We start from the raw sequence: 1,090,265 nt of genomic DNA on the forward strand, positions 1-1,090,265 counted from the left end.
TTTTGCTTGATAACTATTAATAAAAATAAAATAATAGGTCCTAGCAATTAAAATATAAATTCTTAATATTGACAACAACAATTGTCACAATGACACACACACGGGTTCCAAGGACAATGCAGTATCGTGTTGTCGGTCTGCTGCAAAGGGAAGCTCAATGCCGCATTTAGACGAACTGCTGTAACAACTGTCCCCGGCCTAGGGGTCTAGTCTCTCGACTGCGGGTCATACAGGACGAAGTTTTCTTGTTTTATATATATAAATTTGAAATTAATAAAATTTACTTGCTATATTTATATTCTTTATACGTTCATCTTCATATAAATAATAAATTTAAATCGCACATTTTTCTCATTATATTTATATTATTACGTTTATGTTTTATGCAGTTTTCTTTTGTTGGATTTTTTTTATTAATTTGAATTACACAACGTTATTTAGATTTATCTTTATCGGTACCATTATCATTATCGTGGTTCTCCATCCCTTCTTCTATGTATGTTAAAATGTGTGGTTGATTTTCTTACATATTATTGACACTGTTCTTCCAAATAAGAGTATTCAATAGAGGACTAAGTTAGTATACGCTTTGTAGGTTTGGCAAAGTAAATTATATATTTATAAAACAAAATCAAATTCAATGCGTTTCCCTTCTTGTTTGTATGAGCGAGCGTGTGTGTGAGACTTGTGATACGCGTGTAGTTTTATGGAGTATGCGGATGGTGTGGATGGTGTTGGGGGTGGTGGGGGATGTGTTAATAATAGTAAATAAATACAACATTATACAAATAAGAGAGGATTTTCCATGTTGTAACGAACAAAATAAACAATGAAACGCTGCAAAAGCCCAGGACCAACAGAGTGTTTGTTCCGGCTTTTGGCTGGAGCCACGTTCGTTTACTTTGTTGAATTTTGTAAGCAACTCCTAAACGCGCCCTGGCATTTACAATGGAATACTAAACAATAATAATACAAAAATGATGGTTAAATTGGAAAACCTGCTAGGCCATTAAGTTGTTGCATGCACGAATTATACACAAAAACACAAGACAGAATCAGTTAAAATTAATTTAACCAAAACAAAAAATGCAATTATATTATTTTCGTTTTATTATAATATGCATATAACTAGAAACTTTTCAAGTCGACGCAAGGGCCCTTTAGAAGCGCCCTTTTTCGCCAGATTCTCTTTAGATTTTCTTGCTTGTTAATAATTGCCTTTGAATTTGTTTTATACATAAATATAATTCCTTTTGATTGTTATTGAAGCTTTTTCAGTTTCAATTCAAATTATAAGCCTAGGCATGAATTTCCTTTATTCTTTTTTCTTTTTGTGTATAATTCGAACTGTGTGTGTGTTTGTGTGTGTTCATGAGTGTATCCTTGTGGGTGTTAGTATAGCTTTTACATTTGTTACATATTTCATGTATTTTAATTTTTCGTTTCCTTCTAGTTACTCATAGTTTCTCAAACAAATTGTTAGTGGCTGCTGTTCTCGGCTGAAGATGTTGTTTTAGTGTCTGCTGTTGCTCGGATGTGTTGTTGTGGTTGGTGTTTGTTGTAGTTGTTGTGTTATGTGGCGGCTATATTCAACGACATCAACATGAATATTAAACTGCCCCCGCTGCGCATACAACATTGTTACTCCGTTGAACGATGTGCAATTTGTGTTCATGTTCATGTACATCCCATCTGTTGTTGCTTGTTGGTTGTTGCTGCTGCTACCGCTTGGCCCACTGGGCTTAGGACGTGCCATTGACCAGGCCCTCCTTCTTGACGTTCTCCGTCAGCTGCTGCTGCTGTCCGGAGGGCTGGTCCGTGTGGTTGTTGCTGCGATTCTTGTTGTTGCGTCGCGGTTTCGGCTGCTGTTGCTGCTGTGGCGCCTGCTGCTGCTGCACCTGCGATGGTTGCTGCTGCTGCTGTGTGCCCGCCTGCTGCTGCTTGTCGCCGTTGCGTGAGGCGTCCTTCGGCTTGCTCGCACCGCCAGCGGCGTTCGCATTGCCGCTGTTCTGTTTGCTGGCATCACCGGCATTCAGTGCCGCCTTGCTCACAGGCGCCGGCGGCTGCTGTTGCTGCTGCTGCTGTTGGGGCTGCTGCGCCGACTGGGGTTTGTTGTTGTTGTTGGCCACCGCTCCATTTGCTGCAAAATCAAAGGTGACAAGCTGGAGGTAAGGCAATCCTTTAAGCGTCAGCAATATTAACTCTACTCACTGTTACTGGGTCCGTTGTTGTTCTTCTGCCTTCTGCGCCTCCGCGAGCTGCCCTCGTAGGATGAGTTACTGTCCGCTGTGGAGAGGAGGATAATGGTTCAGGCATCAGCTATCAGTATCAGGAACCAGAACAGTTCAAAAGGGTTTCAACTTCCACGACACAAACGTCCTTGTGTCACACCAAAATTAGTATTCCATATATTCCAACATAAAAATCATAATTATACATTTATTACGCGCTTTCCTGCTAGTCTTAGGACACTTACTATGCATTTTCTAATAAATAAATTGAAATAAAATGTTATTAATGCAGAAAGGGGGTTTTAATGCTACATCACAGAAACCCAATTCTTGGGCTTCGATGTCAATCACCATCAAATGCTCATAGCGATGATAAAATAAAAATTAAAAAAGGTGTGTGAACTATTTCCAGTTCTTAATATGTTTATTATGATAAGTTACACGAAAAACTAGGATGTCATTTAATTTATTGTAATCAGAGGCCTAAAAATATAGGAAAGTGAGAAACAGTCCTTAACGTAATACTCTTTAACAACTAATAAACTTGCTGTACAGATTCTCGTGTTCTTGACCCCACACACACACATGATGTCCATTGGGGGAGAGGGGATCGAGTATTCACTTTGTATCTTGTTTGAGCGCGCAAAATAAATTGGTTCAACTAATTGGTTAATTGGCAGCTTGATTCACGGACTCACCTCTCTCCACGCTGCTCACTTCGCGGGTCTCCCGCACCTCCTCGGCGGTGTGGTTGTGCAGCTGATAGTCCCTGCCGTTCTGGTTCTGCTGCTCGTTGCGTGGCGGCCGGCGGTTAACTCCGCCGCGCCTGTTGTTGCCGGGGCCACCAGCTCCTCCACCGCCGCGATAGTTGCCGGTGTTGTCGCCGTTGCCGCGATCGTTGTAGCCACGCTGCTGGTCGCGCTGATGGTCGCCCCGCGAGTTGTAGTCGTCCTCGTCGCGGCGATTGTTGTGGTAGCGCTGGTTTAGCCCGTTGCCGCCGCCAGGACCACCGCCGCCACGTCCGCGCCCACGGCCACGCTGGCCGCCGCCGCCGCCACGCATGGAGCGCACGGACTCGATGTCGCTGCTGTAGCCGCGCTCCGAGCGCCGCGTCACTGGGAAGCTCTGTGTGGAGCCCATGGAGGATTCCTGGATGGCGCGAAGCTGCTGATCGATCTCCAGCTTCTCCTGGCGCAGCTGTTCCACTTCCTAAGAGGGCACAGCGAACGTACCAATTAGTAGGGAGCCACTTATGGCTGATTTAAACCCACCTTCAGGTGCGACAGATGATACTCCAACAGCACTTTGGCATTCGCAATGCTCTCCACGGTGCCAATGAACACAAAGGGTACATGCGCCAGCTCGCGTGGGATGTTCTGGTCCTGCTCGTCGTCGCCAGCGATCTGACCGAAACAGATTAGGACTGGCCCGCGTTTAGCGTACAATACTCACAGCACTCACCTTGATTCGAAACACGCCACTCTTGTCCACAATCTCCTGGATGATGCGGCCGTTCTTGCCGATCACCTTGCCCACCAGCTCCCGGGGCACCTGGAAGAACTCCTCGGCGTACTCGAGCATGGCGCGGGCACGCTGCACGGACTCCTCGGTCTCGCCGCTGATCTTGAATGTGCAGGACTTCTCCTCCAGCTCGATGTTGGTGACGCCGACCAGCGTGCGTGCCGCCTGAATATTCGAGCCATGCGAGCCGATGGCCAGGCCCATGAGATCGTCACGCACACGGAACTCCTCGACGTAGTTTCTGCACAGAGATGATAGGAATTTTAATTAGACATAATCAAAGAGCTGATAATGTATTTATGCCTAGTTTAAAATAATTAAAAAAAAAATTTTATTAATTAACTAGACCATTAGAAACTAGTTTCCGAGATGTTAATGGGTTATGGTAATCGTAATTATTTCTATTTTGCTGCACTTTTAGCGTTATGAACTTTAGTATGGTCTGGACCCTAATAAAATAAAGTTGCGCTTCGCAAGAGCCTCAAGAATCTGCATAGCGAATTCCAAGTTTGTAAATGCTATTGTTCCCGAGCGATCACAGCGTTCATACGGACGGACGAGGCTAGTTGGACTCGGCTAATGATCTTTATCAAGAATATATATTAATTATCGGGTCGGAAACGTATCCTTCGCGTGTAACTTTTTTTTTCGACCTACTTTTAGCGTTCCCTTATGGAGGATACCTACCCACGGCTCATCAGTTTAGTCGTTTCGAGCTGACGGGCAGCTTCTTCAGTCCTTTTCAACAGCATAACCTTCGAGTAAGAATACAGTTGAAATGAGGTAAGATGAAATACTATTTAACAACACCTACCTTCTGTGAGAGATTACGAAAATGCATATCCTTGAGCATACTGGCGCGCTTCTGAGTGTGCTCCCACTTGGAGATGACGATCAGGGCGTCCAGATCGCGATTGTAGTTGCAGACGCCGGCATCGATTGTGCGCTGGAACTCCTTGTGTATGCCATCCTTTTGGGCTCTGCAAGTAAACATAAAACATGGTAACATGACATTAAGGCTCTTAAGAATATCATGTGAGAGGCACTTACTCTTCGCGCAACTCCTCGGGAACGGGCAGCGTGAACTGGAAGAAGCTCTTGGCTGTAATTGGCGGATTCGAGTTCTTGGCGCGCAGGCGGCCCAGTTCGCAGATTTCGGTGTAGGGCGTCTCGAAGCCGATGTACGCGACCGCACAGATGTCCGCTTTGAGCATTTTGATGATGGCCACCCACCAGCCGCAGGTTTCGCGCTCGTTCGTGCGCGTGAAGACCTCCACCTCCATGCCCTCCTCGAAGATCGGGGCGGCCACCTCCTGGGTTTCCTCGGGCGGCAGGCGGACGTTCACAAATGGATATTTCATCACCTCGGGCACGCTGCAACAACAATGCGTGTGTGCGGAGGAAGCAGAGTTAATTAATTAAGGTGCACTTGTTATTTTTTGCATAAAAGTCTGCGGACAGGTGTTTGCAGAGTCCGTTGCAGCTGCTTCAGCTGCCCCGCTGGCAGAGGGCCAAGTCATCAGAACAACAACAACCATTGTGGGGGTGCCTCACCTATGCCAAAACCACTCCGAATCCCGCCCAGAATCGCAGTTCGGAAATGCCACACAGTGGCGCAACTAAATTTAGATCCAGCTGCTTAGCTCAAGTGGATATCGAAAATAATAAAATTGAATTCTTAAAAATTCTTTCCAAAAACTGAACAATAAATGCAGCAAAACAAAACATAATACGGTAGCCATTAGAAACAGCTAAGCAAAAATTTTATACTCAAAAGGTTTGAAGAAAAATGATTACAGTTCCTAAATAAAAACATCTAATAGGCCTAGGCTACAAACACAAAATAGGCTGATTTTATGGCTTTAAGAGCCACCTTTCCCTTTTAAAAATAGACAACTAAATTTTGTCTTCTAGGGACCATAAGTCATATCGAATGGTTAGGCTATAATAATAAATCAAAAGCCCAATAAGGCAAGATGTATAGCTGGGAAAACCATGTGTCACAGACATTATTTAAATTTAGTTCACTGATAACTAATTAACTAAAATATCAGAGAATCTAATTAATTTAAAAAAGTATTATATTATAATTGTAGGGGTTCACCCACAATTAAAAGAATTTCAGTCACAAGACGATCCGACAGAGCGTCATAACCGCATTGGAAATGAATAAATAAATATAAATGGTTTCTTTCCGCGGTTAAAAATAGTCGCGCCTTTGACGCTGGCCGCCGTGTCAGCGCCGCTGCTTAGTGGCATTTGTCGTTCGCACTTGACAGCTCTGGCAGCGATGGAAGCCGTCCCCTGCTCCACCGCCACTGCTCCGCCGCGGCAAGATTGCCTCTGGGAGTAGGGAAATTCCCAAGTCAGTGGGGCGGACAGCTTGGATGGCGTTGGTCAGTCCGTCAGTCGTCGGTTCTTGCCTTTTCTATTTTTCCGCGGAACTGCAGCGGCGTTTAACAAATTGCGCCAAATTAGAGATTCCGCAGGAGGGGATTTGGGCGGCAAGTGGATGGCAGACGGACGACATAAATGATGCGTGCCCAGCATCTCTAATTTCGAATTTGGATGCCAAGAAGTCGCGTCGGTGGTTGTTGTTGCTGTGGTTGCTGCTGCCGCTCTGATTGTATTAATCGTTGCAAATTAGTTAGAAAATACGCTCTAAGAGTTGTTTGCCTGTTCGCAGATTTGTTTTTTGTTTGACAAAACTTACCCGTCCACATCCACAAAGATGCCATCGTCGCCGACAGATGTCACCTGGCCCTGTGGTTGTTGTCGCAGTTTTCAGTTTTCAGTTTTTGTAGTTTTAGTTTGTGGCAGTTGTTGGGTTTTGTTGGCGGCAAACGGATGAAATACAAGAGCATTGACAGGGCCAGCGCAGCGGATCGGCAGCATCGGTGGGCATAGAAGTAGAGAAAAAATGTGTGTCATTAATGTGGCCATTGCCTGCGATGTTCCTCATTCAGCTCTCAACTTTCGTAGATATATATACTATGTTTTTGTTGTCGCCCCGCCCCGGATTGGCCGACAACAGTGTGAAATCGAGAAATGCAAAAGCACTGGGGGTCGGCAGATGGGGGAAGCGCACATCTCCGATAAGCGAGTAGTCGTAGAACCTTATCCGAAAAGCAAACAGCCGACTGCTGAATCATCATCAGGGAAGTCGCTCTAGCGATGTGTTTATGGTGCTGCACTGGGTTTGTTTATGGACCCAGTAATCGAACGCAGCGCTATGCGGAGTATTCTTCGGCAGACTATCAGCTTTCCAGAAGGTTCCCAAACGAAATGTTACAGCGAAGCGATCTCAGTGATTTGTTAAAATCAATGGGATCGCGAATAAAGATAAATTGGGCTTTATATAATATTCAAAACTCAAGTTATTGTATTTCATAAAAAAGGGAGAAAAAATACTAAGAACTAAAGGTGTAAATTGGTGACAAACGAAAGCAAATATTCAACCATCAAAGAAAAGCTAGGTAATTTTGACACATATGTAGTAATATATTACATTTAAACAGTATTCAATACTTTTTTAATGAAATAGTGCAATTATAAAGTTATTCAAATTAGACAGACATCGTTTAATATGATTTTTTTGTTCAGTAAAATGTACAAAGTGAAATGTAAAAAGGAACATGGGACCACCCGAAATGTTTTGATGAATTAGCTCAAATCGAAAATCACTTAAGAGCCCTATTTTGCATTGAATGTAATATTTTGAAATATTTACACAAAGAAATCGCGAGGATGAGCTTGCTAATTAGACAGCCTAGCGTTATACAGGAAAGTGCATTTCCAAAATACCCAGGAACCTGTAATCTAATCAGGAGAATCTCTTTTCGCGAATGGGGATGGTTGATAGGCTCCTATCTCACGAATTGCAACCTTTTAGAAAGGGAAATCACCAAAACAACAAATACGACCGTGCGACGCCGTCAGCGGGGCAGTGCAGTAGCAGCGCAGCCAGCGTGGCCGCCGACGTCGGCGTCGGCACCCCCACCGCGCGGTGTGCGTGAGTGCGTTGGTGTACGCCTGTGCTGGCAGTGGTAGTGGTGGTGGCACAGTGGTGGTGGTGCGGTGATGTCGAGACTCCACTCAAAATGTTGCTGTTTATTTATAGAAATAAAGCCAAAATCCACGAAATTAGAAACTGAGGCAGCTGCTGCCCCAACTCCCTGCCTGCTTTTCACTTTTTACTTTCCACCCTCTCTCTGGCCGCGGGAAAACCCTTTCCTCCCCTTTCTTCACTCACCTTGTAATAGGCGCCGTTGTCGAGCCGAACTTCCACGAGAAGGTCTTCCATGTTGCCGGACGCAGTGCCTCCTGGTTTCTCCGCCTTGCTGTGGCTGTGGCTGTGGCCTCTGGGTTCCTGGTGCGGGTGCTGGTGCTGGTTCTGGTGGTTCTTCGCCGTCCGTCCCTCCTGCTGCTGCTGCCCAGCCTTCAACTCCCTACTTTTCCCCGTCGACTGCAGTTTGCCGCGTTATCTAGGGGCTCCTGTAACGATATCACCATTGAGATGTGAGACAACAGTTGCTGTAAGATGTATACCCACAATTCGGTGTGCAGTGGCGGAATCCTCGCGTTCCTGCTCCTATTCCTTGTAATCAAATCAGTCTTTTGCTTTGCGGCTGCTTAAATGTTGCCTGCAAGCATTGAAAAAGGGAATGGTTGGATTTCTACACTTTTGTTGTTTTTCATTTGTCAGCAGGGGGAGAATTTTATTTTGACGCACTGGCAATCAAAAAGAAATGGGAGAAAATTTTGAAGTTATTTTGGGGGCCAAAATTCCTGGCTAAGCACGAAAATGCAGCCAGCTGCGACGCTGGCGGCGACGTCGGCGGCGGCAGCGAGTTTGCCGGCAGCGCAGCAGCGCTGTGCTTCCTCTTCTTCTTTGTCTTTCCTTCCGCGAGTGTGTGTGTGTGGGTCCGCCGCCGCACACACACACCACCTTGGCCAAGCGTGTGCGCGCTCTCCGCCTCTCCTCTCTTTCTCACTCTCTCGCTCTCGCCGCCGAAATGTTTCGCTCGTTCGTTCACACCGATGAGCACGCTTTTCCAATAAGAATTTCACGCACACCACGAAACGGCACATGCCGAATTTACATATCGAATTTACACATAATTTCCACACTTGCTTCCGCTTTTCGCTTTTTTTCAGAGAAAATCCATCACCGAGTCGTTTTCCCTTTGTATTTTATCGTTTTTCCTCTTTCAGCTGCTCCCTTTTGCTGCTGCGGCGCCGCCGCCGCCGGCAGAGGAGCGGGCGTCGCTGCCGCCGCTGACGTCGCCGCCGCCGACGATGTGCAAAATTTTTTCGTTTTTTTTCGGTTCTTGCAAAATTTTCGCAGCGCTTTTTGCGGCTGTAATACACAAGGGGCTGCAAAGATTACAAGACTTACGGCTGGCCGGCACTTTTGCGCTTCGTTTGCGCTCGGCGGATGCCTTTGAATGCGGCTTTAACCTTTGAAAATACAAAATATATCGCGTGCAGTGCTGCTTCAATTTTTTTTCGGCTGCGCTGCGTTCTCTTCGTTTTGCTTTTGCACACTTTCGCAGCTCGGCAATGTTCTGCGGAGTTGCCACTCGGACGCAATCGGCGCGCGTTGCTGTTCACTTTTGTGGTACTAACTCGGGTTTGGGCTACGTGAGCCGCGGCAAAGGACTTGTAAGAACGGAAAAATAATTTTCTGATAAATACCTTGTGCTGGATAACACAGCGATTGCTTGAAAACGGGAACAAACTGATATTTGACAGGCGATGGGGCAGGCCTGGCAAGTGACAGCTCTGCCGGCGTTGCCAGTGTGACAAAAGGTGACTGGTTCACAATGGACAGGGCTGCATTTCGGGCGCGCAAGGCGGTTACCTTTTGAAATTTGAATTGCTGATAAGTGGCTTTGTATTTGAGTTTGCATTTGAAATCTTAATTGATTCATTGACTTGCCTTGATTGAGACTGCTCACTTGGTGAGCCTTTGGCTTTTAACGACCAAATTGAATTGCCCGGCCATCAGCAGATGCAATCACTTGTTTGACTCTCTTCAATTGATTGGATTCGATTTTAATTTGCAGAATTGCCCGCCACAGCGATTCGCGTTAATGTAATTGGGTTTGCAATTGCAGCGACTATTGGGGTCAGCGGTGCGCGCAAATTGTCACATGCGGTGTTTATTTGCCATTTCTTTGCCCCTTTCGATGGCCCGCAATCGCGTGACGTCGCTGGCGCCTTTTGTAAACACGCTTGTTGAATTTGCCATTACTATTACTTTTTGCCCCTCCATTCATCAAATGCACCCGATGGTGAGTGGGCGATAAAGGTGGAGTGCGTTCTATTTATAAACCCACTTTCAGCGGTTTCTATTCTGCCAGAAGGCTTAAAACTGATTTTTAAATATTTCCACACTTTGTTTATTATTTTCTATAAGATAATATCTTAAAAATTTATATTTGGCACTATTTTCCTTAATTTTGTAGGATTATAGAGCGGAAATTAGATTTCTGTAATGTATTTATAAAAATATAACACAATTTTTCATTAATTTTTAAGGGATATTGAACCGGAACCGGATTGCTAAATATTTTACACGTCGTGCTTTCTATTTTTACAAGAAGTACTTATTAAATTTATAATATTTTATTAATTTTTTACCAATGAAGACGACTGTTAGGTTAAGTTTTCTAAAAATTACAAATCTAGAGGTACGACAGTTTAATAATCGCATGCCATTATGGTATTTGTGCCAGCACATTGCCTGTCCACTAAGTGGTCACTATTAAGTCCTTTATATGGTTTAGAAATCATTTGTCAGTGCCACAGCAACACCCTGTGGGCCCGATTTTCCCGTTTTCCTGACCCTAAACGACGATGCCATTAAAAAGTCAACTTCGCGGCTACAGGGTATCAAGATTCGCCATTCGATAGTCGCAAATTACCGCTCGTGTTGACGGTAATTACTGTCAAGCGGCGATTTGTTGCGGAAATGCATCTGATTTTCCCTCGCCCAAAACCCAAAACCGCTTTTCCCTGCCCCTCCTCCCCGCCCCGGCGCATATCACCCCTGTGCAACTCCCCGGGAAATGAGAGCAGCTGCCGTTTGACATTGACTTTGTTCTGCCTTTTGGCACATTTAACTATTTACTGCACTTTAATGACGTCGACATGGCCAACAAAGGCCGAAACAAAATCAAATGGCATCCGCGACGACAGCCCTGCGCGCCATCTCGCTCGCCCGCTGAATTTGAATTTGTCCGCTCAATTGGCATCATCATTATCATTTGTCTGCCTGCGCGCTCCGATCCGCGACTGCACGGTGCAACAATTGGTCACTTCGGGGAAACGGATTATTTTATTTCTAATTTTAAACGAGCAGATCAACTGAAATGTAATTGCCAAATGTGACAATCTCGGTCTTGACGGCTACGTCACTTCCTCTCTGCAAAGTGCACTCAGCGCAATTTTCCTACACTTTAAAATTCATATATCTGGGTTTGCTACAATGCATGTTTACTACCGACTTAGATCAACTCGGGGAATATGCGAAAACGGTTGGTTTTTAATTGAATTGGAATGCTAATAGGCCTATAATAGAGACTATTAGAGGCCTCACAAGATCATTAGCACCTAAGAACTTGCGTTTGCCCTAGCTTTATGTTGAACAATGGTAAAAGGTAAATATGTAACTATTAAAAAGTAGAAAAAAACATTTCCAATGCTAATTTTTATTACACATAGCACGCCACAAATAATTGAACTACATTTTTTAAACACTTATTTTCGGGGAAGGAAAGGTTCAGGAGGTGAGGGTACCTGCACTTATTACTGATCTACAGGTAGTATAGCACTTCCCTACTAATCCTATCCTAAACCAGACTCATGAAAGGCTTGAGGCCCTGGACAAAGTCTGTAAGATCAGATACTTTTATAGGAATATCATTTGGATAAATATTCTCTTTTGCTGGTGACAATAAATGTAAATAAATACGATGTTTATAAAAATTTTATATTTGTTTTGTATTGTATTATTGTATTATATTTGAAAAAAAATGTACATTTTCAAGAATTGTTTACTTTTTATACTTAAAAGAAAGAATTATTGAATAATTCATATTTAAAGTAATTTTGTGTACTCCTCTAACTAGGGTATCTAGTTTCTCTCAGTGTGCGATTTCGCGAGTGTGGGAGGAGGAGAAGGAGAAGCAAGGAGGAGATAGAGAGTCGAGTGCTGCCGCTCTCGCTCAGCTGGCAATTACCGTTCGTTTAGCATTTCTCTGCCCGCTTATCAATTAATCAGCTCCCAAGCCGCGACGCCGACTGCGCAGCCGGCCACTGCAGTTTCCACCTTCGGCTCAAAGCCGCTCATTTTCGGTTGACAAAAGTCGGGAAATGGGAAAGCCCAGAGCCGAAAACCCACAAAGTAAGCGACAACACAGCAAAATAAAGAGCACATAGAACGGTGCCATAATTCAGTGTTCAATTGCGAGAGTGTAGGTGCAGCGGTGTGCGCCTGTGGGTGTGTGGGTGTGCGGCTGTGTGGCTGTGCTTTTGCGGCTGTGTGCGTGTGCACACTGCCGATGCCCGTACCGCTTTTCATTCTGTGCCTGACCGCCGTTGCCGCTGGGTTCCGTTCTTGTTCTGGGCGCGGGGTTCCGTTATAAGAGACGCGTGCCGCCCAAGCCCATGGAGTTCGCTGCGAGACCGCAAAGGTTCCGTGTCCTGCCTGGCAGTCTCTTCTGAGTACTATAAACCGGAAAAGTAAAATATTTTACAGTGCACCCCAAGTGATATAGCCGGAGACAAAGTGCTCGCTTTTATATATTCCTGACGAAAGTAAACCGTAAAAATGCATTTCACCAGCCTCTCCTTCATAGGTAAATCTCTATCAAAATATTACCAAATATTATCACCCGGGTGATTCCATCTAAGCCACATAACTGCGTGCGTGAATCACCCTACTCCAAAATCGGGGCGCTATTAATTGGATTCTTGTACCTATCGCCGCATATAGAACTTATCCGCATATCCGCACTGCGATACCACCCAAAAGGCACGTCCGTCAGTTGATCCCGCATTCTATTTCTGCCACTTACCTTGCAATTATTCGGTTCCGAGTGGATAAGATGATATAGACAATGTGCCAGTGATAATGCTCGGGGATCGTAAATTACAGGCGGCCTTCTCCGTTTATGAGTTACAATGGTCGGGCTCCCAGGTTCCCAGGCCGGGGGAAGCGGTGATCGGGAGGTAGGCAGATGTGCTTGAGTGTTTTCCAGATAAATGTAGAGTTTGAACTGTCAATTGGCCCCATCCTGTCCAAGACAATCATGCGAAATCTGGGGATTGTACTTTTGGCTAGGAACCCTAGACAATGATTCACCTTTAGAGAGAATCCATAAAATGGCAGTTATGTTCCCTATGTTACACCATAAAACGGGGGAACTTTCGTCACTTCTAATTGAGCAACCCCAACACATACTCCGGGGCCTATCTCAAATCTAAGCCATTGCCGTCACAGCAGTACTCCACCGCACTTCACAGAACTTTGGACGTGGATCACGCGCCCGAACTGATATATCTGAACGAAAGACAACCCATAGCCGCCTGTTTGACTTTGTGCGGGCATTCGCATTCGGAAAATACCCACTTAACTCGCCTAATACAGATACAGATACACTTGCAGACGACTCATCGTCGCCGCGGGCGGACTGAGTGATAAGGTCAGCAGAAGCTAATATTTGGTCACGCCGGGCAGCCGACTTCGTCTATGGGTGGGAAAAGCGCTGACCCAAACGAGATCACCGAAGGCACTTTATGCGGCCAAGATGGTGCTCGAGAAATCACAGATATCCGATAGATGCGCGCTGATAGGGGGAAATTCCAAGAGCGGCACGGGGGGCAAGAGCACATTAAACGATTAATTGGCAATTAACTCGAACGGGTTTATGGACCTCTTCGAGATTCGATTAAGCCTAATCACAAGGCGCCGCCTCTTATCGCTTTGCTTACCTGTCAGGTAGCTGCAGCCGATTAGCTGCGATTTCTGAGATACATTGCGTGCAAAATGGTGATTAAAGCTATAAATGGGTTAAGCCAAGTCGGTTAGCCATTCTTGTGTGTTTATTACTTTATTTCTTATTTGTTTAAATTCTTGCCACACAATCAGCAGAGTGATACAATTGTTTGTGTTCCAGATAAGACTCACCCAGGCATAGAGATATTTGTGCTTTCTCCTGTCAAATGCAGGGATTTTAGAAATCAGTTATCAACATCAGATTATTCTGTCGTTAATAAACTATTTTAAACTTATAGTTTTTTTTAGGTATATATATAACACATTCTAGTGCAAGTCACCTGAGAATCAGAACATTTCCTTTCCTAATGACGCACTTTTGGGATTTGCAAAACAGTTGTTTCTGGGTTTTTATTCAACTGGCTGAACCCAATGTTAAAATGTGAGTCAAATTGTGCGAATCACTAACTACTTATAATTTTAGGGATATGACAATGTGTCATATTCATTCTTTGAACCCTTTCTTATATGTATTGAAATTCCTGGAATTATATGACACTAATATAAAAAAGATAAAGAAAGATATTGTAAAACATTGAAACGTTGGAAGCAACATTTGGAAATGTTTAATGTAGTTCGGGATATTAGTAAAAGATCAAGTAAAGTGTGTAAACTAATGTATCTATTAGGCAACAGATTTTCAGTTTATAACTACTAACTCCACATGATGGATTCTGATTGTTCCATTTGATCGGTTATCTGTGGAACAAGTAGTTGATGGATGGTGCACAAGTACACACCCTCTTTAGAGAGCCTCCGGTTATCGCCAAACCATCGGATGCACTCGACCGTTTATTTGTGTTTGCTTTGCACTCCCTTTGTTGACGTCGGGCGAAAGTGAAATTGCACTCGCAGTTGACTTTCCCGATAGCCAGTGCTTCCTATTTATGTATGGGGTCATCTGTACAAAGACCCTCGGCTATCTGCTACCACTGTCTCCGCAGCTTGTTTTCCACGCACTTATCAACATCCACCCGCCAGACTTCCGCTTTTCGCGTTGCAAATCCAAAGTCCATTAACTCGATTGGCTTGTGATGGAAAGTTTTGAGCCTACTCCCCCACAAATCGATTAGCGATGCAGCCACGCTCATTGAAGGTTTATGGCACCAGACAAACGTCACAATGTCAAGGCTATTTATAGGAAAAGAAACCAAAGTCTGGGAATTTGTCTGATTATGCCTCCTGAAATAATTATGTTCCAGTTGAGGAGATTAGATTAATTCTGGGGGAGGTGCTGTGGCACCCACCCACGTTTTTCTCATTTAGGAACCAAATTCAAGAAGGTTCTGGGTGATATTTGATATATTTCTTTATCTTTACCCTTTCAAACGGAAGTTTGTTTAATCATAAAATACCATATTGTGTTTTGTGGCCCTCCACGCATTTTAATAGATAAAACTGAGGACTATCTTGAATTTGTGATTTATTTCGCATTTATTTAGACAACCGATAACGTCGATGGTTGCATTCACATGACTTGCGGTGTATTTATTGGACGCCGCGGCTTATCACGGGCTTTACGGCCCCCAATCTCAAGACAATAGGACATCAAATCGCGTGCACTCCCGAAATCGTTTATCGGAGGGGGATATCTTTGCTTACGACGCCCCACTAAAATGTAAATAAAATTTGGCCTGGAAAATCACCGAGTGCTCTATTAATCGGCGGCAGATCTCCATACCGCAGTGATTTGGCAGGAATGAGCAAAAAACCCAAACGACCGACTGCTTCTTTATCGCTCTGCTTGGCCAGCGAAATTGTTTCGATTCTTTTCCGCTGACAAGGCCAGAAATGATTTAATAAACAGCAGTGGGGACAAGCAGAGCCAATGCCAGAATAATTCAGTTCTCAAGAGCGGCGGAATGCAAAAAGATACTTCCACTTGACGCCTTCGCAAGCGGATTGCATTTTCCCCCCGCAATCGCAGCTGTTTATTTTTCGCGATTTTTCACATGATTATAGCCCATTTGCTCCGGCCGCTGGCAGTTGCAGCTTTGTTAACTTTTACACCCCGAGGCCCCCAATCGGAGAACACTTCCCATTATCAGATATCAAAGCTTTGGGCACTCAAATTTAATTGTCCGACGCTTGCATGTGCAAAGTTAATTGCACTTTAAACGGCTGCCCGACATTTGCGGCATGTTCGGTGAGAAAGCATTTAGGCCTTCGGTTTCGGTGGCAAGGTCTCGAGATCAAGTGATTCCTGCGATTTGGCAGCTGACGGAACTTTCATTACCCGATCGCAGTGTGAACACCTCAGAGCACTCACGTTGAAGCCATTAGGTCTTGTGATCGTTTCTTAATTAAAAGGGAAATATCTTTACGACGCCTGATACGCCGCTACAAATTCAAATGGGAATCGGCGGCCCTACCCGCCTGAAATGATTAAAGAGTCATTAAAAATCAAATGGAATATTATTTCTAATCAAGAGATGCTACCATATAACTCAGAAAATTGCGTCAGGCGGCCAGCGTGGACTATACTAAGTAAGCCTCAGCTGATCGGCTGGCTGCCAGGCAAAAAGTATATTAAAACGATTATATACGGCATATAGTATTCGTACTGGGGTATATTTAGTACTCTACTTTCGCAGCTGCGGCGGTCATATGTCTCTTTGCGAAAATGCCGAGTGGCCAGCATAAATACTCGAAAGACCTGAGACAGAGCATGAATTATCACACTGGTTGGCGAACTTTTTATTAGCCCATTAGTGTTGCACATGGCTAAACAAACAGCGTAGCGACGAGTTATGCTGACTTCTCAGTGGTTTTTTAAAGACCAAAATGGATCGTAAAATCTGCAGAACGGCAAGCATTAAAATTAGTTGATCTTTTGATGTGCGGCTTGTCAAAATGCTTTCAGGCGGAGAAAGCAGGCACAATATGCGACCATTTATTCAGCATTTATGTACGTGTTCCCGCAGAATCGCTGGCATTCAAAGGCGGGGATACATGCGATTGAAATCATAAATTTCGAGGCTATTTTTGGCCGAGTCAAGTGCAAGGTGCCGGGTTTTCATTGATTCGCCTGCCAAGCATGTGTGCAGCTTGACCCTCTGACAGTCAGTCCCATTGCTTTTATGGCCCATCAAGAGGTGCAGTTTTAATGTGCTTGGGTTGTTGTTTTTCTGCTTAGCTGCTGCCCCTGAAGCAGTCAGTCGGTCAAGTTGAAGTTTATTTAAAGCGTTCCCATTCCGCGGTCCACACGGCGGCTACTTGATACTGATACTGATCTGTCACCCGTTTCTCTCGCCTTTTGCAGTACTCTGCTCTGCGGCCCTCGGCTGGGCCAACGAATGGGGCTACCCGGACTTGGACAACAACCAGGATGAGCGTAAGTAGCGCCAATCGAGTTCATTCGCGGAATTAGTTAATCACGCCACTCTGGATCTCTGGCTCGGATCGCCAAGTGCTCTGCATACCAGAGCGACCCAAGAGCTCGGCTTATCCCTCTGTGTGCACGCTTTCGGCTCGAGCTTGGCTAAATTGGGTCAAATTGTTGTGTATGCAAATTGAACATGAATAATGATAAACGCCGACCGCCACTCGGGCACATTTTCGCGGAAACTGAACTCTGCCTAGAGTTTTTAATTGGCAACACGGCCTCCAATTACTTCAATTTTGATTTATGGGTCTTTAATTTCAAATAAAATTTTGCTTGTGCAGAAATTCGCCAAGGGAAGAGTGGTCCGATTATTCATATTGGGGTTTTAATTGGTTAGAGATGGGTTCAATTGCATAAAGTTTGATTGATGGGCTTTTAACTTAAAATGTAGCAGAAAATAATTTGACAAACAAATAGCCTTTTAAAGAGTATTTAAATGAGCATTCCCATTATTCGAGTGCCTTACTTGATTTTTTTTACCAAATGTTTTGTATTCAGTAAATTTAAAATTATTTATCTCTAAGAAAATAGAGAAAAGAAATGAAAAATACTAACAATATTCAAATAAAAATATATTTTAACTGTTACTTAAAACTTTTTATTGAAAACAAAGAATTAATCGAGTTCGATAGTAAAAATTCCATACAGGTCTGTGCCAGAATTAAAATTCCATAATATAAATAAATTAGACAGCAAAGCATGTGTTCTTGACATTGATGGATGATCTCTATAATCCACAGCCTTTCCGAAATGGGGCGGTCTTTGCGATAGCGGAAAGAAGCAGAGCCCCATAAACCTGCATGTCAAGGGGGCCTTGAAGGGCGAGTTTGATCCCCTGAAGTTCGAGAACTACGACGAGCACCAGAAAAATCTGCAAATGGTCAACAATGGACATTCAAGTGAGTTTTAAAATATTCCAGCGTTCAGGAATGTCTCTTGAAATGATTATTGTTATTCATCTGCAGTTCAGCTATCTGGCTTCGATCACGAACTGACCCTGAGTGGCGGCGCCCTGGTCAGCGATTTCGTGGTGGAGCAGATCCACATGCACTGGTGGTCGGAGCACACCATCAACGACATCCGGTATCCGCTGGAAGTGCACATCGTGCACCGGAACACCATCTACCCCAACATGACGATGGCGGCCAACTTCAAGGACGGCATTGTGGTCATCGGAGTGCTGTACCATGTGTCCAACACGCCCAACGAGGCCATCGGCAGCATCATCAAGAGTCTGGGGGCCGTGAAGAGCTACGATAGCATGAACAAGCCTGTCCTGGTGGCAGACTCCCTGGCCGTCGACGACCTGGTGCCCAGTGTGGAGAGCTACTTCACCTACGCCGGCTCCCTGACCACGCCCACCTGCGCCGAGGCCGTCACCTGGATCGTGCTCACCGAGACCTTCCCCGTCACCCTGGACCAGGTCAACGAGTTCAAGGAGATCGAGTACGAGGAGGGCAAGCAGCTGCACAACAACTACAGGGAGCTCCAGAGCGAGAACAACCGGGCTGTGGTGCTCGTGAAGCAGCCGGAGGACCGATCGGGGGCCGCGGGACTCACGGCGTCCGTATCCCTGACCCTCATGCTCATCCTGGCGGGCCAGAAGCTCCTGCTGTAGATTTAAGTGGATATCTGTGCATGTACCGCAGAGAAGGAGAGCAGCCAATGACATACTCGTACCAAAGAATCGTTTGACACAACGAATTTGTTTACCAACTATATATCTTAACAACCCAACAACCGGCGACACAGGAGAGCTACGTCTCAGACCAGACAATTTATACTCATTAATTGTAATGCAGAGCAGAAGAACAGAACAATTCAGCTAGTCAGTTTGTGTGAAGTTCATTAAGTGCAAAGATCACAGATAATAAATGAAACATTTTACAAGCATTTGATTTCACATTCCCGCCTTTCGTGGTTAACGGGGCGTATGCTTAACTTGAAAGTGGCCGCTTATTTCCGTTCAAAGTTCAGGCTGACCAATAACATTTTATGGTACACCAGGGATCCAAAAATAGCCGGTGAACCATACTTCTGCATATTTTATCACAAGACCCCAGGCTTGGGGTAAACATTTTAGGGCCCTGGTCAGTGTGATTCCTAAAGGGGACCCCATTCGCACTCTAGTGCCTGTCATAAGCGGGAATAAAGTATTTATCACCGCGAATAGTATTGCAGAAATCACTGATAACTGCCCAGCGTCAACCGACTGACCAATTGCGCTGCCTGATAAGGCTAATTGATGTTGGATGGCCGCTAAATAAATCAACTTCAACAACAGCGGGCCCTGCATTTGATTTCGCCTCTTGCTGGCCACACTTAATCATCGTTCGTTGCGAAATGACACTGGATTCCACTGCGATTGAAACTGAAGCGCGTGTCCGGCGGTTTATTTTATGGATGGTCTGCTAATTATACACACAGGCTGAACTATATCTTATCTGCGGGAGACAAGCACCGAACAGAGTCCTAAAGTAATCTAAAGTCCAATAAGCCTATTGTTAACTTAAAATACAATTAAGACTTACCGGTAAGCTAAGTTCGTCCACTCAAAGGACCGGAAAAAAGGGTCTACTGATATTTTTCAAAGAATTCGCTAAAGAAAATAAGCTGGAACTTAGCTAAAAACTTAAGGCACAAGAACTCTATAAACTCTAGAATTAATTGAAAAAGTTTATACGGTTAATTAAGACAATGAATTACAGCCTTGTTGAATTTAAAACTCAATTCTTAAAGTTTTTTGTTCGATTTTTAATTTTATTAGATAAGATTATAAATTTCAATTTTGAAAAAGGGATTTATAAAATCAAAATTTGTTGCCTACTTTTAAGCTGACATCATTTTGCATTTGTTTTAATAGATCAAAATGGCACTATAGTTTTGGGAATATAAAAAAGTAGTGTAAAATTCTCATTATAAAGAGTAACAATTTGAGTATAAAAATGTAAGTTCAAGATAACAAAGTCTTTTGTATAAAAATTATTAAAAATATTAACTTCTAAAAGGCACGATAAGATATTCCTGAGGTATTTTTTTTATCAACACTTTATATTTATGTATATAGTTAACAGTGTTCCTACAAATTTAAAGCTTTTTCGTTTAAGGATCGTAATGATCATAAGGTTGATATAACAACTTTTTCAAGGTTCTACTACTGACAACGCCTTATTTCTCTGGCTGAACTCCTCTGGGTAAGGGAATGTTTTTGGATAAAAGTGCATACTCCACATCCATATGTCTGATAAATGGAGATGCCAGCATTTTGGCAGCCAGTTCAGGGTCCTCATCGTCGTAAGCTTGCAGAAGTGCTTGCAAGGTTTTGACCTCTTGGGGATCACAACGGTTTCCCCATTTCTTGAAGGTCTTTTTGGCATCAACAAAGTCCTCGAGTGCCAACTGCACTAGTACCAAAGCAACGACCAGGCGGCCAACTAGTCCGTATGATTTCGTTTGCAGATTCAGGCTAATCTCCTTTTTCAAGGCTTTACTGGCCTCCTCGAACTTCTTTAGTTTGACCAGTATTCTGGAGACCTTTGAGGCGAACTCGGTTGCCTGGTGGGTGGAGTCCCCAGTCAAGACGACGGCCAGGGCCCGTTTATAGAAGCCCAGGGCCAGGTCGGGGTGCTTCGACTCCGTCATCTTGGCGGCCTTGTCCATGGAGGCGGCTGCTGCTTCTGGGGAACCGTGTTGCTGGTAGAGATTGCAAGCCTTGTTGGCATACTCCTCAACTTCGGCCAGAGCATCGGTTTCTTTGGCCAGCAGGACCACCTGCCCCCACGACTTGGCCGCATGGAACCACGACTTGTTGTTCATGTAACAGTCGATGGCCTTCAAAAGACAATCCTTGCTCTTATCCAAGCTTTTGGCCCCGCGGTACGCAGCTGCAGCCTTGAAATACATACCAGCTTTGGCGTACTCATCCGCGGCAGTATCTACCTGCCCCAGTAAAGCCTCCGCCTCGGCAATCTTTTTGGCATCAGGAGCACTCATTTCCTAACTTTCCTCCTTGCGTGTTGAAAAAATCAATGGGGAATTAGTGTGCCCGAGTGCGCAAGTGCAGGGAAAGCTTAAAAGGCCGCTCCCTGATTTGGCGGTTATGACGCGACACGGCGTTAGTCCTGACGTCAGAATGGTAATACTAAATTTTTAAATGTTTTAAGAGTTAATAAATAAATATTTTAAAATATATTTAAAATTGAAGAGTTATACAAAACAAGAGTATACACTACACTTCCTTATGGAGGCGGTATCATTGATCTAAATATGAGAAAACTGAAATGGAATTTATGCTTGTAGTTTCTCCTTGTCAAAATAGCAGCAGGGATGAAAATAAATGTATCGATTAAGTGTATCGATGTTTTAAAATACAAATCGAAATCTAGACACATTTGAATTTTGACGATTTTGTATCCCTGGGTTGAAAAGAAAGTCATCCGAAAAGCAACGTGCTTTGTCATTCTTGAATTTGTGCTATAAGGAAATAACTTCTTAAATAAAGCGGTAAAGCTGTGAAAGTGCTGCATATCTGAAATAAGCCCATTCTGGTGTATTGAAGGAATCCTCCCATTCTGTTTTATTTAAGATCCTAGATTGCCAAGAAGGTAAAACCCCTCTTCTTGCAGTTTCAGATTTTCGAATTACTTATTGAATTTCTTTCTGAAAACTTTTCAGTCCGGTGTTTGAATTTTGAAGCATGAAGGTCTGGAGAGATGCTGGGCTTACCTATATCCACTATTCCAACATTGCGGCCCGCGTAGTGCGCGAGGCCCTGCGAGCGGAGCTGCGTGCCGAGGCCGCCAAGCGCAACATAAGTCATGTGCAGTTCACTCCCTGGAAGAACGGAAGGCCAGTACCACGCAAGAAGGAGGAACCCAAGTCCTAAATGCTACTGTGAATGACCTCTTGGGGATCCCCAAAAATAAAAAATGAATTAATTAGTTAAAATAAATGTAAATCATTCAAGAAAGAGAAGTTCCAAGCAGATAAAATCGCAAGTAGTTACTTAGAGATCCATATATAGGGAGGTATTATAAATGGTTATACGGTTCAGTATTGAAAAGAGCTGAAATAAAAACCAATAATATCCATTATGTACATACTTCGTCTCTAGTGAATTCATGATGCAACCTGATTCGTAAATTTGCAATTGGATCCCAATTGTAGGGACCAAAATGGCCGACACGGTAGAGGTGGGGAAACATCGATATTTCTCGATTATAGGCCGCTACGACCCTGCAAGTGTGCTTTTGCAGAATATGCATAATGTACCAATTTTGCAGCCTCTCGAACTAATGACCCTAGACAAGAAGATACTCTGGAATTTGTGAGTTGCTGGCCACAACATTTATTCCCTTACTTACACCTGAACTTCGCTCCCGGACAAACTTCTTAGAGCTCGGCCAAGCATCCCCAACGCGATCCGAAGAGGTTGCACTAGATGATGGTCACCGGCGGCGGTCATCAAGCAGGTCTCCGCACCGACGTAGTCACCGCACGATAAGGACCCGTCACCGATCCCCGAGTAGCTTTCCCACCCCGACGCAGCCGACGCAGGGTCTACCGATCCCAAGGCAGGAGCGTGGACCTCCGGGAGCAATCCCCGCCGCCGTCACCAGTCGTGGCCCACCGGGAGCAATCCCTGCCACCGCCAGCAGCCGAGATCCATAAGGAGCCCTCAAGGGAGGGATCCCCACAGCCGAACCGAACGACTGAATGATTTTTTAAAATGCAAAAGCTTCGCATTTAAAATATGTATGTAATTCCTTGTACTTAATACAAAGGTTAAATTTAAATCAACCGGAAACGGGAAGTCCTTATCAGCTATTGTTGGCTCTTTTAATCAGTTACGGATCTAGGAATCAACACTCAAACCTCTTATATCATTAAGATTAAACAACAGTACCCATCTAAAGAATGTTCAATATTAACAACTTTTTCACTCTAAAGTACAACACAGTTCTGTATTTAAATATCATTTAAATAATAATATACACAACATTGAGCATACATTCTACACACGCGTATCAAATACATAGATTGTGACTGCTTAATTTAGACTAAGACACTAAGTAGGAGAATCTAAGAATGAGGAAACAGTCAGTTCTGAAGCACCAGCCAGGGCAGCAGGATGATGCATAAAGACCAGGACAAAGCCTTCGCACCGCTCCTCAGATTGGTGTAGCTGTCCACGATGTGGATCTTCCAGCCCATGTTACCGTGGGTGAAGGAGTTGTAGTACACCGTATCCGGCCAGGTGATGTTCGGCGTGATTTCCAACAAAGCCGGTGCCTCATCCACGCACTCGGTGATCAGCGATCGATTGAACTTCTTGAAAGTGGGGAAGTTATCATCCAGGCGACGATCATATCCCGAGGGATATCTCGACAAGCAGAGGGGACCAGCAGCCGTGGGCTTGGGCCTGCCCCTCCTGGTGAACTCCACTCCAGCCAGCACACGAATCTCACTCTGCTTGGCATCCGACAAGCGATCATAACCTCCCTGGGGATCGTCGGTGATAACCAAGGGATGATAGTGCTCGGGCGAGTGCGGATTGTTACCGCCCCTGACCTTAAAGGTGTAGGTCAGGCCGCGCTTTAGGTAAAGTTCCGGAATCATATAGCCATTGATGTACCAGGCCAAGCCGCTGGACACATGGCCAGTCAATCCCTGATAGCCACGAAGTCCTCCAGAGGGTCCCAGATAGGCATTGAAGGTGCGTACAGTCCTGAAAAGTAATCAGTTATGTTCATACTTCTTTTCTTCAGGAGAGCTGATCCTTACGCATCTGTAATCCTAGTTCGTTCCCACAACTGAGGAGGAGGCGTCTCCATTTTCTTGGTGAAGGCAAAGCAATCCATCACCGGTTCCGTGGTATTGAAGTCAATTACTATATCGCTCTTGGGATAGAACGTGTGAAAGGCGGGCTCGTTGTTGGAATCCAACTGGCCAAAGGCCCACACCACGTAGTTGCTGCGATCTAGAAAGATTTCCTTATCGCCATCATCAGCTGAAAGAAGGACAAACATTATTATTAATCGTGTAGTAAGATATTAATGAGATTTGAACCTACATGACTTGAGCGTCCGCCTGAAACTGATCGTGTTGATGCCATCCTTGCGGCTATAAGTGTTCAACTGGAAGCTGTCCAATCCACCGACCACATCGTCCCGGCAAACTCCCTTGTTTTGGCCCAAAACCTGAACGCAGGGCGCCAGCGAAGTGATGTTGTAGTCCACTGTGTATCCCCGGATTTCGTCAATGTAGGCCACAACCACATCGGACCCGATCATCTGACTGGACACATCCGACCCGGATATGCCGAAGGACATGTAGTCGTTGGCACCCACCTGGCCGGACAGTTGGAATGTGATCTGTGGCCCGAAAACTTCCCAGGACACCTGCAAGTCCTTGTGCAGCTGCCGGCAATTGGGCAGCGAGAACTCGAAGGGCGTCACTTTCACCAGCGAGGGCGGAACATTCAGTCCATCGTTGATCAGGACATGGCCGTAGTTCTCGTTGTCGGCCACATCGTAAACGCTGATCCAATCGATGTCAAAGATGGTCTTGTCTCCCGGCAGCTCCAGTTCAATGGTCTCCTTGTTATACTTCCTGATGGGATCCAGGCTGAATAATCATTAGAAAAATCAATTAGTATTTTACATCATAGAAGTGTCTTTAAATACTTACTATCCCCGCTCATCGGGCAGCTTGCTTCCTCGGCTAGACGGCTGTGCCCCCACTCCCGTCCAGAAAAAGGTGCGCTTGCCGCGGCCATCGTAGGTGAAGTCCTTGATGCGAATGGTCTTCGAGTCCAGGATCTCGATGCTGCTGCTGCTCACGTTGTGGCTGCGCTTGGAGAAGGTTCCGCCCAGCTGGGCCATCGGTGGCTCGAACTCCTCGGGAATGTAGACATCCCCAAAGTTGTTCTGACTGCTCAGATCGTAGACCGCCAGCCATTTGATTTCGGTTATTTTCTTGCGATCCGGCAAGGTCAGTGTGAAGTCCTTGTTGTGGTAGCGATCCAGGATATTGGTTCTATGGTAAAAATGGTGTTTTTAAATGGTTTACAATTTTATAAAGTATTTTTGCTTATACTACAAGTATTAAATTTCTTATAAATAGTTCTCCGGAATTGATTATTTAAGGTAAAATAATATATAAAATTATGATTACATATATAAGTACATAGATTATATTATTTAATATTTTTATTTTGGCATATAAATTCATAAGTATAGAAATGACTTATCTCGTTTTTATTTAAACCTTACTATAAATTGCCAAATTTGACGATTCATATAAATGAATAATGAATTTTTAACCACTTACTTTCCATATTCATCTGGCACAATGAAGCCCTGAGGTCCCGGGCGATTGCTGGCGCCCGACCAGAAGAACGTATCCGCCCCGTTGCCGTCGTAGTTGAAGCCCACAATCAAGAAGGTGTACTCATTCACGGCGTACACATCGCCGGACACCTGATGATGGTACGAGTTGAGTTTTCCCAGATGCTTTCCGCGGTACGGACCGTCCTCTTCCTCGCCCTCGGCCACTAATCAAAAAAGAACTTGGTAAGAAAATCACAAGGCCGGTTAAGTGTACCACAATCAAAGGAAAACAAATCGCAAAACGAAAGACTGTGACAACGAACTCGTTTGGAATTTTCGCTCTGACTAATAAGCCAGCGATTCGGCTTCTGATTTACTGCCTCTGGGCCAGGTGGCGCCCCCTGGCGGGAGCTGTGCGAGCCAGGTCTAAGACTAGACCAGTTTCTCTAGTTTTACACGAAAGTGAATTTGTTTTCGCCCCGTCTGGAGCGTAACGCCACTAAAAATTTCTCTTTCTTTTGCAATTTCTTTGTTTTTCTTGCTGTTTTTTAAGTTTGCAATTTAATTGGTTTTTTAAACTCACGGGCGGCGGGGAGAAGCAGGAAAAGCGTTACAACAACCAGTAGTAATTGCCGCTGCAATCGCAGACAAAGAACTTTGCCGACGCCTTTGTTGCTCAATGTCATTGTATTTCTTTCTTCGGTTGGTCCGGTCCTGTTTTATACACTCCCACTTCCTAAGCCACGTTTAAATATTTCTTATTTCTTAATCGCTGTTATCTTGCATGCTTAGTCACGCCGCAGAAGTTTGCATTTTGGGTTTTTCCTGGGGCTCACTGCATCACCGAGGATCTGCGGTTTGCAAATATATATGTAAGATGTATTCAATTAAAGAGCCAAGTAAATTATTTATAATTTTTTCTTGCTTTTGCTTAAGGTCGTTTCGTCACTTGCATGCGTTTTCGCTGCTATTGTTGTTGTGTTCACTTGGGCAAAACAGGTTTGGGCAGCAGTTCCGGCGTTTTTTGTACTCTTTACTTTTTCTTCGGCCCTCGCTGCGAAGCCCAAATCAAAAACGAACCGCTATGTCCAACCGATCGGAGTAAACTGAGACTTCGAGCCGCCGTTATTTCGGTTTGCGTTTCTTTCGGAGTTCCATCGCCGTGTCTGCGCACGTTCAGAGAGCACTGCTCTCCAGCCTCTCTTTCCAGCCGTGCGCGCATGCGTGGTTGGCATTGAAATGGCCTAGAGTGCCTTTAACGGTACTTGCTGCATATTCGGAATATGCGAGGTGTGCTCAAGAGCTTTAACAATATAATATAACAAAAAATATCTATTCCGAATAACATTTGATAGGGGCAATAATCAGACAGAGGTGAAAATATTTAAATGGAACCAGTTTCTAAGGAAAAAACATTATAAATCAAGTATTAATTAAGAATTTGCGCTAAAAAACCAATAAAATAACAACATTGAACAAGAAAATTTTTTTAAAATGTTAAATGTTTGATTATAGTTTGTCCAAAAATGTAATTAGTATCCCCACCTTTTCCCCACTAAAACACATTTTTTTTATTTCTCTCAATTGCTTGCAAAACTATTAGATCTTTATTTTGAATAGCAATTCAATCAATGTTTTTAAAACTAATCAATTGCAATTTGTTGTCCGACTGCGTTTTACATGAACAGCAATTGCAACAGTTTCGCTACTCGACTGCTTTGGATTTTATTTCATTTAATGAATAATGTTCTGACGTTTTAAGTTCTCTCTTATGAGGTTGTGATTTTATTTACAAAAAGGCATGTCGAAGATCAATGAATAAAGATGTGCGTTGCAAACAAAATCGATCAATGAGGTCAACCGAGAATATAAACATCGCAACCAAAACAGCTGTATCGAAAATCGGGAAAAATTGCATTTTCTCTCAGGGTCCAACCAATTTTTTATGAATTCTTATGTTCTAAACAATTTGGGTTCTCTTCTGGATCTGCTCTTCCGCTGCATCCTTCGCTCATGTATAACTAGTTTATTGAAAATACAATATTATAAATGTATCATTATTCTCATAAGAAGCACAATTATGTTTTTATTAGTTTTTATTTCATCATTTTATGCGTTTACATTTCAGTGTTTTGAACTTGCTGCCGTACATTTTTCAGAGTTTTTCGTTAACATTTTCAGCGCAACGTTTATTTACTTTTACTTTCATTTATGGTTTGTGTTCTATATATATTTTTATTTTTTGTTTAACACTAGACACTAGATAACCTATAAAAATGGTTTTGTTTATAGTTCTTTATGGAAAACATGACAATGGGTAAAAGAATCTTTACAAAACAATAAACAGGCTGGAAAGTCGTTGACCGATGAAAAAGGGGGCGGTGCCGAGGGGCAGGCAGACTATATGTGAGAATTGGTCTTGGACGCACGCACGCATAGTTGAACTAAAAGTAGCAATACTTAGCTTAAATGTAGCGTATAAAAATAGTGTTGTTTCTTTTTGTTTCTCCTTTTAGATAGATATTAAATTAAACGAATTGAGAACACTAAATTGTATTTTAAACTTAGGCTGCGATTTTTTTTATGTATATGTATGTATCTTTTAACTGCGATGCATACGTTATCAATGCATTTACTTCGTACTTTTTCCGCGTTTGCCTCTTCTTTGACTCCTGCCTTGTGGTCTAGCATTGGATTCTTAGTGATTTACGAATTACAGTGTTTAAATGAGCATTTTGAATTGGTTTGACTGAGACAACATCCGGCTGTTCGATTGCTGACCTGACGTCGCTAATGAGATTTAAAATGAGACATAGTCGATCGATAAGCTCGGGGCTTACCGTCTCTTTTGCATGGAATGAACGTTGTCAAACGAATAAACAATCGAAAATTCGTGTTTAGTCTATATTTATAAAGAAGAGCAAACAGGGCGCACATGATTCTTGACTTTCTTCTCTCCGTCGTAAACTTAACAAGCGATCAGAAAAAATATTACAATATGCATTTAATGTGTTTTCTTTTTTATGTTGTATATTATTATCTTTTATTACAAATACTTCGGCGCTTGCGCTAATTATACAAAAATGTTCGGGGAAAATCAATAGCTATCATTAAATATTACTCTTATTGTGGGTTTCTTTTGAATTGCGCTACAAGAAATCAATTTTACGCTTCACTATTTATATATGTTATGTATAAAAATTTGTTTTCTTCTCTCTTAAGTTTCTGGTTTTCTTTTTCTCGTTATACGCAGTTAGCGCAAAAATACATTACAAAGCTTTTGCTATGGCAATATGTATGATGTAAGGTTCTTTTCGGGTGGGCGGGAAAGGGAAAGAGGGGGCTTGGGTGAAGGGTGGCCTGAGGTAATGGTGTTAGGCGAACAATTTAATTGCAAGTGAAATCTGAAAACGCTTTCGAAACAAACTGAAAGATTTAACATTAGAATGAGGCGTGTTCGTAGTTCTTGGTGTTTCTTGTGTAGTTATAGTTGCTGTTGTGATTGTGGCGTATGGTGTGGTTGTTGTGAGGAGTGTTGGCTAAAATTTATCCTGAAATATGAATAGGTTGTTAGTCGCAGCCACGGCTATGATATTTTCTTCGGGGTGCCAGGCGGTGTGCAGGATCTTCTTGTTGAAGTCGAGACAGTCCACGCTGATCTCGTCCTTCTTCCGTTTGCCGCCAGTGCAAACTTTCCGCGGCTTGAGCACCGTCTTCGGCTTGATGATGTCCCGCGAGGCCTCCAGTGTGACATCCTTTTTCGAGTTGCGATCGAACACGCGGAAGAAGTTGTTGTAGCTTCCGGTCATTATCGAGCTGTCCTTGCCGTTCCAACAGCACTCGAACTTGTCGAAGATGCAGTCGTTCTCGTACAGCGAGCACAGCTTGGCGCGCAGGTATTCATGGACCTATATGGGATTGAGAGAGACACATTAGTAAGGTCTAGAACTGTGAAACTCACTGAAGGTAATGCAAAATCTAACCGGATAGGTCTCAATGGGCTTCGTTTCCATGTGCAGATCCCACACCTTGATGCTCAAGTAATCCCTGGAGATCATGTAGCGACCGGAGTTGCTCAGCTTCACATCGCTGATGGAGCTGATTATTTCGCTGAAGAAGCTGCGATTCGTTGGATTCTCGGGCTCCTCGAACTGTTTGCTGTGGCGGTCGCATAGCGCCGCCGATCGCATATCACATAATCGTATTGTGCCCTTGGAGCTCGAGTACACAAACACATTGCACTCGGTCGGATGGAATTCGGCCGCCGTGATCACCTCCGTTAGCTCCTCCATGTTGGTTGGCTTGATGTCGACGATGTTGTAGCTCTGGTTGACCACCTCCAGGTGCCAGAGGTTGATGCGCAGGTCGTCGGCCGACAAGAAGGTCTCCTGGTCCGAATTAACGCTAATTGAATTGATGTGATAGGTGTGTGCATTGGCGAAGGTGCGCCGCGGCGATGCCTCCACCAGCAGCGGTATCTGCTTCACGGAGGGCACGCGCAGGGCCGTCACGTTCTGTGGATCCCGGATCAGGCCATTCTCCTCCTTCGTGTTGTAGCCCTCGAACGACTTGTCGCGCTCACTGACCTTCCACAACTTGACCGTCTTGTCGTTGGTCGAGAGCAGAAAGTGCACGGGGTTCTTCTGTTGCAGCCACCGAATCTTGTTGATCTTCTCCTCAATCTCCAGCGACTTGAGGTAGTCGAACTCGGGCTCGTGCGATTGGAATGTCGAATAGACATTGTATTCGCCGCGTCGCGGATTGGCGGCTTTAGAGGCAGGATCACGCTGTAATTGAGGCACTTGTTAAGTACATTCATGGTTGAATGATGAGACGCTTCACTCACCTGAAAGATGACGACGCGACCGCCCTTGTCACCAGTGGCCAGTAGCTCGCCATCGTGATTAAATTCCACGCAGGATATGATGTCCGCATCCGTGACATCATCGTCTAGGGCGCCTTTAATCTGTGAGAAGCACCAGGACGCCTCTCCATTACCTGAAAAGACCGAGCAGGACCAAATGATGAGTATGCGAGTTGACACCTTCGGCCAGTTCGAGTTCGATTCGCAGAATGCCAATTCGATTCGATTGGGCGACTGTGAAAGGCTGGCGGCTCAGGAAACTGAATGTAACATTTGATTTGCTCGAAAGCCCATGCATACAGGGCCACAATCAATAGGCGGCGAGAGAGAGAAGAAAGGACAACTATGACGACGGTGTCCCGGGCTTGCCCAAATATTTGCTAATGACGCCACACTCGGCCTTCTGGCTCTGGTCTTCGCCGTCGTCTGGGCCATGATAGTAGGCAACACTTTAAAGCCCTTTAAGCCCTTGGCCAAATATTCTTTCCGTTTCCCTGTCGCGCTGCTTTTGGTTTGGGACCACACACCCGCAGCCCCTTATTTGCCAATTCCCTCTGCACAGCCACTTTTAGCGATTGCGGTACGTTGTGTAAACGATGACGTTGCCGCTGTCCTCCTTATTCGGAACCCCACTTTATGCACTGGTATTCCATAATGGGAGCATTCCATTTGGAAAATGTGTTTCCCTTTTCCTGGACAGTGGGATAATTGTAAGTAAATGTAATTACCAAGAAATAACAAGGTAATGCCACTGTTTTCTAATGTATCCCTGATTTTTGTTTAGACATTTTAAAATAAAGTAGAATATTCTTAGGGGAACGCATATATTATCATCAGAAAACGCACCAGGTTACGAAATTAATTTGTATAACTGATTAGTAATGTTCTTAGCTCTTGACATTATAATCTTTTTGTTTTGTATAAGGCCCACTGTACTCGTTTTCGTTTTGTATCTGCCACTGGCTCTTGCTTTTCGTTTTTCGGCCCCCAACTCTATGGATGTGTGCGAATTTTGGCAATTTTTTCATCATTCCCAAATATTCATTGGGCTTTGTTTGTTTGATTTCTTTGGCACAGCCCTTGCCCAGCCCAGTCCCATGTGCTGTGACCTCATTATCCGCTGGCTGTTGGCAGTCTGTTGGCTTTTTCCTGCTGCCATTGACGACGTCATGATGTGATGTGATTGACGAGGCGCACCGATTGTGCTTATTCCAACTATTTATTCCGCCTTTGCTGCTACTCAGATCCCCTGCCTTGTAATAGGATCAAAGGCAGTGCCCAATTAGTCAGTCATAACTCGGGCGTTTTGCTGATATTTCTCGGCACTACGCCTATTTTTAGATCCCATGATATACGAGTTCCGCACCGCCCACGCAGATGCAACACAGCCTCTTAAAGTTGTTGAGTCATTGAACCCGTCGTAAATGTGCAGATGAAAACAAAAGTTTTGCAATAAATGGAAAAGTAATGGTTGCAAATATTGCAATTAGTACGGGAACTTAGCAAATATATTTAGAAAGCGTCTTTCAATTAAAATTGCTCAGAATAACATATTATTTATGTAAATTCTCAAGCCGCATACATTAATTAACACAGCCTAATTATAATTTGTTATTATTCAACAACCCCAATTAGTTTAAAAAACCCTAGAAAATCTCAAAGAATAGTAGAACTTTCGGTAGGAAATAAATGGGGAAAACAAGACAATTTGCAATGGGACTCGCTGGGTTGCTCGCCCGCCTATTTATTTGCTAGATCGTATATAAACGTACGTAAAGAGATAAGTAGATTTTCATGAGCGCCCGCAAAATGGAACAAAATAATGAAACTCAAATATTGACACAATTATTTAACACAACCACGCGATGTCGCCGCTAAGCCGAAAGCTCTGGCTCTCCGTGCCCCGCCACGGCGCTGTCTATCTACTAAATATCACGGTTTCAGTCTATATACGCTATAGGGAGGAACTACCGAACGACCTAGAGAATGGCGGAACGGACTGATTGACTGGCGAACACAGAAGGCAGGTGGACTGAAGCAAGGGGGCCAGCAGGCAGGGGAATCCTTTGCTTTTTTGGCAGCCCAGTTGGCCAAGTATCGTCAAAGGAAAGCGTTAGGGAAGTAATTTGTTTGCCTGACTGAGCCACTGAGCAATTAAGAATGCTGGTTAGGGATTGTTAGAGAGGAAGAATAATTTGGGAAAAGGCGACAAATGTATTTCTGTCTTCCCTCAACCATCTATTTAAAAACCTATTATTCCTGAGAAAACTATCCAGTTTTAGCACATTTTTATTGTAAAACCCACCAAGCCAAGCCCCACCTAATCGATAATTGATTGACTGTTTAGTTATGATCTCGGCTTGTTTGGCTTCTTGGGCAATTTCAGTTTGCATTGCAAATTGAGCACAAAAGAGCCTTAACGTTCGTCGCTGTAGCACCTCGCCGTTCCGCCGCCAATTACCATATCCAATCTAATCTAAGGCACACATCAATCTGCCCCTCTTTACTTAACCCTCTCGAAACCTCCACGGCTCTCATATGACAAGCGAGTGTCCCGGGCCAGAACATCAGAACATCAAAAACTTATGTAATGCATTTGTCTGCTCGGCGACATTGTTATGCCGGACCCCTCTACATGGGCAGGCCATTAGGAGATGTCCAGCTTGACGACCACTGGTGCGTATCTTGCAGATACTCTACTTCGTTGGGGGAAAATCACGCAGACACTGCATACAAAATTGGCAAATAATTTTGCATACATCACATGAAGCGACGAAAGGCATCTGGAAACCTGGGCGACGTCACGTTGTCTGGGAATATGCTCGGGGTATCGAACGAAATAGAGGGGGTGGTGGGAGGGTTTCCTTTGGTCCACTGCGATTTTAACTCAATTTGCACATGGCGAAAAACACGATCCAGTTTCGAGGGCTCTGTGCCTATTGACCGAGCCAATTTGTACACCGCAGTCTCAGCACTTGTGCAATTGTTTATTATTTAATTATGCCAATTGTGTATCTGCATCGAGCATCTGTGCTCGAAATCAATTTTATACTCTGGCAAAAGGTCCTGTGCTTGGGTTATGAATATTAGAAACTGAGGGATGCTCTGGGTATCCCCTGAATAAATTTGTTTCATAGAAAGATAAACCAATTAACAATTGTAAAAAGTATAATAACTGAATGTAACCAATAACCAGATCTCTAAAACAAATGCAATATTTGTTGAACATTACTTATAATTTTGATCTGATTATCGAGTATGGTATTTTTGTATTTGTTTGTAAAGACCCTCTTATCGGATGCACACTGTCTTCGTAAGAAATCGTGCTTCACCTTTACGAGTTGCTTTATCCCATCTGGCTTTTTCGAGTAGATAATGCACTTGGAGGGCGGGGGCGGGTATTTGTTTAAAAAAACTGTATCAGGGGCGGCCAGGGGGGCCTGTCTATTTTCCTTTTTTGCATGCCGCTCACGTCGCTGGCGGCGTTTCGTTCAAGTGCAAAGATCAATGCTAGTTGATAGGGAAAAGTTGTTTTTCGATTAACGCATTCGAGACTTTTGACTAGTTTGTTTACTTCCCCGCGAATTTGTTTATCGGCTGTTTGGGCGCATTTAATGCCAACATCAAAAATGTTCGAAATGCGAAAATAGGATGGGGAAATGCCAAAACAATGTGAACCCTTGCAGGTATTACGATCTCAGAAAAATGATTTTAAAAAAAGGAAAATATCATTGACCGTGAGTATTAGTTTCGAAATTAATAAATAAATAAAATAAATTTATTTAACAAAAATTCGATTGATCGGGTTTATTATATTATAAAAAAATTATTGTAAATGTTAGGAAAAACAAAAAAAACAAGTATATTACTTTTGAACACAATAAGTATGTAGATTAACAAACCTCAACCCTAATGATCCGAACGGGTTTACAGGATCTTTCCAAACTTATTATAGTTATATTACAACAAATTATTGCAAATGTTAGAATAAAAAAGAATATATATATATTGGATTAACAAATCTTATCCCTAATGATTCTAACTTGGGATCATAAAGATTATCCAGGGTATAGAAATTAAGTTGGCAGTTCCCACACAAAAGCGAGTGACGAACGCGAAGGCGAGGAGAGCAGGAGACGAAAGAGGAGGGGGAGGCGAGAGGGAGAGCAGCCAGAAAGCGGAGAGAGGGCGAGGGAGCGGAGAGTTAAACTTACCGGCCATGACAGTTGAACAGTTTGCGTCGATTTGTAAGCAGCCGCAGCAACAACAACTACAACAACAGCACAGAAAAGCGACGAAAAACGGAGCGACAACAAAAATAACAAGAACAAAAGAAGAAGGCCGAAGGAGCTGCGCTCGCGCTCTCTAGCTCCGTCTCTTTCTCACGGAGGCGGTGTTGTTGTTGTTGTAGCTGCCGTTTTGAAGTTTCAAAGTTGAGCGCGATTTTTCGTTGCTCCGCTTCTTCTGCTTCTGCTTCTCTCTCTTCACTTATCCTTTGATTACACTTTGGTTTTCTGTTGTTTTATATGCATTTGATTCCCTTGTTAATTGGGTATTTGTTTCTTGTTAAGCACAACTTAAGCACGTAGAGGGGAAGAAAGAACTGCAAAAGTAGGGGAAATTATGATTTTTTCTCCACGACGACGTCAGCGGCGGCAGCGCAGCGGCAGAGTTTTGGCGTGCGTTTCACGTACGCCTGTTGTGTGTGTGTGTGCGAGCGAAAGAGAGAGGGAGAGCGAGTGCAGCCGGTGGTTGCGAGCGAATACAAAAAATTACTTCACACCGATAAAACGAGATATTTGCCCGTTGTTAATCCACAAGTATTATTATTTATTGCATTTTGCCAAACAAATACGAAACACACACGCACACACTGGCACACATACAGCGGCAGACACACGTTTGCGCCGCTTGCTTTGTCTCTTTGTTTTATCGCGAATTCCGAGCAAAAAATATACGCGAAATCTAACCTTCAAAATGGAAGCACTAAATGCCTTATTACTCTACGCCTGCGAGCGAAAACCGCGTGATCCAAGTAGGATAGCTATGCAATTCCCGGCCTGAGCTCGTATTTAAGTAGATAACTATCAAATATTGCCGAAAAGGCGAGCATCAAAAAAAGCTTCTCTTTTCTGATTCTGTTTCCGATTCACATTCTGCGCTGCCTCTTCTTCCCGTTTTTGCCGCCTCTTTTGCTGCACTGCTTCGTCGTTGCGTCGTAATATTAATATGAATGCGAGTAAGTGTGGCTTTTGCCTTCGCACAAGCGGCATTCCGCCCTGATTTTCGCCTTCGCACGCACTTTTGGACTATTTACACGGCTGCCGCACCACTCCCGCACGCTCCGCTCGCCGTTTGAACTTGGTTAGTGACTAACGGATTGCGACAAATCCAACGCAAAATGGAAGTACAAATTTTGTTGCAAATTTCGCACTTTACAATAAGAGTTCCAAGCCACCGAATTGCCGCTGGGCGAACGGCGTTGCATTGGCCAGTGTTGCGCAGCCGGCGGCCAGTGTTGCACAGTGCCGGCGCGGTAACAGTACGCTGTGGGCGCCCAATGTTAGCGCTAACGGCGATTTGGCGCGAAATTTGAAAAGGATACTGGTAAGGCAGAACAATACAATTTTGGGATTTTAAAAAAATTTGCGCTTCTTCACCACAGTGGAGGAGGTCTTAAGCGAATCAATATTACTTCAATTGCCATCATACAATTAATGTATTCAATGTCTTTTATAACGAATGTTAAATGTGATTAGGTGAAGGAAGGCCTTGAAAATTCGGAAAGCTCCAGTATTTCCAATTCTTTGACCATATGTAAGTACCATTTCCCCATACATAACTGAGATTACCACCTGACCATGACCTCTTCTACAGATAGAAATTACCACGGCAACACTCACTTTGTGGCTTCTTGGCTCCATTGATGTTGATGGCCGTGTTCAGCATGTTCCCGATCTTGGTGATGCTCGACTGCCGCATGAAGGTCCTCGGCGGCAGAGTGGGCGGCGGGGGCGTGTTCTGCATCTGCGGGTCCGGCGGCTCCATCACCGGACTCTGCCGGCCCCAGCGACCCATTGTGTGGGCGGACGTGGATGTGGCTGCGGCTGTGGCTGTGGCTGTGGTGCGGATGGGCTGGGCCTAGACGATCTGCAAGCAAATTGAACGGTCGAATCTATTAGCGTCTCGGCTGCACACACCGGTTGTATAATGCATGTTGGCGGGGGTACGAGTGCGACTACGAGCGCGAGTACGGGTCCGACTTCATCGCATGAGCGGGCTGCGTGTTTTCGAATTTGTCGGGCAATTAACACCTGTCGAACCCCCTGGGCTCGAGTGCCCCTCCCCGAGCGAATGGGTTGTGCAAATGAATCGTCTCCTGTCATTTGTTTACTTTAGAAATTACGCCTGCGTGCAAAACAGAACAAAACATCTGCTTTCGGCTTGAATTAAATTCCGCCGCCTTCGTGTTTGATACTTCTGAGATCTTTCCTTTGGTCAGCCAAGAGGCGTGTCTGCCGTTCCGACCTTGTCTTTTCCCTCTCCATTGATCTCCATTTAATTTATTCATCTCCCTCAGCAGTCAGTACAGTATTCTGAAATTTGTATTATTTTTTTTTTGGGCCGGCGAATAGCCGAATGCAAAGAAGCTGCTGACTGGCGTTCCAATTAACAATTACACAAAAAGGCCATTTCGCTAATCTCGCGTTCAAATATTTGAGTTTGAACTCCGAGGGCAGCGCCAAAACGTCAGAGCGGAAAATTTTTGAGCAAGTGAGCAAAAACATTGTAAAAGACAAAAACATATTTAGTGTGGCTTTTCGCGGACATGTGTGCATTAAACTCGCTGTGGTCGCCCCAATAGTTGTGCCTCTTTTTGCGATACAAAACCAAAGCAGATAACGTCTTCGCAGGCATTCCCAAAATTATTTACAAAAGAGAAAGTCAAACAAACAGTTGAAAAATCATTAAATTTATTGGCTAAACAAAAATAGAAGTAAGGTCACAGATTGCAGAAAGAGCGCCTTGTTTTTTGGCTATTAACTATTCGATTTTGAATTTTGAAAGCATTTAATGTTTCTGTAAAAAAAGAACAGAAAATGACATGGCTTGTTTACCATTAACAATTCCTTTGCTCAATAAAAAAAAGTTCCAAAACAAACATGTTTTGTGTTTTCAAAATATTTTGAAAAACGATTTTTTTTGATTTCGGATGACTAGGTAAAAATATCACCTTTATTGCGATGACCTCGTCTGTCCACACACATGTCATGGGTTTGTGTGTGCGATTTATTTCGCACTTTTTCACAACACGGATATACTGTTACGATGCGAAGGCGAAATTCCACCACGTTCATTAAAGGAGGCATATAGTATGGGATGGATGCATGCGCCTTATAGAGCGGCCGGGGCGCGAGGTGTGGCACATGCAAAGCGCGGTGTACGCAACAAGTTGAAGAGCCGCCACATATGCATGACTAATGGCCGAGAAGAAAGAGGCGGACGGCAACGTGCGGAACAACAAATCAAAAGAAAACCACACAGGGAAAACGCGGAGAATTGTAATCCAATTAATGGGCTGCGTCTTCAATGTCTCGCGTAGCCGTAGAAACGTGAGTGCGCCGGCCAATCGCGAATTAAAAATCTTTCCATTTCTTCGGTTTGGGAAGTACAGTGGGTACCGGGTAAGAAAGCCTGCCCAAGATCTTTATAAATATCTAAAAAATATCATACAAATTGGGGCGAAGTCCTAGGGTTTTCAAAGGTGGTGTTCAAATATTAAGTATACGACACGTTTGCCAAGAACAAAATACCACCTTTTAAGTTTAAAATAATAACAAGATTACTATATACCAAATATAAAGTTGAATCATCATATAGATAATATATTTTATTATGTTATTACAACCCATTTGTACTGTCCCATAGGACACTGAAGCCCAAAAACAAACTATCAGAGCACTAGAGATACGAAAATAAACACACGAAATGAAAGGTCTATTAAAAGTATGTGGCATGTGAATGGGTGCAGAGACAAGCGCCAGCTTTTCTTCTTTTCCCCCGAACTGCAGCAGAAACAGCAACAGCAACAAACTGAAAACAATAACAAACAAATAGCGAGTTTTTCAAGAAAATATCACGCCGCGATTTAGATTTTCATTCTGTTGCTCGGGAAATGACAAAGACAGCCAGCGGAAGCGGGAAAGGAACTCAAAAGTAAAATCGGACAAATAAACGAATTTTTTAAATGTGTAGAATCTTAAACATTTGCCTTACGCATATCAAAGGAAGGTGAAATGATTCAGACGGAGGCGGTTCCGTAAATTAAAAGTAGAAATAAACAGTTTATTTAAGAAAAAAATAGCAAAATATAACAAGTACAGAATACGAATATTCAAGTTCACAAAATTAAACTGAGTAATTTTGATAAAAATAATACATATAAAATATTACAGAAATAAGAAACTTTATTTAGTTATAATAATTAAAATATAGTAAAGATCGGTAAGAAACTTGAAATATTTAAGATTAGAAAAGGAAATCCTTCGTGCAGAGAAACTAACGATTTCTGTGTTCCCCTCGAGAAGTCCACACTCTTCGGGATCCCATAAATAGGTGTGCCACAGTTTTGAAGCCACCTGGACACGTGCCACACGAGACCCATTCGCACCGCAATCCCAGTCCCGGTCGCCCCTCCCAGCTCCCGGCACACTCATCAGCCAAAGTCCAACCAGGTAGACGCAGAGGCCTGCCGAATCTCTGCTGCTTGCTTATTTTTGGATCCGTCAACCCTCCTCGTCTGGTTTGCCTAATTTGCCTTTAATGCGGGGCCGGGGCAGTTATAGCCAGGACTGTTTATATTTAGCCTTTCATACGCTCCGCGTTTGCCAAACTGTCTATAATATGTCCATCAAAGTGTCTTCTCGGTTTGACATCCATTGGCGGTTCGCAGGACAGTGGTATTTTTTGGATTTGTTTATCTTCTTTTCGGGGGCGGGGTGGCTAGCTAAACGGGCCGACGGACGGACGTGATTGCTACCATATGTCCGATTAGATCTGTGGCAAGCAATATTGTGCTTATCAAGCTGGTTCGGCTCATCCAATTAATACACTTCACGGCCCCTCGAACTCCCCACAGCCCCGCTCCACCCGTGACTGCCAGATATAATGAAACTAATTAGCATTTGACAAACATATTCTCATATTCCTCATACAGTGGGCGTTGGAACCAGAACAAACAGTCGGGCGACAGACTTTTCCAGAAAATTTGAGTGCAACATGATAAGAAAATCTTTTCAAAGGTGAAGTGGGCCTTCAGTTGGGATATAAAGATATTGTAATAGAACTGTGGAATGGTATGGTATTTCTTTTTCACTACTTAAGAATAGTCATGGGTTTTACAGTACTGAATATGTTGTAAATTTGGTGTTTTAAGTTATTATAATAGAACCTTGGAATAAAATGATATTTCTGGTTTTTATATAAGAATATCGGAGTATTGTATCATTTTTATATTATAACTTGTAAAGTCTATATTAATATTAAGGTGCGAAAATCGTAAGGGAAAGGGAGTGTAAGATCCCAACTAGATAATAATGATATTACTTATAGATACTGCAACATTCCGAAAATGGCCGTGCCTTCTCCTAACTGGCAGTCCTCACTGTACCAATAGAGAATCGAAAAAGGACCACGTCGAAGCTGACAAACTCCAGTTGGGAAAACAAATCATAAGCCCGCAAATAATGAAACGATATAGTCACATGGATTCGGGATCCAGATAGATGCGCGTGCTAAGTATGCTGTTTTCTGCCTCGTTTCTCGGCAATTTGTCCGAGTGGCTAATGCGAACAGCTTAGGCAAATATTTTGGCATAAAAGTCAGCGAGTGACAAAATAGTAGCCATTAATTGTTTGTAAGTCGGCTCGCTAAACATGGCCAGTGCGAGTCAATAGTTGTTTATTGTTTGGCTCGCAGCGCAACAAGGCGGGCTGAAAATGTTGTTAACCTCAAAAACCGCCAAGAACGTCAGCCAGTGCGACCCGGGACCCCGAGCCGCCCCCTCCTTTCGGGGCTCCAGTCGGGGGATCGGCGAAACTGGAGAATCCGAGTCAGAGTCAGATGATAGCAGACGACAGACCCAAACCCCAACCCCAACCCCCGCAAAGGTTGACGTAACTCTTGGCGCGTTCAGCATTAGTTTTTGGGCGCTATTGGAACAGCTGTCTTGACATATCAGGCTGGTGTAGAGACGGTCTAGGAACCACATATTAACGTAGAAACGGTTTGGGAACTCACCAGCAGCAGAGTCTGCTCGAAAACCAGCGGAGATTCGAAAGAGATCACGGACCACGCCGAATACTATTTTAATTGACCGTCTTTAGGTGGCTCATAATTTGCCATGCACTCGGCTATTTATAAATTGTGATTCCGATTTTTGCGTTCTTATTTAAATACGGTTCGTCTCCATCGCTCCGAGATCGGTTCTTCTAGGTACTCCGGCGCAACGGTTAAAGTTCCTGGCCCCACATCCGATGCCACTGCACTTCTTGGGCACTTCGGTCGGCCTTTCTCGGTTATTATCACACTGGACGGCAGGGCGTACAAAGGCACAGTGTAAACTAATTTAAATTGAATTCAGTGCGCGCAGCAAGTGGAAGGCGAAAATAAGGAAGCCGCAGCAAGGCACAAGCGAAACAGTCAACGCGGCGACGTTAAAATTAGCACTGAAACGCGCCGTGCGATGATTTCTTTGCCCACTCTGACTGGCTCCCCAACAGAGATGCCGCTCGAATGGTCGGAGATAGCTAGGTGAGTTCAACTAGGGGGGAAAAAAAGTTGAAGGTAGTACTAAAAACTATTTAAGGACCGATTTTGTAAAACTTTTGAATTATTTTTGCTAATTTTTAATGTAAATGTTTAGCACAGATCTCGGTTTTATACAGTGTTGATGGTTAGTTATAGAAACAGAAAAACTTAAGAAAAAAAAAGTTGAAGAGTACCACAAATATTTAAGAACCGATTTTGGAACACTTTTAAACTTATTTTTGGTTATTATTAATATGAATGTTACTTGACACAGATCTAGATTTTATACAGTGTAGAATGGTTAGTTATAGAATCACAGGAGAAGAAAAAAAGGTAGTTCAAACAAATTTGAAGTCAAAAAATATTAAAATAAATTTGTATTATTTACAATCTATCAAAGTAGTATCAAAAATATAGATGATCATTCAAAAAAATATAGGAAACCAAGTATGAGAATATAAACATACTTAGTTATGATCAAATACTACACCACATTTTAATAGAAAAGTGTTCATTTTCAATAATTTGGAAGTAAGTATATTAATAAATTTGTACTTGTTACATTGCTATATTAATACGTTTTTAAATACCTGAAATTATATGATGATTTCCGATAATTTAGAACTAAGTATATTAATAAATTTGTACTTTTCCAATATTTTTTGAAAATTTAAAATGTTCTTTTTTTAACTGAAATAATATGATTAGTTTTGTTTTTTAATAATAATTTGGTATATTTTTCAAAGTTTTCAAAGTCTCTGTATTTTTCATAGCCAAATGGCTTGCTCCATTCCCCCAACTGCTCTCTTGGTTTTTTCCCTGAGAGAGGTGCTTATGACCGTGGGGCCGGCGCTCTCTTTTGAAGAAGATTTTGTAAACAAAACCGCGGCACGCATTGTTGCTGTTAATGTGATTGTTGTTGTTCTGATAAACGCTAATTTGCCTATTGATATTGATGTTAATGTGCCTTCCCTGGGACAGTCGCGGCCAAGATGTTAGTATTGCTGCTAATGGATCGGTAGAATTTCAACAGGATACCAGGTATTTATTACTCACTTAATAATATATAAACTGTAAACTTTTTAAAATAGTCATAACCAATTTTAAAATGTTCCTTATAAATTTCAAAAAACAATAAATTATCACCTTTTCTTTTTTAAAAAAGATCGTTGTTAGTTTTCTTTATAAATATAGTTGTTTAACATGTGCTTTCGGTTCCACTGTCTTTTGTTTCAACAAGTCTTGGTCAATTATCTTCCAAAGTACTCTTTCAAGTGGAGGGTTTTAGACATATGGTTTCGAAACAGACGGGTACAAATGTAGGTTTCTAACTCGATTAACTGGATGACGCTGATCAGGGACTTCTATTGACATACACCCGTAACTTAATGGTTAATAAAAGCAAAAGTTGTGATACGTAATAAACCATTTCCTAGTCTCTAGTTATTGACATAGGGGGTGTGTCATATTTATTTTTTGAAGCTGCTTTATAGATGCCCACAATTTACCCCATTAAATCAGTGTTAAAGTAAACACACTCAGAAAATGCAACATTATTAGCATATAAGGGCTTACCTGAGTATACTGCACACAAATGTCGTTAAAAACTTGAATTAATATTTCAACTAATTAATGTATGAGGTTTGATAGAAGATTAAATGCTGCAATAACTGAATGTCAACAGGCTTAAGAAACATTTAATCATCGATTGATGTAGAGGGCATGGTTACCATCACTATTATATTTAAACATAGCACTATTATATGTACCCTAGATATATGCTAAATACATCAGTATTTTAAGATGTTAGTTGCTTATTCCTTTGTAATTTCATCCTCTTATTCTACCAAAAGTCCTTGTACGTCCTCGCCAGAGTTCGGATGTCCTTCTCTTGCGTATTGTGCCGAATACATAGGACTTCCTTGTGGTTGCTCCAGTTCACAATGCTGTGGTGAAACATCACCTCTATGACCAGAAGCTGTTCGTAGAGCACCTCCCAATCCACGCCGATGGTGCTGGCACAGGTCTCCAGCAGCCAGCGGAAGGAGCAGGAAAACAACTGGCGCACCACACGCTTGTCTGAGTGCCGAGCCATCTTCATGTAGCCGTGCAGAAGCCAGCAATCAAAGTTGGATACTTGCAGCAACAGTTTCTCGGCGTCTGTCGGTTCGTCACATATATCCTTTGTTCTTACTTCAGATTCCTTATCTTGCCCTTTGGAATTTAGCTTTTTCTCCAGATGGCGACGAGGCTGATCGAGCGGGACGTTTAAGGGGTCCATGTTTCCCTCCTTAAAGGTTTGCAGCGAGCTCAAGGTGTCTAGTGGCACCTCCATGTCGTTCAATTTGATCGAGAAACTCGGCGTCTCGGTGATCTCCCAATAAGGATTATTTTGCTCAAGCAGTTCACGCTTTCTAAAACCTTGTTTTATAATTTTGAGATACCGGCTATTATATTTACCAGTGGGCTGATAGAATCTGAGGTCCGGGCGCTTCTCTTTCCTTTTTAGTTCGCCGAGCCATGTCTCGGTTTTAATATCACAGTTGGCTCGGAACTCCCGATTCTCGCCTCGCAGATTTATCAGTGGCCGGAAAAGGCCTACTTTTTGGATGTCCTCCTGGCAGGCCAGCTCCTCCACTCGCAGGCCTAGACCGTGCTGGGCCAAGTACTGGGAGAGCTCTTTGGTCTCTAGGACAAATGGATCCAGGTTCCGCTGCGTGTGGTCCACCTGCATGCAGTCTGGAATCTTTACGGTCACATGCGCACCATCAGACCGCGAGGCTTGCAGCTGGATTCTTTTGAAGTAGGAGTGAGCCGGAGTCAGGGTAGGCTGGAATTCAATGTGATCCTTTTCCATACTTTCTTGGCTGGACTCGCCAAAGTGCTCCTTCAGCATAGTTTCGATGATGAGTGTCAGGTTTTCCTGCTGACGCCTCAATGCCGGCGTGCCCGCCTCCTCGTTTAAGGTGTTCCCTTGTTCCTTTTCCTTCAGCTCCTTGGCCAAGATGTCATCCACCTGCCTACCATTTTTGGTGGCTACCCCGAAGCGTCGGGCAAAGCTCTGATTGTAATGTGACACAATCACTTTTCGTATCTCCACGAACTCCATCCATTCGGTGAACACAAACAGCAAAGGAGCTTCTGGTCCGCCGACTTCCAGCAGTTGCTCGTTGATCTTTGCCGCCGATTCGGATATCTTTTGCTCCTTGATGTCGTCCAAGCCGAAGAGCAGCTTCATGGCATAAATGATATAGGCCATTGTCCTGGCCTCAAACTGCGGGTACACGTGAATACCCAAGGCGTTGTAGAACTTTGGCGGATACAGGTCGATGAGGCCGCCCACGTACTTTGCTAGGCGTGGAGGCAGGCCCAATTCCAAGATATAGCGCTCCGCCAGGGAGTGCAGATTCGGTTTCTGGTAATCAGTCAAACTTATAAATCGCGAAAGAAAGGAGATTTGTTGGCGCAAGGACTGAAATGAAATATATAGGGTTAGTAAAATTATTGTTATAGGGTTAGTAAAACGAAGAGCCCTTAAGAATTGGGCTTTTTGATCACGCACCGTGTGAGTGCACTTGTCCTTTTGGCGGCTGAACTCCATATCCTTGAGCAGCGACTTTCCCCTGGTGGCCAAATTTTCAGGCAGATAGTTCTGCATGAACCGCTTGGCCAAGTGCTCCTCATCAATGAACCGCAGCAGGTCCGTTAGCTGGATATCATCTTCCACCATGTTAAGGGCTATGCCCAGCACAACGAATAACTTCGTCAAGTTGAGGAGGTATACGTTGCGGTCAAAATTATGTAGTTGCTTGGCCATGGGTTTCAGGGTGTGGCACGACATGCTGCGTTCACTGTGCTTGTCCAGGTGCTTCAGGGTCATCTGGCGTTTTAGGGACTTGCGGGCACGTGTTGACCATTGAATGCCGATACTTCTTCCATCGGACTCTGAAGCACCTCCTTGTTTCTTGTAGCCCGAGGCGTCGAGGTTGCGCTGGAAAACAAAATTGGGAGCAAGGTGTTAAGAGTTGCTTTTGAGATAAGAATGTTTGGATGATGGAAGTTTACTAATGACTTGGGTTTCTATGCCATTTACATAGCTGCTATACCAATAAAAGCCCAACATGACCGAGGAAATTGCAGTTTAGCAGAACTAAGAGTATGTTGGGTTCTGCATTTGAGATCCTATACAGTTCAATTACACTATAGATTCCGAGCCAGTGGAGGAGAACTTAGAGGAATCATTAGTAAGCTCATAGAGACCACCTCGGCTTAATAAAACCGATTAGTTGTGCATTCAAGTACCTTCATCCTGTTCCACAATCTGATCTTGGCGCGATCGTCGTTTGGGTCGCTTGCAGTTTGCTTTTTGCCCCTCTTGACTTTGGGCGGCTGGTATTTGTAGATGACGCGGGCATCTCTGCAAGGAAATGACTCGATTAGGTACAACACTACATAAGTTACACCAGAGATGTGGTCTCTTTTAGGGACTGAAATGGTGACCCCACCTGAGCAGCGCTCGCACATTCAGCTTGGGCAGTCCTATGGTGTTGCCCCGGCAGAAGGCGACCTCCATGCGGGACATGTAGGCTGCCCACACCTGCAGGGTCATCAGCTTGAGCTCCGGCTTGGCGCCCATGTTGAGCAGCTCCTGGAGGAAGCCGCGCAGCACGTAGTTGTAGAACTCCCACGAGGTGGGGTCGTTGTGGTCGTCGTTGGCCACCTCCTTCGGCTTGCGGATGGTCCGGGAGGCGTACTTGGTGGTGTCATTGAAGTTTATCTCCGCGGTTATGTCCACCGCTCGAATCTGATCCTTCTGCGTGCCGCACTCCACGCAGTAGTAGAATCCCTCGCGCTCCTGGAACGTCTTCTCCCCGCACACGTCGCACTGCATGTCCTGCAGCTGCATCGTCTCCAGGACATCCTCCATTTCGCGTTTGTTTATATTTTACCAATTCACGTTTCGTTTAATTTATATTTTACAAATTCAATTCACTCCACGCTGTAAACTAATCGACACATTGGCTTGTTGACAACCCTGCTTTCTCATTGCGATAATCGTTTTCTATCGTTATCGGCCAGATGGGGGCGCGCAATGTAAAGAGGAATTTATCGAAAATCAAAATAAGTATGTGTCGAAGTAATAAAATGGCGTATTATAATTGGTTAAAGTTAAATGAATATAAACAAGGTTTTTATATTTTCAAATGCTAACGCCTCTTTTAAAGCTTTAAATTACCCTTTTCATTTACTTCTTATAAATTAAAAAAATGTTATTTAAGATTGTAAAAGAAATTGCACTCAAATCAGAATATTTTTTAAATATAAAATTTTTTAAAAGTTGTTTAATTAAATAAATTAAAAAAAAATTGTGTTAAATGTAAAAAGAATGTGTTTGAAATGGCATTGGGCTTTTGAAAACCTGCTTTGTACAATATAAACCTTCTTTTAGGCTTCTTTTTGGAATAATGTTCCTCAGTCTGTTTGATCTTCTATTTTTGTTTACTCAGTATATTTCCTTTTTATATCCAAAAATTAAAAAACACCGAAAGCATTTTTAAGTGTCCACAAATATAAACCTACATAATGGGTTTTCCGCCAATATAAAAACACAATCTCTTCAGTTATGTCAGTATTTTTTTGATTGTTTATTGCACAATTACAATATACAGGTTCACTTTCATATAATTTATTACAACTAAAATTACTATGGTATAGAAAAAATATGTATGCGGGCTCTGATTCAGTTTGTTGGTACTACTCGCTAGATTTTGGGTCGGGCCTGGGCTTTGGGCTTTAGGGGCTGGGTTCGAGTGGGTCTGGTTAGTGAAAACATAAACAACAGCAACGCTTGCACTGAGCCTGGAAAACTGCACGTGCAAAGCTGAACTAAACTAGAGCTGTGGGTAATTTCATTTCTTTTCTTTTCATACGAACGCAGTGCGCCACGGCAAAGTTTCAAAGTCAACAGTTTTAACAGGTTCGCTTTGGAAAGCATAACAAGGTCTCATTTCATAGTTTATCTCTTTTTATGCGCTTTTCAATGGTGGCATTGTCGGGGGGTTAGGGGCGCTCTTAAAGCTAACATAGTGACGATTATCTAATATGGTACATTCACTTTTTTTGTGTTGTTTCATTTTTTTGCATAGGATTTTTTTATAAAAAAAATTACAGTATAAGAATTCGTATTGAGCTTAACAAAAACGCAAGCTAACTAACCTAACCGATTGGATTCGAGCGCTACACCGACCGATCCATCAATATAATAAATATTTCACGTTCTCTCCTCACGTTTTGTGTATATGTGGCTTGGGGTAATCGAAGCGGTATAACTATTCCTAGATGCGTATAAAAATATTCATAAACATTCGTATAATTTTGCTCAAGTCTTAAGAATACAGTTGGTTTCAATATGAATTTGAAGGCATTGAACGCACAATGTGCGCGTTATGGTTTGATTTCTCTTTTTGGGTCGGGCAAATTGTTTTGGGGCGTTGGGTTTGGTGGTTTGTATCTCTTAGTTGCTCTTATATGGTCATCAGTGGGGGTCAATTTGTACAACTGACTATGGTTTTATGAAGGGCTAGGCGGCTTCTTGGCTAATCTAATTACAGTATAGGGCTTAGGTCTAGTAGATATATCATTTCTAGCGTGGTCCGACGTTCTCTCACGTTCACGTTCTCTATAAGGCACAGATATTTGTTACATCAGTTGTTTATACACATAAATACTTGTTGCTTAGTGAAAATAAATACTACATTAATTACAAAAATGTACAGCGAAGATGGGGGGTTGTGGCGGAAGGGGCTACACCTCCACGCCGTAGTTGCGGTCCACCACGTAGTCGAAGCGCTGTTGCTCGGCATCGTTGGATGCGACTGGCTTAGCCTCAGGATTGGCAGCGGGAGTAGCTACATGGGTGGCAGCAGGAGTAGCCACAGGAGTGGCAGCGGGAGTAACTGTAGGAGTGGCAGCAGGAGTAGCAACGGGAGTAGCTACAGGATTGGCAGCTGGAGCGGGAGTAGGTGCTGGTACCTTGGGCACTGCCCCACTGGCGGCTCTGTGGTGGTGCTCACTGAGATTCTTGTTTCGGTTGCTGCTGGCCACCAACGCCGTGTTGATGGCGATTGCCGTCTCAGCTGAATTGTAGAACTCATCCTCGTCCTCTTCCTCCTCCTCCTCTTCCTCTTCGATGGGATCGGCCTCCGGCAAGGTAAATTCACTGGGCAACTCGGGCACCGACAGTCCCTTGCGAGTGAAGAAGGTGATCTTCTCCCTGTAAACATCGACATTTAACAAAGTTTCTTAATGGGCTTAATCCAATTATGACTTACTTGAACGACACCAGATCGGGACAGCCCTTGGGCACCTTGGTCTTGCGCAGCTTGTGGATCTCTTTGGCGGTCTTCATCAGCAGCTTCTGCAGTTGGCGCTCCTCTGGGCATTTGGCAGGATCGGCGCGAGCCACCAGGCGCTGGAACTCCTCGTTCTCAATGGCCCAGGCGGCCACGAGGGGATCCTTGTTCTCACAGGCCTTCTGCAAACTGTTGGATAAACAAGCAATTAATAAATGGATCTTTAAGTAGGGATTAAATTGCACTTACACTTCTTTAAGGTTCTGCAGCTTGGCAATTTGATCGTTGAGGAAGTAGAGCTTGCTGTGCTGGGCCTGCAGATCCAGCTCCAAGTCCAAACTGGTGCGGGGTATGTGAGTATGATGCAGTTCTGAAATAAAAAATCAATTAGGAACCTTTTTACAAATTTTAGCCTTTGTGTACGCTTTCTTGGTTTTAGAACCAATTTTTTTTGTATTTAATTCATAATGAATAATATTTGCTGGACTTACTTGTGACTGACTTGGGCGCTTTGGTGTGGAAGCGCAGGGATCGTCGCTCGGCGGCGCCTCGTTGGAAGGTGTGCGGCGCTAGGCCGCAGTGCATCGCGGAGTCGGAGTCGCTGCGATTGAGTCGGCAGTTATAGCGATTCTTGCTGACCGCCGCTGAGGGAGTGAAGGTCTGGGATCGCTTCACTGGCCTGTCGTCCATCAGCTGCGATTGCCCACGGGATTTCTCCGGCAGGAAAGCGCGCTCAGTGTTGGTCTCCTTGTCGGCGAACTCCTGCTTCATGTTCTGCAGATAGGCATCCAGCATGCCGCTTGCTGTTGTATAAAATCAAAGAAATATTAAACAAAATATTTGGTTGACCATAATTCGTTTGAACTTACAGTTCATTAGGCCAACATCGCTGACGAGCTGCTTGTCATCCAACTCCTCCTCTTCATCGTCATCATCATCGTCGCTGCACTCTGGCTCATTCAGTGGTCCCAGCTCCAGCAATTCAGCGGCAATTTGCTCCTGAAGCTCCATGCAAGGCGCCTGGTTTCTGGTCAGTGTGGACGTCTGGGAGGAGGTAATGGTGGACTCGTCCGAAGACTCCTCCCGGTTGTTGCCACTGGCTGGGGCATTACTGGCGGCAACGGCAGCTGCTGCTGCTGCGGCACTGGTGGAGGGAATGTCCAGGGATTCAAAGCTGGGAATGAACTTGGAGCTCAGCACGTTGTACCACTTCAATGTGGAATCCTCTGGGTTAAACTCGGCCATGCTGATCTGCACAGTGCCCTGCAATGCGAAGAAACTCACGTTAGATATTTCCAAATGAAAAGTTATATAGGGGTACGTACAATAATCTCCTCCTTTTGCCCGGTCATGGTGACCACTGTCACCTGCAGGCTCTTGGTGAGCAGCTTGTCCAGCGTGATGGGCACGGCGAATGTGTCATTAAAGACAGGCTTCTGGAAATCGCTCAGTGCCTTGGTCCTAATGGAGGTCAGCGAATTCGGCAGCAACGCAGCACGTAGATACCTGTTAAGTAATCAAGTATGAGTATGAGCATTTCCTAGGTAGATTCTATAACGCTTCTACACTTACACTTGCGAGTTGTCCGCCGAGGCAGTCCAAAGTGCCAGCAGATTGTTGGCCCGCTCCAGAGACACGACGAGCACTCCTTCCTGCTTCAGATACTTCAAGCCAATCTGGACTTGGGCCAGTTCCTTGCGCGGCAGATGAGCACGCGAAGCCTCAAAGACGCCGGAATCGCCGGCCACGGACTCATTGCTGACCGCCGCCGAAACGGATCGAGTATTGGAGGTGGAGGAGGATCGGCTGAGCATCTCCTGCGGCAGATCCAGCAGCGAGGGCTTCTCCGAAATGGGGGAGAGAGGGGCAGCAGCCAAGTTGAGCGGCGTGCCCATGTTCAGCTTCTGCAGTTTGGCCTCCAGCATCATGCAGTCGAGCACAGTGGAGTCCAGGTCGTAGGGACGTGCTCTCACCCCGGAAATCGGCACTGGGGGCGGGGCTGTGTAGGCGGGCGGCGCGGGCAGAGCATTGGCATAGGTGGGCTCCTCTTTGAGGACCTGTGGCGCCTGATCCGCTCCCGGATTATACTTCATCGGCGAGGCGGGCGGCGTTTCCATGGAGAGGCTGCTTCTAGGCGAAAGCGTGACCTCCGTGGATTGCTGCTGCTGCTGCTGAAGGACAGGATGGACGGGATGCAGGCGCTGCTGCTGGTGCTGCTGGAACAATCTCTGCGAGCGACGCCTTAGATCGACCACGTCAATGGGCGAGTCCACGGCAAAGGGATCGATGTAAATGTCGGTGAAACTCAGGGCACTCTTGCTGCTGGCCGTGGACAGGGAGCCCAGACTGCTGCCACTGCTGATGGAGAAGGTGCTCTCCGAGGAGAAGGACTTTAGTCGCTCCTCGAGCAGCTTGGTGGACTTGAGGGCCTCCTGCAGCTTGTCCAGCAGCAGCTGCTTCTCCTCGTGGAAGCGCAGCCGGTTGGCCACACACGTGTTGTTCGCCTCGTAGGCCTCCTTGAGGTCTTCCTCCAGCTTGTGGCGCGTCTGCTGGATCACCCGCTTCTCCTCCTCGCTGCGCGACTTGAGCGAAATGCTGTTCAGATCGTTCAGCAGCTTCTCCTTCTCCTGGATGAGCAGGATGCGATCCTTGTCCGACTCCAGCTGGCCGGGCTCTATGCGCTCCACGTGGTCGGCCAGCTGTTGCTGCAGCTTCTTGATGTGCTTTCGCCACTCGGCGTACTGCAACTTGGTCTTGGCCATCTCCGCAAAGCGGGCTCCTCCGTTCAGGTTGTCCCCCGATGATCCGCACAGATCCGTCTGGCTGGCCACGCACACGCGGTCGAAGGGCGAGGCTAGGTCGGCGTTCTCCTCGCTGATCTGCTGGCGACTCAGCTCGTTCTTGATCTGCACCAGACTGCGCATCAGCTCCTCGCGCACCTTCTCGCCGGAGACCAGCGACTTGTGCACCTTGAGCATCTCCTCGCGAATCGCCTGGACCTCTGCGATGTCGTAGCAGCCGTTCTCCCGGGCATTGATCTTCTCGCCCACCGAGTACAGCGTGTTCATGCCGCGCTCCGTGTAGGATATATCATTGGTAATGTGGGTCAGCTCTTGCTTCAGCTGGTGGACGCGCTCCCTGGCCAACATCAGGTCGGCCCTCAGCAGTTCCGGATCGTGCCGGCTCATCGAGCTGGAGGAAGAACACACTGGAAGGGGAAAACAGAGGGTTTCATTCAATTGCATGTAAGGGGAGACTGAGTTTTCAGAATAATAGCACTTCTTTGTAGATTTATGGCTAAATTTTGTGATATTATCTAGAGAAAACATTTATTTTGATTACGACTTGGAAAATAGGGTTTAAGCAATGGGATCTAGCCAGACTTGTTAGGTAATATGGAAAAAAGAAAATCAAAACCATTAAAAAATGGTTCTTGGTGTAAGATTTCTTTGGGGCTCTATTACTTCGACCTTATAAGGATGGTAAGCTAATAGATACTTACGACTGCTTCGACTGGCGGCCAGCTTCAGATGGTTATACTCCTCCTGGGCCCAGAGAAGTCGCTGCTGCTTGACATCGAACATCTCCCGCTTGTTCTCCAGCTGATCCTGCGCCGCCGACAGATAGTCACTCAGCATCCGCTCCTGGACACTCTTCCACTCCTGGCGCGGGTCCTCCAGCTGGGTGCTCTGCGCCAGGTGGTTGATGTAGTAGGGCCCAATGTTCGGGTCGTAGGACTCCTCCCAGCCCACGGGCAACTCATCGCCCACACAGTCCTCGAAGGTCTGCGGCTTTGTGTAGCTGCAAAGATGTAGTAAATGGGAGGATAAATTAGTAATAGTTCCAAAAAGATGTAGAAAGATGTACATGAATGTTATGGCTAAAACAAAAGTTCCCTTAGATGTATCTCAAAGCTTTCCCACGCCAGTTAGAGCTTGGAATTCGATAAGATTAGCCGGCATTTCCTGTGTGCATTTTGGGTAAAAGTGGGCAAATGTCTCTGGCTGTCGAGAGTGTCGCAGAAATACCAATTTTACCGCAGCCATGCGGCGGAATGTCTGCGATCTGTTTGCTGTTGCCAAATGCGAAATACCTCTAATCTTATCGATGCCATATTCCGCGCATAGTGCGGCTGGCTGAGAAGCAAAACAAAAAGTAAAAACGGCGGAAAAAAGAAGGCCCAAAGCCGAAAACGCCAACTGATGACGATGACAAGACGACGTCGTCCTCCTTCTGTTTGTTTGCGAAACTCAATTTCAATATCAGGCAACAGCATTTTCGCATTCCAACGATAATTGCTAATCGCGGTGGATTGATTGCTGAGACATACGCACGGTCCCCCCAATTGCGTATATAAATGGTATTTTTGTTTTTCATTAGGCCTCGGCGAACTGTTAATTAATCATTGCTTTGGAATTCGCACAGCCATTAAGAAGCTCCCGCAGAATATACACACAGATAATAAAATCTGCGCCATATGCGATAGATAGCCGGGGCAGTGCGTTTCGTGGCTGTAAATCGTTTTATGGCATGCAGTTCAACGAACGATATGCGGCGCTGATGATGATTGAAGATCACCTGTCTACTGGTACATAAAACTATAAACCATTTGATTGCACCACCCCGTGTCATCGAAATATCACTTATTCTCTATTGATTAAAAGCCAACGGCCTTGTCATTGTTTACTGCGTACTTATGGCCAGAAAACAAATAGAAATACTATTACGTATACGCACTGGGTGGCTATAATCTACAATATCAACCTGAGTCATTAGCCTGAATCAGCTGTCAGATATAATAAATGGTTGGGCCAATATTATGGTTTCGAAACGCACTGTGCGGCCATCGCATATATTAGATGTGTTTACAGACACCCAGATTGCAGTTGGCATTTTCTGAGAATATCTGGCCACGAGCCTTCTGCCTGCTGTTTGCTGTTTGCCTTTTTAGACATATTTTTCGGCTCGGCTGTTTTATCCGGAATCGAGTGTTGACGCAGCCATTGAAAATAAAATTAGCGCAGCTGGGACTAACAATCGATTTTGTTTATGATTGACTGGAATACCGCGATGTCTAAACGAAAACAAACTGAAAACGAAATCGAACGCTGACTAAGATGGATTTTGTGGCAAATTCCTGACTTTGAATTTGCACTGCAAACAGCATTTCGATCATAAATAAGGCGAGATAGTGGGTTCCATAATGGGTCTAAACAGTTGTTAATCTGCGGTTATATTTGGCTTGATTTGTAGAATAAACATCGCAAAAATTCCCATATAATCAAGTGATTATCTTATATTGCCATCGATGACGTCCGAAGAACTGACTTTGAAAACATTCTACGAGTTAAGTGTTTCAAGGCTTATCTCTACCATAGGTAGATATTTAGGTAGATGTCACGTTTCTTGGTGAAAGTGTGACAAAATGCAGATACTAAATACCTGCACTCAACCTTAGACCGAGCATAAATTGCTTATTTCCTGTTAATTAACAATTCTCTATTGGCCCTTTTAGGGGTACACTTTCCTATAGGCGAAACTCCCGTGTGAACGTGCACTTGGACAGGGACTCCCATTAATATTAAAGAGTCATTGGCGACAGCTTGCCGCTGATATAGTATGTACACCTCCATGCACGCCAGTGTATTTGCTGCAGTTGATTGAATTAAACGCACGCCTTTAATAAACGGAACAAGGTTCATCCACTTTGCACTCGAAGCTCCCAAGCAAAACAAAAGAAAAGTGACACAAAAACACACCGAATGGTGGGCAGAAAAATATAAAAACTATAGATACCGAGCATGAATAAATAAAGTGATACTGATACACAAATGCAGCCGGAGACATGTGCCAGTCTCTCCACAGAGACGGGTCCAAAGCTCCACATTTGACACACAAAACGAACCAAACCGATCTCACGATCGCCAAAGACAATCGGCAGCGAAAAATACATGACTTTGACTCGGCGACGCTGATTTTTGATGTCGTCGTGTATTGTGGCCCGTCGATGTCAACAACTCGGGGGTTTCATAATTGTAAATCAACAACATTTTCGTATTTAGTTTTTAGCCAACTCTTTGTTTTTCCTGCCGTTTGTAAGCCAAGTTAAGTAAATGGCACAGTTTGCCAGCTTGCACTGCCAACGGCCTTTGATTGCTTCTAAGAAAACGCGCTGGATAAGTAACAAGAAGCAAGTATTAGAAAAATAATATTATCCAAAGTAAGTTTTCTATGTTCACTGATATTCTTCTCTTCATCTTTTACTGGGTTCCTATTTACTATTTTTACTATTTTTATTTACTATTTTTAGTATAGTCTAGAATCTTTCAAAATAAGTTTTCTTTGAAACAACATTTGATTTTTTTCTTTCTATCTTTTTTACTAGGTTCCATAAATTATATAATTTGGTACTTCCTGTGTTATTTTTCTATCTATCTTCTATTGGGTTCCCATAGCTTTCCTACGTTCCTTGACATATTTCCATCAATCTTTTATTGGGCCCCTATCTCTCTCTCTCAACACCTTATATAATTAGGTCTTATGGTCTTAGTTCTGAAATGCAAATCCCCGCATCAGATAAAATTACTGTCTTCCCCAAGGAAAGACCATTCATTGGGGGACATAAAATTCCCCGAACCTTTGAGAACGGCTTACCCTGTCATTTAATCAGAAGCTCCCCTTTCGGCAGACAGGTGTCAAGTGCGGCTGTGAGTGAGTGGCAATTAAGTTCGGTAAACGGCTGCCGTTTTTATGGGCCTTTAATTAACTCAATAAGAAAATCGTATGCAAATTTTGATGGGCTTTCCATTAGCGCTTGACCCCGGAGACATCATCGATGTCTCGACGATACAACCACCTCCAGAACCAGACCCCAGTCGAACCCCCTCCCGTAAATCGAACGGAAAAATCAATGAAAAGCGAGGCGAGTGGGCGGGGCACGGGTTACCAAGTAATAGGGCTTCATTGGCACTTTTGCAGATGCTGGCGAAAATGGGGGGAAAAGGGGAAGGCAGCCAGTCAGCCGGGCTAACGAGCGACTAACGACTTGTTGGCCTTTTAGCAGTTTACTCGAAACTGACTCCAGCCCACATTAAACGTAACGTTTGGTTTCTGATATGCATGTGTGGCATGTGGAAACAGCTTGGGGTAAATTTGAGCAGTCATATAAAGGATTTATTAGAAACAGCTCCACAGAAAATTTGTACCCTTAAACTTAGGAAAACCAAATTACCAAGTCATCAGAAAGTTAGGAATAGTTATATAGTTAAATACTGAAAGATTTGGCATAGCCATTATACTGAAAAATACTTATATTGTAGTATATACTAAAAGTATACTAGCCAAAGGAAAGATTTGACATATGTATTATATAAAAAATACTAATATTAAAGTATATACTAAAAGTATACTAGCTCAAGGTAGCTCAAGAATATACTTAGGTAAAGAAATTTATAATAATATTTAAATAATACTAATATTTGACTTGAGCTAAAGAACGCGTAATTTTCGGTTTAAAAAGAAGGCCTATTTTCTTGGCCGCTCCTGTGGGCGCACCAAGAAACGTGTCCGCCGAAAGAGCGGACAAGAAATCTGCATAAATTAAATTATATTGTAAACAAAATATTTATGGCGCGGCGACGCAGCGTCGACCAAGCGCTGTAATAAATTCGCGCTTTAAAAAAAAATAAAACAAGTCGCAGGGGTGGGGGAAAAATGGGGAAAAACAAGTTTCGGACCAAAAATATTTCAGCATGAATTTCGGTGTCACAATATGAGTGAAACATGGGCATGGCATGGCCCAGTCGAGGGGAAAATGAAAATAAAAAATAAAATAAAAACTACAACGAAGACGATGGCGATGGTGATGGCGAGGGGCCAGCAAAGTTGTCATTAGGGGCACTTAAGTTAACTGCACACAGATACTACGCACACACACCTAGGAGCGCACATCAACCATATTATTTAACTGTTCACGTCGAGTTTTATGCTAATTCGCGGCCATAACCAGTAAGAAATGGTCTGCGGAGTCGACCACTTGATGACCAATAAACAGCAAATCAAAAATGTTTCATTGGGGGATTTGTTTTTGCCTAATAAAGAGCGCAGAAAATCCAGTGCTTTATAGTTGGTCAATTACTTTAATCTGCAAGACTTTTAATGGTACTTAAGCTTATAAACCTGTAGTTCTTATCTCAGCTTGGCATAATGTTTCTATCTATTCCGCTTAAAGCTATCTTAAGTGTGCATATCTGCAAAACATTTCATTCCATTTACTTTAATCTTTAATGCTCCAAGCCCCCTAACCCATTAATATTTTCTTCTTCATAGCTCTAAATCTTATCTCAGCTCTTAAGTTCGCCATCCAAGTTCCGTATTAGAGGTCTTCAACCATGGATCGCAAGTTGGCATTCCTATCTATCTATCAGTTTAAATTCTCTTTTCCAAATTGATTCCTTTGAAATAGGCTTTAATGAATTCACCCGGGGAGAATCTCACAAATTAACCGGCCATTCATTGCGAGCCAGCGAGATCATTTAGCAATTCAAATCGAGGCCTGCGTCAATCAAGTCGGTCTGTGGTATAAATGATCATGTCCGAAATAAGCATAATATTAGGCAGACGAGCAACAGAAAATAACAAAAAACGGGCCCAATTCCACTTGGAGCACTCTGAAAGCGAGTCACGTAGCCCCGCCGTCGGATTTACTCTATTTCAATTATTTCGCTCTGGCGGAACTGAGACATCGAACACGCAAGTGGAGCCGCAAGTGTTCCGGTTTATATTCGAGCTCCGAGTGGTTTGGGAAATTAATGTCAAGTTGATGTATGCAAGAATCGTATAATCTCCACGTTATAACCCAATTTGATCGGACTGGCCGGGCGCAGAGCGGAGCGGCCAAACATCACCTTGACATACCTATCTCGGAAATACTATACGCTTTTATTACGGGCTATGCTCTGGGGAATGAGGAACCAACACCCCCCGCTGCTGGCGGTTGTGAAATAGTTTTACAGCCCCGGGGTACAGTGCGTTTCAGAACGACGGGCCATATAAAGGGGCTTGTGATTCAGCGAAAGATAATACACACTCAAAGGTCGAGCGATTAACTTATCGGATAAATCAGTTGGCCTAGGTCACTTTGAAAAGCACTTATCGAACTAGATTATGGGATATTCCTATAGAGCTTGTTTTGTTTTTAACTCTATAGGATGCATATGTGAAGTCTAATGAGTTTAGTATTATAATTTATTGAGTAACGTCGATTAATGAAGGCGGCAGTTATCGAGATGTTATCGAAGGTTAGTTATCGAATGAGAGAAGTATCTCAGCACTTGGGTTCCCAAATGGTGTAAGGTTCAGTGACTATAAATGAGTGTGTCAGAAAGTATATCTCCAGAATTTAAATTCTAATCTTTCCCAAGAGTACAGCCCTGTTCATTATATAACACCTCAACCTAAGATATAACCAGGTTACCTCCCAAAGTTTAGGGAACCAGAACTATTTATAGTGCTAGGTACACACCACAAATCAAACCCATGATCGCTATCTGGCAGATGCCTCAGACCAGATTCATTGTGGAAAACAATGTTTAATTATAATCGCTCACATTATTTGCTGTAAAATTATTTGCCCTGCTTCTGGCGGCGATGTCGGCTGGGTTCCATTATCTGTCCGCGTCGAGAGCGTTGACAAATATTTTCGAGCTTAATCAAATTACGCTATAAAGGTCGTACGTCGTACGTCGTTTTATCTTATCGCCGTGTGTTCGTTGTCGTTTGCTGTTGCTGTTGCTGTGCGTTGCCTTCTTTTCCATTTAGCCAGAGGCTCCAAGTGCTGTTGGCTGAGACTTGCGAGTGGAAAAGCGGCGCATATTAGCTGCATTTCCTGTTCGCATCTCGTCTATCTCACACTTCCACTTCCTTCCGGCGCGATAAAAAGCGGAAACCACTTTAATGTCCCTCCCCAGCTGGTGTGAAGCTTATCAAATGCATTTTTATGGCCCGTCTCTATGCATATTTCGAATATTTTCGACAGAAAGACAAAAACCCGAGAGAAAAAGTCAATGAACTGCGCATGCGTCGAGCCAAGATAAGACGAGGGTTTTCTGTTTCTACTTTTTTTTGGGGACGGCCTATCTAGGAAAGTGTTTTACAATCTGACCAATGGGATGCACGGATTTCGGGTGTTTTTCAGCCCACTCGGCGGCTCGGCAAGTGGGTGTCAATTACGGACTTGGGACTTTGGAATCCGGAATGTGGAATGTGGAGACCTCAGAGACCCAGACCTCGGGGCCCCATTCTTCGGATGCGAGTGGCGTGGGCCGATCTGCCATTAGTCACAGCGAGGAAACATGACGGCCCAGAAGAACTTATCCATCTTCAAAGCCCCCCAAAAAATACACAAATCTCTTGGTTCGCTCTGGGTTTGGTTCGGCTCTGCGCCGTCTTTCACATTTCGAAATCACAAAATGTCTGCCATAAATTCCAAAGTGAACAATTGAAATAAATTTTTGCGCCATGAGCACGCCGACTGCATACAAATGAACTATTAAAAAATTCATAGAACCTATACACGGACATAAACAAACAGACAATGCCCAGTAAGTGTATGCAAAGAGTGCCCACTTGGCCGCTCATGGCAAAATCCAAAAATCCAAAGCCAAAGCAAAATAAACTTAAATTGAAATTTATGATTTTTAATGACCTGTTGACGGGCGTTTGCGTTTGCCTTCGGTCCGCATTCTATTTGCGGCCACTGTAATTGCCAAAACTCGAAAGCTAAATGGCAGAAGCAAAGTTCACCGAGTTGTACAAACCCCATTTTTTATCAGAACCCAGAACCCAGCTTGTATTTACCCAAAAATCTATTTTCGTATTATCTGCACAATCAACTGAAAAATAGGCCTGTTATCACAATCGAATTTCCCTATCAGAACTTAAGAATTCTTTCTTTTCAATTAGGTAGATTAAACTTTTCCATTCAGTTGTATTTATTGACCTCATACGAATAGATTAAATCACCTATCAAAATACCTCCTGTTATCGGAACTTGAATGGTGAATCAGATATCAATGAATGAAAAATGTTAATAACAAAATCACGCGATCGTTTTGGCTTTAATCAGCAGTGGAGAGAAATGGAAGAATCTGTTCTGTAATACTTCGGCCTAAAAATGAATTTAAATTTCGATTTTCGGGAAATATGCAGACGGTATTCAATACGTCAACAAAAATTCTCGGTATGCGCATTATAAAAGATTTAAATACGACACGACAAGTCGGAAACATTTCTCTCGCCCACATGGAACATGCCAAAATGTTTTCAACCGATCCTAACTTATATGCTCACGAAAATTCCTACTAATTTTGAGTGTGTGTTGGGAACCTTGGCAGCGTCAAGAACAAATACAAAGTTTGTTTTGCTTTCGTTTTTGGCTTATGGCTTTTGCATTTTTCTCTTATTTTGTTTTTGGTAAGCTTTTCAGACTTCAAAGTGTCCACCTGTGCATTTTTCTTGGCCTGACATTAGTCGGTTCCGGGAACCGCCGAAGTAGATGCATGGCCAAGAACCCCGAGACGGAGATACTTTGGAGCCCCTTTGTTTTTATACTCCTCTCTTTCGCTTTTTTCCTTTCTCGAAGACGAATGCAACTGCAGAGTTAAGTTGAAGTTGGCTTGGCTAATAGCCGTAAGCCATCTCGTGTTTGTTACTTTTCATGTGTGAGTAGTAGTTGTTGGCCCCTCGATCGCGGTTGTACACTCTGTCATTAACAAAACAACTGTTGCGACCTTCACATACCAGAGCAACCAAGCGACTGTGCGACTGTGCGCCAAGCGAGGCGAGATCGCATATGTCTGTATCCCCTGTGTATATATTACAGCTCGCTTCAGCATAGTAGAAAAGGTGATCGATATTTAAATGCACTTGGGAGGGCAGTTCTACTGATCAAAATATTTGAGGGGATGGTATAGTTAGCAATAGATATCACACATCTTATGCCAAAGTAAGTATAGATTGTTAAAAGATTAGAAATAGATGTATTATGTCGAATATAACCCATTTCAAAGGCATTTTAACTGCAATTTTGAACGGCACTGTATCGTACAGATCGTTCACATACACATATCGAATATATTGAAATAATAAGGCGAAAAATCCGACTGCAAAACGTGAATGCGAACGCGAACGCAAAACGCGAGCTGAACGACGTCAACGTCTCCGCCTCGAAATTATATTCGCCCGATCGTCATACTCGTGGGTATCGTATCTGATAGAATTTAGCCCGCAATAATGCAGCAGAGCAGGGGCAGTTCCCTGCCCGTCCCCCCGGACCCTGCCCCTACCCATTCCTACGCCCCATGCCCCACAGCCATTCCCATTTCATTCCATTCCGTACGATACCATGCCATTCCATTGTGCTGGGGCCCCGCATTCCAGACACGGGGTCGTGTGTGTGCGAATTGAACCCAGAATACTGGGAATATGTGCCTGGGCACATGCACTCACTTACACATCTGGATCTGGGATGGGGGGATCGGAGTGCAGTGGGGTGGCTGGGGGGTTTTGATGGGAATTTCGTACATTTCCATGGTAAAATGCTAATGCCCTGCACCCTTTAATTGTGGGAGCGAGCCCAACAAAGGAATAAGCTTGTCAAGATCAAGTAAAAAGGTAGCATTTCGTTTTATGGATTAGCATGAAAACTGCATAAAGGCAGTCCAGCGGTTATATATTGGTTTTATGGAATTTTCTTCGTTCCTGGGAAAAGTTCCTCTCTGTTATTTCATTTTTATTCAACCTTATAGATCACAACATACATATGTGTATCACCAACTGGGGCAAGAGACTTTTTCGTTCGCATTTGGCAGACACTTTGGCGATCCACAAATACACAGGATTTCTCTATAAGATTCATAAAAGAAATTCAAATATTTCCGTGGAAAAATTCTAAAAGCATAAGAAGCCTTGCCAAGATCAACAAATGCGCCTCCTGCCGAGCACTTGTACGGATTTACTTGCGGCTATTTCATAATTAATTACAGACAAATGGGCTAAAAAGAATCTCTAGATTTTCACCTACGAAGCCAATTGGCTTGCGCAGACACTTTGGCAATTTTTTGGCCAAATAAATGTGTACATTGTACATATTTTTATAAATAGGTACGCGTATTCCCCTGGTCCCTGCAGACAGTTTGGGAATTCACATCACGGCCAAAATTATTTCAAATATTTATTCATTATTTCTTCTCGCTTTTGTTTCGCTTTACATGCCGTGCGGCGGCAGCAACACGAAAATACTTTTCAACGTTGTCTACAAATAATAATAATGAGCCGAATGAAAGCTGGCCCGAAAGAGATGGAATGCGCAAAAATGCCGCATGTCAAATGGGCCAATTAACATTTCTGTTATTTGCCGCATTTATTTTTGTTGCCTTCTTTTCATACATCGTCGTGTTTCGCCTTTTGTTTTATAAATAAATATGCTTTTGTTTAAGATTTTGTGTTGTTTCTGTGCCGTCGTCGGGTTGGTCTGGTCTTTATTGTTGGAGTATGCAAAAATGTAGCCAAATTTGTTGTTCGCTGTTATTTTTGACGCCGGGCCATTAAATAAATTATGCATGCACCCCACCCTTCTTCCCGGCATCGCGCCTCTTCATACTTCTCCTAATGTGCCATAACAATAATTTCTATATAAATCCGTTCGAAACGAAACGAAACAAATTCCAAGATATCTTTTTCTGGCATTTTCGGTTCGGTTCGGTGCGGATCAGTTTGTTTGTTTATCTCTCGGCGCAGAGATATTCACATGGCAGGTCCAATTCCGATTCCGATGGCAAAAGAACTTGAAAGATTTCCAACTTTATGGTAAGCGCTCGTGGCATACCATGGAATTTTAGTCCGCCTGTTGTTGCCTTTGGACGCGGCTGGCCATAACCGATTGGCTTTTATTGATTAAAGAATGTTTCGTATTTTTTGTTTGTGGGTCGTTCTGCGGTTTTGCGTTCTAATGTTGCTGTGCGCAAAAATATGGCGGTCAGGGTCGGCTCGTAAAGATTGGTGAAACGAAAATATAATAAAAACGGTTTCAGGACAAGTTTTTGCTATCTTTAAGATACAATTTGAAGAGTTTGATGCTATACTTCAAGTACACTTTGTATTGCAAAATTTTAAAGAGAAATCAATTTTATTTCAGTGCATTTGGACTTTTAATTATTTAAATTTAATTAAAGAAGCTAAATATTTTGAGTTTTGTGAGTTTATTGCCTTACAACCAGGACACCGCAAGTAAAAACACTCTTTACAGCTGCCAACAAGTTTTGGTTATCTTTCAGATGCATTTGCATAATGTTATTAAAAGATACTTACCGAGTTCTGGCGCGTGTTTCAAGACCAATAAGGAAAAACACGAAAAATGCGGCGTGTGTATGTATGTGTTGTTAGCGGTTGGCCGTTGGCATTATATAAGCCAATTCAGACACTCTTGTTGTTCTTGGCAGCGACAAATACAAATCGTACAAAATATTTATTAGCGGCAGCAGATGCGCAACTGCGTGAGCGTGTGCGTGTGTATCTAGGAATGCGTGTATGTGATCATTTACTGCGAGGCAAACAAATAAACAAACATGCATAAATAACTCGTTGCAGTTGCAATGGTTGTTGCTGTTGCCGTTGTTGTTGCCGTTGTTGTTGCTGTTGCTGTTTGCTGCGATGTTGCTGTTGCCTCCAGCAAGGCGAGCGAAAGAGATGGGTGTCTCAAGGGAGAGAGAGAGACAGACGGCCACAGCGAGAGCGAGCGGGATAGCTGCGGCTCAGGAATGCGGTTTTGACAAGTTCTTCTAAAATTGTACGGGCAACTTTGCTATTTACGCTATGAAACAACAACAATAGCAACGGCAGCAACAACAACAGCCACACGGCGAGAGAGCACAGCAATGTGTGCGAAGGAGCACGGAAAGCAGAACATGAAAAAATACCAACAACACAAGATGGTTGTTGCGATCGCTGCGCGCGAGAGCGGGACGGCAAGAGAGCTGGGGGCAACAGCTAGCAACAACAACCACGAATGCAGCAATAACAACATTACACTAAAAAAAGTTAAAGGGCATGTGTATAATGATAGTTCAAATTCTTCAGTTCCATTTAGTATTTATTACAAACTTAGTAGTATACGCATTTTTGAGCAGAGTAGTTGTCAAATGCGGGTCTGCAACACTTAAAATTGGTAATTGTTTCTTTTGAAAGTTCAAAATTGAAATAGACGATGTTAAAGAGATATTGTCTAATGGGAATTAAATCAAACTAGAGGTAAACAAAAACATATTTTATATGATGGCTATTATCATCAGATGTATTATACAAAGTGTTCCATTAAATAAATCATTAAATGTTCTTTACAATTTCGTAGTTATAGGTAAGTTTTGAGTTCGAGATTTCTCGCAGTGCACATACAGCCAGAGCGGCAACAAACTATGCAGCAATGTCGACGTCGCTGTTGCAGTTGCTGATGCAGTCGCAGTCGCTAGTTGAACGAACGATCGAAATGGGCGGGGGGCGGACGAGGGGGCGTTGGGTTGGTGGGTTGTTGGGTATGGGTTGTATGGGCTGGGGTTGTTGGGAATGCCAGAAGAGTGCGGCCAAGTAAATGCATTTTGTGCTTGGAAATAGGCTGACGACGACAACAACAACAGCAGCAAGAGCGCAGGCAACTGCAGCGATAGTTGTTGCTGTCGGAAAATATTTCAAAGTTGCTGTGAACTCGCAACAGCGGCAGCGGCACCAATTGAATGCAATTTGCTTGTGTTTGTGTGTTTGAGTGTGCATGCATTTATTAAAGCAATGCGCGCATTGCCTTAAATGCCAAAGCTACTACGAATGTATGTATCAAAGCATTACATGCGTACACTGTAAGAAATACAAGGAAATTAATAAATATTTTTAGATGTCTGAAGTATTTTTCCAAAAAACAGAAACGGGCCACCATTTAAATATGGAAATATTAGTGTTTAGTGTAGAATATAAACCACATAAATATATTTCAAAGCAATATTTAAGTAAAGTAAGGGAATGTCAAACTTTCCTTATATTTTCCCAATTCGCATTAAAAAACCCCACAGATACATCTGCTTTTTTCCAGTGTACATATGTATCTATGTAAGCTACGCCCTGCTTTTTGTATTTGGCAAACATTCCATTCCGCGTGCTGTTGCTGTTGCAGCCAGGCCGCGCAACATGCAGCCCATAAAAATGTTCTTATTTATGTACATATTTTGCCGGGCCAGGCGATGCTTGATGCAATCGCCGAGATGCAAGTTGCATGTGGCGAGAGCAGGAGGCAAAGCCAGTTGCTTTGACATGAATGTCAGCTTTGCGCATTTAAGCAGTTTAATCAACATTTTTCAGGCCCCACTCGCTCGCTCTGCAGCGACTTAAATTGCGCTATCCCGCTTTTTTGAGCCGGTTCTCGTTGGCCAGGCCATATCCCATATATCCCATGTGCAATGTGCATCCTATGTGCCAGCAGTACTTGCATCAGAGTATCTCGCAAACTAGAGATGGGCGTGTGACAAAGATACTCTCGTATCTCGTATATATCCACACTCGCAGCTGGAGCAGAAAAAAATAAAAAAATAAGGATTTGCGAAAATAAAAAAACACGCTCTTTTTCGCGCACATTCCTTCGAGCGGCGTCAGAATGCGATTGCATATCGGAAAGCTCTTTCGCCCTGACCCACAAACCAATAAATTCCAGCTTAAATATCCCAAGAATGCGCCGAGTCGAACAAAAAGAATCGGGCAAACGAGCGAATGAATTATGCGCTGTGGTAAACATTTTGACAGCAAACGCAGCACACACACACGAAGCACAAAAAACCAAAACCAAGAGATACTTCGCAAAAGATACAGCCAGACATACAGATACAGATACATTTTTAAGTGGCATCCCAGGAATGCCGATATACAGCTAAAGTCCACATATGGCCAACGCGGCCTCTCTTTCCCACCAACACGCTCCCGTTCTGCCTGCCTTATCACTTCATTAGGCCATAAATTCGACAACAAAACGAAATTCCACAGTTGAACGAACAGCAGCAAACAACTTGAACACCTACGAGATACACAGTTACCGATTCAGATACATTCCGCAGCCACGGCCACACGGATCCCCCTCCCCACCATGTTAATTATGCTCCTCCTGCAGTCGCTGCATCGCATCGCATCCGAAAGATACAAAAAAAAGAAAAGAAATGTGAGGAAAAACGAAACAGAAAGAGCAGAAACAAGGCAGCCAGGCCACTTCAACACTACGAAGTTCATATACTCTAACAAAGTGATCATGTTTATGTTACAAAACATATGAGATCCTTCCAAAATTGTTCTCCTAACAAAACAAACTTCCTAAAGAATTCGCGTTTTGCCAACTTTTATATATTAATACTATGTAATATCTCAACAGCGTAAGAATCCCTCTGCAAAAGAGTATCCAGATGACAGACGAGACCAAAACAACGCGTGCGCCTGCGCAGAAGCCATCAGCTTCATCATCGCACAGCCCCCCGCAGATTCATCTGCATCTCCTCCCTTCTGGGGCAGACTTTAAGAATATGTTATGCGCACTCAAATGGCATTCGGAAAGTGCTACTGAAAAATAATACAAAAGTTTTGTTCGTGCAGTCAACAAAAGGGCCCCAGAGTCGGGGATGGAGTTGAAATCCCCGGCTTAGGACCGGGCCTCCTATGGAATGTCTGCACTCTGTTTATGGGTCCGTGTGTTTGTGTGGCTGCCTTGTACGCTGGATTTCTGGTTAGGCCATAAAGTATTTAGTCATGGCAGCTCTCGGAACAGCTGATTACAGCGACTGGGCATTGTCCACACAGCGAGCGTGTCCAGTGCCTGATTAGGGCAATTAATTGCCAGCGATTAAATCGAGAAAGGGGATGAGTGCCCTGCCCCTTCAGATCTTGGCATTTCATGGGAAAGTGTTTTCGAATAGCAGATCAAAGATTAAAGTCTTATGAAAAACCCCCTTCAGGGGTATCTACTGTACCGAGAACAGCTGCAATTTTCAAGAAGCTGAAGTTGAATAAAAACACATGCTCAGGGCATGGAATAAATGCCTGCTTCGTCCTTGGTCAGGCCACAGTGGCGTTTTAAAAAGGGATCTTCTGGTTTTAGAGCACTACAAATATCAAACTAGGGAACTAGGGAATTTTATAATAATAATCGGAATGTTTGAAGTGCTTAGGAGAACTCTATTTTAATTTTAAATGGGACATTCCATACCCCAATCTGCTTCAAAAATCAGGCAGACTCGAAACACAAAAAGTATCTGACTGCCATTTATCTTGAGTGTGCACATTCCTGGGCCTGTATTTTTATTTCGTTTCGTTTCATTTCACTTGCTTTATTATTTTCCACAGCCGCATGCACTGGCACTCGTACATGGAGGAAAATTGCTACCTTTGCACAGATTCAGATTTTTCGAACGGACTACGAAATACTTATGTACCTTGTACATATGTACATACACATCACGATCACACAAGAGCCAGCTCAGCATATGGCAAAATCCGACCAGACGACGACGATCGGATTGGCATGCAGACGAGTGCAGAAGCAAAATTAGCGAATAAAAACAAAAACCGACGTAATAAAACAAAAAACAACCAAGAAAATAAAAATAAGCGAAATGCCTGCGGATCGCGCGTGCAGGCAGCCAGCTCGAAATCCAAAGCCAGGCCATAGCCACAGCCACTGCCACAGCCAAATCCAAATCCAAATCGGAATCCCAATTCCGAGCCACAACCTCGGCCAGTAATAACCAGACCAAAGAGCCACCAGAATCGCAGCCCTATCCACGTCTCCTCGACAGAAAAAAACCGAAAAACAAAACTGGAAAACTGAAAAATCGCCAACAATCGCCGGGCGTAGAGTAACTTAATTTTCTGCTCACGTCTGCAGTTTCTGTAAGTGAAAAATTGTTCAGCTGCGCGAATGACAGCTGAATTATTATAAATCGATATGCTGGCCACTTGGAGATTCACGAGGAAAAATGGCAAAAAATGGGGGCTAGTCCGAGGCAGAGTCACAATCACAGGGCCTAAGGTGCGATACACCGTGAGAATAATCAAGTGATCAGGTCAGGGAGTTTAAGGTACTTAGGCAACAAGTTACCTATAAGGAGATTACATTAAAACTAATGTATAACACATGAAGAATTTTTCATTTTCTGCAGTCCTCTCAAAACCTTTATCCCCTTACTAAACCTTAAGACATGATATACAACTAATAAAAAATAGAGCTCCATTACTTCCTCTTTTACTTATAAGCTTAATTTATAATAAGATAATATAGATATCGACGGTTTATTCTAATTTCATTTTGTGTATAATAAAAGTTGATGGTTAACTTTTTATAGTAAAGATTCATACTGGATTTCCGCCTGCAAAAAGACGAACCCTTGGCTTGTTTCCCCCGGCCATCCCCTGCTACCCTCTTAATTAGCACATGTTGAAAAGGAAATCATTATGCTTGATAAAAATCACAAGTGTTGATTGCTGAAGAACGTCGCCGCTGACATGCAACAAGTGCGAGACAGGAAAAGTCGTTGCAGATCCGTCGTTGTCGTCGTCGTAGTAGTAGTTGTTGCTGCTGGAAGTTGTTGTCGTTGGCTGGAAGTTGTTGCCACTTTTTAGATGGCAGTTGGTGGCAAGTTGCTGCGGCAGCGGCAGCGGCTTTGGTGGAAAAACAGACGCTAAAATGGGCAAAACATGCGGTGCGAGGAGCGACTAAAGTTCGCTTATGTATCTGTCAGATACATTATGTGCCCATGTGCCTATCTGCGGCCAGCGAGTGTCGCTGTTGCAGTTGCAGTTGCAGTCGCTGTTGCTGCTGCTGCTGCGGATCGCAAGTGCAAAAGAAAATATTTTTGAACGCTTTGGGCCGCGCATACAGCAAACTAGAAAATGTTGCTGCTGGCAAAGCCGCGCGTTGCATTCATGCGCGTAATCAAATTGTAATCACGGCTTCGACTTGGACTGCAGCAGGGAGCAGCAGCAACAGCAGCAGTCGCAACAGCAACACTGCAACAACTGCAGCAGCAGCACTGCAACACTAGCAACAACAATTTCTTCCCTGTTGTTGCTGTTGTTAAGTGGAAATACTTGTTGCACAAATGCAATCCATGCTGCTGCTGTTGTTGCCTGTTGCCGCTGCTGTGTATCTGCATCTGTTGGCCGCGTACAGTGGCCATTGCCTAAGTGCAACTGCTGTTTAATTACAAATTTGAAATTGTACCATATGTGCACAAATAAACAGCAGATCAATTAATATTTTCATTAGTTTTATCCTCTTTACAAGTGAATAATATCAAATTGATACATTATAAAATGAAAAAAATATGTATCAGATACATCAATTATAATATTATATTAATCAGGCTCATATCCTATCGTATATATTTTCTTATTAATCTTAACTATAACTTATGAATGATTAAACCCCAAGTTGTTCTCTTGACTTATTAAACAAGCTTTTGTTGTTTTTAGGTTACCAAGCGTTTACAAATGTATTCCACACTGATTGGCAATCTTTTGACATTGTTTGTGCGGCAATTATCACTGTAGGTGCAGCAGCAAACGGCAATTGCATCTGCATTCTTTCCACTTTTCTTGCTGCCGCTGTTGTTGCTGCATTGCCTTGTGCAATTTATTAAATGAAAAATGCCGTTTTGCAGCTTTCCAAGTTGCTATACATGTACAGGCCAGCGCATATAGGTAGATATGTATGCATTTATATATATAGATAGATGGGTACGTATCTAAATACACACTCGCACATGTGCTGGCATCTTTCGCTGCAAAAGCCAAATTGAATTTTATGCAAATTTTTAGCTCGTTTTGACTCGGATAGAAATCGCCACATCTAATGCATAATGCCTGGCAGCACACGCATGCACGCCTCTCCCCAGTCCTATTTTTCTTCATTTTTTCCAGCTCTTGTTTCGATCGCCTGATTTGCGTTCGTTATGCAATTGGTCGATCCAGCGATCCATCGGGCCAACCGCTCGGTTGTCCGCTCTCGAATTAAAATTCCACAGGTGGAATTAGAACGCTACAATCTGGTCGAGAGTGGAGTACACGGAGGGAAATGCAGCTCATTGTGCTTATAAATCAAATAAGTTTGGCCTACTACATTAATGAGTTCAAGCCCCATAGCAGTTCGAAGAATTGCACTCCCAGATATAAAAGTATCTACGGTATATTAATGCGAAATGTAGCTTTAAAACCTGAAACAAAAAAGTTCCTGTATTTTAACACCACATTACATTTTTTCCGGTGCACCTATCTCTTTTTTATTATAATTTTTGAGCTACCGATCGGATGCAGATACTCCAAGTACAGCCCCCGCCGCTGGCGCCACACTGTCCGACTTATGACAGCGATCGTTAGGCGCTTTCGCTAGGCCTTTTTGGCGGCGATTTGAGTTTATGTAAAACAAACGAGTTCGAGTCACTATCTCAAGTGGTAGCCAACCGACTTTGTAGCTATTTTATACTTTGTTTTTTTCCTGTGCTTTTTGGGATCCTATGAATAGATCGAAAAACTGTCACCAAACACGTTTTGTGTCCAAAAACGCACACAAAAAATATTCCACTGTGTCGCCGCCTCGTTTGTGGCTAAACAATTGGCCAAAAATATGAGAAAATAAAGAAGAAGTCGGCGGTGGCGGCGGCGAAAAAATGCCAAATCGCATGGCCAAGTCAAGTCGTTGTTAACTTTTGTTTATCCAAAAAAAACAAGAGAGGCAACAGCAGCAAAAATCACAAAAAATACCGCCCATTGAAATGCTGTGCAAACAAGTGAAACATTTATTAAGTCAAACACGCGGTGTATTGGAAATTCCATGGGATTTGTCATGAATTTCGGAATGAATAACTTGAAACATTCATCCGAGCAATGGGATTTACCAGCTTTGAGTTCTTGAACATTATGTTTGGGTCATTAAAGCGGACATTTCAGTTCTGCAAACATTCTCGGATAATTTTAGAAAACCTTTGAGAATATGGGCTAAGCAATTATCGGTACAATTTCAAGGGTATCGATAATTCGACCTCGCATACTCGAATTGGAATAGATATTTATTTTTTCTGTGATTTCGGTTGGCTGTGCTCGAAACGTGGCGAGGCCTTTAAAGGCCGCCCGAGGCCTGGCTCGCTTCGCTTTATTGTAGAAATTTATTTATGGTTTATTGGAATTTTTGCGCGCTACCGGCAGCAATTTTTAAAATTCAATAGCAACGCGTGTTGGAATCGTTGGATCGATCGACAGACAGCCAGAGAGGTGGCGAAAAAGCGTAAATAATTATGCTTAAAGTACCAACAAAGGGGTAAAGTTATAACGCTGGGGAATGTGGAGCCGAAACGGGGAAATGTATTGAAAAGATGTTGAAATGTTTTGCTATACATTGGAAAAATAATAAATAATAACAATAATAAGATCATCCCTTCAGAACATTGTTAGGGAACCACATAGATCACCTAGAAAATGGGTCAATTAGGTTGTAACGACGCGCTTGAGGCCCTGAACATCCTTCAGATTCAAGATGCCTATAACCCTGAAATCGGAACGCACATAGATCGCTGCTTTGTGTGCCCACTGGCAGACATTCCTACGACATGTGTGCATATACAATCTACTCGATGCATAACCCTAGCAAATGCGCAGATGTTTCGTTTCGTTTTCAAAGGCGGGCGGAGGAGAATGCTGAAATTCCACAACGCTGAATTCAGTGAAACATTTTCAACAATGTCCATGCAATTTGAAACAAACAAAGGGAATGTTTGTGTTAATTGAAAGCGTGAAGCGCACACAGCCTCAAACGAGCTGAAACAATAAGGCGAGCAAAGATGGAAATGCACAGCGAGAAAATGTGACATAAAACGATGATCGGTTCACGGAACATCTTGCAGTGAAAATCCGAAAGAAAAACGGCTATAAATCACTTTTCATATAAGAAGATACTTTTTCTCGCCGTGAAACCCGAAAGATTGAACTGAGCGAGAGGGCGAAGAATTTCGGAAATCAATTATTTCGAAACTGCAAAAATTCCTACGTACATTTTGCAATTGTTTATGGGCAGAGCGAGCGACGGAGGGGGAGAGTGTGGGGCAGGGGCCGGCCAGCGAGTGCGAGCGAGAGGCGAGACGAAAAATGTGAGCGAACGGCACAGTAAAATGTATCTATGAGATACATGGCCTGATCGCAGCTCTCTCGCTCGCCCTCTCTCCCCCTCTCCCTCGCACCCATTACGTATGAGTTTGTTGGTTTTGTTTTCCTTTATTTTTTGCAGATCATTCGCCGAGCTTTATTTAACTTTTGCTCTCTCGTTTTCCCGTCCCCACTTTTTTCTTGTCTTTGCCTTTACAATTCATTTTTTGTTTGTTGCCACTCTCAGCTCAGTTCAGTTATATTTGGAGTCTTAATCATCGAATCGGAATGTTTACTCCAAGTTTTTTCCCCGTTCCGTTTTCGTTTTGTTTTGCCTGCTGCTGCCGCTGTTGCCTTGTTTAAAATATGTAATTTATTTCGCTGCTGCCCCTGCCCGCCTGGTCTTTTTGTTTTTGTTTCCTCTTGCCCCCACCGAGCGCATTCCTTCGCACACACAGCCCCAGTCACACTCGCACACACACGACACACAGCTGCAGCACGCACCTTTTCTTTCCGGTTCAAGAGCGCTTCGGATCGGAATTTATATGGGTTTTTTCAGCTTGTTTGCCCAAGCTTCCTGAATCGGCTCACTGCCGCTCTCTCACCTGGGCTCCTCACTTTTGTGAGCAAAAAGGGGACATCTTAAGATTGAGCTAAATGAAAACATTAATCCTTTGTTTTGTGGGTTTTTCGGACACTCACAAGGCGCCATGCTCCAAGATCTTTAAAAAGTATCTTTATGCTTTTTAAAAGTAACTATTAAAGATGCCGTTATTGCTCAACTTTATAAAGATACCAAAAAGGTGCGGAATTATTATAAAAATAAAATGTACCTATTGTAAAATGGAAATCAGAGAACAATTATTTAAGATACGTTCTTATGGATACTGTCTGTGCTAGTATAGTTTGTCACACCACCTCTTAGTGCACATCCACAACCATAGTTTGATGATACTGTAACTATTTACTGGTGTTTCTGTTGTGCATTTTGAGTAGTCAGCTGGATCTAACAGTTAGTAATTCGGACCTTACAAACTGTTTGAAGCTGATCTTCAGATAGAATTTACTGCTTATTTCCCCTATAAGATTGATCTGGGATTTGTTTTGGAACCCCCTCCCTCTGGCACCCTGGTTTCCCTAGTTGCCAATTCCTCCGGCACACTCACCAGTCTCTGGGGTCCAGCCAGGTGGTCTTCTTGTTGATGTGGTCTATGTAGTAGGTCTTGCCGTCGAAATCCTTGGCAATGTCCCAGCCCTCGGGAAGTGGGAAGTCGCTGTGGTGTTGTTGCTGCTGCTGCTGATGATGATGATGGTGGTGCTGCTGCTGCTGGTGATGCGCGTGTTGCTGCTGCTGCTGCTGGTGGTGGGGGTGAGGTCGCAGGTGGTGGGGAGGCAGGTGGGGCTGCGATTGCGAAGCGGTTTGCTGCAGATTCGGCATTGTGCGCCGTTTTTTCTCTCTGTGTACTTGGGAGTCTGAGAAAACTTTGTTTTACCTTTCAGCCGTCGCGACGCGCGTTTTTCTTTCTTTCTTTTTGCTATCTGCTTCAGCTTCTTTTTCGGGGGGTTTCTCTTTGCGCTGTTTACATTAGCAAAGACATTTCATTCCGTTTCTTTACTCCGGCGATAATGGAGACACTCACACACTGGCACACCACGGACACACTCACACGCGCGCAGGGAGAGAGCGGAGAGCGGAGAGCGCGGGCGCTCTCAATTATTTATTTATTTTTTTCGTAACTGCATTCCATTCCAGCACAAACACACGCACATAGGGAGAGATAGAGATGGCTGGCCACAAGCGCACGATCACTGCTCACAGTCGCTGCTGCCTCTTCTTTCCATCGCCCGCTGTAATCGTTTGGCTCCTTTTCTGCTTTCGCCCAATTGAAACTAATTAGCGGGGAATTAACTCCCCCTTTGCCCTATTAGTCGGTCACCACGATAACCCGATTTTTGGTTCAGAAAAAAATATGTGCTTCGGTTCCGGAATACCTCGGGGCAGCGGAGTAGCGCGCTTGATAACCGTCCGATTTGAGTTTGGAATTTGTTTTGGATGATCTAGAGGTGGCGGAACGCCGATGGGGGCATCGATAGTCGACGGTTGCTCTGGTTTCGATGTCGTGACTATCGATATTTCGCCCATCACGGAGGAACGGTTGGGACTTGGACCAGTGTGAAAATCCGATTTCCTTAGAGCATGCACATTCAAAATTCAAATATAGCCGCAATTTAATAAGGTATTCCGTCTTTATTTTAAAATCTTTTATATGCGCTGCCAAGAAAACGTATTTAGCGTTGAACAAAAACTCCATGGTAGTAATGCCGAAGACTAGCTGGAACGGCGGAGAGGAAAAATCAAGTGGAACACGAGTGGGAACGAGCGATATTTAAAATGTTATTTCATATTCTTTATCGACATGGTCCCACTAATTCTAATTGGCGCAAATTAAAGGAGATTTAAACTGAATTTTTAAGACCAAACTAAATGAATGTTTATGATCAAACTTACTATCCGATTTGTCAGAATGTTAGAGGTTTAAGACGTACACACTCCGACAGAAAAAAGGAATCCATAAAACTATACTATTGTCAAACGAATTCTGAACTTTTGTATATTAAAGTTGCTACAATTAGAAAATATTTTCATAACCCCAGGCATATTACAGCCTTAGCTATATATTTTCAAGTGTATATACTTTACACATTCCAAATTCAAGAAAATGTAAATGTATGTAGGGACTATATATTACTAAGTATTAAATAAATACTTAGTTCTTATATATTCTTTGGTGTATTATCCGCTTTGCTGATTAAATTTAACATTTTGTTCCTTTATTGTCTGCATAAAATCAATAAAAACACCTTCTTGTTTGTTTTGTACTTTTGATATTGTATTTGCAATTAAAGTATTTGTAAAAATCGAGTCAACAAGACTAACACAGCTTCAGCTCAAGACACATGCAATTTCAGAGACATGTATTTAAAATGAATTGAATTAGGAAACAAGGAGAGAAACCATCCATCCGCTCGTGCGACGCCAACTCTCTGGACTGACTAACACGAAACCCTAACTAGGCGGTAAGTTACACATAAATTAATCATATCGGTCAACAACTACAACTAAATATTAGTTATTAGCGGATAAAGAGCGCCCCATAAGCTATTTACACTAAGCTAGAGTCTACTAGAGTCCCGTTTCCGTTTCCGTTTTCGCTGCCACTTCCGCTCCTCGGACCTCGGATTTACGATCTCAAACCTCAGGCGAGGACGGGGGCACTGCAGCCGTTGTTCAGGCGGTACTCGGCGTAGACCAGTCCGGTGTTGTGCCAGTGGTAGAAGGCCGCCACGATGATCAGGTGCCACCAGTTGTGCGAGTGGCCCACGAAGTCCACCTTGCCGGTGAACCAGCGCTCCGGGATCTTGGCCGCGTAGAAGACGAAGGCGACGAGGCAGAGCAGGTACATGACCACGATGCGGGGCACCATCAGCTGCAAAATGGAATAATTCATGAATTAAATAAGAAGAGTTGAATGAAACTCTGTAAGTCTGAAGAGATTCCTAGGAATATATCGAGATTCTTATAGCGTTAGTCATTAACCTCTCATTTTACTAGTTATTTTAAGTATTAGAAATGCTTTAATTAGGCAATATTAAATGTTATAAAGTGTATTTGAACATTATTTTCTTTTGTAATAGATTAAATTTAATTTAAGATTTTTTTCAATATTTTCATGTTTTTAATATGAAGATATGTATATAGGGGCACTACTTATTCTTTTATTTATTTTCTACATAAAAAGTTATGATGAAGATAAAAAAGACTATAGTTTATTAAAAACGAATAACTATATATGGCTATGTGGTTTGTTTTTACCCCAGAAGCCTAATTTCCTTATAGAGTAAATTTTTTAAAATATTTTTAATCTATTTTAATACGTTATATAAATGAAAATTTGATTTAATTTCCCACCCTATTAGATTAGTTTTTTTCAAAGCCTGCGTTTTGTCATGAACAAATATTTTCCCATAAGGATAGTAACTTCTTAGTAGCCTATTCACTTCGCATAGTACCTACCCTGACTAGCTCGTTCTCCAGACCGCCCATGGCCACAGCCCAGTGACCCAGCGGAATGATCCCGTAGGCGGACCACAGCAGCAGCACGGCCACCTTGCCGTTCATGGACACGTTCAGGCGGGGAATCTGCACGGCGATGGCCAGGGCGAACATGCCCAGGGCAATCGTGGAGTACAGGGTGCGCAGGAAGGTGTGGCACCAGAAGGCGTAGTACATTCCACTGATGTAGATGGCCACCAGCGAGAGCGAGATGCCCAGGAAGTCGACCGACAGGAAGATCTCGTAGTGCTCCTCCGACTTGCAGGAGAATATGTGGTAGATGGCGGACATCAGCATGCAGAGACAGAAGCACACCAGCAGGCAGACCACCAGGACCTGGTCGCTCAGGGAGGCGTGGAGCCGCAGGAACTGCAGGTCGAAGATCGTCAGGCCGATGAACAGGATGCACCCGGCCAGATGGCTCCAGATATTGATCTAAAAAAGGAATACATTAATTTTATAATTCTTAAATTAAAATTAAAAAGTTATTTATGTTCTAGGATCATTAACTGCACAGAGAGAAATTTTGAACATAGTTTTTGAATTGAGAACATTAGTATCTTAAAACCATGTAAGTACATTAAGAGTTTCTTGTTCTTGATATCAGAATTAAATGGTGATTTATTTTATTCAACCTCTGAATGGAATAAAAGTTTATTTCGCCAACTTAACTTGGTTAACTTTAAAAATGTGGTTAAAGTTTTAAGAAAATTTTCAAATTAGGTGAAACATATATATAACAATTTATTTCAGTGCACTCTTACCGTCTCATTGGTCCACCAGAAAATGCTCTGCAGGCATTGTGCGTTGGACAGGAATGTGCGGTAGCCGCGGCGGATGTAAGGGTTGAACTTCAGGTGACTGGGGGCCTGCATGGAAAAAAGCGAAAAAACCATTGAATAAACATTCCAAATAAATACGAAATTTTCCAAGCCGATAAGACATGCAAATCGAATGCGCAGCATTGAAGCTGAAACAAAGAATGCCGAAAAAATAGGAACGATACCACAAATGGAGGAAACCTTTTGGCGCTGGCATCCCGCCCAATTCAAAGCGAAAAAGCTTTTCACTTTGTTCAATTAGAAACAGATAAATTAATTCGAATTCTCTTTTTAGGTATCTTGTATACAAATGTTTTTAGATTTTTTTGGGTAAATTGGGCACATAAATGATTTTTAATAATTTTGTTTACAGGAATACAAGCCTCTCTTTCAATTTTAAATAATAAAATATAATAAAAATTGAAATAAGCCTTTGGATCGTAAGCTATAATAATTATTTGCCTAAGCACACTTGAAGTCTGCTTTAAAATTGCTTGGGAACTTGTTCAAAAGAGAGATAATTGCTTCGAGAGCTTTTTACCAGAGCGGCTTGAAAAATCCCAGAAATTCGACACCTTGGGGATTTTCACAGACATGTAACGACACCTCCAAAATTAAAAAATAACAGTAGCTTCTTTTTACCAGCGCTATTTAAATATTTAATGCCCGCAGCCGCAGAGCTTTTTATTTGTTGCTGGTCGCGACCTTGATTCAGTTGGCATTTGCTGGGCTTGTTGGCTGTCTAATTGTGTTATTTGGCAATTGCTGCCAACTCGACCGCCATGGCGGATTTCACATATTTAGGCGTTTTGGCCATTTACAACGAGCGATCATATGACGATAACAACGGGCCAAAGTCAGAGTTGGAGCCATGTAAACCGATAAAAATATGTACAAATTTATTGTTAAATTTGCTATAAAATAAGCAATGGCTTCGTCCCTGGCTGTGGCTTTTTGTCAGTTCGCCAAATACAATTGGCGATCAATTAACATTCAGTGCGCCGCAATTGCGCCAAATTGACCCCCAGGTCCGAGCGGGGTTAACTCACATCGTCGAAATTGCAGAGCCACTTGAATTTTGACAACTTCTCGTCATAGTTGGGTCCGTGCCCCAGGACATTGGGCTCCTCGTCGGACGGAAATTGGTGCGAGGCATCCGTGGTGTCCGCAACCAGTTGGCCATCGGTCTGAAAGAGATTTGAGCAAAAATTAAAACGTATAAAAAGAAAAGGCCGAAAAGAAACCTTATCGATTAGCGGCAGCTCAAAACTAATTTGAATTGAGGACAAGAACAGACATAAGATTCTTCCGCCTTATAAACAGACGTTGGCAACTGGCGGTCTTCGCTTTTTGGCTGTCTATTTTAAGCCAACAGCAACTGCAGTCGAAAATTGATTTGTTTGCCGACTTTATTATTATCTTTTCTGCGGTTCCTGCTTTTGCAGATTTTGTGGCTGCAGTTTTTCGCCGGGGTTTCGTTTCGTTTCGGTTTCGTGTGTAAACAACATCTAACAACCGAGCCACAATAACAACACCACTAAAACCCCATAAACAAACAGCACCACCACAACAGGTGCCACAGGGGGCTGGACTGTAATTTGTTTATCCAGCTTCTAAATCTAATGCATAATCACGACAACAGCAACAACAAGTGTGGGAGGCAAGTGCAAGTGCAAAGGCGAGTATCTTATCCAACGCGATGACGCTGTGTTTACGGATTGTTTTGCATTTTTTGCATTCCGTGTTTGGATAGCTTTCGCACTTGACTCGGCAAACGAATGCGAGGGAATAGAATACACTCTCGTTACTTCCTAAAATGTAAATCGAATAGGATTTTAAATATTAAGAATATCCCTTCAAACAAACTAATAAAAAAAAGAGGATAGAACCCAAGGATTCATATATGCAATTAATATATTTTTTCTTTCATGTTGTTATTTTGATGATTTTAAATACGAAAAAATTCAATAAAAAATATTTAGTTATAGTGTTTAATAACAAAAAGTATCTAAGGCAAATTTGACTAATATCAATAAGTTACTCCTTGTTTTAAATATTTAAAAATGTAATCACCCCATTTTTTACGTGTGTTGAACATTATATTTTTGTATTTAGTACAAAAATGTAATACAAAAGATTTAAATCAATATCCTGATATTAAGCATTTCATTTCTCATCAGTGCCTTTATTTTACTTTAAATCACATTCTTATATCTTTTATTTTCTTTTTGATTCAAATTTATTGGTTAAACATTTAGAGTCTTCATTTATTCGAATGTGTTTAGCACAACATGAATTTTTTAAGAGTTAATAAATGGTTAAAACGTAGCTATCACTAACTACTTGTAAGTTGTTATATTAATAAGTACTTTGGCTTTGACTATTTACTGAAATTGAAATGAATGTGTGTTTATTTTTGCATTTCTCAATTATTTAATATTTCTTCAACAGTCAGGCGTGTGTGACACCAAAAAATATCAATTTAAATCAAGCCGCATAAATTTGATTTCTCCTTAATTTTCCACATTTCAATACAATATTTAAAAAATCAAAGAACTCTAAAACTCGAACCCTAAAGTTTGATATTTTAAGAAAAGTATAAAAATGCGCACGAGCGTGACAACTTGACATTGTAACTTGTTAGATATTTTCGAGCAAACACTCCACGAAAATATTCCAGATTCTAGCAAACAAACACGGTAATTGTGGGCAAATAGAAAATATAGTGGAATGCCGACTATAAACAGGATGTGGCATTCACCTATTAACCATTGACGTAGGTTAGCCAATTGTTTATTTAGTTGCAATTCCCACTAAAGATTTTCAGAGTTTGGAACCCAGCTTACGTCTTTCTTTTTACTGCCGCGAATACTGCATTTCAGCTCGGTTGTTGTTGTGGTGGTGACAATTGTAGTTTCCATTTTTAATAAATTTGATTTTCACCAGGTAAAAATTGTTGGAATTTTATTGGATATCAACGCTTGTAGGTTTATTTTTGTGGTTTTTGTTCCTTGCTTATATATTCGCATAAAATAGCAGCTTTCAACACTTAATTTACACCAAAATGGGCATTTCAAAACAGTGTTTTCCAAGTTTTCGCGACTCCTTGAGGAGTTCTTCAACTGAGCGCGGTGTTCAAGCAAACCGTTGCGATTGCCAACTAGCTGGCAACTGAAAACCCCACGATATCCAATGTGGCCAATGATGTGGATCCAAAAAGCTCGCGGAAAAGCTTTCTAAAATTTCGCAGCAGCCCAGATACGATTGCAATATGGTTTTATCGAGTCGAAAAAGCTGGGCAATCTTTCCACCTGAGGGAGGTCTTCAGATTTTTCAGCTGACAGTTATGCTGAAATTATGCGAAATATCGCGGCTGATGAGCTTTCGCTTCTTGTGCAAGCGGCCAGTTTTGGTCAAGTCAGGTTGATTATCGGGTACACCGAGAAAAATCAAAGTTTCTTTTAGATTTAACTTGTGGAAAATATTAAAATCACCTTTTGGAGACCTCTACTTTTCAGCATTTTTAAACCAAAAATAAATGTTGAAAAATTATTGTATCTTAGCAGTATTATTTAAAATATTTGCCAATTCAGTTTATAAAATATAACCAATTTATAATTTCTTTTCTTTCTGATCTTTTCTTTACACTGATCTTTTGTGCGCGTACCATGTGTGTTTTCGCAGAAGACAAGCCCCCGTGTTATATAACCCATCGAGCTGATGATTGGGTGCGCATTGAGAACCCTTTTGTAAACAACCATTGCACAATTTTGAGAGCTCGAGCTTTTCCAGCGAATCCGCATTAAATGTTTACCCGATCTCAATACGGACGGACGCTTGATGTGTTTTTATCGCTGGCGGCAGACATAAACAAAAACCGAAAACGTATCTGAAAATCGAGCCCCAAACAGGTTTAGGTTTCGGCTTTCGTCGAACTTCAGGAATTCCGCGTGGGGACTTTCGCAAGGCCCGTGGGCATGTGTGTAAACACAATGCATAACAAGGGATCGCCGTGTTGCAATCTCTAATCGGTTACAAATACATAGTGCCCACCTGACCTTGGCTCCGATCGTGGAGATGTGGTGGCCTAGCCCTGGGCCGTGGCGAAAATCGCGCACTCTGCCACTTTCGGGGAAGGTTATCTCGAGCTCTTGGCTCAGCTTTTCGGGTCTGACGCTGTGATTGAATGCGACGCGATGCACGTGCCGTTTGGAGTCTTTGGGAACAGGAGCGGATCTGAAGACATGCGGTTTCCGGGTCCGCTTCAAAAATTTCCCCTGGATCTTAGAAATATTTTCGAGGACTTTAATGTATTTCAAAAACAGTTAGCATTAATCAAAGTAGAGATTACTTAGAGGAAATAAAATACCAGTACCGGTTATTTTTGGGTTTAATATTGTTCCCTTATGTTGCTATATGATAATCATTCTTTCAAAAATATAAAGTTCATATTTGAGAACATACCAATATGGTATTTTTCATACCAGAGTGATGCTCTCTTATCAAATTTTTAACTAAGTTATGGAGTTTTTTAATATCACACTAATAATATACCAAAACTGGTCATAAATCGGTTATTTTTGCATTTAAAATTTGGTCTCTTATGATGTCGTAAAAATATTTTCAGAAATATCAAATTGTTATTTTCAAACATATGAATATGGTATTTTTTCTTTATAGAAAATAGAGACTACTTTGAGGAAATAAAATACCAAAACTGGTCATAAATTCGTTATTTTTGCATTTTAATTTTGGTCCATTCTGTTGCTATATGATAATCATCCTTTCAAAAATATAGAGTTCATTTTTTTGAACATATCAAAATGCTATTTTTCATACCAGATTGATTACTACAATTCGCTAGTTCAGAACTCGAGCCACTGAAACTAGAATATCAACTGATGTAATTTAGTCTAACCTTAGCCTAAAAACCTAATGCCCTCCCTGGCATTGTAATACCTTAATAATACCAACCCCTCCTGAGTATTTTCTTCGAACGGGAGAATTCTTCCACTCACCCAGCAGTTGTCCGCAGAATCCGTTCCCGATTTCCGCAGATAGCATGTGGACGAACCCACCGATAGGTCTGTTTCCTCAAGGATCTCTCGGGGTCGGGGACTCATGGCGAATGGGAAGCCTGGTGGAATTTACAGAAATTCAGCTCGGTTAGAGATCGTGTGTCCGGGTAAGTGCTTAGGCTGTGATCGCCAGTTGGAGACCGGCATGTTAGTATCCACCCCCTCCCCATTTCGCAGAAGAGTGCGAAAACTGAGTCGAGCTTCCAAACAAAAGACAACTGAATGGTGCCAAGTGGGGAGCGCGGTGCCATGTTGGAGTGGAGACAACAAAGACGGCGAGCTTCTCTTTCTGTAGCCGCTCTTTTTTCACTCTTTATCGCTCGGACTTTCTTCAAAGCTTAACTGATTATAGATGGAAGAAACCTTTCATAAAAGGCCTATTTCTATGGCAGCAAGTCCAGCTTGGTAGGGGTAGTCTTCATATTAAGAGAAATTAAGATAAAGATGGGGGGATATAAAACTGTTAAAGGTATTTTTTAGGAATGACATTTGAAATTAAAAGAAACATATTTAAACTGTTTTGATGTTTTTGAGCTCATATTACTTTTTAAAATCGGGAAACCAAGATTATTTCTACTGATTAAAAATGAAATCTTTCACTTATGTCACACATTATTTTATTCCAGTTCGCTCATGAAATTGTTTTCTGTGTGCTGAGCAAGAGGCGTTTGTTTCCACGACTGCAGTTTGAGTTCATTTCTTTGTGGCACACACATTGCTCTCACGAAAACGTTTGCATAACCAAAATTTCTAAAAGTTTTCCAGGTCAATCCCCCAAAGACAGCTTTCGCAGCACGTGTGCCAGCCACTGCAGTCGTTAATTGGCCCTGCCAAGGGTCCAGATAACCTTCAATTGATTTTGATTTACTTCGGTCTAACTTGGCCACACACGGAATGGGAATTCAAATTTCACTTCGAGCTGAAAAGTTCTCGCGAACACCTCTCGCAACGCGGCAAAAATATCAACTGAATATTTTCGCAGACCTCGAGTGTGCTGTTCGCCTTGGAAGAAAGAGATCGGACGCGCTGCGAAGAGAAGAGAGACGGGCCTCAAGAGACCGCGAAAGCTCCGCGAAGCTCTGGCGGCGCGAGCCCGACTCTTTTTTACTTGGTATTTGAATTGATTAAATGCTAATTAAGCATGCTGTGGCCGTTGCCGCCATCGGAGATCTTGCACTGGAACTCCGAGGCGCTTCCTGAATATTTAAGATTCGGTTGTCATTGCTCTTCGGAGAGGTATCTCAAGATCTCCTGTGAGGTTTAACGTTTGGAGAACCACAGGACAGAATTCTATAGTCTTCAGTTCCAGTTTTTGTTTGTACTTAACTCGCATAGGTCTAATTTTATTCCAAAAGTTTACGGAATATTTCCTTCACCTTTACACCAAGCTATGCCATATTATTCGCCAACACTCTTTGAATATTTTTGTTTTTTCCAAGGCTTCTGGGAATAGTTGATTGCTTTTACCTCTGTCAACACTCTCTGAATATTTATACTTTTCCGCTAGCCCCAGCAAATGCCCTTCGCATTGACCGAGTTTGAAAATTTCCGTGGCTCTTAGCATCGTTAAATGCCTTCAACCCGGCGAAACCCATTAAAAAGTGTAATTATTGACCTAAGAAAGCAGTCACTTGGCGTTGTCGTGGCCTGTACTCACAACGAAAGCTCACAGCAAACCCATTTCAAAGTCCACACGATGTTGTCCAATTAAAAAGTTGTTGCACACCGAGAACATAAATCAAAATTAGCCTTACTGCCAGCAGATGGCCTAATAAAAGTTATCAAGAAACCCATCCCCATCTTAACAACATGATAAGTATTCAAAAAAAGCTGAATAGCCGCCGACTTTCAGTTTAGAACAACAAAAGGAAAGGGTAGTGTATAAGTTTTGTGAACATTAAAAACAAAAGCAAATTATAAATGTGAAACAAATGCAGCATCTATTTAGTAATTTCAAATTTAGCAAACTAAAAATGCATAAGCAAATTAACACAAACAATTTACAAAAGGCATGTCAACCAAATCGCATGTTTAAAAAATAATTTCTTTAGGAATTACCTAATTTAAAAATTACATTCAGACAGCTTTACAAATGTTCAAAAACCAAGAAAAATAAGTTTAGAATTTAAAGGAAAAGAAAGTAAAAAAATGTATTCAAACCTCATCGATTACACACATTTGAAGTTAAAGAAAGCGAACGACGTTCGCCATCTTTCTTCGCATTGGCGCTTGACGTTAAATTGAATTTTTGCAATTTTTATTTTTCCGGTTCTTTAAATATAATATAATAATAATAATAATTTTTCCAGCTGATTTTTATTTGTAGTTTTGTTTTTCTTTGTATTTAAACTTATTATGTTGATGCTGTTGTTGGTAGCTGTCTAGCTTTTAATGTTTAATGCTTACATAATTTTTTCAGTAATTATTATTAAATTATTTCCGTTTATGCTGTTCTGTTTCTGTTCGGTCAAAACACATTATTCCCAGTCCGCCACCAATCTGCCAGTTGTTGCTCCAGTTCCTGATGCTGCTGCTGCTGCTGCAAGGCCTCCGTTCCGCTGGCGTTTGCCGCCCAAGTTGCTGTTCCTAATGCTAATGCCGCTGCGGAGGCGGTTGTTGATGTTGCTGATGCGGCAGTTGCTGCTGCTGCTGCAGTGGCTGTTGCTCTTGCTGATGTTGCTGCTGTAACTGTGGCGATTGTTGGTGTTGTGGTTGCTGCTGCTGCTGTGGACTGCGGCCATCCTGCTGATATTGTGGTTATTGTTGTGGTCAACCGCACGGCGGCCATTGCCATTAACAATGCCGCGGCTGCAGCTCCTCATCTTCATCTGATTCTGACTATTGTAAACTGTTGATGTTATCTTTGTTGCTGTTGCTGCTGTTGCTTTTACTGTTGTTGTTGCTTCTGCTTCTGCTGTTGCTGTTGCCGATGCATCTGCGTTTGCATCTGCCTTTACTGCTGCTGTTGTTGTTGAATTTGCTGATTCTGTTGGACTGCTGCAATCTGGAACGCATCACATAGCATACTTTCTAGTCCACTCTCGTGCCAGCTCATTGTATTTTTCCCGATCGGTTTTATATATTCTGGCAATCTCTGGAACAAGGGGATCGTCTGGATTGGGATCACAGAGTAGAGAGCAAATTGATAATAAGACTGCAAGAAGAAGAGATAAATCATTAGTTTTACATAAATAACGAGACAGCTTTAGCCGAACTCACCTTTTGAAATAGTTAATGCTGGCGACCACTGAGATCTTAATATATCGAGACAAATCGATCCATTGCTGTTGATGTTTGGATGGTATATGCGCGTTGTAAAAGCCACTTTGGGTGGTTTAAAGGGATAGTCTGTTGGAAAATGTATAGTTAAGAAGAATACACCTCCTTGATAGGGGCTGTCCGGCTGTAAGAAAAGGGAGATGTCAATTAGTTAGATGGTATTTGAAAACTAATTTATTTCCTCTTGGTTTTTGCTTCGGATGATTGCGGATTGAGTTCAGCTAACAGTATAGCATTTAAACGAGGGGAACTTGTTATCATTCATTTGATTTTACAATGAATGAGTGTTTAAACTGATTATTCTGTAAACAAAAGTCAATTACGATCTATAATATAGTTCAAGTTTATTACAAGATTACATTTGAGCTGTATGTTCTTATCTATTCAGCCTAATCATTTTGAATTATCGTGGCGTAGTTTATTTACTCTGTTTTACACAGCTAAATATTAAAAGTATTGGTTCGTTACTACGTCTGAATTTATTTATAAACTCTTCAAACTATTTTATGTCATCTATTATTTCAGCCGACACTGACACTGAACTCTAATCCTTAAACCAAGGGCAAATAAATCAATGGAAATAATAGTTTCGGCTCAAAATTGAGCTGATCAATGAATAGCTCCATCTTGATCTCGTCCAGCTGATCTCAAATTCCTCTTACCGGGCCCATTATTGTAGCTTGCCAGTGAAATACTGTAAGGAAGAGAAAATACATTAATCAAACACTTGTTAAGAACGCATTTAAGGTAATGAGATAGAAAGCTGGAGAGCAAACAAAAAATGTATCTGCAGTAAAACGTTGTTTGTTTGCTTTAATTTGCATCGAGTCCTATATATGCCCTGGAGCCGAATAATTGTGTACATTAGACCACCTTGACTTTAGAAAAGCAGCACAGTAAATACTAAGAGCTAAAGGTTATATTTAAGTAAGCAAATGCAACCTATTAAGATACAAAATACTGAAGCAGAATGGTAGCTCTTCTTTTTCTAGAAAATAAACAGGCAATATATATAAGCGAAATTCCTCAGAGCCAGGGCCTACTGTATGTGCATCCAATGCAGCAAACTCGCTCTCGTCTAACTAAATGCGCCACTCTCAGTACCTCCCACCACCCCATTGCGCCCAGCACTTCCTTTCCCATGGCCACGCTCTTTGGCGATTCCTCCACAAAAGAACAAACACAAACAATGCCAGCCAAAGAGCCTTGGCACCGACAATTGGCAGCGACGTCAGAGGCAGAAAAAGCACCGAACGACTCTCTCCCTCGAAACAAAAACAAAGAAGCTTATATGGCGAGTATCTACAGGAAGATACCCTGTAGTCAACGCGATTTTTTAAAGAAAATCACAGTTATATAGCTTTTAAAGATAACTTCTCTCATATCCAATATTTTGAAAAATAACTAAGAGTAATATTATTATTATTAAGGATAATACTAACTAGAATTCTTATTACTAATTTTTAGAATTTTTGCAGGACCCCATAAGGCCAAGTTCCCCTGGGTTCAACGTTTTCATAAATAATAAAGATAACACCAGAATAATATTGATACAATTATGGGTAAGACCTACATATCTACATATATCTACAACTTCAATCACTATATACTACTGTATCTATTACTTTAGCGGAACAATGCAAAAACGAGGAATACGTAAACTTTTAATTATATTTCCTTAGAGTCATACATTTCCTCGAGTTCTATACACCCTTTTACCATCTAAAAACTGGTCACATAAGTACCCTTGTACTCTGCGAGCCAACTGTATGAAGAGAGAGCACGGAACGTGTGGCAGTTGGCTCAGAACCATGGCCAAAACAGAGCCACGGCTGTATCGTCAATGTCATCCTGGGGGGCCAAGCGAGTGCGGTCGGGGAAACCCTCTCTGTTCGCTTGAATACCGAGAAGAACTGGGAACTGGGCCCTCGGTAGGCAGCTGCTGCCTTGACCATAATTACACGAAATGTTCATTTGTCCATTTGCAGTGTGGAGTTCGAGTGCGGGGACTGCGCCGGCATTGTATTTGCCATAGCTCAGACTGAAGTAATCTCATAGCCACAGCCACGATGATATTGCCACTTAAACAATAATCAATAAATTGGGGGCATTGCTAGGAGATAGACACCACCCAAGTGGGAGTCAACAAAAGTATTAATAAATACATATATATAAAAGGAAAGCAAATATATAAGGCTTATTTTAATATACACAGCTAGTGTTGTTGTTCATGATTTAATTAAATGGAATGTTAATAAGTGATTAGTCACGACACTTGCTAAGCTTTCTAATCTAGTTACTCATTTTCAATTGTACTAAACTAGACTTGAGGCACCCACAAATTTTAAACCAATTGAAAGGCAATGCTTCTATGGTAGCTTAGCTCAAAAGCATTCAATCAATTCCATTCTAAATACATGATTAAATCATAGGGTTTCCTCTGCCGTACTACGATTTCAATGGATTAACTCCACTCCCACGAACAGAAGCACAGCCCAACACTGAGCGAAAAGTGCTGGCCTGTTGTTATTGCACTCGAGGGAAAATTTAACACCCAAGCAACACCCACAAGAGCCAAATAGGCCCCGCCCTTCGCTGCAACGCCAGTCTTCTACTTCAGTTGCTCGAAACTTTGGACAAGGGCTCAAAACTGCCGAGCGATAATGCAAGCCAATGATATCAACTGCGGAAACAAATCGAATGAATTTGTAGCTCAATGTACATACAACTTGTGTACGTCTATATACATAATGCCTATAATGAAGACGATTAAATACTGATAATAGAAATCGAGTGAAATCGCTTGACTGGCCGCAATTATCAACAAACGATGACAATTAGCATTATTCACTGCCTCACGGGCAACTTGAGCGAGTTCAATTTCCTCGCGAGCAGAGCAACAGGGAAACGAACCCCAAAGAAAACTGTCATGGAAAATGCTGTCAAATAGCGAATCTAGGTTGTTAACACTTCGGCATTTCTCAAGAACATTTTCATCTACATGAAAGCGAAAACGCAATCCGGAAGGCTGTTCAACACCTTTCCTGGAAATTCATATTTAGGAATTCGAATCATATCCTATATACTTTGTTAGCCTCAACAACATCAGTTGTCTTTATAATATAGCTCCTAAACCTCCATGATTTCCCAACCTCTTTCTTCTGAGATTTCGGTTTCAACAACACATTACATTTTGGCAAAAATCGACTTCTGCAAGGCCATGTAATTACACGATTTCACTTTTAAGTGACGTCATTGGAGAGTGACCCCCATTTGGCCGACAGCTCTTTTTCTTTTTGAAGGCTTTTCAGCAACGGTGGTCGGTGTTCAGCAGCGCTCTACGTGCTATAGCGTTACTGAATCCGATCCAAAACCTGTGTGCATTTGTTGACTAATTGCAAGTCGGCAGCGTTAGTTTTCGAATCGAGTTCAAGACAGCGAAAAAGAACCAGCTCTGAAACAAGAACCGAGTCATGGCGATCAGCTGCTTGGAGGCCGTCGCTATCACAACATAAAGAACCGAGTCCAAGCCCGGTGGAAGCGATACCAAATCAGCATAGGCCAAGCGAAAAGCTGAGTAAGTGCCTAGTCACGACCGAAACCCATGACGTGGTGACAGTCGATCGATAATATTTACGTTTCTTAACCTTTCTTTTAATAATTATTATTATGATTATTATTTTTAGTGACCTATTATTTATAAATTGAGTGGTTTTAGGCATCTCAAAATCAAGGTTGGTGGTATTTATTATTATTCTCTCTGCAGAGCAAAAGAATAAAGTTGTTTTTAAATCTTAAATGAGAATTTCCATAGAAAAGAATCATGTGGTGTTTGCTTTTTTATTCCTAACCACAGAAATACCAGAAGTACCATTCAAAATGTATCTCATTTCTGTGTTTTGCATGGGTTTCATTATATATCTTTCGTTTGATGAGCCCCCTACTGACTTTTGGCAACTCAAAAATATTTCCCATATTTTTTGCGCTTTCTTAGCTCCCACAAGATGTGGTGAAATCGAAACTTAGCTCACAGCTCCATAGCAAACTGCTGACTCACGGCAAAGCTTCGAAATGGTGAATAACATTAGCCATACTTACAATCGTCTCCAACTGGACCGGCTGAACATTGTGCAGGTGGATCTCTGCCCAGATCTTGCAGTTCCTGTGAAGCAAAAGAGATCTATTAGTGTTGGGAATACTGGGAATATAAGATTTTCCTATAAAAGCTCTGCTACCTTACTTCGGAGTTTAAAAACATGTAATAAGTTATGATATAAGTTATGATTATCAACCTGTCTTGAAATTGATCTAGAATATCTACCATTCTGATCTAAACCCCAAACATAGCTATTTTATTATCTGGAACCCCCGAGAGTGGAAAATACGATTTCAGAACGTAAATTTCACGGCTTCTGCTTGGGTTTTCCGGCTGTCGTTTGTTCCTTTGTTTTGGTCTATAACGCACCGATATCCCCCGTGCTCCCGAGGGTGTGTGCGTTCATTTTGTGTGGCTGGCATGCAAATGATGTAAATTTTAAATGCAGAATTTAAAAACAGAAATATGGGGATACGAAATAAACACTTTTGTGCCAGAGTTGCGCTCGAAGCGAGAGCGAGCGAGAGGGAGGGACGTGAAAAATCAAGTTCGTTGGCCCGGACCACAAATGGCGCTGTCTCCCTCTGCCCCACCCCCTGCCCAGTCGCTCCGTCCCCGTTGCTCTCGCACGCACACAGCTGAGCGGCTCCCCCCTCTCTCTCACACTCTCCTGCCCCTTCCTCAGTTATCACAGCTGCCCCACAGCACACACACTGGCACAAAAAGAGGAGAGAACAAGGTGTAAGGTAAACCGGCAAAAAAAAGAAGAATATATACGTAAAAAAGAATAATGAAGATGAGCTGCGAAAGAAGAGCGCGGCTCAGGGGCTAGACCTGCGACTGTGCGTGTGTTTGTAACGGCACCCCAAAATTTGAGTGGAACACAACAAAAATAGCCGTCGCCAAAAGAAAAACGCCGTGTTTCTGCTCGCCCCGTCTCCCTCGCTCATTTCGAGAATTATACCTGTTGAGCAAAAATAAATTACAAGAAATGTTACATTTCTTTTTTTCGGTTGGAGTCACAGACAACTTATGACTCATAAAAGGTAAAAACAACAACAATCACGCACAGGTCTACACAGAAAAAAATATCGATATGGTGATTAACTATAGACCCGAACTTCGGTTTTAATTCGAATAGGAAGAAACTCAAAATAATTAATTACCTAAATAATTAAAAACATATAAGTACTAAACTTCCGATTCCTGTTTTGATTCACGGTTAATATTTAACAATTTTACATGGTTTCCCCACATTAATATTTTTGCGCCATTTTAATTATATTTTATACTACCAATACTAGAAAAATAAAGTCCACTAAGACTCATAATTATATTGACGTTTAAGTTGATAAAAATCTTCAGTTTAAAACTAGATTTTTTGCAGTGTGCCCCAAGAGAGCTTGATCCGCATTTAAGCCGCCTATTCTCTCTCGCACTTTAACTCTCTTTTTTGGCAAATGAGGCCAGGCCAACTAGAAAAAAACCTTCAAGAATTTGCCCCAAAAAGGGGGCGTGCGTGTTTTTTCAAATTTCCACTGGAAAATATGCTTTTGTTTCCGGCTAGCCATTTCGTTTTCGTTTAGCCAGGAATTAAAAGTTTATGGCACAGGAAAAACTACGAAAAACGAGGAAAACTCAATGGCCATGACGCCGACGCCGGCAGCGCAGCGACGTCGAGACAGTCAGCAGACCCCCCCCACACACATACGCGCGCACTCTACGCTATTCTCACGCTCACCGCGTTAATATACAAATTCCGCATTCACCGCTCATTTCGTATTTAAATTATGCTTAATTATAATTTATAACTAATTATTTGGGGGCCCCTTTCGGTGGTCGGGTGTTTTGCAACACTGAACCCAGCACGCACACACTTGCGCTCTCTTTGGCTCTGCCCCATTGCGAGAGCGGGACAGAGAGCGGCCTCAGCTGTCGCCAGCAAAGGGAAGGTGCCAGGGCCAGAGCGAGACGGCATGCAATGGCGAGCCAAGTGATGGCGAGACTTTGTATTTGCGCGTGTGTTGGTGGGGGTATGACTATGATAACCGGCTGCAAACTTAAAAAAAAGATCCCAATTCGCCAAGTAAAATTTCCACACAACTGCAGGAGATTACTAATGTTTTTCAAGAAGTTTTGACATGGCGATGCGCGGACCCCGAAAACGTTGTTATTCCCTGGCAAAACGGGGGGTGGGAAGGCATTACTGGACAAGGACAAACGACGCGCAGGCACTTTAAAAATAATTATCGAAGCACGCACACTAGGGCCACTCCACCTATGTACAGATGTACACACGCACCTATTCGTACATATACTTGGGGCAACACTATTTCTGAATTATCAGCGCAAAAAGTAGGGTTAGGTTAATTTTATACGCTTCTTGCTTTTGCTCTGTTTTATTTTTTGCTGGATCTTTCTGCGGCGCTGGCAGTGTGTGCGCTCGCAAGTGTGTGTGTGCCGCGCGTGTGTAGCGGTGGGGTTGAGGCTGTGTGTGTGTGCGAGTGCCGTGTACAGCGTGTATTGGGTAACAGCGCCCGCAGAGCGGAAACTCCGCCGTATAGTTGCATTAATGCAAATGCATCCGTCCAGGTGCCCGGCACTCGCACGCACACTCTCGCACACACAATGCACTTTTGCATTGCACTTTCACGCACGGCACACGCACGCATCGTCGCACCGACACACACGCACACTCCCGCAGAAGTAACGGAAACGACGATGACTGCACCACACGTTGCCTTGCCCACCACACGCACACATCCTTGGCCCTTTTTCACCACCCTGAAATTTCTAATCTCCTTCTAATTGGAAACTTATTAATTAAGGTAACGCCAGCTTTTTCCTCCCCTCGCACGCTTCTTTCTCGGCCTCCGCCTTGCCCTGCTTCGGCAGTACCTACGTTTCACATTTCTTGCATAAAATTTTTCTGCCGAGCAAATTCATGTCTGTTCACATTTTTCCCCACTTAAACTCGGCTCTTGGGCCCCAAAGTTCCGTTTTTAACCCGTTTTGCAGAGCTTTTCGGTTTTTTCTCTTTTCACATACCTTATTGATTCTTTTTAACGCCATTTTCTGATTGAAATTTGATTTTCTGGGTGGTGTGTGTGTGTGTGTTTGGTTGGATGGTTGCTCGCTGTGGTGTTGGTGTCTCGCGTATTTCTTTTGTTCTCCGCACAGAATTGGGTTTTCAATAAATCTCTCCTGCTCGCTTAGAATCGAACGAAAACGAACACAAAAGCTGCGTTGCGCCTCAAGAACTTTGATGCTTAAATATGGCTCTCTCGGTTGTGTGTCCCTTGTCTCGAAATAAAGCAGCACCAGCGCACTGCGAGTATAAACGGCGACCCGACGAAGACTACGGCGATGATTATTTTTTCCCAATCAATGCGGGGCCTTTCGAGCGCGTGTGCGAGCGAGACGACCGGTGGTGGGTAGACCGCAGCGAGTGGCTGTCCCGTTGGCGGAGCGGGCGTGCGAGCGAGACGGGCGGTGTGCGTGTGCGGTGGCGGTGTTGCAAAACGGCAGTCCAGGAGAGCAGTCCGGCTAGACGGGCATCAGCGGCGCATGTATATCGCTTTCATGTGGGGTGGCCAGATCGATCAGGTGGCAACGCCTTTGGTGGGGGGAAATCAATTAATTACTACATGCTAAGCCATTAACACCAGAGCTGCAGTAGTCTACTCACCTTAACCGGTTATGGGTCGGAGAGATACGTTACCGGCAGCTAGGAGGTGTCTTGTCTTCTCGCCCTAGCCCTTGGCTTCGGTGGTGCGTGCGCGCTTAACTAGGCAATTTGTTTGTAGATTTGTTAGCACACAACGTGTTGCTGGCTGCCGGAATGTTTTTACTGAGCAATTTTGATCTGCTGTCGATCCGGGCAAGTGAAATATACCCGACTAGCTACTGGGTTGCATAATTGTCAAGGCGTTAGTTTTTAATTTGAATTTACTAAGTCAGGTGATATGGCAAGCCTGTCAAACGGCGGACTTACCAACACTGCCCAAAGCACAGCATGGCGGCCAAGTATGACCGTTTGTCTACCGGGCTGATAATCCATGCGTTTAAGCTTAACGCTTATTGGGATTAGCTATCGCTTGTAGTCAGCTGTTCGCTTTGAAGTTGACATATTTAATGTATGACTATGTCATAAATTCATATCTCTGAAAATGGAAGTTCTTTCACTGAGTTTTGCCAAGGTAACGCACCTTACAATAAGGTTTCGTACTATTGTTGTAATAAATGTATGATAAAATGAGCTGGTGTGAACGCACTTACTGGTATAAGCGTAAAAACAACCGATAACAACATCGACGTTGCCACCTCTCTGGTACCAACGATAGTATCGCGTAAACATCGATTTTTGTTCCAGCTCTAGCTACCACTGTCTGCGAAATATTTTGAACAAAAAGTGCTTGTTAATTAAGTCATTTACCCAATATTAGTGGCTAATTTGCTTGAACTTAGCCTGCCGTAGGGCGGCGCAAGAGTTTCCCCTGTTCTGTTGGCCTGCTCAGCCTGTTATCGTGGCCCTGTGACTCGCTCGTGTATCGCCGTCTCGCTCCCACCCCCGCAATCGGCTTCGTGCGTTTTTTTGTGCATTTCTACACAAAACTCACACTTTTGTATGGCCAAGAATTTCCACTTTATTTTTGCACTTGAAGAAGAGAGAAAAACAAAGGAAACCCAAAATGAACGCGATGCTGTGCAAGTGCTACTAGTTTTTCGGCGAGCGGTATTCCCAGCGAACTTTTGCCAGCGAAAAGATGGAGCTGGATAAGGCCAAGGCTCTGAACAACCGCAACAACAACAGGAACAACAACAAAGGACGCCAGCAGCTGCAGGGACACGCCCACAGCACCGCCCCCGCCCACGCCTCCGTCGATATATTTATACTCGACTTATAGTAGCCGCAGTAGTCATGCCAACAACAAAAACGCAAACGCAAACACAAACAACAACAACTTGCACCGAGGAGGAAGAAGAAGCAGCAGCAGCAGCAATAAGACGAGAAAATTGCGATACGCCAATGGCGACCCCAACAACAACAGCAGCATTGCCCACAACAACGCACGCAGCGGCCGCAGCAACAACAAAAGCGCACAGCGAGGCAGAAGCGGCAACGTCTAGTGTTACTAAAACAACAACAAAAGCAGCCACAATACTGGCCGCTGCAGCGGGATGCCACAGGCCGTTATTCTTCAGCCGCCGCTTCCAGGACAAACGGAACTTCAGCTCGCTGCCGCTCTTCGTCTACGCGACCTCGCCCTCGACGCACGCCCACTCGGCGGACGGGGTGGGCGTGGCCAGGGAGGCGGCCGCTTTCAGCCAGAAGGTAAGTCGAGTTGGCCAAAACAATGATAATATTCGTATAACCATGAATATGAATTCCAATAGGTTCGTCTTGTACAAAATGTTTAAACTAAAAAATAAAAATATTAGATCTTCTTAAACCATATTTTAATATTTTTATATAATTTTTTAAAACATTAAAGTTTAAAAGTTCTTATAGTAGGCACACATGAAATTTAATAAAAATTTGGGACAAATAAGATTTATTTCTCTAACAAGATACCAAAGAATTTCAAAATTGTCATTTACTATTGACTTTTATCTGAGGAATGTGACTAATTGCCATGATCAACACTTGGTATCTAAAAGAATACGAACTCATACTTTCTTTTAATACTTGTCAGGATAGTATCTAGTTCAGTAGTATAGTTAAAATTAAGATCACCCCCATGATAATGATATGATAGTTATGATAATATATAATCTAGATTTTTATTTTTGGGTCTATCAATATCAGTTCAATATAGTTTATCGTTTAGTTGATCTCTTCTTAAGGTTAAAGTTGTAAGTCAAAAGGTTATAACAAGATATTCAACCTTCCTCTTTCCATCTCTTTTATTTCGAGCCATCGCACCCGCTCTTTCCGTTCTGAACTTGCGTAATGGATCACTTCCGCTGCACTTGCAACTTTGTTCGTGTCATATCTGAATTTATAATTCCCGCCCAATGCTTTACTTCAACAGTAGGCCTAGTTAGCAAGAACCCAGGCTTATATTTACAATTTTTTATTTTTTTAAAACCTTATTTTGCCATGTTCTTTGCTCAAAATAATTAAGTTTAATGGTAGCTTTTAAAAAGCCTGCCGGAATATTATCTTAAAAATCTTAAAATATTTTTATAACAATTATTTTTAACTGCTAATACTTTTTTTTTAATAATTAGTCTAGTTTTCTAATGAAGCGAATTTAACTTGATCTTACTGAAAATTATTTTGTAATATTTTTGTAGCTCTTTGACTGAGCGTGCCACTTACAACATTACTTTTGTATAGCACTACCTTTTCTTATATAGCTGGTACCCACTGTAATATATTTATAAACGTTCTGCTTGGCTACGCCACTCTGCCTTTGTGTTCCTCTCGGAAATCGGTGCATGCAGAATCAGATCTGCATTAAAAATGCGTTTTAAATGTTAATCAAGTGCGGCTTTAAAAACTGTTTACTCCGCTTTTTTGGGGCTGCGTTTTTGTATTTATATCAGTATCTTTTCGAGTTTCTGCCGAGCGGTGATCGCTCAAACGTGTCAGACATTAATGAGCCAACCGCCAAAGCCGAGCGTAACTGTGCTTTGTCTCATTTTCGGTGGAGTGAAGAGGGGGAGGGGGCAGCGGTCGCGAGGGGGTGGGCTGGGCGGTACGGGCAGGTGGTTACAGGTGCAGCCATTGACTGGCGAAGCGCTCTCCTCTCTGTGCCGCCCGTACAGTCCGCCCTCTCTGTCGCGGCCTGCAACGCTTCACTTGTGCCTGTGGTTGTTATTTTTGTTGCAGTTCAGTGAGTTGCAACTTGTGCGCCGCTGCTCGTAAGCTTCATTAACAGACGGTCGAGGCAGACAACAAAGCTCCCGAAAAATGTTTGCCTCGCCTCGGTTTTTCCCGGAGCTATTCACATTTTTCGTTGCTGGAAAAATCTGTAGCTGCGGCTACTTACATCCTATTGTTTATTTCCTTGAAAATGATTTTTTTTGTTTTTTTTTTTTTCGCAGTTCTTAAATATCTACTTGTATCTTAAATAATTACTTTTTAAAGCAGACCAATATCTATAGCTTCGATTGTCATATTTGCATGCCCAAAATGTACCCAAGATACCAAAAAATACATAAATAAAAGCTATAAATGCACAATAATTGTTAAACATATGTTTTACAAATACTAAGCATTTTTCTTACTTGTTCAACAGAAAAAATCTTGTTAATCTCTTTAAGGGCCATAAAAACTGGTCACATATGCAATTTCCATAGAGTTGTAATACCTATATGAAACCTTTTTTATTACCCACCTTCAATATTATTTTTATTGTTCAATTAAATGGGGAATCAATCTGCATTTATAATATTTTCTTTACATATTTCTCATGCTTTCTTTTCCAATTTGATGATCAGATCGTTTGACACTCTCCACTGGTTTACTGCGCTTTCTAGCGTGGGTTTTTCCCGAAAAGTGCCCAGTGGGTGTGGCGCAAAGGTATATGACATGCCCCATTCGATATGATAGGAATGCTTGTGGGCGATGTTTATAAGACACAGTGGATCACACTACTTTGTGAGTAGTATCTCTGTGATAAGAAAGTACTTACTCTATAAGAAAACTAGAACATTCCTGATAAATAAAAGATACTTTTATTGATTAATTAAATGTTTAACAGTCTCAGCCGAACTTTTGTACTCGATTACAGTATCGCACCTTTGGTTTTGTGCACTTAAGTATTTCATTCTAACTTTATAAGGCAACCCAAAAGGTGTGAATAGTGCTTTAAATGCCCATTTATTTTTGAGAACCACCTCGACCACTGTCGGTCATGAACTGGAAGTTTCGGCCTCCGTTGTTATAATACAATTACGCTGCACTGCTGTTAGATCAGCCCCTTTTTGTGCCCTCCACGCCGGGTGTTGTTTACATTTTCAAATTTAAATCAATTTTGTTTCTGATTGCGGTTTAAGTGGCAGGTTCCCGGCCCCAGCTTTCAGTTTTCGGCCCCATCTCTTGTCGTTCCTTATGTTTATGGCTGCCATATGTGCTCGGTATCTGGATCTGTGACGGTCTGTGTGGCATTCTCGTGTTGTCAAACAATGTATCTGTATCTGGGTAAATGTATCTTTTATTACCCATATGCTGTGGGACAGTTGTTTTGGGTGCAGCGCAAACAATTGTCGAAACGATCTCCCATCCTTCATCTCCCTAGCCCTTCGTTTTCGTTTCCATTCTGTAGAAATATGTTTCTGATTGGACTGGCCCCAGAGACCTCCTCGATTCCCACAGCTTTTTCCTAGCCGCAGTTTACATTTCACTTACAAACAATATTGTCCCCCCTTTCAATTGCCTTACATATTTTATTTATTGGGAACAAATACATTTATTCGAAGCGATTGATGGCTGTTTATTGAAAACGTTTGGTTTTTGCCATGATGTTTGCCTAAATTCCGTTTAAAGCTCATTTGAATTACTAATTGCGGGTAATTTGGCTCTTATATCTTATAAATGCAAAGAGCGATAAGATAAAATAAAACAAACATTTGCACGAAAGCAGGTTTTATATGTAAAAATAGATTTTATGGTTACCCAATGGGTTTTTACTTAGTAGAACCTCCCACGATGATAAGGCAACCTAAATATGATTGAAATGTATGTGGTTTATATGAAACCAAGTGATTTGCAGTTTCATCAAGATTAGATTAGACCTCCAGAATCTTCCACCGAACTGTAAACATCCGACAAATTCAAGCCATGAAGTACGAGCCCCCTAAACTATTCCACGTATCTCCTGGTATCTGTTTGCCCATTAAGTAGTAATATCTCGCTGGAGGGTACTTCAGTAGATGTTTATAACAAAACGACTTGCAGTGCCAATTAAATCGAAACCGTTTGCCCTACAGAAACCAGACCAAGGGCACAGCGCTGCTATATATCAATTTCACAACAAACCATTGATTTTGTGGAGTGGTTCTTACTTATCTCGCTTGGTGCCAGAGGATTGTTTCGCATCCCCCCAAGGGCAAATAATATTTATTATTGATTTGTTCTATACATATTTGTATTGCATGTGTATTTTGTAATTTGTTTGTATATACTTAAAGGCAAGGATTGGCCTGGCAACTAAAAAATTGTAAGATTATTTAAAGCTTCTCCAAAATGACCATTTTATGAAGAAATTATTACTTCAGTATACAAGCAAACACTTGCCCATTTAATTAAATGCTATTGTACGAGTACTCTATAATCTAGATCTTCAGGCTGACGCCGGGGTAACCCTTGGCATTGAGACCGGTGACCTGGTAGGTGGTGCCAGCTGGTTTCGGCTGGTCGAACTTGTTGGCGGTTGTCACATACAGAATGTCCAGGTTGGGGCCTCCAAAGGCCACCGAGGTGATTTGGGTGGTGGGGATTTTGATCTCCAGCAGGATCTTGCCGGTGCTATATTGAACAATGAATATTTAAATATCGAAACTTGGAAACAATGCTATATAACTCACCTTGGATTAACCTTGAAGACGGTTCCACCGTTGAAGGTGGCCACATAGATGTTGCCCTCCGTATCCACGGTCATGCCATCGGGGAACAGTGGACCCTCTGGCCGGATCTTCCTCAGATCGAAGACGACCTTTGGGTTGGAAATGGCGCCGGTGGTTTGATTGTAGTCGTAGGCCAACACCTCGAGGTTGTTGGTGTCGATGAAGTAGAACTTCTTGGCCTTCACATCCCAGGCCAGGCCGTTGGAGATGCCCACCTCGGTCCTGACGACCTTGGGCTTTCCGCCGGCCTGCCAGCTGTAGAGTTCACCCTTCCACTGCTTGAAGATGTCGCCACTGTCAGCCATGGTGCCCCCATAGAAGCGACCATTGGGATCGGTTTTGGCATCGTTGATGCGGTTGTCCTTGAAATCCGGCTGGACCTCGAAGAGCACGCGAACGACCTTGGCCACCGCGGAGACACCATCCCACTGGACGACGACGGTGCGCCGGGTGCAGCCCACAGCAAACTCCTGAGGTTTGTTCTCGATTGGGAGGATGAAGGAGGCGAAGACCTCGCCCTCGATTTTCGCCTTGTACACCTTGTTCTGCTTGAAGTCGTAGCGATTGATGCCCGCCGACTCCAGGTCCACGTAGTACAGACTCTGGCGGGCCTCATCCCAGTGGGGGCCCTCGCCCAGGGCGGCGTAGGAATCGGGAAGAGCTTCAACCTTGTACGACATCTGAAAATGGAAATAATACAATCATGGTTTTTAATTTTTTGCCCGTTCAAAGCTGACAATTAAATAGACAATATGCAGTAATTAAATGCCTATATACAGTGTATAATAAACATCTAGCGTTTCGGTGTTTAATGACACTCTCTCTTTTCTCACCTTTGAGATTAATTATTTATTGAGTGCTGGAAGCCCGTTGAACACTTCTCGGTCAGCTAACGTTAGCAAAACTGAATTGAATCGAGTTAGTTGAAACGCTTTTATAGAGGTTCTCACACCCATACATGGCCGATTGATAAGCACTAGTTCAAGTTGGCTATGGCTGTTATCAACTTATTGCCACCAACACACAAGAACAGCCGGCTAAATTCATTATTGAGGTGGAATACCATAATATATGATGGTGCAGTTTTTCAGACGCACTTAAGAAAACTAGAGATGATTAATTTTTGTTTTAATAATTTAAAAATATACTCATTTTAATAATCTAAGCAATCTGGTAGGGTATAAAATAAATAATTGCGTTTATAAGTATTTATTGAAGTGAAAATTAAATAGAAAACCAAGGAATTTAATTAATGTTTCATTTTTTTTTCTCTTATTGGGGTTTCACTGTTATTGCTTAGACAGATATTTCGTATGGCTTATCATGTTCAAAAAGAGAAACGATCCCATCACAATCTCATCACACATTTTATGGTCCCCATGAATTTATCAAACACACCATGCATATCTATTATCTGCGCTCATAAACAGACACATGTGTGCAGATACAATTAGAATAGCATTGCAGTGATATTTCATATTGGTAGCCATGGCAAGGCACTTAAAAAGTGTATGGAAATGAAAGGCCGTAAAACCAATGGTCTACCCGTCCGATTTGTCTTATCAATTTCCATAAATAACCAACTCGAACTGAAGTTGTTTTCCTTTTGAGAGCGCCAGCGGGTCATTGATTAAACCTTTGCGCGGCGGTTCCATGGCAACTCGGTGCTTGTGTGTTGTGTCCTTCACAGGCCCCACTCGCAACCCCAACGAAGTGGTGTGGAGAGTCTTCCACGTACTATGTGGTATGATATTAGTTTCTGTCTCGACTCCTTGGCGTGTAATTAAGCAGCCAGAGGGAGAGCGGTGGAGAAAGATAGACGGATAGATAAGAAAGGCCGGCCCCTTGGACAGTGGGTCACTCGAGCGCTGTCTCCCCGCTTTGGTCTTTTGCTGTACTTGTCCAAGGCGGTTTTTCCTCTCCTTCATATGGCTCGGCAACATCAACACCAATGGCAACTACCATAATAAAAACTAATGAGTTGCTCGCTTGTCATACCCGGTACTCATAGTGGGGTATACTAGTTGTCGACTAAAGAACATAGATGGAAATATTTTTAATGAAATTTATATCTTAGGAACTCTTGAATGTGCATCTATAAATGAAAGAAATTTAATCTCTTTACATTGTTTTCTCAAGTTCCCATAGCTATCCAATATTTCATTATAAAGTCTTTATAAAATAATATCTCCAGTTCTATAAGAATAAAGTTTCATAGCTAGGTGGGTATACAGATGGAAATATATTCATGGTATAATTGATATCTTAAAAACTCATGAATGTAAAATTAATAAAATTTCATTCTATTTTCCAATTCTTCCTACTATTATATTATACTATTATATTACTTACAGTTATTAAGTATTTCATTATAAAGTATTTTTAAAATAATATAATAAGTTGTGTGAGGAAGTATTTCATGCTCAATCAGATATCTGAAGCTTATTACCAAGTATCTTTTAGTCGGAATCTTTGGTATCCGTTCTAACCCGTTGTTGCTGTCCAATGTTGCCGATGTCTGCAATGTGTCTTTGGCCCAGTGCATTACCCTTTGCCACACTTTACACGCTTGCATTCTTTTGATTTCCCTGCCTCTTTGTGCTCCTCGTGGAGTTCTGTCTTAATTATCTGTAATTGATTACATCTAAGCGGGCGCCCTAAGTGGCGATTGTTTACCTAGAAATTAAACGCACCGAACAAACAGTGCGTAAACAAATAAAAACAAGCTCGTGTCTGGAGGAAGAATAACCTTTGCGATGATAGGATCCTCGAAAATGAAAAGCCGAAGGTGATGCAGCAGATGCAGGTTGTGTATTGATCCGTGATAGTGCTCTTAAGTGCTTGAGAGCACTCTTTCTGCCCGAGTTTTTCTGAGTGACTCTCCGACTTTGGCTGCTCTTTATTCAGCTGGCTGAATGGAAAATTACTCACTCAAAATTATAATTAACAGGAAAAGGCAGTGGTTTTCCAAGGAATACTATACTAAAGTAATATACATTATTAAAAATGGAAAATATTTTAAGAAATAAAGAGAATACCGAGAAATTTGGTGTAAAAACTTGCATGGAAGACCGAGTAAGACCAAGTTTCTTTTGTGTTTCTCACTCGGCGCTCACATGACTCATGCCATCGAGAGCTAGCAGCTGCTAGGGCTAGCAGTTAGCCGCTAGCGGGTCTCACTCGACACCGCTCTTGCTCAGCGCCACTCTCACCTCCGTTTTCTCTCTCTGTAAGTGTATCTTATTCAGCGAAACTCGGCAGTCGACTCGCAGCTGTTGGTCTCTCGCTGGCTCTGTTTTCCTTTAGTTGTCAAACAATTGCAGAGCCGCGTACAACGCGATAACGCTTTGTTGGTTTTTATTTTTTTCGTATCTAGTACTGGAATTGTATCTGCGAGATACTCGTATATTCTTCTGCCTAGCACACGTGCTTCAATATTTTGTAAGCAAATATACACAGAAAGATTACAAGAAGGCGAGTGTTTCAAGGGCCCCAAAAACAAAGAGCAGATTCTGCGTCATCTGATCTCGGGGAGCTGAATCACTTCACAACCTTTATTCTCAACGCGAGTGCTTCTTCGGTGTCGGTGAATTGTATCTGTGTGCTGCGAAGACGCGCTTCGATCGCGTTCTACATTTTCGGTTCGGAATAATTTAAGTTGCTCGCACGAGCCCACGAAAAATATAAACCAAGAGATCGCCTCTTTTTTTGCATACTAAATAAATCAATAAAAGATATCTAGTTTTTACGCCCAGCCAGGTATTACGAAACCCCGGCACTAAAAGTGAAATTTTAAACGCAACAACCCGAAAGTCCCCCATAGCAAAATCGAAAAATATTTATCTCCGTGTGTTGGCAAAAAGCAAAAAAAAAGAAAATGAAAAGTGACTTGTGACCATATCAGAGAAATCAAATGATTCCACAGTCGAAGATATCAGTGTATTAAAGCCCAAATAAACCCACTTGGATTAATCAATTTTCATTTTCGGACAACCGACCAACAGGCATGCTGTACAGCGACTTCCACATTCTAGCCGAGACCCGTTTTAAATGAGATTTAACTAGATAAATGGTGCGTATCTTAAAGCCTATCTAGTTCGTACATCCCAATTCGCCATGATAAATCGAGTTCCTTCCCTGTCAGTTTTCTCTAGCGGAAGTCGGGATCTTTTTGAATCCGCTTTCATAACCGATCGTTTTGAAGCTGTGATTTGCCTTCCGAGCGCTTTATAAGAGGCTTTTTATGACAAATTGTGTTGGAAGTTTTGTGTAGGGGGAAAAAGGGAAGACTACTAAAAACTAAAGTGGACAAAGAAAACAAAGACTTGGTTTTTAACTCTTGAGGAATGACGAAATGATACTACAATTGCGTCAGAAGTTATTATAAATAACTCTATAAGGGAACAATTATAGCTCTGCTATTTTTCACAGAGCTTTAACATCTCATTATTTTAAAATTTATAAAAATTTGGATGAATAAGTGCTAAGCTGTTAATTAATAAAAATATGTTGTATATGTTTTCTATTTAAAATTATTGAGACCAAAATTCGCATTAAAGTTTCTAGTATATACAAAAAATATATAAAAAACGTATTCAATATTTATCATTCAAGGAAGTGCGAGTATATGTATATAACTAACACATTGCTCGTTATTCATTTCTGTTTAATAATATTAAATAATAGTTTCCGTACTGAAGGTTCGAGTTCTGAGTTCAACCACCTCTGATACACCCGCATTCCCATAATAGCCTTGCCCAACAAGAATTACGTGCTGATCCCATACCACCCTGCCAACTCCTGCCTGCATTTTTTGCGCTGCAATTTCGCTACCCACCCCACCGTACCCACCCCTCGTAACCTTCTGCATTTACTTAGCTAATTACATAGACAAGGTTTAAAGTGACCAAGACAGCGGCGCTGCCTCTCGTTCCCGCCACACTGTGTTTATCTTGTTAATTAAGAAGATAGCTAACTACTGGTTAATTTTTAATTGTTACAAGACGGTAATTTGTATGCAAGCCAACCGCTGGGACTCCGTTTAGAGATCTTAAGAGACTGTTATTATTCCAGAGCCGAGTTCTAGCCGACTCACTTGTGTCATTCAGCTCGGATTGATTATGCACGGTCTTGACTCGGTTGAAAGCACACCCCTCTGGAAATTATTCAACTTCAGGCATTTCCATGCGGGTTTTTCGGTCTAACTTCCCCGGTTAAGGCGGTCCGCTATATGGCAATTATTATTGTACACCACTCGCTTTATAACTCTGAAACTTTGTGTGTATCTCTGGCTTCTTTGTTTGACTTTTGCACTGCTCTGTTGGCATTTTTAATTGTTTTGGCTGCGTTTTGTACGCTTTTTGTGTTATTGTTTGATTCAGCTTTTTCCCCTCTTTTTTTGTTCGGTGAAATTCGTCGCCAAAGCTTTGTTTATTTCACATTTCCAGCTAAATTAAAAAACAAAACACAGAACTCCTCTTGTTTCAGCCGTACGTTGGCTAATTAAGTTCTCAACCCAATTGGTTGCCTTTCTTTTTCACTATTTTTTTATTTTTTCAGTTCTGTTTCGACTTTTGTTTTCCTTTCCTTGCTAATTGCTTTGGGAATACAAAAAGAGCAGAAAAATTTGAGAATAAAACTAATTGAAAACGTTTTCGTATTTCCAAAGCTTTCGATATTTCTTACAATACTGCACTGCCTAATGAGTTTCTAATATTAAACTGAATTAGTTTTCAAAACTAAGCTTTGGCTGCAACCCTTCACTTTGGCATACTCAATGACTTATGCTGAGAACACGCCTTTATAAGCTGCTGATAAATCATTAGAGAACGTTCTTACGGCAATAATTCTATCCTTGACATAAAAACAATTGTATCTTCTGATACTCATACACACCCTTTCAGTATTTACCTTTGTTTGGCACGCTTGCTTGCAGTTTTCGAGTTTTATAATCTTGCAGCTTTCAGGTTTGGCCGTTTTGCATTTTTCGGGTTTCTGAGTCTTGCAGTTTTCGAGTTTCATTTCCCAGGACACTTCAGAATCTTTATTCCTCTTTTTTGTACAGCCGTCTTCTCTGGGGGACTCTTTCTTCTGACACACACTTGGGCACTTCACGGGCATGGTACGTATTTTGAGAAGCTGGCGTTTTCTCCTACAATCTTCCGCCTTTTGACATTCTTCTCTCAGTTTCTTCTCTGCTTCTGCTTCCGCTTGTCTTTCTTTTTTTAACTGACAGCATTTCAAGGCTTCATCGTCCTGCTTGGAACACTCTTTTTTCGGACAAACACTTTTCTTTTGTTCGGAATTTTTACATTTTTCAGCAACCTTGCACTTCTCCGCCTCAAGCTTTCTTCGGCATTCTTCCGCCTGCTTGAGTTTTTGGCAGGACTTCTCTTGAGCCATCTCTTTGCAACGCTGTTGGAGGGTCAACTTCCGGCAGAGCTCTTCCTGATCCCGCTCTGCCGTAGTGGGCTGTCGGATGGTTAACACTCGGAAGGTGATATTGTCCGCCGACATGGCATTGACCACCACCACCGTACCCTTCTGACCTGGCTCTAGGAGGTCCATCTTGGCCATTAGCAAAAGGCCTGACTGCTTGATGCGGTTGAAGTTTGAACTTCCGATGACCATATCCTGCACGAGGAGTGGGTGAATTCCTCGGAAGAGCGAAGAATGGGCAGCCTCGCTTTGGCAGCCGGTGAGCATCACTATGGGACAGGGTGGCCTCTGGGTACTGATCATCTGGGATACCTCGGAGCACGGACTGGCCACCACAATTGCCTTGGCTTGAACCACCGTAGCCGCCTCCGTGATAGCCGTGGTCGCCGCCGAAATGTGATCGCCGGAACTCGTTCTTATTTCCCTCTTAAGGCTGTTCTGTACACTTTCATACCACAAAACCGACTCCACTTTGACACAGATCCTGGCCATGCACTGTACACTTTCCACTGGATAACGTCCCTCGGCTGTTTCACTGGACAACATAAGGGCATCACAGCCATCGAAGACCGCATTGGCCACATCCGAGGCTTCGGCGCGGGTTGGACGTGGCTTGTTCCTCATCGAACCCATCATCTGGGTGGCACAGATCACCGGCTTTCCCACGCGGTTGCACTTGGCCACAATCAGTTTCTGGGCCAGCGGTACATCCTCCGTGGCTATCTCCAAGCCCAAGTCACCACGGGCCACCATAATGCCGTCGGAGGCGCGGATAATGTCGTCCATGTTCGCCAGTCCCTGTTGGTTCTCGATCTTGGATATGATCTTTATGTGTTCACCCGACGGTCCCAGTGCCTTCCGAATTCCGCTAACAGCCATGGCATCGCGGATGAACGACGCGAAGATCATGTCCACCCTCTGATCTGCCCCGAACTTGAGATCCAGCTTATCCTGCTCGCTTACGGCGGGAAGATCAACGGGGATACCCGGCAGATTGATGCCCTTTTGGGATCCCAGCTTACCACCGTTCTCCACGCGACAGATCACTTCCTCAGCACAGGATTCCTTTACCACCAAGGATATCAATCCGTCGTCGATGAAGATACGATTTCCGGGTTTAACGATATTAGGTAATGGCTGATGGTCTACGTAGATCATTTTCCTTGAGCAACTCTCCTCCATCTTTTTGTTGGTGGTCAGGACGATCTTGTCACAAGGCTTGAGTTCGATTTCGGTGGCAAGCTTTCCCGTTCTGATCTGCGGACCCCTAGTGTCCAGAGCTATGGCCAAGGTTCTCGGCAGACCCGTTTGCTCTACGTACGTGGAGATGGCTTTACGTGCCGCCTGGATCATCTGGCAGTGGCAATCGCGGTTGTCGTGGGACATGTTTATATTGACTACCCTCATCCCAGCACGAATGAGTTCGAGGAGCACCTCAGGTTGGTTGGACGAGGGTCCAATGGTGCATATAATGCCGCTGAGTGGTAACCTTAGGCCGGGTGCCTGGTACTGCAGACGCGATTGGTAGTCCAGCTGTGAAAGGAAGGGTCCCCGGTCCAGTTGGAACTTAGTTTTGGGCTTGGGTTCCTGGTGAGGATCGCTTGGTTAGTAGTCTTATAATTACGGAAATCTAAAGAATCTAAGCACCTTCTTTTTGCAATCGCGGGCATAGCATCGAAATCTGAGGATCTCTGGGTGGGACGCAAATGGAGACACATCGCAGAGGACCGTCCTCCGGCAAAGGTTTCCAGCGTGCTTCCTAATTTTGAAGAAATTTTGGGGAGTCGAAAAGAAATGTAGCTAAAATGTAATCAAAAACTGAACTATAAAGCCTTACCATTGTGATCAAAGGGAAAGACCCGTTTTATACACACTTTACTTGTACCCCAGGCACCTCACTTAAACACACCTTGAACAGCCTTATCACAACCCACATCCGATGCCAATTTTGTTCGTATATGTATCTACTCTATTGTTTGTTTTGCCGAGCACCCATATATCGGCCCATGAAATTTCCATTCTGTTTCGACATTCGCTCAGCTGGCTGATTCATTCATTTGCACTCATCGCAGTTATTGTTTTGTTTGCTTAGAACGGACGCAAATGCATTTGCCACAGCTGTCTGAATAATAGAGTGCAGTAAAGATATAGTGGGCCAGTTTTAACCTTGAGATCTCGAAAAAGCTGAGTAAAAATACTGTTATTTGCTCATTGGTGGGTTGTTTAACATTCGACTCCTAGCCGGTCTTAGTCTTTGTACCCCCCGACTTGTGATATTTCGCACATTTAACAGTTCACATAGGCCCCTTTCAACCCCCGCCCCTGGGAAATGGCACAATAGTGATAATACATGCTTATATATACTTCAATTTACTTTTTATTTATTTGCAAATTAAGCCGAATAATAATAATGTTATTATAGCTTGGTTTGCAATTGTCATGTGATTTTTCGTCAAAAGTAAAGCGTGTGTGTGGGAATTTTTGATTCGACTAATGGGTACCTAGTAAAACGGGTTCGGCATTGTCAAAATGAAGTCTTTACTATAACAAGCCTTTGGAAACCTTTAAATGTCTTACCTTTTTGGGATTTATTTAAATTAAATGATTTTTCTTGTCGTAAAACTGCGAATGCGTTACACCCCGTACTATCAGATACTGGGTAATCACTTAACTCTCGGTTGATTGTTGTTCATTTTCAGTTTTCATTTTCGGCTTGGCTTTTGTGCTCGTGTGTTTTTTGTCATTGCCATTGTTCGCCTGGCTTTTCTCACTCTGGTGCCCTGTTCTACTTTCTATGGCGCTGATCCACGGGTGGATTGAAGAGTTTCACGCGGATATCTCTCGGACACACGTAGATACACGGGCTGGATGCCGGGAGTCGGAGTGTATAAATCATCATAATTTCGTAACAATTGAATTTAGAGCGTAATTGCCGTAAATAAGACGAAATTGCAATGGCTGAGAAATAATAATCAAGAGTCGAGTTGAATCGAAACTAAATGGAGTTGAGTTCGCTGGAGTTGAGGTGCAGAGCACGAGTCGCTGTTTTCATTCGATGGATAGGAGCATTGAGCCAACTCGGCCGGGGCATAAATTGCGCTAATAAAGCGCACAATTAAAGTCACCGTCGTCATCGTTGAGCAAATTGGCAACACTTTCCAATCGAAACGAGTTGCAGATTCGCTGGAACCGAAGCTTCTTTTTGCAGCTCCACTGCTGATTCGGCCAATTTAAAAAATAATATAATAATAATAAACGAGAAATGGTAACGAATTTGGGTTAGATGAGCGAGTTACCCCGAAAGTTGAATATCTCATTGGTGCAGCGAATCTTTGTCAAATATGTTTGCCCGGTGGCCTGGGGCGAGAGGAATGCGGAAATATCTTTTCTTTTCCCCTGTTCAGTTGCTTTTGCCTATCTCTGTTTACGTGCACTTTCCTCGGCTTTTCCGCCCGCTTTTCGCCGCATCTGCATCTGTTTGTTTTGAGATATTTTCGCGCTTCGCGCCGCCGTCTTATTTTATTTTTTCTTTATGTTTTCCCCCCTATTTTTTTTCTCCCAACAAGCCGATGATTTCGTGTGTTATATGGTGTGTGTTGCCATGTGGTGGCCACGCAAATGCATTTCCACACATTTTTCCTCTTGCATGACATTAAAGTTTTAAATTTAACAACCAGCCAAATGCCGGTCTGTTGATTCTTCGTCTCGCAGATAGTTCCCTTGCTTTTTATACTCTTTGCCGATTTGACGACACTTAACTTTTGCGAACACTTGTGAACTTTGCCAAGTGCGTCAAAAGTCGCGCCCCACTTTCCAAACTCTAAAGTTTAAGAGTCAATGTTTATCTCTGCCTGCTAATAGTTTATAGATTGAAGTTTTCCATTTGAGATTAATCGAGAGTAAAATAAATAAAAAGTTTTTCTTCGGCGGTATGTTTTTCAGCTTCTTTTAATGGATTTCTTAAAGTATCATTAACATCTTCACAACTATGTCTACTTAATTTTATTACCTTTCACCTTGATTTGGAATTATTTTCAATAAACTTTAATACTGTTATACCTTTTTGATTTTGATATTTTTAAATGTATAGAATCTTCAAAGTTACAAAAGCTACATACTATATCATTGAAAAATAATAACTCCGTATATTTTTAAACGTATCAAATTTTGGAGCTAAAAACTTTTTTTTTATAATTTATTTAAATAATAAAATATATAAAATCCTAAATATTTTTTATAACTTTATTAACAATGGTTTTCAAAAATTGTTCAAGTAATAACTCACTCGATTTCACCGCAGGCCCGTAAATTAGATTCAAACTCGGTTGTCACCAGACATTGCGCATACGCCGCATTGTACAACCAAGCAAGACGAACTGCATTTTATTTGGCTTTTGCTTGCGTGCCCAGTGAATGGCAGTCGCTGTCTTAATTCTCATTCCCGATTCATTTATTTCGGGAACTCTTTTTTCTGCAGACAAGCCAGTCGTGCAAATGTCAAAAGTGTGACAAACATTTTGTGGAAATTCGGTTCATTATTCGGCCAAAGTGACCCCATTTAGAAGAAAAAAAACAGAAAAAACTGATTACAGCGATGATTACCATCCCCAGACAGTCTGCCCTTAGCACGCTTCTAATTTCTTTGAGCCCGGCTTTCTTGGAGCTTGGACTCTCAACAGTATCTCCATCTCCGTTGCGGGCCAGGCACGATTTACTGCCACATTTAGATTTAAACTTGAAAATTTGTTGCTGCAACTGGCATGGCTATTTTTACCAATTTTTCCATCTTTAACCAGCACGTTCTACAAGTTTTTGCGGCTACCTGCCGCGCAACGTGGGAAGTTGGAATAAAAATGGGAATGGTCTGTGGATCTGTGGAAGGAAAATGGTTTGCCGCGAATGTTTGGCCAAACTAGACGCATTGTTTGTGGTCGCTGGCCAAAAGGAAACGTTTTCCCTGGCTGCCTCGAAGCGCAACCAAGTTGTTGACTCGGCGGCCGGGGTTTGTTGACTTGTCTCTCGATTTATCTGCGTGTTAATTTGAGCAATTAACATGGTAAATTAAGGAAGCACCACCAATTCGCCGCAGATATTTTCAACATAAATACACACCTAAGGCTGCTCGGGTTGCTTGTTAACCTGCCAACTACAACATGATCAACATCTCATTGTCTGTTATTTTTTCTCCTCTAGTGTTTTTCGGTTAAATCTTGGCAGGCCAAACGGTTAACGCAAGAAAAGTGGTCTAAAGTTGACCAGCGAATGAGGAAATGTAAGCGATATTTTGGACAATAAAACAATTAATTTGTTTTCAAAATATAACCAGAAAAGTATAACAATTAATCATTCGCTGTGATGTGGCAGAAACCCAAAATTAAGTAATTAAATAAAAATAATTAATTTGATGTGAGGGGTTTTGGAGGAAGTATTATTGGTTATAAGTAGCATTTTCCTAAAATAAACTTATTAAGGAAGCTATTAAAATTAGGTAATAGTAGGTACTACCTACTTGCCTTGCCCCTTTTTGGCTCGAAATGGCTATAAAATTTATTATAATATTTATTGAGCAGCTCGCGAATATGGCACAAACTGCCTCATTGAAATCCGATTAGTCACTTATGCTGCATACATAAATACCAAATCGTATCTTTGGCGGTAGTTGGCTTTCCTCTGGCATTGCCGACTTGCACACAGGTTTTTAATGCTTTTTGAACAGAGTATAAAACCACCTTGCGCCCAGTTAGTCATTCGGCACACACAAACTCGTACGTATGTGTATAAATATAGCCACCAGGCCCGATATGGCCGGTATACAGTTAACCAATTGTTAACCCAAATGTGCTGCCAACTGATACGAAAACGAAAGGAGGAGGGGCGCGGCGAGGCACGGGCCCGGGGGATCGGACCCCATGTCCATCGAGGTGCGCCTGCGCACAGCACATTGCCAACTGATTCGCTGCGCATTGATTGAAGGGTAAATTACACCTTGCCACATGCGATTCAATGCGATTCAATGCGATTCGATGCGATTCAATCCGTTGACGGACACTTGAGCGGCGGACCGGGCTTACTTGGCCAGGTCTTAGGAAAACAATGTCGTTTTCGGAACAAAGAGAAAATGATCTAAACTAAATGGCGCTGAGATATACACATTATATAATATTACATAAAATATATGTTTAAAGATTAACAATGGAATATTTTTTATAATCTCTTAATCATATTCATCATATTATCATATTAATCTTGAGTTTATAACACCAGATCGTCCGGAATTATATAAAATAATATAACAATAGAATATCATCATCTCGCATTATCATCTCTCATATTGTATTGATCTTGAATTTATTATACCAGATCATTTAATATCATAGCTTCTCTTAACTTAAGCCTAGCATAATCCCTTTATTTCTCTCCGTGTACTTGCTTTCCTCTTTGCTCAGCAAATATGTATCCAAAAGATACTGTTAGCCACTGCCACCGGGCGACTGTTATTTGTGTTTGTAGAATTTTGTGTGCAAATACAAATTTTTCGCTCGCAACTATTTGTAAATTGCGTCACCTCCGAAACTTGGTTTTTGGCTATGGTTCGCTAGTGTGTCCATGTTTGGATGTTTGGAGCGCCCTCTCTATTTCTCCGACTATCCGACACTCTGACTGTCCGACTATCCGGCAATTGTTGGATGTATCTGTGTGTCTCAGTGCGAGTATCTGTGTCAATCGCTTACACTTGTGTCCGTTCTGCGGCCATAAGTGCATACATATTTAATAGGATTTCAATGTTGTGCCATTCCAAGTGCGCTGTCACGTAATTAAAGTCACATAAACATTTGAATAGGTTTCTTGAATGGTTTTACTTTTGAATTTTCTGAATGTTGTTATTTTTTGGCACATTCATAAGCGTACGCGTAGGCATTTCGACTACACTGATATATATAAGCTGCGAAACAAAAATAGACCTTCTTATTGAGTTGTCTGCCTCACTTGTTATGAATATGAAATCGGCATTGGTTTCCGTGTCAATTGGTTTGAGTAAGTGTATTGTGTTTTTGTCATTTTTCAGATTAAATTAGGTTTACTTAAGGCAGCTTATTGAGATTTTTGAATATTATCTGGCGCACTACTAAGAAATGAAATATAATTTTTGTAGATACGATAAGAAGGTTCTAAAATTATCTAAAATACTAAAGGTAGTGAAACAGGAAAAAGAATCAATAGATACAATACTGCCTATCACATGGAAAACATTCCTTAGATCCTAGGCCAATTACTTTGTTATTTCTTTAATTATGTTAATAGTGACTTGCAGTATCTATTCGATTGTCGTTAAAAAAGGAAACACCTTTATTACTCACTTTTTAACGACTGGCCAGCGGCAGCATTTCCCTTTTAATTAATAATACCCCACCGGCGTTTTGTGGCGTGTTGCCAGCGGGGCCTTTTGGGCCAATGCCACCGAATGGCAAAAACTTTATGACACTGAGACCTGGCTACAAGTCGGCGTTGGTATACCTCATCATCAGGCATACGCAAACGCAAATTGACAGCCGTTACGGATATGATGATGATGACCTCATTTTCAGAGCAAAAACAGATCTTAATTAAGTCTGGCTTTTTTGGTTCTGATTGTTAGCAAAACTTCATTTTCGCTCCTCACTGATTGAGAATGATGTGTTTTTAATAATACTGTTTTTTTTTTACACATTTAAGGAGCTGCTACATTTCGTACCACACGATCTTTTAATGCTGACCAATTTTGGTTTCTGATGTTGTTTTATTTTTAAATAATTGTCGCAATCAAATGTAATTACAAATGCATTGAAGCTGTCCGTTTGGGTTTCCTTTTTGCATGGCAATTACAAAACAAGACAAAAGCAAAAGCAAGCCAAGCGCTCAATTATGGTTGCAACTTGCAGCAGGCAGCAGCAACACCAGCAACGCCAGCAACAGCAACCACTGCCGACTGTTGTCGATGCGGTAACATGGCTCAATTTTGGCTGCTGAACATTATTATTATTTCGCATTTGCGAACAATATTCGCTTATTGTTCGAAAGATCGGCCCACAGTAACAGCAACAGCAACTGCAACCATTGAGGCAGCAGCAACAACCACACCAAGTGCAACAGCAGCAGCAGAAAAAACGATGGCAACAATTGATCATATTTTGGTCAGACAAAAGAAACCAAAAAAAGTTGATAGATGATTGCTTGCCACAGAAAATGTTGTACAAATCTTTGGAAGTACAATACCCTTACTTGATCTAAATTTGTAGATATTTGTAGACATTTATGTGTCACACTTTAAAGACCTTGTCGCTATGTCTTTTGTCATTGGGAAAACAAATTAGTCTTGTCAAACAATTTAAGTTCATCTTGACTTTATCTGACAGATAACAAACTGAACTGTAAAGTGACATCGAGAAAAAACAGTTATTTGATTATTTTTATTTCATTCTGAATAATAAATGTCTAATAAACTTACCATATATAATAAAGTTGAAGAACTCCCTTAAAATTGCCTAACGTTCAGTTAAATTTAAACAAATTGCTTTTTATATTTTGTGCGACTTTAATTTACCAAAAAGCATAATTGACAGAGCCAAATGCGAGTTCAAAGGTTTTCAAATTGCTTTTAAATTGCCCAATGTATGATCTGTGCGATGGCTGTTAAAAGGCAGCGACAACCTTTTTGGAAAGGGCATGACAAACAGACGGGCGGTCCAGACAGACAGACAGGCAGGCAGACAGACAGATGAAAAAGAAATCCAGAGACCGAAATAAGGCTGTTGGGCCTGCAATCGGGCCAAGATGCATCTCGGCTAACTGTAATGTCGTCAGCGATCTTGGCCCATTATGAAATTGCACGGGTATGGGTTTGGGCTCGGGTACAAATACGGGCACCAGCCGCCAGCCAACAGATCCGAGGTTTGTTTTCTTTGTCGGCCACTTTTCACCTGCTCTCCCACTCTGTCTATTGTGTGCCAGGCCATGCAAATAGTGCCCCGGCCACTGCCGCACGCCCCAAAAAAACAGAAAAATAGAAACAAACGCGACTCCGCACTCCGCTGATGGTTGCGCCTGTCCGCGAGGCAATCGTCGTCCAGCTGGTGCCACCAGTGTTGAATGTTTGCACTTTCAGATCGCTCACTGAGTCAGTCAGTCAGCCAGGTTGGGTGCACTGAGAGAAAAGGGACAATCAAGGCATTATAAGAATGGCTGGATGTTTAATTAATGTAAACAATATATATTAATATATTATACACAATTGAATGATTTAAAAGTAACTCCACTTAATCTCCAGAAAAAGATATATTCAAATCATCTTTAGAGAGAATTTTGAAAATTATAATTACAATATGCCAATTAAATTAGTATTGCTCTTTCCTCTTTGTTGTTTGTATGTACCAAAATTAGCTTAAATTTATCTTGTTACTTTAAATATAGCTTACCCGTTCATTTTTTTCTGTGCAGACAGGAGGGCCCGTCTCCTAAATTGGTTACCATTAACCAACGAGCATTCTCTGGAGCTTTTCAATTTCATTTGCGCAATTATTGTGAAATTAAGATGTTTGCTCAGACAACGTTCGCTCCACCTCCTGCTGCTGCTATCTTGCAGATACATTGGGAACTTTCTACGGGCTCGTAGATTCATTTGATTTGAGCCAGCTCATGTGAACTATTCGCCACGATAAGATATGCGAGTGAGCTAATTATGTCGAGGAAACTGCTCAGACCCAACTGACATACAAAAAATAAGGCAAAGAAAAATCTGTAACAAATAAAAAAACAGCATCTTAAGACCTCATAGAACAAAACTTTCACCCGAAAAAATCGGAAACAAGCAACTACAACAATGACAGCGAGCAACGGGCCAACTGCTGCAGCAGTTTCATGGCTTAAAATTCACACTCTTAATTGCCTGGCAGTGTGTGGTGTGTGTATCTCTTAGATACTCAAGCGCAACGCATCTCTACGCATGTGTGACCGACCAACCGACCACCAGAATGATTGTAATTACACTAAGACCGGCCCAGAGCAGAACAATGAAAGAGAAAATTGATAGTTAATGCAACTGCAATTGGAGCTGTGCAGGTTAATTGAGCGCATTAGCGGTTCATAACCGAGATTTCTCCAGGTTTTCTTTGCTCAGGGGGTACTTACCTGTAGGAACCAACTAGAGATCCGGCTTCTTTGAAATTGTAAGGGAAAACGCCTAATGCCTATACTTTGTATTTATTAGATATATTAACTATCTTCTGTAGTGGTTTTTTATTAAGCTAAAAATTATACTTAGAAATCCTAAAAACCTGATCTTTACATATTTGATGTCTTATCTCCTGCTTTCGTATCTTTATTTTCAAGACTTATAACTATCATGCATATGATATAATAGTGTTACATCCGCGTTATTTGATACCGCCTTCGTGGGCTTTCGAGAACCGCCTTTATCCAGGCGGAATTACATTGAATTTAATAATATATTTTCCAGCTGGGAAGTGCGTACGTGAGCTCGTTTTGGGTTTCGCGGTCGGTGGCATTTGTGTGTTTGTGCGATAATTCGCAATTGGAGCTGCAACAAGCACACACCCACTTGCGGTTGTCATCTCCACGGACACACAGAGACTCACTCGAACCCGCAGATGATTTTCCAGCTCTTTCGCTTAAGTAGGAAAAGCGTTCGTGAGTGTAAATTGTGTTAAGTTCTTTTTGGCTTTCTCGCCGCGACGGCTTTCTATTTTCCCCCCGGTGTCGTTGGTGCCGCGGCGGCTGTATATCTGTTATATCTGCGGCTGCTGCCTCCATTCTGACTAATGACAACCGTTTGTGGGAGTAGGAAGTGCCTCCCCCTTCCTCTTGCAACCACTGTATCTTTGTTTTAGTTTTTTTTCGGCGGCAGGTTTTCCCTTGGCGAGATTCTGGAACGTCATAGTTCCAGGTTCTGGCCCAGGTCTTTAAAATTTCCTACTAATGATAATTAGGGGCATTATTTTCCCATTATTCTTCGGAAAGTTGTTTCCCGCAAGCAGCATTTCTGTTGGTTTTTATTGCAATTAAAGCGCCATTTAACTGGGCGTGGGAGCTGCCGATCCGGGAGAGACCTGACCCACCCATCCGCCCCACCCAAGTCAAGTGGTAATGTAGACATGACACTTGAGAAACGATCAGGACGTCTTATTTTTAATTAAAACCGCGAAGGTAACTAATGTTTTTGCATTTTGTTCGATTTGGCTAGGCGCTTTTTGCGTTGCTTTCTTTTTTCAATTTCAATTAAAAATAATGGTCATGCACATTTTCCAAATGAGTTTCGGTTCAACGGAGCTTTTGATTATGCAAAAAATAAAAACTGCAATAGCCACATGTGTGTGCTCCACTTTGTGGCCAAGATTAACTTTGGCCGCTGTTCGCGCTTTGTTTGCCAACAGATTCAGATTGGGAATCGGCGGCAACCTCGTCGTCTCCATCATCATCGGGTCTCCAGTTGCCGCTTCTTCAGCTTTTCAGCTCTTCAGCTGTTTTGTGCCTTGAGCTTCCGACTTTCTCCAAACACAAACCGCCTCGCATACAGACGGCGCATGTGTTTGTATACGCTCTTGGTTAGCTCGGCGTTATAACGAATCCAGAGTGTGTGCTCAGTTGCTCTGCCTGGCCAGCTGCCTAATGATCCGTCTGTGCTATAACTTATATGCAAACCGGCTGCCAAATTGAAATGTGCACGGACCTGGCCCAGTGTTCCCCCAAATCTCTCCAGCTCCCCAGTTCTCCCTTTGGCCTTTTGCCAAAAATATGTTTTGTTTCCCAAGGCATTTGATGCTGATGTATCTGCCGCCAACTGTTGTAAACAATTTGGCATCATAAATGTCTAGAAATGACGACATTTGTCTGTTGTGGGCTATGGAAACAATACGTCATGAACGTATATGTCGTTTACTTATTAAATTTAAACTTAAAATTAAGGATTTCGGGGTTTGAGAGCAACAGAATTAAGAATATTGCTTAACAGTTTAATTAAACGATGATAATTGAAGGTTATTCTTAAAAGAATTATCAGAAGATATAATTTTTTAGAAAATGTAGATCATTTCATGGTTTTAAAGACCAAGAAAAATGATTAAAAAACTTAATAAAGTTATATATGTATCCTTTACTTCGTAGTGGCGCATATCGTTCAGAACCTATTCAAACGATGAGTAGAAAAGTTTATTTATAAACTAATTTGTATACCTAAAGAATTTTATCGTGCATTTAGTTATTTATCTTGATTCAACTGAATACCTAATCATATCTATATTTTTTTTTTTTTGCAGGTGAGTTCACAATGCAACGCGAGTTAACAACAATTTTCTGTCTTGTGTCATAGTGGCCAGAACGAAAAGGCCATGTGTCATAATGGTAAGAGAAGAACTTTCGCAATGCCGACTTTTTTAATACCCTAGCTGAATCGAAAATAGGAAACCCCATTTTGGGCGTAATTAAAAGCCAAACTTGTTTGCAGCCAGACTTGTTTAATTACTCGTTGCTCCAAAAGATCTTTGATTAAGTCAGGTGATCGGCATTTTTCAGATTGGTTCACACTTAATAGGAAACTGAAATTGGATGTAATAAAAGTGGCTATCAAAACTTGTGTAAATCCTTTCAAACCACTTGGTAGCTGGAATTTGGGTTTGCAAATTCAAAAGCAGAGATACCCCATCGACACAAAAATATTAATATATTTTTTTAGGGCCCCGCCATTCCGTAGTTTATTATGCCCCCTTTGTAAGCCAGGGTATGCGTTTTCAGAAGACTTACACATTTTATTGGGCAACCAAGCGGGGCCTGACCAAGGAGTTTTGCTGTCGTTTTATGTTTCATGCGAATCGCAGCAAATGAACATATATGTATATGTGCAATTATAATAAATTATTTTCGCGTGGATTAACGAGTTAATGACGGCCGCTGCTCCGGTGGAAGCCGAAAAGAGCGCGTGTTTTTAATTGCTAAATTGCCGGCAAGAAAACAAGGCAGCGCCAGACAACCGAGCTTCAGTCAGGCCACATTAAAGTGGATGTTTGCCAAATTTGTGTCATGCCCCAAATAGGATAAATCCGCAGAAACTCAAGTCCGGCTGCTGACGGCCTAAAGCCAGCCACTTCCCCGCGAAACGGAAACGGATGAAAGTGTATTTTTGTTATTTTCAAAATTGATCAAATAAATGCTGCACATGACGCAGACGAGGAGGATGATGATAGCAATGCGGTGAGATGCGATGTAGTTGCCTGATGTTTGGCCAGGAAATCCAAGCAGAAACATGGCCAGCGCTTGTCTATGTCTATATTTAGCCAGCCGGCCAGCCAGGCAGACAGCCAGGTTATTGGCAAGTCCGCCGTTTTGGGGAAAAGCCGATGTAAACAAGTCCGCTGCTGTTGCAGCGACCTAAATTTACCGTAAAATTCATGAGAAAAAACGAAACAGATTCCTCTTTCAGGGAGGAGAAGTACAGCCCAGCTCAAACGTGGAGAACTTGAGAACTTAGACTTTAAAAAAAAACAGAGGGAGGAGAAGTTTAGCTCAGCTGCAACTTAATAAAAGATATTGAATTCCTGAAATCTGAAATAGCCTATAGATTCTTTTAAAAGTTACAATTTTAAATGATCCTTAAAATATTTTTTTGATCTTAAATATACAATTATTTTATGTACTCCTTTTTTAATTATAGTTGTAATAATTTAAATTGCATAAATATTATAAGCTGTGGTGTTTAATAATGTATCGTGCATAAAGACCTGTGTTTTGATAAAAGCAGTTCTTTTATCAGTTTTTTTAATAATTTTTCCATCAGTATTTTCATCAGTTCTTTCATCAGTTATTTCATCAGTTCTTTTGGCAGTTCTATAATTTGCAATTGACTAATACCAAAGTCTCCTTCAGAAATCGCGTTCTTGGAGCTATATTTTTGGCCACACCTGTGTGACTCGTTGCCGAGGGAGGCAGCGGGTGCAGGTTCTCCGTGTCTCAGGTGTCTTGCGATGGCCAGCTGTCGCAGCATTGCAACAAGTTGCCAGCGAAGTTGTTGCCGTCGCCAAGGTCATCGTCGTTAAAAGTGGCCAGCATCCTCTGCTGTTGTTGATTTTTAAGGTTTTTTTTCTATATGCCTTGCTTTTTTCTTTTGAAGTTTTTTTTTTTGGTAGCTTGGCCATTCTTACCAGTTTGACAAGTTTTTTGCAGTCACTTGTCTGTGCTCGCTGACTACTTGGGCTTCTACTCACAACGTCTTCTTGTCCGCTTCTAAGATTCTTCGATGTTCTTGCGCTCGTATTTCAATTTTGGCTTTTTCTGTACATTTTTTTTTTTGTTTCGGGTGTATTACTTTTGCCCATATGGCGCCGCCTAAGGTGTCCCCTTGGCATGGGAGCTGAGTTGAAGCGGAAAATTTATGACCTCCACAAAGAAAGCTTCCACGAACTATACAATTTCATTATGAATTATGCACAGCCATGGCCTTTTCAATAAGTCAACGAACCTGCAGTGCTTATGGTATATAATAATCACGAGAGTGGATTGTTCAGATAATGGACATGGCTATGTGACAAGGGGATTCATGCCTTTTGGACATATGCCTGCTATAATATATGGTCGAAATCCTTAGTATACACTCCAAATGCTCCATCCTTAAAACAAGAATTCAGGAGTTATCGAAAGAATGCCTAAAGTAATAAAAGAATCATTAAGATAATTGGTTTTTTAATAACATAGTAGGACTCCAAAAATTATTTGATTTTTGGAGAACCACGAGAACTTCCCTAAGTATTCCATCCTTAAAACTAGAATGCCTGAGTCATCGAAAGGATATTTCCGCTGGGGGAAAGCCAAAAGTCAGGGACATGTGAAATGGGGAATGGAAAAGCTTAGAAAACTTGGGAGCCCCAAACCGCAGACCCCAAACCGGCAAACCCCTAACTAGCCCATCGGAAAACATTGTTGAGCGGCTATAGCAGTTATAGAGACTGCGCCCAGCCATTAACGGTGGCCCAACAAGTCCGACGTCCATATCCACACCCCAAATACCCAGTGAACCGCAAATGTGTCGCTGCTCGGCCGCCGCTGTCAGCGCGTCGTATACTTGATGTGTATTTCCAGTTATTGGCGGCCGCATTTATCGATCGGCATGGATATTAGTCGACGTCCTCATTTAGAGCCAACCACTGAATCGCCGTCTCTGTCTCTAATAGCCTTTCGAATGGTTTTTCCCCGCCGCCCCTTCTTTTTTTTTTAAGATTATTTTCGCCAGGTAAACAGCAAACCGAGTCTAGGGGCTGGCCAGCATGCAAACAAGTCTTTTATGGCGCTTTGCCAGTGACAGTGCATCACATGGCCATGTTTGGGGCTATCTGTTAACTGTTTTTGTAAGCCCAGTTTGTCTGTGTTGTTTTTATCAATGAGGCAAAGGAACTGGTTGCTGGATGCTATCATGCACTAGACTAATTAGTTGTTTTTCTTTAATTTGAAAATTAATAAATGGCTGTTTATTTAGGTAATAGCTATTGGTTAACTGCTGGTTTTGCATTTGTCCTATTGTGACAAAGCTCTATAAATCATTTAATTTTCTGCTGGCCAACAAAGTCGTGACCAAGAATATGATGTTCTCCTCAATTTATTTTTTTTGTTTCCTCTTTTTGCCTAAATTTGCAAGTTAAATGCGCTGCTTAAAAGGTGAGCTTTAGTTTTTCTGAAAATGTTTACTGCCTCTGTACTTAAAAGTCGGTCTCTTGAGGGGCTCTTAACTGCTGAAACTTATTTGATAATGGCTTAGAGATAAAACATGCCAAAAGTTAGAAAAACTGTATTTTGATGTGTTAAAAAAATAAGTGGCTCTTTAGATAATCAGCGAATCTGTTGGCCTTTCGGAGGCAAGGCTGGGCTGTAACTAGCTAATCAGTTGCCTCGTATCTCTTTCAATTTGATGCCAGCCACAGTAAGTGAACCCGTCTAATTGAATTGTTAAACCAAAGCCGCTGTTCTCCATCGGTAGCCTATTTTGTGTTTTATTTCTCTTCCTCTAAATTATTTGCCTCTGTCAGCAGATCGCTGAGTGAGCTCGTACAGCCGCGGCTCGCTGTTCAATTGCGGCGATTAAAGTCGCATTCGGCCACGGCCATGATGCAAATGCCACAGCGCCTCTCTAATAGGCTTGGGCTTACGTGGATTTGGATTTGGAATTGGGCTTGGTCGTCGGCGGCATCATCTATTCACTGCTCACTGCTGAAAACAGCAAGGTCGGTCTTCGGCTGGCGTTCTCCAGCCATTACATTACATTACATTAGACGAAGGTAAGCGCCGAATGTGCCTGGGTTACGTTAAAGCTAATGAAAATGCTGGGAATTCCAAAAGGCTGTTGCTGCGCCTCATTAACCAAGTGCTTATGAGCACAATCGCCGGCTAACTCGGCTCTCGAATGGCCGAATAAGTGCAATTCATGCGGCAAGTGCGTTCCTCGAGTGCACCTGAAAGGCATTTCAACGGCCTCCTCAGTCTGCAATTCCCAGTCTGCCGTCTACAGGTCTTTGGTTCCCAGTCCACGGTCCTCGGAGATCGCAGATGAAGTGGCCAAATAGCCAAGTGGCCAAGCGTCTAATTATGCTCACCCTTGGGCGCTAGTAGCCGCTCGCCCAGAGGCCAGTAAACAAAATAAAAAACCAATTTGTTAGCGCCGTCTAGGAACTCCCAAAAGCACAGTGGCACAGCGATTTGTAAAAAGATGTTTAATACAAATGGGACAGGGGTTTAATATTATAATACAAGTAGTACAAATGTACATTAAAGTGGGCTATAAATGGGCAATATATGTTGTTAAAGTTAGTTTATTAAGAAGAAATAACTATTTATTGGTACTCATGTTCATATTACTTAATCTAAAGATTATTTTATTATTTAAGGCCACTGTACTTAAGCTCAGAACTGAAAATCGAGTGTGCACTATAATGCAAAATTTCATCACAACTTTAACGATGGTCTTTTAGAACAATTCCTTGGCTCCGGATTACCTCCAAAGATCCGCTTAAAAAATGTTTGGAGAGTGCTGCCATTAAACGGTTGCTTAAGTTTCTAAAATTTACTGCTTATTGAGTAACAGTGTGCCGTCTCTTTAATTAGTGAACGCGACTTGACTTAGATCTTAGCCATGACTTTCTAAACGCAAATTCTTTGGGCCAGTTATTGTTGGCCCGGCTAAGCGGTGTGTGATTTATGGCTGCCGTGGCTGCTTAGATGCTCGTACACTTTTCAAATTAGCAGCTAGAATAAGTGCCCACGGCGATCTTGGCTTATGACTGGGCCGTAAAGCCAAAGACAACTCAAAAATGCTTCTACGAAAAATACTTAAAAAGAAGCGCAACCAGTTTTGGGGGAAATAAAATAAAATAAAATAAAACCAAAACACAAATAGACAAAAGGCGGAGAAGATTTTCAATCGGCTGACTTTGGTGTTGCTCTTAAATTGGCTTAATTTCCGTGCCAAAAAACAAAAGGCGGAATCGATCAATGGAAAAGGCACAAGCACAAGCGCAAGAAACTGGAAATGAGTTTCCCCTATTTACGAATTGGCTATGCTTTCAATGCCAAAAAGGGTCGCAGTGGGAGCTCCAACAACTTAATGAACCCAAGGCACCGGCCACCCCCCGAAAACCCCCTCTATTTAGCCAAAGCAATTTAATAAAGCCATGAACCTTGGGCCAAGTACATAGAAAAGCCAAAACATAAACGTAGTTTTTTCTGTTTGTCTGCCTCATAGTCGCTGTTATTATTATTTTCGGGTCTGCTCTGAAAGCAAATTTACCCAGCCAAGTCCCCGAAAACAACTGACAACTGTCAAGAGACTTGCGGGGGCAACGCCAGACGAGTAGACAATGGCCAAAAGAGTGTCAAGTTTAAATATTTTTATATGAGTGCCAAAAAGTGTCGCAGTTTTTCTCACTCTTTGTGTTTCGAGGACAATTGGCTTCGTCTACTTGGCTCCGGAGTTTTGTTACACGGCTGAGCCGGTAAGCCGTATTGATTGAGTCAGACTGAGCCGAAATAGTGCTGGCCATTTGGATTTAGTTAAAGCTGAATTTCCTATTCAAAATTCAACGTGTGCTTACTGGCAAATTTACAAGGGCTTTAGGTAATCAGTCTATATATAAAGACTAAATCACAAGTGTTAAGGTAGATTATTTATTATCGATATATAGAAATAAGTACGTTTGTTTACTTGATGGACTTTTGACTGATAAGTAGAGAAAGAGTTGGGAAGAGTAAGTCGTAGACTTTAGGTATTTATTGATAGTATCTAATAAATACCAAAGTGATCTTTTTAATGCTATTGTAATTTGGATTTTTGGTATGTAGACTTAAGATATTAGCGGATAGTATTGAAAAGCTTGTAATTCTTTCTTTTTATTATGAAATAGTTATATTATATAGTTAATGAAATAGTTATAGTAAAACATAGTTTCTTTAATTTATATGTTAATATTTTTTATTAAATTGAACTTACCTGGCATGTCACCTCTATTGCCCAGGTGAAAATTGTACTCTGGCTTTTTATGACTCTGCCTGTTGACAGTCTGGTGAAATATATTCGCCAATGAAAATGGACACAGACATTGAACCGGCACAAATCTAGTTGGCTGTTGGCCGGCTTTTTGTGTGGGTTGCCCTGGGATCGGGCGATATGCGATATGTGGGGCCGTAAGTCATCGTCCATTTGGATGTGGCGAATGCAAATACATTCGATGGACTCGGCCGAATGCAAATAAGTCGAATACCAAGTGCAGTTAGCAGAGCAAGGCCCAAGGGGGCATGTCAAGCCAATTAGAAGTGCTGGAAATGAGCAGTGATGGCGGACAAAAGCGCACGCGCCTCTAAAATTGGTAAAGGTTGGGCCCCCAAAATAAAAGTTTTCCATTACGTTAACGTCGTCCTTCGACGCAATCCCTAGTGCACAGAAGCCCCCCTTCTAAGGGCAATTATAACTTTTGCTTTGGGAGGGAGGCGCTAGAAAAAAAGATTGCTTCTACTGCTGCTGCGCCATTCGTACAATTGCCATGGCAATGCAATTTAAGTTTAAATGCGCGATTGTATCTGGCAGATACTACTTACAGCGGCAACAATGCAGATACGACTTTCGCGCTCTAAGTGCTGTGCAATTTCAGTTTCAATTTTACCAATTTTACCATGACCTTTTTTCTGGTCTGCTCTATGGCCAGCCAATTGTTTTCCTTTTGGTGCCAGCCATTGGCGCATAAACACCGTCCCATTAGCCAAGTGAAAAGCAAATAGAAATTGGTGCTAAATTATGCCGGAACCAAGCCGGGGCCATGTAGGTAAGCCAGCCCAAGCCGAACATCGATTTCCTTGGTCATGCGAGCGGGCTCTTACCTCTTCGAGCTTCGATTTTCGGTGTTTGATTTTCGATACTTGCGTCAGCGGTCGATTGTGTAACAAAGATCAAAGTTAATACGAACTTATTTGTTTTCCGTTTGTTCGGCTGGGATTTTTTGTTATCTCCCATCGAAAACCGGAGGCAAGGTGAACGCACCAATTTTCGAGATCATTAACCCACACGAAGCACATGATTGGTTTTAAAGGAAGTTATTGGCGAGCTGTAAAGAATTATCTAAGACGTGGGCAATTATGATTTAATAATAAATTTGCAGGGCACCACACTTATAAATATAAATATAACATTAAACGGAAACACTTTAGCTGAAGGCCAAACACATATGGAAGTGCAGCTGTTAATGGGGTATCGCTTAGTCAAATACATTTGTCGAACGCTTTGATTTAGTGGGAAATTCGCCCAGACATCTGGAAAATTCGCCAGACATTCCCATCCGTCAGATCCCCCATTATCCTTTCCTTTCGCGGCTGTCGCCGAGCTTTCCGCACTTTCATTCACTCAAAAAGCGATAAAAAGGAGGCTGGTAATTAAAACATAAATCCCCGTCCGGCCGTCACAATAGTGTCAGCATTGTGGCTGCTTACCCCTTTTCGGATGGCTGGATGGGCTTATCTCGGCTCGCAGATCCGCCTGGCTGACAATCTGAAAGTCTGAAAAGCCGGCTAATGAAAATATTAAATTTAATGAAATGAATATTTCTGCCTTTTGGCTTTGGCCTTGCGTTGGCACGTGAAATCTCTATAGAAATGCCGGGCCAAAAGCAATGCCAGCGAAAGTGTTGGCTGTTAATGTTTCCCCAACGCATTTGGCCAACTCCTCGACTGACTGGCCAACTGGCCACGGCGTCAATCAAACGTTGTCGCAGCTGTCTGCGGATGGCGAGCTCATATTCATTCACTCACTCACTCGTTGGCTCGGTGGTGTATGTACTTTCGAAAGCAATTTAGTATTTGTTAATGAAACTTAAATAATGCTCCAAATAAGCAAATGGCAATCAAAAGTCATTATGTGCATATAAAGAGCGCTCTTAACAACTGTCGCTGCTCCGTCAGCAGGCTGCACTTTCAGCTTCTTTTGATCAGCTGTTGCATGGGCTCTTGTATTTATTATTTTACACGGGGAAAAATATTATCTATGGAAATATATAAGCAGATTATATTAAAAAGATAGTAAGATCTATAAGTATAAAATTTGATGGTTTCTTCTAGCTGAGCTGGAATTATAACGCTGAAATCTTGATAAATCTTGCAGATTCTAGGGATTCCTGCGTAAACGTTGAATATTTTATGTGCATTTTAGGCTCTTATCGATTAAAATATAAATGCAGATTATATTGAGAATATTGTTATATCTATAAGTATAATATTTCCTGGTGTTCATCATAGATTTACTTTCAAGATAAGCTGAAAGATGAACATTGAGATCTTGATTAGGCAAGCAGATTCTAGAGATTCTTCCGCACACTTTACATGTTCTTTGTGTAATAGTGCATTTTTCGGGAACTTTAGAAAGCAACTTGCTTTCGTTCCAAGTTTACCTAAGATCAGAGTTTTTATATTATTTTCTGTGTACGATGGTACATATTTTTTGTAATGTGCCCACAAAAAGCCTCGGGCGGCTGCAAATTTTACTCTGGCGCCCTTCGCTGGAGGTTGCCCTGCTCGACCGACTGACAGCTCTCTTGGGATTGGATTGGCGGCGGTTGTTGTTCATTCGCCCGTTTATAATGTAACCGCAACTCATTTTTTGTGCCCCCTTCAGCCATATAATTTTTGCAGCTTTGCCCGTTGGTATAGTATTACCTTTGATACACTATGGTTAAAAAGGCATTGTGTCCGTGATTATCATACATCACTTCATCCAAATAAGAATTGTGATAAATTTGATAGGCAAAACCCATAAAAGTGGGTGTAATGAGTGTGCAACAGGAAACCAAGGGTGGTTACTTAAAGTAAATGTTATTTAACTATGTCTTATCTGTGTAGGTAAATGCTTAGTAATTTACTTTCGATATTTTATGGATATCACATAAGTTTGAGTTATTCTCACAAAAATAAACTAAAAACAAATATAAAATACCAAAAAGTTTAAGATCTTAAAAAAATAATGTCTAATATGAGAGATTTATTTAATTGACTTTTTGGTTGTTAAAATGATTTACAGTTCGACTGTCATAAATAAGCAATTCTAACATGTTGAATGATTGTTTCATAAATGTTTTGTTCCTCTGAAAACGAAAACCCTAAAATATTGAAGTTTGGTATTTTATGGCGGTTTTAAATGTTACAACTGAAAGCGGAAACTTGTAAAAGTTCCAGGTGTCTTGACCACAATCGCCTCCGGGCCCTGCTGGCTATCTCCGTGGCCGCTGGACAGCTTTGTTGTGGTCGGCAGTGGAGTCCTCCTTCCATCTCTCCTGCCATCCGAAGCCCTCGGGCTCTTCCCGTGCTTCCCCGGCTATGCGACACGTTGTCCATGCCAAGGAAAGTGCTGTGACTTAGGCAAACACCAACGCAGCGCTTGCCCTTTTGCTTGGAAAGAGGGGAAATTAAAAAAATATATATCTGTGCATAAACGGGGAGAATCACAATTTGAATGCATTGTCTTTTGTGCTGCGGCCATCAGCGGAGTGCAGTCGCCGGCCCTTCCGCTAAAAGCAACTTTCATGGTGGCTGGCGGGCATAGCCAAGCCGAAGTTAAAGCCAAAACCGAAACCGTTCGATGCCGCGCCGATAATAAATTTCCCTCATTGTTACCTGCCCACGGTGGTGTTGTTGTTATTATTATTATTGTTGCCGCTGTTGCTGCTGCTGCTGCTGCCTTTATGCACACAACATCATCATAATAAATTTCGCCTGATGTACGACGGCTGTTGTACTTTAATAAGCAAAGTGCTTGGGCTGGCCGCTTGGCTGGTTAGCCTAGCCATCCGCTTGCCACTCTTCCCACTCCATTGCCATTGCCCAGTGGCCAGTGGCCACAATCCACTGGCCACCAATAGCCACTACTGGCCACCGTTTGTCCACTTGGCCGTGCAACCTGCAACCTGCAACACCAAGTTTGTTGAACCTCAATCAGGCAGGCACTGCAGGGTTCGTAAATAAATTAAATACCTCGGAATGTTAGTTACTGGCTCTTTAAGCAGACGCGGTCACGGAATTGGGAATAATGGTGGGATGGTATTTCGGTGTTTGCTATTGTTCAGAAACAGATATTATTCGTAGTTTTTAGGAAGTAATTACTGTAAAATCGAGTTATTGTGATGCGAGATCATACTAGATATAAGTAATAATAAAGATGGATATGAGTCGATTTCTCAATGTCATGTTAAAGCTATAGTAAAGTTAACGTTAACGAACGATGCCTGTTTACAGAGTCTGTTATCACAAGTTTCTGTGAGAAATTCTGTCAGACAACCCGTAAAATTAACATGACATTAAGAAATCGGTCATTAGTAAGTTTTTATTCATTGGGGGTTGAATTGATTAAATATTAAACCTTACTTTAAAACAAATATTGCTGATCATTGAACCTTGAATAAACCGCCGAAAAAACCCTTATTTTTGGCACTTCCCATTGCTCAAAGGAAATGCTAATATCTTGACCGCATCCGTGCCTGGCTATATTTTAACTAAATCTTACTTATTAACCCTGTTGCATTGTTGGTGGCTTCCGTGGGTTAATTTGCATGCGTCAACGCCGCCATCTCTTCTGACTCGGCTGCTGACTAAGCGCCGCACATTTCCGCCTTCGTATCAACTGGCTGAGGTACGTGGTTGTCACTTGCACGTCGGCCGTATCATTAATTAAATGGATATACATAACCATACATATAATATACAGCCGAGTGTGTGTGGTGGCCCGAAAGGTGTTAATTATCAACGCTGTTGCATGGCTAATAACTGGGCTATACCCACAGACCGAGAGTAGTGGGCCCAAGTAGACAATGGCCCAAGAGAAATCTTCACTTTTTGGCAATGTGTGGGCCATAACCGTAATGGCATCTCATTAGCATTGCATTAACGACACAATCATAATTTTTAATGATGGAAAACGTGCCAGCTTCGGGTCGCAAAATAAAAAACGCAATCGTAAAGTATATTAATGAAAAAATAGGGAGAATAAAGATGGCCCGCAGACACTTTCTCGTTGACAGATCGTAAATGTGATTAAAGAACCTCTGGTTATGTTTTTAGTACGCGCCTTTCCGGAATTTCCGTCCGTGCTTTTTATTAACATCGCCGGGGTTTTCACTTTCCACGGCCAAAAGTTCACTGCTCTTTCATGCTGCTTATTAGCCACTCGCATTTCTTTTCCATTTTTATAATTTGTACTTTATTGTTTTGTGTTTTTTGTGTGCTTTTTTTTTGCCTTGTTTCTGCTGCGTTTGGCATGCAAATTACCAAGTCTACACAATAACCAGGCTGCAACTGCACCGCAAAATTGTTGAAATATTTTCACTCGCTGCTGGCTTTGCTTTTGTTTTTCCAACGGCCGCCGCATGCAGCTCGTTCGAAATAATAACTTTATTTCACATGCCCTTGCCAGCTTGCGGGTGCTATTACATTTGTTGCACTTAGTGGGAGATTTATCAGTAAAAGTTCGTGTAAAAAGTGTGCCCAACCCGTATTGAACATGTGCATCGTTGAGCAAATTAGCTGTCACTGAATGAGTAAATAGCAAAAAGTTACGAGGCGGCAACAGCCTTCAATATTCGTGTGATCTTATCAAACATGTGTAATAATACTACTTTACTTTTTGGTTTAAATTCAAACCATTGATTAAACCTGCTTGAGTAAGTAAAAATGTCAAAACTGGCAATCTTGTAATCTTAGCTCTTCAGAACAAGATGACTGACACTAGTTAGTTGTGACTAACTTGAGTTTTTCAGAGTAATAAAATCGCCAATTCTTCAGAAAAATGAGAACGCGAATTCTTTAGAACAATACTATAACTTTTATTCATAAAATTGGCAGCAAATCTTACAGGCTTCGAGTGTGTGCTGTTTAGTTTGTATTTTACAAAATATGTATAGTACGTTAAAGTAGCATACGTTAAAATTAAATAATATATTTTTCTGCATTAAAAATTACTCTGAAATTCTTTATTGCATCGTCTAGAAAGAGCGATACTTCTTCGATTGTTGTATGCCGAAGATGGCTTTCATTTTTTGCCGTCTTGCTTTGCCAGCTGCCTGTTCGTGCTACTTTGCAGCTGTTTATTATGCCAGGCAGCTTGGTGCCAGGCCTTTGTTTCTTCTGCAGCCGCTGCTTCTGTGCACTGTTGCTCATACGCCCCGTTGCCGCCGCTGATTTGCACTCATTTCATTTCAATGCACTTCCCATGCAGGCAAGGCAGAAAGCTGAAAACGCAACTGCAACTGCCGCACTGGCAGCAACAAAGAGTGGCATCATTAAAAAGACGTGTTTAGAATCGGGTCTATAAATAAGCAGGGAGCAGGCCACATAAATAGCATTGACTCGCTGCTAGAAAATGTCAGAACCCCGGCTAATCAACGTCCAGGCATCGCATTCGCACTCACATTCGCCGGTAATCATTATTAATAGACGGGCAATTACAACACCCGGCGATAGATGCTCCCAAGGCTACCATCGATAAAGCTGCAGACAACAAATAAATGGCAACAATGGGAACCTGTGCAGTGGGGAAAAAAATGTATATACTTTTAATATAACAGAAATTTATCTAAAAAAGTTTATTACGTTAATTATGTTAATTTAATATGTTAATTTTTGTTATTTATTCATTGTAAATACAAAAAATAATAATAGAGTGAAATATGAATTTAAATAATACCGATTTAAACCATCCACAAATTGCTTTCTGTGCAAAAACGAGATTGCATGGCTGGCTAGTCGAACAAGATAAAGGAGCCAAACACCAAAGCTCAACGGCGAATACAAAAGCTTATAAAATAAAATATGCGACTACTGTAATAAATAAATGCGGCAGCTCCAAAGTCGCCAGCTCAATTAATTCGCTCGCTTTTTGTGTTGTTTTGCATGGCAGAAATTAATGTTGAAATTAGACAGACAAATATTTGCCACTGCAAATCACGACTCGACTCTCGGCCAGATCATGCAAACGAACTGCTAAAACAAATTGCGAAAAATGCATTTCGAATTGAATATACACTTGAGATATACGAGTACGAACGAGCGTAGTGCAAGTCACTATCCATACAGAAATATATGGCTGTATGTATAAAGACTCCAGTTGAGTGAGCACTGAAGCGGCATGCTAAAAGGTCATTGTCTGCCAATCGAACAGCAGCAGCAACCGCAAAAGCCGAGCGCAATATCTTATTAAACACAATCGAAACCGAGCAGCCAAAAAAATGAAATAATAATGGATGGCCAACAGCTGGACGGACTTTTGTGGCTCTTAACTTTGAATAAAATTTATAATTAATTTTTTCAGCTCTCGCTTTTGCCTGGCCAATTCTTTTTCATTTTTTGGGAAAGGTTCTTTGGCGTCGGCTTCTCTGAAAAGCAGCTGCCTCCGCGGACAGCCTTCAATTCACTTCAGATGCTGGCCAAGATTTTAATGGCTGGTAATTATGAAAAGTACAGCTGTTGCTGTCTGTTGGTCCCGGCTTTAACTGCATTTAGTCACAGTTTAGTCAGCCCCACAGCCCGGGCGATGGCAGCTTTATGTCTCATTCGCGGTTTTGAGTCGCTGCAAGGCCTTGGGAAATCTCGGGCCAAAACAATGGCACATTAAAAGAGATCCGACGGGAGGAAAGGAAAAAAAGCCCCAAAACCGAGGCGTTGCCGGCAAATTCCTAAAGCGGTTTATAACAGTTGTCTGCTCAGAGCCAAGTCGAGTTGATTCGAGCCACGTTTGTCTTATCAGCGACCCGCCCTCTCGGCCAAACACACTCACATCTTTCTCTTTCTATTTGTGTAATGCCATTTTCTCTTTGCCCCGAGCTTCATTAGCACATCGGAATTTCACTTTCACACATGTCAGCCGCATTGACGAGATTGATTTCTCAGCATTGCAAAAGTAACGATTTTCACTTTCAATCTAAAATGATCAGATGCTTTGCTAGAACGGAAAACTATGATTTGGTTCTGATTTGTTTAAGAGCCTTATTTTCACTTTCAATCTAACATATTTAGAAAATTAACCTTTTCACTTTCCATTTAACATGATCAAAAGTGTTTCTAGAATAAAAAAAATTCTGATTGTACTTTGATTTTTTAAGGTATTTGACTTATTCCCTTTCAAAAAAACTGATTTAAAGTTTTATATTGCAGAAATTACGTTTTTCACTTTTAATCTAACATGATTAGAAGTTCTGCGAGAAAACTAAGTATTTCACTTTTAAATTAACATGATCAGAAGTTCTGCTAGATTGGAAAACTAAGTCTTCATTCTGATTTGCTTGAAGTTTTGGACTAATTCCCAGCCTTTCAAATAAACTAATTTCAAGTTTCATGTCGAAGAGCCTAATAGATCGATCTATTTTAATTGGTTTCTTAATTGCAAATAACCATTAAGATTACAAGCATTAAACTCCCTTGCTGGCCAATCTCTGGTGTTTGGTGGCAAACAAATTTGCCTGCCGAAAAGAATTCCACTTTCACGCCTGTCCAAGTTGATGAATGAAAGCGCGAATCGAATTTTAAAACCGATTTGATATTAAACCTACAGGCAGCTTTAATCGCGGCCATTAATTTGTTTTTTAACTACTCAATTTGTTTGGGTATTTTCGGCGATTTTATTTTCAGTTTTATTTTGGCTTTGGCTTGGCTTAGGCCTAGGCTTTGCAAATAAAACTCCTATCCTTGGGGCTCACTTTGCCATTGACGTCAAAATTGTTTGGTCGATACGGGGAGCGTTCGGAAAATCATTCCTCTCCTGACTTTGAGTGACATTTTCCGCTGTGCGAAAAGTGAAAAGTTGTTATTAATATTTGCACGATGAAAACTCTGTTCAAAGTGTCAGTTGAATTTGGCCGGTTGATAGTTGATGGCTACACCGGCTGGCGGGTTAAAAATATACATAAATGGCTATAAATGTGAACAATTTCATGCAAATTATGGTTTTTTCTCTCTTTTGTTTTGCCTTCACAGCTGCTATAATAATTAATTAGTTGTATTTTTGTTTTTGCAACAGTAATTAACTAAGATTGGATTGCCGGAAGCCGGTGACAGGTGTCGAGGCAAGGGTTTATGCAATTAATATCTAATAGTTGAATGGCGACTAATAACGAAAAGTCTAACGACTTTTCCCATTATTAAATTAAACCGTTTGCCATTAATAATGGTCAGAAAAGGCGGCACACACACTCGTAGCTTCCTCGGCCCATATATGTCGGTCCAAATGTCAGAGCCATAAATTGATCACAAACATAATAATCCATTTGACAATCGGGGGCCTGTAGAAAAATTAACCATCAGGCCATTTATGAAACACAAAATGTCAAAGAAGCCGTATACGATTCAATTGAATTCGCATTGAATGCGAATCGAATTGGGTCTGTGCACGAGCGAGGCTGTTGCCAAATGTGGACGAACCACCCTAGACATAAGCACAAGCCCCGTCAATCCCACAAAATTATGTAAATTTGTTTGGGGAAAAATAGAGAAGGAAAACAGCAGCATGAAATTCGAGCCGGAGCCGATCAAAGCGGCAAATTGAAAATCCCCAGACAGTTAAATTGATTATACTGTACACATAAATATATGTGGTTTACATAAATGTTTAGTTTTTTCTTTGGTTTCTGGCCCGTCTGGCTCTTGGCCACTTGTCATTTTGCCCATATTTGGCACTGGCTCGATGTTGTTTCACTTTGTGTCTCGCATTTGTGGCACTCAAGGCGCCTAAACATTTGCCGCAATCAAATAATTGCCTTAATAAATTTGCTTAAATTCACCTTAAGTGCCAGCGATTTGCACTCAAGTCCTGTCTAAAAATAAATCATCTACGTGGGCCTCACCTGTCGCGTGTTTTCTGTCATTTTGGAGGCGTCCACTTTGTGGGCCGATCGGTGGGATAAAATGGATGACGTGGTCACCGCCGCCTCGGAGAGTGGGGATGTGAGATTTATTTGGGAAGTGGTTCTAAGACATCCGAAATTCCGGTTGGCATTTTGTGTTATTAAATTTAAATTGGGTCGAGTGTGAACTCGCGTGAACCCTGCCAACAAACTTCTCAGATAGTTTAACACGAAAAAGGGCTTGATTATCCACTTTGAGTAATGACTAAATTTGTCTGAAGAAGTTTGTTTTGAAAATAATGGCATAGGAATAAATTTTGCAAAATTAGTGTTAAATAAAATATTTAAATAGTATTTCAATTAACAGAAAACATAACACATTGGGAGTACAAATTAGTACCAATTATTCCACAACCATTTTTGCGAAAAAGAATTATAAAAGCTATCAGCTGTCAAGAAAGTTACTCAACAATTAAATTTATTGCCTCTTAGATCATCAAAAGCAAAGCGCGGTTGCTTCTGGGGAAACACTTTTTTTCTTGCCTAATGATCTATAGATAACTTTATATTTTTTACAGCCAAAGACTCAATGCTGGCATTTAGACTTCAAAGTAAAGCCCACTCAATATCGACCATCTTTGGCGACGTCTCACGCATCTTTCGTGCCAATTGCCAACGGTTCAAACGGCTCTTGGCAACACCAACAAACTCAAATTCGTTTTTGCTAACCCTTTTTTCGGCTCTGGCGGGCAAATCCAGTTAAGAGCCGTAAAGCCATTTTGATATTTTTCACATTGGCGGAGCTGATTTCTTCTGTGCCCCGGCTTTCCTGGTCAAAACACTCTGGACAATACGAAAATACAAAAGCTGGACAGTTAAAAAATCAGTTTTAATGGCTGGAGACCATAAAAGCGTCATGGCTCATAATTCATTTGGGGGGCGAACTTTGGATTTCGGCTGTGGAACCATCAGTGATTGCGCTATCTCCTACCGGCTTGTCACTCTCTTCTACCCCCCTTTCTCCGAGTGTAGTATGTATCTCCAGGGGCTCCGACCATGCCACTTCACACTATCGCCGGTTTATCGGCAATTTGATTTGGCTCACTCGCCAGCCGTCAATCGGCCCAGAGTCGTAATTGTCATGGTTTCATGGCTGAGAAGTGCCAAATCCAGCTGGCAGTCTCCCCGTTTTGCGTCATACAATTCGCTGCAGTTCATCCTACACGGGAAATGATTTCGGTACTCTTTTATAAATGAATTGTATGTTAAATATAATATATGTTTTATAGGTAAAGCAATATTATAATAGTTTTCCTTTTATTACTTTTATTTCTATAATTAATACAAAATAATATTACAATTTATCTTGTATTGTCAAGTGAAAAAGGACACCTTATAGGGACTTACCTACAAACGCTTTGTATTTTCTGTGCACTTACCCAACCTTTTTCATCTGCTCCCCTTTTCTCTCACTTTTGTCATGGCCCCATGGCTGGATCGTAAAATTTTCTAAGCTCATTATTTGCTCATATTTTTACTATTGGCCGGCAGGGCTTTGTTGCAGCCGAAGAAAAAAGTGAAAAAAATGTTTAACGCTATTTCTGTTGCTCTCTGATGACAAAGTGAAAGTTTTTTTGTCTTTGTGCCGGCAAAACGTAACAACTAAACAAAGCTGCGGGCCACATAGCCAAGACTATGTACACGTATATAGTTTAGGTTTATATACACCTAGGTACGCCAGGTCTGCTGTGGCTGCGCTTGCTTTGGGGATGTCAAAGATCACGAGCCCCGGGAAAGAAGACGCACACTCTCTGGGGTCCCCCTGCCCAGGCGGTGTGTCTTCGGAGCTCCGTTGACAGCTCTTTTCTGCGGTTACGTACGAGTATGCGATAAAAATTTGTCACATCTTGTTAGCTGCAGAAGTGTAGCTTTATTGCCCGCTTTTCACACCCCTGAAGTGGTCGGGGTATGCCGTCTGACGTTGCCCTAGGGAACGGAATTTCGCCAGGTGCGGAAAAGTCAGCGGGAAAATACGTTTATATGGATGGAAGTCAGAGCTAAAGATGGGCTAAAAGAATAGAAAAACATCTATATTTTCAAAGGATTTAGATCCCTGAAACTTAAATTCATATTGAACCAAAAAATTATATCAAATTCATTTGATTCATTAGGTTGTTTAAATATTTCCAATAACTTTTTACCATTAGTTGAACAATAAAGATTCAAGTTTTTAATCTTTAATATTGTCAGTTATATTTAGGCAAAATAATTTTTGATAATTAGATTTCCAATAATACAAATTTAATAATAATTCCAATAATACCAAAAAATAATAAAGATTGAAGATTGTGATCTCTGATGGTATAACAAATATATAACCAATAGGAACCAATCATCGTGAGTCTGCATATCTTACTCGCCTTTTACTACTAAATATATGCGACTCATTAGTTAATTTAAATATTTCCAATGCCGCTTAGAGCACTTCGACTTGTAGAAAAGCTATTTCTCCCTACTTTCATTTCGCATTTAGTTGGCAGTCGGACCTTGTTGGGATCTGTGTCACGCTGCGTATGAGTAATCGCCGGCAAAATCTTATCAAATGACAGCCAGTGAAATGCAAACAATTACCAACTGGCCAAGTTAAGTGGAAAACATTTAGGCAGGCAAGCGTTCGGTTATCAGCCAACAACTCCCGATAAGCCGTACAAAGCCAAAAGGCAATTCAGCAATGCGCTTTTAAATTGCGTCGCCATTTTTGGCCTATCAGCTATCGGGTGTACGTATTTTGCATATATTTCTTACACAGAGTGGCACACAGGTGGGCGCAGCTCCAAGAGAAAAATAAAACAAAGTCAAACGAAAACCCCAAGCTGGTTCGACGAGGTGCTGACAAACTGCACATAATAAATATAATATATATTTCGTATAAAATAAATCAGAGCCACGAAAGTGAAACGTTTACCGGATGTCGGGAGACTGACAAAACGGAGCGCGAAGCCATCGATTGCCGGGGTGGCTGACTCTGCCCCTCCTCCGTGTATCTATATACGAGTACACTGCATCTACTCTGTGTATCCACCCATCCAAGTGTCTCTGGTTGGATGCATTGACAGATTGCCGTGTGTAATCGCACAATCGTGCAGTCATTGGCACATTAAAAGCGAAAAAAAAATTACCAAAGCAAAACCGTCTATTTCTGATGTTGCCTTTTGTAAAAGTGCATTGAACAGCGAAATCAATGCAAGTCAAGTAATGCGGAAAAGGGCGTGCCGTGCCGGCTATTTGGGGCGTACGGATTATAGAATAAACTAACAAAAACCCCTAAAAAAATCGATACACAAACAAGTGGAAATCGAAGACGACGCCGTCTGACGATAAACAAAGAAAAGCTGAAAATCGTGCAAATTGTGTACAAATTGCTCAACTTCCGGCGGTCAACGCGGCAGTATCGCGTGACCAGCCGGGGATCAGATTCGGCTTGGGAGCCCATAGACCAAATTATAGAGCATGCTAATGAACAGAATCGGGGGACAAAAGTGTGAAAGTTCCGCAGTTCGTTTGGGCAGGCAAACAATGAGCACATTGGCCAGGCCAGAAAAGCGAAATGCAACACAGCTATTGTTTTGCCGGAAAATCGATTAGAAATCGCTGGCAAATGACAGCAGAGGAGGTGTGCCCGCCGGCCAAAACCCGACACTGGAAGTGGCAGCTTCAGATGGCCGGCTGCAGATACTGTATGTATATGTAATACAGCGTTCGGCGGCTCTAATCTCCCCCAGGAGTCACTTCGCCCCAGGACGCACCATCCCATATTGACAGGCGCCCGGGGGAGCAGCACTTTATGAACGTTTATCGCCGTCATCCGTGATCATCATCATCATTACCATTACCATTGGCGGCCACAGCGAAACCGAAAGACAGGCGAAAGTTTAGCCCCGAAATGCTCGGGTAATAGATGAGAGCTTGTGCCAAAGGTGCAATTAAAATTTAAAGCAGTTAATTAATTTAATGCAAAGTGCCGCCTAGCGGTGGGTTTCGGTCTACAAAGCACGAGCGGCGCCAATCAACTAGCAAAAAACCAAGGCACAGTGGGTTTTTGCTTAGGATCTAGCATTTTTAACGAAAAAGTATCTCTTGGATAAAATAAACAATAGTTTGCATATTGTTAGTTTAAGAAAAAGCTACCCTGCAATTAACTCCTATCTTAATAGCTTGCACTTTTCTTGCCTTACAACTAAATATTCACTGCACTTTATGAGCCTATTCCACGGTAGTCCGCTGATAGTGGTCTCTTGATGTGTTAACCAAGTTTTTATTAAGTTTGTCCAGTTTGCTCTGCGTCTTGTGCATAATTTATGTGTTTAATTAATTTTTTTTCTTAGTTATTTTTTCCGTAATTGCATAATATCTGCAAGCTGACTGGACATTATTAATAGTTATGTCTTTTGGCATTTTTTTTTGCCAAGGCAACCATGAGCAGCAGACATTGGGCGGCGCTTAAAATTTGTGCAGTTTTTGTAGAAGTTGGGAAACTACAAAGAGTGCCAAAGTAGTTCTGATTTATCTCTTGGCTATGTAAAAACTATAAAAGACTTCCCATCTAGTTTACAAATCCCTGCAGTTCATTATTCCGACCTTCCACAGCTATTTGTCTACCATAAACATTAGTGGCTTAAATGTATTTTACCTATTTACCCCCCAACTTCACGAAGAAAAACCAACAAATAATGGAGATAATTACAAAAAAATGGCCCATTCAGCAGGGGGGAAATGAAAAAAGCTAAATACTAAGGCGCCAAAAAACACAAAAGCCAAACACGTGAAGAGGAAATTTGACAGGCGACGATTTGCGTTGCAACAGATGTTGTAAGTGTGGCAGTTGCTGTTGCTGCAACTCCCGTACAACTCGAGTGTACTTTTTTGGCAGCTTTTGTGAAGCCCCTCGAAAAACAGCCGAAAAATGGTTAATTTAATTACAACACTTGCGTTCCGTTGACTGCTGCGACGATTACCAAAGCCGCCAAGTGCCGAACACATTAGACAATTATTTTCCGTTGCCACATATGGAGGGAAATGTGTTGCAAACACAGAGTCCAGCAATTTGTTGTAAGAAATTAAAAAATAAAGCACAAGTGCAGGCCAAAAAAAAAATGTAAAGAGGCGAACTAATGACGGCTAATGGGAAATGGCTTATGGCGAAGGTGGGTTTTATTTTTTATACATTTTTGGCGTGGCACCCTGCAGATGCTTAGATATCAGACAAGGCAATTGCAATTGTCTTTTAATTTTTTGAGCCAACCAAGCTGTCAGAGCTGCAAGACGGCAACGCCAAACGCACAATGGCCCAAGACCCCAAAGACCCCGTCCACAGACTGTAGTTCCAGAAGTTGCGTCAGCAACTGGCGGCCAAACCCAGCCGCCAACATGTAACTGCACTGAAATTGAATAGGAATTGGAATTGAAAATATAAGTTTATAAATTGGCGTAGTCAATGTGCCGGCGATGACTGTTAGAAACGCCATAAGTCATGTTCGGGGAGTGAGTCGGATAATTAATAAGCGCTCCCAATCCGTAATAAACCGTTGAGTAGTGGCAGTCCCGCCAGTTTCGCCTCGCCAGGCAGGCCTTACATGCTGCATAATTATATGGGAGCACTGCGAGTCTGGTACATCCCCAGGGAGGCCCACATATTCGGAATACATTCGACTGTTATGCAAACCCATCGCTAATTGTTACGAGGGGGCGGCTCAAAGAAGGTTGCACTTCAAAAATAGCTGCTGTTGCATGGCAAACAGCAATTAAAACGATCCGAACCGAATAATAATAATAAACAACCTATGGATGTTAGGCTTTATTTATTTGATTTTCCTTAAAGGATAGTATTTCAATAACAGCCCCAAATGTGCAAATGTCTATGCAATATGCGATACCCAAACAAACAAGAGGTCATAAAAATCAGCTTTGTGCCGTCTTTGACTTTTATTGCCATTTTTGTTTTCATTTATTGGCGGACTTTTGACTTCAAACAAATGTTTATGTTAGACCAGCTAAACTCTCGGCTTAAGTTATTTTTGTCTATTCTTTGGTTGTTTATGTGAATGAAAATCAATTTAAAACCCAGTGAAACCACTAAGCAAAGTACGGAGCTTAGCAATTGCGGAGAAATGTTACGTATACGTACAGAAATGGGGAAAAATTTGTGCAGTGGGTAGGAAGTGATTGTGCAAAAGAATGGCGTAAAAAATCGATCAAACAAGTGCCAACCACTCGAGAAACTGAAGAAAATAGTATGAACAAGAGCTGCAAATAACTATTATTCGCTGGGCAAACGTTTACGCATTTGTCATTGTTTGCCTGATTAATTTCCGCCTTAAATCAAACTATGACTTTTCACAAACAGCCAACGTTCTCTGATTTATGAAACAGTTGCTGCCTGGATTTATGGCAAATTCGCCTGATAATTGCTTTGGTGTCTGGCACCCTGGAGAACTGGCAACTGCTTGAGCTCCTCAGCCCAGTGGTAGGAAGATCTCCTGCTGTTTCGGTGGGAAGCTACGGAGGTGCTACGGGTGTTGTGTTGGCTGTCTCAAATCACTCGACAAGCCCCAAACCCGGCTGGCTAGTGTACTAGCAGCCGACTCGAGTGGTGGGCAGCCTAATTGAGCGGCTCTGTCGCCCAGGCCAAGTGCGTTTTTCCGTTTGTCATGGCGCACAACGATGCTGAGACTGAGACTGCGACCGAGAAGATGATGATCAACCCAATTGCCATGGCGAGTAATAAAACTTGAGGAATCAGCAATGCGTGGCAGCTGCGCGGAGATGGTAGTTTGCGCCCACGACGACGATTCAGCGATCCCAGCGATGACGATGTGGAGTTGATTGGTACGAACCAAGACAGTGGTTAAAGTTGCAAGAAGTTATGATACAGAAGTTTAGATATTTAAACCATACAAGCCAAATATTGCAAATCAAGACGAAGAGGATTTCATAGTGTACTTTTTCACTAAAAGTATTAAAATAATTTTTTTTATTGTTTTCCAATTTTTAAAATGGGTTTTATTCATTTTATTTTATTTATTTTTTTATTTTGATATTATTTTTATTTATTTCTTTATTATTTTTATTTATTTCTTGATTGTATTACTTTTTTTAAAATTAGTTTTATTTATTTTTTATTTATTTTTTTTTTTCGTTTTTTTCTATTTTTTTTGTTTTCTTTTATTTTTGAAAAAAATAAATCTTGTTTAAAGTAAGTAAAGTAGTATAGGTAAATTACGTTTATACCAATCATTCCTATTTTTTTTCTTTTTCGTTAAATCTTTTGTTTTGTTTGTTGGCCTCAAAAAGATTTGATTTTTCTCCACTGTTCCACGCCTTCTGAAAGCAAACCGTATCAGCCACTAGGCGCAGCTTGAGAAGATACAACTTGCAAACAGTGACAGACGCCTCGTTCGAGTGACAAGGAAGCACTTGTGTCTCTATAGTCAATAGGTGGATGCGAGTGAGTTGTGATTTGCATATGTGTCTCCGAAATACAGTGCACAGTGTATGTGTGCCGCACAGGAAAACTCTTTTATTGTTCGGCCGTTGATTTGTCTGACTATTTTCCAGGCCGTGGGCCAAAAGGCCAGAGCCACGAGTTAATTGAGCAATGAAACTCAGAAATCATAAAGCCAATCGCGATGCTCGAATGGATGACAGTACCCCGACATTGAGCTTAGTTTTTATCCATTTTTTCGTCTTTGGGTGACAGTCAGTCGGCTGAATTGTTGGATTGTTCGGTTTCAATTTCGTGGTTGACAATGGGTTTTGCTATATAATTACACGATCTTCAATGTGACTTCTCCACCACTTCCCATGCTTCGATGTTCGCCACGCTCCACAGGCAAGTCGGCCAAAATACAAAGTAAAACCCCAAATGAAAGACAAAAAATAAAAAGTATGAAAAATGTGGGGAGGAAAAGTGCATGGCGATTATGCAAGCCACGGAATTATGAGCTGTGCTTCCTGGGCCCCTCTCTGTTAATTAGCTATTAAATAATGGAATGGCCCAGCCATGTCATGTGAATGTGGGCCAATTTTCATGCTTCATTTGCAATGATTTTGCCATTAGTCTCTGGTCTCTGACCAATATTTCCGACTGCCGACAAAACTCCATCGGTAGTCAGTAGTCTGCATGCAATCAGCAGAGGTTTTGTTTTTCTGCTCTTTCCTAGCTCACCTCTTTTACTTTTTCTTGGCGGCCGAGAACAACGGAAAACAGACAACCCAGTTGCCTGGTTTTAACCCCACTATTGCCACATATATTCCATGGCACTCGCCGACGTTTGTTTGATCAATAGCTAGAGGTAAAGCTGAGGCAAAGCCAAAGCCGGCCGACAAGACGGCTGCCAGCAAATTTATGTTTATTGCATGTGAAAGTATTTTGCCAATCAATTGAGTTGCCGCCGCTCGAGAAACATTCTCGTCCAGTGAAAGCTCTCCACCCGGTTGACAAACAAATCTCCCAACAATGGTGCACTTGAAGAATATTTTTAAAATAATACTTATATAATGATATTTAAAAATTTTAGTTAGATCATAAAATGTTTTAGCTTTTTATGTTCTTTGACAGTGATCTTAAGGTTTTTAAGATTGACATTTAGATTTTGCTGAAATAACATTGCAATAAACTTCAAATTTTAAAGATATCGAAATTATCGATTTTTCAATGTTTAGAGCGATATTATTCGATTTTTTTTTTCTAGATTTGGATATGATTTTGAGCCCGATATTTTGTTTGATTTATGTAAAATGGTTTTTTACCTACGGATTGCATACATTTTGTAAATTATCTAAAATATCGATGTATTAATGGTTAAGGCATAACGATTTAGATATGTTATAGAACACGATATTTTTGTCGATATATTAAATCGATTTTTTATACCCCATATATTTTCTGTGTAGTTCCCGTTTCTTTTCCAGAGCAGATGCTGGAGAATAGGAAAACAGAAATAGGTAGACAAAATGCAGAGAAAAAATACTTTTACTTGGCGCGGCCATCTGCGGCCTGTTCTAGTTTGCAGTCGGTTCAGTCAGTCGTTGACTTGGCCTGCGTTGAATAGTCATGGCCTGGGCCAAACACACAGCATGATTGTCACAAATTGCTGCATCGATTGGTGTTGCAGCTACATATGCTGCCGGGTTGCTGGTTGCTAGTTGCCAGTTGCTGGTTGCTGTTGCTGGTGTGCATGCAGCGGCTGCATTAAGCTGCACTTTTGCTACAGTTTTCTCCACGGGTCGCCGGCCAGCGGGCGATCGCTCTCCCGAGCGCTGCAATTCATCAATCATAATTTGTATGTCATTCACTAATCGTTCGCACTGCTCCCGAACTCCGTGTCCAGCGACTGCCCATTGCCCCACCATGGTGATCAATTCAATTTACTTAAAGTAACGCAATGCCGTGGTGTTTTCTCTCCAGTAATTATCGATCGATCCCACTGGGGCTCTTGCGTAAAGCCCCTTGATAATGACTTGTGGCGATGTAAGCCGATCTTGGGGCCCGGCTGAAAGTGCAGCCCATCGCACTTGACCATCGAAAGCCGAAACAACAATGATTCATGGGATTTTCTCATCTGCGTGCGTGATCTCTGGGTATTTGTGAATGTTGGGAAACGTTTTATGTTAGTTAATGAGCTTTAGAATATTTCACAATTTATTAAATGGTTTCACAAACTCAGTTAGCGTTTTAAAACTATTTGATTTTATTACATATTTTAATTTATTAATGGATTAATTGAGCTGCAGATTAATTCAAAGTGGTTGGGAAACTTGAGCTTACAATGGGAGGTCCCAGAAGATGACTGGTTAACCCTGGAAAGAAACACGTTTATTGTAAGATTTTAATAGTTTTTTCGATTGCAAAGAAAATTAGATTAGTTTGAATAAAGTCTTAAAAGAATTCTTAATGAATGTATTAAACATAGTAAGCTTTGGGAAAACTGTGAAATTATCAAGGGTGTAGTAGTCATTGTTTTTTCTACCTTTTAAGTGTTTAATATCTCGTAAGCTATGCTTCAGAATATTAATTTAATGAATGCATTTCCATTCTATCTCCTACAGAATGAAGGCTTCGAACCCGCAACGCATGGCATCAGCAAAACGGACGGAAGCTGCATCAGCCACCACAGTCAGAGCAACGGGAACGGAATCGGGGGCGTCACCGGAAGCGGAATCGGAAACGTCGGCCACCATCTCGGTGGAGTCCTGCGGACCACTGACCTGGCCAGCGGGGCCATGGAGTGCCTGCCGATGAGCAGCGCCGCCCACCACCCACATTTGATGGCGGGTGCCACGGCGGTGGGAGCTGTTTCGTCGTCCTCGCCCACGGCCACCGTGGTGGTGGGGGCCACCTACCCGCACCACCTGCACCACCACCACCTGAGCCACCACACGCCCTATAGCAACAGCTACGGGAGCCATCACATCCACAGCGAGCAGACCAAGTCGCTGCAGGAGCTGCAGCACGAGGTGGGTGCCCTGCTGGAGTTCCGGGATCTGGTCATCGAAACGTTTCCGGACCTCAAGCACAAGATGGCCTCCATGTCCGCCACGCCCTCGACGCCCACATCCTCGGTGGGTGCCATCGGTGGCAGTCACTCGGTGGGTGGCGGTAGCTCCTCGTTAGCCACCAGGTGGGTCTTGATTTCCATAAACTCGATTCAGAATAACATATCTTCTTGCTTACTTCTACAGCAGACGCGAATGGGAGCCGGGCATACGCATGAAGCGGAAGTTGTCGCACAAGGAACCGTCCACGTCGTCAGCGTCGGCAGCTGCTCCTTCCTCCGGGGCGGAGGCGTCGTCCTCGTCGCTGACACGCAGCCGCAGCAACTCGCACAGCGGCAAGAAAGAGCCAAAGAGCGGAGAGAACAACAACGGCAGCGTTGTGCAAGACTCCGGCTTCTCAACGGAGACCAGTTCCTCCAAGGAGGGCCACAGTGCCTCCTCCACCAACGGTGCTATGACGGTGAGTCGTGGGATAGCAACCTGATATCATAAATTTTTAATATCCGTATTTTCTTCAAACAGGTGGCCATAGCAGCGAATCGCCTCAGTTGTGCGGAGTCGGACGATGAGCTGCTGAACCTGCTGGATGTCATCCACCGCAAGTCCAATCGCTTACGCGAAGAGGTGGAGCAGCTGCAGAGCTATGAGCGCCAGCAGGGGAACTCCCAAACAGCAGAGGAAGAGGGCAAGGGTGCCAGCAAGGATGTAATGACGCCACAGCAGTTCCGGGAGCAGGTGGAGCGACTTAATCGCGAGGACATCAAACAGCTGCGCAAGGAGCGTGATCGACTGCTGGACAAGCTGGCCGAAATGGAGGCGGAAACGCTGACCGGAAGGATTAAGGCGGCCAAGATGAGCGACCAGGTGGAAGAGCTGGTTGGGGTGAAAAAGGATCTCGAGGAGCAGTTGAAACTGGCAATGGCCCAGAAGCTGGAGCTGAGCTCGCGGGTGCAGCAGTTGCAACAGCAACAACAGCAGCTGCAAAGCAAGAGCTCTTCCAGGTGAGAAGATGAATATAACGACCAAGGGCTTACTGGTTTAGAGGATTCTCCTTAAGTTTCCTCTTAATGTCTTTTCAATATAAAACTCAACATTTCTTTTTTTTCAGCGGCAGCCAGTCGGATTACTCCAGTCAACGCAACTTTCTATCCTCAGCCACCACGGTGCTCTCCAATGGCAGTCGTCCCAGCAGCAACATCATCAGCAACAACACATTCCAGCCGGTCGTCCTCGATCAGCCAGCGCAGGAAGCATTCCATCAAAGCTCAGGCAGTGATATAACATTGAGGAAACAGCAACAGCAATCCTTGGGACGTCTCGATGGCATCGTGAGCACGCCCGGAACACGCAACTCCAAGTGCCGTTTGACCGACTCCAAGCGATTCGCGGCCATTCTCCTAGAGACGAATGTTCTGGAACTGCAGCGCCACTTGCTCACCCTCACCGTGCAGAACCAGGTGCTGGCCCAGAAGCTGGACTCGTCCAGCAAGTCCAAGACGCTGCTGGCCAAGCGGCTGGACAAGAGCAGCGAGGAATTCGAGCATCTGCGATATCAGCTGGAGGAGAAAAGCATTGAGCTGGAGGGCACCAAGGCGCAGCTGCGACTGGTGGAGTCCCGCCTGCAGGCGAGCAACAGCACCACCAACTCGTATCTGCACTCCTCGCAGCATGACTACGAGACCAATCGCTCCTCGGCTTCCACAACGCTGATGCTGAGTCGTCGCGGAGTGTCCGACTCCGTTGACTCCGCCTCGACGGCCATGCCCGCCCCGCCAGTCACGCAGATCAGTACGCCGAGCATGAAGGCCATGGTGCCGCTGGCCATGGACGAGCTGCAGCAGCACAGCAGCAGCACGGAGTCGGCGCACGAGCACGAGAATCAAGCGCTCCGAACGCCGACCAGCAACAACTCCCCGCTGAGCAAGACGATGATCAATGCGAGTCCGTGTCCGGTTGGCAGCAGTACGCCCAGTAACATAGCCGCCCGTGTGATGAGCATCAGTGTGGGCGGCGTGAGCCCGTTCGAGTCCGGCATGAATGCGCCGCCGCGACAGAATGCGTTCCGAAAGTTCGGGAGTGCCAGCAAGCCCAGCAAGATTCCGCTGCCGGGCAGCAAGGCGGCAGCCTATTTCTCCGGCAAACCGCCAACGGGAAGACCCTCGACGGCGGGACGCTCTCCGCCATCAGCGCACAACTCGAGCAGCACCTCATACGGCAGTAAATCCTCGCTGAGCAGGAGCACTGGCAATTTGCAGAGCTTGCGGAGAGCGGACACATCCGCCTCCAACCATTCGCTGAGTACGAACACTAGCCGCAGTTCGACATCATCCTCGATACCGCTGGCCACCACACCTTACTCATCCGGCTCGACTGGCAACCGCAGCCAGACGACAGCCGCAACGACTCCGTCCCCGCGTGTGCTCCAGAATTCGCCGTTGCCCAAGCTGAAGCGGGATACGATCAGCTCGAGGGTGCGTCATCTGGACTCCCTGTCACGTGCCCAGCAGTCGCCGGAGGGCGTTAGGGGCACCAACACCACCTCCATTGCCGCCCAGCTGAGCTCGACGCTGCGCAAGGACCTCCAGCTGAGTGGAAATGGGGCAGGAGCTTCCTATCACCAGACCAACCACCAGAGCCACAGGCGCAGTGGACACTCACCGGCGTCCAATTCTTTTGGGAGCGGCGTGTCCAGGAGGTACAGTAGTGCCTCGACAGGGGGTTCCGGTGGTAGGGCCATCGGCCGGGATCAGGGCGAGACCACCACGCCCACATCCAGCTTCGGCGGCGACAGTGACAGTGGCAAGGTACGCACTCTCAAATCAACATTATTGGGTTGGTTCAAGTGAATTATTATAATACTACTGATAATACCGATACATACATTTATATATATGAATATCTACTGATTACCGTTTAATATGCCTTCGATAACGTTTACGAAACAACAACAAAGAACCACAAGAATCATCATCCTCGTTACAGTTAATGAAATCAAATCGAATCGAATCAAAACAAGTGTAGAAATCAGCAGCCTACGAATTCGATATTAACTGTCTTCGTTGATATACACAGTAACGTGCATATATATTTATTTAACATACAATTAACCCACGGCATATATACTCTACATACGTACATATATACTTCAGTTACATGCATATATTCGAAATTTATAAAAAGTCGATCACGTAAGCGTCCCGTGCCTAGCAAGGAAATTGTTCTCTGCCCTCGTTGTTTATCCCTTATTTTGTCAGCTGTACATTGCGAACAGAAAATTCAACTATTTTCAACAGCAAATAGATAAATCAACAACGTTTCCCCAAGGGGAAATAAATTATTTTAAAGTATTTGTTTCAGAAAGGGAAAAGGGTTATTTAACCAACAATTGCTTCTTGTAGAATACGTCTACAATTTACTAAACAATTGCTCGTTATCTCACGTTGTTGAGTATTTATTGATTATTTCAATTTGTTTTCAAAACCTTTACAACTTGTATCAAGATTATATTTCGTTGTATTTTATTTTGTTTTTGTTTTTCCCAAAAGAATTTCAAGCCACTTCTTGCCATAACCAAGGTCAGCTTTATGAAGATACAAGAAAATCCCAGCCTTTGACAAATCAACTCTTCAGTTCAAGATGGTCCACGCACCCCACAAATAGAATGTCGCACCCTAGAATACCTTTTCTAGACCCTGCAGCTTTTGCTTTGGGTTTAGGTCGTTGACCTAACACCACTTGGCTAGTGAAAGGTGCCGCCTATCAAACTCTCACTGCCTATCGATGCCTTAGGTGCTCAGTAGCCGGCTTAATTAATCACATGCAACTACAGCCACACCAGCAGCGGCGGCAGCAGCAACAACTGCAATGTTTCCTCTATATAGTTATGTATATAAAAAGTAAAACAAAAGTCAAATGCCTGTACAATATCACTTCATTTACTCATATATTATGCAAATCACGTTTACTGTGGCTCAGTATATTTTCCTCAAGTATGCATGCCTCATTGTTGGATCAGCCAGAGTTTCTCATTGTGTTCGAAAGCGAGTTTAAGCATAATTATTAGTTTGCGTGTGTATTTAAAAATTATTATTATTATTATTGCTTTCTTTGTAATTTGTAACTATAAGCTATACTTAAACTACTTACTGGGCTTAATTTAAAGTCTAATTTATTGATTTGTGTATGAAGCAGATGGGCTTATACCAAGCTATGCGTATACGCTATTACATAAAAATATAAAACCGATTAGAGTATAACAGACTTTCGATTTATTTGTTAAACCCATGAAGAAGGAAATAAATTTCGTGTATTAAAATAACAGAAAAGACTTGCCCTAAGTTAGTTGACTGCTTGCCAGTAAACATATCATTACAAGAGCCTGCAACTTGGTTTTATCACGTGGTCGATAGCTCATCCTGAGATCCAACTAACCCCACACTCACTCTCATCCACACTCACTCCACCAGGACAACACACCATCGACAGCATTGAGTGCTTTTTGGCTTTGTTTGTGCATTGTGCAAACCACCCAAGAATTCCAAATTCCAATTAGACGCTCACACCTGAAATAATTTGTATCTAATGCTGTAATTTCTTTTACTTTTACTTTTTCTTTCTGCGCCTTTCTACCCTGTTTGTATGTCTACTCCAAAAACAAAACAAAAAATAATACTGTCTGTTGTTGTCATAACTCACATATAAACTCGTATTTTGTATATCCGAAAAACTGACCGAACCAAAAATATTCCCGCTGAAAAACGTATAAATATAAATGTACATAAAAAATATGTCCAACAAACCAACCAACCAACAACGAAACCAACCAACCCAAATCCCAAAAACCACCAACAGCCCAAAATGTAACTAAAACCATTGTGAAAACAAGCCACTTTTCCTAACAAACGCCAGGCTACACAGAGAAATTAATCACCGGAGTTGGTATGGATAGCAGATGTTACCCATGTTTGAGGACCTAAGGTGGTGTACTGATTGAAGATTGATTGACGTGTTGGTGGTGAATACACAAATTTCGACTGCATGCAAGCCAAAAAAGAACATAACCCGAATTGTTAAAGAAATGCGACTGGAGTTTTTGGTGTCGGACAGCCAGAGAAAATAGCGATGGCCCAAAGGAGCAGCGCCCTCGCCCAGTACATCCTCCTCAGCTCAGATCAGCTCAGCCCCAAAAAACAGCTCAGATCTCTGTCTCGAGCCCTCTGTTGTAAATCGTTTGTCTGTTTTGTTTTTGGCCCAGAAGCAAAGACAATGAAGTAGACACTTTGCCGCCATTCGTTATACGCGTAAGTCTCTTTTGTTGTATCTCTCACCTAGTAGGTTAAGCTCTACCATTTCCCCAAAACCAAAACCGAAACCAAACCAATCCAATCCACAAATCCCCACACCGCCAACCCCACGGCTTTCTTTTTGCTTACCCCCACCGAGTTCCACCATCAATGGTTTTTATTTCGATGTAGTTCGTAGTAGATCTAGCCCACCCAGACTATCTAGACCTAGACCCTCACCCTTTCTACCTTAGCAAACGGGCAGTGCACACAAAAACACACAAATTTCCGATTCAACTTTTGAAATTGCCAAGTAAGGTAAACGAAGTGAGTGACTTACACGCTGTACATATACTGATTGGTTGACTGATTGATTGCTCTGTGCTAACCCTAAAAAGAAATACCTATATATATTATGCCCAAGGTTGAGGGTTCTAACCGCTGTTCAAGAGAACTATGCTCCCGCTACATGCTAACCCCAAAAACTTTTGTGTTTTCCTAACGATCTTACCATTCTTTTCGTTAATGTGCCTAAGCAGCCTTCTAAACCCCTTTCTCGTTTCCATTTTCGTTCTAATTCTGATTGCCTGATTGCACATTGAACCAAAGATTTGATATTCTATTCCGTTTTTTCTTTGCTCTCCCCCGAAACCCCCCGAAAACGATGCTCAGAATTTGGCCAACACCGTTGAAAAGCCAAATTTCCGTCTCAATAACCACAACTGGCAACAGGCACTATGGCAAACGAGCAGCAGCAGTGGCCAGGGAAGGGTTCAGATGGAACGACATCTGCCCCATGAGCTGCACGATGTGTCCGAGGAGACGGCCTACGATTCGTACTACACCGAGTACACCACGCCCGACTCCATGGACTGTGGCAGCGCCAATCTCCTGGTGACCTTCGACTATGGCTACAGTGACTCCATCGAGGCCAGAGCTGATCCTGCTGCCCAGGACGATGAGCGGGGCGAAGGCGCTGATCCTGAAGGTGATGGGTATGCGGATATGCCGGAGGATGCCCTTTGGTTCGGCACTCCGCCGAAGGAGAGGAAGGACGCCAAACTGTTTGAGGTGCATCATGTGCAGCACAAGCTGCTGGATGACAGCCTGCAGTCCCTGATCTCCTACGACGTTGATGATTTTGAGGTGGAGGAGCTGTCGGAGCCAGAGCCAGATGAGGAGATCTTCTATGACAGCATAGAGTGCGTTTAGGATTCCGTAGGGCAGGTGGCAGGTGTTTGTTAGCTTATCCAACTATCATATCTAAACTAGTCTTTATTTTCCAACCCTTTTTCACACACTGTTTTGTAATTATCGGCAGAAAAAGGATTATACATATGTGTATGTAGCTGTAGTATAGTATTATGTGACGTGTATAATGTTGATTTTAATGTATTCGGCTAACTATCCAAGGGCCCTGCAATGAAGATTGGTAGTTGAAACGAATTGTGACTGAATTGGATTGAGCGTAAAGTTTGTTAACCATTCAGGGCTTTAGTCTGTACGCTTGATGGTTTCTTCGACTATTTATTAGTACCCCTACTTCGTATGTGTATTATTTAGTATAGAGTGTATCCGAGAGTTGAAAGTGTGCATCTTTGTCTTAAGTCTTAAGTTAGTTGTCCTGCACCATTGCCTATTTACTCAAAACTACATTTAGTTTACTCGTACTAGCCAAGGCTAAGTAGCTTAGTTGTTAATCAAATTTAGTTAACACATCGCATCTAATGTATGTATGTACAGTTCGATATACTACCTAATTATGTATGTATTCTATTTAAGTCGGAAGGCAGATGTAATATGTCATGTTATCACGAAACTGCGTTTACTACATTTATAAATCCAACAGACATAGAAGTAAGGGAAACCAACAATTATGATTCATATTAAAGCTAATAATAATATATATTCAAAAGGCAGCAAATGTAGACATGTATCCATTCAAACAGCAAATGTAATTGATAAACACATAAATGAATGAAAAAACAAAAATAAAAACTATAAAAAATACATATGACTGTTTTCGTTCAATATTTTGGATTGTTTGGGTAAGTCATATCAAAACAAATGGATGAGTGTTTTGGAACTGAATATTCTAAAAGCAATAACCATATATATATTTCTTATTAAATATTTTCAAGTCAATATATGAGATACATAAACCGACTCTTATATCAATCAATCACGGTTAACGTCCAGCTTGTTGGACGGGTTTTCAATGGTCGCCAAGTGGCAGAAATTGAAGTTGATTGGAATTCAAATTTTGTAAATGCAGTGCGAATTTGCAAACCGCTTTCCTCTCTCGAACATGTGCACAAATAGGTATTTTTATGAATGGGACATAATTGAATAAGAGCGCGAAAGAGCTGGAGAAAGGCTGGGGCTCTCATGCAAGCACCGCTCTCCTATGGGAGAGCTCTCCAGTGGAGCACTCGGTGCTCGAGACTGGGTCCCAGGCTCAACCAGTTGACTATGTGCGCTCCGTGCCAGCAGAACATATCCGGAACGGGTTTCGGCTGCGTTCAATAAACCCAGGCCCTCGAAAAGCACTCTGCTCGGGACTAATAAACCGATTTTGAGAACCAGCTGGCGATTAACCGACTCCCGGAGACCTCCATAAATGCCCGAGCCCGCAGATATGTGCTTATCACAACCCTGCGAACGCCGCTAAAATTGGGGGCCGCGAAAATCTGATATCAGCAACATGGATTTCGAGGAGATTCTGGCCAAGTGCGGCAACAGCAGTCGTTATCAGTTCGTACTGCTGGCCCTGTATGGCTACCTCATGTTCGTCGTATCGATGCACTACTTCTCGCAGAACGTCATCAGTTTTGTGCCCGACCACTGGTGTTATCACGAGCAGCTGGCGAATCGCAGCTTCGCCGAGATCGAGGCAATTTATTCGCAGGTCGAAAGGCCCTCGTGCACGCGACTGGAGAAGATTGACGAGGATGGGCTGAATCACACGCTGAGCACAGAGCGCTGCAATCGGTGGATCTACAAGTACGATTTTGGATACGAGAGCATGAATACGGAGGTGAGTTTAAAGGGTTGTTTTAAGGGGTGATATGGTTTAAGCAGTTAAAAACTTTATTTGGAAAATGTTCTTAAAAAAGTATACATTTTTTAAACCCAGTGTAAATACTAAAATATACTTTAGTAATATAATAATATAGTAATATAATTAATATTTAATTGATAAGGATAAGGGATTTTATTTTATTTATTATCTAAAATTAGTTTTACACTCCAAAAAATTATCAAAATTATTCGTATTAAGATAGATTTTTATCATACAATATTACACTAATTTAACCATACTGTACTTATATAGTATAATTAAAATACTTTCTGAATCATCGAAAGGTGATATGAAATGATTATTTCTCAATAGGTGTATTCATAAAAAAGTTATTGATAAATTTAAATGTATTTTCTTTTTTATTTTTTTTTGCTAAAAAACCCAGCTAAACTGGGTGTGCGATGAGGCTTATAAGCCCCGTGTGGGCCAGTCACTGTTCTTTGTGGGATCAGTTTGTGGAACTCTAGTCTTCGGCCTGCTTGGAGATCGTATAGGACGCATCAAGGCCTTGATTTTGGCCAACTGGTGTGGCTTCGTTGGCGATTTCTCGACCATATTCGCCAACAGCCTGGTTTCGTTCTCGATCAGCCGTTTTGTATCTGGATTGGCGGCCGATGCCAACGCGTATCTCATGTACATACTGAGTAAGTAAATGCTGGGATATGATTTTTATTGACTAATTATATCCTTATTTTGTTTAGTTATCGAATATGTCTCGCCCTCGTTGAGAAACGTTGGTCTTAATACAGTTCTGGGTAGTTTCTACTGCCTCGGTCTGATTGGTGCCTCCTGGATGGCAGTTTGGGTGGGCCACTGGCGCATTTTCCTGGCCTGCTCTTCAGTGCCCCTCCTGCTGGTTACTCTTTTCTACTTCCTCGTCCAGGAGAGCGCCCAGTGGCTGGTCACACGCAACGATATCGATGGAGCCATCAGGAGACTCCAGCGAGTAGCCAAGATCAATCGTCGCCAGGTGGCAGATGATGATTTTAGGACTTTTCGTAGCTACTGTGAGCAGCACTATCACAAGGACGTCAGGGAGGAGAAGAGCGAGGACAAGCTGCTGGACATGCTGAACACGCCGCGCATGCGCATCACGGGTTTCAAACTGCTGCTTATTTTGTAAGTTATTAAAAGGGTTTTTATTTATTAAAATGTGTTTTACAGTGCTTGCCAGCAGAATACCTTTTTTACTGTATACGATTTGGATGTCGGCACATACACTGTTGTATTAGGATTGTTGTGCTTGTAATTTAAATAGTTTATTAACGTATTTCGGATAATGTTTATAGTGATAATGACATTTTATTTATTACATCCGCAGCATAATTATCACGCCATGCTACAACACCATAGCACGGAACGTGGAGGGTCTGGGCATATCCCCCTTCATAATGTTCTCCCTGAACGCCCTGACCCTGCCGCCCTCGGGATACCTACAGGGCCTGTTGCAAGATCGGATTGGACGCAAGGCCACGGCGGTCAGTTGGATGACCATAACAGGGCTATTTGCCGCAGCTGCTGGTCTGGTGATATCGCAAGGCAGTAAGCGGAACATACTGCTCTTGGTGGGTCTCACTTTGGCGGCCAGATTTGGGGTCTCCATTGCCGATGGAGCCAGCTCGCAGTTCTCCGCCGAGCTAATCCCCACCAGCGTGCGGGGAAGGGGCGTGGCCGTGGTGCATGTGGCTGGATTTGCCGCCTCCTTCCTCTCGCCCTACATCCTGCACCTGGGCACCTACTTCAAGCCAGCCCCCTCCATTATCTTGGGGCTTCTTTTTCTATCCGGAGCTTATGTGTGCCTGCTGCTGCCAGAGACTCGGAATAAGAAACTTCCCATGTCCCTGGCAGAAGGAGAGGAGTTCGGTCGTGGAGAGGGCATATTTGACTTTTTTAAAGATTTGATAAAGAGGAAAAGCAAAGTCACTGAAATGGAAATAAGTTCCAAGGAGGTGGAGGAGGATACACTGATGACCAGGCCTGTCCAGCAATAGAAACAATATAATTCCTATTGGTTGTTATGTTTGTTTTATTATTCAAAGTAGGAATTTAATAAAAAAATTGTTTTGTAGTAAAAATCGTTAATCTGTTATTGTATTTAAAGATTAAATCTTGAACTGATTTAATAGATCATGCTTAAAGCTTGATCCTAACCTACAATTTACTTACCTAAAAGGTACGAAAAACTCTATTTTTAGCAGAATATTAATAAAAAATTGTTTTACATTGAAAACACATCATTATTTTCAAAATGGCCTAACATCTGATACTTAAAGCTTGATCCTAACTAACATTTTTATATCTTAAAGCTATGAAAAGCTCTATACTTAGCATAACCCGTATGCAGCTTGCATAGTATTTGAGTCCATTGCCAAGAGCTTAATCGTTGTTAAATGATCACTCAATAGTCACCCCACTTTGGTAGCATCAACAAAATCGTCTGTATAAATTAGCAGTAACAGAGTTGTATATTTTGAATAGTAGATGGGCGATTACAGCGATGATATGGGGGACAACAAAGTCGCTTATCAGCCCTAATAATTAAATCAGAACGAGTAAGTTATGATCGGATCGCGGGCATTTTGTACTGCCAGCTGAGGCCAAGACTTATCGGTGGTGCGGCGGAGAGGCCCAAGAGACGTTTCGACTATTCAACTCCAATATCAGTTCACCGCACAGCCGCTTTCACAAAACAAAACGCTCTTAACTATGCGTCGATAGAGGCGGTGGCAGAGCGGACCGCCGACCAGGGGAGCGGACTGCCAGTGGACTGGTACTGGTGCTGGCACTGGTAGTATGTGCGTGGCAGCGGAAGAGAGCGGACCGCCTAAGTCAGATACTTTTTTTGGGCTGTCGTGCCGCCGAAGTGCATCTCCACCGCGGGACATGGCCATGGACTTTGAGGAGATACTGGGCAAGTGCGGGGATGGCCATCGCTACCAGTACATGCTGCTGGCCCTCTACGGACTGCTCATGTTCATCGTTTCCCGGCAGTACTTCGCCCAGAGCGTCATCAGCTTTGTGCCCGACCACTGGTGCTATCACGAGCAGCTGGAGAATCGGAGCTACGCCGATATCGCTGCAATTTACGCCCCATTCAAGAGACCTTCGTGCACGCGACTCGCTTGGATCAGCGAGGACGGGAGTGATGCCACCGCCAGCGAAGAGCCCTGTAATCGGTGGATCTATAAGTACGATCACGGTTTCCGAAGCATGAACGCCGATGTGAGTCCCTGTTTGGGCGCCACTTAAGAGCTAAGAGCGTTTAATTTAAGAGTGTTTCTCCAGCTGAACTGGGTCTGCGACGAGGCGTACAAGGCGCGAGTGGGTCAGTCCCTGTTCTTTGTGGGCTCCATGTGTGGCACCCTGCTGTTTGGACTGCTCGGCGACAGGATTGGCAGGATCCGGGCTGTGGTCTTGGCCAACTGGTGCGGCTTCCTGGGCGACTCGGCCACGATTTTCACCGAGAGCCTGGTCACGTTCTCGGCCAGCCGGTTCGTATCTGGCCTGGCTGCTGAGGCCAACGCCTACCTGATGTATATTCTGGGTACGTTATCATTATACAGGTCTTACCTTTATCTGATCTTAACTCTTCTGCAATCCAACAGTGCTGGAGTACGTCTCGCCGACGATGCGGAGTGTGGGCCTCAACCTGACGATGTCGGTGTGGTACTGCCTGGGCATGATTAGTGCCTCTTGGCAGGCCGTCTGGCTGGGCGAATGGCGCTCCTTCATGGCCTGGTCGGCCATGCCCCAGCTGCTGGTCACCGGCTTCTATTTCGTGGTCCAGGAGAGCGCCCAGTGGCTGGTCACGCGCCACGACATCGAGGGCGCCGAGCTGCGGCTGCGCCGGGTGGCCAAGTTCAATCGGCGCGAGGTCAGCGAGGCGGACTTCGAGCTGTTCCGGCAGCACTGCAAGACCAAGGAGTCGGAGGCCAGCAGCCAGCTCTCCATGCAGAAGCAGGCGCGTCTGATCGACGCCCTCAAGCTGCCACGCCTGCGCCTCAGACTGATCTACGTGCATGTTGTGTTGTGAGTAAATTAGGTTCTTGTGAACGTGAGAATATGTTCTAAATTAGTATTGACAGCGAAGAAGCGCTGGTTGCCAATCGGGAACACAGTTGTTCTGCCTCGGCTATGCCGCCACACTGCCAGCATACACATGTCATGTTTGTATTAGTGACCAGCACTATTTGAAACAGATTTGGTAGATGGTATATACACTTTTTTAACTTCATATTTTTAAAAGACTTTAAAGATATTTATTTTGCTTATTGGAAGTATGCCCTGCATTTTCCATAAATTTTAAATTTTAATATTAAATATAGTACAAAGCGTAATTTAATTATATTTATATTTATCTTCTTTCTAGCTCGATAATGGTGCTCTGCTACAACACGATGTCTCGCAATGTGGAAGGTCTGACCATATCGCCATTCGTGATGTTCACCATTTTCGCCCTGACCTTGCCACCTTCGGGCATCTTCCAGACCCAAGTCCAGAAGAACTTCGGTCGCAAGTTCACCTCCGTGATCAGTATGACAGCCACTGGAGTGATGACTGCGGCCACAGGGATTTTGCTGACCTTCTGGACACAGCCCAGTGAGACGGTGATGGTGTGCCTCCTGCTGGTTTCCCGGTTTGGGATCTCGGTGATCACGGGGTCCACCATGCAGATCTCTGCCGAGCTCATGCCCACCTGCGTGCGGTCCAGTGGACTGGCTGTGATCCACGTCACGGGAGCAGCCTTCTCCTTCCTGTCACCTTATATACTCCACCTGGACACCTATTTTCGAGCAGCATCTTCTATCATACTGTGTATGCTACTTCTGTTTTGTGCCTGGATTTGCCTGCTCCTGCCGGAGACGAGGAACAAAAAGCTGCCCATGTCCCTGGCGGAGGGCGAGGAGTTCGGCAAGGACGAGCGGATGTTCGACTTTTTGAGGAACCAGGAAAAGGAAGATCACAGGGATCTCGCAGCTGGGACCAATGAGAAACTTATGGGGGAGTAAGTGTATTTACTAAGTGGGTATTACCTTTGGATCTAGGTCTTGAAGTACAGCTTCTAGTTATGTTTTTGAAAATTGCACTTACCTACATTTGTTAAAATCTATATTTAGAGAAGTGTTGAGCGAACCAAGCCAGAAAAAGTTTAAAATATTACTAGAATTTATTATTTCTGTTACATATACTTTACAACATTTTTTATAGAGATTATTGTCAACTTTTAAACTTATAGCTAGAATCAAATTAAGAGTTAAACATATGGCACTAAACTTTAAGATCTTCTTTATCTAAAGGGCTCCATGAGCCTATACCATAAAAAACTGTAGACTGTTAATAACATGATGATGAGCCCGAATTAGTGGAGTGTATAAAGTACAAGATAATAATACTTATAGCTGACAATAAGAAAGACTGTGGTTATAACTATTAATGTTGAAGGTTTTGATAAGAAAGAGTCAGGCATCACTAAATGATTTGTTTTGTGCTATGTTATAAATCTAAAAAACAATAAAAATAGTATATATAGAAAATAGTTCCTAAGCAGCAGTTTTCGCCTGGATGAGCCATACATTTTGAAAGGCTATTTATATCACAATGTGTACGTAGAAGAAAGCATGTTCTATAAATTGGAAAATCCCCCGAGAGAGTATCTGAATGTTCTTGCTGGCGAATCTACTCATTCACACTTTCAACTAAGCGCACTCTTGACCTTATGCATATTACACTTGAGGATGGGCGGCGCTTTGTTGTTTTGGTTTTATTAGGAGTCCATTCAACTATTGTTTGATTCACATTTCAGAGGTCAGGCCGCGCGTTTATCTATTCCCGGGAAGGCTTTCCTCCCCGTGAGACGCCGGCGTTTGTTTAGATTAGAGTGAATGAGTGAATTCACTTAAATAATAAAGCATAAAGCGTCTGCTTTTGAGCGGCCCGCCTGGCCAGCCATATAGACGATAAGGCAGCCGCCCCCAAAACAATCTTATCGGGGATGGACGGAGACTCAACGTGCGAGTCCGGCCACCTTGCACTCTTTTTCGCCTCGCCTCGGCTAGATTCGGAACGGAACGGCACGGTCTCGGTGCGGATCGGCTGGGTTTAGTCTTAATAGAATCTCAGCGAGGGCACGTCATGGATTTCGACCAGATCTTGGAGAAGTGCGGCAGTGCGGGTCGCTACCAGTATCTGATGATTCTGCTGCTCGGCTACATAGCGTTCACCACCACCGTGCACTACTACTCGCAGAACATAATTGGGTTTGTGCCCCAGCACTGGTGCCATCATGAGGCTCTGGAGAACCGTAGTTTCGAGGAGATTGCCGCTCTGTATGCACCATTCGGCAAGGAGGCCTCCTGCACCCGGCTGGACAGGATCGAGGGTGACCAGGTCACGGTGAGCAATGAGACCTGCCAGCGCTGGATATACAACTACGACTTTGGATTCAGGAGCATGAATGCAGAGGTGGGTGCAAGAACATGTGGTCTCTTGAGGAGATTATAAAGTGGCATATCTTATTTCCCAGCTCAACTGGGTGTGTAATGATGCCTATAAAGCGAGGATCGGACAGTCCTTGTTTTTCTTGGGCTCCCTGATGGGCACCTTCACCTTCGGCATGCTGGGCGACAAGATCGGCCGGGTGAGGGCCGTCATCCTGGCCAATCAGTGCGGATTTGTCGGCGACTTCCTCACCACATACGCCTCCAACTTGGTGCAGTTCGCCATTTTTCGGTGCATCTCTGGTCTTGCGGCCACGGCGAATTACTATCTCATGTTTATTCTGGGTAAGCACTGCGATATCTCTAGCACTCTGGCCAGAACGGGTGTAGAACTGGGGAAAGGTTTGACATACATATGTACTGTTCAAAGTCAACAACAGTGCCTACCCCTAATAAATGCCAAGACTTCCCCTGTTACGCATTTGTTTAGATTAACCAGATGGCATTAGGTTATACATGCCCATTTTTGAGACCAGGTTCCATATGATATCAGGCATTACCTCTTTGTGAGCTCATCTGTCAATCTGGTATTCTGACGTTTTTGTCAGTATACAAACTTATCTCCTTAAGTATTTTTATAACTATGTTTAAACCCCTTTTTTATTAATATACATTTAATTATCATAACTGATGTGTTTTTCAGTTCTGGAATACTTGGCGCCCAAACTGAGGAACCTGGCCATAAGTGGAACCCTGGGCATTTGCTTCTGCCTGGGTGCTCTAGTGGCTCCGTGGCTGTCGGTTCTGGCTGGCAACTGGCGGATTTACCTGACATGCTCGGCGCTGCTCCAACTGGTGGTGGCCCTGTTTTACTTTGTGGTCCAGGAGAGTGCCCAGTGGCTAATCACACGGACCAATGTGGAGGGGGCCATTGCCAGGCTGAAGCACATCGCCCACTTCAACGGAAGGGAGGTAAAGGCAGCCGACTTCGAAGCCTTCAGGCGGAACTGCATCGTTAAGAGGAAGCTTTCCAACCAACCGGAACAAACGGCCGGAATTATCGATCTACTGCGGACCCCAAATCTCCGAAGGACATCGTTACTAATGTTAATTACTTTGTGAGTATGAAAGTGAAAAAATGCTAGGAAAATGAGTTTAGTTAGGGGTTGGAAAAAGATAAAAAATTATTAAAAAATTAGTCTAATTTTTCATTACAAAAATACATAAAAATCGCTAAGGGATATACTTTATAAATAATCCACTTATATCTATATTTATAATACTGAATACTTTAAATTTAATCTGTAGTAAAATGTTTGTCCTGAAATTTGAAAAAAAAATCGTTGTCCATTCCTTCAGAATATTAACTTGAAAACTTTTTCTAGTTCAGGAGATATATTTTAAGCAGGATTAAGTGAGTATATGATAAAGATATTCTTTAAACGATTATTTCTGAGTGATTTTTATTTAATATTCTGTTTCTCTTCATTTCTTTCATACCCAGCATGCTGACTTCCCTGAGCTTCAATACCATATCTCGGAATGTGGAGGGCCTGGGCCTGTCACCTTTTGTGGTCTTTTCCCTCTTTGCGGTGGTCGTCCCACCATCTGGATTCATCCAGGGACTCCTGCAGAGTCGAGTGGGCCGCAAGGCCACGGCCTTTTTGGCCATGCTCTGCACCGGATTGCTGTCCTGCGCCCTGGGCGTGGCCCTGTCCACAGAGGGAGCCCAGAGCAATGTGACCTTACTGCTGGCCTTCGCCCTGCCCATGCGACTGGGCATCTCCATGTGCTACACGGTCACCTCGCAGTTCGCCTCCGAGCTACTGCCCACCTGTGTGCGCTCGAGGGGAATTGCTGCAGTGCACCTCGCTGCTGCGGGGGCGTCCTTTGTGTCACCCTACCTCATCCATCTGGGCACTAAGCTGGCGGCAGCTCCGTCCCTCATTTTGACCCTGCTCCTGCTTTCTGCGGCCTTTTGCACGCTTTTGCTGCCGGAAACCAATAACAGGTGAGAAATCTTGAACTTTCCAACAGATTTGTAAACAGTTCAGGGAATTCAAGGCTCTTCAAAGGAAAGGATTTTTACAAAAAATGAAATGGATGAACGATTTTACCTACAAATATTACTTCAAGTGTCTAAAAGTGTGCTACAACTTGTTGTAAACTCAGTAGTACAATGAATACCGTTTAGAAAGACAACCCTCCTTATTCATTGCATACTTTTAGCCACAATACATTTTAGCCCACTTTTAAATTTATATGAAATCCCTCTTGATTTGTGTTTTATTTTATTGCTTAATTTCCAAACCTTGTTGTAGGGTTAAACAACTGATAATTTTTTTTTTACTACCCACAGACAACTTCCCATCACATTGGCGGATGGCGAGGCCTTTGGCAAGGGCGAATCAATGCTGTCCTTCGACTGCTGGCGCCGGCACGATGACGATGTGTCTAAGGATCCTGTCGAGGAGGTGAAGCTGCACCAACTCAACGGACAGCAAACAAAATCCGAAACGGAAGCGGAAGTGTAGATAAAACCCAATCGAAGTATTCCCCACAGACCCTTATACCAAAGTCACAAGGGCCTTAGGCAAAAAATCCAGACACGGTTGTTGCGAAAGTTGTCAATAGATGTGAAGTTTGCTTTATTTTATTGATTCACTGCTGTTCACAATTTATAACACAATTTTAACTTAGCAACTTGTATTGAGCCAATTTCTTGAGTTCATCAGCTTTTTGGGAGTCGTGTGTCGTCTTGTATTAAGTACTTACTTGTAAGTAAAAGGGTCATAAGTATCTTGTATCTTGTAAATGGTTATGTAAACTCTTGTAATTATGTAACGCTTAAATGCCATAAACATAACGGCTACAATTTGATCGCTCCATCCTGCCACTCAATTGGCATAGAGTCTTACAAACTCTAGCGTACAATTGCTCGGAATCTCAACTGGGATTTCCGCTGACCAAAGGTCGGTTCTCTTAAGTCTAAGTGTAAGGTCTAGCGCAGACATGGCGAGAAGTGATTTAGGGCCCCGTCGCTGGTTGCCAGATGATAGCATTTGAAACTTGAAAGGCTCTCGACCAACCTAATCAGCCATTCAGCGGAGGGTCTAACTTAAGCGATAGTTCAATGTAAATTATATAAAATGGGTCAAAAGATTGTTCTCAGGGCAGTTACAGGATACACAATCGGTGTGTCAGCTGTGAAACAACTTAGATTAATGCTCGTAGGAAGGCAACCGCAGCGTTTTTCAGATCATCATCTAGTACTATGTATATTTGTGTAACTTATATCGCTAAAAAAGTTTTCTACATTAACGCAACTTGTGTATTTTTTGGGGAGGGGGCATGGCCCTCGGGCCCAAATGCCCAATCAAAAATATTATCCTTGGGGTTTACATTCTATGAGCAATTCTGGCGAACGCTAACAAATACAATGGGTACCTAAATATTTCGGATATAAGTAGCTGTAACATTAATTTGTGTATTTGCCTGGCATCCAAGGGGACGCTTCGGAAACGTCAAAAACGTCCTATAGAAATCACCTATCTCGTCGAAACGCCTAATACTACGGAATGCGAACGGAGTGCTCACCGCTTGTAAAGGGGCTATAGGTAATGTATCTCAGTAGATGTATATGTATAAAGTAGGGAGGAGTGAAGTCTGCATCGCATCCATAAACGTGTATAATCAACGCTAGTTCACAATAGTTCAGTTGAATCCGAAATGCACGTACACAGTAAAAAGGTAAAAAGATCTCTCGTAGTTCTCCCGCGACCTGAGACTGAGTACGGAGGGTACTCGAGTATCCTATAGACGACTATATAGCACCATCTCAGTGAGTAAGTGGTTAAGTAAAGACCGAGTGACGATTGTTAAAACACAATCCCAACCACTCTTCCGGCGATCCTAAGGTAAGTGATATACTCGATTTAGGTGGTAAGTACATAGTAAGTAGTAGAAAAATATACATGTAGTAAACATTGAAACTTTGGAGACTTTAGGGGGAATAAACTATGGCTACGGGGGAGTGTATAATATATATATGTATATTAGGTGTGGGTGCGATTGGGCTCCCAACAAAATTTATGGCTAGATTAGAGAGCCAACCAACAGCAAACGCTTCAACCTTAGATTATGAACTATTTGTGGGTATAACTAGTATCTGTGTGTATACTGTGGTTTCCTACTTGCTTGTTCGCTTGTTTATGCTACTAAATACCAATTACTTTGCAATATTTGCTGCTTATTGTTTGACATTTATCATATGTTGATTTAGAGAAAGCATTCTATGACCACATCCCACTCCAGCTGCATTTCCACACTGATTTTGATCAATTTGGTAATCATCTTCGTTTGTGCTGAGCCGTTCTACCGAAGTGTGTAAACGTACTACATTATGATCATCACCGAATTTCAGGCGAGTGCATTTTCTGTGTGTGTTTCGAAAACATCGAGTATAAAAGACAAGCGGTATTTAGGCAACGAGTGATTCAGCAATTTTCTTTTATAAAAAACATCTTCTATAAATTTTTGTCAAGTACCATTCAACGTTAAATATTACTTTGTATTATCGGTATCTACCACTTACACCGAAAGCATTCATAAGACTCGTTTTTGTATTCTTAAAAGTGATTTCTCTGAAACAATTCTTCTTACAGAGCTGCCCCACGACCCAAGGGCTCTCGCTATGCCCACATATATCATATGTGTATAAAGTCCACAGTAATCGGATTTTGGAGGGAGGAGACATCTTTGGCTGCTATGGGAACTGATTGATTCATTGATTGCTGTGGTGGGTCCCCACCCTCACAGGTGGTGGGTGGCATGAAGCTTAGCTGGATTTGCACAATGTTCACGATATGTATGATGTCAGGATAGAGATATACGCAGTTTGCTTAGAGTCTAGGGAACTGAAGGGCGGAAAATAAACCAAAAAAGTGGAATTTACAAAAGTGTTATTTGTATTTCTCGGATATTATGGGTAGAGTTATACATAGTAAGCTTATGCCTCGGTTTAACTAGGTTTAAACTGTACGTTTATCTATAGGTTTATCGTAGTTTAGCGCATATAGTATGCCAATTGCGAACGCCTCTCGGAGGGGAGAGGTGGGAAAAAAACACACACATACAAATTGTCTTAATTTCTAGGCAGCCCAACCTTGGGGCCTCATCGTTTGTTTTGCTTTACAGTTTTGCTTTTAGTTTTTATCTGCATCGAAGAGCTGAGAATTGCGCTTACAATTAGTGCCATAAACTTGATAAGGTTTGTTTTTCGCTTAGTTTCTCGTGTCTGCCTTGATTACTTGCTTTTTGCTTTTTCGTATCTGCTACTTGCAGCGTCATCGCCATATTCGAGTATTCAGAAATCATCGTTCCACACTCTTAACTCTAACTTGTGAATGTTACAATCGTGTTCCTTCTTAAACCGCTAGTAATGCTTCTCAGAGTCGACGTGATCGTTAATTGATAATTATCGCATAATTAATACAATACAATACAGTGCAGTGTGGATTTCGGCCATTCCAACTGCGATTTTGTGGCTTGTCTCGGTTCTAAACAATAAGTTACTTTCTGTGGGCCTATGGCAAATTGGCTCGAATGCCATCCAAGCTGGAGCGCAGCACCAAGCTGCCCTCCACCCAGAAGTTCGGCCGATCCAGCATGTTCTGCCACAGGGAGAGCTCCTTGCCGGTGGCATCCATCCACTCCACCTGACGACCATAGCTGCGACCTGTTGGGATGGGGAAGTTAGTAAAGATTCAATTGGGAAAAGGTACACTGAACTCACCTGTTCCCAGGGAGAAGCGTATGCCGCCAACAAACTCATTGCTGGCCAGACGATCGTGATCCCAGACGGTGAGCTCCAGGGCGCGTTCCGACAACTCCTCCAGGGAGACGTCCTCGTAAACAAAGGTGTAGTTCCAGCTGGGATGCAAAGTGCGCTTCACCACCGGCGTCTTTTGCTTGGAGCTGCGCGTGCGATCGGGCAGTAAATAGCTGGGGATTAAACAACAAAGTTAGTTATAAATTAATAGAGTGATATTTAAGAACCCACCTCTTGCAGAAGGCGTCGCAGGTTCCATTGGCCTTGATGGGACTCAGGTGCTTGGCCTCCTTGACCAGCACATGCAGCTGGCCGCCCTTGGAGGTCCGATCCGACTTGGAGGCCACCGACTTGATGCTGCCTCCGAATTTGCGCAGATTGGAGGAGCTGCCCGTAATGGAGGAGCCGCGCGAGAAGAACGAGGACTTGATGTTCTCCGGGGGAATGTACTTCAAGCCCACCACAATGTCACCCCTGTAGGTGGCCACCTCGTCGAAGGGTTCGCTCTGGAGGATCAGTAAAATCATTATAAAGGCTCCTTGGTTTTAGAGGTCTTTAAACTTACTCGTTCTTGGAGGAGATACCACTGCGACTGGGGGTTGTCAAAGAGGCGACCCTGCAAATTGACGCTGACCTCGCCCAGGAAGTCGTTCCGGCCAAACATATCCGAGTGCCAGACGGTGAGCCACAGAGTGCGCGACTCCAGGCTGGAAATGGGAGTGTGGAAGCGCATCGTCTCGTCGAAGATGGGATTCAGGGTGTGCTTCTTGACTTTGGTTTTGCGCTTGCCGGCCTTCGATTTGTCGGGCAGAAGATATACCTAGTTCCAATAATAATAATAATTAGATGGTTGATCATATTGAAATAGAGGTAGCAGAACGCACCTTCACATAGGGATCGCTGCGATTGCGCTTGGCATCCACGGCAGCCAGGTCCTTGCAGCGCACCACATGGACTTCCAAAGCACTCAGCTTGTAGTTGTACTGCATGGCGAACTCCACCTGACCCTTGACCACCACGGTGCCATAGCGACCTTCGCCGGCTCCCGAGTAAACGCTGGCCATGGACTCCGACCGAACCTGAGAGGGGTTAGGAACATAGTTTAGTTACTTAGTTCTTTACGGATCTTTTCCCTCTTTGAGGTACTCACCCCCAGCGAGCTGAGACTGCTGCGGTTCTGGTGCATGGCCACCAGCCGATCGATGTCCTCGTCCGACTGGGTGGGCCACGTTTCGCTGGAGGCACGCGACTGGATGGGGCTGCCGGAGCCATCTGCCTGCCGATGGCCAATCACCGGCGATCGAGACAGTTCCTCGGCGGCCACTTTGGCCTCCTCTGCAAAGAGAAAAGAAAATCCATCAATTAGCACTCGAGTTTTCCACAATTAAGGCTAATGATCTATTGGAGCTGATGATTAACGATCGGAGGCAATCGTTAGAAAATACTTCTCGGTATTTTTAGCTGATGGTCGGCATTACCTTTGTCTCCAAAGGCCCCCTTATTCTAAAAATATAATATATTTTTCTATAATTATCATAAGTTTCTTAGGCAGTTATCATAAACTTTTCCACGCAATTATTGTAAGGCCATGATGGAAATGCAGTGAAGTCAAAAGGTCAAAGCGAGGCTAAATTAAGTAACATTGAGAATGTCTTCTTATCTCAAGTTTACAGTTTACGCAAAAAATAAACAACCTGAACTTTCAACATTTTAAATCAAAGATAATTATTTGGTTTTCAAAAAATATATTTTGATTTTTTGATTTGATTTAAAGAAAAAAACGATCTATCCTCCGAGTTTTTAAAATGCCGTGCGAATATTTTTTGGAGTGTGGCATACTTTTATAGGATTTACATTTTGATGTGGGTTTTAATGAGTACTTTGAGTACAGATGTGAAGACCTAATGGTAATTGTTATACTGTTCAAAGAAGATAAATTCTTTTCCATATTGGAAAAAAGTGCTTGTTCATGGTAGCTAAATTTTATAAATTTCAAGTGCAGTATGAGAGGCGATCTGTGGAGGAGATGCATGGAAGAGAGCAGCTTGGGGCGTCGGTGCAAGGAGCATGCAGTTGGTGGCAGGCAGACGAAGCCCACCTACCTACCTTGCACCGTCACCCGTTCCTGCTTTGGATCCCGCTCGAAATGCTCCTCCTCCTCGCCCTCCACGAAGGTCACATGCAGTGGAGTGCGACGGTGCAGGATTAGCGACGCCCTGCCCCCGGGAGCAGCTGCCGGCAGGTCCTCTTCTAGGGTCTCCAGAAAACGATCCGAATTGGACCTCAAACTGTCGTCCCAGGTCCAAGCTCGTCTTTTGACCACAGAAGGGGATCGCATTTGTGGGAGCACAAGCTTCGGTTGCTCTTGGGGAACAGGACTGGGATTGGGGGTCTCATCAACTGGATTCTCACTTTGCCCGTTGGCCGCCGCCTCGCGTTGTTTCATTTCGAGTATATAGGAAGCCACCTTGGCATCGATGTCGTCATCCTCCTCCTCGGAATCATAGGCGTATTCCGTTGTTCTTCTTCTGCAGCAATAGCAGAAAAATAGGCTTTTCCTTGGCTTGCCCCCCGTACTGTTCCAATAATCCTGGTAGTTCCTGGGGCGTCGCCTCCGTTTCCCCCAACATTGGCCCAAAAGTCGACGCCACTTGGACTTCCTCTGAAGTTTCTTGTCCCCCTTCTCAAATCTCTTCTTTCTCATGCGATTCAGAGCCGCGTATTGAATTTTTCCAGCCGAACTGGAGGGCAGTGAGGAGGCGCCAGCCGGCTGGGACCTTACTCTGCCATAGTTGTGCACTCGAGCCAGCGGTGCAGGTGCAGCCGAAGCTGGCGGGGATTTCTTGGAGGCGGCGGCGGAGGAGGAGGAGGCAAAAGCACTATAGCTGGCGGCTTCCTTTGGCACCGCCGAGCTTGCCGTTCGCCGCGGGCCAATTAAACGAGTCAGTTGCTTCATTTTCTCGATTTCTCATTTCACAATTGCGCGTTTTGGTGGCAAGATTAATTGGTGACCGCTTTTTTGGTGTCATCCGCAGTCGACTGCAAATGTTTAGTATCACTTTTGGCTCCGCCGTTTCGCCAACCAGTTGACAGTTGTCATCTGATGGGTTTCTCAATTGCCTACACTGCGCCACACTTTAAGTCAATTAGAAAGGTCTGAGCTTTTGGGGTTTCAATGGGAAGTAAATCAATTATATTTTGTTGCAATCTAACATTTAACCCAATAATTGCTTTGTGATGACTAATGACAAAAAAGCGCTTTCAGACTATAATCTTATACATATATGACAAAAGATTCTCTACTTTAAACCGAATTATATTATTTTTATTTACATTCTTTAGATGCCTAAATCTAATTCTTTCTATCATTTATTTTCAGGAATACAAACATTTTTTTTCAAATGAAAAGTAAGAATCACTATGCTAAGTATCTAGTTTGCTATCTCTGAGATACATATGTCTCACAAAAAAACGTTATAAATGTGTGTTATTTTTTCAGGGAAAGTATTTATGAGAAGTGATTGAGAAATGCATAAAATAATAGTGGAAAGTTTTGTAAAGTTCATTATTTATTATCATTTGCCGGAATTCCACCACTCTATCAAGATAGATATCAAGTGTTTGCCTGCTTTATTGGTTCTGGTATTCACCCAGTCGATAAAATACTTCCCCCTACTATTATCTTTAAGATATATTACACCAGAAAAGGCTGATAATGAATTATTTTTGAGCAATGTGACATAGATTGGGGCCCTTTGATAAGACGCCTGGCGACACGCAATCTTGGGCTATTCGCACACGTAATTGGAGCACTTGATCGGCGCCTATGAGCTGCTTATCTAAGATAGAGGAGCCCAGCCGTAAAAAGCATTTGCATGGCCCACCGTCAGCAGTCAATTAAATTAAATTAAGTCGGAATAGCGGCCCTGAACTTGCCACAGCCTTCGGCTTTTTGATGACCACAGCGAAGGTGTGAAATCGAAGGGGATTGCCTGCTCGGCAGTAAACCCATTAAAGTGGGTCAGATTACGTTGAGAGGGCCCAGCGATCCGAAGTGCAATCAAACAGAGGGACGTAGCCATTAAAATGGCCCAAATGTTTGCCCTCTCTCTTGGAAATTTGAATTTCTTTTATGCAGTCACGATTTGTTGACAAATATCTCGTTTCGTTTTCGCTTTTTTATGGCACTTCTATAATTTCCGCTAGCACAGGGCCCAATAAACGTGAGCGGGAATGCCAAACCCTGAGCTCCGAGCCCGAAAAACCAAAACAACCAGCTACTCGTACTACCAAAAAGCCAAAGCGAAAACCCGGCAAACTAAAAGTCAAAGTGAGCGAAACACTTCACTTTCACTGCGAGGCGATCGGCTCGTTGGAGTTAAGATCGGAATGCGCGGCGCCTTATAGAGCACATCGCTGCGCCGGAGCTCCAGTCCCGTTACGCGGTTCGAGGCAACTGATCCGGAGACCGGAGTCACTGCCAGAACCCCAGAAGCCCAGAACATGATGGTCAGGGCGAGAGCAAATCTAAGTTTTATTCAATTATTCAAATATTGAACTGTGGGTCGCGAGGGGCGCCTAGCCAATGGAAGTGCAATTAACAAGAGCGAGGGAAAAACAATCCCCCAGAGAGGGTTGATCTTGGAGAAATGGTATAGTCAGGTATTTGAAAATATATGTATAACAAAAATAAAAAGGTATTACCTGCAAACTAAAGTTAATTATACAGTCTAAGTATAGTAAATATATTTGCATATATATCTATAAAAAACTAGATATTCAAAATTTGTTTGAACTTTATAAAATAATAAGAAATAGCTAGTTAAAAAAACATTTCTTTAAATACCCATGAAGTATAAGAATACATTTCTTTAACGAATCATTTAAAAAACTATGTCTTTCTGACCATATAAATTATTTAAATGCTTGTACACTCATAGAATGGTAGATCCACACTGAGGATAGCTGATCATTACAAGAAACTCTTAAAAGCCTTTATGAAATACAGAAATAAACTTTCTGATCATATGAAAGATTAACCTATGTTGGCGTACTTTCTTAAGACGGAAACTAGCTACTGATGATAGATTAGTGGCTGTAACTATGGGATTAACCTGATGAGATACTTCAGAAACTAGCAAACTGGATGCGTGAGATGTATCTTATGCTAATTTCCAGCCAAGCTCTTGCTCCAAGAACCACAGATCTCTCCTCGCCAGCCCGACGAGATTTGCAGAGGGAGAGAGTGAAAGACATATAGAGACATTCCGTCTCGCATTTCTGGGTACTCTGCTCCCGGCTGTCGCGGGCCGAAAGGTTAATTTAATTAGGGGTCCGAGCCGAACTCAGATCTTTGGCAGCCGGGTAATGGGTGTCGCTTACAGGGTGATCTTCCGCTGGAGTCCGACTGTCGGGCGAAGCTTCCGTCATGCGGCTGCGATAATTGCAAGTCGGTTCGATTTGCATAATTGTGGAAATCTCTTGCAGTGCAATATTATTACAGCATGCAGCGGCCCCCGCTGGCAGCTTGGGCTTTGTTTTGGTGCAAAGCACTTAAACGGCTGCCGGATGGGCACGGACATCGTGGCGAATGGACGTGGACATGGAGCTCGGAGCCCGGACCACTTCCGCACTCCGGCGGTGCAGCGATGCGATGCACGAAACTAGATGGGGAAATGTACGTACAATTCCCCGGCCAACCTCTGGCGGCCATGTCACCTCTTTTGTGGGCTCGAAAACATTAATTGTTGTATGCAAAATGGAAATAAATAAAATAAATACAGGAAATAAGCTGGTAAAGCTCTTTATCAACGTCAAGAGCTTAAATAACGAATGGGTGTACGGGTGTACAGAAGTTCAATACTTTCAAAGCACTTTTGGGGACAGGGGGCACCCATTTAATTGTGTTTTGGCCAAGACAAACGAGTTGGTTGAACTGGAAATAGAAACTGTGTAAACACAACTGTTTTAGCGATGGCAGCGTGAAAAAGTTGACTGGCAACCTTGGTGGTCCATTGACCAAAATTTAATTTTATCCATAAGTTCATTTACATCTTTAACATTTTCTGTTTGTTAATAGCCCCTCGCTTGAGCAATGAAAGTTTTATTAAAATTTAATTCGTGATTTCCATGGTTTATCTGGGGGGCCTATGAAAGCGTAATGGCTTATCGGTTTAATGTGCCGGAACGCCGTAAAGTAACTGAGTTATCAAAAGAAAATATAAAAGGCATTACGCCGAAAAGCATTTTTATACGATTTCTCTTTTTATGATTAATGTTTTTCATCGATAAAAGAAAATGCATATTTACTTGTACATTTTTGATTAGTTCTTATTAAGTGTAGTAGATTTCTTTTATAAAAACTATCTGTAGTAATTAAACACCCTATAAATATTTTTGCATTTTTTATATGGTTATCAAGAATATCTGGATAAATTTATTTTGAAATATTGTACAATAAATATATTTTAGATGTAGTTATACCTATCAAACTCTACTTGATTTTTCACCACATTAGGGAGTGTTGCCAGTTTACCCCCATCCCCATCTCTAGGTGACACAGCAAAGTTCAAAGCCCGCCTGCACCCAGGTTTTCGAGTAGCGAGTTCGAGTTCCATTGACCAAGCGGAATATAATTGCTGTCCGCAAAAGCGAAAACGGCTTTGGGCCAAAAAAACAGTCGGAGAACAGCAAAAACTACCAGAGACGCCCCCGCCAAGCGGAACCGAGCCCCGTCCACATCCATGCCATATTCCACACATCCAAACTACACACTGCTACGGCCAGATACATCTGGAGCCACATTAACACACTAACTGAGGCAACTGTGCGAAAATCGCTTTAGACGCTAACTGGAAACCCAGTCGCAGTTGGCCGCGAGTGGAGCGCTCAATATGGATACAGTTAATTGACCTTGATTGAGTTTATTTCGGGGGAGCAGCAGTCTGCGGACCGAATGTCTCCATCTACGACGGTGTGAGTGTGTATCTATGAGTGGGCTTCCCAGCAACGTCAACATCATCATTATCAGGGCGGGCTGAGATGAGAGGAAGTGGCGCATTCCCGAGATTCCTGCCCCAGCCTAATCAGCATAAAATAGTTCTGGGAGCGGCTGCCTTCCTTCACCCAACTTTGGCGACCCATTATGGGGTACTTATAAGGAATTCCTTCTGCTAAGTGGGCGTTTCAACAGGTTATTTTCGATTATGAAATACGTAAATACACGATTTAGTTGGGCTAAAGTAAAATAAAAACAACTTGTTTTAACTAGAGTAAATCATTGGTAGTTATAAATATCCTATTGATCCATTCTGTACTTCTAATTGCTTATTTTCTCAGGTTATGATAATTTCAAAAGTATTTTAGCTCGCTTTATAAACCACTTTCCATCTATATTTGTTGGTGAAGTTTCTTTCCCCGTGTAGACCCGCCTTAAGGCCATCTGTCTCCCACTCGTCTAAGGATCGGATTCCCCCAGGCTTTTTCGCCGGCAAATGCCCAACTCCTTCCACTTGGCGTGAGGAATTTTTCATTAGGAAGGAAGCAATTTCATGGGCAGTTATTTGAGCCCGCCGGCTGACGCCTATGTGCGTGTTCCGGGAACTGGGAGTGGGAACGCACCACCCACTCCATCTGATACCGTCCCAAGGTGTGGCCACCATCCCCTAACCAGTATGCAAAAGGTAAACAATGGGAAAACTCACCCGCTGACATGTTGAGACGTTTGCGCGCATCGCGCTTGGAGTAGAGGAACTGGAAGCCCGCGCCCAGTTTCTTGGAGCCCGTGGAACCACCGCTGGCCCCCACTCCACTGGCAGAAGCTCCGCCCGCCGAACTGACAGCCGCCGCTCGGGCCGCCAGTCCTGGCGAGCGGTATCTCGCACTCTTGGCACTGCCAGTGGCCGAAACGGTGGACAAATTGGAGGGTGTGTGATTCAGGGCGCTCTGGGACTTGGTCTTGGGCGTACTAGTGATGGGTGCACCCGCTCCGGTGGTGGGCAGCCTGGGCAGCGAGTTCGTGCTGGCCACCACCTGGCCGGAGTTGAGACTCCGCGGCAACGTGGATCTGGCGCCGCCAAACTGATTGGAGGCAGCCTCATCGCTGGAATCCGTCTCGTAGATGGCATCCGGCACACTGGAACGCCGCACATCCTTGGTGGAGTCGCCGCCAAGCGAGGAGCCCGCCGAGGAGAGCCAAGGCTTGACCGGCGACGCCTCCAACTGGTGGTGGTGGGCATCGCCGCCGCCGATGCTGCCGCAGGAGCGGACGCGGTCCAACTGCTCGCGGCTGAGGCTCACCTGGTGCTGGCTGAAGAGGAGGTCGCCTGCCGATCGGCGCTTTGCCACAGCCAAAGCGGACGCAGACGACGAGTTATCCCTGTCCAGTTGGCTCAGCTGGCTGAGCCTCGTTCTGCTGTCGCCATTAGCCAGTAATGCCGACTCAAAACTGCCGCGCCACGAGAACCGCTCGTAGTCACTGGCCACTCCGCACTCCTCGCTGGCGGTTTCCGAGTGTGCGGGCATGCCGGAGGATCCTCCTGCAGATCCTGCTCCTCCTCCCGCTCCCGCTGCTCCACTGATCCCCGGATGATGCACCGTGGCCTGGTGCAGGTGCATGTGCGAATGGGGTGTGCTTCCATCCAGCAGAAGATCATGGGATCTGCTGCGCAGCTTGAGCTGCTTGACGGGCATGGCCCTCAGCTGCTCTTCCACCTCGTCCTCCTCATCCTCCGTCGTGGTGGCCGAGATCTTGGCCTGCAGTCTACGATGGTGCCGCTGTCCTTGCGGCGATGGTGTTGGCGTCTCGTTCCCGCTGCTCACTTCGTGCATCAGGGCCACCAGCCGGGTGCCGATGTGCTGCATCACCTTGGCAAACAGTTGCGGGGATCTCTCCGTGGAGGGCTCCGCCTCCTTCTCGACCTCCTGGGCAGCTTCAATCTGCGGTTCTCCGCCCGCGGCTACCTTGCTAAAGGAAGCCACCAGTTTCTGGTACACCAAGGCCTCCATGGGCACACTTTGGCTCTCGTCCAGGAGGCCGCCATCTCCGCGATCGCCCTCCTCGTCGATTTCAAATTTGTTGATGATTTGCTGGCAGCTGGCCGAGATCTGGGCCTTCAGCTGGCCCTTCCTTTCGCCGCCCTCCAGGTCAGAGCTCGTGTAGTCCGAGGAGTCATAGGAATCGGACCACGTGTCTTCGCTGCTCAGGTACTCCACTATTTCGCGCACCTGCTCGTCATTTATGCCCGGCACTGTCTTCATTAGCCGGGTCAGCTCGTTCTCGAAGTAGGCCAACTGAGCTGGCCGGGATTTGGCCAATCTGCGCTGAGAACTGGGAGTGGTGCTCTGGACCTGACCCTGATTGGGAGTGGTGGGCTTGCTCTGCTGAGCATTGGCGGTGGCCACGATCAGAGTCTTGAAGAACTGCCTCATCTTGCTCATCATGAGATTGGTCTCCTCGTCGGAGCTCCAGTTGTTGAAGCTATCTTTTCTCACCAGGTTAGGCAGGGCTAGGTTCCTCAGTTGGCTGGTCAGGGGAGTGGCAGCCGCTGCAGCTGCCGAAGTGCTGGGCAGATCCATCTTGGCCAGACTGATCTGGCTGTGAGCCGGTTCCCGATCCTCGGTGATCTGCTCCAGAGCAGGCGTTGGACTCTTGGGTGGCTCACAATCCGGAGCCGCCTTCAGCAGATCATCGTTGCTGCCCACGAAACCACTGTCCCGGCTGTGGTGGTGCTGTTGCTGCTGCTTCTTGGCCTGGGATTGCAATTGCACCTGGCTAACGCCACCACTACCTCCGCCCGGAGTGGGTGTCCGGCACTCGGAGGGCTCCAGATCGTGCAGCTTCTTCTCGTCCAGGGAGTCGTGGCGCTTGCGCAGCTGCTTCTTGCGCTTGATAGTGTCCGAGGAGGAGCCATCCGAGGCTCCAGCGTTGGCCAGATGGATCACAGTGTCGTCACAGCCCGCCTCCGATTCAGAGGTGTCCTCCACAGTGGCGGCAGCTGATCCTCCCGCTGATGTAACAGTGGCATCCAGAGTATCCGTTTCCGGCAGCAGGAGATTGTCCAGGGAGGAGTTGTGACTCCTGGGAGTTCCCCTGGCCCGCACCAGTCGCTTCCTTCGCTGACTGGGACTTGGATGACCCTCACTATCGCTGCCCACACTGCCTCCACTCTCATCGCTCTCCGCCTGCTTTTCGGAGCTATTAAAACCCATGAAGCCGGAAAGGAAGTACTTTTCCAGACGGGAAGAGGCCAGATCGGAGGCTCCACTAGTGTCCAGCAGCTGATCATCGTGCGGCAAGGAGTCCATGCTCTCGGAGCACTCGGAACTCACCTCGGAGGCGGTGTCATCCCCGCGGGTATCGATGGAACTCATTACCCGGCCATCGCCCAGGCCGAAGAAGAAGTACTTCTCCAGTTCGGAGGCACTCAGTCGGTGGTGGTGCTGCAGGGTGCGTTGCCTCCTTCTCTCGGCCAGATCTTCATCCTCCAGTTCGGCTTCGTCGTTGTCCGCCCGCATGGAGGCCACCTCGCTTTCCTCGCAGCTCTCCTCCACTATCGTGTGCAGGGTGAAGTCAATGGCGGATCTGTTGTAGCCCCTCAGCTCCTCCTCCCTGTCCAGATATCCCTGTCTCCTGGCTCCTCCCTCACTCTCGCCCTCCGCATCCTCCGAATCCGTGGCCGTGGGCGTGGTGGTGGCATTGCTCAGCTCCTCGTCCTCATCTTCACCTCGCTGGCTCAGTTCCTCCACCCAGGAGTCATCGTCCGCCAGGCCATCCTCCACACTGATCTCGGGTACAGCGGGCGTGTCGTTTAGCGAGTCCACACTGTACGATTCGCGATCGCTGCTCACGAGTTCCAAGGCGCGAAATGAGTCACCCGCAAAGTTCTGGCCAAAAGAGTTGCTGCCGGAGGGGCCTTTGTTGCTGGTGTGGCTGGTGTGGCTGGTGTTGCTGTGGTGTACGCTGCTGCTGTTGCTGCTGCTGGTGTTTGCCATTTCGTAATCGCCAGCTGCACTTTCATTGTCTTTGGTGATCATGACCAAACTGCGATACTTGGCTGAAAGTGAATTTTTGGGCGAAGCCACCTCGCTGGGCAGTGTTGCAGGTGTGTCAGGTGCTGCTGATGCTGCTGCTGCTGCAACTGTTGCACTCGGAGTGCTTTGCTGATGGCTGCCGAATATCTTGTCGTAGTCACACTCGTTTTCACCACTCACATTTGAATTCACACTCACTACGTCACTCGCACCGCTATTCCACGTCTTTTTTTGTGCTGCGAAAGCGTCATTATTATTATGGCCAAGTTCGCTGCCGTTGTTGTTGGTGTTTTCCTTATGGCTATTATCGTTGCTGTTGTTCGTGGTATTGTTGTTGCCGCTGAGGAGCGCCGAGCGTGGAGCGACCGCGACGTTTAACATTTCATTTTCGACTGGCGACTCCAGAGACTCCGCCGCCGCTCCAAACCGATGATATTGCCGCTGCTCGCGAGCGGCTCTGCCAGGTAGTGCTTCCAGAACGCTCTCTTCTACCTGCTCAGGTGGGCAGCCCAAACTCGCCGGAGTTACCGAGAGTGAATCCAGCGAGTAGTCGCCGCTGTTGTTGTCGTTTATTTTGCATGCTTGGCTGCATGTGCCGACCCTCCGCTCGGTTTGCCCAGTTTGCTCAGCTGTTCTGCCACTCTGCTCATCGCTGTTTGCTTTTGCCTCTGCTTTTTCGTTTACCTGCTCGGCGCGGCAGGTGAGGCCCAGCTCATTAGAGGGGCTTTTCCGAGAAGGGCTGCACTCGTCGGGCTTCCCGGGACTACCTGAGTGGGTGGCAGCCACACGAGTGTCACTGCTACCATCGCCATTGGACAGCTGCAGATCCTCATTGATTTCGGCCACTCCCTGGCGCAGGCGCTGCAGCTTCATCTCCAGCTGGGAATTCTGCTTGTGCAGCTCCAGCAGTCGGTTCACATCGTTGGAGATGCTGTGCAGCTCGTCGCAGGCGGCCAGGGCATCGCTAGCCTCCAAGTGGCAGCGCTCTAATTGCTGGTCCCCCTCGTCTGGCAGCGATCGCATGCGGTGCAGCACCACGCCGGCGGAGGCGTCATCCGTCTGCCCGCCCACCACCACAATGCAGTTGGCCAGCTCATCGCTTGAGTTGGCAACACGGCGTTCACTTTCATCATCATCCTCCTCCGCCTCGTCACTCGATTGGCAATCACGTGCAGCCGGCGCATCCACCTCCTCCTCCGCTTTCTTGGCCTCCTCCTCTAGCGGTTTCACATAGTTCAATACAATCCCACAGTCGGTGCGCTCGGTGTCCGTATCATTGTCGGATGAGTCTTCGAGATTGGCCTCCGAGGAGGACAGGGAATCGCCCTCGGTGGAGGAACTGCGTCTCACCCGCGCTCCAGGCTGTCTATTCACTATGAACACCTTGTTGAACCTCCTCCGCTTGGGCCGGCGATCGCGCACTGTGCCCGTGTCATCCGAGTCGCAGGACTCCGAGCTGGAACTGGAGTTGGAGCTGGAGCTACTGGAGCCGGAGTCGCTGGTGGTGCTGTGGTGGCGCTGCTCCTCTGGGCTTACCTCTGGATCTGGCTGCTCCTCCATCATTCCCGCCACATTGTAGCTCCTCTGGGTGGTCTTACGCGGCTTGGGCTGCTCATGCTCCTGCTTCCGATGCGGATTCTCTTCCCTATCCCCCTCCTCCTGACTACTATTGCTGCTGGCCTCATCTGGACTGCTGGCCGCATAGCTCTCGCTCTGCAGATGGGCAGAAGCCGACGGCGATGCCTCATCGGACATCTTGATGCTCTCTATAAGTCGATTGGAGGACAAATTCTTGGCAGTCTCCGCCGCCGACCGCTGATCTATGTGCTCGGGGTGCTGGGCTCTGGGTTTGGGATTGGTACTGGGATTGGGACAGCCACCTTTAGCCACATTTCCAACAGCATTTTCGACTGCAAGCCCGCCGAAACGAGTTATTACCGCAGGAGCCGCAGCTCTAGTTGCTGTTTGTGTTTGTGTTGCTGTTGTTGCTGCTGCTGCTGCTGGTACTTGATTTTTATGTATATTCGTTTCCACTTCTTCGTGGCTGTTTTTACTGGCCAGGTAGGTTTGTGTTGTTGCCCCTGGCTGGGTTTCGCATAGATTTCGGCTCTGGTATTTGCTGGCCACTCTCGGAGCGCTTCCCTTTGTGGATGTCGCTGTTGTTGCTGTTGATATTGCTGCTGCTGCTGCCGCTGCTGGGCTCTTATCTACACTGGCAACATGTGCCTGAACGGCGGGCTCTGGCAATGTGCCGGTTTTATCATAAACATTACACAATCTCCCCGTTGTGGGCGTTGCGATATTGTTGTTGCTGCTGCTCTTGGTGTTGCTGTTGCTGCTGCTGCTGCTGCTGCTCTTGGTGTTGCTGTCGTCGCTCTCGCTGCTGTTGCTGCTGCTGCTGCCGCGACGCGCGCTGCTCGTTTCTGGATGCTCACCCGTCGGCGAACGCGACGCTACTAAACTTGTTGGCTTTGGCTTGAAAGCATTGCTGGCCATTTGTTGCTGCTGCTGCTGTTGTTGGTATTGCTGTTGCTGTTGCTGCTGGTGCATCGAGTTGGCAGCCCGCTTGGGACTGGCCAGCGTCTCCAGACTCCGTCCCGCCGTGCCATAGCCCGATGTGCTGGACGAGGAGGAGGAGGATATGGTCGAGCACAGCGACTGCGTCATCAGCGAGCCCAGCGAAGCACTCAGCTCTGGCGCCGAGGACTTGAACCCGCCCAGGCCCAATCCTCTCAAGCGGTTCGGCGTCATTGGCGGCGGAGTGGTGGGCAGTTGTTGGTAACTCTTGCTGGTCACCGGCGGCGTTGCATCAAACATGTTGCTGCTGGCCGCCGCGAATTGCTGCGAGTAGGCCGCAACTATGGCGGCAAATTGCTGCTGCTGACCGGCCGCCTTCCACAGCTGCTGCAGACTGGCGGCCAGCTGCTCGTCCTGTTCCAGGAGGGGATTACCGGCCGCATCGGGCCAGTTGGGATAGGCGGCCATGGGCACGGGAATGGGCACGGGCACCGGGATGGGCACATACTGCGGTTGCTGCTGCTGCTGTTGCTGGCTGGGATTGCAGCTGCAGCGGTTGTGGCTGTGGTGGTGGTTCTTTAGGAAACGCGTCTTGATCCGGGTCTTCATGCTCAGTGGATGGGGAGGAGGTGGCACTGGCGGCGGGGTCTGATCGGAGCTGGTCTGGGAACTGCTCTCGGTGTTCAGGACAAACTCCTCGTCGGTGCCCGTGTCACTCTCCCTGATCCTGGGGCAGTAGCTGCTCCTCAGTGGCTGGGTGCGTCTCTGCACCAGGGGGGAATCACTGTCGCTGGACTGACGCCTCACCCGCGGCGGCGGGGTGGGCGTGGCACGGGCTGTGCTATAGGCAATCATCGTGGTTGTCGTCGTCGTGGTGGTGGAGATCATGGAGGGCTCAAAGTAGTCCCAATCGCAATCCTCCACATTGCTCACAATGCTGTGACAGTGGTGCGTGGAGCAGGAGGAGTCCGTGTCATCCTCCTCCTCCTCTTCCTCTTCTTCGCCGTGACAGGAGGACGATGAATCCGAGTTGAGGAAGACGAGCTTGAACTCGTCGGCTTCAACGCTGTACTGCGACTGCTGCTGCTGGCGTCCGTGCTGAGTGGAACACCTGAAGTCCAGCTCCGATGACGATGACGTTTCCATGGCATCGCCCCCTCCTAATCCACCGGTATCACCGGAAACCACCGACAGCTGCTGCTGCTGCACGCCTGTGAAGTAGCCGGGGATGAAGTTTCGGGCAAATAAGTTCGGAGACAACCACTTTGACGTTGACCAACACCACGGAGAGGTACGCAAATACCGGTTGTTAAAAACACACACAGGTGAAATACTGGTTAGCCGGAGGAGGGTGAGTTTCCACACCCAAGTTATGGGTTGCAGATGGGTTAGTTTGGGCACAAGTACGGGTGGTTGTTTAGCACAAACTTATAGCTAGGGCTACCATGGGTTAAGCTTCGTTACACCGAAAAACCTCAGATATTAATAGATAAAAAGATAGTACACAAAAGCAGACAGTTCAAAGGAGTGTTAGTCATTTTAGACCAGTTTATAGATTGTTATCTAGGCCATTCAAGGGCCCATCGCACCTTTACTGAAATCGAATGTGATTTCACCGATATAATCAATTCAATTGATATCCCAGTACTAGGCAGGTACATTTCCGATAAATGGGGTATTAATTACTGTTTAATAGATACAAGTGGTTTATGAAAAGCAGACTTAAAGTAATAGTAAACCCATCATTTGTCGTATTAAGTATGGAATTCTACTTAATTTCATGTAAGCAAAGATTTGCCGTTTGCACGGTATAAACAAATATATTTTATTTATGTCACTGACATTTGCAATTCCACGTTCATTTTGCCTTGCAACAAGCTTTTCTTCTTCTGGTAAGAAAGATTATAAGAAAATGTATACCAATATACTTAACCCTGAAAAAATATTAAGTGGCTTTCGAAAAGAAAAGCCACGACCTTAAGAAGCTGCAAGATCTAGCTCTACTCCACTTCATCCCGACCAAAATTAAATATTCCCAAATTCATTTCCCCTGCCGTTCAAGTACCCATCTTGACAGGAAGCAGTTCAAAGAATCTTGATTGATTATGACTGTTTGCCACAGCTTTTCTTGCCAGGACGAGGACTAGCAAAAATTTGCCAAAAAGCTTTTAAAGTTGCCAACATCGTCATATCCTTCTGCTCCTCCCCCCTCCCCATGGAGTATCCTGAGACCCGCCCCGCCCCCTTCGCTTGGATGGGTGCACAAACAAAAACTGCAACAGTGGATGCACATAGCGTCAATCCCTGGCAGCCACAAAGTAAACATTTGATCGGGGCCTCCCTGCACCGGGCACCAAACACACTTCCTCTTTATCCGTTTTCAACACTGAGAGAAATGCATACGTCTTTTTTACACAGTTACAGCTAAGTAAGAAACTACAATTGGTTCACAATTGGGTATGTGTTTTGTATTTTTGGCATCAATCAGCTTGTTAGTTTTAAATTATAGCATACATATTTCTAAAGATATCCAGTCAGTTAGTGCCGATTTCTCAATGTCATGTTAAGGTTATTTTTGTTACCTGTCACAGAAGGAACATATTTCCATACATAAAAACTAACAACTTTTTGTTGTCAGTTGCATTTTATTGACAAACAAATTTAGAGCTTAACCTCTAGTTAAACGTTTTCAGGTCGATAAAACTTAACTTGAAATAATGTTCTTCCGAACACACATTTTTTTTGTTAAGAAACGAGAACTTAACCTATAGTTAAACATTTCAGTCTGATATATTTTACCTTAATATTGAAAAAATTAAAAAAATTAAAATGGTTCGGAAATTTGTGTTTCCGAACTCCATGATTTGAGAGAAATTAACCAGCGTTACATGACCACAAAAATAAATCATTAATATGGAAAACCAACTATTTTGAACATTTTCTTTTGTGTACTCAAAAATGGCCCCTAGCAGCGAACATCGAACACTTTTGGGCATTCACAGAGCCGTGCCCACATCCCCGTCGGAGCACAAAAGGTGCAGGAGATAAGATTAACGCAACAGTTTTGGCAGTCAAAAAATTCCAGTGGGTGGCGCCGGGCTCTGGTTTGTCCGTGGCACCCGGATTGTGGGATCCTTTGAGGCGACAGCCCACCGCATCTCGGATCCGCTCATAGACACACGCTGCGTTGGTGGTCACAGCAGAGCCAGACTCCCACAAATCGCCAAATTGAAACATAACAAAAGCCGGCAAAGGCGTTCGTGCCCCCTCTCGTACCCCCCGGGAAAATCCGCTGAAAACTCTTGGAGCTCTTGCCCGGGAAAAAGTGCGTGTGGGTGGGAAATCGATTTATGAGTTGCCAAAAAATTATCCCGCTAGCCCACGGCACGCTTTTTGTATTTCGTTTCGGTCCCGTGCCAAAAAATCTTTTGAACCGCGCCAACTTTGCTCTTAAATTCGGTTCCTCGGTCGTTTGTGGTCATGTCGCCAATAGCTTCGGGGCAAATTTAATTCAAATAGAGAAAGGAAGGTCTGCTGCGAGCAAGGCGAAAATTGATGGAATACTTTTAGGAACTCGCCAAAGAAGTGAGCGAGAAAAAATGTTGCATTCTTTTGGGATCCGCCTTAGAAAAGCCAATGAGTGAGGAATGTGTGGGGGAAGATTTCCCAAAGGACTCTGCAGACCGGACGCAAACTGCTCTAATTGCCAAGTTATTTTGGTTTATGTCATCTAAGTTTTGCTTTTTCTCTTAAAAGTTTAGAGTAAACTAAAAGTTGAGTGTATTATGTTCTCTAAAGGTGGGGAAAAATATTACTTTGATCCCAAACTATAAGCTTCAAATGACCAAATCTTTGATTTAAAGAACAGTTTAAATTTATAAAAATGCTGATTTTTGTATTTTAAATATGAAGTTTAGGAACCTGTGCTTTTTGTTTTAGCGAAACTAAGTTATCTAAACCAGAATCTCGATTAACTCCTGAAATTGTTGCAAGGTGACTTTCTTAAAGGAAGGGAGACTTCTGGTTAGGCGGGCGGCGCTTGACAATGACAAGCAAAGGAGCGCCCACCTTCAGTCCCAGAAGAAGCTTAATTAATTGAGCGAAATTAGACGGAAGACGGCGAAGCCCTTCACAAAGAGTTTGTTAGTCGCCCAGGCCATCAGCATCAGAAGTAGCATCAGTACGGGCATTAGCATTACCATCACCAAGTTAATTACGCTCCCGAACACACACTTAGCTACACAGATACAACTACACAGAGTGCACTGAGAAAAAGTCGCGGTACTAAGTTCAGGAATAAAATAAGGCAGCCAAATTTTGAAAAACCATTTGAAATTTGAAAAATAATCATAAAACATATTCATAAATCTGTTTAATTAGTTGATTTTAATCCAACTTCGCACTTTTTTGAATGCAATAAGGCCCGAGAGAGTTATTTAACTTAGTTTTTTTGCATCTATCCGCACATTTTTAACTCAATTAAATTTTTCCGACTGTTTTCTAGGGACTCTGATGGAATGGTTTTCTCAAAATGCTAAAATATTTTATTTTTGACTTTCGTGCAGCTCTTCCTCTCAGTGCATTAAACCGGGACAGCTATTAGCCTTACCTTCTTCGGCGGCCTTCTCCTTCTCCTTGCGCCGCTGCAGCACGACCTTCTTGAAGACCACCGCCGCGGCCTCCACTGCATTCTGCAGCTCCTGCTCGCCCAGAGTGCTGGTGTGGGCGGCCTCCTGATGGGAAAATAAAAAAGTTTTCCCCTTTAAGCCTACTTGTCTCCGGGTCTTTTATGTCGTACTCACCGCCGAGCTGTTGGGGTCGCCCTGTTGCTGGGGCTGCTCCTTGTTGGCCTTGTTGGAGGACTCGAGAGACTTGCCGTTGACCGGCTGCTCCGCTCCAGAACCCTGGCCCTGCGATTCCCCCTGGGGATTCGGGGTGCTCTGATTCTCCTCCTGGCCGGCGGCTGCTGATGCTACTGAGGCGACAGGAATTTCTGTTTTTTTCAGGCGCATGGCTAAATCAGAGTTTCTATGCATAAGCTGTTGATGGAAGGAGTAAATGTGCTGGGGCGTGCTACCTGTGGGGCGGTTAACGGGAAGGGGTGCAAAGCGTTCATCAATCGGGTGCCGGAACAAGCGCAGCTACTCAAGGTCTACCAGGGACCGCAAGAATTTGTTAATTAATTAATTAGCTAATTGGCCTAAATACAGAGTTACTTATGCGCAGGCAAACACTACTTTGGGCGGCTAGGAATGGGTCAACTATTTCTCTATAAATATGGTTTATTCTTTTTGAATTAAATCCATAACTTTATTTTAGAGATGATTTTTGTTTTATGTAAATGATTATGATTTTATTATATTTACTCTCTAATACCATGACATATACAAAGATTTATAATAAGAAACTCTATTATGTTTGACTTGTTTAGGCTTGAAAATTCAATTTTGTTATTTTCTATACAGTAAAAAAGCAATATATGTATTTAGTAATGAAAATAAAATATAAGTATTTATTCTGTCTGTATTTTAAAGTTAAAGCGAGGGACTTCTTTGATTATTATTTGTTTTTGCTAGCAATACGTGTGCAATTTATGTTTACTACTAATGTGTACTAACTACATTTGCTGGTATTATGTAAAATAATGTAATATATTTTGTTAATAATACTAAATGAGGTTTTTTAAGCAGTGAATATGGTATGGTTCAATACTGGTGAGTACAAATGATGGGTGCTTGAGAACAAACTGGCAATAATTGCGGTCCCTGGGTTCTACGGATGCGTGGGCGCAGAATGCAACCATAGCTACTATCAAAACTGAAGTGTCCTCAGTACTTACCCTCCTCAGCCTCCCCGATTCCCGTGCGACTGTTGCGACGTCTCGCCTGGGGAATCTTGGAGTTGCCCCTTGTTTTGTCCAGGATATCAGCCAGGGGTCGAGGGCTGGGTATCTTTGAAATCTCCGTTTTCTTCGTGGGCTGGATAAAAGATATTTATTAATATATGCTTTACAGTTTTTAGATTTCTAATGAAAATCTTGGGTGCCAACTCACCTGCGTGTCCTTTTCGGGGTGCGAGAAGGATCGTCGTGTGACCGGCTTGGGAGTGGTCTTAGCTCCCGAGTCCTCCGACACAGAGCGCATCTGCTCGGGCTTTCGTCGTTCGGCGGCGTGGCCATCGGAGGCTCCGCCGCTGCTGGAGGCACCTTCGTTGCCGGAGCCCTTGCCACTGGCATCCGAGACCTGTGAGAGCTGGGCCAGTTCCTCCTGCTGCATCTGCAGCTCCCTGGACTGCCGTCGCCTGAGGCGGTTGTGCATCAAGGGAGTGCGGGGCAGAGCGGCTCCGCCGTAGAAGCCCTGCGGAGTGCCCATGTCGGGATAGTAGGTGGGCACGCCACCCGAACCACCACTGGCTCCCAGGCCCACGCCGCCACCTCCTCCGTAGCCCGAGTCGGCTAGGACATTCTCGGCACTGTAGATGGGCCGCTGGGAGGAGTTCTGGTAGCTACCATCGTCCGATCCATTGTTGTAAATAATGCGCGGCTCACTGCTGAATCCGGCATTGTAGTTCCGCTCGTACTGCACCTCGTCGGACTCCAGGAAGCTAGTGGCGCTATCACCAAAGTAATCCACATACTCCGGACGATTGTCCAGCTCTTCGGTGACATCGGGAAACTGATGGAACTGCTGCTTGGCCTCCCCGAAGGTACGCTCCTCCTTGAGGCAGTCCTGTCGCACCAGGCGACTGGGCGATCGACCACCAGGTCGCTGCACAGTGGTGGGAATCTCCGGCAGCAATCGCCTGTTCTCCGGATGTGCCTTGGTGTTCGAGTACTCCTCGTTGCTGTGGCTGCGCACCTTGATCATCTTGGCATGCGGATCACGGGAGTGATGGATGTTCACACTCTGGCTACTGGAGTACTGCTCGCCACAAGGGCCACCAGTGCTGGCCACACTGCCTCCACTGCCCAGATCAGTGCCTCCCACGGTGGGCACATGGGGCTGGGAGAGAAACTGACGAGGATTTGGGACACTTGGGAAGAGGAAATTCTGCTTGGCCCTGGGCGAGATGGGCATGAATTTCCCCGGCGGTGTGGAGTGCACTGTAAGGGTGTTTCCACTGTTGAACGCCTCCGGATTGGGCAACGTCTGCTGACGCATAAACTCCGGAGAACGTCGAAACTGCGGGGAAGTCTGTCGCTTTGGCGGCGAAGTGGGCAGTAGCTTGACATGCTGCTCGGGATTCGGGAGCGTGGCCTGCCGCGTCATTCTGGGCTTGGGCATGGGGCCCACATCCTGCTCATCGCTGGCCATACTGGAGGCCTGGGACTCGTAGTTCAGGGGTGGCGGTGCCGCCGCCGCTGGAGGGGCTCCCGTGCTGGGCAGCAGCTTGGTGCGATGATAGGTGCTCGGCGGCTCCGGGAACGAGGTCTGCCGCATGAAGGGCGGATAGCGCTGCTGCTCCCCCGGCGATCTTTCCGGGGAGCGACTGTACAGGCGGTTCGGCGAGGTGGACATGTAGATGGCCGGGGTGGGCTGAGCTGGCAGCGTGGATTGGCGGCGCACCTGCAGCCGATGGTGCGTGGGCGTGACCTCCAGTTGGGGTTGCTGCTGCTGCTGCTGCTGTTGCTGCTGTGCGTAGTTGTCGCAGTCACCCACTGTAACACCCACGCCCATTCCCATGCCCGGCATGGTGTTCATGTGGATGACGTCGTCGCTGTTGTAGGCGCTCGGGTAGAGCGGACTCTTCTGCAGCTGATGCGGCGATGTGGGCGCCGTCAGGTTGACGGAGTTGTAGTTGGCCAGGTTGCCACCGCTGCCACTGATGGCCGGGTCGTTGTTCAGGCTGCTCGGGAGCGTCGACTGACGCAGGACGCGGCGGCCCAGCTGCCACTTGCTGCTGGTGGTGGGCGTGGCGGTGCCACTGCCGTAGTTGAGGCCGTGCGTGGGCCGCGGCTGCGGGGGCAGGTGGTGCTGCTGGTGGTGCTGGTGCAGGGTGGGGTAGCTGCCCGCCGACTGGGCCTCAATCAGATGCTGCTGCTGCGGGTACAGGTTGTCCGCCACCGGCTGCTGCGAGTTGGGGTTGTTCGGGTCGTCCTCGGGGTCTGGCGGGGGAGAAGGGGTCTTTAATATTCCGCAGTGATAAATAACGCGAACAAACTCTAATTTATACTGATAATTTATAAAGGTATATTTTCTCTTTTGTTTTCAATTCCACTTCAAAAAAATTGTATATTCATCAAAATTATAAATTTTTATAATAATGTATTGATTTTATTATGATTTCCATTTATTGATTGATTAATATGGAAATATTAAACCTTGATTTTAATAATACCTTTTTTTTAATAGATATAAGTGCAATTGACTTTCAGCAAATAAAATGGTGATGGGCTCCAATAAAAAATGTTCACACTTAATAATGGAACTTATTTGTTTTCTATTTAATATAATATAATAATTATGTATTTCATTTAAAAATCAGTCGTAATAAAAAGGGGTTTTCTATGGTTCAAATGGATGGAAAATAAATAGGAAAATTTTAATTAAATAAGGGATCTCCCCTTTACTATGCCATTTTTAATTATCAGTGTATTTTAAGTTTCTGAAATTCCCCTTTACATTGTTATTACTTGATTATTTTTATTTTATAAAAAAATATTATTTTCCAATCATTTTCTAATAGTTATAATAGTTATATGGTTCCCTTTTTAACTGCCAATAGATATTCTATTCAATACATTATTGGCCAGAATTGTGTTCTGAGTTGAAGGTAATCTAAGTTCCTAAATAATAATGAGAATAAAATCCAGTAGGTAATAGTACTCACTCGATATGGTCCAGGAACGACGGATGCTCTTCCTCAGGACGTCGCTGGTGGTTAGATGGTCGACGGCACTGCAGGATCCCAGGGCGTAGGCGTCCTTCAGCCACTCGCCGCTGGCCGACTGTATCTCCCTGCAAGAGCAACAACATTGCCACTTTAGAAACCAGAAGACCTCGCCAAACATTTCCCCAACGAAAGTTGGAGCCGTCGAACAGTCAACAAGTAAATCGGCGACTCAGCGGAATCAGCGTCTGTCTGTGCCAGCGACAATTGGCAGACTGGCTGGCTGACTGGCTGACTTATTCAAAAATGCCATAACACACCGAATGCCGGATTTACTGTGGCCCAGCAGCAGCCTGAGACACCAACACTCTGCGACTTTCAGCCGAGGTGTGAGCCATCGGAAGAGTTGAAGCCACCGGCACAGGCACACTGCCTTGGGCTCGCACAAACAGGCCAAATTTATTTTCGGGGAAAACTTTGCCAGCAAAACCACAACGGAAAAGTTTTTGGCTCAAATACGAGGGAAAAAATTAGATATTTAATGAATAAGTCAAACATCAACCGGAAGCTGGTCCAGTTTATCTTTGACTTCAATTCCACATTTGGGTTTTAAATAAAATTATAAGTTTGCAATAGATATATTATACTTTTCATTTGCTTTACCATTTCCAGAAAATTAAAGTAATTTAATAACTGCAAAAGGGCAAGCCACATTTAATCGGACAATAAACGTGAAACGTATAATTAAACGAATAGTAACATAGTTACAGAATTTAAATTCGATAGAATATTTAAAATGTAAACTGTTTTTAGCCTTCACTTTATTATTACTTTGAGAGCTTTTCGTAAGAAAACTAATTAGTGCAAAGCAAAAATTATTTTAATAAAAAAAAATTAAGTATTTGAACTGCAAAAAAAATATAAATGGATTGGTAACAGAAATGTGAAATATATATAAAAAAGGAAGACCATTAAAGTAATAAATTATTATTATTAATTAATTATAACTTTGCCTTTTATTAAAATTCTTGCAAAATAAGTCGGATTTATAGGTTAACCTAGCCAATACTTTAAGAGCCCTTCTTCAGAAAAGCAATTTGTGACTGCGTGCAGATTTAATACATAAATGTAATTAATTATTAATTACGATGCAGTGATTGATACGGGTTAAATAATAAATACTGTCTGGCCAGAGATTCGTGGCATAATTGTGATTCTTCGGTCAGACACTGTGCCTTTTCTTTCGTTACTGGCTTTGTAAGGGCGCAGTCGTGCAATTGATTAAATTCCTGCTGAGAGGCAGACGCATATGCAGACGCCTTCCACCGCGAAATCGAGTACATATGAAGAGGGGCTGGGCCCAGATCCATCGTAATCGTCATCGCAGTCACGAGTATAATTATCCGAGTGCTGCAACAGACGCGGCCAAATTGGGAGTGCGTCATGCGTGTTGACAGGCGTGAAATCGCTGGCACCTGTAGGCGACCTGCTGGATTCTGGGCTCCGAAAAATCTACACGTACTCATAAGTATCTATTTGGCCTGCAGCTGCTGCTGAGTTGGCCAAGATTTAATTACTCAAATGTCTGTGTGTCTGGCCTTGCGAACTCAATACGGGCTTTTCTCTGTTGGGAAGTTGTGTATTTATATTTTGGGCCCCTGGCTCGCCCATTAACACTGAACCTTTCGAGTGTGGGTCGCCCGTCTCATCAGAGGCAATTGTTGTGTTGCCAAATGTTGGCTGAAGCCAGCAAGAGCTGATGCTGTGGTGACACAGGGCGTATGTGCAATGTGTGGGGTGGCTCGTGTTTATGCTGGCAAAATGGCAAAATGGGGCCAGAACACATAGTGCAGCTCATTAAACGGCCCGAACACTTGTTGACAGTTTGCTGCTGGCCGAATGAGCACATTTGGCCATCCATCCCATTTGGCAATCCTTCGAGTTTCCTAATTGCCAAGTTATATTTTGCATCATGGAAACCCCTTTTTGGGCACTCCAACTCTGCCTTAATTACAAAATCATGTGTGCTGGTCACACAAAATGAGTTTAGAACAGGGATTCATAAGCTGGGGGACGCACATGCAAATTGAATTTTTAAACGAACAAGCACGAGTGTGCATCTAAGCCGCTTCACATACGAAAACGGCCAATCAAAAAGTGCAGAACAAACACAACTAGCCGAAAAACAAACCGTTTCAAATATTCAAAACTGCAAGGGAAACCGAAAAATGAACGCAAAATCTGCCGCATCAGTTATGCGGAGTCTCAGTTGGCCGTCTGTGACACCTGATGACCACGGGTTAAAATGGAAAATAAACAAGGGAACAGTTTCTATCACCTTTCAATGCGCATAAACCCTGGCTGGAATTATTTTTGCCATACGCAAGCAAGAGATTTTGTCCCTGCACGAGTGCAATTCCACACTTTGTTTTTCCCTCTGCCGGTGCTTTGAGGGCTTTGGGTGACAACTTCGACGACACAAAGCAACCAAAAGGGCATGCCAAATTAGATTGCAACGTTGAAAATTGCAGCGTATGCGTTACAATGTCTAACGCACAAAAAAATGGGAAAACAATTGTCCGAGCTCAAAACTAGAATGCTGGCTGTTGAGTCGAGTTGGAAGTACCCTATCCTAGAATAAATATTCTTGGTTTAAGACTAAGGGGTAAGGTAATCTTATTTTAATTAAAATACTTTACTTTACTTCTGTAAAACTACGCATTAATTATTTATTGTTTTAAATGAGTATCCTACTGCACTTTATTATCATAAAATGACTTCTCATTATTCACATTTTATTTTTGAATATATGGTCCACAAAAATCAGTTTTAAATCTCTATAAAGGTGTAAAAAGTATGCTATGAAAAGCTGACCTTCTCTTATAACAACTCTTGAAAATCGGAATTATTTGTGGAACATTTTTAGACACCTATTAAATCGTTTTAAATATTTAGTTATTTTACAAATACACACTTTATGTGTCTTAACAATAATGTTTCTTGGAAAAATTAAAGACATTGATATGCCTCATTTGTTGTGATCATGCAGTAGCATACTTTTATGAGTTTCCTTACAGGGTATTCTTTCACCTCAAAAACAATCATGCTCAACGCCTAGCAGAAGGACACAAAGTAGTGTTTTGTTGTTTGGCTTAGTAGTTGTGTGCGTGGGTTGAATGGTTTGGTCGCATTCACTGAGTTTTGCGAGTTTTCAGTTGGCACGGAAAGTTGGACAGAGGGATATATTTATAGAGAGATAGAGTGAGACAGACAGAGGAAGTGACAGAGACAGAAACAGTAACAGGGGACGCACTTACATTTGCTTGTGGCACACCACGCACACCCAGTCCGTGGTGCGCGATGTGAATTCGCGACAGGCTTTGCACACGCGCAGCTTGCAGACGCGACAGGGGGCGCCCCGGTTGGTGATGCGCCCCAATTCGGTGGTGCAGCGGGCGCAGTGGCGACTCGGGTCGCTCGTGTGTGCGTTGTGGTTGTTGTGTTGTTCGAGCTGTTGTTGATTGGGCTGCATGGTTGTCTGTTGTTGTTGTGTGGCATCGAGTGGCTGCACTCCACCAGCGACCTTGGCCGCACCCTTACGCCTCAAAGCATACAATTCGGCGCGCAAGAGCCTGTTGTTGTTGTTGAAATTGTTGGAGTCATTGTTGTTGTGTGGTGTAATGTTGTTGAACGTTTTTTGACAATGTTGCAGTTGTGGTTGTAGTTACAGCGATTGTTGAAACCGATATGGGGGTGTTGTTGAAATGGTTGGAGTGATTGTTGTTAAAATTATTAGATACATTGGATTTGTGGTTGCAGTTACAGTGATTGAAGTCGGTTTCGTTTCGTGGTTATTGAAATTAATATGGGGTTGTAGAAAATTATTTCAGGTTGTTGTTGAAATTGTTGCAATTATTGTGTTTTGGGATATTGGAGTTGGTTGTAATCACAATGATTGCAGTGGTTTTCGTTTCGTGATTGTTGAAATTAATATGGGATTGTTGTTAAAATTAATTAGGGTTATTGAAATTGAAATAGAGTTGTTGTGGGCGATGCAGTTTTATCAGGGTGATTTTAATAGGTTTTTTACAGGTTCCGTAGTTGCGTGATACATTGTGGTTTTTGACATTGTTGTTGTAGATGTTCAAATTGCAGGGGTTGTATTGGTTTTTGTAGTGGTTCGGTTTGGGAGGTCATGGTTTCGGATTGGTAACATGATTACACGACAGAAGCATTGACATTTTAGTTAGATTGTTGTTGAGGAACGAAAACACGATACAAAAGTTCACATGACATTTTGCGACAGTTGAAAGAGGTACAGGGAGGTAGAGGAAGAGAGATAGAGAAAGCGGCAAGCGTGTTTGTTGGGTATTTTTTGGTGTGAGTGTGTGTGAGTGCGTGATGTATGTGTAATTGAATGGAAAGAGACAAAGAATAAAAAGAGCACACAAAAAGTTGTCATTAGTTGATTTAGTAGCAATTTAATCGATTTTCGAATTGAATTTTGGTTAATTTAGGTTAGATTGATTGGTTAAGGCAACATTTTTCACGTGCGCAACACATTCGTAAGTGAATTTAAGTGATAAGCCATGAGACAATAAATCAATTTGAATTTGTCGCAGCAGGATGTGCACAAAATTTAGGCTCGAAGCAAATTAAAAATATGAATGCAGATAACTTGTTGGTTGTTTAACATATGGATTTCATGTTTTCTTAGCCGTGGGAAGATAAGCGTTCGAAATTGTTGAATAAATGTATCCTTTTTCCCTTACTCCCAATAAACTTTAAAACTTATTCTGTAAAATAAATCCGAATGCTGGTTTTACACTTGCTTAATAGTAGTTTCAAGGTCACACGTTTGACCCCATCGCCACTTATTTGATTAATTTCGAGCTGGACAATGCTGCCTAATTAAATGTCCCTGTCGTGGAAACCAAATTATGCAAATGACGCACATGTATGTGAAAGTTGGCAATCCAATTAAATCGGCAATCAAACGTAAGTCGATGCCCGGTTGGCAAATTAAGTTTGAGGTTGCTCCATAGCAGGGAAATCCGTTCTCTCGGGATTTTCGGGTACGGCTCTTTCTTAAGCCGGTTGGTTAATATTAACGTGCAGCTGGCAGGCAAGAGCCATAAAACATGCCCCAGAGCTGGTGACACATAAAACAAACACATGGGTGCCTACAGCAGCGGTAAAAAGAATGACAAGAAAGACCCCATCACAGAATTCATATACATCTTTAATGTTTCCCGCTTAATAAAATTTATATGTTAGTTAAATTAAACGAAAGACCGCCTAGAAAGCGGAAAAAGCTTTTGAAGGCGATAGGTTGTTACATAGTTCCTTTAATAAATCACCTTCGAATAAAATGAATAGTACAAGTTATATTTTTGTGACCTGCCTTGTAGGCAATGGCGATGATGTGATGGGCCGTTAAAGGAGTCACGCAGAGCACATACAAATCCAAACAGGACTTTGGTTTCTGTGTAAATTATGTTGCCAGCAGCCGCACTAACAACAATTTTTAATTATAATTTTATCTGCATCCAAGCATCAGTGTAGGAGTGCGTGTGCGCTTTATTAGCGCCACAAAATCAGCCAACGACAAACGGCAGCCGCAGAGCCTAGTGAAGCGGCCATCAAAACAGGAAACAGTAGGAAGCGGAAACGAAACCCAAAACCGAGGGCAAGCCAAAACTGTTGCATACTCCCAGGAGCCCCGGCACAGCCAAAGGAGCACTAGAATGGCGAACTAACCACGGACCACAGCCCCACAGCCAGGGACATGTTTTATTGGCCTGGTTAACGCATAGTCTGCTCCCACCGACAAACAGCAAAGGCACGTTGGTTTTCGGCTTCCAAACCCATTTCATAACACTCGAAACAAAAAGTTGCTGCTTTACAAAATATTTAAATTCCAATTTGTATCAAAAATCGATGTTTAGCATGTGACAGAGTGATGTGAAACCCTTATCAGGTTCTAATAATAAAATGAATCTAACGAAATATTTTAAAATCTTTTTTGTTCTCAGTTTATTGTAGAGTTTTTCACACCATGGTCTAAAAACTCGCCATTCCATTTTTTCTTCTATTTATACAATTTAAAATTGGAAAGTTTAACCCATTCTCCTCGAAAATGATGGTGCAAAATATAAATTATTTTAACATATGAACCCTTTTTAAAATTTTATTTATTTGCAATATTGTTCCCAAGAGTAAGTGACTTTTTTCGCCGTGTAGTCGTGCTCATGTTTAATGTGCCATCTGTTGGCATGTCAGGATCGCATATACATCGAGTGTGCGCCATGGATGTGAGTGGAGATGTGGCAATGGAAGTGTTCGCCGTCACCGTCGCATGTTCAAGTGCCCAAGTGCTGGTGTAGTAATAGTTGTAGCTACACGACCAGCACGGCTGCGTTATGAATTAATAATCATAATAAGCCATTAGGGCGGGAGCCACAGCAGGGGCAGAGGGAGCTCGAGCAGGAGCAGGAGCAGGAAGAGTCACAATGGGCTGCCAAAAAGTGCTAACTCTAATGGCCATAAATTCACAGTGACCATGAAAGCGGCGCAAAGACCCGGGATTAGCAGCCTTTGTGTGGGTCGGAACAGTTTTTGGTTGGGATATGATTAAAAACCTAACACGGCCTAAACAAATAGCGTTACGCATGTTTCCGAATGTCCCGTGCCGAACCGAATTCTCTGCTCTGCGGGCTTATGCAAATAAGCAACTAATTAAACTGATGTAAATCAGCTGCGTCCTTGTTCCAGGTTCCCAGGGGTGGGCACCTCGTTTTGGGTCACTTTGTCTGGTTGGACGGAGACGGGCGTGTGACCTTTTGGGTCGGGGTCGGATCGAACACCTGCACCAACGGCAGAAACGGCACAAACACCGCAAAAGCGATGGCTTATTAGATATCAAAGGAGAGATAACATTTTCGGAGTCCTGCTTTGATGTTGCCATGGGGCAGCAGACAACAGGCAAATAATTCGCTGCTTTTCAGAGCTTACAGCTAATGCAATTGGTCTGCGCCTCGGTCTGACTTCAAATGCCAAGGAATTTATTTGGCAAACAAAGGTCTGATTTAATATTTGCACCAAACAAGGACGAAAATCGATGGCTTAAAAGCTTACGCTCGGTGTGTTTTATTAGTTTCTTCCAGCCAATTTTTTTTTAAATATGAATTTCCAAAAACTATATTTTTAAGTAGTAAAAATTTGCCTTCAAAATGTACTATTTTTAAGTGGAATTGTTATTTTCAATTGATTTTTTCTAGAGTTCCTAGAAATTCCCTGAATTTATATGGGAAATATTCTTGTGTTGATTTTTATATTATATGACTATAATATTTTAGACTACTTAGTTTAGCACTCAAACCAAAATACATAAATCGATTTTAATAGCATTTTGTTACATTATATAAGAGAAACATTGAGCTTTGCACTGACTAAAGAACACTTTAAAAAGAAAATAAAGAGAAAACATGAATAAATCAAATCTTTTTTTTTGAGTTGTTTAGATACTTGCTCTTACTGCATTTTTACTAAAATATATAATAAATTTCACCGAATTTATAGCTGGCATTTTAACTTTTGGAGGACGTTTCGAGGACACTTGAAGCCTTAAAAGCTGTCACCACCCCTTGGTATTTAGTAAGCAAATTTAAGTTGGCCAGGTACTTCCAGCTTCCCTGCTGGTGATAAATCCACTAGAGAAATAATTCCCCTTCCGCCGCCTTGCTCGGTTTCCCCCCGCAGGATTTTTCACTGAAACATGCCATAACTCAAATCGCTCCCGACCACAGTCAACGGCGCACTACCAACGTCGGTCGTTGGCAGCACCGGCTTGTACATTAGATTTACGATTTTAATGACGCCCAGCAGTGGCGCTGATGTGCCAGAGAATGCGAATATAAATAATTACCAGGCTAAATATGATTTGTCGGGGCGTCTGGAGTGGACTGCTGGAAGCTGGACGTCGGACCAGCGTCCTCCATTTCGGAGGCTGGGCCAAGGACAATGGCCAGTAGCTAAGGCAATGGCCAGCCGGCCGTGGGTCTCGCGTTTCCGTTTCAAATTAAAACTTTTTGACAGCGTTGCGAGGGGCAAAAGTAAAGTAAAATAAAATAAAATAAAGAACCAAACTTGAGGCAGTCGGGGGCGTGGCTTTTTAAATGTATCGCAGGTGCTTCAGATTAGAGCGGATGCGAACGGTCGAGCACCGGAAATGGCCTGCCATTTGTGCGCCTTTTAATTATGCAATGCACGACAAAGTGGCGTCACCCGCCGCTCCGTGTGCATGTGTGTGGAAGTAAGTGCTTAAAAATGTTATTAGTTTTAATTAATTTTAAATGGGAGGACTAAAACGCGCTGGTCGTCCGGAACACGCAACCATCCACAAAAACAAGTATTTGCATATACCTTCGTGCTTTACTTTGGCACTTATGCAGTTTGTAAATTATCCTCTTTGTCGGTTGACTTTTTGTTCCTGACACAAGAAGCGCTTAAACACAATTTCGCTGGGCAAATCAAATTAAATGCGAATGTTGTTGAATTTAAAGCACTCGACGCACACGTGTCGTATGCTTAATGGGCAGGGACTATAAACCTAAATAAACTGGGCACGGGTAAGAGCTCAGTGCGGCCAAGAGTTTGCAAGATACGTTCGCAACACCGAAAGGGTTGGAACTGAAATATTTTATTTTCCCGTAAACACAAGTTTAAATATGGTGAATTTTTAAAAAGTTGTAAAACCAGTTTAAAAGGTAAATTCCTATACTTAAAATCCTGTTAAAAAGGGACACTTTTGCAGAGTATTCAGGTTTTGGTGGGCCCCCAACGGCTGGCCCTTTCCAGTTGTTAAACTTCGATTTGACACTGATAACCGGGCAAGGGACCAAGACATGGGTTCCCTGGGCCCTCAGCTGGGATCCAGCATTTGCATAATTACATATCGGTCGGGGGCGGAGATCTGGAACTCCCGAGCAGAAGGATGAGGTGTCAACCGAGTACATTGACATCAAAAACTGGGGACAGACAATGGGGCACATGCAGAACTTTATTTCTGCGTTGGGCATGTCTGGAAATTAATGGTCCTTTCCCTTTTCAGCGGTCGGCCGCCCCGGCCCCCCGGGGTTTACATTAGCTTATGGCCCGTAAGGCGATGTCCTCAGCCGGGCTTAAGTGGCCATCTGCAGATGAATGATAGTGGCCAGGACCACAGGCCACAGGCAAGGAAGCCCGGCAACCCTTTTGCTGGTAATTAAGCTAATAAGGAACTAATCATAGTTTCCTGGTGTAAATTGGCGATAAACTTATCGGGTGCTGTTGGCATAATAAATAAATATTTTAGATAACAAATTAGTTTGAGAACTTTTATTTTTTATAAGGTTGAAGCTTAAATAGTATATTATCTTCTTAACTTCTGCAAATGCCTGACCTCAAGTCGTATGCGCAATATTCATGAGCTGCATTACGCATACGCCCGGTGTGCAGCGACTGCCAATCGCAGTTAAAGTTAATGTCAACATGCATAATGAAGTCGCCACAGGACTCGGCGTTCCCCTCAATTTCTGCATAATTCACTAAATAAAGCGCTTAAAGAGCGCTGACGGAGGAACAACGAGACTTGGATGCCCCATAAATTTTGTGCCATTACATATTTTGATTGCCGCGCATTTCGCACGCCGTTGCCGTTTGCCACACAAAAAGACAATAAAACCGCGAGCTCTAAGATAAAACCATCTGCCATTTCCCGCAAAAAATAGCTCACGGCCACGTAGGCGATACAGAATACAGAGAGTACACAAACAGACGGCCAATATGAAAAAGAGCTGGGCTTCGGATTTGCTTTCTTGCCCGCTGGGCGGCGATTTGTCACAACTCTGTGACGTTTTCCAAAAGCAAACTAGAAACTGTGCCACTTTTCTTCTTTATCGATCAGCAGGAAGAGCGAAGAGGAAAACCTGTACGATTTATGGCCCCGTTTTCGCTGGGAAATCCACTTTGGTAATGCCACTGGAATTGCCAAACATTTATTACTTAATAAACGGAGCCAGAACAAGTCTGCGGATGGCCAAATGAAATTGAAAAAGCCCCGAGACGGAAGAGAATGAAAAAGTTGTGCGTTAAGGGCTTAGGAGGGTCTTGTTCCTTGCCCCAACAGAAAGCGATGTTCGAGTTGTTTTCGCAGCAGTTAGCTGTTGGCTCTCCTCTTTTTACAGCGCTTAACTGAGCCATTCGTGCGTTAAATTATAGCCAAAAGTCTTTTGGGGCCTTTGCCTCGTCCGCTCTTAGCTGTCGGCTGCCAGTTGCCTGCTTTTTTGCTGTTTTCCGAGATTTGCTCCAGTGCCAAATCAAACAAATCGTCAATTTGTACTTTCATTTACTTTCCTGCCCCCCAACGTTGGGCAGCGAAAACAAGGAGCGGGCATTTCCGGGGGGAGCAATGGCGCACCGGAAATCGCACGGCTGCCATTTTAAGCACCGGCTAAATAACAGTTAATCGACGCATCGCCTGTCAGGGTTGTCATCGTCGCCATGATTGCTGCCTTTGCCGCCTTTGTGCCCACTGTTTGCTGTTATTCTTGGCCCCCGCCCACTGTTGACCATTGTCTGCCGTCCGTTTTGGCCGCTTGTTTGTTTATTTGCCTTGGCTTTCCAGCCAGCGCGCCCTTCTCGCGAAAACGGCGAAAAAGGGGGGAAATGCTTTTTTAATTGACATTTGGGGTGCCTAATTGGCCGGACCTTTGCCGTTGTCCTCATTGGCCGGGTCAAGCGCATAATTTAGCTTCAAATTATGATTGAATGATCCCTAGATGGCGTCGTTTTAAGCACTGCAAAATTATTGAGGGTAATAAAAGCCCCAATGGTCTACAAGGTACTTGAAAATATGGAAACAGTTTGGAACTTCTCCCTTCTAAAAAAGTTATTTCACCTTAAAATTATGGCTATATCATCCCTATATGGCGTTCAAATATATACTACAGAGATAAACAAATCTTTTAAGGTCCGGAAGGTACTTGAAAATAAAGTAATAGTTATCGCTTTTAATTATAAATAAATCTTGGCTTGTTTTTTTTAATTGAGTAATTGTTAAAGTTCACAATACCCTTAAGAATTAATCTTGAAAATAAAGAAACAGTAAGAAGCGGTAAAAAATACAATATACTTCAAAATATAGAAATAGTAAGATATCCTCTCCTAAAAATGACTAAGAATTTGGCACACCGACCTTTATAACTTGTATTACAACATTTACGAACCTTTTTAAGACCCTCTCTGGCTTAAATGAGGGACCGTCCCACGGAAACCCGATACTTTTGGTCAATCTCAATCAAAGGTGACCCAAATCGTGCTTGTAACTGATATTTTTACAATCCGCTGTCGCACAATTTTAGTGTCCATTGTCGCCGCTCATTATCCTAATGAAATGCAGCCATCAATCATGGAGGCTCGGACAGGATAGGAACCGTCCCCGAAAAGCGAAATGGCCCATATGTGACCGGCATGGAGAATGCGCTGGCAATCTAATGAAACAGCCGCACATGGCCGAATCGCGCTCTGGAGATTAAATATATATAATACGTGTGTCCGCGTGTCCACTGGTGCCAGATCCCGCTCTAGGAGCACCGTCTATACTATGCTAAGGTATATAAAAAATGCCATGCATGTCGCATGTCCTGAATGCCGGATAATGCTCTATGACAGCCGCGTGTTCAACGAATTTCAATATTTTCATTTATGTCCTCCGCCTCTGTTGCTTGGGGTGTTGACTTTTTCTCGATGTTTTTATTTTTTCCCTTTTTGGCGCATGTGCGAAAACAACAACAGGAAAGCTGGAAAAGCGAGAGCCTGCATTGTTGGCCATATTTCGTGATTAATATTTGATAAGTCCCATATGTAAACTAAGCAAAATCAATAGCAGGTAACTGACTCGGTGCGTGGAGCGAGAGCAAATAGAACTGGGACAACATTCAGCTTTGTAGCCGGGCAGCAAACATTGAAATATAGCTGGACTTTGGCCAGCTTGGGGTCAGTGGAGAAGGAGAACGTTTCATACAACCCACTCGATGTGTTAATATTCAAATCGGAGCCATTGAAAGGATGTGGAGAGCCATTGGCATGGGAGTCACGTAACCTGACTTAAGTTTCGAGTTTGTTTCCTGGAATTCGACTTATTGACAGACGCGCCGAAAGTTATGAAAACATTAAAAGGAATGCCCCAAAACTTGGGTTTTCTTTCTAAAAAAGGGGGAGGCCAAAATTATGGTGCCCAGAAAAGGGAGAGGGAAATGGGAAATGCGAAAACGAAACAAAATTGCTAAACACTTAGTCAAATGAAGCTGCGACTGCGACCCGGGCGCATTTTCCGGACGAGAGCCTCGAAAAATTTGCTTCTCCCCGTACAAAATTATAAATTTATGGCTGGCGTCTGCACAAAAAGTAAATATAAATAAAAAGAGTAACGATGCTGGGTGGGGCAGGGCAAAGAAATGCCCGAACTGGCCGGCTGGAAACGCTTGACTGACTGCTGGGATGTTGAGAAAATAAAACAGAAAAAACGACCGTAAAAAGCCGCCAAGATAGTTGATTTTACACTCTCTGCTTTTCACCTAAAGTCGAGCTAAAATGCTTTTTGTTGCGAATCCAAGTTTAAGCTGAGCAGAAAAGGGTGATGCTGAGTATTATTTTCTAATGTGTTTTGTTAATGTTTAATGTTTCTTTTTGAAGAGGTACAGCTTTTATTTAGAAATAACAGGATGTATAGATTGTACTTACTTATGTGAATTAGTAAAACTACTCTTAGTAATCACTTTAGTTTTAATGGTTGCTATTGTAATACTTCTTATTTTTGTTTCTTGAAAGAGGAAACGGTGTTCTAGAACTTATTTGGAGAAAATAAATATATTTATTTTCTTGTAAAATTATAAAACTCGTATTGAACACATATTACTTTATGCAAACTTTCTTTCCTGTTCCTCTAACAACTTTAAGTGCTCTTAGAGTTTCATCCAATAACTGTCGTAAAATTTTTAGGTAAAGATACTTTTTACGGGAACAGTTTTTAGGTGAGTCATCCGAGCAATCCAAATAAATCCACATATTTGGGTTGTAAGTGCGAATTAACCTTCTCAAGTTGTCTATCTTTCGCAACATCAGTCCCTGGACAAACTCCGTCACGCCGTGTGACCTTTGCAGCCCAGTGTGTCCCATTACCACCACCACCTCCCACCCACCGGGCCCATTCCGCTCCCACTGGAACCCACTTCAGCTGCAGACGGAGTCAACGGCTAACCGTAAATAAAGTCGAGTCGACTTTGGCGTCGAGAACTACGTGCCGCCGACGACAAATTGTACGTGCGTAAATTGGCCGCCTGCCAAAAAGGTTGTTGACTTATGGCCAAAAGCCCGCTTGCCGGCTCACAAATTTGGCCAACCAAGTGCCGTTGCCTGGCGTAACGCGTACTCGAACTCGTCGTAATTCGACGTTACTCGACGTCTTCCGTTTCGGCCAACTTCGCGCCCCGCCCCACTTCGCCGCGTCCATGGACCATTTCCTCTGGGCAAGCGTGACAATGTTCAATTCATTGCCGGCCATTCAGAATTTTAAGTAATTGAAGGCAACGTACACGCTAACTAGCCAACAATTCCGTTTAATTATGTAATGTGCAGACGATTTATGACCCGCTCTCGCAGGGCCCGAGGGAAAATGGATTTGCATTTTCACGCTTGGCATCAAATTAGTGGGCCAGAAATTCAAGCTGAAGGTTTGGTAATGTCCGAGTGCTTTCTTTATGAATTGGATTACAATCCGGAAACAACTAGGCCATTTACTGAGGCGAAAATATGGAATAAATATAAAATAATTTATCACAGCAACTTAAAGAATAATAACTAGTCCAACTTGTCCCAAGCAAATTTTGCTTAAAATACCAGGATGGTAAAGGAAAATTAATTCCCAATCTTAGAGAAAACTTTATGAACTACAGTTCACATTTTCCAAACCCTTACTCTATAATTTAACTGAAAAGTTTTAAAGTACTTCCTAATTATCAATATTGTTTTGGCATGGAAAATAAGTTCCAAACTTTACTTAAAAACTATAGTTTATCTTATTTCTGCCATTACTACATAATAAAGCTAACATCACTTAGCCAATAATGTCAATATTGTTTTAAAACTCGTTTATTTAAAGGAAAACAAATTTCATATTTCACAACAACTTAGAATAAACCCAATAAACTAAGTTCAACTTTTCCCCATCGTTACTACATAATTAAGCCAAACATCACTTAGCCGAAAAGTGCTTAGGTACTTCCACAATAAAGTGCACACTTGGAAATTTATTTGTTTTGCCCTAAAAATTCGAATAAAAGCTCACTCGTAAATTTCAATTTGTGTTGTTAGTTCAGGCGAAGCCCCAGACCTTTGCACGTGTTTTTATATTTTAATCTTGGCCAAGCTCTAAGTCTGGCCAACTCCATCGGTGGCTCAGTGGTTTTGGCTTGGCTTTTGGTGGGCGGTGTACCCGATTTTTATTTCGGTATTTATGTGAACATATATCTCAACATGCACAAATATATCGCTGGAGTAGTTGGCTGTTAATTCCGCACATGCGGCGCACAATGCGAATTTTTTGTTTTTGGCTCATGTCTCCACTTCGGCTGGCTATAAAATTTATGACAACCAACTTAATTCAATTTCAGCCGTGTGTCAATCAACAGCTGCATTTAAGTGGAAAGTTATGTGCAGCCAATCGATGGTCGGAAAATCTATGACATTTTGTTTTGACATATTTTTACGGCCAGCATATCTACGAAAACCTTTGTGGAAATGCCGCCTGCAGCTGAATTGATTTTTAATATTTAACTAGAAAATTAATTTGACCGGAGACTTTGACACAAATGAATTTTACTCTTTCATAAGCTGGATGGGCAATCAAGAAACACAATCGTTTTCAGAGGGTTCGTTTGATTTAACCTTTTGCCATGTGAGTTATGGGCTCTGAGCCTGCTGGCTGGCCAGTAGATACAACGTCAGTTCTACATTTTCAATCGAGTGGCATTTAATTAAACGCGATGTCAGTCCACACAGCCGCACAGCCGAGCAGTGAATTATCTGAGCCCCTGTCAGCCATAATTGAGCTCGGAGAGCTGCACCTGTTGAGGCCAATTTTCGATTTTCAATCTGGCAACAGTTCGGCCCACAGCCCGGCAAAACCCATCGGAAGCGACCTGACCCGCTTGTGTCAAAGGCTTCTCGGAACCCTCAGATACCGGAGCATGTGATTCCTCCGCTCCGATGCCAAAGGCCACTCGGTGCAACAGGCAAATCATGTTTCCGCACCGTGCCCCATGTGGCCGTGTGGCATGTGGCACGGTCTTGGGGCAGGGGCTCGAGGAACGTGCTCGGGTTCGTGATCTCGGGCAGCTGAATGCTGGGCATTAAAAATTGATTGTGATGGAAATGTCAAAGGCAGCAGTCGGCCCACCACATCCACATGGAAAAATATAGCATTCACACATGATTTGGTTCGGGGTATTTAAACTAATTCTATTGGAATTTAGAGCAGTATTATTGAAAATTACTTGTGTGCGAGAGATATAAAGCTTTTAAATAATTTTAAAGGATTCTTTGTTCTTAGTACCTTTGAACTAATCAATGCTGATAACAATTTTAGGCCGTTTTCTCAATATCATGTTTAGTTTTCAGGTTATTTTCTGTTAGAGAAAGTTACCATGAACTTAACTTTGGGCAAATTAAGTATACTTTTTGCAAGAAAAACTATTTTTAATAATTTGTATCATATAAAACTTAAATACTAAATGTAAAGCCGATGACAAGGCTAATCAAACACATTCATAAAATAGTTTGTGAGATGTTAAAGGAATTGTAATTCCTAATGCTCTATTAAAGGTCGATTTTCCAAAGTCATGTTAAGGTTCCGTTTAGTGTTCTGTTAGAAAAAGATAACGTGAGTCATTACACTACCTTTTTGTTGTCAAATATGACTGCAACATGATTTTAGCCAAGCAAGTTCAGACAAATGAAGACCAACTTGGTATTAAGCTAATGAATGTTAGCTCAAAAAGAAAGAGCTAACCTGACATTGAGAAATCGACCCTAAGGTCTTTTAAAAACTGAAATAGAATGCCATACAGATGTCGAATTTCTTTCAAACTTTTTCAGTGTGCACTCGAAGCCGCAACCCACACACGCGACCACAAATGAAAGTGTATCAATTTTATTTGCCATCGGGAAATGCCAAAATGTGGCTGTTGGGCTCGATGAGGCGACATCGAAAGCGGCATCAACATAACATCGACTGGGGGCAACAAAGAAAGCGAGCAATTTGGCAAAAGCCACAAGGAAACAAAAAGCCCGGCATTGCCCCCGTCGATTTGCATTTTGCGGAGTGAAAGGTGGACGGGTGCGTTGTGTGTGGATGACGAATGTGCGTGCGATTGGCATCGCATTTGCTGTTCCCACTGCCATTACCCATACGCAGTGTGGGCCTAAAACACTGGCGAGGGAGGCGAGGCACAGTGGCAGGGCGGCCGGTAATTGGAAAATCATCCATTACAACCGGCTAATGGAAACTCGGTAAAATTGTCGCTAAATTCGATTAAGTGTGCAAGCATCGAGACTTTGATATCGATGAAATGCTGCTCCCACCCAGCTCCCCCGGCTCAGCCCTCCCCCAAATCCTCATGTTTGTATCGCTGTTTTGCGTTTGACTGATTGCCTCGGTCGCCTTTTTCCGCCCCACTCTGGTCTTTGTTTTTGGTTTAGGCCGACGCCACAGCCAGTCCACGCATAATTATGTAACTCAATTTGGTGGTGGGCCCGGGCCAAAGGCCATTATTTATAAACACAATTTAATTAAAATTCATCCAGTGTCTTGAACCAGAAACAGGCACAGAAGCATAACGTTAGCACAGAAAGCGCACAAAATTTAAGCATCGCCGGGGACCTTTTTCTGATTTAAGAGGTGCTTAGTTTTTCCAATACCCAGGGTTTCCTCGGAATATCTGCTTACCCACTTTATAAATGCATTTTCTCCTTACCAAAGCCATAGTTTTTTCCTTTCATATGTTGCACCTCTTTCGTCTTTTCTATGTTTTCTTCTGTCTCAGTTGGTAGTCGAATAGATTTCTGAGGCACTGGGTGGAATACATATTCCTTTAAAGCTCCAAATTATTTAGGAATAGGATTAAATAAACCAATATTTATAATTTCCCTTCTAAACAGTATGAAATGGAATGAATGTCCCTTTCAGCATTGCAATGCATCAATGAGACTGTGAGCTATAAAACCTCTTTGTAAAATGTCATTATATGTACCTTGAAAGCAAATTGATATTTTCATTTTCAATAAAATATAAACCCGACCTGAGGTCGTGCTCCCGGTGAACCGGGTATTTGTTTTCATGAAAATTATATGAAAATTGCGCTTGAAACTTTGTCTTGAGCAGGCTGCCACTTGCAGTTGAAAGTTTTTCCATATTGCTGCCGCCGTTCTGCATTTTATTTTCTGTCCCAGCCAATGGCAGCATTTCTGAAATTATTGATTGCCCCGTCTAAAGTTACGGCGAAGTTTCAGTTTAAAATGGAATCAAAGTCAAAGTGTATAAATAAAATAGAATCAACTGCACAAATCCCGCACTCAAGTGCAGGAAAACTCGCCAGGAGGGCCAGGGGTTAAGTTTCCTTTATGCGGTTGCCCAGCGGAATACGAGAAACCCTATACTCCAACTATATATGTGGCTATGTGATATCGCATGGAAATGCAAGCGCTTTTCTATTGTGTGCATTCGCCGCTTGTCGGACATTCCGGGTCAGCAAATAGGGAAAGGCTTGCCCTGGCTTGAAAGGAGTTCCTCGAATCTGTTCATGGCAAAGAAGTGAATACTATCTGCGTATTAATTCTCGGTGCTCAGGTGCTACTACACTCAAAAAAAACTGTGCCCGGAGCTCTTCTCTTTATCTCAAGCGAGCAGAATTGATCGCCCTGCCTCGAAGATTAAGTCTCTCTTGATTTCAATAACTTTTCTGCTCATAACACTAAGACGCAGATTTTTTATATTGAACACATTTGATTTTGATTGTTGTCGGTCTCTATTTTTATCCCTTCATAAACAATTTAAATCTCACATTTAAACCTTAAAGGTTAAATACCCAAGAAAGCCCCTGTTAGTTCGTTGAACCAAACAAAGCAAGTTTCTCCCCGAAGATGGCTTGATTAATTGAAGATGACCCAGCCAAAGGCTTAATGCCGAGCTTCCGTGCGAGTGGCAGATATACTTATTATATCAATTAAGGTAAGCAACTATGCTTTCTTTTGTCCGGCCAGACCAGACAGACCCGCTTTTGTGCTGTGTCATAGGACCACCACTTTCCACCATCCGTCCAACTTAATGTGCAATAATGAGTGTCATGTAATGCCAGACGCGTTCGATTCGAATTACCCATGAACAACAAACAAAACTCAACAGCAGCTGCAGTGGTTATAGGAAAAATGGAAAAAATAGGATAAAAAGCGAATGCAACATTAGCAACGAACACAAATTAACATTTCTCAAAACTTTAGAGCCCGACATGCGTTGACACTTTTGGGAAAATTGCGTACAATTTCAAATGCAGGCACACAACTTTGCGCGTAATTACGACACTGGGGAAAATGGGAAAAATAAATAAATCAAAGGGGGAACGGGGCAAAAAAATAAAACAAACCGCTGGCAAATCGCATTCGCTGCGCGGTTGACAGTTGTAAAATGGAAAGGTTATCCGGACTCTGGCCGGCAAAAAGCATGGACAGGCTACAAATGCGTGGAGGAAAGTGCCTTCGGAAGCTGCAGCTGCTACTGGAGCTACTCACGGAGCTAGCCAGCCTCCTCCTCCGCCAGAGACTCCTCCAAAGAGCTGCTGTCGTGGACAGTGACTGATGGTCTGGGAGCTCGGCTGCTTTCTGCCCCCGATGATTACGATGACGATGATGAAGACGGCGATGACAGGGCAGCATTTAACCAGCGCTCGGCAGTTAGATAACTATATATAAATTATGGAGGTTGGACGATAAAGATGGTCGACAGATCGCTCGAGAGCTTCCAGTTCAGCAGAAGAAACCCCTTCGATTTAGTTCATCCATATTGCAATTCTGAGACATGACTTGAGACTTTAGAAATTGAATGTTTCTGAGACAATGACCATTATTAATTGTAAATATAAATTATAAATATACGAAAATGGTAAATTAATTAAATGGTGTTAACTTTAAGCTTATATTATTTTTATTCGGGAAAACTTTAATATCCGTAAGGGATATTCTGATAGTAATTTGACCACGCGCAATTCTCATTTCCATTTAACTCAATAACCATTTGAAATGCAGGAAAATTATTATTTTTATTGAGTGCAAGGCATCCGAGCTTAGGAACTCAATCGTTTAGCTAGGATGGGACTTGCCATATAAATTTGTATGTAAATTCATGGCAACATATAACCAATAGTCAGGGCACCGAGGTCCCCTCGCCAGGGAAAGCACTTGAGCTTTACTTTGATGCACTCGTATCCCCATTAAGTTGGCCCCCCGTCGAGCGTGCGGTCCCCCACGTGGCCATGCATAGAGATCTCCTGGCCTCATGGCACAGAACCCACTCAAATATGCTAATCCACTGGAAGTCCACAAAACCTCCGGCGGCCCACATTCGAGTGCATGTTTCTGGGCTTCAGGGAAAGTAGTTGCATAAAGCTACAATGTTTTCCAGAATCGAAGAGAGAAAGTAATTTAAGAGAACCGGAGAAAGATTTTTAGTTCTGTTTTTATGAAAAATTGTAGAGTCGGTTGATTTGGAGTCTTTCCCATTAAACCCTACAATCATTACGAATTCATAAATATATTTATATTTTTCCTTAAGAAAAACTCCCAAGAAAGTCTTTATGTTTTAGGTCAATTCAATCATCACACCATCGTAGTGTATTAATTGTCAATTTTTCTGTGAACTTCAAACTGTCTTAGTTCGTTAGCCAAATTATATTAGGTTAGTAGCACACAGAAAAGCCTTTAATCGAAGTTATAATCAAGAGAAACCAATAAAACCCTTTAAATTGTCCATTATTTATTAATTTTTTGTGTGAGTAGTGATTTTATTTCTCTGGAGGAGGTCACTTCCCCGAATAACCATGCATGGCCACACCTTGGAGTCGGAACGCCCAGTCCCCGGCCTCTGGGACAATCCTGGAGTGGCGATCTTCGCCACCTCCGCCCAGGAGCCCATTCCCAACATGCTGACCCACTTGAAGCCAATGCCGGTTGGCGACGAATGTGTCTCTGATAAGGATGCCTGCCGCCTGCTTTCCCAGACCTCGGTGGCGGAGAACACGCTGTACCGACAGGTCAAGCACCAGGTGGAAGAAGTGGCCGCCCAGCGCAACACTTACATGCATCCGCGCCAGGGTCAGGAGCAAAAGGACGCAGATATCACCCTCGGATTGGCGGCGGAATTGGCCCGCCAGCAGGTGGAGGCCAGCAGATGCCGCCAGCTGCACAGGAATGTGGAGAACCTGAGGGATCTTGAGATGGAGGTGGCGCGGGCACACACTGCGCTATCCGTTAAAAACAAGATCATCAATAATATCAAGCAGACGGTGGAGGACAAGCAGCGGGAGCGAACTGAGGCTCTGGCGAAGCAGCGGGCCATCGAGCAGGAGGAACAGGAGGAGAAGAGGCAAAGGGCTCAGAAGGCCGCGGCTTTTCGCAAAGACCTCATGAACCAGATCACTGAGGCTCGCAATAAGAGGCTGAAGGATCAGCGAGAGGCCATCGAGGAGGGACGCAAGGAGCTCAAGGAGTGCAAGGACAAGGTGGAGCAGGACAACCTCCGTGATGCCATGCACAAGGTGGAGCAGCGCAGGGTGCTGCTGGAATCCCTGGACCAATCGGCAGCCATGCTGAAGCAAACCCGCGAGGCCTACGCTCTGGCCCAGAAGAACAAGCCGGAGAGAGGAGTCCTCGACGCCCTGGGACCCGTGACGGCGGCCTATGTGGCCAAGGCCCAGAAGAGGCACCGGGAGGAGATCGAGGCCAGGGACATAAACGCCGCTCGGCTGGGCTTCCAGCTTAGTCAGATCAAGCACGATCTGGAGTCCCGCGACCAGCTGATCACCAGCCTCCTCATCCGCGAGTTCAAGGCCAAGGAGAATGCGAAGGCCCTGGAGCAGGCCCGAAACAAGAGGGTCAAGAAGCAAGAGATCCGCGAGCAGCTGCTCAGCCAGCGGGAGGAGCAGAAGTTCTTCCGCGAGAAGGCCGTGCAGGATGCCCTGATCAAGGCCAAGGATCCCATGTGCTTCGGCGAGCGGCAGTATCGGATGCAGGTGGCCCAGAAGGAGAACACACGACGACTGGATGTCCAGTGCTATCAGGACATGGCCCTAATGGTTGAGGAGGCCAAGAAGCGACGGCTGGCCGACGCCCAGGAGGTGGAGGACATCCTCCAGGAGCTGCGCAACGTGCAGGAGCGCCAGGATGCCTTTGTCGCAGCGGAACGGATGAAGTTGCTCGCCCAGCAGCCAAACGAAGTTCTCTCCGCGCTCAAAAAATCCATTCTAACAGAAGAGGAGATCAATACCTTTAGCCTTAAGAAGTGATTAAGAAGTGATTGAACCAAAAAGGAGACTAATACGAAGAAGTTATTTAGGAGCGATGAAACAGTGTCCAAGAAGTGATTACACCTTTTAAACGTTTGTTATATTTTTTGGGTCTTTTATTATTGTAATCCAAATTATGTAGGATGTTAAAAGATGCAAAAAAAGTACTTTCTTTTTTAAATTATAGTTTCCCAGCTTCGGGTTTTAATTCGGTCTCTTAAAAGATATTTCTAATATCAAACCAACCTCATACTTGATGGCGACTATCATGTAACGAGTTTATTGTTATTAGTAAGCCTTTGTATTTTCTTTAAAGAATTCAACTCTCCAAACTTAAAACTACATTTTCCATGCTGCAGATTATATGCAAGTCTTTTAATAGGTTTTCTTCCATTTATCCCCCTTTTTAAGTCGCCAGAGGTCTATTTTGTATCAAGGCTGTTATTATTATTAGTCCCATGTGTGGCTCAGCCCACCGGACAGGATGTGCTTAATTTTTCCATTTTGCTGCCAGGTTCTCCGAAATGGACTTTGCCTGGGCTGCGAGGCAAATGAAATTCACTTTCTTACCCATTCTTTGGCCAGGCTTTTGCAGCAGGTCAGGTTTCGTACCCGAGCAACCGGTTTGCCGACATTGCAGCTGGAAAATTTGTTTACATCAATGCGGTTCGAACGTAAGTGGAAGTGCACTTTATGTAGGGGCTTACATGCGTGCGTGCGGAACTCTTACTTTCCATTTTTGGACTTATTAGCCGGCTACCGGAGGCTGGCTGAATTTCATAACGGCAGCCGGAGAAGGCTCAAGAATGTTGCCAAAGTCACTTTTTGGCAACTATTTCGGTACACGCTCTTGACGGCCTGCTGAAACTTTCTCTGAAAATAACTTTGGCTCAAAGATACAGCTTCAGTGTGCACAAGAAAAGATATGTTTACCTTTAGATGCACAGGAAAATATCACTGGTGGGAGAAATATTGCTATACTATCTATTGTGAATTTCAAATAATATTTATTGAATATTTATTACAAACGCATCAACGTTTTGTATACTGTAACGACAGGTTTTTGTCACAAATTTCTCTCTAAAAATGTCCTATATATTTCTCATTTCTTTCAGTGTAGCTTTACAGAAGCAACCAGCACAACCACAACTCAGTTTCTGTTTCGAGTTGCGGCTGCCGATGGTGTGAGGTTGTTTTGTCTTTTCGACTCTGGTCATAGGAGGTTGGCTGGCTGGCAAACTTTTATGCCGAAAACTTTATTTGGGCCAGATCTCCAACTTGGCCAAGATGCGAAGCTGTGTGCCCGAGCATGTCTGCACCTTTTCCACCTGGAAGAGCCTTACTGGCTCTAATGAGAGTCGTCGTGCGGCTGCAAATGTGTTTGCATTGCAATGAAATTGGAAACGAGATCTGCAAAAGTTGAGTAATTGAGCTGATTCTGCTCCGCTGGTCACTCGAATCGAAGAACCTTTTCCCCTCGGCATTCGTGCCACAACAATTTGAGGCCAGCATAGAAAGGGGCACATTGAGAGAAAATATATGGGGCAGGCTAAATACAAAGAATTACACATTAATATTAGTGATTATTTCCCTTATTTAAAATATAAGCTAACGTAGTATATCTTAAAAAAAAAGTACATATTTTTATTACCACTTTTATGATTATTTTCCCTCTCTGCAGAGACAGAGACCGAGACTCGCTGCAGGCCAAAAAAGGGAACAATAAAAGACAGGCTCGGAGACATTGAATGCCAGCCAGAGAACAAAGCAATAAAAGGCCCGAGAAGTGGGTTGTTGTTAGCTGTTTGCTTGCCATGCTGGGAATGGGAATGGAAATGCTCAGGAAAATGAAGGAAATGCAGCGACGCGTCGTTAACATGGCTTATAGGCTGGCTGTGGCTGGCTGTGGCGGGTGGAAATCAGGCAGTACGCATATGCTTGACACGGAAAATGCAGTGGCATGGCATACTAATGTCGCTGTGCCGAAAGACAAACGGAGGAAATAGGTGCTCATAAAAATTACTTTGGTTCGGTGGCTTTAAAATGCCACCAGCCAAGCCAAGCCAATCCAATCCACAAGCGGAAGCCCACGCAAAGTGCAGCCCACAGATATCGGTTGCAGTAGTAGCTGGTGGATATCTTTGGATTATCAGGTGGGCGACCAGCGAAAATTGCGTGCAATTATCTAAAGATGATATCAGCATATATAATTATATACGCTCCACCATGGCCCTTGGGCTGTGATTTGTTTGTGTGCTTTTCCACACTTTAAACGCTGCGACTCGAACTGGTTTTCGCAGCCAAACGACTGCTATAAATAAACAATTATTTGTAATGCAAAGCCAGCGAATGCGACTGCCGCAGACACTGCCCATGGAATAACGCCGTAAACAATAATAAGGTCAATATTATGATTGTAAAATAGCGGACTCCCTGGGATTATAACAATTAAGTAACTACAAACAGTTTAATTGAGCAAATAATACCTTATTTGTATCGCTTTTAAATACAATTTATGTTTAAAGCTTAAATAATTAATGACCCTTTCGAGTGGTAAGAAAACTTCCATATTTATTTAAATTTTTAGATGCTATTTAGGTTAAAAATTAAGTACTTTTCTGGTTAATTAAAATAACTCTATATTTGTATTGATTATTTAATAAAACTTTAAGTAATGAAGTTCATTTCTCGAGGACCTGGAAGATTTATAAAAATAAACTAAACTGCTCTTAGTTGCCTTAGTCAGGTTACCCTTGACATTCCCGTAGCTCTGAACTTTTACCTTTACTAGATACCTAAATAGCTAATGTATCCGTCGGGTGGGCAATCAATAATTAAATGGTTAAGTGCAGCTTAAGCTTATTCATCTGTGGCTGGCTGCCTTCGGCTAGATACACTCACGTACGCCAGATAGAGACAATTCAATTTTAGCCAGCTTATGGCTATTGTTATGGCCATTATATCTGGCTTACATTTCAGGCGCTGACCGTTGGCGTTGGCGAAACAAAACGAAATAAACCGCTCCACACTTGACTTGACTTTGCTTCACTTCACTTGGGCTGGCATTCAATAAGAATTTCAATCGACTCGGCGACACATTGCAGCCACTTTGCGGCAGCTGATGCCTCGAGAAATATATTGAAAAAACACAAAGCAACCGCAATAACGATTGTAACAACAACTGCGAAAGACAATAACAACTCACACTCTGGTCCACTTTTGAGATACTGCCCCAAAAACTGTTACGATTTCTGCGACGAACACAAATACAAGGGGACCATAAATTATACAACTTTGTTATTAACTAAGCCGATTTCAAAGATTCTGAGTCATTTTTTCTTAGGGTTCATTGAAACTTTGAAAGTTTCCAATTGCATTTCCGTTGACCGCCTTCTGATTCATCTACTAGTATGTGGGAATTCTTTTTTTAAAGCAAGCACGTACAGTTGAGGTTAAAGAATAAATATTACTACATATTCAAAGTTCTCTTCTAAAAAAAATCATGAAATGTTGAAAAATATTATTTATATTAAATATTATATAAATTATAAACAGACTTTGGATTGTAATAAACACTTTTTCTAAACTTTAAAATCTGTCAGATAAAATTTATAAAAATTAAAATAATAATTGATTTATTCCGAAATCTAATTACAAATTTAGGAAAACAATTTTAATATTAATTTATTTTTGTTCAACTTTTAAAAAACTTTTTAAATAAAATTCACCGATGATATTGATATGAGGAGTAATATGTTCTTTACTAATTTTTCCTACAAAGCAAGTATACAATGTTTATATCGTAAACGTATCTATGGCTGTTTAAGCCAGCCCCATTCTGACGCTTGTTTACAGATCTTTCCGTCACATTCACAAAAATGTTTCACAGCCATTTGGCCATTGAATTTGTCAGGCACAAAAACACGCGAAAACAAAACAAAGTAGCTGGCAACCATTGACAGACTTGTTTTGGCCAGATTTTTGTTTCAGCCTTTATTTATTGTTTTTTTTTTTGTGACTTTCGGTCGGCTCAATTGCGCTGCTTAATGTGATTTGACCAATTTGGGTTCTGTGACCAAAGGCAGAGCGTTAATTTGCCTATAATTATTGCGGCATGTCTGTAGGATAATTGCGCTATCGGATCTGACGGATTATAATGATTAAATCGGGGCTAATTTCGCTTTGAAATTAAAGAACTTAAAGTAAGTAGCTACTGACTGGGTAGTCAAGGGTATACTATTATGGGGTAAACCTTTCACCCGCCCTGCACACCCTTACTTTCATCAGCTTATCCGGCGAGCCATCATCACTTGAGCTCACTTTTTGATGACACTCGTTAAAACACAGTTAACCCGATTTGCATTTGGCTTGATTACAGTTTTCGCGACCAGTTTATTCTGATGTGGGTTTATCACTGGCCAAAGCCCAGCCCAAGCACAAGCCCAGAAATGTCTCACATTAAGCTATCTTTCCCAGTTGTGGCAGCTGTTTTCATTTCGATAAAAATGCAAATATACGAGAGCGAGGAGAAAGAAAAATATCGTTATTAAACTCAATAACTGTCACCTTTTTTTGCATAAATTACAATAAGTTTCTGCGCCAGGAAAAATATTCAACACAACTTCTGAAAGATATTTCATGTTTGCAGCGGAAATAGAAAAAGGCCGACAAGCAACAAGACGGAAAATTAAGGAAGCTGGCGAAATGATAATGATAAATGTTCGGGGTCGACGAAAGGGGGCGTGGCGCTGGAATGAATATGTATGAATGATTAATGAGAGGAAGGCCGTGGCCCTGGCGAAGGTGGCCCGAAGAGTCAGAGTCAAGGGAAAATCTCCAATTACCTCGCGCAACCCTGGTCAATGCACCCCGACTAGTCTCGGAAACTGACGAGCTTTCAGTACCCCAATCCCATGACATACTCATGACATAATGTCCAAATATTTGGATCTTGGGCACATAAATAAGTTCAGCAAGTGTGCTTTATTTTTACGGCACATCTGATAAGCGCCGAGACTTAGCTCATTCCAGCCTTATCGCCCCACACGAAAGACAAGAGACAACGAGTGTGTACGTACGTCTATCCGAAACTAGCATATAAAAAAGCCATTACCATTCTGAAAAAATCAGTGTCAAGTCGAAAGTCAAGAATTTTTTTGAATTTATTATGGCCATGCCGCAAAGTGCTAATTAAACTCATCTGGCTGCTGACAGACAGAGAGATACGAGATACGTCTTACTTCGAGAGAGAAACTTTTCCACACAGGTGACACAAGTTCTGGTTGAACGTGTCTGCTGGAAACTGTCAGCAAATGTGATTAGAGTGTGGGAGGAATACCAAATGCAACCACATATCTTTAAGATTAAGTGCCACAGCTTTTTAACAAGTCTTTATTTGCACTATTAAGTGTTTGAAATGGGCTTTAAACACCTTTTTGCTTTGTGCCACATTGTTTATTCAAACAAAATGGCGTAAGCCATTAACCAAATTAGCCTGAATTATAATATACATAGGTATAGTCTCTTTTTCTGTTCGTTCAACATCGTCTTATATGAGTTTAACACACCCTTTTCACACCTACGATACACTTTACGTGAATGGTTTGTTTATATTACTGATTAAATATTTAAAATGCTTTCCTCTTTTATAACACAATATTTACTCAAAAAAGCTGATAAGCTTAAAATGAAATATATAACAATTACATACATTTAGTATTTAATTTTTATCTTCTTGTCTATCTAAATGCTTGATATAATTGTATTAGCTCGATTTATGCATAAGTTATTGTATGGGGTTTTACAAATTACATATGAACCACAAGAAAAATGATTAATGCCAGCTATTGTCTGATGTCTATAGGGAGTGTTGTAGTCACTTTTTCGTTGACAACATTGGTGACTATTGTCCTTCAGATCTCAACACAGCTAAATCTTATATTTTAAATTTGTGCATCTATGAAATTGAGGGTCATGGATTTTTGACAAGTCTTTAATATAATGACAAATAATTTAATCGTTTTCCATCCCACCTTATGGAATTTTCAATACAGGAAAGATGCCTATTGAAAGCCTGGGAAACAAAGCTCTGAACCAGATTTAAACCTTGTTTTTGTGTGATTTTCGGAGGGGGAGTGTATGTAGTCTATTGACAACATTGACGACTATTGTTCGAGAACGCCCTCAAATCTCTTCACACCTACAAGATGCTCTGCTGTATCCAACAGATACCTGTGCTATTTGTCATTGTGGTGCGGCGAATTAGTCATGCCGACCCGAGTCGCCAACGAATGTTATTGCTCCTCAAACCCGTAATTTCCCCATCTCCATCGCCACCGCCATGGTCGCGTTGCGAATCGAGTTCCAGTGCCAAACGTATCTTTCTTGAACTTGGTAATGGTAATGGCGATGGTCGGGAATCGGGAATCTTCGGCAATGTCACGGCGGCGGCAGTGCAAACATCAAAAACTCTGGGACGTGCATAAGAATTAAGCTGAGCTTGCAGCAGGGGAAGGTAAACAACAAGACGCGGACTGGATGGGAAAAATAAAGGCAAGAGAAAAGTATCTGCCAGATACAAGTTCTCAGGGGGGAGTGGGTGTGGGTGCATCATCCCGTCCACACACACGCGTGAGCTGTGTCCTCAAAATATGCCCCTCGAGAGACACAGATACAAAAACAGACGAAATGTCAGGGGAAAAACAAGGAGGCAGTTAAGTATCTTTTACCTGCTTGTGGTGACGCTGCTTCTTTGTTCTTTGACTCCGCAGCTTAATTAAATTTATAAACCGTTAAAATAATCAGAGCCCGGCTGCGGATTCCTCCTGTGCAGGCATCTTCTTTAAGCTGCAGCGAAGCAATTACAATCGCTTGTACGACCGAGGAGAGAGCGTGTGCCCATGCAGAGAAAGAAATATACATTGATCTTGGGGATCCAGAAAAAATCAACTCAGAATACTGTAATCCTATTTTTGCTATTTACTAAGTGCAAGATAAATTAAAATAAATCTGTAAATGCAAATGTATCTGTTAATTTTTCAATCAGTTTTCGTCAAAATCCCGTTGAAAGAAAGCCTCAAAAAATTCGAAGTCAAATATAATATTGTCAACTTCGATCCCCGAAACTTCAATTCTTAAATATCTTTGTTTGAATTTTCTAGTTTTTCCAACCTAAAACAAAAATAGGTACTTTTCTACTTTAATTACTCAATTCATTACCTTTCTGGTTGCGAGATACTTTCGTATGTGGCGCAGTGCCTGACCGCTGGTCGTTCGTAGAAATTGCTGGGGCCAAATGTTTTTGGCGATCCGCCAAATTCAAATGTTGTTTGGCAAAGAAATTATCCAATTCGTTTTCGGAGTTCGCTGGGTTCGTTGCTTTCGTTGCTGCTACTTTGCATACGCCGCCGTTCGATGGCGATTATATTACAGGCGCGCTGCGTGCGGTATCTTCGAGATACGTTTCGTATTGGTGTGTATAATTCTGATATCAGACCGAATAAAAGACACACGAAGAAGAGCACTTCTGGAGCGGAGGCACAGGTAGAAACACACAAATCTTAAACCGGCAATCTCATCGCACTCACAGATACACACACGCGTATCTCTTGGTTGTATTTATGAAAAGTACCAGCGGAACGGAACGACGTTCGCTCGGCTCGAGACGCGTTCGTTGACTAAAGTCGATCGGCGGGATTGAGGTTGAAGCGCGGTTGAAGCCAGCGGTTGAAAGCAACAGGTTGAAAGGGGCCTGCTCTCTCTCTTGGTCAGAAAGTGAGATACCCAGATACTGAGGCACTCAGATACTCGGCTACTCAGATACTGCTACCTGAGGCGCCCTTCTCGCATTATCATTAGCAGGAATGCTCGGCGGCGACGTCGCCCGCTATCAGTTTAATTACGTATGTATGAGAAAGCCTCTGGAAAAGCGCATTGTTCTCGTTCTCACTCCTCATCTTCCTGGGTTTCGGACTCGGTTGGCGTGAATTGCGAATATTTCCCAAACTGGATGCATTTAGGTGCATATTTATACACTGCCCGTGGGCAATTTTATCCGGGGATTCGAGGGTATATGCGCTAGAAGATGGATGTGAGAAGTCGGGAAGAGTGAATTTGGTTTAACTTAGTCCCTGACCTAAACAGCCTGTAAACTTAACATTTTAAGCAGCTTAGATAAATCAGATAAGTAAAGAACTCCTTTGATTACTGCATCCCAATTAGCTAGCCATAAATGTAGGCAAATGCAATCGCCTCAACGATTTTTCGTTGATAACTTTATTATTTTGAAACACATGCCAGCCAGGCGAACTCGCAAGCAAATCCAGTTAAAACTTCTTGTTTGTGTGCATATTGAGTTTATAATTTTTATAAACACAAATGTCCCGAAAAACCAAACATGATAGCAAAAATATTTGCATGCCATTTGTTCTTAAATTAAATTACTCCTATACAAGTTATCACAAATAAATACGCCAGCTAATGCCTTTAAGCCATGAAGAATTAAAAACCTATTGGCATGCTGTGTATTTTCTAGCACAGAGTGACCAATGTCCGCCAACTAACCATAGCAGTTTCACTTTTTCCCGCCCACCAACGTGTGAATTCGTGCAGAAAACATTTTCACATGCCCCCGAGTGCTGTGGAATTTCGAGTGCAGTTACAACAATGGGGAGTATTAGTTGACATGCGGCACTGACAAATATCATAAGTGCTGGATAGCATTTTAAAAGTGTATTTAATTATCGCCGGCCATGCGGTTGGTCGCTCTGGGAGTATTTACCACTGGCCCGCAGCCATTGTTCGGTGTTTGTTAAAATTCCCCGGCCAAAGCATGTGGCATATGTGGCGTTAATTACAAGTAGCACTGCCGCGGGAGCCTCGTCCTCTACTTTACATGTAAATTGCAACTGCTCGAGGATGCGAGTATCAGGGCATCATGGTATCAGGTGAGGCGAAATCGGAATCCAAGGGGCCCGAGTTTGAGGTCGGTCAACAGACCTCGGTGTCACCTAATGAGCCGATCCCCGGCGGTGAGTGGGCGTTAAGCGGCCAATTAAGTTGGCTGATGGCAAAGCTCATAAAGGCCGGGTGTAATAAAAGTGTAGAGCCATGGCGACCGAGGGCTTTGGATTTGGCTTTCACAGGCCTTTTAAGCTGACTGAGCCAAAGTTTTCAGCTCATTTTTGATGGCCATCAGCCATCTCGGGAAAGTGGAAATGGAACTTCTGCCGGCAGATGAGCAGCGATTCGCTTGCGTAGCCTAGCAGCGAAATTATAATTAAAAGTAATCAACGACATTATCAAGGCAAATGCTAGGGCCGGAATACAGAATCCCGAGCACAAAGCTACAAGGCGAAGGCCAAACAACTGAACAAGGCAAAGATTCAGAAATTCTGCGGCGCAACAAGTCAAAGTAGTTTGGCCCACGGCTTCGAGACTCTACACGGAGAAAAAAGAAGATTGCTCATAGTATAAACAAAAGTATTAATAAAAACGAATAATTAGTTGATATCGTGCACAGTTTATTAACTCTATGATAAGAGAGTGTCATGATTACGCATTCTGAAAGTCATTTTATAAAACCCCTACACTTTCTACTGTGTATTATTTTTGCTGACTTTCCTTGCTTTTGCTAGGTTTAATCAGAGTAATTAGAGTCACAAACGGCATATCAGAAATATTTTAGTCACAGCTACTCATTAAGAGATTAACTTTATTCCTATACTTAAAATTTTTGCTAGTGAAGAAAGCTTTTATAATAATTTTCAACATTATACAGTTTTTTAGACTAATTTATTTTAATGTTTTGTTCATTGTAAAATCATAGAAAAATGGATCTTAGAAAGCCGTATTTGCAAGTCTTTCTGTGTAGCTCTCGAGGGCCTTCGAATGCGGCCAACATTTGTTGGGAAAACATTTAATTAAGTTCTTTTGCCGGCGAATGATGAACGAGCGCTCCATTAGATTTAATTTACTCAACAAGTATTACCAACATTATCAGTGTTATTAGCTAGATGAATGTGTATTCCCCGCCCCTCATCGCCATCGCCATCATCATCGTTCTGCTCCTGCGCTCGTATCTGTGTTTGCTCGAATTTGTGCGAGTGTGTTTGTTAGCGGAAATGAAATAAGTGTGTTGTTGTTGCTGCCAACCCAGCATGTCCAATGGCTGAGAGCATTTAAATTTCACAATAAATTTAACATTTAAAGGTATCTATAAGTATATATAACAAATATTTAAAAAATAAATCAAATTTTATTTAAAATTCATCTTGAAATTATTATTTATTTGATTTTAAAATGTATTTTCTAGTTATCCATAAACTGAAAATCAAGAAAAATCCTTTTACGAGCCAAACACTTTGCTCATCTCATTATGCGGCTCAGCCAGCAGGAATTGCACTCGCAGGATATCAGGACTTTTGCAGCGGCAAAAGGAAATGAAATCGTCTAAGCCGAAGAAAATGAGGGGCTATATAGACGGGCTTTATGGAGCAGGAAATCAGCGCTCTTTAGCGCACGTTTGCCACTCAGAAGCCAACCGGTTCACAGACTTTGAGTCAGAGTATCTTTGTAAGTCAGGATGAAGATGCAGGATACCCCCTTCAGGTTAAGTATCTCTAACTATTGATGAAAAAATGCCAATTGAAATAGGTTCAAAATACTATATATATATTGCGATGTATGCATTTTTGTTTGCACAATCTTGTCAAGATACTTTTCTCGGTAAAGCTGATTTATTAGTGTGGATACATATAATATAAGGAATGGCATAAATTTCGCATCAGTGGGCAGTTTGCATAATCTAGACATTAGCAGACCCCAGACCGATGGCATTTTACATTTCTATAGAACGGCAGACTTAGTTGGCTTAATGGCAGGGCTTTCATCAATTGTTGGCCCAGCTGGATCGATGTCGTCCACCCACGGGTAAAAATAAAAATATAAAGGACATCGCAGGACCTGCCACATGTGACCCGCCGGACGACAGCGGCACTTCCTTGCCCCGCTGCCAATCTCCAATGGCGCTTTTCAATTTAGCTATTTCCGCCCCAACAGTGGCCGACATGATTAAGCAATCAGAGCATTTCAGGCGACTGAAAGGCGCAACACCCGCCAAATGAGCCTGGCCAACGAAAGGAATCGAATGGGCACCCGACTTTGTTGCCGGCGGAAGGGATTTATGTGTTTAGATTACTTGGGCAGGCGAGGCCAGTGGAATCGTTTATATGTTTATATGTTGGCCGCAAAAAAGCGCCATTAAAGCGCACTAAGTTGGCCCAGGGAACAAGTACTTTCCTACAATACAAGCTATGGGGAAACGACAAGTCATTAATGGCCATCATAAATGTTTAGTGCCTCGGCTTTGATTGCGTTGCGCAATGCATCATAAAACTAATTAATTATGCAACCCATTCCGATTCCTCTAGGAAGGACATTTAAATTAAAGAATTATGTCAAGAAATGTTTCATCTCTTTCCTCGATTGTTTATAGAAATCAAATTTTGCTGGCCAGGAATATAAATTGTTTTTTCTTGTCGTGCTTAATAAATCATCAGCAATATTTCAGAGCACGAAGTAAAATGCTCTTTTTGAAATACGGCCAGGAAATTGAGCAATTTGAATGCTTTAAGACTGGGGCGTCGTCATGGCGAAACGAACGCATTGTATCGATTCGTAGGCCTTAAAAATAATTGTCTAAAAGCGAAAACGTGTACGAGTACTGTCAGCGAATGTCGCACAAGAGAAATGGAGGACAATAAAATTGCTTTCCATTTTGTGGCAGCGACGGCGTGACAATGAAAACACTTTCCAGTTATTTGAATGCCAATGCAGCATAAAACTCGGATCCGACCACCTAGCCCCACCTGTTCCCCATTTTCCCCGCTTTTCCCTCGGCTAACGACGCATTAAGAGCGGGCGGAAAAGCCCTGGAACTACGTAGAACAACAAACAATACAGCCAGGGTCACGAAAAACACTCGCTCGAGTGTATGCCCGAAGAAATTGAAATGCAGAGAGGGGAATCCCACTGAATGGGGAAATTCCTGCCCTCCCACGCCAAAAGGGATGCTGTTAAGTACAGTAAATGCTCCCTCGTGGAATGGAACCCCTGCGTGTTCTATGAATGAGAAAAGATACTTGTACAATAAATTTAAATATATTTTTCTTAAAATAAAAATGTATCTCTATATGATAGATTCTCAAACTTAATGTTCCTAGTGCTGCTGTATTGGTTGGGAATATTTTTAAGTATCAGAAACCCAAGCAGATAAGTGATTCTTTGTGATACTTTTACTTTTTTTTATAGATAGATACCAGAAACTTCTATGTGACGCTTCATTCTTTATGGATAGACTTTAGTACCTGAAACTTCTAGGTTCCTCTCTATCGTTTATAAATGGTTTTCAATACCAGCATCTTTTAAGTGTTACTTTTTCGTTTTAAGATAGATTAAGATCGCCTAAAGATAGGTGTAGATTCCAGTTATAAATGCAACTCATGGTTTATAAGAAAAACTGATGACTGAAATGATGCTTTCTGATTTATATATAGATTAAGATACTACCTACTTCTAAATGCATCTCCATCGTTTATACATAGATTCGGGAACCAGCAACTTCCTAAGTAAAATCAATATCATAACTTTACAACCGCTTTCCAAAGTCCCATTAATATTAATTCCACGCAGGCCCTCCCAATCGATAATTCACTGTAAACTCGAGTAACAAAAAGGCGCCTTCCCCCAAAAATGAGAACAATTTTCCGCGCATATCAATTTAGAGCACCCGGCTGGCAATGGCAAACCCGGAGGGACTAACAGCCTGGGTAGCTGGGTAACTGGATGACTGGATGAACGCCAGTGGCGGCCGCGCGTGATTTGTCGCCCGAGTGCCTCTAGGTAAGCCCGGCATACCATACGTGCACACGGGTTATATCCGAATCCAAGGAGAGGAGGACCACGGATTCAGGACTTCGCAGTCCGGAGCCCCGCCACCGCAAAACGTCGAGCCATAAATTGCGGTCGCCAAATGTGCGATACGTGCGTTTCCTGGGGGAAAAGCCACTCGGCAAAGTCATTGTTTTTTTTCGGTCAATAAAAAGCTTGTTCCAGGTGCATTAGCATCTGCAATTCGAGTGGCAAAAGCAAGTGCATTGTCCGCCAAAAAACTTCTGTCTCCTCGGCGCATTTAATTAAGAAAGCAGAGAAAAGCACGGAGAAAAGGTTAAGCAGAAGGAAATACCTGACTTAGTAAGTTGCATAAGTGCAGTGAGACAGCTCGGTTCTCGGACGAGTTTCGATTTAACTTACGAATTACAAAAGGCAGGAGAGACGTTCAGAGGGCAGAGTCCTTCGGTTGGGGAAAGTGCCACATTTGGGGTGCTGACAGGGCAAAAAGGAAAGCTAATCAGTGGAAAGTGTTGGCACACATTCTGGGGTGCCATATGGGCTACATTGTCACAAAACTATTTGAATACCCAATGAAGATCTGAATCGTAAAATGAAAGATGAACTTCAGATTTGGTCAAAGTATGCTAACTGGGCAATAAAGTAGATAAACTCAAATGAGTACTATGTATTTTGACTCAAAAAAGGAAGCAATGTCTGTGATACTTTCTTGGCATGTACTTAAAACCAATAAAACTCATTTTAGTCATTGTGGAAATGGATAAATGTGGCGAAGGAGGAACCTCGTTTGAACTATATTCTTTGTACCATTATCTGTATATTATTAGAAAATAGTCCTTCTAAAATATCTTAAAGTTCGCTTCTATACCGCATTTTGTACAAAATCTGAAATGTTTTGTTTATTTGCCTTCTGTCATGTTTACCCGCCTATCCAACAACCGAGGGACTCTTTTAGTTTAACATATAATTTTAAATAAATAAATTAGATTATCACTCACATCATTCTGGTGGCATCCCTTTGTCGCACAGACTCGTCGCGATTAAGCACCTCGATGATCATCTTGCGCTCGTTCTCGGAGAGGTTTTCCAGGACCTGTGAGGTGGCCACAGCCAGTTCGGGCCCCAGTGCCTCGATTGTGTCCACTGGGATGCACTCCACAGTAGACTCACAACTGCTGCCCATGGTGGAGGCGTGAAGATTGTAGGGCGCCATGCCCCCTCCGCCGCCGCCTCCCATGACCATGCCCATGCCACCGACCACGCCCATGCCCATGTTCATGCCGCCGCCCATGCTGTCCATACCCCCGCCCCCGCCCCCGACCATGCCCATGCCCATGCCCATCCCAGAGGTCGATGATGCCGTGGCTCCCGTGGTCGGCACTTGCACATTGCCGCCGCCGTACTGCAACATGCTGTTGCTGTTGGGCTCTCCACTTGCAACAGATGCTGCTGCTGCTGCTGCTGCCGCCCTGTGCTTGTTGTTGGCGGTCTGGGTGGGCGTGGCGGGGAGGCGGGCGCTGCGTCCACTTGACATGCTACACCGATTCGCCAAAGGGACGACTCTGCAATTCCAGATTCGGTTTGTATCCTACGGATCGCGGGCGTCTGTGTATATATGCAAATAAAGGGAAATGGCTTTGGGCTCGAAATTCGTAGGACCGTAAATGACTTTTTAATTCCGGATGGCTTTGTGCGTCTGCCCCTCGGCGCTCTTTGGCCTAAAATTTGATTTTAATCTTGTGCTGCTTTGTGGCCGAAATGCACATCATCCTGCCGTGTGGCCAATCGATACCTGCAAAGTAGTGAAAAAAGGAAATGTTTTTCTCTGTAAATATTCCGTAAATAAATGCTGGTGCAGTTCGAAATTCTACACCAAAAACGCAGTGCAGAATTGCGCATAAACCCCATTAGGAACTATCTTAGCCGTTGGCCCTTGCATATTTTCCCTGCTCTTCAAACTACCAATTAAAATGTTCAATGAACGAGAGACGATGGTCGAAATTCGGTGCATACTTCAGGGGGCGTTTGATTCTCGAATTTCATGACTCGCATTTTCGGTTTATTAACTTAGGTTACAAGGTTTTCAAGCCCACATAATGAAATGAATAAGAAAACAAGAAATATTTTAGTCACTAAGAATGATTAAGCAAAAATATAACCTTAATCAGACAGACAATTAAATCATCATTTTAAATTCGAAAAACCTTGCAATAACAAATAAAAGCTATTAAAGATTCAATTAAACGAATCAGTACCTATTTAGGAAATCAGATTAACAAAAATTTGTACAACATTTCGAGTCAATTAATTTTTATAAAATTTAAAATGTTAGCTGTCTAGAAAACAGAATAATAATATTAACTGCAAATAAATAAACTTAAATATAACCACAATAAAACCATGTAATAAAATTAACTACATTTTTAAATAGTAAACATACTATTCACTGAGTATAACAAAAAGGTAATTTCACAATTAGGCAGACAGCCATAAAAAGCTAAGCATCTAACGATTCCATTAAACGAGAAAAACACCGGCATACATTTTGGCTACCGAGCATGTATCAATATTTCAGCATTTCAATTATGTCACTCCATATTATTAAATCGGTTTCTATCAGCTCCTGGCCGGGATCACGAACCATCCGTGTGCTGACCCAGTTTTTCATCCCCAACATGCTGCATAAGCCATAAATACTCGGGATGATTAATTGAATATTGAACACATCGGCATGTCCCAGCCATGCGGGGGAATCCCCCCGTTTGAACCATACAAATGTCGATACGCTCGGTTATGTGAGCAGAAATACTTGTATGTATGAGGTTACGGGGCTGCGTGGCTAGGTGGCTACAAACGCAGAAATACACGCTCCGCACTTAGTTTAGATTTGAGATACAAGTACAACTTTGGTGCCAGGGTAAACACGAGTGTACACACGATTTACGCTTGATAAGGTGCCAATGTTTGTATTACCATTAAATTCGAATTACTTTAGCAAACTGTTGGCCGGCAACAGCTCCGAAAGTCCATTAAGATGGAAGCTTTCATAAACAGAAGCCCCGAGCAAACTCAATTGCACTACCGATTTAATGTGAACTCGACCATACTGTCATATAATTAGTCGTTATGAATGGTAAATAGCTGCCAATAAATCAAGTAAACTTTTACGAAACATGGCTAATTAAATTACTAGCAATCAATTACAATTTATGGTTTCAATACACGCTAAAAATGTAATCATATAATTAATGTAAATACATTTTCACATGCTTTTCAAAGAAATTACATATGTGAAAGTTAGAAATATCAATAAAATCCAATAAATTATATAACTAAATGGAAGGAGAAATATAATCTCATACACTTTTAGTATTATATTTCTCGCTACATTTTTATTATGATAACCAGCTCTATAAAAACATATGGATGTAAAAAGTTCAAGCAGAAGACCCATGTTAAAATCACAAAAATATTTTATTACAGGCCGCTGAACTTTGGTAACGATGACTATGTAACAACATATTGTTATAAAAAATTCCGAGAGAGAAAATATATAAATATTGAATTTTTCAGCCAAACGAATAAACCTTTTGTTAAACACCTTTATACAGCTTGCAAAATGGTATTTAGTTATTACATCATTCCCTTCCTTTTTGCATTGCAAACAACAGAATTTCATTTTGGTTGCAGTGATGGGTAGTTTTTGTGGGGTATGGGAATAAATATTTGTTATGAATATGCACATATGTTTTAAAAACTCGTTTACCTGACTTCTCCCCTAAGGACTTTTCAACTAATGAAGAGGTGTATATCTTTTTTATATTGGTATTTAATTTGTTGGCTATCTAGTTCAGCTTTCTAAGGGATAGCAGCCTTTCCCATCGCCGATTTGGGCCTCTTGTCATCGGCAGCACCACCTGTTACTGGCATTCATATTCAGGTGGGTTTTGGGGCGCAGTCGAGTGGGGTTAGAGGCGGTTTTTAAACAAAAGGCCCGTCCTCTGTGTTTAATTTAATTTCTCTGAATAGTCCTGCCCTCGTACGAGTGTGTGGGAGGGTGTTTGCGTGGGCAGGTGAGCATGTGAGCAACGGCAACAGTCAAAAGACATTTAAATGACAATGACAGTTTTACTGTGGTGGCCCAGAAGAGGACAAAGGGGATGCCTGATTGGCAAGGGGGTGGCAGAGTGGGCGTACCAGGCTGGCATGCAAAGTCCAACAGTTTTATCGACTTCTCACGAGTGCCGCACAAATGCACACACACTCGCTAAGACGCCTTCCGGCAGTGCTGACAAAGGCGCTCATTTCAGCCCGAGTAGGTGCAAATGGGAAAAGAAGAACGGAAAATTGAAAATGTCACAAAGTTACGCCAGGAAAATGACAAACACAGGCGGAAAAACATTCAGTGTATTTGGGTTTTTAAACTTATGCGAAGCTAAATATAGCCAACCCCTACCAATACATTTATAAAACATATTTATTGCCATAGCAAGGTATTTTCCCTCAAAAATCCTTTTCATCTTCTTCAAGATATTTTAAAAATATATATTTATTTTTATATTTCTCTGCTGATGGCTAATCCTGTTTTCCCGCTGTGCGTGCGTGTATTTGCAAGCCCGCCGACCGGCTGACTGACAGCCAGGACGAAGGACATGCGATAACCATGGCAGCACAGCATCCATTGCGCTCCGCTTAGAAGATGAGAAGCAGGAAGCCTTCGCAGCCCGCCCTCGCTTATCCTGCGTCCCCGTGATGGATGCATCGCATGTGCAAAACTGACGCCCGACTGCGTGCGGTGAAAATGTAATTAAGCATTTGATGCTGCCACCTGGCTCATCGTCTCAAATTCCTGCAGCACAGTGTAGCGCCATTGATGGGAAGCCGTCGTCAATGGAGTCATATTTTTCTAGTTCTAAAGCCTTCAACATTCTATAAAATGTACCTTTTTGACAAGAACTAATAGCTTAAAACACGCATAATATTCTTTAGAGCCTTTAAAGTGTAATAAAAAGAGTTTTTTTGGATAGAACTTGTAACTTAAAGCAGTAAAAATATTTAAATTAAATAATTATTACTCTTTACCTGCGATTTTTTTTACAAGAATGTGCATCTTAAATAGATATGTTTTATATTTGATTTTATAAAAGTTATTAGCTAATTTAAAACTCTATTTGTTTACTCATTTTAATTGCGGGTGCCCATGAGGTTTAGGGTATATAATATTGATCACAATTGTAGGTTCTTATTATACTTTGAAGACACGTTTTCTTATTGAAAATAACAGAGACCTAATGTGGAGAAAAGGAGATGCACCTACGTGCAGGATGGCGACGTCTTGGAGGGCTCCTTTTAATTTACACTTGCTGAATTTTTAATGATGCATGTGCCGGCGTTGCGTATACGCAATGTGCGAAGGCCCTGGATGTGCGTTCTGCGCCCGTGCACAAGCAGACCCACCAAGGATAAGGGTCCCTCTTGCGAAACAGCTCCAAATACCAAATACCGAATGCGTCCGGATGCCAGGCAACCAGTACTGGCTATTTTTAGAAGGGCAAATCCATAGAGACCGGCAGACAAAAGCGGGGAGTTTCCGGAATACGCAGCCCGATCCTGGTAATTGAATTTGACTTGGCCCTACGACAATCAATATTGAGACAAGGATGCCACAGGACGGCCGTGACGCCTCATCCGGCTAATGGCTGAGTGCCGTTCTCGATCTCGCCTCGTTTTGCCCGGCTAGATGGGAGATTAAAATGCATATTGCACATACGTCATGTTGGCCGAGCGTAAAACGCTCAAAAAGCAGAGCATGGCAGCACGTCATGAATAAGCAAGCAGGACAAAACAGCACGAAACAAACGGACCGAACACACAGTATCTGCCTTCAATATTTCACTGTCATTATCAAACATCTCGGTGAGATGGTCACAATGTGTGCAAACAGTAGACAGTCGACGGTCCAGGGTCAAAGTCAACTTCCCGAAAGCACAAGTCACGAATGGATAGCCAGGACATGTCGAAGGATACTAGACTGGCTGTCACATCAAAGATAAATATGCAACAGTCTGCCAGCGGGAAGGGCAAACAAAGAGTCGAGATTCGCAGACTTGGAGCTGACACACACTTTAAGGACTTCCGTTGTCGCAGAACGTGGGACTAAAAGAAGTGACCTAAAATAAAATCAAAATCTCTTTTGAATTATTGTTGTCTGATGTTTAAAATTCTAATATGAATATTACGCAAATGTTAATGTAAAAGTTCGCCTATAAAAAAGATTTATACTATTCAGAATTTAAGGTTTAAATTGTGGAACAAAGCTAAGTGAACAAACAGCTAATTTAATATTTTTAAAAAATATAGTTTAAATATGCTACAAATATTTTGTGACCTTTTTTATAAGAGTTAAGATTACATTAAAATATACATATTTATATATATATATAGAGAGTTTAATTAATAAATGCTTATAATTGAAAGAGAAAATATATATCTGCACAAAACAAAGTAAATCCAATTTCCTAAGTTCATACATTTTTGTTTATTTTTTTGGCAGCGCCTTCAGCCTTAACCATTTGATAAGGCTGACTAAGTGGCTCATTGGCCGGGTTGACACACAAATCGCGCTCACACAGCGCAATCAATGTCAAAGTGTCTCTTAAGCGAATACACAGAAAGTCCGTGGAATAAAGATAGATATGAGCCCGGCAAGGAGTGAGTGGTAAAGCCGTGAGTGTGCGTATTCTAGCCCCGTGCCCCAATACCGCCTTAAGACCTGCTCGGTGGGGGCATATATTACTAGAAAATGAGCGTTAAACAGGACTGTGCGGGGGTGGGAGTGCGGCAGGCCGGGGAAATGGGAAACGGGGGAAAGCCTTGTTACACGCTCGGTACGTATGTATGAACATTAAGCGTCTAACTTGCTGGTGTCAAGTGCTTGTCGACAAGGTTGTCCTCCGGTTCACAATATTGACTACTTGCCGAGACCACAGGCAACTGGAAAGCGGGTTTTCCGGGGGAAGCGGCTAGCAAGCTGTGTGACAAGTGAGAAGTCGTTTGTTTTTCGGCAACGGATTCAAGTCCAGGGATTATTACTGGCACTTAAGCTTCTTACTCTTGTAAAGTAAAGCTGTGGTCAGTGATGGCAAATAAACCGAAAGGTGAATAAAAAGTGTTCACTAAATAAAAACTTCTTTCTAATTTTAAAATTGTACTATTATTATTTATTTTTTTGTTCAGCTTTTTTCAAACTAATTTTCCAAGAAATCGAAGCTTAATAACTTAACTAGTTTCTTCTTAAGAAGAAAAATAAAAACATTTTAAGTAGTATTTATGGCAAATTTCACTTCAGAAACAATGAAATACTTTCCCAAAAGTATAGCTTATACTTTTGTCAAATGTCGAGCAAGTTACAATTTAGGCTAGTTCACTCTCTTAATAGTTTGTCTATCGAATCAAGCTATTACCAAAAGGATAGAACCCTTTGATTACAGAAGGTCGCTTATAAATAATTCCATTGCCAAATACTCAATAATTTAACATCGTCGGGAGACTTTTGGAGACTTCGAAGTTCAGAACAAGTTCAAATTTAGAACATCGATTTTGTGTCAATGAACTGCTGATCCGAAAAACGTAAACCACCATCTACTTTTGACCACAACTGTGGATGGAAAAGGACGAGTGGTTTGTGGCAGCCACTTGCGTGACTGGGTATGCACCAATCCCAAGGCCCACATGCACTGATTAATTATTAAATCACATAAAGACGGGCTTAAGCAGGAGCCCAAAACATCTCCGAGGAAATCCACAGCGACAACAAATCGAAGGCAATTCACATACGAATTGAGGGCATAAATATTTCAAAAGTGCAACTGGTTCCGGCCACATTTCGATCGGATCTGCGTTTTAGTTTGAATCAATATAGGAACAAGCCAAAAAAAAAAAACTTAAAAAGGTAAGATTTAAGAAGTACAACAAACACATGTAAAATAATATTTTCTTTAAAAAAATGTGACATTTTAGTGTACATTTTGCAATGTATTAAAAATCTCATTTTACAAAAGAAAAAATCCTTGCTAGGTTGACTGTTAAAATTACGGCCTCCCTGAAAATTTCCTTTCTCAAAGGGAAACCCAAACCACTTAGCATATAAGAAATTCAACAAAAGTAAGTATAAAAACCCATGTGCGTATAAATCCAGGAGCAGGAGACTGCACATGGTCAGAGGGATGCGCTGGGCAAGGAGAAGGGGAGCTAAATCCCCTGAAACCCCCATTGCCCTTTATTACCGGCTGTGCTGTGTGCGCCACTGTGTTTGTGCAGCGGTTTCTGTGGCACACGCGTCGTATGATTTATTTAAAATAAAAAGGACATGTCCAACACCGCTGAAAGTAAAACACAGTGGCAAAGGCAACAAAGGAAGTAGGTCAGAATGCGAGCAAATGAGCAGATGCGCCGGGAGGACAAGCGATGTGAGGGGTTAAGACAAAGGGCGCAAGGGGTTAAGTCGCAGACAATTACTCTCATTGTTGCAACACTCAACCGCCAGGAGAAGGGGTCAAATTCTAATGCGATTTCTAGGAATGCTCGCAATTAGCTGTTTAATTAAGCCACCAATGTAATTTGATCAATAAACAAGTTAACGCTAAATTGAAAAGGGAATGTAAGCAATGTTTTGCTGTAAATCAACAAAAGGTTATCCAATTAAAGGCTAGGAAATTGCAAGCTACTAGTTATTTAATTAGTACTACTAATACAAATTAAATTCTTAATGAAAGATGTATTTGAGGTGCATACAAGAGCTATTAAAAAGTACCACAAATAAAAGGGACAAAAGACTTGTAATTACAAACAAATTACATGTTTTTTCGCGAATGCCCCTGGAAAAGGATAGCATTTAAATTTAAGTCCTTTGAAAAAATGTCCCATAAAATTAAAAGTGGACAACAATGCAAAATGGCTTTGTGACGACTGCCATTTTCCGGGAAATGTTTATGCATTAGGTTGGCGGAGAGGGCAGCCAGCCAACCAGTTAATGGTCCAGCTAACAACAAAAGCCAGACGAGCTGCATCTCCCGGTCCTCCGCCGCCGCGTCCAAGTCCGCAGGACATGTGCCACGGGCCAATCGATGGAACATAACCAAATCGCATTAATTACGCTCCAACAATTGTTGCGCCACAAAGCTTAAACGGCGATTAAGGGCAACTCGTTCAGTGGGATGGACGGCCAGCAAGGTCGTTTCTGGGGGGTTCCCTTTAATAGGGGGCTGAGATTGCCCCCTGCCGATTTGCTCCCCCGTGTTTGTTGACTGGTACGCCTCTGCCGGCGCTTAAACAATTTCCGGCATTGAAACCATTTGTTGCTACATGCAGCGTTTAATTAAATGAAGAGCCATCTGTGTGGGCCTGTGCATGCTCTACGGCCTAGCCCCACAGCCCGGAATCCCATTGACCACACAAGTGCACTGGGAAACCCAGAACATTTAAATATAAAATCTAAAAATATACCTACATTTATATAACCTTTTATCCCCCTGATATATAGAGGAAAAAAGGTTGGAAAACTGCTTAAATTTATAATAAAATTTGAAAGTTGCTCCTGCGAAATTCTCTCAGTGTTCCACACCCAAGACAGAGGCAGCTTGGAGTGCAACCGCCATTGATTTGTGTCTATATTTGCTCATTTCAGCTGCCGACCAGGCTACATTAGCATAATTATGACGCTGCCGGGGGGAAGTCTCCATCAGCCTCAAAGAAACTACGCGTCCGTGCTGTTTATTGGAGCGAGAAGTCGAGCGTGGGAGCAGCATCCCGCAGATTTACGCTATAATTTGTATTAAATTGAATGGGGTCAATGTTATGCAAAATTCACCTACGGCCAGCCGAAGGCGCAGCAGCGGAGGCCAAAGGATCTTTCTTTTATAAAAAACTACCAAAAGTAAAAAAAATTTTTAAGGTTTTAAAAAAACTTCAATTAACACTTTATTAAAGTAGTTTCACCTCGTATATATTGTATTTAATCTGTATTTTTTACCAACACAATCTCTGTGTTTTCTCTGCTAACCTGCTGCCTGTCTTATTGTGGCTGCTGTGGTTTTCAATTTACACACTTAAGCACATTTGTTTTACATATTAAGGAATTTAGCTAGTGCCATTGCAATAGTTACAAGTATGTAGACTGGATTTTCAGTTCCAGAGTGTGCAGGATTTTCATCAACGGGGAGAGAAATTCAAGAAACTATTGGTTTTGATAAAAATAAACATGTAAATTGAGCTGGAATATTCCATAGAAGAGTTCACATTGTTCAGAAGTCACAAAAACGGGTTTAAACTAAATTTATAATAAGTTAATTAAGATCTGCAGAATTTGTTGATTTTACCAAGACGTTTTCTGTGCATGCTCGGCTAACCAGCAGTCTATCTTATTGTGGCGGCTGTGGCTTTCAGTGTATACACTTGAAAACATTTATTTTTCTGATTTTAGAAGCCTTGAGATGATTTTAAGATCACTTTGAATAAATAAAACCGAAAGCTATATATATTTTAATTCAACCTAGTGTCTTATCTTAATAAGTTTTATATGGAGATTCGAAGCAACTATCCCCTTTAAGCCCCGAATTTCTTTCAGTGCACCAACACCGTAGCGAGTCATTAACGTGTGCAAATATTTGTATATGCAGAAATGTGTGGGCGTGTTTCACTTGGCTGGCGAGATTGGTGTGAAACTGCCGAAGCGTGGCCAGCTGCCATTTTTGGGCCCATTTCCAGTTGGCCAGAAGGTCAAAGGCAACTGCCTGCTCAGCACTCCTGCCGTTATGATTTGCCGCCTCTTGTGGCCAAGATGGATGTGTTTTAGTTAGTAGGTATGTAGTAGCACATATATGCGCTCCTAAAATTATTTGCCCTGCTTTTGGCGAGCAAATATTGAATTGAAGAAGCCACAAATGCACACGTCTTCGGCTTGTTTGAATTTCACCGGGCTGAAACGATGACAGATGGCACGAGGTTGGGTTCGGCTTAGTTTGGCATCTACTCAAAGTGCCCCATGTTATTTCTGATGAGGTTTGCATTAAATATGGGTCTTATAACAATAACCAGTGTTAACATAACCAGCTGGTGGTTGGAATGCTGCAAATATTGTTGGAAAAAATGAAATAGGAATCATCCTTTGGAGAAAATGTATGTACGTTTGTGAACAGGTATATTAGTTGTCTGAAAAAAAGAAATGCTGCTGTGGACAGGGCGAGGGAGATAGAGATATGCATGCAGCAAATCGACTGTTTGCCGGATGGCAAACTTTATTTTTAAGTAACTTTTTAATGAATGGTCCAACTTAAACAATTTTTTGTCATGCAGATGGGTATTAATAATTAGACAAAAATGCCATTAAAACTTTTGCGAAATAATAGTATTTTATTTTTTATTGCTCTGCAGTTGACTTTATTTTATATGACATTTCTTGTCAATAAATTCTTAGTTACATTCTCTAATAAACTGACATTTGTCTGTATTTCTCTAAAATCGAATAGTACTCTTTCCCATACTTGCTCCTCATCTATCATCTCCCCGATTTATCATCCGATAACGCTTAAGGTTATAATGACTGGATGTGCTACAGGCAGTCCCCAGTAGAGCCACCTCCCCCAGGACTCATTAGCAGTCACTCCTGGCACTTTGTCCTCTCGACTGCATCAAATTATTCCCAGGCAGCAATTTCGAGGCTATCCGCAGACTGATGTGTTTTTATATGGAGACAGGCATGCAAAGTTTTAGGCCTGACGGCATTGTCATTACCAGAAGGACTTGCCACGATACAATGAGTTTTCTTTTCTTTCTCCGTAATTTTTTCTGTAGCTTTCCCTGTTGTTTGTGGCCCAAAAAGTTGTTTGTAAAATTTCAATTTCGGTGTGTCGGTGTGCCAAAGCTGCACCCCTCGTCCTGCGGACTCATAAATCAAAATGTCTGCGCAAACAAAAGCCCCGAAAATGCCCCTAAAAAGAATTTGTTGGATACCCGGCCAAAATGTCAGAATGTCAGTCTAAAAGAGAGTCGCCACCATATGCGCTGGCTACAGTAAATCCATCAGATTCATCAGATCCATCAGAGCACAATCAATTAAATTCGCAGTACCCGGGCAACCAGTTGCACGCCAGGATATCCGAGCGATTAGGCAAACATAAAAGGAAGCCCCTGAAAATGGACCGCAAAGTGCATGCAAACCCTTTTAAAGTATAAATTTCACCGGAGATGAGCAGATGTAAAAATTCGTTGACTTGTTGGCTGGCTAAACAAATATGCACACAATTTAGGAGATTACTTGGGGATGCGGGTGGCATCAATCTTTGAATGTCACTGAGCACGACGGGTGGGGGAAATACTTCCCAATCTCCGTCTCCCTCCCAAAAAAAGCGGCACATTTAGGGGGATTTTTTCTAACTAACGAAGAGGGGGACTGAGTCGTCATAAATCCATGTCAGCTTAAAAAATACACACGCCAACCGTCGACAGCTCTTTAAAAAGTCGTTTAGCCCGCAAATAAATTTGCCAAACTGCAAATTTGATGAATGCTGGCGGTTTGGGGAAAAAAGCGAGGCAAAAACTAGTGAAAACAACAAGTTAGCAGATGCAAATGATCAAATTCAACATAGATGCATTCACAGAAGAATTTAATACATACAGTTTGCAAATAACTTTTTAAAAAGTACTGAAAAGGAGCCTTCCTGGCCAAAAATAGTTAAATTTGGCAGCGGATGACCCAATAAATTCCCTCATTTAGCGAGATGGTTACGTGCCACATGCGATTTGCATACGTGCGCACCTGAATATTTTATTATATTTGGTAATATTAAATATCAATTAGTAGGCAAACACGAAACGGCCATTCGATGCCAAATTGGCCACCATCATTACGGCCAAATGTGGCAATGAATTTATTTGCGCCGAACTAACACAAACCCACTTGCGGAAGGGAAAGGGGCCGCATTTATTGGGGCGGTGGAAGGACTTCTTCGTCCTTCTGGGACCTCGTCCATCTGGGACTGCCGATGACTCTCAGTCTGAGACTGGCTTTGTCATCTGCCCACCACGAGTGTGTGGGCCTGGTGCAATAAAAATGGAAATTCATTTCGCTGCCTCGGCAGAATGCTCACTTGAGTGGCGCGATGCCGCCAGCCACTAATGATTAAATCGATATCTGGCTATCTATATCTGGGCCTGCTCATCTGGGACGACGCACAGCTGTCAGATCCTATGGGCCTGTCATCCTTAAGGACCCCAGATGCGCTGTCGATTGATTGGGTCGCTCCGATTTCTTGCAGTGCAGAGGGGACAATAGCAGGGTCAAACGATCATAGATCATTTTGTAGTCTAACATTATCATGTGATCTAACATTATCATTGACCAATTGTGGCACAGAATCGTTAGAATTCAAAATGATAAATAGTTAATCCCATTTTGAAAACCATGAATAATAAATCATGGAAGTATACATTTTATAAGCCGATAATTATCCAACAACCAAACAAATTACTGATTATATTAAGCATTTTTGATACTCCTTACATTCAATATTTGGCAACTCAAGAAGAAATAAGTTAATATCACAATGCTGCTCGGCATTCTGCATTCACTCGATGAATTTTAAAGAGATTTTCAAATATAATGATATAAATATATAGCTATATTTATATCTTCATATATACATACATAAACTTACAAAAAATCAGTGGCCGTAAATTACACTAAATAATAAATACCTAGCCAAAAATCAATCAGCCAAAAAACACAGCCAAAAACATTACAAAGTTCCAGCAAGGCATTTACGCCAACGCATCAAGAATGTAAAATGCAAACATTTTTAAAATTTTAATGCAGGCCGCAAAGTGTTTAGCAGAACCCATTTTGCATTCCGAAATGTGAAAAATGTCACGTCAGCCGGGCGACAGTGTGACAATTTGATTATTTCATGTCACAGCGACACACACATTTTTCCCTTTTATGCATATTATATTACACAAACAAGGCCAGCAGAGAGAGCAGCCGCAACAAACAGAAACAAACAGCAGAAACAAACAGTTGACTGGGCTGGCTTTAAAAATTGTTTGCTTTGCGGCCGGAATCTCGATGGCAGCGTCGTTACATTTGCATGGCAGGCATCATCCGCCACGCGGCGTATGCGCAATTTTTGCCTGCTTAATGCACGACGGAGTCTAGAACAAGGCTGCCTGGCATAAATTTAAACACACTGGCAGGCATTCCTTTGATTTCGGCGTCTCCTGCATTTTCGAGCAAACACACACATATTCCAGAGGCGGAAATTAAAAAGATACGCCTTAAAAATACAAATACAGAAGTTTCGGCTGAACATCGTACATAAAGTTAACAGCATTTGCAACGCAAGTTATATAGACGCTGGTAAGAGTTTTATAATAACAACAAGTCGGAGCTTCCGTTTTAATCTAATTTAATGCTCTTTTTATTCACACCCCAGAACACCCAGCCGTAAACCCATGCGGTAGTTTATTTTTAAACTTTTAGTTTTACTCCGGCCAGGCCATAAAAGTTTCGCCTGCAGTATAGTTTGCACGTGTAATTAACACTAAAATAGATTTGCAAATGGAATCTGGATGGCAGGGGGAATATTTTTTCACTTTATGGTTGACTATCATGGTTCGCCAGAGTCTGTCAAACGATGGCGCCCTCCCCCGCCGGGATCTGGGGCGGGATGCGGTTCGCCATCCTGGCATCCAATGGCTTCGTTTTGAGCGAAAACAGGAGCCGCAGCGCGTCCCTTCCCCAGGTGGGAATTCATAAAAGCGAGTTCCTTTCCCCTGAAATGTGTATTCAGCTCCGCAGCTGGGAATGCGGTGGCAGGACCTCAACCAGAGCCAGATCCTGCGAAATTCATTTGTCTAGTGTGACTTCGTTTATAGGACCGCAGCGGAGTCTCTGTGCCCCAGTAATTAGGGCTTAATTAACGTGAAAATCGATTGCGCTGCAAATGAACTCTGCTCCACATATTTTTCGGGTGAGCATTTCTGGGCTCGGCCCGGTCTACTTTGCATGGGCGTGCCGAGGCAGGCAGATTAATCATTAGTAAGTGCAAATTGTAATTAAAATAAATCAGCCATTAAAGCACAAATGCCAACAAAGGCGGCCAGAACTCCTCAATTTCGACTGGCTCGGGGCGCTTGCTTTGTAGCTTTGCGTCTGGAAAAGTACACTTAATTGGCAAACTTGCCAATGATATTGGATAATTTCACTCCCAGTTTTCAATTAGACTCAATGCAGCAGAAATAATACCTTTGTCAGTCAATTACTCAGAGTTTGTCGAAATTCTCTGGAGCTGTGTGGTTTCTGTGGGCTAGTTTTTACGGACAAGTTCGTTTTTTAACACTCTGTTAGCCTGTCAACTGAACATTACACATTATAATTTCAGTAAATTTAATAATAATTTATATAGTCATAATAATATATAAATTATCGAAATGGACGCCATCAAATTTGAGATTTTTGTGTAAAAACCATGCTAAGAAATATGTTTCTAATCATTAAAATAACTCTTTTGTGACTGGTAAAACAATATTCAATGTATTCTTTTTGTAGGTTTGCATTTCAGCGTTATTTAATTCCCAGTAAAAACTCATTAGAGTTTCTTAATGTTAAGCAGAAAATATAAAAAGGAGTAAATATTCCAATCGAATTTCTAAGAATTATCCTTTCTGCGTCTAGTAGCAAGTAATTATTTAATAGACAGAGGAATGCTAAAGGGATTTCCAAAAAAATCATTAGACAGAAGTGCCCGGCCTGGGACAATGAAGAAATCAAATCGGCTGAATAATTCATGCAACACACGACGGCCCCTTGGAACCGATGAAGAAGCAAATTTAAAAGGCTCCCAACGCCGGCTAATAAAAGCTGCCTCAACAGCTGATGACTTTCCCAAGACACAGGAATTCCAACAAATCACACAGAGATTCCCAACTACAAGGATAGCTCACTTCGCTGGGTCCTCCTTTTTTGGGTTGAACAAGAAAAATGTCCTTTCCAACTTGCGGACATTTAAGACAGGGAATTAAGGCGGCCTCCATGAAGGTTTGAAAAAAAGAGAGTGATGAAGGCAAACTTTAAATTCAAAACTTTATGGCCGAACTTTTCAGCCTGCGAAGGGCACTGCACTTCGTCGAAAGTAAATAATGCAAATATCCGTAAACGAAGAGTAATATAAATAAAACAAACACAATGGGAACCATTTGCCGCAAGACTGAGTCGGGGAAAAATAACATGGGGCAGACAGCATCTGAAACTCATCAGGCGATTTTAATCAGAACAGGCAAACACACAGCAAAAAATGTATAAATGGGTGTGCAGTGGAAAAAATTATGGACTAGCTCCCAAGATATTTATCATCTTGGCAAAATGTTTATCTTAAGATTCACCGACTCATTCAGCACATTCACTTTTAAACATTATTATTACGCATCGAAGTGACAGATGTGTTTATTATTATTTTTACTAGTCACAGGCTCATGCTGGCACATTCGCTTTTTAAAAGGCAATGATTTTCCCAGGAGAATGTAAAAAATAGACATATGATCCATCATTTATGACCAAAGTTATAGAACACATTTTTTCGGTCTTTATTTTTGCATAAAAAAGGATCCCGGCATGGCACAAATGCAAATGGCAGGGACAAAAGGCAAGAAATGATTACGATTATGGTCGTAAATTCATATACCCGAGCCACATGAATATTAAGTGCGTGAAGGCAACAAACTTTTCCAATGAAAATGTGCAGACAATTAAAACTTTTCACTTGCCTCCTGCTACTGGCACGGCCCGTCTATAGGGTTTTCGCGTCGCGGCCCTGAAACTAACGCGCTAATTGTTTCCTAAGTGATGCCAAAGAAGGGAATTAACATATCAGCCGTGCGTGCGTATTAAGCGGCCAAGCGAAGCGAAAGGAGCAGGTCCTTCGAGCGGTTTTGGAGCGACTTTTCAGCGAACGAAACTCAAGAATGAAACTGAAATGCCGGCGCGTCTACTAACCGAGCCGAGGGAATTCGAGAGCCGAGCGCGTTGCGAGCGAACCGACCACGGCAAAGGACATCTGCGTTATGAGCGCACGGACTTTCAGGCCAGGACTCGCAGGAATGCCAGCCTCGCACAACACTCGGCCAGCCAGCCATTCGGCCATTCGGCCAGCTTCGGCTAACACACACCCGCAAACACTGCGAAAGCCGAGTGTGTGTTTGAGCGCGGCAACTGTTGCTCTTTTTTCAAGTTTATTGGCTCACAAGTGTCAAGGGAAGTACGTATTAATGGCAACGTGTTGCAAGGAGCAGTGGCAGCAACAGCCTGCGAAAGCGTAGTAGATTCCGCGGTCGGCAGTGCGTGAAATAGTAGTAGCCGTAGCGCTAATAAGGCAGTGGCTTAAAGTCGGGCCAGAGGGCAATCTAGATTTTAAAAAATATTTAAAAAACATTCCTTAGTAATTAAATAAAAATTACATTTTACAATTTTATTTTAGATATTACGGATCTTTATTTTATTGTTATTATTATCTTGGGCTAATCCTGTATAATTATGTTTTTCCTGTTATAATGGAATTCCTGCTTTTTTTTTTATAATTTTATATTAGATTATAAAGATCTCTACTTTATTTTTAAATTATCTATTAAATGATTTTAATGTTTTTGATAAGATAATCTTAATCCTTAAAATAAACAGTGCATTTTTCTATTAATTTTTCTATATTCCTCTTCTTTGAAGAAGAACTTAGTCTTCATTACATCCGCCCATCGAAGGCACACTTAATTTTAAGGACAGACTTCTACCTCAATGCTAGAGAGGAGCTATGTAACTTTCATCATCATAAGAATTTCAAGAATGATAAAAGTCCCCCATAACCTTTATAATCCTCGCAGGTATGCCATTTAATATTCCATTTCGGGTTCCGTCCCCCATCGAATCGTAAATCGATAAGCTACGGCCATCACCTCAAATATAATGGTTGGCGGGGCGAAATTACTTGTGAAATAGCACGGAGCGGCGATCAACAAGTCTGGCAACGCCACAGGTCCATATTGGCCATCCTTGCAGCACTCGGAGACCAAGGACCTCACCCACACACTCGCCAGCACCCACAAACCCGCAGCCAAATTCATGTATGCACGTGCTGGCGCCCACGACTGCGGCTTTTCGCTCAACTACAGCTGTCTGCTGTCTGTTGACCCACTGTGATTGGCCCTGGCAAGGGCGGGGGAGGTGGGCCGAGGTCTTAGGGGTGGCTGGTGAGCCGCGGGTGGCTCGTAAAATGCGAACAGATGAATTAAAGTAGCGCTCGGCCATGGGCCGCTAATAGGTGCAGATGCTTTTTCGCACTGAGCATGCAAATGGGAGGAACACAGAGGGAAATTTAAGGGTACTTCCAGGAGGGAAAGAAAGGGAGGTTTTACCGATCATTAACTCAGGAAAATATGATAGCTGAATGCTTTATAATCTTTTTAGGTCAAACAAAAACGTTTCTAGCCTTAAATTTTGGCAATGGAACCTCGTAACCACACTTAAATAAGATTTACTATAAGATTTTAAATCTTTATAGTATTTCATATATTCTTTCAAGGTCAAACAACATTTTTTCCGGCTAAGGATTTAAGGAATTGAAAACCGCAAACTATAAATTCTTTATAAGATTTAATATATATAGAAAACTTAAATTACATTTTTTTAGTCATGAACAAGACAAATGTGACAAAAACTATATAATTAGTGAATAAAAGTACCTTTGTTACTTATAAAAATATTTATAAACAAGAGAAAGAAAACTTTAAAAATTTCTAGATATTAATTTTTAAAAAGCAGCCTTTCAAAAAGGAACAAATAATATAAAAATATATAAATTATTTTTAAAATTAGTTTTATTCAGCTTTCAAGAAGTGCTACCCCTAACACTCATGTTCTCCTACTTATTTCCCAGTGTCCGATTGTCCATCCCCCGTTTGGAAGCTGGCAAAAACGTAGCACACTCCCGGGGGCACGGTGAGTCTGCTCGGGTTAACGTCTGTGGGCCTGCTTATTTCTGCGGGCCGCTTCCCCAGTGTGCGGTTTGGTTGCCAGCGCGCTTTGCAACTCAATAAGTTGTAATTTTCTCGGTGTTTTATAGACCAGGACAGCGGCAAACACAACAATGCCAGCGAGTGACAGCGAGTACGCGCGAATGCGCAACGGAAATTGAAGATGAAAGCCAGGCAGATAGCAGACACAAAACACTAAACACTGAACACTGAACACCTTGAAGGATACGTGAAAGGACCTCGACCCCCTCGGATCCTTCGATTGCAGATTGCTCGCTTGCTTGGAAAATCGAAAAATTGTGCAAGCCAGGGATAATTGAAACGCGATCTGGAGTGGCTGCCAATCAAAAGACCCTGGCTGTGGCAAAAACTGTCCAGACAATTAGTCCGCCCTCTGCGGTTTACGTGCCCCAAACATACCAGTTAGCAGCTTTAATGGCGGCCATAAAAGATGCATTGCCAGCTCGGCGAAATCCCGTTTATTTGCATTCCGAGACACTGGTAACGACCGCACGTGGATGGCCAAAAAGGCCAGCTACCAACTACCAACTAGCACACGAGGGCCGCAAACAGAGCGCCTAGCCAGTTCAGTCACATAAAAAAACGCTCGAACGAAAACGTGGGAAAATCGCGCTCCAGACGCACCAGACGTTGTGAACGCGCCAACAACAATCCAGGCACTGGCCAGAAACGGCAGCAGCAGCAACAGCTCCACAGGCAGTAAAAGCACCAGAAGGTCCTGGGAGGCCCAAAACGGGCTCACGCACACACGCTCACCTAGCAACAGGGCTGCGCTGCTTAGCTACACTTAAAGAAATGCGCATTGAGTAACAGTCAAAGTGAAGGTTATTGGTTACTCTTCCTTCTTTGGAGAAAATGTGTCGCAAGATTTTGTAAATACTTTATTTTGAAGGTCTATGGTTTTAGAATAAAGTTCTATAAAGTACTATAAACTGTTTTAAAGTTTGGTACTTCAAAAAAAAATTCGTATACGACTTGGTGGACAACCTTAATTTTTTGTGAACGTTTTCTTTATGTATTTTTTATATTTTATTTAATTTTTTATATATATTTATTAACATTGCTTGCACTTTAATATTTTAAACTATTCAGACTGACAAAATTTAAAGAGATAGCTCGAGAACTAAGATTAAGAAAATTACGCATACGTATAATTTATTTGAAGTGCAACCCAGCTATAATAAATGGTTTAAATTTTAAAAATGCATTGCAAGACCTTAAATATATATTTAAAAAATGCACATATGATTTGCTTCAAATAGCAAAAACAATTTTTTCATTCTTTTGTTCTTTAAGTAGTTATAAAGTTGCTCTACAAAATGATAAACATTTTCAAAGAACATTTTGTTATATTTTTTCCAAAGTGTAGTCTCCACTACACTAACTCAAATGCTCTATATTTGTAAATACAAAAGAGAAGGTTGTTGCCTAAAATTATAAACATTTTTCAAATCACATCTTGTAGTATTTTTCCCCGAGTGTAGCCTCTGCTCCATTGACTCGGATTGCCCAACAACAACAGCTTTCAGGTGAAGCTCTCGCAGTAGCAGCGGAGGCTACAACAACTTTGTCCGGGGATTGCGAAGGGTGAGAGCGGAACCCTAACTGTTGCTCCGCCGCGCGAAGAAGAGAGCTCGCTCCGCCTCTCTTCCGAAAAAGAAGGCCAGTGTTGCCGTGCTGCCGCTGCCCCCTCTCTTTCGCTCGCGAACTGTTGCTCCTGAGCTTTACGCACCGAGCTTTTCCGTGGCATAGTTTTTCGGGCTGAAAGGAGCGCGAAGCTTTGGCGTGGGCGTTTGTTTATATTTTCCTCCTGGCCGAGCATGTGTTTTGGCTCACACACACTACCCTCGCACACACACACGCAGACACTGGCACGCACACACAATTACTAGACCCAACACTCTGACACATTAAACTCTCCGTGTGGCGGCACTTGAGGCCGAGTTATTTTCCTTTTTTTTCGTCCTTATTTCACTTTTTTTGTTTGGCCGTCTGAAAAATGACGTTGCTTGACCTTATGGACGTCTATTTACGGCTGTGTGTGTCAGTGTGTTGTGTGCGAGTGTCTTTTGTTATTCTAGGCCACAACGAATGAGTTAATTTCACGTTGGACCCCGAAATTGTGGCCCATTTTTCATGTCCTTTTGTTGCAGCAGCGGAAGGCAGAAAAAATCCTTACAAGATATATTCTTGTTTCAAGTGCCTTACAACCTTAAAAATTTGTCTCGTGAAATCTCTACAGATTTGCTTCCAGGCCAAAACAAAGATCTCCCTTGGAGACTACTTCTCCTTCAGAAAATGTTAACCTAATTAAGGCAAACAAAGGATATTAATTATAGTTTTATGACTACGGTTTTAAAAACCCTTTTAAATGTCATTTTTAGGTGTCTAAAAGCATGCAGTAAATAATGAATTAAGTAAACTCATTGGCATTGCGAGTTAAACATATATTATTGCATACTTTTAGACACATGTATAAATGGGATTTTGAATTTATATTAAAAAAAAAATACTTTAAAGAACGGTGAGTTTAAACAAAGAAAATTTGTTCTGTTTGCCTGTAACTCATAGGGCGGCTCATTAGGCATTCCCATAAGCCTGAATTAGCATATTTCTGGCAGCCAAGCAAACAAACACAAAGTCGCAGAACCACAAAAAACGCCTAATATAAAAGAGAATCAAAACAAGGAGAGACAACAAAAGCAATTAATTAGATGGATTCGAAACAAAATTCAATTAAATTTGCAGCAAACAATATAAATGGAAAATAGAGACGGATTTATTAGACGCGAGCCGTCTGGCAAACAAATGTTGAAATTTAAAGGAGGCCCCCGGGAGCTCGGTGGACATTTTGTCATCGTCCTGAAAGTGTTTCCTCCTTCGCTGTTAAAGCTGAATGCCAAACAAATTAAATTGTAATTAATCATTAGGTCGCGCCACCCCCTCCGCCGTCGCGCAGCACGTGCTGAGCGACCTATGACAACGTTCCACGGCAGTGAAATGTCTGCCAATTAATTACAAAACGCATGAGAGGCCAGATAAGAGCGGCGGCCATTAAGGACAACGCCATCCAGAGGCGACAGACAAAAACAGGAATTGGGGCACATGGGCAATTAACACGACGTGGTGATGTAACTGGGTGTATGAATTAATTGATTTTTTCCAGCCTCTTTTTTGCCACGGGCTCCGAAAAGTTGCAAGTGAAGAAGACAATGAAATTTAAATTTTGTTGCAGCAGATTTCGTGTTAATTTTACGACTGTCAAGGGTGCTCAAGGGAGTGAACTCGAGCAAAGAGTTCAAATAAGTTACTCACTTATTGTAGAGATAGGAAAACAAATCTATAGGAATAATATCAATTTAAAAAAAAAAAAAAATTAAGAATTTTTCTTAATAAGAGATTTATGGAATAAAATGTAATTTCTTGTCCACAAACGTTTTGTGAAATATGTTACTTTTGCATAACTTAACTATGAATATCTATCCACAAAAAATAAATACAAATCAATGTGTTCATACCCTAATAAATATATTAATGAAAGACCCTTATACTATCGATTATCGTCAAATTCTTAGCATTTACGACTAAATAAACCACAGATTTCCGGCTTATATTTTGAAAGCTCATTACTTGCACACACGCGTCGAGGGGAATCCCCTTCGTAAGCTCGAAATTGATTCCTTCGAGTCCGCCGTCAGCTTTGGGCAGTTGACTTCTGTTCCTTGTCATTGGTCGTTAGCGACATCTGACCCAATTACTAGCACTGTACTTCCTTTGGCTTTTCACAATTTGCGCCCTAATTGAATTGTTTAGTTTCGTTTATTTGCCCGACTCCACTTGGCTGAGCCGGTGGAGCGAGAGGGGATTCCTAATTGATATTAATTGGTAATGCACGGGTATTAATGGGTTTCAATACATAACAGAAAGGGGTGTGTTTTTTGGAACTCAAATGAAAATCGAGCTTAGGGATATAAAATAGGATTTCAATCCAAAGCACAAATATATTCAAAGATTTACATTACGAAATTACCTTCAGTCTGAGCCCTAAATGGCTTCGACGTATGCATTTCACCAGGCTCGTTTATGATTAAGTTGGCCAACACAAGCGAGACTCCGAAATTGGCTTACTTCAATATGTGTTACGCACCCCACGCGAAACGACAAACAAACAAACAAAACGCGTAAACCCACAAAACAATGAAAACAAAAGCGAGCAGAACATTTTCTGGCACTTACGTACTCACTATATGCACATCAAAAAATTAGCTGAAGCTTCAAGACAGTATTACAAAATAAATTATATTTAAAAAAAAAACTGAAAAAAACTTTGATTTATAAAAAAAAAATTTAATATGATTTAAAAACATTTAACAATAATGTATTTTATTACAAGTTATTTGTGAGGAACTTGTAACTATTTTTCTTTTTTAAGATCTAAAACTGAATTTAAACAAACTGATATAAAGATTGTCTTAGTATTTTTAGTTATTTATTATTTATAAAGGTATATTTATACACTTATTATATCTGTTATATAAATTTCTGCAAGTGATTTCGTCTGTGGGCTAAACTCAACTGTAATCGTAATGTGTCGACACTGAGGGTGTTACTTTCTGGCCGCCAACCGCCTTTGAATTTCCCAGGCCACCAACAAACGTGCCAGCGGATGCTATCGGCATTTGAATTTTCGGGGGGCGGAAAATGCGGAGGAAAATTGGGTGTTCTTGGGTGAGAAAAAAGGGTACTGGAGTACGGAAGCTGGAGATACACGCTCGTGCGTTTTGTTACTTGTTGTACGTTCCCAACACCATTATTTCTTTCATTTACTCGATTTTCGTGCTTTTCATCCTTTATTGTTGTTTGCTCGAGTGCCGTTATCATTTGTCGGTTTTTCCTGCGCCATATGTGGCCGGGGACTTTCTCCTCTCCTCTCGCCGAGTTTTCTCCTTTCTTCCGGACCCGAGAGTGGGCGCAGTTTATGCGCTCTGCTCCTGCGGGAATCGCAAAGCAAGGTGAACCCTCCCAACCCAACCCCACCGATGGAAAAATAACAAAGCTAACTGCACTGTCACAACAAAGTTTGAAGAAATTAAATAGGGGCTACTTTCATTTTATAGGAACAATTATTTTACCATGTAGGTTTTTATAGGCCATTAAATGTCTCTAACCAAAACATTATTAGTAAATATAAAAAACGGGTAAATATGATTTAAATATAAATCAGTTGTTTGAATGTGCGAATTGCTTAGAAAATGGTTTTTAAAATTAGAATGCCTAATGAAACTTTTCTTGCAGTGTCCACGCATGGGCTCATCTGTGCAATTCGCAAGCGTGGGTGTTGATGACTACTTTAATATGAAAGAGCACCTACCTCCCTCATTCCTTCTCCTTGTTCTACCTTGACCTTTCGCTGGAGTTTATTTTTTGAACAACTTTCGGCCACCTACACAGATTTCATATCAGATATAAACTAATTCGTACAATAATATTTTTGGAATCCAAATTTGGCGGGAACTGCTGGCGTTGCCAGACCGCCGTTGGCAAGTGGTGGCCAACCAGGGCTGCAGCTGTTTGCCATCAGCTGTTTTTTGTTTACCTCACCTTGCACTTTTTGTTGTGATTTTCCTGCGCCGGTGAAAAGTGCACGTTTTTCCCATTTTCGCCGCCATAAACAAAAGCTATTTATACCCGATCGGCCAAACAAGAGAGGCGGTCTAAGTGCGGCGCAGAATTCTTTGTTTTTATCGGTGCCGCACAGGTTTCCCGATTTCGAATGCGTGCAGTTGGGCCCGCGGATGAGGCTACACCTATGTATTATGTTGGCCAAAAACAAGGCGGCGACCAATTAGAGCAGCGGCAGCAGAAGAGGAAGCACACGATTTATTGGGCAATTGTGGCCAAGAATCCGAAAGAGGCCACTTTGCGCTTGTAAACAATCGGGTACGTTTGTGCCGAGTACTATTTCTGAAAGGAAGAGGTCGTCACTCAAATCTTACATGTTTATCTTTCAGATGGTGAACCGGGGATCGATTGTGATGTGTGGGTTATAGAAACAGATGTATCTTCAGTCATAGAAACTAGTACATGTGGATAGTACTACTCAAAAGAAAGTCCCTTTCATCCAACAGGAATTTTTCCTCCTACACCGCCTTTCACAAGTGAATATACTATAAGAATAAGATGATAAGATAAGCCGAGAACCCGGAAACTTTGAGGTACCCCTGCCACTTGCCAAGAATCCGGGGATAAATGGGGTCATCGGCTGTAAACAACCGGATACGAGTGACTTGTTGCTTTAGGTGAGGGAAATGAATTAGAACCCGGAACAGGACTCTCATTCTTTCTGCACCCCGCCGACAATTTAATTAATGTATACACGTTTTCAGATGCGGCCACAATTAATTTGCAAAACAATGGACTGATGCGAACAGTTGTTAGCCGATGTCTGCCAAAAAAAAGAGAAAAAAAACATAAGAAACTACAACAATTGCCAGAGCAACGGCAGCAACAATTGCAAGTGCAGCAAATATTGCCCGAAAAACAGTAGCAACAACTGCCACAAGAACACAGCAACAACAGCAGCATGCCACGGCAGCCCGGCCATATCAACATTTCGACTAGAATTGAGCAATTTGCCAGTGCTGCTGCCGCCGCTGCGTGTACGTAATATTATAAATAGGCCATCGCCCAGGCTGCAGGATGAACAAGCGCAGCGTCGTCATCGCTGGCATCGTGGCCAGCCTGCTGGGCCTGGCGATCGGTGCCAACTTCTACTTCATGTACTACCTGAGCGCCGAGGAGAGCCACCTGGCCAGCGTGCGGGCGCTGGAGAACATGATCCGGCACAAGATGCGCCACCTGAAGCCCAACTACCTCAACCGCAATCCGCGCTTCTTCATGTTCCGCAACAAGCTGCTGAAGAACTACAAGGCGGCGCCGTACGAGAACGCCAGTGTCCTCTGGGACATTGCCAACTGGGTGAGTCAGAGGGTTCAGGGGTCGGCCAAGGAAAATCGAATCATTGAGGAAGAACTATTACGTACTTAGTTGAGCTGTGTGCATACATACATATATTATAATGCGTACGATTTGTTTGTTCGAGGTTAATGCGGCCTATTACTCTTTTTTGTATCTAAAACTGCTTAACCAGCACTCAATCTAATAAACACCTACGTATTCCCTCCAGTGGCCCCACGAAAATGAGGTCTATCCGCTGTACGACTCCTCGATGGGCCAGCTTCTGGAAACAATGCGCCGCGAGCCGATCACCAGAGTCAGCAACCTGGCACGCGGCACCCAGCTGAAGCTCCTTATGCGCCTCTCGCAGCAGCAGAAGGTGATCTTCAAACCGCAGTGGTATCCGCGGGACGAGGTCATAGAGGGCATGGTGTACAGCGGCAAGGATCGGCACACTGCTGAGGTGTATGCCTTCTATCTAGGCGCAGTGCTCGACTTCCGGTGGACGCCCATAGTAGTTGGTCGAGTGGTCAACTTGAAGAGGGAGATCTACGCCAACGGCGATCAGGAGCTACAGCAAACCATCAACATTGAAACGGACGAGGATGGCAAGGAGAGGTACTGCCTGTTTGGAAAGTGTCACTACTGCAACGAGGAGGAGACCGTCTGCGGTGATGAGAGGCACAATATCGAGGGAGTGCTCATCTATATTGTGCCCGGAACGATGGCCAAGCGGCGATCGCCTTGGCAGCGAACCTATAAAGAGGACAAGCGGGCGCCCTGGGAGGACGACATGACCTATTGCAAGTGAGTTGCTCAATGTTCTTACAAAGTTCGAACTGATAATGCTCTTTCAGATCGTTGAAAAATAAAATGGAGACAATTCGCCTGCTGGACCTCATAGATGCGGCCATTTTCGACTACCTTATTCAGAATGGGGATCGCCATCACTACGAGACGCGGGAAGAGCGCGTGGTGCTCATAGACAATGGCAAGGCTTTTGGCAATCCGAACAAGGATCACTTGGATATCCTGGCGCCACTCTACCAGTGCTGCCTGTAAGATCCTAACAAATAGAATTTTTACCTATAAGCATTAACTTTCGTATCTTTCTAGCCTACGAAAGTCCACGTGGGATCGTCTGCAGGTCTTCTCCGGCGGCGTGCTGACGGAAATCATCGATCGACTGTCCAAACAGGATGCCCTCTATCCACTCATCACGGATAAGCATAAAAAGGGGGTGGAGCGACGACTTCTAGTGGTCTATGCGGTGGTGGAACACTGCATGGACATCGAGGGCGAAAAAATGTTCAAAACTCTGTAGTTCAGGCTTGAGATTAGGGCAGAATGGCCAGCGCTAGAGCTTCCGGAACTCACTTTCCACGTCCTACATAAGAACTTAGCTAAAGCTAGCTAGAATTGTATCTAATAATCTTAGTCAATGTTTCCTTCGACGGCTGTCAATATTGTTCTCACACTGTCCTAAAGTAAGCCACCCTTGCAGTCAAAACTGTTTAGTATAGCAATGATATTTCCGTCTCCAAGTTATCCGTATAAATAATCAAAATGATAATGCGAAAAATCGCGCTGCCAGCCTTTTAGGAATTTTAACATCGAAACTTAATCGAATGCAATTTTTAGACATGAAAACTCGGATAAAATCCTTTAGCATGACAATTCTCACGACAATCCGTTTATGACTTTTAATATCTTTCCATTTCAGCACTCGAAACCGGACCTTAAAAACATATCCGATAGTCTAGTTTAATGAATAGTTACGGTTGTTATTTAATAGGTAATATTTTAGGAAATTGCAAATTCAAAAATTATAGTTTTGTAACATACGAAAATAAACAATTGTCTAAATCAATGTTGGTGGTTTTTGTATTTTTTCTGTTAAGTCCAAGGCAAAATATATATATTTTTATACTATATAGATTGTAGGGACCTTTGTCCAATTTATAATTATTTTTTACCATCTTTCTTTACATTACTAAATGTAAAAAGCTTGTTGAACTGCTTATTGTTGCGGTTGTTGGGACGATTCTAAAAAAAATTGAACAGGGAAGAGTGTGTTAGTATTGCTAGATTCAAGACATTTAGATAGTACAAAGCTTGACTAAAAACATAAAGCAATTCCTCACCTTGCCGCGAATATTCTGCTTGATCTCCGTTCCGCGGGCTCTTTGCGCTCCTCCCTTGAACTGCCGGAAGTCCACGTTCTTGTAGTCAAAGTTGCCTTCAGCCCTGGGCTGCGCGACCTGCTGACTGGAGCTCTGCGGATGGTTTCCTCGATTCTTGGCCTTGAAACCGCGCTGAAACTGATTTCGCTTCTGCTGCTTCTTGCTTTGTGGCGCGGGTTTCGCTGGCTCTGCGGATTGCCTCTGGATGGGAACTTCCACGACCTCATCGTCGCTTTCGCCTGGAACCTGGTGAACTACTTCTGCGGGTTCTGTCTTTACTGAGACTTCGGGCTTAACTCTAGGCTTTGTGTTCTCATCCTTGCGGGATCTCTTACTAGTGGTTGGCTGCTGATCCGCATCCGCTTTGCCGTTTGTTTGGTGTTTGCGTTTCAGTTGCTCCTTTAGCGGCACGGAGTACATGGCATCCTCCTCCTGCTTGACGGCATGTGCCTCCAGCTTGATGTTCTGCTCCGGAGCTGGTGCCGCCGGACACAGACGCCTCTTGAGCAGCTCACTGCGCTCTCTGGCTACCTGATCCGCCTTCAGCTGCTCCATCAGCGGCAGGATGGCAAGGTAGCGTTTGTAGGGCATACGCAGGGTCTGGCTCTCCTTGCGAAGATGGGCCCACTGCTGCTCCTCTTCTGGAGTGCGTTTGGCTGGCTTGTCGAACAGAGCCATTGCTGGTGCCGCAATAGGTAGATCCTCTTTGGAAATCTCTTCCTCTCTGGGCAGCTCGAGTTTCCCTGAAGCAGGACTGCGTTTTAACAGAGTGGGCAGATCGTCGCGGGTCTCATCCTGATGCGAAAAGTCGTGCGGACAGTAGAGCTTGCTGCTGAAGTCTTTGGTCGAGGGCGGCAGCGCTGCCTGTGTGCTGCTGCGGGCTTCCAATATAGGCTGCAATAGTAAGTATAGTGTATTTAAAAAAAAAAGGTTTTGTTAAAACCTTAAGACTACCAGGCATTAAACCCAAATCATGTACAACTAGTTATTAAACGAAATAACAGAGTCACTGCCTCAATCAAATATATAAGTCCCTAGTTAGTAAACAGCATGTGGGGAAGGCGAATCACTCTTCATTTCAACGTTAGTTACAATTAATAGATAATGAGAACATTTCGGAATAGGCACCGACGTTCAGCGAGCTGCAGGCGCTGCTTGAAAGCGCTTGGTAACTCACTTTGACCAGCGGCTGATCGCGCGCCTTGAGGACAATCTGGTGGAGCGTGTGGAGCTGTTGGCGCACCAGCGGGGGAATGGGATTGCAGCAGGCCAGGATGCCCTGCATCTCCCTGGGCAGACTCTCGGCGATTTGGAGCATCATGTGGTTGGGCAGCACGTAGCCATAGCTCTCATCCTCTGACCGCGCAGTAGCATCGCGCCACTCAAAGATTCCGCGGAGGGCGTACAACTGACGGTTATCGAAGGAGCGCTTAGTTTTCCGCACCAAGTCCATATGGGATTCCGGTCCGATGTGAGGCTTGTTGTAGCGCTTCTTGCACACTTCCGTGCTCATTTGATAGACGCTGTTGAGCAGTCCTGGTTCCTTCTGTAGCAGCAGATCGTTTGTCATCCGTTCGTACACGTATATCAAGAAGTGCGTATCCTGACGGGCATAGTCGATCAGCTGCTGCGGAAGCGGCCTCATCCGCCAATCGGCCAGTTGCAGGCTCTTGTCCACATCCAAGTCCAGGTAGTTCTTCAGCAGAAAGGCCAGCGATAATCTGGCCATGTTCAAGGCTTTGGCTGCGCGATGCGTGTCGAACATATTGACAATGTATAACGACAAGTCCCGCTGCAGCCACTCAATGTCCAAATCGGCGCCGTGCAGGATCTTTAGCTTCTTGGGATCGGTGAGAACCAGATTCAGAATGTGCATCTCATCGCGTAGGATTAGCGTGTCAAAAATATAATCTTTGTTCCGAGTGGACATCTGAACCAGGCAAGTTATGCCCATGAAGGTGCGATACGAGTGATGCTCCACATCGATGGCGATCTGGGGCGCTTGCCTTAATTCCTCCAGCGCCTGCTGCAGCTTTTCCACCGTGTTCACCACCATTAGCTCGGTGTCTGCCATCAGAGGTGGAAGCACAGGTTTCTGTTTTTGAAGCTGCTCCGCCGGAGGCTGGAACTTGAGCAACTCGAACTCGTAGGGATGCAGATAGGACTGGATATTGCCCGCATCATCGTATTCGGGGAGTAGTGCCAGTGGCTTCAGTGAATTGGGCTTCTCCTTGAGCCTTGGAACAAATGGATTCTGGGCACTGTTGTCCACTGGCTCCTTGAATTGCGTCTGCGGGCGGACAATGTTTTTGGCCGTAAAAAGGCGAGCGGAAACCATGCTGCGTTGCGGTGTGCCGGTCGTTCTGTTCCAGCTGCCCGCCTTGGGAGTTTCCTGGGTTTGTGGAGAAGCAACGGCCGGCTCCGCGGAAGTGGAGCCGCTCATCACGTCCACCTGGGCCTCCACGACCTGCTGGGGATTCCTTCGCAGACCGCTCTTGGTATCCAGGTTGGTGGTGATGCGCTCGAACAGTATGTCGTTGCACTCCTGCACCATCTCAAATTGCTCTTCCAGTTGGCGTCTGTGTGCAGAAGGCAGTTAGAGTATTATAAGCATTTTTAAAAGATATTTTGGATATTCTAGAGACCTTGATTATAAATCCTTATACGGATGCCTATACCTGACTGCTTTGACTTAAGTGGCTAAGACTTAGGGATAATTTATAAAAACCCTAAGGGAGAACTAGTTTAAGAAGTGGTGACACTCCACCCTATAATACATATCCAAAAGTATAACCATCGTTGGAACCTTACTTTTTGATGTCGCCCTTGATCTCCTTGGCCTGGAGTACGTTTCCGATGAGCCCCACCACCCGTTGGGACAGGTCGTCCATGACACGTGCGTAGCCCGGGTAGCTCAAGTAGAGCGCGCGGGCGGTTCCCTGGGGAAAGGCGTTGGCCGCCCTTGTGGCGCCCACTACGTTCTTGAAGGCTTGCTGAAAATCAATCAAAGGTAAATTAAATTAGAGTCATAATACAGGTGGAATCTCCACCCACGTTTGTGAATGCCTCGACATCTTCTGTGGCGGTTTCCCCCTGCGGCTGATCTGCTTGTGCGTGCTGCTCCTTCTTGTCCTCCATGTGAGCTCTCTTCGGTGGGCGCGGCATTTCTATGTCTATTGTTTAATGTCTTGTGTTCTTTTCGTACAAATTTTTATTTCTTTTTACGGATTGTATAAAATGTGCGTGTTTTTCTCTGCTTCTTTTTGTGAGAATAACAACAGCTGGAATTTGGAGTTTGTCAACACTACCGGCGGCGAAATTTGAATACTATACAGCACTACACGGTGCTAACCGCAATCGATTGAATTGAATCGATATCAGGAGGTGCGTATTTTAAAACTTTAGTCGAATTTGGAATGAAGATTTCGTAATGTTCAAATACTGACAGAAGCGGCTTCGATCCTAAATTTAAATTGAATTCAGTTCCTGAATTTACTGTAGTCTTATATAAATAAAAAAATTTAAGCAATCTAGCTTTTTTCCAGTTGATTTTCTTTTGTCAAAGAAGAAGATACCTGCTACACACTTTGCAGCACTGGTTGGATAGTTCGATTCAAAAATTAAAGAGTTCACGGATTTTATTCAATACTTATTACAACAAAGATTATTTTAACTAAGAAATAGAGTTAAAGTAATTGTTAATGGCGACCAAAAATATTTCGTGCAATTTTGCAACCAGCTGATTGCCAGTGTGTACACACCTCTGGCGCCGGCAAAAAGCAGTGGTCTAGAAGAAGAAGCAGCTACTCCGTCGGAAAGAAACGGAGTTACGTCCTAAAAAAGTAATTATTGAGCCTAAGTTAAGTCCGTTTTAGAGGTTCTCCCACCCCCAACATGTTGGACCTGTACAGGCGCACGGTGGCGCGGTTTCCGCTGGGCAGCGTGAGCTATATGTTCGCCTACGGATCCGGCGTAAAGCAGCAGGAGGGCTATGAAAAGCTGGGCAGTGGAAATGGCTATCGTCCAGCTCCAGGGAGCGTTGTAGATCTGGTATTCTGTGTACGGGATGCTAAGGGATTCCATGCGGAGAACCTGCACCGCCATCCGGATCACTATTCCGCCCTCAGGCTCCTGGGATCGGGCTTTATGGCCAAGTACCAGGAGAGCTTGGGTGCCGGTGTCTACTGCAACACTCTGGTGCCTCTGCCGGATGTGGGTTTAACCATCAAGTACGGAGTGGTGTCGCAGGAACAGCTGCTAGAAGATCTGTTGGACTGGCGGCATCTCTACCTGGCTGGCAGGCTGCACAAGCCCGTGACGAATCTGGTCAATCCTTCCGATAATCCGCCCCTGAAGGCTGCGCTGGACAGGAATCTATTGTCCGCCCTGCAAGTGGCTCTACTATTATTGCCGGAGAAGTTCACCGCCTACAGACTTTTCCACACCATCGCTGGACTGAGTTACAAAGGAGATTTCCGCATGATCTTCGGGGAAAACAAGCAGAAGGTGCACAACATCGTTAACCCGCAAATCAATGACTTCTTTGCTCTGTACCAACCTTCTTTGGGTCAACTCACGCAGTACGTGGCTGTGAATATGAAGGGCCAGGAGCCAGGGAGTCGAAAGCCGGCCATTCTCTTCGAGCAGGATAAATCCTCGTCGGCAACATCTCATCACCTGCGACAGTTGCCCTCGGAGCTAAAGAATCGTCTGGAAAGGAATGCCGCGTGCAAAGGCGACTTCGCCGAGGTGGTGGACCACCTCTCCGTGGCCTCACAGCTGCCCGAGGTGCTCCAGGCGTCCGTCAACGACATTGTGTGGCGCAGCAGTGTCACGCAATCGATCAAAAACATTGCCAGCGCAGGCGTTCTCAAGTCCCTGGTCTACAGCTACCGCAAGGCCCAGAAAACATTCGCTGTTTAGGTTTCTTTCTGGGGTAATAACCTGGCTGCCAATCTACCGACTAAGTTGCCCCTTCCAGCTGCATTTCGTTACATAATTTTAAGCTTTAAAGTTGTTAACTGCAATATATGTTTAGCCCAAGCCAAAGAACTGAGTTTTCTTGGGGATCTCAGAGCAAGTCTAGAAGGAAAGTTGAGTATGGATCTGGAGAATATTGCTGGCAGAGGAATACCATTGGTTCTACAAAGGAATCCCAATGTTCCTAATTATTTTTCCATTTTTAATCAATGACATTTCTTTACAGATCATGTCCAGCGATGATAGTTGTAGTGACAGCAGTTCTTCCAGCGACGAAAGACACCGGAAACGGAAGCACAAGAAGCACAGCAAAGATGTGGACAAGTCCAAAAAGAAGAAGTCGAAGAAGCACAAGAAGGAGAAGCGTCGCCACAAGGAGAAAAAGCGATCCAGGCAGGATGAGGAGCAGCCAGTGGTTTATGCACAACCTCCAGCTTTGTTGAGCTCTCCCCCACCTGGTTTAGCTTCGAATAGGGAAGATGCTTTTGGTCCTGCCCTGCCACCGCATTTGAGGAAGCCGCTTCAAGAGGAGATACAACCGAAACCACAGCCGCAGGCCATGATAGGACCCATTATGCCCAGCAGCTTGACTCAGGAACAGTCACCCACCAAAGAGGCCGAACCAGAGGACGCTGATGATCTAGCCGGCACTTTTGGTCCTCTGCCAAACGCCAGCCAAGTGGCCCTGGAGGAGCGTGCTTTGGCCCTCAAACTGGCAGCTCTGGAGGGCGGTGGATTGGGTACTTCAACGGACCAAGAAGTGCGCGAAGAGTGGATGCTGGAGCTGCCGGAAGTGGGATTAAAGAGCGGCCTTGCAGCCCTCAGCAACATGAAGCGCACTTTCCACCAGGGAAAGGAGCGACCTGACTTCAGCGATCGATCCTCCTGGACAAAGACGCCCCAGAGTGAAGCGGCTGCAGCTGCAGCAGGTCCAAAGTCACTAAGCTCCAAGGAACTGGAGCAGATGGCCCAGGCAAAGTACGAGCAGCAGCGCGATGATGAACAGGAGAGCATGGCCAAGAAACACAAAAAGAAGCACAAGCGTGAGGAGTCTCTGGTAGAGCTGCACCAGAAAAAGCTGAGAAAGGAGCAGAGGGAAAAGGTGAGAAGGAAATTAATATCTCAAGTATTTATTATTGATTTTAAATGTATCCTTTTAAAGGAAAAGGAACTGGCTGCCTCGGGTTCCAAGCCAGAACGAAGGCCCTTTAGCAGGGATGTGGACCTGAAGCTCAACAAGATCGACAAGAATCAAACCAAGCAGATTGTGGACAAGGCCAAGATACTCAATACCAAGTTTTCTAGGGGTCAGGCGAAGTACTTGTAAAATCGATGGACGAAACTAAATAAAACATACACCATTTTTAAGAAATTTACTAGGTCTTAAGTTCGAAATAAGTATAATTATTTTAGGCGCTCAAAAATAGTATGTTTAAGTACAAAACTAATTGAAGTTTTTAACAAATATGAAATATAGATTGTAAAAAAAAGGAGAAGATCGCGTTGACGAACAATAAAACTAAAAAAATTCTCATACCTAAAAAGGTTTTATACTTTAAGAGATTTAGTTGCTTAGTCACATAGCTTAAACCTCGTTTTAATCGACATAAATAAGATGACGTACACATAGTTAGGCAATACAAGCTAGAGAGTAGGAGGCCTTTTCAGCGCTGTGGCGGTGGTTTCGGCTTTGGAATCTTTGAGAGCAGCATCTGGATCTCGTCCTTCTCCTTCCAGTCCTTCCACAACTCATACAGATTGACAATGGCCCGCACGATCTCCTGGACCTTGTCCAGATCCACATTCAGCTCGGCGAACCACTGCTTCGTGGCGTCCTTTTGCAGGATAACGCAGGCGATCTGCAGGCAGGCGATGGCGATCTGAAAATAATTTGTTTATAAACTTGAAAGAGCACCCAGTAAGGAGTACCTACCTGATAGGGAGGATACAGCAGGCAGACATCGGTGCGCAGGGAATCGTTCACAATACGCCAGCTCAGGGTGAGCAGCTGGTCCTCCTGGCCCATGTCCTGAACCAACTGCAGCAGCGGTCTGTATGGCTGGTAGACTATCAGGCAGCAGTCCAAGTTCTCCAGCAGGTAAAATTCGCACTCGAGGATGTGGTTGGTGCGGTAGGGGAACTCCTGGGCATACGCATAGCTGAACTTGGTCTTGATGGCCGACTGGCAGATGGATATCAGTCGGGAATTGGAGATGACGCCGAATTCCTCCACCTTGGAGGCCAGCAGGATGCAGGTGGGCGCCAGGAGCAGGGGATCTATGTTCTTCAGCGAGTTCCTCGCGTAGAACCGCTTGAAGTAAACCGTGGCCGTGGCAATGACCTGCTGGCGCAGCTTAAGCTGCTCTCCCAGCACCTGGATCACGTTGGCGAAGAAGATAAACACCTTCTGGTACTCATCCTCGTTCAGAGCCAACAAATCGTGCTGACGCTCCCGCAGCAAATCGGGTTTGTCCAGAATCCACTGCTGTGAGTGCGAGCTTTGCCAGAAGTTTCCCGCCATTTCGGTGAGCAGTAGGCCGAGCAACACAAGCCGGCCAAGAGTTTTGCGTTAGCTATCCAAATTAAAGGTGTTTTTCAAAAGAAAGCCGGAGAACCAGAAAAAACGAGCAATTGTGTTGCTTTTGCAGACAGTGTGTGCACACCTGTGGTATTTTGCTCGAACAGCTGAGTGGCCGCAGACTCGATAAATATCGATTCCCGATAGGCGTGTGTTTGTGTGTGTAAGTTTTTCAGCCGCGGCCACAGACGAAAAAGTCTAAAATATTTTTTAGTTAATAGGCTACTTAAACGAATTAACTGAACGATGGCGTTGCGAGTTCTTGGAGTGACGCAGAACATGCGCTCCTTCATCCGGGGCGTTGACATGGCCAAGGTGAGTAGATCCAATCACCCAATGATTACGCTCCACAGGATTTAAATTACGTAATTGTGAATATTTCTGTTTTGGCTGTGTTTTTGGTGAAAACTATTAATAATGTGGATAAACAATCTCCCTATGAAGGGTTCTTAGGAGCTAGAAAGTATTTTTGGCGAAAACTTGGACATTTCTTACGGGGCAACCCCTCACAATCACTTTGAGGTTATGTCCGTGTTTTACTTAACTTTGGCCTAAAGTTTTCCCCATTTTCCCGAACTTACAGCGCTACAAGTCGGCTGCCACTCTGCAGAAGACCCTGCTGAACATACCCGCCACCCAGGTGACCAAGCTGGACAACGGTCTCCGCGTGGCCAGCGAGGATTCCGGCGCCTCCACCGCCACCGTGGGTCTCTGGATCGATGCAGGCTCTCGGTCCGAGAACGAGAAGAACAACGGAGTGGCCCACTTCCTGGAGCACATGGCCTTCAAGGTGGGCTCACCTAGCTTAGCCGTTTTTACATCCTGGTAATCTCTTTTTCATGCCCCTTTTAGGGCACTGCCAAGCGGTCGCAGACCGACCTCGAGCTGGAGGTGGAGAACCTGGGCGCCCACTTGAACGCCTACACCTCCCGGGAGCAGACCGTCTTCTACGCCAAGTGCTTGTCCAAGGATGTGCCCAAGGCCGTCGAGATCCTGGCCGACATCATCCAGAACTCCAAGCTGGGCGAGGCTGAGATCGCCCGCGAGCGCTCGGTGATCCTGCGCGAGATGCAGGAGGTGGAGAGCAACCTGCAGGAGGTGGTCTTCGATCACCTGCACGCCACCGCCTACCAGGGCACTCCCCTGGGCCAGACCATCCTGGGACCCACCAAAAACATTCAGTAAGTATTTAGGTTCATATTTATTAATAAATATCTTTAACTTGTTATCTTCTTCAGGTCCATTGGCAAATCCGACCTGACCGACTACATCTCGACCCACTACAAGGCTTCGCGCATCGTTCTGGCCGCCGCCGGCGGCGTCAAGCACGATGACCTGGTCAAGCTGGCCTGCGGCAGCCTGGGTGGCCTGGAGGCCAGTGTGCTGCCCGCGGAGGTCACTCCGTGCCGCTTCACCGGTTCCGAGGTGCGCGTGCGCGACGACTCCCTGCCCCTGGCCCATGTGGCCATCGCCGTCGAGGGCTGCGGCTGGACCGACCAGGACAACATCCCCCTGATGGTGGCCAACACCCTGGTGGGTGCGTGGGATCGTTCTCAGGGCGGTGGCGCCAACAACGCCTCCAACCTGGCCCGTGCCAGCGCTGAGGACAGTGAGTAATCCTAAGAGTTCACGACGATTTCCATATTAACAATCATATTTCCCCACAGACCTTTGCCACAGCTTCCAGTCGTTCAACACATGCTACAAGGACACCGGTCTCTGGGGCATTTACTTCGTCTGCGATCCCCTGCAGTGTGAGGTGAGTAACGAGTCTTGGCTCGATGTACATGGCTTTCAATTTAGAAATAGATAAGATAAACGTAATACCTTCTCTAATCCCCTAATTCTCCCTCTCCAGGACATGCTGTTCAACGTGCAGAGCGAGTGGATGCGCCTGTGCACCATGGTCACCGAGGCCGAGGTCGAGCGCGCCAAGAACCTGCTGAAGACCAACATGCTGCTGCAGCTGGACGGCACCACGCCCATCTGCGAGGACATTGGCCGCCAGATTCTGTGCTACAACCGCCGCATCCCGCTGCACGAGCTGGAGCAGCGCATCGATGCCGTGAGTGTGGGCAATGTGCGCGACGTCGCCATGAAGTACATCTACGACCGGTGCCCGGCCGTCGCTGCCGTGGGTCCCGTGGAGAACCTGCCTGACTACAACAGAATCCGCTCCTCCATGTACTGGCTGAGGGTCTAAGAGGTTCCACCCGCTCTTGTTGGACATTGTAGTTTAATTCAAAAGAAAATTTCGCCCGCAGAGGATCAGTAAACCGATAATACTAAAAGTTATAGAAATAGTGCTGGCCCTTTATTGATGTGTGTAGTTAATGGGAATGCCGCTGAGTCCCTGCTGTAGCTGAGCGGGCTCCGTCTGGCCCAGCGCGGGGTCCAATCCCTGCCAGGTGCGGTCCTCGAAGGAGAGCCCCGTGTTCGTGGTCATCAAGGCCATTTTAGCTTGTGTGGCCAGCGCCAGGGAGGCGTGATCCCCCGCCGCTTCCAGGGATTCGTTGACCGCTCCCCTTAGTCTTCCACTGACCAGGCTGACATCGTGCTCTGGTATGTCTGTCGCATCAAAGGGCAGGAAGCTGCGTCCCTCCGGCAGAAGTTGCTTGAAGTCCGTGACATAGGCTTCGGGATATCTCATGTGCCAAGCGGGATTCAGGGCCATCTCGGCCTCGAAGACAGATACAATGGGCTTGTAGTACTCCTTGGAGTCGTACATGTTGTTGAAGGGGCAGCCGATCAGGACAAAGCAATCGATCTCCAGGAAGTTGGCCAATTTGGCCGGATTTATCCTGCCCACGGATATGAGCTGCGTCTTAATGCCTCTGCCCTTGGCCATTGCTTGCAGTCGCGCCACCACATCCAGGTAGCCCTCGGCCGAGAGAGTGGCCACAATCAGGCCCAGAGTCTGTGCATCCTTGCACTTTTCTATGTGGAAATAGCGACGCCGGATGAACTGAGCCGTGAGCGGATTCTTGGAACTGAGAGTGCCACTGGCGCCATCGTAGATGTGCCACTGGACGGCCGCTGGAGCGGTCAGGGAGAGATTGGCGAATCGCTGGTTGTCGGCGCCAATGAAAATGCAAATCCTCTCGAGGTCCGAGGGCTCCTTGGAGGCCTTTGAATCCGCTTCAACGGGGGGAAATAGCTCTAGGAGAAGATCCTTGGGCTCCAAGGCCTCTGTCAGCTGTTTCTTTAGCTGGTCGTCGTGGATAAGCTGATAGCCAATATCAAGGTAAACGCACACCTGCCGCTCCTTGCTCTCCGCACGCAGACTTTGTAGCTTTTCCAGGAGGAGATCCACGTCCAGGGGCAGCTCTGGATAGAGGTAAAGCACCGGCAAGCGGGATGCCCTGCTGCGGCAGGCATTCCCGAAGTGAATCACGCTGTCGGCATCCACATGGGCAGCAGCAATCTCGTCCACGCAGCAGCTGCCGTATGTGGTGTCTGCCAGGATGAAGACTTTCACCTCCTCCGGCGAAAGTAGCTCCGTGAGGGCCACACTAATGGCGTTGCTGTGGGGCAGATAGTCGTCGGGGAATTGCAGGCAAACCTGGGGATGGATACTTATTTAGGGCTCCTTAAGCATAACCGATATACACACCCTTTTGTAACCGTTTTGGCGTATCCAGTCGACGCTCTTTCTTTGGTGCCTTTCGTTCCAAATCTGTTCGAAGGTAACCGGCTGCTCCGTTTCCGTCTGGCGCTCCAAGGCGGCGGTGTCCGAGCTGGAGAAAGCCGATGCTGATGTTTCGGAGGAGCTCATTTCCAGTCGGTTTCTAAATAGTTTTCTTTGTCTGCCCAGTAAAATGATCAATTGCAATAAAATAAACAATAGAGGTGGGGAAACAGCGATATTTTCAATTTATCGGTAATATCGATGTTTGCCAGGAAGCTATCGACTCTTTAAATTTGAATTTATTGTTGTTATTCCCAACAAAACCAACTAGCTAGAAATATCTTAGTTTAAGCACAAAATGTTAATAAACTAACTAGTCAAATGTGTTAATTATTTTTTTGGAGTAATTCACGTGATCAGTGATCTCGTTATTCTAGTGAACGCAACCACTAACCTAGCGAAGTCCCAAACCCGTTTTTGCTGTGTGACCACACAAGTTCGTTTTTTCGTTTGAATAATTTACTGTTGAAGCACATGCAATTCGAAAATTCTAATTTATTCAAGTTTCGAAACGCTTTCCCAACATAGTTATACACAAGAAACCTAAGTGATAAACTCGTTATTTGGCTGTGAAATTTCAGGCTCAACTTCAAGCCGCTGATCTCGACCCGAATTTATCGTTTGAAGCGCCTACCAACACTTGTTGCTTTCTCCATTTCCCCGACTAAATTTCACCAAACCTGAACCGTTCCCGAAAAAGATGAAAAACCGAAATCTTCGCTGCATTGTGACCAATTGTTACGACAGTGGTCAGCAGGACAGCAGCTCCATGTTCAAGCTACCCGTAAATCCGGTTATCAGGCAGCAGTGGATGGAGAACATTGGCGTCTTCAAAGACATAAACTTGTTCAACAGCAGGGTGTGTAGGCGTCACTTTGAGGAGCAGTGTTTTGGCAAGACAAAGGTGTTCCCTTGGGCTGTTCCCACGCTCTTTTTGGGTAAGATTGTCTCTCACATCCCCAAGCGAAGCTGCCTAAACTTTTTCTCCTAACCATTTTAGGTGAAAACGAGGTTCGGCATCATAGTATTAAACCCAAGAAGAACCCCATTATCCGCAAATGCAGCGTCAGGAATTGCCCTTCACGATCTACTACGGAAAGGCTGCACTTCTTTCCCTCAGATCCCGAGATGCGCAAGGAGTGGATGGATATATGCCACCTCACTGTGGACAATAAGTGGCTTTACATTTGCGGCAGGCACTTTCGCCGTAACTTTCTGCCAAATTGCAGAGGCAACCTCAAAAAGGACGCTTTTCCAGAGTTCTTCTTGGGTTTAGAAAGCGAAGATCCCCTGGTAAAGAGCCCCAGGGGTAGGAAGCCAGGTAGAAAGAGAAAACCCTGTCCCAAGAGCGACGACTCTGGCATCGATGAGGAAAACTCGAAGGAATGTAGGCCCCCGGAATCCTGCTCCAACTGCCTTGAGCTCAAGGAACAATTGGCAGCCGCCCTCCTCAAAATCAAACAGCTTGAGGAGGCTCAACCACCCCCAGCAGAAAGCGACGAGGAGGAAGAGCTCATTTTCATGCTAATGAAGTAGCCTTAAAGTACCTTTATTCTAGTGCATCTCCAGCTCCAGTTGAATCAGCCGCCTGTTGGTGTCGTAGGGCAGGCGATAGGGCATGGTGGCTGCCATGTTGGACAGGGCTTTGGCCCGCTGCCGGAGCTGCTGCATCTGACTCTGTTCCAGAGAGCCACCCATGCCCGTCTTGAGCTGCTTGTACTGCCGCTGGGCGATGTCCATGGCAGCCACAATGACGTCGGGCAGCACCTTGATCACCTCTCCGCTCAGGCGCTTAACGTTGGCCAGGCACACCTCCACATCGTCCGTCGTGTTGGGCATCAGCTGGGTTTGCCGCAGCTGCTCCAAAGCCGCACTTAGCTTGCCCTCGTGATATAAATTGAAGAAGATGAGCAGATCCTGCAGCAGCACAAAGCTGCTCCTCATTTTGGTTTCCACCTCGATGCTGTCGCTGGCCAGCAGCTGGCTGAATCTCTGGGCCTCCTGGCCAAGGCGCTCCCTCAGCGATCCGCCCAGCGTGGGCAGCTGCACCACCTGGGCCAGCAGAATGCAGATGTGCTTCAGGGCCAGATTATACTTACCGGCCATTTCGTAAAGGCGCGCTGAGATCTCAAAGTTGCCCAGCGAAGTCAGTTCGTCGGCCACCAGAGCGGCCATTGTGCGCGTATCAAACTCGGGACAGTCAAACTGGCGGAACAGGCCACTTAAAGGAAGAGAGACATAGACTTAAGACTGAATGTAATGCAAATAAACCTGCCTGCTCACCTGTTAACCTCGTCTTGGTCACTCGCCTGCCGCTGGCCGAAAATCAGATCGAAAATGGTGGTGTCAAAGACGCCACTGTCCACCACTACATCGCACACGCAGGCCATGAACATGTTGCGCCCCTTGGGATCCCTCAGGCAGCGCAGGGTGTAGTAGTAGTGCAGAGCCTCCGTGGTGTCCGTGCGCTCAAATCGATGCACATACTGCCGGATCAGGCGGGTTAGGTTGAGGCGTCTGAGGGGCTGCGGATCCATGATGTCAATCGAAAGCAGGGGCTGCGAAACACTGCGTGCCCCGCCCAGGAGACCCAACTCGTGCAGGGCTATGGCCATGTGCACAGCATGGACGCGGGTGTCCTCCCGGCGGGCCAGGAACTCGATGGCGGCCTCGAACTGGCCGGTGAGAGCGAGGGTCTCGAAGTACAGATGCGGCTGCTGGCCGGCGTTGAAGTACTTCTCGCCGTACTTCTCCAGAATCAGCGACTGCAGTTTGCCATAGCTGGCGGCGTCGCCCGGCTGAAGCATGGCCAGCCGGATCCACAGGAAGTCGTCTATGGTCTTGGCTACCTCGCCGTGCACCTCGTTGACGTCGCAGCCCAAGAGGATGCAGTAGACGGCCTTCTTGTAGGCATCGGTGGAGTTACGTATCTTGTTGGCGTATTGCAGGCGCAGTTGATTCTCTATCCTGGAGTTCGTTTCGCCCGCATTTCGGTCCGCCACCAGCTGGGCGAACTCCTCGTGGCTGCTGCCCGCTTCGCGTAGGAACTCAACCGCCGTCTCCGCTGATCCACAACGCAGTCCGTAGTAAACCAGCGGCCACAATGGTCTGTCGCCCACGGTGTCCACCAGGCCGATGGTCTGCTGTGCACTGAACCGGTGGCTTACATAGGCCAAAACCAACCGATAGCTGTTGCTGGCATAGGAGCCGCCCACTTGGGAGCACATGAACACCCGGTAGCGCCGCTCCAGGTAGGATTTAGCGTAGTTAACAAACTCCGGCCTCTGCTGCCGGCTCTTGATGGGATCGCTGTGCAGAGGCTCGCTTATCTGGGTGACGCAGGCCAGCAAGGTCCACATGTCCATCAGCCGGGTGTCGCCGAAGCTCTGGGACAGCTGGGCGAACTTCTGGATGAGATTGGGCCGGGGGCTGCCCTTTAGCAGCAATTCGTTATAGTGGCGCAACTCTTGGGCGTACACCAGTTCCAGCGGATCGAGGCAGGAACGTGGCTGGCAGTGTGGGTTCAGGAGGGTGGGATCGGGCAGGCGCTGCAGGTCGATAAAGTTCTGCGAGGGCGCGATCAGGGCGTCCAGCAGGCGGGTCTTCTCCTCGTTCCAGGCGCTGTTCATGCTGGCCCACTTCTGCTTGCTCACAGAGTCGCTGATCTGGGGATTGGATTAGATTGGAGGGGTCAGTGATGGTTTGGTCAGTCGGCGGTATACCCACATTTTTGTTGGTGTCCTCGATGACCGAGAGAATGGCGTTCTCGCGCTCGTTCTTCAGGAAGGTGCGCACATCTGTGTCCGCCTTAACGTCCAGGGGCTCGAAGGTCTTCCGGGCACTGAGCGCCTCCAGCTTCTGGTTCAGCTTGGGCAGGTCCACGCCCTTGGAGCCAAGAAGAATGTGACTGCAAAAGGTGGTACATCTTGAGCTCCGTATTGGTCTCCTTTGCAGATTGTTTACTCACGCCTGGATCTCCTTGCCGCCGGTTTGCGTGACGCGCGAGTGGAGCTCCGTGGTGGCCTGCAGGACCTGCTGGAGCGTCCGCTCCACGGCGGGCAGCTCGCACTCCGCCTTCGCCTCATTGGTCAGGTTCTGAGCCCGCTGCAGCAGAGTGTTCAGGTCCATTTTCTCAAATAAATAATTTCGTTAAAATACGCTGCTTCGCGCCACCACAAGATTGGAGAAGACACTATCGATGCATTGACTATCGAACTGGTTTCAGTTCGAAAACAACCGATAGGAGATAAGATGAAATAATTAAAAATGCATATGTATGTTGAGACGGGTTAAAATATTAGAAATAGTAAAATTAGGCTCAAACCATTTGCGTACCTTAAAAGCATTTAAAATTGTTAACTAATATTTTTAACTTATTACCTTAAAATGAATATTGATAGCTATCGATATTTCACCCATAGCGCAACCTGATGAGCTCAACTTTCCCATCCCTAAAAACGTGATAAACACGCTCGTTTTGTTTTTATAGTTGGATCCACTTGTTGGCTGCTTAAAATGGCTCTTTTGACTGAGAAGCGTGCGAAGAAGACGCCTGCTCCCGCGACCGACAGTTCCGCGGGGGAGTCCGACTCCGAGGACGCTCAGAGCTCCAACAGCGAGGCGGAGGGCAACGCCGGCTGGGCGGACTCCATCCTGAAGGTGCTGAAGACCACCAAGCCAGAGACCCAAAACAAAACAGTGCTGGCCAGGGCCAAACACAGTCAGGCGGCTGTGCGACACCAGAAAGCCGCTGCCTCCAAGAAGCCGGGATTCGACTTTGAGATCGAGAAGACAGAGGTGAAGAGCGAGGATGAAGAGGACGACGACGAAGACGAGAAGCCGGAAGTGTCTGCCCTGGACGCCACCCTGACCAAGCAGCAGCGCAAGAATGTGCCCCTCCAGTTGCGCGTGAAGCCCAGTTTCCGGGACATGGAGCGCGAACGAACGCTCCGCAAAGTGGCCACCCGCGGTGTGGTGCAGTTCTTCAACGCCGTGCGCATCCAGCAGAAGGATCTGCAGCAGCAGCTGGAGGAAGCGGGTCCGCTGGACAGCCGGCAAGATGCGGTGCTCAACAACATCAACAAGCGCAAGTTCCTGGATGTCCTGATGAGCGGCAAGCGCGCCAAATCCACAGCCGTAGACAACGCGGTGAAGAAGGAGGAACAAGAAACGGATGACGATGACGAGGATGAGGGCTCTGGCGGCAAAAAGAAGTCTGAATGGAGCGTGCTGCGTGAGGACTTCATGACGAACAAGAAGATCAAGCACTGGGACGAGGAAGACGACGACGAGGAGGGCAACAATGATGAGGCTGACGACAGCGACGATGATGATAAGGGGGACGACTAGCTTTAATTACCGAATAAATGTTAGCTTTTCAATTGAAACTTTTTATTTAATGGCCTACTTAATCATTTCCGCCTTCGAGGTCATGTAAATGGCCACGATCAGGCCAAACAGGCCGATGGCGGAGCCAAAGATCTCCACGATGAGGATCTTGACGAACAGCGCCGAGTTGGCCGCATCCGCCAGGGCAGCGCCGGAGCCCACGATACCCACCGCAACGCCGCAAGCCACGTTCACTAGTCCCGTGCAGAGACCTGCTCCAAAGACCGCGAATCCCGTGAACATGTTGATCGACATTACTTCCTTGTTGGTGATCAACCGCAAGCTGCTGAACTGCACGAGACTTCCCGAGAGCAGGATGGCCGTGATCAGGCCGTAGATGGCCACCGCCTCGCAGAAGATGACCGAGATCAGGTTCTTGGTCTTGATGCGGGGCGATCGCACGCCGCCGCCGGCCACGCTGCAGCCGATCATGTATATCCCGCTGGCAGCGCCCAGAACGGACAGAGCGCAGGCGAGGAAGATCCCCAGGCCGGACCACATGAACGGATTCGAGGTGTACAGGAACCAGCCGAGGCCCATGCGCTCACCCATTCCAGTCATCACGTTGGCCAGGATTAGGAAAACCACACCCAAGGTGGCGGCTCCAAGGACAAAAAGCAAGAAAAACATTCCAAACTTCATCGTGGCGCTTTCAACCAGTCGCTTTGGGATAAGAGATTCCTATGCTTAATGAGACTGACAGGCAAATAAAAGCAGGGAAGTTACTGGAATAACAATATAATGGAAATTCAGATACTTATGCAATAGAATGCAAGTTTATAGGCGATATAATTTAGATGTTCGGAATCTATTATCAAAACAGATATACGCTTTTCAACATCGCATAGTGACAGTTCAAGTGGCAGATTGATCCTACTGGCCAAATAAAACAAGAACTTTAAAATACATTGGTGTATTTAGTTAGAAGATGAAATGGTTACATAACAACGTATGTACGTTTGCATCAGTTCATGAAAATCAGGAAGTAATCGCAGTTTAACGATTCGACTTGGCCACGCGCTCCAGTTCGTCCTTCTTCTTGATGGCATACGAATTGGAAGAGCCCTTGGCTGCGTTTATTAGCTCATCGGCCAGGCACTCGGCCACGGTTTTGATGTTACGGAAGGCAGCCTCACGAGCTCCTGTGCAAATAAGCCAAATCGCCTGAAAGCAGAGAGCGGTTATAATATTATACATCTTAATAACATAATCACATCAACTAATCAATCATATAAATTAATAATTATAACTCTCAAGGCTTGCGAAAAAGTTTACCTATAGTATTAAAGTTAGTTATACTTAAATGTAAACACCATAAAACATCTTTCGTGAATAAGATTAATGGGGGAACAGATTGAAAAGTAGAGAATTATAATTATATTTACAAATTGAAAAATCTGTTCAATGTTTTAATATGTAACTAAAACATATTTATGGACAAATCGTCTATTTATATAATTTTAAATGTTTGGATTTTCTTGCTATAAACCATAAAAAGAAAGATGAAAACTTATTTAATTTGAACAGATGTTTAACTTTCAATATCTTCAAGATGCATTATAAATCCAATTATTAATAATCTGTAACTATCGTTAAAACTTTCCCTTAACTTAAAAAATACATATTCCCTTCATGGTAAATTATTATTTATAAAGCCAAATATTACAAAATCTCCAAACGAATTCGAAAGCTACATTAACATTTAAATGGGTTATAAGAAATTCTACAAAAAGCAGACTGTACCCTGTACGTGTTGCGGCAGAGCTATTTCGATTCCCACCTAATGCGAAGCTGCCGACCGCCTATTTATATTTACCTGGTTGACGCGCCTCAAGGGCGACACATCGACGGCCTGGCGGCGCACGGTGCCGGCGCGTCCAATGCGCGTGGAGTCCTCGCGGGGACCGGAGTTGACGATGGCGTTGACCGTCACCTGGAGCGGGTTCTCCGAGGTCAGCAGGTGGATGATCTCGAAGGCGTGCTTGACGATGCGGCAGGCGAGTAGCTTCTTGCCGTTGCTGCGGCCCTTCATCATCAGGCCGCTGGTGAGGCGCTCCACGATAGGGCACTGGGCCTTGCGGAACCGCTTGGCCGCATAGCGTCCGGCGGAGTGCGGCAGGTAGCGGGCGAACTTCTCCTTGACGGCGATGTAGTCCTGCAGCGAGATGTCGCTGATCGAGATGTCGTCGCAGGCCCAGCGGCCGAAGAGCTTGATTTCCGGCCACTCGGTGGCCTGCTGGGCGGGCATCGTGGTGGCGCCCTCCTCCTCCCAGACCTCTTCCTCCTGCGCCGGCGGCGGCAGTTGGCCCGCATCCTGGTTGCTCGACTCCACCACTTCCTCGGACATTTTGGGGGGCAGTTAGGGTTGGATCCCGGGAAGAAACTCGAAAAGCGTGCGACTTGGAAAGCGTTTTCCGCCGAAAGAAAGAGGATGCGAAGGGAAGCGGTAAACGAAGCTGTCACTTTCAAAATGGCCGCCAAATGCAACCCTGCGCCGCGGGGCTGCCAACTCCGAAGGGCTTTTGGGCGGGAATTCAAATAAACGACAGCTTTTGTTACCCGGACACCCATTGCTGTGGGGGTATATTGTTTTCTTGAAATTCTCGTAAAATGTTAAATACGGACGTCGAAGAGTCCGCAACTATTTTTTTGGGACTATGGGAAAATAGTATTTAGTTATTACATCCTTGTTATGTGTTAATCGGACCTGGTAGAAGGTTTGCACTTCGCCTGACCTCCTTGGGATCCACCTGCGTGGCGGTCTCCATGTTGGTGGTTCCTTCTGCCTCGCTTGGAGCGTCTGACTGAAAGGCTGCCGAGGAGGGGCATCGCCGCTCTGGGCGGTTGTGGCCGTCGGCGGAGCGGAGGTGTTGGCCTTCACCCGAAGGGAAGCCCCTTTGGTGTGGTGCTGCTGCGTCGGATTGACGGTCCTGCCGCTGCAGGATGTCCACTTGAACACTTGCACCAGCATAACGCGAATGAAACTCATCGTGCCAAGTTTAAAATGATAAAAGTCAACTCATCAAAAATAAGCAGGGAAATACACATGAGTTTTCTTTTATGCTGACTCAACCAAGAAGCGATATTACAAATGTTTACTTCTTTACAATACGCTGATAAAAAAAAGGAAAAGTAAGAGAAAATATTATTCCTAATTTGTATTACATTTTGTGACATTCTAACATTCATAATACAAACAATAAATACATTGAGAAATAAAAAAGTATTTATTTTTTAACAGTGTCTGTCTTGTTTTTAAATTTAAGGCACAAATTTTGAAATAAGTAATACTTGAATAATTCCGTTCCTTGACAAACCTCACACGCCCCATGTTTAATGCTCACGATCTTGGTCTTGTCAATCAGTAAGTTCTCATAACTAGGTTGAGAATGAAGTGCCCTGTGATTTTCTTAGTTTTTTTTTCGGTGCTTTGCCATGGGGCGACAGCCATGCTTCTAGATATAAATTGTATCCCCAGAAAGAACTTTAAAGCAAAAATAACGAATGGCATTAAAACTGCACAGGGAAGTACTCCGTGGATGGCTATCATTCGCAATTCAACAAAACATTTTCTTTGCGGCGGTTCATTTATTCACAGAAGCAAGTATAACTAACTTTAGACAATGTTTAAATCATAATTTGTACTGCTTTTAGACTTTGTCATGACAGCCGCGCACTGCATTTTTAACGAATTGTAGGTGTCTCGCAGATATATGTAATCCATTTGGATTAATGTTAACTCTATAATTTTTTCGGCTTAGATACGTTCATTTGGGAGTTTACGATCAGTATTGTCCTCCCTCAATATGCAAAGAAGTTGAGGAATACTCTGTAACCGCGAACTTCACCTATGGCAAACACAGCGATATAGCTCTGCTGAAACTTGACAGACCTGTGCAATACAAGGGTAAGAAACTACTTAAAAATACTAACTAAAAATAATTTTAAATGTTGTATTTTAAACTTAAACACTAACAGAAGTTGCCATCAATAGCTTGGGAGTGTTTCATGGATATCATCTCGCAATCTTGAGCAATGTATCTAGCATTAAGTTGGAATTATGGGAATTCCACATAAATTAAAAAATGTTCGCCTACAATTTGAAAAGTGTTCTAAATATGTTCTTATCAACAGACAATATCCGACCGATCTGCATCATTTTGGATAACCGCGTAAACCCGTTCACCATCAAAAGGTTTTCAGCCTTTGGTTGGGGAAAAATGGAGAATGGAAGAGACAGCCAATTTCTGAGAACCATCACTGTGTACCGTCGTCAGCGAGAGGAGTGCGAACCGTTTCTTAGAAAGATGCCCAAAGATGATTTTTGCGCCGGATCGGCAATCGGGGACACCTGCAAGGGCGACTCCGGCGGTCCCTTGAACGCGTACGTTAAACATAAGCGAAAATGGATCTACGCGCAGTTTGGACTGGTGAGCTACGGCGCAACCACCTGCAATTTCAATGCCTATTACGTGGAAGTAATGAGATACAAAATGTGGATAATGGAAATGGTGACTTTTCAAAAACGCAACTATTTATGGAGCATAATAAAGGTATGTCACTGTTTCGGATGTATTATATAAATTAATGACACAATTCTCATTATACTGCAGAGCCCAGTCAAACTGTAGTGGGAAATATACTGGACTTTGCGAGACAATAGTGGGTCCTCTAACGTTTTATACTGTTTTCAAGAGATTTATAAGCCAATGTTGTTACATCACTAGCCGTAATGTTAAAAAATTGTGTACAAAAATAAAAGAGGTCTAAACGGACTAACCTAAAACTCAATTAACGTTGATAAAACACACGGATCCCACATATATACGAGTGATATATGTATTGCACTCATAACTATTTAGCGCGTGCTTCTGATAAGCCGTCGTAGTCATTCGTTCGCACTAATTGATAAACAAAACGTATATATTTTATTATTTGTTTTAATATGGAATACTTGCTATAATAATAATAATAATGCGACCGTGCATCTTTCTACAACTTCTGCCTTGAACAGTAGCCTGAAATATACAAGTTTATCGGTTTGTGGTAGTTAATATAATACATTCTGATTTAGCCTGTAAGGAGCCATTGTAGAAACAAACATAACAAACTACTTAAAATCATAAACGGACACACACACATCATGTCTTTCGTTTGGCGACAAAATTATATAAACAAAATCGCCGTCGTTTTCACATCAAGCACACTCCACAGTCGATTGAGTGATGCTGGTGACTGCCAGTGTGCGAGGCGTGAAAACCAACTGCCAACTTAACCAACTATCAACTTAATAAGTAACTGAAGTCCCAGTTTAAAGCGTTTCGGCTGATCGGTTTCCGATGTCGTTATGTGGGGAGGCGCCTGCAAGCTGTAACTGCATTGAACGAGTTGTAATTTCCAAAAAATAGGCAAACACTGGTCTTGTGCGTGTCTGCTGGGGATGAGGGAATGCCTGGGTGACTGATGGTTGTTGTTGTTCTTCGTGATGATGCGGTGGCGAAGGCTGTGGGAGAAAGGTGTTGATTAAGTGGGTTATTCAAATTTGGCAGAACTCGAAACTGTATCACAGCAAAACTAATAGCACTGGCATTGACTACTATTATCCTGATATGATTTTAAAAAAATCCTTCAAGAGGAGCACTTTTCAACACTTCTTTTACTTAGATTTATAGGTTTTTTTAGGAACTAGTTTATGCCTAATCATAGTAGCCATGGCGTACAGATTATGGGATACGATTAATTTAAATTGCAATTTAATTCAGTCGAGACCCAGCCTTGCTCCTAACCGGACACCAAAAGGTATCTTTTCTTTTATACAACAAATTTATACAACAAAACCTCAACTTTTTTTCTGTAAAAATTGTTTTAGCAAAAGAAAACTATATTGTGAGAAGTAAGTAATAACACTAACCAAAAAACGAAAAGTTAGAATGTACAACCCATGTAGATAAGACCGGTGCCAGTGCTATTACCTTGACCTTCGCTGTTGCGCCACGATTCATACACTTACACTGGAAGGCTGGTGACGGCTGCGCCTACTCCTTGTCGCCCATCTTGGACTTCGAGGTCATGTAGATGCCCACGATCAGGCCGAACAGACCGATGGCCGAGCCGAAGATCTCGACGATGAGGATTTTCACGAAGAGGGCAGCATTGGCGGCGTCCGAGAGGGCGGCTCCCGATCCCACGATTCCCACGGCGATACCGCAGAACAGATTGACCAGACCGACGGCCAGGCCGGCGCCGAAGATGAGGTAGCCGGAGAACCAATTGGTGTTCTGGATGGCGGCCTGCGACAGCGCCGTTTCCATCGAGAACTGCTCCAGCTGGCCGGAGAGCACGATGGCGGTGATCAGACCGTAGATGGCCACCGCCTCGCAGAAGATGACGGAGATCAAGTTCTTGGTCTTGATGCGGGGCGCCTTCACACCACCGCCCACAATGCTGGTGCCCGTCGTGTGGATGCCAAGGGCGGCGCCCACCACGGACAGCGAGACGGAGAGTCCGATGCCCAGGCAGGCCCACATGTACGGGTTCGAGGAGGCCAGGAACCAGCCCACGCTCACCCGCTCGCCCTTGCCCGTCATCACGAAGTACAGGGTCAGGATGGTGGCCACCGCGAGGAAGAGCCACAGGAACGTTTGGGACACCACGGTGCGTATTTGGGCCGCCATCTTGCTATTTCTTCACTGTCTGCGGATCGGGGGAGAGTTAGTGCTGCCGGATTTTCAACTTTTCCAGCTGGCACTCACCGAATTGCAGGCGTAATTATATTTTCTCGTCGACAGGTGACTGCTCCGTGCGAAAAAAGAATCCACAATCACATGACGTACATTTTCTCTATCAGAGGCTATCGAATAATCACGCCACTCGATAAGTGCGATAACACAACAGTGCGCAGCGATGACCGACAGGCTGCTTTGTAGCCAGAACTGGCTTTAACTTGAATATGGTTGGGAAAGATAAAAAGTTTGTAAACGGGGACAATGAAATTATGGTTTTCCAATTTGCAAAAATCTGTTTTGCAAACCCGCAAAACTATAATTTTCGTGGCCTGTAGATTTAGACTTGGTAATCTCATAGTTTTTGGTTAAAAGAAAAATAACTTGTAAAGGGTTAAAAAAAAGTTTGTAAACGGGAACAATGAAATTATCATTCTTGAAGCTGCGGGTCAAGGAATACTTTTGAAAACGCGCAAAATAATAATTTTTATGGCCTGCAAATTTAAGCTTGATAATCTCATAGTTTTTAGCTAAAAATCAAAAGGACAAGGACTTTGTATTCCATTTCCATTGTCGTGTTTTATTATAAAAAATAATTGTAAATAATAAATATTTATTTTCTTGGAAATTGTAAAAAAGCCAAATGGAAATGCATTCAATTTTAAATGTAGTTTGGGTCCGGACTAAGAACGTAAGGATCCACGCTTTCGGGTGTGTGTCTTTGCTTTTATTTCATTTTGGCACTGGCTTATCGAAAATTTCGATAGTTTATATATGAATTAATCGAATTACATTTTCGAATATAAATATTGGCGCTCAACTCTTTTCTTTTTTAGTTATTTTTCCCGCCAATATTAGAGTTGATTAACCATTTTTAGTTCTATAAAAACTAACAAAAAATTACATATTATTAGCAAATAAACCCTTTGGGTTTGCAATTGACTTATAGGGGTGCAATAGCCTTGTTACGTATTATAGACTAAAAAATGAATAACTTTTTATGAAGTCGTAAAAGAAATGAAGTTTTTATTAACGGTGGCAACTTGAAATGGCTGCCTTCTTCAAATGCAACTTTTTTGTGACTAACTCGACGCAAAAAGATTTATCCTCTTTTAGTAGTAAATGCTTGGGCTGGGATAAGTAATATTTTTTATTTACGCTCATTAAATTGCCCCATATAAATGGCATATCTCTTGTTTATTTCCATTTGCTTTTGTTTTTTGTATGCATATCAGCCGTCGAAGGCCTTTTTGCAGTTCAGTGGCCACCGTTGGAGGTACTGCGCCTACGCGCGGAAAACTGCCCTGTCGACAGCGACTTTTCCAGCCCATTGAATTGGCCGTGGGACTCGAGCCCAGGTCAGGTCAAGAAGGGAGCACGTTTAACAGCAACCACGTGACGGCGGGTAATCTAAAGCCACATCATCATTAAATATTTACACTGCATTATAATTCTTGTCCCTTTCTGGGGCGGCGCGTGTTACACTCACTTACACAGTTGCACATACAAAAAATTTAATTTGTGAAAATAAATAATTTAATGTATTTTATTTGTTGAAGAATTTGAATTTAAGAATAAATTTGTATAGTACCTTCAAACTTTGGTTCCAATGTTCTACACAATCCTCTTGAAAAAATAAGTAGACAGACCAAAAAATTATATATTTATGCATATTTTTTTCCGAGTGTAGAACAAGTGAGATGAAGGCAAATCCTGAGGAAGAAATTGTCTTACAAGAAGCGGAAGAAGAAAAGTTGGAAAGGCGACACAACCGCAACATTCAATTAAACGTAATGTGTTGTTTGTTGTCCCCCAAAGGACAGGTTGGGACCATTCCCCTTTTGCTCCACCCCTTTTCCCATCCCGTTCCCGCCCACGATAATAAATGTAAACTTTTCACTTGAAAAATTCACGACGCGCATAAAGAACAAATAAAATGAGATGTCTACGGATAAGCCGGAATTGCTATGGGTCTGGGTCAAGTCAAAAATCACAAGAGAAATCCATTAACCTGCGTCTTTCTTCTCGTTGACTGAATTTTGTGACCGGCTTATCTTTTGGTTTTTATTTAAAGTGGTAAAAGATGATTAATGCGGTTTTGGTAAGAAATCGTAGCTGCAAATGTAGGAAAAACAAAATAAAAATAGAAAATATGTAATTGAATTATATATAATTTTTTTATTTAGGAAACTCTAGTAACCAAATAGAAGAGGGTAAAAATCGTATAGTAATTGCCAAGTTTAAGGTCCGCTTGACTGCGGAAAAAACAACAATGAAGCATATGCATAGGCGCACCTTTTGTTCACCTGCCACCACTTGGCTGCGAGCAACAATAACAAAAAGGAACAACAGAGTTTAGTTTTCTATAGACCGGAAGTTGGCCGGGCATATAAAAGGCCTTCCGCTGCTTTCCGGTGAAATGTTGCATTTCGAGCATGCCCCAGACATGAGCACCCCACAATATGCAGCCACTGTTGCAGAAGCGTCTGAAGTAGCCACGGGCACAATGAACTTCAAAGGACTGCTAAATTCCCACAGCTAGACGAAGACATATGGAAGGCTAATTCTGAGAGTCGTTCAGCAAAATGCTTGGCCACAAAAGGGACTCGGAACTAGCAGCACAAATTCTTTAAAAGATGTGGGTTTAAAAGTAGCATGTACAGAGGTTATATGAAAAGTTCACTAAGGAAGAAGTGGGATTTTTAAAAAAAAATATTGGGTTTAAAATTAAATTACATTTTTTTAATATTTAAAGTTTAAAAAGAACAAATGGAAAAGACAATTAGTTGATTAAAAATATGTTTTTTATAATAATGCAATTATAAAATATTTGAACAAAGGTAGAAAATGACTAAAAGATACAAATTTGTCCTTAAATATGTATATTAAAAACTTATAATTGTAATAAAAGTTCCGAAATATAACTATTAAATTTTATATTTATTTCATATATAATATTTATAATTTTTCCAGAACATTACCCCATTCCACTAACCTCTTTATTTATTAGTTTAATCCAAATTTTTTCCAAAATGAAAGAATTCGTTTCTGTTCTAAGATTTATTCTTTCAATTTTCAGGGAGTGAGTGAATCCTTCTTCAGAATGTGCGAGAATCGGACACCAAGGGATGTTGCGAATGGATTGCCTGCTAAGACATTAGGCCGATTTCGTTACCACTGGGCCAAGTTCAAAGAAAGGTCTGAAGGCAGGTGAAAAAATGCTGAAGCAGATCAATCGGCCATCTTGGAGCCTTCCACCCAGTCCCTGGCTTATAAATAAAGCAGGGGTCCATCTGGGGTTAAGAAGGCCACCCACTCCCCTTGGTCCACGCTAATCTTATTTATTTGTTTGGATTTCCCGGAAAACCGAAATGAAATCTTTTTTAACCGCCCCTGATTTTATTCTCGTTCGGCTTGTCTTTAACTGCTTGTGTGAACAAATTCAATTGCTTTTCGTTTTATTCGCTCTAAGTGGCCGTCTGGCATTAATTTAATGTACTGTAATGCAATGGTCGATCCGTAACTTATGCAAATGAAATGGCAATTCAGTGAAATTTAACAGGCCGCTTGATTTTTTGCAATCTTTCCATTTATTTTGTTGCTGTTTTTACACGTGGCAAGTGCGGTGAGCTAATGAAATTCAGTTCATTGTATATATCGAGTTATAGGCATTTATCGACGGACTGGATGAAAGAACACTTCATAAAGTGCCTCGAACATATGCGGGAAGTGTACGCCATTGAAACAAATATATGCTAATTGCAAATAGGGCAATCAAGATCCGCAATCCACTCGGCAATAAAATGATTTCTAATGGAGTCGCGGGGAAAACTCATTAGTAAAAAACATGCTTTAAACTGGTACCTTTAATATTAATTTATTAAAATCAAATGGCAAAAATAAAAGCAATTGTAATTTTCTTTGCGCAATATCCGGGTAATTTGGGCAATCTGTAGGTCCGTAATTCTTAAGCCCAACAGAAGTTGGTAATTTGCAATAAAACACTGTCAGAAATATTATGTATATTTTTGTGCGCCCATCTGCGTTTGCTCTTCATTTATTTCATTAACTACAAAGGAGATGAATGAAGGGCGGCTGGGTTTTTTGACTCAGGGGTTCAGCTAACTCTCGCACTGCTCAACAAAAAACCGCCACAGGCACTTGGCCAAAAGTGACAAATTGTTTCAATTCAACAAAAGGAAAACCAACAACGAAATGAGTAAGATGGCAAAGGCACAAAAAACAATAAAGCCTAGACAATAATGGCCTAGACCAGAGATAAAGGGGGGAGAGACGAGTTTTTGGCCAGAACTGAGCTTTATAACCCTTTTCTGGTCCCGTCCCCCGCTTTTTATGCACTGAAAATAATGAAAAGCGAACTTCCAAAAACCACCACTTACTTTTTAGGAAAGCAAAAGCATTTCTTTTAAACAATAAATTTAGAACTTGGTATTAAAACAAATAAGATATTAAGAATATTATATTTTAAAATTCCAAAACATATGAATTGGAGTTATTAAAATTTTTTTATTGCTCTAACAACCTTCCAGATTTTTAATGCATAATAATTTTTTAGAGATTCGTTTAAACATTATTCCTAGTTTATATTTCGTTGTGCATCTCATTTTTTATGGTATCCTTTTCCGGCACTTCGCAGTTGTTTCTTTGTGTCATTAGCCGCCGTGTCCCTGTTCGTGTCCTTTTTATCTGTTGTACATGACATTTTGGCCTTTCTCATAAGTCCCGCTCACGGACGGGCGAGCGGCTGCCGGACAAAGGTAGTGCCTCCTCCTGAAAATGATGACGGCAATTTGCGGCTCATCCCAGCCCGAGCCAGTTCTCAGAATTTAGTTTACACTGTTCACTAGCATACATAATTATCGTAATTTTATCTAAAAACAGGAACTGAAATTCTGTGGAATTTTTTTCGGATTGCATCCTCATCTCCTGTTGGCGATGCAGTTTTGGACACGCTCTGTTTTCTGTCCAAGGACTGCACAGTGGTCTTAAGACCATTGAAAATAAATGTTTTTTATATTTTTAATACAAAAATAATATTTTAAAAATAATTTTTTCATTTTACAAACCTAGAACTTGTGCAAAATAATGATTTTGAGTTTAAGACAACTATGAGTTTGTACATAAATGTTCCTAATTTGTTGGAGGAATTTAGTTTGGCTATGCAGGAAAACATCTGAATTATACTATTTTTTTTTAGAATTAATACAGTAGTATTAAGTTGGTTATCTATCCCAATGTTCTTGCTAAAACCCTTGAAAGATTCAAACTGGCATGTCCGTATGCAAATTTCTAGCGAGTGATAAAAATTGACTCCTGCCCTGGAATGGAAATGCAGTTTGGCAAAGCAAATATTTCAGCGTAAGTAAACTACATTAGCAACATGAGGCGGAGGTGGGCACCTGATGTTGGTCCTGAAAAGAGTGGCAGGATGGGATGGGGATGAGCTAGTTGGCCCTTGGTGTATTTGCCCGTGCGTCAGGTGCAGTTCACCCGGGTTCAGTTCGGCTTCATCCTTGGCTCCCAACGTGCCATTCGCCCCGTGCCACTCGCCTCGCTGCCACCCCGATCTCCCCAGATTACCCATCCGCCCTGCGAGCCGGTGCTCCGTTTCCTGTATTTGTATCCGTGCGGTTGACAGCTCTCTGCAGCGCTCGCTTCACTGCCCTTTCGAGGGGATGGGGGAAAGGGCTGGCCAAAAATATAAAATCGTTTTGCCACAGGGCCAGGTTGAAAATGATAGAAAAGTTAATCAGATGTTTGTGCATACGCGATACATTTTCCAATCAGTTGTAGGTTACTCAGAGCAAACATTGCACTCTTTAAAAGGCTTGGTAGGGCAGTTAAACTTATGAAATATTTAAGAAGCTACAACTGTCCCTCTTTCAATTTGGTGGTACGATAGAGGTTGGCTTTAAAGTACAAAGGTGTGTACAAGACTGTTACTCTTTTATTTTAGAACAAACTATTAGATTTCTTTGATGGTGTTTGTGGTGACTTGAGCCCATAAGCTTTTTTGGCATTAATTACCACCACCGATGGTATATTTAGTGTCCTTTACTGTCTTTAAATCAGCATAGACTCTTAAAATGGTAGGGAGAGTGATATATATTTAGATCAATATAAGAACAATTCAATCAAACCTTTCACGATTCTCTGAACCCAATAATCACAGCGTACGTCGAAAATGTCCTTTCTCCGCTAGGCAAACATTTGTCTAAATTGTGGATTTATAAGTTAAACATTGGCACAAGCCAGAAAGCCGAGTTCCAAGCAAGTGAGACAGATTGCCAACGAAATATGCGGAGTCGAGAGCGGTGACAAACAAATGCGATTAAAACTTTAGCCCAAGACAAACAAACAAAAGTTTTAAAGACTCTGGGGCCGCAGCAAAGCAGCCGAGCAACAAATTAATGGAATAGTTTTGATGACTTTTCGCCCCCCGGCCTCCAAATTATCCTTTTGCCGAATTTTCATTCCCATTTCCATTCCCCCGTATAAATATACGTACATATACGGCTCACATGTGCAATGAGCGCAGCTCTGTGGGCAATTAATCGAAAGTGTTTGCTGCATAAATCAAGGCGACTTATCCGTGCCACCGAAAGTATTCAAAGTTATTTGCCAGCCAGGAATGCGGCATGCGCCGTAAGTTATGCAAACTATGCCACAAGGAGCTCTTCCTCCGCACCTCCGATTGTGTGTGTGTGCTGGGTGTGTGGGGTGTGTCTTTATCCCATCGCAGTGTGTGCTCGGCGGGATAATCAGGCAGCAAGTAGGTCAGCGGCAATCAAAGCCAGAGATCCCACGAAATGGAAATCAAATTGTATTGCGGCCGTGTCTGCGATTCGCCTCGGCTGGTGCCACAAGAAATAATTTCTGACTTCCAAGCCACTGAATAGCACGTATTTATTGCATTGCCCGAGGGCTCAAAACATGCAAAAAATGTTCACAAAAGGACTGATTTGTAATCGATAGAACAAGATGCACAACGTCTTAAAAACATCTATAAAGGTGCCTAAAAGTAGGCACTGAATAATAAAAAATGGATTTTAGGGCTCTACATCTCATATAAAGCAATTAAAAATGGTTGTTTTAATTCCTCGAATGCCAATTTAAAGTTTCTAAATATATATTATCCATTATATGTTCGTTCAATTAGGTTATCCTTTGGAAAGACGTCTTGCAGCAACTCCAAATTCCGAGAGGATTGTTAATCTCTTTTTCAATCCTTTGGACTAATTTCCTCCCTCCCCGAATTGTAATGCCTTTCCTCCAGCAAATTGCCTCCACCCCAAGGAATGTATTACTAAGTTTAACCCTAATAACATTTGCTTTTTATAGCCGAGACCCGCGCCTGGCTACATAACACGCCCTAATGCCAATTCAATTTGACTGTTCCTAATTACTATAAAATATCGCGGATATTTAGCATTAATGAGGCCAGTGCGATGGGAGAAGAAACCAATTCCCGGTCCTCCTTCCCCCGCAAGAAGTTCAAGTACAAGTTTTAATTGAAATTTAATCACTTAATTTGAGTAGAAGTAGGGAAAGGGAAATGGTGCACCGGCCATTTCTCTCCTTCCTCTTATTTATGCCCCTCAGATGTCACGTGTTCCTTTTGTTACTATTGGTCATCGCAATTTGCAGCGAGAAGGGTTGGGGTCTCAGTGGTGACCAATTTTTATATATAAAGAAACATAAGTAGAAAGTATAATTATTTTAAAATTAATGTTCATTATAGTGCTACTTTTAAAGAGTTTTATTAAACAAGGAATTGAAAATGATATAAAAATATTTGTCATTAGCAAATTATTGATTGTATGTATTGGTAATTAAATTTGCTGAAAACCTATTAACTAATCCAAAGATCCCAGTACCCTTTTATTTATGCCACCTCTATCTCGGTTTCTGGGCGTGTTCCATTGGAATGGTAGCCTTGAGTGAAATATGGCGCAAGTTCATGAGGAGACGACATCAAAATGATGATGATGCCTGCGAGTCTGGCGGCGGTGACAACATTGTCGACGTCTATTGCAATCAAGAATTTATGTTTTCAACGCGCAGTTTGTCTTGGCGAAGGAAGGTGGTCCTCGGTCCTTGGCCCTCGGGACTCTTAGCCATCCGGGTCTTGAGCTCTCCGGTTCCGGCTGAAAGTGGAATGGGGCTTTGGGTTTTTGAATGCCTTTGGTTCGAGTTGGCTCGCTTGCTTGGTTAAACGCAATTTAGCTGCATTGCTCAAATTTCCGCTCCGCTATCGCGTTACCTTCTTCCACATCTCACTCTCATCCTGGCTTTTCACCAGCCCCAACCCGTGTTCCCCAATATGTGTGTAGGTCTCCGAATTTCCTGCCGTGCCTTGTAAGCCAAGATGGCCTGAAGTCGGCCATATTATTTGAGTTGGGTGAGCTGGAATGTAAAGGTCGGGTTATCAACTACTCTGTTGGTTTTTAGCTAAATAATTTTGATGGGGGTAGATATAAATTGGATTAACTTATGTGGGAGTAATAAAATAACTATTTAGTAACAAGAAATTATTTTTAAATGTGAATTGCGCTAGCAAATATTAAATATAATTTATATACAATTTAAAAAAACCTTAAAGTTTTTCCTTTCTATATAAGACATTTACTTTATAATTCATTTAAAAATAAAGCCCTATTCTGGCAAGACTTTTCATTATTTCAATACCTTCCTTCCTTCTACAAGACCCTCCTACAGGACTCTACAAAAAACATTCCAAGAAGGCGATAAGGATAATTCATTAGGTTTCTTTGGTTTCCCGGGAAACCAATTAGGACTAACCCCGGGCATCTCGAACCTCTTTCAAGGCCGTAAGCCCACGTCTGCCGCCCGAGATGGCCCAAGGATTATGGAGCAGGTGTGGAAGGAAAGTGAACAGCATTTGACTGACATCCCGGGTAAATTTATAGTAGGGATCCCGGCACAAAGGGCGGACTGTCCGGCCCTGTCAAGTGCAGTCACTGGAGGACGGGAAGTTCTCCAAGACGGCAACACCTTCGAGAGGAGTGCGCGCTTCGTGGGCTGTCTGACGATAAGAGGCACTCGTGTTGTCCCTAATGGATTATTCGACATTTTTCACGTGCGGCTGCCCTGCGGTTAGCGCTCAACACATCCCCAGCACTACACGTGGCAAATATTAATTTACGCCTCCTTCTCACCCACACCCCCTAGCTTAAATAAACTGTTTTCAGTCTATTTTCGGGGACTCCCACTGTACGTATATGTGCTGTAGGGAGACGCTTTGCGCCGGCGATAGTCATGTCAGCTGCCTATAAATAACCCCGGCCTGACATCAAATAATCATGACGGTGTCAGCTTTGACTACATTTACGAACGACACGCCCATGTCTTGTGTAAAATATGAACCTACGGGGAAAGTTCTCGGGTTAAATATGGTGAATTAGAGTAAGAAATGTTCCAAAGCGGCTAACTTTAAGGTTGCTGTATATACCAACATTAAGGGAGCTAATGCAATGGCTATGAAATACTAGAAATATTAGAATATTTAGTTAGCAAAGGCTAAAAGAAGTCAATTTCACTCCCTTAAAAACAATGCCTTCCCTAAAAAATACATTTATGCCAACGTTTTTCTAATCTTCGAAACATGGCAATGGTCCCTTTTTAGTATAGCCATCAGAGCCCTCTACGATTTAATATATAAATTAACAGTTATAATTATGCTTTACTACATTGATAATTAGTTGAATATATTATGACTCTAAAAATACAAAAGGAATTATAAAAATTGTACATTTATCTGAAGAAAACCAAACAAGAAATGAACATTTAAGACTATATGCTGAACCCAAAAGTTATTAAGTGCCCCAAAAACCTTTGAATATAAATCCATTTGTAATCTAGTGTCAGTTCCTCAACTTTTGTGGTTAGATAAGAATCTAGGGCAGGCGAAATTCGCCTGTTTAAAAATGTCCCCGCTGATCCTCAGGCCCCAAGAATTTTGCACCACCCGAGAGCAACTTTCTGCTCGGCTTCTTTTGTTTGTGTTTGGGCCAACCGAGAAAACCAAAAAGAATTTTGCGATTTCCATGCACGTTTTGCATAGCAAAAGGTGGAGCGAAAAACAACAGAACCCGAAATGGGAAAATTCCGGGAAAGCGGGGGAAAAGCAAGTGCCAGCTGAAAATAAAACATCAATTTTTATGCGACAATTTATTGCGTTTCCTCCGCTTTTCGCCTTACTTTCGGCTTTTGGCGAGTGGCGAGCGTGTTGGGCACGTGTTCTTTGTATTTTGGGCATACCTTTGGGCGTCTGATTACATAACAGAAAATGTCAATGTTTGTCAGCCGGCAGCTATTAGATTAGACGAGGTGGTTACCTGGGACCCAGAGCCTGTCCCTGTTCCGGGCTCAACTTTCTCCCCCTCCTCATTTCTTAAATTCAATCTATGCACGCGGAAAAAGGGTACACTTATATTATATTATATGATTTTAATGAGTTTTTTATTATAACTTTTAACTGAAAGGCTATAATTTAAATGAATTTAATCTTCAGAGCTCCAGCAAAAGCTGGAAAATGGTAGTCTAAAGTATTGTATTTATTTTTTTCAGTGTTTGGATGGGAATCGGTGGATGGTAGATGGCAGGTTAGATGCTGCCCGTGTTTACAGTGTGCGAATTGTCTGCTAATCTTTACAAATTTGAGGGGCGCATTTGTTTACGAGCCGCGCGATGGAAGCAGTTGTTCCATGACTTCTGGCTTAGCTTAGGCTTTTCCGGTAGCCAAAGTACTGAACTCAGTGAAGAAATGCGGTTAATAAATGAGGCCACCGCCGCGTTGTGGGAGTTTAAGCCACTACAAAGGGAACTGAAGGAACTAAGATTTAAAGATTGTTAAGCTTACTTTGATTTTGAAAAAGAATGAGACTTTTTCAGAATAAGTGTTTTAGTTTTACATTCGTAGGTAACACCATGTCTAGAATTCCAAAGCAAAAGTAAATCGTAAAACGAACTTTAATATAAAGAATTATTATTATCGAACTAAAAGTTAATTTTTAAATAATTTTAGTTGAAAAAATATTTTATTTTACAGCTATATAATTCAAACGTATTATAAATATCACAAGTAAACAAATCGAGTTCAACAAAGTTACAAATGGAAGCGGAAATTTGTGTATTAATGTATTAATCTTTATATATTCGTTCCTATTTATATCCAAATAATTTTTTTTTTATATTATATATATAACAAGAAGGGAAGTTAACTTCGGCAAGCCGATGTTTGCATACCCTTGCAGTTGTAAAAAAAATCAATAATTTTATTAAATTGAATTCGAAAATTTTAAAAATATAAATCTTTATGATATATTTGATATAGACGTCTGATTATAATAAAAATTTATTCGAAAATCAGAACTAATTAATAAATGTTACTTTCAAGCTTATAAAATTATATGTTAAAAAACACCAAAGATATAACTTTTATTTAATGCTTTCGGACTAATTTAACGATCGTTCCTATGACAGCTATATGAATAAAAAAAATAAAAATTGTTATTTCCAAGCGTAGGAGGTTATAAGTTAAAAAACACCAAAGATATAATTTTTTCATATTACTTTACCATTAATTTTCCGATCGTTCCTATGGGAGCCATATGATATAGTCGTCCGATTTTGATAAACTTTAATTCGAAATTCAAAACTAAATTAAAAATGTTATATCTAAGCTTAGAAAGGTATATGTTAAAAGGCACCAAAGATATATAAATTTTTTTAAAGTTTTTTCCCCGATAGTTCCTATGGGAGCGAGAATATATATACTTTATGGGGTCGGAAACGTCTCCTTCACTGCGTGAAAATCTATAAACATCAGGTGCATTACCCTACTCGTCACGATTTCCTTGTGCTTGGGATATTCGAGGGACGAGGCTTATGCCGCTTAAAGAAATGGAATTCGTCGACAAGCTATACAAAGAAAGGGATGTGATGGTCAAGAAAGATATGATTCAAAAGTATCTCGAGGAAAATAGAACTATTCCGAGGCAGTTGGATGAGAAAAAACTTTAAATATTTTGATTAGAATGCGATAACCAATTAATACCAAGCATTGGATTTGCATTGAATATATCAAAATAAATGTATTTTTCAAAGTAAGCAACTAAGTACTCCCTATCTTAAGTCATTTATTTTTGTTATTTTATTAGTAAGTCAAAGTACTTTGGCTTATGGATATGAATGGGAATATTTAATCTGCTCATACATCGTAAAGGTAGATTAATATTGTACTTTTACATTTTATTCCATCTGTTTTTAATCTCTTTGCTGGCTTGCTCTCCATAATTATGAACTTTTCGTCAGATTCATTTCCAACCTTCATATTCAATCCTTCATTCAACTGAACATGCAGCTGAATTGAACCGTGCCTTCGCTATCGCTATCGCTTTCAGGCAATCCTGCAATCAAAGCACCCCATAGTCCGACAATTCAACAATCCAGCAATCCGACAATCCGTTTCCAAGCAGTTAGCACTCGGGCGCATTAGCAGCCTCCCTTGGCCGCCCTTCAATGCCGCTTCAAATCGACAACAAAGCCCTTGGCAAATGCTAAATGAGCGAGCCAGACGCGTCTCAGCAATCAGCCATCGCCAAGATCGGATTTGGGGCCCATCAGATATGCAATTAATTTGGCCATCAACACACCACAAGTCGCAGTCGAGCTGAAAATTTAATAAAGCCTTTAATGGCGATTGCAAGTCGAGGGCGTGGGAAATACACTGGTAAAATATATCCGTCGTGTGCAAAGAAAAAAAGTAGTCATAGGGAAGCAACTGTTTTATTATGGTGTTGTAATAAACCATAAATCCATATTCCAGACTCCTTAAATGTATTTATATATAAACATTAAATACTTGAGTCTTGGATCTGCCCCGGCTTCCTTTTTTCCAGAATTCTCTGCCTGATTAAATCTTTTAAAATATTTTGCACTCATTCCTTAACGCATGCAAAAGTGTAAATTCCAGAAATGCCACCTTCCCTTCAACCCTTTGTGCATTATTAATTTTCTTTGATAGCCAAATTTTTGTGGGTGACCAAGGGTATAAAAAAGAAATGATTGCAACTTCCTGGCCAAAACGGGAGAAAACGGGGAAATTCCAGGCTGCAGGCGCCAATAAATTAAGCTTTATGCGTGGCTAATAGAAAGAAAAAGGCTGCCACCTGAGTGTGGCCCACATATGCAAATTGTTGTGGCACTAGCACACACGCTCGCACTCACACACCCGCATTCAGGAATACATAAATTACATGCTTAAGCAACAAAGGGAAAATGGCAGGAGAAAGTTCCACATAAAAATGTGTAAAAAATAAACTATTTTTCCAGCGATTTGCATTGCATGAAAGGAACGCATAAAGCGGAGCCGGCAAGGGGCTGGGGTCAGGGGCTATGTGGATATTGAAATAAAAATGGAGAATGCAGGAGGGCAAATGTCTGGCTGCGTCTGTGTGCGACTTTTAGCATAAACTTGAAGATCTGGGCGACGACAGGGCGTATGCGTAATGCAAGTGGCATAAAGGTTGCCCACATCCTTGGAACTAAGGGCACTTTCCGCCCTGACTTTCTGCCAGCCAACCTTTTGGCTTTCCGAGGTGTGCCGTAAAGTATGAAATGCTTGCCAGCAGATGCCTTGCAAACGGCAATGGTTAACAATGGAGGGTTTTGATTAAGAGTGACGTTTATGTGGAAAGGCGAGGTTCAAATTCAATTCACATGGCAATGACTCTGAGTGGGCATAATAAAACGAATAAAATATAACTGCCTTATTTTAATGATCTACAACTTTGACTAAAGGCTGAGAACTTTGAAAAAACTTTTCATTATGTTGTCCTGCCAAGGTAAACTTCTAGATGCAATAAAATATCTGCCAGGCTCAGATGCAAACTAAACTTTCACAAGTTTGGCCAATTAGGTAGTCTTTAAGATTCGCTTTATTTCATCATCTCTTCGATTCCTCTTCAATGGTTAAAGTTTTGCCAAGAAAGGGAGAACTGGTGGGAGGGAAGTGTTAACCATTGACTTAAATCTCTCTACAACTATAAACAAATGTTATTTTTGGGCAATTATTTGTTTGACAACTTCTTATTTCGAGTGCTTTAAGCATGTCATGGTAGTCTCATTTTTTAGGCACATCTTAAACATTTTAATTAAGCTCTACTTAAAAGGAATTAGGTTGAACGAGGTTTGTGACCTGGCGATTCTAGTGAATAAAGTTGAAGTGTGGCTTACAAAATGCACTTGCAAATGAAGAGCATTGCATTTTTATTAAGTGTGGTGAAGGGATTTAAATTAAATAGGAAACTTAAATTCACTTTTTATATTTTCAGCACATTTGTATATATTTTTCCTGCGGATTAAATAATATTATTTTTACCCAAACGAGTTTTCTTCTTTGAGAAGACTTCAGCAACTTGTTGGCTTTCAGTACTGGCCAACTTACCATGCAGCTTGCTGTGTCATGTGTCAAATTGCATCAGTCAGCCGGCTTGGATATCCTGCCAGCTGCTGCGAGGTGCCACATCAATCAGGAGGCAACTACTCCAACTGGACGCAGGGATCCCAAGGACCCCAGGGAACACAAGAAAGGCTGAAGGACCAGCTGCTGCCATTGTCTATTTGCCGGATTGCATTTTTCAGCAAACTTAATTAATTCTGGGACTCCAGCCGGGATCCGTAATAACAGCAATAATAATAGTAATGGGTCATGATGAGACGGCAGCAGCAGCAGCGGCGGCGGCTCATTGAATTGGCAGGGCCATAAATTGCATCGACCGTTTGATTTATGACCAGCAGCCATGTGCAAGGACTCGCTGGCCAAGGCCTCCTCCTAATTTGGCACTTAAATGCAAGGACGTGCGTGGACCGCCGACTCACAGGCCGACTTATGTCCCCCGTCCCTTCTCGCCGCGGGTTTCCCGATTTTCCCGCTTTTCCTGCTCCTGTGTAGGCATATGCACACGTCCTCGCTAGCGATTCCCATCACGCGCCGCAAAATGGCGTTACGTGTTTGCCGCCTCCGATACTCCGGTGACTGGAGGCCTGCGCCTCCTCATCGCCGTCTTCCGACTCCCGTGCGAATTAAGCGGATCAGTGGTGCCAACACTTGGCTGGAAAGGCATCTGAACACTCCATTAAAGGGGTAATTAAAAAGTTAATAAGTGTTAAGTTTAATTGGCAAGTAAAATTCAAAGCTATTTAGGATTTCTCTGTTTACAAAGTACTTGTTGAAAATGAAAAAATATGTTCAAAATTGTATTAATTTCATTTTTATTCATTAGAATGTTATTGGAATAATACGGTTTTGATCAGTACAAATAAAAAAAACTAACTTTAAAGTCTACACAAAGTTGTATCACAATATACTTTCAAAACACGTGATATATAACTAATAAAATCAGTGTATAAATTTAAAAAGAATGAATTTATTTCATTTTAATTAATGACTAAGTATACATTTCATATCTCTAGAAAGGGCACAATATATACGATTTTAATATTTTAAAAAATTGTTAACAAATAAATTATTTTTTGTTTAATAATGACTAAATTTAAGGTTCATATCTTTAGCAAATACAACAGGCAAATCAGAAATGTAAAGGAAATGTCTATTCTAAAAAAGTGTATAGCTGCCTTACCAGCGCTGATGGTTTTCCCAGAACCCCAGTGTCCCCCTCCAACCACCGCCTCTGTGCTCCGGGCATATTCAATAATTGGCGCCTCTGGTTGTGTGGGTTTTTCCGTTCTTTGTGAGCCGGAGTGTGCGTCGGTGTGGGTGCCCATAGTTTGACGTGCCGCCGGAAAGGATGCTGCATTAAATTCCGCGCGTTACACATCAGCGCAGGCTCTACAAATTACTGCGAAAATTGATTCACAGCCGGGGAGCAAAAACAAAAAAGAGAACATCGGCTGACGGAAAAATCATTGATAGTTATGCCTATGTGGTTTTTTCACACGTTCGCCGCGATTTTTTTGATTCAGCTGGTGTTTTTGTGTGAATTTGTGCATTTGCCGCTCGTTAAAATTGATGCAGTTTTTGATTTTTGTTCTAAGGAATTGAAAAAAATATATAAATATGCTCTACAAAAAGTATATTGCATCATGGCCCTAGTAAATGTACATTCCTTAACTGCATTTCTATGCTGGCCGTCTCCCAAAAGATAAGATGGGAAATTAACATGTATTTATTAATTAACAGTGTTTGGTTAATACCATAAGATACAAATATTCAAATAATAATATTTACTGTAAAACTATATTACATTTGTGGGTTTGAAGATAATAATTTATTAATTTATTTAATAACTATCAGGATATTATCCACCTTCGTAGTATACATTTATTTTCAGTAGATGGTAAAACCACAGTTATTGGAATCATATATTTACGAATAATGCTGAATATTGCCAGAGCGTTTGCTGTAGCCTGCTCTTTACAATTTAAAAATAATTATATTGCCTAGATTGCTAATACAAATATGAACTGTATGAGCGCCCTTATTGGTTTATTTGTACTCGTGAGTTGTTCAAACCCTGGTGTCCTTATTCAATTTGCATCTGGCTAAATTTAGAAATTCCCCGCTGCCAATTGCGCTTCGTAAGCCTTACTTGCACTTTAATGAACTGCCAATTGCGCGATGTTCACTGCTCACTACTCCTCCAATTGGATTCAGCTTTGGTTTCCCCATTTTTTGCTCGCTTTTTGCCTTGGCTCTAATTGAATTGTTCGGCGGTGCAATTTAATTTCTGCACAAAGGCAAAAACAAAGCATGCTCTCTGGGGCAAAAAGGGTAAGAACACCGAGGGGCAGGGGTAAGTCTGAACTGGTTTGCAGACTGTTGCAAGGTCACGCGGGGGGCGTGCCACGGGGGGGCAGCGGCGGATGCAGAAGTAACAAGTGTTTTTGGGCTGCCGGCAAAAAGGAAGCGGCAATAAGAAAAACGTGAAAGGTAGCAGATGCGTGAAATGATCGCCCCAACCAGGTGAGGCAGTGGCGTACAAGGAATTTCCGAGGGGGTTTATTTTTCAGAATTTTTTAGGCATATCTGGTACCAAAATCTCATGAATTCATATTGCCATTCCATTGAAATTTAGCTGATAATAATTTATTTTTAATTTGCATTCTTAAGTTAGGGCCAGTGGCTTCCAATTCTCCGAAAACGGGCAATTAAAACAATCCGGCAGAGCGGCATGTACAATATTTTAGGATGTCCATAAATGTTTATTTTTATTAACGTAAATACTGCGAGTTTTCTCCCCCCAAAACCATCCGTCTTCTCTCAGCACAGCCACCGCCTTGCTCTCCATTCTCACGCCGTTCTCATACACCAGAGCAAAAAATGTAATATGATATAAGAAATAGGTTTTGGAACATTTTAGCTAATATATATTATTTATAAAATTCAAGAGTTTGTAAATAAGCTGTGACTATATTTTTGAAAGCTTAAAGTTTTACATAAGTACTTTTTAAATACATGAAAATGGTTATATTAATGATAAGTAGGTACAAATTCCTCACAATAGATCGTTGATAGTGCAATAGAATTGTTTATATACTATGTTTTCTACATGATCTTTTAGTTTCGAATTTTTCCGCTGGCGTAAGCGAAGTTTTTAGAAAACGAAAACGAGCACATAAAAAAGAAACAGAGCAAAATAAAATAAAACAAAACAAAGTGGGACCCGAAAGAAGGGGCTAATTGAAAAGATCGAAGGCAGAGAACGCCGTTCGAATGGCATCGTATCGTATCAGTACAAATCGAATCGTTGCCGCGGAAGCAACTCTTTCTAAGAGGCGGAAAAGTATTGAACGCGGTGCACAGAGCGCTTGTGATTGTGCCCCAGAGATCGCCGAGATCGAGCGAGAAAACGACATTGACATTCGGGCGGGCGCGCTAATTGATCGAAAGAGCCTCTTATCGCGGGGTCAAGTGCTCTCAATTGGAAGTGTCAGGTGCCAGCATGGGGCATCTGCTCCCGATCCCGATCCCGATCCCAATCCCAATCTCTACTCCGATTCCGCTGCTCTTGCTGATGCTCGGAGTCGTGCGGCCGGTGCTCGCCAGATTCGATGAGCAGGCGACCGCCTGCGAGTCGCTGGAAATAAATCACATTGCGGACTTCCGGAGACTGGAGAACTGTACGCACGTGGTGGGTCACGTACGACTGGCCTACGTGGATCTGACGCCCCTGGCCGGCAACTATAGCTTCGAGTCGCTGGCCACCAATGTCACCGAGATCAGCGACTACCTAATGGTGTACCGCTGCACCGGGCTGATCTCCCTCCAGTCGATATTCCCCCGCCTGCGGATCATCCGGGGTCGCAGCCTGCTGTTCGATGAGTACGGCCTGGTGGTCTACGAAAACCGGAACCTCTGGGAGGTGGGTCTCGTGGAGCTGCTGCGCATCCAGAAGGGCTCCATTCGCATCGAGTCGAATCCCCAGCTGTGCTTCGTGGAGACCGTCGACTGGGTGTACCTAATGGGCAATTCTACGCAGCAGCACTTCTCTCTAAAGGTTGGTTCTTTTGAATTTATTTTGTTCCAAAGATATTTGTTTATACTTTTATCTTATACCTAAGGAATATTGATGTTATATTATATGAATAATCTGTTTATCCATAGCACAACAGGCCGCCCAGCCAGTGTCCATTGTGTGGCAGTTTGACCGCGGAGTACGACATTGAGAAGAACTCCTCGGAGAAGTGCTGGAATGTGAACACCCCGCAGCTGCGTCTTCGACCTCCACGCACCGAGGACTGCCCCAAGGCCTGTGGTCAGAACGGCTGCGACAAGGCGGGAAAGTGTTGCGACCGCAACTGCGTCACTGGGTGCTACTCCCAAAACTGCTCCCTGTGTAGCAATTTGCAGGGGAAAACGGGCTGCGTGAATCAGTGCATCGGCAGCTACGAAATAAACAAGAGGAAGTGCATCAGCGTCAGGGAGTGTCGCGATCTGGGAAGGATTCCCCTGATAACGGGCTGTCAGTGTGTGAAGAAATGTCCCGGAAATCAGAAGGAGGTGCCGGACGCCAAGGGTTTGCTCCACTGTCAGGTGGACTGTAAGGGCGACTTCCACATCAAGAGTGCTTCCGACTTGGAGGATCTGCAGGACTGCATGACCATCAATGGTTCGCTGACCATTGAGCTGACAAATATAAAGGGTGCGTTTCGATATTATCAATACAGTATAGTTTTAGTTATATTTTCAAATATTTTATATGACAGAGAAAATAGTTGAGGCTTTGGAGCATGCTTTGGTTAGTGTTAAGGAGATCACTGGCTATCTGAAAGTTATACACTCTGCCCAGCTCATGTCGCTCACATTTCTTCAGAATTTGGATGCCATAAGAGGGGATAAGCTGGTGGAAAACAAGTGAGTATCCTAATAGATTTGTAATATTTATAATATTTTAAATTATTTTTTCTCCTTTAGGTACGCCCTCTATGTGGTCAACAACTTCCATTTAGAACACATCTGGCCGCCCAATCACCAGGTGATCATTCAGCGCGGCATGCTCTTCTTCCACCTGAACCCCCGCCTGTGCTATGAGAAAATCCACCAGTTGCAGAGCTCCCTGAAAAGCGGGGAGAATATATCTGTGGCAGATGTATCCCCCAATTCGAACGGCGAACGCGTGATTTGTGGCGACGGAGTGCGGTCCCTCGCCCCGAAAGTGGAGGATTTAAACTCCACTGCGGTGCGCATTATCCTGGACTATATGGACTGGGAGGGCATGGAAACGCTGATAGGATATTCGTATTACTACAAGGAAGCCCCGCTGCAGAACGTGACTATGTACGATGGTCGCCATGGTTGCGGTCATGACAAGTGGGTGCGCTATTCCCCCAGTGCCCAGGTTGATCTATAGACCTTCCCTTTAATATTTGCAGCTGGCTGATGGATGTTTCGCCCAACAAGAGCCGACGGCATGTGATAAGCGGCCTGAAGCCCTATACCCAGTATGCCTATTTCGTGAAGACCCTCACCAGAACCGAATATCACATTCAAATGGACGCCTACTCCAAAATCGGTTACTTTCAAACGCTGCCTGATAGACCAAGTCCGGTGTCCCGGATATTTGGCAACTCGGAAACCAGTTCCCAAATCGTGCGTAACCCTTAAGAAACCTATTATAATTTCTGTTAATTTGAGTATTCCTTTAAGGTCGTTAACTGGTGGCCACCGAAACGTCCAAACGGAATCATTACGAAATATATTGTGCTCTCCGAGAAGCACAATAGCACCAAGGAGCAAAAGGACAAAAACTATTTGAGTTCGGAGTCCTCGAATACCAAAGACTTGGACTGTGAGTGCGTAGATGCACAGCCCTACGATTCGGGTCCTCAGCCAGATGACGAGGACTACTACAATAAGGAACAGATCACCTACGAAGATGCTTTGCCCAACCTCATTTATGTCTCGTAAGTCTACGATAAATTACGAGTATATATCCAAATTATATATCTAAGACAATTTATTGTGTCTACCTAGGCGCTATCACAAAAATCGTCGCAATGAATTTGAAAAAGTGATGGACTATGAGCACCTCTTGTCCCTCAAAAAGGAGGATGAGCCGCCCACTCCGGCGCCAACCACTCCAGCTCCCACGAATGAATCCATAGCCAAGGAGAAGCAAGCTGCCCTGACCTACGAGAGATATCGCTTGAGGAGCGAGAAGAAGCAGCGGAACCTCCAGGACCTGGACCAGGAGAAGTACAAGATCCTTCATGCCCCGCCGAAGTGCCAGAACCCAAGGGCCTCCGTGGTGCAGCAGGTGGAGGATAAGTGCATCGCCGAGGAGCCCTTGGACGGCATCGAGGTGCGGGCCAATCAGCACTCCTACACTTTCAACCAGCTGGAACCGGAGACCACTTACCGGATCACAGTGCGCGCCTGTGTGGAGGGCGTGGTCAACGGCTGCTCCACTCCGGCGGAATATCTGATCAAGACTGCGAGCCCCGAGTTCGAGGGATACATACAGGGAGTTTAGTTGTCGTCCACCAACCATTCCAGGCCATCGATCAAAACCGTTTTGTATTAGCTGACAAGTGATAAATGCTAGGCCCATATGACAGTAGGCTATGAAAAAAACTTGACGATGCAAGGGAGATTCCAGTTCCATTGCGATATCAATATTTTTTAACTTTATGTAACGATTTTTTTCAATGTTTGACAAAAAAGATTTGATATTTACTATCAAAAAACTAATAACCAACATTTAAGTAAAATTGCCTAAAATATTAGCGTAGAAATTAGTTCATCTTTATTATCTTACGTTTTGATCATTACTCCTAGAATGTTTTTGTTTTTGTGTGAATTTGTTTTATCTTCTGTTTACATTTTTATTGTTTTTGTTTTTGCTGATGACTGATTTAATGTATTAAAATCTGTATGTTTGTAAGATTTAAAACCCTGCAGTCATTGGATAACCACTGTAGAGATTGTTGAGCACGTTAAGCTTCATCCATTAAGTTCACCTTTTAGTGCCGCGTCATATGGGCCCGAATAAGTATTGTAAGTCAAGCGACTGTAGTTGCCTCCATGTTCCTCGCAATGTATTGTAAATGTGTAAATGCCAAACAAATCCTCGACAAGCGACAAAATGTTTTCATCAATCTATGCTAATTTGGCTTATCAGCTCGTGGCGCTTAGCGGGATTTCGTCGCAGTGTAGGCGGAAAGCCGAAACCGCTCGAAAGGAAAATCCGGCACTGACAGCAGTGACTTTTGAGATCCCGAACTTGGCCCGGAAAGCGGTTACCTTGCTCAGATTGGCTATGGCTGTGTCATAAGCCTAGGCCGAGCTGACGACGGGAGGCAGCCAGGAACTTCCAACGCATGCCACTTAATATGCAAATATGCCGCAAAAGAGCTTTAAACTTTAAAACACTGACAAAAACTAGAACTAATCCCCTGCCCGGAGGAGTGGGCGGGCAAAGGGTCCGGTCGAGACTCGAGCGGAGTCAAGTCGAGTACGTGTCATGTGTCGCCTTGTTTGTGGCCAAGTTTTCGGCGCAGCTGGAAAAGTTCCATGAAAACGTGTCCCACTCAATGGGGAAAAGCGGTTCGTGATTGACGCAGAGTCCGGGCGAGGGGCATGGAAATCACGGTGGGGGCAGGGAAAGGGCGCTGAGAGTGCCTGCAGAGGAAAAGGATTTCAATTCTGCCGCTGACACTGACGCGCAATTTAACTACCTCAGATGAGGCGAGGTCGCGAGCAACGTACTTCGAGGGGTTACCTTGCGACTATCCCTTTTCGTGCTCTTGAGCCTGCACTGAAAGAAAAGTGTGCTGGAGCCGAAATGAAATCCTCTTAAATTGTCCTAAAATTTGATACGGGCGTGTTGAAATTAGATATTTTATATTTTGAAATATAAAGCTCATACAATTCTAAAATTATTCAATTTGTATAATTCATTTTTGGGATAGTATAGTCTAATATTATAGATAGATAGTTTAATATTATTACTATTTATATTTATATTATTAATATTATTACTACATTATTGAGTTAAGGTAAAGTTCTTTTCCTCAGCGAAATTGCTATCCTGCTGACTAACCCCATTAATTTTCCTGGGAGTATGACAAGCTTTGAGCAACTAATCTCCCATTCAATATTTGATGTAGCCCATTTAAATCAACTGGCTGGACTTAAGGCGAAATGCGAGCCAACTGAAAACCACTTATCCCACATCCCTGGGCGCCCTTTTTAAGAGCCTTATGGGGCTGTGTGTGATCTTATCCTAAACCAATTGTATTTCAATATTTCACTGTCTCCCATCGCCCTACTGTTGCGCCATTTTTCGCGCTACTTCCGTAGCCATGGTCTCCGTTGTAGTTGTGGCTGTGTTCCGTAGTCGCAGACGTAGTCCTTGCCGTGTAGCCTCGTTATCCTTGCACTCGTTTGTTATCTATGCACTTGCCAGGCCAAGCACTTTGGGTGCGGTTCGGCGATGTCAGTGCGTCAGTTTAGCAGACCGTCCGTCAGTCGGTCGGACAATATACGGAGTGCACATGTAACTAGTGGTGCTCAAGTTTAATAGATTTTGTGTTTGGGTATTCGATAATAGAATTTATACTTGGTTTAATCTACATTAATATAGTTTTATAGTTTGGGGTTTCAATTATCATAAGTACTGATTACATATTGGAAAAGATGGAAATGTATTCAAATATTAGTAGACTTCTATATTCACTTTGGAATATTCCATTAATTTCAGATTTGATAAAACGTAGTATAGGAGCTCAGAATACAATTATTCCTTAGTATGACGTCTAACAGAAATCATATTAATATTGTAATTAAATTAAATGTGGTTAACAAATTGTACTTTTAATCTATCTGTACCTGGCCTGAAAATCGCCAGGTTGGCATTTTCATCTTGCCACGTGTGCGTTCTTCAATTGTCCTTGCCCCAACTGGGGAAACGAAAGTGTCTGCCTCACCTTCAACATCGACGCATTAAACTCTGCGATTTCGGATTTCGAATGGGTCTGTCCGTCAGTCTTGTGTCAGTGCGTTCAGTCTGAGAACGGTAATGGTAATGATGTGTACTAGTTCGATTTGGAACTGATATGTGCTGTACACCTCGAAGGCTTGTGCGAGTGTGTAGCTATGGAAGCCCATAAATTGTTTCTCGAACTAGGGGAAATCTATTAAGTGCAGATAAGGCAGCTCAACGCAACGGACAACTAGTTTTTTGGCACATTGAAATCTAAAGTAAAAGACATCCAGAATTAAGACACAAGCTATAGTACATGCCTCAAAGATAAACTTTCAGAATATTTGTTTTCTTTAAATATCATTCTAATCCTTATTTGAAATCCATTTACCAGTTGCAAATGCATTCAGTTCGAGGCCACTCTAAGTTCAATTTCTTCTGCAAGCACATTTTTGAAACCTTTTGGTAATCCCCGACCTACTTGACCCCCGGCCCCCGCAAACACAACTGTACCCCATCTTCGGGTCAGCAGTTCGTCAGCTTCGAAGTGCACGACTCGCACACACAATTGTCCTTTTCAATGACCATTGCCATTGCTTTGTTATCCTGTCGTTTTGTCTGGCTTTAGTCACATTACAAATCCAATTGCCAATGCGAGATAAATGCGCCCGGATAATATGGACTGGCATGTGTGGGAAACGGTCACTTAGTCCACAAGGACGTGCACTAAGTGACAACCGGAGAGAAAGTGCGATGTGGCGGGCAGATTGCGGGGTTGCGGGGCTGGGAGGCAGCTGATTTTAATTTTAGTTAAATCAAAATGTGCTGAGGCAAGAACCAAGTTTATTGGCCGAGACCAGCGCTCCAGCACTCAAAGGACTTCCATCCGACACGTCTCCACTCTAAATCGGGTCGTCCAGTGCGTTTGCGCATCCATTTCCCTCTTTCACTGGGAAAAAGATACAATTAAATCTTTGAGACAGGATCTTATAAATCATCTTTTTTTTTAAGAAATTTGCTATATTTAATTCGTTAAAAATGTTGACACAATCAAAATTTACTTGCGTTATAATGTTTTGTATTCGGAAATAGTTTTTGCTCTTGAATTTTATATAAATTCGACTGATATTCAGTACTTTAAATGGATATTCACAAAAATAAGAAAATAAAGTCTTTATGTTTACTTACGAATAATCCAATATCACCACCTTGGAAAATTAAGCTTATTGGCTTATTGTTTTAGAAAATGTTTAATAGTTATTTTGATTACTCGAATTTAAGAGAGGTTTTAGATGGATATATATAAATATTTCTTATAAATAATTTGATACCATACTATTTCAAATAGTTTGGGCGATTTACAATACATAATACACATAAATCTGAAATGAAAATAATATTTTTCCAGTGCATTTGTCCCATATGAGGCGAAACCACTGAAAGGCAACAGGCTCTGGCTTAGCGTGGCTTTTGGCCCGACTGCCTGACATGTGTTTGGCTTGCTTGGGTTTCATAAATAATGCAGAGCGCTGAATATAGTTTGTACTGGGCCCAAAACTTTCGCTGGGCAACGTCCCATTAAGAGTCGAGCATGAAACCAATCAGATGGCGGATAGTTAGTTTTTCACTTAATTGTTCTAGGAATAATTTAGCCTCTCAAAGCATTTGTAAATTGGTTGTAAATAAATAAGCATCAACAACGACTACATGACCTGAATATAGGTCTGAGTGTGTGTGACATAAGTGTATTCAATTTGTCGATTTTTTTGGGTCATTATTCTGTATGGATAGCATGCCATATCCTACAGGTCCTTTGGCATTTTTCTCCGGCGGGTTCAACAGAGTCGAACAATGAACAGTCATTGCTCCACTTTGTGCGCTAAACGGTTTCGTGGTATGGGCCATGACAAGTGGAAAATTATGAATGGGAAATTTCAGGCCCACTGCTTTTAGTGATTGGAGGCACCCAGGTCTAGACTGCTTAAATAATTCAGTAGTTAATATGATTGCAAAGCATTGAAGTTGACTAGAGTTATTTATAGGGTGTAGTTAAACTAATAGATTCTTGATTCCTTTTGTTGAAACCACATTTTGGTTACTTACCATCTGATCTAGTTTTGTTTTTCCAATTTCCTAAAAGTCGTACATCCTGTATTCCCCTTAATGCTCTGCAAACCCATTGCGAAAACTTTGCTTTGTCTGCCGCGTGTTCAATATTGAAAATTACACCTTAATTAAGTGCTATGAACGCATGGCAAATGTCAATAAACCGCTTTGCCCGAAAACCAATATCCTTTCGCACTTGTCGCCGCTTCCCCCTTCCGCTTTCCCCCCGTGCTAGTGTCTGCCTGCAAATTTGAACAAAAACAGTTTCAATTGTTGCTGCGGCACCATATTTGTCAGCCATTTGCGAATTTTCCTAGCCCACCCATTTGTACACCCAACTTCCAGTTCCACTCCCATTTCTCCTGGCACTCCCACTTGGGTGGGTTTTTGTTCCATTTCCGTTATGGCAGGACGCATTCATTTTGGCTTCATCAAGGTTGCATGATGCGCTGGCAAAACGTGTCATCGGCACAACGATTCGTTCCGCCTGACAGTTGACAACTCCATCAAAAAGGTAAACTGATGGCCCGAAGGGGGCTCGAGTTTGGGTGGGCTTGGGGGGTTGGCAGGTGGGATTACGGATGCGGTGTGTGAACAGCATCGGGATCTGGAACGGTATTGGGAAGGGGTTGGGAAGGCGTTTGGAAGGGGTTGGAAAGAGGAACAAAAACCGCTGTCGAAGCAGCTCAATAAAATGTCATTTAATGCTGCTGTACATGTCAGCGGCAGTACAGTGAATGCTGTGGGCAATAACCCGATATTGATGAGCTAATGACGCATGAAAAGTTTGAAAAGTTTACTCTAAATATTGGTTTTATGCAATGGCCAAAAAGTAAATATAAAAATCGGATTTATGGATTAATTTTACAGCTTTGGTAGCAGGTGAAATGTCTATATTTACTCATGTAATTCAGCTGATTTAGAATATTTATTTTATTTAAAAATGTAAGAATGATTTCTAATACATTATTGCTAATAAAAACATGGGGTGGCAGCGTAATATTTAAATGGTTTTTCTATTTAACCGAAAGCCAAGAAATAAATTGTTTAGATATCTTGTTCAATAACTTTGTATCACCGGGAAAGCCCTAAAATCAAATGGAATAAATCACCTATTTTTAAACTACCCTTTACCTTGTAGCATAGTGTTTAGCTATTAAGGTCCCCACTGTTTTCTAGAATGAGCGCGTGTGTTCGCAATTGGATGATGGCCGGGAGTAATTGGCCTGTAATTGAAAACTTTGCGGATAATTAATTGCTGAAAGCTGCCTTACATTTATACGGTTTTAGTTGTGGTTTGTCCTCGCCATTTTCTGTGATTCCATTTGCTTCTTTTGCTTTCTCTTGGCCTTTCTTTAAGTTCGCTCAGCTGCAATTGTAAGTTAATTAAACGACAGCTAGTTACATAGTTCAATTTCTGTTCTGCGAGAGAAAAGCTTTGGAGAGTGGAATAATTTTTTAAATAATTCCTAGTATGAAGAGGTGTAAATGGTGCTAAAATCACTACAAATAACACCCTACTTACTGTTTCTACTACTTATTTTATATTTAAGATACACCAAGAATCTCTCAGACTAATTAAGTCCAATGTAAAGGACCTTATTGACTTTAAGGTAAGATTTAATTAATTTTAATTCGTCTTCTACCCGTGTTGCCGTCTTTGTTTCAATCAAATAAATGCTGCTCCTTTGTTGATGGCTTTATGAAAATCCAGGCGTGGTTGGGGCTCTTCCTGAAAAGTCCATTTGTCAAAAGTTAAGGCCGTCTGTATAAAATTAATGCATATTTAAGCGTCGGGCATTGACACGGCCCGAAGCTCGGGTGGTTGGGCTTTATAACTAATGAATTCTTAATACTTTTAATAACACATTTCAAGTGGCGCCTCATCGGGGAAGTCCTGGGTCGTTAACACCCGGGCGAAAGTAATTTGTCTGCCCGATCGATCCACTTAGTCCACCCCCGCCTCATGGTCCTCGGCATGTGTAGGTCTGCTGCCTCATCAGCAAACGGACATGCATTGGCCCGAGCTATAAACAAAGTTCTTAATTTCCGCGCCACATAAAACTTATCTTCGTTTGCTGGCCACTTCGGCCCTTCCCGGGCCCTAGATCCCCTGCGTTCTTGTGGGTCATAAAAATCACAACATAAGCTAAAAACTTTATGCTGAATGCAAACTGGCAAATGGCAAACGCAAGTTTCCTTTCCACTTTTTGCCCAATGCATTTCGCCAAGGCAGTACAGTGGATCGGAATTTGTAAAACCTAATTTAATCTTCACTATTAATAATTTGTAGATTGCAGGATTTATAGAATATGTACCACTTGGTTATTAATTACTGTAATACTTACAAATTCAAAGGTATTTCGGTATGAATATTTGACTTAAATACTAAAAATTATGGAGACCATTTTCACTATTTTATTATCTTCAGTACCCAAAAATGTACTTTAAAAATTCTTTATAAAAACTAAATTAAATTAAAATAAATTACGAGACACAGTGCCAAGTTTGTTGTCCTTCTGAAGCTAGTTGTAAGCAAAAGTTTTGCGGCTGAGGTCGAATGCAGAAATATGTAGTGGAGGAGGTGGAACCTGAGGGGGTGGACAACCGGACCAGGGACTGGTTCCTCCTCCCAAGGCTGCTGCTGATGTTGTTGCATTATCTTAATGTTCATTAGGTTAAGTTTTTGTGCACTTCCTCGCTGGATCCTGGGTTCTGGCTGCTGTGGTGCAACTGCTCATTTGTGCGCCAATCTCCCGTCGACATCCGGCGAGGCCCTCAATCCACCAGCGACTTCCACTTCTACTTCATCTGTAAATGCAGATGTACGACTGTGGATAGAGTAGTGTAATCAGAACTAAGACCTTGTTTTTACAGAATACAGAAAATATAGTTTATAATACGAATTCAAGTGATAAAGGGCTATTTCCGCCGGAAAACCAAAAGGAATTTTAAAGTTTAAGGAATAAAATTTTTTTATTCAATAAATAATTTTATACAATTATTTAAAAACTTAAGATAGAAACTATTTCGCTTGAAGAACTATAATTTACTTTAATAATATTTTGTATATATATTTTATAAAGAACACACTTACTTATATTATTTTTAACCATAAATCATATTTAAGCAATTTTTTAATATTTTTATATAATAATATGATAGTCTTTTTGGGTAATTAGTGAGAAACTTATTTTCTTGGCCTCTGTTGTACACTTGGTTTCAGTTTGTTGGTGCTGGTTTAAAAACTTTGGCATTCCGTTTCCTTGGCGAACTCGTCACAACTTTTGCGTCCAAGCCTTTATTCCTTCCAGTTCCCAGTTGGCTTTTTATTTCTTTTGGCCTTCTTTTCAAGATAGTTGCCTATCTGAGATTCTTTTTTCGGCTTTGTGTTTATGTTTCCTGCTTTGATCGGAGTGCCGGCCGCTCTCAGCCAAATATATTTAATTAAAAAATTTTCCAACTTCAGAATTGCTGATTCCATTGGAGACTAAGAAAATGTCCGTTTCCATTATGAAATTCGAAATTCTCGGGATTGAATCGAACTGAAGTCGCGATGGCTCTGCGTTTCACTTGTTTCGCCGTGACAGTTCATTAGTAACGTACATCCTGTCGCATTTGTAGCGATCTGACATTTTTATTATGGCTGGCGTTGGCAAAAAATAAAAAAAGACAAATAACTTTGTGAATAAAAGCAAGCCACAATAAAAATTGCGGGAGAAAGGATGGCAAAGGTGAATAATTCCGCCCCTTTGGCTTATTTCTGTTCCTTTTATTATTGTCTGGCTGCTTATCTTCGCTGTAAAATCTACTGTAATAAGCTCTATACTATATAAGGGTTTTCGGAAAACATTTCTTATAATAAAATAAAAGTACATAGAATAACAAAAACGATTTTTAAATTATTTAAGACATTTTTTTAACAATAATTTAATTTAAACGGCTTAGCCAGTACTTACAGAAATGTAAGGGGACAGATTAAATGAAATGTATAAGTCGTTTGGTTTTGATTGTAAGTAAAAATATATAAAAAAATGTTATAGTTCAAAGATAAGATTAAAATAAAACAACGCATTTGAAAGTCTGTAAAGTCTAACAATTGAATAATTTTTCAATTTTTTTAGGGTTTCCTTGGCTTTAGCTTTATAATCATCCACCAGTCGACTCCCCGGCGGTGTGGGATTTATTAAGTTTTCGTGTTGTTTTTTTTACCCCAGTCTGACTTTGACACTTCTGTTGTAGTTGCCACGTTACTGCTGTGGGGAAAACTAATTTGTATAAAAGCGCAGGCGACTTTTATTTGATGCGACACAATGCAACTCCTCCGACATTCGGCTAGAGATAATTGAATAAATTTCCCTTTTTGGCGGTGGATCTACCTCACCGGAGTGCACGCTAAGCCAAAGCGCTAATTGGCATTAGCAAAGTAAGAAGTTTCTTGGTCAAAGTGGAGTTTGTGGAATAGAATAGTAGAAAATTAAGTTTAACAAGGCACTTCGGGTGAGAGGAGAAAATGGTAATGGTTTGCATTGCCTCGATGAATAATGAAGAGGAAAGATTTGTGACAAGTACGAATATTAAAAAATGTATCTATTCGTGTGATTTGTATCTTTTAAAGCTTTCAGAATTTACTTGTTAAATTGTATAAGAAGGACAACAAAGCAATTGTCTACCAATTCCCTCAATAATATATAGTAATTTAGATAAATGCATTACTAATTTATTAATTTATATAGGGTTGGTAAAATTTTCTAAAATGTTAATATTATCAACAATAAATAGAAAGGTTTAAAATTGTCTTAATGGTATTACTTTTTTAAATTATCTTCATTTATAGAAGATTTTCTAAATGAGAATGTAAGCTTAAGTTTGTTATCCCTTTAGAATTAAGATCAGATTGTATGATTTGAAATTTTTGTATGAACGAAGTAATTCGAGTTCCCATACAACCAGGCAGATCTCGTCCATTAATTCCTACTTAAAATCGCGTTCACTTTCTGAACCAGAAGAAGCACCGCCAAATATCGTAGAGACCCGTCCTTAAAGTGAGTGAACATGAATTTGGCATTGGAACATGTGTAGAACACCAGTCACAAAAGGGGCGCGGGCACACCTATGTGTATACACCTCAACCTGGTTAACCCGGCAACAGCAACAGCATTGGCAAATTCAAAGGCAAGAGGAACTGGCTTTGTGCTCCTCCGGCCCTGAAGTCCATTGAAGGTAACCCGAATGGTAACCGACACCCGTACCACATCTGGCAACCGTCGCCTCTAGTTGTACCAATCAACGGCCGTGTCACTAACAGGCCAAGCAGCTCTGCCACGGCGCTGGTCCAGGGGCTAAACGGTACACTCAGAGAAAATCATTGTTTTTGGGAATTTTTTAAAATTTTATTTGGTATTGTTTTTAGCCTATAGAAATAAGTTTAATTGGTAAAAGAGGATAAACTTGTATATTTAAATAACCAGATATATTATATTATATATTTTTAGATTATTTTTCAAGACATTCCTTGGCTATCCCTGGTTTCTCCCAGTGCCGAACACATTTCGAAGCAAGGAAAAAATGGTAGAAGCTGCACAAAGGCAAATCGGAAACGGAAGTTGCATGTGAAAACGGTCGCAGAGTCCTTCCCGGAGCGGTTGCACACTGGGCTGCCATGGATTTCTGCACTCCCCGATGCTTGGAGGCTCCTCCCATCCTGCTGTCTGGCCGGGACTCTTGAATGGCTAACTGGAGCTGACAGGTTTTGCCTTTTTGTGCCAACTTCTCTACTCCCCCGCATCAATGGGCTCTGTCTTTGGCTTGTCAATATTGGCTGTCGTTCTTCCTTTATTTTGCTGTCCATGAAATGAGATTTTCAGTTTTTCGACATGCTGAATAATAGTTTATTCCATATTTCATTGCATTCTTGGGCTCTATACCACTTTCATGTTGGCATTGCTGCAGGTCACTTCATTTTTGTGTTGATGGCTGGCGAAATGTAATCGCAAAATTAGTTTTTCTCCTCGGGGACAAGAGCTAAACAATTAAGAGGTGTGTTGGCTATAAATTCTGGATTTCCTGAACATATATACAGCTACTGATGTGGCTGGCATTTTGTTTGCAGCACTCGTCCACTGAATTTTACGCCTCGTTGGCTTTTCCCAGCCCCCTTGGAGCTTTTCCCACGCCCTCTTTGATTTCGACCCCCATTGTGGGGTCTTGTACCACACCCATTTGGGTTCTGCCTCTTTCTGAACCCCCTGGCCAAAGGGTCATACACTCGCACACACGCACAACGGGCATTTCAATAATTGTGCAACAACTGGAAGCGATTATGCAATTTCATCAGACCAAGAGAGACACACTGCCGCATTGAGATTGGGTGTAAAAAAATCAAGTAAATGGAGACTATAGGATGCTGATTGGAGGGGATGCACAGCTAGGGGGATGTTGTATTTTACAGAACTTTATAGGGGAAAAGGGGAATGCTCTGCCCTAGAGTTTGGGGTAACTGTGCCCTAAAAACATTTAATATTAGTAAATTTCCCAATTAACAAATATTTCTGAAGACGTATTATATTATTCCATATTTTTTTAGGGTATCCCCACTATCCATCTGCGGGATGTTGGTATCTTTTGTGCTGCCGAACCGTTGGAGATTGGGCTCGTAGCTGGGCTCGTTGTTATACGAGCATTGTATCTTTGCCTATACATCTGCTGAGCTGATATGGCATTTGGGAAAACGAGCTTTATTTCATTTGCGGGCTCACCCTTGCCTCTCCCCCTCCCCCTCCCCCTTTCATTTTCCTGATCCATATCCATATCGCCAGCCAAACGCATCCCATTGTATTGTATTCGAGTTCGGTTGGGCGTGGTGTGCATGTCTGGCTTTCGTTTTGAGGTTATGCAAATTGTTATGCTGATATCATAATTAATTCGTTGGGGAAACAGGCCGGAAACAAATTGGGTTTTGAATGAGTTATTGTATTTTTGCGGTGTGCTGCATTTTTGTGCTCTAGCATGCTCCTGTTGCCATAGCACTTTTCGGTGGAAATTCTTTTATTTGCCAAAAACACACAATTTTTGTGAACTAACATAACAACGGGCGGAGAGCAAAACACAAGCGACACAAATTTCGGCCCCGCCCGCTGTACTCTTTTAATGAGTTTTCCTTCTATTGGTTTTAGTTTCGCTGTTTTCCACTCTTTCAGTTTTCAGCGCTACAGTTTTCCAGTTTGGCTCTTTTATGGACCCGGCTAACACCAGGAATGGTCGGAATTATAGTTGCCATAAAACGAGCCACAAAAACTCGCCGAGAGCGAATCATCAGCGGGACTAAAAGTGGGATAACTCAACTTGTCCGTGGTCCAGCCACAAATTATCAGCACTTTACTGCTGAGTTTCCTTAATGTTCATTGTTTACGGCTTCTTTTTATTTGCCTGCTATGGAAAATCTAGATGCTCTCTATAGTTTCCAGAGTCTACCCCCAGCAGCTGCGGCGAAAGGGAATGATAAATTAGCTGCATATTATAAATTCCTTTGAGTTGAGTTGTCACACATGCGATGCGATGGCTGCTGGAGGGCTCAGGAAACTCGTGGAGCTCACCGAGCTCATGGTTCATGGCTGCCGGCAATTGTCCGTGCATAAGTGTGCGTGTGAGGCGTAAGTAAGCCACATTTGCATATGCGCGGGTGGATCCATAAGTTCACCATAAGTAAGAGCTGGGAACTATGATCAATTAATGTTCTGTTAACTGTTAGTGATTGCCTTAAGTACTCGTTAAAAGAACATTTTTAATATCAAACATTTTAGAAATAAAACTTAAAAGAAATGAGGTTTGTCTTAATAATTAAAAAAATACTTTTGGTCATTTTTTGAGTTAAAATGTTTGACCTATTTTCTTTTTATAAATGTATCTTTGTTTTTTAAAAAATCTAATTTAGATTCTTAAACCCTTTTTTAGAAAATAAATCAATTATTATGGTTTTATTTATATACATAAACGTTTGAAATAAATGGCATGACTTGAACTCTACTTAATTGAATTTTTTTTTCGCTGACAGATGGTTTTAGTTATACAAATTTTAGTAAATATTTTAATTTTCCAAAAAAGTTAAGATATGCCCCAGAAAAAATACATTGACAGAATAAAACCCTCCTACATAATTTCAGTAACTATTAAGTTGGACAACTGTTTAGACCAGTAATTTAATGAACTGAAATATTTTTGGAAACACCTCAATCCACCACCCGAGCCACAACAGTCGCGCTTTCCCGTGTCTCCAAATCGTGGCGTGTTACGTGGAGAGGGCTGCGTTGTTTGTTTGTAGGTGGATGCTGCCCGACTGCCTGGAGAGTGTTTCATTTTACCACCAAGGCCGTAAATACTCAAGCAGCAACAGCAACAATGTCCCCTTTGTGCCCGCCCATGGAGCCCGCCCCTGGTAGGAAAGGGTCAGGGGCGCGCTCGTTGGCCTGCTCCGTGCGGTTGTTTCGGTTGTCGGTGGCGTATACGCAATGTGGCCGACATTTTGCCAAAGTGTTTGTGTAAACAAAGTTGTAGGCCGTCTATTTGTTTGCCAGTTTGTTTATTGTCACCAGCCTGGCCAAACACACATGCTAAACGTTTACCGAAGGCATTTCCTTTTTCGGCCATTGTTTGGCTTACCTTGAACATACTTTGTACACGAGCTCGTTATGCTTCCGTTTCCGCTTCCGCTTCTGCTTCCGTTTCCGCCCCCTCAACGTTTTTTCGTGCATTTGCCATTGGAATCATCATTGTGATTGATGGCTAGCGCATTTATATTGGGCATTTTGTTTGCCTTCTTTCGCTGTCTCACTTTCACATTCACTTTCACTTATTCCCGTTCTGGCTTGTCCTGCACGTAATGGTTCATTGCCTGCTCCACCTGATTATGCCCCACGGTCCATGTGACATTTATATAATCGCATTGCCGCCGAGTGCATGAGTAAGTGAGTGATGGTTCCGCCCAGCTGGGGATTGTTCCGAGCGAAATACCCGCACACAGCCGCGGGGTTTCAGGCCATACGCCACACGCCGTACCTAATGGCATTCAATTACCGGGAAAAGGATTGAGACAGGTGAAAAGTTTCTAAAGAATGGCGCGGAAATGTGGTGACTTCAATAAGAAAGCGTCAGGAAGTTTTCGCCTAGGGAGGGAACGTTTTCATTAAGAATATTCCTATATGAATGAATAATAAACCACCATTCATTTGTCAAGAAATATATTTAAACGTGTGATTCAATTTCTTGATTTTTCTTGGCTTTTGCGGCTCAAAAGTCCATGTATATATTTGTTTTTCTTTCTCTGTTCTTCTTTGACTTATTATTATAAATAAATATTTTTGTACAGCTTACAATTTAAAATTATTAGTTAAATTCCCAATTTTAATAAATAAGTACTTATTGGTCAGATAATTGTAGATCAAGTTAAGAGGAAGATATTTTCAGATGATAAAACCTTCTTAATACATTTCTTGACTGCCTTTCAAAAATGTCCAATTTATTAAAGCAAAGTTTAAACCTACAAGTCTTTAAGATAGCCCTTTCAAGGTCACTTCTTTTTCGGGAAAATGAGGGCACTTCATCAATGCCCTGTGCCCCGTGTGTGGGCTACCCATCTTTCCCGGGCTTTATCTGTGTGGTTAGTCTGCGTTTGGGATGCTCTCGTTTGTTTGGCTTGTTTGATTTCTATTATCCTTGAAAGAAGATGTCCTCTTTGGGCCAGGCTAAATAGATGGCGTCTTTGTTTAGGCGCTGGCCGCATTTGTTTGCCTTGTATCCTGTCTAATTCAATATCTCTTTTTCTCCCAAGCCCGGTCGCTCTTTGTCTTGGCCTAGATTTGCTGGCGGGAAATTAATGTGGCAGGCTTCGGTGTCACGAGATGACGGGCGCCCAATTTGTTTGAGTCTTGAGCTGTGAGCCTTGAAGGATCAAGGTGAGCTCCTGCTGCTGTCGCCGCTCCGAGTTGCTCCTTTACTTTTAGTGGCGGAAAAGGGAAAATGCACTTTGCTTTAACAATTAAGAGCGTCATTTTGCCATTCTGCCCCTTCTCGCGGCGGTAATTTCAGCTAATTTGCTGGCACTCATAACATTTGAGAGCGTCGTAAAAGCGGGGGGAGCTTAGGAAAATCGTCGAGGGGGTTTTCGGGGGCCTGGAGCCCCTACCGGATATTAGCGCAAACAAAATGCAACTCTTGAGCTGAAAAATTGCCGTAATGAATGAGCTGAGAAGCACAACCCCTGTCCCTTGCTACCACACCCTCATGTTCGCCCTCAAGGGTTGCAGAAATTGTTTAATTACTGCAAATTCTTGCAGTAGATCGTGGTCTGATGTACCGAGAAAAAACAGTGATACAATACTCATACCAGATAGATCTATATTATTAAACAAAGTTTTATATTATTTATGGCAACGTTTGTTTCTAAATCAAACTTTATGGATTGTAAAACTTATCAAGCTTGTAGTACACTCAAAAAGTAATTAAGATCAGACACATATATAGATTTATTCATTTATGTATACTAATAATAGTTCCACTTTTCTGAACATGTAATGTTATATAAGTTTTAAAAAATCCGATTACAAATTTATCACATATCTACACCTCACATTTTCTGGGCTAAGGATTTTTCTATCCTTACCTATCTTTATTGTTACTTTTATACTTTTTTTTAAATTTAAATATACTTTTTATCTGTTTATTTTTTGTTCTGTGTAGTTGGAGCGGGAACATGAAGAGTCAGCGGACATTGGCTTGACACATTTTCCAGTTCTTGCTCTGTGCACCGCTTTTCGGGTTGGCTGATTCTTGGCCTCAACTTTATCCACTCTCCATGGTGTCCTCCTGCTCCTCCGCCTCCTGGCGACCCCCTACATTTCATTAATTTGCTATTAATTTGTATTTTCTTTGCAGTTGCTTTCAGCGGTCTCTTTTTACCCCGTCGCATTATTTCAACCCATTTGGGGGCTAATGAACTCACTGAAGGGTTCTCATTTACCCCGTTTTTCCAGTCCGCCCCCCATTTTTCACCCCGCCACTTGACGTGTGCCAGACTGGCTTAGTTTTGACGAAAAGCGCTGGGAAATCGCTTTGAGAGCCTGAAACTAGGCAGTGATAAATTTGTTCGGGGAGGAGTGAAAGCTGCTCGAGTTTTTCGGTTAATTCGAATGACAAATGTGCCTGGGAATCGGGCAAGAGCCCAGACATCGTTGGCCAAATGATTGTTGACTCTGTTCGAGTTCACTTTGCTGCAAATTGATTGGGACCCACAAATGGAGACACAAATGGCTTGATGTCTCTTTTGGTTCTAAATTGCAGTTCGGGGGATTGATTGTGCTTAGACGGCCTATCTGCGATCTTTACCGTGTTCAAAAGGGGTTGGTTTAAGGGGATGTGCTTAAGATTTTTCAATATAGGAAAGAAACATGTTGGTAATATTTAAATTTATAAATTATAATGGGTTTTAGTTTTAATCATAAAGATCGAATTATAAATGGCACATGTGCGCCTCATTTATATTTTAAATCTGCCCACTAAAATTCTTTAATACACTTGACCTCCTCGCTTGCCTTCTTTGTAATTAACAACAAACCTAGACCGAGAAATTCCCCCTTAACACCAAACGACAGGCAAACACGATTAATAATTGTCAGGGCACAGCCCCAAGATTCCCACACCCACCCACAAGATCCCAGCTTTTTATCTCTGCAGGAAAATCCAATGAGGCAGTGAAAACTGTAATTAATGACGAGAAGGCTGAGGCCAGCAAGAAAATTGTCCATTTCACTAATCTACAAAACAAATACTTTATGAGGACAGCAACATGTCGAGATTCCTCCGCTCTTCCCCTCTTAAACAAATGTATTTGCTTAATATTATGAACTGGCTGAGTTTCCCATCGCTACCCAGGGGCAATCATATTCAAATTAATATACCCAATGTGTTGTGCAGTCATAAATTTTAAGGCCCGGCAAGCAGACGACTGCCACTGGTTACGTCCACAATTTGCTGTAGGTTTTTCGAGCCCGGTTCTGGGCAGAGGGATTTGGGCGGCAGTGGCACCTTCACCTCGTAAACAAGATAATTATGGCAGCAACTATGACAGCGAGTTTCCTGTTCCTGGTGTCCCGGCCCGGCCCCAAAAGTAAATTCATTTCCTGCCAGACAATTTTGACTGCTGCACGAAATGTTGACAATGTCCTGCTCCCGGGATCTTGGGGAAAAGTCCGCAGAGCTTTGTATTTTGTGTATCGAGGACTGTGGGGCACTTAATGAGACCCGCACTGAGGTTTCGGGTCCTCGCTCCCCTATTTACTTGGCTTGCTAGCGTGGCCGGAGTAAACCAGGCTAAGTCCAGGTGGCTGTCACAACGAATGGAATTTCCGACATTCCTTTATCTGCTCGCATAACGCAGGGCCAGGGCTTGAGGTGTTAGTTTAGGATTTATCATAGTTTTGAGCCGAGGCTTGGGTTAGAATTAAAGCTGGGAAAAGAGCCATTTGCATAGCTTGCCGTTGTTGTGGGATAGCGTTTTTAACTTAAAGCACAAGTGCAGTGTAACTGAAATGCAGATGATTTCTCTTAAGAGAATTTAAGACTTTTATCGCTTTTAAAACCTTAATTTTAATCTGATCTTTGAATAAAAAATATAACCTTAATAAGATTAGGGTTTAAATAAAGTGTGGCGAAAAGGAAAAAGAATATCAATCCTTCAAGAATTTGTAAAAATCAAATGGCAATCACTTTTTAGATCTCCGTTTTTCCACAATCCTTTAACAACTCAAAACTTTTTGTATTAGTCTTTATAAAGATTACGACTGAAGCGGAGTTATTATTTTATAAAGAAAAATGGAAATTGGATGAAGGCTTTGCATTTATATTAAACAAAATTGGATTACTTAACAAAATTAATCAAATTGATGAAACAACCAGTTATGTTGAACTTTTTGCTTCGACCTTGATCTTGTCTGCGTTAGAAATTCCTTGTGGCAGGGCTCAAGTCCACTGCTCGAGCGACTTAAAACGCTAATCGAATTGGCCCAATCATATATCAGAGGGCCGAAAAGTTAGCGGCGAGCTGGGCCACCGGCTCATTGCAAATCATATTCATTTGAGCCTATTATTGGAAAAGTTACTTCGATAAGCTTTTGTTATGATGAGCCACGATGATGATGCGATGAGCCCTCGGAGAGGCCTGTGAATCTCTTTGGGTCCCCGGCCAAGGGCCCATTAATAAGTGGCATGCCGCAGTTTGTTGTATTATCAACTCTCCAATGGCCAACACGTGGCTACCCCTGGCCTCCTTACCAAAATCCGCAAAACTTTCTTGTTTTTCTATACTTTTTTTCGCCTCTTCACATTGATGAAGTTATCGACAGCTTGGGCTCACTCACTCCGAAAAGAAAACCTAAAAAAATAGAAGAGCAAAAGTTTGTGCACACAAATCCGGCCGGAGCCATGAGCACCGCTCTGCGCCTCGTGGTCTACACATCTCCTGGTCTAAACGAGTATCTCCTGGCCAACAGCCACGCCCCCGCGGATCACTAGAGCGTAGCACGTACGCCGAACTTATTGATTTTCGGTTCGCTCCGGCTCGGTCTGCGGCATGCAGTTTTTGCGGCTTTTGGCTTAGTTAGCGAATTATGAAAATATTTGCGCTGTGCCAACCGGAAGCAGTTCGTGATGAATCACCGGAGCGGTGAGGATGCCTGGCCGGGAATGGGGGAACGGAGGATGAGTGGGTCTGTTCTCGGTGTGCCGGCAATTCAGAAATCTCTCGTGCGTGACTCGCGAACCCACACATGTGTCCTTCAACCCGTTTACTCTGCATCAGACACGCCTCAATAGCAAATAAAAATACAAATAAAGCGTGTTTGCAGAGGGATGGTGGGGACTCGCACAGGGAATACCTACTGAAAATGTAGAGGGAAAATCGCCTGCAGAACCTTAAATTGTACTCCCATTGCTACATTGAAGCTACAAAAAGTGAGCTCCTTTTTTCAGGTATAGACATTCCTGCCTTACCGAAGATATCAAATGATCCCCTTAAACTCTCAACTAACTAACCCTATTTTTCCCTTAAAAGCATGCCCAAGAAACTGCTCGTAAAACCAAAAATGCTGAAAAACAAGCTATCCGAACGTAAAACAAACTAGTAACAAGTATAAAAAAATGTTTTGCTGCTGTCGGAAAAAATCAAAACAATACGTGGCCATTAAACAAGAGGCCACAAGGGTTAGACAGTTGGCATAGGATTGGATCGAAGTGGGTGGTTGTTATGTACCGCCATGTGGAGGGGCTGGGGAACACGTAGAGACCTGCAGCAGTTGAGCCATTTATGTGTTAAAGTTGCGGCATTAAAACGCAGCCCCACCAAGTCGCCAAAGGGTTAAGGCACTGGCCCGAGTTACCATAAAAATTGTTTGTAGTTCGCCTCGTTTTCCATATAAAACGGGTTTGATGGATGATGTTATGTTGCTGCGCAACTTGGGGAGCATGTGTTCCGAGACTTTGCCCAAGAGCTAAGCAAATGGTTGGCTGTCAAGGATGTTGGAGGTGGGGGATTCCAGAGGGTGAGTCTCGGGTCGATCTCGGTTGAGGCGCAAGCCTGGATGCGCTGAGATTGGAGCTAAGGCTTCAATGCGACGTGTGGTTAAATGAACTGGAAAGTGGAACTCCAGTTTAAATAACGAGTGAAGTACAGATGTTGGTTAAAACAAAATAAAATCAAGAAAAGTATATTTACTTTTATAAGGAAATGATTGGAGTTTAGGGATAAACCTTGTTAGGATCTGGAAAAAAATATATTTGAAGGTATTAAAAAAACTCTTAATACCATGTGGGGCAGTAGTTGTTAATATTTTTATTAGGGTTTATTGTATTTTCTTATGTAATATTTTTTTTGCTTACATTTTTTAAAGTACTTCTTTAGTTATCTCTGGATTGAGAGTGTTTCCATTGGACCTTTGTCAAAGGTATGGGGACCTCACACCACCATTGGGCTTCGAAACCGGTGAACGGATCGAAAATCCCCGCACAGGACATTGTAGCGACCCTTTCGATGCCTAAGCTCCAGTTGAATCCCCTGGAAATCCCGGCACATCTCCTAAGTGCGTGAAGGCTTTCTTTCCACTTCCTCGCTCTTTTTTGCGCTCTCGCAGGACACGGCTGTCAAGTTTTACACCGTTGGGTGCTAAAAATCATAAAATCAATGCGTCATAAAAAGAACTCAGCCCGTGCGGCGCTAGAAAAAATGGTTTGAGCTGCGTATTTTCGCTTTTATGGCTTTTCAATGCCCGCACTCACAGATGCACACATGTGTTTATAGCTGCACTGGAAGAAATATTTATGGAGCAATCCAGTTAGCGCGAAAGCACTTTAATCAGCGCTCGGCTAAGTGCTTGACTGTGATTTCACACAATTATGCCTTTGGCTCGATAGTCGTCGAAAACTAATTTCAGCAATTTCCGGTAAACAATCAGATGTTTGCTCAGCAGCAAAAACACTGAGCAGAAAATATAACAATAAAGTAAATTGCACAAAGTGAGCGGGATGGCATCACAAGAATGGAAGGCATCCCGCTGCGAGTGGAAGTGGGAGGGAGTGGGAGGGAGTGTGGAGCGGGGAAGCCCCACTCGGAAATAATTAAATAAATGAAGCAGCTGCAGGAACATTGCTGAATTCCGCATCAGACAGTCAGACACAGACAAGATAGACAGCCAGCCAACTCGCAGAAGAGTTGCCAGCTGGAGATGGTCTACCCTATATAACTATCGTGGGAGTATGGCAAGCTATACATATAACTCTACTGAAAAAATATTATACCACTTTACAAACTTTAACAAAAATTGGAAACTAAAAAAATTATAAAGTAAGTAATCTATAATGATTCAATAAATTTTTAATATCCTATATCTAAGCCTAAGCATATGTTTACTTAGTTATTTCAAATGTAAAAATTATAATGTATCGAATATTTGAAAATCATTTAAAAATAATTTAAAAGTAGTGGATTTATAGACTGACTATAGGAAAATTCCATAAAAAAATGATTTTAATTTAATAATTTCTTGACTTATTAACAGTATTGTTAGCCATATTTATGGACTACTAAATGCGCCTGTAAAAATGTTATAAAATCACACATTTAACAAGTCACCGTTGATTTTTCAATTATTTTCGAATTGATTCTCCCACCTCTAGAACACAGTGAGGCGTTTGAAACTTTTGCCGGCGAATGGTGAAGATTTTTAAGCGACCGTGTTCCTGCCACCGTCGCCGTGTAATTTGATTTGATGTTCTCCGCTGTTCCAGATACTGTGCATATATATGTATAATTTTTTCTTTTCACTCCCCGGGATCCTACTTTGCACATTTCTGGCACATTTTCTGTCGCCTAATGAATGACAGGCAGCAACAGCCGCCGCCGGCGACTTCGTGGGCGTTAGAGGACTCATAGAGAGCGGGAAAACAGGGCCAGATCCGGCTGAAAGGGCCGCATAACTGCCATAATGTTGATGATAATGTGGATGATTTTAAAACGCGCGTGTTTCTCCTGCAATTGCTGTCATTCCGAAGTCATTTGTGGGCTGGCACCCGCGCTGCGTGGCGGAAAGTGTTGCCTACTTATTTGGATAGTGAATTTGGCGGCTGGGCGAGTGGAAGGTGAAAGGACAAGGTGGACTGGCGGGTCGGTGGCACTTTTCCAACTTATTACGGACAAATTGGATTGCTGGGGAGCAGGTCTTAACGGAATTTTGATTGCGGCAGGCGTGATTTTGCGTACAGCAAGAGGGAAATCCATTAAAGGAAGGAAATGAATTTACTCAAAGAAAAATGCACCCTAGGAAGTAGGGTATAAGGAATATAAGTTAACAACCAACTCCCAGCCTAGGCTGAGCAGGCCAATCCTTATGCCTTTATTTACATTAATCATTTATCATGTTTGTAATTCTCTAGTATTAATCACTTTTTATTATTATTATCATTATTATTATTATTACTATTATACTTGTCCCTCATGCATGGTCCACCCTAAATTGGGTCCACCTTATTGGCCATAGAGCTGAGCCGGCACATTGTGCCATTCCTTTTCATTGGCTGACAGTGATCGTATGACTTCTGCAAAATGTGCAAGGTCAGCGGTCTGTGCCACGGGCATCCGGCTGTGCATGAGCTTTTGTTCAGTCTTAAGTTTAGTTTTAATTTGGATTTGAAATAAAGAGCACTAGCTCAATAATTAAACTCCGGCCTTAGCCGTTATCTTTATATTGATTATTAAATTGGGTTATCGTGCCTTAAGGGCCGTAACAACGGAGATAAGTATCTCCCACCATATCTTCGGAAGAAGTAAGGAGTCGAAGCGACCACCCGACTCTCCAGTGGCTGCCAACCTTGGTGGTCACCAATACCCAACCAGCGGCAGCAATCCTACTGCCGGTCCCCCACGGATATTCAACCAGCCGGCTCTACCCCTGCCACGGAGGCTCCGCCAGCCGACGCAGACAAATAAATAATTTATATATTTAAAAAGGTAAATAAAAAACAATATCTTTATATTTCCTCAATTCAGAGCTGAAACAAATACTATACCTCCTGTTGATGATAGCAAATGTTATGTTTTAGCTGAATTGGGAGCATAAATATTTACCCAGCACACTTTATGAAGAATGCATCGCCCTGCGGTTCACAGCTCACAGTGTAGCCAAATAACTAATGTGAGCTTAATAAATTACAATGCCAGGCCAGGCAATACAATTTGCTTTGTCCACCAAACAGAGTTTTTGATCGATTGCAGCTATTGTTTGTTTTCCATACAAGTATTCAGTAATAAAGTCACCAATTTTGCAGTGTGCTAAGCCGAACGAGTCATAAGCTCTGGCCGGACTATTATTTAAACAAAATAATTCAACAATATTGACCCGGTCGAGCAGAGAGTGCTAAGCCCTCGCCCTTCACCCTTCGGCCTGACACGTTTGGCACTTGCAATAAATGCAAACAAATAATAAAATGGTTATAAATGCACTTTGTACAAATATTTTACATGCCAGCACAGCAAACAAACTTCCAGGCCAGACCACGCCCCCAGGCCCAAACACAAGCCCGAACACAAACCCAAACCTGAACTGAACAAGCAAAACATCATCATAAAAGGCTGAGCAGAAACAGAAGCAGCGAATAAAAAATAAACAAATAAAATATAGAAAAAATCATGCAGCAATAAAAAGGGGAGAGGTTGGGACTGCAGCAAATACCATGACAGGCGAATCCATAAAAAGTTATGAAAACGTGTAAAAGCGAACCGCTTTGACTGGCATTGAATGGAGTCGATGGGTGAAAGGGGGTCGCACCGCACAGAACAGGGCCATCGAATTGTTGGCCATGTTGGAGTGTTGTACTCGTAGATGCCAAATAGATACCTACTGAGCTGCATTCTGGGGGAAAACCAGGTGGGAAAAACAGCACATACCTGTGGGCCAAGTGTTTGTGCTGCTGACCAGATGGAAAATACACATAGAAATATATGAGGATCACAAATTTACATAAAACGATATGGTTCTTCAGCTATTCAAGACTTGAGGTACAAATAAAGACATTGTTTTAACAAGGATACAATATTTGTAACAATTGAATAGAAATATAATAAATATTATAAAGCGATGTTGACAAGTGAATTTACATTTTCAATGGGCTTATCAATGTATTTTCCTCAAGAAGAAATCACAAGCTTGCATAAATAATTTTTAATAAATTATATAAAAACAGTCTAATCTGATTTGTGTCGGCGCTTATCCAATTATTACCTCATTTTTCTACTAATCATATTGTAAATAAAATAAATTGAGTGTGTCTCCCTCTTTGGCCGTTGTTTTATCTACTTGATGGATGTATTTTCCCCACCCTATATCACCGATAATTCTGCTCAATTAGGAAGCCTAATAGCCCTTATTATTTATTGACATTTAATGTTAAATTGATTTCATCTGCTGTACTTAGAGCGAAGAACGCATTAAGCTTAGGTCCCACACCGACTTTTCCTTCAAATCAAGCAATTTAATTTAATCTCAACAGCAGTTTCTTTTTTCCATCGCATTTCCAGCATAAGCTTTACTCCCTCCAACCATATGGGAAATTTCGCCGCCCAACTTTTCCTTTGTTTAGCTCTGTTTTTGTTTCTGTGTCTGTTTGTTTTGTATTATTTGTGTGTTTCTGCTGGCAAATAAAGTTTCCTGCCAGTTTTTTGCTGGCTGCTTTTGTTTGTCTACGCCTAGCGACAGAAATTTATTTCGGATTGTTTTCAGAACTTAAACACTCTTAATTTAAGCACAGGGCAAGGCACGCAGAATAGAGCCTTCATATTTGTTGCTGATATTAGCGCAAAAGTTGAGAGTTTATTGTACTTATGTGCCTGGGAGTGGGGAACTGAAATCATTCCTTGGAGAAAACTGCAAAAGTTATGGGAGTCATAAGTTTAGTCAAGATACAAAGATACAACTTTGCTTACGTTTTCGGGGGCAACAATGAGTCCCTAAGTTGCATTGAATATTTATTGTTTTACGTGAGAGATTATATTTTGCAAAAAATGGTTAAATTTATCAATGATTGCTTACAGAAAAGTATTTATTTTAGTAAAGAAAAATGTTTAAATGTTAATTAAGTTTTTATTGATTTTGTTCTTTAGTAATCTTGCTGACAACTTATGAAAAAGTGGCAAGGTCAACTGCTGGCACGAAGGTCATAAATCATCAAAAAAGCAACACACTTCACTTTTCAACTTTTTACCAGGTACAAGAAAGTCTTGAGTTACTTCGCTGGCTCTGAGTTGAGTTGTCAGAAATCTCTTGGCAGACACTTGCCAGTCTCAGCCAGAAAATTTTCACAGACCGTCTGCCACAATTTAACTTGTTTGCCGTTCTCGACGTCATTAGCCGCATTTGTCTCAAATTAAGTTGAGTTTATGACAGTGGCAAGCGAAAAAAGAATCGAGGGCGACAATCGAATTTTCTTTTTATTTGTCTTTGTTTTTCCTTTTCCCTGGGTTGCGTTGTGGCTTCACCATTATGGTTTTTATTATCATCAATATCGGATGTTACTCGTATCCTATATCTATACACTGTTAGCCATGTGGAGCAATTAATTTGGTTTGTGCCTTTATTTGTCCCCGTCTTAAGTGTTTTTCCTTGTCTTTCCCGGGTGTCTCGTCGTCTATATTTTATTTCAAGGCCCCTCCACCCACCGGAACTCCCCTTTTTCATGGCTCTGATTTTATGACAGCGACAGCTTGAGACACATAAAGGATGTACAATTGTATCGCCCTCCCTTCATTAGGTTTTCGTAACTAAGTCTAAGTGCCGGGGGTCTGTTTCTTCTGCGGCTGCTTGTGCACTTTGTTCTTGCGGTCGCTTGAACTTTATGACAAAATAATGGGGCTCATTAAAGGCCTTCGTTGGCCAAAGTCTGGTGAATTCCGCGGGTAAACAGCCTTGGTGCTTAATGGTTTGTTTAAGGGCTTTCCGGTGGTGTTGGACACTTTGAAATATAATATTTGACTTGCAGTCTAGGCGATGTAATGAAAATGTTGATTTGTGATTGATATTTAATTTGGGCTACATCTATGTGCCCCGTAATGCCGTACACATAAAAATGCTCCTCAGAGCAAGGAGCCAACAAGTGGCAACACTTCCGTTTCCGGTTGCCATACTGACAAGTGAACGCCTCAGAAATAATACAAAAAGAAAAGTAAGTATTTTTTCTGAAACAAAGAAAACTGGATGTTAAAAATTTAATTCACCGCTACGTTGCTTAATAATATTTGTAGTAAAGTTTACTGACCTCTTAACTTAAATAATGCCAATATTTTTTTATTTTCCTTAGTACCCTCAGTTTTATAGTTTCTCACACGAAAAGCATTACCCATTTGGGGAATGAAAATCGATGGAGGCATCGCTGTTCTTGTCTTCTTGCTGTCTCTGCTTTTGTTTGTATTTGCTTTCCCCTGAAAATGGAAAATAAACAAATTTCCTAATGACAATTCGTAGAAACGCAGTAACACGAGAGAGTAAATTGATATTGATGCCGAGTGTTGGAACAAAGCTGGGGGCCGTGAACCTTGTCCAAGTTGCGAGACTTAAAGTTCGCTTGAGAATACCAATTTTTAAGTGCCATTCTGCTGACTTTTGTATCTGGCTGAGTGTGGCCTACTTTCGAGCTTCCTTCCGCTTGAACTCGGCTTATCTGTTTCGATGTGGCCAACTCTCTGGACAGCTTTCTTAACCAATCAAGTTCTTCCTGCCCGGCCTAGAAAGCTTATTACCCAACCCGTTCGCCGCACCTCACTCACCTTTTCGAGTGTGCCATATAATCGCATTTGCATATTGTTTTGTTTTTCCACTCGGGCCCTTTGTTCTAGTCCGCCACCCAGCTTTTGCTTTATTTCCATTTAATTTTCTGTTGTTTTTTGGTGCGGTTTTTCGCCTATCGCAGATCACACATCTAGACCTTGGGAACTCTTTGAACGGAACGCTCAAAATGTACTCCTGATGTTCATGACGTTTGTGTGTGCGAAATATTGTATAATATGCATAAATCACACAGACAATTAAATGTGTTGTTTTTTGTTTTCCTATACATTTCATATGTAAATGAAACGCAAACGAGTATTCGGCCACCTTCAGTGTGTTCTCCTCCTTCTGCGGGCTCTTATGTCATAGGATGAGATCCAAAAGTGGGACAGTAGCCAAGAAAATAAGAATTTCAAGGAAATGAGAGTTTCATTTAATATTTAAAGGCGTCAAAGGTAGAGAGCACTTCCAAATAAATTTACCAGCGTTGAAAAATCATAAATAAAAAATAAATTAAAAATATAAGGACTATGAGATTATTTTTTAAAAACTTCTTCTTATATTAAATTTATTACTATACTATACAGGTTACCTTAGATAATGGTTAGTTTATCTTGATGCTTTATAATCTTTACTCAATCCTCTTAGGCAAGGGTATATCAAAAAAAGTACATGTTAGAGTGAAAGTGTAGAAAAATAAGTTGCTCACTTGCACACAAACAGACATACGAATCGCATAAATCTTTTTATTTGTCACTTTTATTGGTTTTTATTATTGTACCTTCTTGCGGAGTGTGTGTTTGAGGATGTTTGCGCAAAGGAGTGTGAGAGTCGTCGGCAGTTGACACATGCGTGCCAGATAATGTCGCGAAATGTTCGCTTGGATTTGCCAGACACTCAGACGGCAGCTGTTCGCAAAAAGCACGAAAAGGGCAACAAAATATTACAATTGCGGTCTGCAAAAAAATAAACAGAAATGTGCGAGGCAACAACTACATTTTCATAAAATGCCAGAAATATTAAATAACAATAAAAGGAAGATATACGCTTGTGTATAAATGTATTTATGTGTTTTGCCATTTCGTTTTTACTTTTATGGCGCGCACACCTCCAAGCCAGGCGGCATTTTGTATCTGTATCCGTCTACATGTATCTGTATCTGCATTTGTATCTGTATCTGTAACTGTATCTGTGTTTGTGCTTGTGCGATTCTAATCAGCGGCCAGAACTACTACAATGACAGCGAACAGAGACAGGCCGACAAATAAACAAACAAAACGCACGAATAGGCAAAAGAGCCCTTCGCTTTTGTGCGACCTTCTGAACCCGGCTCAACCTCCGATTTTTGGCCATGGCCCCGACCCGTTGCCAATGCCAGACAGCAGTTTTTCGCCCCTTGTGCAACACAGAACTTGACAAATATACATGGCTCTTGCCCCTTTTGGCCGGCAGTCTCAGCTGGCGTCCTTTGGTCCTTTCGTCCTTTGGTCTTTTGGTCCTTTGTCGCCGGCTCCGTTGTCAAAGCGATTTTAATTTGTGCGGCCACCGAAATTGAAAACTGTCAAAACTGTTAACGTGGTCTTTCGGGTGTGCGACTGAGTATGTGTCCTATGATTATACTTATTTATAGTTAGTCTTCTGACTAAGCAAAAGATGAATTTAAGGAAGAAATTTAAAGCAAATCGCTACTTTATTACATTAAATATAATCGAGTGTAGAAGAATATTTGTAATAAGTATTTGTTTTTTAAATAATTTATTTTAAAAATAAAGCATATTCTTCATTAAACCCATCAAATAATAAGAAATCCATTGCCTTAATCACAGAAAACACTTTTTGCTTTGCATAACTGCAAAACAACTGCAATTTATTTTCAGCAATAAACAAAGCTATTCATAAATAAAATATTTGATGCATTTATTCAAATAATCTGAACTATTTATGGTGCTCAGGTTGAATAATAAACATAAATTGCTCGCGACGAGCATTTTAATTAAAATTCAAATTTAATGCCGTCGAAGCTTGAAATAAAAGGAAATTAATCAACCAGCTAAATCTTGTTTGATATTTTGGCCGGCGTGGCAGATAAAACCCGGAAGTGCAACACCAAAGGGGGAATATTTTTAAGCCCTAGTAAAATTTAATATTTATAAAGGGTGTGCAAAAAACACAGAGCAAGGAAAAGCCTGGTGGAGATGAAAAAAGAGGCGGAAAGCAATTTTGTTGAAAGGCGTATGCCATTTTCACCGATAACTGGCAATAGTTGGAGCTTATGTAAATGTGTCTGTGGACTGGTGTGTGTGCGGCCGTGTGTGCGGGTGTGTGCCTAACGGTAACGGTGTGAAATGGCGCATATGTAAGCAGCGGCCCCATGGATTTATGGGCTTTTAGCCAGGAATTATAGACGGTTGAGCTCTGGGCCTTCATTTCTTGTGTCTGCCTTCTGTTGTCTGTTTTCGGTGGCTTAAAATCCAATCGACAACCCAACCCACCCATCCTCCCACCATCCATACACACGAACAAATCTGGGGAACACTTTTGTTGGCTCCGGCGAAGGCGTGCGTGTTATTTACTGACCGGAATTACCACTTTCAGCGGAATAATAGATTACACGCACCCAAACTTGTAATTGCTTTTGCCTGTTAACGTGCGATTTTAGATGCCCGAAGTGGGCGAGGCCGTGCCACCACCGCCCACAGACTTGTGCATAGCTAATGGCCTGTACACCAGGGAAATGCAATTTGCAAAAGTTTACGCCTCAGATAATAAATCTAATGGATTACCATCAAGTTTCCCCACTGCCTATTAAAAGACTGATTGAATTATTCAGTCAAACATATTTTCGTTTTTTATTTATAGATGGGAGGGAAAATCAACATCAACTGTTTCTCTGAATGTAGTCTTGAGCCGGCTATTATTAGACCAATATCAGACAAATTCAATTCTATTTCCTGCTCTTGGCTCATTTAAAATGCGAATTTCGTTTGGCATGGTCCTGTTCCCACTCAAAATTGATGACCCAAGGCTATCACTAGGACAGCCTTATTCAACTCGGACTTCAACTTCAGTTGTATAATCGAGAAAATTGCACATTCGCACAACTGCGATGATGAGTGCAGCGACAGCAGCTGCAGGGAATTAAGTGATAATTTCCAAAGTATACACAGACATCGAGATATTTGCTATGGTTCGGTAAATATCCAGATGAAAATGAAGGGAGAGTCAATAAGAGGGAATGGCGGACGAAGGAAGAACACTTTGTAAGTTTCAAAGAAAGCGGAGAAAGGGGGGTATCGCGTTGGACACGAGATAACAAGAAGATTGATGACGTAATTTTGAAAGTTTATGAGAAATCATTTACCAATACAAGTGCGATTGAATTGTAATGTCAAATATGAGTAAGAAACTTGCCACAAAAAAGGTAAGAATTGCTAGGCTCCTGGTATAAGAATTAACCGACCTCTAACACCATCTCACCGATAACATTTATAATTACAGATTGGCTTATTGTTGTTATTTTGTGCCTCGTATTCGGGCTGAGAACTTGTCACAGCTTTGTGTCACGCCCCCGAGCGAACCCATTCATTATTTGCTCGCATTATGCCGAGTAATCTTTCATTAAGCCCAAACTTTCAACAACAATTTCCAATCGCCCAGCCCCTGCTATCTGTGAGATACCGCCACCACTGTCGCCATCCCCCGAAAGTATCTTTCAGTTTAATTTTCACATCGGCCGCAGCACGCGCCCTAAGAGTCAATAATCTCAACTGTCAGCACATTCAGCTGGGCCATAAACAAAAACAAACAGAGCGGCTGGATGGAGTAACATTTACCTATTTTTTAATTACCATAAGCAAAAACGAGGAGTGCAAAAAATAAAAACTTTTACCATTTATCAAGTGAGCCGTTGTTGCCGGCGCTCTCGCATTGTTATTGTTTGCCATCGATAACTGCAATAAATCAAAGCGAGAGCAGCGCCACGTAAACAATCAAGGAGCGACCGCGGGCCAAGGATGAGCCGAGGATTTTCCAGCGGAAAAGCGTGGAAAGCTGGCGAGTTGTTTTCGCCGCTTGCCTCCCCTCATCGCTTAATCTCCCCTTCGCTGGCGCTACAAATTTTCATTAATTTTCAAGGCTATGCATACCTTCCCTGTAAGTTTTATGTATATTTTTGTGTTTTATTTTTGTTTTTTTGTTGGCCAACTTCAAGAGGTTTCAGCATCGTCACACTTATAGTACTTTTCGTAGTTTTTTTTTTGGTAATTCTGCTTCAAGGAATAAGTTAAACTATATGACCAAGTTGTGGAGAAGTCAGTTAGGGACTTTAAAGTAGTTTAAATAAACCAAATTATATTTGATATAATTTGATATAAATTTTAAGATGTTATATTAAATGGAAATAAATATTTCTTTTAACTAAAAGAAGAAGCTATCTAAAAAGTTTGTCAGTCTTAATTTAAGTCAATTTGATTAATGGTAAATAAATATTTATTTTTCAGATATTAATATTAAGATGATTTATTAAATGGAAGATATATATTCCTTAAAATAAATAAAATGCTTCAAATGCTCATATTTTTTTGTAATATTTTTAAAGAATATTTCTTAATCAAACTAACTCAAAGTAATGACCCTAAGTTTAGTTTAATGTTCCTTAACACCATTAATTTTGTGAACCCTAATTTTCGCTAATCCGCTGAAAAGTGGCAAGAAAACCAACCAACTTCTGCTGTGCTGCGGCCATGGAGTCCAAGATCCCGCCAAAAGCACAGCGGTTCCTTGTTTTCAATAAAAATGCGCTTTAATTACTTGTAATTTGTTTTAATGCCACTTGGCGAGTCAAGTGCAGTCCAGCGGAGCGTTGGGCATTAAGGATGTGGGAGTTGTAGTGCCTGCCTCAGGTGCAGCTACCCGTTTGATTTGATTTACTGGGAAAGTTAATGAAAGTTTGCCGGTTGCCAACAGCTAACTGAGTTATGAAACTATTTGCGGCACCCTGCCCGGGAGGTGGACAATGCATATATGCATGCGGGTGTGTGGGCTAGGAATTGATCATTAAACATTAAAATCGAACGACCACTATAACGGCGCGACAATCCCAAGTGGGAAATCCCCATTTAACCCACAGTCATCGTGCTCAGTTTTCCCTTTATTGCCACAAGCCGCAGAGGCCACGGAGATAATTTCGTCTGAAACTCATTTCGTTTAATGGCGCTCAGGTTTATGCGTCAAACGGACGGGACAAGAAGGACAAGGGTTTTCCGAGTGCCGAAGGGTTGGGAAACGGACGCTTTTCTATGATGTCGCGCATTCAAATGGTGGATTGACGAACTTTCCCCTGCACATGTGTGGTGCACGTGGTGGGTGTGGAAATGGTGGGTGGAACCGAAAAGATGGCGCTACGTCAATTGCGGCAGGTTCCTTTCTTTCTGGGACACAGTGAACATCGTTTTTCATCGATCGGTTATGGGTTTCCTGTACATATAATTTTTGGATAGCTGTGCTCTCCACTTGCGTGACTTTCGTGCGTATAAAGACACCTATTCACAGGTTAAACTCAGGCTCAGCAATTACACCATTTAGGTTGAGTCCCAGGTCAGATGTCCCCATTTGAGGTTCTGTTACAAATTGCTTATTTTAGCCTTTGGGAATAACTTTAATAACATGTTTGTTTGTTAAAGTTTGCTTTTAATTTAATTTAATTTTTACGTGTTTTGTTTTCTTTTAGGTTCTGAATACATTTCTGTACTAGGAAAGAAATCATCAATCAGACCTCAATAAACTGCCCCGTGCAGTTAGTAAGCTCAATTTCATTGTAAAATCTGTGTTTAGATAAAGGATACTAATAAAAATGTAATCAAAAAATCATTGCATAATTTCTACAAAATATTTCCTGCAAGCGAATATCCACTGTGGTTGTGTGTTTTAGGCAGAAGCAATTAAAATGCGGCAAACGACGCAGTAAATGAAGCAAATGCTCCAAATGCGTTTGCCGAAAGCATTCTGCCCTGCACATGTGTGGGTGTTGCTGTCCATGTGAGCGGGTGTGCAAATATGTGGGTGTGTGCGAGAGTGTGTGTGGTTGTGGGAACTAAATTAACAAAGCCAGGCAGCAGCAGCAAAAACAACAAAGCCAGAAGCGGCAGTGGCAACCAGCGACCAATAACCGAAAGCCACCAACTTGCGTCATGTAACTCTGGACAATGGATGGCGTGGACTGCGATGGAGAGAGAGGGGAATAGTGAAAAGAAAGAGAGGGGCGATGGAGATGTTAAGTCAGGAGCTGATGATAATGGTTAAAAGGGAAAAGGAGCTTGGACCTCGACACGAGCGCGGAATGCCACCCATGAACTGCCACACATCTCTTCTAATTTTCTAAAGGTATTAGGGTGTAGCCAAAAAGTATATCTTTTAAAAGCAAACCTACTTTATATAAAGTAATTTAAGTATCAAAATACTGTAGTACTTAACTTCTTATACAAGCTTGGCAAAAAATTGATATATGGGTAACAATAAAACGTATTTATTAAAATTAGATTCTTTATAAAATATCTAATTTATCCTTTTTTTACATTTATAGTGATCTTAAACGTGACTCTGGCAAAAAGACCACCCTGGCGTGGCTATTGACAACGCAACCGCAGTGTAGGAAAAGGATTCGTCTGCCAAATTACTCAAATTGAGTTGGGATTTGAAATTGCGTGAAAAGACGGCAGCGAGTTGCCATTACCATTCCAGCCAGTCAAGCGGCAATCATAAAAGTCAAGCGGAATTGCTTGCCCCTGCTGCCACTTTGATGTGCGGAAGTCCTTGGAGCAGAGCCACCAGTACTGCAGGCACAGAATGGGAATCAGAGTGAGAATCCGAATCAGAACCAGTTCCACCATTTCCACCATTACCAGCACCACTTGCTCCCTCGCCATGGCAATCACTTTCACTCGGCCATTGTGCATAGTTGATGGGCCACCCTCCTCCGTGCCACGCCCCCTCTTCCGCCCGCCTTTGTTTTGGCATTTTAATTAAGTTCTCGCACTTGTAATAAACGACATTGCTTGATTTGCTCGGTGCTAAAGTCTTGACTACGAGCACTTTCCCTGCCCCTGCCCTCCCCGTATTATTATGGTAATTGGGGCAACAAATTTGACAGTCGCAACTGATTGAACCCAGGACTTCGCCCTTGGCGGACTGACAATTTGCGCTGATCAGACTTATTTTATTTATCTTCCTTGAAAGTCGAGGGAAAATTAAGAGGGGGAAGATAATAAGGAAATTCAAGGGCTCTTACTATTAGGTAGAGTCAGCGGTGAAAGGGAGTACAATTTCAATGAAGCAATCAAGAGTTACGAGTACATTTTCTGTTCTAATCAATATTATTTGCAATACAATACAATTGGTTTCCATTAAAAATATATTCACTTAATTTGGGCAATAAAAGAGCATGGATTTGGTCCACTTTAGGGCAGGCCTGTAAGAAAAATGAACAAATAAATATTTAAGGGGCTCATTTGGCCTAATATTAGTGCACTAAATGCAAAGCGGAACGAAGAGGGCCGAATAAAGATACTTTGGGGTCACTTATCATACTTAACAAGTGACCTCCATTGTCCGAAAAAAAGGGAAAATCAGGCAAGGTTAATGCCTTCTTATCGAGCAGCAGACAGAGTCCCCGACCCTAGCCAGCCCGTGATTTGTGGCCATTAAGAACCCTTCCAAAAAAGAGTGAACTTTTCTTTTGATTTATTTGCCGGCTTGAGGCGGGCTCTTTGACTTGGCCAGCCGAACCGACTTAGACATGCAATAATAAAATTATGGTAAACTCATTTTGCGTGATGACATGTTTATTTTGCATGTTTAAACAAATGCACAAGCTCAGATTTATATAATTATCTCCTGCCACATTTACAAGTAATCAAATTGTGTTGCGCAAAGGCCTTGCAGACTTCTTAATTTGCATTGATGAATATTAATGAATATGGCGGCAGAAAAATGTGCTTCCCAGAATTAAATTCAGTGTAAAATTGGGGCTCATGATATGCGTAATTGGAGCATATGCGGGTTTAACAGGTCTTAAAAAATGTAATAAAAGCATATCAATCAGGATATTCGAGGACATCCCTATGCATTGGCATTTCATTAAATTGTAAACAACTTTTTTGCCCAACCCTCGAGTTACACATTATCGGCATCAGATTCGCTTTCCATCAACACACTTTTCCGGCCTATAATTAACGCAATTTCACTGCGACCGAACTTGATTATGGTCACATTACTGTCATTTGATTAACCCAATACCTTTTTCCGCGACTGTACCCCGCCCTGTGCAAGGGAAATCCTTTTAATTTTCCACTCCTCTTGAATTAAATTGAATTTCCGTGCGACCATGTGCTTTATTTTCTGCTAGCTCGGCTTTTTTATTTACCGATAAGTTTTATTGAAATTTTAATTTATTCATTTGTTGTGACATTTACATGTGACTCGAGGGCGAACTTGGATGCACACAGAATGAAATTTAATCCACGTAGAATAAACACAAAAAATTGTTAAGCAAACACGGGGTAAACATTAAAATATTGCTGCAATATTTGCTCTGCGCGTGTGGAATAAGTTCAGGATACTGAAGGGTAGAATAAATCCCAAGCGCATTTTGATACACTTAATCGATTACCCGTGTTTACTTGATTAATTCATTGGCCATAGTTAAATATAACAATTGGTTTTCACGATCTAAAGGATTTTTCGCAAAACTTATTGACTTGTAAGGACTTTAAAGTCCATTCGGAATTTACCTTACAAGGAGATTAAGGTTTATTAACATTATTCATACAACTTACGTGCCGTTCGTCAGTAAATTCGATTAATATAAAGTCAACCTGCAAGTTGGCCCCAATAAAGCCTAATGGGCCGATGTGATGTACCTCCGCGCGGTTGTCCCTGGGACAAGTTAATTGCCATGTAAAACAGAGTGACATTAAGGCATACACATGTTTGGGAAGGCCGCCATGAACCGTCCGCAAAGTTGGCCGGGTGAAAAAATTGATCAAATGATAATTAAAAACGAGCGCAGTGCAATAAAAAAGGCCTTAATGACATAATAACAGATGACAAATAATAAATTGTCCGCCCAACAAGGCGGACGAACTGCGCAAATTATTGCGCCGAGGACACGCAATAAGATGAGGTACGTCCAGGGTCCCATATTCCGCACTCCACAATCCATATTCAGGGTGGTAACAGTTGCCGGGTCCTGTGAATTATTGCACTAATTAATACCCAGAAGCAGGGTTCATTATTTTCGAGCCGGGGAAGTGAGGATAGCAATACGGTTGAGGACGGGGGTTTAGGTACTGCGATTACCATTTAGCAATTCAGCCAAAGACCCGATTCCTAGATACACAAGCCAGATATATGGCGAGAGCGTCATTAACATAAGTATCAGCATAATCTCGTGTTGAACACAAGAGCGCAGAGTCCCGAAAAATATGAGGCACGCAATGAACTATGGCTCACTCCTGGATATCCAGGACATCCTTCCCCTTCGTCCTTGGGCCTTCGGTTACCTTTTCCCTTTCCCCGAGAGGCATAACTTAATTATGACGAAGGCTGTGGCACGAGCTGCGAATCTCAAGGCAGGTGGGCGGGTGGCTTTTGCCGCCCGGCCGAGCAGGAAAAAGTGTAATAATAACTATTTGCATTTTATGTGGCGCTTATTTTAGCATAAATTGTGTAGCTTATGAAAATTATTCGTGTATCCAGCCAGCCTTCACCTCGGTGCCCCCGATTCCCCGCTCAGAAGTCACAAGGTGAGGCGAAGTAATGACCCAACGGTCCCACGGTGCGTATGGGTAATTGTGAAAAATGCATAAAAAGAGTCGTTTGGCCTCAGCTCCAGCCACGGGCTGTATTTTTAATTTAAGCGTATGCATAGGAATTGGGGACTTTAAAATAGTGCAAAGTTTTCCGTTGTGAGAATGGCAAAGTTTGGGCAATTATGCAAAAAGCTACAGTGCCGAAAGGAACTTAATTAGTCGGCCAAAAAGGTGTAAAAACGTTTGTTATTACTAAAGTCTGTTTTTCATGAGGATTACCTGTAACTTTTTTCCTAAGAATGTATTCTGTCTATGCTCTCACATTTCTTTCTTTTTAATTATATGCTTTAAATAATTTAATTTACTATTAGATTTCCTTGAACTGAATTCAGATGGTGTAAGCAGTTGTTTTTAAAAAAATATATATTCTTGTTAAAGTCAGTTTATTTTAGGGATTATCTTAAACCTTTTCCTAATATATTTTTTCCTATATCTCTCACATTCCTTTTTTTGAATCGATACATTAAACAATTCAATTTATAAACGTTTAAGGCATTTATAAATTATATTTAGAAAGTGAAAGCATTTGTTTTAAATTTTTACCCGAATCTCATTCTTATCGAATCGATACTCTAAATTACTTAATTTATTGGGTTTCTTGTAGTCACCATTTTGGGTATTGTTCAGATTTATTCTCCCCTTGTGACCACTTCGAGTTGAGACTGCCATTTGAATGTGCTTTGCAGCACTCTATATCAATCGCTTTCAATCAGCACTTACCACATTATCCCCCTAAACACCCCGCCTCTGTAGACGTTTTGCTCAAGGTCAATTACAGTCGTTGGCTCTAAGTGATGCCATTCACTCGACGCTCAGCTGAAAGCCTCGCCAACAGTCCCATCATTAGCCATTTTGGCCGTATTCAAAACGCATTTTATAATGGCCCCTTGGCTTTGGACTAAGCCCACTTGACAAAGACCGACTATTCCCCATGGGATAAACATAGGAGCAGAGCCAGTCATGTGCCACAATTCGCAGCCATCGATTTTGATCATGATTTTCCCACACGCCCACTTTTCTAGGGCCGTTTTTATTTTGTAGCCACAATGCGAAACACAATCAAGATAAATCGACGACAATTGTGGCTATCTGGAATGGAATTCAGTTTATTGACAAGACGCCGCTGAGGCGCATTTATTGATTTTGTTATTATTTCAAAAAACGCTGGAATCAGAAAAATGCAAAATAAATAAATTTGAATAAAGTACTTTGGCTCTCAGGCTGGCCATTTCGTATATAATTTCATTTTGTGGATGTCTGTGGGCGGTTGTAAACCAATATTTACCAAAGTGTGGGCGCATAAAACTGCAAAAATATTATGCTTCCGTTTGGTGCTGTTACTCTTGGATTTTATTTTATTTTCTTATGTGAGCAGGCGCGTGTGTTTCACATATTTAAATATTTAATTAGCCCCCAGGAAGCCGACAGCCCACGCCTTCGAGCCTTGAGAAGGCGGCCTTGCTGCAAAAAGGTTGACTTGGGTGTGAAGTCGAGTTTTTGAAGGGGCCTGATTCCTTGAGCAAAAAGCAATTAATTAGGAGGGTCAATATTTGAGATGGCGGGAAGCAAAGAATCTGCGGAATGAAATATTTTAAAAGTTCAAGCATTTGCTAAGAAATGTTCAGTTGATCTCGAAAGGGCAGCTGAAATTAATGAATAAAACAAATTGCACATAGGCGCGAAGTAAACAATAGTAAAGCTGGGATAGTTAAGAAATTAAGTTGAAAAAATAAAATACTTTTTGCTTTGATCAGCAATTTAGGGAAGAATATTCCAGGTTGGTTTAAGAAAATATTTTACCGAAAATGTTAAAAATCCTTAAAGTAACATTTTTTCCGGCGCAAAAGTGGGCCATCAAATTTACGTTTATTCAATTACTGGCTCAAGAGCGTAAAATATTACAAAACAATATCGCCGAAAAAAAAATTCCCTCACATAATGAAAGCAAAGCAAATGAAAAAATCAACTGCCCAGAGGGCAAGGATGGTCCACTCCGGGGCAAATTCCAAAAATTCGCCTGAGAATCGCATTAAAAACGAGATTTTCACACAGGCGGGCAAGTTACTCGCTGTTGGCACATCAGAAAATGTTAATTAAACGCAATTGTTGAGCAGAGCCGACTGCTCTTGTTTCAGCTGCCCACGCAAGATGTCAGGAAAATGTTTTCATTTGTCATTAACAAAACGGCCTAACAGACCGTTAAGGAACTAAAGCGGGCCGAAACGACACGACACGGCCGACGCACCGAAGGTCGTGCTCTCGGCCATAAAAGCAATTCAAAATGTAATTACGCCATGAAGGCATGAATAATGCTGTCTGGATTGGATGTGTAAGTGAACTTATTAAAACGTGCCGCGCACGCGATTGCGACAGGCGACAATTGATACTGTCAGCGGTGAACAGGCCACATGGAGGAGTTGAAGGGTTCCTCGCTGTCACTCGCAGGACCCTTGGGCTCACTCGCCGGCCAGGACCAGGACCTGGGCACTGGCCAACTATCTGGCCATGGCCAAGTGGCGGAACCCAGATGAGCAGCGGCGGCGGACTGGAGTTAATGGCGGACAAAGAGTCGGCAAAAGTCATGCGAGATTTAAATCCGTACCACACCCAGAGAAATGTCTATCAAATTTCACATACTACGGAAATTTTAAAAAAATGTGTACATTGGAGGTGATAATATATAACTATACATATTAATTTATCAGCAATGTATTAATTCATATTTATTAGAGTCCCCAAAGTAAAAATTCCCCATTTAAAAGCTTCTCAGAAGTAAGGCCTCCCCAAATAAAAGCATTCCCAAAGAAAAGCTTCTTTAATAATTTTTAATGTCAAACATATATGTACCCTCCAAAAATATTTGAAATCCTACATCTTCTAGAATAGCTAGAGAGTACGCAAGAAAATTATAAAGAAGAAACTTTTTTTTAAGAAGTTCCAAAAAATATATATTTTTTGAAATCTTTATTAATTTACTTAACACATGCTAGAACTTAAATAAATATTTCAGTTGCTTTGTTTAAAAAAAAAGAAATTTTCTTTTTTCAGTTTCCAATTTATTTATCGAAATTTAAACATTGTACTTCGCCAATAAAAAACAATTGAATTATTTTTTCCCGTGCACAGACCACACTCATATCCGGTTTTAGCCGCAAACGAAACAATTAAAATGCTCCGCTGCGAGGATTTTTGCGTGCTGCCCCAACAAGCAAAAACCAATTTGAATAACTCAATTAATGACAAGGCCAACGGGGGCCACAAGTGGAATCCTCGAATACGGCCAAGAGAGCAGCGAGTGAAAAGCGGAATAAAAAATCCAATTTTGATTTCAATTATTAAATTTTCTGGGGGGAAAATAAAAGACAGCGAGAGACAGCCAGGATAAAGTTATATTAAATATTCATTATAATAATCTACAGGCTGAAATAAGTCTGCACAAAAGTTGGCATTTGGTTTTTGGGCTTTTCGCACAGACAGCCAGCAGAAAGTCAGCGCCCATAATTCGAGAGGCTTTCACTTTGCCTAGAAGTCGAGGGAAAAGTTGGCCCAAAAGGAAGGGGACCAGGACCGGCGCACATTTTATATGCCGGCAAACATATTGAATTCCAATTTTGCGCTTCAAAGTTAACGTGCTGCCATTACATTAAACGTGATGAGAATTAACAGGGCCCGATTCGCCTTGTGTATCTGTATCTGTTTACTCACCAGCTCCCCGCATGCTTGTGTGTGTGTGAGGGCGGATGTCCTGCCGATTGGGGGCGTGGTCATAGGCAACGCCTGACCTTTTGCCAGCACTAAATTAAATTTGATGGCCCACAAATAATGCTGAGTGTCTAATTATTTTTCTGCTCAGCCCCCGAAAGAGATGACTCCTCAAGTATCCTGGGCACACGCTGCGTATACGCAATTAGCCCTCGGACGTTGTGGGGAAATGTATGGGAATATGCAAAATATTTATTCGGCACGTTAGCTGCAGACATTTGCACTTGAGAAGTAAATAACCATGCAAACGGAACGAGTGACTTGTATTTCATTTTATTCGGAGTGAGAAGGAACTTTAATTGTCAAGGGATGAAGGGATTTTGGGGAGCATTTATTTGAAGAAAATTAGTAAGAATTAAATATTATCCTCTCTGCATTAATCACATTAGACAACATATAAAAAATTATATAATAGAGTTAGATAGAATATTATAAATTATATAATAGACTAAAATCAGTTTAAAATACTCCCTAAATTCACTGCCGAGAAGGGAACTCTTCCCATGGCTAAAGTCAAAGCCAAAACGTGACTGATTGTACAATTTGCAGTGTTCAGTGTCCACAACTAATACGCTTTTAATTACAATTTGCGGTTAAATGGCATAAAATGCTGCACAAATACTCAATGGGGCACCGGATACCGAATGGGAAAGTCAAACAAAAATTGTGCAACTAATTTGAATATTTGATGAAATTGCCAGTCGCACACGGCCGTTCCAATCAAACTAAACTAATTTAAATCAAATTTGCCAATACTCCACGGCCACAAAGAGACCTTCGGCAAAAAACGCAACATAATGAGCGCCATTAAGAGCACAAAAGGGGAATCCCCGCATGCTGACACAATTGCGTGAAAAACGAAGGGGCAGTTTGTCCAACTTCTGCTGCTATTTTTTTCCGATAAATAACTTATTTAGCAATTTGTCAATCTAGTTTTTGCCACCACAAAGTCAATAAAACAAAGTTGAACGAGGAAAGGGAAAAACGAGAAATCAAAACCTAAATCTGTTTATGCCAAAGCCCCTCTCCCCAGCGCCATGAAAAAATAAATGTGAGGAAAAGCAGAGGAAAATCGGATGCCAAGTGAACAAGTAGCCAATGAAGGGTGCTTGCAATCAGAGGCATTGGTCGAGGGACAAACTTCGATGCATTGTCTCGCAAATTGATATTCCCCCATTACTTTGGGGTTCCGAAATCGACAGGGACATGGAAATGGGTTGTGTGGACGCAATTGGCCCAGTTTGTTAGGCTACAATTCGTTTACATGATAACAATAAAACGGTTTTTGCGGCTGTCCTGGTCTGTGTCCCAGTGCCCCTCTGCATTTCTTTAAATATTTGCTAGATTTATTAGCCTGCCAGATGCACACAAAACTTTTGCGGCCATGCAGCATTTTCGTATATATTTTTCCCATTTTAAGTTTTACTGTATTCCAGCCCCCTTACATATTTTTGGTGAGTTTTTTCCGTGCCCCTTCACATATCGCCTTTGTTGTACTTGCTAGTGGCAGTGGTAGTGAGCTGGTGGAATATAAATTGCAAGCCGCACAGCGGAATGCGCAATTACAGTGCCGAGAGATGCTAAAAAACGATGAGACCATATGAGCAGGTTCAGGCGGCGAAGGTTTCCAAGGTGAAGACAATTAAATGGGAGCCAAATATGTAATGTATCTTTCTCCGAACTGGGAATTAAAATGGTATTGTATTTTTGTTGTGGCAAGTAATTTTAAATTAAGTTAAAGCATTAATATTAGAGAGTTTGAACAAGAACACGGTTTTAAAAAGAGACACAAGACTCTCCCCCATAGGAATCTAATATTAAATCCCTCTGAAACTTCAAAAATCATCTATTTTTGTTGGATGGCCAACGAGTCTTGGCAACACAACACCCGGCACCCAAAAGATGTGAGTGTGCCTAGGTAGCTGCGCTTGTGTCGGTGTATCTATGTGAGGGTGGTGGCAAAAACTGTTATTACAAAGTAAAATTTGCAGTTGGTGTTTTCTTTAGCATTTTTTGTACAGCCAGCAGCATAAGGAGAAGCAGCTCGCTTTTGTGCCCGGCTCCCTCCCTTTCTATCCAATCTGACCCTCTCTTTCTAGACTCATTTATAGCGGTTGTTGTGAGGTTAACTGCTTGATGAAAGCAACATTCTGTAAACCAAGGCTTAAAGGCGTTCGAGTTTGCTTTCTGTACACTCAGAAAAATAAACAGAATATTATGCTGCATTTCTAAGTCTAAAACTATTGTCGTTTGTTTTATTCAATATTGGTCTTTATAAATAATAAATGTTAGGTTTATGATAGAATTCATAAGCAATACTAACTATTTATTTGGTTAGCGTTTTTATTTGTGTTAGAAAATTATGAAAATCAATTACTTAAAATTAACAAATTTAATAAATACAAAATGGTTGCGACGTTTTTTAAGTGCCATGATAAGCACTATAAGAATGGTTTCGGTGTACGAGTGTGTATGAGCTCTAACGAGTTTATAACAATCGTGGCCAGGTCCTGGCAATCTGGTACTGTAATTACAGCCATCTACCGGCGAGGATTCGCATTAGCAGCCATCAAAGTGTATGGCACCTATGCGTATGGCAGCCACGTTTTGCTCAGGTTCAGGCTCGGCGGCTGAGCATTTTGGACACGCGCGTGATTTTTATGATTATCAATAATACTTAGACCCGTAGGCAGGTGTACAAATTTCAGTGGATTTGGCAGCGAGAATTTATGACCCGGGCGGCCTATAAAAATGCATGAAGCGTGCGTGTTCGCAGGGCTTTACCCAAGGGCCAAGGCTAATGTGGATGGCTGTCAATTGGTCCCCGAAGGACGGGAGTACTTTATTCGGGTATCTGTCGGAGCTGGCGATTGACATTTTTATTTCTGCGACATATTTTTCAATTACTTCCATTTCTGGGGATCTTAATTGCATTCTGTCACTTACCACATAAATCTGTATGAAATGTTTTTATGTCCAGAAACTCGCTTTTTTGCGGTTCCATCTGCCACTAGTCAAGTAAGATTTTCCAATCATTAACGAGTTTCTGTCAGCATAAATGTCTGCTTCTGATTCGAGCTTTATGGCTTTGTCCGGTTGGCAATTTTTGTGGTTTCACCAAAAAGCAGTACGTAAATATTTTCAGAGAGCCTGCCTCTTCAGTTTCTTGATTACTTACTGTCGTTAATAGTGCGATTTTATAGAGCTGTAAATTCTTCCATTATTGCTTAAGCAAAGGTTATTAAAGTTTACGGTACGAGACACTTTTTGGATGATGAGCCGAGAGTTGAGTCAGCAGTGAGTCAGGGCTATCGCATTGTAGAAAATATTGATAAATTTAAAATATTCAAGTTTTGAATAGCGGTGGCATAGGATTCTTAGCTTCTTTTACCGATATGACTTTATATTGTTTACTTTCGTTTTGATGCATTATTTTTTAAATCGTACTTACTCGTTTCGTTAGTAAACCTCTTCCTCCACATACTTTCTTCCAGTCCTTTTGTTCTATTTTACCAGCTAAATATTTGCTTTTCCTCGTACACTTTTCCTTCCTTTCGGTATGTCCCATGCATAACGACATTACTCCGATTATTCAAATCTGTCTTTCGTCTGCTCTTCAACAGATTTCTTTCGTCCTTCCGTTCGACCACCCCACCCACAGAACTACTTCCATTATTCATTAATCCCTGGGAAGGACAGTGCTCACTTGTTCCTTCATTAGAGCCATTCCCTGGCAATTGGCCGAGTTAGTATGCAAATTATGATTTGCAAATACATTACATGACTTGCCTTAAACATCCACATTACAGTATCACAGCCATCGAATCAGCCACAGATCCTGACCCTTGAATTTATCCATATCCATGTGATTCGCGTTGAACCCACGCGTGCTTCGTGGCAATGTCAGAAATAATAACGCGAGATAAACAAGCGCAATTGACATGCAAATACAATTTTCGCATCAAAAAGTGAAAGGAGAGGGGAAAATGGAAAAATCACGGCGCCAGAATAGGAAAATGCTGGGCGAATTTCAGCTGAGCTCGGTTAAGGCCCTCCATCTCGGCCTGCCAACTCAAATATTCTGCAATACTTGTCTTCAGCTGGCGAGGAAACAAATATAAAATATTTGCCCTGCCCGAATCCACAGTTGTTGTCACAAGAAATCAGACTCTGTCTGAGTCTCCGTCTGAATCGCAACCTGCGGCCATTTCCAGACGCAAACAAGCCAAATTGGATACGTCAGCTAAATGTTCGGGCTCCTGAGCATATACTCAGAGAAAAGTGGTCTTTAATCTTTTAATCAAATGTGAGGGAAAATTATTAACTCTTTAAAACTCAAACTAAACCTTTAAATATATCTAAATATTTCTATTTTCTAGGTTGCTTTGGAAAGAGATTTAAGACCTCTTAGCAATATTTTAATGATCACATTGTTAATTATATTCATTTTTTTAATATTTATTTATCACATTTATTATTTTGTACGTTGTTTTAAAGTAAGGCCTATCTGTTTTCCTCCTAGAACTAACACACCTCGACATCACATGCGTAACCAAATTATTAAACATATTAATTAGGTAATTATTATCTGTGTCGATACAGTTGGACCTAAATGAATCAACTTTTTGCTGTGTGTATAATATATAAATGCGCATTTGGCACATATATACAGATAGAAACTCGGGGAGATACGAGGACACACGCACGGGTAAACAAGTTCAATTAGCATAAATATTTCGGGCATAGAAATTCGCATTTATTGCCAACGTTTGCGTTTTTATGTTTATGTTATTATCCGCCTCCACCCCGCATTGTTGACATTGAGCGGAAATGGCAAAGCTAATTTACTAATTGTTTTCATTAATTAGTGGGGATATGTGCAAGTGGCTTATATGCTTAGTGACTATTTGATTGTTGCCCAGATGGGGGCGTAACATATGCCGTGCTCCCGGGGAGGAAGTGCTTCTGGGGGAAGGGGTTCCGCCCAATGACCCACTTGGAAATGGAGAGGAGCAAGTGTGCCGCTCACTTAATGCCACGTTCTGCCGTTGTGCTATTCCAAAGCAAATAAATAATCAAAAAGAAGCACTACGGTAATGGTTCATAGTTCAACGAAGTGATAATGCTCTTGCCTGAAGATACACAAACAAATTAGAGCAGAGTATTTAAGACCAAGGTTGGTACGTTAGCACTTGACCTATTTTGGGGTCTTAACCAAAATTTAAATACTATATAGAAATATTGTCAAGTTTTCTGGTCTGAATTCGCCTTGTCCTTTGGCTATGAAGAAGTGTATTTGCTGGTACAGCTGTTACCAAGTTCTGGCAGCTTAAGTTTCTACTTCGTTAGTTCTCTAACTGAAATGCACTTGATCAAAAATGGCGCTCTGCGGAAACGTTCGCAGAAATAATAAGGAAAAAAGCAGCAGTACGAGTGAAATCCGAATCCAAATCGAGGGCAGTCGAGCCATTTGGAGTAGATACAGATACAGATTTCGGGGCAGTGGCCGACGAAGTGCCCTTTTTCCATCAGCAACCCGGCTCGACTTCTGATGCCTTCCGTTTCCGCTTAGCTAGGTAATGCTTGTAATTGCCAAAGTTCATTGCCTGCGGCCAAATATGCACCCAATGACCTACCCCAAATTGCGAAATTGCGAAAGGAGTTGCTTGGTGGGCTGGTTGGTTGGTTGGCGGAGGCCCCATAAGTTCGGCAAAAGTTGGCACATCATTTTGAGACCGGTTATGGAGTAACTTGCTGACCAGCCCCCGAGGCTACATGCATCATTTGTTGGCCCAGGCTGCACTCGATTGTGTGCAGTTGATGAACTCTGACATGGCAAATGGAAATCAGCTCAATGAACCCGGCCTAATATGTCCCGGAAAGTCTCAGTAGATAAGTGTAGATGTAGGAGTACTTTCAGCTCTGGTTCTGGTTATTAAATTCTTCTGATTTCCATTAAAAGAGATACCACAGTAGGGCATACCTTCCCCGCAAATCACCCACCTTTCCGAGTGCCTGGCAAACTTGGCCAAGATTTTCTTGGTGGCTTATTAATATGCGCACGTGTCGACGTGCAGTAAAGCCAACTGCCACTTAGAGATACTCGGCGGCTAAGTAAATATGCAGGCTGACTCTGGCATTACTCATACGCCGCGGTGCTCGGCGCTGTATATGCACGCGAAAAATCAATTATTTAAATGAAAATGTGTGAGCGAAATACCAAGTGCATGCGGCCAGGCGGGTGGTTTACTAGAAATATTTGTTAGAGCAACTTTGGCAACATTTTTAATCAATTTGCTCATGCGGCGCGAAAGCCCCAGAGTTGTAAAATGAAAATGACACAGAATGTTGTGAGCTGGCCCCATGCAGCTCACATTGTTTCAACCTCCTGCCAGCGGATGGCATAAAGGGCAAAAAAACTGAAAATATCATAAAGCATTCCCCGAGCGCGAGTGCAAAAAATATATGTGTGTGGGAAAAAACTTATTGCATACTCGCAGGCGCGACACGTTTTTGGTCCGCATGGTTTGGTTTAGAGGCAGCTAATTTAATTGCGAGCGCTAAAAGTTTGCTGGCACGCAAAGAATTCCAAAAAGTATTTCAGTTTTCATATTATATTCCGTTTTTTCCCAAAAATGTATGACACATTCCGCCCCTCTGCCTCGCTATTATCTGCCACACACACGTGTGATATCGCAGGTCGCTTTGGGCTAATTGAACAGAGTTCGCACAGAGATGATTTAAGTATTTTAATTAATTTAACATGGGGAGGATAAATCTGGCATCATGTAATCAAAACATTAACGAATTCAGCAAGCCTTGCACAATCTTTGTGCTTCAAATTGAATTTTCATTGACTCAAATGTATTTACTTAGCAATTGGTAGTTTTTGTATCTCATGTGAGTGTCCTACAAAAGATTAGTTCGAGATTTGTTAAAGTATTATGAACTGTATAATACGATTCTATTTTACTATTTATTTAAAATACAAAATTAATATGTTATTGGTCTTATATAGCAATAAAAAGAGCTTGTCCAGTTTTAAATTCCATTCCGGCACTTCCAACTTAGATACCACAGAATAAGTAATGTTTTGGCCACCAAACCTTTTGTAGCAAAGTGTTCTTCGAGAAACGGGAATGTAAACTTCAGGCATTTGCTGTGCAGACAAAAGTCGCTGGGTAATTATCTTATGTATGATTAGTTTTGGTAATTGCTAAGCTCTGCGAGATCTATCCCCTGGCAGTTTTGCAAGCGAGACGAAGTATGGAGGCAGTACATGCATAAATCATGAAATTATCTAATAAAGCCGACGCATGACTTATTAAGCATGGCTCTCGGCGGATTTGATGGATGCCAGTCCATTTGTGTGCGTGTGTGGGCTGCTAAATAAATAATAGCTTTAAGCATATTTTCAACTAATTTTCTCAAATTTATTTGTGCAGCCAAGGCTCTGGGAAGACGCTCGCAAATATTTCATCTTCCCATGAAGCCATTTAACTTATTGGCAATCTCTCAGGTTCGAGTTTCGGCTGCCTCCTTATCGTTTGATGTTGGCTGGCAAAAAGTTTTAAGCCGCTTTTCTGGCTAACCACTTTAGTTTTAACAAATGAACACAGTTTTCGGTGTTGCAGACTCAATAAAGGCTTTCGCCTGACCAGCCGAGGGAAATTTAAATAAATTCGTATTATTTATGGTTATTTATGGAACAAGACTAGCATTTTCATTCGCCATTAATCTTCATGATATTTATTGTTTTTCTTTCGAAAGTATTTATTTCGGCTTATTTTCTTTAGGAGCTTAAAGTTAAGTTGTGTGCAGATAGAAAATCTTGTGTACCTTTAGGCGGGTGGGGATCTTTTTTAGTTTCTGTTTTTATTAAAGGATAATCGTTATGTTTCATATTCTTGTTGCAAGTATATTTTTAAGCTATAAGCAGACTTATTTCTTATAACTTTCACGGCTCAATCTGAATTTCTTTTGGGAAACAAACCAAACCATAATTGAGTTGTTAGGCAAACGAATGCAACGAGTGCTCCGGTCAGGCTCGAATGTATTTCGAATTGGCCTAACAATGGACGAAGCCATTAAAGTTAATTTAAAGTGGCTCGGCGGGCGAAGTGCCTGTTCTCGGGCTAAATTAATAATGCTTTATGGGTGCGGAGGGCGATAGAGACAGCGATACTTTGGAGAGTCGCGCACATGGGGCGTATGCGCAATGTTTGTTTGGCTTGCAGTTATTAAAATGCAGCAGGCAGCTTGCTGCATGCAGTATGCAGCACTGGTAGCGGCACAAATAGTGGTGGCAGCTGTTGTTAGTGCGCTAATTTCGCTAAACATGCAAATCACATGTACGGTTTGGTGCTGGTGCCGCTGCGCCCCCTCGGCAGTTCCTCCAAGCCCGATTTGCGCCCACAAATGCACCCCTAACCGAGTTCAAGCACTTGAGTTTATGTCGCGGCCCTGGCACGCGATGTGCGATGTTCTCGCTTGCCGTAGGCATTTTGCCTTGCAGGTTGTCATTACGCTGAAAATTGTGCGCGCAAGTACTTAATAACAAGTGCCGCACAATGTGGCACACACGCACACTAGGAGAAGGAGGTGTGTGGCAGTACAGCCCAAAAAAAATCAAAATTAAATTGGTCAAGAACTTGGCTTTTGAGCTTACTTGAATTTTTTGAAAGTATTTTTATAATTTATAAGCACTTTTTTGATACACAAGAATGCTTTAAAGCCTTGTAATTTATTTATTTCTAGCCATTTTATTTGATTTTTAAATCGAGTTATCATTATAATTATTATTTATTTTTCCCTGTGCATGTATTTATATATCTGGAGTGTTTGAGTACAACAAAGTGTTGCGAGTGCGACAGCGTATCGCATTAGCAATGTGTTGAATTTTCAATGATTTGTAAGTGCGAGAGCTCGGCTTCTTCAACTCGAAAGTATCTGCGTTGAACACGGCGTATACGCAACATTGTTGTCCGCTCCTTGCAGCGGCAGCTGTTGCCCCAAGTTACCGCCTCCGTTCCTTCCAATCGCTATTGCAATTGCATAAATTGGCAATGCTGTTCAATGTATTTTTAGCTATTTTGCATAATAGTCAGATGTTAGTCCAAAAAGGAGGAAAATGCTTTAATTTTGTAGGAAGGGAGGGAAGAAACTTTCTTTGCGGAATTTAATTTGCTGCTGCGGTCAGAGGAATAGAACCCATTCAATGGCCCGTGGACTAATAAAGAATTCATCTGAGGCTGAGCATTGTACAGAAAGTTGCAGCCAAGTTTAGTTCGCCGCATGCAAAGTCTAGCATTTGCTGGGTTTGCATTCTTGGGATTCATGGCTGCCAAGTTCCCTCGCTGCTGACAGCAGTTGCATGTTCATCTGTCTGGCCAGGGACAAACATCATCAAGGAGCAGATGCTTCTGCTGGGAGTTCCCCAGCGTCCCTCCTGAGGAGGCAGCTGTGGGGCTGCGGTAAGAATTCTGAGGTTCCGAAAATTTCCTCGGGCTGATGTTGCACACTCCGCACACCGGACACCTCACCTCTCTGATTTCCCGCTGAGCTCGTCGTGAAAAGAAAATTAAATAAAAACATCTACGGGCAAATTTAAAACAAAAATTCTCCTGTTTTCATCTCTGGCGGAGGAGGAGTGTTGACTAGTTTTAGGCGCCGCCCAGAGGCCAGGGAATTCTCTCGTTTTTATTTCCAGCAATTTACATGCGTCCTCGGCAGTAATTTGTAACCAGAGGAGGCACAAACACATTTCGCTTCTTGCCTCGAAGGCAACTTCCCCTGCAGCTTTTGTGGCATTTTTGCTTTCGCTTTTAAACGTGAGTTTATATTCAATTTATTTGATTGTTTGCCGTTCGCCAGTTTCGCATAACAAAAGCGCGACGCTCGCATAGTTTGGCGAATTTGCATGCGATGTCACTTGGCTTGAATTCCATTTGCCCCGCTTCCACTGCCAGTTTCTGTTCATTTCGACCGGGCTTTGACTTTCTGCCATGAATGGTAATTGAGTTTCACTAGCCCTCTGCTAGAAATTGGTTGGCAAATCATAAAGACCACAAGGAAATAACCTATACAAACAGGAGTAAGAGATATAAAGCAAGTCTTTTTGAACAATTCTAATTTTGTATTAGATAAACCAACGCAATCAGTAAATTACGGTTGAAAAACGGCTATAAACTAATTTTTCAAATTAAGGGATTAATGCCAAATTGCTGAACAGCATTTAAAAAGAGGAAATTTGATAAATGCATCTAATCAATCGCACTTCATGCGCTTAAATCACTCATAAATGCATCGATAAATTCGTACAATACCGCCAATTGCTTTAGCCAAATCCCCCGCCCGAAAATAATCCATTTCCAGCCATTGAGTTATGCAATCAATATATGTGGCCAGCCGATTGTTTGCTGCGGAAAATATTCAAAAATTTGTCGGTCGAGTTTTTAGCCCGGTCAGACCGCGATCCTGTTCCGCGTAGAGTGTTTCAATTATTTTAATTACAGTTGGCTAGCTGAGAGCTCGGCAGCCATACGCAATTATTTGCCAATTGCGGTTGTCAGCCCTGCCCAGCCCTCGATTTCCATGGCAATTAATTTTACATAATTTTTGCAGTGTGGCGATGCTCTTAGCCATGTTTGTTTGTGCGGTCTGCCGCCCAGGTTCGACTAACTTTCAGCTCAAGTGCAGATGAAAATCAGTCAAAATGTTGCAGCGGCGGTGCGCGTAATGAATGTGTGAATAATTTACGAGTAGCCTGAGTGCCGGGGCGGCGATGGTGTTATAAAAGCGACAAAAGCCGTATACACGGGAGCTGTTAAAAGGGGTGGTGCTGGGCTAGACTCGGGCAGCTTCAGGTGCCGAAAGGCTATAATACTTCTGCACCGAAAAAAATATATTCAATATATATTTATTACATCAATAAATTTTATCAGTAGCAATTCCATTTTATAAAAAGCCCATAAGTTTAGTGATTCATTTACAGAACTTAGACCTCAAATTGTGTTGCATTAAAAAAACATGTTTTTCAATTAATAAATATATCTTATAATTTACTATTTTCTAGATGGTAAATTTATATAAAAAATTCGCCATTACCTCCACATTCTTTTTTAACTTTATTTGAGATTTCCTTCGTAAAATATGGTGCCGCGGTCTCAAGAAACCTTTTCAGGTTACGTTTTTAGAACAAGGTTTTTTTGTATTCATATATTTCATTATGGTTCATTTTTTCCAGTGTCCACACAACTTGAAAGTGATTTTCCCCCAGAACCCCTATGTAGTCTGCTTGCGGTCCTTCTTGATTGTCCCTCGCTGGCCGGCAATCAATCAGAGCGCCTGCTCCGAGCGGTTGCCCCAGTCTTCGGTCTCCACAGCCCGGCTAAAAGCAGCCACAACTCGTGCTGCACCTGCTCCTGCTGGCAGCTCCGGCTCCAACTCCTCGGGCAACTCTTTCCGAGGAGTTCCCGGAGGTGCGGATGTGCGGAGATGCGGAGGAGCCCTGCCTCGAAACGCATGAAATGCATTAGGGCTGCTTAATAATTCAGCAGCGAGCTGTAAGCCAGTGCCACAGCTCGCTCGGCTAATTTCGAAAAGCTCGCCAGCATCTACGACTCCGCAGAATGAGCTGTGGTGGCACATCCTGGCCTGGCCAAATGCAAATGCTGGGAAATGGGAAAAGCAAGAAAAATAGAAAATAATTGCTTAGCTTAACGCAAAGTGTTTTCCAGGGGTGGCCGACCATTGAAGGATTTGCAAACCTAAACCCTAAGACAATCAGCTTTGAAGACACGGAGGAGTTAGACAGTAATCATTCGGAAAAAGGATTGGGGGTAAGAAATAAAATATAATATCCTGATTGAAAGATATTTTCGGGACTGGTAACTTTTTCTCTGTAAAGTGTATTTTTAATGCCAAGAATTCTTTTTACATTTCTGAAATTACTCACTGAAAGCTCACCCTTTGACATCGCCAAACTGTTTGCTACTTATCAAATAGTTTTCGACTTGCTGGCTACTTTCTTTTGTTGTTTGCCTTCACCCACTTTTCCCAATCACAAAGCTGAAGAATGAAAAATCTCTAGCACTTTTCGTCAGCTTAATTAAGTGTGCACAATTTTTTGCCCTCACTCATTTCTCGCCATAATTACAGCGAGCTCCTCCGCTCTCTAGCTACTATTTGTGCTCGTAATGAGCGCACTCTGCCCTTCGGCCCCGACCTCCGCACTCCGTTCATAAAGAATGCGTTACTAATTATTTGTAATTTGCTTTGATTTGTGCTACTGCTGATGGTGCTGCAAGTTGGCAGTCAAAGTGCCGCTTAAGCGCATTTTCGTGCTGTCCATTAATTGGAAATATTTAAAGCGTTCTAGGAAAGCGCACTCTCTTTGGGCGCCTTTCGTTTTGTTTGGCCAGCGGCTGGCTCATTAAATCATTTATGCTCGCCCAATTAAAAGTTGAGTTCTAATTATTACCCGCACAAACACAGACTCTCGCTCACACAGGGCAGCTGGCCCGCGGCTGTGTAATTTGGCCCACACTGCGTATGAGTAATGCGGCGCGGGACGCACATTTTGTAGCCTCCGCCGGTATGCAAACTATTTTCGCGTGCAAAATGCAAATAGATACTTGCGCTGCCGACCAGCTGTTCAAGTTTTTTCCCAGCCAGGACGTTCCCCTTTAATTTCGGGTGGGTTTTTGGCCGAGAGCTGGGCTAGCAATGCATGACGCTGATTGGCCTTTTAAAACCCGGCGCTTAGCTGGCCGGGAATTTTTGAAACACGGCTTAGTTCGGGGGCATTTTACCTTTAATCCATAGCACATCTCAGCACGAAAATGTTCATAAAAGATAGAATATTTTATATGAATCTGTTAAGATTAAGAAGTGACACATACAAGATAAAAAATATATTGTGTTTTTCATATTGCAGGGCACCAAGTATTCAAGGGTGTAAGAACTTAATAAATTTTATATAAATAACACTCAATTTTTTGCCGGCCAGTGTAGTCAATGTTAATTTCTGGCGACGATAAAAGAATTTCTCCTCGTTTTTTGGCCGGCCAGCTGCCTGCTGTTGTCGCTTATCTCGCGCAACACAAACAGCTAAATAAACAGGGCACAGGACCACACTCACACAAACTGCAGGTGCAACGGCAAGGACTTGCCACACATCGTTACGTGTTGCAGAAATCCAACAGAATGGGATTAAAACTTATTTAGCTCCGTGCAGTGGCAGCGTTTACTTTTTTCCCCGTTGCCACGCGGGCTTCTATAAATTTATGACACTCTTTGGCGTCCTTCCGCTCCAGCTACACAACACACACACGCTCGCACACTTGAAAGCCCTATTTTTCCCACGTTTTACCCTTTAAATACCAGTTTTTACCCCCTTGAAAGAGCCACCATTTTATCCGCAAGTCCGCGTCTCAAATTCGAAGTACGCAAATAAACTGGGCAACATTGCACAGCTGCATGTTTGCAGTTCTGCTTCATGCCAAGCTTTATCTGCCTTTGTTTTTCCTAGTGGCTAGGTGTGCCACCCCTAAGATACCACCCCCAAGCCCCCGCCCAAGATAGATGTGATAAATGCGCACAAGTGGGCAAACAGCGTTATAAGCTGACCGCAAGCTGTCCGATGATATAGTTGTTTCCTCTAAACATGTCTAATGTGCAGCTACAAACTGCGGTCTCTGTGGTTCTGGCCGCAATTACGCTTTTCATTTCTGGCTGAAAGTCACAGAAATTGATATTGACAATTTTTTTGTGTCACCTGGGGCTTTGTCTTTTTCTGTTTTCAATGTCAGGTGGGTGAATCATAACCTTTTGCCAGCGGCAAACTTGATATCTCCAGGAGAGTTTGCATATTCAAAACATTTGCCAGGCAACCGCAGCGCTTTCACCTTTTTTGGCACTGTTTTCAGCTTTTGACCTCAGCAAACAGTTTCTGTGTGTATGCAAATTGAGGAGCACACAGACACAGACCAGGCTCACCAACGTGTGGTAAGTTTGTTTTATTTTCGGTCGTCAGTCGTGGGTATTCTAATTTTTTTCAGTTTTTCGGATCTGGTTTCTCAATGCCCTGAACTATTTTTAAGGCTTCATCGAATACGCAAAAATTTAGGTAAACGACTTTGAAGAATTATTTTTAAAAAACTTTTAAATCTTAAATTAACCATGGTTTTCTGCTTAACAAACTTTTCTATAACCTTCTTATAAAGAGTATTTCCAACCCATTTTTCTTGTTTCATTTTTTGGTCTTTTTAGGCAAATGAGTACCGCATGGCGAAGGAATTTTCGCAGTGCTCACACGTGGCTGAAGCGGCGGCATTTGGTGCAACTTTTGTTTGCATAGCGGCCACGCGAATGCTTGTCCTCTATTTTCACCCCGCCCTTCGTGCCTTCTCCTTTCTATTTAATTAAAAGTGCACATTTTTACATATTCGCCAAGTTTTTAATTTCCATAATTAGCGTTTGCAGCGTTAACGGCTTGTTGTTGTCAACCGCCAGCAGTGACAGCAGCAAAAACTATGACCAAATGACATTTTCGAGTATGTTGTGACACCACAGCTCACAGATACACACTCACACAGACGCGCGGCGGCAGCGGAGCTGTTTTCGTTTTCGTTGCCTACTTATCTGGGTTGCAGTGTCACATGTAAGCAGCTGCCAAAGTGCTCTCCTGCCGCTGTGTGTGTGAGTATCTGTGTGGGTGTGTTGTGAAACATTGTGAAGAGCGCTTGTCGCTCTTGCTAGCCGTCTTGTTTTTATTTTCCCCCATTTTACAGATGCTGTTTAGTGTTTTTGGCGTTCGTTTTTGTAGTTGAACTTTGACGACTGCTTTGTAGCAACAAAAAACATTCTGGGCACTAAATAGCTTAAAACTTTCCTGTCTGTCAAAAGTATATTAAAACTATATAGCCAAAATGTGTATTTAAATATATCAAATTATTCTAGATGCATAACAGTGGCATAATAAACTGACTTTATTTTTAAATACAGGAATGTAAAAATAAGTTCACTAAGAATTTATTGATTAGCTTGCATGAGCATGAATTTCGGAATTTTCGCACTGCGTTGAGTCTGAGTCCTGTGAGTAAAATAACTTAACCACCTGCTTTTGGGCAATCTCTAAAAGGCTCCGGGGATTCGGACTAGCCAGTCGGTCTTAGCCGCATTATTAACTTGTCTCTGACCTGTCTGCGGTTATTTCTCCTGGCCAACAAGACGTTTTGCACGTGTCATCGCCTGCGGAGTGATTTAACGTGTCCCTGGCCAAACGGAGTGACAGCGACAGTTGGCCAGCAAATCAACTTGTCTCAGCCCCTGGCCCAACTAATTATTACTAATTTTGGCGCCCAAACTGACCCCAGAAACCCTCTCAGCACTTATCCAGCAAATATTAGCAGGCAAATCGAAGACTTTGGGGGGAGAAAAGTGGTGAGAATGTGGCCTAATTGGGGCTTTGACTGCTCTCCTGAAGTACGACCATTAAAATTAGATTCTAATTTCATTGCAAAACAATTTTCGAACTTCAAACGACACGAGCAACGATGTCTACGGCAAAAACAACCAAATAACAACATGCAAATGTGTTTACCCACTCATTTTGACTTCCCTAGCCCTGACTGCGGCGGGGGAACTGAAACTGGGATATCTGAGCAGGTGAAATGCGAGTTACTCCCAGCAACACAAATTGGCCAAAGCAGCACAAGGCGATCGCCGGAGTTGTATTGCTGCCTGTGTATTCAGTTAGCCACAAAAGCCGGAAATAACAGCATGACCTAGATTTGCATGCACACTCTCCAAGCAGCCCTACATGCTTATATAAACACCCGCTTTCACCTTCTGGCCGACGGCCCCTGCTGAAATTTAAAATGCTAACTGCAGTTGACATTTTGGCATTTTAAATGCTCAGACCTGACATGCCTGAGAGTAAGAAGAACTTGTTTTTGGCCAATTTGCACAAGTTGTTTATAGAGAAATTTCGGAAAAGTGGGTACTAAGTTGTTTATTGATATGTACAATAACTTGCTATTTTTATTCTTGTTAACTTGCATACTATAGTATTAAATATAAAATGAAAACGGTATAAAAAACTTTTCCACTTTATCATATGTATCATACATAGCATCATCAAATGTATCATACATACATCCTATTTGAAACCATTTAATACCAACACTAGTCCCTCTACTAATAAACCCGCTTCATATTTGCATACTTTATCCCCATAAATTTCCCGGCAATCAACGCTCCCAGAACTTCTTATCTCCTGATATACTCATTAACTTTTGCCCATATCAAAACAATCATCGCTGTGCCCCCCATGGAAATGTTGCGGACCAGAATTTTTGTTTTGCCAACACAAACACAGCCGAGTGCTGAGTTGGGTAGAATTATTCCATATAATTTGTGAAAGAGCCAACCGCAAACGGGCTCAGCAGGTCACCGCCATTTCGACCCTTCAACCCTTCCTTTTTCACTGAACTGGCATACTTTATTAGTTTGGCAGCGCTAAATTAATAATAAAAAGTTTATAATTTCGCCAGTTTGGCGAGTTTATTTGGGACACAATACGCACACGCAGTGAGTGGTGAGTGCTGCTGTATGGGCCGGGCTTTTGATTTTGATTATTAAAAAACAAAAGTAATTAGAGGAGCCAATGTGGGCGCCAACTATTTGCTTGGGAAGGATTAGAACTGTGCACAGCTAGCTTATATAGACGTGCTATATTTTAATAAAAAAACAATCTGCTTGAAACTGATATGCATAACGCATGCGAAAGTTTTTGGCCCAAAAAGCGTAGTTTTGTGTAGTCCTCCTTAAATTACCTCAGACCAAGTTTTTCGGGCAGGCGGAGTGGCATAAATCTACTAAAAATGAGCCCGGCACATTTGAAACTGGCGGACAGCTTGGTAGCCATTTTGTGGTGGTCCATCGTATACATTTTCTGTGTTCCTGAAACTCTCAGATACACGAGTATCTCATGGGTTTCTATGTGTGTGAGCGACGGACTTAAGCCGCGACTGAAAGTTCTTGGCAGGATCTTCTTCATGCATTGCACTTTGGCCTCCTGCAGTTAGTGACTCCAGCAGACTGTGCATTTCCAGCTGGCAGCCTCAGCATTTTAGCATTTTAAACAAAGGCCCGCTCGAACTGGAGGGTAATTTGCAAAATCAACTTTAATTCCATCAGACAGGCGGTGCAAAGTCGCCGCGCCAGTTGGCCAATGTGTTGACAGGACGACTGGGCGCGTCGAGTGTCTCTGACCTCGTCACCGAATTCAATTATTCAGCAGCTGCAATCCTGAAAATGTGTAACTGTTGCCTGTTGGCAAGCCTTAAAATATTAATTAGAATGGCGCAGCCAGACGGGCGAGGGCAGGCGGGAAAGGGGGAGGGAGACGCCTCTAGATGTTGTTGCCGCAATTGCAGCAAATGGAGGCGTGGCCCTGTCGGAGGACGCCTTTTTAATTATGTTGTTTGCCGGGGAGTCGCCTGTCAGCTTGCCTCTACTTTATTTCTTGTTCTACATTTAAAACAAAAATTTAACAAACCTCTTTGCTTAAATTTCTATTACGTTAAAAAACATTTTGCTAACAGTTAAAAAGATCATAATAGTTTAATATAAATTATATATAAAGCAAATTAATCTTGCAATAGAAAGTATAATTACTAATGAAAAATAATCCTAAAATAATCTTTTTATATGATATTTGTTTTTAAAGAAATACTACTACTTGTTTAGTTGAACGTGAAAGGACAATAAAGAGTTGCTATTAGTTATTGTGCGGAACGTAAAACAATATGTATAACATTAGTTATATTAAAACCAAATTAGTCTTACAAGGCATTAAAATAAAAGGGACTACTAATAATCATTGTTTAAGATTTCCATATTTTATTTATTTATTTTTCTAACTATTTCAAAATTGTGTTTTAATTTACAAAGCTTATCTAATTCATCCAGATACACTTTTCCCTGTGTAGTTATGCCTGATTACAATGCAGCTTTGCAAACCGAATGAAATGGCACAGAAAGGGATAGTTAGTGGAGAAAGCGACTGAGAGAGAGGGAGGAGAGAACGGGAGAAAGTGCGTGAAAGGGGAGGAGAAAGCCGCACTGCAACCGTTTGCCTTTGAGCGGAAACGACATAGAGGGCGCTTGGCCCGACCTATTATGCATAAGTTGTTGCTCTGCACTTGTTGCTGCCGCTGCTAATGGTCCGTGCTCCTGCCTCCGGACTGTCCGCCCATCCGCCCAACTTTCTCCGCCCCCCCCTCGAAAGCCCCCGCCTGGAGGTCAGGCGCTGTAATGTTTTTAATTAAGCATGGCAGTGCCGCCTCGTCGTGTTTTTGTTTTCCATTTGCGCAATCTAAGTGGGACAATGGCAATTTGCTCGAGAGCTACTCGAATGCCACTAAACGGGCAGCGTTTTCCAGCATTCTCCAGGCCGAGGCAGAAGTGACTAGAATTTTTGTGCTGTCTTATTATTATAGTTTACTATCATTACAGAGTCTGTAACTATCTCCTTTGCTGCCTACTCCCCGGCTTACATTTTATATATCACCAAAATAGTATTATATTTACGCTGCATAATTGAATTAAATTGCCTCCGACTGCATTTCATTTTTATCTGCATTAAAATTTAATTCTGCAAATAAAAGGCAGCCAGCCCCAATCAAATACCAAAGAGTCATTCACATTCATGCCCGATCACACACGGCGGGAATCCAAACAGGCCGCGTATATTTCACACTTGAATTGAATTCAACTTCTACATACTTTTATTTACAATGCGCGCTTTTTGTTTGTGTCCCAACAATTTATTTAAATTAATTTCAGGAATTCTTTGCAGTCGCAGCGCTGACCAATTTACTCCCAAACGTCGTATTCATTTCCATTGAAATGCTCCTCTGAACTTTTTATTGAGTCATTTGCAGTATGTGCGCCGCGGCGTATGCGCAATATGGCACTGAAATAGGCTGCCAAGGAAAAAACGGGGACAGATGATTTGCCGAAAAACACTTTATGAAGTGTATTAAATTCACCCGGCTCGACAAATTTATGTACAGCTTTTTGCTGCCTCTGCTGCCCATGAAAAGTGCATAAATTTGCATTTATTTTTTCATCTCTTTCAATTTCTGCCGCCTTGATGCAAAAATAAGTAACAACAAAGTGGGCCGGTGCCTATGATTAATGAGTGCACAATTTAATAGGCGGTCTCCGTCGCTGTCGCCGCTCCAATTTCAGCTCCAGTTCCAGCTGCAGTTCCCGTTCCCATTTCCCGGCTCGTCTCCATCACCGCCTCCGGCTTGTATGCATTTCCCGGGTATTTCCACATGATTGCACTTAATTCTTATATGTGCAATGCGCGTATATCTATATTCATATGCAGGCGTACCTACAGAGAGAAAAAAATGGCTTATATATTACTTGGGATGAGTGGGGGCAGAGGAGATAAATTGAAGGCGTTGCTGATGGCTTTACCAGAAAGGGACTATTTGGCACTCTTCTAGGATCGGAAAGAACGTTGGCATTTGTATGTTTCATTGGGAAGGGGATTACCTTGAAGGGGAGATTTGTAGTTTTTATATTTAAAAACTTTCGAGAAATTTGTATAATATTTATTATTATTTAGATAGATATTTTTTTACTTAGATACACAGATTGACGGATTTTCTGTTTGTGTATTATGTGCAGTTGGTGCACATACCTTACACCAATTTTTCCACTTTTTTCAGAGGCGTATCCCCAAAAATGGGAACCCCCCACTTTCCCTGCGCCCATTGTGATTTATTACTTCAATTGTGTAGTCGCGGAAAATGCATTTTGCGCATTGCATTTCATTGCCGACAGCGTTTGTTTTTCCCCTTTAGATACCCCTCCCCGCCGCATACCCCTCCCCGCGCAGTCGGTGAGGTGTGAAGTCTGTTGCACACACAAACACACGCATGTTTGTGGCCGCTCTCCCATGTATGTAAACAGAACCACACATACTTACACCCGAGCACAAATACAAATACACACGTTTTTTGTGGGGTTTGTTCAAACATCTGAGGCTGTTTGCCAGCAGAGCATATTCGACTGGACAAGCAGATCGGAAGTGCCTTCATTTTATTTGTTTGAGGAGGAAATTAGGGGAGGTACCCTGCGGAAATTAAGGATTTTAATAATCGGAGGGGAGAAAACGTATTGAAAATAAAGGAACTGTATTAATAAACATTTACCTAAGGATTTGTTTAACTGATTTTATTTATTTATCTTAAACTTCGCAATAGAAAAATAACTTTTATTTAAATGAAATAATATTAATTGGGTATTAGTAATAATACTCATTGCTTATTTAAAATACATTTTTTGTGAATCATCGTATTTATGTTAGTATTACTACCTTCTTAATTAATTGATAATTATTTTTAGAATTGGTAAATTTAAGATAATATTGAGAATTGAATAAAAAAACATTTCAAAGGCTTTAAAGAAGTTTTAGACTTAATTTAAAACCCCATTTTAAATATTGAAACATTTTTTAAAAATAGAGAACCCTTCGGTCGAGTAAAGACCCCCATCTTACCATTTGTTCCATTCTTTGTCTTGCATTCACTCGGCATCTATTCATTTCATTTCGGGCTGGGATTTTTGCCTGCCCGTCGCGTAAATCACACAAATGTCGGGGAGGCTATAAAATCGCACTCGTTGCATACTTTGCCACGCACTTTCTACAGAGGAGTGGGCATTTTTGGGTAGCTCTTGTTCTGCACTTGCATTTAATACAATTTGTTGGCATTTGCAGTAGGGGAGTGCCATATTTCTCTGGGGTGGCCCAAGATCCAGGCTCAGTTTCGTGCCTTTAATTACACCCATTGCTCACTACCTAAGTAGATCGAGGTGCCCATCTGGTGAATCGGAACCCCGGATGCCGTGCCAAGTCACCTAAATTATGCCTGACTTTGTGTGTAACAATTGCGTTTGTATAATCGCGGCGCCGATTCATGAATTCCGATGATTATGCTGATCAGGCCGGGGAGTGTGAACTCAATTTGTTTGGCATTCCATCATTGACGCCACAAATCGCTATTGGCATCGACAGCAGCTGCAGCTGGAATTAGTTTTTCATGTAAATTTTTAGCCAAACTATATGTGGTCGGTTGGACCCACCTCGATTGGCCAAAATCCCCTGACCATGGCCAGTTCCCCATGTGCGTTTATTATAATTTATGTAGCAATTTATCATCCAGTGCCGCTTCCCCTCAATTCCCCGTGCCCGAATTCCATAGCTAATGCCCGATGACCATCGGCAGCAACAAAGGCAAAGTTGTCCATAATATCCATGGGCCTGCCAGAATTTTCAATTAGAAATTTGGCAATGTGTGCCCAGGCTTGGGGAATTCGACTACGAGTGCGCCGGTAAAGTGCATAAATTTTTAATAAATTCTATTGAAATTTCTGCCGGCCAGGAGTCTGGGTAATTTACCTGAAATGTGAGGGAGCTGCGTAATTTTGGCTAAACTTTGAAAAAGTTGCGATGGTAAAGTGGAATTTAAGAGGTGTTTTGCAAAGGGCTTCTGCTCTGCCCTTGAACTAGCATTTTTGGAGCGGCTCAAATTATATCAAATTGTTACCTTAAATATTAAATAGTAGCTTTAGATACTAATAACATTTTGTTAAAAACAAGATATAGGTACTTAATTGGAACTTGTTAAACAGACCCTGATTAAATTCTATTAGTTTGATTTTAGTTCTTAGTTTTTCAAAATATTTCTGAGTCATAATGTTTAGTTTTATTTTTTAATGCATTGTAAAATTTAGTGCTCCATTCCATAGAGAAAATTACAGAACCATTTAAGTTGTATGCTAACGAAAGCTATGTAGTAGATCCAAAAATGGTAAACATTTAATTTAAAATTTTTTTAATGTTTACTGTTTTTAAATAAAGATTTTAATATAAATAGTATACAAAAAAAATGTAATTTTTAAATTTAATAGAATTAATATTCTTTCTATTACGTTTATGCCTATTTAAAATATTAAATACCTCTGATATCTTTGCCATTTAAATTTTGTACCTGCTATTCCTAGGAAAAAAGTTCTTGATTCTTAGAGGGCTTTGAAGTAAACTGCAATTTAATTGGATAGTAATAAACCATTTGAGTAATGCCGTCGTCTGTCGGCTAAGCCATAAATTAACCACCGAAAGCCGGGCTCAGTGGAAGGGCCGAGTGAAAAAGAAAACTGGTGCCGCAATGCTAATGCCTTTCGCCCAGCACTTAGATACTTCGATGGCGATTAGAGTTCTTGGCCCATTTGCCGCAGACCCGCTAACAACAATAAACAAAACCGGTGGAAGCCGAGTGACGACGGCATAAGACAACATCGCATATCAATGCAATCGCAATCCGCTTTGGCCGAGATTTATGGACACTGCAGCGCAGCAGGCCAAGTAGAGGAGTTGGGACTTTCAGAGCTGAGCAGCCTCGGAGTTTCGGAGGAGTTGGCAATGGCAGCTGCAAGTTGGCTTACAGTAAATATAAAATGGCTGAGTCTGGGAAATCAGCAATTCAAAGGGATTTGCCTGTGCGACAGTCGCCGACACTCCTGGCCGGAAAAGCCCGGGGAAAGGAGGGGGGAATTCAAGGAAAGCGCCCAAGATGCTGATGGCTGGAGTGGATAGTTCCAGTTCCTCAGCTTCTCGGCCTCTCAGCTCCTTCCAGCTCGGGCTGTGTGCCGTTGCAATGTCAATACAATCTGGCAACGGTTCAATAGCTTGCAAAATGTTTGCCTAACCGCGTGTGCACTCACAATGCACATCGGACATTGTTTTTGGTCGATCGACGGGGCTTCTGGGGGCTTCTGGGGGCTGCTGAGGGGCGTGGCATGTGTGCTCCGTACGTATGCACCATGGCAGTGCTGCCATGTTCCATGTGCCATGTGCACGCCTCGGCGAGCATACAATTGGCATGGGTCGCGCCACCGCAACAAATGAGGGGCAATCAAAGCTGCCTCGGACACAAACTGCTGAAAACTAAACGGCGAACACTGAAAGCCGACGTCTGAAAGCCTTTGCGATTCACTGGCCGCCAATGCAGACCGCTTCAGCGGCTAATGGCATCTAATGGCAGCGAAATAAAATCATTGCAAAATGGCAGCCTTTCAGGTGGTGTTTGGTAAAGCAATTAAATGAATTAAACACAACTTGTTTGAGAAGAGAAACCCCAAGTTTATTAGCTGTGAAATAAAATAATTTTTGTTTTATTATTACTATTAGTGCTATTTTGAGGCTATATTTTAGTAGGGACTATAAGTTGAGACAAGGCTTTCCTACGTATTTATATCAGCTCAAGGTATTTAGCTAGGATATGATATATCAACATCAAGTCCATTATATTTAATTTAAAAAGTCCATTATATTTAACTTAAATTCTTACAAAAAATTTAATTTAAATGATATAGTTTACTAAAATTATTTAGAACTACAGACTGTTCTATTACGGACCTTTATCAGCAGAAGGAATAAACAGGTTTATCTTATGACACTATATATATTGTCTATATGATTTCAAGGTTTTTTCCTCAACTTATAGAATATGTATAATGCTTCCTGGAAAATACTTACATAAATTGAAGAAATTTGCTTGCCTAAGATGATGTGCTTTTAAATCAGTGTCCCATTTTGACAGTCGATTTTCCTTAAAATATAAATACTTTATTGTTTTCATTTAAGTTTAAACTTTAATTTAATAACAGCACCGTAGTGTCAGATGACATTAACATATAAATACTTTATTGTTTTCATTTCAGTTTAAATTTTAATTTAATAACAGCATAGTTGTGCCACATAACCCGTGAAAATAATCCAAGACTTGGAAGACCTGCTAAGTACTATTCGCTCTAATCTCCTCCTTTTAACTAACCCAAGTGCCTGCAGAAGTCCCGGGAAATGAGGTGCGAGTGCGAACCACCTGCAGTTGGCTGCCTTTCGACGGTATTTAACTTTGCGTCAAGGCTTTACAAATATTGTGACATCCATAGAGAAACATCCTGTGGGGGGACGGGCGGCCATAGTTGCGGCTACATAGGATTGCCACCAGGTGCCCGGAATGGGGGCGTGGCATCGTAGATCCGTGGATCCGGATTGTTTGTTGGCTGCAAGCGAGAGAGGAGCAAGAAGAGGAGCGGCGGCAGGAACTCAGGAGCTCAGGAGCTATGGCAGCAGAATCAGGCGACGCGATGATGCCTCGTCATCCTGCTCCTGGCTGTTCGGGTCTATACGTATGTATATATGTTTCCGTGGCAAGCCAAACACGAGAAGAATTTAATTAAAATCTGAAATTACTGCCATCGGCAAGAATTTCGCAATGGCCAGGATTTTGAGCATTTTTAGATGCGAAAAAAGAGAGTCCCCATGCCCGCTGGTGGGTTAAACTCTGGTGTTTTTGCTTTAAATGCGCCACAGATGTCCTGGCCATATTTACAAGGACAAATATGACAGCTTCTTAATGAAAAGTGCACACACACAAAAGCCGGGGGAGAAGCGTGGCTTTCCACCTGGAAACTCTGACGTTTTCACGCCATCGCCCGAATTTAAATACATTAACACTGGAGTCCTTGCAGTAGGCATTCCCATGCAATTACTTATTGTCCTGTGGCCGCATTAAGGCTCACGCTCTTCTAGACATCCTGTGCTTAATTCCGGAAAATTAAAATTAAATCCGTTTCATTCGATCGGACAGGCCAAATAAAGCGCTTTCCGAGATGCACTGGGCTGCACTTTAAATTTAAACGGGATAAATACGCCTGCTCGCGTTGTTTTATCTGCTTGAATGGAACGCAGATTAAATAAGTCGAAAATATGGCCATTAACAAACCTATAAACAATGGCACAAAAGTTTGATGTCCATGAAGCCACAGCGGATAAGGCCTTCGAAGCGGATCCAAGTTAAATTCCTGGAGCGGATATTATGGAAATTAAATGATGGAAGCTCTGAAAAATACTTTATATTAAATATTATATTATTAAAGTAGGGTTTTTTGCAGTATATAATTAAATTCAAAAGGGGAAACCTTGAGAAGAAAAGGGATTCATTATTTTAACATTTAAAATATTCAATTCTTCGTTAATCCTCAGTGTTTTTGCCCGACTTTTTCCACTCGGGCCTCATGTTGTTTCCATTGCAGCTTTAATAAAGTCAAACATGAAATACTTACACTTCCTATTTTTGTTAATATTTGTATGTAGTTGTTGGGGACATCTGCGACCGGAGTTGTTAAACATTTCCGTCCTGCCTTTGCATCTTTGCTCACACGGCGTATGCTTAACTCGAAGCCCCAGACAATTATAAATTTAATTATAAATTTAATGCCATGTGGGTGGGCGTGCAGGGCATTTCGCTGTGCCATTGTCGATTTAGCGAAACATTGCAGGGGCGTCCGCCGTTGGAAGACACACAAAACGCAAACGTGACAAGTTAGTGCAAATTTACACGATAAATTCATTAAAAAGGTACACAAAACGCTGCAAATAGTTTACCGATTTGTTGTTGCCAGAGTGGCCCTTTGTTGTTGCCCCTGCCATTGCTATTGTTGTTCCTGCAATTGTCAGTGTTGGCGTTGCATGTTCAGTTGATTCAATTTAATTGTTTTGCAACATGCACAGAAAGGTGGGTGGGTGGCGATGGGCGGGCTGCTTCATTTGCGAATCGTGTTGCCTGATTTTGCCATTCGACAATAGATTTGCGGCACGGTGGAGCGGGAATCATTCCATAACAAGCGAAAAAGAAACATTTGCGGCATTCGCATAAATTATTAGTTGCCTCCTCGCATTGTTTGGGGTAATTTCTACTCATTTTAATTAAAAATCTTTCTGGCCGCAGCAACAATCAGTAAAATGCGGCGTCAAAAGCCAAACTTCAGTTCACCCAAATGTAGGCATGGAATGTGAAATCACCAATGCATAGCTGTTGCATATATAATATGCAAATTAAGACCCAAAAGCAAATTGGTTCTATAAAGCAAAGCCAATAAATATAAATATTTGGGTGCCCATTCTGGCATTCAAGGATATTATGGGTATTTCGCAAACGTTCTCGAAAATATTGCGGAAAAGGTGACACCATATTTGATTGACACGAAATGTTTAGCTTAAGCTCATATATTTTTACAATCTTAAAATTACATTTTTCCATATGCTAAGGCTAGACCAAGGCTCCTAAAAATAAACCCATTCCAGAGTTAGGGTTACAATGATAGATCGTATCCCAAGAAAACATTCCCAGAGCAAAGAGGGAAAGTAAACCGAAAGCACTCAAAGGAAAATCAAATGGAAACGCACTTAAACGGCTCCTTTGCCCGCATTTACGACTGCAGTATGCGTGATTTGCAGCAATTTACTCATAATTCCAGACTGGCAAAAAATATCCAGCGACAAGGAAATGGAGGGAAAAAGTTGCTAAAGCAACACACCATTATTATAAATATTTCATTAAGTTTTAAGTGCCTCCACGCAGCAGCACAACAATAAAAATGGGCCACGGCACGCGGGAGCTCCTGGCCGATTTGCCCGCCATTACTCATACGCAGCGTGGGACCTTTAATGCCCGGCAACGTCGCCAGTCAATGAGTGCCCACCGCGGGGCCTTTCTCCTCCGCGGACTTAATAATTTTAATTGTGGACCTGAGCGCATGTGTATACGACCAGCTGTGGATAGCTTTTCTGGATATACGATTTCTTCCTTGGACACTTGGGTTCCATCACATAAATAAAGTGGGCCACCCGCGGATTCGGAGTGTGTTTATTGGCTGGTCGGGCTTTTAGCATAATTGAGTGCTTGAAAACAAATTATTGACAGTTAACATTGTCCACTAGCTCATTTGTAAAATGCTCTATCGTTACACTAATTACTGAGTTCTTTATTTGATTGAGAAATGTTGTCCAGATTAATTAGATTTATGGCTTTCAATGCTTATTTTTTATATTTTCTGCCTCACTTAGTTTTTAATTTTCATCGGGTTAAAATAAGAATTTTGATTCAGATTTATTATTGTTTCGGCAACCTTGACAAAAATTACCATGACAGATTTTTGCTTGATATTATAAAGTTTCGTTTGGCAAAACTTTATTATATTAAAGTAAACCCCTTTCATGTGGGAAATATAAGTTTAGAAAGCAAGATTTTATTTATTATTGGATGTGCTTAAATTAAATTTGCATTATATATAGCCCCGGCGAATAAATAACATTTCTCATGCCACATTTTTCGGCAAAATGGTCGGCAACGAAACAATATCCTGAAGCAATTATTTGTATTTTTATTGAAATTACATTTACCTCAATGCCATTTCGAGCCCAGTATGTTGTATTGCTTTTGAGTGCGCCCTCCTTATTTCTCGCATCGGTTTATTTATTTTTGTGATTTTCCTCGGGTTTCTGGGGGGGCATGGGCTGGATGTAGCTTTCTGAGAGGACGAGGACAGACATTCGCCGGCAAACACATCTCATCAGGATTCTTTTGATTTCTTTGCCACACTTCAATACGCATTCGTGGCGGGGAAATAAAAACCGTGCAAAAAAGGGAAAAAGGAAGCAAAGGGCAGGAAAAGCAAAGGAAAGAAATGAAAATGCTGCAGCAACAAAAAGGAAACGGATGACGAATGAATAAACGCGTGGCAGGCTGACACACTGCCCTCCTGCCACGCCCTCCCTAGTGCCGCTTCCGTTACGCCCCTATCTGTCTAGCACTGAGAAAAATATATTTAAATAGGAAAATAATAAGGAAATTATTTGAAATGATAAGGCGTTCTTTTCATTAAAATTATGTGATGGGTATTTTGGGTTAATCTTGTGCAACCATTTAATTTTTTTTAATTTCCATTTTAATTTAAAGATTTTCCCTTAGTGGAAAAAGAGAAACAAAGAACGACTGCAAGTCAAACATGTTTGCTGACATGAATGACAAGAAAATCGTTAGGCGCTCCCACTGACATTAATTGAGCTTGATACATGAGGAGAAATACATAATAATAATAAAGCCAGCGCCGTGAGATTTGTAGGTTACAGGGAGTACGTTACAGGGATCCGGCTCCGCCCTGCAGCCACATCAAAAGATTCGTTTAAGGAAGCGAAGCGCATTTCAGGAGTTGCACTCTGCATTCCTGGTGCTTCCGGTTTTCCGACTCTCCGCCGCAGTGGTAATGTTATGCAGATTGCAGGTGATGAGGCTGTGTAGAAGGTGATTAGGAAACTCAGGGGTGCCGGCGGGGATCGAGCTTGAATGGAACGCGAGAATGCCATCAAGTCGACTGTGGCTTGATTTAACCTTTTCAGCTGCGAGTGCACAGCGGCCGGGAGAAGAGGGAGTTGTGGTGGATGTGGTCGTATTTGGGCTAACGCCCGGACCCATAAATATTTAACGTTACGTGACTCAGCCGAAGAGGTTCTCCAGAGCCATGGCAAACAGCAGTCGGGGGGTCAGAGAGCCAAGCAACATGTAATCCACAGCTTAAATTGTACTTCTGCATCTAGCATTTCATTTACATTTCCATCTTACACAATCTTAGGAGAAACTACTTAAGGCCCTATGACACTGGCTTGATCTTTAACAACGTTTTGGATTGGTTTTTAAAAGTCATGGCAACTCTGGCAAAGGGTTACAGCCTTACAACATTTTGTTTATATATCAAATAGGCGTTATGACACTTGCTTGACTTACACTATCCTAAAACAAAATTCTTAAGGCCCTATGACACTTGCTTAATATTTAACAATCTATTGGATTGGTTTTAAAAACCTTGGCAACTCTGGAAAAAAGGTTTCAGCCTTACAAAATGTTATGAATTTATATATAAAATAGGGCGTTATGACACTTGCTTGATTTTTGACTACCTATTGTATTTGTTTAAAAAAATCATGGCAACTTTGAGAAGAAGGACCTATAGCTTAGCAATATTCTGTGTATTTTAAATACTAATATGTAAACCTTGCTTGGTTTTTGATAAACGTATTTTAAAGACTCCTGACCATTACGAATAAATAGAAACCTCCTCTGAATTTTTCTTTATTCTTTCCGAACCTTAAGATAATTTTAAATTCCTCCATAAGAAAATAACTATTTCATTTCAGTTTTCTGAACTTTTTACCATCCACTATATAACTACACATTTGATTCCCTGGCATATGCTGCCCTCCGTTTCAGAGAAGTACCCAGCAAGTGATTACCATGAAAACTATTTGTGAAACACAATTTATTCCCTCGCCCAGGTGAAAACACACACGCAGACGCTGGGAAACTCAGGTGGAGAGGGGAAGCCAAGGTTCAATCACTTGAAAAAGTTTCCCCAGCAAACGGAAACGTGAACGTAAACGGCCACGGCTAAAAATAAAACGAGTGGACGGGAAAAGCCACGAACGAAAATAAAACCCAATCGCTTTGCTGATGGCCACTTTGTAGTGTGTAATTACGGATTGAAATTAAAATTGGTTCGATCCACACACCCACACATGAGGACGAGATGCTAAAAATAAAGCATAATAAGGAATCCTTCGGCATTTCTTAGGATCCAGGCAATGGAAAACGGAATCGCATCGGATGGAATGACCCTCGTCCCAAGCCCAGGCACTCCACTTTAATTTAATATACTTTCGCAAAGCGGCAAAAAACAAACAGGCGGTGAAATTAAAAATTCAATATCCTGTGCAAGCAGGGGAAAATTATAAATAAGTATTTATTGTAATTATTGCATTTTATGTCCTTGTGCGATAAGCAGGCCGAGGAAAAGGCGCACCTGTCAGTTCCCCTTTCCCCCGCCAGGTGGCGACGGCCCTACTTTAGCCTCGCTTTTATTCATGGCTCCGCTTTGTTTTCCCAAGTGTTAAATTTTTTACGTTTATTGTGCCAGATTTTCCATCTCCGGCCGCAGCTGCAGCTGCAGACTCAGCCGCCAGCCAAGAAACTTGCTGTACTCGAAATTAATTTTTAACTTCCGTCTATATTTCTTGCTCCTGTTGGCCGACTGCCTCATTTGTTTGCCTTTTTTGCCTTGTTTTGTATTTCTTTCTTATCGCCCATTCCATTCTGGCCTGTTATTTTAGCCGCTTTTTGCCCTGCCTCATTTGCCACACGCCATTTGGCCGCCTTCCGGCCTAATGACGAACATGCATCAAAATTAGTTGCCAGCCAGGCGTCATAAACATAAAAATGAGCCTCCATTTTTGAGGCCCGGCAGGGGAAACTAAAGTAAATAAATAAATAATTATGATAAGCCATGATTCAGGTTTGTTTTTTCTGTTTCTGCGGCATGAGGGTTTCACATTGTCGAGGATTTGTGAAGGAAACTAACTTTTCCGATTGGTGGGATTTACTGCCCTGTGCTTAATTGCTATTAAAAGCCTATTAAAGCAATAAAATATTTAATTTTATGATTTTTTGCACCGCTTTTTGCCGTTGTATTGGTGAGCTAATCTTGCAATCGTTTGTAAGCATAATAAAAGATTATAAGCTACAGAAATGGTATTATGTAATGAACAAACCTTTGAGTAAATAGTACCTTTCGCATGATTTATGTGAAAACATGATAGACAGATTGAGGTAGGGAATCCTTAAATAATCGTCTGCCAAGAGCCCCTCCTGCTGGCATTTTTCTGGCCCTGACCACCCGCAACATTTGGACAACTTTCCGAAATTCGGCCACATTTATGGCTGCCAATGTTTTTGTTTTCACTGCCCGGGCTTGTGGTGAGCAGATGAAGGATGAAAGGGCCGGGGAGAGGCGTGTGGGTTGGCTAACTATAAAACTCGGCAATGCGTGAAAAGTACCGAGCAAATGCCACTCCCACACCCACATCGGCCCCGTTTTGCGGACGGGATCGACCCCCATATGGTTATTTTGGGAATTTCCTGAGCCCCCGCTTTTTCCGGTAAGGCATGAAATTTTTAATCCTTTTGCTGGCGCAATAATATGTGTGTGCCTCCATATATAAATTAAGCACGCACACCAGAATAGGAAAACTTTTTGCTAAATCCTTTATGGAAAGTTTGGCCTTTTATGGGTTTTCACAGTCAACTGTGTGTGGGTCGCTTATTGTAAAAGCTAATTAAGTCATTATCAATTGCCTGCCAGAGCTGTGGGCCAAAGTTTTCCCCCGTTTCCCCGGAAAATCTTTGCTTTGTGTTCTGTGGATGGGCTGGCTTACCTGGTTGGACAACTAACATAATTTTCACTCTCCCCTGGCAGCGTACTTCCCCTCCCCGCTTTCGTTACCATATTAATCAATTAGTGACCTTCAGTGCGGCCCACTTCCCACGACTCTTGGCGTAGCATACTTTTGAGAGCCGACCAGGCAAAAGGTTAAAAGTGCCAGGCAACATTGTCGTATAGTTGTCGATGGTGTGTCGTTGATTACGCTGGCCTCTCCTTGGGCCAGCACGAGAAACGGCGAGAAAGTCGGGGAAAGTGAGAGAGCTTTTTCGAGCAACCGAAGCCCCTGGAAGTCCGAAAGGCGCGAGAGAAAGTAGAAAGCAGAGAGGAGCTCTCTAAGAGAGCTTCGTGCGGGAAAAGTTCTCTTGGCTGGCTTTGTTTGCCTTACAGACGTCAGAATTAGAAATTATAATTGCCGCACATTATTCAAATGGTATACATGACCTACAACCACCCCCGCTCAGGTGAGCTTTGGCCGGAACGCACTCGGTTCGAATTGAATTTTAAATTTCCTTCCTTCTTATTGTGGCTCTATGCAGTCGGAAATGGCAGTAATGCCCTGGTGTGCGCTTAAAAATAGGGCTAGGCAGGAAAGGATCCTATGGTTAGGTACCACAGAAGATAGATCTTAATAAAATAAAGGTATTATCGTTAGGTTTTGGTATTACTTTAACATTACTAAGTGTTTAAATTATTCAAAAATGTTTATTGTAAGGATATAACCTGCTTTTCAGTTCCGTAAATAAAGAGTAAATACTTTCATCCAATGGCTATACTGTACATGATATTTTACGCCAGGCCCACAGACACTGTTCGATTGCACTTGACAACCGCACCAAGGCTACCACCAGGCCTGCATATTTTAGCACTTGACCTTCGACCTAGCAGCGGGGAAAGTAAGTTTTCCACTGCTCTTTATTTGCATTTCCACATTTTCAGAGCCGCCTTTAACTGATGTCTCCCCTGGCCGCCTTTAAATGCTATAAAACTGGGGTAAGACAGCTGTCAGTTGGGTTCCATTTGTTAACTGTGTTAGTTTTCCACCTGCCAACCAACGCCCGATGGCAGCTCGAGACGTGGGTGAAATAAACTGAGAGGTGAACTCTGGGGCAAGGACAAACAGTTCCAAGAGTTTTGGATTTTTTCTTAAAAAAATATTATTCTATTTGTTTAAGTTCCTTCTATGTGGGGGAATATTTTTTGTCTCAGCACAGATTTTGCTCAAACAAACAAATCTATCTCACAACTTTGATGTCTTGCCCAAAATAACCGGGACTATTTATGATAATTAAGGAGAATTTATCATACGACATAAAGCAGACCATTTATCTAGCGCCAGTGCCACCTCCTTTGGCACTTATTAACGATCTCCCCGAGTCTCTTTATGCCGAATGTCATCTCTCTGCGGGACGGTCTTCATCTTGGCAAAAGCAAACTTTCCCCTGCCTCGGCCATCAAAGTTTGGCACATCAAACACATCTTAAATCATGCATGCGAGCTGTGTGTGCTATTCCCCAGTCGCCCGACTGGGATGTGAAAGTGGCTGTGGACCATGGTAGATGTGGGTAAACTAATCAACACTCGACCTCTGAACCCTTCGCTGCGAGCCAAGTTCAGCACTAAAAATCTTAAGTGAAAGTTTAAAAACTTTTGTCCATCTCCTCGCTGCGGCTGGCTTTTTTCCCGTACAAGTGGAAAACTCATTTGGGAATTTTGAGCAGCAGCATTCTCGACATATTTCAGATACAGAGACGCCGCCAACCATCCAGCAGGCCCCCACATGTGACCGCAAAAATGAAGCGTCAACCGCAAACGCTGCGCTGGCATGCAAATTATGCGGAGTTAATGTGCCGCACCCCTCGAGCCCGCTTAACCCGTGCCCCCATTAACCCTTCACCGCCATGCGTTTGGTTAATTTCCATCTTTAAGACACTCAATGCTGCGGTCAAGGCTCGTTCGGGCCTTTGAGCGAATGCGAATGGGAATCAGAAACCGGGGGAAATGGAAATGAAGGGCCGAAAGGCATTCCATGTGGCCGGGCCGAGCCGACCACAAAATGCCTCCAGGATGTATCCACATCCTCGTCTCATCTCATCTCATGGCACTGCAACTGCCAGTCAGTCCATTCGCTCCAGTCAGTTGGTTGTTCAGTTGGCTGGTGTTGAAGTATTTTCCACACACACAGAAAGTCAGATGGACGGACATTCCTCCTGGGGAACGGGCGGAAAAAGAGGCATTAAGGCGAGCTGCTCAAACGCTTAAATATGCTAAAGAAAATAATGAATGAGCCGAGTGCAGACAGTGCTGACCAAAACCGATATTCAAGTGGGTAGCAGCCCCTGGATTTTGGTGAATGTAATTGTGCAAAATGGCTAACCGGCTTTTGGCTGTTTAAGTCAATAGGAAAAGCAGTGGATTTTATTTGAAAATTTGGAATACTAAAGAAAATACCCAAATATTTATGCAAAAATAAGAAAAATCATGGGGTTAGCTGAAATCTTTACAAAAGTTCACAGCTCGTTTTTCTCATATTTTATTTCTCTTCGTTTTAGGTTCATTGAAAATTTGCAGAAACCTCTCCATACATTCTCATGCTCTACAATCCAATCGAACCGTCTAGAGTGACTCTCGATGCGTGTGGGGTTCCATATGGGAGCAGTCAGATATTCCATTAAACCGAAATCAGAGCACTCAAATCAGTTCAAGTGTCTGGCGCACATAAAACTGTAAAATGATAATCAAAATTGCGCATTCTAATATTTTTTATTGTAAATTAAAACAATAAACATTCAAAAGTTTGGCTCGGTTCTGTTGTTCTGGCCGTATCAATGGGCCATCTGTTTTCATTGTTATAGGGCAGACGCACGCACGCCTTCAAGGACGTTGCAGCCCCAACCCCTGCCCTGCGACGCCCCTGAAAACTGAAAAGTGAAAAGGGGGCCAGGGGGCGAAAGGGCAGAGGGCATTACGAGGGTGGGCAGACAGACATATCAAATCGCTTTACGTTTGTCAAATTTAATTTGATTTTGTGTGAAGTTTATTGGCAAAACGTTTTGGCCAAGAAGAGTTGGGGTGCGCTCTGGCCTGCTCAACAGGGCGTTTAAACGTGCGTGTAGCTACGTGGACTCTCAAACCAACAGCTGTCGGTTGATAAATGCCACTTTCGTTTGGCATTCATGCAGCTTTGGCCAACTGAAATTAATTTAAGTGGAAAAAACACTGGTCTAATTGCAATCAAATATTTATGACAACGTTTTTGTTGATTTATGAATTAATTTTACATAATTTGTGACACATTTTGCCAACGCATTAGCCAGTATTTGAGTTTAAATCGAATTATCGCAGCCGAAAGCACAAGGAAATGCAAACGGAATGGAACTGGAAAATGATTTAGAACAACTCGGAAAGACCTGCATGAAGAATGGGAAAATAATTAATCTATTTGGGCGCCCACAAAATAATGTGAAAAATGTAATAGTAGTTAGCCAAGGCCCGATATTGATTTCCAGAATAATATAAAGAGCGTTCCATAGACCTGCTTTCAATTGTAATTCTCGTTTTCCAAGAAATTCATTCCCTTTCTATGAACAGAATATTGCTGAAAAGTTTCCTGTTGCTGATTGCCTACCAACAATGACGAATGGTTCGGAAAATGGACAGGGAACGGGTGGGAAATGCAATTAAAGACTTTGAGCTCTTAAGTTTGTGCCTCCTTGGACACTGTGGCCCCTCATTGAATTTATTGGCGAATGTTGGGACCAGGCGAGGACCAGCGCCGTAAAATGTACAAAAGCACATGCCAAATAAAACGCAACAAACGTTCGAAATTTTATTTATTTCCTTTCACCGATTTCCCACCCCTTCACCGCCCCCTCGGGATGAATGCGAGGTTTGTGTGGGTTAAGCACGCCTTGGTAACAAATTAAAAATTTGTCGTTTCAGGCGAATTTCGGAACACAAGAGGCAGCAGGAAGTCACTCAGGCAGTGCCCCGCGTCCTTGTAAACAAAAGCGGCAAGAGAGCACATTGAGAAAAAATCTTAAAAATATATGTGAGTTTGGGAAAGGGTTTGTAAAAACCTTTTGAGAAAATGCAATAAAATATGGTCTGCAATATTCCTTTCGATTTTTTCCAGTGTGGGCATAGCATTTCCCAGTTTATTGAAGCGAGCATATAGGGGAACTTCTTTCTGATGTTGATGTTGCCCTTTTCAGTCTGTTTGTTTTGCTTTCACTTTTTCACTCGCCGCTCTGCTCATTTAGGCTCTTTTGTGTTGATTTTGCCAGCGAGTGGAGGAGTCTGGGGTCCAGGGAGTGTGTATAAATTCAGTAAAAAATTAATACAACGCGCAATTATGACCAACAACGGCGGCAAGTGCCTCTGGTGGCCACTGGAACTGTCAGCGGCAACATGGGCGCGAGAATCGTCAATTACGGCTGACAGGGGTGTGGCCACAGTACGGGCAGGGGTGAGAGGGCAAAGGGGTAGCGCCGGAAAATGCGAGAGATGGAAAAAGGGGGAGCATGTGTTTGGCAACGAAAAAGGGGCCAACCCACTCAGGAAATTCATTTTATCGGTGCTTAAGAGTTCGATGGGTAATGAAATACTTTGGGCATCCCTTTGAAAAAGCTGCGACCCCATAATCATTTAGCAATGTACACAAAGACCACACATTAAGAACTCAATTTCGTTAATTCAGTTAAGCTTTTGGATATGTTTTTAATCATTCAATGTTAATGTGGAGTCTTCAATTGTTTTAAATAAATATTTAATCTTTATTGTTGAAGTAAACCACTTAGTAAATGGCATACCCGCTGTTTTGCTTCAAACTTCCCGAGTCTAAAGTAGTTGGCACGGCATGGGGAACTTTTCACATATCATGGACCATCTGACAATGTGCTGTCCTCCTTTCAAGCTTCCCCGTCGTTATTGCCTTTTTGACTTCGCATTTTGGCACATTGTTTGCTGGCAGGACATTTATTTAATTGCCCCGTGCTCGGAGGCAGCCGTTACAGGAAGTACTGAATGGAGGAGCGACAAAAACTGACTGTCCAGACCGAAGCAGGACTCCGATATAAAAGGACCTCCTTCCCCTTTCAGCCTTTCAAAAATATACAAGCATATTAAATGCGACAATGGCGCCGACCGGAAGTTAAAATTATGTTGAAACTTGCGCTGTGTGTGTGGGGCTGCTACGGATATGTTTGAGTGGTTCTGTGTGGTCACGATGATGCTGGCAGGGCTTTGTTTCGGTTCTCCTCCGGTCTGCGGTTCATAAAAAGTCAATAAAGCGAGTTTATTTCGCTGGAGCATGTCAACATCATTTCTGCTGACAAGTCATTAAATCAGGCGATGTGGCTGACCTCTCAACTCCTGTTGCCCGCGCATAAAATTCCAAATATAAACCTAAAAAGCATAAAGTTTTAAATTTGTTGTGGCGTCCATTGATGATCTGCTGTAAAAAGGTGAATAAAAAATGAGATCATCTTGGTTTAGTTACTTGAATGTGTGGCAGGAGGGCCAGGAATTTCAATTTGATGTCAAGTGTACTCGCCATTTGCCAACTTCCGATGTCCAATGGCCTGCCAACTCTTGTTTTCAAATTGATTCCAAGCACTGCCAACATCGATTTGCCTACACGTAGTTTTATTTCTCGGGGTAAAGTAAGGAGGTCTCTTTGAGGAAGACATAAAACTCGCGCATAAATATAAAGTAAGATGCCAAAAGCCGAAGACATTTGGCAATTTAAAAGTTAAATAAATCTTAGCGACTCTTCCTCACTTGTTAAAATTGCATATGCGATGTGCCCCGCCATTTTTCCCTCCCCTCGCTTTCTTGGCATTGTGTAAATTGTTGCGCAAAACTTTTTGGCTTTCTGAGAAATGGTTGTATCATTAAAAATGGAGCTGCGACTGCACTGCAATTAAAACTGTCAGGAAAACCATAAAAAGCATCATAAGTACTTTTACCATCATTTTTTGTAATATCCCAAATACCTTAAGCATTTGTTTTGGTTTGGATTTATAGGTAAAATATTTTTTAAGTGTACAATCATGCACTGTTTGCAGTATTTTTTCATGCAACTCTTTTTTCATTGTCCATTAGCAATTCAGAGTTCGCCGCTTTAGGTTGAACAGGTGCGCAGTTCAGCCGGCGGATTTTTGCGCTGGAAAATGCGCAAATTTTTCAACCTTATAGCGGCTTTGCCAGCGGCTCAATCCGGGGGCCAAAGCTGAGGAAGGAGCATCCTATGCTATCCCTCGGCCCATGCGCCTGTCTGCGGGCAAATATTTATGCATAAAGTTGGCTCTGTGCTCATTTTTACCCACTATTTTTGCGCCGCCTCGTCTGGGCCATGTTTGTGGCTTTTGGCATTGTTTGCCGGCTGACAACAGTCAGCAAAAGTTTACGCTGCCAGCGGTGGAGTGTAGCTCGCTGCTTTCTTCCCCTCCTAGGATTCAGTTTCAGCTTTCGCTGGGCACATAAATCATCTCTCTCCCTGCCTGCACTTTGCGGCCAACTTAGTTAACATGCCGCCGACTGCCGGCTTAGACAACTCTTGCATTTTGGCCATCCTGCCCTCTGGGCCAAAATGCAATGCATGCAAATGTAAAACTGATTTGTTGTGACGCAGCAACAACAGTCGCAGATATACGAGTGTGTCGCTGGGCTGGGGGAGGCATCCCAGCACCGAAATCCCTCCATTTCCACCCGCCGGTGCCTCCGTCAAATGACGCCACACAATGCCAAACCGGCAGCCTGCAACCTGCAGCCGACCCAGCAAACATTTGCGAAATTTTGTCAATTCGTGTCTGACAGTTAACCCGCTGAGGATGGGGACAGAATTTCGTGATCATTGGCTGAAATCAGGGAAAATTACGGTGTGATGATAAAGTGATTATTTGTATTGAATATTACCTACTTACCTCCCGTAATTAACTAAGCATTTTTAAAATAATTTTTTTCATTATTAAATATTTTGTTTAAAGACCTATATCAGTTAAACTATAACTTTTCCCTCCCCTATATTACTTTCTTCTCTTCTTTCCCCCTCAAACAGCACAGAAAATTCATATCTATTCCACTTGAATTCGCTGCTTACCATAAACATCAAATGTTTGCAGCTTAACCCAATAATACGCACTTCAGCGTCGAGGGTTAAGCCTTAGTGTGGGTGTCAGCAACTTGTTACCAGGGCCAAGTGCACCCTGTGTGTGTGAGCCATCCGTGTGGCACAGTATGGGTGTGGGTGGTGGTGTATGTGACCCATGTGCGATTATCATCACGTAGTGGCATTGCGTTCATTTCACATGCCTTTCCGTGTGCCACTTGGCTCACAAATTGCTGCCGTTCCTGGTGTTGCTGCCGTGCAGGCGATGTTGCAGCTGCAGCTGCTGTTGTTGTTGCTGCTGCTGGCCCCACTTTGTTATTGTCCTTCACAATTGACAGCTGCGCCTCAGGCGACTCCTCATAAAGCCCATGTGTCCTGTCAGCCGAAGCTCCCCTTTGTTTCTCACACAAAGAAGCTGCTTTAAATTTAATTTGTATCAATCTTGCCTCTCGAAAAATATTTAAAGCTATTTTTTTGAGCAATATTATTTGGAACTTCCTGGGATCATTCCAGAATTTCTACAAAAAACTACAATCTACAAATGCACTGCTAACGAATCCAAAAAGAGTTTATTAAGTGCATGGCCAATCTGTTTGTTTTATCCGAGGAAAATTCCTTTTTAATTTCGATAAAATGAAATTTAATGAAATTGCTCTCCTGTTCGCTGGGCAAATAAAGCATCGCACGATTGGAAAAAGAGATAAATAAAAACATAAGCGAAAGGAAAGCCATTTGGAAATACCATTGAGCGAAAAAATCGAACTGAGGATGGTGCAGCACGGAAAATTCCCATTTGGACAAAGTCTGTCTAAGTTTCACAGCAGATTTGGAAAAATACGAGTGGCTCCGCCGGTAAAGAAATCAAACCGTTTCGAAAATACACACGCATCCACAGAAGACCAAACAAATCGCATGCAATATTTTTATTCCGGGCATTTATCTTTTTTGCCCATCTCACGGCCCAACTTGATGTTTTTTCCACTGCCTCCTGCGTCGGGGGAGCTCTACGGAGGCTGCAGTTTTGATATTTTTTGCTGTGCATTTTTAACGTACATCGGCAAGTCAACAAGTTTTATTTGAACATTTTTCCAGCTGCCTATTTTAAAAATAAAGTTCCAAAGTTAACAGTTACTTTAAAGAATTCAGTGGGTTGTTTTAAAGTTGGGTTCGGAAAGATAGCTGTTATATTAAAACTCGAGAATTTAAAGCAACTCAAACTGGGCACGGACCATGGGAAAATTTCTAAAAGTTTCCCAAAATGAGACAAGAGATTCTGGTTACATGCCGCAGCAACGAGTGAAAAAAGAGGGGAGCTGCCCTCAGACATTGTCAGCAAATTACGCAGTCCAAATATTTGCCTAAAACAGATGAAAAGTTTCCTGGCCACGGCCAAGCAAATTGACACCCGGCCAAAAAGCCAAAGTGCAGGCCAAAAACTTTGCGCTGCAATTTGCGGCGCCCTTCCGGGAAATTCGGGATGGCAGCGAGTGGGTGGCGCAGGATCTGGGATCTGCTCCTAAGTGCAGTGTTTAGCCGGAAATTTGCTTAAACAAATAGAGTTATAGACAGCGGGCCATGGATACACGGCGGGCCGTGGCCATATGGCCGCGCTTTTGTGGGAATTCGAAAGCGGAAAAGTTTTTGGCATATTTTGATTGACTTGACAGTGCCAAACGCCCACCCACCCAAGCGCCCGCCCTTTGCTTTTCCGTTTTTCCTCGAAGCCGCCGGCATGTCGGTGGAATTTTTGCACTGCGCCCCTAAAGCAACAAGCGAGAAATGCTGATAAAAATACTTTACTTTGTCGTATAATAAAAATTTCATTACGATTTTTGCGGTGTGCGGCGTTTTCTACCTCCCCCTGGTCCGCCTTTTAAGTAAAAATGTAAAAATGTGCAATGCATAATAAGCTCGATGGCGGAGCGGAAGTGGGGGAAAGCAGGGAAAGCTGGGAAAGGAAGGGGAAGAACATGGCGCACCGGAAGCAAAACAAAGGCAAAAAGATGCGCCGCCAATGGCAACAGAATGTAGCCAAAACCAAGAGGAAAACGCAAAGAAACGGGTGAAGAGAGCGGGGGAGGGGGTGCAAAAGCGAAAGAAAAACTCGGCTAAAGTAAAAGCTGCGGGGAATTTGCATATTAGCTGCACGAAAGCGTCGTTAAAGCAGTGTGCAGGACATCCCGATTGACGGGGATGGGAATGGAGATGGGGATAGGGGTTCGGGAATCCGGACATCGGGGACTCACGGGTCCTGGCTAATGCAGCCCGTTCCTGGAAGCCGTTTTGCATCGAAAAAAGGATGGAAAGCGCCGCGCAGAGCCGGGGAGATGGAGAAGTTTCGCCCGCTAGCTGCCTGCCAATTAGATGCAAATGTATGGCAATTCTTGTTTCCTTCGTACTTTGTCTCAGCAGAACCGTCAAAAGACGATGGAATAATTCCGAGCATTGTCAATAGATTCGTGGTCTATATGCGCAGCTGATGCATAAGAATTCTCAGAAAATATGAGGGGATAAACAATCACCAGAAGATGCTCATATCGCTGGCAAATCATTAAAATGCCAGTTATGATAAAAGGCAGAAAATAATGATGGCAGCTAGTAGGATTAAGAATTTGTAAAAAATTTCAGTTAATCTTATATTATTTATATATATGTCTCATGTACTTAAGGTAGTTTATAAAAAGAACAATTTCACTGAACTTTATTCATATTAATTTTGTTGCAAGTACACATCCGACTTTATCAGAAATAACTAATTAATAATTAAAATAACAAACTTTAAGATATCCGATTCTACATCCATCTATGTTACATCTTGATAATCTAAATTATTTAGTAATAAATATAGATATTTTAATTTAAAAAATTAAACTCTCTATTTTGCTTAGAATTTTCGATTGGTGAACTATTATTGAGTAGTTTTTCCAGACTACAACCTGCTGCATCCCCCAGGAACCACACGGCGCATACGTAACGAGTCCGCAGACATAATCAGACAGCGATTCAGACTCCTGAAAGTCCTCTCAGGAGGTCTCTCTTTCCCCGTGTGGCACTCTGCAATGCGCTTAGAGCATAATTTGTTTCCAATTGCGACGTCTCGACATCGCTCGACTGGTGGCCCATCAAACTGCAGTGCCAAAGTTTCTTCCGCTCCTCCGGACCTCCATAAACAGATCAACGGGGGAGGAGGCGAAATTTCCCTGCTGGGACTGGGACTAAAACTGGAACTGGGACTGCAGCACACATCACAGACACCGTCGCCATCGCCTTTGCCTTCGCACGACCGTCGCACTCGCATTCGTCGTCTTCGTCATTCATCATTATGCAAAACGTGCTCCCTGGCTGGCATGCTTTTAGCCATCTTCCTGGGCCACCCACTCAGTAACCAGGAATTGTAGCAACATTCGGCTTTTATTGTTGCGGGGCAGCCACAGAGCTCCCACCATATCCCGGGCATTCCCAACTGAGGCCACTGCGGTGGCAAACTTTACGCCCAGCATTATTTTACTTAGTTGATAAACTTTTATGCCCGCCCCGTTCCCTTTGCCCTTCCCGGCCAGCGCCTGTCCCCAGTCCCCAATCTCCCGGTTCCCAGCTCACAGCTCCCAGTTCCCACGCCTCATATCCCACCTCTTTTTCTAGTTAGGAGAAATAATGGAAACCGCATATTTTTTTATACGGAAGCAACTCAGATATAATATATGTCTGTGTTTAAATATAAATAATGTTTAATAATACTTATCTTCCTCTTATATGTTACTTGGTTTAAAAAGTACATCAAGGCATAAAGCTTTTTTAACTTTTAGTTTATAATGTGGACCAACTTAACATTTTTTTTCAGTGTAGCCCTGTTCTAGACTGCATGCTCAGTTCGGGGACCCTTTCACTTGTAGTTTCGCCTGCGTTCCACTTTTTTGGGGCTTCCAATTTGTCACTCGCCTTTGTGCCTGGCTGGTTTTTTGTTTATATTTTTGCCAACTGCTTTCTGACAGTTTGACGGTCGCAATTGAAGTTTTTCCTTCCGTCCAGCTGCTTTTCGTTAACATTTATCATGTCCCTTCGAAAAACCGCAAAGGCTGCACAGGGAAATCATAATTTTAATTATGCAGACCGGGAAATAAATTTGTGATTGATTTTCCGGTGGCGCTGGCTTCGCGGGTTCCGGATTGATGAATGTCAATGTGTGCAAAAAGGTAGAAAAAATAAATGTGGGCGGGAATGAAAAATTCATAAAGCATGTGCGCATAAGTTGTAGTGCTAAAAATAATTGCAGAAATGGTAGAGCAAATACGAATATTTTCAGTTATCCATTTTTGTGGGTGACAATAAAGGGTAAGAAAAAAACCTACCGTTGAAGCCGAAATATATCAACATGAATTTATGAATGAAATTAATCGATGGGAAATGTGCATATTATTTATTTTTTGACGATTTAGTATACATTGTTATTAAGTCACACACAAATTAAGTCACGCTATAAATTTCAAAGCACAAAAATAAGCAAAGGCGAAAAATCAGTAAAAAATTGTCAAAAAAAAATTAGTATCTAGGAGATTCTTGATTAAAAATGTTTGTTGCATACTTTTATACACCTTGATAAAGTTATTTAAAACACAAGTGACTTCCCACGGTTCCCACAGACAAGCCATATCTTAACATATTTATTTTCAGTCCATTCAAAAGATGCTTAAAAGTATGCAGTAAAAATACATCTTTAGACGAAATTCTAAATTTTCAATATTGATGCATATTTTTTCTCTCCTTGCTGTGGTAGGCTCATTTGTTTTTGCAAATTTAAAAGTGCATATACCTTATTCTATTTTATAATCTTAATTAATCACTTTTCTTTTCAATGCGCGCAAGGTGCTCGATAAGGAAGCTTTTCCCGCCGAGTGATCGATAACTCCCGTCCCTTAATCTGCGCCTCCCCCTTTACATATTTCAAAAGTCCCGAGGCCGCAGTCAGTCAGTCAGTAAGTAACTTACTGCGATTATAGTCAGCAGTTGGCTGAAACCCCTCCACAACCCCCTCCTTCCCAGCCAACTTGGCTGGCTGGAAGGCGAAAACTTTCTTGGCCATAAGGCCCAGTGCGATTGCTGGCTTCCTTATTGTTGTTCTTGTTTCCATAACTGCTGCGGCTGCCTTTGCCTTTTGCAACCTGCGGCAAATAAATTGAAATTCGTAATTATTCCCAACAGCATGGAAATTTATTCCGTTTTAATTGAGTTTTCTTTTGTGTGTGTGGAAATTTCTGGATTCGATGTAAAAGTGAGAAAAACCCCGGGGCAGACCAACTGGAATATAAATTGAAATGGAATCTGCATTATTATGAAATAAAGATTGTGGCGATGGAGCAGAGGACAGGCGCAGCCTTAGCGGGTCAAAGTTTTTGAAGTTTTCGGAAAGGTTTGTATAAATTAGCTTAGGCAAATGGGAAAACCTACGCAATTTAATTGTATTCTTCTGCCAAAAATATGCTTTAATTATGATTTGTAACAAATAATACAACAACATATTTTTAAGACTTTCGTGCATGGCCTGAAACTGAAATACCCAAAGAATACCTTTTTTCGTTTATATATTTGAGTTGGCACGTGTCCGGAAAAGATATCTTTGCTGGCCGAAACTCAATCGTTTTCAGAATGAGAATATTTATTTCCAACTAAGGTTGACATGTTTGTGGGTTAACATTCAATTTGCTTGAACGTTTTCCCCCACCAGTTTCGTAGTTTCGTAGGATTTTCGAAAGCCGAAAAGGGCTGAAGTGCAACTGAAATGCAGAACGTGGCCAGGAGTTGCTGGTTTCAGCAAATGTTAAATGATTTCAATTGTTGCTCGGTCGTCGCTCTGTTTGCCTTTCATTTGAATAAGCTTTTCCGAGCTGCCCGTAAGCACGTACAAACCAACCCTACACACCCATGCCGACCAGGCCGAAACGGAGCGACCAAAGCGGTCCACATCTTATGCAACACAAATTGCAAGCTGTCGTGCGTGTGTGCGTGCCGGGGCTTCATCTCGTTTTGTCTTTTATTTAACGTTTTCATAAACTGCAGCTGGCCTCGTCCCCCCGCCCTTTGTTGCATTATTTGCCTGGCAACTTTTGCCGGCATATCATCAATCAGCAAACGGGCTGCATTCCCTGGTCCCGGACTCTTGCTCCGATTTTGAGCTGTAATCTTGCTCGGAATAAAACGGGAGAAAAGCTTTTGTGGCTGCGTCGGACTTTCGACATATCTCTGGGCAGGAATTATTTATGGATGCATCCCGTCTCCTAATGGGAGCCAGGGCTTAGTAGTTAATTTTAAATAAATTAACATTTAGTTACACAGCATATGCTGGTCCAGAATTCGTTTACCATGAGGGCAATCAGCTCGAAAGATTAACAAATGTTTGCCCAGCATCGGGAATGAGTGGATGTTGGGAAAACCTCTCTCCAATAAACAAAATTCGTGCCTAATTGATCAATACATTTTACTGCTGCTTCCTTCCTTCCGTTGTTTTGTGAGTGTGTTTGCCATTTGAATAACAAATTCCAGCAAAAGGGTTTTCCGCGCCATAAAAAGAGCATAAAGCGGCATCAAGTATACGCAGGGTTGGCAGCGGGAACATTAAAAAGACATTTAAGATATTTTATCAAAGGTATAAAGGTGCAGCGCGGAAGTTATTTTAAGCATTAAGAAACTAAAGAATTAAAATTTATATTAAATATTTTAATTACTTTTTAAATTATTAAATTTAAGTATGGTCTAATACATTGCCTTAAAGATTTTTTTTGCCGCCCCTGGTCTATTTCTAAGAGTTGCTGTACTCAAACACGACCTTTGACCTGCCGCTGGGCTTGCTAGCAATGTTCCATCTGCCGTCTTCACGGTGAAAGGAGCAGAAAAGAAATAAAAAAGCGAAATCGCGATTTGTAGCCGCTTCTCGAATTTTGGCACGCCAGAAGACGTTCACTTATTTTTATTTACTCACCGGATTATGCTAATTTTTAAAGTGATTTAGTGTAGCCAATACAAAACCAGAGAAACCAAAGAGGAGAAGGAAAAGTCGGCATTCCCGGGCAAATAAAAATCAAAATAAAACGAAAATAAAATTCGGTAAAATCTAACTGGCGTGCCACGCCTCCCCGTCGACCGCCCCCAAAAGCCTGCATTGCGTGAGCTGCAAAATTTCCGTTGACGCACTTCCTCAAGGAGGGGATTCCTTAAGGCACATCAACGTAATTCTTCAAGTTTGATTTCGTGTGTTTAGCTGCGTGTTTGAGTTGGCTTACTTAGCTCGGGGTTCAGCGAGGGGAGGGAAATAGCTCTGAATCGGGGGAAACGAAAACAATAACAATGAGTGTGCGATAATTTTACATTTTATCAAGTTTCGAAGGCTCTCTCTCTTTTTGCCCGCTTGCCATTCGTTGTCGTCGCCATTTTTTATGCGAGCATTAAGCGGCTTTGACTCTAAAGCCCTGCCACTTCAATGTGCCCGAAAAAAATCATGGGAAATAAAGGAACACTCGCAGAGCACCAGGCGTATGGGCAATTTATAAAAAGTAACAAAATGTTACGTATACGCCCCGGCGACCAAAGGCAAATGTCACACACCGAGCTGTGGCGCCGAGCGAAAGAAATTCCCCGACTTCCCCTAACCGTAAGCGGCTTAGTGGTGTCGTCGAAGGAGGAAGCGACCTAGCACTGCTGCGGTTATATAAGTAATTCGATTATATGAAATTTACCAAAAAGAAGCAAATAGGAAAAAAGGAAGTGGGACAGAGCTGGGAAGCCGCACGCATGGCGTTCATTTATAATTAATTAGTGGAAATTTTCGTTAATGGGCATCAAAATTAAACAAATGGGTTCTTGCTTTTAGTCCTTTTGGGCCAGGCTAAGTATTTGTACAGAAATACTTCTGGTGGCTTAGACAAATTTCATTATCCCCTGAATCAAAGGGAATTTCATTAGGGCAAGGTTAAGGTGAAATCAAGTAGAATTTGAATTTAATTAAGAGGAAACAAGCCTCATTCTTCAGTTAAGAAGCCAGGGACAGCTTCATTGATATTCATTTATATTGAGTAAAGGCTACTTTCTGCTAGTTGCTAAGCTGGCCATAAACTTAAATATTCACGTTATTTTCTCTGCAGTTTAATTAAAGCTATTTAATTAAATTTATTAAATCCGCCATCAATAAAGAACAGCAATTAATTAGAAAAATATACACCCATTTGGCCATGCATTGCAGTTTTTTGTCAAACGACACGTTGAAACTCATATTTTTTTCGATTTTAATTTGTTACATTTTGTTGTCCGTCAGTTAGAGACCAGGGTATAAAAGTGAAAGCCCAGGGACAAGAGCTGGAAAATTTCATTTTGAGTTGTTGCTTGTTATGTTTTTGTTTGTCCTGTTTCGCATACCATATGCATGGGCGGCGGGTGGGGGGTCAACAGAAGCGCAGCCAAAGTGTCAGCATAGCCTTCTGCTACCATGAACTGTTAAAGTTTTAATGACGGCGACTCGCATGCGGAATTACACTGAGAAAAATATATATTCTATAACAAATTTAAGAGAGCATCCAAGGAAAAAAGGCGTAATAATGTTTTGTTCTATCAGGTAGCCTTAATTTAAAGATAAATTATTTTATTTTCCTAATAGGTATATATGGGAAAGCCGCAAAATTAATATAAAGCCAGGAGTATCATTTTTTCTCCAGTGTAAGCGTGAGTGATGGGGTCTGTGGGCTGTCAGCAGTTAGAATGACATTAACAATTGTTGGCAATGCGGCAAAAGCAATTTTGTGCAATGAAATAAAAGGGCAAGTCAGCGACAGACAGAGAGGGCGATAGGGGTAGGGAAAGAGATGGAGAGACAGACAGAGAAAGAGACAGGAACAGGGACAGTTGAGGTGCACTGTCAGTTGTTAAATGTCGTGTGGTCGACTGTTGTTTTTTCCATTTTCCCCTGATGGCCCTGCAGTGTCCCTAGAATTCTCAACTGACTTCTTCTAATTGCCGACGACCGAGGGCTGCTGCATGTTGCTCGTGGCACGTTGCACGTTGCAGGTTGCTGGTTGCTGGTCGCAAGTTGCTGCTGCAATTAAGCAGCAACACGTCCGCGCATCCTCACGCAGTCGCCATAAACAGGCAACACTATGCATATAAAATGTACTACTACTCGTAATTGAAGTGAAACTGCTTAAACATGAAATCAACTGCAATGGCAAAACGATTTTCTCTAATTTCCTGATGTGCATACAGATTAGAGGCAAGGCCAAAGGAAGATAGAGTCAGTGGGGGAAAGGGAGAGTCCTGTGCGGTTTGGGGTCCTTCTCGCTTCTCCGCTTATGGTAAATCAATTTAAAACCAATTTTCCGCAATGAGTGAAAAGTGAAAGAAGAAAGTCCTTGCGGTTGCCGAGCAAATGAGAAAGGAAAACGGAAAAGCTTTGTTACTCGCCCGTATTAAATATTCATTACTTTAAGCTACTTCTCTCGAGTTCCCGGGACTGCAGTCGTTGTCAAGGTGCTGGCTTCCCCACTTTCGCCCTGTTTTTGGTGAGAAAGCTGTTTTTAAAGACATCGAATTCCAATTTCCTTTGCCGGTCTACACGTTCTGCCATTTTGCCGAACGTGCTGCGAATTCGCACACACATAAAACATATGCAACGAGGGGCAAGGCCAAGATGCTGGGATACGTTATAAGGAGTTTTCCTTCGAACACATCGCGAGATACAGCGGAGTGTGCTCAATGCGGCGTGATAAACGCTTTGTTTCTGGTCTCCAGGTCGACCTGCTGTGGATTGAATTTGTACTGCCGCAAATTAGATACGAAATTAACCTCAAAGGTTTCCCAAAGAACACTTTATGCATTATTTATTTGCAGATAGATTTAGCTGTGCTTTGGGATAGTTTAGTACTTCTTTGGGACAGGAAGTTGCAGGAAAATTAAAAAATGCAATTAAACAAACAAAAGTACCTAAAATTTTATGTGATTAATGAATACATTGTTCCGTTTTTCATTCAGATTATCACTTAGAATATTGCGGTATAAGATGAAACATCCCGCCATAAAAGGTACTCCGAAAATAGATAAAAGCTCCTGAAAGAAAGGACTTTGGGGAATCAAAAATAGCTTCAGTTGGATTGGTGTTTATTTTTGGCAGACGCAAAAATAAAATTTGCAAAAGCCTTATACCAAATGTGATAAAGGAAGTGGACCGGCACACACTCAAGGAAACGGAAAATCAAACTAATTAAAATCGAGGTACTCAGCCGACAATTTCATTCTTTGCAAATGAATCGAAAACAAATAAGTGATTAAGATGCAGACAAACAGAGAAGCTAGCGATTGAAATGCGGAGACAGTTTACCCTGGGCAAACACCAACGAGTTTTCCGATGCCGAACTGACGCAATCCATCAGACTTGGGCAAATGTTTGTGGGTCCCGGGTCTGGTGTCGTCGATTATGCCAGGTGTGCTTAATGCCAGCCTTGCAGTTTCATCGCAAGGCAAACAAAGAACTCGGCAGGCATCTGCAGAAGGGCCTGCCCGGTGTACACACTGCGTATGCACAATATATTAACATTTGCCAGTTCTTATCTTTGGCAAGGCCGCACGCTTCGATGAACCAAAAAACGTTAGATGGATTTACGAAATTAGCAAAACACTTGGATAAACATTTGAATCAATTCTAGTGTGCGTTCTAGCGTGAAGGCCAGGCTGCACCTGCACCTCGGCTAGATGCAGGGAAGCATCTTTGTATCTTTCACTGGCTTTCGGTTAGGGGTAAGGTAAGGAAGTCTTCAGTGATGTATGTATCTTGCAGATACCACATTATATTTATAAGTAAAGTTATGTAATATGATTCCAGGTACAAAGCTTTTTACCACTCTTATCAGTAAATTTGTGACCTAATGAGAGCCCGACTATTCAGAGCATTTCTTTTGACGCGAATTCTTTAGATCCCCGATACAGATGTCGCTTTCACCGCTGGCCTTCAGTGTCGACCCTTTTCTGCCAGTCAGCCAGCCAGTTGACTGGCTCATTAACCCGGCTGCGTCAACACTTGGCTCGGAGCCCGATATATCTCGCATAATTCTCGCTGCACAGGTAAGTAAGTAGTCGTGCGCTACACGGGGCTTGAGCTATTTAACTACATCCATCTCTGTTTGCACTTGCTCACTCACTCGCTCGCTTGTTTGTCTGGTCCAAGTGTGTTGTATAAATATTTATTTGTGCGTCGCAGGGGGGAAAACTCGAGGAGAGAGTTTCCCCATTTTCTCCGGCAAGCTAATGCGTCGCAGTTGTGACACATTTCAGCGATATATGCGAAACTAAATGACGTCAAGAGGAAGATTTCCATCTGCCATCTGAGGGTGAAAAACCCTTTTCCGCCCCTCCCCTCGCCAGATAAATATAATTTGCTTGCGAGCTGCACTCGGGGGTCTGATTTGGCATTCGAGCGCCTGACTTTATTGTTAGTCTGGCACTTGGTGTTGCTCTTGTTTGAGCAGCCAACTCCCAAAGTCTCCTGCTTATTACAGCCAAGCACACGTGCTCAAGTCGGGTGTATACATGTATGTCCCATACTGTATGTAAATCTCCGCACTATTGTCTGCGAGTTCTCAAGCAACAAGATGTACGGGATGTACGCGAACTCGACTCTGGGGCACACTTAAGGCAAGCTTAATTTTTCATGCTGTTGGCAATAACTAGCAGAGACTTTCACACTCTCCCTCTATCAATTTTATTTTGAGACTTGGCGTTGGCGAGAATGCAAATATTCTCAGTTACGTGTCAGATTGGCATCACAAGTTCAAAAATGTCAAGAAGAGGGTGGTTTTAGTGTTCTATTTTTTACCACCGACTTAGCTTTTAGGCAGGGATTCTGTTATGTTATAACCATTTTTTTTATTTTAACTAAATGTTTAAATGTAAAAATACAACCTTCATATAAAACTTGTTTGAACATTTAAAACTAAATTATTATTTTTCTATGTAGGTTCATGGCAATTTCAAATTATTTTGCTTAAATAATTTCCTACGGTGACCATGGCTTTATTCTAAAATTGTTTTTAATTGATTAACTTCTTATCCAATGTTTACCATTTTATCCCTACTGTTTTAATCCCTTTTAAAAATATAAGTTCCACTCACACTGACAATCTTAATTACTTTATCAATGACAGGAAAGAGTGGAGACCCTTTACGTATTGTTAAACATTCTCGGCGAGGCCAAATTATTTTTAGCTGGCAGCGGCTCTAATTAATTGCAGCCCTTCCGCCAGATCGTGAATCAACCCACTTATTGCCAGGCATGTCGCACACATTACTCATCTGCCACGTGCAACCAGGCCCCACCCCCTCCCCCTGTCAAGCCCCCTGCAAGCTGACGTGCAATTTCAATGGTCAATCAGAGCGTTCAAAGCAGCTTCCTCGCTCCGTTTTTTATGGCCATGACAATGGCAAGTGAAATTGCGCCAAGCCCCGAACGAAATTGCCAGCATCGATCGCAGGACGAGGATGAGCAGGAAGTCGAAGGACGCAGGACGAGCAGTGGGCGGTGGGCGGTGGGCGGTGGGACGGATTGAGCAGCTCGGTGGGCGTGGCAGCGGCAAATCAATGATGCGCACGGAGCTGGCTGTCTGGCAATGGGAAAGAAATGAAGCAGCTGCTGCAATTCGGTTTTGCCGCTGCCACAATAAGTTTATGGCACACCATCTGTAACAGTATCTCGTGGATTGGCGGCAGTATCTGCAAGATGCATCTGTCCGTGCAACTGCAACTGCAGCTGCATCACCTGCAGAGCGCGTGGCTCGTTTTCGCACGGTTCATGCTCCACTTGTAAGCCGAGTAAGTAGAATAATTTCCAAATTTGACAGCAGACATATGAGGAGCTGTTTCGGCCGCTCAGTTTCCCGGTCTGTCGGGCTGCCGGGCTACCCACCTGTCACGCCTCGGTCTGAAATGCCACCGGTAACTCTATACAGGGTCTATACTATATTCCGAACGGAAACTCGAACGGAAACACTCACGGGGAAGGTGGGCGGCGCATTTCCACCGACTGACGAGGTCGTGCATTCAATGACGAAAAGCCCCGGTCGTCTCTTTTTTCCACCTTCCTCCCGTGGAGATGCAAATGTATGCATGGCTGGGATAGTCAATGGCATAAAAAAGGGGATATCGTAAAACGTATAGCCGGAACGAGTTTCCGTATCCTATTAAGTGTGGAAATTACTTTCATATGCACATTTTGATTTCCTAGTTGCACTCCCCCGAGCTGTCGTGGCTGATGCTGCCATTTTCCCACGGGGAAAAGCCCAGCAAGGAAAATGGAGACCGGCTTACAGGGTTGGCTTATGTACAAAGCTCCAGATTTCACGAGGATTTTGGATGCAGCAGTGATTCAAAAAAAATGAAAAAGCTATGTTATCATTTTTAAAGTGGCATTTATATTTCATAATCTTCTTCGCCATGCTCAGCTAATCCAAGATTTTTTGTCTTTTTTTTCTAAGATAAAAATGCTTATCACTCAGGAATTTAAGACTATTTAAAGAGAAAACTTCAACATCAATCGAGATTTGCCTAAATTTAATTTAAATATTTAAACAGTACATTTAAGCTCGTAAGAAACAGTGTTCATTTATTATCTTTCAAGCCACCTACATTTAATGAAGAAAAAAAAACATTTAATATTTCCATAAATAATTAACAAAAAGACACACCAAATAAACTCGGCATAGCTGTTTAATTAAATATCATTGTTTCAATACAATTGTTAAATGCAAAACAATGGGAACAGAATTGCATAATGAGAAACGCCGTGTAAACAGGGAGTAAAAAACTTGTTCAAATTGCAAACAATCATGTCTGTTATTCCTCCCTCTCATAATTAAATTGTTATTAGTCTTACTCCGTTTTATACCCCTTATTTAATGCTAATTAATGCAATAAAGGCGGCGCAATATAATTCAAAATTATGGAAATATGCTTTACACACATGCAGTTTTTTAGGCTGCTGTTGATTTATCGTAATCAAATCTATAAATTTACGTGTTTCAATTTAAATACAAACTCCGCTCGGGTTCATAACTTATCGCCGAACATTTCAATAAATCAGCAAAACCAATGGTGTTTAAAATTAGCTACTGCCAAAAAATGCCAAAAATAAGAGGGGCTGGCAAGCAAATAATAATAAACCTTGTTACCGTGACCATATAGGCCAAATGAAATATGACCCAAGAGCAAAAACGAAAGCGAATCGGGAAGGCGAAAGCTAAATAACACGTATAGCAAAACAATAATAATAAAACGGGGGTTGGAGCAGAAAATGGCCAAACATAGCCATCGAATTCAGAGTAGTAATGATATGGCATACCCTTTTTAGATATTTAAATAAGTAAGCAGTAAAAGTGTATCTCCTAATGTATCTTTTCTGCAGGAAATAAGATCTGAGCCTGGCACTTAAAAAGTAGATACACTTTTGACATACCTTCCCGGACATCTCCCAAAACATTCGTTGATACCTCTTCTCTAGGGTATCAACAACTAAGAACAATCAATGTGTCCTGCCTTTTCTTCATGCGATAAACCTTTACACTTCATTAGGCTTTGGAAATTTCATGCTCGAACAGCTTGGATGCTGCAGCCCTGGCATCAATGGGTTAAGGCCCACCGGGACGCAAAAAAGGGAGCTGCTCTGCGTTTAATCAATGAATCAGATGATTCAGTCGATTCGGCCCCAGTGTCCGTCACTCAACATGCAAAAGGCGAAGGATGGAGGAGATCTCTCGACGATTGCTAGAGTAGTCCTTTTCCATTGGATCCGTTTTGGTTCAGGTTTTCCCCCCCTGGTTTTTTTGCGCTGGTGTGTTTTGCTCTTTGCAAAAGTTGTTTGCGCTTTCACTTACAACCAATTTTCCAGCAGGAGCAGGCTCGACTTTGGTGACATTCTGTTGACATTCAAGGTGCCTTGGTCAGCACAGCTTTTACGCAATATTGTAAATTATTCGCTCAACCGACGAAAGAGTAAGGAAGGTGCTGTGCTGCAATAAAATAAATATAAAACACATATTGCAATTCAATGGGAAATATTTATGTGTGTGCGTATCGGTGTGGAAGTGTGTGTGAGGTAAAAATAATTGCACGTAACAGTTTTTTAATTAAAAACTACGCGTGACTTGTGCCAAATGTGCGTGAAAGGTGGCAAAAAATGGAAAACATAATGGAAAGCTCTGATAAAATTGCATTGCAAGAGAAAAACTTAAAGTTTTCCGGCGGAAACCTTGGCTGCCAACTTGAACTCAGCTGCATATCCCCACTCGGAGAACCAATCAAACGCAGACGACTGCCAACTGACAAGTCCAAGCCGCATACATCTTACACAATGCCCTAATGAAGAGGTGGGAAGGTTACCAGGCCGACCTGAGATACTTCCATAAGAGCAGACGTTATTAATTTTAAACGCCCGCTGAGCTAGGCCCACGACCAGCAGGTGGCCAGAACGGAGCCCAAGAAGCCCGGAAAATTACGGAAAATGGCGAGGAGGTGGGGAAAGCTTTGTGCTCAGGCTCTCATTCATAAATTTTGTGTCATAAGCGCGTGAAAATGGTACAAGTATTTGAATTTAATTATGAACTGTGTCACTGGGAAAGACAATGCGCCTGGGACAGAGACTCTAAAGTCGTCGTGATGAATGGCACACATAGAAAACCCTAGAATGAGGCAGTGATAGTGGAAAAGGGAGAGTGAGAAAGATAAAAAGAGAAAGGCATGGAGAAAGTAAAGCGGGAGGTAGCTTGGGTGCCCAGTGTCACCCGAAGCTAGCTAAAAATGCTTTGGCTGCATTTCATTTTTATCTTGCCACACAGCTGCAGCCAGAACAATAGAACTCGACTTTCGAGCTAATGGCTGGATACATGTCAGTCTGTAAGTTCTTGAAATTTTATATCGTGCTGCTGAGGTAAACTCATTTTTTTCTCTGAAGGCTGTTGAACAATTTATTTAAAACATAAATTGTAATACCCACTCTTTTTTTATCGAAATATATATATAGGCAAATATCGATCTTTTCAAGCTCAAAATTCCAATAACTCAAGGTTTCAGGAACATTATCCTCTTGACAGCATCTGTAGCAGAATACGCTTTGTACATGCAAATATATATGCGTTTTTTATAAGAATATTATTTACCTGCATGCTGGCCCATTACTCCTGCCAGCCCTGCCCCAAAACCCCACCCATCTCCCATTACCCACTGCCACGCCCCGCAAAGGGTGGCAGCTGAGTGCCGCCTGACAGCGGACTGCGCTCAAAGGAAACGCTTCACTGGATGCAACAGCGTGCGAGGCAACTCGAACGGGCTGACAAGGGTTAAGGGGGCGCAGGTGTGGGTGGGGGAGGCACGCCGCATGGGTTAAGCATCAGCCGAAGTCTGCTTTTTGCCAGTGTGCAGTGTACGACTCTGAGCAGCGGGAAAAAAGAACAGCTTGACTTTACACCTTATTGCAATTTACTGCAAAATTGCACACACTGCTGGGTGCTTTTCCGCCCGATTCCGTTTACTTTGGCCACAGTGGCCTCCGCTTTTCCTTTTTTCGGCTGGCTGGCATACACAGTTATGCACTTTTGATTGGCGCAAGTCCGGGCTCTGAGTCAGCACTGCGTAATGCGTTAAGAGTTGGTCAAACATTTAAATTGCGAGACTTTCAGGGATCCCAAAAGGATTTTTTTGGCTTAGAACTGACTATTAAATGTTTAACACAAAACTTAAAATGTTTTTTATTACATTCCTTTGTTTTAAATACATTTTTTTTTACCAAACCGTGTTTTTCCCTATGGTAATACAAAGCTTTAGCTTTTTCGACCCTTTTTTTTAATAATATATTTGACCATAAATACGGTGCGCCATAATATGTCCATTAACGCGGCGGCAAAGTAAACGTCACTTTTATGAAAGGCTTTCAGGATCTCAACCGGATAGCACTCATATCCTTAAAGCGATCCCGAATTACGTAATTCCATTACATTATCCAATCAGCAGAAGGCAACCGGCAAACATATGAGACAGTAGCACATTCAGAGCCGTAAACACACGCCGGAGGATGGAGTACTGGCTCCTGGCACAGGTTATGCCATTAAATTGCAATTCCTTTCGATTTGTGCTGCGTTGCCTGGCCATTTATCTCACCCCACGGATCTGCTCTGTTGCTCCTTGGGAATCTACACTGAGGAAAACAGGCCTAAACAGGTTATTGGTTATATATTATTGTATATTTGTAAAATAAAAGGTGGTTTTTATTGTAAGAAAATAAAAGACTTAAGTATCTTGTAAATATTATTTGGAGTGCTAATATAATATATTTTTCTCCCTGTGCAAACTCCTCTTTCTCTCGTGTGTGACTGTGTGCGAGTGTCTGTGCCGTATGCCATCTTCCCGGGCTGTAGCCTTTAATCTGCGTCGTGTACTTGACACAAATGCCGCATAAAAACAAAAACAACAGCTAAAGTTTTATGCAAAATGCGAGGGAAAAATAGGGAACCCAGGCAGGAGGGGCAGGGAGAAAGGTACTGTCGTTGCACTTTGCATAAGCGTGAAACCTAAAAAGACAGCAGCATGAACTTACCCGTATGCAGCAGCCATCCGGAGTTGCTTGTGCATAAATCTTGGCGCTGAAATGTATGCAACACATTTATATACAGCCCCCCTTGCGTGTGTGTGTGCGAGCGTGTGTGTTTTGGCCAACACAATGCCAGGTGAAATCAACTGCTGTTGGCGACAGCAAAAAGGCAGGAAGAAATAATAAAGTAGGGGAAGGCGCTGCCTTTATTAATTCTAAATCAGAGCAGGCGTGGAGATTGAATGCAGCAAAATATCTCGGATTTTCCCTTCCCACGGAAACCCCCGTTGCAGCGGAAAAGAAACGGAAACATTTGAGAATGCACTTAAGTTCTCGGCGCCTGATGAAGTGCATTTGCAGGTGTTGCCGTTTGTTGCTATTAGCGGCTGAATGGCGGGTGATTGGCACCTGGCGGCGGGTTCAACGAGTTCAGTAAACAGCCGCAAAAGCGGAAGAGTTGGGCGACCACGCCTAATTCTGACCCAAATACCCCCGCCCCACCGCCTCTCGGCTCGCATTTCGCATGCCGCATCACGTACGCAGCCAGTGTGGAAAACTTGAAAACTAAATGTATTCAAGGCACACAGAGCAAAAAGACAAAGGAAAATAAACTGCATTGCCTGGCAAGTGAAAATGACATAGGAGGTTTCAGACCTAGTTTTACTATGGAAGTGAAAAACTTTGTGCATTTCATGCATTTTAAATATTATATAAATTTATTTTCTTTTTTTTTCTTTTGATATTTGATGTTTTGATTTCTTTAGCTATATTGATGAGAAAATATAACCAGATATGCCCTTTCACTTCTTTCAGTGAACCTACGGAAAGCGATTCCAGAAGCCATGCATCGGCATTAATAGGCAGGGAAAAAATGGAAAATACTTAGACGTACCCCTAACGACCTATGGCCCACAAAAAACAAAGGTCTTCAATGCTGGGCCATGACCAACGCTGCGTATGAGTAATGCTCGGCTTTCTGTGCCTCATTGTTGCTGTCAACAGTGCTGTCATTTTGTAAGGTTTTCCTAGTGTCAATAGCTGCTGTGAAATAAGTTAATAAAGAGAGATCAAACTATATTAAGATAAGTTTAATTTGTTAGTTAGAGTTGTGGTAGAGTTAAGGGTCAGATTTTGGGACTAACCGCTGATGGGGATGATAGGAGATAGAAGATATGATAGGAGATACAAAGATGGGAGATAGGAGTTTGACACTAGAGTTATAAGTTTGGAGTTCGAAGTTAGGATTTGTGGGCTATGAGTTAGTAGCTTAGAGCTATAAGCAAGTATATAGAATCTAGCAAGAAAATAGAGTTCCACCACTGATGGGGATGTCCTTATCTTAAGCCATTTTACAAAAACCTACTCTTTAAAAAAATACTGAAAAGAGATCGTGTAGTCCCAGAAAAATACTCGTATGTTCTGTAATTAACAACTTAAACAAAAATTACAAAAAAAACAAAAATGTTGCTCTTTAAAGTACCACCTTGCTTGTAACTAATCTGTCTTGTTTTTCAATTGGCTGCTGGCAGCACTGGCTGTTTTGCTCTGTATCTCTCTTTTCTGGGTGTGACAGTGTGGGCGGGTGTTTCTGCACACACTGGACTGGAAAGTAGTTTTCAATTAGCTCGGTCCTGATAGCAAAACCCCATTGAGCAGCACTGAGTGCTTTGTTCTCCAAGTTACTTCCTCGGGGGACTTCTGTGTTTTGAAATCGGTTGGGTGGAGCCATTTAAATGAAATGCCAATATCTGAGGAAAGTGGTGAAAAATTACTTCTCTGTACATTGTAATTCAGAATATAAGAAGTGTGTATTATTTTATTACGTAAGCGGTATTTTATTACGTAAGCATCAAGGTATAAAGTCGAAATTCAAAAAAGAAAAAACCAAAAATTCAAACGACAAGACTTAAAGCTATTATTTTAAATGGATTCAAGTAGACATTTTAAAATATTTATATTTCAAGTCAGGCCATAGAGTGTGTACCATTCGCCCCGTCTTCCATTCCAATTCCTCTGGCTTAAAGCGGCTGGCCAACTTCGGTTTCTGTTGGCCAAAACAACTGCAAAAACGGAATCATCTGCCAATCCCAACCGGTTGAGTAGGCAGTAGGTGAAGATAGAAAAAGGGGAGACTGCGAGCTGCGAACTGCGGACTGCGGCACATTTGTTTTCATCGGCAATTGGCAAGTGAAAGCTTTTAGCGCGAATTGTGCACGGCAATCACTTCAAATGGAGAAGAAGCCGAAAGCAGCTTCCCTGGATGCTACTTCTCCTTCTTTTATCTGCCCATCTATCTCTATCGCTGGTTGCTGCTAAAATTGCTGCAGCTTTAGGAGACGGTTATAATGGGTTACTTGGATTTTACAAACCATTGACATCCTGAAGATAAAAATAAATAACGAATTTAATATTTCATAATATATATTTTTAATATGACGAGAAAACAGACAGACATTTTTATTTATAAGCAATTAATCTAAGTAATGTTATAGGAAGATCATCCAGAGTTCACCTAGGAAATCCCGGACACCCAGTATCCTTTGGCCACCTGTTTCTACTGGTCGAATAATTTCCCGCAAAATGCTAAGCAGATTACTTTTAATGCCTCGAGCGTAACGACTGCCGCAGTTAAATTTTGTGTTCGCCGCCGGATCCCCGTGTAATGCAGTAGTAAATTTTTTAATGGCCTTTATGCTCTGATTCCGCGCGTTAAATCAAATTCCGGCTTAGCCAATCAAGGCATTCACTCGTGCCCTGCCTTCCGCGTTCCGGTGCAGCGGTGATTATTTGAGCATTGACTCCAATTGACTCCGGGTCACCGGGGGCCCCGCTGGCCTGGCAGCTTCTTGATTAACAAAACCACGGGCCCATCGTCGAATTTGTTTTATTCATAAATTTATAACCCCGGTCGTAACGAATGGCAGCCGTTTGCCGAATGTTTTATTGCGCACATAAATTGCAATTAGTCTCAGTTCCCAGTTCCCAGCTCCCGTTGGGATAAATGGGAGCACACGCATGTCGCCGCCGGGGAGCCGGGGAGCCAAGGCCACTCGAATGACGAACTGGCCAACATGGCTAGCATCGACCCCTCGCCACCTCGCTGGGTTAACCAAACATCAATTGACTTATTAATGTTTTTCCTGCCTGGCGGGAAAACCGAGTGGGAAAACCAGGCGGAACGGAGGAAAAAACTGCCGCCAAGACAGGCCGCCTCAATTGGATTCATGTGGCGCCCGTTGGGACATTTCGGCGGTCGCCCTCTGCCGCAGTCACGTCTGCATTTAATGTGAAATTATGACTTTAATGGCCAGTCAAATATATACTAGAAAAAATAATAGGCATACGCCCTTGGTTTTGTACGCATTTTCAGGGACCTCTTTAATTGCAGGCAAAAGGTCAACAAACTTGGGGAAGAGGAATAAGAAATATTTAAAGGCCGCAGACATTACTTTTACATAATTAACCCGAGGTCTTTAATTTTAAATAGCCATTACACTTCTGCAAATGATCTCACAGGCAGCTGTCATTTAAAATATTTCGATGAAAATAATTGTATTTTAATATTGAAAAGTTATTCATTCTTAATATACTTATTGGAAAACAAACTCCAAATATAAGTGGTCACACACACATTAAAATTAATTAAAAAATGTATGTATTACACCTTGGGGTAAATAATATTAATTAATACAAAAAACAGTAACGTTTTTCTCGTGTCAAATGTTTTCCCTTCCAGAGGTCAACAGTCTGACACTTGCAGCTTTCGAAATCTCTTAAAAACACTGATAAACTAACCAAAGTCCGGCAAATGCTGAATGCCAATTTGATTGATTGACTTTGGTCTTTTGTAAATGTGTGTTTTTCGCTCATGTGTGCTTGTGGGCCCTCGCAAAAAAGCGAACTTTTTAGCTCGACGGATTCTGGCCCTCGGCCCTCACATCCTGTATCTGTGCGACTGCCCGCGTGTTCGGGCTGCGGCGTCCTTTCACTCTGTAGGCAAACGCAATGCAAAAACATTTAAGGTTTCAATTAAGTGAAATCCCAAACGAACAAAAAATAAATGGGCGAAAAAAGGCAAGGGCTCCGAATGACTGAAGATGCCCGGGAATGAGGCTGAAATTTTCAAGCAATCAATTTGGCTCTCCAGGCTAAAGAAAGGGAAAAACCAAGTAAATATACAAATATTTATTATTTTTTTTAGTGAAAGCTGGACCTGGGCCAAGTGTTTTGGGCTTTGAGCTGGACCTTCTTTGACAAACGGTTGCTGCAGGAGCCTCAAAAAGTACCAACCCTTCCATCAAATGTCAAGGCTTAGACTGTTACAGTCACTTGAGTTATATTGAGATTTATTATTTTTCACCCCCGACGAGAAAAGTGCCAGTGCCAATCATTAATTATGATCGACCGGCAGTCGGCCATTTTATTTGTTTGCCCAAAATGTTTGTTACCGCCTGGCTGGGCGGCAATTTATGCACCAGCCTGCATTTCAATTTCACTTGCTGTTTTTCATGAACTGCCCGAAAGCGAATCCACTGGCAAAAAATGACTTTTGGCCATTGGCCAAGCACAGAGTTGCTCTTGTGGGTGTTCCCACTTCCAAGGATGCCCCCTGTTTTTCCCCTCTGCTGGCACTGGCTTAGGAAATCAACAACTTACACTTTCTTTGGGCGGAGCAGCCTCCGAGCCAGTTGTTTTGACACTTTTGGGCCAGGCCAAAAGTTTCTCCTGGCCGAGAGCAGCCTTTCTTCAGGTGCGAGGTATTCCCGAAACGGAAATCTCGTTGTGTTACGTTTACTGAAAAAAAGGTGGTAAATAAAATCACGAGCAATATGAGTAAATATTCTATTTGCAGAATATAAATATTTATATTGTACTTTTACATTAAATCTGAACTAGATGATCTGATTAAAGATCTGAAAAACTTTCGGCAGCCATCTGCCTTTCGAGAATTTTCCATGGCCCTTCGTTTTTCGGCTTGTTGTCGATTCCTTGGCTTAACCCAGTTGCCAGGCGGTTCGGCAAGTTCCCATTTCGCCTGCAATTTTATAATCAGCATTCTCGAAATAAGGAAAACTTTGCTATGTAAATTAAATGCCGAAGCCTGCAACTTTTTGCTGACATTTCTCGCCGCCCGTTCTTCTTGTATGGCCAACCAGGAAAAAGCGAGAGCCAAATAAATAAAAGAGCGGCGAAACAAAAATTCCCGTACTTATACACGTAATACCTACACTTTTTTATTGTCGCCGGGCCAAAGGCAGCGGCAAATAAATGTGGTTTAAACATGACAAGTAGCCGTGGGCTGCCAGCTCGTTATCACCAAATATTTTTGCACACGAAATGAGTGAATAAATAAGCCGGGCCGAAAAAGGGGGATAACACGGCAATAGCTCCTCCGACAGTCGGAGGTGGATCAGGCGATAGGGCCGCTGCCAAGGCGACTTGGGTCACCGTTTATGGTCGTCACTTTTTGGCCGCTTGTTTGACAAATAAAACGTGAAATGTCAGCCAGCCTACCAGTCGGCCGGTCCGAAAGCCAAACAAAAAGAGTAACCAATAAAAGCTTAATTAACTGTTTATGGCCATGGCATGTTAACAGGGCCCGCACCGAAAAGACGTGCCGAAATTTCGTCCTTAGCCATTAATCCGAAGTGGACCGGGGCCCCGACCGTAAAAAATGTTGACCCCTCAAGTGGGGAGTACGAAAGCCATTCAATCAGTTTAATGAACAAACAACCTTGGCAACTATTCCGCATACGCAGGGGTGCACAAAGTTATGGACATTTGCATATACAAAGGTGGGGTGAAAGCCAACAACAGAGTTAAACTTATATATTTAATATAAGTTAACAAAATATTTAACTATTTTTTAAACATTTAAAGCAATCACATACCTCCAACCTAGTTGACTTAACTGTCACAGGAGCATTTACAAATCAGTTCAGAAAACGTAGGAAAAGTGTAGGGTACCAAACAAACACAAGCTCTGTACCTTTTTAGTTTTGTAAATCTTTTGGTAAATTATTTTTGTACTTTCAAACTTTATGAAATAACTTGAGTAACTGCAACTGCGGACTATGTCAGAGGCAGTCGACGTCAGGGACCAGTTCGAAATCCCAGCAGCAAGGTCGAACGACAGTCAGACTTCGCTCCAAACCGATCCGAAAATAGAGCTGGAGAGGTGGTTAGAGGCTGAGGTCTGTGATGAGATAATCAACGCACTCAAAATTCCAGAGATTTCTGAAGAAAAATTCGAGGCTGCAGAGGCGGCGGCGAAATCTTTAGGAGAACCAGAGGAGGTGACATATAAAGAGGACTCCGAAGCACCAGAAGAGCTCGAAGAGTCCAATGAGTTTGCCATCAGGGACATCAGCCTTGTAGAGGAGGACGAAGGGGAGCTGGTTTCCGGGTCGTCCTTCACTTCCTGCTGCTCCTACAAGTACATCCGACAATCGATCCTCAAACGGCAGCTGCGCAACGCTTCCACCTTGAGCTTGGACAGTGGCGTTGATCTCGACTCCCTCACGGATCCCTGTCACAATCGGGAACTATACCAGGCACAAGATCCCGCCTCTGGCAAATATATCGGAGAGGCTGGCTCCTCCATCAGGGTAGTGATGGAGAAGATAAAGCTGGACATCACGCCCGAGGGTAGTGAGTGCGACATCGAGCTGAGTTTGGATGAAGTCTACCAGCGTTTCTCCGCCTGGTTCAATCGCACCGAGATAGACACCGCTTTTACCCGTTTTTTGCAGGTGGATGAAGACCGGGATGGGTATATATCCTTGGGAGAACTCAAGAGGTTCCTGGAGAAGCTGGAGGTGCCACAAACCCACTTGGCAGCCAAGAATGTCATGCACCATGTGGTGGGAAGTCAGGAGGGTCGGCTGAACTTCTGCCAGGGGCTGCTCGTTTACGGCACCTTGCTGAACCGCCTGGAATTGCGAAAATGGAGTCTTCAGGATCGGGAAAAGCAGCGGTTGGCCAGGAAAGAAGCGGTGGACGTGTCTCAAGTGGGCGTAAGTGGCGCCAAGCTATTTTTTGAGGCCAAGATAGCCATGCAAACGGAGCCCTTGGCCCTCAATTCGGTTCAGCCGGTTACCAAAGTTGCTGCCGACCACTCCCCAACCTGCCTGAAAAACTCCTCCAAAAGGGAGCAGTTCAAGTCCGCCGCCGCTGTATTCCAGAAACTCGAGAGCGATCAGTGCTCTGTGTCAACCCAAGCCCCTCCTCAATCCTGACTCGAGAGTGTTGTGCCCAAATTTTCAAGTTGAAATTCTGGAAAATTATCCGTTTATCGCCACACTGACCTTGTGTCTGCTCTATAACTTCCCATAAATCATTTGCCAATAAAACACGATCCAGAAACACAAACGCTGCTTAAGTGACCAATCAAAGGTAATTGCCGGGCTGCAGAAATGCCATACCTCCACTTCAGATACTCCTGGCGAAGGAGTCCACTTTTCAGTTTTATTTTCCTTTGTTATGTCCTTAGCGGTAGTGATGGCAATTCAGCCTTTTTGAAGCTTGGCTATACATTTATTTTGAAGGGTTTATATCAATATTAAAATACAAAACTTTCTACCTTATTTCTTGTAATTGAAACTATAAAGCTTAACCCTCTTATAACTATTGTTTTAAAAGGACTTTTTGAATATCTTGATGAATACGACCTATGACATTCTTTAAGTTCAGGATCCCTTATGATCCCTGTTTTCAAACCTTAAAGAAAGGTTATAAATTGTCAACTTAGGAGAAGCAAATCGTTTTTATCGGTTTACTTTCCGCGCCCCGCAGGTTTCCATTTCCTGCGGAGCCCAAAAATAAATCGCCACCACTGGCAGTTCGAAGTTGGCTGGGCCAACGACTCCCCGAGGAGCGAAATGGGCGCCACACACGCCAAGTGGCAGGTTGGGCGACTTTTCCGGAAGTTGCCCGGCGGCCTCCAGTCTTCGGGGCCCAAAAATATTTTCGTGCAAATAATTTGCGCTCTTAACTGCGCCGGCTATTTCGCCGTGTATTTGCATACCCTGTGGATATCGAAATGTTGGCCTCGCCAAAAGCCTGGCACGCCACACAATTATGCTGCCATTAGGGGGGCTGTGTGCTAATATTTATAACTGATTTGGATTTCGGGGGCAGCCCCTGAACCGGAGTCGCTGGCCAGTTACTGGCCACACGCCATATACAAATTAAAACGTAAGCGGCGTACGCTGCGTATACGCAATATCGCGGAAAATCGTGTAATAAAAATCTAGCCAAAGTCATGCGAAAATAATGAGCATAAGCAGGAAGGCGACGGCAGGCGTGGGGAAATAGTTTTCAAATTAAAATAAACGCCGCAGCTGAAACAACTTTCATGTGCCCACAGCGCGGGCGGGGGGTTGGGGTTTGCGGAAATTGGGAAGCGGCAGGACTTTCCCCCAACAGCTCCACTCTCAGCCAGCCAAAACGCCATGAAAGTAAATTCACTAGAAAATTAATTATGAACGACGATGGCGATGGCAGCGATGATGGTGACGTCCTAAGTGAAACCAATGCAGCGTTTAGCGGAAAAGCGGGGGTCGTCCTAGAGTCTAGGGGTGGTGGGTGGTGTGATGGGGGCGTGGTGCTGGGCGAAGGTCCATACCTTTTAATGGCATTGCCATCAATTTCGCTCAATTGCGCGCACAATCGCATCTAATCACGATGGAACGACACCCGAAAAAACTAGCGTAAGAGAAGGAGAAGGGATCTGTGATTTCTCAACAAAATAATACCCATTATATACAATTTATAAATTAACTTGAGGTGTGCTTTCCTACATCAAAATTCCGATTAAATAAAAGTATTATAGTACTAAGGTCACACTTTTTTATTAGTATTTTAGTAGTTTTACAAGATTGCAACTCTGTAAAAGAATGAAGAAGAAGAGAAAAATAAAAGTAGTGGCTTTCGATCGGAACACACTAAATGTTAAGAGGATTATTTGTAAACTGTCACCATTTTTTGACTTTTTCATGGAATTCAACTCTTTTTTCAATAAATCGTTTTAGTTAAGATTCATAAAAATCATTGTTATTAAATATTTAACTTAAATTCAATTGTTTTTTATGCCTGGCCTGATATACCTTAATTTACGCAATCTGCACTGCAACAAAGAGGGACAACTTCTGGATGCCCTGACAAAATGTTTATGGTTATTGCTTTATGGCTGCCGGCGCAAGTGTGTGCGTGAGACCCTCCTTGTGTGTGCGTGTGTACGTGTGTGTGTGGAGGATGTGAAGAGGGAAAAGGGTCACGTGTCAGATGTCATTGACATGGTTTGCCTTGCCTTTAAGCGTTTGCAAACAAACCAACACAAACACGCGCGGATGAGAGGCTGGGCGCCGAAAAGTATGCCACGTTTTTTGCCTCATTTGCGCTCAACTTTTTTCCGCCCCGAGAAACCTCCGTCCAATCCAGAAGCCAGCCGTGTGGGTGGGTGGTCCACCCCATCCGCACTCACTCCCTGCCAATTGCAATTAGTTGATGTAATAATTTCTGGCAGCTGCGTAGGATCTTCGTCCTCCGTTCATAATTGACAGGAGCCGAGATACAAGGCCCAGTTCTCAGGGGTTGGAAGAGCGGGGGTACATGAATGTAAGGCACAACATATCGGAGCTGTCAGCATGGCCCAAATACAATGTCACCCGAGGCACATAGTCATATCCGGTGTCCAGTACACAGAGCAAAAATTATCATAAAATATTCCATAACAAATTTTATTCCGTTCAGTATACTTCATTTACACTTCAAAGGTATAGCTCTTTTTCTTTGCGTGTAAAACCGTTCCCTCTTCCTATTACCAACCCTTTTCACCAAGTTTTCCTTTTGATATTCCCTCGGGAGCCCACACATTAACTTTAAATATATCATATTCCCCATGTGCGTGAAGTTTAAGTTGAGGTCAGCCCAGAAGTGGTAACAACAATTGGGAGTAGACTTTCAGCCACGTGGCTATGGATTTAGAATTGGGTCAATTTCCTTGTGGGAAATTTAACATACGCCCTTTCTACTAGTCTATTAAACAATTAAGAACCACAAATCTACAATTATAAGATATTACCTGAATAATTATGTGCTCTCCAATTTAAACTTTAATTCGTTTATGTTTAAATAGAAATGCTTCTAAAATGTCGATTTCGAAATAGCCACCAATAAATCGATAAAAAGGAAATGTAGCCAATTGAAAATGAAAAACAATTGAATATAAACAAATTGGTGTATTGTGGCTGTGGAAAAAGATTGAGCTGCCAGCAGCGAAATTTCCGCAAGAAGAATGTTGAATGAAAATTGGGGATGAAATCGAGGAGTTGGAGTTTCGGAGCTGCAACTATGCTTTTGAGTACAAAATGGAAACTACTAGTTGCAAAATAGCACATGCTGCAATAGAAAACATGAAATTGTTGCTCGAATAGTTTGGGCCAAATATTCCAAAAATTGCTTTTCACTCGGAGGGGCTAGAAAAAAAATGGCAGATCAATGCAAATAAAATTGCATGTGAGAACATGCCATGCATTTTCTGTTCATTATTTTACATTATTGGATTTGGTATACACGTTCTCAAATTGTGAAATTCGGAAAAAATTCATTTTTCTAGTTAATCACAAAATATACATTTAAATTGTATTTGCTAATTCAAATTAGAATATGAAATTTTTTTATTTTTTATTGTAAATAATATTATCACCAGCGTGCTAGCGGATAGAGTGCTGAAAGTGAGAAAAAGGGAGGTGAATCTCAATTCGTTGGGCAGTAAAACCAATCGGCCGACATTTCCCAGCACCCCAGATCCTGTGGAAAGTTTTTCTCCAGCCGCTTCTGACATTTGCCTGGCTGCTGTTTTTCTTAACTTTATAGCAAGAGTATTTTTGTTGGCCCGCAGCCCCGGCAAACTGCCGCAAGAACCCGGCTAAGGCAGCAGGAGTAGCTTTTCGATTCAATTTCCGTGTTCACAATGCGCTTGTTGCTATTTTACATACTCAGGAAGGATGGTCTAGGTATGGGGATGGGGATTGGGCTCTGAGGAGGGTATATTCTATACTATATCCAGTACGTATATCGAAAACATTGGCAGCTTCTCAAGTAGGCGTGACTTAGTTCCTTGTTCTCCGCTAAAAGTTTGCTCGCCTGTTTTTGCCCTAAGTAATTCGCGCACACTGCAAGATTTATGCACTCGACACAGGCAAAAACTTCAGCTGCAGTTGCGATTCCTATTGCCGCTGAAATGCGAGTGGGAATTAAGTGGGGTTTGGCCTTCAGTTGGCTGAGTAATATCCGGGCATCAAAGTTTGCTAACTGGCTTTGCGCGGTATCGAGTTCGAGGGCGCTTGAGCGGCTACGTGAGCGAACAGAATCTATGGGCTATAATTTGATTCGATTTGGCATGGTATAATGCATTTCCAGTTGGTTAAAACTCGAATTTGCACTCCTAACTCACTTAGAATGAGAGATTTAATACATATTAGTATGGAAACCCAACCAAAATACATAAAAATCAAGTCATCTTGCCATCCTGAACTGTTTGTGTGGCAGGATGTTGCCAAGAGCCACATGGACCTGAACAAAGAGTACTCCTTAAGCCAACATCCGCAGATCCGCTTTACCCTTCGGGGCCCGCAAGAAAACAAGAACTCCCGGCTGCATATCAATAACGAAATATACTTGTTACATGCCAGAGCTGCCGAGAAAGAAAGTGTTTGCAGAAAAGTTGCTGAAGATTGAAATGCATCGCTTAGCCGAACTTTAACCCTCGAAAAGCCAGAGCGCCAGAAATGGGCGATGATAAAGGATCAAGATGATTCGCAAAGAGCTGAAAACATAAATGAAATTAAGTGTAAAATTATCAAAGTTGCCAGGCAGCTTTCAAATGTCACGATAAGCCATAAAAAAAACGAAAATATTCAGGGAATAAAGGAAGTGAGGAAAATCTCCACGCCGCCAATCTATGCAACATTCATTTTTCTTTTGTCATACATAGAACCCAAGCGGGCTTGATGGTGAAAAATTGAAAAAACGAAAGTCAACGTTGGGACAGGTCTGAAAAAATGTAGAGTAGGGATGAAATGGGCGGGGTGGAGGGAAAATCTTTGCCTGACGCGCTTAACCCTTTGCCCCCAAAGGCGAGTTCCATAATGATAATAATTTTGTGAATGATTTATGAACGAACAAGTTTTATGGCCCCGAAACGAAGCCGGAGCCCATAAACCCAGTGCAAACGTTAATTTCCAAGAAAGCGGGCGAAGTGGGCTGACCAGGGCGAGAGCACCTTCTGCGAGACCGGCCCACTGCACTCTAATATTTATTTCGACTTTGGAGCATAGTAAATTTGCATCTTTCAGCGCTCAAATTTCTAGCAGGCCAGGTGAAAGAGCGAGTAAGCCGGTCCTGGGAGCTCTTTGGAAATCATTTCGCTGTGAAATTGTGTCCGCACGGGGCGGGGCAAGCGAAAGGGAGAGTGAGCACGTGAGCTCATTGAAAATGCGCGCTAGTAAAAGTTTCCCGAGCCAGGAAAAGCGGGAAAAGGCAGAGCGGAGTAGAGGCAAAACGCGGCCAGAAGGTAGTGCTCTCGTACTTGCTTTTGGCCTTAGCTCAAATTCGAGTCCGGCTCTGTTTTTGCCATTAAATTGGGGGCCCCAAAGAACGCTAGACTGTGGCCATTTCTTTCTTGTTTTTACTAGGTACCATAAGATTAAGAGGGTATGCTTGTTTACCCTTTAGAATTAAAAAAGAAAATTGTGAAAACAAATTTCAAGAATAGGAAATAAATTATATTACAACTTTGTATAATTTTATCATTTAAATAATAACTATAGGGCATTTTGCAAATTGACTTTGCAAGTCATTTAAATTTTATATAGAGGCTTTAACCTTTCGGCTTAGAAAAGTATTATTATAAATGTATATCCTTGTTTTAAATATGGTAAATAAATAAAATAAAAATAAAAATAATAAAATAGAACTATGAATTTTATTTTATTTAACAATTTACAGGTAAAAACTAGTCGGATTTCTTTCCTCTGAATCCTTTTAGCTGCCACAACAGGCCATAAGTTCCGTTCGGGTCTCGCGTTTTATAGCCGCTGGGCCACTGATAATATGAAATTAATGCCCTGCCCCTTCACTCCGCCGTGCTGCACACAAACCAAAGGGCGAAGTAATGCCGAATCGCAACCCAAAAATACCCTGAGACCTGGAAGATTTACGGGGCATGCAATCGATGCCCAGTTGTGCGCCATGTTGCATGCTTGCAATTAGGCAACAAGCCCGACAACTCCGACTACCCCGAAATTATGCACATTAAGAAGGTCAAAACACACTCGTGTGTGTGTCATAACTGAAGCAGGCATTCGTGTGTGTATTTCAGGCCCATTTTCCTTCACAAGTTCGGGTTTTTGACGGAACGGCGGCTTTGCCTTTCAGCCGAAATTCGCATGCAAATCACAGAAACCAAATTGCACGAGAACGAGTTCCGAAAAGCAAACTGTAGGGAGGATTTATGAAGAAATATGATTAAAAATAACCAAAAAGGCATGATATATATTTCTTAGCTTTAATATAATATACCATTTAATATAAGAATATCCTTAAATTATATAGTAAAGCTATTCCGCCTTGCCAAGTGCATGATATAAAATACTAATGCTCCTCCGAAAACAAGGAAAAGCCATTAAGTAAACATGAAACTGATATAAAAAACTGATAGGCAAGGGTAGGGAAGATTCCTGCCATAAATATGATGCTGTGCTGGATACGAGCACAGGTGAAAGAGAAAGCGTTTCTGGTAACACATCACAACTCCATTTCTGGTTGCTTATTATGCGTGATGTTGTAGGGCCCACGCCACACACGCCGCACTTGAGGACGCCACCATGTATTTTCAAATAAATTCCCCAAATGTGACAAGGACATTTGCATAGAAATTCTAATACCACACCACACTCGCCAACGCAAAAGCAGCTGAGAAAGAAAGGGAAAATGGGGTGATGGGGGGATAACCAGGTGGGTGGTGGACACTCGAGTGATGAGTTCTGGGCAAATGTTTGTTGCAGTTTATTTGCGCATGTAATTGAGGTCGTAAGCAGCAGGGCAGCTAGACAAATATAAGCAAAACGGGGGAAATCGGGGAAAATCAGGGGGAGCCAGAACACTTGGGAAACAGGGGAGGGTGCGAGTTGAAGAGGTGACAACAGAACAGGACACTATCGCATAGTGTATTCCCTTGTTATCCCCGAAACAAGAGCGCATTTCACACAAGATTCCGATGGGCCCCCAATGGACATGAATTCCCATCAATTGTTGTTTGACATGCAATTAATTCGCTTTACCCTCCAGTGTGCGGAATAATGTCTGTTTAATACCCAACAATTGTGGTAAATTTAATGACTGAATGCGTATTAAGTTCCATGGTTGTCGGCGCCATCTAGCTTTTGTGACCGCAACTAGGCTATGCAAATTAATCAATTTGAATGCAAATACTTAGGAAGGATATGAAAAAACCGGACGTTATGCATGGGAGGGAAGTCATCGTTGGGTGTGATAGGTTTTTAATTTATTTTAAATTTTTTGAACAAGTCCTATGGTTTATATCGAACGCATAATAACATCTTTTTGTTGGAAATTGGGTAAGAACGGGTAGTTTTTATTTTCAACTTGAAGTTCTTATGGTATATATATTTTTAAAATTTTATTAAATAAAGAGTATTTTCTTTGATTTAATTTTAAAACATCTACCGTAAACCCATCTACAAAGTAACACATTTTTCCTAATGGGTTCTTATTGCTTGCCATTTTAATTTAATACTGAATTGAAAACTACATGCAAGCCCTATTTTTTCCGGCTTAGTTTTTTGCCGGTCGCCATTTAATTAAATAGCGGAAATGAACAATTTAATTAATTTATGGCGTATGACAAAAACCATCCGCTGTGTAATTATAGCTAAAACAATAAAACGAATTAACCAGCAAACTAAGCGAAAGTATCTGGGCTTGAAAGCACTCATTTCGGCCATTAATTATGCAGCGTCAATGCGAAATTGATGGAACGTTATGGCGAAAGGGGGGGAATGCAAAAAAGGATTATGTTAAACCCGTCTGGATTTCGGCTTAACACTCCAGACAGCCGCTAATTGCGTCCAAGGCTTTATGGCCTTCCAGACGCCTGGATGTCTGCTCTTAAATGGCCTAGATAGGGATCACCCACTTGGACCTGCTGTAGTAGCCGCTAATCACTTGACAACACGCGAGCTTACAGCCCCATTCCCGCCGTTTGGGCCAGGCTGGGGTTCAAAGAGCATAAACCAATAAAACACCAGTCATTTAATATGCATGCACAAAACTCGATGGAAGCGAATGGGGGCGGGAAAAAAGCCCATGGCATGTGTGGGCAATTCATTTATTTTAATGAAAAGTAAATTCCGTATTTACACATGCGCCAGGTAAGCAGGCCCCGAGCTCCAGAGACAAACAACCAGGCGGCCGGCAATCAACTGGTAAAAATATGTAACTTTGGAGGGGAAATGGAAATTGAGTCGATGTATCTGCAAACGTGGTCCTAATTGGAAAAGAGGCTATTGCGTGTGATTTCTTGTTAAACTGATGATGTAGTAAACGGTCTCCCATTTTGGGTCCATCATATGGCTATCATAGCTATTTGTCAAGCCATTTTGAAATTTTTCACAATTATTTGGTGTCTGAAAATGAAGAGCTCTAGATAACATGTGGTTAACAAATATTTGCTAGCCATGCTGTTTTCTCTTCAAATATTATATTATATTATTTTTATTGGTATTGAAAACGCTGTTATAATTTTAAATTAATATAATACGCGTTTGTTGCGCATAGTAACCAAATAAGGTATAATATATGAATTAGGTATTGGAAGTATTTCTTTGGTCTGTTTTATAAAAGTTGTGTTTTTATGATAAAACCAAATTGCTTTTAGTTAAATAAATCTTGTTAAATGTAATTAAAATGTGAATAAAAAAAACCCTATTTTCAAAAAGGAATGCATTTTCTTTCAATTTATTGTTGACTTTTTGGCGAAGAGCCCACGCTCTGGCATATGGACGCACCTTAAACTGCTGGAATGCCATTTTCCCTTGCCGGGTTTAATTAGGGCACAGCTGGTGGCGGATTATGCCACTCCGGAGCACTCGAACAGCGGAATGGCCGCAGTCGCACAGCAAATGTGGATGTCAGCGGTGGCATTGATTTATTTAACGCGCACGCGGTTAAAGTCGCGTCGAAGTCGCGCGGCAGTCGCCCTGCAACCGCCTGATAATCAAATGTCATTCCTGGCATGCCACGCAGCAGCGGCAGTTGCCCCACCCGTAATACACACGACAAGTGCTTAATTTATTTTGCATTAAAGCCCCATTTATCTTTTCTTATCGCCTGTGCAACAACATTGAAGATTTACTCAGCCAGCCGACAAACACGCCCCATCAAAAAGGGAAGGGTGAGGAACTATGCTCGCAGTGTACTTGAGTATACCGCAAAAATATTTACAGTGCGAAAAAGAATTGATTTCGTTAATAACTAGATTAACTATTTGTTAATAATATTAATTAACATTTTTATTAATATTAAAATAAAACAGCAATCACAGAAAACAATTCGAAATGAAACTATTTTAGGTGCGATTAAGGGAGTATAAAAAGTCTTTACTATCAAAATTTAAATAATATGTTTTCCTCAATTTAATGTAATTTATAATTTTTCATAGGCCTACATCTTTTTCCCCGTGTATTTGTTTGTTTGTTGCCCTGCCCGACACGCCCCTAATTTATGTGCCTTCAACTGCAAGCAAGTCTATGGTCACGCCTTCTTTCCGCAATTTTTTGTGGGTCCTGCCTCGTTGCTTTTTGCGGCAATCGTCTGGACAAGCTGCAAGTTGTTACTCGCCGTTGTTGCCGTGTCAATGTCCTGTGTCCCGAGTCCTGTGTCCTTCCAGCACCCACACTCCACCGAATGTGTGTGGTTGTGGCCTTTATTAATCGCAACGCCTCAACAAAAGGTTTTTTGGCATTCTCGTTTTATGTTTGGCAGTACAAAAAAATTGTTTCTCTTACAACTGACAACTGCAAAATGGAAATAGGCAGAAGCAGAAGCGAGTGGGTAAAAAAATATGGACAACGCCTGCGGTTTCTCTTTAAATTGTTGCCAATTTTTTGCGTCTAGGCCTTGTCGCCTTTGGCCATTATTGAATTAGGTTTTGTGGTTGAGCCAGAAAAAAGCAACACACGAAACGGAAGAGCAGAGAAATAAAAATGGGAAAAATTTAATAAAACTTATTAAACATGGAGGCGGTCCAAGAAAATACTGTTGGCAAATTCTATCAAAACTTTTGAAGCTCCAAATGTGATTTGAATTGATACTTGAGAGTAATTCGAGAACCATTCATTTTCCTATTTTCCTAACTCAAATTAATAAATTAAAAAAAAATACTTCTTTAAAATTGGAATTAAAATACAATATTAAAATTACTTAATTCCGTAAATGACGGAAGCTGCAGACAAACCTGAAATTCTTTTGACCATGAATGGGAAAATCCTAACCCATTCAAATGACCTTAAGTTTAATGCCTTCGTGCCTTGATTTATGGCCAGCATTAGGCATAATCAAGGAAATACTCAAGCAATGTTTACAGTCATAAGTTAATTACACTAGCTGCCGGCTGCCGCAATTAATTTTTGACTTGTGATTCGTACTCCTGATTTGCCAGATTTTCTTTATGGCCACCCTCGTGTATGCATGTATGGCAAAGTTTTCCCGCTTACTGGGTCAATGTAATAATTTGCACAACAGCAGAAACCAAACGATAACAACGCAAACGTGCAAAGCGCCGGAGAGAAAGTGCAGGGGAAAGTCCGGGGAAAGTGGCAGCAACAAAGGGCAGCCGTCGAACATCAACAACAAAACCTCTCTATGTGGCGTTGTTGTTCTGCTTTAGTGCTCCATCGTTTGCTAAACGGAAATCGATGGAAACTCCCTGCTCGAACTCGCTCGCACATTGTTTGGCTTATCTCCGGAAAAAGCGGGAAAGCGTTCCCAGCTATCGCCAGTCGAATCGCTCTTTTCCCCAACTTTGGGGAAAATCGAGTGACAACGATTGAGCGATAGAACATGGATGAGCCAAACCCTTTGAGGGGTTTCCGAGGGGTGAGAGATTCGTGCGGTCCCGGAGAACTTAAACATCAAACGACTTTGAAGTAAGACATTTTCTTAAAAAATGGTTTATGTTATTTTGCATTGATAATAAGCCAAATGAACCAAACTTTATAATAGAAATGTTTTCATACTGTTGTTTAAAGGTCCATTTGTATTATCTTTTAAGCAAATACCATTTTAAAATATTTGTTTTCATTTTAAAATTGTTATTTCAAAAGCAAGTAAAATAATGGCAAACAGTTTTGTCGGAATTCCTTTTGCTCTGTAGCCTTTTTCCAGCCTTAAGAATGTGTTTCATTTAACCTGACTATCTGTTCTCGGTGGAAAATATTCGCGAAACAGCAGCCAACGCCATTTGTGGAATGGTGGCATGCAACTTGCTGCAAACACATTTAGCAGCTAGCGTTTTATGCATTAGCATTTAGCGGCCAACAAACTGCATTTGCAAGCGCCGCCGCTGCCTTGACCATTGTTGTGGGTTTTCCGTTCTGGTTATGGTTCTGGTTCTGGGCCCTGTATTCCCTGGGCCCGGTGCCACTGCCGCTGCTTAACTGGCTGCCTTTGGAAGCCATAACACGCATAATTACATGCCAAGCAACAGTTTAGATGCCAGCCATTAAAAATTAACTGCCAGCGCAGTAAGAAGCAAACTTGGGGGCGAGCAGCGAACATAAATGAAAACTAATTTCGAGTTTTTTCAATCTGGGTTAAAAGGGTCGCTCCGCCATGCCGCACCATAGCAAACCATACCATCTGATCCCATCCCATTACGTTGCCCCGATGTTGCAGCTGGCGCTTGCCATTTTTAATCAGAAGGCAAAACCCTTTGAGCCCCGAAGAGGAGCTGAAGGATCCAAAGGAGCAGCCATTCAGCGAGTTCTGCCGATGCTCTTGCCCTCTGCTCTCTGGCTTGTGTGTGCTGGTAATTGTAAACTGCTGCCTGATGTTTTTACAAATCATTTGCAATTCATTTGCCCGGCACTTGTAAAACGTTTAAGGGCGAGTTTGTAATTACGCCCAGCCAGCAGACACAGTATCTATGCATCTCTTATTGAATCTACGGTAGAAGTATGGCAACTCGGCTAAGCTACACTGGGATTTCAAACTCAAAAGCACAACTTTCGAGCCAAGACAAATATATAATTGGCCCAAGTAATATTATTTTGTTCAAGAGCAGCAGATTTTAATAAATCCTTTCTAAAATATATTTAAGTCATATATCTTGTGATACTTTCTTCACAGTGCACCGGCAACTCAAAGCTGCATTTGTTTCGATTTAAGCAAATCATCCGTACTCAAGCGGTTCATGCTCCAGTGCTCCACTGCTCCAGTGCTGTTAAGTCCTGGAATATCCTGCCATCCCTAGTCCTGAAAAAGCGGATTACTCGTTCGCCTTTTTTGCCATTCCACACTTCAGATCGCAGGCCGTGAGCAGGTGAGTACAGAATGCATCCCAGCTGGATGCAGATGATGAGGCTCTTTGTTCCACTCCATCTGGCGGTGCTCGTAATCAATGTGGCCAACTGGGGAGTTTGGAATGCCGCCTACAGGCTGCATTTAGATGAGCCGAAGGATTTGCAGATTGGCGGCGGAATAAGCGAGTGAAGAGGCGGCCAAAACTCCTTTAAAGTGCCGGGAACTCCGCTCAACAGCCATCCACCTTTGGCCACTTGAGGGCGGACCAAACAGACGTCCTTTTGGCCATCTTGCGACTCTGGCAATCAGCGGGCATTGTGGCTGGCTGTGCAGGAAGCGGGAAAGTCGGAAGACAGGAAGGAGTCTGAGCCAGCCAGCGAGTACTTCGGTGCATTGGCCAAGTGCAGCATCGATGGCTTCTGCCTTTCGGCCCTTCACTCTACTGCTCTCCTCCCCGGCAAACTCCAACTGACGGCTGCCATTCAAAGTCTACCACTGCCAACTGCAGGCATGAGGTCTGCACTGAGCGAAACTACTGCTTAGATCTGTGCCACTAACCTTTAGAAATTGTTTCTTATAAGTGACTAAATAAATCCGTTCCTCTTTTGGGTAAAATTATTGTATTTCTCACTTTATGGCTGTCTGAATATTAAATTCTCCCTGTATTTTCAGCGTGTTTTGGTGGGCAAAAAATGGGTCGACATTCCCTGTTTGCTTACTCCTCCCTTTCGAGGCATTTTCCTATTTATCTTTGCCTGGCATGGGCTGCAGATTCAGATCCAGATCCTCATCCACATCCACAGCAAGATTCTGAGCCTGCCTGGGCTTTGTTTGTTTGCTTTTTAAAGTTGCAATCATTCTACACATTACACCATGGCAAACATGACCCATTTCGATGGGAGGCCCTCGTTGCCTGGGCTATTGACTTAAAAAATTCATTTCGCTAGATTTTTTCATTAATTGCAAAATAGGCAGGCTCCCAAGCAGTCTGAAATCGCCGGCTGGCTCTTTCAATATTACATGCCTTTGTCAGAGGGGATTGCTCGTTCTCGAAAATCAGCTAGCCCAGGGAGCCAGTTGGAATACCAATCGGAAAGGCCATTCGCCTTCTCACGACTGCGGAGGGCAATGTTTGGGGCTTAAATAATATATGCCAAGCAAGCGGAGATGACAAACGCCACACACAAGCCTTCAAATAGAAATGCTTGTGGACAATCTGAAGGGGGGTTCAAAAGAATACCAAAAATACATGCAAAAAAGAGCTTAAAATAAGATAAAAGTTGTATTTATCAACGGAAGTTTCAATACAAATTTAAAACTGTTTATTAGCGTTATTTTTACTTCATTGCTACTTATCAAAACGAATACCAATCGTCTTCAGAAAATACAAACAATATAAATTTAAAACTATTTGCTCTTTAAAACTACTTGCAAAAGCTCCCAGATTATTTGTTCATTTAAATAAAAATGTTTTTATAATAAATAAAGCGGTATTGGGGGATTTGGTTTAAGGTATTTCAAGAGCTTTCACTCTAAAGCCACCAACGGTGTAAAAATTTTATTCTGATTCTTGCTGCACGCCTATCTCCACCTTAAGCTGAGTAACAGGTAATACAGCATTCCTAAAAATAGATATTTTATTATTCACAGCATTTGGCGAATACATTTTACACATTTCTTAGGATTACTGCTCCTAAAATATGATTTATCACTGCATTTGCAAACTTTTTTCTAATTAAAGAGATACTCTTCATATCCTAATGCCACAATGTGCTAACATTCCGTTGTCATACCGCTTCCATTGTTGCCATTATTTTGGCAGTCATTCCTCGGGCCTTCCGCCTGCATTTCCTCACGCCGCAGTTCGTTTTGTTGCCTCTTGCAATGCCCCTGCATCTTCTGCTCGTCGGCGGTTGTGCAAATTTATACATGCAAAATTCCTAGACGCCGACGCCATCGCCCCTTTCCGCTTTCCCTCCCCCTTCTTGCCATCGCCATGCGTCAACAATGAATTTTATGGCTGGCCTTGTGCGTGTGCTGGTACGGATTTCCCCCATTTTCCTTGCTGTTTCTGGATGTGCGTGCTCGCCCATTTTTATGTAGATTTAAGTTAGTGCCGGGCACTTGAAATTGATTGGACAACTATTGGCTTCAAAAAATTAGAGCGCAGCGCTCACATAAAACTTAACTCCAGTCGCCATGTGAGTGCGAGTGCCTGGAAATGCAAACATAAAAGTCGAAAACGGAAATGGGAAATGGCCGCAGAGGCAAGAAGAAGACGGAGCCCCTAAGTGAGATGTTACAATATGAACAATTTGTGGCCAATTTGTGCCAGCAACTTTTGTTTGCAAAATGTTTGCGAAAGTTAAAGTGAGTAGAAGTAACTAGAAGGCAGAACCATCAGCAATCCTCAAAACAACCAAAGAAATGTTTCATAAATTCTCTGCCTTGCCTTTTTCAAATGACTCTTGACTCCTTATTCATTTTTCTCAGCAGCAATCAATTAGACCACACATTAAGAGATTTAATGCTCAACAACGTTTTGTATGACTCAAATGTTTTAAAGCTATTTCTGCCAATCATCAAATCAGAGATTATATAGAATAGAAATAGTGCTGAAATGCACTTAATTTTTGTACAAATTTATATTTAACGAGGGATATGAACAACAGAGTCGTATCGTCAATGAATATTTAATATGGTTAGAAACGTCTAAATGCTACCATTTTATGAGAATACTAATTTTAGGCAAAACGTTGATAATATCTTAACAATGTCATGCCCAGTACGCGGTGTACACCGACTAATAGGCCACTTAATTCACCCAAACCAGTCGTAAATAGACAGGCAACACGAAAATCTTAGCTTCACCTTGTCCGATTTCGGATAGACAAAATCGATTTTCCAAGTAATTCGGCGGAGAACAAGTGCTTTGACCTCTCGCCAGAAGCAGGAAGCGAATAAAAACAATGCATAACTAATGGCGGACTAACAGCCATTCTGCATCAGAAGTGGGTTAATAAGCCACAAAAGCCAAAAAAAGACAACGAAAATCCGACCGACATTCCGGCAAATAAAAAGCAAAGAGCCGAACTCCGGATGGCAATCAAGGCAATACGATAATGGAAATTGAAATAATTTGCCCACTTTTGAGCAGGCCCGAAAGAATGCCGGGCTGGCCTGTGTAAAATTCCAGTTGGCTTGCCACATAAATCACAAATGTGCGGCCAAGTTGACAGAGGCGGTGGGCGGGTGGCATGGCGTGGGCGTGGCAGCGGCGGAGGACTGGCCAACTTTAACGCACAACAGCCACGCAAGCTGAAAAGTATGCTACACAGCGCTACCAAATACACGGAGCGCACACCAGCGCAACTTCACTAACACACATGCAGGGCGGCGCATACTCGTACAATAATAACTTCATGGCTGCCGCTCACAACAAACAACAAGGAATATTGTTGCCTACTTGCAGGCGATGTGCGGAGGGCAGCCAAAGTTTTTTAGCCGCCACTCGCCGGAGCGCACGCAAAAGTCATGCACTGACAAAAATTGAGATTCCAAAGAATGGGTAACCAAAAGAAATTGTTATGTTTGAACTTACGAAGAAGATGCAGTGGTAAATTAATCACAAAGACTAGGAAATATGGTTGTAAAGAGGAACTTGACTTCATGTTCAGTGTTGTTATTTATGTTAACTAATTTTTTAAGGATAAATGGAACCATGAAAATACTACGATATACGACTCCACCTTTTATTAGTTAATATTAATACCTCTCTTATTTAAATATAACCAGTGAGTTCGTCCAAATTTAAGCACGTGTTTTGTGGCCCTATATGATTTAAAATAACTTTAACTTTAAATCTGGAATATAAACACCTCCCAAATTCCAATCCAATCTTATTTTCCCAGATCTGCCCAATTTAACTCTCAGTGCAGCTATCGCCTTGCTCCTTCTGCCTGGCGAATTTTTATGGCCCAACAAAAGGAGCTAATGTTAAATTTACTGAAAACGTTTGTTTCAAGTGCTTTATTATTATTTTCTTCTCGATTTTCCTCATTTTTTCCTCGTGCTGTGTTGCTTTTCATTATGCAGGGCGGGAAGTGGGAGGCTAAGGGGGCGTGGCAAGGATCAACCGCCGGGGGAATGCCTTTCAATGCATGTTAAACCGTTGGCGTAGCCTTTAAAACCGAAACGATTATGCGACAAACGCAAGGAGCAGAGGTAAATGAGTTCGTAGTAAGGGGTCTGAATAGAGGAAATTAGGGGGAGAATTGGGGGGTGAGTGGCCAGACAGGTGGAAGCCCAAAGTATTGTAAATCATCTTGAGCAGGGGGCGCCAAAGAATGCCAAAGAAAGGAGGTAAAAAATGTCGGAGCCGGACATGCTGCATAGTGTTTATTTTTCATCTAGCACAAGGGGTTGCATGTGGGTAGTGGGGGTGGTGAGCTGCCTCGGCAGGGCGAACACCTGCAATGTGCCAACGTCATGTTCACCTTTCAACCGCAACGGACACTTGTGCAAACACAAAAAGTAGAAAGCAGCTGGAAACGAGATCCCACAGTTCAAGTCTCCTTTATGCCCCTCCAACTCTCTTTCCCCCCCGCCAGCTGGCAAAGTCTCGAGCATGAAAAACATTTTGCATGCACAGACTGCAGCTGGCCAAAAGCAGGAAAACGAGAGTACACAGCAAGGACACGAACTAAATAAAATGTAACATTTATTTTTAATAATAATGCGACTGAGAAATGATGGGTAAAATGAAAAGTATATTTTTTGAGCAGATTATGTTCTTGAGGTCCATTCAGAGGGTTTTTTTTACGAATGGTTTATTCATTTTCGATATTTATTCGGGGTATACTTTTTATATTGGCTTACTCCCAAGCCAAAAATTAGAACCTCGATGTGTTTTTTGTCTTGCATTCACTTCAGTCGCAGTGTAGGAGTCTGCCTCGAAGAAACTAAGCAATCTATGGAACGCCAGGCCACAAGGGCGACACCCACAACAGGGAATGTGAAAGGGGCGGAGGTGGGAGGTGGCAGGAAAATTACGTAGACAGAAAGCCCCGCATATAAATGGCCGACATGCATTGGAGACAGAGAAAAAAGAAAGAAAGAGCGAGGAGAAAGTGGGGATGGACGCCTCATTGGGCAAGCATTTAATTTGTATTTTATGCGATTTATGTTTACTTTAGTTGGCACTCATTTTGCATTTTTATTAGCGCACATAAAAATTGCCAGAGACGATGACGTTCACAGGGTGCAACAAATGTTGCAATCAAGCCGCACAAAGGTCGCCCACAAAATGTTTGTCATTTTGCGGAGCCACATTTATGGCTTTTCTCTTTTAGTTTGGCAAAGCACGAAAACTATTTGAACACTCATAATGCTCGGTTATTAAATTTGAATGCTAGTTCTGCGGCTAGTTGAAGTCGGGTAAAATTACTGTGTAACTTGCCTTTACATTTTCTTTAAAAATATAGTTTCTTTCCCTTATAAATATTTATTTGATGACGAAGTTATACTTCTTGGTTAATATTTGTGGACGAACTCTGTTACTTTTCCTCTTAATATGCCCGAGAATTTCTCTCAACCAGATATAATCCCTCTGCTGCCTCGATGACCAATTAAGTTCGAAAAGTTTGCTGAAAACTCTTCGTAATCATGATAAATTTGCCTTACAATTTTTAAGTGGCGAAACCGACGGAGCTGCTGGAAAAATGTATCTAAAATAAAAATAAATTTGTAAAAAAATTTGGGGGCAGAGAGCCCGCGAAAGGAAATATAAACAAGCTGGCTCAGGACATTCAATGTCCTCGACAGAATACAGTTATTAAAATTTGTACTACGACGAATGGAGGAGCCCAAGACCATGATGATGGCATTCATCTGGCCGGCATATTGATAGGCACAACTTTCTGCAAGGACGAGATAGAGTTTCGGGCCCCTCGACGAGCTGGCGAGCAATTACCTCCCAATCGCCCAGCATCTTGGCCCTTTCCCTTGACCTTTTCGGCTGACTTAAATCCACTTGGCGCTTTTTCCCAGATATTAATTGGTGCACTCGGAGAAAATATTTGTAATACTTTTTTAGATAAGAAAATGTTTACGTTCAACCATACATGCAGATTACATGATACCATTTTATAAATATTCTTGAAGAACGTTTGATATATTCTATATATTTATTTATGATTTTTCTTCCCGTGTATCACCACACCACACCCAAACCTCCGGAAATATGCTACTCAAATATTATTTGTTTAGGCAAGCAATTAAAAGTGGATGGCCACAATATGAGTTGCTGAAGTGCCCGTCGGCAATGATTGTTAAAATGTTGGCAAATTGGATTTTTGCCAGCCAGCGGCGAGCAGGGAAATCTGTGAATTCTGGCCAGGTCAGTTGGTCACTTGGTGGCTCCGGCTCCCGCTCCCGCTCCCTCACTCGCTCGCTCGCTCTGATAATGGGGCTCTCGTCCAGCAAAATAGGCGTAAAATGAAACTTTTAAGTACTTTATGGCCAGCACTATAAAAAAAAATAAAAACAACAGCAGCACGGCAACCAAACACATCTGCCATGTGGCGCTGCCACCAACTTTTGCCACCCAACCGCCCACGCCTGCAACTAAAACAACATTCGGGTGGGAGAAGGGGCAGCAGCTGAGATATGCTGTGGCCATGGCTAAACTTTCCCTAAAAACAGAAACGATGAAGCAACTTTCGGCCATATTCTAAATATCACACCGGTTGTAAAATGATTATAAAACGTAATGGTCGGGCAGCTACTATCCTGCAGGAGTGCCTCGAATATCTGAACCAGAGTTTTATTTAGCTCGGGGGATTATGGTTCCTACTCAGCGATGACAGGATAGTAAAATTCGCTAATGTCTAGTGATGAGGCATACACATAAAATATAGTTATAATGATTAGACTAAAATATGAACATCACACCTTTATTGCGGAAAACAAACAAAATTAGGAGATAAAATGTATACCACTCTCTTAAATATAAATCTCAACGCAGACGGACAAAGTTTTTCCGCAAAAAAAGATATGCAAAGTATCCATAAAAAAACTATAAAATTTCGATAGAATTTCATTATTATTTTCGGACTTTGCTCGACCGACTCTGGTATTTAGTGGTCCGATAGTATGCTGCACTTTTCCGGGCGTGGCCATGTGGGGCCGAGTGGGAAAAGCTGACATTTCGGGCACGTGCGTGTGAAAAGGTCGACGCGGGTGGCGAAAATGCTTTGCATAGTTCGGGGCGCGTGCCGAGATCAAAGACGGTCTCCGCTGACGGTGAAATGACAGAGCAAAAAACAGCAGAAAACCCAACAGCAGTGATAGCTGGCAAACAAAAGCGTGAATCGGGCGTCAGCAGTTGACAATTGAAGTTTTTGTTTGGCACTCGCATTACGACAGCGGGTCATCGGGGCGTATGCGCAATGCGAGACCTGCCAGCAGTCGCTGTTCGAAGCTGATTGACAGGGGAAAGGTCAGGCATTCGAAGCAATAAAAATCGCATTTGTTCCAAGACCAACAGCGGCAGCGTCCATAAAGAAAACTCTAGGCGTACTCATCACGATTTTCCATAAATCTTTAACGACCTTGCAACGCGCTGTATAAGTGTGAATGCGTGTATGTGTGAAGATGGCAAAATAAATAAGTAATTATTTTTAAGTTACTTGTATTTTACAAATAGTGGTGGTACCTTAACCAGTAAAAACAATCTTCAACTGAGCAGTCCGCACAACGTTGGTTATATTCCCGCTGTGCACATAAACTGAAAACCTCAAAACCATCTTTATTTACAATCCACGAGTTTAACTGCCGTAAAACTAATTCCCTCCATCGATTTGCAATGCAAAACATTCGACGACCATTTGGCTAGTTCTGAATTGGCCCGCAAGAGTATTTAAACTTTTGCTGTCCCCCGGAAATATCCGTGAATATACATTGGGATATGTATGTGGGGATTGAAATGTATTTGAAAATGGCAATTTACGCACTGTTAGGGACAGTTCAAAAAAGATTCGGCTGCAGGCGAGGCAGCCGGCGTGTCCGCTCCTCGGCCCAAATGTTTGCCATGGCCATCGGTCGTCGGTTGTCGGTTGTCGGCTGTCCATACATATGTATATGGCAGGACATTGGAAGACAAAAAGGGGAGTGTTTGGAGAATGATATAGGAAGGATGTGGGGCGAAGGACCTAACCCAACCCAACCCAACCCTTCGGGCACATTGATGCGCATACATATCTCTTACTGATTGCCGATTTGATTACGTCAGTGGTCGGAGCCCAAAAGTCCGTGTCCCCTGGCGTGTTAAAGTCCTGCAGCTCGGACCAAATTATGCCAAGTATTTGCTTATTAGTTTTTTGCTCTACCCCAAATAAATTGACATTTGCTATTAGAAAAAGGTTTGGCCTGAAAGTGCAAAAATGCGAAAAACTCTGGCAATGTCTTTGGCCAGGGGGATATGTCCGCACACATATATTCGATATAATATGGTTTCCCAAGGCATTGCCATTGAACGTTTCGGCATTTACAGATCGACTACGAGTAAGCCGAGCACATTTCACATTTGTGAGTTGTGAGGTGGCTTGTGGGAGGGTCACTCACAGCTTTGGGCAAATGGCAGTTAAATAGCAAAAAAGGAGCTTTCCTGGAAATATTGGGAGGCATACCTTAATATTGGCCACTTAATAAAATTTGCAAGCTTGGACTGAGAATTGGGATGTGATTTTGTAAATAGGGTACTTGCCAACAGTATAAGATTAGTGATAAGCTATCTTGACTACATTTTGTAGAATCAATCTTTTATTTACATAAAAGCGGTAGGTATCGCCTTATAAAGAAATTAGTATTTTTCCTTTGATACGCCTACTAAACACTATATAAGCCCACCGAACCGGAGTGGTACCAGCAAAATGTACAGTCACCCTGAGCCGCTCCCTGGCTTAAATGCAGCCACTTCGGTGAATATTCAATTCGATACCGAAACAGGAGCAACATCTTGATAAATACTGACTTAAGGCAAAGCCAGAGTCTAAGAAGTATGTGTCATGCCGCAGCCAAAGCCCTAAAATGCCGCCCAATAAGCAGCTCAACGTGAAATAATCTTGGGGCAGTAAGTACTTCCAAAGAACTCACCCATAGCCACCGGAAAATCTTCCGCAATGCGTATGAAACTGCTACACAGGAAAAAACCAAACAAAATGTGTGGAATACGATTTTAAAAACTTTAAATTCTTAGTTTGTGAATAAAATTTAAAAATCTGGTTACTATTATAAACATTTGTTTAGGGTTCCTGTATAAAGCAAGGATAATCGCAGTGTATTTTTTTTTATAAGTACAAATTCGACTAGATTGGTTGGTTATATAATAAAATTTTAATTTACTTTACTTAGTTTTAGGGAATATTTCTTCTAGTGCTTTAGCAAGTCTCGCTGTCGTTACTCCCAGGACGCAAATTATGCAATAAGCTGAGGAAAAATGCGGCATAATGTTATCAGCAGAGGCGACAACGCGGCTGACTGGGGATTCTGCGAGAAGGTGGCTCCCCGAGCCCTTCGCCCTCAACAACACCCTCTGCCGGTGGGGAGCAATCAAAATGTGTAAATTAGCAGTGGCAGGCAACAAATCCTCATCGCCGCCGTGATGTCCGTGCACATCCTGCCGTTACAGGGATCTTGATCACAGCAGACAGCAGCCCGAATTGCAATTTCCACTTTAATCTCCGCTGCACACGGCCGCAGCTTATAATTTCGTTTATAATTACACGCAATCCAGAAAGCCAGCAAGCCCGGTCCGCACTTGCAGCCCATCCAGTTGCACTCTGACCCCGGCAGGACAAATGTTGTCAACGCTGCAAAAGTGCTGTCCCCGAAAACCTGGCGGCAACACTTCCCTAATTAGCGCAAAACTCGGCGGATGTGAGCCCAACCGAAGGAACCCGAAACCCACTAGCCTGATGGCAACTGACCCGCACTGAACTGCTGAACTTACCAGCTGAGCTGCCGAATTGCGAGTGGAAAATGGCAGCTGGCATTTGGCATCTGGTTTCTGGCAGCTGGCGTGTGGCATTTGGAAATTCCAATTTGGCCAGTGGCGAAATGCACCGGAGCCCCAGGTCGGCCATCGATTGCAGTTTGGCCAATCAATTATGCACAGCCTGGGACCATAATGACACAAGGAAACGCACTCATGGAGCAATGCCGCCCAGCGATTTATGAGGTTTATGCACTAAGCTAATACTGATTTTAAGCGGGCTGGAATTAATTGAAATTTGTTTAATAAGGTTTGGTAAAATGGAATTTTAAATGTTATAAATTTTATTTTATTTTAATTCCTCAATTTACCCAACATTTACCTGTCTTGCTGGTCACTTACTATCAATCAAAAGTCTTTTAAATTTTGTGCGTGTCGCTAGCTTAGGGAAATTCTCCTAAAATTTTTAAATACCTTCATCAGATAAAAACAATCATAAATTATGGCATCGAGGGTATCCCGTGAAACGCTCTTTGGGGCAGTCGAAAGTATCCTGAAGGAATCCCGGGACAAAGAAAGTTACTGCCTCGAGACCGTGGAACTGCAGATTGGTCTAAGGGACTACGATCCTGAGAAATGCAAACGCTTTTATGGAAGTGTACTCCTACATCACCTGGCTGTGCCCCAATTGAAGGTGTGTGTGATTGGAGATCAAGAGCACTGCTATCAGGCGCGGGCCATTGGAGTAGACTGCTTGGATGTGGAGGCCCTCAGGAGACTGAACAAGGACCCAAAGCTGATCAGGAAGTTGGCCAAGTCCTACGATACCTTCCTGGCCTCCGAGTCGATGGTCAAGCTGATCCCCAAGCTCCTTGGACCAGGTCTCACCAACGCGGGCAAGTTTCTTACTCCATTGACGCACAAGGAGTCCATGGGGAGCAAAATCAAGATACTTTCCACCAAGAAGCTGCTGATGAAGAAGGTGGCCTGTCTATCCGTTAATGTCGGGCATGTTGGCCTGCACCCAGAGAAACTGGCCCAAAACATCAGCATTTCGATCAATTTCCTCGTTTCCCTGCTGAAGGGAAATTGGCAGAATGTCCGCTCACTTCATATTAAGTCATCCTTGGGTGTGCCTCTTCGTCTTTATTAGATTTCTTTTTAAGGAATTCTTAGTATGGATTAGTAATGTGTAAAATAGTCAAACCATTATAAGTGTGAAATAAAATTTGTGTATAATTTAAAATCATTAAGATGTTGCGTGTATGTATCCCTGAAATTAACCAATAAAATACTTATTTTCTGAGCATCTTGTCCTGTTTTATCTTTCTATTTCCCTCGTAATTTTCCCTTCCTCAGAATTCCATAGAATCGCAGTAAGCTGTGATATAATTTCTATGCCCCACATTCCACTCTTTATTTGCCTTATGAGCAATCCCCTTTGTTAGCTCAGCAATATATTACAAATTTCTTCTGGAGTTTTTCCTGGGCTGGGTGGGGAAGGGCCTAAGCCCAGCCGGGAAGATAAGCCAAGTTCACGGCACATGCTGAGCAGGCTAATCAGGAGGGCATTTTATTGGGGATCCAGCTAAGAGGCAACAAATGTGCTGCGCCTGACTTGTGCTCAATAATTATGGCTGTTTTGCTGCTGCGCCGATAAGAAGGTTGAAATAATTATAGCCGAGTCTAAAACTTTGAGCCGGTTGGGAAAACCGCCGCCAGAAAGACGCCTCTTATTAGCACGAAATCTATACTTGTCTATAAAATGTACACTTGTAATAAAATGTAGAAAATCCTTTTAAAAAATATATTATTTAAATTAGAATCAAGCTATCTACTTATCTACATACATTTTCAATCCGAAGAAACACCATGTTTTCCATTCCAAAAGTATTTTTTAGATGTCCCATTGTTTTGGCAGACTTTTTCCAGTTGAAATGAACTTTACGAATACAAACAAGGAGGAGCAATGCGTCTCCTTGCAAAAAGTTGCTAATTTCTTATTCAAATTAAATATGAGAGGCTGCGTCAGCCTTGGGACTCTTGGAAAACATATCGGAAAACTCAATTACGAATTCATTTCGCTTGTCGACTTTGACAGCCAGCCAGCTGGAGTTCGGAGAACCAGATACAGATACAAACTCACTGCTGCTAATTTGAGCTTGTAAACATATTTTAACAAAGATGTCAACAACGTGTGATGCGCACACCACCGCCCACCGAACTGATGAGGGCACAACATTTCCATCTGGCCAAGTGATATATGTCTCTCATATAGGAATACCATAAACAATGTCATTTGACATGCAAATTTATTTATGAAAATAACAGACGAAGGAAACACAGACGCAGAAACAAAGCGTTGCGAGGAAACAAAAAATCACGCACACACACTGGAAAATGAGCTGCTGAGCTAAGGAAAAACCAGGCGACAGCGAGCGGGGAAAACCGGAGAGCGGCAAAAGGCAGCCGACACAGGACTCAGCTGAAGCTCAAGGAAAAACCAAAAGGCCAAGGAAGCGCAAGAAAAGGAGATTCAAGCGTAAAGCAAAAGTAACTTAAGCAGCGGCAAACGGGGCAAATAAAGTGGGCTAGCGCTGGTTGGGGAGGGGAAGGTCGTTGGGAGGGTGTGGGGTCAGTGGGTGGTTGAACCCGGACAACAGAGTGAAAGTTAAGGCCCCGCACACACGCTATGCTGAAAAATTCAGCAGTATGTGGCATGGCAGATAATTTTTTGTGTATCGCTCCCCATCTCAATCTCTTTGTATTGTCTCCCCGACTGTCTTAATATTCTTGGCTGAGGGTATTGCAATTTCTTTGGTGAGCAACATTTAACTTCCTCTATTACTCATTTACATTACATTTTCAAAAAATGTAATCCATTGGGAAATAACTTTCCTTATTTTACTTAAATGACACCTTCAATAACATTATTACTATATTCTATCAACTTTAAATTGGTCGTCTTTCTTATATAAATTACTTATAATAATATTATAATATCACAAACTATGGATATAAAAGGATATGGATATAATATACATCTGCTTTAGTAAATTTATTAATTTTTTTTCTAATGTTTGTTTATAATACTAAAATATATTAAAGAATTAAAGGGTACCTCATATTCGCACTAGTATTCCCAATAGGGCAGGCATTCAGGCACCCAGAAAGGGCAGGGTGCAAACTCTCCAGTTGACCCGACTCCGATATCTTTATGCTTGATGCAGACAGCCAGGCGAAACAATATGTGTTCGCCCAATATTTTGATAAGTGTAAGCAAAAATAAACAGAGAAGAAGCTCCAGGAAAAAATACAGCAGTCCCGGAAAAACCCAAAACTTGGGCGAAAACAAATCGAAAGTCGAGCCAAAGAAAATAGGGAAACTGATTTTCCCCCCTACTCGATATCACTTTGGGGAATCCTGGGACATTGACCATTGTTGGCGAAAGTTTCAGACCATCTACATTTTTTGCTTTCTCTATGCGTCAGTTTGCTAGTGTGGGAGTCCCAAGGTGAAGAATATGGCTTTTTGAGTGAACTACTTTCGCCTGTATTTGCAAACGCAATATAAGTAAATGGTGAGTATGGAAAACAAACTGAAAATGTAATTCAACTTTTCTAGTTATAATAGTTTATCTGTCCATCTTTTAGTGGTCATCCCAAATGTTTTTCCCACAATTATCCCCAGCCAATTGATATGCCAAGTCCGATTTGTTGGGGCTGCAGTTCAAGCCCCTTTCTCTGGCAAAAGCTTCCTCATCTTGGTTGACAAACCAAATGTAATTAGGCCTTTGCTGTATTTGTTTGAATCTGCGACGCAATATATTACTATGCCAAGCGGCACTCGAGGCCGCAGACTGCTCTTGGCCCGGCCAATAACCAAAGTTAATTTATTTAAGACGCCGGCGACATGACCTCGGTATTTGTTTTGGCCCCGGTGGCGGAGGGCGGACTTGCGTCCTAAATTATGACTGGATCGCATGTGAATGGGGCCATTACATATATCACGTGATTGTGAAATGATATTGAGCCGCTCGAAATGTAAATTTAATTGCAATCAAAAAGCATTCCTGCGGGTTAGCTGGCATGGGGAGACATAAATTACATAAAACAAATCCATTGCATTTGCACATCATTTACTCCACGAACCTCCAAACATTTTTCAAATTAGAGATTTGCTGGTACATTTTTAAGAAATATATTCACATTTCTGAAAGCATTCTTCAAATACAAGTGTGGTAAATTAGAACAAAAATACATTCTTTAAATTCCAAGTGCGCTGCTTCATGAAAGGAAAATAAAGGATTTCATAAGGAGGTGTATTAAGGGTTGGTTTTTCTAATGGCTAAAAGGGGGGAATAACGAATACAATTTACTGCTAGCCAAACTAAATTAATTTATGTTATTATTTTTCAACAAGAAAAATAAATTGCATCATGGAAAATTAAATTAATTAAATAATTTGAATGGAACCTACTCATTTAACACAACAAAGCTAAAAAGTTGATATTCAGCAACACAAATTTAATAAATTAATTGCTGTTGATTAATTTATTGATAATCATTTTTTAAGTTTTTGTTTGCGCGTAAAGCTTTTCAGAATATAAAAACACCCTGGGTACCCATTCTTGCATCCGCTTAGCCAGAATTTAAAGGCACATGCGTAATATTTGCTTAAAAATAACATCAACGACAAACTTATGTCTCACTTGAACGGGGATTGTGATTCCTGCTTCTCAATGTGAAATTCAGCCTACCCATATTATTCCCTACACCAGCAAACCCAAACCAAGGGATTTCCTGGCTCAAGAGCTTGGGACCAAAGACTTGTTGATAGGGGTTGACCAAAGCGACCAGCCTCCCTTCGCCCTTCACACGAGAGACAACCGAAATCGATTCGGATTTAAATGTATATTTTCCATAGATAAGCCAGCAAAGCTCCAGCAGCTTGTTCGGCTCCATGGCACACACGCCAAATTATATATAATGCACTTAAGTGGTCGAATATATATCAGAATGCTGTGAAACTGATGGATGTGCGTCAATAAGGGGAGCGCGTGCAAGTGATTTCACTCCAGCAATCAGCCATTCGCCAATCCCCAAACTTTTGAACATAGTTTTCCAAATATAAAACTTAGGGAAAAAGGAGGGTAAAGTAAAATTTGAATGCCAAGGTTCTTTATGTAAAATGAGAGAAAATATTTAATAATAACTACTAAAGTTGTCCACCATTTCCCATCGAAATTTGTAGATTTACTCTGACCATTTTCCAGTTTTCCTCCGTGTAGAGGTCTACAAATTTTGCGGCATAAACTGCGGTGCCATTGTTTGAAGTGGCTGCAGAGTCAAGCGGAGAGTCGAGCGGTGGCCAATGGCACCGAAATTCATGGCCCGCAAACTGTGTTTCCGCAGCGGCAAATGGGTCCATCATCGAATCGCAATGCCCCAGTGGATGCATCAACATTTGCTCTTTGAATATTTAACATTATGTCACATGAACCCATAAATGTTTCACCTCCAGCCCCCCACCCCATCTCCCCGTCTATCTGTGGGTCATCATTGTCTCCCGAAAATAATGCCATATACTGGTAGTAACTGCTGCTGCTGACAATGATGGAACACTGTTTGATGTTTGATTGGTTTGCCGTTCCGATGGCGACGTTGATATGAGTTTCTTTCGGGCGGAGCTCTGTGGTGGGGTCTGCTCTTGGGGCTGGAAAGGGGGCGGAATACAAATGATAAATATAAATAGAAGGCAAACTTTGCTTCTGATTGGGGCAGTCTGATGTGTAGTTAATGATTGAATGCCAGTTTCCGGGAATTATGGGGACAGTGTTGAATACGAGAATAGAGGAGCACATTAAAATTTTATTGGATATTTACTGCGTCATTCAAGGGGGGAGTACCTTTCCCTTATGTATCTTAATTCATGGGTTGTCTTCAACGGATATTAGTTTAGTTCAGCCAAAAAAAGACTAGATTTATTGAGTAGGTAAACTGAAATAGATAGTTGTTGGTAGTACTACAATTTACTGGCTGGCAACCGTTTAATAGGGCCTAGCATTTTCCGTGCAGCTTAAAACGGCTTTGCCCGAACATTCATTATGATTAGGAGTTTAGGAAGGGCGGCCGGACCCTCCAGCCCCTTTTGCCAAGCTCAGATGGCGGATCCCTAAACTATTTCACGCCAAATCCAAAGTTAAACCGAAATGCACATAAATCACAGGGCGAAACTTTTGTTTTCAGTTATCACTAGACACCCAGACTGCTGCATGTGTGTGGGTGGCAGCGGATGCATGTGTGTATCTGTGTGACAAAATAGTTAGTTAGTTGATGTTGCCTTCTAAGCACTTCCAGCCAGGCCAACACAAGCAAAACAAACGTAAATCAACAGCAGCCGCAGCAGCTCATCATAAAACTCATTTGGTTCAGTCCACCCCTTTCCCCCACTTTCCCCCACTTCCCCCCACTGGCGGGCACCCACTTCCGCTTAAAGCTTGACCGAAATGGAGGGAGGGGGCGGAGAAAGTAGTGCAAAAGGGAGAGAACAATGCCAAAATGCTCATTTCGTTGTAATTTTTTTGCCTGTTCGGTTTTATGACCGCAAAAATGAAAAAGGCACTCGAACAAAAACATTAAAAATTTAAAAAAAAAACTTCATTTTTTATTTGATTCTTAAGCCATTAAAAATAACTCTAAATATAAGCTAAACATATTTATATCAATTTAAAAATATTTAATGAGACTTACAAACATTTTTCATTTTTTTATGCAAAACATTTTTCCTCTTATTTAAGTTAAACCTGGACTTTAAAAGTCCAAAAATCATCCGCACAACTACAAACTTTCTCCGTGTGCATGTCAAAACGAATGGAGCCCAAATTAAGTACAACAAATGAGTTCGTAGGCAGCCAGTGGGCGAGGGGCAGGTCAATTCTAGTGCCAGGGCAAACAAGGCAGGCAAAATAAATTTCAGTAATTGATGTGGCTAATTTGTCATTTGCCAGGGCCATATCTCAGACACATTTACAGGTGGCCATGAGCCCCCTGTCGAGTGATATGTCAGTCAGTGCGGAATCATAGCTGCTGGCCCAGGATCTGGCCCAAACATGAAGGTTCTTTTGCCAACAGCGCCTTACGCGCGATGAAACTCTGACTCAAAGCCGGGCCACGCGCTGCCCTCCGTCAAACTAATATAAAGAAAGTAAGAACAGAAGTGCGGGAGCGATGAAATTTAATCGCTTGCGCCAAATTAAACATCAAGAAAAATTTGACAAAATAAAATATAGAAAAAGGCAAGCTAATTTATGATTTTCGGCGGTTCGCTGTGGAGTGTAAAAACTCGGGAATGATTTTTTAAGTTCAACGTCTTAATACGCTTTTTTGAGGCGCATTATATTATTATAAATTGATTTTCGAAGAGTAAAAATAAATTAAATATAACTTCTCAACAATATTAAACTGCAACAGTGAGCCAATTGGCATACAACCACTTAATTTAACAATCTTTAAGCCCATCGACTTAACTCCGAACTATTTGCTCTCCATAAGCTGCATAGTTAAACTGAGTTTTTAAAAGGCTTCGGGAAATGTTTCACAAAAACATATAAATGGATCATTGTGAAGTCATCGCTGGCTTGCAACTGCGGCAAAGTTAATATTTCGCTGCATGGAAAACTCTTAAGTACATTTTCGTCGCAACTTTTCCGCAGCCGGCGCCTCTGCCGCAAAAGCCCAGGCAAGCGGAAATGCGAAGGCACAATTAAAAGCCACGCCCCCAAGCCCCCACGCCCCCCGGAAAAAGGGCTTTCCTCAGCCGGCTGACGTTGAGTGTAATTAATTCGCTCTGCTCAAACATTTTACGCACTGTTTGCTTGTCTTTTGTCTTTGGTGCAAGACACTCGGAGAGATCCTCGCTGACAACTTTAAGGCGAAAGTTGCCCCGAAAAAACGGGATTGTCAAAACAAAGCTGCAGAAAGCCCAACTCAATCAGTGAAATCTTAATGCCCAAGACTTTCCCACAAAGTTATCTCGCTGCTTTGGCCGCTGAAATATTCGGAGAAAGTGCCGCCCAAACAAAGCATAAATAAACTAATTTAAGTTTTCCTTTTCGCACACCAAAATGATGTCCGTTGGTGCTGATGGTTTTTTAAAGCGCCTCCTCTAGGTCCAGATTTTGAGGCCCGGCGACTTGGCCAATTTGGCACCGAAAAGAGATTTCGCCTATTTATGGGTGTGTGTTAGTTTCCGGCTGTCCCATCATCTGCAGAATGGACATCGGATGCCAACTTACATTTAAAAATAAAGGGAAAAATATATAACACTAGGGTTGCAGCCACTGTAAAAAATGATCAGTACTTTGTCTGAGCATAGTTATTGCCCTTTCTTAATAGGGAAGAACAAATAAAATATTGTTATTATGGAAACCAAATATTTTGGATAAGGTGAGATATACTGGGCTAGCAAACCCGTTGAAATACATTTGCGCTGCGCAAGAATCTCTAGAATCTGCATTTCAGTGATCTCAGCGTTCGTGTGAGTAACGGGTACAAAAAAGGCATTTATCGAAAAATTAATTGAAAAATACTACTTTATAAATGGTAGCAAAAAAATCGACTGGCTTTTCGAATAGTATTATGGAAATATGAATCACATCTGCAACATCTACATCATGACAACACAAAAACCCTTTCTGCCGTGCATGTCCACATTTTGGGAAGTTGTTTTTTGTTTAGAGCCGACTTTCCGCGCCAGGGTAATGCCAAATCCAGCGCATTAGCGTTGGCCAAGTCAAGACCCGGTTCAAAGTTCAACATTCCATCCGAGCTGAGGATTCCCGGCTTTCCTGTCCGAGCCACAAATTTGCATATTTGCGGTTGCGGTGTCCAACGCATGTGAAATGCTTTTTTATCCTTATCCTCCTTTCAGTTCCTCAACGCCTCGTCCTTGCCCTCGTCCTTGTCCTTTTTTCGACTATTTTCAACTTTTTCGAGGCACTCATGTTTCGCTTTGTGGTGCGTGTGTCAGTGTGAAATTTAGCGCCAGTTTTTGTCGCATTTTTGGCCTAGCTACATTTTTCGGCCATAATAGACTCTGCATAGAAAATGAGACCGGTAATTTGATGGCACCACATTGTAGGCAAATATAGGCAGCCTGCGGTCCACTTTTCCCCTTTTACCACTAGCCTGTGACCTTTGCTGGCCGAGTGTGTGTGTGCGTGGCCAGCATTTGTGTGTTGAAATTCACAGAAAACCTTCAGAAGGATGTTTGCGGAGGGGGCGGGGGCCACATACTTCGTGGCTTACTTTGTGGCAGGTTCCGAGCATAAAAGACGGACAACTTAACCATACGCAACTGGAATATAAACATAATTGTCGGCTAAGCTACTCGCTGTGTTTATTCGGCTTACCTTTACAAAGGTTCTGAATATACTTACAGGCGAAGTGTAACTCTGAAGCAAATTTTGTGGGATTTACAAAGGGCATTGAAAAATTTTAATAAATAACTGCTTTAATAATGAGTAACTATAGTAAATCATTTTTAATTAAGGTAACTATGCTATTTTCCTCAGTAAATATTATACTCAGCACGCCAACTCCTAAAAACATTAACAACTTTTAATAAATCATTTATAATGAAGCAACTTTTGTTGTGTCACAAATAAAGTAGTAACGCAAATTCACATTCAGCTACCTTTATTTATCATGATTTAAGTTTAATTAAACTACAGATTTACCTGTGACTTTCCTCCTACCCATGTGCTTCTATAAAACATATTCCTGGTACTCAGAATGGCTTTATTTTGTGTTTGCCTGAATTGTATTTACATTCAAGTGGCTTAAGCAGGCGGAGGGGCTTTCGGCAATACACAAGGACAGGTAAACTTCCACCCCAACCCCCTTTTGGCAGCCACGCACTTACACAAAGTTCGCGCTCAATCAACCCTGTCTTGAGCCCACTTAACACGCCCGCACCTCTTGCACTCGCTTTCGCAGCGCTTTGATTTATTTGCCACTCCCCCGAAATTGCCAGCGCCTCTGCCCTCGACAATTGGCTTTGCGGCTACTTAGGCCTTCACTGAGGCACCTGGAGAAAAGGATGCTAGGATGGGAAAACAAAGTAAAAACTCCTTAGTTTAAGCATGAATTTGACTCTACTTTAGAAGTATTTATAAGATTTTCTATACAATTTTAAAGACATCATCTCAGTTAATATAAAAGAGTGCTACCAAAAAATAAAAAAATTATTTAATAAATATTAGATAAAAAATCTAAAAATTCCATGAGATCATCATAGTTAGTAGTAGAGAATATTAATTGAAACGTACACAAGTATGCTTGTACTTATTTCAAATCAAATTTAAAATATTAAGAACTATCTGCTCTAATCAAACCCCAGCTTTTAGTCCTTTATTTTTATAGGGAACATTATTTCTCCCCGTGCAGCTTCACGTAATGCCGATCTGTCAGTGTGCGTGTGTTTGCGCGTGTCAACAGTTTGGCAAAATGTCCAGCACTGCGTATACGCAATGCGCCGGGTAGTTGCTTGTATGTATTTAAGCCTAAATTATTAACCGAACGGCAGCAGGAGCAAACAATATTGCTTTGCCATAAGCGAGCACTTGAAAGTAACACACACAGGCGCAGCCAGCACGAACACAAGCAGGGGGACACGCACACAAGTACGCACGGCACTAATACAGAGCCAAAATGGGTCGCAGCGGCAATTTCATGAGTCATTTAACCAAGTTGTGCGAGGCGGGAAACTGAAAAGAAGCGAGGGGCGGCCAGGAAGGATCGATGGATGTTTGGATATTTCGATGTTTTTCGGTCTGCCGTTGTCGTATGCCACATGATTATGTTTATGAAGGCCCCCCTCCCCCCGCATATGTGTGAAAGTGTGTGTGTTATTGGACATTCATGCCGTTAAAGTGCGCACAAAAACATAAACACGAAATCGAAAAAATAAAACTTGCAGCGGATACGAGTGGCCAGCCTGAGTTATCCCTTAAAGGACTAAAAACACGGAAAAAAATCAAACTAAAATATAGATCGTAAAAATCAATACATAAAATATAAACAAATAATATGTCATTTCGCAATAAAGAAAGAAGTTCAATCAATTAAAAGATATTTTATCTCAATATTCTTACAGCAACACAGCGAACATATTTTCTCTCAGTGCCCGAACATACTGCTGATTGTGTGCTCATAAATACAAACAAGAGGCACAAGCTGGGGGCAGGGGATGTTGGCAAAACGGAAACACGCAACATTCGCATCCGCATTTGCCTTTAATCCGAACCTCATTTCGACGTGGCTGCTGAATCGAAGGGATGCAGAGAAGGAGAGGACCTTTGGAACTTCCAGGACTGACCCAAAAGTGCGGAAATTAAAACATATGTATTTATAGCCGCACACTTGGTCCGTAGTATCTCGTATCAGTATCCCTAAATCTAAATCTAACTGCAGCAAGTAGTGGCTGGGGAAAAACAAGAAGAGAGCTCTCTCGCCTCCAGCTTAAACTGACCCTTACTCGGGGAAAAACCTTTAGAGCAGGAAAAGCTACAACTGTGCCAACAAAATATGCAGCTGTGTGGGGGTGAATGGCACAGCAACTCGACAGAAAACTTACTATTCTGAAGGCAGATACAATTGGAAACTAGAATAAAAAATTCATTAAGCAAAAAGTTTCTTCCATAATATATTCCAAAAGTAAAAATAAAGAAATGGAAAAAATTTTTTTAAATATGGTTTATTATGTATTCTAAATTACTCACAACTGGAGGGAGTTTTACACTTGACTGCACTTAACTTGCCGCATAACGCAGATCAAGTTGGTTACCTCCTGAAAGCCTTATCGTATAGAGTTCCGAAAAGTTTTCAAAATAAACCAGGCAAGGACTTTGTACAGGGTCTGCAGTGGTGTACGAGGGAACAAATAGGAAGCCCAAGTCGTGGACTGCCGAGGCTAAGTCCTCTGCATTCTACTAGAGTAGATTTTTCTGTTCCTGTTGTTGCCAACAATAATCCGCTTTGCCACGCCCCCTAAGCTGGGGGCGGGTCACGAAGAAGAAGCAGCTGCTAAACGGTCAGAGTTAAGTGTTTGTACAATTTTAGATATTGAATTTTCATAGTATAAAGTAATACTTTTTTGTATTAAATACTATTAGTATCTTTGTTATTTTAAAATTAAAAAGCAAAAGTAAGGGTAGGAATTAATACAGAAGGAGTATAAAATGAGTCGATTAAATACTATTGTTAATTCTTATGAAAGTTTGAATTAAGTTATCAGCAACCCAATTACCTCTTTTTAGTATTATCTTCCCCGTCAAATTACGAGCTACTTTACCCCCTCGCCTGCTAATCCGGACAACAGCTTAGCACGTTAAGTATACGACGTGTTGGACCAATGACCGCTACAAAGCGCATTTAGTTCTTTGTGTGAGTACTGCTGCGGTTCCGGCTGTATAATTTCATTTTAATAGGAGAAGAACTTTCTCCACTCTTTTTCCCCACTCTCTGCTGGACTGCAACTGCTGGTAAAACTTTTAATTTAATTATCGTTCCATTTGGGGGCAGTGCACATATGCAGGGCCAAGGATGTGAGGGTCCCAGGGAGATAGGACAGACACGCATAAGACTTTGCGGATTATGGACCGTAATAAATGTCCGCACAGACGTACCAGCCTTTGTATTTATATTTATGCACATTTTCCCGCAGAGGGGCACTTAAACCAATAAGAGTTTAATGTTGCATAAGAGTCTCGTGGTGGAATAAACCCAAGCATTCGTGGAGATATGATAAGAATGAAATGCCCACTTTTATTTTATTCAACTTTAATCATTTCACATAATTTTAAGCCATTGAAGCTATTATCTTGAATCCAACTGTCTGCAGCCTTTTGCCATGCACATTTACTTAATGCTGATTATCTGGGGGCTGCTCGGCTGGGCGAGAAATCTAATAAAATACTTTAGGTGTGGGCAGATTGTGTTTTTTGGCCGCTGCAGATGAATATCGGAGGAACCCACAGCCTGGCCTTAATTAAGCAATAGCCTGGCCCGAATCAATTTGCAGAGTGATGGACTTTATGGCCGACTACCAAGGGCATACGTATTTATGGCAAATTAAACAAACCGCTCGGCGCTCGGCCATATATTAAGGCACGGATTTTGCCGACCGCCTTGTCATTGATTTATCGCAATCGGCTGCTGTAACAGTTCAATAACTTTTCGACCGAAAAAAGCCGCAAACAACTGAGAATGCTAAAGAGAAACGAACGGAGTGAAAGACTACATATCTGCTGGCCGCGCGAAATGTATTACGGCCATAAAGTGCAGCGGTCCCGACGACCAGCGGCGAGTTTACATCCATATGTGTCAGCGGGTTTTTCCGTTTGGGCCGGGCCAATTGACCGACTGACTGATGGCCGAGCACTCCGCGCTGAGTGGGGCACCCTTATCCGCCATATGAAGGGCTTTTCGCTCTCGGTTGTATTAACATATGGATTTTTTGCCGGGCGACTGGCAGGAAAATAAGCTGCGGAAAGCATTGGGGAACTGCATTTGCATAACCAACCACGGGTTACCAATATATTGTATCCTAGAAATAGGGTTAAATTGAAATATTTATCTACATAGTGGTAGCAACCAGCATTTAAAGTGAATTTTAGATAATTGAACACCCTTTACAACTTGGGAATTTCTGTAATGCGATATAATCTAATTAGGCTCGGCAATTCCGCAATGACCGATCACCAACTGCAATCCTGTCAGTTTGCCGGATTCAATGCTCGCTCGCTCCCAAAATCCAACTTCCAGTTCAATCCCCACGCAAAACCCAATATGCTAGACCGCATGCCATCGGTGTGACTGGCGCAGGACTCCCACATGGCGCAACATCCATAAACAGGCTATTAACACCTACGGCTCCGTACGAATGCTGCATTATAATGCGGGCGGGCCACGCCCACTGGCAGTGACACGCCAGCCCACACACACCCCGGCCGCACCCACTGGTGCACCACCGAATGCAATTGCATTTTGCAGTTGCAGCACTTGAAAGTGCCAAATTACACATGGATGAGGGACTTGCGGAAAGCAATGACTACGGCTGGTGGGAATGGAAAGTGGGAAGTTCATGCATACGGGAGAGGAAATTATAGGACTGGACATAATATATGAAACATTATGATGATGTCGTTGGCGATGCCGCTGCTGCTTGACACGGCGACAACAACAGGCGCAAACCAGACACTGGGAAAAAATACCTTGAAAATTGAACCAAGATAAAATCAGATCAAATATCATTTAAAAAATATTTAGCGTTTAAAAAATGAGCCTATATTTTTATTTTTAGTTTAAAATATTTCCTTCTTTTTATGATTTTAGGGCCAATATAAAAGGAATAAAGTTTTAATATTTTTCATTTCGTTATATATTTAATTCAAATATTTTAAGCATACCGAATGAATGTTAAAAAACTAATTTAAAAGATAAAAATCATTTTAAAAGATATAAGTTTACTATACTGCATAAAAAAGGAAACAATTTTAAAATTTATAATTTTGCTATATTTTAAACTTGAAACATAATTTACTAATAGCATATCTTTTTCCTGTAAACTTCCTGTAAAAACTTAATTAAAATAATAAGAAAAAAGAAAAAATATATAATAAATATGTATACAAAAGAAAATTATATAAAATATTGGAATAAATTAACTTTTTCCTATGTTTTCCTCTCTGTAAACTTTTGACGACATAAAACAATAAAAGTTTTTCGCTTATTGCCCACTTGTCCTTGAGTGGTTTTTCCAACCAGTCCGGCCCACTGTCCACCCACAGTGCGGCTCCCTCGCCACCGCTTTTCCGCGAAACTTTTCGTCAATAAAATATGGGCATGTAGCATACTTTGCAGCACCGCAGGACGAGGAAAATCAGGGGAGGTGTATATACATATTGATTTTCCATCAGTGCGCTCTACTGCTTAAATATGTGCTAATATTTATTAAAAACGAGCGACGTAAGGCCGCACGTAACGTAATGGCACGTAATGGCGCAGGGCTCTAAACTGAGATGGCATGGAAAATGGGGGAAAACCCCGTGTTAGCCCAGTAAATGTGTGGGTAATGTGCTGCAAGGACGCGGCGGCATTCATTATGCCTCCCTTTGGGCCGGCCTACATGTCGTATGATTAATCCCATTTCATTATATTATCGCTTATGCCACATCCTTCCCCCAGTGACTTCCTTTGTCCGGGCATGAAAAATGGGTTTCGCCCTGTTTTGTTTGCGCTCAGTAGTCCACAACTAGCCGGGATTTGTTTCACTTTTACTTACGCATAATTTATGGCACATTTGTTGGGCCATTAGCCCGCCCATCCACATCCAGCGCCAGACCATTAAAACAACTCAATTAACAGTTGACATAATATGCTTTAGTTTTCTTTAGTTTACTCTTTTTCAGTTTTCCTTTTATTTCCAGTTTTCCTCATTCATTCATTCGATTTTTGCACATTTTAAATTCTTACACATTTAAAAGATTTCGGTCTCCCGCTCTCGCTTTCGGTTTATCGTATTTCTGTGTGGCTCATATTTAATTGAAGGTTACTTTCGAATGTTACGTTTTCGTTTAGCTTTAATAACATGGTTGATTCAGTTTTCGGTTTTCCGTGTTAAGTAAACTAGGTTTTTAATGTACTTGTATATATATAGCTTTTCTTTATATCATAGTTTTATAAATACACATTTACATATACAATATTTACTTCAGTTTTATGCGGTCTTTAGTTTTCGTTTCTTAGACTTAGGTATGTCGAGAATGTGTCGCCACCCGAAGTGGCTGATGAAACTGGAAGTGTATTAAGAATTTTATTGGGCAAAGTGATGGGAGAACACCTTGAATACTTCACTTGACACAAAGGAATGTTGTGTGTGCGTTTGATTGACGACAATCAACAGTTGACAATAAATATCAAATAACCATAAAACGCCTCATCAAACACAATGGGTATTCTAATTTGAATTCGCTTTTTTCGGTTTTCCGTTTCTGTAGCCTGCACAATTTAAATAGAAATTACTCGCATGAAATTTCATATGAATGGAATTGGAATGTGTATTGTATGTTATTTTACATGGTAATTGAAAAAGCTTAGGAGGACCTGTCGGGATTTGGTTTGGTTTAGCATCTGAATACCCATGCTGTATTTCAATAGTGTTTTGTCTGTTATCCTTGTTTAGTTTTTATTTTGCTTACTGCTTAGCTTGATTAATGAAACTTTCCCTTTACTTTAATGTCTATCAATAGTTTTCGCTTTTTTTGTTTTTCTGTAACGTTTGGATTTATTCTGCTTTTTTATGTATTCGGTTAGCTCTATGTGCTCTATGGCAAAGTTTGGTGTGACGACAGAAATTAGCCAGACAAAAGCCAACCCAAAATGGGAATCGGAAACTGAAAATGACCATTGAAAGGTGGAAAAAACACTGGTATCGCGTCAGAATAATCATAGAAATTCAAAACTGTAGTTATATGCAAAATACTTTTACCCAGAGCTCCGTGCCATATCCCTTAATGTTTTTCGTTTTTAACACTTGACTAATTTTGTTCGCATTGAGTAACAACAAATAAATTTATGAAATGTGCAACAATTTTCCGTCTATGCCGATTGTATCCTAAATTCAAACCGTTTCCTCTGCACGTTGGGTAATACTTACGTTTATTTAATTTGTACATTACACAAGAACGAAACGAAACAACTTATTCGAGGGTTTCTCTTTTCATGTATTTTATGACTTAATTTCTAACCATTCAGATGCAGCCAAAAGAAAAATTCTCCCCTCAAAGAGTTCTGCTTTCCGTCTCTTTTACTTTCATATTTTTTTTAGTTTTGCTTTAACTTGTAGCTAAATTCCCCCTTTGGGTTTAAGTTTTCTTTTATATTTTACACAGTTTTTTTTCGCTTTAACTTCTAGGATTCTTTTTCGTTTTTTCTATAGCCTGCACTTGAAGTTGAATGTTTTTAGTTTGCGTTTGCTAATTGCCTTTCGGTTGAACATTTATCTGTCTATTAGGATTTCGCAAAATGCAAATGAGAATTTCTCTTAGCCTTCGAGAGAACAGAACAGTCGCAAAGTGGCAGTCGAGAAGCGTTTCCTGTTTTGGTATTTGCACGAAAATGTTTTCCTCTTGCTTTATTTTCATTCTTGCTTTTAATGCAGATCCAGTGTTGAGCAGTTCTCTGAAGGGTACTTTCGGTATCTGCTAGATTTTTCGGCTATAAAAGTTACAAAGGTCGGAGAGAGTCGATCGAAAAAAGCGCCTCTAGGTATGCTATGCAGCCTATTTACACAATTTCCAATTTCTAAGGGAACCAAGGACTTAGATAGCTTCATTGTATGATACAAAGTCGTACATAAAAAAGGCGACAACTTGGCTTGATTTCGGTTTCAACTATAGTTAGGTATAATATAATATCTTTACTTTTCCATCTTCTCCCTCGCTTTTGTGCTAAATATTACGTATACGTCGCTGATTCATAGAAAAACGCAATAGCCAATAGAGTTATGTTGTATGCATACGTTATAGTTATTATAGTTACAGCTTAGGGTTGAGTTGAGAGTGGCCTTGAGGAGGGTGTGCGGCGGAGAGCTCACCTTATGTCCGCCTCGAAGAGTTGTCTACACGTGGCCGCCTCCGTTCGTGATTGTAGTTTCAGTTGGTGCGGATGGTGCCGCCTTTGAGTGTTATAGATACTTTTCCAGTGCCAGCGGCAACACCATCGCCATCGCCACCTCAGTACGCTCGCAAGGAAGTGCCGCAGGTCGCCGGAGAGGGGCGCGCCTCCTGGTGATCCCGGCGAGCCAGGACGCCTTCCATCCCGCTGGGCGGAGCGGACGGGCGGCGGTGGGGGCGTGGCAAGAGCGGCGCCCAGCAGCGCAGCGAGCCACCGGCAAGCGCCCAGCTGCAGAAGCACACACACAGGTACACAAACAGACAGCGAGTGGGCGAGGGGCGAGGATGCACTGGTGCCGCGTGCTGCATCGCTGCTGGGAACTCCCCTGGAAACGGAATGGGAAACACCTGTTTAATTTACATCTTTATTGCTGTCCTCATACTCAGACATTGGGGTAACTGAAAAATGGTTAAGTGGTCTGTTTTGTGATTGTGCACGGGGGGAAAATGTCACCGAAGTTAGTGAATTCTCAAAAATAAACATATATAATGCATCTTTTTATATATAAAAAATATATATTACATATTATTATATTCAATTTAGAAGAGCTCTTTATTACTAAGTGCTTAAATAGTATTGAAATATTATATATTTTACTGTGACTGTGTTTTTGCTGCGATTACTGTTTTTCAAAAGGAAAGGGTTCTTATTTTCCCCTCGAGTCCTACGACTTAACGCCACATAATCCCCGAACTCTAACCGGATTACCAGCTCCTTCAAAAGGGCAGTGGGTGGCAATGGCGGCACCCGTAAAGTTGTCAAACAATAAAACTGCACAGATAAACCGAAAGCCAGAAACAATACTTGGATTGTCGCAGAAGTCAAAACAACAAGCAGCCGAATAAAACTAACAAAGAGATTGCTTTGCACTGCGGCTCGAAATAAAGGCAACAGCCAACCAAACTAGTGAAACCGTCGACTGTTTACAACTAACTGAAACAAATGCCGGGACAAAAGCGGCAAATTCACCTGTAACTTGCAGCTCGACTTTGCGAACTGAAGGGGGGAATCAACACTGCGAAGTCTCGGCCCAGAACGCAGCTTGTACGGGTCAAAAACTGCATTGTAAGAAGATGTGTTGCTTAGTATTATATTATAAAATAAAAAAATACAATAAATAAAAATGATACAAATAATATAATAGATAGAATACTTTAAATATAAGTGTTACATAAAAATTCCAAAAATATTAACCATTATCTTGCTATCTATGTAACTCTATACAAACTGCATTTGCAATGTTCAAACAAAATCCTAACTTCTAGCACTTTATAAGTTCTTTTCTCTCAAATTGAATTTTTTATTTCCATCAGCAAACTGAAGACATCAAAAAACTTTCTGCTGCCCCCTATAAATAACTTTTGATTCTCTAAAAGTATAAAAAACCATTTGTATGCAGCTGGCAAGGATCGGATCGCAGTGGAACGGAAGGCCCACCTAGCACTTTAAGTTCTCCGTCCCCTAGAACAAACTGAAAGCTTAAGAGTCGGAAAACTCTGACCCCATTGGTGACGCAGTCGCTGGTGTTGCGGCAAGCCAAGCGAGACAAAAATTCCCACGCCTCGCACTTTCCCAATACCTACTGCATACATCTGTGCCTTACAGGTAACAATGAGCAATAAAAAGGAAAGTAATGCAAAAAGTAAGCACAACATGGCCGCGGAGTTGTGGGAGTGGAAAACTTTGCGCTGCAGCGCGATGACAACAAAAGCAGGATGGCAGCAGAAACAACAACGTTGACGGGCATATAATAATAATAGCAAACAAAGCAAACTGTAGCGGCAAACAACAATGGTGAAAGTGGCAGAACAAGAGACAGAACATAATAATAATCAGAAACAAGTGTGCCAAAGCAGTTAACGGATACAACGCGCATTGCATGCGCAATATGCCGACAGGGATGAGGGCCCCCATGCAGAACCCTAACACTAGGGTACACAGAACCAAAGTTAGGAGCTTCTCCAGAGATAATTTATCTTAATTAAGAAATGGAAAGTTTGGCTTCTTAAGATTACAGATTCATCTATTTTATTTGATTACCAACATGGTAAAAATTACCAAAAATCAGATGTAATAAATGGTCCAACATTTTTTGAAGGTAAGCCAAAAATATTTAAGTAAATAGGGCAGAACTCAAAATAAGACAAACACTACTACAATATAAGACTAATTGTTTTATCCAAATCTTTGTTCTTATAAAAATTCAATTCAAAATGTTATAAAATATTTGTATTTATATCCCTTTACTTTAAATGTTAGCTATATTTTCCCACCGAAGAATACCTTAATTAAATATATTTTTTCTCAGTGCCTGCATAATTGTGTGCGCTCGGCGAAAAGACAACGCCGTGTGACACTATCTAGCAGACACGGTTGCTGCGACAACGACGACAACTTGACATTAGTGAAAGTCGCAAAGGAAGTAGCGTGCAGCAACTGCTGTTTTCGCTTTTCCAGCTTTTCCTGCTGCCGCTGCTGCTGCCGTGGGTTTTCCTAGACTCTCGGTGGGGGCAGGGGCTTAACATAAACATAATTTTCATGTGGCATGCGTGCCAGATTCAGCTGGGGGCCAGGACCCCAAGGTTCGCAAGGCAAGTGCATTTAGATACTCTGCTTTTGAGATAGCTCAGCAGACAGATATTTATGATGCTAAAGTCTGTGTTAACAAAAATTATAAAAAATTCAGTTTAGATGTTGTTATGAATAACAGAATGTTTGATAAGATTATGATTCCTTTCTTCATATTGCAAGAAGTCTTTACTTAATAGATCGCATAGCCAGCCCCATATGCCCATCAAAAGTGAGGATATCTCCAGGATTTCAGATTTACCCCCTGGCTAGATTTGCTCGGCAAACATTGATGGCTTCCAGAGTGGTTGCTGTAACCAACGCGGCAGATGAGGATAAACAGAAGGGGGTTTGGTGGATAATGACTATAGAACTGGGGCTGTGGACAAGGGGAAGAAACTGTCGCTTCATTCTCTATAATTTTCACGTGCCACTTCTAGCAGTTTTCACTTAGCTGAGCTCTTGTCTGGTTTAGCTGAATCTACGTGGAAATATTGAAGTAGACACCTTTTCCCTTATTTCTCCCCTCTCTTGATTCCCCCTGTGAAGCCAGTCTATTTACTAATCAATATTTGCTCATTGGCTTCCGAATCGATTCCCCTACACCCTTTTGTTGATGTTTTCACTTAGTTTGGCTGAGTTTAAGCAACACTTCGGTGGATAGTTATTGTCACCTCTTCGTTGCTTACTTACTTTGCCCCCCTTTCACTTTTCCCTGCGGCGCTCTTGGGCACCCTATTTTCCTGGGTTCTTTTTGCGTGGCCCTGGATCTTTCTGGGCTTTTGTGTCACTTCTCGGGCTGCCCGAGGAGCTTAGGCAGCTGCAATTTCTATGGCTGCATTTCGACAGATTTCAGCCATTGATATGCTGACTCTGCCGGGTCGTTCGTTTTAACTGCTCTAAGGGGATTTGGATCTCGGTTCTAGGGCTGGACGGAAATTCTTGAGCCACTGTCGGTGCTTAACTAGGGACAGGAATCTACTTGGCTAAGAGTCCCAGTCTTAGAACGGGCTTAAATTAGAAGCGTAAATACTTTTTAAATGATTAAGGTAATCCCCAGAACCTCTTGGGTGTAATTAATGGCTTATAAGTAATGCTGAAGTCCATTGTATCGCAAAATGCCTAGAAGTACGGAATAATTTACAATGATTCTGCTAAGACTCTTGAAAAACCGATTTATGAAATTCTAAACTTAAATAAATTTATTTTAAATATTCAATAAATAAAGGATCAATCAAATTCAATTAAATTATTCTTTGTCCAACCTTCAGCTACCTTAATTAAATACATATTTTAGAGTATATAAAGTCATAAAATCCAATGAATTATTTTTGTCCCACCTTAAACCACCGAATTTAGTTCATCTAGGGCACATGCAGTTTGAAACCCTTTGTCTGCCCCATTAGCTCATTTCGACTTTAATTTTTTATTTGGCTGCACTTGCTTCCCCCTCGGCTGTTACTTTTAACCGCCCCATTCTAGCCATTATTTTTTGTTGTCCTCCAGGCCAAAACTCGTCGTGTAACCCATTAGCATTCCCATTGTGCCATTCACTTTTTGCGCAGTCTCACTTTGCATATTCCCCATTTTTTGCCAGGACCCTTTGTTTTATTTGTCGGTGTCCTGTGGCTGGATTTGTGTGTGTGGGTGGGCTGGCGTTGATTTTACTTACCATTGAGCACATGTACCGTGACGCTCTTGGGCTTCGCATTTGATGGATTGCACTGATAGTGCCCGGAGTCCGAGGGACGCGCCGACTTGATTAGGAGGAACGAGGTGGTCGTGTCGCCCTTGTTGGTGACCACCGAGACTCCTCCGCGCGGCGAGTCGTAGTTGATTATCTGCGGGTGAGAGGGGAACTTCTGAAAGTTATAAAATATTTTTCTACACTTCCATCCGGGGGGCGGGGCCCTACAATTTTCTAAGCCATAAAACCGAGTCCAGATTACGCACACGCACTGTTGCACACTTGGCAAATTAAAATCGGGGGGCGGAGATAGGGCGGAAAGTCCGGTGAATATGCAAAGTAAGGAAAAAGAGATGGCAAATAAAACCGAAGCAAAACAATAAAATTAAATCTGTTCGGGGCACAAGTACAAAAAAAAGGGAGGACCTCCCGGCACTAATGGCAATATTTTTCCCTTTCTCGTCGCCGGCTCTATAGAAAATACATAACAATAGGGTACCGTCAACCCTTAAAGCCCGATACATTGGGCCGGGGGACAAGGCGTGAAGTGCGAGGAAAACACCTAAAGTGGAAACTAAAACGTGGCTCAGTCCAAACAAAACCGAAATCCATTTAAAGCCCAGGCCCCAGAACCCTTTTCCCCAGGCTCCGAACCCACTTCCTTCCCTAAATGGCATTTCCCAATATAAAAAACCGAAAGAAGGAAAGTTTTCGCTTGGCAAAGCTAATTTAAAAGTTACTAAATTGAACACTAAAGGGTTTCCAGAGTTTCGTGGGTTTTTCACGGAAGGGGAAGCGATAATGACGCCCCAAAGTAATTGCCTGTCCTGGAACAAAATGAAGGCGGTTCGGGGTTAGGGAACTCAGACTCACAGCATTATTATGATTCCAGAAGATATAGGCCGGCGGCTCCGGTGAGTTTTGTATGATACAGGTAAGGTTTATAGTGGAGCCACTTTCTATATACAAGTCGGGTGCCCCGATGATTTCCGTCGACGGTTCTGAAAGGGAAAAATGTGAAAAGCACTTAATTAAAAAGGTGAAGTGAAGGAATTTCACTGCGCATCTAAGTGGAATAAAATAACAATTAGCTAAGAGCAAGATTTCCATTCGGTTCGCTTCATAAACGAGGTGAAAGGAAAATCATGTATTTTCTTTTGAAGCCCAGCAATTGAAGCGGGCGAAAAAGGAGCTGGTAGAATTTTTCCTTTACACTTCGGTCTTTTGTTATTTAATTCAATCAGAATTTAACGCGAAAACTTCAACTTCTCGAGAGGGTGAAGAGGACACTTTTGGTAGGTGGGTCTGTAAATAAAGTGTGTTTAAGTTTTCTGCCAAGTTTAAAGTGTAAAAGTTAAGGCTTAAGTTGGGATATCATAAAGAAACACAAGTTTCGAAAGCAATTGGCTGGCAATTCATGCAAGCAATACAAAATGTCTGTACGACTTAAATAATTTACTAAGCCATTTAAATATATTTTGCGACAATGAATCGGCTCTTATTTGTAGTTAAAACGATTTGTATACTCATTATAAGAACCATTTTCGGGTGGAAACTATTTAACATAGCATGTAAATATTACTTGGCACTTTAATTGGAATCTTATTGTTAATAAATTAGATATGTTGTATTGTAGACACTATTTTTAACACTCCTTTTTAATTGGTAATCATTAAGTAAACTGATCCATCGACTTACCAACGACATTCAGGTGAATGTAGTGACTCATGTGGGGAGTGGTCGACACCTGGCACTCGTAGATGCCGGAATCGCGATGTTGCGGGTACTTGATTTGCAGCATCCAGTCTTCGGTTTGCGGCTGGTGGATGGCCCTGAACCGCTGATCCGACGTGTAGGTGTACCGGCCAACTGTCAGCAGATGTATGTCCCGATGTCGCACCCACGACACCTGAAGCAACATCTAAAACGATTTAGAGAGGAGGAGAGTTTGAGCGGGGGACGTTGGATTCAGATTTTATTTGTTTGGCAAACAGTTTAAAAAGTCAATTTCATACGCAGCTGCTTGAATGAACCGTGAACCGGCTGCCTTTGTGTCAGGAGCACACGTGTAAAATGCAAATTTTTTTCCAAATTTTTTATATGATTTTTTACATTCAAGCGCTGTGCTTGGCAAAGAAAACTTTGGAGGAACGAAGGTGGGGGTGAAGGTGAAGTGACTTCCTTGCCAGACCAGACAACCTGGTCCAACAAATTGAATGTTACAAGGGCTAGCACATGGATACACTCAAAATAAACAACACACCATAATTTATCAATTTAATATATAAAAAAAAAATATTTAAAAAATAATAACTCATAATAAAAAAAAGATATATAAAAAAAATATTCATATAATAATAACTAAACACCAATTTAATTTATATATGTAATGTAAATGAAATAAATAAGGATATAGATTTTAATATATTGTTACTGTTATTTTGTAATTAGTCAGCTACATTTTAATGGAATAATTTTGTTTATCGCTATCATAAAATCTAATCTGAATTTTTCTTAAGAAATCCATGTTTTCGTATGAATTTAAAGGTTCGTCTTCTTTCTGTGTTAAGAAAATACAAAGTTAATAAAATATATACATAAATGTTATTTTCAGTGCACATTAGACCACGCCTCTGGCAACCACCTGCTGTTTAATGCTCAACTTTTTCCTGCCCAAGGCGCAACATTTTTAAGTGACGCTGATTTAGGGTTACCTAAGGCACGGGTGGGGGTGTGGAAAATTCTAGTGGGGGCAGTGCCGAGGGGTGGGCGGTAAAGTGGGTGGGGAGGACACGCCCGGCTGTGTTGCGTGTCATACGTCAGCTGCGAGAATTTTCAATTTCAATGACAACAGCTTAGCAACATGCTGCCTAACGATGAGCGACGACGTCGAGGACGACTTTGCCAAAGTTAATGGACAAGAAACCCTGGGCAGGAAGGAAGGAGCAGCTATGAGCAATGATAGGGGCTGGCAGGGGTGGTCCAGGTGTTAGTTGCCAGACACAAAGGTAAAGTTTGGCAGCTGCTTAAGCAAAGTTGCATGTAATTAACACCCAAAGTCCTCGAGCAGTGATACCGAAGGAGTGGGGCCACAACTTTTCCTCACAACCACGCAAATTTTCACTGGTTTTCCCGCGCCCCTAAACTTTTTTATGCGCATTAAGCTTGTTTACAGTATCGTACAATTTTAAGCATATCAATATTTTCTTTCATTTACTGCTTGCCAAACGAACATCAAAATCTGTGAATTTTCCTTTACGACTCAATTTGTGAAGCCGAGAAAAGATACATAAATTATGTAAGGAAAAGCTGCCTGGTAAAAATGACTTTGAAGTCGTCTGACTTGTCTTTGTTCCTTGAAATGTATATCAGTGATAGTAACATAGACAAAATCAATTATAAACGTTGGTGATAACAGATAATTGAATATAAATATAACCTTGGGAACATAAACAAAACTGTAGTATATCGAATCCTTGAAATGTAGTACCTTTATCATCATCAAAGAGGGAATTTAAGTGGAACCAGTGAAATCTGCCCAGAGCAATCAACTACAACTAGTAAATCACCTGTACATCATATAAATAATTTTCTATCCTTTGTACCTTTCAGCTTTCTTTTAAATGTCCGCCTTATATCCTTAGAATTATGGAAAAGCGTTCTCTGGCTGTGTGGGTGAGTCTGGCATTAAAACATAAAGCTTTCCCCGAGCAAAGCGCAAATGAAAAACGTCATTAATAATGCAGGGACCATCAACATCCGTTCGCTGTTTATCATTATAGACGGTGTGAAGCAGAGAGCTCACATATACGTAAACCTATACACGCAAGCGTAAAACAGAAGGATTTTTCTTTATCTTTTTTCCCCTGGCATTTTCCCATCGCACCAGCTTAATTCTCACCCAGATGCTGCCAAATCTCAGCAGCAATGATGTATTACTTCAGGTGTGGAGAGGAAAAGGGGGGCTGCGAGGCAAGGAGAAAGTGGAAGGAGGAAAAGCGGGAGGAAAAAAGCGGGCGGAAGTGGGTGAAAGTGGGTGGACTCTGGGGTGAGCTTGCGGTTCGCCGCAGAACTGAAAGCTAATTAGATTTTAAGCTGCCACACGAAGGTAATGAATATATTTTACCGGCTGCCTAATGTGTTGGGTTTTTAAGGCTGATGAGCAAGAAATGGGTATTTTCTTAAGCTGTCTGGTAAATAGTGTTTCAGGGGGTACATAAGGTCTCACAATTTTATAATTTAATATGAAATTTAATTAATTTTATTTTATTTAAAAGGTAAGGAATATTTTATTTTGTAATTTAATTTTTTTTCTGTAACACCTCTTGAAAGTTTGACTCTTATACCCACAAAACTCTTCCATTTCACACCATCAAGCTCTTAACTTAGACGAGGTTTTCCCTCATTAATTAACTCTTTCCAGGAGACATACATATGTGCTATAGGTAGGGGAAGCTCCTTGAGGTTATCCCACTTAACACGTCTAATGAAGTTATCCCAGGAAAGAAGCAGGCAAACTGCCCCACATCCTCAAGCATGAAACTTTCACATCGTCCTACCTCAAGGTGAAAGGCATTCAGGCTCGATTTCCACCCTCAAATTGAGGTTGCCTGCCCCCCAGCCATTTTCTACAATTTAATAATCACGCAAATTAGTTTTCGAAGCCGCAACTCAAACAAGCCAGAAACAGGGCTAATCACAGGCTGCCAGAAAGTTAGCCTCGAAACGGGAGCTCCAGAATGGGCGGTGCATGCCCAGAAAGCCCGGAATGGCGGGACATGTAACATATTATTATCGGAAAAACGGGCAGGGACCTTCTCCGGTCGTCGACGCCGCCGGAAGTGACGGAAACGGAATGACTACGGCCCAAAAGTTGCGGGGCTGAGCCCTCCTGCCGGGCACCCGGAAAAAAACAAAATGAATTTCGGGCCCTTTTTCTACATTTGAATAGTTCAGGTGGATGAAGGGCTCGCCCGGAAGTGGAAGTGGTGGTGCTGGAGATTGTGTTTGTGAAATGTTTGCGGCACTTCCTTCCGCTCACCACGAAAAGTTGAATAAAGTAAAATCTGTTTCCTGTTTGGGTATAATTAATCATTTTGTTCCCTGGCAAGCGGAACAATTAGCCAGCAGGCCCCGAACTCCGCCTCCATTCCGAAGCCCAGTCAGCGTGCTAATTAGCCTGTTAAAAAAATACGGAACACACAGTGGGGCAGCCTCTCAGGCACAGGGCCCAAATCGCATTTTGATGGCAACGACAAGGAATTACACGATAATTACGAGGCAAATTGTCAAATTATGGCCAGCATTTGACATGGCGCTCAAATAGAAGTAACGAAAAATATAGCAACCAAACGAGTTTTAAAACTGATTTTGACAAAAATGTTTTGATTTTATTTTCATTAATAACGTTTAAATTAATTTGTAAAAATAGAAGGAGCTAAAAAGGTGATTTTTAAGAGTTCAATGTTTAAAATAAATAAAAGCCCCGACCTTTTTCTTCTTTCACCATCAAAACTTAGGAACTAATTGATACCATTCCTATGAATTATCCTCTATCCTAATAACTTATTTAGAATATATAAAGATATTTTTAAAAGTGTAAAAATGAAAATTGAATTGATTGCCCAAAACTAGATTTCCCCCTTTATCGATGTCCGAAAGGATTTCAGTGAAATCCAATAAACTAAATCTGGGATGCACTCACCGTCTTGTTGCCAAGATTCTTGACCCGGCAGTTCAAATAGGCCGTCTTGCCCAGCAGGGCGGTGACGTTCTTGGAGAAGGCCTTGTCGAAGTAGGGACCCGCATTGCGGGCCTCCTCCAGATCGATGCTGTTGCGATGGTAGCCGGAAGCCATCTGCGAGGAGAACGGGTTGCTGCCGGAGCCGCTGGAGCTGCTGGCCTTGTGCAGGCTGCTGCTGGGAATCCCCGTGACGGTGGTGGAGCTGCCCACGGAGCTCCGACTGGCATCGGTCGTCATCGCCGCCGACTCGGTGTGCGGGGGTGAGCCCGAAACCGAGCCAGATCCGCCAGCTGCCTGGCCATTTTTGTTATTTCCGCTGCTATTGTTGCCGCTTCCGCTTCCGGCGACACCAGTGGGACCGGCTGCCTCGACAGATGCGCCCACTCCTTCGTTGGGCAGGGCATTATTACTGCTGCTCATGTCCTTCGATTTGTACGAGTCACGCTGGGCGGCGTGAACTGGAAAAAGAGAAGAAATAAATACAGTGGATATAGAAATCGTGCTTTGATTTAAGTAAACATTTAATACCTTAACTTAAAATGCAATATTCTTAATAATAAAAGGAAATTTGCACACTTAACACTCACAATATTTTATTTTAGAAATATTTTACAACCATATTTTTAAAAATATCATGTATCATATCTTCCCTCTCTCCAATTGTAATTTATCACATTTAAATCGCTGTAATCCCCAACTAGTTTTCCGCTTGCAACTGTTTCAAATTGCAAAACTATGCCATAAAGTCCTTCAATCGATGGCCACAACAAGCAACCGAAAACCAGAATGGGGGAAACCTTGTAACTCGTTTGGGTTTGAACTTTTAACAGCCATCCACCTGCAACCGACCCCCAATACTTTCCACCTTTTGTGGCAGCCATTTAGGTAATTAGCGAATTACGCATACACAGCTCCGGGAACACACGTTAGCAACTTTTGTTGGGCGAGCAAACAAAGTTTTAGGTTGGTTCACAGGTAAATCCGACTTTTTGTTCTGTACTCCCCCAATTTTTCCCCATTTTTTGTTTGTTCCCAAATTTTTCGTTTATCAAATTTTCATGTTTTTCCCGCACAGCCCTGCGGCAAGTGTGTGAGTTTTTGTGTGCGCAAACTGGTTGTTGTCGTAGTTACGAGCAATTTTTATCCGGCATTTATCCATCACTTAGCTGCGAGGACGCCACTGCGTCTGGGCCAGGAACTAAGCTGCTGCCTCCTCCGCCCAGGAGCCCCCCAATATGGCTCGCTTGTATCTCGGGGCACTTGATACGCTTATTACGTCGCAGCTAACGTCTTTTTATGACACCGTCCGCCACCAGTTTTACGGACCAAGCCGGCAAGTCTGGCTAGCGACTTTATTAGATTAAACATGTTGTGCACATCGCTGCCCGAAGTCCCAGACATCGAACAGGCTACCCAACTGACTGTGGTGCTGGCTGTGACTCGGTCACCGTGATTAGTCACGGAATAGGACAGTAGCATATGATGCTAGTTACATATTAAATGATGTCTCTTCAAGAAATATAATTTTTATTTTTAAGAAAAAATCTATTTTTATACCTAATTGAGATAAAAATACTTTTAGGTAACGTTGCTCAGAAAAGATCATATGATATTATGTTATCACTGATCAAATATTTTCAAAAAAAATTAATATTTTTTTATTTATATTTTATATATGATATTTCTTACAATTTATTACATTATTTTAACAATTTTCTAGCAAATTTAACAAATCATTTTTATATTTTGATTTAGTGTACATATATTTTGTCCACAAACACTTATCCTTTAATACCTTTCCAAAAACCATAAACCATTCTTGTTGTCTAAGATTTTTGAAACTCTCCATGATAAATCTTTGGTAACATACCATAATCCTGCCGAACAAAACCTTGCATTTCGCAAAGTTCTGGTCACGTAATATGCGACTCAGCTCATCGCCCATATACCACACACATCCCACATGCAAGCGCTTCTTATCGCCCTCTCCCCGTCTCTTTCTCTGGTGTGTTGCTGTCTCTATCCTTGGCATCCTCCCAGTTTACTGCCCGAACTATTAGCTGAGCATCAGCTTTGGCCCGCTGGCCATGTTCCTACCAGATAAGTCGAATATCCTCCGTCATCTGCTCCGGCTTCAACTGCTTTAGCTCCGGCTTTCGCTTTGCCTTCCCTCCGAGGTTTTCCCACCCCCGCCCCCATTTTCTGCACTCCCCTTTCAATTTCCCTGCCCCCCACAGTTTCCCTAAGCCAACTGCTATTGACAGCCAAGCGTTGGGAGCCGTCTGCAGTTCGACTCTGCTCTTGGTCCGCCGGCTGGCATCAATTGGCAAGACCCAAACAATGTTGCTAATAACTTGACTCCACCCATGTTCTGTTGCGTGGGCGCTCTGGGGGCGGAGTGGTGCGAGGGGCCGGCAACTGGGCCGAACATGATAATAAATAAAACGCCTCTGGCCAGAAATTAAAATAAATTGACTGCCTGGGACAAAAGACCGCACCGTCAACTGCTGGCTGCCAAACATAAATTAGACCACCAACGAAAATATTTCTTTTCTTCCATGCTATCTCCATGCGCTTGTGAGGGACCATAACTTGATTGAGGGATGGAAAATATTATTATTCACTAAAACAAATTATATTAAATGGTATGGTTGTCAGATATTGTGGTTAAACAAACTGCACTGGGAATGCCTTTTTTTGTGGAATAGTTTTAAGGAGCTTTGGTTATAAATTTAAAAATTATAAAAGTAGTTAAGGACAACATTTTCCATTTATAATTCAATAATTTTTTTAACAAATTGTCTATTGAATTAAAAATAATTAAAGTATACTATACTACTAATATATACAAAGAAATATATATATATATATATTAAAGAAACTTAAAGATTTTTATAGACATATTATAAATAAGATTTTACAAGTTTTGGACCAAAATATCAAAATATCAATTGTAAAAATACAAAATAAATCAAAAACCTAAAACTCGTATGCACTATATTTAAATATTTAATTTTTAAAGGGTATGTTAGCCACCATTTCGTGATTGTCCCTCAATATTTGTATTTTTGTGTGTTTTTTTCTGACTTCGCTTAAAAGCGCCCTGCAGGAATTAGAAAGTCATGTAGTGGGTCGCAGTTTCGCAGTGTTCATGTCCCGGGTCCCGAGTCCTGAGTCCTGAATCCCAAGTCCTATGTCCTGAGTCCCGAGTCCTGTGTCTTGTGTCCGGGTTTGTTACGTCGACGTCAACGTCAGCAACTCGAACACAAGTAGACCGCAGGGCATGTTCCTGTTGCTCATCTGTAGCCTCGTCCTTGTCTTGTTCTTGGTCGTGGTCTCCCGTCTCTTTCTCCGCCCCATCACCCGTCTCCTTCGCTTGGCTTCCTGAAATTTTACGCCCGCACAGTTATTATTAACAAGGTGGGGGTCCTTTTGCGGTTGCTGTTGTCAGAAACATTTGAAATGTCAAAACTTTTAGCTCTCCCCTCGTGCACGTGGTACGTGTGCGTTTCTCTGTCTTCTGAGGTGAACTGCCAAAAAACAACGGCGGCGGGAAGAAACGACAGTCACGCTTAAATTTTTAAATTCACTTAAAAAATTAAAAATCATTTGCGACTCCCTCAACGATTTGCAGAGGAATTGTATATTTAAATATTTAAAGACTGCCATATGTCAAGGAGCCCAGGGCATTGTTTGTGTGGCTTTTAGCCCTGACTCTGGCTGAAAGAAAAAGTACCTCCGGTCATCTGTTCTCTTTTTTGTCCTTCGTTTGAAAGGTGATTTTTCGCTGGAATTGCGTGAAACACTCCTAGGAATCGGCCACGGTAATTTGAGCCGCAGGTTAATATTTATTGTTGGTCAGCCAGGGACAAGCTTCAATGGAAGCCAGATAGCTTTCCTTTGCGAGGAAAAACTGGAAATAGGGGAGCAGCTTTGTATGAAAATCCAAGGCCCCCAAGATAGTTTAAAAATATTTGTAATAATTCAAATACAACAGAAAATAAATCACGACTACTGCGAATTGGGCTTTCGCCCGAAAATGCTCTGAACTAATTTGAATATCCGATGGCATGTTCTTTATCTAGGCATCTGGCCGGTTCATTAGGGCCTAATGATGATTTAACTCCGCGCCGCCGCTAATCCTTTGGCGCGGCATTCGACTTTGGCCCAAAGGCAGGCGCGTCATTAAGCCAGCGCACGGCATATGAAAAATGAAAGTCAAATAAACGAAGGGCCTCGTGGCTCTCACCCACGCAATCAGTACTTGGAATTTGCCCATCGCCTGGGAGTTGCTTCTGGCCTGGCAAAAACATTGATTTCCCAAGACTTTTCAGCCACACAAAATTAATTACCTAACCTAAAAACGCAGCCCACAAGGCAACAAAACCCAGAAAATAAAATACAAAAAAATGGGAGGAAGGCCAGAACACGAAAGACGTAAAGATTATGTAAGAGCCGAATTGCCGAGCCAAGGGGGCTCTCTCCCCTTTTTCCGGCTACTCGATGCTGATAGATTTTCCCTCTCGATTTTCCGGCTCACTTTGATTTGGCTCGCTTTTTCTGCTGACTCATTTGGGCATGACAACGGCCGAAATGAATGATATCGAAAATCGAAATCAATAAATGAAATTGGTCAAATCAATTTGGCAACAATTGCACTTTTGTGAATGGGGGGCACACAGAAAAAAAGGAAACTGGAGCACAAAATTTGATTAAAGTTTTCGTTTTGCCATGTTTGTGGGTCTTTCGCCTGTGCCTGCCGTACAAAAAAAGCAATCGGAATGGAAAATGAGCTTGGCTTGTGGATAAGGCCAGAATTGTTGCCAGCATTAAGGACAAGTAAAGCCATTCGGAATGCAACTTTGGGTTGCAGCGAAAATGGAAACTTTTTAAGCAACCGGATCACCAAAATCTAGATTGAATTCTATAAGAAAAATGTATAAATGCAGGAAACTATTTGTCAAGGCCCTATGACACTTGCTTAATTTTTAACCAACTTTCTTTCAGCCAAATCATGGCAACATAGATGTAGAAAGGGTATGCAGACTAACAATGTTTAATAAGCGTTTTTGAATGTTTATTAATCTTTACTTAAAGTCATGTTTTTCTTACCCTTGGCTTTTTCTAATACATCCATTAAAAAAAAAATTAAGAAAATAGAAATAGGTCTTAACCCTTAAGTCTATAAAATTATTACCAAAAAACTGCTGGATGCCAATTGAAAATTAAATATTTTAAAAGCTCTCAGTCACAAATCTTTTATTATATTATATAATAAAAAAAATTATTAAAAAAATGTTTTTAATTTATAAAGTAATAATACAATTTTTATTGGTGCAAAGCTATACTTTCGCTAAACACTTTTTAGTTTTTAAGAAATTATGATAAATTGTATTTAATGCATGTTTGTAATACGCATATAATAAAATGATATTTTTTTCTTAAATTCTTAAAAGTAAAGTATAACTATTTTTTCCAGTGCAGGACTCACCTCCATTGCCGGACATCAGGGCGATGACAACGACGAGCATGCTGAGCATTATCAGCGCTCTTTGGCGGCCTGTGTTGCTGCTGGGTCGGGCGATGTTGCCGCTGTGGCTGGTGTTGCTGCTGCCGGTGGTGTTGCAGGTGAGTGGATTGCCGCCGACCCCGTCAGCGGCGGATGGGCCACTGCCTGGCCACAGTCTTATGCAATCCGGGCTGGATTGCGGTGGGTCAGAGGGCTCCAGCTCCAGTTTCAGCCTCGGCTCCAGCTCTAGATGTTGTCGTTGTCGCCGGGATTTGGATGTTGCCGTTGCCGTTGCCGCTGCTCGTTGCTTTAAATTCGTTCGTTGCTTTTGCCTTTGCTGCTGCTGCTGGCGCATTTCCATTTGAAAAGTTGCCATAATATTTCACTTGCGAGCGGGCTGCCCACCCCCTGCGCTCCTCTTCGGTTTGCCCTTTTGCGAGTTCTCTCCTTTTCCTCCGCCGGAAAAACCTATTTGAAAATGTGTTTGCGGAACAGCTGTGGGGCGTGGCTGGGGGCGGCCTGATTAGCGCCTGTCGTCATCATCGTTCCGCTGCGATGCGTGAAATTGCCGCAACAAGCCAAAAATAGGAAAATCCACTCGCGAATTTCCCTATGGGCTTCTATAGTTTATCCTTCTGTTAGTCGCACAACTACTTTGCATTTGTTCTGCTCGACAGAGGCTGACAAAAAGCCGCCATTTTTCCAGCGATTTATATTCTATTTAATTTGGGCTCGAACACAATTTCACTTCATCTTCATTAGCCGATTGCTGCCCATCCAGGACGCAGGACTCAGGATTGCAGGATGCCGGGATTCGGGGACTCAGCTGCCTGCGAATGAGAAGGCCAACAAAACAGTTTCGGGGCGTTAAAAATGTTTGGAATTTCATTAAAAATTCAAACGTCAAAGTCGAAATAAATGGAAATTCGTGTGTTTGTGCTGGCGCCTCCGCCTTGGCTGGCACGTGCTGTTGTCCCTGCTGCGAAATCCAAACGAAACCCAAAAACCCTGCCCTCTCCACCTGAACCAGGACCTATATTCATTTTCTATATGTACCACATTATCTGGCGGCGCGTGGCTCGGCTGTCTTGTTGGATTGGCTCTGTTTGCTTTATGAATGTGTTTGTCTAACTGGCGACAACAGTTTTTCCTCTTTTTTTGGGGAGAATCCAAGAAATTTCTGGGGATAAGGCAGAAATTCCCGCTGCGCTGGCAATGTGATTTTTATTAAAGGCAACGAATAATAAATTAAATGTGCTAGAGCCCGAATTAGGGAATTTCGAAAATGCAGAGGGGAAAAACGAGAACTGCTAGGAATTTTAATTGGTGCTCTTTGGAGGAAGAAAATAATGAAAATATTATTTTTAAAATTCGAATTATTTGAGGGAGACAATCTAATCCAACTATTGTTTTTACAAGATAATTAAATTCCTCAGAATATATAAAATATGTTCTTTTAGTTTTGCTTTATTTATTTATGCAATACAATTTATATTTACGAACTTAAAGTTTGTAAAAATAAATAACCGCAGATAAATCCCATTAAAAGTTCAGGTCGCCATAACTCAAGACCCCTGGCAACTTGCTCTCTAAATCCTTTCCCTATGCGAGATCGGGAGGCGAGTTGGAAAACTGTGCGCGGCACACTGGCTAATTTAGAGATAACTTTTCACTCGATTCGGCATTTGTTTCTGGGGACCCTGGAGAGCACTTGCATTCCATTTTCGGAAAAACTTTTCACTAATGCCTCCCAGCGCTGATCGTATTATGTCTATTTACAACTTTCATTATTCATTTTGCAACAAACGAAAGTGGAGAGCCGAGTGCTGAGGGGTAGGCTGCGACAATGGCGGAGGAGAGATACAAAGTGCCTGACAGCGTCCAAAATAATGGGGCACAAAGCGTTAAACAAAAGGCGAAAAAAGCGAGCTGGAGAACGAAACAAAACCCAGACTCGTCACAGTGTAAGTTACAGCAAAAGTTTCATTTAAAACTGTCGAGCTGAGTCGCCGAAAGTTTTCCACCCACCCCCTGCCAGTCGGAAAGTTGCAAAAAATGCGGCCCCCTGGGAGGTGGGCGGCGGGAAATGCGGAGGGAAAAGTCATCAAGTGCAATGTCAGAGCCTGACAAAATATGCAGCAGCCCCCGGTTGAGAGTGTCAATGCGTGGCAAATCCGAGGGAAATGTGCCACAAAACTTTCGCCGGCCAACAATGGACGACGCCGAGGAAAAACTGTCGAAAAGTGGCATAGGAAGAGCTCAAGGTGATGCCTGCCGTTATTTCTCCTTTTTCTCGGCCATTTTTTGTGGCTGCTGTCGGTGGTTAGTTTTAATTAGTGCCAAGGTCCGTCGTGGGTTAAGCACGTCACGCTGATGGCCGGGCATTAAGTTGTAAGTGCCAGGGCGTGACCGGCTAACCACCCCCCTGCCGAACTGCCACCCACCCACTGGACCACCCACTGGGAGCCCACCTGAACTCAGGTCCAAGTCCATGCATAATTAAAGACCGACGTCTCATTATAATTTCCATTAAAAAGTGGGTAGCCACCCATGCAAAGCCCGTCCCAGGGATAAGTTAATCCTACACAGGAAAAATATCGATAAAAAATGTATATATCTAAAAATAACAGTGTTTTATGTTACTACAAAAAAGTACCTAATCAAAAATAAATCTTTTTCTATCTGACCCTTCTCAACATCAAGGATGTAGACTATAACAATCTTGTGTATTAACAAAATTTATTAAATTCAAAAGATATAACAAAACCTCATTGAAAAATTAAACATATATAGATCATTACTGGCATTACTGATTTGGGATAAATAGGTTAATAAAATATCTTGGATTTGTATATATCCAAGATGATCATTTTATATTATAAGATTATTCATTTCTATAAGAATACTTATAACTATAAAAAAATCTCAATCTCAAAATTAAAAACTAAAATGTTTTAACCGAACCTCAAGAAGAAGTTGTATATTCTCAAGTTACTAAGCATAAGTTATTTTAACTTTTACTTAATCCCACATTACTTTTTCTGTGATCTATAATTGTCTATAAAGACCTATAATTGTAAAGGTTATTAAGAGTTAGTACTAATATTCCCACATGTTCTCAATTTTAAAAACTAAAATGTTGTAACCTATCAACAAAAATCCTATATAAATCAAAGTTATACCATTTTACATCATTTATTTGGACAGATTTATTTTGCCGTAGTTCCCCTTTTTTGCTGAGTGACTTAAGCACCTATTGGAGTGAACTTTTGATGGCTCATCAATGCGTTGACATTTAAAGCGACAGCTGTCAGGTCAAACAAAAGTGGAACACGACAGCCAGGACCTCGGCTCCCATCACACCGATTAATCAAATATGCATGAGCAGAGTAATTATGTTTGATTAACACCCATATATATTTTTGCTTTAATTATGTCTTTCCTGTGCTCCAATTGTGTGCGATTCCCGATTATTATTCTTTTTCCTCTAGAAATTTGCTCCTTTTGTTTGCTTTTGATTTCCTGCTATTTGTCAAACATTTGCATACATTATCATTCAAAATTGTACGCGCAAAGAGTTTGAGCAGTGAACAAAGGGTATTCATAAAAATTGAAATTAAATAAATATGTCAATGCCAAAGCAAACACAATGAATGTATTGTGTTGCACTTTCATCAAATATTCAAGTTTTTTGTTCAATTTTAAAATTCTACAAATTAATAAATGGTAAGCTGATTAAAATGGAAATATGAGCAGAATAGCAATTCGGGTTAAATTGGCGTAGGATACATTTAATCAGCTTAAATTTCACTTTAATTCTATAAAATTTGCTGAATTAAAAGAAACCCTTCATAGCTAAACGCATTTTAATGTGTACCTCCTCGAAATATTTATATTTCTTGGGTTTTATTTTACACTTAACAGTCTTTGAAAGTTTTACCTTGAGAAAGAAAAGTTCCGAACTTAAATTTTAGGTACAGTATCTTGAAAAAAATTTGCGTTGCGCCTCACCAAAGTATAAGCTCAACCAAAACCAACGATTTTATACAAAGAAACCTGTGAAAATATTTATAAATTAATTTACTCATTGGCCTTATTTATTTTTATAAAGTTTAAAACAGCTTATTTGGAACGGCCTACTTTTTCCCGTATTTTTGTTGCCCAAGATACAAACTCATTCATATTCTTGTATATAGAACACTCGCATGCTAAAGAGAGCTTATGAATTTTTTTTGGGTGACTTAAGCTGATTTGGGGCAGACAAAGAATAAGGGAAGTCGAGGCAATGAAAAAGGTTAAGTACAATGAAAATAATTTATGTATTTGTGCAACTTTTTGGAGCACAAAGTTCAATTTTCCAGCCACGAGACATGACCTTGCCGAAGTAGGGGGTAAATAAAATTTTGTTTTATTCATTGAGAAGTGTTTTGCATAAAAAAGTAGCAATTTTACCTGTCAGAAAGATCTTAGTTACCTTTTCTGGGCTTACGGGGAATGGTGATGGGAAACTGAGGTGTCTAAGCACATTTTCTAAGGTAATCTTGGTAATGGATAATGGTTTATTGTAAATTTGCAGATAAAGCTATCTGGCTTTGCAGGTGTTTTTGTTTATACTCCAAATTTAATACACAGTATTTGCTGTGTCATTGCAAATCATTCCACGTCCATCACTGATCCTGATTAGCTGCTCCCAGAAATTTCATTAGCATAATCAAACAATAATTGCTCCTCAATCCTTCTGCTACAAATGTCAATAGGTTGATTGGCCCTGTGTGTTTAGGCACGTGTGAGCTCTGAGAAACTATTGTCATTTTCATAATTAAATTGGGCTGACAATGCGTACCCATCCCCCATCCCGACCACTTTCACCGACCAACCGCTGACCACAACAAAGTGAAAAAGGAAAAATAAAACAATAAACAAATATAACAATGAGCCAAGCGCCTTTCCCCACCGGAAAAACCGCTCACCGCCCCACCACTCCCTAAACCAAACAATGACACAATTGTGTGGGATTTTCCTACGTTTTTTTTGTTTTTGGAAGCATTACATGATTATCGGTGTTAGCTTGACAATAAAATAAGAAATTATCGGATAATTAGGTCAATAAAATTAATCGGGCTTACCTTCCCTCGCTGGCTGTCCTTGGGTGCAGTGTTGTGGGGGATTTATGATGATTGATTGAATTCAGATTGAATGTATGATTATTTTAACGATTTGCGACACTAAAACTTTCTGTATGCAATTTTTAAAGTCTCTTTATCTGCAAAAAAAAACATTTATAAATGTTTACTTAATCTTTATCCATTAATCTTTATCTTTCCCCTGTAAAATCATCTTATTTCCCCCTCTTTTAAATTTTAAACTTATGATTTTTGGCCGTTTTGCAACACTCAAACTTTTTGTAAGTATTTTTTTCTGCCAAAAAAATGTTCTTTAATCCTTGCCTTATCTCACCCCATGAAAGCCTGTACAATGATGTTATTTCCCCCCTTTTCATGTGTTAAACATCCCAGCCGCGTGATTGCCGTATTTAAACCATTTCTCGCCCTTTTTCCCCATTTTATGCAAATATTTCGGGTTAAGCAGAATGCGACCCTAATTTATGGGCCCCAAAGGAGATACGAGAAAGAAAAAAGTTCAAAAGCAAAAGTTCAGCTGGGGAAAAATCGTAACATTTTCCGCGAAATTTAAAAAGGAAAGCGCCAAGTATTCGCATAATTATTTCTTAAATTCCCCAGAGTGATATTCCTCGGCGACCTTGGTGGGCCAAACAAACAGCAGACAAAGTTGAATAATAATTTCTGTTGGTGTTCGTAGATAGGTTCGTATATTCCACAGCTGCCGTGTGGCCTTGACAGGTGAGAGCCGAGTTGAAGGATCGGTTGGGGCAGGTCCTGCGATAAGTTCGGTTTCCTTTTTTAGAACAGTGTTTCGGTTTCGTGTTTAAATATTCATGGATCGCTGGCACTCTCGCACACTTTATTGAGGCTTGCCGTTTCACTTGAGTGTTGCGTACTTGATTTGCATCCTGGCACGCAGGCCCACATTAATATTCCTGCGTTTTCGTACTTTTCCTCATTTTCACGTTGCGTGCCTACATTTCGCATTGGCTCATTTATTATTTACCGTTATTGCACATTGGACGACTTTTACTTTCGACCACCGCACCGTGTCCGTGTGAGTGGGGCCCGCTGAGTGTGTGTGAGTGCCGTATTGAGGTTGTCCTCCGGCAGGACCTTTCGCCGCCTTTCACCGTTAGAACGACCGAACGACGCGAATGCACTGAATACACTGAAAGCCACACGAGCGCCGTCGGCCCGAAAGGCCAGGCGACCAGCCAAAGCTCCCGTTTTCCTCTTCCCCTTTCTGGCGGCCGAGAGAGCGCGAGCTTTTCCGCCTAGCACAGTGGGGCAAATCGAGTCCGTCCTGCAGCGAGCGCTTCCAGTCGGATGTCCCTCTCCCGATTGGCACTTTCGAACTTCCCAAAAGGATTGGCTTCTCTTCTATCGCGCGCTCTCTTAGGGCCAGCACTTTTTGGCCATTTGTTGACATCCTTACAATGCCACAGCTCTTCGGCCTGCTTTAAAGAATTCGGGCTATTTTCAGCGTTTAAAAAGGGTTTTTTTAAACGAAAAAGCACTTTACTTCACCGAAAAAATTTAGTTTGCCCTAGTTCTAGCCTTTCTCAGCTATGTAAATGAAATTAATGTTGGTAAATGTAAAACTTATTGGGAGAAATTTACAAGTTGCCTCTTTAAAATATATATTAAATAATCTCATTACTTTGCGACATGGCTTTTAGATTAAGGCATATATTTTTAGGAAAGGGGTGTACTTGTAATAATTATTATAATAGACTAACATCGAAAAATATTTTCAAATACCAACTGCTGTCCCCCTATAATATAAATACATTTGCAAAGATTTAATGTCTTCCAACTTAAAAATAAGCCTTAAAAAATCTGTAGTTCCTAGAGATTTTATGTTATTTTGTTGTAACGATGGATTAGATTTCTATTCACAGATGAAAAGCCACTTTAAGGGTCAAAAAAATGCCTTAGAAATTCTGAGTGCGCTTCAACTTTTGAGTGTATTTCGTCGTTATTATGATGACATATTTAAGAGCTCTATCAGCTATGAAAACCTTTGTTTTAATTCCCAAGCCAGGCATCACCGTTCTGAAAAGAGTTCAGAGGATGGTGGACACTGGCCAGGGCGGTGAGCAGATCAAATAGTCAGCTCCAGACACTCGGCCTTCTTAAGCACTTAGTGCACATTAAGTGCCAGGGATTTGGATTGTTTGCTGCCCAGCCGCTTGGCCCCATGCCCAATCCGCTGCAGTTCCTTTTCAACATCCGAAAGCCCCTTTTTCTTCTTCAACTGCTCCTTAGTCTGCTTCAAGTTAACTGACACTTACACTTGCACTTCTGCGAAATCAAATGCATTCGCCTTGGCTTTGGGCTTGGGTTTCCTTTTCTGTTCGAATGACTACCCTTTTCAAGAGGCTGGGAACGCTTTTCCAGTTAACGGGCACAGAAAGATTGGCAATTGGAGGGGAGACCATGAAATAAATTTGGTAAAAAATAACAGAAACTTAAAAAAAAACAACACAGTTGGTTGCCCGGTAAACTTTAGTATTTATAAAAACAATTCTCTCATAAATAAGATAGTCAGCCAAGCTCTTATTTTCACTTTAAATTTTTTATTCGTTAAATTATTCCTATAAAACATTACTTTCCGAAAACGAAACCACATAGAAAAGTAAAGAAGAGTTTTTTCGGAAAATGCAAAAGTGATATGAAACCCGGATCTCGCCTGATTATTATAAAGAAAACTCCAAGAAAAATCCTGTAAAGTGTAAAATTTCCACCAATTTAAATAAAGCATTTTTAGTAAGCCATATGTCTATTTACCAATCCTTGCTCGCCCAGTTACTTTTGCCAACTCTAACACTTGTACATAAGCCGAATTTTGGTCCAATCGCCCTCGGAGGGACCTCGCACCTGACCCATTTCCCGTTCCACAGCTTTTCCCTCTATCAAAGCACGGATTGTGGGCTTCGAGGGATCCTTGGCGAAGGCGTTTTTCGAATAGTGCATAACGCTCTCGTAGTCATATGGGACGTCGAAGGTGGTCGTCTGGTCCATGGCCATGAACTGCGACCAGTACTTCCTCGGGATGTTGTCGTAGTCGATTTGCACGTACTGATCGCGGTCGGGGCGACTCTGCTCGTGGAAAAGGCCCAGCAAGTGGAGAGTTTCGTGTTGGATGACAGCCGGCATGGTGAGGCACTTCTCATTCAGGACCACTTCGTGGGGTCCAAAGGACAGGGGTTGATAGCCCACTCGGGTCCCGCACATATTGGGCGATTTCTTGAAGGACACGTAACGCTTGCCCGAGGGCGGGGATCCTTCGATCTCCTCGAACTGCACGCAGGTCTGTTCTCCAAAACTGGTCATTGCTGTCCGGACATTGGCCACCTCCTGCTCACTATAGTCTCCAGCTATTCGGTAGTATATCCTGTTGCCAGGCCAACGGGTCAGCGGTGATGTCAAGGCATTTCGGGTCTTGGCCTCCGCCTGCTCGTCATCCACATGGATCTCATTGTAGTAGTTCTCGTAGGACTCGATCCCTTCGGAAGCCACCAGGATGGGCCCGAAGTACACTGCCAAAAGCAGATACAGAACCGTTTGAGGGAACATTTCTTCACCATATAATTAAACTTTAGAAGTAAAGCTGCTTTTATACTCTTTATTTAAAATAGTTATCAGTTTTATTTCTGTCTCGAAAATATTCTTTAGATTAAGGTTTTACATACATACATACAGACAATTCAAAGACAGGCAATCAAACACATTCTTCAGCGAAAGCTTTAAACACTGTGCAACAAAAGATTTTTCGAATTGCTCACCAGTTTTCAAAATAAGAAGGAAAGTTACTTGTTTTTAAAGTAAGCAATTATTTTTTTCCATTTCAAATTTTAAGTCAACCAATTTTTTTGAAACAAACTGAACTTTAACATATTTTGTTAACAAAATGATCAGCGTTTTGTTGCACAGTCTTATTAACCAAATACATTCCCAGAGTAAAGCCTGCTCTCCATTAACAATCGTGGTTTTCATGGAGCCAAGTTCGACTTTATCCGCTGGAAAGACTTACATGGCTAGGGTTGCGATTTCGCATTTGCATGGCTTAGCATAGATACAATAATTATACGTTTGCATTTGCCCTATGTATGGACATTGAACTGCATGTCACTACACACTGGTGGCTAGAAAAGTGGAAACGGCCTTGATTTTCCGACTTAAGTTAATAGCCATCTCACAATTATTTATATACCCGTTGAAATATGAATATTTAGCTGTTCTAGAGCTAAAGCAGGCGGGTTCTAATTACATTATAAACTAGATTTCTATAATATTTGTATAACAAACATAGTTAATTTGCTAAATATGTCGATCTCAATTTTCTTTAAAATGAAGTAAAATAAAAAATTCAACCAATTTTAACAACATATTTTTCTAGCCACCAGTGTATTTTACCATGCACTTCAATGCTGCTTCTGCGTTTAAAATCCTCCGATAAGCAAACTAAGCACATATTCCAAAGCCCCATGCCTGGGATTGGAACACGCTAATATATACACATATAGATATCGTATATTATGGTTTTGCATTTGGGTTCTTTAGGTAAGTGCTATGTTGCTTTGGGTTTAGTACGTTTAGTTCCAGGTATAAACCAGTGGTTGATTATTGTTGTTAATTACAGTGTGTATATTTCCAAAACTTCGTTTTCTCGTTTATAAACAAACGCATCACTAAGACGTGAGTTGTGGTGGTGGCCGGTGTTTTTTTGTGATTTTTTTATAGGTATTGTGGTTTTTGGATTTTCCGTGGCTTGGGCCTGATTGAAGCAGCGTTGAGGAGTCACCGGCTGTGGGCCAGATAATTAAAATTAAACTGCTCAATCACGCCCAGGCTTTTGGTCATATTTATAGTACAAGTACATACAATATTATTTTAATCATAAGTCATACAAAATAGAGTAGCAAGAACACATAATTAAAAAGAAACTTTCAACACATTTCGCAAGCAAAATTCAAAGACAGCAAATCATCTCTTCTAGAACTTTTCATTGCGTTGCTTCGGTTGTCTGCCTGATTTTCCTTTCTGTTGGCTTCTGTTTTGTTATCGTTGTCAGTTGTAGTTATCGTCCTGATCCGTCGATTCAGGCACTTCGCTTGCTAACATCACAAATCAGTTTCCATTTCCAGTCGTTAGTAACGATCTCGTCCAGTTTCAGTTTCAGTTTCAGTTTCACTTTCACTTCTCCTTCATTCAGCATAGTTTCGAACTCTCTCTCCATCTCTAAATATACAGTAAATAGACGGTAGTCATAGTAGTAGTATTTAATGGATGCTTGTGTGGATGGCGGGCGGGCAGGCGGTTGATCGGCTGATCGGTTGCTCGAGTGAGTGATTGAGTGAATTGAGTGCTTGACTCTCGTCCAGTCCTCGTCCCGATCCTCGTCTCTAGTGCAGCTCGATGAACTCGTACAGAGTGGCTGGCACGGTTCCTTCGTAGCGGATGTCATGCTTCTTGATCGTCCTTGCAGCCAGGCACGCCAGCGTTGTGTACTTCATCGGGTCGATGATCTTATGCATGGGCGTGGGGGCCAGCAGGCTCTCAAACGTCTCGCCAGCATAGTTTTTGGTGTCCTAAGGGAAGAGCCACAAAGTTAGTAAAGTTTACAGCACAGCCTTCGATACCATACTCACCAAATGCGCTCCGCCCTCCAGCAGGATGTGCGACAGTGGCTCCACATAGGGCTGCATGGTGGCCAGGTGGAGAGGCGTGTTGCCCGCCTCGTCGATGGCATTCGGATCCGCTCCCACCTCCAGCAGGGCCTTCGCCAGCGTCACCGAGGGGAACTGGCAGGAGGGATAGCGACCGGCCAGCGTGCCCTCCCGATAGCAGGCGTAGTGCAGAGCGGTCCGGTCGAACCGAACGCGCACCTTCAAGCGATTCAGGCGGTACAGGGCGCCCATCACCTGGCGACGCATCTCCGGAGTAAGGGCGTCCGTGTCCAGCAGGGAGCTCAGCAGACAGCCTATGTGAATGGCACTTATCATGGTGCGACTCAGGGCATTCGGATCGTGGTTACAATCGTGCTGATGCGCCGAAATCAGCGTCGTTGAGGAGGAGGAAGATGCGGATGAGGATGAGGAAGCCGAGCAAGATGGCGACTTGTCAGCTGCCGGCAGCTGCTTCTGCGGTTGCTGCTGGTCCTTCTGCTGCTCCAGCGTGAAGGCCTGACCTCGCTCCACCTCCTTGACAGCCTTGTAGAAGATGGTCAGCATGCCGTCCGCCTCGATTGGAGGAACCACTCGACCTCTCGGCAGCAAGCGACCCGCCTCCACCAGCATGAAGCTGAAGAGCTCGGCGAAGGACAGCAACGAGGATTGCGTCATCGGGCTGAGAGGCTGCAGAATCTTCTGCTGCATGGTCAGCGCGTAGGACCAGAGTTCGATGCAGCGGTCAAAGCGACCTGCGTCCGCATAGTGGGCACCCCTGGAAACACAGTTAAGATTGGTTAATTAGAAGTTCGAATTAAGAACTGAAAACCAACCTAAATCGGATGTAGTAGCTGGTGTCCGGATGCGTAGGTCCTAGAATGCGCTGCCTAATGACCAGAGCCTGCATTCGCATTTCATCGGGATCCAACACCATCTCCTCCAGCTCCTCCACGCTGGTCACCTCACGAACCATCTCGTAGGCCGGCACTGGTTCCTGAACCTTCTTCTCCAGCGGTGGCTCCAGTGCACGCTCCTCCAGCGCTCGACGCCACAGAGTGAGTGCCGCTGCCATGTCCCTCTTGCGGTCCACATACGTGGCTCCCAGCAGTTCCAGAGCGTGAATCCTCGACTCCCTGCTCACGCAGGGCAATGTGATGAGGTGCTCCACGATTGGCATGTGACCGGTGACACTGGCCGCCAGCAGCGGAGTCATTCCGTAGAAGTCCACGTCCATGGTGGCGCCGTGTTTGAGCAGCAGCTGGAGGATCTGCAGGGATCCCGACTCGGCGCAGTCGTGTAGCGCCGTGTTGCCCTTCACGCTGCAGCGGTTCACGTCCGCGTTCAGAGAGAGCAGATACTGGGCGATGCGGAAGTGGCCCTTGTAGCAGGCGATCATCAGGCAGGTGTGCCCGTGTCGGTTCGCCACCTCAAAGTCTGTGGATCAAGATGAAGTGATTAGCACTTGTCTCTAAAGAGAAACTATAAATAGGGCAAGTTTCAAACCAGTTCCAGTTATTATTTTTATAGATCAGGCTTTACAAAGTACGCTGATCCAAATACAGGTTTTACAACAAATATTTTAAACTATAATTAATTTTTATTTAATTTTATTTTCTTTGTAAATAAGAGTTTTGGAACCCAAGGATCATTCACTCCCATTTACCATAACATCCCATCACTCACCCGCTCCGTGGTGCACGAGATACTTGACGATCTCGTAGTGTCCGTCGAAGCAGGCGGCTCTCAGCGGGGTCGAGTTCGTCCTGGTGGTGCTGTTGACATTCGCCCCCCGGCGGACGAGCATCTTGACGATGCCGAGGTGGCCGGCGGCCGCTGCGCACCACAGCGGTGGGGCATCCTCGATGGGCTCCCCGTCGAAGCTGACCGACCCCACTTGCTCCACGTTCGCCCGGCACTTTGTCAATAGGTATTCTACAATGTCGTAGTGTCCGTTGCGGCAGGAGATGACCAGCGGGGTGGCCCCGTTCACTTTCGCCGAGATCAGGCTGCCCACTTCGCCGGAGCTTTTGTTGTATAGCGTGGCCTGAAAAAACGGGACAGTATCTGGGTTAGTTTGGCGTTCAACTGGGGCGTAAATTGAATAATGAAATTTATGACGAGTGCGCTATCAGAAAATCCATTCATTTGCGCAGGGGGGAACACACAGTCTAAAGTACATGCATTGGAAATGATTTAAACCTTTGACCGATGTGATTCATTTTCGAGAGTAAAATGAGTCCCAATTTATAATCGATTCAGAATTTCCGTTCTTCACTGTCGAAATTAATTTTATTAATGGGTTTTTATGCAATGCAAAAAATGTTTATAACGAGCCAAAGAAAAACCATGTAGACCTTATCAAATCCCCCCATATCAGTGCCTGACTCGTGTTTTAAATACATTGTTTTTCCTGATACCGATCGAAATCACACAGAAATTCCAATTAGAAAACATTTTCATTTAATCATTAAATAAATACGATAACAATTTATAGCTGCCTTCAAACAAAATGATGACGAACAAAGCGAATTGCTGGCCGAGCGTGAAAATAAGCTCAGGTGGCCTGAGCTCGGGGGATAGCAACTGGGTGGGTGCGGAGGTTACGAGCGATAGGGGAATCTGAGAGATACACATGGGCAGAAATCAGCTGGGGAATAAATACGTATCATGTCTCTCCTCTCAGTCGCCCAGCACACGCCGATGATTTTTATTGTGCGCCAGCCGCCTGCCTCCCCTGCCGAATCGAAATTGAAATTCATTTATGTCAAGCGTGTTTCATTTTCGCTTTATAGTATGCTAATTATGTTGTTTGCCAGCGCGTGCAGGGGTGGCGGTGGGGCGAAGAGGGGCCGGTGGGAGGCGATGGGGTGGGGCAGGTCGCCACATTGGCTACTGCGAGTAGAATCAGGCTACAAGGGAATCAACAACGCATTTCCACTTAATTCACCTAAGCATATTCAAATCATTTGCATATTTCTACACTGGACAGCCGTTTTTTTTAATTTTGTATTATCACCTTAAAGCAATACCTCCAGGTATCCTAATTCTAAACACAAGTGAATATCAAGGAAATAAATTGCGTTAAAAGAAAACCCTGACTATACCATATCTATTCGAGGAGACAATAGCATTTTCCACCTTTCAAACTCAATATGAGCATTCGTCCGTATGTCTGTGTCACCCAAAAATCACCCCCTTGGCACCCCCCAACTTCCGACCCTGTCTTTTTAGAACCAGAAACGAGATAAGAACAAAGAGGAGAGCCAAGATAAAAGATGCCAGCCAAAAAAGAGGGGAATGGGGCTGAAAAGACCTTGTGAACGCCGCACGGCTTTTTCGATACAGTCCAACCTGCCAAATAAGTAACCCAACCAAGCTGATAATAAATAAATAAATATCATTAAAAAATAAAATATCATAATTCTTTTTATTATATCTTATTATACCAAAATCATTAAAATAGAAAGAAAACAACCTGTTCTTATTTAAATTTAAATTTATTTATGTAATATTTTGTTTTTTAATTTATTTGTTTTGTTTTATGTAAGAATTATTTCTATCAAAATTTGAATCCATATTAGCTATATCCAGGGCATCTAAATACCCCCCACTCACTTTTATTTCTCTCTCTTTTGACCCAAAAGTTCTAGCCACATGAAATAGCTTCCTACTTTCTGCGAAGAGAATCCCCTCTTGGCCAACTTGCCTTCTCCCGATATTATGGCCATCGTCACCAGACAGCCGAATTCTTTGTTTTGACCCCTTCAGAACCCCGCCCCTGCACGACAATCAACGCCTCGTGCGCGTGACAAGGAAAAAATAACATTAAAACGAAACCGAGAGAAAGCAGGGGAAATGCAAAATAAGAAACATTTTTGGCAAGACTATTAAGCGGAAAACGTATTTTGAAAATTCTGATTATTGGGAAGTCTTTTCGGCACAACAAGTGCAGGCGCACAAACAAATCGAACAATGAGAATTACGCATTAATTTTGCATTTCATGCGCTGCGAAAGCAAAAGCTGAAATACTCGTATATTTATATTTATGTTACAGTGTCGCGTCATCGTCGATTCCATTTTATTGGCTACTGAACTTTTCGCTTTCGCACCCGGGGGGAAATTGATCATCATCGCCAGCTGGTCTGTTCTTTTCCGCCTTCTGATCAATTATGATTGCGACTGTGACAGCCGTGAATCAGCTTAACGTTTGAGTGATACGAGAACTCAGAGTGAGCTAATATCGAGGGAACACGGAACCATAATCTCGAGAAAGATCCACACACTTGACTCGACACACTCCCCTCAAGATTTTATTTGAAATAAAAATACGGTCTATAGGAAGTATATTCTCTGAGCTCACTCTGCATAGGATTTTTAAGATCGTCATTAAATACTACACGTCTTATTTATAGTATTTATTTACCTATTAAAGACTTAAACCTATATCTTGAAATATAAGTGAGAGCTTGTCAGAACTAAAGCTCGCTAATGTCTAAACTATAACTAGTTGGGGCTACTATTGCATCATTAAATATCTGTTTTATAACTCCATTACTGATCTTGTAACACTTTAAAAGCTGTAATTATTGATATTAATTCTGTAATTCACTCAGAAAGGCACCTTGAAAGTGACTTTGTTTTAGCCGAGTGCCGTACAAATTACTCATTCTGTTGTATCACTGATTTTTCTTTGCCTGCTTCCCTCTTAGCCTCTATATATCTTCCTTTTAGCCACTACTTAACCTTGTTACCCGGGTCCGAAGCCGAAAAAGCTTCAAATGAAATGAAAAGTCAGTCTGGCAGCGGTGGAGAGGGCAGTCCGTGGGGCCCCAAAAGCCAGCGGCACGTGAATTCAGGGCGGGCCGGCGTTCTGGGGGCGTGCCAGTGTCTCGGTAGGTGGATTGGGCGGTAGCAGCAGTAGGGAAAATCAATCAATTGTGCTCGGGTCGCTCCACATTATGCTTATAAACTTGTGACCCCGTCCGCATTGCCTCGAAAAAGCGGAAATTCAATCAGGAAATCGATCCTGGGAAACTCTTCACTTGCTAAATGCTTTAGCTCAGCTAATTATGCTAAGTGGGCAGAGGTCGAAACGATAGAATGTCCAGCGATAGTGGGAAGCAACACTCGGCTTTCGAATACAAAATTAAGCATGTAAACACTTTAAATTGAGTACAGCACTTGTGGGTTCAGAATTTGCAAGAATCAAAAGGCCCTGCTCGTGAATATTTATTGGCTAACTCAATTTGCTAAGCAATAAAAAACCATTAAGTCCTCGGCCTTTATTTACCGAAGATTTAATCCGACAGTAACCAATGCGCACTCAAGCACTAACCCAATATTTATTCTGGCCCTAGCCCAGAAGTAACTCGTGGATTTTGACACATGCAAGTAATTCATATCTTAACAAGATTGTATACTGTTTGCCTGCAATGGTTTGGCATTACAAAATTTGCATTTGCCATTCTAGTTAAACAAGTGTGCCACAAAACGCATTCTCCCCACAAATTCTTGTTTGTTTTTCCAATTAATTTCGGGACTCAGAGAAAATCCCCAAAAACCGTGAGGTTCCCCCGCAGAGAAGATGAGTGAAGAGCGAACAAGAAATACACCCAAAGTCCGAATGCAGCGGGCCAAGTTAATTTATGTATTTTGGATTCCTATAATTTACCTTGCGCCGGAAAAAAGAAATGTGAAAATTTCACTTCCACAAAAGGTGGAAATAAATTTCATTTTAATTCGTTGTCTGTTGTTCCTGGCTGGTTTCGCAAATTGGGGAAATGTAAAACAACGCTTTCCCAAGGTAATCTGTTGCTTCTGAGCGATTCGCATATTTGTTCTCGCTTTTCAGGAGGAGAGTGAGTGGAAGCACCTTGGGGCCCGTTTACCGCTAGGCACAAATGTCAGGCGAAAACGGCCTAAACACTGCTATTAAATTAAGGCAACAGCACGAACAAACAAAAATTGTCCGTTTCCGTGTAATAAACAATAAACCACTTTCCATTGTTGTTGCCAAGCCACTGTGTTTATCTGTTGCCCATTTGTGTTGGCCTGTGTGAATTGTTGGCCGGTCGTTTCGCTTGGCGATCAGTTTTCTGCTTTGACCGTTCGCCATATTTCCATATCCCCCTCCACCTGCAGCACCATAAACCCCCTTCGCACCGCACACGCATAATTTATTATAATTTTGACATTGAACGAGTTCAATGTCGATGATATGCAAGTAGACAACTCGAGCCTCAAGTTCAGCCGACTTCAGACTTGGTCATCACACTCCAATATAATTCAATTTGGGATGCCGATCGACCGTTCAACTGGGCCCTGCCTCGAGAATCAGCAGTCGATCGGTTTGGGGGTCTCGCTGGCCGGCATTCAAATCACTCGGCCAGCGTCAGACCCCAAGTATTTGGTTTATTTGTTAGCTCAGCCGCGACTGCGCGACCGGCTCAAGGGTGACAAAAGCCAGACTTTTGGGCCATAAATCCAAAACGGGCCCAAGTGACCAGTAGCCGCCAGCGCTGCACAAACAGAAGCCCCGAGAAAGGCATTGAAACAAAGCAGGAAGAGCAAAGACACTGCAGGAATGCCTTTTAAAAGAAAATATACTATCTTTTTTAAGTTTTCTTTCTTTTCAATATTTATGAGTTATACACAAAGCCAAACTTTAGTTTAGCTAATAACAAGCAACAAAATAGTTAATAGTAACAAACCATCGAATTGCCAGTTTTACCTACGAAACAGTTACTTATTGTACTTATATTTTATTATCTTTTCAATATAAAAATTTTTTTATACTTTTTTAAAATTTCTTTTCACATAAAAAAACTTTAGATTAACTAACCTTTAGCCAACAAAATAGTTAATAGTACCAACCCATCGAATTGCCAGTTTTACCTACGAAACAGTTACTTATTGTACTTAAATTTTATTTTCTTTTCAATATTTATGAGTCCTACACAAAAAAAAAATTATAACTTTTGACTATTAAAATAGTGAATGGTATCAAACCATTACCTACCAAACAGTTACTAAATAACTTTAAAATACACTGCCAACAGTTATTTTCAACTATAATTACTTTTAGTAGCAGATTTTTTCGAGTGCAGCCAGCTGGAAATGTCAGCATCAGACTGCGCAGCCGCAGCATCAGCATGGGATTTTGAGGTCAACGGTGATTTTAACGGAGCATCTCTGAGGCGAGGCACACAAAACTGGTTCAATGGAAGGGTTCACACTAGAGCACTGCCGGCAGTGTCAGGGTCAAGGCTGTTCGGGTGTCTCAGGGTGTTTGGATAAATGGAAAAATACTAATCCATTAAATGAAGCGTGGAAAAGTTGAAAAGGGCTCCCTCGTGCTGCGATAAAAATTGGTCTTTATCAGTAGACACACGCTCGCATATGGATGGCAATATTTGTATTTGGTTTTTTAGAGATAGTACTTTTAAGGGAGCTCCTATTTCGCTTGGCAAACATAAACACAGATAGCAGATGGGATTGAATTCGAGAGATACGTACGGCTCTTTGTGCGCGGCGGTTGCTCTTTCTGATTATACTTCACAAATTTTTTTATAGAAGCCCACACGAGAATCGCACTCTATCCTCCAGTTTGTTGCTTTAGTTAATCGTGCGATGAACTTGACTGCTTGGATCGTAGAACAAAACAAAGTAGCAAATGAAAAAACCAAATACAAAGGAAATGGGTTTAGTGGGGTCGAAAAGTCGATACCCCACAGTCTTACGGGGATGTTGGGTTTTTATAGTCATCATAAAACATATAAACACGATGAAAGCTGGATGGCAAGTGCGTTAACAGGAAAAATCAACAAAAACTCATACATTTCTGGAATATGACTCTACAAATGAGTCGTCTTCCTATTGTGGATTAAAAAGAGATTCCCATTCGTCAAGTATAATAACAAAAAACATTTTTTTAAATAATTTTTGAAAAAATTATTGAACTGGCGGATCTATAAATGTTTCTGCCCACTTCCACTTTGTCTTTCGTTCTCCTTGTGAAGTTTATTTGGCATCGTAAATAGTTAAGATGGGCGATAAAAGTGCACTGAGCGAAATAATAAGTGGTCGCGTTGCTAGGCTACTCAATTCACAGTCATGGCTAATTACGCGGGTTGTTAAACTTCAAATCCGGATGTCACCTTCAAGGAAATATAATTGCTTTTTGAATGATTATTTGCATTTATTCTCTGTTTCGTTGTTTTACGCTGGCAAATATTTTGTTTGGCCCAAAGAGGTCAGAGAATTTAACGACACTGAAAATGCCTGACAGTCCACATTATTGATTTCCGAACTGACTTTATCGGTTCGGCCCAGTTCTACATGATGTTTTACCAATCCAGGCTATTTACCCAATCAATTGTTAGGCTTTCGCTATGAATACATTAGCTCTAAAGTATTGTTTACTTATTGAAGGCTTTATAAGGCGAACCGCTATGATGCAACAACTGTTCCAACTTAAAATATACGAAAAATCGCTCGTAGCCGGCCAAATGTTTAGCTTAATTACGAGGTTCTACTCGGCTGTTGGCAACTTGTTTTAGCACTTCCTAATGCCACGTTTCACTCTACATAGCGATTGCATAATGGCCAAAAGCTTGCCGAAAAGTTGCAAAACCATTCTTAGGCTTCAAATATGGCAAGACGGCTCGCACCGAAGTTTCTCGATTGCCAAACAATCAGCGGAGGAATTCTAAATGGGTTTCTTGCAGTGCACAGACCAAAACAAAGAACTTAAATTAAATTCAAGAGTAAAGAGTGGAATATATTCAGGCTTCTCCGATGGAGAAGAAACGCACGACGAAAAGTCAAAGAACGCCATCATTATTTACAGACGAACAGAACACGCACGCGTTCGAAATTGTATCTTGTATCCATGATCGTACATTCTCGATTCTCGGCTTCAATTGTGTTGTTATCTTTGTGGCTGTTAATTGCCCTTCCTCGTTCAGTTGATGTTACTCAGCTGGTAAGTATGTATTACACAAAAAATACGCAGCTGTGGAATAATTTGGAACGTTTGTTTAAGATATGATAAAAAGAATTATAAAGGTTTTTAAATTATATCTGTGAGTACCGACATCAGAACATATTTATTAAAAACGTCTTAAGATAGAAATTTTAAATATATTTAAATACTTTAATACAAAGTAAATAATCTTTAAAGGTTAGTAATACTCGACAAAATATTTCCTTATTTTCAAAACCAACATTGCTCATAACTTTAGACTTTTTTGGTTTTTTTTTTATTAGAATTGTATATTGTGTATCTACAATCTAGGTAATATTACTCAATAATAATATTTATAAAAATGCGTAAAATGATGTCCATATTGTATGAAAGAATTTAGATTGTAATATTGATTATAATTAAATACTACTCAGAAAATATGAATAAGAAAGGATATATATTTCCAAGTTTGTACCTATTTAAAAAAAATAACTGGAACCTCGTTACTATTTTTTTGAGTGCACCTGTTTATGTACTCGATGATGTCGGTAAACATTCTCGTACTTACAGAGACCAATGGCCACAAAGCCAGCGGATGACAAAGACCACATCCACGTCCACATCCACCATCACATCCACATCCACATCTACCGCGTACCGGAGTCAAAGCAAACCAGCCAGATTGGCTCTGACCTTACACACACCGCCGAGAGCTAATAATCAAGAAGCAGTTAAATGGCAAGCAAGTAGAAAATAAAAGTATAAAAGAAGCAGGTCCCCGAGCTGGGCCCCGAGCCTCAACTCCACTCGGCTCAAACAGTATTGAAGAAATACAGCAAAAACCTTATAAAGCAGACAACATTTTCGCAGTTTGAGGTTGGCCCAAACGAGCAAATTGCAAGGCACAAGAATCAGCCTCAACCCCAAAAAAACCGAAGAGAAACAGCTGTTGACCAACTAAAAATTCACTTTTTCGGTTTTTGCATAAGGCCAAAAGCCGACCGAAGAGCGAGTTGGGAAAACCAATAACAAAGCGTACATCGACTTGTCTCAAATGCTGTGCCTTGGCAAATGTTTTGAAAACGCTCGAGAAACGCTGCCTGATTGGAGTGTTTCCTTGGGAAACGTTTTCTCGAATTCGATTGGACTTTTCGGGCTGTTAGTTGCATGTAATTAAGAGCAACATACTACGAATTTAACGAGGCCCAAGTGAGAATAATCAATCAGCTTCCGTTAATTGCTTATCGTTACAAGGTTAGTCAGTAATGACCAATTTTAATAAAACGTATGGATAAATATACTCAAGATAAGCTAAAGCATTCAGTAATTGCTTACATTTAACTTTTATATTCATCAAACATTTGCTTGATTTATTTTTACTTTGTAAGGTGTGTTAAAATCTTAAATGTGTTCCTCAAAAGCCAGAACTTCAAGGGCACTGAGCCCTAGCTCTCCTAAGGTGAGCGGCAATTAACTTAATTGAAACCCGTTTCAGTCTGAATTAGTCATTGAACCTTAGATCCGTTCTTGATTAAAAGCTGGCTTAAGGGTCAGAGTTTGCCAGCTTGTTAAAGCTATTAACACAAGCCATTTGAATGCACTCAAACCGGACTGGTGGCTCAAATCCATTTAGACGTGTTCATGTAACTTATAGAGAAGTCAAACTGGCACGTGGCTGGCGAGTTGCTTAAATAATGGGGTTATGATTTGATAAAGAACATTTCATAACGACAGTTTAGATATAGCAGAAATGTGCGGTTTACTAGTTTGAGTTACTAAGATACTTTCCTTGTAATATGTACTATATGTTTTTATTTAGGTCCCAATCTTCGGGCTTATGTTCCTAACCCACTTCTCTACCTGCTTGCTAACGGGTTTCCAAAGAGTTTCTAAGAGTCTCATAAAGCTATCTACGGATCTTCTGAGCTGGTCTAGTTCCCCTATCCACCCTCAACCCCATCAATCATCCGATCTGGCCCCACATCACGTAGAGCTCGGAAGACGAAGCACGAAGTGGAGGATGAAAATGAAAAAGAGGCGACGAGAACCAAGAAGTATTTCGTTGTGTGTACTCAACTTCAAGTGGCACTTCAACTTCGTGTACGGCGTCCAGCTCTTCGGCGAGGTGTTTTCAGTTTTTGCGCCATGGGCAGGGGAGTCGCTGGGGCTGGGGGGCTTCTTATTTTTGGAACAAACATAAACAACGGCGAGCAAGAAAAACCAGTTCTGTGGGGCGAAGGCTAGAACATGTTGCACGTCGTGCCGCCAAGCAGGTTGCCTGTGCCGCGCAGCCTCTCCCCCATTCGCATTTGGAGCATTGAGTGCAGCAGCCCATACACGAAAGCTATTTCGGGGCGCACATGTACATAGGTGTATTCTGTATTCTATATATTATTTATTTATTCCATTTGCAGGGGCAGCACACACTCCGCCCCGCAGCCCAAAAAAACTCACACCCCCCGAATGACACATTTCCAGGGTCGGGCCCCGGCAGCCAGGAAGTTTGACGAGACCAACAATAACTGAAAACGAACAGGAATATCCAGCTCGTGATGCACTGGTCAAAGTAAGGGATTACTTTTAAAAGTACCTTTAAGGTGTAAGAGTGGGCAAATCATTGGAACTTTTGGGATGCAGTTTTCTAAGCTCAAATGGTATACATAACTTTATTTTGGTTAGTAGTTTATGTTATCATTTAACCAACAAAGGAATAGGGAGTGCTATAAACATTGTTTACAGTTTCAGTTGCTAAATCATTGGACCTTTTGGGATGCAGCTATATAAGTTTAAAATAAATACATAGCATTCATTGCAGTTCATATTATCGATTGATAAACAAAAAATTTCAGTTCTATGAAAAGTACCTTATACGCATAAAAGTTGATAAATCATTGGAACTTTTGGGATGCAGTTTTCTTAGGTCGAAAAGAATGCTTAATAAATACAAAAAAAAGTGCTAGAACTTGGAACTTTTGGGATACCGTTATCCAAGCTCAAAATTAATAATTAGCTTTTATTACAATTGTAGTTTTTACTGCGGTTTCATGAATAAACAAAATTCTAAATCGTTCATATAATATCTTTGTAAATATGTTTATCTCATTTTATTCATTCGAACGATTCAAGAACTAAGTCACAGTTAAGTTTCGAGTGCTCCCATTGACCTGGGGGTTAGTTTCTCCCTGTGCAGAGGGTCGAGCCTTCCCGGTCGGCGTGATTGAACGCTTTCAAGGATGATTGTCAACAGCAGCGGCTGTGGCAGGAGGAAGCCGAAAAGCGCGGAGCAGAAACAAAGCCAGCGGAATGGCTCTTTGTTCCCACCGCTCGGCATAATAATAATTTCAGTAAGCGAGGTGCGTTCGTTCGGAGGCGTTGCTGGGGGCAGAATCTCTATAAAAGAAGGGGAGGGCGACGGGGTGTCGGGGTGTCGGGGGAGCTGCTCCGGCAAGTGACAATCGCGGAAGTAGCCGCCGCTGACGACGTGATTTCAGCTGTTAAAATCGCTGGCGCTATTAACGTGTTCAACAGCAACGTGGCCCAAATGCAAAAACAACACTCGGGCAAAATGGTTAAAAATACCTGCTACGCGTTGGGAGCAGCCATCGGGTGAGAGCCACGAAAACACACAAATAATAACAAACAGCGAGTGTCTGAGCCGATAAGATAAGGCCGCCGAAGGAAGTGAGTCGCGGGTGGGGAAAATGGGAAATGAGTGGGGGGAAACCAAGAAAACCCAAGCGCAGGCTTTGCAGATTAATTCTATAGTTATCTCTAGACACACTCGGCATTTGCTCTACAGATCTTCAAAGCGAGAGTACCCCAGATTATTTATAAGCACAGCAGATAAGAGCTCTCCGAATTTTTTGGAACCTGCCCTTTGGCTTTTCCATAATTTGTCAATAATCCTCTGATAAGACATTGTCTTTGGGTCGTAGACTAAGAACAAAACAGTAATACTTTCATTTAAGTTAAAGTTTTGTTTAATTTTGAAATAAAGTAATGTGGTCAAATCCCATGGTATAATATCACCTTTCAATTTATGCAACCTTCGACCAATCCAATTGCCTTGTCAACAAGAAGTTTTTTAATTGCTTTGACATAAAATTACCGCTTCGGGCAGGGAGGGTTTTAGCAAACAGAATTACTCGGCCGCATTTGCATTTCCCCCGGCCGCCCCAATTTCCATGTCATGTGTGTATAATTCTGCGATGCGCCCGGCCCAAGTACGCGCGAAACATGGCCGTGCTAAACTTAGAATCAAACACACTAATGGGCCCGCACAGCCGTACTAAGCAACAAACACCCACGCGCCGCAGTGCGAAACAATGCGAAACTGGGGGCCAAATGCCGAGCGGGGCTCAATGCAACAGCGCCAATTGCAGTTGCCGCTGCTGCTGCTGCTGCTGCTGCTGTGTTTCGCTTAATTTTCTGCCTCCGCTCCGCGCTGTGTGCCAATGTCAAGCTGCCTCTTGGTCAGATACACATGGACGTGGATACGTATGGCTGTGGAGCCCGGGCCCCAGCCCAAGAACTTTGGTTATGCAAAGAGCTCCGGTGCCGCGACTCTTGCAGTCGCAAGCAAAAGTCTCGGATCCGATACGCCCACCAACGCGTCCAGCCAACATATGTATTTGTTATTGTCTTGCGCGGGGACTAAGCGTTTGGCTAGGGTTTAGCTATAGGGGGACGAGCCATGAGCACCACTAACTGAAAATAACTAAGCTAAGCACTGGGTTTGGTGGGTGAATTGTAAAAATATTTCATCAGGAATATGTTAAATGTGTTTATATCAAGGAATGAGTTCGAAATGCCATTTTATTAGCTCCAAGTTTTTGAAAATATTCTAAGTACTAAAATATTACTTTTTGTCCGCATATTTTTTAGAAAAATACAATTTTTATTTTACTAGGTTATAAACCTTTGCAACGAGATGTTTTTAATGGATTTTCAAAAATTAATGTATTAAAAACAAATCAAATTATGTTGTTATCAATTTCTGAAGAAAATGTTTTTGTCCGCATTCCAAATTTTATTTAAGCCCCAGAAAACATAGAAATTTAAAGACCTATCCATAAATACTATTAATGTAGGAATTAGAATTGATAAGAAAATTATAACTTTTCCAAATAATAATAAACTTTTAGAGGCCGGATGGATAATTTTTCAATGAAATAATCATTAACGTGGAAAAAGGCTCATCTATAAAACCCTATTAAGAGTATTTTTATCAATACTAGATTTGCAAGGTAAAAATCAACTTATAAAGGTCGGAAAATTTAACAAATAAGATTTACTGAACCAAAAAAGGTAGATTTTTTCATGCAACATAATTTAACCATAATCTAGCTCTTTTCTGGCCAGATTCGAACACGGGGCCTAGCAACACCGCTGGAACACATGCGCGGGCACGGCTAAGCTGCCTGCGAGTGTGTGCGTGCCGCAGCGCGTGTGTGTGAGGTGAGCGAGAGAATTTTATTGATTAGTCACAAGGCTAAATAAGCTGTCCAGTCTGTTGAGCAGCTGAGACAGAGATTTCCAGCGGCAATCGCAATAAGAACCTAAGAAAGCAACTTTCCAATTGGACTGCCAGTGCAGGTGAACCCCAACTGCCGTTCCAGAGCCCCCGCAACTGGAAGCCCCCAACTCACCTTCAATTGCGCCAAATTGTTGTCCCTCGCCGCGTTGAAAACGATGAATTTGTAATCCATTTTGTGAGTCAATCAGTTGGCATAAATGCCGCAGAAGCCCGCTCGCTGAAAACTAATGCTTTTCCTCGTTGTTTGGCGGCGAAAAGAGATTATTTTGTTGTCTCGCTTTGCTTCTTTCTCCGCCTTCGTCAAGAGAAAGGGAGGAGAGTGGGCGAGAGAGAGAGAGTGAGAGAGAGGGGGAGCGAGATTCTTGAGGATGCTTTGTTGTTGTTGTGGTTATTTTTTCTAGTAATTTATTTTGATGTGTGGTCGTCGTCGATTTTCTGATTTTCTGATTTCTGCACAAAAGAAGAACTTTCCAACCGAGCGAATGAGTAATATGTAACGATTGCGTTCGCCGTACTTTTTATTGCCTTCGCTTCCGTGTCTTCCTGGCAATCGTCGTGTTACATATATCTTTTTGCGCACTTTTCATTCGCCGTTGTGTGGTTTTCGGGCCTCGGGAGACGAAAACTTTTTTCTTTGCGCTTCGATTCGACTCGATTCTGGCTCTCTAAGGCGGTTACTAGAGCCACACGGGGCACTTTCTGCGATTTCCACTGCTCAGCACAATTCAGATCCCTTCCCGAGTTCTTCGAAAACTCGTCCGACAGCCAGGAAGCGACCGACTTGGTAGGAAACTCTTTGAAATCGCCACGAAGAGGCGCGCTGTTTGAACCGTCCCGCTCGCGATTGGAAAATAGAGTGATTTGTTTGTGATTCCGCCTAGGGTTGTGGCTGTCACAAAACGAGCTAAAAATTAAATACTTCACCGTGACTTTTTGGTGGCCAAACGCCGAAATCAACGAATGGTAACATTGTTTTTGTGCCGCAACGTAAGCAAACGTAAGGAAACGTAGGCAGGCGTAAGACTTAAAAAGGGAGATAGGTGTCAGTAAAAAAGAGATGCAAGAATTCTCCTCGCGCTCTCCCGAGAGAGGAGAGAGCGCTGAAAAGAAAGAAAGTGTGACCGCACATGCATTTTTGGAAAGTACCGACATTTTTGTGCCCTCAACGTAAGCAAACGTAAGAGCCACTGCTGGATTTTAACAGCGCTTTAACAGATGCCTGCACTGCATCTTAACAGCGCTGTTGGACATGGCTGTAGAACATAAGGGGTGTGTCCTCGCTAAATGAATTTCGCAGCAAGAAGCTTTCAAGAGGCAGAATAGAGGGCTACCATATCAGAAAAATTAAAACGTACGGATTTAAAAACTTGAAAAATAGTGAAATTTTTATAGTTTTTAATAAGTTTATTATTATAATGTCGATTTTTTAACTCGTAATTAAGATTTGTATACATTTTCTATTATTTGTGCCGCCTTTTTGGGGCTCGCCGCAGCTAGCTGATGGTAAGGCAAGTCTAAAGAAGAATTATTTTAAATTAAATTAGTTTAAAAAAGAAACACAATTATATACCTTGGCATCTCCTTCATCGGCCTAAAATATAAATACATACAACACATACGTATTTGAGCGGCCATGGAGTCCTGAAGATATGAAACGTTTTTGAGTGTCCTATGGAGCGCGATACCATTATTAAGAATCCCCAAAAAAGTCCACTCACACACCATTCAAGAACCGCAACTGGCTTTATTTTACTTTGGTTTATTTATTGAATTTATCCCATACAATTTCATATGCATTGCGAATTTGTTCTCGTTAAGTCATAAACAGTTACATTGTTTTACATTGTACATTTGATTATGTTTACTTAATGCGTATTATTACTTTAGTTCATACTTGTATAACTCTTGCACGTATATATCATGTGGTTATGTTACTATGCATATGTGAGTGCCTGCTTCAACGGAAATCTCCAAACAAACTGAAAACAAGTATCGATTAGTTATATTTGAAACGGATATTCTCGAGATTCTGCCCCCGCTGATTAATGTTTAATCGTATTGTATTCATAATATGTATAATTAGTTAAAGCTACAACTTAGTGCGCATTCTTGTACTTCGCCAACAACTACAACAAAAGGTATGACACGTAAACAATAACAAAAAAGTTGATCGCTCTCCAACAAATAATCCTGTTAAAACATTTGTTAAACAAAGAAAATGTAAAAGTTTATCTTCAATAACTCATTTTTTTGCTTTTACTTTTTCCTTTTTTATATCACAAGTTAAAATTTTGATTATTGTTTGGTCAATTTTATTATAATATTTATGTATAATACTTGTATATTTATGGTATTAGGTATGTGTGTAAATTATGTACATAAGAAAATATACTAATAGCATAATTTAATAAACATATTCACGTTAGTTCTCATATAAATTGGTCTAGATAATCAAGTCATGGTGTTCCACTAAATTGGTTTCCTGTTTTTCGGGTGAGGGATGGGTTGGGGTTGGGTACTCAGAGCAGTACTGGGGTTCGAGAGTAATATATGTGTAAATGTAGTTAAAAATAGTTGATTTTCAGGAGATTACATAGAAATTCGAGTTAGTTGCATGCGTAAGTTGAGAGAGTTTTTTGTTTTATTTTAGAATATTTAATCGTTTTTTATATTTAAGAAATATTTTGTATAGAGTTCCTGGCAGTGTGGCGGCGTGTGTTCAAGGGATAGAAATATAAACTTTTCGATATGGTACTTGGGATAATATTGAGCTAAGCCAAGCTATGATCTGCAATTATTTATTAAATAAAATGGGAAACCCTTCAACTTCGAATATAGATTAATCAGAAGAATCGTAAAGCATTGATTTAAAGGATACAAATTGATATGCTGTACTCTTCGAAAGTGGTTTTGAATAGGCCAGGAACATGCATTTTAAGATATGTAGCACAAAGGTCTTAGTCCCGTGAAAACTTCTGCGATATGTGTCTTGTCCTATAAACTATACCCCTAGATCCCTGAACACACCCACCACAGCCCCACCGAACCCCTCGTTTGAGCTTCCGCATTCCGGTTCGACACTAGTCGCACGTGAGGATTAAGCGTGGCTAGGCCTAAGGAGCCATCAGACCATCGACTCTCTGACGCGGCCCCTTACCTGTAAATTAGTTCGAAAGATGTATTTTTGGATATATAAATATATGTTGGGATCCATCTAGACGTAGGTGGTGCAGGGGGATTTACACATGGACAGACGAGCGAGCGGTATGGAGTCACTTTCGGTTCTGTCTGCGGGTGCCTCGATTGCCTCGACAGCCTCTCCGTTGGCGCCTCCTGCGATCCCTCTGGGTTATGGGGAGAAGACGCGCAGGGACCGCAGCAGGGTGGCCAGCACATTGGCCAGGCACTCGGCCTGCAAGGCCAGCTGCCCCGCCCCAATGGGTCCGATCTCAACGCCCACCAGCTCCCTGAAGCTGCTCGCCACATCGTGTACTTTGAGCACTATGTTCCGCGTCTGCAGGGGGGCCGAGGTGTGCCTGGTCATGTCCTGGGCCAGCTCGGTGATCCTCCTGATGGCCGTCAGGCAGGAGGTGAGGTGTTCCGGCAGGGTAATCAACGTCATGTCCGACATGGAGGCCACCAGGAACTTGCTGGCTGTCACCAAGGCCAGGGTCTGCTCGGTCAGCTCGTTGCGGGCACGCTGGAACTTCTCCTCGTCGATGGAGGTGCCTCCCCCGGCCGCCTGGGCCACCGAGCACTGGGCGGCCACCTGGTCCAACTTGATTAGGAGCCCGGCCATGGCCACATCCGTCTTGGCCAGCAGCGCCTCGCCGTCAATCAGGTGGCCGTTCTTGAGGAACAACTTCTCGCCATGCAGCTGCTGCGGTTTCTTGGGGAGCAGGGGCATGGTTCCCGTCCCGTTGGCTTGGTTCAGATGGGGCAGGCGGACGGTGGCCGGTATGGGTGGTGAGTAGTGGTGGGCAGGTTGTGCACTTCCAGGTGACGAGGGGTTTGGGGAGGCATTCACCCCGTTCGAGGGACGCGGGCGACTGGCGATGGGCGGCAGCGGGGGTTTCTTGGGACCACCACTCACCAGGTTTGCGGCACTGCCAGGCACACTCCCGTCCAGCGTGGGGCTCCCCCTCGGCGGCAGTTGTGGTGGACAGAGCTGCTCCCTCCTGCTCTCCTGCGGCTGCATCATCACCGGGCTGGGGGCAATCCTCACCTGCTTTTTGGGCGAGTAGCGCTGCAGTAACTCGGCACTCTTCGGTGGTCTCGCCGGCGGCGGGGACAGCTGCTCGGAAGTGGGCGTCCTGGGAGGTGGTTGCACCTCGTCCTCCTCCGGCTGCTCCTCCCGCTTGCTGGTGGGACAGCAGCTGAACTTGCTCTTCCGCTCCACGGTGGCGTACTCAATGACATGCGGTGAGTGGGCACCGCTGTTGCCGTTGGCCACCGACTGGAAGAACTCCCTCTTGGCCTGCACCGAGTTGCTGTAGAGGCACTCCGCCTCCGCCGGCTGTGGCGCCTCCGTCACCTGCTGTTGCTCCAGATTCGGGGGTGGTGGTATTATAAACGACATAATCTCCTCGGGAGTGAGCTCCTTGGCGGGCGTGGCCTTCTGGGTGGGCGGGGCCACCATTATCTGCTGCAGGAAGCTGTCCAGCTCCTCGGCCTTGCCCTCGAAGCCCTTGGGCGGGGCGGCGTTCATCAGGGACAGCGAGTCCAGCTCATCGGGGGTCTGGGGTGGCGGAATGGCACGTAGATCTATAAGGTCCGTGTCGGTCTCGATGAAGGTGTCCTCCCTCACCTCGAAGCCGTAGATCTCGGACAGCTGGCGGGCAGCCACATCGGTGTCCGCCGCTGCCGCGTTGCTGATCTCCTTCAGCTGCTGCAGGTACTCCCGCAGGTTGTAGTCCTTGGTCTCCGCCCCGAAGTGCGTGCCGTCGGGACTGTGCAGGCCGAAGCTGCTCCTCTGGGAGAGCTGCTGCTTGACTGGTGGTCCCAAGCCTGCTCCCGTTCCCGCCGCCTGGAGCATCATCATCTGCGGTCTCCTGGCCGTGGGCGACTGGGCAGGCGAGGCTACCGACTCCGAGTCACTCTCGCTCTGGGAGAAATCGGTGCCCAGGGCCTGCAGGTCGCTCAGGAGCTGACTGAAACCATTCAGTTTCCTCTGCGGTCGCGGACTGGAGGTGCTGCACAGACTGGGTTTCCGCTTCGGAGTGGCTGGAGTGGCCGGAGCAGATGTGGAAACGGGTGCGGTTTCTGGAATGGCGTTCAATCCCTGGGTTATGCCACTCAGCTCGTGGTTAATGGTCTCCGCCAGGAGCGTCAGGGAATCACTGTGCTTGAGGGGATGTCCTGGTGGTATGGTCACTCCTGGTCCCAAGATCCCTCCGCCCTGCGACTCCTCCGTGGAGGAGACCTTGCTGCTGTTGAGACTATCGCAATCCGAGTCGAACTCCAGCATGGCCACTCCTCCTCCTCCTCCAACGCCTCCGCCTCCCTGCTCCTGCTCACTCAGATACTGCTCGGAGGTCTGAACCAGGTGCTGCAGCTCCTGCACCCTCCGCAGCACCTGCTCGTTCTTGGCCTCCAGCTGATGGCTGCCCGAGTGACTGCGTCCCTCGCAGTAGTTGCTGCCACTGCTGTCGCTCAGCCCCGAATCCTTGGCCGCCTCCTCCAGCAGCTCGGTGGCCATCACGCTGTGCAGGTCCAGATCCATGGCGTAGGGCAGCGAGGCGGGTTGCGCCTGAGCGGAGGTCTGCTGCTGGAGCTGCGGCCTCTGGACCAGCGGGTGGTAGGGCGGCGCCATAAGGAAGTTGACGCTGTGCGCCCGCGTGTGGAAGGGGAGCAGGTAGCTCCATCCCGCGGGGAGCACTGTGTGTTGGGAGAGGAAGCCGGGCGAGTTGTCCTCGTCGTTGGGCTCCCGTTCTCGCAGAATATTTAGGTTGTTACCTGGAATGGAAGAGGAAAAATTATAAAGATTCTGATAACTGAATTCCTGGAAATTTTGCAAAAATAAAAGAAACTATTCTCACTCGAGAAGAGTCTCAGTTTTCCAGTTTCTCTATTTAAACAAGTTTCAACTTTAAGCTCCTATTTTAGGATCGCTTCATCCCAAAAAACTAATTCGAGAGGACTTTAGTCTGCACTTTAAGTAAGTTTACTCTCCAATTTGTGAAAAGACGATTTATCGAATTCTCATAGTTATTCCTCACCTGTCAGCAGTCGATAGTAGCCTCCAAGGACAAGACTGAACTCGCAGCCGTCTCGGTCCTCCATGATGAACTTCACAGCTCGATCCCCGAGCATGAATATGGATACGCTGCAGGTGACGTCGTCCTCGCGGCTCACCACCACGTGGGTGAAGTCCTCGATGGCGGAAATAGGTTGGGGCTGCTTGGAGACGCATGCTAGTTATAGAAAATTGCACTCCAAAGAGATTCCCGACAGACTCACCACCGAATTGCGGGCACTGGATATCTGGCTCAGTCCGAAGCGCGGACTCACCAGCAGGACGCGCTCGACGCCCTCTCTTTGGTTTGTGCTGAAACATTTGGCTCCATAGCTGGGTAAGCTAGCGATTATATCTAGATAATGGAGTTTGGCCTGGAAGAGAAGGGGACTTTTATAAGTAATCACGAATGCAAGGTATTGTCTTGCTTATAGGATCTGCATAGGATATTTAAAACTTAAACTGTGGTACAAACGACATAGATACCACGATTTATAATAAAGTACTATCAAGGCATACTCGTTTTTTATAATTTAAGGAGCAGCTTTTTATGTTTCTTATAAGCTGAAGCAGATACACAAAAGCACAACTCAGTCTGAACTCAATTACAAGCAACATTTTTCCCTACCCGCCCATTCTGGTACACTTTAAGCCCTTTTCATAGCCCCAAACTCACCTGCAGCTGTGTGAGGACCTTGCTGGAGGAGCCCGTCATCTCGGCGTTGAGCTTCAGGAAGTGTGAAATCAGCCGGCGCAGTTCCTTCCGCTTCATGCCCTCGAACAGGCTGACTGGGACAAAGCGCTCCAGCCCGAACTCGCGTCTGAAAGGAGCAAGATGTTTTATGTACTCAGAGGGATGGCATCCCGGGGATGCGGCTGAACCTACTCGACCAGCTTGACGGTGAGCTTGGCGGGCGCAAAGTTGTTGGCCAGGGCGTGCTGGTGCATGTGGAGGGCGGCCAGTCGGAGGGCCAGTTCCGGCTGCAGCTCCGGGGCAAATCTCTCCTGGTTGACATCGTTGCAGCACTGCAAGTACAGGTAGTCCAGGGCGTGCAGATCCCGCTGCGCCAGCTCGGCGGCCGAAATGGGAACGAAGGTGATGCGGAAGAGGCACCTCAGCTTGTGCGCCCCAGGACGAGCGGCAATCTGCGAGGGGAAACAGGCGGAAATTCAAAAGTAAATTAGATTCCACTCTCAAGAAGCCGTTTATTGGGCCATGGACCCACCCTGGCCAGCGACTCCTGGGGATCCAGGAGGGTGAGCTTGTTCCGCTTCAAGCTCTTCACGTGCTCCAGCACCAGGCTGAAGAGCTCTCCGCAGCAGAGGCAGAGCTTGTCCAGCAGCGAGCTGACCACATCCTGCACCGTGGTGGTGGCGTCGTACTTGAAGGACTTGGTCTGCCCGTTCTCGAGGAACACCTTCAGCACGTTGGCCATCGGGGGCACACAGATGTCGCCCAGGGAGAAGGCCGAGGGCTGAAAATTTTAAAATGAAATATCATAAATAAGTATTGTATAAATAAGTATTTATAATCATTAAAAATATTCAAAAGAAAAATATTATGTGTGAATAAATTTTTTGTAGATCTTGTTGCTTTTTTCATGTATTAGGACCTTTAATGTTCCTTTATCACATTCAAAGTCCTTCTTTCTTGATTCTTGTTATTTTAAGATCAAATAAAAATTTAAGTGACCTTACTTAAGTGATTTTTTTTTTGAAAACCCTATGAACAAATCCGTAGCCTACTTTCTTAAACAATTGAAGTGATACCACAAACAGATAGCTGTCCTTAAACTCACCGGAAACAGTGGGGCTCCGTTGACGCAGACGCTCTCTGCGAATCGAACTCGACTAGGACGCGATCGCAGCTTGGCTCGCTTTCCGGCGGAGAGGAGTGTGGACTTGCGGCCCGGAAGGACGCAGTGCGCCATGGGCTGGCACACGAGAAGATTGACCTGCGACTCACAGGCCCGAACCAGCTGGATGACATGGTCCCGTGGCGCATCCTTGACATCCTCCCCGTTGACCGCCAGGATCTGATCGCCCGGCTGCAGTTTCCCAATACTCGGACCGCCCTCCGTCACGAATCTCACGATCACGGGGCGCTCACTCCCGGCCACGAATCCGAATCCCAAGCTGGCATTCCTCTGGAGTTGCACAAGTCTTGGCTCCGGAGGATGCTCATCCCAGCGTATGCATTCGGGCGCCTCGTAGGTGGTCGTTTTGTTGAGGTGGCTAGAGGGGATTAAATTGGTAATTCGTATTTAATATTGGCAATATTTTTGGATACCCACTTGATATAGTAGGACCGACCCTTGGAGTCTATGGCACGCTCCCAGCCATACGAGAGCTCTTCATGCTTGCTCCAATCCTCGACGGCAGGCAGCCAGCCCGCGGATTGCGTCATGTGACTGAAAAAGTTAAAGAAATGCCATTTGATACTCTGTCATTCAAGAAACATCAAACACTTGTTGAAGTAAGTCAATATCCTATAAAATACATATGTTTCGCCAAACATTCCTTAACCATCATTGATAAAAAATAACTAATGTTAGCTCTAGTATTTCTGTCGATATTGACTTTAAATGAGAATACCTTACGGTGGATGATTACTATTGCTCAGTCAGCTGTCAGCTGCAATTTGTAATCCAATATAGCGGAAAAGTATCTTATATTTTCAGGAACCGCAGAGAGATTTAGTCTTTAAAAAGCTAACTTATCAGCTCTTGATGGGTAGGAAATTGTGGTTGAATATTAAATTGCCGGAAAATTTTAATGTTTTCCACTCAAACAACTGTTGAGTGCCCACTTATTCATGCTCGTTATTAAATGATTTGCGGCTGCATCCTCCGCTTGGCGTGGGCAAATATTTAGCCATCTTTCTATTTATGAATCATGCAACAGCTCGCCCACTTGCTCCTGCCCCTGCAGCCACTTTGACCCTGAACCTGTGGTCAACTCTTGGCCTCCTCCCACCTCCTCTTGATTCAGAAAACCTATTTGTAGCCACGTTACCACCAGCAACTGTCTGTTTGTCCCTGTGGGTGCGCTAGAAATGCATTTCAATTGACATTAATCAGAGCTAATTGGGTTACTTGCTCGACTTTGCAATAAACAGCAACCCATAATCGGGGCCGCAGAGCTAAAACTAAACCCAGACCCAATCCACACCCCATTCAGAGCCAACTACAGGGGAACTCTTGTCGAGTGAACCTCCAAGTCGTTTGGTAGTAAGTTGGTAGTTTCAATCAAAGTAATAATAACAGAGATTTAGTTTGTTGTTTGTCTTCTGACTCTACACCTAGTTTATTGGTGTTTTCATAGAAGGAAACTTACTTAAGTGCAAATGAATTATATGTTTAGGAATATCATTTTATTAAAATATTTTCCAATTTATATTAGATGTTTCCCAAGCTTTGGTTTTAATAATAATGAAATACTACTTCTTGGAAACCTATATAATAATATTTTCTAAACTTATCTATTACTGATAGTGGGGATATGCATATTTGCAGACAATCCTGACCTTTCCACAGAAATCGTCCCCAGACTACCCAAACTAGATTAGAAATCATAGAACCTCGGATACTGCAGAAGCCCGACTGTGGAACCCCGGCCAGATCCGGATCCCGAACCCCGAGCGAAACCCCAGCCAAATCCAATTGCAGCCCACATCAGCCACCTTGGTGGCTTCCGTTGCTGTCTTTCTTCATTTCCTGACTGCACACAATTGTGATAATTAGTTTTGCACTTTTGCACACTCTCGGCGGGCGGGGGATGGCTCTGGCACAGGGCTGGGCTGGGTGGCAGGGAACCCAAACAGCGCTGCTCACTCATTCAGTCTATCGCCCCAGTGGCAGTCCCACATCCATGGAGCGGAGCCCCCTCCTGTTATGGCATTTTGTGCGCTTTCAGTTTGATGTGCAACAAAGTGTAAAATTATTTAATAGAATTTTGTGCATAATCAATTTATGTGCAGCAGAGAGCCCAGCATTCGGTCGCCATTCAGCGTCCTCAGCCACATCCGAGCCATCTGGCCGGGCCAGGACCAAAGTAGACCCTCGTCCGTCGGTCTCTAAGTCTGTGGGTCTGCCGTCCTGCCACTCTGCCAGTTCGTCAGTGGGCCAAGCATTGAAATGCTGAAACTTTGGCCATGCTAATGGCTAAATAAACGCCCGACTTTCTGCCTTGTTAAATATTCCCTTTTGTGCGTGGCGAGCGGGGTTATTAAAGTGGTTTTTCAGAACCCACCAACGAAAGTTTGCCGCAAATAATAAATGTTGCTACAACAAATGTTGAAAATAGTTATTTTTAAGTTGAGCATTAGAAAGTAAGCCCTTAAACCTAAGAAGGAATTTATTGCCAGAATTTTTACAAAATGCAAGCAGCAACCATACCAAAGGGGCTTGACATTTGCAGCCTTGCAGGACAACTAATTGGCAGAGACCATAAATCATTTAGCATTTCCCGAAAGTTCTGAAAGGATCCTAATTGGCAATGAAAATAAATCTGTTTTGTGCAGGCGCAGTTTTAAAGTGCTGGGAGCGTTGTTAGTCAGACCAACAACTTGGAAATAGTAAGGGCTTTATGTTCTGGTTCTTAACTGGAAGTATTTAAAAATGTCAAGGCAGTCCCAACACAGTTTAAAATGTTTGTAAAAATGTTATTTACATTATTTCTAAAATTTGGTAATATTCAGAAAACTATTTAAGATTCAATGTTAGAGATTGAACATTTCAAACTGAAAATATTTTAAAATGTTATGGCAGTGAAAACGTGACTTAAAGTATTAATATAATTGGCAATTATTTTGGTTTCCTAAACAGTAAATATTTAACATTTAAAAAACTCCATAAAATTCAATATTTTAAATTAACTTATTTATATTTATATTTATTTAATTGGACATATTTTAAAATGTCTTTGTAACCCCAAGATGTTTTATGATATTAATATAACTGCCTTTTCTTTCACATTCTTAACAATAAATTTGTAATATTTGGAAAACTCTGTAAGATAAATATTTTAAAAAGAGTCTCTTAAAATCCTTAAAGACCGAAATAATAGGTTTTTATATATATGGATTTACAAAATGAAACCTTTAGGATGATACTGAAATACTGCAGCCAATTCAAAATAAAACCTATTAACTTCCATAAAAAATATAATAAATTATTAATTATCTTTAAAATGATTTCCTTATTTATATATATTTATATAATACCCATAACATTTTCAGTAATAGCTACTCACTTGCAGTAGTAGAGCCTGCCCTCCTTGCCCACATGCACGCTCCAACCGGGCTTGAGCTTCTCCTGTATGGCCTCCAAGTGCCCGTCAATTTCTGGCCAATTTTCGGCCACGCCGCCGATGACACTCCCGTGACTTTGACCCAGGAGTGGCCCATAGATCCCGCTGACGGGGCCGCTGCCGCAGCTAGTGCCATTGCCAATTCCAAGTTCCGTGGTCGTCGACTCCACTCCGGTGACGGCAGACGGGGCTGCCATTGTTGTGGCCAGTGTCGCCGGCATGCCGGCGGAGGGGGCGGAGGCGGAGGTGGATGGGGGCTGCGAACATCCGTTGGAGCGGGTGGGCGTGGCGTGGACAACGGAGCCATTTGTTGTCGGCAGCGCTGTCAATTGAGGCGATGATGTTCCTGTCAGCAGCAAGGGCTTGGGCTTGGAAGTGGCTCCTCCTGCTGGTACTCCTCCGGGTCCGGCTCCCCCTGCTCCTCCGGCTGCTACTCCTGCTCCGGTCGATGTTGCTGTTGTGTTGGCGGCATTTTGTAGCGGATAGACATCACTATTCGAACGCCCCGAAGGCAGTAACATCATTGAAACACATTCGCTGCAAGGAGAAGGGGCGAAAGGGGGAGATAAGTCAAGTTGTCGTCGGGCCATTTTCACACATTGTTCGGGCCACAAATCACATTCCACTCCATTCCATGACCAAGACCACGACCAAGAGCAAGACGACCCACTTTGTGCGCAAACAGGCTCCTCCATAATTCAACATCCAGCCAGCAGTCCGAAGACAGACCATTGGCACTGCCATTTGTGCTCGAGTCTGGACAAAAAACAGGTCCCCCATAACAGATGCGAGTATCCCCATTACCATGGTCATCGTCATCATCCCCACCGCCAAGGCGATCATGGGCATTGGTGGGATAGGTTCAGGTTTTAGGCCAACTTGTTTTTAATGTTATGACACAATTTTCGATTTGCTTTACTGTTTGGTTTCGTTCTCTTTTTTTGCATATGTTTTCCTCCTTTATTTGGCAATCGTGCAAAAATGGATTGGCCATGGCTGGGGAACTGGTTCCGCAATGGGATCAAATAGTTGGCATGGTTTGGGGAATGGAGAGGCTAAGGAGCAATGCGACAGGGAAATGGATGAGGGATCGCTTTTTTGGGAATTAATTGAGTCAAAGTGCTCCTTGGATGTATGAATATATCTACTTTATAACAGGAATATATCAAAAATGACTTTATATTTATTTGTAACTTCAGCACACATATTTCCCATCGCTCTGGCCAAATCCATTCAGGCACTGCCACAGCATTGATCAATCCCGCCCACACTGTTTACACTGTCCAACTCTTCAATAATATCAAAGAGCATTTGCATAATGTTTAGATTTCAGCGCCACCAGCAGACAGCATTTCGGCTTTTGGCTTTGACATGGTCCAGTAAATGGCTCTCAAAAAGATTTTTTAAAATTTATTCCGCACCGGAAGAGCAGCAGAGTTGCAGGGATAAAACATAGATACGTCTGTGGGTGTGGGTGTGGGTGGGGGCGAGTGCCAATGGCCGATAGTGCGGCTAGTAGTAGTGGGATGGGTCCGGGTCTGGGTCCGAACAACAAGCCGCCAACAACGAGAATGGATGTGTTTGTTTGCTTGCGCAATTTCACTCGATGGCTCGGCTGGCGGAAACGGGTCGAGGCGGAAGGGGAGCCCGAGTGGAGTTGAGTGGCGTACGGATAGATGCGACTTCAAAAAACCAGATACGACAGAACCTAGCCAAACAAAGAGACATCCATTAGGCGAGCGGAGTCGAGCTGGGCGAGTGGAGCTGAGTCCACGATGGTAGTGGAAAAGGAGCAGCCGGGAAGCTCATCATGCTCCGTGATAATGGCAGGGGGAGACAAAAGGAGTTTAAAAGGCACAGGGGAAAAATTATTACATTTTTTTTAAGGTTTTCAAAACAGTTATATCTAAGAACTAGGACGACAAAATCTTGAGTTATAGAATAAATTCGAGTATTACCAGAATCCTTCAGTCTGAAATTTCTAAAAGTATGATTTTATGATTTATCTGACAAATATGATAGCTTTTCAAAGTTTGAAGTTCAAACATATTATTAAAATTTTATATAAAAATTAAGGGACTTTCAAAATTCTTGAGAAAAGTAGGATTAAACGAAGATTCTATAAGGACAACACGTGCTTTCCATGAGAATATTTTAAATTAACAAGCAACAACCAAAATATAAATGGCATATTGCGGTTCATAGAATATAATAATATTTAATTAAATATTTTCAGTTTGCACAAAAAGGGGTTCAAAGTCAAGTTGAATTCAACAACCTTTTTCAACCATAAAATCAGAAAAGGCTGTCTCCTTATTGTTATACAACTCCTCTACTGTAATGACCATCTTTTGAGATCATTCTTTTTGGAAATTAACTCTTTTTAATGTATTTAAATATCAAGATTACTAACAATTTCGGCCCAGTGCCAGAGGCCAGGCGAGTAACGGCTTGGCCAACAACGGCAACCGGCAGCCGGGCAGCGACATGGTCAAGTTCCTTCTCCGGTATCTCGTGTGTGCCTCCGCCATTCTTGCTATGTGGTGCAAAGTTCTATAAACAACTTCACAGACACACACTCGAACACTAAAAACTGGAACACTCGAACAATGTTTTGAATTACATATTTTCTTTGTTTGGCAGTGGACCGAGTAGACAAGTGCAAAAATGTTCATAAAGTTGTTCGTTCGTTCTTTTTTCGAGCTGGCCATCTCTCGTTTTCTTTTCTGGGTTAGCAATGCTCGACTACGGAATGTTGATTTGAGTCGGGACAGGAACTTGGCAATAGTTGGACGGCTGCCGAAAAGGATATTTGCAAAAATACCTTGCCTCAAATTAAATATTTGTGTGTAATTCTATTGGATCTGCGGATCTTAATATCTTTTGGGAACCGCTTAAAACTCAATAAAGGCCTGCACTCTGAAGCATGGAAGAAGATCACACATTCCCTTCGCCCCCTAAGAATTTTAGTCTCCGTGCTCAGAACTCTTAGCTGTGCAAACATTTTCGCCGTCGTCTGAAGCTTTTCACATCCCATCCAAGTGTAACCGATACGAAGTACGAGATAGGAAAGCGGTTCCAGCCCGGGTGCCCATACATTTGGACACCAAGACCAAACACAAAAGTTGTCAAGAAAGAATGGCCATCAGGAGGGGGAGGCGGCGGAGCAGGCCGGGACAGGAAGAGGGGCCAATGGAAACGGGAGCGACACTTCCAGCGAATGATTTGTGTCAACAGAGAGAAAAGGCAGCTGAGAAATGTTTATGCACGTGGCGCTGCGAGTGGGTATCTATGTGCGATGGATGACGTCGGGGCAATGGCAGAGATCAGTAAGTGGAAACTACACATAGCTCGTACAGTCGGGGGCAACATCGTAGGCACGACTGCTAACTGATCTGAAGTACGTTTTTAGTAGAAGAAAAAAAAACCCAAAAGTTATAGCTTTAAAATGGTTTCAGTTATTCGAAATTTATCGCATATCTCATAAATATTTTTAAAACAAATAGCTCTTTGTATAAACAAATAATGAAATAAAATTCAAACAATTTTAATATTCAAATAATTTTAAAGGTCGTGATTATATTTTTGAGAACTGTGAGTGGTAGTTCTATATTTCCATAACTTTCAAATTAAACAAGTTAAAATAATTTGAAATATTTTAAATATTATAACGTTTTTTTTTAATATCCAAATAAATCGTATAACAACACGAAATAATTTTTTAGTATCAACTAGGTAGTCCTAATTTTAATGTTCTTTAAAATACGTTTTGTATGTAAAGTTATACCCATAAAGTTTGATCTTCTATTATAGCTGCTGTTGGTTCATCAGGGTTTGATATTATTTTAATACTTTCAGCAGTTATGTTATGGGAAAATATTAAGGTTAAATGCAATGAAATTACAGCACAATGAAATAATATGAAATAAATATAAATAAATAAGAAATAATATACTTTCAGATACGAAAACCGTCAACAAAAGTTCGTCCAACCGAAAAACGATTTGCATAGCCATAACAAGCGTTTTGCATAAACTTTCAGACATGAAAACCCTCCGAAAGTGCACTTAAACCTGTAATTCTCACAGATAATTGCATAAAACTGCGGATAACATCTTGACTGCTATTATTTTGTCGGCGAGTGTCCGTGCCACGGACAATTGTAAAATGTCAGTGCGGAAATTGTGCGGAGCAATGAAAGGAAGTAAATGAAAAGACGGCAAAAGTCCGATGATGGGCGATAACAAAAAGAGCGGCATCAAGAACGAAAATGTTGACCAACAGTAACAAGCAAAAGGCAAAAAATAATAACAAACAAACGCTGGAGAACAAAGTTAAGCTCTGCAAATTGTCCCAGTTCCGAGGGCTTAAATGAAAGGTGGATTGTTATTGCAATTTCCCCCGAGTCGCCGCCCCTGCGAGCAGGAAACTCTCCTTTGTGGGAGAAATTAAACACAGCTTGTGAATGCATTCGTTGTTTGTATTAAAGACTCCAGCAATTTGTAGCTCTTACAGCAGCCCAGTTTTCCACCTGCCCCTGCCCCTGCCCCATGCGGCCACTCTTGCTTTTGCCAATTTTGCTCCGTTTCGCTATTGTTAATTGAAAAGAAATTACGGCGGCACAATGGAATAAAATTGCTTGACGTTATTTATTTTGCCGACGCTGTCGCTCATTTCAATTACATTTAACACAAAGTAAAAGTATAATAAATGGGCCCGGCAAATTTTAAAAGATACGAACACGTACAATAGAGGCAAATAAGTAATTAAGGCTGATTTTAAAGTAATTGCTGTGCTGAATGGCAGTTAAATAATATGACTTAAATATGATTTTCATGGTCAATTTTCTTGCATTGGTAAGGTCATTAAATGTGTTGGCTTTAATTTAATTTGATTTAAAGTGTTGCATATTTTTTAAATGCTCACACACTAAATTCCAAACCTTGAATAGAGTTGGGAAGCCGCGAATTAAAGCCGAACCCTCTGCTTCGGCTTTAACACCCCGTAGGAATAAGCATGTGCCAGCCATTTAGTTAGATCGTTATAAATACCGGGCCACTGCGAGGGTGTGCGTGGCCATATCCATATCCACATCCACATCCACATCCACGTCCACATCCATATGGACACGGCACCCATAACTACCCAGGCATCGATGTATCGGGATATCGCTGCCGCCGCTTGTGGTTGAACGTGATTCTCGAAATGTCACGCACACACGACAAAGCGAAATGAAAGAAAAGCAACAGCGGTATATCAATTTGTTTTATTTCATTTATTTTTCTACTTTCCGTGGGTGGGTGTGGGGGCACAAGGTACATTCATGGAAACGCTTTCGCTTCAGACGGCCGCCGATAACATCCATTCATAAAACTTGGCTACCCAAAGCAACCTCTGCCATGGCAACGTGGTACTGATAAAGCGCGAAAATCCAGATAGTTTTCATGAAAAACCCAACCAAGCAACGCATGCAAACTTTGCTGATCTTCTACGTGAGATTGCATAAGAGTTAGGGTTTTAAATTAGGAAATTGCTGCGATTTTCAAGTATGAATGATTATCTAAGAACCTCAACCAAGTTTTACTAAGATACTGAGATAAAAACTCTGGATATTCCAAACAACAATACCCAATAATTATGACACTATTATCTTCATTATCCCCTTGTCAAAATAAACTAAACATTTGCAAATTGATTACATTAGGCTTAAACCAACGCCTTAGCCAGTTTAATTGCAATTTCTGAGAACTTGCAACACCATTTTCTCTATTGTGCCCAAGGCAAATATTTTCCTTTGCAGGCTCTTTCGAGCAATTAAAGTTGCTCAGTCAAATGGAAACGAACTGCATCACTTGGGGCACGCTTAATCCAACTAATTCGTACCGTCATTAACTGGCTAATTTCACACTTTGAGCAGATATCACAACAAAAGCCCGACATCAGATGAATCGGGAAACAGGGCCAAGACAATGTGGCAGCAGATTCCTTTTAGCCAAGCGTCTCATTAGCAGAATCACTTGGGCACGCCCAAAAGCAGGCAACGCAAACACAAATACGTTACAGACACATTTTCAGATACTCAGATACTCGCTTGATTACAACTTAGGGCGAAACTTTTAATTGATATAGCGAAGAGCACACACCACACAAGGCAGCCGAAAGAAAAATAACTCGACTTACGGCCAAATAATGACTTTTTAACAAGTTCACGGGAAGAAAGGGAATTCGTTAGAAGGAAAGCGAGAGAGTTTATGAAGTGCCTGGCGGGCAGGTCCAAATTTTCCCTTTTCGTCTTTTTGCTGCCTCTCCAGTTTAATAAATACAACAGTGAAATGTCAAATGCAACGGCTCAGCGGAAGATGACGACTCGCAGGGCCCATACACCTGAAAGTATCCCCCGTCGCAGGGCCTGACATAACGTGACGTGAAGTCTGCTCTTCCCCTCCCAAGGGGGGGGAGAAAATGAAATGAAATGCAATTTTCACGTACCCAAGTCACATATCATGAGCCAATCGTGGGGCAGGCGGAGAAAGAAAGAAAGTGCGGGGAGGTGACAGGGGTGGCTCTGTACTGGTAACGTGCCTTACTTTTTGGCTAACCTGATTGATTTCAACATATTCATCAGGCGGTGCCGTGACCTCCCCTCCCCTCCCCTCCCGAAACCGGGCAACTCACTTATTCATTCACTTATTGCCACACTCACACTCTCTGCACAGGCATGTGGATCCCGTTTGTTTTCAAAAACAGCACGTGTCTACAGAGAAAACGATTAAAAGCGTCTTTAAGTAGTCGGAAAATGCTTATCAGCAAGTGAGTTATGAATCAAAAATCATATAAATGATATCATATAAATGTAAAGATTAAATGATTTGTATTATCCACGTTCTTTATATGTTTTATTTAATGATATTTCAATTTTATAAAGATACTATTACTTAGATAGCAACACCTATTTTGAGGTATCAAATCAGAAAATACCAAATATGCAAAAGAAGGTAAACCATTAGAACGTGACTTATCTACGATATCTATTCTTCATTTTTGTTAATTATTATTTTTGTTATCTTGTCATACTAAGGTGCCAAAAATGTACATATAAAAGGTAAGAAAAAAAATAGTTATCTAAAAAATATTGTTCAATCTCACATATTTTGTAGGTTTATAAAAACATGTAAATTATGATAAAGCATTTATATCTCCATTTGTTTTTCACTTGTTACTTGAAAGTTTCGCACTGTACTTAAGGCCTCCTTCAATTAATCCTAAATATTTAATTATTAGTACTGAAATTGAAATATTTAATGAGATCTGCCTTTGGAAATCTACTTACGTTCTAAAACTAATTTATACTATTATAAATGATATAGTAAAATCTTTTGTTAATAACAATTTTCCATAGAAAGCTACCAACGTCTCTTTCATTTTTAGCTCTAGAACTGTGATATTTTATTGGATCTTTCCATAAAACTGACTCATGGTATGGTTTAAAATGAATTAATACCATCAAAAATTATACTTCTATCCTATCCTGACCCCCATTTTTTCCAGTGCAACCCTCAGCATTTTCCAATGCCATCGAGCAGCAGTCACGAAGCAGGCAGCCAGCTCTATGAAGTCTAGGATTATTGAAGCGATGTCTCAGCTTCGTAGTTTTCCGCTTGACGCAAGCAGGCTTTTGTGGCTTTTGGGGGAGGGATGGGCACACGGGTGGGGCTGTAGATGGGGTTGGGAGCTGGATGCCTCGAATGTGTTAACAGCCCGGATGTTGTTGCTGCCCTGCTGGGGGATTATCAAATTGGCCCGGAGATTGTCTTGCCTGATGGGCAGCATCTGGTTAGGCAAATGTCGTCAACTCTTGCGGCTGTCGAAAATTTGCGCAAAGAGTTCTCCAACATTTTCCACTTGCCAAACTTTGCCGATAAAATGGCTTGGCATGTGGGTTATTGAAATCCCCGCTAATGCCGACGACTTTATTTTAATTAAACTGGATCAAAAATATTGCGCATACGGCCTGCTAGATTTCCATTATTCATTTGCCTTAAAAGCTTTAGAATTTGTTCAATTCTATCAATTTATTTTATGCTAATGAAGGATAATGCTTGTCCGCCTCGCAACTTGTGATTTATGGAGCCAATTATTATGTTGCTAATTGAATGCTAAAAAGGTGAAATGAAAAATAAATAAATTCACAATATTTATAGGCCGCTACAAAGCGACGATGGCCATGCAAATTGAGTTTTAGAAGTTGTATTTATGAAAAACAGAATTCTATTGAGTGAAATAGTCAGAAGTGGTTTTATGCATAGCATAAACACTGCTTCAATTGCCAGAATATTTTTAATGCTTATAAAGAGCATTTATCGCTTCAGCAAATTCAAATGTTCAAATAAACGGATAATCTCTTTTGGCACTTTTTCCAGTTACCAAAGAATACATAGTTTTCTAGAGTTTCATGGCATTATTTGGCCATCAAGTTGCTTTCTGAACACGATGCCTACTTATTATTACTAATAAATCGAATAAATTGGATACTCGTGAATAATGAGCAGAAAACCAATTTGTTTTTGTCATCGAAATGTTTTTCAATTACCCACTTAAGCGCCAGTTGATCCAAGACTCTATTTCTCGGTCTGCTACCCAATCGACGACGGAGGCAAGCCAGGGATTATGTTTCCCCATCCAAGAACATCTTGTAATCATTTAGGACAAATGGCCTTCGGAGGAGGCATTCGACATCGGGCATTAGGCTCTAGGCAGTTGAGAGCCAGTGAGCGGAATGTAAATTTTTACGAAATAGCTGAGACACTTGTATCATTAACAGCTGTTTCACATGACACATGACAGGGCACGGTGGGTGGAAAGTGGGCTGGGGGTGACCCGGTGGCAAGGCCGTCCCACGCTGATGATGACGAGTGAGTGCAGGCGAGAAAGTAGGTGGGACGACTTAACAAGCACACGCCCTCCATCGCTAATGACTGCGAATGAACCTTCTTGACACAATTATGAAGGGAAGATTCTCGGCAGATAGGGAGGGGGAGGTGATTTGGGGGGGCAGGCACTGGGGCAGCTTAAAATAATGGAAACAAATTGCAAAATTGTTTAATGTTCGTGGCGCGTTTGGCAATTTGTCGTCCTTCATTTGCCACACAGACACACCCACACTCTCAGTCACGCCGACACACACAGGCACACCCCCGCACCCACACCAAGAGCGAAATGGAAACCGGATGTAGGACACAATTGGCGGAAACGCTCGGCCGGGGAGTTATTGATTTTCGAATTTAACGGCTTTATGCTTTATTGGCCAAGTCAATTGTTAGCCATTTGTTTTTTGCCTCTGGCTGTGCTCCGACTTCTGCTTTCTGCTCTATCCTTTGTCTCAGTCCCTCGCCAGTGACTACGGCCACTTTTCAGCATTTTCCTCGGACTCTTCCGCTTTTCCAACGGTTTTTCCTGTAGCTAACGTGATCGCTGGCTAACGAAATCATATATTATATTTCATTTTAATAATAATAGGAATAATAGGTGTTGCCTTTTAAGAGCATTTTCATTTTTAAACTACATTTTTATTTTTGGAAATAATAATTATAGTAAAGAACTAAAACAATTTTATAGATTATTAATACAATTGTTTATATATTCATTATTTTAATATGTGTAATAACTTTTTGTTTTATTTGTTAGTGTTGCGAGTTTAAGAGTTGAACTTGTTAAGACATTTTAAATATTCCTCCCCGAGTTAATAAAATCTGGAATGCTTTTAGGGACTACTTTCCCGAGTGCCCACCGTACCATTATTTGCCTTTACTTCCGGTCGCGCTTCGCCTGCTTTGAAATTGGCATCTCCCTTTTGGCTTTTCACTTAAACCGAAATGTCATTTCGATTCGGCTTCTTACAAATGGCCGTTCAGGTGGCCTTTCTCCTTGGCCCTCGCATCCACCTAGTCAATTTGTTTGCCGCTTGTGTTTTGGCGAATTAGCCGTTTAGCCGCAGGGAAAAAAGGGCAGGAGGAGAAAAACCGGGCAGGACTTTGGGGGCGTTGCAGGTGTGCGTGTGTGGGCCCAAGGCAAAGCAATTTATTGCATACATGGAGGGCAATATGTGAGCCGGAGCAAATCGTGTTCACTGAGGCGGCAAGTGAAGGGCTCAGGGCATCGACGGAGCGGGCATTTGACCTTAGCCTTATCCGGGATCGAAGCACGTTGAATAAGGAAGATGTTGGACAACATCCTCCAAAAAAATGTGGAAAAACACTCCAGTTTGCCATAACTTCTTGGGCAAAACTTGGCGCATTCCTCTGCAGACAGAACTTGGCAAATATTCCCCCACAAACACACGCAGAAGTAGTAGGAGATTGTCTATGTCCTTTCGGGACTTATCTATGGAAGTTCGCCAAGCGCCGGAAAGGTTGATTCAATTTTCCTCGAAATGAGATTACTGGAATGTGCAAAATTCATGTTTTGTCAAGCATAATTGGAAAATTGAGCAAAAGAATTTTCTGGGGGTGGAGAGTAAAATGAGATGAATATTTTTTATTGAACAGGCCAAGAATTCGATGATGGACAGCAACTTAATTTGAGAAGTTTTTGAAGTTATGACTTTAAAACAGGAACTTATCCATTTTATGAAGCATTATTGATTAACTTTTAAATTTAAGGAAAATGCAAAAATAAATCACTGTGGCATGGCATATACATTTAAGAAAAATACTTAGCACAGCTTGTTGAAACACATTCAATGTGACCTCAGGGAATAAATGCCATTAGGCTATCACAAATGATTAATTGACTACAGTTTCTTAGAACTTTGACCCCTTTTTGTGTATAATTATTGACTAGCTTTATTGGGATTTAATAGACAAAGAAAGGAATTTAAAAAGCCTTCAAAACCGATATATATTTTTTTTTTTATTTTGACATGTACAACCTAGTTAGATTGACGTGTTCCATTAATAGAAAAGTATTTGCGATGTCAGCACCTGAGGTCTTTTAATTGCAAAGACGCCGAATGATTGGGGCTTTAAAAGTTCAAATTAAAAATGCTCGAATCGTGTTCAATCGAGGAATTCCATCGCTCTGTCCATGGATTCATTAGGCTTTCGCCTTGGATCATCTGTTGGCCACTCGAATGCCACCTGCAACACACACACAGGACAAAGCACAGGTCCTGTCCCGCCTGCACTTGCTGTAAATAAACGCACACAGAGGCACGTAGCAGGACTTCTTCGGTGGCAGGGACACGGAAACAGAAAACGCCCCCGAGGCGCGCATTAATTACAACTTCCGGTTGGAAAAAGCGGGAAAAGGAAGCGAGGAAACGTCAGATAACAAAACAGAGAGCGCCATTAAACTGATTGAATGACAGCCTGATCAAGTGAGCGAATGAATGGATGAATGGACGGGGGCCGTTTGAGTTTGGCTTGAAATGTCACGTTTTGTCGGGGCAGAAAAAATCCAATCAGATGATAAAGCATGCGAAATCCATAGCACTGAGATATTAACCCATACAATATTAAGATACTTTCTTTAAGAAATCCAATCAGGGGACAGAGAGTGAGGAATCTTTAGTCCTGAGTACTAATTTATATAATCAAAGGAAATCTCTTTAAGAAATATCAATCGGGTAATAACGGATAGGAAATTCATAGCACTCGAATTCATATAATACATATTAGAAAACATTCTTAACAAAAATCCTATAACCCTTCAAGAATCCTTCGCCCTGAGATATTTATTTATATGATATGGAAAATCTTTTTAAATCTAACAAAAATTTATTTATTTAATATTAGGAAACTTAAAAACAAAATGGCATCTAATGATAGATAATGTAGAGCTCTAATCACTGAGGTTTAATTCATTTAATATTAGGAAATCTCCTTAAGAATCAAATATTAAGCACTTTAGTAAACAAATTCCCACATTTAACTATTAAAACTACAATTCAAAGAAACCGCTAGTCCAGTTTTATGATGTAAACTCCTAGAACCGAGTGTTATCTTTTTCCCACAGTGAAACCACCTCTGAAGGCAGGAATGAGGAAACCAAATCATGCAATCAATAAACAATGATACGGGCCAGGCGAGCAATTCCATTCCATTCCATTCCAAAGATGCCCCCTTTGTTTACTCGAAAAATTTGTTAACAAGTGTGAAGTGAAAAGCCGAAGATGGGGAAATTAGTGCAGAGGTGGATACATTTCCAAATGCCGCAGAGAGTGGGTGAACAAAGGGATTATTGACTTGGGCCAAGTTTATTTTACGCCAAATGAGCTCAACCGCAAAATATCGATTTAAATCAATGTCCATCCAACTTCCCCTATTTTTTCCATTTTTTTTCATGGGCCCGGTCTGCTCGGTGCTGTTCTGCTCTGCCAAGTGGATTTGTCTACATCGGAGGGGGGTTGGAAATGCAGGAGCATGGGGACATGGGCGGGGGCAGACGGGGGACTGAGGCAGGTCACGGTGCCTTGCCTCCATGAATGGGAGCTCGGGCACATGGCTAAAAAACATGGCAGGGGCTTTAGAGGGGGGTCGGAACGAGTTGAGGCTGCCCTGGGCTGGCTGCGTCTCTTTATTTTTAGACATATCGACGTCTCAGCTATAAATATTATTTCTGTTTTATTACACATTTTATTCCATGCGATGTTTTCGCTACTCTCCCGGTTTTCCTTTTTTCCCAGAGCTCTCGAGCGCCCAAGTTCCACGTTTTTGTGGGATAGGGCAACATCTGGCCACAGCACGTGCCAATCCATTTGGAAATCCCTTCTCTCGGCAGTCTGGTCATAACAAAAAAATAAATTATATTACAACGTTCGAAAGAACGAAGGCCTGGCAGCGACGACAGGGGACACAACGTCAAATGTGCATTAATGTCTGCCCGGCATCGTGTTTATGCTGCCAAGAAAGCCATCAGAAGAGTCGCAGCCCAAATTTGATTTGTTTGATTTCAATAAAGTTGTCACAAAACAAAAGAGCCAAACAGCCCAGCAGTGTCCCAAAGATATCCGATTTCAGGCAAAGATTCTGGTTTGTGGTAAAAAGAAAAGGGCTCACCATGGGTTCTTGGTATTGGTGGATAGGCATCTATTTATTTATGGAGATAACTGAAAGAACCCGATGAAAATGCAACAGCGACCCGTTGTTATGCGGGATAAATGTCCGAGCTATTAAGATCTTTGGAATTCTTACACTTATAATAAATTTTCTTTATCGATCGTTACATAATAATTTAATAAAATATTTTTATGGATCTCTTCATAATGCCTTTCCCTTGTAATTACCTTTTTTGTGACCCCTTGTATCTTTGTACACCACTAAAACTCAGTGATCTCCTTTCATAATCCATCAAGATCTCTTACTACACGAGTTGTTCATCCATCTTCACATTAGGAATCATAGGAAATGCGGGCAAAAACGAGATCACTTGTCCACGGAAACGAAAACGAGGCAGTGTCGGCGAGTTGAAGACCCCAGAAGGCCCTTAGACCCGCAAATAGACGAAACCAAAGGGAAAGGCGATGGGATGGGCCCTGGTGAAGAGGCGTTGGCATTGCGTTGACGACCACGTTGCGACTGACTGAATGACTAAGTGAGTGAATGAGTGACTGACTGACGGGTCTTACACATAGCATGTAGCACACAGGTCTTCGTTTGGGAGGAAAAGTGAGATCTTGACAAGCAAACAAGAAGCGCTGGAGGTACCCGAAAGCAAGATATCAAGATCAAGCCGATTTCAACCGAATTCCCTTTAGTGCTGGGCAAATAAATAACACATACGGCCGGAGAACCGACAACAGGAACTACAAGTGAAGCAAATCGAGGAGAAACAAGTTCAAGACGAAATTAAGGTGAAATTCTGCTCTGCTGTAACGGAAAGTCGCGACTCGAGTCCCAAAACCCCGAAGAGTCATAAAAATCAATGTTTGAACTGGCCTTTTATTGCTGTTTGGGGAGTGCTCGACGATTCGCGGGAGTGGGGCTGGGAAAATCTGGGAGTTGCGCGGCGGTCACAGTTTGGCTCTTATCAACATTTGTCCAGGCGCGAAATAAACTCCAATCTTTTGTGTTGGCCCAGGTCATTACTCGCCCCGCAATGGCCAAAGTATAACAATGAAGGGGGGCAGGGCGGTTCAGTGGCATTAGATATTATTTTTAATATCCCTTAGGTTAATGAAAGGAGCTCGTAGGTTCTTAAAGAGCACACATAAAGAAGTATTGGTAAATAAACAAAGTAAAATTTAAAAAGTAGAAGTATTTTACTTTTAAAATTAAATAAATAAATAAACTGCATGTCAAAGTAAAATTCCGTTCAAAGAAAACTACCCATGTATGTATATCTAAGAATCAATCTTGCTCTCAGAAAATCACGCAAATAAATCAAAACGTCTCACATAAACTTGAAAACGTATCCTTGCTACGAGTACGTATCTCAAGCAACTCAACCGTCTATCTGAATTTCTATCTCGCATCGAACACTTGAACACCAGACACTGGTGCCACCCACCCCAGAGCCACCCCCAAACCCATTCAAGTGCCTTGACCCTTTTGGGCGGCCGAGAGAAAAAATTATAATAATCGTATATTGCCGCAATGCCATAAAAGTTGACCAACTTGGGGGGATTCAGGCCGAGATATTCCATACATATAAATGAACTAATTTGGTTTACGCTTTTGGGCGGTTTTATGGACCGCAGTGCCGGGCATTTGCGGCCCCGGCCGAAAGCCCTGGGAATTTCTCATAGTGTAGGAGTGATGGCCGCAAAAGACAGCCATAATGCGGGCCAAAAACAATTGTACTAAAACATAAATTTACTTTATTAAATAAGCAAAATACAGCCATAATTCCTTGGCTTCCATTTCGTCTTGTTTCCCCACCCTGAGTATTTTCCCCATCCTCGGCTGACGTTGTCTCTGCCCTCGTCTTCTTTTTCCCGACTGGCGTCAGGGTGGGCGTTCTGACAACCACGCGGCTGAATTCTGGCCTTACTTAACCAAAAATAATTATGTGGGATACGCCACCACACACACACATTGGAGGCAACTAAATTAAGCATATTTTAGCTATTTTTATAAAGAAATAATAATAATTTGGCTGCTTCTTGCCATTTGTTAATGGCTTTGAAACGAACAGCGGGCGGAGAACAAAACAGAAAAGTATTTCCAATAAAATAATGAAAAGATTTACGAGAGCCATGAAAGACAGATGCTTCCTTTTAAAGTATGGCTATTTTTAGGCTAATTATTTAGCAAATTAAAAATGAATTTTTGAGACGAAAAATGATTTACTGAATTTTAAAAGTTCATTTTTGAAGTGCTTCTATCTCATCAACAACTATATAATAAAATTGTTTTTGAAATGTAGGTACTTAACATATATATTTTTGTATTATAATTACTTAAACAATTAAAAAAAGATTTGTAAGGTGAAAATTTCTGAAATTTTTTATCATATTATCGTTTTAACTAAAGTATCTGTATTATATTTTAGGTCTTTGTGTATGTTTTTCCCGCCTTCGCTACAATTCACAAGGTTAACTCTGGTGCATTTGCATTTTTGTGAGGTCTTCAACCTCCACTTAATATCGTAGCACCCATGATCCACCAGCCTATTGACAGTGATGAAAACTCTTTTGCAAAACGCCAACGACGATAACAGCTTCCACCTGCAAGCTCCGCAACAAAACGAAGACGAGGCGTTTCTTCTTTTTTGCCACGGCTGCTCCCCAACTATTTCACCGACGTATCTGTCTTGTTTTTGTTTTGTAATTTATTTATAAAATCTTCCCCCTACACAGCCAGACCAAAAGTTGAGCAGAAGACGCACCAAAAAAGAGCAGAGTGAAGAAAAAATTGACACCGGAAGTTGTGGCTGCCTCGTCTTCGCGCCGCGCCGCGTCGCGTCTCGTTTCGTTTTCTTCCCAATCTGCATCTTTTGCTCTCTTTTCGGAAGCCAGACAAATGCTTTAGAGACAAATTACTTGATTTGCATATATATACACCGAGCGTTTTCTCTCACCCGAAAAACCTCTCAACATTGTCAATTTTCTGTGTGCCACTACAAGCTCTTTTCGGTTCATTCTTTTTTTATGGAAATTTATCAGAAAATGGTCATGGTGGGAGGGTCGAGCGCAAATTTGACGCGCAGCCGAGCGCAGCAGCAGAATATGAAAACTCCCAGCTTACCGTCCTTTTCTGGGTCTTGTGCCCCCTCAGGTTTTCCCAGCTGCGCTCCACTGTCACTTGGCCAAGCCGGCTTTACTTAAGACGGTTTCCATTCATTCATTAATGCCCAAAAGCAGAAGCGACGCGGGAGGGACATCTGCACGATGCCAAGATACTTTTTATTACACGACTCCCGCTCCTCCGGCGAAAACATTGCACCAGCGTAATCCCAATAAGACGTTGATTCGGGCTGACTGACTAGATGCCATTGCTATGGCAGCGATTATATCAGTACACCAGTTCACCAGCAGGACCAGCCCAGAGTCGAAGCCAACGACAGTCGCACAGTGGCCCAAGGTCGTTGGGGAAATGATAATGCCGACAGATTTAAGGGGAATCAGGGCGATCAACAGATGGTACATGGATTGCGCGGAATGATGGGTTTATGGTGGGGCTGGCGGAGAACTGAGATCGCTGATGATGGCTTAATGGGCGAAGCACATGATCTGCTAATTGAAATGCTTAGAAACACACTAGTATTCTAAATTTGTGTGAAGGAAGGTATATTATAGATGGCTATAAAAATTCTTGTCAAAAGATAGATGAGGTATATGACAAATAGGTAAGCTTCGGAATTGGTTTAGTTATCAAAAAGTGCCAGTGAAATATATTCCTATACTTCACCATCTATATATAAACGATTTACTCTTATCAAACCTGAATATTTTAATAATTAGGTACACATTTAATCATACGCCTAGAGTAGGTAATTACTATAAACTAGTTTGACAGATAGTGCATAATCTCGATGCCATGCCTGACTGATGCCCCTCCAGATAGAGATATACATTATGGCTGGCGCCTTAGTGCTGACTAAGCAAACAATAAATTTTCCAGGCCCAATTGCTGTAGGAATCTGAGACTGATGATCAGGTGTAATCCGATCGTTTATAAATAGTCTGGCGTAACATCGAAAACAATCTGCGCTGTTTGGAGCACTTAATCAGGCGGCCACATCAAGCTGATTATGATCGGGGCATCCATTACTCAAATACGAAGGGGCAAGTCGGGGGAAATCATTTTCAGATCACTGTGCCGGCTTCGCGGGGCTCTTGTACAATCGTCGAAATGTAGGGAATTAAGTCAGTCAGTGACTGTGTGTAACAGTTAACTGAATTTGTCTCTCTCCATCTCGCTTGCGCCTAAAAGTTGCACAACCATGGCGGGAAAAGTGGTGGAAAATCGGGTCGGGGAGAGGGGGGGTGGGGGAAGAGCCGTGGAAAAGGGGATCAGATGAAAGTCTTACTCAATCCAAGTTGCAGTCTGAGGCAAAAAGTAAGACTTAGTTTGAATGCAGCGCAACTAATTAGTTTTGAGGCTGCTTTTCTCGCTGCCGTAATCGCAGTGGGCCACAGACAGCGACAATTTTCCCACTGAATTTTCACTTTTTCCTTGCCAGGGCTTCTTGCGCTACGTGCCCGGTTAAAGAAATCAAAGAAAAAAGAGTCAAACAAAAGAATTTATGAGCTACGAAAAACTTTTGGCCCCGCTCGGTGGGAAAAACGGGGAAAAATTGAAAAAATGGGAATGGGTGGGAGTGGCAAGCAGTTCTATCTTTGTTATTTTTCCCATTGGCGTCGTTGTTTTCCCGAACAAAATCTCCATAAAAGTACATGCTGGCAATCGTTAATTTAAAATATTTAAATTGCTTTGTCAAGCCAGATAAAGCACATTCCTATAAATCCAATGTGTATATGCGGATTATACTCGTTTTAGTTGTCAGAAAGATCTCAATTAATTCCTTCTCGGCTTACAAACCAAATGATTTACGCTCGGTCCAGCAGAAAATCTGGAAGATTTATGATTTTGTTTATGAAACATGGCTTGGGCAGTGCAGTTTGCCCTAAGCTCAAATATGCTTCTCCTTTCCGAAAGCAAACCAAGCAAAACAACCGATGAAGCTTGAAAACTTAATAGATATTTATGATGTTATGGGCTACAATTTAACTTAAAGTGCATTTATCTTTATTATTTGGTTTTTAAAATGTGTTTTTTAAGAAACACATAGGAACAAGTATTATAAAATTATGCTTAAGTGGATAAGTATTAAAAAATTACCAAACATCAACCAATCAACTATTTAATTTATGAACGTTTTTCTCAATGGATCATACAAGATTTACTTCAAATTGACCTTTAAGTAAACGTAAAAATTTCTTATCAATTCGAAACGAATTACATGGTTATAAATTAAATTGTAACTAAGTATCTGGTTAGCTTCACCCAGAAGTTAGCGAACTTTACTGGGAACCCCATGTAGAGCAGGAAAACAAAGCAGGTAATCGATGACCCCCACAAGGGTATCGAATGGATGCCAAGTGCTTTTTACGATTGTATTTTATTTGGATTTTATGTCGGATTTCTTTGTCGCGACTCTGGCATGCCGAATTCAAAATCATGGCCATGGCTCCTAGCATGCGATTTCACGTTTTTCGTATTTTTGTTATTTTTTTACGTCTTTCGGTCTTTAGCCACACACCAGCGAAATACAATCACAAACACTCTGGCCGAGAGACACGCAAATAAATAAATAAACATGGCTGAATAAATGAATATTAAATGGCCAAAAGCTTTGGCCAAAAAAAGGGAAAATAAATACAAGTAATAATGGGACGAGAGTCAACAAAAACGACATTCGATACGCAAATGGCAGCTAATGTTTAAATGTTTGCTTGCCTTATCAGTTCTGTGTTAGTTTTTTGCATTCAATTATTTGAAATCCGAAGGGGAAACTCGAAACCCAAGGCATGCAACCGTAGAATGCGTCAAAGAAATTTCAAATTTGATTGACGACAACAAAAGATTGGCCGCCGACGTCATCCGGCAAATATTTTAAAGCTTGAATTGGAACCTGAGGCTTACGGCTTGAGATTCGTTTTTTTTTCTAATGCCTTTGCCGCCCACGTACGTTGCCCAGCAAGAACAACAACAACAGCGAAAGATACAACAGCAAAAAGATACAACTGCGAAAGATACTTTTACACACTGGCACACACACACTCAAGCTGCGAGAGCGGCGAAACCGCGAGAGCGGAAGCAACAACTTCGACAGCATAGAAGTGTGTGCGAGCGGAGGGGGCGTGGCGGGGCGGAAGAGGCGTGGGGCGAAAGGGGGAGTGACAAGCTTTTGCGGTTTTTAGTTACACCGACCTCAGCTTGTTTGACGGCACAGTGGGCCGCATTTTGAGCTGGGCTTACAAAAAAGGCTATCTTTGAAATCTGCTAGAGTCTATATTGAAAAATTATTAAAAAAAAAAAAGTAAAAGAGAATGAATTAAATGATTGAAATACCTCAAGAAATATATGAACAAACTTATGTTGAATTTGAAAAAAATTCACATATTTAAAGAAATTAAAAACTTAGTCAATCAAAATTATCTATAAGTGGAGTATACATTCATAAATTTATTATTTACGCTGTATGTAAGCCCAATAATATAGAATATTATATAAAATAATATCCTAAAGATTGAATAAAAAGTAAACTAAAAGATGAACAAAAAGTTTATTTTTACGTATACTTAATACGCCACATAGACATTTTTGTGTACCAAAACGAAGACTTTAGAAAATCCAAATTTTTGTAAAGTTGTAGTATGTCAAAACAAAAATTATATTAAAACAAAAAACTTGAAAATTCTTTAATTAAAAAATAATGGTTTTAGATTATAGATTACCCCTCTTCTGGAAATACATAAGTCAGGTAAGTCCAACTAAAACTGCAATCAATTCCTGATTATCGGTTATAGAAGTGAGTAAGAAGCTTGATTAATGGCTTGATTGCTGACCAGAGTATAGCATCACTTTTGGCCCACTGCTCCCGATGACGGTGTCTTTTGCCTTGCGCTATTGCCATTTACTTTGCGGCAAGCAATTACATGCGACAAGCCAGGCGGCGGTTGTTTGCTGTTGTTTTAGCTGTTGCTGCTGTTGATATTTGATGTTTGTAGCTTATGGCTTTTGTAGGCGTGGCCCAGTTTATTGTTGTTTTCGTAGCCGCTGTCGTAGTTCGCCACATTTGGCCGAGAAAATTTATGTCAAGCCGACTTCTTTTTGGGCCTCTGCGCGAAAACATGCGTAAAAGTAGCTGCGAAAATGCCGCCCACTTTTCGCCCCTCGACCCGGGCCCCTCGCCCCTTTTTCGCATGCCTAATGGCTGCTGAAATTAAAATGCCTGGCAACAAACACAAGCAAACTTTTTTGGCACCAAAGGGGTGTGGGTTAGGGTGGCACGATTTATTGGTCGAACGCACCGAAATTCCAAATATTATTATTTTTAGAAAGCCAAAGTCTAGCATATGTACCCCGAGTTCGTAACTTGCCCATAAATCATGTGGACCACGGAAAAATATAAACTTTTAACATGTTTCTAATGTATAACTGTAAGATTTTTGCATCTTGCACAAAAATTATGTAAGTAAATAATTAAAAAAAAATAAGAAGTCACCGAAATTGAAGATTTGAAAAGTAGAGTTAAAAAAAGGTTGATTAAATCGCAAGAAAATAAGTGTAAGCATACTAAGTATTGCTATCCTGCCCAAAAATATATCTAAATAATAAAAGACAAATAAGAAGCTCTAGAGATTGGAGGTTTTCACCATTTTTGAACAATTTTGCATATCTTTAAATCTTAAAAATCATTCAGACTTAAACAAAAGGTTGATTAAATTGGTAGAAAATACATACTGATTAGGTTACCAAGATCTGTATCGACTCCCGTCAAATCAAGAAATTTCTTCAATTTATTATTGAACCCACCCTGCCACCAGTGGGTGGCTGATTGGGTGAAAGGGTGTGGGAAAGCCCGGAAAAAGGAGGAGGGAGCGAGATGGCCTGAGTTAACAGCGGCGTTGACAGCCGCATTGGGCGCTTGGCATCTGTCAAACGTGTCATACGCAAAATAGCTTAACTGTCATAAAAACAACAAGTGCGTCAGGCAGCGGAGATCGTAAAATGCTTTATTACAAACCCCTCTCAGAGGGGGGTTGCGTACAGAGAATGTGCGGCGACGTTTATGTCTCACAAGTGGGTGAAAGGGGGCGGAGGGCCGAGAGTGGGCGAAAGGTAAACACTCGAAATTCCCATTGAGGAGAATTCCTTGGGCGCCGTTTGTTGATTCCCATAATGTTTACTTTTGTGTTTTACCCGATTTATTTGATTTGTTTATGAACTGACCCCAAAACCGACAATCCTATGTGGCCCGAACTTCTGTGAAGTTAATTAGCTCTTAAACATCATTGGATTTTGTCTTGTAATTACATGCGAGGAGGTATTATGAGTATGAATACCACATGTTCTTTTTCAAAATCCCAAATATTTTTGTTCTAGATGAATTCAGGGTATAAGATGTGCTTTTAAAGCAATATTTCAATATATATTTTTCTGTTTTCAGGTATGAAACATATACTATTTAGAAAGATATCCTAGGATTTAAGATACTTCCATCTGAAATTCCATTTTTATAGAATTTTCTTAAGGTTTTTATGGTTTTTGAAATGAGTAAATGGGGACTTACATATATGACTCAAAGTCTTTTTTAAAATTTAGATTGACGGTCATATATTTTACTTGCTTCCTCATTTTTTGTATACTTTTTATAGCGTATAAGAAGTGTGGATTTGCCATGTACTTCAAAGCTATGAAATATCTATAATAAAACACATAACGGCTAATAATTTCATATCTCTGAAGTCGTTAGATACATTTATCTACTTTATCTGCTGGCTTCCGCTGATTTAGGTGATTTCCCCGATGGTAATGCATTATGCTTTATCTGATTCATTTATCCTTACCCTCTCAACCGCCCTCCCCCTTTCTCCCCCACCCACCGCCACCCTCGCTCACTGTCTTTCTCTCCTTTTCCTTTTACCCTTTGCCGCTGCTTTATCTTCCTCTTCTTCTGGTCAGAACGCCAACGCCTCGCACACATACATGCGGCCATAGTTTTTTGCCCCATGCACACACAGAGACGCGCTGGGGGTTTTAATAATAGCGCACACACACATAAAAGCTCCCGCTGGAGCAGAGAAATGTTGCACTAAAAACTTCAACGCCCGCACTTCTGGCAAATATCAAACGGCAGGCAGAAATCACAAAAGCAAATACAAAACTTTCTTGCCAACACACACACTCACGAGCTCGCTTCCCTTTTCACAGAGAGAGTTCGTGGGCGGTGGGAGCGGGGGGCGGCACTGCCACAATAATACTCTTGTTGTCTGCGGCAACAGTTATGAAAAGTGCGGAAAAGAGAGGGAGACACGAAAAAAACAGGAAGTTTGTTGATTTTTTTTTCAATTAACACAGGCGACAGCGGCAAGGAGGGAGGGAGCGAGAGAGAGGGAGAACACTTCTCTGCTGGGGGAATTTTACAATTTATGGGTCTTTGCACTAGGTAAACAAATGCTTATACAACACCCCTATGCGGTTTATTAAATATGATTTTCCTCTGTTTTGCCTTTGCTCTTCTGTTTGTTTTATTTGATTTTTTTCATTTATTTGCCTTTGCTATATTTGCTTATTTCTCAATATATTTTGTTTATTTTATACGAATATAATAAGCTCTGTACTTTATTTTGTTTACTCAAAATACATATTTTGCCTTTGTATTTATTATTTTCCGTGATTCGCATTTATTAAACATTTTCTCCCCACATTCCTGCATTTGATTTTTATTACTTGACGAAAAGTTGACAAAATAAAACCACAACAAAAAGGCAAATAAAATCACACACACACACACCTGCAATTGACACCCGCCCACTCACACACACACACATATGGCGTACCTCTCACAACAACAATTAGTTTGCACCAAAATGCACTGGACGTCGCTCTGCCGCCGCGCTGCTACTGCTCCGCCGCGTCGCTGCTACTGCGCTGCCACCGCCAAAGCCGCCGACACTTTGTTGTTGCTTTGGGGCTGCTTCTTTTGTATTTGCAAACACACAAAACACAGAGGCTCACACACACACACACTCGCGCACTCGTCGGCGGCGCCGCTTTCTTTACACTTTTTTCAAACAAACTTTTTCAAAAGCACACAGAAAGGCAGAAAGGCCCGCTCTCCGCTAGACCGCTATTTCCGATTCCAATTCGAATCCGAAGCGACGACCGTCCCGCTCGCGAAGCAAAAACAAAGTGAGTCGCGACGGCCGCCAACAGCTGGAGCAGCCCCCAAGTGCTATCGATTAATCGGAAACGCACGCCTGTTAGCCCCACATGGGGCATTAACAGTGGGGATTGTGTACTCGCTACCATCGATATTTCGTGCTAACGGTAAAACAACATTTTAATCGGGAAATTTGAAGAAATGATTCTAAAAGACATATCTTTTCAACTAATTTTGATCTCAAATTTATTATTTATTTAAATTAGTCAAATCAATTTAGCTAATAGCACTTCTTGGTGCACCAGTCCCAGATACAGCCGTCCCTCGCATTGCAGCCGAATTCACCTGGGTATAGGGCGCAAAAGTCCTCGGTTTTCATAAAGGCGCAGGCTCCATTGGGGCAGTAGTAACTATAGCAGCTGGGAGAGCACTTGTCCCGCTGGTGATCCTTGCAGCCGGAGCAATCCAAGACCTCTGCAGGGGTAAACAACAGGTTATTAGTTGTCCTCAGCAAATATATGATGTGAAATATAACTAAGAACTACTTCTTTGATAGAAGGAAATATCTAAAGACATATTTTTTATGAGCAACACTCACCGCTCTCCTTGCACTCCGCCGTGCTGCAGGCCAGGAGCGGCGGGTTGGGTGGCATCACCACGCGCTTCGTGTTTTCATCGTAGACGATCTTCGGGGGCTTCAGATAGACCACTGGGGCCGTGCAGACCCTGGGATCGCACAGCTTCTTCTCCCTGCTGGAACACACCCAGTTGGGGGCGTAGTTGATGCAGATGCGGGGACTCTTCAGGAAACAGCAACCTTCCCCGGGACTGCGACCCGGAAATGGTTCATCCACCACCGACTGCTCCGTAGTTGGCCGCAAACTGGGATATATCCAAGGACGTCTAGTTGTGGTCGTTGGTGGGGCCACTGCGTTATCGGGTTCGTTTGGGGGTGTACTGAAGTCGTAGGTCTTGTCCTTATCGGGATCATAAGGTGCGGTTGTAACGTACTCCACACGGTTTATGTTCTCGCTGGTCTCCGAGTACTTGTGCTCGTTGTGGATCACGTTGGCGATCTCAAGGATTGTGGTGATGTATCCTGGTTCCTGGCAACGCTTTCCGTACCAAACGGTTCCCGGTGGACAGGCCGATGAAATGCAGCGACCAGCGTAGTACTCACCCTCGGAACAGACGATCTTACGGCATTGCGATTCGAAGAAAATGGAGTCCGGCGGACAGCGAGTCAGGTCTTCGATAACGGGTGGAGGATACGGAAGTGGTTCCGGGGTGGTGGTTGTTGTTGTAGTGGGTTCTGTCGTCGTAGTAGTTGTTGTAGTAGTGGGCTCTGTTGTTGTAGTTGTTGTTGAAGTAGTTGCTTCTGTTGTTGTAGTTGTTGTTGTTGTAGTGGTGGGCTCCGTTGTTGTTGTCGTTGTAGTTGTAGTTGGTTCTGTTGTAGTTGTTGTAGTAGTGGGTTCTGTTGTCGTTGTTGTAGTTGTTGGTTCTGTTGTTGTAGTAGTAGAAGGTTCCGTTGTTGTGGTTGTTGTAGTAGTTGGTTCCGTTGTTGTGGTTGTTGTTTCAAAGGGGCAGGGTTCTGGGTTTGTCCTATAGCACAATTCGTCAGTGTTTAGGAAGTAGCCTATATACATTAAACAAAATGTATTAATAAATATCAAATTTTATTTTACCCACTACTCTTTAATAATAGACCTACCAGGTGGACACTTCTTATTAGTCTGTGGGTAACACTTTCCATCCTTATTCAAATAGTGTCCTAATGGAAAAATTAAAAAGCCCATTAATAAATTTATAAAACAATAGTAAGAGTTTCTTTAACCAATTGCTTGTAAAATGAGTTTAACTTAACTACTTTCTAATAATTATAAAGATTCATACATTTCTGATAAGAAGAAAGCAATATTTATATAATTTTTTACAACTACAAATTATACCTATCTCCAATATACTTTTTGTTTATTTTGTGTGCTATTTAATAACAATCTGCCAAGCCATTGATTATTTTTATTAGTGACCACATAAACGGCTGATAATATTAGACACCAGTGCGAATACATAATTATTTTAAGTAGCAAGCGATTAAAGTTCAGTGAGAGGAGTCTTACCTTCCGGACAAACGGAAGAGCTGTAGCACTTGCCCTCGATATACTGGTATCCCGCCGGACACAAGGCTTCCTATGGACAGAGAGTTGATAAGGGTTGGGATGCCATCTTGATAATAAACAACGTTAACTTACCACGATGTCTGCTTGAGCACTTTCACAGATTGCGCTGATGATCAGGCAGGCGACCAGAATCGATCTCAGCGATTTTACAAGCATTGTGCGTGAGTCCGGATCGAAATCTCCGGGATCTGAGACAGCGACTCGCGGTGCTCGGCTGTCCGCACTTAGAGAGAGACTAAACTAATCGAAGCGTCGATCCGGCGATGAGCTCACTGGGATCGGGATGATTCTGAATGGGAAGCATAATTGCTGGCGCCGCGATAACCTTCTCCGCACGCCCCAGATAGTGGTGAAGGTCGCCTGGGCTACAGCTTCAGCTGTTCCTGATCCGTAATCGGTGAGCCGGGCTCAGTTCGAATCGGCATGTCTGATCGGAAAGTGCGTTCCCGGCTGCCGCAGCTGCTGCTGCTAATCTGCCTTGGTCTTCTCCCGGCGGAGGTTATCTCGAATTTCATACCGAATCCCTGCCAGAATGGTGAGTTCGACTTGGAACACTCCTCTCTTTCGGCTTGTCAGTTTTATTTCTTACATCCCAGGTCAGGTTTATGCCAATGGCGGCTGCAGTCCCATTATTGTGAATGTGTTTAATGGGTGCGGTGGTCAAACGGGGATTGCATGCAACACTGCAAATCCTGTTGTGGACCCCAGTACTCCAGGTTGCCCAAATGCACCTCTACAACCTATAGTGGATCCGGCTACTCCGGGTTGTCCCAACACTCCTTTGAAGCCTATTGTGTATCCAGCTGCTCCTGAAAAACCTAAAGTGGACCCAGCAAATCCAGCTTGTCCCAACGCTCCTTTACCTCCTACAGTGGATCCAGTTACCACCGAAAAACCTAAAGAGGATCCGGCTAACCCAGCTTGTCCCAACGCTCCTCTAAAACCTGTAGTTGACCCGGCAACTCCTGCGTGTCCCAATGCTCCTTTAAAGCCCATAGTGGATCCGGTGACTCCTGGTTGTCCCAATACTCCATTAAATCCCAGTGTGGTTCCTCCTTCCTGTCCTAACAATTGTCCATCATCTTGTCCCAATTCCTGCAATAATAATTGCTCCTCCAACTGCCCTAATAACAGTTCCAACCCCGGTGCTCCGTGTCCGACTCTTCCACCCTCAAATTCCACTCCCCAACCAGACCCTGCTCCTCAACCAACTCCCGCGCCCCAACCAGCTCCTCCTCTACATAGTACACCCCGTCCTGGCCCAGTACCAGACCCTATTCTCCCACCGGCTCCCATAATCCGCTGCCCGGAAGGAACAATCCTGGTAAGGGGCGTCTGTCGTCTTATTTTCTGCGGAAGATATGAAGTATACAATGAAGGACGCTGCACTCAGGCCCGCTGTCCTGCGGGATATGTTTGGACCGGCATCCGATGCTCGAAACCCAAGCCCGTGGAAATCGGCAACATCCACATAGAAAACTACGTCCACCAGGCGGCTGGAAATCTGCCCCACTTGGTCACCAACAATGTGAACAATGTGGAGGTCAACGCCTCCATTGCAATCGAAGGCCAAGCCTCTGAGGAGGAGGAGGACGAGGTGGAGGATGTGGTGGTTCCGAATCCGCCTTCAGGTCCCTGCTGCAATGTGTTTGCTCCTAGGATATGCAGCACCCAGGTGGATCAGGTGGCATACAAGTGCTTCAGCCGGAGCCAGCAGCAGTGTGGTGCCTTCTGCAGTGCCAACAAGGTGGTGCTCGCACCGCAAAACGTAACCACCTGGACGCAGGCCAACAACCAGATGGTGGTCATCCCCCCCAACTGGGCGGGTCAGGGCTGCCAGTCCAACGGAGGGATCTGCCAACAGGCCCAGAGTAAGTTTTACTATGAGTTCTAAGAATATTAAAATGACCTATAGAACATAATGAACTCTTTCTTTTTCAGACTTTTACGACTGCAGCGGCTGTGCCCTGGGTGACTTTTCCACCTGCTCCTCGTACTGCTACTCCTACAAGTGCAGCACCCACAACTGCGCCTTCTATGACCAGACCCAGTACTGCTCCCTATATCCTGGCCAAATCGGCTGCCGAGCGGTTGACGGATGGTTCCCAGTGTCGTAAGGAAGAGCTATATCAAACCCTAAAACCACTAATGGCCAAACAATCTTGTTTACAATGTCATTGCTTCGTTTTTGAGTAAAATATAAAGTTATATGTTTAAAATTCATTAAGGAAAGAGTTTATTTTTCATAAATAATTTATTCATTTCGATTAGGCAGGCCTAGGAAGTAGCTCCGTTCAGCCTCTGCCGGCACAAGTACAGCGTACCATGGCGTTTGGGACATATTTATCGATGTGCTGCCCCGTTGAAATTACTCATATAACTGAGAAACATACTGTCAATGTATAGTTTTATACTTAATTTTTATGCAGACATTACCAGACCCCATCAAACAGATAGTGTCATTTAATTAGGTTATGCAATCGCAAATGATACGGCTTGTATTCCTGACCATTCCCAATAATAATTTAACAAAATAAAAACACAGGAACAATTCAATAATCTCGTTTTAATTATATTTTAGACCAGTTAATATTTTAAGCCACTATGAATTTCTCTAAATTGTTTACTTCCTTGACAGCAATAGTTCGATAACTTGACGTCAGAGGGCAAAGTGATATGAAACTGATATGAAGAGTGCGTCACTTTCGAAAATTCCAAGCGCCACGCTAATAAATTTTTATTAGCTAGAATTTTGGCAATTAACTAAAGTATATATCTGTAGTTCTTTATTTTAAATGATTTCCCATATGCTATGTGATTCCTTCACCCGTTGTCAGTGCATAGAACAGTGCAAAAACCTTATCAGTCCCAAAATAAGCTGGTGATAATCGTTCGCTTTTGCTATATTTGTGCAGCATGTTCCGCAGAATTCCGAGTGATTCGGAGGGCAATTGAGTGAAAGCTTCGCCAGCAATCAATTCCTTGATAGTGCTATCTAGCCTTATCGTCAAGGGTGGGCAAGAGGTGGGTGGGTGGTGCCTTCGCACCACTCAACCACTGCAGTTGAGACTCTACTTTTCGCACCAGCGGACGCACCGTAAGCCGAACCGCCAAACACTATCGACAATGCCGCATTCCAAGGTGAGTAACCAACTACCGGGATCAGCAACGTCCGAGAATTTCGGGCGCTTTTAATGCTAATAGGAATTTTAAAGAGCCAGCATTGCTAACGGCGGTGACTAAGCCACCGCCAAAAAATGTCAAGGCATTTCTTTTTCGCACCTTTCTTATCAACCGATTGTTATGAAATTTGCTTGATTGTCGGATGGTAGCGAATTTGATGGGCCTATTAATATAGAAGATAACATCACATGTTATAGATATTTGGCACCTGAAAGTAGTGGGTAAATAAAGAAATATCACCAATTCCATAGCTCACGTTTCCAACTTTTCAAGTGTCTTATAATAAAGATGGTTATCAGCGTTTCTTTAAAGTTCTGGGAAGTTATAATATAGATCTATCAAGCAAACTGTTTGATTCACACTTTGACTTTGTTTATTCGATTTTGCCAATCATCGACAAAGAAAGCGGTGAGATGGTAAATAAAAGTTGGAAACATAATCTAATCTTATATAAGAAATACGGAAATATTTAAAGTAATAGGTAATCATTCTGAACAAAACTAAAGGTTCTATCTTCTTTTTTCAGCTGCACCTGTGGGCGGTGATTGGACTCCTCCAACTGCTGACCTTTTCCGCCACCGCCGAGGATCAGCTGAGAAACAACACGATAGTGGTGCACACTCCCCTGCAGAACTACGAACAGCCAACTCTGCGGGACTACGAGGAATGCCAGCAAAACCGGGATAATTGCATTAATGTTTGCGACTACAACAAGGCCTGCGAGGATGAGTGTCCTGTTTGTCCGGAGCTCTACGAAAGAACCCTCATGGTTCAGGGCATTAACGATACGGACATAGTGGCACCTCCAAAAGCCCCCATTAACACCACAAACATAATTCGCCTCACCAACGAGATCAACAACATAATCGAGCACCAAATCCAGAACCGAAACGAGGTCAACGTGAAGGTGAATCAGAATGTCTCCCAGGTGGGAGGACGCTTTGGACTGGGCTACAATGACCAGGGATCCTGTTGCTATGTAGTACGCTTGGATCGGGAGTGTGAGCAGGGAGGTGGCCGTGACTGCAGGGAGAAGAGCCGCCTGCGGGTTTGTGGCGAGAGGTGTCAGGCCAGAGTGATGTTGGCCAAGAGAGTGGTCCAATGCGATGCCGAGGATTCGGACCAGTGCCACGAGACCATCGAGTATGTGCCGAGGAGGAGGAGATCCCACTCCAGGAAGTCCAAAACACAGTGCCAGTACTTTGGCAACAGTTGGCCCTATTTCTCCTGTGGCCAAAACCCCGGACAAAATGCAGCCTTGGCTCCGCCACCGAGGGTTAAGCGCTCCACTTGCCAGCAGTGTCTCAATTATCCCTATGGATACATACTCCAAAATGGTCTGCCCGCCGAATGTGCAGGTTGCTTCCAGGGATTCGGAGCTCCCATGATGCCCATCTATAATTCTCCCTACATGTACAACCCATTCATGCCCTATCCTCCGTTTGGCAACTACCCTGGCTTCAATAACAACGGAAATAGCAATGGAAACATCTTTGGAGGTGACAATGCAAAGAAAGATGACAATAACAAGGTTGATAGCATCATAGCGGGATCTGGAGACGATGGTTGGATCTTATGTGACGATGATAACATCGAAAACTGCCTAGGAGAAAAGGATACTAAGGTCCCACAAAAAGAACCCCCTGCTCATGTGGAAAAGCCATCGGAGGACGACCGGGATTCGGAGGAGTACAACGTCGAAATCATGAGGAGAAGACGCCGCCAGAGCCGCCGCAACTTTGTTCGGTCCGCCTACAGTAAACGCAATCGCGACAACAACTGATCTATCCAAATATAATAATAAAACTCTTGAGATTTTCTGCAAGCCCTTTGCCTAAACATCTTATAGTATTTTTGGTCAGCCAAAACACAGAATAATTTATAAAAGTACTACTACACTCGCCATTTGTATATAATATTCTACCGAATAAAGGATAATTTCGAACCCCTTATATTTGTATCTCTTTAATAAATAATAAATCGTTTATATTAGTAAAAGGGACTTTAAACTATTGATGAACACATATTATACGCCATCGAGTCCACAATATCGCTGGCAGGTCAAGCTTTTTATGGTTTCCTTACGGGGGATCTGAAAGCCAGATATATATATAATCCCAATAAGCTATCAGCTTTTGAGGGCAATTAACATCCAGGCGGTGTGTACTTTAAATAACGATTTATTGATAGGCAGGGTATGGAGCAGGGTGACAGGGCGGGGAGACCTCGTTCTCCTTATAGACTAAACAACGTTTAATAAAATCTGGATTCGTCCTGCTCGAATGCTTTCGCTTGTGATCGGGGCATACATAATATTAATATAGTTGGTTGGATGTGAAAACATTTGTTCTGGCATTTCCGTTGCAGGTAGATAGTTTCGTAGGCTTCTCGATGAATAGTGGTGGAACAAGACTACTAGAACTTATGGTAATATTGCGCGAGTGTTGATTTTAGTTGGTTTGTCCGCTACAATTTTAAAGGCCGTCGGCTTGGCGAAGAGCTCTACTTGATGCCCAGTTCCTTGAGTTCGGTTTCCTCGTCCACGGAGTCCTCGTCATCCGAGCCGTGCACCGATGGAGCTGGAGTGGTGTGGCCTGTGGGAACAGGTTGGATTGATTTAATATTTAATATCAAAAATATTTGTCAAATTCTTTTTATGCATTTTATAAATTTCAGATTTATTTAATCGCTTTTTTAGTAACTTTTGCAATATTTGGTTTGACTAAAAGTATTCAATGATTTTTTGTCTGGACCTTATCAGTTCATATAATATAAGTGCATAATGCACACACAAACGAAATTAAAATAAATCGTTGCTTACTTTTAGACCTGTTTTTCAGTGTAACAAAAATATTGGGTACAGAGAATTAAATCATATTTTATTGAACATTCCAAATAACTAATAACAGATTAGTTTATATTTTATTAAAAGGCTATGAGTATTAGTTAAGGAAAGCTAAAAGTGCAATGTGGAATGTCCAAGCTATATTTTATTCGAAACTTTACCAAACTAGTCAACAATAAAACAGTTTTCTTTTCAAGTCACAAGAGCAGCAACAGAATTTAAAAATGCATAAAAATTGGAAAGATTTGAGTATAATTGGTGTAATTATTTGAGATTCTATCGATCTGTATCTTCTTCCTCCCACTTACGCGATGAAGTAGGGCTGGGCGGTTCGCTTTGCGGTCGCGAGAAGATCAAATTGTTTTTCGATCCGTAGAGAGTCAGCTCGTCCACGTAGTCCGGGTAAACGGCCTGCAGGGCCTTAACCCTGGCCTGTCTGTAGTACTGTAACAAGAAATATCATAGATTAGGTCAGAAACATTACTAAAAATAAGGATGGTTGTATGATATTTTAAGGAAGAAGTGCTTGTGAAGCTATGAATGAAGTACTAACAATGCCCAGGGTGCGCCAGTCCAGGAGATCGCTCAGCCGCTCCGTGCGGTTGCGCTGGATGATGCGCTGGCGGCGGTTCAGCCGGGAGAAGTCCATCATGAAGCTGGACAGCTGCTGGACACTGTTCTCCAGCCCGATGTAGCGCCGATCCACGATGTAGATGCCGTAGGACTTGGGGTCGCTGATGTGCTCCTCCATGAAGCAGCCGAAACCGGACAGATTGGTGGTCACGCTGGGAATTCCCATCACCGTGCACTCGGCAGGGGTGTAGCCCCAGGGCTCGTAGTACGAGGGGAAGACACCCAAGTGGCAGCCGCGGACGAACTCCTCGTAGTCGATGCCAAACAGTGGGTTGGTGGACGTGAGGAACTCCGGGTGGAAGACCATCTTCACGCGATCGTGCCGCGAGTTGAACAGGTGGCAACGACGGATGGAGGAGAGCACCGGATCGTTCCAGTCGTCGGCCACGTTGTGCGTGGTGACCGGCGGCATCGAGTCGCGCTGCATGGCGAACATACAGCGCTTGATCTTCACCAGATCCTCCTTCTGGAGCAGATCGTCGGCGCTGGGGATGTTGCCCTTGAGGCAGGTGTCGAACATCCGCTTGCCCACCGCCTGCTGCACGTTGTTGATCGTATCTCGGAGCTGCTTGATCACCGCGTGTCCCCGCAGCGAGTCCACGTTGAAGTTGTTCGTCTTGGTGGGGAAGATGAGGAAGGCCACCACCGTGGTGTCCGGCTTCTCGTGCTTCAGCATAGCGTTCAGGCGGGCCAGGGCCTCGATGAAGATGTCGGCGCCCTTGTTGCCGAACTCGTAGCGACCGGCGATGAAGAAGTACAGGGTCTTGTCCAGATCAAAGTCAATGTGGCTGTGGGGAAAATACTACTATTAATATACAATTCAAAATTTGCAATGGTACCTATAAATAGATCCCTGTAGACTGACATTTTTTTGCTGGTTATTTTTAAAATAATTATAATCAATCTTTAAGATTTCATAAATTCTGTTTCCAGGTTAACTAATTTAAGCTATCGCCAAATCTATTAATTTGTACATCACCAGGTCTCAAGCAAACATTGAATTACTATAAACTCGAAATCATATAATCATGCATGTAGATTACAGATAGTCATGTTTCGATCGATTAACCTTTATTCAAGGGTGTAGAATATTGAAAACATTTCCGCATAACATTGAGTATAGAAACTACTATCTGTCCTGATAATTCTGCAAGCTTGGAATTGTTGCTTAAAATGTTAAGCATAAAGCCGAGTTTTCACAAAAATCTTATATTTCTACATATTAAAATCCCAACTTTGGAGTAAGAATGCCAATGATAAACCTATACCAAACTCACCCGTAGAAGTGTCCCCGCACGAATTCGTTGATCTTCTCCTTGGCGACGGCGTGCAAGTTCTGGAACTCGTGGATGGCCGAGAACTTCTTCACATTGAGACCGTTTGGCGTGATGATGTCCGGCTTGCGCTTGAGCAGATGCTCCGCCTCGTAGCCCGTAATCTCCGAGACGGTGGTGAACACGTGGGCCAGGTGGGTGGCGCCTCGCTCCAGGCAGTAGCGATGGTAGATCTGACGCTTTCCCGCCTCCTCGTCCACGGCGAACTTATCCAGGTTGTTGTAGAAATCGGTGTTGCCGGCGCACAGATAACGACCCAGCAGTGTGGCGTGGGTGGTGAACACTGTGGCAATCTCCACCAGACGTGTGCGTAGGACGATGAGAGCCACGCCAGCCTGCCACTCGTGGAAGTGGGCCACAATCCGGGGGGCACTCAGCTCGTTGTTTTGCGAGTAGCTCACGGCAAAGTTGCGGAACTCCTCCAGGAACTCGGCGATCATGAAGCCCAGGATAATGGCATCGTTCGTCTCGATGTCCAAATGAGGTACTCCAATATGGCACTTCTCCCACATCTCCGACTTGAACTGGTCCAACTTCCAGGCGGCGGATCCAATGTCGAAGAGGATCAGCTGGGGATTTCCGTCCACCAGCCAGCGGCCGGTGTGGATCTTATAGCCCCGCGAGCGCAGGGAGTTCACAGCATCTAGCAGCGGATTTCCCCGGGGGAACTCCATCTCCTCCATCTCGGTGCGGGCGCAGTGCTCCTTGTAGGGACCCATCATGCACAGCTGCTCGCCCATCTCCTCGGTGGAGACATAGGCCTTCGACCGGATCACCGTGTAAATGCCGCCCACCTTGTTGGCCACCTCCCATGCCACCTCGAAGTTCCACCGGTTCTCCCGGGAGGCGATGTCCCCCCGATCGAAGTAATCCTTCAGGTCCGCCCCGGACTCCACTCTCGAAAAGCGACGATTCATCTGGAAGGAAGGAAGGAATAGTATTGATTAGAATTGGTATACGTTTCGGTTGTTTCTTCCCGGTTTATTCCCCACCCTTAGGGCATAGGAGGTGGACTCATTGTCCTCGAAGCGATAGGACTGCTGCCTGCGCATCTTCTTGATATGCTGGGACCGCTACAATCTAGGCGCCGCTGATCTATAGCTGAACCTCTCCGCTGAGGCTCTCGTCGCGGACTGATAGTGTCAACTAAATTTAGCCACCGGCTTGACCCACATTACAAGCAGCGATTCCTTATCGCCTTACACTTGTACAGGGAAAGCAATCTTTCATTCCTACATCAAGTTCTACAAATGTTTTTAGTAAATCTCAAATGGTTCCTCATAAAAACAGCCGAGAGCAGGGATAAACCTTGGTGTTTTACATAACATAATACTCATCATAATCATAGTATCATCAATATATAATCTTATCAATCATATCATTATATGTATATCATAATAACTCATATCCCATATCACTTCATTATTGATGTTCAGAGATTAAGGTTGATAAAAATCAAAGTGATTAACTGATTCTGTGTTCAACTCCAACTAATTTCTCCCGGTGCATTGACCGCTCTTAGTGATGTATTTGTTGGGCTGGTCATTGTCATCACACGCCGGCATTTGTTGCATCACCACGCAGCGAGGTGCGATCGATCCGCTATCAGCCGAATGCAGTTGCATCGTGCAGTTTATGGGCTGATAAGCCGCGCTATGCGACATCGCCCATGTCCCTGACAGTCGGTCGTTTATGTACGTGCCGTTTTTAGTACTTATAGATGGACGCACGTTGGGCCATAAACCAAAGGTCTATTTTCGGATGTAGGAAATGTTCAAAATCATCTGGCTAGATGAGTTTGCCAATTTTCCGCTGTTTTAGGATACAGAAAATTTTGGCAAATGTTTTCATTGTCAGCGTCACCAAATGAGAGAGAATACTGTAAGCTGAATATACTATTTCGTACAGTTTTGGAATCAAAATAAAATAAAAATAAACAATATTCTTTCTAAATTGAACTTGTAAATTCATTTAATTTAGTTTTTCTAACAGAACTGCGCCTCCAAATATTTTTCTCTTAACTCTACTTCTGGCACATTTTAGTTTTTCAATTAAAAGAATACGTCATAAACACTCTGGTTGTTGAATTTTTAATTGGATACTGTCCAGAATGACCTTGACAAACATGGACTATGTGAAAGTCATAAAATACATTGAACTCACAAAAGCGATTTGCCCAATTAACTTCAATGAATTTTTCAAGACCCCAAAGCATTTAACACACCCACCAACTATCTAATCTGTGTTGATATAATGCCTGGCAATACAAATTCTCAAGCCTGAACATTCCTAACACAAGTTAGCTATAATTGAAACTTATTACATTAAAAATATTGAGAAATATTAAATGTTTTTTTCTTAATTTTAATATAAATGGAATCAAAAAAATACTATTTTTACCGCAGTTAAGATATATATTCTTTACCCCACTACAGCAAACAACTTCCAAAGGTCACGTTTTGTAACAGTCTATCTATCTTCCTGAAAAACGCATTTACGATAAAACCATCCGAATATCTTTGTATCTCAACCTTTCGTCAGGACTCTATTCACTTTATCCGCCGCCAGAGGGAGTGTCGCACCATACGGATAAGGAGGAGATACAGGGATCTCTGTGATTATCACTCAACTGCACTTGTCCCCTTCGCACCTTTCACTCAGAATTTTGTTTGAAAACACTTGGCGGGGGAATGCGAGAAAAGTAAAAGTGAGGAAAACCTCTTGGCACCGAGTTCTGTCAATTGAACAATTGCCGACAAATCTTACACTTGATAATTTTTATTCAATTGCGAGGAAGAGAAAGAGGTGAAAATTAAGGCGCTCGTGCTGCCCCGCTCGCACCCGCACACACGCGCTGCTGCAACGCAACTCCAAGAACAGCAACAACAACAGCTGAGAGACCCCAAGTGCGGATGCGTGTGTGTGTGCCTGTGTGTTTGTGGCAGGCAGAGATATTTTTTCATTGCCAGAACAGAGCGGCAGCTAAAAGTCAAATAAAGGTCAGTGGCAGCAGTGCTTCTCAGCGGGTGAGAGCGAGGGAGAGCATTGAAATTGTTCACCATAGTTTGCTTCTTGGGCCCCTTTTGTTATTGTTTTTTAAACATTTTACTGCCCCCTCCTTTTGTTGTTGTTCTTGTTTCTTTTAACCCGCTCAACAAGTTTTCAACTTTGATAATTTTGTTTTTGCTGCACTCGAAGGTGGGCGAGAGAGAGAGAGAGAGAGAGAGAGAGGGGGAGGAAAGGGAAGAGGGCGCCAGGAATTCGAATTTATTTTCTTTTTTTTTGTATTTCCATGCGGCCGGCGCATTGATAAGGCTTAGAGCGCTTATCACCGCCTTTTTGTTTATGTTTCGCGTTTATCACTTTTCCAGCGGAGGTGCGATTTCCACGTTTCCAAGGCGTCCGCTTGGCGCCAATTGCAAGTGCAGCGAAAATAGAGGAAACCGCTGATAACGAGCTTTGTTTGTATATATATATATATATATATATATATATGCATAGGTGTGTGGGTGGTAATTGGGAGTTTGGCACGCGCACAGCTGTAGATTGTATAGTCCCCGGTCCGAACTCGGAAATAAAATTGCTTAAATCATTTAATCACTTAATCACCTTAGAGCCACAGCGGTCGCTGTTGTTGGCCACACGGAACAAAACGAACGAATGAGCAACTGAAAAAGAGCTCGAAAACAAAAAGAAAACCCATGGGCGGCCGGGAGAGTTCCTCGTCGGTTGTTGTTGCCTGCAGAGTGGGAGTTTGCGCAGAGAGAAAGGCGGAGAGAGCGCGGGGAGAGCGCGAGGAGAGAGCGGCCAGGTGATCAGCGTGACCGTGTGAGGGGCGCTCGGAAATACTCACCTTAATTCAAATAAAATTATTAAAAACAACTATATCTAACTCCTGGCAAAAGTTGGTTGATGTTTGTCATTATAGATGATTTCCAATTAATATAGTTAAATTACATTGAACAGAAAGCATTGGATGCCGAAAGGTACTTTGATAAGTCAATTTTCATAAGAACAATAAAAGGACATTTAAAAATTGTTTTATAAATTAGGAATTTAATAACAACATGTATAAGAACAATAAGAGGACATTTAAAAATTGTTTTATATATTTGGAATTTAATAACAACCTTAAATGGTTTTCAGTTATTTAACTAAGTCCAACGGTTTTGAAATACCTTTTTTTTTAAAGAGGCGCCAACGTAAGAGGGTAACGTAAGCATCATTGCCAGCCCTAGAAAAAAATACAAGGGCGGGAATTTCAAGTGCTAAGTGTGCCACCAGAATTATGCAAACAAAACCTAGTTTTTACTAGCTACTCTTAACATTTAAGTAAAAGAGTGCAATTTTAAGAGAGGATCTTTTGACTACATTAAGTTATTCATAATTTTATTTCGATATTAGCTGTTTGTTAAAATTAGAATTAGATGTTTGTTAAAATAATAATAAATAATAGTAATTCCACTGCAAACTACCAAATAACTGATATATATTGTGGGGCGTTATTTTACAGATTTTATTTCAAATGGCTTATAATGGAACCCTGTCTAATAAATGACACATTAAATTTGCCTAAATTATATTTACTATTTAATTCATCTTAAAACATTTATTTATGTTTTTGCGATGGAACTAACAATTATATTCTAATTTAGCTGTGAGTAAAGATAAAGTTTACCTTGATCCCAATCAAGCTGCCTATATAAACCTTTAATTGCCCAGCGCCAGAGCTCACCTTGAATTTCACTCAGTTTTCGCGTAAAAAGCCATATTTCACAGAAATTTGAACAGTTGGTCGTAACCTTGCTCTATAAACAATTTAATGTCCGCTCACTTAACCTCAATTAAAACTGGAAGATGGACACGCAATTTCCCTGTCGCCTTTCAGCTCCCTTTCTTTCAGTTGAAGCTTTCGTTTTTATGTTTATTAATTGAAAAGTGTGAAGAACAGGCAATCGTTTACCAATAGAAAGAGAGGGTAATACAAGGAAGGAAAGAGAAGGGTCGAAGTTATCTAGGTCAATTGAGTGACCGCAAATATTTCAATATCATTTAAAAGTTCATTCTTTTCACCTTGTTAGAAGTTTTTTGTAACCAAAAAATATTTTCTTAAGAAATAAAATGAACGCTCATCCTGTCGCCAGGTGGCGCTGCAGCATCAGATGACTTTATGAGCGGCTTACAAGGTCAAAGGACATTAATATTATTATTACCTCCCCTTCTCCTTGCTCAGCGCCCGTCTGCTTTGAATGTCTTTGAAGCTGCTTGCTCTTTGTGTCCTTGATAAACATCCATTGATAACAGACACAAAGGCCCAAGGACAATATCAAGAGTGCCAGCTTTTATGTTTATGATGTATCTGCTAGAAAAGTGTAACTCATTTTGGCTTGCATCTAGCTCACTTGTTTTGACCCTCTCCTTTGCCTTTCTCCTGCCCGATTTCAGTTATTTTTGCCATTTCCTGCAGTGACAATTGCCACAAGGATGCACATTCACAGTTGCAGCTCATAGCCGCACACTCACTGGCTTATCTGTGGCCAGTGAAATAACGAAAATATTCCGGGGAATTGTTGGGTCAAGGTCAAATGCTGAGTATCATGTTTTGGTCCTCTGCCAAAAAACGAATAAGTGCGTGCTGCGAATTTTTAATTAAACTTGAGTTCTGGGAATTTTCTTAGTAACTATAAAAGTAAGAAATAAAAACCGTAAAAACAACTACTAATATCCTCATACCTTTTGGCATAGCTCTATACCAACCCTCTATTGGCTTATGGTTTTAACTTTAAGAACCAGATTATTCTTAAAGGCCTAGATGTTATAAAGCTTACTGCTACAAAAAATGTATCTAATAAAATCATAATTTAGACTTATCTGCAACTATCAGCCAAAAGAAGTGATATGAAACGGGAATACGAAAATAGACGGAAATAATCGAGGCCAAGCGCCTTGACCACGCCATAAAGAGCTTAATTAAAAACTTGGCTATAATTCATTAGCCACCATGGCCGGGCACGTGAACTGCCGAGGAAGGCGATGGCTCGAGACTCAACTTAACCGACTTAAGGTTAAGGGGCGTCCCAGCAAAAATGTGACTAATTTATGTCATGACACCCCGACTGAATCGACCCCTGCCAAAGCCAGCGCTGTCGAAATATGCAGGACAATAAAGATAACAACGAAAGAAGCTTCCACAGAGCGACGAGGTTGCGATGATTGCGTTCATGTGGCACAGGCAGCCAAGACAGCTGGAAGTAGCTGATTAGCCGTGTATCCTGGCGACTGAAGGATACTCACTGGAATTATATCTTAAAAGATTTTATATTTATCCAAACTCTACCCAGATATCGAAAATATATTGAAAGTTTTTTGTTAGTTAAATTATAAAAAAGACTAACCTTGCAAAATAATATTACATATTTAACTTTGTATAGTCAATACTTGAAAAAATCCAATACTTTAAATATAAATTCAAAATAAATTAAGCTTTCATTTTATTTATATAAATTCTACAGTGCTATAAAATTAAATAAATTATTTTGGATAGTAAATAAATATATAGTAACTTTATAAAATAGTACTGTTAAATAAAATCTTAATATATAATATCACTCATACGGCTAGTTGCCCAAATGTAGAAAAAAATATAAAAACAGCTGAAACAAATCGTATAAAGGGTAAAAATAATTTTAAAAATTAATTTAACTTACATTTTTAAATTTTAGATTTTTAATATTTTAAGTTAAATAGGTTCCTATAACTTATGCTTGATTGTAGTACCAAAATAACAAGAATAAAATACAAAATTAATAAAAATAAAGTTTAGTGCAGTTATTTTTTTATTTTAACCTATGATTTTATTTTCCTCCCACATTATGTTTTTAAAATAAATATTTAAAACCTAAATAAGCTAAGACGCCATCATATCTTTATACCTTGTAAAAAGTGTTGCCTACTGGGCGGCGCATGCGTCGGCTCACGCCGAACATGCAACATGGTGAACGTGGCTGCCGCTGTGGGAGGGGGTGCTGTCGGTGGGTGGGTGGCTGCTGTGGGTGGTGCGCGCCGGAGGATGTGCTGGCACTGTTTGTATACAAAAAGAGGCGCCACAGCAGCAGGAACAGGCAGCAAAAACAGAAGCCGCAGCAGCTGACGACGCGAATTCGAAATTCGAAAACTGTTATCAACAAACGCCGAGTATCTGTGTGAGTGCGTGGCAGTGGCTGTGCGAGTGTGTGTGTACCAAGGGCGTCTGTGTGGGTGACTGCCTGGCGATGGCAGATGAAGCCCATCAGTTGGCGGCTGTTGCACGTTGCGTGCGGTTTCGTTGGGCTCCGAACTCCGAGCTGCGTGCCCTGAACCCCGAACTCCCACATTCTTCGTGTCCTCGGAAAGTATTCAAAGTGCGTTCCGTTGTCGCTGCCGTTGTCAGTTGTTGGCTTTTTAATAACTCACCAGCGAGTGGCAACTAGTCGCAAACACTATGTCCTGACTATCGCCAGGACAAGTGGCAAACCTGTCATTTACTATTCGCCTCTGGCGAAAGTCGGTTGTCCTCGCGCATCTCACTCGAGCTTCGAAATAGTGATCGGTTCTAAACTATGCTGAAATTTAATTGAAACTGTATAAATGTAAGAAGTCTAGCTTAAAGAAAAATTACAAATTAAAGTGTAGTAAAGACGGATATAAATACTATTTGCTAAAAATATATATTATAATATATATTACACCGCATTTAATTGAAAAGTAAATTTAAGAATAATAATTTTTAATTAAAACTCTAACAACATTATAACAATAAATCAAATAATCCTAAAGTTTAAAGAAAAACGTGAAACAAAATAACATTTTAAACCATACAATACATTAAACAAATAAAACCTAAAGACAAAAATATAAAAATATTCTGACTAAAAACAAAAACGTATAAAAAATTTACCTTTTCTTCCATTTCAACAAAAAAAAATTGAACTTATGAAATGTATAATTTTAAAGCAATGTTGTTGTTGAACGATCACAAATACTTTTAAAAACTTTAATAAGAAAGATTTGGGGAAAGGCAATTAAACATTTAAGAGCACAATAACTCTCAATGAAACACGAATCGCACCCAATGTAAATATTTAAGCAGGGAAAATAAATTTCCAAATCCTGGGAAATAATAAATTATGTTAATAATTCCCCTAAGCAATTTACACAGTTTTAATTAATGTGTTCCTTAAATGCTTTGCTGTGGTATTAGCATTCGCCTGGTGGACCAACTTAAACGTTGGCCCAACTTTTTGCCCGTTGCACCGCAGTAAAATCCTCCAAGGGGCGACATCAAAAACCACTTTATAATGCGATTTGCAGGCAAAACCAGTTAAATGGCGTAATTAATTCAAGCGAACAGCGCTAGACAGGGGCAAAGACAGTAGCTGCGCCGAAGGAAATACCAAAATTTTAATGAAAATAGCTCGGCGTAGGCTTCCGTATTCACTTTCTTTGGGGTGCTGTAGCTCGAAAAAAAATTTGAGTTTCTTTTAAAATTAAAGTTGTTTTGTGGGAGGTGCCACTCAAATGGCAAAGGTGTATGCAAGTAGGCAGTGAATAAAAAATAGCTGTTTTTTGGAATGAATCAATTAAACATTTCAGTTTAAAATAAATTGTTGCATACTTTTAGGCACCAAAAATATAAATAAATAAAAATGATACATGAATATAAAATGTATTTTAACTCCTTGCGAATTGTGTCGCAATCTATTACATGAGTTTTAAATTAGGATAAATCCCTAGCTAACGAAACTTGAGCAGTCTAATTTATTTTTTATATATTTAAATATTGGGAATAAATACTTTTAAGTTTTACTTCCGGTATATTCACTTATAAGGGTATCAGTACCCTCTATGTGGGCCAATTTGCTGTTTAAATTGCATTATGCATTGTGAAAGCCCCGAGGAAGGACCTGCTAAAAAGTGTGGGAGAAAGGCGGGTGAAAGGCCTGGCAAGCGTTCCCTCAAGTTATGCTGAGCGCATCAATTTTTCAGGCAATTTAATTGAAGAGCTCTTAAGAAATTTCCCCCGTATTCAGGCAACGAAAACCGAATCACTTTATATGACGAGCCGAGATTCATTTATCCCGGCAATAATTCTGTTGTCACGCCTTCACATCAGATGATCTCCCGCCCCCAAAATGACGTTCAAAGCCCGCTAAACCAAACGGAAATAAAAACACGCAGCAAAAAATGAAATCAAATCAAATAAAACCGAATTATATGAGCAACGCGGACCCTTAATACGAATTCCTTGTTCATGGCCCGCATTCCGGCTTCCCTTGTTTTTTGAGCAGGTTAAGCGGCCCGCAAATCCGCGTCGTGTAATGAAAATCAAAGTACATAAATATAAAATTAAATGTCGTAAATAAAAAAAATAATACCATCAGGACGCATAAAATATGTATATTTGAATGTGTGCAACGACGCGACTCGCGAGGCGACAAAGCGAAATTTAAGAAACGTGCCACATTAAATATTTAAGCAACTCAGAAAGCCGACAAAAGTATAAGACGGAGAACACAGAGCTTGGTAAGCTAACATTAAGTTGATTTATTTTTGGAACAAGAGATTAAAATGGAACTTGGATGGTATTTCTTATCAGATGGCTTAAATAAATTCCACACCCAAAAATTGTCCTAGAAAGGAAACTATTAGTGCTACAAAATTACATTGTGCATATTAAATTATATTTATAAAAACTTGAATACACAAGTATTTATTTTATATAAAACATATAGGTATTATAATTTATAATACCTAATATCTTATTCATTTTGAATCTATACGTTAATCTATACGTTAATTTTAATTTTTAGTTGTTAATACAACCGATATTAAGGCAGTACTAATTTTTTGTCGCAACATCTAAAATGTTGGTTTATAAAATATCAAAAAATTCAAAATGTTTGCAATAAATTGACATTTAAAAAAAAATAGTGTAGTCAACTAAGTGTTATACAATACATTTAAATAGAACCAATATAAATTTCCTAACTGATGACTTTAATAACACACATCTAAACCTTTTTGAGGGGGTTAAAAAATCACTCAATTTAAAAAGTCCAAGTAACGATGGAAATTAAATATATTTTAACCAGTATAGTCCCTTCTTCCTTCCTTTTCTTCCTTAAAAGCCCAAAGCCAGGCTAATTTAATTTTCCGAGGGACACACTCCTTCCCCACATACCGAGGAATTACAGGCGCGTCGTTAGCTAATCAATGAGCGGAACTCTGATTTATCAGCTCCCTATTGATTTATTTGAAATGACGCTGAAAGCATTCCACATCACTCCACCCCACACCATTAACGCTCTGTTTTTCTTCTTTTTGGCAAGCTTAACGATTCTACTTGTGCATTTAGAGGGCAGGAATGCCATAAAAACAAAGTCCTGGCCATAAAACATAAGAGATGGTCAGACCAAAGTGCAGCCCACAGAAAAATCGCATATGTGGCGTATGTGGCATAAAAAAACTTCCTCATCGGCATTTCATAAATAGTTTTATGTGGCGCATCAAAAATACATAAAATAGGGGAATGAATAAAAGGCAGGGTAAAGTATGCTTTAAAAGGCAAATCATCCAAGGATTTGGCATGGGGAAATTGTATTTTGGTTTAGCCAGCAAAATTCTATGCAAATGAGTTTCGGGGCGAGAAAAGTCTTTTCAATTTTTATTGTTTTTCTGCCTTTGGTTGGCTTTTTCTTTTTTTGGCGAGAGTTGCCCCACTAAAGGCGCGTTGAAGCGTTGGAATTTGCCAAAAGCCGCAGCAAACAAAACAAAATGAAAAGGGGAACCAAACTGAAGGGGGGAAAATGAAAACAAATAGAAAATGCCGTGAAAGTTTTATACGATTTCAAAGAAGGCGTGACACAGGCCAAAGGGTTTGCAGGGGCCCAGAAAATCTCCTGATGAATGGGGTGTCAGTTGGGGGCCTGCGAATATGGGTTCATACATGTATCAACAAAGATATATGCTTTTTGTTGACTGTCTTAAGGGCGGAAATGCAGCCAAAACCATTTGAATTATGGGCGACAACTTGTGCTTAGAAAGCCATAACATTATTGTCCTTTCAAATAAAATTCATACAATGAGATATTCTCTTTATTCATTATACGAGTATACGAAAAAAGTGTTAATTTCAAAGAAATTTTTTGCTTTATATTTTTTGTTATTTTATAGTAACAACTAAAGATAAACCTAATATTGCAGAAGTAATTCTTATGATTAAAGAATATTTGTTACTCAATAGCGAGAACCTAAAAATATTACCCGTATTAGAGAAATGATTCTTTTGTATTCCGATACACGTGCTACATTACCGCTAAATATAGCCACAAACTTTTATAGACTGTCAATAATTGATGGCAATCACCATTATAAGCTTATCAGTAACAAGTGTGATTAACCTAATCAAGCTGGGGAAATAAACAAATCGGCAAGTGGCGAGCAAACACAGGAAATTAAGTAAATACAAAAAGAGTGGATTGTAATTAAACCGATTTTATGCGGGAGCAATTGGAAAACCATATCATAGGGGTGATGGTTGGCAATAAAGTGCTTGACTCTTATCAGACGTGGGGAGTCCAGAAATAAACGAAATATATATTTTGGGTATCAAAGCGAGTTATATGCGTACTCCTGAAAAGCTCTCCTTTTCGGTTGTCAAGTTAATAAACGTAAAATGAGCTTGTCGCATCAACAATACTCATAACCATGAAATGCCCTCACTCTGGCACGTGAGCGGATGGTTTTAAGATTGTTTCCGGTTACGACAGCATGTTGATATGGTTAGGAATCCGGGGCTACTTATAAGGTTAACAGAGATTTTATGAATGGTTTTGCCTAGAATTTAAAATATGCCAACGTTTTTATTGAGCCATTGATTAAAATAATTTTATTTATATGTTAATTATATTCTAGTACTGACATAAGACACTTTGAAACATTTATTTGTGTAATCATATTTTAACTGACTTTTCATGCTCCTATCAGTATTATATACAAGTAATATATTCTTTATACAATTTAAAGTGTATAAAATACTTCGTCTTGCCTTGCCCACTTTCCATTTGCCTGAGTTTTGTTGCTTGGGTGTTGATTATAATGATAAGCACTTTAACCACAGGCATGCAAATTGCCAGAAGGCGGAGACCTTAAAATTTAACTGCTTTGTCCCCCACATACACACATTCCGGGTCGCCTGGCTGTGAGCAGGGAAAGACTTTTCCTCAGGCAAATTCAATTTCGAGCCCCTCCATAGCTATTTTCATCTTTATTGGAACTTTTCTAGTTCAGCACATTTGACACTTGAGATGGTCCCTTTCCTATCGCCCTCTCTTTCCCATTGTCTCTACCCGTCCTGCTCACTCCTCCCATTTCTCCCACTTTCCCCAGGTTGTTACGTGTGTGCCCGATGAACTGTTAAACTGCTGACACGGCCACTCAATCTCACCTTGCAGCAACAGGTGACAGGAACTGGGCTTATTGAAATGTTTTCGACACTTTTTGATTGACAGCAGCAGAATGAAAACAATTTGTTATTGAAAAATGCCCTCCTTTCCTTTGTCAAGGTGAAAAAGTTCAGGAAATTAAAGTGTATTTCATAAAATCGCTCCTGGCGAGTGACAGATTTCAAATTGAATTTCACTTACAATAAGGGCATTATTATTAAAGAAAAAAGCTATCAGTAGTTAATAAATTTGCATATTTATCATGTTAAACTTTAACAAATTAAAAACAATTTGCAGAAGTCATAAATCTTTAATCTTCACTGTTCATGGACTCGTGCAATTCTGTAATTATTCCAATACTTCACTGCTTATTGCATAAATCACGGTGCGCACGTGTCGATAATGTTCGCCGAAAATGCAAAACACAAAGGGCATCTGCGTGAAAACTTGGCCAGAACTTTTCCTCTCTCCCCCACTACATCCTGCCACATTTATTTCCCTAAGCCTTGGCTAATAATCTGCTCGGGCTAAAAAAGATGGCCTGGGCCAATAATTCATTCTTGATTTCAGCTTTAGGCCAGCTTGGTGTTAAAGTTTTCCCCAGTTTTCCTCAGTTTTCCTGGGTTTTCCCATTTTTCCCTCTGGTTTCTGTGGTCCGCAGATGTCATCCACCTACAGCCTCCCAGCTGGACTGCAGCATATCTCATTCTAATTTGCATTTTTACGCCTGTAAGTGATATTTCTTTTCGCACTCCGCCACTTGCGCTCTGTTGCCGTCTCTTTCTCGGCCCACTATATCTGTCTCCTTCCCAGCCAGTTGGCAGCGAAGTGAATACTGAATTTTTATGCCCAGTCACATGAGTAAGTGGGTTCTGGGAGGCTTGTGGCTGAAATCGTGGCGAAAACAGGCCGGACTCTGGAGGAAGTTGCCGCTGCTCGGTGTGATAAAGTCTGAATTATTAAATATACATAAATCAAGGGGCAAGAGGAATGAATGCCAGCGGCTGGAGGAAGCTTAAGTAACTACAGGTTATGCTGGCTTAAGAAATGTTTAAGTACTTCAAGGTAACTGAGGAATATATTTTTAAAGTAATTATAGTTGCAATAAAATTTTATCCTAGCCTATCATTTAAAGCACACTGATATGTAATATATGTTATCTATTATTATTTTACATTTTATAATAAATGCCTATCTGCAATATTTTATTCAAACACCCGGGCTTAACTTTTCCATTAAACATTAACGCCAGCCTTGTCAGGGCCGTACAACTTTTCAAGCTCCTATGCAGAGCGAAATCTTGGCTAATTCGAAGCCATATATCACTGGCATATATGCTGTTTATGGCACTTGTTGTTGTGGCAAGATTTGCATAATCAGCTTCCAACTAATTAAAAGGCAATCAGCCAGTGATACCGAGGGAAGAGAGGGAGCAGCAGGTTACCAAGGCAACACAATCGTAAGCGGCTAAAGCGCAACACTCAACAAGCTGCCAAAATACACGCATTTTCACCTGACTCCCCACCTCCATCGCCATTTCCATCCCTTTCCTGGGTTTTCCTCAGCCTTTCCACTTTGCACCTGTTACCCAGAAAGATGGACGAAGTGGCAGGAAAAGTGGCAAAGTCGAGGCCCGTGTTCTGACCCAATCAGTGCGTCAGAAAATGAAATTTTCCCCGCTCTAATGGAAAACGGAAATGAAGTCCGTGAATATGCAAGTTGTTGGCTTAGGCTGCTGGTACGAGTTTGCCAAGCCTGGCATTGGATTGCGACTACAGTGGCTTGGAAAGTTGATGAAAACTAAAGTCAATCTAGAGATGGATAAGATTGAGTACAGATCTCTGCACCGTGAACAGGAAAGTTTGCTCTGTGATTGGTTCTAGGTGATGGATAAAGTTGGATTGGAAAGAAAAATGGAAACTAAAGGAGTACAAGTCTGATATATATTTGATTTACTTTAATAAAGTTTGCAGTTTTCTCAGATAAACTATGTTAATAGTCAGTTTGAGAGATGTCGTTCTGGGTGGAATCTAAAGATTTAAGCTGATAGAAAATTAAAAAGAAGGAATAAATAAATAAATAAATCTGAGTAGAAAAAATGGAATGCCTAAATTAATAAGTGTAAAATTGATTAAAAAAAACAGGCAGAATAAAAGCTGGACTTTTTTTATAAAATGTTATTAATTCGTTTTTTCTTTAAAATAAATTAAAAGTACCTAAAAGCTTTAATACGTCAGTCTTTGATTTATTTAACATACCTATTATGGTGTGTGATTGATTTTATTATTTTTTTCCCCTTTCATAAACAACACAATAACTTCTGATTTATGTCGACATGGGAAATTAGCGCCTTAAAATTTGTTGCCACCTGTCCTTGGCTTTGATTGGCGCAGGTAAACAAGAAGAAAGGATACCGACTTGAAAGAGTTAAAGGAAGCTTGGTCAACTTTGAGTGAGCAAACGCGATTCTGTAGAGGAAAATCCCATTAAAAGTTTCTCTGCAGTGGGCGAACCGACAGCCGGGGAAACCGAGAAAATCAAATTATCAGCTGCATGGGCATTGTGCATACGCAGCGTGGGCCCATTGAATTACGTATACGCTGCGTTGGCCCGAGAGGGAGGTGAGTCTAATGTGAGTGCCAGGAGCTGTTGCTGCCGTCTGGGCGCTAATTGGATTCCAGCCAAGGGTAAACACATCCCGTCCACACGGGTGTCTGTGTCTGTCATGTTAATAGCTAGTCAGCCCCCTATTTAGCCGGGAGACCCATTATTTGGGCCTCTAAACTCATGTGCATTTGTCTCACGTGTCGGCATTCCGTTTATTGCCAATCTGATGAGTAACCAGGGGCACGAAAAGCGAGGCGCGCTTCAAAGCCACGTTGGGCGCTCATTAATTTCCATCGTGTAGGTTTTTAATGAAGATGCGTGCCTGCCACATCCCAGGAAGAGTGAAAGTGAGGGGAGGGGCGGCTGACTTCCGTTCGCCAGAGTCGGGAATAATTTATGCTAAGCCGAAAAGTTAGCCCACCGCTTGTTAACCGTATTATGCCCCAAAGCTTCGTCCTTGCGCCATGAAAAATAACCTCGCCATAAACACAAATACAAGCGCCAAACTTCCTTAGGTGGGCTAAACTTTTTGTGAAATTTTAAGCAGTTGACTTATTTCAATTATGAATAATTAGCGGGGCAAGCAAGGAAAATTGTAATGAGGGGGAGTGCTTGGAGTAATTTTGAGGTCATAAATTCGCGCCCTGCTTAAATTGAAAGGAGAAAGTGTGTGAAGAAGATAATGAGCAGGGAAAAAAGTAAGGAATTTGTTCTATCAGAACATATCTTCACAGCTACTAAATAAAGCAAAGTCTTTAATTCATATATATGAAGCAAAATACTCATAGTCCGCCCAGCAAAACCAAATAGCACCGCAAATGGGCCAAGAAAACTCGAAATCCTAGCCAAGTGCCCCTGAGGACGTTTAAGCGGCTTGACTTGAACTAAATTTTTCATTCAACGAACGCACTGAAATGAAATTAAATGCCTAAGCTGGGCGGCAAGAAGACAAACAGACGCTGGCAAATAAATAAACAAACAAACACTCCCACTCTAAGACCAACTAATCACCGTTGACAGTAAAACGGATGGAACACACACCGAACTGGACACAAGATAAAATCCTAGAGGGACAGGACATTAGGCGGCAGAGGGCAGAACAAGACCGGAGACCATACAAACCCCGATTTTATGGCAGGAGATACGGGTATCTCTTGCGTCCCCTGTTTTCCTTTTCAGCATTTTATTTCCCTTTTAATTTAAGTTGATGCGCCAAAGTGCAAATAAACGGACAGATTTATAAACAGACCAGGGGCACTGGTGTTTTCCTTCCTGACAAGCGTAATATTTACATTGTCATAAGAAGAAGCCCGCTAAAACTAAAACCGCCATCGCACATGAGTTAACAAAAAGCTTTGCTCACAAAAAAGAAACAACAATTTCGCAGTTGCTCTGTTTTCACACAAGGTTTTCGCATTTTCAGGCGAAATTCTGCCCTTGTTATTTTTGTTGGCCGCAAAACGAAAACCGCAAATGTCCCAGAAAATGTGTTTCGCTCTGGCCTACGCTTTCCCTCGAAATTAAAGCTTTAAGTAAAACTTAAGTAAATGGCACAACATAAATATTTTTTCCACCGCCCCGAGTTTCGAACTTAATTTGACAGAGATTTTCATCCCAATTTATTTAATGAAGCCGAGGGCGAAAAATTGAAAATGTTCCCCTCTGTATATGACATGCCGGAAAATTGTCAGAGTAAACAGACCTTTGCCCCATTTATCCTGCGAAGCTATAAATAGTTTTGAGGCGTCCTTTGGCCAACCGCTTTTTTGTTTATCAGGCTTATGTGAGCGCCCAGGAGCGTAGCTGCAGAAAAGGATAATGAGCCAACATATGTTTAGACTGAAAAGTACCAGCCCAAAAAAAGGAAAGCCGAAACAAAAAGCACACAGATGAAATCCAACCGGAAAAAAAAACAAAACGTCCCAAACAAATTTTCCACCCTCGGGCAGCATATTTAAAAATGGCATGAGGGAAAATATGAAGGGAATTTGCGAAAAGCTGCTTGTCACTCTGTCACAGTGGGAAAAGCGGGTGGGAAAATGAAAAAGGAAATGCGGAAAAGCGAGAGAGCGCAGCTAATAATATTTATGGGCGCTCATTTTAGGGCCAACTGTCAACGCGAAAATAATGTATCTCCGCACATATGAGGATTCCATGCGCCCGAGAGCACCAGGAAAATCTCCTGGAAAGCGGCTTAGGGGAAAGTGGGTGGAAAGCGGGCTGAAAGCCGTTGTTGTGTTTAATTTGTAATAAAAATGAAGTGCACGTTTATAAGGCGAGACAAGCAGTCAGGTAAGCCAAATGAATTTGCCTCTCTAAGCATTTTTCTCCTTATTAAGTGCAAAGCCAAGAGAAGCTTTGATATATGTAAGCAAAATATTACATTTTAAAGTCTTGCGCCCACTGACTTTAATCTTCATTACATCTTCCAGATGAAAGCTTGCTTTAGGGACGTTTTGAGCAGTAGATTTTCTTTAACAAGATAAAGACAGCTCCCTTAGATACATGTATTAAAAAAAGGAATCAGAATATTTTGGTTTAATTATGATACATTTTTTTAAATTAAATTTATTATCAAGACCTCACCGTAAGCTCCGTAAGCTTCCATTAAACGATATTTTTATTCATTTAAGGGTAAACAAACGTTTTTCCACCGCCTTAAAAGAAAGCACAGGGAAATAAAAAGAAAAGGAAGCCACATTTTAATTCAATTTCTGCAGAGGAGGAAAAATAAATGTAACTGAGATTTAAATTAGGCAATCTTTTAGGCATTTTCCTCAGGTGTTGCAATTTTCTGCTCTGGAATTTCGCCCGCATATTTAGGGTCCTCCTTCCCTTGCCTTTCGCCTTTGTCTGGAAATTTTATTGGACACCATTTGAGAAATTTCAAATTGAATTGCAGCCAAGAGGTCATTTAAATTTAGCTCTCAAATTTAATTAAAATTGTTTCGCTGGCATCTGCTAAGTGGTTTCAATTTGATTAAGTAAGCGGTGTGGTTTCGGCTTTCCCCAACTATTTGGGCTTCGGATTTTGCGCAGAGAAAGAGAAACAGGAAAACGCTTCCTCAACATTTTTTCACACTTTTGCAAATAAACCTGACAGGTTTTTTTTTGTTTGACAAGTAAAGGAGTCAAACGGTTGCCAAGGTCGCCCGAGGCTGTGACAGTTTCATTTTGTTTTCCACGTTTTCCTTTTTTATTGATAGAAAGATATCACACACAAGGCTGAGACGGCTGAAAACGGCAGGCCAGGCCCACGATTTTCTCCTGGAAAAACAGGGCATTTGATAGCATTTCAAAAAGTTATCGTTTCGCATTGCATACTTACGTGGCTGCGTGTGTTTGGCATGTTTAATCAGGCAGAAACCATAAGCAAATAGGCAAATTGTTTGCAAATAAACAAGTCGGAAAAGTTTACGAGAACGGTGGAAAAGCCAACGAGCAGAGGAGGGAAAACTTTGATGGCCTTTGTCAGGAAATAAAACCTTTTCGGCAAAGAGATTTACGTTCTGTTGACATTCAACAACTTTTCTTTAAAATATAAGGGGTGCTTGAGTTGATTCCTTATAAGATAAATGCGTTATCTGTTCCATTATTTAAATATATATGTGTTGATAAATAAAAAAATCAATGACTCAAAAAACATTTTAAGGAAAATCTAACACAACACGTTGTTTACTCTGCCTCGAATCCATCAAAGGAAAAAGCATTTGTACATTTTCCCAGAAATCTTTGTGTGTTTGCCATAACAATTTTTATTGTGCGCGAAAACAATTTGATGTGCGATTTACATTTGTTTTGCTGTCACCCCCAATGGGATCAATTACTGGGCTCGCATTCTCTCATTACGACCCATAAATAAGTCAATGAAGATGCGACTGACTGGCTGACTGCGCCATAATATTTGATGGGTTTGGCGTTTGACGGGGAATGACTGTCCAAAATTGTGGGTTGTCATGCCAAGTAAGATGAAAGGACGGCATTTGCTGATTGGGAGGAGGCACCGAAAAGCAGCAATTGATGCGTTAACCCCAATTTGATTTGTCTCATTGTCAAACGCTCCACAGACTTTCAAGTGCCGCCCCATCCCCAGCTGCCCCGAAGGATCCCCTTCACTTAAGCTGGCCAGATTACTGTTCATTAACATACTATAGTCCTGCCAGGACTCGTGTCTGTCAACAGAATCTGAGCAAACAATAACAATTCGGAACCGTCTGAGTGCCCAACAATAGTCGATGTGTGCTGGGGGCCGCTCAAACACAAACAAGTAAATAAATATGCTTCAGTTCAGCATAAATAACCCACGGATTCGGGGTGGTTTGTGTCGCTGCAGCTGGTGACCCACATTCCCGCAGATGGGCGACAGATTATGAGGGGACCGCTCGGAGGGCCTTTTTCTAGCCCGAAGAGCTGGGCAAATATGGTGGCAAACACTCGCCCAAGGAGATCTTAAAGTGTGTAAAGAGATATGCCAAGGAATGCTTAGTTCTGCTGGTCTTCAGGAACTGATTAAATTACATTTATCAAGCCATGGGGTTATATTTTGTAATACCAAATGGAGTAATTTAAAAACTAAATGCGCCTTGAATTCAATATATAAAAAAATTTTTAATAAAGTCTTGGATATAAAACAACATATTGTTCCACGCAAATTATGACAATTCATTTTACTTCATTGTATAAAAAATAAACAATTGTTTATTTTTTATATATATTTATTTTAACCATTTTATCCAAATGACAACTTTATAGTAAATTCAATTTAAAGAATCCAAACTAATTATAATTGCTAAAGTATATATTCTTATATTTAAAGATATAAAAACGGCAATGGACACTATATTTAAATATTTATGACACTATTTGAGTATGGAATTCCACTTCTTTATCAATAAGCCCTTCTATCTCATTAAAAAAATCGGATTTAATTTAAATATTCCAGTTATTGAATACAATAATAATCCATCTTTAAGCATCCTGATAATTCTTTTTGTTTTATCTGATACGAGAAACCCCTAAAACTGTATAATAAATAAGGCTTCAATAAAAAAGCATTTATAAATTAATCCTTAACAATTTAACTTCTGCAGACAACTTTACTCCTCCCAACAATCTATAGCTATCAATATAATAGTTCAATTCAATAACCACAATGAAATATATCAACTGCAACCGCATAAATCATGAAGCCAACTTTTATGACAATCGCATTTAATTTACAAGCCTCAAAAAGTTCAGCAGCTTTTCCTTGTCTTCCCGAGAAAATGGGAAAATGTTTGACCTCAAAATATGTTGTTCACGTTATCTCTTTGCGCAATTTTGCATGCTGCGGTGGCTGCAAACGAATTGATTTTCAATTTTTGTGCTTGCCTAAACGGAAAATTTTTGCAGGCCCACAGTGAACCAAACTGTTTTTCATTTCGGGGGTGTTGGGAAACTGCAATGCATTTATTATGTATGAGAAAATCAGGCAAGTAACTCATGTCGCTGGGAGAGCCTACGATATGGGCTCCATTCAACCTTCAAAGTCGGGGCTTCGGTGCCCCAGAAAACGCTAGTTCTGTCCCATAAGTTATATGCAAATGTATACACAGCATTTACATATATATTCGTTTATGAATTTGTTTTCGGGTGAAAAGCTTAGGGAAATCGCCCCGGGGAACCTCCAAATTATATTTACTCTCCAGTGAAAAGGAGGAATCTTTAAAAAATTGTCCCACTTAGGGTACAATTTAATTTTGAATTTAAGTGAGCATGCTCTGGGTATTTGTTATGCTAATTTATATACTTATATTCGCCCGAATATTTGTTGGCCTGACAGCCTGATTATGCACCGCCACTCGAGAAACCCTGACAGCTTTCGACACTTGTAAATTGAGAGCGATACGAGGTATTTTATTTTGTTTGCATGCATGTGAATTACCTAAATTGTGGCTGCAAATGGTAAACTGTTTTATCAGGGACGGCGCACAATGTTTTTGAACAACCAAATTCAGTTGAAGTTATTAATATATAGAGATAGTACCAAATATTTAGGTTTAAATTCATTTTAAGGCTTTAAATTATTGTATCTTTTGCTAAAGCTTAAAGCCATTACGTTTCTTGAACTCTTTATATTCTTCCAAAAACGTTTGTATATATGAGAACGAATCTTTATGCCTTTTTCCATCAACTTGTTACTTAAATTTTCAATGAGCCCAGCATACATCGAAATGCCATTCCCATTAAAGCGTAATAACTACAAGGAAAAATTGAAAATTCTCGCAGTCCCCACACGCACTTGGAAAAGCTCTTCATAATTCACGTGAAGGGATGGCAGCAAAAGCAAAAAGCCCCTTTTAAAGCCTTTTGGCATTTTTGGGGACACCAGAAAGTAATCACTTCCGCATCCCTGGGCATTCTTGTGGCAAGTCCTAGGTATCTCGTGGGTTGACCTTCGTCTCATGCTGATTTTACGCTGGTTACTGGGGAGGGTTCCTCGCGAAATATCGCTAATTTTGTCGATATTATGTTTTTGATAAATGACCTGAGCGGCGTTCGGTCTCAATTTGCCCACGGCTAAAGTTGCTCATAAGAAAAAGGGAGATGGATATCTGGCGACTAATCACTTAACGCGGGGATTTCACGGACTCCTGCCGTCGGACACATTAATCAGCTTGTGGCATATCAATCAAAGTTGCAGTTTCAAGTAGCAGAAGAAAATTCAGCAGCTTGAAGTTAAGTCTGGGGTTTGACTTTATGCATAAAAAGGGAAACTGGTTTGGCATTTCTTCTGCCGCAAATCTAGAATATTATATAAATACCGGCTAACAAAATAATTATTTGACTGCTTTGTTACTCAATTCATTTAAAAAGTGGTATCTCAAGTTCTGTAGTTGTTTTTTTACCTTTATCTAACTTTTTCAAAATCGTAGTAAAACTTACCAGCGAGTTTTCTCCAACTCTAACTTTTTCTCTTAGTTGTGACTTACGCCGTTGTGTGTTTTTCTCAGCTGGGGACTCTCAGGTGTTGTGGGTTAATGACAAAGTTGTTTTTCGCATTTCACTTATTCTGTAAGCTTCCTTCTCAGTATCCTCTTATCTCCTGCCTCGCCAAGTTTTCCAGGTATATCCCTAACTCGAACTAAGCTCCTTGTGGTGATAGTTATTTGTTGGCCAAGCAGAAGTTGCACTTACAAATGTGGCGTCATGGCGTATGAACCACGCTCCGAAGGATAATGAAAAACGGGAATGTAGTTACTAACTTTTCTTTGTTTGTGCAATTTTCAGCACAATTTCATTTAAGAGGGAAATAAAGATATTTATCACTACAGCGATTACTCATTTAACTTTAATTTAACCTTGAAGAAAGCTGGCGAACCCTATACAATCTCACATTCCCATTTTATTCACAGATAATTAAAGTTGCCCCATCATTGTCTGGCAGAGAGCAGCAAATCCATAATAAAACAGTTCAAGCACCTTTCATCAGCTTGCTCGGTTGGCAGTGGGGGGTCAAGGAGGCTAAGGGGGTTAAGGGGGTCGGGATTATCTGGCCGATGCCTTGGGGTGGCTACCACTCAGCACAATCAAGCATCAAGCCCGCGGGAAGCCTCCAATTGAGACATTTTCACATTCATTCATCTCTAAAGGAGCCTGACTTCTGTTTGGACAAATTAAATTTGTGTGTTTGATGTAATTAATTGGCCCGACCCGAAAGCCAGTCAAGCAAACAAAAATCCACGCTTGACTTGTTTCCACCTTAAATTTGGGTTTTTAAGCAAGATGTGGCAAAGTGTTCCCCAATCAAACCCCTTTTCCCGAAAGGCCAGCGAAAGACAATGGAAGTGCAGTCCCAAAAGTAGGCAATGCTTTTCCACTTCCGCTCTTTGCTTGTATTTGTGACGGGCCTGTCAAGAGACCAACACACATACATGGGGCGAAGGAAAACCCTGACCAATTAGCACAGGAACTGCCAGTTATGGCCAACTCTCAGGCACGTGCACTTGATGGCCAGCGATAACCGGCGAAAAACTTTCGCAAAGACATAAATCTTCGGTTCGGGGCCGAATTCGAGAGGCAGAAAAAAGCGAGGCCGTCAGCAACAGGCGTCGCAGAAGCCGCAGATGACAGCCAAGTGGAGGGGCGATTCAAACATTTTGACAGATAACAGCAGCCGCAGTTTCACCCGAAACAACTTTGGGGCTCTGCCTTTTCCCGGTACTGCAATTTAAACTCGGTCACACTTTTCCGCGAATCGCAAGCCCAACTGACAGCTTAGTTATGTCAAAGTGGGAATGGCACTTGAAAGTTATTCAGTGGTTTTGACAGCGTTTCATTAAGATACATTTGAAGAGGAATTTTTTAATTAAATAAAAGGTCTGTGGAAGAGCACTAACATTTAATATTGAACTAGTTAGTATTGAATTAAAATGGGTACAAAATGGTCGCTGGTTTTGTTAAAAATAGTTATGGCAGTTTTTATTTACTTTAAATATGGAAAATTGTTATTGAAAATGTTCTTGAACAATAATTAGTTAATTTAAAAATTTTACAATTAATTTTTTTATGAAATTTTTGTTCTTAGTGACGTAAAATATTTAAGGTATAATTTTAAAATTGTAAAAAAATATTTTCAAATAAGTTTTCTATATAATATTTTTATTATAAATATCTTTAAAGCATTCTAAAAGAAATTGTACATTTTCCGATCTCTCCATTTTGTTTCCAAATAATTCCTTATTTTCATAAGAAATATAAGTTCCAAAAAAGTGGCATATCTTTAAAGCTTCCCATAAAGGTGTGTATTTCGTTAAATTATAAACGATTCTGGCAACCGAAGTTATCCTAATTTCGATCCATATCAGCAGAGGCTCATTTTCGGGCTGCCTGTTGGCTTCAATAAGTCAATTAGACCTGACAGGATGAAGGATAGGTCTAAATGTGAATCTTGGTCTAGTTTCGCACAACCGCTTCCCATACGTCTCAAATAAATGCCCAACTCATTGAGGAATACGAACAATAGCATTGGGAAATCATTCACCCCTTCCAAACCCACAAAGCATTTACCATGACGTCGAGAAAAAGGGAAGCGGCAAAAATGATGCGTGGTTTTTGGGCCCTGATTATACTGATACGTATACGTAATGCATATTCGTTCGGGAAAATTAATAAATATTTTAATTAAACGGGCTGGGGTCACACGAAAATTGCAAAGTCTGCACGTGACTGGGCGCAAACATTTTCCACTTTCCCCACGAGTGTGTACACTCGAGGGAGCGCAGTTAAAAAGCAATTAAAATGCTATTGAAACACGGCAGTTGGGATCTCCGAGGAGTTGGCTCTGACATTGCATTGACCTTTGGCAAATAGAAAATTCGTTAGAATCAATAATTAAGTGCGATGAAGAAAGAAACACATCTATGTGTACACAGAAAAGAAGTCACAAATGACCAGTAACAATAAAGGAGCAGGGAAAATTAAGGCGATTGAAGAGCAAACACAATGAAGCGTGTTTCATGGGCCAAGAACTTGACAGGCTCCTGCCAGAGGGCCCCAACCCCTCGGATTTTTCCCGTTCCCCCAGGATTTTCCCCACCGCTCTGTGCAAACTGGGCCAAAATGGCATGGCATAGACAAATGGCAGGCGGAGAATATGAGCGAACAAGAAGTGCGAAACAATTGCGTGCTAAACGCCAAAAACGTCAAAGTTACACGAAAAAAATGGAGCAATGAGGCAGTAAATGGAAAGATAAATGGCCAAGAGGCCAGCAGACAAAGGGGAAAGGCCCGGAAAGAGGGCTAAAATGCGACATCGAATCTCAATGAATTTCTCTTCGTGTCGCGTCAAGGTCGTCCTATATAGGAGATCTATGGATACCATAGAAAAATCATTAAAACCATTAAACCATTTTAAAATATACAACAAAATTTCACTTCCAATATATAGGTTCCATAGTAAAACCTTAAATATATTATTTAGAAGATATTTAGATATCATTTCCAAGCTTTTACCCCTAAAATGTTATTTCGAATAGGTTTTAGAAGTTTTTTTATTATTATTCATAATTTTGTTGTTTTTTTTAGATTTATTACAAATTGAAAATGTCCAGAATATGTATGGATAGGCCGAATGTTGGATGTGTTGTGGCAGATATACATATCTCTATACAGTTTTCTAAATGTTATCGAGCTCCGCAACAGAGACGATATTTTTTTACAAATACAAGTAGTTGTATAAATATACGTTTTATATATAGCATCTAAGATATACAAAAAAGGAACAATTTATGAAACCCATTGGTTGTTTGATGTTGCTGCTTCAAATGGGAACTCATAAGTTGATTTTATTCTTTTATTATAATAAATGTAAATCGATTTTTTTTCATATTCTTGCACTTAACATTTAAGACAGGTTCTTAAGAAATCAGAAAATAAAAATTAAGGAGAGAGTTTGAGTTTTATTCGGTCGGTTACTTTTTTTTCTACGGGAAGTACGCACTTCTTGGCAAATGATTTTAGAACCCCAAACGGAAATGATGTTGTTTCCCGAGAGGAGTTCTAGCAGTTTTGAAAAAATTCAAACGTTGTTGACGGATATTAAGCCTTCGTAAAAAGGTCTAACACCTTTCATGCTACTGATCTACTCCAAAAGCTAGTTGTCATTGTTTTGGGGGCCCCTTGTGATGCATTCGTTGTTGTTCTTCAGGATGTTCTTGATCTTGTTGTTGTGTAGTTCGTTGTTTCGTTCGTTTACAAAATTGAGCGGTGAGCTAGGGAGGGAAAATAAAACATTATCAATAAAAACATTGCTTGAGTGTGTGCAGAAAACATTTAAATATAATCAAAGGTATATGGCGTGCAGAAGTTTTTACCAATGTTATATACAATTTGTCTAGAAATTAGGGAGTTCTTTAGTTTAAGTAAAATTTAAAATTAAAGTGAAATTTTGGAAAGGATATACGAGTTTTTGAAGTGAGAAGTATTTTATTGTAGGATACAGACTTTACGTATAAGAAATTACTTTAACAACAAAATGTTGAAATATTTTATTTTCTAAGCAATACAATCTTAATAAGATTGATCTACTTCACAAAGCACAGTATATATTGTAAACATTTTAAAAAGCAGTTAATCCAAAATTAAAGAACTCAGTAATTTCTCTACTAATAAGTATGTTTTATGTTATTAACGCTACATGTTGGGATAAACTACTAATACGGGGCACTACTGGGCATACTTTTCAATCGGATTTTATGCGAAAACTACAAGTCATTTGTGTAGTTTCTACAATGAACAATTTATCGTTTCACATGCTTTTCTTTTTCTTACCAATTTGCTTTTTACATTTCGTTACATGTAATTTATGTAAAATTAAGTACAAAAAAATTACAGAATTGCCATATGATATAGCGTCGCTTTGTTATTAGAGCTAACGATTGTTTGTGATATTGAATCTAAATATTTTGTTTAGAATAAATCCTCTTCCTCAGCTGTTTATGATAATTAAGATGTAAATAAAATAGAAATAATAAGGTTACATTTAAATAATATTGGACAATGTATTGGGTAAAATATAATTTTGCAAAAACATGAAAGAAATTCTAGTGCTAGCAGTGCTGTAGGATTTTACTAATTGTGTTTTAAAATTTTAAATATTAACGTTATTCTACTAATTATAGAAGAGCTATTTACGTACAATCCCCCAAAAGTGAAACATTTTTTCAAAAACGGGATCTTAAAATGGTTCATCTAATAATTTGTATAAAAACATTAGTTCCTTTCTCTGATGCAAGTCGTTTTCTCTCATGCTTTTAAGAAATACTTCTAGGGGCTCTCAAGGGTGGGGTGTTCCAATTCGAAAGTATTTACAAACTGTGTCTCTATATACAGGCGAGATCTTACCAATGGCCAAAATGAATTTCAAAGTTCCCCAAACGAACTCCCAATAATTTTCAACCCAGAATTGGTAAGGCCAGAGATATCTGTGGTCGGGTTATAGGTAATACTTACGGGTCAAGGGTCTGGCTGGGTGCTTGGACCACAAGTAGCGGTTCTTCACCGGCGACAAGTACGAATCGCGGGCCACGGGGCTCGAGGCACGGGGCACCGAGGTGGCGCGGAAGGGCACAAGGTCATCCACGTCCCACCAGAAGGGATCGCGCACGATCGAGGAGATCGGCAAGTTGGGGCTGGGGCTCAGCAGATCCCTGATCCGGTTGCGGGGATGGAAGATCGGGAGTCCTGTTTGGTTGGCATTTTCAGTAGCATAGTCATCAGAGATGGCGTGGTTGTGGGATGAAGGTGGCGTTTCGGTGTTGGTTTGTTGTGCGTTTTGTTGAGTATACAATCAGATGTTGTTTGGGTTTCATTTGGTTTTGTTTGTATTGTTGTAGCAATGTATACAAGAAGAGCAGAAAGAAAAATATTTTTTGTTTTTGCTATGCTTTTTAAACTAAAATAAAAGTAAATCAAATAAAAAAACAACGCTTTAACAATCAACAATAATTTGATATTTTCCATGCGTATGTTGGGGTTTCGTTGTGGAAAAAATACCAAAGGATAATGGCGGGGAGGGAAATGCATGAGGAAAGTATATTGATAGAAAAGGGATGACAAGTGGAAAGATAGAAAGATAGGCAGGCGCTACAGTGAGCACATTGATAAGCGAACCAGTGGGCTTGTGAAGGAGGGGTTCTGGTTGCGTTTTTTTTTTTTTGAGGAATGCAAACCGATTCAGTGAAGCGATTAATGGGTTTTCAAAATCTAGCAAAATTGATTGGTTTAAGTGATTATTTTAAACAGTGAGTTATTTGTCTTTATTTTTACATTTGTATTTTATTAAGAGACATATATAGTAGGCGAATTAGATATTACGGCAAAACGTATTTTGTGAAACTATAAAAAAAGTATCTAATAAGAAACAACTATTTTATGTTACTTATTTCAAGAAATTTTCTTTCTAAAAAAATGAAACAAAACATAAAAAAAAATATTTATATAAATTTATATAATACTGAACAATACTGTTTCCAGTTTATTCCCTAAATTTTGAATCTCATTCAATCGATTTGCATTCGAGGACTAAAGCGCGGCGCTTACGCTTCGGGCAACACTGTACTAATTTTGCTGATGCTGCTGGCAAACTCAACTCAAAACACGACAAATACTCGTGCTGGCGAAGCCAAAGAGTGGAAATAATTTTGACAAATTGTATGGCCATACGATGGGCGGGTGAACAAGGGGTCTAAAGCTCGAACGCATCACGAAAAATATGGCAACGATTTTTCAACGCGTTCGCTACCCCGTATCATCATCACCATCAACTCCATCATCGTTTGTGCCGCATTTCGCGGGGCATTAGAAGCCGACATAAGTCACATAAAATTCAACAGTTAGCACGCAAATTTCGTCTCTTCTTGTATCAGGACAATTTCGGAAATTCTTTTTAGGTGGGGAAAGAGTAGGAGAAATTTTGATTTTTACCCTCAGCATCGTAGGCGACTTCGGTGGGACGGGGTCCCCAGCGACCGGCTTTGACGGGAGTGGGACTTGGCGAGCCGGCGCGCTCGAAAATACCGAGTGGCCGACTGGGCGCGTCAGCGGGCGCCGAATCAGCCTCGGCGATCGCGGGCAACTTACGTTCAAAGAGCTCATCCAGGGGCTCCAGGGAGCTGGCGCGGAAGCTGGGCCGCGTGAACGGGGCCAGGCTGGTGGCGCGGTCGAAGACCGAGGGTCCGCCGCGGGGCACGCTGCCCTCGCGGTTCCAGTAGGCCGGCGGGGGCACGTACGGCTCGCTGCCGGCGCGGGTGCTCCTGGCAGGGCGGAACGGCGAGGCCGAGCGGCGAGCTGAAACCAGAACGGGGTCAAGTGAGTAACCAAGTCAAGATGGACCCATTAGGAACCGGAAAAGCCCCTGCCATAAGTTGGCCAGTCCAAATATTTATATTCCTTTCTCCTTTCCTTCTGTATTTTATAGAACAACCACATTTTTCACATATTTTTTTGCCTTAATTAAAGTATATTTCAAAATCAAACCATTAAGTGATAATTCAGAAAACAATATCGGTCTATATTTAAAAATTCTTACTATGCTTGTACATCTTTTGTTATTAAAAAGTTTATTTTAAAAAGAATTTAAGCTGCTCCAAACCTAAATAATTATCTTTAAATAAAATTTCAAGTAACTTTCAAGCTTTACAACAACCTAAGTATCGAACTTTTTAAGTAATTAACTATCTAACCATTTAACTTTTTAGTTATCTAACTTTCTTACTATCCATCCAGCTATCTACCTTTCTATTCTATATTAATATATAGATATTATATTAATATATAATATTAAATATTAAATACCAAAACATATTTATGAAAGACGTTAAAATATATCTTAGCCTATGAAGACTAGATATCTGTACCTCTTAAAACTCCTTCCCTAACTCTCGAACTTACCAGAAGAAAAAGCCTCACCAACCAACGATGTTCGAAAAGTGCTTACGATGGAAAACAAACAACATTCGACACAAGATACATAGTACGAATTACACAAAACTGTGGGCACGAAACATGATTACAGTAGGAAAAGTTCTGATTTGGGATTCCACAAGGGAATTTTACAAGTTGTCTGCCAGAGAACATGAAACATACATTTTCATCAGAGAATTCGTTAAATATTTCATTTGATTTTGTATAGATTTTTAGTTTTAAATAGTAATTTTTGAGTACTTGGCAGTTTATATACAGGCACCGCACAGTGTAACGTGAATTTCTATGCTTGATTTTAGTAGTGAAACGAGGGACTGGACGAGAGACAACAGCAAATTGAACTGGGTAAAACATTGACATATTAATATCGAAATGCGAATGAATGGTTAGAAAATTAACGACCAGAAAGATACAGTTTTCCGTTGCGATAAGAAGTTCCAAAACACAAGTTTTCTTGATTGGTATTATATGTTTTTATTATTAATTAAGGTTGGTTCTTTAAAGTACTCGAAGGGCGGAAATAGTGTTCTTGGTTCGGGTAAAGTCGCCGGTGGGGCTACAGTGGGCTCGAATAGTCGATTTAGCAGCAAAAACTATGCTCTTTGGTACAGCAGCTGTTAGAAGAAAGGCTTAAGATTATCGGGGTTCGGATGGATGGGCGGTTTTTAGGGACGAATGATTGGATGGGCTCGTTAAAAATGTTTATATTAAATATATTTAATGGCTAAAATTAAAATTAGAGTTTTTTATAAATGTTTTGTTGTTGGTTTTATTACTTTTGTTGTTGTTGTTGTTGATTTTGTATAAGTTAATAATTAAAATAAAGCATTTGTATATTTATATATATATATTATACAATGAAACATTTAACGAAATTTTCACTCGACTATTGCTGGGTTTCGGGATTTCTTTTTACAGACAGAAATTGATTACAATTAATTTTCGTTTATCCTTTCGCAATGTTTAAGTTTAACAGATTTTGCGTAAATTTACAAGAGTCTTACTACGAGCTAAGCAAACAAAAGTATCTTTTTCATTAACGCTCAGCGCTTCAAACCTTTATAGCTGCAAAATAGAGTTTAAACAGAACAGAGATTTAGGCAAAAATCGATTCGTAACTTTGATTGAGAAAAGTCTGCAAAAGTTTTCATATTTGATGTTGGCTGAATTTGAAAAAAATTTCGTTGAGTTCGTTTTAGATGTTGGGTTTCAGATTTCATTTGCTATTTTTTTGAGTTCGTGCTTACACTTTGTATTTAAAAATTAATTTTAAATTGTTCGTTGTTGATGTTGTTGTGTGGTTGTTGTTGTTTACTTTCCCGCCGATGTTGGTGTGGGATTTTGTTTCTGGCATTGGATTTAGAAAATGTCTTTGATATCCTTACCCTTGTTGAGCTCGGCCAGCAGCTTGTCCTCTGGCTCGTACTCCAGGGGCACCAGCGAGTTGGGCGTGAGTGGCTTGTCCCTCAAGTAGAGACCGTAGCGAGATGGGTACCTGGACGGGAAATATATTGAAAAATGATATTATGTCATGGGAGAATGGCAATGGCTAGGGGAAACGCACCTGCGCTCGATCTCCTGCATGCGCTTCAGATGATCATTCCAGGCCTTCTCTGCGTCGTAGTTAGCTGGAACTGTCCACAAAAAACAGGGAATATTTAAAAAAAATACTCAACATTTTCCCATTTTTGTTTAGGCACTCAAAAGCAAGGCAAATACAATAACAAACATAAAAGTAATTGCTTACAGAAAGTGGTATCGTTTATGCATGGGCTCACGCGGCGTATGCGCAATATTCGATACGTACGCAATCCCAGAAAGCGAAATTATCATAGCGAAAGCGGGGAAAAGAAGAAAGGGTATTGGAAAATCAGTAAAGCGTATTAAAAAGCAATTTATTACAAATGAACTGCGCCCAACTGCGAGATGAAGTACAAGCCGTGGTTAGGTGATAGATCGATGGGTGTTCATAGCAAACCCTTTGATGGCCCATTGTTTTGATGGATGGTCGATGGATGGAGGCGACACCGCACACAGAGAGAGAGCAACAGCAGGTTGTTTAAAGATTTTATTTCACACACAAAACACATACATATGTGTATACACACAACTTTGTATACTGGCTAGCAAATAAATCATTTTCTAATTTCGGTATTTAAACTAACAGCTACACACAAAATCCTTTTCACTAAATTTAAGTTGTCTTTGGCCTAGAGAGAACAACAATATATATTTTTATAAATATATATAGAGAGAGTGCGCATAAAATATCAAAAAGATACGTATCGCTCGGATACATATGTGTATTTATTTTGACGACACACATTTATGTATATTCTGAAACATTTATGAAAGAGAGAGAAAGAAAAAAAACAATTGGTTAGTCCAACAAAAAGCGAAAAGAAAACTATAATTTAGGCAAACGGGGTACCAGGTTGAGGGTGGCATTGGGGTGGTGCGGGGGTGGTGTTTTGCCAGTGTGCGAGTGTGTGGAAATTCGGAAAATCGGAAAAAGAGAACTTCGGTTTCCGCGCATCGAGGGCCGCCACAGTCATTTGATCCCAGAGCACGCACCAAAAAATTGAGTCAAAAATTCCTCACATATATACCTGACTCGATATATAGCCCAGAAAGATGTGCTTTTGTTTGTGTGTAGCCTGTATTGTCTAGATTTTTTGTTCACTTCTGAGGTATTTTGCCAAAATCAACGCGAACGAGTCGGAGCGAAGCGAAGCTTTCATTGACGTAATAGCATTTGGCTCTTGGCGCTGGCAATTTTATTTTTAAATTTATGAAATCATAGCGCTCGCACAAAGACCATCGCAGGTCGTAAATGAAAAATCATAAAAATATGGCGGTTCTGAGATATTCAAGGTGTTGTCAAAAGCTCTTGTGGCAGGCGGAGGCAAAGGCAACGGCGAGAATGCAGTTGTGAGATGATTGAAATGACTCGACTGATTGATTGATGGCGCGTCGAAGCGAGGCAGAGCAGCTGAAAGAACTTGTTACGTTCGGATCAAACGAAGCTTATATAACCTTGCAAACTTCTATCACGGGATTGGATGCCCTTACTATCTTTAACATATAGAGATCTTTATAAATTTGTAAGATATAATAAGACTTTCATAGCGGTTTAAAATGTATATAAGGTTCCAAAATGATTTAAACTTTAAAAAATATATATTCTTTAAGATTTGCATACCGATTTCTACATTTAATTTAAAATTTTGGTTTTTAAAAAGTGTATATGAAATCCCAAAATGATTCTACGCATTTTAATAAAGAAATATCAAAAACGTGCAGAACCATTTGATTTCGCTAAACTTTTCTTCGTTTGTACATTCTCCAAACACTTTCTAGGAACCCTATACCTGATAATATCAAAAAGTTCGATCAATATTTGCAAGGCGTCGGAAATCGAATGTATTAAGATAAATATTCTTGGCTGTGTAAAGAAGTTAGGCGGGGATCGGCGGCAAATGGTGATTTGGCCCAACTTACTTGTTCGGCTGTAGTGATGATCGTAGATGGCACGGGGCGAGTAGCCGTAGGTGTCGCGGCTCACTGGCAGATATCTGTAGCCAGAGGACTGGACGCGCTCGTTGGCGGTGGCGGGCTCGTCGTAGATGCTCCTGTAGGAGGGCGAGTCCAGGTAGGAGCTGTAGGGACGAGAGGCACGGGGCGCCTCGTGGGCACGGATATCCTCGGAGCCTATAAATAGGTGTTTGGATAACGCCGCGTTAGTTCATTGCTTTCAAATATTTCGGCTATTTTAACTATTTGGCTCAATGCCAGCGGGGCAAAAAAAAGCCGAGTTGATCTCTATTCTGTGTCTATCATAGATGCGCCCCTCTGTATGTGTATCCCATATTCTTTCTTTGTTTTAAGGCCTGAGCACATATTTTACAGATTTCTCTCTATATTCTTGGGATGGCAAAAAGCTTTCCCAACAGAGCGGATCTAAGTATATAGCTCGGCTGATATGACACCTGCCAAAATAAATAGACTATACATATAGGCTAGGCTATTTGTGTTACTCATTGCCCAAAAGTTTAATAATATAACAGTCGAGCGTCCCTAAATCTGCTCAAATTTGGAATACTTAAGTGATATTTTATTAAAGTTCAATATTTAATAATATATCAGTAAATACGCCTCTATTTGATATATTTAAGAACTTTTAGGTGTTTCCTATAACATTTTCAACTTACCCTTCAGGGACCTGATGTAGGACTGCCAGAACTTAGCCTTCTTGCTGGGGCTCTCATTGCGCCCAATCATTTCCAAGTGGTTTTTGAACATTTTGATCGATTTGTTTTGTTCTGTTCACGAAAAAATCGTTGAACTCGTTCGCTGCAATAGAGTTGGGAAGAAAGATGTCTTAGCAATTTTCCAAAGTAATCCAATGTCTTTTTCGGGGTTTTCTTTCGTATTATTCTATTTCCCGGGAAATGCCAGGCAACACACACGAATTCGAATCGTTTTTCTCTCGATTGACGGGATGTTTTCTCAGTTCAGTTTTTTGCTTTCGCGCTGAAAGTCTCTCGGTTCGAAAATAAACAGGCTGTGTGCCACTTTAGAGCAGTGCAAAGATTATAAAATATATACATATATCTAATATAATAGCACGATCAGACAAATGGCTCCTACGGCAAGATCAATCTCACTAAAAATAAATATATTTCTGTTCGGCTTTTCAGTTTTTTCGTGTTGCTTCTTCTGGTTTGCTCGAATATAAAAATATTTTTATGTTTTATAGGACATTTCACACTTTTGTGTATGAGAACCTGAGAAATCGTGTAGTCTAGATGTCAGTGTGTGCGTGGAAGTGTGCGTATCTGTATCTGTGTGTGTGTGTATCTGTATCTGTGTGTAAGCTGCAGCTAAATTTGCTTTTATTTATAAATGTCCTTGAGTTGAATTCGTTCTGTTATTCTGGCTTTCATCGGAATTTCCTTCAGTATCGAAGAAATGTGCTAGGATTTTGAAACTATTTTGCTGAAGAACGTAAAAAGTATGAACAATTTTAATTTAATGTTTTGTTTTCGATTTAATTATATCAAATTAAACTGTAATTTAATTCAATTCAATATTTGTTGTTGACCATTTCACTGCACAAACTCTTGAAGGGCTCCAACACTTCGGTATCAAATGTCATTCTTATATAATCAATGTCTCTTCTCTATGGAATATCGTTTCATTCATAACTCTCGATCATTTTTCCATAATTTGTCACCAGTTAAATGTTTTTCTTTCATCACACTGTCTTACGATAACACACTTTATTTAATTTGACTTGATTGTCTTTTATTCCGTTCATAATTATTTAATTTACTACTTAGTTGTGTTGTTTAATGTGTTTCAGGTTCGCTTACAATTTAAATTTACTCCTAAAAAATAGCGATCTATCCTCAACGAAGAATTTTTTCAAACTGCAAACCCCAAGAAAATTCGCCTCACCAATTTTACTCGTTTCAGAATTTTGCCATTCCGTTTCGGCCCCAAAAGCACGGCGCATTCCTTTACGGCGTAGGTTGCTCTATCCGTGAGTGTTTTTCGGCGTATCTGTGTGCCAAAGCTCCGGAGATCGGCTATGGAAAGCTTTCGGATATTCTTATAGATCGTGAGGGGCAACCCACTCATTGTTTGCAACGATTCCATACCCAAGTCGCTGTGACGCCGACGACGATCATAAAAAGAAAAGCCACCTACATGATCCTATATTTCTTTCAGAAAATCCCGAATCTTGTTTAAAATTTCATTTGATTGCGTTTGGTTTTCCGTATCGTTTTTTACCATTTCAACTTTTTGCATTATTCTATTGGTCACAGGAAATGCGTCAATTGTGGTATTGAACTGACCAATGAACTCTGTACTCGGTATAATTCACAACAATGATTACATTATTTTATTTAATTAATGCTTAAGACATTGTCAGAAGGCCAAGTAATTTTCCTTCGTTGCATATAAATTGTGTTTATTTGTTTACTTTTTCTCTTGGTTTTGGCATTAGCTAAAATATAGTTTCCTGATAATTGGAAATACATTTCCAGCCACATGCCCACACAAATAATAAACAAAACTGGTCCAGCTAAATAAAAGTCGAAAGCGTAGATACTTTACCTATACATTTTTGGTGTTTAGAGCGTTTTGAGATATATTTTGAAGAGTTCAAAGTAAATATTTTAGTCATAAATCATTCACATAGGTTATTATGTATTATCATTAAATGACCGTAATTATTCTAAAAAGCTATATACTTTTTGTTATTGAGGGTACCTGTTGGTTGCCCACGTGCGACCTAATGTTCAGTAATCTAAACACAATTTTTCCAGGGAAATTCCTAAAAATGAATAAACAAAGTTGGGTAGAGCTTCCCACATCATATACTATTACATCGGGCAGGGTTGAAGGGCAGACCACAGAGTACATATCTTCCTATTTATAGTGCCCATGGAGATCATTTGACCTTTGCATTCGAGCAGATCGCTTACAGAACTTCCCTGAACGTGTTTTCTCTCCCATCGACTCAAGGCCAAGTGCAATTGCATTGAAACGTTCTTTTGACTTTGTTTGTTTACCTTATGCAAGATTAATTGGTAAATTTCACCCCTAAACAAGCCTGCAGCGTCATTTAAACTTGAACTTGACTTTGAATACCCGAATGTGGTTTGATGAACCAACAGAGAGATCTACAAAAAGTGTACAAAAAACTCACGGGAAATTGGGAAATACCTGGCAAAGGTTTCTGTTTCGCCCAATCAGTGATTTCGCTGATGTGATTCAACTTTTACTTTCTGGCACACTTTTTTGGCTTCTCTTGAGGATGAATTGGGCAACTTTTTATTTTACTTTCGTTTTTGTCAAGTTGTTCAATTTAATTTTAGTTTATTGGCAGCTCAGTGGGAATTTTTTAAAATTTCTTTGATGTTGCTTTGAAGGTCATACGAAATTTGGCTGTGAACTATACATCCAAAAACGGAATCTTACCTTTAAGAGGTTTCAAGAGGTAAATCAATTATTCTTACAATTTATATGTTTGCCAATCAGCCAGGCAAATACTAGGAAAGAAAAATCTTAAATAAATCCGTTTTATGGCCTCTTGAGAAATGGGGTCAGATGAAAGCTCATTATTAAGTGACACAAATGCAAACAATGTCGAACAATTTGCTCGGCGCACATGTCCCATATTTTATAGCCTTCTTTATAACCAAATTAATTATAAACTGCATTTCATTGGGGCGAGAGGAGCAGACTGGCAGCTGTCAGAAAGTCAAACACTGAGTGAATGCAATTCCAACAAATAATTTATACACATTTTATTACTCTTGCACTTGGTCTGTAATAAATCGCTTTCCCAATGTGAAGGTCGATTATAGTTTTCGCAAGTGAGATGAAACGCAACTAAACGAAAAACAAATTGCGAAGATCCTACAATGTCAACACTGCGTATGAGCAATTTGTTTTGGCTCACCAGCTCTGAAAAGCTACCAAGAAATTAAGTAATATAAATATAATTTTGAGTCATAGCAAATTAGCGAAAATAAATACGGTAGAGCCTTTTGTTTTAAACCGATGACATTTTGTTTTGTGACTCTTTAAATGCTCTTTGAAGCTTTATTAAAAGGGGTATAAATTAGGTACAAGGAATTCTTAAATTTAGATTCTTTTTGTGAAAAGGAAAATACTTTTAGTACAATCTAATTAAATGCCTATTAATAAATTTAGTGCAGCAGACCGATTAATATCAATTTTTTACATCCTTTTAATTAGAGTTCCCAATATTTTCGTCTTGGGTCACCTGGGGTCTCATAAAGCTTAATGGTTTTTCATGCCTCAGCTGAAGAGCTTTTTCTCACTCTATGCTGGCTAACATACATTATGAATAGAAAAACACACATAATGCGGCACTAATACATAGTTTTGCCGAGTCTATATATAACGATGCTTAACCTTAACATATAGCAGACACCTTCAAATGAATTTTTCTTGAGATATAAAAATAAATATGTGTACTCGATAGATCCGTGTGGATATATGCTCTCGCCTGATTTTGCAGCTGAAATCCGTATCTGTATCTACAGCCTGTGGCCAGCTAGGGTCTGATCGGATCTGCTTCTCAAACCGCCATCGACCCACGCAAATGAACTTGAAAATTAATTGTTTCTGCAATCCCCACAATTGCAGAGCATGAGGGGTGTACGGACAAGATATATAGGCCTTATGTATAGGAGATATGTGTACACTTGCTCAGTGCCACAAGGGGTTTGCCTTCCATAATTTATTTGGCTTTCGGATACTACATATGTGCCTGAAAAACAGATTTTGTTTATAATTTCATTAAAATTGAATGCCAGGCAAATTTTTCTGCGGACTGGAAAATTGAAAATTTTAAGGAATCCACAATTTATATGGCTTGTTCTCTTTGCCCCATATATTTTTATATTTATTTGAATAAATTAGTGGCCACTTCCTTTCATCTTTTTAATCCCCAAGGACGCAAGGGTCAATGCAGTTAAGTCGAATTTAGATCTATTTATATGGAAATTGCACAGAGCTGACCTTGAATGCTGTCGCAAATTTTTCTGCTGATGGATTGATGATGGCCAGACAAACTGGCAAAGTGAATATTTTGGTCACATCTTTGAGGCTTCCTACACCGAACATTGCTGCTGACATTTCGACTAAAAGTTTGCTTTTAAAAATAAAATGTATAAGGCCATTAACAGTTAGTACGATGATCTGTCCACCCCTTTTTGAGGGCAGAAGTCACTCGTTTATCAATAGCCTGTTGACGTCACACTGAGCTACAACTTGTACATCCTGTTTATTATTTTCGCCTTTAGGTGTATACGAATGAATACATCCACGCGAAACGCCATTTATTCTGGCTGCGCATTCCATTCATGAAAAAGGAGGGGAAGCCAGAGCGATCATTTAACAGCCCCAAACGAATATGTAATAAAAAGAAGAGTATATACACAATTATAGCAAGTATATGAATAAAGATTACTCAAGTCTATTTGGCCCACAGATGACAGCACGACTGTGGACAATGTTTTGATATGCTTGGCACAAGTGTTTCTCTACATTGTTATTATTTTTTATGGGGGTGTCTGCCTCGGAAAGACGACAAGTTAGAAGGTCGAAAGCGAAAGTTTCGTTCGTTTTTTAGACTGTTTTTTTTGCTCTCCAATTTTTTAGCTTGTTCTGGTGTCTTGTACTTTGTCTGTTCTTTAAGATTTCTGTCTTCTTCGCCATTCCGTAGTTCGCACATCATTGTGTGATATAAATATTTTTGAGAAGCCACACAAATATCACAAAGATTTATCTAAGCATTTATCTGCGTTTTAAAAGAAAGCCAGAAAATAGTCAAAATACAGGAAAAAACAAAACATAAAATCTACTAAGAGCAAAGTATTTAGGCAAGTTGACGTCATGAGATGTAGTTCTGCCCTTTTTAGATTACATTATAAGTTACACTTATGTATAACAATTTTATCAAGCAAAACTAAGAAAATTTCATCTGCAGTTAAAAAAATTGTACAAAGAAAAGGACATTTCAGGGTACTATTAATATTAAAGTTCTGAATTATGTTTATATATTTTTTAAAAATATTCTCTTTATCTAAAGAACATTTTTAGATTTTATTTGTTTTATATGATAAATTAATAGTACGCTAAATAAGTAATTTACTAACATTTCTCGGGTCTATTAACTGGTTACATTTTATTGGTTAGATATTTTTCATATTTATTCAATGAACGATTATGAACAACGCATAATAAATCCTACTTAACTGTAAGTAAACCACAACCATTTCCAGGCGATTTGAAACTCAAAACAAAAGTACCATGCGCAGCAAATCCAAACAAATTGCCCTGATATGCATAAATTTATGATTTCAGACCTGATTTGCCACCGGGGGATTTATGGGCGAAGGGATAAAGGATCCTGTTCAAAGCGCATGGAATGACTGGTGACACAACAAATGGCCATAAGCCATAAACAAGGCGTTGGGTGAATTATGGGTGCAGAGAGCACAAATGAGGGCTTGTACCCATCGACACCTGCCTCCTGGCTCCAGTGCATCCTTGGGTGATCCTGCAGCCTTCGTGTAATTTGGCCGCAATTGTTAGTTGGTTAGTTTTGGCGTCTCGGGCTCTGCGAATTTCCCAAAGGAGTGCAGCCGAGTGCACGACTCAATTTCCAGTTGGCAAATTGGCTTAGATGCCAATTGAGACGAACATATGCGGATTGCATGCGAAAGGGGGAAACATATGCCATCAAATCCCATTCATTTGCGCCGTGCCGCCAGCTACAGATACAGATACACTTACAGATACAGATACCTCAATCTCAAGGTGTCGGAGTGCAATTTATTCTTAGAAGCCATGGCCAGAGCCAGGTGCATTTCTTTGAATGCGAATGCAATTCAATTAGCCCAGATTCAAAGGGGAGCGAATAAATAGCAATTGTCCTTGCCTCTAAATTGTGAGCACAACTCAATTGGACCAGGCTAAATTAACAGATCCTTGGGCCGGCGGCAATTAGCTTCGCCCTGGCCCAAGGATAATGAACTGGGCAGTGCAGCAGCACAAGTTCCTCAAGCTCAAATGCCAGCCATGTATTATAAATGAATGATTTAATGAGTTTTATATGTACTAGCCGGCTGGCTAGGTACTGCATGTAATGTAATTACAGCAACTAATTGAAAGTACTTTATGGCTTTCCCCTGCCACTGAAGGTCAATTTATTGTGGTTTTATTATGTGGTTAACTTGCTGGGATAAATAGCAGTGGGTTGTTACTTACTAAATACGCTATTTGAAGTTTGGTAAAAATTCCATTTTCGACTTTCATCTGCAAATGATTTCCAATTAATGCCACATACGTGCCGCCATTTAGAGACTTCCCATAGACCTTGGTGAATTGTTGGTTTAGACCAGCAAAGTGGCGTTGAAAGCCATGGCGAGACAGTTGCCTCCGTGGATGAATAGACGAATGGATCCGTTGACACGCTGAATCAACAGAATGATGCGAAAATAATATGCTCCCGACTGGAGCGAAGGCGTCGGCTGTCTGGTCCATAGAAACCAAACCAGGCATTCATTTATTTTGAGTGATTTCACGGTCCAAGTGGACCCTCGCAAATCGGCACAGTTTTTCAGGCAGACCGAAGCCAGCTGGGCGTATGTGTAATGCAGACTCACACCCGGGGGAAGTCCATAAATTGTGCTAAAAAGTATGCCAAGCCATAAAGAAAAGCCATTAAAATGCGGAAAGCAGCAAAGAATTTGGGTCGGAAATGTATGTCAAGGATTTGGAAATATATTTCAATATTCCGAAGAAGCCACTTTGATTGATTTCTGCATAATTCATCATTTAAACCCGCTTCCTGCACAGATATACATTTAATTAAGTCGGTCAGCCAACTGGATGTCAATCAATTGATTCCGGTCTCCATTAACAGATCCAACCATCAATGTCAGCCGAGTGAAGCCTAAGGAAGTGACCCCCACCCAGCGCCAAGATGTACGGACTGCTCCTGGAGAATCTCTCCGAGTACATTAAGTCTGTCTACGGCGAGGAGAAATGGGAGGACATCCGACGTCAGGCCGGCATCGATTCGCCCTCGTTCAGCGTGCATCAGGTCTACCCCGAGAACCTGCTCCAGAAGTTGGCCAAAAAGGCGCAACAGGTGGGTGCTGATTTAATTTTGATTTGATAAAATAATCCCCTTCCGATAAATTTTCCTGTCCCTAAAACAGGTCCTGGGCGTCTCGGAGCGAGAGTTCATGGACCAGATGGGCGTCTACTTCGTGGGCTTCGTGGGTCAGTATGGCTACGATCGCGTCCTCTCCGTGCTGGGTCGCCACATGCGCGACTTCCTCAACGGCCTGGACAACCTGCACGAGTACCTGAAGTTCTCTTATCCGCGGATGAGAGCCCCCAGCTTCATCTGCGAGAACGAGACGAAGCAGGGTCTGACCCTGCACTATCGCTCCAAGCGTCGGGGGTTCGTCTACTACACAATGGGTCAAATCCGGGAGGTGGCGCGGTATTTTTACCACAAGGAGATGCACATCGAGCTGGTGCGGGAGGAGATCCTCTTCGACACGGTCCACGTCACCTTCCAACTGACCTTCGATAACCGGGCCTTTACCCTGGCATCCTTGGCGATGACGCGGGAGGAGAAACACCTGCCCATCAGCGCACACGTGCTCTTCGAGATATTTCCCTTCTGCATGGTATTTGGGTATGTTCTTATTATTAAAACTCGTGAGCAAACAATATTTAATTTATTTTTTATAAATCCCATTAATCCTAACCTAGTGCCGACATGGTAGTGCGCAGTATCGGAAACTCTTTAATGGTGATTTTGCCAGAGCTCTTGGGGAAAAAAATCACGGCCTGGTTCGATTTGGTTCGTCCTCTAATTGCATTCAAATTCCAGACTGTAAGTTAAAGCTGATAATTGATTAATAATTATAATGATTGTCTTAACCTGTATAAATTATAACAGATACTCAATCGCACAAATAACATATTTGAGCTGGTGACTGTGGACCCAGTAACGGAGAGATTCGACGTTCAAAATGAGGATTTACTTACCCATGAAGATGGCAGTGAGCCGGAGAAGTCTTTGAGATTGAAAGGTATACGAAAAATTATCAAAACTAATATGTAAATTAACTAAACACAAATTCGAAGACGTAAGGTATTAATTCGTTTTATGATTGTGTTCTCCAATGGCAAGATTATTGTTATAAGGTTTCAACACTAATAATGTATTTTCCACAGGTCAAATGGTTTACATGGAGAACTGGCGCATGATCATGTTTCTGGGTACCCCCGTAATGCCCGATCTGACCTCCCTGATAACCACTGGCCTGTATATCAACGATCTATCCATGCATGACTTTAGCAGAGATCTCATGCTGGCGGGTACTCAACAATCAGTGGAACTTAAGTTGGCCCTGGATCAAGAACAGCAGAAGTCCAAGAAACTGGAGGAGTCCATGAGATTGGTAAGAAACATCAGACAAGTAGTAAAAATGATTTCGTAATAAATGATTTTTTAAAAATCTTAGTTGGATGAGGAGATGAGGAGAACAGATGAGCTGCTCTATCAGATGATACCCAAACAGGTGGCTGATCGCCTCCGAAGGGGTGAAAATCCCATTGATACTTGTGAGGTAAAATAATATGATCTCAGGTTAAATATGAGCCAACAATATATTGTTTAATTAATTTATTTCCCTGCAGATGTTTGATAGTGTCTCTATCCTGTTCTCGGACATCGTTACCTTCACGGAGATCTGCAGCAGAATTACTCCCATGGAGGTGGTGTCCATGCTGAATGCCATGTACTCCATATTCGACAAGCTGACGGAGAGGAACTCTGTTTACAAGGTGGGTTTTATTTTTATGCAATGTATCCTAGATGGTGATGAATGGTTCTAGGTGGAAACCATTGGGGACGCTTACATGGTGGTGGCGGGGGCCCCGGATAAGGATGCCAATCACGCCGAGCGAGTCTGTGATATGGCCCTGGACATGGTGGATGCCATAACCGATCTCAAGGATCCCTCCACGGGCCAGCATTTGAGGATACGTAAGTTGAAATGAATTTAAGGTGGTTCCTTCCTACATATACCCACTATCCCCTCCAGGTGTGGGTGTCCACTCAGGCGCCGTGGTGGCGGGCATTGTGGGGTTGAAGATGCCCCGTTATTGCCTATTTGGTGACACCGTAAACACCGCCTCTCGAATGGAGTCCACGAGCATCGCCATGAAGGTGCACATCTCGGAGTCCACGAAGGTTCTCATCGGTCCCAACTACAAGATCCTTGAGCGTGGCGAGATTGATGTGAAGGGCAAGGGAACCATGGGCACGTATTGGCTGGAGGAGCGCGAGAACAGGCTGCCCTTGCAGGTGACGGCGGCTCTGCAGGCTTTTCCGATCTCCCCGGTTCCGGCACCGACGAACCCCAAGGCCATAATGCCGCCGGGATCCAAGCCGGTGACTCCACTGACGCCCGTTTCCATAACGATGGGGGTTGCGAGTCCTGCCCCTGCTGTTCCTACAGTGGATGTGATGGCTCCTTCGTCCACCATATCCGGTTTGGCTATTACAGCAGCTGCTGCGGCTCACATGTCGCTTCACCACCAGGCCGTGGTGGCGGACGGGTTAAGTGGAAACTCAGGCGCTGGGGGATCGGCGGCAGATATGGGACCTTCAGTTTCCGGAGGAGCAGCAGGAGCAACCGGAGGAGCAGGCGCACCTTCCGATGACCGCAACAGTCGCATCTACTCACCCGTAACCTTCAAAGATGTGGCTCGTCGCAGCGTGGCCAACTCCCCAGTGAGAGGCAATGCAGGCTACTCCCATGCGGACCAGGAGAAACGTCGCGAATCTCGTTCGAACTCCACTGGACATGTGTTTATGCGAACTCCCTCTGACATATTTGGCTCCCTCATCCTGGACACCGAGGAATTCCTCGAGGACCTGCAAATCTCGCGTAGCTCTCTGTCCAACAACAACAACAATCCGCCCGATTGTGGCTTCAGTCAAACTCCGCCATTCCGAATTGGCAGTGCACCACCAAAACCGAGGCCCAGTAATCCGGATAAGTTCACGCCGGAGGAACTGGCCGCCATGGATCAGCTGACGCCGCCTTCGACAGCCCCGGCCAGAGAAACGGCCACCTGCAGCAGTGCATCCTTGGATCGCGACAAGGCCACAAAGCTCAAGTAAGTTTCCAGGAGGACCATAAAGAACAGTCTGACAATCCTACGTTAATTAGAAAAATTACCTTCTCCAACAGCAGCAGCCTGGATGCAACTACTCCCACTGCGGTGGCTGCCAAGGTGTGTCCCATGCGTTCGAAGTCGCCACCAATGACGCAACCACCGGCGGTCCAGATGGTCCAGGCAAGTACCAGCAAGAGTGACACCAACCGACCGGGCTCCAAGGACTCGGTCTCGTCCATTTCCCTGCACTCACCTCCTCCACATCGATCCAATTCGGCGCCAGCTAGGTGAGCTCTACATATAACAATAAATCTCTTTAAATCAGAAAGATAACCCCTGATCCTAACTTACTTTTCCAGACCCCATTCGATGTCCAAGGCGGCGCGAAAGGCCTTCCTGGCCGCCAAGCAGACCAAGGCCATGGAAAAGCTGGACAAGATGATCGAGGAGGTTCATGAAGTGGAGTCCCAGTCGGCGACAAAGGCGGCCAACATGCGGCTTGCCCTCTTTGGACATGATGGGGGTGGTGGCGACATGGCCGCCGGTGGTTGTCCACTTTTCCTCCCACCACCGCCTCAGCAGCAACAGCGCCTCATGCCCATGCCCAGCTCCATCTCGGACTCCGGCCTCTGCAGTCATGGGTGGGAATACATAATCTTAAAAAATAAAGTTCCCCTTATTATATTTACCATTCAATACATCACATACACCACAGCCATAGCCATGCGCCCAGCTGCCATCACCTGGAGCCGAAGATGACCAACAGCCAGAGTTTCCAGCACTCTCCACGAGGTGGGATAACCCATCAGTGCTGCAGCGGCTTCGGACACGGAAATGGACGTCACTCGCACCGGATGCACTCGAACGCCTGCCGAATTCTGTAGAGGATCCAGCAGGCAGCACCACCACATCATCCATATCATGTATACTGACTCTGATTCTGCTCACTGTTCCCGATGCTTTTCGGTGTATTTACGATAACTAGTCAGCAATTATTAGGATTTAGTTAGTTGTTGAATCTCATAGTGTATAGCCTAGAATAGTTAAAGAATGTACCTATATGTTATGTATACCCAGACTATAGCTAGTCAAGCAGGGCTTTAAAACTCGGCAAATCAGTGTCTAAATATGCTAAGAATCTGTATAAACTGTTGGCACTCTATATACCATATACTTGTGTGCTTTAATCAAAAGATTTCAAATTTCTTGACCTCTAAATATGACAATACCAACAGGAATCCAACTACAAAGGGAAGACATTTTCCCTACATTTTCATGAAACCACCTGAGGCAGAGTTTGCTCACAAAATAAACTAAACCTATTATATATGTATTATAAAATCTCTATATATTTGTAGTAGTTAAATGGTTAAGTAGATTTTATGTGGACACGAATACTAAATAAATATTTCCAAAAGAATTCAGAGTTGCATATTTTCTAAATGTTTTATCTAAAGGTCCAACAAACTCGTTGCTTGCGATTTGTTAACGCTATCAAAATCTAAAAGCTCAGAAAATTAAATAAATATTCCATAAAATATCTACTTCCTCAATTGAATTTCTATATGATTCAGTGGTTTCGTTTAAAATACATTTATTTTTGCATTTCAGAAAATGGTACATCCATTAAAATTAAGAGATCTTAGGTTGACGTTTTCAGAACTATAAATCAGCAAGATTTATATCTTTCTTTTTAGTAGTTTCAAAATAAATGCATTCACTTTGTTTCTTCTTTAAACCAAGTGCATATAGGACTGTGAGAAGTGAGACATAAACGTAAATATAAAGTAATGGCAAAGTAAATTCGCAAAGTGGTGTGAACACAATGAACTTATATTGAATTATTGTGCTACTTAATATACTTTCGAGTTTTAATCTTTCTAATAATTTTAATTTTTGGTTATTTTAAGTCGTTACATTGCACTTTTGGCATATCACATCTGAACTTATAATGGCAAGCATACAACTGAAACAAAAATTGTACGAAATGATACAAGTTAATGTACCCAAATAAATGTATATATACACTTCAAGCGTAGTTCGTCTTTCGGGTTGACTAGGTTTGGTTGGGCTTTCGGAGGAATATTTCCTTGATCGCTTTCGGTGGGGTTTCCTTTAGGCTCTCTCGACCATTGCCGTCTGAACGACATCGTCGTTGGAATAAATAACTGTTCCATCAAGCGTCTCAATGGTTTGGATGGTGGTCTTGCAGTAAAAGCACACCTTGGAGTTCATCATGTGCTGCATGATGCAGTCGCTGCAGGACTGGTGCTTGCAGGGCGTGAACACGGCAGTGATGGGCTTTGCGCAGCAGATGGGACACAGTGAGTCCTCCGATGGCAGTGTGATGTCCGAAAGCAGCGTCTGCTTCACGCGTAAACTCTCGATCAGGCTGCGAACGTTGTCGATTTCCTCGGTGGACACGTGGGAAGGAACTGGTTAGAAGAGTTGATTACTCAAAGGTACATCTATAATGTATACAATAAACTCACAATCATTAAGAGCAAACTTCAGGATCGGCGGATCAGCCCTAATACGCTTGGAGTTGTTTGGCAAAGGAACACGCACATCATTGGTCAGCGGATCAATGTGTGGCCTAGAGGAGGGATCGAAGTTACCCCTGGGTATATTCTTCTGCTCCAGCAGCGGTGTTCGTATTTCTCCCAAAGCGAACTCCAGCGTGGCAAACTGGAAGCTTGGATCGGTGAGGAAAGCCCGCGATACCCGAGTCACAATCTGCGGCCTCATGTCGCTCTCCATCTCCTCCTGCATCAAAGCTAGCAGAATGCCCAAAGCAGCAGTCACAATAGGATAGTGGGTAACTGCATTCAAGTCTGCCGAGCACATGTCCACCACAAACTGAAAGCATCCCGGCGGCACCGTCACCCGGGAGAGCACCTGGCTGATCAGCTGGCAGATGCGATTCAGCAGGAGATCGCTGTTCGGACGGGATTCATCCGTAACGACCTCAGGCGCTGCTGTGATGACCATTTCGAGGCAGCGCATCAGCGAGACCGTCAGCTCAAAGCACATGGAGCAAATCTTCAGCTGCTTGGGCTCAAACAGGGTGTTTTCCTGCCTCTGAGCAGTGTTTTGGATCTGGCAATAAAACCAATAAATTTTGTTTATGTGGATGGCACACTTTAGCTCACATACTAACCTCCTGCAGTAGCAAAATAAACTCAGAGAAGGCCCAGTTCAATTGACTCAGCACTGAGTTCAGGAACGCGGTGGCAAAGGGCTCATCCTCCAACAACTTGGCGCCAATAAGCCTTTGAAAATGCTTTGAAGGATTGGCCGGGGCAACGTTGTGCAGCAATCCTGTGTGAGTTTCGTTTCTGGAGCGACTGCGACAAAGTCCCTGATGCAGAGGCAATGATCCTCCCTGCCACACGGATGGCTGACGGGAATCCTTGTACGCATAGCCCTCGCCCATCCAAAAGCGCAAGAGCAGCCAGTTACTCTGACCCCACGCTCTGTTTTCATAGGGACGAAGAAGTGCGCGAACCAGACTGGCCTGAGCCCGCTTCGAAGTTCGTTCCAGTGCTCGAACTCCAGACTTGTGGCAGGTGAGGGTGCCCAGAGCCTGCAGCAGGGAGTCCTTGCAGGAGGCTAGCACAATACGCGGGTCGGCGGAGTGAATGCCCAGAAACTCCGCTGCCGCGTTGACACCACATTCAGCATCCGAGGCCTCGAACTGGGCTTTCAAATCATGATGACTGAAGTCCATAACGGCGTCCAACAGAATGGGCAGTGTATTCACATACACCTCAGGTACGAAGGAGAACAAAGGCCCCGTGTTTGAGGCACTCTGTAGGGAGATACATAATATGAGTAATAGTAAAGAATATGGATGGAAATGCCTACCGTCAGAGTTCGCAACATGCGTTCTAGTAACCATATGAGCAGGGATCGCCTGTGACCATTCAGGGCCACTCCTCTTAGCCAGATTTGCTTTCTAGCCAAGGATATTGAGCGTGTCTAAAAATGGAGAGAAACCATTTTTAAAGGCTTAAATAAGAAAATCAATAGGAAAATTAACTCACTGCAAAAACATTTTGACGCTGACTGAACTTTGAGCGCAGTTCGCCCATCACATGTTGGTGATTCTCGTTCATGCAGACATTGGCATGCTGTTCCAAGGCCCCCAGCTTACGTTCTATGTCCTCGCGGTAAAACTTCGTCTCCTTGAGCACTTCATTCAAAGCAGCTATCTCATCCCTCACTGTGGCTATCTTCACAATATACTTGTGACCCGCCGAGTAATAAAAGATGATGCAGAGATCAAGGAGCTCGCAGAGACTGGCCTCCGTATCCGCATTTCCCGGAGAGGAATCCGTGGGGCCACTGTGCCGAGGGTTAAGGAAATGGGTGTAGGTGGTGTTACTGGCGCCCTGAGTGTGACCGACAACAGCCACATTGTTGATGTTCTCGCCGAGCAGGTAAAGAGTGGTATCTATAAATGAAATTGTAATTTAATGATTGTTTCCAGTAAATATAAACACCTCTTAAAAAGTATTTACATACCCACTTCATTGACTCGCACGTTTTGCCGATCATCATCATATATTTGCTGAGTTCTCGCAGCTCCTAATCTGCTGTCGATGTCGCCTCGATGAACCTTCCTCAAATGCGACAGGACACCTCCCACGCGATCAAAGTGCATGTAGTCAAAGCTACCATCGATGAAGTAATCGGTGTTAACTTCCACATTCTTGCTGGGCATTTCCTCCTTAAACATAGCCCTCGTCTGATCAATAAGAATGCTGACAAAGGCGAGCGCCACAGGCGCATCCAGGGGATGCTGAATGCTCGACTGCATGAAGAAAAATGCATGGAAGGGCTGCAAGGGAAAAAAGTTCCATGTAACTCCCCAGAAAAGAATCTCTGACAACGCTTACTCTCTGCTCCATGCTGAGATCGATTACATAGCGACGCATCTTGGCCAGGAATATCGAGCGGCTTGAAGGACTCTCCCGCGTTCCATCCGTGTTGATCATCAGCGTGCTGAGAAAGTCCTTTTGCGCCGCATACAGTGGCTCCGTGATTTTCCGCACCTTCTCCACAACATTCAGATACTTTTCCTTGGGTCCATCGATTCCCTCCGTCCAGGCCATGGTGTCGGGCAGCAGCTCTTCCATGATGTAGAACTCCAGCGGATGAATGTAAAGGAAAAAGGCAAGGCTAAACAGGAAGTTAGGGACTGGAAGATACCACCACTAACCAATTTAATCCCTTAACCTTACCAGTGCTTCTTGAACAGCTTCCCCTCCAGCAAATACTTTCTCGTCTGTTCGTGGAGGCATAGGCAATGCAGCATGGCCAGCGCCTTGCGATGCTTCTCATAGTCCAGTCCCTGGATCGTATGCGTAAAGGTACCCAGCAAGGCGTTCACTAACTTCCGCAGGACAAACTTGATCTCGTCGCCCTCCATATAGTTCCAGAAGAGCGACAGCAAGCCTTGCAACACGCTATGTTTGTTCTCCTTCTCCGCAGCCAGAGTTGTCAGACATGAGATTCTGTTCAGCAGAACATCTTCGATGATGTACGGATCAAATATCTCGTTGGTAAACTTTTCAATCAGCAAGGTGGCAAATATGCAGTACACCGTCTTCTTGGTTGAAACGCGCGCCTCCGTTTCATTAGCCGAAGTCACTCCAGATTGGGCATTGTACTTGGAGAAGATGCCAGCCAGGTTGATCAGGTAGTTCATCAGCAGGTTGGCTCGCCTCAGCTTAAGGATGGGCCTGGCCATGAGCGGTTGGAAGCCCAAAACTGGATACATGAACGGACGATTCCCGAAGTTCGCCTCGATGCCCTGCGTGTAGCCCAGGGAGATGGCTGCGAAGAAGGTTATGCCAGGACCCTTCTCCAGCTTATTGAACGCCACGCCCATGGATCGTCCATTCCGGTAGTACTCGATCACCTCCTTCTCTACATCGATGGTCACGCCGATGACGTCCCCGATCTGCCATTTGTCGCCGTACCTGTACCGTACCCGTAATCATTTTTAATATATATTTAGGTAATTATTGAAAAGCTTACTTCTTAGTGGATATATGCCAGATCTGCTGCTTGCTGCCATCGTATCCATAGCTGGACTTGGTATCCCCCACGCCGCTGTTTTCGTTGAACTGGCAGGAGTTGGAGGCCCACCCGATTTGCATGACGCCCTTGGTGTGCAGGTGGATCTGAAAAAGTTAACAAGTTCCTAGTACGCACGAGCAACCCACACTCCTGCATTGACGAGTCATTGACCGCTGGTGGTTGACCACCGCCGAATCTACCACTCATTCCCCAATCTATACCCACTCCCACTCCTTTTAACGCCGATTACCTCATACATCCAGCGACCGCCGTACACGCAACAATTCGCACGGACCGTGTTGAAGCTGCCCTGGGAGCGCAGCGCCAGGCGATCCGAGGATACGCGCACTGTGGTCGTGTAGTCCACGTCGAATATGGTCAGGTCTGGGCCTATGCGGCTCTCCGTCTCCATGTAGAGGCGCCGGATCTCCTCATTGCTATCCGTCTGGATCTGCTGGAACTTGTCATCTAGCCACGTTCGCACAATGATCATTTGCCTGGGGAAAGGAAGAAGGACTCTTTTGAGTGGCAAGGCTAAGCCGCCAAGGTGAAGGACACTCCTACTTGGTCACGGACAAATCGGCGAGCTTTGCGGGCCTAGGGTCCGGTACGGTCGAGCAGTTCGCACCCTCCAAGTCATCGTCCAGGTCCGAGTACAGGTTGTCGTGGTCCGCCTGCTCGAATATATCCTCGTTGAACACTTTCACGAATAATTTTGATATCGACATCTTGGCTCTGTCATCTCAGTGCTAGCTTTTCCAGACAAAGTCTGAATTTCGGTCTGAATCCGAACGGAGCCAGGCAAAAAAGGAAGTCTTTGCTTTAGAGATGGGCGGGTCGGGCACTCCTGTGTGAGCGTGTAACGGTGGCAACTATCGAATAAGGCGGGGAACCGATGTTTCGGAAATTCAAAATTTAAATGGGACTTAAAAAGTTATTCATTTGACTGCGGTGTGAAATGTAAAGGGGTACTACATTTAAATATATCTCCAAAAGGGAGAAATTTTATGAGTTCAATATAAGGTATTTCTCAACGATATTTAAAATATGAAGAAAACATAAATATGGTTTTTGTTGTTAAGCATTTTAAATTAAATAGTCGTTAGTTCATACATTTTGCAACTTCTTACTGTCTGACCTCCATAATCACCAAATATTAAATCAAAACTTTTGAATCCACCCTCAAACTATCGTATAACCCCGCTCCCCTCTAATACTTCCGTCCTTCTCGCACGCATGACATCTATCCATCCCGCTCTAATGGCGCCAACAGCTGTTCAAATCCGGCCACGTTGTGCAGTACTAAGCCACTTCAAACGCTTTGCAACACCTGTACGAGCATTAATAAAAATTCTCGCAAACGTAAGGACGTGTTTTGTGTGCTCCTCTAATTCCGCTAATTAAATTAAAAGTAGGAGTTGATTCTCCCCAAATGAGCCTCACAAGGAGCCACTCAGTTACTTTGTGCCGGGTGTTATTCGCAAAAATACAGTTAGCTCTCAATTGATTGACATTTTGCTGTCGTCAGCGGCTAAGTGTTTCTGCCAGTGATGCCCACCTGTGAGACACAAACAGCTAGATTTGGCGGAAAACCGCCAGAAACAATTAAAGTGCCAAGCAAAACGCGATGGAAAACAATGCTGAAAGCGGCGGCTATTTAATAAATAATTTAGCAATCTCATAGTTGACCCTGTGCCAATAATTTGCGTGGAAAGTTCCATAAATTGAATAAACTAAAATAAAACGTGTAGTTAAGTGGTCAGCGATGCGGCGTGAAACCGTTGAACTCGTTGTTGTTGCGTGTCTCACAAAAATAGAAATTCGCGAAAAATAGAAGGGAAGCAGAAATCAATGCCAGCCATTCGAAAACAAGACCATTACAACATACGTATCTGGGCATAAATGAATATTATTTCTGCTTATATATCTACGTACTATGTAAAGCCAGGCAATTGATTTATCTGCCCGTTCTCGACCCGTTTCTGGTTCTTTTTACATTTTTTGCGGAGCAATCAACGCGAATTTCAATGTATTTGTGTGCGTGTTTGTAACTCGAATTCAATTAATGGAACTGGAATTATAATTGGCAATCCGTCGGATTGGTTCAATTAACTTTGAGAATCCGCCCTCGCAATTGGCTAGTCCCTTATCACTCCTCTCCACCACAAGTAATGCAAGACGTAACAACCCAGTCTCCAAGAACCAGCATATGTTTACATAATGATAGCTTTCGCGGGCTTCTCGTTTTCCCAGCCCCTTTTATTGCGTCTCGAATCTTATATTTATCGGGCAAATATCCCCTTTGTGACGTTAACGAAACATGAAAAAATATAAAAATAAGCCATCTCCGGCAGAGCAACGAGTTAAAGATACCCCCGATTGTCCTACAAACAGTGATGATTAAAGTTAAATAAGTCTTATGATGAAACCCCCTTTGTTTTTTCTCGACCAGGATATTTAAAGATCTTAGGCTTCTCGATTAGTCAGTAAAGTATACTGGATAGGTCTCAGATATAAAGAAGACAGTCTTGTCTCAGAGGGTTACAAGAAATCAGTTCGTAATCCAATTTTTATACAATAGGCCCTATTTCTGATAGGCGAAAGATAGCTTAATCAAGGTTGTTTCAAAGCCTAATAAACCTGTCATCAGCACAAAAGCCACCTAGCTACAACCATATCAAAAATATAAACAGTTCTACATATAAACAAAATTCGAACATGCCCATACGCATGTACATCAGATATAGTAGCCAATTGCTATTCAACTTTTTCTGGTTCTGTGGTCACGTATCTGTCTATATATATACCCTATCTGTAAGAGTCCTTTAATAAAAAGTATAGTGTACTTTTTGATTAACACTCATTGTTACACTTTGACACTTATTAGAGTAACAATAAAATAACGTAAGAACAGGCATTTAATTAGCATTCCATTTCCCGACATATTTTGATTGTTCTTAGAGCTTAAAGAGGTAACTCAGCTTACTTATTCGTATTTATAATGAACATACATAAATAGCTTTTATAAACATTACTAATCTTGGTTCCAACCTTTCGAGTCCGCATATCATTTCGGAGAGTGCTCCGCTTGCGGGTGAATTTCAAAGATAGCAAACTGCGAACTAAGCCAAATTAAACACAAATATTTGGCGCCCACACAGCACTCCAGACTTGCCAGATAAACTTTCTGCATGCACAGAAGGAGAGCATTTAAAATTCTTCACAAATTCCCGAATATTGCTTGGACCATTATCTAATCGATAGTTGACGTATAGAATGGTCGAGCGGTGAAGGAGAATATGTTTCGGCCACTGGGTCGTACGGGTAGCGAACTCAGCATTGCCCAGAGAGCAGCGACTTTGATTGACCATATCAGACGACACTTGACGCAGTGTCCGCTTATCTGGGCTCCGACCTTCCCCCTCCACCGAATTCGAGCTCGGTTCTGACTTGGCCAAACACAGACACGGGTGATTTTCTGTTTGCCATGTACAAATAATTTCGCGGAGAGCACTTGTTGCCCGATTAGCCATAAACATTGTGGTCTTACCCCAGTGTGTTTTACCCCATGTGAGCGAGATTCTTACCGAAGCCACTTCATTTCTTTGCAGCCAGTCGAGGGCAACGGACACGTAAACGTTTAGAGTTCAGCGGACAGTCCAAGAAGACGAAGATTTGCATGCGGCAGGAGTAGAGGAGCGAGAGTTCCCAGCCACAGACAGCGAAGATGTCACAAAACCAATCCTACTTCTGGCAGACGACCAGGCACAACGTGTACCTGAAGCGCTCGGCCAAATGGCACATGGCGCTGGCCCTCATGGTGGTGCTCACATTTGGCACAATCTGTGCGGCGGAAGCACAACCGGACAGTGCGGACGATGCGGTCCTTGAGTCTGGATTACAGGGAGTATGTTATCCATCTTGCTGTTGTTGAATTATAGACTAATCTGGCCTCCCCCTAGAACATTGAGGTGCAAGCAGATTTGAACAAGCCCACGGACCTGAGCTCTTTAGCGGAGAAACCAAAGGATGCTGCGGATCGGCCCAAGTCGAAGGGGAACTTTATCGATGCGTTTACCGCATCGATCTCTGTTATCTTACTAACAGAGCTAGGGGATAAGACTTTCTTCATCGCTGCCATTATGGCCATGCGCCACCCGCGCTTGATTGTCTTTGGCGGTGCCATCGCCGCCTTGGCCCTAATGACGGTTCTCTCGTGCGCATTTGGCATGGCAGCGAACTTTATTCCTAAGGTGGGGGCAGCATCATCCTAATGCAAAGCAGTTCCCAAACTAATACTCTTTTTACCCTCAGACTTATACGTATTATATCTCAACTGCATTATTTTTAATATTCGGTTTGAAAATGCTGTACGACGGCTACAAAATGAAGCCGACCGACACTCAGGAGGAACTGGAGGAGGTTCAAACCGATCTGCGCAAGCGCGAGGACGAGGTGAGTGGTCCCTGTTGGATCCGAAGCTCCCTGTAAATAGTAGTGGTGCTGTATGTTGCAGTAGTTTCTGTAGATCCTAACTTTATTTCAAGTAGTTACGCTTTTTGCAGTAATTGGTTGCTGTTTTATTATAGTAATTACTTATTTTACTGCTTTTGTTTATAGCTGCGCTTAATTTGTTACTTTACTTTTATTGCTATAACCGTATCGACTGGCAAAAAAAAACAAATAATGAAACCCCGCCAAGGCGATCACTTCATATGCCCCGCTTTGGTTCTCCAATCTTACTCGAATTAAACACCATAATTTTGCTTGACACGAGAGCCGCGAACAATAACAAGCTAAAAAATACTAACCAAACACGAACCCTAAGCTTTCATAGTTGTAATTATACCCTGAGTGCATGCCAATTAAGAATATTTATTAGCCGCTAACAAAACTCTGCGGTTACGTTTAATAACCCAAAATCCTGATCCAAACCGATCAGCAAAGTGACGTGCGGAACAGAGTCAGTGAAACACCGGGGTTCCCTCACAATTTCATTTTTAGCTTCCGAGTATCTTTTCTTGATTTATTTATATTCGAACATTCAAAATTCACATACATACCTCACAACTTTGCCTATGTGACTAATTGCACGATTTGCGCATATCAAATGCAAGCGAGTTTCAAAAGTTTTAATAATCAAAGCAAATTCGTACTAAACCAGAAAATCGTTTGAAATGGAAAAGCTTTTTGCCAAAACGAAAACTCCACCAGACTATTAATCAAAATCAAAATTACTGCCAATCGACTGTCTAGCTAATGCAAATTTCTAATTGTTTTTCCTTTATGCAAAACGAAATTTAAACAATTTGATATAACGTTGTCCCTGAAAATGTTAAAAAAATTCACAAATATTTATGGCCGATCTCCGCACGCAGTTGTTGCGCAAGGCCAGTCGAAAGTACGAGGACGCGGATTCCAAGCGGAAGAACAGCAACTCGGACAAGGAGGATGCCAGCGAGCAGGCCCTCATCCATGGTCGCGGCTCCGTTTCCGCCGGAAAAAGCACCCTCGGCGACTCCGACATGCAGCACCGCCAGCGAAAGCAGCGCAACCACCTGAACAACAACAACAACGGCACCACCCATTCTACTAATAGTAAGCAAAATAGCTGTGATAAAACTGGCAACGATGACGCGGACCGGGATCAGCACGAGTCGGAGGTGTTCCTCAAGGAGGGCGGCCGCATCGTGGAGCAGCTCAAGATGAAGACCTACCAGAGCAGCCCGGCCCACTCGGCGGCCTCATCGAACCAGACCGAACAAACCACCTCCATGGCCGCCTCCACCGCCACCGTCGATGTCCAGCTGGCTGGCCATCCCTCCGATCCGTCCGCGGGCGGTGCCTCGGAGCCCCGGGCTCCGCTGGCCGGTCACGATAGCATGCATAGTGTCAACGGCAGCCTCAACGGGGACTCCGGACCGGCCAATGGCGCTCTCAAATCACGGGTTAGGCTAGAAACCGTACTCCAGACAGGCCCGTTGCCGAATCCCATCTGATTACGTTCTTGGGAATTTTATTCCGATTTATTTTTGGATTTTTAAAAGGGTCCCTTTAAGGGTTTTATCTTTTGCTAAGCTCGTCAATTGAATATAAATTTCAAGCTATTATTAAACTTACAAAATCTCTCCAAAGGTGCTTAAAGAAACAACTAAGAAGCTTCCTTTAGTCTTCAAAAATCATAAAATATTAATAATAATCTAAAAAAATTAGTAATCAGTTATTAATTTCTAAGATGTAATCAGAATGGGTTACGGTAATCAAATAACTGACAACTTTTTAACGTTTATTGTTACCTAATCATAATCGTTTCATGTGCTTCTTGCCCCAAAAACAAAACTCACAGCCAAATGCACTCATCATTCACTCACAGAACACATCCATCGGTTATTTTTTTAAAGTTAACTTTAAGTCTGGCATTTGGTTTAGTGGCCACTGTCTTTGATTGTCCATTGATTTCGTTCCACTCCCATTCGATGCGCACACATTTCATCAATTTTTCTCTCTGCATGTTGTTTTGAAGTGCTCGTTTTTCGCTTTTAGTTCCTCTTTTTGGTTTATTAAGAAGGAAGAGGTGGCTAACCACTTTTTCTGATCAAAAGTATTTACATGTATTTTTAGTTTGCTGTTTTTCCCTTTGTTTGCGCACATTTTCATCGCAACATATAGTTATTTTGTATCCTAACTAATCCTTGTGAACTACTTTCTCTTGCAGCTGGACCGTGATGTGAATGCGTCGCTGGTAAGTGACGCCGAGAGTGGTCGTCGTCGGCCACAGAAACGCGGTGCTACCTACTTCACCATGAGAATCCTGGCCCAGGCCTTCACTATGACCTTCCTGGCCGAGTGGGGCGACCGCTCCCAACTGACCACCATACTTCTCGCCGCTAGCAAGGTGAGATTTTATGATTATTTTACCACCTTATCACAAGGATTAACATACATTCCATTTCTCATGGCAGGACGTTTATGGCGTAATCACTGGCGGTATTATTGGCCACTGCATCTGCACCGGCCTGGCTGTGATTGGTGGTCGTCTCGTGGCTTCAAAAATCTCCGTGCGCACTGTCACCATTGTGGGTGGCATTGTCTTCATCGGATTCGCCGTTTACGCTATCGCCATTCCCCCGGATGACATATAGGCGAAGCCATCGAACTCCACACGAGATCGCCCGTTGACGACCCCACATTATATGAAGATTTAGTTTAAGTAACTATCCTAATATCCCCTTTTCCTTCGAGGAGCATCAGAAAGGGCTAGGATTATTGGATTCATTTGGAGATGAAATGCATTAATGTATCTAACGTAGCTTGCTTGCCAAACAACAGAACGAAACTAAGGAAAAACAAGAGTGCCTTCAGTGCTTTCCGCATCGGCCATGACATACAAATTTAGTTTACCCAATGAATTCTTGTGCTTTCCATTTGTTTAGTATTGATTTGATTTGATTTGATGTTCAATTTCGGTTTCGTGTTAAGTATTAAAGATTGTACATACGCTCCTCCGAGTTGGACCCTTCTATCTATATCCCACATCCTTATTTGCATATTTCTGTATGTAGCAGTGTTTACTTAATGGAAACAACCAAAATGAAACTTTGTATATTTTTGATTATGATTATTTTGTATGAAGAACTTAGTAAATTGAAAAAAACTTAAGTGTGCTTATAATGGGAATGAGGTACCCAGTTTTCTTGTTATAGGCATAATTTATTATCGTTAAAGTATGTTAAGAAGTTTTCAGTTTCATTGACAGTCGAAAAATAATTTGGTTGGGTTAACTGCGAAGATACAGAACCCATCTTTTACTGCTTCACTGTCTTGGGATCGCGATAGATGCCCGTGAAGAGGATAGATCTGGAGGTGCGATCGTAGATGACGAACAGGAACGGATGGTTGCACTCGAACTTGGCGGGCTCCACGGGCCTGGCCGAGCGGTAAGTGAAGAGGACTGTGGCCGCCGCCGCAGTGCTGCCCTCCTCGTCCACCTTGATCTTGGCCACGTGCTTGGAGTCACCGATGGAGATCGTCTCGGAGGTCAGATCGTCAAAGGTGGCGATGGACTCGTCGAACATTTTCTTGAGTCCCATTTTGGCAAGGATCTAAGATGAGAATAGTATAGGTAAGATTTAAATTACACTTTGGAATCGAGAAATAAATACTTACTGGGTTCAATTCCAGGCGCTGCTCGAATTCGAACTTGGGCAGCGACACTTCAATTTCGCGGGGCATGGCCTGCTTAAGTGACTCGTCTAGGCTGTCGGCATTCAGGCGGGAGAGCACATCTTCCAGAGAGTTGCTGTTGAATGGCGGCAGGATGAGCACCATGGAGATGTCCGAGTTCTCATCCGGCAAGCTGTCCTCCTTTTCCTGCGATTCAAAGACAGTGCGATAGGGCAGCTGCAAGACGTGGGCACGGAGCTGCTCGTCCACGTTCAGAAGGAAAGTGCCCTTCTGTTGCATCATGGTCACCAGCGAGAAGTTTGACGGCGAGGTGTAGAAGGGCATTGGCGCTGTCTTCTCCGTCTTGAACTGGCTGAGCCACTGACCCTTCAGGTAGGCGGCGTTGGCCAGGACCAAGCGAGTGCGCGGAGTGATCTCGTCGGCATTGAGCATGTTGCGGATTTGGTCGTGTGTGTCCTTGGCAATCCAGTCGTTGATCTCCTTGCGCGACTCCTCGGGTTGGTTCTTGAAGTCCAGCTGCCTGATTTCCTCAGCCAGGCGCGTCTGTGCACAGTTGGTCAGGTGGAGATCGTTGGCGAAGAAAATTCGGTCCGCTGAGGAGAACTCCAGAGGCATGTTACTCTGTCGCTCCTTGCGGTTCTTCTTCTCTAGCACATAGGCGCTACGCACCACCTCCTTTGAGTCGGCCCAATCCAGGTGGAGGACCTTGGCCAGCTCCTTCTCCGTCTCGCCGGAGGAACCGAAGTAGGCGAGGAGGAGGGCATGGTAGGTGCTGTACGGCGAGAAGAAGACGTTCTCGTTGGGAGTGCTCTGACGAATCACGTCCAACATGGAGACGGCAAAGTTCTGTTGGCCTTTGTAGAGGTTGACCCGCTGATCCAGCAGGTTGGCGTTGGGTTCAATGTCGCAGAGACCGGCCAAAGCGATGGCCGGCAGGACCACCACCATCACAGATAGACTGAGGATATGCATTTTGCAGAAACCTTGAAAGAAGTGAAAAAATGGATTAACTTTTAGCTTGATCACTTCACAGGTAGCTGAAAGCCATTAGACCCTCTTTTTGGTGACCTTGTACTGCCTTCTTTTGAAATATTTGCTTTGCAAGTGGTTCGTGACTGGAATCGAATCCTCCTGCTTATTTTCCACTTTTTAGGTGAATCCCAATAAATTTATTAGACAAGAGAAGAGCTACAAACGTGCACTTGAGCCAGACGAATTTGTGGGGCTTTCGTTCGTCAAAGTCATGACAATAAAATGTCAGAAAATACTCTCAGAAACAGCAGAGTGATTTCTGTGTAAAGCCCACACTCATTACGGGAGTAGTAAAATTGGAATTGCAGATAATTAGGCACTTACTATTCGTTTTGTTAGCTGATACAACTTATATAAGTTGTCTGGTTTCAGAAAAGCCAGTATCTCATTAGCCTTTGCAGTAGAGCTAGGAAAACAATTAGGAGTTGGTAGAGTGAACCCTAAAAACGGAGAATTTGCTGAATAATCTTAGAAACTTTTTAGCTAAAAAAGTGACAATCATATCGTTTGAAAATATAAGTCAAAAGACCTTGTGGCTAATCCGTTCAAAGATCTCTAGCAAATATCAGATTGAAATTTGCCCACTCGTTTAATATCGCTATAGGCTGATTCACCGAAAAGCTTTTCCAGTCCATCAAGTTGGTTATCTTCGGACGACAGTTGCAACATCTCTGCAGCCGCGGCGCTTAAAAGTGAAAGTTTCCGCCGCTCTGCACTCAAAATTCGCAATCCGAACATAATGAACCCATGCCCATATGCGTCCACCGGAGCGTGAAAGAGCGTCCACGGATCGGGAGCTTTACCTCGACCATAGCTCCAGTTTTTCACCAGCTGAGCGATGACGAAGTCCGCAGTTGCGTGACAGTGGACTGACTGCAGCCGCAGGCAATGAAAAGCCTTTGTGTGAAAATAAAAAACCCAAAATTAGCATTTCCGATAACCGGTTGCGGATCCCACCGGCAGACAGCACCCAGGTCTACCTATAGTTGTGATTCATAAACGGTACACTTTGTTGGCGTTTCGGATTTCAACGCGTATGCTCATTGTTGACCCTGTATTGGCGATTTTGTAATTGCCCTCTGTTGTTGTTACTTGTATTTTTGAGCTCCACAGACGTAACGCTTGTTTCTGCGCATGCGCGGCTTTCTGTGCGCTCTCGGGCTTTTGGGAGAACCCGAAAATATTGAACAACTGAACAACCAGTTTTCACTGATAGGAAGCGGACATGTCAGCCTAATTTAAGCTGCATTGAACTTGGATTAATGGGCCTGCCAAAAATTATTTTGAATTAAGCACTTGTTTGGCAGTTTCTTGGAAGAGGTTGGTCAGCAATAATGTACTCGGAGGCTTTTATAAAACTAAGTTATTCAAAAAAAAACAGTTGATAATTTCCCATAAAAGACTATAAATTTCTTTTTTTTATTTAGTCTGCGAAGCATAAGTTTTTACCGAATAAATATATGCTTTAGGGAATTTCTTTTTTAATAGCCCTCTATGAGTTATTCTTTGTGAACCGTATAGACTTTTTCCTTATGGTCTCCAAAGATTTCTTATTTTTATCACAATACTACACCAGATATACACAAATTGTAAAATTATATGTAAGAAAAATCCATTTGCCAGAAGCGAAAATATAACGATACTTAATTATTTTTAGTTAAATTTAGTAATTATTTCACAAACTTTTCAGCAAATTACTTCCAAACTTAAAAAAGAAAATTTCAAGCTTGGTTTTTGCCAATTTTTAATAAAACTAATTTTGTTATAAAAATAATTATTATTATAAAGAACAAATGTACACGAAAGAATAATACAAAGAGACCTACATTACAGTCTACATCTGACACTACTCTTTTTATGACGAGACGTTTTTTTCCTTATTATTCATCATAATCATTTTTTGGTGAACCCAAATCAAAAAAACAACTGTTCCAAAATAAAAGCTTAATTTCTATAAGTCAAGGATTTCGGAACTTATGACTTCTCGGTCAAGAGATTAATTTAATCAAGCTTCAAGGGAATATTATTAGTGTTACTCATTGTTATTGCAAAAATTCCGCATAAAATATAGCGCAAATCACTGCCTCATTTAAATTGCGTGCGTCAAATGTACAAATCTATGGGTACACACATATGGATGTGCAATCTTTTACATGCTGATTAGTGTTACAGAAATAGGCGACGCTTAAATATCAACCCATTTCGTTAAATGTTCGTCACGAAGCTCCGGGGAGTTCAGCAAAACAAATTGGGACAAACACTTGACAAGCACTGCTGGGAAATACCTTGGAGTGTGGGCTTCGAGTAGCACCGAAATCGCACTATTGCTATGGAAACTTGTACCGACTGCAGGCCTGCTCACCTGCGGATGAAACTATAAACTGAGAAATGCCGACCTATAACTGGGGACTTATTACCTCCAAGCGCAGCTTTGATATCGATAGACCGCTATCGACATCCAACAGGTGATATTAACTCTGCGAACGGTCACCCCGTGAAATGGGTAGCTTCCTCAGGTATTCGTTCGTCTCCGAAAGTAGTGACTACCTCGGTGAATAACTCCGAGACACATAAAAACTCTACGGATTTCAACAAACTTTCGGGGATTATTAAATAAATTATGGTCGAACTTGATTATGATTAATCCTATGTTAATTTTAAGAGCTTGTAATAAGAGTTTTTTTTAACAAAAAAATATTAATCTCTAATAACTAATATTTTTTGTTATTCGCCATCTTTTAATGGTTAAGCAATGAAATATTAGAGCATAAATATCAGTAAAATGTATTTCAAATATATCTTTCAGAATGTTTGGAAAACTTTGTATAAGACTTTTATGTTAATTCTTTAAATTCCCTCTAAAAAATTTAAGCCTTAAGCGATTTGTTATTTAGGTTTGCGGATATACAATTTTATTATATCAACATTTAAAACTTTTTGTCAATTGTTAAGTCAATTGAAAAATAGTTGATTTTACTGCTGCATTTTTCTGGGGTCGCTGTAGACGCCCGCGAACAAGACCGTGTGTGCTTTTTCATCATAGATGAGGAACAAGAACGGATGGTCGCAAATGAACTTGGTGGGATCGGGCTGCCTGGCCGATCGGCTGGAGAAGAGGATAGTGGCAGCCGCAGCAGTACTTCCCATCTCGTCCACCTGGATTTTGGCCACGTGTTGGGCGTCATCGATGGTGATGCGCTCGGAGGTCAGGTCTTCAAAGGTGGCACCATATCTGAACATTCTGGTAATGCCCATGTTGCTCAGGATCTAAGATACAACCGATTAGTACGATTGGTAGGTCTAAATTAAAATGTATATATGTAAACTCACCGGAGTCAGTGCCAAGCGCTGCTCGAACTGGAACTTGGGCAGTGACACCTCCATCTCGGTCGCGAAGGTTCCTTCAACCAACGTCTTTAGGCTATCTGCAGTCAGTCGGGAAATAACATCATCCACGGTGACTTGGTGCGAAGAGGGCAGGATAAGCACCATGGAGATGGTGGATTTGTCCTCTGGCGTGGATCGGGGCGTGTCCTTCGAATCGTATTGTGTGCGGTAAGGCAGCTTGAGGATTTGGGCTTGCAATTCCCTATCAAAGCTCATCTTAAAGGTGCCCTTCTGGTACATCATAGAAACCGTGGTCTGCTCGTGGGGGCTTATGTAGAAGGGCTTCAGAGAGGTCTGCTCCACTTTAAACTGGCTGAGCCACTGGCCCTTCAAGTAGGCGGCGTTGGCCAGGACCACGATGGTGCGAGCTGTGATTTCTTCGGAACTAAGCATGTCCGGAATCTGGTTATTCGTTTCATTTGCGATCCACTCGTTTATTTCACGTAGTGCCTGACCAGATTGGTACTTAAAGTCCACCTGCTTGATTTCCCCGGATAGAATCATCTCAAAGTTGTTTTTAACCGACACGCTCTTGTCCACGAAGATTCGGTTGACAGACGATAGCTCGAAGGGACTTTGACGGATTCGCATTTGGTGTTCATTCCTATTCAATACGTAAGCGGTGCGCACCTGCTCCTTGTTTCTCGCCCAATTTAGACTCAGTGCCTGGACCAGCTCCACCTCCGTCTCCCCGGAGGATGCTAGGAAGGCAAGCAGCAGGGCGTTGTAGTTGCTGAACGGTGAGAAGAAGAGATTGTCGTTCGGAAAGCTCTTCCGGATCTGTTGCATTATTCTTAGGGAGAAGTCCCTTTCCCCTTCATATATCCTCGTAAATCCTTTTGCATAAGATGGGTCTGGCCTGTTAAAGACGGCCAGGGCCAGTACAGGGAAGAGTCCCAGCAGGACCAAGCTGACGATCTGCATTTCTAGGCTGTAGCTGGAAATCAAAGGAGAAATTACAAACTAACAATAAAAGTTTAAGTTGAGATTGTTAGATTTATGCCAAATTGATCATCAAATCTTTTTCAATTCCGCTGGAATGAATAGAGTAACCTTGCCCTCGTATGTAGAATTAAATTTACTTTTTTAATTATATTTTTTTATAGCATGTTTTATGTTTCCGGTGAAAGTCAAGTTCATGTGATTAAAGTTTGGACTTTCCCAAATCAAAATTCGATAACGCGAAAAATACTATGATCATCACGAATGATCCTCTGAAAACTTTATTGGTTATCTAATTTATAGCATCGTAACTTATTATATCCAATATTAATAAGTTTTTAAAAAAATTGTACACATTAAATTGTGAGTAATGTGCTCAAATAAATTAGCTTTCTTTTTTAAAAAATACTTTTTGATAAGGGTTTCAAATTCTTTTGACACGTGTCCCCATCAGTAATTTGTTTTAAATTAAAAAAATTTTACCTACATTTTTAAGCAATCTCTTTGTTTCTTCATAATTATTTCGCTTTCCTACGAAAATACTTATATTTCTACTGATAAGAATTATCACCATAAATATGTATGTTTGAACTTTCGTTGGAGATCTTGTGTATTGATCTTGGTTTTGTCGATATATCTGATAGCTGAATAAAAAAACGAAGGGCACATATTGGGCTCCATCTGTTACCTTAATCAAATGTTGCATAAAATTGTATTCAACTGAGAAACTTAAGACGTCTGGTCATCTCCACTTTTAATCTGAAACTGAATAACGTGTTGAAACAAAGCCAAAGCCAAGCTCTGTTTTTGAATCGATAGGCAGATGATCCCAAACAAAGTTGTCCAGCACTAAAAAATCGGTCAATGAACCGCAATTTTTAAAACAATGCAAAATGACAAACCGGTAAAACCGTTTTTGGAAAAAGGTTTTTTCAACCTAAGCAAGGGTTTTTAAAGATTTATCTGTAAACAACAAGAAATTAAAAACGATAAAATGCGCATGCTAATTGTAATAAACATTTTTTTTTAATTATTTCTTTAAGCTTGTTGCGTTCAAACAGACTTCTTTACAATTATCCACAGGTTCCGTAGTATAGCTAGGAGAACGAAAAACCCGATGCTTGGCAACATTATACATTATGTGTCCTTAATAATTGCATCAACCACTGGCTAATTTCTTGGATTTGTTTTAGCAATTATCTACTCCTATAATTTGCCAAATTAAGGTAACTTTAATTGATTTATTATTAGGTATTTTGATAATTCAAGGAAAACTCCCAATTGGCTTAGAACGGATTCGCAAGCCAAAAAACCGCTAAACCGATAACCGTGACTGCTACCCGATAACCGCCAGCGCTTGTGTCACCACTATTGACCAACACTGGTCAGCCACCACCGCCACCGAGCACAGCACAGTCGCGAATTGACAACAAAATTACGCGATAAACAAACCGAATTCTCAGCGGTTCGCAATGAGTGCATCGGCCAGCACGTCGACGGCGGCGTCCCAGGACGCCTGCTACATATCGCTCCTCGGCCTGGCGGAGTACTTCCGCACGTCGCAGCCGCCCAACATCAAGAGATGCATCCAGTGTCTTCAGGCGCTCTTCACATTTATGCCGCCTTCGAAGGTCGAGGCGCGGACACACTTGCAGATGGGCCAGATCCTCATGGCCTACACCAAAAACATCGATCTGGCGCGCCAGCACCTGGAGAAGGCGTGGAGCATATCCGAGCCGCTGCCCAACTTCGATGTCAAGTTCGACACCGCCTCCCTGCTGGCCCAGCTGCATCTGCAGACGGACATGAACTCGCACCAGGCCAAGGCGATGCTGCGGCGCGCCGTGGAACTGTCGCAGCAAAACGTGTACTGGCACTGCAAGCTGCTGCTCCAGCTGGCCCAAATCCACGCCAACGACCGCGAGTACTCCCTGGCCTCCGAACTGCTGGCCGTGGGCGCGGAAAGTGCCGACGAGGCGAGCGCCACGTACCTGAAAGTGCTGTTCCTGCTCTCCCGCGCCATGATCCTCATGATCGAGCGCAAGACCAACGATGTGCTCGCGCTTCTTAATTCCGCCGGCCAGATCATTGACAACAACATACCCAATCCGCATCAGAAGGAGTACCTCAAGGTGTTCTTCCTGGTGCTGCAGGTGTGCTACTACCTCGCACTGGGCCAGGTGAAAACGGTGAAGCCCAGCCTTAAGCAGTTGCAGATGTCCATACAGACGATAATGGCGCCGAATTGGCCATCGGATGAGGCGATTTTTGGCGCAAATCAGCTGGAGATGTTCGTGTGGCTGCCCAAGGAGCAGCTGTACGTCCTCGTGTACCTGGTCACCGTCTCGCATTCCATGATGGCGGGTTACATGGACAAGGCGCAGAAGTACACGGAAAAGGCGCTCACCCAGATCGAAAAGCTGAAGCAGCAGGAGGACAAGCCGATCCTGTCTGTGTTCAAGGTAATCCTGCTGGAGCATATTGTGATGTGTCGCATGGTGATGGGCAACCGGGAACTGGCCATTCGGGAAATAGCCGCCGCGAGAGACGTTTGCCTGGCGGCTCCGCAACGCAGCCTGCTGCGCCGCCACTCGGCCCAGCTGCACTGCCTCATCGGTCTATACTCCATGTCCACGAGCTTCTTCGAGCACGCCGAGCGGCAGTTTGTCGTGTGTGTGAGTGAGACCACTGAGCGGGACCTGAAGCTTTTTGCCAACCTCAATTTGGCGATAATTTACCTGCGCACCAAGCGGGAAGCGGACCTTAAACAAATCCTGGACGCCGTCTCCACGGAAAACACGCACACGTACAGTAGTCAAGCGCTGATGGGCGGCTTCTACTATGTCCAGGGCCTGCACGCCTTTCACAAAAACAGCTTCCACGAGGCGAAGTGAGTAGACCTTGGAATCCTCTCTGAAAATCATTTATTATATACTTTTCATTTTCTTCTACAGACGCTTTCTGCGTGAAACCTTGAAGATGGCCAACGCCGAGGACCTCAACCGACTGACGAGCTGTTCGTTGGTTCTGCTCTCGCACGTCTTCCTTAGCATCGGGAACTCAAAGGAAAGCATGAACATGGTGACGCCAGCCATGCAATTGGCCAGCAAGATACCCGACATCCACGTCCAGCTGTGGGGATCGGCAATACTCAAGGACCTGCATCGTATGTCGAAGGACGTGCAACACGAAAAGGATGCTTATGCCAACCACGTGAAATACTCGGAGAACCTGATTGCGGACCAGCGGAAGTGCGTCCAAAGTGCGCACCACGAGCTTGTCAACTGGTTCCAGGGCGATCCGCCCGTGACGAGCGGTCCGCCTGCCACCGCCGCCGTCCTGCTCCTGCCCGAGTCCTCCGTCGCACCCTCAGTGGCCGCCATCGCCTCCACATCGGCAGCAATGCAGCCGGCGGGGCAGTACGGTCAGTTCTACTAGCAATGAGATGATGATGCAATGTACCATTTAAGCTTTTATTTTATCTTCGACCTAGCGACTAAGTTAAGACTAAAGATGTTCTAAAGTTGTGAATTTTGTCATAAACTGTGTTCCCAAGGGGAAGAGTAGAAGGAATTGTAAGCTAACGAGTTGTGCGACGTTATTTTCGTTGAATTGGGATTCGCAATCAGGAAAAAAGGTGTCCTTAGAGTATAATCATTTTTGTAAATGGAGGTAAACTATCCCATTTCTTTGTCTAAGAGAAAAAGCAAAAAACCATGTGCCAGGTTGTCTCAAACGTTCCAAATTGAAAGTCAACAGCTACTACATTCTTTTGTAAATACAATCTTACAAGTCAGTTTCGAAGTCGCATCCCATTGCTTGCACAGTTCCCACAACTACTTATAGCATAAGCGCAGTCTCGGTAATCTCATTTAAGTCTTCCTCGAGCGCTCCGCTTCCGTTCTCCTTGTTGCTGAGAAAGTTGAATTGAACCAGGCGTTTGTCTTGCTGCTCGTGGCCAGCCAAATGGGATCGCATGTCGGGCATGGACTTGAACTCCTCGTTGCACACCGGACAAATGTAAATGCGATCGCCTTGGTGGGTGCGCTGGTGCATCTGGCAGTCGCCCCGTTGCGTGAAGGTCTTCGAGCAGAAGGGACAGACGTACGGCCGCTCACCTGTGTGCGTCCTTCGGTGGTTTTTGAGCACGTTCAGGGCTGTGAATCTCATGGGGCACAGATCGCAGGCGTAGGGCCGCTCGCCAGTGTGCTTCCGTTTGTGCTTGGCCAGCGAGCAGCTGGTGGTAAACCTGGCAGTGCACACCTCGCACTCGAAGGGCTTGTCACCTGTGTGGGTGCGGGCATGAGAGGCGAGCTCCGCCTTGGTCACGAACGAGTGCGGGCACAGCTCGCACTTGAAGCTCTTTGTCTCCGAGTGACGCAGCTTGTGCTGACGCAGATTGGCGTTCTGGGTGAAGCTTTTCCCGCAGATATTGCACAAGAAGGGTTTCTCGCCTGTGTGGATGCGCATGTGGTCACGCAGCGTCGAAAGCATGGTGAATACTACAAATTAAGAGTCGCTTTAATGGGTTTCCCGCCGAAACTTCGACCACTTTTTGCTTACCCTTCTGGCAGACGGTGCACTGATTGCGCAGATTCCTCTTGTGGCCCTGGACCATGTGTTTGCTCAGCTGCTCCTTGGAATCAAACTGTATTCCGCACTCCTGGCAATTGTGGGCACCATGACTGGCCTGGTGGTCTGCCAGGTGATCCGGGGACACAAAGACCTTTTCACACTCATTGCACTTGAAGTTGCGGTTGATGCAGCCCTTTTGGCGTCTATGGATCATGAGGGATTTCTCCAACGCAAAGCCGGCATTACAGCGATCGCAGTGGTATTTTAGTTCAGGCGTGACGGCTGATGTGCCCACGCTGCTTACTGCACCAGCGGTTACTCCTGCGACTGCATTAAGGGATTTGCGCTGGTTTCCCAAACGTAGCTGCTTGGGCGGAGAAGCTGCCTCTAGCGACGACGTGACCTGCACGTCCTGCTTGACCACTGCGCGCCGCCGAGAGGCTCTTTTTGCCGGCTGGGCTAGTTTTTCTACCTCCTCGGCTTCTTCTTTGGGACTCCCAGGATTTCCTTCTTTTTCGCTGTGCTGCTGCGTCAATAGCTTGGCAGCGCTCTTCCGGGTGGTCACCTGTGGAACAGGTACTGTGATTACCTCCGCTTCGTTGTCCACACCTTCAAAAATGGCCAGGTTGCAATCTCTTATCTGCTGCTCCAGCTCGTTGTCATCGCCTTCGTAGATGACATTGGTTTGGGTGAACACCACTTGCTTTTCGTCCTTCAAGCTGCCCTGGACCTGCAGGATGAGGCTGGTGGTCTTTTCAACGGGCTCATCCGGCAACTCGTAGTCGAAGACCTCACCTTCGCCGTCATAGTCCAAGTCCACCGAAATCGAGGACTTGGCCAGGCTGGTGTTCTGTTCGGCGTCTGTCGTGGCCACCGCATCCGTTTGCACGGAGGCAGTGCATCTGCTGGGCTCCCAGTTAGTGGTCTGCACCGCCTGGTCGGCCGTGGACACTGGACCACCGATGGACTCCTTGTTGTCGGGCTCCTCGGGCAGGGCATTTGGCAGCAGCTGGCGCAGGGTGCGACTGGAGTTCTCGCACTTGATCTTGAAGGTGTAGCACCTTGAGATCTCACTTAGGCAGCCCAGGCACACCTTCTGTGGCAGATTATCGTTACGGCGGGGCTTGAAAACGTAGAATCACCCCGATTAACATGGATATCCGGATTACTTGGGGTCCTCGCATACCTTGGTTTTTGTAAAATCCCGGATCATGTCCGCCAGGCAGCTGCCTGATCCCCCGTCGTAAATGGACAGAAAGGGTTCCGTCGAGCTCAGGCAAGTCAAGCAAATCTTGTCCACATCCATTTCGCGACGCTATCTCAATCTTCATAAAAACAAAAATAATAATTACAAATAAGAGGTATGACTGCAGTGCGGTTTGCAGAACATACCGATATACACCAAATGCACCTGGTCACACCCTTATGGCCGGTGGCGGTTTTTTAAATTTCAAAAAAAAAAAATGTTTAAGAATTGCAGGAGATGTTAATATAGCTATTTTTATAGCGGTGTCTGCAAAAATTAATAATTTTTTATACAAAATACTTGTTTATTGCGCTGGAAGCAGTAGTTTAAGTTAATTCCAATTTGTCTTACATAAACCAATATTTAGTTAGCTTCTTTTGATGGTGATTTAGTTTTGTTACGAAAGTATCGCTCATCTCTATAGATTTGAGGTACTTGATAAAGATAAGCTCTGTTAACCACAATCAGTAACAATACAACCTAATTGTATAGATTGAAATTATGTCAAAATCGAAGGAGTTCACATTTCGGCGTGCTCGAGTTGAAGATATAAAAGATGTGCTTTCCATGATTCAGGTTAAGATCATAAGGTTCCCATTTGATAATTCCTTAGAGAGATTTTTGAATTTATTGCAGGAACTGGCTGACTTTGAGAAAATGAGCAATGGTCCACAGCTAACCGAGGACGGTAAAAATAATATTGTTTAATATTTATTAGTCAACTGAAATATATTTTCCCATTAGACCTTAAAAGAGATGCCGGCCTAACTGGTGAACAGGAATATTGTGAGGTCTATGTGCTTATAGACAATGCAACTAAGTGAGTTTAACAAACGACGAAACGACGAAATTTAACAAATTGGATTGGGTTTACCCCAGAACTAGTAATTAAGCTTGCTTATTTACTTTCTCAGCCAGGCGATAGGCTACTCCATTTGCTACAAGGCCTACTCCACTTGGCAGGGTCGCTACTTCTTCGTGGAGGACATCTACGTGCGCCCAGAGCACAGAAAGCGAGGAGCCGGAAAGCGGATCTTCCTGGAGGTTTCCGCCCGTGCCGTGGAGCTTAAATGCCCGCGTCTGGAATTTAATGTCCTGGAGTGGAACCCCGCCCGCAAGTTTTACGAAAGCCTTGGGGCCGTGGATTTGACGGCAAAAGAGGGCTGGCACTACTACCGCGTTGAGGAGCAGCAGCTGACCAAATTGGCCCAAGATCTAGCTAGGTCTTGATTAAAATCCAGTTTACATTTTTACTACTTTATAGTAGAAAGATAAATAATTAATAATACTTGACCATGGGCCGTATATGCTACGAGTATATTGCAATTACATTATATTCTATTTGGCTTCTCACTGATCCCCGGCCACGCTGGCTATGACATGGATCTGCATGCTCTTCGTGGAGTTGTAGACTTGTCCCGGCGGAAAGGGATGCACCTTAGAGTGGGCGTCGGTCTTGCTCTTGCCTCCGGCTGTGTATTTGGACAGCCGGATGCTGGGCATTGGAAGGAAGCCGGTGCTCAGCGGCATCACATCCAGGGAAATGGAGTGACTGTCAACGTCTTTCATGGACACGACACCTGAAAGGCATGGTAGCAAGACATTAGTCAGCAAGTCACAATGTAAGACCTTCGAGGTTAAGCAAATGTATTTTATGGTGTTAAATGTTTCCAATTAAAAGCAAGGGCAAATCTAGTTAGTGCTACGTGTGTCCTACACCAAGGAACTTACCCATATCTTATAATGCAAAAGTGAATCGTGTGTAGAAAAATCAGAATTAAATCATAAGCAAGACAGGCAGAAAACTAAAAAGACTCCAACTCACCCGCTGAGCGACCGCAGACGGCCCAAAGATTCTGGTCATTGAGTACCTCGTACATGAGATCCGTGTAGGGATTCTCGTGAACCTTGGTGATCTTCAGGTTCATATTGCACACGGTGCGCAGGCGGCACAACTCATTGGGTTCCAGCTGTGCCTGCAGCTTGAAGAGAGTTGTGTAGTCCACCAGATCAAAGGCGCATCCGTATGTTCTCCACACACCCGGTTGCGAAAGCGGGGCGTACTTGATAACAAAGTGCACTTTGACGACGGGCAGCTCGTGCTCCGTTTTTAGGGGCTCCACTTGGATCTCGTACAGAAAGGTGACAGTCAGGGATTTGTAGATTTCCTAAAAGACCAGCCATTTGTAAAAGCGTAGTACAATTAATATGTTGTTCCTTACGATTGGCTGATGAGGCTCTGGATTAAGGTCCAACAGTTGCACACCGGGAACATCGCACTTGACCTGGGCATGCTGCAGAAGCAGATGCGCATCCAGGCCTTTCATGATCACCTGTAGGAACTTTTGAGTGCCGCACGTGTGAAGCCGGCAAGTAGCCTCCATGCCGGGTTGAAAATCAACAGGAATGGGCAGTTCAGTTCGCGACCATGGGCAGCTAAGGGCAATGTGATGCTCGTGGTGCTTAGACACCTTTCGGCCCGGCATATCCGTGAGCACCTCGAGAGGAATTTTGCGCTCCTCGAACGATTTAAACTGCACCAGCGGCACCTGAAGCAGGCTCTCAAAGGATGAATCATCATTATAAGCTGCTGCATCCGCCGTATCCCGCGCCTGACGTATGCGTAGATTCTTGGAGCAACGCAGTGTGATCTTAGCATCGGCCGGAAAGATAAAACTGCCACCGGAAACATTTAAGATAATAGGCTGCACTATGCCTGCTATGAGGGTCTTGAACTCCAAGGAAGCACTCGCCGGCTTGGTGCTGATCTCAAAGCTGGGAGGCGAAAACGGCAGCTGTTCCGACAAGAACTCTAGACTAGACATGCTAACGCAGAGCTACAGATAAAGAATATATATAGAATATATAAAGAATAATATAGAATATTGGCCAAGGAAGAGTATACAATGTGACCCACCTGTTTAAATTGCCAGCTGCCCACCCGAGTAGCCTTTGCCTTGAGCTCGACTAAGTTTACTCCCGGTTGAAGGGCAATGTTCTCCGCCTGCACAAAGTTGGTGAAGTCCGCCTGGACACTGGGGGATAGCTTTCGCTTGGTGCTGCTGGTGCGCCTAACGGGTTGATTGGCCTTGGGCATGTCGGAAGCCACAGCGGCAGAGTGAAGGCGATTGTCCTGTTTGTAAACTAGCTGAAGGGAGACCTTCAAGCGGGATGTGGACTCCCTGACCTTCACCGCAGACGGAGAGGCATTCAGGCTTACATTCTCCATGGCCAGCTCCAGAGGAGCCGCCTGTAACTCATAGCACAGCTTGATGTTTTCAGCCACGATGCCACGCGGGTAAAGACTCTCCACTTTCAGCTGTACCAGGATATAATCATCTTGTATAATAGGTTTCTGGTTAACAACCTCGATTTCCAGTACACGAAAGTGATCTTCGAGCACACAAAAATTGGCATTCTCCATGGACGGCTGAGCCGAAAGCGTTGTCTTCAGCGTTTTCAGCGACTTGAGGAACTCGTCGAAATAGAAGGTTCGCACCAAAGTCTCCAGTTCCGCACAACAAGAGATGGAGCTGCAGGTCTTGGTGTATGCTAGCGAGTCGCCCATCTTACGATAGCAGTTAGCTAGTTCAAGCAGCGTCTGGGAGCTCAGCATGTGCCAGTTTTCCGCCTTCAATTCCCTAAGAAGATCCGTGAAGAAGCCAACAGCCTTGTGCGGTTCGTTAAGGGCACAATAGAAGTTTCCCAGATCCAGGCCCACCAAACGGGCCGATCGCAAACGGGTCACATGCTTGTACGTACTGATTGCGAGTTCTGCAAGCTCCAAGTAAAGCTTCTGGAAGGCCTGATTTGAGCCCAGGGCCTCCTTTAACTGCTCGGCCGCCGATTTTTTGGGCTTGCGGTTAGGAGAACGTTCGCGGAGCTGAGGAGTGGCCTGTAGGAATTGATGCTGCTCGGGCGGGGCGTCGCCTATTCCCGACGACAGCTGCACCACTATGTGCAGTTGTTCCGAAGTGGGCGTACACCCGGGCAAGAGACCACACAACTTGCCCAGCTCATAGAGCTTATCCTTGGCCAAGTTCCAGATTGGCGCGCAGTGCTGGAAGCAAGTAACCTCGTTGGGCTCCATGGCTTGTTCGCACAGCTGCAGAACCTCCAGGGCGCAGACGAACTCCCAGCACCAAAGAGCGCCCTCCTGGCACTCCAACTTAATGTATTCCACCTCGCGCAAGGTGGAGAAGAGAAAGTTAAGCAGTCTCTTTGCGATCTCCGGGATATCGTTGCAAGTGAGCAGTAGATAGGCTTGCCGTTCAAAAAGATAATTGCGGAATTCTAGCAGGGACACGCCCTCGTCGCGGATCTTGTTCCGCATTTCAAACCTGTCCGGTCTGGTTAGGCAAATGCCATGGAATGCGTCCAACGGTCGGCGAAAATGGCTCAGCCACTGCTGCTTCTCATTGAGGCCAGTGTGCGTGATGAACTGCGAGAACATGGCGTCCAATTCATCGTACTGAATCAGCGCCTCGGTCGGTAGCTCCAGCTTTTCAAAGATCAGCGCCAAATCCTCCTGCATAAAGAAGTACTGGCGAAAGTCCCAGCCATCCACATTCCGCTTCTCGCGCTTGCTCCTTATGAGCTCCTCGTACTTGACAATGTTGCGATTGTAGCTGGTGAGCATAAGGAAGCGGATGCGCTGCACCAGGCAACGGAAGGACTCGGTGGACTTCTGTTCGAACTTGGCCGGGTTCAGGACTGAGATGCAGCGATCGTCGTTCTTGCTGCCAAAGTCCAAGCGTATCTTGTCCAAAACAGTGGTGCGAGGCATAAAGTTCTTCGTCTTTCGCATGTCCAGTGTCTCCACCAGCAGAATCATCCAGTCCGAGATGCCATAGCTGGTGAGTATCTTTAGCCAGGTGTCGATCTCCTCCCTGATGGTGCCCTTGTAGGTGTCCACGTCCTGCAAGACAAGTTATAGGAGGTCAGTTTGGGATTCTCTTGACCATTTGACAACCCAACCCACATTGCATTCGGTGACGAAGATGTGCAGTATAGGGTGCTCCAGGATGCTCCAGTCACCCTGCTTGTACTTCTCCAGGGCCGCCACATTGAACTGTTGGGTCTGGGCCTCCAGGCGAACGTGTTTCGTGGGGCGTTGGAAAGTGCGTCGCCACTCGCAAGTGTCCAGGGGGATGGCGTTCAGGATCTGGGACTCCAGCGAGCGGAACAGCGGGCACGAGCCGGAATCTGAGTGTAAAATTAATTGAGATTATATGCCAATGAAAATTGATAACAACTCACAAGTAATTATGGGTTTTATCTGCATTGTTTTTGTATTTTTTGTTTATTTCATTGAATATGCAAAAGCCACCCAACAATCTCGGCCAAAACAGCTGATTAAAGGCGAGGGCGTGGGAATCGATTGTCTTCTGATTTTTGTTATCAGTTATCGGTAGGAGATGGATTTTTTATTTTAAATCATTTTAAATTTCTTATTAAGGCCTAGATGTCTTTCGAATTATTTAGGTATGATAACACAATTAAAAACACCAGGCTAAAGCTGTTTCTAAGCATTCAACAGGTGTTCCTTTAGCAGCCCTGAGCAGAGGCGTAGCCATGTACATTTTAAGAGGGTTTACTCTGTTCAGTGAAACTAAATTGAACGAGCTTTCAATCGGCAAGACTATTTATTTTCAATGTAATTTAATTACTTAATTTTTTTAAATCAATATTTTAAGGGGTTCTTAGCCCCGTAAGCCCCGTTGCCACACCCCTGGCTTCGTTGGCCTGGCTAAAAATCGATACCACCCACCGTCGCCTATCGAACAGCTGATAGTGAAATCAGGTTTGGAAGTCCAATTGGAAACAATGCAGAAATAATATTTGTGCGTAACACGCCAACAAAAGACACTCGCGAGACACTTTCACTGAATGCCCGACCAGGACACGGCTGGAAAGTAGCTAGCCCCACCATGGACATGGCCAGGAGCATCTTTGGCCGCGACCACGAGGGTTACGTGGGCCGTGAAGAGCATACGGTGGGTGCAAATTGACCAGAAAAGATTGCTTATCATGGTAATTAATATTTATCGTTCCACCTTTGCACTGCCAACAGCGCAAACTACAGAACCTCGGCTCCGAAGACGATCTGGGCGAGCTGCCGCCCATGATGGAGGAACTGAGTGTGGCCGATGGCCTGCGTCCGAATCCCGGGGGGCCATTTTCAGCCCTAACCGCCTCAATGTGGCCGCAGGAGATCCTGGCCAAGCTGGGCGGTGGTGCCGAACTGGCTTCTGGCCCAAACGACCAGCCGGAGTACCGCTTCGATGAGTTCGGATTCCGCGTGGAGGAGGAGGATGGACCGGAGCAGAGCTCCAACAAATTGCTCAGCATACCCTTTGTGGAGGACGCCCAGCAGCGGCTGCAGTGGATCGCCCACCTGGAATTCTCGCACAACAAGGAGGCCACAGAGCTCAGCTGGGAGCATGTGGACGTGATGCTCCCACGCACCGAAAAGCTGCGCAACATGGTCCGCCAGGGAATTCCCCACACCCTGCGCGCCCAGATGTGGATGCGCCTGTCTGGAGCACTGGCCAAGAAGCAGAAGAGCGAGACCAGCTACCATGATATAGTGAAGGGTAGGAGCCGAACTTATATAAATGATTTAAACCATATTTTAATTTCCTTCTTTTATATTAGCCTCAAGCAACGACCAGCTGATGACTTCGAAGCAGATTGAGAAGGATCTTCTGCGCATCCTGCCCACCAATGCCTGCTTCAGCAATCCGAACGGAACAGGCATTCCACGGCTTCGCCGAATCCTAAGGGGTATCGCGTGGCTCTTCCCGGACATCGGTTATTGCCAGGGCACAGGGGTGATCGTGGCCTGTCTGCTGCTCTTCATGGAGGAGGAGAACGCCTTCTGGATGATGGCCACCATTGTGGAGGATCTGCTGCCGGCTTCCTACTACAGCTCCACCCTGCTGGGCATCCAAGCTGATCAGCGCGTGATGCAAACGCTCATAGCCAATTACCTAAGCAGCGTGGACGAGTCGTTGCGGAAGCACGACATCGAGCTCTCACTGATCACGCTGCATTGGTTCCTCACTCTGTTTGCCAACGTGGTGCATATGAAGATCCTGGTGCGGATATGGGATTGGTTCTTCTACGAAGGCTCCATCGTGCTGTTTCAGCTGACGCTGGGCATGCTTAAGGTGAAGGAGCAGGATCTGAAGCACCTTGAGAACTCCGCACAGATTTTCAATTCGCTCTCCGACATTCCCGGCGAAGTCACCGACGTCGAAGTGCTCTTCCGCCAGGCCTTAGAGGTGGGCGGCTCGCTTAGCCAGACGGTCATCGACACCCATCGTCGTCGCCACCTGGCTTATCTTATGACAGATCAGGGCCACCAGATAGGAAACCCCGAGGCGGCGCCCAATCTTCCCAAGCAGCAGCTAGCCTGTCGACAGGTGCGCAAAAGCAAGTCGATCCTAGAGGCCTTTCTCTTCCGCGGCGACGCCAGCGAAGGGGACCAGTTGAAGAATAAGAACATTCGGCAAACCGAGATCCTGGTGGACCTCAGGGAGGCTATTCTTAAGGTGGGTCGCCACTTCATCACCATTGAGCCCAAGCTGTCCGGCCACATTCAGCTGACTGCCAACTACAGCACTGAGTCGCATGCTAAGGACCACGAGAACTTCATCAATGTGGCAAGGACGCGAAAGCGTCGGGCCAAGGCCTTGCACGATTTTGAGCGGCACGACGACGATGAGCTGGGCTTTCGGCGGAACGACATCATCACGATCATCAGCCAGAAGGACGAGCACTGCTGGGTGGGCGAACTTAATGGACTGCGCGGCTGGTTTCCGGCCAAGTTCGTCGAACTGCTGGACGAGCGGAGCAAGCTATACACTTCGGCAGGAGATGATGCCATTTCGGAGACAGTAACGGACCTGGTGCGGGGCACCTTGGCGCCGGCCATCAAGGCCTTCCTGGAGCACGGCATGAAGCGACCCACGTTCCTGGGCGGACCGATCCATCCCTGGCTGTACATAGAGGAAGCGGCCACCCGGGAGGTGGAGAAGGACTTCGAGTCGGTGTACAGTCGCCTGGTGCTGTGCAAAACGTATCGCCTGGATGAGGATGGCAAGGTGCTGACGCCCGAGGAGCTGCTCTACCGCTGCGTCCAGGCCATCAACCAGACGCACGACGACGCCCACGCCCAAATGGACGTTAAGCTGCGCTCGCTCATCTGCCTGGGCCTCAACGAGCAGGTCCTGCATCTCTGGCTGGAAGTGCTGTGTGCCTGCCAGGAGGTCGTACAGAAGTGGTACCACTCCTGGAGCTTCATCGACTCACCCGGTTGGGTGCAGATCAAGTGCGAGCTTCGCATCCTCTCGCAGTTCGCCTTCAACCTGAACCCCGACTGGGAACTGCCGCCGAAGCGCGGCAAGGAGTCGCAGCCCCTCAAGGATGGAGTGCGGGACATGCTGGTGAAGCACCATCTCTTCTCGTGGGATTTGTGAAGCTCGATGCCTTGTACAGAGTCCCAGAATCGTTGGCAATCAACCGCGTATCCAATATCTCATTTCTCCCTCTCGTTTCTTTTATTTCCATGTGCAATCGCAATCGTTTGAATCGTAGTAGCTAGCATTCGCTTTTTAAGTACTTCTCTGTTGTCGTACGCCTAACTTAAGTGCTTTACCATAACGATCTTTAGCTGTAACTATTCTTTAAATCGCCCTATGTATAGCTCGAGCCGTTTGTTTACTTAAGGTCCATCCATTACTATAAAACCTACACCACACCAATCTACTAAATTACAAATGTAACGTACCTTTAAATTGAAATCAAATCTTATAAAGTACATACATATTTATTACTATATACACATAGATGTTTAACTGTCTAAATGCATTTCATTAAAGTTTAATATATATATTTAAATTGTACACAAACCGGAAGTTTTTAGTTGCAAACCAATCCTAAGTAGTCGTCCATCAGGGTGCCAATGGCAAACTAAAAGAGAATGGGGTTTAGGATGCGAAAAATTATATTTTTTGAGGATGAAACTCACGATGCCGGTGGCGTCCACACGGGTTCCCACAATCTTAAGCCGTATTTTATCCTCTCCGGAGATGACCACGTCCTCATCTTTGCTCTTGTAGCAGGGGGGATTGCCATTTGGACAGAATTGCATGTCGGCGGGAATCGACTAAACGAGTTTCCATGTTAGTAATGCTTGATTCCAAGACTTTAACTTTACTATTTCACCCACATGATGCGAAATGAAGCAGGAGAGAGGGCCGATCTCGGCAAACATGCCCACTTTGTTGATCTGCTTGACCACCGCGTCCAGCACTTCGCCCTTAAAAGGCCGGAAGACGATAGCTTTGTACTTCACCGGGTAGACCACGAATCCCTGGCCCGGCTGGATGACTCCGGACCCGATCTGGTCTATCGTCGTGACCGCTATCACGAATCCGTACTTTCCCGTGCAGGTGCCCTCCACCTCGGAGTAGAGCTTCTGCTTCACGGTCTCCAACAGCTGCGGGCCAAAGTAGCGTGGATGCAGCAGGATCTCGTGTTCCAGCGATATCTAGAATGGAGGTTGGTTAGTTCCTTCTTCCTGGACTCCAAAATAGATGTACTCACGTGGTAAAACATAGCTAATTGCGGTTATTTAGTAAAAACTAAAGCAAACAGCCGGAAAAATAAAAGACGCCGCCTGATAGTGTGACCAAGTTTGGGGATGCGAAATAAACCGAAAGCAAGAATTTTTACCGCCAATATTGGTTCAGGCGGGAAATTTAAAATACAAATAGGAGAGTAACAGCCATAAAAAATAAACTTTTTTGTAGGGGTAAAAATAAAAATTTTAATAACTAATAATCAATTAAAAACGGTCAGAAGCTTTTTGGTCACACAGCGCCTTGTCTTTTTATTGATAGTTTACCTACATACTAAATCTGACAAAACAAAAAATCTAGTCGTCTTTAAAGCCCAATGAAAAGTCTTGGGCCTCGCCTCCTTTCCGGAAGATTCGCACATAAGCTGACTTGACGCCAAACTTCCAAATGGCGACGTAGGGCAAGTAATAGGTCAACACGTCCACCAGCCAGACGCGGAAGTTAAAGTACCACCGCACCAAGGCGTACCTGTGCAGGTAGGTGACAATGAACAGGCCGTAGCTGACGATAAATCGATCCCACCAGCCCATGTCGTAGTAGTACATCTTCTGCTGGGGATCCTGCTGCACTCCGTTCTCATGGTCAAAGCTGTAGTACTCGTAGCCCTTGACGCAGGCCAGTCGCTTGGCGAAGAATATGTTGGCGTCCACCGAGAACATAGTGTTCATATGCCACAGACCATTGATCAGGGCCTCCGTCATGCGGTAGAAATCCTCGCCGGTGTTTGCCAACGCCGGTTCGTAGACCTTTCGCATCACAATGTCCAAGCGAAGCTTCGACTCCGCCCAGTTTCTGCCGCAGATGTTGTACTCTTCCTTGATGCCCAGCAGATGGCCAAGAACGCGCCACATGTGCACGGTGGCCTCGAGGAAGTCCTGGTCATTGAGCTTTATACGATGGGCCCCCATCGTTATAAAGCCAATGAATCCGAACTGGGTCAGGGCCAAGTCCTTCTGGGTGATCTGGCCAGCTCCTCTACGGGCACACGCATGACTGGAGCGGCTGTGTGCCCTTCTCACGGCCGCAATGCTGGTCCAGAACCGGCTACCACGGTCAGCAATATTGTAGTTATACCAGGCTTGCGTGTGGAAAATAGTGCGCACATAACGACGGTAGGCGGTAAACGCTGTCGAGGATTGCCGTGTGCACGAGAGCACCCGGAGAATCGAGGGAACAGCCAGCACCGCAATTAGACCTGCCAGCATTCCAGCGTTCATCACGAAGCGATACTTGCTAAAGTAAGTCTGACCACTGCGAAAAAGAGGAAGTTAAAGCATTTAGAAATCAGACATTCAAAAGACAAGTAATTTAATAAATATATGGATATTCTAAGTCCTTTTAAATCATTATAGAATCATGTTTCTATGAATATGCGAAGGTGTGTTAGAACATTTCCAGGAATGTTTGTGATTAATGGGGTAAACTGGTTTGCAGTCTGAATGTCAAGCGCATTAGTTTGCTTTTAGAAATCTTGGGCTCATATAAAAAGTGAGTAAGCGGGGTATAATATTATATAGTTGGATATACCGCACATATTTGTTCAATGCATTTACCTATGGTAAATGCCATAATCGTACAATTTAAAGTCCAAGCCCATTGAACAACAAGTCACGAAACTTACCGCCTGAACAGCTGCTCATCGTACCATGAAGGTAGTTCCAGATCCGCCCCGCTGTCGCCCTCCTGGCTGCCGTCCTTGAGCAGGTGCTCCAGATAGACCTCGGGATCCTCCAGATCCCTGAGCTGCTCCTTGGACCCGCCCTCGTTATGACCATCTTTGGAGAGCTCCGCTGCCTGCATTTTCCCACTCTTCCCTGGAAAGTGATCAAAGCGATCGAAGAAAACGAGCTTAAGGGCCAAATTCAGGTTCACACACAAGTGAAAGAAGAAAGAGGAGGCAAACAAAACCGTCGGCGTGCCAAGAGAGAAAGTTTTTCTCTGGGCCCGCTTAGCTTGGCCAATTGAAACCGCTTATCCGCTGTGCACTTACACGTCTCACACTCGGTCATTGTGGATGAGCTGCCACTGTTCGATCCATCAACCTGCTGCATGTCGGCCCAATTACTGCTTGTTAAACTATTTAGCGAATTCACCAGTTGAGCTCGTTATGTGCAAAAACATCTTACACCCACAACGGGGGTATTTGCGATGGCTATGATTAACGGCTGCCCCGCGTCGCTGCGGCCAGGGAACTGAGCTGCAACTGCCGCGGAAGCATCAACAAATGGTAATCGCAAGCCGGTCATTGGCGCGGAAACTGGTTTCGAACCATTAAAGCTGATAACGAATATAGTAAACTTTTGTTTACGCAATTTAGTAGGACAGCAACTGAGCCGTTAGAATATACCATTCGTCTGCAAATAATATACCATATAATACCTCAAAGTACTAAAGGTAAGCGCGTTCTTCAAACTTTTCATCTTTATGAAATATAATAAAAAATATTCTAATTTAAGGGAGAGATAAATTAGGCCTTTCAGTAATTTCCTGCGCAGGTACCATTTAAAATTTAAATTGAAGATCTATATTTTAAATCCACACATTCAGCAAAGTATTTTAATACTAAAAACACCCCCAGTCACAGTCACTGCCCCGCCGTGACTTTGTTATCGCTATCGAATATGGCAGCCCTGCCGACTATCGTTAGCACTGCATCTCTATCACCGACGACGCGCTTGCAAAAAAGGAAGGAAATTAGCCATTTCCCACTTTACGCTGACGTTACGCCGTAAAAAGTGTGTGCAACCAGCCAGGAATTGTTCAAACTCATACCTCTTCGACTCCTGGTCAATTGTCGGTTGCGAAGCTACTGATACGTAGCGGAATTCATTAGTTTCCGTGCACACGTTTTGCCGCTTCGGCTTTTGTTGTTTTGGCGCCCGAATTTTTCGGCTGCCGACTTTTGCCGCAGACTGAGGAATATCGTGCCCAGAAGCCTCGAAATGGTGGATCGCAGCGACAATGGTAAGTCCAGGCAAGCAATTAACCGCAGCAGTGCGTAACCGGCGTCCTTTAGCAGCGGAATCCTTCGACGACGCCGTGGAGGAGCGCGTGATCAACGAGGAGTACAAGATCTGGAAAAAGAACACGCCGTTCCTGTACGACCTGGTCATGACGCACGCCCTCGAGTGGCCCTCGCTGACCGCCCAGTGGCTGCCGGACGTGACCAAGCAGGACGGCAAGGACTACTCGGTGCACCGCCTCATCCTGGGCACACACACATCCGACGAGCAAAATCACCTGCTCATCGCCAGCGTCCAGCTGCCTAGCGAGGATGCCCAGTTCGATGGATCGCACTACGACAACGAGAAGGGCGAGTTCGGCGGCTTCGGATCGGTGTGTGGCAAGATCGAGATCGAAATTAAGATCAACCACGAGGGCGAGGTCAACCGGGCGCGCTACATGCCCCAGAACGCCTGTGTGATCGCCACCAAGACGCCGTCGAGCGATGTCCTGGTGTTCGACTACACGAAGCATCCCAGCAAACCGGAGCCTTCCGGGGAGTGCCAACCCGACCTGCGGCTGCGAGGTCACCAGAAGGAGGGCTACGGCCTCTCGTGGAATCCCAACCTCAATGGTGAGTGCGCAGCTGTACTAAGTTTATTAATATTGAACACAATTATATTCAAAGAAAAAAACCTTTTCGATAAGATGTATGTAAATTCACACCAAGACACCAACTCTTCAACTTTAAACGTATTTGATTTTAATAGATACATACATAGTCACTTTCAAATAAACAACGAACAAGTATAAAAAATAAATAATAACATTTCTTAAGAAAGTCGTACCCTGTCATTATGAGTTTTCCCTACAAATGCATTTCCTAAATGTTGACCCTTGACCTTTACAGGCTACTTATTGTCGGCTTCCGATGATCACACCATCTGCTTGTGGGACATCAATGCCACGCCCAAGGAGCACCGCGTGATTGATGCCAAGAACATCTTCACCGGACACACCGCCGTCGTGGAGGACGTGGCCTGGCATCTGCTCCACGAGTCCTTGTTCGGCTCGGTGGCTGACGACCAGAAGCTGATGATCTGGGACACACGCAACAACAACACCTCAAAGCCCTCACACACGGTGGACGCCCACACGGCTGAGGTCAACTGCTTGAGCTTCAATCCCTACTCAGAGTTCATTCTAGCCACCGGCTCTGCCGACAAGACCGTGGCTCTCTGGGATCTGCGTAATCTGAAGCTAAAACTACATTCCTTCGAGTCGCACAAGGACGAGATCTTCCAGGTGCAGTGGTCCCCGCATAACGAGACCATTCTCGCCTCCTCCGGTACTGACCGGCGCCTGCACGTCTGGGATCTGTCCAAGATCGGCGAGGAGCAGAGCTCGGAGGATGCCGAGGATGGACCACCTGAGCTGCTCTTCATTCACGGGGGCCATACGGCCAAGATCAGCGACTTCTCCTGGAACCCCAACGAGCCGTGGATCATCTGCTCCGTGTCCGAGGACAACATCATGCAGGTGTGGCAGATGGCGGAGAATGTCTACAACGACGAGGAGCCAGAGATCCCAGCTTCCGAACTGGAAACCAACACCGCTTAAAGCATCTGTACCGCGTCCCTTCAAAAACCTTTAACTGCAACTGAAACCGATTATGTATGGCCGTGCCCGATGTCCAGCTATCCAGCCTAAATGGCAGTGGGTACTCATTTTAATTTATATATATTTACATATTTTTAAAACGTAATTAGGCTCTCATTTGTCAGCAGAACGTACGATCTACGAATCTTTAATTAAAAACGATTTGAAAACCCATTTGTAGTTATCTAGCTTGGAAAAGGGAAGCCGTTTTAAATCTTAAAAGTGTCCATCGTAATTTATTTATATTCGATTAAACTACCATGTACTTGTGTTTTTTACCAAACACTTCTATATCCACACTGAGTGCCCTGACATCCTCTTTATGTCTTCTCGACGTGATTTTCCCGCTGATGACGTCGTCCTCTTTCACATTTTGTGGCGGATCAATGAAGAAGACCGTCTGCTTCCAGTGGGTGGGTGTAGCAGTTGGTGATGTACTGAATGTGACGGTGGATGGCAGTTCAAAGAGCGTGTCAAAATAGCCCACAAAGGCGGACAAGCGCCCCGCTTTCGTGACCTTCAAGCTGAACTGATGACTGAAGTTGGGATAGTTCAGATCGACGGTCATTATGTCAAAGTTGGCTATTTGTTCGGGATCTGTTAGCATAAACTCTGCGTCCACCACCTCCATGAGTGGCTCCTCTATGGAACGCTTTCGCAGATCGCTCATATCCACTCCGTAAACGTCGGACCAGAACTCCACTTGCTCGGCATAGAGCGTGTCGTTTCCATAGCCCAAGAGGCTAAGGGTGCAGCGGCTGGGTAGGATTATGCCATTGGGGTTAAGGTGATGTTCGCGGGCATAGATAATGCTGTCCAGCATGGACTCGTACAGCAGGAAATAGCCCATCCATTCGGAAATTATTATGTCGTACTTGGCCTCTGGCAGATCGGTGTCCTCCAAACGTCCCTTAATCAGCTGAACATTCTCAACTTTGTTTTTCCTGAAGATGAGTATTTGGTTTAAACTTTTATGATTAGGTAAGGCATTGGATATTTACCTGATGATGTCCATGGCCGTGTAAACAATTTCTGAGTTGTCTATACCGACAACGCGGGCCGCACCAGCCTGGGAGGCGAAAATTGAGAGGATTCCCGTGCCGCAGCCCACATCCAGTACCGTCTTTCCCCGAACAGTGGCCTCGTTTTGGAGCAGGGAAGCGCGATAGGTGCTGGTCCGCACCTTGTCGCTCAGCATTTCGTGGTGGATGCCAAAGTGGGAGTAGCTTTTGAAGTACTCATTATCCAGGCTGGCGTTGTTCCGCGGCACGGGATTGCTGGAACTCTTGGGTTCGCCGTCGCCATGAACCTTTTGCAGCAGCTGCTTGTAGTCGTTGCGCATGCGCTCCATGTCCTCGTTGGCCTGTTGCAGCAATTGGGACTGCTCTGCAATCCGCTGCTGCAGCTCGGGCACCGTGGCTTGAGCCGGAGTGGCGTCTGTCTTGAGGACTTCATAGTCGTAGCACAGCCAGGGCTCATACTCGCCCGGTTTGAGGTACTTCTCGTCCTGCCACACCGGCTGTTCCGCGGAGATTAACTGCTCGGCACTGATCTTGTTGGCTCTTACGTAGTTTATAAGCTTGATGAAGGAATACTGGTCCATTTGGAATTTCCGCTGAAGCTGGGAGAGATAAACCTTATGTCGTGCGCCCAGGTGGTCAATGGCAGTCGATATATTCGGAGATGTTTCGGTGCAAAACAGACAAGTGGTCGGCTCATCGCCCTCATCCATGGCCTCGTCATCGTCTATGTCGTCGTACTCATCCTCGTCGGAGCTGGAATTGGCTGGATCCTCTGGTGCGTCCTTCTGTGGCTCCTCCTCCTTGGTGTTGTCTGCAATGTGATGGAATTACTATGAAATCATCTCCTGCAGGTCACAGCCTTCGCGGACTCTCACCTTTGACCTCGGTGTCTTTCATGCTAACTGTGCTGGCCACTCCTTTAGACCTGCTTTTGGAGTTGCAATATAAAATACGTTGGCGATGAACACAAATTTAAAAACGTTAACTAAAATATCACACTTTTTGAGCGGCGCCAGCACGTGCGAAATTTCAAGAGGGAAAATGTCCTAACGCGATATGTATTCTTGCTAAGTATTCTTACAGGGTACGGTAGGGGATATATTTAGATACGAAAACTCGTATCAAATTGGTAAAATAAATTTAAAAAGCTCTGTGTATTTAAATTACCAACTTTTTAGAATACAAAATAAACTTATACATTTACTTCTTTAATGGCTTTAATGAATATGATATAACATTTTATAAAAATAATTTTCTATTACAGGGTGTATAGAGAGTATTGAAAATACCTCAAAAGAACATGGTATTTTTTAGTATTTTTAAATAGGCGTTAAGTCCATTGTAGCGGCGGGCGCACTTGCATAATTCTAGTTGTAAATAAAAATATGTTGCAGGTATTTAAGCCCAATTTATTAAATAAAACAGGAATAAAACATGCAAACTTATGTTCCCAGGCGCTGAAGAACCTCCGCTGGGCACAGCCAGTGCGGGCGCTGTCCGCCGTTTCCCCCAGTTCCGGCACACAAGCCAATCTTTCACCTGCCACCCCTGCTCCAGAGCCCGATAAACTCTACAGCAAGCTGGAGATTGAGCTGCGGGGAATTGACCCCGCGGTCCTCAAGAGCTATACCTGGTTCGCCACCACGGCTGCCGAGCACTTGGGCATTGAGAAGGGCAAGTGGTAAGAAAGGAGCTCTTCTCTATCCGTCTCCCAGAAGGTTTTCCTAATCATCATTATTCCAATCCTCCATTAGTTGGTCACCCCGCAAGGCGCACCACGAGCGGATGACGCTCCTGAAGTCGGTACACATCTACAAGAAGCATCGCGTGCAGTACGAGGTGCGAACCCACTTCCGCTACATGAACTTCCACAAGCTGACGGGCTCCACGCTGGACACCTTCCTCGAGTACATTGAACGCAACCTGCCCGAGGGCGTGGCGCTGCAGGCCTCCAAGACCGAGCTGCAGCAGATCCCGGAACATCTGCGTCAGCCGCCGGAGCAGGTTTAACCGAAACGGAAACCTGAAGGACAGTAACCCGTAGTTAATAATAGTTTCAGCAGGAGCTTGCGATTAGTCTGATAAACATGTGGAGGCACCGCCAATCGGCGCATTAACCCTCCACATTAATCGGCCGAAATCGGGCCCCGTCCGCGATTAGCAAAGATAAGTGTTTGGCAAAAAATTGAAATAAACGTCGTATCTTGACACACACAATGGGATCCACTTGAAGAGTGCGCAAACAAAATCGGGGCGGGCGCGCGCTGGCTCCCCAGTAGCTACTCCAAGCCGAACGGAAGCGAATCAGCAATCAGCAGAATGCAGCGGGCACAACTCACTTCTCAGGTCCTGCTGGCCACGGCCATCCTCTACGCTTGCTTGGCGCCCGCTGCCTGCGTTTATGAGGCAACGATCCAGGAGTTTCTCAATGAGTTCCGCATGCGTATGTGCCACCCCATCCCGAATCTGGGCCTGCCCGCCTTGGATCCACTGCAGCTGGGTCCTGCCGAGACGGAGGTTAACAATAAATACCTAGTGGAGTAAGCATGGGCTAGCTTCTGTCCACGGACAGGTACTAAATCCTTTCGCTTTCAGCTTCACTGGGTCTATTGACAACTTCCAGTTGCACGGTTTGTCCGATTTCGATGTCCCTGTGCTCACTTTGAACCCGGTGCCTGGTTTGAAGAGCACCATTAACGTCACCTTTCCACTCACGTATTTTGAGTCCCTGTACACCGCCAAAGGATCACTGGCCTACATCGTCAACCTGGCCGGTGACGGCAATGCCGAGTAAGAAGAAAACTCTCGAGGCCCATTTTAAAACAACTCTTAACTATTTCCTCTGTTTCCTTAGAACCTCCATCACGAACTTTTCCGTCCTCATTTCTTTCCGGTTGACAACCGTGTCACCTTTGGCCATAAGATCCCTGCAAATTGAACTGCAGCTGGGAAATCTATGGATCAACTTTGACAACCTGATGGAGGAGGAACGCATCAACGAATTCATCCATGCTCTGGTCAACGAACTGGGCGTGGAGTTGCTCGGCGACATCTGGGACTATGGCCGGGGCACGGTGGTCACCAAAGTGCAGACGCTCGTAAACAATTTCTTGGGTCAGTACTCGCTGACGGATATCATCCAGATCATAACTGGAGGCAGTGGCGGAGAGAGTGCACCCATCTTCGAGGGCGTGGAGCCCGACTGCAAACTTGAGGCCAGCCCAAGCAACTAAGACTGAAATCTGATGAAATACCCCTAATCTTATATAAGCCACTATTTAAATATAGCCTAAGAAATTTATGTATAAGTACGTTTAGATCAATAGATGTCAATGTGAGTGCACTTGAAATTATACGATTTATAGACCGTTTGACGTTCCAACCGTGTTTACTTATCACTGTGATAAGGATAAGTCGGTAACAACATCCTCATCGAACTATCAAAAGCCCATTTGCATTTAAATCCGTACGTTATCAGCTCCGGTATTCGCGATAGCGCTATTGGCAAAGGCGTTCGCTACCTGTGAATAGCGAATAATCGGTGTGGGGTCTCGATAAGCGTTATTTTTATGACCGTTTATTGATTTGTGGCTGGTTTGCCGGATTATAACAAACAAGAAGGCAGCAATGTAGCAGTCGGCCTTGTTGATTACCTCTTAGGGTAGCCCAGCTCCTGGAAAACAAGCTTTGAAAAGCGGGTACTTTTTAAACGCCAGAAGTCGGTAGCAAAGATAATGCATATACCACTTGGGCGTTTCCCCCTTTGATAGCAAAAAGGCTTGTCACAACTATCGAGGAATGTACTTACGATCAGATTAAGCAGCCGAAAAAGTTTAGTACAAGTCGTATGAAACTTGTATTTAAGTTAGTAACTGGGTGGTAAATGTGATGTATGTACATACTTAGGCCTACAGTTGCGGGTCCCAGCCCGGAAAAAGCATGCAGAGATTGCTTGGTAGCGTGGCTTCGTTTATCAATCGCTCCACCTGGGCCTCCACATTTGAGTTGCCCAGTGTGCCGGCCTCCCTGCCCTCCAGCTTGTTTTGCACCAGGAGCAGAGCACGTTGGGCAACTAAGTTGACCGATTCCTCGCCTGTAACAATCGCAATGTTTATAAAAGAAATGTCATAGTTAAATACAACTTTGGCTCACCGGGTTGCTGTGATGACTGGCGAGATTTCTTCTTTTCGAGCACCCCCCAAATGAAGAGGGGATCGTACAGCAGAACCTCGAGTATGGTGGTAAAGACAGACTTGTACCGTCGCAGGATGTGCATGGTGGCCTCGCAGGATTTGGCAAAGACTCCTTTCGTCCCACAGATTCCCATGGGAGCCACAAAGTCCCGCGTCAGCCTAAAGGGAACGGTCTCTGGAGTGGTCTGGATTTTGCCCTGCTCAAAGGCAATACCTGCAAAATTGAGAAAAACAATATTATCTGCTGAACATCAACTCAAAGGTAGAAATTGCAAATTTAAAGCTCCCTTTTTTCGATCGTTTATCATTTCAAAATGTGCCCCTTACCAAAATCAATATGAATGACTTCCGCTGTCTGTTGGTCTATAAGGATATTTTGCGTGTGGCGGTCGCCCAGTCCCAGGACGTAGCCCACCATCGAGGTGGTGGCCACGCTGTTGGTGTAAGCCAATCGCCTCTCGAACCACACGCCCGGAATGGGGAACTTCTCCAGTAGGAAGTAGTGGAAAACGGGCTTTATATGCTCGCATATACGCTGGTAGATGGCATATCTCGCCTCCTTGGAGAGCTTTAGATGGTCCTGCAAATTTTAAGTGTATTAATAAAATCCAAAAATGTTCCTAACTTATATAAGACGCACCGCAGATAACTTGCGGCACTTGTTGTTGTTCCAGTCGTTCGGACGATATCGCGCATGTGCCCCTCCTTTGCCTTCCACCACCAAGTAGTGACCCACCGGAGTCGAGTTGGTGCACCACTCCAGGATGCCACTGCGCATGGACAGCGGAGTGACCTTATAGGTACGCAGCTTCAGCTTTCGCTCTATGAACTCGGAGTCCTGGTTGAGCAGCTCGTTGACAATTCCGAAAACCTGCTGCATCACGGCATCCTGCCGCAGATCGTCCTTTCCCTTGACCAGTTGCGCCCGCGTCTGACCATCGGAGCATAAGCACATAATCTTAACAGGCGCATTCAGTCCGCCACATTGGGTAATGGCATTGTTCCACTTGACGATGCCTGTGCCGAGAAAGATTTGGATATTCAGTGGCAAACTCTCATCCTATGCTTTTCCAACCCACTTGCTATTTTGTACTCCTTGCTGGGCATGACGGACAGCTCGAGGGTGGGGCAGTGCACAGCATTGAGATTCCGCCAGCGCCTGACCTTTTCGAACTGCTTCAGGCGCACAGAATCTGAGACCTGTTGATTGTTGTCCGTTTTGCCTTCGTTGGCAAATGTGATGAGGGCTGCAGAAAACAAGAAAAATTAAAGAACAAAGAAACTGAGTTATCCTTATCCTTGTACCTGGCAGTAGGGACTCCAGCTGCTTGCTGCATTCAGCCGCTGCGGCATTCTTTTCGCATATCTTGGCAATAATTTTACGAGCAACCCCGGACCGCTCAGTATTGCTGTCCTCACCATCCAGGTGGGCAAAGACAAACGGATACAGCTGGTAAAATGTGTGGTGCGGATGATCCTGGCCACAGTGCACCAGAAGGTCCATCAGACCCTTGAGCAGCCCCATGTTCTTAGAGTTGAGGCGGGCGGTCAGTTGGTTGGCAGCACAAATAAACTTATAGCTAGGCACCGAAAGAATCTCCTGTTTGATGGTCTGCTGCAGCTGCTCATTGGCGGCGTTGGTGAACCATAGCGAGATTATGCGATAAATGGCGGCGCTGGAAAAGCCGCTATCCAAGCGACAGTACGCCATATGGTTACGCAACGCCAGGCAAAGGTGCTGGGTTAGCATCTCGTCGATGTGCTTTAACTGACGCTCGTCCAGGCTTGCGTATCGCTTCATCTGGAGAGAAATGACGCGGCGGTCGTGGTTCTCGCGCTGGGTTACCTTCTCCGCCGCCTGGCGGTTCTGCTCGATGATGTCCTGCAACGTTACATATTCCTGCGAGTGGCGGTAGTCGTATAGCTGCTGGTACTCCCGATCTGCATACTTTGCCATTGCTGCATAGGCAGCTGTCCGGTGCTTACTGGCGAAGGCATCCAGCTGCTCCCAATCGAAGATGTCCCGATTTTTTTCGCTCAGCGTCTTGCGGTGCAGAACGAAGTCATCGATCAGCTTTAGGGAATTGTCAAAGTTGTGGGTCTGAACATGACTTAAGGTCTCGGCATTGCAGTCCAGCAGGAACTCGCCCTGCATCCGCAGCGCCGGAACTCGCTGGACACAGTAGACAAACTCATTGCTGTTGGTTACATACTCCAGGATGGCCTTGGCTATCTGCTGGTTGCCCATCTTCAGGTTCACCTCCGCATCTTCCAACAGAACGCTTATCTGAAATGGGAATATGCATGTTCTAAAATGTAGAAGAAAAGTTAAAAGAACTCATTAACCTTTGTGGACTCTCTGATGTTTGGGAGCTCTCGCAGGGTAACAATGTATTTGGCTGCAAGATTTATCTTGCCAGCACTTTTGCACTCCCCAATTCCTTTGAGCAGATACGTGTCCATGGGATTCTTCTGGTAGAACTCTTGCATTCTACGACTAGCTCTAGTTCCCGCCATCTTGAACAGAGCAATCTGATGTGCAATAAAGTATTCCTTACAAGAAAAATTGCCGTACTTGAGCTCCAATTCCTTTTGCCATTTGCCAAACATCTGGGTCATCTGGGCAGAATCCAGCTGTGTGCCGAACTGGATCTAAAGTGTACAGATATGCCAATGATCAGTAAAGATAATAGAATAGTCCACCGAAACCCTTCACCTGACAAAAGTCCTCTGCCTGCTGGAGGGAGCACAGCCAAGTCAGGTACTTGTACACACTCTGCAGACACTCCATGCTGATCTCCATAAAAATGTCGCGTACGCAGCTATAGGCCAGGGCGATGGCCGACAAGCTGTTCTCCTCCTCTCGCTGCCCGATGCTCTTGAGGGCCACGAAGTGATGACGCTTGAACTCCTGCTCCAGATTCAACGATGTCTTAGCCCCCGTCTGCACCTGCTGATGCTTTGCATCCGTTAGTGAATCCCACTGTCCAAGGCGCCAGAAGATCTCGTAGTCTGGCTCTACATTCTGATGTTGCTGCAGTTTGGCAAACGACCACAATCCGTTGCCTTTCATTATATCCACGCAGAGTTGACTGCTGGCCCTGTCTAGATGATCTGACTCCAACAGAATGGTGGATAGACTGGTACCCTGGCCGAGGAAATCCAAACGTGAGCGCATGGGATTCACAAAACCTGGAATGGCATCCAGACAGCCAATGGATTCGTAGGCCTGCAAAGATTTCCTTTTAGCTTAAGTGTATTTAAGCCATTAAATTGAAAACCTTTTTCGCATCCGCTTGAAAAGCTTCGCTGTCGAAAAGATTGGCTCGATCTATAGGGTTCGCTGAGCAGGCCCAGAGCTCCAGATACATAATGCTCAGGAAATAGGCCTGACAATGATTGCTGGCCATGACCACATTGCTCAGATTTACGGGAATGCTCCTGAGTAGGGAAATTTACATTTGACTCACTTGTTCATTAAGTTTCGCCAAATTCCCTTACCATTCATTGACGATCCGGATGGACTCGCAGATATGCAGGAACCTATTGATAGCTCTTTTGTTGTGGAAAATCTCCTTAGAATTCGGAGACTTCGAGCTGGCAAAACTTTCAAAAAAGTAATCCAACATTGCGCATAGACTCTTCAGGTGATTCTCTTTGTTTTCCAGCATTAATTTAATGAACGGCTGCAGGCAGGTCTTGGCAAAGGCAAAAGACTTTGCTGCCAGACCATCGAATCCCATCCAGCCGCACTTTTGAAACACTTGTGAGACAAAGGCGCACATCCAAGACTCGTAGTTTAGGCCTTGCGAAGCTTTAAGTATCGACAACCAATCAATGCTAGGAATTTGCTTGTGGGAATTCAGGAAACTTGATTTCGAAGACTTGTCCATAAAGATTTCAAGATTCGTAAAGCAACCTATAAAATATACAAAGGTATATTTATATATTTTTATTATTAAGCTAACATGTATTTACCAATAATATTTGCTCCAGGTTTACTATTAACCACCTGGATAGTCACAAGCAAAAGATCCGTATGAGTTTTGGGATCGAACTGGAATAAGGATTTGTCCAAGTACTTGCATACTACGCCCAAAAACACCTCCATGGGCTCATCTTTTGACTGCAAATAAAGGGAGTTAAGTAGTGATGGGTCTAAAGTTTTTATACTAACCTCCCCGAACGATTCGAAGTCAGTTTGAAAATAGTAAGAAATATTGGATAATTTTAGCGGTCCTATTTGAGCCAGGCACTTAAGAGCATCTAAACTGCTAGACTTATTATGCGAATCCCGTGTCATTTGAATGAGCTTTTTGATAAGCTCAATTAATAGCACCTCGTTTTCTTGCAGCTTATCTTTGTGCTCGGCAATCTTTTGGGGAAATGGTAATGTTATTGAAAGCAATATTACCCAAATGCAGCTCTTTTTAACTCACATATTCCCTTAAGTCTCGCAGTCTTTCTGCGGTGGGACTTGACAGAAAAGAGCGCAGATAACTGGCCACATCCGTCTTATCAATGTTGGGCAGATTAGACTTGTATTCTTCTCGGAGGGGCTTGAGAAACTCGCAATCCATGGTCTCTTCTAGAAACGAATTAAGGTTGATCAGGTTTTTGTATTCCTTCAAAATTTGCAGTACAAGTCCACTGGCTTTGTCTTTTACTGATTTCGCTTCACAGAGCAAATGAAAACTGCTCAAAAGTTTAGCTATCTCTCCTATGTGATTTTTAAACTCAGGCTGGCCAAAGATGGGTTTATCCAGCAAGAGTTCCATGAAGGTTAGAACAGACATCTGGACGCGGCTGAATTTGGCTGAAATGAGTTAGCTTTAGAGAAACCACACGTTTTCGTTATTTTCTGAACTCACTGTGAAGCAGAAACCGAACCACAAAAAACCAAATATCGCGAACAAAGTAGGAACACTGGGTGACGGAGGTTTCATTGTCAAAAGCCGCATCGTAGACAGCGTCAGCGATTACGCTATAGAGAAAAAACTCGCGCAAAGCCTGGTCCGAAAAGGTGGCAGTGAAGCAATTGGCTTTCAAGCGCCCGAATAGATCCACCAACATACGGGAATGTTTAATTTGAAGTATGGCCATGGACTTTCTTCGACTGTCCAAAGGTGAAGGTGTGGGGTCCTAAAGAAAACCGAATTAGAAGTCACATTTCAAATACTTTTCCTAATACTTACAATATGCCATTTAAGACAATTGAAGAGCGACTCCTTGGTCAGACTATACCAACTCCGACTTCTGCTGCACGGCGCCAGGGAACCGAACAATGTAATCATCTCCTGCGGATCGTGGAGCAAGCTGACTACACAGCAAAGAGTCTCCACATTAAGTTCCACATCTGTGGCATTCAGTTGGGAGTAGCTGAGATTCTCCGTCAACACTTGGTGATGATCTGTGAAGTCCTTGCCCTCACTTTCGCTGCAGCAGCTGCTTTTGTGAAGCAAAAATGAGGCCACAATGGGAAGGGCCACCTGGAAGAACAATGAATTAATTTTTTGATCCAAGCAGACATCTTAAAATCTTACCTCCTCGCTAATTGTTTTACTACATTTTTCTATATCCTCTGTTTTTCCATAGAGATAGGTATAAGCCATAATTTCATTGGCATGAACTTTGCGGAATTCGCTCTTTCGTGCATAACAAAGATAGTACGGAAACCTGGTAAGAGGGGAAATATAACTTTTCTCAGATTCGCCAAAATATCTCACTTGGAAATGGGCCAGCGCTGGGAGCTCCATTTGTGAAGAAGGACGCCGGCAAAAGGTTGTATAAGATCGCGCATAGTTTGTCCATAGTCGGGAACAATGCTTTGCAGGGAATTAAATTCACTTTCGCTGGGCCTGTGCAGGGCGCATTGGTGCAGCAGCTCCTTCAGCGCAATCTCTTGGTGAAACGAACTGCGTAGGAAGAAGGCAATCAGCATTTGAACAATAACCGCAGTGCTGTTGTGAGAGGCATCATCATTGTTGAACTGAATACACAAAATGTTTCAATAATAAAGATAAAGATAAGTTATCCTTTGCCCACCGTCAGCTTCTTGAACTCGATGCTGTCGAAGAGCTCCTGGCAGAACTCCCAGTGAGTCTGGGAGTGCCCAATGGCATCGCTAGTCACACAGTCCGTTTGCAAAAGAATGGTGAACGTGAAAAGTGTGGCAAATCGCACTTCCAAAGTGGGCATGGTGATGAATTTAGCAGTGGACTTGCATATCACAGTAAAGTTCTCCAACAGGTAAATGTCCGGACAGCGCTGCGCAATAAGTCCCACACAACGCACAATTTTTGCTGTTAAATGGGATGTGTAGGACTTCTTAAGGGCAATCCTTAATAGAGAGTTAATGGCCATTAGCATGTCGTCCAAGTGATGTTCCATTTTGCAAACAAAGTAAAAAATTGCTAGAAAGAAATTCAGTAATCAGGATATCTTATATGTTCTACAAAAGTTTAGTCTCAACTTACTGGGCATATGATCAACCACTTGATCAATAACATCCAAATCCTGATGATGATTTTGAAAAAGTGTCTTTAGTTTGTTCACTAACCAAATGCTGGATGCATCAGAAACGCTCTGGCAGCTGCATAACATCTTTAATAAGAGATTTTTTAATTACGGATTATTGTTCCGAGATTTTATTTACCTTGGCTACAATGAGCACATCTGGAGGAAGCCACCGCATTGTCACCTTGGATATGTGCCCGAATGCTTCATCCCTATGTGAACTAAAGGCACAAAGGCCAGCCAAAATATTAAGGCACTGAGCGGTTATGGTCCAATGATCAGCATTTTCAGATCTCTCCCTCTGCATGCCTAAAAAATAGTAACTGTAAGTACTTAGGAAAAAATAGAATCTAAAACTTCATTACAATGCAGCTTTAAAGCAGCGCCAACAAAATCGAGAAACATTTCGAGTGGCTGCCTTTCCAAATAATTAAGTAGAACCGAATTCGTTCTGAATACTTCAAGAGCAGCGATTTCCAAGCGCAAAATCTCGCGCAAATCACTTTCATCTAGCATCTCAGGGCTGTTAGCCTTGTACTGAAACTAAATCAGGTGTTATAAAACAAGCCGCTTATTTAGAAATGTAACACCATCTCAACCCACCTCAATATGGCTAAGGTACACCCCAATCCGTTTGATCAGGGGGCAGGTAGTAAAGTTATCCGCATTAAAAACCTTGTAATACAAAAGTCTTTCCATTGTGCAGGACAATCTCAACAGACTGTTCAGATTCTTCAGTAAGGCAGCGGGATTGTTCTCCTTAGCTATCTGAAAGTTCAGGCCGCGCATTAGGCAATCATAGTTTGTTTGAAACAAACAATTCTTCGTTTCGCTCTGCAGCTGAGTGATTGACATAAAGGGAGCTGCGTATTCCTTGTCCAGGCAGATCAGTTGCTTGTTGTACTTGTAGGCCAAGAGATGTTGTTCCATGGAAACCACCACAGTTGCTGGGCCGGAGATCTCCTCCAGCTGCTGCACGTCCAGAAAGTTGATGATACTGATGGCAAAGGTATCGGCCTGCAGGTGGGAATCTATACTGGCTATATTGTGTATCAACTGAGCGGTGTTATTTCGGTCCCCACTGCCATAGGCCCAGGCTATGATAGGCTCCAGATCCGCAGAGGCCTTATCCTGACCACATTTGTCTGCATGAATAAAGATCTCACGAATAGTAGCAAAGCATTCGTTGCGCTTTAACATCTCGTTGGTGGTGATGTTGTGCAGCAGACTGCTGGCCATCTTTTGATTTAGTTTATTGTGCCTAATCAGCAACTGCAGCACCAATTGCTTCTCCTTTATCTCTTCACTGTTGGTGGTGGTCTCGGAGATCAAATGGTTCACCATCTGATTCCATTGGTCCTCCAGAAAACCCTCGTTTATGGATTTAGACTGTAAAAGCTCCTGTTCCTTGTTCAGAATACTCGTCAGACATAAGCGAAGATTTCGAAGATTTCGTGCATTGCCGTACATTTGCATAACTTCCGCCACTGTGGTCAGCGCCTGCTGATAGTTAGCCACATTCAGGAGCACACCACTCAGCTGGAGAAGTTCAGCGAAGATGGCAAACCAGACGTCATTGAAGATCGTGTCTTTTTGGTCTATCAGGCCAAATATAATATCCATTTTATCGGCAGGCTTTGCGACCTTTTTCGGTGCATCGCCTTCTCCATTCTCATCTTTCTTTTTTGTCTCTACGTGCCACAGAACCTAAAGAATAAAATAATATCTCAATGTTATACATAGTGAACAGAGAATTAAGCTTACAATATACATGACCAAGGCGGACATCTTGATAAATGGCTCCGAAAATTTGTCATTGTTTAGTTGCGCGGATTTGTAGCGAGCCAACGAATTCTTACGGATCTCCACGTAGACTATTGTTTTTAGCCTTAACAGAGTTTGCGGCCACTTCTCCTGAATAGGCACACCGAGAGTATTAAAATCACACTTGTCCAACTTGGGATATAACGAATACAGAGACTTTGTGACGCACTGGAAGAACAGATTTCTGGTGTCGTCCCGGAAAACATCCTCGTCGTGGAACTCGCATAGTTTGGGTAGGATCTCCTGAGCATGAACGCTCAATTGGTGATGGTAGTTAACAGAAAGCTGGGGGATTAGTGGAAAGCGTTAGACCTGATCAGAGATCGTGTCCGTATCTTACCTCCGAGGCGAATAATAAATAGAGTCGAACAATCTCTATTTTTCTGGCTGCATTTGCGCAGCGTGCAAAGTTGCTAAGCTCAGGCAAGTATTCCACTAGATCTACATGCAGTTGAACCCGATCCTTGGCTAAAGTTACGGTCTTAGTGATGCACTTTAGTATCCTGGTGCGCAGGGCCTCATCCTTTTCCACATTCAACTCAAACAGGTAGGAGAGGATGCCTGAAAAAGCAAGCTTAGTGTATGGGAGTGACTTTTTAAGAAATGATTCCCTTACGGCTGTACTCGTTAATCTTCAAGTCACGCACATAGCTGGCCGACGAGTACAGGGCCCTATCTAGCAAGCTGATAATCCGGTCTCCAAAGAACTTCACCACCACCCTCATCTTTATGCCCTCCTCGAACGCATTGAAGATGCTTGTCTTGGCCAGAAAGTGTCCACTTCCGGCGTTCTGCATCCCAGCTGTAGATCACACATTAGATTAGCGAACATTTCAAGTTCTCAGGGGTTACCTTCCAAGTTAAATTGGGTGATCTTGTCGAGAACATTGTCGTACAAATAGTTTTTGCCCGCCAAAGTCTTGAAGGACTTTTCATTGGCATCCTCAAGGGCTCCAGCATGCTGTGATCATGGTGATATTCTTAATTTGATATTTTTAGGGACAAAGGTATTTATACCTTGATAAGGGCCTCTTTCGACGCTTCAAAGACTTCGGTCCAGGACAGATCACATCTTTTGCTCAGGAATAAAGTGTTTAGATCCTCCCTGCAGTTGGAGAGCTTTTCGTCTAGTTTTTCAACGCCCTTGTTCCGGCTGGCCGGCTTTCCGGACTGCAGTTCGCCGATGATGCGCTGGATATCGTTCAGCAGTCCACTCATTCTGGCAGCCGTGCATCCATTAATGCCGCTAAAAGCTTAATTCTAACAATTATTTGCAACTAAACAAAAATATCTCTCAAATTGAACTTAGAGTGACCGTAGCTAAAGCGCCAAAAAAAAAAACCGCGAGTAAAGTTCAGCAGTGCGTACAACACATCTGAGTGATGTTTTCAGATTTCTATCAATAGCCTTTGCACAACGCATTTTTGCAACTGGGAAAGGACCACTTAATTCTTTGCACAATCTAAGCAAAATATATGTTAAGGCATGGGTTGGGCCGTCAAATTTGACAACGTACACTTTAACAATTCATGGTTAAACAATTAATGGTTAATATCCCTTTTATTGGTAAAATTTCTTTAATATTTAGAAACAGAATAAGCTAGTTATTTTGTCAACCGTCCCGGGCACATTATGGTCTGTGGGAACAGATAATTAGGGTGAACTCTGAATTTTAGCGGGAATTTCTGGTTGTCCGAGAGCATTTGGAGGGAAAGCGTTTTCGCCAACTGGTCACGCTAAGCAACCTCTATAAAAGGCCTCCGCACATTTCCATCAGTGTATTTGAAAAAAAACGCCAGCCAGTTTGGTCGAAGGTGCGGCAGATTAAAAGTGAAGTAGCAATTAAACGGTTATATTTTAGTACGTTCTAACAAACAACACACACAAGGTAAGCATTTATTTACAATTCATTTGGTTGTTGTAGAAAGTGCATTTCAAATCTGTTTGCCGGAGAGGAGTTATCCACCTAACCACGTGTTTTTGGCGGCCCTTTGCTATTTAATCAATACCTGCATACTAAGCGAAACTTCTCGAACTTTCGACCCCAAATGAGTAACGCTTCACCCATACTCATTCACGTTCATAATGGCATTCGTACATTATCGAGTACTAATTAAAAGGCAGCCTAATTAGCCAACTGAATATTCTGGAAAGTAGATAGCTGAATTCTGACTAATTGCATATTAGCAGTGGAAACGTGATTGCGCTTATCTGGAATATTCCACTGGAAAATGTGCCGCTTCACACACTGCAGCAAAAGATGCCTTGCCTGTGTGCGTCTGTGTAGAGAAAACTTGCGTCATCCATCGGGTGTCTTGACATTGCTGTTTATTTTTTTTTTGTTTCCAATAACCAATGTTCAACTTACTCATCCTACTTGCAAATTTATTTGGAGTGTCATTGAGTTTTTGCTGGAATATTCCAGTGGGGGAAAAATATGCGGCTTCTTCCACGCACACACGCACATGCTTCTGCATGTGTTCGCATTGGATACTCAATCAGAACCTCAAAAAGCGATAGAAACACGCTTGATTCCCACCCAGACAGCTGAGTCAGATAAACATGGGTTATAAATAGCCTCTTAACATCCATAAATTTATACTTTATGCGGGGTTTTCAATTATATTTAGCCAGAAAACACACGTTGCCAACCGGCATCCAAAGTGCGGGCACGTGTGTGTCTGTGAGCGGGTAAAACTCATGCATACGAATCGGGCCATCGACACACTGGTTGTCCCTTTCTCACGCACCGCATGAAACACCCTCCAAAATGACCTGGCTCGGCGGCGTGGTTCCACGACTGTGCCAGTGTGTGTGCGCGTGTGTTTGCGATTTTAGCATTCCAGAATTTTCGTCTTTGTCCATGCGGTTTCTTAAGTTTTTTTTTTTGCGCACTTCGCAGAAAAGTGGTGGCAGCTGTGTACGGCCGCCATTTAAAGTTCTCTCCCAGCCGATCCGATCCGGCATTGATCTTGCCGTTTTATGAGCAAACTCTCCCGGCCGTTGCCATTAGTCATAGCTCGTGGTTCGCCAATTTCGGCAACCCGTTTGAGACGAACATGCGGCGTAAAAGGCGCGACGAAACGAAATGCTGGCTGTAAAAGGCGAAATAAGATGGCGGTTTAAGTAGGAAGCAAAATGTGGTCTACATTTCCTTGGTCGTCATGAGCACGCATTCAGCAACCCCTAAATACATGGGAAGAATAGTTTCCCATGGCCCCTTGGACTTGGGTCAATAGGTCACTCAATTTCAATTAATATGGTTTAGTTTCAACATATTAAAATATTTTTTTTGTTATATATTTGATGCAATGATTTCGTCCCACCTTTTTTCCTGTGTACGAATTGGCTCCACACAATTCCCATCGTAGCCTTCGTTGTTTTTCCCATCTATCTAGTTCAAAAACAGCTGTCGACCCTCGGAATCACTTTTCTCATTGGCAAATTTCCCATTGTTTTGAGCACAGTTTTATATTTTTGTATAAAAACCGACAAAAGTAAATAACTTATCGTAACGCCCGTTGTAATCCGTTTCAGATGTCTAAAGCTCCTGCTGTTGGTATTGATTTGGGCACCACCTACTCGTGCGTGGGCGTGTTCCAGCATGGCAAGGTCGAGATCATCGCCAACGACCAGGGTAATCGTACCACTCCATCCTATGTTGCCTTCACCGATACGGAGCGTCTGATCGGCGACGCCGCCAAGAACCAGGTGGCGATGAACCCGACCCAGACGATCTTCGATGCCAAGCGTCTGATTGGCCGCAAGTTCGAGGACTCCGCTGTGCAGTCGGACATGAAGCACTGGCCCTTCGAGGTGGTCAGCGCCGATGGCAAGCCCAAGATCCAGGTGACCTACAAGGACGAGAAGAAGACCTTCTTCCCCGAGGAGATCTCCTCGATGGTGCTGACCAAGATGAAGGAGACCGCCGAGGCCTACCTGGGCAAGACTGTGACCAACGCTGTCATCACCGTGCCGGCCTACTTCAACGACTCTCAGCGTCAGGCTACCAAGGATGCCGGAACCATCGCCGGCCTGAACGTGCTGCGTATCATCAACGAGCCCACGGCCGCGGCCATCGCCTACGGTCTGGACAAGAAGGCCGTTGGAGAGCGCAACGTGCTCATCTTCGATCTGGGCGGCGGCACCTTCGATGTGTCCATCCTGTCGATCGATGACGGCATCTTCGAGGTCAAGTCCACTGCCGGAGACACGCATCTGGGTGGTGAGGACTTCGACAACCGTCTGGTCACCCACTTCGTGCAGGAGTTCAAGCGCAAGCACAAGAAGGATCTGACCACCAACAAGCGTGCCCTGCGTCGTCTGCGCACTGCCTGCGAGCGCGCAAAGCGTACCCTGTCCTCCTCCACCCAGGCCAGCATTGAGATCGACTCTCTGTTCGAGGGTACCGATTTCTACACCTCGATCACCCGTGCCCGTTTCGAGGAGCTGAACGCCGATCTGTTCCGCAGCACCATGGACCCCGTGGAGAAGGCTCTGCGTGACGCCAAGCTGGACAAGTCGGTCATTCACGACATCGTGCTGGTCGGTGGCTCCACCCGTATCCCCAAGGTGCAGCGCCTGCTGCAGGACCTGTTCAACGGCAAGGAGCTGAACAAGTCGATCAACCCCGATGAGGCTGTGGCCTACGGTGCTGCCGTCCAGGCCGCCATTCTGCACGGCGACAAGTCGCAGGAGGTGCAGGATCTGCTGCTGCTCGATGTGACCCCGCTGTCGCTGGGTATCGAGACCGCCGGAGGTGTGATGAGCGTGCTGATCAAGCGCAACACCACCATCCCGACCAAGCAGACCCAGACCTTCACCACCTACTCTGACAACCAGCCCGGTGTGCTGATCCAGGTTTACGAGGGCGAGCGTGCCATGACCAAGGACAACAACCTGCTCGGAAAGTTCGAGCTGTCGGGCATCCCCCCCGCACCCCGTGGCGTGCCCCAGATCGAGGTGACCTTCGACATCGACGCCAACGGCATCCTCAACGTGACTGCCCTGGAGCGTTCGACCAACAAGGAGAACAAGATCACCATCACCAACGACAAGGGACGTCTGTCCAAGGAGGACATCGAGCGCATGGTCAACGAGGCCGAGAAGTACCGCAACGAGGATGAGAAGCAGAAGGAGACCATCTCCGCCAAGAACGGCCTGGAGTCGTACTGCTTCAACATGAAGGCCACCCTCGACGAGGACAACCTGAAGTCCAAGATCTCGGACTCTGACCGCACCGTCATCCTGGACAAGTGCAACGAGACGATCAAGTGGCTGGATGCCAACCAGCTGGCCGACAAGGAGGAGTACGAGCACCGCCAGAAGGAGCTGGAGGGTGTGTGCAACCCGATCATCACCAAGCTGTACCAGAGCGCCGGTGGTGCTCCCGGTGGCATGCCCGGCGGTCCCGGAGGCATGCCTGGAGCTGCTGGACCCGGAGCTGCTTCCGGAGCCGGCGGTGCTGGCCCCACCATCGAGGAGGTCGACTAAATCATTCACCAACCAACACCCTCCCCCCAAAACGCAACCATACAGTAACAGTTCTCCAAAAGAATTACCAACCAAACACAGTAGAGGAGTTGCTTAAGCAAAACTTGGATTCTAAATTAGAAACTCGCCAAACATTAAACAAAAACTGAACACCCCCAACTCAGCAAACGGGTCAAACGACAACTGCTCCCGATAATCATTTATATAAATTATAAATTCATACTAGAACAAAACCAAACACACTGCTCCATAATAATATATATTATATTATTGTCATCGATCGATCATCCAAACAATATTTGCTTGTACTTGAATTCAATAAATTAATTTGAGAATTGCAAAGGCTGGTTAATTATTTCGCAAAATCGCTTTTATTTTCTGGGTTCATAATATGGAAATTTAATCTAGTGCCCCTTTTGTTGGATAACATTTGTTAATATTTCTACGTTATCTTATCTCAATGCCTGTGTGCAGAGTAAAACATATTTAAATGGTTTCCACACAGGTGGGGCTGATAAGGAATAGATTGAGATAGTGTTTCAGAGCATGGGTAGCTTTGCTTTGGGTGGGGTTATCGGGAGGTTGGGTCCTCTTAACTACTAGAATTTTCTAACTTGAAAAAAATATAGAGAGTATTAAAATGCAGCTATGCAGCAATGCAAAGTATTTGTATTTCCCACCAACACTACCTTTTTTGTGCAATTAATAGACGATTAGTCACTGGTATACAGAAAAGTCTAGACTTCTTTGATAAAAATTAAACTGACGTAGCCGAAATTTCTAGAGATATATCATCAGATTTTATTGCTGGTTTTTTCCACTTGACTATTGGCTACGAGTTCTCTAAGTATACTAAACGTGACTAAGACATTGTAAGTAAAAAGACCTAATCGACCCAGGCAAAGTTCGGGTCCTTTTCCAGCCTAGGAGCCTGGCCAATGACGGGTAACTCGCTGTTGTTGGCTCTGTAAAGACCACCGCTGACGCTCTGCCTGGCGGGGATCCGCCGGGTAAAGACGTTGCCCGCCGTTCTGGGCTTAAAGGTGATATCCGCATGCGACTGGCCGGCGTCCATCTTCAGGTTGGCCCGCGGGCCACTTACCTGCTCCAGATAGGACTGCCACTGCTGCAGCTTGTCCTCCGCCGCGCGCAGCTGATCGAGGCTCCGCTCGTGGCCAGGATTAATGCCAATGGGCTGGATGCCGGCTATATCCTTGAGGTCCACCTTAATGGGCGCCAGGGCGGAGATGGCGCGCGATAGTCCGATTTGTGAGTGGCGAATGCGGTGCTCGGTGAGATCGGCGCCCAGCAGCTCCTCGTGCGGATCCATGCGAATGGGTATGATCTTGTTGATCACGAACAGCAGCAGGAAGGTGGAGCAGATGCCCCAGCAGGCCAGGCAGAACGCCGAGAGCGTCTGAACTCCCAGCAGATACCAGCCGCCTCCTTTGAACAAGCCACTGCGCCCGTTGGTGGTGTCCAGCGGGATGGGGTTGTCGGCAAACAGTCCCACGGCTATTACGCCCCAGATGCCGCAGACTCCGTGCACGGCACTGGCGCCGACCGGATCATCCACGCCCATGCGATCGAAGAGCGGCATGGCCAGGACGCAGAGGAGCGATCCGATGGCTCCAATTACCAGGGCCTCCCAGGCGCGGTACAGAAAGCATCCGGCCGTGATGGACACCAGAGAGCCAAGGACTCCATTGATGAGGTCCATAATGTCCAAGCCGCCTCCATGGCGCCAGAAGGAGTATCTATCAGGAACATAAAGCTCATTAGAATGGGTTTTTTTTTTAATTGTAGAAGACTTGTTTGAAAATGGAAATCTACAGTCAATTTAATGATTGACATGAATTTGTATATATTTAACACAGAATGGGGATATCTTTTAACTTACATGGAGCTGGTGAAGCCGCCGCCAAAAGACCCCATCATGGTCATAACCGCCGCACGGGCCGCGTACTGCCACTTAGCCCCACTCACGCCGTAGGTGCTGCCCGAGTTGAAGGCCAGCCAACCCCACCAGAGAACAAAGAGGCCCATGCAGGCGTTTACTGGGTTGCCCAGGGGCAGCGGATCGAATCCCTCGGAGTAGCGACCCAGGCGGGGACCCAGCATGGCGGCGGAGGCGAAGGCGGAGGCACCTCCAATTAGGTGCACAGGTCCGCTGCCCGCGATGTCCACTGCCCCGAGCTTGTTGAGGAACCCATGCTCGCCCCACACCCAGCCAGCGGGAATGCAGTAGACGGCGGTGTTCAGGAAGGAGAACAGGCAGTATGCCTTGAAGTTGCAACTGGTATGATACAAAGAATATATAAAACATAAAATATCACTAAAATACATATTAATTAATACTATCAAATTAATATATTTGTAATTCTTTAATATTTACCAAACATATATAATCGCATAAACTTGTTGGGCACTAATTATTAACATTTTTGTATTGCATACTTTTTGGAGCGGAATCTTAAAAGGTTATAATTAAATTCTAGTTAACAAGATTATTTCGTTTGAAAATTATAAACGAAAATATAAAATGAAATTGTCGCTCTGAGCAATTTGAATCAATGAATGTAACAGTAATTTCCAGGGCGCAGCTTATTGATGCCTGTGGGCGGACCGAGTTTTGTATTAAAGGACTCAACTTGTGATGATAATCAAGAGTAGGATGTGTACTTTATACCCACCGCTCGGCCATGGCCCCGCTGACAATGGTTGTGGCCGTGGTGGCGAACGACAGTTGGAACAGGAAGGCCGCGAAGATCTGGCCCATCAGGGCATCGCCCACCGGCGGATCCAGCAGGAAGTCCCCGATGGCGATGAATGGATTGGACAAGGGACCGCGGCCAAAGCTCATTCCGTAGCCGAAGAGCCAGTAGGTGAATCCGCCCAGCACAATGTCGATCACGTTCTTCATCATGATGTTCACCTCGTTCTTGATGCTCACACAGCCGGACTCCAGCATGCCGAATCCCGTTTGCATGGTGAAGATGATGAAGGAGGAGGTCAGCACCCAGTTGGTGTCCTCCACGGAGAGGTCGTACAGGCCGGGAATCACATAGTTGCTGTGATTCCTCGGCGCACTGGGGGTTCCTGTCGCGTTGTTCATTTCCGTGTCCGTTTGGTTGGTCGGGCGATCGACAACTGCCAAAATAGGTAGAAAACCCGACTCCGAGTGTACAAATACACGAGAGTTACAAATTACCCGAATTTAATTTAAATGCAACCTAATCACCGTTCAGCAATCGCAGATTATTCGCTGTGCGTGTTTTTCGCGACCCACTAATCTGTTGTTGGTGGCACACGGCTACGGCCCTTTGAGTTTTAAACTTGACACTGGCTTGCATGCCGGGTGCATTTTGCAAAATTAATGAGCTCGTTTCGCGTTCATTGAATTTAACTTTAAATCAGCTGAATCCGAGATGTGCTTAGAATGCTTCAACTCATTAAAATCTATTTCGACCTCGCAAATCTTAAGTGGGTTCGCGGTTAAACTTATTTTAAAAATAACTAAAATAGCTTAGCTTAGGTAAATATTGAAAAAAATGGATGGGGACTTAGACTCGGATAATTTTTGTTGGTAGCCTTTAATAATGGGCCATAAAGCCTTCTAAGAGGAGGTATATTTTGCACTTTCCAATCCTTTATTCTTTTATTTTATTTGATTTGATAAGCCAAAAAATGATTGTATTAGTAATTAAAGAAACATGAGTTAAGCCTGTTACGATGAAACATTATAAACAGGCTCCCTAGAAAAATAGTTGTCCCTGAGAAGCAAACTTAAAACAAAGGATCTTATGATGCTATTTTTAATTTAACAATTATTCAATTTTATCCTCCGGAACTGAGAACGTTTCTCTTCTCCTTTTTTATCTGCACACAAGCGACCGTTACAATTTCGAAAAGGACGTTCCACAAGGACTTTTTGCTCTGCCCTGGAACTGGTTCCTGGCGTTCACCCACGATAACGGTATCGAGAGCGCCATCCCTGGAACGAAACGTCTGTGCGAAAACTCCCGTTCGTTTCGTCGTCGTCGGTGGTTGTTGGTATTGCTCGAACGTTCGCAAAAAACTGTTGAAAATACTTGGATAAAAGTTGTGTGCCAAAGCTAGCAAGTTTTAATTTATTGTGCCGTGCTGAGTGCTAACTAACGAGTGCAATATGTATTTTTTGGCATTGCTTGCGTTCATTGGAAATGCCAAAGGTAACGGTTCTCTTCTCAGTGGGGAATATTGGTGTGAAAAATTTGATACACACACACACATACATGCAGGACCATGCAAAATCAGCCCCAAATCCTTTTTTAAAGTGAAAATGTGCAATTGAAACCAAGATAAACTTTTTGAGAGCAAAGGCACAAGGTTTTTCAAGCAAAATCAATTTCGATTGCTTGGCTCCTTCAGCGATAATTGGAAATATGGTCCATGGCCACACAGTTCACAATTTATGGGACACGGGGCACACACACGCAGAAACTTTGGCAGGGCACACCAATACCAGCGCAGATGCTCGCTCTTTTTCTCTGCAGAAAACAGAGAGAGTGAGAGAGAGAGAAAAGGGGGCATAACGGTTTTTTGGGTGGGGAAATGGAAATGGCAATACGAAGGAAGTGGCCTGCAAAATTTCGCTTTGCTCTGCACGGAGAGAAATTTATGCATGGATACGACGAGATGATACATTTGATGATTATACTTGTACTAAAACTTTTTGATCAACCATTACTTACATTTAAAATGTTTAATTTGAAATTATTTTAATTTTTTAATTACTTTTAAAATGTCTAAACATTTATTAGCGAAAGGTACCAAAGTGAGCTTGTTTTTCCCGGTGTATGGCATACACACAGACTTGCTGGCCGTCTGTGTGTGTGTGGAGCTGGTGGGCGGTTGTCTGGGGGTGTGTGCGTATGGTGTTTATTTTTTGCATGTATACTCGCCTCCTCTGTATGGGTGTGAACTGGGTGTGTGGGTTTGACTCGCGTGTATGTATTTATCGCACACACGCATACACTCGGGCGCGAGTTTCACTTGGAAACTCTCGAATAAAAGGCAAAATTTTTTTTGTATGCGATATTTTTTCTTTTTTTGCGGGGGCGTAACGCACGCCTGTTTTGCCATTTTGGTTCGTGCGTTTCCTGCCCAGAAATTTGCTTTCCTGCTGCACACGCATGTACCCTACCTATACGCACACAAGCCGCGTGTGTGTGGGGGTCCGAGTGTGCATGTATATTTGTTTTTAATTTGAATTTCCGTTTGCTGTTTAGCATTTAAATGATGTCGAAAATGTTATGCGTTTGCATTTAATTTCACTCAAGTGATAAATATTGTGGTCCTTCCATGAATCCCTCCCCCACTCTCTCCCTCTCTTTGCTGGGAAAATTTACAGCACCTGCTGCACTTTGGCAGTGCTTTCGAGTGTGTATGTGTGATTCGGTGGCGCAATGTTAAATCAGCAGAGGCGAAAGTTGGTCAAGTGTGTCAAAATAAAGAATTCAGCTAGCATCGAGTGTGCATTATAGGTGCATAAATATACATATGTACGAAGGTCTGTACATTCGCAAGGAGACTATGTGAATACATATGCAGGCACCTACATACAAGGGTTTACATGCATATTTTGTTAACCACAAGAAAAATAAGTTGAGCATTTTGAAACTTATAATTAAAGTTAGATGATATTTTTGGGGTCAACTTCGCATGCTTTTTATAATCCTGTAAGCACAGTGGTTTTGAAACATTTTTTTAGCTATTCTACAGTCTCAAAAATCTAAATTAAGTCGAAGATATAGAATCCTAAATGTACCTTTCAATAACGCCAATAAGTATGCTTTAAAATGTAAGAAACTAATTTTGTACCAGACTTTAAAAAAATGTAGATTTTGTTCATAAGATTTTATGTAGTAACTATATCATACAACTTAAAAAGTTCTAATAAATGTGTTTATCGACTTTCGAAAGGAACTATCAACTGTCCGTGAATAATAATATTTTTAAATTTAATAAACACAATAGCCTTAAAAATGAAAAGCAACTCACTATATAAGAATTTAAAATTTTAGTTAAGAGGTTTAGGACGATCAAAATTAGCTATGATTATAAACACTATGAGGGTGTCTCGATGTTGGGTGATTTTGAAAAAAACTCCTAGTAAGAAGAGAAACAAAATTAATACTTACCCAGGTTCCACACGACAAAAACTTTATCTATCTCAGAAAGCCTATATTAAAAAAAAAAAATAAATGAACCAAAAATGTAAAGATCTAACCAATTTTTTTCTAACCCCTTGCAGATGGGAGCGCGGTGAGCTCGAGCCTTATCCCCGGCGGCTCCTGCCGCGACTACAATGGAAAGATGTACGAGACGGGCATGCACTACATGCCGGGGCCCGACTCCTGTCGCCTGTGCATCTGCGACAGCGGGCTGCCCAAGGCGTGCAAGATGGTGCTGTGCGAGGCGTTCAGCAAGTGCAAGTCCTTCCAGACGGTGGGCAGCGGCAACAACTGCTGCGAGGTCATCTGCCTGGACGACCAGTTCAGCGATGGGAGCACCGACTTCGGCATTTGACTGGTGGCCAGTGGCATCACGGCCACCTTGTCCTTGTCGCTGCTCTTCTTCCTGGTGAATCGCCTGCGGCAGCGGAAGATGCGTGCGCGGGAGAATCGTCAGAATGCAGAGGACCAGCGCAGCATCGTGGGCAGCATAGGGTGAGTGTTTTCTAAGGCCTAATCCTCCGCAGATCCTCTAATGTCCCCGTTCCCCATCAATGCAGCTACATAGCCGGGAACATGGGCTACATGGAGGGCAATTTGAGTGCCATTGACTACTCTTACGGCGGTGCCGCCACCCACTATCCCCTGTGGAAGCCACATTTTCCACGCGGTGAGGCTCCTCCGCCATACGAAGAGGCGGTGGCCATCTCCCAGGCGGAAGCGCTCAGTGCCCAATGCACGGTAAGCCTGCCAGCCAGTTCCCAGCGAGCGGTGGCCACCGTCAGCCAGCAGCAACATCAGGCAGTGGCTCAGGCACAGGCTCAAGCTCAAGCCCAAGCGCAGGCCCAGCAGCAGCAACAGATCCAGGCCCAGGTGCAGGCCCACCAGCATCTGCAGCAGCACACCCTCCAGCTGCACACTCAGCCGCAGCAGCACCATCAGCCGTACAGCCAGCAGTTGGTGGCTCATGCGCACCCGCAGCACCCACACGCCGCTGCTCCTGTGCTGCCCCAGTCGAACCAGTACACCCAGAGCACCACCAACCTGATCAACATCAACATCAACAGCGGCGGGGTGACCACCATAGCCACCGGGGAGAACCACCAGCCGCCTTACAGCCTGCAGAGCGACCACCAGCTCAGCCTGGAGCAACAGCAACAGCAACAGCAGCAGCAGCAACAGCAGCAGCATCTTATCCAGCCCCCGGTTAGCAGTGGCTCCATTTGCCTCCAGACCATGCCGAAGCCACCGGTCTCCGGGGAGTGCAGCTACAAGAACTGCCACCTGAACATCAGCGCCAGTGTAACCACTGCAGCGGCCAGTTCCAGTTCGGCGGCCTATACGGCGGGCAGAAGGACCACACCCCGTGGCTCCCAGGAACTGCTGCATCAGTTGCCACAACAGCAGCAGCAGCATCAACAACAACAGCAGCAGTATCTCACCGTGGCCGACGTAGAGATCAATGCTAGTGCCAGTGCTGCCAGCTATCATTCCCTGCCAGCCAGCAGTGGCGAGCTCCTTGCCACACCCACCCACTCCCAAGTGTTGCACCACCAACAACAGCAGCAGCAGCACCAGCAGCAGCAACAGCATCTGCTGGCGGCCATCGCCTCGCCGGCCTTGGAGCTGCTGCAGCCCCTGGAGATAGCCACGATCTCGGCGGCACCTGCCTGCAGCACAGCGGATTCGGTGACCCAGACCACGCAAATGCCTCTGCATGGAACACTGAAGAGCAGCCAGCAACAGCAGCAGATCAGCAAGACACCCTCCAGCTCGAGGCGCTATCATCGCACCATTCCGCGCTACTTCGCTGTGGCCGATCCCCTTCAGCTGAAGCCCAAGACCAGCAACAGTGCCACCTCCACCAGCGAGAAGCAGCAGGCCACCAAGAAGCCCATGTGCCAGTGCCCCATCCAGCACGTGCCCATGTCATACATGGGCAGCACCGCCAATGCGAATGCCTTTTTGAGCGGAGCAGGCAAGCTCTTTGCGGGAAACTCTAGCAGTAGCAGCACTTCCACGCCTACCTGCTCCCTGTCTCCGGGTGCGGCGGCCAGCGGAGGGGTTCGCCATGCGGCCACCTTGTCCTATGGACAGCGAGCCAAGTCCTCGTCGAATCTGCAGCAGCAGGCACAGGATCTTATTACGGCGGCAACTTCGGGAGGAGGAACTTTGCGACGAAGCGGGTGTGGACACGAGCCCAAGATAGCCACCATTTCCAAGCAGGTGGGCGATGAGACACATCATGGCCATGCGGCCGGAGGCGGCGTGAATGTATCAGCCATCATACCACCGCCTCCGCTGCAGCATCCAGAGGAGGTGTCTGCCCCACCCATTGTCCTGGGCCGCGTGCAGAAGCGATCCTCCAGCAATTCCGCCGAACGGGGCAGGAGCTCCAGCGGCGGAGGCAGTGGCGGACGTAGTGCCTCTAGCGGCAGCGGGGGCGACTCCCTCTCCAGCGCCTACTTGAATCGAAAGGTGAGTTCGAAATGTAAGTAATCCCTTTGTGAGAGCTTGACATGGCGGGGAATGAGATCGAAGGCGAAATTTGAGGGCGGGGGGACCGTATTGGCTCACGAAACTGCATGCATACACCTAAATATCTTTGGTTTCATTCCTCGATTTCCGTTTTCCTCGGCCCGTGGGCTCATCCTTCTATCCCTTCCAGGTTGATGCCTACTTGAGTTTGGCGCAGAAACAGCAGCAACATTTCTTTAGCCAGCAGCAGCAGCAACATCATACAGATCCGAGCAATCCGACTTTACCACCGAAACTCTACAAAAGCCTAACGAATTTAAAGAGCGCCACCGTGGTCAGCACCTCCTCGTCCTCCTGCTCGTCCGGCAGCGGGAACAACAACGCCGTGGCCACCATCTACACGCTGAGCAAGCCGGTGTCCAGTGGCCAGCGCAAGGAGCAGACGCCCTCGCTGACCCTGCCGCCGGCGAGTCCAGCCGCCGGTTCCGGCGAGAAGCTGGCCAGCGGCAAGATCAACTCGAGCACCTTTTATCCGCTGGCCAACCACGTGACCTACACCCTGCCCAAGCACATCAGCGGCAAGGTGTCGCTGAACAGCACCATCAACAGTGTGGTCAGCAAGGTGCCCTCGGTGATCAGCATACCGCCGGTGGAGAACAACAATCAGGGTGGGCAGGGAGGTGCTCCGACCAAGAGCACCACACTGCCAAAGATACTGCGGGTCAAGCGAGACACTGGCTCGGGTTCGGGTTTGGGAGGCGGAGGAGGAGCTGCCACGAGTCTGGCGATTGCCCACTGCCAGATGCCCAGTTATCCGCTGACGGCGAAATCCACCACCGGAGGAGGATCCAGCGGGCGGTCGCCCAGCAAACAGCTGCCCGTGTGCACCACCTCTAAGAACTGCCAGAATCCCAAGGAGCACTTCCTGCCCAACGACACCAGCTTGGACGATGACTACCTGAGTGAGTGTGAGAACTGCAAGATAGCGCAGAGCGCCAAGTACTACCTGGATGCCGAGATGAGCGGCGGCGGCTCCTCCACCTCGCCCCAGGAGACGATGACGCTGCAGCGCAAGTCGCTGGAGGAGACCAAAGAGGAGCCGCTCGACAGCTACTACCGCAGCTCGCACACCCTGCCCAGCAATGCCAAGAAGCATGGGTGAGTACAGTTAGTGGAGAATCTTAGTTTTAACGTAAACATTAAATTAACATATATTGAATGAAAAAAAAACCTCATCTAAACATCTAGTGACCTTATATTCCTTCCGTTAGCAAGAACAACAACCGTGAAAAATGGCAGTTCTCAACAATACCGGCTGCCAGCTCGTCAGACGAAGACGTCAACGAATGAGATTTAAGCCATTTTCTTTAAGATGCCCGATCCCCGACCAGAAGAGCATCCTAAAGAAAACGCAGGCTCCAAAAACCACACCCAACTCCCCGCCCCGGAAGGCTTATCAAATAGAGAAGAAACCTAGGTACCCAACCAATTGCTGCTGCAACGAGAGAAGGATAGATCCTGTATATAAGAATATTAAGCGTACTTTAATCTATAATAAATTGTGGCGTTATATATGAGTAGAGGGTAACCAACTGATTGTTAGACATAACCATGACGATACTCAACCCGAAAAAGGCATGTAAATCTGCGTGTTTGTTATGCACCTGTATATCTCTGTATGTATGTAATTGAATCTGTACCATACGATATGAATATGAAACGATAGGATAAGGAGTTAGACCGGGCAAAAATCAATTATAACCAATGCATTAAGAGGATATTAGCGAACTGTTGAATACTTAGCATATATGAAATTGATCACTAAGATGTCGAACCCTACTGCCATCTGCCATTTTGCCAACGTTAACTGTCAATAATTGTGTATGTATGTAATATCAAATAATGAATGTGTGAAATTAACGTTTTTACAAACAACTAAAGGAAGCTGACCAAAACTCAAGGTATTTCCCTGCTGCTCATTCCCAAGATGCACAAACATTGCACATACGAACTCTAGGATAAGCCAATTGACATATACATGCAAACATAGAGGAAAATTTGAATTCCAGGCTCATTACCATCCCCTGCCCGCTTTATTGAGATGTCGGGATCCAAAAGCTCTTCTAACTTCTAAATTGCCCTTCTTTTCCCTGTCAACTCAAGTGAATGTACCATAAAAAGAAACTACGTCAGTATATAGGAGTAAGAACTAGTTTCCAAGTCGTTTTTGTGTGGGGTTAATAGACATTAGACGGTTTCTTGATCGATAACGAAGGACTTGCTAGAGAATAACATTCGTTTGCATCTTGAATCGGGCGGGTCCTAGACAGTCTAATGCCAACGATAGAAGCACGATATAAAGTATATGTATATGGAATACGGATGGGAGAGCAGCGACCCAGAAGAAGTAATGGGCGAGTGAATTGTTTGATTCGATCAATTTGCAAAACTAGTCGTAATCATACTAAGCCAGCAAGCAATTAGTCGAAGCTTCACTTAGACGAAAGCCAAAGATACCCCAGATAGATACTGTAAGGTGAATTATCCTGATTTGCTTAGCCTTAGTTCTTTTCCAATTTAGGTAGTTATCCCAACTCAAAACATTTCGAAAACGGTTCTTGTTCCGCCTTTGGTTGTAATCGATCTCTCTGACCTGAAAAATGTATTGTGTTCAACGGATGCTCAAAAAAACTATAAACCGCGAAATGGATTGTACACTGTTGTTTAGGTTCGGATATCGTATTGTGTGTACTATATGTTCAACGAAGACTCGACTCTGTTATCAAATGCTCAAAGCGTGTACTGACCACAACGCAATCGTGCCCCCCAATTTTGGGGGAGAAATTAGCAAACTGAAATTACAAGTATTACTGAAATTACTCAATAGTATTAAATAATGAAATCAAACGTTTTTCAATATACTTATTAGTGAGTCATTTATCAAAATTTAGTTTCAACAGTAAAACCAAAACCAAAACAACATATGTACATCACGGCTAAGTACGAATTTTTATTCAATAAGCTATATTTACTATTAAACGAACGTCTCAAAAAACCAAATATTAAATTAACACATACTTGGTAATAGTAGTTTAAAATTACAAAGGATAAAAATACATTAAAATTAAACTAGTGTGCGATAGTTAAAACAAATTTACCAAATCGAAAAAACCAAACCGTTTCAAAAATTATTCAACACAATGGATGTCAAGGTCGAAAACTGATTAACCCAATCGGTGGCGACGGACCCAGTGTTTCAAAAACGATATTGAGATTTGTATGAATAATGGCTTAAACCACAAAATATTACGAGTATCAATGTGTTATTGAAGAAACATCGTATTGTAACTATTTAAATTTAATTGAACTAAAAGTGGAAAAATAAATTGGTCTATAATGAATATTAAAGCCGTGTTTGAATTTTTAAGGGGTTTAGAAGCCCGCGTTCCCTGTCCAAAATTCTGAATACGTCATGCCAGCACTCCCAAAATAACAAGTCAGTTCTTGAGGTTTTAATTGTAAAAAATGCAATACAATTGTTACGTGTTTTTTTCGTTTCGTTTTTCTTTTGTATTTAAATCATAAAAACAATTTTACGATGTATCAGATTTGCCTTTAGTTAATATAATATGTAAGGTATATCCTATTAGTTTTTTTTTTTAATGCCTGATTCTGCTATAGATGCACAACACTCGCAAGCGAAACGTGTGTTTTCTTTTTATATACATACACGACAACAAAATTTAATAAATTAAGTTAGGTATGTATTTGTTTTTGTTTGTATTTTTGTTTCGGTTTGATCAACGGACACATGAAGAATGGAGCTGGGGACAAGAAGGAGCAGGGCGAAGAGGCCTTATAAAGATCATGCTGCTACTGTTGTCGCTGGTGTGGATTCTAAAAGTAGAACCAATCGGATCCTAACTTAGTTCTACTTCTTCGCTACCTGACTGTCCAAAACGGGTGTGATTGTCTTGCCTCCGAAGATCTGACCCCAGCCGATCAAACTGGAAGGCAAAATTGTATTTTATTGAGTTACTTCAAAGAAACCAATAAAAGACTGCGTTTACTCACCGCCAGTGGTTCTCCACACGTCTGCTGAGGGCAATCTTCTCGCCCTTCTCCGTGCACACAGGCGTCGTTAGCACAATCTTAGCCAAATCACCCTTGGTGGCCGAGATGCGACCGCCGGTGCTGAGGGATCCGATGTTGACCAAGAGGATTTCGTTCTTCTGCAGCTTCTCCACGCGCGCTCCCTTCTTGTCTCCATCAGTGCGGACACCCAGCAGGCGACGCAGGAGGTAGTACGAGATTTCCAGCTCCTGGTAGATGTCCGGCAGCTGGCCAACGGCGCCCAGCACCTGACCGACCAGACGATCGGCACGGCACAGCGTGGGGTCGATCTTGGTGCCCACACCAATCAGACCACCGGGCACGGCGTACTGCAGCTCGTTCTGCTCGGCGAACAGCGAGACGATGCGCGAGAAGATGGGACGGCAGGTGATGTTGCCATCGCTGTCCTTGGTAACGACGCCCGGTCGCACCTCGATCTCCTGGCCCACCTTCAGCACACCGCTTAGGATGGAACCGCCGGCCACGCCTCCCTTCAGGTCGGCCACCTCGCAACCCGGCTTGTTAACGTCAAAGGATCGGATGACGATCAGACGGGGCGGAGCGTTGAAGTCACGCGGTGGCACGGGGATCTTGTTCACAATGTACTCGCAGAGCACATCGATGTTGTACTTGAGCTGGGCCGAGATGGGGATGATCGGGGCGCCTTCAGCGACGGTGCCCTGGACGAATTTGGTGATCTCTTCGTACTGCTCCTTCGCCTGGCTCTCCTTGATCAGATCGATCTTGTTTTGCAGGATCAGAATCTGTTTCAGCTTCATGATCTCAATGGCAGCCAAATGCTCAGAGGTTTGCGGTTGTGGGCAGGATTCATTGCCTGCATGGGATAGATGTCAGTTAGTGTCACTATTAATTGGAAAGTTTATATCCAAATAATCACCAGCAATGAGCAGCAGGGCGGCGTCCATCACAGCGGCGCCGTTCAGCATGGTAGCCATAAGAATGTCGTGACCGGGGCAATCGACGAAGCTCACATGTCGCACCAATCTGAAGTTACCGGAGCAGTTGAGTCGGGTGCAGGGCAAGCTGTCGTCCTTGCTCGAGGCGTCCGATACGAAGCTGGCCGGGCGCGGGCACTTGGGGTTGTCGCACTTGTAGATTTTGGCATTGGCGTAACCTAAAAGCAAGGCGATAATAATTATAAAGGACTGAGTTCTTTGATTCTTCTTCGCAAACATTTAACAATAATTCTAGGTGCTTATTTCACTCTCGAACCATCATACATGTCTCTACAAAGAATTATCAACTATGCTACATATATTTTCCTTTCCAAAACATAAGGCTTAAATAAACAAATACATAACATCATTCAATTGTCATAAGTTATTTATTCTGAAATATTGTTTTACACATAATACCGTACTTTAATTTAGCACATTTTAAGTGTGTTCGTCCAAAGACTACTATTAACCTAGTTTCATAAAAGAAAAATGATGTTTATAATTACATGTACAAAGTATGCGGAATTTCTGTTTTATTCTCTAGTCGTAATTTGTTCAAACTTAATATAAATCCACAATTCGTCGATATTCGCATTTGGCAGTGCAAAAATAACAAATAAATAATTAAAATGCCATCAATACATTGTTCATAATATGAAATCTGCTTTCAGATGGCCAGCAGGTGCCAACGAACAACAAATGGGTTGTAAAAAATAATATTTAATGCAATTTAAAGGATTTTTTGCCATAATAATAATAAAAAAAAAAAGTGTGCATCCGTTTAAAAAAGGACCTTTCGGCAATTGTCCGCTCCGCAGCGGCACTCGACACGCACAGCGGTCGACAGGTTCTCATAGGGCAAGTCCTCGTTGTCTGCGCGAATGTAGTCGAAGCTCAGCTCCTCGCCGGCCTGAATGGGACGCAGCGTGAAGAACACGAGGTGCGGCAGGGCCACATTCAAGTGCTCGATCCAGCAGGGGAACACGGCTAGATTTGGATCGCACGAGTGATTAATGAAGTGCGAGATATTTCCATAGTTAGCCGCATCGATTGTGTACTCGCTCTCCTGTGCCGTGTTGTAGTCCAAGTCAAAGAGATACGTCCTGCCCTTATCATCGTACACCTTGCCGCGCTCATTGGCCTCGTCACTGGTGATAATCTCCCCAATGTACTCGCACACAAATTCGCCCTTTCGCAGGGAATTCGGGGTCTTCACACCCCAGCCGCTGCCGTTGCTCGTCTTGAACAGCACCAGCGGGAGCTTCCGACCATGCTGTACCAGGCGATTGGAGCAGGTCTCCTTGCAGGCGCAACGACTATTGCACTCGAATATCGCGCTTCCGGGGCGCAGGCGCAAGCGACGTGTGCTCCGCTCGTAGGCAAACAGCTCGCTGGCCATGCGGGCACAGCACCTTGTGGAAGGAGCGCATTCCTCGAAACCATCCTCTTCGCAGCACTTGCAACCCAGAATCCCCGCTTCCGGCTTGGGCACTCCTTCGCCAATAATGTTCTTCTGAATGTACATGAAGTTGCTGTCTATGGTGTCCAGATCTACGTTGTTCTCCACTCGTATCGGGGGCGACGGCTGCTCCACTTTATTCATGCGCTCCTCAAACTTTGCCAGGTCAACCAGCTGCTTGCGCCGTGAAAATTGTGCCCGCTTGAGCTGCATGTTTCGCAGGGCCCGCTCTCCAATCTTTTGTGGCTCCCTCTGGCTACGACTGCTCGCAGCCTGGTATTGAGCCAGTAGAATAAGATCAATCTGAAGATTAAGCGGATCAAAGGCATCCACCTCGGCCACCGTAATGTTCTCCATCAGCGGCAAGGCCTCCAGCTTTTCCTCAAGTTCACTGGTTATCTTGGCAATGAAAGTCTCGTAGAGCTGCTGATGCCGCTCCAAGAACTCCTCCATTTGGGCGCAGTCGGCCAAGTTTGCAAGGCTCTCCCAGGTGTTCTTGCTGGCGGCGTAGCCCTGCCATTTGACAAAGAAGACTGGCTGATATTTCTCAACCTCCACGCACTCAATGCGTTCTACAATGTACTCGCCCTTGGGCGGTTTCTTGACCATCTGTCCCTCGTTGTTTTTGGACCGTTTGGAGTCGGAAGTCGGTGTGCTTGCACCGCAGCTGCGCCGTCGCTTCAGATTGGCGAATCCCTTATGAATCTGTGAAGGAGCCACGTCATGGTCTTCGCAGCCGAAGACGCTACCATAGCCACTGCTGTTGCTGGGACTCAGTGAGGTCTGGCTGCTGCTCCGGCGGCTGGTGCGTCTGTCCACGCTAGACGAAGAGGATGGCGCGGAGAAGGGAGCTGGCATCGTGCAGAGACGGCGCAAGCGATTGTGGTGCCGTATTTCGGAAAGGTGCCGCAGGATGGAACGCTGCTTGCTTTCATACTGCTGTCGATGCTGCCTGGAGCTCATAAGTTTTTTGATTTTCTTTTCGCTTAAGCGTTCTGCAAATGACAATTTTGGACAATTTTGGATTGGAGTTGGGTGGGTTGTGTGGTTGATATTTTGTTTTGAGCGCGGCGCAACCGAAGTAAACGAAAAACCGGAGAAATGGAGGAAAAAGAAGAAAAAGATTGGCAATTAATTAAATTGCTGGATTATCAGTCGAATCAATCAAGGTATCAAATTCAAGACTAAGCGCTAACAGAAAGTGATTCTTAATACAAAATCTAGGACAGCTTTTTCATCCAGCCTTGTAGATTACAATATTCTATGGGAAAGACATCTTTCTAGTCTACTACTTAGGCGACGACACACCTTGACAGGCAAGGCAACGCGTGCTATAATCCAGCAATTTAAGTACACAAAATACACAGAAGTAAGTTAGAGTTACAAGAGACAAAGTCATTCGCAGAACGCTTTTTCAATGGTATTTCGATATAAAGCAGCGACAGAGTTGGCTACGCGGTGTGCCGTCGTCGGAACGGTGTTAATTAAAATTAAACTTAAGATTAGACAGGATTGGTGGGTTATCGTCGGCCTGCCGAGAAGGTGTACAAACAATCTTAGGGCACTACGGTTTTACAGGCGAGCAGGAAGGATCAACATACGACCAACTTATATACTCGGAGTGGATAGTTCACCTTAGACTAGGGCCTAAACTAAGCTAAGACGGATCCCGCACTCACCCAGCTTAATTGTGATGTTGCGCTCCAGCTCGTTCTTGAAACGCACCGTCTGCACGCCGGAGATGGCCTTGACCACCGTGGATTTGCCGTGGGCTACATGACCGATGGTGCCGATGTTGATGGTGGCCTGGCGGGAGATGACCTCTGGCGACAGAGGCGTGAGTTTGGACACATCCTGCAAATGCAAACTGATTAATCAAGGTGTATCAAGGGGGAGGAAATCGGAATCCAAGTCCAAGTCTCGTTTACCACCACCACGCCCCCCGACAAAACATTCCGCCTCAGCTGCATGTGTGTATATGGGAAAGCCGTAAATTTTGAGGTTAGAATGTCGCTTGAGTTGCATCAGCTAAATGGATGACAACAGTCGGGTAGTCCGCACGGAACTGAGCCGCTGACCAGGCCCTAAATCCAGGCCGGGCACAAATCGGACCCGAAGGAGGAGTCAAAACCCCTGGGAAAACCGAACAGACCCTAAATGTAGCGCCACGTGCTGCATTTTTCCTACGCTTTGCGGGGCACAACAAAAGGAGTTGTTGGCCCTGGCAAAACCCACTAGGGGCTGCTAGAAAACCGGCCTGAGAACCGCTCTAGATCATCTGGACGCGTCCTGGCGTCACACTCCCCGCTGTTTTCCCGTGAAGCGGCTCCATAATGACGACGCGTACACTTTCACACACGGGCGGAGGTGGAAAAAACAGGCGGCGTCGGGCGGTCCACTTTTCGGGCTGCTTACCAAGTTGCTGAGGTCCTGCTTCTGCAAGTTTTTGTTCACACCGATTTGGGCTTCAGCCGTGGCCATGTTGCTGTTGTTTTCGAAAACGATGCGAATACAAAATTATAAAATTAATTTTCAGCTACTACAGCTCGGCATCAAATCTCGATATCGAAGAATGTTAGCGCCCGATAGACGGAGACAAATAACAAATGCAGTGGTATCGATAGTTGGCGCGTGCTGCAAAAGTTCCGAAAATGCCCTCTAATGTGCGGCAGTGCTGCAAAGCGGCGCCAATGGTGGGCCAATCGATAGTATCGATATACTCCCATCACTGCAGCCGCAAACGCAAAGTAAAAATCCGCTTCGCTTCTCTTCTGCTCAACTGTACCGCCGCTTTTTGGTCAAATATCTCGTAATTTACGACCGCACGCACACCGGAAAAGCGAGCAGAATGTCGAGCGTGCCAAAGCGAGCCAAGCTGGACGGCACCCCCGCCGATGGCAACACAACGGCAGCCGCCGGCAACAACGAGGAGGAGTCGGAGGCGCTGGAGCAGATTGATGCCTGCCAGAACGAGATCGACGCGCTGAACGAGAAGGCCAGCGAGGAGATCCTGAAGGTGGAGCAGAAGTACAACAAACTGCGGAAGCCGTGCTACGAGAAGCGCAGCGAACTGGTCAAGCGGATCCCCAACTTCTGGGTGACCTCGGTGAGTCCTCCCCGCGCGGCCATGATTGGCCGGTCCGCGTGTGTCTATCGGCAGGGCTCTGATTAAGAGTCCGCGGCTCTATTTTGAGGGTCTGAAGACGTAATGAGTTCTGTGACCCAGCAGTAGCATACAAGTGCAAAAATTTTCTCTATTCGAGGAATTTTTCTTGTTCATCTTGGGCTGCAATGCCTCCGCCGCCGGCTCCCCGCTCACTTACCCCACCGCGGAAATCGTGTTATCGATAGACCCGTCTGGCGGGCCTCTGCGGGAAATACACAAATTTTCCCCAGTCCCAACGCAGATTTTATGAATGGCATCAAAAACCATTTAAAATCTACATATGCATAATCGGTAACCTAGGCTAATCCAACTACCATGTTTACAGTTTATCAACCACCCGCAAGTTTCCGGCATTCTGGACGAGGAGGAGGAGGAATGCCTGCACGCCCTCAACAAACTGGAGGTGGAGGAGTTCGAGGACATTAAATCGGGCTACCGCATCAACTTCCACTTCGACGAGAATCCTTACTTCGAGAACAAGGTGCTCACCAAAGAGTTCCACTTGAATTCAGCGGGTAGGTCCAGCAGTCAATATCCCAGAGACCCTTTTATAACTAATCCACTTCCAGCTGCTTCAGAAAACGGCGACTGGCCCGCGTCCACCAGCACGCCCATCAAGTGGAAGGAGGGAAAGAACCTGCTCAAACTGCTGCTGACGAAGCCCTACGGCAACAAGAAGAAGCGCAACTCCGAGTACAAAACCTTCTTCGACTGGTTCTCGGATAACACCGATCCCGTCAACGATGAGATCGCAGAACTGATAAAGGACGACCTCTGGCCAAATCCACTGCAGTATTATCTGGTACCTGATATCGAGGTGGAGCCCGAGGATGAGGAGGACAACGAAGAAAACGAGGAGGAGGCGTTCGACGACGAGGACGGTGAGGATGGCGAGGGCGAGGAAGAAGACGAGGATGAAGGTAAGAAAATTAAAAAATTATATTAAGAGACATCCCTAACAGTCGAAATCCCTTTCAGATGACAAGTAAACTGAAATAGCGAGCATGTAATTTGAATTCTCTCCCAACCGAAGGCCCAAAGTGTTTCCAACCACTTGCAACTATAGTTTTTCCGTGTGGTTATGCAACATTCACATATTCGCAACCATTTCAGACATATTTAGGTTTCTAATTAAGTAAAAAAAAAGTCATACGTATTTCCATTGAAGAGCAAAAAAGAAATGCGAATCACCATTTAAAAAAAATTTAAAACAAATAAAAAAGACGTGAATCGAATCTCAACCGAGTCGTTTCAAACTCCCGCCAACTGTTGTGAGTTACCTATTTTTCCAATACAAGTTTGGGGAATTCGTTTCGGGATATTTAAAGCATGATGAAAATGTTAATCAATCGTGACACAATTATTAAACAAAAAATTAAACTCCTGCTATGTTGGGCATTTTGGACATATTTAAATGATAAAATGTGGTCTTCATAATTTTAATAGCTTCAAATGAAAAATAAATTTAAGCTAGCTATTTTAAATATATTAAATTTCAAAACTAGCTTTTTTTGGCAATCGATAGCCATCCAAAGCAGCCCTGGTTGAGATATCGAAAAGTCCCGTAACTACTAACGTAACCCTGGCCACAGCTGCGATTTTTAGCTGAAAAATTCTCGGGAAAAAAACGATGGCTTGTGTTAACAAATTGGCAATTTTGGTAGGTTTGAGTGAATAATTAAGGAGAAGATAATTTTCCGAGTGCGAAGCTAAGTCACTATGAGCGCGAGACATTTTGTAAGCACCAGGACAACCCGCCGTCGCCTGTGTACAATTATCTAACGCGCTTTTCTTGGTTATGTAATTTTTGCCCACTTTAACCACAAACCGGAGGCAGTTCCTGTTTATTAAATCGAACGACTCACTGAGTGCTCCCTCTTTTGATAATCCCACAGAGCCGCACCCTCAGCTCGGCTGCCGCCCAGGCGACGGTGAAGCCCCCCGTGCAGGTGTTCGGCCTGGAGGGTCGCTATGCCACCGCCTTGTACTCGGCCGCCTCCAAGCTGAGCCAGTTGGACCAGGTGGAGAAGGACCTGACTGCCCTGCAGGCCACCATCCGCAGCGACAAGAAGCTGCGCGAGTATGTGACCAGCCCGATCATCAACAAGAAGGTCATGGCCACCGCTCTGAAGGAGGCTTCCGAGAAGCTGCGCTTCGCCCCGGCCACCGCCAACCTGCTGGGTCTGCTGGCCGACAACGGTCGTCTCAAGAAGCTGGACACCGTGATCAACGCCTACAAGACCATCATGGCCGCCCACCGCGGTGAGGTTGTCTGCGAGGTGGTCACCGCCAAGCCCCTGGATGCCTCCCAGAGCAAGCAGCTGGAGGGTGCCCTCAAGGTAGCTACTTCTGCCTGCCCCCCTCGTATTTTTATTCATTGACCTCTTTCTTTTAGTCCTTCCTGAAGGGCAACGAGTCCCTGAAGATCACCTCCCGTGTGGACCCCAGCATCATTGGTGGACTGATCGTTTCCATTGGCGACAAGTACGTCGACATGAGCATTGCCACTAAGGTCAAGCTCTACACCGATGTCATCCAGACCGCTGCCTAGACCCCTAAGGATTAGCTCTTGATTTAGATGGTTCAAACTGAAAGTTTGGTATTGGAATTCAAGCGGTAATTGCGAATAAACCACTCTTAGCCCTTGGAAAGCCATGGAAAATTCTTCGGGTACATATGCGACGGATGTTTTTAGTCGTTTGATATTATTTTTTGCTCCCCTCTGTGGGATTCGGTTTGTCTGTGCACTGCAGCTCTGCCACCTTGTGCTGGATGGTCTGCTGCAGCAGGTTGTGCTGCTGCAGCAGATTCTCCAGCTCATTGATGCGAGCTCTCTGCATTTCTAGGACCTTGGTGAAGTTGTCCGCGGCCGGGCAATCGAGCCAGTTGTTGACAAAATCGTTCTGTTGCTCTTTACTGCGACTCTGTTTGGAATTTAGCTGAAGTTCTCCCTGACTCTGAGCCCCGGCAACTTCTGTACCCGAATTCCCCGTGTCTTTGGGGCTACATCCATCCATAGGACCTTCTTCGAGGACCAGAACATTGGTCTCGTTGTTTGAGCGACAAACTCGATATTTGGGCTTGTCGATTTCCGGAAATTCTGCGCGTTCGTTAGATTCCGCAAAGTCGGATTCCTGCACCCAAATCTCCGGAGGTGGAGCCATGGGACGATGATTGGTCTGACAACAGCAAGAATCATCGTAGTCGTTATTTCTAGTGCCATTCATAAGCAGCACGTTGATGGCATTTGGATTTCTTCGATCGCTTCCGTTGGTGAAATTACTTGAATTAGTGGTATACCCGGCTGAAAAGCCCGTGACTGAATTGGCTGTTCGGTAGCTGAATGAAGCTGAAACGGACTTGGGCCGGCCAACCGGTAAGGAGCTCTGGTTCTGCAGAGCCACCTTTGAGCATTGCACCTCCTGATCCTTTAAATGACAGTTAATGCCAGTTTGACAGTATTGGCTCTTGAGTTCCGGCTCCGGCTTCTGCCTTTTGTTTTGTTGGTTCATTGGAACCTTCGCGTTGCGAAGACTTCGCCATGTTTGCGATGCCAACTGATTGAGAGAACTGGCCAGACTGCGGAAGTCTTCTCCTTGGGGCTTTGACTCCTCCAATCTTTGTTTTTTTAAGACGGGACAAGTAGTAAGATCGCATGTCTTTGGTTTTTGGGGGCCACCCTTCGAAAAAACCTTTTTTTGAGTTTTCTTTATACTTTGCTGGCTTCCAGATGAATCCGGAGAGTCTTTGGTTTTGTCATTCCTTTGCTCTGGGAAGAATTTGATTTCGGGAGGATCAGCGGTGGCTATGGTCCTCATTAGCTTACAGTGGGCGCAGACGCAACCTGTATTTCCACGAGGAGATTGATTTGGCCTCGTTTTTAAATTGGGAGGAGCCTGTGGATTTGCGAAGTTCTGACCCATTGGGGTGAAGCCATAGGGATTACCCGGCAACATATTGGAACAAGCATCTCGAAAATGGCAGCAACCATTTTTGAACCTGTTTCCCTTGCTGATCTCCTGGTTCTCAGATTTAATACTCCGTTTGCTTTGGTTCGGCATCTCCTCAACGGCCATGCTGTAGTTGGTATAACCTCGGCTAGATGCGGATCCCGAAGAGCTCCACTTGACACCCGACACCTGGACGCCGGCAGGATTCCTGGCCGCCTCGGCAGCACCAGCAGAGCTCTCCGAGGCGGTGCTGGAACCTCGGTGGTCCGCGTCCAGGTGGGAGGAGCAAACGCATCCGTGTCGCCACAGCGATTCCGTGTCCACATCGAAACTGCTGAGGTTGGCCAGATTCTGCCAACGGCGAGCCTCCGACATGTTGCGCGGGTAGACACAGTGCTCGCCCGGCTCCAGACCACAGATTATACAACGACGATGCATTTTCTAACGAACAACCAGTACAGAAACGGTCAAATTTTGAATTTTGAATCGATGAGCATTTTAGCAAGTCGATAACAGCTATCGGAATGGGCCCTATCTACACTGTACTGTAGCATCAGAGTGTGACCAAAAAACGTGAGGCGGAATATATCCGGATTCTATTTGTATCCTCTTTGCGAGGCGTTTCGGTATTCTGCACAATAAGCGCGTCGTTTGCTCAGACTGTTTGGTTTAAAAATAGTAAATGCAACGAACTTTTGGGTTCTACTGGCCCACTCTTGATGACAAGGCCTGGCAGCTGGAACAATGAGCTTGGCAAACGACATGCAAATCACCCCGAGCCCCAGTTTGGTTGCTACGAGCCGCGGCGACCTGGAAAAGGTTTTGGCCATGCTGGTCCTGGGACTGGGCAGCCTTTTGTCCGGAATGCTGCCCGCCTGCATTTCGGAAAGGAATCGTCGCCGCTTCCCGCTGACCACATCGCTGCTCCTCTGCTTCGGAGCAGGCATTCTGCTGGCCACCGCACTGGTCCACATTCTGCCCGAGGTGAGTTCGTCGGCTTACAATGATGAGTCGGTGCAATTCGATAACCTGTTAACCGACACTGCAACAGGTGCGCGAGCAAATGGACTCGAAGTTCGCCGAGGTGGCCATGTGCGGCGGCTTCTTCATCATCTACTTCATCGACGAGTTCATACACTACTTCTTCGGCGAGGCCATCCAGCACACACACTCCCAGGCGCCGCAAACTGAGCCTGTGAGGCGACCCACCAATGGTTCCGGCTATGGCGCAGTGGGTGAGCGGGCTCCGCTTTTATCAGCGGAGCCTTCGTCACACGGCCATTCGCACCACCACAATGACCAGTAGGTTGAATGCATTGAACGCCCTACCCGCACCGCAGTTAATTGCTTTGTATTTCGATCGAACAGCGATCATGACCACGATCACCCGTATAGCGCACCCGGCTGCGATGACGCCAGTGTCGAGGACGCCAACGCCCGCATCTGCCACACCAGCCACACGGAGCCCTGCGCTCAGTCCATGACCGGCACCCTGGGTCTCTTTGTGGCCCTGTCCCTGCACTCGGCCATCGAAGGATTGGCCATCGGAGTCCAGAACTCGTCCACAAAGGTCGGTGCCGATTGCCTTGACACAGTTAGAGTAGTGGAGATCTAGCGCGCAATCTTGGACAAATATTGAAGCAGAGAAACGCGCTGGCTTAGTCTATTTAGATAACCGAAATGTGCTTTGTCTCGATTTAGGTTCTATTTCTACTGGGGGCCGTCGCCTGCCACAAGTTTGTGATGGGCTTTTGTCTGGGACTCGAGTTCCGCTCGAATCCGCAGACAAGTTTTCGCGCCCAGCTCGTCGGCATCTCGGTGTTTGCTCTGGGAGCCGTTACTGGCATTGGCCTGGGCATGCTTATCGTGGATGTGCCCGCCGCCTGGTCCAGCAAAACGCTGCCCATCGTTCAGGCTCTGGCGGGAGGCACTCTCTTCTACGTCACCGTCTGCGAAGTGATTCCGCGCGAGAAGGCGCGCTGGCATTCGAATAGCACGCGACGCTGGGCGGGATTTGCGCAGTTCGCAACTGTGGCCGCCGGCTTTGCCACCATGTGCATCATAAATTTTTATCTGTCTGGTGCGTAGTGTAATGTTTGCTAAATTTCTTCCATGCGTATGCTAACTTCTTTCGCCCCTTTTTCAGATGAGGATTAGGTATCTTGGCTACGGAATCTTCTTGCGCTGTGACTTAATGTGCCGCTTTTTAAACGTTAATGAAATACGATAATTTTATGCACTGGCAGCTGTTAGTTATTAAGTAAGACCCCATATGTTATGTACATTCCAAATGAATCTTTTATAGCCGTAATATAAGTTAGAAAGTTCAAAGCACAAAGCGTCTTGTCGTCTACATTTATATTTTCTTCCTCCAAAGTATGTTATTTTTGTATGCTTTTATTATGTATAATTAACCTTACACTTAAGTTGGTAATCAAAAAAAAAGGACATCCTTTTTTGCATTTGATTAATATTCTAAACCAATCATAAAACGTCAATCATTTCCTTATTTATCTGGGAACATCCTGCCTTTTGTTTTAAACCATTTAAAACAACATCTATGTAACTACATCTCTATATGTATCTCTAAGTGTGAAATGTTGGTTGTTTGCTCTATTGGTGGTGTATATGTGTGAAGAAACGGACACGCATAAATATATAAAATGTTGGGTTGTTTGGTCTCTGATCTCTCATTTAAGGGGACTTCTCCAAGTTTTACATTTTCCGTGCTAGCAGCGCAACATAGATGGGATGGGAGGGGATTTACAATTACTTGGGACGTGTAGATTAGATCTTATACACTTAAACCTGTGCATATGTGTATCTTATCATCCTCCGCGATCTTCGTTAACAATTTAATTTACAAAAGAAACCGAAAATTCTTTGCGAGCTCCAGATGCTTTTATCTGTTGATCTGCTATGAATCGCCGAACTTAGAACATAAATAAATCTAGTAATTATAGCTCCTCCTTCGCCGCCGCACTGACCCCATTCTCATCCTCGTCCTCATCGTCATCCCCCCATTCACTAATGAGACTCTTCACCTTTTCCGCACTGGCTGCTTCGCCAGGCATCGTTCCTTCAGCAGCTTTTGCATTTTCTATGGTCGCCTTTTCTGTGGCTGGTACATCACCACTCTTGTTTGGTTTGTCCTCTGCGGTTTCCTCTTTGTCTGTCGTTCTTGAATCATCATTAATCTTGGCTGTTTTTTCCGCCTCTGGATCATCAACCTCCATTTGATCGGTGGACAGCTGGGTGGGTGGCACCAAGTCATCCTCTTCCGTCACTGCACTGTCTAAGGCTGGAGCTAATGCCTCTGTAGTAGCATTCTCCTCAGGTTGAACCACGCTCTTCTCCTCATTGGGCTTCTCGGCCTCGGCAATCAACTCATCTAGCAGCTCTTTGCGTATGTTATCGGCCTCCAGATGCACATCATCGTCGATCTCAGCCGGAGCTGCCGCTTCGCTCAACTCCACTCCGGGCTCGGTGTCCGCGACTGGCGCATCTTCTTTGATAAATTCCTCCTCATCGTTTTCAATCTCATCCTCTTTCTTGATCTGGACAACTGATTTTGCCTTGACGTCCGTCGTTTCTGAGTCTACGTCCATTTTCTCGGACTGGTTATTTGTACTAGCCGCTGGGATAGCTGCTTCTCCTGCACTGGCGACGTACTCCTCACCAGTTTTTTCTACAGCCTGATCTTCAGGTCCCTTGTGCAGGGACTGCAGGGCCAAGTCAATGTCGTCTTCCTCCTCCTCGTGGGCTGTTGACTCGGGGTGCTTGGTGGCTAATTCTGAAGCAAGCTCTGTGGTGGCGGGCTTGTCATCGGCATCATCGTCGTTCTCATCCTCGGTCCAGTCGCCGGTTAGCTCTTTAAGTTTTTCACTGATGTCATCGCGTGACTTTTCCAACTTGGGCTATAAAAAGGATACATGTTATAGAAAGCCCCGTACTAATTCATGGGATATAGAACTCACCTCCTTGTTGCTCTGCTCCTCGGACTCGGCAATAAGATTTTCGGCCCATTCCAAGTTGTCTATCGACTCTTTGCTCTCATCAGCAACGTTCTTCTTGGTGCTCTCCACAGAGTCGCTGGCAGCCAGCTCACTGTAGATTTGGCTATCATCATACTCCTCTTCGGTGCCGGCCAGGGACTTCTCGTCGGTCTCCTGCTTCGTGGGCTCCGCTTCTGGCTCACTAAGCACCATTACCACTCCACCGGCTGTAGCGCCCGCTTGCTGCTGGTTGAGCTGTGAAAGGATCTCCTTGCGTTGTTCGTCCGTGAGCTCCACCTCATTGCCATCGGCACCTACAAACTTCACCTCCTGTTGCACTTGCTCTATCTCCTCCTCCTGCAGTTGCTCCTGCTGAGCATGCTGCACTGCGATGGCACTAGTGGCTGGCAGACTGATGTCCGATAGGATTCGCACTTTGCCAGTCTGCTCCGGTTCCTGCTCTTCATCGCCTTCGGCCTCTTCATCCTCCTCATCTTGCGAGCCGAGGAACTCTTCGTCCGTTTCATCGATGATTCCATCTTCCAGGGCCTGCTCCTTGTGGTAGCTCTTCATGTGCCTGTACAGCTGTAGCTCTTGCTCGAAGACCTTGTTGCAGTAGATGCACTGCTGCTTGTTGTCGTCCGTGTGCGCCTCGTTAATGTGCGCCTCCAACTCCCCTTTGGTCAGATAAGACCGGTTGCACAGGGCGCACTCGGCAAAGGTGTAGAGCAGCGACTTGACCTGATGCTCCATATACATGTGGAAATGCAGTTCCCGGTTGTTGCCCGACCGCCAGCCGCAATGCTCGCATAGCGCCGGATCAATGGCCTCTTTGTGGGTATTGATCAGATGGCGTCGGAAGCCTCGGTACGACGGAATGCTGATGGGGCGTCCATTTACGCCGCACCGAAGGCACAGCCACGGACCTAAAAAAAAAAAAAACAAATACACTCTGGTCAACATGCTTAAAAAAGTCTACATACCAGTGGTGTTCTCGGCTCCTTGGGCAATCAAGGCATGCATTGTCTTGCTGTCGATTCTCCTCTTTTGCGCTGCGGCAGCATTTGCCGGTGGATTCGCCACAGATGCCTGAGAAACTGTAGACTGCGTGGTTCCAGTCTTTTGCTGAGAAGTGGCAGCCTTTTGCTGAGCGGTAATTAGTGGAGCGTTTTTATCCGCCTTGAAAGACACATGTAATTTCTTGTGTGGCGACGTGGATGCGGATGACTGGGTCGACTGCGCTGGTTTGACTGCCGCCGGCGCAGATTTCTCTGCGGGAGGTGTGTTGGGCATTATTTTCAGCTTGATGTTCTTGTGGCCCTTCACAATGTGCGGATACTGGCGTAGCACTTCGGCAATGATCTTGGTGTGGTTCAGCTTGGCGTTGGAGGAATCCTTGACAATTATCGTGGGCGTCTGGCTAGGGAAATCCTGCTTCAGGATAATGGTGGTGGATCCGTGCTCCAGCTGGGTCTGTGTACCTTTTGGCGACTGCTGCTTAGACGTAGACGGCTGCGGTGGCACATCGTCGTCATCATCGTCCCCAGCATGGACATCATCGTACAGCATGCCTCCATCGTATTCCGGATCATGATCTCCGTACTCGGCGGCTATTTGCTTCCGCATACGCTGTTGCTCTGCAAACTCCTTAACCTCTTCCAAACTGGGCTTCTTTGATGGCGGCGACAGCAGGCTGGTCTGTGCCGGCCTTTTGTTATTGTTATAGCCCTTGCGCAGCTGCTCAAATGGCGAAGTTGGCTCCTGTTTGATACTTGTGGTCTCCGCATACTGTGTGCGATTTGCGCTAGTGGGTCCACGCTGTGTGTTTACGCGCTGCATGGTGGGTGTGGCCACATTTCGGGACTGCGGTGAAGGACCCAGGACGCGCTGCTGGGGAAGACCTGAACTGGGTTGGCCAACTGTACGCCGGCGGATGCCCTTCGGACTAGGCGGCTAAAAGGAGTAAGAAGATTATAACATGGCTTAGAGAAGGATGAATGACATTACTAACCCTCTGCTGGCGATTCACGTTCTCCATGGTGCGTCGATGCGCCTCCAGGAGCTTGAGCAGCACCGTCATGTTCATCTCCTTGGCGGTGCGCAACAGCTTTCCATACATTTTGAGTTCAAACTCCAGGGTGCCCGTGTACATGAAGTTGACAATGGGCACCACCACGTCCGCCTGGAACTCGTTGGGCATGATGAGGGCATCGTCGACGATCTCGCAGGTCTGCTCCAGCACATTGAAGTAATCGGTGCAGGCGCTGAGCACCAATCGGTGCACTTTCAGCTGTGAGTTGTCCCGAAACTGGAGCGTCAGGTCGCAGTAGTCCGTCTTGTTGAAGAAGTTCTGCAGCTTCTGCAGGAAGAAGACGCCCCAGTTGTCCACTTTGACGGACTTGACTTCGCCCATCTTGCCGTTGCTGCTGCTGTGTCCCGTTTCCGTGCTCGCCGTATCCGTTTCCGAATCCTTATCCTTATCGTTAGCCTCCCCGTGGTTTCGCTTGCTCTGGCTTCAGGGCGCAACTGTACTCCGGCAAGGGGCAAGGAGGAGTCGGGACGGGCGTATTGGGATGGGCCGCAGGTCGAAGAAGAACCCAAGAAAGAAGCAACGCAGACACAATTAGTAAAAGGAGAAATTCCCGAGGATTATTTGCAAGGGACGCCACTGGCTTTCCGGTTATTCGCTTTATTTTGCCCTGCCGCCACGGCGCGAAATGCAACTCGCAAAATTATCGATACACGTATGTGTACGTGTGGCCGCTTACATATATGCGTGTGTGGGTGTTGTGCGCGTCGCCAGGCTTTCTTTTATTATTATTTAGTAATTGCTTATTGCCTGCTGGCCAGTCATTTCATGTTTTCGCTGAAACTGCCCTGCGCATCTTTCGGTTGGTGGCATTTATTTGAGCCCTTTTGGCGCGCCTGTCCACTTCACACAACAATGGGTTTTTGGGGCACACACATTCCACATTGACCTCAGCTGCTTTTTAACCAATAACCGTTTTATTGAACGCCCATTTTATGGTTGCCCCGATCGCGTTTGCACTTTTAATACATACATTTCTCCGTATTGCACACTACTTTTGCCGGACAAATTCTAATTTTTTTCCAGAGTCAGGTCGCCATATTCTTTTCCATTCATCACTGGCGTGACAGGGTTGCAGGCGGCGTTTATCGATAGGCATGCGATAACTTGGCTTGCAGACATGGCTTTCTTAAGGTGACGCAGGGGTAGAAACCGTTAAAACTGTATTTAAATGCATTTTGTGACGATGTAGTGTTATTTACGTCATGTTTTCCTTTTTAATTTTAATCAATTAATTTTTTTTTTGATAAAATAAATTTTTAAGAATTATTTTTAACAGTATAGTTTCTTACTTTATACATTTGTCAGCAATATTTGTTTAGTAATCAATGAATGTGTGACGTCATACCATTTTGAAAGCACCACCTTACATTGCAATCATAATAAAGACCACGAGAACTTGAAAACTTGGGTTGGATTCTGTTTTGAATCCCAGGACTCTATCAAAACAGAATGACTGGCCGGAACCGGGGAAAGGGAAAGAGAGGTGGAGGTGGAGGACCCTACCGCAATGTCAAGTCGAATCACAACTGCGCCCGCAGCTTTGCAGAGCAGGAAAACGAACTGGCCAGCAGCAGTGAAGGCGACAGCTCGGACTCTGACTCCTCGGGAGCGGGAGCCAAGGACGATCTCGGCCAGCCGCCGGAGTTCTCGGTGGCCATGTGGGACCTGAACCACTGCGATCCAAAGAAGTGCTCCGGCAGGAAGCTGGCGCGCCTGGGACTGATTTCAAATCTCAGATTGGGTCAGAAGTTTCCCGGCCTCGTCCTCTCCCCTGTTGGCCAGTTGTGCGTCAGCCCACTGGACCGGGACGTGGTTGCCTCCTCGGGTGTGGCCGTGATCGACTGCTCATGGGCCAAACTAGACGAGACGCCTTTCGCCCGGATGCGCAGCCCACATCCGCGATTGCTGCCCTTCCTGGTGGCCGCGAATCCCATCAACTATGGCAAACCCTGCAAGCTGAGCTGCGTGGAGGCCATTGCCGCAACGCTATACATCTGTGGATTCACGGAGGAGGCCCGCTGGTTTCTGGGAAAGTTCTCGTGGGGTCACGCCTTCCTGGAACTGAACGACAAGCTCCTTAACGCGTATGCCGCCTGCAAAAGCAGCGATGAGATCGTCAAGGTGCAGAACGAGTACCTGGAGCAGGAGCAGAAGGAGCGGGATAAGCCCAGGGATCTGCGCGATTTCTATCCCACCAGCAGCAGTAGTAGCGAGTCGGAAAGCGAGGACGATGATGAAGAGGCGGAAGCAAAGCCGAAGAACTAATTTTTAAAAGGTGCTGACGTTTTATTAGCATTACCATTAGCTTATTACAAATCGTTTTTACTTGTGTTTTAATTTACAAACCAGTTGTTAGCAGCAACTAACGAATTATTGCAAACTGTTTGGATGAAATAATTACTTCAAGTCAAGGAGTGATGATTGCTTACTGTGCATTTCGCACATACTCGGGGTCCACGTTGATGAAATTGCTCATGCTGAAGAACATTGCGCTGTTCTTCACCAGGAACTTGAGGAAATCCTGCAGGTGCCCGAGCAGATTCTGCATGGACTGCTGGTCCAATGCCGAGTAACTGAGCATGGATCCCAGCCGCACGAACAGGCGCAGCAGGTGAAATGATCCGTACAGCTCGGACAGCGGTGTGTCCGGGTGTTTCTGCATCACATCCGCATACTGAGTGCGTTCGAATTTGTACAGCAACTGGGAGCCCAGCATTACATTGAAGTACTCCACAATGCCATCGAGCACATCGTTTATGGCCACCTCCTTGCTGGCGCTGGTCGACTTGACGGACTTCTTGTGCGCCAAATACTGCTCGGAGATCTGCTGCACGGTTATCTTGGCCGGCAGCTCTAGCAGCTTGTGTTCCCGCACCACAGCATACCAGTCGTCGGTGAGGTAGTGCTTTAGTTCGTCAGGTATCTTAATCTTGACCTCCAGCTTGGCGGCGTAGGCTTCCTCGCTTTCCACACACGGTGCGGGCTCCGTGGAGGGTGTGGATGGGGTGGTGGGAGGCGCCGGTGTCTTGTCTGCCACATCGCTTCCTGTTAGCGAAGGCCTCTGCTCGCTCATTCGTTTCTTCTTCGGCGCCACCGGTGTGACTGCCTCATCCTCAGTGGTCTCAGCGGCGGTGGCATCCTCCTTTTTCTCACTTGGAGTGCCTGGTCGTGCCGTTGCCGCCGCCGACTGTGTGGACTTGCGGTTGGCCCGGCTGGTCGTGGTGATGCTGGTGCTGTTGGTTGTGGTGCTGCTTGTGCTTCCGGCATCAGATTTGCTACCAAGACCAGCGCTGGTCGTCGGTATGCTGCTGGCGGTGGATTGCGAGGTGTTGCTGTCCTTGGAGGGCGTCGAGGCACGAGATTCGTTGCGCATCTGCTCCATTTTCTTGGCCTTGGCGCTGCCTGTGAAGCAAGGGCTTAGTGGATGGCTTCTGGATTTGCACCTTCACCTGGGACCCACCTTTCTTGTTGTCCTTCTTGGAGCGCTCGCCGCACTGGCGCGCCAGTTCCTGTCGGCGCTTGACGTTGTCATCGTTGTACTTCAGGACTCGGCTCTCGGGCACCCACTCGTCCCAGCTGAAAATGAGAAGGGGGTACTGCAGATCGGTTTCCTTGGCAAGGGGTTTGCTTACTTTTTGCTCCAGCCGGCGTAGTGGATGTAGTATTCAACCGGCGTCGCATCGGGCTTTGTTTTTAGAACCTTCGCCTCGTAGATGAGCGGTCCGTGGAAGCACAGCACCCGTTCCCCTGCGGAAGGCGCCAATATATGTAGGACAACTTATGACTGGGTTGAAGACCTCGGCTTACCATCAGCAAACAGCGTGTTTGCATCGTTCCCCGTGCTATAGTTTTCCACTTTAGCGGGTTTAACTTCTCCCATTTTATTTTGTTGCAATAGGCAAAATATAAAATATTAGTGTGACCTTAAACCGCGCACCGGCCTATCGGCAAGGGAAATATCGAGAATTATCGATTAATTACAGGGTATTGTTTTGTTATATTTTAACAATATTTATTATTATGGCTATTTACAACAAACAGTCTGCTTTTAATAGGTGACGTATGTTTAGGAAACAATGTCTAGTGTTTCGCCGTAGAGGGCTGACCCTCTTCTTCCCAAGGACGGGGTCCACGCTTGTTTTCCCAGTTTTCTATGTCCACGGACTTGACCTTGTCGTACTCCGACTCCAGAGTCACCTCCTGGCGGTTCTTCATGCTCACGCCGTACTTCTTCATCTCCTCCGGCGTCACCGGCTGCTTTTTGGCGTACTGATACCTGTAGAGGTTGGAGTTAGTCAGGGGTTTGATAAGGCCTCCCCGGTGTTTTCTGAATGTGCCTACCTGAGGTTCGAGAACTGCTGCAGTCCAAAGGAGCCCGCCACCATCATGATGAGGAAGGGTATGCCATATTTAAACGATTTCCGTTTGCTGTAATAGTTTAATTTATCTACGATCGACATTGTTGTTTGTTATGACATTACGAAAAAAAAAGTTCAAAGTAAAGTGTGACCAGAACATGAAACACTTTGCTTTAGGTTTGGCGGGAATTTTAAAAGGCCCTCTTATCAATAAAAACATAGGACTAGAATCACAATTTAAAAACAATTAATTTTCATAATAAAAAAATTATATGTATTATACCTAATTTGCATTACCAAATTCATATGATAAACACGGAATTTAAAGAACAAGAGCAAGAGTTTCTTTAATTAAGAATATATTTTTGAAAATTCGTAAGGTCATTTGGCACGCTCAGCACATTTCTTTTTATGTGTTGAACTATAAACATTAAATGCTCACTACATTTGTTGCCGTCTATGAAAATAGTTGCCCTTGAATCGAAATCAAAAGATTTGTGGTCCCTGCCAAGTGCGAGCAATTTTTGAACAGCAATTGTTTTCCGGCGCACGCCCACTGACCATCATTTGCATGAGGCTTGGCGATAAGTTCAAGGTTCCCGACGTCTCTGGGCTCTCAAATAATTGACACTGACAATGTAGAAGAGTGCCAAAAGGCTGCTGTTCACATGCACACGACATCCGATCCGGCTCACCTTGGCCAATTGCAGGCTTTGGCAAGGCAAGTAGCTCGCAGCGAAGATTTCCTTTTGCTGCCCACAGCTCTAACCAGTTCGCGATCGCTTCAGTTTCATTAGCCAGGAGCCGGCGCCAGTTGAGTCATAGGAGGCCCCGAGACTGGGCTAGTCCCACACACACCCCTAACACCTCCCCCCACAGATTTTATTTCATTTTCCGATGCACCCTACTCGCGGCCGATCAAAGATCTTACGATTGAGTGATTCGGGAAGGAAGGAAAAATATAATTTATTTATATCAAATCAAGCGAAAATTTTATTTTATAAAGTAATTTTGATTGACAATACTTTATGATCATGATTTATAAAGTATCTTTCAATTGAATGGATTGGAAAGAAAGAAAATATTAACATGATATCAACTTTATGGTTTTCTAGTATATACGATAAATATTATATATGTATATATGATGTAATTATCTTCATTGAAATCAAATCAAGTCATTAAGCAAAAATTATATTATATAAAGTTCTATTTTGATAGACTTGTTTGAAAAGGAAACAATAAACAATAAAATAAGGGGAATACTATACGATAATTTTATATTATAATAATATATTATTACAATTATAAACCATCTTATATTCTCACATAAGAATCTAAGAATAGAATCTATAAATGCAGTTAAAAAAGAGAATGATGATTTTTTTAATATACGGAATTCATCTCTACTTGACCTCATATCCCTATTAAAAGGAAAATATCCTGATGAGCTTGGGTTTTTTTCTGTGCAGCCTTTCGTCTGACTGATCTGTCGTGACTTAACCCAGTCGTCTATGCCTTGCAGGCCGGATTGCACTTTTCCATGCTATTTTCGCCAAATATGGTCTCGATTTTTCTAACAAGATTGCGCACTTGTCTGAGCCACACACTCATGAACTTATTTTATTCTCGTATATTTTCGAATTATGAAAACTTCGGTTTTCCATAACTAACACTTGTCAACAGATCCGATCCAATGGCCATGATTTCGTTTTCGTATTTAGCAAGTTGCTCATACGGTTTCGTTGTTTTACACTGTATTTTGTCGACGTTTCTCAAGGGTCTTTCCCAGGCCTTCTAGCAAATCCTCTCCACCCTAGCTACGTATATTCTTGTGAATATAAAAATATATTGATCTAGTTTGTTTTTTCAAACTTTTTGTTTTGAATGAAAACAATTACGTCATTCTGTGGGTGTTGCTTTGATTTAATTTTAAACTTTTCAACAGCCTCGGGGTGCCAAAAAATAAATGTTTTCCAAAACAAAAAACAACAAGAATCCCAAAAAGTGAATACATACGCTGATATCAAATTGGCTTTTATTTATAGGTGCCTTTGATTGCAGTCGCATGTGATCTGTTATATGTAAGCCATCATTGATAAGCTTGTTAAATATGGTTTATATTGAAAATAAATTTAATCTACGTTTGATTAATATATGGGATTATAAAGTTATTTTGAAATGTATTATTGCCCCGTAGAATCGTATCTTCTCTTTTTAATATGATTTAGCTAGCCTTAATTCCGTAAAAAGGTTCTCAAAAATAGAACAACTTAAAAAATTTTAAATGTTTTATGATAAAACCACTATTTTTTGTTTACAATTTATAAAAACGTCTAGGCGTGAAAGTAAACTCCACCTAATTTAGATTATTTCTTACAATAATATAATAAAGAATACATAATTTTATGTACTATTCTTGTATTTTAATCAATTTTGGTCGAAACTACTCTTAACAGATTTAACTAAAAGAGGTAATCATAAAAAAGCGTGATGAAGAGGCAAAAAAACTATCTTTATGGAAAAGATATGACTGGATCGGAACTGCGATGGTCATGAGGAAATTGAATTTAAGCCATTTTCACGTTTTGCATTTAAGAAGGTATGAATCATGGAGGCCTTTTCTTCCGAGACACTTGCAACAAGCGTATACCTTCATTGGTGACATTAATGATTGCCAACAGAATGCTTTCCGTTTGCCGACATGACGTTGAAAAATCCACGGGAATCGCTTAAAATATATCGAACAAAAAATAATCCGTAGACCTATGGTGGAAATACGTATAACTACGTGAAACAAGATTTTTTGGCATATCAATAACTGAAAATTAAAAATAGAAGTCGAGAACATCAAAAAGCAAAACAAAAAGATCCACACGCATACCATCTCATCTGGGAAAGAGAAATGATTGCCTATGTATTGGATATATTTTGCAATGGGCCAAATACTGGGTCGGCAGAGCTTTTCGAAATACGGGGAAATTTTCAAAAATAGGCAGATCGAAAAATGTTTGATTCCAAACGCCTGAGCACCAATACATGCGCAGGTCACAGGTGAAAGCACCGAAGGAAAGGATCGGGAAAGAGAGGCAGAGAGCGCAGAGAAAGGCGCAGGCGCCGGCTATCATTGTGTGGGGTTAAATGGGTAAGTGTATTGGATATTCTGATGTGGTGCTTTCGGTTACACTGAAAAAAACTAGAATAAAAAGTAATTTATATATAAAGGTATAATATTAATAGCCCTTTCAGCACTATATCAGCAAATTTGTATATCGTAGTTTCATTCTTGATTATAAGGTTCCACATGTTCTTTTAAAAATAAATTTTTAACTCTCATGAAAACATTGATTAAAAGTCAATACACTTATACAACATTGTGGGTATGTTTTTCTTGTAATCATATAAATATTTTAAATATATTTTATTTAGATCAATTGACGTATAAAACGATAAACCCTTTTTTAAAGGTAATAAAAACGACCATAAAATTTAAAAGTGGGATTATAAAGGTGAATTATAATCCCACTTTTAAATTAAATTTAAGACACAATTTTAATCTTTTTGAATAATTTATCACAAGATAAGTACTCCAAATTTAAGCACATTTTTTATCATATAAATAACACTTAAAAGTTTGCTCTCAAAAATAATAAGGTTATATATACTAATTAAATAAAGTACAGTAAATAATAATGAAATCATTTTAATTATTTTCATTATATAACTTATAGTGATTACACGATGATTATTATGAAAGAATGTGCCAGTTGATGATTTTATTACCAAAATAACTATGAAGTACGGTCTATTTAGCGCAGTGTATAAGCTCACGTACAATATACTCGCACAAATGGCCGATTCTCTGGGCGTAAATTGAGAGCCAAGTGCAGTGCAGTTCCAAAATAAACGCCAGCAGCAACAACACTTCGCCTCGCTTTTGGCCGAAAAGCGCGAGCACGCGCACACAGATACTCACCCACACCGGCGCAGTCGCGCGGCGGCTCACACGGACGCACACCAGCGCAGACCGCTCGAAATCGACCAAGCGGCGAGCATCGAACGTCAACATATTGAATAAATATTTTCAGTTGAACATCACAATCCGTTCAAGTCGCGGATAACTCCGAATAAAAGTTTTGTAAGTAAAAAAGGAATACGTTAACGTTAGTTATCAAAAAAATAAGATAAAATATATCAAGGAATTCCTAAACTAAAAAACCTGTTCAGTGATTCAAAAATATTTCAATTTAACTCGAAAAAGTATCGAATCAACTGCAAAATATAATTATATAACCAAAAGTTGCTGCAAATCCAACTTTAAATCCACCAAAGTGCTGTGCAAATCGAATCCTTAACCATCCGCAAGTATTGAAGCATATTTAAAGTATTTCCCAGTCCGAATCGAAACCCAAATAGAGGTTAGGCACCTTTGCAGCTCGAGAAGAACTGAGAATAACGATTCTCGGGACCTTGTCAAGTTTGTCTGCTAACCGCAAGTCGCTAGATAGGGTTTCTGCTAAACGCATTTCATGAGATTTATAAACATTGTTGGTGGGGAGTTGGGGTGATCTGCATTTTTATAAGCATTGATGGAGTATTAAACTTCGAAGAAAAAGGGCCTTGCAATTACATACTTTCTTCTAAGTTCGCCAACCCATTTAATCTTTTTCTGACAATTGCTTTAGTCTTTGTTGTATCTGAGAAACGAATGATAAGACAAAGATAAGAATGATAAAAAAAATATTTAAAGAATTTTTATAAACTAATGTTTTTCCAAGCTAAGTAAGTGCTGAAATATTTTTAGAACACCCAACTTTTTCCATACTCCCATTGCATATAACTCGGAACCACGAGCATTTATCTTGTATCTGTGAAATCCGATACACGACCGCTGGCCTCAGATGCCAAATGGATCTGCAGCGAACGTAGGCGAAATCCACCAAGAATTCCCCAGAAAGCTCCCTTCGCTCGGCACTTCTCTATTTAGTATTAAGTAATATCCGTGGGGAGGCGAGATATTCAACAGATGCCTCGGTTGTCCTATTTTTAGATACTTTCTGTGTGTGCTAAGCTAAGAGATAGAACACTGAGATGGAGAGCAGAAAGCTTCGACTATTGCCCAAGGCATTTGGCTAAAGAATCTATATGCGTTAGACCCATTTCAACAAACGTGTGTATATTGGAATCTATTAATAGAAAATTCTGTATTCTCTAAAACGAAAATCTCAATTTTCCATTGGATAGTTTGGAAAATTTCTTTGGAAGAGTACATATTGGAGGTGCAGATACAAATCCCCGAGGGCGAGTTAATAAATGTGCGTGGGATAGAAATGTTTGGATTGTCCAGATACTTTATCTTGATGAAAACTGATATGTTATTCTTTTTTAAGACAGGAAAAAACTCCAACTAATAATACAAATTTTTATCACAAGGATGACAATGTACAACACCTTTCAGTTGGCTTTTATTCCCTGGTTTAGGCCCACTTTTGGCATATATATATGTCATTGCCGAAAGGTATAAGATGTCATGCGAACTTTTGTGCTGAATCAAGGCAAATATAACTCAATGTGTCACCTCAATCGACTTATAGCCCATACACATGCAGATATATAGTATTCATACATGTTTCAGCGAACAAAAAATTTGCCTCGATTGCGATTTCATTAAAATTCAACTTTTTGGCTTTTCGATTGCTCGTTGTTTTGCATTGCCACTGCTCTTCTGCGGATCAGGCTCAGGAATGTAAACAGAGTTTTTAAAAATAAATGCATGTTTAAGGCGGGAGAACAGCAAGTGACAGCGATGAGCCGCAGTAAGGAATTAAAATTTCACGAGGCGAAACTCGAGTCAATTAGCCGCCGGTTGCATTCGATTCGAGCCATGACAAATGTTGGTCAAGTGGGTCTTGGTGTTGGCAGGAAAAAACAGGGGAAGGGTCTCAAGGAGGGGCCAAACCCTCCAGCTGCGTTGACATTGAGTCAGAAGTCTGGATCGGCTGGGGAAAGGGAGAAAAATAGCCCCCAGCAGCTGAGGGGATGATTCACGATGAGGTTCTTTATTAAAAGATGGTAAATGAATTTAGGGAAAATATAAAAAATAAAGTTAAAATATAGATGAGTATTTGAAGTATGCAAAGTATTATACGCATTTATAAAATTGTCATAAACCCGAATCCTATAACTTGGTATAGGGCACAACACTCTATTATTCTTATATATTTCCCCCCTTTCATACCCTTTAAATATATCAGTACTTACCCATCTTATGTCCCAGATTCTCTTACCCCAATCTACTGACACAATTTTCGCTTGGTGACTGAACTCTCTATTCGAGAAATTCCCCAGTTCCTTCGCCCAGCTTCGCATACGATGGTATTGGCCCCCAATACCAAGTGATCCGATGTGATCGGCATAACTAAGCACACTTTTTGGGTAAAGATGTCGCCCCCAGAAAGTAAAGACAGGCATCCGAAACAGAAACAGAAACAGAAACGTGCATTACCTAGTCAGGTATTCTCGTTTAAATGATTTACTGTGAGATGAGAAAACACTCTCGAAGAAGCAAACGCCCGCGAAAGAATCGGGCAATAAAAGTCGTGAAGAGACGCCGGCGAAATATTAAATTCTCGATTTATCAGTTGGATGAGCTCGCACAATGGGCCTGCCTTCGAGAGGGGGCCTTGAGTGGCTCGGTTTTGGCTGGGCCGTATAATTTATTGGCTTTGCCACCTTTCGGCCAAATATGGCTTATCCATTATCCGAAGTCACCCGATGATTATCTTGATATGTGGAGGGCATCTGTATCTTTAATTGATAGCTCAAAGATAAGTTGGGATTTACATCGAAAAGGAAAAATAGGGGATAGAAAATATTTATTTTATATAATAATAAAAACCCCTATTTTAACCCTTAGAGGTTAATATAATTAATATGATTATTTGTATTTTGAAAATACAATTTTTAAACTGTGCTTGTAAGTCCAATTGAACTGAAACTGAATTGATTGTAAAATGCAAATAGTATTCCCCGAGAGTTTCACTTTCGCACAAACCTCGTTTTGTGTTTCCACTGCGATTGATGGTTATCGCATAAATTTGCTAATTGCTTTATTGGATGCAGCTAACAACAGTCGGGATCGCAATCTTTATCTGTATCTCCACCTCCGCTCCAATTGCAGTTTCTTTCGAGTGCAGCTGAGTAGCAAAACAAAACAGACATGGATGCCATCAAGAAGAAGATGCAAGCGATGAAAGTCGACAAGGACGGAGCTCTGGAGCGCGCTCTGGTCTGCGAGCAGGAGGCACGCGATGCCAACACCCGCGCCGAGAAGGTGAGTCCCCCCCGGAGTCAGCCACCCCATTTCCTTTTCCCCTTGTACACCGCAAAAATGCGGCGCACCTCAGGAGATTTTTGATTTTGAAAAATACTACTAAGCATATAATACCAAGTCATTCAAATGTGTAATACCTACAGTTCATTCATAAGCAAGCTCACATATTTATGACCATATGACACTAGCTTGAACTTTAAACACTTGGAGCTATTCAAAAAATTCATGATGATCAAAAAAAGGTGTATTTCTTTAATAAATAGATGTGTGTTTCTCTATTTAGACTAGTACGTTGGCTATTTTTACATTTTAAAAAACATTTTTTCAATTGGTACATTTTCTTTTTTGAAAACCCAAGTTGTGCCTTCAAATTTTAAAAAATTCTATTAATTTAAGTGTCATATGGATTATTGTTAATGTTTAATCTGAATAAAGCAATTTTGAAATGGCTTATAAAAAATCTAAAAATCAGTAAATATTGTTTATCTTACACAACCGATTTTTATATTTCATATTTAGATCTTCAGTTAATAGTTTTCAAACACAAAATTTTCTCTGTGTAACCAACTGAGCATTGGAAAACACTTACTGTAACAAAAAGCATAATTGCCGGCTTTCACACAACACCATAAATCTTGTTAACACATGCAATTCCCGTGTGGGCAATGGTTTCAATAACATTTTCGTCTATTCGAATCCGTAGGCCGAGGAGGAGGCTCGCCAGCTGCAGAAGAAGATCCAGACCGTCGAGAACGAGCTGGATCAGACCCAGGAGGCCCTGACCCTGGTCACCGGCAAGCTGGAGGAGAAGAACAAGGCTCTGCAGAACGTAAGTTCACTTTCCATATTTTCCAAACTGTAGAGTAGGTTTTAAGATAGGTTTAGGATAGTCAAGTTTTTGGTTTCAAAATTAATCATTTAATTTAAACTTTAAAATAAACCCTACTTTAAATAAGTAAATTCGAATTTAAATTCTTTATTTTAAATATTTTACTTTATATTTTTATTGTGTTAGAACAATTATAAATTGATCATGTTTAATGTCGTATTAATTTGACCTTAATATGCAACAATTACGTAATTGTTAAAGACCCTCAATTTTTTTGTTTTTCAAAATTACTTTTGATATCTCATTCTTAGTTTTACACACCAAAAATTCCCAATGAATTTGCTCCTCTGACAGCTTACAATAAAAATTAAAGAATTTTGAAACGGATACAGAAGAAAAAAGATAATTAGCTAAATCACTTAACAAAGTGTTTGAAGCAGAAGGAACTAATTCCATAAATCATTTGAAAATGTAGACCGCGATTTGTCAGATGTGTAGAACCCCAAACTATGCCCACTCAAATGTAGCATAAGCCATTTTAGTTCTTAAGAAAAATACATATATTTTGAATGCTTCTGCTCAATATTTTGAAATGCATTCAAGGCGAGAAATACACATGAATTCATAACAGGCGATTTTGAAGTGACTCGGCGACAGCCGGTGGTTTTTTTTTGGGGAGATTGTCTCGAAAATGGGGCACGGCAATTTAACGCCAATTTCATGGCTGCCTGAAACCGGAGAAATTGTTTGGGGGAAACATTAATTTTGTGTGTTCTGAAATTCCAAAAAACCTCATAAATTCCTTTTGAATTTCAAACAAAACAGTCAGCAATTGACACGCAGCACGCCCTCTCTTTTTCTCGCCCTCTCTCTCGCGCGGTCCCTGTGCTTGCTGTTGGCAACGCCTGGCAGAGAGGCGCTATTTTTAAATTCGTTGGAAATAGCCAAACGCAAGATATCAAATAACGCACTCTGCGGGCTTGCCAAAAAGAAAATGTTCTCGCAAAAAAGAAGAAACGCAAAATGTACACGTACTCTCTGTTCCTCTGAATTAGCTTTGAATCTAGAACATTTTCCGCTGTGGGCCTCAGTGCTTCCAAAAGGAATTCGAATTGCGATTTGTCTTCTGATTGCCACATTTTGGGAAGTATTTCAAGGACACTTGGCAGCGATTCAAGAGAGCGCGAGCAGGTAAAAATGCTTGGAAAACTTATCACCAGGGGAGGGCCTTCGAAGTAATAACTTATCAGGCAATCAGACAGTGTTGACTCTAAAATAAATATGACAAACGGATGCCGCTGACTAATAACTTGAGTAAAAGGAGAAAAAAGCAGGAGATAAGCAATTAAATGAATCAAAGGCTGGGAAACGCTCTTCTATTGGGGAGAAAAACTGCGAAAGAGCGGAAAAGTGTATGTGCTTGGTGAGGCACTCGCTCTCCCGCGCTCTCCCTCTCTTCGAGTGGGTGGGGATCCGCACTGGATCCTACACAGATCCATGTTGCTGACTCACTCGCACACATGCCACACGCAGCGGAGCAGAGAGAGAGGGAGTGGGCAGAGAGAGAGAGAGAGTTCCCCATGCCCGTCTAACGGTGAGCGCATGGCCCCAAAATTCAAGTACAACACAAACACAACACAACGAGGGGCCGAGGAAAAAGCAGCAGAAAAGCCAGCAGCAGCCGCCCGCTCATAAATCTATCAGCTCCGCCAAAGAAAAACCAAATTAATTCAATTAATTACCAGCCAAATTACTCTCTCATAAATTAAATTAAATCCCGTTCGGTTCGCTCAACCTACCGCAGAAATCCCTACCTTCGTTTGAAGCCCATTCAAGTGAAATTCTAGCGATTTTCTATAAATTACATAAAAAGTGTCTTGCGGAAATTCTCGCTCTTTCGGCCATTTTCACGCGCTAATGAAAATTCGCCGAAAGATTTGCATTAAATCATCAGTAAAAATAGCAAACTAACGGTACAATGAGCCCAGCTGTTTGAAAGCCGCAACAGCAACAACAAAAACCATAAAGCAACACGCACCACATCACACAGCAACAACAAAAACAACGGCCCGCATTGCTCATAATTAATATGTACGAGAAAGCATTAAAGATAGGAACTGCGAAAGTTAATAATGCATATGAATGGCAAAAAGTGAGGTACAACAACAAGCCACAGGCAGCAGCAACAGCCGCGGTTAGGCCAAAGCCGCCACAACAATCAGCACAGAAAGAAAATCAAAAACAAAGTCAAAAGCATGCAACAAAAGTCGCGCCAGCCACAGCGCCACCGTTAAGCGGCAACATAACCGGCAGCAGCATAACCGTTAAGCAGGGCCCGAAAGTCAAATTCGTTGGCAACGCGGCGCGCCGGCAGTCGCTGGCCCACCAAATCAAGCGAGCACATCGCCATCTGCTGACCAGCGGGGGTCAGGACAAGCAGCCGCAGCAGCAGCAGCAGCAAAAGCGTAAACACCATAAAATTATCCACTGCGAAACTCGAATTGCCAGCTACACAGCCGCAAAAACTGAAATGCTGGTGTAGTTGGCAACGCGCCTGGAAAGGCTCCAAACGGTTGCCCTTTCCAGAATTCCCGTTGCACCGTTGCCAGCCCTTCCAGCCGAATTGGTATTTTTGGTATACTGCAGACTGGCCACACTGCCCGATCCAGCAACAGCTGGTTCCAGTAAAAAAATTCACGTAGCAATTTTGGCCACAAACTAGACAAAGTTAAAGTAAATAATTGCATTTTGTAAATACAAGTAACAACCGAGAGCAGTTTGTAAATATAACCGAAAATACCAAGTCTAGGAAAGCGTGGCACCGTTCGAAAAGCCAGCCAATCCAAGAGAAACCAATTTAACTTTTCAGAAAAAACACAAGTGCAGTCGCCGCCTGGCAGCAAAACAGTTGCCAAACCGAAACAGCGCTCGAAACAATTGCCGAGGAGCGATAAGCCAGGCCGGGAGAAGGCCAAGCAGCAGCTGGCCAGAAAGCAGAGAGGAGTCACCGCCAGGAGGAGCAACAAGCGAGCGGATTCAGAGTCTTCGGGCCTCTCATCCCGCTGGTGTTCCATCGAGGAGCAGCTGAACCTGCTGGACGACCTGCTCTACTACTGCGATGAGGAGGCGGAGCTCTATCTAGCCCAGCTGTACGAACGGTTCGAGACCCTCCGCAGCAGCAGGAGCTCCTCGCCAGCCAGCGATTTCTGGAGCGACTCGGACATGGAGCACCACGACGACTCCAGCACCAGTGGCACTGGAAGCCACACGGCCAGCAACGCCAGCCTAGTTCCCGCCTCGCTGAAGCGCCGCGGCCACCAGCACCATCCGCGCTTCTCCGGCACTCGCCGTCCCAATGTGCCCAACGTCCAGGAGATCCTGGCCGCCCTCTACCGCGGCGACTCCAAGAGCGCCCTCTCCAATCTCAGGGGGGAGACGCCAGCCGAAGAACCAGAGCAAACGCAGGAGGCGGTGCTGCCGCCCAGCAGGAGCACCTTGAGCCTGCCCCTCAGCGAATCGGTGACCAACTCCCTGGGCAGCAACAGTCCCACGCCCACGGACGAGAGCAGTGTCCAGGATGAAGGGGCCAGCCAACCAGTGGCTGTTCCCTCAGCAGAGGGCGCCGCTCCGCCAGCAGCCACAACCACCTCCGCCAAGAGCAAGAAAAAGAAGCGGGAGAAGGGTGAAAAGTCGGAGAGATCCGAGAAGTCGGAGAAATCGGAGAAGAAAAAGAAGTCTTCGGGCAAGAAGGAGCGCAGCAAGCGGTCCAGCGCCATGGAGATGAGCAGCGACAGCCTGGCCACCGACCTCAGTGGCGGGGCCATTGACGAGGGCATCGCCCTGGCGGACGACGACGACAACCAGGCGGCGGAGTGGTCCAAGCTGCGGTGCACCAGCGAGGCGGCGGAGATCGTGGCCGAGCGCGAGGCGCGGCGAAACAAGGGACGCTGCGCGGACTACCCGGGCCTGGCCTTCGGCAGATCCATCTTCAGCTCGGACACCATGATGAAGTTCAACATCATCCGGAACGAGCTGCACAACATCATGAACACGCAGCTCAAGCGGGTAATTAGTGGTCGAGTCTTGGAGTCGCTCGGCAATTCTTCCTCATAACTAATCACCTTTCTAAACCTTCTATACGTTTCCTTACCAAGCGAAGAGCCGCCTCGCTGTTGTTGTTGCTCCGCGAAAGGGGACTCCAGAGTTTGGTTAGGTTCTTGGGCAACTGCTCCAATTTGCAGCTGCTTCTTTCGCATTGCAAAGCGATTACGTCGTCGTCGTCGTCGTCGTCTTTTCGCGATTTTCTAGTCGATGTGCCTTAACCCTTGGCTGGCCCTCAGGGTCTTGCTGCGGCCCTCTTCTCTCCCTTTGGCTAGCTGTTGTAAATCTTGACCCACTTGCTTTAAGCCACTTATATTTCTCACCTTTCACCCGGGAGAAGGCCTAAAATCAATTTGGCTAATATATATATATTATGTATATATAATAAGAACAGTTGTGTTGGTCTTCACTTAAAAGTATTCCATTAATTCGGCAAAAATGTTTACTTAATTGCGGACAATTGTTTAATTAGTTACGCAATTGCTGGAATGCCTAACGGTACTCGCCGGCCACCTGTTGCTCTCCCTCTCTCTCTCGCCCGCTGCTGCGCGGGTGGCGGACAGAGAGCGTCCGATAAGGCCGCTGAATGGCAATAGTATTTCTTTTTTATTCAGCTTTTTCGCTCAATTCTCGGTGCGCTGAAAATGGCAAGACAGTTTGAAAAGCCAAAAGGAAAACCCGGCCATATTTGGCCAAAGCATAAACTATGCGGCGTGCGGGCCAAGCTCGGTTTGCCAAAATTGGCCAGCAAATTAATTATTAAACGCCGATACTCGGCGACCTTCCCCTTTTATTTACTTTTAATTTCTCTTCAATGTCGCCGGGCTAAAAATGGAAAAGCGCTCATTGTTGGCACTATCAAAACAATTACGCCATCGCCAAAAGTCGGGAGTACTCAGAGCCACAGGTGGTTGTTGGGCCCTTCGAAAAGGCGGTTAACATCCCGATTAGTCATTACGTTGCGCTTACGTCGTTCGCTGATAAGCGTGATAAAGCGCCGGCATTGTGTTTTCCGTTTTCCGTAGTGGAAGCAATTAGTGGAACGAGTGGGCGGGGGGCGGCGGCGGGGCGGGGGCTTCGTTGCGTTGGCACACACGCACGGCACTCACACCTGCAAGCCACCTCACCTGCTTACTCATCTCCCTCGCTCTCCGGCGTTTTACATGTCCGATTTTTGCATAATATTATTTGCCTGGAAATGACAAAAATCCGAAATATTTCTTCACTAATTAATGGCAAAACAACAACAATATAGACACGGACAGAATTTTAGCGGCTTTTAACAGGTTTTCCAGCCGCACACACACACGCACACTGGCGCACCGTTTTAGGCGAGGCAGACAGACTGGAAGGCCGAGCCTCTGGTTGTCCCGCTCGCACAAACCACCACCGCCGCTTCGACTGGCGATTCGGTGGATTCATTTCCAGTTACGTACTCGTCGCAGTCGCGTCGTCGTTGTCTCTCTCTCCGTGTGTGTTTTTGCCACCAAATAGCAATATTCAATATTTAAACGCAGCTCATTCCGTTTCCGAAGTTCGCCTGCCAGTTTTGCCACCAAGCCACTGCCCTTTAGAGTTCGAATCCACGCCAGGGAAAATCAGTTGAAGCAAAAGAAAAACCGGTGGTCCACTGTCTGCGAGTGTGTGTGTGCGTCCCGAGCTCTTTCGCTTTCGTGAGTGTGTGTGTGTTCCGTTCTTCGGAGTTCCAAATTGTAAATTAAATTTGGTCTGCAGAGTGCTTCTTCGGTGGAAAAAACGAGCTCAAGTGCCCAAAACACTTTGCCAGTAAAGCAGAAAAACACCCACAACCTCCGCTCAGAAGAAGATACAAAAAACCACAAAAATGACGACCAGCATTCCACAAGGCACTCTCTTGGACGTGCTGAAGAAGAAGATGCGCCAGACCAAAGAGGAGATGGAGAAGTACAAAGACGAGTGCGAGGAGTTCCACAAGCGGCTGCAACTGGAGGTGGTGCGCCGCGAAGAAGTAAGCCCCGCCACTAGATTCCCATCGAGTTTGCTACCCTTTGGTTTGGGCAACAAGCGACTGCGTGACCTGTCTTGTGAATTTTGCATAAATCCTACCTAAATGAAGGGAAAAGATAGTCCAGTTCCAGTCCAGCATTTCTTTCGCCCCCTCTCCCTCGGCCAACGTTTTAAGTGGCCGTCTTGTGCGCGTGTGCGGGAGCGAGACAACCTGCAAGTGCTTTAACGGCCGCGCTCTCTGCCTACTCTCTTTCTCTCTTAGCAGTTGTTTTTACTCTTCGGTGGTTTTTCCCGTCTTCTTGCTGTTGTTCTTTTCGGCGATGAACGAATTTTCGGGCACAGATACAGGGTGTTTCCGGTCCCCCTCAACCTTTCTGGGCTAACTGTTCTTATCGCTGACCGAATTCATTCACCTTTCGAATTGTGTGTGTTATCGCTTCTCCCGCTTGACGGCACACACTCAAGCATTAGCATAAAACACACGCACACAGACACACACCACCGCATTTACATAAGGCCAAAAAGGAGAAAGAAATCTTTTGTAAATTGAGCGATTCGGTTGGTCTGGGTCTCGGCGTTTCTAGCTTTCCGCTTTCTCAGCGATCGGCGACAAAACCGGCTCTAAGTCCGGCAGAGAAGAAGCCACATCGTTTAGAGCTAGCGGTGTTCTAAATTCGATTAATTATGATTTTTACGCCACGGCCATCAATAAGTGGTTTAATTCTCTTAATTTCTTTCAGGCTTTGCCCGTCGGCACTGCCATGTTCCTAATTCAAATCTAATTAAACAATTCGGAGCGAGGGCTCCTTTGTGTGTGCTTGTTGTTGGTGTGTGCGTATGACGTCATAGCCGAGGGAGAAGAACAGTAGTACCTCCCTAAAATAACTATCTAAAGGGTTTCGGTTGAACCCACATATTTATCAATAATTGAAAACATGAGTATAGCTTTTTCCGTTTACATACAAATTGATTCTGATAATAGAAAAATATTTATAAGGCTAATGATTCATTTTATTACAGTTCGCCTTGAGCGAGTTCCACTGTATCTTTCCGTTGAAATTCAAATTGATTTTGGATTTGAAAAGATTCTAAAGCCCATTGCCCCTTTCATTTTTTCCACGCTCCTAGCAAGTGATTGACGTTTCGCTTCCCCTGACAACGGAAAAACTAAAACAAAACATAATTTGCTTTATTCAGTACTTCCACACAATGCTTTCAATGTCACTCTGCTCGGCTCTTTCCCCCTTTTCCCCATTTTCCTTCCTTTTCCCCTCGTGCAATTGAACGTTGATAATTTCAATGCGCGCATTGTGACAAATTGGCTTTGATTTGTGTGCTCTGCCTCTTTCTTGCCAGTTTCGTAATGCGGAGATTACAGCATATGACGCCATCGCTCCACCCTTGCCCCTCCCCCTGGCCCAGTGGAATTTTTGGAAAAATATTTTATGCTTGAGAGCATCATCGTCTTCCGAACAGTGTTTTACATTTCCATGGCTTATTTTTCGGTTCACAATTACAAATGCATCATCACAATGAAAACACGCCCTACGTGTAGCGCTCCAATAAGTCTTTCGTTTTGCTGCTGTTTATTTTTTTCGGTCGCCAGGGCAATGAAACAAAAAAGAGGGAAACACGAAAAGCCAAAAAACACGTAAATTTCAAGGTGTGTGTGACTAAGCCGTCAACAATTTCTGGTACCATTTCTCGGCCACACAGTTTTGCATTGGATTTTATGGAGCGTTTCTTTTGGCATTTCAGTCGTATTTTTTTCCGCATTTTGCCGGTCATTTTTCATACATTCCTCAACAATTGGGGGCCACCATCGCCGCTCTCTTCCAAGCCGAAACGTGTTCTGTCGCCGCTTTTCTTTGCCCACTCATTTTCCCCCCGCCCCATTTCCCCCCCTTGGTGGCCAGTTAATAAAGCGTTTAATCTTCAATACGTTTTGTTAATGAGTTCGACAAAAAACAGAGTCGGCGCGAGGGAGACGACCAGAAACTCCCGCTACAAAACGAAGCCCAACTGGAATCGGAATCCACTCTTCAACTTCTTCGTGGTTTCGGCTTTATTCGGGAATACCCTTGGAAGAGGTATATTATACAAAATCTTATTGATTTCCATGGCAAAAATCGGAACACACCATTGTAACCTGGTTGCTAGTAGAGATCTAACCCAGAAACATCAGGAACACCCATTTCTAAGTGTTTTATAAGGAGTTAACTGTCTTACAAGACAGTTTTTACTTGCTAGGGTATAGAAACTTCGCCCTTTCCATTCAGCTTTCATTTGATTTTTTGGCATTTTTCGTTGTCGCTGGCTCTGGGGCTTCATCGGCGGTTTTGCTGTGCGGCTTTCGTGTTTGGAAAGCTGCGCTGCCTGCTCCCCCAATTCGAAATGCTTTTTATCGCGCGGCGAGCGTGTGTGTTTGAGTATTTCGTACGATGACGTAAGCCACACGGTTGGTTCCAATTCGTAAGCACACGATACTTTACGACCCGCACTCGCACTCACATCGTTCACTGGGTTCTAGGCGTCGTCACTTGGTCAGTTGTTCAGTTCGTCAGTTGTTCAACCGCTCAGTTAGTCATTCGCGTGCACATATCAGTAGCTCTATATCCATCTCTATCTCCATGCCCGGCACCATATCAGTCATTGGACATGGTTTTGGACATGGACATGGGCATGGAACTTGGAACTGGCACCGGCACCGGACTGCCTTGTCCAATTGCTTTTCAGCCGTTTTCGATTCAAACTTTGAATCGACTCTAATTTTATATACTTTTTTCACCATTTTTGGGCGTGTGCTTGCGCGCTGTTTTCGCTTTTCATCGTTTAACGTTCGGGGGCCTCTATAAGGCCATAAAGCAGCGAATATTTTCCGTTCTTTAATGGGTATACCGTGTGAGTGTATGATTCTTGATGGTGGGAAAACTCTCGATTAGACCAAGTCGATGACGTCAGGGACCATGAACCCTGTATTGGCTTCTTGTTGGATCTAATTGCCATATCAGGTAGTCGTGTTGATGAACTTTTGTTTTACTTTGATGGCTAGTATCGATTGCACTTGGCCGAAACAACACGCAAACCTTTCAGTTGCCTGTTTCAGGGCGTTTGGGGGTTTGTTTGACCTTGCCACGACAACAGCAACAACATCAGGGAGGTGGAAAAAGGAAGTTATCTTTACAGGTGGAAGCCCCACGAGAAAATGGAACCAACGGTCGACTTTGTAGGGACAAATTAGGTTTATCACTTTAAGTAGTCTTAAAAGGGGGTTGAGAGAGCGCAAATGCAGAAGTAGGAGAGATATTTTTTAGCAGTCATGTTTTCCCAAACCAAAAGTAGCAAATATTTATGTGTATTTCTTGCCTAAAAATAACTAAGTTTAGCTCCGTAAGAAATAAATTAAACTATAAGTCTCTAGCACTAAGTTCTAGCGAATGATGGATATGCTACAACTGGTTCTTTCGACCATCGAACGTTTATCTTATAGGCCGAGTCCGAGGTTGCCGCTCTGAACCGTCGCATCCAGTTGCTCGAAGAAGACTTGGAGCGCTCTGAGGAGCGTCTGGGCTCCGCCACAGCCAAGCTGTCGGAAGCCTCTCAGGCCGCCGATGAGAGCGAACGGTTAGTACCACCCTTCCACCCCATGTCCATGCCCCAATCTATACCCAATCTATACATGATACCCCCAATATGTAAAATACTTCTTAAGTTTACAGAGAAATATCTAAGTTCAAGTTACCATATATATATTTAATCGTATCTGTATATCATTCCGCTTCGCTGCGACCAATTCAGGATACGAAAAGCGCTTGAGAATCGCACAAATATGGAAGATGACAAAGTAGCTCTCTTGGAGAACCAATTAGCACAAGCAAAATTAATTGCAGAAGAAGCTGATAAGAAATACGAAGAGGTATAGTCCACAGTCTGATACTCGCGGAATTTGGTCTCCGCGCTAGGGCACTAGGGTTATTAGGTTCTGCTCCTTGAGGTTAGGTTCACTTGGTCAACATTTGCGTTACTAATTAGGTTTTGGGTCTTTCCTCTATCTGCGCTCTCTATTTTCTAATTTCTACCTAACCAACCACTGCAACAACGACGATATAATCGTGGCCATAATAATGGTCACTCCTATAATGATGATGTATCTAAGTTAGTTCGTAAGACTTTCTGTAAACAGCGTTTAGAGTTTGCCAGTTCAAAGATGTCGACCCGCCGCTGGAACTGGAGCGCCATGGATGCTCCACATTCTTGTAAAAATATTGTAAACTGATGTATACGAACGCATGTCCTACATAAGCTTATGGTAGTCTATTAGTCAGATGGCTGTCAAACAATTATGTCTAGAAATAGAACGAAAAATCCCCAATGTTTGTGATGAGACGAGGCTTAAAGAGTGTTTGGCTCGAGTCTGGAACTGTCATTAAATTCCTTGCCTATCAATTTCGCTTTCGAAGATGCCAAACACTTTTAAGCCTCTGGCTTAACCCCTGTCTCCCCTAGTCTCCCCACCCCCTGTACGATACCTGTTAATTAAGTAGAACCAATCCGAATTGTTAACTCAACTGGCAACAACAAATTTCTGTCTCTTTTTACAACTACAACCTCGACAACTACAATCAAACTACAATATTCACATGCCAAAAATGTATCTCTAAATGTGAATGCTCGTGTAAACATCTGTTTGTCATAACAATTGCAACAACCACAACAACAACATCAACAACAACCACACTGAACACGCAACAACGATGTGGACGATGACGTCGAATGACTCCCTTCCGAACACCTTCTTTTGGGCTGTACCACCTGCAATTCCACACGGGGAACGGCAACCATCATCGCTAACCACTTGGTCACTGTCTTCTATGGGCTTGGTCTTCGTCGCAACTCGATGAACACACTGCATCCGTGCAGTGCTCGCAAGATTCTTGAGAACCGCGCCCTTGCCGATGAAGAACGCATGGACGCTCTCGAGAATCAGCTGAAGGAAGCGCGTTTCCTTGCTGAGGAGGCTGACAAGAAATACGATGAGGTGCAGCTAAAAACCAATTTGTCTTCTACTAAGCTAAGCAACAATAACAACAACAGTAACAGTAACAATATCAGTAAATCAGAGTTATGCAATGCCAGCGATATTGGTGGCACCAACAACAATAACGCATCCAGAACTATTGCATCTGCTGCTGTTGGTGAAGAGACTTCCACCTTGTCCTCCACGAGCCACGAACACAACAACAACCCCAACAACGACACCTGATCTGGTTCCTTTGCCAAGCGAGTGACGGAATTTGATCGAAATTGAATTGAAATGATTGATTGAGGGTGCGGTATGAGATGCGCCCGAAACTTGGCACAGGAATCAGCCGGAGCGTTGATGCAAAACTTGTGCTTACCACGATGATTACGAATGATGCTTGAGGGCAGCCCTAGCCTAGATCTAGACCTAGATCGCGCACCGCCCGCCCGCCTGACAATATGCAATATATATACGTGTATAGATGATGATGATTATGATGTATTAGTCGCTGTACATACAATGTAAATCAAATCCGATGAAATTTCGATTGTAACGTCTGAACAAAGCCCCCAGAAACCGGAGACGGCCCTAGCAAAGGCCGAAGCCTGTTCTCCAGCGTGTCTTTTAATTTGTAAAATACCCATAGCACTATGTAAAGTAATTGTTAAGCGGTCTTTACGATGTCCAGAGGTACTCCATTGACTGTACTCAATGCTCTTCCATGGGAAACAGCTTGAAAAGCATATTGCATATCGCCACTGAATTGAATGTCTAACTAAAGTTTAATCGGGTTAGTTTCTTGACTTGTTTGTTTATTTCCATTCGATTTACGTACTTGCAAAGAAGATGTAATTTATACTCACGCTAAAGTGCATAGGGCAACACACACCTTAAATTTAAAACTAACCCAAGAAAGTGTCTAATTTTGGATTAATATTTTTGCAAATTAATGTTTATATAACATATTATATACAAACAACATATATAAATACAAATATATATAAATGCAGCATAAAACTAATTCGATGTTATTGACCAATCAGAGAGGGAGCAGATAATATTTGGTTGCTTCTTGTTGTTGTACATTTTTTGGTTGGAGTTTTATAGGAAATATTTGATACTCTATTTGGTACTTAATAGGTATACTTAATTTCCAGCGAATCAGCTTAACAGATTGAATAGTTTGTACCAAAAGAATACTTTTTAATAGAGGAGGTCTTAACAAGTTGGTAGGACTTGAAAAATCGATTATAATGCCATATATCAAAGATGGGCACTAGGGCTTACCTCTTGATGGATGGACAGCCTATCAGAACCTACAAGTGAAATCGAAAAGTCATGCCCAGCTGGGAGGTAGGAGATCTCTAGCTTTTCCCCATATAAGCACATTTTGCCTCACCCATTCCAGAAAGGTTCCCAATGCCTACGTGTTGTGCACGTCAATCAGATCGAAGCAGTAAACCAACTGATAAACTGCATTGCCAGATAAGCCTTCTTCTTCAGTACTGTGTTGTCGCCCTCGCCACCTTATCTTTTTGCAAAAACTAAGACAGCGATTGTGGCAAATGGTACGCAGGCATGAGAAGTCGAAATGGAACCCATAACTGGCACAAAGAGGGAACTGAGTTTGTTTAACCGCTGGCTCCGATAAGGGGGCCGCTCCCCAAATGGTATATACTACTTGGGGATACTTGCTGGATTCGAGGTGGTTTCGCAAACAGTGGGCCATGACATAAGCGCCTAAAAACTCGGTTGCCAAAACCATCGATGATGAATCAAGCGAGAGGGGATCACTTGACCCTCAGACGTAGGCCGATGGAAAGTGCCGTGACTCAGGGGCCAGAAATGTGCGTGGAGCACCCAAGTATTTCCATCTGCATTTGCTATCTCTTCCAGCTAAAAGATCTGACGACGTTTTAGTCACCTGGCCACGCTTGGTGCAGTGACTCTCATGATTCATTGGCAACGTTTTAACATGCTAGATGCTAAAGATACTAGGGACACGAAGGCGGAAATTAAAATTGATTTTGGTTAGCATGGCAATAAAAGTCAATGGGCCTAAGCCCTACATGGGGTTAAGCAATTTCCCCAATGCTTAGAGAATTTTTGGTCAGCATGTCTCTGTTATAACTGGTTTCTGAATAAAAACTACAGATTATACAGATGAGATAATAGGAAATGACAATCAGAGGATAGTTCCTAAAATTGGTCCCATATGGAATTGCTAAAATCTTTATGCTCGTAATTTCCCTTTTGCTTTTAAAGACAATAGTTAATTAAACGTGATTTAATTATTACCATATATATCACTTAGCTTTATCACGGTTTTATGGCTAGGAACGGAAAATGTACAACAATTTTGATAGTTACAAATATAAAATGGCTCTAAAAATAATGTGCGATAGCTTGAGTACAGCAAGAAGACTATGGATAAGAAGGGCATTAAAGACCCACGCGATAAGCACAAGTTTTACGGGATGACAAAACTGAAAACAAGAAAATAACAATAAACCACACAAATTGTTTTGTTATTACTAACATATGCTAAGGCACCACACAAGACCATAAAAAACATTCAAAAACTCATTAAGACCTAATGAAAAACTTCACCCAACGCTTTTATGTTACTAAATAAAATCTTTGTAAAAAACCATGAAATTTAATACATTTTCTATATGTTCTCCTGTATACCCGACGTTCCTTGTATTATATCAATCAATCTGCAATCAATCAATGAATCGATATGTAATGTTGTGTGAGAAAAGGTTGCCCGTAAATTGGCCATGGTTGAAGCTGACTTGGAGCGTGCCGAAGAGCGTGCCGAGCAGGGTGAAAAGTACGTTATAAGTCCAAATCTACATCTATGTTGTTCGAGTTGTTCGCAGCCCGTCTGTTGTGCCTAATACTGAAAACAATGTTGAAACTGCCGCAAAGCAACCTAACCTCATTAAACCCCCAAAAAATTTTGTTTTCTTTTTGCATTGCCCCTGTTGAGTTCAACTTTTGATTTTGCTCTTGATTTTCTAGCTAGCTAGCTTTTGCCTATTTGTTTCTAAAGTTGGTTAAAAATGTGAATATCCCAGATGAACCACCTAATGTTGCATATGATAAAAGCATGTTCTCTAATAGTTTAGATAAAAACGAAGCACAAACATGGAGCAGCAAGGCAAGAAAGGTGGAAAGTTCCCTGAGCCCAGCTGGGGTTCTGGCGCAAAGCGCGGTGACCCCTGCCGGAGGTGGGAAACAAGGCTGCAATGACCTGGAGTCTTGCAGGTCAATGCGCCTTACAACCGCTCCCCAAGATCGGTGAGCGTCGCAGAGCGAAAAAAAACAGCGCCTGGCGGAGAACTTGCACCTTTTTAGCCCAACTGCTCGGTGGCCATGAATCATGACGAATGAAACCAGCACAGTATTCACATTTTTTGCCAATCTGCCGCCGTAGCCAGACACGAAACTAATCTTGAAAACCTTTTCTATGCCATCCATAACCCATGCCAAACCGAAACCCCAAAAAACAATGTGTGTACTTAACACAATGCTAACACCTTGCCACGCCCCGCTATGCCACGCCCACCGCCCGCCGCCCTAAGGTTGCCAGAAAACTCGTGCTCATGGAACAGGATCTGGAGCGATCCGAGGAGAAGGTCGAGCTCAGCGAAAGGTTTGTCCACTGCCAAGCCCCCCAGCCATCCGCAATTCGATGTCTTTCTGTCTACTAACTGCATTTGGTTAAATATAATCCACGTTCGTTTCTTTGTGTGCGCAACTTGGGCCCGAGATAGCCAAATATTTATTTATAATTTCCATAGCTATAAATACCCAAAAGCAGCTAAGCAAATGGTTCGAGCCGCGGTGCGGACCATAAAAAGTGAAATCTTTTGGCCTGCCGTTCCAAAGACAATTGTTATTATTACAAAAATATTTGGCAGACCTTCGCATCGTGATTTGACGGTTTCTCGTCTCTTGGCCAACTCGAGTCAAGTCGTCTTAACTCATCGCCTTCATCGGCGGCAGTCACAAGATCTTTTTCGAAAGTAAAGTGTTGTCAACTCGGAGTTGGTTTTCTGGTATTGCCCGGGCCTAAATTGCGCTTGAAAGAAACCTTTATATTTGACAATTGCATGAGTTTTGCTATTCTTCTTCAACTTCCCAACGGCTATGCTACTGGACAACCATTTAATTATCGTGTTTTTCCTCTCATTTTCCCTGCGTGCCAACAGCAAAATCGTGGAGCTTGAGGAGGAGCTGCGCGTGGTTGGCAACAACCTGAAGTCCCTGGAAGTCTCTGAGGAGAAGGTCAGTATCTCAAATGGATGACTGCAACTAGTCACATTCTATCAACGGTTTTTCATAAAAATTTAAATTGAACTCCCATATTCCCGTACTCCCGAAAACCCCAAACTCCCCCACGAAATGAACAAACAACAACGATAAATATAGGCCAACCAACGCGAGGAGGAGTACAAGAACCAGATCAAGACCCTCAACACTCGTCTAAAGGAGGTAGATACGAAACGAAAAGCCCAATAGCGTCGCACCAAAAAGTGGCCCAAAGCAAAGAGCTTCCCAGCTCAAGATCAATCCATGCGAACCGAGTGTCCAAACCAGCGAATATTACTTATCTTTTGTTGTTGTTGCTCATTTTGTTTGTTGAACTTAATACCCAAAATGGAGGGGTATTCGAGACAATTGCCCCTTCTGAAAGAGGAAAATTCTTTCCTTGTTTTTTGTACTAATCCCTTGAAAATGTCTACCGACATGATATTTGTTTTACAGATCAAGCGAAATACCTTTTTGCCATTTTACTAATTTATATTTTCTGTTCTTTCTTTTTTCATATATATTATTTGTTTAAATGTTGCTGCTACCCAATTCTAATTTGCGCACCTGCTGGATGTTTGCCCCCCCTACAAACTGATTTGTTCTTGCATGAATTCCTAATAAATTTATGTTCTATACTGCTTATAACATAAACCCCATCGCTTGCCAACAATGAACACCAAAAAAACCGCCCTCAGGCCACACAAAAAGAGGAGTCCTTTGAGACGCAAATCAAAGTATTGGATCATGCTCTGAAAGAGGTATTACCAGAGTCGAACTTCGAACTAAGTATAACCTGTGGTCTCGCGGTAAACTGTGGTGTTGGTTAACGCGCTGATAATACGAAAATTCCCCCTGGCTAACTTAGTTTAAGCACTAAATCAAGCAGAAAAGAAAATATTGAATTGCACAAATCGTTATTCTCAATTTTAAATTTACTGTACATATTCGTCAATTCGACATTTAATATTTTCTTTTATGTGAAAACGAAAAACGCTTGGTGAAAACACAGCAATTGAGAGCGGAATACCACAAGTTATGAGTCTTTGATCAGTAGATCGATTTCCTATAGAGCGTACATCATGGGCAAGTATTTGGGAAGCATTCTCATTCGCTTAAGACGTGTGTGTGTACATTTGTTCAAAATTGAAAACAACTTTTTGTGCATTGATTGCAAGTGAGAAAAGCAAGTAGAACGAAGACGATTTCCAACCACAACTTACCACTCCTAAAGCTACTGCCTGATTAGTGGCCAAAGAATTAATTCTCGCCCAGTAGACGATCAGAAGTATTTATATCGGTAGATATTTGCAAGACCCTCAAAAACTCACATCCATGCAACAACAAACACACACACGCACACACAATTCTGCCACCCAATGTACGAACCGAAATGATCTATCGATCCATTGACTTATGACTTATGATTTGTTGTATTCTCCCCGACGTCTAGGCACGCGTCAATCAGAAATATTACGAACAGGAGCTCATACAGTTCAAATTAAATGTAGAAGCTGTAAGTCGCCGCAGATAGTGGGCGTAGAGATTATAGATTCCGTCCAATTACGATCTTAACAGCATTTTCCGTTCTGTCAAACTTATGCAGTGACTGCGTAGCCTCCACCAGTAATCGTTGCTCTTATCATTCCCTAATGACATTTAATTTGTCTGATTTAGGTTTTGTCTAAAAGCCCCAAACACACAAGCGTCAGCAGTTTGTAAGCATTCTAGTTGAATAAAAACCGAATTAGTCTCTAAGTTGTTTACTTGAATGTATTTGTTAATCCGTACTTTACTTCATTTCTCATCGTTTAATGTTCTAATGTTCATTATCAACTCACATTTTATTTAATAAGTTTTTCTGCTGGTTCTGGTAGCATATTTGGGAAGCTTCTTGGCTTAGTGAAATAATGTTTGAATTTGAAATTTGAATGGACTGCGGAGAATCTCCCAGTTTGTCTACTCAGAATTCAAATTTTGCAGCTTGGCAGGAGTTGAAGGAAGGATTCTGTGTCTCCCTCAACTCCTGCCTGCTGCGGTAGCCACTTTTTGTTGCTTTTTATCCCTCTCATAGTAAACATATTACTAACTTGTAATTTTTACCTCTTTCCAAACCAAAGGCTGAGGCTCGCGCTGAGTTCGCTGAACGTTCCGTTCAGAAGTTGCAGAAGGAAGTCGACAGGCTCGAAGGTATGTCCGTCAAAGATTTTATACAAATTTTACTGAGAATGTAGGAGAAGTAGCTCAGAAGTTTACAAGTTCTCAACTCTGTGTAGCAGTATTTTTAAATTAAAGTACAAGATCACTAGTAACATTCAAGTTTCACTGTTTTTTTTTATGCATTTATGATTTATAGAACTTTAAGTAGGATCAAAATTAATTTCCTTATTCCAAATCCAGTACCAATTGTTATCTAGTGAACTTTATGTACGACCTACCTCATTTTAATTTATTATCTGTTAATGCCATATTTTATAATTTTACTTTCTTATTGTTTACTTTTCATATAATTTTGTTGTTGTTGTTATTGTGCTTAACAAAATACAACTTGCGCTGCTTGCTAAACCACTTGTTGCATGACCTGCCCTGCCCCAAAATGACAAACCGAAACCGAAACAAACCGATCGCAGATGACCTCCTCAACGTGCGGGGCAAGAACAAACTGCTGCAGGAGGAAATGGAGGCCACCTTACATGACATACAGAACATGTAAACATCTAATTTGCTTATGTAAATTAACTAAACTGCCTGCTTTGACGTCAAACAAAACACCCACGCACACAAAACTGGCGTTTTCCATAATTTAAATACTAGAGAACACATCTCCACACACCAACCCACGCCACAACACGCCACGCCCACCACCCACTCGAGACAAGATCCAAGGACGCCAAGTGTCTTCCATGCGGATGCGAAAGCCATCTTCGAACGCCAAGCAACGGGAGAGTTAATCAAAAATCAAAAATAGCGTTAAACACTCTATACATAAACATGAACTCAATGAAAAGCAGACGGAAGGGCAGAACTAAAGCAAAACATTCTCGTAGCAAGCGCATTCCAATTTACCATAAACAATTTTCGATATCCGCTTCGATATCCATTTCGATATTTTCGATGACTGGCAGCTATCGCCATTTTACTGTAACTGTTGCAATACAATCAAATCAAATTTAAAAATTATTCCATTGATTTTACTATATATATTTTATCTTTGCTTTTGCTACCCCTACCTTGTTTTGTTTTATTTTAAAAACCTTAAATTATACCTGTACTTTTGTATTTGATGAGATGACAACTTGGACAAAACACGCATTGCCGCCTTCTTTTTAGTTTACGTGTATTGAATAGAGAGACAAACAATCGCTGTTATTTATATTTAAAGAGTAAATTCTATGCTAAAACTTTGTATTTTGTCGCCAGCTTAACTGTATTAATAATATGCTAATGTTTACCTTGTTTATACATTATTTAAACAAATTGTCGTGTTTGCAAAACGTTGTGTAATATTTGCCTACTTTTAAGTTGCCGCCACGCCTACGAACACGAACTACTACTCTTTCCATAGAGATTCCAAAACAAAAGACATTTAGCTAGTGCACTTCATTCCAATTGCAAATCGCTGATACCGGCTACCCGGTTACCCGGTTCGCCCGATTCAGACCACTTTTATTTAAAAAATAAAACGAAAACCAACTTCCCTACACTAACCAATCTTCTGATTCTGAAACACACACACCGTGACACCCAAATGAGAAGAATGCTGCAACAAGAAATGGCATTAAAAATTCTAATTCGATCTATTTACGATTTACATAAATTAATTATTTATACTTTAATATATACCTATACAATACATATACTATACAATACATACCATGCTGCTGCAATTGCACAAATAAAGTATTTTTTCGAAAAACGTATGCCCCGTATGCCATCTCGATACCGATCGTCCAGCGTTTAGTGTTTGCCCCACCGACTCTGTGTGTCTGCCGTGCGTCCCACCCACATTTGGCCACCACTGGAGGTTCTATCGCCCTGCTCTCTCTCTCGAATCTGCTCTAATCCGACTTTCTAACCCTCGAACCACACCACCAACTCACCAAACCACACCCATCCGCCATGCCAGACGAGATGATCAAAGAGATAGAGCACTACGCCCTCGTCGGCGACCAGCTGGACTGGACCTTCGTGGAGATGATGGGCATGCCGCCGTTCTACAACGAGCGCTACCCGAAGCCGCCCACTCCGGAGCTGACCGAGGAGGAGAAGGCCGCCCTGGAGGCCGCTGCCATTGCCGAGGCCGAGGCGAAGGCTAGGGCCGAGGAGGCCGCTGCCCGCGGTGAGGAGGCCGCAGCGGAGGGCGAGGCCGGTGTGCCGGCGGAGGGTGCTGTCCCCGGCGAGCCTGGCGCAGCTCCGGCTGAAGGCGCCGAGGCGGTGCCGGCCGAGCCCGTCAGGATTCCCACGCCACCACCTCCACCACCATTCGAGTACTCCATTGATCTGCCGCCAGAGGGTGCCGAGGTGCCTTACGTCCGCAACGCCGAGCCGGGTGATTTCGCTCCGCCACCAGAGGCGCCCACAGAGGGAGCTCCACCAGCGGAGGGAGCACCGCCAGCAGAGGGAGCACCGCCAGCGGAGGGAGCACCACCGGCAGAGGGAGCACCACCGGCAGAGGGAGCACCACCAGCAGAGGGAGCACCACCAGCGGAGGGAGCCCCAGCAGCTGCTCCTGCGGAGGGGGCTCCACCAGCACCTGCTGCAGAAGGAGACGCAGCGGCCCCCGCACCACCGGCTGTGGCCGCTCCTGCCCCAGCTGAGGGCGAGGCCCCACCAGCACCACCTGCCGAAGCAGCTCCCGCCGCAGAGGCACCTCCTGCTTAGATAGACACCCTTGAAATGTTCAATTGCAATCAGTGAAAATAGATCACAGGATCTCTAGACGGATCTCGGCGTTCAAGAACTGGCCAACGTGTTTTCCTTTCACTAACTCTTCAAGTCCTAAGCCTCCAAAATAATATTTAACTCTCCCAAAGTGTAAATAAGAAATAATGTATATAATTCAAAAGTGTTCTTTGGTCCTAAAGAATGTTATTTTGGTGTTTAGGATTTGTGAACCCTTCGCTTGCCCCCTTCCGCCATCTCTTCCCACTGTCTCCCATCCTCAGCTTACTCAAGTCTTATTTTTAATTTGCGCTCTACTTCCTTTTCACGTTTAATTTTATCTATCTCTATACTCTATCCCCCGACTCCATCGCTTGTATTGCTTTTCTCACAAACATCTTCGCATACCGATCCCGATCTCGATCGCGATAACCAGACGATCTAATCGTTGAAAAAGAGCGCTATTGCCTGATTGGCGACAGCCTGGACGAGGCCTTTGTGGACCTGATCGTGGGCCTGGAGCCCTTCTGGAATCCGCGCAACCCCAAGCCGCCGACGCCCAAGCTGCCCACGCCCACGCCCGAGGAGCTGGCCGCCATGGAGGAGGCACGAGCGGCCGCCGAAGCCGCCGCAGCGGCCGAGGCAGAAGCGGCTGCTGCTGCTGCTGCCGCGGGCGAACCCGGAGCAGAGGGAGAAGGCGCTGCGCCCGGAGAGGCAAAGGCACCGGAGAAGGAACCAACGCCTCCCAAGGAGCCCACTCCGCCACCACCACCACCGCCGCCGTTCGAGTACTCGATCGATCTGCCCCCAGAGGGTGCCGAGGTGCCCTATGTCAAGAACTACGAGCCACCGCCACCCGGCTCCGAACCAGAGCCTGTGCCAGCTGCTGAGGGGGAGGCTGCTCCGGCGGCTGAGGGCGCTGCTCCTCCAGCTGAGGGTGCCGCTCCTCCGGCGGAAGGTGCTGCTCCTGCCGCAGAAGGGGCCGCTCCTCCTGCAGAGGCTGCTGCTCCTCCTGCTGAGGGTGCTGCTCCTCCTGCTGAGGGTGCTGCTCCTCCGGCTGATGGTGCTGCGGCTCCTGCTGAAGCAGCTACTGCTCCTGCCGAGGGAGAAGCTGCTCCTCCTCCGGCTGAAGCTGCTCTTGCCGCCGAAGCCCCAGCCGCCGAAGCTGCTCCAGCTGAAGCCCCAGCCGCCGAAGCGGCTCCCGCTGCGGCCGAAGGCGACGCACCACCAGCTTAGTCCCAGCTCAGCCCATCCCCGCGAGAAACTGCTGCACAACACCGAAAGAAAACACAACTGCTACCAACTGCTGCCCTGCTTTTAAAAAACCTAGTTTAGAGCATGTTTTTGAAAACAATTTTATTTTATTTTAAAACGAAACAAAACGAAATTGAATTAAAAATTCAGTTAGCAAAAGCATTCTAAAAACGAAGTGCTGCTTACTTTTTGCGTTGTTTTGCTACCTTTTTTATTTCATATTAACAGCTAGCACAACCTTGCCGATTTTGCGAACTCAACTGCTGGCTTTTTTATTTATTTTGCCCGAAAAGAGGTAATTATCGTCGGTTTATGTTGAGATTATAAGTTTTTAAGTGTGAAGGTCTCAGTTTGTGTCAGGTCTTAATGTAATTTTAATGATTTCTTATGCATTTTTATTAATTTCGTTCCTTACTCTTGCGTTCTTTTATGATTTCCCACACTCACCAACCTGAACAGACGACCTGGTCCTGGAGAAGGAGCGCTACAAGGACATCGGAGACGATCTCGACACCGCCTTCGTCGAGCTCATCCTCAAGGAATAAGCGAACCGCCCTTGACGGAGCCTCGACCCCAGTCCAAATTCGATCCGCACTTCAGTTTGCCCGGCACACCTTTCGATTGTTTTTACTGTAGCATAGAAGTAGGCGCACTGTACTCGTTGTATTCTGTAGCCCTTGCTCTTGATTTGTGTGTAGCTCACTAGTTTGTAGATTGATTTTGACTGCGGACCAATAGAGGAAGCATCGAAACAATTGTGTATTTGTTTGACTCAAACGTTTTTATTTATTATTTGTATCCACACTAAGCAATAAAGCAATCAACTTGAAAACATAAATCCGATACATTTGCCTCTGTCTTTATTTCGCCCACTTCCGCTGCAGACGAGGTGAGCAAGGGAAAGGAAAAGTACAAAACTATAGCTCAGGAACTGGAGTACGCCGACCTCAACAACTACTAAGGGGAGAAAATCCCGATCCATGAGGAAATGAACAGCAACTATAGCCAGAACAACAAATGCAGCCTGCGATCTACAAAATATAAAGATGAACTAAACAAAATGGAGTCTGAAATCATTTCGACGTCCAATTTACAAATTATTTTAGCATTACACTTCTTCGCCTAAGCATTCCAAACCAATTTTCTAACATAAGATCCAAAGTGTTACCAAAAAGAAAGTTTTTAGCAATTATTTATTACCATTTGTACGGAGCAAAAAGTTAGAAAGTGTTGTGTAACGAAAAGATCGCTGCCATTTTCCTTGAACTCACTTTCAGCTCGAAAACTAAGCGTAATTTTTAAAAACCTAATCCCAGAAAGCCCACCAGTCAATGTCGTACATTACCATCTTCATATATCTCAGAAAAGCTTAAGCCAAAGTCAATTTTCCCTTTAGTTTTTGTCGCTTGCGTTTCCTGGCAGTTCGCGAATTGTATCTACAAAATTTCTATGGCCTTTGTATAAGATTAACAATAAAACCAGAAAACATTAATGTAGATTATATAAAGGAAGACGTATAAATTAAATTTACACATTTGACTTAGCTTTTGTAATTCTATGTAACATGCAAATCAAATAAAACAATGTATGTATTTTTATTTACCACTCAATATTTTTATGATCAATAAACAATAAATCTTTTGCATATAAAAATTGTTTCTAGATATTTTCTTTCAAGCGGATGGGTTTTGGCAGGGGTCTACCGATTCGCTTAGGAATATACAAAGGGTTGAACAAGGGGTATTAGAGAAAAACCCCATGAATCCCGGAATGATTTTGATGGCGACCTCTACCTTATAGAGACCTTTAGAGAAATCTTGATTGAAGATTGTTAGTTTTCTTTGTGAATAGTAAACACGAATTAAATGCCTGGATTTCTTCTCTCAGAACATTGTCTAATGGTACAAGATAAACACTTTGTTGATATTATATTACAATTTTTCTTTACACAACACAGTGATCAGTCTGATTAGCGATCGGCTGGCTCATTTGACTAAAGCTTTGCAGGAATTAGAACTTCCTGTGATTTGCTAAAGAACAATATTTTGTTAGAGGTTTTCATTAATGGTGTGTTTTGGTTGTACCCCCAAAAAATCATTTGCTAAGTTACGTCATGTGCGGATCCATGGAGGAGGGGGTTTATTTTAGGGAAAAAACCCCATCCCTGAAGAAGACGATATGAAATGTAGGTTTTCCAAAAGTATGCAACAAAATATTTTGAAAACTAAAACCTGGATTTATAAATGAGTTAAGTCATAAAAACAGTAAAAAGAATTAAAGAAAAGAAAAGCAAAACCCAGAGATTGTTTTTTTTTTTGATTTTGTGGCTCATTATTAGCTAATTATAGAATGAATTTATAAACACATATACACCAAAAAATAAACGTTTTTTGGAAAATTAAGGTGCCTAGTAGATATAGATATTAATATTTAATGGCGATCGAAGACAGATACATTTTTAATATGTAGCCCAATCAATAACTGTTTTATTTAATCTACTGCAGCGGACACCTTGATTCCAAAATTTCGGATCAATTGTCTTGCAGTCTTCACATTCGAGACTTTCGAAAGCAAAAGAACAGCAGGAAAATGCTGGCCGATCAAAATTCCAAATATTTCTCAATATTTTTTACCGAGCGAAAATAGATTTTCATCTTGTTAGACTTTTGCTCTTGCTGCTTGTCGCTATTTTTAGCCGTGTATCTGACGGATACACAGATACGGCCAAGAGTGCTGTGAGTAAAAAAATAAATTGAATTTAAATTTAAGAAAGAGAAAGAAAAACGCATAAATTTCACGAGAATGCAGGCGAGAGAGAGTAGCTTTTGGGGAAATTTTGTGGGAAATTTTCGAGATCGCCGAGCAAAGTTTCGAAAGCGCTTTTTCGCATACATAATATATTTTTTAGTGGGAAATTTTTGAGGCGAGAAATTATTCAATACTGCGTTGGTGTGAGCCCCGTGTGAGTGTGAGATTTTCCGATTGCCAGCTCGTCGGTGTGTGTGAGTTTTTCAGTTTTTCCGAGTGGCAGTGTGCGTGTGCGTTGGATCTTGGGGTCGCTTTCTGGGCTAAGCAACTTGGTCATCATCAGTGTTCTCGGGGTTTCGACAGCGTATAGTGTGTTTGAAACGCTAAGGTTGGTCACGCCAGGATTTTCACCCGACAAAACTAACTCAAAAATAATTAGTTAAATCGCTCGCCTTTGCAGCTAACCAAATTGGTATTTTCAACTGTTTTCGAGTGGATAAAAAAAGTTGTGAAAAATGCATTGCATTCGAATGCTTGGGGAACTCAAAACTTCGAATTTTTCCCAACCAAAATATGGAAAACTTAAATAATAATCAAAAATAAGTGTGCATATGTATATGTGTCGAGCAGCCTGGATAAAGTAGAACAAAAAATCTAAAGAAAAGTGAAAGAGGAAATATAAAATAAGTGAAAAATATGAAAAAACCTACAAAATTCTATTCCATACCTTAAAGAATGGTTAAAACACTCTTTCAACCATTTCGAAATGGAATACCCATAATAATTTTTCGGACATTTTAAAAATTCGCTTATAAGGAATTTTGTAACTAAATCTGACGGAACCAATACTATCCAAAAAATATCTTTGTGTGTGAGAGAACATTTTTTGCACACACACAAAACATTTATTCGGAAAGCTCTACACGAATAGGACACATATACATATGCACTTACACACCTATTGGCACGCACAATTTTCCCACACACTCGAAGAAAATTCTTTAAAATTAACTGCAGACAGACACCTGCCTGTCACACACACATACATACTATCCCATTTATTTTTAACTTTGCCTGAAAACTAGACGAAAAAGCTTTCCCTCTAGCTTTGTGTGATCTCATAAAACGAAGGCAGTCGAAAATTGTAGGTATTTATCCTTGAGATTGTTTTCGAGAGAGATATTTTGGAAAATATTAGAGATTGAGACGATTCCCAGATGTGGATACATATCGAATATGTCTGGGGTTACCCACATGAATGGCATAGACACCCACACGAAATTGGGGATTTCAGAGCAACTATATATTTTCTTGCCATTTTTGAATGATTCCGAAGGCCACTAGTCTTGCTTTCATGTATATACATATTTGAACTGGTTGAAAACCTAAGTACTTTTGGCAGACACCAAGTTATAGGATGATGTGTTAGGAAACAGCTTTTAAATCTACTATAAATCAATTTAGGTGGTTAGATATATAATTTATATAAACCTATATTATTTTATTATTTATCACCCACCTTAATTAACTTTTCTCTACCTTATATATATTTCTCCCAACATTACCTTAGCATTTTGGGATAAAAAAACATTCAGAAGTTTCGAGAGACCTCCAAAATATCAGCGACTACAACATAAATGACTTTGTCCCACTTTCGGTGGAAGCAACATACATAGACACTCGAATAGATACGCCCACGCACCAAATGACCCCAAAGAATTGAAAACTTTTCAAATTGCAATCTCTTCGCGGCTATTTGTGTGCGTGTATTTCGAAATAATAGGGGGAAACTCTAGAATTACATTTAGCACACAATGTCCAAAAAAGCATTTCTCCTATGCGAGTGGTCTGGATATTTTTTCTCACATGCAAAAGCATATAAAGTTTATTTTTAACCCTACAGAATCGTGCAGCAAATAAATATATAGCTCACCGCCAGATCCGGATTCGGATTCAGAGTGGGCGTTTTGAAAATGGAAAATGAAAATTACGTGAGGTCTTTTGAATGCTCGGCGTAGCCAAACAAAATGTGTTTACATTTAAATGTTCAAATTTATTGCACCCATACATATTCACAGCACACACGTATATATAGATTTAATTATATGTACGTTCAGATATAGACTTTAAAATATAGAATGCGCCTGGAGCGTTCAAGCAACCCGATGTTCAATTGCATTTTCTGAAAGCTTAAATAATCAGGTGTCAATTGAAATATTTCAGGTTAAAAGAAGATGTTTATTTATATTAGCATAGTTAAGGGGAACCTTGTACAAAATGTTTTGAAAATATACCGGAAAGTTTTAAGTTCAAAAGATCATTTTCTAATGAAGTCATTACTTAATAGCCGGTAACGTCTTTTGAAACCCTCTCTGTTTAATGTTAAGATCAAATCATAATTGATTGAATGGCTGTCATAGAATTTAAAATATTATATCCCCTTAAGACCTACTATTAGTTAATCTTAACTACTAAATAAATTCAATGATTTTTGAAACTGTTTAATATGGAAACAACGGGAAACTTGGAAATAACTTAATATACTTGTATATAGAAACGGGAATGTACTTTTCATGCTTTGCAATAACACCATGCATATAAAAACCTTCTGTTTAGGAACCACTTAGCCTTCCAATCTAACCTTTACCCTTCGCCACAGTGCTTTTTCCAGTTTTCTTTTCTCCTAAGCCAACAACAAAAACACAAACACCATGGACGCCATCAAGAAGAAGATGCAAGCGATGAAGCTTGAGAAGGATAACGCCATTGACAAGGCCGACACCTGCGAGAACCAAGCCAAGGATGCCAACTCCCGCGCCGACAAACTGAACGAGGAGGTGCGCGACCTGGAGAAGAAGTTCGTCCAGGTGGAGATCGATCTGGTCACCGCCAAGGAGCAGCTGGAGAAGGCCAACACCGAGCTGGAGGAGAAGGAGAAACTCCTGACCGCCACCGAGTCCGAGGTGGCCACCCAGAACCGCAAGGTGCAACAGATTGAGGAGGATCTGGAGAAGTCCGAGGAGCGCTCGACCACCGCCCAACAGAAGCTGCTGGAGGCCACCCAGTCCGCCGATGAGAACAACCGTATGTGCAAGGTGCTGGAGAACCGCTCCCAGCAGGATGAGGAGCGCATGGACCAGCTGACCAACCAGCTGAAGGAGGCCCGCATGCTCGCTGAGGATGCCGACACCAAGTCCGACGAAGTGTCCCGCAAGCTGGCCTTCGTTGAAGACGAGCTGGAGGTGGCTGAGGATCGTGTCCGCTCCGGCGAGTCCAAGATCATGGAGCTGGAGGAGGAGCTGAAGGTGGGTTGAACTTGGATAGCTTGGAGTGGAAATAGTCTTTATATGTGTCTCAAAAAAGATAGCATGAGATGATAGCGAAAAGCACAAGTTCTAAATTGATTTTTGAAACAAGACTAAGAACATTTTTTCCAAAAACCATTCTAACATTACCAATTTTTCAAAATGGAATACTTTCGCCTCGTTTAGAAAAGTTAAGAGTAAATTTGTCTTGATTTTAGGGACGTTTGTTTTCGAAAAAGTGAGAAGACTTAACTTCAAGAACGATTCTTCTCTTATAAGGGAGAAAACTTAGCTTTGAGAACGTAAATAAGTGAGAAAACTTAGTTTCTTAAAAGGCATTCTTAGATTAAGAACGTTATATCCTAACCTCTCTCCGCTTAAAATTTGTGTGCCTTTTCTAAAAATTGTCTTATCATATCAAACTAGGTTGTCGGCAACTCCCTGAAGTCCCTGGAGGTGTCCGAGGAGAAGGCCAACCAGCGCGTGGAGGAGTTCAAGCGCGAGATGAAGACCCTGTCCATCAAGCTGAAGGAGGCCGAGCAGCGCGCCGAGCACGCCGAGAAGCAAGTGAAGCGCCTGCAGAAGGAGGTCGACAGGCTAGAGGGTATGTATCGCAGTCCTCACCCCCTCACCACACCCATTCAGCCATCATCCGAGGAGGCATCTCTCCACGAGACGCCGGAGATGATGCTGTCCGCAGGAAGTGATCCGCCTCGATCAGCCGGATTGCTGGCTTCAACTAATGCTCGCATTGTATTTACCGCCATACGGATATTAATACTCTTACTTAGTACTCTGCTTTCATTAATTGACGTTTACATCCACCCATTTGGCTCTCGCCCACTTTTAATTATCTCCATATATATTTGTATAAATGAACAACAAACCAAATGCTTTTTGCAGACCGTCTCTTCAATGAGAAGGAAAAGTACAAAGCAATCTGCGACGATTTGGACCAGACATTTGCCGAACTTACTGGATATTAAAAAGATCGAAACAGAACTCACACAGAGCCCTTTCCCAAAAGATACAAAAAGACAACACACCTTCAGTGCTCCCCCACAGTTTATATATATATTTATAATTTTTTGAAAGATCCCCCGACAGTTTCAGTGTATTTACCAAACACCCACCCACCCAACACACTTCTGTCACCAACATACACTGTAAATAATCTGTTTAGTCTCGCTTGAATGTGGCCACACCCACAGTTCCCTACGAGTTTCCCACGCCAGTACACTGTAAAAATAAGTTCAGATCAAGCCAAACCAAGTTGCAACTGTAGTTAATACAGGTGAATTTATCAATGTACATATTGTTGTTAATTGTATGCCAGATTCTTACCCGTTTTGATGTGGCATGACCTCTTGACCCGTCTCGCCTGCCCAGAATCTCAGCACTCCGATCAGCACTCAATCTCAAATCAACTATGTGTATCTCTCTCTTCTTCTCGTCGATCATCCGTACAAGTCTAAGACCCGTCCCGAGTCATTAAATGGTTTTCGTTTCGAGCTGATTTCGCCAGGCCTTGGTTGAGTGAATCTCTCATTTCCGCACAAGCCAAGGATTTCTGCAACGATTGGTTGGATAGATCATGGCTAGATCCCGTAGAGCACCCTTAGATTACCCCTGGCCCACGCACAGAACCGCTGACTAATCCATAAAGAAACGCTTGCCAGAACAGCGTGCCACTAATTAGAGCCTAGGCTCCTGGTAAAAGAATCTATAAACTTAACAGGATGAGAGTGGAAATTATCAGATATAAGTATCAACTCCCTGTTAAGTTAACAGAATCTTTTACCTAAAAGAATCTGTAAACTTAACATGGAGTGGAACATAGAATGTATCATATGTAACACCCCACTGCTGAGTTAACAGAATCTTTTCTCTAAAGAATTCGCACAGTGTAAAGTTTAAGTGTTCTGTGTTCGATTCAAGTGTTGCTGTGTGCTAAACCCCTAGTTTTGCCTTTTTTCTAACATTTTTACCACACTTTGCACTCCGCAGACGAGTTGGGCATCAACAAGGACAGGTACAAGTCCCTGGCCGACGAGATGGACTCCACATTCGCCGAGTTGGCTGGCTACTAAGGTGGCCCATAGACCCAGAAACCAACACCAACACCAAAACAACATCGAGCTGCAGCGGAGGAAGATGGAGACGACGAGGAACTCTACTAATTGTAAACGAATATCTCAGATTGATTTGGCTAGCGACAAGAACTGCAGCCGCAGATACCAAGAACAACATCCATTGTGTATACAATTCTTTATAAATCTATATATTTCATAATAAATAAATAACAACAACAACCAGATCAACAACAGCAACCAACAACAAGCATAGATTGTGTAGAACCAAGGATAACAGCAAACGGAAATTCTTTTGTTTTATAAAAAATGAAATTATCTTAAAGTAAAAAGTAGCAGAATGTAAAAAACAAACCAAAAACACGAATTTTGTATTTTTAAAGCCATTGTTTAAAAATATTAAGAAGCCAGGTGATACGAGAGAGAAAGCCAGGGAGAGTGCTCGAGAAAGAGACAGAGAAATATCTAAGAATGTAAGAAAAAGCCTGCTTCAACTTGAATTTATATCTTACAATTACACAACAAAAAAAACCACCCACAAAACAAGTATAAAAAAATTTATAAAAACTTTGCTAAAAAAATTATATGTTTGATGTTTGCTTTTATGATGCACAAAACTGATTTTCTTTGCCCGTCAGCGAACTCGGCTGAAACTAATCAGAAATGTTGGCGGTTATGAAAAATCGGCTTCGGTTTTTTCAATGATTTCTTGCATTTTTGGGAAACCCCATGGATGCTGAGCCGAAATAACCGAGTTCGAAGTGCGTCATCACTTCATCGGCGATGGATCACGATCCGCAAATCGAGGCCTTCATTGCAACATCGCTGCCATCCGCTAATTTTCAAAGCAATGAATAATGAAAGTTCAGAAACGCCATACATCTGAAATAATATTTGATGATTTGTATCTTCAGGGTGAATTCGAGAGATCTATAGTAGATGTGGGCAGTTCACAGTTTGACTGTTTGACCATCAATAATCCAGTTGAGGCCGGGTTCGGCATGGGGGCCTGCTCTCTCGGCCAAATGGACTCACCCGGTCTTCATTTCTTATAAATTAATCTTTAATTTCCCCATCTGGTCACCGACCGGCTCTTTCTCTTCGCCCTCTCGCGACGTGAGGCCATAAAATAGTTATTAAAACTTTAAGTGGTGTGTTAAATTGCACACTAAAAAAGCTCCGGCCATTATTTACATAATTTACATTATGGTGATGTGTTTATCTAGTGAGAGTGGGGCAAAAGCTGGAAAAGAAAAACGCCACTTCACGTTTGGAAACGGTTTTATAAGTTTTTAGTTAATAACTAAATATTTTTAAAGTTCTAGGCTTTAAAGAAGAATATTAAAAAAATTTAATAATCTTCTTCTACTATTATTACATGGCTCACAAATAGAAAAATATTCAATTGACAAACTTAAAAAATGTTTGAATACCTATGAACTATGATACGATTTTAAAAACCCGAGTTTGAAAATGATTTCTAGATGACTAACTGGTAGCCTGAAATCAGGAATCGTCTTGCAAAAAGTAGAGAATATCCAAATGAACTCGGCATAACCAACTCCATTTCTTAAGACCATTAGTTTTCGCTTCAATTGACAGCCCCATACCAAAAGCCCCGTCAATTACCTAAGTCTGGGGCCAATTTGATGGAGTGCAAACAGTGGGTCGGGCCACAAAAGCTGCGAGAGAAACACCGATACTGAGCCGCTGAAAAGCCCAATGACTTACATTTGCCCAGAGCCAACCGAAGGAGAAAGTGAAATTTTGCATTTCTCGGCGGCTGGCTGGCAGCAACAACAATGGCTCTGAGGTCTGGGGTCTGGGCCATTGCCATTTGCGGTGAGCGGTACGGAGAGACCGGAGACCAGAGACCAGCTTGGACCGGCTGAGGGACCAAAGTCAAGCTCAGCCGTCTTCAGTCGCGGTTTTCAGCTCGACGCAAGCGAACGGACGTCTCAGAAACGCGGACGCGGCTTTAACCGCACGGAAAACGCATCGAAATCGAAAGTGTCTGCCCATCGCGCGACTTGAATCGCCAAGTGCTTCGTTTGGGGCGGGGGCAATACACTATACCCATCCGTCAACATTACGTGTCATCATGCCGCCGGCTGGCCATCAACTCCGGCTTGCAGCCCTTGTTTATCTGACTCTAGGTCTGGGACTCTTATGCAATGCCAGCGATGGTGAAACTGGGCGAAAATACGCCAATGAATCACTCGCGGAGGCGGAGGCAGAGGCTCCAGTTTGGTCGCAGTTTCTCGAAGATTACGTCTTGAGGTGGGTCTAAGGAGTGCGCGCTAGGAAACGTAGTTAACTAAATCCTCCCCCGCATTTTATAGCCAAGGTAGCAGTAGCGGTAGCCAGCGAAAGTCCAAAGACCTGCCCTACATGGGTGGCGATATGGGCATGAATGGCCCGCTCAACTATCACTCATCCGCCTACAAGCGACCCGGCAACAACATCTACATCACCAGGAGGATTGGCGAGGCGGTGGAGCTGGAGCCCCATCTGCGCAAGCCCGTGGAGAGCCAGGGTCCCATTGTGAATCCCCAGTTCCGACCCATGACCAATCAGATGTTGCACCAGCAACATCAGCAGATGCAGCAGCAACAGCTGCAGCAGCAGCAACAGCAGTTGCAGCAACGCCAGCAACCTGGTTTTCTGCAGCAGCTGTTTGGCTTAGGTGGCAGTACCGGAGGCGGTGGAGGTAATCCTCCCCAGCAGCATGTGCGTCCTGTGCCGCTGCAGCAGCAACAAGTGCAACAGGCGCCGCAGCAACACCTGCAGCAACATCTCATTGGCGGTGGAGGTGGCCAGCCCACCACTTTCCGAGCTGTTTCCGAGAACGATCTTTATCTGCTGGGAGCCATTGAGAAGTTGGTATATCGAGTGGGTAAGTTTTAAGATCAAATGTAAATAAAACCAAAAACCTTTACCCAAACCCCTTTAAGATTACCTTGAAAGTCGCGTGCGGCGCTCGGAGCAGCTGATCTACTACCTAATGGCCGGCAACAACCAGAAGGAGGTGAAGGATCCCTGTCCCACGAACTTCACCCGCATCAGCGACAACTGCTACTACATCAACAGCCAGCAGCAGGTGAACTGGAAGACGGCCAACTCCGCCTGCAAGGGTCTCAACTCGCACCTGGCCGAGTTCGAAAAGGCCTCGGAGAACGAGGAGATCATGGCCTACCTCCTGAACCAGCCCGCCCACAGGGGTCGCGATTACTGGCTGGGCGGTCTGAACCCGGGACTCCTCTGGATCTGGTCCAACTCGGCCAAGCCAGTGAATCCCAACATGAACCTAACATCCATTGCCATGGCCCAGAAGGGTGAGAACTCCACGGCCGCAAATCTGGTGGACAGTTCGGAGCAGGCGGCGGAGGAGGCGGCCGCCGAGGATGTGTTGAACAACACGGTGCAGATCGAGGGCAAGGGTCGCTGCCTGCGGCTGAGCTACAATGCCGGGAAGCACAGCTATGTGTACTACGGCCAGGAGTGCACCTCGCGCCACTACTACATCTGCGAGCACGAGGACAAGACGCTGGACAACAAGATCAAGAAGATCACCCGCGAGCTAAGGCTCTTGGAGTGAGGATGCAGGATGGGATCCAATCCAACCCGATCCTCGTGTGATACTCGCAGCTAACTAGCCATATCTATTAACTAATTTTGAATGAATTTATTTTTGTGTTACACATTAAATATTTATAAATATTTATACAATTAATAAACATATCTGATAGTGTTCAAAACGTTTTAAGGATACTTTGTTCTTGCACAGCAAAGCTTTAAGTGACTTAACCCAGGAAAATTAACAGTGGACATAAACAAGATCGAAATGGAACTGGGTTCCGTTGCTAAAAGCGGAAAGTATACACAGAGATCAATCTAGTCCGGATAAAGGTAGTCCTGCAGTATGTTCTGGAAGGCTATCTTGATCTTGCCGCGATCGCGACCATTAAGCTTCTGTATATCGGGCAGCAGGCTCATCAGAAACATGGCATCCGGGTCGGTCTTGCAGTCGCACAGCTCCACACCGCCGTTGGACAGGGACCCGCTTAGCGAATTGTTGGCATCCATGCGAGATGGAAGCGACGATGGCGGCACCTGTTGGTGTCCTCCATGCACATGGTTGTGCCCGTGACGTTGACTCAGGTAGCTGTTGCTACTACTAGCATTAACGCTACTGCTGGGGGCCATCTGTGTAGCCACTGCTGCTGTTGAAGGCGTGGGCAGTTCCACTTCCGATAGGCCAGCATTTCCCGGAACTCCTCCTCCGCCGCTGTGAGTTGTGGTGCTGACCAGATCCGCCGGCTTGCTGAATGTGGGGCGCACGAAGGAAATGTTCGGGTGGGCCGCTTGCTGCGAAGCGAAGTTTACTCCAGACACTGTTGCCGTCGGAGCCTGCAGCTCCTGGGAGCGCGGTCGTATCGCCCCGCGCATCTCCTCGTGGTACGCGCGCATCTGCATGCGACCCAAGTGGGCTCGGCTTCCTTGCGTCTGCTGGTTTGCATACCGACGCTGAGCCTCCACCGACGAGGAACTAGAAGTGGGCGCCATCTTATGTGGGTCCTGGTCCTCCTGCTCATCGTCATCCGGTTCGTGCGTCTCCTGTACAAACTCATCCACTGGTTCCTCGCACTCCGACTTTATATCGTTGCTATCCAACTGGCTGTGATAGCGGCTGTTGCGCTGCTGCTCCTCCTCTATGATGTCTTCCAGCTCGGAGTTGTTGTGCTCCGCCTCATCGAAGTAGTCCAGATAGTTGTCCAGCTGCTGAGCCGGCGGCGACTGGTGTGCTGAGGGAGTGGGTTGGCCACCAACGCTGCTGCTAGCCGGAATGGCCACCGATCGCTCCCTCTGCATGCGATTGGACAGGCTGGAGAGGTGCGCTAGGGCATCCTGCACCTGGGTGTCCAGGGACTTGGTCTGCTGGTGCTTCTTGCGCAGGTAAGGATGCAGAAAGAACATGCGGTCGAAGTAGGACCAGCAGGGCGGTACCTTCTCCTCCAGATAGTTGGTGTACTCGCGTCGAAACGAGATGCGCAGATTAGTCCACTTGGCCAGACTGGCGCCCGGATTCTTCTCCAGCTTGAGGTCCACCTCGCGCCAGAAGTTCTCCACGTACGGCCGGCAAAAGTAGTACTTGTGTCGCGGATTGTAGATGGCCTCGTCGCGCTGGACAACGTCAATCAGCTTAAAGACCTCCTCCGTCAGCCAGCGGGATGCACTGCAGCTGGCATTTGGGTTGCTGGACACGAACTGGCTGCCCCCGAAGTCGGTCGTCATGGTGGGTTGGCTGTGGTGGCTCCTAGGCACTCAGTCCGATGGTTTCGCTTTCAGACGACTTTTCCAGCGCTCGCCATGATTTTTGCGAAATATTTTTATTGTTTTCCCCAAGTGTTCTTTTAAGTGCTGTCGCTGGTTCCGCGGCGAACCAAACGGGCGGCGGAGCTGGTTCCGGAGCGCAGAAGCTTTCGCGAACTGAGGCCGTTTATGCGCTCTCCAGTTTTTATGCATAAAAATGAGTTCTATTTAAAAAAATGTGTTTGTTAAAGCTTATAAAAATGTTATTACCTAAATAACTTTAAAACTAGAAGGATTATTAGCCCCACAAATGCTATTTTGTCGAAAGCAAGTAAATCTATTTAACTTTAAAAATATTTTTTTTTTATTTTTGTAGTACCTTTTATTTTGATTTCGTTTGAATCCACGTGCCATAATTTTATCTTCCTTCACAGTGCGGTTTAAATAATATGCAAAATGTCTAAAACTGCTACACGCGTCTTTCAGTTAAACAATCGAAAACCCGTTTTCCACTATTAGACACTATTCAACCGTTCAAAGAAACTTTCAGTGTTTGTCCAATTGTTTCTTTTCTTGAGATTTGGTACTCAAACATTCAAGCAATTGTGTCAATATTTAGTAAACAGAAAATGGAAAGTATAAAATTAAGAAATTCTTGTACAGAAATTTCACTGTTGAAACAGAGTTCTTGAGATGAAGTTCTTTGCCATCCTCTTCCTTCTGTGCGGCATCGTAGGATTTGCTTTGGCCGCATCTTCCACAACGGAGACTGACAGTTTTTATGGCAGCACTACCTCTACCTCTTCACCTGTCCCAGCTCCTTCCGCGCCGAACCCTTCTGCGTGTGGACCTAACGCACTTGGCGGCAAAAAACTATACTTCTTTTACTAAATAAGTGTTAAGCGTATGCCGGGAAAATAATAAGTTCAGAAATACATAAAATTAAAAGAATTAATTAGTCTATTTTTAAGTATTGTCGATGTTATATTTGGTTCTAAAACGTAAGGACACATCTTGTACTGTCTGCGCCACAGTTGCTTAAGAGCACATAATTTGTAGCCAGTTTTTCACAAGTAGCTAATGCAAACGCAGTGCTCAGCGAGAAAGAAAATTAACAAATCATACCCTAATAATTCAAAATGATTAGTAAATTTTAAAGTATAACATAAAGTATATAGTTACTCAAGGTTTCAAATAATTGATTATATTTGCAATATAGTGAACACAACGAAATTCTAGCATTGTTATTGAGTTCATTGTTTTTGAGGTAGTACTGTACATTGAACATCTATTACAGAAACATCCCTTGTCTGAACAGCCTATAAGGAATATTTTTTTATCGGGGTACGGTCACACTACAGCTCATGCTAAACCGATAATTCGATAACAAGCCTATGGAGGAATTTTTAAAGACGTTGTTTGTTTGACTTTCCGCTCAAACTAGCTTTTCTTTCTACTGCTGCGTAAATGCTGCCATTCAACCGAATATATTCAGCATATTGACAGAGCAGATGGCTCTGCAGGTAACAGTGAATGGAAAGTTCGGGGCCAACTTGAGGCGGCCCGTCAGCCGACTGGACGATCCAGAGCGGGTGCGCAAAGATCTCGAGAGTCAGCGTCGCATAACCCGTTTGCAGCAGGTAAGCCCTTCGGTTGGGAGCCCATTGCGCAGTAAATACCAGACTGACCGCGACCCAATTTCCCACCAGGTGCGTGAGAAGTCCAACCACCTGGCACGCCACATCCGCGAGGAGGTGGCCGCTGAGAAAAAGCGTCAAATCGAAAAACTGGAGCAGGTCAAGCAAAAGGAGCTAAATGCGTGGCGTGAGCATGTTTTGGTCAAAAAGCACCAGGACTACCGCTCGGCCATTTTCCAAGTGGGCGCCGCCCATCGTGCAGCGAGGGAGGAAAACCAGCGCATCGAGCAGCAGAAACAGGAGAGAATCGAGAAAATCCAAAAATGCCGCAAGCAGGCCTTGAAAAGATCGGGAAAAGCCAGTGTGGAGTTAAGAGCCACAAACGGAATGAATCTGAATTCGGAGGGACGTGCGACGGCGGGCACACAGACGTCCTTGGTGGAGGACAAGGAGAATCGACTGGTCAGCGGTTGCCATAAACCCTGCTGCAAGGGTAAGCGCAAAAGGACCGCCAGCTGTAGCTGTGCTACCACCGACGAGGAGGAGGAGGAGGGGGAATCCTCACAGGACGACTCATCCATTCTGATCAGCGAGAGTCCCACCAGCAACCGGCGCCTCCAGAAGACTCCCCCTGTTATTCTTGACGTGGAAATCAATGAAACCATTTCCGAAAGCCACAAAAATCCAGAAGGTTTGGATATCAACGATCGGTTTATTCAAACCAACCGCAAATTTAGTCATGTGGTGAGACCTAGTGAGGAGGAACCCCAGCGTCGGCCGAGATTCACCCAGATCAGCGATTTGGTGAGGAGAACCGAGACCACCACTGCCATACGACCGGATCCAGGACAGCATAGGGATACAGAAAAAAATCCATCAGTATCTCCACCTCCTAGTCCCAATAAGTCTTTGCCAAGATCACCCAGAAAAAATATAGACCGTGAAGAGACTGTTCCCGCTGTAGTTCCTAGAAAATCACCCACTAAGACAGCTTCAGGATCGCCCAAGAAAAGCACAACCGCATCACGCAACCTGCATACAGCCAAGCGACCAGGACTAAAATCCAATCCAGCTCCTGCCAAGGTTATAGATGCAGGAATTCGAAGGGGTCAGAAGGCTAAGACCCCAGCAACTCTGCCCAAAGTGACTTCCATTCAGGAGCCAGCACCAGAGCCTCCGCGGAATCTACAACCCATTCCAGAGCAAAGCATCCCACCCATACCAAATCCAACGATGACCCATTGTTATCCTGTGCCGCAGACTCAGCCATATATACACCCATACTGCCAACAGCCGATGCAACCATATGCGATGCCATATTCAATGCCATTTCCCATGCAACCACCTCATCCGATGTTTGCCCCACAGCAAATGATGCCGAATCAGCCAGCTGTGCATGTGCCCGCTGTGACTGCCCCGCCAAGCACTGCCACCCAGTCGACCGTCTCCACTACCACCTTTGTCATGTCCACGCGGCAGGATCCCAAGGCCACTCAATCTGGGCGCGTTCAGTTTTACGATCATGGCAATAAATACCATCGGACGTACGATGCGCCCACGCAAACCGTGCAGTGCAATGAGAAGGATGCCGGCCAACTGACTGCAATGGATCATGCCCGCATCGAAAACCAACTGAGGGAACTGCGGGAACAAGAACTGGACAAACTCAGGTGAGGGTTTGATAGAATTACTTTATGAAACGTTTTGAATTCATTTATATCTTTTAAAAGGAAAATCAGCAACGATCGTGGTCAGAAGGCTCTGGAACGCGAGCAAGTGCGTCGGGATTGTGCGGAATTGACAGAGAAACTGGATGCCCTAACCCAACAACAGCCACAGCTCTTGCCGACTGATGTAAGGCATTCAAATAAAGCTCTAATTTAATTTACTAATATGTATTTAATCCCACCAGGCCAATATTATACCCAGTCATCGGTACGCTGATGTGGCTGCCAGGCGAGAGCAGAAAATGAACGAGGCCATGGAGCAGATGCTGCTACGACCGGCCATAATCACCTGCCCTGAAGTGCGAACCAAACCCGCTTCTGCAAATTCTGCGCGTAGCAAATCCAACGCTCCGGCAGCACTCAATTTGGGCGAGCCTCCTGTTCAAATGGGTCGAGATAATCTGGGTAGCACGGAGAGCTGCTGCTCCATCCTCCTCGACTATGTTGATGATCAAAGCAAGCAGCTGAGGTCTGACCTAAAGGCCGAGCAGTCCAACTCTCTGAAATCTATGAGGTTGAAGAGCTTGCTCGAGCGCATCGAAAAGATCCGAATTCAGTTGTTAGAGGAGCTGAAGGCCGGTGAGGCAGGCGGATCAAGGAGTGACAATGCGCAGGAAATGATCGATAATATACGTCAGGAACGGGCGGACATTCTATCCGAAAGAACCAAAACGCTTAACGAACGAGAATCAGATCTGCAGCAAAAGGAGGCTATTCTCGAGCAGCGTCTAAGGAAGTTTTATAAAGAAACGAAGAGTAAAAAGTCCAGTGAAGGAGATCAGGCAAAACCATCCTCAAGGGACGATGGGCCACTGGAGATCATCATCAAGGTGAAGAGCGACGGCACTGTGAAGCAATATGTACCGAGGGGTAAAGCGAAAGCCAAATTAAAACCGGCAGCCGTCGAAAATGAAAAGGAAAATCCCCTTGGCTCGTCAGAGAGCACGCCACGAGAAGAAGCTGAGAAGCAGCCAGAAAAGGTAAACGGCAAGCGAACTTTGTCACAAGATCAGCGTCAGATTTCAATAGATTCCAACTCCACCGCCTATCGCAGTCTGCCGCCAGTGAGCTACAAGAACTTTAATCCAGTAGTGGGTTCCATGCCTTCTCCACCGACGGCTCCTCCAGCCGAGCCTTTGCATCCCTTGGTTATCCAATACGTAAATCGGTTGCTTGGGATGACCCGTCACAGCATAGATGAGATGGGTATGAGTTCCTCTTATGTTGCCACTCCGTCAACATCGATCATCAACTCATCAAGAAACGTAACCCCTTGCGTGGAGGCGGAAACAGAAAGAACTGATAGGACTCACGATGATGAGACGGTGATGAATGAACAACGCATAGAACGAGTGCAGACCTTTATTGCAGACAACCGCAGCTTTATCAATGATTTGCAAGACTCTATACGATGTCAGCAGCAGTTGCAGAAGGAGCAGCAAGCGCAGGACAAAGAGAAAAGTGTGCGAGCATTCGACCAGATATGGAACAAGCGATTGGCCAAGAATCTCGAAGATTGTCAGCCCAATAGTAAAGAGAAAGAACAGATAAGGCAAAAGATGCAGCGACAAAGGGAAAATGCTCCCACTCAGGGTGAAAAGATCAGGCAGCAGCAAGCTAATGAAAAAGTACAGCAACAAAGAGCTCCAAAAGAAAAAAACAACAGTGGAGGGATATCATTAAGCCTGCCAACCGACGGAGTCAGTGGCAAAACCACATCACGCTTTGTAACCGATAAGACGAAGTCACAGTCTACTAGCGAAGAGTCCTCTGCCCGAAATATGGAGCGTTATGCTCAGCTCACGGAGAATTGTACACAGCGGATTGCCGAGCTCACGGAGCTGATCACCAAGGTGCGCGAGGAAAAGCAGCGTCTGGTGGAGGTCACTCTAACATCGAACAGCGATGGCGAGCGTCAATCTACAGAGTACTTTGAGCTCCCAACTGGGCAGCAACAAACCAGATGCCGGACCATGTCCGATCGCAGCGATTCCCAAACGCCTTCTACATCCGAGGCGTTGCCTCTGCAGAAGAATAAGCCCACAGCAGCTAGTCGGGATAGTGGCATTGCGGACTCGCGTCCAATAACGGCCCAGGGACAGGTTAATGTGGATCTGGAACCCATATCGCTGAATTCCTCGACGCAGGGAAATACGGCACGAGGCCGAGTGAAAGCTCCTCCAGCCACAATAAGGCGCTACAGTCCTCAACTGAATGCCGAGGAACTGGCGCACGAGCTGTCCACCATCACCGAAGTGGAAACGCCGGGACAATCTCATATTGTGGCCGCCACGCCAGTGCCCAAGCCCTTTCCCAGCTTTGATCAGTATGCCCGGGAGCTGAAGTTGGACCTGGCGCGGTTGGATGCGGATCAGAGCCAGCAGCTGCAGAGTGAATTCAATGAGTTGGTCCAAGTTATCAGTCAGCGCACGCAAGGAGCCGACTACCGTGAGTTTCCTAGCATAAATGCCTATCTCCATAACATGACTAGCACCCGCATCCACCTGGAGATAGGTCAGGACGCCGATCAACATACCCTGTCACCTGGCGAACTGATGCGACAACTGCGTGTGGTCAATGATAATATACAGGACTTCCCCAAACGCAGGGAGTACTTGCAGAAACTTATGGCCAAGCAACCCGCCGATCAGAGGGAACTGATTGATAGCGCCAGTATCGAGCAAGATTCCTCGGATTCCTTTAACGTAGAGCAAGAACTGCGTCAGCGAAATATACTGAGGAGCTCATTTCGACGGGGTAATGCGACGGACACCACATTGACGGCTCAGGAGGTGGCCAGCAGCACGCGGCGGGAAAGCGTGGCCCCGGTTAGAAACGATCCACCAAACGAGAGTGGGATTGATCCTCTCTCCGGCAGCAACTTCTCCAGCGACGCGGAGCGTAGGGCTCAGTGCTGGCATGCCACCATGCATCAAAGGCAACAGCAGGTTGATGAATTGTGCAGCAGCACCACCACCTCCTCGCCGGAACGGCCTGCACGGAAACCGAGGCTTCGTGGCGGCCAGGAACGCAGTTACAGGTCCAAGGAAGACTCCTCGGTGCAGGATGCGAGTCAGATAGGAAGGTCCCTGAATCTTAGGGAATTCCTTACTCGGGAGCTTCTCAAACACCAAGTACACACCGGCGAAACCTCAGAGAGTTCGGATGAATCGTTGAGGGGTCACTTTCTCAAGTCCGTCCTGAATTCACTCTCGCCCAGCAGCAATACGCAGACACCGGGCGTGGGCCTAAGCCATGCCACCGGAGCAACCAACGACAGACAGAAGACCTCCACTCCAGTGGGATCATTCCTCTCCATTCCGGAGAAGTCCGGGTCCGTTCACAGCACTGGCACCCAACTATTCTCCGGGGAGAGTCACATCTCCCTGGTAAACTACCCAGATGGCACCCCACCCATTCCTTATGAACAAAAAAGTAAACAGAGTACAAATCAAACTCGCCAATCCTCAGCTCAAATAGTATCAGGTGCAAAGACATCCCATCGAAAGTCACCTCGAAAATGATCGCGTAACTTTTGCTCTACTCGTTTGCTTAGGTTTTAAATTGTACAATTAATGTTTATGAATTTATTTATATTTTTATAAACTTTGCAATTATGTATCCAAAAGTGACCATTAAATTTGCTCAATTTGTATGTTAGGCCTTAAATTATATCACCAATTTTTAGAAACGTTTTTTATATTTTAATAAACTCGGCAAATATTTATTTAGTGTCTATCTAGTGTTTCAAGTACCATGGTTCAGTACTTTGCACAATCACTTGCAGTAATGTGCAGCATATATATACAGTATATATTGGATGAACTAACTAATAAGTGGTTAAGTAAAGAGAATACCACTGATCTTTTCAGGATTTGTCATGTTATGAGTGGGCGTACTTTTCACTGGCAATCTACAATATCGTTTTCATACAAATTTCACATTGCAGTCCCTGGTGCGGAAATTACATCTAAGTACAATACGTATAAGGCAGCACATCTAGACTTTTCGTTTACAAACTTAACAAGACTAAGTACATGAACCATTGATAGCATAAAATGTGTGTTTGTGTGTGTGTGTGTGTGTGTGTGTAAAGGAAAATCATTTTGGTTCGGCTTTCTTTTTGGACAATGCTCTGTTTCATCAGGGAGCCCAATAGCTGCAGCCTTGAGACTTTGTAAGCACCAGATTTGGGTAAATGCGATTTCCGATGGGCGCATCGAGGGGTCACCGCTTCTCACTCCCGACCCTCGTCTTCCTCGTGATCTCGCTCGTCCCGCTCCCTCTGCATCCTCTTGTGACTGTCACTGGCCGTCTTTTTCAGGGCTTCCGCCTCTCCTCCCGTGGCCTCCACCATTTGCCGGAGGTGTCCTTGTGACTTCTTCAACAGCAGATAGGGTACATCGAATTCCACTGCCACGCCAGCATCCATCACTATTATCCGGTCCGAATCCATAACTGTGTGGAGTCGGTGGGCCACCGTGAGCACCGTGCATTGCTTGAACTTGATGCGGATGGTGCGCTGGATCAGGGCATCGGTTCTGAAGGAATAGGAACGTGAAATCTGAGTAGAAGGTACACCCAATTTAAAAACTCACTGTGGATCCACATTGGCCGTGGCCTCGTCGAGCACCAGAACCTTGTTGTTTCGCAGAATTGCTCTCGCCAGGCAGATTAGCTGCCGCTGGCCCACACTGAAGTTGCTGCCCCTCTCTGTGACCATGTAATCCAGGCCGGGGATGGCACCCCGTAGCTCCACATCCTCCAAGGCACCCCACAGCTCGGCGTCCGTGTACCGCTCGAAGGGATCCAGGTTGTAGCGAATGGTGGCCGAAAATAGAACTGGATCCTGGGGAATAATCGAGATGCGCGTGCGAAGGATCTCTAATGAAATCGATCCTGTCTCTATGCCATCAATGAGTATTTCTCCCTCGATGTGGGCCAGTCGGAAAAGAGCTCCAATTAGGGAAGACTTTCCAGCCCCTGTACGTCCAACAATGCCCACTTTCCAGCCCGCCTCGATGGTGAGATTGAGGTTCTTTAGCACCGGTGAGCCATTGGGATCGTAGCGACAGCTCATGTTTCGGAACTCCACCTGACCACGCGTTGGCCACAGCAGCGGTGGAATCTTCTCGCTCTGCGCCGGCTCCTGTTCCAGTTCGGTGTACTGCAGGACGCGTTCCACGCTGGTCATCTGCTGCAAGGACTCGGCCACCTGGCGCACTCCGTACTGCACCATTCCGGTTAGGATCATGGCCTGGGCGATGGCCAAACCCACGTTTCCACTGTACGTTGCTGAAAGGGATTAAGAACCAATTAATTTAGTTCTAACAAACTCCTTGAAACTATAAGATACTCACTTTCACTGGAGATAATGAAACTGAAGGTAACTGCGGTGAGGAAGACGCAGCTGACACAATCCAGCCACAAGCCCAAAGCCGTATTCGCCGCCATGGTCAGTTGCCACACACTGCTGTGCACGTCCTGCAGCAGATCAAACTCCTTGGCCACCACTTCCTGCAACTGGCGGGACCGAATTATGGCCAAACCGGAAAGGGAAGCACTTAGGTGGGAGAAGACCGGACTGCGGCAGATGCCCTCCAAACGCTTGAGATCCTGAGAGGGTCGCAAGTACAACTTCAAGATGAGTATATCCACAACGGCCACCACCAACATGGCAGCCACCAGAACGGGATTCAGGATACTAATCACAATCAGGATGCCAAACATCACCAGAGCGATTTGGATAAAGTCCATCATGGCCCGCGGTAGCAGCTCATCGATGGCACCCATGTCCTTGGAGAAACGATTCAGAATCCTTCCCGAGGGAGTGGTATCAAAGAATCTCATGGTGGCATGCAGGATGCAGGCGAACATGCGATCGTGCAGCACTTTGGAGGCGTGCATGCAGATCTTGAAGAACAGGAACCCGCGGAAAGTGGTCATGATCACCACGGCAATGATCAGGCCGCCGTAGATGTACATGCACTCGAAGGTGGTGAAGCTGGTGGCCTCTCCCTGAGATCGCTGGTGCTCCTGTTGCGTCCAGATGTTGGCGAAGTAATCCGAGCTGCTGCACACCACTTGGGACATGATCATGACAAAGACCATGAAGCTGAAGCTCAGAAGAGTGCTGCCAGCATGGAAGTACTCGTACCAAACGCGGGGTGATATGCCACCCGAGGCTTGGGCCTCGGCCAGAGCATCCTCATCCACTTCCTCATCCAGCTGCGCACTATCCAACTGAAGGGGTTATTGGGTTAATAACTGGTTAATAAAGGTTAAAGTAAATATAAAAACCCACCGATTTGCTGCCATGAACAGAGCTACTCTGCTTTCTCAACTGCTGATACCCTTCTTTTTCGCCATCGATGAAAGGTATGTCCTCGTCGTCGCTCTCTACTGAATATGCACTCAGCGTGGAAGATTGCTGGCGACTGTTTTCCGCCTCATCCGCATCCTTTGGTCGCTCGAGCAGCTTTGCAAAATCCAGGTCGCTGTTGATCAGCTCCTGGTAGGTGCCCTGCCTCAAAATCCTGCCCTGGTCCACAATCACAATGATGTCGGCCTCGGAGAGGAAGTGCACCTGGTGGGTCACCAGTATGCGAGTGGCCTTCAGCTGGGCCAGTCGTCCTCTGGGTCCGATCACCTCATCGAACAGATGCCTGCCCACGTGGGCATCCACGGCACTCAACGGATCGTCCATCAGATAAATCTGCGCCGGTTTGTAAACAGCTCGAGCCAAACTGATGCGGGCTCTTTGACCGCCGGACAGGGATGCTCCTCGCTCGCCCACCACCGTTTTGTCTCCATTGGGCAGCTGCTGGAAATCGGTGGCGAGAGCACAGCATCGGGTGACCTCCTGGTACCGCTTCCTTTCGTACTCCTCGCCGAACAGGATGTTATTCCGTACGGATCCCGTAAAGAGCCACGGTTCCTGGGCTGCATAGGAAAGGTCACCCTGGATCACTACGCCGCCATCGATGACCGGCAGCTCACCCAGGAGCAACTGCAGGATGGAACTCTTGCCAGCACCCACGGGTCCAATCACCGCACACAGTTGTCCCTTCTCGATCTGCAGATTGATGTTTTGCAGTGTCCTCTGTGGCTTCTGATTATCCCAACTGGCATTGATGTCCTTGATGGTCACAGCTCTCGAGTCGCCGCTATCCTGATCCCGCTTGTGGGTGAGACCCTGAGTTCGCTCCTCGCGTCCCTCGAGCAAAAGGAAGTCCTGAATCCGGCGCAACGAGACGAGGGCCTCGGCTCCAAAGCTCACAGCAAGGGGATACCAAATGGCGGCCACCAGCTGCAGGATGTTATAGTAACTGGCGGCGGAGAACACAAAGTCGGCGGTAATGGTCTGGCCCATAAGCGCAGCCGCCGCCAAGGTGATGTAGAGCGTGGACCGCTCCGTGAACACCATGGTGCTGAGGTAGAAGCCTCGCAGGTAGGATGCATAGCGAATCTGTTTGATTTCGCGGCGCCGAGCCTCGGCCACCACCGCCTGGAAGGGTTTCTCCCAGGCATACATCTTGATCACCTGAATGCCCTGCACCAGCTCGTTCATGATGCCCACTCTCGCGTCCGTCCGCTCCGCGATCCTCATCCGCAGCACCGAGGTCACCTTGCTCAAGGCCGTCTGCACGGGTATCGTCTTCAGTAGCAGTCCCACCACTCCCACGATCGCCGGAATCCCAATGTTCAGCCAAATCAGATAACACGTGAGCATTGCCTGCAGCGGCATTATCCAGATCCAGTGCATGAATATGAAGCCATAGTCCAGGCGATTCACGTCGTTCGAGAGCAGGTTGATTAGGTAACCGGCTGGTGTCTGGCCAGCCGTTTTCATCGAGAGACGCAGGGTTTTCCGGTAGATCAGCGAACAGCAGGCGATTCGCATCCGGGCGCCCATCAGGCGCTGGCGCAGATCCACATGGTGGAGCAGGAAGCAGCAGAAAAGAGTCGAGGTCACCAGAAGGGCACCCAAGCTATAAGTGTCGTTCCACATGTACTCAGTTGACTGCTCCAGGATATTGCGCACAGCCGTTGCATTGTGGTCCATTGCGTCTGTGGCAGGTTGAATCGGTTCCTTCAGGGGATCCCCCTTGTCCAGGGAATTGGGGGAGTAGACTAAAATATGCATCGATATTTTGAGGATCTTAAGACATTCAATTTCGGCTTACCATCTCCTACTGTTCCGCCAGCTTCGGCGACAGCCTGACTCATCACATATCTTCCTATCGATCGAGCAGTGCGGTTCAGGGAATCGGATATAGACAAATCTTTCGCATCGATAACCTTCAATTCCGCAACATTGGCTCTTTGGAACTGAATCAGCAACTGCGCCAGAACAGCTGGAATCAAGGTCCTAGGAATGGAGTAGCATGAGCAGATGAGCAGGGTACCATTACACTTCGTACTCACTTGATAACTATGTAGATCAAGCAAATGAGGCCATTTATGATCGTGGGCCATAGGAAGCACCGGAACAGAGCATTTCTGAGGTGCGGCTTCTTCTTTTTGCGATGGGATCGTTCCAGCTCCTTGAACCATTGACTGAAAAATAATTATGTTTATCAAAGTGTTCTGTGTGTTTCTTGTCACAAGAATGGAGATACAAATGTGTAATCTCAATACTCACTCCTCTAAGCGGTCTCCCAGCTGTTCGGATCGATCATTCTTGAGACACTCCGTCAGGTCATCTGTATTCAGGCCTCTCCTGGATCCCCGATACAACAATGGTATCGCCCAGGCGAATATTAGCTGTGATATAATATTGGCACCTTGGCGCGGGTTTTTGCGCTTGGGCTTGGCGCTGCTATCCATGCTATCAGACGGATGGGTAGCTCCCGTCCAGATCCAAGTCTCCGTCTACCTGCAAGCGCAAACAAACTATAACTAAGCTCATTTTAAACAATAAAGGCCCCCAATTTCATTGGCTTAAAGATAAGAATACGTGACTGTGAGTGAGTAGTTATTACCGCAAACATTGGCTTAATAACTTTTAGGATCAAACTTAGTCATTTATATATCATATATAGTCAAATATAAATACCGATAGAAAAAATAATATTTAAAAAATTTCTCTGTTTGATGTACTCTTAAAAAAGGTTTACTGTATTCTCTCGCATTCGCAAGTCGAATGAAACAGGCAGACTTGTCCTTATAGTATAGTAGAGCTACTTGCTTATCAGCAGGGACCTTGACCAATAAAGGGTAATCTGTTTTATGTCTACTAGGCAAAATGATGTTGTTTTTAAGAAAGCAAGGGAATAAAAAAGTTATCAACTTCCAATGAACTACCATAAACTAAAGTGTTTACTTGTCTGATAATGCTATCGTGCGACTAAGAACGATGTTATTTTGGAAATGGAAAGATTTGTTATGTCCCCCTCCTTTATAGATAAAAAGTGAATAATGTTTGTGGCTTTACGAAGAATGCGTGTCTCGAGCACTGCTCCGCATAGACTAGACTGGGGTCAGTCACTCGATATCGGTCGTTAGCTTGTATTGCTTGGGCTATTTGCTGTGTCTGCAACTGATAGCACAAGACGCGACGAGCGTAAATCAAAACGCATTCGTGCCGCTCACGCCATTTGCACATCCTCATATGACAATAATCATAATGTTTATTAATTGGTAAGCAAAAGTCCAGGGACCCCAGATAAGCAAGACCGGCATTCAGGCACGTATTTTTGTGTAGTAAATATGGGTGTTCTGGAGGGAGGTTATGAGACGCTGAAAAATACTTTGACCCAGTTAGACGCAGCGGAAATTTCACTTTTCAAATTAAAACTTTTTCAGCCAACTTCAAAAGTGATTGACCGGGAATGCTTCATGTTCTGTTAGGTAATATTGAAACCGTTTACAAAGTAAACGCCAACGCCCCTTAAATGCGTCATCCCATTCGATTTAATAGATTTAAATTGCCTGGGTGCGGGCAAATAAATAATTGTGACGTTGCCAATGAATAAACACAATAAGATACAAATTGAATGAGTTCTTCTATATACGCAGTTAAAGCTATTACAACGCTTGGAACTGATAAAAGTTATCTATGAAAGCAAGTTTTCAATGAGCTCAAGATGGCCCACATTTTTTTAAAACCCTTTATCCCTGCTTATGATTCAAATTATTTGCTTGTTTTTAATGTTATTTCAATTGTTTAGAACGAGTTTTGTAAGCCACAACTGTGACAAACCATTCGTTGTCTCAAGTTTCATACATTTTTCAGACGAAATTTAAATTAAATTTATAAACACGCTAAATAAACACAGACATACTCGCACACCAACTTAAAGATAGCTCCGGTGACTACAAGTGTGGCAACAGATTGTTATTCAGTGATTAATTTATTTCTGCCGGTATCGCAAAGTCATTTAAAGTGAAACTTCGAAATTGATAGTTGCTTATCACAGTTTTGCGCTGGATCTGAGAGGGAAGTGACTAGAAATTAGATCAAAATCTAGAAAAGTTGTCAAAAGTGGAAAAATTTATATCTTGTCTGGAAATTGAGTAAACATCTGGAGTTACTAGGAGTTTAGAGGACTCTAATAGGGTCTCAAAACGTATAAAATCTCGTAAATTAGATTATAATCTAATCAGGCTGCTCACTGCATTCGGGTTCCACTGTGCACACACACAGTCTAAGACCGAAAACCGCTGGCCAATCGTCGACCCCAGCGGCTAACAAGTGGTTGTTGGCCGGTCGTGGTCGCAGAGGTGCTTAGGGTGCCCCTGCTTGGAAATGAAAAACCGGCATTCCAATCGCTTCCACTGCAGCTTTGCATATGGGAAATATTCCACACAAAACAATACAATGGTAGAAACCAAATTTAATAACGGTTAATGACGCAAACGCGAAGGAAGAATTGCAGCAGACATAACAGCACATTGAGCATTGAGCACCCGCACCCAGACAACCAAAAACAAAGCGTCAAAGGCCGAAACACACTTGCACACTCGCAGACACACAGAGATAATTGTGCGGCACTCATTACGCGATGTGCGGACTCCAAATTTCGTTAAATTCACCGCTAGATTAAATCAATTGATTGGCACTTACAGGCGCTACCGGAGCGTTAATTGATTCCACCACTGTTGTCTATTATTGTACCACTCGAAATGGTCGCGACCGAGCAGCACGTGCAGAAATAGTACTAATACCAGTGCAGAACGCCGACTCACACACGCACACTGCAACGGACCAACGAACCAACGACCCCGAGTGCGCAACACACACGTCTGCCTCTCTCAAAAGTTGGGGACCGACTGCGAGCTTTTGGGGGAGTGAGCGCCAAAGTAATGCGTGAATCCCAGTTGGTCCGGAGGAAGCGGGAGAGCAGCGGGCTGTGTTGGAGAGAACCTCTCTTTTGCACTGCACTACAAAAGTTTAATCGTGAATTAAATAAGACAGGATGATTGTTAAATTATGTATTATTTGTCTTGTATTTATATTCAAATAAAATATACTACTTGGCAGCCGGAAGTTTATGGTGGTTTAGTGATTTTGATGATGGTAGCAGTAAGAAAGAGAGAGTTGACATTGAATTTCATGATGATCAGCAATTCTCATAACCAGTGGGTGATACTAAGCGCCTGGTACCGTTCCCAACTCGGCCACTACTTGATTTGTCTGGTGCTGGCTATGTTAAGCACCCTAGGGTACGAACGAATTTCATGCAGGTACCTTTACATATTTGATGGTCTATACAAATATAAATATATTTAATCATCATTCGTGTATCACACATACGCACCGTTAACATTGGCCGAATATATAAAATAAGATTAAACATTTTGGTTAGTTTACACGCCTTAGAGATATGTTGTTTTTTATGTAGTTTTTATCTTTATTTATGTATTTTTCTATAAAAATATAGATATTATATGTATAAGTCGAAAAGACCTGAATTGTTTAGTGAAAATTTTGAACTGTTTTCATCCCTTTCAGCACTTTTAAAGTGCCGTATACGATTTCCTTCTACTCTCAAAACAATAAAGCACTTAAATTTCCTCAATTTTTTTTTATTAATAAAAGTATTGTTCACACTTAAATAAATTTATAATTCATATTTACAACAATAGTAATATAATGCGATACGAAGCCTATTCATGTTCTGGTTATAAAGTTTTTTCTCCTTAAATAGTTTCTTGAACTTCTCTGGGGTAACTTCAGCTCATTGGGCTGTAAACCAACAACTATATTGTTTAACCAATCCCCCAAAGAAATTAACATTTGAATGATTTTATATCTTTACGTTTATTTTTCGCGGCGCTTGTTCTGCATTCTATTGACGTGTAGACTGAATCCTGCTTAGCTAAGACCTTCCCTTTTGTTTGTTTGTTCATAAAAGTTATAATCTCAGTTTTAATATCAGCAAAAGTCAATTTAAACACGCGCTTCGCAAAAAGGGGAACAAACAACTATGAAGAGAGAGAGAGAGAGAGAGAGAGAGAAAGGGGAGACTACAAAAGCTTCACGAATGTAAAATACCGAAAGCTTTTGACCCGCCATGTAAAATGTAAGTTTGCAGATCAAATCTAATAATTTAAGAATATAAATCAATGTATCGCTAAAGAGATTAAAACTTTAAAAATATTAAAAAGAAATGATTATTTGGTTTACCAATTTATTTCTTACATGTATTTTAATTACATTTTTCCAGCTGCCTAACACCCACATTCAGGACACAACGCCCACCGTCCGCCCCCTGTCACTTTGTGTAAACATCAACGGCAACAGTTGTTCTATTTTGGCGCCAAAAATAGCTGAGAATGTAAACAAGGGGGCCGCGCCGAAAGCTCGCTCTTTCACTCAACGCCGCTCTCGGAAACGGTGTAACAGGATGTAGGTCAGCCACTGCGTATGAGTGATATGGCACAGGCAATGGATTTCGCTTTCGTTGCCGCACTTTCAGTTGTGCGACTCACGTACAACGGGACACTTGGCACGGATAATGTGAAAACCCAGCGGAGGCTTTTCCAAGTGCTGCGAAGGAAATTCGCGCGCGACTTTTCCGAATCAATACAGCGACTTGAGTGCCGGGCAGAAGAAGCAATAAAAGAAGGCTTGCGTTCGCAAGCGGAACTACAAAGGACCGCACAGTTGAAGTTTATTTTTGGTAACCCATTGACATCCTTCGCAAAAAAGGCAAGTGACTGTCAAACTGGACAAGGCTCAGGCCAACAGAAGATGAAAACACCTTCAAGTTCTATTGATGGTTTTGTTTAAGAAGTGAAAAATTGCCAGTAAGAGGTGGAGATTATGGAAAACATATATATATAATTCCTTTTTTTTAAGAATCCAAATTACAAATTTATTTAATAAGTTAAGACATCACTGTGTATTTTCCCCCTTAAAGTTTCGCAACATCACCGTTTTTTTGTGTGTGGCATTAAAAATGCAAAAGTCCTAAGTGGCGACTTCGCCAAGTCCACCTGCGAAAAGGTTTGGCTCTTATCGCGACTCTAGAGACTCGGCCATCGGTTTCATTCAACTTGGAGCAGGTAAATTACACATACGCCGCGTGGTCCCAGGAAAAGTTTCGAAAATAAAAACAGCATACAACGCAGTGTCAAGTGACAGAAAGAGCTGTCAGAGAAAAGCTGACTTTGGTGGGCATTTGAAATATTTATGAAAGCCAGCGCGTTTCCATGAAGCGTTACACATATTTCTTGCCCCTCTGCCGCTGTTCTTGTTTACCCTTCATTTTTCGGTGGCAGCCTTTCGCACTCGACATCAAGGGTAATTAAAATGTGGACACATTAAGGCGTCTCTGGGTCCTGCGGCTGTGGTTAGCCCCTCACGCACACAAGCACCCGGATAAAGATATCCTTGCAGCTGGTGACGAGTGAGGCGAGGAACAAGTTGCGGATTTGCGTTTGGGCTAAGTTGCTCCCCCAAAGTGGAACGTTTTATATGCTCTGGGGAACGGGGCTGGCGTGTTTAAGCTCCAGCTACCTCGGCACTATCCTGCCCGTATAATTAAACAAATATTTTAATTAGAAGTGTGTATTAACACTGCATGATTGAGCTGCGGCTGCATTGTGTCACCCGCATGAAAGTGCTTAAATTAAAGGATTAAATTTGCAGTGATGACATCGAAATGTCATTATCCTGATGTCTAGTAAGCTTTGTGGTAAAACATTTGATTGCACCAGGTGTTAACTAAAAAGAGATAATCTAAACTGAATTTTAGATTTGAATACTAATAAATGCTGCTTTAAAAGACATTTCCTTGTTTGGTTTAAATACAAAGTACGGTTAAATAAAGAAATGTGTGGCGGCTAGAAAAGTCAGCTAGTACTTCATTTTATGAGCCATGAATTGCAAATCCTACAACGGAAGTTGTAACTTCAAAACTAGTTTCCCACAGGCAGTTTTTCCCCGAAGACTCCTTGACATTGTATCCTTTGACCCGCCTAAGCCCCATTAATAAGCGGCTGCCTTCTTAGGCTGCCTTTGTTTTTCTTTTTATTGCCGCAATCAACGATTTCCGTGCGTGTTCTTCAGCTCGGCATTAGAGTCGAGGACTGGCGGCATTTCGGGGCAACAGCCAGTCGACAAAAAATAGAAACAAACTCGTGTATAATTCATAAGGCAATGGCATTCCCATTGTACTTAGATACGTAGATACCCAGCTGTGGTCAGCCTTGGCCACGACCGATATTAAAGCCCAATAATTGGGATTCCGGCCAGAAACACATGTGTCGGTGAAAGGAGAACAACTTAGTGGAAGGAACCTGGGTGGCGAAACTTCCATTTGCCCGACTCCCGAGTGGGTTATTCCATGTGTATCCCCGAGGCCGTTTTGCGTTAACATCATCTGCATATAACAACTTGGCTAGAGGTCTTTTTGGCCAACCAAAGGTAGCCAAAAGAAAAGTTTGACATGCCGGGCCAAAGCATGCTTTAAGGCCCTCCGGAAGGTCCCAGGCATTTGGCTTTGTAAAGAAATTTACCTCAAGAGTGGAATGGCCAAAACGTGCTCACCTCAGTTCCACACGAGTGATTATAATGTTTTAAGGAACAATCTTTCAAGAGCGCTGCATAAAAAGCAGCTTCGTACATTAAAGCGGGTCTAAATTGAGTGTTTCTGAGTCAATTTCCAGCTGTGGAAGCTCCAATCACCATCACCCCTCGGCTGTAACTCGATTCTGACCCCATTTAATGTTTGCTTCAATGTATCTAAGACGTTGGTGTGCAATCAATGGTGCTTCCGATGCACAGATACAAATAAGATAGAGTAAATCAAATATTGCTGTGCATTAATATAAATGTGTAACTGAAAAGAGTTTTATCTGTCAGTTACCTTAGAAGAAATGCAAAGTCCTTCTTATATCCTTCCTTTAAATATTCTTTTTAACTACTGCTGTTTCTTATAGTCTATATCATATTTTCTTCTAACTGAACATTAAAAAATTAAGTTACGGATTTAATTTAAGTATGTTGTGTTATATTCTCGCCGTGTCCGATTGCCTGACCTGGTACACATCACAGTTACCTTCACAGGTCTCCCCGGCTCCCCTTGTTTTGCTCGACTGAAGCCGCTCCATAAATCAACGGCGATGTGACGCAATTTTCTTGCCATCGCCAGCGATGCTACACGAAGGCTAAACAGTACAGAAAGGAATATTCCCAATTTGTTTACATTGTTCGTTCAATAAAGTCAAGGCGTCGACAGCTTGTGACCTCGATTACCGCCCGGGAATTGTCACAGTTTAGTTCTGAATTAAGTTTATGGCACACTGATGGGTGGCAAAGTTTTATTGCCAGACCGCCCAAGCCCCTGGCACGCCCCTTGTGCCGCCCCCAAGTGAGTTCAAAGTTGAAAAACCTCAAAGGAAGCTACATGAATTTGGGGGAAATCAAAGCAGGCAGTATAAAATATTTAGGAGGCAATTAAACGAGGACACGTGCATATGACTGTTTCTTAATGCAAAAGGCTGCAGGATGTGCCTGGGAAAATTCTCGGAATTTCCCTGAGGCTTTATTGTGTCATTAATCGAGAATACGTATGTGAGTGCGTCTGTTTCACCGGAAAGGAGGAACTTACTTCCGCTGATCCCAACTTGATTACTATCTACACACAGAGAAATGTATTAAAACAAAGAGGTCTTCAATCATTTTAAGGATACTAGTATATCGCATAAATCATGAAAGGATAACGATTCTTATTTAATTATCATTTACATAAAGTATTATTATTAAATGGTATTTGCTGTTCCTAAATATTTTTTATAAAAGGTATCAATAGGTTTTTAGAATAAGATAAAAACAACTTAATTTAGCTGATTTCTACTTGATTACCATCTGGACGGAGTGTTTCGTCATGGATTATTTTTTGTTTTTAAATAATGATTTTCGTGTTAGTTATTTAGTGCCCTATTAAACAGCATTATGTTATTTGATTATTATAACAAAAGACAGAAGGAAATAGAAGATAGTATTTTTTACTTTTATAGACGGCATTAATAATTTTCTGCATAAAATATCAATAAGATATTTTTAGACCCCCTCAGCAGAGGAAGGAGCTATTTTGGTCCGAGCAAATTGGCGGTATTTCGCGGATTCATTTTCTCTGTGAGTGGACGTGGCGCGGGGACATCCACATCCACATCCACATCCGAGGTCCGCTGGCTCCATTTGCCTGCCAGCGCGTCCTTCGTCCTTCGGCGGAGTTCTTCTGCTCTCGTGCATGTCCAGCAGCCAGACAATGTGTGCAGCGGTGTGCGTGCGAGCGTGTGAGTGAGTGGGTGGCTGGGCGGTCGGTCGGTTGGTCGGCTGTTTGGATGCGAGTGTGTGGGTGAGCGTTGAAGGCCATGTTCAAGTACACGCTTCCTTCCCGGACAGACTTTGTTTGCTTTTGATTTGCGCTTTTTCGTGGTGCACTTCCGCCGCCGCCTTTCTCTCGCACGCCGTTTACCTTTCGATTTCACATTTCACATCGGGGCATTAAAAATGCATATGCCCTGATTATTACTCATACGCCATGTGTTCCGCAGCCATTTGGTATTTATGAAAAACAGAGCGAGCAGGCAAACAAACGAAGCTTGAAAAACTCCGCTTAATCCTTATTCATGGCTGCACACCACACTTCGCAGGGCTTATTACGCCCGTGTGCGTCATCCGGCGGTGGCTACCAAACTGTTTCGCTAATTACCCAACACAGCCTAGATTGTATCTCATTGCCAGTGAGTCGGCCAGGAAAGGCAGGCGGCTAACAGCAACAATTACCACTTGACCCAGGACCAAGGACAATCAGTTCAATTACACTGGTCAACAAGTTGATGGGGAAAATAATTAATGAAACAGAACCTTTTATAGGACTGGTAATAACATTTTGAAAATAATTAAAATAATTTCATTGACCAGCATATGATTTTTATTAATTTTGTTTCTTGGAAAAAAGACAATCAATCTAGTTTCGCTGGCCAACAAGGTGTAAAGGAAAGAGAGTGATTTAACAAGCATAACATTTTTACAATAACATTTCGAACAAACATTCCCTGACCAACATATGTAGTTATTTTTACAGCATATATATTTTTTATTTTATTAATTGATGTACAATTACACTGTACAAAGAATAGAACAGAAGAAAATTATACAACACTGGGTTTTATACCATATTATACTTATTTGTTATATTGTATAACAAACATCTTTCTAAGACCTTAAAGGATATTTGAAAATGCATTTACTGACCATCAAAGTTGGTTATTGTATTATATTATTCTTCATCCCAGGACCAAGGACAAGCATTCGAAAAACACTGGACAACAAATCTATTAGGGAACAAAATTGTAAAACCGAACCCTTTATAAGACTATTAAGAATATTAATAATTTTGTTTACTGACCATCCTATACGAATCAGTTTAATTACTCTGGCCAACAAATTTCTAAGGAAAAACAATAGTAAAACGCGAGCTTATTAAGGAGCTTAGAACAAGTACAAATTTATTTACTAGTCATCATTTGCGGTCGTGCAAATAAGGAGGCTTTAAAAAAGTATTAAAATAATTTATGCCATACAAAAAAGTAATATTAAATAAATATTATTTTGTTTTATTTATTCAGTAGTAAATTACGAGTAGTTTTCAAATTCATTACTCCAACCTAACAGTTTATTATATAATGATTAATCACACTATTAAGACATTTTAACATTTTCTAACAGTTCTTTTGTGCATATACTTTAAAAACCACAAAGTACCTTTAGCAAAAGTTTTATCACACTACGACCGAACAATAGCGAATGTCCCCATCACACCGCGAGTGTGCGTTAGTTGTTCATTAATATTCAAATTAATTGCCGAACAAAGGAGTCCTTTGTGCGGCGCAACCTTGCTGGCTAGTGCCCCGTCCAGGAGGCTCTGATGGGAGACCATGGCGCCAAGAATCCCGCAGTGCTGCTGCTGCTGCTGCTGCCTCCGTCGGCTGCTGCGGCACTTAGCTTCCACTCAAAGTGGGAGCTTTGACTCAAAACCCCGCCACTCGCGGGACTTCTTCTAGTGGCTGATGCTCGCGAGTCGGATTCAACTTGATTCAGTTCCGAAACGCCGCTCACAATGAAAAGTCGCTGAATTCGCTGGGTTCGTTGCGGGAATTCGAAAAAACTGAAACCAAGTGAAGTAATCGGGTCTATAAGGAATTTGCTCCGTGCTCTCGGTGCGTATAATCAGTTTCCTACGCCCTGTTCGATGTGTAATCGAGTCCAGTTGAGTTTTTTAAAACACCATTTGTTTACTGGCGGAAAATAGAACTTGATAAAAATATACAGAAACATTCTCGGCGCCCTGAGCTATATTCGCCCCGCGATATATATGCAAATACGTATTTAGTTGGCTTTCGGCTCGTTGTGGTTTCTGTGTGTGAATATTAAATGAAAGGAATTCTAGCTCCGACGGCTATCCAAATGCGTACAAACAAATGCATAATTTTCAAATAATTGCAGAGGCTGCAAATGTTTTCAAAAAATGTTTATCTTATAGAGGAAGGCACAGGGAAAGGCCGAGATATTTATAGAAAAGTAAAATTCCCAAAACCATTTAAAGAAAGTACAAGCGGAGTGTTGAATGTGACCCACAAATCACTTATAATTTATTCATGGAACGGCAGCATCTTGATGCCTGCGCCTGCACTTTTAATTGAGCACCGACTCTTTATTTCAGATGCACATAAATTTGTCCTGCGCCCCGAAAATCATAAATAACCCACACTCGGCATACACACAACACCAGTGTCACCAGAACCCAAACGATGAGGTGATGCAACAATTAATTCGTTTATTTATCATTTATTTAAGCACATTACACGACACAACCGACAAAAGTCACTCACGAATTCCGCACATATAAAGTATCTTCATAAGAGCCACACATCGAGACTACGTCATCGCCAAGAAACCTGAACAGAAAAACAAAATAAAGCCCGGGCTCGGTTCAAGTTCTTGGGATGGCAATGGGCAGAGGTCTCCCCGTCGTTTTGAAGGCAGACAAGCTTGGCAGCCCGTCTAGAACCAAGACCTCTCTCGAATTCGGGTTTTCTCTCACTCTCATGTGCCATACCATAGATGGTATATATTTTGGATGCCTTTCGGGGGGGCAGGAGGTTGGGGCTATTCAACAGGTGCCCAGCAGCTCAGAACCGAGACAGAGTGTAACAATTCCCCAGCAGTCAAAGTTGAAGTAGCAGAGCTCGAAACCGGAGAGGGAAACCTCCTGGAAAACCCCCCATTTTACACTCGAAGAATTCAGCTTGGTGAAAACTTCTGGGCTCCTTTGTTGTTAGCAGCAAACAAGGCGTGAAATGCCGAGGTTGTAAATCTCTTGAAAACTTTGGTTTTGTCCGATTATCCGAGTCAAGGTTACCCCATAAAATTTGTAGGTGCTGGCGAAAGAAAATTGCGGCTACATTATAATGAGTCCCCAAAGCCACCGCACAAAATAAAAGAACGAAAGGTAAACAATGAGAAATATTCTGGGAAATTTGAATAAAGTCAACAGCTGCTAAGCGTTGAATAATTAAAAGGGAGCGTTAAAGGAAAAGTTTGATGGAAATGAAAAATACACTTTTAAAACTCGGCAAAGTTTGGCTTTGGGAAACAAATAATGAAAGTAGCACAATGAAATTAGGGGCTTCAAAAGTGGAAAAGTGGAAGATTGCGGGGTATCGCAAGACCTTTCAAGTTTTTAAGGGCTGACTATTAAATCTTTTTTTTAAATTTATTTGGCTAGGAGAATTCAAAATTAAAGTAAAGATAAAAACAAGGGTTTTCTTTCAAAGACTTAAACTACCAAAGTTTTCTTGCACAGAGTTAAACAGCTGAAGTTATACCCTTATGCTTTCTTTTGTTTTCTCGCCAGCTTCACAGAAAAGTTGAGCTACCCTTGGGGAAACGAAAGCTATTTTGTGTATCCACTCAACAGGTAAGGCGGTGGGTGGTGAGCACCGCCAGCAAACCCGTAAAATTGTGTCAATTTACCCCGCCCACGCGGCGTATGAGCAATGCGAGACTCTATTAGAGAAATGAGGAATGAAGCTGAACAAACTGTCTGTTTGTAAACGTTTTGTGTACTATATTTCACAGAGAGTTTATGGATCGTAGAGAGCCCGCAAGGCGTTCCAAGATCACATTTCTAGCTAATAGCTCCATACAGTATGTAGTATGACATCACCATTATCATGAGCATTGAGTTCGACGCCGGCATCTTGGCCGGCGAGCGCTAATGAGTCAGCTGTCGGAGCTTTGCAATCGGAAATATCTGGTGAAGATGCTTAGAACCGTGTGTTTTCATCTCTTTCAGCGATAACACCCCGTCGGTGCCCTTGGCGGAGTTCACCAACCCACCCGATCCCACGGAGACCGAACCCTTTGTGCCCCTGGTGGAGGCCAAGAAGATGAGCGACACCCCAGTGGTGGCCCCGGCCCCGGCCACGCCCACCGGCAACGGCAACGGCACGACCACCCAGACGGGAAACGGAAGCACAGCGGTGGCCACCAAGTCCGCCGTGGATGACAGCAGCATCTTCTCCGTCTTCTACACGCTGGGCAAGAAGGTGGCCATCGTGGGCTCCATCTACCTGGTGGGCTACATGGGCTGGTCGGTGGCCTGGCTGATAGCTCCGGTCATCCTCTCGGTGGCCCGGGATCAGCTGGCCAAGACCTCGGAGAAGAAGCGGGACATCGCCAAGGCCTCGGCCCTCGCCTCCGAGAAGGACGTGATCCTGGCCAGAATCGACGAGCTGCCCGCCTGGGTCTACTTTCCCGACGTGGAGCGTTGCGAGTGGCTGAATAAGGTAACTAAATGTAAACAGTATAAATAAAAACTCAGTGCTTTAGCAAACAAATCCATATATTTTAATGAAGTAATATTCTTAAAGTTTAAATTTCAAATTAATTTAAATGGTGACTTGCCTAAAAAATATTTTGGCAAAACTATGAATGACTATGCATTTCCTTTCAACAACATTTTCTAATAGAATATTCTTATCTAACAGTATTTCTTTAAAAAAAAAATAACTGAGAAACACGAAAGAATTTTACTTGAGTCATAGTTTTGCAACATATTTGTTAAACAAAATTGTTTATCAAACTAATAAAAACTTTAAAAAGGTTATATCCTCACAATGTAAGGGATTCGTTTTTTGTTCCAAAATATTATTATTTCTTCTATTAACAATTTAATTTGCTAGTACTTTAATTACATTTTAAACCCAAGGTATTCCAAAATATTTGAACCATAATTTGGTCATTATGACTTCAAAATTTAAAAATAAATGCGACTTATCAAGAATTATTTTGGCTTGATTCTGTATTACTTAGAAATGTATTTTCTTTTTGAAATATTTTTTGTCATGATATTATTTTCCAGAAAAGCTATTACATACGAAATGGGTTCACTTGAGTCATGCGTTTGCATTCTGATTTAAGATGTTTTTGATAAATACAATTTTAAGTAAAACACCATGAGTGCGATTTTTTTTCTTCCCAAATTTAAATTATTTCTTCTATCTTCTAAATTTAATACAAATTTACAACCTTGATTTTCCCTTTCCCAGATTCTCAAGCAAGTCTGGCCCAACGCCAATCACTTTGCTCGCACCCTGGTGAAGGAGACCATCGAGCCCAATGTGGCACTGGCCCTGGCCAACTACAAGATGAACGGGTTCCGCTTCGACCGCATTATCCTGGGCACCATACCACCGCGCATCGGGGGTGTGAAGATCTACGACAAGAACGTGGATCGGAACGAGATCATCATGGATCTGGATCTGTTCTACGCCAGCGACTGCGACATCAATTTCTACCTGGGTGGCATGAAGGGTGGCATCAAGGACTTCCAGATCCACGGCTGGGTTCGCGTCGTGATGAAGCCCCTGATCCGGTCGATGCCCCTGGTGGGCGGTCTGCAGATCTTCTTCCTGAACAACCCGAACATCGATTTCAACTTGGTGGGGGTGATCGATTTCATGGACATGCCGGGTCTGAGTGACCTGCTGAGGAGGATCATCGTGGAGCAGATTGGCAACGTGATGGTGTTGCCCAATAAACTGCCCATTTCGCTGAGCGAGGAGGTGTCGGCGGTGGCTCTCAAGATGCCCGAACCAGAGGTGGGTTATTTGAGCAATGATTTTTAGAAATGCGGGTTATTCTGATGATGATAGTCTATGGACTAAATCCCTCATCTCTCGTCTCGTTTACCGAACTGATTTAAGGAGTAACCTATAACTCACTATGAGATTTTCCAATTCCTTTTAAGTTTTTCAGTTTCTCAATATGAGAGTATTTATTCTCAAGTTAGAAATTGAAGATCAAATTTTCTAAAATTAAGAATATTCACTTCTTTAAATGAGCTGAACTCTTCTCAATATGAGTTTTTCCCTTTATTTTTAACTTAACTTAAGATTAGAAATACTCAATTTGAGAGCGTTATCATTTCCCTTTCAGGGCATCCTGCGCATCCACGTGGTCGAGGCCAAGGACCTGATGAAGAAGGACATCAGTGTGCTGGGCAAGGGCAAGTCCGACCCCTACGCCATCATCAACGTGGGGGCCCAGGAGTTCAAGACCCAGATCATAGACAACAACGTGAACCCCAAGTGGGACTACTGGTGTGAGGTAGGTTTTCTGTGAGAGACTCCTTCGGGGATCCCGGGATCCCCGAGCTTGTTGCGTTGCTTTTTGTAGTCTGCTGATGTTGTCGATTGATTGCTGCATGATACAATACCCAACACAAGACCACCGACTTCCTGCATAGTTCGTTGTTTTGCCTTCTGTTATTGCCATTTTTCCATTTTGATTTTCATTCTTTTACCACTCGATTGCCTTGTTTGGCGCCTGAACGCAGGCCACTGTTTTTATTGAAATGGGTCAATTTGTCGAGATTCAATTGAAGGACTCGGACGATTCCAAGAAAGACGAGAACCTGGGCAGGTAAGCCATGTTTTCACTTAACTTTTTATTTTGATGTAGCACTCCAACCCACTGCACCCACCCTCTGAGCCCCCGTGAGTAATGTGTTTGCCGATTGAATTGAGAGCTCTTTTTGCATGAAGCTGCCGAACCTGCCAGTCGACAGGCTCGGCTTTTGTTCCGTTTCGCCCTGCTCTATGGATTAAACACTCTTTTCTCTACTCCAGTCTATTTTGCCACCCCGAAACACTCACACATTTGTTTTTCTAGGCGTGTATTTTCACTACCATAGGCCACTATATTGGGTTTTCTTTGTGGGACTATGATCAGACAATGCCAGGTGTACAGAGCGATGATGTATTGGGCAGGTTGTATTGCCGCATGAAACTGCATTCTCAATCCGTTTGTTTGTTCTCCTTGGTTTTTCGTGTTTCTTGATTTTTATTTACCTCCCGAATACGTTTACTAACAAGCACTGAAAGAACACAGCGAAGTGATGAGAAATCCGAAATTCTGACCCAAATAATTTCAAAATGAAAGCCAATATGGTGTGATTCTAGTACGAATGTTTATAACAAAAGAAAAAACGTTTGATAAACTCATGTGTATAATCTACAAAAATTAGGAATTTTTGTATACCTATAAGGTATTTAGTACCTAAGAAGTTCTCATCACTCTCGCAAAACCAGCCAAAGCTGCCACTACTTAACCCAACAGAACTGATTTGCATGCCCTTTGACACCTGTTTTTGAGCCACAAGCAGAAGCTGGAGCACTTTGACACACAGATACTTCACCCTAAAAACAAGAACCACCAGCATGCCAATGACAATTTTCGTAGTTAGATCTCAGACCCTGTAAATAGAGACACCCCCCACTACTGAGACCGTAGTTTTTGTAGATGCTGCCCCGAAACTAACCATTAATAATGCGAAAATGTCTTTTACCCTGCTTTTGGTTCGAACGATGAATGCGAATGGAGCAGGCTGTGGTCGAGGTCTCGCAGCATGCCATACTCGTGCTCAGACTTTTTGACTGGGACCGCACTAGTGATGACGAGTCGCTCGGCAGGTTAGGCACCATCTATTTGATTGATTGATTGAACACGAACGACACCAGCCACAAAAAATCGGACACAATTAAGCCCCAAGAACTCCCGCCACCCCATCAAGAACTCAGAAATAGCTACCCCCAAACGGCTTGATTTTTAGGGGGACCTGCTAACAGTTTAACCTTGGTTTTATTTTCCTTTCTTGATTTAAAATCCGTATTACCAAGAATTAATGGTATATTTTACCCACCCAAAACAGAGCCAGCATCGATATAGCCAGCGTTATCAAGAAGGGCGTCGTGGATAGTGTGAGTACATTAAGATTTTAAATTAATTACCAAGTAATACTATATCTGGGTTTTTTTATCACAGTGGCTCACCCTGGAAGATGCCAAGCATGGACTTCTGCACGTCCGCCTCCAATGGTACAAACTCACTGCCGATCCCAATGACCTCCAGCAGATCTTGCTGGAGACTCAGCTGCTACGCGTGACCTCCATGAGCTCGGCGGTGCTCAGTGTGTTCATCGATTCCGCCAGGCATTTGAAGGTGGGCTCATTAAAAGTGTACTGAATTGCTTACAATTCCGAGTCTCCACTCCCAGCAAGCTCGATCCAGCTCCAAGCCCGACCCCTACCTGGTGTGCAGTGTCAACAAGCAGAAGCAGCAGACGGCCATGATAATGCGGGACGATTCTCCGGTCTGGGAGCAGGGCTTCACCTTCCTGGTCAGCAACCCCGACAACGAGTGCCTGAACATCAAGATCTACGACCAGAAGACCGGCAACGACATCGGCCAATACACCTACACGCTCAGCACTCTGCTCAAGCAGTTCAACATGGAGGTCATCCAGCAGCCCTTCCAACTTCAGAAGTCTGGACCGGAGTCGAAGCTCTACATGTCGCTCTCTTTGCGCATCCTGAAGCCTGGCGAAATCGACAAGGAATCGGATGCCCTGGAACAAGTGGCGGCCCTCACCCGCAGCAGCTCTGTGAAGACGCCAGATGTGGCCGTGGTGGCGCCTCCAGCATTTAAGGTGGGTCAAATGTCTCTGTTAATATTTACTAAATTCAAACATCAATGAAAATTACACTCCATTTTATTTTTGGGATTTTATAAAAAGTCTTTGGGATAATACTGTTCTATTATTATTTAAGCATATCCAATAGGTATCTGAGATTTTTAAATGAGTGTCCATAAGGGAAATACAAAATCTTGTTTATACAAAAAAGGTTTAAAAAAATGTTTCCCTCATCACTATTCTGAATTCTCGTGAAAAATAGTTCTTTATCAAGCTCTATTTTAATCAAGAATATTTGACAAACGCATTTCAACGTCCTCGATAGTATAGTGGTTAGTATCCCCGCCTGTCACGCGGGAGACCGGGGTTCAATTCCCCGTCGGGGAGAATCGGCGATTCTTTTTTTCATCATCAAATCATGTTTTTCTTTGCCTTTAGTTTTAAGAGAAAAAAAAATATTTATTTTTTTAAATTTTCATTTATAAGTTACAAACAAAGATTATATTTTGCTATTACTCTTATAAAATGTAGTTAAAAATCTTCATTTCTCATTGCCTGTAGGAATCTCAGACATCCAGCAAGCGCTTGTCCACCGAGTCGCCCATCAGCGAGGAGGATCCTGCAGTGGCTACCAAAATCTCCCCGGCCATGTCGGCCTCCACATCCAGCGATAAGCCCATCAGCGAGCTGGCCGCCTCCGTGCTGACCCACCGCTTCCCGGACTCCACCTCGTCGCCTGGTGAACACGGCCTTGGGCGGATGCAGTTGTCCATCCGGTACAGCGCCCAGCGGCAGAAACTGGACGTGACCATTCACAAGATCCAGAAGATACCACTCCGTGACCCCAGCAACATCCCCGATCCGTATGTGAAGCTGTATCTGCTGCCTGGGCGAAGCAAGGAGTCCAAGCGAAAGACGGGTGTGATCAAGGACAATTGCAATCCCGTTTACGATGCCTCCTTTGAGTACCTGATCTCCATTGCCGAGCTCAGGCAGACGGAGCTCGAGGTGACGGTGTGCACACAAAAGGGATTCTTGTCCGGCGGCAGTCCCATCATAGGCATGGTAGGTACCCGAGAAATCAACCCCTAGGATTAAGCCACCCCGAACGTCCTGCACATCCTTATGATTCCCAAGTGCCTATTCCTCAAGGATGCCATATAAATAGGGAAGAAGTTCCACTGAACTTTGTTCTTGCTTCGGCAGAACATATACTAAAATTGGAACGATACAGAGAAGATTAGCATGGCCCCTGCGCAAGGATGACACGCAAAATCGTGAAGCGTTCCACATTTTTTTGATCCTTAAGCACTAAAAATTCTTTTTCATGATTTCCTTTCAGCTGAAAATACCTCTGGACGATGCCGAGATTACTACGCCAGCTGGCTTGAACTCTTGGTTCGACTTGCAGCCCGAAATAAGGCACGAGTAGTGGTAGTGCGGAATCTCATTACAGCACAATCAACTCAAGAACGACCTAACACTTTTTTACCAATCGCACCTAAAGCCTTTTGTATTTGTTATGTGTATACTTTATTTGGTCCCCAACCAAAATGAAACAAAACTCTCTTAGTCGTGCCTCTATATTTAAAACTATCAATTTATTGTAGTCAAATAAAACGAACTGTGTTTTCAACAAAGGAAGAAGGACTTTTACTTGTTGCTTAGAAAATCATCGAAAGAAAAGTATTTAAAAGTAACCCCTTAGATTAAGCAACCCCGAATGTCCTTCACATCCTTAAAATTCCCAAGTGCTTATCCTGCAAGGATGCAATATAAATAGGGTAGAAACTCTTTGAACTTCGTTCTTGCTTCGGCAGAACATATACTAAAATTGGAACGATACAGAGAAGATTAGCATGGCCCCTGCGCAAGGATGACACGCAAAATCGTGAAGCGTTCCACATTTTTTTGGTCCTTAAACACACAAAATGTATATAAAAAGATTGCAAATATCTCACATATAACCAGGGCCCAACAGTTAAGGGAGGTTTTACTTTATGCATCCGATTTAAATGCATAAGCGTATTTTGAGAATGTTTTTGTTAATGATAGTACGATTTAAGCAATAATAAGTATACCTTATTTAAATCTTTAGCTCTTTTATCCTTAAATCTTTGAATCCTTTCAAAAAATGCAACTTCTAGTTACTTTACATTAGTTCTACATATGCACTTTTACACCAAAAGTAGAATAAAGCGCCACTCGGCAAAACTGGGCACATCATGAAACACCACCGCCAGAGGTCGCTAGGTGGCACGCTGATTCCTATAATTCTCAACTACTTTTTCTGAAGCGAGCTCGTATATATACCGACTTTTTCGAACTGAACTCGTTCTTGCTTCGGCAGAACATATACTAAAATTGGAACGATACAGAGAAGATTAGCATGGCCCCTGCGCAAGGATGACACGCAAAATCGTGAAGCGTTCCACATTTTTTTGCCAACCTGAAGGTGAATAACAAACAAACTCACATCGTCTTGCTTTTCTGCTTTCGCCATTATTTATTATATTTCATCAATATGTATTCAATTTGGTATGTATTTTGTAATTGTAATATATAGACAATCTTTTCCTTGACGTACATAAATACATCCGACGTGTGTTATTTAGACATAATATTTATGTTTTTACTTTTTGCTTAACGCATACAAAATTTTCAATTTTCAACACAGTTGTTTTGTTTTTATCATTGTTTATTCATACTCTGGTTTTACTTCAATTGATCCACATTGGACTTTTCAATAGTTTTGTTGTTTTTTTTTATATTTTTGGTTCTGGTAATGCACTTTCCAAGAGGACTTCAGAGTTTCGTTGTTTGATCTCTGCAGCTTCATCAAGTCCGTGTACTATTCGGCTTGGTGAACTATCTAACTTGAATTGTTATCGTATCATACCTAATTTTAAAGAATTTGAAAATACATTATTATGCACTGTTAATAATATTGATAATTATATGCTTTAAATGGACACATGAATCAGGCTCTTGGTTTTTAAACATTTTATAAATTATATTTACTTTCAAATTGTAACTCTGCTGCTTCTCTACCGAATATGAAACTTGAACTTCTTTTCCAACGTGTTTTGAGGTAGTTTGCTTAGTTTCGTTATGTATATAAAAGTTGTTTTCTCTGAAGCACAAATATATAAAGCACACACATTTACAATATCCATAACATTTAGGTATACAATGCTTGTATTAAATATACATTTAATATAGTAATTATACAATATTAAACACTGAGGAACTGTCGTGCTTATTTCAATGCTGCTTCGCCTTGAATTCTGTTTGCTTTACTCTGTACTTTTTACACAAAGCCACCCTAAAACTTAATTCTTTACTTTTGCTTGCGCTTGTACTTTGTGTGTGTGTGTGTGTGGGGTATCTGTGTTTTCCCGATGTGTTTCTAAAATCTAAGTTGTAATTTTGAATTCCTATCACTTATGTATCGAGGTCAAGCTCCCAAGACATGAATTTGAAAACCCTAAAACTGATGGCCAATTTTGTGTGTTGATTTGTAGTTTATGTGCGCTCAATCGGTTTTTATTATACTCGCCTAAGCCTAGATTAACAACTACAATTTGTTAAGTCCACGTGTTCATCGCTGTGGGTGATACGAGTGCCTAGTTCTAAGTTTTTAACTTGAATCACTTTTGTAATTTGTATTTTCGTTCTCATCCTCGATCTGTTTCCCTTACCCTCAGTAAGAATGTAGTTTTCCTCTCGAAAGTTAATTCTTTTGATATCAATTGAACACAACACGTTAAGCAACAAATAGCAGTAAGAAAGGCTACGCATAGTAAAAGGAAATGATAACCCAAGGGAGGAGGATCCCGCCCCAAGAACTACACAACAAAGAAAGTTTGAATTCAAATATCACAAAATTAGCATCGAAGCAGAGCAAAAATATTCATTTCGATAATGCAAATAAGAATAAAACTCAAAGATATATACTTTTTTTTGTTTGGTGTTTTTCTTATATTTTTTTGAGTAGCCCGCAAGTGAAAAGTAAAACTGAAGCCTTGAAAATGTTTTCATGTGTGTGCCTAAAACTTAATAAATTATAATTTATATTGAAGGTATTTCATATAAGCAAATCGTAGGGATAATAGAAAAACTTAAAATTAGTTCCTTCTCAGTTGTAGATTCAAGCATGTTGAAGCCTACGGTTAACATCAAGAAATAAAAGCATAAAAGAAAATTAAAATTATATCACCACGCATGTATGTATAGATAGTTATAGCATTTAAGTAAATTAATAAAGTTTCGCAAAACATTACTTTTTTCGGAAACAATCAAACTTTCTTTAACAAAATGAAAAACTTAAAAACGACAACCTAAGACCGTAATATATATAGTAATATAGCATTTAAAACTTAACCAGATAAATCGCAGTTGTATATAACTTAGTTTATAATTATTTTTAGCATTCCAGATAAATTGTTTTCCAATCGAATCAAATGAATTCAAACCCTTATTCGTTTAGCAGGTAAAACTGGTAGCAAAGTCCTACAAAAATTCACTTGCTCGTCTAACACTCCATGGTTCCTTAACAATCTTAACAGCTAAACAAAATTTTGTATTTTTACACATTTCTCATCCATTTTTGTTTTGTGGTTGCCTCTTTCTTTACGATTTTTGTTTTGTTTCTTTCGATTTGTTAATGTTGCATTTTCAAAAGGAATTTTGCTTTCTTTCTTTTACGTTTGTTTGGCTCTGGCTTTCCGGTTGCAGTGTGATTGCGAAAAAGTAAAAAATATTTTCTTATATTTCCTGCCATACAAAACAAAGCCCAGGCTCTATAAATCACAGTTATATCTCGGTTATCAATATTATATCACTCATGCAGAACAATTTAACAGAACGTGTGTCTTGAGGAGTAGGGAGGAGGTTCAGTGGGTTTTCTCGAGAAAATGTTTCCTTTTTTCACACCGAATCCGATCCATTTCCAATTGTAGTCCTGTCATTGAATGGGTTTCAGTTGTTGGTGGTATGGGTACGGTTGGCGCTGTCGCTTGGGGCTCCTATGTGGCTCTAATTTTGTTAAAACTAATCTTGATGGGCGGTTCGTTAGCTTTACATATTCCGTATTTGATCTACGATGATTTACGCAGCTCCTCGAGGCCTCCATTCGGCATTCCGCCGCGCATATTTTCTAGAACCTTGTTTACGAAATCCGTTGAGCCGCCTGCAATGCGGATTCCAGCTGCAAAAGTAGAGAAAAACACATTAGTTCAGGTCAAGATAGATCGTTTAGATAGTTAAATTTACTTACACGAGGCGGTGGCGTAAATGCGTGCAATTTGTTGATCAACCTCCTCGGTGGATTCGCCCAGGTTCTTGGTGCGATGCTTGACGACCAGGGCCTGCTTTAGTTCGGCTATGCCATTCATGAGGCGCTCTGGAAAACGATAAATAATTGATTAATTTGCTCAAATTATAGCAATCGAATTTTATTTAAAATAATATGTATTTAGTTCAGTTTTGGCTGTATCTTCAGACTTACTGTGTTCAATTTCAAGGCCGAAAAGCTTTATTTTGTTTGCCTCGTGCTGGGCCTTCTTCTTCAGGCGACAGGCTCGTGAGGCCAGCTTGTTCTTCTCCTTGCGCGACTTTGGGCGCACATTGAAGGGCAACTCGGAAACCGGGGTCATGTCGTTGATGGTGCGGCTCAGCTTGTCCAATTCCTTGCCAATGTTGTGCAGCTTCCGTGCATTGGGAGTCAAGTCATTGCCATCGCCCTTGCGGGCCTTTCCACTGTGCTGTTAACGAAAAACAAATTATTATTACATATCTTTCCTAATTTTAAATCATTTAGCTTGCCTTGTACACCTTGATGCCTCGCACCGAGCAAGTGGGACTGAAGACGGGGTCTGTCACCTCGTTCAGCACATGCGGATCCTCGAGCTTCGATTGGAACACCAGCCTCTTGCCCTTGGGCCCCTTGGCCTGCACATTGTACTGCCAGAAAAATCGCTCTTTGCCCTTGCTACTGGACAAGTGATTCGGCGTCGAGGTGCGCGTCTCATCCTCATCCCCAGATAGGCCGTTGTCGCTGCTAAAGTCGTCGTAATTGTCACTGTTCTCGCTCGAATTGTCATCCTCGTCGTCCTGCGAGAAGTCGATGCCATCCGGGGACAAAACACTGCCCGTGCTCAGCGAGGAGAAGCTCTCGGCCTCGGCCAGCGAGCCGGTGGAGAGTAAATGCTGACGCGGCTCCCGCCGCATCCAGATGTGCTCCAGTCCCAAGTGCGTGGGAGCCGACGAGCTGAGACGACTCAGCTGCGAGTTCTCCACGGCACTCTGGTAGCCAAAGGATTTGCGCACGGCCGATCCCGGGGTCTGGTTACTGGTGGTTGTACTGTTGCCGGAAACGGAGCTGCCAAAGCCACTGCTTCCGCCCGGACTCAAGGCAGCAGATTGACTGAGGATGGAGCGTTCTGGCGGCGAGGACATGGGAAAGCCCTTCTTGATCAGCTCCTGCATGTTGCGTGACTTTACCATCTGGTACTGAGGTCGATTGGCGTGCGGCGGTGGTGGTGGGGTCAGTGGCGACTGGGAGGCCTGGCTGCCGGGCGAGAAGCTGGCGGACAGCTGCTGCTGCTGCGGCTTTTGGGGCGTACTGTGGTATATCTCATACGGACTAGTGGAGGAACTGTTCGACTGCTGCTGTTGTTGGGTCAGCGTGAGCAGCGTCTGCAATTGCGGCAGACTGCCGACCTGCAGCTGCTGCTGATTCTGATTCTGCTGCTGCTGCAGAAGTTCCATGGGCGGCGCCACCAGGGCGTCCTGTCCATGGGTCTGCGGCGACAGCAGGAAATTGACACTTTGAGAGACTGTGGTCTGCGGCAAGAAATCCTCAATGTTGCCGATGACATCCAGGAAATCGCCACCGTTTAGATCGGACAGATCGGCCGCCTGGATCTCGGCCTTGTCGTTAGGAAAGATGTAGTCGTCGTCCAGGCTGAATGGCTCGTGTTTGGTATGGATAATGGCACTGCTGATGTCGCTCCACATGGCGTTCGAGTTGGGTGTCATCTCGTAGAGCAACTCGTTCTGGGCAACGGCCTCCTGCAGCAACACCTGCTCGCTGACCACATTCAGGCTGAGACTATGCGAAATGTCGGATGGAAAGTAGCCAATGCTTCCTGATCCGATGCCATTGCTGTTGCTGCCTGCTCCTCCACTCGTGTTGCCATTGTAGAGGGTGGAGTTCAGAGGCGAGGCCGCACTCAGGCTCACATCCTGCAGCAGGGTGGGCGAGAGGGAGGCCGCATCCAGGGGGTCTAGACCAAAGTCCGAGAGCTCCCCCAGAGCCAAATGCGATTGCTGCAGTTGCTCCTGCTGTTGTTGCTGCTGCTGTTGGTTGTGGTGTTGCTGCTGCTGCTGCTGAAGCTGATGCTGCTGGTGCGTCATGCTGGGCAACGTCTGTAGGGGACTGGGATGGTGGCGAGGTGTCTGCGAATCCGACTGCTGATACGGATGATGATGGTTCTGGTTGTGGTTGCTGCTGCGTGGTATGGTTATGGCCGTTGTACTTAGCATTACATTACAGGTATTTGTGGTGCTGGTGGAGCAGTTGCTGCTACTGCTGCTGCTGTGGCTACTGCTGTTGTTATTGTTATTATTATTGTTGATGTTTATGCTGCTGAGGCTGCTGCCATAGCCCGTGTTTATGGTCAGCGTGGGCAGGGCGGCACCCACAACACTGGAGCCCAGGGAGTACAGGTCGTATTTGAGGGTGTTGTTGCTGCTGTTCGAGCCGGTGTCAAAGAATTCCGATGACATGGGATACAGCTGATTCTCTGTCATTGTATTTCGCGGCTAATCCCGCTCTGCTCGAGGCTGAAACTACTTGTTCTTCCTCTCCTTCTCTAGGTGGGCGCCCAGGCCCGGCGTTGTCTTGTGGTATCTGAAAGTGGATAAATAAAACATACGAATCAGACCAGTTGCAGTGGATACAGAGACAGCTCATTAAACGAATATATTATGACTTCTGTAGAGACCAGACAACCTTGGCGGCAGCCAGCATTCTCATTTCCAATCCCATTGACTATAGTCACTATGGTGACTGGTTTGCCAATGGCCATCTATTGAGACATTTTACGCTCAGCCCAATTCCGATAGTGGTGGCTTTTATGCTAAGTACCCGTGCAGCTGTTATCTAGCCGGAACCAAACCCAAGGCAAGACTATAATTGATGGCCTCACGTGTTCACAAGTTGCCGGTCCCAACACGTGATAGAATAGATAAAAATATTTACATAAATACAAAACTTCAGAGAATGCTATTTGCATTAAACGCGAGGGCTGATTAAAAATAATTATGTTTAAGTAAATGTAAGACTCCTATTTTGCTTCGAGACTACAACTTTCCCCAGTCATTATCCCATTATCTTATCCCCTTTGCTTATAAACACTAGTGTCAAAACAACTTCTATACCACTAAAACCTCACAGATAAACGCAATCTGAAGAATCCGAGAGCCAACTCAACACTATTCAAAGTTTGTTATTGTTTTGGTTATCGCCTATTTTTAAGGCAGCCCGAAAGGTAGAAGAAACAACAATGATAGGCCCCTTCGTCTACCCTCCTCTCACCTAATACTTTTTACTGATTTGGCGAACAACAAATTTTTGAAAGCAAAAAGGCAGAGAAATCATCAGCAGTCTTGATTTGCCCATCAAAACAACAAATGGAACTCGAAGAGAAAAGCAAAAAATAGCAAAACAATAATGGATCGAAATGGCAAACTTTTTGCGAATTTAGTGAGCCGTTTTCGGGTTCGATTCGATTCCTTCGGTCCATGGCACTTATCGATCAGGTGAAAGGCCCCGGGGGGCGGAACCTGACCTGCTATTGTTGTTTTCCATTCTGTGGCTCGATAATAAATATTAATTAGTTTGTTTACAAATGAAAATACAACACTCTCGTTTACCATTTAATGTTCACAAATCAGGAACGAAAGTGCATCTAGTATAAGGGATTTGGCACAATTTGCGCCGTGCATTGTGGAAAATTCGAGGAAATGGCCATGGGGGGCACTCATTTGAATCAAAGGTGAGCCGGAAAAGATTGGTTTCGGTGTGAAGCATTACTGTCAATAAAATAAACAGGGCACATCGTATAATAGTATATCGATCCACAGCGAACTCTATCTTGATCCCCCGATGGGCTTATCTTTCATCTATTACAGCCGATAAGTGAGCTCACTCCAGATGATAAGGTCCCCGTTTTACATTAGCCAAGGCGGCAGTTTCGATTTGAACTTTGTAATGCCCGGTCCCAAGACGTGAAGGTCACTCAAAGTGTACGAACCGACAGTTCTGTAGGGGCTGGTAGAGGGGGCGGGCTGTGGAGTGGAGTGGGGAGCCTCTCGATATACAAGGCAAACACAGACCCGGGCCCAGACCAAATTCTGCTTTTGCTAAGTGATATGCTTGTATTTCTGGCTTCTTTACATTATTGCTATTTCCTCTTGAAATTGTTTAATATTCGTCAGAGGTAGCTGAACGCGTTGAAGGCCAAACAATAAAAAAAAACAAGCGAGAACCGACCAAACCGAGCCAAACACCAAAACATAGGAACCGAAACCCGAATGGGGAGCTTATATACCCATAGACATATGTACAACCTACATACATACCCGTCAAACCGAGTATCAAACATGGAAATAGACGCAAAGGGGCAAATAAAAAAGAATTTATTACAGATTGGCAGCCGAAAAAAAAACAAAGCCAGAAAGAGCCCCAAGTGGAATCGTACGAAAAAGTGAAGAAGACGAGCAAACACTGGAGGAGCCCACAATAAAAGATAAACAGACGGTTCTGTATAATGAATAATACTATTAAAAAATTCCCCACGCACACAGATACCGCGAGTTAATGAACGCGAAATGTTTGGTGGGGAGAAAGGGCAGTGAAATCGGGGCTGCCGACGAACATCTGATCCAAAGCATCTGATACCGCGGCAGAAGTGCGAGAATCGAGCAAAGTAAATATGAATAAGCACCACACTACACAACACGGTTGGTCCTGCCTTCCATTTCCTACCAGAGGCACTTCTAATAATAATATAAAATAAAAAATAACCAAAATTTTTGTTTTAATTATGTATTTTGTCTAAGAATATATATGACATATACTTCCATTTATATTAACAGAACATTTTTTTTATTATTTTATTGTAGTATTATTGCAAAAACTAACCAAGAATAAAGGAATTCTATAGATAGACCGATTTTATGAAGAACTTGACCTAAAGATACTATCTTAAAGATATCAATCTTCAAGATATCAACAAGATACTATCTTTAAGATATGAACAAGATACTATCTCTAAGATATCAACAAAAATTCATCCGAATAGTTACCTACAAATATCTTACATACTTGTTTAAGCTAGGGAGTACGTACTGTATCTCCATGGCCAAAGTAAACTAATTAAAGCCGAGTGGGATGCACGTGAAGAGCATTTGGAAGGTAATTCTAGGAAGGGTTAAAGTACAAGTCTCCAGTTTCAGGCGTGACCAATATGCACGTTATGTGACTGAATCCCCAACAACGAAAGGGAAATGAAAATAAAAATAAATCCAAGTATAATTTCAGCGGTATTATAAACACATGAACGTCCCTTACCAGCTCATTTCAACACACGATGAAATAATGCAATAAATATAACAATTATTGAGCAAAGCTATATATGTATGTATATTAAATAAACTGTTAGCGTGGCTTGCTATCAACAAATTAAGTGGAAGAGAGGCCAGCCAAAGAGAGAAAGCGGCGGGAGAGCACACGGATTCGGATTTTAAGCAAGCCCAAGGTCAAAACTGTTTATTTTTTATATTTTGTTTTGAATGTATAATTTATCGCAGAGTTGCCTTTGTTTTCCACTCACCCATACAGGGGCATAAGCTGTAGAGTTGTAAACAAATCGCGAGGCTTGTAAATACAAATAAAGCTTCGGCGAGAGCGTGGGAGCTTTTCTGTACTCTCTTTTACTCTGGATCTGAGCAACATATGTTTTCCGTCTATTTGCTTTTGTCGCCATCTTCGTAGACTTTAGCTGTTTATATGGGCATGTGTATGTGCTGTTTGTGTTGGGTATATAATATAAAATTAAGCTTTTTGCTGCTTTGCTTGACTGACGAGTTTTGTCTGTTGTCGTTTTGTTGTTGCTGCTGGCTTACAACAACAAAGTGGAAGCTTTTACATTTCGCCAGAATTTATACTAGATTTTTGTTCGCCAGTGTGAGTGTGGGGGGATTCATGTGCTTGTTGATTGCGCTAAATACATACACATACGTTTACGAGTGTGGAGCGTTCTTGGGGCATATTTGCACGACTGGGGAACACAGGTCCAAGAAGAAGACGGATGGGGAAATGGAAGTTCTTGCGAATGGAAGGATAGTGTGGGAAACAACATAGGTCCACTCTAAAATTACTCATACGCCACGTTTAACCAAATTTGTCACATGGCGTATGAGTAATAAAATGTTAAATTGGTTCAAAAAGAGCCTTATAAGAACTCGTTTCTCTGATATCAATCGATTAATTTATCACATTGCAACCAAGACAATAATTGGTTTACATTCCTTTAAGAAAATATTACACTCCTGAAAAAAGTAAAGTGAAACTAAGTTAAACAAAAAACAAATAATTCTAGAAAAACAACCCAAAGCCTGAATCCTTAATAGACAAATATTTACATTGCCACTTTCTATTTTACTAATATTTGCAGCTACACAGATCTGGATTGAGATTAATTCCAAAGAAGCGATTATGAATATTTTATAGTGGGAAATGGATGATTATACAGTTCGAAACGTGTACTAGCTGAAAGCAAAGGCAATAAACTAAAAATTAAAATAAAAACAAAGGAAAATAAGAGCAGGACGGAGAGCCGCTGGTCGCGAGCAACTTCCGCTCCGCATTATCAATGGGTCAGTGGCAGTGGTCAACGCCTGATGCGGTGGGTTGAGGTGTTGAGGTGCTCTATATTTTCCATCTGCCCCTTTTCCCCTGCTGCGGGCTTTGTTTTTGTCAACATTCGTCATCAAGCGTCACATGTTTTGACTGCATGCAGTTTTCAACGCTCGTTGGATCTCTTTCGCTTTGATTTTCCATTTCTTTCTGGCAGAAAGTCTTTCGCAGTGGCTTACTCATGGAGGGTTTTATAAACCCCCTTAGAATAAGTGCTCAATAAATAAGGGAAACACCAATTATATTGACATATTTCCGCCTCTGCTGTAGGCTACCCTTCAGAAACACAATAATATTTTATCTTGTAACAACGACACCCCTTGTGAAAATCCCATACGCGCCACTTCTATGGCCATTTCTTTGTTTAGCCATTTGTGCAAGTCACTTTTACCTTTGTCTCACACTTTGCTCTAATTTTAGGAACACGCAACTTTTGCATGCACCCACACAAACAGGGAAAGCACCCATACCACCGGGGAAACACCCACACAATGATAAACAATTTTATGTTGAGGTAGCCGCAGAGCCAAGTGCAAGTTCCTTCGACTTATTTATAGTGCCCCCGTTCGGTAGGGGGAATACCAAAATAAATAGGTGCACTGGAAAAAAATAAGTAATTTTTCTAGTATGTTTCCAAAAGTTCTTGATAGAAAACATAATGCATTTTAAACTATCAGTAGTATATGAATTGATTTTTTTCAGTGTACATAAAATGCGAGAATGCTAGGTATTGGGCATTTGATTCTACCATTTATTTAGTATTCATATGCCGGAATGTTTAGCATAGCATAGCGAATGTCTGGCAATTGGTGATATAACACGCTCTGTCGCGTTCGGTTCGGTTTTTGTTTTGCTTTTTATACTTTATACTTCTTATACAAACAGCTGACGCAAATTGTAAATTGTTGTATTGATTGGAAGAGGAAGAGCGGGGCAAGGCATCGATCAGCGAACCCAGGGAAGCGAATTTGTAGTCGTTGGAGGTGAGGGATCTAGGTTAGTATATAAGAAACGTATCAATTTGCATGCTAAACTACATTTCCATAGTTTAGCCAAGACTTTGAGAAGCGCATAGAAAGGTGCGAACCCCCATGAACTCTGAAAGCCAAGGAGGATGGAAATTCACAGGGTTGTACTTCAAATTAGCTAAGTTTAGACTTCAATTCAACTATTATTCTGGAATTACTAATTGATATAAAAATTATGAGTTCGATACTTTCGCAATGGAAATTCCAAAAATACCTCTACCCCCGCCAAGCCAGCCAATCAAACACAGTACGAGTATAACATGTTTGCCTCCCCACCGATTCGCTAATAGATAAATAATTAAAATCAATTTATATCGATTTAGCAGCACAACAAGAAATTAGCACAAGTCATCTGAATAGTTAAACAAACAGAAGATGCTGCTGCTGGCGCTCTTGCTGAGTAGAAATCAATATGGGAATCGTGACTTTCGAGACCCGTACGTCTGTAGACAGCTAGACAAATAGCAGTGCATTTCAAAGGGTTCGAAGAATCGAGGAATCTGTTGACGTTGACTCAACTCGGGGAGGAGGCAGCAACACGTGAGCCGCCGGAGCGACTCGATTCGATTCTCGCGCCTCCTTATCGAGTGGGCAGTGGCCGGTGGCCAGAGACCAGACCAGTCCAGACCCGCCAGAAGCGTCTGGCCCATCAGCTGTCCCGCTCCTGGCTGCGCCTCTTATCAGCCAACAGCCGCGTGCCGGCTGAGACGACAATGGGCCACTGATAAGCGCTGTACGCTCAATGGGTCAGGCACTTGCAAATTTTCAGAGCTGTCCCCTAACTTTTCAGGGGTGGCCTGGATGTGGCATACTTATCTTATCGAGCAGCCGCGAATGAAAAGATAAACCAACACAAAAGATGGCAAGCGATGGAAAACAAATTTCGGTTCAGGAAGTTTACGCCCCCGCCTGGGATATTTTTGCCCTTTATTAATAGATTCGACCCTTCTGTAGTACAAACTGACCCAAAAAAAGTAGGGATCTGCGAGTCTGTTTACGAGCAAATGGGTAAAATAAAACACTTGTGAGTCACGGGCACTTAAAAAATCAAGAGACAGCGCCAACAACAATTCGTATAAATGTGTGCAGCTGTGTTTAAATATTTCTGCTAAAGAAATTTCAAAGAAAAGCAAACAAGTTTGCTTAATGGCCGCATCCGCGGAACAGCCTCTGGAAAGATCACAAAAACCTCCTCCCGGCGGCAACAAAGAAAGTTGAAGGCCAGCAAAAGCAAATGACCGTATATAGACTATATGGTCGGCATTTTGAGCAAATAATAATATGTAAAAATCTGTTTCAAACAAATTGATTGGGGAAATAACAAACAAATAAAATGGAAAGCAGGGTTTGGCTCGGCCTAATGGGGAATCAGGATCATGATGCAATATCACCCGCTTGATGGATCATCTAATAAAGCCGTTTGCCTAACGTTAATGTAAGAGCAAATATTCTTCTTCTTCGTCAGCATGTAAATTAATTATGACATTTGAAATGTGTAAATATTTAAATGTAATGCGAAGTGATTGTAACCAGTTATGATAAACAGTGTTACAGACAGTAAGCTTGGTGATTCTACGAGTCTATTGAAATATGATAGTATTGCTGGATAGTATTGAAATAACTATATTTATGAAGGGAGATTTTAAAGATGACAGCAAATGCTATCTAAGCTTTTCTAAAGAAAAGAAACCACTCATACCTTTAGTTACATTAAATAGTGTTTATAATAATGTTTACTGTTTGTTATTTCCATTTCAAGTTAGGTGACGACCTTCAACGAACTCTTCTAGTAACATACGCAATATCAGCATTCTAATCAGTCACAATACTCAGCTCTGCCCTAATTTGTATTTTTAGGTTTTTTCTGGTTATATTTCAGCGATTTCGTAGTGCCTGCTTTACGACTCTTATCGGTAGCGTAGCTCTTGAGTCACTGCCAGCCTTATAACCATCGACCACCGAAGTTAGGATGGCACAAACCGAAAGTTCAGCATCCAATTAGCTGATGGGCCAGCTGGACGCTTGGCGTATACGTAATGTTTTGGCGCCCAGAGACTTGAAAACGGGTCCAAACCTGAGATAAGGGGTAAGTGGATTGTTTGGTATCTTTTCTACTGGTTTTCCACCGAAGTTTACCAACATATGGCTGCCTTATAGGCTCAACTCGTTGGCTGGCCACTTCTCACGTGTTGGAGCTTGGGCATTTGTTTTATTTCATTTCTTCTAGTTATAAAGTCAACAGTTTTCAGCCTTGAATTTTCGCACTGACACTGAACTCAAACCGAGCGAACAAAATTCAAATTGAAATCAATTTCAATTTAATTTTTTGTTGCCATACACAGCGTGCTTTTGTTGATTCCTTTTGTTTCGATTGTAAGTGTCTGTGCTGTGTGTGTGTTTGCCTTTGATTATTTGCACAAATGGGAAAAAATAGGCAGTAAACCTCTTCGAAAGCAAGAAAACACCACGCCGCCTGACAAGATTCATATTTTTATCCCACCACATTTTCTGACCCCTTGGGGACGCGCTCGATCCCCAAAAGACTCTGTCGACGCGACAGGAAATGCTTAACTCGAGCCGCTATCAAGCCGCCTATACAGTGTGCCCGATACATAAATAAGACTCGGAATGCCATAGGTTTATGTGCTACGCTTTGCTTAGCTTAGCTCATTTTGTTGCTTTGTTTGTCTCGGTTTTGGCTTAGTTTTTCATCGACTTTCTGGGTCTCACATTTCAAAGGGCAGGCTAGATTTCGATTTTTAAGTTTCGGTTTCTGTATTGGGGGCAGAGTGGTCCCTTCCCTGGCCCGGGTTAATTTTTTAATTGGTCTGCGATCATAAATTACCAGTGTGTCGGCTTAGGAAAGCGGAGAGAGCACAGACATGGGGGCTACTTACAAATTGTAGTGCCGGCCCAAGAAAGTTGTGAGCCTCTAGATTTATGTCGAAGACTTTTAAGGGTCCTATAAATATTTTCAGGGAATTTACTTCAGTAGGTTCAAACATGATCATAAATCAGTTTTTTATACTTGTAATTCCTACATTTTGTAATTCCTACTTTAGATTCAAATTTACTTTCAGTCAGTCCACACACCTTTTTTAGTTCAGTGAGGGTTTCCAGATTAATATACCTCTTCCCTTCTATTTGTATCACCTTTATATAAAATTCTCAATGAGATGTCTTCTATAGAGTACCAGGATTATCTTTATAGCCCATCATTTTTGATGTTTGGTTTAACTTTTTCGTTTTTATTTCCCTACGGGTCTTTTATAATAATCTTTAAACATTTTCCACATTTATGTGTATTCTTACCACCCTATCTGCTCCTTTCCGTTTACACCTCGCTGCGTATAAACAGGCCAGAAGACGAGATGCTGTGTTGATTTGTTGCGAAAGTGTTTTTATATTACTTCCTCGAAAAAGTTCAATTAAATGCACGCAGATTAAACATTTCCCTCGCGCCGTGTTTACAAATTAATTGATATTGTGTTTTGTTTAACTTTTTCTCATCCTCGCGTTCGCCTTTCGTTATTAATTATTATTCATGGTGCGGTCCACGATTATATGTACATTTCATTGTTATTTCATGCGTGAGTGTGAGTTGTTTTTTTAACTAGGTCACACATGGGGCGATTAAGACGAAAATTTATTTAAAATGAAGCACATTCGTAGCATATACGTATATATCATCCAAAGCACAATACACCAAGCTAAACACTCAGTTTATATGAATTTTGATAAGGGCAGAATCTTATCAGTGGCGACAAAGTCGTTTTAATTTATTATCTGTATTATTCCGCACGGCGGGTTGGCACTCAATAATTTTTGTGAAACTCGTTTTTAAATTAAGGGCAAAAATTTACAACAAATTGTGATTAGCTTTGTTTGTTTTTTTCTGCCTCCTATTCCATTCGCGGTTTGTTGTCAATTTTGCGGTTTATTTCCCAAGTTTCGACCGAGCAGCTGAGCGGCAAGCGAACAACTGATCGACGGAAGAGAGCCCGCCGAAGAGCGGAGCCTAAGCTTTGGGGCTTTTGGCGCTCTCTGGGGTTTCTTTATTTTGTATTATGCGGAGGGAGCGTGGGGTTCTAATAAGAATTTATATACATATGCACGCTATATATATTATGCGGTAGACAAATTCCAACGCATTCGTCAAGTTTGGCAGCGTTTATGTTTGTTGCTTTATTTATTTATGCAAATGGCTACAGTTTTTCGTTGCCTCGGAAACTAGTTCGTTAAATGCGGCTATTTCAAAAACTTGTTTTTATAGGTGTTCATCGAAATTACGACAAACTGACTGTAAGATTTACTTTTCAGATATTTTTCAAATTTTTCGGTACACTTTAATTGTTTTTATTCCTCCTTTTATTTTGATTATCACGCTTTGTGTGTGTGGTTGGCTCACCAATACAGTGTTTGGCTTTCTAGAGTCAGAGTCTTAGCTTTTGCTGGACTATTTTGGTTGGTCTGCGCTCGACAAACGTTCTTGACCGATTGATAAAAAGTGTGCAAAGCTCGGCGACAAAGCCAGCAAGCAGAGCGCCAAAAGCTCCCCAATCGCTTTTGTTTTGATTGTACAGCTGGAAGACAGAACACCGGGAAAAAAAGTGTTCCGATATTATAAAAGGTATTTTTTTGTAAAAAATGTTGGGAGCAGAGCAATAATAAGTTGAATTTAGCCCCAAAAGTTTACCCATTGTTTTTGTTTGTAAAGCTAAAACCATTAATCTGGCATACATCCTTGTGAAATTCAGTTTTTGTACCTGAATCAATTATTTGTTTCAGTGTGGGGAGCGCAGCTTTTGAGAGAGCGGCGTTGGCGCATGCCCCCACCATCTCTCCCACTCACACATGCAAACACTGGCTGGTGCTTCTTTCACTTCCACTTTTCCATTTTTTGGAGAGAGAGAAGGAAGAATGGAACGAGGAGAGTCGCCTCCAAAAGCTCGAGTACAGTCTGTTGTTTTGGTTTTTATTATTCTTCTGCTTTTTGCATTTGATTATTAAATAAATTCATTTACAAAGCTTTGCCGCCCCACTCTCTCCCGCTCACGCCGCTCTCTTTCTCTATGTTTTGACGTCACTTTTGTTGTTTACTTCTGTTGTTTTCCCTTTTCTTGCCCATTCCGTTCGCCATTGTTGTTGTTTTCGTTTGGGCTTTTTTTATGCACATTTTTGTTATGAAATTGTCTGGCGCTTTGATTTTGATTTGATTTTATTTTTCGCCAGTGTAAAAATAAACTTGTTTACAGCAATCGAAAAAACACAAAATACTAGAAGTATATTTGCCAATTGTAGAATTAAGTAAAATTGCAAGCAATACAGAAGAAGCGAAATGCGCGGGTTTTTTTTTTCTAGCTGACGCTGCATTTTTTGCACCCGATCTTTATTAGTTTGTTTGTAGCAAAAACAATGAATATGGCGAAAACAGCCATATAAATTCATATTCTGAGTCGCCTATCTCTTTGATTTCAGTAGATATCTTTCCCTTCTTTTTCTGGGATCGGTTCGATTCGTTCCAGCGGCTTCAGAACTCTTCAGATACTTTCAGCTGATGCAATATGCCCCATAAAAGTGTAATGCGACACTGAGTGGAGCTTAGCTGGCATTAAAACGGGGAAAACTGACCCTTCAGCGGATATATTTTACCGAGCTTTTGTCTGGTTTCGAGGTTTTTGTTTATATTATACTGAATTCTGATCGTTTCTATATTTGTTTATCATTCTGATTGTGATAATGGGATACCATGCATTTTTTAATCTATAGGAATTTCTATACCCAATTGAAGATAAGCACTTCCTTCCAAATAGATACATAGGTTCTGTGTTTCTATCCTTGTATTAATATTTATATTATTTCCTTTCCAGAAGGCAATTTGTATTAATATCTGTGCCTTTCGAGAGCACACACAAATTATTCTGCAAATCTCATAGCAAATTTGGTCAACATAATAAGGAAATAAAAAGAATCTACATACATCAAGATGCATCAAGAGTCGTTGGATTTGATGAAATTAAGTTAAACCGACGTTCAATGGAAGGCGTGGGATACAATTTATTCGTCGGAAAGGAAAATAACCAACTGACGCACGGAGTTTTTTGTTGTTTTCGCCATAGCTGCTGTGGCAGCAAATCACAGCCATGTCCTTGAACATGGAATTGCGATCCAACTTGCAGAGGGGACGCCAAGGATACGTAGGGAGCAACAAGGATAACTGCCCAATCACACGCTCGAGCTAACGCCCAACCACCCACAACGAATAAAAAAATACACTGTCGATACATAAACATACAGTTGCGGTCAAAACAAAAACACTCGTAATGGAGGGGTCCTGTAGTCAAGGCCTCCCATTCGTTAACGACTTTGAAGGATATTGCCAACTAGCACACGCCTGTTACCAAGCTTTTCTGGAATTTGAATAAAAGAGATTTGTTTAAGTATTTCTCTACATATTAATTACTAAGAACCTGATTACGTAGCCTGTTTATCAAAGCATAACTTTAGGTATTACATTTATTACAAATTTTTATTATTTAATAAAAACAAATACTTTTAAGTCATGGCAACCTAGTTAAGATTGAATATAAAACTTGGGAAAATATTGATGTTGACATTTTTATATTAGTTGCCATGACTTTGCTATACTACAAAGTGGAATTTTTTTTAACTTGATACAAAACAGAAATTAAATAATCGCCAGAGTGCTACGTTTGTGACCCCAACTGTGTGCTCCTGTTAGGCGAGGCGTGTAAAACGATTTTCAAGGACGTGGGCGCCGGCATTCGAGTATTTACAAAATATATTCCCGATACCCGAAGTCGCCTACGTAACCCAGACCAGGATTAGATGTATGTATGTTCATGCGAAGATAGAGATACGTATGTATTTCAGGGATGCGTGGGCGCAACGATTCGGGTTTCATTGGATCGAAGCTCCACACTTTCACTTTCGCTTTCCCTTCGGAGAAGTTCAAGGCAGTGCAAAGAGCTTCGGAGACCTTGAACAACTTTTCTTTCTCTTTTTTTGTGGGCGTTGTCCTGCACTGGGCGTTTCCCCACAGCCGACTCATTTATGCGGAGGCGCGAATTTTCCGTTTGCCTGGAGTTTTTCCCTAATTCAGTGGGCAGCCCAAGGCATAAATAATCCCTTATTAATTAATTAAATTCTGGTCTGCGTATCCCGTTTACGGGGCCATCTGGCAACGCGCCGGGCGAGAGCTTTGCCTTAAGCCTTTCGCTAAGCTTCCTGGTGAAAGGCTTTCTCGCGCTTCCATGTTGTTTTTGTTATGAATGAGCAGAAGCACAACAAAATGCCAACCGCAGACTGCCAAGGACATGCCAAAGTGGGCGAAGAGCGAGGACTGCGGAGCGACAGGATGGATGTATCCTTCTGGACGCGATTTCTGCGTCGTAATTTTCCAGCACAGCGCGGGGTTGGGTGGTGGGGTGCTGGGGAGAGTACCCCCCGGAAAAACCACCCCAACGATGTTGTTCTCTTTTCTTGTGGGGGCTAGCCGGCTTGTGTGTACACAAAGCCTGTTCGTCTATACACTGATGCAGTCCTTCCAGATCTCCCCGTCCATCGGACACGTTGTTGTGACGCGTATCGATTTGTTTATGTTTATCAAATGGAAATTGGCACAAGGGGCGCCAGACGGGGCACCTCGTTTCGAGGGCTCAATAACAATGGCACTTTCTTCGCTCCCTCTCGGCCATCACGCTCATGTGTGGGGGTGTAACACATATGTATGTACTATGTGTTTTAATTTTGCTTTGGGCACCCCCAGAAATTTTCCCATTTCCTTTTAGGCAGGCGAGAGGCGTGGGGGCGGCGTGCTAAATTAATAATACCCACTAATTTGATGGGCTGCTCAAGCAAAGGGATTCGCATTTCACAATTTTCCAGGAATCCTTTGATAGGGATGGAAATAAATAAATGCCTCGGCCTATTGCGGATTACAAGCGGTAGGTAAGGGTGGAGATATCTGTATTCCTAATTAGGTAAACATATGTATTATAAATACAAATAATTATTAATCCTTTATATTTTAATCTCGAATTTTAAAAAATAATTTAGGACATAAAAGTGTAATAAAGGATGAATTCCACAAATTTTAGAAAATGTTTAAACAGATTTAAAGTGAATTCCTAAATGAAACTCATCATTCAAGAATGAAAATGAGATGGTATGTTCAATTTAAGTGATTCAAATTTCACAATATCCTGTAAAACTTTTGATAAGGATGGAATCAAATATAGGTGATTAAATGTCTATCAATAATTGCATTTATCACAAATTATAATATTATTTTATAATTGATAATATACATATTTCCACATTTTTAGTTTATAATCTGCGCTGAATGGTTTTCAACTTATTACTCATAATTCCGATTTAACCGGATACTTCACCAATTTGTTAAACGTGATTCCCTAGACTGTCCAGGCTTTCAGTGCGATGAGCCACCTCCCCCAACTCGCCTAAATAGAACACTTGCTCACATGCACCCTGCATGTGATAGAAAAAGCATTTAGCAATTTGCTAGCTTGTATAAACAATTTTTTTCCCATTTTCTTTCAGCTTTTTTTGCTGATTTGCAAGCTTCACGTTCATTGGCCCCGACAGCAACAACAAACTTGGGAAAGAACTGATAAAAAACAATAATAACAAAAATAAACACATACGAATAAACGACTGACAACGCTGCTTTCAGCCACTAAGCATTTATTTTGGCCGTATACCAGAGACCCGACCGTTGACTCTTTTTTCCCAAAGACCAACTCAAGTCAAGTTCAGGGCCAATCGGTGGTTCTTTGCTTATTTACTGGGTCTTTGTTGCCTTGTATCTAGCTTTTTGGGGAGAAGCATGGCAAGCATTGTCATTATCTAATACAGCACGTCATCGTGATAAAAATTATAAATATAACTCAGGTCTAAATATAATCCATTTGCTTAAAATGAATCAAGAGCATGGAACTTGGGAAACGAATATTAAGTCAGCAACTTTTCCAGCTGTTAGCTGCTATTTTAAACTACATATTTAGCGATAATTTACATTCTTGTGCATGCACATAATCACCCCCAGAAGTGTAAGTATCACCCCACCACACTTACCTCACTAATTACTTTTGCAATTTTCCCAAATGTAATTTACTCAATGCCAACCTGCAAATGGAAACAAAGAGCACGAATTTAAATATCAAAGCGAAATATAATTTGCATTCGAACGATGAAAGTACAAAGTACGAAATGGGTTAAGCGGACTAATGGAAATTAACATATATGCAATGGTGGGCGAGAAACAAAACGAATATTTAGTTTTCTGTATTAATAACTTTTCGTAGCGCGGTTCATTGATTGCAGACGACTTCGGCGATAGGCTGCGATATATGTATATATCTTATTCCTATGTATGGCATATACTACACATGCTATATGTTTGACAATGCGGAAGTTGTTGAAATTATAACAAATCCGAAGCGAAACAAAGAGAACTGCAGACGGCAGATATAAAATGTCGAGTGCAAGTATTTGCAGTTTAGCAACAAGGCGGCGGGCCATGGACCGCGTCAGTACAATACATGCAGGCAGATAAATAAACTGCCGGCTGCTATCTGCCTGGCGCAATTAATGGATAGCACTTTGCCTACTGACAAGGTTGAAGGCGGCAGATACCGACAGAGATTCACTCCACTTCCCCACAGCGACAATAAAGGACTGTCTGCACGGTTTTATGGTTGGGCTATACCAATGTAATAGGACCTCTCGGATTTATCACTTTCTGTTCCTCAAAGTAAAGTAAACAAAGGTTAGAAACAAATTCTTAAGGCGATTAAAATAAAATTAATACCAAAAAACAAAAATATATGATTTAATACCGATTGTATTTTAAGTATATCAGAGACAATATTGAAATTAAAGTTAGATTCAAGACTAAATATTATAAAATATATACTTTACAGTCATATTTTCTCTTTTGAATCTCTAGAATTTGAGTTTGTGCTATTATTTGTTAACACATTTTATTAAATTGTAATTATTGTAGCAAAGCTGCTTTTCTATTATCATTTTGTAGGTATATTTATACATGTAAATCGCATTTATATTAAATAAATATAGAAAAAATAGTATCTTTACGATAAAGATATTTTTATTTAACGGAGTAACAATTTTCTAAGGTAAAGAACACTCATAATTAAATATAGAAAAATAGTATCTCAAAGATACTTTTACTAAGTCAAGTATCTTTTTGCTAAGGAAAAAATCAACATCTTCCCCATTCACTTACTTGATAAATACAACCGGAATTCCCCTAAAGACACGGCTCTAAATGCGATTAACAAAAACCAACGGTGCGTAAGAAAACGCCGCCAAGTTGAAGGCGAAGACTTCGACTTAAAGGCAATGCTGAACAACTCGATCCTAGGGATTAGGCAACAAAAACGACCTACACGAGCGAGGGAACCTAACAAACCGGGAAACGCGACGCGACGCGAAGGACGAACGGCGAACGGATAACAACGAGAGGACTTCAGAACACAACCGACCTGTCCGGATTGCACTCGATAACTGTGTCAGCCTCTGGCGGCGGAATACCTAGAGAGTCGAATCCGAATCTGAGTCTGAGTCTCAGGTTGCGAACCCTCCACCACCGGCGAAACGCGGGAGAGTGAGAAGCAGCAGTGGTGTCCTGAAATATCCCGGCTCAAGACGCGGAGATAGCCGCCGTGCGCTGGGGGGTGGAAGGACCGCCGAAAAGTAACCCCGAACCACCAAGGATACTGTAGATGGCCAAATCCAGAACCACTCTCTTCTTCTCCTGCTTCCTTTCCTAGACGATTTAACTTTTTGTTTAACCCGCAAACGACGCGGGGTGGAAAAGCGCTGGCGGCGAGGAGTTTCCTTCATGAATGAGCGAGTACATTTTCTCCCACCGCTGAATAATGGATGTCGGGGGAAAACGTGGACTGCAACCCAAAAAAAGGATAGAAAATCAACGAAAAAAAGTACAGTAAAACTTGCAATTTTTATGAGCTAAGGGGCGAGAAGAGCTTCTAGCGTAATGATTTCGGTGGAAAACGATTTAATGGGAAATCCATTAGTAAAGTTCAAAAAAATTCCAATAAAATTGAGGATATTCAGGCTCTTGTCAATTACATTTAACCCTTTCTGGAGCTATAAATAAATATTACAGCTCCTTGTCAATGAAGTCGATTGTCTTTCTCTCACTATCAAAACAAAATTGATTCCTAAAGTGAAGATGTTCTATATTTTATTTTAACTCTTCTATGAATCAGTAACCTCCTCCCAAGTACAGTTTGGCCTATCTGAAAAGTCACTTTCCACTTAACTTCGATTTCGTTCCCCCTCTTGGCATTTCCCCGATTTGCATTTTCCACGCTCTTTAACGCTCAATTATTTACATCGATTGAAATCGTTTGCCGAAATAGTAATTTAAATGCGCATGGAAATTCCGGGGACAAGCGGCGAAGCAGGCGATTAAAAAACAGTTTATAAATCATCGATCCCAGTGGCAGCCTGTTCCCCTTCAGTTTTTTCCTACAGAACATCTCCCCGAGCCATTATATCCCCCGGAAGCTGCATATGGATGGCAGAAAATTACATGCTTAACCGTGGGTTGCCGCACGCAGCTCCTTAGGACGAATTGCAGCAACCCCCTGGAGGATCCTTTGGGTTCCGTTTCGCTACGATTGCTTTTCCTTACGGGAAAACTCATTTCAATTATTATTAAAATTTCCTATTTACATTTCTATTGAAATGATGGGCTAGGGCGAATCGAAATCCGGAAGGGGAAAGCGCACCTAAGGCCCTAACAAAACAAACTGAAGAATGCGAAGAGTCGGAAGTGTTTTTACTGGCATCGTGAAAAATTGGGAAAACATAAAAGTAGCAAAACTTTAACCGCCGGGGTAGTTAAGTCGCTGGCATATCATTGTCCCGCTGCTCCCGTCTTATTTTATTGTTCCCTAGCCAAGGCAGATCTCTGCGAGCTGTCTTCGCTTCCCCCGATCCACCGAAGTTAATGTCCTTTGATCCATATGCGAGTGCTTTGTTCGAAAGCAAACTGGAAATTGAAATGTGGCATTGGAACAAATAATAAAGAGTCTTGGGATGCTTTTTATCGCTATGTAGGGCAGCGGGTTGTCTCCTTCATGAGTCCTGTTTTGGTTCCCCTTTATTGTCTGTCTTACAAAGTTCTGTAAGTAGAACCATCTGAGTGGAACAAAGGCTCTTGATTTATGGCTCGAATCTGGAGCAGAAGGTCTAGTTTCAACGGGTTTGCCCGGGGGAAGTGTTGGAAAAGGATTCCCCAACTGAGGATCGTCCAAGGTCAGTTCTTGGATTATTTCTCTGTCTCTGTACTAATCCCTTTATATCTAAACCACACCATACATATATAAACTTACATAAGCATGCTTTTAAAACCTTTACTAAAACGAAGTTAATGTAATCCTGAGTATTTTACATTTGGTCATTACTAACGACCTTTCTGTGCACATTTTTCGGAATCCTAGTTGATCCCAACTTCTTCTTTAACTACGCCTCTTGAACCCAGTTTAAACTCTCATTTATAACTATCCAATCTTCTGTGATCACCATAATGCCGAGTCATCTTGACACCTTTGATTCTCCGTCCTCTGAACCCTGCGATGTCATAACAAGAATATAATTATCTGAATGACAAATGATCCAAGAGAAGAGCACTTTTCCTCGGGACCTTCTTGAAGAAAACTCTTCCGAAACTTTGATGAATTAACCTTAATTTCCTGTGTCATTGGCCGGCGGCGCTTTGAACCTAACACTTTCTTTTTTTTGCCTCGGGCTGCAACGAGTTCCCCTCAATGGATCCTTTGTCGCAGGATTTGCACGTGTGCACAAATTAGCAAAACTGGTTACAAGGCTTTTGCCTTCTGTTTTCCGATCGAAGGAAAGCGGAGAAACTAGTTTTCCAGCGGGGCGCTTACACCCCGCATTGTTCTAAGAGGATAAGGTTCACAAAAGAGGAAAAACCAGATGGGCCAGGAAAATTATGAAAATTCCATTGTTTTCCCCGGGTTATTTGCTGGCCTAGCGGGGTGTATTACGGCTCTTTCCCTCTCTGTGCGTGAATCTGCCAGCTTGAAGTCGGTAAGGTAATAATTAAGGAATTAATATGAACTCATAGGGAGGCTAGTTTGCCTTCGAAGAATACTGATTGGAAGATTTCCTCTTGGCAATCCAGTTTCAGCTCGAGTTCCTCCACTCGGAAGCTTCCCTAGCAACAGCAACCCCAATCTGTGACTCACCAGAAATCCCAAAATCTGAACACGTGGTGCTGAGAAAATTCCAATGAATCAACCAAAGTGAAATTCCCTCTTCCCATTCAACAGGACTTCAAACAAAGGGAATTTGAATAACTTCGCCGCGTCGTTCCACCATGTAAAGGAATTAAAAAACGCTTTAAGGAGCCCAAATCACTGTGCCAAAACTCCACACAGAAAAAAAGAGATCAAATAAGTATTTTTATTATTAGTTTTTCTAATCATGGAGATTCTTCTATATCTGCTTTATCTTCTTAGTATCAGCCAAAAATGTATTTTATATTTAGGATATACAAATCATGGACTGTAAATATTGATTAATGATCTTTTTTATCCAAACATTAAGCACTATTTGGTTAATACTTGCTTTGATTACTTAAAATACTTTTCATTTTGTGCCCAATAAATGTGATAATTTTGCCCAGTGCTGGACGCGAATCAACCCCTCGGATTCCAAGTGTGGACCAAGGAGGAGGATCAATCCGAGTATTGTAAGGGGTGCAGAAGCACACGCACTCAGCATGGGATGCGTGTAAATTTCTAAGCCATTACAATGTCATGTCACTGGGTCCTTGGAAGCACCCTAAATGGTAGGAAAAAGCCAAGGAAATGCACAAGGAAGTGCCAAGGACAGGGGTTGAGCACGCCTTGGGGGTTGGTTTTGGACCATCGAAGGTCTTTGGGGTGTTTCTGCCTTATGCTTCTGGGTTTCGTCTAATTATATTTGGGGGCCATGTGCAATTTGGGGAAACCCACGACCAAGCATATGATTTGATAAAGATAAATGCCTATGATGAAGAAGTTAGAGGTCAAACAATTAATACATTTGCTTTGTATATCAATCTGAGCTGCATCTCTATAATAAAAAGCATTCCCAAATCTTTTTAATCTGGAAACTTGTAACCCCAACATATGTAAATGTGATTCAAATATCGTCCATCCATGGTATTGTCTAAACTTTTCCAAATCTATTAAAATCTAGTTTTTAGTTAAATGGGTTTATTGTATATATTACTCCATTTAACTTTTATTTAAAATATATTTATTTAGACATTTAAGGTAAATACACAGATTACCAAATTAGATACAGTGAGGCATTATAAACTTAAAGATTTTAAAACATACTTTTAGTTTAACACCTGGACTGAGCAAACCAAGAACACTAAGTACATATGTAACATTAAAATTTATCGCCATTCTGAACTGTGTAAACCAAAACGTTTTCCTAAGTACGGATACTAACAAAGTTTTATTTAAAAAATGTAATAAAAAAACACAATTTTATTTTGTTACATATTTATGTAGTTCTTCAGAACACTGAAAATGTGATATTTCGAACAGAGTACATAAAATCATTTTATGTTTTCTTTATGAGACAAAACAAAAGATGATATTCATACAGCTGCGGTCATAATAATAATAATACTTTTCATATTCGGGACTTAAAGCCAATACTATTTTCCAGCACCCAATGAGGTAAATAAATAAAAGGCCAACTTTGTAACAAAGTGTAATGTATACCACTATGCTTTGTAAATATTTTGCCGAGTCAAGAGTTTTGGATATTTAAATAAATAGCACTTGATTGTTAAAAGCGAATATGTATGTGGAAAATTTAGATTTATGCAGCACAGCACAAAAAACAATATTTTCACTTGTAAACAAAATATCGGACGAACAGCTTTTCGCTAGGAATTGCAAGTAATGCAAGGCGAATTAAGACAAAAACAGAACTCGAAATGGCACACAAGGAATAGGAATAGGAGATGGAGACAGAGAGAGGAGGACAAAGGGGGAGTAAGTGGCAGTGTCATGAATGAATACGAGGTGCGGAAGTGTGTATGTGTGTCAACGCGAGAGAGACGGGGCGAATGCTGATTGCGGGATTTGCATCCCGTTGGGAGCGAGCGAGATGGAAGCTGTGTCGGACGACAGGCGCGTGCATGCGCCAAGTGCCTGATTGGAATAGTCCATTTCAGCTTTTCCACACGTTTCTCCAGCTGGAAAGCTTTTCGCGCCAATTTCGCTTGCACCAACTAAATTGCAGCGCACCAGCAGCAACAACAAAATCACAACAATCAGCAGCAGCCAGCAGCAACAAACAAACTGGTTTTTCATCGGCTGACCGACAATTGCGGTTGAAGGCGAAGGGCAAAAGAGCAGCTGAAAAAAGAACCCCCAAATCTACAGATTAAACTGTTGTTTTCTTGTTGCGGCTAAGAGTATTTATGCTAATTATTGGAGGCGGGGCACACGCACACTCTAATACTTTTCTCTCCTCTTCGCTTCTCTCCCCCACAACCGCGCTTGCACACATACACAGTTTGTTACGCTTTGTTCGCTGTAACGAAACAGCAACAAAGCAAAGCAGAATCACCATTTACATACATACAAATAATAGTCTATTGCTTACAAAGCAAAAAAACTTAGAATGCCCTAGTCTGGCAGATAGCGTCACTTACCCGATAAGGTTTTGCATCCAAAGGGTGACGTTGAAGCTTAACCTGTTAGCTTAAATGGGTTTTCCACAATTTACACAGTTTATTTGGTGGTTTTTAACGATTTTAGAGGAGCGACGAGCAGGTCGCAGGTGTAGATGAAGACTATTCACCATTCGCTTTTGCTCCGCTATTCTACACACAGGGTTGCATCGCGCGCGCAGGCAGTGTTGTAAGTGGCAAGCAGATTGTGGCGGGCGATTCAAAAGTATGTTATCGATAACACATTTATTCAACATGTTTATTTTGCTTTATTCTTATGTATAACATTTAAAGAACAAGTAAAAGTCATACTATTAACTGCCAAGAAATTATTTGCACAAAATAAAATAGACACAAGCAAAAACGTAAAAACGTAACTTCAGTAGTTATTGCTTTTCCTCTTTACAGGCAGTTGTGAAATCTTTATTGCAACAAATATATAAATGTCTGGAACTTTTACATATCCTCCACGCTGTACTTGTAGGCCTCGTCCTGCACCGCCCGCCGTTCGTTCTGCTTGTCGAACCACCGCTGCTCGTAGCCGTTGGACCGGTCTACACCATCCCATCGGTATCCTGGAGGGATGCCAAAGCGGTTCTCCGGAAAGCTGCCCTCGTACTTGGGTATCACCGGTTTGTTGTCCTGCTGGTCGCGTTTCTTGCGCTTCTGGCGCATGTACTCCAGCATGGGATCGTCGGCGTGCTCCTGCTCCCGGAGGTGCCTGTCCAGGTCCTCGTCGTCGGCGTAGCGGGCCACTGGCTTCGAGGCTTCATGGGCCATCTCCTCGAGGCGGGACTGTCGCTCTTCTATCTGCTTCAGGCCCTTGCCCCAGCGGTCGTACAGCTCCTTCTTTTTCTTCTCGTGCTCCTCCTTGCGGCTCCGCTCGGCTGGATCCTCGTTGGCCGCTTCCCGCGCCCTGTGACCCTTTCGGCGAGTGCTGCGCACCTGAACTTCTCCATCCCGGCCAGAAATCTCGCTGGACATTTTCTCGAAGAGGTCATGCTCTTGTCGCCGCCTCTCGTCAGTTTCCTTTTTGAGGGATTTCGCGTCCTGCAAACCTGCCTTCTTGCCATCTAGCGTCTTGGTTGATTTGGGCTTGTGCGTTGGTGGTGGCGAAGCTGATTTGCTGGGTGACGCCTTGCCCCAGCGACTCTTTCGCTCCTCCTTAAAGCGATTTCGGGGCGCGGGACTTCTGCTCAAGGACCTACGACTTAGGTCGGAATCGCGACGTCTTCTGGGCGGGGATTGATCTTCAACTTTGGGTCTTCTTGGAGGACTTTGATCGGAGTTCCTCCTCCTTCTGGGTGGCGATTGTTTATCATCTCTCCGTCTTCTGGGTGGGCTTTGGTCGGAATCCCTTCTCTTGCGTACTGGTGATAGGTCGTCGCCTCTGCGTTTTCTTGGTGGACTCTGGTCCGAGTCTTTCCTTCTCCGCCTCGGAGGAGATTGGTCGTCCCCTTTACGTCTTCTGGGTGGGCTTTGATCGGAGTCTCGTCTCCTTCTTGGTGAGGCTGCATCCCTATCTGCTCGTCTCCTGGGCGGACTCTGATCGGAGTTACTTCTACGACGTCTGGCTGGGGATTGATCGGAATCTCGCCTCCTTCTAGTTGGCGATTTCTTGTTTTTTCGATTCCTTGGAGGACTTTGATCCGAATCTCGCCTTCTTCTGGCCGGCGATTGATTGCCGTTCCTGGCTTTTCTGGGTGGACTCTGGTCGGAATCTCTACGTTTCCGGCGTGGTGGTGATTGATCTGCATCTCTGCCCCGTAGGGGGGGACTCTGATCTGAGCTATTCGCACTTCGGCGACTTGGAGATCGATCCCTGCTCCTCCTGCGTGGACTTTGCTCTCGTTTGGATGGCTTTCTCGACCTCGCTGGACTCAAATCCCGGGAACTGCTGCGTTTCTCCTGCTTGATTCGTCTGGTGGGTGAGAACTCATCTTTGACCCTGGCCACGGAGGCCTTGCGTCCCCACACCTCCTGCTCCTCGTCCAGGGGCTCCTGTTTGATGCGAATGGCAGGCGCAGCTGCCGAGGATTCCCCGCCCTCCTCCTCCTTGATTTCATCCTTGACGGCGATGTTGCGCCACTTGCTGCGCACGTTGGGATCCTCCTCGATGTACTCGCCCACAATCTGGGGCGCATCCTCGCCGCCCAGCAGCAGGTCCTCGTCCACCTCCTGGTCGTCCTTGTCGTAGGCGTCGTCATCGATGATCCTCACCTTGGCGGCACCCTTCTTGTGCTTCTTCTCCTTCCTTTTCTTCTTCTTCTCCTTGTCGCCGGAGAGGTACTTCTTGAGGTACTCCTTCTGGTCGATGATTTTGGCCTTTTGCATGGACATTTTCGGTTATTAAAGCGGCAAATCGCAAATTACAAGCGAGTTGTTTACGTTTTGCGGGCAGAGTGACCGCTGGCTGTTCCGATGGAAAGGCTGAGTGCTGTTAAGTGCGCCTAACAGCACGGGTTATATGTTTTCAACAGTCTGGCAGCCCTGCGTATCTCTGTTCTTATTTCAAATTTGTTTTCTTGCTTAATAAAAACCTTGTTTTCTTTTGTTTTTAGTTAAGATTCATTTCTATATGTTTGATTTGCAGATTGCGTCAAACTTTGTCTGTTTATAACTCGTAGCTGTTTGGTAAGTAGGCTTTTCAAACATGTTATCCTTGGCGCCTTAGCGACTCGCTGTTAACCGAATGCATTCGATAAGTCCTTTGTCCCCAAGAAACACTTGACATTCTAAAACTTCTAACTAGGTTATGCACTTGTTCCCTATTCAATAGGGTTGCTTAATAGCCCTTTAAACGGAATATCGCCCGTGCTTTTGCGATTAATTTCCGGCCTCCTGCCCTCCCATCCCTAGATCGGGAGAGACGGCTTTTTGTTTGTATCTTCTCGGTGCAACGTGCTTTCCCCCGGAACTCCCGATCGGAACCGAATTGGACGGAATTCGCAAAGTCAAAAAGCCAGTTAACCAGATTTTCACCGCAGTGGTTGGAGAAAGTGCCGCTGATTATCGGGTTGCATGGGAGGTGTCCGCTCGGCCGCCGGCCTCAGCTGGCGGCGTTATCACCGGCGGGGGATTAACTTCCAGCAGGACTCCTGGAGAACGCGGCGCTGCGTAAGTACTAAGCATGCGAATAAGCGGCTTAAATGGCGGATTAAATCGAGCCTCGGCAATTATTTGTCTTGCTTCCTGGAAAATGTGAAGTAGCGAGTTCTCTTCAGGAGACTAAGTGGAAAGTCCTCGAGGGCTCCGGCAGTCTTTTTGTGGAAATCACATGGGCGGCAGTGTGGGGGGGCTAAGTGACGGGGGCAGGGGCTGTTTAAGTGACGAATGAAATGAAGCGCAAAAACAAAGAGTGCGCAACAACAATGACGAGCGGCGAAAACAATCGGCAGGAAAGGAAGCGCCGGGCTGGGCCGGGGGTGGACGGAGGGCGAAGGGCGAAGGGCGGCTGGTGGCACCCACATATTCGCATTTTGAGTTTCTGAGTGCAAGAACGCGCGAAAGGCATGCAAATTAATTCGCTTAACTGGGCTTTTAAAGCGCTCTTATTATTTTCCGTTGTTTTGGTTGCGCTCTCTCCATTACCCCTTTTCTGCATTGTTGGCATTTCTTTCGCCTCTTTTTGTTTTTCTGTTTTCCTCTGCTCTTCTCTGCTCCCTTCACTCAAAGCCCCCGGCGCGCGCTCTCTCTCTCTCTCTCTCTCTCGCCCTGTGTTGCCTGTCTCCCCCCACTGGCGCTGTCTCTGTTTTGGCGCTGTCCCGCAAACAGCTGATTTTTTCCAACGTGCTCTCGCCCGCCCGCCCCCTCTCTCCTTCGGCATACTTGTGTATAAATTCAAATTCCTTTCAAAAATTCTTGCCAAAGGGTTCGAGTCTGCGCTTGCTCCATATACCATACACCGCCCACATTCCGCTTTCGATGACTTTTCAAAAGTTAACGGAGTGCCATTCCTCGCCGGTTTTGACTGAAAACCACTATGTTTTACCTTTGCAGCAGGCGAATGCCTCGCATGTCTGCGAATATGTATCTAATTTACATGTTTCCATCGCCCTAGTTGCCCTAAATGCTGGATTTTTCAGAACCAGCGGTCTTGAACCCTGACTTCTCGACCCTAAACCCCCAGCGTATCAGCTTTAAGGCCTGGGGGCTCCTGTGAGTGGTTGGCATCATACAAAGAAAGAAAATAAAAACAGCCGCCTTCCGCGCCTCGGTAGCCAGCAATGTGGAGCCTGGCCGACAATTAAATCACGGCAGGGACAGCCGCCGGCAATGATTTCATATTAAGGTAAATTTTGCCGCTAATGGGGCGGTATAAGGCGCATTAAATCAATTAGTACTCTATTTGCCTTTGCCCGGCACAGGAGGACAATTGCTTTGCAGCAAAGGCCGATGCACAATTTATGGCATAAATAAGGCATTATTTTGGCCCCATTTGTTTTTAAATTCCCCGGCGGCTCGGCTGAGTAAACAGGAATAAATTGGTTGATGCACTATTGCTTTTTACTGGCAGGTCCAGAAATAGGGCTGACACAACGTTTGCTTACTCAGAACAGAATCGAGTGCTATGCCGCTGCATAATCGCCTATTTACATGTTCTGTTCCTTCTAAAAACATCTTCATAATGGGCCGGGGAGCACATAAAACTCCTGGCTACCGTAAATTACCTGGAAAACACGGCGTGCCGTCGCCAGAACATAATCAAGAGGTTACCATAGTGACGTGTATGGGGTAACTAACGACTTAAGTACCTTTAGGGGCGGTCGGCTGGAAAAAGCAGTCGGAACGCCTTTTCCTCCCCCGTGCAAAGTTGCAACTTTTTAGGAACATGTCCGGATTAATGTAGAATTTTTCGTGGACCGGCGGACTTACAACTTTTTATCCCCACCACTTATTATGCACAATTCGAAGTTTTCCCCCCGCCGTGGAAGTTCTTGTTTTCCTTGCTCGTCATCTACACAATCCAATTAAGGGACAACACTTAGGAGAACATTAAATTATGCAAAGCGGGGCGCTGCAGGTCCGAATTGACCAATTTCGACAGCTGGTCCCCCGACCTCGCATGTAGGCAGTATATAAAGTGGGTTAAGACTCCTTCCAGAGATAATATTCAATCTGGCATTACTAATCCCGCACAGCTGCTCTTCTCCGGCGAGCCATAATTGTGCAGCGAGTTTGCAAAGGGTCAAGCGGCTTGCGTAATAAACAAATAAATATTGGAATAGAATGCGTCATCAGGTTGACCCTCATTTCTACGCTCGGGAATCTAATTTTTCTCGCCTACATGAGCACCGGAAAATGCTAAAAATGCTGTGTGTCATCCCAGCCCGAGACGGCACAGAAAGCAGGAAGCTTCCCTTCGCTGACTAACTAGGAAATTTACTTCTTACACACATGAACACCGGAAAATCAGCCGTTCTAATCGAATTTTCGAGGCGTGACTAGAATTTATTTGTAACTTAACGAAGCTCCTCGGGCACTTTTATGGTGAGTGATGTCTCAGTTGGCCGGCAGTTTAATATACGTTCTATATGAAAGACTATACGGCTTTAGGAAACCATTTGCTTAGTTTAGCTACCCCATTCAACATATTTTCTTTCATTTATTTGAAAAATTTGCAAAATAGGCAGAATTAAAAGTCAGAATCCACCACGGTTTGAGTCTGCGCTGGGTGGTGAAGAGAGAGTCCGCTCAACAGCCAAGTGTTGGGCACATGTTAACGCCTAACATCCGTAGTTACCGCCCAAACGGTTGAAAGCTGTTAATTCAGCTCTCTCCCATTTCAAATATTTCAAATAAATAAATAAAATATTTATATACATTTATGAAATGTATAAAATAAGAATACGCTAGTCTGCCTTCTCTGCGCGTTTTCAACGCGTTTTGCTGGCGGTTTTCGCCGCGCGGCCAACAGCCATGTTAGGCTAACAGAGACGGAGAGCGAGCAGCTGTGTGACCGTCCGCCGGCCGCAGCGAAATGCAGAAAACAAAAGCACGCTGGTCCGTCTCGAGGGCGGTTTGCCCAGTCGCCCCACTCATTCAAAATTTCAAATCCGAACGCGACGGTCTCAGCGCACGGTCCGATCCGACAACAAGAAGATTATGAGTTGGCGCTCCGCGGAGAATTCGAATTATCAGGCCGCACTGTTTCGCAAAGATTTCCAAACCGAATCTCGCGACGCCCATTGTCTTGCCCGGTTCGCGCAGTAACGGCAATCAAAGCTAATTGTAATTGTAATTGCCGAGTAACGGATATAGATATACGTGCATATCTTGGCCGCCGTACTTAAATTCCGCTGCAAGTGTGCGTTTTCTGCATTTAATTCATCAATTTAAATGCCTGCCCACCACATGTGTGTGCGTGCGTGTGTGTGTCCGTCTGATTGTGCGAGTGTGCGAGCGCAAATGCCGCCGCCGAAAATATAATTTGATCATTTCGAGAAAATCTCTCACATCGGCTGTAACAACAACGAAAGCAACAACTGCGACCGCCACTACGACCGCCTCTAAGCGCAGAGGACAACAACGCAAGCGGCAAAATCGGTTTTCTAGCGGTTTATACACCCGAAAGGCTAGAAATTTCACCACACAGTTTATTTTTGCTCCACAAGGGCAGGTGTACGGGGCGCTTGTAGAATTCTGACCGAAACTGAAAACTGAAATCCGAAATCTCGAATAAATAACGGAAGTGGGGGAAAAGCTGCCCAATGCTGCGCACAGCTTTTCTGCCACCATAACGATAATGTGTAGACTTTGGTCCGAAAACTGAGTATCCCGACCCGGAAATAGACATGCGGCATCGAAACCAATCGAAAAGAAAGATCCCCCTGCTGGGTTGTAGTCTCTGACCGAAAACTAAACTATAAATGGAAATGCTCCAATCGTGTAGACTTGTCATTGAAAGCTCGAATCCACTTGCCGTTGTGTAGACTGTGTCTTCTGACATTTTTTTTGCTTTAAAAGCCCAAAAACTCAAAACTTGCATCCAGAGCCGCGTTGTTTTTTGGAGATATAAAGATTGGAGAAAACAGATAAAACCATCGTCCTATAACTCGAAGCCGAAAGAAACAATTTTTTTGCCAACTAAAAAAGTAGAAGAGCCAGTATCCCAAAAGAGTCAATTCAAATCATCAATCGAATCGAACCGAACCGAATCTCTCTGTAGGATTTCGAAACCTAAAAACCGAATAGCTGGCTGGGGTTAGTGTAGAATTTGGAAACTGAAGTGCAGAAAAGCAGAAAATCAGAAAAGCAGAAAAACCAGAGTCCGAACGAACTGAACCGAACGGCGCGTTTGTTTTTCGACTGCTAATGAGCTTGGTCGCAAGATATATATTCTGATTCGGTCGCTTGTTGGCCTACTAAAAGAAACTGGCTCACACGGACACTCCAACTCGGACTCGAGCTCGAACTCGGCTCGAGCCAGGGCTCGGAGCTCTGAGCCACTCACACACACTCACGCACCATGTCTCAGGCGGCGAAAGGTTTCCTAACCACCGATCTGTTTCTGTTTCTCATGCCTCTTTCTGGCCCATTCTGGTTTTTTAGGTCTCCGCCGCCGCCGCCGCCGCCGCCGCCGTCGTCGTCGACTAGTGGTCAAAAGCAAAGCAACGCCACCGCGAGAGAGAGAGAGAAATACAAACTGCACAGACCAAAAACTAAAAAGACTATAAACCGACCAAAAACTGAAAAGATCAAGCTCGTGGGTGTTTTTTTCGTGTGAAGAACTGGCGCTAAACACCCCCCATACGGGGCCAATTGAAATATAAAAGAAGATCTGCGAAGGAACTGAGACAGGATGAGTGCCGACCGGAGGAGACAGAGCCGTTTCTTCTGCGCGAAGCCAGCCACCGCCGAGGAGAAGGCGGCCAAAAGAGCCAGTGCACCCAGTGCATCCAGTGCATCCAGTGCGGCAAGTGCCACGGCAGTTGCACCGTGCAAAGAGCAGCTTTCTCCAGCCACCGCCGAGGAGGATTTACTGGAAATGCCTCGCCTTTGCCGCTGCTGCTGCAAACGGGATTTGGAATTACTCGGCTTATTCGAGGCCAGCCAGCCGACGCTGGCCAACACATCAGCATCGAACAAATACAAATCATCGGGAACATTAGCAAAAACATGTGCGACAGAAGCAGAAACCGAAACTCCAGAGACATTGTCCGCAAATCCAGTAAATCCCGGTACTAAAGCTACATCATCTCCATCAGAAGCAGCTACAGCAACGGCCACTACGGCCACTACGGCTACAGCAGCAGCAGCAGCAACGTCCGCATTTTCAACCACACCCTCCGCACACAGACCCTCCTCCTCGTCCTCGTCTCCCATGAGGCGTCGCACCACTGCTGCCACCACCGCCGCCGTGCCCACTGCACCGCCGGCCCCTCGAGGACGCAGCAGCGATAATGCCGTCGACTACACACTCAGCGGGGCCCACAGCAGCATGGACATTGTCCTCGAGGAGATGACCATTTGGATGCTCAATGTAAGTAACACATACGCCCTTTGCCGTCCCTTATGAACTGCTCAGTGGCACACTACCAACACTCGGCACTGGGAGCTGCGAAATGCGAGCCAAGCACTCCCCGAGCCCGAGCCCGAGCCCGAGCCCGCGCCCCAACCCGCCCAATCAAGTTCTCTTCAAAGCATATCGAAAAGTTTCCATGGGTTGTGTTTAATTTTTAATGTGATTTATTCGTCTGCACGCATGCCACACACCATGTAGCGCCCCAGAGCGGGCGAAGGAGTTCAATAATACAGTGCGGGCTGGCAGTATGTAACTAATAATAACTATTCAAGTGTCCGAACGCATGTCTCGGCAGTTCTTAAATGGGAAATGAATATTTCCCTCTATTAATAGGAAATGTCAGTGCGCAGTGGGATCTGTGAAAACTTTGACATCGGTCGGTTGGGCAATGTGTCCGGCGATTTCCATATATTTCCGCTCATACGGGTCCGATTTTGTTATTCGATAGTTGCAATCTCTGGGAAAAAGACTGCCACGAAGCGCTCACATGTGATTTTAATGCCAAAGAGTAGAATACACACTTTTTGTGGCAAGCAAATTGTTATGGTCTTATGTTCGTATCTCGGATAGTTTCAGTCTGAATATATGAATAAATGCATACGTAACGAGCTGCTTGGCCCTGTATACGATTTGATTTTAATTATATATTTTATTTTACGACTAATCGCTCTATTAGCGGCTACCTTATGCTTATGGTAATGCGCGGAAAAGTTCGGATGACCATTGGTAATGGAACCGTAGCACCTCTGAATATTCACCACTAATTCGTTTAATTAGTGCCCAAGGCTGCGAACCTGCTTTTATTCTGCGTGTAAATTCCCCAGACGCTCTCGAGTCCCCCCTCCGACGCACTCGCTATCCGCAGAATGGGAAGAACTTAGTTGTGCTCCCTGACGTGCCTTTGTTCTCGGCCCGGGCTCCGGGCCCCGGGCCCCGGTCCTGGCCTGGCCTGGCTCCTGGTGCAGAGTCGCTCATATGTTATTTTCCCTAATGCAGGCAAATAAATTAAATTGTCTGGCCATTCCCAGGAACCGAAAGTAAATAAATAAGGCCTTATTTATAAGGCCGCAGAAGGTTTCACCCGTTTCACAGGCAATTTGCCACCGGGCAGGCGATATGGTAATATCCACTTCGGCCTCGGTCACTGCTTGGAGTTTGGCGCTGCCCTGCAGTACGAGGGCCCTCATAATCTGTTATCTTATCAGCAACACGTTCCGGCCCCTCGTTTGGTTTAGTGCCTCTCCGATTTCTAGATTTTATGACGCAGCGCTCCGACAGCATCGTTTTGAAGTACTTACTCCGGCTGCTCATCCGACTCGCACTCTTCTTTGTTATCACTTCTTAATGGTTCGTGACTCTGGGGGCTGCTGGCCTTTGTGCCTAACGATCGCTTGTCCAATTTCGGTGACGCAGCCCTGGCCATGAGATTCATAATCGGCGGTGACTGGAAATGGTCATCGCGACATGCCCGAGAGGAAGGTATTGACTTCTGGGCTGCGTGCTGCGTTCTGCGTTCTGCGTTCTGCGAGTCACGTATAAACACAGCCCTCCTTTTTCATTCGCCCATTCAATGGCAGCCCGAATTCCTGCAGAGAAAGCTGTGCGCAGAGGGCCATTCTCAGATTTCCCGGCTCTTTGTGGCCTGCATCATGCTTATTGTGTACTTTTCTTTCTTTTTTATCATTGATAAATCTGTGCAATTGTTTGTGCTTCCTATCAGGCCGGAGATCTAATCAGGAGACAAACAATTTGTCGAGTTCTCAGATGAGATTGCTACTTCCAAGGAGGTATCTTTGATTATGATCTAGAATTTTCGTAGTTTTCCCAAGTATGATTCATAACTGAAGGGTATTTCCCGGGTGTACCATGCCCCACCCATGTTGCCTCAAAATTTGCTGCCACCTATTTGCTATTCCTAACTATATGCCACATTGCGTGCCACTGCCGGGCTGGGAGAGGGCTTGCATGTGTGCTCTGGGCTCCGGGGGCCCATAAACACTCACGAATCCGGGTGGGGCCCTTCGTTTTGGACCTTGGCTCCGTGGCTTCTTGGCCCCGCTACCGCGGCTGAAATCTTGGCCTTTCGAACGCGGGGCGCTCTAATTGCCGCGAGTGGCCAACGTCAACGTCGCTTTCCGGCCAATTATACGGCACCCGGTATTTCTTGCCCCATTGAGGAACCACCTTCGACCATCAGCCGTCAACCTGCGAGCACCTCTCACTTCCACCGGTCCACTATTCCACTATTCCGGCTGTCCCCTCGCCGCGCAGCTCCCACCGCTGCCCAACTCATTACCAACAAAAGTCGTCTCGGGGGAAACTGGTTTTCTTTTTCGGTCGAAACGTGCTGATTGTTGCGGTAGTGGTGCCAGTGGTCTGGTATTCTGGGGCTCGTAGTGCTGCCACCGCTTTTAGTGCCGCCGGTGGTGACCGCTGAGTCCCAAGGTGTTGCACTGAAGCGCTCTGACCTTAGGAGCTCCGCTTCGGCATGACAGTCGGGGCGGCGCTGCCTGCCGCCTGCCGCCTGCCTATATGCCATTAACCGGCAATCATATAATTTAATCCATCAGCCAGCCGGTTTTTCCATATTGTTTTCGAAAACGCAATGATAGATGAGAGAAACGCATGGCAGTTTTTTAGTTTGATTTAAACTCATTACGGCAACTCGAAACGCTGCCGAGAGTACCTGAGTATCTGGGAATAACACCGCAGTTGTGTTGTGCAAGCAGCCGCTGAGCAAAACAATAACAACGGAGGTGTTGTTCATAAGGAACCTGGCACGCCACAAAGCGGATTTATGATCTTGCGCTTAAGTAGCGATCTTGATTCGCTTTTAATTGAGCTGTGAACTGTGAGCTGTGCGAAGAGAAGTTCTCAAGATCGTTTTCGCAGCCGCTTCCGGGAGTAGCTCGCTGGCGAACCTGCGAACTGAGAGATTGAATCGAGCCGGACTTTCGATTTCTTTCTTTCGCCCCGTTATTACCATGGCGTGGCCTGAAACTTTCTTTCGCAAAGTTCACTCCGGTTCGTTAGCCGGCGTATTCACTGCATCTGCGGCTCGCCTTTTCGCACTGGCAAAAGGCCTTAATCATCAATGGAGTCGACGGCCGGTCGTAAGGCAGGCCGGCGATTAAGCGACCCGTCGTATTAATTGCCGGACAAATCTCTCATTAGGCCGCCAGGCAATTACCTCGGCTTTGCGACACCCGTACAGCACCAGCACCAGCACCAGCGCCAGCTCCAGCACCAGCACATGGTGTGGAACTGGTATGTTACATATATGTTTTGTATATAAATTACAAAAGTTAAGTGCAATCAATCAAAAGGAGTGCGGATTATATTGACACGGGCAATTAGCTGGAAGTATCTGCGGCTATCTGCCCCTGACTATCTTTCGGCCCGCCGGCAATGCAGTCGAGCGGTGACGCAACTCCGGCACGCTCTTATCAACCGGCAGACCTTATCATTGCCCTGCAATCAACCGTGCTGTTTCCGTTTAAATCCCATTTTTGGAAGCACTTCCAATTAGGGCTGATGATGATTGCACACGCTTATCATCTGTGCGTCTGCCTGTCCGTCTGTCTGAGATTCCTCGGAACCTGAAATCCGAGACGAGCGGCGTAAAACTTATTATTTTGCAGACGTGATCCCCCCGCCGGCGATCTTGAAGATAAGTGTTATACATGGCGAGGGGCCAACAAAAAAAGGCACTAAAAGTGACATTGCTGGCCCTGTAAACCGCGAGAAAGGTTTCTCCTTGGCTCGAAAACCAGAAACTTTTCCCCCGGCACGTCGGCATGTCGGCATGTCGGCACTGCGGGTTTTCCTTTCCCCACTATCGCGACCCAAAAAGAGAGTCAGAGAGCACTTTTCGTATCGCCTGCGGTTCAAGTTTACAATTGTGGGGCACGAGATTAGATCCGTCGTCCACTAGGCACCACCGGGCACCTTATCTACTGTTCTAAACACATTGTTGACTCGACGAGCATATAAACAAGACTCGAATTCGTTACGAGGAGAAAAAGTGAATCAAATACTATTTCTCGGCGGGCTCGAGGGTGTTTGTTTATGTCTGTTTATGACCCGTCAATTATGAGTGTTATTTTTATCTGCTGGATCGGAGCGGCGGCGTTCGCAAGCAAGGATTTGGCAGCCCTGTATCTGTGCAGTTGCCACCTTTGTAAAGGCAAATGCCAATTGGCTACCGGAGCTCGTAACTTGTCGAATAACCTAACAAGACATCAGATCAAACAAGCTATTGAGATGGAGTGAAAACCAGCGAAAACAATACTTCGTTGCGTCATTCTCACTCGCCTGACCTCTTTAGAGGCACTACAAATGCTACGAGAGGCTACTTTGAGGCGAACGCAGATAGATAGATAGATAGATAGATAGATAGAGAGCCAGATCCCCCAGACTGCCAACTAGTCGCAATTAGAGCGACGTCGTCGGGCGCGGTAATCGGTGTCTAGGCTAATTCGCTTTAAAAAATTCCGCTTCAAAGGTCTTTTGTATTTTGCGTAAGTAGAAGTAACTACAAAAAATGCACGATCATCATTTATTAGGGTAATTACTTTTGTATCAATAGTGTTTACATTGTAGATATCCGCCTGCCAGATTGCCTCCCTAGGGCGGGCGGCAATCTTACGGATACGTCAGATCCGATTAGTTCGGCCCGAGCGTACACTCGCCCGTTGCCTTGGCGATTGCTGTGGATACCTAAATTACCGATCGCGGATCGGTAAACACCCATGACGCTCGACCCATTTGATTAGTACCCCAACGAGGGGCTTATCGCTACATTGCGGCCTTTGGGAAACCAAACAAATCGCTAATCAAAACGAGCGCCCAGCCGAAAACCATTAAGGTGGAATATTTAGTCAATGAACCTTTTGTGGTGCGCGCGCGGGGATGCTTTAATTAACCAAAACGACTGACAATGAGAAATCACGTCCTGGGAAAACTACCTACGGGAGGTGGGGAGAGTGCGGACGGGGGCCTTGCTTGTTTGTGCTGCGGGGTTGTTTTGATCAGTGTGTTTATAGAGCAATTTGAAAGGTTCAATTAGGTGGCAGAAGAGCAAACACAGGGCGTACTCTCGATTCACACACGGATGCCGCACAATGCGAACGGATCCCAAGAGCTGCTCGTACATCTTTCATAAACCACGGACGGGGGAGTTTTTATTTTATTAATGGTGCGCGCTGTGTGCTGTGCTGTGTGCAGTGTGGCTGAGCGATGGCCCGGCTACGTGGCTGGGTGTGGGCCGGCCTCTCCAGAGCCGGTAGTTCCGGCCTCCAAAGCACTCGACCCGGTCCGACCTGGCCCGCCGCATTCTCCACGGCTAGCACGCCCGGCACCACCCCCACCCCAGGCCAGGGGTTTCGATTTCGGGCTCTTACGGGGTCTGTCAAAGCCACAAGTCCCGAATGAATCGAGTCGGAAGGAGCGCGTGTGGCCCTCGTCAGTGGTACCTTGGGCGGACGTGCATACATTTGTTTATTTGTTCTAGCTGCTTAGCACCAGCCACCCTCGCCTGACATCGCCGCCTTTCGATCGGCTTTCGATTTGCCGGGGCTTGGTTTTTTGTTTTCCATCACTCCTCACCTTTCATTGCGGCGGCTGCCTCTGACCAGCGACCAGGTTTCAAGTTCTAAACCAACGCCAACCCCTGGATTTCTGCGCCCTGTTTTGTTTTGCAACCGGCCGCGTTATGGCCGTCGCTGCGCTGCAGAACTCGAGCGCGTAGAGTCCATAAAATATTATTTTATTAACCCATTTTCCACGGCATTATTACCCCCCCGGGGAACCCGCCTCCCATCGACCTGGCGCCCAAAGCCTCTTTGTCACTGCAGGGTCTTATTGTTGGATTTTTCTTTCGTCTTGTCGTAATTGTTGCCAAGTCATAAAATGCAACGGGTTTAGGTATTTTGTATTTTGTATTTCGTATTTCGCATTTCGCGTTTCGCATTTTGTTTCTTTGTTTCCTACACTTGAACAATAATTCCCCAACGCCTTTAATCGCCGCCATGAGCCAGGCTGCCTTTATGACGGGGGCGGTGGTTGCAGTGGGCCAAGAAAGTTTGTGCTAATGTAAATCCGTTCTGCTTGCGTCACTGCCTGCCGAATATTTCTGTTCCTAGGGGTGGCGCTAATTTATTTCAAAATCTTTTCGAAACTAATTACATTTTGATTTTAATTAAGGGCTATCAAGGGGGCAAACGGGTTTGAGGCACAATAATAGGCCTTCTGAGTCATTGGCTCGCTGGGCGTGCAAAAGATTACCCTGAATCGGGATTTGTGCTTGGAATGCGATACCATTTTCTCAGTGCACGTGGTTCGCCTCGGGTTTCTACCTCCGCCGCTGAATGAATTAGTTTCCCACGTGGTGGCTGCCAGGTCCGCTCACTCACCGCTCGGATTCGCTGGCATTTCCAGCTCGGTCTCCCATATATAATGCGCTGCCGCTGCTCAGGCCTGCACCGAATTGCCGGCGCTGTTATTTTTGCTGCCCCATTGGCCACTCGGATCGCAGCGGGTTTCTGGTCGCTGCCCCAGACTCTGCCGATTCGGATTTTCGGATTTTCGGATTTCTTCGGCTTGAACTGGCCAAGTAACCCGCTAAGCTCTAGCCTGAGACCCTGCCCCTGGGCCCCGGAAAGTTCCATGCGCATTCTCGGCGGCGGCTCCTTGGGAAATTGGGTTGTAATTGAGTTTCCCATTGATTTGGTCCCATAGTTTTTGGAGAGGCCGTCGCTCCTCAAGTGGCGGAACTGCGCTCGGGGATCAATCAACTGGAAAATGCAGGGCCGCCTTCGGGTGTGCGCCAGGGGAACCGTGCGAGTGGCTTTTTGTGTGTAGTTTTTGTGCTTCTCCGCATTTGCGCACGCAGCATGTAAATAACCGAATGCCCTCTTGATAATATTGAACTTTGTGGAAGTACGTATGACTTGGCTTTTGTTCCGCCCGAGATAGCAGGCCAGCACGGCGCTTCCACTCGAACGAGTATCTGTCCCGCGTGCTCTCGAGTGCTGAAGGTTAGTGCGAGCGCTGATCTGAAGTAGCCCAAAGATTTGCCCAAGTCATTAACACGATTCGAAACAGTTTTGGAGTGTGTCTTTGGACTTACAACTCAATCAGTGGTGGCCAGGGCATTTCGAATTCGACACACCTTCCACCTCGGTCTCTTACCTACGGATACAGATACAGATACAGAGGCAGATACATATTTCTGAGTTTGTTGTTTTCCTATGCTGCGGCTGGTTTTTAGCCGGTTTGTGCTTTTTCTTGCCAGCTACACGTTTACTTTTGCCTAAGTGTGTACGTAACTTTGAAATTTTGTTGCCACAGTCTCTGGGCTGGCGGCTGTCGGCTGTCGGTTGTCGGCTTTTGCATTTGCTGCGCTCTATTTGACTTTTACTTTTCATTTGCCACCGCGAAGAGCCCAAAGTAATTGTGGCTTTGTTTGGCTTTTTGTTGCTTTTCAACCGCCTTCCGTTTGCAGTATAACTGCTCACATTTCCGCCTCGATATCTGGATTTGCCCCGCTTGTTTACGTTTTGGTTTGAGCAGGAAAAGGCAATTGAAAAACCGAATTATTATGAGGCCCTCTTTTTCTCTGCTAATTTATTTATAATCTTTTTGCTCTTGAAATGTGGCTCAAATGGGCGTGTAAAGTTGGCTTACTTTTACCGGCCGCATTGTTATTACATTCGATTAGGCACCCCCCGCCGGTCCGCCCGACAATGTCTGCAGAAGAGAAATTGGGCCAGCTCTATTACGGCTCTATCCGACCGAGATGAACAATCTAATGCTCTGCATACACCGCAGCGAGCCGTTAACTTGGCCAAATCTTAATTAATTTGCCATGGCTAGGCGTATAAAAATCAGGCGTACAAATGACGCCCCCACTCCTAGTGACCTCACCGAGCACAGCCAAAACAGCTGGATATTAGGCCTAGAAGAGGCCGAAATCGCAGCGGTTTGGCCTGCACCGCGCTCCGATTACATAATACTCAGCGGCGCTAACACCACACACTGGTTAATCGTGAAAACCTTTGGGTTTTCCTTTTTTCGGCTGTTTAATTGGCCAATTACGTGTGCGCTTGCTCTCGTTTCGCCGCAGCCTTTGAGTTTGTTTTCTCGGAAAAGTGCAGTTTTCTGAAAACGCCGGTTGCGCCATTCCTTAATGAAATATTTCACAAACCTATCTATCAGGTTTATGAATTGCAATACTTTATGGCACCAACGGTGTTGCCCAACCAATTGCTAAGTTTGCTAATTTCTTTCGCCAATACGTTGATATTATCACATTAGAAATTGCAAAAAGAGCATTGTGTTTAGAAAGCCCGGGTTCGCTGATACATTTCCAGGTCGTGTCTGCATTTAATGTGTAAACTGCAAGTGTTTTTCGAGTTGGCCAACACTTCCAGCGAAAGTGCTGCTCTGGCATCTGTCTGTGACTTTTAATTGCTGAAATAATTTCATTTCGCGGATCCAATTTCGGGCGCTATCGCTGTGCAAATAATAAACGCTGCTCTAGCACAATATTTTTCGCGCCTCGATGTGCAGGCGGGAAATTTTAAGCCACTTTTGAGTGATGACAATGGGCGGGAGATAACAGAAGGCAAGTGGCGAATTGAATTCCCTCCCCTCCGTTTTTTGTGTACTTTTCGGGTGGCCTTTATTATTGTATGGTAATCTGATTTAAGTTTCGTGCCCGAGAATGTAAGCCGCATTTGTAGCAGACTGTCTGTCTGTCCGTGTGTCTGTCCGTATGCCTGTCCGTATGTCTGTCCGTCTGTTTGTCCGCCTGGCCCGCCCCCGGACCACGCCCGCCTTTTACGGCCCACAAAGAAGTGCAATTGTGCGTTTTGGTGGGGCTTCAGCCAAGCGGAAGCGTTGTGTGTTCAACTGCGGTTTACTCCGCATCCGAATCCGCATCCGAATTCGCATCCGAATCCGCACTCGCACTCGCAATTGCTGCACTGCCCCCGGATCCGGCAGATCCGCCCGGCCATGCTGCACATATAAGAGTTATAGAGGGATTTATCCACTCAAGTGCTTCTCATGGTTCAACAATTCCCACTTCACATCCATTTCGGAGTTCGGTTTTTTCGCCTCTCGTTTTTTCGGCGGTAATCCCCCTTTTATGGAAACATGTCAATTGCTAATCAGAGTATGTGACAGTGAAAAGTGGTGGAATAAATGTTTAGTTAAGTGAAGTGCCCCGCCTCGTGGAAGATTCTCCCGGTAATTTAGTTACTTATTGAGAGTCAATGAATTCATTAGTTAGTTAGTAGCCCGGGGGCAATTAGTTGCGGCTCATTGACTTGGCTCGGGGGTTGACTGGCATTAATTGGCCACATGAAGACAATCTAATTTCTCAAGTTGACTGGCGAAACGTGACTGGGACCTGTAAAAATCAGAGTACGTTTTCCTAAGCTTAAAATAAACACTGATCATGCTTACTTAGGGCTTTTGTTTTTACAACTTTAGCCTTCTTGAAAAATGCGAAAGCCTTGTCGCTGAGTTCCCGGACAACCCCAAGATAGAGATCCATTTGGGAAAGTGCATGTCCCCAGAACCACCCACTATGACGATCTCCGTTCTCGCGATGGAGGTGATAAGAAAATTGCACAATACTGCAATTATCGTGACCAAAACACCAGTTCCCGCAACTGCAGTGAAAGGAAGCAATTTCTGGAGCAGGCTTGGCTGACTTTGTGATTTAATAAGCAAAGAAAACGACACAGTTCCGCTTTGGTGCGCCGAGCGCTAAATAAATTTTGTGGTTCGGTCGCCGGCGACGGCTTTATGGCTTTATTAGCCGCCGATCTGAGACTTCCTGCCCACTGTGCTGGCCATAAAGCCGAGTGCTCTTTCGATTGCCAGCCTCTTTGGCCACTTTGCAGCGCTTTTCGGCTTTGGGCGGGCCGAAACTGATGGAAATATCTGCGTTTGTACATGTTTTTTATGGCTTTCGCGCGGCACAGAGCTCACAGTAACCACATAGTTTTATGTTTTTCGTTTCACAATGATCGTCCGCGGGAAAAGTAAGGCAACAAAGGTCGGAGAAAGTACTGGGCAAGAACGCGGATGGTAATGAATTTTATGAATTCATAAGGGGTTTTATTGCCCCCCTTCTCTCCCCCCCAAAAAAAGGCAGTCTGTAGCTGGGGCAGCGCTGTGGTTTATTGAACTCGCAACTGGCAACTGGTCAGACGGCATAAAAGCCAAGACCACACGATCGGCTTGCCGTCCGCTAACGGTCAAGAAGTTGTGAATCAATGCAGACGATTAAAACGACAACTACATCGCCGGCGATCATGATAACGACGAAGATGATGGAGAGCCCACTGGGACAAGTTCCAGGCGACCAAGCGAAGCCCCGGCGTATTTATAGACATTTCCATAATGCTAATGACGTTACCGTCGCCGCGGACACCGCGGCGTCATCGTTACCAGTCCCCAGTCCTCCAACTCATACGCGCACTCAAGCTCACACTCACATCACACTCGTACAGCACTCATACCGTACTCATACAGCCGCAGCACACTCGTCTTCAAGCCAGAACTCGTGCTAAGGTCATTGCCGATCCACTGGTTGCTTTTCAAGAACCAGCCCCAAAGAGCCGAGGAGTCCCGGTGAAAAAGATCTCTTTTCTGGCGAAAAAGCAGTGGAAGGGGACGATCGGTATCTGACTTGATGACTTTATGCTCCCGATTCTCCAGCTCCTCGCGCTGAGTGCCCATGTAGCTAAATGTATCGAAACCCAATTCGGACACTTTCGCTCTGCCTTCTGGGAGTTTTGACCTTTTCCCCGTCTTGTACCGCTTTCGAAGTCAGAACAACCCGCTAATTCCAAATCAAACCGAGAGTTTTTGAAACATTTTCCTCGCCGCCCCGAGGAATACGTTAAAAATGGATGAACAAAATGGTAAATATACGGTCTTGGCGTCATGGCCTCAGAATGTTTGGTCATTTGTGTGTGGGCACTCCTCCGAATAATTGTTTATTTTATGATTCTCTACGTTCCTTGGCCTTCTGTTTCGAGATCAGAGTATAGAGTATAGAGTATAGAGTATAGATGCCTCTTGTGTGGCAGGCTTGTTTTTGTTTTGAAAATTCCGAAATACCAAGGGTTATAAATAAACACTCGTTTCGAAACCTGAACAGAAGCAGGCAGAATCTCTCGGCCCGAATGTGGGCCATGTGTGTGTGTGTGGCCAAAAGTGTTTTATCAACGTTGTGGCGAATTTTTTCGCACAGCTTCCCATGAGTTATGGGGCTAAGACAAATGGCCGAAGCTGATAGGTGTAAAATGGCTTTTGTCGCTTTTGGTTTATGTCAATGTTGGCCCTTAGCACGTTTCATCCGATTTTCACACTCCGCTAATTAGGAGTAGGTGAAAATTCGCTGGGAGGCAAACAAAAATTAGCCAAAACAATCGGTTCGAACGACTTTTAATGTACTTAACATTACAAAGTTACTCAAGTTAATTGTTGGTCTTGCGCCGTGTGAAATGTGGCATGTACGCCGCTCTTGCAGGGTAAATAGTGTAAAAAGCGGTGTTTTTAGCAGGCCTTCGATAATTCGGAAAACAAAAAAGGAAAACGACAAGTCGTTTTAATCCCATCTCATTAAATAGGATTAAAGTTTTCAAAGCCAACACACAGTCATTCAGCCAGTTCTATACAATTTCCCTCCGGGTGAAAGTCGGAGAGTTAACTTTTGTGTACAACTTTCGGCCCACACTCTGGAAATGTAAATGTATCCCTTTTGAAATTTTAATGTTATAAGACTAGCTAACTTAGAGAGACAAGCTCACAAGCATCAGCCATCAGCCATCAGCCATTCGCATTTAAATATTTCGGTAGCATTATCGCATTTCTGCCTCGAATGGCCGAAACAAAAACTTTGCCACAATTAAATTTAATGGATTTGGCGGCGCTGGCGAGGAATTTGAGAAACGAAATTAGGGATTTACTCACTCGACTGGGCGGTGCCGTGCTGCTGTGCTGCAGAGCTGCAGAGCTGCAGAGCTGCTGTGTTCCTACGCGTTACGACGTTATAAGTAACATCTTCGCCGACACTCTTCCGCTCGAATTAACTTAATATTCTACGCTCCGGGGTAGTTTCACACACTCCCCGGCGGGCAGGGGCGGAAGGAGCAGCAGGAGCCGGAGCAGGAGCCGCAGCCGAGCTTGCTTTTAGTAGCCATACACATGGCCACAATGCCAAATCCCCGCTGTCATATGGGGCTATGTCCCTTGCGAAAATGCTAAGCCCTCGAAAGCGACACAAATTGCAGGTGACAGGCCGCAGGAGTGGGCGGCGGATAATGTGTGCATTCCGGCCATACTCTGCCATTTTGCAATTTCTCTTTATGGCTTTTGCAGAAATCCCCGCCTAATGAGTAACGAGTGTGCGTGTGCACCACATCTATCTGTATCTCGGCACTACACTCGCCGCTCAGCCAGAGCTGCGCGCGGTTTTATTTCCTTAATTAATTTGGGCGCCCCGCCAATTGCACATTAAAATTAGAAAAACAGTGCTCTGAAAAGGCCACAGAACGGAGGGCGGGCGGACGGAGCACCTCGCACACACCCGGGCCAAACAAAAACGCTTATAAATAAACAATCAGAAGTGAAAGACGGCTGTCTCGCCTAGAGGGTCATAACTAAAAAGTGATTGATATAAGCAGAGTGGGGGAGTCCGAAAATAAGGCATATATCAGAACCGTGGCGGGGAGCAGGCGATTGTGAACCGAAACGAGTGAGTCGGAGGAGGAATTCATGTATGGGAGACCTTGCTGATAACCATTCGTACACATACCTATTTTTGTTGTTTGGCTTAAGAAAAATGAGTTTAAACAAAGACCCCGCTAACTTATGTCTTTCTGCCGTATAAGAATGTCAAGCATATTTGCATAAGATGCCATTATCATTTATAATCAGGTTTTTGCACTTTGGCGAGTGGTTTCTGAAGGTTTTCGAGGTGTATACTGCAGTCTTTCGCGTAATTTATTTCAATGTTTCTTGATTTTGCAGATATTTTAGTTTATGGTATTATTATTTCCAAACGACACACTGTTGGGGGACTGCCGGGGGGTGCCTATTAAATATTCCGGCAAAAGGTTAGTTGTACCTGGGCCCAGAATGCCGGGCCACCGTGTTTTGGCCGTAGCTTATAGGAATTTAAGTACCTTTGGTCTTACCTACTTCACTGGTATGCAAATCTCTTTTATATTGCCCATGTAAAGGCAGGAGTTCCCAAAGAATGCGAGTAATGCCGGCAATCTAGTAGCTGGCCAGGGGACAGAGGACAGCGGACAGAGGACCGGAGGACCACTCAAGTGCATTATAAAAGCTTATAAAATGCTCTTCACGCCCCGCAAAAAAGAGCATACATTTGCGAGGCAGTGGCTGGCGAGGATGGGGTGATGGGATGATGAGTGGTTGGAGGCCGCTGGTGGAAGGCCTGCAGGCACGTAAACACAGAAAACCGCCGCTATGATGTGTGACAAAGCATGTTTTTTCGCCCGTGCTGCTGGCCGGGTTAATCAACTACGCAAATACGGCCCGAAGAACCAGCTGGTCGCAATAAAAACCGGCCTTAAACATCCGCATCTCGGTAATCAGCAATCAGCATCATCGGCCGGGGGCCGGAGGCCTCGCACAGAAACAACAACGCGCACGGGGGAGTAATCAACCCTCGGGCCAAAGTCAGCAACACTTAACGCCTTTTGATTGTTTAATTTCTCAAATTGTTTTATGGATTTATCCCCCTGTCTGCCGTGATCCACAACCCACGACCCCGGGCCGGGGAACCCATGCCGTCTGCCCCGGACACGCGCCAATGAAAAATTAATACCAAGGGTGGCCAAAAGGGGACTGCTCGACTTGCTCCGCTTGCCGTGATGCATTGGCGGCCCGGAGGAGGACAACATCAAAAGCGGAGGGCTTCATTTTTCACCGCTTTTGACATTTTGCAGCCACCGAAACAACAAGTACGTCGACGGCAGCCAGAAACAATCAGCCAGCCAGCCAGCCAACCAAAGAGCCGCATCTCAAACCGGTGCAAGGGGGATCCGGGTGTCCGGGGATCCGTGGGCCCGGGGGGATCTGCGGGGCTGCTAATCCCCCACTGACATACCACCGGTTCCGGCGGACCAACGGACGGACCACCAGCAGCCGCAGCCGCAGGAGCAGGAGCAGGAGCGGGAGCGGGAGCAGCAGATTCGCTAGATTCACCACCAGCTGCCGCCCTCCTGTGCGCATATTCCAATCAAATTAGTTAGAAAGGTTTGCTGCGCCAAAGTCCGAGCCAGGAGCTTCCTCATTCAGTATCTGTTCGAGTTCTGGTCCGGTCGAAACGAATCCGCACGCACGGATGCGATTTTTGAATAAAACCACTGAAAACACTAGAAAACACAGAGGACAAGAGGAATTCTGTACCCAAAAATCGTTGGCTCTACGCTTCTATGGGGGCCCAAAAGTGAACGAGAACGAGAACGAGGAAGGATAGGCCGAGAGTTATAAATAAAACACCGGGGAGATCTGTTTGTGTGCGGGGCGATGTAATTAGAATATGTCGCTGTGTCGCCGAACGGAAATAAGTGAAATACACTTTGCAATTCAAAGGCGGAGCCGCCGTCAAAAGAATTGTGGCAGAGCGAAGAATTCCCCCTCGAAAAAGTAGGCTGGCCTTTGCCACTGAAAGAAAGACCCCAAACATAAAAGATCACTCTTGTGATACCCATGAAAACGGAATAAAACTATGGGAACATGTTTCGAAAATATATGATTGTCAAAAGGGCGATTTACGAGATATGGCCCCAAAAGGAAATCAGTGAAGCATAATAAATCAGTGGAAAGCGAAGAATTGAGAAGAGTTCTAGCAGAGTGAAAAATAACCTAGTTGAACTTTGCGAGTGAGGAAATACCGAAAAATAAAAGATCATTTTTTTAAAACCCAGGAAAGCGGAATAAAATCTATGGGAACATATTTCGAAAATATATGATTGTGAATGGGGAGATTTAATGAGAACATGTCCCCAAACGGAAATCAGTGAAGTATAATAAATCAGTGGAAAGTGAATAGAAGAAGTCTAGCGATTGAAGAATTCACCTCGATAAAGGAGGCAGACCCTTGCGAGTGAAGAAGTGTCAAAAAAAAGATCACTCTTTGAAAAACCCATGAAAACGGAATAAAAACTATGGGAACACATTTCGACAATATATGATTGTAAAGAAATCAGTGAAATATACTTTGGCAATTCGGAGGCGAAGAATTCTAGCAGAGAAGAATTCCCCTGACCTTTGCGAACGAAAAAATATCCAAAAATAGAATATCATTCTGTAAGTCCCTTGAAAACGGAATAAAAACTGTGAGAATAAATATCAAAAATATCTAAATTTAACTAAGTGAAAATGTCTCAAAAATACCTAAATTTAACCATGTGAGTAATTAGTCGAAAAGCAAAACATCAATGAGATCTTATAGACTTTGAGTGGCCAAGAAGAACAACAATATCAAAATACAAAAATATTTGCCAATTGCGACTTATTCAAATGCGCGAGCAGCCCCTTGAGAACCGTAGATAACCGAATAGAATTTTGTTTTGCGATAAATCCTTAACATTCAAGTCTGCCGCCGAATCCAGCACATCGAGCAACCTATAAAATATGCAAAACGAGCGCTGGCAAAGGCAGTTGCCAAGTGAGCGACAGCCAAGGAAAAATTTCAACAAGTAAACAATCAAAGACATCGTCGTCTTCGAGTGCCACAAAGTTGGAGGAGCGTAAAAGTAAGCAGCCAGTGTGAAAATAAATAACGATATGGAACGCGGGCCCGAAGTCGCAACGGCGCTTTGAAAAGAAAGTATATCATCTGCCATACATTGTGATTAAAGCGGAGTAAGTATTGTATTGTGTGGCACGGATCGCTGTTTCCGTCGGCTTCTCCTTCCCACATCCAGTGGTTGCAGAGACTGACCTTTGGCTGGGAGTCGCGGCACCGGGGCACAGAGGCAAGAGGCTGTCCCGGGCCCATCTGAATTGCTGATCTCCGAGGAAGTGTCGCAACCGAGGCGGCGCAGCCGGGGCTCCGGCTCTGTGAAATTAGATAAACCACACTAGACGTCTTGCAGAGGGAATGGAATGGTGAGGCAACGTGGCGTCATCTGAGAAACCCGTCCGCTGCAGATAGCTATCTTTAAGCTTCCAGCGAGAATCATTTGTTTTTCCCCACTCGCATTTAAATCTTCGCTGGGCTCCTAAACATTTCAAAACGGAGTCCGCCGTGTATGTAGAATTTGCCCGCATAACGATACTTTGGCCCGGCTATCTGCTGTTTATACAAAGGAACTTTATTCATTGTTTGCTGTTCTGCGCGAATCTTTTCCCAGAATGCCTTGTTTGCGTCTTCCACCAGGCAAGGCGGCTGTTTCAGCCGAGTTTCGCGGATCTAGTTCGCTGTGGGTAATTAAGATGTGTGCGGCATTAATTTGTTTTGTGCGCCAAACGTATTTCGGCCATAAGTCTGTTTGGATCTAGTTCAGGGGCGCGTATATGTGCCAGCGCGAATGAATTAACTGGAAGTAAGCGGGCGGGCCAATGCCTCCCCCGCCAGTTCGATTTGCACTTTTAAAATAGATCACTTGGGTGGCCATTGTCTGCTTCGGTTCTCTTGTTTTCGGGGCCCCACTTAATCGATATGCCATGTGCCGGTCACTCGGTGCGTCTGCTGCCGCCAGTGGCACCTCCCATCTGCCCGCCGCCCATGTTGGAATCCCGTTGGTGGCCTGGTTTGTATCGGGTTTCCACTTCCACGCCCCCCACTTTTGCGGCTTTCGTTGCTCCGCCTATTAGCACATGTGAACCATTGTGTATATGCGGACTGGCGGATGTATCCGCAGCGAGTGTAGCGGAGAGCTTTTCGCACTAGGCATCCTTTTTCCCATTTCTATTCTGCTATTTTCTGTGCGGCTTGTTTTACTGTTTAATTTTTCTGTACATTGTGTCCGCTGCAATTAAGCCAAATGGTGAAATGCCCACTCGAGTGCTGGAGTTCTACAAGTGGGTTGATTTAGGTGAGAAGTGGCGGCGGCAGCAGCAGCACTTCAGCCAGCCACCCAGCCACCCACTCCCCTGCAGCTTCGCGGGGAATCCCCGGCCCGGGTTGGCTGGCTGGCTGGCTGGCTGGCAAAATGCTAACCATTTACCGCCCAAACGCCCCCCTGGTTTGCGCCACCCTCCCCTGGACTCCGGCTTGTTGGGGGCTTGTCTAATTCTGTTGTTTCCGCCGCCATGGGGCGTATGATTTATTAAGTATCCGTCCCGGCTGACTTGTGGTCCCGCACGCTCGCTTCACACGCAGAAAAAAGTGTGTTTTTGGCTTCGAACCCAAGAGGACAACCTAATTTGTTTTAGCAACTAGCAATAAAAGAGCCGAGGGTAAAGGGTGCCTTTAAATTGCCGATGCTCGCATGGGTAGTTTTCTTAGAGCTAACACCATGTAATTGAAATGAAAACAAAATTACCCGGGGTTGGTTTCTCAATTTGTCGTGTCGTTGGCCTGCCATGTGCTGTGCCCTTGTGGATGTGGCTTAGCTTTTCTTGTGCTTAATGCCAGCGATATCCCTAACTAAATTGGGCTTAGCCAAGAAAATAAATGGAACCCGAACTAGAGCTCGAACCTCGTTAGCCAGCCAGCCAGTGTTTGATTATTACAGGCCATTTAACCCGCAGGCTATCAATTTACAGAATGATTGGTCTTCGATTGACAATCAACTTCCGGACTTTTAATGCATTTTCGCTCCAGGTCATAGTGGGTCGTTTCCTTTATTTGATTTGAGGTGGCCACAGCACACATGGTACTTGGTAATTTGGTAAAATGTATAGAAAATATTATTATTCCAAGAGCAATCTCTGGTTCTTCACTGCCTTCTAATTCCTATGGTGTCCAAAACATACATGAAACATCTTAATTTCCCCAGAAATTATACCAAATATTGTTCCGAGTGCACTCTTTGATTACAATCGCGGGCTCTGCTGTCAGCTGCTGCGGCTTTTTATGGGCTACATTAGAGTCGGAAGCTGTTGTGGATGAAGAGTGCCGCCGCCACCACACCATATCCAGCACCATCTCCAGCAGCAGCAGCAGCACCAGCAGCACCAGCATCACCCCACATCCCTTCAGCCATGTAGAACAGGGATTACAGCACACCCCCAGACCGGGGCTCATCTCTTAATTAGTTAAACATTGAGTGGCTGGCTTTGGCTTCTTGGGTGGAAGCTCGCCTTGTTGACTTTTGGATTTAGATTTTAATTTGCAGCAATTTCTGCGAGGGTGTTTCTCCTCCACTCCTCCACTCCCCCACTCGTCCACTCCTCCTGCAGCGGGAATTATCATCATCAAAAATGTAAATTTATGTTTGCATCGCAGCGATTTATTATCTCGCTCTCACTCAATTTTCCCCACTCAGCCAGGCAGCCAGCCGCCCATTTCGACTATATTTATGAGTCCGGCTTTCTTGCAACAGTTTACGGTTATTAAATTTCTCGTTTTCTCGCTCCACCAGCAGGCCAGCAGTCCAGCAGGCCAACGGTCCAGCAGTCCAGCAGTCCAACTGGCCGCCATCCGCCACAGAGTCCATGGAGTCCATCGTCCATCCGGCGGCGTCATCAATTCGGTGCAGAAATCCCACTGCAACCATATTGGGTGGCCGGCAATTGGCGCTTCGATTGTTGCGCTTTTGTTACACTATCCGATGCTGTTTTATCTCTCTAAAAAGCGTTTTAATGGCTCAGAGAATCGCATTGTCCGCCTGGTGTTTATGAAAATATCACAACAATGATGCTGCATCATTCGCACAAACGAGCTGCGTTTTGCGACTCTGAAAAAGGCTCATTGCCGGTTTTAAAAATATCAAAATCGGTTCTTTACTCCCGAAGGCAGAACACAATTAAAAATCACTTAGCACTTGCCAAGTTGCTTTCCTCGTTCGATTAAACCTGTTGCAAATATTGGGTATTACGAAATATGTGATGTAACCATTGGTTTGCCTTTCTCGTTCGGCAATTAAATGGGATTTAAATTATATTTCTTTAGAAATGGGTAACAAATAAGTGGTAAAATCATTGGATTTCTGTTTTATTGTCGTATTTTATTTGGATATGTTTTTACTTTGTTTTTACATTTAACAGGAATAAATATGATATTTCTTGTAAACAAAAAATTATGTTTTTGCCCACCTCTCTTCTTTAAATTCCCAATTTGCTGACGTTAAACCGAAAAATATATTGTATAAATAATGTTTTTCAATTGCCTTTTTCGTTTTGCGAATAATTGGATTAAAAACTATACTCCTCTGCAATTGCATTGAAAACAAATGGTAAAATAATTGCTTTTCTTTTATTTCTTGGCAGCTCTTTTCTTTCAATTTCTAATTTCTACACTTCAAACCTGTGGCAAATATTAAACATTGTATCGAAATATATTTTGCGTAATGGTTGTTTTTCAATTGGCTGTTTTCTTTACTCCATTATATGGATTAAAAATTATATTACTTTCAAATTGGCTTAAAAACAACCAAAAATAAATGGTAAAATAATTGGATTTCCATTGTTTTCTGGCAGCTCCTTTCTATAAACTGTGCTCGGGTGAAATGGGACCAGTGCCACGTTTCTCAGACTATTATGCTCAGTCCATTATAGGAGAAACAATTGGTGGAAGCTGATAAGTAAGGTTGCTTTGCACTACTTCCGAGTGGATTCCGGGAAAGGGAAAGGGAAAAGTTGAGGGGTTTGAGCGGTTTGAGAGGTTTAGAAGGGTATTACATTGCGGCTTCGATTTTGAGGCATTGGCCTTCATCCATCTTGTTGCCAGCTTGTTGTTTTAATTTCTATTTCTATTGGCACTCGGTGTTTCTTTCCCGCAATTCGCTTGCACATTGAGTGCAAATTAACTCGATTTCCATGGCGTGTTTGCTGTTTCTTTGTCTAATCCCCACACAAGCGGCCCACAGCACACGGCCCTTTCTCTGCAGCTCGGATCGGAGAAAACTGGCAAGAGAAAGGGCGGCGAACATTGTCTGTTTGCCAAGGCGGGCGGGAGGGAAACAAATGAACACGAATAAAACCAAACTGAAGTCGACGAGCACAAGCGACATCATCTCGGAGGCCAAGACAAATCGAACCCCGGGGCACCGGACTGCCATGGTTTCGACTCGGCATCGCATAGGAATCGCATTTGGAATCTCGCTCGGAATCTGAATCGGAATCGGAATCGTCGGAGTCATTCGCTTCTCTGAGCGCTCTGGCTGGGACGACGTTTATCTTGAACTAATCTTTCAATTGTGTGGCTTTTCTGGGTTATTTGTCCACTTTGGATTACTGCAGTTTCGCAAGACAAATAGGAGCAGTCGCCGGGAAAGAGGTTTGCGAGCACAGCATACGGACTGTACAAAGTCGAGAATGTTTGCATTTATGTCACCCTTTGATACTTCATACTTTGATACTGTGGCACTGGCGCGAAACTAATAAATTACCGACAGCCCCATAGACACAAAGAGGCACTTAAAATATCTGTTTGACTTAAGAAAACCATTTGTGTCAGCTTTAAAAAACGCTTATGGAAGACAATAATTAACTGTCAATCAATGGCGCTGCGGCTGACAATGCATATAAAGAGGGACCTTTTCGGGCCTCATAATATGAGCCGAGCTGTGAGCCGAGCTGAGCGTGTGTCTTGAAAAGTTTTTACAAATTTCGACATATTCGCCGTGTGCATTTGCCGCTATTTACGCTCCATCGCCGGCCATCGCCATTATGATTCACTGAAAACATTTTTAAGCCCTGATTGTTATTTATTGGGCGCCGGCTCCACCCGATGGGATTTAAAATTCATACTGTGATAGTAGTCGCCCATCAGCGCGCTGCTTTCTCGTCGTCGGGCCTTTGTTATTTTCATCTAGGAGATGTACGAACATTTAAATAACCATATTATATTTGTATTATTTGTGTCATGCCCGGTCTAGCGTATAAACAGTGGACTGCGAAAAAAACTTCCGACGACAGCTTGTATTGTACGCTTTTTCCCCGGGCTGAGTAAACAAAATTCATCGGGTTTTTGCCGGACATCATCTGTGTAATGTACCGGGAGTTAAAGTGTTTTACGGCTAATAATCAATTCCACAAAGACACAATTAAAATTCTTCGGAATTCCTTGCTGACTTGCATATTGTATTTTTCCAACCATTTTGGATTTTTATTGACCTCTTTGTGGCGCGATAAATTTCGGCTTTATCTGCCTGCCTGCCTGCCTGCCTGATGGGCGATAATAAAGTTTATGTACAAATCTCATTGTCACATCGTTGGCAATTGGTAAGAAGGGAATATTTCAGGTGCGTTCGTTTGTTTATTTATTGGTTTGGGAGCTGCGAGCTGCGAGCTCACCGAAAACCCTCCCGGCACTTTGGCTCTGTATTTTTATAGTGCCTGCGCAAACAGTTTACGTATTTATTCCAGTGTACCCAACGCATTTGCGTCGATTTTATGCGCCGGTCCACTCGGTCACACATGCACATTTATCTATATATCCGCCCGATCCAGCCGGACGGCATTTACTTGGATTGTCATTTACACTTGACGGCGGTCCGTTGCGTCTGTCGTCGGCTCTTCTCTTTTTCACCCAGAGATAGCCGGGCCGTCCTGGCCAGCCAGCAGATTGCTGCTGCTGCTGCGGCTGCTGCTCGTTTTTTCGAGCTTTGGCTTTGGTTTTCTTTTTACCCCTTGTTTTTTCTGGTTTTTCGGCCAGTCCCACCACCACCACCACCACGGCGATCCCCCGCACTGCCAGCCCCAGTCCTCGAATTGGTTATGCATTGTTGGCGGCATCTGCATTCGGAATCGTTCAAATTTCCGACTCGACCCCGCTCCGGAGTCTTTTTCGCCGAGCTCTGCATAAATTGTGACCGGTCGGTCTCTGCTACGGTTTTATGTCATTTCGGGAACCGTAGTATTGCCATTACCATAACCTAAGCACACATCCATATCTCGAAACAAATCACGTTGTCAGTTGTTGCTTTTTTCATTACCCAGCTCTTTGTCGCCCCCGGGGCAGCGTATGTTCGGAATTGTATCAGCATTCTTCGCCTTTCGCCGGTCCGCCGGTCCCCCATTCCCCCGGTGCCCCAGTCCCCCGTTCCTTTCACATTAAGTAACTGAATTTGGGGCCCCTTCTTCGTATTTCGTATCCATAAGATCTTGAACTTGTTAATTGATTTCTTGCCACTCCTGCGCCTTAATTTAAGCCATTGTATTTACATTGTGGCAGTCGCGTGTGGCTAAACTATTTCATCACCAGCTAAGGCCGTATGAATATGCAAAAAATACTAGACTATGGGTATTAGGAAATCCTAATTAAGTCGGTCATTTCTACCAAATATACGTACTATATGCCTTGTTGGCATTATAGTTTGTTGTATGTTCGCCTGCGTCTTTAATGAAATCACTCGGCTGGAAAACAAAGCAAATTATTTGCTCCAAATCGCCGCAGAAAACGAAAACGAAGGTGCTGCGGCTGGGGCTGGGGCTGGGGCTGTGTGGTGCTGGAATTTTTGCCACTCGACTGCCCGCCCAAACCGTTCCATGCGGTTCCGATCCAATCCAATCCAATCCTATGCGCCGCGCTGCGCTGCGCTGCGATTCGATCCGATCCGCCTTCGCCACCTGTGCAGATTGGGGGATTGCGAACCGACGACCAAGCGACCGAGCGACCGAGCAGCCGACCAAGCGACCAACCGACCAACCGACCAACCGACCTAGCCAGCGACCGACCAGCTGCCCATAAATCATTAATAAACTCTGCTGGTTTTGGCTTTCCGTTTCGGAGCGAAAGATTTCGACTCTGCCTTTTCAACGTTCAATGTCAGTTAATTAATTCATAATTTAGCCAGCTCGACCGCAAGAGCAGAGCGACAAAAGTGAAAGACAGGGCGTGTTTCTGGGCAGGAAATCGCTTGGACTAACAATTTTATTGACTAATCACTCACCGAGCAAGTCAGTGTTAAAGTACAAAGCGCTGCTTTAAGCAGCGCATTTGTATGCAGCTCTCGCCTAATAATCTATATGATAATTCGCCATTCGAGTATGGAAGAAATAATGCCCGTTCGGCGGGCTATAAAAAGGGTGGATAATGCTTCTGTAAATAGAGTTCGATGTTTAGAAATCATAATTTGAGCGCGGATGCCTGGTCTCGATTCCATTACCGAAATGTTTTTGGCATTGCACGTGTTGCAATCCAAACATTCAATCAATGGAAGAGCTGGGCTATTTGTCTCAAGGATTTGGGCATTTGCATAACAGAGTAGAGCACACATTGGTGTAATTCTATGGAGAGACTAGGATTTCATTGATTTACTAAATGCGATAAATTCACAGTGCCATGTATGTAAGCCCGGGTTCTTTTTCCCTGGTCTTTGTGGGAGAGCCCGGGGAAAGCCAAAGGCTGCAAATCATTCAGCACCCGAAATGACAATTTAAATGCCAACAATGATTTATTCCGGCGAATCGAATATTTATTTTTTCCCCTCTCTCTTTCGCTTCCAGATAAATCGCGACGATGGACTGCCGCAAGAAATCTGCCGGCAGTGCATGGCCCAGTTTTTGATGGTGGCCAAGTTCCGCCGGAAATGTGTACGGATGCAACAGCGCCTGCAGGACTTTGCCCAGGAGATATCCGACCGCCAGACGGCCAGACAAGCGAAGCGTCAGCAAAAAGTCCAAAAGAACAGCCAGAGTCAGGGCAGTGAGGCGTTCTCGGCCACCTCCAACTCCACATCGACGTTCGAACGTTCTGAACTCGTGCCCGTGCCCGAGCCCGTGACCGTGCGGAAGCGCCGTATGGTATCGGAGTCCGATTCCGGAGAATCGGCATCGTCAGCAGCTGTTGCAGAGAAGCAGGTGCGCACGGAATCGGAGGACTTGCCGCCGCCCAAGTCGAGTTCAGGGCCACTTCGTCCGCGCAAATATCGCACCTACTCCATTGGCTGTGAGATGGAGCGTCCCTCCTCCATTGACGCCAGCAGCATGCCGTGGAAGACGAAGGCGGCCCGCAAGCAGCTTTCGGAGACCTGGTTATCGTCCCGCTGCTCCCCCGAACTGCTCTCCTCCGCCCCGTCATCGCGTCAGCGCAGCAGCACCAGCAGCAGTGAGCATACAAGCGACCTGTCCGTGGGTCCATGTTGCGGCTTCGAGAGCGACAGCAATCCCTCCTCCTCAACCACCTCCAACGTCGCACCGAAATCGGTGGCCGTCGGTGTTGTGGCGCGGTCCCCCCCGAAGACAAGGCCCTCGTTGCCAGTTAATGATTTATTGCCCCGCAGGGGTCGCCGTCCGAGGAATGCGCCGATGTACAATCCCCCTAAAAGGGTGAGGCGATCGCTGGTCAGAAGGGAGGCGCTGAAGAGAAAGGTAGTGGCAGAACCAGTTAATGCAGAGAAAAGAAAGTCTGATCAAAAGGATATCTATCCGCCGGAACCGAAGCTTGAGCACTTGGCCCCATCCAGCGATGAGGCCATCGACAGCACTTCAGACGCGCCAAAGGATGCGCCATCGAATGCGGTCCCAGAGGAATGTAATCCAATTAATGCAAACCAAGTTTGTGGTGATATAAGCCAGGGTGAAAAGGAGAAGGAAATCACATCGAATGGTTTGATTGAGAGCTCCAACCAGGTGAAAGCTGTGGAAGAAGATAAAGCGCCCAATGGCGTTGTGGAAAATGTTGATGTCGAGCAAGACCCACTCAAAGCTGATCCACTTGCCATCCGCCATCCTTGTACTGATGAAAACGATGAAATTACCGGAACATACAGGGAGTTACTGGAGCAGTTTGAAGCCACCACCGCTCCTCCCGAATTTTCTTCGGAAGATCTCCCCATTAAAGAGGAAATCGAGTCCATTTTGAATAACATCAAGGCAGAAGCTAATCTAGTGCAGTCCGGCGAACTGACCTCATCCACGGAACCCAGTGAGTTGCAACCGAAAATGGTTGAACAGCAGGCAACTGTGGAGCAGCAAGCAGTACTTATGGATCAGCAGGAATCCATTGAGCAAGCCGTGAAATCTCTAGATCAACCTGACTCCTTGGAGCAGCCGGAGATCATAGTTAGCATTCCGCTGGAGGCACTCGACGAGAATCTACAGCGCCGCCTTTGCTTGGATCCGGAAGCCGAGGAGTCGCTGAATCGAGAGACCGCCTCCCCCAAGGAGCTGCCCATGCAGCTCGATGACGTCAATAACAATGAAAATGACGAAAATTTTTGCCAGAGTGCTACAGCAGATAGCTTCAATTCTGCTGTGGCACTCCGAACCCATCTAATTGAAGCAACACCACCGGGGAACACGGAATCGGATGATGCGGATGCGGACGCGGATGAGGTGCCGGTGGTGCGTTCTGGACCAACGCCCATGGATTTCATGGCCGAGTTCGCGAAGCACTGTGCGAACGGGATTGAGCAGCTTAAGGCCACCACTCCGGCGTCATCGCCCACGCCCGCAGACCTGCTGCCCCTTAACGATCTGGATGCCAAGCAGAAACTGGAGGTGGAGATGAACGACGTAGAGACGACCCTAAATGGCATCCTCAACGAGATGCAGGACCAGCACATGTACACCCCGACCTGTGCCCACATTGATGAGTTTCTCACTCCCGCCGATTATGCTCCAATGACTGAGCAAGAGACGTCCGTTTCATCGCCGCCCAATCCCTTCGAGCAGAGTCCACGTGCCGAACCGGAGCCCAAACCCAATGCCTCCGACGATCCCTTCGACAACAGCAACTTTAGCAGCGAACTGATTGGCTTCCAGAACGATATTCCCTGCTTTGAGAACATCGAAACCACTACAGAGCAGGGACAGAACTTGCATTTAGAGCTTACCCAGTTCCTCAGGGATCTTCAACCGGCACAACCGAATCAGCAGCCCGAGGAGCAGGGCGCCAAGACCCAGGTTGAGACACAGGGGAATGTCCAAATGGAAGTCCAATCCGTCAACCTGCAAATGCAACCTGATATCCAGCAGCAAAATGAGTCTGCAGGTCCTTCTCCAAACGAATCTCCCGTATCATCGCCTCAAGTAGGGTCCCAAATTGAAATACAAATGGAACCTGAAATTGGGACTCAACTGCAGCACAAATTCCTGACAGTGCAGAGTCCACACCAAAATCAGCCTGAAGTACAATCTCATGACCAATCTCAGATCCCACCGCAAATAGAGCCTCAGATTCAAGTCCAAAACCATCTAGAGCAAGCCTTACAAATCGTGCCGCAAGGCCAGCAACAGGTGGTTGCTCAAGTGCATCCCCAGATGCAGCTCCAATCCCAGATTGTGCCCCATGTCCAGACGCAGGGCACGACGACAACGGTCACCTACGAGCAGATCTATCAGCAGCACATTGTCCAGCAGACGGTGCAGCAGTCCTCCAACAAGATGCAGGTCATCTCGCTGCCCTCGGGTGGCTCGGAAAGGAGGCAGTGGAAGACGCAGCAGTCCCAACAGCAGCAGCAGCTCCAGTGGTCATCGGTGGGCGGACTGGAGGCCATTAAGAGTGCCCCCGTCGACAGTGTTGCACCCACAACCACAACATACTACATCAGTGCCGGCGATCTGTATCCCCAGCAGGGTGAAACGTACACGATGCTGCAGCCGGCGCCCAATGAAAGCTACATGATTGAGCACGTGAACCACCACCACCAGCAGCAGCACCACCATCGTCAACAGCAGCATCACCAGCAGCAAATTCAACTGGCCCAACAGCAACATCACCAGGCGCAGCAACAGCCGATTATGATACTGATCCAGCAGCAAGAGGTTCAGAAACCGGTGGCCTCAGCCAGCAATCCTCGGCAGCCACCCATGCACGTCTACAGAAACAATATGCATCAGCTCCAGAACACGCAACACCAACAGGTACGGCAGCAATGCTACCGGCAGCAGCAGTATCAGCCGCAGCAGGGAACGCAGCAGCAGCAACAGTCGCAACAAAGTCGAGTCGTACAAAGCCATCCAGTATTGGGGATGCCTGGAGCCACTTCCATATCCACCAAAGTGACCCCCATTCCCGCCACAACGCCCAAGGGCAGGGCCCTGACGCTCAAGTGCCGCTTCTGTCACAACGGACCGCGATTCTCCAACAGCCTGGAGTACAGCAAGCATATCATCGACCTGCATCCGGCGGTGGCGCCATTCAACTGTCCACACTGTCCCCTCGCCTTTGCCGGCCGGACCAAGCGATCGCAGCACATCCTTAGCCACCATGTGGTGCAGCAGTACCAATGTGGCCAGTGCTCCCAGGTGTTCCCGGCCCAAAAGGCTCTGGACATTCACATCCAACGCTTCCACATGCAAGTGAAGTCCGAGCCCGTGGGGGCTGTGCAAGTGGAGGACGTCCAGCTGGAGATCTCCGGCGATCGGAGGAGGGGTAGGCCGTATAAGCCAAGGCTGCAGCAACAGCAGCATCAGCTGCAACCTCAGCACCAGCTACAAGCGCTACAGCAGCAGCAGCAACAACAGCAGCAGCAGCAACAACAGCAGCAGCAGCAACAACAGCAGCAGCAGCAACAACAGCAACAGCAGCAGCAAGTGCAGCAACTGCAACAAGCACAGGAGCAGCAGCCACTGCATCAGCAGCAGCAGCAACAACAACATATGTTGCAAGTGCAGCAACCACAGCAACAACCGATAATGCAGCCGCAATCGCCTCATCCATCAAGTGAGTTTTTTTGTTTTCTTATACTTTCACCGAAACAATCTTCTATTAAACCCAAATCTCTTATCCACAGCAATGGAAATCCAGGCCAGTCCAACAACGCCACGAAAGATTCTCTGCTGTCCCGATTGCGAAGACTGTAAGTTGAATGGAATACTGGTATAATCACTTAGCTGCCCCATGAGCATGACCAAAGGAGGGGCAGCCAAGCGATTTAAACAGCCCAAGTTGGTTCCGATCTAAAACTCTTACTCTTTCTCACCCAATGCAGGCACTTCCGGCCACAGCCACGGCAACGAGCAGTGCGAGGAGCAGTCGGCACTGCAGGCTCCGCCGACGGTGCTTACTCCGCCCTCGACCATCGTCTCGGCTCCGTCGCCGCAGCCCATGATGTACTCGCAGCACATAACAATGCCGTCGCCGGAACAATCCGAGCCAGATTCCACGACCACGTTGCGACAGTTTCGCAAGCGTGGCGTGATCGTTGGGCCACAGGGCCCGCTGCATTTGGCCACACCAGTGGCCTCCCCCTCGCCGTCGTCGTCGCCCTCCTCGTCGACGTTGGACCATGCCCCGCCAGCCTCCCCGGCAACGCCCGCCTCTCCGGCTCCACCTCCATCGCCTGCCCCGCCCACGGTGCAGTTGAACGAGTTGCGAGCGTGCCACCAGTGTCTGTACTGCGAGGAGCGGTTCACCAATGAGATTGCGTTGAAGAAGCACCATCAGCTGGCGCACGGAGCCCAGACGACGATGCCTTTCGTGTGCAACATCTGCAAGCGTGGCTATCGCATGCGAACGGCTCTGCACCGACACATGGAGTCGCACGATGTGGAGGGGCGACCGTACGAGTGCAACATTTGTCGCGTGCGATTCCCACGACCATCGCAGCTGACGCTGCACAAGATCACGGTGCACTTGCTCTCGAAGCCGCATACCTGCGACGAGTGCGGCAAGCAGTTCGGTACGGAGAGCGCCCTCAAGACGCACATCAAGTTCCATGGAGGTGAGTTCCACGAGGATGGGAACCCGAAGCTCCATTAAAGGGTTTTCGGTTGCCTAGCGTTTAACCTACCGTGTACTACTAATCCCCCATTCATTTAGTCTCAGTGCTTTTCTGTCGTTGCTTGAGTTATAAGCCTCTTACTAATCCTCCATCAATTGTTGTCGTTATATATTGTTGTTCCACCTTCTGTATACAGTTTATTCAACCGTGGTTATGTGTTTCAAAGGTATGACAACCGTGAACAACGACTCGCTTGCGCCACGAGAATACCAATATCGATTTATGGCATGGGTATTCTTCGCAACGCTTGGCATGCAATAACACAGCTTGAATGTTATGCTCTTAGCCATAATTTAAGATAAATTGTTTATGATCTTAAGCATGCAGCAGCTTGTGGGTGTCGATGTCAAGAAACAAAAATGTTAAGCAAAAAAGAAAACAAGTCCCCAAAACGCCTGGTAGTTGTGTACCCGGTCAAACGACTGGCAAGAAATGTGTATAAGCTAATCACCCGGTGGTATGAACTCTGATAATTGCCCCCTGATATTTGCCAGCTCTAGCCCCGAGCTTGCCCAATCACTGACAATTAGCTGCCCTTTGTTATTAATCCGTTGACCCGAACACTTGTCTGTATTCGTTTGCCCCCAGTACAGTAGAAGTGCGTTCCGTAACACGTGGGAATTTCTAGGAAAAGCTTGCTGATTACATTCCGTTGAATATGCATTTGTGAGCTGTATATTAATTGCCTTACTTTTGCTTTCCCCGGCTTGGTTCAATGGGATTAATGTCGATCGGCGATAAAGCAACATTCCCTTGGGTTCCGCAGCGCACTTAAATCCCCCCGAGATTTCTCAATCTGTGTGTTTATGTTGGTTGTCCGTTTCGCGAGTAGTGAAATCTGTAGTTTACCACAACGCTTGCGATGAGTGTTTTATTTGCGCTATCTGTCTGTTGGCTCGAGGTCACAATGTGTGAGTCCTAATTGCTGAAACATCGGCGATCCGAATATGCAGATACGATATACAGAGGCCATCGAAATTGTCTTTTCCAGAGCTCGGTTACCAGTGCGACGGGTGCGATCGGACATTCGAGTATCTGAAAGAGTTGCGCAAGCATCGACGCACCCACAGCGAGATGTTTTACAAATGCAAGTTCTGCCCCAGCTCCTTCGTGCGTTTCACGGGCTATCGGGGTAATATCTCTCGTCCATTAGTGGTGATGTGTTGCCAACATTGTTAATTCGGTTATTGATAGTAACTGCAGTTCTCGAGGGTTTAGCCAAAGAGGTCAACTTTTGTTCTTCGTGTGCCAATTGAGCTCAAGCTGTTACTCGTATGTGAATTACTGGCACCCATAAATCACTAACTGGTTCCGCATCAGCAACATTTAAATGCCCGATTAACAGATAATATCTTTAATTGTCTAATTGTTGTAATGCCTACTGTTTTTTATCGACTAATCTAATCTTGTATCGACAAAGTTGGCAATACCACCCGTAACTTGATGATAAAAGGGGTACTTTCTGGTTTATCGCGATAAAATAATTGGCCAGTGCCGGCTTTTTGTGCATGCTCTATGATAAGATGTTACTTTGGAAACGAAGAGTAAGCCATGTACTAAAACTAATTTCCGCCCCCATTTCCTTTAGCCCACATGAAAACCCATATGCCACTCGGCGTGTTTATCAGCGAGGAGGCCGCCGCATCAAAGTCGTCCAGCAACAATAGCAGCACATCGGGCAGTGATAGGGTGCTGGATCCGCCCACGACGCCCCTCGAGGAGACCCCATTGACGCCGCTGAGCAGCGGCGGACACGTGTACAACAGTCCCGACGAGTACCCCAATTCGGTGGAGAGCTGTGCTGGCAACAGCCTGGCCTTTGATACGATTGACACGACGCCATAACCCAGGGGGCCGGATTATTATTTAGTTTTCAATGCTTTAGTTGTAAGAACTCACCAGCAACCTAGCCAAATAATAAGGGCGCCTTCCTACACTATCACCACGTTCTGTGGCGATTAGCCTCTTCCATTCTTCCCATTTGGAGAGCCAAGCGACAAATAGCGCGTAAGCCAGCAGACTGCATTGAATGCAATCCAACATTGCACTAAAAACACACTACACTACCTAGCGACTAAGCCAAGGATGACACACTCCCTCAGACACAAATCTTAAGGCTAAACATTGTTAGACCGTAAGCTAGTTAGAATTTAGACATTCATGCAATGAAACCAACTGAAGAAATAAGCAAAGGTTAGCTTTAGACCATAGACATGTGAACATATATTGCTGATTTCCGTTCCCAATTAGACTTATTTTTCGACGAGCCTTTAATGAAAACGGTAGGACTAAGGACCTAGATGTTAACAATGTACCAAGCAGCACTAAAATATACATTGGTATGCAATTTAAATATATTATTGAGACGTGGAAGCCAGCTCAAATCGATTTTAGTTTCGTATTGTTGTGCGTGGTTTTATTGGAATGAAACAAGGCAGTTTTGAATAGCCTATACAATTATTTTCCTTTATTTATAAATTATGTAATAAACAAATTATGCTCTTAGTGCTATCCAACGATAACAAACACGTTTGCCTTTTGATGTTAACACAAAATTTGGGGTTTCACCTAATCGTAGTACCAGTCCAGGAAGAGCAGGGAGAACGACATGACCAGCAGGAAGAAGAGCGACCACACGCGAAGACCGGCATTCCTTTGAGTGGCCTGGCGGATTTGCTCGTTGGCATCCTTGACATTTTCCGTGGTGCCCACGACGGCACTGACAATCCTGTCGATATTGTGCTGTTGCATGGCGACCTAAAAATGGGGATTTTAAGAGGATTAAAGGCGATTAAAACGAGGTTCCATGTGGAAGTAGTTGCTAATTAATTGCACGCTAATCAGGGGCCGACTTATATTACGAAATCGCGGAGGGTGTGGGAGTCACCAGCGGGATTATTACCGTGGACCAATTAATATTTTTTGATTGAGGGATTAACTAAATGACAAGGACAGCCACTTGACAATAAGGAACGCTTAGTTCTCACAAACATAATCCACTATCTCCACTATACCTAACCAGTCAACATAAAATAAAGTGAATATATGCGCAATTTAATCTAAGAAAAGTAAATAAAGTACAAACGATATATGTTTCACAATATTGGGCTAGTATTTGTAGGGATTGATAAAGTAAAATGTGGGACGTTGTATATTACATTTTGACGAAGCAAGTCTTGAGTGGAGATTGGGAAAGTGGACCGTCACTACATCACAAGATTTAGTCTAGTTTTGTTAGGTCTGACTTCTCAATGCCCTGTTTGTCTTTGTCATTGAGGTTTGTTGCCTTTCGGAAGAATTTAATTTCTCTGACTGAAAACTCTTAACCAGAGGAAATGCTTTTGCTTAATTTGTCGTTCATCAGAACGAAACTGATATTAAAAAGTTCGTCAACTATCCATTTTCAGGTTTATCAAATCATATTTTTTCCCACGGAAATGTATAATAAGACTATGGAATTATATAGAATTATGGTTTAACATTCTCTGAAAGTGTCAAACTATACCCTAACATGACGTTGAGAAATCGGCTTTGATAGTACTACCTCACCTTCTCGGTGAAAATGTCCTGTAGCTGCGCGATGTCCACGACGTTTTTCTCAATCTGTTCCACCTCCTCGGAGACGCCCTGCAGGAAGTTGTAGATGTGCACGTTCTCCGCCTCAAAAAGCTGCACATCCTCGGCACTGAGGGGATCTTCATCGTCGGCCTCCTGCTGTTTCTGCAGCTCTTCGTCCAAAGCCACCTTCGAGGACGAGTCGTTTAGAGCCGGTCTGTTGGGTTTGCTCCGCTTGCGCGTGCGCGGTTTGTGTTGGCTGACCTGGGCGGTGTCCTTCTCCTCCTGCCCATCGTGGTCGTCCACCTCGGCCTCTTCCCCATCCTCCTCCCAGTCGCCCCAGCCATCGTTGTTCCAGTCGTTGTCGGCAGAGTCATCGGCATGACCATTTGCCGAAGGAGAAGCCTCCGAGGCTTCACACTCGTCATTGCTGACCAGGCGCCTGCCCAGCTTGCCACTTTTACTGACTGCCGGACGCACTGGGATCTTCTTTTTGTCTGCCGCCAGCTTGAGCAGCCTGTATGTCTCCAGCTCGTGCTGCACCCTGTACTTCTTCTGGTCCAGATAGATTTGCTCCACGCTGTGCAGATAGCTGACCAGCAGGTCCAGCACGGCGTCGATGTGCTGGCGCTCCTGCGGCTTCCGCTTGGCGCTCTTCCAGTCGCTGCGCATCTTGGCCAGGTGCGTCGTGTAATATGTGACGAACTTCTCCGACTCGCGGTCGATCAGATCCCGCTGGACGTCCGTCATGTGGGCGGCGGACTTCAGGTGCTGGCCAATGCGCATGTAGGCGGTCCGGTTCTCGATCAGCACATTGCGCAGGTCAGTGATCTTGTTGCACACCTCCTTGGCCTCCCGGGCGAAGTCGTCCTTTGGGCCAGTGGGTGCAGCTTTTGCGCTGGTCGTCGCTGGTTTCACTTTGCCGGCCAGCTCGGCCTTGCGCTGGAGCCGCACCGTCATCACGCTGGCCTTAAAGCTCTGGGTGATGTCCATGGTTATTAGTTATTGCTAATTTTAAATCGTTTAACTTTTAAATCCACATCATCGGTCCAGCGCAGAGTGACCGTTCGCCTGAAGTGTCAGTGAGATGGCAATTTAGCTAGGCCATCAGGATTTTTTCCATCGAATTGTTATCGATAACATTTCCAGGGCTGGCTAATGGCCCATTTTCATATTCGCGATTTCCCGCCTAACCGCGAACGGCCACACCACTGGCAGAGCACAAACAAAATACGTACTTTTCTGCTACCAAAGTGTCCATAAATCGAGCGCAGAGGAGCCCGTGTCCGATGTAAATGGTTAAATAAAGTAAGTAGCAAGGGTCCCGCCGACGATTCGCATTATTTGCGCAGTTAGCTGCCGCCTCGAGGTGTGCGTGCTAGCCTCTGGCGAAGTGTGCGTTGGTGTGCGTGTGTGAGCAACCAGTTTCCTTGGATTCCGATTCCGATTCTCCATAATCTCCATGTGTGTATGCAACAAAAACAATAACAGTTTGCCCAGGCGCAGGCAAAACACTCGAAAAGTTGGCCCATTCCGGATGATCATCGGCAGAAGCCCCGAATTCCCCGATTCCGATTGCGTTGGCCAGCTAGCTGCTAGCTTGATTTATTAATAATTATTGCCCATTTGCGGGGAATGTATACACACTTGGGTGACTTCAATTGTTCGTCGTCATTCACCTTGAGTTCCGTGGGCAAGGTAAGCGTCCAAAAGTCGCTGTGGATATCGTTACGCTTCATTTGCGCTATATACTCTACGAGAAAGTATATTTATTGTGGGCATAGGCCATGTGCTTCGGTTCCAGTAGCCAAATAGTTACACGTCGGCAAGACAAACGATGGCTTATCTTCTTGTGCGAAGGATCCGCAGATAAGCTCGCCTGCTGTCATAAATTTCTATATGATACGATGGCTATTTGGATGTTTTTCACATTGTTTTGCATTGAGTAACAGCATTTAAGTGTGAAATATGTATTTGAATACAAAATATATAAATTTTTCTGGTACCAGGAGCAGGTTCGACAATATTTGTATTTAAAAGTGCCTTCTCCACCTATTAAATACCGCCCTCTTCTATGATTTTTTGGCCCAAACAATTGGATTATGTGCACCACACAGTGCCCTACTCTTTCCTATGACTAATAGCACCCAACAGCTCCTCGCCTGCTGCCAAAAATTGCTCTAATTAATTCTTAAACAACATGGCAAACAATAGATGCAGTGCAAGACCTTTAAACAGATTAATCGTCAATTTTGATCCACTCACACTTGTGCAACGCCGCCGTTTATTTTCTATTATTAATTGGTGCTCGCCAGCGATCAAAGTTTCGCACTCGCTCTCTTGATTTTTGTTTTTCGCCCTCAGTTTTTGCTTTCGTCTGGTTTGTGCAACATCGGCGGGGGAATCACAGTGCCCGGTAGGAGGAGATCCATCCACTCGCCATGGGTCCAAAATTTATTACACAATTTTGACGCCAGACCTGTCAGTCTCTTTATCTTTCGCTCTTTATCGAGCACGTTCGATTGAACTTTGTTTCCCGTGGGGAAAGTCGTTTCAGTTGTTTTTTAGCTGTAGATTAGCTATGGCTACCCTATAGATACGATCAGCTGTGACATAGAACACGGTTTTATTTGGCTGCAGTATGTAAATATTAACACAGGTAGTTCGTGCGAATCGGTTAAGTTTTTTAAGGAGTAATATAAATGCAGTAGATGTCGGTTGGCGGAGACAGAACAAAAAATAATGGTCCTTCATACACAAAGCCTTATCAACTCACAAAAGCTGCAATTAATAAATCACTTGTAGTAAAGTAATTGATGTGTACTTCTAGATTATAATGCCTTTTAAAGGATATACATATGCTTTTCGAGATTTTAAGCAAGAAAACTAAGCTTAATTTTAATTTGATAAATTAAATTTGAATTCAAGAAATGCTGAACATTCACCTAAGGTTGCTCAACTTAAAAATACAAAAAACAACTAATTCTTTTGGTCAGAAAAAAACAAACGATTTTATTAAATCATTGTGTCCGTAAGTGCTAAAACAATTGATTTCCTCTCAGCCAGAATATCATTAACTAATCAATTGCAAGTGAACACATCTAAAATCAAAATATAGAGAAGTGTTCTCTTCTCGGGTGACTCATAACCGAAATCTACTGAATGCGAATGTTGGCTCTCACTGACTAAAGCTAATTATTCTATCCGCCTGCACCTCAGCCCATCAGCACAATCGTTTCCAGCTGCGGCAGGTACGGGGGCAGGGTGTCCAGGCCGCCCACCACTCGATCGAAGCTGAGGGCATGCCGCGGTGAGGTCATCAGCTGACGCACTCCGAAGGCCACGTCCTCGCAGCTGCTCCGCTCGCTCGGCTCCAGCTGCCAGCAGTTGAGCAGCAGTTGGTACAAATCCCCAAAGACATAGGCCGGCTGTGCCGGACGCACTGCAGCCCGGATGGCCTCAAGGAGCTGTTGGTTGGTGCCCACTGCATTGGCATAGGGAGTTCCGCCCAGGGCACAACATTCCCAGGCCACGCAGGCCAGTGACCACACATCGGAGCGAGTGGAGTGGTGATGCTGATGGCGAAGGACCTCTGGAGCCAGCCATCTGCTGTGGTCCGGCTGCTGGCGACTGGTGTTCATGTACTGCAGCGGTCCAAAGACGCTCAGTTTCAGCTTGGACTCGCCGGTCACGAAGACGCTGTGCGAGCAGAGCTGGCGATGCACAACTTGACAGCTGGATAGATAGGTCATGGCACTGGCTAGCTCGTAAATCCACTGCAGCACCAGTTGTTCGGAGAGGGTTGTAAGGCGTTGTGAAGGCGCCATCAGGCGACTCTCCACTAATCGCCTCTTAAGACTGACGCGTTGCTGCTCAAAGATTAAGTAAAACCAGTCCGGACTGGCTGACACTCCATAGAAATCCAGTAAATGCTCTTGGTGCTTCAAGTGGGTCAACTGGCGCAGCTCGCGCAGCAACTGTGCCTGGGTAGTTCCGTTCAGGTCGTCCAGGCAGAGCACGTGAAGAGTACACTCTTTTGCGAAATCGTTGGTCGAAACCTTTCCTGTTATGATCTCGCCAAAGCGTCCGTCTCCGATCACATCGTTCACATTCAGCCGCAGGGCATTCCTTGGTATCCGCTCGAATCCCTCTACTAACTGTTGCAGCTGCTGCTTAAAGGTCTCCGGCGAGTGAGGCAGTGGATCTTCCTCAGCAAGGTAGCCATTGTTCTCCCGCTCGATTATTGGCGTCTGCAGCGTCATCTCGTGGGTATTGCCACCAGTTAAGCGTCGTCCGCGGCAAGTCTTATAGCGCAGATAGAAGTAGGCAATCAGACTGAGCAGGAGGCAGGTGCCGAAAATCACACAGGTGACGGCCAGGGCCACCACCGAAGATTGACCCTTATCGAAGGTGGCGTAGCTGAAGTCGTCCAGAGAAGTCACGTGCTGATCGTGCGTTCCACGGCTGTACAGCGTCTTGGTCACGCCCTCCAGGGTGCTCACCTAGAAAATAAATAGTTAAAGGGTTATGAATTGGTTAATAAACTAAATAAAATTAATTTTCAAAAAATAATATTCTAAATTAATCTATAAAATGTTTTTTTGCGTTTGGATTATTGAAATTTTTGATGACGTTTCTTTCTAATTCAAATCTTTAGTCATGACATCTTTAAGCTCAAACGTTTCAAGTGACAGCAAGTGGTTTCGGATATTAAATCTCTACAGTGGTTACCCAGTAAAAACTTAGGGATTACTCACCACTCCGAGACTAATGTGAACATGTGCGTTTGGCTGATCCAAGGGCTTATTGCTGAATCGTCCGTATCGCTTGCCATCGCCCACAACAAAGTGCCGGGTTCGGTTGTCCTCCGGTCGGTCGTAGTCCAACTCGGCGGCTATGTAATAGGGCACTCCGTCCTGCTGAGCCTGCTGCCAGCTGCCCAGGAGCTGTGAATCGAATGGCTGACTTAGGGCGTTGTCCACATATTCCACTATGACGAGCAGTTTGCTCAACGGTCCATTATCATTCCGGATGGGCGAAAGCTCAACGGTGATGGTGCGATCAGTGCGGCTAAGGATTTTGGGCGGCGGTGGAGCGGGGCTGGGCTGACCCACCTGAAAAGGGGAATATCAAGCAGTTGGTTAGGATTCTCTTTGTGGTATATAAGCAGAACCCACCTGTGTTTTGGCCTCCAACGAGGCCTGACCACATTCAGCTTGCGTTGCCTGTGGATCCTGGCAGATAGCCCTCACGGAGATGTTGTATAGAGTGGAGGGATGCAGATCCGTAAGTTCAAATGTTGTTTCCGTCTTTTGCACCAAAAACTCGGGCTGTGGAAAGGCGGGCAGCGAGGAATAGGTCTTTAGAACCTGCGCTTGAATCCGAAAGTGGTCTAGGGGTTGTTTGGGTAGCACTGCCTCTGCGCCGCCGGCCAGGAGCAGTTTCCTGGCATCGTAGGCATCCCAGTTGAGGGTCAGACTGTTCTCCGTTTTGTTCGACACCCTTAGGTGATGAGGAGCCGACTGTTTGGTCAAGGTGGTTGAGTAATACGAATGGACACCGATTCCTCCGCAGTACTGCGCCTTGTTGGCCAGGCAGCGGGTGTTGCACAGCTGCTCGTCCTGCTGTTCCTGTGATTCGAAGACGTTGGCACAGAAACACTTCTCGGAGGCCAGGACAGCATAGTAGTGTCCCTGGTGTTCGCAGATTTCAATGCAGGTCTGTGGCGTTTTGGCGTACACAGATTCATGGAGCAAATCCGTTCGCGCCGTATAGCAACCGACATAGTAGTACCCGGGCGTTTCCTGGGGGGCAGGTGCTCCTCCTGGCAGGGCCAAGCACATGGCCACGAGGCAGCTGGAAAGCCAATTCGGGTTGGGGCGGTGTCCGTTTCGTGAACCGCCAGCCATGGCTTGCAAATCTCGAATGAGCAGCTCCTGCACGCCGGATGGCTGATATCCGCCTGGTTGTTCGCTTATTTTTTCGGGGGCTAATTAAACACTGTTTCACGGGCAGCCAATTTAGGCAAATTGAAAACTTTTATTCTTTTCCCCCGCTCATCATTTTCCAAGCGCCTCTGCTTCTTCTTCCTATTCGTGTTCCACTGCTGTTCTGTTATTGAGTGCCAGCCAGTGTTTTTGTTGCTCTCGGCAACCGCGTTTCCAGTTGACTAATCGCTCTGCCGACGTCGACGCAGGCCGCACAACTGTTGCTGTTACCCTCCAACACCTTTGTTTACATCGCCTATTGATGGGAAAGAGCGTGAGAGCAAGCGGGGCAGCTGCTGTCACTTGCGATCGGCAGGCTGTGTAGCTGCACTGCTCACACACGTGCTGGACAAGCCTGGCTCGGAACGGCATTGCCAGGTGTAATTTTTCTCTAAACTTTTTGAAATGTCTGATTCAGCGCGCCAAAGCAGCGAATGTTGCACTTAATTAAGTGGCAATGTGTTAATTGGACAGACGCGATTTTGCTAACGTTGCAGCTGCCGCGGCACCTATTGCAAACCCCCACTCGCCGCTCCGCCGCTTCTCCTGCAATTCGCCATGTGGCCCACTAGAAACAGAGATACGATCGGAAAGAGAGAGGGCCGCTCTCTTTCCACTATTCCATTGAGCAGCGGGATCCATCGGTGACTTGCGTGCCGAGTTGTTGCTGCAGTTTGGTTCGGTTGACGGTCGCGCTGGTCGTGTTTTTGATTCATGCTGCCCTCCGCGTCCAAATCGGATTCAATTAGGACCCGCATATCTTTTATTTGGGCAATATAAGCGCGTGTCCGACTGGCACAATTCCCCGAACCGATCTGATCACCTTGTTGCCGTTCTTGTTGAGGTATGCTCTCTCTTTTTTGTCTGTGATTCCAATTGGAATTCAAGTGGTCAACTGCGTAGCGCGACAAAAGTTGTCGACGTCATCAGGGCGCTGCAAACGAAATTAATTTTAATGTGCTCCGTACGTTCGCATTCAAACACCCAGTAGTGCTGAATGCGCTTAACCCGATTTGGGAGCCCTCCAAAGAATATGCATTCGTTTTTGGACTGCTAGACACCCCCGAATCGGTTGGAAAAAGTGACTCCGTTGGAAAACATAACACCAAGAAGGTTAACAGGCTCAATACTATCAGCTGAAAGACCGGTTTCCGTGCGATTTCTAACTAACTTTTGGTATCTGAAATGATTTAATTTTCCCTTGCCAAGAAAGTGGAGATCAATTTAATCGCCAGGCCAAGAGACCGGTTTTTATACAAGCATTAATTATGAAGTGGTTACAAAAACAATAGAGTGCTTACCTGACATATTGAATATCTTACAATTACCATTAACCGATAAAGAAAGGCCGAAGAATTTGTGTTTTCAGTCGAATCTGTTTTTTCCCCATTGCTGTTCTTTAAAACAGTTGTTTCCACTCGTGATAAACCTTTAAATTTTAATAATTATGGTTTGTGATATATGTACTATTATCAAAATTGTCTATCTTTTTGGGGCTTAAACACTTAATTTAAAACTATATTCACTAAAAAATTTAAAATTCGTAAGCCCTTATTAATTACTAAATTAGTTTGGTGATTATGGAGTTGTTGAGAACATTATGAGCAATAAATTAGGCTTTTATCATTTTTCTGCTTGGCGGAGCAAAACTTTAAGTGCAGGTCTCGCGATCAGGGGCCCCGCCACTTCTTACCTTTCTCTCAGTTTTCCTGATCACTAATCACATTATTTTCTGCCCACGTACCAAGTACCAGGCCAAAGATACAAGATACATGGGCACATATATCCCACGCACCTGAGCAGTCCGCTTACATGCTGCCTCTTTCTCGGCTGCCGCTGACATCTTCGGACACCGCGGAGCAGCGCATGTTGGGGTTTATTTTTGGCCACCTCTCATAATTGCAGGCCTTTCTGTCCGTCGCTCGTGTCTCGTGGCTGTGCCAAAATTAAATGAACTCGCCGAGGCTTGCGCAATTAACCGCGAGCCCAGACTCGCGATTTTCCGCCGTCCGGAAATGGAAAATTCGCTTGGAAAGCCTCTCAAACATTTTCTCCGTACATATTTACTATAGCTGCCTATGTTTTGTTTTTGCAGTTGACAGGCCGAAATCCAACAGATTAACAAATCGGAAAGGATTCCCCCAACGGAGGCAAACACTCAGACACCACCGGAAACACAGAGACACGAGGACAGCGGGATAGCAGGCAAGGATTCCAGACACCAGACACCAGAATGGGTGGATCGGCAGTGCAGGTTATCAACGCCTCCGCGGAGCACATCTTCGAGCTCAACGAGGAGGCGCTGAGCGAGGTTCTCATGCGGGATGAGGTCAAGGATCGGTACGTCTGCGTGGTCTCCGTGGCCGGAGCCTTCCGGAAGGGAAAGAGTTTCCTGCTCGACTTCTTTCTGCGCTACATGTACTCAAAGGTGGGTCTCAGGATGACACTTAAGCCAGTCCCCTTTCTAAAATACGAATTTTTTACCACAGTATGTGCACCACGATGCAACAGATTGGCTGGGCGACGAATCAGATCCCCTGGAAGGATTCTCCTGGCGCGGCGGTTCCGAGCGCGACACCACCGGCATCCTCATGTGGTCCGACATATTCCTGCACGACTATCCCAACGGCGACAAGATAGCCATCATTCTGCTGGACACACAGGGCGCCTTCGATAGCCAGAGCACGGTGCGCGACTGCGCCACCGTGTTTGCGCTGAGCACTATGCTGTCCTCGGTGCAGATCTACAACCTGTCACAGAACATCCAGGAGGACGACCTGCAGCACCTGCAGCTCTTCACCGAGTATGGCCGCCTGGCGCTGGCCGACACCGGCAAGAAGCCGTTCCAGCGCCTGCAGTTTCTCGTCCGCGACTGGAGCTTTCCCTACGAGGCGGAGTACGGGGCTCTGGGAGGCGACAAGATCCTGAAGCGGCGGCTGGAAGTGTCAGACAAACAGCACCCCGAGCTGCAGTCACTGCGTCGCCACATCTCGTCCTGCTTTACGGAGGTGGCCTGTTTTCTGATGCCGCATCCAGGCCTCAACGTGGCTACCAACCCAAAGTTTGACGGCCGGTTGAAGGACATTACGCCCGAGTTCAAGAACAGCCTGCGCTCCCTGGTGCCCATGCTGCTGGCGCCGGACAATCTGGTCTACAAGGAGATCAGCGGCCAACGGGTGCGGGCCCGTGATCTCATCCAGTACTTCCAGTCGTACATGAACATCTACAAGGGCAACGAGCTGCCCGAGCCGAAGAGCATGCTGGTGGCCACCGCCGAGGCCAACCACTTGACCGCCGTAGCCGCCGCCAAGGAGCTGTACCAGCAGCTTATGGAGGAGGTGTGCGGTGGCACGCGGCCGTACTTAAGCACTGCTCACCTGGAGACGGAGCACCTGCGGGTGAAGGACAAGGCCCTGTTCCAGTTCGCCACAAAGCGCAAGATGGGCGGCGAGGACTTCACCGAAAAGTTCCGCGTGAAGCTGGAAGAGGATCTCGAGGAAGTCTTTGCCAACTACCGAGCGCACAACGAGAGCAAGAATATCTTCAAGGCGGCCCGCACGCCGGCGGTCTACTTCGCCTGCGCCATCATCATGTACATACTCAGCGGCATCTTCGGATTGGTGGGCCTCTACACGTTCGCCAACTTCTGCAACCTGGTCATGGGTGTGGCACTGCTGACGCTGGCTCTGTGGGCCTACATCAGGTGGGTTCAATTGTGGATCACAAAAGATCACTAAGCATGACGGGTTTTATACACTTTATCTCTAAAGTACTTTTACTTCCTTGGACAATAGGTTTCAATGGCTAAGTCGTTGTAATATTTCGAAACCCATAGTCAATGATTATAAATGTATTTCAATCCACATATCAATTTTCTTAAGAGTTTACCCTCTACTGACCCTTCTTTTTTATTTTAGGTACAGCGGCGAGCTCAGCGACTTTGGCGGCAAGCTGGATGACTTTGCCACGCTCATGTGGGAGCGGGTAAGTAGCTGGAAGTTCAGCAAAGATTCATTGATAACAATCCACTTATATCACAGTTCATGCGACCCATCTACCACGGCTGCATGGAGAAGGGCATCCAGCATGTGGCCACGCATGCGACCGAAATGGCCGTCGGCGGAGGCGGTGCGTCCGCCTACCGATCCCAGAACTCGGTGAATGCGTCCAATGGCAAGGTGAAGCGCTCATGAGAATACGCCCAAGGAGCGCAGCACAAGACGCAGCAGCAGCAGGTGCCGTCGCAGCCGCCGCCGGCAACAACAGCAACCAACAACAATAATAACAACAACAACAATGTGGCATACAAATCAAACAAGAGCAACAACATAAACGAGGTCGATGGTTTCATCCGCAACATCTGGCGCAAGTTCGGCGGCAGCAACGAAGAAAAGGCCAAAGCCACCTCACTTAGTCCAGCGGCCCCAACCTCTTCCCAGGCGCCAAATAGTCGCAAAAAGCGCAAAACGAAGCGCAATTAGGTGTCCAAGGACCAGTTCGGCTGTTTCGAGCCTCTCTCCCGGATCCGCTTTTGAAAGGATGACCGACCCCCCTCTAATTTGTATAAATCTTTAACTTTCTATAGTGTGTGAGAATCCGAAACACAAACGTATAGCTATTAATTGCCCTAAAAGGAAGTTGTTTTATATATTGCATTAACTGAAGTGTGGATGGTCTATATTACGTATATTTAAGAGTAAGTGCATCATTAGTAAGTGGCTCGTGTCTGTTAAAAAGTGAAATTTTAAATTGTTTTTTACACATGATATGCGTCTGAAACGGATATATGAAATTTAACGCTGTAATATAAAGAAATCGCTAACGAATTTAATTTGTTTAATTTCCCATCTAAGGCGTACTCCCCTACTCACACCTTGCCTGTTCCATCCTATCTCATCTTTGGTATAGAATTCCATAAGCAATCTATGTATAAACAGAGTGCACATTGTTGTTGGCTGGTTTTGCTAAGCGCCTCATTTTGCCACCTTTTGTTATTTAAAATTAATTTACAAAAAATAAAGAAACACTAAAAAAAACAACAAATCATTGCCACCCGATAAAGTTGAACACAAAAGCAATGCTGGTATAGGTCATTAGTTTATCTTGTGCAGTAAAAGTATAGAAGTCTTGGTTTTGTTTCGATTAAACAATAAATGTATTTAATGATAACAGCTCACTAGCAGTTATGGCCATCGAGAAATAAAAGAAACGAAAATGTATTTGTTTTCTCTGGCATCGGTGGGTTGGCCTCTACTTCTTGTCGCCGCAGCACTTCCCCTTGGCATCGCCTCCCGCGTTGTCGCCGCCCTTCTTGCAACATCCGCCCGAGGGGGCGGCATTCGCGGGATTGCATCCACATTGGCCGGGATTCTGGCACTTGCAGTTCTCGCCGCACTTCTCCGGGGTGCATTTGCATTCTGAAATAAAATATCAGAGATTGTAAAGAAGAAAACTGGCTTAATCGATTAAAAAGAAACTGTTCTCCAGTGAGTCATTATAGAAACATTTCCTTATATTCAGGATTTACGATTTTAACTATCTTAAGATTCTATCTCTTGTAGTACTGGCTTATGCAAAGCCAACTCACCTTTACCGCAACCGACACAAGGCATTTTTGTGTGAATTTTCCTTCGCAAACTTCGGTTCTCCTAATTTAAATCCAAATGGTACACTGAATTTTTACAGACTGGTATTTGGGGTGGCACTTCTCCGGAGTTTGACATTTAGGGCAGCGCATGCGTGTTCCGGATTTGCCGGAATAGAACCGCCTACTTTAAAAGCAACAGGTTGGATGCCATCGAATACCCCCGCCCCATAAAAACCATTCCACTTGTTTCAATTACATATCATTTAAACTTATTATTCTCATGATTTGTTTGGGTGTGATTTAGTTTCCGATTTTTTGTTTTTCAACATTACATTGTGGGGATTTCGATCGCTTATGTGTGTGGGCTTAGAACTATCAATATACGCGACCCTTTCTGGGGCTGGCCAGTTACTTTGTTTAAAGTTATCATTGTTGTCCTGTTGTGTTTCACCTGGGACAACGACTCTCTACACTCCTTACGTGCTAAACATTACATTTTATCCTTATCGGATGTGAACTAAACACTGTTCGATTGGTTTGCGTTATGCGATTTACATTGAAAATGATTATGACATATGTTAACACATCCAAGATTTAAAATGTTTCGTTAAGTTCTATTATAATAATATCTGTTCATTTCTAACGTATCGCTTAAGTGCATTTGGGGTAGGTAGGAAAGGCGAGAAAAGAAGGTAAGCAAATGTTCTTAGCATCGTTTTATAAATGATACTTAATCGATCTAATACAACATATATAGATATTAGCGTCTCGTAAGCCGTTTCATTGATCTTCCTCAACTGCTCTCGTTCAAACATTCAATTTGTAGTTTGTAATGCTGCCTCCGATTCAACTTTAGCTTCACCGCTTTCCTTTTTTTGGCATAACAAATTTCTCCATCGGATTGTTTAAACTTTTCTCTTAACTATCCGTTTGAAAGGGGATCGTTTACGGGTTCTCTTCTCTGCGGGGACGTTGCGTGCATCGTAGTCTTAAATTAGTTACATTTATATCTATATATTGAATATAATTGTGGGCCGGTCGGGTCGGGCATGTTTATGGGGGGTGTTTGCGTGTGGGGCTTGAATGTGTGTGTTACATTGCTATTTGTTGTTGGGCTTAACTAAGTATCTATTAGCTCCAAGCCAGTTTCCACTTTCCGTATCTGTTATTTTCGGAAAATAGACCTCTAGCACTTTCTATCTACCCGAAAAGGGACATTAGGCAGCCATTACTAGTCTGTCTGATTTGTGTGTGTGTGCCTGGGCTCGCGCCCAAGCCAACCATTAGCACCAACCTTGGGTTGCTTACGTGTACCTAACAATGACCTTTGGCCACAAAATTCTTACAGGTTAGGAGCTCAGACGTGGTCAGCCCCCGGCGCCCATTATCAGTCCAGTGGCTTGCCGAAAAACAAAATGCTGAGCAAATCGTTGAATGACAACTAAATCTGTGTAGGACTCGCCGCCTGGGACGTGGACGCAACGGCGGCAGAGGGAGCGGGCGAGGGATTCGTGGGGGCAGTGTCTGCGCTGCTGGTCGCTGGCGGGGATTCGGTCGGTTGGCTGCCATTGGTCTGACTCGCCTTCGTTGATGCCTCCTCCGCCCCGGTCTCCGTCTCCATGTTGCACCGCGTATCGCTCGCCTCGGGCATCGGCTCGGGTGGGGTGCAAGCTCCCTTGGGACGTGACAACTTAACAGCGGCCGCCGCCGATGTGGAAGCCTCGCCGCATGGTTCCTCGCTGGGTTCCTTCGTGGCCCCCGCACTCGGCACATTTGAATCCCGCTTGAGGATGGCGAAAATACTTTGAATGTACGATTCCATAGTGATCAGCGTGATTAAACGCTTCTCGCGCTCCTCGTTGAGGCGATCCTGGGCGGTCTTTTTGTTCGACGCCATCTTGTTGCGCTTGGGCGTCGGCTGCAGCTCATCTTCCAGCTCGGTCTCGTCGTCGGACGAGGGAATTGACGTCTTCTCCATCTGCTCATCGTCGCTGCCGGCGGGAGTGGGTGGTTTGGTGCTGTCCGTTACTGCCTCCGAGTTGCCGCTGGACTCCATGGACACATCTGCTGGCTTGTCGGCGTCCGTTGAGTTAGCATTCTCGCCCTCCGACGGGGTCTGATCCTTTTCCTTGTCCTTCTGCGCGTCGCGTTTCTGCTTCTTGTTAGGAAACGGATCTGCGAATAGTGGAGACGGTGATAAAAGCTCTGAAATTTCAGCGTACTTCATATTCCAATAAGTTTTAGAATTTATAACTTACCCCGCTCCGACTCCTTCCTGAATCTCTCGCTCTTGTTCTGCAGTGCTCGCAGAGATCCTCTCAGCTCCTTGCGCACTGAGGCCGGCACTCCGGTGGCCTGGGCAATGATACGGATGGCAAACAGATCGCCGCACAGCTCGTCGATGTCATCCTTGGAGTGCATCCCATAATTGATCGTGTAGATCATGCGGGCCACCGGTAGCTGGGCAGCAACCTTGTGGTAGTAGAGCTCCAGAAACTCGCGCACGCAGGCATCCTTCAACATGCTGCGCTCGTCCCTCAGGACATTGTGGAGGTACTCCACTAGCAATTGATTCTTCACCAGCAACTCAACGTATCTAAGGAAAGATAAATGAATGTTTCAGTTGTGCAATATTATTAAGAAACAACTTTCACTTACTTGTGCGTCAGTGCATTGTTGTGTATGCCCACCCAGAACTTTGGAAAGTAATTAAAGTGCAGTGGCGTGGACTCAATGGCCACCAAGCATTGAAGTTTGACCAGCGTGTCGTTCAGAGTGCCCGTGTTGACACACATGCGCATCATGACATCGATGAAGTCATGGTACGGTCTGTAGAAGGACTCCACCTGAACGTCGTAGTCCGCATCGAGACCGCGTGGTGTGAGCTCCGCCAGAGCAATGCACATCTGTACCATGGGACGCGGTGGACGGGGTGAGTTCTTGGCTCCCAGGGGCCAGGGCGTGTGCTTTGCGCCGCGACGCGGGAAGTACGGTCCCAGCGGACCAATCGCATTGGGCGCATTCGCCACGGACAGATGACAATTGATCAGGATGGGCGCCAGAATGCTGATGGTCTCCAGGCTGGTGTTGCGCACCAGCTCCTTGAGTACCTCCAAAGCCATGCGACTGATCTCCGGCGAGTTGAAGGTGTTTAGCAGCGTGGCCAGCCGCTTCACTGCATCCGGCAGAGCCTTGGCCAGGGCCGAGTGCTGGTGCTGCTGGCGCAGGAAATGCTGTTGCTGGAACTGCATTTGCTGCAACTGCTGCAGTTGCAGGTGCTGCTGCATCTGCTGTTGCAGCTGCTTCTCCTTCTGCTGCGGCGTCTGCGGTGCTTGCGTTTGGCTTTGCGACTGTTGCTGCTGCTTCTGCAACATCTGTTGCTGTTGCAACTGCAACTGCTGCTCCAGCTGCTGCTGTTGCTGCTGCTGCTTCTTCTGTGCCGGGCTGTCGGTGCGGGTGCGCAGCGTGGCCAGGAGGAGCAGCATCTCGCCCAGGAGGTCAAACAGGTCCCCAGCCACATGGCAGGCGGTGGCCTCGTGATGCATGGAATGTAGCGTGTGCAGCGCCTCAAAGCACATTTCAATGCCGCCATTGAAGATCACCATAGTGCGGTCCTCCTCATTGTCCACTGAAGAAAAACCAAATACATCGAATATAATTTTGCTTCAATTTTCTAAACCCTTTCTTACCTAGTATCTTAAGAGCACTGATCAGCGTGGACCACGAGACACGAGCATCTAGGCTGCTGGTGTAGGACACAATCACTGCCCTCCTAAACTGGGTCACATCGAGTTTCTCCTGCTCACTGGCATCCGGATGACGGGTGGCGAACAGCGCCATCAGCTTGAAGAGCTCGTCCACGGCGGCTGCGTACTGCGTGGGATGTGGGGTGATGTTCTTGAAGGCCCACTGGAGGTTCTGGTGCTGGGACAGCTGGCGGGTGAGGGCTCTGCTCTGCTCGCAGCACAGTCGGAGCAGTCCGTAGTAGGCGGGCAGCATGGAGCGATTGTAGGTGACTATCTCAGCGTCGTCATGGTCGGCCCTAAGAAGTTATCACTGTGGTTAAACAAGTTTCTGGCAGGGCAGACGTAATAAACTCCTTACAGTATATAATTAAATGCAATGTTGCGCGTGATCTCCGGGCAGTTGGCCACCTGGGCAGCATTCTCCGGACAGTCCACCAGCGAATGGTGCCAGAAGGTTAAGAGTGCGTGCTTGTTGTGATGGGCCGGAACACTGGGCTCCGAGAGGCGTGGATGGAACAGCTCCCACAGGGAGCGCATGAACGAACCTATCTGCAAGTGGCAAAAAGAAGGGCCCATTTAGTACGGAACAGATGGGTATTATGAGGAGGAAGTGCCGCTGCCAAACTTGCCATTAGTTTTTCAGTCTTTGAAACCATACAATAGCTGAGTAGGTTGAAGTAGGCGGTCAGCTTGGTGGTGCCATGGGCTCCGATGTCTGCATAGACGCGTGCAGGACGCAACAGTCGCAGGAGCAGCGTAATCACCTGGTGCAGCACCGTCTGGGCATCGCTGTTTATGTCGCTGCCGGAAGTTTATTAAGACAATTAAAGGGATTGTATAACAAGAAAGGAAGTTAACTTCGGCAAGCCGAAGTTTGTTACCCTTGCAGCTATAAAAAATAATCAATAATTTTATTAAATTGAATTCGAAATTCTTAAAAGTATAAAAATGTATATTCCCAATATTATAAGATAATATGTCAAAAAGCCCCAAAGCTATTTCCCACTAATTATCCGATCGTTGCTATGACAGCTATATGATATAGTCGTCCGATTTTAATAAAATTTAATTCGAAATTCAGAACTAATTAAAAAATTCTATTTTCAAGCTCATAAGGTTATATGTTAAAAAACACGAAAGATATACTTTTTATTTCATGTTATCCTATTAATTTTCCGATCGTTCCTATGGCAGCTATATGATATAGTCATCCGATTTTGATAAAATTTAATTCGAAATTCAAAGCCAAATAAAAAATGTTATTTCCAAGCGTAGGAGGTTATTAGTTAAAAAACACCGAAGATATAATTTTTCAATATTATTTTACCACTAATTTTTCGATTGTTCCTATGAGAGCTTTATGATATAGTCGTCCGATTTTGATAAAATTTAGTTCGAAATTCAGAACGGACAGGCGGATATGGCTAGATCGACTCGTCTTGTGACGCTGATCAAGAATATATCTACTTAATGGGGTCGAAAACGACTCCTTCACTGCGTTGCAAACTTCTGACTGAAATCATTATACCCTCTGCAAGGGTATAAAAATGTATCCCGAATAACTTACCGATAGCTGTGCGGATTGAGAGCCAGCAGCTTGTGTTGTGAGTGGGCGCGGAAGTTGGCCCGGAAGGGCTGCGATGGCACCAGTGCCACCAGCAGAAAGGCGGCAGCTGGAATGAAGCCGGGGGAATCAGTAGGATTAACCCCCGATCGGAAACTTCCGACATCTTACCGTTCCGCACGCGCGTGTTATCATGGGCCAGCAGAAATTGCTCGAGCCATTGCTCTGCAGATTGAAGGATCCAGGCGTGGGCGATCTTGTTCTTGGTGGCCTGCAGCGAGAGCCAGTCGAGTACGGACTGTGGACAGTACTCGGCTGCGTCCCACATGCGCGGCAGGATAAGCTGGGTGAAGCAGGGAAGGCCCACCGGGCCGCCCTGCGTCTCGGTGAGCAGGGTGAGCAGCTTGAAGAAGGGCGCGCACAGCTCTGTGTGCTTGGTCACCGAGGCGAAGAGCATGCCGATGATTTGGGTGGCCAGGCGTTCGTCCCAGCGACACAGCGCGTGGATTAAATGCTTGGTCTGGTGCGGATTAATGCCGTCCTTTATTTGTTGGTACAAAAATGGAAAGCCCTACGAAATATAAGCGGAACATTTAACAAAAAACTAAGAACTTTGAACACAGGAAACACAAGTGGTAATGGGATTTTTATGGAATTTTTTTTATCTCGACTTTATGGGAATTCGGTTTTGGAATGGTGGTGCTGGTGGATTGATTGGTGAGGTGCTGGGTATTGGAAATGGCATGCTTGAATGGTGGATTGATTAAACGGAAAAGACAGCGTTTCCAAATTTTTTGAGTATAACCTTGCCGCCGGCGATTGCAGTAAAGTCTTTGGGCGAGAGCCGCAGCCGAAAGTCGGCTCCTCGCGATCTCTCCACTAGGCTGGCGCACAGAGCAATCATTTTGTCCAGAGAGGCGGGACGCATTTTTTCTACGGACAGGGCCTCGTCCGAGGAGTTGTCTTCGTTGTCGGAGCTTATGTCTATCTGCTTGGGAGAAAGAAATCCAATAAATAATCATCCTTGGTGCGAATCACCCTGGTCAACTAACGCTGTCCGTCTGCTTGTGTCCCAGATAGAAGTCCACCAGGCTCTTGAGTATACCGATGCGCAGCAAGTACATGGCTTCCTCGTCACCCATGCGCGAGAACTCGCACAAGAGTCCAAAGTACTCGGACAGGTGGCGCAAGTTCGCTCGGGCCCCGTGTTCCAGCAGCGAGATGAGCGAGCCGATGAAGCGGGTCACACAAGAGGCCTGACCAATCAACTCCTTGTCATCCTCGTCCGTTTCCACATCCAGATACAGATCGGCATGTGAGGCGCTGTTGGGACAATGAATTCATAAGTGGAAATCAAAGAGATACATTATTCTACTTACCGCAGTTGCTGGATGACATGGATAACCAAACGCTGGAACATTTGGCGCACCATTTGGTTGGGACACTGGATTAGCACCTGTACCGGCCAGTAGGGCTCCAGCGACATGTGCGACAGGAACCACTCGCAGGCCTCCTGGCTGGCATTGAACTGCTTGGTCAGCAGCTCCACCCAGGGCACCATGGTGGGCTATACAAAGAAGGTAACATGATGACACACTCTTTCCAGTTTCACCGCGGGTTAACCCACCTTTTCCTTGGCATGAATAAAAGTCTCAATAAAGAACGACACCGACAACTTGGCTGCCATGCAGGTGACATCCGCCTCCGATATTAACGACTGCGGTATGTGCCCACATATTTGCCACATAAAGCTGTCGATGAAGAAAACAATTTGTAGCTAAGTAAAATACCAGAATAATAGCAAGGGTAAACTTTACTTGAAGTATGTGTGTTCGAAGATGTTGCGATCCTGCAGGAACTGTCGGTTGTCCTGCCAGATCCAATCCTCCAGCTCCTTGTTCAACAATGGACGAAATAGTTGTAGCTTCTGGGCAGCCTTCGACGTGGATGGCTGCTGGTCATTGCTGGCTTTGTTGTGGCTATTGTTGCTTGGCTTATGATTATCACAATTGGCTGTTGCTTGCTTTTTCTCCTCACTGCTATCGGTCGTCTTCTCTGCGGCCTTTTCATCCGACTCTGATTTCTTTTCACTCTCTGTTGATGGAGAATCAGTTTCCTTTTTCTCAGGCTCATCCTCTTTCACTTTGACCTCCGCGACCTCTTCCTTTACGTCGGTCTCCTTGGATTCTTTCTCCTCCTTGGCTGGCTGCTCCTTGTCCTTCGCCTCATCTTCCGCCTCCACATCCACATCTGTCTTAATATCGCTAGCACTGGTCTCCATTTTAGTGGGCTCCTCTGCCTCGGATTTCTCCTCCACGGTGGGACTGGGCGTTGGTGTCACTAGCAGCTCGGAATGCCGGCGCTGCAAATGCTCTGGCAACCGGCGCTCGTAAAACAGCATATAGGCGGAGTTGGTCTTTTCGAAGCTAAAGTCCAGGTATTTCTCCGTCACTGAGTCGTAGGTTTTGCTCTGCAAGTTGAAATCCAAACGTGAGACTTCGATACATTTTTTAGAGAACCCATTTACTTACCGTCATCTCGCCGCCAAAACACTCGGCTGCTATCTGTGATGGATCGAAGGGCTTCACTTCGGCGTCGTTGAAGAGGAACCAGCGCTCGTGTGGATGGTAACTGGTCTTCGTGCGCTCCTTGATAAAGCTGTAGTAGTGGCCCCCATCCGCCGTACCCGTGTGGACAGTGACACCCACTAGCTCGTACCTGGAGGGGAGATAAACGATAAAGGCATCAGTTTTGTTCGGAAAAAAATCCTTATATGAAGCCAATGTACTCACTCGTAGCACTCCTCAATATCGGCATCTAGACTCGCTTCCGCCTTTTCGTTGTCGTTCTCATCGCCTCCAGCATCCGCCCCTTCGTTCTCCCGCTGGCGCCTCTCTCGCTCCTCCTTGTACTGCTGCGGCATGAGGGTCTTCTCCACATAGTGGCACATGTTCAGTCGCAGCGGAAAGGAGAAGTGGGTGTTGACCTTCTCCTTGAGCATGGTGACCATGTTGAACGTGTAGCGCATTGTGTTGAAACACAAGATCTGGGGGAGCTTCTTGAAGCAGGCCCGCTTCTCAGCTCGAACCTTTTTGCCGCACTGGGAGCAGGTGTACATGTTGTCGCCCTCTAGCGTATCCTTTACGGTGACCTCGTCCAGAGATTCCTGAAGATTGCGCATGTCTGCCACCTGGCATCGCACAGTGTAGAAATCCTCAGCCGTTCGGGAGACATGACCGCAATCCAGGGAGACCACATTATTGCTCAAGGAGCCACAGAAGAGCCTCTTCACCAGGTGCTTCAAGTCGGGCGTCATATCCTCCAGTTTAGACACCAGATCGATGAAGAACTCCGCCATATCCTTTTGCTCGCCCGTGTTCAGCGGCTGGTGATCCATTTGGTACACCCGGCAGAAGCTTCGAGGATTGTAAGATTTCCGTTCCGATTCCAGCAGATAGGCAAACATTCGTTGTAGCTCGAGGAGAGTGGGTCCGTGCTTACGGGCTGCCGTGGGTGGAACTCGCAAAACGGCTGCTCGCGCTTGAGGCATCATGTACAAGTGCTGGACACAAGAGGCCATGTAGCAAGTGGCTCCAAGATTAGTCAGTCCAACGTAACCGCACTCCGATCTGCCCTCGTCTCTTGGCCAATAATCCCAGGGATACGGCTGCTTGGGCCCGGATTTGTGCTGAGCCAAGAGACGTCCGTGCAGATAGCCGTAATTGGTGGCACAGCCACGGCACAGCTCAACCAGCAAATCGTAGGCGGATGCTCGAGACGACGCCGATTTACACTTCGGCTTTTGGCGATCCGCCGGCGAGGGCATGTCGAACAGGAATCCAATAAGCTGCTCAATGAAGGACAATGCCTTTGGGGTGTATTTGAAGGTGGTGTCGTACTTGATTAAGTTGGACATAAGGTTCAAAAGTCCCACCAATCCATCGTCCTGGTAGCCATGCCGCAGCTCGTAATATTCCCGGGTGAGAATGCTTTGCGAGATGCTTTCGCACAACATTTCAATGTCGATGTGCTCCTCGGCCACCATTTCCGGGGAGAGAGTGTCCACTAACCTGGCCAGCAGCCAGAAGTAGTCGCGGCAGGCGGGTCCGTATGGATCCTTGCCTTCCTCGGAGAGCAGAAACTGCGTGGGCTGGGTGCCAGAACTCATCTGTTCGGCCAAGGGCAACAGGGCGATCAGTTTGTGCAGCAATGGAGCCAACAAGAGGCGATAACTGTGCGCGTTGCCCAAGCAAATACGGTAAAGGCCCGCGCAAATCTCACGGCGCACAGCAGGTTCAGGATCCTCCAGGATGAACTTCTGCAGCCAACGGCAGTGATCGGTATCCGACTGCGCCCAAAGAAGCCTTCTAGCTTCCGCTGAGGCGTGCACAAAGCTCACCAGGATGTTCATGGCAAACTGGATAAGCTGCGCTCTGCCCCAGAATCCGGTGCGCAAGTGTTGGAACTGATATGGGAACACCAGTGGGTTGGCCGAAGACGCCTGATGTTGCTGGTGAACTTCGTCATTAAGGATCGATGAGAGACGCGTCAGGCATTCTGGCACCTCCATCAACTGCAGCATAAACGGATGCGGACGTGACATAAGAACATGGGCATCCGCCGACTGCAGCTCCTCGAATCCCAAAAGCCAGAGTATGCGCAGCAGACTGGCCAGGCAATCGTGGCGCCATTCATTTAAAGCCAGCTCCTTGGGATGTGCGCTTTGTTGCAGTTGGCCACCGCTGAAGATCTCGTAGAGATGCCGAAGGCCACCGCACTTGACGAACGCCTCACTCCACTTGTTGTCGCCTCTTTCCATCACGGAAAGTGGAGGTGGTGGAGGAGCAGGGGATGGCGGGGTGGAGCAACCCACTGGACGTTCCTTTTCCTGCTCCAAAGCTTCGCTCTTCTTTTGCCGTTTGCTATGCTGCTTCGGTTGATTTTCCTTGTCGCCGCCACTGCTACTGCTAGCCTCCGTCTCCACATCCTGCAAACCAGATGCGGGAGTGGGCGTTAATGGAGCCTCCAGCTCGCACAGTTGCTCCTTGCCTTGCTTGGCCTCTGGTGGCGGTGGCGGCGGCTGCTCGTTGCTGTTTCGCCGTCTCCCCATTGAGGACTTCTTGCCTCGCGCCTGCTCCGATGGATGTCCCATGGCCAGGCTTCCGTTGGATTCGCCGCGTCTGGAACTGGTTAGAGCCAGGCTCTCCACAATATGCAGCGAGTACATGAACTTCTGCAGGTTGTTTGGATCGAGAAGATCTTTGAATTTCTGCTTGATCTGTTTGCGCTTTGTGGCTAGCTGCTCCTCCTCTCCCCCAGCATCCAGCTGCTCCAGTTCGCTAAGGTCCGTGACGAGACCCTTGAAGGAGTCTAGGATGTGCGGATTGGTGGGCAGCATGGCAAGGATATCCCACACGCGACGGGACAGCAACTGAGCCTTGGTGTGGTGCTGGGGGTTAACGGTCGACGCTTGTGGTTGCATATCTCCCAGTGTCTGCATTAGGCAGAATAGCTTCTCGAAGTACTTGGGCTGCAGGAGGAGCACCGTGGGTAAGCACTCCTTGGGGGGCGGGGGCAGCATTGAAGGGTGCTCCAAATTGGATTCCTTTCGCCTGGCTCCGCGTCCGCCCAACGACACGTAAACGATCTGGTTATCTTTAAAGCCAGCATCTCCAAGGCTTCGTTCATCGTAATCCGAGGTCAGTTCCTGTCCCTGGGTGATAATGCGTAGCGGGCCATCGCTGAGAAGCAGACCGAGCACAGGAGCAGCGAGTCCAGTTTGCAGACTCTCCCACCACTTGGACACCTCCGCCTTGAGGTCGGCGATGAGGTCACAGGCGTGCATCTGCAACAGGCTCTTCTCAGAGAGTCCTGCCTGCTGCAGCACGATCCGCAGGGGCGGACCTGCTCCCTCGTTCTTCAGGTTGCTGTGCGATCCAATGCCTTTGCCTTCGATGGCCCAGCGGCGCAGGTGGAAGGCATATCGACGCCGGAACGTATCCAGGTGGGTGTTCAGCAAAAGCAGACCGCGCTGTACTCGCATCAAGGCAGTCTCGTCATCGATGCTGAAAGGGTAAAGAAATAACCATCATTAATAATATTTGTTAAGCTCGTCCAATTGCAAAACTACTTTTTCTTCAACTTATTTATGAACTATCTAACAATTACAATCCGAAGTAGGGAGTAGCGACTTTCCACTCACCTTTCCAGGGCCGTGGCCGCCTGAACTAGGTTCTCCATGCACTGGGAAACGAACTCCTTTTCGAGTCGCAGTTGCTGGCCCATGTAGTACATGTTGATGTACTGTATGGCCGCCAAGGAGACATCGTTGCTCTGGGCGCGCAGTGCGATCTTCCAGAGGTGGTACATGCCAACGGCGCTGGCGCTGGCCGAGATCTGCTCACTGTGCTTGTCGTACTCGGCCATGGCGATGCGGGCGAAGCTGCAGAGCTGTTGAAACAGTCCCAGTGCCACCATGGAGAACTCCTCAGGTCGCAGCTCAGGGAGTTTCTTCAGATACAGGTGTTGCAGTGCCTCAATGCCCAGAGCATGCTGGTCACCGCCCTTGGCTTGGGCCTGCAGCCAGGAGAAGTAGCAATCAGCACACTCCGGATCGTGGGCCAGCCACTCCCAGAGCGCGTCTAGCTGCTCCAGCGTGAGGCGGAAGCTCTTCGGCGATCCCACCGTCGAGAAGATCGACGATAGGAACTGCAGGCGAACAGAGACTTGCGTCTTGTGGGAATAAAGCTGGCCGCCCAGCTGCTGCTGCTGTTGCTCCCCGTTCTGGGTGATCAGTATCTCGGCATGGCGACGCGCATAGTGGCGTATATTGTTGAAGAAGCACTGCATCATCCGGTGGTTTCGCTCTGCCCACAGCGTCATCGAATGCGTGTCGGAGGGCCGAAACTGTTGGAACGAGGCGAACAGCTTGGGCAGCAGTCGCAGACTGACAATAACGCTCCTATTGTTGGCCACGTTGTATAGGCAGCCCTCAATGAACTTTGTTCGCAGTTGGCGGTCCATGTTGAAGCACAGAAGTGTGGCCAGTGCCTTCTCCGCCTCGAGAGCCAGAGATTCCCCAAGTTGGCCCTGCAAGATGAAAAGTCCATCAGAATTTCATCGAGAGATTTAATTTTAGTAATGGTTAAAGTTTTAAAGTAACTTACAATTTTGTCATCTTGGAGCAGATCCCAAAGCAGTGTGTTCCCCGGTTGGCAGACATCGTTCAGCTTAAAGGAGGGCTGCACCGGTGTACCTCCAGAAGTAGAGCTACCCTGGCTCGCTTTGGGCGAGTGGTGCTTGCCAGCGGAAGCCACCTCCATTAGGTCGACATCGGAATCCGACTTTGCCTTGGCCGCTGCCACCACGGCAGCGGCTGCGGCGACGCTGGCTTGCCGATTCATCGCCACCAACGTCTGCTGGGCAGTTCCAGTGGCTGCCGCAGCAGCGGCAACAGCAGCTGCAGCAGCCGCCACGTTGGACTCCCCGGATTTCTGCAGAGCCATCGCCGACTGGGCCACCATCATGGCGGCGGCAGCAGCGGCGAAGGCAGGTGGAACGTCCCGACAATTGGCGCGGGAGCTGACCAACTGGGCCAGCTCCTCTTCACAGGGCGACACGTCCTCGTCATCGAAGTCGGCCAGGTTCTTCTCAGATTTGTTGCTCATCGGAGAGGAGTAGCTGCCGTCGTTCTCGGCGCCACTGAGAAGCTCGCTGATGTTGGTCTCAATGGCCCGGATGTAGGGCCCCTCGCCCTGCAGATGCTTCAGCACGGCGGCGGGCACCAACTGACTTGTTGCTCCATCGCTGCACTCATCGCTATCTGCCAGAAGTTCGCCCTCGCCGTCCCCATCGCCGTCGGCGTCTGCCTCGTCGCTGCTGGGCACATCCTCAGCTCCATCCCAGATCTCGACCAGTTCGTGTGGCAGAATAATCTGCTTGTTGGCCTTTTGGCGGCGTCGCTTATTGCTTTTCTTGCGGCTGCGATGCAGCTGTAGCTCCAGGGCGGCCCGCGATTGCAGCTCCTCCTCGCTGCTGGTGTTGTCGATGATGTTCACGATTCGATTATTTCTGGATAAATTAGGTTTAAGAATAGTAAGCTCACAAAATAAACAAGCAATAGATGTACTTACACCATGTCCACTTTGGCCATATCCTCAGGACTTATCTGTTTGCCCTTTTCGGTGGTGGGATCGCAGATGTGCCGCCTATGCCGGGCCTGCTTGCATGGAGTGACTCCATCGATTGGACTCTTGTTGCCGACACCAACGCCGCCTCCACCGCTGGCGATGCTGCTGTCGTCGGCGCCCACGTGGTCGTCCTCCGTGTTGCTGCCCTCGATGCTGCCGCTGTCGGAGCTGGAAGCGGTGACATTGGATCCCAGCAGATGGTCCTGCATCAGGTTCATCTGGCTGCGCGAGCAATCGCGCGTCCACAGTTGCTTTGTGAGCGCGGAGGCAATGTAGATGCTCTGTTCGGTGTGCTCCTTGGGATCCATGCGGCAGAGCAGTGAGTAGAGGTGCATAGCAGGACGGGAGGACAGATTCTTCACCAGCGACGGCAGGATGTCAAAGATTGTCTTGGAGCAGTGCTTCAGCTGGGTGGCTTGCCAGATTAGCTTGATGTCCTCTTCGGATATCTGGTTCTCCACCGCCAAAAAGTTGAGCAGCACGTGCGCCTGTTTAACGATCTCCACATGCAGATTCGGACCAAACAGGTGCTGCACAATATGGTTCTCGGTCAACCAGTTCGCGATGCGCTGCCCAAACAACTCCACTTCGTTGACCGTCTCTGTGGTGCAGATCTCATTAAAAAGGTTGATGTGTGCGTTGATCTGGGCCATGCCTGGAAGATATTCGAGATATTAGATACTACTTTCTGATGTTGCCATTATTAAATGTTTAATTTTGATATTATGTATAATTTACACTCTTTGCAACTATTTACATTTTTCGACTCGAAGGCTAAATAAAGTGCCATTCGTTGACACCAACTCTTAGCGTACAGTAAATAAACTCTATTTTATAAATTAATATTTGATAATAAATAAATTCGAGGTGAAAAGAAGATCCGGCTCTTGCATTAGGACTAGAATCATGTTCCGTGAACAGAAGACCTACCTGCCAGACGCATGGTCAGCGTGGTCGATGTGAAGTACTTAAAGGCTAGCGCCAGTCCTTCGGTGTCGAAGTTGACGGCCACGTCCAGTGGGTCCCGCATGGAGGACCACACGAAGTCGGCCATGGCGCGGGTGGCGGCGGATCGCAGGCTCTGGTCCGACAGCTTGCACATGTACTGCAGAATGCGGCTGCGCAGCGGCACGAATAGCTGCGTGTTGCAGTGGTAGTTCAGCCAGAGCTTCACGTTCGAGACGGCGGCGGTCATCGAGTGGGCGGTGGACACCGGCAGATCGGGGTGCTCGAAGCACAGGGACATGGCGCCGAATCCGCCCGAGTTGCAGAAAAGGCTCACATTGCGCAGCAGGAAGATGGGCAGGTCGTTGTCGTGCAGATCGCAGATAAGGGCCAAATGGTGGGCCTCCTCCGCCTGTAGGTCGTCCAGTCGCGAGTGCATGCCATGCTTGTGGGCGATGTACAGCGGGAAGTTGAGTAGGAACACCTTGGACACGAGCACGAGCAGCTTCTCCACCTCGGGCAGGATCCACGGCTCCTCGGTGTATTGCAGGTGGGATTTGTGCTGCGTCGAGGGCGCTGGCGGAGGAGGGGGAGTGCAGGGGCCCACCGGCGGTTTCTTGGGTGGCCCATCGCCGGAGCCCTGGGCCTCCTCACCGGAAGAGCCGGAGGGCTCATCCTTCTTGGGCTCTTCCGACGGACTGGAGGCATCCTTGCCCTCCGCCTGGGCCGCCGCCTCGTCCCGCTGCTGCTCTCGCTGTTGTTGTGCCTGGGCCACCACCTGGGCGGCGCTGGCCGTGAGCCGCTTGTAGTTCTCGATCAAGTGGTCAATGTGCTTCAGGTGCTGCACCGTCAGACAGATGAGCGACTGCACCACCAGGTTGAAGCGGTCGTAGTTCTTGGTGTCCCGGTACAGGCACATGCACTGGCGCTGCGGCCAGGACTGGATGTAGTTGAAGGTGGTCTCGATCTCGCTCTTCAGCAGCAGCTGGAACTTGAGATCCGAGCTGGCCACGCGCACCTCGTCTGGAAGAGGGGAATCGGGATACCAAGGGTGAGCAGGGGTTTCGGTCGTTCGCTTTTTGCGGGGCACTTTTCACTTACACAGCTCCAGCAGATTCTGGAAGTCGGCGCACACCTCGCACATGGTGCTCCACTGGCTGCGGACCGAGTTGGGGGCTTCCAGGGGTTAGGGCCGCCTTCGCGGCGGCGACGACTCCTGGCCGTCTAGGGAGCGGAGTCGCAGTCTGGGATTCGCTGTCGCTGGCGGAGTCTCGGGCTCGTTCTCGGTCTCGGTTGCGGGCACTTGCTCTTCTCGCTTTTCGTTGGTCGCTCGGCTCGCTCCCGGCGGTCGTGCAATGCCATTTAGGATGGCGCCCTCGCCTCTCAACACGGAACACTGTTTTTCGGCAACAAAAAAATGATAATTCTACACTCGGACATATATATATGGTGGGGATATATATGTATATATATACAATCACAATCGAAGCAAGAGCCAGAGTTGAGCGCCTATCGCTCTTCGATATCGATACCAGGAGGCGTTTTTATCGTTTGGCAGCAATCACCCTGTGTGCCAGTACCGGTCTCGCAAAGAGTTGGCAACTCCACGCCGGTATTAAATGCTGGTATCTCTTTTTATCTGCGTTACACTTGAAAAAAACAAGGGCAACTATTTGACAGTAAACTGTTTTATACCCTACCTGAGGTCCTGTTCAGACAGACATCGTCTTTAGCCACTTTTCAAAGTTTTGAAATTGTCTGCAAACAAGAAGCCATTTGAACACTTGTCTCCCTTGTTGAAAAATCTGATTGCTTAAAATAGGTTATAGTCCTTATTAAATTTTAACTGAATGAAACTCTCATTCTTGACCCTGGCCCTGGCCGCTGATAATATTTCACATGCTACCCTTTAAATTGTCTGCAGTTTTATCGTGTAACTCGATTTATTTTCAGGAAAACTAGACATCCCTTTGGTTTCGTCTCGTTAATGCCGATCAGCTGTTTTTGCTTCAACTTTTCTCTGTGCGAACAAGAAACCGTGATAAGAAAATACCAAACAAAATACCGAAAAATAAAATCGACCTAGCGCCATATGTTCACTCTACTTCTTGCGCACTCATTTCTTGTCCAACAATTTGTTTACATGCTGTTTTCTGACTGAAAAAGTGTATCACTGCTATGGAGGACATCCAGATGGAGACCAGCTCGCCCACGGAGTCCAGCTCCGAGGTCAACTTCAACGCGGACGAGGAGAAATCCCAGGAATCGCGAGCCGCCGCCGGCGTTTGCTACTGGTGAGGGCTTCGCATGGGCTTTGTTTGGCCAGCCCGCATTGATAAGATTGTTTTTAGCGGGAAGGAGCGCAACCTGAACATCGTCGAGCTGCTGTGTGCCACCTGTGCGCGCTGGGTGCACGAGACCTGCGTTTCCTACCAACTGGGCAAGGGAAAGCTGCTGCCCTTCATCACCAACTATGTGTTCGTCTGCAAGAACTGCTCCGCCAGCGGGCTGGAGAGCTTCCGCAAGAGCCAGGCTAGTAAGTGGCGGTTCTGCTTATCCCAACTCTCCTGCTAACGACAGTCCTCAGCCATTTCCCAGATGTGCCACTGCGCCATTGCCAACATGCAGCAGACGGCTGCCAGGGAAGGTCGCCGGCAGATTCAGTTCAGCAAGGACAAGGAGATCATCCCGTACATCGAGCAGTACTGGGAGGCCATGACCACCATGCCGCGCCGGCTCACCCAGTCCTGGTACAGCACCGTTCAGCGGTCCCTGGTCAAGGATGTGCACACGCTGTTCACCTACGAGGAGCACGCGGAGCACGGCTCCATGTACGGACTCTTCCACCAGGATCTGCGCATCATTAAGCCCAACTACGAGAGCATGAGCAAGAGCGGCGCCCTGCGTCTCACCGACGATGGATATACTCAAGGTGAGTCGGGGATTCTGGAATCAGAAGTAATAGGTTTAAAAAGGGTTTCCTTTCAGAGGGATATGTGCTTAGTGATTCGTATTTCACTACTGAAAACTTAGTCAATTTAATTTAAAGCTCTTAAATCTGTTAGACTGACAGCTAGTATGTTGACCTCTAGTGTCATCTGTTTTAGCAATCGAATCGGTAAAACAGCCAAAGGAATTAGCTTTTGCCGGCCAAATTGGCAACTCTGGCCGGTCAGCTGATTTTGGCACAGTGGTTCGCGGGCTTCCTTCTCGCTCCCCCATTTATCGCCGCGTCCGCTTCGCACAATCCGCAAACAAAACAAGCACGCTCCGCCGCTCCCTTTCGCACGCTCGTTCGCAAGTGTTTGGCAAAGCTGGGCAGCAGCAACAACTGGAAAGGAAATCGCCAAGTGGATCGCAGTTTCTGATTTGCACACGCACACACACATGCGGGGCCAGCGCAAAAGAAAGAGCGTGGGGAGAGAGCGGGAGAGCGCAGCTGGCAGGCCCACGTAGTCAGATTGTGGGCGGGGCGGAGTGGGGTGGGGCTGGCAGAAGCGCTCAACTTGGCTCATTCATTACAAACAAATAGTTACGCTTGGAGCACACTTGCGGGTGTGTGCGTGTGCTTGCGGTGCTCTTTCAGGGGAATTATTTCGATTTGACTCCGAGCACTACGCAATTGGAAGTCCCTGCTCCTCCAGCTCCGCTGTGATCTACTCCTGCTCCTGCTTCTGCCTGCCATGGCGTCATCTTTTCCGGACGAGGACTGTAAGCCGGGGGCCAGCACCGCCACCACCTCGAACTTTGCCCAGTCGCCTACTTAATCCAGGTTTTACATGGCCAGCAATTCCCTGGATACGCCTATGTCTATTATGGGGTTGTGCCCTGCTGTAGTCCCTGCCGTATAATGGAGAACGCAAGAACTGAAAGTGACCTTTACAAGTTCCCCAGTAGAGAAATGGCGTGGATTGTAGGGGTTTTTCAGATACGACCCAAAAGATACTTATCTTCTCCTTGAAGATAATTAACCATCATTAAATAGGATTCCTCGAAATACATTCAAATAGTGATCAGATGTGCTTGCTTCTTGCTTCTTCGAAATATACCTAACGTTGCCCCTCTTTTTTCCAGCTGCCCTGTCCAAGAACAATCGGCAGAAGAGAAAATTCCCCGGCACGGACTCAGGTCCCACTGGCAAGAAGGGTCGTCCCAGTTCCGATATCACGGCCAACGTGAAGCTGCCACCGCATGGCTATCCCCTGGAGCACCCCTTCAACAAGGACGGCTATCGCTACATACTCGCCGAGCCAGACCCACATGCCCCGTTTCGCCAGGAGTTCGACGAGAGCTCCGACTGGGCTGGCAAACCCATTCCCGGCTGGCTGTACCGCACCCTGGTGCCCCATTCAGTGCTGCTGGCGCTGCACGATCGGGCCCCGCAGCTCAAGATCAGCGAGGATCGGCTGGCTGTGACGGGAGAGAGGGGCTATTGCATGGTCCGGGCCACGCACTGTAAGGAGTCCGCCTAAATGTAGTAAATGAATGCCTGCTTATATGATCTTTCTCTTCAGCTGTGAACCGAGGATGCTGGTACTACGAGGTCACCATCGAGGAGATGCCCGAGGGAGCGGCCACGCGACTGGGCTGGGGCAGGGAGTATGGCAACCTGCAGGCTCCACTGGGCTACGACAAATTCGGTTACTCCTGGAGATCGCGCAAGGGCACTAAGTTCACCGAGAGCCACGGCAAGCACTACAGTGAGGCCTATGTGGAGGGCGACACCCTGGGTTTCCTTATAGAGCTGCCAGAGGAGAAGACACTCGACTATCTGCCCAACACTTTCAAGGATCGGGTATGTTTGGATTGTATCCATCATAACAATGCCAAGCCATTTGTGGTTTATTGCAAATTAATTTTTGCATATTTAATTTGCAAGGGTTTCAAGCTCTTCCTTTTTCCAAACCAGTCTTTGATCCTTTACTGATAATTAGCCCATATTATATCTTGCCCCTCCATCAGCATATTACTGTTCCTATACAAGTCGACCCTCCCTAATTAGCAATCCTGTTGCCCTCTATTCATTGTCCCACAGCCCCTGGTCAAGTTCAAGTCGCATCTGTACTACGAGGACAAGGACAAGATCACAGAGACGCTCAAGAATCTGCACATCCTGCAGGGCAGCCGCATAGAGTTCTTCAAGAACGGCCAGTCGCAGGGCGTGGCTTTCGAGGACATTTACGCCGGAAGCTATTTTCCGGCCATTTCGATCCACAAGAGTGCCACGGTGAGCGTGAACTTTGGACCCGCCTTCAAGTATCCCGAGGTGCTCAGCGAGCACAAAGCCAAAGGGGTAAGCTATCGCAATTTGTTCCCAGGAGTCTTAGCATTAACTGAACAACCCTTTGCAGATGCACGACCGCGTGGAGGAGCTGATCACGGAGCAGTGCTTAGCCGACACCCTCTACCTCACCGAACACGATGGTCGCCTGCGCCTGGACAACATGGGACTCTAAGGGAGTACGCCTATTGGGACGAGAACATGGATTTTAATTCGTAGAAACAAAATGAGGTTATTTTTATATGCAATTAGTTTTGCTCAAGAGATGGATGATATATGCAAGTTTTAAAGTACTAAACTATCTTTTGAATCGGACGGGAAACTTAACCCGGAACCCTTTGGAACCCCGCAAAAGTCCTTCCTTCTTTGAGTTCAGTTTTATTGTTTGAGGTTACTTGAAGGCTTTGAATTTCGAGGCACTGTAGGGTATGTAGAAGGCGCTGCTGGGAGCGAATTCGGATCGCGGATGATGCACTGCCGCCGAGATGGACCGTCCCGTGGATGGGGTGTTGCTGGAAACGCTCGTCGCCCCGAACGGATGCAGCGTGGAACGGTTGGAGGAACTGTTACTGTGGCCGTGACTGTTGTGCCCGCCGCCGCCGCTCGAGTTGCTCTGGCTCGAAGTGGCCGTGGTGGTGGCCAGCAAATCCCTGCCGTGCCTGCCCAGGTTCAGCGATGGCAGCACCACGGCGTTCTTGTTGTTGAAGAAGCGACTGGCAGCCATGGGCATGTGCCAGGCGGACGATCGATGGCTTTGATGTGGCAGCACGGCGGACTTGGCCTGGTTCTGGTGCTGCAGCTGCTCCTTCTGCTGCACCTGGGTGAGCTGGACGAAGCTGCGGTTGTTGAGCAATCCCCGGAAGCGTCGGTTGGTGTCCAGAACGTTCAGGATGGGCGGCATGCGCAGGCGGGCCGAGGATTGGGTGGTGGCAGAGATGGGCAGCTGCGGCTGCTGGTACTGCTGGCTGCGCTGGCGCTTGAGCAGCTTCACCGAGACGGAGGTGACCCGCAGATCCCTGTCCAGTAGATCCACCAGCTTCTTTTGGCTGGGACGCAAGTAAGGACGATGCAGCAGCTGCTGCGGCTCCTCCGCTTTGGGCGTAAGAAAGCCATCCTCCGCCTCCTCGTCGTCATCCTCGTCATCCAGGGAGTTCAGGCTGAGATTTGAAATCGAGTCTATGTCCTCCCGAGTCTGGCTGTCGAAGCTGTGGTGGCGCATCGGACGAGTCCTGCGGCCCAGCAGGCTGGGAAACTTGCGGTGCCAGTCGGCGATCTCGTTGCGCAACTCCGGCTCCTGGAGCTCCGTCAGGGGATCCTCGCCGCTCATCAGCCTCTCCACCCGCTCCCAGTCCAGCAGGTTCTTCTTGATGGCGTCGTCCGCCCACGGAATGGAGCCCACCGAGCTGCGGTCGATGCTGCTCGAGGAGTACGGCACATCCTGCAGGAACTCCGATTCGTCCGGGTCGTGGTCGTCCTTGTCCACCTCCGGCTCGTTGTTGCCGCTGTCCTGGCAGATGGCGTTGTCCCCATTGTCCTCCAGATCCGCTCCGAAGTAGTAGCGTCTGTCTGAGGACATGAAAACTGGGTGCGGAAAACGAGCTGGACTCGTTCTGCCTTCGCTTTCCCTCCGCTGCTCCTTGCTCCCTGCGCTCGCAAATCCCCGTGGGTGTCCTTCCGCCTAAGCTGTGCCTGTCGATGTGGATGTGTGGATTCTCCCTCAAAATCGATGCCGCTAAAGGCGGCGAGCGACAATTGTTGTGTTGTGGCCCATTCCAGTTTGGCTTGTTATTTATTGTCCTTTTGTTGTTTCCACCACCGAGCAAAGGCGCAGGCTCCACGGCGTTGCCAGCGTCGACCAGAAATAACGTTCGCTGCTTCGAAAATGGTTCATGTCAAAATGACGCATGGAGGGTATTCTTTTTGAGCGCGGCTTTGGAGAAAAAAAGGAATTGCTTTTTAATTTTTTAAGCAGTTTATTTTAGAATATACTTACAGTAAGGTGATTTAGTTGGCCAAGCTAGGGCCAACATACCTCTAGTTTGTAAACCTAATTAGTACGACAAACACGCACTTTTGCATAAGCAACAAATAACATTTAAGTTTTCTTTTTCAATTAATTTATAGAAAACTAAATCTAAACAAATTCCAAAAATATATTACAATAAGGTGATCGACAGGGCAAGGATGAGGAGAACCCTCGGGGATGCAAACGCCACTTCGCCCGAATATAACGAATCTCTCGATTTCAGAGGACACGGACGTTACAATAGCAGCAGCACCTAGTGTTCCCATAAAGGGATCAATAAACTTCCCGAGGTCTTATCGGAGCCGCTTTCGCGATTTTTACCCGGATAAGCAGTTGACGGAACATGAGAGATACCGATGGGCCACGAAGTCCACAGGACCCAGAAGAACTTTAAGTGCACGCTAGTCACAAGAGGATGGCGAAGTGGAATAAGCCTAGAAAACGTTGACCGCGACCGAGCCACGGTGCCTCGAAGTTCAAGAAAAGCTTCGACGAACCTAATGCAGGATCGTGTCCTGCGAAACAATAAAAAACATATATTCAAGGCGAAAGGGCCCATTACCAAGCGGCGGTTCCCCCAACCCCAAAACCCAGTGGCTCCAAGGGCCCCTTGAAACCACTCTGTTCGGGGCTTGGGGAGCCGCCTTGGATTGAATCCATCGCCGCTTACCTTCGGTTTCTGAACTTTAAGCCGCGTGGCTCGGTCTGGTGCAACATTTTCCAGGCTTACACGGGTAAAAACTGCCATTGCGCCTCCGATAAGACCTCAATACATTTATGAATCACTTCATAAGACCACTAGGTGCTGGCACTACGTGCTTATGGTCGTAATCCTCGGAAAAAGACGGATTCATTATACTTGGGCGTAGTGGCATTCGCAACCCCGATCGTTCCCATCATTCTCGTCCTCTCGATAGCAGAATTACCGTCCCCGATTTTCGGAACATTCGTAAATATATTTATATTAAACACATTAAAATCAATTTTTAAAAGAGATATTTAAAAAAATGTATGTATTGTAAATAACTTTTGTGTCGTTCAAAAAATATGGATTATGTTTTACGTTTTTTTAGCGAAAAAACGAATATTTTATTTGTTACTTATGCGAAAGTGTGTGTTGGCCGTACGAATGAGGTTTCCAAACTGAAGGAATGCTGGCCTCAGCTCGACAAGCTGAAATTTCGCTTTGAATGAAGGGTCTACTGTTACTGCGATTGAACTCTAAATTAAACGTATTGAACCTCATATTTAATATTTCGGATCTAAGCTGTCGGATTTCCGAACCCATAAAGGATAAATATTCTTCATCAGCATCTCTCGACGAGTAGATCTAGCCATGTCCGTCTGCGCAAAACTAGTCTCTCAGTTTTAAAGCTATCGGGCTGAAACCTTCCAAAAAGTCTTCTTTCTTTTGCCGGCAATCGGAAATGCAGAATTTTTAAAAATTATATCTTTGGTGTTTTTTAACATATAACATCCTACGCTTGGAAATAACATTTTTTAATAAGTTCTGATTTTTGAATTTAATTTTATCGAAATTTGACGACTTTATAGCTGCCCCAGGAACGACCGCAAATTTGGTGGGAAAATAATATGAAACAAATTATTGCTTCGATGTTTTTTGACATATTATCTTATATAATTTTTTGTATTTTTAGGAGTTTGTAATTAAATGTAATAACTATCGGACGACTCCAACATACAGCTGTTACAGAAACGGTTAGAGAAATAATGAAATAGTTATATAAACTGAATTTAAATCTATATTTGTTTGCGATTTCAGTGTTTCTGCCTTGAATTTCCTGCTTTCCTCTGCCGCGTCTGATTACGTCTGATTCTCCAATTTTGGAGACCTATTTTATTTGGTTTCGAACCGTGGTTTGTGTCCAGTAACATGCTTAGGGGCGACCGTTTTTGACGAGAAAAAGTTGGCATTAATAGCATTACAGCATTCGGTCACATTGGACAGAGAATAATTTTATTAGCCGGGCGTGCTGATGTCCTTTTTCGGGTGAAGCCAACTCATTTGCCAGCCGGCGATCGCAGGACTCACAAGTCAGGATGTGGCACGAGGCGAGGAAGCAGGAGCGCAAGATCCGGGGGCTGATCGTCGACTACCGCAAGCGGGCGGAGCGGCGGCAGTACTTCTACGACAAGATCCAGGCGGATCCCACCCAGTTCCTGCAGCTGCACGGCCGCCGGAGCAAGATTTACTTGGACCCCGCGGTGGCCGCCGCCGGCGATGGAGCCGCCATCATGCAAGTGATATTCAGTTGGAGCCTAAACACTCTACTCCTGTTTTTGTGTCGTGGTGAGGTCATTACTAAGTGTATCGTCTCGTTTGCAGTGTGCCTTGGCAGGGTCAGCAGGACAACCTCATCGACCGCTTCGATGTGCGAGCCCATCTGGATCATATTCCCCCCGTGACCAAAACAGCCGCCGAGGGCGGTGAGGTGGACTCGGAGATGACCGCCGAGGAGCGCCAGCTGAACTACGAGCGCTATCGCATCCTGGCGCAGAACGACTTCCTTAACGTCAGCGAGGACAAGTTCCTACACCAGCTCTACCTGGAAGAGCAGTTCGGGGCCAATGCCCAGCTGGAGGCGGAGCGCAATCTAGCCAAGAAGAAGCAGAAGACGGGTGGAGCCACCATTGGGTACTCCTACGACGACGCTGGCGATGCAGCCACCATTGGGCCGCAACCTTTCGGGGCGATCAGTTCGACAGCCAGCGGAGGTGCTTCCGCTGCATCCAAGGGCGACAAGGCAGAGGGCAGCGACGAATCCGATTCGGACATCGACATGGACGTGTCCATTGACATTGGCAAGCTGGACACCTCGCAAGCCCACGAGCTAAATGCCTGCGGGCGAAACTACGGCATGAAGAGCAACGACTTCTTCTCACACCTAACCAAGGATGCGGACGAGGCGGATGCCTTGCGCATTGCTCGCGAAGAGGAGCAGGAAAAGATGCTACTGAGTGGGCGCAAGTCTAGACGCGAGCGACGTGCCCAAAAGGAGCGGAGGATTGCCAACAGACCATTTAGTCCGCCAAGCTATGCGGCCAAGGAGGACAAGGACAAAAAGGGCGGGGGAAAAGGAGGCGACAAGGAAAAGGAGGAGGACAGCGACTCCCGTTCGCCATCGCCTGCTGAGGCGGGGCCCGAGAAGATTACGTACATTACCTCATTCGGCGGTGAGGACGAGATGCAGCCGCACTCCAAGATCACTATTAGCCTGACTAAGCCGGGCCTGACATTGGGTGAGTCGTGCATCAATGCCAGCAGTGGAGCAGCCATTGCAGCCGCCGCTGCAGCCTCCTCGGTTTCCTATGCACAAAAGGTGAAAGACAACTTAGACAAGTTAAAGGTAATGAATGAGTCGGCCAAGCGAAGCAGACGCCGTTCCCGTTCGCACTCCCGCTCACGTTCCAGGAGTGCCTCTGCCTCGAGGAGTCGTAGTGGCAGTCGGCGAAGGAGCCGCCGCAGTCGGAGCTATCACAGGAGGAGCAGGACACGCTCTCGCCGCCGGCGTAGGTACTATTCCAGATCTAGGTCCAGGTCAAGATCCAGATCTAGGTCCAGGTCCAGGTCGAGATCAAGGTCCCGAACACGCTCGCGCTCTGGCTCATGGAAACGCTACAAGACGCGCAGTCCCAGCTACAAGCGGTCTAGGAAGCGCTACTCCTATTCCTCTCGCAGCTCCAGCGCCAGTTCCTACAGGCGACGAAGCCGCTCCCGTTCCCACTCCAGTCGAAAGAGTCGCGTCAAGAAGAAGACCACACCTCCTCCAGCGGCAACAGTGGGTGGCTATTGTCTGAGCACCACCACCACTACAACCACATCGACTTTGACGGCGGTGAAGCTGCTCCAGCAGCAGCAGCCGCCGGCCAAGGCCACGCCACCCATGATCAGCTATCCCCTGCCGGCGCGAGTGCTGAATTTAAACCAATCCGGGACAGTTCCCGCTCCGGCAGTAGTGCAACCGCAAGTGGTGGAGCCACCACCACCGCCACTTAAACGCTACTACGGCCGGAAAAGAGCCAACGACACCTCGTCCTCATCCTCGTCTGGAGCGGAAAATAGCGAGGCCAGCGACAACGAGGAGCAGCAACCGCCGCAGTTGGGAAAGCGAGCAGACGATTCCGATGATATGGAAGTGGAGACTGCGTAAGTTTGTGTGCTGCAGAGAGTGGTAAAGTAGAACAGCCAAAGACTAGGGCCCCTGTGATTCCATTTGCAACAGGTAACTAATTCTGGTGTTTCTCTTGCAGGTCCGAGCGTTCCCATGCCCTCCAGCCGACCATGTCGTCATCGAGCAGCACGGGTAATCAAACAGGCAAATATAGTTCTGCTACCGAAACCAAAGTCAGTAAGCAAAGCCAAATGTCTCATGCCCCACCCAACTGGAGTACACCACAAAATTCACGTCTCAGCCTCCCGCAAACCGCCATCCAATCCAATGAGCAACATTCGGACCCAAGCAGGCAGCACCGTGTTCTCGTTCCAACCCCGAGTAGTGACCATCCCTGCATGTCCCCTTGTTGATGCATTGTTTTGTGTCCCCTCTTAATGCCACTGCAGCAATCGTTGCACTGCATTGCTGATAGCGATGCAATCAAGGATGCATTCACCACCCTTCATGTTCATAAAGACGATGCAATGTCCTGTTTGTCAGCTTTTTCTTTAATCTGTTGCTATGCAAAGAAGTTCCGTAAACAGAATTATGTTTAGTTCCCATGGAACCCAAGGCCTTCAGCAATTGTTAGTAAAATTCTAGTTTATGGCTTGTAAGATTTATTGTATTCTCGTATTTCTGTACTGACCGTCTTTTAAAGCTTTTATAGATCTAATTTTTTAAAACCTGGATAGCATCCTTAAATATGATTTTACTGCATGGGTATTCAAAGCTTCGGATCTCGAAGCTAGCTTTTCCCTATTGTTAGTGAGCAGAAGTCCTCAACTGATACCTGACATGAACACACTGACGAATTCCCACTGCCCACCACACTTTCGACAGCCCGCCCTTGCTCCCTTAAGAACCTCAGTATCACCCTGACAATTGCTAAATAAGTGCATGCTTTTACAGGGCTCTGGACATCCGAGTTCTGGTGGCGGACGACCCAATCTGCGCGAGCGGCTTAAGCGCAAGATGCAGAACCTACTGAACAGGCAATGTAAGCCAACCGGAGTGTAGTGTGATGTTCACCAAGCGCCCTATGAAAACCTTTGAAGTTGATTCTCAAAACCGTATTAATTTGCAGATAAAGCCGACAAACGTGCGGAAATTGAAAAGACCGAGCGGGAACGACTGCAGCAGCAGGAACGCGAGGACGAGATGCGTGAGCTGGCGCTGAAGCTGCGCAGAAGGTGGGTATTTTGATGTGGTTGGCTCTGGCGGTCCTCTCACATCTATATATTCACAGGCGTCGTGAGCTGCGGCACAAATATGGCACGCCCTCCAGCGGCAAGCTCTCGGGCAGCGAGGCGGAATCGGTGGCCTCGGAGAGCCAGCTGGCGAAGACCTCGTCGCGTCGCAGTCGCAGCAGATCGCACAGTCGCGGGCGGACTCCTCCGCCGGACATACAACATAGCAGGCGGAGCCACAGTCGAACAGAGCGTAGGCGGCGCACGAGGACGCCCAGTCCCAAGTACAATCGCAGGCAGCGTTCGCGGTCCAGGAGCGGCAGTCGCGTGGATAGGAAGCGGAGATCCCACAGCAGACGAAGGAGTGGTAGTAGGGATCGCCGCCGTTCTCGAAGTCGGCGAAGTCAGTCTAGGCGGAGGAGGCAACGGGACCGTAGCGTGGAGCGGAACCGCGAGAGGGAGCGGTATAGGCAACAGCATCAGCAGCAGCAACAACAGCAGCATCCGCAGCAGGACAGGATGCGGGGACGTGAAAGAGATCGGGATCAGGATTACGGTCATAGCGGCAGTGGCTCTTCTAATCGAGGTCGCGTCGTTATCTCCGCCCCGCCAAAGCTCAAGAAACTGGTTGACTATTGAACCCGAAAGCGCTGTGAAAGAGACTCTTTTCTATTCACATTATACACTTGATATTCGCTCGATTGTTTATAGGACGTAGGAGCGAGTTCTGCGTTATCTGTTGATTCTGGCCCAATAAAATAATTTTAGCCCATAACAGCCAACGAATATTTAGGGATACAGCTCTGTATTGTACATTTCAATTATACTTCTATTAAATTTGGGCCCATTAGATTTCTAAAAGGCTTTTGATTTTTAATTACCATAATTAGTTATTTAAAATACATTTTTCTTTGCTGCGTAACTTGTGTTATATCTTATTTTAAATTTATTCGAATTTTGAATTTGTTCTTTGTATTAATTACATTTTAGAACAAACATGAGTTATAATGTGTGAATTTTAATATTAAAATATGGCTTAGTATTAACCGTTGAAAAAGCTATTTTTGAAAGGTTACAATCGATATCGATAGGTCGATTATTCCGCCACACTCGACAACCCTGGCTACCAGTTGTTTATGTAATTGTGAACAGCTGTGCGAGAAGCATACTGGAATCATGTTAAATCTAACTCTCCGCCGATTCGCTGGAGTTTCCTTCCGAAACCTGACTCAACTGACTCCCACTCTCAGCAGCTTGGGACAGATCCTACCAAGAGCCACCATGTCACAGGAGGCGGGTCAGTATCCACCTATTGAATCCGCCATGCGGAAGGCATTGACTACGGAGCTGAAGCCGGTGTTCCTGGAGGTCATCAACGAATCGCCCCAACACAACGTGCCCAAGCGATCGGAGTCCCACTTTCGGGTGTTCGTCGTCTCCGAGAAGTTTAACGACCTGACCCTCATCAAGGTGGGCCAAAGAACCATACACTTCCTGGTTATTAACAAGCTTTTTTCCCCAACAGCGCCATCGTCTGGTCAATGACACGGTGAAGAATGCTTTGAAGGCAGCCGGTTTCGAGTTCATGCACGCCTTGTCCATCGAGGCCAAGACTCCCAAGCAGTGGGAACCGGAACAGGAGCCGGAGAAGAGTCCGCCGTGCATGGGCGGCCACGGCAAGTAAACCCAGATGAATGAGAACCCAAATCTATGTACAAAGGACCTACTTTACTACTCTCAAAACCAGCTTAAGCAAATACAACAGGATCACTAACGGAAAATAGGGTGTGCTGCAGGGGAATGATTGATTTAGGGCAAAGGCAAGGCCTCCACCTGTCGCCGGGCGGATAGGATGACGTCGTTGATGCCCACTCCATCGTAGGCAGCACCGCAAAGGGACAGCGGCAGCTTGTAAGTCTTGATATAGTTCCGGATGCCCTCGACGCGCCGCTTATGGCCCACCGTGTACTGCGGGATGCACTTGTGCAGCGTGTGCACGCGACTGAACTTGGGCTCCTCGCGAATCTGCAGGATTTTCTGCACATGGCTGGTGGCCAAGTCGAGGATCTGCTTGGGGCTGGGGCGATCGCCGAACCACTGGTTAAACCAATGACCGCCCATCATCACAGTGAGCACGGTGTTGTCGCCCATTTCAAAGCAGCAGCTGTCGAAGATCACGCCCAGTATTGGTAGGTTCTCCACTGGCGGCACCAGCAGTCCAAAACCGTCTTCCTTGAGCAGCTTACCTTGGAACTGCATGTTCACCACCAGCACATCCACGTAAGGAATGTCCAGAAGCTGGGCGCTCAGCGAAGGATGCTGCTGCTTCACTAGAGGAGCCAGCTTATAAGCCGGCAGGGAGCTGACCACATGCTCCACCGGCACATCCGCATCCTTGATGGTCATTCGGACGCCAGAGCTGTTGAATGTCAGATTGCGACACTCGTTGCTCAGCTGCACGTTGACATCCCGCTCGCCCAGGTACTTTCGCATTGCCTTTGGCAGGTTCTCCAGTCCGCCTGGCAGGCTGTACATGGCCCACTTCTCCTGCTGCGCCTGAGCGTACAGCTTGGGCTGTCCCTGGGCGAAGAGGCCTTCCTTCGGATCCGCTGCCTTTTCCCGAAAGCGGGCCAAGAGTGCGCCCTTGAGGACTCCTCCATACTTCTGCTCCTTCTCGAAGATCCCCTCCATCAGGAAGCGTACGCTAATTTCGCGGGCGTTTCCGGCACAAATGCCGCATATCATGGGACTGATGGCGTAGTCGGCTATCTCCTTGCCGAACCGCCGTTCTGCGAAGCTGTAGATGCTCTCGTCCTCCAGCTTGGCCTTCTTGCTAGCGGTGACCAGATCCCGGAACAGCGCCTTGTACAGCGGCTTGGTGAAGGGAGGCAGCACGCCGAAGAGTCCCTTGGGACCGTTGGGCAGCATGCAGAGCTGGCCCTTGGCATACAGCATCCGGTTGCGGGCAGCTACATGGCTACGTCGGATAGGAGTCACCTCCAGTTGCAGCTCCTCCACCAGCTCCAGGGTATTGGCTCCTTGGACGCCAATGGGGCGGATGGTGCGCGGTCCGCTCTCGAAGATGAAGTTCCGGTCCTTGCGGTTCTCCGAACGCACCCATCCGCCCACTCTGGGCGAGGCCTCGTAGATGGTCAGCGGCTTCCCGAACCGCCGGAACAGGTAGTACCCGGCGGACAGGCCGCTCAGTCCGCCTCCCAGCACAGCCGTCGTCATGGTCCTTCTGCTGCTTTTGGTGTCTTCCGAATCCTGGCCAGGACTCTCACTAGTTTTGGTTAGAGGACGGTAAAATCTACGCCGGTTCGGGTCGCTTAGGCCAAAATAAGCCCAGGTGACATAACTATCGGTGCCAGATAAGGCTATCGATACGTTTTGTTCCGAACTCGTCTGAGCTTTCAATCGATGTTATTGGCGCCGAACATGATTTGAATTTCATGATGATGGTGCAGAAAACAAGGAGATATAAGGGTAAGTTGAATATATTTTATGTTATGTATTTTTGTGGGTACTTATAAAGAAAGTTTTTATTGATGATATGTTTATGTTTATGTTCATCATAAAATGTTGATGTGCCTTTTTTAAGGGCAGTAGTTTTAAGAACTAAGAACTAACTTCTAAGTCAAGGCAATTTTATTAGCCACTCTTAAGTTTGTTAACTGACATCAGTTTAATATTAATTTAAATTAACTATATCCTAATCTTACTTAAAATTCATAATATTAAATGGTGTACTAAGAGTCAGTTTACAGATACTTGCTAATCTTATTTGAAAATCATAACCATTTCCTAATATTGTATTGTATTTTTAGTCGCTGTGTTTTAAAGAAAGGAACAAATTCGAAATTTTTTTTAACATTTTAATTATTAAACAAAATAACAAGAAAATTCAGTTCTGGCGAGCCCCTCTAAAGACACGCAACCGTATCCCAAAAGTATGCAACGGATCCCTTCACATTCCTCATACGCCACGTGTGCATCGCAGGAACCACCACCACCATCTCATCATCATCGCCATCACCACCGCACTGGGTCATTCATAGTGAATGGGTTTTGGCGCCAGTTTTGATGAATCGAACGGAGCGTCCAGCCCGCCCCAGCACCAGCCGCAGCACTCCGAAAAGCTCGGGAGGACGAGCTTGGGCCGTGCGGGACCACTGTGGGCCACCGAGTTGCAAGTCGTCGGAGTCCACAGCGCGCAGAATTGTATACGCTGCTGACGAGAAAGGTTGGTTTGCTGGCCGGAGCGCGTCGCGTCTGCTTTTCTGGGTGTGTGAGTGAGTGGACTGTGTGGAAAAGTGCCAATCGCATATATGTGCACATGTATACACGGGAAGCCCATACACACACCCATGCAGCAGTCGGAAAAGTGAAAATTTTTCAAACAGCGTTTGCCAATTACGGGGAAAATTGAGCAAAAACCCGTGTGCAAGCCAGGCAATTAACGTGGCCATTTGCGGAACGGCAACTGTGCAAAATTCGGTATCCGTTGAAAACGGGCTCAGTGAACGTGAAAATGTGCGACACACACACACACGAGCGCAACGAGCACAGGAAATTCAATTAATTAGTGACCAAGTGTGTGTGCGTGTGCCCCAAAATGGAGATTGTGATTGCAAAAGTGGTGCATACTTTGAGGAGCCCAGAAGTGGGGCCGTGGCAAAGTTAAAGGATATTTTTCCGATTACTTCGTTTTTTTGGTGCTGCTGCAGGTTTTCATTTAAAAGATACATTCGTTGGAGTCAACACACACGGATACACGGACACACACACACACATGCGCATACGGCACAGTTTTTCCTTCGCACGAAACGAGCACACCACAAGTTCCCCAAAGCGAAAAGGACGAAGCGAACGGACCCGAGCCGATGATAAAGTCGATGTTCCAGGCCGGAGATACACTTGTATCGTTCGCCAGCCTTTGCCGTTGCCGTTGCTGTTGCTGTTGCTGTCATCGTCAATGTTATTTTTGTTGCTTCCTACTCGGCCGTCGTCCTTCGTCCTTCGTGCGCCGCAGGATGCCTTGGTATATGTGTGTCAGCCAGTCGGTCGCTGGCCGAGCGTGAGTGTGTGTGCGTGCTCCTGGGTACGCAGATACCCAGATACCTACCCAAATGAAGCCACCAAATCCAGGCGAGTTCAATGCGCGGCCAGGACGAAGGACTAAGCTCTGTTTACATTTCCCCTTCGGTGGAGCATGAAGGCAAGGGGGGAAACCCCTCCCCACATCCTTACCCAACGTTTTCCGCTCGCTGGCATGCCGTGGGAAATTGTGTCGCCCGCTTATTTATTATGAAAATGCAACTTTCATTTGACTCGGCATTTGTCCCGTTTCCATTGTTTGCAGGCGCATTAGGCAGCTTGTTAAGCGCACGAAAGTGTGTGTCCTGCGAGGTGCGAGTGTGCGTTCCTGAGTGTGTGTGTGTGCGACACGAAGGATAACTGAAAACTAGGGCAGTGTGTTTCCGTTTCAACGACATGCCGCAGGCAAAGGACGAAGCCCCTGGACAGCAGAGCCTCGCTAACCTGGCTGGCAAACAAGTGTTACTAAAATAATTAAAAACACACTTTCCAAAAATCGAACTAAATTCAAAGTACAAAGAAACTTTAAAAAATAAATAGCATATCCCGATATTTTAAACTTGGCTGGTTTTTGGTACCACATTGCGTATGCTTAACAAAAATGTGCGACTTTCGCAGACATGGAAAAAGCTTTCTCCTTGCCAGTTTTCGGATTTAGTAAACTGCGCAATCGCCAATCCACCATCAGAAAAGTGAGAAAATGCCAGAGATTCTCAGAGAACTTTCGGAGCACACAGAAACACCGAGAGCTGCTGTTTTGCTTTGAAGTTTGCTTCGCATCTTTATTTATTTATTTACTGTGTGTCTTGTTTTTCCGGCGAGAAAAGAGAGTGAACAAACATTTAGTTTTATGTGAAAACCAGCAGCAGCTAATAAAAAGAAAAGAAAAACTAGAACGGGAATACAAATATATAAGTACGAAATAACTTTGACAAATGTCGGCGGTCGTAAAAATATTAAAACGCAAATAACTCTGACAGCTTTACTAAAGAATATAATTAATTACCGCGGTCGACGCTGCCTTGGCAATTTAAATATTAATTAATAAACCGCTCAACTCCATAAATCTCTTGCAGCTTAAAACACAAGGAAAAAATTCGTAGGCAAATAAAGAAGAAAATTGTAGAGGAAACATGAGCAGTGTGACTAGGCGCAGTTACTAATGTAACCAAATTCCAATTCAAATTCAAAGCGAACTATCGATCAAAATTGCAAAGAAACAAACAAACAAGCCACCAACGCACAATGAAACTGATAAGGTCAACGGAGCCGATAACAGCGTCGTTCTAAAAACCAAAGCAAGCCGAAATGCAACTATGAAATAACCAGCGAGAGCCATCAGCAAGTGAGGAACATCAGCAAGCCAGACAATTTCCACGTGCAACATTGGCGAGCTGCAGCGACCACAAATCGTCTACACATTGATGTGCGGTTTGAGCGTGTGAATGTTGGCAGCCCTGGAGCCCTGCCTCGGTGGTTTAGCCAGTACTAGGTGAGTACGCAACGTCCTCCTCTGCACGAGAACCCATCCACCCAACACGATTCCGAATTCGATTACACCACCACGAACACCTCCACCACAACCAAACACCTTTCCCAAAAGAAAGCGAATATGAGAACGGATAGCGAGGGGAAAGCCGCCACTAGACCCACAGCGAAATCCACATCGACCACGACGACATCAGGAACGATCGCCCAAAGATGGCCAGCCCCTGGTGCCCCAATTGCCACGAACTGCCACCGTTCTATCCGCCCATCACGCCAAAGGTAAAGCCCTCGATGTCGTACGTGATCCACAAATAAATACGCCACGCTTGACCATCAGTTCGTAGAGCTCACACTAGCGGTTCCACGAGGAGCTGCTCATGTAGACAGCACGGGGGTTTTCTATCCACAGCTCGTCAGTCAACCAATCAATCAATCCATCAATCAGTTAAAACTTCCATTGATAGTTTGTTTGTCATTCAGAGATTGTTCAAGTTAGATTCTTATCAATTTGTGCTGCATTTAGAACCCATTCAGCAATGATCTTTGTCCTTGTTCCCCGTCAATTTAATTTGCCTTTAAAACACATTTAAAATTACTTATTTCCATAACTAAACAAATGAGCAATAAGACAGATTTAAAAAAATACATAGAATTGAAACATTTAGTTAGCTTAATAAATATATTGTACATTAATGTAAATAACCTAAACAATGTAAATCAACAATTTACTTGCTGTACATTCTGTACAAATGCTTATAAATCTTTTTTACCTGAAACCTTTAGGATTAAACACATGTAGTTGTGACATAAGACCCTGATTCCAAAATAATCCCTGCACTTGAGTTACATTTTGCGAGTGTAATCTAATCTTAATGACGCGATCCCGGATTTATTCCGCCCCTCTACGCTCTCCAATTCGAATTCGCTTCGCTTCATTTAATAAATGGGTTTTCCATCACTTTGGCCAGCCATTCGCAATGGCTCGCGTGACCTTTAAGAAAGTGGCACACTCAGAACGGCTAACACAGAACATTAGGTGGAGAACACTATACACTGAACACTGCGCACCGGTCACATCACTACACACACAACACAAAAACACCGACCGAGCGACCAAGTGCAGCCTAAGCCCTTTGGCCTTGGCCAATGTCCAATGGGGGGAAAACCAAATGCAGGGAAAAGCGACCAGTGGCCGGCAATCAACGGGCCCAATCAGCGGCCAAGTGCTGGCCATAAATTGCTCAAAAAGTCGAAGGGTATTTGTCAGGTTCGTCAGTTGTCTCCGTCTTTGGGGCCGCCTTGCGAGCGTTTCGCTTTGACGGACATGCGTCAAGATAGAGAGCTGGCCAGGGGCTCGCCCACGCCCCCAAAATCGATAGTTCGCAATGTAAATTATCATCAGCGGCGGCCGTGTGACTTCATCCGTCCGATTGCCTTCTGGCCCGGGAGTGACAGCGAAAGCGGCCCGGTGGCATAATTTATGTCGTTCACTATCTTTCCACCCGCATTCATGGGTCGCACCTGCTAGGCGCCCGATCAAATGACTTGGCGCAGTATCTTTGGGCCAGCTTAGGTGACTCGACAGAAGAATCCCCCCTTTGGGGCATAATACTTTACCCAGAATCAGTCGCTGAAATTTCGCTTGAATCGATGGAACAGCTCGGAAAGTAATCCTTATAAACAAGAAGGCAAGCAAAGTGTAAAATATGGAAAACAACCACTCGTGTTCATTTAAGTGAAACGTGATAGCACTCCAATTTCGCATAGGATATTTACATTTAACGCCCCTTTGTGTAAACCTAATTGAGTTAAAAGCATCAATATTTATTCAGTCCAGTTTATATTCTTTTTGTGGGTTGATATTAAAATGAAGTTATGCTCTGCTTAGGGCCCTTTTCAGACCTTAAACCTTTAATCGGCTTTCGTACTTAATAAACATTACGTACATGCAATGACAACTTAAATTCAAGGTGAAAAGTGCTTAAAAATAGTCCTCAAAATTTAATTGAATAGCAATTTTGCTCTTCCTCTCTATTTATAATTGCGTAAATGCAATGAAGCGGAGGACCTGACCGCCCAAGCATCGCAAAAAATAGAGAGAAAAAAGATACTGAAATAAGAACTATAAATAAAGTGGCTTATGATGAGTATGCGAGGATGCCGGGATGCGAGGCTAAGGGATGATGAGCAATTATGGCCGGTGGAAATAGTGGCATGTGCAAACGAACTGGGCCAACTTGTTACCACGGCTGCCCCCGCAGGAAATGACAAACAAAGCGCGTAAATTATGGAACGACAGCTAACTGGCGGCGTGGCGTGACTGGCCCGAGTTAGCTGCGGCAGTAGCAGCAGGAATAGCCCACGTTTACGTTCAGGTTAACCTGGGTCCCCTTCCTAGCCAGCCACCCGCCGTAGGCCACCCCACCCTCCTTTCGGGGACGAGTGTGGCCCGGGGTCCGTGGGGTCACGAGAAGGGATGCAAAAAGTGTGTGTATAGGCGCAGAGCTCAGAAGCGAGAGACAAAACAAAAACGAATAGAAGTGAACTCATAATTTATTTATTTATATTCGGCCTGCCGTTGTTCTTCTGGTTGTAACAATAATTCAATGTAGGCAACACACACATGCAAGGCGTTCTACAATGTGCCGGCTGCCCTGGCCAAGGGTACTACCAAATTTGCATCCGCCCAAACTCAGTTTGAATTCAATAAGTAATATAGCACAAATTATAAAATTCGAAATCTAAAAAATAAAATATTTGTCGATTTGTTCCTAGGAGTATATAATATAATATATATACTACCAATCTTATGCTTGAAAAATATATATATTATTTTGAAATACAAAAATTTATTAGTTTGAGGGTTCACCCTTATAAATAGGACTATATTGTCGTTAACATAATTCCTACGTTCCCTTAATTACACATATAAAATACCAAACAATCAATCATTTTTATATGATTATCAATATAATAATTATATCACTTATATTAAGGAGTCCATAAATCTAAAATTTAGGGAACCAACATTTTGGATAGTAAAGAAGAAATCCTTTGTGTTATACATGATAACTTTTAAATATATTAGAATATGTATATTTAAGAACCCATAAAACTAAAATTTAGGGAGCGCTCAACATTCAATCATTTATATGATATGAAAACTTATACATATATATATTATATTATTTATATTTAAGAATCCATAGATCTAAAATTGAACAAAAATGTTGTATAAGAACCATCAGCACATGCATTCTTCCAAATCCTTAAAGTCCTTCGAGCACTCACCATTCACGTTTACCCCAAAGGCCATAGGGTACATCCTCTTTATTTCAATACCCAATTGAATTCGCCTTGTCTTCGGGTCGCCTTTTAATTAAATTCAAGTTTGTCGCCCGTCCTGACACTTTTCGCGGTCAGCCACACAGCCGCGTCCGCCGGAGAGCGAGAGAGATGGCCGGAGAGTGGGTGAGCCGGGGCGAGCGAGAGTGGGAGAGTTCGAGCCCCCAGGAGATATACATAGATAGGAGCGGGCTCTTCGCAGTCGGCGGAGCCGTCCCGATGGCGGGCACTTGGAAAACGGCCCGTTCAGTTGGTGGACGCCAGTTGTGCGGTTCGCTCGGTGCCTCCTTTGGTTCAGCTCGCCTCGACTCGACTAGATTCGCGTGCGTGCCGCGCCGTGTGTGACATCCGCCGTATATATTTGAATATTCCCCGCCCACGTATATACACCAGTTCCCCCAACCCCGCCGCCCACCCCTCGGATCCGGACACATTGCAAATTCACATGCGTATGCGGTGCAGTGATTCACCCAGTGAGTGAGTGCGTTGGCCTCTGGCCGAGAGCTGTGTCCCACAAATCCCGCAAAGTGGATGCAGGCTATCGCCCGAAAAGTGGGTAGATCGCGTATATGCACGGTACACGGGCTCCACGGATCGGATCGGAGCCAGGCGGTGTAGTGTAGACGGCCTTTGCCCAGTGTTATGAGCACTTTTGTCGCCGCTCGTGTCGCCGTGCGTGTGTCGGAGGAGATCACTTTAAAAATAACAAATTTGTTTGATGCTATTTATACGAGGCGGGCCAAGTTTTCGTTCCGTTTCGCATTGTGCGGCTGAGGCTTTTGGCGTTCAGCTTTCGGAATTCGGTTGCCAGGTTCGCCCAGAGTGTCTTCTGTGCCTGGTACTCGCCTGCACTTGAACGCCATCCGAACATCGCGGCGATATTAATTCGACAGCGTTTCTGTGCCAGTGTCGCAATGTAAACAGCCAGAATGGCAAGCGGTTTGATCGGCACCAATTTCACCACCACATTGGCAAATGTAAGGGGGATTCAGTATACCCTATATACCAGCACTCCTAGGGAACTATCCCTAAAAGTTTTTATGATTTCTTAGCACAAAAAAAGAATAAATAAAGGATTATATATTGCAAGCAATATATATTTAAAGCATTGAAAATGTGTTAAAAGTTGTGCAGAATACCTACAATAATAAAATCAATCATGATCAGTTTTGTGATCACTTTATTTAAATTATTTTTTGTTCGCTAAGTAAACAACATAGTGCCTAATGTTTGAGTGTTCTTAATACCTGAGTGCGAGTTGAATAAAATTTGAGCATCCCAACCATTTAATAATCATTAAACCCCAGGTCCTTTTAAATTTGAAAAAGGAACCCGTAATCTCTAAATTACCCCTACAGGAACTGCATATTTCATTACACAATATTGTAAATGTCAGCGTTTTGGGCTTTCTTTTTCGTGTGCTCGAATATATATACTTTTGTCGGCTAAACAAACTAAAGACATTTATTTATGAACTCATTTCATTTCGCGCACCCTTGGCCAGGCACATTTTGTTTACATTTGCCAGCGTCGCCAAGTTGAGAAATAATATGTATAGTGTATATGTGCCATAGGATTGCGCCCGAGTGCTTCCACATAGAAAGCATTTCGTTGAATCCAAATGTCAAGTGTATGACGTAAACAATGTTTCCGCCAAATATAGTTATCGTATTGATTTATGCTAAATTTAGTTAGCTAATTGCCAGCCAGCGGAGCCTAATCGTTGCCCACTTTGTTGTATCTCGCATTGCAGGGGATGTCGGGGTGTGATCAAAGCACTGTCGAATCATTGGCCGACGACCCAACAGATTCACCATTCGATGCCGATGATTGTCTCAAGGTGCGCAAGTACTGGTGCTTTCTGCTGTCCAGCATATTTACATTCCTTGCTGGCCTGCTCGTGGTGCTGCTATGGCGAGCCTTCGCCTTCGTCTGCTGCCGCAAGGAGCCGGACCTGGGGCCCAACGACCCCAAGCAGAAGGAGCAGAAGGCCTCCCGCAACAAACAGGAGTTCGAGGGCACCTTTATGACAGAAGCGAAAGACTGGGCTGGAGAGCTTATCTCGGGTCAAACAACAACTGGTCGAATTTTGGTGAGTACTTCTAGGGGCGGCCAACGCCGTGGCCATTTATCATTTATGAATTCCTTTTGTTGGGTCGGGAAATCGGTTTCTCGGACCGTGCATATGGCCATATTGTTGCACTGGGAATAAAAATATGACAGTGTGACAGGTTACCACATTGTTTGGGAAAAATTGATTATTTTTAATAATTATTTTTTGAGTAGTATACTATGCTCTACAATAGAATTTCAAAAATTATTATCTTCATAATCGTTTTCTAAAAATACTACATCTTATTTTTTTACCTTTTTATTTTATTCAATATAATACCTTTCAATTAGTTAATCGCCTCTTTTGGCCACTTAACCTTTTACACAGTTTTCTTCTCCCCAAGTTGAAGTAAACAAATCCATCCCACCTTCAATTAAGTAGTAATTTCTGCGAGTGCCACCTACTGGCCTGCCCAGCCCACTGAATTATTCAGAGATCAACTGGCTATATGGGTTCCCATGGCAAAACAACGTTGACGTGTCCTTGTGCATGGACATCCATGCAGCTGGCGAAAGTGCCATCGCCATGCATTTGCAGGGGTTTCGATCCACATCCGCCCCCTTCGACTGCCATTTGCGTGTATAATTTGTTTGCGATTGCTGAATTCGGGGGGAACCATTTCGTGTCAACAGCGGAAGCAGCCAAGTAAATGTGCCATTTCCAAGTACAATAAGTACATGAGCACAAATTGACCTGGCGGTGGGAGGATTTTCGGGGTCTTTTCAATTACACTCTGGTTGCGTAGGAATTAACTTCAGCGGGTCCGCGGTTTCCCTCCTGTACTCTTCCCTCGCCCCGACCGATTGAAATCGGTTGTTTGTCCAAATATTACGCATACGTCATGGCGCACCGCCCATCCATTAACGGGCCTTAGGTAATTACTCAAGCGGGCTCCGGGGCTATTTAGTGGGTCTTATTGGGCATTGTGGTAAATGCCCTCGATAAGCATTTCTCGATTTGAAGTTGCCGGCACTGTGGGCGCGAGCTTATCGGCTGAATATTTGCATTCGGCAGGTAGAATTTCTAGGAGATATTTGGATACTTTAGACAGTACATTTTTGGATAAAATAATAAATGATTTTAAAATTAAAATAATAAATTGATTATATTGAATATTAGTTAACATCAGATATTAGTGAAACCTAAAAGGTAAATCAGCCATACAGTTTCAAATGGAAAATAAAATGTAGAGATTATTATTATATAGTTTATTCTATTGCGTAAATAATGTTTTTTTTTTATGTTTCAAACTTTTTAAACTTAAAAGTTTTCATTAAATTATTTATTTTTATAAATTTTTGTATTTTTATAATAGATTTTCAGATATCTTACAACTTACTACGTTTTAGTCATTAAATACATTTCTTTTTTGTGCGATTATCTTGGTAACAAGTAAAGTTTGATTGCCTGTTTGTAGGCCTTGGGGCTAGTGGCAATCTTCGGCAGTCAAGGACACCGGCAGTCCCGCAGAGTGACAAGCCCTGGTCGATTGCAAGGGGTCAAATGTGGAGCACCCATCCTTGGTCACGCACTATCCCCCCATGACAGTCGAATGCTGTTCCTTTGTCGGCTGGCACACAATTGCACAGCGGTGGAGAACGACTATTACCATGTAGCTTGTACCGTCATGAATCCACCGCCCTCCGTTTTCCCCATTTCCATTTTCCGGCCACCCGCCGAGTGGTTCGTTCCCATGTGTCTGGCACATTTATCGATAGCTTCGCCGTCCTCCTCCGACGGAGGGTCTGTCGGCTAATAACGGGAAGCGGGCCCCGAGAAATGATGTATGTATGCATATGCTTCGGAGCGCGGGTGCCCGAGGAAGCACAACAAATAACAGTAAATAATATGGCAAATGCCAGGATAGAAGGCGCTTAAAAGGGAAATGCTGCCAGTAGGAAAATCGATGGAACAGCGCGCACATTTCCACTTTCACCCGGGATCGGAGTGGGGCGGAGTGGGCGGAATGGGTGGCCGATTGTGAATGTTTATTACCAGGCCTAGTGGCCCCACTCGTAGTTGTGTGCCAGTCTTTGGCAGCCAATTGGCTTCGCTGTTTGGCAGACAGCGTCGAATTTCCCTTGCCTTTGTACCAGACTGCAGCTGTTCTCGGAAAAGTCGGAAAGGTCCTTTCGTCCATTCGCGTGGCGCTCTTTTTTGGCTTTTCCGTGAGCTGTTTCGTTGTTTATCCCCGTTGTTGGGCGTTGTTATTGTGGCTGGCAAAACGAATGTCTTGCCATTTAGATATTACACAACTCGTGCTTCTTTCCCCCCCTTTTTTCTTCACTTTCTCCAAAATGTTCTAGTTTTGTTATGTGATTTTTTCGCTTCGATTTTATTGAACTATCCGCATATGTTCAACTCTAACCGGCTTAAAGCCCCGCTGCAGGCGCTAATTGGCTTTGGAATGCGCGTTGCGACTCCGATGCGGAAGTCTGCTGCAGGGGTTAAACCCCGGCATTTACCTCCCCAACACCCACATCCGATTGCACTCGGTCACGCCACAGAAGCGAGTGCTGCGAAAGCTGAAAAAATAATAAATAAACAGGCAGGGAAAGTATTACATTTTAGAGTGCTGCACGCAAACACAAATAGTAAGCATTTTAATCTGATTTGTATAGCCCAATTAAAAGCCAAAAGTTAACCAGGAGCAAGGTAAATTAGGTAAATGTAAAATCTCTGGAAATATATAGCATAACCAAAGATACATAAGTATATATTTTCTAGAATTTATTATCCCATCTTTCATCATTTGGGATTATTCCTACAGAAACGAGCGTTTATAAATTAATTAATTGTAAAATCTAGAGTGTGTGCAAATCCAAAGTCACTTAAAAATCGTAGCCACTCAACTCAACATGAATGTACAACTTAATAGCCCATCCGTCATCAGTGGAGCTTATTTTTCTCCGTGCATCTGGGGCCATTAAACTGCCGCCAGTGGGCTGCCTCTCAAATTGATTGCTGTGTTCGCAGCGTTATGGCCAGAACAAATCGCATCGGAGCTGTTTGCAGAGGGGCACAAATCGAGCAAATCGAATTGAAAATGTTATGAGTGGGACACGTGTTTTCCCGCCTCGTGACCCAGATTCCCAGTTCGCGCTGATGCAATTGATGGCGGACAGGGCTTAAGTGCTTTTCTCTTTGGCGAGGAGAACTCGGATCTGGGAGCTCAGCTGCCCTAAGTGATTGACCCAGTTTTCGCGCTCCACCCGGCCATTGTGAATAACAAGTTCATCGGGTCGGGGTGGCTAAGGTGTCTTCAAAGGGGAAGACGTCAGAGGAGAAGTTGTCACCATATTGGAACCTGCTTTTACGGCCTCGTATCCGTGACTTCAGATGCCCTCGGGGGTGTGGGCTTTCATTAGGTTTCCGTTTCGGCTTCTTGGAGATCAGGACGGCTAATGAAAGTGTCAGTCCGACTGACACCACATGACGTATACGCAATCCCAGAGACGCAGGGTAAACTTTCCACCACTTTTCTTCGAAATTCTTGTCTGGCTTCTGATATTAGCAAAGTTTCTGGGGCTGCCAAAAACTTTATTGCGCAACTAACAACTTTCTAAGGAGACTGCCTTGTGTGTGCAATTTGCATGCCAAGAAAAAGCCGCAGAGCAAGAATAATGAGTAATCAGCCCGGGCCAAGACATTTCAATTTATGGCCCTAAGTAAATAGCTTGCGTGCCATTCCGTGCCAAATTTAGTTTTTCGCTCTCTTCCGAGGGGCTCTTCGCTTTCGATTATCCACGTAATTGCGAAACGATAGTACCAACAATTACAATTACATTGGCATTAGGCTCGGAAACAGAACCACAGCCAGAACCAAATAATATACGTAAAGTGCAGCCGGCCGAAGTTGAACCACCTCGACTGGCCGCCATAAAGCTGGTTGTTGGCAGGCAGCCCTGACATTTTAACGGCTCCGCCCCCATCCCCCCTGCTCGGATGCACTTCCTCCGAAATTACCTTGTAAAACTTTCATGACTGCCGCAGATTTATCAACGGGGTGCCCTGGCTAATTGCCCCAGCAGCCAGCAGCATTTCCAGGCCGGACGTCCTCGTTTTTCGCCATGAATCAAATGATCCGTGAGAAACAGAGTCGTGGCCTGTGCCAAAGTGTGCAATTAAAAATGCACATTACTGCGGATTCCCCTCTCTGCCCCTTTGCCCTCGAAACAGACCACTTCCGATTATCCTTTTTCCTTGTGCCTGCCTTCCTTTCGCTTTTCCAATTTCCTTCTTTGGGGGAGTGGGAGGCTCGCAAGTTCAATGGAGCGTTCGAATGCGTTCGAACAAGGCCGTGATTTATGGAATCGAAATGTAGCAGCTGTTCGTGCTTGGGAGGCTGTTGTGAGTGGGTTTATTTTATAACAGCCCATGAATTTATGAGTTATGGTATGAACCTCGTGACCTCTTAGGCGGAATAACTTATGCTTGGGTTCTTTGATTGGAAAAATAAATAAGAGTCCTTTATGAATTTATTAAATTTAATTTAATAAGCAATAATTGATAATATTTACTTACTAATTCACTTCCGCTCTCCTTCCAGGTCGTACTCGTATTTATACTCAGCATTGCATCCCTCATCATATACTTTGTCGATGCATCTAGCGAAGAAGTCGAAAGATGCCAAAAGTGGAGTAACAACATTACTCAACAGATCGATCTCGCATTCAATATATTTTTTATGGTTTACTTTTTTATACGAGTAAGTTGCCGACGGCCAACAGACAGACAGACACCGACACTGACACACTAACCACACCAGCGCACACACTGAGTTGATTTAACAATTATTTGAATCAATTGGTTGGAGCGGTGATGATTTGATCTTTTGGTTTGTGCGACAAATTCTTAAACGTTCTTTCGTTCTTTTGTTCTTTCAATCTGACAATCTCCTTACAGTTCATAGCGGCGTCCGATAAGCTTTGGTTTATGTTAGAAATGTACAGTTTTGTAGATTATTTTACAATACCCCCGTCCTTCGTATCAATATATTTAGATCGAACATGGATCGGTAAGCGAACAACCCCTCTTTAAATTATCCTATCCCAATGAAATTCCAAAAATGTTATGTGCATACAAATCGGTGCTGATCAAGATTGATATATCCGCATATCACACGCACACAAGTCACTATGAAACACAGTAACAGCCACACCTGAAGACCTACAAAGAGTCCTGATCGATTTGTATGCATGCAATGTGCCCTACTCTACATGAAACATCCGCCTGCAAGAGCAGTTGTGAATATACTTGTGTATCCTTGCGAACAGGTCTTCGATTTCTTCGAGCGCTACGTCTCATGACTGTTCCAGATATTTTACAATATTTAAACGTACTAAAAACATCGAGCTCCATACGCTTGGCTCAACTAGTATCAATTTTTATATCCGTGTGGTTAACAGCAGCGGGCATTATACATCTGGTATGTAGAAACACACACACGCACACTCAAACACTCGACACACATACCAACACGAGGGGATCGGTTGTGCCCGTGTGTGGGTGTATCTGTGGCGGGTTGGCAATGTGTGCGAGGAGCCAGTACGAATATCACGCATACGCAGCGTTGTGCCCGCTACAGAGCCCCAAAACAGGGCACTTTCGACACCCCACACTATATAAGTTATATATCTGTATCGATGTGTTTGTGGAGTGTCCCACCGAGGGGACCTCAGATGACCCGATCCACTGATGCGGCTGATAATTGCATTTGCATTTACTTAAAATTTAGCTGGAGAACTCTGGCGATCCGCTGGATTTTAATAATGCTCATCGTTTATCGTATTGGACCTGTGTCTATTTCCTAATTGTGACCATGTCAACGGTAGGATATGGTGACGTTTACTGTGAGACTGTCCTGGGAAGAACATTTCTCGTGTTCTTTCTGCTCGTCGGCTTGGTAAGTTCGCAAAGCACATGCACTAGTGCAATGAATTAAACACAATTTAATAAGAAAAGAAAAACAAACTACCCGTCTGAACACACACAGCAGACATACCGATAAGTCTAAGCCTTCTTTTAGTTCTAACCGAGTACGTATATATACGAGATACCTTACCCAGATGTAGCCAGTGTTTCTCTCTCCCATCTCTGTCCGCCTCGATGCCCATTGAGTTTAGGCCCGGCCAACGCGGGGTTGGAAGTGCTGGAGTGTGTGAATGATTTACGTTTTGGTTGCCGCCTAATCTACCACTTACTAGTACAGTTGTGCTCAGAAACCATAGTTGAGTAGCCAAAGCAAGACCAGTATGAGTATCAGTATCAGTACCAGTACTAGTCAGAGTGTAGCACTCTCGAACTCTATACTCCGTAGTCGATACTGAATTCGACATCTCCTAGCCGTAACCTAGAGTAACCATGCGTTGACCCCGTTGCCCTTCGACCCCTCTCTTACGTAACTATAGACTTAATACTCAATACATTTGTTAATTGCATTTCTACTATGTACATGCCACGTTATGTAAATACATAGAACGACTTAATACCGCTGCACAAGTTTTGAATTATGGAACTTTATTTGAGGCCTTGCGGCCGAGTTTCGTATTTGCGTTTATCCTCCCAACGTTTCGTTAGCTTAACTCATCACCCGAGCTTAACGCGTTTTCTTTTTCCGACCTCTAACACAGACACGCTCACACACGCCCGGATGTATCCACTCGATACATCCATCCGATATCCACAAGATGTCGCCTATACAGCTGGGGGCACTCGATTCATACGTTCACGCCGCCCCATTCAATACTTTTACCATAATCGATACTTATGCATGCAGTTACCTTATCACTTTTGAGTTGAAACTTTCGATATGCTTTGGTTTTTGTAATGGAAGATTCGTAGACACCAAACACACCAGAAATACCCACCACACACAGCCAAGAGTCAGGACTTTTCCAGGGATCAGTCGGTTAGGCAGGAGCTTTACGAACACACCCATGTTATATCCCAGAGTTAATGTTCTTGCATGCTTCAGTGCTGGCTGCCGCATACTTGTGTAACCAATGGACCACAGCAATGATCCAGAGCAAACCGAAACCAATCGCTTTTAGGTCTAGATATCCTTTGGGTGTGAATGTCCTGGCCCGACTTCGAACCCATCAAAGCAGCCCTCTGCGTTTCCGATTTTTCCTTTATGCCCGAGTGCAAATAACCGAAACATAGTGATAACAACTAGACTAAGCTTAAGACACAATCACCTAATATCTCCTAACCAGTACATATATTTTTGCTGAATTGATTTTTGTTAATTTCGTGTACGATGGAATATTTTAGGCAATGTTTGCCAGCAGTATACCGGAGATAATTGAACTCGTCGGTAGTGGCAATAAGTATGGCGGTGAACTGAAAAGAGAACACGGAAAGAGGTAGTCTATAAAAACCATAATAAACCAAAAAAAAACATTTTAAACGCATTCGATGTGAAAAACACCAAGCTACATTCTAAAATAATCCACTAAAAATTATAAAGCGCAATAAACCTAAAAGTATAACATGAAAATATTTATAAAACTAATCAGCTTAGTTAAAGGCATTAAGGATAACCACTTGTTGAGGACTATTATCTTGAAGACTTTTCAACACAGTTCTGTCAAATGAAATCCAAGAGTTAGGTTCGGTTGAAGTACAAATGAAAACTTTTGTAAAGAACACACATTTAGTATTTTGAACCCGTTTGGGGTAAAGTGAAACTCCAGCTAGATAATCAGTAATTCTTAATATTGATTGAAGTCGATAAATTAATTAGTCTGTTACCCTTTCACTTTGTTTCCCTAATTTCATTGTATCTCTATGATCGCATATACAGTTGACTTACCCGCATCAAAAAGTAGTTCAGCCGACTCTTAAGTCGTCCGTTTTTAACTATTTTGTTCCTTGATAAATAAGTATTTCGAAACCCGAAACAGATATATATATGACATTTGATAAATCATCAAACAAGTAATAAAGTAAAGTACAATTTTATCATTACTTCTGTACTTGGTTTTTGCGTTTATTTATTCCACTTCAAACCGTTTTTGTTGCCTCGCAGTCAGAGACAATTTAGCAGATTCGAACACACATTGATCTGTTTGTAAAAGCCATTAAACAGTTTAATGTTCCATTTACCTAGGTTTTGTTCTCCAGTTTTATTTGTTTATTTTCCTTGGTACTTTTGCTTTTCCTGATTTATTTCGTTTCGTTAAACATTTTTATTGAACTCTTTGGCAATGTCTATCATATAAATCACTTTGTAGGCAAGCGTGAGTTCATTTCGGCCCATTTTTCCTTTGAATTTTGTCTCCAGAATATACATTTTTACCCAAGATATTAATTATAGTTTGACACTTATACTTTGCCATGCTTTAAACGTTTCGTATTAACACCAGAGTTATGATACAAGATATGCGTTTACCAATTTGCAATAGTTCAAGGTTCATATATATTTATTTCGATATCCTAAAGCATTTGTGCAAACTATTTAGGCGCATTGTTGTACCACATCCCACACAGACTTATAGAGCCCCACTTATAAACATCTACAACACATGTCCCTTAAATAGCATCGGTCACGCATTGATAAAATTAATTAAATTATCCAAAGTCATGACACGTAATTCGATTCGTATGTTTTTGAAGAGAGCAAACTTCAGCCACATATTTTGCAATATGTATTTTTCGATTCATACTTCCTTTTATTCCTATTAAATATATAACTACATTTGTCGGTCTCGCTGGTCCATCTATAAATATATTGTAAAGTTCACCCAAAAGGCCCTTACCCATTTCTCTCCCGAGGATGGAAGAGCCTTGGCTATTCGGGGGACCGAAGTTTTGCTTACTCATCACCCTACTAACCAATTGAATCCGAAGATTCGGAGGCCTACTTACCCCCAACTACTCATAGTAAAACGTAAAAACGTAACTAGGATTGTACAAAGTATGGTATTTCAATAGCGTAAAACTAGCGCACTACCAATAGGATTTCCAGATGAACTCGAGAGGGTTCTTGAGCTCCACGAACAACTTGACCTGTCTCTGTCTAGGCCCCAGCACTATCGTGTATTGTAAACTACAAATGTAAAATATTAGATGTATCCAAGTAAGAGTACAGTAACTAGATGCCGTTGACGACAAGCGAACGAGAAATCGTGGCGACGAATCGTGTAAAGTAATGTACAATTAGCCTTAAAGTATCTGTATCTGATGGAGTGAGTGCCGTGACGAGTGCGTGGATCGGTGTAAATACTTGAGTGAGTGCGAAGGGAGTGCGCGGAGTGAGTGTGGATATGAATATGAGTATGAGTATGAGTCGGTTGCGGGTCAAGCGGTTCCCATTCTGCACTGTTCTTCGTCGTCAGCGTCAACGTCGTCGTTGATTGTTCCCAAACAAGTGTACGCATAATAATTTTGTCCATTTCTTTTTTGGAACCACACACACTAACACACACCAAAAATTTGTTAGCCCAACAGAACAGAACAGAACCAACAATAAGAAAACCAAGCGATAAGAAATACAGCAATACTGAAAAACTGAACTGAACCCTCTTTGGCACCTCTCAATCAATCTAAATGTGTATGTGTGTTGTTGAATTTAGGCCGTTTTCGCTAGTTGGATACCAGAAATCACTGAACTGGCCGCCCAGAGAAGCAAATATGGTGGAACATATAGCAAGGATCCTAGAAAAAGGTACACGAACACGTTGCTGGCTGTACCGCTAAGAGAAAATACCAAAACTATACAACACGAAAATAATAAGATAAACAAGAAATGATTATAAAAGCAAACAATTACCAAAACACCGCAGCAATCGAAGAGTCTTGACTTCTATTTGTATTTCTAAATTTTCTTTACCTAACTTCAGTCAACGAACCAACAGCTTTTGTATTATTTTCTATTGTTTCGTTACTTTTCACATTATCCTTGAGTATTTTTTGACGTCACCTGGAATTGCATAAAAATACCAAACTCTGACGGGCAACAGAACCGTTGCCAGGGTTTGCGACCAAATTGAATAAAGTATCTGTCTTGATTTGTTATTTTCATAAAGCTAAACCAAAGGAATACAAATTAAATGAGAAAAACAATTAGGACTTGAAAGGCATTGGTTTCTTGGCGGCATGTGTCTGTATTTAGTTTACCAACAAAATAAAAGAAACACATTCGAAGAATAGTGGCAAAAATTACACTAAATCGAGGGAGCAAAGGTGTTCCCCGTGTGAGATATAATTTATGTAATTTACTTGTCAAATCCTTCTGTAATTCTCGTTGTCGTTTACACACATTACACTTATTGTTTGAAACTATGGCTTCATTTTTGCGTGCGTTTCATTAGGCTTACTGTTAGCTAGAGATAAAATTGTTAAAGTTCATAAACGGCTTAAAACATCAAAGATATTTCGCCCGAGACCATTGAACCGTGGCTTGGAAAATATGGTTTTCTTTTTGGTGCCTGTGGGTATGCAACACTTTTTGTCGTCTAAATTTTGAAATCTCTGGGTCGCTTTCCATCGTTTTTTCAATAATCTTTAATGTAAATTTTAACAAAGTCTTTTGCTAATTGATCAAAGCTATCTTGATGGGCTCCTGCATTTGATGTGTTCGATTTGTAGCATGCTCATTTCAAACTTTTGGTAGTCACAAAACAAACAAAAACCAGCTCATCATTCGATACTCAACTATCACTAACCATACATTTTGAAAAATAATTTACAGAAGTATTTGAAAGTGTTCCCCAGGCGACTTTGAAGTCCGTCGAGTTAGAGTGGAGAAGGGCTAGACTCGCTGTATTTGAAATGTGAAACTTTTGAGTTCCGTTTAGTTTTGTCTTTGGATTTTGATTACTACCGTACATATAGACCAGAGCCACTATTGCGTGTTTTTATGCAACTTCAGCTGCGTCATTGATTTTGAGTTCGAACTGTTAAGCTCCAAACTAGCGCTGAATCAATATTACATACATATGTTAGAATAATACCTATTCTTTGACTGGCTTCTCCCTAAGTTACCGAAATGCCTTTCTGTTAAGCTGTTACATTCGTTTGTGCGTTGGTTTCATTCTATTTACTTTTTCGGTTGAGATACACCTACACCCAGTTGCTGCTTTGGTTCCCGCATAGTGTTTTGATTTTCCGATATGATTTCCATGCGTTTTCCACTTGTTCCTATATGCGATACATACATAAATAAAGTTGCAGTAGTTACAATTTTTGCAATTCCAACTTATCCAACATACTATATCGATTACTTGTAATTTATTTACCATACCAATACGAAACTAATTCCACACCTTACTACCTAATCAATCTAATCATCTATACTCAAGTCGTTAATTTGCTTGCACCCACTTTGTATGCCGCAGCCACGCATAAAAATAAGTCTAACCTAAAGAACGAAACGAAACCAGTACGAAACCGGCGTCTTAGAGCGCTAGAATATGTTTTTACGATGATCATCACCTAGATAAAATTGATATTTGTATACTTGTAATCAGTAAAGAGTTGCAGTATCCTTTGATCGTACTCAGTATCAGCATCATGTCTCCACATTATCTGTAACTTTTCCCGCTCCGAACCGATTCCCACCCGATACGATATCCAACACTCACACACATACGTGCGGTTTAGTCTGTTAGAGTCACCCGATTTTCGTAGACGTAGTCGAGTTTAGGAACCGAAACCCACCACAAAGATGAAGTTGAAAGTCAATGTGTGTGCGTGTGTACTTGGCACTGAGTTGTACATAGGCGTTATCTCTTCACATAGTCTTTGAGTATGTTTACTATATACATAATCCGTAATCTAACCACACAACACGTAACCCCAAGAAACCACTAGAGCCATAAGAAACTAGCTGCAAGCCGCTGAAGCGGCCCATCGATTTATGAAGATAATAAGATCAGTTTGTTACATGCCTTCTGTTTATTTGGTCTCATTTACTGTGCTTTTGATTTTCCTTGTTTCCGGTCGAAGATACTGTGATAATTTCTGGTCTGGTTAACGAAGCCACACAACAGCTAGAACATCGAGAACCACCAAGGGCGGCGATACAGCAGATATCAGATATCAGATACCCGAACTGATCCACTTGGCTGCCGTTATACCGTGTGCCTACTGTATAGGGGTCCCTCTTCGAGTCTGTCGCCCCATAAACCCCCTCATACTCTCTACTTCTCTCTACCCATCTGACCTGTGTGCCTCTCTGTCGACCCTTCGGGCCACTTTCTGTGTCTCTGTCCTGTGTCAAACGAAATTTGTGTAATGCTTTTTATTTAAGTTTAACAACAATCCAAAACGAATAGAACAAAAATACTTCACTGTCATCATTATCTTTCATACTGTAAACAGGCGATTTTTGCAAGTTGTATACCTGAGATTATAGACTTGATTGGAACAAGAGCCAAATATGGGGGCACATTAAAAAATGAAAAAGGGCGAAGGTGAGACAAACCAAATTTTCTTAAAATCAATCAAAAACAATTAATCAACAAACCGATTAAACAAAAAATTATATAAAACTACTACAACAACAACTACAATAAGACTACTACCACAAAAATAAAATACCAATCATAAGTTTAAGCCAACAGCAACCTAAAGTCACCCCCAAATTCAAAACTAACAACGAGTATTTATGTTTCCAAGAGTAAACACCAAATCAAAATGAAATTTCTGCCGAAAAGCAGTCGAGTAAACAAATCGAAACGATATAAATTGAGACTATTTACTTTTAGTTTGCGCTTCATTCATGCCAAACGCCTAGCGAGTGTGGAAAAGTAGCTGAAATTTGATTTTGATTCTACAAAAATACCAAACCGAAAACAAATCCCCATAGACACACACCAGACTAACACAAGTCATCCACCAAAGCCACCACAAACATGGCCAGTCCAATCCAACCAACCAACCGCCCGCCAATCACTATAATCATCATCAGCAACTCAAGCGACACAATATATTACTCATACGCCCGGTGGGACCGCTTGGCGAGCTCGGGACGACACATGAACAACAGCGACAACACAGCACATTTGTACATTCCAACTATCCAGGACATCAATCAAAATCAGCCAATCAATCAATCACCCAGCCCAAATTCAAAACATTCAATCGATCAAACACTCACCGCCACAAGAACAACAACAGCAACAGCCACAGGAAAAATACACCCACAAAACAATTGAAAAAAGCAAAAATCAACAAGAAAATTTAACTAAAAACCCATATTGCTTACGTGAAAAAGAAAAGTATATGTTTTAGTTCTCGAACAACTCATTTTGCGTTGGTTGTGCTTCAGTTGATTTCCTTATCGTTTTCGACCTAGACGTGTCTACGTAGTTCAGTACGTAAAAAGTACCCGAAAAAACATAACTGAGGACGTCACCCCCTTGGAGGTGGGGCGCTGTGCCGGGTTGTGTTATATATATAGTTTCATTACGTTAACTTGCGTTTCGCCCATCGATTTGCGTTTTGATTTGCCAGTTTTGATTTTGTGTTCTTTGAATTGGCATTTTGCAGATATCGTATTTGAGAATCGTACCACATACAACCAATTGTTTCGTACTTAAACTACTGTTCTGAGTGTATCTACTATATCATGAGCGTACTCTTAACTACCAAATGCTATCTTGTTGTGAGTTTCCATACTACATCATGAATTTGAACGCCAAATTATTAACTTACTCTTCTGCTACTTTCTACTCTCTATATCGTACTCGTACATCCTGATCTTGAACCCAAATTCTTTAGCTCCTATCTTTTGGTTTGATTTGCACGTTCTCTTCAGTTCCGAAAACGCGGCTTAATCGTGTTCTTTTTTGGGTATATACTGTATTATTTCCCTTGGTTCACCTAGAAACGAATTGGATACATACGTGTAATTTGCAGGTCGACCCAGCGAGTGTGAAGTCAGAGCTGATGATTGGCATTAATCGAAATTCAATAAGCGTATACTCTTAAGTTTGTCTCTTTTCTGTATGCCACATCATCCTAGCCTCGTTTTGCATTTGTATTAGCCCTTGAAGTGAATCAGTGATTGGTGTTTATTATTGTGTTACATTATCGTAATTGTCTATATAGTCCTTGCTATCGAAGTCGTAAAACTCGTATATATATATCTATATACATAAACAAATATACATGCGTATATGTATATCCATTTAAACGATTTAACATTGAACGATAATAATGCATACTAAATACAATAATAATAATAATAATAATATTGATTCGATTGTATACGTAAATGTTAGAATCCATATAATTCAAAATGTACACACACACATGCATAGAGTCGAGCTCTCTATAGACTTTTTCTCCCCAAGTACAGACAGCAATTTGTAAATACCAAGCAATTTCCACGGAAGACTTCAATTTGCTCAATATTTTTGGCTAGAAATGTACCATATTAGAACACACAGCTTAAGAACTGGCTTCGACATCTCGAAAAAAACCAACATGCCGCTGTCATCTGAGAAACGGAATCATCTTTGTGTGTGAAAAGCGAATCAATACAACCTATCAATCAATAAAACCCATGTATCTATCCCACATATTTTATTCTTAATCCTCTGTCTGTCTCTCTACATATATCTTTCTGTCTTCAAACCTTCAATCTGTTATCCGTTGTAGTTCTTGGACTTCTTTATAAACCCTATGCTATATACGACACATCTTTCAACATTTACACACATCTACTCTTTTGCGTTATGATTTCGATATTTTCCTCTTCTTTGCGAACTTCTGTTTCAACATTCGAAAACCACGGTATCAAACAATAAAGAGATAAATAACCATAATCTACACACACAGACCCATAGAGTATACAATTCGACTCGGATGAAACCGTGCCTCCACTCCACTCAGTGTTGTAAACTCGTAAGCCAGTGTTGTGTTTGGATGCGCTCGACGACTCCATTTGATTTCCTTTGCCCACCTTGTTCGGATCAGGATCAGGTAGGAGGTCTGGGCTGAGGAGACCTGCATCGTTGTATGAGTAGACACGAAACGCGGCCCCTGATAGCACACCACACTCTGTTGTCTAGCCAAGGGACCCGACCTTAATTACGCTCGTTTGAGAGTTCTGAGTGTACCATCCGTAACTGAACCCGACTCCACTATCGTATCCGTATCCGAGCCCTTCCAAGTCTCAACATACACACATCTCCTGTCTCTCTGTAACTCTGTAACTCTGTAACTCTCTCTTTCAAGATCTCTCCTATCCACAGTTTTGATTTCCTCGAAACCCACTCACATTCATTGCACATTCTGAGCGATAGATTTGGCGCATTGAAATTTACTTATGTTTTCTTATTCCGAGCAGCAATTCTATATGAAAAACGAAAAACAATGAAAATGCGTGGCCAGGCATCAAATGTTGAACCTTCTCACTATATATTTATATCATTTCAAGAAAAAAAAAACAAAATATCAACTTAATTCCAAATGTCACCATTCGTTTCTTTAGCTGCAGCAATGAAAAGAAAACAAAACAGCAACACAGAACTAATCGAATGTAGTGCATTATTTCGTTTGTTTGTTAAATGCAAATTGAAGTTCTTCTTTCTTTATAGCGACCTAGTCGAGCACACTTTTTAATGCCACCGTAGAGGTAAAAGAGTTGCCACTTGTACAGCCTTGCATCCGGATTTGATCTACAATACATTTACAAAGTCGCTCATCAAAATATTTTAGATTTTTTCTAGAAGACGAGACGAACTTTTAGTCGTTATTGTAACCGTGGATAATCCACTGAAATATTCGTACGGACAAAGAAGGATCTTTGGTCTTTCTCGCTTTTTGTTTTTTTACGTTGACTTTGTTCTTGACTTTGTAGACACTTAGGTGTTTAGTACTCGTGGACTATTCGACTAAGATCCATGATCCTCAACGCACACTCACAGTCTCACAACATCACAGCCCCACAAACACCCAACACTCGAGAAAAAACGTAGAAGTATGCATGTGTAGTGGCACTGACACTCACTTTTACTAGGTATGGGAAGAATGCCTGCCCGGTTTGCCTGACTGCCTGATTGCATGACTGTGACTACAGTAAATACCCGAACCCATAATCTATTGTATGCCTAGCACCTGTAGAAGTAATATATACTTGGAATGAGAGTAGTGTATTATACAATGTGTATATAGAAACAAATGCGTTGGCCCGTTGCTGACTACTTTTGATGCTTTACTTGATGCATGTAAGTTGATTACTACCGAAACGGTGTGCGTAGCTAAGCCTTTACCTAGAACAATATTGATTTCCGATAATCGTTTATATACTTATCATTTCGATTGGCGAACTGCAGAGGCAGAGTGCCGAGACGCGGCGACAAGATCCTCATTTTGTGACTTTTGATTTATTGCCATTGATTGATTTGTGTACAAGCCCCTGGGGTAGCAGACTAAATTCATGCATTTTGCATTTATCATTTCGGTTCTTTAGTTCCTATTATGAGTTCGTGTATTTTGTATAATTTTGATAAATGTTTGTTTTCTAAGAAAATGCAAAGTAATTATACTTTACCACCGAATAATACTGACAAGCCATAAAGATAACCATAACAAGGCAACGACAAGCAGTTGATAAATAATACAAACCGATCAAGCATAATCAATATAAAGAAATATACAGAAATACAAAACAATGAATATACTCGAATCTATAACCTCACCGAGAACATGCACTCATTCGAACACATTCAAAGCACTCAGACTCACACACAAAGACACTGACAGCATATGTACTATGTATTATAGACTTGGCTTCATGGCAGATCGAAGGAATGTGATTAAATCTGTGATCAATGATTCGGCCTAAGATTTAATGACTTGAACCAAATTCAGTATTCTTTTTCCGCTTTAATGGCACACTAATACTGAGACACTGCAACACGCACACATCCATCTAACACACATACATACGTCACACATGTACAGAGCTTCAGTGCATTCCACACTAGATTTAAGTCAAATTGTTGCATTATCGTTTCAATCGATGCCACTTCGAGAAACTAATCCATTTTTCTTCCCCCAAACCCACCACCATCACCGCCCCACAAGACATATTGTGGTGTGCGGTCATATAACGTACGAGTCCGTGTCGCATTTCCTGAAGGACTTTCTCCACGAAGATCGGGAGGATGTCGATGTCGAAGTGGTCTTTCTCCATCGGTAAGTCCATCCAGAATCCGATTAGCCCCTAAGCAGAAGAATAACTTGTTTACAATCGTATTGCTAATTTGTTGTGTCGTTGTTTATTTGACTTATTATTTCATAAATGTGTTTTCAGTTGAGTTTATAATGAAGAAAACCAACAGAAAGAGAAATAGAGCAGTACTTAAGCAGCTAAAAAGATAAAGAGATAAGCGGTCAGCGGCGGCCCTGGAAAGTAGGCAATGGTTTTTGCACTATCTTAAGATTGCTTAAAATTGAAATATAATACTTTTAAAATTAAGACATATTTTGAAGCCTCTGCTGGCCGCTATCTCGATAGTTGGAAGTCCACTTCCCAGCCAGTTAAGTTAGTTCAAGGCACTATTTTAAGTATCTGCATTCATCTAGCGACTAGCAAACACACAGTCAGTGGAAATTGTTTACTCTATGATTTCGAAGTACCTCTTTCGTTCACTTTGTAACTACTAATGCCTAAACTCAACTATATATATGCCATATCATGTAATGTAATACGAACCAAATAGCAAAGAGCCTGACCTGGAGCTAGAGGGACTGCTGAAGCGTCACTATACCACAGTGGCCTTTTTTCAGGGCACTATGATGAACGCAGTCGACCTGGAGCGAGTCAAGGTACACCAACACACACCAAGACACAGCCACGCCCACACCCACACCCACAGCCACAACCATAGACACAGACACACACGAACACCTACAGACACACAGAGACACACATGGAACCAGCCAGGACACGCAGAAATAACGATAAACGATTTACTCGAGTCCCTATATCAGGTGTCCGGGCCAAAGAAAAGTGTTTTAAAAACCAACAACATGAAAAACAACTGAGATTCTTACATGCAACTCATACTTATACCCTGTGAATGTTTTGTGCCCGTGGCCAAGAAACACGCCCACAACTTAGTTCTTCAACAGCTAGGATGCAACCTCACTCTGTTTGCCCTCCGACTCGGAAAACAAAAGATTGAATACTTTCGCTGATGACCTTTCACAGCAATCAAAACCGAGACACGCCCCTCCCCCGTTCGACTTATATACGCCATAAATCTATGCTCGCTCTCACTTTGAACTTGAACAATTCAATTATGTTTATTTTTATTGCAATTTTATGGCTTTATTATGGCAATATTATTAATGGTTTCCGGTTGCTGCTGATGAGGCTTTCGAGAAAGCATTTTCTTCAAATTTCCTCTCAGAGCTTCGTGATAAATGATGTTAATATAATTTTAGATAGATTTTAGTTGAGAATCCCCTTCACATTATCCTTTGTCTTATCGTTTTCTTCCCGGCTTAAAGTACTTTTACCCCGCTTAATGGAATGACATTCTTAGCTGAATTTTTTCATACTTCCTTTTTTTCCAAAATCGAGCTGAGCTTACCAATTTTACACCTTTTATTATACTTTATATTTTTAAAATCGTAGTAACCAAAGTTTAACTCAAATAATCCCTTTGTATTATATCCGTAAAGTTTTTATATACTCCCCTAGAACTTACTTAGTCTTGAGAGCTTAGATAAGTATGTTAACTAGATACTTAAGAAGAGTTTTTGTCTAGCCCATAGACCTAGTTTAAGTAAGGAGAATACGAAGTTTCGATTTTAGTTCAGTTTAGTTCTAATGAATCACGATTTTTGTTGCACCTTCGGCTTGGAGATTTTCTTTCAGCAATTGTCTGCATTGTTTCTACTTTCTTCTTTTCATTTGCATATTTGCGGACTCCGAAAATCGCACCACAATCACAAATATTTATGTGTATATTGTTTGTTGTGTTTCGAACACCGACCCACACACATGCAACGATATTCTTCTGTTTCATTGAATACAATCCAATCTACGTGAACTCTGTGTACATTGGAATCATTGAAAACTCTAAAAACTTTGTATTATTTTCCCACAACCACCACGATAAATCAAATTGAAAAAACAAACAATTTCAATCGAAAATTATAAAGTAAACCACCCGATTTGGAACTTGAGGGTTTGTTCAAACGTCATTTTACCACCGTGGAGTTCTTCCAAGGAACCATTATGAATCCGATCGATCTGCAGAGGGTTAAGGTAAAACAAAAATGTGTTTTCATTTTATCCGTTCTCTATGTTTGTTTGTTCGTTTGCTTCCGTTCGTTCATTTACCCTATTCCTTTCCGTGTCTACTTTCGCCTCGACCTGTGAGCTTTGGTTTCATTATGTATTAACCGAACCCCAGAATAAGCGTACTTCTACTTCTTACGTACTTTTTATGTAACGAACGCTCAAATGTAATTACAACCTGCCTATTAATCAATGTATGTATGTATTACGTGTGTGTGTGTAATGTCTGTGAAGTATGCGATCTAATGCCTTTTCTGGACATAGTGTAGTGTACAACACCATCACACTCATCGGATCCCAGCACTCGACTAACCATTCGAACATCAACAAACTAACAGACTTTGAATCGCAAGCCAACACCCGAAACAAACACTCGCCGTACACGGAACACAGTTAATTGATGTTGAAGTTGTTGTGTAATCGAAATAAAATGGATTCATTTTAATTTATCCTTACTAAGCCGCATTACTAACAACTATTAACGTATACGTAATTTCTTATTAATGTATGTGCTAAGTATTTATCTGTAACTGTTAAGTTAATTGTTAATGTACAGTAAGGACACCAATAATTTTTTTATGACATTAAGGGGTAACATTTTATTTGAGCGAGGATAAGATTTATTGAACAGGTAAAACTATTCATTTAGAGGCTAAGCTTGAATCAGTTTCTTTTTGCTATTATTTATTAAAGATTTTAAACAAGCCTAATTGAGAAATTATTAAATTTTTTTTAATAAATCGGGAGAGACGCATAAATATATCTTGGTCTTAAAAACCATTGTATGTGCTATAACGAAATTAAAAAAAACGTATAAAAATTATTTGGTTTTAAAGTATTTTTAATGATTGTAAGAGGAGCTATTTCTTGCTTATCTGACATTTTAAATTAATCATGTTTTAAGATTTATGCGACTGCGAAGCAGGGATGTACAAATATATAAAATAAGATACTTAATCCGTATATTTTGTGTATATATCAGCTTAATCGATATCCCTTGAGTGGGCCTTCTTGAGCAGCCTTCGCTTGGCCTTGTAAAGTGCGATGTTGCGATACAGATTATTACTTTCCACCGTATCTAAGCTAATCTTTTGCATGCGAGCAGACTGCATGTCTATAATCGGATACAGATGCCTGTACATAGCTAGTGCTAATCTATTGTCTAATGCCCACTTGAGTTGCTCTTCAGTTGTATGGGGCTTTGGTATTTGATTTCCGTACACTGATCACCCCGAATCCTCTGTGTACTTGTTCTTTGTAATATGCCACCCCACCCGAAACCACCTACCCGTTGCCACCCACAGCCATGCACCGAGCGTTCGCCTTATGATTTCTTAATGTGTCCTTAGTTTGGAGTTGAAACCGAAAGACTGTGTCCAGCAACCCACCCACCCAGCCACTGTACAACCGCTAACTATCTCCCCAACCGCCCCCCGTGGGCACTGCTAATGAATACTACTCGTACCTTAAAGAACCCTACTACGTACGCAATGTATATGCAAGATAACAAACAATGTACGGCCTCGATCGCAGCCAGATCGAGCCAAATACAAACACTCACCTGTGGCATTTAAGTACTCATACTCGTACCATAGTTGTCCAGTCGATGTGCGTGTAAACCAAACCGCTTACTAATTGTTTATATTGTGGACAATGCTCTAAACGTGACACCTCTGCAATATATATTCACAATAACAGTAACAATAACAATCACTGAACCATAACAAACTACTTTGAACAGTTCAACATAACAAAACTAACTCACATGAGACAAACATCAAATGCCCATAGACATAGTCTGACCATATCAAGCTAACTGGCTGACCACCACAATCCAGTGCTAATCGGTTACTCTCTTGATCTCGATCTTCCCTATATCCCGAACCCCGAAAATCCAGGTACATGAAGCCGACGCCTGCCTCGTGCTAGCTAACAAATATTGCCAAGATCCCGACGCAGAAGATGCTGCCAACATCATGAGAGTCATCTCGATCAAGAACTACAGCGACGACATTCGAGTCATCATCCAGCTGATGCAGTACCATAACAAGGTGAGTGGATCTCTAGCTGAAATAACATTGGTACCTCCTTATTACCTAATTAACATTATAATAATAAAGGTTTGTAAAATAAAGCAATAACCACTATGGTTTCAAAATTATTACTAAAGTATCTAAAAGTATGCAACACAAAAGTCAAATGGCTTTACTTAACTGCATATTCTATACACTTTTAGAAGTGTAAGTTTTTTTTACTTCTGAAACTTTTAAAAATGTATTCATGTCAACGAATGTATGTATTGTATTAAAAAAAGTTACCAACACATTACGGTTTAAGAGGATTTATTAAGGTGTCTAAAAGTATGCAACACAGAAGTCAAATAGTTTACATACTTTAAGATACCTTTAGAAGTTTAATCTTTATTATCATTAAACTTTAAGATGTATTTATAAGTAACTATAGAGTTTTTTAAATAAGTTATCAAAAATTATTTCCTAAGTTTATTTACACCCAAGCCTTGTTGAAAAGCAAACATTTTAATGTTTTTAGTTTTATGCATATTAAAATAATTCATATTAATATAATTTCCATATCTAGGCGTACTTGTTGAACATACCATCGTGGGACTGGAAGCAGGGCGACGATGTCATCTGTCTGGCCGAACTGAAGCTGGGCTTTATTGCCCAGAGTTGCCTGGCGCCCGGGTTCTCGACCATGATGGCCAACCTGTTCGCCATGCGATCGTTCAAGACGGTAAGTGGGGACGCGGTCCCAGAGATCAGGCCACTCACCTACGAAATACCAGACACACTCACACTACTGGCGCCCAGTGAAAGCAGGCCGGAAGTTAGATATTTTCCAGATTTACAGATTACAGATCCGCAGACAGTGTTCCGCCCAGGGGGCAGCATTATGTGGGGTGTACCTCTAACCTACCGAATTTATCAATCCAAATGTCTCTAAATTACGTCTCTAACCCATAGTCGCCAGACATGCAGTCTTGGACAAATGATTACCTGCGCGGCACTGGCATGGAAATGTACACTGAAACATTGAGTCCCACATTTATTGGAATACCATTTGCTCAGGCCACTGAGTAAGTCACGCAGCTGGCAGTTTTCCAACTTTCCAACCATAAGCTATATCGTAATACTCGTACCAAAAAGAAAACTTTAAAATACTATATCGTATCTACTACTACCTACTCTATTCTACTTGTTAATCGTGCAGCGTTGAACGAAAAAAAAAACAAAATATCGTACACCATGAACAACATATGTATATTCGGCCTACAGGCTGGAGCTCAATAGTGATTCGAGATTTGATTTAGTAGAGAATCACTACTGGGTTTCCTGTAGGCCGGAGGAACACCTCACAACTCTCACACACACCACAAGTAAACACATTGTTATTTGTTTTCACTCAGTTCTGATCGTCGTTGTAAATCTCTCCTTAGTTGATTGTTTTGATTTATTTTTGATCGAAGATCCGGCACGTTTACACCGATCTAAGTGTTGCAACGTGTAAATGTGCCTGCCAGTGAACTTAGCTTTTGATTTTCCAAACCAGAAACAGACCACAGACACAAACACACAAAAACACCTGCCAAACATTACACTGTGAAAATTAGTCGTTGTTTCAAGCAAATTCTTTGTGTAATTGAGTGTTCTAAGTGTTCAAAATGCCTTCAGTGTTTGCAAATACAAAATATGGTTTCTTATCCTTCATTTTCAAAAGCAAACTTCAAAACAGCCCAGCCGGTTCAGCCGACTCTTTATTTAAGGACAAACAAACACCACACACACAAACAGACACACCCAATCGCTAATGTATGGTATCTGTGTGAGCGGAGCGCTCCACATATCTCTCTCTATCTATCTAAATCTATCTTTCTATCTATCCGTATCTCAGTAACAGTTCTAAGTTTGCAGCGTGCATTTTAGTTTGAGTTGGTTCTTTTCCGTTCCTGATGGTTTCAGTTCGACCTTTTGATTTCTGCTCATTTGACACACGTTCGGTTCGGTTGAGTCTTGATGCCACCCCAATGCTCGTGCCTTCTTCAATGCTGTAAAGTTCGCCAGTTCGCCAGAAAGTGTACAGACCGAATGCCAAACAAAAATGAAAAGCCCAGAGATCGAAGCAGTACTTCTATGCCAAGCCCAAGCCCAAGCCAAAGCCAAAAGCCAATGCCAGAGTATGCAATGCCTGACCCAGAAACAAGCACATCCAAAACAGCAGTACACACTCCTAGCACCGATACTCGCCAGCTGTTGAAATGTGTGCCGTAGACCCAGATGACCCAGAATCCAGTCGCCAGAGTCCCAGCTATGAGATGTGTTCGCGTAGGACCTGTCCCCCAAAATCTCTGTTAGTCTACTCCACCTGCCACAGCCACACAAAACCAAAGCCAAAAACCAAATACCAATACCAAAACCAAACAGACAAACAACAAACAACCTAGAACAAACCGATAATGCGCCACGTAGTTACTTTAGCGAACTTACTAAATGCAAACCACAACAAAACCATTTTCTAACTTTCAGTCACCAGACACACAGGCCTGGCAAAATGATTATCTTCAAGGTACAGGGTGTGAGATGTACACCGAAACCCTATCACCTTCATTTACCGGCATGACATTCCCACAAGCCAGCGAGTAAGACTCAAAATGAGAAATTAGAGAAAAAATAATACCAAATTATATGCAAACTGTATAAAAAATACTACTACTTCTACTACTACTACAACTTTTTGCATTGTACAGAATAAGTTTGTTTACCAATTCTTTTTCCTATTATTTACCAACTTGATTCGATTCCGTTTGATTTACTCTCCTTCCTCATAATAACAATCAACAACTAAACAATTGTTTGTCGCCTCTCCCCACCCCCAACTCTGGCCATCAAATGTATCTCGAAAAACTCAAAGCCCATACTTTAGAACCATAGCCACTGAAAGATCCAAACTAGCCACCAGTATCCAGAACCCGAGAACTAACCTTTCGAGGGCGAACGCATTGAACAACCTGTATATTAACCCACACTCATTTCGATTGGCGCAACTGCATCTGAAACCGTACCTAGTATACAGTATACCGAATATCGTATGCCGTATAGTATCCGTAACCGCAACTATAATCCGCATCCGATCGCCACAGTCGCTTGCTAACTCCGAACTCAGCTCGCTGCGATTCGTAGAGCGTCAGACACGCACACTGCAAATAATTTAGAGAACCACCACAGAACAGCCCACTTGTGACTCCACCCCCGACCCCGAACTCATTGCATGTGCAGAATGTTTTTTAGAGTGTACCCTAGTTGGCAATGGACCGCTGATGATTCACTGTCCGTAGTTTTGATTTCCTCAACGAACATTTTTTAAAACCAACTATTTTTTCTAGTTTACCTCTTAGCATTTTGCCTAGCATGCCTATTTTTGACTTGTCAACCGTCTTGACTGTTTATTTTTTTAAGTGTACGCTTTCAGAGCACTCACCAGTACAACGACACATACACACACTCAAAAACCCACTCACACACACACTCACACCAAGAGCATGCCCTGTTTTGAGAGAGTTCGACTACACCTTTGTAGCATACTAAACTAGGTTCAATTACGTGTAAAGCAAACCTAGGCTAAGTTGAAGTGCGATCGGGCGACCAGGGACTAACTCCCCTCTTCCCCGCGTCTAGACTGTGCTTCTCCAAGCTGAAGCTTCTGCTGCTGGCCATCGAGATCAAGGGCGCCGAGGAGGGGGCGGACAGCAAGATTTCCATCAACCCGAGGGGGGCCAAGATCCAGGCCAACACCCAGGGCTTCTTCATAGCACAAAGCGCCGACGAGGTGAAGCGGTAAGAGGTCACCCAGTGGGTCTACGAGGCCGATTCTGGTTATCATTCATATCAAAAAATAAAAATAATAAAACAATATAATATATAATAAGGAGTTTTCCTATAGATAGAAAAACATCTTAAGACTCTGTGGGACTATCCTTGAGATTTTCTTTGAACTAAGTTTCCTTATTGATTATTAATGCATTTAATAATTATAAACCCGAGTAAATGTTTTTTAAAGCGACAACCAGAAGAAGCTTAAGTTTAGGAAAACATTTTAATAACTATTTCAATCCCTACAGTGCCTGGTTCTATTGCAAAGCCTGCCACGAGGACATCAAGGACGAGACGCTGATCAAGAAATGCAAATGCAAAAACTGTAAGCAAACCCTTGTACCAAGTAGTACCCACAACTATCTCTTAGAGTCTTTACGTATCTATGGATTGATTTCAACTTATCCGTTTTGATTTCAATATGTATTTGATTTGTTGTTTCGTTTGTGAATCGAACGTCTCGAAGACAGCCAGAGTCGAGTAAGCCAAACAGAAACGATAGGAAGTAACCACTCGATTTTAGTTTGTAAGAAGGACCTAGCGAATGTTGAGGCAGATTCTAGGTATAAGGCGCAATCTTTCTAACCTATATGAATATCTAAATATTTTACCACTCTACCATGAAACTACTCGTATATTTTTACATGTTTTTATACAAAAATATCCATGTTTTTATTATATATTTATTATGTATGTGTGTTGGCGCGTGTGGCCTCGCTCTCAATGAATTCAAAACCAAAAACTGCAACAACCAACCACAACAACTAACTATATCAATAACTATAACTATGCATAACCGAACCGAATCAACAACACCCATTGTCATGGCTGCAACTGTTCGAACAACCCTCGCACAACGCGTGTGTGCGATTGTGTGTGCCGCACTTGCAACGTGACATAACCAAATACAACCAATAAAACCGAAATCGAATCCAATTTAATACCAAATAATACAACCCAATGCCATAACTTTGTCCCACAGTGACTGTTCAGCCCAGGAGCAAATTCGATGACTTAGGTAAATCAAGCTACAAACCGAATAACCCAGAATAAAAGAAAACACACTCAAATCTCCCACAAAACCGAAACACTTGAAAACCACACAAACACTTCTCAGTTTTGAAGTTTTATCCAATTCCAATACCAGAACCAAAACCAATACCGATTCCAGTTACGATTCCAACTTTTGTATAAAGTACATTTTGCATACTCCCATTACCTTTTGTTTGTACATTGAATACAGCAAGGCGAAGGTCCCGATTCCCAGACCCAGACTCCCCGTCAGCACCTCACACTTACCGAGAGCACAACAAAATCAAGACTTTTCCTTTGATTTTGGTTGTTTGTCTTTAGTTTTTGAACGATTTTGCAAAGCAAAACATTGGACCGTCTCTTGTGCTCAGCCCCGACCACGAACCGACCATTTCCGATATCATAACCACCCACCGGCATATACTACTATATATATTAACAAGGAACCATTCCGTCCTGCCCGTTTACCTTGCCCATGTCCAGTTCTATTTCGGTCACTGTTTGTTTTGACATGCGCCTCTTTGTAACCCACGAAGTACCAGTTAAATACACCCACACCTATAACGATTAACTAACTATATACTCCCATACATTCGACGAGGATGAAAAGCAAAAACTCAACAACATAACTTATCATCGACCTTGTAAATATGTTTGTGCGATATGCAACCCCAGTTCTTTGATTACCTATCATATACAGCCACAGTCAACCAGCAAGAAATCTTAACCAAACTCGCTTTTCCTTTAACCATCACAAAACAAGACATTAGATACAACCACAGATAGTTGACACCTACGATTTTGTGTTTTACGGGGCGTATGAGTAATGTGCCAGCCCAAAGCGGTGAAATACAAAGGAGAATCTGCGATATATTGACCCATATCTATATGAGCAGCAAGCGCCACTTAAAATTAAATTTATTCCACTTAATTCTCTGTTTAAAATTAAAGACTTTTTTGCAAATCGATCTTCAGCTTTGTATTTCATTAAATCGGCATGCATACCCTTTACCATCTCTATTTTTTATAAGCCACACTCCATAGCCCTCTTTTTGATGATCAATTTTTATTCCAAACCCGAATCTGCACAATTTTTCTAAAAGTCTGTCTCGCTAATCCTCGCTCTTGCTCTCTCTGTCTCTGTAACTCCCTCTTATCTTTGTACTTTATACTTATGTGTTGAGAATAATACAAGATCAAAATAAGTGCATGGAAATGAGCACAACAATCGATTTACATTTATCACACCATCACCATACAACAAAATGTTTTATAAGAAGAATATACTCTATTTTCGATCAATTTTGACTCACTTTGCAGCATCCAGCTCTGATTTAAATACTCTTCCTAATACTTATGATTAAATAAAGTTATCTTTAATACTTACCGGTAGACCTAAGTTCTTGAAATGCTGCGCCGTCCTTACGAATCCCCTAACACTTTTCCTTTGATTTGTGTTCTTGGCGTGGCACTCACCTCACTCACAGATCTCTATTTACATTTATATCTATTACCAACGCGATTGTATATAACCACGAGTAGCTGCGAGGCGAAGAAGTGTAAATAACATTAGATCAGGCTGCGGCAGACGTTAACAAAAAGCGTTACCAGACAATAACCGACGTTTATGTATTTGGTTTCTATGTAGCGTAACACCTAAACAGTCTCTACCCACACTCTGTGAATCTAAATCTTAATCTGTAAACACCCCACTTAGCTGGAAATGTTCTTAAGTAGTTAGTAAGTTTGCCGAGTTTGCGTTGCCTGCGTTATGGCTTTGAACCAGCGACACGGGATCCAATGTTGCAGCTGAATATGTGTGAAGCGCAGTTCGCAGTTCGCAGTAGTAGTGCCTAGAGCTTAAGTTCTGAACCAATCCCGATCCGATCCCAGATCTCCAGGCCTGTTATATACTTAACTGAACTATATGCATTTGATTGTGTGGCTGAGCGAGTGTCTATCTGAATACCAAAACGTAACCATCTTGCAGATGTGGGCATGATTATGATGCAGACGGGCATGGTCAACCAAGGCATCACGTCGGTGATGAATACAATGGAGGGTACGCTTTCAAATCCATTTCCTCAAACGAAACCAAACCGATTATTTGCGATTTGCGGCGCTCTATCCTTATTAATATCCGTTTTATATTACCAAGCCAAAAGATTTATTTGTTGCTGCTAAACCCATTCCTAATCCAACGAATCTAAAAGAAACACGAGCGATGACCAAAGGGATCTTTTACAAAAAGGTGTAAATATATTATGTCCGTTGGTCTCAAGGGAAAGGTACAGAAAATTTCCTCTTTAACTAGAAATCTTTTTATTAATAAGTAAGACTTTGGTGAGCGCTCTCAAGATTTGGCCTGCCAAATGTATTAAAAGCAATGGTCACCCTTTTAAATCTAATTGAACGTGGAAACTAAATCAAAATTACTAAATTGATGTACAATTGATGTACGTTTGTGTGCCTTAGTTAATGCTAAAAACCTGGAAAAGCTGTTAGCTGCTAATCCCCGCAAGAAATTAGAAACCTAATGGTTCAGGTTGAGAGGAAACTGGGTAGAATTAAGACAGGAAAACAGGGGATAAGGTGTCATTCAACTGCAACGAATTCGGTTTCAGTTCTAGTTCAGTTGGTACTTGTGCTCCCTATTATCGCTCCATCGTTCTCTCTATCGTACTCAGTATAAATATTACATTACTTACTATAGAACTAAATTAGTTTACGATTTCTGGTTTGGTTCGCCCGAGAAGCGCGTATAATGTCATAATATACGAAAGCATACCTAGTATATATTCTCTATATACACTGCATATACCTATTTATAATCATAAACTGCATACCGCATATGAATATATCAGCATATATATTTACGAAAGTTCAAGTACAACGTGTGCCGTGCGATTTACTTATGATTTCCGTTATAGCGTATTTAATTTCCTGTATCTTGATTTACCCATCATTTGTTGAATGATGTTCCAATGATAAGCATACGAAGATTGCGAGGAGAAGAAGATGAACTAAATTATATTGAAATCAACAATCATTACCTTGCCATCATTTACCTATTCACACGAATCCTATAAAATTCTGTTTTCATGAAACAAAAACAGTGGCCACCTTCCGGAAAGGCGTCCGAGCCGTACAAATGGTTGGGCGTGCAAGTACGTATAACTTACTCTACTCTCTCACTCTCTCTCTCTCTGTCTCTTTCTATCTCTCTATATCCTGTCTCTGTCTCTACTACTACTCTACTACTGTAACCGATAAGCATACAACACACACATTTCATAACCAGAACCCAGAACCACGAATCCCCACATGACTCCAATTGGCAACCGAAATTCGACCTTACATCTGCCCCAAAGACTCTCTTGCCAGCCAAGAGCAGAGCTTGATTACATGTTCATAGCGCCAAACTAACTACCAACTAACCCACTAACCAACTCTAATTGCTACTGTTCAGCTGCCTACGCCATTCAGCAAACCAATCAAAAACCAAGCCAATCAATCAGGCAGCCAAACAATCGAAAATCAATCAATCTTTGTCAGAACACAGAACCCAGAACACAGAACACGAACACGAACACACTGCGCCCCTGGCCCCGCCCACCCCAGAACCACCCGCCCCCTTTCCAACACTAACGCACTACACACAGCAACTCACACACATACATGTTTCGTTTCTACTCGTTCGTTCTAGTAATTGTGTACTTTCATATTCAACTTTAACCTTAGTGTGCGTGTGAGTGTGTAGTAAACTAAGTAAAGTAAAGACCAACCAACCGAAGTTCGTTTTGAGTCAGTTTAAATTGGAATCAACCATTTGGATACTACATATTCAGAGACATACTCGTTCAGACGTTGTGTTTCCGTATGAACTCCATACTATCCATGCTCTTTCCATTTTGTTATCAGTCGAGTCGGCGTGTTTATAACTCATTCTATAACCTAATAATCGTACTCGTATGTCGTAAAGTATCTTGTACAAACGTTAACCACATATTGTGTATTGTATCTTTCGTATCGTATCGCATCGTACCATGTCGTATAGTATCGTTTATTCGTGATACAATTCTACCTGTTCACGTATCGTAGGACAACTATGTCATACCAACAGTACTTCCAGCTTCCTCTTTTATGATACACTGACACTCCATAGAACACTACACACAGGTCTCAAGGACCTGCATAGCCCAACACCACACTACACCACACTCATTCCCTGTAAAATATATGTACAACCCGCTCTTCTGCGTCCGGACTAAGTTCCTTTCTATATGATATTTCAAATTGTAAACCTATCATCTTTCTATTGTACTCCCCACCCACACATTCGTGTTCCGTATCAACTACTACAACTACAATAAATACTCCTGTTTATATGTCTCTGTGTGTGTGTGTAGAAGACGATGAATACTCGTTGTCAAGTAAGTCAAACTAACTCAATTCGTTGTATATCCAAACCGAAAAACAGAAATACTCTAATTAAATCGCATTTGTACTTATCTAAAACATCCATTATGATTTGAATTTACTAGAGTTTTCGACAAATTCCCCTTCATATGTGCCAGTGCACGGTTTTCGTTTCGATTCTCGTGATTTGTATTGTATCTGGTTTTGTTTCCGTTGTTTTCGGTTTTTCCCAGAGAGAGAACCCCATTAAACTAGACCTTTCGTAAGTTATTGTTTTACCATGCATAAACCAACATGAATAAATAAGACGTAAATGACTTGAGAAAGCAAAGCAACTGAGCCAATGATTAGGGCCACCATCCAATCACTACCACCCAAAATGAAGTAAAATGCGGCAATCAAGCAGCTCCTCCTCATCCCCCGAGCACTGCACCAGCCTCCGGGGCACGGGAGGGGGGAAGGGGATCAATTAGAAAGCGATTAAATTCCAAATTCCCCGCAGTTCCATTGCTCACCAACTGTAATCGTTAAATTCAGCCCCCGCTCAGAGGCCGGGGCTAACATAGATAGTGCAACTCGTAGTTGGAGAGACCGTTTGACGTTGTTCTTGAAGTGGGTGTTAGCCGTAATAGCAGTCTAAGTATTAAGCGCTTGAAAATCGGATGCCGAAATCCAGCGAGCCAAAAGCTACCGATGAATACCTAGAATATTGCCAACAATCTTGCTACTCAGCTTGTATCGCACTTAGTCAGCGTGTTGCTTAAATAATGCTTCAAGCTTAACCGATTTGGTTTGTATCCCTAACCTAAAACCTATACCAATGCTTGCTTAGTCTTGTCCACCGTTTTACCTATGTTATCTCTATATATCTATGTACTCTGTACCCGTTTGTATAAATGTAAGATAACCATCACAAGTTCTGTTCCAACTCATATTTATTTGCATGTTTTGTTCGATATTCTATAAAGCAATTACCCGAAATGAATCCCGAAGAACCATCCCCCGACCATCTTGAACACCTTCAGTTCAGTTTCGGCCGAGAGCCCTTTTCGTTCGATTTGATTTCGTCAGGTTTTCCTGGGTTTCCCCAAAAGTCAGACTAATTTCTCTATGATTTTCTCTCCAGTTTCTCCTTTATTTTGGAAACAAACCGAAACTCTTACCGCTTCAGTTCTTACAAAACCAAACACAATCCCCCTTAAAAAAAAACGAAAAAAAGAAAACAGAACCAAAACAAAAGAATTCGTTGTATATTCAAAAGCAGTTATGAGCTTCACATAAAAAGCTTGACCATAAAAAACACAAGAAATGCATACACACCGAATCTGATTTTTCTGAGCTGTGCGATAACGAACCACCGTATTTTACAGATGAACACCATCCTGCACCCACATTTACGCCTCCAGAGCTACCCAAGCGGGTGCATGTGCGTGGATCTGTATCGGGTAAAGTCTCGTCCCCAGTCGAACACTCAATTGGGTATCAGTCAGAGATCAGATCCACAGAAAGGTTATTTTGACGTCGATAGGTGGATGTAGCTCATTGTTCGACCGGGCCACTCTCACATTACCCTCACACATTTCCCAACCAAGATCAGTTTCAGTTGCCTTTGACTTCCCCCTTTTTCTTTCAGTTCCTTGGTTCGCTTTTCCCTCAGTTGTAAGAGTAAAACCGTATCCAATCCAATAAATAAGCGATCAAGTACCACCCGCCGATAATTGTTTAGCTATTCGTTTGCATAAATCTGTTTTTGCGTTGACTCTTGAACAGAACTCGTTTCTCTGCTAATGTAACTCGTTGAAATAATCTATCTAAGGAACCGCCATATATCTCCCGTATTACTCCTCATGCTTATTACTCGAACCCATATCGATGTCTATTTAACTTAACCTACTTATTTGTACACATCACCTGTGTGCCTTCGTTTTTAATTGCATAACCGATCTGCTTGTTACCGAACTTTGTTTATTACTGTCGCAAGCCACACACAGCATCACCATAACCAACCAGAACTAAGAACCAGTAACAAATCTAAACCCAATGCAACACGCGGCTCAAAGTACCTTTCTCGATTAACGAATGACTAATACTTAAAGCCAATGAGTATCTCTTCACACTCTGACCAGCGTGGCCAGCCCCCAGCCAAGATTACTAATCGATTGATCTGCTCTCTGTCTTTGATCTCTGATCTCTCGTCAAACCAACGCCACGCTTCTGCCTGCCAAATGTAACTGCCAAATGCGAAATGTCACAGGTGATATCACGCGTGACAGAGAAGATACGAATCGTAAGTTCGCCTGGGTTATCATAGTCATTGTCATACGGTTCCATTTGTGTGTTACAGTACTCAATCGCAATGTGCGCCGTCCGAATGGCACTGGCAACGGTACAGGTGGCATGCACCACATGAACAACACGGCGGCGGCTGCTGCGGCGGCTGCGGCGGCGGGCAAGCAGGTGAACAAGGTGAAGCCCACGGTGAACGTGAGCCGGCAGGTGGAGGGCCAGGTGATATCGCCGTCGCAGTACAACAGGTGAGTCATCCGATTGAGTTTGGTGGGGACTGTACATACCAATATATATAACAGGGGGAGGAACAGGAGGCCATCTACTTATAGACTTATCACATAAACAGCACTCTGTTCAGTTATCAAATAGCAAAGCAAAGTCGGTAATCGAGCAAGAGCAAAGAAAACTCAATGAATACACTTTCTAGGTCAACTCCGTTTGCAGCTGCATCAAGTTTGATTTCACTTTTCCGTTGCGTTACTACCAAACAAGCAATACCGATATCGAAGAAACCAAAAACACTCAATTACTATTATTGTGTTTACTGTATGTTTTATTTCACACAACACCAGGGACAGGAGAGGGCTTTCCAGGTGCCTCGTACATATGTAAATGCTCTTTAACCAACTAACCCGAACACCTCAACTAACTGTCTCACCCACCGCTCACCCAATCACTCACTCACTCAAGAAAAACGAAAAACAAAAAACAACCAACCAATTAATAACTTTTAACCAGTCTAAATGTATAAAACGAACAACATTTTGTTTCAGGCCACCAGAGAATGATGCTAACCCTTATGCGGGCTATCAACTTGCTTACGAAGTTAAAAAGCTCATGTATGCGTCCATAATTTCCTAGATTTTTAACTTACGAACTCTATCAAACAATCAAAAAGCCAAAAGCCTTTTTTAACTATACCTTAGTATTCGTTAAATCTTATCTAACTACATCTTATGCGCATTTTGTTGACACTCATTGATATTGATATTGATTGATCGAAAGCTATGCCATACCATCAACTACGCGTACTAAACATACCAAATTTAACCAATATGTGCGTTTACTGTCATGTCGCTGTCTTCTGTGTCTGTGTGCGTGGAGTGTGTGTTTGTAGATGTCCGTGTGTGTGTGTGCGCCCCATGATTATCTCGCATTCAAAACTAACTAACCCAGCATAACTAATCGCATTTCATTCTGAAACATTCTTTCTACTAACATCTGAGCTCTTCTTCAGTGTGCGCGCGTCTCTCTAACTAGACTTAATAAGAAATTTACTTAAAGAAACAAATATCATATGTTATTGTAAAATGTAGGTGCCTCTAAAAAGCATTTCTACAACTTAAACTCTCTTTTGTGGATTTACTTTCTAGCCTTTCCTTATACATATTACTAAGAAGTCAGAAATCTTGAAGTGAATCAAATTTTCTTAATATAGCCAATGAAATATAATCTTTGTTTTCCAAATTCCCCTGAGGGAACTATAGATTCCTTTACTTATCTGTCAAAAAGGATCAGACAAAAAGTGTAGCATATCTTTTGGCGCAGATACTGCACCTGTTATGCCTAGCTTCTTCAAATATTTAACCTAGTTCTTAAAGACTTTTATTGATATTGTTGGTCCTAGACCCCGCAGCATACATCAAGCTCAATAATCGTCCACTTTTCTCCTGCATTCTCTTTTTCTCTGAATCATTTAAACTTGACTTGCAATCTAAGTGTTGTGTTTGTTTTTCTGTGTTCATCTTTGTGTCAAAACCTGCACCTGTGTACCATATACTTTCTCTTACTATCTTTTTTCTTTAAACTTACAAAACAGCGTTAAGTATTGTAGATAAAAATGCCATGCCCGGCGGATAGGAAAGGTGATGGATCATCTACAGGCATCTCCCTCGCGCATGCCCAGCACCTGAATCACAATGAAACACCTGGAGGGAGATTGCCAGCCACGGAGAACACTAATAGTATCTAGAGCTATGGATCCATACCGCCCTCACCACCGCCGGGTGGCAGATTAAGCATTTTGCGTAGTGACATATTGATTTACTCTCAAATTCTTGTTCGCATTCATTTCGAGACTTTTGTTCTTAGCACACGATCTTCTCTATCTCTCTATCTCTATGTATCTATCTCTGTAAACGTAACTCTCTATCCTTAACTATACCGTATTGAGATCACATTTTAATTCAATATGCTCCAAGTACTCGTACTCGTATTGAAGTATCCACATCATTTTTGAACGAAACACGTACTCGTAGCGTTTCCGATGAACACTTTGCATTTGGATGTAGCGTTTGTTTTTGAATTGGTTGATAATCTGCATTTGCCATTCAAAAGTTGAATCGAGTAAACCCCATTATGAACGAACCGAACCGAGCCCCAGCACAGACCGCCCGATGGCTAACACCTCTCTCTCCTATCGATCTACTTGTGTCTAGGCCGACGAGTCGCAGTTCCGGCACGGGCACACAGAATCAAAACGGCGGCGTTTCCCTGCCCGCCGGCATTGCGGACGACCAGTCGAAGGACTTTGATTTCGAGAAGACCGAAATGAAGTACGACTCGACGGGCATGTTCCACTGGAGTCCCGCAAAGAGCTTAGAAGACTGCATACTGGTAAGCTAACCAAGTGCACTTAGGTAAACTGTTTGTGTGGCGGCAGTGAACGAGCAGAGCTGTTTTTATGCCCGCTTAGCTGCTAGTTTGTTTCGTGAATCTGATATAGGATTTTGTATAATATCTTAAATATTTCCCTGCAGGATCGCAACCAGGCGGCCATGACCGTGCTGAACGGCCACGTGGTCGTGTGCCTGTTCGCCGATCCCGACTCGCCGCTGATCGGGCTGCGCAACCTGGTGATGCCGCTGCGGGCGTCCAACTTCCACTACCACGAGCTGAAGCACGTGGTCATCGTGGGCTCGGTGGACTACATCCGGCGCGAGTGGAAGATGCTGCAGAACCTGCCCAAGATCTCGGTGCTCAACGGATCGCCGCTGAGCCGCGCCGACCTGCGGGCCGTGAACGTCAATCTGTGTGATATGTGCTGCATCCTGTCGGCCAAAGTTCCTAGCAACGACGATCCCACGCTGGCCGACAAGGAGGCGATCCTCGCCTCGCTGAACATCAAGGCCATGACCTTTGACGACACGATCGGGGTGCTCAGCCAGCGCGGCCCGGAGTTCGACAACCTGAGCGCCACCGCCGGCAGTCCCATTGTGCTGCAGCGGAGGGGCTCAGTCTATGGCGCCAATGTGCCCATGATAACAGGTAAACTGCATCGCACTAGGTTGGCCGAGTTTACGAACGACCGAACGAAAGTGAGGCTGGCCAGGTCAGATTTTTGGGGGGATTCCTTGGGTAGAGGCTGGTAATATCCTCTGATCCTGGCCAGGCTCACCCGTTTTCCCCACGAAAGCGGTTCAAGTGTCTGCTCTACTAATGCTTCACATGTTGGTTGTCGTTTAAAGAACTGGTCAATGATAGTAACGTGCAGTTTCTCGATCAAGACGACGACGATGATCCAGATACAGAACTATATCTGACGCAGCCTTTCGCCTGCGGCACAGCCTTCGCTGTGAGTGTGTTAGACTCGCTGATGTCCACGGTAATGTCTCGTTTTAGTCCTAGAATGGGTTCTTAATACTGTAACCTGTACTGCCATATCGGGTATTTTATAATATTTATTTGGATTGACCCCATCTGAACAGACCTACTTCAATCAAAACGCCTTAACGCTGATCCGCTCACTGATAACGGGCGGCGCCACGCCCGAGCTGGAGCTGATCCTGGCCGAGGGAGCTGGCCTCCGGGGAGGCTACAGCACCGTGGAGAGTCTGAGCAATCGAGACAGGTGCGTCAATAGGAATAGCTATTGGAATCATTAAATTCTGCATTTAATAGGTATTCACTTACCTTACTCAAATGTGCAAAAAAAAATTTCTTACAGTTATCTGAGTACCTAATGAATACATCACTCATGTTGCATTGAATATATTATAAATGCGTATGAATACATCACTTTAATTACAATAAGTATTACTTATCGTAATACGCAATATCATTATTTAATTATCATTAACTCATTATCTTATGAATACATTCTTAAAAGTATTTAACATAACTATCTTCAGACTCAATATTAAATTGTATTTGAAGCGAGCTTGTTTTCTCGTACTGGTTCATTAATAATAATACTATATTATGTTCTTTCCTCAGATGTCGAGTGGGTCAAATCTCACTGTACGACGGTCCGCTGGCTCAGTTCGGGGAGTGCGGCAAGTACGGGGACCTCTTTGTGGCGGCCCTCAAGTCGTACGGAATGCTGTGCATCGGACTATACCGGTTCAGGGACACGAGCTCCAGTTGTGATGCGAGCAGCAAACGTTATGTAATAACCAACCCACCCGATGACTTTTCACTACTGCCAACAGATCAGGTGGGGACCAGATAGTATATCTTTATATTGATTTGGAACAATAATGATTGCAATCCATATTTTAGGTATTCGTTTTAATGCAATTCGATCCGGGCCTGGAGTACAAGCCGCCTGCGGTTCGAGCACCTGCCGGCGGACGAGGCACCAACACACAGGGCTCCGGGGTCGGCGGGGGCGGCTCCAACAAGGATGATAACTCTTGATTGTTACTGTGTAGCGCCTTAACTGATGGTCCTTATTCGTACATTTGAACGATGGAGAAGCTAATCGAAGGCAGGGCAGCGCATTTGTGGCACCGCACCCACAACTACCTATTGGCATAAGATATTCAGACAAGCGCAACAAATCGGCAGAGAAAAAAGACATATTTGTATGTAAATTCGATTGTACCGTGTACAAAAGTGAAATCAAAAGCGTTAACTAGTTAGATACGACCCTTCATTGCGTGCCACCCAAATGCGTTGCTCTGCTTTTTTATGCGTGCGGAGGCATGCGACCCGGTGTATTTGTCCATCCCAACTAACAATCAAGAGACAGCCCGAACCACAGACCACCAGATCAACGTCGACGGCAATGCCGCCTGTCTCCGCACACATAAAAAGCTAATCCGGATCGGGGGACCAAGAACCAAAGCCCTGATATCCATCGTTCAACTGCCAACTGATTGCTTCCCACATCATTCCGTATGCCTTTTTAGAACCTTGAAATTATCATATTCTGTAAACTTATAATTTAATCTTACTACTTACATTGGTTAATCGTGTATCCTTCTTTATCCCTATTATTTTGTAATCGACTTGTGCCCCAATAAAATATTATTATTTGAGTTTTCAGTTTGTTATTCGTTGATTGCCCCGAATTCAGTTCTCCAAGCAACAATCATTAGTTATTCTTATAGGTATGTATCTACGTACATATGAGTGATTTTATCATCATTTACACTTAAGAATCGTTTGTCATTAACTTTCATTTACATTTTGAGTTCTCTTCATGGCGCTATCATTGCATAAGAAAACAATTGAAAATTGAATTCTAAACGAAAATCCATCTCAATGGTGTGACGTAAGCAATTGGGAACCATTAGTGAGGTAAGCTACACATTAAACAAGGAAACGAGGAAGTCTCAGCCACACACTGAGCGAAAAAGAAACTACCAAAACTACAACTAAGTCTACTCGATCTATGTACTCTCATGTCTCAAAATCTTTCTCTAAGCCGCCGAATGCGGCGACAACGCAACAATTTATAACGATCACACGAATGAAACACTGAAAACAGAGATCTGCGAGATTGCTTTTGGCTGAGATACAGATACTGATAGCGAGCTACAGATACAGATACCGATACAAGGCAATGAGGCTAAAATTCAAAAACTGCATTTAGAAGTTTCTGAGCATGCGCAAAACGATTTATATAGAGCAGAGCATAATGTAATCATTAAACTTTTAAAGTAAACTAAACACAAATATCGATTAAAGACACCTAAAGCCAACAATTTGCTAGCTAATTCGTATCGTACACCTAAAGCAAATACATACATGGCTCGGCCAGATATCTTTTATGAAAGCCAGAGGAACAATGGTTGTTTCGGCCAAAGATCGCCCAGTCGAGGGTGTTTCGAGCCAAATACTAAGCCATATGCAAAGAATTACACTTAACTAGAGGAATCTCAGCTTTTTCACTCGACACAAGTCAAATTTGCTAATTCTATATTGAAAACTTCTTGCATTCACATCTCTACACACGATCCACAAAACAGAGAGGGATAAACTCTCGAGCAAACACGACAAAATATTGTAAGTAGCGCATTCGAATCATTATTCAATACCACTTAATATAGAGGACACCTAGGCCGGAATATAGAGTGCGACGAAGGTCGAAGAAGAAGTAGTTAGTAATATTTTTTAGTGTATGTGAATGTGTGCGCTTTTTACCAGCGATTTACGAGCAGCAACTGTGGTGTTCTAAACAAATTTTGATAGATACAATCGATAACGAAAGAAGGCGAAACGTTATGTGTATTTTCCTCTAACTTCTGTCTATATCTTCTATTCTACCCTGACTTCTCTACCGACTTCACGCACTTGCGCTCGAAACGCCAAAGTGGAACGCTCTGATTTTTGTACATAGCCTGTAAATATGATAAGCAACTGATGCCGATACTAAAGTATCTCGAATACGTTATCCCTCAACTCGATTACCCTGTGCTGTTTCGTTTTGCCGTTCGAAAAGAGTTTTCGTAATTGTAATTTGTTCAAATGATAAACACTGCCAAAGCGTATAGAAATCACATTAAATGTAGATCAAACCAACCAAAGCAGACAGCATTCATTCAATAGAGGAAGCCCAGAATACCAAGAAGCGTAACAAGAGAATGGCACAGAACAGCATCCCATGGGTTTGTTTGATTGTTTCCACAGATGATTAGCGAATAACAAATTTAAGTAAAACGAATTCGAGCTTTTAAATTTAATACGAAACCCGAAAACAAAAGATAACCATTTATAAGTGAGAGCGAAAATAATGAAGAGCCAATTACCACTCGTTTCATATTTGATTTGTAGCGAATTTTGTGTAGCCTAGGCTTACCCAGAACGTAAATTAAAACCAAAATATGTGAATATTATGCGCCTTCGAAATTTATGTAAACGTGTATGTAGCCGTGCGATGTGAGAAACACTTAAACTCCATTAAAGTAAATTAAAGTTGATGGTAAAGGTGACGGCAACGGTATAAGGTAAATGGTAATGGTAAAGTAATCGTAAATAGACAAGTGTAAATGTTAACGAACCGAGAGCATAGCATAGCTTAGCATAATCATAAGACGACTAGATATCGCGACAAGCAGTTCATATATTGTTAACGATAAACTTATTATTAAATCGACAAAAAACGCATTTGCAATCCTAAAGTAAAATGAAAGCGATGATATAGAGGCGTAGCGAAAACCCAAAAGTTAAACATAATTTTTAAATGAATAAACTAGTTATTAAATTTATAGAAACGTCACCTATACACGTACACCACACCGATACTCACACACACACACACCCACACTCGACAGCGATGAACAACCCAACAACAAGAACAAAAATGAACTCTCGATGTTGTGAAACTTGATAAAATCATGTTTACGCTATAGCAGATCTACATAAATGAAATAACAAGGAACGCAAGTAAAGTGCATACTCAACCGAGAAAACCCAGAGCGCAAGCTTCTCTGAACCGAGCAAAAGAAAATCGAAAACCGATCGAGAAATCTAGAAAAGAAAACCCGCTGACAAAGCTGCCCTTCCCAATTGCATTTTCGATTCATATTGATAATAAATTCGATTATTTTTCCACTTCGCTCAATTTGACACTTCCGAGCAGCTTTGTTCAAGAAAATAATAATACATACGAGTATATTAATAATGTCGCATAAAACTACTCAATGCCGTATAAACTAGCGTAAGTGCAAAGGTTTTGTAGAAAATTCGTCAATAAAAAGCCACAAAAAAAGATATAAAATATATTATCATACTCGTAAATGTGAAGCTATGCAGCATTTTACTGTAGTTAGATTTTTTGTATAGAATCAACGTTTGCAGCTAAAACCAAAACGAAACCCGAAACTAATATGATAATTTTACAGGTTAAGGCGGAAATGTTCATTTTTTAAGGAATAACGATATTAACAAGTATCATACTTAACATTACAAATAGCAACTAAAACGAAAAATATTTTTTATAATTTCGCAGCACTTTCACATGATACCCGCACACGCACATATACACATCCGGCAATGTGTGCTAAAAAAATTGTATAAATAATGCAAACCCAAAAATGCAAATCATATTAATGTAGTTACATTTTTTTAGTTTTTACTCGCTATTTATATGAGGTATATTTACACAACGGAAAACGTAAACGTAGACATAAATAAAACGTAAAAAGCGATAAAAATCATTAATTTATACTTAAATAAAACTAATTAAACCGAAATCAGAGCAGAAAGCATAAAATGACAATTAGTTTAGTTTAAAGCGGCCTCGAAAGGGCAAAAATAACAACAGATAAACAAAGTTTTAAATAACAAATTAAAAGCTAAAAATGCATATTTTAAACATTTGTCTAAAACGCAACCGAAAAAAAAACAGATGATAAATGTATGAAATAAAAGGTATAATAATAATATTATGTTGTTAATGTTTAAAAAACCTTGTTAAAAATAATATTTCAAAATAAAATATAAATACAGAAAAAATAGCAATGAAATTTCCACCAAAATCAATTGGCAGCCTTATGAAAGTGAAATTTTGATTTATGGCCCAAAAGTTTGGGCCGACCAATATTGACCCACAAAAGGCAGCCGGGCGCTATAAAATTCCAATGACCAATTGCGTTTAGAAATTGGGCGTCGCGCCCTGCATAAAATGCCACCAATTATTGTAATTTGGGGAGCGTTTCATAAGTACGGCTCATTATCATCGAAGGGCCCTGGGTGTATGCAAAGCAGTGGCGAGCGAACAGAAATTGGGCCTACTCTCTGGACTTCATTGGTAATGGAAAGTGCATCCGCTCGATATTAGGACACATCCGAACTGGCCACAGTGCTATTTAATGTGGTTTGCAACCTATTTCCAGTTTTTCCACGAGTTCATAGCTTCCAAGTTGGGCATATCACTTCTATTTAGTTTAAGTAAAAGTTTACTTTTCAAATTTTGGTTTTTGAAAACCCTTTTTATTAGGCACAATTTCTTATTTAAATTTATAAATGCAATATATTTAAATAAGATAATTTTATTTTTGTAGCTTAACAGCCAGACAGGATGCACTCATAAAACATTTTTCGCAATTAAAGATATATATATAAAATTGAACAATATATTATTATATTTTATTTAAAATGGATTTCAAATTTTAATCTATACATAATATGCATAAGAAATGCAAATCCAAATGAAATCATTCAGTATACCCATTTTTGAACGAACTTATGAATTTTTGTACTTTATTGAAATTGAAAATTAAGCAATATACAAATTTAGAAAGGAAGTGTTGAGTCATATAATATTTGCAATTTTATTTTATCCTCTTATATGTTTGCAGAATCTCTTCAAAGTGTCTGTTAATTCCACTGTGCCTGCCGCGTTTCGTAATATCAATCGCTGGCTTTGCTCCTGTTTGCTGCCTCTGCCGCTGGCCGGAGAAACAACAAAAAAGAGCAGCCAGGTATCAAGGCAACAGGTGGCAGGCCATCTCCTGATCATGTGCGCCTGGTCCGCATTGCTTTTTAAGGTAAAGAGCGACTGCTGACGCGCGACAACGAGTTCGCTGCTTAAGTCTTTTGTTTGGCGCTGCCCGCCTCTTTCCACGCGCTTCCTTTCTTTTTCTTTCTTTCTTTCGCCGGCCCAGAACAGTCAATGGCAAAACACTTTCGTTGCGATTAATCGGCCACTTGCTGGCAATTCATGTTGCTGCTGCTGGTCGCGTGCTGCGTCTTGGCCTTTGCAAACTAGTTTCATGAAAATCCGACCACTTTCTTCGGGGCTCAGTGCGCAGCACTTCCAGTGCGAGTCTTCGTCGCATTCCAGTGGAACTCCAACGGATCGGCACATGGTCTTGGGTTTTTGTCCGTTACCAACTACCAGCCAACACTCAGTTGTCTTCGCGACTTGAACAGGTGCGGACGTCGCTGCTCCTCGATCTTCGAATCGAATTTCGAATCTCTTTTTTGAATTCTTCTGTGCGTGCAGTTGGAAAACCGAGAAAGCGCCGCGGCGCTCGCTGACATGAAGTTAATTGATGTGATTATATACCTAATTGCCATTTTGATCTTCATCTATTTGCTGCTGGAGTAGCGGAAGAAGCCAAAAGTCACTCGACATTTGCCCAGAGCTTTCTACAAGCAATAAAACAACGAAACACAGTCTAATTCCCAACCAACATGAGGGTAAGTGAATCACGCGGCGTTCGCCAGTTTGTTGGCCACAATTAGCGGTTATTAAAAAGTCTCTCACTGCGTTCGCAACACAAAAAGAAATGGCTATAATTTCAATGCAAATGCAATGGCATTTCATTGGCTCGGCGATCAACGACTTCGGGCAGAGCTGCAGATTCAGATTCAAATTCACCTTCACCAGCAAATCCAATTACAAGCGCAGCACAATGCAGTTGCAGCTTCTTCAATTGAATTGCCGCCCGAAGTCGTCTGAATATTTGACAAATTGTAATGTGGCCGGCAAAGCGAGCACTTTCATTTGCAATGGGAGCACTTGATGCGCCAAGTTTCGCCAAGATCCAGACAATGGATGGCTTTATACATAGCCTCGGCTCTACGTGCACCAATTACACTGGCCTGCTCGCCTGCATTTGCCTCAATGTGCAGCGGGCTTGAAAATAAAACGCTTGCCGCTAAATAAAAGTTGCATTTCGAGTTGCAATTTGGGTTAACCAAACCGTTGTTTATGGCCGTCGCCGCGGCGACAGGCCGCTGATCAATAGTTCCGCTTAGGCCGCTAGGAAAATCCTTTGTCAGGTTCAACGGTCTCGCTGGCCAAGCCCAGAGGAAACCCGAAATTATGCGAATTCCATTTGGGCTTTCGTCGAACGAGTTGCCTGCAGCCAGACGTTGCAGCCCGGCATCCGTCTCCTGGCTCAGTTCATTCACCAGGGCCCCTGGTATCTGCATATGATTATGCATATTGCAAAGGCGACAAACTAACTAACCACTCTATAAACAATAAGCCGCCAATTTGGTGGCAATTACCCGGCTCCCCGCCGTCGCAGTTGCACTCGCAATCGGCCATCGCCAGTCGGCAATCCGTCCTCCCTGGCAATCCGTTTAAGCAAACGCAGCACGTAATCAATAACTATACGTATTGGACTCGCTTAGGCATTTCACCTGTTGATTGACGTCTGGCTAACGGCACACCGCATTGCCATTGTCATTGCCGACGCTCCGGCGCAGGGGAGTGGGCTGCCCAGGTGAAATTGCCATGTCCAGTTGCTGCCACAAATTGCAGACTTCCCCTTCGGTCGACCAAGACCCAAGCCACCCTGGCAGAGAGTTGGGTACTCCCTTCTTTTATGGGTACTGGATACTCATGAAAACGAATTTTTATTATCCTAAAGATTGGTTATTAAATTGGGATACCAAGAGAAAATTTGATTTATGTTTGCTTTAGAAAAATATTCAAAAATATTTAAAAATATTCGAAAAACTATCTACTAAAATATAGTTTAGCTCAAAACTCTAATTTTATTAAAATACTCTTTAAATATTTTGTTTAATATGATTTAGCTAAAGATAACTACAAATTTCAAACGAATTTGTTTTTTGTCATTTATATGCAAGTATCAGATGGCTTCTGAATCTCTACATATTTTGATAAAATGAAAAATATAAATATATATTTAACAATTTTTTTTTTAAATGTATATACATTTTTAAACGCTTCCATAAAGTAGAAATGACAACTTTATAGATCAACGAATACACAAAACATGGTAAAAGGGTGACAAACCGAGTCAACAAACCATTATACCCCTTCGAAAAAGTAAACAACGCACAAGAGTAACAATTACAGAACGCAGACGTTTCGATATTCGACTTTTCACTTTCATTCTACGGCATTGTGGACTGAAAGTTTAATCAGCCATCGAAGCGGGGAAAATGGGCAAGTATTATGGCACACCGTATAAATATATACTCGTACATAATTACACATACGTACTCGCACAACTGAAGATACTTTGATGGCTCGTTTGCTTAAGCAGCTTTGGTTAAGTAGTCAGCGGCAGGCGACGTGATAAAATTTTAGAAAACCGCCAATTTGTTAAAATTAAAGCCATTACAGTTTTGTTGCTGTCCAGCGATTACAAGGCCCTCCCCTTTCCCCTTCGCCGGACTTAGAAAGTTTTTATTTCTTTCGGCGTTTTGTTCGATGTACGCGTAATTAAGTTTTTGATTTAATGGACTTTGACATCGTTCCCTCTTCCTCCTCCCCAGCCTTTCCTGCTGCTCGCCCTGATCTTGGCGCTGGCCAACTGTGAACAGCGTCCCCTGGTCTTCACCAACTGGCCGCCCAAAAGCGCCAAGCAGCTAAGTCGTCCCGCTGCCGTGGGATCCGCTGGAGGAGCTGGTCCGCCAGGCAAACAGCGCACCCTGGTCGTCCAAATACGCAGCGACCAGCCGGTGCCCTTGGTACTGAAGGGTCGTCCTGGCCATGGTCCCCACACCCATGCCGCCCACCTGGCCCATCCGCACTCCGTGCATCCCCATGTCCTGTCTCACGCCCACTCGCATGCCCACCTGCACTCGCATCCTCTGATCCATGTGCCCCAGCATCAGTACCAACACCTAAGAGGTCCTCCTCGTCCCATCAAGCTGAGCGGTCCGTCTCCAGTCTACCTGAAGCCGGCTACAGCCCTGCGAAAGCCCCTGAAGATCAAGCTGAACAATGTCAAGCCCAAGGCGAAACCCACTTTCGGATACGACAAGCCCCTCAAGTACGAGAAGCCCTCGGCCGTGAGCTACAGCGAGCTCCAGAATCTGCCGGTAAGTTGAGATTATGGTAGTTATAGGGTGGAATGCCAGCACAAACACAGAAAACTGGTTACATACCCTAGACCAAAAAGGTAAACAATTTAAGTTCGCACAATTTAAAAACATACATATCTGAGTGATATCTAATATCAATTTGGATAAAAAATATTTTGAAAATACACGAAAAAATATTTTTTGAAATTTATTTTAGCTTCTGAAGTTTCTTATGCTTGTCTCAACCCATAAAATCAAAAAAATTTTTTTAAATTAAACGTTGTATAATAATTGATAATTGACGTTTGTAATAAGTTAACTTATTGACGTTCTGTTCAAAACTTCTTAAGGAAATTACTTAATGGAATCATTCAAGAAACATTATTCAGATTTTTGCACACACTCCGCAAACAGTCAAAAATACCTATAACATTGCTCCAAACATACCGATCCCCCACAGCTGGACACGCACAACAACTTCAACACCGAGCACTTTGCACCCATTTACACGGTTCCCGCACCGAACCTGGGCGACAACCACCTGGATGTGGAGGAGGGTCACCTCGACTCCTCCTACCTGTACACGCCCCCCTCCCAGACCCCTCCCCCATCCGCCCGACCCCAGACATACTTGCCGCCGAAGTACAGTGTGAATGAGGACGAGACGAATGACCAAACCATCCGCGATCCCATTTCGGGTTCGCAGAAACTCTTTGCCCCAGATCCGGATCCCTCGCTGCCCACCACCAAGATTCGTCCAGCCACCGAATCGTTCAATACACCGAGCAATAACAAGCCGCTGCCAGCCGATGTGCAGAGCAATCATCTGCCCGCCCAGCCTCTGGTTCAGATTGTGGGTGCCCAGGCGGCAGCTCAAACAGCGCCTGAGATATATCCCATCCAGTATGCCCAGCCGGCTGTCCAGTCGCAGTCCTTCATCGCCGCCATTCCTGCTGCCCACATCCCCATCTACAATCCCACGTACCTGGTGACGCAGTCCAACCAGCTCTACTCGGCGCACAAGCAGCAGCTCTTTAAGCCCAGCCCGGAACCGGTGGTGGAGTCGGGCTACGTGAACGCCGATCTCACCCAGGAGGTGGCCAGCAACGGGCAGATCCTGCAGGCGGCCAAGGATCCGCATCACAACATCCACCCCGTGCTGGACTCAGCACCCCAATACGCTGCTCTGATAGCCGCTCCGGCCTTGGGTGATCCTGGCGAGAGTGCCTACGAGACGGCCTCCTTTCACCTGCCCAACGTGGCTTCGGCGGTCACAGCCTCTGTCCCAGAGGGCGGCTTCGTAGTGTCCAACTTCTATGGTCACGCCCACGACTCGTCGCAGTTGCTGCAGGCCTACGCAGAGGAGGAGGCACGCCGCCAGCAACTGGAGACAGAGCATGCTGCCATCGAGCTACAGAAGCAGCAGCAGTTACATCTCGAGGAATTGAAGGCACAGGCCCAGGAGCAACAGCAGCAACATCAATTCCATCTGGAGGAGTTGAGGGCCCAGGCGCAGTATCAGCAGCAGCAACAACAGCAGTTCGAGGAGTTGCAGGCCCAGGCACAGGAGCAACACCTGCAGCAGCAGCACCAGCAGCAACAGTTGCAGTTGTTGCAACTGCAGCAGCAACAGCAACAGTTGCAGCAGCCTGTGCAACACCATCCGCCGCAGCCACAAGTACAACATCAGCAACAGCAACAGCAACAGGTGCAGCAGCAGCAGCAACAAGTTGCACAGGACCCAGCAGCAAGTGCCTTCGAGGAGCACCAGCGACTGGTGCAGCAGCAATTGGGCGCCAATACGCCACTTCGCATCTTTGTGCCCGACGAGGAGGCCGCCGAATCGGTAAGTCGGAGGATTTCCTATACAACTTTTATATAATTATAATTGGAAACTTTAATTCCACAGCGGTTGCAAAAACGGTCGGATGACCTGAAGAAGGGCACGGTGGAGGATGTGTCCAGTGCGGGTCTGGAGGGCGACAGCGAGGAGTCAGCCAAAGATTTGTTCGAGGTCTCCACCTCCGTCGAAGTGGCCGGCGAGCATCTCACGGCCAGCAGTAATTAGTTAAGGCACATTTAGTCTTCGACGCTGTTTAAAAATATTTATTTACACACTCATTTGTAAAAAACGCATTCATGTAGCGAGCAGTCGGTAGTTTAATAAAAATAACCATTAATTTATTCAAATATTTTGGGAGCTCATTTTCAATTCCGATAGGCGCGGTAAGGTATCGAGTCTTTCAGATGTATCGATAGTAAACCCTGGTCACACTAATATAAATGTATTGCAGTGCCGCTTTTATATCGATGGTTCGATAGCGATAGGTTCGGACAACAATAACAACGAAAAAACACATTTTAGCACACATTTTGTTGTGGTCTTAAGAATTTCCGTGATTTCTCCAAGCATTTTAACCCACTAGATAAGATGATTATTCCCATCCGTTGTTTCACCTGCGGCAAGGTCATCGGCAATAAGTGGGAGTCGTATTTGGGTCTCCTGCAGGCGGAATACACGGAAGGGTAAGTCACGCGGGAAAAGGTCTCCTGTGCACACCACATTTCACCATGTCTACTATATTTCCCAATTCCAGAGATGCCCTCGATGCTCTGGGTCTGAAGAGGTACTGCTGCCGTCGCATGCTCCTGGGACACGTGGATCTTATCGAGAAACTGCTCAACTACGCTCCGCTGGAGAAGTAAACCGGGTTAATGGCACATCCACATTGGACTTGGGAATAAAAACTCTAGATTTTATTGTAAAATTACAAATTAAAGCTTGATGTATAGCCCTAGAAGTTATATATCGGCCCAAGTTGGTCTCTTCAAATCTTGTCCATGAACCAGGGCTGTCCGTTGTTCTCGCGACGCTTGGTGAGAATCTCGCAGCCGGTTTCGTTGACCAGAAGCGTCTGCTCGAACTGGGCGGAGAACAAACCGTCGGCAGTAACAGCGGTCCAGTCGTCCGGCCATGTCTCGGCCTTCTGTACGCCAATGGAGATCATGGGCTCGATGGTGAAGCAGTGTCCCGGGGCCATGACGCCCACGGCGGAGTTCTCTGCAAGGCAATAACTTTAGTAACATCCCAAGAAAACTATCTCATAAACTTACTGGCATAGTGAGGCACATTCGGTGCTGTGTGGAACACGCGGTGAATACCATGACCGCAATAGCTGCGCACCACACTGAATCCATGTGGGGCCACATACTTCTGGATGACGTTGCCTATGTCGCGATACTTCTCCCCTGGACGCACAAACTCGATGGCCTTGCTGAGCGCCTCATGGGTGACCTGCACCAGCTTCTTGTGCTTCTCCGAGACATTGCCCACGAAGAAGGTCTCGTTGAGGTCGCCGTGGAAGCCGCGATGGTAGACGGTGACATCGATGTTACAGAGATCTCCATCCTGCAGGGGACGCTGGTCCGGGATGCCGTGGCAGATCACCTCGTTGACCGAGGTGCAACAGGACTTGGGGAAGTTGTAGTAGTTCAGGGGCGAGGGGTAGCACTCCCGCTCGATGGCGGCCTCGTGGACCAGGCGATCTAGTTCGTCGGTGGTGGTGCCCACCTCCACGCCCTTGGCGCCCTCGTCCAGGCACTCCCTACCCAGTCTTCCGGCCACCCGCATGCCCTCGATCTCCTCGTCGTCCAGGACCTTGATCTTGGTTCCCCGCAGCGCCTCCTCAGAGAGAGACCGCCCAGCGGGATGATCGGCATAATCCGGCCGCATAATGGCCTCCGGTACGGTCCGCTTGGGAGTCTGGGGGAACGGACGCAGTTTGCCGGTGAAGCGGAAGTGCGGCCACGGGTTGTACGCTCCATCCTGCCCAGAAGAGTTCGAGGCCCCGGCTGAGTTAAAAAATTTCCAGATGTTAGTGATCCAAACCATTACGAACGAAGACTTTCTAAAACTGACCAGCCAAGGCATGGATTGATTTATGCTCCTTCCAGAATCCTTTAAAGCATGGCTGCGAGCAGAAGAAGGAGCCCTTGATGCCCAGCTTCAGGCACGTGGGGCACTGCAGGGTCGCCTCCTTGCCGCAGTTGGTGGTCTCGCACTTTTGGGTCATTTTATTTTATTAAATAAAATAAGGAAAATTTTCTCGCCAAAAATAGTTCGACTGGACTTATCGATGGTGATATCGATAGTCTGCTGTCAGTTTGAAAAACACATGTGTTATCGGTGTATGGGTGTCAGTGTTGTAAGGCGCCTGATGTAACGGATTTTTATTTAAATTTCAAAATTACTTGATAAGAAAAAGATTTTTTAAAAAATGTCCTTTTATATCGCGTTACCTAAAATACCTTTTCAGATGTAGTTCCTATGAGCAAATTTTATTTATGTATTTGTTAAGACTGTTTTAGACCTAACAAAGATTACATTTTGGTTTAAGAAAAATAAAATAAAACACAATTTACTGTAGTCTTGGGTTATCTGGAATTTCACCAACATCTACACACATCATCTACTATAGTGCAGTTCCAAAAGGTTTTTTGGGTTTTTCCAAAGATCTTTGATCCCGCTAAGGACACTGGCCCCACGAAGACTGCGTCTTTGTTTTTGCTAGGGCCGCGGCCGCGGCCAGTTCAAACGCTGCCGCCTGTTGGGCACTTTCCCGCAGTTGTTCTCGGCGCATGCTCTCGCTGGGAACAGTGCGACTCCCTCAATCTGGCTGCTCTGTTTATGTTCTCAAATCGCGAGCAACTTCGGTCGTGGACGGACGTGCTTTCGCAGTGAAAACGGCAGCGGTGTGCGCGAAACAAAAGAATATTGGCAACAAACTTGTTTGAATCAAATGGCCAAACGCAAATATCCGCAGAGGGCAGAAGGATAATTTATCGGCCATCAAAGTGAGTGTGTGTTTTTTAGTTTGTTTTTCGGGTCGATTGGTGGACCCAGAACTCTACCTGCAAAGGATGCTGCTGCCATGCAAGCCACATCCGACTATTCAACAAGTGAATCAAGGGTTTTTGCCTCGCTAATCAGCCATTTCGTGCTCGTGATCTTCGCACTCGATTGGATTTCGATTACGATCGTTGTGTGTGCATCCAAAGCGTTATCAGCGTCTGCCCTGATCTTTGGTTTTGCGTTATTAATATTATTCATTTCTCTGGTTTCCCTCGGCCCCAGCCGAACCAGCGACAATAAGTAAACACGCTGTTTTTGTTGAGGTCGATGTTGCCGCCGTTCGTGTTGCTGCTGTTGGTGTTGCTGCTGCTGCTGCCGCCGCGGATGTTGCTGCCGTTCCATTGCTGTTGCTGATAGAAGCGCAGCGTTCGACGGCTATAAATAAAAAACGGCACGCGGTGTGTGCACTAGCGACAGTCCCCGATGCCACCTCCTCCTCCGGATTTTCGAGCACCACCAGCGTCGCTCGATTTGTGGGTGTTCTGCGTCTTACGCTCACGCTATTATCTCCGCCGTGCGGTTTCCACTTTTCCGCTTTTTCCCAGCTCGTCCCGCAAAATCACAGCGCAGATCTCTCGTCAATTGGCAATCTAAAGGCCGCCGGCATAATTAAAATAGAATCTCTGCTGATTTCGCTTTGTGCCGGCGGGCATGTGTGTTTCACTTGCAATACGGAACAATCGCGAGTCAAGGTGCCCACGAAAAGCCGCGAAATATTCGTAGAAGGGAATTCCTGCCCGGTGGCAACGAACTCGATCCGGCGATCTCGACCCAACTCATCTTGCCTGGCCTTTATTTATTTGTTTCCCCTGTTTCCCACTGTCTGCTATTTTTTGTTTTGGCCAACGATTCTCGGGGTTCGACAGCAATTAAAGGTGAGCCAAAAGGGTCCGGCAGGGCAGGCATTAGCCTTAATTGGCTTTGGTTGCTCCGGTCTTGGCTCTGGCTTCTTGGCTGCAGAACTTTTTCATATGCTGCGCATTTTGTTTGTCTGCCTGGTGAATGGATGATGATGGAAATTTATGCGTAGAGAAAGGCGGTAAAGTGAAGTGGAAAATATGGAATTTTCGGTGGGGTTGGGATGGGGTCTGCCCGTAACACTTCCGCTAGGTGGAATATCAACTTCCGGCGGCGGACAATTGTCAGCTGGGGCAGCTTTGGGCACAAAAGACGCATATTGATATTGTTGTCCAGGTTGCTTGCGCTCCAATAAGCACACCCACACACACTAGTACCGAGAAGGGCGGACAGACAGGTCCTTGGTCCTTCGTCCTTGGGAGCCAGCAGAAACGCATCTCACTTTTGCTCCACTGAGTTGGCCCTTGTCTGGCAAACGTTTTGTGGCAACTTGGCCATTAAGCATTTCGTGTTTAAGCAGCAGGACGACGCAGGACGCAGGACACAGGACGGCTCCGGACGACCAGGGACAGGACAGCAAGGAATAAAAATTGCCCGCGTATGCATTTCTTAACAACATTTCTCGTCCTGGACACCCTCGCCCCCGCTCCCCAGCGGCAGCATTTCATTTCATATTTTGTGGCAGCCATGCTTTGAATAGAATTCATTTGGATTCCCTTTCCCAGGACGAGGACGACTCTTCCATTTCCATTTCCTTTCCCCACTTCAGACCCTCGTACCCTCCATCTCGTCGCTGGAACACGCACTTCAGACTGATAGCGCGTGCTTAACAAATTTCTGCTGTATTTTTCGGTTCCTTTTCCCAACTTCCTTTTTTTGTCATGGCAATGGGGAATTTTTCCGCATTTTTTGCTGTCGCAGCAGGGTAAAAATTAAAAGCGAATTAAGTTCGGGGAGTGGGTGGCCGTAGCTGTAGCTCGAAGGTGGACAGCCGAAGATAACTGCAGTTGACGTCGGATAGACCACAGGCATTATTAAACCCTAAATTTACCTGCCGCCCGGGCGGGGGCGAATCTGCCGAAAGATTTGAGTTATTTTATGGATATTAGGAGGTGTCCTGTATCTGCTTTGGCAGCCAAGAGCTGGGGGCATTTCGGCAGGAGTCCTGGGTACACAGGAAAAATCTTACAAAAAAATGTTCCCGCCAAAAAAACGAATTATTATCTTCATCCATTGCAATGAGTTTTTACCATTTAAATGATATGAATGAAAAGAAGTATTTAAAATGCTATATTTTCTAAAATTCTTTTAAATAGTTAAAAAGAAAGTACTTTTCTTGGTAGAAAAAGATTTTGTGATTTGATTGTAGTCACCTCTTAAAACTATACATCCAATCCAATCCCCTAAAATTTGTAAGATACTTTTCTTGAAACATTTTTCCCAGTGTTATCCCATGGCAATACAAATATTTTTTCCCATGTAGGCACAACAGCTGACGCCATCCTGCTAACAAGCAGCCGTCGCATCCTCAGCCACACCCACATGCCCCTCCACATCCACATCCCCACCCACAGCCACATCCTCCAGGTCCTTCAGAACAGCACCCTCTTATAGAAAGTGTCACCCCGGCAGCATCGCAAACTCCACGAGTTATTTCTTCTGTATTTTTACTTCATCTTTTGCCACGCCGGTTTTTTCGCCCCAACCACTTGGTTGTCCCCCAATTTTGGTTGCTATAAAGCAAAGTTAATGATATGTCGCAAGTGCTTGTTGTCTGCGAGTGGGTGACTGTGGGTAACTGTGGGTGAGTGCCTCCACTTCCACTTGGCTGGATCCTGTCATTCCTCGCCCCTCCCCTCCATCTGTAATTAATTAAGGTCTAAGCAGATTTTATATTTCACTTACTTGCCCCGAATGCAGACTAATTTATGTGTATGTCATATTTCTCCGGTAATTATTATGCCGACAGTGCCTTCGTCTGCATGATAACCTAATTGGGCTGTTAGGTGGGAGATATATATTGCCAAAGACCCCCGAGTGTTTGGGATAGCCCATAGATGGCCATCAGCTCAGAACTCCCCATTGAGCCTTCAATAGCTTCGATTGGCGTGCCACTTTTAGTTGGCCAAAACTCAAGTTGGCCCCCCAAAACTTTTCATTTTCCACCCGTCTCCTTGGATCGCTTTCGCTTGCACGCATTTACATGCCAGAAGTTAAGTCGCCAGTTTTCCTCATCGCGGGGGTTCTTCTGTCTTCCCACGGAAATTTGTTGGCCTGCCGCTCTCTTTTTATTTGCCAAATTAAAAGGATTTCGCTCGCCTTTCATATTTGCATTGGGGCTGTTTCACGTTTTTATTCTTTTCACATTTTATCGCCGGCCTGAAGGCAGGCGTTCGGGGCCCCGACTGTCGACAATTTTCCCACGCAATCACCATAAAAAGAAATCTTTGCCGCCATATTTCTGCAGCCCCTGCTCCCCAGCCACTGCCCCGGCAATTGTTATTCATGACCCGAAAGAGCGGAGGAGAGGTACACCTACAGGGATGGGATAGGATGCAAAGGTGCGCATCCCAGGGCTCCAATGGGCCGTGTCGGGCCGGAGTCAGGAGCTCCCTTGGCCACAGGACGCTCGTCATTCGTCGTTGTTAGTATTAATTACTTCTTAACTTCAGTGCCGCCCCTCTGCCGGCCGGGTTTATAAATAAATCGCAGATTCTTTACGGTGTCCCCTCTGTCCAGCTCTGCTCGCCATGGCCCAGTGGTTATTTGCATCGTCCTGTTTCTGTTGCAGATTATGACCCCAAAAAAGGAGCGGGGGGCGGAGTCCTCTGGCCGGTCTATCTGTCTGCGGGGTATTTTATGGCTGAACTTTATTTACATTCACATGCCGAGCTGCTAAATAATCAGGACTCGGCCTCGGCCCACCCACTCATTTCGTTTGTGCTGTGTTGCAGGATGCTGGAGGATCTGGGATCCAGGATATACAGCCGTGGGGCAAGTGGGGGAGGGTTTTGGCCGTGGCCTGACCCGGCATACAAGGGCCACAGGTGCCAGGCAGCCAAGTTTAATTATTTGCCGTTGGCTTTGGACTCGTTCTGGCTCTGGTTCTGGTGCTGGTTCTGCTCCTGCCCCGGAGTCTCTTCCCTTCGGTGTCCGTGTCCTGACCCCCGACCCCCGACCACCGACCCCTGCCCCTGGGCCACCATCCTCTTGGCCCATCTGTCTGTTTGTTTGCCTGTTTGTTGTTAGTTCAGCCGCCTGGCTGCATTCTGCGCTTGCGAAGCATTTTAAATCGCATAAAAGTCGGCCGCAGTAGCATAGTCCGTGTCCGTGGACCCCCATTCATTCTACCATTTCGGCTGTCCCAGCCTTTGCGTCAGTAATTGAAATTAAGTTGTTTCCAAATTGAGGCTGCTGCTCCTCCTCTAGGCTCACCCACTTGTTAGACAAGTCATGGCCTGCTCCTCTGGCCAATCTGTGCCCAGCATTTCGATGTCCTTGGAAGCGGCGAAAATGGTCCGAAAAGTCGCAAAGTGCCTTGAAATGCGCTAAACAACTCGTTTGGCTGCCATCTATAAGGCTATAAGTCAAACCCCCACTCCTTGAGCCCATCAGAGAGCCATTTCAAATCATATCTTTGACTCTCGGATAGTTTGCAACTGCGAGTGCCAACTGTCAAACGGAGAAAATCAAAATTAGGCAAACAAAGAGCTTCCGGCGACGCAACTGTCAGGATTTGCTCTTGTAAAACACTAAAAGGACGACGGCGCGGGGCGGGCATTGGGGTGGCTGATTGTAAGTCTAGTCCCACTCCAAATCACAGACGGAGAAGCGAAACGGAACCGCCCCGGCTGGAAAACAAGGATTCCCCAGCCACTTGACGCTTGTCATTGTCAGCTCTTGTAGTTGGAAAGTTGCGAGCACTTGACAAGCCTGATTGATGGCCTCGCAAGCAGCGAGGATGCGGGCTGCCAGGATACCAGCACAGCAGCACACCAGGATATCTGCTAGCAGGCACTCTTATCGCATCTCATCTAATTAAACTAAAAGTAAATGGCGCGTGCCGTTTGAAATGACATCTTAAAGCTTTCAAATGGCGAATCGAAAGGATCTCCGCTCCGGGGGAGGCAAAGTGCACTCCGGTTCGCTCGATGGCTCTTGTTTGTCTGCCAGCCATTACGTAGTTATGCTCGCATTTGTTTACGCCGCCGATGACCTGGAGGCCTGATAAGAGTGCACCTCCAAAAAGCCGTGTGGGTGCGATAAGAGCTGCGGAGGAGGAAGTGGGATGGGGCACGCACAAACAAACAAATGCCTTAATGAGCAGAGTGCCTGGAAAATGGCCAAGTGGCAGGCCGGGCTGCTTTCACTTCAGCCAATTAACATACTTCTCAACGATTTTCAATTTGCTGCCAGAGACGTGGCAACAAAGGAGGAAAAAACTGCAGGAGGGTGTTCGAGTAACTTTTCTCCCCGTCGCCCCTCGCAGTGCTTATTTAGTTTGGAATTTATCAATTGAATTTTTAATTTCGCTCAAATGAGGAGGCAGCAACAGCGCGCCGTCATCATCATCATCGTCGTGGTTCCTTCGCTCGCTCGTCCTTCCTGCCGTTGGTCCCATGCGGCGTATACGTAATTATGCGAACGTGGATTATGGAAATGGCTGCCGCCTCGCCTTCTAGGGGGCTTTCCCGCCCCTCGAACAGCTCCTGCTGCTGCCTTCTTCGCCGAGTGAAATTAAACGAAATGAAATTAAGAAAATATGTTGCACTCCCTTGCCTTTCGCTCCGCAACTGTTTTGCCTGGCTGCGAAAACTTTCTGTCCAAGGTTTGCCCGTGGAACTGTTGTCTGTGTGGTGTTTGGCTTTATTTGCTAGTTGCCTCCGAATCACCAACAAAACCGCCCCACCAGCACCGCCGCCACCACACAAAAGGCAACTTAATTTGCCATAAAAAGCCAGGCGAGTCCTTGATTTGTTCTGTGTGTATCGGGGTGTGTGTGCTTGTAAGCGGGCCGGAAATGAAATGATTTAATGAAATTGCCACAATTGCTGGGGAAAATCAGTGGCACAGCAGCACAGCCTGATGACAATGGTCTTGGCCAAACATTCAAGTTAATTGAAAAGGTTTTGTGAATTGCGTTTGGGGTCCTGGGTTCGTCGGGGTCTAAGCGATTTTTAATTACCTGTTATTGTGCACGGAGGTGCCTCGAAATTAATTGAGTGCCGGCCGAGAGCACCTAGCTACCTGTGTGGGACCCGATTTCACGGATTTACTGCCTGACCATCTCCCTAGAACGACTTTCCTCCCGCCCATCTGCTGGGTTTTGCACCTCCTTTGTTTTCAGTTTTTATGAGGGCCCAGGGCGCAGATGTCGGCTACATAAGGCCCATCTACGGCACATATGTAAATAAGACGCCGGCTGTGCACAGACTGAGATTATCCGATAGATATTTTGTATCACAGCATCAGAACATCCCAGAGCCAGAGAGCCAGGGACAAACTTCTGTGTTTGCCGTAGTCTTGCCTCGATTGCATCGGGTTCGGGGGCTGTTCGGTATTAGCAAATGAATCCAACCAGTTGACATTTCCCAGCCAGAGTACGCATTCAAATTGCAAATGAAAGCCGGCTTCACAAGATAGCCCCGATTGGGAATGCATAAGCAAATTGCTTTCCCCGCAGAATGGTAATGTTACTGCCGCGTTTGATCTGCATTTTCGCAATTCAATCCCAAGCGCAGTTCAGCTTTGTGTTTACCCATCAACGTGTGCGAAAGTGCGCCATTTATTTCCGCTAAAAAAATACAGAAAATATTTCAGGGCCGCGTAACAACAAAATCAAGCGCGCTCTATCGCTCCAAATTGTGGGTCATTCCGGTGGGGACAGCGGCTCAAAGGGTTATCATCGGTACAGGGGGCTTGGGAACACAGAATAAAATAAGAACAGATTCGAAAACACTTAAAATACGCGGAAATATGCTGACCATATGTAAACAAATCTGGTTTTCATCAATCATGCTGTTTTTCAAGGGTTTTGCGGTTATTATAGCAAAATAAATAAAAAATAAGTTACAGTTTTTAATATATTTTATCCAGTATATTATTTATATTGCATATTATTTTACATAACAAATGAAATGTTTAAACTTTCCCTACGAAGCCCCCTCAACTAACCAAGATGTCTCACAAGGGTTAAAATAATAATATTGTAACCATAGTTTTCAATATATAATGTCAAATATATTCTTATATTACTATAACCAAGTTATCTCACAAGGCGTAAAATAATATTATTATAACCATAGTTTTCAAAATATAACGTCAAATATATTATAATAATGCTTTACCTGCCCCAACACAACCCCATCTCAATTATTCCATGGAATAAAAATATTATTGAGCGCAAAGCGCGTTGGCTATGCCATTTCGCGAATCAAAGGGTTATCAGTGGTTGGGATTCTGGGGGCTGAACAAAAACCGTGATGCACGAACTGAGTCAGTCTAAATAATTCCAGTGAGTCTGGTGCAAACCCGAATCGATCCGCTTCCAACACATTCCACAATCTAATCATTGTTTTTGCGTTCCCATTGCAGGCCCGGCACGTGCTAATTGAAAATGCAGAAATTATACTAAGTGCGGACTGATAGGCACAGCAGAATCCAAACGGGCCACTGGTCACGACTCGCCGAAAGACCCATCACAAAAGACCCATTGAAACAGTGAACCCAAAAAACAACAGAAAACAGAGGAACGAGCGAATTGGAAGCCACTGCGATGCGTAGGAGGCGTGGCACGCCCCTGGGCGTCAGCTGGTCCAACTGCGTCCTGCTCCTGGCCACCGGCCTGCTGGTGGTGCTCATCTCGGTGCACGCCAAGAACCCCAGGCCCCATCGAGGACTACCTACATCGGCATCCGCACCGTCAACATCCGTGGATCAGGTGGCAACTGAAAATGGCCACCGGCGAGAGCACTCCGCTGATGGCGCTGTCCTTCAACGGCTATCGGATCCAGATCCAAGTCCGGATAGCGGAAAGGATACCGATGAGGACGAGGACGAGGGTCTGAAGCACCACCACCACCACCTGCACCACCGGCAGGAGTTCGACGCGTATCTGGGCACCATCCGCCGCCTGCGACGACCCTACCGCAGCAAGTACACCATCGAGCAGCTGATGCGCCTGCATGTGACACCAAAGGTATCCGGAGACATTGACATGGATCCCTGCAAGGCCGGTGAGTACGGGATGGGGGAGGTGTGGGGTACGGGTTCGGGCACGGGTGCTCACATCCCACATCTCACGGGTCACGGAAATGGCTTCGCATTTGCCTTGCCTCTGCGCTGATTCAACTCCGCCGTAAGCCAATCTCTAAGCCATGGATCTATGTATTACACGCTACCTATAATGCTACACTTCCAGAAATTTCTATTGACCGGCTTGCTATAACTACTTATATGAATATTAGTTTGAAGTGTGATACTGTAAGATGCATATCAAACTAAAAGTTGGTTTTAGAAGATACATATAGATAGATAGAAGATACGGATAAGTGTGGAAATATTTACATTCCTATCTTGCATACCATTTGTGTCCCGCTTAAGAAACTATTATATTATTCTGCGTTACAATGGGATGCACAGTTTTGAATAATTTCAAGTATTCATACCCATCTAGGAATATTAAAATATTTATGTAGATTATGGGTACATACATTGTGACCCAGAAATGTCGAAAATATTTTCTGGTAGTGAAAGTCTATATGAGATTTCAGCGATACCGATACGCTGCCCCAGTCGAGTCGTGGCAAGACAAAAGCTTTGAAAATTGTGTTAGCCTGCGAGTTTGAGTAAAAGCGAAAAGTCTTGTTAACTCGAGACGCAGACAGGCACACACACGTGGAAGTGTCTCAGCATGCCCACCCCATCATCCCCACTCGACATTATTTATGGCCACCGTGCCCCACCACCAACCCCTCGGCGAAGCCCCTGTCAGCCGCTTGTTGCAGCGCTGGAAATTAAGCGCTATTGTGGCGTGCTCCGTCCTCATCCCGCCCTCCGATCAGACCCTCTTGCCGGCATCTCGAATCAATTGAATTTACCTTAGTTTGCAAAAAAAAGAGAGGAAATAATAAAAAAGCTGGGAAAATGTAAGGAAATTGACTGCGAGAGCAACGCGAATGCGAAGGCGAATGCGTCGGGGCCGTATCAATGTCTGTCTCCTCGGCCTTCCGCACCCGGATCCCCGTATCCACAGCCGCATCCTGGCCTGGCCCGAGCTTAGGTCTGAGCTTGTGTCTGCCACGGGCAGGAGCACCGACTTCGATTGCAATTTGTCTGCCTCCAAGTGGTGGAAGACGGCGGGCTTATCTGCGGGTCTATCTATAAGTATTTGCTCACATCAATTGTCAAAAAGTTGCAGCACCCACTTCTCCCCCGGGGCAGCCCATCGAGAACCCATTCCCGCTCAAGGAATGGCATTCCTCAGGCGGAATCCCCGCCAAAGTATGCGTATATTGAGGGGGAAACGACTTCCGTCCCAACTATCATTGCCAACGTGTCGTCGAGTGCTTGACAATGGCAAACCTCTCACGAATATCCATGTTCATTCAACATAAAACACTTATTTATGTATTTTTATGGGATGACGAGCTATACATTTTGTGGGGATCATCTCACTGAAAAATGAATAAATTTGTATTTATTCCTTTATAAAATCTCTTATACTTGCTACAGTATTTTACTCTTCTTATCTATGATCATTCAAGGATAAGGAAAGTATGCAGTATTTTTTATAGTTATTAAAATTAATAAAAACTAATGAATTTATGAAATAGTGTCCAAGAAACAAGATTAAATGTCAGAACATCTTCCATAAGGCACTCAATTAAAACCTTATAAAAATCCAAAATGTTCTTAATCAATAAACACACTTTTAGGATTTTGTTCCCTAAAGACACTTTGGTATTAGAATTCCTTCAAAGTGTCTGTGCTAACAAAGTTTGTATTTTCGTTTGGCTTTTTGTTGGCTTGCGCCAAGCCAATTCGTATGCCGAAGACAAGTGTGGGAATATTTAGGCTACATAAAGTTCAATTTCGTGCATTATTTCCCCTTGTATTTTATTGTTCTGTTGAAATGCAATAAATTTATTGTAATAGTCGTTTGTAAACCAAAACGATACTCAATCATCTCCCGTTTTCGAGCTCTGTGGCTCCCCGCCCTGGAAATCACTCCCGCAGGTCCCCCAGAGGTCTATGTCTGGCCCATTCCCGCCCGGGAGGAGCTCCGACCATAATTTCACAATCAATCATGACCGCCTCGGGGCTTCCTTTGCACTCCCGCTCGCACTTCACAATTAATGAATTGTTTGCATTGCCATTTTGCCTGCGAAAAAATTGGGTCAGAGCCGATTTGTTGTTCTGCACGGACTGGCAACCGAATGAATGGCTTTCTAATATATGCAAATTCACGCAGTTCGATTGAAAAACGGGGGGAAATAAACAAATTTTCCTTCGCCAGCACAAAGCGACCTAATTGAATTTCGAAGTGGGATCGAATGGACGGCAGGGCGGTGCGAGGGCGGGCGTTGCTAATCAACTTTCAATGGGAGTCGGGGCGATTTCAAACTCGAAAATTTAATTTGCCAAAAATGTGCAGTGCGCTGCAGACACGAAAATCCCCCAGAGTGCACACACATATAGGTATATAGTATTACCCAAGCAATTTCGCAGCAAATGCTCGAAAGTTAATTAAGGCCTTTGAAGTGCGAGCGCCCGTAAGTAGGCAGCACGAAAGCGTTTAGCTCTGCCAGCTCGAGCTCGTGTCATAATGCGTTCGTGTTGGCCAACCCAACACTTTAAGGAATTTACTGCTTTGTTCCTCCTCCTCTGTGCGCCTCGCTCTCTGCAGATTCGCTAATTAATTTGCATAAACCCGAGCGCAAAAGTTCCATCAAAGCGGACAACAATGGTGGGGCAGGCCGAGAAGCAAGAGCCAGAAATCAAACCGCAAATGGCACTGCAAATGGGCGGGGAGTGCAGTGTCCCCGGCCCCCAACCACTGCCGGGAATCCATTCCGGGGACCAGATCGTAATGGAAGTGCAGCCAAGTTGACGACAGTAATGATGACAACAGCATCACAATAACAACCGCAAAGCCAGGACGACCGAAATGTCAGGCGGCGGCGGAGGAGTCGCGACAGGATGCGATGCGACGGCTTCAAGTGGCCTGGAAGGCGTGGCGCACACAAAGCTCCAACAACCTGCCCAAGTGACTGCAAATAATTCCCCGCCACACCACACACACACTTGCTGGCGGGGAATCCCCACACTCACACCCACTTTGATAGGGCTCTTGCCAAATGCCAGAATGGCTGAAAAGCCTGGCTGAAAGGCAACAAACTAACGCCGCCCGCGCTCTCGAATAAAAAGGCACTTCGAAGGCAGTGCACGGGGGGATTGGGTTGGTATGGGGATCGGGAATCGGGGTGGAGGTGGCACCGCGTCGTGCTTCGGAGGAAAGTTCCCCGAAACGGAGCAATAAATCTTGGGGCAGAGCAACTGCAGCTCAGCGGTGAGATACTCGATATGAACATGCAAAGTGCACGGAGAACAATGTTAGGGGTTTCCTATCAGTAGTATTAGTAGCACATCATCTGTATTCCATATTTTTAAAAGATTTCTGCACATTTAATACCTAATTTGATATAATAATTTCAATGAAACAACACCAAACCCTAAACAAATTGATTTTTTAGCATTATCAGAACCTTTTCGAAACCTTTAGGCAGGAGCAGGGGATTCTCTCTCAGAATTTATAATATTTAATGTATAGTAGTGACTTTACAATATTAATAATTTAAAAAAGAATAAATAGTTTTAAATATCTTAAAATTTTTTTAATTTATATTATAGAACCATCATTTTGTAGCACCCTTTTCCCCCGTGTAGTGCAGGGGATTCCCCTCCGGGACCCCTAGCACCTGCTTAGTGCCCTGCAGCGCTCTCAAAAAGTCCATCGCTAAGCCAGGCCGAGCCCGCTGCCAGAAACTATTTACAATTCGCACTTTTAGCATTGTGTGCGGACGGATTGAGTTAGTTTGTAGCTCTTTCGGGGGCTTTGGCTGCCTCGCTGCCTGGCTGCAGGCGCAGATTGTTGGGATGCCCGCCGCAAAACAGCTAACGGGATCAGCTTACAAGGCCGCAGAACGGGTGGAACTTCTGGGAGAGGGCATGGCAACTTTGTATGCCCTTGATTAAAAACCACATCTATTTATTGCCCAACTCCGCTTTATCGGCGCAGATAAACACACATAAATTACATTAGTTTTCTGGCTGGCAGGCCAAGCAAATTGCTTTCGCTTATGCAAATTAATTTATTTGACACACCACATTTGCCCAGTCATTGGCCTCATTTCGGCTGTCAGTTCTGCTCGGTCCCCCAGCTCCACTGCCAGATAACAAAAGATATGTATACAGTAGTCCTTGAAGCACAGGGCAGATGATAGATTCGGCATGCTGCAACTGAAGCCATCGGAGGATTTCAAAGCAGGACGACAAAAACAAGGACAGAAAGGAAGTGCAGCAGCGGAAATGTTAGAAAATCGGAAGTGAGGCAGCTGATTCCGAGACTCTTCGAGGAGGATGAACTGGCTGAGAGGGCTTTGCCTGCCACTGACTGCATTTGCAACAGCTTTGGCCGTGCCCTAACCACCTGACTTGCCTCGGTAACAGATGCAGGCGCTTACAAATTTGCCAGTGGAATGTGCCACCAGCCGGGTTTCAGGTGCATTTATTGAAATGACATTCCCCACTTACGGCCAAACAAGCAGAAACATGTGTAAATAAAATAAACTTGCGTTTAAGCTGTTTACATAATTAATTAATGCCAACAGGAATGGCATGTCACCCGAAGTGGGTGGCTCGCTTTGCAAGGGCAACGAATGCTGGGGAATTTCAGGCCATGCCTGACAGCAGGATGCATGCCCAAACTTTTTGCTGCATACTTTTGGGTTTCTGCTCGCATGTGTGTGTGTGTGGAGGACACTCACGCACACAGACAGCACACAATGCCGTGTGCCTGAGCAACCTGTTTGCCGGAATTTGTTATCCTCGCCGGCTTGTGCTGCAATCATTGTTTATGCAAATTGGCATAAATACGCAGGCAAGGCAACGGGCTCAAAAGCTGCTCAGATAATGCCACAAAATGGAGCTTATGTTTGTACATATGGCTTTTATGTATAAATACCCTTATATACTCTCTTATGTACCAATCTCCCTGCTCGTGCGAGCGCCTGCAGCTGGGGGCAATCCGTAATTTATGCAAATCGCATTTTAAATTTGTAAATGTTATTTTAATTGTTCTGCCAACGCACTGACGTTGGCCCAGATTGCGAAAAGGGCGACGGGCGATATGAAATCGAATTAATCCGCCCTCAACCGATGACCAAAGCAGATCCGGATTGAAATTTATGATTTCCATTTCAACTTTCCATATCCCTGGTCTCACCCGCTATGCTGGCCCCATTTCCAGCTCGAGAACGGACTGAAAGCGACAGTCCAAAGACAAATTGAATGCGTTCTGCCACTTTTTGTTGCTCGTGTTTTTTGGCCAAGGCAAATGCCAAGAATCCAATACGGATATGAATTCCGTAGGGTGGATAAAATTGAACTGCATCCACTCAGGCGCACATTGAGCTTCATTTGCAGCACTCCAACTCGCATTATTCTCTGAGTTGCTTTATTAGCACTTGCATGGGCGAATATGTTTTATATGTGCCAGGAAATTTATAAAATGGTGGCCCCCGGGCCAAAACGCCGTAAGCCAAATTGACATAACAATTCCATTAAATTCTACATGTTACCGAATTTTTTCGTGGAACAAATAATCCGCTGGCTAACACAAATCGAAATTGACAATGGCTGTTCACTTTATTTGCGAGCTGGAATTACTTTTCAATCTATCACAGACTGGCTTTAAATGAAACTAAAATTGAATTGGCTAAATTTGTGGAAAGTTAAAATTAGGTTTCCTCTTTTCTGTGGTTTATAGCAACTCAAAAACTATAATTGTGAAACTTTTATTTGCGGAAGGCCATTAGAAAATCAAAAGTATATCAAACTTCGTATTAACTTTTCAAAATATTATATTTCATATTTCGCAAATTAAGGCTAGCTAAAAATGAATTTCGGAAGCTGCCCCGATAAGAAGCAAACGGGCCACCCGCCGATATCTGGAATGCCAAATGCTGGCTCCTGCCACCAAGTGCCTGCATTTAATTTGGCATCATTTGTTGTGGATGTGCGATAGTGCACGAAAATAAACGCGGCGGCGACACTTTGAAGCTGCTGCAGCGCTGATGGCACAATTATCAGATGCAACTGCAAGTGTCGTTCGGGATGGTGGGTGTTTATGGGTGCTCGGGGAGTTTATGGATGGTGGGTGGCTCCTAGGCGGCGTCGGTGGTGCGGTGGTGAGTTCACTGAACCCGCCGCAGACGACGCTGTAATCAAGTGCCGCCGAAAGTTGAGTAGGTGAACTGAATAAACTGCACTCGCCGCACACTCGAACGCACTGGCATATTCGCACACATCGGCGAATATGACTGCGCTTTTCAGCCCCATTTCCAATTGAAAAAGTGGGCACTGAAAAAACATATAGGTAGACGTATTTCCCATCTCCCGCTCCCCAGCTCCAAGCCAAAACTTTTTCTAAAAATGCTTTGTGCGAGCGAGCTGCGCTCGTCTTTTTGTGCGACCGCAATGGAAAATAGTTTTTATATCTGCCGTAGGTGCAAAGTGGCCATAGATATACTCGTATAGTGTGCTATGAAGTGGAGTTGGGCAAATGCCACAAATGCTCGTTCGTACAGCTGCATAAATATTTCGACGCAGTTGTCCATCATAAATCTGGTGCGGGAACTCTAGCACCGCCGGCCATTGTTTGCCCGCCAGCCATATCTGCGATTTGGTCCGCAAAGAGGATCTATGGATGCCGGGGATGTTGGCCCAGAGGGCTGGCCATAGAAACACATGATTCGACCGGCGGTGGTTTTATAAGTCCAGTCTGGGCCATTGACCGATTGCCACAGTGGTCACGAAAAGCACTCCGAGTGGCATCGAGGTGTGTCAGGGGGACTCCGGAATGGAAACTCTTCCATTCCATTAGGACTCATTTCGGCATTCGCCTGCCGAAGATACCCATTGAAGCTCTCGGATAAATTTGCCGCACATGATTAGATTCGTTTATTCAATCATTTGACACTCCAATGAAGCGTGCCACATTGGGCCAGATCTACCGATGCACAGGAAAAAACAAGCAACCCAAAATTAAGTCAATTTATGTAAATTAGATAGATATATTAAGGAAATTTTAAATTAGTTAAAATGATGCAAAAGTTTGAAAAAAATGCTAGGAAGTATACCTCATATTATTTTGGCTTAACTTTAAAATAGTTTTTATAGTCCACATTGTTCTTAAAATCAATTCAACTTCCTATCATATCCCCTCGATTTCCTCTCTGTGTAGGTGAAAATTGTTTTCCCATCGTTCGACTGTTTGTTCGAATAAATAAACAAACGACAGTCCCCCTCACCGACGGACACACTCATAAAAAGCAAACAAAAGCCAGAGCCTAAATCGTGCACAAATCCAAAATCTCCTGCCGGGTCACTCGTCACCATCGCCAGGACCCACTCCATTTTCGGGGAGCAGAGCCGCAGGGAGCCGGAACTATCCGAATATTCGGATTCGCACTCGCAGAGCTGCTGCTGCTCTTGGCTAATGGCCGAGGTCTTCCCCATGCAGTCTCTGCTGCCTCCGGATTAGTTTGTCCAACCATACATATTCCTCCTTCCGCATCCGCATCCGTCTCCTGCTCCACATCCGCCTCCGCCCCCGCCCCCGCCTCCGCCTGCTCCTCCGCTCCTTCCTTCCGTTCCGTCTGCATCCGTATGCGATTCTGTTCACTTTGTGTTCGAGTGGTTTATTTGCCTGCCCATATTTGCTTTGATTCCATCTTTAATTTAGGCATCGCCCGAATGTCCATCCGTTTGCCGGTCTACGGACTGTTTGCTCGGTGGCCGCTTATCAAAACATAATTCCGGCCATGATGAATGCTCCGAACGCCCATTTAACAGGTCCGCGGGGGCGTGGCCGGCAAATTGAATTTCATTGTTATGGCTACGGTAATTATACGCACACACACACAAACGAGCTCGGATTAAACGTGTCGAGGGACTGGGAAATGGAGTCCCCTGCACAGATACACACTCAATCGGGGTCACTGCGGTATGCATGTGTGCACTTCCGGTCGCTGTGCGCTCTCTACGGAAGATTATGCATAATTACAGCCGTATTTACAATGCCAACAGCGATTTGAAAGTCAGTTGACCAGTCAAGGCTAATTCTGCTTATGAGGAAAGGGTCCTGAGCCCCGGGATTAGGTCAGATACAAAGGAGTCACTCAAAGCAAAGACTTAAATGGAAGCTTGTACAAAATAATTAAGGCTCTTAACATTTAAATAAGGAACTAATCCCCGATTTTATTCTGTTGCTTCACTCGCTTGTGTTACACTTTTACTATGTTTATGCTATGAATATCATGATTTCTTGAAAGCGTGACATGACCGAATTCATGCTTTTATTCAATCTCAGTTGACAAAGATGACGGACCGATGGAAAAAATTGTGACTGGTTACTGTACCCATTCTTTTGTTTTATTTGCATTTATTAAACATGCTTGTCTTAAAGAAAAATTGTGTACAAACCAGTATTTCATAATAATAATAAAAAAGTATGCTACTTTTCAAGTATTTCTATCGATCTGGCGACTCCGATAATATATAATTATAATATATAATTATAAACGTTGTATTTGATTCTTTAAATATCATCATGGGACTTACGTAAACAGATTAAAGTTATGTTCTTTTTCAGCGCATATATACGATTTGTGGGGTACGATATCATTTGGATTCCCATTGACTGCCCGCCCAATGGTGCAGATCAATTAGCGTTTGTCTTCGTGTCGCATCCTTTTGAGCCCCAGGCATTTTTGCTGTTTAATTGCTCGAGTTTTATTTGCGCACATACTCGCATTTTATTTTATGACACAGCCAGCCGAGCACTGACAACCGCCAAAGAGCACAAAAGCCATAAATAACAAAAAAAGGAAACGGAAGAGCCCCGAAATAACCAGGGGATAAAAAAGGTGAAATGAAAGCGTACCCAGCTGACCTCAACAATGGCAATCAGTCGACGTGCTCTCTTCAATTATTTGCTTTTGACCCACAAAATGGACGAGCAACTCTGGATGTTGACCACAGCAACTGATGCGGTGCGTCAAGTGTTGGGGCTGCTGCCCTCCCGCTTTTCCTGCTTTCGCCCGCTTTCCCCGCCCTCCGCCTTTCCAGCTTCTGGTTTTCGCACGTATAACGCGTGGCCCAAAGCGAATAATCAGTTGGAGCCAGGCAGGCGGAGATGGTGGGTTTTATTTTTAATTAAACTGGCAGTCGGCAGTCGCGAGCTCATAAAGTGGGCAGGGCAGTGGGAATGGGTCCTTGTTGCCACATTACGCATACGCCGCATGGCCGGCCAGCCGGATTTGGCAAGGGGAAAGGGAAAGTGCAGCCAGAATGTGTTGAACATTTTTGTGGTCGCCGTTAAAAGGGTGCGCAATTGGACCTGGATAGGGATAGGGATTCGGATGCGGATGCGGATTCCCTTCAAAATGGCACGTTTTGTGCGTCAGTTCGTTAGTGTGAATGATGTGGGAGGACCAAGGAACAAGGAGCGAGGACCCAGCACCAAGGACCCCGGATAAAAGGAGCCAACGCTCAAAAATTTAATTACTTTCACTTGTGCGAACTGTTTGTCTGCCAGTCAGAGTGGACGCGACGGCCAAAGGCATTTAACGTTAACGTAATGAAATTGCAGACGCAGAAGGACCGAGAAGCGTGCGAAGCAAGGGTTCGGCCCACGCACTTTGGCCGCTCTCCGTTTCCGTTTCCGCTTCAGCCGCCATCTTGGCAGTGGCAACTGCTGATCCTTCGCCGTTAAACGGACTGCTGGCCCTTCTTGGGCGGGTGGCAAATCTGCCGCATTATGTGGCAAGTTTTGCCGCCTGCAGAGTGCATCGTCTTTTTATTACCACCTCCACGTCCGGATTTCGGCTCCTTGGCAGCCGGCGATTGTTAACGGGATTAAATGCCAACTGGCAAACGTGTTTGGCCTGAGTTACTTTCCACCGGTCTTAGTTTCACTTCGGCTTTCCACTGCCTTGTCGACTTTGCCGCCGCTCCCTCGCTTTCGCCACAACATCCGAATCAATCATCCGCCATGTGGGCTGTGCTATGTTTTAAATTTAAATTTCATGTATGCACAGCCACGCAGGCGAAGAATATGTGTGTGTATATACACATATTTTTTTAATTCTCAACAGGGCACACGTGTTCGCAGCCCTGCAGAGATTTCCCGATTGTGTATGTAAATATTTGCGCAATTCTAGAAATTTGTTTGACTGTTAAATCAAATGTAAATACGATATGTTTTCAAAGTCAACACGCTGCAATTGCAGCAAAAACAATGGCAAAAGGCAGAGCGAAAAGGGAGGAAAACGTGAACGTGAGCGTAGACTGAATACAGAAATCTTGATGGCGTGTAATTTAATTCAGATTTTACAGAACGTCGAGCGGTGACTCAGCCGTTGGACAAACAGGATTTGAGCTGCCAGGGCGGGGTCTCTCCGAGAATTTTGATCTAAATTCCGATCTTTGACAGAGTTAGCAAGCGTCTCACTGCCCCGCAGTCTGATATTTTGTGGGTGCTTTTGGGTGTCCCCTGTCATTTCCTGTTTATCCTCCTCCTGCTCGAGCTGCAGCCAGGCGACCACAGTTCGGCTACGGTGCGTATGATTGACATTGATTGCACTGCCGGCAAACAAACTGTGCGGTCTGGTTCCTTTTTCCCTTTTTTCGGGCTTTTTCCCTGCAAGAGTGTGCCATGATTGCCTTGCTCTGCTGCACTTTCGGGAACTAAATCAAAAAACGTTTGCAGCTTGATAAATATGTAATTTGCAATTTTGCCCAAAACAACGCCAGCACAAGCAAAATCAAGAGCAGGAGTTGCAAAACCGAAGAGTACACACACGGCCAGCTGCTCCGGCACTCAAGGTTCTCTAAATACAGTGAGTACTTGATGGACAAAAGCCCTTGTTGCTAGGGACACCTTTGGAGTTGAAAGTATATCAATAAATGAGCCCCAGTTTTACCGAAGTATGAGGATGTATCTGCCTTGAAAAGATAAAGAGAAACAGATAATGGACGGAACTCAAAGGCAATGTACAAATAGTGAATGGGAATGAAAGACAAATATTAGGTGTACCAGCTATCCTTAGATTGAGAATCTTTTCCACCTTTTAATTACTTCCTCTGCTCTTATGGGCCTGCTCGTCGAAAGGCAACAAATCCTTGATTATTACCCAAAGGATATGTGTACTCTGTACGGCCAATTGGCATGCGAGGCAAGAGGATTTGGATTGCACTGACCCACTTCGCAACAAGTTAGTTGGGACTCAAAGATGATTGGTTTTGCCGCTCCAGTTGTAATAATCAAATTGCCGGCACCCGTATCTGCATCTGCACATCGGTGATTCCCAGTATCCCAGTTTCCGAGTTGGGAGCTCGCAGATGGACAGGTGGAGCCGGTGAATAGGGATGGGTATGGAGGTGTCGGGTGGCGGAAGTGAAGGAAACGGTGTAGAACCGGATGGGGAAGCGAATCCAGAGGAGGAATGTGGGCCACGATGAGCGGCCTTCAGAAGTCAAAAGGCGTTAACGTTAATGCCGCCCTATCACGATCTGCCTGGCATCCTGGCATCCTGGCATCCTGGCAGCCCGGCATCCTTGCATCCACATCCACTCGAGCAGGCTCCACTGTGCCAGCCGTGTAAATAGCATGAATGCATTTTATTTTATTTATGTTTGAATTAAGAAGAGCTGCGAGCAGCCAACCAGCAGCATTCCCAGCATTTCAGGCAGCAGCACTCAGACAGTCTTTATAGGCAAATGAATTGCTCTATCCAGAGCTTATTTGGCTGGCAAATGCTTCATTTTGACAGGAGAAACAAGGATTGATGTTGCCAGTGGCCGAGGGATCTGCTTTAAATATACATATCCCAGTATTTAAATGCGCAGAGTCTGCGCGGTTCGGTATTATATGCATGGCTTTTCTTTCTTTTTTTGTGTGGCAATGTGCAAACGCACTTAATTAATTTTGTTTAACATGTCTGAGGCAGACAGGGCAACAGTTTCATATTTTGCTTGTTAACTGTTATCGTTGTTGCTGCCGTTTTTACTGGCCAACTTCCACACCCACTCCCTGGTGCCCGTTGCGTATCCGCCGCGTGGAGCGAGGGCAAACAAAGGCATCAGCTGGCCAGGAATCCTGTTGTCTGGATGTCTGGTTGTCTGCTCGTCCTGCTGTCCCGCCGTCCCGCTGACGCACTGATTAAATGGATATGCAGAGAGTGTCTATCCAGCCGCCTGGCGAAATAACTGTCAGAGGGCCACGGCTTTATATCCGCAACATGGTCGGTGGCCCAGTGGCCATTGGCCTTTGGCCAGTGGATGTTGTCGTTGGGAATTATAAATTACCAGCTGGGAGCATCAGCTAACCAACCGCCAGTGCTCGGGTGAGCGGGCTGGGAGCCACATGAAATTTCAATAAAAATAAAATTTTATACGCTTCTCGCCCTGTCGCTTATAATTAAAAACAATTTGTAAGTTATGGTAGCAGTGCCATAAAGCCGCTAATTTAAATCGCTTTATCTCTGGCCTTGCAGGCGGGTTCATGGGCGACATAGCCCTGCCCGAGGGCGATTCCGGCCCGGTGGTGGCCCACACGCCCGTCGACGACGAGGAGCAGGAGCGCCAGGAGGTGGAGCAGCTGCTGGCCGACGCCCCGGACGAGGCTCACGACCCCGCCTCCGCCTCTGCTTCCGTTTCCGGCTCGGCTGGCGGGCCGACCAAGTTCAATGCCACCTTCCAGCTGGACCTGGAGAAGCTCAAGCAGGAGGTCTACCACGAGGGCCTGCAGGTGGAGGAGGAGGGCCTCACCGACATCATCCGCAAGAAGACCAAGCTGCCCAGCTCGGGGCCGGTCAACCTCAAGGCCGGCGAAGGCCAGTTGCTGGGTCAGGTAAGTTATTTTAAATTTAATACTATCTTACTTTTTTTTTATAAATATTTAAGCTTATAAAATTAAGGGCAGAAATATTTATTCTATATTCATTAAAATCTGTTGTGCTAACATTTGTTATTTTCTTTGTTTACTTTATAAATATCACAATGTTATACAACTTTTAAGATGTATATCCAATTTTAATTAATAGAACCAATTGCGATTAACTGCAATATTCCCTTAATTGAATGAATTTTTAAGGCAGAATGAAATAACATATATGTATAACATATTTATATATTATATTTTTCCCTAACCCTTCAGAGTACCAACAAGCCCATAAAGTCCGGTTCACTGTCGCCCTCCGACTACGCCCAATCCTCCAGCTACAAGAACGAGGTGCTGCCCCCGTCGGAGCAGCGCACCCATATCACACATGCAGACAAGCCGGCCAGGATGACGCTGGTCGAGATGGGCTCCAAGCCGGGCAACAAGACGCAAGTGCAGTCGCTGCACCGCAACGTGGACACCCGCAAGATTCAGTCGGACAACAAGGACATCGAGGACGACTCGGGCAACAACTTTGTGGCCGAGAGGCGGTCCTCCCACATAGTGCCCACTTCCCTGCCAGAGCAGCGATCCACTCCTGCTCACGTATACAGCAACGCCGGAGGCAACGGGATGCAGCTGGACGACGAGGTGGACTTCTTGCACTCCCGCGGAGTGGTGAGGAGGCGGCACAGACGGGGACCCAAGCAGCGGTGAGTCCAAGAATCTGAAAACCAATACACACCTAAATAGTATTTAGTAACTTAGTTCATTAAAATTATTGTATTTCACAGTGAATAATAACCAAATATACAAAATGAATTAATTATGTTTTGAAAACTATGTTTTGGGCTTAAAGATGCATTTGCATGTTTAAATATTATATTATATTTTAATTTAAGCAGAACATTACGACGGGCATTATTCAAAAATTTGACATTCAAATTAAATTCTTCACGGACCGAATTTATTAAAATAAATATTCATAACATGAACTGATTTACTACATTTTATCAGTGCAGGATTAACAGATGAAATATTGTAGTATTCCATTTTAAAGCCTATTTATTTCCAAATATTAAGCTACGTATCAATTAAAGCTGATTTATGGCTTAAATAATAGGATCTTTAAATTTGCACAGGACAAATGTATAATTATTTCAAACATTTTGAAAACCAGCTTAATTTGGCAAACAAAAATTGTTTAATTAAAATGTTTGTGTGTTCTGTTACCGTTACTCAAACATTAATTTATGAGTTGATTTATGAATGATAAATGGAAATTGTATTCCGAATTCTGCTAATTAGTTTAATCAAATGGGTTTCCGGCTTAATAATGATGTAAATAATAAATGATTCATTTGAAATGAGGCCTCTAGACTTGCCCCGCTCCCATTTGAATACAGTTTTGTTTCTGTTTTTCTATGCTCACCGCAGACGGAGCAACCAGCACATGGAGTACGAGGCCAAGCTGGAAAGGCTGCGCCAGGAGCTGAGCCGGCCAGTGGTCGAGGGTCACCACCGGAGGGAGTCGCACCACCAGAAGCGGACGCAGAGCCACCACCGCAAGAAGCACCGTCGCCAGCACCGTCGACGGGGTCAGGGAACCACCCAGCATGTGAACCATTCCCCGCCAGGACTCAATCAATCCGTGTCTGAAATGGATTTGCTGAAAGCGGAGTAAGTTGGGCAAGCAGAGTCCCCTCCGGCCTTCAGCTTTTCACCCCTTCCTGGTGGACCACCACGGCCGTTTCCACCACTGCCGCCACATCCGTTTCCGCTGCCATTTCCTGGCCCGCTGTAAATTGCCGGCCATTTTCATTCAGAGGTTTTTCGGCATAAACTTTAAACAAACAGCAGCCATTTTGGCAACTCACACAGACGCAAACAAAGGCTCATTCACACACGCACGGAGGCCCATTGCTCATTGTGCGGTTGTGTGGGTGGGCTGTGTGTATGTTTGTACATGCTAAAAGTTATGAATTTTAATAGAAATTCGCGTGGCAAAAGTTGTGCCGCACAACAACAGTGAAAAATGCATGGAAAACTGTTGGCAATTAAAATTACGCATACGCCACGTCAAACTTTTCGCCCGCCGCGTTCCAAAATCATCCGTAACTAACATGTATAAATGGCGTCTTCATCCTCCGCAGGACTCCCAAGGATGAGGAGCAGCTGCGTCACCGGGTGGCTCGGGCCGTCACCGCCAAGAAGGATCGCATCTGGGACTACGGGGTCATCCCCTACGAGATCGACGGCAACTTCAGTGGCATCCACAAGGCGCTCTTCAAGCTGGCCATGCGCCACTGGGAGAACTCCACGTGCATCAAGTTCGTGGAGCGCGACCCGGAGATCCATCCCAACTACATCGTGTTCACCGTGAGAAGCTGCGGGTGAGTTTCGGTTCGGAAACGAATAAATTATGAGATAATATTATTGGAATATATCATATTTTATATTAGTGAAACTGTGTGACTTAAACAAGTGATTTTTCTTTTAAAAAACCGAAGAAATAGTTAAATTCAAGGACACTTTGTGATGTTCATATTCATTCTCAGTTCCTATAAATAATATCCTCATCTATTCTTACCAGTTGCTGCTCCTTTGTGGGCAAACGAGGCAATGGACCCCAGGCCATCTCGATCGGTCGAAATTGCGACAAGTTTGGCATCGTGGTCCATGAACTGGGCCACGTGGTGGGCTTCTGGCACGAGCACACGCGTCCGGATCGGGAAAAGCACGTGGTGATCGAGCACAATAACATCATGAAGGGCCAGGACTACAACTTCAACATGCTCTCGCCGGACGAGGTGGACTCGCTGGGCATGGCCTACGACTACGACTCGATCATGCACTACGCCCGGAACACCTTCTCCAAGGGCACCTACCTGGACACCATCCTGCCCATCGAGATGAAGGGCCGCAAGCGACCGGAAATTGGCCAGCGACTGCGCCTCAGCCAGGGCGACATTGCCCAGGCCAATCTGCTCTACAAGTGTCCCAAGTGCGGGCGCACCTTCCAGGAGAGCTCCGGCATCTTCGCCTCGCCCTCCCATTATACGGCCGGAGCGCTGACCAACGAGACGGAGCACTGCGAGTGGCGGATAACGGCCACCTACGGAGAGCGCGTGGAGCTGAAGCTGGAGAGCATGGTAAGGCTGGCGACCAGGAGTATCTTCTTTGATAATCAAAGAATGAGTAGCACTTTTGGGATTTGATTCTTCATTCACGGATAGATATAGACATTAAAGCTATGAAATGCTTCTTACGGTTTAAAAAGATTCTATTAGAATTTTTTTTTGCCATTTTATTCTGTAAACTCTTTAGATGCATTTCACTTTTCACTTCACAAAAGGAACACTAAAACATTTAATATCAAATGACCCTTTTGCCAGAAGGGAAAAAGGAAAGTTTCAGACTTCTTTGAAAGGCAAAACTCAATGCTCCGAAGTGAGCAAAACACTTATAATTAAAAAAGGTTTTATATTCATCATCGGTGCTATGGTTACTGATATTTATAAAAAAGCCTGTAAAAGGTTTTAATTATGTGGATTTCAACATGGCTCAGTAATTTTCGCCCCCTTTTACTACTGAGTAGTTGATAAAATACAGTTTCCTAAATTCCTCGCAGAACATCTTCAAGTCGAACAACTGCGAGACGGACTACCTGGAGATTCGGGACGGCTACTTCGAGAAGTCGCCGCTCATCGGGCGCTTCTGCGGCAAGGTGGACAAGGAGGTGGTCCGGACGGAGTCCAGTCGCATGCTGCTCACCTACGTGAACACCCACCGCAGCGAGGGCTTCAGGGGCTTCAAGGCGGAGTTCGACGGTGAGTGGGGAGTGCAGGGGTGAATGGGAGACTCGAAATGAAAGTGGCACTGGCGAGTTCCTGACATTCCGTTTCCCCAGTTGTCTGCGGTGGCGAGCTGTCCGTGGACGACGGCGTGGGCCGCCTGGAGTCGCCCAACTACCCGCTGGACTATTTGCCCAACAAGGAGTGCGTGTGGAAAATAACCGTGCCCGATAGCTACCAGGTGGCGCTGAAATTCCAGTCCTTCGAGGTGGAGAACCACGACAGCTGTGTCTACGACTACGTCGAGGTGCGCGACGGTCCTGCCCAGGATGCGCCGCTAATTGGCGTTTTCTGTGGCTACAAGCCGCCGCCGAACATGAAGTGAGTGCCACTGAAGGGGCCACCCAGTCGTTCCCCCGCTAAAAAGAGGAAACTCTGCCTTTGTTCGGCGTCCCATTGCAGGTCAAGTGGCAATTCGATGTACGTGAAGTTCGTGTCGGACACATCGGTGCAGAAGGCGGGCTTCTCGGCCGTGTTCATGAAGGAGGTGGACGAGTGCGAGACCCAGAACCACGGATGCGAGCACGAGTGCATCAACACCCTGGGCGGCTACGAGTGCAGCTGCCGCATCGGATATGAACTGCACAGCGACAAGAAGCACTGCGAAGGTGGGTTGACTGCGGCCAAGTGCTGCGCAATCTAATTATTTCCCTATAGATGTTAATGATTTCGGGGCGAAGACGGGTACTTTCAACAAAAGGGTGTGCCACCATTCATATTAATGCTTTAGTTATCAAAAGATTAAATATTAAAATCAGTATAAATTATAAGTACACAATAATCCCTTACGAATTCCTTAAGAAAAGTTATCTAAATGAAGAAAAAGGTGCTCTTAAAATTGTTAATTAATTTCGAAATAGAAATAAAAGTAGTATTGTATATTGTACTATATTAAGTAAATCTTATTTACTGAGTTTACGAAACATATGATACATTCGATCTTTACTATATGATTTATACCATAATGTGGTACATTCCTTTATTTTTTATGTTTCATAGTTTAATTTAAAAAATTCAAATGGAACCCTCAACTAATGGTTTACCTAAATTTCATTTAGATGCCTGTGGCGGCGTCATCGAGTATCCGAACGGCACCATCACCTCGCCCTCGTTCCCCGAGATGTACCCCCTGCTGAAGGAGTGCATCTGGGAGATTGTGGCCCCGCCCAAGCACAGGATCTCGCTGAACTTCACCCACTTCGATCTGGAGGGCACGGCCCACCAGCAGTCGGACTGCGGCTACGATTCGGTGACCGTGTACTCCAAGCTGGGCGAGAATCGGCTGAAGAGGATCGGCACCTTCTGCGGCTCCGCCATCCCGCCCACGGCCACCTCCGAGAGCAATGCCCTGAGGCTGGAGTTCCACTCGGACAAGTCCATCCAGCGGTCGGGATTCGCGGCCGTCTTCTTCACGGACATCGACGAGTGTGCGGTGAATAATGGGGGCTGCCAGCACGAGTGCCGGAACACCATTGGCTCCTACGTCTGCATGTGCCACAACGGGTACTCCATGCACGAGAACGGCCACGACTGCAAGGAGGGCGAGTGCAAGCACGAGATCTCCGCGCCCTTCGGCACCATCTTCAGCCCCAACTACCCGGACTCCTATCCGCCAAATGCCGACTGTGTGTGGCACTTCATCACCACGCCGGGGCACCGGATCAAGCTGATTTTCAACGAGTTTGATGTGGAGTCGCATCAGGTGAGAGGCGTATATTAGGATAGTGGATCTAAGAAAAATATAGATTTCATAAACTTTTCATTTCCTTTACTTAGTTATGAGCATATTTTTTAAGAATACCTTTAAGTAAAGCTGATTTTAAAGTCTCAAATTTGCCCCCTAACTATCAAAGGAATGCACCTACGACAACGTAGCTGTTTATGATGGCGAATCCGAGTCCGCCTCGGTTCTAGGTCGCTTCTGCGGGGACAAGATCCCCTTCCCCATCTCCTCCACCAGCAACCAGATGTACATGGTGCTCAAAACGGACAAGAACAAGCAGAAGAACGGATTCACGGCCTCTCACTCCACGGGTAGGATGGATTTGAAACCCTAAGCCGACCCTGCCTCCATCGTTTCAATAATTTACTTGCAGCCTGCGGGGGCTACTTGCGTGCCACCAGCCAGGTGCAGCAGTTCTACTCCCACGCCCGCTTCGGTAACCAGGACTACGACGACGGCATGGACTGCGAGTGGACCATCGCGGCTCCGGACAACAGCTACGTGCAGCTCATATTCCTCACCTTCGACATCGAGAGCAGCGAGAACTGCACCTTCGACTACGTGCAGGTGTTCTCCGACATAGACGATGTGTACGGCCAGTACGGCCCCATGTACGGGCAGTACTGCGGCAATGTGGTAAGATTACCAAGGAGGGTTATCCGGTAACGTGATACCTAAACTATTTCCATATCCCATAGCTGCCCCAGGACATCAACTCGATGACCCACTCCTTGCTGGTTCGCTTCAAGACCGACGGATCGGTGCCGATGAAGGGCTTCTCCGCCTCGTACGTGGCCGTTCCCAACTCCGGGGAGTACGACCACTCCGACGAGGATGCGGAGAACTCGTACAGCTCCGAGATGGTCACCCCGTTCCCGGGCTCGCTGAAGAGCATCTACATCGAGGACACGCAGGAGGAGACCGACGAGTACAGCGACTTCAGCGGGAACCAGCTGGTCTTCAACGGCCAGTACCGGGGTCGCTACAGTCTGCCCAACCGGTACTACTCCGGCAAGGCATAGGGCGGCGGAGGCGGAACGCTGACCAGGCGCTAAAATTCATGACAATATCTTAAAATGGAATTTATTTAACAGATTTAGGCATATCGTCGCGAACGTAATAACGATTTCTCGATCTTCCTCGCGCGCACTCCACTGGCAAGCGCCAGGACATAATCAAGGACCTCGTCTAGGTCGCGATCCAATACTAGTTTTAGGCACTCGCATGCGAATCGTTAGATCTGTGGCGGCACTTACTTAGACCTATGGCATACATGTAATGTACTTTGATTAGACTTCCCCAGACTCTGTAGCTCAACGTGCAATTTCCCCTTCTGCATTTCACTGCTGTTACTCTGAAGCATTTTCCCCCGGACTTGTAAACTCCATTGTGCCATATTCAGTGGCCCAGCGCATTTCGTTAAGCATCTTAGCATTAGTCGGTGGGTGGCCCATATCGAAAGCGGAACGGAGGTTAGGATAGGAATGAGACACGCACATATCTTCGGATGCACCGAAAGCGGAAGGTCCCTGGACACGAACTCTTCACGCAGGCATACTTATGTACAACTCTCGGATATTTGACTCAACTTAATACGTAATTAAATCTATACATACATACTATTAAAACTTGCATAGTAACTATGTTTTAAAACCGAAACAAGCCTAATGTGTAAGTTGTTTTATTACTTTTGGGTCTGTCATTGGTTTATGGCCCGCGAAGTTCCACCTTGCCCTGACAGGCAGAAGCGCCATGGCTCTTGAATAGCATTTAGAGGTGGAATTACCGCGAAACGCTCCGTTCATGCGGGGATTTATGGCCATTAATGACCTGCCCTAAAAGGACCGAGCGGCGGGCCCAACACCTGATCCTGGGCAAATGCCCCTGAGCCCGGCCAGCGCCCCAGGTAGATGGTACATGGCGGCCGGTCGATGGTAAATGGTATATGGTCAATGTCAAGGTGCGCAGGGAAACCCAAATCAAATCCATTGAATGCAAACAGGCAGACAATGGATGGTCGGCCAGAATCGCCAATGAGGAGGGGTCGCTCTCGGCCGCCGATCGTTCTCCCTCCACATAGAGCTGTCCCTTCGAGCGGTCAGTCGCGGTTCTGCAGTCCTCCTCCTTCCCCCGAACCGCTGGCCCTGCGAGCCTCATCTGTTACCTGCTCTACCCATGGAACCCTTGTCTCACCAGTATAATTCGGCAATCGCGGCCCACGAGCGCTCAGTTAGAACTTTGAACTGGTTGAGGCAACTTCGGGGAACGAGCCCCCAGAAATACCTACGAAGTGGAAGGAATTTGCCGCACGCCCATGAAAATGAAAGCGAAATTATTGTTTGTGTTCTCTGTGGGAGCTCTGCTGATGGCCTTTCTGGCGGATTTCGCGGAAGGCAGGCGACTGAGTCAGCTGCCCGAGAGTGAGTGTGACTTTGACTTCAAGGAACAGCCGGAGGACTTCTTTGGCCTGCTGGACTCTCCACAGGTGAGTGAGGTGGCATCACGTGGTCGAGAGCCGAATTACAATGCAGCACAGCCACAACAGGTGCCGCCAAGAAAGGCAGAGGAGCCAAAGGATGGCAGCCATCAGCTGAGGACAGACAGACAACATTCGGGGTAAGTTCCACTGGGATTTATGCCGCACACAATGGTGCGCAATTAGCAGGGCCACTTGCCTGGGCCACTTGAGTTTGCCTTTGGGCCCAAACACGTAAGCAACATCTGAGCTCATAAGCCCCCTGTCCATCCACCACCCAACCAGGAGGCGCAGGAAGCAGCACAAAGCCGGTCTGAGATTACCACCTCCACTACTCTGGACCGACGACGCCGAGGATGTCCTGCAGCACAGTCATTCGTTCATCCAAAATCCCACTTCGCAAGGAAGACCCCTTCAAAGGCAGCGGAGAGCCGTGACTGTGAGGAAGGAGCGAACCTGGGACTACGGGGTAATTCCCTACGAGATCGATGGCATCTTCAGTGGAGCCCACAAGGCGCTCTTCAAGCAGGCCATGCGCCACTGGGAGAACTTCACCTGCATCAAGTTCGTGGAACGCGATCCCAGTTTGCACGTGAACTACATATACTTCACGGTCAAGAACTGCGGGTAAGATGGGTACCATCTCTTTAATATGTCCCTTCTTTAATTTAAATATCCCTCAGATGCTGCTCCTTCCTGGGCAAGAATGGCAACGGTCGCCAGCCCATCTCCATAGGTCGCAACTGTGAAAAGTTCGGCATCATCATCCATGAACTGGGCCACACCATTGGCTTCCACCATGAGCATGCCCGTGGGGACAGGGACAAGCACATCGTCATCAACAAGGCGAACATCATGAGGGGTCAGGAGTACAACTTCGATGTGCTGTCGCAGGAGGAGGTGGACCTGCCACTGCTGCCCTACGACCTCAACTCCATCATGCACTACGCCAAGAACTCGTTCTCGAAGAGTCCCTACCTGGATACCATCACGCCCATAGGTATTCCACCGGGAACCCCCTTGGAGCTGGGTCAGAGAAGGCGCCTCAGTCGTGGGGACATTGTCCAGGCCAATCTGCTCTATAAATGCGCCTCCTGCGGAAGGACTTATCAGCAGAACTCCGGAAATATAGTGAGTCCACACTTTGTGTACTCGGGCAACGGAGTGCTGACGGAATTCGAAGGCAGTGGAGATGCCGGAGAGGAGTCCTCGCCGGGGTCCGAGTTCGATGCCTCCCTGACCAACTGCGAGTGGCGGATCACAGCCACCAATGGCGAGAAGGTCATCCTGCATCTGCAACAGCTGCACCTGATGAGCTCCAAGGACTGCTCGCAGGATTACCTGGAGATCCGGGACGGCTACTGGCACCGATCGCCACTGGTTAGACGGCTCTGCGGCAATGCCAGTGGGGAGGTCATCACCACCCAGACCAGTCGCATGCTCCTCAACTATGTGAACCGGAATGCAGACAAGGGTTATCGAGGCTTCAAGGCCACATTCGAGGGTGAGTTGCTTCCTATTCAGAAAGATTTTAGATTTCAAAGAGTTATTGATATTGAATATTGCAATTTTCAATATTAATTTAATACAATTCAAAAGTAGAAATAATAGATGTGGGCTTACATGTACACCAAAAATCATCTTTAGTATAATTTCCCATATTTACCTTTCCCTCACAGTGGTCTGCGGTGGAGACATCCAGCTGACCAGGGATCAGTCCATAGACTCGCCCAACTATCCGCTGGACTACATGCCCGACAAGGAGTGCGTGTGGCGCATAACGGCTCCGGACAACCACCAGGTGGCCCTGAAGTTCCAGAGTTTCGAGCTGGAGAAGCACGATGGTTGCTCCTACGACTTCGTGGAGATACGAGACGGCAATCACAGCGACTCCAGGCTCATAGGGCGGTTCTGCGGGGATAAGTTGCCTCCAAATATAAAGTAAGTCGGTTACCAAAAAACACGGGAGATAACCAAGTTAACCCACATCGCCCACTCAGAACCCGCACCAATCAGATGTACATCCGCTTCGTCTCCGATGCTTCCGTGCAAAAGCTGGGATTCTCCGCCGCCCTGATGCTGGATGTGGACGAGTGCAAGTTCACGGATCACGGTTGCCAGCACCTGTGTATCAACACCTTGGGCAGCTACCAGTGCGGCTGTCGAGCGGGATTCGAGTTGCAGGCCAATGGCAAGACCTGCGAGAACGCCTGCGGCGGCGTAGTGGATGCCACTAAGTCCAATGGCTCCCTCTACTCACCCTCCTATCCGGATGTGTATCCCAACTCGAAACAGTGCGTGTGGGAGGTGGTTGCCCCACCGAATCACGCCGTCTTCCTGAACTTCACCCACTTCGATTTGGAGGGCACTCGGTTCCACTACACCAAGTGCAACTACGACTATCTGATAATCTACTCCAAGATGAGGGATAATCGGTTGAGGAAAATTGGCATTTACTGCGGTCACGAACTGCCGCCGGTGGTGAACTCCGAGCAGAGTGTCCTGAGGCTGGAGTTCTACTCGGACCGCACAGTGCAGCGGAGTGGTTTTGTGGCCCAGTTTGTGATAGGTAACTTAAGATGGGAGGAGCTAAATATATAAACGGGGTTACTGATACTGATTTTACCCATTAGACGTGGATGAGTGCTCCATCAACAATGGTGGCTGCCAGCACAGGTGCCGGAACACCTTCGGATCCTACCAGTGCAGCTGCCGGAACGGGTACACTCTGGACGAGAATGGGCACAACTGCACGGAGACGCGCTGCAAGTTCGAGATCACCACGTCGTATGGCGTACTCCAGAGTCCCAACTACCCGGAGGACTACCCCCGCAACATCTACTGCTACTGGCACTTCCAGACCGTCCTGGGCCATCGGATCCAGTTGACGTTCCACGACTTTGCGGTGGAGAGCCACCAGGAGTGCATCTACGACTACGTGGCCATCTACGATGGTCGCTCCGAGAACAGCTCCACCCTGGGGATATATTGCGGTGGGCGGGAGCCCTACGCCGTGATTGCTTCCACCAACGAGATGTTCATGGTCCTTTCCACGGATGCGGGTCTGCAGAGGAAGGGCTTCAAGGCCACCTATGTCTCCGAGTGCGGTGGCTATCTGAGGGCCACGAATCACTCGCAGACCTTCTACTCGCACCCGCGGTACGGAAGTAGACCCTACAGGCGGAACATGTACTGCGACTGGCGCATCCAGGCGGATCCGGAGAGCAGCGTCAAGATCCGGTTCCTGCACTTCGAGATCGAGTACTCGGAGCGGTGTGACTACGACTATCTGGAGGTCACCGAGGAGGGCTATTCCATGAACACCATCCACGGGAGATTCTGCGGCAAGCACAAGCCGCCCATTATAGTTTCCAACTCGGACACCTTGCTGCTGCGGTTCCAAACCGACGAGAGTAACTCCCTTAGGGGATTCGCCATCTCCTTCATGGCCGTGGATCCGCCGGAGGACTCGGCTGGCGAGGATTTCGATGCGGTCACGCCCTTTCCGGGTTACCTCAAGAACATGTATTCCTCCGAGACGGGGAGCGAGAACCTGCCACTCGCCCACCTCCTGCCGCCCAGTAGGCTTATGTAAAAGAGGATATTTATATGCCAGGACTCGGTGTTTGATGTTTGTTGTTGAAATTTGTAAATAGATTGTGAATAAAACTGATTTCGAAATAACTTAATTAACTCTTTGTCATTGATGGTTAGTTTACAGATTTTTCTAAGATAACAAATTTGATTTATTTTCCTTAATTTAAATTTGAAATCAACGCTTTTTTGTAGTGCTGTAAAACGAAATAAAAAGATAAGCAGAGAGGCCTTTCGTATTTTTGGTATATACCCGGGACACCAGCCATGGTTCGAAACAAAATAAAATAAACCTAAGCCAGGGCTCGAACCACAAGTTTACTTTCCTTGGATTCAAAATAAAACACCAGGGGGCGTCTCCACATTTGCCAAACTGTCGCAACCAGTCACTGGTCACACTAACAATTTTAAAAATTTTTTCGGACGACGCTCTTTTTTTCATACTGACTCTGGAGTTTGGCGGCGACGCTCTAATTTTTGTAATCGCCGTTCCTTAATTGTGTTAATTGTTTAGTTAGTCGCTGTGTTAATGGTTCGCGGCGTGACCGTCTTTGTTTAGTGCAAGTGTTTTCTGTTCTTGGCCAGCGATGAGCGCCTTTGAGGTTAGTAGAGGCCTCCTTGGACCTCGACCCCCGAAAATGGTTGCCCCTAGAATAACAGGATTCCCGGTATTTGCAGATCACGGTGACGCCGTCGCGTCTTAAGCAGAAGAAGCGCGCCGAGGGACGCGAGCCCGCCGTGGTGGTCATGGCCCCCTTCTCCGCCAAGGCCATTGTGCAGTTCGAGGATGTGCCGGTAACCAAGACAGCCAAGCGCCAGGTGCGCGTCCTCAATCCCAGCGACGAGGACATAGAGGTTGGTGGGTCGCAGCCCGCCTGGCAACTGGTATTTAATCAATGGAACACCCGTTTTGCAGGTCAAGGTGATGAAGGCCATTCGGGAGGAGCACAACCTGAGCCTCGAGTGGATGGAGCACACGGTGCCCGCCTTGGACGAGGTCACCATGGAGCTGGTGTGGAGCCCCCAAATCGAGGTGGCCTGCAAGGAGACGCTGCAGCTGATTGACAACCGCAACTTCCGCAAGGAGGTGATGATCATACTCAAGTCCAAGAGCAACCAGCCAGTCAAGGTTAGTTAAGAACTGCATTTCCCACCCTAAACTTCCACTCACCCTACTGCATGTTTTTTTGTACTCGTCTACCTGAAGAACCCGCGCAAATTTCCCACCGTCGGCAAGACCCTGCAGCTGAAATCGCCGACAGGAGCCGGCAAAACAATGAAGAGCGTGTCCTCCGCTGCTGTGCAGCAAAAGAAGCGACTGTCTGCGGCAGCAGCTCCTTCCGCCAAACAGCCCTGGCGAGCTTCTGCTCCCACTCGTCCCTCTGCTCGTCCACATCCTCCTGCCCAGGCTCCGTTGGCCGAGAAAAATGTCTACAAGCCGCCGAAGGAGGAGCCAGTCTACATATCCCCACAGCCCCGCAGTCTCAAGGAGAACCTTAGTCCCATGACCCCGGGAAACCTCCTGGACGTGATAGACAATCTGAGGTTCACACCGCTAACCGAAACCCGCGGCAAGGGATCAGCTGTCATTTTGCCGGACAATCTGGCCGCATGGCCGACACCCACACTTGCGGGCAAAACAAAACCCGTTGCCTCTGACATGCGTCCGCGTCGAATCACTCCAGATGATCTGGAAGATCAGCCGGTCACAAACAAAACCTTCGATGTGAAGCATTGCGATACCAACGTTTCGCTGGACACTTTGGACAGCTCCAAAAGCGAGGGACAAACGTCGACACCTCTGAATAAAACCACCACCATAGTCCATGCCACACAAACCAGGTTTCTGGCCTGTATTCACGAGGAGGAGGGGCCCAGTCCACCGAGGACTCCACCAAAGAGCGTCATACAAGATCTGAAACGAGACATCAAGCTAGTGGGCTCACCCCTGCGAAAGTACTCCGAGTCCATGAAGGATTTGTCGCTGCTGTCGCCGCAAACAAAGTTTGCCATCCAAGGTTCCATGCCCAATCTAAATGAAATGAAGATTCGGTCTATAGAGCAGAACCGCTACTACCAGGAGCAGCAGCCCCAGATGAAGGGCAAGGACCTAAATAGTTCCTCTGGCAGCGAGGCTAGTTTGATTGGCCAGCCGGAATTTCTGTTCAATCACAACGAAATCCTCGCTCAGTCCAGTCGCTTCAATCTCCACGAAGTCGGCCGCAAGTCCAACCGGGGCAGTCCGATTAAAAACCATAATCCTCACAAGCGCCGCTCCCACGAGCTGACCTTCTCGGATGCACCTAGCAACGAATCCCTGCACCGCAACGAGACGTTGTCCATCTCCCCGCCCAAGAAGCAGCGGGTGGAGGACACCACTCTGCACAGGAGTGCTGCACCCGCGAATGCATCCGCCAGAAGTAGTAGTGCTCACGCTTGGCCACCCACCCAGTCCAAGAAGTTTAAACTAGCGCAAACTATGTCGCTTATGAAGAAGACCACCACACCACGAAAGACCAGGGACACTGGAGTCCATGCTCCCGTCAAACTCTACGACTCGGAGCTGTATATGCAGACGTACATCAACCCAGACCCCTTTGCAGCCACCACCACAACGGACCCCTTTCTGGCCTCCACCATGTATCTGGACGAGCAGGCAGTGGATCGCCACCAGGCGGACTTCAAGAAGTGGCTGAATGCCCTGGTTTCCATTCCAGCCGACCTGGATGCGGACTCAAATAGCAAAATAGACGTGGGCAAGCTGTTCAACGAGGTGCGCAACAAGGAGCTGGTTGTGGCCCCCACCAAGGAGGAACAGTCCATGAACTACCTCACCACGTATCGCCTGGAGACGCTGCGTCGGGCAGCAGTTGATCTGTTCTTCAGCGAGCAGATGCGCCTGCCCTGCTCCAAGGTGGCCGTGTATGTGAACAAACAAGCGCTGCGCATCCGCAGCGATCGCAATCTGCACCTGGACGTGGTCATGCAACGCACCATCCTGGAGCTGCTGCTCTGCTTCAATCCGCTTTGGCTGCGCCTCGGACTGGAGGTGGTCTTCGGCGAGAAGATCCAGATGCAGTCCAATCGAGACATTGTAGGTCTGAGCACCTTTATCCTCAATCGCTTGTTCCGGAACAAGTACGAGGAGCAGAGGTACAGCAAGGCATACACTCTCACCGAGGAGTACGCGGAGACCATCAAGAAACACTCGCTGCAGAAGATCCTCTTCCTGCTGCTCTTCCTCGACCAGGCCAAGCAGAAGCGCATCGTGAAGCACAATCCCTGTCTGTTTGTTAAGAAGTCGCCGCACAAGGAGACCAGGGACATCCTGCTGCGTTTTTCCTCGGAACTGCTGGCCAACATTGGGGACATTACGCGCGAGTTGCGTCGGCTGGGCTACGTCCTCCAGCACAAGCAGTCCTTCTTGGATGAGTTCGACTATGCCTTCAACAACTTAGCTGTGGATTTAAGAGATGGAGTGAGGCTAACCCGCGTAATGGAAGTTATTCTCCTGCGCGATGATCTTACTCGGCAGCTGAGGGTGCCAGCCATCTCCCGCCTTCAGCGGATCTTCAATGTCAAGCTGGCTCTAGGAGCCCTGAGTGAGGCCAACTTTCAGCTGGGCGGCGACATCTCTGCCCCGGACATCGTGGACGGGCATCGCGAGAAAACGCTTTCGCTGCTCTGGCAGATTATTTACAAGTTCCGCTCGCCCAAATTCCATGCTGCGGCCACAGTACTTCAGAAATGGTGGCGCCGTCGTTGGCTGCACGTGGTCATCCAGCGTCGCATTCGCCATAAGGAGCTGATGCGTCGTCACCGCGCTGCCACTGTCATCCAGGCCGTGTTCCGAGGGCACCAAATGAGGAAGTACGCCAAGTTGTTCAAGGCGGAACGCACCCAGGCCGCCATAATCCTGCAGAAGTTCACGCGTCGCTACTTGGCGCAAAAACAGCTGTACCATAGCTACCACAGCATCGTTACCATCCAGCGCTGGTGGCGGGCCCAACAACTGGGAAGGCAATGCCGCAGGCAGTTCCTGGAGCTCCGCCAGGCGGCAATTTTCCTGCAGCGGATATGGCGACGTCGGCTCTTCGCCAAGAAGCTATTGGCGGCGGCGGCCACTGCCCGACTGCAGCGTTCCCAAAAGCAACAAGCAGCTGCCAGCTACATCCAAATGCAATGGCGAAGCCATCAGTTGGGCAAAATTCAGCGGCAAAACTTCTTGCGGCAGAGGGAGCTAATCATCTTTGTTCAGCGCAAGATGAGAGGCAAGTGGAGTATGATGAAACAGAGAAAGGAGTTCAGGCAGCTTAAACAAGCCACCATCAACATTCAACAACGCTGGCGAGCTCAGCTGGCGATGAGGAGGCAGAGGGCTGAGTATTTGTCCATTCGCTCCAACGTCCTTAAAGTTCAGGCTCAGAGGAGGGCCACACTCAAGATGAGAATCGAACGCAATAACTATCAAGCTCTCAGGAAGAGTGCAATATGCTTGCAACAGCGCCTGCGGGCCACCTGGAAAATGCGCGAGGACAGGAATAAGTACCTTAAGCTTCGGCAGTCCACTGTATTTATTCAAACAAGCTATCGTATGCATCGAAAGATGATTGAGGATCGCAATGCTTACCTGAGAGCCCGCCAGTGCATCATCAATGTCCAGAGGCGCTGGCGAGCCACTTTGCAGATGCGTCGGGACAAAGATAACTACCTACAGTTGCAATCCACCTCCAGATATATCCAAACCAGGTACCGGGCCAAGCGTCAAATGGAAAAGCATAGAGCCGAGTTCACCCAACTGAAAAATGCTGCTTTGGTAGTGCAGCGACGGCGGCGAGCTCTGCTGCAGATGCGAAAGGAGCGCCAGGAATATTTGCATCTTCGCGAGGTGACTATCAAGCTGCAACGCCGGTTCCATGCCCACAAGTCTATGAGGTTCATGCGAGCTAAGTACCGCGGTACCCAGGCAGCGGTGAGCTGCCTGCAGATGCATTGGCGGGGTCACCTGCTCAGGAGACGAGAGCAAAGCAGTTTTCTGGAGCTGCGCCAAGCTACTATCACATTGCAGCGACGGTACCGAGCTCATCTGGCCATGAAGAAGCAATACAAGACCTATAACCAGCTCAGGCAGGCAGCTATTACCATACAAACCCGCTATAGAGCCAAAAAGGAGATGCAAAAGCAGGTCTTCCTTTATCAAAAGCAAAGGGATGCCATCATCAAAGTGCAGCGAAGATATCGCGGCAAGTTGGAGATGAGGAAGCAGATGGGAGTTTACCACGAGCATCGCCAGGCAGTCATCCGCATTCAGAAATGGTGGCGCAGTGTGCGTGAAATGCGAGCTCTTAGATCGGGATATCGCAGGATTCGTCTCAGTTCATTGAGCATTCAGCGCAAGTGGCGGGCCACTGTGCAGGCTCGTCGCCAGCGCCAGATCTTCCTGGATACCATCCGTAAGGTGCGATTGATGCAGTCATTTGTCAGAGCCACTCTGCTGATGCGGGAGCAACGCAGGGCTTTCGAGACGAAGCGGAATGCAGCGATTGCGCTGCAGCGCCGGTTCCGTGCCCGTTGTGCCATGCTTAAGGCACGACAGGATTACCAGCTAACCCAGTTCGCTGTGATTCTGGTGCAGCGCAGATTCCGTGCTAATCAAAGCATGAAGCAGGCACGCCGGGAGTTTGTCCAGCTGCGTACTCATGCCATTCATCTGCAGCAAAAGTTCCGGGGCAAGCGTCTGATGGTGGAGCAACGCGATTGCTTCCAACTGCTGCGCCGCTCCGTTCCGGACTTCCAGGCCCATGCCCGTGGCTATATGGCCCGCAAACGGTTCCAGGCCCTGATGACGCCCGAGATGATGGAGCTAATACGCCAAAAGCGCGCCGCCAAGGTAATACAGAGATACTGGCGTGGCTATCAAACCCGTCGGCGCCAGAGGCACCAGGGACTCTTGGCCATCCGACGTCGTATTGTCCAGCTGCGGCAGGAGGCAACAGCGGTGAACTCAGTGCGCTGCAAGGTCCAGGAGGCAGTACGGTTTCTGCGAGGACGCTTTATTGCTTCGGATGCCCTAGCTGTCCTAAGTCGTTTGGGTGAGTATCTATTTAGCCGCATACTAGCCAGCTATTTAACTAATCCCTCCTCATAATCCATGCAGATCGGCTGTCGCGCACAGTGCCACACCTGCTGATGTGGTGCTCGGAGTTCATGTCCACGTTTTGCTACGGGATTATGGCCCAGGCCATTCGCTCAGAGGTGGATAAGCAGCTTATCGAGCGCTGCAGCCGGATCATCCTGAACTTGGCCCGTTACAACAGCACCACGGTGAACACATTCCAGGAGGGAGGCTTGGTGACCATTGCCCAGATGTTGCTGCGCTGGTGCGACAAGGACAGTGAGATATTCAACACGCTGTGCACCCTCATCTGGGTGTTCGCCCACTGTCCCAAGAAGCGAAAGGTAAGCAGATACTAGGGGATGGATCTTGGTAATGGATTATATATTAAGTATTTCATATTCTTGTAGATCATTCACGACTACATGACCAACTCGGAGGCCATATACATGGTGCGCGAAACCAAGAAGCTGGTTGCCCGCAAGGAGAAGATGAAGCAGAACGCGCGCAAGCCCCCGCCCATGACCACCGGACGCTATCAGACCCAGAAGATGAACTTCACGCCGTGCTCCCTGCCCAGCCTGGAGCCCGACTTCGGCATCATCCGCTACAGTCCGTACACGTTCATCTCGTCCGTCTACGCCTTCGACACCATCCTGTGCAAGCTGCAGATCGACATGTTTTAGTTCTACCTGGAATCACTGCTAAGTGTTAAATGTTGTAAACGTTTTGTGTGTTGTGTTTAGAAATAGGGAGACAAATTGTTAGGCCGAGTTAGTTTTACCGAGACAATCGACCATAAATTAAGTAAACTTAAGATAAGTTAAAGTGTGTATGCTGTAAACGAACATTGTAACAGATAGTTGAGTAGCGAAACTAAGTTAATTGTTTTTATGAGGGACCACGAACTGAGCTGAGAAATAAAGAAGTCAATTGAAAGTCTGTTTGAGCTGGATTTGCCTGCGCAGTGTGGCTGCGCCCATGTTTATTTGGGTAGGTATGTATTCACAAATCAATTACATATTCGTAATCATATAGTTAAATTAGTAATCACTTTGTCAAACAGCTAGTTACATCGATATTAGTATGCAGTGGTTACCCAGTATTCGTGCTCCTCCGATTGCGACCACAACGAATGCCACTTGAGAGAGATTGCCCCAAGCATATAAGTTTAAATCCGCGTGTATATGTTAATTAATGCCCCTTTAAAATGTACATACATATTTGGAGTACTGTAAATTGGATTGAATATGCATATATAATAGATTCGTATAACATTTTATGTATTTTCCTTGATAATTGCACACGCCAGTTTCATTCTCATACGGTCTCGGTTTCTTTTTTTGTCTTTTTTGCAGTTTTATGTCGATTGTAGGCTGCCGTTAAACGTCTCGATTTAAAAACTAAAAATAACTACACTTGGCTCTAGCGATTTAATATAAATATTAAGGGACGAGGGGCGTGCAAAGGGTTCGGTTGGATTCGGATTCAAAGATATTTAGATTGGCTCCTGAATGTGATTTAGGTGTGGAGAAGATTCTGAGAGCTTTTTGCAAGTACTTCTTTGATAACGTAAGGTAGGACTAGGATGGCCTCCCTGGCGAATGGCGCACGGCTGGATTGGATTAGTGCGCCATCCGGGGAGCACTAGGCCCAGGCAAACTTAACGCCGGCCCAGGCCAAAGTTGAAGGGTTGCGGGCGCGTCGTCCGCTTGTTCTGTCGGCCAGGTCGCACTGAAGGTTCCAGGATTAAAAGGATGTATAATGTATTTATGGCTTAAAGGGAATGTAGACTCACCACCACGCTCGGCTGCCAAGTAGTTCGCTGGCGGCACTCTGTAGTCGACGTCGTTGTCCTGATCGTAGTCGTAGTCGGCGCGCTTGCCCAGTCCGAAGGAGTAGGGACGCGACCTCTTGCCCAGCCCGAAGTTGTAGACCGGCAGGCGCTTCATGCCCGGCCCTCCGTTCGTGTACATGTAGGCCCGGCGACCCAGGCCGAAGGCGTACCGCTCCACCCGCTTGTCGATGTTGTCGCCTCCGTTGTCGGCCATCTCGTCGGCGGCTAGCAGGACGTCGGCATCGCTGTCGCCGGCCACTGGACCACGCTGATCCTGGCCAATTACCGGCGAGCTGGCGATGTAGCCGACGCAGCAAACGGCCAGGAGGAGGAGGTGGGCGTGAAGGGAGTTCATTGTGATTCTGGGCTGACGAGGATGTGGCACGTCTGGCTGACGCTGCTGCAAAGAAGTGGGCGCAAAGAAGACAAAGTGAGCAGGCGACGATAGAATTTTAAGCGCTCGCCCTGGGTGTCAAGGCGTTGCATATTTTGCGGCGACAGTTGTCGCCTTTCGTAAACATGGATACGCGAGGATTAGGGTGGCTCAGTTAAGGGATAAAGGAAGTTGGGGAGTGAGGAAGTAGACTTTTTAAATGATTTATATCATACAAAATTAGGTTAGTATATATTAAATGCTTTCCCACGTGAAATCCTTAAATATTCTTTGAATGTTTTAAGGCTCTTAAAAATATATTATTATAAAACAAAAAGAAAGATGGAATTACTGGTTTCTTTCTTAGTAAATCAATTAAATAAATATAAATATTAATAATATAATATTTTATTTCATCTATATCATTCTCAGTTTCGAAAGGATAACTATACGAGTTTATTGTTATATGATAGATAGCTGCGATATACGTTCTATAAGTTTTATTAAAAATAAAGATGCAAGTTTTTTACCCCCAAAATTCTAGTGTATACTTCAAAATATACCATAATAGTTAAAATCTAATCTGTTGGTAGTGTATGTAGCAACCTGTCTCTTCTGTGTCACCCCTCAAACCCACCCTAATGTGTGCCCTATGATGTGCCTTCGTTTATTTATATTTATGCAAATAAAGAAACAAACAATCGACGAGGAATTCCACAGCACACAAAATATGTCAACAGCAAATAAATGCCGACGCGTTGACAGGCCGGCAATAGCAGCGCCGAAATGGCAGAAGTGGCAGTGGCAAACAAACAGTCAACACAACCGAAGGTAACGAACGAATAAAAATGGCCTGCAGAACGCTAAAAAATGTGGCCAAAAGTTTGATGCCACCGCCGCCGGCGGTCATGCGGAAGGTCCTTGGTCTTTGGTCTCTGGTCCCTTGGCCAACTGGAATTGCAGCAGACGCGACGGGTTTTCTGCTGGCCTTGCAGGTCGGGTCGTAAACGCCGAATTTGATCCGCGGAATGGAGTGGCTTAATTCGCGCCGCAGATGCCACAATTAGCCAAGAACAATTACCGCGAAATTTAAACCTGACTGGGGAGTGGAGTGTCCTGCTCGCAGGACTCCATTAGCCGAATGGCAGGGGCAGTCATTCGCAGCCATCAACGCTTTTGTGGAGATGTCAGTGGGGCCATCAATTGAGAGACTCTCGGTTGCATTTCCGCCGGGAAACTTGGCAGCCGGGGCACGTAAAAACGAGACCTCCCACCCACTGCCCCGGGAAACTTGCTGTTTGGCTAGGCAAATTACTTTCTGACAAGTTTCCATCACAATTAAGGCTTAAAGGCCTCTAGCTTCAACTCGCCGCCGATCATAATTATGTGCAAACACAGAGGAAATCAATTAATCAAGGCCCTCACTCGGAGTCCGAATGTTGCGCATACGCACCGTGGCCGCCCATAAATTCGCTGGGTGCATGTGCAACAGGGCCACAAATCATGCAACAGGTTCACCAGGGACACCGCACCGCAAAAGGCCAGTGGAGGAGCAGCAGGCCCCCAGCCCCAGCCCCAGGCCCGTGTTTGATTTACAATGCCTGTGGCTCCGTGGACGGCAGCTGTGCATTTTCCACGCAGGACAATAAAAGCAATGACTGCCGCACTGCGAAAGGCAATGGCCACGAGATAATAGGCGGAAAATCGTCACATTTGTTAGACTTTATCAAGCGAGCAGCCCCCGGAGGCGGGTGTGCGGAGCGCCAATCGTAAATCTGATGGGGGCAAAACAAGTTTTGTGAAAAGTGTCAACACCTTTCACTGTTACTTCCTTTGCTGCAATAAAATCTCGTTTGCCGTGCAGCAACGCCCTTGGCCGCAAATGAGATTCAGGCATTATCTGTTTATGAATTTACGCCACTTTTGGCCATAACTCTTTGGCTCCGCTGGCCTTTTCTCATATCCGCAGCGGCGATTAGTTTTGACCGCCGAGCGAAAAGTGCAGCGGAAGTTCAAAGAAGGGCCCCGTCGTCCTCCATCCCGGCCTAATTAAGTTGGAAACTTGGCAAACTTTCCCAGCTGCCGAGGCGAACAACACGGAACCCAAAGGGATATAAGCAAATTTTCAGCTCTGCCTGGGAACCAGGGAGCCAGGGAGCCAAAAGCCAAGGCAATTCCAGCTGATGCGGCAAATTACGACGGACTGATCCCTCAGGTGGCGAATGTAATGCCAGCGCTGAAGCTGAACCTCAAAATGAGCGAAAAATTAGCTGCGTGCAATTGAAACGCTTTTTTAAATTGAAAGCCCCGCCAGGGGCCAGGACCCCCGCCCCCGCCCGCGCTTTCACCTTTCACCCGTAAGCCCGCCTAATTAAGTTACGCTCAGGTAATGAAGTGGCTAACTTCTTTGCGCCAATTTATGGCGGTTAGGCAATAAAACGCTAGAACAGAACCTCATTGTACCGCAACCCCAGGAAGCCCCCGCTTGTTTTGCTTTCAGATGCGGCTGACCCTTGTTCCTTTTAGGTCCTCCCACTTCCTTGTTTTTCTTTAATTTGACATGTGTATCAATTCTGCAAGCAAACACAAACCGACCCTGGAGCGGCGAATCATCGCCAGCCCCTCCGCCAGTCCCCAGCCTGGGCCGGCCATAACTTGCCCCAACATCAATCAACAATTGTCCCCCGATTTGTTTACTTAATATTCTCGTCCTTGGCTTTCGGGTTTTCCTATGTGTGATCCCATTTTTTCCACTCTGCCCTCTCGGCGCTGTTATTTATTTAATTACAATTTGATTGAGGCTGTCTTTTGTCTTCTGGCGGCGTCTCTGCGATTTCTGCGAATCTGCTGCCATATGTCAATTGTTGCCAGAGGCGTTTTATATAATCAAATTGGGTTTTTGTGCTCGCGCTAAGCGATTGAAAGCGAATGGCGTTCGAGGGTTTGCTTAGATCAAAAACGAGTACAAATTGCATTGGGTTCTTTTGCATACTTTTTGGGGCAGAAGTGATGATTGAGTTTGGGCTCTTTTTGGAATGTGCAAATACTCACTCGCGAATTGTTGGGGGAATAAAATTGGCAGAAATATTACTTCTTAGAATAGGTGTTGGGTTAGGTGGCAATAAAATGGGGCACTTAAGTTTTCCCCAAAACTGATTCATGTGGTACGTATGGGTTTAAAAGTGATATACTGAATTATACTCTTTCAAATATTAAATGCAATTTTAGACAAGGGTTAGTTAATAATAATTTTTAAACCAGAAATTCTGATAAGTAGCTCTAAGCTCAAGTTTTATATTGTGTAAGCAATGGTATTTTTAAGGGAATTTTAAAGAAATTTGGTAAAATTGCAGTTGAATATGTAGTATTTTAAATTTGCTAAGCTCTAAGCCTAAGTTCAATCCTTTGATTGCACTGTCATTTTGAAAAGTATTTTATTCTGTCACTTACAAGATTTATGTTCGCAAAAATGCACTGACATTTTTTGGGTTTTTAAAAAAGGTAAGGAAAGTGAACTATTTGAGGTTGCCACAGAAATCCAGAGGTACTGATTTCGCTTAAAACTTATAAAGAAGTAAGGACAACTTCCAACCGATTTCAGAAACCCTTTTTCAAAACAGACAACAACCCTTAAACATCTTCTTTTAAATAACTTATTAATAATATTTAAACTCTTCCATTTGAGCCACAACTTACAGCTGAGTCCAAATGGCGCTGGAAAAACTCACGAACCGGATGGCAAAAAACCGCGATGATACTTTCGCAGGATCTTTTCAAGGAACGAAACTCTGTAACTCAGAAACAGGACACGAGGTGCACTGGGCTGACTGGGAATCCGCGGCGAGGCTCGGCGCTTCTGCTGCTCCTGTTGCACGTTGACGGATCAAATGTCGGTTATGTTTTGAATCCGCATCCGCTGGCGCTCGGCTTCTTATATGAGCGATTTGCGCGCCCTTATCAACGAACCACCCACACGACAGCCGCCAGGAGTGACGACAACGTGTGGTGAGTTCCGCCGGGATTCTCACCACCCCGGGGTTGGCTGTGGGTCGCACTGGGGGTGGCCCATGCCCGCCAAGGGCGTAACAAGTGGCCGTGGCCATGCGGCTTTTCCGGAAAAGCCAAGAAGCCATTCCTCGAGACTGGCGAAACAGGAGACGAGCGAGGCGTCCTGCCGCCGAGAAGGTGAGGAAATCTGCAATTCGAGGATGCACCAAGGATGCCTGCCAGTATGCTAAGCAGGCAAGTGTGATGAATGGCGACGCTGCGATGTTGGGGTTCATCAGGTGGAGGTCGCACATACTCGCACTCCCACGGAATACCTTCCAGCCACTACTCATTTCAGCGGAAAATTGCCAGCTGACTGGGTGCGCATTACTCAAACGCAGGACATTTGTTTTGTAGCGCCTTCGGCCCTTCTTTGTGGGGACTCCTTGGCACCCAACTGACAACTCGAATGACATGCAGCCCGGCATTATTCCGATAACCCCCTTCTTGGGCTGTAACATTTCAAAAGCGAAACGTCAGGAATTTTATGCGGAATGCCAGCAACTATTCACGACGCCACAAGGCATAACTTTTAACATTTGTCCTGCTCTGGACTCCGATTTCTTTGCCTGGTTAAGACCGATTCGAGGTGCTTTGTCGATTTCACTGGGAATTGCTTTGGGACTATGCCAGGAACCGGTGGAGGCAAGGGAAACAAAGGGAACAAGTGAGAATATGTTGTGTAGTAATGAGTTTTAAAGTTGGAATTATTAAATTTACAAGATGTACCAAACCCATAACCTTTTCACTTCCATTTGGTACCTAAGATTATGCCAGGAATCCAAGGAAGAAAGAAAAACCATGAATAAGTTATAACTACTTGTGTATTACACGGCTTAGAAGTTAGAACTAGGAACCTTCAAAGATATACAATAATTTAAATATTTATCTATATGGATACCTTAGAAGTTGGTTTGTTAAGACCTGTTTGAGATTTATACCAGAAATAATTAATAATTAAAAGCTTAAGAAGGAATTACTTCTGTATTTCCGAATCACGGGAAAGTTATAGTAAGGAAAGTAAAATGATTTATCATAAATATATCCCTTTTATCAAAAGTATCTTCCACTTTGACACCTTGCCATCTTTTCGTACTTTGAAATACTTGGTATTACCCTTCCGATTCTTGGACTTTACCCATATTTCCAATCAATCCGCTTACGTTACTCCGAAAGCATTCTAAGCATTTCTGACCATTACCCAGACGGCGGAGGAACAGCTCTGGGAAATAACCATTACCCAAGGAATTCCCGCTGAGACGGTGCTTAGTTGTAAATAGTTTAATTACGAATAAAGGCAAAAATCGCTGGCTAATTGGAAAATATGGAGAAAATAAACACATCGATTGGTGGCCACTGGCCAACCACCCCCTGAGTGTGGCTCAAACGGCCGGGGTGCACGGGTCGTATACGCAACGCCAAGAGCACGGCGGGAGTTCGAGGGGACCCACCGAAATTGCATTGAGATTTGTGGCGCAATTACAATTTGTCCTAGAAATTTATACGTTTTTATGGCTTTTCTGAGAAAATGGCGGCTAATTGTGTCCATGACGTCAGTCGTCATTAGGCGGGCATTGGATTCCTGCAAGCCATTGGCATCGGCATCGGCGTCATCGCGATACCTTGGCCAATAAGTGCAGCTGCAATGGCTGCGGACGTCAAGGTGAATGGCTATATGGCAATGTGGATTTGGCGATTTCGGCTGTTGGGCCGCGCGCGTGCTTTTCATACTCACCACGGGCCATCGATCATAAATCAGGCCGATAGCAGGGCCTAATGACATGGCTCGCAACATCAAAACATGGCCAAAGCGTGTCGTGGCCGGGCAATCTCGATGGCCTGACACTGCCGCGTCATCGCACCGGAACAGGTTAATAAATTTCCCAGCGGTCTAATCGCAGGCCAAGCAGCTCATTTGGGCGCTCGGCATCTGGCCTGCACATATGGCCGGGATAAGGAGGAGGAGGAGGAGGAGGAGGAGGAGGACATGGAAGTGGATATGCGACTCGATTCGGTTTCTGTCCACTTTTCCAGAAGACAAGTTCAGCCATAAATCATCATCGCTGGCAGGCGGTAGGCAAAATAAGGCAAAACAAAGACACAAAATTAAACCTGCAGTTGGCCGGGCCAAAAATCGAGAAACGAGGCTCCCAACCAGTTTAGCCCACACCTACCCAACACACAGAGAGACACTAACTTCCCACCGAAAAAATGCATAAGCGAAAACATAAAAATAACCAAAGAAAACATTTTTGTAGTTGTTAGACCAACGAAAAAATATAACCAAAGCAACAATAAAAAATGGAAAATCACGATTCTTATGCAGGTTTTCGGAGATTTTTCCCACAACAAGTTTACGTTTGGGGCTTTTCATCTCTTTTAATTGATTCTGCGCATGAGAAAAACGCAGTGCAATGTGCACTTGAGATCCAGATGAACTTATGTGGCGTCAGATATCAGCGGCCTGGCCAACAACAATGGCAGCGCCAAGCAGCAGCCACTAACAGGCAGCATAAATATGCATTTATAATTAGGAGGCGGCCAGAGGGCACCGGCGACCGGCGACCGGCGGAGTCGAAAGCTGAGAAGATTTACGGCCCGACAAGCGCGACACGTCTTTTGGCCAGATGCGTTCTCGAGAATCGCATCTCTGGGGGGATGTGGGTGGCGTGCAGATGGCCGGAATAGCAACTGGAGGCTGCAAGTGCTTGGGAACAGGTGAGGTGGAACTAATAGTACTGAAATAAGCAAAGAACAAATAATCCCCTTTCTAAAAAGGAGCATGATATAAAATATAATTATTTTATAAAATATAATAAAATTATTATATTATTATAATATAAAAAAACGTAATTTCAATTGAGAAAGTAATAAATAATTTCACTTAAATTAATTTAAATAGAAAATGATTCTTGAATAAAATATCTTTAAAAGGGTTCTGAAGAACTTAAAAAACTACCTTAAAAATATTTATAATTGTTTACTTTAATGTTAAGACGAACCTTAGCTACTTTCCTAAAAATACTTACAGCTATTAAAAAACTTGGCTTCTTTATTTATTATTGTTAGAATCATACACTTTAAAAATTGTGTATGAAATGGTTTATAATTGTGTAATTCTTGATCAAGTTTTCCTATCTTGAAATGGGTTGTAGGTCATAACTGGGACTCAGATTCAAAAGCAACCCCAGCCTTTGTTTTTTCGTAGCATTGTTATCAGCTATTTTTGGCACTATTCATTTAGCCACAACTGTTGGCACTTGCCTGCCACACACACACACACCCTGGCGTACGTGTGTAAGTTTCAGCAATACGTATACGTATATAGGTAAGTGCGCCGGGAAGAGTCGTAAAGTCGGCAAAGAATGTTGCTCGCTCTTCCGCCGCAGCTTCTACTCTCTCTACTACCCTCTCTCTTTCGCGATGACACACTTTCCGACACATTGAAGTAGGTGAGCAAGCGATCACCTGCAGTGGTGTGAGTGTGCGTGCTGGTGTTTGTTTGTTTGCTGGCACTCCAAGCACAAACATACGTTCTCCATTCTACGCTTCGCTGCATTGAAATTTCTTTTTCGCTTTCTTTTCGATCGGAGCACTTGCGCTCTTTCTCCTTTCTCTCCACTGCCCGCTCCCGCCCGCGTTCGTTTGTTCTGTACTCTCTCTGCCGCTCTGCTGACGTCAGCAGCGACTGCGGTGTTGTATGTTATATGGGTCACCGTGACTCTGGGTTCTTGGAGAAAACTGGAAGTACGGGTCTTCGGCTGCTGCTTCTTCTTCTGCTGCTTCTGGCCGAGGAAAGTGACGATCGATCGAAAGCGAATGCGTTTGTTTGTCTCTTTTTCGCTCTCTCCCCTTGGAAGTTCTGTGGGTTCTTTTGGGGTCAGGTTCAGGCTGTTAGAAAGGCACTTCCTTGTGGTCTTCAGTGCTTTCGAGCACTCACACTCGACAATTATGTAAAGGCATGACCAACAGCCGAAAAAGAGCTAAGCAAACAAACAAACTACAATATAAAGTCTGCTGCGAAAGGTGAATGAAACTTAATGAATGCCAGCAACAACAATAACAGGTGAGTCGCTGCATTGCTTAGTGATTTTCACTTGCTGCCGCTGCCGATTTTGTTGTTGTTTTATTTGCTGCTTGTCTTCTTGTTGTTGTTATTGCTGTTGTTGTTGCGAGCGTGCCTGCGGAATTCGCAAATTGTTATGAGTAAAACTACAACAAAAACAACGCTCCGCTGAAAGAGAAATAAGACAAAAATAAAGAAATACACACAAAGACGACGTAAAGATTACACAAGCGCAGCGTCGTCAATTCGAGAGGGGTGGGCGGGGAGGCTCGGGGGCAGGGCATTAGAAACAACACAACAACACTCCTCGCTGCAATCAAGAAAGCTCTCACAAGAGCAGCGACTGCGGCTGCGGCAGAGGCAGCGGTGCGCAGAGAGCCACGATCAGCTGCAGAGGGTGCACTGAGCGAAAAATACGTATGTGATGAGTATGATATTCTATTTGGTTATTTTTACAAAGGGTTTGATTTTGCTATAGATTTCTGAGTTTCAGAATAGAATAAAATACAGTCATAAATTTATACCAGATACCATTCCAGATGAGAGTCATTTAAAATATAAATAAATTAATAAATTCAAGGTTTATTAATTTGCTAAGTTAAGTGCCAGAAACTTTATACTCTCTTAGTACATTTTTAAAAATTGAAACGAACCGAAAAGTATGCTTTAAAAATGTGAATTGCCAGCGAACGGATGTTTAGGTTCTATTTGTATGCTGACAATTAACTTTTGACCTTTATTATCTCTCTCTCCCTTTGATATGGAAACTCGACCTTTTCTCCCCGTGTAGAGAAATTTATCATTTCACTGCAGCAAGCGCGCTGCAGCAGCGCGTCGGCAGAGCCAGCGGCAGCAAGCTCTCTCTCAACAGCTGCTGATCGCAGCGCTCTCTGGCCTGGCAGCTCTCGCTCTGCCGTCGCCGGCGTCGCTGCCGCTGCCTCTGCCGTCCGGGGCCTGGCCACAAAAACAACACCACAGCTTTTCGAAATTAGTTCTAGTGAGTCTGTGAAAGTGTGAGCGACTGCGAGGCGCGATCAATTGGCAAACAACCGCAAGCGGATCAACTGCTCCACACGCCACGCCGAATACCGTTGGATAGCGCCGAGCACAGCGCCGAATATAAGAGCGGACTGGAACTGGACCACGCCACCCACAAGCGCCACATCACATCGCAAGCCGAACACACACACATCACGTGCAACATGTCGCATCAGTGCAGCTGCGGTCGCGACCTCAACAACAACTACGTCTCCTACACGAACGCCTACGCCAACGCGAACGCCTCCTTGGACCGCGAGGCGGCCACCAGCGGCAAGTCCTCCGGCCCGCCGCGCGCCCAGCTGACGGCCAAGGTGATGTTCGGCACGGTGGGCGCCATCAAGGAGCTGCGCGACAAGGAGCAGCAGCAGCAGCAGCGGCAGGCGGCACGGGCGGGCGAGCGGCGCAACTGAGTGCGCGGGCGGGGGCGGTCCAAGGCGGTCCGAGGGGCGGGACGACCGGCCGCTGGAGCGGTCGAGTGCTGTGCTGTGGGTTGTCGGCGGGGGATCTCTGGCTGATCGCAGGAGGACGACACGGATGCTTGGATGGAGCATTGCAGAATTCGCGGGTCTCCGGAGAGCTGACTGGAGTCCAAGGAAGGAGCCCGGTGTGGATCCGTGGAACTGCCAGGAGTGAATCCAAGTAGCCCGAGTCGTTTGGGGCACTGATAGCCCCAGTGGGCGATCCCCGGATCACGTTAGAGGCTTCGAGTGTGGCCAGGGGCAGGGCAATCTGTGTAACGACATTCCTTCTCAACAATAACTATCCAAAAACGAAAAAACCGAGTACATCACATATTTATACACCCTTCTTGTCTGCCACACCAGCTCTAACTCTCCCTCCACCTCCCGTTAGCTTCGGCAGAACTCTACAATTCGGTGTAAATTGTTTATTACATATATTTATATACTACATAGTGCAATACTTTAGCTGTACACGAACACACACACACGCCTAGCCGTAAGTTTGTTTTACTTTGTAAGTGCACACGCATACACTCACCCATCCCACAATGTTGTTTCATTTGTTTTGTTGTTCACGCGCTCCGCGATTTTCGGGCTGCGAGTCTGGAGACTTCCAGGTGTCGCCCGCAGCTCGAAACGCAAGGCACGTAGCCCACTCTCCACCTCTCCACCTCTCCACACCCCTCACTTAGTCCATTTAGGTGTAACTATGAGTAATCCTTAATGCCTACTACTGTTACCACTCTAATAATCATATTGTGTGTGCCGCGTGGCGAGAGGAAGGCGAACCGAAATGAAAAACTTAAAATATTTGCTCAAGTGATTCGTACTAAAATGGCAGCGAAACACATGGAGCCGCATTAATGGAGACTCGGCTGGCGTGCTGCACTGCGAATGCTTCGGGAGAGAATTTAGTTTGGAGAGCGCGCGGCATCCCCAATATAGTTATTGTACCCCTAAAATAATATTAAACGTATGTACTACACCTATTTATAGAGCTAATCCCAACAAAGGCGAATAAAATCGAACTTTTAATAAACTGAAAACGAAAAGTTGGGGTCTTGGCGATTTCAATTACCCCGACAATGGGCTGCAGATTGCGCGGGTGGGCGGGGGCAAACCCTTTTCTCGCCGGTCGCCTGCGTGTGAAAGTAAGAAATGCGGGGCAGAAAAGACAACTTCCAAATAAATTATAAATTACAACAAAGCAGGGGAAGCGTAAAATATGCGAAACGAAAGCGAAGTCTCCGCCAGAAGGCAGCGCCAAAGGCAGCCGCGTGTATTGTACTGTGCTCCAGCGGTTCTTTCGTATTCTGCCGTCGTCTCGCACTCTTTATCGCCTCCCCCCGCCCCCCCTCTAATTATGAAGCACTCCGGTCCGCGGCTCCGGGTCTGGAGGCCTCCAAGTGTGCGTGAGCGGAGAACACTCGCTGGTTCTTACGCTCGTAACAGTGACCCAGTCTCGGCCCGCGCACACATAGGCACGGCTCGGAAAGAGTCTCTGCCCGGCACCCGCTGTCGTCATCGCCGGACCAGGCGTTCCATTTCGGTTCCATTTCGGATCCACTTGCGCCCACGCCGCCCTCGCCGCCCTCGCCGCCCTCGCCACGCCCCCGAGGGACGACGTCGCTTGGCGGATCAAAGTCAGAGCTGTTTTGGGCTTTTCACGCCTTCAGAGTCAGTACCGACCCTTGAAAGCAAATGTTATTGCTATTGGATTGGCATAATTTTCGAGGACTACACTTTGTATCTTTTGTAGGAAAGTTTTAGACTTTACCAAAATAACATCAAAAGAAAGTTTCCAAATTCCATAATAGTAACAATAAATATTATAACTATTATATTGATAATAGTTTCGAGAACCCCACCTCATTGTTGCCAACAAAACTAGTTTATTTCATAGGAAGGTTTTATATTATTTATCAGCATTATAAGGTCTTAATGCTATCGCCCATTTATAAATAATATTACTATTAGATTGATGTTTCCGAGAACTAAACCACTTTATTGTCGATAAAAAGTATTTCATTTATAGCAAAAAATAAAAATAAAATTATATTCTTCAACAGCTATAATAGTAACAAGAGAACTTTTGTATCGATATTTCCAAAAAATAAACCACTTTATAGCCAAAAAACTTCTTTAATTTTTAGGAAAGTTTTATACTACTTATCATTATAGCCAAATATTAATTAAACTTTCCCATGGCTATCGTATACCAATAAATATTATACCTTTTACTATAACTAGTTTGATTTATAGGAAAGTTTTATATTTTTTATCAGTATTATAGACTCTCATAGTTACAATACTCGCAGGGTACACAACGTTCGGTTTCGTGCACTGCCTCCCCATTTTCATTCTTATCCGCCGCTTGGAGGGCGCTCACAGTTCAATTGAATCCAATTGACCAAGTGCGTGGCTCTTGTCAAGCAAATACATTTGCTTACGTATACTTAATTTACGAGGCGTATACGTAATGCAACGCCCACCAGTGCACCGGCGGCGGCGGCGGCGGCGGCAGATTATCCAGTCGCGGTATGGGAATGGGAATGGAAATGGAAATGCTAATTGAGCCCATTTAGAGCGCTCTGCTCTTCTGGCCGACTGCATGCACTTCACTGCTCTTTCGCCGCTTACCTTTGACTTTGTCCCTTGGCAATTGCAGCAGCTGCGACGCAGTTGGTGATGCGGGACGTGGCGGTGATCCAACTCTGCCGCTTAGCCGACTTCTCGAGCGGTTTCATCACCGATTCCGATCTGATAACACTACGTGTAAGTGCAGCTGAGAGCGCAGTAGTCCACAGTACGAGGGGAATTCTACAACCATGAGTAACCACCTTGGAATTGTACTTCTTAGTCAAGGGAACAAACTAACTTAGGTAAATTCGAATTTCATTTAAAATCTCTGTTTATTTCGCTTGTTTTTAATGTACCCTTGCATATTCTGGTTCGGAATTCTTATTACTTAAAATATACGTATTACTATTTCTGCTTTCCGGGAAGTTTAACAAATAAAAACGAATATTTATAGGTTTCTTTGAATGCCCATGCATATACCCGTATATTATCTGTCTAATTTCAGAGACTGCCTCAACCAGACCAAAAACCACCTACAAATGCTGAACCATTCGAAAAAGTTTTGAGCTTACATTTTCTATAAAGTGGGTTCAGTTGGGCACCTAAAATTGGACAATATTTTTCAGATCTGACAAGATACTTTTACATCATGGATTTTCTAACTTAACATTTATTTACATGTATGTACCCTCAATATCATCCAAGTTCCTAGTGAGGCACGATCTATATATGCACCCCTCGAGACACTCGACTATCGGTGTCAAAACTCTTTGCCAACGGCACTATTTCCATTTCCATTTCTATTTTGAGCCGCTTTGCATTGCTGATGTCATTTGTTTTCTATGCATATTCTGCTTTTTGCCGAGTTCCGCTCGGTCCAGCTAGGTATGGGTTGCTCGACTTCCATCTCAGCTGGGACTGTTGCCATTGCTGTCACTTGGCGGGGTGATACATCAACTGCGCAGCCCATGAGGTGCAATTTTTATGGCTGACCCGCGATCCCAAGGCGACTAAGAGTAAGAGCACCTCTCGCGGTAACAACATTTCTTTGTCGATTATTTCGTATTTCGTCGAGTGTGCTTTTTCACTTTTTCTCGCATGCGCTTGTGGCAAGAACTTTCTCTTCTAATTGAAAGCAGTTCGATGGGGCGGGCGATAAGCGAGCGAGGCAGGGAAGGGGCAGCGGTCTGCTAAGCCAAGCATCCAGCTGGGCATCTTTGATGAACCGGCTGCGGCGTCGGATTGACGTGGATGTGGCTGTGGCTCTGGCTGTGGAGCTGGTCGGATGCCCCGGTCTGAGTGGTCTTGCTCGGCGGAGTGGCGAGTGGCCAGTGGACAGTGGAGCGGATGGATGGCGACCGGCGATCGGCGATCGGCGACCGGGTAGTGAGACATTTCTTATGTTTCTGCTTTAATGGGAACTTTATGCAGCCGCAGGCATTTTATCTCTCTCGCCTCGATTTGAATACGGAAAGAGGCGACGGCCAACGATAAGCGCCGGCCAGTTGAAAATAAATAATAAATATTTAAGAGTAGAAGCTCTCGGGATGCTGCTGCTGGGGCGGGGTGCCGGAAAAAACTGCCACTGCGCGGGCTGTGGATGAAAGCCAGCGGAGAACTGGTCGCTCGCCTGGAAGACTTTTGGTCTTGGCGCTGGTGCTTTTTCATTTTTTGTATCTCCGAGTCGGTTTTTTTACTTTTTTTCGGTGAAGCTGTGGCATGTCTCGGGCTTTGCGGCTCGGCGGCTGGGTTTCTTTGGCTTCTAATGGCAGCCGTGAGGTGAGAATCGATTTAGTTCGGTTTACGACGATCCCAGATACAAACGCGAAAAAGTTTCTTTTCGGTGTGTGCTGTGCGGCGGATCCGAAAAGTACCACCAAACACTGCCAGGAGTCGCCCCCAGGGGAATAGGAGCTGCCCCACACCCACGGAAATAATCGCAGAACTAACAGCGAGGCGCTCGTGAAAGTTCCCGGCTAATTGCGGCAGGTGTTAATCACGGCAATTACGAACTACAAATTGCGCACCGCACTCGGGGTAAATCAATTTCCGTTTTTGCGCAAAAGATCATCCAGCAAATTGATTATTATTAATGGCCGGAGTGCCACAGTTGCCTAAGTGAGCGTGTCTTGAAGTTACAGCCGAGACCAGCCGACAGCCGGTGGTCTGTGCAATTTCTCTGAGCTAGGTAAGCCCGCGATTTCCTGGCGGCTATTGTTACTATATGTAGGTGGCTTTGGAGGTGCGGACCCTTGGACGAGGAAGCGGAAAGCGGCCTTATGCAAGGCAAAACTCTAGGCCTAGTTGCATAATTTTGGTAAACTAAATTTGGTGACTATAAGGCAGGGATAGGGGTATTTATTAAGGTGTTAAAAAGCATATTTAATCGGAAAAGAGTGTCAGGGTAGAGATCATATCTTTATACTCGTATTTCTGTTACAAAATATGAGCCTTTTGATATGGCTATTAAATATTAAATAATACTAATATCTTTAAACGATTTTTTCAAATCTTGATTGATAAACTATATCCTAAGTAAAGATAATATTTATATCTTTATACTTTAGTTTTCAAGTATGCGCCTGTTGAAGGGGGTAATTCTCAAACATAAATATATAGAGTATATTCTTAATACGGAAAAATATTTCAAATTATAATGATATCTTTTTTTTATTTTATATCTTTTGTTACAAATATTGATTTATAAAATATATCCTAATGACAGATGTCATCAATATTGTGCCATATATTTTATTTCAAATTTATCTTGAGAACTTTCCCATATTATTGTAACGCCTTCAACAATGCCCATCTGGGCAGTCCATTAGCATTATTGGACGTGCTGGGGCAGTGTATAAATCGTAGGTAGAGTTACCGGCTATAAAAATGTATTACATAGACCACTGGCAGTCTTGACGCCTGTTATGCGGTCATTGAAGCATATAAAGTACTCCGCATTGCATCCAAATACGTAAAGTAAAACCAACTTAGTAAGCCCGAAAAACAGCACTAAAACCCTGAGCGATGAAGGAACGAATAAAAACTTGAGCAAAATAAGTGATTAACTTTTAATACGCTAGTCTCAAAAATAATTCAGAGAACTCAATCTTTTCCTTAATCACTCTTTGCCCCTTTATCCATCGTTTTCATCAACAACTAGTGACTTAGTTATTTCAAAAATGAATCCTGACTCATCTGAAATTTAATTTGAGCTCTTGATTAAGTCAATCAACTCTGGGCCAAAAAGCGTATTCAAATACAAGCGCTAAAATCAGTCGGCCAAAACAAAATGAAATAAATAACGCTGCAGAAAAAGTACAGAGAAAATCAACGAGAAGCAGAGGAAAGAGAATAATTTGGTTAGGCGATAATAAGTTGCAGTTGAAGTTAATTTTTTATTATTGTAATTAGCAGTGGGCAGCTCAAAAAAGGCTAAATTAAATAATCGCAAGCATTTCGCTGTTTCTTGCCATTTTTGATGTTATATGTTCACAGTGGCTGCTGATGTAATCGCATCGTCTGAATCACGAAAGAAGCAACATCGGCAGTTATGGCTCGATATTGGCGACCCAGGCGACGTAACTTTATTGATAATTATGTTTAATGCGCCCCTTATCGAGTCCAAATGGTTTCTGTGCAACTTTTGCACCCGAGGGCTAGATTTTAAACGATTTGAGGTTGGCGGGGACTCAGGCAATCGGCAGCCAATTACCTCATTCACCAAGTCCAAACTGCGTACACGTATTCCATGGAGTCTGTTACCCTTACAAAGGTTGGGACGTGAAATTCGTATGAATATTTAAAGAGGAATTCCAACAGTAATCTAGAAAATTAGCATGGATTATCATGGCTTAAGACCTTAAGATCTTATTTTAAAAGTCATTCATAAAATGAGTTACGCCGAGACCCGGTACGATAATCACAACCCCTTGAAACCCCATTCAAATATGACCCCCTAAGAAATGCATTGATTTATAGTCCTGAAACCACTGACACCAGTGTGCCTTCCCGCGGATTCCTTGGGCAACCTCCGCTCGCACTGAACTTGACAGCGAATAAACCATTCCAGAAGTCGCCGCTGGAATGTTGCAGCCATCACTGCTGGTGGCGTTGCTGCTCCTGCTGGTACACTTGGAAAATGCCAGCGGCAAGCCGCCCACCAAGGAGCTGCCCCGTCCGCTGATCCCGCTGCACGGCCACGAGGAGGAGGAGGAGCTGCACCCGGAACTGGAGGCTAAGATGACATTCCAGAGGACGCGGAACGGACGCTCGCGGCGGCCCAGCCTGATGGATGTGGCCTTGCAGCAGAGTGTGCGGCAGGGACTGGATGCCATGGCCGAGCTGTACGGTCGCATTCAGCCGGAGATGCTGCGCAATGGTGGGTACTACTACTAGTCATTCCTAACCCTGAATCAAATCCTCGAAATCCTCGGAATACCCGCTAAAGGCCAGACCCTGCAGGACAACCATCCGGCAGCCATGTTGTCCCGCTTCAATGCCCCCACCACCGACTCGGAGCGCCGGGAGATGGCCGCCTATGCCACCATCGCAGCAGCCAAGGCCTTTCGCAAAAAGTAAGTTCCAGGGGTCACATCACGGGTGGGTGATACACATATGCGGCTTGTGGCGGGCCATAAGTTCATCAGCCGCAAAAACGTGGCTATGACATATGAAAAAAGTTATTGGCAAAAGCGATGCGCATGATTAAAAACCAAAGTGGGTTCGTGGGTGGGCCAAACAGTGGGAATTACTAGGGTTGACTCATTAAATACCCTACAAATAATAATCCTGAAAGTAATATTTTATTACGTGGTAAATGCGAAAATAAGGCATTGTAGTCTTAATTCAGTTTTACTTTTACCTCAGTAAAGAAAGTGAAGTCCCACGAGTGTTCTGCACTTTCAGTTATTTTTATGGGCAGCACAGATATAAAATCTATTTCTATGAAAGACACTCTCTGAAGTCGAATAATGACTGATGTGAAGTGTGGGGAATTTCTGAGATTCGTGGAATGGTTTGCCGACTTTGCCAACAAAAATAGCACCCCACGACCCCCGAGCACCCACGATAAGTGGGCATGGCCCCTCTCGAGTTTCTGCCCGCGGGCAATCTAATGCAAAAAGAGGCAACAACTATGCACAACAATGAAAAAAGACAATGGCAAAAAGTAAGCAATATTATCGAGTTGAGGATACCTCCCCCTGAGTGTCTCTGTCCACAATTACCGCCGGCAACTTTCTCGCTTGATTAACGAGTTCTACGGCATCCATGGCAGCGGCTGCGGCGGCAGCAGAGCTAATGAGTTGGAGCTGGGAACCCGAATGGCCTGGAAGTGGGCTCAAGTGGAAGTGAGTCCCCCGGAGAGACCCCCCTGCAAATATCGAATCGTAGCCAAAGCCGATGGAGGTCCAACTGCGATTGCTCATGACTTAGAGTCAACTTTCACTTTGACATTGAAATGCCGCATAATTGGCAGACAAGACCAAGGCACCAACGCCGAATCCGATTCGGATCCCAAATCCAAACTCAATACCATATCCGCCAATATGAACTGCAGAGAAAAAAGTTTTCCAATAACTCTCAAATTCGATTTTGACATATTTTCATTAAAAATGATTGAAAATTCGGACTGAAATCGCTAGAGATTTTAATTCACTTACATGAGTGCCTAAAAGTATGCTATAATATTTTTAAATTCTAAATCTAAAGGCATTCATTCCGTTTATTATTTGAAAGCAAACTTCAAGGCGCAGCCAAGAGATTTTAAGTATAAACTGAAATTTGACCAATCAAGTGCTGGTTTTTTCGACTGTAAGCGCATTGAGGATAGGTGAAGGTAAATAAAAGCGGTCCGGGTTAAACGACCTCTTTGGTTGGACAGCGGAAATGGCAGACGCCACCACCTCCAACTCCAACTACATTTCCATCTCCGTTTTCATCGCCGATTGCTTGCAGTTTTTCCAGTTTTTCCGCTGGCAGAGTTTTCACTTTTCACAAACTGTGAAAATCCATGCGATTTTCCACACACAAAAACGCGTCGGGCCGAGAACTTTCACCCGGCGGCCGACGAAAAGGCAATTTACCCGCCTCAGCTCAGGTGAATTCGACTCAGGTGCAATGAGCTCTGACCGCGTCGAATGCAAAGCTGCCCGAACTCGCATTTATGTAATTGCAATCAATGGGGCGACAAGGAGTGTCGAGACATCGTTCCAAAAAGCAGAAAAGCAGACAATTGCCAGACAAAAGATGCTGACGATGATGGCCATTAATGGAAAATGCCTTTCGGTCCAGTCGACTGTGGACAATCAAATTACGAAATGGCCAACATGTTTGGTTTAATTAAATATCAACAAATGGCGTCAATGGTCCACCGATGATGATCGTCGCCGATGGGGCTCGTTAATGGTGCCAAAAGCAGCATTTAGCCAAATTAGAAGCCAAAGAAAGCGACAGCGTTAGAAAAATACATCGCACACTCGCAGGTAGAGCTACACATACAGCCGAACATCTGGGGAGCTTCAGCGCTCGGTATTCGCAATTTGATTACATCAAGTCGTCGGACGGGGGCAACAAAAAACAGGGAAAGGCAAAGCTTCAGCTGCTGCGACGTCGGCCGAGGCAGCGGCGGTACAGCCGATACGCTGGCGAAGAAAAAACAACAGCGAAAAAGACAGAAACTAAAACATGAGGCGACTTTCGTTTTCTACCAGCCAATTCGGCCTCAAGCTCCGCAAGTCGTACGAAAGTTTTTCGTATTGTGCTTTTTTCTCTGCTGTTTTAAGGGGGCATTGAACTGTCGTCGCCGCCGAAAGAAACAGAAACCAACGTTGCGGCTGCGCTTTTGGCTCTGCGTCGAGATTGCGTATACGCCGCGTGAACTCAAGGCAAAGGGCGGTTGCCCCTTTAATGGGCTTTTCTTCGCATAAAACAATGCTGTGTACGATAATTGGGCAGAGCAGTGACAACTGCACACACAAAGAGCCTGGGAAAATATGCATTTCCACTTTCACCTGCTGAAAAGCGGACGACTCGCTGGAAAACTGGAAAAACGTGCCGAAACAATTATACACTTGCGCATCCCCTTGGCGACCATCGAAAATGGCATTCAATCATGGCTAATTCACTTGGCTATTCGCGTGTAGAAAAGTGAAAACGCCTAGAAGATTGATCGCAAGATCGCAGGAAATTGTATGCCAGGCAGGAAGTCGGGTTGGCCAGCCCATGTGATCTGGCCGAGTAGAGACGCCGATTTGGTCTTTTCAGCTCAGATCAATTGGTGGGAAGAGCGAAGAGCAAGCACTTAATTAAGTCGATCAAAAATGGCAGCATAGCTATAGCTAAACATAAAGTAAACTACTGCTTAGCTAGTCTAGTGTATTAATAATATTGAAACACGGAGTTATGGTATTGTTAACCCCTTAACATCAAGTGTTTTTAAAAGCTTGTCTTATCTGCGTTCAAGTTGAAATTCTTGAACCTATACCCCATTTAAAGAGAATTCGTAAAGAGATTATTAATTTGAGGACTTGAGTCGGGGCTGGCAGATGTAATAATATCAGTAGAAAAGATTATTAAAAAAGTCTCATTTATTTTTGAACTAACTGAGCCCCTCCAAAGTTTTCAGCTCAGATAATAAATAATAATAACTTTATCGTTTTAAATTTGATTTGTAAAATTCGTGTTCCTCAGGAACTGGATGTTTTGTTAATTATTTAAAATTTAAAATCAAATTAAAAATTATTTTATTAAAAGTAAAAGTGGCCAGACCCTAAAGTTAGTTGGTTTCCATGCAACGACTCTCCTAACAGCCCATTCAAGTTCCATAAAAAGTGGCCCTATGCCGCCGCCTTCTGCCTACCCATAAACGCACTTTGCACTCCTCTAAAGCATGCTTCATGACCAAGTCATTATACCCCTTTGGCATTTCATCGAAATGAAAATTGACGAAAAAAGAGTTGCTAATAAACGCGGCAAATGGAAAGCAAAAGCGGGTAAATTAAGCCAGCGGCTGCTCGGCGATTTCTTACGCGTTTTCCCGCCTCAATCTCGCACAACGGCACTCAGTGGGCTTAATTCGATGGTGGATCCCATTTGGAGTCACCACCACGAGTGGCGAACTCGTTTCCACCGACTTCGCAGTCGAGCGTTTTATAAATAGAAGACGGTGGCCCGAGCAGTCGGCACTCGATCTCGAAATTTGAGCGCAGCCATGTCGTGTGGTCGTCCTCACCCGGTGGCGGGATGATGGTGCCGGGAGGTCCTGGCACCGTCATCCCGCTGCCCGCCACTGCATCCGTCCATCAGCGTCGATCTCTTTGCTCTATGGCAGCTTCCAGCACATCGATGAGCTGGCCCGCCAGTCGCACTCGCAGCGAATCTCCCTGAGGCACACCGCCCTGGAGGGCCTCTGTCCGCCGCGGGATCCGCCGCCCTGCATGCCCGCCTCGGAGCGGTACCGCACCCACGACGGCACCTGCAACAACAAGCGCCGGCCCAGGTGGGGCGCCGCCCAGATGCCCTTCAACCGCTTCCTGCCGCCGGAGTACGGCGACGGGGTGGACACGGTCCGGAGCTCCGCCGACGGCAGCACCTTGTCCTCGTCCCGCTTCGTCAGCCTCCTGGTGCACGGAGCCCGGGAGGGAGAGGCGCCGCTCACCCTGATGATCGCCCAGTGGGGCCAGATGCTCGACCACGACATGACCTCCACGGCGCAGCCGCGGTAAGTGCAGCCAGAATCTATTTAGTAGAGGAGCTATATTGTTTCTTGAATGTATTCCTAGAAGTATACTAACATATAATGACATAAAAATATACTTCAACTTTTTGTATATATATATATGTATATATATATATATTAAAATAAGTAATAATTTCAAAACTTCTTAGTACTATCCCTAAAAAACATCTATCACGAAGATGAAAGCTAAAGTATAATATCTTAAAACCTATTAATAACACCATGTATTTTTAGTTTCCTTTTAACCTTTTCTACGTTTTGTAACTAATAGTTAATTAAAAAGTTGACATACATTTTAACTAATCACAAATGTAAATAATTTTTACCCATCACAGCTCCATCAATGGCTCCATACCCAGTTGCTGTGGCGGCAAGGACTTCCACCCCGCCTGCTTCCCCATCAAAGTGCCGCTGGACGATCCTTGGTTGGCCCCACTCAAGGTGCGCTGCCTGGAGTTCCTGCGGTCGGCTCCGGCCCAGCGACGCGACTGTGTGCTCTCCTGGCGGGAGCAGACCAACCAGGTGACCTCCTACATCGACGCCTCGCCCATTTACTCGAACAGCGCCAAGTCGTCGGACAATGCCAGAGTCTTTCGGCACGGCCTGCTCGTCTATGGTCGTGGTGATCCCGCCGAGGATGTGTGCCAACGGGGGGCCATGGCCACCAAGTGCATTCGATCCGGAGACGGACGAAGTGGCGAGCAGCCGGGACTGCTGGCCATGCACCATGTTTGGGTGGGCGAGCACAACCGGATCGCTCTCGAGCTGAGCGAACTGAATCCCCATTGGAGCGATGAGAAGGTGTACCAGGAAACGCGGCGCATTGTGGGCGCCATGTTCCAGCACATCACCTTCCGGGAGTTCCTGCCCGTCATCCTGGGCAGGGAGGTGGCCAAGCTCTTCGACCTGGAACTGATGCCCTCGGGCTACTACGAACGGTATAGTTCCAAGGTGAATCCCACGGTTGCCAACGCCTTCGCAGCTGCCGCCTTTCGCTTTGGCCACTCTCTCGTCCAGAATTCCTACACGAGGTGCGATCGTCATCACAATGTGATCAATAATAGTGAGTGGGTGGCAAGGTATCCTTATTGATTGGTTTATAATCATTTCTAACTTTTTAAAGATGTCAGCCTGCATGAGGAGTTCCAGCGTGGTGACATTGGCTCGGCGGGCTCACTGCATCGACTCCTGCGTGGCCTGGCCTCCCAGCGGGCTCTCAAGAGGGATGAGTTCATCACCCCCGAGCTGACCAACCACCTCTTCCAAACCCCTGGCTTTCCCTTCGGCTTGGACCTGGCTGCCATCAACATCCAGAGGGGCAGGGACCATGGCATAGCTCCCTACAGTGCCTGGCGAGTGCCCTGTGGTCTCAGCCCCATCCTCAGCTGGGATGACTTTGGTGAGTTAGCACCAAGTTTTCCGTAATTTCGATATTATAAGTTAGTGATTTATAGTCAATAATGATATCTTTTTTAAAACAAAAGAATAGAATTGTATAGCAAAGAAAGACCACTTACATCAGCTCATTGAGAAAACTATGTATAGTAAAGATTCTTCAGCATTATTGCTCAGAATTGTATACAAAACGAACCAGTCGAGTTAATATTTTATTTATTGTTAATTAATTATTGTACTAACCATATTTTTTTTCAGCAAACGTAGTGGGTCCGGAGTCGGCGAAGCGCATTGGCCACGCCTACCGCAGCGTGCACGACATCGATCTGTTTGTGGGCGGCATCGCGGAGCGTCCTGTGGTGGGCGGTCTGGTGGGTCCGACCTTCGCCTGCATCATCGCCCAGCAGTTCAGCAACGCCAGGCGAGGGGATCGCTTCTGGTACGAGAACGGCGGCTTCGAGAGCTCCTTCACCCCCGCCCAACTGCACTCCCTGCGCCGCACGTCCCTGGCCCAGGTCCTCTGCCGCACGGTGGGCGGTGGCACCCTCCAGCCGCACGTCTTCATCCCGGCCGAATTCGAGGACAACGAGCGACAGACCTGCGGAGTGGGCACCCTCTCACCGATCGATCTGAGTCCCTGGTTGGAGCAGGATCCCTTCCACAATCAACAGGTTCCCGACCAGGTGTTCACCATCGGGCAGCCGGAGCTGGGTTCGGTGCAGGTCATCAAGGAGGAAAAGGCGGGCTTCTCGAACCGGGTGAAGCCCATCAAACCACAGGCTGAGATCAGCTCCTCCCCAGTGAGCGGGTTCCACCGACCAGCCAGCAGTGGAAACTCCAGCAAAGTTAGTGACAAACTCGACATCAGACGCAAGACAGTGACGAACAAGAACACCAACAACAACCGACAGACCGCACCAACTAGGAAGACTGGAAGTGGTGTTAACAACAAACTGGACAAGTCACCAAAGATCACGATCAACATCAAGAGCGTGAATGTGAGGAGACCAGAGGGATCGGGTCCCAAGAGAAGGGTGGTCATCAACAATGTGCCCGTAGAGCTACGAAGCTCAGGAGGGGGTAACGAAACTGAGACGGAGTCGCAGACGGGAATGGGAACTTTGACGGGGGAGGAGAACGACGAGGAGTTCAACGACGACGATGAACTGGACATGGAGGAGGTGATTGAAGTAAGAGCCAACAGGGACGACCCTTCAAGGACTACCGAGACAGAGACGAACACAACTGTAACTGACGCGAAGGCAACGACGGTTGGGGGGAACGAAAAGGACACCTCTAAGAAACCACTTGGACAGTCTACAGAAGCACCGCAGACGGAAAGACGTGACGCCAGAGACCTGAAAGAGCAGAAGGAGACAAAGACACTGGACCAGACCGGGGACTCTCGACTACTGCACCTTCAACGCAATCGGACCTTCACCATAAGGGACTTCCAGACCAGCTCCACCGTGAGCTTGGACCGCTCCACGCGACAGACCAAGGCGCCCAAGATCAGTAAACCCACGAAAAGGGCCGTCGAACTGAGACAGTACCAGAACAGACCGCTCTACGAAAGACCCCAGAAGGTGGTGGTCAACGGACCGAACGCCGACCAGTACGAGATTGAGATTAACATCAGACAGACGAACAAGAACCCCGTATCGCGACCCTCGACGACCGACTACGGGGAGTACACGACTGCCCACAAACCCTACTACGACTCGAACTACGCACCGCACTACGTGGACTACGCAAGTACTACTCCCATTCCACTGCCCAGCTATGGGTACCACCAACCTCTCTCCGAGATTATCTCGCAGGGCGTGAGGACCAAGCCACCGACCATTATCTATCTGAACGACAACGACGACAGACGAACGACGACCCGGGCACCGAACATCTTCCAGAACTTCCTGACCTTCGCCACGAACAGCTTCAACCCCCTGGGCATCCGACGACCCATGCCCACGACTCCGTCCCCCATCTCCCAGAGCCACAAGGATCGACCGCAGTTCGAGAACAATGTGGTCCACAGTCCCATCAGTAACTCACACATACTGAGCGGAGGCTCCACCTCATTCTCACCGCGTCCGGGCTCGGTGCTCTCGTATCCGGTGGCCACCAGTACTCAGATTGGCGGCAATCCCGCATCCGGTTTTCTGCACGCCTCTAGCAGCGCAGTGAGTTCGGGGCACTTTGGCAGTATCTCGGGAGTGGCCACGGCCAATGGGGCAGACAGCACTTTCAGCTTCAATATACGACCACCTCCTCGTCCGGAACTGGGATCGGTGGTGAGCTCCTATCCAAGACCTTCCAATCAGGGCGGTATAGTGGAAGGAGGGGGATCCTACAGACCAGACTACGCACCTGCCCAGAGCGAACTGTACTACGACAGAGAACTGAGCAGTGACCGAAATCCCAGTCCCTTCTCCGGGTCCAGTTCCGCTTTCAGACCACAAGCACAGACATTCTACGGACGGACACCGGAACTCAAGGAGGCGGGCACCAGCAACAACAGCAACGAACTGACCCAGACGGAGCACAAACTGTACCTACAGGACTACGACTATGTGAGCAGGACTCTGTCCAACTTGACCCACGACGAAAGTCACCCGACTGAAGAGGACGCGGACTACGTGTACGACGAAGACCTACCCAGCAATGACCTGGACCAGACGGAGACGCGGAAAGACACCGAACCAACAGAGTTCTCGACCAAAAAGTTTGACAAGGACGGCTACATGCGACCACAACTGATGCGGGTCTCGACCCAAAACTCGACCGGCACCAACGTGACCTCACTGGACGACAACTACGTAATGCCCATGCTGGAGAACAGGACGCAGACGGGTTACGTGACCGAGGTGCCCAAGCCCATGCTGTCCACCTCCAGCCGGACTGAGACGAACAGCAAGGTGACTGTCTTCCCGGACAGCCTGGGCAAGCAGTTGGGCAATGACATTCTCGCCGACGAGACGGACGACTACGTGGACGGGAACGCGGAGGCGCGACTGAAGGCCCAGAGGTTAAAGCAACTGGCCAGCGTGGCCTTCGCACCCATAACAGTACTGACGAAACCGGACCGACCGGACAACTGGGTGATCTACAACAAGGCCAGCGAGGAACCCCCTCTGCCACAGCCACCGACAGTCAATATGGATGTGGCGCCCACCGGAGAGGTGCCCACACCCATCAAAAACTTCAACAACGCCTGGCTGAAGCAGGATCTTAAGGTTCAGCCGGAAACATCGAAGGTTTCCATGTCGAATACTAAATCGGAAGATGTGCCAACCAGTTCGGAATCCTCTACAGAAGCGAGAAAGGACACAACTGGGGCAGCTGCGGCCAGTAACTAGATATGCCAAATTAGCCCTAGATTACCTATTTATTTATTTCTACTTTAGAAGCATGAATTAAATCGAAACTATTACTCAAAGTTCGCATACTGGTTGCTATATTGATTGGTTTTTGTCCTGTTCTCTTAGTGGAGGTACTAATACGTAAAGTATAAAATCAGACTTAAATTGCCAAACCAACTATTAGTTTGCGTCATCCTGAGGAGCGATTTCGTCAGCACACACACAGCTGTTGGATTTCATATTTTACAGTGCCAAAAATGTGACAATTCTTGGTTTGTACTTTATTATAATGCAGACTAAAACTAGTTTATCCGCTCAGAGAACACACATACGAATGCTTAACTAAGTAAGTGCCTCCCGACCTCTGGGGAGGGGCGACCCTGTTTCGATATTAACTTCTAATTCGGCATGTCCAGTTTGTGGTATTTCCTTTGGCGCACCAACGCTGTGCTAAATAGTGTAAAAGTAATTGGGCTACCAATGTAATCAACAGTATTATCAACATCATCATCAATTACGTACAAGTACAAGTATAGTTATGTGTATAATAAATTATGCTTGTCACCGATCGGCCTCTATGCGTGTTAGGTATAAAACGACTAAGTATAACAAAAATAATGTACACTTTAAGCTACAACACTTTGGGGTATTTGCATATTGAATTGCGTTTCTTGAACATCCTAGCCGCAAGCATATGTTGCAGCGCTCTACTTAAAGTACGTCCTCGATGCGTCCGCCGTAAATGATTTAATAATTCGCTATCGTTGGCAATTCATCTAATTAACGTCTGCTCCTCCGCTCCTTCCGCTAGCTTTTGTTATTTACAATCGTCGGCGATTCCCCTCCGGTTCTGGTGGTTCTCAGTACGTCGCGTAAATGCAGTTTTGAGTTGGTTTCAGTTTGGCTGGGTTGTGCGTTCTTCACCAGCGGATCTGGTGCTTGTACTGCTCGTCCACCGCAATGCGCTTGATAGTCTCGTAACCTAGGATAATGCTGAATGAGAAGGCTGCCGACTGCACCAGGCGGGCGGATAGGCCCTTGAAGAAGCAGTTCAGCTTCTCCTCCTGCCACAGCTCCCGGAAAGCGACGCTCATCGAGTCCAAACGGTGGACCTGGGGAAAGACATGGTTGTATAGATTAGGCTTGGGTGACGAGCATTTTCAATGGCAGAGATAAGAGAGCGTCGAGGCATCGTAAGAATTACGACATCTTTATTAAAAGTTGCAATCTAGAACTGATTTTACAATCAGAATTTCGATTTTTATGCTAAAGACACAGTAAAGAATGCAATTATTTTTAAATAAATGAATTCACTTATTTGGTATTTCAATTTAAACCAGATTTCTTAAAAAGTGTATAACCAATTTGGTTATGATTTTATCATTTTGATATAATGATATGTTAATATTCGAGCAAAAATGGCGGGAAACTCACCTGCAGGCGGGCGCGCACTATATCTAATGGATTGGTTAGTATTGTCGTTGTGAAGCCACCCAGGCTGCCAGCCACGCACTGGATAAACAGATGGGACACCCAAACAGGGCAGATGCGGAACAGTTCGTCTGCGAATAGAGTCCCAAATTAAATTAATCTTATCTCGCTTATAAGCGGAAGACCTACCCTGATAGAGGTGATAGAAGGCCCACCACATGGCCGAATTAGGTACGTAGGCCATCAGACTAGCCGTGTATCCACGGTAGAAGCCCCGGAAGCCATCGCGTCGCATTATCTCCCTGCCAATATCCATGGAAATGTGCAGGCGACTGCGACCGGGCCACGACTTGATGCCCAACGGATTGATATCGCCCTTGGAGCCGGCATGGGCCGACATTCCGAGGACCATGGCGTGCTGCGATATTACGTCGAAAGGAACTATGATGGTCTGGCCCACCAGCGAGGCACAGCCGCCGCCGGCAAGGGCCTTCATTCGATGCCCGGCTCCCATGTCGTTGAGCACATGGCGCACGCCCTCGTAGGTGCTGATGTAGAAGACGCCGGACACTATTTGCACGGAGGAGATCCAGAAACCTCTATACAGACCGGGCACTCCCTCTGATCGGTAGATCTTCATGGCGCAATCCACCATGCCCTTGTAGACATCGCTCTTGTGCTGCACCTGCAGTTGCGTCTTGATCACGGTGAGCGGGAAAAGGCAGCAGCGCACCGAAAAGGAGCTGAGCATGGAGAGGGGAAAGAACTTGGTCTTGTTCATCATGTCCCACTCGATAGTGCGGATGTACGGGGATCCGTCGGGGGCTACTCCTACGCCTGCTCCTCCCCCGGTGGGTGCCACCGCAAGGCGGGATGGGCTGGTACTGGTGCTTTCCGCCATCGCTGCTACCTGCTTCGAATGGTCCTGCTTCTCCCTCGTCGACACCTGGTGGACTGAGCGCGTCCGAAGAGGATCGTTCGCATGCGTAGAGGCTTTGGGGTGATGTGGGCTTCCTTCACAGCCTGCTGCGCGGCTGTCTCTGGAGGCATTCGACCTGCATGACTCTAGATCGGTTCCTTTGTTTCCGCGGTTATTGTTTCCGTGTATTTACATATATATCTGGGGATACAAAGCATCATCAGTACATTGACGCAACTCGGACGCATACGCACGAAAATCGTGCCCAAGGTCGCGAGACAGACACGGATTTCGAGGGTCCGCCCGTGACCTTTGCTCCGCCGCCAAGGCCAAGGGAACCCGGCGGAGTGGACAACGATTCGGCGGCAATCTAATCTATATATAACTTGGCGCCTCAGCCGATTCGGAGTTGTTATTATATAATGCGCAGACACCTGACTGAGTGGCCCCCAAAGCCCCCTCCCTTCGCCTTGCAAAAAGCACACACGGACGTAAACAAACTCTGAACAGGGAGTCTGGACGGGATTCGCCTGCCTTGCACACCGGCGGCTGGTGTCCCAGGTGATTTCGCGGTCACTCACCTACGCCTGTGTGGTTGTTTGGATACTTGCTTTGTACATATCACATAATAAATCTGATGAGAATGAAAATTGCTATAAGAGATTTTTTGGGAGTATGCAGTGTGGCCAGAGGAGAGGGAAGAATGCATCCGAAAGCGCCTCAAGAGCGGGTGGAAAGCTTTGATAAGCACTTACCCTGGACTGGAACCAGTCAGCAATCGTTTCGTTGCCTCCAATCAGAGTAACTAGGTAAACGGTTTCTGATTGGAATTATTAAATTTTAAAACTATGCTAAAACTATAAAAAATACAACAGTGATTTCTTAAAAATGAATAAATAAATAAATTCCTTAAATTTTAATTAATATTATTATATGTGTGTTAATTCAAATCCGTTTTTTAGCTTAACCCATATTAATTAGATCCTCTTTTTGTATTAGGGGCTTTTATTACATATCGAATGTAGATTATTATTTCCTTTTTTTTCTAAAAAAAAACCAAATAAATAAAAAACGTGTAAGAATACCTTTTATTAACAATTTGTAAATAAAAAAATTTAAAATTGAACAATGTTAGGCAATTCATATAAATAGAACTGGGTATTGAAAAATATCCACTTTAAATAGTTATAATTATGATTTGGTATTGTTTTTTTTCCTAAAAATATAGTATATTCCCTATAAGCCCCCCGTCACATGTATATTCTATTAACCTTTGTTTAAACTAAACTAAAACCTAACGGTTACCTAAACCAAATTAAATTTAAATTTGAATACGGCTGTCAAATCTGTCCACCTTTGACATTTCATCCTAATTACGGCCCACGCCCGCCACTCATTGGTCCTTCCCCTTCCAAACGAGCCAACCAATCCGCCGAAAGAGGAGGCGTGACGCGCCTGCGCAGTGCATCCCGCCCAGCATCCCGGTGCATCAACCCTTAAGAGGCGACTCCGGCCGCAGCCTGGCATCCTGGCATCCCGGCCAGGTGGCCTCAACCAGTCACCACGGAAACTCGAAGCCCACTGCACACGGGCCACGGAATGCACGCTGATCAGCGACAAGTGAAAGCCACCGAGCTCTGAATAATTGAGGACTATTGATGGCCAGCAGCCAGGTGAAATCCTATTAGTGAAAAGCCAACAAGTTCAAGAGTGCATCCGGACCACCGATCAATAGCAATCCATGGATACCGCCAAGTTGGTAAGATTCGCTTAAAGCTTTTATTTCTGCTGCCTCGGACATAAATAGGGCTTAAACTAGGGCTCCTTGGAGGAGGAAGTGGTCCTAACCATAGCTCAGGGTGTAGCCCATGTTCTCCATCAGGGTCTCCTTGATGGCCGGCTGGAGGGCGCGCTGCATGTAGGTGGTCAGCAGACCGCGCACGCCCATCGAGAAGAGCTTCTCCAGCTCGTGGGACATGGCCTCGCCCACCAGTTCCTCGCGATCTCCACTGGGACTTGGACCTCCACCAAAGATGTCCGCAAAAGCACGGGCATCCGGCTCCACCAGCTGCTGTAACTGCTCATCCTCGAAGTGCAGCACATCCTCGCTGAAGGTCATCTGGTCCTCAAAGTGCTCCTCCTTGGCAAACCGCCGGCGGCGTCGCCTCTTCTTGCTGAACTGCCGCCGGTAGAAGTTGTCCCCATGCACATCGATGAACTCACTCGAATCCTGGGCCTGGCTATCGCTGCCCAGCTCCAGGCTGTGATCCCGATCCCTCTGCGGATTGCCATTCTGCCCACGCCGGATGTCATAGCCAGGCTGAGTGTGCTGGGCATCCTGGGTGTGATGATACTTGCCCCATCTTTGCGGCCTTTTGCTGCCCAGGATCACATGCGGCTCACCTAGTTCCACGTCCGGAGCACTGCCAAATCTCCGCTTGGAGTTCTGCCGCAGGCGAATGCCAGTGGGTCCTTGGCAGCCGTGGGCAAAGACCGAAATGAATCCGGGCTCTGCGAAGTGGGAGTCCGTTCGCACAGAGGCTGCTCCTAATCTCCTGGACTGCTCAAAGTTCGAGGATGGCCCTGATCCGGAATCATAGCCCAGTGGAACTGTCCGAAACTCGATGCCCGCGTGTCGGAGTCTTAGAATCATGTGACATTTTCCGCCCATCGGCTGCATCACCACCTTGCCACTTAGGGTGAGGTCTGGAAAGATCAGCCGGGTGTCCAGGGTGGAGTTCTCCGTGCTGAACTTGCACTTGTCGATCTCAACCCACCGGTTGGCGGACTTCGCCGGCGGCACTCGCACCTTGAGGTCTTCCACATCCACCCGGGAAATGGCCAGTTTGTGGGGCTGCCTGTGCTGCTGCTGCAGCTTCTCTTGGTTCACCGCCAGCAAATCCTCCAGCTCCAGAGCTCCGGAGCTGCTGGAATCAGAGAAGGGGTAGGCCTGTCCATTTCTGTGGAGCAGCTTGGCATGGTAGCCTCGTCCCGCGTTGTAGCCACCACCCACGTTGTAGAAGTCGTCCTCCGGATCGCTGTGCTGGCCGTAGAAACTGTGGTACAGCTGGTAGGGACTCTGTGGCGGGGGCTCCCACATGGCCCTCGAGTAGGAGGAGGAGCTCTTGGTCTGGACACTACGTCGTCGCATGTGCTCCAGGGCGTTCTCCAGGCGATTGGAGCAGCGGTGGGGCAACTGGTACGGCTGGCTGAGGGTCACTAGGGGGAATGGATTAGTGGGGTTGATTACGATGAAGTGGAGGTCACTTACCCTGCAGCAGAGCCCACATGGACAGCAGAAAGTGCAGCCAATTTAAAACCCGGCTCACGTTTCCTGGCATGGCGGTAGAGCACTCATGGAGCGGGGTTATGCAGAATATATATTATTAAACCCTTATAAAACTATTCTTCGAACTACAATCCTCTTAAATGATTTCAATAGTAACGTCACAATAACTCCGATAGTTATACTATGGAATCCTTTTAATTTAAATTCGTGAAGGTCTGGTTATTTCCAGAAACTTTTTATGTTATAATAATACGGTTCGAAGAATTTGAACACTTTATAGATCTCAAAGAAATCTTGAGTTAGGACAGGTAACTCTTCCGAAACATTAGTTCTGGTATACAAATATACTCAGTGCCAACTTTGTCAAGCAATCTGGTGATATCTTCCCGTAGTAGAATCCCTTGGCTGGGAACACCTCCGAACCGAACTCGACCACAGCTGAACCGATAATGCCAGGCCCAAGCGGAGCGAGAAACTCGGCTCGGTTGCGCTTCCATTGCCACCAAGCGCGGCACCCACAAGGCAAGAAGACGGAGAAGATGGTGACGACCGTGTCACTGCCTCATCATGTGCAGTGAAAGTGTTTTCCACGACGGATCCAGAGCCAGCGGAGTCGAAAAGAGACAGACTCGGAGTCCGAGTCAGCCTAGCCAAGCCACACACAACGCACCTCGTCGTGGAGGCGAGAAACAAAAGAAAAAGACCCGCGCCAAAGCCATTTGAAGAAAGAAAAGCATTGTCTTCTGCGGCCTCATGGGCCCAAAGCCGCCCAAGCCTCCCAACCTCCCCCTGGGGCTGCTGCAAACTAGATCAGCACATACACCCGTATGATGTAGGTGTCTGTATGTGGCATCTACACTCCGAGCCCCGAAAAGTAAACACGAGAAGAGTTTCGTAATGTCAGTTGCGGGCGCGCATGCGTCGTAATCTCCCTCTTTGTTTCGAAGGGTTCAAAGTTGATCAATCCGTCGGATGAGTCAGTCACCCACCGCCACAGTTTGTTTTCCCAATTGCACTTGTAATTGGCACCAATTGCGCATACAAATTAGGGCCTAATGGGAGGCCCATGGGCTTTACAATCTGCTGAAGGGTGTTTGCCCTATGAAGAGCGCTAGTTAGGGGATTTTCATGATGAATGCTCAACAGATAAATGTAAAAATGAATGATGAACTCATTTAAAGATTATCATTCTTTTAAAATTAATTTTTTAAATGTGGATTTTAACACGTTATAATATTTTTACTAATATTTTTTTAGGAACTAAATAATTTAAACTTAATTTAATTCTTTTGTATTTGTAAGGTGTTGTTAATGAGGCCATGACATGTTCTTGCAATTTGAGTCACAAAATCTCAGTTTTTTGAAAATGTTTAACTATCCACGTAATAAGGAAGGCATTTTAGTGGTAAAGGGTGTTCCCCCTTCGCGGTAACCCATCCAAAAAGTGGTTCCCTGTTGCACCTGCGCACGTGTGGCAGGTGACATCGCTTGGCTGGCTGCCGGCGTGTTCCTCAGCCGCTTGCACATGACAGTACACTAAATAAGTGCGGTAATTTGATTTGACAAATTGTTTGCTTGCACTTAGCAAACGCAATTCGGCGACATATTTTGCAATTTATCAAAAATTTGTGCGGGCAAAAAGCGGAAGAGTAGTCCGTTATGGATTGCCAAGCGCTGGCGTATCTGTGTTTCGCCCGCGGATTGCCGGTTGAATGTACCTCGTCGGAGATTTACATAACCCCCGATTTCGGGGGGAGAAAGTCGAGCATTCTGCACTTCTTCTGGCCGAAAACGGAGAAAAGGGACGGGACGGTGCCGCTTTCTGCGTTTCCATCGCAGGTTGTTTTTCATTTTTTGTGACTCCAAGTCGAGTTGGGAGCCACACTGCCGATAGAGCCGAACGGAGCCGGCAACGATTACGGGCATGTAATTAAGGGTAACTATCGCACAAATGGTTCTCGAATGCGACGGAGCACGTCCGCATGGCACTGCAGCGCATCGCTTGCTGCTCCAGTTTCCAAATGTCAAGCTAGGGACCCGAAATGGGGGCAGCACTGGATGCACTTTGGGATGCAGACCTGGCAAAGAGGGTTCCGAAAACAAACAATGGCAGGCAATCAAAGATCCAGGCGCTTATTATCGGGAACTTTGAAGATATGCTATTGTCTTTGTTTCCTCAATTGATCTTAAGTAATGTTTAAGATAAATACCTGAAGCGTGGCCTACATCGTAATTTAACTAAAAAGAATAGCTCATAGCCGGTGAATACCTTTAAAAACATGAAGTAAAACCATTCAAATATTCTATAAACAAAATATTAGGCTTGCATAAGTTGAACTGTTCTGCACTGATTCTTTTATGGAAAATATTTAAGATCTTCGAGATCCTATGCTATTTTTTGTTAGGTAGATGAAAGCAGGATGGGTCTGGAGTTTTTGCTCTTATTGCGTTTTGGAATATGTGCAATATTTAAGATCTTTAGTGGTTACCCTAGTACGATTCACCCACATACCTTGAGCTAGAGCTAGATTGACAACGAGTTTCCCCCATGGCAAGAAAAGTGAAATCCCTGTCGGCTTTAATGAGCCCCACGAGCAGGGTGATATGATAACCCGGAGAGAGCGAGAGTGCGACCATAAAGAAAGGTTAGCCTCGGCGCAGCGCTCATTAAATGTACAAGTGTCAATAAACCGCAGTTGGAGTTGGTGCCACCCATATACCCATGCACTGGCCACATATCATATCATGGCCAGCCCAAGAGTTTCAGCAGTTGTCGCCGACAATGGCTCATTACTTAATGGCCGAGAACAAGAGAACCCGGCCAGTTGACACCCGGCAAAGGCAAAAGAAGCTGTTAAACTAATTGCCACAACTTCCACTTGACTATGTCAATGTGACGAGTTGGCCAGAGCCATTCCATTGTGGCCACTCCACTCCATTGTCTCCGCAACCTGTTAGCAGCGGGTGGCAGTTGGGTCGCCCAGCAGGTGGCTTTAAAGTGTGGCTGGCTTAAAGGTCCACGAAGGCAACCCCAGAAACCCCCGAAAACATGGCAAATTGACAACTAATTTGGCCGAGACGAAGTCGAAATCGAAGTCCCCGCCGAAAAAGCCAGACTCATGACAATTTCCTGGCGCGCCCTGTCTCATTTCCTTATTCCGCAGAGCGACTACGGCGAGGCCAAGACGCACTTGGAGCAGCTGCAGCAGACGCTCACGCACCTGGACCACCCGCACCACCACCACCACCTGGGGCTCTACCATGGCGCCCTGCCCAGCACATCCACCATCACCACCGACTCGGTGGTTTCCTGTGTAAGCTCCACTCTGCCGGCGGTGGCCAAGGCCATTTCCGCGTCCTCCAGCTGCGACGGCCTGCAGGCGGAGCGCAAGAAGTGCCACACCAGCGAGCTGGACCACGGCCATGGCCACGGCCTCATGGAGGCCATCTGCATTGGCCAGAAGACGTCGCCGGTGCCGCCTGTGCCGCCGCCACCTTGCTGCTTGGCCCTGGGCGAAGGCCCCGCCTCGCCGAATCCCATCGCCACGGCCGCCCTGATGAACGCCTCCTCCGGATCCTCCAGCTCGGGCGGAGCAAGTGCCTCTCTCTGCAACGGTCTGTATTGCTTGTGTCTCTCTAAAATTATTCAGGGTTTTTAAAAACATAACATTAGTTTTTACACTCTTCCACCAAAAAAAAACAAATAATTAAGTACATTATTTTAAAATATTAAAGTAACTCAATTAGAAAAAAAAACTCTTTTGAAAAATTTACTTGCATTTTTAGGCATTTCAGTATCCTGATTTTATGATAAAATTCCTTCTCAAAAGCTAAGAATATTCTAGATAATATCTATTAGGATACCATAAACATAATATTTTGTTTATTATTTTTAACATTGGTAATATTCTATCAAAATCATAAGAGGCCATACAATTTTCTAATTACAAATTTGGAAATCTATAGTTTCCAAGAACTGAGACTGTAAAATTCTTCTGGCAATCCATATCATGCAATTCCTGTCACCAATTCCTGCCTTCATCGTACTCTGCAGATCTCACGCGGGAGTCCTCCTGGTACGCCCACCACCATCATCACCACCACCACCATCACCACCAGCTGGCCGACGAGCTGGTCATGTATGCCACGCCCCCGCCCGCGCCTGCCATCGGGAAGTTCGGACTGGACACCTCCACCGAGGGTTACCTGAACGCAAGGTACAATGGTAAGCGTCCTCGTCCACGTCCACTGTCAAGTCCGGATGCAGCCTGCTCCTGCTCCTGCTCCGCCTTCCCACCCCATCCTGATCCCACAACCTCTCCACCCCACTGTATCCACTTTCTGTTTGCTTTTGCTATTTACACGTTCGCTTGTTTATTAATTTTCCATTATGAGTTCAGGAGAGTGGGTGGGGGTGCCCCGGGTTGGATGGGAAATGGTGCCCATGGAAGGGGCTTGGGATTTCGGGCTGCTTGCCCTTTGCCGCCCGAAGGCTTTGCCTCGCTTAGATTGTTTTTTTAAGTTTTTTATTAAGAAAACATGACTGAAGTTGCCACGTGGCGTGGCCCAAAGAAGATAAATATATTTGACTAGAGTCAAAAATATCAAGTTAACCGTTTAAAAATGATTCTGTTTCTTACTTTTTATGATATAAATTAGTTCAGTGAGATTTGAATTGTTTTTAGGGAAAGTTATAGCTTTATTTTTCAAGAGTTAAGTTAACAATTTTTCTGGTCTTTAGTTTTGGGAGCACCTGTTTTCATTGGTTATCTTTAATCCCCAGACCCCTACTCCAATCTCAGTTATCTAGTCTTGAACTTTAGCCGGCACTCGATTATGGGCCAGTCAAGTGCATGTGACAAGCTCGATTTGTGGCCTCAAAGGCGTCCCATTGCGAGCGTTAATACGAAATATTATCTAACAAAAGTCGAGGCCACCTCGCTTGACTAAGAGAGGCTGCTTCTTTTTTATCGAGGGGGATTCCTCTGTGAGCTGGAAAAGTAACCTCAACGTGCTCTTTATTTTTACCTTCCATTTCTCGTGCCCCGCATCTGCAGTGAATGTCAAAGGCGTGCGTCATGAAAGAACATCGACTTTCTTTGACATACCCGCTGTGACGCACCCACACTCGCATCCGCATCCACATCCGCATCCGCACCCGCACCCGTACTGCTACAGGTAAGTAGGTGGAGAGGCTGGGGATTGAACTTTACGCTGACAAGACAAGTCAACTTTAAGTCAATCAGCCGAGTCGCTGGAATTACTCGCCTTCTATATGGATATTTTTGATTTATGCTCCATCCAGATTTCCATCATCGCCACCCGCGGGCATTCTGAAAAAGAGCGACGAAGGTAAGTCCGTCCTGGATTTGGTAAAAAATGAAAGGAAAATGATTAAAGCCGAGCGTTCGCTCATCATTTATTCAAATTATCGGGCGCGAAAGGCATACCTATCGGCGGGTAACTCGATTCCGGCGGCTCTTCTTAGTGGCTCCCAATATTTTTTCAAATAAAATGCAAGGAATCGCGCGCATAATTTACAATAACAATATCGCCGGTGTTAGTAACCGCTAATCCAATTGGCGGCGGCACAAGCGTGCAATTCAATTTCGAGGGGCAGGAATACATAGTTGGCCTCCGGTGGGCGTGGTCGGGCGCGTGGGTGGGATCCGCCGCCCGGCGAACAAACAGCTCAATCACGGGGTCGCGTTGAGTGGTTTGTGTAAGCTACACCGCCCACCCCAAAACACCATCCACCCACCCGCTACACTAAGGAAAATCATTGGGACATTTCAAAAAATGATTCTAATTTGTCTCTTTTCTGAATTTTGGAAAAACCGACCAAAATAACAGAGAGAGAATTCTGACGGTCTCCTCTGAGTTGAAAATGTTCTCAATAATAGATTTCCCGATTTGGCTCTGTTCTTGAGAATATTAAACTCAAAATGTACCCACACGGTTTACAAGAACGATTGTTCTTTATTTGACTACAATGAATACTTCTTCTTCTTCTTGAATACTTCTATCTGTGAAGGTATATATAAACCATCTTACACGTTTTTCAAGAACAAACTTTCTTAATTTGAGAACAGTGTTCTTGAATACTTCTGTTTGTAAAGGTAATATAAACATTTTAATATATTTCAGTTCCTTTTATACCTCAACTTATTTTATAATAAGTTGATTTTCAATGAAAAATGAATTTTTGAAGATTTTTGTTTATGAATTTAAAAAAAAAAAACTTGTATTATAGTAATTACATAGGGAACATATAATGACATTTAAAAAGTCTTCGAGAAGGTCACCGATTTCTATACTATTGAACAAAATCAGTAATCAATATTTTCTAAAAAAAAGGTACTAAATAGTTTTCCGAGTGTAGTGCACTGGCACACCCACTCCCACTGCCAACCACCCAATCCCCCACCCTTGGGCAGCAGGGCCAACAGGTCTTCGTTTTCCATCAGCAGCAGCTCGTTTGTTGATATCGACAATGATGTTTTTACTTGTCGACACTTGCTCATGGATTATGCAAAGGTATCTCCTGAATTTTTAATGCGCCCAGCGTCGAGTCGCGCTGAGGTTGGTCGGGGGATGGACGCGGGGTGGGCAGCTCCGGGAGTCGCAGAGTAGCTACCTAATGAAAAGGGCAAACTCGAGTGGTGCTGAGGGTGGGGTGTCTGCGCCCCCGTTAAATTGCAGCATATTGAGCATTTTGCAGCGACCGACGGGAGTGGGTTGCTTAAATAATTAATTGCTGCTAAATACCCTTGCCCATTAGAAAAGGCCAGAGCCACCCAAACAAAGCAAAACAATGTAAAGAGTTTTAATGGCTGTGAAGAAGGTGGCATGCCCTTTAATAGGGTAAAATTTTTGGTAATTTATCAAAGTTAGCTGGGATAATCATCATCACATCTATAAAACAACGAATTTCTAAGGGTTCTTGTATTTAATATAGTTAATATGGTTATGGTGTATCAAACGTGATAAAGCCTATATTTCAATAAAACTATGTGTGACCATGCTATGCTCTTCTTCTGTTAGCAACCACTGGTTAAAATGAACTCAAATCCCATACAACTCCCTTTAACAAAGGGTATCCGAAATAGCCATGTAATTAGCGCCCGTTCCCTCGACGCCGGGACATTGCTCAAACGTGCATGAAAGCGGCTTTCACTCAGCTCCGACTCCTCAACTTCAGTTTCGAATCTCGAATCCTTTTTTCCAGACACTGCCTCGGCCGCCGCTGCTGCTGCCGCCGCCGCCGCTGCAGCCGCAGCTGCCTACTGCAGCGACGTATCCTCCGGGCAGCACTTCCAGCACCACACGAAGATCGAGGACGCGGACTCCACCACCACGGCGGCCCAGCAGCAACACCAGCAGCAGCAGCAGCAACAGCAGCAGCAGCAACATCAGCAACAACAGCAGCAGCACCAGCAGCAGCAACAGCAACACCACCAGCAGCAACTGCAACATGTGGCCGCACTGCACCCGAACCACCATCACCACCATGGACACCACCACCAGCAGGCGGAGCAGCAGGCGCTCACCCATTTGACGCCGCTCCACGCCGCTTCCGCCTTCAAGTTCAGTCACACGGCGGTCATCTCCAGTTCGGCGGTGTATGCCACGCCCTCCCACTACGCCCACCAGCAGCAGACGCAGTCGCAGTCCGTCTACCGGGACCTGTCGCCCACCACCCTGGCGGCGGTCAGCGATGCGGATCTGAAGTACGACAGCGGTCCCTACAACGCCACCATCTCGTCCACCTATCCCTCCGCCCTGCGGCCCAACGTGGTGGACTCCACCACCTCCAGCGATGCGGAGCTGCGTCTGGACCAGTTCTACGCCAGCAATGGCATCTCCACCAGCAGCAATGGCCAGACGATCAGCCAGCGGAGGGGCTCCCTGCAGCTGTGGCAGTTCCTGGTGGCCCTCCTGGATGAGCCCACCACCAGGTGAGTTCGGGATAGGATTGAGAATAGAGATGGTAACTTCATAGGTAATGCCTTCTTCCAGTGCCAGCTGCATCGCCTGGACCGGCCGGGGCATGGAGTTCAAGCTGATCGAGCCGGAGGAGGTGGCCCGTCGCTGGGGTCTCCAGAAGAACCGCCCGGCCATGAACTACGACAAGTTGTCGAGGAGTCTGCGCTACTACTACGAGAAGGGCATCATGCAGAAGGTCAATGGAGAGCGCTACGTCTACCGGTTCGTCTGCGATCCGGACGCCCTGTTCAACATGGCCTATGGTCACCTGACCGCCGCATCCGGTTCCGGGAAGGGCGACCAGCATCAGTTGAGCCTGTCGCTGGCCAAGACGCCTCCAACTTCCGGCGACTCCCAGACGCAATCCCCTCGCGTGGCCAAGTCGGAGTATTACGATACCGCCGGGTTGCATAAATACTAGCTAGATAGTCGCTGTGCGCTTGTGTGTATCCATGTGTGGGCGGAGCGTGGGAATGCGGCCGAGTGGGCGTGGCCGAGACCCGTGTACATTGTGTAATCTAGTTGGCGTGTGTCTGTGCGTGGGGTCACGAATTCGAAATGAATGTTTCGTTATGATGAGCTCGGTTTGGGAACAGTCGGGCAAAACAAAGTTTTCAGTGTGGGTCATGTATTACTATCTTGAAGCGTTTAGTAATCAATATTATTTACAGAAATTAAAGAATTTAGAAAATATGTTAAAAATTAATCCATATAAAAGCACAAATGTCAGATGGTTTCATCATTTTATATTTGTTCAAGTATAATGTGACCTACTCTATAGTTTTTGCCCGAAAGTGGCATACATAGTTATTGATTGCAAGGACTAGGCTCATCAAAACGACATAAACGCATGGTATTATACAACATTTACATATATCATACGTACTTACACGCCTATGTATGCTTAATACATAATAATATGTGTATATAGAGGGGGATATACCAAAGAAACATCTATGTGTCCACCACTAATCGTAGTTCTGCGTTGAGGTTGAGTTACTTAATAAACTATTAAACCTGTTTCCGGTTTCGAAGCCCATGTAATCCAGCAGTTTAGGAATCGATGTCATAGCAAGAAAAATTGTAAACTTTATATACGATACGCGAAATTGGATCGGCTGGAAACCGGAAACAGGGCTGTATGAACCGTTTCTGTTCGTTAATCAAATGGCAGCAGAGTGTTCTCATTCAGTCACCTCTCACTCCTCCCTCTTCTTCTTCTTCTTGGGCTTATCCTCCTCATCGGAGTCCTGGCTAGAGCTGCTGGCACTGCTGCTGCTGCTCTCCTGCTTGCGCTTCTCCGGGGTCTTCTTGGCCAGCTTCTCGATGTACTGCTTGAGCTTGTCCGGCTGCGGACTGTATGCCCAGTGGATCAACTGCAGGTGGAGATCGGTAGGTGCCCCAGATTCCGCGTCGAAGAGCTTGGCCTCTTCGCTCTTGATCTGCTCCAGCAACTTGGCCAACTGGCGGTTCCGCACAATGTCCCAGCTGGTCTGGTCATCCTCCTTGGGGAACATGGTGCGCAGGTGCTTGTAGTTGCCCTTGGCCTTGGAGCCGCCATAGGCCTCCAGGAACTCGCTGGCCAAGCCCTCCTTGGGTTCCGGCAGTTTGGTGACCACGGCTAGTGGCAAATAGGCACGGTTGTCCTTGATGCGGTTTTCAGCCTCGAACTTCTCCAGGAAGTCCTCCAGCACCTGGACGCCCTCCTTGATGGCCTTGATCTTGTCCTCGTTCTTGGTGCCGGACAGCACGCGCTTGGAGCTGCCAATCAACCCCTTGATGGCCAACCTCTGGTAGTCCGGATCTCGCTCCGCCAAGATGCTGCAATGCGAGATGCATATAGAAACATTTTGGATACAGGCAAACTGAGGAATGTGGCGATATACTTCGAAAATATTAGGGTGGATCGCTTTCTTAGAAATCTTATTTATCTAAATAAAAACTTTTAAATAGTATCCTAATTAATTATCCTATAATAAGCAGGAAAACGTTAGCGAATGTATATAACATGACTTAGTAAACATATAATATTTGGTTATTTTTGGTTTCTAGTTATAAAGATTCCTTAAGTTTTTAAATAATTTACTTTCAATATACTCTATAAAGACTATATTACGTTCTTTTGAAGAAGGACATATCAAATAATGTTCTTTAATTCTAAGAGAGATTTATAAGACATTAGTTTATATTTACAAAAGACATCCCTAAGATTAATATAATCGATCCACCCCAATATACATCTAATGCAGAGAGCAGTGAATAGGAAGAGCGTGCCCGCTCTATCAACTTAATGAGACTTCCGAGTTCGACACTCTAAAACTGTGCCATGACATCATTTGACGTCGTCGCTGACTGCCTGGGCTGAAGGTCTGCGGCTCATTAGCATGCGCGGATGACCTGGTCACTTACCTCAGGGTGGCCTCCGCAGCGGCCTTATCCTTGAAGCCCAGTCCTGGCACTGTCTCCACCTTGTCCTCGCTGTCGGTCTTGGCATTCTTGCTGGAGGCTCCTCCGCCATTCTCCTCCAGCCACTTCTCAAAAACTCCGATGGCCGCATTGATGTTCTTCAGCTTCTCCTCCGCCTTGGTCACTGGGATTGAAGGGTTTATTGGAGGACGCAGGATCATCTCTTCTGGGAGAACTCACTTGATAGCACTCTTTTGGCCCTGCCGAGCAAGCCGCGCACTGTCAGCTTGCGATACTGCATGTCGTGGTCCTCCAGCAACTTCAACGTCTCCAGCGCCTTCTCCATATCCTTGAAGCCAAACTTGGATTCGCCCTCCGACATGGTTGATCCTTTGGTTGCTAATACTTAGGTATATCTGATAAAAAGCGTCTGCAATGTGCCAGCGCCAGAAGACGACTGATTTTGCGTGGCCGGAGCCCCGAACTCGATGGCATATGGAATTTAATTATAGGAGGCCGAGAAATGAGCGCCACTGAGAGGCACTGAGCACCGCTGAGCAGGCCAATTAGATAAGCACCACAAAATAACTGGGTGACTCTATGCAAGGGAACCGGTTTGTTGTCGTATCGGAGGAGCAAAACAAAACCCACGAAAAATAAGCGAGACCTAGCGTTGTCATGACGTCACCGCCGCGGGAAACTGATAACAAACAGCATATGTGAACACAGGGGCGACTAGGCGACATTGAAAGGGAATATAAATACTTAAATGCTGTGCTACAATCAGGCAATTACAATATCTGTATATCTTAGAGCTGGCGATCCAGATATGATACATTTCGATCTGAATAATTGAAGATCTCATATACTCGTTAATGGCTGTCAATCTCAATTGATTAACTTAACCATATTAACAAAAAAGTAAGCTCTTACGAGTATGCAAACATTCTTTGGGTCTTAACATAATTTATTGGCAATTCCAAAAGCGAAACCCCTGACCAATTTATAGACTCATGGGTATAATTGTTTTTGTGGTATATTAACATGGAACTCGAATCGCTTTGGGCTTAGAGGATTGCGCTTGGCTAGTTGCAGCTTCGCCGTATTTGGAGTACATCGTCGACCATGAAGTTGCGCAGGTGGCACAGCGCCTGCACCACGTTGCCCTGGTCGCGAAGATTCGGTCCGATCCAATGCTCGGGTAGCGGAGCTTTGGCCACCACTTGGGCCGGAGTGACGTGCGTCAGTGCCCGCCGCCAGTTGTTGTTGCAGGTGGCCACGTTGAGGTGGCTGCCCGACTGCAGGCTCTCGATGTACTTGATGTACGCCTCCGAGTGTATGACGCGAGTGGTGCGCGGTGGCACGGTGACGAACAGCGGCTCTGGAGGCGGCCCCAGGACGATCGTTTGCTGTTGCTGTTGCAGCTGCTGCAGTTGGTGTGCGTTCTGCTGCTGCTGTTGCTGCTGCAGCTGGACTGCCTCGAGATTGTTAGGAGCACGTGGCGATTGCGCAAGGCTGGGCGGGATCGGAACTGTGGTTGCCAGTTGCGTATGCTTCTGGCGGCGCGATACAAAGTTTTTGCTGCGATCTCCTGGCGCTATCGACTTGCCACACTTGCTAAGATGAACTTCGCGCACATGCTTGATAAGGCGCAGCACATTGGGAAAGGCCTGAACGGACTTCTTAATCCGCGGGCAGTTGCGCCACAGGCAGACGTACTCCATCTCCACGCCCGCTTGCGGATGGCGCTGAATGTGCCCGGTGGCATCGGACATGCAATGTTCCGTGCAGTCGCCCAGCTCCTCGAACTGAAAGTCACACTTGTCCCACTGACACTCAAAGGTGAGCACCTGACCAAAGGTTTCCTGCGTTACTTGGGGCGAGGGACTGGCGCTGTTTTGGGCGTCGTCAAACTCTCGACGCATGGCAGCCGTCTCCTCATTCTGCCGACTGGCCCGATCCTCCCAGCTCTGCTTGACGCTGGCGGGGAGATTCTTCCACTCGGTTCCCACCATGCGGGATATGTCTCCGAAAGTTGCTTCCGGATTGCTCTGGCAAATACCTTAAAAAGGAAAATTGCAAATTAATGTCCATTCTTTAAAGTAAACTTAATATCTTACCCTTTCGGACTTCACTCGAGTACAAAATATAGCCGGTAAGGCATTTTTTGGCCGATTTGGCGGCCTTAGCTTTGGAGGTCAGCGGCGTAGAGTTCACTGAGGGAGCCGGCGAAGACATGGCCGCAATGTCCGAGCTCAGCGAGGGAGTATCCCCATCCATTGAATCCTCCAGCATGCCCAGCTCATTTAACTCGTTCTTAACATCCTTGGAGGGCTTTATGGGCGACTTAAAGTAGAAGATCTCATCCTCAGTGACGGCGGGACTGTGCTGGAACTTGCGCATGTTGCCGGCAACCAACTTGCGGATGGCCTTCTTCAGCTCATCGTAGACGGACTCACAAATATACACATCGCTTTCCGGTATTTCCGTGGGCCGGGAGGTTATAAATTCGGCGTACTCGAGGACGGCGCAACGACCAACGATGCCCACGACTGGACTGACCTCCTCGACGGTGCTTAGCAGCAGTTCCTGGCGGAAGAATTGCTTGCCCAGACCGGGATTCGTTTCGCTGGGGGGCAGCAGCCACGGACCTTTAAAGTAGGATTTCCCATTCTGCTCCCAGATCTGCTGCACCTGGGCCACCGACTGCTTCCCGGTTTGGGTGGCCACGTATACGAAGTCCCCAGTTTTGATGGCCCCACTGCAGACTGTATTGTACTGCTGATAGTATGTGCTGGTACTGTCAGCATTTGGCGGCGGATCGCAAGACACATTTGGTTTCTCCTTCTCGACCATCGTCTCTTGGAGCTTGAGCTCCTCCAATTCTCCTTTGTGCTTCTCCAAGCGCTCCTTGAAGACGGACATCACTCGCTTTAGTTCCAAAGGCTGGTCACGCGGGACGAATTTCACGGAGCTGCCTTCACGCACCGGTGGCCAGTTCTTGAGCTTCTTAAAACAGCGACCCTGGATATTGTATCGAGATTCGCACACGAATACATCCTTTTCGGGCAGGTTTTCCGGGCGCATTTTGATGTAGTCCTTTATGTTCATCACATAGCACATGCCCATCACCTTGTCCATGGAAATGGTCTGTGAAAGGCTGCTCTTAAACACCTCCTTCTCGAGGAACTTGCGAGTGGTCACATGGTACGTTTCGTGTGGCCGCACGAATATGGAAGCCTGCATTAGCTTCTCATTGGTGGGCGATGTCCACAGGCGCTCAATGCAGCATATCGAGGGAATCTTGTTTTCTGGCATTTGCACATACACGTAATCGCCGGGTGAAAATACCTGCTGGTTTATTGTCATGCTTTCGCCCTTGGCGCCGTTAAACTCGTCCTTTTCCTTGTCTTGTTCTTGGTCCTGCTCTTCTTGTTGCAACTTTTGCTGGCGGCTCACCTCCACATCAGCTAGGAGGCGCTCGAGGGTAAAACTAAGAGCGGGTGAGCTGAGTGTGTCCTTGCATAGCTCGTCACGCTTGCGGATAAAGTAGGTCTGCAGCTCAATGGAGTCCTAAAATAATAAGTTTGTTTAAAAAGTTATATTGTCAAAAGACATGTAGCGGTTTACCCACCTGAAATATATCCGAATCTGTGCGCGAGAGCTTCCTCGCTCGTTCTAAGCAGGCAAATATATCCTCCTGGTAAATATCCAGTCGCTTGTAAGCTCCTTTGTCCAGCCTTCGCTTTATCAGATCCAGTGATATGCCGCGCACCTTGGGACCTTCACCTATCTCATCGTACTCCGGCAGTTCGGCCAGGGAGTCCGAGTAGCAACGACCCTCCTCGTCCTGGTGATTGTAAAGAGTGGTGAACAGGGTAAGGAACAGCTCCTGAACAGCTAGTGGAACATCCGGAAGTGAATCGCGCTCGGAGCGCAGTTGTTGCTTCAGCTGCAGCGTCAATTGCTGTAACACCAGCGCGTCCTTGTAGATCTGCGAGTCTGGTTCGTTGTACTTGCAGGCATTTTCCAGCATCAGAAGGAAATCTGCAGCCAAGTCGTCTAAGCTCTCGTAGGCGCCCTGTTTCAGCTTCTGAGCAATTCGGTCCATGTCAATCGGCTCCTTTATGATGTCATAATAGTCCGGATACTCGTTTTTGGACGGTAGCTTTGTAAAAATAAGCGATAGCTGCCTCTTGCCCTTGGGCTCCTGGTACTCCTTTACTGATTCGTAGAACTGCCACAGACGCTCCGTGATGAGAGCGGTCTTCAGCTTCCTGCCCACCTTGTTGTACTTCTGCTGCGGCTTCTTGACATCCGACAGACCCGGAAACTCCTTGAGCTTTTCGTTCAAAGCCCGTTCCAGAATGTTGGCATCCTCGTAAATGTTTGAACCTTCCTCATTATACTGCCGACAGTTGGAGAACATAAGCCTGTAGTCGGACACCACATCCTCCACAGCGGCATAGCGATCCGTGCGAATGTTGTGCTCAATGGTGTTCATGTCAATCGGATTCTGGATGATATCATAGTAGTCCGGATAAATTTTACGCGGTGGCTTCTCCATAAACATCTCGATTGGCCGACGATTGCCCAAGGAGTAGTCGACCAGGTATTTCTGAATGCTCAGAATTTTTTTTTTAATCGCCGCATTGATGGCAATGCGATTGGATTTTGGGGAATTCGAGTTGTTCGGCGTGTGGGAAGCATTCGAATTGGAATTGGAGTTGACACGCGGTCTGCCCGGCTTCCGCCTTTCCGGCTGCGAGCTGGTCGCGAATACCTCTGCGTCCATATCCTCCGTGTCTTCGTCATCTAGATCACTACCCTCCTCCAGGGACTCCTCCACCAGCTTGGCGTTCATCAGCTTAAGCATTTTTAGGGCATCTTTGTGTGTGCGATGGGAGGGCGAAAACGCCTTTTTGGCATTGTCCAGCATGAGATAAAGGTCGGCGGTGAGATCACTGATGTTGGCATAGTCGCCCTTTTTCAGCTTCGTGTGGATCTGGCTCATGGATATGGGTCGTTTGATCAGCTCAAAGTATTCGGGATGAAACCGACGCACTGGCAACTTCCAAAGCGAGTTGCCCAAAGGAGGACCAGTCACTCCTGGATGTTCGGAAGTTCCTGGTGCATTGTACAGGTGATCAAACAATGCCCACATGGGTCCTTCGCCCTTTTTGCTAGTCTCCTCGTCGTCAGAGCTATCCACCTCTTCTTTTAGAGCTAAAAAAGAGCGATGATGAAGAATAAATAAAAATTAATTAATTTTTCCAAAAAAAAAATCCTCACCAGCAATCGCCGCGCTGGACAGACTCTTGACCCGTTTGGCCAGCTTGCCCTTGCCCGCCTCCAACTCGATACGCCGCTGCGTAAAGATTCGTTTTAGGGCCTTGGCATCCTTGTAGATCTGAGACCCCGGCTCGTTGAACAGGCACGCGTTCTTGGTCATCTGCAACAAATCCCGCTCCATCTCCACCAGCGAGGAATAGGCGTTCATTTGTATTTTGGTCGCGATCAGGCGCAGATCAATGGGATGCTCGATGACATCATAGTAGTCGGGATAGATCTTCTTCGAGGGCAGCAGTTGGAACATGCGGTGCATGGCCCGGTCGCTCGCAGGATCGGTGGCAGTCATGATGGAGGCGAAGAGCTCCTCGTACTGGTTGTACTCGTCATCAGCCGCTCCGTCGCCGCCCGGCTCCGTGCAGCTGGTCATGCGGCGCACCTGCCGCGACATGCGTCTGGCACGCGGTTCCTCCTCCGCCAAGCCATTGGCCTCCATGATGCGCTGCCTCTGCGCCTGGATGTGCTGCCACAGGGCGACGGCATCCTGGTGCTCGCAGCTGTCCGTCTTGTAGAAGGCCTTGGCGTTCCCGATCAGCAGCTCCAGGTCGGCCATCAGATCGTCCAGATCGTCGTACGAGTCGGTCTTCAGCTTCTGCTGCACCTTGAGCAGGTCGATGGGATTGACCACCACGTCATAGTAGGAGGGCTCCTGTCGGCGCTTGGGAACCCGGATGAAGGTGTCGCACAGCATGGATCCATCCTCCTTCTTAATATTCCTGATTGAATCGTACAACTGCTGGCAGAGTTCCGAGGGATCCAGGCGGCGCTTTTTTCGCGCCGATTGTGTCGTTGTCTGCTGCACCGGCGACTGTTCCGGCGTGGAGTCGTCCAGCTGCAGCGGATCCTCGTCCTGCCGGCTGGAGATGCTGCTCGCCCGGCGCTTGCGGCTCAGCATCGTGCTATTCCAGTGTTTAGTTCTATTAAAATCAAATAATTCGACAATAAGACGCCAAAAGATAAAAAAATGCCACCAAGCAGTATGACCTCAAAATTAATACCGCTCGGTTGCTAGAAAAATACCACTTTTATTTTTTCAAACATACCGAAAAACAGCCAAGCGGTCACGCTAAGATATCGATGTCAGCATGGAACTATCGATAGTTCTAGCCGACATATCGTCAGATGGCTTCCTTGCTGTGGTGAATATCGCAATGGAATCGGGATGTGGTGAAAATAAAATTTAAAGTACTGGACACGTTAAGTAACATTAACGCAAATAAATTAAACCAATTTTTTTACTTTAATTCTTTATTTATCCCTATAGCTTCTTTATTCTGCTAATTTAAGTTATTTGATCACAGCATAATCGTTGGTATTTGCGTTTGAACTACACCTCCTGGCATTCAAGCCAGCAGAAATAGCGAAGTCAGGCTGAAATAAAAGGGAAACAGAACCGTGATTAAAACAGCAGATGAGCTTTTGCGCGCAATTAAAAAGCCATGACATGTCGGTTAATTTAGTAAAATGCCTTGTTTATTATATTGTATCACATAAGTTTTAGACGCTTGTAAGTGTGTGATTGTGTGAATATTGGGTTACAGATTTGAGTATGCATTAAAATGAAATGAAGGCGCCTCAGTCGATGCGCTACTTAAGGAACATTGTTAAAACCTTATATAAATAACTCAAAAATACATTGATAAATAGCGAAAAACATGTATGAAATGGAATTCAACACTTGACTGCGAACGACAAGAAATTGAGTGAAATACACGAAACTCTAGCCTACGACTATTGCAAACGGTTGACTGCGGCTCATGTTGCACTATAACATTCTCTATTTGCTCGTTAATATCGGCGAGATTTCTGCAAATACATATAGCTTGGAACGCGATTGCCAAGGGCCTCTAAACTGGCGGCACGATGATATGCGGGTCCCCTTCTAGAAGAGGACTCTCAGTATAAAGTACAACGATTAAGCACAACAGTTAACAGCGCAACATTTAAATATTAGTATCAGTTCTGCACAACTATACGTGATCATATAACATATGTAAAGGTATATTATATAGGTTCAGCTGCCCATCTCCCATGCTTGCTTATTCCTCAACAGTTCATTTCGTTTGCCTTGCGACTAGCGGTGGTATTGCGACTGCGCTTACGACTAAGATTACGATACTTGGTATAGAAACTAGTTAGGCTCTTCAGCGGCGACTCGACAAGGCGCTGCACCATGTGGCGGTGGGCACAGAACGCATTGTCGTGTCGCTTGCGCCAATATCAGTTGATGAAGCTCATGTAGTTAGTAAAGAGCACATAGTTCTCCACTAACCGGGCTCTCAGCTCCCGTCGCACCGTGGCCGTGAACTTGTTGGCCAGGCAGAGGGCCGTGGTGGTTCCGAAGACCAAATTGTAGAGCAGCACAATCTGGAAGTTGCCCAGCCACTCGATGGCCCCAAAGTCGCCCAGCAGGTCAAAGTTTGTGATGCCTGAAAGGAAAGACAATGTGGGACTTAGAATATATGAAACTCATTAGTAGCTTGCTGCCGCCTACCTATGATCCTGCTGAGAAGCGGCAGCGCCGAGGACAAAACCAGCATGAAGCCACAGTTCAGCATCAGCTGTGGTAGCGAGGTCTGGCGCCGCTTGGGACAGACGTTCCGCATGAAGGGCATGCTGTAGAAGCCCACCACCGAGGTGGCGCCCAAGTAGAAGATTAGACACACTTCCAGGCCGGCGCCAAAGGGTCCCAGCTTCGACAGCGATGAAATGCCCAGCGTAAATTGCTAAATATAAACAAGAATTTGATTATTTAATCATCGCAACCCTCTTAGTTTAATCAAACCTACCCTTGTGCTTAGTGGCAGCGCCTTGATGCCTATGAGCAGCTCCAGAGTGTTCTGCACCACCAGCAGAATGGTGACTCCCGTGCAAAACAGCAGCAGCAGCATGGCCAGCGGATAGACGAAGGTGCGTTGGAAGGTGCTCGATTTGCGCAGCTTGTCCAGTTCCTTGCGCTCGGAGTCCAGTTCTCTCAGTCTATCGTTGAGCTCGCCCACGTCGCTGGCCATCGCCTTGCGCTGGTAGAGATGAGCCTGCGACTGCTGCAGGAGCGGCTGGGGGAAGAAGGTGCGCCCACGTCCGTTTCCAATGCCATTGCCCAGGCGTCCACCATTGGCGGCATCCGAGATGCTCACGTTGTGCAGCTCGATGTGGGCCAGTTTCCGCTTCACGCTCGCCTCCTCCATGTAGAAGGCGCTGAACTCCTCGTTGACGTCGCGCAGCAGCATAGGTCGAACCAGCACCTGGTTCACAACGCCAAACAGACGCACAAAGCCGTAGGGGGTGCAAACTGCAAAGCAAACAGATGGTTGTCCTGGTTACTAAACTGGCAATATTGGTGGAACTTTTCTAGAATTACAACATGTTTACTTTAAGAGCTCAGCTATAGAAATACTTGTTCTTAATTTGTTAAATGTTTCCCTTTGTTCAGTAAACATAAATTCGGTTTCCCTGACATCCCAGCAAGCCTAGAACTTTCCATCTGATCTGAGTAGTCAAAACACTGTTCGTCAAGTCAGTAGTAAACTATATTTGCTCCTCTCCAGACCTTAAAATGGCTAGTGAAGAAGCTAAAGACGTAGCCGAGCTTAAGGCGACTTTACAGAACTGCAACTTAAACGCCAAAGACGGGGATGATTTTGCCGAATTTGAGGCGACTCTTGCGAAGATCAATAGCATATTGAATAACGAAGCTCCTCCCGAAGACGAGACAGAGGCGGGAAATGGAGCGGATGGCAAGCGCAAGGAAAAGATAAACTTTGACAACCTGGATGTGGACAAGGTGCGTCTTAAAGTGCGCGAGAATCGCACATTGATCAATAAGAAATCTGTGGACGAAGACAATGAGAAGCAGGCCAAGGTCATGAACCAGCAGAGCTTCATGGAGCAGGTGGAAAAGGATGCCAACGATCGTGCAGAGGCTCGTGCCAAGGCGGAGTACGAGGCAGAACTCCAGAGAGCGTAAGTAAAATGTTCTCCTCAAAACTATTGCTTAGTAAACGCTTTTCTTCAGTCAGGGAAACGAAGCATTTCGTAATGAAAAGTATGAAAAGGCAGTTCTGCACTACGACAAGGCTATCCTTAAGATCAAGGATAGCGCTATTACATATAACAACCGCGCCCTATGCTTTATCAAGTGAGTTGGAATGGAATTCTAATACTTGTTTTATTATGATAAAATCATTCCCACATTATTCTAAATTGTTTTCCCAAAACCAATTCTATTTTTCAGGCTCCGAAACTACAGACGCGCCCTTAAGGACTGCCAGTACGTGCTGGAGAAGCTGGAGGAGAAGAATCTGCGTGCCTGGCTGTACCAGGCCAATGCCTACAAGTGCCTAAAACAGGACGACAAGTTCGAGGAGAGCGTGGCCAAGGCGCGTGAGCACAATCCCGGCCAGCTGGCCTACATTGACAAGTACATCAAGCAGTTGGGAGCCGATGTTAAATCATAATCAGTTTATTTGTTCACATCATACTCACTCAGCATAAGCATCACGCCCAGAAAAGAGACACACGAATAAAGGAACGGCAGGTGAACACTGCCCAAATCTGTGAAGCGTGAAGAACGGAAATTATAAATGCATTGTTCGCTAGAACCAATCCCATGGGGGGATGGGCTTGTAACGGGCGCGGAATCGCAATTGACATTGATATTGATCACTTCCGCACCCGTGCAATATGCTAATAGACACTCACTTAGGAACCAAAAGAATTGAAACTTTTCAATGCCAAAGACTGCACTTAGGACGGCGGTTAGCACCAGGACAATAACGGCCATCAGCATGAACACTGTGAAGGTTTCGTAGACGCGCGGCAGAATGCCCTTCTTATGGCCCACGAACCCCGTGGACTCTGAGAACAAATAGACGAATGGCAGAAAGATGAACAGTGACAGATTGGAGAAGAGAAATACGTGGTTCCACAGGCCTGGAAAGGGGGAATAAAATATAAATTAGTAGTGGCTCATTGGCAGATAGAGGTTTAGGGGAAAGTAGCCAGTTATCAAGAATATTTACGATGTTCAATTGTAAAATGCATTATTTATGGCAGGAAACTTGGAATATTCTTGATACTAAGGCTTCATCTCCCCCTTCCTTGACACTCACCCTGTATGAGCGAACTGTTGAGCCACTTCACATAGTAGCTGTTGGGATACAAGAGCAGCACCTCGTTGCTGGCGATGGAAACGGGCAGCAGCATGGCAGCCCCTTCGGCAACGGCCAATGTGAATGTGCAGAGCCAAAAGCTGTGGGGTTGGGTAGAAATAATGCAAAAGAAACGTTCATTACTGCGAATGCAACTCGAGTGACTCGGCAATTAGAGGCACAGGTTGTTGACCACTGGATGCCTTACCTTATCCGATAGACCAGCACCTCGTCCTCGTCATTCGAATAGAGATCGTCACGGTCGCGCCGCCGAAAACGTGATACAACCACATAAGAGCTGAAGTACAGCAAGATGATCAGTAGCAGAAAAATCTGAAAAGAGCAGAACAAAACAACCCAAGTTAGTAACCAACAAGATATAGCTTTTTGTTTTAATGTGTCTGGGATGCAATCTTCCGGTTGAAGAGCACACCTGCATAATACATCGCGGGTATTACCCATTGACTTGGTTCCCTAACTTATTTATTTTATTTCTTTTTGCACCTGCTACGTTTTACTTAGCTTCCCATTAGGAAAATACGTTGAAAACAAAGTAAATATAGATGCATAGAACTTTTTTTTATTTTATTGCGGGTTTCATAACACATTTCCCCACATTTACTTGTGTTTAAACAAATGTCAAAAAGTAAACATAGACACCCACGCATTTCTTTTGTTTTGTTTTATAAATATTTCACATTCTGCTTGTCGCCAACTGTGTACAAAAACATTTTCAGAAGAGCAAATTTGGGAAAATCTGTATTAATCTAGCCAAGTGAGTAGATTAATTATTGACACTGATATACGTACATGATTCAGTTAAGTGTCAAAGTCTGGGCTCTCAAGGGTTTCAGGGTCTTATCTCCACGAATATTAGCACTATGATTTGAAACAATTCTTTGTAGACGACAGGGGTACATATGTTTTCAATTTCCGGCTGAATGTATTTTTAAAACCTAGCCAGTTTTTATCTAATTAAGAACATGCCTCTTCAGGCACTCAAGGTTCCCCTGGTTACAGCCCTATATCACCATAAACAAATGGGTAATCGATGATTAATTATGACCGCCAATTAAGCCCGTATGGCTACTTTCGTCTGCGTTCAAAGGTCAGAAAGGAAAGCTTATCAGTGACCGACAACAAAACCCGAAACATTTGATAGCAACTAGACCGATAGCGGTCATTTAAAGCCCAATGAATGTCAGCACTTCGAGCACCATTGATTATCCGTAAACTTGATTGTGGACTGAAATCCAAGCAGCACCGAAATCTGAATCTGAATCTGCATCAGCGATCTGCCAAACATTGGACCCTCCAAACCGTTGGTCATCTGTATTTACGACCACGAAATAGATACCTATCATAAGGCACACGTAATTTTTGCGCTGTTGTGGGTATATGAAAATCGAAAACAATACAAAGCCAAAATAGATACGAAAACACACAAGCCTAGACACACAAATAAATCATTAGCGAAAGATACTTTTCATGTTCTAGCTGGCGAATAACGTAAAAAAATCGCCGGGAGCAAAAAACAATTAATTTATACTCACGTCCCTGCATTGTTTAGTTATTCTTTGTTTGTTATTCGAGATGTTTTCACTTGTATCTGTGAGATACTCTTTAGCGTTATACAACGCGAGGTTCAATTAACTTCTTTCTGCTGCGTTTGATCAGATAAATTAAATCGAATTATCTTTAATTGCCCGCGGCATTCGCATTTTAGGACTCCAAAACTGTAAGGTCGCAGGGAAACTAAGTGCAAAGACGGAACCTAATCGAGATGTAGACACCTAAATTGAACTTAAACGAAATTCTTGTGAGAGTTTCAAGTTGACATAAACTTGACTTTCAGTTACGAAACGCACTGTACTTCATAAACTGTGACGTGCTGAACTTGGAACACGTAGGCGACGAATACCAAGTGATATGAGCATATTTCCCGAAGTGTACTGTATATGCACACCAGGCATTCCCCTGAATGAAAACCATTTGAGCAGGCGATCTTCAAGCTTGGTTTAGTGCTTGTCAGCCGGGAAAACGTGCAAGTGCACTCTGCCGCAAGCCGCATTTGTCACGCTCCCAGAGATTACGATTGGGATTTGGGTTTGGCCAAACTAAACGATCTCTCGGCTCGGAATTGGCTGCACTGCGATCGTAGGCGAACAGCCAGAGTCAATGACTTGACATGAACTCGAGGGGGAACCAACACGCCCAACGAATGGGACGACGAATTGGCTAAAAATAGCAGCAACGCCCAAACTGCAGCCAGAAGCAGGCGAAAACGACGTCGTCGTGGCCAGAAAGGAGGAGGGAGGATGGCCAGTCGGACGGGTTTTGTAGACAGCTTTGCCGGTGAATGGGCTGCGAAATGTTTCTACTTTTCCTATACCCAATAGTCGTATCAAACAGGGGTATACATATGTGTGTGGATTCCAACTTAATTAAATTATAAAGTACTTATCATAATTATATGTTTAACCTAAACACTATGACTTCACACTTTTGGTTTGTCATAATCTTGCTCACATAACATATCGAAAGCTAAAACTTCGAGACTGAAGAAAAACACTCCAGTCCCCAGATATGTGTATGAGTTGTCCCAGTTGTTTTAATTACCCAAGAGAAATACATTTTTCTCTATCGAGGGCGTTGAAAAATGGGGGTACTGCATTTCCAGGGGTATCAACCCGGCTTCGGTTACTTAGGTCTGTTTCTTAGTCAGAATTTCTCCCTATCATGAGTTTCAAAATACCTAATAGTATAGCATTACACAACCAGCTGCCATTTTCTAATCTCCAGACAGAACCTCCCTCGGCTGTTGTTAGTTATTTCAATTTGGGTTTGGCCTTAGATTCCTGAATTATTTATGAGAGCTTTGGCTTGTTTTTACTTATATATTATTTGGATTCGCATTGGGCGGGTCCCCAACGTCACGTACTCGGGAGGTTGACCCACATTCGGCGACGAATTATTCAATTTTCGGCAGAGCGATGCAACAAGAACCACTGACAAAAACCGGTTTCCACTTCCTGGACCAGGTAGAACCTGAACTACGGTGGCATCCACAATGCTTCTTAATAAAAGAAATGTGTATTTTTAGAGGCAAAAATCATCAGAGGCATAAAAAAAAGCTGCATGTGTATGGGGTCTATGCAAGTTTATTTCAACCATTTCTAATGTTTTAAACGCCTCGTCTGCTATTGTTTAAACAAAGTCCAACAGCTGGTCACGACAGCAGACACTTTGAAAGTCCCAGACGGAACAAGATCGTGACCACTAGCCGTGCACTTGAAATCTGGTCTGCAAATGTGGGCTATCTGCCGAAATTTTCACAAAAGGAAATTAAAGCTTTGCGCAACACAATAAACATGTGTATTTATGTGGTTTGGCCTGTTGTTGTGTACATAAATCTCTGGTTTCTGTTATTACACGCCCCAAAATTTCTATAAATAGGGGCTCGAGTGAAACACTTTCACTTGTTGCTCTGCAACCGTTTAATTTTGATTTGCGCTGTAAGTTCTGGTACCTCAACCTTTCTGACTGTAGTGTAACCTTTGGAAATTGGTATCAATTAAATGTAGACTATTGTTTATCTTATCGATTCCGTTGCCTTCTGGGAATCTTTCCCATAATAGGAAATCAATACATTTACTTTACCAAGAATTGGGCTTTGGAGACCCTTAGATGTGGTATAGAACATATGATGTTAGGTAGTTAAAACTAAGAATTTTTCCTATTCTTACTTTTGTATAATAAATAAAAAATATACACTTAAATAGGGTTTATACAGCATTTCTGATTAAAAATTACAAATTTACCAAGGTTCTTGATCCATGTTTTTAGAAAAAAACGCCTATTACTAGTTTTTAGAAATAGGTAATTAGAGCCCATTGAATTAGTTTTAAGATCGTTATTACGATTTATGTAATTGAAATACTATATCATAATACAATTTTATAATAAATAAACAAATATAAATATTAAATATGGGTTCTACAGCATTTCTGATTAAAAAATTACAAATTTACCAAGATTTTTTCATCATTACTGTTTTTAGTAATAAAAACTTTTAATCGTAGTCTTCAAAAATAGCTAATTAGAGACCATTGAATTCGTTTTAAGATCGTTTCAAAGATTTATGTAGTTGAAATACTATATCATAATAATTACATTGTTAATGTATCCATTGGATGATGTTAATGCAATTGAAATATTTATGATCACTCCTTCCTACCCAATATGTATTACCGCTTTTACCAAGTATCGAACCGTCGAATCTTCGATATTGTTTAAACTTTCTGATTAACAACAGGTGTCCGTGGGGCTATCTTTTCGTGTGTCTGCGTGAAATTTTCGCAGCCCGAGTAGAAAGTGCAAGAAAAGAAGAGAGTGGTCGCCACGCCGCCGCCACTTCCTCCCCCAACAAAAACACCTCCATTACATATACGAAACCCAAACGCAGGCGCCGAACCCGCTGACCAGTGTAGTCCGAGCCGATAAGGGACCATAAACAAATAAATTTCTGTGGGCCGTCCGACTGATTTGTGTTTATCAGAAGGCGAAGTGTGTGTAATTTCAGAAGTCGCACGCATTCCACATGTACAGTTAGAACAACAACAAGCGGAGGCACAACAAAGGGGCAGCTGCGCCCTGATTGTTGTTGTTCTCGGGGCCTCCAGTGGGGTGGGAAGTTGGGTGGAAAGGGGATGAAGCATCGCAGTTTCAGGTAAGTCACTCACAATGTGCTCGCGTACTGTGTTGTGGAACAACTGCAGCTTCAGATCCGTGACCTCCTCCTCCTCCTCCTCGTCCATGCCCACGTAGAAGGTGGACAGTTTGTCGCTGGTAGCCAGTTTCCTCGTTTCCTGCTAAATCACGCCTCACTCAAAAATTTAACATATATTTTTTGACAGTCGCCAGGCCTGGGATTCCTATGGGCAGCCCTCGTTCCACCAAACAAAACGCTCCAGGGGACTCGTATCCTGAATTAAGAGCTCTGTGGCGCCCTCTTTGCCGGGTTTCGCACGGTAATTGTGATCAATTTAGTTAACTACTGACCGCCGCATTTCCGTCCCGACCGCACTTGCCACTGCTTTTCTATACTTTCTACGGATTCACGCGCGACTTGCGTCCGAAGCGTTAAGAATTTTTTTATTATGAATTCAGTGGCGATTAGAGAAGGGGAAATTTCGATACCAACATCGATGTTTTCGAAACATCGGCATAATCGATGTTTACCGGGGCAACATCGATATTTTTCCATTTCTAAGAGACTCATAGTGAAAGATTGACGAATTTTAAGTACATACATCATTTAATTAAATTAGTAATTTTTGACGGAATATTGTTAATTTACTAATTTTGGTTGGTGGTGTTAGTGGGAGTGCACTATGGGAAATTTTACCCCTTAGTGCTACAAAGTGAGTCCTGCACGCTCCACCTCTGAAACCTTTTTTATCTTGTAGAGCGTTTAATTCTCATTAAGCTCAGTTAGTATAAAAGTGCACTTTTTCTTAAATTTTGCTTAAAATACCTCTATCTAATACTGTGTATTTTCCATACTGTCTGGTAAGTTTAATTTCCAATGTTAACTAATTAAAATTTTTATTATTCAATTTAAATTTTATCAAAATCGAACGATTATATCATATCTAATAAAACAATTTTTCCAATTCTTAGTTAACTATTAGTTTGTTATAACGAAGTGTCCATAAAGCTTCAGCCCTGAAACATTTACCATCCGGCAACCCCGTCCTTATCAGCTGTTACTATACAAAAATGTCCAATTTGCGGCGTCAGGTAAAAACCAAAAAATCGTAAATAAATAGTTAACACCTTTCGCTCGCAGGTGCTCACTGCTTTCAAGAAGCTTCATCGAACACGACAGTACGTGTTTCAAGGAGATGCCAATGCCCTGGCGGCCGGACGACTCAAAATCAACGAATGTTTCCTCCAGAATCGCAGCGAAACCAACGAGGAGGAGATTCAGAAGGTTTGTTAATATTTATTTCTTTCTAAAATGTTTATTATAGAAGAGTAACTTGCAGATGATCAAACTAGCGCAGGACGTGGACCTGGAGCTGCGCACGAATGTGATCCAGGCCGAGAAGAAGGAGGAAGGTGTTTATGGTCAGTGGGAGCATGAGCATTACATAAACACGCTCTCCAAACTTAACTTTGGAAATATACTATTTACAGAACTGAGGATAACGCCGGAGACGACGCGGCTGGACAATGTGGTCTTTAATCCCGATGCCGTCATCGAGAAACCGCGAAGGCGACGCGGCGAGAAGAACACTGAAGGCTGCTGCGGTGGAGCTGCGATGGCGGCACTAGAAGCCGAGGTGCAGGCCCGCAACAAGTAGAACTTTATACATTATTTAGCAGTAGTCAAGATCGTTTTGTTCTGATCAAGAATGTCGTTATCTTTATTTCCTACGTTTCTTTTTGGACTTGTGACTACTTTTTGACTTGGACTTCTGCTTGGATTTCTTGCTCTTGCGCTTGCTGCGCTCGTCCGACGATGAGCTGTCCTCAGAACTATCCGAAGTTGTGGAGTCCGAGTCGCTCTCGGATTCCGAGGAACTTTCGCTGGAGTCTGAACTAGTGCTAGGTGCACGTTTAGGTTTCTTCTTTTCCTCCTTTTTGCTCTTTTCCACTGAATTTTTTGGCTTCCGCTCGGGAGTCCTCTGTCGGCTTAAGTTTCTGTCCAATCTCCGGTCATCTCGATCCCTGGATTGCCGCCTGTGAACAGATTAAGTTGTAAGTTTTTGCCAAACACTTAATGCTTTTAGAATACATACCTTCGCTCTGGGGATCTTTTATTGTTTCTGACAGGTTCTTTATATGGGGCAACCCCATTTTCGTGACGCCTTCTGTCTTGGGGAGAGCTGACCCGCTTGCTATCATAACGATCTCTGGACCTAGAACGCCTTCTTTCAATTTGATCTCTTGGCTTAGAACGCCTTCTTTCGTTTTGCTCCCTGGACCTAGAACGTCTCCTATCCTTTTGGTCTCTAGATCTGGAACGCCTCCTTTCTGCTCGGTCCCTTGACCTGGAACGCATTCTTTGCGGGTGATCCCTCGACCTTGAAGGTCTTTTCTCATTGCGATTCCTCTCGCGATCATTAAAACGATTTCGATCGGCGTTCTCCCTGGCTTTGGTATGGTCGGAATTTCTGGACCTGGAGCGTCGTCGAACTTTTAACTCCCTCGATCTTGACCGCCTTCGCGCAGTTTTAAGATCCTCCCGGTTGTTCTGCTCCTGGTGACGCTGCTCCCTTGCCCTTCTTCGCTCTGCAGAGCCCATCCTGCTTCTCGGATCCTCCGTTCTTTTGGGATCCCTGTGATCATCTTTTCTGGCCCGTCCATTGTTGGTCTTTCTGCGTTCGTTGTTATCTCGCAAATTGTCAAAGTCCAGTTTGTTCTCGTCGCCCACAATGCCTCGTCCTTTCCCTCGCCAGGTAACTTTCGAAACGGACTGAGAGAAGTCCACATGGATGCGTCGATCGTCGATCAGAACATTGTCCATCTTAAAATAGGCAGCCTCGCATGATTTCTGATCCTCGAATTCGACAAAGGCATACTGCAGGGAGTCGCCTGTCTTGCGGTCGCGAATCACTTCGCATCCCTTGACTACGCCGAAGCGACTGAAGATAATCTCCAGATCGTCGTCGGTGGTAACCGGATTGAGTTTGCACACAAACAGAACGTTTTCTGGTGGGGCCATGTCCGCGTCGGGCAGATCCCCGACAATCTCAAGTATTGTGGCTCGCGCCTTGGCCTCCCGTTCGGCCATCATCTCCTGCAGCTCCTCCATGGTCATGCCATCCGTGTCGTCGATGTCTTCGTCGGCGGCAATGCGTCCGTTCTTCAGGCGCTCGGCACTGGGTGATGGCGAGCGACTGGGCGCCTGAAGACCACGGGGATTGGGAAAGGGATCCTCGAGCACCACCGTGTGCGTGATGCGAATGTCCTGGTACGGGCGGAAGTTATCGTCCACAATGGCATCGTTAAGCTTGCGCAGCACCTCGTGTCCCTCCACCACCTCGCCGATGACACAATGGCTCCCGTCCAGCGACGAAAGGTTCTCCCCCAGCGTGAAGAAGAACTGCGAGCCCACCAGATTCTTGCCGGCACTGACCAGCGATAGCATTCCGGGGCTGGAGTGGTGAATCCGCGGCAGGTACTCCGCCTCGAAAAAGCGCTTGTGCGTGCCCTCCACCACGCCCCAAATGGAGGAGCCGCCGTCTCCGGCTCCACTGGGATCGCCGGTTTGGGCGATGAAGCCCTGCTGCACCGTGTGGAAGAGATTAAAGTTGTAGTACTTTAGACGGCACAGCTTCAGGAAGTTCAGGCAGGCGATGGGCCGCTCGCTGGTGAACAGGTCGACGGTCAGGTCGCCCAGTGTGGTCTCAATCACCACCGACATGGCGAGGATTCACAAAAACCGGCGGCAAGCAGTCAATAAACAATACAAATCACAAGCACAAGCACGAAATCCAACGAAGGCTATTAGAGATGTCGCAAAATCGGAGGTGGCTCAAAAAATGGCTAAAACGACAAATATTAGAATTTTTTAAACTATTTTTAACCTTACCACGTTTTTGCTTATGTGACAATTTACTACAAGGGATATTTTTCATACGTTTTGTTAGTAAACCAGTTGTGCCAGTAGAGTGTTTGATTGGCTAAACTAACCTTAAACAAAGCTAGCACTAAAAAAAAAAGCTAGATCAATCAATTTAAATTTTAGCGATTTTTTATTAAGAAACGTTAGGTTCTGCAGCATCCACGACTGATTGTAATTGTCAAAAACGTATGAGTCAAGAACTACGGACCAACCTTACCAAATTTTGAGTAGCTTAATGGAGTTTTTCAGGTAAAATAGCTTAAAGTTTCGACGGCATCATTTCACGGTGATCTACCCAACTCCTCCAACGTCAATGTCGCTAAATGTTGACTTTTTTTTTAGCATCTTTTTATTTAGACACCTTCTATTTTAACCTTAATTAAAATCAGCCAAAATTCCCGCTTGTCTCTATTATACAATTTTTCTCGCACATTGAAAACCGTCACATCTAGCGGGGAAATTAGCTAAATGTGCAGCACCGTCGATAGCCCAGTGGTCGCCATTTTCGATTGCTCACTCGACAATTGTGTGTGTATCAGTGAATTTGACAAGAAATTTTCACACGTTTCCAGACAGGAGAAAAAGATTGTTGAACATTTTTCCCGGGACTGAATAGCGAACAAGCTTTAGTTAACGATCGAGTAGTGACCCAGTGATTGCGAATTAAACAGAATGCCCGAGGCAGGAAAGAAAATCGCGGACTTGCGCGTGTGCGACCTAAAAACTGAGCTGGAAAATCGCAAGCTGGAGACAGTGGGCCCAAAGGCGGTGCTCATCGAGCGCCTGGAGAAGGTAAGCCCTACATTCATAAGCTCAAATCACGCTCCAGTTCCGCCGGCGGGAGAGATAGTTGTGCATTTGCCGGAACCGTATGTAACCAGCCGTTGGGTGCTCCCATTTTCTAGGCGCTCAAGGGGGAGGGTTTAGACCCGGCCACCCACTTGATTGTGCCGGGCGTGAAGGGCAAAAAACCGATAGCCATGCCCATGAAGGATCCCATGTCGACGGTGGTTATCAAGGAGGAGCCCGTTGATGCCGAAGAGGAGGAGGCGGATCAGCAGGATGACTATGGGGACGGAAACGACAATGACTTTTCCCATCACGCCGACGACAATGGGCATGAGATCGACCAGGTGGGCGATGTGGACGACGAGTGTGTGATTCTCGATGATGATGAGGAGCAGGAGGAGGAGGACCAAGAGTACGATGATGAGCACCAGAATGGTGATGGAGGCGGCGAGCCCGAGGGAGAAGCCCAGGATGAAGAGGCGGAGAACAATGGCGACGAAGAGGCCAACAATGATATTCACGGTGAGGAGGAAAACACCGGAGACACCGGAAACATGGACAACGACGAGTCCATCAATCTGACCATTGGTGAGGACGAGCAGAAGCTTCTCCACGACGAGGTAATTGCAACTATCTCCCCTTCATTGATGCGTTCTAATCCAGTTTTCACTATCTCAGGCCCCGGACGACAAGTCTATTAAATCTGGTGAGTCGACAGATAATCACAGATCCAGTATAGTATTTATTGAGCCAATCACATAACTCGAAGCTATTGAAAATTCCACCTTGGGGGCTAGAGATATCGTGGTATCTGTATGCATGTATTTAATTAATTCTGGTTTCACAATCAAGATGCTTTTTGTTCCCTAACTGCGAATATATTTAAATTTGGCTCACGTCTGTCGATTTTAAATTCACGATCAATTGGCTGTTATCGTTATAGTTTAAAAATAGGCTACTCCAGTCAGAGAGTTTATTTACTAATATTAAGCATAATGATTTACAGTGAAACCGGCCAACAAATCCGATAAGTCTAACTCAAAGGATGCCGACAAGAAAAATGACGAGAGTGCACGCTCCAAGAAAAGGGATGAAAAATCCTCTGACAAAAAAGACTCTAGGTAGTGTATATGACAGTATTTTCTCTTACACCATATTTATATGTTTTCTATTTTCATTCTGTCACATGAATGCCCACGATTTATTATGGAAAATAGCGATCAAAAGTCGTCTGGAAAACCAACGAATCCAAAGGATGATAAAGGTAATTTAAGTTACAGTTTTAGCATGGATAAGCTCGGTGTGTTCGGAAGGTCTTGCGTTGGGAATGATCGGACCAAGCATGAACCCAGTTAAGGTCGATAAACTTGACGAAAGTTGAGCTAAACCATTGAGGAACATGTTTTAAAGATTGTGCAAGAGAGTGTGAATTTGGTTGGGACATGGACGTGGGACGGGGACCACCAAGGATGCCCTTTTTTCTGCGAGGGAGCGGCGATGCACCGAACAACATCAGCGGCAGGAGTTTATCTAACAGTGTTTGTTCCAGTTTACTTCAAAGGAAACTTATTTTATACAAATGCGGCATGTATCCTGATGTCCTCTAAGGAACTTTTTGGCGCTGGTCTTCAACGGCATATATGAAGATACCAGACCGAGAGGTCAAATCAAATCCATTAGACGGACTTGAACTCATTCGTCTGCAGAGCAACTGAAAGGACACTTTCATTTGGTGGTGCTGGGAGTGGCACATACTTACTCTTCTCGGCAGGTAACCCCTGCATCGGAAATTCATCACTCACTCCGGTCCTATCTGCTCTTCTGGAGGCAACGATGTCATTTGAGGATGTGGACTGTGCACTCTGGACCTTGACCTGGAACTCCTTTCTCTATATCTCTTCCTCCTCCCTGGACAGCAGTGAGCGGAACTGCAGCGGCAACAGATCTTCACCAGCACCCCAACCAAATTCATACTCTCTTAGCTCCGTTAGGTGACGTTTGTGCTCTAAACTCCAACATCTGCAGCAGCTACAAAATGTGTGCGTTCACAAAATGCTTCCCTTAAAAAACGTATCATAAACCAAAACAGTTAACCAGTTAAGCCCACTCAAAGCTCTGACCATATCTCTCTTCCAATATTATTATTTACATGGAACTTGCAGAGAAATCGACAGCAGCAGCTGGTGCCGCATCCTCAACTGCATCGAGTGCCGCTGGCAAGTCGGGATCTGGTTCGAGTGCTGGCAATGGCAGCGGTGCCAACTCGAGCAGCAAGCAGGCGACGCTGTCGCGTAATCTCTGGGTTTCTGGTCTGTCAACTTTGACCCGCGCCACCGACCTCAAAGCAATCTTCTCCAAGTTTGGCAAGGTGGTTGGCGCCAAGGTGGTCACCAACACGCGTACCCCAGGCACTCGCTGTTACGGATACGTAACCATGTCCTTTGCCGGGGACGCCTCGCGGTGCATCGAGAATCTGCACCGCACCGAGTTGCATGGACGCATCATTTCGGTGGAGCGCACCAAGAACGAGATTGGCGGCAGCTTGAACTCCAAGGAGGGGAAAGGCAAGACTTTGGGCGACGCTGGAAACAAGAAGAAGGATGACGACGGCAGCAAGAAATCGGGAAGCGGCAAGGGAACCAGCGCCAACGGTGGCGAAGACAAGAAAGGCGGCGATGGAAGCGGCGCCGACAACAAGTCCATCGGCGGCGACTCTAAGCGCGATGGCAAGGACGGCAACAGGGAGCGCAACCAGCGCCGCGTCGATGACAGGGGAAAATCGTCTGCCAGCCAGGATAGGCCGCGTCACGATCGCGAGCGATCCGGCACTGGCGGCCACAAGGGGTCTGGCAGTCAGGACCGTCGTTCGGGGCGCAATCCGCGCGACGTTGATCGTGAAATCCAGCAGCGCCAGAGGGAGCGCGAGCGCCGCCAGCGGGAGATGCTGTCCTATCAGAAGATACGTGAGGAGCGCGAACGCCAGCGCCTCCGCGAGCGGGAGCGTGAGCTACGCGAGGAGGAGCGTCGCAGGCGCGAGGCGCGTGAGCGCCAGCGCATCGAAGAAGAGCGCCTCCAGGAGGAGCGGCGCAAGCTCGCCGTCGAGCGGGAACGTCTTGAGCGCGAGAAGGCCGAGCTTCTGCGGATGGAGCGCGAGCGCCAGAAGCTGGAACGAGAGAAAATCGAGCTGGAGCGCCTCGAGCTGAAGCGACAACAGATGAAGTATGCAAAAAAAACCAAAACAGACCGTAATGTGTTGCCCTTGGGCCAACGCAGAGGCGACAACACTGATATACCAAAATATTTATTTTATACTCTCTCTCTCGGAAAGCATTTGTCCTTGTGATTAGTGTGTTAAGTTGCAGCATCCACGTTGTTTCTTCAACTGAAATTGCTTTTAAACGGAACGTTGATAGGCAAATGCATCCTAGTCGAAAATCTGAGTCTGATACCCTCACCCCTTTTCACCGACTTGCCGCTACTAGCATTACTAACTGAACTCTTTCGTCTCTTCCATCTTTCTTCCTCTCACTCTTGGCGATTTATTCGGACAGGATCATGGAGTCTCGCGAAGATACTGGCAAGCGCGGGGTGAGCAAGCGCACTGATGACCGTTACTCAGACGTTACAGATCGCAAACGTCCTGCTATTTTTGATGCCCCACCTCCACCGAGATTCGATACGAATCTAGTGAGCTCCCGCAGGTAAGATTGGGCATACCAAAAGATTGTGGTTAGAGCCACAACATACGTGATACGAATGTTTATCCTTACAGCACCTATGACAAAAAACACGATGACTATGGATCGTCGTCAACCACCAAGCGAGTGTTGGATGATTACTCCAGCTCAAACAAGCGCTTGGACTACAAGCGCAACGACTATAGTGCATCATCTGGATCCAAGCGTGGAGCTGTCGACGACTATTCCTCCGTACCTACCAAGCGCTCCAATGATTACAGTGGCTCCTCATCCAGCAAGCGCGACGACTACAACAAGCGCGATGTCGAAGTGCGCCACCTGACACTTTCGGGAACCGCCGGCGGCGGCTCAAGCAGCTCGTATCTGCACAAGAACAACACAGGCGGCGGAACCGGATCCTACGTTCATAAGAACAACACCAGCGGCACAGGCGGACGCTACAATGATTCGGATCGCAGCAACACATCGAGCTATAGACGCGATGACTCCCACAGCCTGTAAATGATTGAACACCGTCATTAAATGAGCTTCGAAGAGTTCTAACGTTATTTTCTTTTCGACATTTACAGGGGCAACAAGCGCTATGACAACTCCAGCGGCGGCGGTGGAGGCTACGGCAGTAGCTCGAACAGCGTAAACATCTGGGCCCCGTCATCAGGCGGCGGAAGCTCCCACCTGGGCAGCAGCAGTGGCGGAGGCAATCAGATGAAGTACAGCAACAACGGCTTGTCCTCAAACATCCACACCACCAATTCGTGGCAGAAATCGACCGTCGACGACAACAGCTGGCGCCAGGTGCCCGGCCGCTTTGATCGCAGCTACAACGATCGATCGACCGGCTACCAGGGACAAAGTGGTGGCGGGGGAGCTAGCGGAATGTACGGTGCCAGCCGCCCCACCCAGGATCGCTATAGCGGGCCGGTGTCGCGCTACTAGGGAACGTGCATTTCACATGAGGCAATACAAAACTTGCATCCCCGCATCATACATACCTATATAAGCCCCCCGACCGAATGACTATACACACAGCGCCTAGAAGCGCTGCTTCTACTTTAGTTCGCTTTAGTTGTAGTTTTAACTATTAAAATTACATTTGGAAACCAATAAATGTATTACCAAAACATGGAAAATATGCACACAATCAGCGTATATTTATATGATTTATTTAATCTAAAGCTGCGGGTAGTCGCCTTCGTAGGAGGATATAAGTGGAGTGGTCGTGTCAACCAGCACCAAAACGCTGTGAGCCAAAGGATAGACGTCATGGACCTGGACGTAATAGCCCCGGTCGCACTGCTCCTTGGAGGAATAGAGACTGTTGGAGATGTTATGACTTTATTTATGAAAATATTTGTAGCACAGGGATAGCTTACGCCAGTATATCCACTGGTTCGAGTATCAACTCGGACTTGTACACCGAGGCCAGAAAGTTCGTGAACGCCGCCGTGTTGTTGCCCAGCTCCAACTCCGTGTTAGGTGTGCAAACCTCCAGTCCCAATCCACAATTGGTCGAGCCAATCCCGGGCAGACCATTACGAGTGCCCCAAACGGTGATGATATTGTCCTCCGAGGCGACAATGGTGCACTGGTCACTGCAGTTGGCCTTCTGAATGCGATGTTTGAATCGGAACATACCTTTACCAGAACTGTGTTGTACGAACCACTATATACCGGGCCTTGACAGAATCCACCAGGGTGGGATGATCCACCGAATTGCAGTGCCTGATTCCACGCTGTCCCTCCGCATTGCGACCCATGGTGTAGACATAGCCGCCCTCCACCAGGAACACCGAATGGGTGGACGAAAAGCAAGCCTGAATCACCTTGTGAGGCAATTGGACTTTCTTCTGCAGAAGGATAGAAGGGTATAAATACAAAATTTCAGATTAAGATTATACGTACAAAAGCTGTTATCTTCGAAGGACGTTGGAAACCGAGCTTATTGTAGTCATTGCTGCCACAGACATGGAGTTCTCCATTGGTAAACAGCACGGCGGAGGTATCAGGACCGCAGTAAATCTTCGACGGCTTGGTTTTCACGTGCGACAGAAGAATCTTTTGGGGAAATTTTCTGTTAGAGGAAAGGAGATATTTAAAATTTTTTTATATATGTATATAGCATACAATTTCCTTAAAGCTAAAAAATAAGTAAATATTACAAATAAAAAAACAAAATTTAGGGACTAACATAATATATAAAAAATCCTTTTCAGGTTTTGCGCCGTGGCTTTAAAGCTTATCCCTCATACGCACTGTTGCCTTAAATAAAAAGTTCATCTTTGTCTGGGTGCGTATAGTTTAACCAACCATTTTTTAAACCCCATTTTTTAAAGTAATTATTTATCTGTTGGTTGATAGGAGTTAGAAGTCTAACCAATTTGAACTAGCATACGTGACGTGCTATTAATTTTTCCTTAACACCTAGTTCTTAAAAAATCGAGGATAAGGTTAGTAATTTTATTAGGAGATACTCACTGTTGCTGCTGATAATTACCCAGACCGAGGGCTCCGCAGGTACTGGTGCCCCAAACGTATACCGCTCCCTCCCGGCTCAAGGCCAGGACGTGGTGGAGTCCAGCGGCCACCTGCTCCACTCGCACATCGGCCAGTCGGGTGACCAGCTTCGGGCTGTGGTAGTTCCGCTGCTCGTCCTGCCCCAGAGCCAGTTGGGCATTGCTCCCGCAGCTGAGAAGACTGCCCGCCTGGGTGACCAGGATGGTGAATCCGTCGCCAGCGCAGGCACCCACCACATGGTAGTTGCGCACGCTCTCCATGCGGCTGGGGTAGTGCTTCCAGGCCTCCAGGGCTGTGAGACCCAACTGTCCGTGGGTGCCCTCGCCCCAGGCGTACGCAGATCCGTCCTCGTTAACCACCACAAAGTGGGAGTCCGACATGGCCACGCCCACGATGACGGCCTTGGGAGGCAGCTGGATAGGTGCCATACTGAAGCAGGTGCCAAAGGCCTTTAGCTGATACAGCACGGATCTGCAGGTGGTCCTCTGGATTAGAACGTAGGTCTGGACTACCCACCCATTACCGTTTCTCGAGGATCTCGTGCGGCGCCGCCGTCTCCGCACTCATAAGCTGCTTAGTCTCCGTCTGGGCGGTGGGTAGTTCCAGATCCATGGTCACATTGCTGTGGGTGCTGGGATCAGAAGGCTTCAGGTGGTTGCCACTGCTGCTGCCCACATCATCCTCGTAGGAGTATCTGCGAGAGAAGTGTGATTAATATATGTCAGATTAAACCTCAGGCATACCCTTTGTTCTTTCCAAGGCTTCGGAATATCAACGGAATCCAGTAGACTAAGACTTCAGAGGCAGTGGGTCGCTTGGCAGCCTCCACCTGCAGCAGATTTGACATAAGACTGCGAAGTCCCGAAGTGTAGCCCGAGGGCACAGGCGTGTAGTTCCCAGCCATGATCTTGGTGACCAGCTCGGAGAGGTTGGAGGCAGCAAAGGTCTTCTTCAGACAGCACATCTCGCCCAGAATGCAGCCCAGGGCCCAGATGTCACTCTTGTTGTCGTACTCCTTTCCTTCGCACTGAAAAGGCGTGGGATATTCAAGCAATATCATTCTTAATTCGATAGAACGTATTACCATCTCAGGACTGAAATAGTAGGGTGTACCCAAGACAGTCTGGGCATGAATCTTGGTGTTCATTATTTTGGAAATGCCAAAGTCCCCGATCTTCACAATGCCTCGTCTGTTGAGAAAGACATTCGCTGTCTTCAAGTCCCTGAAAGCATCGCAATTAACTTAAAAGATCTTTGGAGTACACAGTACATATACAGTGCTCCCTACCGATGCAGGATGTTCTCCGAGTGCATGTAGTTAATGGCGCTGGAGATCTGCTCAAACACGGCTATTATATAGCGTTCCGGAAAGTGCAGCTTGCCCTGCCTTTCGGCAATGATGTGGGCCAGTGTTCCCCCATCCGCGTACTCCATCTCGATCAGCAGTGTGTTGTCCTTGATGAAGCTACCCAGGTAGCTGACAATGTTCGGGTGATGTAACTTCGAGAACACGTCCACCTCGTTCATGGCCAAATCCCGACCGGGGGGAGTCAATTCACTTAGGTTGATCTGCTTGAAGACGATCTGATGGCCGTCGGACTTCCGGCGATAAAGGATGGCGATGCCAAAGGACCCCTGACCCACCACCCGCACCTTCTCGTAGTTGGCCAGTTCCGGCCCAGTCACACTCATTGCCGCCTCTCGCGGAACACTGAGCTGCAGGAGGTTCTGGTTCTCCTGCCGCGATGGGGGCACCTGAGCCTTGCTGCTGGACATGGCCTCCGCCAAGGAGGTACTGGCCGCTCCGGTGGTGCCGTCTGTAATGGTAAAAACCGTGGGCAGGACCCTGGTGCACGAGGATTGCTTCCTCTGGGAAGTCTGACCCAAAGGTAACTGCAGCGAACTGGTGGTCAGGGTGGTGGCGTCGGTTATGCGACCGTTGAAAATGGGCAGGGAACTCGCCTTCGCGCGGAACTTCTTCATCTCCTCCGAGCGGACACAACCTGCGCCTTGGACGTTCAAAATCGAACCGTGTCCTGTCTATTGTATAATTGTCCTTTGACATGTTCGAATCGAAGTTGTGGTCAAAGCGGTTGCTAGGTAAAGTGGGTGATGGGCCACTGGGTGGGTGGACATGTGCTTGCGTTATCAGTGGGTTCGCTAATTGAACAACCTCGGGCGGGGGGTATTATCATAAGCAATTCGAATGGAAATAGAAGCAAAAGTGCAGGGCCACGATTCCGAATAATCGATGTTAATTTCTTGGATACGGATGGAGGTAGGAATCAAAATAAATGAGTAATTTAATACACATTTGCCTATAGGAAATGGTTATTGGGACTTAGCTGCAATGTAAAACAAGCTCCAAATTATTGGAAATATCTGGTAAACTCCATTGGAACATGTTTTTTAGAGCATTCAAATAATTCTTTAACTAATTTACATTTCAATTTCAGGATATAATTTTATATTCCCCCAGTACATACAAGCGGCGTTTCTTATGAGTATAAATGTATTTAGCATTAGATTATAATTATTGGAATCGAGACAATATGCATGTATAATCGACCGTTATGTATTTGCAGGAATATGCTAAAATATTTATGCTATCTTCTCTTGGACTAAGTGTACCTTAAAATGCACAATCTGAACGCATTACATGTGTGGAATGCAATGCAGGCAGCCCTCCGAACGTGGTTTGCATTTAAAACGTGGCCTATGCACGAACTTGGCTACAATGCTACAACGCTCAATAGCTTTGGACAACTTGTTCAGGTTTTGCGGTTTGCGGTTGCGGTTGCGATCGCATCGTAATCCATCGATGGCTATTTAGCAGGTGCAGCGATTCTCGCCGGAAAGACTGCCGAGACTGAAGGTTCCGAGGCCATTGGAGCCGGGTGATTTCTTGTCTTTGCTCTCGTCGTTGTCGAAGTTGTCTCCCTGTGGAAAAATGGAATATTATATGAACTATTGTACTAGGTATACATCTTAGGGGAACTTTATCTCCAAACAATCAGAGCCAATATTTGTTTTCACTGGCCAATATAAAAACAGGGCTTTCAATTGTTTATTGATATTGTTTGGGGCCTTCAAGGCGACCCACCCCGGCGTCTATCTATATCAAATTACTTACCCGCCGCTCTCTTTGCTCTCGGATTTTGCGGGCCAGTGACAGAAACGCATCCTCGATATTTATGTTCGACTTGCACGACACCTCAAAGAAGGGCATATCAAAGTTTTCGGCAATCTGGAAGGGATTACGGGTGTCACTAGTGGTAACTGCTGGACCAGTGACTCACCTTTTCGCCCCTCTCCTTGTCCACCATCCGCTGGGTGGCAGAGCATTCGCATTTGTTGCCCGCCAGCACCTTGACCACGTCCGGCGAGGCGTTCTCCTGGATGTTGCGCAACCAGTAGGACAGGTTGTTGTAGCTCTCCAGGTTGGTCACGTCGTACATGAGCAGGATGCCCATGGCACCTCGGTAGTACGCTGTGGTCAGTGTCCGGAATCTCTCCTGGCCTGCCGTGTCCCAGATTTGCAGCTTTATGGGCACGCCATCGAGGTTAATCAGCTTCTGCTTGAAGTCTATGCCTGGGGGAAGATAAAATGGGATGATAGTGGGATGTTTCACGCACACGTAGGCTTACAGCTGCGGTTGAAATAATAGTTATGTTGGATATAAAATCTTTGGCAAGAAGATAGAATAATTTTGTAGTTATTGTACTAAAGAAAATAGTTTGTGTGGCCATTTTAAATATGCTCACTTATAAATTTTAAAAATTAATATAAATTCTTTAAAAATATTTAGTTAGTCGATAAATTATCTACATATTACTCTTGATAGTTTGGGATTTCCCAAGAGTAATATACTTAGATACACTTCCTTAATTATGATAAATATTAATGAAATACGATTTATTATTAGCAAACACTGTTTCAAAGTAAAAAACATTGACTTTAATTGAATCGAAACCCTATATCTTTAAAAGTCCGGGGGCTGCTGTGCGCAGATTGGGAGCACTTACCTATGGTGGAGATGTATGTGTCGTAGTACTTCTCGTCGCAGTATCTGTGGACGATGCAGGTCTTGCCCACATTGGAGTCGCCCAGTACCAGAACCTTATAGGTGGCCACAAAGTCCAGTGCCATGTTGACAGAGCTGGCGGATTTCGATAGGAATAGTAATATTAACTGCGGAGGTTTTCGGTTACAGATGGGCTGGCGTTGTTGTTATTGGTGGTTGGGTAGTGCAAGTGGTGGTGGTGGTTCGGTTTTGGCTCCGAGGGGTTGTAGCGGGCTGCAGCTTGTTTATGTATCCGCTGGCCTGGCTTGTTTGTTGCTGCTCGCAGCTGTTCCACCTCGAATTGCAGCGGCGTCACAGGGATTTGTTGTAAATTTTCACAGGTTCCGCAACAAAAACAATCGGGAATTCATGCTAATTGACAAGTGGCTTCTGGCATATTTCGTACGATTTAACCTTTATTTGATTTGTTTTTTAATGTAATATATAAGTTGTGTTAGGTGTGCATAGTGTGCCACTTTGGAGGCGGAGTCGAATTACGCCGTTCGCGTGAATCAACCTCGAAGCGCTGACTGCGAAACAAACCAGCCCGTGGATGCGGAGTGGAGTCAACTAATCAATAGACCTGCGCATGCGCAGCAGCAGCATTCGGCTTCCGAACAATCGAAATCGGAATTCAAATCGAGGGTGTTCGCGGGCGCTTCATGGCTTATCAATAGTAATAATATTAAACAGGTGTACACAATAGATATGGAGTTACATGTTCAAAAATAGAGTTGTTCCTTGCTTAACTTAGTGCGGTTGGGTAGGAAGAGGAAGTCGAGTCCAGAGCCGCTTACATCACAAAGACCTTTTCGACCTTGGGGTTGGAGAACTTGGTATTGGTCACCGGACAGGTCACGGTGCCGTCGTCTTTGGTGATGTCCGGCAGGGCCATCTGGCCAAAGATCTGGCCGTTGGGCAGCATCATCGGCTGATTGTGCTCGTTCAGGGGCAGACCGGTCACACGGCAGATGAGGCGGCTCTGCACACAGTGCGAGTATGGCAACTTGAGGGCGATGCGGTTGAGATCCTCCTGGCAGACGGGGCAGTTGAGGTTGCGACACGTCTGGGCGTAGCAGTGGGGCGTCTTGAGGGCCGACAGACCGGCCTGCACGGCTGCCGAGAACACGGACGTGCTGGACAGCTGGAACAGGCGGTAGTTCTCGTGGCGGAAGTCCAGCACTAGCTTTTGCCAGCGTTGCGGATCCATGTATTTGCGGTAGTGATCTGCCTGGGCATCGGCCGGATAGGCCAGCAGGGCCATCACATGACAGATCTCGTTGAGCTGTGTTTTCTCGTAGGCGGGGAAGTATCGACGCGAATGCTTCACTGCCTCAAAGCGTTGATTCTGACGCACTAGCTCAATGAACTCCTGCACTCGCAGGCTGAACTCAATGGTCGAGTTGATCTTTCGCAGCTTCGACTTGTTGTCGATGCACCAGAGCACGCACTTAGTGGTGCTGTGGCTAGCCAGGTCATCCTCGACTTCGCGCGATGTCTGGAAGATGTCCAGGTTGGTCAGGTGGCGCACATCGGACTTGGCTGCCAGCTCTTCGGCCGTTTCATAGTAGCCCATGCGCAGCAGGTGTTCGATGACCAGGCGGTCCAGTCTGATGCGCTTCCATTGGTCCACGGATCCCTGCCACAGGTCGCCAGACACGCTGTTCGGGGGTGTGATGCCCTTCAGGTGGTCCAGCTTGCGCTTGCAGATCTGTGTGACGCTCAGCTCGTCGTTGATGCTCTCCTCGGCCTTGCGCTTGAGCACCTGCAGCTTCTGGGCCACGTTGTCCACCAGCTTGGTGACCTCGGCCAGAATTGGTCCCTCCTCCGCCTCCAGGGCCTTCTCCACCTGACGCGATACGTTGGTCACCTGGTCGACCTCACGGTCGATGATCTTCTGCGCCGAGCGGAAGCGCTTGTTCAGCATCTCGTATGGCACTTTCAGGGTGGCGTGCTCCAACGCCTTGATTTCCGACATTTTCGCTTTGCGGGTGCGATGCAAATTGGTTTTATCCTCTAGTTTGAGACGCAATTGCGTTTTCTTCCCTTCCTTTCCTTGCTTTGTTTTGCTTTTGTGGGTTGAGCGTTGCCAGATGGCCTGCAGTCAGCTTATCGAGCGGACAGAGCTGTTCAGTGGGCCATCTTTCCCGCAAAATATTTTTGGTGTAGTATTGCTTATTTTTTATTTTTTTGGCTTTAGAAATTGGTTAATAGATCAAATGTAAAAGTTGTAAAATAATATCGTTTTGAATAATATTAAACCATCTTTAAAAACGTGGGGTTTCAGTACGTTTCATAAAATGCAGCCATGTTTCAGCTTGTTTTCCCGCTAAAATTTTGTGGCACAGAGTGGCAACTCTAACAGAAGTCTACACGAGCTATCACTGTTCTGTTAGCGCATAACAGCTGATAGTCGCCCAGTAAACATAAACAAATGTTACAAGAACTCGAAAAGTAATACATTACAACAAAATAAACAAAAACCCTTCTTTGGGAGTAAAATAGATGCTTAGAAGGGCGTGTTATTTTTACCTGATAGTTTAAAGAACTACTTTTTTAGTAAAGTAAGCCATTCTGAGTATTTACTGATAAAAAAGTTTGTTAATCATAACTTAAAACAATTTTCAGATGGGAAGATCGACCACTAGAGCGTGCAGGGATACCAGCTCAAAGGCCACAACTAAGGGGACCAAGGATAACTCGAAACGATACCGCGAGAAAATAAAAAAGGACCCGATCAAGTTTGAGGAATATCGGGCTAGAGAGGCTGAACGAAGTCGCCTGTATCGCAAGAAACTGAAGGAAGTGGTTACGAAGAACAAGAAAGTTCTTAAAACAAAGAGAGAAACCGATCGAATCAGACAGCAAAGATATCGTGAGAAAAAGAGGGAGGAACTCGCTAATCAGAAGTCGTTGGAAGAAATGTTGAAGAAAGTTGAGCGGGCCCTGCCTGCCAAGAGTGCTCGAAAGATTGAAGTCATTAAAATATTATACACAAAGTATGTGGAACAAAGCCCTGAACCCTAAGTAACCTAAGAAGAGTGCTACACCATCATACGTAGGTCAATTAGAAATAGGAAATCTCAAACACAAGATGTCTTTCAAATGATATTTATAAAGAATTCAAATATTTACAATCTTTATAAACTTCCTATGGACTCTTTAATGACCAGTTGGAATAAATAAGAACTTTACAAATAAAAAAGACTTATCTTTAAAACTAAAATTAAATATTTGAAGTCTAGAGTATCGGGAAATAATATGTTTAACACTATTAAAAGAAAAGGAATTACTTTTTGATACAAAAGAAAATACGTAATGGTTGAGGATACACCGATTTATCAAGTAAGTTCTTACAACTCTTCTTGGATGATTCATATTGGATGAAACGAAGTCGGCTCACCCTAATTTCTCGTAATTAGCATTATGCTTGGTTGGAGTTCGAGTGTTGACCTAATGTACGCCGCTATGTAATTAATACGTCTGCTTGAAGGAAAGTAATCACGAGTCCGTGCAAAATTGCATAGAATTAACCTCCTTTTATGGTACATTGACTTTCGCCAGCGTTTAAGCCGCTTTGATTATTACTCGCAGATTAGGTAGGCCCAGACTCGGGGCGCGGTGTGGGCGCGAAAATTGAAAATCCATGAAAACCTGACCCCCGGCATGAACCCAATGTTGGGCCTTTGGTAAGTAATTTTTCATTCCCGTGAACGGAAGTTACTCATTTCGAGTAAATTTGGGACACGTGCCGCGATAAAACGCGAAAACAAACAAATAAACATTTTGTTGGAACTTGTGGACCTGGTGGAGGGAGGAACTAGCCGGCTCATAATCTTGTCGGTGGTTATCAGTAAGGGTTCGTTCGGATTTTAAAACACCATCGATCGAGTATTAAAAACTGTCAGCTGGAGTTAACTTTTATTAATCAGATACGAAAGGGAGTAAATAATATTACTAATATGTTCATTTAGTTCGCTATCGAAACCTAGCATCGACAGATCTTGCATCATTGATAGATACATATCTCTAAAATCCCTACCAACCCCGACTCCCAACTGACTCATAAAATCATTAAAAACCCATTGCATTCGACCCTTCGAGGAGCAAGAGTAATTATTCGCAAAGGTCAGGCATTTACATTGAGATTGCCCTAATGACAAACAATTGAAAATTGCATGTCCGGCCAGGAAGTCCAAGCGGGGCTCGACGCCCAAGAAGGACTGGTTTCAGAAAAATTGCATTTTAATAATACAACCAGTGGGAACGCGATTAAATTCAGTCAGTTTTAATTTGAATTCCAATTAAGGAATGTCACTCAGGTCGACTGACACACACACTACCTGATCCACCTTTTCTGCAGGTCCTACGACAAGTTCAGTGCTCTTGAGGGCGCAAAAATGTATTAGAATAACTTAGTGAGGTGCATTTAAATTGGCGTGGTTTTTGTGGTGTCAGGTAGATTCCCGTGGAGAACTCGCCCCGAGAAAGGGGGCTCAGCACTCAGTCTAATTGTGGGTCAGTTCGGGCGGCGTACTTTTTGGAGAGGCCAAGCCAAGTGGAACTCGGCGAACAGGCCGAGGGTAGCCGACCATTCTGGTGATGTCATGGATTGCGTGCAGCGGAGCCGTCATCAATGGTCGTCTCCAGGACCTGCTACTTGGGCAATTTTGTTGTTGAAGTTTTTGGCGCTTTGGGGCTACCATAAGAAATGGTCGTAACCCATAATCAGTGCGGTTTAATCGTGTTCCCCCCGCGGGGAACCCACATACCTCCGCCCCGAGACCAGGGGCATCTCCGGCTCCCCACTGACCGCCGCATTTCTCGGCTGGGCTGCATTGATTTTTTGTAGAACCAGGTACCTACTCCCGCGTTTTCGGGTTTTATGGCCACCATCTAGAACTTTCACTTTTTGATGTGCGTAAATTTGCATATTGTCGGACGTTATACAGGGTGTGCACTGGCCTTCCCTTCCCCCTGGACTTTGGGTGAGTAATGAATAACGTCCGACGATGATGACGCCTTGGTTAATGAGTTTCTGCCCTCTCCTCTAGATAGGTCATTGAAATCGTCATGTTTAAAGCCAAATGAATGGGTGGACGAGGTATTTTCTCGGTTAAATATACCAGAAAATGCATACTAGAAACTATATGGCTATGGTCTTGCACACTCAGGGCACTTTTGAAGAGCTACTTGTTAGAAAGCTAAGTAATGGCCCCATAAAAGGCGTTTTATGATCCTTAAGTTCATATGCATTTAGAAAGCTTTATGGGAAGGACGAGCTATTTTTGCGGTTATTGGATGCAATGCAACTAGGAAAATAATTCGGCCTGGGTGGTTGCGACCTAAGAGATTTATTTTTAAAGGATAAAGATTCCTTTTCATTTAGAAATGGTGCTGAAAACCCGCGCCTATTCAAAATGGCTATTTATGAAACTCAACTGATTATATGTTTATGGATAATTTTAATGTAGTTACGTAAAATGTTAACATCCAAAGTGGCTCTAAACTCAAGTGCTGCTAAGGAGGCCATAATTATAATCCCCCCCGAGGATTCAATGACGTCCTAACCTAACCACGCATGAGTTATTATAATAAGTTCGTGAGCTTTAGCATTTCGCAGTTATTTTTATGTTTCCAGTTGCTTAGTCCTGGCCAGCATGACATGCGAATCGGGCTGTTCTTGGGGCAGGGCAGACCCTCTGGCCGAGTCCGAGAATGTCCCCCAAAAGTGTCGCCTCCTTGCCAGAATCAAGGTGTGCATTAACAAATGAACTTGAAATGTGTAATCGTTATACGGCTTGGCACACACATATTTAGCATGCATTTAGCTGCATTTAGCTGGCAGCGTGGAGAGTGATAAATTGGGAAAGTCATGGAAAGGTTATTTGGTCAAGACTTGGCAAAGACAAGGCTACAACAAGTAGCGGCTATCGACGCGCTCGCCTTGCAGCGCATGCAACATTCGGGGGCAAGGAGTGGAGGTCGCTCCTCAAAGGACTAGGCCACCTTTCGGGGGCTCCTCGCCTCGGGGGTTCGGCGGAGTGTGCATGTCCAGGAACGCACGAAAACAAACTTGCATGCAGCGGAGTGCCCGGGGTGTGTGTGAGTTCGCAATTAGACGTGGCCATAATATGGAATTAAGTCCCTTAAATTGGCATTTTTCAAGAGCCTAATGCGGACTGGGGCTTGGAGTTATAATCAGCGGGAATATGATGACCTCTAGGCATGAGTACTCCCCAATATGATTTCGTGAGAAAATTATATAGCGCCGGGCTGGTCCTAGAAACTCCACAGTCGCACTAATTAATCATCAGTTAAGACCAAAACATGACGCCCAAATTGTTGAAAGCGAATTAGTCCTTTAATTACAGTGGTCTTTCTGCTGGGCAGAGGCGTTTTCTGGGGCTCTGGGTGGAAAAACCAAGGGGCGGCGACTCCAATTCGCTGCAGTCTCTGATTTGGTCGAAAGATTTCGTGAGTTTTCCATATAATTTTCCTGCTTGTTTTCCGTTTCTTTGCTGTGGCCAGCAACATTTATCAATAATGTCAAGAAATATATATCCGAAATAAATTTCGGTCCTTGCGGCAGGCCGAAATGCTTGTTGTGGTCGCCAGCTCACCTGAATAATAATTAAAGGAATTTATTTTTACATATAAATGTAAATATTTCGCATTTCGTCTGGCGCGCTGCGGCAGGATTTGCGTAAATGGCGAAAGTACCATGGTCAAAATAATCGGCCAGTCGGATATAATTATACGTTTCTAGCAGAAAATCGAGAAACGGCACTAAAAACTTCTTAATAAACCGATTAAAAAAGCTAAAAGTTATAAGGGTTTTCATTCCATCAACAGTTTTAAATTTTTGAATATGAATTTCAATGACTATATAAATAAACCACGAATTACCTTAATTTTTTTCAGAAAGAAGTTACAACAAACATTCTTTATGATCATGAATGATAAAAAAATAAAAGAGATAGGTGAGATATTACAAAGCTTATATTATTATTCATAGTAAATGTATTTTCTGAACTCTTTTGCTCACAGTTCCTGAGAGTTTATCAACACAATAATGTTATTTGAAATTACAAGGCATCTCCCTCGGGATTATTTAATGCATTCCATCGTTCTCGGACCCGAATCGTGTCCTAATTAGTTATATCCACCGATTGTCGTGAATTCCTTCTGGAAAGCCTTCCGTTCGGCGTGCGTGTGCAAAATAAATTCGCTGCGATGGCGCGCGTTTAGTTAAGGGAAAATTGTTTATGCTGTCGCAGCGATTAAAACAATCGTTTATAAGGCGATCGAGGCGGCAGATAAGGAGAGCCGGTGGAGCAGTACAGCTTGACATTTTCGGAAGGGTCAGTCGGAAGGGTCCGAAAATAAACGATTCGAATAGCAGAGGAATTTGTGTAGCAAATTGGGCGAGTGTTTCATGTCCAAATTGACCTCAAAGTGTGAATTATTGACTCGCTCCTGGAGGGGCTGCATCGGGGGGTGAGACAGTGGCAGACATGCCCGAAAGTTTCGCATCCGTTTCAGGCTGTTCGATATGCACCTAAATAGTTATTTGCCAAATTGGGCTGGGGCGGGGTCTGCAACCTTTTCCCTCTGCTCCTTTTTCGGCTGCAATCGAAAGTGAAAACTTAAAAGCAACAAGCAACCCACTCATCTGGGCAATTCAGAAAACGTAATTAGGGCCATGCACCGCCCAAAAGAAAAATAATCATAAACAACGACGGCTGGGCTGGGAGAAAACAGAAGAATAATGGCCAAAATAACTATTTGGCTTTGACTAACCAGTTTTTGTTGTTTCTGGTGCGTGCTAATGTTACACTTTATTGTTGTGGCTGTTGCCGCTCGACTCCGCGGGCCCCAAAAAGTAGGCTATGCACTGGCTGTGTGCCTCTAATGCCTTCGTCATTATTATAGTTCCCCCACCCAGGCGCGCCGAGGCGAGGACGAGAGGAGCACGAGGTCGGCCCTCGCCCTCGCCCCTGCCAGCAGCTACAATAAAAACAAGTGCACGAAGGTGAGGCAGCTACAAAAATCCATCTTCGTTAACAAAACTCGCTCACGAAACAAAGGCACCGAAGCAGTTACAAGTGCGTTGGAGCTCGCTTACCATACACCATATAGCGTATACCGCCTGGCGAATGCCATATACGAGTACGGCCCAAAACTAATCCCATGCCAGTGGAAATTCCGAAATCTGCCCGGAGATTCCGTTCCATCCACCTCCCTCGCAGCGGAACGTTAATGTCGTGGAATACCCTTCGCCGACTCGGGGGATCTCTTAATTATGCATGCAGGTGTCTGTCCGCCTGGAATCGCATTTTATGGATGCCCCGGAATCCGTGAAATTGCTGAGCTGGAGCTAGATAGTGCGTGGAAACAATTTAAAGGCCACAGAAAACTTTATTGCGATTTTACAACGATTAATATTAATACAAATACCCCTTTAGTATCAGTTTTTGTGTGCCAATTTTTGCTTGCGTCAATAGAATCGATAAAAAAATAAATATACAAAAAACCTGAATGCCTATTGCAATAACTCGAAAATACAGTTGTTTGCTAGATTTATTTAAAAAAACCAGCTCGTCTACAGAGCACACATTTAAAATAATTAAAACAAATGGGAGAAGCTCTTTTAAGTCTTAAATGCATGACAATCTCTTTAATACTTTTATACAAGCACAACTAAAAAGTATAGATAATTCTCTGTTGTTCTAAAAAATATTCAAGAAAGTACAAACAAGCTTGAGGTATTTAAGTAGAATACAGGTCGCCAAATACCTTCATCGCTTTGAGTTATAAATAAAATATTTAAAAAAAGAACAAACTAACCATAAGATAACGCATTTGAATTTTTATTCAATTCAAAATATTAAAAACATATTTAAAAAGTTAAAGTTTGGCTTATAATTAATGTATAATCATTAAATAATTATATTTAATATGATATAATGAATGCTTATTAAAAAAGTTGATATCTATTAAATAGAATAACTAAAGCCTACTTAAACGAAGTTTTTTTTATATTAATTTAATGTATTATGAGTTCAAGAAGAGTATCTGAGAAGCTCCCGTGCTTTGAAGAAAGGGGTTTGCTTCTTGGCTAGCAGGTGAGTGAGTTTTTGGCAGGGGTGAGGGGTTGAGGGTGGGTGGCTGGGCAGGTGAATGGGGGGCAGGTCGGTGTGCGCGAGCGCCAAGTAGCCAGCGACGTCGAACCAACTTAAGGTCCGTGTGCGCCGCGAATTCTTCACTTGCATTTCGAACGCGCAGGCGACTGGTTGGAGCTACCGTGGTCCCAAGGCCCCAGCGAGGAGTGGAGCTACCGAAACCGAATTCCCAAAGTATTGGAGATTTTTGGAGTGACGCCTCTCGTGCGGTTTTGTTTTGCTTCGGACTTTCTAGCATAGCGGAAACAATTTCGGTGTGAAAATTTGCATAAAATTACCCCGCGAAACACACCGACATAGAAACGAAAAACGTTGGGGAAACCGCTTTAAAGCCTGTGGGCAGTTTTCAAGCTTTCAAAGTGCGTGTGTAACCAGTCGGGGTCCTGTGAGTTTATATAACACCCGAAATCACCTTCTTCGGGGGCAAGTGGCCACCTCCCAGTCTTCGCCTCGACCCAAAACTCGATAAATTGCGTCTACAGAATGCAGCCCCTGAAGCGCTTCACACAGTGCGGGAGCCTGACCATGCTCTTCGGCATCTTCATCATCCTCTTCGGGGTCAGCTCCACGGCACTGACCACCTTTGGCAAGACCAACAACCAGCCGCCGCCCACACACGTTCCCATTGGTAAGAGCCCCCGGGGTTGGCAGTAAAAACTCTAATAAAAGCCGCTGGCAAGGTCAAGAGGGCTCCAGGGCTCTAGAGTGCCCCACAAATATAATGATTTCCGCTTGAAAACCTACCATAAGTTTGATAGCATGTATGTAGTTATGATTATTATACTTCCAAATTGAATATATGGTCTGAAGTCTAATCAATATAAAACAAATCTAATATCAGAGGAATTTTTTGTGAAGTAAATAAGATTGAGAAGTTGTAAAATTTTTTATTGTGATATTCAGAAAATATGCTTTGATGGTTATTTTAACAATAAATTTAAACTACTTATCTTACGATATTTGTGGTTTCAAAACAAATCATTTTTGAGTTTAGGATTAAGTACTTCCAAGCAGATTTGATTTCGAAATCGTCTTGGGGCTGGTAATGATTTGTTCTCCCAACTTCAATTTGACTGATAGCCAATTAATTGGTAATTAAGACACTCCTATAAGTACTCCTACAAATAGTCAACAGCCAAGTTTGTCTGATCCAATCATTTGTCATTCGATTGACTTTGTAGCCACCCATAAATAAATGGAATAATAATTATGGCAAAGCGCCAGCGATTGAATGACACGACACAGAACAAAGTACGAGCACAAATCCGAATCGGGAATTGATCAAACAAGTCACTCAAGTGCAATGACAACCCACGCTCCACAAATCCCCGACATTAGGAGGGGTGGCGATGGGGGTGGTAATAGCTCTGTGATTGGAGTTGGCAAACAGGGAGGTACCCAGATAGCCCGACAAGCAATGATTAGTTGGTAAAATACCAGGCAATAATCACACAATTAGTGGGCCATTAGCTGAGCAAACCGACAACTAATTTGCCTTATCTTTCCCTGCTAATTTGTCCTTTTTAGTGAAAGGACGAGAGTGCAGTGCCCACGATGACTGCACGGCGATAGATCGCACCAGCTGCGTGAAGGATCCCAATGACTACAAGCTGCGCTGCCTCTGCGGCGACGACTCCCCTCCTTCGGCGGGCAACTGTCCGGATGTCCTGAAAGGTAATAACCTGTTAAACACTTTTTAAATTATATTTTCCATCATAGAAGAATAAAATGTATACTAAATATTAAGCCAATAGCTTAAATTACATGTTATCTTAGTTCTATAGGCTGCTTACAACATATCCTTTAAGTTGTCAATAAGGTATGACAATAAACAGTTCCTAAATGAACTATATGAATAATACCTAAAATTAATTAAATTAATTTGAAACCCAGAAAATGTTAAAATAAAGCTGTATTAGATATTCTTTGATACCTATCATATATTGGGAATGAAAACAAAAGAGATAGGATCCCCATGAGTCCCAGCCTTGTGAATTGTGTATATTAATTCGGTGTAACTATTATATTTCCTCGTGTTATAAGATATTCCTTTTCATGAATTTGTGCAGCTACTTTTGTAGAATCCCCTAGCTAGATCCTGGAAATAGAACAGCCAACAAAAGTCAACTAATTGCTAAGACATGCACATTACATTTATTATTTAAGGGGCTGCTGCCTTCTTGGAGGCCTCCTCGGTTCTGTGCCTGAGCATCAAGTGCTGTTCAGGTGATGTGTCCAAGGCGCCACCTAAATGAGAATTAAACAAAGCATCCTGCCGGATGGATACGGGGTGCTCTAAGTAGTCTTGCCCCACTCCCTTTCACTATTTGCCTGCTTATTTATTTAGTTTTCGTGCGCGATTCACACTTGCTCCCAGGATCCTTGGGCTCTGTGCCCGCCATTGTTGGCCCTCTGGTCCGACAGTCCTCCAGTCCTCTGTCCTCTAGTCCTTACGGCATGCAGGACATTCTTTAGCTGCGCCCAAAAGGACCGAGAGGCAATTGCGATGGCGGAGGCTCTCGCTTTACGGCAGCGCAATGTCGATGCCGGATTTATGTTAGGATGTCGTGACTGCGACTGGGAGCCCAAACGAGGGCCCAAATGGGAAGCAAATGGTAATGGGAATCGCCGCAGTGCCAATTTGTGACATGCACAGCCCAGGAGAAATGTTGTACGCGATTTTTGCATGCATATGTCCGGAGCTTGGAGCTTGGCACTGGGAAAGGGTTCTGTCCAAGGCAGATCTCTTTCTAGCGGGGAATATTGTAACATTGTGCGGAGCTGATCTTTTAAAGTATTGTGTGTTTTTATAATACTATTTAATCTGTATTAAGTATAAATATAGGGAGAGCCTTCAAAGATATACATATCCGACTTTGGGATAGAGATCAAATTTAATGATATACTCGATAAGGTAGTCTTATAAAAACTCTAGTTAACACACATAATATTTCTTTATAAATAGTGAAGCTTCAAAAATATACATATCGATGGATTTTTCATTCCATTTTTTTTTGGAAAAAGGTTCTAACAGATTGATTATATCCAGTATCTTGTTCAGAGTTTGAATGTAATGTGTAGTAAATATTTGATCACCCTTAAAGTTCTATACTCTTGTATTCCTTGTCGTTGGCAGGCCTGCGTCACAAGTGCAACAGCAACAACGACTGCGAGGACGGGATGGTGTGCCAGTACGAGAACAGCAACCGCACCATCGGAGTGGCCAAGTTCATGTCCAGCAAGACCAAGCTGTGCCTCTGCGACAATGACAACGGCTATGTGGAGGACATCCTGCACGACATCTGCAGTGGCGGTAAGGACATGCACATACCCAAGAATATAGATTTCTTATACATAAACAATGGCGCGAAACCTAATAAGATAAACACTTACAAAGTTTGTGTTACCTTACACACAATTGTCAAATAAATAAATATATTTTAATTTAATTTGTTATTTTTCTTTCCATTATCAGCATGTATTTAAGTCCTGCTCCTAAGTCTCAACCCCTTTTTCTTGCAGCCAATTTCCAAGGCCTGGTCAGCTTCTTGGTCTCGATCTGTTCGCTGCTGGCGCCCTTCTTGGTATCCGCCCACATGCGAAAGCATTTCTAGAAGGCGACCGGCGGAGCTCGAAGTAGTTTGGCGTTTATCTCCCCTAGTGATCCATCAAATGTGCCTCAGTGAAACCAACAGAAACAAAAGTCATCTTGCCCTCCCCCCTCACATATGAACAAAGGAAAGTCGAATCTTTGAAAACCATGAAAGGAAATTAAGAAAGTCAGATACTCGTCGCCATTAGCCTAAAGGTCGTTCTATTGTATAAGTTTCATATGTACCACCGTCAAATTTATTCGCTTCTCACGAAAAGTTGCGTTATATACAATATACATACTTATAATATCTGATAAATGTTTTCTATAGATCCCCTATCGACCTTAGTCAGTACTCCTTACACTAGTCAACCAGAAGTAACTTTAGATCAGATGTTTGGCACCATTTTATTGTAATTTTATATGTGTGTACGTGTGTCCAAGAATAACCAGGAAACCAAAGATATTATCTACAGATAGGCAACTTCTCTGCAGCACTGTGAATTCAGATCGCTTACATTGCAATTACAAATGTGAAACATTTAATTTTTGTATGTACTCAAGATAATTAGCTTTACGAGCTCACAGCCCACAATCAGAAATTTATAATAAAAAACGAATATAAGAAAATACATAATAGGTCAAATAATATTTGAGGCTGCAGCAACATTGACCTCTTGTCTCGATTTCATCTCAAAGTTGCCGGGCCAGTTAAGAACTTCTCTCATTAAAACCGTTTTCTTCGTAGCTGTTATCTATACTATTTAATAAAAACCTTTAAAACCAAAGGGCTGTGTATATAATTTTGTTTCGGATTACAAAAGCTCCAAATACAGCTTGGTTATGCAGCGGTATGCTTCATTGGCGGTCCAGTGCGTCTCGAACATATATTTCCCAGCTGGAAAAGGCACGATTTTTGGGAGTTCTCTGTTCACCAGTTCAGTGGAGAACCTGTCCACAATAAAATCATGCTACATGGAGATAGTAATGACAGTCGTTATACAACTGAAAAACGTATTATACTCTTACGTTAAAGGGACAGGAGTGATTCAAGCTGCTGATGTCCTTGATAAGGTTGTAATAGTATCTGGCAATTGGATTTGACCTCTGGTTCTTCACAAACTTGCAATAATCAATAGATGTATTATACAAAAAGGGCTTATATCCATTCTGCAGCTGGTACATTCCAAAGTTAATCTGGAAGAAGACATTTCATCCATAGATCCATTAGCTATGAGTCTGTCCGGCTGACTTTCATACTTTTAATGGGCAGCTTGAACACTTTTAGCTTGGCGGAGACATATTTTGATGTTCGATTAATTGATTTCAGAAAACAATATTCGAACTCGAACGCATCTTTGTCCAGAGATATGCACTTGAAGTTTGTAAAGTCGAGTCGCGAATACACCTGTAACTTTATTTTGAGTGTCTAATAGAGCAGTTCTTTTTGATTAACTTTTGTAATAACTGACCTGATTTATTCCACACAAAGTCAAAAATAGACCAAGCCAAAAATATTTTACTAAATACATTTTCACGGGGGTCCCAAGCTAAACTAAACTAACATTTTTTTGTAGACAGCAGTCACCCTATTCAGTTCAGCTACCGTCTGTGAATAATTGGCTTGGTGACAATTAAAGTGATGATAATAATCCATCAATTATTTGAAATTCTTGCATTATTATTGATATTTTGGAAAAAAAATATTTACTGTTGCAGTCGACTGGAACATACATTTATCGCAATTCTTAATAAAAACAGATAAGTTTCAAACTTAGATACTTTCATTGTTATTCAATAAGAGAGACAAAAGAAAATTTTACACACACTTATAAAGTAGTAACTTTGGTGCTAGTTATACCAAAGTTACTTCTTTATAAGTGTGTGTAAAATTTTCTTTTGTTCCGGGAAAACAATCTAGACTAATATAGAAAAAGATAAAGCTTGGTAATCGCGCGGTATCGTTCGTTGGCGGTCCAATAAACCTCAAACATGTAGTTCCCCGTCGGGAAGGGCAATACTTTTGGAATTCGGCAGTTAACTATATCTGATGAGAACTTATCCACAATTATGTCATGCTACGGAGGGGAAAAAAGTTGTAACTCGGGCTTAAAATCCAACAATCCTCTTACATAGTAGGGACATGAATGATTCAGGTTGCTGATGTTCTTGATAAGGTCATAAAAGAACTTGGCGACTGGATTGGACTTCTGGTTCTTGATGAATTTACAACCGTCAACGGTAACATTATACAGAAAAGGTCTATATCCATTGACCAGTTGGTGCAGTCCGAAATTAACCTGAAAATTACAATTTTATAACTGGGGAAGATCCTGGGGCTTGCGCGACACAAACCTTTAAACTTTTAATGGGCAACTTGAACACTTTTAACTTAGCGGAGACATATTTTGATGTCCGATTTATTGATTTAAGAATGCAGTATTCGAAATCAGCCACTTCCTTATCTAAAGATTTGCATTGAAAATTTGTAAACTCAACCAGGGAATAGATCTATAAATATCTTTGAAATATAAAAAAGTATCTTAAGGGTTTACCCTATACCGACAAGATTTGTTGAAGAAAAAAACAGCAGAAAGCCTAAACAAAAACATTTTGTTGAATACATTTTAGCTTAGGGATGTCTAAAGTGAAACTGAAAGACAGTTTTCCAGTATGCGCCAGTCACCTTTAATTATTGTGCACTTCCAGTTCAAGCGATATTTGTGAATGGATACGGTTGGGCTGCAATCAAATAATGAGTGCGATTATTTTAATTTCTTTAAACGTTATTTATATTTTTTAAAAAGAGATGATCAGCATTTTGCAGTCGACTGGCACAAGGGAACATTGCCTGTTCGAAGATCACCAAAAGTACCATATTATCCTACCGAAACTTTTTTTCCACGTCCATCCATTTTGTACTTATCCGGTAAAATCATTTTGGCATTGCCTCAGGAAAACGAAGTTACTCCTATTACATTTATTTTAATCACAGATAAATATATATGACTAAGTGAGAGAAAGGTATAACTTGACCACCGCGCGGGTTATGTCATAAGCAATCCAATGCATCTCCACCATGTAATCTCCCTCTGGAAAGGAAAGTACATTCGTAAGACGGTGGTTTACCAACTCCGTGGAAAGCTTATCCATAACAAGGTCGTGCTGATAACAAAACAGATTAAAAAACCTCTTTAAGAATCGATTTAAAATGCATACGTCAAAGGGACAAGTATGGTTCATGTTGGATATATCCTTGATAAAGTCGTAAAAGTAGCTAGTTATCGGATTGCTCTTCCGGTTTCTCAAAAAATTACACGCGTCCACGGTTACGTTGTATAGGAAGGGCCTATAACCACTGAACCGCTTGTAGAGCCCAAAGCTAACCTGAAAAATCAGTACATTGTCTTACTAATAGTTCAGCATATATGGGACCACGTACCTTTACTTTGGTAACGGGAACTTGGAATAGTTTGACCTTTACGGTAACGTACTTGTAGGATCGATTTATAGCCTTTATAGAGCAATACTCAAAATCGGAAAACTCCTTATCCAACGAATCACACTTAAAGTTCGTAAATTCGGTTCGAGTGGAAATCTTTGAAGGTTTTATTATTAAAAGGTAAAATAGAGCGCTTTGATCTCAGTACTGACCAGTTTCAATACCGACAACATTATTAGGAGACGAATAAAACAAACGCACATCATATCGGATCGGCAGACCTGAAAAACTAAATGATACTAGTTCCTATTATTTGAAATATAGCAATTTATTGCTCAATGAGTCCTGATTTTATCGTTTGGCAATTAAAAGACTTTTTTTATTTAATGAGTAAATAATTGTTAACTATTCACAACAACTAAATCGTTTTTTGATTCAAAATTTATGATGAATACCGAAAAAACACTACCTAAGATAAGAACTCAATCTGCGGTAATAGCAATCCACAAGTAAAAAGTGCGGATACAAAATCTGTGTCAAATACCAAGGATGAATTACAGCCCGCATTTTAACAACTAACTATGAAATCCATTTAACTGCATTTTCAGCGCTCCCAAACGATCGGTTATCCAACCTTAATCGATTAAATGCACGGCATTGGGTATAAATAGATTGGCGTAGATTTAATGCAGCGCAAAGTTATCAATATGTTAACAAGTTGGCTATTTTGTAATGCCAACGCCTTTCGCTGGCCCCCGTTCGGCGGTTACTTTCAAATTTCCCACAGCCCACAGAGAGAAAGAGAACTGGAGAAAGAGCGGCGAGAAATGGGGAAACTGGGCATGAAAAGCTCCCAAAGCTCGGCTCTCGGATCACAAAAACAAACAGCGCCACGCTGCCGAGCACAATTACGCGACCGGCGGCCTCCGAGAGGTGACAACTTTCGAGGGCTTTCGAAAACCCGACCGAAGACCTGAAACAACAGTAACGGCTATTTACCTAACCGATTCGGCCGTGCGATCCGTCGGATCGTCGAGGAAAACCCAGCAAAGCGCAGACATCGCGTGTGTGCGAATAACTCATAAGCCCACCATTTTTGCTTTAACTTTATGGATGCATTTCGGCTGTGATTTGCATGCAAATTTTGGCATTCGCAAAAAATAAACTCCGAAAGTGGTGCCGTTTTAATATTCGAACAACTATTATAGTATCAGAACGCGCAGACAATGAAGAACCGAAGGGGACAAAATTAGATTTGAGGTGTGTGCGACGCGCGCCAAAGTCAAAGCCAAAAAATCACATTTCCGGTGGCCACAAATCGTTTGAGCCAAATTCAATAGAGCCAGAGGCATTCCAAGTGTAATTGGGCTATTACGCCCCCTCCGAGCAGCCGACAGAGGTAAGCCCATCTGAATTTTTCCCCTCTGACATCAGATAGTGACAGAGTTATAGAGGCGCCGACCTATAGAGATGACTGTCAATGGGACGGACGCAAACAGTTGGCAGCGAAAATCCCATTGCGAAAGTTGTTAAACCGATTTGGCCCGCATGCGGTTTTTAGCGTCTCCTTTCTGGCCAGCCCATTGACGCAATTTAAACGGTCGATTAACATTTACCACTGAACGATTAATAATTTGTTTACGACTCCCCCGAAGCCAACGCCACATGCTAATTGGCATTATGGGAGGCCAAAAAGAGTTGCTAATTTTATGATCTCCCCAATGAAGTGTCAATTAAGTGAATCATTGGGTTTTATTTTCGATGGATTTTCTGTTAGCGCATCCCTAATAATTTTCGAGTAAAAACACCTTCTATCTTACCCAGTAAAGTAGCAGTTTAGCTGCCCAATTAGTGCATTCCAGAGATTGTAATGGGGCAGTGCTTATGGCTTAGGACATGCGAATTCGGCGATAGACTACGTGACTTAAGCGCGAGAACGTGTTCGGAGCGGAGGTTCCCTAAATTGGGCGGCTAACCAACCCCAACATGCGCTCGCAGTTTGCGTCTAGTCTATAGCTCTAGTATAGTCTATAGTGTAATATAAATAAATGACCCTTTCCATCAGTTCTGCAATAAAGTTTGCAATAAAAAGGACAGTTTTCTTAAGATAGCTAAGGTGTTAGCATCCTCCTCCGCCTTTAATAATCCGCATTCTTTCCCAAATATTCTTAAGAGCTTCTCCGTGCTAAAATATAATGTATTGCGGCTTGAACTGGTTCAGTTCGGTTTTAATCACCTCTGACTTGAGCGTCACTTGCGTATCTTAAACAAAAGATACAGAAATCTGAATGAAGCTTTGGGCCTGCAAGTATTTGGACTTGGGTAGATAAGATCCCGCACAGATTCCGGTTGCGGTTTTCTTCGATGCGTAATCGTGGGGGAAACGCGTTTTGCATAAAAATCGCCAGCCTATCAAAACCGCACACCATCAAAAATAAACAATCAAAACAACCAAGTCATAAATATTCAAATCAAACAAAAGCCGGTAGCAGTTCTCCCCCTGGGACCATTAAACTGAAAGCGAATGCATAGTCTGGTCGTCGTCTAATATGGATTATTAAACCCGTTTTATGGCACTTCAAATTTAATTTTGTTTACCATGCGATTAATCACTCATTTGATCAAAATTTAATGAACTAACGAGGAAACCGCAATTGTGGTTCTTAGCAGGTTATTTAGTTGCTTCAGTGGAATTCGTTTGTTTAGGTTTTGGAGAGTCTCAAACGTTGTTCCTAGAACGGAGTTCCCAGCAAATTAACTGCAAATAAAATTCTGGGTAAATAAACAGTACATTTTTGACAGATTCGCCTCGGATGACTCCAACATTGACTTAAACAATTGAGTCTTTCACAAAAGGTGGGCTAAAAATAAGCCCACTGGGTGGGTGGCTTATTCTTAGAACACATTCCATATGAAGGTCGAAAAGAGAAGTAACTTGCAACTGGATACTGATAGATTGTGTTGGGTCACTAAATCTGAAAACTATTCTATTTGCACGATCACGTTCCGCAGTTTTAAAAACTATTTATGCCCATCAAATAAACTAGCCTTGTTTTTGTAAGCCAAAACAACCAACCAGTCCCTTTGGTAATTTTCTCCGAACTGTGCCGGTTATCTAAGCCAACACAAATGTTTCTGCATGCGGATCAACATGTTGTATGCGTGATTTTCTTACGACAACTTGTAAGTGTGCAAAAGCCAACCGAACACACCCCTTCTCCACCTTGCACCGTGTTAAACACAGCTTTCGGATATAATTGGGCTGCGAATAGAGCCAAAACAGTCAAAAACCGAAAAGTAAAACAACAAACGAACGCATTTCATTGAAATGGGCGACATTCGATGTGATCGTACTGCCATCGACCACGCCCTTTTGTTTTGAATCCGAAGTCATGCGAAATATATTTTGCAATTGGCCCTGTAATTTGAGGAGGGCAAAAACGAAAAACAAACAAGTTTAAAAAGGGTAGAGCAAAAACGAAACAGCAAATGTAATTGAACAATTAATTGATCATTTGTGCTTCCTGCTTTATGGTGGGCTTATTAACTTGATTATAAGGCGATAATAATACAAAAACCGCAATCTTTGATTTCACCCAAATGGAGTGTAAAATGAATTTTGTATTTTTCGGAAACCTCTTGAGACCCAGATTCCTGGGGAGAAAGGTCGCCCACCTGTGGGGTGAAGAGTTCGAGCACGTGGCAATGGCGAGATATATGCAACATTTAAGTGCGTGCGAGCACTCTTTAATTGCATACCAGCAATCACTTTGTTGAGGAAGTTTTTTAACTTAATGGCAATTAGCACAAATCTCACAGCCAATTGACTTACACGCCCACATTTCGCTCACTTTCTAAGTGTGTGCTTAAGTAGTTAAAAATAAACCAAAACAAAGCCGGACAAAGGGGAATGCCTTTTGGGGTGTATATGTGGAAGACTTTCGTTGCGCCAAGCGGCAGCTCGTTTGACATCATCCAAAATTAGCCGAAATCTCAGCAGCTGGAGAATCCCCCAAGATCGCGGTCTCCCCCCCAAGATCGGATCTCTGAGGTCCGAAAAACCAGTTACCGGCATCTTGACGTAGCTACATGAATCAAATTATACTATTTGGCCAGCTGACTGATAGTATTCAAGTCATTGGACTGCGTTTAGGAAACAAATGCACAACAAAAACCCACGAAAAAAGCCCCAAACATAAAGTGGTTTGAAAACGTGTAGGGGAGTTATTTCCGACGAATGTCGAGACCTAGGCGATACCCAGTAAATAATATATTTTTGCTACAGCAACTTTGAGATTACTTTCTGTACATTTGTTGCATTTAATAAATTACAATCCATTAAATGTAGTTTATTACCCATTCAACACTCTGCATTTTTAAATGCCCAATAAACCCCTCGAACATGGGATATCAAAAACATAACCACTTGCTTCTCCGTCTCTGAACTTGGCCGGGCTATAAAGACAGTGATATTTATGGCCTTTTATCACATACAGCCCGTTTCAATTAATTTAAATATTTCCATTTGTCACAGCATCAGCTGTCTAGGAAGTTTTTGGCGTATTTGCTTGAATTTCGATGTTCATCTTGAATTTCAAGTGCAATGAATCTAAAGCGCCGTAAATAATATATTTTATGGGCAGAGCTCTAAGGCCTTTAAGCCAGCGTGTGTAGAAAGTATCAATCTATTTCCTTTGACTCGTATCTGGTACAGTTTTGAAAGCATTTCAAGCATTTACAAATGATGTGTCGCAGAGTTGGCCCACAGTCTGCGATTTCCATAGCAAAACAATTCGACCCCAAGCTGTCACTTAAAGCCGAACATTTAAATATTTATTTACCCATGACATTTTTGGTATCGGCTTTTGTTTGGCCACCAAAGGGTCTGCGCTTATATAGTGTCAAGTTCATCTAGAAATATTCCGAATACCTGCAAGTTGCAACAACTATTTGTGAAATGGACTTGCCTCAGATTAGCAGAAATATGTGAAGGCTTAGAAATGGTAGTTATTTGTTAGCCCAACTGAAAAATGTGTTTCCTGAAGTGCATGCCAAATTTATCAGTATGAAATTGATTATCATGTCTGGGAAATTAATGCAAGTCGGCGCATTAAAAGAGAAGCAATTAGCACTGTCGAGTACTTGTTAATAAGGCAATAGCTCGTTAATTTCACTTGAGAATATATGCATTTATGGTAATTGTATTGAAGCAAAGGTCTGAGGAGTCTCTGAGGTGCACCAATGTGCACCACTCGGTCACGCATTTGGAGAGTGACTTTGTCTGCAGCCGAGTGGTCCGGTCGAATCTGGTTTGGGTCAGATCTTAACACCTGACTGACACCGCAGGTAACCCCCGACTAGAAACTGCTTGAAGACAAAGAAGTAGTCTCTACCTGGGGCTGCAATGAATGGAACATTTTCTCCCCCTAAAAAGTCCCGAATTTTAATAAGGTATCTGGGTAACTTTCCATTCCATTTGTTTCAAAAACAACCCAGAGAGAGAGGCGGTGAAATGATAAACAACAGCTCACGTGTTCGCCGAGTGTTCCCTGAAATGCCGAGCCAGCAAATAATTACGGACTGATTCGAAAAGAATTTACAACTTCCTTTTCATTCTGCTGCCCGAAGAAAAAGAGGGAAATTGGAAACCCGGGCAGCAAGTGCTCGAAAGAGACGAACGAATCACGCTATGGGAACCTCGTTTTTTTCCGATTAGACCCCGAGTTTTTCTCCATTTCCCCTCGTCAGATTATCAGTTTCACAACCCACACAATGCCGATCATCCCGGGTCCCAAAAAAAAGAAAAACAATAACAATAACAGGCCAGATTGAGACCCGAAACTAAACCCGACTCGAAAATAGTTAACAAAAACGACGAAGACGACGAGAACAATAACAGCGAGACGACAACAAAGTTTTGATTTTTATAAAAGACAAGGTTCGCATCAAGTACAAAACAGTTTCGTTCGAAACGCTGCCGTGTGAAGAGCCAAGCAAGCAGAACTGAGCGCCCGAACAACGAGCATCTTTCAGATACCGCTCTAAACAACCGACTCGGCACATCCGTACGCCCTAGATGCAGCCATCTATGAGTGCCACATATTATATCTAGTGTCACCTGGTGTCATCCGCCGGCTCTTATAACTTTTCGGAGACCCTAAACTAAGCTTGTACTCCGTACGCAGTGTTTGTTTTGATTTGAGGCTGCCATCGTCGACACCCCCGCCCCAAAGATGAAGTCGAACCCGGCCTCGGATCACGTTTACTTCAACGACGGATTCAAGTGCTCGACGATCAGCATCAGCACCAACCTCACGGAACCGAACGGGAGCAGCAACAGCGTGGGATCGCAGGGATCCAAGGAGTTCATCCGTAAGTCTATGCCACCAAAAACAATTAGAGATTGTCTGAGGGATCTCAAGATATTTTTAAGTAAATCAGGTAGACCAAGGATACGTATTAGATCTGTTAGTAGGATTTAAATGGGAGTAAGGTTTATAAGTAAGTAAGGTTTATCCTAACTCCCCACAAACAAATAAGTACAATTGATTACTCTAAAGTGTGCAATTTGAAGAAATAAAGAAGATTAGCATTTATAAACAAATGAATATTAATATGCATTATGCAACAAGTCTTTTTATAACACCTAAACTAAATGTTCATTTTAACGTGAGGCAAGCAAGAGCAGCAAATACAATTTATTTATTATTTCTTTGACGAGTTACCGTAGATTATTTAAGTGACTTAAATAGCTTAAGCAATTTTTTGGCTATTAGCCGGAGAATTATGAATTGTAAGCTCAAATTAAAATAATGATTCTACGGCAATGATTTGTTCGACTCACGAGAGGCAATACATATAGGGTTTGAAATCTTTTTAACTGCTGTTACCCAAGCTACTTAATTTAGAAAAAAACTTAAAGCTGCGAACTTCAATTTGATTCCATAATTAGTTCCCTGTTAGCTGCAATTAAAATACTGGAATCCAGCGAATTTTTCTGGCAAGCAAAAAACGGGGCATCAAGTATACGCCTCGTGCTCTCCACTCGGTGATAAATGCAATTGTTTGCCACGTTTTCTCAGTGGCTCAGCTTTAGCTTGGGCCTTGGCAATGAAATTCACGTAGATCAGAGTGAAAAACTAAAGCAATTAAAATAACTGAAAGCAAAACAGAAATACTATAATATGCGAGGGTGGGAACCCGCAAAAACCGACCTGCAGTACGTGATTATGAATTGGTTCTGTTATCGTAGGCATTTTAGTCATTTCATTAACCCTCTTTTGATTTCCGCCACCTCTGACTAACTTTTGTACGCTTTCTTTTGACCTTTCCAGTGACCGAGGACGGCAAGAAGGTGAAGCCCCCTCTGAGCACTCTGGACTGCACCCGCAGCTGGCTGGAGGACTGCCAGCGACGCACCTTCAATCGCAAAACCCTGCACAAGAGACTGCCGATCCTCGGCTGGCTGCCCAAGTACAACAGTCAGGATGCAGTGGGCGACCTGGTGGCCGGAATCACCGTGGGTCTCACCGTCATCCCGCAGGCGCTGGCCTACGCGGGAATAGCCGGACTTCCAGTAGCTGTAAGTCCAAGATGAATCACAGATTTTATGAACCTCTCCATTTAAATGTATTCACTAGTGTCCATGAGTTTATGTGAAGACACAAGATAATTAAAAATAAAACATGTGATTTTTAATAGTCTTTAGTATTTTGTAGTCAACTGTTTATCAATTTATTTCAACACTCAGTAATAACTCGTTTTCTTAGTTACAAAAGTAAGCAAAGATCATTTGGTCTACAATTCTCCGTTTGCTAGACTACTTTCGCCTTATAAATCAATTTCAATATTATTTTCCTCTCTAATTTTTAAGGCCGCTTCATCTTTCCATATTGATTTAAAGTGCAATTGAATTTTCGTTTTTATTTCGATTAATGTAAACTGTAAAACAATAACTAATTTTCCTTCCCTTATTTCAGTATGGATTATACGCCTCCTTTGTGGGCTGCTTCGTGTACATTTTTCTGGGCAGCTGCAAGGATGTGCCCATGGGTCCTTCGGCCATTGTGGCCCTGCTCACCTACCAGGCGGCCCAGGGGTCGTGGCAGAAGTCGGTGCTGCTCTGCCTGCTCAGTGGAATCGTGGAGCTGCTGATGGGCCTCTTCGGACTGGGATTCCTCATTGACTTTGTCTCCGGCCCAGTTTCGTCGGGCTTCACCTCCGCCGTCTCGCTCATCATCCTCACCTCGCAGATTCAAAGTGTGCTGGGCATCACGGCCAAGGGTAACACCTTCGTGGAGATCTGGGCACAGGTGTTCCACAACATCGAGCACACGCGGGCTGGGGACACGGTGCTGGGACTCACCTGCATTGTGGTTCTGCTGCTCATGCGCAGTCTCTCCTCCTGCCGAATCGGACCTGCGGACGAGGCGGAGTGCTCACCTCTTCAGCGGGCAGTGAACAAGATCATTTGGATTGTGGGCACTGCTCGGAACGCCATCCTGGTGGTGGTCTGCTGCTTCATGGGCTATGTGCTGCACAGCGAGGAGCACGGAGCTCCATTCCGCGTGGTGGGAGACATCCCACCTGGACTTCCCAGCCTCCAGTTGCCGCCCACCTCGCTGAGCGCCAATGAAACCAGCAATGGGGTGGCCTTGGGATTCGTGGAGATGGTGCACAGCATGGGCTCGGGCCTGGTGGTGATTCCTTTGATCTCGCTCATGGAAAACATAGCCATCTGTAAAGCCTTCGGTGAGTGATTATACACCAAATTAAATCGTTTTCTTTGCTAATAGATCATCCTTGTAGCAAATGGCAAGCCGGTGGATGCCTCTCAGGAGCTGATTGCCATTGGAACGGCCAACATCTTCAACTCCTTTGTCCAGGCCTTCCCAGGAACTGGAGCCCTGAGCAGGGGAGCAGTCAACAATGCCAGTGGAGTCCGCACCCCTCTGAGCAACATTTATTCCGGCGGTCTGGTGATGATTGCCCTGCTCTTCCTCACCCCCTACTTCTACTTTATTCCCCGCCCCACCCTGGCAGCCATCATCATAGCTGCAGTGGTGTTCATGATCGAAGTCAAGGTGGTCAAGCCCATGTGGAGATCGAAAAGTGAGTTATTCACTCAGCCAATAGAAGATTCATACTTTAATGTAACTTTAAAACCTTGCAGAAAGTGATCTGGTGCCTGGAGTTGGAACCTTCGTGGCCTGCCTCGTTTTGCCCCTGGAGTGGGGCATCCTCATCGGAGTGGGATTGAATGTTATCTTCATTCTGTACCACGCGGCAAGACCGAAGCTAACCACCGAGCTCCTGACCACTCAGTCGGGTGTGGAGTACTCCATGATCACTCCCGATCGTTGCTTGATTTTCCCATCTGTGGATTATGTGAGGAACCTGGTGAACAAGCAGTCCATCAGACAAAATGTCCCGGTGGTCATAGATGCCTCTCATGTCTACGGGGCTGATTTCACAACGGCCACGGTTATAGACTCGCTGATCAGCGACTTTAACCAGCGGGGGCAACTGCTCTTCTTCTACAACCTCAAGCCGAGCATCTGCTCCATTTTCGAGCAGGTGTCGGCGGCTCAGTTCGTGGTCTACTACCAGGAGCAGCAGCTGGACGAGCTGCTGAAGGAGCGGAACTACGTACAGAAGCGCATGGAGACGGCTTGAACTCCATCGCCACCTCAACACGTGATACAAATGGCTTAGTCTAAGTGTTTGTTATTTATGTGTAAATAGAATGTGAACAAATTGTGTAGTATTAGACGCAGCACAAACACTATTAGTACTTGTAAGACGACCAAATAAGTTTATTTTTTAATTAATAATTAAAAACGAATGAAAAAAGTTTGGTTTTCTTTTTGTGTTAAACAAAGAAAATTAATGGGAAACATGAAGTCATATTTTTTTAAACTAATAGATTATAAAGAATGAACTAAAATTTTAGGTTTCTATTAATTTGTTGATAATTATGGTAAATTCATGTCATATTTGTAGAGTGAGTTACAATTTAAGAAAGTTAAATTAATTTTTAAATTTCAATTTGAAAATATACATATTTTACAACACTTGGTATTGACGCTACACAGCACTTCTAAACAATCGATAAGAGCTATCGATTGTTTCAAGTGTTGCAAGGTGTCGTACTTTGCTCCCTTCTCAACACTAACCATTTCTCACGTGTAAAACTTCAACGTTTTGTTTTTCTCCTCATTTCGGCTTTAATTAACTTAAAATGAAACGCCTGACTGACGAACGTGCCAAGATCCTGTTCGAGCACCTGTCCAAATAGTGGGTAAACTGAATCTACCAACAGAACGTAGCTAACAAGTTAACTTCCAGCATTGGCACCAACGTGAAGCAGTTGATCGACCGCCCGGATGGAACATACTGCTTTCGGGAGCACCGCGACCGGGTTTACTACGTGTCCGAGCGGATCCTGAAGCTGAGCGAGTGCTTCGGCTACAAACAACTGGTCTGCGTGGGCACCTGCTTCGGCAAGTTCTCCAAGACCAACAAACTGAAGTTCCACATCACAGCGCTCTACTACCTGGCGCCCTACGCCCAGTACAAGGTGTGGGTGAAGCCCTCCTTCGAGCAGCAGTTCCTCTACGGCAACCACATCCCCAAAACCGGACTCGGTCGCATTACGGAGAACGCCGGTCAGTACCAGGGCGTGGTGGTCTACTCCATGAACGATCTGCCCCTGGGATTCGGAGTCCTGGCCCGTTCCACAACGGACTGCAAGACCGCCGATCCCATGACCACCGTCTGCTTCCACCAGTCGGACATCGGCGAGTACATTCGCGCGGAGGACACGCTATTTTAGATAACTAGCTGCTAAGTTTCTACATGTTTTATAGCAATCACCATGTTTAGGTTAATAATAAGACTGCTGAGAAGAACGGAGTGTTTTACGTTTTGTTATTCATCAGCCTCTATTATTTGTCAACTATTGGTGGCTTGAAAAAAACCCAGATTGGGAAGTTTTGTAAATAAGGTGTCTCAAGATTAAACTTAAGCGGGCAAACTAAAATCCACATTTAGCAAATACACCCTCCCTTAGCACAGTGCTGTCAGATTAGCTACTTCCTTGTCAAACTATGCTTTTTGGCTTTAAAAATTATTGTCAGCACTATTTCAGTATGACCGTACATAAAATATTTATCATAGCTAGTGCCTGCCCATCTCTATTTTACAATTTATCGATATTGATAACTTTTTTGTCTCCCGGTAACAGCGATTTATTTCGATAATTATTTTTATTCTAAGATATCGAACTTTGATGCATTTTTCACATCGCTACACTCAATTCATAATAAAAAAATTTAACAAATCGCGCAAACCAGTGGCAAGTGCATTTACCGACTTCGTGGGTTTCTTCGATGGAAAAGCGTCTGAATGCGGCTGCAATATGGCTGCTGATACTGTTGTATGGGGCTGTCACTGGTGAGGGGCTATATTCGGGCGCCCGGCGGCTGAACCTGAGTCATCTAATTCGAACTTTCTTTGTCCACAGCTCAAGGCGAAAGAACGCGAGATAAGATGTACGAGCCCATAGGAGGAGCCAGTTGCTTTCGCCGGCTAAATGGCACCCACCAGACTGGGTGTTCCTGTGAGTCGAATAGAAAATATCCATAGAAAACCCCCTCCTAATCCCCTTCCCAACAGCCACCTACTCCGGTTCCGTGGGAGTACTCCATCTGATAAACGTCGAGGCCGACCTGGAATTCCTTCTGGCCAGCCCACCATCGCCTCCATACGCCCCCATGATACCTCCTCATCTGTTCACACGCAACAACCTTATGCGCCTGAAGGAGGCCGGTCCAAGGAACATCTCCGTGGTGCTGCTGATTAACCGGACGAACCAGATGAAGCAGTTCTCGCACGAGCTTAATTGCCCCAATCAGTATAGTAACCTAAACAACAGCGAGACGTGCGATGCCAGCAATCCAGCCAACAACTGGAATCCCTGGGGCACTGGCCTGTTGCACGAGGACTTTCCCTTCCCCATCTACTACATAGCCGATCTGGACCAGGTCAAAAAGCTGGAGAAGTGCTTTGAGGACTTTAACAACTTCAACTACGAGACGCACGCCTTGCGCAGTCTGTGTGCCGTCGAGGTCAAGTCCTTTATGTCGGCCGCAGTCAACACCGAGGTCTGTATGCGGCGCACCAACTTTATCAACAACCTGGGGGGCAGCAAATACTGCGATCCGCTCGAGGGTCGCAATGTCTACGCCACCTTGTACCCCCGGAAACCAGCCGCCGAGAACAATACTGAGATAGTACATACGAATGAAAAGTTTATTCTCGTATCCTGCCGCCTGGACACTGCCACTATGTTTGATGGCGTTGGTAAGTGTGATTTATAAAATATGTGCAATGTATGTGTGAGTTTTATCATGCCTTCCTTAATTTTCAGGTCTAGGAGCCATGGATTCCCTCGTGGGCTTTGCTGTTTTCACCCAGGTGGCGCATCTTTTGCGACAGCTTGTGCCGCCCCAAAGCTCTTTGTCAGATTCCCTGCGAAATGTGCTCTTTGTGACTTTTAATGGCGAATCCTACGACTACATTGGCTCGCAGCGATTCGTTTATGATATGGAGAACCTCCATTTCCCACCAGAGTCCACAGGCAGGCCACCTATTACCTTCGACAATATTGAGCTTATGCTGGACATTGGCACACTGGACGATATAACCACAATTAAGCTGCATATGCTGTATGGAACTTCGTTGGCTAAGGAAATTCTAGATCAAGTTAACAACTATGCAAAGTCGCCTCGCTATGGTTTCAACCTAAACATCCAGGGTGAATTAAGTGCCCACATACCACCAACATCGGCGCAATCATTTCTACGACGGGATCAACATTTTCCAGTTCTGATTATGAACTCACGGCCGACCAACAAATATTACCACTCAATCTACGATGATGTGGTTAATGTGGATTTCACCTATGGGAACACCAGCAAGGACTTCACCCAGTTGGCGGAAATAAACGACTTTAAGACCTTCAAGGCAGATTCACTGCAAATGAAAGTGCGCAACGTTTCCTCCATTTTAGCCTTCGCGCTGTATCAGAGACTTACTGGAAAGGAGTACACGGGCACCAAAGTGGCCAATCCTGTTCTGTCGGATGAGTTCCTTTACTGCTTCCTGCAATCAGCAGACTGTCCACTTTTTAAGGCCGCGTCCTATCCGGGCAGTCAGTTAACAAACCTGCCCCCCATGCGGTAAGTATAGATTTTGTTTGTATTGGATTTTATATCAATCTTCTTTTTCTTCTACCAGCTATATAAGCGTCTTGGGCGGATCTCAAGAGTCATCCGGCTACACATACAGAATGCTGGGCTACCTCTTGTCGCAGACGCAGCCACACATTCCCCAAGAAAACTGTACCGACTTGCCGCTGCACTATTTCGCCGGCTTCAACAATATCGGGGAGTGCCGTCTTACCACGCAGAACTACAGCCACGCCCTAAGTCCAGCTTTTCTTATTGATGGTTAGTTTTTATGTTCTTAAATCTAGTACGTATTAAATTCATACATCTTGTAGGTTACGATTGGAGTTCCGGCAACTACTCGACATGGACTGAGTCCACCTGGTCACAGTTCAGTGCGCGCATTTTCCTGCGTCCGTCCAATGTGCACCAGGTCACAACTCTCAGCGTTGGCATTGTGGTGCTGATCATCTCCTTCTGCCTGGTGTACATAATTAGCTCTCGATCGGAAGTCCTCTTCGAGGATTTGCCGGCTAGCAATGCCGCGTAAGTCACTTCAGATGTCCCTACTTAGTCATCGCCAATTTGCTCATCAGTTTCTCGGGGAACTGCAACCCATATCATCGTCGGAGCCTAATTTTATCTTTGTTTCTGTGTAATATTTATTTCAAATTTATTGTTTCTAGATTATTTGGTTGAGGTCACAACTGCCACAGCGACGACATCATCGCGTTCAGCTGCTCATTCCACAGATTTCTGCATGCCTAATCGTTACAGTTTCAAAGTAGTTAGTCGTTAATCGATCGATTAAAGCCTCTGATTTATGCGTGCCCTTTTAGGTTGCCGCGACCGACGGCCTGTTAGCCCGGGAAAATCTGGAACTAAATCTGAGGCCATGCCGGAGCTTATTGGCAGCTGAAACAATTAAAGACAGACTTAACAAAGACACTAAAATGATATTCTAACTCGTCTTATTTAAACCATTAAGCAAACCTTTATTTATATGTATTTTTGTATTTTAAACAAGTAATTTAGCCTCTAGCGACTATGTTGTATCATATATAGACATTTAACCAATTGCGACAAAACCTAACCTACGTATGAAGTTCTTTCTACTTGTCCGGCCCGTTTTGCATTGTACATAGAGATAAACTAAATTGAACCTCTGAGAATGCCAAGGAAGAGACGTCTGTACAAATATTGACAAGAATCTGCTATAAATCATACAACACTGGAAATACTTATACCTTTTGCATCCATTGCGATACTGAACTTATTGATCTGAAATCGTCACTTCATAGAAGACAAATAATTATTATAACGACTTTAAATAATATATGTTTAATAAATTTTGATAAGGTGTAAACGACTGTCTTATTATCCAAGTTCTGTAGCCATCAGGTTATGCACTTTCATTCACAGCTCTCAGTTATACAAATCCTTCAGCAGAGATCCCAACGATTGAGGCAAGCCAACCGGAAAGGGAGTTACGAATAGTTATTTTCTCTTAGTGGCTACCAAAGCAGCTCATTTTTACTAGCGTAATGGAGTAGTGTCTTCCTTATTCTCGAAAAAGCTAAGGAAGTTCGCAAAGTGCTGAAGAAATTGACAATGTACTTACCACTACCACAAATAGTTCGTATGGCAGTACCTTGGTAATATAAAGTCCAAAATAATTCAATTCCTTTCATTTAGCAATCCCTGTTGCCGGAGATTAACAATGGAACTGGCGATGACCCCGGCGGATGCTTTCGTGTAGCCTCCACTCAGCAACATGACCACAGGAATGCCCAACGCGCGGAATGCGCTGAATACTAACCGATCCCGCTCCATCACGCCCTCCGCCGAAATGGCCAGATTTCCCAGTGGATCCCCCCGGAGCACATCAGTGCCTGCGTTGTAAATGACCACGTCCGGACGGAATTGGGCCAGGGACTGCATCAGGCAGCGTTTCAGTTGCCTGAGGTAGAACGCATCCTCGGTGTGGTTTCTCAGCTCCACGGCACAGCGGATACTCTCCTTGGCCACGTGATCCCGCGGATAGATGAACGCATTGTACATATCTAAAATATAGACGGCTGCCACGTTGTTGAAGTCCCGCTCATGTCCGTTGCCCTGATGGGCGTCCAGATCCACAATCATGATGCGGCGGACTCGGTAAGGTTCCTGCTCGAACAGCCGGACGATGAGCAGCGAGATATCCGCATACGGACAGAAGCCGCCGCCCCTGTATGAGCAGCAGTGATGGAATCCACCGCCCAGGTTGATGGCCCAACCGTAATCCAAGGCCAGCTTGCCGGCCAAAATGGAGCCGGCTGCCTGGAAGCGCATAGGACGCAAGTAGGACCGCTGAATGTAGCGATTGGGAACAAAGGCCATCACCGGCACCTCCGCGATGCAGGCCACATTCATACTCCACTGCAGCGATTTCAGGTAATCCCGGGTGTGGATGCGGCGCAGCTGGTCCTTGCTCAGCTCCTTGGGCTCGTAGAAGCTGCCGCCATCAAGCTGCAGTTCGGCGCATAGGAGCTGTGATGAAATAGCGGATACTCTGTACACCCGGAAGAAGTTAGGGATGCTTACGCACACGGACCTTCTGTATGTGCTTGCCCTTGGCCGCATCGAATGGATGTAGGCGTTCAAGGCCAGCGAAGCGCACCGCATACTGCCGGGAGAAGACGATGGGCAGCTTGCTGGTGGAGCGGGCGTCCTCCCGCTTCACCCAGACCACCTCCTCGGACTCGATCTCTTCGTGGTGCACTCGCTCGGTTAAACGCTTCATGGTGAATTCCAGACTACGTGAATTACATCCGCTCGACACCAGTTGAATTGGCTACGCAGATAGAAAATGCAATTCCGGATGTTTGGGGCTGGGGGTGGATGGCGCCATCAGCTGTCGCCGGCGAAAAGCTCCTATCCAAGCACTTTGGGTAAGCTTTTGCATCAATCAACAAATGCACTTTAAACAATTTTATTTCGCATGGCTACCATCAATATTACATTTTTACATGCAAGGCTTCAGTAATTTGCCTCTACTTCGATAAACAAGTCGGTTATGGTCATCTTGTAAGTCCCTATAGGTGTTAAGGACAAGCTGGCCACGGGAATCCCTTAGTTGCCAAAAGTTCTTCCACTGGTTGGGGATAAGGAAAATATATCTTATATATGTATATATCTGGTACATTTTATAAATATTTTCAATAATTTACAAATTTGTTTATGTACATTTTTTACTAGTTTTTACTAGATCATAGATCTACTTACATGTTCCTTGGGCACCTTAGAGGGGGTTTGAAAAACAAACCAGATAGCTGCTTCGGCGCAGGGCGGAGTGGTGAGGGAACCTAAAGGCCTAAATTAAAAACAAATCGAAAAGGCAGCCATACCAACCTTGGTAAACGAAGTATTTCTGGGTGTCTACGCCAACAAACAGATCTCCCAAAGCCATGTGCTCCTCGAGCGGATGGTCATCATCCACTTTGGATATCTTAGAGACTTGCTTGCAGATCTCATTCAAGGCTGGCGTTCGTATTTCCGGATTCTTTGTTGGAAATAAGAAAACATCGTATGGATTTTAGCTAATAAATTACCCACCTCCATATAACGTATGGGCAAAGCCAAGATCGCAAATCCATTACAATGAAGAGCAGCTTCCTGGTTGGTTCTGTAATTGCAGTTCTTATGGACTATGTGCAGCTCTCCGTCGTAAAAATACCCGTCCAAGTTGTGCTCGGATCCTTCGCTCTCTTCAGAGCCCCAATGGAAGTGCAGCTGCTGGGCCTCGAAGACCTGTCCACCCTGACTGCTGATGCAGAGGGATGGCTGCTTTCCCTCCACCGTGTTCGGAATCCTCATGAGGACTGTCAGCCCATTGTTGATCACAGACAACTGATCACTCAACAGCTTATTGTAATTTACTAACTTCAGTTGGGGGACATTATATGTAATGCTCTTTAGATAGATAGCTTTTATTATCGGTGACTAGCAAGTAGAAGGCGTTGCTTACATTGCACGACCACAGAGCGATTGGCGATTGTCTTTTGCCATCTTTAACATTCCAATCTCTTCCTTGCTTATCATAATTAAATCCAAAGTGGCTCCTGGTCCCCGGATTGGTTAGGGCAAAGCTTCTAACCACAAGGAACATGTATAAAACACTTGCAGATTTACAACGATAATAACGAGAGAAACTAAAACAAACTTTTTGACTTTTATTTTCCAGGTGCTGAGATAGCAGCAGGATGTATCCTTGAGTTACACTCTATGGGCATATGTACAACTTTTTGGTTTCCAACTGCTTCGCCTTGCGGTCTATTATATTCTGCTCCACCATGCGGTTGCAGCCCTCGTAGATGTACTTGGTCAGAAAGAAGAGAACCTCGAAAATGGCCACCATAGAGAAGCCCACAAAGATGGACATTATGTTGCCAATGGTACCTGTGAATTGGAGCACTATAAACCAAGATGCCAAGGAATGATATGGCCCATTACTCACTGAACACCTCGAACCAGGCATTGTTCAGCAGCCGGATATAATACTGGGCATGTGCATCGCCAAAGTAAACCCTGAGAACGGAGATATCTGAGCTGAACTCCGTCTGGTTGTTCTCATCCACCTTCAGGGTGGCCAGATAGTTGTCTATGGGAAGAGAACTCATCGAAACCCGGTAAAGGACATCGCTGCAGGAAGGCAGGCACTGTGGACAATATAGAGCCTCCTCGACTTCGCGCTCCAAGCCCAGAGTCATCTGCCTCTCTGTCAGGACATTACGCCACTTGACTGGAAATAAACCCATTTAGGCGATGGCAACCTAAAGAGATCAAACTATTTGCTTACACATGTACTGATTGAGGCAGGAGACATGACCCAGTGTGCAGAAGACGACGCCATCGAGGTTCTCCACCAGCTGGAGGGGCATCTGGAAGGGCAAGCATCGGCACAGGGCGATGACACTACGGATTCGGCACCTGGTGATGCAGTTCGGGAAGCTGTAAGCGTAGGTGACGCTCTTGACTACCGCTTCATGGATAGGATACTGAACCTCGTGTTCGAAATAACACCGTCGCTGTGAGATATGTATTATTAGTTTTGTAAGCCAGTTTTAGTTTTGGAGTCTAAGCAACGTACACCGAATGGAGAGAAGGACTTCAAGCTGTCATCTGTGTCCACCACTCGAGCATAGACCGATATGGAGCTATCCTCTCCCTGACCGGGAAACATCTCCAGGACGTTGGAGGAGCTAACCGAGGCATAGTTCTCAGCACTGTGAATCATTACAATATATCCATTTGTATTCAGCACGGTGGCAAAGTAGTCCGACTGGCTGTCGTTCAGCACTACCTTGAGACCCAGTTCCGGCCTGGCCAGGCGGTCCTTGAAATGGCGTTTCTTTAATCTGGCGAGGCTTGGGGTTAGTCTGAATCACTTCCGAAGCAACTCTTACTTATTCTCTAGGTTGAAGGTGCAGCAGGGTCCGTACATGGTGAGGCTCTCCTGAAAGGCGTCCTTGCTGAAGCAGGGAATGTCCACGTTGGCTAGGCTGCACTTCAGCACGAACTCTTCGCATTTAGGGGATAACTGAGGGACTAGAACGTTATACATCCTACAAATTAATCAAATGCTCTGTAGTTTACGTACCAACTTCATTATGCGGCGCGTGTCGAAGAAAGTCTCGTTGTTCCAGGTGCCAAAGACGTCAAGGAATGTCTGAAAGGTGACAAAGTCATCGGTGTCCACGATTACCCCCACGTGGGTATAGAATTCCCGAAAGAAACCCAGGCGCTCCAGAAAATATTCCACGGGACGAATCACGGGACTGTTCAACCTCCTGCAATTAAGGTATACAAGTGAATAGTATATTGAATTTATCTTTATTACTCACAGTTCCTCAGCATATCTAATGACCGCCTGTCGAGAGATGCGATTGTTTGGGCAAATGGAAACAGCAGGAAAAGGGACATTTTCCACTGGATAAAGTGGATCCTTCAAATTGGTCACAAAGGACTGGGAAACGAACTGGTCCCAGGTGAGTGAGAGCACCACCACCAGGGAGATGGTGGTGGCCATGTGTAGCAGCAACCATATCAACCTGACCCAAAACATATCCAAATAAGTAAGCCAGGGTAATCTTATAGCAAACACATCGTACCTTTCACCCAAAGTTAAGTCGGGCGACAGCAGCTTATTGTATCCCTGTAGTGATATATTCCTGAGGAGATCAGCCATGTCCATGCAAAAAGCAGAGCCCAAGGAGGCTTTTCGCTGGCCTTTGGACTTCTTTTCCTTGGCTGCCTTGGGGTTTTTGATCCACCAAATGGCATTGGAAGTTGACTCCAGCTTAACCATGTTTGAGAGGTGTAGTTTTCCGAAATCCTTTTCAAGTCACTGCCTTTTTAATACTGGTTGGTATGCATACTTCGACTTCCTTTATGAGCAAAACTAACAGGTAATGGGCGTGACTAGCTAATGAATTTCATCCATTAACGCAGCCCTAATTATTGGTAGCGTCAGGAAATAATTAAAGTAAAGGCTGGAAAAAAGTTCTAACAAGAAAATCACCTAGTTCAAGATGTTATTTTATAATTTATTTAATAATATTATTCCATTGGAACAATTTTGGTCGCACTGTTAATGCTACTTATCTTAAACTTAATTCTATTGAATATTTTCCGGTATAATATATAACAGTTCATTGTCTAGCTAATCCTGAGACGACTAAAGCCACATAGTATAATGTTATTCCTAACCCGAAGGCCAGAAGGGTTGGCCCGGATAAGTGCGGGATCCCGGGAAGGCGTACTGATTCGGATTGACCACTCGGGCGATGTCCGTGTAACTGCGACCGCCTCGCGTCGGAGATTGGTAATATCCCCGGGCCGGGGAGCCGGACACGACTGCCAGGAGAAGGAGCAGGGACACCAGGAGGCTGTGGATGATTCCTTGAACTGACATGGCTCGGATGGAAGTGCTCCGCTGCGAGTGCTGAACTGCAATGCTGCCCGTGACCAGCCTATCTATATTTATATGGATATCGGCGGCCGATCGGTTCTTGCCGTTCTCAGACGCTGGCTTATCAATCAGGTTTTGGCACCGACCGAAAGCCCAGGAGAATTGCGTTGCCGCTCACGTAGATCTCGGCGCTTTGTATGATATGGTTTTTTATGATCACTCTGTTTTCTCAATATTTACTGACACGCTGCCCGCGCCAAGTCATTCACTCCGCCGCCCGTTGTGCCGTGAGTGGGCACATATGGCATACAGCACCTGATCTTGACTCTAATTGCGTGGTGAATGATTTGGCTCTATTGGTGCGACCTGGCGACACAGCCTCTCAGCATAAAAGCCCGTGCTCGTCGTATTTAAATCGTAATTAGCGACTCTGACGGGCTGGAGCAATGACGTAGGTGCGCCATCTGAGGCGGTGTATTAGCAAATTCTTGCATAAACAATTGCCATGTTCGGCGCAAACAGTTGTCACTGACTTGGGCCGAAGTCTTCCTTCCTGTATGCTGGCTGGGATCTGGTTTGCGGCTCCACTTCCTCAATGGCAATCGGTGCTCGAGGGGAAGTCCTAGGCGACCGGCTGCATCGCCACCTGAATCACTTGGCCTGAATCACGCGCAAGTACCTCGCTGGGATCGTAAAGAGGCTATATATACCACACTTGTGAGCCACGATGAGGCCAGTCAGATGATGCCCTGGGTAATTATCAGGTCAACCGAAAATTACTGCTAACTGTTTCTGTAAAGGAGTTGCTCAAGCCCACTAAAAGTTTAATTTTAAGTATTTCTTCCGGAAGTTTTTAAGAATTTTAAGGTGGATAATAATATTACCCTATTAAACTTATGGAAATGATCTTGTGACTCATGAAAAGATCTCCCATTTTCTAGAATATTTTTATTGGGGGGTATTTAGTCACTGATTCGCTGGTGGATTTTCTAAATTATCTATAATTACTGGGAATTGGTTTGATGCATTAGATCATTCATGTTGAATGCTAGCATAGAATTACATCCAGAGCGTGATTCAAATTCTGTCGATCTAATAATTAGGTTCTGTTCTTTCCCAATAAATATTTCCTATGAGTAAAGTAACACAGAATTAAAAGGCATATTTCAACATCTCTAAGATAAGTTAAACATTTTTAAAGCTAATGCATTTTTGTACACCCTAAAGAATACATATGTCTGAAATGGTATACACTAAACGTTTATAGAATTTTTAAGACAATTTTTCTCTTACGAATGAATAATATTCTGAGGAATTCCCCCAAGTAATCCCTCGGCAAAAGCTCTCAGTCAGGGACCTTTCCTTACTACCCCAATAACCGGGAGCCCCACGCGTGTCTTTCCCTAAGTGGTGTCGCGCCCCCGTTTCATTTTAATTTAAATCACGTCGCAGCGATCCACCGAACGCGTCGCTCCGTAAATGCGAGCCAGTGATCATAAATCTTTAGATCGCAGATTAATACACACGTATGCAAGTAGCGGATTGATAGAGCTTATAATAATTAAACAACTTGTTGATAGATTAACTTTCGCTGGTTTCATTTTAATGTTTAATACTGCTGACAAAGTGATTTTAGATGGGGAAATGCTTAGCCCCACAAAGCCGAATAGGGAGCTCGGGGCAGGTACCGACTGCCTCCAGGACCCACATAGGGAGCTTGGTTTATGACCTTCGATATTTGCGAGTAGGTGCGCCCTTGACGGTTTCCGGAGGGCTTTCGTCTTCCATTTGGGTGAGAGTACGACGAATACGAAGGATAGTTGTAGCCGTATCCTCCAGCATAGCTTCCGTAGCCGTAGTTTCCATAGTCATTATTGGCATAGTTGTGAACTCCACCATACGAGTACTCATTATTTCCATAGTTCTGCTCTGCACCATAGCCCTTTCCGGACTTCCAGGACTTGAAGAACAAAGCACTACTCCAGTCCAGACAGCAGGATATCAGCAGGATGAGGATGGTCAAATAGGAGTTCAGGGCTCTCATCTTGGTTCTATTTCGAATCACTTTTAGTTCTGACCGTACAGCTACGCAGTTCTCCTCTATTTATACCCTGGGCATTGGAGTTGGGCAGCCATGGTGACACATTGTGGTCTAGCTCATTTAAATGGATTCTTTTTTATGTTTTTTTTTTCGATTCCCATAAAAACGTTCGGGATCTCTGGAAGATTAGCTCGGACAACGGGCAAGTGGCGACTCAATGCATTATGCTGGATTTATAGTAGCAGCCGGATTGGCACGATCAGCATGCGGAGCACGCGCCACTTGCTGAAAGACTCAGCGCTCACAAGCGGTCAGTGGTCAGTATACATCGGACATCCCATGTCCATCCATCCCCATAAAGACATCAAGTTCCCCAAAGCAGCGACTTTATTTAAAGCTTTATAGAATAACTTGAATTAGCATGTTATCTAAACTCAAATTTAGCAAAAGTTGAGTTCCCTTATTATCATAAAAGAATATCTTCTTAACCATAACTTTCAATCAATAACAAACTATCATAAATTATAAATAATTTGAAGTGTAAATTTTATACGACTAGAAAAACGCACAATTCACGATAATGATTTAAGACCCTTAATGATCATTCTTTGCTCACTCTATGAATTATTCAGAATTGGATGAAGCTTTCTTATATGTCTTACTTAACATTTTATACAATGTACGCTCATAGCTGTCGCATTATATTTTTACTTGTGCTGCGAGAGTTTTAGCTAATAAACGTCTTTGTTTACCTTTCGATTGAGGATGATCGTGATGATCGCTCGGAGACCTCCGTTAGAGAGCCCATTAGAGCTCCCAAACAAAGGTTACTCATCTTAATCATTCTCTCGCCGATCGCCGGACAGGTTTTCAATGCTTATTCAAGCATCACGGTTATCGCATAGGCGGAGCGAAAAAATTCCCCACAGTTAGAATCCGGCTCTCGCGTTGACCACTGCTCGATCATGAAGCGATCTCCACGAGCTTGGACTCCTGTCCAGGCCTGCCTCGCTTGGCTCTTCACACTCATCTCGATCCGCTCGTGCCTCGGCCAGTTTGCGGTTTCCTCACCCGGAGGAGCAGTTGCCTCTGCCGGCGGTGTTACCGTGGTGGCCGAACTGCCCGGATTCGGAGTCATCAACGGACTCCTCAATGCCATGCAAAACAACAACCGTTTTGAACAACAGCAACAATTTGAAAGGCTGCAGCAAGGAAGGCCTGGAGTGGGTAACAACCGGAGGGGAATGGGAGTGCCCAAGCCAGGATTTGGACCACCCAATAGACAGCAAGCGCCTCCTGGTTGGCCTCTAGGCTGGCAGTGGGGACCTAGCAGCAACCAGAATCAACAAGGCTGGGATCAATCGGGCTTCGGACCAGGTTGGAATGGAGGTGGACAAGGGTGGAATGGCGGAGGAGGTGGACCAGGATGGAATGGAGGAGGAGGTGGACCAGGATGGAATAGAGGCGGCGGAAGGGGACCACCCCCAAGGCCTGGTTGGAATGGCGGAGGACCACCACCAAGGCCTGGTTGGAATGGCGGACCGCCTCCACCAAGGCCAGGTTGGAACGGCGACGAGGGTCCACCACCTCCACCAGGGCCTGGTTGGAACGGCGATGGAAGGCCCCCACCACCACCTCCGCCAAGACCGGACTGGGGAGGCGGACCAGGATGGAATGGAGGACCTCCGCCTGAATGGAACAACAACCAGCCGGACCCCAACACAAATTGGGACGATCCAAATGATGACAACGATGACGATGAGTATACCACCACTCGCACACCACCGATCGTACCCACTTCCACAACACAAATTGCACCCATTGTCCAAACAACGACACCCCGGCCAGCGGAGACCCATCCCACTTACCAGCCACGTCCACCCACGCAGCCAACCAAGGACACCCTGATCATAGGCACCAATCGACCGCCGCTGGTGCCGCCCCAGAATCCGGACCCACCAACTCCGCTATATCCCACTTGGCCCGTGCCTCAGCCGACGCCGTCGCCAATTCACTCTATCGAGGCGTCCGAAGAGCGGGTCATCGTGTTCCCCAGTTCCAGCAAATACATCCGTTCCCCCAGCCAGGAGGAGGTGCCTTCGGTGCCCATCGATGTGAGACGAAGATGATTTAAGCCGAGGGACTTCCCCGACTCCCACTTGCTGTATATATTCATAGACCATTCTGTAATTGCCGCACTCAAGATCGTTTTTGGTGAACACTCAAGAACAGGTTCTCAGAGCTTGTTGTTGAAAATAACGAAATTTTAATAAATACATTTAAATAAACAAGAGATAATTGGTGGAAACGGGGGATGGGACAGATGAACGCTAGTAACCCCGCTGCTTGTAACCGCCTCCATAGGGATCCGGAGTCTTGTGCGGATAGTAGCCAGCGGAAGGAACTGAGGGTTGGGAGTAGGAGCCAGGCTGCGGAGGTGGATAGTAGGCGGTGGGAGGATGCACGGGACGAGGCGGTGGGTAGTATCCGTAGCCAGCTGGGTGGGTCTGCTGGTAGCTCCCATAGCCATGGCCGCCTCCGTAGTGATAGTCGTAGCCCTGCTCGTAGCCCTCTTGGATGAGTGGACCTGGTCCAGGGTACGGACGCGGGTAACCTCCTCCTGGCAGTGGCCTTCCTTGTGAATAATACCCCGGGTGATCATCCAAAGAGTCCAACAAAACCTGCGCGATCCTATCGAATGTGGGTCGACAGTGGGCCAAGCTGGCCAGGACTAGCACTAGGATCACAGCCAACAACTGCATCTTGGAGTATTTAGATTAAATTTGCTGTGTGCTCCAAGTTGCCTTCCAGCTTTTATAGCCAGCTGCACATGGCGATAAGAAAGATGAATGGAATCAGTAGAGGACCTTGACTACTGGAGCAAATGGTATAGGTTTATATATTGTTTATAACGCTAATCTGTGGAACTGGTAAACAAGGTTGTCTGAGAAAGCTTTCGTTCTCTTTTATGTATGGCATAGAAGATCATAATTATCATCTATGCTGGGATGAATTTGAAATACTTGGGAAATCCCCACAGCATGATTGCGTCTTCACTTGGCACTTTTTTTTATAGTCACAAACTAAAACCCAGCACTCAGAAAAAATTCCGTATACAAGAACACAATTTATATGCTTTATTTAATAATCCCCACTGTACACAAAAGATTGTTTAATGACTAGTTTTTCCTAGAACTGGGACTTTTTACAATAATATATAAAAATTGAAATTGAGTATTAGCACCCATATTATTTTTTGCAGTGTGAGCTGTCTCATTCAATTTACGGAAAATATAACTCAATGAGACTGGGACCACCTATCTGGCCATTGAGCCCCTGATGATAACCCCAAAAATAGACACTCAGCTAAGCTCTCATGGCACCTCATGGCATCCACCTCATCCTCAAATACACGCGCCGAGAGCTTCTGGGGTTTAGTATACCCACAGACGCCATGATCAGCAGGAGGGGAATCGTATTCGCCGCTCTGGCCCTCTTCTTGATCGCCTCCAGCCAGGGCTCGCAGTTTAGCCGGGACGAAAGCCAGGAGGATCAAGAGACGGAGTTCAACCTGGCCTCCACTTTGACGGGCGGCATAACCAGCAGTCGCCACCGCCAGCGGGCCCATCTCAATTCGCCGCTCTATCCGGGGCTAAGTCAGCTAGGAGGGGGTTATGGCGCGACAGCAGGCGCCACTGGATCCATCGACGATGCCCATGGCCATGAGCAAGGTGGCTCAAGCGTACGCGTGGCCAGTACGAACTCTATTGTTTTCCCCGGCAACCAGTTACCCAATCCGGCACTAACAATTACAGGAGGACACCAGTTCCCGGCATACCCGCCGCCAGGATTTCCAGGCCAACAGGCTCCAGTTCCGTATCCAGCTGCAGGGGGTTCTGCTTCAGAAGGGTCTTCTTCGGGTGGTTTCCAAAGTACAGGTAAGATTTCCAACCCAAGAAATGTCTATCAAGAGAAATACGTACAAATTCAATTGGGCTGCATCGATTAAAGAATGCAAACTTCAAAAAATCATAAAATAACATTTCAGAAATTCTAGAAAAATTGGTGAATAATGTCCTTAACTTCTCCATGTTGCAATACATTATAAGATTAAAAAACACTTTTCTTTTTCCCCGCTGTTTAGGTGCTGGTGGTGCTCCTGGTTATCCTGCCGCGGGCACAGTTCCGGTTCAGTATCCCACTGGAGTTCCTCCTGGAGCAGGAGCTCCAGGGTACTTTCCTGGCACTGGCGCCTATCCTTATCCAGGAGTGTATTTGCAACAGTACCCAGCCTATCCACAGCCAGCTCAGTTTCCGGCCTATGGAGTGGTTCCGGGTGCAGTTGCCCAGCCAGGTGTTCCTGGAGTAGCTGGAGTGCCTGGAGTACAAGGAGTAGCCGGCGTTCCTGGAGTACAAGGAGTTGCAGGAGCAACTGGTTCCGGTCCTGCCACCAGCAGTCAGAACTTCCATCGTTATCCGGCTCACAACCCCGCCGATCGCAACCACTTGGATCACCACTTCTCCATGAACACCGAGTACAAGGAGGATGGAGTCCACAAGGGACCCTTCGGAGTGCTCAACAACCACAATGCCTTCGGCTATGGCAGTGGCTATGGGGGCGGCTACAACGGCGCCTTCAACTCGCCGGCCTACTGAGGCTGGACGGGATTACGGGTGTACCGTGATGGTGGTGTTGATGAGGCGTGGAGTAACCCGAGTCGTAGTCATAAGTTGGCGGCTCCCTCCTTGACCAGGGGCAGCTGTCTCCGCCTTTCTTTCGAAGTGTTTGCCCTGCGAAACAAACTTGATTTCTGCACACCCAACCAAGATAATTAGCAATGCTGGCCAGTTACCAGTGACCAGTTGCACCTTGAACCGGAAAAAATAAAGCACATGCATTCGGCTGCCATACAGACAGATAACCTTACGCATACACATCTTATTCTTGTTCCCATTCTTGTTCCTATTCTTATTATTTTCTCCGGCGAGGACACAATTGAAGGGGACAGGAGCTACCTGGCTGAGTGGCAGGCAGCCGAGAAAAAGGAACGCACAAAGGCGCAGGACCTCTAGACGAGCCGAGGTGGTAGGAAATCAGCGTCAGAGGGAGAACGATTGGTACCTTTTCGGTCTCGAGCCCAACTGCAGCGACATAAATCGGCTGGGATTCGGTGTGCAGCCGATTTGCTGCCTGAGCGGCAGGGAGAAGGGCAAAGGAAGCCCATCCAAAGGACGACGTCTTGATGTCTTGCGGCGCATGCGCAGCCTGCCGCGCAAATCCTTAACAAATTTTTGGCGCTAAAATGGCAGAAGAGCGCGCCAAAAGCAGGGAACCGCAGGAAACTCAAACCCAAACCGAGAGTACACAGGCAAATACACGGATTGTGAATGATTTGGGCGGCGATATCGGTGGGTTTTACCTGTAGCAAATCGAACAGATCCCAGACTGCGTTTGATGTCCTTAGGTCATCAGCTATCAGCTGTTCGAAGATGAGCGTGAAAAAGAATACAATTTCAGCTGGGACAGACTCAAAACAATAGGCGGGGATGGGGATTCGGTATACTCATTCCAAAACTGGTCTGCATTTTACAGATTTTTCTGCATAGCCTTTGACCTCCAATGGTTTATGGACTCCTTTCTGGAAAAACATAAATTTTAGATAAGGGGAAAGGAAAATAATTGTGAAGATGGTTCACTTTTTCAGAAATGTGCATTTAAGTGCTTTAAAAGGTTTCTAAAAATGGGTTCCGAATGAATAATACAGCGCGAATTAATTAATAATCTTAAACTCCTTAACATACCAAAAAAAACGGATACATGCAGGACTTACCTGGCGAAGAAATATTTATATTTATACTCACGAAACCTGGATTAAAGATTTTTGAGAACTTCCTGTTTGAGCACCATTGCTATCTGTAGAAGAAAATAAAAATTTTAATTTCATACGTATTTTAAATAACTATTCAAAGATACCCACAATCCCCTCATTCAGAGTAAAAATGTTTACTATTTTTGAACGGACGTAAAATGTTTATTGGTATTCTCTGGGCAAAAACGATACATACATAACACTGAGTACATACATAACTAGTTACTGGAACAATGCAACGTTATCAACGTTCATGGAGGAGGAGGGAGAGAGGAAGTGGGATGAGGAGGGGCGGGATGGAAGTGGATGGTTTGCGTCACGAGGAGGGGAGTCCATGAACGGCTTAACAAATAACAGCATTAATAACGACTTCAGGAACAGATGCACATGGCACACACATTACGAGGGTTGATCGCGGCGCATTTCCAGGTTGTACAGGACACACGTGCCTGTGCTAGTCGTTTCGTATCCTTGCGCTTGTGTATCTGGGTAGAATAAGTTACTGGGCGATCCATGCCTGCTTTGGTGGCTTACGAGTTAGGTTTATTCAATGCTGGCATCTCTTAAAACTAGCTATATATTAGAACATGAATCGTTTTGCGATCGGGCTACATGTTGAGGATGTGGGTGTTAGAGATAATTTCGCTTTTCGTGTTTAGATTGATGGTATGTGGGTACGTATGCGGTATGTGAAAACTAAACAATAATACATGGCAAAAGAAACAAAAAGCACTCTTAACACAATATTTATGCAAAAACATGTCAATAATGCAAAGGTCACAATAATAATTAAAATATAATAAAAAGTGAGGACGTGGCGGGGACCAGGGACAGGGATCTAGGGACTAGGGGCTAGGGCTAAGATCAGGGGCTGAGTTTTCGATTAAGGCGGGGATCCGCTGTTCGTCTAATCCGATTTGAGCCGGGACCGGGTTGCTATGGGAACTGAAGCGTCTTAGAGCCTAAGTGAAGCGTAACATTTTGCAGCTCGTGAATTTGGCTAAACTTTTATCCTGTCCTACGACAGATTGCTTTCGTTCAGGTCGAGGTTGCTCTGGAAGAGCTCCTGGTTCGTCAGCAGCGGCACCTTGGCCACCTCGTGGAATATCTTGTGCGAGTACTTGTTCCGTATCGTCTTGATGGTGGCCCGTGGCTTGCGATGTAGGCCTGCATTAAGCACGGGCACAATCTCAGCGAAATCCGACAGCTGGTAGCCGGTGTAGTAGATAAGCGTCGAGCTCCAAGTTTGCTTGTCCAGCTGCCCCGGACCGCCGTGCATGCGCAGGGCCATGAACAAGGCGGCGGAGGCCATCTGAGAGTCGCTGAACGATATGGTGGCATAGTCCATTAGTGACAACTCCAAGATGTACCGAGCCAGGGTCAGCGTGGGCATGGGCACCTTGGCGCATCGGGCGTAGCGGCGCAGGAAGCGGTAGGACAGCGGAATGCCCAGATCGTAGTTGATGACGCGCAGTGTCTCACGCTCCATCCGCACCAGCTCGTCGTGGTTGTAGGCGCCATCGCAGATGTACAGGAAGTCCTCGATCAGCGGCGGCTGCCGTTCGTCGTACTTGCAGGCAATGAAGAAGGCAGCGGCGCCCAGAAGCTGCAGCTTCTCCTTGTTGATCACCTCGCGGCAGAGGTACAGATCAACGATCTTCACCGCCAGGTACAAAGTTTCGTGGTTCAGTTCGAAGGTCTCCTGCACCTCCACCATCCAGTCGACCAGCAGAGTGCGCATCCAGGTGGTCAGGTGCGTCTGTCTGGGCATGTAGTCGGCGATGGGGAACTCTGGTTCTCGCACCTTCAGGTAGTTAAATATGTCCATGGCGTAGTGTGAGACCTGGAAAGGATCGTCCCAGTTTTTGCGGTCGAAGTCTTCCACATCCTCGGGCACTGGTGGAATGGGCACCACCTGGCTGGGAGCAGTCTCTGGCAGTGTTAGCAACAGCGGCTGCGGCTGCTGCTCAGTCTTTTGCTGTAACTTGGCGGAGCGCCGACGCGCAGCCTCAAAGTTTCCAGACAGCCGCATGGAATCGCAGCTGGACACATCCTCCAGCGCGGACATGTACAGGCTGTCCTCAGTCTTGTTGAAGTCATTGGAGATCCGGCGCACTGGCTTAATGGCGGCCACCTGGGGAGCGGCCAGATTATGCATGGGCGGCAGCAGCACGGGGATCTGCATAGGATTTGGCATGGCGGGTAACTGAATCTCACCCAAAACCGTCTTCTTCGCGGCGGGCACTGCCTTGGGACGCGGCTTGGGCCTGGCCAGCGCCTCCTCAATCTTGTCCAGCACTTTGTGGCAGTTCTCCACCGAATCTTCCACTTTGCTGGAGGCGCGCGTTGCCATCTTGCTGGCGGCAAAGACGTTCACAGCGAGATTATCCTGTTTCTTAGCATCCAGCAGGGCCTGCAGCTGCTGGGCCGTTGGCTTTTTGCCCACGGCGGACTGCTCCTCATCCTGTCCCGGATGCAGTGTCATGATCTTAACATTGTTTGTCAGGTTACCCAGCGCCGAGCGCTTGATTTTGTCATTTTTGATGGGACTATGGTCGGCCTTGCGTTTGGCGCGCGTCTGCATGTTCTCGACATTGGGATCTATGTTGCCCGTGGCGGCGGCCCGGCGGTTCAGGCCCTTCCTGGTGGCGGCGCCCAGGGCCAGGAGCGGATTCCCCGCCCCGCCGCCCGCTTGCTGCAGCTGATGATGCCCGCCGGCGATGGCCGCGCGCGTTGTTGCCTTTGTGGGCGCCATTTTGAATGCCTGACTGCCTGTTTGTGTGTGAGCGCACTCGCCGTTTGTTGTTCTTGTTCGCGCGAGTGCAGCGGCTAGCTCGAGTCCTCCTCCGCTTGGTGTCTGTCTCTAGCTGGTCCTCGCTGGCGGCGTCCTGCTGCGGTGGTCTGTGCGCGGATACAACTCGAATCGTAGGCTACTGCTGATATTGTAGCGTAGTCACACAAACTCACAATTCTATTCCGGCTGGAGTTTTGTGGAGTTATGGCGCTTGGCCGGAGAGATGAAGAGCACTGAGAAAAAATTGAAAAAACACCGCCAGATGCCCAGCGATAGACTCATCCGCGATAGTCAGTGTGACCGTGCGCGGCCTTTGGCTGAGAGAGTGCAACGGAAATCGGGCGCAATGCAGCTCTGGGGGAAGCGAAAATATTGGGGGTGGCCTTTCCAAGAGCGGTTGAGTTTAAAATTTCTTTTGGGATAGGTGTTCTATAATTTATCTGGATATCATTAAATGATATTTAATATATATATTTCATGTGCCTCGTTTGGTTTTCGTTTGTTTACAAAGAGCATTACATTTTGGAGCTTTCCTAAGCCTGTGTTTCAAGATCCATAACGATCCTAAAGAAAATCTCCTTTTAAAATTAACGAACCTCTTCAAAAGTATTGATGTTATTTTAATGTTAAATGTTAATGTTTGGACTCCACATTCTCTGACCCCAAACAAAAAACAACATTTTATCCAAATAAGGAAAGAAAGTTCAGAAGCGTTTTTCTAGACTAGTCCTTAAAGATCCATTATAGACTCAATAAAATTAGTTTTTAAGCATACCTCTAAAAATACTTTTCTTATCATTTTAATGAGAAACAAATGCTTCAAAACAAGCACAGATCTGCCCCAGAAGACAGAATTAACATATTTTGGAAGAAAAATGAAGAAACAAACCTTCACCATTGACATCATTAGCGAAAAGTGCCTTGAAAACTTGCTCTGCCCCCTTTTACTCCCTCGGGAAAAATAGTTATAAATGAACTCGCCACATTTTACACACAACTGTTTATTTAATTGTTAAACAAAATATATATATACGTTTGCATGTATCAGTTGTAAAACTAATGATTATATATAGGCATAATTAATATTAGACTTTATTCAGTTTTTTGTTGCTTCAGCCAAACGTGGTTTCTAAAAACTCATTCAAGTATGTATAGGTCTTGCTAATGGTTTATCGAAGAGATATATCTTTATATGCATGCGTAGAACTAACAATAATTGATGGCCTGCCCCAAAGGCATGACAAGTTTAAGGTGATTTTTGTTTTTTTTCCGTTTCTGGGGGACAATCACACATATTCGTACATACGCACTAAGCACAACTTATAATTAGTGATAGAAGAAATGTACATTTGCGCAAATCAAACACAATTACAGCAAAATTAGGAGTATGATGCGTGGGCAAAACAAAAAGCATAAATTAATTACAGTAAGCTGCTCGGTTTGGAGAGTCTAATATAGGGGGACATACAGGGGGATCGGTAAAGGATCATTCATTCAACTTTTCAATATACTTACAACTGCGGTGATTATAAATAAAGTATGCTAAAAGTATGATACAAATTTCTTTTGCTCTCATTTCTTTATCTAATAAAAACAAGTGTTCGAACAACAAAAAATTTAAATAAAAACAAAGACAATGATGTAAAAAACTATTGCAAAGGGGAGCGAGGGCGGGGCGGGGCTAGTTGTGTTGCCTTAGCAAGCGATCTTGTTTCGGCCGTCGACATTTACGAATCTCATAAGTTTTGCAAGAATGATAGTAATTTCGTTTCGTAATTTTTATTCGATTCCAGATTACGCAACGAATGCCGCTCCTCGGGGAACAGATGCAACTCGTACGGCTTGTTGGCCTTGTTCAGAGCACTGATCAGCCGGGAGGTGTGGCAGAAGTGCACGTTCTCGTCGATCAGGCCGTGGATGAGCAGCAGGCGCTTGTCCCTGGTTGGAAGATCAAGTGAATAATTAAAACCGTTCACAAAGTAAATGTGTGCTTTATACTCACTCTTCGGGAAACGAGTTTACGTATTCGAGCACCGATCCGGCCGAGTAACCGGCCTCGTTGTTCTGTGGCAGGTCCATGTACCGCTCCGTGTAGCCCGTGTCGTAATACTCCCAGTTGGTGACTGGCGCCCCGGCGATGGCCACTTTGAAGATTTTCGGATATTGAACCAGGCCCATCAGGCTCAGATAGCCCCCTGCAATAATGGCAATCATATTACAATTTGAAAACTAAAAAAGTGAGAAACAAGTTACTTAAATTTAAATGCAACGGTCATTGAATGTTGTTGAAATCCAGATATTTCGGGTTCTTTAACAGCTAAGAGTTTAACAACTTATATACCTTTGTGCCAATTCAGAATGACTTGCGCGCTGATTAGATTATGGAATATGCAGTATACTTCCCCCTACTATCTTCTAATTGTAAATCTACTATCAACGAAGCCGACTTCTGTAGGCTCTATTATCATAGGATGATAACCGATAAAACTTACCGTAGGACCATCCATGAATAGCCACGCGATCCATGTCAATGTACCCCAGCTGGTCGGCCAAGATGCGCAGTGCGTCCACCTGGTCAGTCAGCTCCACCTGACCCATCCGTCCGCGGATGTGGCTCTCGAACCTCTTGCCACGATGCCGAGATCCACGGGAGTCGATGCAGATGACACAATATCCCTGGGCGGCCAGCATGTGCATCCTTAACTGATGCTTTCCCTAAGAATTAAAGATAAACAGATAAGTTCAACAACGCGCCACTAGATTAACTGCTAGCCAACCCACCTTAAATGTGTTGTTTACGGTCTGCACCTCGGGTCCTCCGTAAACATTGAGCACCGTGGGATACTTGACACCCAGCTCAAAATTGTGCGGCTTGAAGACCATGGCATAAACGATATCTCCCGACGGCAGCTGGGGCCGGAAAATTTGTGGGCAGTACTGCGGTTCCGGCTTTCCGCCTTCGTGGAGATAGCCTACCAGTGATATCTGAATGCCGTTGACTCCGCCGTTTGAGCATGTCTGATTTACGCGCATCACCTTGCAACTGGGCAGCCGCTCGATGTTACAATAAACGAGCAGCATCAACTGGCATTGCTGTGGGAAATAAGAAACGAGCTCATTAGAATGGGCAAACTGAAAGCTTAAGATTAAGCTTTGCTTTATAATATAGCATACTTTTTTGGGCTACTCTTTTTTTAGCTCTCTTGAACAACTCTCTCACCCCAACACTTTTTATCATCCCTTGATACGTACATCATCAAATTCCACGAGGTAGGAGTATCCTGGCTCCGTGAGAAGGCGGATGTGCTCGGGCCGTTCCAGGCTGACAACGTAGAGGTGTTTCTCCAGCGGTGTATCGCGCAGTCCGACGAAGTACACAAGTTTGTTCGTCTTGTCCACCCAGAGGTTCCTGGCCAGCACCTCCCACTCTCCGCTGGTCAGAGCCACCTTGTTGAGGATGCGCTGTTGCAGCGCCGACTGCTCCACGAAGCTGGGTTGAGCAGCAGCCGATCCAGCGTCCGGCTGGCCATTAGCTTGGCTCAACATTAGACTCGCGGTGACCAAATAAAGGTGCCGGAAACCCGTCTCTTCTGATGCCCAAAGGAAGGTGACGCTCGTCTCCGTCAGCTCCAGGAAGTGAAGCATGTCGTGCACGTTGATCCAGCTCTCCGACCGTTCCGTGTATATAACCTGTAGGGGTGTGATTGTGCGACTGTACAGGCTGCGCCAGCTGTGGTCGCCTATGGAGTCGGTCGGCGTGGATACCTGACTGCTGTAGGACTCGCAGAAGTTATCCAGCGGTATAAGGATTACATCCAGTCGCTGTTGCTTCCGATCCAGTCCCTGCACCCATACACTGGTAAGATAAATTGAACAATAAATTAATAAATAGGGTTCGCCACAGCATTTACTCACTATTTAGCATCCGGTGTCCAGCCGACACGCACAATATACTCAAGCCAGCTGAAAACGGCCAACAGGGAGTAGGGCAGATCCTTGATGGCAATTTCGCTGACTTGCAGTGCCTCGTTCAGTACGAATTGGACGAGCTTGAGCTTTGACTTGGCATTGGGGCTGCCGGTGCGTGGGAAGCGGTACTCGTCTACCCTGCCGTGCACGGCCGTCGATGAGGGAAATGTGTAAACCGAGACCTCCGACTCATCCACCTCCTCGTAGACAATGCGGTAGATGCCGTCATTGGAATGTGGCTGCCACCAGAAGCCCTGGTAACGGCTAAACTCCTCCTGCATCACGTAAGAGGGCACGCCGGCGCTCAGGGCATCGTCCACATATGAGTTCCGCACGGTGGTCGTGTAGGTGAGACGCTTCTCGTGCCCGCTCAGCGTGTGGGTAACGAACAAGTCGCAGTCGCTGATGTAGGCTATCATGTCGGAGTTCTGTGGACAAATCTGCGGGTCCAAGGCTGTCCATTGAGGACAGGTGCGCAGCTGCGTGGGAAACAGCAATCCAGACTGTCGACAGAGAATCAAACGATAAAAGGTATTAACATATTTGGATTATATTCAAAGGGATTTAAATATCTCACTTTTTTTGTAACACCGTTCAAAGAAAATAATACTCACATTATATCCTGTGTCCAGACACTGGTACAGGTCGTTGAAGCAGGGAAACACCAGCTTTCCCGAGGGCTTGTGCAATTCGTAGCAGGTGATGCCCCAGGTGGAGAGGCGCTTCCGCTCCTGCAACAGCTGGAACTCCCGCGCATAGGGACTAGCCGTTCCACTGCCGCCGCTGCCTCCACTACTTTGAATGGGCTGCTGCAACAGTGGACTCCACGGTAGTCTGTAAACATATATCGTTAGTTATGAAGCTAAACTCAGCAGAATATATGTGCACTCACCTTGGCCTGAGCAGGGAATTGAAGATAAAGGCCGTCTGCTGGCTGCTGCTGGTGGGGGATCCTGCAGTCAAAGTGGGACTCCCGGCAACCGATTCACTCGCCTCCAGGCGCTGAACCAACAGATGTTGCTCCTCCGACTGCTGCAGATTGATGTCCGCAAAGAGCAGAGTGGTCTCCCAGCTCTGCGGCGGAGTGCCCAGGAAGTAGCACCTGGCACGGCCATCGGAGAGGTGGCGAAACTGCACATTGGTGGGCACCATGGAGGAGAGGTTGCACATCTTCTTGCGCATCTCCTGCACCACCATCTTGTTCTCGGCCCAGCTCTTGTTGGGCGTGGGCGCGGCGATGTGCCCGTCGTTGTCCACCGCATCGTCCTCGTCCTCCTCGCAATCGTCGCACTCATCGTCGCCCTCGTCCGCGTCCAGGCCGTGGGGCGGGGTGCCGCTGGTGGGTGAGCTGAGGTGGTTCGTGATCACAGAGGCGGCCGCCACCACCACCTCGGTGGTTGTGGCCGTGGCCGCCGCAGCGGCGGCTTGAATGGGTGAGGTGATCGAGTTGAGGGCACTGCCAATGGAGGAGTACAGGGTGGTGCCCATGCTGGTCAGGCTGGCTATGGAGTGGGTGGAGCCCGGTGTGCTGGCGGCGCTCTGGCTGCTGCGGTCCATCAGCATGTGGGAGCTGGTGCCTCCGGCCACGCTCACTGCTGTGGAGACGCGGGCCGTAAATCCATCCAGGAGATTCACAAAGGACGTGGCCGCCGCATTGGTGATGCTGTGGCTGCGGTGGTGGCCACCGCCTCCTCCGCCATTGTTGTTGTTCCTGCCCAGCTGCGAGGCTGGTCCTGCATCCTGCTCTAGGCCCATCAAGGTGGTGTTCGCATTCGGGCCTCCGCTTAGACTCACGCTGAGCGGTGGACTGGGCGAGGAGGGCAGGCGGTTCCTCTGCTGCTGTTGCTGCTGCTGCTGTTGGCTCGACTGACTACCCTGGCTCCTTCTCTCCATGGTGGGTTTCTGCGAGCTGACCCAATTCGGCAGCGAATCCAATCCAAACCACGTACACACACAAAGTTTCGGTGCCCCAAAATGTACTCGACGTACTCACGCACACACTCGCACTCTCGCTGGAGCACACAGGCACTCGCACACACGCACACACTCCCTACCGCTCACGCACACACCCACAGGCGGCCCTGTTGTGCTGGTTTGTTATTGTTATTTCGCTTGGCATTTGCCGTGCAATCCACCGATTTTTAAACAATTCTCGCTGCACTCTGTGGCCTGATGTTGTCCGCACTGGTATTTTCCACGCTCATCGCTCTGGGTCTTCGTCTCTGCTTTTTGTTGCTGCTGGCTGCCCTTGTTCTTGTAGTTGTTGTCGTTTTTGCTACTCTGCCGTCGCTGTCGTTGTTGTTTTTCTTGTGCGAATTGTAAAAAGTGAAAGTCGCACCGTGCGGCCAATAAACAAAAGAAGGGCCAGTCCGTGTTCTCGGTCTGCTCCGCGTTCCGCTGTGCCAGCTAGGGGCAATCTCAAGCCGAATTGATTGATCTAATTCGGTTGTTCGGAACGGAACTGCAGGTAAATTAAAAGAATGCACGAAAGATATACGATACTAGGTGCCCGTGCGGGATTGACCTGGCACGGAGCTTCGGTCACACTGTCTCGCCGGACTCGGAGGTGGCACCAGCGCCTAGGGGTGGGCGAAATTTTGTGGAATCATTGCGGCGATATATCGCATGGGGAAGATATCCATTTATTTAAATTTAATTATTTATTCGGTAAAATAATGATAAAAATTATCACCTCGTGTTACTGTAAACGAAAATAATTTTTTTTCAAATTTATATTTTGTATACAATTTCCAGCAATGTTCTTATGGCATCCAATAGTGTTCAATATAATTCTAAAATGCTTTACAATTATTTGTGGCGCTCTTTAATTTGTTAAGCTAAATTTTAATCTTTCCCCTCTTCTTATAAAATAAATAAAAAAACAAACAATTCAAATTTGCCGCCTTTTCAAATTTTCAGAGGTCCACACTGGCCCCATTATTACAAAGTGGTTGGCAACGCGATTGCAATAGTTCACAGCTAAATCTGGAGTGGTAACACTTTTCACCTTAAACGTTTATTTCGCGATTTGTAAGTCTAAACAATCAGGATTCTGCCTGTAAATAATCTTAATACCTAAAAATATTTTACTATTTATAAGCAAACTAAAAAACACCACTTAATAGTTCTAAAAAAGTCGTAAATAGCTGGCGGCAACAGGAGGAACGCACGTGTTCGAGAACGTGTGGGCTTTGTTTACCTTAATTGATTTGAATTGGCTCCAATCACGCCGAGATGATACGAAAGGTGCCGCTAATTGTGATTTTGGGCTCCACGGGCACCGGCAAGACGAAGCTCTCCCTGGAATTGGCGGAACGCTTCGGGGGCGAGATAATCAGCGCCGATTCTATGCAGGTTTACACCCACCTGGACATTGCCACCGCCAAGGCCACCAAGGAGGAGCAGTCCCGGGCTCGACACCATCTGCTGGACGTGGCCACCCCGGCGGAGCCCTTTACAGTCACACACTTTCGCAATGCCGCTCTGCCCATCGTGGAACGCCTGCTCGCCAAGGAAACTCCTCCAATAGTCGTTGGCGGCACCAATTACTACATAGAATCCCTACTCTGGGATGTCCTAGTGGACACGGAAGACAAAAAGGCTGACTGCAATCCTCCACGTGATCACCTTAATGACTCAGATATGAATGCCATGTCCACCCAGGACTTGCATCGTCACCTGGCCAAAATCGACGCCGGTAGTGCAAACCGCATTCACCCCAACAACCGGCGCAAGATTATCCGGGCCATCGAAGTGTATCAAGGCACGGGTCAGACTTTAACCAAGAAGTTAGAGGAGCAGCGAGCCCAACCAGGTGGAAACCGCCTGGGAGGACCCCTCCGCTATCCCCACATCATCCTGCTGTGGCTGCGCTGCCAACAGGAGGTTCTCAATGCCCGCTTAGACTCCCGCGTAGACGGTATGCTAGCTCAAGGACTCATCCGCGAGCTACGCCAATTTCACATTGCCCACCAGGCCACTACTGTTCAGGCGTATACCTCTGGTGTCCTGCAGACCATAGGATACAAGGAGTTTGTACCCTACCTTCTAAAGTATGACCACCAGCAGGATGAAAAATTAGAAGAGTACCTTCGGAATCATAGTTACAAGCTACCCAGTCAAGACGAACTGAGGGAAGATGGTCTTCCAGACGGCTTGAATCTCCTACGCAGCTGCTGCGAGGAACTAAAGCTCGTTACGCGGCGTTACTCCAAAAAGCAGCTGAAGTGGATCAACAATCGGTTCCTGGCCAGCAAGGATCGTCAGGTACCAGATCTCTTCGAGCTGGACACCAGTGATGTGGCAGCTTGGCCGGAGGCAGTGTATCAGCGGGCAGAGACAATCATTGAGAGCTATCGCAATGCGGCCGAATGCGAAATTAAGCCAATGGCCAAGAGGGAGCATCCCGGAGCGGATTTGGATGAGGAGACTAGCCACTTCTGCGCCACCTGCGAACGACACTTCATCGGGGAGTATCAATGGGGATTGCATTTGAAGTCTAACAAGCACAAACGCCGAAAGGAGGGGCAGCGCAAGAGGGAAAGGGACCAAGAAATGAAGCTTTCAGCGGATCAACTTCAAGCGAAGAAGCAGAAGGGAGAGGAGGAGGCTCAGCAGCCACCCAGCCAAGTCAATGATACTGATAAGGAATTGTAAACCCAGACACGGCTTGGCAATAAATAAACCTACGTAAATTTGAGTCGATTGTTGTTGTTTTGAATACCAATCCGGTCCCACCTATCTGCTGCTGATGCAAGCGGTTTGAGGAGTACCTGATAACCCTACACCTCTCTAATGGGGACCATAGACCGCAAGTGGGAGGTCGTTGCCTAGCCAGAAAAGCGAAAACGCGTAAACATGTTTGTGCACCGAATAACCAGCCCACATTCGCAATCGCCCACTGACTGTTCTTGTCTTTCATTTGCATTTCAGTTGCCCAGCGGTTCAGACGCAGTCAGCAGAAAATCAAGGCATCAACCATGAGTTCCAGCAAGATTGGTGAGTCTGCAGGGTTCTACAATCAGAGAATATCTAACAAATCCTATCTCCCCCAGCTCTCCTCAGTGTGTCAGACAAGACGGGTCTGCTCGACTTGGGCAAGAGTTTGGTGGCCCTGGGCTTTGACCTGGTGGCCAGTGGAGGCACTGCAACCAGCTTGCGTGGCGCTGGCCTGAAGGTGAAGGATGTCTCGGAGATTACCGGAGCCCCAGAGATGCTGGGCGGCCGTGTCAAGACCCTCCATCCGGCTGTGCACGCTGGCATCTTGTCCCGAACCACTGACTCTGACCTGGCTGACATGCGCAAGCAGGGATTCGATCTCGTCCAGCTGGTGGTCTGTAATCTGTACCCCTTCGCTAGCACCATAGCTAAGCCGGATGTTACGCTGGCCGATGCTGTGGAGAACATTGATATCGGAGGTGTTACCCTGCTCCGTGCGGCGGCCAAGAATCATCAGCGGGTTACTGTTGTCTGCGAGGCAGTGGACTACGACCGTGTGTTGTCAGAGCTGAAGGCTTCGGGGGACACAACTGTGGAAACTCGCCAGGCTCTGGCTCTCAAGGCATTCACCCACACAGCCAGCTACGATGACGCCATATCGGATTACTTCAGGAAGCAGTATGGATCGGGTGTGTCCCAGTTGCCTCTGCGTTACGGCATGAATCCACACCAGAAACCGGCGCAGTTGTACACCCAGCTGGCCAAGCTGCCCCTCACGGTACTGAATGCCTCACCAGGATTCATCAACCTGTGCGATGCCCTCAACGGCTGGCAGTTGGTCCGAGAATTGAAGCAGGCTCTTCAGCTCCCGGCGGCCACCAGTTTCAAGCATGTGTCTCCGGCTGGAGCAGCTGTGGGAGTGCCTCTCAATGCGGCCCAGGCTAAGCTCTGCATGGTTGACGATCTGTACGAGCAACTGACGCCGCTGGCTACGGCCTATGCTAGAGCCCGTGGAGCTGACCGCATGAGCTCCTTTGGCGACTTTGTGGCCTTGTCCGACGTGTGCGATGTGGTCACCGCTAGGATTATCTCACGAGAGGTTTCGGATGGCATTATTGCTCCCGGCTACGAGCCAGAAGCTTTAGAGATCCTTAAGAAGAAAAAGAACGGTGGATATTGCATTCTGCAGGTAAGATTAATGCTTCAAAAAGTTATGTTTTTGTATATTAAATTTAGTTATTGTATATTTCAGATGGATCCCAACTACGAGCCTTCCCCGGTGGAGCGCAAGACCATTTTTGGACTTACGCTGGAGCAGAAGCGCAACGACGCCGTCATTGGCCCCTCGCTCTTTGCAAATGTGGTGAGCAAGCGTGGCCCTCTGCCCGAAGCGGCTGTGCAGGACCTGATCGTGGCCACCATTGCCTTGAAGTACACCCAGAGCAACTCGGTGTGCTATGCCCGTGATGGCCAGGTGGTAGGCATCGGAGCCGGCCAGCAGTCGCGGATTCACTGCACCCGTCTGGCAGGCGAGAAGGCGGACAACTGGTGGCTGCGTCAGCATCCCAGCGTGGCCGGCATGAAGTTCAAGGCGGGCGTAAAGCGGGCGGAGATCTCCAATGCGATCGACAACTACGTAAATGGAACGGTGGGCAAGGACATGCCCCTATCGCAGTTCGAGGGAATGTGAGTTTCTGAGATAAAGCAAGTATTTTGTGTCTCTAATCCTACTGTTTTTATAAAGGTTCGATAAGGCGCCAGCCCAACTGACCAGCGAGCAGAAAGTGGAGTGGCTGAAGCAACTGAGCGGTGTGGCCCTGGGATCCGATGCCTTTTTCCCCTTCCGTGACAATATCGATCGTGCCAGTCTGGTATGTTAGTTAAAGCCTTCTTCAAAGTTCCAATATTAATGGTCTTATCTATTTATTGTACAGAGCGGTGTCTCCTACATCGCCAGTCCTGCTGGCTCCACCAATGATGCTGGTGTCATCGCCGCCTGCGATGAGCACGGCATCATCATGGCCCACACCAATCTGCGATTGTTCCACCATTAGTTCGATGCAGTCGAATATTAACGCTTATATCAAACTAATCAAAAATAACCCAAGTGAAAAGACATTCTGAAAATAGGAAGCAAAAGCTTATGTCTGCAATACGAGAAATACCCTTTTTATACCAACTATTTTTGATAACGTTTTTAGTGTTTTAAGAACTTTTATACTATAGATGTAACGAATCCTTGTTAGACAACCCCTTAAACTGCCCTTTGTCCATTCCAAGTACAATAAAACCACTTGCCTTTAGTTAAACGAACGCTGCCTCGACTAAACACTATTTATTTCAAGAATTAGTTTCTATGGAATGTACAGTTATCGGGAGCCATGACCATCGGAGTTCCAGATCCTGGCCAGCTCCAAGTCGCGGCGGTGGGCCTATCGGCTTCGCTGCCTCCGACAGGCGCCGCGACAATTGCACAAAAAGACGATGAAGGTGACGAAGAAGACGAGCACCGAGCCCAGCACCAGGGCCACCGAGGTGGTCTGGTCATAGCTGGGCGTGGGATCCAGCACGTGCTGCTGGGGCAGCAGCTCGAAGTCGACTAGCACTTGTGTGCCGTTGGGCGGCGGGCAGGGCTGCTGCACGATAATCTCCTGGTGCTGCACCTGCAGTTTGTTTATGAATATTATTTAAGTAGTTTGAAAATAATAAGATAGTCCTTTGTAGGACACCCACCTGCTTATTCCGGCACAACTGCAGTCCGGCGGAGTTGGACAACGTCTCGGCACTGTACTCATCCTGCACCAGGACAGGCAGGAGCCATCGTTCCGGCGAGACGAACTGCAGCCAAGACCAGAACTGGGCCAGGTTCTGGGGATGCACCAGATAGCCACCCACTGCAGCCGTTGCCAGGCTGATCAGCCCGTTGACAATGCTCGCCGAGACCTTGCAGGGCAGCAGGTGGGCACAGAACAGGGCCAGTGTCTGGATGAGCGTCAAGTAGAGCAGCATGTAGCCTGCGGATCAAGAAAGGCATTTATCAGGATGGTTTTTTTTATACGAAATATGGTTATGAAGGTAACTTACCCATGTACAGGTATATGCCCGTATCGCTACTGTTGGAATAGGTGTAAAGACCCGCCATGCTGTGGGCTGGCAGCAAGTAAGCCAACCATATGCATAGACTGGGAAACAGGCCCAGAAGACTCTGCAAGAATTTATATCCATTATATTTAACACAAATAATTATAGTTTTATAGCCCCTTACCTGCACGATGATGTAGAGGCTGCGCGTATAGAGTCCCAGGCGGATGTCTCGCTCCGCATGACGGCGGTCCTCCTGCGTGTCCCTGATGGTCAGCATGACCAGTGGCCAGTAGACCAGCACCATGACGCAGTGATGGTAGCCCAGTCGATCGTGGTAGCTCAGCTGCGGATCGGAGGCGGGCACATCCCAGAAGATGCAGCCAATGCAGAGCGACAGGACGGCGGCGGCGATGAGCTTGCTGATCCAGGTGAGCAGTGATCCTGGCTGCTTGTAGCCGGCGAATCTCTTGATCAGAGCACTGATCTGGCCAAAGAAGCCCGCCTTTAGAGTGAAGTTGGGCAGCGAGGCGGGCGGGGCAGCCAAGGGAGGCTCCGAATTTATCTGATCCCAGGCGTTGGCCAGGGATTCAATGCGCGCGGAGGACTCCAGCATGGCGGCCGCCGAAAGGTCGTCCAAGGTGACCAAGTCCACTAAGAGAATGTGCATTACTCACTATTACATTTTTAATGAACCCAATGACTTACAGTAGTAATCGGCTGGGTTCTTGAACGGCGGGCACGGATAACCCAGCTGTCCCATGTGTCGTGGCAGATCTGCTCGACTGCCGGAGAAGACGGTCCGTCCGCCTGAGAGCAGCAGGACTCCAGAGCACATGGAGAGAATCTCGAAGGTGGGCGGCTGGAGCGTCATGATCACGATGCGACCACCGCTGCACCATTGACGCAGGTACTCCACCAGGAAGAAGGTGTCGAAGATGTCCATGTTACTGGTCACCTGATCCAGAATTAGGAGCGAGGATTGCGCCAACAGCTGGCAGGCCACACTCAAGCGCTGCTTCTCCGAGTGGGTCAGTGTGGACACATTGGAGGCACGCACCGTATTCAGCCCCAGATCCTCGATAAGCACATCCATGCGCTCCTCCAGATCGCTGCGATCCAGTGGACCTCGCAGCGCGGCGTGGAAGTTCAGGGTGCACTGGACACTCATCCGGGGATCCAGGGAGGAGACTTCCAGGGCCGGAACATAGCTGCAGAGCTCCCGCAGACCGCGGCGACTCACCTGCTGTCCATTGATGAGGATCTCCCCGCCCAGCCGCTCACTCAATCCCGCCAAGCACTCGGACAGGGCACTTCCCTCCCGCTGCGAGGTGGCCATGATGGCGAACAGATCTCCGGCCTTGGCCTGCATGGACACACCGCGCAGGCAGGGATTCACGTCGAGGCAGTGCACCTGGATGTTCGGGTAGATGAGGCCCATGCCCGACTGCTTACGGCTGCCTGGGTTGTGCCCATTTCCGTTTCCATTTCCGTACTGCCTGGAGCTGCCGTACAGCCGTGTCTCATTGTAGTCGTATCCCATCCCACCGCCATCCACCTGGCTCAATCCGGCGCCCAGGAGATCCGCCTCGCTATGCGACCTGTGCCCGTAGTGCTTCCCGTTGCCCATGTACTGCTGCTGGTGCATCTGGTGGTGGTGCTGACCCACCGCGATGCTGGCCCGGCTGTTGGCCTGACGCAGTGCAGCCGCCGGAACACCCCCTCCTCCCATCTGGGCCCTCGACTCAGGACGCGAGTGCGGCATGCCGCCGATGGCACGGAAGTCGGACTCGCTGCGGTACTTCCGGAGATTGGGCGGCACCCTGCTGCGGGTCGTCTCGTTGTCGCTGCTGTCGTACCCACTGCTCCCGGCGCCCGCCGGAGCCCCCGAGCTGTCCCGGAAGGCGCGGTTCACCCTCCCACGCACCCCGCCAAGGGCACTGGACCCGCCGTGACCTGGTCCCGGACCTGGACGATGCGAGCGCTGCGATCCGGCGTTCGGCGGAAAGACGCGCGGCAGTCCAAACTTCAAGTATGTGTACATATTTGAGCCCAGCGGTGATCTGAAAGGGTTAAGCATTGTGCGTTGTTTTATCTCATAATATCAAAAACTATATTTTTAAGATTTGTATAACATTTTTCACTAAATTATCTTTCCTTTTTAACCTTAACTTTAAAGTTAGATATAATATATATTATTAGAAAGAAGAGTTTTCTGGCTTATCCTTGAGTTATTCGATAGAATGTTAGGAATAGTTTAAAATGGGCGCTGATGACCCCATAAAGCTTCTTATTCATGATACGTTATATAATCTTAGTCAGGAGCGTCTATTTTTCTTATAACCACATTCCATAACAATTTTTTGTCCAGAAACATCTGCTTTTATATGACATTGGGTATACTAACATTCCCCAGTGCTGAGATCATATAATCACATTTTAACGCTTAATTATGCTTAATAATGGTTTATTCAAATAATGTCTGGGATTACTCACTTGGGTCCGTAGCGCGGATGATTTAAGATTGATTGAACTGTGGTATCGCGTAGCTGGAAGTTTCCATATGGCAGCGGTGATTTGTCCGACGAGCCCAGAGCCGAATCGGTGAAGTCGGAGTTCAGGTTTTGCCTATTAATGGGGGGTATTTGAGGAGAAGATGGAAAGCGCTATAGAGAGGTGCACTGGGCGGCTGCAGTTGCGGTCAGCTGGCCATGATTGGAGGGCTTGGCCATGGCTCTTCAATTAGCCATTTATGGCATTTGAACTTCCGTTGGCTGCGGTTAAGTCAACCGTCAAAACTCCGATCGACAGGTGCGGCTGGAGCCAGTGGCTCCCCCGCCTCCTTCCGCCCCAGAGACCGCACCCATGTCTGGGCAGCTGATAGCTCGATATCTGGATATCTGGATGTCGGGGTTCCCCCTCTTTACCACTCACCTGTAGATGGACCAGGCGTGCAGATCTTCGGAGGCCGCCGGTGGCAGCGGAGTATTGGGGCCGTGGGGCACCGAGTAGCGTCGCTCCTCTCGTGACATCTTCTTGCCGCTCGAAAAGTTGCTCAGCTCCATGATCTGCTGGAGACACGGAGCGGGTTAGAGAGTTCGGCCCAAAATATCAAGCTAATTCCGAGCTAAACTGGGTCAAGAATGCTGCGAGAATGGCTGCGCTATTATTACTCATAATTGGCGGGAATTAGCCTAATGACAATGCCCACACATCCACACTTCCACACGCAGTGTCAGCTGAAGTCGAAGTCGCATTCGGATTTGGAATTGGAGTCGCATATTCGCAGCCATTGTCATGCCAAAGGCGGAAATTGTGTCGGATGTGATACGAGGCGAACTTGAGACACCCTAACAATGACCCACTCGCGGCTCCCTCGGTTGTTAGGCAATCAAATATATTTTTTATAAATATTAAGGTTCTTCCATTTAATATATTAATATATAAAAAGAATGGAGACAAAAATAACAGCTACATCATAATTACTTATAAACTTACAAATACTGCAATTTTAAAAATGTATGAAATAAGAATTAGGATATCTTCATTTTGAAATATGAATAAATGACCTTAGTCTCTTGATATAAATTTAGAATTTAAATGCAATTTTTATGGTAACCCATTTGTTTCGGTTACATTTAAGCAGTGTATTATTTTATGGCTAGTCTTTATACCCCAAAGACAAAAGAAAGGCAGTTTTTACAATCGTATTATCACGCTGTTCTTTTGTCATTGTGCAAACCTAATATCTTTTTTGGGAATCTTAATCCGAGCAAGTGCACGAAGCCCCAAGACAATGATACCTAATCGGGTGCTGTCTTTCGGATTTCCATCTTTGTGTCTTGAGGAAATCCAAGGCGCAGGGCGGGAGAACAAAGCGCAGCTCATTTGGACACGGCCTCTGGGTTTTTAATTGCCAATGCAGGCCCCCCAAAAAAGATACAATATCCATGCAAATGAACTGCAGCTTGTCTAGGCAGCATTATGCAAGCGGCGAACGAAAGGTAGACAAACTAATGCAACGCTGTCGCCGGATTTTGTGTACTCCAACTGGATGCAGTGCAGCGAGCCGTGCGGATTTCCGTTTTGCTAGCCGCAGAGATTACGTGGTCGAGTGTTCTACAAGTGCGGCGAAAGTGAGCGGCTTCAGACACTCCAACTTCAAGACATATTCGCAATTGCAAGCTCCACTAGGCAGCCGCCGAAAGTGAAGCTGTGGTTTCGGAGCCGGGATTGGGGGGCGGTGCCCAAAAGATGAAAGCTGGCGCATGGATTACGGCATTCTGTGGAAAATGCTTTCGCCCATCTACCACCGCAGATTATCATAAGATATTAAACATTTTTACCACGGAACTCGAGTTCGGCCGGTGTATTAACACTTTTAATTGCGTGTTAAATTCGCCTTAATTAAAATCACTTGTGCCATAATCGCCTAAACGGATTTTCCTCGCAGTTCAACGCATTTACTCGATTTTGTTTGTCTGCCAGCGTTTTTGTTTATTATTATCATTTCTTTCCCCAACAATTATTTGCCTCTGTTTTTTATGTACCTTTTCTTGGCCGTAACCGTTTTTGCCGGGGCCCCTTGGCTTTTAGCAGCACTTGGCACAGAGTGAAAGTGAAGTCGGGGAAGGTGGTCTTGATACCCGCGAGAGCCTGCTACAGTTCAGACTTCCAGTCCAGGCATCCCAGAAACCCATACACAGTTGCAGTCACAGATACTGGTACTAAACATGTGCACTAAAAATATTTCCCAAGGGAGTGTAAGGCCTGCACTGCAGTACATCTTACTTTTCCTTTTTAGCTGTCTTTAAGATTGAAATTATGAGATGTCCAATAGGATTCATAATACGTTAGTTTTATTTCAAGGATAGTAACTTATAATCTTTAATAACTATATAAGGTAACCCATTTTAAATGGGAAGATCTACAGACATAAAGTTCCAAAAACTAAAATAGTTGGAAATAGTTAGTAAGAAATAGTCGATCATAAAGTTTTTGAATTATTCATTAAAGAAACCAAGTAAATAATCACTAATCTTTGTATCTGGTTTAACGAAGAGTTAGTGCTTTTATATTGAGTTTACAAATTTCTTGTTTATTTCTTTCTTGAACCCAGTAACAAATTCAAGTGTATTCATACTGAAAACTGGGCAGTCTATATGGGCCGCAAAGAAAGAGACGTGTGGCATCTAAAGCGGCGCTTTGTTGGGCTGCCTGTAATGAATGAATGGTATTGGGGGCAATGATACGGCAGCGACCACGACAGCGGCATTGATTTATGTGATCACGCGGCTCGGTTGACTTCGCAGCCGATATCTAAGTATCCCGCAGTACGCGTATCTGTATCTAGCCACTTCCATTGTTCGCACAAGTGCGTGAAGCAAAAACATTGCGAATGGCAGTTAAAAACCGACAGCTGAAAGTGGAGGAAAGTGAACAAATGATTAAAGTGACTTTTGGTTTTTAGCTCAAGTCTCCCACTTGCATTTTGGACTATCAACATCAAGCTGATTAGTTTGTTTGGCTTGGGAATTGAATAGATACCATAATTACCACTGATTATTATAATTGTTTGCTTGAATCGCATAATAAAAGATACTCCAATTAAACTTTTTTTTAATTTAGTACTTAAGTGTGTGATGATTACTTAAGATTGCTTGCTAAGATGTTTACCAACTCATTATCAAAAACAAGAATGCAAACTTCTGCTTCAGCACGTTTTGGAATTAAGAAAATGCAAGGTAGACTTATGCTTATGAGAAGTACAACCTTAATGGTAAAAAAATGGGAATATTTTAAAATTAATGATCGGTTGAGTACCTACATAATAATTGTTTTAAAATTGTTCACATCTGATTGTAAACAGATTTCCATAGCTTGAAGGGAAATGTGATTGTTTAGTTCCCATAATAGCAAGAATCAGTGGGTTACTGGGTGGCATTCCACACCTATCTGGCCATAAGCCAAGCCTTAGCCGACTTTATCAGATCCGAATATCCGAGCTTGCAACATGGAAAACTGGATGCAGCTGTGGCCAAAATCCAGGCAAGGTTCCGCTGCAGTTACAGCTGCAGTCGGCCAGAATTATATCATAGACTCGATGGCTTATGGCTTACGGCCAAGTGGGTCACCCGATCGTTGCATGATCGGTCAGGGAGACGGAAACCAAAGCCGAAGCTAGCGGATATTTGCCTGTCAACGAGGCCGGCTGCTGCTGGTGTGAATAAATCACACAATGCGCTAAGTAATTGGTCATAAGCAACGGTTATTGGCAATGGCTTAGCAGTCCATTGGCCGATTAGGCCAATTGGCAGGCAGGCGGTCGGTTGACTTGGCCAAGACGCTGCATATGCGGACGGCGGCGGAGTCCCGTTGCTGTCATGCCGCATTCCCGTTGGCCAAGATGCCACGTCGGTTGACAAGTCGAGAACCGTTTGCCGCTCTCACATGACCATTGATGCAAAACTGCAGTTAGACACGAGCTGCGACCACGATGACTCCGGTTCCGACTCCGCTTTTTCGGTCACTGCTCGCCGGCTTGCGCGCACATTTTATGATTTAATGGAGCGCGCCCAAGTGGCTTTCAAGTGGTCCCAGTCCCAGTTCCCGCACCCCATAACCATTTGCTGCTCTCTCTCATGGATGGATTGTACTCTACTGGCCTGAAAGATGGCTCGCTGGTACTCGAAAGATGTGTGATTGGGTCTGCTAACGAGACCTGACCTGCGGTTCAGCAGGCCCAGCCATTTCCATTCCCACGCAAAAGCCAATTAAACTGGGTTGCTAGGCTCTTCATTTCACTGCCCAAAACTGGTTCCCTGGACATGTAGGCAACAGGTGGGTCACTCAGACTCACTCCCATATCCAAAGCGGGCCTCTGATTGCCGCCGACAGACTGACTGAGTGACTGAATGACTAAATGACTAAGTGACGAACTGACGGACTGGGAAGATCTCGCTGAGAAAGTGAAACTCTTGTGGCATAATTTGTAGTTGCTGCTGCTGCGGCGGCACACGGGGCGTATGATAAATGCCTACAAAATATTTTCCGACTGCCTCAAAGTGGGTCACAGTTGCAGTTTTGTAATTTGCGATTAATAACACAAGCGAAACTGCACACACAACGACGCTCGAATGCACTCAGAGCCGTAAAGATTTTATTAAACTGGGAAAATGCTGATTTGACATGGGAAGACAAAAGCCTAACTGCATAAGCTCTAAGGCTAAATAGGAGAATTCACTTTCAATTCTTGGAATTAACGTTTTTAGAAAGTTGGTATCGTAGTTTTACTTTTTAAATATTTAAGATATCCAATTAATCGCTGATAAATTGGGAAATTTATTCAGTATAAAGTCAAATTTCAAACGCTATTGGTAAGTTGTATATGTTTTTCTCCGAGAAATTTATTTATGTAATGCTTTACCGGCTAATTTTAAGTTTCTTCAAATGGCTTTCGTATTTAAAGTATCAAGATAAAAACCAAATGAAATAAAGATGAGAAATCCTGATTAAATGGGATGATTTCCCTTAAAGAAGTATTTAAAGTCTCCGTGAGTCATTAAAAATACGCAAAATTCTTAAAGAAACAGCAGAACGCAAAGTCACTAATGTGTTAAGCCAGAAACCGGAATGGGATCACGTAGGCTGATAATTTTAGATACATTCGCATGGTCAAAGGGGAAATACCCTTCTCAGGACCAGCAGAAATGTATCCATTTTTTGATGGGGCGGGCCTGCTTCGAGCGCTGACTAATGCCATTGCCAGTTGCAAATTTATAATAAACAAATTAAACGATTGCCAGCCCGTGGCCAACATTCCTCGCTCCATTCCGGCGACAAAGCGGTTTGTTGAACTGGCCCGTCGTCCGGTTCGGAAAGATGAAATTTTTGTGATTATAGCTGGGGAGGAAAGGCAAGATGAGAGGTTTTGTGTGTGTGTTAATTGAACACTCGGGTTCCAGAGATTTTTGTTCGGGTTTTTGTTTGATTTTTAGCACGTTTTTTGTGCCTCCGTATCGCATCGTTGTCGTTGGCCGGCAGAAGCCAGTATGCAAATTGCTGGCCACGTTGTGCGATAGATGCTCACGCTTTCAGCCACTGGCCTCCGTGGCGGATGAGCGACAGTCAGTCAAAAACGACGAGCACGCAGCGAGGAAATCTCCAAGCTGCCGCAGCATTACGACTTGTGAAAGTTTCGGCTGCGTAAATTGATTATGAGTGGGTAAACGTCGCCGAAACACGGGCAGAGATGGGTCCAGGCCCAGCAGGTGAATGGATGCACGGCGAGAAAAATTATTAGGAGAGATTATAATATTTATACATTATAATATATTTTGTTTGATTTGAAGTCATGGCGTTCATTTTGAATCAAAGGATGCTTCTAAAACTAATATAATCTTAAAGAAGAATCTTAGTTTTTTTACTCGTAAATATTTGAGGGATGACAACTCTGAATGCGTCAGTTCGAAGTTATTTACGTTTTCTCCATCTCCCAAGTAATTGATTGATTCAACAAACCCTATGAACTGTCAACAAAAGCTGCGAGAACTAGAAGGGAGAATGATTAATTAAATAATGACTAATGGGAATCCAAAGCCGCAGAAACTGACCCGATTTGTGAGCCCGTCGCCGCTGGGGCTAATGAATCTGGCCCACAAATCGCCATCGAATTGGGCAATATCCGAGTTGCGAGGCAGGGGCATAACCAGAAATGAGTTAACCGACGCGCTGGCAGAAATGCGAGCACAAGAATTCCGCTGACGTCGCTCTGACTGTGACCCCAAAAAGTCGAGCTAATGTCATGCCGTCGACGAATATTCGTCATGGCTGCATAGCCCCCACCGCCACCGTCGAAACCACCGCGGTGGTCTCATTTCAGCGGATCGGCTTTCGGTTTCCAGCGCTGCGGCGTTCAGTTTTCGCTTGGTGGCTAGAAAACTCAGGCAAGGTCAGTTTTATTAATTGCCCAAACGGCGTACGAAACTTTGCCTCAGTTTCGGGCATCTTTACAGGCAATTAACGGCGAGCAGAAACCAAAACAAATCCCCGGCCGAAACGAGTCGCAACAAAACACTTTCCTGTATTGCAACAGACTTGTGAAAGTGGCCAACAATTGTGGGTAAAATTTGCATGCTAAAGCCAATCCCGCCGCGCCCACTCCCCGTTGGACTCCTCCACAAGGCACGTGTGCCACCAGGCTAATTGACATAAATTCCATGGCAAACCAAACGAAAACAGAAAAATGGCAATTTTCCCTGCGTTGCCGTTGCATGCATAAAAATGCGACAGACAGGCGAATTTGGCCAAATTCCCGAACACACCCAGAGACCCAAAGACCCGGTCTTAGGCGCCAACGCCACACTCAGAAAAATATATCACCTTGTCCGAAGGGAGTATGTATGAATTTCGTTCGGAATATAATGTATACCAAGCAAATTATCCGCCTCATCAGTCTCGATTATAACTTAACTTTTTCCATCTTCAGGTATATTTTCAGGGAAAAATAAATTAATGGCTCATTAAATTTCATTATAAATACATTTAACACTTTAATACTTTTGATACTGATACTGAATAATATAATATGCCATATTTTTCGTCAGATAATTCAATCTTCATTCTTCAAATGTTATTTTTTCAAGAATGAGATTAGGGATGCAGAGCTTTATCCAGATAAATTTAGTCGAAGTTCTATGTTACTTATAACCCTTTTATACTTTTGAAATAATCCCTATTTTAAAGAGAACTTAATTAAAGTGAAAAGGGGGGAGGCCAAGTGTGTGACATGGATTTTAAGAGCGATTTATGCGGCTCACGTCGGCGGTATCCATGTCACATCATCTCCGACTGCGACTCCGACTCCGACTCCGGGCGTTCTGGTTCTATGTCAGAGGCATGTCTGAGCCGTGTCTGCGAACCTGGAGTGAAATGAAGTGAAGTTCTTTCTTACGGCCATAAAAGTCACGAAGTGTGTGTAGCAGCGCGGCTGAAATGTACTTTCTTCGCCTAATTATGCAGCTGTTCTGCTTCTGCCGCTGCGGCCTCTTCTTTTTCCTCGGCTCCACTGTGTTAATTTAATTACAATAAAAAGTAAATTAACTGGCTGTGGCCCCGTAGCGTATCTATCAATGCCCACAATTTTCATGGTCGCAGCTTTTAATGGCCCCGCAGTGGGGGAGAGGGCCGTGCAACGGGGCGATTTCGAATTTGCATTTCCTGCTCGTTGAGTTTTCACTTTGCCGATCCAGCGGGCAAGGGTCTCTTGGTTTCTTAGTCGCATCGTCGTCACTCCGTTGGCCCGCCGCTGACTTCATCCAGCCGGAGATCATTAAATGCAATGATTCACCCGTCTCGGAATAGCCAGCGACTGGGTTCAATTGAAAATACCCCGAGATCGGGGGTCCGCGGGAGCCAGAACAAGTTTTGGCCAACAAGATGCAGCCACACCTAGGCAGAACCAATCGAAACCCCGCCCAGGCCCAAGACAAAGACCAGATACCATGCGGCACAGACCACATACCATACACCTAGGCCAGCTACCACCCCACTCCAGTTTCGAACTCACCACAAAGCCATAACTGACAATCAATTCAACTTAAGCTGGGCTTTTCGCCGCGGCTTCGTCTCCTCGTCTAGCCCCGCGTTGCTGTCCTAAGTCTTTTGATTTGTCTCTGTTTCTTTGCTGAGTTTGTTTTTTCTTTTGGACTGGAATTGAAATTGTCGAAATTGAATTACGACCGCTCCGAGATCTTGTCACTGCCTGGCGGTCCGCTTCTAAACGATTTTTTCTCTGTTTCGGCGTCGTTGTTACTTCGCAGAGACCCAAACAGCAGCCACAAATCATCGGGCCCCGTTAGCGGCCATAATAATACTGTTAACTAATTTACGCCGCCGCGGCGGCAAAAACAACAATGGGAAATTGAAGGAAAACAATCCAGCAAGTCAGCGCGAAGAACCAGAAATCATTTTGGGACTTTTTCAATGAGCTTGGCCATGGCTTTAACAGCATTCTAACGGGCCGGCCAACGTGACAGGGCTAATTAGGTGCGAGAATCTTACCAAGGGGCTGCCGACAGGGAGGCTGGGAATTTGCATTGCGAGGGGCCAAAGGCATTAGGTTGACAATGATCTGCAGTCGGGGGCCCTGAGAATGGTGCTAAGCGCCCTGATGGCCAAATCGCCATTAGCCCGCGGCTCCCATTCGATGGGAAATCAAGTTTCGCGGCACGAAATTTTGAAAGTGATTGTGAGCGCAGATTGGCAGCTGCATCGAAACTGCAAAATGAATGTGAAAGTTGCTTAGCCGCGTGGTTATTCTTTATGAGCCGATATGGCAAGAGTACACTCAGAAATAAGGTATTTCTCCCTCGTTGCAAGAGGTTTCCGTCGGACCTGTTGTGGCTTTCACATCTGGTTGGGTAATAAATATAACAAAGACAACAGTAATTCGGGTCACAAAAATGTGTGACGATCTTCAATAATTTAACCAAAAGTAAACGAAGGAATTTAGAATTTAATTGCCTGTTAAAAAATATATTTTTATCCCCCGAAGGAAAGTAGAGCTATCTAAAGTAAAGTTGCAGTGCTCTGACAACTTTATTACTTTAGAACGCGTAGATATGTGCAAAAATAAGTGCCCATAAATGATGCCTGCATTTCTAAGGGCGCATAAACATATATTTATGTGGCTAAACTATAAACATAAAAACAAATAATGGCAATAGAGCTCTATCTTGAGGCTTGAGGCTGTTTTTACGAGGAAATGACCAGACCAAGACGATGCTGGCATCTGCGGGTAGAGCAAACAACCAGCGATTCCGGAGAGCCAAGAACCCAGCTCCGCAAAGGCAAAGCCAAAGACAGCCGGCCAAACAAACAAACAAACTGAAACTCGTATCTGTGAGATACACACTCGCACACAGTAGGAAAAACTTGTTATGTTATGATATTTATGACTCTGGAAACTATAATTGGGATTATATCAACATTTATATAAGTGATATGATATAATTAAAACCTTTTATCAGATATATTAAAATATTTTTGAGTGGTTTCAATATTTTTCAAGAAGATATACATCGACATTTATATGAAAATTATCTTTTTTACAAATTATTTAAACTGCCCATTTCGATTCAATATCGAGCTCCGGTTTTTCTCTGTGCAGCGAAGCAGTGAGCTGCAGAGAAATAAAAGACAAGACAAGCCGAGCACCAGCACTTGGCTGTTTGTGCGACTCCCGCTTTGGCTGGCACTTGGGTTCTGGTTTTGGCTTTGGCTTTAACTACAACTTCACTCTGGCTCGGATCGCTCGGATCGCTCGGTTCTGCAGGGAGCAGAGAGCACACAGCAGGCAGCAGGGAGCTGAAAGCAGGGCGCTGAGCGAGCGGCCAAGAAGTGCTGCAAACGGTGGAGGCTAAGATACATTTGCTAGACAAAACCCGCTCGCGGGATCTTTGACCTGCGATGGTGACGACCGCGCGAGCAGAACAGAGGAGTACGAAAAGAACAGAGCCAGAAGGTACGGAGGTATACCTATGGCAGGGAAGAGAACGTGGAGCGCGGTGGTCGGGGATGTGGATGTGGAGGCTCGTTGAGGTGGCAAGTGCTGGTCGCTTGCCTTAATACAATTAACAGTAAATTCCAGTTGGCCAGTTGGACTCTAATTAGCCGCTCGGCGACACTCATTCATGACTTAGAAGCAGCAATACAGCACTTACATTACAATGTCGATCTGCTGGCTACACCGATGTCTGCATATTTCACACAGACCATATAGACACACAACAGCACTACACTCCGCACACGCCACTTGTATTTTTGCCACTTTTTTCCTCCTTTTCGTTGGTATCTATTGGGTATTTCGCGAGTCAACAAGTAACCACATTTGCATGCACTTCCCGGAGGCCATTAAATATATTCGCCTGGCACCAGTATATGTACTTTTGTTGCCCGTTAAGCCGTAAACATTTCAATTAGATTTCCATAAGCGTTGAATGTTCTCTGCTGTTATTTTAGTCACTTTCTGCTGGGAATTATGTGTTGGGGCGCCGCCAGAAAAAAAGCGATCGACGCGAACCGCGGATCGGTGGAGGCAACTCTCTCGGAGCTCGGCTCGCAGCGAACTGATCTGAACTTGGCCTCGGCCGCCATCTTAGCCCGCTTGCTGCGGCTGGAAGCGCTGGCCCGCAGAGCGCCGACTTCCAGCCGGAGCGGACTCTCCCCCGGCTCTACCAATTGGAGTGGTCTTGGCTCCGAGCAGCAGTTTCAGTTCAGTTGGAACAGCGCGCTCAGTTGGTTTGGACGTGTTCGCGGAGGTTAGCAGTGTTCATTTGTCGCTGATCATATCAAGAAAAGATCTAAAGTTCTTACAAACAGTACAAAATAAAAGTTGAAATTTATTACAATTACTTTAAAGCTTTAGAGTTACAATCTTCTTTGTCTTACATCTTTTATGATGTCAATATTGTGAATACTTGGTATCTACACACTCTCTGCCAATCTCTCTCTCTCTCTCTTCCTCTGATAAGTTTCCTTTTTAATGAAATATCCAATTTAATCTCTGGCTTACAAAAATATATTTTTAAGCCAAAGTTTTAAAAAATAATATAAATAATAAAACAAGTTGCTTTAAAATAAATATTTTTTTTAATTGTAATACTTCCAAAACTTTAATAAAAGAGTGTCTTGGCTTCAGCCACATTCTAGCTCTCTATTTCAACATGGTAAATCCCTTTATAAACCAGTCTCTGCCTGTTCTCTCCCCTCTCACTGGAAATCAGCTCTTACCCAAGCCACTCTTGAGCCACGAAGAGAGTTTAGGCTCGAAGAGCACAAGAAGTATAAACAAACGAAAGCAGCTCTCTCAGCGGTGGTATGAAAATGATCGGCAGCGACTACGTACTGGAAGCCCATAACATTTTCCACACCACCGAGGTGGGTTCTCTTCGGGCTCGTGGAAAACCCCTGCTATAAAACCTTCTTTGTTTTCTTTTGCCTCCGACAACAGGTGGATGGTGGTGGCTGTTTCAATGGAGCCGGCAACTCGGCCCTGGTGCTCAAAGGCGTCAACCTCACCGTGCACAGCGGCGAGGTTATGGCCATTCTGGGATCGAAAGGTATTACTAAATATTATTAAATGCACTTTAAAAGACAAGTAATTATTGAATTGTGCATTCTTAGGCAGTGGTAAGAGGGCTCTTTTAGATGTCATTTCAAGACGCGCCGATGGAGCCACCCGTGGTCAGGTGCTGCTCAATGGATCTCCCCTCTCGAAGGCGTTGTTCCAACAGCGATGCGGCTATGTCACCCAGTCCTGCACCTTTGTTCCTGGTCTCACGGTGGCCCAGACCCTTCACTACACGCCCACCATAGTGAGTATATATTTTATTATAAAAACAAGATATTCTTAAAACACTAAAAGGATTGTTAATACCTATATTAAAGATGCAGAAAGTTTTTATAACATCTAAGAGATTTAACATTAATAATCTAGCATATACATTAGATTTGGATTTTAAATAATGATTTGTTTTAATATTTAGACAACTTTATAATGAATACTTATACCATTATTAGACTGACCAACTTTTTTTCCATGTTAAGTTCTAATTACGTTTTGACTTTTTCAAAAAATCATTCAAACAAATATGGGGCCTCTTAAAAGCGTATAAGGCGCTACTCGTATTATTCCTAATTGAAATGCGGTAAATGCGTATCAATTATTGGAGAAGACGTCAATGGCGGCAAAGCTTTCATTTGTAGTGGCGTATAATAAATAATCCCTTTGTAGTTGAGCGGTTACCTGAAGAGTTCGAAGGTGCGACAAGTGCTGGCGGATTTGGCCCTCTCACAAGTGGCCCACAAGCGAGTGGAATACCTGAACATTAGCGAGGCACGGCGTCTGGCTATTGGCATCCAGTTGGTCAGAGATCCTGGTAAGATATATTTCATATACCAAGGGGGACTTTTAAATAATTGAGGATTCCCTTTAGTCATGCTGTTGCTGGATGAGCCCACCCATGGCCTGGATCCCTTGAGTGCCTATCTGTTGATATCCATTCTGTCCAACACGGCCAAGAAGACGGGCTGTGGAATCCTACTTTCGTTGGAGAAGCCACGTTCCGATGTCTTTCCCTTCCTGGATCGAGCCCTGTTCCTCTGCCTGGGTGGAGTGGTCTATTCCGGAGGCACTAGAGCCATGCTGGAGTACTTCCATGGCATCGGGTTTCCCTGTCCCCAGCTGGAGAACCCCCTGATGTACTATCTCTGCCTGTCCACCGTGGATCGCCGCAGTCGCGATCGGTTCTTGGAGTCCAGCCAGCAGATCGAGGCGTTGGTGGAGCGCTTCTCTAGGGAGACTCCCATCTCGGATGCTCCTCTGAATAACATGGGATCTGGCAAGGTGCCACTGGCGTATGGAAAGCCTGGGGAGCTGAAAGTCTGGGTCATGTTGTACTTGTAAGTAGAGATAAAAATATTTTCAAAATGTTTTTGGTGTTATAATATAAATATTTAAATTACTTCTTAAGGAAACTACTGGCTTCAACCTTCTCCTGTGGCCTGGTGGGCATGAAAACACTGTTTCTGCGCTTGCTTCTACTTCCTTTGGCCTTGAGCATCCTGTGGGCCTTTTACACGGATGTTGGGGTAAGTCAGCAAGTATGAGATATAAGTATAAATCACTTGTGATATTACTTTAGGACGATGCTCATGGATTTTTTACCAAAAACGGCATGATCCTCAACATTTTGGGGTTGTCTTACGGCTGCGGAATCCTGACCACCATATCGTTATGTGAGTAGTGACTTGTAGTGGCTATGTTAACTAGTCTTACTAAGCATCCCAACTCATATTGCAGTTCCCATTTGGCGCAAAAAGTTCTCGCAGGACACCCCAGAGGGACTCTACTCGGGAACTACTCTACTGATTGCCTACAACTCCGTTTCCATACCATTCTCCGCGGTGTCCGCTGTAATTGCCAGCTGTGTTCTTTATCCGTAAGATATTGGCACATGCGGAATGTTTTCAGATATAATATTACATTTCTTACAGTCTCTTGCTGGATGTTAAGTATAACAATGGCATCGTTTTTGCCTATTTGTTTGTTGCCCTTTGGTCAAGTTTTGTC

General features: G+C 44.2%; 141 protein-coding genes, 1 long non-coding RNA gene and 4 other non-coding genes across 281 annotated transcripts in view; 72 read left to right on the forward strand and 74 right to left on the reverse strand.

Annotated features, from left to right (window-relative positions):
• Nucleotides 1-259: 259 nt before the first annotated feature.
• On the reverse strand, nt 260-9,496 carry LOC108031594 (fragile X messenger ribonucleoprotein 1 homolog). 4 transcript variants are annotated; one of them, XM_050888597.1, is made up of 12 exons: nt 9,450-9,496; nt 8,305-8,395; nt 8,005-8,246; nt 6,466-6,515; nt 4,803-5,126; nt 4,567-4,732; nt 4,440-4,507; nt 3,684-3,993; nt 3,503-3,634; nt 2,930-3,440; nt 2,212-2,286; nt 260-2,140 (listed from the first exon to the last, which is right to left on the reverse strand). In XM_050888597.1, exons 3-12 carry the CDS (start codon nt 8,053-8,055, stop codon nt 1,743-1,745), a joined length of 2,085 nt encoding a protein of 694 aa, XP_050744554.1. In that variant the 5' UTR covers nt 8,056-8,246; nt 8,305-8,395; nt 9,450-9,496; the 3' UTR covers nt 260-1,742. The 4 variants fall into 4 exon arrangements, with proteins under 4 accessions (XP_050744554.1, XP_016960655.1, XP_016960658.1 ...); XM_017105166.3 differs by lacking the exon at nt 9,450-9,496 and adding an exon at nt 9,151-9,418; XM_017105169.3 differs by lacking the exon at nt 9,450-9,496 and adding an exon at nt 9,151-9,416 and having other exon boundaries at nt 3,693-3,993.
• Nucleotides 9,497-12,116: 2,620 nt separating this feature from the next.
• Nucleotides 12,117-19,093, forward strand: LOC108031595 (carbonic anhydrase 2). 2 transcript variants are annotated; one of them, XM_017105171.3, is made up of 4 exons: nt 12,117-12,162; nt 17,078-17,149; nt 17,941-18,099; nt 18,166-19,093. In XM_017105171.3, the coding sequence occupies exons 1-4, from the start codon at nt 12,132-12,134 to the stop codon at nt 18,816-18,818; spliced, it is 915 nt and encodes a 304-aa protein (XP_016960660.1). In that variant the 5' UTR covers nt 12,117-12,131; the 3' UTR covers nt 18,819-19,093. The 2 variants fall into 2 exon arrangements, with proteins under 2 accessions (XP_016960660.1, XP_016960661.1); XM_017105172.3 differs by lacking the exon at nt 12,117-12,162 and adding an exon at nt 12,339-12,616.
• An 866-nt stretch (nt 19,094-19,959) lies between these two features.
• LOC108031172 (gamma-soluble NSF attachment protein) lies at nt 19,960-21,506 on the reverse strand. 2 transcript variants are annotated; one of them, XM_044093740.2, is made up of 2 exons: nt 21,106-21,506; nt 19,960-21,031 (listed from the first exon to the last, which is right to left on the reverse strand). In XM_044093740.2, the coding sequence occupies exons 1-2, from the start codon at nt 21,121-21,123 to the stop codon at nt 20,369-20,371; spliced, it is 681 nt and encodes a 226-aa protein (XP_043949675.1). In that variant the 5' UTR covers nt 21,124-21,506; the 3' UTR covers nt 19,960-20,368. The 2 variants fall into 2 exon arrangements, with proteins under 2 accessions (XP_043949675.1, XP_016959881.1); XM_017104392.3 differs by having other exon boundaries at nt 19,963-21,492.
• Nucleotides 21,507-21,594: 88 nt separating this feature from the next.
• Nucleotides 21,595-22,174, forward strand: LOC108031309 (protein stunted). Its single transcript, XM_017104554.3, has 2 exons — nt 21,595-21,804; nt 21,875-22,174. Exon 2 carries the CDS (start codon nt 21,897-21,899, stop codon nt 22,083-22,085), a length of 189 nt encoding a protein of 62 aa, XP_016960043.1. The 5' UTR covers nt 21,595-21,804; nt 21,875-21,896; the 3' UTR covers nt 22,086-22,174.
• Nucleotides 22,175-23,147: 973 nt separating this feature from the next.
• Nucleotides 23,148-26,626, reverse strand: LOC108032257 (protein Skeletor, isoforms B/C). The gene is made up of 6 exons (XM_050888935.1): nt 26,114-26,626; nt 25,532-25,754; nt 24,890-25,237; nt 24,273-24,826; nt 23,984-24,209; nt 23,148-23,927 (listed from the first exon to the last, which is right to left on the reverse strand). The coding sequence occupies exons 1-6, from the start codon at nt 26,214-26,216 to the stop codon at nt 23,300-23,302; spliced, it is 2,082 nt and encodes a 693-aa protein (XP_050744892.1). The 5' UTR covers nt 26,217-26,626; the 3' UTR covers nt 23,148-23,299.
• A 982-nt stretch (nt 26,627-27,608) lies between these two features.
• LOC108031733 (protein phosphatase PP2A 55 kDa regulatory subunit) lies at nt 27,609-41,109 on the reverse strand. Of its 5 annotated transcripts, none has more exons than XM_017105412.3 (5): nt 40,694-41,109; nt 36,298-36,544; nt 30,377-30,528; nt 29,514-30,317; nt 27,609-29,438 (listed from the first exon to the last, which is right to left on the reverse strand). In XM_017105412.3, the coding sequence occupies exons 2-5, from the start codon at nt 36,470-36,472 to the stop codon at nt 29,070-29,072; spliced, it is 1,500 nt and encodes a 499-aa protein (XP_016960901.1). In that variant the 5' UTR covers nt 36,473-36,544; nt 40,694-41,109; the 3' UTR covers nt 27,609-29,069. The 5 variants fall into 5 exon arrangements, with proteins under 5 accessions (XP_016960901.1, XP_016960902.1, XP_016960904.1 ...); XM_017105413.3 differs by lacking the exons at nt 36,298-36,544; nt 40,694-41,109 and adding exons at nt 34,609-34,997; nt 35,697-35,864; XM_017105415.3 differs by lacking the exons at nt 36,298-36,544; nt 40,694-41,109 and adding exons at nt 34,609-34,997; nt 35,772-35,862.
• Nucleotides 41,110-42,874: 1,765 nt separating this feature from the next.
• Nucleotides 42,875-46,224, reverse strand: LOC108032061 (TATA box-binding protein-associated factor RNA polymerase I subunit B). The gene is made up of 4 exons (XM_017105879.3): nt 45,709-46,224; nt 45,506-45,620; nt 44,766-45,194; nt 42,875-44,675 (listed from the first exon to the last, which is right to left on the reverse strand). Exons 1-4 carry the CDS (start codon nt 46,128-46,130, stop codon nt 43,047-43,049), a joined length of 2,595 nt encoding a protein of 864 aa, XP_016961368.1. The 5' UTR covers nt 46,131-46,224; the 3' UTR covers nt 42,875-43,046.
• A 595-nt stretch (nt 46,225-46,819) lies between these two features.
• LOC108031589 (protein kibra) lies at nt 46,820-73,807 on the reverse strand. Its single transcript, XM_017105158.3, has 9 exons — nt 72,930-73,807; nt 52,058-52,356; nt 50,128-51,763; nt 49,881-50,061; nt 49,425-49,818; nt 49,047-49,358; nt 48,805-48,925; nt 48,535-48,744; nt 46,820-48,476 (listed from the first exon to the last, which is right to left on the reverse strand). Exons 1-9 carry the CDS (start codon nt 73,199-73,201, stop codon nt 48,008-48,010), a joined length of 3,894 nt encoding a protein of 1,297 aa, XP_016960647.1. The 5' UTR covers nt 73,202-73,807; the 3' UTR covers nt 46,820-48,007.
• Nucleotides 73,808-74,626: 819 nt separating this feature from the next.
• Nucleotides 74,627-82,747, reverse strand: LOC108032088 (progestin and adipoQ receptor family member 3). Of its 3 annotated transcripts, none has more exons than XM_017105913.3 (6): nt 82,645-82,747; nt 81,717-81,835; nt 77,748-77,885; nt 76,642-76,746; nt 75,839-76,312; nt 74,627-75,251 (listed from the first exon to the last, which is right to left on the reverse strand). In XM_017105913.3, the coding sequence occupies exons 2-6, from the start codon at nt 81,819-81,821 to the stop codon at nt 75,021-75,023; spliced, it is 1,053 nt and encodes a 350-aa protein (XP_016961402.1). In that variant the 5' UTR covers nt 81,822-81,835; nt 82,645-82,747; the 3' UTR covers nt 74,627-75,020. The 3 variants fall into 3 exon arrangements, with proteins under 3 accessions (XP_016961402.1, XP_050744852.1, XP_016961403.1); XM_050888895.1 differs by lacking the exon at nt 82,645-82,747 and adding an exon at nt 82,321-82,570; XM_017105914.3 differs by lacking the exons at nt 81,717-81,835; nt 82,645-82,747 and adding an exon at nt 79,545-79,878.
• A 1,269-nt stretch (nt 82,748-84,016) lies between these two features.
• Nucleotides 84,017-92,573, reverse strand: LOC108031841 (ubiquitin-conjugating enzyme E2-17 kDa). The gene is made up of 5 exons (XM_017105591.3): nt 92,200-92,573; nt 89,154-89,217; nt 85,718-85,749; nt 84,996-85,179; nt 84,017-84,930 (listed from the first exon to the last, which is right to left on the reverse strand). The coding sequence occupies exons 1-5, from the start codon at nt 92,221-92,223 to the stop codon at nt 84,791-84,793; spliced, it is 444 nt and encodes a 147-aa protein (XP_016961080.1). The 5' UTR covers nt 92,224-92,573; the 3' UTR covers nt 84,017-84,790.
• Nucleotides 92,574-93,495: 922 nt separating this feature from the next.
• On the forward strand, nt 93,496-151,401 carry LOC108031406 (serine-rich adhesin for platelets). 8 transcript variants are annotated; one of them, XM_050889087.1, is made up of 7 exons: nt 102,039-102,168; nt 102,732-102,799; nt 143,661-144,232; nt 144,294-144,567; nt 144,630-145,108; nt 145,216-146,911; nt 147,653-148,363. In XM_050889087.1, the coding sequence occupies exons 2-7, from the start codon at nt 102,797-102,799 to the stop codon at nt 147,719-147,721; spliced, it is 3,093 nt and encodes a 1,030-aa protein (XP_050745044.1). In that variant the 5' UTR covers nt 102,039-102,168; nt 102,732-102,796; the 3' UTR covers nt 147,722-148,363. The 8 variants fall into 8 exon arrangements, with proteins under 8 accessions (XP_016960286.1, XP_050745042.1, XP_050745040.1 ...); XM_017104797.3 differs by lacking the exons at nt 102,039-102,168; nt 102,732-102,799; nt 147,653-148,363 and adding exons at nt 93,496-94,486; nt 150,062-151,401; XM_050889085.1 differs by lacking the exons at nt 102,039-102,168; nt 102,732-102,799; nt 147,653-148,363 and adding exons at nt 93,496-94,486; nt 148,959-149,406.
• LOC108031407 (regucalcin) lies at nt 98,368-99,653 on the reverse strand. Its single transcript, XM_017104801.3, has 3 exons — nt 99,561-99,653; nt 98,689-99,407; nt 98,368-98,629 (listed from the first exon to the last, which is right to left on the reverse strand). Exons 2-3 carry the CDS (start codon nt 99,405-99,407, stop codon nt 98,437-98,439), a joined length of 912 nt encoding a protein of 303 aa, XP_016960290.1. The 5' UTR covers nt 99,561-99,653; the 3' UTR covers nt 98,368-98,436.
• A 466-nt stretch (nt 151,402-151,867) lies between the features above and the next one.
• Nucleotides 151,868-154,571, forward strand: LOC108031122 (organic cation transporter 1). The gene is made up of 4 exons (XM_017104334.2): nt 151,868-152,426; nt 152,857-153,115; nt 153,173-153,590; nt 153,793-154,571. The coding sequence occupies exons 1-4, from the start codon at nt 152,094-152,096 to the stop codon at nt 154,460-154,462; spliced, it is 1,680 nt and encodes a 559-aa protein (XP_016959823.1). The 5' UTR covers nt 151,868-152,093; the 3' UTR covers nt 154,463-154,571.
• A 713-nt stretch (nt 154,572-155,284) lies between these two features.
• Nucleotides 155,285-158,210, forward strand: LOC108031154 (solute carrier family 22 member 13). The gene is made up of 4 exons (XM_017104369.3): nt 155,285-155,693; nt 155,757-156,015; nt 156,077-156,500; nt 156,841-158,210. The coding sequence occupies exons 1-4, from the start codon at nt 155,355-155,357 to the stop codon at nt 157,478-157,480; spliced, it is 1,662 nt and encodes a 553-aa protein (XP_016959858.2). The 5' UTR covers nt 155,285-155,354; the 3' UTR covers nt 157,481-158,210.
• Nucleotides 158,211-158,543: 333 nt separating this feature from the next.
• On the forward strand, nt 158,544-162,229 carry LOC108031385 (solute carrier family 22 member 6). The gene is made up of 5 exons (XM_017104749.3): nt 158,544-158,933; nt 158,995-159,253; nt 159,612-160,026; nt 160,413-160,919; nt 161,268-162,229. Exons 1-5 carry the CDS (start codon nt 158,604-158,606, stop codon nt 161,440-161,442), a joined length of 1,686 nt encoding a protein of 561 aa, XP_016960238.1. The 5' UTR covers nt 158,544-158,603; the 3' UTR covers nt 161,443-162,229.
• Nucleotides 162,230-163,852: 1,623 nt separating this feature from the next.
• Nucleotides 163,853-190,699, reverse strand: LOC108031383 (synaptotagmin-like protein 4). 6 transcript variants are annotated; one of them, XM_017104742.3, is made up of 13 exons: nt 190,433-190,699; nt 187,116-187,243; nt 184,340-186,390; nt 184,126-184,264; nt 183,089-183,363; nt 182,896-183,019; nt 172,442-179,497; nt 165,889-166,073; nt 165,623-165,817; nt 165,304-165,558; nt 164,970-165,244; nt 164,703-164,911; nt 163,853-164,645 (listed from the first exon to the last, which is right to left on the reverse strand). In XM_017104742.3, exons 1-13 carry the CDS (start codon nt 190,645-190,647, stop codon nt 164,494-164,496), a joined length of 11,259 nt encoding a protein of 3,752 aa, XP_016960231.2. In that variant the 5' UTR covers nt 190,648-190,699; the 3' UTR covers nt 163,853-164,493. The 6 variants fall into 6 exon arrangements, with proteins under 6 accessions (XP_016960231.2, XP_043951205.2, XP_043951203.2 ...); XM_044095270.2 differs by having other exon boundaries at nt 183,089-183,258; nt 190,433-190,662; XM_044095268.2 differs by having other exon boundaries at nt 183,089-183,261; nt 190,433-190,662.
• A 16,416-nt stretch (nt 190,700-207,115) lies between these two features.
• On the forward strand, nt 207,116-208,951 carry LOC108031384 (meiosis-specific nuclear structural protein 1). Its single transcript, XM_050889211.1, has one exon. The coding sequence runs from the start codon at nt 207,302-207,304 to the stop codon at nt 208,763-208,765; it is 1,464 nt and encodes a 487-aa protein (XP_050745168.1). The 5' UTR covers nt 207,116-207,301; the 3' UTR covers nt 208,766-208,951.
• Nucleotides 208,952-246,368: 37,417 nt separating this feature from the next.
• On the forward strand, nt 246,369-249,593 carry LOC108032240 (glycosaminoglycan xylosylkinase homolog). Its single transcript, XM_017106104.3, has 6 exons — nt 246,369-246,706; nt 246,778-247,065; nt 247,153-247,744; nt 247,953-248,530; nt 248,581-248,781; nt 248,840-249,593. The coding sequence occupies exons 3-6, from the start codon at nt 247,466-247,468 to the stop codon at nt 249,045-249,047; spliced, it is 1,266 nt and encodes a 421-aa protein (XP_016961593.1). The 5' UTR covers nt 246,369-246,706; nt 246,778-247,065; nt 247,153-247,465; the 3' UTR covers nt 249,048-249,593.
• LOC108031987 (exosome component 10) lies at nt 249,484-253,365 on the reverse strand. The gene is made up of 5 exons (XM_017105782.3): nt 252,961-253,365; nt 252,718-252,899; nt 251,084-252,485; nt 249,868-250,800; nt 249,484-249,769 (listed from the first exon to the last, which is right to left on the reverse strand). Exons 1-5 carry the CDS (start codon nt 253,069-253,071, stop codon nt 249,689-249,691), a joined length of 2,709 nt encoding a protein of 902 aa, XP_016961271.1. The 5' UTR covers nt 253,072-253,365; the 3' UTR covers nt 249,484-249,688.
• A 129-nt stretch (nt 253,366-253,494) lies between these two features.
• LOC108031680 (GPALPP motifs-containing protein 1) lies at nt 253,495-256,430 on the forward strand. Of its 2 annotated transcripts, none has more exons than XM_044091991.2 (3): nt 253,495-253,732; nt 255,113-255,988; nt 256,049-256,430. In XM_044091991.2, the coding sequence occupies exons 2-3, from the start codon at nt 255,116-255,118 to the stop codon at nt 256,211-256,213; spliced, it is 1,038 nt and encodes a 345-aa protein (XP_043947926.1). In that variant the 5' UTR covers nt 253,495-253,732; nt 255,113-255,115; the 3' UTR covers nt 256,214-256,430. The 2 variants fall into 2 exon arrangements, with proteins under 2 accessions (XP_043947926.1, XP_016960812.1); XM_017105323.3 differs by having other exon boundaries at nt 253,497-253,748.
• LOC108031681 (phosphatidate cytidylyltransferase, mitochondrial) lies at nt 253,742-255,087 on the forward strand. The gene has a single exon (XM_017105324.3). The coding sequence runs from the start codon at nt 253,801-253,803 to the stop codon at nt 254,827-254,829; it is 1,029 nt and encodes a 342-aa protein (XP_016960813.1). The 5' UTR covers nt 253,742-253,800; the 3' UTR covers nt 254,830-255,087.
• A 32-nt stretch (nt 256,431-256,462) lies between the features above and the next one.
• On the reverse strand, nt 256,463-257,407 carry LOC108031683 (cyclin-C). Its single transcript, XM_017105328.3, has 2 exons — nt 256,820-257,407; nt 256,463-256,766 (listed from the first exon to the last, which is right to left on the reverse strand). Exons 1-2 carry the CDS (start codon nt 257,405-257,407, stop codon nt 256,551-256,553), a joined length of 804 nt encoding a protein of 267 aa, XP_016960817.1. The 3' UTR covers nt 256,463-256,550.
• Nucleotides 257,408-257,478: 71 nt separating this feature from the next.
• LOC108031682 (mitochondrial-processing peptidase subunit beta) lies at nt 257,479-259,765 on the forward strand. Of its 3 annotated transcripts, none has more exons than XM_017105325.3 (7): nt 257,479-257,627; nt 257,679-257,779; nt 258,048-258,254; nt 258,317-258,645; nt 258,703-259,073; nt 259,132-259,223; nt 259,323-259,765. In XM_017105325.3, exons 2-7 carry the CDS (start codon nt 257,711-257,713, stop codon nt 259,665-259,667), a joined length of 1,413 nt encoding a protein of 470 aa, XP_016960814.1. In that variant the 5' UTR covers nt 257,479-257,627; nt 257,679-257,710; the 3' UTR covers nt 259,668-259,765. The 3 variants fall into 3 exon arrangements, with proteins under 3 accessions (XP_016960814.1, XP_016960816.1, XP_043947921.1); XM_017105327.3 differs by having other exon boundaries at nt 257,484-257,627; nt 257,686-257,779; XM_044091986.1 differs by lacking the exon at nt 257,479-257,627 and having other exon boundaries at nt 257,634-257,779.
• LOC108031684 (2-(3-amino-3-carboxypropyl)histidine synthase subunit 2) lies at nt 259,751-261,312 on the reverse strand. Its single transcript, XM_017105329.3, has 2 exons — nt 261,078-261,312; nt 259,751-261,026 (listed from the first exon to the last, which is right to left on the reverse strand). The coding sequence occupies exons 1-2, from the start codon at nt 261,237-261,239 to the stop codon at nt 259,779-259,781; spliced, it is 1,410 nt and encodes a 469-aa protein (XP_016960818.1). The 5' UTR covers nt 261,240-261,312; the 3' UTR covers nt 259,751-259,778.
• A 282-nt stretch (nt 261,313-261,594) lies between these two features.
• LOC108032071 (uncharacterized) lies at nt 261,595-262,690 on the forward strand. Its single transcript, XM_017105891.3, has 2 exons — nt 261,595-262,090; nt 262,153-262,690. Exons 1-2 carry the CDS (start codon nt 261,853-261,855, stop codon nt 262,686-262,688), a joined length of 774 nt encoding a protein of 257 aa, XP_016961380.1. The 5' UTR covers nt 261,595-261,852; the 3' UTR covers nt 262,689-262,690.
• On the reverse strand, nt 262,666-265,328 carry LOC108032070 (nuclear pore complex protein Nup93-1). The gene is made up of 4 exons (XM_017105890.3): nt 265,120-265,328; nt 264,879-265,059; nt 263,436-264,817; nt 262,666-263,373 (listed from the first exon to the last, which is right to left on the reverse strand). Exons 1-4 carry the CDS (start codon nt 265,278-265,280, stop codon nt 262,707-262,709), a joined length of 2,391 nt encoding a protein of 796 aa, XP_016961379.1. The 5' UTR covers nt 265,281-265,328; the 3' UTR covers nt 262,666-262,706.
• A 270-nt stretch (nt 265,329-265,598) lies between these two features.
• LOC108031097 (RRP15-like protein) lies at nt 265,599-266,539 on the forward strand. The gene has a single exon (XM_017104306.3). It carries the CDS (start codon nt 265,668-265,670, stop codon nt 266,499-266,501), a length of 834 nt encoding a protein of 277 aa, XP_016959795.1. The 5' UTR covers nt 265,599-265,667; the 3' UTR covers nt 266,502-266,539.
• On the reverse strand, nt 266,515-267,294 carry LOC108031098 (V-type proton ATPase 21 kDa proteolipid subunit c''). Its single transcript, XM_017104308.3, has one exon. It carries the CDS (start codon nt 267,180-267,182, stop codon nt 266,556-266,558), a length of 627 nt encoding a protein of 208 aa, XP_016959797.1. The 5' UTR covers nt 267,183-267,294; the 3' UTR covers nt 266,515-266,555.
• Nucleotides 267,295-267,437: 143 nt separating this feature from the next.
• LOC108031067 (40S ribosomal protein S5b) lies at nt 267,438-268,983 on the reverse strand. Its single transcript, XM_017104273.3, has 2 exons — nt 268,357-268,983; nt 267,438-267,704 (listed from the first exon to the last, which is right to left on the reverse strand). Exons 1-2 carry the CDS (start codon nt 268,885-268,887, stop codon nt 267,537-267,539), a joined length of 699 nt encoding a protein of 232 aa, XP_016959762.1. The 5' UTR covers nt 268,888-268,983; the 3' UTR covers nt 267,438-267,536.
• Nucleotides 268,984-269,802: 819 nt separating this feature from the next.
• On the forward strand, nt 269,803-271,412 carry LOC108030994 (serine protease grass-like). Of its 2 annotated transcripts, XM_050888853.1 has the most exons (5): nt 269,803-270,140; nt 270,195-270,234; nt 270,302-270,447; nt 270,675-271,093; nt 271,154-271,412. In XM_050888853.1, the coding sequence occupies exons 1-5, from the start codon at nt 269,930-269,932 to the stop codon at nt 271,169-271,171; spliced, it is 834 nt and encodes a 277-aa protein (XP_050744810.1). In that variant the 5' UTR covers nt 269,803-269,929; the 3' UTR covers nt 271,172-271,412. The 2 variants fall into 2 exon arrangements, with proteins under 2 accessions (XP_050744810.1, XP_043951584.1); XM_044095649.2 differs by having other exon boundaries at nt 269,804-270,234; nt 271,154-271,411.
• A 483-nt stretch (nt 271,413-271,895) lies between these two features.
• LOC108032103 (V-type proton ATPase 21 kDa proteolipid subunit c'') lies at nt 271,896-273,440 on the reverse strand. The gene is made up of 3 exons (XM_017105932.3): nt 273,293-273,440; nt 272,551-273,233; nt 271,896-272,043 (listed from the first exon to the last, which is right to left on the reverse strand). The coding sequence occupies exon 2, from the start codon at nt 273,212-273,214 to the stop codon at nt 272,576-272,578; it is 639 nt and encodes a 212-aa protein (XP_016961421.1). The 5' UTR covers nt 273,215-273,233; nt 273,293-273,440; the 3' UTR covers nt 271,896-272,043; nt 272,551-272,575.
• Nucleotides 273,441-287,701: 14,261 nt separating this feature from the next.
• Nucleotides 287,702-289,173, reverse strand: LOC127011552 (uncharacterized). The gene is made up of 2 exons (XM_050888839.1): nt 288,949-289,173; nt 287,702-288,432 (listed from the first exon to the last, which is right to left on the reverse strand). Exons 1-2 carry the CDS (start codon nt 289,144-289,146, stop codon nt 288,313-288,315), a joined length of 318 nt encoding a protein of 105 aa, XP_050744796.1. The 5' UTR covers nt 289,147-289,173; the 3' UTR covers nt 287,702-288,312.
• Nucleotides 289,174-291,036: 1,863 nt separating this feature from the next.
• On the forward strand, nt 291,037-294,917 carry LOC108032116 (insulin-like growth factor 1 receptor). The gene is made up of 7 exons (XM_017105948.3): nt 291,037-291,825; nt 291,933-292,470; nt 292,535-292,682; nt 292,743-293,138; nt 293,201-293,417; nt 293,475-293,731; nt 293,802-294,917. Exons 1-7 carry the CDS (start codon nt 291,271-291,273, stop codon nt 294,298-294,300), a joined length of 2,610 nt encoding a protein of 869 aa, XP_016961437.1. The 5' UTR covers nt 291,037-291,270; the 3' UTR covers nt 294,301-294,917.
• Nucleotides 294,918-395,682: 100,765 nt separating this feature from the next.
• Nucleotides 395,683-397,125, forward strand: LOC108031200 (EF-hand domain-containing protein D1). The gene has a single exon (XM_017104423.3). It carries the CDS (start codon nt 395,829-395,831, stop codon nt 396,990-396,992), a length of 1,164 nt encoding a protein of 387 aa, XP_016959912.1. The 5' UTR covers nt 395,683-395,828; the 3' UTR covers nt 396,993-397,125.
• A 22,624-nt stretch (nt 397,126-419,749) lies between these two features.
• On the forward strand, nt 419,750-420,603 carry LOC108031212 (60S ribosomal protein L10a-2). Its single transcript, XM_017104447.3, has one exon. It carries the CDS (start codon nt 419,853-419,855, stop codon nt 420,501-420,503), a length of 651 nt encoding a protein of 216 aa, XP_016959936.1. The 5' UTR covers nt 419,750-419,852; the 3' UTR covers nt 420,504-420,603.
• Nucleotides 420,604-434,772: 14,169 nt separating this feature from the next.
• On the reverse strand, nt 434,773-458,845 carry LOC108031834 (uncharacterized). Of its 5 annotated transcripts, none has more exons than XM_044094875.2 (8): nt 458,726-458,845; nt 457,723-457,859; nt 452,579-453,426; nt 447,049-447,545; nt 443,043-443,265; nt 442,218-442,345; nt 441,330-441,516; nt 434,773-437,436 (listed from the first exon to the last, which is right to left on the reverse strand). In XM_044094875.2, exons 3-8 carry the CDS (start codon nt 452,970-452,972, stop codon nt 437,006-437,008), a joined length of 1,860 nt encoding a protein of 619 aa, XP_043950810.1. In that variant the 5' UTR covers nt 452,973-453,426; nt 457,723-457,859; nt 458,726-458,845; the 3' UTR covers nt 434,773-437,005. The 5 variants fall into 5 exon arrangements, with proteins under 5 accessions (XP_043950810.1, XP_050744289.1, XP_050744287.1 ...); XM_050888332.1 differs by having other exon boundaries at nt 441,330-441,498; nt 458,616-458,751; XM_050888330.1 differs by having other exon boundaries at nt 458,616-458,751.
• A 1,617-nt stretch (nt 458,846-460,462) lies between these two features.
• On the reverse strand, nt 460,463-461,320 carry LOC108031711 (low choriolytic enzyme). The gene has a single exon (XM_017105376.3). The coding sequence runs from the start codon at nt 461,299-461,301 to the stop codon at nt 460,546-460,548; it is 756 nt and encodes a 251-aa protein (XP_016960865.1). The 5' UTR covers nt 461,302-461,320; the 3' UTR covers nt 460,463-460,545.
• Nucleotides 461,321-461,336: 16 nt separating this feature from the next.
• LOC108031710 (protein fem-1 homolog CG6966) lies at nt 461,337-478,759 on the reverse strand. Its single transcript, XM_017105375.3, has 5 exons — nt 478,009-478,759; nt 465,078-465,438; nt 464,228-464,828; nt 463,377-464,169; nt 461,337-463,316 (listed from the first exon to the last, which is right to left on the reverse strand). The coding sequence occupies exons 1-5, from the start codon at nt 478,066-478,068 to the stop codon at nt 463,131-463,133; spliced, it is 2,001 nt and encodes a 666-aa protein (XP_016960864.1). The 5' UTR covers nt 478,069-478,759; the 3' UTR covers nt 461,337-463,130.
• An 880-nt stretch (nt 478,760-479,639) lies between these two features.
• On the reverse strand, nt 479,640-512,791 carry LOC108031664 (uncharacterized). Of its 2 annotated transcripts, none has more exons than XM_017105302.3 (10): nt 512,450-512,791; nt 489,385-489,978; nt 486,426-486,542; nt 485,931-486,366; nt 485,358-485,606; nt 485,018-485,277; nt 484,808-484,952; nt 484,356-484,505; nt 484,115-484,292; nt 479,640-483,851 (listed from the first exon to the last, which is right to left on the reverse strand). In XM_017105302.3, the coding sequence occupies exons 2-10, from the start codon at nt 489,963-489,965 to the stop codon at nt 481,246-481,248; spliced, it is 4,722 nt and encodes a 1,573-aa protein (XP_016960791.1). In that variant the 5' UTR covers nt 489,966-489,978; nt 512,450-512,791; the 3' UTR covers nt 479,640-481,245. The 2 variants fall into 2 exon arrangements, with proteins under 2 accessions (XP_016960791.1, XP_016960789.1); XM_017105300.3 differs by having other exon boundaries at nt 484,115-484,295.
• Nucleotides 512,792-512,993: 202 nt separating this feature from the next.
• Nucleotides 512,994-515,160, reverse strand: LOC108031171 (mucin-2). The gene is made up of 5 exons (XM_050888640.1): nt 515,025-515,160; nt 514,893-514,962; nt 514,484-514,543; nt 513,371-514,408; nt 512,994-513,246 (listed from the first exon to the last, which is right to left on the reverse strand). The coding sequence occupies exons 1-5, from the start codon at nt 515,106-515,108 to the stop codon at nt 513,053-513,055; spliced, it is 1,446 nt and encodes a 481-aa protein (XP_050744597.1). The 5' UTR covers nt 515,109-515,160; the 3' UTR covers nt 512,994-513,052.
• A 181-nt stretch (nt 515,161-515,341) lies between these two features.
• On the forward strand, nt 515,342-517,175 carry LOC108031100 (keratinocyte proline-rich protein). Its single transcript, XM_017104310.2, has 3 exons — nt 515,342-515,487; nt 515,549-516,823; nt 516,894-517,175. The coding sequence occupies exons 1-3, from the start codon at nt 515,376-515,378 to the stop codon at nt 517,067-517,069; spliced, it is 1,563 nt and encodes a 520-aa protein (XP_016959799.1). The 5' UTR covers nt 515,342-515,375; the 3' UTR covers nt 517,070-517,175.
• Nucleotides 517,176-518,025: 850 nt separating this feature from the next.
• On the forward strand, nt 518,026-520,087 carry LOC108030995 (uncharacterized). The gene is made up of 2 exons (XM_017104196.3): nt 518,026-518,093; nt 518,662-520,087. Exons 1-2 carry the CDS (start codon nt 518,079-518,081, stop codon nt 519,916-519,918), a joined length of 1,272 nt encoding a protein of 423 aa, XP_016959685.1. The 5' UTR covers nt 518,026-518,078; the 3' UTR covers nt 519,919-520,087.
• Nucleotides 520,088-520,297: 210 nt separating this feature from the next.
• Nucleotides 520,298-526,695, reverse strand: LOC108031831 (glycogen [starch] synthase). Of its 3 annotated transcripts, none has more exons than XM_017105573.3 (5): nt 526,557-526,695; nt 522,891-523,864; nt 521,534-522,401; nt 521,289-521,424; nt 520,298-520,729 (listed from the first exon to the last, which is right to left on the reverse strand). In XM_017105573.3, exons 2-5 carry the CDS (start codon nt 523,862-523,864, stop codon nt 520,638-520,640), a joined length of 2,070 nt encoding a protein of 689 aa, XP_016961062.1. In that variant the 5' UTR covers nt 526,557-526,695; the 3' UTR covers nt 520,298-520,637. The 3 variants fall into 3 exon arrangements, with proteins under 3 accessions (XP_016961062.1, XP_016961063.1, XP_016961061.1); XM_017105574.3 differs by lacking the exon at nt 526,557-526,695 and adding an exon at nt 525,714-525,784; XM_017105572.3 differs by lacking the exon at nt 526,557-526,695 and adding an exon at nt 523,940-524,092.
• A 3,794-nt stretch (nt 526,696-530,489) lies between these two features.
• On the forward strand, nt 530,490-569,027 carry LOC108031763 (soluble guanylate cyclase 88E). The gene is made up of 14 exons (XM_050888749.1): nt 530,490-530,575; nt 532,274-532,508; nt 563,973-564,200; nt 564,271-564,758; nt 564,836-564,959; nt 565,026-565,158; nt 565,304-565,530; nt 565,594-565,698; nt 565,769-565,915; nt 565,967-566,117; nt 566,176-567,256; nt 567,310-567,543; nt 567,616-567,897; nt 567,972-569,027. The coding sequence occupies exons 3-14, from the start codon at nt 564,033-564,035 to the stop codon at nt 568,138-568,140; spliced, it is 3,309 nt and encodes a 1,102-aa protein (XP_050744706.1). The 5' UTR covers nt 530,490-530,575; nt 532,274-532,508; nt 563,973-564,032; the 3' UTR covers nt 568,141-569,027.
• LOC108031564 (uncharacterized) lies at nt 548,050-557,997 on the reverse strand. Of its 7 annotated transcripts, none has more exons than XM_050888746.1 (9): nt 557,875-557,997; nt 556,711-556,852; nt 556,001-556,210; nt 554,064-554,112; nt 553,885-553,994; nt 551,657-551,863; nt 550,028-550,258; nt 549,347-549,507; nt 548,050-548,787 (listed from the first exon to the last, which is right to left on the reverse strand). In XM_050888746.1, exons 2-8 carry the CDS (start codon nt 556,799-556,801, stop codon nt 549,485-549,487), a joined length of 921 nt encoding a protein of 306 aa, XP_050744703.1. In that variant the 5' UTR covers nt 556,802-556,852; nt 557,875-557,997; the 3' UTR covers nt 548,050-548,787; nt 549,347-549,484. The 7 variants fall into 7 exon arrangements, with proteins under 7 accessions (XP_050744703.1, XP_016960605.1, XP_043946941.1 ...); XM_017105116.3 differs by having other exon boundaries at nt 554,064-554,133; XM_044091006.2 differs by having other exon boundaries at nt 551,501-551,863; nt 554,064-554,133.
• Nucleotides 569,028-569,097: 70 nt separating the features above from the next.
• Nucleotides 569,098-574,268, reverse strand: LOC108031762 (E3 ubiquitin-protein ligase RNF123). The gene is made up of 11 exons (XM_017105470.3): nt 573,908-574,268; nt 573,594-573,840; nt 573,302-573,447; nt 572,503-573,243; nt 572,158-572,440; nt 571,784-572,099; nt 571,303-571,712; nt 571,124-571,237; nt 570,417-571,067; nt 569,749-570,355; nt 569,098-569,691 (listed from the first exon to the last, which is right to left on the reverse strand). The coding sequence occupies exons 1-11, from the start codon at nt 574,069-574,071 to the stop codon at nt 569,372-569,374; spliced, it is 3,999 nt and encodes a 1,332-aa protein (XP_016960959.1). The 5' UTR covers nt 574,072-574,268; the 3' UTR covers nt 569,098-569,371.
• A 328-nt stretch (nt 574,269-574,596) lies between these two features.
• Nucleotides 574,597-581,002, forward strand: LOC108031713 (transmembrane protein 165). 2 transcript variants are annotated; one of them, XM_017105378.2, is made up of 7 exons: nt 574,597-574,705; nt 576,955-577,250; nt 577,306-577,596; nt 577,658-577,798; nt 578,722-579,291; nt 580,059-580,238; nt 580,306-581,002. In XM_017105378.2, exons 2-7 carry the CDS (start codon nt 577,071-577,073, stop codon nt 580,483-580,485), a joined length of 1,542 nt encoding a protein of 513 aa, XP_016960867.1. In that variant the 5' UTR covers nt 574,597-574,705; nt 576,955-577,070; the 3' UTR covers nt 580,486-581,002. The 2 variants fall into 2 exon arrangements, with proteins under 2 accessions (XP_016960867.1, XP_043951497.1); XM_044095562.2 differs by lacking the exons at nt 574,597-574,705; nt 578,722-579,291.
• Nucleotides 581,003-581,032: 30 nt separating this feature from the next.
• Nucleotides 581,033-585,002, reverse strand: LOC108031714 (serine protease inhibitor 88Ea). Of its 2 annotated transcripts, none has more exons than XM_017105380.3 (3): nt 584,845-585,002; nt 581,510-582,510; nt 581,033-581,445 (listed from the first exon to the last, which is right to left on the reverse strand). In XM_017105380.3, exons 2-3 carry the CDS (start codon nt 582,497-582,499, stop codon nt 581,149-581,151), a joined length of 1,287 nt encoding a protein of 428 aa, XP_016960869.1. In that variant the 5' UTR covers nt 582,500-582,510; nt 584,845-585,002; the 3' UTR covers nt 581,033-581,148. The 2 variants fall into 2 exon arrangements, with proteins under 2 accessions (XP_016960869.1, XP_043951500.1); XM_044095565.1 differs by lacking the exon at nt 584,845-585,002 and adding an exon at nt 582,724-582,793.
• A 439-nt stretch (nt 585,003-585,441) lies between these two features.
• On the reverse strand, nt 585,442-587,653 carry LOC108032250 (serine protease inhibitor 88Ea). Its single transcript, XM_017106115.2, has 3 exons — nt 587,577-587,653; nt 585,890-586,883; nt 585,442-585,826 (listed from the first exon to the last, which is right to left on the reverse strand). The coding sequence occupies exons 2-3, from the start codon at nt 586,868-586,870 to the stop codon at nt 585,533-585,535; spliced, it is 1,275 nt and encodes a 424-aa protein (XP_016961604.1). The 5' UTR covers nt 586,871-586,883; nt 587,577-587,653; the 3' UTR covers nt 585,442-585,532.
• A 626-nt stretch (nt 587,654-588,279) lies between these two features.
• LOC108031923 (MAU2 chromatid cohesion factor homolog) lies at nt 588,280-590,467 on the forward strand. Its single transcript, XM_017105695.2, has 2 exons — nt 588,280-589,778; nt 589,843-590,467. Exons 1-2 carry the CDS (start codon nt 588,361-588,363, stop codon nt 590,324-590,326), a joined length of 1,902 nt encoding a protein of 633 aa, XP_016961184.1. The 5' UTR covers nt 588,280-588,360; the 3' UTR covers nt 590,327-590,467.
• LOC108031922 (zinc finger protein 583) lies at nt 590,348-592,830 on the reverse strand. Its single transcript, XM_017105694.3, has 3 exons — nt 592,650-592,830; nt 591,452-592,586; nt 590,348-591,390 (listed from the first exon to the last, which is right to left on the reverse strand). Exons 1-3 carry the CDS (start codon nt 592,767-592,769, stop codon nt 590,729-590,731), a joined length of 1,917 nt encoding a protein of 638 aa, XP_016961183.1. The 5' UTR covers nt 592,770-592,830; the 3' UTR covers nt 590,348-590,728.
• Nucleotides 592,831-593,124: 294 nt separating this feature from the next.
• Nucleotides 593,125-594,045, forward strand: LOC108031954 (thialysine N-epsilon-acetyltransferase). Of its 2 annotated transcripts, none has more exons than XM_050888747.1 (4): nt 593,125-593,285; nt 593,346-593,397; nt 593,454-593,529; nt 593,603-594,045. In XM_050888747.1, the coding sequence occupies exons 1-4, from the start codon at nt 593,211-593,213 to the stop codon at nt 593,937-593,939; spliced, it is 540 nt and encodes a 179-aa protein (XP_050744704.1). In that variant the 5' UTR covers nt 593,125-593,210; the 3' UTR covers nt 593,940-594,045. The 2 variants fall into 2 exon arrangements, with proteins under 2 accessions (XP_050744704.1, XP_016961231.1); XM_017105742.3 differs by having other exon boundaries at nt 593,129-593,285; nt 593,624-594,045.
• Nucleotides 593,951-598,110, reverse strand: LOC108031953 (trafficking protein particle complex subunit 10). Of its 2 annotated transcripts, none has more exons than XM_017105741.2 (6): nt 597,969-598,110; nt 597,691-597,914; nt 595,627-597,627; nt 594,932-595,546; nt 594,535-594,877; nt 593,951-594,289 (listed from the first exon to the last, which is right to left on the reverse strand). In XM_017105741.2, the coding sequence occupies exons 1-6, from the start codon at nt 597,991-597,993 to the stop codon at nt 594,060-594,062; spliced, it is 3,438 nt and encodes a 1,145-aa protein (XP_016961230.1). In that variant the 5' UTR covers nt 597,994-598,110; the 3' UTR covers nt 593,951-594,059. The 2 variants fall into 2 exon arrangements, 1 of the variants encoding a protein (XP_016961230.1); XR_007764563.1 differs by having other exon boundaries at nt 594,188-594,289; nt 594,441-594,877.
• A 380-nt stretch (nt 598,111-598,490) lies between these two features.
• LOC108031934 (small G protein signaling modulator 3 homolog) lies at nt 598,491-601,557 on the forward strand. The gene is made up of 3 exons (XM_017105713.3): nt 598,491-598,705; nt 598,783-599,305; nt 599,367-601,557. The coding sequence occupies exons 1-3, from the start codon at nt 598,640-598,642 to the stop codon at nt 601,190-601,192; spliced, it is 2,415 nt and encodes an 804-aa protein (XP_016961202.1). The 5' UTR covers nt 598,491-598,639; the 3' UTR covers nt 601,193-601,557.
• LOC108031935 (DNA-directed RNA polymerase II subunit RPB7) lies at nt 601,524-602,457 on the reverse strand. The gene is made up of 4 exons (XM_017105714.3): nt 602,322-602,457; nt 601,945-602,265; nt 601,744-601,881; nt 601,524-601,685 (listed from the first exon to the last, which is right to left on the reverse strand). The coding sequence occupies exons 1-4, from the start codon at nt 602,331-602,333 to the stop codon at nt 601,635-601,637; spliced, it is 522 nt and encodes a 173-aa protein (XP_016961203.1). The 5' UTR covers nt 602,334-602,457; the 3' UTR covers nt 601,524-601,634.
• Nucleotides 602,458-602,580: 123 nt separating this feature from the next.
• Nucleotides 602,581-604,681, reverse strand: LOC108032255 (uncharacterized). Its single transcript, XM_017106119.3, has 3 exons — nt 604,347-604,681; nt 603,978-604,170; nt 602,581-603,607 (listed from the first exon to the last, which is right to left on the reverse strand). Exons 1-3 carry the CDS (start codon nt 604,405-604,407, stop codon nt 602,653-602,655), a joined length of 1,209 nt encoding a protein of 402 aa, XP_016961608.1. The 5' UTR covers nt 604,408-604,681; the 3' UTR covers nt 602,581-602,652.
• Nucleotides 604,682-604,994: 313 nt separating this feature from the next.
• LOC108031900 (chromatin assembly factor 1 p55 subunit) lies at nt 604,995-607,132 on the forward strand. 2 transcript variants are annotated; one of them, XM_017105668.3, is made up of 3 exons: nt 604,995-605,320; nt 605,376-605,933; nt 606,210-607,132. In XM_017105668.3, exons 1-3 carry the CDS (start codon nt 605,299-605,301, stop codon nt 606,917-606,919), a joined length of 1,290 nt encoding a protein of 429 aa, XP_016961157.1. In that variant the 5' UTR covers nt 604,995-605,298; the 3' UTR covers nt 606,920-607,132. The 2 variants fall into 2 exon arrangements, with proteins under 2 accessions (XP_016961157.1, XP_016961156.1); XM_017105667.3 differs by having other exon boundaries at nt 604,996-605,320; nt 605,373-605,933.
• A 33-nt stretch (nt 607,133-607,165) lies between these two features.
• LOC108031899 (uncharacterized) lies at nt 607,166-609,021 on the reverse strand. The gene is made up of 3 exons (XM_017105666.3): nt 608,856-609,021; nt 607,960-608,791; nt 607,166-607,902 (listed from the first exon to the last, which is right to left on the reverse strand). The coding sequence occupies exons 1-3, from the start codon at nt 608,875-608,877 to the stop codon at nt 607,209-607,211; spliced, it is 1,548 nt and encodes a 515-aa protein (XP_016961155.1). The 5' UTR covers nt 608,878-609,021; the 3' UTR covers nt 607,166-607,208.
• Nucleotides 609,022-609,280: 259 nt separating this feature from the next.
• Nucleotides 609,281-610,202, forward strand: LOC108031070 (28S ribosomal protein S10, mitochondrial). Its single transcript, XM_017104276.3, has 3 exons — nt 609,281-609,374; nt 609,435-609,661; nt 609,735-610,202. The coding sequence occupies exons 1-3, from the start codon at nt 609,366-609,368 to the stop codon at nt 609,988-609,990; spliced, it is 492 nt and encodes a 163-aa protein (XP_016959765.1). The 5' UTR covers nt 609,281-609,365; the 3' UTR covers nt 609,991-610,202.
• A 79-nt stretch (nt 610,203-610,281) lies between these two features.
• On the forward strand, nt 610,282-611,399 carry LOC108031071 (uncharacterized). The gene is made up of 3 exons (XM_017104277.3): nt 610,282-610,520; nt 610,576-610,770; nt 610,835-611,399. The coding sequence occupies exons 1-3, from the start codon at nt 610,300-610,302 to the stop codon at nt 611,211-611,213; spliced, it is 795 nt and encodes a 264-aa protein (XP_016959766.1). The 5' UTR covers nt 610,282-610,299; the 3' UTR covers nt 611,214-611,399.
• Nucleotides 611,400-611,568: 169 nt separating this feature from the next.
• Nucleotides 611,569-621,818, reverse strand: LOC108031413 (serine/threonine-protein kinase ATM). 2 transcript variants are annotated; one of them, XM_050888778.1, is made up of 28 exons: nt 621,531-621,818; nt 621,366-621,474; nt 621,130-621,315; nt 620,854-621,074; nt 620,454-620,798; nt 619,293-620,396; nt 619,055-619,232; nt 618,829-618,998; nt 618,650-618,776; nt 618,219-618,586; nt 617,900-618,162; nt 617,717-617,849; nt 617,369-617,662; nt 617,045-617,315; nt 616,613-616,989; nt 616,351-616,548; nt 616,152-616,299; nt 615,675-616,092; nt 615,455-615,614; nt 614,890-615,402; nt 614,520-614,825; nt 613,479-614,460; nt 613,253-613,420; nt 612,814-613,190; nt 612,501-612,753; nt 612,133-612,387; nt 611,883-612,073; nt 611,569-611,833 (listed from the first exon to the last, which is right to left on the reverse strand). In XM_050888778.1, the coding sequence occupies exons 1-27, from the start codon at nt 621,729-621,731 to the stop codon at nt 611,889-611,891; spliced, it is 8,310 nt and encodes a 2,769-aa protein (XP_050744735.1). In that variant the 5' UTR covers nt 621,732-621,818; the 3' UTR covers nt 611,569-611,833; nt 611,883-611,888. The 2 variants fall into 2 exon arrangements, with proteins under 2 accessions (XP_050744735.1, XP_016960302.1); XM_017104813.3 differs by having other exon boundaries at nt 611,813-612,073.
• Nucleotides 621,819-622,261: 443 nt separating this feature from the next.
• LOC108031414 (heat shock 70 kDa protein cognate 4) lies at nt 622,262-626,348 on the forward strand. The gene is made up of 2 exons (XM_017104814.2): nt 622,262-622,401; nt 624,051-626,348. The coding sequence occupies exon 2, from the start codon at nt 624,051-624,053 to the stop codon at nt 626,004-626,006; it is 1,956 nt and encodes a 651-aa protein (XP_016960303.1). The 5' UTR covers nt 622,262-622,401; the 3' UTR covers nt 626,007-626,348.
• Nucleotides 626,349-626,783: 435 nt separating this feature from the next.
• Nucleotides 626,784-629,635, reverse strand: LOC108031415 (putative ammonium transporter 3). Its single transcript, XM_017104815.3, has 3 exons — nt 628,700-629,635; nt 627,907-628,302; nt 626,784-627,763 (listed from the first exon to the last, which is right to left on the reverse strand). The coding sequence occupies exons 1-3, from the start codon at nt 629,119-629,121 to the stop codon at nt 626,893-626,895; spliced, it is 1,689 nt and encodes a 562-aa protein (XP_016960304.1). The 5' UTR covers nt 629,122-629,635; the 3' UTR covers nt 626,784-626,892.
• A 375-nt stretch (nt 629,636-630,010) lies between these two features.
• LOC122817777 (uncharacterized) lies at nt 630,011-632,576 on the forward strand. Its single transcript, XM_044090943.2, has 2 exons — nt 630,011-630,217; nt 632,302-632,576. Exons 1-2 carry the CDS (start codon nt 630,175-630,177, stop codon nt 632,574-632,576), a joined length of 318 nt encoding a protein of 105 aa, XP_043946878.1. The 5' UTR covers nt 630,011-630,174.
• Nucleotides 632,577-632,585: 9 nt separating this feature from the next.
• Nucleotides 632,586-638,107, forward strand: LOC108032003 (uncharacterized). Its single transcript, XM_017105799.3, has 4 exons — nt 632,586-632,716; nt 632,782-634,699; nt 634,890-635,857; nt 635,971-638,107. The coding sequence occupies exons 1-4, from the start codon at nt 632,655-632,657 to the stop codon at nt 636,047-636,049; spliced, it is 3,027 nt and encodes a 1,008-aa protein (XP_016961288.1). The 5' UTR covers nt 632,586-632,654; the 3' UTR covers nt 636,050-638,107.
• Nucleotides 638,108-638,243: 136 nt separating this feature from the next.
• Nucleotides 638,244-643,832, reverse strand: LOC108031687 (eukaryotic translation initiation factor 2 subunit 3). 2 transcript variants are annotated; one of them, XM_017105334.3, is made up of 5 exons: nt 643,646-643,821; nt 642,910-643,084; nt 639,711-639,947; nt 638,774-639,647; nt 638,244-638,706 (listed from the first exon to the last, which is right to left on the reverse strand). In XM_017105334.3, the coding sequence occupies exons 1-5, from the start codon at nt 643,709-643,711 to the stop codon at nt 638,631-638,633; spliced, it is 1,428 nt and encodes a 475-aa protein (XP_016960823.1). In that variant the 5' UTR covers nt 643,712-643,821; the 3' UTR covers nt 638,244-638,630. The 2 variants fall into 2 exon arrangements, with proteins under 2 accessions (XP_016960823.1, XP_016960821.1); XM_017105332.3 differs by lacking the exons at nt 638,244-638,706; nt 638,774-639,647; nt 639,711-639,947 and adding an exon at nt 640,139-642,225 and having other exon boundaries at nt 643,646-643,832.
• A 114-nt stretch (nt 643,833-643,946) lies between these two features.
• On the forward strand, nt 643,947-645,662 carry LOC108031688 (protein SET). Its single transcript, XM_017105337.3, has 4 exons — nt 643,947-644,336; nt 644,722-644,911; nt 644,966-645,316; nt 645,375-645,662. The coding sequence occupies exons 1-4, from the start codon at nt 644,079-644,081 to the stop codon at nt 645,383-645,385; spliced, it is 810 nt and encodes a 269-aa protein (XP_016960826.1). The 5' UTR covers nt 643,947-644,078; the 3' UTR covers nt 645,386-645,662.
• A 245-nt stretch (nt 645,663-645,907) lies between these two features.
• Nucleotides 645,908-647,047, forward strand: LOC108032162 (ATP synthase subunit O, mitochondrial). The gene is made up of 3 exons (XM_017106009.2): nt 645,908-646,056; nt 646,292-646,735; nt 646,792-647,047. Exons 1-3 carry the CDS (start codon nt 646,027-646,029, stop codon nt 646,945-646,947), a joined length of 630 nt encoding a protein of 209 aa, XP_016961498.1. The 5' UTR covers nt 645,908-646,026; the 3' UTR covers nt 646,948-647,047.
• Nucleotides 646,489-648,882, reverse strand: LOC108032161 (uncharacterized). Its single transcript, XM_017106008.2, has one exon. It carries the CDS (start codon nt 648,782-648,784, stop codon nt 647,102-647,104), a length of 1,683 nt encoding a protein of 560 aa, XP_016961497.1. The 5' UTR covers nt 648,785-648,882; the 3' UTR covers nt 646,489-647,101.
• A 77-nt stretch (nt 648,883-648,959) lies between these two features.
• On the forward strand, nt 648,960-650,830 carry LOC108031695 (zinc transporter ZIP3). Its single transcript, XM_017105352.3, has 5 exons — nt 648,960-649,330; nt 649,398-649,648; nt 649,715-649,916; nt 650,048-650,426; nt 650,493-650,830. Exons 1-5 carry the CDS (start codon nt 649,091-649,093, stop codon nt 650,501-650,503), a joined length of 1,083 nt encoding a protein of 360 aa, XP_016960841.1. The 5' UTR covers nt 648,960-649,090; the 3' UTR covers nt 650,504-650,830.
• On the reverse strand, nt 650,728-655,509 carry LOC108031694 (centrosome-associated zinc finger protein CP190). Its single transcript, XM_017105351.3, has 5 exons — nt 655,404-655,509; nt 654,353-654,867; nt 653,325-654,294; nt 652,324-653,267; nt 650,728-652,263 (listed from the first exon to the last, which is right to left on the reverse strand). The coding sequence occupies exons 2-5, from the start codon at nt 654,752-654,754 to the stop codon at nt 651,304-651,306; spliced, it is 3,276 nt and encodes a 1,091-aa protein (XP_016960840.1). The 5' UTR covers nt 654,755-654,867; nt 655,404-655,509; the 3' UTR covers nt 650,728-651,303.
• A 288-nt stretch (nt 655,510-655,797) lies between these two features.
• Nucleotides 655,798-656,844, forward strand: LOC108031990 (18S rRNA aminocarboxypropyltransferase). Its single transcript, XM_017105785.3, has one exon. It carries the CDS (start codon nt 655,883-655,885, stop codon nt 656,696-656,698), a length of 816 nt encoding a protein of 271 aa, XP_016961274.1. The 5' UTR covers nt 655,798-655,882; the 3' UTR covers nt 656,699-656,844.
• LOC108031989 (nuA4 complex subunit EAF3 homolog) lies at nt 656,696-658,399 on the reverse strand. Its single transcript, XM_017105784.3, has 4 exons — nt 658,241-658,399; nt 658,066-658,180; nt 657,894-658,009; nt 656,696-657,835 (listed from the first exon to the last, which is right to left on the reverse strand). The coding sequence occupies exons 1-4, from the start codon at nt 658,311-658,313 to the stop codon at nt 656,859-656,861; spliced, it is 1,281 nt and encodes a 426-aa protein (XP_016961273.1). The 5' UTR covers nt 658,314-658,399; the 3' UTR covers nt 656,696-656,858.
• LOC108031992 (cytochrome c oxidase assembly protein COX16 homolog, mitochondrial) lies at nt 658,400-658,940 on the reverse strand. The gene is made up of 2 exons (XM_017105786.3): nt 658,775-658,940; nt 658,400-658,709 (listed from the first exon to the last, which is right to left on the reverse strand). The coding sequence occupies exons 1-2, from the start codon at nt 658,891-658,893 to the stop codon at nt 658,514-658,516; spliced, it is 315 nt and encodes a 104-aa protein (XP_016961275.1). The 5' UTR covers nt 658,894-658,940; the 3' UTR covers nt 658,400-658,513.
• Nucleotides 658,941-662,789: 3,849 nt separating this feature from the next.
• LOC108031371 (tropomyosin-2) lies at nt 662,790-690,082 on the forward strand. 24 transcript variants are annotated; one of them, XM_050889150.1, is made up of 10 exons: nt 662,790-662,929; nt 665,972-666,124; nt 666,828-666,953; nt 676,531-676,664; nt 676,839-676,956; nt 681,654-681,724; nt 682,284-682,359; nt 682,504-682,566; nt 684,504-684,573; nt 686,510-687,343. In XM_050889150.1, the coding sequence occupies exons 2-10, from the start codon at nt 666,011-666,013 to the stop codon at nt 687,262-687,264; spliced, it is 1,527 nt and encodes a 508-aa protein (XP_050745107.1). In that variant the 5' UTR covers nt 662,790-662,929; nt 665,972-666,010; the 3' UTR covers nt 687,265-687,343. The 24 variants fall into 24 exon arrangements, with proteins under 24 accessions (XP_050745107.1, XP_043950626.1, XP_043950622.1 ...); XM_044094691.2 differs by lacking the exons at nt 682,504-682,566; nt 686,510-687,343 and adding exons at nt 683,082-683,144; nt 689,403-689,992 and having other exon boundaries at nt 662,791-662,929; XM_044094687.2 differs by lacking the exons at nt 676,839-676,956; nt 681,654-681,724 and adding exons at nt 677,961-678,078; nt 680,829-680,899 and having other exon boundaries at nt 662,791-662,929.
• On the reverse strand, nt 671,807-672,159 carry LOC122817755 (uncharacterized; the record flags this gene model as incomplete). Its single annotated transcript, XM_050889476.1, is given in 1 exon segment — nt 671,807-672,159. A coding segment is annotated over 1 exon segment (294 nt), but the record flags the coding sequence as incomplete, so codon positions are not given.
• Nucleotides 687,432-688,971, forward strand: LOC108030946 (tropomyosin-1, isoforms 33/34-like). Its single transcript, XM_017104145.3, has 2 exons — nt 687,432-687,450; nt 687,701-688,971. The coding sequence occupies exons 1-2, from the start codon at nt 687,432-687,434 to the stop codon at nt 688,498-688,500; spliced, it is 819 nt and encodes a 272-aa protein (XP_016959634.3). The 3' UTR covers nt 688,501-688,971.
• A 1,421-nt stretch (nt 690,083-691,503) lies between the features above and the next one.
• LOC108031397 (tropomyosin-2) lies at nt 691,504-697,245 on the forward strand. 2 transcript variants are annotated; one of them, XR_001768550.3, is made up of 5 exons: nt 691,504-691,654; nt 693,926-694,571; nt 694,998-695,175; nt 695,475-695,865; nt 696,579-697,245. XR_001768550.3 is itself a non-coding variant. In XM_017104761.3 (4 exons), exons 2-4 carry the CDS (start codon nt 693,978-693,980, stop codon nt 696,659-696,661), a joined length of 855 nt encoding a protein of 284 aa, XP_016960250.1. In that variant the 5' UTR covers nt 691,504-691,654; nt 693,926-693,977; the 3' UTR covers nt 696,662-697,245. The 2 variants fall into 2 exon arrangements, 1 of the variants encoding a protein (XP_016960250.1); XM_017104761.3 differs by lacking the exon at nt 695,475-695,865.
• A 1,356-nt stretch (nt 697,246-698,601) lies between these two features.
• LOC108031395 (uncharacterized) lies at nt 698,602-700,419 on the forward strand. Its single transcript, XM_017104760.3, has 3 exons — nt 698,602-698,941; nt 699,004-699,557; nt 699,616-700,419. Exons 1-3 carry the CDS (start codon nt 698,763-698,765, stop codon nt 700,257-700,259), a joined length of 1,377 nt encoding a protein of 458 aa, XP_016960249.1. The 5' UTR covers nt 698,602-698,762; the 3' UTR covers nt 700,260-700,419.
• LOC108031394 (uncharacterized) lies at nt 700,332-702,096 on the reverse strand. The gene has a single exon (XM_017104759.3). It carries the CDS (start codon nt 701,954-701,956, stop codon nt 700,556-700,558), a length of 1,401 nt encoding a protein of 466 aa, XP_016960248.1. The 5' UTR covers nt 701,957-702,096; the 3' UTR covers nt 700,332-700,555.
• Nucleotides 702,097-702,667: 571 nt separating this feature from the next.
• LOC108030996 (uncharacterized) lies at nt 702,668-702,901 on the forward strand. Its single transcript, XM_017104197.3, has one exon. The coding sequence runs from the start codon at nt 702,668-702,670 to the stop codon at nt 702,863-702,865; it is 198 nt and encodes a 65-aa protein (XP_016959686.1). The 3' UTR covers nt 702,866-702,901.
• Nucleotides 702,902-703,359: 458 nt separating this feature from the next.
• Nucleotides 703,360-709,074, forward strand: LOC108031392 (uncharacterized). 2 transcript variants are annotated; one of them, XM_017104757.3, is made up of 5 exons: nt 703,360-703,614; nt 703,684-705,281; nt 705,342-705,465; nt 705,524-707,786; nt 707,853-709,074. In XM_017104757.3, exons 1-5 carry the CDS (start codon nt 703,486-703,488, stop codon nt 708,860-708,862), a joined length of 5,124 nt encoding a protein of 1,707 aa, XP_016960246.1. In that variant the 5' UTR covers nt 703,360-703,485; the 3' UTR covers nt 708,863-709,074. The 2 variants fall into 2 exon arrangements, with proteins under 2 accessions (XP_016960246.1, XP_016960245.1); XM_017104756.3 differs by having other exon boundaries at nt 705,524-709,074.
• LOC108031393 (ATP-binding cassette sub-family C member 4) lies at nt 709,059-716,605 on the reverse strand. Its single transcript, XM_017104758.3, has 8 exons — nt 716,407-716,605; nt 713,983-714,216; nt 713,766-713,897; nt 713,525-713,709; nt 711,643-713,471; nt 710,699-711,581; nt 709,937-710,633; nt 709,059-709,879 (listed from the first exon to the last, which is right to left on the reverse strand). Exons 2-8 carry the CDS (start codon nt 714,165-714,167, stop codon nt 709,576-709,578), a joined length of 4,215 nt encoding a protein of 1,404 aa, XP_016960247.1. The 5' UTR covers nt 714,168-714,216; nt 716,407-716,605; the 3' UTR covers nt 709,059-709,575.
• Nucleotides 716,606-723,880: 7,275 nt separating this feature from the next.
• On the forward strand, nt 723,881-732,474 carry LOC108031827 (extended synaptotagmin-2). Of its 3 annotated transcripts, none has more exons than XM_017105562.3 (11): nt 723,881-724,016; nt 724,520-724,612; nt 726,155-726,647; nt 727,410-727,961; nt 728,299-728,469; nt 728,699-728,784; nt 730,073-730,121; nt 730,186-730,362; nt 730,418-730,849; nt 731,396-731,899; nt 732,177-732,474. In XM_017105562.3, exons 2-11 carry the CDS (start codon nt 724,608-724,610, stop codon nt 732,264-732,266), a joined length of 2,559 nt encoding a protein of 852 aa, XP_016961051.1. In that variant the 5' UTR covers nt 723,881-724,016; nt 724,520-724,607; the 3' UTR covers nt 732,267-732,474. The 3 variants fall into 3 exon arrangements, with proteins under 3 accessions (XP_016961051.1, XP_016961050.1, XP_016961053.1); XM_017105561.3 differs by lacking the exon at nt 728,699-728,784 and adding an exon at nt 729,034-729,131; XM_017105564.3 differs by lacking the exons at nt 724,520-724,612; nt 728,699-728,784 and adding an exon at nt 729,034-729,131 and having other exon boundaries at nt 723,886-724,016.
• Trnad-guc (transfer RNA aspartic acid (anticodon GUC)) lies at nt 731,150-731,221 on the forward strand. Its single transcript has one exon. It is a non-coding gene; the product is annotated as a tRNA-Asp (tRNA).
• Nucleotides 732,025-732,131, forward strand: LOC122817815 (U6 spliceosomal RNA). Its single transcript, XR_006367386.1, has one exon. It is a non-coding gene; the product is annotated as a U6 spliceosomal RNA (small nuclear RNA).
• A 164-nt stretch (nt 732,475-732,638) lies between the features above and the next one.
• LOC122817816 (U6 spliceosomal RNA) lies at nt 732,639-732,745 on the forward strand. The gene has a single exon (XR_006367387.1). It is a non-coding gene; the product is annotated as a U6 spliceosomal RNA (small nuclear RNA).
• Nucleotides 732,746-733,168: 423 nt separating this feature from the next.
• On the forward strand, nt 733,169-733,275 carry LOC122817817 (U6 spliceosomal RNA). The gene has a single exon (XR_006367388.1). It is a non-coding gene; the product is annotated as a U6 spliceosomal RNA (small nuclear RNA).
• Nucleotides 733,276-733,316: 41 nt separating this feature from the next.
• Nucleotides 733,317-759,779, reverse strand: LOC108031590 (protein CREBRF homolog). 5 transcript variants are annotated; one of them, XM_044095279.2, is made up of 6 exons: nt 759,636-759,779; nt 752,966-753,016; nt 736,661-738,749; nt 736,344-736,599; nt 736,113-736,238; nt 733,317-736,043 (listed from the first exon to the last, which is right to left on the reverse strand). In XM_044095279.2, the coding sequence occupies exons 3-6, from the start codon at nt 738,647-738,649 to the stop codon at nt 735,934-735,936; spliced, it is 2,481 nt and encodes an 826-aa protein (XP_043951214.1). In that variant the 5' UTR covers nt 738,650-738,749; nt 752,966-753,016; nt 759,636-759,779; the 3' UTR covers nt 733,317-735,933. The 5 variants fall into 5 exon arrangements, with proteins under 5 accessions (XP_043951214.1, XP_050744352.1, XP_050744353.1 ...); XM_050888395.1 differs by lacking the exons at nt 752,966-753,016; nt 759,636-759,779 and adding exons at nt 747,161-747,461; nt 748,257-748,340; XM_050888396.1 differs by lacking the exon at nt 752,966-753,016.
• A 240-nt stretch (nt 759,780-760,019) lies between these two features.
• LOC108032212 (BUD13 homolog) lies at nt 760,020-762,135 on the reverse strand. Its single transcript, XM_017106073.3, has one exon. It carries the CDS (start codon nt 761,991-761,993, stop codon nt 760,110-760,112), a length of 1,884 nt encoding a protein of 627 aa, XP_016961562.1. The 5' UTR covers nt 761,994-762,135; the 3' UTR covers nt 760,020-760,109.
• A 390-nt stretch (nt 762,136-762,525) lies between these two features.
• On the forward strand, nt 762,526-799,541 carry LOC108031411 (uncharacterized). Of its 4 annotated transcripts, none has more exons than XM_044091885.2 (7): nt 762,526-762,770; nt 767,205-768,135; nt 791,794-795,955; nt 796,026-796,091; nt 796,224-796,955; nt 798,007-798,147; nt 798,604-799,541. In XM_044091885.2, the coding sequence occupies exons 2-7, from the start codon at nt 767,455-767,457 to the stop codon at nt 798,858-798,860; spliced, it is 6,039 nt and encodes a 2,012-aa protein (XP_043947820.1). In that variant the 5' UTR covers nt 762,526-762,770; nt 767,205-767,454; the 3' UTR covers nt 798,861-799,541. The 4 variants fall into 4 exon arrangements, with proteins under 4 accessions (XP_043947820.1, XP_016960298.1, XP_016960297.1 ...); XM_017104809.3 differs by lacking the exon at nt 762,526-762,770 and adding an exon at nt 765,680-765,960; XM_017104808.3 differs by lacking the exon at nt 762,526-762,770 and having other exon boundaries at nt 765,680-768,135.
• On the reverse strand, nt 799,454-801,658 carry LOC108031412 (syntaxin-18). Its single transcript, XM_017104812.3, has 2 exons — nt 800,565-801,658; nt 799,454-799,772 (listed from the first exon to the last, which is right to left on the reverse strand). The coding sequence occupies exons 1-2, from the start codon at nt 801,561-801,563 to the stop codon at nt 799,584-799,586; spliced, it is 1,188 nt and encodes a 395-aa protein (XP_016960301.1). The 5' UTR covers nt 801,564-801,658; the 3' UTR covers nt 799,454-799,583.
• An 89-nt stretch (nt 801,659-801,747) lies between these two features.
• LOC108031669 (atlastin) lies at nt 801,748-811,383 on the forward strand. 4 transcript variants are annotated; one of them, XM_017105309.3, is made up of 5 exons: nt 801,748-801,878; nt 808,653-808,985; nt 809,047-810,260; nt 810,475-810,541; nt 810,598-811,383. In XM_017105309.3, exons 2-5 carry the CDS (start codon nt 808,791-808,793, stop codon nt 810,748-810,750), a joined length of 1,629 nt encoding a protein of 542 aa, XP_016960798.1. In that variant the 5' UTR covers nt 801,748-801,878; nt 808,653-808,790; the 3' UTR covers nt 810,751-811,383. The 4 variants fall into 4 exon arrangements, with proteins under 4 accessions (XP_016960798.1, XP_043947830.1, XP_043947829.1 ...); XM_044091895.2 differs by lacking the exon at nt 801,748-801,878 and adding an exon at nt 801,990-802,268; XM_044091894.2 differs by lacking the exon at nt 801,748-801,878 and adding an exon at nt 802,927-802,986.
• LOC108031668 (putative inactive tyrosine-protein kinase Wsck) lies at nt 803,179-807,101 on the reverse strand. The gene is made up of 3 exons (XM_017105308.3): nt 805,748-807,101; nt 805,328-805,684; nt 803,179-805,072 (listed from the first exon to the last, which is right to left on the reverse strand). Exons 1-3 carry the CDS (start codon nt 806,477-806,479, stop codon nt 803,786-803,788), a joined length of 2,376 nt encoding a protein of 791 aa, XP_016960797.1. The 5' UTR covers nt 806,480-807,101; the 3' UTR covers nt 803,179-803,785.
• A 301-nt stretch (nt 811,384-811,684) lies between the features above and the next one.
• LOC108031670 (metallothionein-2) lies at nt 811,685-812,311 on the reverse strand. Its single transcript, XM_017105310.3, has 2 exons — nt 812,145-812,311; nt 811,685-811,974 (listed from the first exon to the last, which is right to left on the reverse strand). Exons 1-2 carry the CDS (start codon nt 812,167-812,169, stop codon nt 811,808-811,810), a joined length of 192 nt encoding a protein of 63 aa, XP_016960799.1. The 5' UTR covers nt 812,170-812,311; the 3' UTR covers nt 811,685-811,807.
• A 76-nt stretch (nt 812,312-812,387) lies between these two features.
• Nucleotides 812,388-828,095, reverse strand: LOC108031496 (ubiquitin carboxyl-terminal hydrolase puf). Of its 2 annotated transcripts, none has more exons than XM_017104990.3 (20): nt 827,690-828,095; nt 826,574-827,611; nt 825,587-826,298; nt 824,621-825,524; nt 823,657-824,543; nt 820,247-823,519; nt 819,986-820,172; nt 819,272-819,924; nt 819,082-819,205; nt 818,834-819,021; nt 818,507-818,777; nt 818,260-818,442; nt 817,626-818,025; nt 817,458-817,563; nt 816,520-816,691; nt 816,249-816,439; nt 815,834-816,186; nt 814,803-815,772; nt 814,403-814,740; nt 812,388-814,319 (listed from the first exon to the last, which is right to left on the reverse strand). In XM_017104990.3, exons 1-20 carry the CDS (start codon nt 827,730-827,732, stop codon nt 813,586-813,588), a joined length of 11,727 nt encoding a protein of 3,908 aa, XP_016960479.1. In that variant the 5' UTR covers nt 827,733-828,095; the 3' UTR covers nt 812,388-813,585. The 2 variants fall into 2 exon arrangements, with proteins under 2 accessions (XP_016960479.1, XP_016960478.1); XM_017104989.3 differs by having other exon boundaries at nt 812,388-814,349.
• Nucleotides 828,096-828,605: 510 nt separating this feature from the next.
• On the forward strand, nt 828,606-832,167 carry LOC108032141 (set1/Ash2 histone methyltransferase complex subunit ASH2). 2 transcript variants are annotated; one of them, XM_017105976.3, is made up of 7 exons: nt 828,606-828,882; nt 828,940-829,124; nt 829,176-829,520; nt 830,663-831,043; nt 831,103-831,383; nt 831,624-831,881; nt 831,940-832,167. In XM_017105976.3, exons 1-7 carry the CDS (start codon nt 828,767-828,769, stop codon nt 832,042-832,044), a joined length of 1,671 nt encoding a protein of 556 aa, XP_016961465.1. In that variant the 5' UTR covers nt 828,606-828,766; the 3' UTR covers nt 832,045-832,167. The 2 variants fall into 2 exon arrangements, with proteins under 2 accessions (XP_016961465.1, XP_016961466.1); XM_017105977.3 differs by lacking the exons at nt 828,606-828,882; nt 828,940-829,124; nt 829,176-829,520 and adding an exon at nt 830,078-830,299.
• A 64-nt stretch (nt 832,168-832,231) lies between these two features.
• Nucleotides 832,232-835,065, reverse strand: LOC108031118 (uncharacterized). 4 transcript variants are annotated; one of them, XM_050888683.1, is made up of 3 exons: nt 834,959-835,030; nt 833,863-833,903; nt 832,232-833,799 (listed from the first exon to the last, which is right to left on the reverse strand). In XM_050888683.1, exon 3 carries the CDS (start codon nt 833,443-833,445, stop codon nt 832,261-832,263), a length of 1,185 nt encoding a protein of 394 aa, XP_050744640.1. In that variant the 5' UTR covers nt 833,446-833,799; nt 833,863-833,903; nt 834,959-835,030; the 3' UTR covers nt 832,232-832,260. The 4 variants fall into 4 exon arrangements, with proteins under 4 accessions (XP_050744640.1, XP_050744639.1, XP_050744638.1 ...); XM_050888682.1 differs by having other exon boundaries at nt 833,863-833,916; nt 834,959-835,027; XM_050888681.1 differs by having other exon boundaries at nt 833,863-834,003; nt 834,959-835,013.
• A 772-nt stretch (nt 835,066-835,837) lies between these two features.
• LOC108031964 (CLK4-associating serine/arginine rich protein) lies at nt 835,838-840,182 on the forward strand. 3 transcript variants are annotated; one of them, XM_017105753.3, is made up of 6 exons: nt 835,838-836,153; nt 836,243-838,063; nt 838,168-838,261; nt 838,983-839,070; nt 839,158-839,263; nt 839,320-840,182. In XM_017105753.3, the coding sequence occupies exons 1-6, from the start codon at nt 835,957-835,959 to the stop codon at nt 839,897-839,899; spliced, it is 2,886 nt and encodes a 961-aa protein (XP_016961242.1). In that variant the 5' UTR covers nt 835,838-835,956; the 3' UTR covers nt 839,900-840,182. The 3 variants fall into 3 exon arrangements, with proteins under 3 accessions (XP_016961242.1, XP_016961243.1, XP_050744802.1); XM_017105754.3 differs by lacking the exon at nt 839,320-840,182 and having other exon boundaries at nt 838,168-838,265; nt 839,158-839,261; XM_050888845.1 differs by lacking the exon at nt 839,320-840,182 and having other exon boundaries at nt 838,168-838,220; nt 839,158-839,261.
• A 210-nt stretch (nt 840,183-840,392) lies between these two features.
• On the forward strand, nt 840,393-841,041 carry LOC108032107 (bolA-like protein DDB_G0274169). Its single transcript, XM_017105937.3, has 2 exons — nt 840,393-840,730; nt 840,786-841,041. Exons 1-2 carry the CDS (start codon nt 840,437-840,439, stop codon nt 840,942-840,944), a joined length of 453 nt encoding a protein of 150 aa, XP_016961426.1. The 5' UTR covers nt 840,393-840,436; the 3' UTR covers nt 840,945-841,041.
• LOC108032106 (protoporphyrinogen oxidase) lies at nt 840,974-842,644 on the reverse strand. Its single transcript, XM_017105935.3, has one exon. It carries the CDS (start codon nt 842,492-842,494, stop codon nt 841,070-841,072), a length of 1,425 nt encoding a protein of 474 aa, XP_016961424.1. The 5' UTR covers nt 842,495-842,644; the 3' UTR covers nt 840,974-841,069.
• Nucleotides 842,645-849,455: 6,811 nt separating this feature from the next.
• On the forward strand, nt 849,456-892,170 carry LOC108031365 (calcium-activated potassium channel slowpoke). 34 transcript variants are annotated; one of them, XM_050889171.1, is made up of 26 exons: nt 849,456-850,167; nt 850,944-851,282; nt 855,853-856,011; nt 856,209-856,320; nt 856,580-856,731; nt 857,041-857,208; nt 858,579-858,670; nt 868,347-868,457; nt 868,985-869,090; nt 872,472-872,624; nt 873,172-873,327; nt 875,118-875,230; nt 876,267-876,425; nt 876,710-876,786; nt 877,444-877,479; nt 879,484-879,555; nt 883,283-883,357; nt 884,167-884,199; nt 884,257-884,446; nt 884,975-885,040; nt 886,640-886,817; nt 886,961-887,468; nt 887,669-887,805; nt 887,909-888,051; nt 888,417-888,636; nt 888,702-892,170. In XM_050889171.1, exons 1-26 carry the CDS (start codon nt 850,120-850,122, stop codon nt 888,837-888,839), a joined length of 3,741 nt encoding a protein of 1,246 aa, XP_050745128.1. In that variant the 5' UTR covers nt 849,456-850,119; the 3' UTR covers nt 888,840-892,170. The 34 variants fall into 34 exon arrangements, with proteins under 34 accessions (XP_050745128.1, XP_016960138.1, XP_016960140.1 ...); XM_017104649.3 differs by lacking the exons at nt 868,985-869,090; nt 875,118-875,230 and adding exons at nt 870,435-870,540; nt 873,558-873,670; XM_017104651.3 differs by lacking the exon at nt 868,985-869,090 and adding an exon at nt 870,435-870,540.
• Nucleotides 892,171-894,285: 2,115 nt separating this feature from the next.
• LOC108031131 (putative uncharacterized protein DDB_G0271606) lies at nt 894,286-899,351 on the forward strand. Its single transcript, XM_050888609.1, has 5 exons — nt 894,286-894,302; nt 894,376-894,572; nt 896,631-897,179; nt 897,622-899,007; nt 899,071-899,351. Exons 2-5 carry the CDS (start codon nt 894,567-894,569, stop codon nt 899,227-899,229), a joined length of 2,100 nt encoding a protein of 699 aa, XP_050744566.1. The 5' UTR covers nt 894,286-894,302; nt 894,376-894,566; the 3' UTR covers nt 899,230-899,351.
• Nucleotides 899,352-899,474: 123 nt separating this feature from the next.
• Nucleotides 899,475-899,966, forward strand: LOC108031651 (DNA-directed RNA polymerases I, II, and III subunit RPABC5). Its single transcript, XM_017105282.3, has 2 exons — nt 899,475-899,687; nt 899,759-899,966. The coding sequence occupies exons 1-2, from the start codon at nt 899,593-899,595 to the stop codon at nt 899,865-899,867; spliced, it is 204 nt and encodes a 67-aa protein (XP_016960771.1). The 5' UTR covers nt 899,475-899,592; the 3' UTR covers nt 899,868-899,966.
• LOC108031650 (methionine aminopeptidase 1) lies at nt 899,897-901,321 on the reverse strand. Its single transcript, XM_017105280.3, has 3 exons — nt 901,081-901,321; nt 900,276-901,013; nt 899,897-900,222 (listed from the first exon to the last, which is right to left on the reverse strand). The coding sequence occupies exons 1-3, from the start codon at nt 901,232-901,234 to the stop codon at nt 899,990-899,992; spliced, it is 1,125 nt and encodes a 374-aa protein (XP_016960769.1). The 5' UTR covers nt 901,235-901,321; the 3' UTR covers nt 899,897-899,989.
• A 548-nt stretch (nt 901,322-901,869) lies between these two features.
• LOC108031649 (dorsal-ventral patterning protein tolloid) lies at nt 901,870-930,394 on the forward strand. Its single transcript, XM_017105279.3, has 14 exons — nt 901,870-902,015; nt 909,526-910,166; nt 922,770-923,125; nt 923,432-923,868; nt 924,593-924,835; nt 925,309-925,548; nt 925,749-926,307; nt 926,787-926,985; nt 927,066-927,330; nt 927,412-927,617; nt 928,068-928,711; nt 928,863-929,043; nt 929,106-929,368; nt 929,431-930,394. Exons 2-14 carry the CDS (start codon nt 909,707-909,709, stop codon nt 929,752-929,754), a joined length of 4,377 nt encoding a protein of 1,458 aa, XP_016960768.1. The 5' UTR covers nt 901,870-902,015; nt 909,526-909,706; the 3' UTR covers nt 929,755-930,394.
• Nucleotides 930,395-930,974: 580 nt separating this feature from the next.
• On the forward strand, nt 930,975-934,897 carry LOC108032205 (dorsal-ventral patterning protein tolloid). 3 transcript variants are annotated; one of them, XM_044090937.2, is made up of 7 exons: nt 930,975-931,217; nt 931,269-931,348; nt 931,494-931,835; nt 931,892-932,712; nt 932,888-933,149; nt 933,209-933,777; nt 933,842-934,897. In XM_044090937.2, exons 1-7 carry the CDS (start codon nt 931,047-931,049, stop codon nt 934,801-934,803), a joined length of 3,207 nt encoding a protein of 1,068 aa, XP_043946872.1. In that variant the 5' UTR covers nt 930,975-931,046; the 3' UTR covers nt 934,804-934,897. The 3 variants fall into 3 exon arrangements, with proteins under 3 accessions (XP_043946872.1, XP_016961552.1, XP_043946871.1); XM_017106063.3 differs by having other exon boundaries at nt 931,278-931,348; XM_044090936.2 differs by having other exon boundaries at nt 930,975-931,348.
• A 292-nt stretch (nt 934,898-935,189) lies between these two features.
• On the forward strand, nt 935,190-941,856 carry LOC108031597 (protein abnormal spindle). Its single transcript, XM_017105175.3, has 6 exons — nt 935,190-935,404; nt 935,481-935,657; nt 935,719-935,931; nt 936,010-940,894; nt 940,960-941,261; nt 941,328-941,856. The coding sequence occupies exons 1-6, from the start codon at nt 935,390-935,392 to the stop codon at nt 941,601-941,603; spliced, it is 5,868 nt and encodes a 1,955-aa protein (XP_016960664.1). The 5' UTR covers nt 935,190-935,389; the 3' UTR covers nt 941,604-941,856.
• A 12-nt stretch (nt 941,857-941,868) lies between these two features.
• On the reverse strand, nt 941,869-947,015 carry LOC108031598 (allatostatin-A). Of its 2 annotated transcripts, none has more exons than XM_017105177.3 (3): nt 946,824-947,015; nt 942,716-943,151; nt 941,869-942,651 (listed from the first exon to the last, which is right to left on the reverse strand). In XM_017105177.3, exons 2-3 carry the CDS (start codon nt 943,107-943,109, stop codon nt 942,581-942,583), a joined length of 465 nt encoding a protein of 154 aa, XP_016960666.1. In that variant the 5' UTR covers nt 943,110-943,151; nt 946,824-947,015; the 3' UTR covers nt 941,869-942,580. The 2 variants fall into 2 exon arrangements, with proteins under 2 accessions (XP_016960666.1, XP_016960665.1); XM_017105176.3 differs by having other exon boundaries at nt 942,716-943,154.
• Nucleotides 947,016-952,212: 5,197 nt separating this feature from the next.
• On the forward strand, nt 952,213-953,794 carry LOC108032225 (uncharacterized). Its single transcript, XM_017106087.3, has one exon. It carries the CDS (start codon nt 952,443-952,445, stop codon nt 952,689-952,691), a length of 249 nt encoding a protein of 82 aa, XP_016961576.1. The 5' UTR covers nt 952,213-952,442; the 3' UTR covers nt 952,692-953,794.
• A 9,963-nt stretch (nt 953,795-963,757) lies between these two features.
• LOC108031765 (uncharacterized) lies at nt 963,758-968,977 on the forward strand. Its single transcript, XM_017105472.2, has 4 exons — nt 963,758-964,041; nt 964,395-965,122; nt 965,183-965,458; nt 965,713-968,977. The coding sequence occupies exons 1-4, from the start codon at nt 963,758-963,760 to the stop codon at nt 968,808-968,810; spliced, it is 4,386 nt and encodes a 1,461-aa protein (XP_016960961.2). The 3' UTR covers nt 968,811-968,977.
• A 65-nt stretch (nt 968,978-969,042) lies between these two features.
• Nucleotides 969,043-971,863, reverse strand: LOC108031766 (solute carrier family 25 member 44). Its single transcript, XM_017105473.3, has 4 exons — nt 971,745-971,863; nt 970,434-971,364; nt 970,248-970,375; nt 969,043-969,925 (listed from the first exon to the last, which is right to left on the reverse strand). The coding sequence occupies exons 2-4, from the start codon at nt 971,143-971,145 to the stop codon at nt 969,734-969,736; spliced, it is 1,032 nt and encodes a 343-aa protein (XP_016960962.1). The 5' UTR covers nt 971,146-971,364; nt 971,745-971,863; the 3' UTR covers nt 969,043-969,733.
• A 1,024-nt stretch (nt 971,864-972,887) lies between these two features.
• On the forward strand, nt 972,888-983,051 carry LOC108030997 (ETV5-related protein Ets96B). Its single transcript, XM_017104198.3, has 7 exons — nt 972,888-972,922; nt 977,617-978,067; nt 978,507-978,677; nt 979,510-979,630; nt 979,758-979,804; nt 981,681-982,410; nt 982,472-983,051. Exons 1-7 carry the CDS (start codon nt 972,905-972,907, stop codon nt 982,857-982,859), a joined length of 1,926 nt encoding a protein of 641 aa, XP_016959687.2. The 5' UTR covers nt 972,888-972,904; the 3' UTR covers nt 982,860-983,051.
• LOC108032007 (uncharacterized) lies at nt 973,007-974,869 on the reverse strand. The gene is made up of 2 exons (XM_017105805.3): nt 974,435-974,869; nt 973,007-974,382 (listed from the first exon to the last, which is right to left on the reverse strand). The coding sequence occupies exons 1-2, from the start codon at nt 974,502-974,504 to the stop codon at nt 973,007-973,009; spliced, it is 1,446 nt and encodes a 481-aa protein (XP_016961294.1). The 5' UTR covers nt 974,505-974,869.
• Nucleotides 983,052-983,164: 113 nt separating the features above from the next.
• Nucleotides 983,165-985,309, reverse strand: LOC108032008 (uncharacterized). Its single transcript, XM_017105806.3, has 3 exons — nt 985,085-985,309; nt 984,848-985,028; nt 983,165-984,259 (listed from the first exon to the last, which is right to left on the reverse strand). The coding sequence occupies exons 1-3, from the start codon at nt 985,224-985,226 to the stop codon at nt 983,638-983,640; spliced, it is 945 nt and encodes a 314-aa protein (XP_016961295.1). The 5' UTR covers nt 985,227-985,309; the 3' UTR covers nt 983,165-983,637.
• Nucleotides 985,310-985,864: 555 nt separating this feature from the next.
• Nucleotides 985,865-991,188, reverse strand: LOC108031741 (protein polybromo-1). The gene is made up of 4 exons (XM_017105436.3): nt 990,137-991,188; nt 988,479-990,070; nt 986,965-988,417; nt 985,865-986,906 (listed from the first exon to the last, which is right to left on the reverse strand). Exons 1-4 carry the CDS (start codon nt 991,086-991,088, stop codon nt 985,930-985,932), a joined length of 4,974 nt encoding a protein of 1,657 aa, XP_016960925.1. The 5' UTR covers nt 991,089-991,188; the 3' UTR covers nt 985,865-985,929.
• Nucleotides 991,189-991,457: 269 nt separating this feature from the next.
• Nucleotides 991,458-1,000,506, reverse strand: LOC108031904 (protein Lilipod). 2 transcript variants are annotated; one of them, XM_017105672.3, is made up of 9 exons: nt 1,000,086-1,000,506; nt 995,552-995,676; nt 995,305-995,444; nt 994,895-995,125; nt 994,679-994,747; nt 992,983-993,485; nt 992,688-992,919; nt 992,466-992,622; nt 991,458-991,564 (listed from the first exon to the last, which is right to left on the reverse strand). In XM_017105672.3, the coding sequence occupies exons 1-9, from the start codon at nt 1,000,158-1,000,160 to the stop codon at nt 991,537-991,539; spliced, it is 1,560 nt and encodes a 519-aa protein (XP_016961161.1). In that variant the 5' UTR covers nt 1,000,161-1,000,506; the 3' UTR covers nt 991,458-991,536. The 2 variants fall into 2 exon arrangements, with proteins under 2 accessions (XP_016961161.1, XP_016961160.1); XM_017105671.3 differs by lacking the exon at nt 991,458-991,564 and having other exon boundaries at nt 991,641-992,622.
• Nucleotides 993,682-994,764, forward strand: LOC108031905 (tetratricopeptide repeat protein 12). The gene is made up of 3 exons (XM_017105673.3): nt 993,682-994,156; nt 994,209-994,331; nt 994,428-994,764. Exons 1-3 carry the CDS (start codon nt 993,750-993,752, stop codon nt 994,648-994,650), a joined length of 753 nt encoding a protein of 250 aa, XP_016961162.1. The 5' UTR covers nt 993,682-993,749; the 3' UTR covers nt 994,651-994,764.
• A 518-nt stretch (nt 1,000,507-1,001,024) lies between the features above and the next one.
• LOC108032120 (complex III assembly factor LYRM7) lies at nt 1,001,025-1,001,777 on the forward strand. Its single transcript, XM_017105953.3, has 4 exons — nt 1,001,025-1,001,145; nt 1,001,195-1,001,338; nt 1,001,394-1,001,475; nt 1,001,545-1,001,777. The coding sequence occupies exons 1-4, from the start codon at nt 1,001,125-1,001,127 to the stop codon at nt 1,001,709-1,001,711; spliced, it is 414 nt and encodes a 137-aa protein (XP_016961442.1). The 5' UTR covers nt 1,001,025-1,001,124; the 3' UTR covers nt 1,001,712-1,001,777.
• Nucleotides 1,001,729-1,003,899, reverse strand: LOC108032119 (peptidyl-prolyl cis-trans isomerase sig-7). Its single transcript, XM_017105952.3, has 2 exons — nt 1,002,150-1,003,899; nt 1,001,729-1,002,090 (listed from the first exon to the last, which is right to left on the reverse strand). The coding sequence occupies exons 1-2, from the start codon at nt 1,003,775-1,003,777 to the stop codon at nt 1,001,775-1,001,777; spliced, it is 1,944 nt and encodes a 647-aa protein (XP_016961441.1). The 5' UTR covers nt 1,003,778-1,003,899; the 3' UTR covers nt 1,001,729-1,001,774.
• Nucleotides 1,003,900-1,004,500: 601 nt separating this feature from the next.
• Nucleotides 1,004,501-1,009,614, forward strand: LOC108031742 (SAFB-like transcription modulator). Of its 2 annotated transcripts, XM_017105437.3 has the most exons (9): nt 1,004,501-1,004,770; nt 1,004,884-1,005,387; nt 1,005,446-1,005,473; nt 1,005,774-1,005,888; nt 1,005,985-1,006,031; nt 1,006,930-1,007,986; nt 1,008,319-1,008,468; nt 1,008,540-1,008,962; nt 1,009,035-1,009,614. In XM_017105437.3, exons 1-9 carry the CDS (start codon nt 1,004,651-1,004,653, stop codon nt 1,009,399-1,009,401), a joined length of 2,811 nt encoding a protein of 936 aa, XP_016960926.1. In that variant the 5' UTR covers nt 1,004,501-1,004,650; the 3' UTR covers nt 1,009,402-1,009,614. The 2 variants fall into 2 exon arrangements, 1 of the variants encoding a protein (XP_016960926.1); XR_007764681.1 differs by lacking the exons at nt 1,006,930-1,007,986; nt 1,009,035-1,009,614 and having other exon boundaries at nt 1,008,540-1,008,677.
• On the reverse strand, nt 1,009,560-1,012,999 carry LOC108031743 (serine/threonine-protein kinase Nek8). Its single transcript, XM_017105440.3, has 9 exons — nt 1,012,268-1,012,999; nt 1,012,064-1,012,202; nt 1,011,723-1,012,006; nt 1,011,503-1,011,673; nt 1,010,941-1,011,450; nt 1,010,368-1,010,536; nt 1,010,127-1,010,312; nt 1,009,839-1,010,071; nt 1,009,560-1,009,780 (listed from the first exon to the last, which is right to left on the reverse strand). Exons 1-9 carry the CDS (start codon nt 1,012,960-1,012,962, stop codon nt 1,009,636-1,009,638), a joined length of 2,532 nt encoding a protein of 843 aa, XP_016960929.1. The 5' UTR covers nt 1,012,963-1,012,999; the 3' UTR covers nt 1,009,560-1,009,635.
• Nucleotides 1,013,000-1,013,473: 474 nt separating this feature from the next.
• Nucleotides 1,013,474-1,015,293, reverse strand: LOC108031963 (ras-related protein Rab-13). The gene is made up of 4 exons (XM_017105752.3): nt 1,015,006-1,015,293; nt 1,014,279-1,014,571; nt 1,014,113-1,014,226; nt 1,013,474-1,013,919 (listed from the first exon to the last, which is right to left on the reverse strand). Exons 1-4 carry the CDS (start codon nt 1,015,127-1,015,129, stop codon nt 1,013,809-1,013,811), a joined length of 642 nt encoding a protein of 213 aa, XP_016961241.1. The 5' UTR covers nt 1,015,130-1,015,293; the 3' UTR covers nt 1,013,474-1,013,808.
• Nucleotides 1,015,294-1,015,431: 138 nt separating this feature from the next.
• On the reverse strand, nt 1,015,432-1,017,123 carry LOC108031962 (E3 ubiquitin-protein transferase MAEA). The gene has a single exon (XM_017105751.3). The coding sequence runs from the start codon at nt 1,017,019-1,017,021 to the stop codon at nt 1,015,837-1,015,839; it is 1,185 nt and encodes a 394-aa protein (XP_016961240.1). The 5' UTR covers nt 1,017,022-1,017,123; the 3' UTR covers nt 1,015,432-1,015,836.
• Nucleotides 1,017,124-1,017,446: 323 nt separating this feature from the next.
• Nucleotides 1,017,447-1,018,274, forward strand: LOC108030999 (uncharacterized). Its single transcript, XM_017104199.3, has 2 exons — nt 1,017,447-1,017,607; nt 1,017,672-1,018,274. The coding sequence occupies exon 2, from the start codon at nt 1,017,672-1,017,674 to the stop codon at nt 1,018,068-1,018,070; it is 399 nt and encodes a 132-aa protein (XP_016959688.1). The 5' UTR covers nt 1,017,447-1,017,607; the 3' UTR covers nt 1,018,071-1,018,274.
• Nucleotides 1,018,275-1,024,322: 6,048 nt separating this feature from the next.
• Nucleotides 1,024,323-1,027,968, forward strand: LOC108032226 (uncharacterized). Its single transcript, XM_017106089.3, has 4 exons — nt 1,024,323-1,024,856; nt 1,025,756-1,025,902; nt 1,027,365-1,027,541; nt 1,027,751-1,027,968. The coding sequence occupies exons 1-4, from the start codon at nt 1,024,712-1,024,714 to the stop codon at nt 1,027,840-1,027,842; spliced, it is 561 nt and encodes a 186-aa protein (XP_016961578.1). The 5' UTR covers nt 1,024,323-1,024,711; the 3' UTR covers nt 1,027,843-1,027,968.
• Nucleotides 1,027,969-1,028,151: 183 nt separating this feature from the next.
• On the reverse strand, nt 1,028,152-1,029,404 carry LOC127011575 (uncharacterized). Its single transcript, XR_007764654.1, has 3 exons — nt 1,029,293-1,029,404; nt 1,028,850-1,029,228; nt 1,028,152-1,028,791 (listed from the first exon to the last, which is right to left on the reverse strand). It is a non-coding gene; the product is annotated as an uncharacterized LOC127011575 (long non-coding RNA).
• Nucleotides 1,029,405-1,029,742: 338 nt separating this feature from the next.
• On the reverse strand, nt 1,029,743-1,030,759 carry LOC108031000 (uncharacterized). The gene is made up of 4 exons (XM_017104200.1): nt 1,030,709-1,030,759; nt 1,030,176-1,030,331; nt 1,029,953-1,030,120; nt 1,029,743-1,029,898 (listed from the first exon to the last, which is right to left on the reverse strand). The coding sequence occupies exons 1-4, from the start codon at nt 1,030,757-1,030,759 to the stop codon at nt 1,029,743-1,029,745; spliced, it is 531 nt and encodes a 176-aa protein (XP_016959689.1).
• Nucleotides 1,030,760-1,030,829: 70 nt separating this feature from the next.
• On the reverse strand, nt 1,030,830-1,031,526 carry LOC108031001 (uncharacterized). Its single transcript, XM_050888846.1, has 4 exons — nt 1,031,475-1,031,526; nt 1,031,263-1,031,418; nt 1,031,040-1,031,207; nt 1,030,830-1,030,985 (listed from the first exon to the last, which is right to left on the reverse strand). Exons 1-4 carry the CDS (start codon nt 1,031,523-1,031,525, stop codon nt 1,030,830-1,030,832), a joined length of 531 nt encoding a protein of 176 aa, XP_050744803.1. The 5' UTR covers nt 1,031,526.
• A 658-nt stretch (nt 1,031,527-1,032,184) lies between these two features.
• On the forward strand, nt 1,032,185-1,041,115 carry LOC108032012 (sodium-independent sulfate anion transporter). Of its 2 annotated transcripts, none has more exons than XM_017105812.3 (6): nt 1,032,185-1,032,661; nt 1,037,011-1,037,634; nt 1,038,597-1,038,844; nt 1,039,242-1,040,013; nt 1,040,071-1,040,373; nt 1,040,435-1,041,115. In XM_017105812.3, the coding sequence occupies exons 2-6, from the start codon at nt 1,037,496-1,037,498 to the stop codon at nt 1,040,935-1,040,937; spliced, it is 1,965 nt and encodes a 654-aa protein (XP_016961301.1). In that variant the 5' UTR covers nt 1,032,185-1,032,661; nt 1,037,011-1,037,495; the 3' UTR covers nt 1,040,938-1,041,115. The 2 variants fall into 2 exon arrangements, with proteins under 2 accessions (XP_016961301.1, XP_016961302.1); XM_017105813.3 differs by having other exon boundaries at nt 1,037,448-1,037,634.
• Nucleotides 1,041,116-1,041,413: 298 nt separating this feature from the next.
• LOC108031774 (60S ribosome subunit biogenesis protein NIP7 homolog) lies at nt 1,041,414-1,042,176 on the forward strand. The gene is made up of 2 exons (XM_017105483.3): nt 1,041,414-1,041,558; nt 1,041,610-1,042,176. Exons 1-2 carry the CDS (start codon nt 1,041,503-1,041,505, stop codon nt 1,042,094-1,042,096), a joined length of 543 nt encoding a protein of 180 aa, XP_016960972.1. The 5' UTR covers nt 1,041,414-1,041,502; the 3' UTR covers nt 1,042,097-1,042,176.
• A 342-nt stretch (nt 1,042,177-1,042,518) lies between these two features.
• Nucleotides 1,042,519-1,045,857, forward strand: LOC108031770 (nicastrin). 3 transcript variants are annotated; one of them, XR_001768590.3, is made up of 8 exons: nt 1,042,519-1,042,716; nt 1,042,787-1,042,882; nt 1,042,939-1,043,625; nt 1,043,693-1,044,503; nt 1,044,562-1,044,773; nt 1,044,827-1,045,037; nt 1,045,178-1,045,278; nt 1,045,331-1,045,857. XR_001768590.3 is itself a non-coding variant. In XM_017105478.3 (7 exons), the coding sequence occupies exons 1-7, from the start codon at nt 1,042,653-1,042,655 to the stop codon at nt 1,045,188-1,045,190; spliced, it is 2,094 nt and encodes a 697-aa protein (XP_016960967.1). In that variant the 5' UTR covers nt 1,042,519-1,042,652; the 3' UTR covers nt 1,045,191-1,045,857. The 3 variants fall into 3 exon arrangements, 1 of the variants encoding a protein (XP_016960967.1); XR_001768589.3 differs by having other exon boundaries at nt 1,045,178-1,045,275; XM_017105478.3 differs by having other exon boundaries at nt 1,045,178-1,045,857.
• On the reverse strand, nt 1,045,804-1,047,288 carry LOC108031772 (histone deacetylase 11). The gene is made up of 2 exons (XM_017105479.3): nt 1,047,085-1,047,288; nt 1,045,804-1,047,020 (listed from the first exon to the last, which is right to left on the reverse strand). Exons 1-2 carry the CDS (start codon nt 1,047,271-1,047,273, stop codon nt 1,046,169-1,046,171), a joined length of 1,041 nt encoding a protein of 346 aa, XP_016960968.1. The 5' UTR covers nt 1,047,274-1,047,288; the 3' UTR covers nt 1,045,804-1,046,168.
• A 134-nt stretch (nt 1,047,289-1,047,422) lies between these two features.
• LOC108031773 (carbonic anhydrase 6) lies at nt 1,047,423-1,048,714 on the reverse strand. The gene is made up of 5 exons (XM_017105480.3): nt 1,048,498-1,048,714; nt 1,048,086-1,048,442; nt 1,047,882-1,048,032; nt 1,047,756-1,047,835; nt 1,047,423-1,047,624 (listed from the first exon to the last, which is right to left on the reverse strand). The coding sequence occupies exons 1-5, from the start codon at nt 1,048,636-1,048,638 to the stop codon at nt 1,047,496-1,047,498; spliced, it is 858 nt and encodes a 285-aa protein (XP_016960969.1). The 5' UTR covers nt 1,048,639-1,048,714; the 3' UTR covers nt 1,047,423-1,047,495.
• LOC108031330 (sodium channel protein Nach) lies at nt 1,048,688-1,050,859 on the reverse strand. The gene is made up of 8 exons (XM_017104582.3): nt 1,050,641-1,050,859; nt 1,050,374-1,050,580; nt 1,050,130-1,050,319; nt 1,049,936-1,050,069; nt 1,049,620-1,049,887; nt 1,049,329-1,049,557; nt 1,048,987-1,049,271; nt 1,048,688-1,048,928 (listed from the first exon to the last, which is right to left on the reverse strand). The coding sequence occupies exons 1-8, from the start codon at nt 1,050,835-1,050,837 to the stop codon at nt 1,048,753-1,048,755; spliced, it is 1,686 nt and encodes a 561-aa protein (XP_016960071.1). The 5' UTR covers nt 1,050,838-1,050,859; the 3' UTR covers nt 1,048,688-1,048,752.
• A 211-nt stretch (nt 1,050,860-1,051,070) lies between these two features.
• On the reverse strand, nt 1,051,071-1,051,669 carry LOC108031331 (uncharacterized). Its single transcript, XM_017104583.3, has one exon. The coding sequence runs from the start codon at nt 1,051,441-1,051,443 to the stop codon at nt 1,051,234-1,051,236; it is 210 nt and encodes a 69-aa protein (XP_016960072.1). The 5' UTR covers nt 1,051,444-1,051,669; the 3' UTR covers nt 1,051,071-1,051,233.
• A 1,341-nt stretch (nt 1,051,670-1,053,010) lies between these two features.
• Nucleotides 1,053,011-1,053,516, reverse strand: LOC108031322 (heterogeneous nuclear ribonucleoprotein D-like). The gene has a single exon (XM_017104568.2). The coding sequence runs from the start codon at nt 1,053,482-1,053,484 to the stop codon at nt 1,053,089-1,053,091; it is 396 nt and encodes a 131-aa protein (XP_016960057.1). The 5' UTR covers nt 1,053,485-1,053,516; the 3' UTR covers nt 1,053,011-1,053,088.
• Nucleotides 1,053,517-1,054,369: 853 nt separating this feature from the next.
• Nucleotides 1,054,370-1,055,772, forward strand: LOC108032159 (basic proline-rich protein). Its single transcript, XM_017106006.3, has one exon. The coding sequence runs from the start codon at nt 1,054,447-1,054,449 to the stop codon at nt 1,055,608-1,055,610; it is 1,164 nt and encodes a 387-aa protein (XP_016961495.1). The 5' UTR covers nt 1,054,370-1,054,446; the 3' UTR covers nt 1,055,611-1,055,772.
• On the reverse strand, nt 1,055,725-1,056,279 carry LOC108032160 (proline-rich antigen homolog). Its single transcript, XM_017106007.3, has one exon. The coding sequence runs from the start codon at nt 1,056,241-1,056,243 to the stop codon at nt 1,055,812-1,055,814; it is 432 nt and encodes a 143-aa protein (XP_016961496.1). The 5' UTR covers nt 1,056,244-1,056,279; the 3' UTR covers nt 1,055,725-1,055,811.
• Nucleotides 1,056,280-1,056,904: 625 nt separating this feature from the next.
• Nucleotides 1,056,905-1,058,408, forward strand: LOC108032249 (elastin). 2 transcript variants are annotated; one of them, XM_017106114.3, is made up of 3 exons: nt 1,056,905-1,057,236; nt 1,057,297-1,057,419; nt 1,057,626-1,058,408. In XM_017106114.3, the coding sequence occupies exons 1-3, from the start codon at nt 1,056,936-1,056,938 to the stop codon at nt 1,058,135-1,058,137; spliced, it is 936 nt and encodes a 311-aa protein (XP_016961603.1). In that variant the 5' UTR covers nt 1,056,905-1,056,935; the 3' UTR covers nt 1,058,138-1,058,408. The 2 variants fall into 2 exon arrangements, with proteins under 2 accessions (XP_016961603.1, XP_016961602.1); XM_017106113.3 differs by having other exon boundaries at nt 1,056,905-1,057,419.
• Nucleotides 1,058,409-1,059,872: 1,464 nt separating this feature from the next.
• LOC108031993 (G2/mitotic-specific cyclin-B3) lies at nt 1,059,873-1,062,431 on the reverse strand. Its single transcript, XM_017105787.3, has one exon. It carries the CDS (start codon nt 1,062,104-1,062,106, stop codon nt 1,060,370-1,060,372), a length of 1,737 nt encoding a protein of 578 aa, XP_016961276.1. The 5' UTR covers nt 1,062,107-1,062,431; the 3' UTR covers nt 1,059,873-1,060,369.
• A 699-nt stretch (nt 1,062,432-1,063,130) lies between these two features.
• LOC108031832 (dipeptidyl peptidase 9) lies at nt 1,063,131-1,068,648 on the reverse strand. The gene is made up of 8 exons (XM_017105575.3): nt 1,067,007-1,068,648; nt 1,066,729-1,066,948; nt 1,066,061-1,066,617; nt 1,065,398-1,066,001; nt 1,064,927-1,065,238; nt 1,064,638-1,064,860; nt 1,064,148-1,064,340; nt 1,063,131-1,064,083 (listed from the first exon to the last, which is right to left on the reverse strand). Exons 1-8 carry the CDS (start codon nt 1,068,005-1,068,007, stop codon nt 1,063,882-1,063,884), a joined length of 3,312 nt encoding a protein of 1,103 aa, XP_016961064.1. The 5' UTR covers nt 1,068,008-1,068,648; the 3' UTR covers nt 1,063,131-1,063,881.
• A 424-nt stretch (nt 1,068,649-1,069,072) lies between these two features.
• On the forward strand, nt 1,069,073-1,073,365 carry LOC108031716 (bifunctional purine biosynthesis protein ATIC). The gene is made up of 6 exons (XM_017105385.3): nt 1,069,073-1,069,144; nt 1,071,047-1,071,112; nt 1,071,169-1,072,241; nt 1,072,305-1,072,738; nt 1,072,797-1,072,923; nt 1,072,987-1,073,365. The coding sequence occupies exons 2-6, from the start codon at nt 1,071,094-1,071,096 to the stop codon at nt 1,073,104-1,073,106; spliced, it is 1,773 nt and encodes a 590-aa protein (XP_016960874.1). The 5' UTR covers nt 1,069,073-1,069,144; nt 1,071,047-1,071,093; the 3' UTR covers nt 1,073,107-1,073,365.
• LOC108031717 (tRNA dimethylallyltransferase) lies at nt 1,069,183-1,070,813 on the forward strand. The gene has a single exon (XM_017105386.3). The coding sequence runs from the start codon at nt 1,069,349-1,069,351 to the stop codon at nt 1,070,768-1,070,770; it is 1,422 nt and encodes a 473-aa protein (XP_016960875.1). The 5' UTR covers nt 1,069,183-1,069,348; the 3' UTR covers nt 1,070,771-1,070,813.
• LOC108031715 (ATP-binding cassette sub-family G member 8) lies at nt 1,073,352-1,087,269 on the reverse strand. Of its 2 annotated transcripts, none has more exons than XM_017105382.3 (8): nt 1,086,856-1,087,269; nt 1,077,068-1,077,204; nt 1,076,630-1,076,761; nt 1,074,842-1,076,196; nt 1,074,318-1,074,787; nt 1,074,137-1,074,257; nt 1,073,786-1,074,066; nt 1,073,352-1,073,715 (listed from the first exon to the last, which is right to left on the reverse strand). In XM_017105382.3, the coding sequence occupies exons 2-8, from the start codon at nt 1,077,196-1,077,198 to the stop codon at nt 1,073,485-1,073,487; spliced, it is 2,721 nt and encodes a 906-aa protein (XP_016960871.1). In that variant the 5' UTR covers nt 1,077,199-1,077,204; nt 1,086,856-1,087,269; the 3' UTR covers nt 1,073,352-1,073,484. The 2 variants fall into 2 exon arrangements, with proteins under 2 accessions (XP_016960871.1, XP_016960870.1); XM_017105381.3 differs by having other exon boundaries at nt 1,077,068-1,077,201; nt 1,086,856-1,087,268.
• A 141-nt stretch (nt 1,087,270-1,087,410) lies between these two features.
• The window catches only part of LOC108031933 (ATP-binding cassette sub-family G member 5), a 3,614-nt gene continuing 759 nt past the window's right edge, over nt 1,087,411-1,090,265 (forward strand). The window contains exons 1-10 of one of the 2 annotated variants that reach the window (XM_017105712.2): nt 1,087,411-1,087,452; nt 1,087,918-1,088,071; nt 1,088,145-1,088,253; nt 1,088,318-1,088,508; nt 1,088,928-1,089,072; nt 1,089,130-1,089,595; nt 1,089,667-1,089,784; nt 1,089,838-1,089,931; nt 1,089,996-1,090,134; nt 1,090,190-1,090,265. The exon at nt 1,090,190-1,090,265 is cut by the window's right edge and continues 116 nt beyond it. In XM_017105712.2, coding sequence (XP_016961201.1) covers nt 1,088,012-1,088,071; nt 1,088,145-1,088,253; nt 1,088,318-1,088,508; nt 1,088,928-1,089,072; nt 1,089,130-1,089,595; nt 1,089,667-1,089,784; nt 1,089,838-1,089,931; nt 1,089,996-1,090,134; nt 1,090,190-1,090,265 — 1,398 coding nt within the window. In that variant the 5' untranslated portion in view covers nt 1,087,411-1,087,452; nt 1,087,918-1,088,011. The other variant, XM_044095519.2, reaches the window with a different exon arrangement.

The sequence above is a fragment of the Drosophila biarmipes genome, chromosome 3R, assembly GCF_025231255.1.
Source record: "Drosophila biarmipes strain raj3 chromosome 3R, RU_DBia_V1.1, whole genome shotgun sequence".
NCBI lineage: Eukaryota > Metazoa > Arthropoda > Insecta > Diptera > Drosophilidae > Drosophila > Drosophila biarmipes.

What these genes read in the sequence shown, in the direction of transcription:
- LOC108031594 (XM_050888597.1), bottom strand. Translation starts at nt 8,055, where the DNA reads ATGGAAGACCTTCTCGTGGAAGTTCGGCTCGACAACGGCGCCTATTAC. An exon ending in ACAACGGCGCCTATTACAAG is followed by an intron (nt 6,516 to 8,004) that starts GTGAGTGAAGAA and finishes CAACAACCACAG; the next exon opens with GGCCAGGTGACATCTGTCGG. An exon ending in ACTAAACTGATGAGCCGTGG is followed by an intron (nt 3,994 to 4,439) that starts GTAGGTATCCTC and finishes ATCTCTGTGCAG; the next exon opens with AAACTACGTCGAGGAGTTCC.
- LOC108031595 (XM_017105171.3), top strand. Translation starts at nt 12,132, where the DNA reads ATGGGAAAGCCCAGAGCCGAAAACCCACAAA. An exon ending in GGACAACAACCAGGATGAGC is followed by an intron (nt 17,150 to 17,940) that starts GTAAGTAGCGCC and finishes TATAATCCACAG; the next exon opens with CCTTTCCGAAATGGGGCGGT. An exon ending in GGTCAACAATGGACATTCAA is followed by an intron (nt 18,100 to 18,165) that starts GTGAGTTTTAAA and finishes ATTCATCTGCAG; the next exon opens with TTCAGCTATCTGGCTTCGAT.
- LOC108031172 (XM_017104392.3), bottom strand. Translation starts at nt 21,193, where the DNA reads ATGAGTGCTCCTGATGCCAAAAAGATTGCCGAGGCGGAGGCTTTACTG.
- LOC108031309 (XM_017104554.3), top strand. Translation starts at nt 21,897, where the DNA reads ATGAAGGTCTGGAGAGATGCTGGGCTTACCTATATCCACTATTCCAAC.
- LOC108032257 (XM_050888935.1), bottom strand. Translation starts at nt 26,216, where the DNA reads ATGACATTGAGCAACAAAGGCGTCGGCAAAGTTCTTTGTCTGCGATTG. An exon ending in CTGCCCGATGAGCGGGGATA is followed by an intron (nt 24,827 to 24,889) that starts GTAAGTATTTAA and finishes ATGATTATTCAG; the next exon opens with CCTGGATCCCATCAGGAAGT. An exon ending in CAGGCGGACGCTCAAGTCAT is followed by an intron (nt 24,210 to 24,272) that starts GTAGGTTCAAAT and finishes TCCTTCTTTCAG; the next exon opens with CTGATGATGGCGATAAGGAA.
- LOC108031733 (XM_017105412.3), bottom strand. Translation starts at nt 36,472, where the DNA reads ATGGGTCGCTGGGGCCGGCAGAGTCCGGTGATGGAGCCGCCGGACCCG. An exon ending in GTCGCGTCGTCATCTTTCAG is followed by an intron (nt 30,318 to 30,376) that starts GTGAGTGAAGCG and finishes CCTCAATTACAG; the next exon opens with CGTGATCCTGCCTCTAAAGC. An exon ending in AGCCCATTGAGACCTATCCG is followed by an intron (nt 29,439 to 29,513) that starts GTTAGATTTTGC and finishes AATCCCATATAG; the next exon opens with GTCCATGAATACCTGCGCGC.
- LOC108032061 (XM_017105879.3), bottom strand. Translation starts at nt 46,130, where the DNA reads ATGGAGGATGTCCTGGAGACGATGCAGCTGCAGGACATGCAGTGCGAC. An exon ending in AATGTGCGAGCGCTGCTCAG is followed by an intron (nt 45,621 to 45,708) that starts GTGGGGTCACCA and finishes ATTTCCTTGCAG; the next exon opens with AGATGCCCGCGTCATCTACA. An exon ending in GATTGTGGAACAGGATGAAG is followed by an intron (nt 45,195 to 45,505) that starts GTACTTGAATGC and finishes TTTGTTTTCCAG; the next exon opens with CGCAACCTCGACGCCTCGGG.
- LOC108031589 (XM_017105158.3), bottom strand. Translation starts at nt 73,201, where the DNA reads ATGCCGAATCTGCAGCAAACCGCTTCGCAATCGCAGCCCCACCTGCCT. An exon ending in TGGCTGGACCCCAGAGACTG is followed by an intron (nt 52,357 to 72,929) that starts GTGAGTGTGCCG and finishes ACATCTTTGCAG; the next exon opens with CTACACAAAGCCGCAGACCT. An exon ending in GGCAAAAGGAGGAGATTATT is followed by an intron (nt 49,819 to 49,880) that starts GTACGTACCCCT and finishes TTCGCATTGCAG; the next exon opens with GGCACTGTGCAGATCAGCAT.
- LOC108032088 (XM_017105913.3), bottom strand. Translation starts at nt 81,821, where the DNA reads ATGAGTCCCCGACCCCGAGAGATCCTTGAGGAAACAGACCTATCGGTG. An exon ending in ATTCTGCGGACAACTGCTGG is followed by an intron (nt 77,886 to 81,716) that starts GTGAGTGGAAGA and finishes AATCTCTTTCAG; the next exon opens with ACCGATGGCCAACTGGTTGC. An exon ending in TGGAGAACGAGCTAGTCAGG is followed by an intron (nt 75,252 to 75,838) that starts GTAGGTACTATG and finishes TCCATTTTGCAG; the next exon opens with CTGATGGTGCCCCGCATCGT.
- LOC108031841 (XM_017105591.3), bottom strand. Translation starts at nt 92,223, where the DNA reads ATGGCGTTAAAAAGAATCAATAAG. An exon ending in AAGCTACAATAATGGGCCCG is followed by an intron (nt 85,180 to 85,717) that starts GTAAGAGGAATT and finishes CTTTTCTTACAG; the next exon opens with CCGGACAGCCCCTATCAAGG. An exon ending in AGCATTAACTATTTCAAAAG is followed by an intron (nt 84,931 to 84,995) that starts GTGAGTTCGGCT and finishes TTCTTCTTGCAG; the next exon opens with TCTTATTATCAATTTGCTCT.
- LOC108031406 (XM_017104797.3), top strand. Translation starts at nt 94,073, where the DNA reads ATGCCAACAACAAAAACGCAAACGCAAACACAAACAACAACAACTTGC. An exon ending in CGGCCGCTTTCAGCCAGAAG is followed by an intron (nt 94,487 to 143,660) that starts GTAAGTCGAGTT and finishes TATCTCCTACAG; the next exon opens with AATGAAGGCTTCGAACCCGC. An exon ending in CAAAGCAAGAGCTCTTCCAG is followed by an intron (nt 145,109 to 145,215) that starts GTGAGAAGATGA and finishes CTTTTTTTTCAG; the next exon opens with CGGCAGCCAGTCGGATTACT.
- LOC108031407 (XM_017104801.3), bottom strand. Translation starts at nt 99,407, where the DNA reads ATGTCGTACAAGGTTGAAGCTCTTCCCGATTCCTACGCCGCCCTGGGC. An exon ending in GTCTTCAAGGTTAATCCAAG is followed by an intron (nt 98,630 to 98,688) that starts GTGAGTTATATA and finishes TGTTCAATATAG; the next exon opens with CACCGGCAAGATCCTGCTGG.
- LOC108031122 (XM_017104334.2), top strand. Translation starts at nt 152,094, where the DNA reads ATGGATTTCGAGGAGATTCTGGCCAAGTGCGGCAACAGCAGTCGTTAT. An exon ending in GTATCTCATGTACATACTGA is followed by an intron (nt 153,116 to 153,172) that starts GTAAGTAAATGC and finishes TATTTTGTTTAG; the next exon opens with TTATCGAATATGTCTCGCCC. An exon ending in TTCAAACTGCTGCTTATTTT is followed by an intron (nt 153,591 to 153,792) that starts GTAAGTTATTAA and finishes TTACATCCGCAG; the next exon opens with CATAATTATCACGCCATGCT.
- LOC108031154 (XM_017104369.3), top strand. Translation starts at nt 155,355, where the DNA reads ATGGCCATGGACTTTGAGGAGATACTGGGCAAGTGCGGGGATGGCCAT. An exon ending in CTACCTGATGTATATTCTGG is followed by an intron (nt 156,016 to 156,076) that starts GTACGTTATCAT and finishes GCAATCCAACAG; the next exon opens with TGCTGGAGTACGTCTCGCCG. An exon ending in ATCTACGTGCATGTTGTGTT is followed by an intron (nt 156,501 to 156,840) that starts GTGAGTAAATTA and finishes TCTTCTTTCTAG; the next exon opens with CTCGATAATGGTGCTCTGCT.
- LOC108031385 (XM_017104749.3), top strand. Translation starts at nt 158,604, where the DNA reads ATGGATTTCGACCAGATCTTGGAGAAGTGCGGCAGTGCGGGTCGCTAC. An exon ending in CTATCTCATGTTTATTCTGG is followed by an intron (nt 159,254 to 159,611) that starts GTAAGCACTGCG and finishes TGTGTTTTTCAG; the next exon opens with TTCTGGAATACTTGGCGCCC. An exon ending in TTACTAATGTTAATTACTTT is followed by an intron (nt 160,027 to 160,412) that starts GTGAGTATGAAA and finishes TTTCATACCCAG; the next exon opens with CATGCTGACTTCCCTGAGCT.
- LOC108031383 (XM_017104742.3), bottom strand. Translation starts at nt 190,647, where the DNA reads ATGCAGCCCAATCAACAACAGCTCGAACAACACAACAACCACAACGCA. An exon ending in GTGGTGTGCCACAAGCAAAT is followed by an intron (nt 187,244 to 190,432) that starts GTAAGTGCGTCC and finishes TTGCTCTTGCAG; the next exon opens with GGAGATACAGTCGGCCAGCG. An exon ending in GCGACCCCAACAGCTCGGCG is followed by an intron (nt 183,020 to 183,088) that starts GTGAGTACGACA and finishes TTTTCCCATCAG; the next exon opens with GAGGCCGCCCACACCAGCAC.
- LOC108031384 (XM_050889211.1), top strand. Translation starts at nt 207,302, where the DNA reads ATGCATGGCCACACCTTGGAGTCGGAACGCCCAGTCCCCGGCCTCTGG.
- LOC108032240 (XM_017106104.3), top strand. Translation starts at nt 247,466, where the DNA reads ATGAACAAGCGCAGCGTCGTCATCGCTGGCATCGTGGCCAGCCTGCTG. An exon ending in GACGACATGACCTATTGCAA is followed by an intron (nt 248,531 to 248,580) that starts GTGAGTTGCTCA and finishes ATGCTCTTTCAG; the next exon opens with ATCGTTGAAAAATAAAATGG. An exon ending in CCACTCTACCAGTGCTGCCT is followed by an intron (nt 248,782 to 248,839) that starts GTAAGATCCTAA and finishes GTATCTTTCTAG; the next exon opens with CCTACGAAAGTCCACGTGGG.
- LOC108031987 (XM_017105782.3), bottom strand. Translation starts at nt 253,071, where the DNA reads ATGCCGCGCCCACCGAAGAGAGCTCACATGGAGGACAAGAAGGAGCAG. An exon ending in ATCAAGGGCGACATCAAAAA is followed by an intron (nt 252,486 to 252,717) that starts GTAAGGTTCCAA and finishes TTCTGCACACAG; the next exon opens with ACGCCAACTGGAAGAGCAAT. An exon ending in GCGATCAGCCGCTGGTCAAA is followed by an intron (nt 250,801 to 251,083) that starts GTGAGTTACCAA and finishes TTACTATTGCAG; the next exon opens with CCTATATTGGAAGCCCGCAG.
- LOC108031681 (XM_017105324.3), top strand. Translation starts at nt 253,801, where the DNA reads ATGTTGGACCTGTACAGGCGCACGGTGGCGCGGTTTCCGCTGGGCAGC.
- LOC108031680 (XM_044091991.2), top strand. Translation starts at nt 255,116, where the DNA reads ATGTCCAGCGATGATAGTTGTAGTGACAGCAGTTCTTCCAGCGACGAA. An exon ending in GAAAGGAGCAGAGGGAAAAG is followed by an intron (nt 255,989 to 256,048) that starts GTGAGAAGGAAA and finishes ATCCTTTTAAAG; the next exon opens with GAAAAGGAACTGGCTGCCTC.
- LOC108031683 (XM_017105328.3), bottom strand. Translation starts at nt 257,407, where the DNA reads ATGGCGGGAAACTTCTGGCAAAGCTCGCACTCACAGCAGTGGATTCTG. An exon ending in TGCTGTATCCTCCCTATCAG is followed by an intron (nt 256,767 to 256,819) that starts GTAGGTACTCCT and finishes AATTATTTTCAG; the next exon opens with ATCGCCATCGCCTGCCTGCA.
- LOC108031682 (XM_017105325.3), top strand. Translation starts at nt 257,711, where the DNA reads ATGGCGTTGCGAGTTCTTGGAGTGACGCAGAACATGCGCTCCTTCATC. An exon ending in TGGAGCACATGGCCTTCAAG is followed by an intron (nt 258,255 to 258,316) that starts GTGGGCTCACCT and finishes TGCCCCTTTTAG; the next exon opens with GGCACTGCCAAGCGGTCGCA. An exon ending in GCGATCCCCTGCAGTGTGAG is followed by an intron (nt 259,224 to 259,322) that starts GTGAGTAACGAG and finishes CTCCCTCTCCAG; the next exon opens with GACATGCTGTTCAACGTGCA.
- LOC108031684 (XM_017105329.3), bottom strand. Translation starts at nt 261,239, where the DNA reads ATGAGCTCCTCCGAAACATCAGCATCGGCTTTCTCCAGCTCGGACACC. An exon ending in GCCAAAACGGTTACAAAAGG is followed by an intron (nt 261,027 to 261,077) that starts GTGTGTATATCG and finishes ATCCATCCCCAG; the next exon opens with GTTTGCCTGCAATTCCCCGA.
- LOC108032071 (XM_017105891.3), top strand. Translation starts at nt 261,853, where the DNA reads ATGAAAAACCGAAATCTTCGCTGCATTGTGACCAATTGTTACGACAGT. An exon ending in TGTTCCCACGCTCTTTTTGG is followed by an intron (nt 262,091 to 262,152) that starts GTAAGATTGTCT and finishes TAACCATTTTAG; the next exon opens with GTGAAAACGAGGTTCGGCAT.
- LOC108032070 (XM_017105890.3), bottom strand. Translation starts at nt 265,280, where the DNA reads ATGGACCTGAACACTCTGCTGCAGCGGGCTCAGAACCTGACCAATGAG. An exon ending in GGCGGCAAGGAGATCCAGGC is followed by an intron (nt 265,060 to 265,119) that starts GTGAGTAAACAA and finishes CACCTTTTGCAG; the next exon opens with TCACATTCTTCTTGGCTCCA. An exon ending in GACCAAGACGAGGTTAACAG is followed by an intron (nt 263,374 to 263,435) that starts GTGAGCAGGCAG and finishes TCTTCCTTTAAG; the next exon opens with TGGCCTGTTCCGCCAGTTTG.
- LOC108031097 (XM_017104306.3), top strand. Translation starts at nt 265,668, where the DNA reads ATGGCTCTTTTGACTGAGAAGCGTGCGAAGAAGACGCCTGCTCCCGCG.
- LOC108031098 (XM_017104308.3), bottom strand. Translation starts at nt 267,182, where the DNA reads ATGAAGTTTGGAATGTTTTTCTTGCTTTTTGTCCTTGGAGCCGCCACC.
- LOC108031067 (XM_017104273.3), bottom strand. Translation starts at nt 268,887, where the DNA reads ATGTCCGAGGAAGTGGTGGAGTCGAGCAACCAGGATGCGGGCCAACTG. An exon ending in CCTTGAGGCGCGTCAACCAG is followed by an intron (nt 267,705 to 268,356) that starts GTAAATATAAAT and finishes CTCTGCTTTCAG; the next exon opens with GCGATTTGGCTTATTTGCAC.
- LOC108030994 (XM_050888853.1), top strand. Translation starts at nt 269,930, where the DNA reads ATGAAGTGCCCTGTGATTTTCTTAGTTTTTTTTTCGGTGCTTTGCCAT. An exon ending in CACTGCATTTTTAACGAATT is followed by an intron (nt 270,235 to 270,301) that starts GTAGGTGTCTCG and finishes TTTTCGGCTTAG; the next exon opens with ATACGTTCATTTGGGAGTTT. An exon ending in CAGACCTGTGCAATACAAGG is followed by an intron (nt 270,448 to 270,674) that starts GTAAGAAACTAC and finishes TCTTATCAACAG; the next exon opens with ACAATATCCGACCGATCTGC.
- LOC108032103 (XM_017105932.3), bottom strand. Translation starts at nt 273,214, where the DNA reads ATGGCGGCCCAAATACGCACCGTGGTGTCCCAAACGTTCCTGTGGCTC.
- LOC127011552 (XM_050888839.1), bottom strand. Translation starts at nt 289,146, where the DNA reads ATGTGTAACGCGCGGAATTTAATGCAGCATCCTTTCCGGCGGCACGTC. An exon ending in TGGGAAAACCATCAGCGCTG is followed by an intron (nt 288,433 to 288,948) that starts GTAAGGCAGCTA and finishes TGGAGTGTTCAG; the next exon opens with ATGCCTTTCCAGCCAAGTGT.
- LOC108032116 (XM_017105948.3), top strand. Translation starts at nt 291,271, where the DNA reads ATGGGGCATCTGCTCCCGATCCCGATCCCGATCCCAATCCCAATCTCT. An exon ending in GATAAGCTGGTGGAAAACAA is followed by an intron (nt 292,683 to 292,742) that starts GTGAGTATCCTA and finishes TTTCTCCTTTAG; the next exon opens with GTACGCCCTCTATGTGGTCA. An exon ending in CGGAAACCAGTTCCCAAATC is followed by an intron (nt 293,418 to 293,474) that starts GTGCGTAACCCT and finishes TATTCCTTTAAG; the next exon opens with GTCGTTAACTGGTGGCCACC.
- LOC108031200 (XM_017104423.3), top strand. Translation starts at nt 395,829, where the DNA reads ATGTCAGAGGCAGTCGACGTCAGGGACCAGTTCGAAATCCCAGCAGCA.
- LOC108031212 (XM_017104447.3), top strand. Translation starts at nt 419,853, where the DNA reads ATGGCATCGAGGGTATCCCGTGAAACGCTCTTTGGGGCAGTCGAAAGT.
- LOC108031834 (XM_044094875.2), bottom strand. Translation starts at nt 452,972, where the DNA reads ATGGCAACTTTTCAAATGGAAATGCGCCAGCAGCAGCAGCAAAGGCAA. An exon ending in CATTCACCTGAATGTCGTTG is followed by an intron (nt 442,346 to 443,042) that starts GTAAGTCGATGG and finishes TTTCCCTTTCAG; the next exon opens with AACCGTCGACGGAAATCATC. An exon ending in CACGGTACATGTGCTCAATG is followed by an intron (nt 437,437 to 441,329) that starts GTAAGTAAAATC and finishes TAAATTAAACAG; the next exon opens with GTGTTTCCCATTCCGTTTCC.
- LOC108031711 (XM_017105376.3), bottom strand. Translation starts at nt 461,301, where the DNA reads ATGTTCCCTCAAACGGTTCTGTATCTGCTTTTGGCAGTGTACTTCGGG.
- LOC108031710 (XM_017105375.3), bottom strand. Translation starts at nt 478,068, where the DNA reads ATGGATTACAAATTCATCGTTTTCAACGCGGCGAGGGACAACAATTTG. An exon ending in AGCTACTACATCCGATTTAG is followed by an intron (nt 464,170 to 464,227) that starts GTTGGTTTTCAG and finishes CTGTGTTTCCAG; the next exon opens with GGGTGCCCACTATGCGGACG. An exon ending in TGGAGGGCGGAGCGCATTTG is followed by an intron (nt 463,317 to 463,376) that starts GTGAGTATGGTA and finishes CTCTTCCCTTAG; the next exon opens with GACACCAAAAACTATGCTGG.
- LOC108031664 (XM_017105300.3), bottom strand. Translation starts at nt 489,965, where the DNA reads ATGATGTTACTGCCTTCGGGGCGTTCGAATAGTGATGTCTATCCGCTA. An exon ending in CCCAGGAGTCGCTGGCCAGG is followed by an intron (nt 485,278 to 485,357) that starts GTGGGTCCATGG and finishes TTCCCCTCGCAG; the next exon opens with ATTGCCGCTCGTCCTGGGGC. An exon ending in AGGTCCTCACACAGCTGCAG is followed by an intron (nt 484,506 to 484,807) that starts GTGAGTTTGGGG and finishes CTTCTCTTCCAG; the next exon opens with GCCAAACTCCATTATCTAGA.
- LOC108031171 (XM_050888640.1), bottom strand. Translation starts at nt 515,108, where the DNA reads ATGCTTGTAAAATCGCTGAGATCGATTCTGGTCGCCTGCCTGATCATC. An exon ending in CTCTTCCGTTTGTCCGGAAG is followed by an intron (nt 514,544 to 514,892) that starts GTAAGACTCCTC and finishes TTTTTCCATTAG; the next exon opens with GACACTATTTGAATAAGGAT. An exon ending in GGCGGAGTGCAAGGAGAGCG is followed by an intron (nt 513,247 to 513,370) that starts GTGAGTGTTGCT and finishes TTACCCCTGCAG; the next exon opens with AGGTCTTGGATTGCTCCGGC.
- LOC108031100 (XM_017104310.2), top strand. Translation starts at nt 515,376, where the DNA reads ATGTCTGATCGGAAAGTGCGTTCCCGGCTGCCGCAGCTGCTGCTGCTA. An exon ending in ACCGAATCCCTGCCAGAATG is followed by an intron (nt 515,488 to 515,548) that starts GTGAGTTCGACT and finishes CTTACATCCCAG; the next exon opens with GTCAGGTTTATGCCAATGGC. An exon ending in GATCTGCCAACAGGCCCAGA is followed by an intron (nt 516,824 to 516,893) that starts GTAAGTTTTACT and finishes TTTCTTTTTCAG; the next exon opens with ACTTTTACGACTGCAGCGGC.
- LOC108031831 (XM_017105572.3), bottom strand. Translation starts at nt 523,999, where the DNA reads ATGCGCAGGCAGCAGTCCTATCGCTTCGAGGACAATGAGTCCACCTCC. An exon ending in GTGCGGGGACACTTCTACGG is followed by an intron (nt 522,402 to 522,890) that starts GTGAGTTTGGTA and finishes TTTTCCCCACAG; the next exon opens with CCACATTGACTTTGATCTGG. An exon ending in ACTGGCGCACCCTGGGCATT is followed by an intron (nt 521,425 to 521,533) that starts GTTAGTACTTCA and finishes TTCTTGTTACAG; the next exon opens with TACTACAGACAGGCCAGGGT.
- LOC108031564 (XM_044091006.2), bottom strand. Translation starts at nt 556,801, where the DNA reads ATGTTCAAAAACCACTTGGAAATGATTGGGCGCAATGAGAGCCCCAGC. An exon ending in GCTGGCCGAGCTCAACAAGG is followed by an intron (nt 551,864 to 553,884) that starts GTAAGGATATCA and finishes TTCTGGTTTCAG; the next exon opens with CTCGCCGCTCGGCCTCGCCG. An exon ending in AGTCGCCTACGATGCTGAGG is followed by an intron (nt 550,259 to 551,500) that starts GTAAAAATCAAA and finishes CCAACCAAACAG; the next exon opens with GACTCCCGATCTTCCATCCC.
- LOC108031763 (XM_050888749.1), top strand. Translation starts at nt 564,033, where the DNA reads ATGTACGGACTGCTCCTGGAGAATCTCTCCGAGTACATTAAGTCTGTC. An exon ending in TTGCATTCAAATTCCAGACT is followed by an intron (nt 564,960 to 565,025) that starts GTAAGTTAAAGC and finishes AAATTATAACAG; the next exon opens with ATACTCAATCGCACAAATAA. An exon ending in GACAAGGCCACAAAGCTCAA is followed by an intron (nt 567,257 to 567,309) that starts GTAAGTTTCCAG and finishes TACGTTAATTAG; the next exon opens with AAAAATTACCTTCTCCAACA.
- LOC108031762 (XM_017105470.3), bottom strand. Translation starts at nt 574,071, where the DNA reads ATGTCGATATCAAAATTATTCGTGAAAGTGTTCAACGAGGATATATTC. An exon ending in GCGGTCGCTGGATGTATGAG is followed by an intron (nt 573,448 to 573,593) that starts GTAATCGGCGTT and finishes TAACTTTTTCAG; the next exon opens with ATCCACCTGCACACCAAGGG. An exon ending in TGGCATATATCCACTAAGAA is followed by an intron (nt 573,244 to 573,301) that starts GTAAGCTTTTCA and finishes GGTACGGTACAG; the next exon opens with GTACGGCGACAAATGGCAGA.
- LOC108031713 (XM_017105378.2), top strand. Translation starts at nt 577,071, where the DNA reads ATGTCACAAAACCAATCCTACTTCTGGCAGACGACCAGGCACAACGTG. An exon ending in ATGGCGCTCTCAAATCACGG is followed by an intron (nt 579,292 to 580,058) that starts GTTAGGCTAGAA and finishes TTTCTCTTGCAG; the next exon opens with CTGGACCGTGATGTGAATGC. An exon ending in TACTTCTCGCCGCTAGCAAG is followed by an intron (nt 580,239 to 580,305) that starts GTGAGATTTTAT and finishes TTCTCATGGCAG; the next exon opens with GACGTTTATGGCGTAATCAC.
- LOC108031714 (XM_044095565.1), bottom strand. Translation starts at nt 582,772, where the DNA reads ATGACTTTGACGAACGAAAGCCCCACAAATTCGTCTGGCTCAAGTGCA. An exon ending in TTCGTCTGGCTCAAGTGCAC is followed by an intron (nt 582,511 to 582,723) that starts GTTTGTAGCTCT and finishes ACTTCTTTCAAG; the next exon opens with GTTTCTGCAAAATGCATATC. An exon ending in AGCGCCTGGAATTGAACCCA is followed by an intron (nt 581,446 to 581,509) that starts GTAAGTATTTAT and finishes TTCTCATCTTAG; the next exon opens with ATCCTTGCCAAAATGGGACT.
- LOC108032250 (XM_017106115.2), bottom strand. Translation starts at nt 586,870, where the DNA reads ATGCAGATCGTCAGCTTGGTCCTGCTGGGACTCTTCCCTGTACTGGCC. An exon ending in AGCGCTTGGCACTGACTCCG is followed by an intron (nt 585,827 to 585,889) that starts GTGAGTTTACAT and finishes GTTGTATCTTAG; the next exon opens with ATCCTGAGCAACATGGGCAT.
- LOC108031923 (XM_017105695.2), top strand. Translation starts at nt 588,361, where the DNA reads ATGAGTGCATCGGCCAGCACGTCGACGGCGGCGTCCCAGGACGCCTGC. An exon ending in AACAGCTTCCACGAGGCGAA is followed by an intron (nt 589,779 to 589,842) that starts GTGAGTAGACCT and finishes TTTCTTCTACAG; the next exon opens with ACGCTTTCTGCGTGAAACCT.
- LOC108031922 (XM_017105694.3), bottom strand. Translation starts at nt 592,769, where the DNA reads ATGGATGTGGACAAGATTTGCTTGACTTGCCTGAGCTCGACGGAACCC. An exon ending in GGGATTTTACAAAAACCAAG is followed by an intron (nt 592,587 to 592,649) that starts GTATGCGAGGAC and finishes TACGTTTTCAAG; the next exon opens with CCCCGCCGTAACGATAATCT. An exon ending in GTGCACCGTCTGCCAGAAGG is followed by an intron (nt 591,391 to 591,451) that starts GTAAGCAAAAAG and finishes CTTAATTTGTAG; the next exon opens with TATTCACCATGCTTTCGACG.
- LOC108031954 (XM_050888747.1), top strand. Translation starts at nt 593,211, where the DNA reads ATGTCAAAATCGAAGGAGTTCACATTTCGGCGTGCTCGAGTTGAAGAT. An exon ending in TCCACAGCTAACCGAGGACG is followed by an intron (nt 593,398 to 593,453) that starts GTAAAAATAATA and finishes TTTTCCCATTAG; the next exon opens with ACCTTAAAAGAGATGCCGGC. An exon ending in CTTATAGACAATGCAACTAA is followed by an intron (nt 593,530 to 593,602) that starts GTGAGTTTAACA and finishes CTAGTAATTAAG; the next exon opens with CTTGCTTATTTACTTTCTCA.
- LOC108031953 (XM_017105741.2), bottom strand. Translation starts at nt 597,993, where the DNA reads ATGCAGATAAAACCCATAATTACTT. An exon ending in CAGAGCCTCATCAGCCAATC is followed by an intron (nt 594,878 to 594,931) that starts GTAAGGAACAAC and finishes CTGGTCTTTTAG; the next exon opens with GAAATCTACAAATCCCTGAC. An exon ending in CGTCTGCGGTCGCTCAGCGG is followed by an intron (nt 594,290 to 594,534) that starts GTGAGTTGGAGT and finishes CATGCCTTTCAG; the next exon opens with GTGTCGTGTCCATGAAAGAC.
- LOC108031934 (XM_017105713.3), top strand. Translation starts at nt 598,640, where the DNA reads ATGGACATGGCCAGGAGCATCTTTGGCCGCGACCACGAGGGTTACGTG. An exon ending in TGGGCCGTGAAGAGCATACG is followed by an intron (nt 598,706 to 598,782) that starts GTGGGTGCAAAT and finishes CACTGCCAACAG; the next exon opens with CGCAAACTACAGAACCTCGG. An exon ending in CTACCATGATATAGTGAAGG is followed by an intron (nt 599,306 to 599,366) that starts GTAGGAGCCGAA and finishes CTTTTATATTAG; the next exon opens with CCTCAAGCAACGACCAGCTG.
- LOC108031935 (XM_017105714.3), bottom strand. An exon ending in CCTGCTTCATTTCGCATCAT is followed by an intron (nt 601,882 to 601,944) that starts GTGGGTGAAATA and finishes AAACTCGTTTAG; the next exon opens with TCGATTCCCGCCGACATGCA. An exon ending in GTGTGGACGCCACCGGCATC is followed by an intron (nt 601,686 to 601,743) that starts GTGAGTTTCATC and finishes ATTCTCTTTTAG; the next exon opens with TTTGCCATTGGCACCCTGAT.
- LOC108032255 (XM_017106119.3), bottom strand. Translation starts at nt 604,407, where the DNA reads ATGCAGCAGGTTGATGGATCGAACAGTGGCAGCTCATCCACAATGACC. An exon ending in AATGACCGAGTGTGAGACGT is followed by an intron (nt 604,171 to 604,346) that starts GTAAGTGCACAG and finishes ATCACTTTCCAG; the next exon opens with GGAAGAGTGGGAAAATGCAG. An exon ending in GATGAGCAGCTGTTCAGGCG is followed by an intron (nt 603,608 to 603,977) that starts GTAAGTTTCGTG and finishes TCTTTTTCGCAG; the next exon opens with TGGTCAGACTTACTTTAGCA.
- LOC108031900 (XM_017105667.3), top strand. Translation starts at nt 605,299, where the DNA reads ATGGTGGATCGCAGCGACAATG. An exon ending in GGTGGATCGCAGCGACAATG is followed by an intron (nt 605,321 to 605,372) that starts GTAAGTCCAGGC and finishes GGCGTCCTTTAG; the next exon opens with CAGCGGAATCCTTCGACGAC. An exon ending in GTGGAATCCCAACCTCAATG is followed by an intron (nt 605,934 to 606,209) that starts GTGAGTGCGCAG and finishes TGACCTTTACAG; the next exon opens with GCTACTTATTGTCGGCTTCC.
- LOC108031899 (XM_017105666.3), bottom strand. Translation starts at nt 608,877, where the DNA reads ATGAAAGACACCGAGGTCAAAG. An exon ending in GAAAGACACCGAGGTCAAAG is followed by an intron (nt 608,792 to 608,855) that starts GTGAGAGTCCGC and finishes ATCACATTGCAG; the next exon opens with ACAACACCAAGGAGGAGGAG. An exon ending in ACGGCCATGGACATCATCAG is followed by an intron (nt 607,903 to 607,959) that starts GTAAATATCCAA and finishes ACTCATCTTCAG; the next exon opens with GAAAAACAAAGTTGAGAATG.
- LOC108031070 (XM_017104276.3), top strand. An exon ending in GGCATTGAGAAGGGCAAGTG is followed by an intron (nt 609,662 to 609,734) that starts GTAAGAAAGGAG and finishes ATCCTCCATTAG; the next exon opens with TTGGTCACCCCGCAAGGCGC.
- LOC108031071 (XM_017104277.3), top strand. Translation starts at nt 610,300, where the DNA reads ATGCAGCGGGCACAACTCACTTCTCAGGTCCTGCTGGCCACGGCCATC. An exon ending in AACAATAAATACCTAGTGGA is followed by an intron (nt 610,521 to 610,575) that starts GTAAGCATGGGC and finishes TTTCGCTTTCAG; the next exon opens with CTTCACTGGGTCTATTGACA. An exon ending in GCCGGTGACGGCAATGCCGA is followed by an intron (nt 610,771 to 610,834) that starts GTAAGAAGAAAA and finishes CTGTTTCCTTAG; the next exon opens with AACCTCCATCACGAACTTTT.
- LOC108031413 (XM_050888778.1), bottom strand. Translation starts at nt 621,731, where the DNA reads ATGAGTGGACTGCTGAACGATATCCAGCGCATCATCGGCGAACTGCAG. An exon ending in ATTTATTATTCGCCTCGGAG is followed by an intron (nt 620,799 to 620,853) that starts GTAAGATACGGA and finishes CTAATCCCCCAG; the next exon opens with CTTTCTGTTAACTACCATCA. An exon ending in GGTTCGGTTTCTGCTTCACA is followed by an intron (nt 616,990 to 617,044) that starts GTGAGTTCAGAA and finishes AACTCATTTCAG; the next exon opens with CCAAATTCAGCCGCGTCCAG.
- LOC108031414 (XM_017104814.2), top strand. Translation starts at nt 624,051, where the DNA reads ATGTCTAAAGCTCCTGCTGTTGGTATTGATTTGGGCACCACCTACTCG.
- LOC108031415 (XM_017104815.3), bottom strand. Translation starts at nt 629,121, where the DNA reads ATGAACAACGCGACAGGAACCCCCAGTGCGCCGAGGAATCACAGCAAC. An exon ending in AGCGGGGCCATGGCCGAGCG is followed by an intron (nt 628,303 to 628,699) that starts GTGGGTATAAAG and finishes GTATCATACCAG; the next exon opens with TTGCAACTTCAAGGCATACT. An exon ending in GGCGGCTTCACCAGCTCCAT is followed by an intron (nt 627,764 to 627,906) that starts GTAAGTTAAAAG and finishes TGTTCCTGATAG; the next exon opens with ATACTCCTTCTGGCGCCATG.
- LOC122817777 (XM_044090943.2), top strand. Translation starts at nt 630,175, where the DNA reads ATGTATTTTTTGGCATTGCTTGCGTTCATTGGAAATGCCAAAG. An exon ending in GTTCATTGGAAATGCCAAAG is followed by an intron (nt 630,218 to 632,301) that starts GTAACGGTTCTC and finishes AACCCCTTGCAG; the next exon opens with ATGGGAGCGCGGTGAGCTCG.
- LOC108032003 (XM_017105799.3), top strand. Translation starts at nt 632,655, where the DNA reads ATGCGTGCGCGGGAGAATCGTCAGAATGCAGAGGACCAGCGCAGCATC. An exon ending in AGCATCGTGGGCAGCATAGG is followed by an intron (nt 632,717 to 632,781) that starts GTGAGTGTTTTC and finishes CCATCAATGCAG; the next exon opens with CTACATAGCCGGGAACATGG. An exon ending in AGCAATGCCAAGAAGCATGG is followed by an intron (nt 635,858 to 635,970) that starts GTGAGTACAGTT and finishes TCCTTCCGTTAG; the next exon opens with CAAGAACAACAACCGTGAAA.
- LOC108031687 (XM_017105332.3), bottom strand. Translation starts at nt 643,711, where the DNA reads ATGGCCACGGCTGAAGCCCAAATCGGTGTGAACAAAAACTTGCAGAAG. An exon ending in AGCAGGACCTCAGCAACTTG is followed by an intron (nt 643,085 to 643,645) that starts GTAAGCAGCCCG and finishes TTGCATTTGCAG; the next exon opens with GATGTGTCCAAACTCACGCC. An exon ending in CAACATCACAATTAAGCTGG is followed by an intron (nt 642,226 to 642,909) that starts GTGAGTGCGGGA and finishes TGTCATTTGCAG; the next exon opens with AACGCTTAAGCGAAAAGAAA.
- LOC108031688 (XM_017105337.3), top strand. Translation starts at nt 644,079, where the DNA reads ATGTCGAGCGTGCCAAAGCGAGCCAAGCTGGACGGCACCCCCGCCGAT. An exon ending in CCAACTTCTGGGTGACCTCG is followed by an intron (nt 644,337 to 644,721) that starts GTGAGTCCTCCC and finishes CCATGTTTACAG; the next exon opens with TTTATCAACCACCCGCAAGT. An exon ending in GTTCCACTTGAATTCAGCGG is followed by an intron (nt 644,912 to 644,965) that starts GTAGGTCCAGCA and finishes ATCCACTTCCAG; the next exon opens with CTGCTTCAGAAAACGGCGAC.
- LOC108032162 (XM_017106009.2), top strand. Translation starts at nt 646,027, where the DNA reads ATGGCTTGTGTTAACAAATTGGCAATTTTG. An exon ending in TTAACAAATTGGCAATTTTG is followed by an intron (nt 646,057 to 646,291) that starts GTAGGTTTGAGT and finishes ATAATCCCACAG; the next exon opens with AGCCGCACCCTCAGCTCGGC. An exon ending in AGCTGGAGGGTGCCCTCAAG is followed by an intron (nt 646,736 to 646,791) that starts GTAGCTACTTCT and finishes TCTTTCTTTTAG; the next exon opens with TCCTTCCTGAAGGGCAACGA.
- LOC108032161 (XM_017106008.2), bottom strand. Translation starts at nt 648,784, where the DNA reads ATGCATCGTCGTTGTATAATCTGTGGTCTGGAGCCGGGCGAGCACTGT.
- LOC108031695 (XM_017105352.3), top strand. Translation starts at nt 649,091, where the DNA reads ATGAGCTTGGCAAACGACATGCAAATCACCCCGAGCCCCAGTTTGGTT. An exon ending in TGGTCCACATTCTGCCCGAG is followed by an intron (nt 649,331 to 649,397) that starts GTGAGTTCGTCG and finishes ACACTGCAACAG; the next exon opens with GTGCGCGAGCAAATGGACTC. An exon ending in TCGCACCACCACAATGACCA is followed by an intron (nt 649,649 to 649,714) that starts GTAGGTTGAATG and finishes TCGATCGAACAG; the next exon opens with CGATCATGACCACGATCACC.
- LOC108031694 (XM_017105351.3), bottom strand. Translation starts at nt 654,754, where the DNA reads ATGGGCGAAGTCAAGTCCGTCAAAGTGGACAACTGGGGCGTCTTCTTC. An exon ending in ACGTGAATCGCCAGCAGAGG is followed by an intron (nt 654,295 to 654,352) that starts GTTAGTAATGTC and finishes TACTCCTTTTAG; the next exon opens with CCGCCTAGTCCGAAGGGCAT. An exon ending in AGGAGCCGAGAACACCACTG is followed by an intron (nt 653,268 to 653,324) that starts GTATGTAGACTT and finishes TTTTTTTTTTAG; the next exon opens with GTCCGTGGCTGTGCCTTCGG.
- LOC108031990 (XM_017105785.3), top strand. Translation starts at nt 655,883, where the DNA reads ATGACTGGCCGGAACCGGGGAAAGGGAAAGAGAGGTGGAGGTGGAGGA.
- LOC108031989 (XM_017105784.3), bottom strand. Translation starts at nt 658,313, where the DNA reads ATGGGAGAAGTTAAACCCGCTAAAGTGGAAAACTATAGCACGGGGAAC. An exon ending in AAACACGCTGTTTGCTGATG is followed by an intron (nt 658,181 to 658,240) that starts GTAAGCCGAGGT and finishes CGCCTTCCGCAG; the next exon opens with GGGAACGGGTGCTGTGCTTC. An exon ending in TACGCCGGCTGGAGCAAAAA is followed by an intron (nt 658,010 to 658,065) that starts GTAAGCAAACCC and finishes TCTCATTTTCAG; the next exon opens with CTGGGACGAGTGGGTGCCCG.
- LOC108031992 (XM_017105786.3), bottom strand. Translation starts at nt 658,893, where the DNA reads ATGTCGATCGTAGATAAATTAAACTATTACAGCAAACGGAAATCGTTT. An exon ending in CAGCAGTTCTCGAACCTCAG is followed by an intron (nt 658,710 to 658,774) that starts GTAGGCACATTC and finishes CAACCTCTACAG; the next exon opens with GTATCAGTACGCCAAAAAGC.
- LOC108031371 (XM_050889149.1), top strand. Translation starts at nt 669,043, where the DNA reads ATGTACGAGAAAGCATTAAAGATAGGAACTGCGAAAGTTAATAATGCA. An exon ending in GCCGCCGATGAGAGCGAACG is followed by an intron (nt 676,665 to 676,838) that starts GTTAGTACCACC and finishes CGACCAATTCAG; the next exon opens with GATACGAAAAGCGCTTGAGA. An exon ending in TGGATCATGCTCTGAAAGAG is followed by an intron (nt 683,145 to 684,503) that starts GTATTACCAGAG and finishes TCCAAACCAAAG; the next exon opens with GCTGAGGCTCGCGCTGAGTT.
- LOC108031397 (XM_017104761.3), top strand. Translation starts at nt 693,978, where the DNA reads ATGGACGCCATCAAGAAGAAGATGCAAGCGATGAAGCTTGAGAAGGAT. An exon ending in AGCTGGAGGAGGAGCTGAAG is followed by an intron (nt 694,572 to 694,997) that starts GTGGGTTGAACT and finishes ATATCAAACTAG; the next exon opens with GTTGTCGGCAACTCCCTGAA. An exon ending in GGAGGTCGACAGGCTAGAGG is followed by an intron (nt 695,176 to 696,578) that starts GTATGTATCGCA and finishes TGCACTCCGCAG; the next exon opens with ACGAGTTGGGCATCAACAAG.
- LOC108031395 (XM_017104760.3), top strand. Translation starts at nt 698,763, where the DNA reads ATGCCGCCGGCTGGCCATCAACTCCGGCTTGCAGCCCTTGTTTATCTG. An exon ending in CTCGAAGATTACGTCTTGAG is followed by an intron (nt 698,942 to 699,003) that starts GTGGGTCTAAGG and finishes CGCATTTTATAG; the next exon opens with CCAAGGTAGCAGTAGCGGTA. An exon ending in GAAGTTGGTATATCGAGTGG is followed by an intron (nt 699,558 to 699,615) that starts GTAAGTTTTAAG and finishes AACCCCTTTAAG; the next exon opens with ATTACCTTGAAAGTCGCGTG.
- LOC108031394 (XM_017104759.3), bottom strand. Translation starts at nt 701,956, where the DNA reads ATGACGACCGACTTCGGGGGCAGCCAGTTCGTGTCCAGCAACCCAAAT.
- LOC108030996 (XM_017104197.3), top strand. Translation starts at nt 702,668, where the DNA reads ATGAAGTTCTTTGCCATCCTCTTCCTTCTGTGCGGCATCGTAGGATTT.
- LOC108031392 (XM_017104756.3), top strand. Translation starts at nt 703,486, where the DNA reads ATGGCTCTGCAGGTAACAGTGAATGGAAAGTTCGGGGCCAACTTGAGG. An exon ending in GCATAACCCGTTTGCAGCAG is followed by an intron (nt 703,615 to 703,683) that starts GTAAGCCCTTCG and finishes ATTTCCCACCAG; the next exon opens with GTGCGTGAGAAGTCCAACCA. An exon ending in CAAGAACTGGACAAACTCAG is followed by an intron (nt 705,282 to 705,341) that starts GTGAGGGTTTGA and finishes ATCTTTTAAAAG; the next exon opens with GAAAATCAGCAACGATCGTG.
- LOC108031393 (XM_017104758.3), bottom strand. Translation starts at nt 714,167, where the DNA reads ATGGATAGCAGCGCCAAGCCCAAGCGCAAAAACCCGCGCCAAGGTGCC. An exon ending in TGGCGGAACAGTAGGAGATG is followed by an intron (nt 713,472 to 713,524) that starts GTAAGCCGAAAT and finishes TGCATATTTTAG; the next exon opens with TCTACTCCCCCAATTCCCTG. An exon ending in ACGGCCAATGTGGATCCACA is followed by an intron (nt 709,880 to 709,936) that starts GTGAGTTTTTAA and finishes CTATTCCTTCAG; the next exon opens with AACCGATGCCCTGATCCAGC.
- LOC108031827 (XM_017105561.3), top strand. An exon ending in AGCGATGATGTATTGGGCAG is followed by an intron (nt 729,132 to 730,072) that starts GTTGTATTGCCG and finishes CACCCAAAACAG; the next exon opens with AGCCAGCATCGATATAGCCA. An exon ending in TGGCGCCTCCAGCATTTAAG is followed by an intron (nt 730,850 to 731,395) that starts GTGGGTCAAATG and finishes CATTGCCTGTAG; the next exon opens with GAATCTCAGACATCCAGCAA.
- LOC108031590 (XM_050888396.1), bottom strand. Translation starts at nt 738,649, where the DNA reads ATGACAGAGAATCAGCTGTATCCCATGTCATCGGAATTCTTTGACACC. An exon ending in GAGGCATCAAGGTGTACAAG is followed by an intron (nt 736,600 to 736,660) that starts GCAAGCTAAATG and finishes TTTCGTTAACAG; the next exon opens with CACAGTGGAAAGGCCCGCAA. An exon ending in CGGCCTTGAAATTGAACACA is followed by an intron (nt 736,239 to 736,343) that starts GTAAGTCTGAAG and finishes ATCGTTTTCCAG; the next exon opens with AGCGCCTCATGAATGGCATA.
- LOC108032212 (XM_017106073.3), bottom strand. Translation starts at nt 761,993, where the DNA reads ATGTCCATGCAAAAGGCCAAAATCATCGACCAGAAGGAGTACCTCAAG.
- LOC108031411 (XM_044091885.2), top strand. Translation starts at nt 767,455, where the DNA reads ATGAGTGCCGACCGGAGGAGACAGAGCCGTTTCTTCTGCGCGAAGCCA. An exon ending in TGACCATTTGGATGCTCAAT is followed by an intron (nt 768,136 to 791,793) that starts GTAAGTAACACA and finishes TTTCGCTTCCAG; the next exon opens with ATAAATCGCGACGATGGACT. An exon ending in GCAATCGCCTCATCCATCAA is followed by an intron (nt 795,956 to 796,025) that starts GTGAGTTTTTTT and finishes TCTTATCCACAG; the next exon opens with CAATGGAAATCCAGGCCAGT.
- LOC108031412 (XM_017104812.3), bottom strand. Translation starts at nt 801,563, where the DNA reads ATGGACATCACCCAGAGCTTTAAGGCCAGCGTGATGACGGTGCGGCTC. An exon ending in AGGACATTTTCACCGAGAAG is followed by an intron (nt 799,773 to 800,564) that starts GTGAGGTAGTAC and finishes CCCCATTTTTAG; the next exon opens with GTCGCCATGCAACAGCACAA.
- LOC108031668 (XM_017105308.3), bottom strand. Translation starts at nt 806,479, where the DNA reads ATGGCTGGCGGTTCACGAAACGGACACCGCCCCAACCCGAATTGGCTT. An exon ending in CGTTGGAGGCCAAAACACAG is followed by an intron (nt 805,685 to 805,747) that starts GTGGGTTCTGCT and finishes TCCCCTTTTCAG; the next exon opens with GTGGGTCAGCCCAGCCCCGC. An exon ending in TTCACATTAGTCTCGGAGTG is followed by an intron (nt 805,073 to 805,327) that starts GTGAGTAATCCC and finishes TTTATTTTCTAG; the next exon opens with GTGAGCACCCTGGAGGGCGT.
- LOC108031669 (XM_017105309.3), top strand. Translation starts at nt 808,791, where the DNA reads ATGGGTGGATCGGCAGTGCAGGTTATCAACGCCTCCGCGGAGCACATC. An exon ending in GCTCTGTGGGCCTACATCAG is followed by an intron (nt 810,261 to 810,474) that starts GTGGGTTCAATT and finishes TTTTTATTTTAG; the next exon opens with GTACAGCGGCGAGCTCAGCG. An exon ending in CCACGCTCATGTGGGAGCGG is followed by an intron (nt 810,542 to 810,597) that starts GTAAGTAGCTGG and finishes CTTATATCACAG; the next exon opens with TTCATGCGACCCATCTACCA.
- LOC108031670 (XM_017105310.3), bottom strand. Translation starts at nt 812,169, where the DNA reads ATGCCTTGTGTCGGTTGCGGTAAAG. An exon ending in TTGTGTCGGTTGCGGTAAAG is followed by an intron (nt 811,975 to 812,144) that starts GTGAGTTGGCTT and finishes ATTTTATTTCAG; the next exon opens with AATGCAAATGCACCCCGGAG.
- LOC108031496 (XM_017104989.3), bottom strand. Translation starts at nt 827,732, where the DNA reads ATGTGCGAGGTGTGCGCCGACTTCCAGAATCTGCTGGAGCTGT. An exon ending in TTCGAACACACATACTTCAA is followed by an intron (nt 819,206 to 819,271) that starts GTAAAGTTTACC and finishes CTTCATCGACAG; the next exon opens with CTTTATGTGGCAAATATGTG. An exon ending in TAACACGCGCGTGCGGAACG is followed by an intron (nt 817,564 to 817,625) that starts GTAAGATGTCGG and finishes GCTTCATTCCAG; the next exon opens with CTGCCGCCTTTCTGCTGGTG.
- LOC108032141 (XM_017105976.3), top strand. Translation starts at nt 828,767, where the DNA reads ATGGAGGACATCCAGATGGAGACCAGCTCGCCCACGGAGTCCAGCTCC. An exon ending in CTTCCGCAAGAGCCAGGCTA is followed by an intron (nt 829,125 to 829,175) that starts GTAAGTGGCGGT and finishes GACAGTCCTCAG; the next exon opens with CCATTTCCCAGATGTGCCAC. An exon ending in CCAACACTTTCAAGGATCGG is followed by an intron (nt 831,384 to 831,623) that starts GTATGTTTGGAT and finishes ATTGTCCCACAG; the next exon opens with CCCCTGGTCAAGTTCAAGTC.
- LOC108031118 (XM_017104329.3), bottom strand. Translation starts at nt 833,445, where the DNA reads ATGTCCTCAGACAGACGCTACTACTTCGGAGCGGATCTGGAGGACAAT.
- LOC108031964 (XM_017105753.3), top strand. Translation starts at nt 835,957, where the DNA reads ATGTGGCACGAGGCGAGGAAGCAGGAGCGCAAGATCCGGGGGCTGATC. An exon ending in GGCGATGGAGCCGCCATCAT is followed by an intron (nt 836,154 to 836,242) that starts GCAAGTGATATT and finishes TCTCGTTTGCAG; the next exon opens with TGTGCCTTGGCAGGGTCAGC. An exon ending in GAACCTACTGAACAGGCAAT is followed by an intron (nt 839,071 to 839,157) that starts GTAAGCCAACCG and finishes ATTAATTTGCAG; the next exon opens with ATAAAGCCGACAAACGTGCG.
- LOC108032107 (XM_017105937.3), top strand. Translation starts at nt 840,437, where the DNA reads ATGTTAAATCTAACTCTCCGCCGATTCGCTGGAGTTTCCTTCCGAAAC. An exon ending in ACGACCTGACCCTCATCAAG is followed by an intron (nt 840,731 to 840,785) that starts GTGGGCCAAAGA and finishes TTTCCCCAACAG; the next exon opens with CGCCATCGTCTGGTCAATGA.
- LOC108032106 (XM_017105935.3), bottom strand. Translation starts at nt 842,494, where the DNA reads ATGACGACGGCTGTGCTGGGAGGCGGACTGAGCGGCCTGTCCGCCGGG.
- LOC108031365 (XM_050889171.1), top strand. Translation starts at nt 850,120, where the DNA reads ATGGCAAGCGGTTTGATCGGCACCAATTTCACCACCACATTGGCAAAT. An exon ending in GAAGTGGTCTTTCTCCATCG is followed by an intron (nt 868,458 to 868,984) that starts GTAAGTCCATCC and finishes CGAACCAAATAG; the next exon opens with CAAAGAGCCTGACCTGGAGC. An exon ending in CAATGTGCCCATGATAACAG is followed by an intron (nt 887,469 to 887,668) that starts GTAAACTGCATC and finishes TGTCGTTTAAAG; the next exon opens with AACTGGTCAATGATAGTAAC.
- LOC108031131 (XM_050888609.1), top strand. An exon ending in GCGAGCTCCAGAATCTGCCG is followed by an intron (nt 897,180 to 897,621) that starts GTAAGTTGAGAT and finishes GATCCCCCACAG; the next exon opens with CTGGACACGCACAACAACTT. An exon ending in ACGAGGAGGCCGCCGAATCG is followed by an intron (nt 899,008 to 899,070) that starts GTAAGTCGGAGG and finishes TTAATTCCACAG; the next exon opens with CGGTTGCAAAAACGGTCGGA.
- LOC108031651 (XM_017105282.3), top strand. Translation starts at nt 899,593, where the DNA reads ATGATTATTCCCATCCGTTGTTTCACCTGCGGCAAGGTCATCGGCAAT. An exon ending in CAGGCGGAATACACGGAAGG is followed by an intron (nt 899,688 to 899,758) that starts GTAAGTCACGCG and finishes TCCCAATTCCAG; the next exon opens with AGATGCCCTCGATGCTCTGG.
- LOC108031650 (XM_017105280.3), bottom strand. Translation starts at nt 901,234, where the DNA reads ATGACCCAAAAGTGCGAGACCACCAACTGCGGCAAGGAGGCGACCCTG. An exon ending in ATCAATCCATGCCTTGGCTG is followed by an intron (nt 901,014 to 901,080) that starts GTCAGTTTTAGA and finishes TTTTTAACTCAG; the next exon opens with CCGGGGCCTCGAACTCTTCT. An exon ending in GAATGTGCCTCACTATGCCA is followed by an intron (nt 900,223 to 900,275) that starts GTAAGTTTATGA and finishes ATTGCCTTGCAG; the next exon opens with AGAACTCCGCCGTGGGCGTC.
- LOC108031649 (XM_017105279.3), top strand. Translation starts at nt 909,707, where the DNA reads ATGCGTAGGAGGCGTGGCACGCCCCTGGGCGTCAGCTGGTCCAACTGC. An exon ending in AGCTGAAGCTGGAGAGCATG is followed by an intron (nt 926,308 to 926,786) that starts GTAAGGCTGGCG and finishes AATTCCTCGCAG; the next exon opens with AACATCTTCAAGTCGAACAA. An exon ending in TTGATGTGGAGTCGCATCAG is followed by an intron (nt 928,712 to 928,862) that starts GTGAGAGGCGTA and finishes TAACTATCAAAG; the next exon opens with GAATGCACCTACGACAACGT.
- LOC108032205 (XM_044090936.2), top strand. Translation starts at nt 931,047, where the DNA reads ATGAAAATGAAAGCGAAATTATTGTTTGTGTTCTCTGTGGGAGCTCTG. An exon ending in TTCACGGTCAAGAACTGCGG is followed by an intron (nt 931,836 to 931,891) that starts GTAAGATGGGTA and finishes AATATCCCTCAG; the next exon opens with ATGCTGCTCCTTCCTGGGCA. An exon ending in AAGTTGCCTCCAAATATAAA is followed by an intron (nt 933,150 to 933,208) that starts GTAAGTCGGTTA and finishes TCGCCCACTCAG; the next exon opens with AACCCGCACCAATCAGATGT.
- LOC108031597 (XM_017105175.3), top strand. An exon ending in CCAGCGACGAGGACATAGAG is followed by an intron (nt 935,658 to 935,718) that starts GTTGGTGGGTCG and finishes CCCGTTTTGCAG; the next exon opens with GTCAAGGTGATGAAGGCCAT. An exon ending in AGCTGTCCTAAGTCGTTTGG is followed by an intron (nt 940,895 to 940,959) that starts GTGAGTATCTAT and finishes TAATCCATGCAG; the next exon opens with ATCGGCTGTCGCGCACAGTG.
- LOC108031598 (XM_017105177.3), bottom strand. Translation starts at nt 943,109, where the DNA reads ATGAACTCCCTTCACGCCCACCTCCTCCTCCTGGCCGTTTGCTGCGTC. An exon ending in CTTGGCAGCCGAGCGTGGTG is followed by an intron (nt 942,652 to 942,715) that starts GTGAGTCTACAT and finishes TGGAACCTTCAG; the next exon opens with TGCGACCTGGCCGACAGAAC.
- LOC108032225 (XM_017106087.3), top strand. Translation starts at nt 952,443, where the DNA reads ATGTCGCATCAGTGCAGCTGCGGTCGCGACCTCAACAACAACTACGTC.
- LOC108031765 (XM_017105472.2), top strand. Translation starts at nt 963,758, where the DNA reads ATGCCCGCCTCGGAGCGGTACCGCACCCACGACGGCACCTGCAACAAC. An exon ending in ACCTCCACGGCGCAGCCGCG is followed by an intron (nt 964,042 to 964,394) that starts GTAAGTGCAGCC and finishes TACCCATCACAG; the next exon opens with CTCCATCAATGGCTCCATAC. An exon ending in TCACAATGTGATCAATAATA is followed by an intron (nt 965,123 to 965,182) that starts GTGAGTGGGTGG and finishes AACTTTTTAAAG; the next exon opens with ATGTCAGCCTGCATGAGGAG.
- LOC108031766 (XM_017105473.3), bottom strand. Translation starts at nt 971,145, where the DNA reads ATGGCGGAAAGCACCAGTACCAGCCCATCCCGCCTTGCGGTGGCACCC. An exon ending in CTTCTATCACCTCTATCAGG is followed by an intron (nt 970,376 to 970,433) that starts GTAGGTCTTCCG and finishes CTCTATTCGCAG; the next exon opens with ACGAACTGTTCCGCATCTGC. An exon ending in TAGTGCGCGCCCGCCTGCAG is followed by an intron (nt 969,926 to 970,247) that starts GTGAGTTTCCCG and finishes GTCTTTCCCCAG; the next exon opens with GTCCACCGTTTGGACTCGAT.
- LOC108030997 (XM_017104198.3), top strand. An exon ending in CCTGAACGCAAGGTACAATG is followed by an intron (nt 978,678 to 979,509) that starts GTAAGCGTCCTC and finishes CCGCATCTGCAG; the next exon opens with TGAATGTCAAAGGCGTGCGT. An exon ending in TCTGAAAAAGAGCGACGAAG is followed by an intron (nt 979,805 to 981,680) that starts GTAAGTCCGTCC and finishes CCTTTTTTCCAG; the next exon opens with ACACTGCCTCGGCCGCCGCT.
- LOC108032007 (XM_017105805.3), bottom strand. Translation starts at nt 974,504, where the DNA reads ATGCCAGGAAACGTGAGCCGGGTTTTAAATTGGCTGCACTTTCTGCTG. An exon ending in CATGTGGGCTCTGCTGCAGG is followed by an intron (nt 974,383 to 974,434) that starts GTAAGTGACCTC and finishes CATTCCCCCTAG; the next exon opens with TGACCCTCAGCCAGCCGTAC.
- LOC108032008 (XM_017105806.3), bottom strand. Translation starts at nt 985,226, where the DNA reads ATGTCGGAGGGCGAATCCAAGTTTGGCTTCAAGGATATGGAGAAGGCG. An exon ending in GGCCAAAAGAGTGCTATCAA is followed by an intron (nt 985,029 to 985,084) that starts GTGAGTTCTCCC and finishes CTTCAATCCCAG; the next exon opens with TGACCAAGGCGGAGGAGAAG. An exon ending in GCTGCGGAGGCCACCCTGAG is followed by an intron (nt 984,260 to 984,847) that starts GTAAGTGACCAG and finishes CTCGCATTGCAG; the next exon opens with CATCTTGGCGGAGCGAGATC.
- LOC108031741 (XM_017105436.3), bottom strand. Translation starts at nt 991,088, where the DNA reads ATGCTGAGCCGCAAGCGCCGGGCGAGCAGCATCTCCAGCCGGCAGGAC. An exon ending in CAGATTCGGATATATTTCAG is followed by an intron (nt 988,418 to 988,478) that starts GTGGGTAAACCG and finishes TTATTATTTTAG; the next exon opens with GACTCCATTGAGCTGCAGAC. An exon ending in CTCGAGTGAAGTCCGAAAGG is followed by an intron (nt 986,907 to 986,964) that starts GTAAGATATTAA and finishes TTCCTTTTTAAG; the next exon opens with GTATTTGCCAGAGCAATCCG.
- LOC108031905 (XM_017105673.3), top strand. Translation starts at nt 993,750, where the DNA reads ATGGCTAGTGAAGAAGCTAAAGACGTAGCCGAGCTTAAGGCGACTTTA. An exon ending in GAGGCAGAACTCCAGAGAGC is followed by an intron (nt 994,157 to 994,208) that starts GTAAGTAAAATG and finishes GCTTTTCTTCAG; the next exon opens with TCAGGGAAACGAAGCATTTC. An exon ending in CGCGCCCTATGCTTTATCAA is followed by an intron (nt 994,332 to 994,427) that starts GTGAGTTGGAAT and finishes TCTATTTTTCAG; the next exon opens with GCTCCGAAACTACAGACGCG.
- LOC108031904 (XM_017105671.3), bottom strand. Translation starts at nt 1,000,160, where the DNA reads ATGGACGAGGAGGAGGAGGAGGAGGTCACGGATCTGAAGCTGCAGTTG. An exon ending in GTGCTGGTCTATCGGATAAG is followed by an intron (nt 995,445 to 995,551) that starts GTAAGGCATCCA and finishes CCAACCCCACAG; the next exon opens with CTTTTGGCTCTGCACATTCA. An exon ending in GCTTCTCAGCAGGATCATAG is followed by an intron (nt 992,623 to 992,687) that starts GTAGGCGGCAGC and finishes CTTTCCTTTCAG; the next exon opens with GCATCACAAACTTTGACCTG.
- LOC108032120 (XM_017105953.3), top strand. Translation starts at nt 1,001,125, where the DNA reads ATGTCCAATTTGCGGCGTCAG. An exon ending in TGTCCAATTTGCGGCGTCAG is followed by an intron (nt 1,001,146 to 1,001,194) that starts GTAAAAACCAAA and finishes TTTCGCTCGCAG; the next exon opens with GTGCTCACTGCTTTCAAGAA. An exon ending in ACGAGGAGGAGATTCAGAAG is followed by an intron (nt 1,001,339 to 1,001,393) that starts GTTTGTTAATAT and finishes AGTAACTTGCAG; the next exon opens with ATGATCAAACTAGCGCAGGA.
- LOC108032119 (XM_017105952.3), bottom strand. Translation starts at nt 1,003,777, where the DNA reads ATGTCGGTGGTGATTGAGACCACACTGGGCGACCTGACCGTCGACCTG. An exon ending in AAAAGATCCCCAGAGCGAAG is followed by an intron (nt 1,002,091 to 1,002,149) that starts GTATGTATTCTA and finishes ATCTGTTCACAG; the next exon opens with GCGGCAATCCAGGGATCGAG.
- LOC108031742 (XM_017105437.3), top strand. Translation starts at nt 1,004,651, where the DNA reads ATGCCCGAGGCAGGAAAGAAAATCGCGGACTTGCGCGTGTGCGACCTA. An exon ending in AGAAGCTTCTCCACGACGAG is followed by an intron (nt 1,005,388 to 1,005,445) that starts GTAATTGCAACT and finishes TCACTATCTCAG; the next exon opens with GCCCCGGACGACAAGTCTAT. An exon ending in CGCGATGACTCCCACAGCCT is followed by an intron (nt 1,008,963 to 1,009,034) that starts GTAAATGATTGA and finishes CGACATTTACAG; the next exon opens with GGGCAACAAGCGCTATGACA.
- LOC108031743 (XM_017105440.3), bottom strand. Translation starts at nt 1,012,962, where the DNA reads ATGAAGAAGTTCCGCGCGAAGGCGAGTTCCCTGCCCATTTTCAACGGT. An exon ending in TCGGAGAACATCCTGCATCG is followed by an intron (nt 1,012,203 to 1,012,267) that starts GTAGGGAGCACT and finishes CGATGCTTTCAG; the next exon opens with GGACTTGAAGACAGCGAATG. An exon ending in CTTCGAAGATAACAGCTTTT is followed by an intron (nt 1,010,313 to 1,010,367) that starts GTACGTATAATC and finishes ATCCTTCTGCAG; the next exon opens with AAGAAAGTCCAATTGCCTCA.
- LOC108031963 (XM_017105752.3), bottom strand. Translation starts at nt 1,015,129, where the DNA reads ATGGCACTGGACTTTGTGGCCACCTATAAGGTTCTGGTACTGGGCGAC. An exon ending in CACATACATCTCCACCATAG is followed by an intron (nt 1,014,572 to 1,015,005) that starts GTAAGTGCTCCC and finishes ATCTTCCCCCAG; the next exon opens with GCATAGACTTCAAGCAGAAG. An exon ending in GAGAGCAAAGAGAGCGGCGG is followed by an intron (nt 1,013,920 to 1,014,112) that starts GTAAGTAATTTG and finishes ATTTTTCCACAG; the next exon opens with GGAGACAACTTCGACAACGA.
- LOC108031962 (XM_017105751.3), bottom strand. Translation starts at nt 1,017,021, where the DNA reads ATGTCGGAAATCAAGGCGTTGGAGCACGCCACCCTGAAAGTGCCATAC.
- LOC108030999 (XM_017104199.3), top strand. Translation starts at nt 1,017,672, where the DNA reads ATGGGAAGATCGACCACTAGAGCGTGCAGGGATACCAGCTCAAAGGCC.
- LOC108032226 (XM_017106089.3), top strand. Translation starts at nt 1,024,712, where the DNA reads ATGCAGCCCCTGAAGCGCTTCACACAGTGCGGGAGCCTGACCATGCTC. An exon ending in CTGTCCGGATGTCCTGAAAG is followed by an intron (nt 1,025,903 to 1,027,364) that starts GTAATAACCTGT and finishes TGTCGTTGGCAG; the next exon opens with GCCTGCGTCACAAGTGCAAC. An exon ending in GCACGACATCTGCAGTGGCG is followed by an intron (nt 1,027,542 to 1,027,750) that starts GTAAGGACATGC and finishes TTTTTCTTGCAG; the next exon opens with CCAATTTCCAAGGCCTGGTC.
- LOC108031000 (XM_017104200.1), bottom strand. Translation starts at nt 1,030,759, where the DNA reads ATGATTTTACCGGATAAGTACAAAATGGATGGACGTGGAAAAAAAGTT. An exon ending in TGCCCATTAAAAGTTTAAAG is followed by an intron (nt 1,030,121 to 1,030,175) that starts GTTTGTGTCGCG and finishes TGTAATTTTCAG; the next exon opens with GTTAATTTCGGACTGCACCA. An exon ending in ATCATTCATGTCCCTACTAT is followed by an intron (nt 1,029,899 to 1,029,952) that starts GTAAGAGGATTG and finishes TCCCCTCCGTAG; the next exon opens with CATGACATAATTGTGGATAA.
- LOC108031001 (XM_050888846.1), bottom strand. Translation starts at nt 1,031,525, where the DNA reads ATGTGCGTTTGTTTTATTCGTCTCCTAATAATGTTGTCGGTATTGAAA. An exon ending in TGTTGTCGGTATTGAAACTG is followed by an intron (nt 1,031,419 to 1,031,474) that starts GTCAGTACTGAG and finishes AAACCTTCAAAG; the next exon opens with ATTTCCACTCGAACCGAATT. An exon ending in ACCATACTTGTCCCTTTGAC is followed by an intron (nt 1,030,986 to 1,031,039) that starts GTATGCATTTTA and finishes TTTTGTTATCAG; the next exon opens with CACGACCTTGTTATGGATAA.
- LOC108032012 (XM_017105812.3), top strand. Translation starts at nt 1,037,496, where the DNA reads ATGAAGTCGAACCCGGCCTCGGATCACGTTTACTTCAACGACGGATTC. An exon ending in GGGATCCAAGGAGTTCATCC is followed by an intron (nt 1,037,635 to 1,038,596) that starts GTAAGTCTATGC and finishes TGACCTTTCCAG; the next exon opens with TGACCGAGGACGGCAAGAAG. An exon ending in AGCCATCTGTAAAGCCTTCG is followed by an intron (nt 1,040,014 to 1,040,070) that starts GTGAGTGATTAT and finishes TCATCCTTGTAG; the next exon opens with CAAATGGCAAGCCGGTGGAT.
- LOC108031774 (XM_017105483.3), top strand. Translation starts at nt 1,041,503, where the DNA reads ATGAAACGCCTGACTGACGAACGTGCCAAGATCCTGTTCGAGCACCTG. An exon ending in TTCGAGCACCTGTCCAAATA is followed by an intron (nt 1,041,559 to 1,041,609) that starts GTGGGTAAACTG and finishes GTTAACTTCCAG; the next exon opens with CATTGGCACCAACGTGAAGC.
- LOC108031770 (XM_017105478.3), top strand. Translation starts at nt 1,042,653, where the DNA reads ATGGAAAAGCGTCTGAATGCGGCTGCAATATGGCTGCTGATACTGTTG. An exon ending in CACTATGTTTGATGGCGTTG is followed by an intron (nt 1,043,626 to 1,043,692) that starts GTAAGTGTGATT and finishes CTTAATTTTCAG; the next exon opens with GTCTAGGAGCCATGGATTCC. An exon ending in TCCAGCTTTTCTTATTGATG is followed by an intron (nt 1,044,774 to 1,044,826) that starts GTTAGTTTTTAT and finishes TACATCTTGTAG; the next exon opens with GTTACGATTGGAGTTCCGGC.
- LOC108031772 (XM_017105479.3), bottom strand. Translation starts at nt 1,047,273, where the DNA reads ATGAAGCGTTTAACCGAGCGAGTGCACCACGAAGAGATCGAGTCCGAG. An exon ending in AGGGCAAGCACATACAGAAG is followed by an intron (nt 1,047,021 to 1,047,084) that starts GTCCGTGTGCGT and finishes ATTTCATCACAG; the next exon opens with CTCCTATGCGCCGAACTGCA.
- LOC108031773 (XM_017105480.3), bottom strand. Translation starts at nt 1,048,638, where the DNA reads ATGTTCCTTGTGGTTAGAAGCTTTGCCCTAACCAATCCGGGGACCAGG. An exon ending in TCGCTCTGTGGTCGTGCAAT is followed by an intron (nt 1,048,443 to 1,048,497) that starts GTAAGCAACGCC and finishes ATCTATCTAAAG; the next exon opens with AGCATTACATATAATGTCCC. An exon ending in CTAAGGTGCCCAAGGAACAT is followed by an intron (nt 1,047,625 to 1,047,755) that starts GTAAGTAGATCT and finishes ATCCCCAACCAG; the next exon opens with TGGAAGAACTTTTGGCAACT.
- LOC108031330 (XM_017104582.3), bottom strand. Translation starts at nt 1,050,837, where the DNA reads ATGGTTAAGCTGGAGTCAACTTCCAATGCCATTTGGTGGATCAAAAAC. An exon ending in ATTAGATATGCTGAGGAACT is followed by an intron (nt 1,050,320 to 1,050,373) that starts GTGAGTAATAAA and finishes CCTTAATTGCAG; the next exon opens with GAGGTTGAACAGTCCCGTGA. An exon ending in CTGCCTCAATCAGTACATGT is followed by an intron (nt 1,049,272 to 1,049,328) that starts GTAAGCAAATAG and finishes GTTTATTTCCAG; the next exon opens with TCAAGTGGCGTAATGTCCTG.
- LOC108031331 (XM_017104583.3), bottom strand. Translation starts at nt 1,051,443, where the DNA reads ATGTCAGTTCAAGGAATCATCCACAGCCTCCTGGTGTCCCTGCTCCTT.
- LOC108031322 (XM_017104568.2), bottom strand. Translation starts at nt 1,053,484, where the DNA reads ATGAGAGCCCTGAACTCCTATTTGACCATCCTCATCCTGCTGATATCC.
- LOC108032159 (XM_017106006.3), top strand. Translation starts at nt 1,054,447, where the DNA reads ATGAAGCGATCTCCACGAGCTTGGACTCCTGTCCAGGCCTGCCTCGCT.
- LOC108032160 (XM_017106007.3), bottom strand. Translation starts at nt 1,056,243, where the DNA reads ATGCAGTTGTTGGCTGTGATCCTAGTGCTAGTCCTGGCCAGCTTGGCC.
- LOC108032249 (XM_017106113.3), top strand. Translation starts at nt 1,056,936, where the DNA reads ATGATCAGCAGGAGGGGAATCGTATTCGCCGCTCTGGCCCTCTTCTTG. An exon ending in GGGTGGTTTCCAAAGTACAG is followed by an intron (nt 1,057,420 to 1,057,625) that starts GTAAGATTTCCA and finishes CCCGCTGTTTAG; the next exon opens with GTGCTGGTGGTGCTCCTGGT.
- LOC108031993 (XM_017105787.3), bottom strand. Translation starts at nt 1,062,106, where the DNA reads ATGGCGCCCACAAAGGCAACAACGCGCGCGGCCATCGCCGGCGGGCAT.
- LOC108031832 (XM_017105575.3), bottom strand. Translation starts at nt 1,068,007, where the DNA reads ATGGAGAGAAGGAGCCAGGGTAGTCAGTCGAGCCAACAGCAGCAGCAG. An exon ending in GTCTGGACACAGGATATAAT is followed by an intron (nt 1,066,618 to 1,066,728) that starts GTGAGTATTATT and finishes CTCTGTCGACAG; the next exon opens with TCTGGATTGCTGTTTCCCAC. An exon ending in ACCTCGTGGAATTTGATGAT is followed by an intron (nt 1,065,239 to 1,065,397) that starts GTACGTATCAAG and finishes TATTTCCCACAG; the next exon opens with CAATGCCAGTTGATGCTGCT.
- LOC108031717 (XM_017105386.3), top strand. Translation starts at nt 1,069,349, where the DNA reads ATGATACGAAAGGTGCCGCTAATTGTGATTTTGGGCTCCACGGGCACC.
- LOC108031716 (XM_017105385.3), top strand. An exon ending in GTGGATATTGCATTCTGCAG is followed by an intron (nt 1,072,242 to 1,072,304) that starts GTAAGATTAATG and finishes TGTATATTTCAG; the next exon opens with ATGGATCCCAACTACGAGCC. An exon ending in CTATCGCAGTTCGAGGGAAT is followed by an intron (nt 1,072,739 to 1,072,796) that starts GTGAGTTTCTGA and finishes GTTTTTATAAAG; the next exon opens with GTTCGATAAGGCGCCAGCCC.
- LOC108031715 (XM_017105382.3), bottom strand. Translation starts at nt 1,077,198, where the DNA reads ATGGAGCTGAGCAACTTTTCGAGCGGCAAGAAGATGTCACGAGAGGAG. An exon ending in CATCCGCGCTACGGACCCAA is followed by an intron (nt 1,076,197 to 1,076,629) that starts GTGAGTAATCCC and finishes TAACCCTTTCAG; the next exon opens with ATCACCGCTGGGCTCAAATA. An exon ending in GGGCATATACCTGTACATGG is followed by an intron (nt 1,074,067 to 1,074,136) that starts GTAAGTTACCTT and finishes CTTGATCCGCAG; the next exon opens with GCTACATGCTGCTCTACTTG.